This window comes from Dasypus novemcinctus, chromosome 9, assembly GCF_030445035.2.
Source record: "Dasypus novemcinctus isolate mDasNov1 chromosome 9, mDasNov1.1.hap2, whole genome shotgun sequence".
Taxonomy (NCBI): Eukaryota; Metazoa; Chordata; class Mammalia; order Cingulata; family Dasypodidae; genus Dasypus; species Dasypus novemcinctus.
In genome coordinates this window covers 71,320,042-72,473,474 of record NC_080681.1, presented here as the reverse complement: position 1 = coordinate 72,473,474, position 1,153,433 = coordinate 71,320,042, and the positions used below count along the sequence as shown (strand labels likewise).

General features: G+C 39.7%; 3 protein-coding genes, 4 long non-coding RNA genes, 1 other non-coding gene and 3 pseudogenes across 15 annotated transcripts; 4 read left to right on the top strand and 7 right to left on the bottom strand.

Moving 5' to 3' along the window:
• Positions 1 to 59,818: 59,818 nt before the first annotated feature.
• LOC139439616 (uncharacterized) lies at positions 59,819 to 68,452 on the bottom strand. Its single transcript, XR_011649562.1, has 3 exons — positions 68,359 to 68,452; positions 61,142 to 61,208; positions 59,819 to 60,195 (listed from the first exon to the last, which is right to left on the bottom strand). It is a non-coding gene; the product is annotated as an uncharacterized lncRNA (long non-coding RNA).
• A 128,529-nt stretch (positions 68,453 to 196,981) lies between these two features.
• Positions 196,982 to 198,131, top strand: LOC101440573 (developmentally-regulated GTP-binding protein 1 pseudogene; annotated as a pseudogene).
• A 7,184-nt stretch (positions 198,132 to 205,315) lies between these two features.
• On the bottom strand, positions 205,316 to 206,747 carry LOC131279908 (uncharacterized). The gene is made up of 2 exons (XR_009187407.2): positions 206,609 to 206,747; positions 205,316 to 205,491 (listed from the first exon to the last, which is right to left on the bottom strand). It is a non-coding gene; the product is annotated as an uncharacterized lncRNA (long non-coding RNA).
• A 76-nt stretch (positions 206,748 to 206,823) lies between these two features.
• FGGY (FGGY carbohydrate kinase domain containing) lies at positions 206,824 to 738,018 on the top strand. 8 transcript variants are annotated; one of them, XM_058303500.2, is made up of 19 exons: positions 206,824 to 207,055; positions 250,798 to 250,860; positions 252,138 to 252,355; positions 277,794 to 277,905; positions 284,280 to 284,431; positions 310,031 to 310,119; positions 415,596 to 415,640; positions 420,678 to 420,793; positions 474,599 to 474,727; positions 544,073 to 544,176; positions 589,263 to 589,370; positions 606,889 to 606,950; positions 625,975 to 626,122; positions 641,515 to 641,589; positions 647,814 to 647,934; positions 652,442 to 652,536; positions 655,814 to 655,857; positions 728,817 to 728,878; positions 733,185 to 738,018. In XM_058303500.2, the coding sequence occupies exons 3-18, from the start codon at positions 252,152 to 252,154 to the stop codon at positions 728,833 to 728,835; spliced, it is 1,623 nt and encodes a 540-aa protein (XP_058159483.1). In that variant the 5' UTR covers positions 206,824 to 207,055; positions 250,798 to 250,860; positions 252,138 to 252,151; the 3' UTR covers positions 728,836 to 728,878; positions 733,185 to 738,018. The 8 variants fall into 8 exon arrangements, with proteins under 8 accessions (XP_058159483.1, XP_058159480.1, XP_058159485.1 ...); XM_058303497.2 differs by lacking the exon at positions 655,814 to 655,857; XM_058303498.2 differs by lacking the exons at positions 206,824 to 207,055; positions 655,814 to 655,857 and adding an exon at positions 229,786 to 229,910.
• On the bottom strand, positions 484,054 to 484,182 carry LOC111764533 (small nucleolar RNA SNORA70). The gene has a single exon (XR_002797119.1). It is a non-coding gene; the product is annotated as a small nucleolar RNA SNORA70 (small nucleolar RNA).
• Positions 631,515 to 633,083, top strand: LOC101446695 (small ribosomal subunit protein eS12 pseudogene; annotated as a pseudogene).
• Positions 738,019 to 787,078: 49,060 nt separating the features above from the next.
• Positions 787,079 to 792,753, bottom strand: LOC131279752 (uncharacterized). Its single transcript, XR_009187197.2, has 2 exons — positions 792,361 to 792,753; positions 787,079 to 788,502 (listed from the first exon to the last, which is right to left on the bottom strand). It is a non-coding gene; the product is annotated as an uncharacterized lncRNA (long non-coding RNA).
• Positions 792,754 to 792,767: 14 nt separating this feature from the next.
• On the top strand, positions 792,768 to 892,113 carry HOOK1 (hook microtubule tethering protein 1). Its single transcript, XM_004446685.5, has 22 exons — positions 792,768 to 793,351; positions 828,068 to 828,153; positions 833,737 to 833,809; positions 840,059 to 840,109; positions 841,302 to 841,434; positions 844,354 to 844,421; positions 845,974 to 846,036; positions 846,916 to 846,999; positions 855,667 to 855,833; positions 862,930 to 863,070; positions 864,214 to 864,415; positions 864,908 to 865,018; positions 871,555 to 871,642; positions 871,723 to 871,783; positions 874,675 to 874,815; positions 876,906 to 876,999; positions 879,174 to 879,208; positions 879,737 to 879,819; positions 880,636 to 880,736; positions 883,630 to 883,731; positions 886,803 to 886,871; positions 888,511 to 892,113. The coding sequence occupies exons 1-22, from the start codon at positions 793,289 to 793,291 to the stop codon at positions 888,679 to 888,681; spliced, it is 2,187 nt and encodes a 728-aa protein (XP_004446742.1). The 5' UTR covers positions 792,768 to 793,288; the 3' UTR covers positions 888,682 to 892,113.
• An 18,450-nt stretch (positions 892,114 to 910,563) lies between these two features.
• Positions 910,564 to 930,509, bottom strand: LOC101412943 (cytochrome P450 2J2-like; annotated as a pseudogene).
• A 17,480-nt stretch (positions 930,510 to 947,989) lies between these two features.
• LOC105747470 (uncharacterized) lies at positions 947,990 to 949,323 on the bottom strand. The gene is made up of 3 exons (XR_001119472.2): positions 949,143 to 949,323; positions 948,949 to 949,038; positions 947,990 to 948,604 (listed from the first exon to the last, which is right to left on the bottom strand). It is a non-coding gene; the product is annotated as an uncharacterized lncRNA (long non-coding RNA).
• Positions 949,324 to 1,012,057: 62,734 nt separating this feature from the next.
• LOC101447575 (cytochrome P450 2J2-like) lies at positions 1,012,058 to 1,052,903 on the bottom strand. Its single transcript, XM_004446686.4, has 9 exons — positions 1,052,616 to 1,052,903; positions 1,045,993 to 1,046,155; positions 1,036,780 to 1,036,929; positions 1,036,248 to 1,036,408; positions 1,025,356 to 1,025,532; positions 1,024,119 to 1,024,260; positions 1,022,891 to 1,023,078; positions 1,021,182 to 1,021,320; positions 1,012,058 to 1,016,575 (listed from the first exon to the last, which is right to left on the bottom strand). Exons 1-9 carry the CDS (start codon positions 1,052,838 to 1,052,840, stop codon positions 1,016,364 to 1,016,366), a joined length of 1,557 nt encoding a protein of 518 aa, XP_004446743.2. The 5' UTR covers positions 1,052,841 to 1,052,903; the 3' UTR covers positions 1,012,058 to 1,016,363.
• Between the last annotated feature and the right edge of the window lie 100,530 nt (positions 1,052,904 to 1,153,433).

Genomic DNA, 1,153,433 nt, shown 5'->3' with positions numbered 1-1,153,433 from the left:
TGCATTTTTATTAAGTCCCTCTGATTAACCCCATACACACTAAGGTTTGAGAACCAGCCACTAGTAGTTAGCAACATCTAAAATTATTAAACATTGACTAGTCATTCCTTCATTCCACAATGTTGAGGGTGTGTTTGTGTCAAGCACTGTGCCAAGTGCTTTATGCATTGTTTTATTTAATTTTCTCAGCAGTCTATACAGCAGTCTAGTCGAAGAGCTATACACACTTACATGTTGCATATGCTAAGTGTCAGAAGAGAGGCACACAAAATGTGCTCTGGACATTTCTCCCAAGAAGGAAGAAATCACATCTAATGAGGACTGGTAGAACAAGGAAGACAAAAATGAACCAGATCAAATGTCCTTTCAGCATAGTCTTGGATTTCTTCAAGAATGGACAAGTCACTACCTCAAGAAGAAGCCAATTGCTCACAGGTTCCATAGTTAGAAGTTGTACAAATTTAGATGAGCTGTTCCACAAGGAGATTTCTGTGTAACAAGCACTTTTAACATCAGGTGCATTTCTCAGAAGCCCTAGATAGCTTAATAAATATATTTATTTGCACCAAAAGGGAAGTGTTGACTTTTTCTTTTTGATTATGAGGAACTGTAAGGTGCTTGAAAAAAAGCAAATTGCCATTCTACAACCATTTTGAGCCAGTGAGATTCATTTTCTCTAAATAAAACTAAGTCACTAAAGTATTTGTTGTTACAGTGCCACCAACACGCTGCCTGTCAGGTAGAGAAAGAATTCAGTGCTGACAAGGATGTGGTGAGAGGGACATTCTCAAACACTGCTGAAGTTGATGGGAATCTAAATTGTTATACCCTTTCTGAGGATTACTTGGCAATATGTCTCAAGAACCTGAACAAATATTCATACCCTTGCACTTTATAATTTCCATTCTCGGAGACTCTTTCCTAATGAAATAAGTAGAGGCTTGAATATAGGTTTATGGCTAAGAATGCTAAAAACATATTTAAAAAATTAAAAAAGAATGCTGTCTCTGACAGCATTATTTTTATAATGGCATAAAATAAGACACAGTTTAAATGTTCCACAACAGAGACCAACTAGGGAAATTATTGCACATCCATAGGATAGATAAGAAATAAAATATAAGCTCCATCAGAGCAGGGATCTGTGTCTGCTTTGTTCATCGCTCTATCCCCAGTGCCTATGACAGTGCCTGGCATGTAGTAGACACTCAATAAATATTCATTGAACAAGTATAACATCAGAGTTAAGCATTCAGTTGGACTGCCTGAATTCTTTCTCTGAAAAATAGGGATAAACATAGAATCTCTTTCATAGGATTGTGTTGAGAAATAAAGGTCATAATTAATACACAAGGTAGCTTGAACATTGAAATACTAAGTAAATATTAGCTGCCATTATTACCCATGAGAGCTTTAAGTGAACATCCTCATAGTAGTAAAAAGTAGCACATAAACTATAAATGAGCATCAAATTTTTAATATAGAAGAGTACAAACATAGTACTTATATTTAAAAGACTAGAAGGAAATTTACTAACAGTGATTATCTCTGGGTGGAGGGGAACCCTAAATTGTCATGAGCAGTGGGACCTTGTGTCTGTGAAAGCCTTGTAGCTAAAGACTGAGTTTACTACATCTATACCTCATCTCTCAATTCATTATTCCAGAAGGAATCAAAGCAATTCAACAGGTTCTGGGGGGAAAGAAATCATGCTGTAATCAATTATTGAAATAGCAAACAGAGGGGCTTTGCAAACTTTATTTACATCAAGCCACATGTTTAGTGTTGGTTCTTGATTTTTGTCTGCTTGCTGATAAGAAGCCCCCCAAATGAAATTTAGTTCTTGGCATGCTTCTAGGATTTGTAGAGAACATCTGTGAACCTCAGGGAAAGCTTTGTCGTTCGCTATTTCAATGTTTTCCCTTAAGCAATTCTATGACTTTAGACAGAGCACATGCCCAGACCACTTTTCCAGAACATTGTCTAACAACTTCAATTAGATCTTGCCAATCTAAAATTCCCAAAGGGTAATTCATATTTTCAGAGCTTGCCATAAAACTTCCTGGTGGCATGGGATGCTCATAGTATTCTGTCTTTCAGAGCAGTATAATTGTTTGGGGAGACTTTGTGCTTTAAGGAGCTACAGACAGATTTGGAGTTATAAGATGTTTCCTAGGCCACCAAACTTAAATACAGTCTGGGAATCCAAGAGCCTATGACAAAACAGCATTTTTGTGGTTCTACCTCCACTGCAGTATTGGAGAAGTGGTGGTCCAAAACTCTCCCTGTGATTCAAAGGTGGGCTGTGGAGATGCAGATTGAGAGAGTGTCCAGGACATAAAATTTATAGATTGACTACTGAAATCAAATGTGAGAGACCCCTGGCTTAAAGGACATTTATTAGAGAATATCTAGAGGATGTATTAACCACAAAACCAAAAGAACTTTTGCTATTTTAAATTGCCTAAAAAATCAGGTGGGGAGGATTTGGTGAGGTAGTCTGCTAGCTAAAGTGCAGATTCCCAGGCCATGGACTAAGAAATACTTATTCAATGGGTCTGGTATGGGCACAGATATTTGCATTTTTAATAAACTTCCTGGAGAAAAGCACTAATCTTGGAAAACTTCCTTTTAGGAAATAAATGGTCTTTTGCTTGAAAAATTACTTTTGTATTAGTTATACAAGTGTGTTAATAGATGGCAGGCTCTTCTTGATGGGAGAGGTGGAAAAGGACCAGATTTACATTTTTCTACTTATAACAGGACTTGAAGGTTTTCCCATTGTCAGTCCTTGTCAGTCTTTTTTATTTTCCTTGTCAGTCTTGAGTCCTTGAATTAGGAGAGAGAGGGACATGGGCCCAGATCCATGGATATAGGCTGAGCCAAGGAGTGAGGAGGCAGTGAGTCACTGCCTTGAAGGGGTGGATGATGAATACCATTGACATGCTTCCCTCCCTCATCACCAGACCTTTAGTAAAGTGCTCCATACAAAGCAGCACAGTGTTAGTGGTGCTTTGGGGGATGAAAACTAGGGAGCCATGCCAGGATTTTCCCATGAAACACACTAGAGAAAACTGGAATAACTATGAGGAGGAGGGATGAGAGAGAAGTCAGTGAGAATCGAGGTGGAGCAGGAATTCATAGAGCAAAGGAGCAGGTATTCCTAGGGCAATCTACTGAAACTTGTGCAACCCTACACTGAGAACCCTTGGGAAGGGTGCTGGAATCCCAGGGTTTTGTGGAAAGTCATTTACATGCAATAAAATACTCCTATTTCAAGTGTACAGTTTAACCAGTTTTGGCAAATGTACACACCTATGTAATCACCACCACAATCAAGATAAGGAACAATTCCATCACTGAAATTCTTTCTGTCCATCTAGTTAATCAGCCCCAAATTCCCCAGATTAAAAGTAAACACCAAACAATCCATTTCACTATAGATTAGACTTGTCTCTTCTGGAGTGTCATAGAAATGGACATACAGTGTATAGACTTTTGTATATAATGATATTTTAGGTTCTTCCCTGTGGTTGCATGCATCAGAGAATTGATTAATTCAATAAGTAGTATTTCATTGTAGAAATATACCAAAATATGTTTATCTCTTCACCTGTTGCTGGCCCTTTGGATTGTTTCCAGTTTAGGGATAATATAAATTAAGCTCTCAGGAACATTTGTGTACAAGCCTTTGAGCAGACATATGTTTTCATTTCCCTTCAGTAAATACTTTGAAGTGGAATTGTTGGGTCATAGGATGGTTGAAATTATAACTTTATAGGAAAGAGCATGGCTTTGTAAGAAAAGAGTCTAATTTTGTTTTCAGAGTTGTCTTGTTTTTGTTATTGCCAGCAATGTATGGAAATTTTAGTTGTTCCATGTCTTTGTCAGTACTTGGTTTTACCAGTCTTTCTAAGTTTAGCTATTTTAATGGATGTGTAGTGGTATTTCAGTAGGGTTTTAATTTGCATTTCCCTGATATTGAGCATCTTCTCACATTTACTGACTATTCATATATCTTCTTTCAGAAAGTGTTTGTTCTAAGTTTTTGTCCACATTTTTTAACTGTCAGGTGTTTTTTGTTGTTCATCTTTTTTTAAAATAATTATTGTTCTTCTTATCAGTTGTAAGCACTTATGTCCTTTGCCATATTTATGTATTGCAAATATTTTCCCAGTCTATGGAATGCCTCATTATTTTTTTATGGTATCTTTTGAAGAGAAGAAGTTTTTAATTTTTTTGAGTCCTATTTATCAAATTGTTTTCATACTATATGTGTCTTATCCCCCCCAAAAATCTTAGCAACATAAAAATTGTAAAGGTCTTGTTCTATGTTTTCTTTTGTAAATATTGTAGTTTTAGCTATGATATTTAGGTCTCTAACTATAAAGTGTAAATCAACAGCTTTGCTCATCTTAGGATGAAAGCGTTCAGTCACTCATTGTATTAGTCAGCCAAGGGGTGCTTATGCAAAATACCAGAAATTGGCTGGTTTTTATAAAGGTATTTATTTGGGGTAGGAGCTTACAGATACCAGGTCATACAGCATAAGTTACTTCCCTCACCAAAGTCTATTTGGAGCAAGATGGCTGCTGACATCTGCAAGGGTTCAGGCTTCCTGGGTCCCTACATTTCTGGGGTTTGCTTTACTCTGGTTTCAAGGTTCCCTTCTTCCTGGGGCTTGCTTCTTCCTGGGCTCAGCATTCCTCTCTTCCTGGGGCTGGCTTCTCTTTCCTCTGTGGGCTTACTTCCTGGGGCTCCACCTTAAGGCTTCAAGATCAGACTCCAACATCAAAATTCCAACATCAGAAACCCTGGCGTCAAAAGCTCCTACTCTGCCCTTTGCCATGCCTTTTATCTGTGAGTGTCCACCCACCAAGGGGTGGGGACTGGGTGGAGACTCCAGGCCCTAAAGATAACTCAGTCATGCCCAGGTACAGATCAGATTACAAACATAATCCAATATTTCTTCTTGGAATTCATCAATTATATCAAACTGCTACACTCACCTTTAAGAATCATGTTAGCTGTAAGGTTTTCATAGGTGCTCTTTATCAGGTTGAGAAATTTTCCTTCTATTTCTTGGTTTTGGAGAGTTGGTTGGGTTTTTTTGTTTGTTTGCTTGTATATCATTAATAAATGAGTATTGAATTTTTATTTTTCCACATCCATTAATTTTTTCTTTTATTTTGTTATTATGTTAAATTACATTGATTATTTTTAATGTTAAATCAACACTATTCTTGGACTAACTCTACTTGGATGTGGTATGTTACCTTATTTATTTATTACTTATTTTTAAAAAGGATTTGCACAACTATGTTCATAAAGGATATCAGTTTGTAGTTTTCTTTTTCTTATAATGTCTCTATTTTATTTTTTATTAGAGCAGTTGTAAGTTTACAGAAAAATCGTTCAAAAAGTACAGAGTTCATGTATATACCACCACTCGAGCACACACTTTTCCCCCTATTATTAACATTTTCCATTAATGTGGTACCTTTGTTAAAATTGATGAAACCATATCATTTTAATTTTATCATAAACCGTATTTCATAGATAACACTTGGGTTCACTCCTTGTATGGTACAGTCTATGGGATTATAAAAAATGTTTATTCTGGTTACCTATATACAACCTAAAATTTCCCTTTTTACCCACATTAAAGTATACAATTCAAAGGTGTTGATTACATTCACAATATTATGCTATCATCGTCACCTTCCATTATCAAAACTTTTCCATACCTGTTGGCCTCCGCTGCGGCACTGCAGGCGGGTCACTGCAGGCGAGTCGCTGCCGGGGATCGGGCCTACGCCACGGCCTGACCGGGGCGGCAGCGGGCGGCTCAAGGCTTGGTGGGGACGCGCGGTTGGATGGAGGAAAAACCACGGAGACGAGGTCTATGCGCAGGTCTGATTTTATTCGGGAAGTACATGGGGTTTTATAGTGTCATGGAGGCGGGGAGGTTGTGGGAGGGGCATGTCCGCGGGGCAGCTGAGGATTGGCTGCAGAGGCAAGGGCGGACCTGCGGTTTATGACGTAAGCCATTGATGGCAGAGGGGGTTGTTTCCGAGGTTGTGCCGGGGCGGATACGGGATGAGGGCGGTTGAAATGAGGCGGGGAGAACAGCGATCGGCTGGGAGGGGGAAGATAACGGTGGCTGGGAGGAGGGGCGGAGGGAGGCAGCAGCACAAACTGCTGCTGAGAAGGGCCATAATACAGGGAGGTTACGAGGAACAGGCGGGCAAAGTGTAAGGAAGCGAAAGGCAGGGTGGGAGCAGGGGACACATACCCCAACCAGAAACTATACCAGTTAAGCATTAACTCCCTATTCCCCATCTTTACACCTGCCCCTGGTAACCAAATTCTAACTATGAAGTTGCTTATTCTAATCATTTCATATAAGGGACATTATACAATATTGGTCCTTTTGTGTTTGGCATATTTCACTCTACATATGGCTTTAAGGTTCAGCAGAACCTTGTTGTAGTATGCATCATTTTCACTTCTGAATAATCTTCCATTGTATGGATATACTGCATTTTGTTTATCCATTCTTCTGTTGATGGACACTTGGGTTGCTTCCCCCTTTTGGCAATTATTGGTCAACAGTATTTCTTAAAATCAAGTACAGGCTGTGCTTCTGTCTAGAGGTGTCTCAGGAGAAAGCAGGTGCTAGTTTCTGGTGACTGTCTCTACACCAATGTCCAGACATTTCAGGGATGGCCTAGCTGGGTGCTCCCACCCTGTTCTTTCTGAGCTACCTGAATTTGGGAATGAAAACGGAATACGAAGCTAAGTGTGTTTCTGAAGTGTGTTTCTTCAGTGCCTTAGGTCCTAGGGCCTTGGGACATCCTTCTCCAGAAACCAGAAGGAAGCTTCAGGCAGGTAGGCAGCAGGTAGGAATGCCCTAGCCATTCCCCAGAAAATTTACTTTATTTTTTTTATATCAATGTTATAAGTTACTCTGTTAACACAAGATAAAAGCTACAGTAATAATAAATCTGCTTTGGTCCATGGTTATACTCCCTCCTTGTTTTTGTTCATTCCTCAATCTTGAGGAATTTGGGACTATGTCCACTCTGACTGCTTCAGGCTGAAAAGAGACATAGATATTATGAAGCAGAGGAAAGGAATTATTTTGCTTGCAGTTGAAGATACTCCTTGTTTGGGGAATGGGACTGGTCCATCATCATTGTATTGTTAGTTGTCCAGGGCAAACCCAAGACCTGGAGAATGGCAGCAACTGCTGGGTTTCAAGGTTCAACCAGCATATGAACAATCCAATGATTTAAGTCTCTGAGAAATATATTTAACAGGTATTGGAATTTATAGAAGGAATAGAAAATAGAAGGAATAGAAGGATAATGATTAGGGAAATTATAAATTGGGAATAGATTTTCACATATTAAGATAGAGCCTGCAGAGGGATGTTGATTTCATGAGGCTGAGTGACTTGCCTATAGTATCTGGATTTCCTTAGGATCCTCAGGAGCACTTTTGTTTGAGGCTTGGTTTACTGTGGCAGTTTGTGAAATCTGCCTGAGATCTGCATAAGCAGAACCTTCTGGCAACATATTGATATATAACCCAAAACTTCCCCTTTCGGCTACATTCACTCACACACTTCAGCGCTGTTAACTACAGTCACTTTGCTGTACCACCATCACCTTCATCCATTTCCAAACCATTACAATCAACCTAACTATAAATTCTGCTCAGATTAAACATCAGCTCTATATTTTCTACTCCCATTCTATCTCCGGGTAACATATCTTGCAGACTTTATCTCCATGAATCTGCTCACTGTACTTATTTCATATCAGTGAGATCGTACAATAATCGTCCTTTCATGTCTGGCTTACTTCACTCAACATAAGGTCCTTGAGATTCATCCATATTGTTGCATGCATCAGTACTTCATTCCTTCTTACAGCTGAATAATATTCCATCATATGTATATACCAATTTTGCTTATCCATTCATCTGTTGATGGATACTTGGGTTTGCTTCCATCTTGAATATTGTGGTTAGCATTATTAATATTGGTGTGCAATATATCTGTTCCTGTCCCTATTTTCATTTCTTCTGGGTATATACCTAGTAGCAGGATTGCCCAACTATATGGAAATTTCACACTTAGCTTCCTGAGGAACCACCAAACTGTCCTCCAGAATGGTGGAACCATTCTACAGTCCCACCAGCAGTGAATGAGTGTTCCTACTTCCCCACATCCTCTCCAACACTTGTAGTTTTCTGTTGTTTTTTTTTTAGTAGCAGTCTAGTAGGTGTGAAATAATATCTCATTTTGCTTTGCTTTGCATTTCCCAGTAGCTAATGATGTTGAACATCTTTTCATCTGCTTTTTAGCCATTTGTATTTCCTCTTTGGAAAAATGTCTGTTCAAGCCTTTTTCCCATTTTTAGTTAGGTTGTTCGACTTTTTATTTTTGAGTTGTAGGATTTCTTTATATATGCTGGATATTAGACCCTTGTCAGGTATGTAATTTCCAAATATTTTCTCCCAGTGAGTAGGCTGCCTTTCCACCTTTTTGACAAACTCTTTTGAAGCACAAAAGATTTTAATTTTGAGGAGGTCCCATTTATCTAATTTTCTTTCATTGCTTGTACTTTGCCTTTTCTGAGTTGATCAAGATGATCATGCAATTTTTCTCCTTTGCTCTATTAATGTGTTATATTAATTGATGTTCTTTTGTTGAACAATCCTTGTATACCTTAGATAAAAACCTATTTGATCATGGTGCATAATTTGTTTAATGTATTGTTAGACTCAGATTGCAAGTATTTTGTTTAGGATTTTTGTATCTAAATTCACTAGAGAGATCAGTCTGTGATTTTCTTTTCTCGGTGCATCGTTATCTGGTTTTGGGATTAGGGGAATGCTGGTTTCATAGAATGAGTTGGGTAATGTTCCTTCCTATCCAGATTTTTTGGAAGAGTTTGAGTAGGACTGATAATTGAATCTTTTTGGAATGATTGGTAGAATTCACCTGTGAAACCATCTTGTTCTGGACTTTTCTTTGTTGGTAGGTTTTTAATGGCTGATTTGATCTCATTACTTGTATTTGGTCTGTTGAGGTCTTCTCTTTGTTTTTTGTCAGTGTAGTTTGCTCATGTGTTTCTAGAAATTTGTTCATTTCATCTTTGTCCCACTTGTTGGCATAAAGTTATTCATAGTTTCCTTTATGATACTTTTTATTTCTGTGATGTCTGTGGTGATGTCCCTTCTTTCATTTCTGATGTATTTATTTGCATCTTCTCTCTTTTATTCTTTGTTAGTCTAGCTAAATGTTTGTCAATTTTATTAATCTTTCAAAAAACAGCTTTTGGTTTTGTTAAATCTCTAATTTTTTTTTAAATTCTCAATTTCATTTAATTCTGCTCTAATCTTTGTTATTTCTTTCCTTCTGCTTGCTTAGGTTCTAATTTGCTATTCTTTTTCTAGTTCCTCCAGATGTGCAGTTAGGTTTTCAATTTTAGCTCTTTCTTCTTTTTTAACGTATGCATTTAGGACTACAAATTTCTCTCTCAGCACTGCCTTTGTTTCATCCCATAAGTTGTGTTCTCATTTTCATTCACCTCAAGATATTTAGTGATGTCTCTTGCAATTTCTTCTTTGACCTACTGATTATTTCAGAGCATGTTGTTTAATCTCCACATATTTGTGAATTTTTCCCTTTTCTGATCATTGCTTTAGCTGCATTCCACAAATTTTAACATAGTATGTTTTCATTTTCAAAATATTTTCTTACAGTCTTTGTGATTTATTTTTAGACCTGTGAGTTATTGAGAACTATGCTAATTTCTATATATATAAAGATTTTCCAGATATATTTTTGTTATTGATTCCTAATGTATTTCTATTGAGGTCAAAAAGAAAACTATGTATGTTTTTAATGCTTTTAAATTTAGTAAGATTTGCTTTATTGCCCTACATATGATATATATTGTTAAATGTTCCATGTGCACTCAAAAAGAAGGTGTGTTCTGGTATTGTAGGTGGAATGTTCTATAAATATCAATAATGCTAAATTAATCGATAGCTTTGTTCAAGTTTGCTCTACTCTTACTGATATTCTATATCCTTGTTATATTAATGCCTGAGAGAAAGTATTGAAATCTCCAACTATTTTGGTGAATTTGTCTATTTCTCCTTTCTATTCTGTCATTTTTGCTTCTTGAGTGTTGATATTCTGTGGGGACTATTGTGCCTTTTTAATGAATTGGTCCCTGTATTTTTATAAAATGCCCCTCTTTATCTTTCTTCATATCCTTTAAGCTGAAGTCTATTTTGTCTGATACTATTACAGACACTCCAACTTTCTTATAGCATTTTCACTGTATATTTTTCCATTCTTTTATGCTGTCTGTCTTTATAGGTCTTGCTTTTTTATTCAGTTTTACAATATTTGACTTTTAATTTCAGTGTTTCCAACTACTTATATTTAATGTAATTAACAATATTTCTGTGTTTAAATCTGCCATCTTTCTACTTGTTTTATTTTGTCCATCTATTCTTTGCCCTTTCTTTGTCTTGTCCTGCCTTATTTGGGATTGAATATCTTTCATTAGTCCATTTTATCTCTACTATTGGCTTATTCATCTACATTTCATTTTGTTCTTGTTTTTAGTGGGAGTTTTCCACAAACTACAGCCTATAGCCAAATCTAGCCCTTCACCTGTTTTTTGTAAATAAAATTTTTTTAGAACACAATCATGCTCATTCATTTACTTTGTTTATGGCTGCTTTCATAACTGAAATAGCAGAGTTGGCTAGTTGCAACAGGGATCATCCAGCCTGCCAAGACTAAAATATTTACTATCTGGCCCTTTACAGAAAAGTTTGCCAACCCTTGTTCTGGAGTTTACCATATGTTTCTTTAAATCATCACAATCTATCTTCAAATCATATTACAACACTTCATATATAAGAATATTAATGCAGCATTCTTTCATTTCCCCCTTTAATGCTTTGTGTTAGACTTTACTTTTAAATATATTACAAACTCCAAAATATATTATTTTTGCTTTAAAGAGTCAACTAATATTTAAAGAAATTAAAAACTAAAATTAGTATTTTACATTTACTCATACATTTACTAATTCTGATAGTCTTCATTTATTTTGAACATTCAAGTTTCCATCTGTTGTAATTTTCCTTCTTTCTAAAAGACATGGATATTCTTAAACTTTTCTTTTTATAGTTCAGGTGTGCTGGCAACAAATTCTTTTAGCTCATATTTGTCTGAAAAAATCTTTATTTCACTTTAATTTGAAAAAAAGAATATTTTCACTGGATATAGAATACTAGATTTTTTAAACACTTTAAATACAGTGTTCCATTGCATTCTGACTTGCATAGTTTTGTGTGCATATATACTTCTATTTATCTTTGTTCCTTTATACATAATGTGTCTTTTTTTCTAGCTACTTTATTTATTTATTTATTTTTAAAGATTTATTTTTTTTAAATTTTAATTCCCCTCCCCTCCCCCGGTTGTCTGTTTTCTGTGTCTTTGTGTTGCGTCTTGTTTCTTTGTCCGCTTCTGTTGTCGTCAGCAGAACGGGAAGTGTGGGCGGTGCCATTCCTCGGCCGGCTGCTCCCTCCTTCGCGCTGGGCGGCTCTCCTTATGAGTGCACTCCTTGCGCGTGGGGCTCCCCTACGCAGGGACACCCCTGTGTGGCACGGCACTCCTTGCGCGCATCAGCACTGTGCATGGGCCAGCTCCACGCGGGTCAAGGAGGCCCGGGGCTTGAACCGCGGGCCTCCCATGTGGTAGACGGACGCCCTAACCACTGGGCCAAAGTCCATTTCCCTCTAGCTACTTTAAAAGAAAATTTTTTATCACTTATTTTCAGAATTGTGGTTGTTGTGAACTGCCCTGATAAGGCTTTGTTATCCTGATTGAGTGTCACTGACTTTATATTTTAAAATCAAATTTTGATATTTTTATCCATTAGGTCTTCAAATATTTTCCTGATTCCTCTTGACTTGGCCTCTCCTTCTGGGAATCCAATCACGCTAAGTTAGAGCTCTACAAACAGTCCCATAGATCACTGAAACACTGTTTTTTTGTCCTCTATCTTCTTCACTTTATATAGAATCTACTCTTAGTCTATGCTGTGAAGTTTTCACTTTCATATATTGTACTTTGCATCTCTAAAAGTTACATTTGGTCTTTTGTTATATCTTATGCTTATCTCCTTACTAAATTTATGTTTACCTTTGAATAGTTGAACATAACTTAATAGCTGTTTTTATGTCCTGGTGCACTAATTCTATCATCTCTATAATTTCTGAGTGTGTTTCTACTGACTGACTTTTACCCTGATTATAGAACATATTTGCCTACTATTTGTCATATCCAGTAATTTTTGACTGGATGCTGAACAATGTGATTTTATATTGTTAAGTGTTTGGATTTTGTTGTCATTATTTAAGAGTGCTGGGCTTTGTTCTGACAGTCAGATAAGTTGTTTGCTGATCATCTTGATCCATTCAAGACTTCTTTTTAAGCTTTTAAGGGCAAGTCTAAAGAAGTCTTTACTCTAGAGATAGTTTAACCCTAGTACTAAGATAAGTCTCTTCTGTGATCTTTATTGAATATTCCAGATGATCTCCACTCTGACTGGTTGAAATTCAAGTGCCTTCCAACAATGTGGGCTCTGGGAGTTTATTGGCTTACATCTCTCCACCAGTCCATTGTCTGATATTGTGGAGTCTTTCACCATGCATACATGACTTATTTAGCAAAGAACTCTGAAGTACTTTTCCTATGTAGCTCCCTCCTCCCCAAAACTGAGCCCTATAAATTTGAGTCATCTCATCCTTTCAGAAAGCCATTTTGTCTTCTCAATTTAATGGGGCTGCTATGCTTTGGTTAGGATTCTTCCTCCCTGCTGCAAGGTCCAGAATGTGATCCTAGGAAGAAAAATAAGGCAATTATAGGGCCCATGTCATTTATTTCTATTATCTTAAGGATCATGGTACTACACCATCTGTTGCCCAATGTCTGGAAATAGTTGTTTCATATATATATATATTTATTTCTTGTTGTTTATGGTAGAAGAATACATCTGGATCCAGTTACTCCATCATGACCTGGAGTGGAAGTTCAACTCTTGCACTTTAATTTGTGCATTAGAGAAAGAGCTTAAACCCCAAGACCAGTGGTAGGGATATTTGTATTACAACAACAGGACAAAAATGAGGATTAAGAGTGATATAGGGAAGTGGACTTAGCCCAATGGATAGGGTGTCTGCCTACCACATGGGAGGTCCATGGTTCAAACCCCAGGCCTCCTTCACCCGTGTGGAGCTTGCCCATGTCAGTGCTGATGCACGCAAGGAGTGCCGTGCCATGCAGGGGTGTACGTGCCATGCATGCCCCGTAGGGGAGCCCCATGCGCAAGGAGTGCATCCCGTAAGGAAAGCTGCCGAGCTCAAAAGAAAGTGCAGCCTGTCCAGGAATGGTGCTGCACACATGGAGAGCTAACACAAGATGAGGCAACAAAAAGAAACACAAATTCCCGGTGTTGCTGATAAGGATAGAAGCAGTCACAGAAGAACACGCAGGGAATGGACACAGAGAGCAGACAACTGGGGGGTGGGGGGTGGGGAGGAGTAAAGGGAAAAGGGGATGGGGGGAAGGGGAGAAAAATAAAAAATAAAATCTTTAAAAAGAAAAAGAGTGATAAACTTGGCACGATGTGAATGCCATACTAGGCAGCATTAATACAAGTGTGGTGTCTGAGACAAGGAAGGCAAAAATCCCTTTGTTCTCTGCACAAAACTGGTCTCATTCATTGGTTTATTCCATAATCATGTTTTGAGTGCTTCCTTTGTCAGCCTCCGTGGCACTGCAAGTACCATGCTGAAAGAAATATAGCCCTTGTCCTTAAGAAATTCATAGCCTTAGAAGACTATGCAAATAATATGGAAATACACTACTTCATTATAAATAATACAGTATCATTAAGCCCAGGTATTATGAAAACTCAAAGGAAGAATACCTATTGCAACTGGACCAAAGCTGGAGGTGTCAAGGTAGACTTTCTGTAAGAGGTAATGATTTATGACTGAAGTTTTGATGGATGAGTAAGAGTACCTAAGGTGAAGAAAGTAGGGGAGTTGGGGTGGAAGAAACATGTACAAAATCTTATTTAATTTCTTCTTGGAAATGGAAGTGTCTTAGGGCGACTTAAGTGTCAAGTAAGAAGAAGAGTGGGGGTGAGACAAGGTTGAAAAAAGATGTAAGACTAAATAATGCAAAGTTTTGTTAAAAATTACTTTATTCAAGGAGAACTAAGGAACCTTTGAATAGTTTACCCAGGTGAGTAACATAGTCTGATTTGTGTTTTAGCAAGATTCCATTGGCTTCAATGTGGAGAATGGGGTATAGGAGGAAATGATGATCTATTAGAACTCTGTATCTTTATTGCAGAGAAGAAATGATCTGGACCTGCACTATAATGTTGCAAATGACAACCAAGGGGATGAATGAGAAATTTTTAGAAGGTAGAATGAACCAAAGATTGATGACTGGTTGGATGTTGTGAATAAAGAAAAGGCAGAAGTCATAGAGAGTACCCTGTTTGTTTGTTTTTTAATGTATGTGACTGCAGTATTCTATTCAAGAACAGCAGGTTTCTTGATTTGTGTTTGAAATGACCATTGTCTTATCATGTATGTGATCTCAGGCTTCTGGTTTTCTGAGACTAAGCACATTCTCTGGGTGTTTGAAATTTTCTTGTCTGCTAAATTGCCTTCCATATCTTAACAGTTTTCATAGTCAGAACCTTTGTGAGCGAATATACATGATTCCTCTCCTGGTTCTACCTGAATCACCAGATCAGGTAGCTTCTTGGGCTTGTCTTATTATTTTGCCATATTCTTTTCTATAATTCATGGAACATTGTGATAGAGAGCTGATAAAATACTAGGAGATCAGAGCTAGAAGAAGCTTAGACATTGTCTAGTACAACTTGCCAATTTTACAGTTGAAAAAATTGAAAACATTCTTTCATCATTTCATCCAAAAATTCACTAAGCACATGTTGATTCTACTAACCTCCCTGGGTCAAATAGGACTAATTATAAGTCTTTTTGTAGAGGTATACCTGTAGATTCTCATAACCTTGTTTGAGGTAAGAAAGGTAATGATTGCCTTATATTAAGAATATTAAAAGTAGGGAATAGGGAAGCAGATGTGGCTCAAGTGATTGGGCTCCTGTGGACCATATGGGAGGCCCAGAGTTCAATTCCCAGGGCCTCCTGATGAAGGCAAGCTGTCCCGTGCAGTGAGCTGGCCCACATGGAGTGCTGGCCCACACAGAACTGCTAGCCCATGCAGCAAGCTGGCCTGAGCAGAGAGCTGGTGCAGCAAGATGGTGCAACAAGAAGAGACACAGAGGGGAAATAATAAGAGATGCAGGAGACCAGGGAGCTGAGGTGGTGCAAGAGATTGAGCACCTCTCTCCCACTCTGGAAGGTCCCAGGATAGGTTCTTGGTGCTACCTGAAGAGAAAACAGCAGACACAGAAGAACACAAAACAAATGGACACAGAGAGCAGACAATGGTCAGGAGGGAATAAATAAATCTTTTTTTTTTTAAAGTAAGGGATAGAATGTTCAGCTTATAAAAAGTAGACATTAAAAAAACAGGATAATCAATCAGATAGACCAATGGAGCCATGTTAAAGACTTCTATTTGTCTCATAATATTGGCCCTCCTCTCCTTTTGTGGAAATAGAACCTTCAGTTTTTAGGTGAGTGCCTGGCCCATAATAAGAACTACATCCAAGGCTTTCCTGCAATTAAGTGTGTTGTCAAATTCCAAAAAGAAAACAGATGACATACTAAAAATGGCATAAGCAAGGAGGATTTATTTATAAAGAGGCTATTTACTAAAGGTGGGTATGGAGGAACTACAAAGTAGAGAGTAGTAACCCAGAATTCATAGCAGCCAATCTACTACCACCATTATGCCTGATGTGACAAAGAAAGGGAAGAGTTATCAGAATCTAGAAAAGGAGAAAGGTAAAGTTGATCACTTTGTGAGGATCAGTGACCCTCAGTTGAGGGACACAGTCCAGTGAAACCTTGAGGGGAGAGATACAGAGAAATAAACACCCTGATCTCACTCTTCTCTCTTTTTCTCATCTCCTGTTAGAGTCCCTATTGTCTACTTGTAACTAGAAGTCAGAGGTTACCATGTCCTACAGTAGTCTGCACAGGCTAGCATCCAAGGGCAGAGAATAGATGAAGAGGAAAAACAAATGGGAGATAGCTGGCATACAGGGGAGTTGTGTAACTAAATTTGTCTAATGGAATATAAACAAAAGTGGTGTATTCAAAATTTAAGACACATCCTTAAAGAAGGGGTTTGCCTTCCTCTTTCTTATTAACAAGATTACACGATAACTAGAATTTGGGTTGCCATCTTGGTTCACAGGATGGAAGTCACATCCTGAGGCTGGTGGAGCATCACATTAGAGGAGCCTGCATCCCTGAGGACACAGGAAACTAGTCCTAGTTTCCTGTATTCAAATGAAAGAGAAATAAACTTACATCCTTTTTAGGCCACTGTTACTTTGAGTTTTCTGTCACTTGCAGCTAATGTAAATCCTAACCAGAGACCAAACAGGAAATTATTTTGGGATGTGGACTGTATTGGTTATTTGTAAGCATCAGAAATGGACTTTGGCTAGCTTAAACAAAAGGGAAATTTATTGTAAGGATGCTGAGAGTGTCTCAGAGAATCAAAGGAAATGCTGAACTACCAAGATAGGACGGCCTATCTTGATACCACAATTTCTGGTATCTTGAAAGCAGGACTTCATGGCCTTTCTCCCTGGAGGGCTGCCCCAAATGTGATTCACCTCCAACAACTCCCAATCTCTGCAGAAATCCATTCCAAATTTCATATTTCTTGTAGAAAGAATCTGATTGGGCTATCTTGGGTAGGCTCCAGTATTTGCTGGGTGAGAAGGACTACAATCCAGACTGGGCTACTGTGGCTACAACATTCTTAGAGCTAGGAAGTCATTGTGAGCCCAAAAGTTACCCCAAGAAGCATGGTTTAAATTGACAAAGAGAACATTACCACAATTTATACCAGTCTCTGAAACTTCCATAAAAGTATAGCATGTCTCCATAATAATGCAACAAGGTTTCTGAAGGCATGTTTCATACTTATTCTGGGAGCAGCATGGAAGATAATAATGTCTGGTTAGGTAGAGTAGGCATCAAATAAAGGCTCATTTTCTTCCATTTTCCCCTCGATACCTGATGTTACAAGCCTAATTGCAGGGGTGGAGCTGGGCAACAACTCAATGTCAGATCTTTGAACATAACTAAATTCACCAAAATTCTCAATATCTCCCATGTGACAGGACAACTGTGTGGAAGACAACTAACTGGAAAAAAAAAAGTCTAAATGCTTTTAAGAACACACAGTCTGGCAGGGAAGAAAAGCACATAGACAAATCAGAATAATAATAAACCAGGTGTTATGCTCTGTTTCAGAAATCAGTATCAGGTGTTCTAAGAGTAAAGGGGATAGAATAACTTGGAGAGATGGAAAAAATGATGTTTGAGGTGGGTGTATGTGAGTAGGAGTCCTGCAGACATAAAATGAGGGAAGATAAAATAGTGTGTGTGTGAAGCTACTGAGGCCTGAAAATGTTCACCATGTTCAGGGAAAAGCTAAAGCCTCCATGGGAATAAACTCCTAGATGCTGACTGGAGACTCATTTAGTCATGCAACAGTAATTTACTGAGTACCTGCTCTGCTCAGGAGTACCAGGGATTCAAAGACAAATGAGATGTAATCCTCACCTTCAACAGAAGAGACAAACATGATGACTACAATTAGATGAGTGCTATAGAAAAGAAATACGTAAACCTTTCTGTGAGATTGTAAGGGAAGGGACATTACCCAGGGTCTTGGGGAGGTAAGGCTGGAGCTCTGGCAAGGATTAGGGCCTTGAATACCATGAAAAAGCTGCTTAGCGGTCTTCATCTCATAGATCATGGACCCTCTAAAGTTTTCCATGTTTGCTACTGACTGAAGAAAAGAAAATTCCTGTCTGTTTTATACTGTGTGCCAGGCAATGTGCTAGGGATTTTACATATGTTATCTCATTTGAATCAAGATTGGTCAGCAGGTAGAGAGGATTGTGGACTCAGCTCTGGAGCTGAGCCAGGCAAAGATCAGAGGAAGAAGCTCTATGTGGTGATGTGTGGTAGGAAAAGTTGGGCAGTTTGATGCTGTTTTTTGGGGTTTTTAAAAAAAGATTTATTTATTTCTCCCCCCTCCATCCATTATCTGCTCTCTGTGTCCATTCACTGTGTGTTCTTCTGTGTCTCCTTTTATTCTCATTAGGCAGCTCCGGGAACCGATCTTGGAACCTTCCAGAGTGGGAGAGAGGTGATCACTCTCTTGCACCACCTCAGCTCCCTGTTCTCCTACATCTCTTATTGTCTCTCCTCTGTGTCTCTTTTTGTTGCATCACCCTGCTGCATCAGCTCTCCATGTTGGCTGGCACTCCTGTGCTAGGCAGCACTCCGTGTGGGCCAGCTCACTGCATGGGCCAGTTTGCCTTCACCAGGAGGCCCTGGGTATCAAACCCTGGACCTCCTATATGGTAGATGGGAGCCCAATTGCTTGAGCCATATCCACGTCTCGGTTGATACTGTTTTATGTGTAGGGTGAAGAGGACTTACATTCTTCTCCCACTTTCGAGGAAGGTCTCCACCTTAATAAAACAGGCTACTATTTATTAGGTACTGATTATGTATCAAAGTCTAGATTACTCTACCAGTCAGGAATATGGCCAAATTGCTTAAGCTCACTAGAGTCTATTCATTTCAAGCAATGAGAAGTCCAGGTATAAGTAGTCCAACAATACCATCAGAGTTCCAAGCTCCTCCCTCTTCCACGTCTCCATTCCAGAGTTGTGGACTTCATGCTTGCCTCCAAGTGATTGCAAGATGACTGCTGCACCTCTAGATCTCTCTTCAGCATTCCAAGAAGGAAGAAAGGGACAGAAAAGTCTTTTTCTAAAATGTTTTGCTTTCTTATTCTGGAAGGGATATTCTTCCCATAGACTCTGCTTATAATTCATTGGCCCAAACTATGTCATATGGCCACTCCCAGGTGCAAGGGAGGCTAGAAAATTGAAAGTCTTTATTAGCAGGGCGCATTTTCTTTCTGCTCTCCCCAAGTTAGAGCTAAGTCATAAGGAAGAAGTGGGAAATGAGTAACATTTAGGCAACATTTATATCTCATTCCATTTTTCTAATAGTTCTGTAAGGTCAATAAAGTTATTCACATTCTACTGGTGGGAAAATGAAATCATAGAAGAAAGTAAATTGACCAAAGTCACCCAACTAGTGAATCATGGTATAAAGATTTTAAAACAGTTCTGTCTCCTTCCACAGGCAAAGGATTTTTTATGGAACTCTCTTGTCTTCCTTAGCTGTGAGACCTTGAGGAAATCCTTAACCTTCCTGAGCCTCATTTCCAAGATCTGTAAAATGGGGATAATCATCCCTATCTCAAAGGTTCTTGAAACATCAAATTACATGGTGAGTGCAAAAGGATTGGAAAGGATAATATCACAGGGACCATATCTATTATCCTTTTACCTTTTGACAAAGTGTCTCACTTGCAATTGACAAGCAGTAATGGTTCTTCAAGGAGCACAGATCCAACACTGGTGTTTGAGAATGGCACCAGTAAAATCTCTTGACTGACATTTCCTATATGGGTGTCATCACAGTTTCCTTTGTCCATTCCAATAGCTATACATGCAGATAATTTATAACCCACATTCTACAGCAGGTCAGATGAAACCAATGTGCACACAATCTAGCACAACATCAATACCTTCTTCCCCTGTGGCTGCTCTCCATCCAGAGCTTGGCTTAGGCTGATCATGCTCTGCTCATTCTGGTGCTCCATCCCAATACTAAAAAACCATCTAAGCACCAAGGAAGCCATTCCAGCTGGAGATCCCCAGCAGTCCACACCGTTTCATGCCTCTAGGCTTGATCTCATGTGCCTAGAAAGTTTTGCCTTTGTTGCTTTCCCTGAAGAGCTCCTGTGCCTCATCAAAGCCTTGATTGAATCTCAGATCTTCCTCTTCTATAACATCTTCCTTATTTTTCCAGACAGGTGTTTTTTGGTTTGTTTTTTGCTTTTGGTTTTTGTTTTCATTTTTCTCTGTATTATCACATGGCTATGGCTCTACTTTTATTATAGTGTAACCCCTAGCATACCCAGACTGAATTAGATCTCCTCACATTGAGAGTTTGGTTTTACCTTTACTGGACACCAAAATCTTAAAAAATAACAAGTAGGGAATCAGATGTAGCTCAAGTGATAGAGCTTCTGCCTACCATATGGGAGGACCCAGGTTCAATCCCTGGGCCGTTCTGGTGAAAAAGAAGAAGAGAAAGCATTTTTGCATGGTGAGCCAAGTGCTCAGGCAAGTGCCCACATGGCGAGCCAGTGCCCACACCACAAGCCAAGGGCTCACATGGCAAGCCAAGTGCCTGCATGAGTGCCCATGTGGCGAGCCAGTGCTCTCACAGTGAACCAGTGCCTGCACAAGTGAGTCATGCAGCAAGATAACAATGCAACAAAAGAGAGACAAAGGGGAAAGTCAAGGTGAAGCGCAGCAGAGACCAGAAACTGAGGTGGTGCAATTGACAGGGAACGTCTCTACACATCAGAGGTCCCCTGGTTTGAATCCCAGTGAATCCTAGAGGAGAAAGATGAGAAGAGAAGACAAAAAAGAGAAATAGATACAGCAGAAGATCACACAACGAATGGATACAGAGAGGAATAGGAAAAAAACTCAGCAGGGTGAGGGAGGGGTGGGGAGGGAAAAAATAATAACAAAACATCGAAATTCATGTAAATGAAATCACAACTATAAATGAAAAAAAGTCCCATGCACCTTCCTCCTCCCATCCCAATCCCTACATCACATAGTTATATATCTGATATGGAACAGGGCACTGGCAAATCATAATAGACAAAAAGCAGGAGAAGAGTGCTAGAGGCCTCCTGTGGAGCCAAGGATTAAAGCTTTAATTGTTAAAACCTGGTCATCTTTCCAGGCCAAATCTTATAGACCTGTTGCATGTGTTTTAATCATGCCCTAGCCATTATATGACTATACCATAATTTTTTAACCATTTGCTTACTTTGGTAGCTTCCAGTTTTTTTGCTGTTATAAATAGTGCTGGAATGAATTTCATTGAAAATACATTTATAAGCACATGTGTTGGTAGTTCTGTATGTTAATCTTAGAAATGGGATTTTAGTGGAGCCCCAAAAGTTGCACTCCCACTAACAGAATACAAGCAAATCCATTTCCTCAGAGCCTCACTGAGGCTGGATATTCTTGATCATTTTAATTTTTGCAAGTCTTGAAAAAAATCTCATTGCTTAGTTTGAGCTTTTTTGATGATTAATGCAGTTGAACATCTTTCTATATAATCATAGTCCATTTATTTTCATTCTTCTGTGTCTTGACTGTTAACATCAAAATCTTGACTACAGTGGTCAGTAGTTCTACTCAGTACAGATATGCATTTCTAACAATGCCCCATGAAGGTTTTAACTTGAGATTATATGACAATGACACAAAAGTTTGTTAAGAATGACTGTACTGACACTCTGGAATTAGAATTCAAAAAATTTTCCTTTAGAGTTTATTGGGCAACCTTGTATTTGGCAACCATGTAAACCCACCATTCACTGAGGTTCTGATGACTACTTCCAGACTCAGACTGCCCACATTAAGTTTATAGTGAGGGTCTTTCACTAGCATGACTGAGGGAGGAAGGGAAAAGGTATTTTGTTTTTTTCTCTTTGCTTTTTTTTTTTTTTTTTTGGTTGTCTTGTCTGGATTGTTTGGATTGTTCCTCGTCTTTGCTTTGTCCCAGTCTGGTGAGTCCCTTTCATGTGAGATGATGTCTAGCTCTGCAACCTTCTGGCCTGGGAAGTCACCTTCTCAATTTGGAGCCCTTGTTATTAAATATTCATAGTCTACAGTCTTTGCATGATGAGTTCATTTCATTTCATTTCACACCCACAGAGTGCCTACTCTGTGCAAAGCTTGTGCATACAAAAATGAATAATAGTCCCTGTTTCATAGGAGCCTGAAGTCCTGGAGGAGAAAGCCACAGAAGGAGGAGAGACGCCACAGTCATATGAAAGATTCAAGAAAGGATGAAGCCCAGGGTGTTCTGGGCACAGCTGCCCGCTGCTTACTAACAATGAGATCTTGAGTAGGTAATATAATATAGACTGTGTGCCTCAGTTTCTTCATCTGTAAAATGCAGAATTAATAACACCTCATAGAATGTTATAAAAACTAAAGAAATTAATTCAAGTAAAGTCTTTAGAACCAATCATGGAGTAAGTGAACAATAAGTGTCCAATTCTAGTGTTCTCATTATAATGATACCTGATTATCATTATAATGATATCTCAGTTATTATTAACACTACTGTAGTATAGCAAAGGGACCTAATTCAATCTTGGTGTTCCTGGAGGACGTAATGGTAGGATTGAGTCTTGAAGAGCAGAGAAGGTGGGCATAGCCTTGATCTAGATATGAAATATTGCATTGTTATGTTTTGAGCAATTACAATAACCTGGATATTTAACCTCCATTACTTCATTTACATATGAAGAGGTTCAGGCACAGAGATGTTACATAACTTGACCATGGTTACACATCCAGTAAGTGTTGATGTTAGGATTTGAACCTAGGTTCTTGTTTGTTTGTTTATTCATGTGGGGAGAAATGTTCCAGGCAGGTGGATAGCATATGCTATCCCCTATTTGGGAAAAGAGAAAGCCATTCCATACAGATGGAGGTGAGTTCAAAATTTTTGTGAATACTATTACAGTACAGTCAAAGGGACCTACCTAATCTGAGCTTTTAAAATTTTTTAATTAATTTGCTATTATCTTTTTATTCTTATTTCACAAAGAGGTACTGAGGTCAAGATTTAAATTGATGTCTCTCAAACCCCTAAACCATGTTCCTCTTATTACAATAAGTTGCCTATCCAAGGGAAGGTATTTGTATCATGCTTCTTTGGAACTTTGGAACAAGACATTTGACTTCCTTATGATTTCATTTTTCTATTTCTAAAAAATTTGTCTCTACACGCTTCTTCTCTCTGCCCACTGCCCTTCTCTCAGCCTCCAGAGAAGGCTGGGACAATGAGTGGGCTCCCTCTGCAAGGTGTCTTTGATTCCTCTGAAGAGAGGCCCCAAGGAAATGTGAAGTACAGCCGAAGGTGGCATTTTCAAGGACAGGTGATAAATGGAAACTTCCTGACATTTCAAGCAACAACATCTGAAAGGAAGTGGAATTTTCCTGAAGTATAGGCAGGAAATCTCTGTCACAAGCTATTGATTTGGGGTGCACGTCTTGCATTTAATCCGGTGATTAATTTGGAGGGAGGCAGTATGCATGCTGGGCTTTCATTTAGCGAGTTTAAAAGCACACAGCTTCTGATTTATTTTGTCTTCATTCATGCATGACTGTTTTATTGCGAAGAGTTGAATGACAGACTTCCTGGCAGGTTGTAAAGACAGGTAAAATTTAAATAAGGAACATAAAATCTTTCATGGTTCTCTATCTTTTGTGATATATTAATCACACCTATTGAAGACTGGTTGACCCTCTGGGAACAGTTCAGTAAAGGAAAGGAAAACTATTTAGAATGTTAAACTTACCAATCCTCTTGCGTTTTTTGTTTGTTTGTTTGTTTGTTTGTTTGTCTTCTTTTACATATGAGAAAACTAAAACCTCTGGATAGGGAGTTCCTTGCTGTAGTCAAAAGATGCATTAGAACAGAAATTAACTACTGGCTCTACCCTGCAACTTCAGAGCTACCAAGTCAGGGGGAGTATATGTAGAACTCCAAAAATGTTCAAAGTATTTTCATAATGAATTTACAAATTAACATAAATACTCCTATTTCAGTTTGCTAAAGGCTACTAATGCAAAAATACCAGAAATGGGTTGACATTTATAATGGGGATTTATTAGGGTAAAATTCTACAGTTCCGAGGCTGTGAAAATGTCCAGATCAAGGCATCATCAGAGATGCTGTCTCACCAGGAGGTCAGCTGCTGGCAAATCCTGAGTTCCTGCCACGTGGCAAGGGAAAATGGAAGCCTGACTCTGCCTTCTCCTCCAGGCTCACTTTCTCCCTGAGCGCTGCTGTGGGCAATCAGGCATATGGCTGTCTCTCCCCAGGCTTCGACATTCCAGCTTTGGGCTGCTCTGCTGATTCCAGCCTCCAGCCTCCTTTTTTTTTTTTTTTTTTTTTTTTTTTTTTAATTTTTTTATTTTTTATTGACTTAGTAATAATATTACATTAAAAATATATATGTGAGGTCCCATTCAACCCCACCCCCCCACCCCCCCCCTCCCCCCCCCAACAACACTCGTTCCCATCATCATGACACATCCATTGGATTTGGTAAGTACATCTTTGGGCACCTCTGCACCTCATATACATTGGTTCACATCATGGCCCATACTCTCCTCTATTCCATCAAGTGGGCCCTGTGAGGATTTACAATGTCCGGTGATTACCTCTGAAGCACCATCCAGGGCAGCTCCATGTCCCGAAGACGCCTCCACCTCTCATCTCTTCCTGCCTTTCCCCATACCCTTTGTCCATTATGTTCACTTTTCCCAATCCAATGCCACCTCTTCTATGTGTACTCAGGAGACTTGAATCTCTGGACTGGCCATGTGCCAGCTGGGCCCTGAGCCTCAGCAGAGTTGCAACACCTACTCTTCAGTTCATTGGACTTACCCAGGTCAGCTAACAGGGAGGTGAAGATGGTCAACCACATCAGGGAATCAAGAGTGCCTACAACTGCAAGCAGGAGAATTGCATCCATCAGCCATGTGGGATCTAAGCCCCCTCTCGATAAAGAGTTGGAGTGGACATCACCATCCCAGGGTCCACAGTATGGAGGAATAAAATAGGGATTAGAGTGGACTTACTGGTATTCTACTACAGAACTATTGTGACTCCAGCAATTGAAGAAACTGTATCATTGATGTGGAGACAGTGGCCATGGTAGTTGCTGAGGGCAGGGAGAGGGAAGAAGAGATATGATACGGGGGCATTTTGGGGACTTGGAGTTGTCTTAAATGATATTCCAGGGGCAGATGCTGGACATTATATATCCTGCCATAAACCACTGAAATGTACTGGGGGAGAGTGTAAACTACTATGTAAACTATAATCCATATGGTGCAGCAGTGTTCCGAAATGTATTCACCAAATGCAGTGAATGTGCCTCAATGCTGAAAGAGGTTGTTAATGTGTGAGGGGTGGAGTGGGGTGTGGGGTATATGGGAACCTCTTATTATTTTTAATATAATATTTTTTTGTGATCTATGTATCTTTTTTTTAAAAAAGGCAATTAAAGTTGAAAAAATTTTAAATAGACAGTTTAGAAAAGTTTTTATACAAAGTTAGGTGCACAATTAATGCTTATTTTTGGCATTAGTATTATCATTATTAGGTGCTCACAACTGCTAGTTCCCTTCTTCCACGCCATACTACTAAAGTTCTACAGGCTGGTGGAGAACAATGTTCCATGCTTCATGTTCCATCATATGTCAAAGGTTCAGACTGGTAACTACAGAAAAAATTGTTCTCAGTATAACTCACAATGTATTCCTGTCCAAGCATTTTGCCTTGGTAAGCCTCAAAAGAGCACAAACATCTTCTTTGGACTTGGGTGGACTGGAGACTAAAGTATAGTCGTGCTAGAATTAGAGACATGAGACCCTAGAAAGGAACCTGGGCCTCAAATGGATAATAGCTGGCTATTTTCCTGGGAGCCCATGTAGGAAAAGACCATGTAATGATGTTTGGCCACAGCTTAGTCTTTGAGGTCTCATACACCTAGGAGCAGTGCTTGCTTCTGCACTTAAAAATTGTGTAAAGACGAGAACGAAAATATCTACCTCATATGATTATTGTGAGGCTTATATGGGATGACAATTAAAATGCCTGAAAATAAGAGAACTACTGTCTAGCCTTGTCATCGAAAAGTATTCATTAACTACTCAGAGCAAGCCTCCTTCACAGCACTGAGTGGTGGTTACTGAGGATTATGGTCCTGATGGCTTCTACACCCCACAGGGAATGTGGCCTCAGAACTAGGGACCTGACTCAGTGAGCACAGGACCTTGGTGAGTTTTCTTCCTTATTGTGCCCCCAGACAGCCCCAGATATACAGCAGGAATGCAGTAAATATTTGCTGAATGTATAAATTGTAAGAGGGAGAAGCATAAAAATGTAGCATGTTTGGAAATAGGCCAGTATGGTAAAAGGACTCAAATTACATTGTATAAGGAACATTGATGGAAATAGGGCTGTGTATCTGGAGAAGGAAGACTGAGGAGCTAGAGGTCTTCTGAAAAGCAATTTTTATCAGTCAGGGTTTACCCTGTAAAGCAGACCATTGGGAGAGTTAGACAAATGGATGGGTGGATGGGTAGATGTGTGGATGAATAGCTGGATGGATAGATATTATATTGATGATAGAGGGAGAGAGAGATGGTGATTGATAAGTAAATAGACAGAAATTTATTAAAAGAAATTGACTTTGCAATTTTGGCAGCTGGCTAAGCAAGGCCAAAGTCCACAAGGTAGGCAGGAAGGGAAGATCATGAGAAGGCTGGAACCCCATGGACATTAGTTGTAACTTAAAGTTGGCATGCAAGAAATCAGGAAGGGAAGGGAGAGCAATTGTAGACCCAGCTAAAGCTTGAAGCTTTTGCTCTCCTGGCAGGACTAGGTTCTCTTTAAAGGGGTTTCCAAATAATTAAAACAGGATAATTTCCTTTTTATCTAATTTCACATGACAAAATCCCTATCTACATTTAAAGTCAACTGATCAGGGATTTTAATGACATCTGCAAATTCTATTCACATAGCACCTAGATCGTTTTGTGATGAACAGTATTTTGCTTACTACAAAATGGCTGTTAACCTCCAGTCCACCATTCAACTCTTGTGTAAGACTCTCCCTTGTGGCCCACTCTAATTAGAAATATACTAGAGAAGGGAGGGCGACTCAAAACTAGCCAAGTTAACACATCCCAAAGCCATTAGACTAATTATAAGGAAAAGGGAGCAGCTTTTTGTTCCCCAAAGATAGAAGCAGGTTCAATGAGTGGGAATTGGGGGGTTGGGCAAGATTTGGACCCAGTCAACGAAAAACGTCACTATAGGCAGGAATGGGTTGCTTTGCTACAAGAGATATGTAAGCAGAGAATGACTGAGTACTTGACATTGGCGCAGTGATTGGGAGGGGGACATAGAAAGACTACTTCCGTGCCTGAGATTCTGTGATTCCATGAGTGAGGGATGCAGGCTCTTATTCTGATATTGCTGCTAACACACCAGGCCTCATTCAAACACTCAGTCAACATTTCTGATGGCCCACCATGTGCCAGGCACTATACTGAGCAAAGTAAGACTTGGGAGGCAGTCTTAAGAGAAAAAAAATGACAACTATATCTCTTCAGTTTTAGTATCCAATGAGTTTTTTCCTAGGAATTGTGAAGGTAGCCACCCACACCCTTAAATTTACTTGACAACAAAGATGTGACAGTTAAAACTATGTATGCCAATTTGAGACATCACGTATTCATGGGGCACATGCCTCGAGAAAGAACTTAAACTTCACCTCTGCAATAAACACACAGATGGCTCTATCGCACATGTCTATCTGTCATGAATCAAGACCTTTAAATCCTACATGAGGATACTGAATCTCTCCAAATTTCAGAAATATGTTATGGCCATCTTTCACACCCCCATATCTTTGAACCTGCTATTTCTATCTCTTCCTGAAATGCCCTCACAGTCTGTTACAGATAGCTGAATAACAATCCACCCCCAAATTTAGTGGTTTAAAACCACAAAAACATTTATTTTTTCCTCTATTCTGCAATTTAGGCAGGAGTGAGAGGGAACAGTTCATCTGTGCTCCACTTGGCATCTGCTGGGGTAGCTTGAGGTTGAGGCTGGAACCCCAAGGCAGGTTCCTGGGGCATCTCTCTCCATCTCTATGTGGCCTTTCCATGTGGTGTGTCTGGCACGACAGCATCAGAGTAACTGGGCTTCTTACATGTCAGCTCAGAGCTCCCAAAGCATATATCCTGAGAGAAAAAGAGCCAAGCAGAAGCCTTATCATTTTTTGTGACCTGGCCTCGGAAGTCACTAGCATCACTTCTGCCACCTTCTATTGATGGAAGCAGTCATAGGTTCCTACCCAGAGGAAAGAGGAGGGAATCAGACCCCCACTTCCCTTAGGGAGGCTTGTCAGTAACATTGTAAGAAGAGCATGTGGGATGGAAGCTACGTATCAGCATAAGGCCATCTTTGGAAAATACAATCTGTCACTTATCATTTTTCTATCTGAAAAAAGACTTCGCATGCTTCAAGACCTAGCTAAAATGTCACCTCCCCAGCTCTTCCAGAGCTGGTTACCTCCTGTGGGGCCCTAACAGCACTCTGTGCCCACTTAGCACCCTGAAATAGCATTATTTGTGTGTCTCCTTCTGGGGACGGTGAACTGTAGGCTCTTCAAGGTCTGGGGTTGTAACATGTAATTCTATATCCCTAGCTTTCAGCACTGGGGAGCTGCCGTTTTAGTTTGCCAGGGCTGCTGTGACAAATACCATACAATGGGTTGGCTAAAACAACAAGAATTTATTGTCTCATGGTTTCGGAGACTAGAGGTCAACATCAAAGTATGGTCAGGGCTTGCTTCCTCCTGGAGTCTGTGGTTTTCCAGCAGTCCTCTATCATATGGCCATCTCTCTCTCCCTATGTCTACTCCTCTGATTTCTACTGACTTCTGGCTTCTGAATTTCTTTTGCTTATAAGGACTCCAGTCATGGATTAAGGTCTACTCTGATTCAATTCAACCTTGTCAAAATAGGATCTTCAAAGATCCTATAAACAAATGAGCCCACTTCTTAACTTATAATAGCATTTTCAAAGGCCCTATTTACCAATAATTTCACAGCCACAGGATCAGGAGTTAGGACTTAACATGCCTTATATGGGGGACACGATTCACCAATCTTAGGAAGCGGATGCAATTAGAGACTAGACAAGGGTTTCTCCTATGTCTTGGACCATCTGCATCAGAATTCCTGTGTGCTTATTCAAAATGCAGATCCCTGGGCCTGCCTCAAATCTCCTGGATCAGGTTCTTGGGCTAGGGCTTGAGAAGCTGCATTTTAATAAACTCCCTGGATGATTCTAAGGGATGATTAACCTCTGTAAGCTGTCGTGTACCTGGTGCCTACTACAGTGCCTGGCACATAGATGGTACCAATAAATACCTGCTGAATGAATGAGTGAATGTGTGGGTGAATATTTTTAGATTTGACTGGGCACACAAGAGTCAATTTGCTCTTTTGGCCAATGTGGTACCCACACCTGGCTCTGGAGTCACATAAGCAGACATTCCTCTAGGTTAGGCCCAGGTGGGACTTTATACTTCACTTGCCCTTCAATGGGGCTGTCCCCTGGAGGAGGTACCTAAGGCAGTGGAAGGGAGAAAATCCTGGCAGTAGTAAACTTGGTGCATTCTCTCACCTTCTACCAGAAGTCTCCTTTACCATCCGCACCTCCTCCTCATCTCCCTACCCCCAAGCATCCTGCCACATCCCAGATCAGAACCATTCTGGAAGCAGTATTTGCTAGTTTGACATTTCAAAATAGCATCAAGGAAGCTAAAGATAGCTGGGTTACAAGAGAGGTTAAGCACTTGCCAAATGACACTGCACAAATTAGGTCTCCTCCATGTTGGCCCAAAGAGTGCTTTGATGATTTCCCTCTGTTTGGAGGAATAGAAACATTGGATGAAGAGGGGAGAGGGTATTGAACTGAGAGCGATAGGGCAGAACCTATCTGAATTTCAGTGAAAGTTAAAGAATGCATATATTTCAAAGATATCATGAGTGGACTCTGTTTCCTCTGGTTGTTTAGACCAGAAGGCCTGACACAAGTGAAACCTGCTGTCTTGGCACAGATGGTCCCCCATGTCTATGCATCTACTTTCCACGCAGAGAAATACAACCAGGAATTATTCCATTTTGGGAAAGGGTTTGTGCTTTGTAGATAGTAAAAACAAAACAAAACAAAAAAACTATTACTAGCCTTTTCCTTCTTTTCTTTTTCCTTTCTTCCTGCCCTATTCCCATTTTAACTAATTCTCCAAAGCCATGATTGTGCCACTGTGGATGTGGGGAGGTGAGGCCAGAGCCTGGTGTCTCTGTAGGGAGACACCACAGATCAAATACCTACTGAGAAGTCAGCATGCGTAAATAATACCTACCCTTTATCAACTACTTACCATTTGCTGAGCAATATGCTAAGCAGTTTACATACTTCACCTCCTTTAATTCCCACAACCATCCTATCAGTTAGGTAGTATCTCCGCTTTAAAGATGAGGACTGAGGGTCAAGAAGGTTAAACAACTTGCTTGGGGTATCAAAGCTAGTAAGTTGGAGAACTGGGATTCTAACTCAGGTGCGTCTGACTTCAAAGCCTGCTTTTTTCCCATAAGCCTGCTTTCTTCCCAACCATGTGATACTATCTTTTTTTATAAAGTTAGACAGGGGGCATTCTCGCCTTTATGCCGTGCATTGATTTCATGCCAGGAGTCAAACAGGCTTCAGAAAGGGGTAGAAGTCCCTGTTGACTTGAGCAGGCTGTTGCTGATAGGGTTGAGAGTTGGATATTCACGCTCCGTGACTCAGCAGCCCAGCCCACTTGTCTGACCTTTCCCTGTGTCATAGATATCTAATGAAAGGGCTGTCCCTGCTTGTATCCTGCAGCCCCAGGAGTAAGTGGCAACCTGAGTCACAAGGGACAGACTGAATGTCAGAGTTGAAGTGAGTCTCTGCTTCACCCACTCTGAATGTGACAGCAGCTGCCCATTCAGTGGGGACAGTGCTGTCACAGCCAGAACATGTTGGCAGAGAGGCAGACAGGGTGGCTGAGGGGGCAGGATACTGGTCATCTGCCTTAGAAAGGGGGATGGGGTAAGGGGGTCTGGTAAAGCGACCCAATTAAGCCTTGCTTTGGTTCTAAGCTCTATAATATGATTCAGGTGCTTCCAAAAGCCTTTCTGCCTTCCGAGCAAATTCAGTTAAGGGCAGGGTGGAGGGTGCACTAATGGTTTCCACATTTGGGACCCTCTGCAGCAAGGCCTTTTAAGTTTTGGGCCAGTGAAATCTGACCTTGCCTCAAGGCAGAGCCCTTTCTTCTGGAGTGCAGACGTGTTCATCCTGCAGCCGTTGTAAGGGGGGTCTTAGGCCTCATGGGTTGGCCCCTGAGAATATGATAACCCAGCAAACACAGACAAAGCCTGCCCATGGGAGAAATAGAAAAATTACCAGAAAATTACAATAAAGGGTGAAAAGGGCTGGGTATCTGTAGGAGCCCAGAGGAGGGCACCTAATCTAGATTTAGTAGCTGGAGGGAAGTTGTCGTTTTCTAGGACCATTGTAACAAAGTCCCACAATCTAGTTGGCTCAAATAACAGAAATGTATTATTTCATGGGTCTGGAGGCTGGAAGTCCGAAATGAAGGTGTCAATTTATGCCTCCTCCTCAAAGGGAGAACCTGTCCAGTGCCTCTCCCCTGGCTTCTGGTGGCTTGACAAAATCCACGGCGTTCTTCGGCTTGTAGCAGAACTCAGTCTCTGCCTCCATCACATGGCTCGCTTGCTCTCTTACTCTCTCTTTCTTTCTCTCTTTGTCTTATTGTGCCCAAATTTCCTGTTTATAAGGACACCAGTCACATTGGATTAAAGGCTCCCCCCAATCTAGTTTGGCCTCATCTCAACTAATAACACCTTCAAAGATCTTATTTATAAATGTGGTCACATTCACAGGACCAGGGCTTAGGACTTCAATTTGTCTTTTGGGGGGGCACAGTTCAACCCAAAACAAAACGGTTCCCTGTGTAAGTGACCGAGACCTGCAGGTGGAGGAAGAGGCTGCTGAGGTACCAGGAGCAGGAAAAACCAGCACATGGGAAGAGCCAGAGGAGGGACGGGGCATGGTGTGCCCAGAACATAAGGTGCAAAAACAGAGTAGAAAGAAGTAAGTTAAGAGATGCCAATAGGTGGCAAAAAATTCAGGTCTTGAAATCCATCAAGGAGAGTGATCGAAGAACTATAAGGAGGAGGTAAATAAAGGCACAAAATCACTATACTGAAGATGGTGTCCAAGTGAGTGCACCCTCATCATCTCTCCTGCAAAACACCAGCCAAGAGGGGACAGAATCCTGCCCAAGTGAGCTGTTTTAGGAACCCACAAAGCAGGTGGTTTCTGGACATCGATCTGGAGAGACTGTGACAAAAGGAGTGCTTGCTCAAGGTAAAACCTCGGGTTTCTGACACTAGAGCCTGTAGCTGTGGGAAGGCAAAACCCTTCCCCTGGGGCCAAGAGCCACAGCATTCCCTGAACAAGGCTGGTCACACGGCATTCCCGAGCCCTGTGTTCCCCAAACACGGGATCCCCGAGTCCATGTTCCCTGAACCTCACGTTCCCTGAACCCTGTATTCCCTGTAACCCACATTCCCCAAGCCCCCGTTCCCCGAGCCCACATTCTCCCAAGCCCATGTTCCCCCAACCTAGCACTCCCCGAACTCTGGCATTCCCCTAGCCCTCTGGTCTCGGACAAACTCCGGGAGTGGGAAGGTTTTGGTTAAGGGCGCAGAGGGGCGCGAGGAGTGCAGGTTCAATTGTCCAGTCCCCCCTTTTTTTGAGCTTGGAGGAGCATGCCAGTTGGCTTAGGGAGAGGCTAGGAAGAGAGAAGAGGTGGCTCTGCCGAGAGAGCCCGATATACCTAAATGCCCTGGGATAGGGAAACTTGGTCTGGGAGAAGGTGGAGTCAGAAAATTAACTAGTCCTGCATAGCACACCAAAGGGAGGGGGATATAGGATGTGCTTTGCAGACTTCCAATAGCCTATTTAGGGTTCCTGGTAAGGCGTAGGTGCTCTCGAATAAAATGAAGCATCATTATTTTCTCTGGTGAGTTGGTTCACCAGGGTCCCATTTGAATCTCCGAGGGGAGCCCTCACACAGCCTTGCTGCTGCGCTGGAAGAGAGGGAAATGAGGAAGGGAGAAAGGGGGAAGGATAGACTCCTAAGCAGTTTATTCAATTGCAAAGAGGATTCCTTGCTTGAGGCCTTGTCTGCTCTTTTTTTTTTTTTTGGTTTGTTTTCTTGCATTCCTTCCCTTTCTCCCCCCATGGCACTTTTTTTCGCTCTCTCCCTCTCTTTTTCCTTTCCCCCCTTTTTTCTTCCTTTTTTCTTTTTTTCTATTAGGTGCTCCAGGCAGTGTGTCCTATTTGCTGTGCTTCCTCATCCTCAATTTCCTCTTTTCTATGTATGCTGATTTTGGTTACCAACACTATTCCCTTTCCTTTACCTCTTTCTGTCTTCCATCGTTTATTGTTTCTCTTACATTCCACCTCTCTTTGTTTAGGCCCCAATTTCACTGACTTTTTATTTCTAACACCTCTATTCTGTTTTCTATCTTTTATTCACTCTTTATGTTATTGTCCTTTCTTTTCTCTTTCCCTCTCTCCTGACCGCACTGGCCTTTTCATTAATACTATATTCTTCCCCATATTCAGTTTACCATCTCATTGTAGGTACTCCACTATTTTACTGTTATAACTCTACACAGCTTACATGAGTTTAATATCCATTCTCCTAGATCTCACATGGTTCTTCTGCTAACATTTACTATCAATACTACTATTATACTTTTTCTTTTCTTACCTCTTTTGATTTCCCTGGCCCTAATATTTTCCTTCAAGGGAACTTACACAACAAAGGGAAATAGAATACGAAGAACAAAGTGTCAAAAGAGGACTTAATGCACACACAAAAAAACAGCACCTAAATAAACCCCAAGACTAGACAAATAAGCTAATCAACTGAACAAGCCCATCAAGATAAAATGATGACCAGACAGCAACAAAAAATTACAAACCATGCCAATAATCAGGAAAACATGGCCCAATCCAATGAACAAACTAAAAACCAGGAAGAGGAGCAGAACATCAAACAACTAATCAAAACCTTCAAAACATATATCATGGACCAATTTAATGAAGGGAAGGAAGAGATTAAGGATATTAAGAAAACACTTGGAGAGCATACATAAGAAATTGTAAACATACACAAAAAGATAATGGATATGATGGTGATGAATGGCACAATCCAAGAAATCAAAAATACACTTGCAGCAAATAACAGCAGATTTGAAGAGGCAGAGGAAAAAATTAGTGATGAGGAAGACAGTACACCTGAAATCAGAGAGTAGAATTGATTGGAAAAGAGATATAAAAAATCCAGCAGGGACTTAGGGGCCTGAATGACAACATACAGCACACAAACATTGCATTATAGGCATCCCAGAAAGAGAAGAGAAGGGAAAGGGGACAGAAGGGGTTTTGGAGGAAATAATAGCTGAAAACTTTTCAAACCTATTGAGGGAGATGGATGTACATGTCTATAAAGCACAATGCACCCCAAACAGCATTAGTACCAACAGGCCTACCCCAAGATATATACTTATCAAATTATCCAATACCAAAGACAAAGAGAAAATACTGAAAGCAGCAAGAGAAAAGAGAACCATCACATACAAGGGAAGCTCAATAAGATTAAGTGCTGATTTCTCATCTGAAACCATGGAGGCAAGAAGGCAGTGGTATCACATAGCCAAGGTACTAAAAGGAAAAAAAAACTTCCAACCAAGAATACTCTATCCTGCAAAGCTGGCATTCAAAAATGATGGAGAGTTCAAAATAGTCACAGAAAAACAGAAACTAAGAGAGTATGCCAACAAGAAACCTGCCCTTCAAGAAATACTAAAAAGAGTTCTGCAGTAGGAAAGAAAAAAACAGGAGAGACAGAGATGGAAGAGAGTGTAAGAACAATTAAAAAGACAAAAAGAGAAAAAAAGCAACAACATATGACATACACAAAGCTGAAGAAAATATGGCTAATGTAAGTAATTTCTTGAGAGTAATAACTCTGAATGTCAATGGATTAAACTCACATGTCAAGAAACACAGATTGGAAGAATGGATAAGGAAATATGACCTATCTATATGCTGTCTACAAGAAAAACATCTTAGATCCAGGGATTCAAGGAGGTTGAAAGTGAATGGCTGGAAAACCATCTTATAGGCAAACAATAACCAAAAAAAGGGCAGAAGTAGCTATATTAATATTGAACAAAATAGACATTAAATGCAAAACTATTGTGAGAGACAAAGATGGACACTACATATTAGTAAAAGGGGTAATCTTTCAAGAAGAAAGAACAATCATAAACATTTATGCTCCTAACCAGGGCACCTACAAATATGTGAGGCAAACACTGGAAAAACTAAGTGAAGGAATAGATGCCTATACAATTAAAGTGGGGGACTTTAATACACCACTATCACCATTGGACAGAACATATCAATAGAGAATCAATAAAGAAACAAAAACGTTGAACAATATATTACAGGAGCTGGACCTAATAGACATATATAGAACACTACACTCAAATACAGCAGGATATACATTCTTCTCAAGTACACACGGCTCATTCTCCAAGATAGATGACACTAGGCCACAGAGAAAGTCTTCATGAATTCAGAAAGATTGAAATCATACAAAATAATTTCTCTGACCACAGTGGAATGAAGCTGGAAATCTGCAAGGGCCAGAGACCCAGATTAGGCACCAAGATAAGGAAATTAAACAACACACTCTAGACAAACAGTGGGTCAAGGAGGAAATCTCAAAAGAAATCAATAACTACCTTGAAACTAATGAAAATGACAACACAACATATCAAAACTTAAGGGATGCAGCAAAAGCTGTCCTGAGAGGGAAATACATTCCCATAAATTCATACATCACAAAAGAAGGAGCTAAAATTGAAGACCAAACTGCCCACTTGGAGGAATTAGTAAAAAAACAACAAACTAACCCCAATGGAAGAAGAAAGAAAGAATAAGGATCAGAGCAGAACTAAATGAAACAGAAAATAAAAAAGCACTAGAAAAAATAAACAGAACAGAGCTGGTTCTTTGAGAAGATCAAAAAAATTACCAAACTCTTAGCTAGACTAACAAAGGAAAAAAGAGAGAAGATGCAAATACACAAAATAAGAAATGAGAAAGGGGATATCATCACTGACCCCACAGAAATAAAGAATATCATAAAAAGATAATTTGAAAAACTATATACCAACAAGAAGGACAAATTAGAGGAAATGGACAAATTCCTAGAAACACGTAAGCAGCCTACATTGATGAAAGAAGAAACTGACAATCTCAACAAACCAATCACAGGTAAAGAGATAGAATCAGTCATTAAAAACCTCCCAACTAAGAGCCCTGGGCCAGACGGCTTCAAGGGTAAATTCAACCAAGCATTCCAAAAGAACTAACACCAATCTTGCTTAAATGCTTTCAAAAAATTGAAATGGAAGGAACATTACCTAACTCATTCTATGATGCCAATATTACCCTAATACCAAAGCCAAACAAAGACACCACAAGAAAGGAAAATTACATATCAATCTCTCTAATGAACCTAGATGTAAAAATCTCAACAAAATACTTGCTAATGATATTCAACAACACATTAAACAAATTATACCCCACGACAAAGTGGGTTTCATTCCTGGTATGCAAGGATGGTTAAACATAAGGAAATCAATTAATGTAATACACCACATAAACAGATTGAAGGGGAAAAAAATCACATGATCATATCTATAGCTGCAGAAAAAGCATTTGACAAAATATGGCACCCTTTCTTGATAAAAACACTGCAAAAAATAGGAATAGAAGGAAACTCTCTGAACATGATAAAGGGGATATATGAAAAACCCACAGCTAACATCATTTACAATGATGAAATCCTAAAATCTTTCCCTCTAAGATCAGGAACAAGACAAGGATGCCCACTATCACCCCTCCTATTTAACATTGTATTAGAAGTACTTGCTCGAGTACTGAGGCCAGAACCAGATATAAAAGGCATCCAAACTGCAAAGGGAGAAGTCGGAATTTCACTATCTGCAGATGACATGATCCTATACATAGAAAGCCCTGAGAAGTCTAAAACAAAGCTTCTAGAGCTTAAAAATGAGTTCAGTAAAGTTGCAGGCTATAAGATCAATGCACAAAAATGAGTAGCATTTCTGTACACCAATAATGAGCAATATGAGCAGGAAATCATGAAATAAATACCATTCACAATAGTAAATATTTTTAAAATCAAATAACTAGGAATAAATTTAAATAAAGATGTAAAAGACATATACAGAAAACTACACAACATTGTTCAAGGAAATCAAAGAAGACTTAAATAAATGGAAGAATATTCTCTGTTCATGGATAGGAAGACTAAATACCATTAAGTTGTCTATCCTACACAAACTGATCTACAGACTTAATACAATCCTAATAAAAATCAACACAGCATTTTTTAATGAACTAGAAAAACTAACTATGAAATTTACTTGGAAAGGAAAGAGGCCCCGAATAGCCAAAGACATATTGAAAAAGAAAAATGAAATTGGAGGAATCATACTACCTGACTTCAAAACATACTACAAAGGGAAGTGGCTGTGGCTCCATTGTTGGGCTCCCATCTACCATATGGGAGGCCATGGGTTCATGTCCCAGGGCCTCCTTGTGAAGGTAGGCTTTCCTGCATGCCACAGAGAGCTGCTGGCCTACAAGCACCATGGAGTGCCACCCAGTCTGCAAGCACCACCGAGTGCCACTGGCCTGCAAGCACTGTGGAGAGCCGATTCAGCAAGGTGATGTGACAAAAAGGGAGACAAGTAAAAACACAGAAGAGCATGCAATAAATGGACACAGAAAGCAAAACAACAAGCAAACTGCAAGGGAGGGGGGATTTAAAAAAGCATACTACAAAGCTACAGTGGTGAAAACAGCATGGTATTTGCACAAGGATAGACACACTGACCAATGGAACTGAATTGAGAGTTCTGATATAGATCCTTACATATACAGTCACCTGATATTCAACAAGGCCACCAAACCTACTCAACTGGGAAAATGGCCTCTTCAACAAATGGTGCTTGGAGAACTGGATATCCATATGCAAAAGAGTGAAAGAGTATTGCCATCTCACACCTTAAAAATCAACTCAAGATGGATCAAAGACCTAAATATAAGAGCCAAGACCATAAAGACCTTGGAAAATAATGTAGGAAAACATCTATAGGACCTTGTAATAGGAAATGGCTTCATGAACTTCACACCCAAAGCCCGAGCAGCAAAAGAACAAATAGATAAATAAGACCTCCTCAAAATTAAAACCTTTTGCACATCAAAGGAGTTTGTCAAGAAAGTGAAAAGACAGCCTACCCAATGGGAGAAAATATTTGGTAACCATATACCTGAGAGGAGACTAATATCCTGCATATATAAAGAACTCCTATATCTCAAAAATATAAAGACAAATAACCCACTTAAAAAATGGGCAAGAGATCTGAACAGATGAAGAAATACAAATGGCTAAAAAGCACATGAAAAGATGCTCAAAATCACTAGCTTTTAGGGAAATGCAAATCAAAACTACAATGAGATACCATCTTAGTCCCATAAGACTGGCTGCTATTAAAAAAACAGAAGACTACAAGTGTTGGAGAGGCTGTGGAGGAGGTGGGAATGCAGAAGGATCCAGCCATTCTGGAGGAAGTTTAGCAGTTTCTCAAAAAACTAGCTATAGATTTGCCATATGAAGAACTGAAAACAAGGACACAAACCAATATGTGCACACAAATGTTCATAGTGGCATTATTCACTATTGCCAAAAGTGGAATCAACCCAAATACCCATCAACAGATGACTGGATAAACAAAATGTGGTACATACATACAATGGAATACAACTCAGCTATAAGAAGGAATACAGTACAAACACATGGAATAACATAGATGAATCTTGAGGACCTTATGTTGAGTGAAGCAAGACAGGGATTGAAGGACAAATACTACATGAACTCTCTGATATGAAATAGGCAAACAAAGCTATCTCAGAGAGCTAGAGACTGGATGATAGGCCTACAGGAAATTGAAGGGGAGAGAAAGGTTGTGAGCTAATGCCTACATGGGTGAAATATATGATAAAGTGGAGGTAAGTAGTTGTACAGGGAAGGGATAAGATGGGGGCATAGGGACACTATTGGGTGAGGCTTTGCAGGCTTGATGGGGGCTAGGGTTGAGAGGATGGGTCAGATGGCCCAAGGAATTGAGGGGAGAGTTTAGGGGAACAGATGAACATGGGAGATTGTTAGGTATGTGGTTGAAACTACAGCGTTGAGAAAACTCTTTAGAAATATAATAAGGAAGGGTTACCTGTTTAAGGTGTTTAATGGGGGGGGGCATCTGGCATAGGTGTAGGCTTCTAGGGAGTATGTAGTGCTCATTTGTGATAGTGCATTACATCATTGGGTGTAGACCCACACAATGTGTGGGAAGGTGTAGCCCCATCCTGGGGAGGCCTGATGTTCTGAAACATAGGGAATTGTGTCTTTCAAGAGAATTGGTGGCTCCCAATGGGGTAGGACAGTCTAGTGTGTCAAGCCCTCAGCATTGTTGCAAGTATCTGTGAATCTGGTCCTTCAAGTAGTGAAGCCTGGTTGTCACTGTGGGTCCTGAGGTGAAGGAGAGAGAGGAATAGAATAGATGGAAGCAGGGTAACTGGGGAACAATGGAAGTGTTCTGCAAGATCATGAAACGATGGATATAGGACATGTTAAATTACACAAAAAATGTATAGAAGTCTATAGGCTAAAATGTAAACCATAATGTAACTGAAAATTTAGAAAATTTTACAGTCTAAAATATAAACTATAGTGTAAACCAAAATGGAACCATTTTTGGTAGCTATGTTTCAATATCTGAACATCAGCTACAGCAAATATAACATGAACATGTAAAAAGATCATTGCTGGGGAAAGGGGAAAAGGGTTTGATGATGGATATATGGGAGTCCCCTATATTGTATATGTGACTTCACTGTGATCTAAAATGTTTTTGAAGACAAAATTCAAAATTCAAAAAAAAAGGATGTAGACACTGAGGAAGGAATGAAAGAAATTGCCTTGCCATTGTACATACAGGGCAACACCTATCACAGTAATGAAAGGCAAAATGTAAAAAACAAAGTTTTATGATATTTTTCATTTTTAATACCCCAATTTACTTTTTACTTTATTTTAGTTTTTCTAAATTAGTATGTATTCTATTTCTAATCTTTGAAACTATCATTACTATTCCAATTTCCTACTAATCGAATTTGGCAATATATTTGGCTTCATTTTTGAAGTAAGTTTTGGACCACAGAGGGGTTCAATTATGGCAGGGGAGGAACACTGGTGTGGGGTGTTATTGACGGGGGACACATGATTGGGAGGGAGTTCTCCAGAGCATATATACAAGGTATATAAAAATGTTTGGATATTGGATAATGTTGGGTATATTCATAGTAGTTACAGCTACAAACGACAACTGAGGGAGTGCTGAATTCCTAGCCAGGGGAGCTCTGTCACATTCCCCAGTGGAACAGCAACAATCCCCCAAGTGCAAGGGCAAAGACCAGTGAAGAAGGATGGTCCAATGATGAGCCCTTAATACTGATGACTATGCTTATGAGCCTGAGTGCATGAAATTTCAACTAAGTCTAGAGCTGCAGGGTGCCTAAGAGTTACCTCCTGAGAGCCTCCATGTTGCTCAAATGTAGCCACTCTCTAAGCCAAACTCAGCATGTAAATGCATTACCTTTCCCCCAATGTAGCACATGACTCCCGGGGAAGAGCCTCCCTGGCACCGAAGGATTACTACCATTCACTAACTGGTGATGCAACTGGAAAAAGACCTTGAATAAAAGGGGGAAATGGTAAAGACAAATGAGTTTATATGGCTAAGAGACTTCAAAAAAGAGTCAGGAGCTCATCAGAGGGGTTGCGCTTATGCATGTCTCAGCAGGATCCCAGAGACAGCCAAAGTAGATACAACCCTAGGTTCTGGTGACCCTGAGGGCTATGGAGACACACAGGTTCTCCAGTCATGGCAGATAGCTCTGGCATTCAGTGCCTTTTCAGTGGGCCCTACTTTGGAATTTGTGTTCCTGAGTGTGATGGAGTTGGACTCAGATGTGACCTTTCTACACATGCCTCTTCTGTCAATTTTCCTAAATCTGTGGTTGGCACTAGGGTTGGTGTGTACTCAGGAGACTTGAATCTCTGGACTTGCCATGTGCCAGCTGGGCCCTGAGCCTCAGCAGAGTTGCAACACCTCCTCTTCAGAGCAGAAGTTCGATTTACCCAGGTCAGCTAAAAGGGTGATGAAGATGGTCAAACACCACACCAGGGAACCAAAAGTGCCTACAACTGCAAGCAGGAGAATCACATCCATCAACCATGTGGGATCTAAGCCCTCTCTCAATACAGAGGTGGAGTGGACATTACCATCCCAGGGTCCACAGTATGGAGGAATAAAATATGGATTACAGTGGACTTACTGGTATTATACTATAGAACTATTGTAACTTGTAATGGAAGAAATTGTACCACCGATGTGGAGAAAGTAGCCACGGTAGCTTCTGAGGGCAGGGAAAGGGAAGAAGGGATGTGACACAGAGGCATTTTTGGGACTTGGAATTGTTCTAAATGATATTGCAGGGACAGGTGCTGGACATTATATATCCTGCCGTAACCCACTGAATGTACTGGGGGAGAGTATAAACTACTATGAAAACTATAATCCATGCGGTGCAGCAGTGCTCCAAAATGTATTCACCAAATGCAATGAATGTGCCACAATGATGAAAGAGGTTGTTGATGTGGGAGGAGTGGGAGGGGTGGGGTGTGGGGAATATGGAAAACTATCATATTTTTCAATGTAATATTTTCTGTGATTTATGTATCTTTAAAAAAATACAATTAAAAATTAAATTTAAAAAAAAACCACTATGCTGCTCTGAAAAAAGTAAAAGAAGAACTATAAGAAGGCCAGGGATGAAATAAGATAATACCAATCTGGCTTCAGAGAACAGGTGGAGCAGGACAAAGTACCTGCAGAGAGGAGGCTATAGCAGTGATTCTGGGGACTGATGGTAGTGGACCTCGAGAGGAGGGAAGGGTAACGTGTGCTCAAAGCCCACATCAATGAACTTCATGACCCATGCCTTCAAGGAGTCTCCTTAATTCATCCCTGTCTCATGTGACTGGAAAGGAACTTAGAGGTCATTTAGTTCAATCTTCCCTTGCAACAAATCTAGTGGATTTTCACCTGGGCTTGGATTCCTCCAACATAGGGAGGAACTAGTGCAGGAGTTCTTGGCCTTTTTTGTTCCATGGACTCCTTTGCCAGTCAGGTGAAAACCACAGACCCCCTTATTAAGTCCACACTGTACTGTGTATTATTTAATAAATTATCACACCCCCACCAACATGTCCCCACAAGAATAATGTTGTTGTTTTATTTAAATTCACACTCACAGCGCCCTTGTTAAGAATCCCTGATCTAGTGGAATGTTAGGCAGAAGGAGCAATGGCTTGGGTGGGCAGTTGGAGTGGACCCAAGTGTTTTGAAGTTCCTGAAACTGTTGGGCAAAGAAGAGTGCATATCCTGCTGGCAAGGCCGGTGGCTCCAGGCCACAGGGTAATTGTGAAGCTACATCTCCTCTACCAGCTGTGGTGCAGCAGGCTGCTGCCCTAACCAGATGGAGCCCCCAGCAGAGGGGACCACAACAGCTGAAAGGGGGCTGAGACACCTTTCTGCCAGCAGACCCACCCACAAGTGCTTGCTGGGTGCCTACCCTGTGCCCAGCTTTGTTCCTAGAAACTGCTATGATAACTCTCTGGACAAAAACAAATCCTCACTGACCTTTTACATGGGCAGGATCCACAAGAAAATGTCATTCTCTTTCAAGGTTATTGAAAATTTAATGACAGCAATTCCTTAGGCTTGTAAAACCCTTTTAACATTCTCTAAGCACAGACAGCAGGGTCTTCTCTTACACTGAACTGTGTTTCACAGCTGTAAAGCACTCTCATACAATGACACATGTGATCCACATATGACCCTGGGAGATAGGCAGAGGTCACAAGCCAGGGCAACTGGTATTCAAATCCTCACTGAACTCCTCATAACTGTATGACTGTGGGCCTTGCTTTACCTCTCTGGGCCTCACTTTCCTCATCTGTGAAATGGGGATAATATTTCTACTTTGAAAGGCTATACACATTAAATAAGATGATACTGCATGTATTGGGTGCTCAATAAAGGTTAGTTTGTGCCCCCTTATTTCTCTACTATTCCCCTATTCCAAATAAGGACACATCCAAGATTACAAAGCTAGAAATGGAACATAGTAGGTCTGGAAAAAAAAAGATTAATTTCTTTTCTCCTTCCAAGGTCCTGAAAAAGGGTTATCTCTTCCTCAGGCTTTTCTTTACTCAGCATTTTACACTTTCTGGGGACCCTCTTTGAAAGTGTGATGAGAGCCATGGAGCCTTTCCCTGAAGAATGCACATGTAGAGAAACAGGCACTTAAGAACATCCTCTCACTCACACAATTTTGCTTGCAATATTAAGGAGTTCACAGAATCTCTGAAGTTCATTCATGGACTCTAATTTTAAAACGTGCTATAGCCCTAATATGATGCAAACCACCTTCTGCCGCAAATTATAGTTCTGCAGTTTTTAAATTTCCCTTAGTAGATTATAAACTACACAAAGTTGAGGACCCACTCTTCTTGTTCAAATCTGTATTCCATATAGTTACTCAGAGAGTGACAGGTACACAGTGAGTGCTAAATGAATGCCTGAGTGAATGGATGGGTGGGTGGCTGGATGGATAGGTGGATAGGTGGGCAAACGGACGAATAAGTGAAAGTATGGGTGGATGGTTTGGGTGGAGAGATGAATGGGAGGTCAGATGAGATGGTGAGGAAGTTGCCATGTTCAGAGAAAAGCCCAGGCAAGTAGCAAAAAAAAAAAAAAAAAGAATCAATTGTTGTGGGAGACCCAGAAGCTGGAGGGCCTTGAAAACCTTGGCAGAAGACCTCTGATGTAATTCAGTAGAAAATGAATCTAGAGGGATTAGGAGCAAAAGGTTCAATTTCTTAGCTGGCTGGGTCTGAAACCAGGCTATAGGCTAGGGTGGGACAGGAAGAATTTGAGTCAGAAAACTAAGTAGGAGCAAGGAAGTGGGGAACTCCTGACTGAGAAAGCAGCCCTGGTACTGAGAGGAAAGCAGGAGCTGCGAGACCCATTTCCAAAGAAAACTGGAGAGCAGACTGAGGGGGTAGAGGCAAGGGTTGACTACAGACAAAAGAATTCATGACACCTGGGATTTTGAGTCATTCATTTGATAATCATTTGTTGAGGCGCTCCTACATGTTAGTACTAAGGAGAGGACTCAGTTGTCACTATTAGGTAAGAAAGACAAAAACTTTAATAAAAGTTGAAATGTCTGGAGCACCTACTATGCACCATACACTATTCTAAGTGTTGAATATTACTCCCCTCAACAATAACCCTATGAAGGAGGTATCATTATTATCCTTCCTTTACAGACAAGGGAACTTGAGGCATAGAGAGGATAAAAAACTTTCCCAAAGTAACACAATTAAGAAGTGTCAGAGCCAGCATTTGAACTCAGTTTCTAGAGCCTGTGTGCTTCATTGCTATGCTCTCTTATTGCCACTACAGAATGATTAAACAATAGTCATAATTTGGGGTGATGAGAGATATTATCACAATCTGTATTGGTCACAGTGGGACACATGACTCAGCTTAGGAGTGTCTGGGAAGGATTTAGAGAGAAGGAGACCATTTGGAGCCCGGCCTTAGAGAATGGGAAAAGTTCCTTAGGCATCCTGCTAGTAAGAGGTCAGGTTGAAGGGTGAGGGGAGGGGCCTTTCAAGCAGAGAACTAGTTTGGGGCAAGTGCACAGGTATCAAGTCATGAATCAATGGGGACCTGTATGGGAAACTATCAGTAGTTCTGTGTGATTGCTTTGCAGGGCTGGGAGCAAGGAGGAAGGAAAATGAGCTGCAGTGTTGGGCAAGAAAGACAATGTTTTCTCCACATTTGTATAAAGATTCATCCTGAACAGTCCTAACAAGTAGAAAAGTTTACTGAGTCTCTCCCTGTTTTAGAGATAAGGAAACAGCTCCAAGAAGCTAAAAGAATGGCCTAAGGTTATACCACCAGAAAGTGAGAGAGGCTGACACTAACCCTTGGACTCCTGACTTTAACAATCTGGGCACCTCAGGCTGAGTACTGCAGTACAAAGGTAAATAAGAATGAGATCTCAGTGTTTTCCACTACAAAGGCAATGGTGAGGCAGTTCAGATCAACAGAGGACTGAATATGATCGCTAGACAAAAAAATAACTACCAACAATAATCTACATGGGAATAGAGCTTCGCAGCTTTCAAAGCACATTCAAGTAAGCGACTCTTTATTTGATCTTATGAAGACACTCTGACACAGATGTACTAGGTAAATACTCTTGCTCCCATTTCCAGATGAGAAAATTAAGGTTCAGAGATACTCATTGATTTGCCTTAGACCACACAGCTTGTAGTTGATAGAACTGAGACTCAAAGGCAAGTCTTTCTAATACTTTACATACAGTATCAGTGAGCACTGTTAATACAGTGATAGCCAATGTTTATTGTATAATTACTATGTGCCAACTACTATATTAAGTGCTTACATGCATCCTTTCATTTCATTTCTACAACTATGTGATGAATAGATGCCACTAGTAAATCCATTTTAAAAATAAGAAAATTGAGACTCAAAACAATTAAGGTCCCACGACTAGAAGACAGACAACTTCTGCAGTCATTACAAAGCTCTCCCTATGGTCTTTGGCCCTGGACTAGACCATCAGAACTAAGGAAAATGCTTTGCGTATTGGCCAAAACCTCTGTGAAAGCTGAGGCATTTGAAGATAAAATGTTTCTAACTGTTCTATATAAAACTTTTTATCCCTTTTGTGATCAGGCAGTCAAATGAAAAAGGCCTTGACTACTTATCTACTGAGTTCTAAAGCTCCCAATTTCCCTAGTGCCTTCACAATCAGGAATGAAAATTGGGATTTCCATTGTTCTAGGAAAGAAAGGGTTTAGACTGTGGAGGAGCCAAGCACCAGAGAAGCATGGGCTGCACAGCAAGAGGTCTCTGGCCTTGGCTGAGAAGCCTGTAGGAGGGGTTGGAATGATAAAGCTGGGTAATAGTAAAAGGAGCTAACATTTACTGGGTGCTTACTTTGTGCCAGATGCCCTACCTAAAACTCAGCATAAATGATTCATCCTGTCATCAGTCCATGGAAATAGTAAGAGTTACAGTGATCTTTCAGATGAAAAAATTGAGGCCCAGAGAGCTTAAGTAACCTGCCCAAGATCACATTGCAGAGAAGTAGCAGAAGCAGGTTTCTAGTTCATCTAGTCTGGTCCAGAGTCTAAATGCTAACCTCTGTGTTACAAATGGAGGAGACCTTTGTAGTCCTCAGGCTAAGTTTTCATTTTACTTTTGATGTTGGCCCAAAGAGGTCATGGAACCTGGGAATAATAGACAGCATCATCCAACTCCTTGTTCAGTGCTCAAAAGCTTGAACTCCGAAGCCATTCCACTCCCCTTTCCTCCTCTCTCTCTTCCATTGCTTTCAACCTGGCCTTGTAGGATAATGGGAACTAGTTTGGAAATCAGACAAACTTGAGTTTGAATCCTGTTCATTCAACTTAGCACCTGTAGGTCCTTGCATAAGCTGCATGCTCTCTCAACCTCAGAGTTATATATTAGTATTCAACTTAAGGAGGGATTGAGAGGATTAAGTGATGTACTGTCCCGTCCTTACTTTGTTTTAATTTCTTCACAACACTTAACACTATTTAATAACATCATCTTATTTGTTCATGAGTTTATCAGATGTTTCTCCCTGGGCTCTTCTTTGTCTTATTCATAGCTGTTTACCAAGTGTCTAAACTGGCACTGTCCAGTGTAGTAGCCACTAGCCAATGAGGCCACTGAACACTTGAAAAGTGGCTAGTACAAACTGAGATAGGTGCTGTAAGTGCAAAATACACATTGGATTTCAAAGACTTAGGATGAAAAAGTACATATAAATGTAAAATATCTCATTGATAATTTTTATATTGATTATATGTTTAAATAATGGTATTTGGGGTATATTGGGTTAAATAAAATATATTATTAAATTTAATTTTTATCTGTCTATTTTTACTTTCTTTTAATGTGACTATTAGAAATTTTTAAATTTCTTATGTGGCTCATATTAGATTTCTGTTGGACAGCTCTCATTTAAAACAATGTCTGACACATACTAGGTACTCAATAAATAATTGAATGAATGCGTGCATTTTTTATAAATAACTATCTAGCTCAAAGAAGGTAAATATTAGTTTATCTCAGCTAGAAGACTCTATAGGGTATGACTCTCTCTCATAAATAAACCTACTTTGGTTGAAATGTTAATAACTGATATCAGCTTAAACTGTTGGCACCTCAAGATTAGATTTATATTTTAATTGCAGCTTCCCAGGAGTCAGACAGAATAGGCTTTTAAATCCTACTGTGAGACCTTCCAGAAATAACTTTCCTTTAGGTACCACAAAAGGGAGGAGGGGAAACAACAACAAAAGCTATGAGGACACTTCACACTCACTAAGATGGCTATAATTTAAAAAACGGAAAGTAACATGTGCTGGCCAGAATGCGGAATGGTACAGCCACAGTGAAAACCAGTTTGTCCATTACTCAGAAAGTTAATTACCACATGACCCAACAATTCTACACCTAGGTATATAGCCAAAAGAACTGAAAGCAGGGACATGGACAGATACGCGTACACCAGTGTTTATAGCAGCATTATTTACAATAGCTAAATATGGAAGCAACGCAAGTGTCCATCAACCTATGAATGGATGAACAAAATGTGGTATATACACACAAAGGAATATTATTTAGCTCTAAAAAGGAGTGAAGTTCTGATCCATGTGATAACAGGATGAACCTTGAGGACATCATGCAGACAAAAAAGGACAAATATTGTATGACTTCGTTTATATTAAATAATTAGCATATGCAAATTTATAGACACAGAAAATAAATAACGGGTTACCAGTGGAGTTGGGGTGGTAGGGTGAGGGCTGGGGGATGGGAGAGGAATGGAGAGTTTAATGCTTACTGGGCAAAATTTCTGTTCGGGGTGATGGAAAATTTTGGTAATGGATGTTTGTGATGGTAGCACAACATTGTGAATGTAATACCTCTCAATCATTTGCTTTAAAGCAAATTTCCCGTAAAAATAGGAAATTTTTATGTTGTTTTTGTTACCACAATACTATTTTAAAAGAAGCTATGAGGAAAGGAGGGAGGGGGAGTGCTGAGGAAGGAACCGAGGAGGAATGGAGGAAGCCAGGAATGAAGAAGGAGCTCCACAACAGCAGGTACACTTGTTTGGCTGCTGGCTGCCTAGAGCCCAGTGCAGTCCAGGGCACGTGGAGGGTGCTTAATAACTATTTGTTGAAAGACTAAATGAGACAGAGAAAGGAAAAAGAAGAATGGGAGAACGAAATCCGGGAGGGAGAAACTGAGGTGAAAGAAAGTCAAGAGACAGAAGCCACAACAAAGAGACAAAGGAAGATGGGGACCGGGAGAGGTAGTAAGTGAACATCAGAGCAAGCATCTGGCAGACGCAGGGTCGAGGGGCGGAGGGCACAGGGGAGAAGTGTTGCAGGCTGCTCCGACCTGTCTCTCAGCGTTTCCCAACAGAGGGGGGATGGGGGTGGGGGGGAGGGGGTTGTGGGCTTTGCACCAGGTGAGAAAACTCTTCGCATGTCCAGCCCACGCTCAGAGCACAGTCGCCTTCCTCCCCTCGGGTTGGACAGGCAGAAGGTCATGGTGGCCTCGCCATGGGGACTTTCCTGGTGGGTGGGGGGAGACTTGGGTCCCAGGCCTTTCAAATTCCCCGGGCCAGATCAGGCTGGGACCACCTGGGGCAGCCTTAGCCAGCAAGAGGAGCCCATCTGATACTTAGAAACAAGCCCAGTGCTAACCCTCCCTCACCGGGCTTGTTCTCTCACTAGCCCTTTAACAGGCAGGTGCAGCAAGATGATGCGACAAGAGACACAAGAAGAAAAACATGATGAAAGACACAGCAAAAGCAGGGAGCAGAGGCACCTCCCTCCCACATCGGAGATCCCAGGTTCAGTTCCTGGTGCCTCTTAAAGAAGAGGAACAGACACAGCAAGTGCAAACAACGAGGGGGTGGAAAGAAATTAATTAATTAATTTTTTAAAACACACACATACAATTCTGGGCCCCAGGTCTGTCAGCGATTTCTGATTCAGTAAGTCAGATGGGATCCAAGAATTTACATTTCTAAGTTCCTAGGTGGAACGGATGTCTCTGGTCCAGAGATCATCCTTCATTCCCTGGGTGAATGAAGGAACAATTTCCTCACTCATTTTCTCCTTAATTCAATAAATACCTTGCTGAGCCTGGGATACTAGACAACTGGGGAAACAGGCCAGGAGAAGGGACCAGACTGTGAGCAAAGACTGACAAGAACCCCCAGTCCTGGGCACTCTCTTGGGAAGGCTATGTGTGGGATCCAGAGCAGTGCCCTGGATCCCTGAGTGGTAAAGGCTAAGTGGGAAGCAGAGTTAGTCAAACCTAACAGCAGCCAAGGAAGCAAAAGGCCTTTTTCTTCTGGAGAGGAGAGATGCACTGGCAAAGCACTGCATGTTCATCACATCATCTGAATCTGCCCAGAGCAGCACTATCAGTGCTCTCATTCATTCGTTTAAAAAAAAAAAAATTAATGGAGCAATTGACTGCTCTGTGGCAGTCACTGTGTGGGGTCCTGAGGATGAAGCAAAAAACAAAGAAGAGATCACGGGGAAGCCCCTGTGGCTCCATCAGTTGGGCTCCCATTTACCATATGGAAGGCCCTGGGTTCGCATCCCGGGGCCTCCTTGTGAAGGCAGGCTTGCCCGCACGCTGCAGAGAGCCGCCAGGCCCGCAAATGCCATGGTGAGCCGCCCGTCTCGCAAGTGCCGTGGAGAGCCAACTCAGCAAGGTGATGCAATGAAAAGAGAGACTAGTAAAAAGAACACAGAAGAGCACGGAGCAGATGGACACAGACAGCAGACAATAAGCAGGCGGGGGGGGGGGGGGGGGGGGAGGGAGTAAATAAATAAAAATAAATACAGACACACAGAAGAATGCACAGGGAATGGACACAGAGAACAGACAGCAAAAGCAATCAGAGGGGAGGGGTGGGCGGGGAGAATAAAAAGAGAAAGTTAAAAAAAAAAGAGATCCCTGTCCTCCTTGGGGACATACTTTCAAATAAGGAGATCAGCAACAAACATAATAAAAGACTAAATTATTGAATATGCTAGAAGGCGGTAAAAGCTATTCTGTTACTTTTTAAGTAACAGAAAAGAAGAAAAAGAAGAGTGTAGGGAGTGCCAAATGGGAGTTACAGTTTAAAATTGTAGGCATTTTTGAAAAGCCGGGGAGGGTAGATGGGGGGAGGGAGGGAGGAGTGTTCCAGGCAGAGATCAGAGAGGCAAAGGCCTGGAGGCACACCCAGAGGCCAGTGTGCCTGGAAGGGAGATTAGGGAGGCAGGTGGGAAGCTGAGCAGATAGGTTCATGAGGCCTGGGGCAGGCAGGAAAATGGGGCTCAGCTGCCAGGATTAAGGGCCTGGACTTTTACCATTTTTCTTCTACTTTTTTGTCCTGGTTGTTCTTGCTGCTCCCATTTACAAAACCAGACTCCAGAATGGCCTCAACTATCCCCTGGTGCACAGGTGGAGCTGGTTTTGAGAAGGAGACAACTTTCTGTTGTCCAATGCCTCGGATTTGGGGCTTGCAAAGGTTCCAGTTACCCTTTCTGACCTGCTGTAGAGACCATTTAGAGGAAACTCTAGGATAGAGGGGTGGTAGTTCAAATTTGCCTTCAGCACCTTCTAGTTCCCCTGACGTGCCTTCTTCCTGAGGCTTCCCAGCCTCTGTCCAACCAAAATATAATGTGAGCCACATAGATAATTTTTAATTTTCGAGTGGTCATATTTTAAAAAGCAAAAAGAAACAGGTGAAATTAATTTTAATAATATATTTTATGTAACCCAATATATCCAAAATAACATTTCAACATGTAATCAATATTTTAAAAGTTCATACTGTCTTTGAAATGTGGTGTGTGTTTCACACTTACAGCACATCTCAATTTAGACTAGCCAAAGTGCAAGACGTCAATAGCCTCACACAACCAGTGGCAAACCAGACAGTAAAGTCCTAGATTGTACCCATTCTTCAACCTGGACCTGGAATGCCTCCTCCACAACATAACTAACTTTCCATGTTTTCAGACTGAGCTAAAGCCCTTTTCAGAAATGCTTCACTGATTGCTCCTCTTCACTCATAAGTCTGTGAGAACTAAATGAATTAATTATGTGGAATAATTAGAATAGTTTCTGGCACATGGTAAGTTCAATTGAATTGTTAGCTATCATTATTGTACCACTTATTACAATTGTAATAAACGGTTGAATATATTACTTATACCATAACTAATATGATAAGTTTTTCTCTTCCTGCTATACTGAAAGCTCCATGAGGGGAAAAGACCATGCCTGCCTTTTCCATTGCTTCCCTTCTTTGAGCCTTGTCACTGGCACAAGTAGACAAATATTCAACATCAATTTATTAAATGAATGAAGACATGTATAAGGAACTATGCTTGGACTTATATTTAAGGATTTTAGAGGATTCTAATATTTTGCAGTATTAAAATTATAATCTTAGATGATAACAAGAGATGAAATTTCAAAATGGAAAAAAGCAGGGTAGCAGAGCAGAAATGGCTCAGGCTTTGAATATAGACAGACCTGGGTCTAAATTCCTGTTACTTCACTTGCCTTAGAGAGGTTGTTTAACTTCTCATTGCCTCAGTTTCCCCATCTATAAAATGGGAATGCTAGCTTTTTTTTTTGTAAGTGGTAAGATATCACAGTCCCAAATTTCTGTTCAACCTTCCAAATCTCTGCTCAGTCAAGTAACCTCTGGCAGGTTACTTAACTTCTCTCTGCCTCAATTTCCTTAACCACCAAATAAGGCTAAAATACTTAGCAAGTGAGTGTTTGCGTTTTCTTTTAGTACATGATACTAGAGCCAGCATAAGAGAATAAGAGATATGATACTGCATATGAAGGCTTAAAACACAGGAGATGCCCACATTAGTTTCTTTACTTTCTCTTTAATTTTCATTCAGCAAGATGTGGTCTTTTCTCCTCCTCTTCCTCCTCAAATGAAGGTGTAAAATGCAAGCCATTTACTATTTGGGGGAAATTGAGCCATTCTACCCAGCAGACAGCATGTAACAGGGTCAAGTAAAGAAACAACCCTTCAGCAAAACTGTGAAACCTGCCCCATGAGTCTCACACCTTTTTGCCTCCTACGTCAGCCCTCCCTTCTTCTTTGTCTTGAGTCATGTTGGTTCCTGGAATTTTCTTCTCTCTCTAGCTCCTTTAGAAGAAAGTAATTTCCCTCTACAGTTTATGAATTTTGCTGCGTGTGGAAGAGGCAGTCCAGCACGTAGAAAGGCTTGCTGCTTACTGCTCAGCACTTTCAGAGTTCTCTAGACCTCTGTCACAGCACTTTTTCCATTGCTTCCTAAATGTTTGTCCATGCACGCTCCCCGACTGCACCTCTGAGCTGTGTGGGCTGATACAACTCTCCTCGCTCTGGGCCCCCAGCCCTTAGCAACTGGCCTATCACATAGTAGGTACTGTACAAACAGGTGCTCCTTGTGTACATGGATGCATGATGCATGAATGCTTCTGATTACTTCCCCTCCAAAATGCACCAAAGGAGATGGGCAGATGTGTGTGGTGAGGCTCTGTGATGGGAGGAGTCTGACTGTTTAGAAATGAAACTGAGCAAGCCGAGAAGCTCACCCGCGGTGTCTGCTTTTCTTTTAGTGTCCTCTGGGATGAAACGGAGGGGAGAGGGGAGTTGGGAACCCAGTAGAGCTGACAAGGTGCTCTCTTCAGCACTGATTCAGCAACACCAGGCCCTGTGGACACAGGAAGATCCTGATTTCAGGGGCTGAGTCACATGAATAACTGGAATAGTTGTTTAGATCATAATAAATTCCCAGAACCCTTCCAAGCCAACCAGCAGGCACATGCTGTCTCCCAGCCCTAAGTGCTTTCCTGCTTTGTGACTTAGCAGAAAGGAAGAGGCCAGGCCTGGGTTCTTGCAGGGGAGGGTAGCAGGGGAGTGGGGCGCAGGAATCCTTGCCATTCCCATCACCAAGTACTACAGGTTGTTTCTGGACCTTTTCGGGTTGCCAGGAAGATGTGGAAAGAGACTGGCACTGTGGGGACGAATTCTGCGCAGACTGCACAGCTGTGGCATCAACTGGGAGAGGTGTGGGCCAGCGGCCCTGGCGCCTCACAGTGGGTGGTTAGGGTGTCAGTGGCTACGAAATACCACGGGGAGCCCAGGCAAGTTATCCTCTGCTGAAATGTCATTAGGGGCCTCTGTGCCTTGGACGAAACAGGATATCTAAACTCTAGTCCTAGAAGACACTGGAGAGGGGGAGAAGCTGGCGCCCGAGGCACTGTGGGATTGGTGCACGAGTCTATCAGCTGCGTCTTGTCAGAGACCAGAGTCCAGAGACTATCTTTGGATCTGGACCCTGCTACCTCTTGGGCCTCCTTGCTCCCTTCTCACCTCATTCACCCTTCTGTCCAAGCCAAAGGAAGTACGGGCTGACTCTGAGTGAACTATGCTTTGTCATGCTCCCTTGCCTTGACATACGTTTACTCTGTCCCAAATGCCCTTTAACCCGCTTGAGGCAAACTTCTATAGGATATTCTTCAAGACCCAAAAGGAGGAGTCAACTCTCTGCTGCTTTCTCTGAACGCCCAGGTAGAATGGATCCCCTTCATTGTGACACCACAGCAGGTATAGAGTACGTGCTCCAACATTTTAGAGCACTTATGCATCTGTGGCAGAGACCACTATTCCCCCAATATCTCTCATCTTCTATAGTCTGAGTCCATTTTCCAGGCTTTCCTATGATAAGGGTTCCAAATGTTAATTAAGTTCCACCAAATAGATGCACTCATACAAGATTTGAAAAGTATATATGAAGGAAAGAAAATCCTCTTTCTTCTTTGGATATTTTTTATTGGCAAGCACAGTTATGCAGACGTGAAGATTTTCTGCACCATAAGTGACTAGTCAGCAGTTTCATAATTGTCAAGGGTCAGTTTCAACAGTAATTATAATAAATTCTTGATGCTGGCTCTCTGATTCCTAGATTCAGGTACATGGTATGTTTTAGATACTAGAACATAGAACTCAATAATTCAGTGGACTTCCTGACTTCCCACCTTCTTGATGCAGCAGAGGTAGTTGTTCGTTCTGGAAGTCATTTCTGGAACCTACAATTCACTCCTCCAGCCCATTCGATGATTTTGTAAGTACCTAATCCCCATATTAAAATCCTTTCTGATTAAAATACCTACAATAGATCCATTTTCTGAATTGAGCACTATTCAGATTAATGGTGTCCATCTCCCTCACCTTACTGTGAGCTACTAGTAGGGTAAGACAGTGCCTTATTCAACATTGTATTCTTAGTGTCTAAGACTGTCAAGAGAGGCTTCTGGAAAAGGAACCCCTTAAAGAAGTGGGTAGGGTTTGATTGTTAGTGGTATGAGAGCAGGTCATTCATCTGTGTTCACTAAGTGAGCTTTGAGTGCAGAGGGCTCTCAAACAACCCAATAAGCAAACACACACCACCAAAACAAAAACAGAAAAAATAGAGATTGGATGAATGACTGAAAGAGGAAGAATCAGACATTGCTCCTCTCTATGGGAGCTTGGTTAAATGATGATCTCTTCCACAAAGGCTAGTGGACCCTCAGAAGACCAAGTCAAGAGGCCAGGAGAGGATGAGAGGAAAGAAACTGCATTTGCACAGTGGGTGGTTCCAGTGGCTTAATGAATATTCAGGCAAGCTGCAGAATGGAGAAAACAACAACGGGTGCCATCACAGTGGGTCTAGCATTACATGGCCAGAGGCCAAAGGGTTGACAATGGAGGGTAGGGGTGTGTGTAATGAGGGCCCTGCAAAAATCTAAAGAGTATACTGGGAAAAATCCATGAGGTTAGAAAATCACACAGACTTTTGATCAAATCCCAGGTCCATTGTTAATTGCTATGTGGACTGAGACAAATTCTTCAAACTCCATGCACCTCCATCCAGTCACTCGTAAACTGAGGTTTATAAGCCTTATCCTAAAAGGCTAGATGGGGACTAGAGGGAAAGCCACTTTAGCACATGGCCTGGCATATACCTCTCAGCAAGTCCCCTCTCCCATTCTCAGTCTCTGAATGTGCTTTAAACTCTGCCTGGTAGTCTTTCTAGTGTTAACATTTTGTTCCATAAAATAATTAATTTAGTTTGTTTTGTTTTCTGATTATGATACCTGAAGGTAAGGCACTAAGGTTTCTCTGAAGGGCAATTACTTGATCCATTCAGTTTGTCTGAAAAGGCTTATGGCAGGAGGTAAGATTCTCGGAAGTTTTTTAAGTGCATGGATGGGAGATAAGAGGAGGGGAGGTAGAAGAAAGCTATTCCCGGAAGTTTGCTCCTGCCAGCTAGGGAGAGAGCGAAGAACTTGGCCTTGCCATCCCTTGTAATCATGCTGTCCACGCTCATCAGCAGGGCTATTAGCATTTGAGTCTAAGCCAGTCTTTCTGTGGCATCCCGCAGGACTCTGGGTTTAATGCAACTTCTTCTTTCATGTGCTTTTTGTAATCTACTGCAGGTTTATTTTTATGAATTTCTCCATGATGGGGACTAGAAGGTTTCCATTTATGAGAGAAATGGCTGTCTCAGATATCGCATTTGACTTTCTCCATGATATTGTAGTATTTCCTCAGGGTAGAGAACACCAGAAGTTTTTCTGGAAAGGTCTAAGCCCTAAAACACTAGGATGACTGTGCCTCCTTTAAATGAGCCTGGGATCTTCCATGGGCCCCTTGGCATTTTCTATAAAGCCAGCTGTTGGGTTCATCAAGGACGAGTATCACTGAGGAAAGAAGCCACAGGAAGTGAAGGCATAAGGAAGTGGTGGCCCCTGGGAGACTGGTGGTGATGAGAGTTGAACAGAGCTTCATTGATGTACAACCACAAGGGAATGTGGAGAGATGGCCCCGATGCCTGTTTGGGAGTAGAAATCAGAATTAGGAAGAAGATACCGTAACAGGATGCCTATTATAGGTACAGCATTATGGCAGGTGCTTTTTTTAGCTCTTATAGACTGGGCACAAAACAGTTAAGCTGTCAAATCCTGAGCTTCCGTAGTCAATGGTAATATTTGATGTTACTGCACAGGAAGCATAGCCTAGAGTGAATAATTCCTACACGCAGGGGAACCATTTTTCAGCTTGAACCCTGTCTGGAAGCTGCTGTCTTCTTGTCAGAAAGCCAGAGGCTATAGCTTCCACCCTACTCGCCCAAAAACCTGGCCTTCCCCACACCACACAGCATGGGCAGCACTGCAGCTCAACTCCCATGGAGACTCTAAGTACAGAGTAGAGACCCAGAGAGCCTCTACTGTACCTCTGGACCACTGTTGATGACCACCTGAGCCTTTAAGCCCCTGGGAATTCTCTACCATGATTTTAAAGAATAATCCACATGGAAGTGACCCTTATGTCCTAGACTAGAAGGTTGTAAACAATGAGGACCTCAGGAAAGGATGAGAGCAGAATAAAAACAGGGAGACCAAAGAAGAGGGACATCGAGATCATTGGGTTCCCCATGCCTCTGCTGAGAGACTAAAAGCACAGCCAGTAGTATTGGGGTATGTCAGGTAGGGGCATATGTGTGTAAGTGTGTGTGTGAGAGAGAGCAAGAGAGAGAGAGAGAGAGAAGCCTCTTTTGCAAATTGTGTATATTACATATAAAGAAGGGGAAATGGACCAATGGAAGAGAGAAACGGAAATAAGCAAGATGCCAGGAAGTAAATGTATTTTTATGTGAATATCTGGCATTGATAGAAATATATTATAATAATGCCTACAATCAAAATTCTCATAAGATGCTGCCCTTCCAAAATATGGCCTTAACAAGGATTATCCCCATTGCTATATGTTACTTTTTAAAGTAAAGGTATTTCATTTATTCCTCTTAGAAACACTAGAAGGAAGGTTTATTACCTTTTTTGTTCCATGGACCCTTTTACAAATCAGGTGAAAACCACAGACCCCTTACTAAGTCCACACTATACTCTGTATTATTTAATCAATCTATCATGCCCACACAGTTTAGTGAAAGAAGTAGCCCAGGTAGCAATATTTGGATATTTTTCTACCAGATCAAAGATCCTACTTTGTGAGCAATGCTCAGAATACTAGCAGACAACGGATTATGCTTTAACTACCTGATTTTCCACCACCTAACGAGGACTGGAGTACCCCAGCCTGATATGGAAGCGTCCTCACACCTCCCTACTCTGTCCTGACTCAGCTGGTTTTAATTTGGGGATCTGTCCATTGTAACATTCCTCTCCCAGTATCTATTCTTTGTATTAGTGAGAACTCTTTCGATTGGCAGTGATAAAAAACCCTTCTCGGAAAGCGAACTTGGCCCAGTGGTTAGGGCGTCCGTCTACCACATGGGAGGTCCACGGTTCAAACCCCGGGCCTCCTTGACCCGTGTGGAGTTGGGCCATGCGCAGTGCTGATGCACACAAGGAGTGCCCTGCCATGCGGGGGTGTCCCCCACGTAGGGGAGCCCCACACGCAAGGAGTGCGCCCTGTAGGGAGAGCTGCCCAGTGCGAAAAAAAGCTCAGTCTGCCCAGGAATGGTGCCACACACACGGAGAGCTGACACAAGATGACGCAACAAAAAGAGACACAGATTCCCCTGCCGTTGACAACAACAGAAGTGGACAAAAGAACACACAGCAAATGGACACAGAGAACAGACAACTGGGGCAGGGAAAGGGGAGAAAAATAAACAAAAATAAATCTTAAAAAAAAAAAAACCCATCTCAAGTAATGTTAGTTTTAAGGGTAACTTCTTGGAAGAATATGCAAGATTTCATATAACTGAAGGGAAAAAAGGAAAGACCTCTGTAGTTAGTGACTTTGCCAACTTAGTTCACTGCTCCGTGTCCGTTATGGATTGAATCATGTCCCCCACAATGACAAGTTCAAGTCCTAACCCCCAGTCCTGTGAACATGGACTCATTTATACATAGGATCTTCAAAGATCCTATTGATATGAAGGCAAACTGAGTCAGTGCAGGCCTTAATTAAATATGACTGGAGTCCTTATAATGTAAGAGGAAATGTAGACACAGAATAGGAACAGGAGATTGAGGAGGCAGATGGCATAATGATAGAGGCAGAGGCTGAGATATGGATTGCTGGTATGCCCCCACCAGAATGCCACAAGACTTCAGAGAAAGCATGATCCTGCTCACACCTTGATTTGGGGCTTCTAACTTCCAAATCCCTAATGTTTAAGCTACCAGTAGTTGGTGGTATTTATTGCTGAAGCCCTGGTAAACTAAGACAATTTCTGAAACCAGGCATAGAGCCTGTCTAATGTTAAATGAATGAAAGGCCAAACTGCAGGGATACCACTTAGTCTTAATAATAGCGAAATTGGTACTTACCATGAAGGGAAGAGAGGAGAGAGAGGAATTTTTAAAAAATAGGTAACATATATACAACATTGGTCAGTTTAAAAACTTTCAAGGATACCACTCAGTTATATTAATTGCATTTACAATGTTGTTCTACCATCACCATCATCATCTACCATCACCATGATCTGTTATTAAAACTTTTCCATCACCTGGACAGAAATTCTGTACCTGTTAAACCTTAAGGAGATGGGATTTTATAATAGACACCCTTTGGGTTGACTCTCGAGTTTCTCTGACCTCTGCTCCATCTCCCACAAGGTATACTGTAATCAACTCCAGGAAGCCAAGGTCACTGTCTGTGATACTTCTTCATGGCCAGAGTTGATTGTTACAGCACTGAGTGTGCCCCATCAGCATCTCCTCTCCAAGAAATTTTAATTGGGCCTCAGAGTCTGTCTCTTTTCTGGTGGATGAATTGGTTACATATAGATGTGGACTCCGGTGGTGTCTGTTTTTCAAAGAGAGAGAAAAAAGAATGATGCAGTCACACAGAAAAGAGAGCCATAAGAGAGAAGCATTTGTGGCCCTGGTCCCAGGCCACTGTGAGGCCCACCTGCATCCCTGCACTCGGGTTCCATAAAAACTGTCATTCCTATAACAAATTCCCCTCATTCACACAGGCAAGCTGATACTTCTTCTGATACTTCCAGCCAACAAATCCCTCCCACCAGTAAAGATACGACCACTGAGAATTCTGGAAGTGGATAGGTTTACCTGTCAGTCAGAGAATAGATAGTGAGTGCCGTGGTCGTTATTGCCTGCTCACTTCTGAGAAGCAAAATATGTCTGTCAGAGATGCTTATGCTGCAGATAATAGAATACCAACTAGTAACAGCATAAGAAACAAAGCTGTTCAGTTATCTGACCTTAACTAGGAGTGAGAAGGTTGCAAACTTCAACTTACTGGTCTTATGTCTTCATGCTTGGGCTCACAGAGAATCACCACAGCTCTGGGCATCCTGACGAGATTCCATGGGGAACCTGAAGGGGCTTCGTGTGCCTCACCCACCTTACAATGACAGGCCTGGCAACACCTTCCTGACCTGCCACCAACCTCCTTCTGGACCGAGTAGAAGCAGCTGTGATTATGATTTGAAGAACACCAGGATGGAAGTGAAAGTCTGGGACTGAGATTTGAGCCCTTGTTTTGCCTACTCACCGTTTCACCTTGAAAGGGTCTCTGAAACACTCTGCATCTCAATTTCCTCACAAGCTTAAAAAAAAAAATCAGTTATCCTCAGTGGTTGTAAAAAGTAAATGAGATTATATCTATGAACATCTTGGTTAAATGCCTCAGGACTTGTACGTTTCTTAAAGAATGAGTCTTCTTTCCCTTTTTCCATCCTATCCCCTAGCTCTCCCAGGGGAGAAACCTCAAGGGGCAGCTCGAAAACAGCCTGGGCTTTGTAGTCCGGGCTCTACCATTTACTAGCTATCAGACTTTGGCAAATTGTTTCACCTTGCTGATTCACAAATATTTATTGGGCACCTACTGTGTGTCAGGCACTATTCTGCCTGCTGAGCATATGGGTATGAAAAAGAAAGACACACAGTCCCTACCTTTTAGAGCTTGTATTCTAGTTTCCTCATCTGCTAAGTAAGGACAGTAATCCTTACATTCTAGTGTTGCTTACAGCAAACAAATTTAGTTGAAATACTTTATGGAAAACACATGAGAATACTAGACAGATGTTCGAAAATGTAATTCTCTTCCCTTTCTTCATTATAGGACTATGTAAAAGTGTTGGGTTGGATGTGAGGACCTGGCATTCTAATCTTAGTCTTGTGTTGACTAGCTGTGTAATCTCAGGCAAATGCCTTAACATCTCTCAGTCTCCAACTCCTCATCTATAAAATAGAGTATTATACTAAATGACTTGCAAAGCACTTTTCATTTGGATGAGATTCTGTATTTCTCAGAATAAGCCATTAATCTTGGTAAATTGTGGAAGAGTGGGTATATTAGGCTCTGTGATGATTTAAAACAAATTTATAGCTAACATTTATCAAGGATTAGTAGGTCCAAGCCCGATGTTAAATCTCTACACTTTTTCCTTTACCCCTCACAACAACTCTATAAGGCAAGTATTATCCTCATTTTACATGAGGAGACTGCACCTCAGAGAAGCAAGTTTGACCAAAGTCGCATTGACACCCACCTCTGTCTGACTCTGAAAGGCTTCCCTTTGCCCTCCACTGCTGCTGGGTGGCTGTTTAGGGCTTGTCCTAAAATGAATTGAACATACTTAGTGACTCCATAAATCAACCTGTGCGTCAGTAAAGAGTGCCTCCTGTGTGTTTCACCCAGGGAAGACACAAGACCAAAGGTCCCTTTCTGCTTCCAGCTCTTATTCCTGGCTTCCTCAAAGCGGCCCCTCCCTGCCCACAATTCTGCAGATGGAGCCATGTGATTGATGGGAAACCAAACATTATTGTTGAGGAATGATGTTTTTCAAATTGGACATCTGCTGTTTGTTTGGCTGAGAGTTTGGCAAGTATTTCAATTCGTTGTGGTGGTCAGGCCTAGAGGAAATAATTAGGTGGTCATGGCAACCAGACTCAGAGTACAGCACAGCGAGGACGGGAGAGGGAGCACTGAACAGAGAGTCCAGGCATAAATTCATTCAAAGTGTACAACCAATCATATTTGGTTTAATCACATAATTGTGCATTCATGAATTCAATCATTATTAGAACATTTTCATTATTCCAATAATAATTTTTTTAAAAATCTCATCACCTCTCAATCTCCTATACTTTCCATAGCTGCTATTCTATTTCTGTCTCTCTAGTTTATTTGTATTTATATTGTGTAAAAACAGTCTCATATATGCAATATCATGCATATTCATATTTCACATGAGTTTTCCCTATGTTATACAGTCCTGTGTTATATTTTTTCACTGTCTTTATGGTAATATATACATCTTTAGACTTTCCCTTTCAACCACTATCATACCCATATAATAGCCCTGCTAGTTACAACTACTATGTTGTGCTTTCACCATTTCTATTCATTTCCAAAGATTCACAAACAACATTTTTACCAATTCTGCACAGATTGACCCTCAGATTTCCATCCTCTACCCTCATTCTATTTTCTGGCTATAGTCTAATTATTAATTCCATGAGTTTACACAATATATTTAGTTCATAATAGTGTAATCATGCAATATTTGTCCTTTGATCGGGCTTGTTTCATCCAACATAATGTCCTCCAGGTTCATCCATGTCTCACAACATCCTTTTGAGGGATTTACTCTTAGCTCCATGGGACAGAGGAAGAAACTGAGACTTGAAAAGATGAAATAACTTACCTAAGATCACATGGCTAGATAGTAAAGGAATTTGGAATTTGAACCGTGGTCTAGCTGATCCTAAGGCTTTGTGTAAACCCCAGGACTCAGCTGCTCTCAGGACCTTTCATAAGAGCAGTTTCTGCTAGAGGTGGAGGTTGGGGCTGGGTGGGAGGTAAGATGGCCCCAGCGCTGAAGGTGGCCTCATTGGTTGAGGTCCCCTCCCCATATGTTGCCCAACTTGGTAGGATTCTGTCTTCTGGTGTATTTCCTAAACTGTTCTAGCATAGGCTGCATATCTTTTCTTTTCCCAGATTATTTTAAACCCATGTTCTTTCTACAGTATTACTAATATGCCCTAGGCAGTATATTGCAGTTGGGTCTGAGCCCAACTAGCTTTTGTATCCAAAAATTGACAGAATCTACATGATGTTCTCCAATTCCTGGATCATATGTTTTCTCTATGACTCAGAAGCTGGATTTTTTGCTAACTTATAGGATTTTGAAAACTCCTGTTCCCCACAGGCAGGTTGAGATTCAGAGAAATCCCGATCTTAAATGATATTTCCTCCCTCTCCATATTCCTATAATTCTTTTGGATTCCCATGGGGTTATATATATCCTTTTCTTAAAAAGGGCATGATATCTGACATTTCATGGCCAGGAGACTCTAGGAACAAGGAATTCTGATATTCCCTAATACAGGTAGCAAAGGACTGCCTTTCAGTCCCTTTTCTGCCATCAGCTAGCCCTGTAACCTCCAGACGGTCACTGGACATGTTTCTGCAGGTGAAATAAGAAGTCGGACAAACTATTACTGATCATGTATTTCAATGTAATATTGAGTAATTCAGTCTTCCTTCTAGTAAACAAAGTTTCAAATTACATTTGAAAGTTAAGATTGTTCAGGACTTCTGGGAAGATGGCAAACTAGAGACATGGAACTTTCTTCTCTCCCAGAAAAATAGCTAGAGTGCAGGGAGAAATGTCCTGGAAAAAAAAAGTCTTCCAGGGTTTAGAACACTAGGAGAATGTTGGACAGCACCCAGAGGAGAGAGGTCCAAAGAAAAAGTATCATGATGGCGAAACTGAGCTAAGAGCCACAGCTGCCAATGCCAGCACCCTCCCCCAAACTACAGGTACTTTTGAATTCTCAGGCTTCAGGGCTGGTGGCGACAGACAGATGGGGCCGCAGTGATCCACTCACCAGAATAGGGGAGAGAGAGGGACACAGACTAAGGCTGACTCAGGTTTTGACCTATGTATTTGGTCTGCTGTGTCCCAGCAGCCCTTCCAGGCCAGGTGGGCTGTGCCATTGCTGGCCTTGGAAACTAACAACAGACTTAAGAGATCCACCCCTCTCAGTCTCCCTCTCTACTGACCAGGGGCTTGTTCTTGAGGATGCAAAGGGGACTGGAATTACTTCTTACCCAGGAAAAGGAAGGGGGCTGCCAGCAAAGGTTGGAAAACTGCCTCTGAGGAAGTTTGAATTATGAGACTCAGCCTCCAGGCAGGAACCTCTGTCACATTGGCCAGGTCTGTACTGTAGCAAACCCATTCCAACCAAGCATTGACGAGGGCTACCAAGAGCGCCATCTGCTGGCAGACCAAAGAAGTGCATGTCAGGAAACTAAACCTATGAGAGGCTTTTTCTGGCCTTTACAGACTCTCTCCCCAAGGCCCTAGGAAGCAGGGTCTGCAACCCATTACTGGGTCCATGGCCCAGATTTGAGCAACTAACAGGGACAATGCTAAAGACCCAGAACAAATTGAATCAAGAATCAAAGAACAACAGCAACACACAGCCTACCATCACTAAAACCCTACCAAAGAGAGAGAAACTGAGCATCTGAGTAAACTCACCATATTAACCAGATGCGTAGAATCAGCAAAAATTTATAAGCCATACTAAGAAAATAGAAGAAATGACCCAAGAAAAGTAATATATCAAAGCTTCAAAAGAGATGTAGAATTTGAGACAACTAATCAATGAGATGCATACAATTTCCAAAATCAAATTAACGAGTTAAAAGGCAATATGGTTAAAGAGATAAAGGACATCAAGAAGACACTGAGCAAGCACAAAGAAGAGTTTGAAAACCTAAACAAAAAAGTAATGGAAATGAAAGACATGATAGGTAAGCTCAAAAACACATTAGAGGCATACAATAGCAGACCCAAAATGATAGAAGAAAGGATAAATGATAGAAGACAGAACAGCTGAAATTGAAGAAAGAAAAGAATGGAAAAAATTGAGCAGGGGCTCAGGGAGTTGAATGATAACACAAAACCCAACAATATATGTGTTATGGGAGTTCCAAAAGGAGAAGAGAAGGGAAAAGGGACAGAAAGAGTATTTGAGGAAATAATAGCTGAAAATTTCCCATCTTTCATGAGAAGAATGAATTTACATGTCCAAGAAGTGCAGCATACCCTAATCAGAATAAATCCAGATAGATCTACTCTAAGACACATACTACTCAGAATGTCAAATGTGAAATATAAAAAGAAAATTTTGAGAGCAGCAAGAGAGAAGTAAACCATCATACACAAGGGATGCCCAGTAAGACTTAGTGCAGATTTCTCACCATAAACCATGGAGGTAAGAAGACAATAGTATCATACAATTAAGACACAGAAAAAGAAAAACTGCCAGCTGAGAATTCTTTATCCAGTAAAATTGTCCTTTAAAGGTGAGTTTAAAACATACACAAATAAGCAGAAACTAAGAGAGTTCAGAAAAAAGAATCCATCTTTGCAGGAAATATTAAGGAAGCCTTACAGACTCAAAGAAAAAGACAGGAGAGAGAGGATTGGAGGAGAGTATAGAAAAAATAATTGCAGAAATGGTAACCAAAAGAGTAAAAAGACAGACAAAAATAAGATATGACATATGAAAAACAAAGAATAAAATGGTGGAAGTAAATAATGCATTTAGAGTAATATAATTGAATGTGGCTAGATTAAACTCCTTACTCAAAAGATATAAGTTGGCAGAATGGATTTTTAAAAATGAGCCATCCATATGCCATATGCTGCTTACAAGAGACTTACCTTAGACCCAGGATACAAACCAGCTGAAGTGAAAGGTTGGGAAAAGATATTCCATGCAAATAGTAACTAAAAAAGAGCAGGGGTAGCTATAAGACTATTAGACAAAACAGATTTTAAATGCAAAAAATTTTAAGAGATACAGAAGGCTGTTATATATTAATAAAAGGAATAATCCACCAGGAAGAAATAACAGTCATAAATATCTAGGCATCTAACCAGGGTGCCCCAAAATACATAAGACAAACTCTGGCAAAACTGAAGGAAGAAATAGACATCTACAATAATAGTTCAAGACTTCAACACACCACTCACAATATTAGATAGAACTAGACAGAAGATCATCAAGGAAACAAAAAGCTTGAACAATATGGTAAACAAGCTAGACCTAACAGACATATACAGAATATTGCACCCAAACTCAGTGGATTAAACATTCTTCTCAAGTGCCCATGGATCTTTCTCCAGGGTAGACCACATTAGGTCATAGTGCAGTTCTAAATAAATATAAAAAGTTTGAAATCATATGAAGCATCTTCTCAGATCATAATGAAATGAAACTGGAAATCAATAATAAGAGGTAAATTCGCAATTGTTTGAGACTAAACAACACTTCTAAATAATCAGTGGGTCAAAGAAGAAATGGGGAGTGGAATCAGTAAATATACTGAGATAAATGAAAACAAGAATACAACTTACTAAAATTTGTGGAAGGGAAGCAGATGTGGCTCAACTGGCTGCATATCCACCTACTTTATGGGAGGTCCCAGGTTTGGGCCCTGGTGCCTCCTAAAGAAGATGAGCTAGATGCCACACCCACAGTAACAAGTTAGATGCTGCACCCACTGCAACAAGCAGACACTTAAATGAGTAGATGCCACAAACCAGCAGACACCACAGCCCATGGGGAGTAGATGTGGCTCAGGCTGTTGGGCACTCACCTCCCATTTGGGAAGTCCTGGGTTCGGTTCCCAGTGACTCCTGGAGAAAGCAAGCAGACAATGAGCAGACAGATGAGAGAACCATCTGGGGGAGGGGGGATAAAAAAGAAATGAAAAAAATCTTAAAAAAAAAAAAAAAAAAAAGCTTAGGTGATACAGTGAAGGCAGGCCTGAGAGGGAAATTTATAGACCTAAGTGTCTATATTAAAAAAGAAGAAAAAGCTAAAATCAAAGATCTAACTGGACAACTGGAGAAACAAGAAAAAGAACAGCAAACCATTCCCAAAGCAAGCAGAAGGAAAGAAATAATAAAGAGTAAAGCAGAAATTAATGAAATTGAGAACAAAAAAAACAATAGAGAAAATCAACAAAACCAAAAACTGGTTCTTTGAGAAGATCAATAAAATTGATAAACCCCTAGCTAGACCAACAAAGAAAAGAAGAGAGAAGATACAAATAAATACAATCAGAAATGAAAGGGGTTAGTCACCCACAGAAATAACAAAGATCATATGAGGATATTATAAAACACTGCACACCAACAAACTAGACAACCTAGGTGAAATGGATAAATTCCTAGAAATGCATAAACAACCTACACTGACACAAGAAGCACCAGAATTTAACAAACCAATCACATTTTAAAAGATTGAATTAGTAATCAAAATTCTCCCATCAAAGAAAATTACAGGACCAGCTGGCTCCACAGGTAAATTCTATCATGCATTTCAAGAAGAACTAACACCAATCCTTTTTAAACTGTTCCAAATAATTGATGGGGAAGGAAAATTACCCTACACATTTTATGAATCCAATATCACCCTAATACCAAAGCCAGGTAAAGACACTATAAGAAAAGAAAATTACAGGCCAGACTCTCTAATGAACATAGATGTAAAAATTCTCAGCAAAGTACTTGCAAATAGAATCCAAAAGTATGTCAAAAGACTTATATATCATGACCAAGAGGGATTTATTCCTGGTATGCAAGAGTGGTTCAACATAAGAAAATTAATGAAATATACCACATTAGCAAATTGAAGGAAAAAAACATATGATCATCTCAATCGATGCAGAAAAGGCATTTGACAAAATCCAGCATCCTTTCTTGATAAAAAAAATACTTCAAAAAATAGGAATAGAAAGAAAATTCCTCAATATGATAATGATAGGAATAGAAGGAAAATTTCTGAATAGGATAAAAGCCCACAGCCAACATCATACTCAATGGGGAACGGTTGGAAGCTTTCCCTCTAAAATTGGGAACAAGAAAAGGATGCCCACTGTCATCATTGTTATTCAACATTGTACTAGAAGTTCTAGCTAGAGCAATTAGACAAGAAAAATGTAAATAAATAAAAGACATACAAATAGGAAAATAGAAAGTAAAACTCTCACTATTTGTGGATGGCATGATTCTATATTTAGAAAATTCTGAAATGTCCATGATAAAGCTATTTTAGTTAATAAACGAGTTTAGCAAAGTGACAGGATACAAGATCAACATGTAAAAATCAGTAATGTTTCTGTACACTAGTATTGAACAATCTGAGCAGGAAATCAGGGGAAAATTTGATTTACAATACCAACAAAAGACTCAAATACCAAGGAATCAATTTAACCAAATAAGTACAGACCTTTATGCAGAAAACTGCAAAACAATGCTAAAAGAAATCAACAAAGACTTAAGCAAATGGAAAGATATTCCATGCATATGGATTCAAAGACTAAATATAGTGAAGATGACAATTCTACTCAAACTGATTTGCAGATTCAATGCAGTACCAATCAAAATTCCCACAGCCTACTTTAGAGAAAGAGAAAAGGCAATTACCATATTCATTTCAAAGGGAAAGTGCAACCAAATAGCCAAACACATTCTAAAAAAGAACAGTGACTTGGGAGGAATTTCACTGCCTGACCTTGAAACATATTACAAAGCTTCAGTGGTCAAAACAGCATGGTACTGTCATAAAGATAGACACATCTTTCAATGGAATACAACTGAGATTCCAGAATAAACCCTCACCTCTATGACCAACTGTTTGTTTTTTCAAGGATTTATTTTATTTATTTCTCCCCACTCACTTGTTGTTGTTGTTGTTGTTTTTCATTTGCTGAGTCTGTCTTCCTTGTTTCTTTAGGAGACACCAGGAGCAGAACTCAGGACCTCTGATGTGGAAGGGCAGTATCTAGTCACTGAGCCACCTCCACTCCCTGCTTTGTTGTGTCTCTCATTCTACTTTTCCTCCCCATGTCTCTTGTTGCATCATCTTGTTGTGTCAGCTCTCTGTGCCTGGCCATTGCGTCAGCTTGCAGTCTTCTTCAGGAGGCACCAGGAACCTCTGTTCCTTGTTGTTGTGTATCCCATTATGTTCTTTTCTTCTTGTGTCTCTTGTTGTGTCAGTTTGCTGCACTTGTCCATCACACTAGCTCACTGTCTTCTTTAGGAGGCACCGGGATCTGAACCAGCGACCTCCTGTATGGTAGGTGGGAGCCCAGTTGCCTGAGCCACATCCACTTCCCTGGCCAACTGGCTTTTGACAAACCTTCCAAGTCCTTGTTGACAGGAGAAAACTGTCTTCAACAAATATGCTGGGAGAACTGGATATCCATAGCCAGAAGAATGAAAGAGGACCCCTTTCTCACACCCGATACAAGAATCAACTCAAAATGGACCAAGGCCCTAAATATAAAAATGACAACCATAAAACTACTAAAAGAAAATATAGAGAACCATCTTAAAGACCTTGTGGTGTGGGGGTAGTGTCTTGGACCTTATAGCCCAAGCATGCGATTCAAAAGAAAAAATAGATAAGTGGGACCTCCTCAAAATTAAACACTTTTACACCTCATAGTACTTTGTCAAAAAGGTGAAAAGGCAGATGACTCAATGGGGAAAAATATTTGGAAATCACGTATCTGATAAGGGTTTATTATCCACGATATATAAAGAGATGATGCAATTCAACAATAAAAAAAAATGACCCAATTAAAAAATGGGCAAAAGCCTTAAATAGAAATTTGTCCAAAGAAGAAATACAAATGGCAAAGAAAACACATGAAAAAATATTCAATATCACTAGCAGTTAGGGAAATGCAAATCAAAATTACAATGTGTTTGTTTCACACCTATCAGAATGGCCACTATTAAAAAGACAGAGAACTACAAATGTTTGAGAAGATATGGAGAGATATGAATACTTGTTCACTGTTGATGGGAATGTAGATTGGTACAACCACTGTGGAGGACTGTTTGGCAGTTCCCAAAGAAGTTGAATATAGATTTGCCATGTGACCCAGCAAGACCACTACTGGGCACATACACAGAAGAACTGAGAGCAGTGACATGAACAGACATCTGTACACCAATGTTCATAGTGGCATTATTCATGTTTGCCAAAAGTTGGAAACAACCCAGGTGCCCATCAAATGGATGAATGAATAAAAAACTGTGGTGTATTCACATGATGAAATATTATACAAAGAAGAAATGATGTCATAAAACATACGACAATGAGTGAAGCAAGCCAGACCCAAAGGACAAATACTGTATGATTGTGCTACCATGAACTAAATATATTGCATAATCTTATGGAGTTACTAACTTGAATATGGATCACCAGAAAAAAGAATGAGTTTAGAGAATGGAAAGCTGAGTGTTAACTTGTGCAGAATTGGTAAAAAGGATATGTGTTAATCTTTTGAAATGAATAGAAAAGGTGAAAACCCAACTTAATGTTTGTAACTAGCAGTAGTATTATGTAGATATGAAAGTGGTTTAAGAGAAAGTCTAAGGTCATATATATTACTAAAGGAAAACTAAAAAATGTAACATGAAACTGTACAGTGTAGTAAAACTGCATGTAAAATATGAATATGTGTAAAATTGCATTTATAATACTGTTTTTCTTTGAAACTGAACTAATGTATGTTAATACTACAAAAAGTTAATATCGGACCAAAAAACCATTATGCTAAGTGAAAGAAAGCAGACACAAAGTGCTACATATTATATGATTCCATTTATATAAAATGTAAATAAAGTCAATTTATAAAGATGAAATTAGATTAGTGATTATGCAGGGCTGGGGAAGGAGTGCTAAGGAGTGTGGAGTTTTCTTTTTGGAGTAATGAAATTTTTCTACAAATTTTTGTGGTGATGAATGCACAACAATATGATTATTACTAAAAGCAATTGATAACACTTTGGATAGATCATAGGGTATGTGAATCTATCTCAATAAAACTGCTTAATAAAAAAGATTGTTCAGCCTACTCTGCATTTCAGAATCGATAGCATCAGCTCTCAAACTGATATAAATGCACAGACTTCTCACCCCAAGCTTTCAATTTTTCCACCCTATACCATCTATGAGTTTTAAGGAGGTAATTTAAGAGTTTTTAGAGAGCTTTCTATTTCCTCACAGGCAGAATGGTGAATGTAGGTCAAATAAGTGATGATATGATGCCAATAATGAAAGTAAATATTTTAAATGATATTTTTTTAAGATTTTTAAATTTTTTATTTATTTCTCTCCCCTTCCTGCTCTCCCCCTCTCCCCTCCCCCCCCCCCCCCCCCCGAGTTGCTGCTCTCTATGTCTTTTCACTGTGTGTTCTTCTGTGTCTGCTTGGATTCTTGTCAGTGGCACCGGGAATCTGTGTCTCTTTTTGTTGCATCATCTTGCCCCATCAGCTCTCCGAATGCGTGGCACCATTCCTGGACAGGGTGCACTTTTTTCACGCTGGGCGGCTCTCCTTGCAGGGCACACTCCTTGTGCGTGGGACTCCCCTACATGGGGGACACCCCTGCATGGCAAAGCACTCCTTGCGCGCATCAGCACTGTGCATGGGCCAGCTCATCACATGGGTCAGGAGGCCCTGGGTTTGAATCTTGGACCTCCCATGTGGTAGATGGATGCCCTATCCATTGGGCCAAATCCGCTTCCCTAAATGATATTTTTAAGGATGTGAAGGCAAGAGTTGCTAGGTTAAACTGCTCTCACTATTTCTATATTTCACTATGCTTTGGTTGCAGTGGATGATGGTGTAATGGGAAGGGCACAGCTTTGTCACCTTGTTCTGTCACTTAAGTAGCTGCATGATCTTGGACAAGTCACTCAACTCCTCTAAGCCTTGATATCTTTGTCTATTAAACATGAATAATGATACCTTCATGGTAGTTTTGAGGATTAGTAATGAGATAGGTAAAACACCAGGCATTGAAGTTTGAAGATACATATTGAAACATGTATACAGATGAAATGACATGATGTCTGGGATTAGTTTCAAAATAACCAAGGGTGCCGGTCAACAGATTTTTGACAAATGAGTTAAGACAATGCAATGAGGAAAGAATAGTATTTTCAACAAATGGTGCTGGGACAACTGGATATCTACAAGCAAAAGGGTAAGTGGGATCCTTACCTCACATGTTATAAAAAAGTTAACTCAAAGACCTAAATGTAAGAGCTAAAACTACAAACTTTTAGAAGAAAACATAAACATAAATCTTGACATTGGATTAGATAATGGTTTCTCTGATATGACACCAAACACAAAAGCAATAAAGGAAAAAAAAAAACCAGATAACTTAGACTCAATCAAAACTAAAACTTTCATACTTTAGAGAATATCATCAACAACATGAGAAGATACAATATACAGACTGGGAAAAATATTTGCAAATCATATATCTGATAGGGCACTTTTATCTAGACTTTATAAGGAACTCTGACATCTCAATAATAAAAACACAAAAAAATCTAAAATGGGCTAATGATCTGTAGAGATAATTCTGTAAAGAATATACACAAAGGGCCAATAAGTATATGGAAAGATGCTCAACATCATTAACCATTAGGGAAATGCAAATCAAAACCACAATGAGGTGCCACTTTATACCCATTAGGATGACTATAATCAAAAGGACAGATAATAGCAAGTATTGTGGAAGATGTGGAGAAATTGGAACCCTCACACATTACTAGTGGGGATGTAAAAGAGGCAGCAGCTCTGGAAAAGTTTGGCAGTTCCTCAAAAAGTGAAACATAGAGTTACCATATGTCCCAGCAATTCAACTTCTAGGATTTACCTATGAAAAATGAAAACATATGTCTGCACAAAAACTCATATGTGAATGTTCATAGCAGCAATATTCATAATAGCCAAATGGTGGAAACAGCCCAAATGTCCAAGTATAAATGGATAAATAAAATGTGGTATACCCATACAATCAAATGTTATTCAGCAATGAAAAGAAATTAAGTACCAATACATGCTACAACATGGATGAACCGTGAAAATATTATACTAAGTGAAAGCAGCCAGTCAGAAAAGACCACATATTGTATGACTCCCTTTATAGGAAATGTTCATAATAGACAGATCTATGAAGACACAAAGTAAATTAGTGATTGCCTAGGGCTTGGGGCAGGGGGTTGGGTGAAATGGAGAATGACTGCTAATGGGTGTTAATTTCTTCCTGGGTTGATTAAAAAAAAAAAGTTCTAAAAATTACTGTGATAGTTGTACAACTCTGTGAACACATCACTAAATTGTACATTTAAATAGGCAGATTCTATGGTATATATTAATAAGGCTCTTATAAAAAATAATAACAGGGGAGCTGTATTAATCAGCCGCAGGGGTGCTGATGCAAAGTACCAGAAATCTGTTGGCTTTTATAAAGGGTATTTATCTGGGGTAAAAGCTTACAGTTACAAGGCCCTAAAAAAGTCCAATCCCAGGTACCATAAGAGGTACTTTCTCACCAAAGTCAGTAGGCACATGTTGAAGCAAGATGGTACTGATCTCTGCGAATGTTCAGGTCCCTCCTCTGGGCTTATCTCTTAGGGCTTCCTATATCAGCCTCAGCTGTCTTCCTAACATCAGTTTTAAGTTATCAGGGAAATGTTCCATCTGTCTCCAGGGCTCCAGGATCAAACATGACACAGCTATGTCCTCTTCTGTGTCTTCTTCCAGAGTGAGTGTCTATTTATATAGCCCAAAGGGCACTGGGACTTAACCTGAGTCACACCCCTACTGACATGGTGGAACCAAAGCCCTAATCTTAGCAGATAATTTAATCAAGAGGGAAACGGACTTGGCCCAGTGGTTAGGGTGTCCATCTACCACATGGGAGGTCCACGGTTCAAACCCCGGGCCTCCTTGACCCGTGTGGAGCTGGCCCATGCGCAGTGCTGATGCACGCAAGGAGTGCCGTGCCACGCAGGGGTATCCCCCGCGTAGGAGAGCCCCACGCACAAGGAGTGCGCCCCTAAGGAGAGCCGCCCAGCGCGAAAGAAAGTGCAGCCTGCCCAGGAATGGCGCCGCCCACACTTCCCATGCCGCTGACGACAACAGAAGCAGACAAAGAAACAAGACGCAGCAATAGACACAGAGAACAGACCCCTGGGGGAGGGGGGAAATTAAATAAATAAATAAATCTTTAAAAAAAAAAAAAAGAAATCTCAGCTGAATCTAATACAGTCAAAGGGTCTCACACCCAGAGGAATAGACCAGTTTACAGACATAAACCTCATCTTTTTGGGGGTTCATAAATAATCTCATACTGTCACAGGAGCAGAGAATGGAGATAGAATAGAGGAAACGAATGACTGTAATTTGATTGCATTGATGGTGGTTAACAGGTACATGGGGATTCATTACATTATTCTCTCTAATTTGGTATATATTTGAAATTTTTCTACACTAAAAATAAAGCATATTGTTTGGCAATAAATGGCACTGTTCTAATTATTATGTTTCAGAGCCAAGCACCACATGTTAGAATTTAAGCATATGCCACTAAACAACCTATTATATATTTGACAATATTCCTATAACTTGCCTAAATTCCTTTTGCAGGAGTTGACACTTTTCTTTCCATCCTGGTCCATAGGGGCCTAGAGAACAACTGTTTACAGATAGGAAAGTGACTTATAACCCCTGACTCACCCCCCTCCTGTTTTAGTTTCCTTGGCTGCTCAAGCAAATACAATGCAATGGGTTGCCTAACACAATGGGAGTTAATTAACTTATGGTTTTTAAGCTAAAAGAAAGTCCAAATGAAGGTGTCATTAAAGCTATAATTTCTTCTCAAAGACTGGTATTCTGGGGCTGGCTGCTGGTGATCAAAATAGGACCAAAATCCTATTTTCCATGAGTTCTCACCAATGGGAATGAATTAAATTTAAGAACACGTTTTTCTGGGGTACTACAGCTTCAAACCACCACACTTCCCATAACCAATCAGTTACTCACTCTTCCCAATTTTCATTCAAATGACTCTTGTCTTCACTCATCCCTCATACCCATTGCCACTTACTTAGACCAAACCTTTGGCAAATCCCACCAGGGGTATAGCAACAGCTGATATTTTCCCACAGCCAAACATCATTCCCTCTATCGCACCCAACCGCTGGCTATCTTACACATAAGAGCAGACTCTTTCCTTGTGTGCCCTTGTTTGTTACAATTTACAGGCTCTGCATTTCTTATGGCATAAACTCTTAGTTTTCCTATCTATCTTCCCATCATCTGATTTTATCTGTAGAATTCAAACTTATTTTTCACCATTTTATAATTCGTATCCATTGCTCTCATCTAGCACTCCACCCACCATGTTCAGATAGCTGTGTACTTCAGGTGAAGTGAATTTTGACTAGTCTAATCCAATCCTGGTTATTCTATTTTTCTTGACAGTGATTGGTTTGGGAATGAGCATGTGATGAAATTATGGACAGGATGGTATGAGAAGAGCTCTATAGGGAGACAGTGCTTCTTAGAAAAATTTTATTGCTCATTAAAAAGAGACATGGAAGAAGAAACAAACTCTTTCCTCCTGCCTCCATTCCAGACCTCTGGGCCTTGAGGAACAAAATGTAATGCTTGGAATCTTGGCAGCCATTTTGTGACTATGAAGGAAAAGAAAACAAGAGACTCACAAAGATGCTGCTGAGCTGGAGCCATAAAACCACTGAACCACTGAATTACACTAATCCTGGAACTGAGCTACCTCTGTACCTGTTATTTTATGAAATAAATTTCTTTATTGTACAAGTCATTTATACTTAAAATTATAAAACCTCTGAGAGCCATCTCATTTCTAGTTATAAGCCCATCTAAGTATGGTTTGGGAGCTAGCCAGACTCTTCTTATCTGTGTGAACTTGACAAATTACTCACCTTTTCTAGTCGAGTGTTTAGTAGGCTTTAGCCTGTATCAGAATTGCCCCAGCCCTTGAGACTCTTATTCAGTAGGTTTGGAGTGGAAGGCAATAATTTGCAATTCTAACAAGTGTCCAGGTGAAGATGATGCTCAGGACCATACTTGGAGTAACATTTTCCAAGGCCTACATTTTCCCGTCCATAACATGGACATGAGAGCCTTCCCTAGTAGGTTTGGTGAGGATTAAACATGACAATGCACATGCAATGCTTGGCAGAGGGCTGGCACAGAATTGTGGTTCAAAGATGCTAGCTATTATTTTAACTTGAAAAAAAATGTTAATCTTGCAGTTGAGAGTTTAGTTTTTTGCAAATTCCAGGTACAGACGCATTCCTCCAGAGGTCTAGGGCCCTGCGAAGCAGGCTTTCCCAGACAAAAGAGCCAAAAGAAACCTGTTGACTGAGGATATTAACTAGGTGACGGTGGGAGAATGACATGAGTGATTTGCTGGGATTATTGAAAATCATCCTAAATACTGCCAGGTTGAGAAGCAGACAGGAGGAAAAATGGCCTTCACTTATCAGCCCTCCATTAAAATGGTTTGTAGTATGTCCTGGCATTATCCAAATGATTAAAGAGGTGAAACCTTGAAAAGGGGTAGGGGTGGGAGTAAGACTGGTTAGCTTTAAAAGAGGGCAGGCAATAAAAGATTAGTTATTAAATAAATGAAGTTCAGGAAATGATCCAATGCCTTGGGAGTGTTCAATCACTGGAGACAGAAGGCTTCTAACTTTGTAGAGTCGATAAAAAAAATCACAGAGAGGCATACTACCTCAGGCACGCCATTCTGTTGCAGCTTTTCAGGGTAAGGAAGGTAAGAAGACAGAAATCTGAATTTTTAAAACTTTCTGTAAAATGTTCTATTTCTAAAAAGTCCAATATATCTTAACTGTTTTTTTAATTTGTCAACAATAAAGAAACATTTCTATGATTGTTATTTTTGGTATTCATCATTAACACAGCCATTTACTGAGTCTTTAATATGTGGTAGACACTGTACAAAGCATTTTACCTACATCTTTTCATTTAATTGCTTTAACAATTCTAGGACATAAGGTCCTATTTTCATCTCTTTTGCTGATGAGTAAACACATTCAGGAAAGTGAAGTGGATGGAGTTATATGACTAGTTAAAGTGACTTTAATCTGGATCCAAACGGTATTTTAAGTTTTCAAATCATATGCTCATCTTTTTTTCTCTCTCCCCAGAGAGTCAGGTTGGTATTAACATCCCTGTTGTACAGATAGGGAACTGGACAATTAGAACATTTACATGACGTGTCCCAATGTTACATGGATACAAAGCTGTGAAATCAGAGTTAGAACTCGGGGTACTCTTTCCACAATAACATGCTGCCTTTGGGAATTAAAATATTTTATTAAAAGTAATTTATATAATATACATTTTTAATTCTTTTCCCATCAATAGTGGAATCAAAAGATTTTCTGAAATACCTTCTCACATGCCAGATTCTTACAATGAATTCACCTTCATTTTGCTTTTCCTTCTCTCTCTTATTTCACCTCCCCAAACAGCTTTCTTGTGAGTTTAGATGCATCAACATTTCTACAGCTAGATTGAATAAGTCATCAATCTTCTCTTTCTTGTCCCATTTCCTTTTTTTTATTAGAGAAGTTGTGGGTTTACAAACAAGCACGCATAAAATACACAATTCCTCTACACCACCCCACCGCCAACACCTTGCCTGGGTGTGGAACGTTTATTACGATTGATGATAGGCCCCTTTCCTTTCGATTAGTCTTTACCACCTGTGACTTACAAGACAACAAGTATTGTTATCACCATATTAAAGATGAGGAAACTGAGTTACAAAAAGGCTAAGTAATTTGTGCAAGGTCACAGGATTAGTCAAAGTTACGCAAAGAGGCCTGACTTTGAAAAGAGTCAGGTTCTGCCCACGATCATCTTAACATGAGATTCATCTTGAGCAAATTTATTTCATCCCTGATCCCAGTTTCCTCTTCTGTAAAGTGTAATTTCTGTGAAAATTAAATGAAATAATATGTGTGGGGTGTTTGCCACCATGCCTAGCATAGAAGACATCCATAAAGATGGAATGTGCATGTATACACAAACATAGAACAACCATGTTTATATATATTAGAGATATATTTATATATTATAGTCCATTATTGCAATGACTTATTATTTTGCAGCACTTTTATCTTTTACAAGTCTCAGTTGGTTTTTTTTTTTAATCTTTTTGAAAATACAGAAAAGTGGGTATGTCATAAGGGCATGGCTTGATGAATTTTCACAAACTGAACGAACCTGTGTAACGAGCACTCAGTTGAAGAAGTAGAACATTACTGGCATCCCAGGAGCCCCTCTACACTCCCTCCAGTCACTAGTCACCCCACCAAGCCACTGTCTTGGCTTCTAGGAGCACAGGCCCGTTGTGCCTACTCTTCAGTTTACTCTTTTGTTATCACTCAGTATATACTCTTTCATGTCCAGCTTCTTTCACCCAATGCTATCCCTGTGGAATTTATCCGTAGCCGCATATGACTATGCTTTGTTCATTTGCACTGTGATATAATATTCCTTTGTGTGAATTTATTCACTTGCTTTACTCATCACGGGCATACTCATTTTGATTTGCAAAAAAACCTCATGAGCCAGAAAACAAAGCACTACTATCTTCACTTACCAGACAAGGAAACTGAAGTCCGGAGACTTCACTTGTAAAAGTGCCAGGCCTGGGACTCTTGATTCCTAACTTCTAAATACCAGTTTCCAAATCACATGTATTTATCCAGGCAGAACACCCCAGTAGGACTGCAGGCTCTCCCTCCACACCTCCAAGATGAGCGGTGAGCCTCCTTAATAGTTCAGATGAGATGCCTCTAGCTGCTACTTCAAGGAGGGCTTGGGAAAGTCTTATTACGGGATGTGAGCCCTGGGATGATTTTCACAGATATTAGACTAATAAGTGAGAAGAGCCCTGGGCAAGAATTCTGAAGAAACTTGTTCTAATTCTGCCTTTACCACACTGCTGTGAGTCACTGAACAGATGATTTCATTTTTGGGGATCTTTGTTAAAAGTGAAAAAGAATTCATTTGAGGCCCTTTATCAAGTGGAAGAGACTGAGAGAAAGGGAAGGTAAGTAGAATTTGTCAGCCCTTATTCTTTGCTGAGACCTAGGAGAACCTGGTTGAACAAAACCTAGGCAGTGCCTTCACAGAGTTCAGCCTAATGGAAGGGACAAAGCTAGAGTGACTATACAGCATGGGAACTGTTATAAGGGGCTGCAGGAACCAGAGCATGAGCCCTTGATCCAGCCTCACAGGTGGCATCAGGGAAGATTTCTTGGCAAAGGGGATGCCTGAGCTGAATTTTGAGGAATAAATGAATTAACCAAGCCCTGGATGGCAGGGAATCATGTTCCAGGCCTGTGGTTACACATTCAGATCATCTGAAAATCTTTAAGAAAAATACTAAAGATGGACCTCCATACCCAAGCAACAGTACCTTTTTGAGTTTCCCAGTTGCTTTTAAAGTGCAGCAGGGTTGAGAACCACTGAGGCAGGTGGAGGAAACTGCTTGAGTACAATCAGGTTGGCTCCATCTGCTTTCTTTTTGGGAAACTCTCAGGACCTGCCAGTTCCTGAAGCAATAAAGATAAGGTAGGAAGTGGTATAAGATGGAGATAAAGACAGGGTCAGAAGAAGAAAGCCCTTGTTGGTGGTGCTAAAAAGGGTGACCTTTACCTCAAAGTTGATGGGACAACAGTAATGTGTTTTAACAGTGTAGTGTCGCAACCAGATTTCATATTGAAAAAGATTACTTTGGCTGCTAGGTGGAGATTGGACTGGATGGGGATGAGATCGGTGGCAGGGAGTCCCTTTGGGAAGCTGTTTTCATAATTTAATCAGTAGATGATGTAGTTCTGAATTAGGGAAATATCAAAAAGAATGTAGAGGAGGGAATAGTTTCAGGAAATTTTAGGAAGTAGTATTTGTAGATCTTTGTGACTGATTGGTTATGAAGTTGAGGTATTCAGCAGCAGGCAGTTAGATTAAAGGGCCTGAAGTTTAAAGAGAAAGGCCTATACTGGAGATGCAGTGCTTCCACCTAGGCAATGTTAAAACCATATGTATAAAAATAATAATAAAACAAAAAATTTTTTCAAAATAACCATATGTATGGGTGAGTAGAGCAAGGATTGCAAAAATAAATGTCTAGTGGGGGGCAGGTGAAGCTCAGAAGTTGAGCGCCTGCTTCACATGTGCAATGTCCCGGGTTCAATCCCCAGTTTCTCCTATATGGGGGGGGGGGGGGCGGGGCCAGCAGGTAACAGCCACAATGAATAGGGCCTGATGCAACACATCAAGGGAGCTCTAGGGCCTGAGGCAAACATGAATATGCCCTGCCAAGGTCTTTCCACTGTAAATGCTCATTGCAAATTATGCAGGCCAAGCAAAGCAGACTGCTGGTTTTTACCTCTAGAAAACAAGAAAAGGAGTGGCCTGAGGAGGTAAGGGTGGTAATTACCAACATTTCAAGGTAGAAATAAGAATCTTGGAAAGAAAATGAAAATAAATACTCAGAGATGAGTGGAGCTGGGAGGGGGGGGGGTAGGGGGAAAAAGGGGGGAACCCAAGAAACAGCTATATCTTAGAAGCCAAGAGAAAATAATTTTCAAAAGGAGGACTTGATCCTTGGTAAGATATGGTCAATTCATGTGTCAAATGGGAGGTCAGTGGGGCCTTTGGTGAAAGTCATTTCTAGCAGAATGATTGAGTCTAAAAAGTAGATAGTCAAAGATTTTGGGTAAGTGAGAGGCAATGATTTGTAAGCAGTAAGTTACAAAAGTCTTAGATAAAGCTTGGCTTGAGGAGGGGAAAAGGGAAACAAGAATAACCATAAAGACTTCAGGGTCAAGAGAAGGTGTGTTGTTTTCTATTTTCTTCATTAAGGATGTACCTGTTTATAGACAGAGGGGAAAAAAAACCAAAATAAATGGCAAGGCTCATAATAAAGAATGGAGAATGGGAGCCTGGTGAAGTAAAGTGTGAGAAGACACGAGACTGAATGGGTCCAGGACATAGGGGAAGGAGCTGTCCTGAGCATAAGGACGGAGACTTGTTCCCAGAGGCTGGAGGAGAGGGGCCTAAGTGAGAGAGGATGGAGATAAGTGTGTAGGTGGGCAGTAGAAAGGGAAGGGAGATTAGGCTTGAGACCTTCTTTCCCTCTCTCTAGGAAGAAAGAGGTAAAGTAATCTGATAAGCATGAAAACGAGACAGGTTAGAGAGCTTTGGGAAGAATAGTTTGGGAGGATGGACAAGGGAAGTGACCAAGAAACAATAGAATGATTTGTAAGACATATTGCAGCTGCAATGAAATTGGTGATAAGATATTTTTAATGTACAACTCAACATGGGTATGTCATTTGGGCCTTGGAAAGTGGATAGAAAATGGCAGAGCCATCAAGGGGGGAAGACATACCAGGCCAGGCAGAGCATGTGCAAAGGCCTAGAAGAATTAAAATGCAAGTACCTGGTGTGTTTGTACAGGGGATTACCGAAAGGAGGAGGAAAGGAATCACAAGAACAGCTTTCCCGCTTCTGGAAAGACTGAAATAAGTCATATTATGAGGCTTCTTTTTTCTTTTTAAGATTTATTTTATTTCTTTCTCTTCCTACCTCCCCCCCCCCCCCCCCCCCCCCATTGTCTGCTCTCTGTGTCCATTCGCTGTGTGTTTCTTTACACCTACTTGCATTATCTGGCGGCACTGGGAGACTGCATCTCTTTTTTGTTGCATCATCTCTCTATGTGTGCAGTGCCACTCCTGGGCAGGCTGCTTTCATGTGGGGTGGCTCTCCTTACAGGGTGCACTCCTTGCACATGGGGCACCCCTATGCAGGGGCATCTATAAGGGTTCTTGAAAGCCATGCTGAGGGATCTAGAGCATAGTCTATAGGGAACTGAATTATCTGTATTTTCATAGGTTGTTTCTCAGATGTTAATTTTAGAATCAGAGGCTAGAAAGGAGCCTCAGAGTTAATTTTTCAGAAGAGGAGATAGAGTTTCAGAGAGGGGACTTGCTTTGTCTGAGATCACATAGACAGCTAGTGGAATATCATGTATTCAACTTTAGATCTTCTGACCCCAGGCCAAGGACTCTCCTCTTCCCCTGTTCTCACCCCTCCTCCCCATACAGGCCTCCCACATGAACCTAAAGCAATAGGTTCCATCAACTTAATGGAATTTCAGGGAGCGTGGAAGACCAGAGGGGCGGTAACTGGGGGCAAGAGACACCACCCCAACACACTTGACATCACCCCACAGACTCAGATTTGGCTCTGGCTGGAATTGGGTCTGTTCTTTTCCATGGTCCTTAGTGGTGTTGCTCAGAGCAGTGGCCACCAGGAGCTAAAGTTTCTGAGCCTAGGGGCCCTTAAGATGAGAGAGCCAAAACATTCCAAGGCCAAAGCCAGCAGGTCTGGCTCCCATTTCAGGGCCTGGAAGCTCAGTCCTTCAAAACGTCAACATATTAATGACCTGCTGAAGGCTTAGCTTCCCATGCAGGGGACATCTGGAAAGAAAAGGTTATTTTTGTTGTTGTTCTTTTTTCATAAATAATGTAATCTGAGTTTTCAACACTGCATTGAGGTCTGGGCAGCCAGGATAGGAAGACCCCCCACCAGGGTAAATTTCTGAAGCCAGTTCTTACACGAGTCTGAAGCTCCAAGGGGATTTGGGCCTGAGCAGCCAGAGGTTAGTATTTCTGTTCCTGTTTTTCCTACGAATGGCAGGCCAACTGGGACAGGCAATAGAGACAACTAGCCTGGGTAGCAGGGGCTGTTTGTTTAACCTGCTAAATTGCACAAATTTAGCAAGTCTATGATTTTGCCTACTTGATGGCAGGGTAAACTAGAGAGGAGATTTTAGGAGGCTCTTTCCAGGAGCAAAAATAAGCAGCTCCACTAAGCAAGCAAACACAGTCATCCTTCAGGGCCTGGCTCAGATATTACCTTCTGCCTCCAAAATTTGCCTTTCCTTTGTCACTACCTTCACACTGCCTACTTTATGGGGCTTCAGTATAATCTTTCTTTCTTTCCGCCATGGATTACAGCTAGTGATTTTCACAGCTCTCTCTACCCTCAGAAACTTTTTGAAGTTCCTATTCTTCTCACAAGGATGAGATATATTAGAAGGAAATTTGCTTCAAAAGAGCAAGTCAGTCCTACTTCTTGGCCTTGGTTTTCTCACCTGCAAAATGCAAAGAGTAACTATCAAGTCACTACCAGCTCTGAAATACTTGGATTTTTCTAAGAAAACAATAGCCCTGAGGCCTAATGCCCAAAATGATTTTTCCAGCCCTGCTGTCTTTTCCCCACAATTCTTCTCTGATCTTTAATTAGCAGCAAAGTGGTGGGGTACAAGATAAACATGCAGAAATCAGTAGTGATTCTATATATGTAATGAGCAACCTGAGAAGGAAATCAGAAAAAACTTTATTTACAATAGCAAGTGAAAGTCCTCAATTGGGAAAGAATAGTCTCCTCAACAATGGTACTGGGAGAATTGGATATCCATCTGCAAAAAAATGAAAGAGAACCCCTATCTCATACCACATCTGAAAATTAACTCAAAATGGACCAAAGACCTAAATATAAGAGCCAGGACTATAAATCTCTGAGAAGAAAATGTAGGGAAGCACCTTCAGGACCTTGTGTTAGACAATGGTGTCTTAGATGCTACATAAAAAGCACAAGCAAGAAAGGGAAAAAATAGGTAAATGGAACTTCATAAAAATTACAAACTTTTGAATGTTAAAGGACTTCATGAAAGTGCAAAGACAGAATCAGAGAAAATATTTGGAAACTACATATCTGATATGGGTTTAATATCCAGAATATATAAAGAATTCACGCAACTTAATAACAAAAAGACAAACACCTCAATTGGAAAAATGAGCAAAAGACTTGAATGACAGTTCTCCAAAGAAGGTATACAAATGGCCAAAAAATAAATGAAAAGATGTTTAACATCATTAGCCATTAAGGAAATGAAAATCAAAACCAAAATGAGGTACCACATTTCACACCCACTAGAATGGCTACTGTTTTTTTTTTTTAAGAAGAAAAGTTAACAAGTTTTGAGAGGATGTAGAAAAATAAGAAAATTTATTCATTATTGATGAGAGTGTAAAATGGTGCAGCTGCCATGGAAGACAGTTAGGCAATTCCCCAGAAATTTAAGTATAGAATTACCATATGACCCAGCAACCCCACTTCTAGGTACATATCCAAAAGAAATTAAAGCAGGGATTTGAACAGATATTTGCAGCATTATTCATAATTGCCAAAAGATGGGAGGAACCCAGATGTACATCAACAGGTGAGTGCATAAGCAAAATCTTGTATATACATACAATGGAGTATTATTAGCTTTATAAAGATATGAAGTTCTGATTAATGCAACAACATGGGGAACCTTGAAGCCATTATGTTGAGTGAAATAAGCCAAACATAAAAGGACAAATAGGCAAGCAGATGTGGCTCAAGCGCTTGGGCTCCCATCTACCATATAGGAGGGCCAGGGTTCGATGCCCAGGGCCTCCTGGTAAAGGCACACTTGCCCATGTGGTGAGCTGGCCCATGCGGAGTGCTGGCCTGCGCAGAGTATTGCGCTGTCCTGCTCAGGAGTGCTGCCCCATGCAGGAGCAATGTCCGTGCAGGATTGCTGGCCCACGCGGAGAGCTGGTGCAGCAAGATGACACAACAAAAACAGACACAGAGAAGAGAGAGTAAGAGACACAGGAGATCAGGGAGCTGAGGTGGTGCAAGAGAATTGATCGCCTCTCTCCCACTCTGAAAGGTCCCAGGATCGGTTCCTGGAGCTGCCTAATGAGAATACAAGCAGACACAGAAGAACACACAGCAAATGGACAGAGCACAGACAATGGAGGGAGGGGGGAGAAATAAATCTTTTTAAAAAAGACAGTGTTTGATCTCACTGCTCACTGATATAAACTAATTAGAGTAAGCAAATTCATAGTGTCTGAAACTAGAATATAACTTACTTGGGGGGTGGGGGGTAGGGAATGAGGACTTAGTGTATACTTTGTAGAGTTTCTGTTGGGGGTAATATAAAAACTTTGGTAATGAATGGTGATGATGGTAGTACAACATTGTGAATTTAATTAATACCACTGAATTGTATATTTGGATGTGGCTAAAATGGGAAATTTTAGGTTGTTATATGTTACTAAAATAAATATTAAATAGAAAGCACAGGCATGTACAACGCAGTGAACCTAATATAAACTATGGACTATAGTTAAGAGTATAATTATAACAATGTTGTTTCATCACTTTTAACAAAAGTGCCACACTAAGGTAAAGTAATAATAATAAGAAAACTATATCTCTGCAGGGGGTACATGGGAACTCTGTATATTCTTCTCTAATAAAAAAAATTTTAAGAACATTCATTGCCATCATGGGATATTGTTACAGATCAATGGCATTTCTCATTTTTTTAATTAAATAATTTGCACATTAGTCTATGGTTTGTCAATAAATATTTTTTCTGTATGTAAAAGTGAATTTCTAATTTAGTTATTAATAACCTTGAAGAAGATATTATCTAAACAGACTGAAAGGAATTCACAGTTGTGAAAATGATAATCTGGCCTTCCTGTTTCGTTAAAGAACTAACTACCTCATCTGATACCTGTCTGGTGTTTGCCTGGCCCCAACCAATTTTGTTCATCCTTATAAGCCAGTTCTTTCCTTTAGGCACATTTCACTAGTCACTTAGATGTGTACGTCTATGTGTGCATGTGTTTTTGTGGGGGGAGGTGTATTATCATTTTTAATAGCTATTCCTACCTTCATGCCTCTGGTTTTGTTATTCTTTACTCCTGACACATGGCCTTTATCCATCATCTCCCATTCATCTAGTCAGACCCAGCTGAAATGCCTCTTCCTCACCTACCTGCTCAAGCAAAACTTACTCCATCTTCAGATCTGCCACTATCCTGTATCCGTGGCCTTTCTCTAGTATTTAATCCCTTTCTACCTTGTACCATAGTTATCTTCATTATTCCCATGTTCACCACTTTTTAGCTCTAAGTCAGCCAGTTAAGTTTTCAAGAATCAGTTTATTCATCTGAAAAGTAGGACTCATGATGCCAACATCTAGAGAAATCATGATAATTACTTAAGACAACAAATGTGAAAATACTAGATGCAATAAATATTGGTTCCCTTGCCTCTACCCGCCATGTCAGGATTTGTGTATTTGCTCATTTCTGCACCCCCATTACCCTTTAGAACAGCACTGGGTATTTGCTAGAAGCTTAGTTAAGTGATGGATTCATGGATGAATGAATGGTAAATTGAATGACCTTTGAGAAAAATTGGTAATATTTTGGGCTCCTACTTTCTTCTAAACAATGACAGAGTTGAATCTTTATGAACCAATAACATGACCTAATTATGGAGTAAAGAAAAACATTTCCTGGCCTTATCTATAGTTCCTTTTTTTTTTTTTTCCCGTACACCTCTTCCCACTCAGAATGTTACAGTTGGCTTCTTGGCTGCCTTATTCAGGCTTTCCTTTCTCCCTGGACTTGTCTTATTCTCTGTATTCTCTTATTTCCTTCTTTTTCTTGATCAAAATTAATCTATTCCCTGTTCTAATCACTTAGAACCCAGTTCTCACAGAAGAGGCCTATCTGGTGGCAGGAAGGGCCACTACAATGGCCGCTCATGATCTCACTTTCTGGTTGTCATGCCTGTGTCATCCCCGCCCCCCCCCCCCCCCCCACTCTGAATAAGAAGACTTGTGTGAACAATAAATATTGAGAAAGTAATGGTATGTGATGCCCAAGGTGACATTACAACAGTCTCATATACCCTTTCTTATTTGATCTTTACCACAAATATATGAGGTAGAAATGAACTTTATTCCCATTTTGTAGGAGAAATCGTGTCTCAGACAAGTGCTTTATTCACTTTAATAAGTGATACGGAGGCAAAAACTTTTCATTTTTCCTGGTCTCCCTAGAAAAGATGCTCCATGGCAACCTGAGGCTAAACAAAGGGGCTCCTGACAGGGGCATTTTCACCATTACTGTAGAGCAACGAAATTCAGAGTTAAAGTCCAGGACACATTAATAAGCAGGTAAATGAAATGCAGGGATTTGAGGAATCTTAACTTGACATCAGCTGAGCACTCTCTCCCTTCTTAAGCTTCACATTGGAACAACTAAGCAGCCTTGTGACTGTCACCCAAGCTTTGCCCATTTGAGTCACAGTTTGTACAATTGCATGATCTATAACACTCTATTCTCATTGGAGCCTTGTAGCAGTTTGATATTATTGATGAATCCCAAGAAGAAATATTGGATTATGATATTTTTTTATGAACTTTTCCTGTGGGCATATTAGATTATATTGGATTCATAGGTTTACTTGATTAAGTAATTATGTAAACCTCTTCCCCACCCTTTGGTGGGTGGGGACTTACAGATAAAAGGCATGGCAAAGGACAGAGTTAAGCGTTTTTGATGTTGGAATTTTGATGTTGGAGTTTGATGCTGAAGACTTAAGCTGAAGCCCCAGGAAAACAGGAACCTTGAACCCAGAGAGAAGCAAGACCCTGGAAGGGAGGACCCCAGGAAGCCTGAACCCTCACAGACATTGGCAGCCATTTTGCTCCAATATGTGAAAATACTTTGGTGAGGGAAGTAACTTATGCTTTATGGCCTCGTATCTGTAAGCTCCTACCCCAAATAAATACCCTTTATAAAAACCAAGCAATTTCTGGTATTTTGTATCAGCACCCCTTTGGCTGACTAAAACAAGCCTAATGACAAACCTTTGAGATTATTATTGTTTTCTTTTCTCCTTTTTTATAGATAGAGAAACTGAGGCTTAGCAAGGTAAAGTACAATACCACAGTTAGTGAGTGCCAGGCATGCTTTAAGTGCTCAGTATGAAAATGTTCATAATCTTTGAATAGCAGGTCAGGTCTTGGATTTTAGCCTCCTGACTCTGTGTCCACTATTCATTTGACCTCTGTTCTATAGCTTTCTCTCTTCATCTCCCTATATCCGAGTCTGCCTCAATAACCTGTTGAGCAATTATGAGGGTATCATTTACATGGCACCTCCACTGTGCCAGGAGCTGTTCTACTTGCTTTCCGTTTATTAACTTATGTCAGTGCCCTCCAGCCAAAGACCACCAGGAACACCTCTGTAGCTGAACAAAATTGCGTTTATTAACTCATTGTAATGAGGAGGAACACACATGATAGGGAACCATGGAGTAGGAGGGTGTTAGAATGGACTTATTATAGGATTTGATGTTCTATTAGGTTATTTTGGAGAGAGTTCAATGAAGTGGGAACTTGCTTTGCATTGGGTGCTTTCAGGAAGTTAGGCTAATTCTATGAGTTAGTATTTTAATGAATCTTACCAAGAAGGAGGGATAGAGGGAGGTTAAAGAGGTAATTTCTAAAGAAGCAGCAATCACTCATATTAGCCAAGAAAGGGTGGTGTATTGTATTTTTGTTCTTTGCAGAGCAAACTTTTTTTTTTTTTGTCTGTGCTTAGAAAAAATTATGAAATTTCTCCTTTTCTGTCTCCTCTCCTCTTTTTTCTTTAACTCACTGGTGAGATTATTTACATTCAACAGGAGCACACCATGGCCTAGCTGTGAATGCCAGGCCAGCATATAAAAACAATAAGGCTTAGCTTTTAGTGTTAGACCAGTTCAAGACATCAGGGGCTGCTTTTCTTTTATTTATTTAATGAAAGGTAGATTCTATTAGTATCTCCATTTACAGAGGAGGAGCATGATATACAGAGAATTTAAGCAACTTGCCAATGTCACGCAGCTAACAAGTAGAGTCTAGGATCAGAATCCAAGCAGTGTGGCTTCAGAAATCTTCCCTTTTAATCGCTATGCTATTTTGCCTGCCCAGTCATTCCAAGTTGAGGGCACTGCTTGATTCTCCACGGGGCCTAATCCCATCTCTGAATTCTCAGTTTATGACCCTGGTGGGACACTCCCGCCTACTCTTAGTCCAAACACTGTTGATTCTCTAGCTTGCCTAGATACAAGCATGGCTGGATTCCACAGCTCCACTGTGGCCCAGATTTACCATCTGGGACAGCTGGAATTCCTGAAATTGACAGCCTGTCTGCACCACTTGCTCTTGCCCATCCCTGCCCCTCCTGCTTTGTTGGACAACCCCCACGATCACCTCCCATCACCTCCCTTTCCTCCCCAATGGCCTCCCCACCCTGATGAATGAGGCTTGTTTCAGGAGGAGTTAGACTTACTGCCTGCCCAACCCCAAGTGCCTGTTGACATCCTTAAAGAATCTGATTCAAGTCCCCTGGGGTGTTAGACACTGTCTGTAAGCTTGGAGGCAGCATGATGTAGAGAAAAAGAGCTAACTGAGACCCTACTTCTGTGTCTTCTCAGCAAGGAGCAAGCTACTTTCTCTGAGGTTCAGCATCTGTAAAACTAAGGGCAATAGTGCTTATCTCGTAGTGCTATTAGGAGGCTCAGATGAGGTCATATATAAATGTGTAAGACCTGGACGATCATGGGCCCTCTCTAACTATAACTCCTGCCCTCTTCTTATAAGCAGAGGCAGTATTGGGCTGCAGGTATCCCCTAGTGGTTATGAGCACAGACACTGGAATCAGACTTTTTTGGTTCAGATCAAGTTGTGTGAATTTTAACCTCTCTGGGCTTTATCTCTAGTCACAGTAAAATGGGGCTAACATCAGCTTTGCCCAGGTGTTATGTGGATGCCAGGGGTTGGAATCTGTGGCATGTCTGGAACTTGATAGGCTTTAATCCAATGTGGGTTCCCTTCTATTCTCCCCATTCCACTATGGTGCTTTGAAAGAGGCCAGAGGCAAAGGGCAGTGCCTAACTCCACGGTATGAGATAACACAGGAATTTCAGGCTTCAGGAGCCAGGGGAGGGGGCTCCTCCCTCACACCAGGCAGTAGCTGACCAGGGTGTGCAATGTTGCATGGAGTCAGGCCCTGATAATGTGGGGGTCACAGGAGAGTTTCAGTCTCGGAAGGGCCAGAAAAGGGGAGGCTCGCAAGATATTTAGTGTAATTGAATGAGTATTGGATTTAGCATCAGAAATATCTAGGTTTTAGATCTAGTGTCACCATGTTATGGCCTCAGGTAAGGTATTTAACCTCCATCTTGTTCTTCCTCCCCTCCTCAACTGCACTTATGGGGGAGTCCCTATAAACCAAAGGTTAAGCACTTCACCTTTATTTAGTCCTTACAACAGCCGTCTCCAGTATGAGATGAGGAAACCCAGGCTTGAAGGAGTTAAGGAACTTGCCAAAAGACACCTATAGATAGTGAGTGGCTAGGCTTCACACTCAGGAAATATTAACCTTCAATGTGAACACAAATAGCATCTCTGAGCTTCCATTTGCTTATCTGAAACCCTGGGAGAGCAATCCTCCTACCCCTCAAATCCCCCACACCCCCAAATCCCTATACCACAACATCCCAACCCGCCAACTCCCCACCCCACTTTTTTCCTAGAATACCTCTGAGGAGCAGATATGTCAATGGAGTGACCATGATGTACTTTGTTGACCATGAAATGTGTTACTAAGCTGTGACATTGACCTACTCTCAGTGCCTTTGGAAGGCAGCATCGGCCCCACTCTCCTCAATGTGGATGATTTAGAAAGGCAGATTTCAGCTCAAAGTGAGTACAATCCTTCCGACAATTAGAGTGCACCTGGGTGGGGCTGCCTTTTCAAGGCAGTAAACAAAGCACCGGTCTATACAGCAGCAGGGATTCATTCATCAGATATGTTAACTGAAGCTCTCTTCAGGGAGATTACAGTCTTCTTCTCCGGTTAGATACTCTCCAGTCACCATTCACCTTCAGTCTTTATGAATTCTGGTGTGTCCATGAGTTTGCCAGAGCCCGACTTGAACTGAGTATAGTTTGCCAACTTTAACACAGCCTCTGGGACAGGGGTGGATATTAGGAAAAAACATTTTTTTCTGAACTCTGGCTCTGACTCCTTCAACATCTGTCGAAAACAAGGGAGTTTACCACACAGCGCTCACAATCAAGCACTCAATTAATGCTTGGCTCCCCGAGGCGACCTTTCTAAAGAAAAATACCAGTTTTAATTTCTTCTCTGCCTCTCTCCATCTTCTGAAAGAGGGAGTTCTGAGGCCAACTGTGGAGAGGAGTCTTGGGTTTCCCCCCTGCAGATTGTTGTTCTAAAACCCTGGGTCAAAGCATGCAGGATGGACTCTCGGCTTACCCTGGTTTGACCTCCACACTGCCTGGTGGGAACAGAACGGGGACAGAGGTGAAGTCTGACAAGCCAGCAGTGACAATTTTCCCTGCCATGGCCTCACTCTGAGAAGATGGGAGAGCCTGTTTCCTCAGGAATGCTGGGAAATAGTGTGTGTGTATGTGAGAGACTGTGTGTGGATATGTACATGTGAGTGTGTGGGGGTGAATGGGTGGTCAGGAAAAGGGAGGGTGGAGTTGGGAAAGGAAGAAAGAGGACCCATGATGCCATCAGGAGTTTCCCATCCCTTTGAGATCAACAGCCATGTGACCCAAAATGTAGTCCACAGCAAGACCCTCAGGTGAATCTAAGGCACACTAAAATTGAGAAGCACTGGTCTAGATAAGATTGCCTCAGAACTCCTAGTTATGCTCCATGGAAGCCCAAAACCCTAGTATTCATTCTACGGAAGTCCACATGCCTCCCCAAAATGCCTAAGTTCCCAGGGCACTCCCAATTGCTCCCCTTGCATAGGTCATTTGATAGCTTGCTTTGCTCTCCCTTATTTACTTTCTCTGTCTGGTCCATATCAACCCAAATGTGAAACTTAATCCCTTCCTCAGTTTCCACCAAAAAGAAACTCATACAGAGCATTTGTGTATAGGAGATTTTCCCAAAAATGTGCTGAGTAGGAGGAATGAAGCAAAACATCTACGTTAACCACTTTACAGCAAATACTAGACCTCTCTGTTCTTTGACCACTCAACAGTGAACATTTTTCACTGGTCCCCTCACCCCAGGCATTCTCTACCCCTTCCCCATCTCTCAGGATCATCTCTTTCCACTTTCCCTTTTTCCCTTCTCTCCCTGATACTCTCAGAAGCAAAATGCCCCTCATTTTCTCATACAAAGGAGTAAAGATATCTCAGGGTTTCACCTTCTGCCCTACCTGTCTCAAAAAGATCCTTTTCCAAGAGGAATTCTGATATCATTAGTTAAGACAGTTCATTTACATATCTCTTATTTCTCCTGCACACCCTTCATAGGCTCCATGCTCCTCTTCTTCCATCATTGTCTACAATGATAAGGTGCCTTAGCATTTATTTCCTTCCTTTTGTTCTGCTCCCATTCTCCCTGGGATTTCATGGGCTCTCACAACGTTGATTACTATCTGTGGGTGGGTGAACACCAATCCTGTCCAGGTCTCTTTCCTAAGATTCAAAGCAGCATATCCAACTACCCACTGAACTCTTCCCTCATGCATCTCAACTCAGCATTTCAAAACTCAATTCGGGAAGCGGATGTAGCTCAACTGATAAAGTGTCTGCCTACCATATAGGAAGTCCAGGTTCAAACCCAGGGCCTCCTGGTCCATGTGGTGAGCTGTCCCACGTGCAGTGCTGATGTGTGCAAGGAGTGCCAGGCCATGCAGGGGTGTCCCTTGCATAGGGGTGCCCCACACACAAGGAATGTGCCCCCATAAGGAGAGCCACCTGCACAAAAAGTACAGCCTGCCCAGGGGTGGCCCTGCACACATGGAGAGTTGACGCAGCAAGATAATGCAACAAAAAGAAGGGGAGAGAAATAATAAAATAAATCTTTTTTTAAAAAAAACAAAACTGAACCCATTGCCATTCCCCATGAATAACCTTCTCCAAGCTTTCTTACTCTCAGTGAAAGGCAAGCCATCTACCTGGTTGTACAAAAAGACAGCTGACTGTCCCCCTTCTCTGCCACCTCATACTCTACAAAGTCTCTCTCAGGAGAGGGTCTCAAATGAGTCAGTTCCCAAAGGGTCATTTCTTGCTTATGTTGCTATGTGAGGCAGCTGCAGGGTGGCTGTGGCTCTGCTCCACATGTGTCCTTCATCCTAAGATCCATGCTGAAGGAGCAGCCCATATTTGGAACATACCATTCTATGGCAAAGGAAAAATGGCTTGGCTGAAAACTCACATGTCTCTTAATGTTTGTTTGGACTTGGCCTAAATGTCTCCCACTCATATTCCAGTGGCTAAAGCAAATCATATGGCCAAACCTGATTTCCGTGATATGGGGAGTGTACTCATCCCCCAGGGTACCATGGTAAGTCACATGTAGAATTCTCTTACCAGAAAGAGGAAAGAAGAATTAGGTCCAATAATACAATTTACCACCTGCCTGTGTGTGTGAGGCTGGTTTCATCCGAAGAAGGCCACACTTAGAAGAGTTTCTAGATTTTTTCCAACCTGAATCCCAGGAGATGTTAGTCTCCTGCAGGGAAAAAAGCTGATGTCTCATAGGAAAAGTGCTGGCCTCACTGTGAGAAGATCTGGAAGAGAATTCTGCCTCAGTCAATCAAATATTGACTTAGGAAAATCCCTTCAGGTCCTGGGCCCCTTATGGGGTACGTTCATTTGCCAATGACCTCCCTATAGGAATCTACAGGAGTAAGTTCCCAGCATCAAGGATTGTACACTGTGACCATGGACATCTTAGTGTGGACCAGGAAAACGTTGCCGACCCAATCTGGTCCCATCAGAGTCCCATCAGTGGAAATTTGGAATCCAAACAGAGCAAGAAATAAGGTCAATCTCTCCTGTGGTTCGCAAGGTAACATGAACTTGGGAGCTATGGGAGGCTGCCCTTCCTCCAATCAGTTGCACAGAGTAGCTGATAAACTTGATCTGCAGAGAAATAAGACAGAAGCATCCCATCTGCCAAGCAAAAGGAAAGGGGGAGGAGAAAGGAGAGGCGGTGTTGCTTAGGTTCCCTGCACTTTTCCTCTTCCCAGTTTTTGTCAGTCCTGGGACCCCTTCCTATGGCTTACTCTTACGACTGGCTTGCCTGAGTTTTCTCTGATGACTTATGATGAGTTTCTCTACTTAGGCTAATTTCAGTTGGTTTCTGTTGCTTGTAACCAAAAGAACCATAAGCAATTCACATTCTTGATTCTAAATCTCAGTTTGTTCAGCTGTAAAATAAAGATGTTGCATCACAGGGTTGTGGAAATGATCGAATGGACATGAAAAGTCCTATGTAATGAGAAGGAATTTTATTACAGGGAAAGAGACAAAGAATGGTGCAAAATGGCAAAAGAGTTTTACTCTGAATTTTTAAAAGATTGATTTTAAAAATAAAATCAATGATAGAAGCTAACCAGTAATATGCCAGAATATACCAAGTATTGTTCTATTTTTTACATATTAACTTTTTTTAACCCTCTCATCAATCTTATTTGTAGGTTGTATTCTTTTTTTTTGAGAGAGATTTATTTATTTCCCCTCCCCCCACTCCAGTTGTCTGTTCTCTGTATCTATTTGCTGTGTCTTCTTTGTCCACTTCTGTTGTTGTCAGTGGCATGGGAATCTGTGTTTCTTTTTCATTGCGTTATCTTGTTGTGTCAGCTCTCCATGTGTGCAGCGCCATTCCTGGGCAGGCTGCACTTTCTTTCGCGCTGGACGGCTCTCTTTACAGGGCACACTCCTTTTGCGCATGGGGTTCTCCTACGTGGGGGACACCCCTGCATGGCACAGGGCTCCTCTAAGTGGCACTGGGCTCCCCTACATGGGGGACACCCCTGTGTGGCAGGGCACTCCTTGCACATATCAGCACTGCGCATGGGCCAGCTCCACATGGGTCAAGGAGGCCCTGGGTTTGAACCGCGGACCTCCCATGTGGTAGACGGATGCCCTAACCACTGGGCCAAGTCTGCCGCCCATGTAGGTTGTATTCTTAACCACCAATTTATAGATGAGGAAGTTAAGATGTAAGAAAGATTTAATAACTTGCCAATATCACATAATAATAGATGTATCTGCACACTTAATGTATCTATAAGTTGGAAAAAATGAGAGGCAAACTTGGGTGGTGTTTTGAGAATTAACTAAAATTATTTTCATAATGTATATGGTTCATGGTAAAAGATAATTAAAAATCTGCTTCGTAAGAATATTCATCACAAATCTATTTCCTCAGTGCATTGAAAATGAAAATAAGACATGAAACTATAAAGAGATAAATATAAAATAAATAAAAGGTGATTCTGGTAATACATCAGGAGATGGACTCATAAAACTCATTATTTCAAATAAGAAATAGGCTTGAAACCCCATAATGTAATCATGAAATATGGCCTAAGGCAGTATGGCAGTTTGAATTTTTGTATGAACCCCAGAAAATCCTGTTCTTAAAGCTAATCCATTCCTGTGTGTGTAAAGCTACCAGAAATGGAACTTTTTTTATTAGATTCAGTAAAGGAACTTTCTTTTAATTAGATCACTTCAGTAAGGCATGATGCAGGGTGGATCTTAACCCTCTTACTGGAGTCCTTAATAAATGGAGGGATAAAAAGCCTCAGGCACAGAAAGAAGGCCACAGAGACAGAGAGAAGCCTCCAGAAGTTGACCAACCCAGGAAAGAGAAAAGCCACAGACAGAGCGGCCTGAAGCTGAAGCAGCAAAGCCCAGAGGAGAAGGGAGAGAGGAATGGACTGGCATTGTGCCTGATCACTCACAGCTGAGCATGGAGAGAACACTTCTCTGATAATGCCTCAATTTGGACACTTTCATAGCCTCAGAACTGTAAACTTTTAACTTAATAAATTCCCATTGTAAAAGCCAACCCATTTCTGGTATATTGTTCCCAGTAGCTTTCAGCAAACTAAAACAGGCAGCCTCTGATAAACAGTTCTCTAGCCCCCTCTGTCCAGGGGAATCAAGGTGCCCATACCTGCAGTACCTGGTAAAGATAGAACCTTTCCTTATTTTCCTTGGCTTTGAAAATGTCAGGTCTCATTTCAAACTGAAGTGGGAGAAGGCAAGGAAACTAAGAAAAGGTGAGTTTAAAACTAGACAGTATTATATTTGGGGAATTTCAGTTGTCATCTCATGTCACAGATGGAAAACTGGACCTACAAGAGTTAAAGTAAAATGGCTGCGAGTCAATGCTTTGCTGTAATAGTTACCTATGCTGCTTAACAAAATTACTCCAAACTCAAGTAATTTGAAATTACAATAAACATTTATTATCATTCACAGTTTCTGTGGGCCAGGAATTCAAGAGCAGCTTAGCTGAGTGGTTCTAGCCCAGGGTTTCTCATGAGGTTGCAGTCAAGGTATCAGTCAAAGTTACAATCATCTTAAGGCCTGACTGCGGCTAAAAGATGTGCTTTCAAGTTGGCTTGCTAATGTGGCTGGCAGCTTGGTGCTGGCTGTAGGCGGGAGGCCCAGTTCCTCTCCAGAGGTTGCTTCAGTGTCCTGACAGCATGGCGGCTGACTTTCCCCAGAGTGAGAAATCCAAGAAAGAATGTTAGATAGAAGCTACCCTTTCTATGAGCTAGCCTCAGAAGTCACATAGCAAGAATCTCACCACATTCTGTTCTTTAGAAGTGAGTCACCAGGTCTGACCCACATATAAGGGGAGGGGAATTAGGCTTGACCTTTTGTAGGGAGGAATATCAGAATTTGTGGACTCATTTTAAGACAACCACACTGCAACATGAGAAAGAATGTGTAGCTCTGGGATGAGTTGCCTAGCCTCTGCTTACAGTGAGTCAGAGGCTTCCAGTACCTCTCAGGTTAAATGTAAAATCCTCATCCTGGCAGGTAAGACCATGCGTGCTCCACATTTTATATTCTCCATCTCAAACCAGTTGTTTCCCCATGTTATCTTTCACACCTACATGCTTTTATTTCCTTTACAATGCCACATTTACTTCTGCCTGAAGCCCTCTGCAGAGATGTTCTCTTGGCCCCCTATGTACTTCCCCAACCTCATCTTGCCTTGCTAACATTCACTCACCCTTCAGATCCTGATTCAAAGGCTACTTCTTCGTCAAACTTCCCCTGATCTCTCAAACCAGATCAGATCCTGCCAAATCTTTTATTAAATCCTTGACATTTTCAAAATTTTTGATTATGTGTGGGTGTGATTATTTGACCCATGTCTTTCTTTCCCACTAATTTTCAGTCCTTATTGGCACCATATCTGTTTTCGTTTACAATTGTATTTGCCTAGCACATAGTATGCATTCAAAGAAAGGTATTGAGTGAATGAATGGCCAATGACATTCTTACAGCTGAAGGTAGACAAACAACCAGAACATCCTCTCTATAAGGGTGTTTTAGAGGAGAGTCTAGCGTCAGATCAGGGTTGAGTGGATGACTTTTAATTTCCTTTTCTCCAATAGATTCTTTGAGAATCCATGATTCTGTGATTCTAGTCTCTTTACTCTCTGGTGAGCAAACTCTACCTCTTAGGGTAAGCCAAATATGGCCCAGGTCTTTTGGCTTCTAGGACATCCCTCTCAAGGGGCACCTATCTTAGACTTAGCTGGTGTCCTGCTGAAACACAAGGAAAGGCTGTCTGTTGGAAACTCCTGGGAACAGCTGCCTGGGGCTCCAACGGGTCTCAAGTGATTGGGCCCTTTGTGGCTCCTTTAAGAAGCTTTACAAGGTTAAGGTTTGCTCTGAAAATAAGCCCACAAGGCTTTTTTAAAAGTTTCTAAAACCATATGTTCACAACAGCCATTTTTTGAAGGACCAGTGAACTTTTAAAAGCTTCAGAAACTGCAATTTGGCCTGCATCCCATAGTGGAGAAAGTTCAATATGTAGTGTATATAAAAACAGACCCACTTTTAATCTTCCATAATCTGCACCTGAAACATTCTGCTCCTATCAAAGGGGTTCAAGATGGAAAGCCACACCTAGGAAGGTGGGTTACTCCAGAAACCAGGTTCTTCCCAAAGTAAGCAACTGCCCCAGAGAATCACAGGACTACAATTAGTTGCCAATAGATTCATTCAAGTCTTTCTTTCCTGTTCACTCTCTTGCCCCTCAAGTTTCTCCATCTTGTGGGTAATTCTGTAAGGTACATATGCATACTTGCACACACACACAGTGGGAAGCATGGTGTGTCCGAGAAAGATAACCACCCAGAGACAGTGCTGATCAGTTGGTCAGCAGCCAAGGAGGAAAAACATTCACTCATCACATTGTTTCCTTCCTTCCTTCCTTCCTTCCTTCCTTCCTTCCTTCCTTCCTTCCTTCCCTGCTTTCTTCCTTCCTTCCTTCTTTCCTTTCTTCCTTCTTTCCTTTCTTCCTTCCTTTCTTTCCCCCTTCCTTCCTTTTATTTTCCCCTTTTAACTTTTGAAAAAAGATGTAAGTGCCTAATGTGTGCCACATGTTGAACAATATCTATGTTTCAGGGTTAGGGTTTGGTGGAGAGCAGTAGAAAGGATATCTCGATGAATCAGAAATGTACTCTCCCCAAAGACATTTCATAATTCTTAAGGGAATTGGAGAGGAGGCTTATAGCTCATTATATAGCAGGCTCCGTGGATGCTTCCAGTCTTAGTAAGGGATCACTTATTATCCCCTTTACATAAATGAGGAAACTGAGACCCAGAGAGGTGAAGAGCATTTCTCATGATCCCTTGGGTTTATAAGAACGCATGTGGAGAAGTACTCCCTAGAAAAAGATGGGCCTTTTGTTGTTGTTGTTAGGAGATACCAAGTATCGAACCCAGGACCTCATACATGGGAAGCAGGTGCTCAACTACTTGAGCTAGATCCACTCCCAAGATGGGCCCTTTTGAAATTCTGAGTGCCAGAGAACATTTCCTCCTTGATTGGGAGAAGAAAGGAATGAACAAAGAATTCATTTTCAAGGATCATGGCACTAAGGCAGGTTCATAGGAACCTGAAACAGCTGCAGACAAACTGAAATGTCTCAGGTGCTTTCTGAATTACCACCTCGAGCAGAGGTTCCCAAAATTTACTGTCTGTTAGAATCTCCTGTGGGACTTGTTAAAGCCCAGCATGCTCAGCCCCACCCCCAGAGTTTCTGATTCAGTGGGGCCCCAGAATTTGCATTTATAACAAGTGTCCAGGTGTGGCTAGTACTGCTCATCCAGGGACCACACTCTGAGAACCACTGACCTAGAGTGTAAGCAGTGGCATGTAGCAAGTTAGCAATCCGAGCTCTGTTCATGTGTGCTTTATATGCCTTATTTCACCCAGTCCCCTCAGCAATCTTCCAAGGTACTATGTTATCACTTCCTCTTTAGAGATGAAGAAACTAACACTGGACATTCAGTAATATGTCTGTTTTCATCAAGTCATTAGTGGAGCTGGGACTGAAATCCAAGTCTGATTCATCCCAAATCTGTGCTTTTAATCCCCATTTAACAAGTGAGTAATCTTAGACAGATAGGTTAAATCTTGCCTAGGTAGCATGTTTAATAGGTAGTTGAATTCGTTTTCAAATCCAGGTCTGTTTAACCCTAAAGATCAGGGTCTTAAGTTTCTGTGAGATTCAGAGTATATTGAAGGCCATTTCCACTCCAGTTTGGAGTCTGGGACCTCTACTCTGGTGCATGATTTTGATTTTTTCCTTTCCTTTTTGCTTGACTTCTCTGGGTAATTGCCTCCTTTCTCCAGGCACTTGGTGGGGTAGACATGGTCTTCCTGGGGATCAAATGACCACAGAAGGAGAATAACTTAGAACAGGCAGTTCTTCATTCTTCCTCAGCTGGTGTTTTTCCTTCACAGCCTGGAAAGAAACGTGGCCTATGCACACTTTAAATTGGACCATCAATTATTTGTGTCCTGAATATGCAGAGCTCATTAGGGCTGTGTTGGCCACAGTAGAGCACCTGGGCTGAGAAAAGTAAACTTGCCTCAGCTATTTCAATCCGTGCCACCCCTCCAGAGCAGAGCCCAGAGTGGCGTTGCCAGGCACTAATGCAACCAATTATTTCTGTCCTCAATTACTAGGTCATAAATCCTGCCCTGGCCCTGAGCCCCTGGTTTCTTGTGGAATAGGGTTTGGTTTTAGAAACCAACTCTACCTTCCCTCTGTGGGGTGGTGCAGTGTTTCGGTTAGAACCCTGGACTTAAAGTCAGAGAGTTGCTGCGATCTCATTATGGTCCTGTCAATAACTAGCTGTGTAGGACCTTCGCATACCCATTCTGCTCCTAGTTGTAAAGTGGGCACAGCATCTCCTGAATGTTGCTCAAGTGACACTTCATTTGCACAAAGAGGTTTGCCATTTTGCCATCTATAAAGAGCCTTTGAGGATTCCTAGGTTTATCTGAAGTCCCTGGTTTGGTTTCCTAAAATGAAAATATGTAGAGAATCTTAGGCTTTTTCCCACTCTAGGGCCTTTGTACTTACTGTTACCTTGTCCAAAATGTTCTTCCTTCAGACCTTTGTATACCTGGAGCCTTCTCACTCTTCAGTTAACTCCTCAAATATGGTGTCCTGAAGTAGCCTTCACTAGGATCCTATCTAACTTTGCCCCTTTTCCGCTTTGTGCCCCAGTTACTATCTGAAGCATCACCCTCTTAATATCCTCCTGAGCAGGAAACATAATCTATATTTACATTACTATTTCTTTGATTACATGATTGTTATCCAGTGTCTTCAAATGTTGCCAGTCCACATTGTTTTGGCACAACCTTCTAAATGAGAATTTGTCTGCCCCTCTGTTAACTCCACCACCCTGACATTGCAAGGCTTTCTCTTTAAAAACTAAGTCTTGCAAATGCCCATCTGGGGCAATAAGTTTTTTCAAACTGAACAACCAAAACAAAGTGCAGAAGTAAATTGGGTGCAGAGGGTGACTCCTGATTTAAAATGTTTGTATCCATTAACATAGCTTTATTCTTTTTATTAATGGTTGTATTAGGCAGCCAAATGGGTGCTGATGCAAAGTACCAGAAATCTGTTGGCTTTTATAAAGGGTATTTATTGGAGGTGGAAGCTTACAGTCACAAGGCCTAAAAGAGTCCAACTCAAGGTACCATAAGAGGTACTTCTTCACCCAAAGTCTATTGTCAAGTGTTGAAATAAGATGGTGGGTGATGTTTGTGAGGGTTCAGCCTTCCTCTTTCCTCTCAAGACTCTATGGTCCCAGCTTCTTCTGATCTCATCTGTAGGCTGGCATAGGGCTCGTCTCTCTTCCTCTGGGGCTCATTTCTTTCTGGGCTCAGCTGCTCTGTTTTCTTCACAAGGTCACCTGAAAACTATCAGGCTCATCTCTTCCCAGGACTACAGGATCTTTTGTGTGTCTTTGTGTGTCTACTCCTGTGTGAGAGTCTGTTTTATCAACCCATCAAGGGGAGTCACACTCTAAGGACATGGTTGAATCAACCTCTAATCTTGATTTAATAGAGTAAAAGTGAAATCTCTGAATTTAACACAAATGGATATCCTGCTCAGAGGAACAGACCAGTTTAGAAACATAATCAATATCTCTTTTTGGAATTCATAAATAACACCAAACTGCCACAATTGTCATTACATGGTATATAAATCTCATCTATTGTTAAAAAAGAAAAATGTAGGGAAAACAAAATGGGAAAAGGTATTTCCTGTTTTAAGAAACTCAATATCTAGAGGGAGAGATACATAAAGTAGCAGACATTTATAGGGCAATTTGGTAAGTTTGGTGATAGAGGTAATAAAACCACATAGAGGCTTGCAAGGGGAAGAAGGGCAGAAAAAATAGCAAAGGCAGAGACGTAGGAAACAGGAAGGCATGTTCAGGGACTGATAAGTAACTCAGAGTAGGTGGAAAAATGAGTGAATAGAAGTGCCAAGGAAGGTAGTTTATGAAATTGTCAGGAGCTGATTCACAAGCACTTCACTAGCAGCCCACCATCCTCCATCCTGACTTTGGATTATGGCTGTTTGCTAACTTATGTCTCTCGCAATAGACTTTACACACCTTGAAAGCAGAGCCTATATCCTAGTCTCTGATTACCCAGTGACTCCTAGAATCAACACTCAATAATCATTTATTGAAAGAACTTCAAATAAATGGCCAAGTCTCAGGATTCCAGGGTCAGGTAAATGGAGGTGACAGGGTACTGTAATGTCTCTGCAATGTTGGTGATAGGGACAATGAAACTGGGAAGACATGAAAGGAATCTGGCCTTTGATTGATGTGTGGCTTAAGTATCTGATAGAAAAGTAGTAGTTGATAAAGGGAAGTTAGAGCTACTTTATAATTTCTCCAAAATATTATTATATACAGTGTGGTAGCTTGAGGCTTTTATGAACCCTAGGAAAGATCATATCTCTAAAGCTAATCCACTCCTGTGGGTATGAAACTATTGTTAGTGGGACTTTTGGTTAGATTTCTTCAGTTAGGGCTTTTTGGTTAGATTACTTCAGTAAGGGGTGAACCAAGATTGTCCCTAATCCTTTTATTGGGGTCCTTTATAAATTGGATGAGTATGGAGAGACAGACAGAGAGAAAAGACAGAGGAGCTCAGAGAGGAAAACACAGGAGCTGAGGGAAAAAAACACATAAAGCAGCCAAAAGGCAAAAGCAATGGATCCCAGAGGAGAAGACCAACAGGCAGACATCACCATGTGCCTTCCCATGTGACAGAGAAGTCCAGGATCATTAGCAGCCAGTCTTCTGGGCGAGAGATCACCTGATGCCTTGATTTGGACACTTTTCTCAACCTCAGAACTGTAAGCTTGCAAGCAATAAATCCCCATTGTAAAAGCCAACCCATTTCTGGAATATTGCTTTCAGCAGCTTTTAGTCAACTAAAACATGTGGCATTTATATGTATTTAGGTTCAGTTGCCTTACTCCAACTTGATGTCTTTACTAATAAACTATTAAATGAAAAAAAAAAAAGGACCCTTTGGTAATGAAGTATATTTTATTGGTTAAAAATACAGGATTTGGAATCAAATGGATTTAGTTTCTGAGTATAGCTTTGCCACCTACTATGCAACTTTAGTAATTAACTACACCTCTCTGAGCTTTAGGTTTTTTTTCCATAAAATGTTGCTAAAAATACAAGTTTTATTGCATCAGTTGAATGAGAGAATATACACGATGTGTGTTTCAGTTACCCATAGCTGACACTCTAAAATTTAGTGACTTAAAAAATAGTGTATGATTACCTTTCACAGTTTTTTGGGTTGGCTGGGTTCAACCAGGCAGCTCTTACTTAGGGACTCCCATGTGCTTTCAAAGAGATGTGGGGGGGCTAGATTTCATCCAAAGGCTCAGCTAGGCTGGATGGCAAAGCTGGTCCATTCTACTGTGGGCAGTTGATGTCAGCTGGGAGTTCAGCTGCACCCATTGACAGAAGCACCTAAACATGACCTTTTCATAAGGTGTGAGCTTCTCATAGCGTGGAGGCTGGGTTCCAAGAGGGAGCATCCAAAAAGTCAGCAATACAAAAGACCTAGGAGTAAGCTGTTGTGTTTCTTATGACCTTGTCCTATCAGTTCCAGATCATCACGTCTGCCACATTCTATTAGTTAAACCAGTCACTGATTCAAGGGAAGAATCAAGTTGACTTCACCTCTTCATGAAAGGGGCAATACATGAGTACACAGAAGGAAAGAATTTGGGGCAGCCATCTTTGGAGACTGTGTTAATTTACCAAAGTTCTGCTGATTCAAAGTACCAGATGTGTGTTGGCCGTTATAAAGTGGGTTTATTTGGGGTAAATGCTTACAGTTTCAAGGTTGTGAAAAGTCCAACTCAAGACACCATAAGAGGTGCTTTCTCACCAAAGTCAGCTGCCACATGGGGAAGCAAGATGGTCGCCAATCTCTGCTGAGGTCTCCACCTTTCTGCAGCTGTGGGCAAACTTGGCATAGGGCTTATCTCTTACCAGGCCTCCTACAGTGGCTCCACTTTCTTTTGAAGTTCAGCTGAAAACTATCAGGCATATGGTTAGTTTCTCCCTGTGCCTCAGCTCTTTAAGCCTCTCAGGATGCTTCTCTCCTTGCAGATCAGCTGTTGGTGAAACCTTTCTCTCACAAGGCAGGATCAAATATGACATCTTCTTTTTCCAGTGTCTGTGTCTCTCTGTGTCTCCATTTTATATCAGACCCAGCAAGAAGGCAGAGACTTAACCTGAGTCACTCCTTACTGATGTAGTCCAATCAAAAGCCTTAAAGTAATCTTATCAAGTAATCTAATCAAAGGACCTTCAACTAAATTTAATGCAATCAAAGGGTATCATATCCACAGGAACAGATTAGTTCAAACACATTATCTTTCTCTTTTTGGGATTCATAAAATAATCTCAAACTGCCACAGAGACTATAAACCTCAAAGTACATGGATTATAATAGGCATTCAATGAATATCACTTCTCTTCATTTTTACTTTGACCCATTATTTTTTAAAAATATGTATTAGCCAAAAGGGTGCTGATGCAAAATACCAGAAACTGGTTAGTTTTTATAAAGGGTATTTATTTGGGGTAGAAGCTTATAGTCACAAAGCCATGAAGCATAAGTTACTTCCCTCACCAAAGTCTGTTGACATGTGTTGGAGAAAGATGAGTGCTGATCTCTGCGAGAGTTCAACCTTCCTCTTCTTCCTAAGGCTCCATGGTCCCAGCTCCTTCCTTTCTCAGCTGTAGGTTTGTCTTTCTCTCTGAGGCTCTTCTGGGCTCAGCTGCTCTGCTCTTTCCACAAGGTCAGCTATAGACTATTAGGTTCATTCTCTTCCTGGGGTCTCTGCTGTGTTTAAAGGAGCCTTCTCTCTTTTCCTCATACATCTACTTCTCTGTGTACTTATTTCCTGGGGTTCCAGCATAAAAATTCCAACTCTCTCCTCTGCCATGTCATTTTCTCAATGTCCAACTAATGTGGCCCAATCAAAGCCTTAATCATAATTTAATCAAGTAAAAGTGAAACCTCTGAAGATAATACAATCTAATATGCCCAGAGGAACAGACCAGTTTATGAACATAATCCAATATCTATTTTTGGAATTCATAAACAATATCAAACTGCTACAAAATATTTTAACTATTGTTATGGGTTCAATTGTAAATATATGTTGAAGTCCTAACCCCTAGGAGCTCAGAATATGCACATATTTTGGAAAGTTAAGATCAGGTCATTCTGAAGCAGGCTGGCCCTTTAATTCAATATGATTCATTTCCTTATAGGAGAGAAGAAACAGACGCAGAGACACATAGGGGAGAAGACTATGTGAAGACGGAGGCCCAGACTGGAGTGACATAGCCACAAGACATGAAATGGCAAGGATTGCTGGTCACCACTAGGAGCCAGAGAAAGGCAAAGGAGGAGTCTTCTTCTGGAGCCTTCAGAGAGAGCATGGTCCTGCCAACCCCTTGACTTCAGGCTTCTAGCCTCCAGAACTGGGAGAGGACGCATTTCTGTTATTCGAAGCCACCAAAGGTATGGTACTTTATTATGTCAGCTCTAGGAAATTATTATAAACACATACTTCTAAAAAGGAAGAAATGAGCAAAATGGGACTTACAAGGTGATTTAAGTGGTTCCTCTCTTATCCCACAGATGAGGAAACCAAGACTCAAAGCAGGAAAGGTTGGATGCCATGGCCTCAGTCCCTAGACTGCATCCCCAGGTTCCTAAAAAAGTACCTCCTAAGGAAACAAGTTGCTCTCCACATTGCTTTACTGTTTTTAAAGTATTTCCACATATACGCTGAAAGGAAACCTAAGGTAGTAGAAAGTTCCCAGATTTTAGAATGAATAGGTCTGTGTTAGAATTCCAGCTCTTCTAGTTACTTGCTTTATGATTTTAGGCAAATTGCTTAATTTTTCTGATCCTCAATTCATTAACTGTAAGAAAGGGATAATAAAGCACAGATTACCAGGATATTATATGTTCTGAAGTCATTTATGTCAAGTGCCTGAAACAAACCATGTACTCAGTATGTGGCAGCCATTTTTGTTTCTTATTAAGTTTCACAAAACCCTCTCAAGTAGGCCTTCTCATCCCAATTTACAGATTTGGAAACTAAGCCACAGAGAGAGTGAGTGGTTTGCATAACATGACATAGACAGCAAATGGCTGCTCTGGGGCTTGGAAAGGAGCTTCATAGCAATTAGGGAAGCAACTTCCTATCAATCACCCCTATCCTCATGCCCACACACTCATCCTGTATTATCTACTCTAAAAAGCAGGTAGGAAATCCTGGGCAGCAACCAACTGATAAATTAAAGATTATTTAGGACTCATTTTTGAGTAGTAAAGGTGAGGAGCTAACTCCAAATATCATAGATTGCCCAATAATCTAGCTCTTTATCTAGCACATTAGTGTTTTCAAACTTTCCATGGTTTTCACATCTTCAACAGTGCATGATAGCACAATTATGCCTATTGTATAGATGAAAAAATCAAGGCTTACTTTCAGTAAAATGACATAGCTTCCCTTCATATTCCAGGGAGAGTATGCCAATGGTCGTGTTTGCCATTAGGCAGGTAGAAAAAGAAAATTTAGAGGGATTCCAGGAGCTTGTGTGTATTGCCCTTTCACATTCATTAAACTGATGTCATAATCACCTTTGGTAAGGCCAACCATGAATCCCGTCAAAAAACCATAACATCTCTGGAAGGGAATCATGAACTGTGGATACTTAGAACAGCAATGAGATAGAAACCTTTCCCGGAGAGGGAACCAGCTCCACGGGACAGCAGTTCCCTGGACAGACCCTGGCAAGCCTATTCTCCCCACCCACTGAACAAGGAAGGAGCACGCCACTGCCCCCTCCTCCCTGTCCAGCCATGCAACCACTGCTTTAGTTGCTCGTCCTGCTCTCTGCACAGATGTTAACATCTGCCTCTAAATTCAATGCTGGGCCAATCATTGGAAAAAAGACTGCATTCATCTGTTGCTGGCCCAGGTTTTAGAAAGGTTATTGGGAGAAATGTGCTCTAGATCCCATGAGAGAGTGACTTGAGATGAAAAGTATTTCTTTGTTGATTGTTTTGTGGGTTTTGCATTCCTCCTAAACTATCACTCCTCCTCTACTACCAAGAAAATTAATGTGGTAGTCTTCCCTCTCCCTTCTCTTCCCTCTACAGGATAAGACCAGTACTTTCAACACACCCCACTTCCACAAGCTAAAGAAGCAAAATAATTGCCTAGATAGGAGCTCTCTGTCCTGAGAGAAACCTTGCTGTTTATCGGGTTTCTGTGTCCTGTGACCAGGCAGTCAGATGGCTGGGTTCAAGGAGATACCCTCTTACAAGCTGTTTATCTGGGACAAATGACTGCTTGTCTCTGATCTTCGTTTTACGTACCTGTCAAAGGAGGATACATCCCAGAAGAGTTGGAAGTTTCCACGAGATGACAGCTGGGCCTGTTTCATAAAATGTAAAATGTTCTTCATGTAAAGTGATCGCAAGGAACTTGACAAGCCCACTCCCCTGCAACTTCAGAGCTTTCTCTCTCCTTCTGCCAGTTTATATCCCAGACATGCCCATGAAAGAAGTGTGTTGGTCCCAAAGAAAATAACATTTCTAAAATGGAATTTGAGGGTATGATGCAAGGAGAGAGAAAGCATCTCAAATCACAGCAAGTGGGCAATCTTGACCTGCTTTTACTTTCTCTTTTTAATCACAGATCACATTGGGGTAACCTATTAGATGGAATCCTGGAATCCTGGAAAACCGGCTCTGCTCATAACTTGTGTGATCTTGGGCAAGTCACTCCTTCTCTCCAAATCTCAAATTACACTTTTCTAACAAGGGGGTTACACCAGGTAGTCCCTCAAGGGGAATGTTGTATGAGAAAACACACTCTCAACCCAGATAGACCTGGCTACAAGTCTAAGTTCCCGTGAATACTTGTTGTGTGGCCTTGAGAATGTTACAAAACTTCTCTAAGTCACAGTTGCCTCATCAACAAAGTGGGATTAATAACAGTACCTGTCTAATATGGCTGTTCTGAGGATTGAATAAAATAAACTGCATATGGACTTTAACACAGTACTTTATTTTTTAGTATTTAACAAAAGAAAGTTGCTGCTACTCAAATTATTATCATCCTTACTATTATTATTACTTTAAAATTGTTTGGATTTTAAGAAAACAATACACAACCCCTGAGTTCTTTGTGCTCTTTAAGTTGAGGTCACATCTAGGGTGTGTTTTGAAGGCAACATTCTCCCCAGGGGCCACTGCAGTACCCCAAGGAGAGGGTATCCATCCTATCTGGTACACGAACGGAAAAGGAAATCATGCCCTCCCTTGCCCTTTCTCTGGAGCCTCATGTTTTCCTTCTTGCCTTGGCCTGCTTGGCCCAGACCTAAGAGCTGGAGCTGCTACACTCTGGGCTCACACTGGTCAGGCAGCCAGGAGGGAGAGGAAACCAGGATAAACATGTTTTGCAAGAGCAGGGCTGATTTGAGTGAAAGCAGTTCTAAATAAGGACAATACAGTCTTATGGAGCCAGGGCCTTGACTGCCTGTTGGCGGCTTCCTCCTTGCAGGGGCATGCCATGGAAAACCAAAGGTCAAACTGATAAACGTGGGGAGCCTGCAGCCAGGCTGTCAGGAAGCTCAGGACAGGGCCTCTGCATCCAACATGTGTACCCATCCCAGGCCAGGGTCAGGGGTTGTAGGTACAGGGACAGGAAATTTGAAGACCCAACCTATGCTTCAATCCCAGTACCCTACTCACTTTACTTCTCTGAACTTCAGTTTCCCAATCCACTAAAAAAAAGAAATGAAATCTCTGAGTTCCTGTGAAAATAAACAGAGGCAGTTATGTCAGGGTGGTATAAACTATAAAGAGACATGCAAAGTTCATTATGTATCAGCTTTGGCATCAGCCATAGCTAATGTTTTGGGTTTTTTTTAAAGATTTATTTATTTATTTTATTTTTCTCCCCTCCCCCCACCCCAGTTGTCTGTTCTCTGTGTCTATTTGCTGCGTCTTCTTCTTTGTCCGCTTCTGTTGTTGTCAGTGGCACGGGAATCTGTGTTTCTTTTTGTTGTGTCATCTTGTGTCAGCTCTCCGTGTGTGCAGCACCATTCCTGGGCAGGTTGCACTTTCTTTCGCGCTGGGCGGCTCTTCTTATGTGGTGCACTCCTTGCGCGTGGGGCTCCCCTACGCGGGGGACACCCCTGCGTGGCACGGCACTCCTTGCACGCATCAGCACTGCGCATGGGTCAGCTCCACATGGGTCAAGGATGCCCGGGGTTTGAACGGTGGACCTCCCATGTGGTAGACGGATGCCATAACCACTGGGCCAAGACTGCCTCCAGTTAATGTTTTAATGTCAATTCTACTGCCTGTTAGCTGGGTGTCCCTGGGCAAGTCAGTGTATTTTCATGAAACTTAGTGTCCTACTTTGTGTGTTTCATACTTGTCCTGCGTTCTGAGGCTCACAGGAGACATCAAAGCAACATACCATGTTAACTTGGTATATACAGTAGCTGTAAACATAGGGCTGAGGGGCCTCCTTCTCTGGGGAGGAGCTTTGGCCCAGCCTTGGTAGGGGGAACAGGTGCCCAACCTCTTTTCAGTCACAAGAGCAGTTTCAGAGAGGGTCAGGAAAGCTATGTGTCACCTTACCACGAACCAGGTGGCTTAAAACAACAGAAATGTATTCTTTCACAGATCTGGAGGCCAGACATGTGAAATCAGTTTCCCTGGTGTGAAATCAAGGTGTGGGCAGGGCTGTGTGCCCACCCGAGGCTCTATAGGAGAATTCATTCCAGCCTCTGGTGGCTAGCTGCATTCCCGGGCTTGTGGCTGTGTCATGCCAGTCTCTGCTTCGTAGTCACCCTGCCCCCTTCTCTTCTGGGTGCGATCAAATCTCCTTCTAATCCCCTCTTCAAAGGACACTGGTGATAACATTTAAGGTCCACCCAGATAATCCATCTCAAGATCCTTAACATAAGCACATCTGTAAAGACTTTGCCATATAAGGTAATGCTTACAAGTTCCATGGATTAAGAACTGATTAGACTTGGGAGCCATTATTCAGCCTTCTACACGTGGAAACTGCTCCTTGATTATTAGACATGGGAAGGCTCAGAAGCATCCCAACATAAAATTTAAAAGAAATCTTGTAATCAAAGCTAAGAACTAGAGGCAACTGAGGAATGCTGGAAGCAATAATGCTGAAAATGCTTCATATTACTATACCCTGCACAGAACCCCATCTTAGTTATCTCTGTATCCCAAGCAAGTGACCTGGTAGAGGTACTCAACACAAGCTTTATAAATGTATGGGTGGATGGGTGCATGGTAATATTTGCATGTATTTGCATTTCATCTTAGAGTATAGCAGAGAAATAAGATAACCTGAGTGAAACCCTGGCTCCTTCACTTATTAGCTGTGAGACTTTGGACTAGTTACTTAGCCTGACTAAGAAGATATAGCGTTCTCATGTATAAAATAAAGATAGTTACAGTATCTATGACATAGGGTTGTTGCAAGGCCTAAATGAGATGATCCAAGTAAAGGACCTTGCATAGCACTTGTATAATATACATGGTAGCTATTTTTTACCTTTAAACAGTCTTCAAGTTTAATTCACATAATGTACTCTTTATATATTTCAAGAATTGACTGGTTTTTATTTGAGGGAAGATGGTTAGTTTAGGGAGAAATGGAGACCAGAAATTTATCTCTAGATTTATGCCACATAAATCCAATTAATTTTGTTCCTCCCCATCTTCAACCCAGTTTCTCACAAGTACTAAGCTTGAGTTTTGTCTTTAGATTTTATCCTTTAGTAAGAAACTTTGGATAACTATGATCTGTCTTTCCCTTTTTTTTCTTTATCTTTCCTTCTTTTCTTCCTCTATCTTCTTTCTTTCTTTCTTTCTTTCTTTCTTTCTTTCTTTCTTTCTTTCTTTCTTTCTTTCTTTCTTTCTTTCTTTCTTTCCCCTTCCTTCCTTCCACTTTTGTCCTCTTTCTGAATTAATTAAACAAATATTTTCTGAATACCTATGACCAAAGAGCCATCCTGAACTCCTTTCCTCTGGGGGTGGGGAGTGAGTCAAGGACTGGACCAGCCATTGGGAGTCCCACGAGTCCAAGGCTCTTGTGTGGCATGGTTCTAAGCCATAGCTAGCTCAGGTAATGGGATAAAGTTGGATAGGAACCAGCTTGGAAAATGAAATAATAAAATATCTTTATAAAGGAGAAATAGAAGAGATACCAAAACCTATATCTATGGTCCAAGGGATCAGAGGGCTTTGGTGATAACAAGAAATTGGGTGAGAAGAAACACCTGGAATGTGTGTTGTTGCCACGGTTGGCTTTTACGTGCTTTCTCTGTTTGGAAAAGCAGAGTTCATTTAAAAACTGATCTTCAAGGATTGCATGCTTTACTAGTAGAACAGATAAGTACACAATGAACTCAAGATGGACTGTGGAAAATGAAGTTTTAGAGGTTCTGTGGGGCACAGAGAGGAAGCAAAAACTTCAGCTCGAGACTGAGAAAGGGGATGAGTTAGGGAAAGCTTTCCAAAGAAAGTGAGATGACATTTGAATTGGGTTTCACATTGTTTCCTGTCCTTTCAAAATATACTTTAAGAAATCAAATATGAGAGACCTTGAGAGATTATCTGTTTTAGATCCCTGCCTTCGAAGGCCTGGTTATCGGAATTTTGTAGATAAGGTTGCTGAGACCCAAGGCCACACAGGAAGCTGGATTTACAAAGAAAATAACATAGATCTGTCTGCTTCTTAATACTCCCTACTTCCAGACAGGATAGACAAGGAGCAAACAGTCTTAAAAATTGTTAAATGCTAGATCCCAGCTAAAATCAGCTGAGAGTGACAGAAAACCCAAATCACAATGGTTTAACCAGATAGAAATTTATTTCTGTCTTGTATAAAAGAGATCCAGACATACCTATATACAAATGTCCATGGCAGCACTATTCACAATAGCCAAAAAATGGAAACAATTCAAATGTCTATCAACTGATGAACAAATAAACAAAATGTGGTGTATCCACACAATGGAAATGATGCAGCCATAAAAAAGACTGAAGTATGATACATGTTACAACCTGGATGAACATTTGAAAACATTGTACTAAGTGAAAGAAGCTACATGGTTACATATTATATTATTCTATTTATATGAAATATCAGGATAGGCAAATTCATAAAGACAAACAAGAGACCAGTTGTCAGGGGCTGTGGGAGGGAGGAATGAAGAGTGACTGCTTAACGAATATAGAGTTTCCTTTTAGGGTGATGAAAATGTTTTGGAATTAGGTAGAGGTGATGGTTGCACAACATAGTGAATGTACTAAATGCCACTGAATCATACACTTTAAAATGGTTAATGGTCAATTTAATGTCATGTGAATTTTATCTCAATTGAAAATAAAGAAGAGAGAGAGAGAATTTTATCTCAATTGAAAATAAAGAAGAGAGAGAGAGAGAGAAATTCAGAGGTGAGAAAAAAGAAAATGGTAGACAGCTTTATGAAAACTTCAGGAATGAGACACGTTCTATGTTGCAGTTCTGTCATAAACAACCTTTAGCTTCTACCTCATGGTTCAAAATGGCTGCTCAAATTCCATTGATCCTAACTGCACTCCAGCCATCAGGAAGGAGAAAAGAACAAAGAAGGAGAATGAGGAAGATTCTGAAAAAGTAACATATAAATTGAGATTTGAGGAATATGTAGAAATTAGCCAAGGAAAGAGTGGAAAGAAAGAGCTTTCCATAGGAAGGACTCAGAGGATGCAAGTCTCAGGTCTTAAGGCAGAAAAGTGAAGTAACTTGGAAAAGTCCAGAAAGGGCACATGGGGAATGAAGAAGAGAATACTGAATTACACAGCCTACTGTATGTCTGTCTGCTCACCATCCCACTTCTTGCTCATTTTATCACACCATACATCCAAGCCTTAAGGAAATCGATTCAAGAAAAATAACCCTATGAGAAAAGAGTCTAGAGATGGCCTTTGGTATGCATAAAAGCACACACTTTATCTTCTAGGCGAGGACTTTTTGCAGTTATTTACCTCTCAAAGACAGCTGCAAAGGACCCCATGACTTAAAGATTCTCTCCTGCCTCCTGACAGCATGTTTTATTGCTGCCCTTCCAGGGATCTTCTCCGTTGTCTCCTTCCTCCAATGACCTCATTCTCAGCACCAGTGAGAGCAGAGGTAAATCGTGCAGACTTATGGACAGCTGCTGAGATTTGAACTGGTTATTTGTCTCCCCAAGCCCCAGGGGAGTGGCATCTGGTAGAATGACGAGGAAGAAGCTTATTGCCTTGGGTCACCAGTGCCCAGAGCTCTCTCTGCTTTGGCTTTGACAGAAGCTAGGATTTTATGTGCCAAGGAGCACAGCTGAGGCCAGCCAGCCCTGGCTGGCTCTCTGCCTAAAGAGAGAAAGCAGGGGCTTACTCAGCTCACTGGTGCTGCAGGACACTTTAGGATGCCCTGAGGAAGCCCAGGTTTGTTGTTATGACTGAGGATGGCAGTCCCAGATAGGTGAGCTGACTTTCCCAATGGCAGATATTGAAGTTTGAGGTACACCAGTCAGTTCATGGGTTCCAGGCCATCCCATTAAATGTCTTTTGGTGCTATCCCTAGAGAACTCTCTCCAAATTGCTGGATTTTGACTAGGAAACCTGAAACAGGAGGATTAGAAAGGAGACAAGTGTGCGAAGATCAATAGAGAGTAAGGACTTTAATCATGCTGTGTATAGGAGTGTGTTTTTCAGTGAGCTCTTATCTGGGAATAATAACTTCTGTCAATTGGTTGCTAGCCATGTACTTAACCCTGTTCTAAATTTAAACTCATTTTGTCATCACTCCAATGCTACAAGTAATATGGTTGTCTCCATTTTACAGCTGAGAAACTGAGGCTCTGAAAGGTGCCCAGCTAGTAAGAGGTAGAGGTAGAGCCAATATTAAAACCAGCTATGTATAACCTCAAAATCCGTGTTCCTTTAAGTTCTACTAACCAGCATTTGCCTATTCAAGGGACATGGTATCATTTTCCACGGTTCCGGAAGATACTTGGAGATATCAGTAAACTCCCATTTGATTAAAAATGAAACAAAACAAAAAGGCAGCTAAAGACATGATGTGCTTGGCTGAAGATCGGTGATTGACAAAGAGTAGAGAAGTAGGGCCTTCTACCTCCTGCCACCTTACAGAGGTATACAAAATTCCCAAACAAGGCTGGGTAGTTTCTGTTTGCGCTTACAATCCACTCTCTACCCTCATTCTCTCTGGGCCTCTCTCTCTGCAGACTGCACCAACCCTGGCTTCTGGTTGGGTTAGGACAATAGGAGGTGTTAACGTTGAATTGTGTCCCCTAAAAAGATATATTCAAGTCCTAACCCCCAGTCCTGTGAATGTGACTTTATTTGGAAATCGGGTCTTTGAGGATGTGATCAGTTAAGATGAGGTCAAACAAGATTGAGGCCCACCCTAATCCAGTACTACTGGTGTTCTTATAAGAAGAGGACATTTGGACATGCAGACCCAGGGGATAATGCCATATGACGTCTGAGGCAGAGATTAAAATGCTGCAGCTGCAAGCCAAGGAATGCCAAAGATTGCAGGAAAACACCAGATGCTAGCAAGAGGCAAGGAAGGAGTCTCCCCTTCACATTTCAGAGGGATCATGGCTCTGCCAACACCATGATGTCAGACTTCTAATCTCTAGAACTGTGAGGAAATAAATTGCTGTTGTTTTACATCTCCAGTTCGTGGTATTTTGATACAGTAGCCTTAGGAAATGAAGCCCAGGGGTAACCCTCTTAGGATCCAAGGGCAAGAGAGAGAGGTCAAGGTATTTCTTCCACGGCCCCTCCTGCTGTGTTCCTCTACCAAAGGCTACAGCTCCCCACACAGCCATCTCCTGAAGCTCCATACAGCTCTGCTCTCTCCTCTCCTTTGCACCTTCAAGTTTAAAGGTGGTGAGGGCCTCCCCATGTTGCTAGCTCCAGATCCTTCACGATGCCCTCATTTGCTTCTCTTGAGAAGCACCTCTGTAAATAGTCCCTTCATTAAAGTCTCCGTAATAACCCATTTGAGTGAGCCATGTGTTTCCTGGTAGAACCCAACTCAGCACTAGTTTTTGGTCTGGAAAGGTCAGAAAGTCTTCTACCCCTGTAATTTTCAAACTTTCTTTCTTTTTTTCACCTGTAGAAAGCTTGTCAGAACCCCAGTTATATAAAGCAGATCAAGCTCTGGAAGGCCTTAGAATCCTGCCTGTTCACCATCCTACTCCAAAGCATGCCTCTTCCCTTCCTCCCCCAAACCCCTCTCTGAAATCCAAGGGCTGTAGGGAACATACTAAAAAACCAGCTGGGCTAATCCAAAGCCCTCACTCCTCGTGAGGTGAAGGCAGTTGGCAAGGGTTCCAAAGTGCCCTTTGTGGGCCCGCGTGGGTCTAATTTATACTCTGGGCCTTCAGCCTTCAACAGTTTGCTTCAATATCTTCCAAAGTGTAAAGTCCTGTAAATCTTCCCTGGGAGCGACAACTTGACCGCCAGCCTGTGTTATATAAACACATAGAAATGTCATTAAAGCAACAAACAGCCCCACTGGCCTAGGCAGAGGCCCTTTCTACTAGGCTTAAGTTACCTAAAATCAATATTTGAACAAGGACAAAACCACATGTTTTCAAAACCAAATTAGAGGGGCCTAATACCAAGGCTGGAAATGTGGTTACATCACACATGCTCCTGCAGCCCCTTGGGGGCTGCAACTGGGATGGAGAAGGCTGTGCTGGCTCATACCCCCTCATGCAGTCACTGGACTTCCTTGTCCGGAGTGTCTGACCTCACCGTACAGGTGACACCCGAGAAATAAGGAGCTTTAACAGAACCAGGCAAGGGACCCAAGTTTATGAAACAAAGGAGATTAGGTGTGTTCCTTCATGCATACCTCAAACATTTATTAAGGACCTGTACCAGACACCAAGCTAAGGTATAGGATCAAAACCATTTGTCTCTGCTCTCAGAGAACTCACAGGACAGTGTGGAAGACAGGAGACAACAGGCCACATCAATAAAGAAGGACAAGTGCCAGGAATATAGGTAAGCTCAGAGAAATTTGGGGGTACAGGGCAGGGACCTGAACCCAGGGGCTGATTGGGGAGCCCATCAGAGAAAATAGTAAAAGATGCTCTATATAATCTACTATCCTGGCTTTGTTATATGCCAGGTTCCAGGAAGTGAGGTTGGGAGGATGGTAAGATGAGAGAAAACCCCAGCTTTCTCCCAGATGGGAAAGGTGTGTGAGGAAGAGATCCAATTCCTCCCTGGAAGAGTGCCTTAGCTGCTTGGCTAGTTGAGGAGGAGGAACAGAGCATGCTCAGTTTGGTCCTCTCGGGCCCTCTCTTTGCCTGTCCAGAGACCCTATCCATTCTCTGCTTAGTAATAAGGAAGGGCAGGGTCTCTGGGGTTGGGTCAGCCCCACTCATGCCTGTTGGTGTGTGGGCAAATCTTAATGCAGCATTAGCCTTTTGCCTGCACATCTGAAGGCATATTCTTTCAGTAATAAAGCTGACATTTTGCTCTCCATCTGCCTCTTATGTCCTATGTCTCTATTGAGAGAGGGCTGTTAATAATTGATCCCTCCCACAGTAAATAACAAGGAGAGGGGTAATGACATATTTATTGATGAAAATTGCAATTTCGCATGTTTTTTCATATTGTGTTTAGAAAGATAAATAAAATAAGATATTCCAACATGTAAACAATAGTTGTATTTTTGTGCTGATAAAAGATTTTTTTCTTTTTTCTTTTTTAGGTATTTTTCAAACTTCTTTTAATGAGTGTGTGTTGTTTTGAATCTCAGGGAAAAGGACAGGTAAGTGTAATGAAATGGTATAAAATTTGGTAAAACTTAAGAGAAAGTTGTCAATCCTGAAAAAACTATTCAGGACAAGATTCCATGGAGTTCTACTCTGTCATGGCCCATTCTCGTTTACTACACCAAGCTACTTCGTGTTCAGCGTTCAACTTAATACTGGAGTCATCAACCTTGTTAGAATAGTGTTCCAGTCCTCCAAGGTTTAGTTCGTGCCTGCTACCTGTCTGTACTTAGTGCCTGCTCAGCTCTATGGTCCTACCCAGTACAATTCTCTCCGATGGAAATGCCTTCCCCCATCCACATGATGAAGCCATGATCCTCTTTTAAGACCTAACTTAAATGTTCCTTTCTCCAGGAATTTTCTCCAGAAAGTTCCTTGATTTTAATCCATGCTCCCTAGGCAGGCTGGACATGTTCTACCTCTACATTTGTTTGGAATTTATCTATTAAAGAGACTTTGCTTTGGAACTTTTTGTTTACTTGCCTATATCTCTTTGGCATAAGAACTTCATTCTTTTCACTTGATTATCTCTTTATCCATTCATTTCTTCCCATGGACTCTGGGGGTAGAAAGAGAAAAAGACTAGATCTCACCCTCAAAGGGCTTATTGTCCAAAAGGAAAATAAATAAATGTTTCTCCTCCATAAAATATATAAGTATAAGGAAAGAATATGGGCGGTGGACTTAGCCCAATGTTTAGGGCGTCCGTCTATCACATGGGAGGTCCACGCTTCAAACCCTGGGCCTCCATGACCCGTGTGGAGCTGGCCCACACTCAGTGCTGATGCGCACAAGGAGTGCCGTGCCATGCAAGGGTGTCCCCCGCATAGTGGAGCCCCACGTGCAAGGAGTGCACCCCGTAAGGAGAGCTGCCCGGTGCTAAAGAAAGTGCAGCCTGACCATGAATGGTGCCACACACACACAGAGCTGACACAAGATGACGCAGCAAAAAGAAACACAGATTCTCGTGCCGTTCACAACAGAAGCAGACAAAGAAGACGACGCAGCAAATAGACACAGAGAACAGACAACCGGGGCAGGGGAAAGGGGAGAGAAATAAATCTTTAAATAAAAAAAAAGGAAACTATGCCTAGGGAAGCAAGAAGGGCTTCACAGAGGAAGCTTTCATTTCAGCTTGGTGGTGAAGGGAAGGTAGAATTTAGCCATACAGATTTAAAAATGTTTAAAAGAAAGGAGAGGAGAGGACAGGAGAAGGGAGGGGAGGGGAGGGGAGGGGAGGAAAAGATCTGGGCAGAATAAACAGCAGCCAAGACCCAGAAAGCTGAGACAGCCCATTTGATTTAGGAATCTATCCATCAGAAACCTGCAATTTCCATGTAACTATTTATCAAATGAATCAGCCAATTCCTCAGCATCAGGCCATGCCTGCAGACTTTAGGCTTCTGTGAGAGGAAGTTTCTGAAATGGCTCCCACTAACCCCTGCCCTCCTAGTATTCATGTTATTCATGTCCCTCCTCTTGAGAGTGGGCTGGACCTACTGACATGCTTCTAATGACTAGAATATTGCAAAAGTGATGGGAGTCACTTCCAAGATTAGGTTCCACCTTGCTAGCCCTCTCACTCTCTCTCTCTCTCTCTCTCTCTCTTCTTGCTTGCTCTGATGAAGCAAGAGGCCATGTGGTGGATGAATCTTGAGGACCTTATGTTGAGTGAAGCCAGCCAGGCACTGAAGGACAAATACTACATGACCTCTCTGATATGAAACAAGCAAACCAAGCTGTCTCAGAGAGCTAAAGACTGGAAGATAGGCTTAAAGGAATTTAGGGGGGAGAGGAAGGTTGCGAGTTGATGCCTATGTGGGTGAAGTCTGTGATAAGCTGGAGGTATTTGTACAGGGAAGGGATAAGATGGGGACATAGGGATACCTTTGGGTGGGACTTTGTGAGCTTGAGGGGGGCTAGGGTTGGGAGGATGGGCCAGATGACCCAAAGAACTGGGGGGAGAGCTGAGGGGAACTGTTGAATATGGGAGAATGTCAGGTATATGATTGAAACTATACTGTTGAGAAAATTCTTTAGGAAAAAAATAAGATGGATCACGTTCTTAAGGTGCTTAAGGGGGGCATCTGGTACAGGGGCAAGCTTCTAGGGAGTGAGTGAGTGCTCATTTTACCATAGTGTGTTATATCATTGGGTGGAGACCCACACAATGAGTGTGAAGGTGTACCCACATCCTGGGGAGACCTGATGTCCCCAAAGAGAGGGAATTGTGTCTCTCGAGAAGATCGCTGGCTCCCAATTAGTTAGGGCAGTCTAGTATGTCAAGCCCTCAGCATTGTTGCAGTATCTGTAAATCTGGCTCCTCAAGTAGTGAAGATTGAGTGTCACAGTGTGCCCTGAAGGTGGGGAGAGAGAGGTATAGTGTGGATGGAAACAGGGCAACTGGGGAGCAATGGAAGTGCTCCACAAGATCATGCAATGATGGACATGTCAACTTACATCTAAAGTGTATAAAAGTCTATAAACTAAAATGTAAACTATAATGTAAAACATAAGGAAACTAAAAATTTAGAAATTTGTACAGTCTAAATATAAACAATAATGTAAACCAAAATGGAACCATGTTCAATAGCTATATTTCAAAATTTGTACATCACCTGCAGCAAATACAACATGAACATGTAAAGAGATCATTGCCAGGGAAAGAGGAAAAGGGTTTGATCTGGGAGTCCCCTATATTGTGTATGTGAATTACTGTGATCTAAAACTTTTTTGAAGACAAAATTAAAAATTAGAAAATAAAAAAGGATGTAGACACTGAGGAAGAAATTAAAGTGCCTTGACACTGTACATACAGGGCAACACCTATTACAGTGATGAAAGGCAAAACATTAGAAACAAAGCTTTATAATGTTTTTCATTTTATTAACACACCAATTTATTTTTACTTTATTTTAGTATTTCTAAATTACTATGTATTCTATTTCTAAACTTTAAACCCATCACTGTATTTCAATTTCCTATTAATTGAATTTGGCAATATATTAGGATTCATTGTTGAGGAAGTTTTGGACCACAAAGAGGGTCAACTATGGCAGGGGAGGAACTCTGGTGTGGGGTGTTATTGATGGGGGGCACATGGGTGAGGGGAAGTTCTCCAGGACATGTATATAGGAAACATAAATATGTTAGGATATATGTTGGGCATTTTTATATTATTACAGTTACAAACTTCAACTGAGGGAGTTCTGAGTTCCCACCCAGGGGAACTCTGTCACACTCCCCAATGGAATAACAATAATCCCCCAAGTGCAATGGCAAAGATCAACAAGGGAAGATGGACCAATAATGAGCCCTGGATACTGATGGTTATGTTTAGGAGCCTGAATGCATGAAATTTCAACTAGGCCTAGAGCTGCAGGGTGCCTAAGAGTTACCTCCTGAGAGCCTCCATGTTGCTCAAATGTAGCCACTCTTTAAGCCAAACTCAGCATGTAAATGCATTACCTTTCCCCCAACATGGCACATGACTCCCAGGGATGAGCCTCCCTGGTGCCGAGGGATTACTACCAATCATTAACTGGTGGAGAAACTAGAAAGAGACCTCAAATAAAAGGGTCAACTCAAACCAGCAGAATATCTCAGCCTACATGTTGGACCAAGTGTTAAAAACTGCTCTTTGACCTTGAATAAAAGGGGGAAATGGCAAAGACAAATGAGATAATATGGCTAAGAGTCTTCCAAAAAGAGGCAGGAGGTCATCAGAGGGGTTGCACTTATGCTCACCTCAGCAGGACCCTAGAAAAAGCCAAAGTAGTTACAACCCTAGGTACTGGTTCTGAAGGCTATGGAGATCCACAGGGTATATAGTCATGGCAGATGGATTTGGAGCTCTGTGCCATGTCAGAGGGCTCTACTTTGAAATTTGCCTCCTGAGTGTGATGGAGCATACTGTAGAATGTGATCAGTACTTCGTTGAAAGAAGGAGGGAATTGCTTTGACAAGCAAATGAGCCTAGAGATGTGGAATCCAGGGACAGGAGATACTAGGAAGTCTGCACCCATGATCAGCATCAAGTTGGACTCTGCAAATAATTGAATCCCAATCCATATTTGAGATCTAGGTCTTGGGGTTCAGCATAGTGACCAGGCATAGGGAGAAAATAGAAGCATAATCAGAACTACAGTACCAGGGGTCATGGCCAGATTAGAAGCATTTCATTCATGTATTCATCCACACATCTGGCCCTTCCTTTGTTCATCCACCCAACCATCATCCATTTATACAAATATTTGCATGAAATATAACATTATACTTTTCTCTCACTTTCTTCTTTCTCCTGCCACAAATCCTTTGCACAGAGAAGATTTTTAGTAACATGGTGTAAAGACATAAAGATGTATCAGCATAAAAGTATATCAAATATTTGCCGAAAAAGCTGGTCAGTATTGGGAAGAGAAATGTTGATTTGGCTTGCTGATTCTCCAGTCTGAAGATTTAGAAGGTCCTAAAGATTTAAGGATCTAATGCTGCCGTTCTAGGTTCAAGCTGAGATTTGGGGCCGTGAGGGGAGAGGTAGAGGTGGAAAATGAAGGTAGAAAGAGTAAGGAGAAACAAGGGAGGAAGAAAACCCCCAGATGTCTATGTGAATTGGGGTCTGTATGGAGTGGGAGTTGGTGTGATGAGAAAATAGTGATAAATGTATCACACTATTTCTATGTATGATTGGTTATAAGGAGATTTTCATTCTGGTGATGGGCAGTGCCCACAAGCCCTCGCAGATATTTCATTCAAAAACTAAAACCAATCTACCCCAGGCACCTGAGACATAGGCATAGATGAAAACTCTACCCCTGCCCTGGAATCACTCATAGATTAAGGGAGATGGAGACAAGCAGGCAAGTAGACAAGAGGAACAGTATAATGCAGGATAAGTGTGTGGGTAAGAAGGGTACCTTACCCAGACTTTTTTTTTTTTTTAGGAAGACTTCCCAGAGGAGATTTTATGACCATGGGGCTGAATTTCAAAAGATGAATCAGAGTTATCCAGACAAAGAAAGGTAAAAACTGTTTTTGGCAGAAGGATCAGCTTGTGTAAAGAGCTCAGGCATGATGAGTTTGTGGTAGTTCTGTGTGGTTTGAGCGAAAGGTGTGAGTGGGAAGAAAAGGCAGATGCTAAGGCAAAGACTAGATCATGAAGGACCTGTGTGCTAGGCTAAGGGATTAATTTTTTTTTAATGCTATGGGGATTTGAAGAATATTCCATAGAACTTTGATCTTAAGTCACTGAGAAGGAACGACTGGAATTTCTTGGCTGCCTCCAACAGCTTACCTCTGGGCCCTAGGCTCTGATGTCTGAATTGAAATTAATGCAGCCTTTGGCTTTGTTTTCCACACTGCAACCGGGGACTGAATCCCCTGGCCCAGAAGATCAGCTCATTTCCATGGTGCTAGGCCACTGGGTGGGGCTTCTATAGGTGGAGTCTTCCAGAAATGGGCTGCACACCCATGATGTCAGAGGGGTGGGGCATGGGGAGTGGAGAGGGATATAACAGCTGCCAACACCATCCCCCCTCTTCCCTCCAGAGAAAATACAGACCACTCCCCAAACTGTTGTGCAAGTTGTCCTTTTTCTTCTGGGGATGTTCAACTTTTTGTTAAACCCAAATTACTCCTGGAGATTGTAGGATTGTGAAAAGACTTGAGTTTTAGAGTCAAGCAAATCTCAGTTTGGATTCTGGCCCTATTACAAACCTCAGTTCTCCCAGCTCTAAGATGGAGCTAATAATGTCTAGCTCACATAGTTATTAGGAGTATCAAAGAAGAAAATACTCATATACCTTCAGCATTCTATATTAGTTTTGCCCCAGACAACTCTCTCTTTGTGGGAATTTTCTCTTCCCTGTCATACTTGTAAAAACATAGCAAGAGAATGTACCACACTAATGAAAGAAGTTGTCAATGTGGGATGAGTGAGGGATGAGAGGAGTGGGGTATATGGGAACCTCTTATATTTTTTAATATAATATTTTGCGTGATCTATGTATCTTTTTAAAAAAAGATAATAAAAAAATTAAAAAAGCACAAAACACAACAAAAGCCTACTTGGGCAACCTAGAATGTACTTAGTCCAGCTTTCCTGCTTCAGTGATATAAATCAGGGAAATATTATGTGAAAACTTGAGTGCCATTGACCAAACAAAAAATTTGGTTTATCTCCACATTTATTTTAGTGAATTATATCTAAGTTCACTAAATTTTAGATTTATGAAGTTGGGAAGTAAAGAGCCTGGATTCAAAGTAGCAGGACCTGAGCTCTTATCTGTGTGTGTATGACTTTGACCAAGTTATCACGCAGAAAAATTAAGTCCCTTCCAGTTTTAATAGTCTATGAAATAATGTAATTCACTGTCAGACACCAGTTAAGTCAAGCTTATCAGGGGAATAGTTCTATGAGTTTCCCTGCAGGTCTGCAGCTAAGGAAGAAGAAATTCCTCCACAGAAAAAGAGTTAAAAAGTTCACCCTCCAAGAATGAATCATAGAATATTCCAAGAATGTCAGAGAAAAATATGACATATCCCAGGAGACCCCCAGGGGGAGTGAGAGAGAGGAGCAGCTGAAGTTACCACATGCTGAGCCATACATGGCTTCCAGTCCAGATTCCAAAGAGCTGAATATGGTACAATGCCAAGGTGAGTCTTCTCTCTCTCTCTCTCTCTCTTTCTCTACCCTGCCTGCCTTCTAGACACAGAAGTCTTTTCCCGAGCCAAGCCATTGACACTGTCTCCAACTTCTGCTTAAGAGTAAAAGAACTATCTTTGGAATCAAACAGATCTGAACTCAAATTCCAGTTCTGCCACTTCCTGAGTGGTTTTGACAAGTTAATTCATTTTCTAAGGTTCAATTCCTTTGACCAGACAAGATATAAATATCTATTTCAAAAGTTCTTTTGAAAGGATTCAGTGAAATAGTGTAATAAGTTTTTAGCCCATCATCCTAGGGGGAGTTCCATCAATGGTAGCTAATATTTTAGGAGGGGGCAACTGGTTCGAGTAGCCATGTGACCCATGCATAGCTCAGGGTCTCCCTGAATCATGCTGGTCCTAGTGGATATATCCAAAGTGTGAGGCTATCTTTTGTCTCTAACCACAGATCTAGAAGTCTCTAAGGGAAAAGAAGCATAATGACTTCTCCCAGCAACATCAGAGAAAGGTGGCTTCTAAGAAGCAAAATGGCCAGGGAAGCAGGCCTGGTTATTGAACCTGATTATGGAAATGCAGCTGAGCATGTGAGGGTAGAGTCCAAACAGTGTGGTAAACTCTCTGTGATGCATTCAGTAAGCATTCAACAACTCTCTACTGTGTACCTACTTATGTCAGTCACTGGTTCTGGAACCTGAGGATACAATAGTGAATATAATTGTTCTTGCCTTGGAGCTAACATTCTAATAGGGGAACAAAAAATAAACTAAAACTAATAACATATGTTTGAGGTAATACAAGTTTCTGTGATTCAGAAAAATCAAACCCAGTGTGACAGTTTGAGATTATTTTTGTGAAATCCAAAAAGAGATAGATTATGTTGTAAACTAATCTATTCCTTTGGGTATGATACCCTTTGGTTGTATTAAATTCAATGAGGGGCCTGTGATTAAGTTTACTTGATAAAATCAATTTAGGGCTTCTGATTGGGCTAAATCAGTAAAGCGTAACCCAGGTTGAGTCCCTGCCTCTTTGGTGGGCTTATACGAATGGACACTCACTCAAGAAGACACATGGGAAGAGGAGAAAATTTTGTCATTTTGATACTACCATGTGACAGAAAGGAGAAGGTTCAAACAGCAAAGGCCCCAGGGAGAGATGAGCCATTTGCCTGAGAGTTTATAGCTGACCTTGGGAAAAAAGCAGAAGAGCGGAGACTGATATAGAAAGCCTTAAGAGACAAGCCCTATGCCTCCTGCAATAAAGAGAGAAGCTCAGAGAGGAGTAATCAGCAACCATCCTGCTTCTACAAGGGGCAACAGACTTTGTTAAGAAAGCAACTTGAGTTGGACTCTTTAGGAACTTGTAACTGCAAGCTTTTACCCCAAATAAATACCCTTTATAAAAGCCAACAGATTTCTGGTATTTTGCTTGAGCAGCCCTTTGTCAGACTAATACACCCAAGTTGGTCTTTTCAAGGAATGATGCTTGATTAGGGGCTCAGTATTGGTCTCTGAGGATGACTGGCTAGACATTCAGCAGCACCAAGAGCTAGATCAACCCTTGTGAATGGGTCCTCATGATGTTGGGTCCATGCATAGCTCCCTTTTGCCACAAGGACTGCTTCTTTATGCTCTTTGTTATGCCAGCACTCTAAAGATCAGTGAAATGGTGGATTACTTCCACTGCCAAATCATTCTATTTGGTTATTTAGTACCTATATTAGCCAAAGGGGTGCCAATTCACAGTACCAGAAATCTGTTGGCCTTTATAAAGAATATTTATTTGGAGTAAAAGCTTACAGTTACAAGGCCCTAAAGAATCCAATTCAAGGTTGCTTTCTCATCAAAGTCAGTTACCACGTATTGAAGCAAGATGGTTGCTGATTTCTGCGAGGGTTCAGCCTTCCCTCCGGGCTTCCTCTCTCTCAGCTACAGGATGACTTAGGGCTTGTCTCTCAGGGCTTCCTCTCTATCCTGGCATGGGTTTGTTTCTTTCTGGGCCTTGTCAGCTAGTCTGTTCCCTTCCCAAAGTTAGCAAACTATCAGGCGTATGGCTCATCTCTTCCCAGGGCCCCAGGATAAAAAATGACAGATATCTCTGTTCCCATGTGTCTTCCTGAGTGATGTCCATTTATATTAGCCCACCGAGGGGGCAGGGACTCAACCTGAGTTATGCCTTACTGACTTATCCCAATCAGAAGCCCTAAATTGATTTTATCAAGTAAACTTAATCAGATATCCCTTACTGGATTTAATACAATCAAAGGATATCACACCTAGAGGAATAGATTAGTTTACAACAAAATCTTTCTCTTCTTGGGATTCATAAAAATCTCAAAATGTCACAGTGCTCCCTCCACAGAGAATGCTGCCTGGCAGATATTAACATGTCTTACAAAGATCTTCATACTTCAAGTCTACTCCCATTGCTCCACCGACTCAAATTTTCTTGTTTGAGTCTTGCTCTTACTCAAATTTTCTTGTCCCCATCCTCAATCTTTCTCCTTCCAAGCCCAAGACCAACTAATCAAGTCATTCATCACTGACCATAATATATTCTTGCCTCAGGCTATTTTTCTTTCCACATAAAGTGGATGACCAGGTATATTTCTCAATGCTCCGCCCATTGGGAAGAATCTCTCTCACCACTATCTCTCAGAGCTAGCCTTATGTGGAGCTAAAGTTCAGCAGTTGTCCATTTTTTATTTGCAAACACATAAGACTGACCTATCATGAAGAAAACATGGCTTCTTTTCTCCTCCATCAGTTGGTCATGGGAAAATCCCTCCTTCACCCCCAGTCATAAGTGTGAGTGGAGGAAAAGGCACCATTACAACAGTGGGGGATGACGTAGTATCTGGGCCATGTGCTCACTTCTGGATATACCACTTCCATCTTATGATGGACTGCTGCTGGGTCTGACCTTATGACCTTATGAGTTGGAGTAAGGGGTCTGCCAAAACACAGCCCATGATGTGCAATTATGACTACAGAGTAATTGAATGCCCATATTAAGATATTTATATCTACTCGGATCCAGTAGCATTCCAGGAGCTTTTTTTTTTTTTTTTTTTTTTTATGAATAGTTCTCTGTTTCAGATCACATGGCCTTGCTCCATAATCTTCCACTGTGATATGTTATCTCTACCTGGTATCTTTTCCCATAAAAGATACCTCTTATGCCACTGGGTCTTCTGGGTAACATGACCTAAATGGTAGGAATGCTTGTACTGCAGCCTGGAACATTTACAGAACACTTTCCTGCTCTGAGCCACACTCATAGCTGGCAGAATTCTATGTAACACTGAATAGATTGGAACAGTGCAAAATATGCTGTCTCCAAAACCCAAAGAGACCTACCAGGCAAAGTGCTTCCTTTCTAGTGGTGTGAAGTAATACTTCGGAGGGGATATCTGGCATGCCCCAGATCACTGTATGCCTAAAATTTTCACTGATATGGTCACTTGAATCTTTGCAGGATTTATTGCTCATCTTCTGGAATGCACATATCGTTAAAAAAAAAAAAAACTCCAAATTTCTAACTACTTCTTGCTTATCTGTTATGACTAACATGTTATCATTGATATATTGGATCAATATGGTATCCAGACAGTTCAGATTCCTTTGGACTATATTATTATAAAAAGGAAGATAATTAACATATCCTTGAGGAAAGAACATAAAATATATACTTTTGTCTATCTCATACATGAATTTGCATTCCTTCTAATTTTTCTTCTTACATGTATGGAAAAGAGTGCATTTGCTGAATCAACATCTCCAAATTATATATGTGAGGCCAAGTTAACCTAGCAAAAATATAACATCAGGCACAGAGGCTTCAATTGGGCTGACTTGATTGAATTCACAGTGGTCCACCATCCTTCTCCAGGGTCTGTCTGTTAGTAGAGGCCAGATTAATGAATTAAATGGGGATACAATGGGGACTAACATCCCTGCATCCTCTGGGTCTTCAAGTTTGACTCTAATCTCCTCCAGGATGGAATATTATTTTTAAATTTACTATCTTGGACAGTGGGAGATTAATTTTAAAGGTTTTCATGTAGCCTTTCCTACTTTAATATTTCTTTCCCTACATGCCAAGGACTGAATGTGGGGCATTTTGCCAACTACCAATGACATCCATTCCAATTATACACATTCAGGGAACAGAAAAATATGTACCAAATAGGTCGGTGGACTCAGTGGACATGGAATGAGCTGAACCAGGGCCAGGACTCCACTTGAATAGGGAGGTCTTGATGATGCTTCTGATCCCAGAGCAAAAATGTCAAAACAGACTTCACCATCAGCAGTCCCCCAAACTGTCTGCATATTCCCTGATTCTCAGAGTATGGTTACTGAAGAAAAGCATCATAGACCCCTTTGGAGAGGCTCTGGAGGAGGAATCATTATAAAAGAACCTTTCTTGTTTTGGGATTCTCTCCTCCTCATGCTCTCAGGAAGCCCACTTCTGATAAACAATATCCTACCACTATATAAAGTCCATATAAGAAAGCCAACTGAGCTTCTCAGCAATGCTTGTTCTCCCCGTCTAGCTCATTCCTTCCTTTTTTTTTAAAGATTTATTTTTTATTTCTTTCTCTCCCTTCCCCCGCTCCCCGCCATGTTGTCTGCTCTCTGTGTCCAATCCCTGTGTGTTCTTCTATGTCCGCTTGGATTCTTGTCAGCGGCACCAGGAATCTGCATCTCCTTTTGTTGTGTCATCTTGCTGCATCAGCTCTCTGTGTGTGCGGTGCCACTCCTGGGCAGGCTGTGCTTTGTTCATGCGGGGTGGCTCTCCTTGCAGGGCACACTCCTTCTGTGGGGCTCCCCTCTGCAGGGGACACCCCTGCATGGCATGGCATTCCTTGCACGCATCAGAACTGCCCATTGGCCAGCTCACCACACAGGCCAAGTGACCCTGGGTTTGAACCCTGGACCTCCCATGTGGTAGGCAGATGCTCTATCAGTCGAGTCAAATCTGCTTCCTAGCTCATTCCTTCTAGACAGGCAGTTTCCTGGCCTTACCTGAATGTCCACTCTATGTCTACTTTTTATTGTGTATTTTTTATTGGAAAAAACATACAGAGAATAGATTCCCCTATATCTCCCCATTTTCACACTTCACATTAGTGTGGTAACTTTGTTAAAATTGATGAAAGAATATTATTATAATTATACTATTAACTGTAGTCTATAATTTACATTAGGACTCACTGTGCTGCATATCCTATGTTATTGTTATTTAACTTTTATTCTATTAACAAATATAAAACCTGAAATTTCCCCTTTTAGCCACATTCAAATATGCAATTCAGTGGTGTCAATCACATTCATAATGTTACACTACCATCACCACTATCTATTACCAAAACATTTTAAATCACTCCAAATGGGAAGAAGTCTACAACAATTAAGCATTAACTTCCCATTTCTTACCCCTGCCCTGGCCTCTATTAACCTGTTTTTCAGTTTCTGACTCTGAATTTTCTTCCTCTAATTATTTCATATTAGTGAACTTATAAACTATTTGCACTTTGTGTCTAGCTTATTTCATCCAACATGTTGTCTTTGAGGTTCACCTATATTGTTTCATGTATCAGAACTTAATTCCTTGTTATGACTGAATAATATTCCATTATATGGATATACCATATTTTACTTATGCATTCACCTGTTGATAGATACTTGGGTTGCTTCCATCTTTTGGCAATTGTAAATAATATTGTTATGAACAACAGTGTGCAACTATCTGTTCAAATCTGTGCTTTCATTTCATTTGAGTATATACCTAGAAGTAGGGTTACCAGGTCATATGATAATTCTATACTTAACTTTCTGAGGAACTGCCAAACGTCTTCCACAGCAGCTACACCATTTTACACTCCCACCAATAATAAATGTTACTCTTTCTCTACACCCTATCCAATAAACACTTGTTATTTTCTGTGTGTTTTCTTTATAGTAGTCATTCTAGTGGGAATGAAATGGTACCTCGTGGAAGTTTTGATTTGTGTTTCCTAATAGCTAATGATGTTGATCATCTGTTCATGTACTTATTTCCATTTGTATATCTTCTTTGGAAAATTATCTACTCATGTCTTTTGCCCATTTTTTAATTGGTTTGTTGCCATTTTAGTGGTCAACTTATAGATTTCTTTATATATTTTGGATATTAAACTCATACCAGATACGTGGTTTCCAAATCATTTCTTTTAATTCTACAGGTTGTCTTTTTTCTCTCATGCTTAAATCCTTGGAGATGCAAATCTTTTTAATTTTCATGAGTTGCAATTTAACTATTACTTCTTTTGTTGTTCATGCTTTTAGTGTAAAGGGTAAGAAACCATTGCATAACACAAGGTTCTGAAGATGCTTCCCTATATTTTCTTGTAGGAATTTTATAGTTTGGATTTTATATTTAGGTCTTGGATCCAATTGGAGTTAATTTTTTTATGTAGTATGAGGTAAGGATCCACCTTCATTCCTTTTTACCTTTGTCAAAAATCAATTGGCCAGAGACAACCAGGAAAAATGGTGGCAGAGTAAGGAGCTCCTAGAGTCAGCTCCTGCTAAAGGGCAGTTAGTAAACACCCAGAGCTCTCTGGAGCTAGCTGAAGCACCTGTTTGGGGGCTCTAGGAGACCAGAAGAGCATCCTGAAACATACTGGAAGGAATGGAAGAAGGAGACTGCTCATTTGCAGAGAAGACTCGTAAGTAGAGTGCTCAATGCTACAAAAGCTGGTGCCCATCCTCCACTGGAGGCACAAGCCACCTTGAGAGCTGTTCCATGGCTGGAATTGAAAGGTCCACTTCCCAAAAACAGGGGAGGAAGATATGGTTGGGCACCAACTTCAGGTACTGAGGAGTAATTTCAGCAAGCTAAAGTATAATCCTGAGAACAGCTAAAGTTTGAGCCTGTCAAAGTCAGAAAGAGGCTGGTAGCCATCTGACTCTGCAGCTGGCATGAAGGGAAGCGGGATGAACTGAAAATCACAGTTCTGTGGGGACAGACCAGCTTCCTTCCATCCAGGTCAGATTTCAGCTCTAGCCTAAGCCCCAGTGCCACCTCCAGCAGGGAGGAAGCTGGGGAGACCTGCCCCAGCCATTCTGGGAAATTACTGGCCAAGCTGCAGAGGCTGGTGATTATCCTACTTTGGCAGCACGAGCCACCCCAGGAGCTATTCTGTGGCTGGAATTGGAAGCTCCATTTCCCAAAAAAGAGGAAGAGGAGACAGTTGGCTGCCGATTTTGGATACTGATTGGAAGACTCAGCTGGCTAGGACATAACCCTGGGAACAGCTGGGGTGTGAATCTGCCCAAGTCAGAAAGAGGATGGTGGTCGCCATTTTGACTCCACCCCAGCCTGAGGGGAAGCCTGGCTGACCGAAAATCACAGTGACAGTAGAAACTGGTTTCTTTCACCCAGATTGGTCTTCAGCCCTAGACTAGGCTAGGCTTCAGCCCCACCTCTGGCAGGGAGGAGGCTGGCAGACCCTGCACCAGCCTATCCAGGTAACTGCAGGTACATCTGACTGACACAGACTGAATAATCAGAAGTCTACCAGGGCAACTTTGGTCATCTTGGACCTGCACTGCATAGATTGCTGCCCACACCTGCAGCTCCATCCCTGCCTCAGGCAGGGAAGAAAGGGGCATGAAACTTCATCAACCTCTCTGGTAACTACAGTCTAGGCCTGCACAACTTGAATTATTCCACAGAGCTGTGAATCTGTCCCTACCCCTGATAAGGATAAAGTTGGGAGAAGCTTCACTGGTCCCTGGGACAGTGAGGGCAGCTTGAGCCTCCACAGCTTATAGCACAAATTACAATCTTGGCTCCTACTGAACACCCAGCAAGGGAGAAAGGGCAGGAAGCCCTAAACTAAAGAGAAAAACTGCACCCAGAATGAATACTCTAGTAATCCAGATGCCAAGACACCAACAAAAAATTACAATCCACACCAAGAAACAAGAAGCTATGGCACAGTTAAAGGAACAAGATAAGGCTCCAGATGATATAAAGAAGTTGAGACAACTAATCACAGATGTTCAAACAAATCTCCTTAATAAATTCAATGAGATAGCTACAGAGATTAAGGATATTAAGAAGACACTGGATGAGCACAAAGAAGAATTTGAAAGCATACATAGAAAAATAGCAGATCTTATGGGAATGAAATGTGCAATAAATGAAATGAAAAAAGCATTGGAATCATATAACAGCAGATTTGAAGAGACAGAAGAAAGAATTGTGAGCTTGAAGAAATGGCCTCTGAAAGTGAACATACAAAAGAACAGATGAAGAAAAGAATGGAAAAAATTAAACAAGGTCTGAGGGGACTAAATGCCAGCAGAAGGCATGCAAATGTACACATCATGGGTGTCCCAGAAGGAAAAGAGAAGAGAAAAGGGGCAGAAAGAATATTTGAAGAAATAATGGTAGAAAATTTCCCAACACTATTGAAGAATATAGATATCTATGTCCAAGAAGCACAACATACTCCCATCCAAAAAAACCCAAATAGACCAACTCCAAGACACATTCTCATCAGAATGTCAAATGCCAAAGACAAAGAGAATTCTGAGAACAGCAAGAAAAAAGCAATGCATAACATATAAGGGATATCCAATAAGATTAAGTGCTGATTTCTCACCAGAAACCATGGAGGCAAGAAGACAGTAGTCTGATATATTTAAGATACTAAAAGTGAAAAACTTCCAGCCAAGAATCATATATCCAGTAAGACTGTCTTTCAAAACTGAGGGTGTGTTTAGACTATTCACAGATAAATAGAAACTGAGAAAATTTCTAAGCAAGAGACCATATTTTCAGGAAGTACTAAAGGGTGTGCTACAGCCTTAAAAGAAAAGTAGGGGAGAGAAGCCTGAAAGAGAGTCTAGAAATGAAGATTATATCAATAAAAAAAGTAACTGAAAGTGTCAAAAGAGTCATGAAAATAAAATATGACAGATAAAACTCAAATAATCAGGAATAAACTTAACCAACAATGTAAAGCATTTTTATTAAGAAAACGGCAACTCAGTGTTAACAAAAATCAAAAAAAAAAAAAAAAGCTAAATAAGTAGAAGAACATTCCATTCTCATGGATTGGAAGACTAAATATCATCAAGATGTCAATTCTACTCAAATCAATACACAGACTCAATGCAATCCCGATAAAAATTCCACCAGCATTAAAAAAATATGAAAACATGATCATCAATTTTACTTGAAAGGGTAAGGCATTCTGAATAAGCAGAAGCATCATAAAAAGGAAAAGCGAACCCTGAAGGCATAAAGACAGACACATAGACCAATGGAACCAAATTTATGGTTCAGAGACAGACCCTCACATGTATGGTTAAGTGATTTTTGACTAGCCTGTCAAACCCACACAGCTCAGACAGTACAATCCATTCAACAAATGGTGCTGAAAGAATTGGATATCCATAGTTGAAAGAAGGACAGAGGAACCCTATCTCATACCTTATCCAAAAATTAACTCAAAATGGATCAAAAAACAAAAATAAAAGCAAGAACTATAAAACTTCTAGAAGAAATTTTAGGGAGATATCTTCAAGACCTGGTGGTAGGTGGTGGATTCTTAAAGGAGATAAGAGGAGGACTGAGATGGACTACTGATATTTAATGTATGTATAAGCTTTAATTAGCTTTCCTGTGAAAGTGTGGAAAGGTATAGACTGGATGGTAACACATAGTGAATAACAGCTAGTTTATAAATGGGGATGTGGCTAAAAATGGTAGTTTAGGTATGTAATGCCAATTGACAGAATTCTAGACAATAGTCTAAGAACCGAACAGCACAGTAAACCAAGAGGTGGATGAAAATTGTGGCTGATGGTACAGATGCAAGAATGTCCTTTGGGAGTTAGAGCAAATGTACAGCACTACTGCAGGGTGGTGGGAATGTGGAGAAGCATGAGAAAAATACAAGTGGAATGACCTGTGGACTGTGGTTAGCAGTAATAATATAATATTCTTGCATTTACATGAAAAATGTACTGTGTTGCTAATGAGGCAGTATGGAAAATGTGAACCAAATGTATGCTGCAGACATGGTAACAATCAGATGGTATTATCTTATCTATAGCAAATGTTCCACCACAGTGTGAGGTGTTGATGGAGGGTGTTGTTTGGAATTCTGCACATGTGCATGATTGTTTTATAAGCTTACAAATTCTTCACAAAAAAAATATATTTAAAATTTAATAATAGGGTGGGTTGGGGGAAAAACACACTAAATGCAACAAAAGGACTATAATTAGTAGTAAGATTTTGACAATTTTGTTTCATAATTTGTAACAAACATCTCACAACAATGCAAGGTGTTAGTGGAGGGTTGATGTTTGAGACCCCTGTATGATGTTATGCATGTTTGCTTTGTAAGTTCACAACTTTTACTATGCACTTAATTCTTTATGTATGTTCATATAAAAATGATATAAAGATAATAACAATAGGGTTGGTTGGGGGAAAAATACTTTGGTTAGTAGTAATATTTTGACAATGCTCTTTAATCATTAGTTAAAAAGATTGAACAACAATGCAAGTTATTGGTGGTAGGGTGATTTATAAGAGTCCTGTATGATGTTATTTTTATTTGTTTTGTAAGTTCACAACTATTATTATATACTTATTGTTTATGTAAAAAGTATCAATTGGCCATGGATATCAAGGTTTATTGCTGGTCTCAAAATGCAAATCCATCAGTCTATTTGTCTGTCTTTGTGCCTTCTGTTTTGTTCTAAACAGTACCATGCTGTTTTGATTACTGTAGCTTTTTAGTAAGTTACGAAAGCAGTATGTGTGAGTCCTGCAATTCTGTTCTTTTTCAAGAGGTTTATGGCTATTTGGGGCCACTTACCCTTGAAGATTAGCTTTTCCAATTCTGGAAAGTAGGCTGTTTGAGTTTTGATTAGTACCATTTTGAATCTATAAATCACTTTGGGTGGGACTGGCATTTTAACAATATTTAGTCTTCTAATCCATGAACATGGAATAGTCTTCCATTTCTTTGGGTCTTCTTTAATTTATTTCAGTAATATATTGTGATTTTCCATTTATAAATCCTTTACATCCTTGGTTAAATTTATTCCTAGACATTTTCTTTTTAGTTGCTTTTGTAAATGGAATTTTTTTCTTGATTTCCTCTTCAGATTGATCATTGCTAGTGCCTACAAATGCTACTAATTTTTGCATGTTAATATTGTGCCCCATCACTCTGCTGAATTCATTTATCAGTTCCAGTAGCTTGGTCGTGTATTTTTCAGGATTTTCTATATATAGGATCATGTCATCTGCAGCCAGTGAAAGTTTTACTTCTTCCTTTCCAATTTGGATGATTTTATTTATTTTTCTTGCCTAATTTCTCTGGCTAGAACTTCCAGTACAGTGTTGAATAACAATGGTGATGGTGTGTATCCTTGTCTTGTTCCTGATGTTTGAAGGAAAGTGAACTTACAAAACAAATAAAAATAACATCATTTTCACCACTGAGTATGTTATCTGTGGATTTTTTACATATGCCCATTATCATGTTGAGAAAATTTCTTTCTATTCCTAGTTTCTAGGTGTTTTTTTAATCAAGAAAGGATTTTGTCAAATGCCTTTTATGTATCATTGAAATGATCATATGCTTTTTTCCCCTTCATTCTTTTAATATGGTGTATTATATCAACTGATTTTCTTGTGTTCAACCAACCTTGCATTCCTGGGATAAGTCCCACTTGTTTGTGGTTAGAATTCTTTTAATCTGCTATTGGATTTGGTTTGTAAATATTTGTTGAGGATTTTTGCATCTATATTTATAAGGGATATTGGTCTGTAATTTTCTTTTCTTGTGTTATCTTTATCTAACTTTATTAGGGTGATGTTACCCTCATAGTGTGAGTTAGGAAGTGCTCCCTCCTCTTTAAATTTATAGAAGAATTTGAGAAGGATTGGTGTTAATTCTTATAATGTTTGCTAAAACTTATCAATTAAGATATTTGGTCCTGGGCTTTTCTTTGATGGAAGGTCAATCACTACTTGTTATTGGTCTGTTGAGCTCTTCTATTTCTTTTTGAGTTAGTGTACATAGTTTGTTACTAGGACTTTGTCCATTTCATCTAGGTTATCTAGATATGGTTGTTCAAGGTATCCTTTTATAATTCTTTTTATTTTTGTCATGTTGTTAATAATGTCCCCCATTTCATTTCTGATTTAGTTATTTGTGTCCTCTCTATTTTTTGTCAGCCTAATTAAAGAGTTATCAATTTTATTGATCTTTTCAGTGACTTGTCTTTTTTCAAAATTCTCCCTATTGTAGTTTTCCTTCTGTATTTCATTTATCTCCACACTCATCTTTGTTTTTTTCCTTACTTCTGCTCTCTTTGGGTTTCGTTTGCTTTTCTTTCTCCAGATCCTCCAGTTATGAGATTGGGTCTCTGATTTGAAGTCTTCCTTCTTTTTACTGCACATATTTAAAGCTATAAATTTCTTTCTCAGCACTGCTTTTACTGCATCTCAAAAGTTTTAGTATGTTGTATTTTCATTTTCATTTGCCTCAAGGGATTTTATTATTTCCTGTGTGATTTCTTCTTTGACCCAACTGGATGTTTAAGAGTCATCATTTAATTTCCACATATTTGTGAATTTTCCAGTTTTCCCTATTATTGATTTATAGCATCACTCATTGTGGCTGGAGGAGATACATTGCATGATGTCAATATTTTTAATCTATTGAGACTTGTTTTGTGACTTGATACATTGTCTATCCCAATGAATCATGTACGCTAGAGAAGAATATGTATTCTGCTGCTGTTGGGTGAAGTGTTTTATGTATTTCTGTGAGTTCTGTTTGGTTTACAGTATTAGTCAAGTCTCCAATTTCCTTACTGATCTTTTGTCTAGATGTTCTATCAGTTATTGAAGTGGTGTATTAAAGTTTCCTACTATTAATATATAACCATTTATTTCTCACTTCAAATCTTTTAATATCTGCTTATATATTTAGGGGCTCAGCCATTAGGTGCATACATTTTTATAATTGGTATGTCTTCTTGTCGAATTGGCACCTTTAGAAATATATAGTCACCTTCTTTGTTCCTCAGAACACACTGATATTCGTTTTATTTAATATTAGTATAGATGCCCAGTTCACTTTTGGTTTTTATTGGCATAGTATATTTTTTGTATCCTTTCATAGTATATTTTTTGTATGCCTTTGAATTTAAGGTGAGTCTCTTGTATACAGCACATAGTTGGGTCATCTTTTTTATCTCTTCCTTTTGATTGAAGAGTTTATTTCATTGACATTTAAAGTAACTACTGACAAGCTAGGACTTTCTTCTGTCACTTGCTATTTGGTCTTTGTAAGTATTATATCTTTTGTCCTGCAATTCTTCTGTTAATATATTGTTTGTCCAAAACTATGGATTTTTTTCATTACTTTTAACGCATTTCCATTTAGAAACTGTAATAAGTCAAAAGTAGAGTTATATACCAAAAAGTACAATACAATAGCACTGGCATTTATAATTACCCATACGGTCACCTTTACCAGAGGTTATTATTTCTTTATGCTGCTTTGATCCGCTATCTAGTATCATTTCCTTTCAGTCTGAAGAATTCCCTTTAGCATTGTTTAAAGGGCAGGTCTAGTGGTGATGAACTTCCTCAGCTTTGTTTATCTGGGAATGTTATAATCTCTCCCTCATTTTTGAAAGACCAACTTATTGAATATAAAAAATTTTATTGGCAATTTTTTTTTCTGCCAGCCCTTTAAATATTTCATCCCACAGCCTTATTGCCTCTAAGGTTTTGATGAGAGATTGGCACTTAATTTTATTAAGACTCTCTTTTACATAACACATTGCTTTTCTCTTGCAGCTTTTAGAACCCTCTCCTTGTCCTTGGTTTTGACTATTATGTGTCTGGGTATGGTTCTCTTCTTGTTTATCCTGTTTGGGGTTCACTGGCATTCTTAATGTGCATATTCATGTATTTCATTAAATTAGGGGATTTTTCTGCCATCATTTCTTTAAATATTCCTTCTGCCCCTATTTTTCTTCTTCTTCTGGGATTCACATAATATGTAAATTGGTATGTTTGATGGTATCCTACTGGTCTCTTAGGTCTATTCACTTTTTTTCATTCTTCTCTTTTCTCTTCTTCAGCCTGAATCATTTTGTCTTTTCTTTGAGTTCACTGATTCTTTCTTTGACTGCTCCAATCTTCTGTTTAAACCTCTAGGGAACTTTTCATTTCAGGTTTTCTGGTTTTCAACTCAAGTATTTCTGTTTGGTTCATTTTTTAAATTTCTATTTCTTTACTGAGATTCTCATACCATTCATTCTTTGTTTCCTAACAACCTTTAGTTTTCTCTGTGTTTTCCTTTATCTCTTTGAGCATATTAAGGATCATTTTGTTGAAAATATTTCCCTTATGTCCAAAGTCTGTTCTTCTTCATTGATGATTTATGGATTTTTATTTTGTTCCTTTGGATGGGCCATTATTTCCATCTTATTTTTCTTGTAATTTTTTATTGCACACTGTACATTTTAATATTTTAAAGTGTTAACTCTGGAATTTAGTTTCTGAACTGTTACTAAAGTTTAAATGACAAAGTTTTCCTTGAGAGCCAGGGGCTAACAATAAAAAAAAAAAAGCAAAAAAAATTTTTCACAGTCTTTGAAGTTGGCTCTGTGTTACTTGGTGCTCTCTTTCAAAGGTTAGCCCTCCTATGAAGAAGACTAGCCCTATGTGAATGTGAAGTCCAGGGTTTTCTACATATTTTCCGAGCATGACCTTGACCTATTCTTATGCTTGCTCATGTTCTTAGGAATTCCCCATTTACAGGAATTCAAATGCCCTCTCTAGTCCTATGAAACAGAATTTCTCTGTGTCCTGTGTGCTCTATTAGTTGTCTTATGCAGGTAATTCTTTGACTCAGATCACTTTGACTTAATCATTTCTTGCCCTGCTTTAGCTGTCCCCAAGGTGCTTTTGCCTTCAGGCAAGTTGGGAGGGTAAGCTGGAGATGAGTTTCCTGGTCCAGTCTTTAAAACTGCCATCCAATAGATTAGCCTGGACATACTGGCACCACAGTATGTGTCTTGATGTTACCCTGCTCCCTTAAGAACAGGGCCAGGGACCTACAAAGGGAGCACAGGCTGGCTCTACACCACATGGGGAGGGGGGGTGTTGGGGAAGGAATGGGAAGGGGATCAAGAACTTCTCTTACCATTTTTAAAGCTGCGTTTTCTTGATTCAGTCCTTTCCCTATTACTGCAATCCTTTAAGTGTTCCACAGTTTTGAATAGCTTTTTCTACTTGTTCAAAGATTCTGAGGAGGAATGGCACCCTGGAGATCTTATGCTGCCATCTTGGTTGACTGGAAGCCCTACTTCTTTTTGACCCCTTCTTCTTCCATCTGCCATGACAGTTATGTCAATTCTGATTTACTTAGTGTTTGCTAACACTTTTTCTGAGATTCCAGGGCCCATTGTAGCAGTGTATTAATATCACCAACTGGGGGCCTTCCCAGGATATTAAATCCTATATCACAAGATAGTATTCTCATACCACTTAATTATCCTTATCCCACTTTTTGTTATGATTTTCTTGATACAGCACTCTTTTGTTTCAGGTCCAAATGTACACTCCCAGCGTCCATAGGTTTACATTGTCTAGGTTCTTCAGCTCTCTCAAGGTATAAGTCCCTTCCTCCCTTAACAGGACCAGCAATTTCTTAGCTGGGTTACGAGATAACTTGACACAGTTACTAGTCTTGTGGCTATGAGAAGAGAAAGGGGTGGGCCTTTGGGAGTGGGCAGGGGAATATTTTGTCAAGAAAGGCAGAAGCCTATGCATTGTCTTCAAGTAAAAGTGACTCATTAACTCTTTTTTCAGATCTATTTTTATACCCCTCCCCCCACCCTGAGATGTCTCCCTTATCTGCCTGCTCATTGTCTACTCACTGTGTCTGATTGTCTTCTCTAGGAGGCACTAGGAACCAAAACTGGGACTCCCATGTGAGAGGTGAGAGTGCCCAACTGCTTCAGCCACATCTGTTCCCCACTGGCTGTGTCATCTGCTTGTGGCAGCATCTGCTTATTGCGGTGTCTGCTCATTGCTGCATTTGCTGGTTCCAGTGTCTGCTTGTCATGACATCTGCTCATTGCAGTATCTGCTCATTGCAGCAGTTGCGGCATCTGCTGGTTACAGCATCTACTTGTTGAGGTGTCTGCTGGTTGCAGTGTCTGGTTGTCTTCTTAGGAGGCACCAGGGACTGAACCTGGGACCTCCCATGTGGAAGGCAGGTGCCAATTTCTTGAACCATATCTCATCCCATTTCATTAGCTTTTTTTTAGAATTTATTTTATTTCTCCCTTCTCCCCATTCCCCCCATTGTCTGCTCTCTGTGTCCATTTGTTGTGTATTCTTCTGTATCTGCTGGTATTCTCATTAGGCAGCTCCAGGAACCAATCCTGGGACCTTCCAGAGAAGGAGACAGGTGATTACTCTTTTGTGCCACCTCAGCTCCCTGTTCTGATACATCTTCTTAATGTCTCTCTCTGTGTCTCTTGTCACATCATCTTGCTATACCAGCTCTCCATGTAGGTTGGCAGTCCTGCATGGGGCAGCTTTCCCATGCTGGGTGGCATTCCCATGCAGGGCGGCACTCCTGGATGGGGAAGCATTCCCACGTGGGCTGGTACTCTGCATGGGTCAGCTCGCCACATGGGCCAGCTCGCCACGTGGGCCAGCTTGCCCTCACCAGGAGGCCCTGGGCATCAAACTGGGACCTCCTCTGTGGTAGACAGGAGCCAAATTGATTGAGCCACATCCATTTCCCCATTAGTTTTTAACAAAGAAGAATGGACCACTTCTGTAGGCCCAGAGAGTTCAAAGACACTTGATGTATAAGGTTTTCATATACAATAAACCTCAACATCCCCATCTCAAGTCTCAGGAGCCAACTCTTTCCCAGTCAGCGACCTGACTTTGGTGTAATGAACATACTATAGTTGAAAATGCAGTCTTCTCCAGAGCTCTCTTACCCTTATAATTAAATCCTAGAACTGAGCCTAGTTTTTCCTGCCCTCTGGCTACAGGACAAGAGAGAGTCTTTATATGCTACAAGAAAACCCTCTGACTTTCAGGGATTTGCCATAAATTGGTGATTAATCACGCCCTCCTCTAGCCTTTCAATATCTTTTTCCCATGCATTGATTGTGCTCAGTCATCTAATTCCATTGTCCTGATAATCACTCTTTCCCCTAAACCTTTCAAATACCTAAGGGATTGCCTTCCACCTGTATCCCACCCAGTTTACCATTAATTGAAGTTTAAACAATTGTAGTACTAGAACATGCCAGGTCCTATCAGTACTTCGCATACCACCAGTGATAGGATCCTCATCTCCAGCTAGGTTACCCATTCAGGGTTCCCACACATTGAGACAAGAGGATCAGGTCTTTGTGTCCCTGTGTCAACGGGTCATGTGATATGGGAGGAACCTAGAGAGTGAAGGCAGAACTTGATCAAGGCAACCCCTTCAGTTAAGGGCAATTCCAGGGGAGGAATTCAGATGTGAGCTGTCTGCAGCTTCCATAAACTGGAAGAATGAACGCCTTGGCCCTGAACTGGATTACATAGCACAGCATTCACTAGAGACCTTTGCAATTACAGGAACACTTACCACCACCACCCACACATGTCTCTGCTCGAATGTCACCTTACCAGCCAGGTCTTCTTCCTGACACTCCTTATTCCCTTTATTTTGTTTCATTTTCCTCCCCAGCACTTATTGCTATCAGAAATACTTTTCTGTTTTTGTTGTCCATTATTTGTCCTCTGCAACTAGATTATAAATTCCAGTCTTCCTTTATCACCATTATCTAGAAGAGAGCCTGGTACTAGGTAGGTCCCCAACAAATATAAATGAAATACCAAATATTTATTGTCTACCTATATGTACCTCACTAGAATTGCTCTAAGGACTAAAATAAATCTCATGTGTGAAAGTAACTAGCTCAGAGTAAACATTTAATACAAAGAAATAATATAAAATATAAATATAAACAAATTGTAAATGCACATCTATAAATAAAATGAGGATAAGGGAAAGGGCCTTTTTCTTTGCAGAGAGAGACTGAAATGTGAGCAATTTGGCAGTGGAGAGCACAGACTGAATTTCTTGCCTAGAGCTGAAGGGTAGGCCTATAACTCTCCATAGGCAGTGAGATTTAGGACTCACTTTTTTTAGGACTCTTTCATTTCTTCCAGAACCAGCGTTTAATTGCAGACTTAACAGGAGCTCAGGCATATAAAAGATTCACCTTGTTTCTCTGAATGTATACATTATTTACCATACTGTCGATAAAATATTTACTCATTTTCTCAGCTGGCTGCACTCTGCTCAGCCTTAACTACCTCACCACTGCTTAAAGCTGATCAAATCGGCAGCTGGCATCTCTCCAGACAGACGGAGAAGGCAGCTGGAAGGGGCCCATATTTTATGCATTTGTCAGAGCACATAGCAATCAAGCGTGTTGAAAGCCTTTCTGAAGGTACAGGGGAGAGTGTGGGTCCTTAATCCCTTCCCAACTCTGCTCACTCCCTCTAAAATGTGACTCCCTTTGGCAGGTCCAGAATGTTCATCTATTCAGGGTGCACTTATAGAGTACCTATTGTGTGCTACAGGTCTTGGGGAGGTAGAGGGGAATGAAACAAATTATTATACCCTTTTTGGGGAAAACAAAGCCAATGATGGGTCCAAAAAGAGCCCCTAGGTATTGAGTGAGTTCGCTCCATGTAGCCTGCATAAAGCATGTGGCCTCAGGAGCCAGGTTTTAGGGTTGAAATTCTGTCTGACTCTCTCACTTATGAATGTGTGGCCTTGGACAAGTTACCTAACCTCTGGCTGCCTCATTTCCTCAGGATAATAATAATGGTATCAATTCATGAGACTACATGGTGCCTGGCATGTAGTGAGCACTTCATTAAGAGTAGAAATGAGGAGGAGGAGAATCTTCGGGACAGCTTCATATGGTAGATGCTGTTATGACCTCCATTTTGCCCGTGAGAAACTGAGCTTAGAAAAGTAAGTACTTTGCCCAAGTCTACTTTTAAGTGTAAGGGCTAGGATTTAAATTCATGTCTGCCTAATTCCAAAGGCCATGCTTGTATCCACTGTTTACATATGTACATACAGAGTCACACACAGAGAGACATACACTAACACATATATGTGAAAAAGTAGTATATTTATGATGTGTACCATGATTTGTAACCACCAGTGAGATTAGATTCCCTTGCTATTTGGCTTTATAGTAACTTCTTTCCTTGCAGTTGTCATGGTTGTCGTAATATGTTAATTTGCTTATTATTTGCTGCTGCATGAGTCCCTCCCTAAACTATATGAGGGAAGGGGTTGTGTGTATCATGCATTCCCAGTGTCCAGGTGAATATTTTACATGCATTATCATTTAATCTTCACAACAATGCTAAGATGTAAAAAAATTTCGTCCCATTTTATTGCTTGTGAATCTTAGGAGCAGACGTGTTACACTCCTTGTTGGCAGACAGAGGGACACCATGCACACTGGAAGTTCAGAGCCTTTTTGTGTTAGATGAAAACAGCTACCCACTGCAGTACGATTTCTACCTACTGGACTTTCATCCTGAACCTTTGGGGTAAAGCATGGAACTTACATCCTTCTCTGAGAGCAGATGAAGAAATTGCAAATGTACTGAAATGATTCGACTTTTGAATAAATAAATATATTTTACAGGTAGAACTGTGCTAAATAAATAAATTAAAACATTTTTATTCAGAAAAAAAAGAATCTTAGGCTAAAAGAAGCTAAACAATTCACGTAAGATCTGAAAAATGGAGAACTGAAATTTTAACTGAGGTCAGTCAATTCCAAAGCCTATGCCTCTTCCATTGGGTCATACTGCCTTCCTCAGAAGGAAGGAGACCAGGACTCAGGTAAATACCACTGTCAAGAGCCCAGTCCTGGGTAAAGGGCAAAGATAGAATCAGGAATGAAGCAGGATGTTTTGACTCTGACTCTTGGCATACTATCTCCTTACTATATTAGTGTTCTTTATTCTTTGCTTAAAAAAAAAAAAAGGTAACATTTATCTTCTCAGTCTTTTATGTCAATGACGTTTGCTTCATAATGAACATTACTGGTCGAAATAAAATTGACAATGGATAAAACCACACATAGTATAATGTTTTGACTATAAATTAAGAGAAAGATCAAATCTTCTTAAACAAGAACAGATTCTCCAACTGAAGTTTTTAAAATTAATGTTCACTAAAGAATACCCTAAGTGGCAGAAATCATAATCAGTTAAATTTGACATGGAGAGCAGATGTGGCACAAGTGGTTAAGTACCTGCCTCCTACATGGGAGGTCCTTGGTTTGGCTCCTGATGCCTCCTTGAAAAAACAAACAAAAACAAACAACAAGCAAAACAAACAAACAAACAAAAAAAAACAACTCAGGGGAGTTGATCTGGCTCAGTGGTTGAACACTGGCTTCCCACATAAGCGGTCCCAGGTTCAATCCCTGGCTGCTGGTACCTTAAAAAAAGAAAAGGCGGCGGATTTGGACCAGTGGTTAGGGCGTCCGTCTACCACATGGGAGGTCCACAGTTCAAACCCGGGCCTCCTTGACCCTTGTGGAGCTGGCCCATGCGCAGTGCTGATGCGCGCAGGGAGTGCCCTGCCACTCAGGGGTGTCCCCCGCGTAGGGGAGCCCCACGCACAAGGAGTGAGCCCCCCTAAGGAGAGCCACCCAGTGCAAAAGAAAGTGCAGCCTGCCCAGGAATGGTGCCACACACATGGAGAACTGACACAACAAAATGATGCAACAAAAAAAAACAACACAGATTCCTGTGCCACTGACAACAACAGAAGTGGACAAAGAAGATGTAGCAAATAGACACAGAGAACAGACAACTGGGGTGGAAGGGAAGGGGAGAGAAATAAATAAATAAATCTTTTAAAAAAGAAAAAAACTGACATGGACAAAAAATACCAAATGATTAATAAAATACTTTATAATTTGCAAAAAAAATATTTTATTCTAGTAAAAGTTAGAATGAGAAAATAAAAACAGGGAACCAGGCTATTAATAAACAGAAATTTAACAAAAAATAAAAATTGGATTAATAAAATTTGCTCTAGAAAGCTATCTGTTTCATCAATGTGGATATAAGTCTGATTAAAATAGTTGTTTCATAAAGCCAGAGTTTGGGCATCCTTGGAGTCAAAACCGAAGTGTTAAAGCATCATAGTCCCACTTACTCATGGTCTGATGCTATACAGAGAGCTCTATATACACTATCTCTAATCCTTATTGTATCAGTCAGCCAAAGGGTTGCTGATGCAAAACACCAGAAATCTGTTGGCTTTTATAAAGGGTATTTATTTGGGATAGGAACTTACAGTTACCAGTCCATAAAGCATTAGTTACTTCCCTCACCAAAGTCTATTACCACACGTTGGAGCAAGATGGCTGCCGACATCTACCAAGACTTCAGGCTTCCTGGGTTCCTCTCTTCCCAGGGTTCCATTTCTCTCTGGGCTCAGCTGCTGTGTTCTCTCCACAAGGCCAGCTGTAGACTATCAGGCGAATGGCTCTGTCTCTCTCCCAGGGTTTCTGCTGTGTCTAAGGAGCTATCTCTATTCCTCTATTCCTTTGTGTTCTTCTGTGTGTTCACTTCCCAGGCTCTAGCTCAAAACTTCCAACTCTGTCCTTTGCCACATCTTTTCTCTATGAGTCCCCACCCACCAAGGGGCAGGGACACAATACCCTACTGACATGGTCCATCAAAGTCCTAATCATAGCTTAATCAATTAAAAGTGATGCCTATGACAGACACGTTTACAAATATAATCCGTCTACTATTTTTGGAATTCATGAACAATGCCAAACTTCTACACTTATGCCAATGGGTTCTTGTAGGATTGTGATATTTCAATTTATAGATGAAACTGAAATTCAGAAAAGTTAAGCAATTTCTCCAAAGTCATAGAAGATTTAGTTTTAGATTCTTTGATATGGGAACAATTTTATTGGACATCTTAGCTGACCCATAGTTCTTGTTTAAATGGAACTGAGGGGTTTTTCTTGGGATGCAAAATATCGTAGTTTACCAAGGGTGCTATGACAAATGCCATGCACTGATTGGCCTAACCAGGAGAAATGCACTGTCTTACAGTTCTAGAGGGTAGAAGTTCAAAATCAAGGCCATGCCGTAGTGTTCTGGTGGTGGCTTGCTGGCAATCAATCTCTGCCACAGTCACATGGTAATCTGTCTCCTTCGGTCTCCTCCAGTGGTATCTACTCCTGCTCAATTGTCTCTGTCTAGATTTTCTCTCCTTATAAAGACTCCAGTAGTATTGGATTAAGGCCCACCCTGTTTCAATTTGGCCTCATCTAAATAGTATCATCAATGATCCTATTTACCAATAAGATCACACCCACAGGACTGGGGGTTGCCCTTGAACATGCCTCTGTAGGGCACATGATTCAATCTCCAATGTGGGCAATCAGTTTTAAAATTGGAACATTCTCAGGCAAACCAGGGCCATTGGTCACCCTATCATTTCCCATTGTATTATTAGCTCTCAGGCCAGTCCTTGGCATATAATGAGTCTCTGATATACCCAGTAGATTCCTCAGTGCCTTAATTTCTTACCCCATGAAATGGGAACAAAGGGGGCTAAAAATTGTCCTGTTTCACAACCTGAAGGAAAACTGTTATTGTCATTTTTATTATGTCTTTCAGTAAAGTAAAAGAGAATTAAAGTAACTTTGAAAAGTACAATCAAGAGCTTCAATTTCTTGAAGACTGAGACCATGTCTTACTGTAAAGCATTATGTAGCACAATGCTTGGCAGACAGAAGATGCTTAAAATGCATAGCTGAACAAATAAAAGAATGAATAAATAGAGGGTTAGATTAATAGCTATGTGAATAAGCATGAAGTGATTAATTAACTAATTTTATAGGATTACTTACAGAGCCAGAAGTTGATGTAATCCAACCCCTACATTTTTCAGAGCACACATTCAAATAGCAAATTCTTGGCAGGATAAAGATTAAAATTGGATTTTCTTAATATATTAAAATATGGTTTTTTAAAAATCTCATGACTAAATTTACCCATTTTCTCTGTGAAACCTTTTCCCAGCATAAGAACTTCACCTTCTCCAGGAGCTTACAACTCTTTTTCCAACAGGACCTCAAGGGTTTCTCTAAAAGCAAATGGTTTGGTTTATCTCACCACTTGCCTGGTTCTGCTCTTACCCAGTTATTGGATCTTAAGGTGGCTTCACAAAAATAGCCAGCAAAGCTAAAGGGGATTGTCCCACAGTCTAGATCTTCCACAGATATTACCATCAGCATCTGGAGATTGTAAGTTTTATGTGCCATAAACCTGACCAGAGCAAGCTAGAACTCTCAGCCTGAAATCAGTTCTTTCTTCCTTCTTGGCCCTGGTCAAATTCTCTTATTTCTGTAACTCTTTGGCTTCTGCTGTAGTAGAGATTCTATTAGGCTATGAGCAACTTGAGAGCAGTGACCTATCTTTATTTATTTCTATACCCTAGTACTTATCAGATTGCTTAGTATAGAGTAGGTGCTCAAGAAATGTGTGAAATGAAGAATGAATCTTAATGTCTCAAAATTCCAGAAGTGCCCAAGAATTTATAGCCTTGCCTAAACTATGTTTCAGCAGACATTGAATAATTGTATGAAATAGTGGATGAATGATTGATATGAATAATTACTATTAATGGGCTATTGCCATACACCAACTAAGAACATTTCAAATATTACCTTATTTAATTCTTTGAATGAATGTGCTTTATTTTACTTTCCTTAGTGCTAAGCATTATCTAATATAACATATATTTTATTTAATTACCTTGTTTATTGTTGGCTCTCCATGAGAGTCTAAATCTCTGCCTGCTATATTCACTGCTACTTCTCCTATACCTAGAAGACTACCTGGTACCAAATAAATGCTCAGTAAATACTCATGGCACAAATATTGAATTGATATTATTGTCTCTTCTTGTGCAAGAAAAAGCTGAATTTAGATATTAAGGAAAATCTTTGATCTTATGCCAGGTACTCCACAGTTGTTCATGCTTTCACTGAAAACTGGTAACTCCAATCTGAGGTAGGTATTATCATTCTCATTCTAGTAAGGTGAACATTAGGGTTCAGGCAGTTGGGTTCACCAGCTCCAAGCCAAAGAGCAGCTCATCTACTAAAGGGCTGCGACACAATACAAACCCTGGGAAGTGGAGCTCTGAAGTCTTTGCTCTTTCTGTGACCTCGCACCTCCTCCCAATGAGAAAATGACTAGTCCCTGCATCAGAATATTCATGGAGGAAGAGGTCATCGCATACCTGGAGAGAATAGAGAGAAGTCATTACAACCCAAGCCTTATTGTAGAAAGACCCCATTGAGCAGAGAGCATCCTTTTAGCATTAACAATGCAGTGAATGCTGAATGCAGGAGATTAAAACTAAGTTATTAGGAAGAGAAAGATGTGCCAATGACTTGAGCCCTTAATGAGATGCCCACGGTATCTAGGAGTAAGCAATTTCCCAGAGGATTATTTGATGTGAAAGGAATAGTTAGAAGCTCTTTAGTGGCACACAGACACATCTCTTGCATACACACCTGCTCAGGGCTCAGCAAAAGACAGTGCGTAAATGTCTGGAATATTACATAAAAGCTGTCTGCCCAGCCAGTCAAAGCTATTAAACTCCATCTCGCTGAAACGAACTCTGAGAGCAGGTCAAACAAATCTAATTTTTATTGTTCCTTGAGGAGATGGCATGTTAGAGACAAAGGAGAGAGGCAGGAGGCAAGTTAAAAAGAAAAAACCCTAAGAGGCCTTAAAAAATTAAATGTTCAAAAGAGCCGTGGCAGGCAAGATAAATGATATATTACAGTGCTGGTTTAAATCTAATTGATGACTAATGTTGTAATGCATCTGAACCTATACTGATCTATCATCCGTCTGGTCTAGGCTGAAGGGACACTGCAAGGAGAAAAATTGCTAACTGTTTTAACCCGATGGAACTTTTAAAAAAATAACCAGCCCAGTTACTTTAAAAGATAAATGGCTGGGTGGTGACCTCTTAATGTATATCAGGGTCTTGCAAGGCAAAATCAAATGTTAATTAAATAGAATCCAGTGCAGAAACAATTCAGAAAGAGTATGTTTTAAAGCTCAAGAGGCCATAGGGAAATGTTTTGTTGGGGTCCTACAAAATGTTTCAGAGAAACAATGGGGAGAGATAGTAGTGGCAGACCACATAAGGAGTCCCTGAAAAAATCAAATGTACACACAATGTACACACCACCTGGACTTCACCTACCTACAGGTAAGCTATAGTAGCAAGTGGGTACAGCTAAATCATTGAAAGGGAGGGTCGCTGAGGAGATGGCAGAGCAGGAGGCTCCAGGATTCAGTCCTCCACCAGAACAACTACTAAACAGGCAGGAACCGTAGGAAACAACTTTTTTGAAATTCCAGAGACTAATGGAGCCCTGTACACATCCAGGGAAGAGTGGGAAGGAGAAACTGGTAATACAGTCACTAGCGTGGCTTTCTGGTGCCACAAAGGACACAAATGTCCACTTCCCCAGGATCCAGGGTGGGCACGGGCTGATTGCTAACCCCGGGTTTCAATTAGCTACTTTGGATTGCTGGGGGCCAGTCTCTGAGAGTGGCTGTGGTTCCAACGCACCGCAGACCAAGGTGACAGAGGAGACTTAAGTACTGTAGGCTTCCCTCGAGTGGTGCAGGACAGGTGAAGGGCAGCATTCGCTGGGTATGTCCAGAAAGTGTAGCTTTGCGGAGCCACAGAAGAGGCTCCTTCCGGGCCCCGCCCACATTTCCTCTTCAGGGCAGTTTGGAGCCTGGTGGTGGCCCCTTTGTGGATCCCAGGCCAGAGCTGAGAAAGACTGACCTGAGAAACTCCTCTTCAGCAGGTCATCACCACCAGCTTGAGACAAGAAAGCAGCTTCAGAAACAATTGAGGTGAACAGCTGGGGCAAAGGCTTACCTGCTGCAAGTCTGGCAGTGGAACACCCAGGAGAAAGAGAGACTCAGTCTCCCAGGAAGAGGAGGGCACATTCAAACGCCTGTCAACAGAGGATCTCCTAAGGTCACCAACATGCACAAGCCCAGCACAAGACACAGGCCCAGAAAAGACCAGAGAGACCCTGCACTTGCATTCACCTTGGGGTGACCTTCCCGATAGGAGGGCTGACGGTAAGGAAACACTCTGTCAAATCACCAGCTGATTACAAACTCAGGAAATAGATACTTCAGGGAATCAATCCCAGAGTTAATATTTAAAATATTAAACTGTACAGTGTGTAACAAAAGATTACAAGACAAAGAAACAGGAAATGATGGCCCATCCAGAGGAAGAGGATAAAAATCCAGAAAACATCAATGAAAAAGATCAGAATCTGGACAACCTGGTTGTGGGTTTCCAGAAAAATTATGCATAAAATACAGGAGTTCCCATATACTACCCTACTATTAACGTCTTGCATTGTACACTTGTTACAAATGATAAAAGCATATATTTGTAATTGTTCTATTAAGTATAGTACAATAGGGTTTGCTGTGTTGTATACTCCTGTGTTATTATTGCTGTTTTTCATTTTTTAAATATTAAACTTTTTATTTTGAAATATTTTCAAATGTATAGGACAGTTACAAAAATAATAGAGACCCTATAGAGAAAACTCCAGCATACCCCTATCCCCCAGATACCAAGTTCTGACAATTTTAACATTTTGTTACATTTTCCATATCATTCTATCCTACTGTCAATCTAATTATCTCTCTATCCATCCATCTATTTATCAATCCATTTTCTAAATACTTGACTGTAAGTTGTAAGTTACTTAACTGTAAGTTGTAAGCATCATGCTCCTTGAACACTTGGGTGTCCACCTTAAGTGCAGTTACCAAGATCAAGATCAAGAAGTTTAATATCCATCTATCACTTACATTGTATATTCCAATTTTTTCATATGTCCAAATAATGTCCTTTTTTAAAAAAAGTCACCCATTTCTCTTCACTTTTTTATAAAACTGTATTGAATTATATCATTCATAATGAAAATACATAAACAATAAATACATAGTAAAAGTTATGAACTTACTAAACAAGTGTACATATCATCATATAGGGTTCTCATACATCACCCCACCACCAACACTTTGCACTGTTGTGAAACATTTATTGCAAATTATGAAAGAGCATTGTCAAAATATTACTACTAATTGTAGCCCATATCTTATATTTGGTGTATTTTTCCCCCAACCCTCCTAATTTTTACTGTGTATTAGTGTTGTACATTTATTATAGTTCATGAGAGAACTTTCTCATATTTGTTCTGTAAACCACAGTCCAGCCTATTTCACTGGATTCCCTTTGTTACAGTCTCATGCTTTGCATACTCCATTCAAAGTGGACACTCAGTGGCTCATTTTCATCACAGAGTTGTGCTGTCATCACCTCAGTCAATTTTCTAACATTTTCATTACTCCAGAAGGAAAAAGCCTATACCTCCTTTTACCCCTGTATTCTTGTCATTTAGAAATGATATGTCTTAAAAAAAAAAAAAAAAAGAAATGATATGTCTTGTTTGCCATGGCTGCCTTACCCTCACCTCATCCCCTAGTAACCTATATTCTGGATTCTGATGCTATGATTTTGTGTATTCTCATTATGTTGTATCAGTGAGATCAAACAATATTTGTCCTTTTGTGTCTGCCTTATTTCACGAATATTGATGTCTTCAAGTTTCATCCATGTTGTCACATGCATCAGAACATCATTCTATTTTATAGCTGCATATTGTATGTATATACCACATTTTGTTTATCCACTCATCAGTCAATGAATATTTGGGTAGCTTCTATCTGTTCGCAATTGTGAATAATATCACTGTGAACGTTGGTTTGCAAATATCTATTTGAGTCCCTACTTTCAGTTCTTTTGGGTATATACCTAGAAGTGGGAATCCTGGGTCTTATTGCAATTCTATACGTAACTTTCTAAGGAATTGCCAAACTGTCTTCCACAGTGGTTGTACCTTTTACATTCCTACCAGCAAAGAATGAGTGTTCCTATTTCTCCACATCCTTTTCAGCACTTATTTTTTAAAAATAAAGGAGTAAGGGAGAAAGGGGAAGGGGGAATTATGACAGGCCTGCTGAGGTAGCTTGGGGCCAGTCCTGGAAAGGCCATTAATGCCCTCAGGAGGGAGCCAGCAGTTGATCGTCTGGACCAATAATTACCAAAGAATAGTCACTTGTGGGAGGGGCAAGCATTTAATAGGCAGACTTCTTGCCATTGCCCAAGACTGGTTGAATCCAATTCCTGAAGCTCAGGCTCAAGAATGTGCATTCAAACAAATTATCCAGAAGAATCTTACAAACATTGAAATAACCCCATGAGACCTCCACTTGGATGCAGGTTGATACTATTGCATTCTCTTTTTAAAGAACTAATAATATATCCAAACCTTTTGCAGTATAAACTGACTGTCCCTCTGTTTTATAAGAATCTTTAGGGTTTGTTCACAAGGGCTCATTTTCTGTGATATGTTTTTATGGAAGTGAATGATGAACATGCCTCAAAATAGGAACAGACATTTTTAGGAAGAGTTATTAGCTTCCTTATTGGTGTGAGAGCTGGCAAAGGAGCAGCCCTGCAAGGAGGTGCTGGTCACCTTCCAGGCTGGCTGTGACCACTGAAGCTCCTGGACCACTGGCTGCAAAGGTCAAAGTCATATTTTACGCAGCTCAGCTTGTTCAATGAAAACATCTTGCCGAAAAACCTCAAATACTCTGTAAATAGACTTCTAGGGTTTTCTTGACAGGTTTATGAGAACACCACGGCTTAGCATGAAATTACGTGAGAAAAAGGACCAGAGTGTACCCTTTGAAAGGGGGGGGCGAGGGGTAGCTTTGTAAACCTGTGCATGGCCATCAAGATAAAAGTCCAGCTCTGGGGTCAGGAGGACCTGGATCCAAATCACAGTTCTGCCATTTACTGGCTGTGTGAGAAGCCTCTGAGCCTCTGAGCCTCAGTTTCCTCTTGGTTATAATACCTACTTCTCAAGGTTAATTTAAGGGTTGTTTTTTCCACCGGATATCTAAACATTTTATGACTGCATCTCTTCAGGTTTTTGCTCAATTGTCACTTCTCAGTGAGGCCTTTGCCAAACTCAGTATTTAATATTGCAAACAACTCCCCAGTCCCTGCACATCTTGTCCTCTTCACATGCTTTATTTTTCTCCTCAGTACTTACCGCTATATAAGACACAATATATTTTGCTATTTTTATCTTCTTTATTTTCTTTCTCTCACACTAACATTTAAACAACACAAGGGCAGGAATTTTTGCCTGTTTTAATTACTGCTATACCCCTTGTGCCTAGAACAGTGCTTAGAACATAATAAATGCTTAATAAATATTTGTTGAATGAATGCATGGATGATTAAATGGTTAGTCAATATGAAGATTCCTGGCTCAGAATTTCTGGTTAATATGACTTTGTGAGTTCATGCTTCTACTACCCATAAGTGTCAAATACCCAGCAATAACTGATAAACTACAAAAAGAAAAATATTGAAAGTCTAACTATGTTACATAAGATGTTAACATTAGGGGAAGCTGGGTACAAGGGATATGAGAACTTTACTATCTGTGCAATCCTTTAGTACTCTAAAATATTTCAAAATAGAGTTAGAGGGGGAAAAAAACAAACAGAACCATGGTTCAAAAACAAGATAAGCCTCTCTGTGGGCCAGAAATAGAACAGAAATGCACAGTTATAATCAGGGGATATACTTGTGGCCCACCAGGCTCTTCACCATGACAGCTGAGAGTTGGATTTCTGGCAGCAATGGAAATCAAATGTGGCAGGGACCAGAGAGATTCTAGCTTACTAATACCATGAGTCCAGGATAGGACTCTTCTATCCTTAAGGCAGGATTCTTAACAAGGGGGCCGTCCGCTTGAAATGAAATTCAAAAGATCGTTATTCTTGTGGGGACATGTTGGTGTGGGTGTAATGTATTTATTAAATAAAACACAGTAGAGTGTGAACCTAGTAAGGGGTCCATGGTTTTGACCTGATTGTCAAAGGGGCCCATGGAACAACAAAGGTCAAGAACCCCTGTCCTAAAGAGAGGCTGGCGATCACACTACCTATTACCCAGAGCTGTAGTCTGTATAAAGCTCCATGAGGGAGCTGAAGAGCTGTGCAACTAGGTCTTGGACCAAGCCATGTGCTATTGATTCACTTGTAGAGAAGTATGGAAAAGCAGTATTTGAAGAGACAATGGATGAGAATTTTTTAACATAAAAGATAGACCTCTGGTTCAGATGGAATACACCAGGAGACCCAAAAGAGAAGTAAAGATAGAAGTGTACTTACCTAAAAAGTGCAGAATATCAAGACTACAAAGAAAATCTTCAAAGCAACTAGAGAAAAGGGATAGATTACTTACCACAGAAAAACAGTGAGGCTGATGGCAGGAAACGCATCATCAGTCATCTCTTCCAAAAGACGACACCTTCAAAGTGCTGAGGGGAAAATATTTCGCTTAGACTTCTATATCCTGTATAATTTGAGTGAGAAAAATAAAAACATATTCAGACACATAAAAATTTTGAACATTTCCTATCTACAGATTCTTGCTGCAAGAACTACCAACTTACACTCCATCAGTAAGGAAAAAAGAAAACCCAAAATAAAATGGTAGAACAACATCCAAACACTACTGTTTTAGTTTGTTAAAACTGCTGGGAGCAAAATCCCAGAAATGGGTTTTTCTTTACAATTGGAATTTTTTTTTTTAAAGATTTATTTTTATTTATTTAATTCCCCTCCCCTCCCCCGGTTGTCTGTTTTCTATGTCTTTTTGCTGCGTCTTGTTTCTCTGTCCGCTTCTGTTGTCGTCAGCGGCACGGGAAGTGTGGGCCGCGCCATTCCTGGGCAGGCTGCACTTTCTTTTGCGCTGTGCGGCTCTCCTTACGGGGTGCACTCATTGCGTGTGGGGCTCCCTACGTGGGGGACACCCCTGCGTGGCACAGCACTCCTTGCGCGCATCAGCACTGCGCATGGGCCAGCTCCACATGGGTCAAGGAGGCCCAGGGTTTGAACCGGGGGACCTCCCATGTGGTAGACGGATGCCCTAACCACTGGGCCAAAGTCCGTTTCCCATACAATTGGAATTTATTTGAGGTAAAATCTTATCATTTCAAGGCTGAAAATGTCAAATCAAGGCATCATCAGAGAGGCTGTCTTACCAAAAGTTGGTTGCTGGATCCTGCTCTCCTGCCATGTGACAAGGTAAAATGCAGGTCTGCCAGTCTCTCTCTGCTTTCTCCCCTAGCCTCACTTTCTCTTTCAGCTTTGAGCTGCTCTGTGGGCCTAGCCTCTTGGGGTCTCATTGCTTCAGTTTCTCCACTGATTCCAGCCTCTGGCCTCTCAGCTTCTTGGGATTTCTCTGTCTTTCTGCAGCTGTAAGAGATCCTGGACTCCTGTCTCACATGGCAGGGTAAAACTGACAGCTCTCTTCCTCTGTGTGTGTGTCTACTTCAGTTCTCAGTTTATATAAGACTCCAGAAAAGGGTAGGGACCCAACCTGGGTCATACCTCACTGAAGTAGTCCAATCAAAGGCCCTCACATGGTCTAATCAAAAGTTCCCTTAATTGAATTTAATGCAATCAATGGGTCTCATACCTACAGAAATGAATTAGTTCTAAGAACAGGATCTTTTCTTGGATTCACAGGAAACTTCAAACTGTCAAAAGTAGTAATAAAATTAATTGTAAACAAATTAAACTTACCTGTTAAAAGATGGAGATTATCACATTGGATTTTTAAAGACATCCAGCTATACGCATTTCAAAAGAGACATATCTGGGAAGCAGACTTGGCCCAGTGGTTAGGGCATCCATCTACCACATGGGAGGCCCGCAGTTCAAACCCCGGGCCTCCTTGACCTGTGTGGAGCTGGCCCATGCACAGTGCTGATGCGCGCAAGGGGTGCCGTGCCACGCAGGGGTGTCCCCTGCGTAGGGGAACCCCACGCGCAAGGAGTGTGCCCTGTAAGGAAAGTCGCCCAGCGCGAAAGAAAGTGCAGCCTGCCTAAGAATAGCGCCACCCACATGGAGAGCTGACACAACAAGATGATGCAACAAAAAGAGACACAGATTTCCATGCCGCTGACAACAGAAGCGGACAAAGAAGAAGACACAGCAAATAGACACAGAGAACAGACAACCGGGGCAGGGGGGTGGAGGGGAAGGGGAGAGAAATAAATAAATTAAATAAATCTTTAAAAAAAAAAGAGAGAGAGACATATCCAAAACAAAATGGTACAAAATATTGAAACTAACTGGACCAAAGGAGATATGATAGCCACATATAAATCAAATAAAGCTGGCAAGTAATATTAGTATTAGACCAAAACAATATAAGGCCAAAAGTATTAGATATAAATTATAATGGATAATAATTAAATGAACCTCTTCCAAGAAGATAAAACAATCTTAAACTTGTGTCTGCTTAACATTAAATAAAAATGTGTAGAATAAATACTGATATAATCACCAGAAGATCAGAAAAGCTGCAATCCCATAATGGGAAAGTTAAAATCATCTTGCCCACAAATGATTTAACAATCCTGAACATATATACATATACAGATACACACACATACAACATACTCAGGGATACATGTAAGTATCTAACATAGATACTATATATATGCTTCATCTGGAAAGCTCTCCTTGCTTTGTTAATCTGACATAGACCCCTCAAACTTTAAGACTGAATCCGGTCTGGGTCTCTTGGGAAGAATTAGTCATTTCAACTCTGGGCTTCCTTAATATCTTCCATATACTTCATAGAGCACTTACCTTAGTAATTGTAGTAATTTACTTATTTGTCACCACTTGACATTTTTTTCTAATTTATTTTATTTATTTATTTCTAACCCCCCCACACACCATTGTTTGTGCTCACTGTCTGCTGTGTCTGCTTGTCTTCTTTTTCAGGAGGCACCAGGAATTGAAACCCAGGACCTCCCACGCGGGAAGAAGGTGCCCAATCGCTTGAGCCACCTCCACTCCCTACTTGTGTTCTCATTGTGTTTTCCTTTTTGTGTCTCCTCATTGCATCATCTGGTTTCATCAGATTGCCATGCCAGCCCATCACGTCAGCTCACTGTCTTGCTCATCTTCTTTAGGAGGCACCGGGAACCAAACCCAGGCCCCACCCCCCGTGTGGTAGGCAGGTGCCCAACTTCTTGAACCACATATGCTTCCCTCCACTAGACTTTGAGCCTCATGTTAGGTGCCAGTGTCTTAACCATCTCTGTAATTTCAGTGCCTGGTACATATTACATTATTGGTAACTGCTTGTTGAATGAGTGAATCCATAGTCCCTGCCCTTAAGAAGCTCACAAGGTAGAATAATAAGCAGTTAACATGCATTCATAAAATCAAGGTGGGGAGAAATTTACTAACTACCTTACGGGTAGTATGCCATTAGTCATCAGTGCATCCCTATGAGGTAAATGTTAGTATTATCTCCCTTTACAGATGAGGAAACTGAGACCAGGCAGATTTTGTAGCTTGTTAATAAATGGTAGAGTTAAGGTTTGACTACAAATTCTCTGATTGCAGGGTCAGAACCCTCCACTATCATGCCATGCTATTCATATTCTGTATATGAAAATATAATCACTAATAGAAAACAGCATTTGCCCAGCACCCATTGAACCAAGAAGACAATAAAGTGAGTGCTTTTATGCTAAAAAACTTAGGTGCACAAATATGTATCTTGACAAATTGTAAAATGACTGCCACACCTTCCCCTTTTCCCTGTGCCCTCTGCCACTTCTATGAAAGGATGTGTTGGGTGGGAGATGAGGCAAGAAGCAAAACAGTAACTCTCCTCAGAGTACAGTTCCTTTTTGAGTCTGTGGGGATTGCTTCAGAATCCCAATGGCTTCCCTAAAATGCTACAGTCTGTGTTGCGATTCCAGAACAGTGCCCTGACTTTCTGACCCATTGGGCTTGCTGCAGCTAAGGGACCATTTAGATAATTGGGCAGCTGTTTCTCTCTTCCATAGTAGCCAGAAATGTCAGCTGTAGGTCAATAGATGGATTCTGGGAAAAATGAAAGGTATCTACTTCTCAACCCTCATTATCATGAAAACATTAAGAAATACTTTGTATTATTTTGGTGTTTGGCTCATATGGGTTGTGAGCTAGCTGATGTACACAATGGGCATATTAGCTTATTCCCACTCAAAGAGTCACAAAGAAAACATTGCTTTATTTGAGCAAATATGGATGAACTTCTCTGAGGCCTGAGGTCTGGGAACCCTCGTGCTCTATCCCAGTTGTCACTGAGAAGTAATTTTACAGCTTATGCTGCCCACCATGTTTGTTTTATGGTACATTTGACCACAGTTTATAAGACAATTTACCACTGAATAATTTCTATCCAAATGTAGAAGCTGGAGACTCTTTAATTTGTGCCTAACTTCAAAGCTAAAGTGGTTAAGGGCTAAAGTTGAGCAATCGAGCAGTTGGCAGGGTGAACATTGCAAAGCCTTTGCAAAATTTAGAGCACACATTCCTAGCCAGTAATTCAACATCATTGAACCCTTTTAGGAAACCATCTCAAAAAGTCCGTCTGCTTTTCGATGTGGATCTCTTAAGGTTCAAAATTTGGTAAGAGAGTTAATAATCAAAATAACAATACTCTGTTTTTAGCCAAGAGGGTTAGAGTTCAAAAACGTATTAACAATTTAATCCTGACAAGCACTTTAAAGTTTTTTTTCTCCCCAAATTACAAATGAGAAAAATAAAGTTCCCAGAAAAGAAATGAGTTACCTGAGCAAAATTACGTAGTTAGAAAGTAGTAGAGGCAAGACTTAAACCTAGATTCACTTGTCTAATCTGACAACCTTTCCACTATGCCAGAGTCTATCTCTGCTTTACATCTTATAGTGTTTATTTTTAAATGACTTCAGCTATGGCTCTCTTAGCCAAAGAGCTAGAATCTCTGCTATATCTCCCAAGAGAAAAATCGTCAGAAGGCTCATGAGCTGAGAGGATCTTAAAGGCCGTCTGATCCTGGCCTTTAAGATGAGAAAACCAAAGCCCAGAGAGATGGGGTGACGTGCTAATATGAGAGGCAGGTCAGAACCCAGGTCTCCTTTCCAGCCTTTCTGCTACTCCCTGATGCTTTGCCAGAAGCATTTCCCTTCCAAGCTCTTGAAGCTGTGCTTATTTACTCAACCTACATTTGCTCATCACTTGCTATGGGACAATTCATGGTTTACATACTGAGAAAACAAAGATTTATAATACAAGAACTTTCAGTCCTGTCAGGAAGATAGACACATAAACAGTTATACTTATTATGTTGGAGGTTTACACAGATGCACAGATGGAATGAATTGGCAAAGAGGGAGCAACTAATTAGGGCTATGGAACAGGGAGGCTTTACTAAGGAAGCCAGAGTTGAGTTTCCAAGTAAGAGAAGAAGTTTGCCAACCAGATAATGGAGAAAGGGTCTTTGCACAAAGAAGGAATGACTTGTATAAAGAAATTAGGGCTATGAGAAAACAGTAAAAGGAGCATGGAAGTCCTTAACGTGGGGTACACAGAAGAGAAGAGACTGGAAAATAAGGGGTCAGATGAAGGCTTTGTATGTCATGCTAAGTAGTGTGGGCTGTCTCTTCAAGCAGATGAAGAACTATTAAAACAAAAGAAGCAGATATAATTCATAGAAGGACTCTGACTAGTGATTATTACTGCCCCACTTTAGAAATGGGAAAACGTAATGTTCACAGAAGGTAAATAACACGCTCAGGTCCTCCAACCTGCAGGTAGACTCAGACTCAGGATTCTGAACCCAAGTCCAAGCTCTTTATGCATGATCATCTGACTCTCAGCAAAACCACTTTCAAAAGGGAGAAACTGAGTCCTAGGGTTATTCCTAAGATGTAGCACTTGGAGAATACCAAAGCCTCAGATGGCTCCTTACTTCATGAAATATTAATATAGCCACTGCTTACTTGCAGAGCCTTTTTTCAGTTTGTCTGTAGACTTTTATTTTCCCCTGGCTTCTGAAAAACACACGAAAACAAATAGGCCTTACCCTCTGTTTACTTTTCCTTCTATATCTTGGCCTCATTGTTTAAGGTTTTTTACATACTAATTAATGTTTGCCTCTTCCTTTTTATATTTTTATGAATGTATATTAATTTTAATATAAACTTACTTTTTTAAATAATTTCAAACTTATAAAACAATTGCAAAAGTAATATAAAACTCATATAAAAAACTCCAACATACACCACATCCAAAAACCCAGATCTGGGAAGCAGATGTGGCTCAACTGAGAGAGCGTCCACCTACCATATGGGAGGGTCCATGGTTCGATACCCAGGGCCTCCTGACCTGTGTGATAAGCTGGACCACTAGAGCTCCCACATGCAAGGAGTGCACCCTGCAAGGAGAGCCACCCTGCATGAAAAAAAAAAGCGCAGCCTGCCCAGGAGTGGTGCTGCACACACGGAGAGCTGACACAGCAAGATGACACAATAGAAAGAGACACAGATTCCTGGTGCCACCAAGAATGCAAGTGGACACAGAAGAACACACAGCGAATGGACACAGAAACCAGACGATGGGCGGGGAGGTGGGAAGGGGAGAGGAATAAATAAATCTTAAAAAAAAACACAAAAAACCCAGATCCACCAATTTTTAGCCTTTACCATATCAGTCTATGTATCCATCCATCATCTGTTTGTCTGCCTGTCTACCTATTTTCTACATATTTGAGAGTAGGCTCTATACATTATGCTCCTTGAACACAATTCTTCCATGTACTGTTGCTAAGAACAAGGATATTCACTTATGTAACCACCTTAAGTACAGTTATCAAGTTCAAGAAATTTAACATTGATATAAAACTTAGTCTATATTCCAGTTTTTCATATACCCCAATAATGTCTTCTTGGGAAATTTCTATTTTTATTTTATGTATTTTTAGGTTTTTGTGTCTAAACAACTACATCCCTCTCCACTTTCACCTTTCTTAAAACCTTTCTTAAAGTCAGATTGCCAGTTTACTTACCCTCACTTTCTTCCTGAAGAATTATGATCACATAATTCTATGCTAAAAGCAACAAAGTTTTTTGAAAAAACTTTTTCCCCTCAAAAAACAAAACAAACAAGCAAGCAAGCAAACAAACAAAAAACCAACCATGGTTTTCTTTACCTGTAACCCTTTTGGGGTTTGTGTTGACAGGAAGGGCAGTAAAATGCAATGTGAAGAGGATGCTCCCTCCAGCTCTTAAAGGAACAGTTCAACAAACAACAACAAGAAAAATCCAGATTATTTCTCATGCTTTTTGTGTATGTATGGATTACCTTTCAGAAAGAACTTTTGTCCCTGGAGTCTGTCCAGAGGTCAACATTTCTAACCTACCCATTCCAGGTGGTTCTGGGATCCAAAACAAATTTTGTCTATATCTTCTGCTAAAAAATATATTTATTCTACGTCTTGTTTCCTCTGTAATATGTTTTCTGCTCTTTGTGGAATCCAAGATCAGGATAGCAACCGAGCATCACCACCAATTATGGCCAATGTATTGATAGCATTCTACCTGACTTAGGGTAGATGCTCGATAATTGCCAGTAAATTATCCAAATGCTTGACTCCCTTCTCTAGCATATTGGGTAAAAACGGAAGGAAAAAAAAGGTATATAAGCCATCTATGTACAGTTGAGCTTTTTTTTTTAATGTTAAAAAATGCAATTAAGAAAATAATAACTTCCAGACTACTCAAGATCCAGCTATAAAAATAGAATGTGCAACACCAAGTAATTCACCATACTAAGTAATTCATTAGAGGAAATTTAAGATAGTAAACCAATTCCATATGAATTGGTAGAGATAAAGATCCTGACAGGATGAAGAAGCAACCCAGGGTTTAGTAACAGCAGGAACCCACTATCACCCCTAAGGATGGCAGGACAAAGAAGTGAGGTTATCAGAACTTAGGAGCCAGAGCTCCACAGAGGGAGGTGGCTACCAGTAGGAGATGACACCATGGGGAAGCCACAACTATTGTAGAAATGCTGTCCAAAGTAAGCAGAGAGGGGCAGAGAAATGCCCTTTCTTCTTTCTTCCTCCCACCAATAATTATTGGTTAGTGCCTCCCATTGACCAATCCTAATTGTGTGACAGAGAACAAGAATGCATGAAAAACGGACTTTACATGGCTCAGCTCCTTGCAATACAAAGGAGAACATGGGATGTGGTGAATGGATCTGAGATGAAACAAGAAAATAACAGAAATGGACATCTATAACTTCACTTTGAAGACAGAGATATGGTTAAAATTCTGGTCTATTTACTTTTCATCTTCATTTATATATTTTTCATTTGCATAATTGACATCATATAGGTTTTGTAAATTGGTGTCTTTCTCTTTTCATTCTTTATTATTTCATATGTGTTTTTCCACATTAGTCAAAGTTTTTTATAAATGTGTTTTTTATTGATGCATAACATTACATTTTAATTGACAAACTTTAACTTATTTAACCTTTGCTTTATTATTAGACATCAAAAATGTATTTATCAAAGCAACCTTCAAAAAGAAGAAAAAACTGAAAGACTTTACAGATCTCAAGACTTATTATAAGACTACTTTAATTAAGACAATGATATTGGTACTAAGTTAGAAAAATAGACCAGTTAAATGGATTATTAAGTCCAGAAATAAAAACCCACTCACTTGATTTACAACTCTACAATTCAGTAGGAAGAAGACCATCTTTTCAATAAATGGTACAGGAGAAGCTTAATATTCATATAGAAAAAAGTAAACCTTGATCCCTACCTCACACCATGCACAAACATGAATTAACAGAGGATGAAAAGCCTAATGTGAAAGCTAAAACAATCAAGCCTCTACCAGAAAATATAGGAGAATATCTTCCTGACCTTGGTGTAAGCAAAGATGTATTAAATAGGACACCAAAAGAACTTAACTTAAAGAAAAAAAATTGATAAAATGAGCTTTATTAGAAATAAGAATTTCTCATCATCAAAAGGAATCATTAAAAAGTGAATAATCACAAACTGGAATATATTTGTAATATATATGTAGAATACATATATCCAACAAATTTGTAATATCCAATAAGTAAGTCATATCCAGAATATTTAAAGAACTCCTTCCTAAAAATCAATAGGAAAAACACAAATGACCCAATTTTTTAGAGTCAAAAAGATTTGAATAGGCAGTACACAAAAGAGAATATTCAAATGGTCAAACACCTGAAAATATGTTCAATTTAATTAACTATCAGGAAATAACTTCAATATAAAACTGCAATTAGATACCATTACACAGGTACCAGAATGGCTAAAATTAATAAGATTTACTGTATCAAGTGTTGTCAAGGATGTATTTTGCAGTATCAATTAAAACAGAGACCCAGCAATTCCAATCCTGGTATTTACTTAAGAAAATGAAAACACATGTCCACCAAAGACATGTATATAGCTGCTTTTTCATAGTAGTACCAAACTAGAAACAATATGTGTCCATCAACAGAACACTGGATAAACAAATCACAATAAATTTATATGCTGGAGTAGAACACATTAATAAAAAAGAACAAACTATTGATACACACAACAAAATGGATGAAACTTACAAATACTAAACTTAATGAAAGAATCAGTCACAAAGGAATGTCTATTATATGATTCTATTTATACGAAGTTCTTGAATAGGCAAGATTAATCTATTTGATGGTATGGGTTATTGGGTTGTAAAAGTCATATGGGAATCTTCTGGTGTACTGGAAATGCTCTGTATCTTGATTTGGATGATGATTACATGAGTATATACATGTGAACATTTTCACTGAGCTCATTTGTGTATATTACTATAAGTAAATTATACCTTTAAAATGTGTCAAAATATTCCCTTGGATAAATAATATAATAATGCACATTTTGTACATAGATCTTAACCAATGTGTATGTCTACATAAGAGGAGAGGCAGTGCAGTACGGATCCATGCAGACTGTCTAGGTTTAAATTCCGGCTCTTCAAATTACTAGCTGTGTGAGTCTGACATGGCATGCTAACTCTACTTTTTCTTTACTTTTACCTTCATCAGTAAAATGAGGATAATAATGTTATCTACCTCATAGGGTTTAATGAAGTTTAAGTGTTCTAATACCTGTAAGGCACTTTAATATCACCTGTATATAGTAATATTAGTGTAGTTAAAGGTTAGCCATTATTATTAGTGAAATTACTAGATTAAAGAATACTGACATTTCAAAGGTTCTCAATACATACCTAGAAATTTCTTTCCAAATGGTTTGTACTGGTTTACACTTCAACCAGCAGTCTATGAAAGAGCCTGGCAGAAAATTTAATGAAGCAGACTATGTTCAGGTGTCAGTGAATGTTAATGATGAACATATCATTTTAGATAGGCCTCAACCACTCAGATAAGCAGCTTTAAGATAAGCACAGCACAACCCTACAGAAGGCTGGATGTAGTGATTTAAAACTAACTTGCTCTTGTAAACTCCTTGTTCTACAGATAAATCTTGAAATTGCTGTCACCATTTTGGGTACCTGTTTTTCATTTTGAGTCCCATTCTCACTGACTTGCTTCCCCACCCCTCTCCAACTTTGCTACTACCTCCTGGGGATCATCTTACGATGTCTTAGCCCCTTATTATAGAGTTTCTAACAACTGCTATCAAGCTTCTTTCTTAAATAGATGGTAGAAGAGAGGATTCCAAAGAGAGGAATTAGTATATGCAAAGACAGGACAATTGAGAGAGTAGGACATTCAGAGTGACCTCTCAAACCTGGAAAATTGAGTTCCAAATTAAGGCTCCTAGGGGGTTCCTCCCTGCTTTTAGGATCCAAATCTGGAGACATGTGGTCCAAAGCATCGTGGCCCTGATTGCCAATCTCTCCTCTCTTCCCCTTCAAACTATAATTTCCAGCCACACAGAAAGTCTTTCAGACCTTCAAATTTGATACACTCCTGCCTCTGTGTTCCCTCTACCAGGAATATTCCTCTCTCTGCCACTCACTCTTCTAGTTGACTGACTGCTATTCATCCTCAGGTCTTGGCCTAAATGTCTCTTCATCGGGGGAACATCCTGTGAGTTCCTAGATTTGAGTAGTCACTTTCCCACCCAACATACTCCTAGAGCCTCCTGGCTTCTCCTTACATAATACCCACTGTGCTTTATGGATTATTACTTTATTCATCCCTTCCTCACCAGAAGGGCTGTGAGGATAAAAATAATACTTATTTGATTCACCCGTTTACCTCCAAAGCCAAGTTCATGATCTCCAGCAGCTTTGATCTTCATTACTTACATAGTAACTACTTAATATGTATTTGCTAAATGAATGGCGAGTGTGTGCACGTGAACACACACACACTCCCCTACGGACTTTGAAAAATGATGAATACCAGATGTACTAATTACTCTCCATTTGTTTTCTCCCTCAAATCCATTTTCTTCCCTTCTTTGCCATGTTCCATGCTCCAGGAAGCTGATCACCTCAGGTTGCATCACTTTTGCAATCTAACTTATAGGTGTGTTTGACCAATAGAAGCACAAACAAAAAATGACAGAGAGAGCAGAGAAAGGCTGGGGCATTTCTTCCCTTCTCCCTTTTTGCTTTGGTGCCTTTTTTCAGGCAGCTGTGGCCTTGTATGACTGCAAGTCCTGTTGAGGCCACTTTTCAGGGCTCTTATAGTACTTTGATACACTATTTCTTCCATTTGCTCCTTAAGTCCCAGGGGACATAATGGCTTCTCACTGTTACCACTCTCTGGGTCCCTCACAATACCTTGTTTGCCCCCTTAATTCTGTCCACACTCCTAGGCAGCCTCTTAATTAGAGTTTCTTCAAACTATCCAAAGGAATTCTGGTTACTGTAGACACCCCAACAATGCACGTGACAAATGGAGATTGTCTGCCTCTTCTCTCCCCACTTGCCAGCCCTCAGTTGCCCAGCACTTCCAATCTACTTACTGGGATTTTTCTCCTCCACCAGGCAGTGAATGCCTTGAGGGCAGAAAAAATATCCTATCTCTGTATCCCCAATGTTTAAGACAGAACCTGGCGTGCAATAAATGCTTAATACAATAATTTATTTTATTTCCATCTCATCTGTAAAATGAAGCAATTGAGCTCAACTATCTAGAAAATCATGTTTAAGTCTTTCTAAGCAACTGAGGCAAAGAAAATATTCTTTTTAGATATTTCCTTCCAGAAGTGTTACCCAGGAAAATGCTAACATGTTTGCCTATGCTGGGATGATGCTGGAGTTGTCTCCATTGGAGTAGATGTCTTAGGAAGCCCATGTTGAGCAATTTATGTTGGGGGAAAGGTTTACCACAAAATAGCATAGTTCAGATCAAATTTAATAGACCAATAAATGGCTGCTTAATGAGGACATTTGGTTACTGGACCATTAAGTTTCATAAGGGACTTTGTTCTGTTCTAGCAAAAGGCTGCAAAGGCTATAAAGCACAGACTATCCAAATTTGATTTAAAAAAAAATTCAGTCCTTTTTGGAAATTGTTCTTAAGTGACAGTCTGAAAACAAGCCTCAAACATTTTCTTTTCTAGGCACTTCCTTCAAGTATTTTGGAGAAAGTTTGGCTTGACTTACAAGGAAACCCCTTAATTGTCCCTTAAAAGTGGAATTGCGTCATTGTGGATAAGACATGGTATTCAAATAGCTCCCTGGGGCCTGGACTCTTGGAAACTCAGCAGGATTTTAATCGTAAGCAGACAATTTGTTTTGGATTGTATGCAGAGCATGAAAATATAACTGCTATAGGCTAACAACATATAAGGGAATTAAAGTTTAGTATTTCGCTATTGCTCTACTTAGTCCTAGTCATCTTTGTGGGTTATGAACTCACCAACTAAGGTTATTCTATGTCCTTTTGAAAATCCAAAATTCAATTTTAGAGCCTAAGCACCTTGAGGGGCAATGCCAGTCTTGTTCACTCCTATATCACCTGAGTGCCTAGATCATCCAAGTCCAACAAAAATACTGCATTTTATTCATTGTAAGATACACTTCTTTTCATAGTTTAACATATATGAAAACAGAATGCCCTAAATAATCGATGATATGTCATAGATAAATCAACTTTTGCTTTTTCAGTGGTATTTAAGTTGCTTATTACAGTTGATGGTACATTAAATTCAGTGAAATGTGGAATGTTGAGTGCCTATGGTGAGCCAAATGCTATGTCAAGCCCTTTAGTGAATTATTCATTACACCAGATAAAAACTCTTTAAGGTGGCTGTTATTATCTCCATATGATGATATGGCTGAGTATAGTGCAGTAAATTGCCCAAAGTCACAATTTCCTCCAGAAGAAACAGAGTTGGAACTCAAACCCAAGACTGATTCCAAAGCCCACAATATTTCCATTACATTGTGCTATCCCTCAGCAGAGACTTAAGAAAAACATAGAAGAGAGTATGTACTCTAAAATCTGTGATGCTTCATCAACAATTTTAACTTTTTCTATCTCAGCAGTCTTTAATTCAAGTAGTAAATGTATTTTTGTAGCATCTCAAAGGTAATCAAGGCGTATTAGTTTATATTCTTGGTGACAAAGTAACAGAAACACATCTCAAACCATATTAAGGGAAAGTGGAATTCATTGGAAGGATCCAGTAGTACATCACAGTTTAAAGGCTAGATGAAGGTTGGACATAGCTAGGGCTCAGGAACAATTGGAACAAGGGACTCAAATGCTTCTCAGACACTCTTATCTCTGCTTCCCACAAGGCAAAATCATGGTCCTTGAGAGCTCCAGAGTGCATCTTAGAGTTCCATCTATATTACACATAATGACCCAACTGTCTCAAACCCAACCCTTAAGATCTTAAGGTATGGACTCATGGGCCCTGGTTCAAGTCACCACACCCACTCCACCCCACCCCCAGCCCAAGCAACTGGGTCCTGAGATGGAGACACACTGCACTAACATGGCAGCTCCCACAGTAACTATGCGAATAGAGCTGGGTAGAGGAGGGCCAAGTCCCAGAAAGCAAATGTAGGCAGAAAATCCCTAAATGTCAGTTTCACAAAGTCACCAATAATGTCTGCCATGTTTATAGATCATCAAAGAAGAAAGGCAAAGTATTCCAGCTGTGAAGATTCGTAAGAAAGAGAATTCTAGATAAACATTGAAGGATGGCTAGGGTTTGTGCATGTGGTGATATCAGGAGAAGACTTACCATGTGGGGGAACAGTGCACCAAATGCAGAGAATGCATAGTCTACTTAGGTGTAGATGATGTAAGAAAACAAAAATATAACTATAAATTAAAATTAGTAACATGGAGGGCAAATAGATATGAAGATATGAGAAAGGAAACTTGAGGGATTTGGGACAGCTTCCTTGAAAAAGCGATGGTTGGACTGAGATCAGAAAGATGAGTAGGCAATAACTAGGTGAAGATCATGGATGCTGGAGAGACCAACTCTAGGCTGAAGGAAAACTTGTGCAAGAGATCCTATGGAGAGGCTACCATGGCAAGTTTGTGGAACTAGATGGACTAGCTGCTTCTGACGGCTCTCTAGTCTCAAAGCCTGCAAAAGTCCTTTATGCTAACTTAATCGCATCACTTACCTACTTAAAGTGCTTCTCTTACTCCCTACTACCTTCCCAACTGTACTAGAGCACACTGCTGTGACACTAATGATTTATAGTTGTTTGAGATGCTCATCTCCCCAGCCCTGAGAAAGCAGCCTCCTCCATTTTCTTCAGTGTGCCAGACAAAACCAAAAATAAAATAATTTTCTATGTGTACCATGATGAAACAAAGCTGGGAAGCACGAAAGAGGATAAAGTACAAATATCCAGTTTAAACTCAGGTCTCCTCACTTTAATTTTACTTCCAGGTGCCTCCAATCTATATTCCAGTTTACCCTCCAGATATAAGGGAAACATTTGAGGGGTTTTGGTGACCTAGAAAAATGTAATGGTTTTCGCTCTCCCCTGCTACTTGCTTTTAGGTTGGCATTTTTAGATGCCTTCACAAACCGATTCCTGAACACTCTTTCCTGTGCTCCTTATCCATAATGAATATCTTTAATGTCTCCCTCTGCCAGTCCTCTCCCCTACATAATGCTTCTGTTAAACAAAATTGTTTCACACTTCTGCGACTTTCCACTTCTCCCCTCTTCTTGAAAAGCCCTGATCCAAATCCCTTGGCAACCTAGTTCTGAGGGATATTAATATTATGCAAAATAATTAAATGCCATTGGGTTTGTAAGCAAATAAGATAAGGAAGTCCTGGGCTTAACAGAGTTCAATGGGGCCTTCAGAGCTCTAGACGCAGTGAGTTCATTGTGAATTTCTAGGAAGGGTATATGTATCCTGGGTTTCCCAAAGCTGTTTAACCACAGAGCCATTGTTGGTGGGACACCTGTGGGGCTAAAAATGCTTCCAATTTTATATAGATAGGAAATTGTGGAAATGTGGGATTTGAATTTAGGATGGAGAGAGGAGGAGTAAAAAAAGAAGGAGGAGGAAAAATGGGAGACAGAGAATCAAACGGAGGAAGAGGAGGAGAGCTCCCTATAATAATGAAGGCTTCTCTTCCTAACCCCACCCCGTAACCTCTACAACCAATCCAGAGATTTGACAGATTGACCCCACCTACAAGTACATGTTTTCACCTTTGGCAGAGTCTCCTGGAGTTGGGCTGTGTCTGTGAAGCCACCCTCTGCTGTTAATCAGGGACCTGGTTAATAAAAAGGAGAAGGGTGACCCTCTCCTTTTCTGTCAAGGTCCCAGCTGCAGGAAGGCCTGCCCACATTTGCAGGTGGGCTGTGATGATGCCTTTTGCAGCAGTCTTTCCTTTCTTATCTCAAACAATAGCTCTTCTTGGTCTGCTCAGGGTTCATTTAAGGGATGCGATTCAAAAGGCAGGTGGATGTTGGAATCATTGCTTGATTATTCCACCAGGACTGTTTGACCACCAAGTCAAGATTAATTTTTAACTAGGAAAAAACAATACATTAATATTAAAAATAATGTTCTTAATCATAGTTACCATATATCAAGCATCTTCCATGTATCAGGAGCAATGCAAACAATGTGCACAGTGAGTGTTCAAACAATGATGGCACACTTTATTATAAGCATACCTTCTTGGGAAGCAGATTTGGCTCAACTGAGAGCATCTGCCTACCATATAGGAGGTCCAGGGTTCAAACCCAGTGCCTCCTGACCCATGTGGTGAGCTGGCCCATGCACAGAGCTTTTGCACACAAGGAGTGCCACGCCATGCAGGGGTGTCCCCCGCATAGCAGAGCCCTACACACAAGGATTGCACCCTGCAAGGAGAGCTGCCCCACGTGAAAAAAATGCAGCCTGCCCAGGAGTGGCGCCGTACACATGGAGAGCTGACATGGCAAAATGATGCAACGAAAAGAGACACAGATTCCTGGTGTCACTGACAAGAATGCAAGTGGACACAGAACACACAGCAAATGGAAACAGAGAACAGAAAATGGGGGTGGGGAGGAAGGGGAAAGGAATAAATAAAAATTAAATCTTTAAAAATAATAATAATAACAAGCATACCTTCTTTGTCCTCACAACTGCATAACCTGCCTCATCAATTTGGGGTGCAATTAAGGTCACATTTTATTATTTAAAATTAAGATTAGCTCGGCCCTGGCCCTACTCTCTTTTTGCTTCCTCCTCTTGAAATGCTTTCCCCGTCCAAAAGTCCAGTACTAACATCGCTTATACAGAGAATGGGGAAGTCTGATCCATATACGAGTGGCTCCATTTTCAGCAGCTCTAGCTTCTAACACTGCAAAGTGGGGTCATTGATAGTCTGGTCCTGCCTAGTGAAGTCATCCTCACCACCTGCCTCAGTGAAATCCTTGCTGTTTAGACCCTTTCAAAGCTGCACGGGCTTTTGTTTGGTCTTGTTCAGGAAGAACAAAACCAATTTCCCATATAAACCTTGGCCAAGGATGATACATGTCTGTTCCCTCAACCACTCTCAAATGGCACCCCCAGCAGAATCACATGACACATATTTGGCCAAAATAAGCTTTCCTTTGCAACCATTTCTCTGGTCATCAGCCCGGAAATTTCCTCATGGTGAGTTTTTATTTAGTGATTTTGGTATTCTTTCTCTTAGCAGACTGCATTTGGCGCCATCTCTATACATTGAAAAGAGTGTTATAAAGTTACACCTCCAAAGGAAAGATCCAGATCTCAATACTTTTATGCCCAGGGGCTTCTGGGGCTGTATACAAATTTGCATCCACCCACCCAGGTGATCCTCTCCACATAGTAAGGGAAGTGGGTGGCTTTCCTAAGCCACAAATAGAAGCCTTTATTACAGAATTCCCTCCCACACTGGGTGCCCACTTGCCTTATGTTTGTATAACTAAGGGTGGCCATCAACTGAAGAAACATTTTAGATCAAAGAGGAAGACTCTGTTGGCTTCCAGGCTTTGTCCTAGACAGGGAGGCAACTTTTAAATGGCAGTTTTTATTATTATTATTATTTTAAGTGTTTCTGGGGCCACCTAATCTCACACTCCAGTACATTTACACCCATCTTCTCTCTGTCTGGGTTGCTGGCTCTTTCAGAGTTTTCTATGCTCTAAATGTGAGTCCGTAACCCTCTGTTTTCTCTTTCTCTCTCTTGGCATCTGTATCCTAGCTTCCAGCATCAACTATATTGATAACTATATAGGTCTCACTCACCTTATCTGAGATCTATTTGGTTCTTATCTAAACTTTGGCTCTTAAACAGCATCCAACACACTTACGCTAAATAAAATCCTTATTTCTAAATGCCAAAGAATGTCTTCATTTGTACATCCCCCATTTACCTGAAACTCAACCTGACTAAAACGGAGCTTTCCTTCACATACATTCATTACATCACAATATTTCAAAAGCCTTAAAGCATTTGAGTAGTAATGCTAAGTATAAAATCACGTAAAATTTAGTTATAGGCATACAATTGTCTTGGGTCAAAAGTACCCTCTGGCTATAGACCTGGGAAACTTACAAAACAAACTATCTGCCTCAATATACAAAAGAGGGACAGACATAGGATAAACATTTGCATTACCAAAAGGAGAAACCATCCTGGATGGTCCCAGACAGTTCCAAAAACTGCAGGGAATACTCCATTAGATTTCACAGTCTGAGAGTCATCTATAGAAGTATGGTTTCTTCTCTTCAGAGCCTCATGGGGGCCCACCCCTTCCATGGGCTTGCCTAAAAACTTTTTTTCTTAGCTCCACCCTCATTACAAATCTGAGTGGCAGCTGAGCTCCAGACCTCACCCTCCAAGAACTCTGGGTAATGGCGATACTTTTTCCAATTTCTGGAGTACATGCTTCACATTTTCCATAGCCTCAAGCAGCCAGAGTTTCCCTAAACAACAGGCTAGATGAGCCACCCTCTTCCAACACCAGGGCAAACTCACCCTTTCCACACAAATGTGTGGGGTCCCTCTCTTGACTCAAGGAGATGTCTTAATTCCAGACCTCAGCTTCCATGGTTTTCCGCTTGAAGTTGTTTTTCCTCCAGTCTGTCCTCCCCCTGTCCCTTTTAATCCAGGCCGAATACAGTTTCCTTAATAGAGGCCTTGCAAAATGCTTGTTGGTTTAGCATGCAGAAAACAGGGGTCCAAGTGATCAGAAAGTAAGACTTTCCACAAGTCCTTTCTGAGTAACTGCATTTTCAGTCCTGACTTACAAGGAGATGGCTGGGCTGGCTAGTTCCAAGTTTATTTATTTATTTATTTATTTATTTATTTTCCTCCTCATTTCTTTTTTTTTTTTTTTTCATTTTTTTTATTGACTTTGTAATAATATTACATTAAAAATATATATGTGAGGTCCCATTCAACCCCACCCCCCCACCCCACCTCTCCCCCCCCCCAGCAACACTCGTTCCCATCATCATGACACATCCATTGGATTTGGTAAGTACATCTTTGGGCATCTCTGCACCTCATGGTCAATGGTCCACATCATGGCCCATACTCTCCTCCATTCCATCCAGTGGGCCCTGAGAGGATTTACAATGTCCGGTGATTGCCTCTGAAGCACCATCCAGGGCAGCTCCATGTCCCAAAGACGCCTCCACCTCTCATCTCTTCCTGCCTTACCCCATACCCATCAGCCACCATGTCCACTTTTCCCAATCCAATGCCACCTCTTCTATGTGGACATTGGATTGGTTGTGTCCATTGCACCTCTATGTCAAGAGGAGGCTCAGATTCCACATGGATGCTGGATGCAATCCTCCCACTTTCAGTTGTAATCACTCTAGGCTCCATGGTGTGGTGGTTGTCCTTCTTCAACTCCATCTTAGCTGAGTGTGGTAAGTCCAATAAATCAGACTGTAGGTGCTGGAGTCTGTTGAGGCTCAGGACCTGGCTATCACATTGTCAGTCCAGAGATTCAAATCCCCTAAATATATCTTAAACCCCAACATTAACTGCACCTCCAGCACATTAGCATGAAAGTCTTATGAAGGAAGATCCCATCTGAGTCCAGATTCATCACACATAAACTCCTTATGTAGGGCCCTATTCTCTGGGGGCTTGTTTTCTGGAAGCTTGGGATTTCCCAAATCATCAGTTTCTGGTTACTTTGTGCCCAACACTTCAATTCTCAGCTTATCCCTTTCCTTTCATATTTTGCTATAAACTGCAAGGAGAAGTTAGGCTGCATTTTCCTTATTTAACTTGGAAATCTCATCTAAATATCCAAATTCATCATTTTCAAATACTGTCTTCCATCTAATATCTGTAGTCAATTTTTCCAAGTTCTCTGCAATTTTAAAACAAAGATTACTTTATTTCCAGCACCATTTCTTTCTAAGTCCTCATTAGAAATAACTTTAAGATCCATATTCCTACCAACAGTCATTTCAAAGCAATCTAGTCCTTTTCTATGAAGTATCTGACAATTCTCCCAAAAAATAACACCTACCCATTTATAAAACCATTCTACCATTTTTGGCACAAGCTCCACTCCCGGTAGCAGGGCCCTCTATGGAAAACAGAACCAACAAGAGATGTCTGTAAATAGTATAAATACTATGTCTATAAATAGTCTCACATGACCCCAGTGTGCAGAACTTTGAGTAGTGCACCTGGATGTTCATTTTGCTTGGAAGGAGAAATGGCTGAAGGTGGATTTTTACATTGATTCATGGGATGTTGCCAATGGTTGGCAGGAAGGTCAGGGACTTGAAAAGAACATGATTGGAAGATTGGTGACAAAGAGGTCTTGGAAGACTGAATGGACTGGGCAAGAGTGTAAACTACAATGTAAACTATAATCCATGTGGTGCAAAAGTGCTCCAAAATGTATTCACCATATGCAACGAATGTGCCACAATGATGAAAAAGGTTGCTGAGGTGAGAGGAGTGGGGGTGGGGTGGGATATGGGGTATATGGAAACCTCTTATATTTTTTAATGTAACATTTTTTGGGGATCTATGTATCTTTAAAAAAAAGACAATTAAAAAGTGTCAAAAAATAGATGTCTGGGGAAGAGTTATATGGATAAACATTTTTGAGTGGGCAGAAAACATGAAAATATTTGTGTTCCATGTGAATGCTCACCAAAGCATGATTTCAGCAGAGGAAGATTTGAATTATCAAATAGATAAACTGGCCCATTCTCTGGATAGCAGTCAGCCTCTTTCCCCACTCACACATGCCATTGCCCAATGGGCTTATGAATAAAGTGGAGAGAGACCCACACTCAGCCCTGGATATGGCACCATTTGCTGAGAAGATTAGCCTGCTGCCTGGTGGCAGGCTGATTACATTGGACTACTTCCATCATGGAAGGGGCAGCAATTTGTTCTAACTGGAATAGATACATACTCACAGATATGGGTTTGCCTTCACTGTATGTAGTGCTTCTTCCAAAACTACCATCCCTGGATTTACTGAATGTCCAATCCACCACCATTGTAGTCCACACAGCATTGCTTCTGATCAAGGAACCCACTTCACAGCAAATGATATTCAGGAATGGGCACATGATCAATGAATTCACTGGTTTTACCTTGTTCCCTATCATCCTGAAGCAGCTGGATTGATAGAATCGTGGAATGGTCTTTTGAAGACTCAATTACAGGTCTCAGCGGGGCGACAATACCTTGTAGGTCTGGGGCAATGCTCTCCAGGAAGCTGTGTATGTTCTAAATCAGCATCCACTCTATGGTGCTGTTTCTCCCATAGCCAGGATTCACGGGTCCAGGAATCAAGGGGTGGAAATGGGAGTGGCACCCCTCACTATTACCCCTAGTGTGGCAGTTTGATATTATTTATGAATTCCAAAAAGAGATACAGATTATGTTTTTAAACTGGTCTGCTCCTCAGGGCATGATATCCTTTGTGTTAAATTCAAAGGTTTTATTATGTTGAGATTAGGGAGTTTTGATTTGACCGTGTCATTAGGGCAGGCAGGGTTGAGTCCCGTTCCCCTCCCCAACACACACACACACACACACACACACACACACACACACACTCACTTAAGAAGACACACGGGAAGAGAGAGCCCCCTGTTATGCTTGATCCTGGGGCCCTGGGGAGTGATGAGCCATTGGCCTGATAGGTTGCAGCTGACCTTGTGAAGAGACCAGAACTGTTGAGCAGTTGAGAAGGCTCAGAAAGAAACAAGCCCTATGCCAGAGACTGATCTAGGAAACCCCGAGAGACAAACCCTATGCCTGCCTACAGCTGAGATCGGGAAAAAGCTGGGCCCACATAGCCTTAAGAGGAAGAGGAAGACCAGGAAGGAGAGATCAGGCAGATAATTGGCAAACCTTTTGCTTCAACACGCCGCAATTGACTTGTGAGAAAGCAACCCTGAGTCGGACTCTTTAGGGCCTTGTAACTGTAAGCTTTTACCCCAAATAAATACCCTTTATAAAAGCCAACAGGTTTCTGGCACCTTGCATTGGCACCCTTTTAGCAGACTAATAGTTACTTTTTTACACCGTAAGTTTAGGGTAATTTGTTATGCAATAGCAAATGGAAAACTCTCATTTAGGCATTAAAAAATTGAGACTGTGAAAGAATAATATTTTTAAAAGTAATAAACATTCAAGTATAAAGTGAGCACATGCCCCAAATTAATCTTACTCATTATAAAGAAACCAGTAGGTTAGCAAAGATTGTTCATAAAACATTTGCAACATTAAGTACCCCTTCCACTGAAGAAAGGAAATAGAAATAAAACTGCTAGATTAAATACAAAACTGGTTAATGTCCTTCAAGGTAATCAAACCACAATCTTTGAGATTATTTTTCCAAACAAAAATCATTTGTGTCTGTGCTGGAAGAAAATCTATAGGTTATAATGTTACTTCACCAAATCTGGACCTTAAACAATAGAAATAATATATTGGACAATGGTGCATTCCCATAGAAAATTAAATAATCATTTAGTAAGCCTATTAGACAATGCTTCAGCATGATATTGAAAGAATACAGAACTGTCTTTTTGTATTATTTCTCTAAGTTCTTGGTAATTTTTCTTAATAGGACCTATACTAGATGTCATCTTTTCATAAAGGTCTTCTTAAGGCTGAAAATAACGAAGTCACAAATAATGGAAGAGTGGAGCTGCAGTCTCTGTGACAGGCAGTAGGAAAGAGCTATGAAGTGAGAGTTCTCACCTAGCAATTTCAAATCACACCATGTGATCACTCCCCTCCTTCTTGTATTGTGGCTGTCATTTAGCAAAATTTGTTTTCAGATATTATGTTGGTGTGAGAGCTGACATGGCTTTGGAAATAATGGGATGCTTAAGTGAGGAAGAGGAAAACGGACTTTGGCCCAGTGGTTAGGGCGTCCGTCTACCACATGGGAGGCCCGCGGTTCAAGCCCCGGGCCTCCTTGACCCATGTGGAGCTGGCCCATGCGCAGTGCTGATGCGCGCAAGGAGTGCCGTGCCACGCAGGGTGTCCCCCGCGTAGGGGAGCCCCACGCGCAAGGAGTGCACCCATAAGGAGAGCCGCCCAGCGCGAAGGAGGGAGCAGCCTGCCCAGGAATGGCGCCGCCCACACTTCCCGTGCCGCTGACGACAACAGAAGCGGACAAAGAAACAAGAAACAAGACGCAGCAAAAAGACACAGAAAACAGACAACCGGGGGAGGGGAGGGGAATTAAATAAATAAAAATAAATCTTTAAAAAAAAAAAAAAAAAAAAAAAAGTGAGGAAGAGATTGCTGGGGAAATGCCCTGAATATTGAGTTTTCAGACTCCTTTAAAATCTCTCTCATAATGTGATAGATTTTAGTAGAAAATACTTGCACAGAAAAGCAGAACATGCCCTGAACCAGGAGTCCTATCACTTATTACCTTAATCACTTCATCTGCCTGGGACCTGGTTTCTTGATCTGCAAAATGGAGCTAATGATGCTTTCCTAATTCATAGAGAGCTTTGGAAATGGTACACCTCTGTTCACAAGTAAAGGATTGCCACTATTACCTATGTGAGGACATACATGATGGAAAAGAAGAAAATTAATTCAAACCAGTTGCTGCATCAATGTGACATCATCCTAATGGCTGGACTAGAGTTTTTCGTGGAAGTCACTATTCACCATGAAATTGCCTGAGGAAACAGGTTGTTTTGACATCTTCTGACAAGGACAGTTAGGGAGTCTCCTCTTCACCATAGAAGTGACTCATAAAAAGAGCTCGGAAGCAGACTTGGTCCAGTGGTTAGGACGTCCGCCTACCACCTGGGAGGTCCGTGGTTCAAACCCCAGGCCTCCTTGACCCGCGTGCAGTTGACCCATGCTCAGTGCTAATGCACTCAAGGAGTGCCGCCCCATGCAGGGGTGTCCCGTGTCCCCACACGCAATGAGTGTGCCCCATAAGGAGAGCCACCCAGCGCGAACGAAAGTGCAGCCTGCCCAGGAATGGCGCCGCCCACACAGAGCTGACACAACAAGATGATGCAACCAAAAGAAACACAGATTCCCATGCTGCTAAGAACAACAGAAGAGGACAAAGAACACGCAGCAAATAGACACAGAGAACAGACAACTGGGAAGGGGAGAGAATTAAATAAATAAATAAATCTTTTAAAAAAAAAAGAGCTCGGAAAAATGAAAAATGAACTGGGGAAGTCTTCTGAGTTTTTAGCACACCTGGTCTGGAGGAAAACTGAACCTCCAGGGAAGAGAGTATGTGCTAAAGCAGGCTTAGGATGAATTTAGAACTGGATTCAAACCCTGGCCCTATCACTGTGTGACCACGTAATATTAATAGCAGGAAAGTTTCTTATCCTCTCTAAGTTTTAGCATCCACGTGTAAAATGAAGATAGTAATACCATTTCATAGAGTTGATGGGAGATTTGAAATTGGAAATGTAAAAAATTAGAGATTTCTTCTTAAAGTAGGTAATCAAGAAAAAAAAATTTCAACCAACAGGAGAATGGATAAATACATGGTGGGATATTCTTATACAAAAATACAACCGTTAGTGAAAAGAAATAAATTATATCTACATGCACCAGAATGACTGAATCTTTCAATATGACACTGAGAGAATATATGTGAAGAAACTATAAATTAAAAGAAGGGAGTAAACAGCTCAAAGTTAGGAAAGAAGATACTTTGGATGCAAAACAGGAAAAAGGAAAGAGGAGAAATACTCAGGAAGGTATAAGTTCCAGTGCTCTGGTTCTAGTATTTGGTGGCCAGGTCACAGATATTTATTTTATTGTTAATAAAATAAAAGAGACATGATGAGAGTATATCATGAACTAAGGATTGCAATTAATTTAATTTTTCACAACAACAAGATGGAACAGGCACTCAATAAATACTGCTGCCTTCCTTCCTCAGGTTCTTCTCAAGAAATGTTAAGTTCTGGTTGTTGTTGTTTTTTAAGGCAAGACATTTTCTTCAATTAATTTACGTTCTTCACATTGTATACACAGTCCTTTTTCCCACAAGTCTTTAATTAAAGCTAAAATATCATTGATTTAGGAGTGCTTAATGGTTTCCATCTTTGGGAATGTTGTTACTTATACAGTTGTTTTCTTCTTATCTCTATAACCTGTCCTTTCTAACTTCCATTTCCCACTCACTTGTGTAACATAATAATGGAAAATGTAATTAAATATTCAAATAACTGAAAAGAAAATGCTACAGTACAGACAAGACAAAGTCAAGATCTCAAAGCCTAACATATAAGGCCTATTACAGTCTCACACTGAACTCAAACTTTCCCTTTACACAACCTTCACTTGAGTCAAGCTGAAAATCTTGCACTCCCTGACACATCACACCTCTATGCTTTCTTCCCCACCTCTGAATGCCTTTATTATCCCTTTTTAATTGGAAAATTCCTACTCTTCTCTCAGAACCACACTTCAATGTCATTTCCACTGTGAAGCTTATCCCAACATCTCGGGTAAAATCTATTGCTACCTCCTCTATGCTCCTATATTACTTGAAAAAATACCATTATTATAGCCCTCAAAACATAGTCATTGAAATTATTTCTTACTAGTGGTCCCCCTAACACTTTCAAAGGTAGTATACCTGTTTCATATCAGAAGTGCCTGGCACTTTGCAGACAGTAAATGAACACTTGTGTGAGTGATTAAGAGATTATTATATTAAATATTTCATACCTCTTAATCTCACTAGTAATTCTTCAACTGTGGTATGGTGCAGACAGTGAGTGCTAAAGAGATTAAACGTCTAGTCAGGGGATTTTGCATGGAGTCTTGAAGGATGAGAACCATAGAGAAGGGGATATCTTCCCCGCTGACTTGATCTTCACCCAGAAGACCCATCTCCATCCTAGTAACAGAGCTCCCTAAGTCCAGTAAGGGAGAAGATTACTCTCTTGTGAGAGTGTGTCACAAGAAACGTACAATCACTTGTAGACACAACTTGGGGTGTCCTGGGGGAAATTTCCAGGGGGGAAATGTTATAATATATTTTTATTTCACTCCTATTTGGTGAATTTGATAAATTATTCCCTTCTATGAAAATTGACATCAATAGAAAGGAAGTCAGCATAACTGGACACAGATTTTAAGTTAGGTCAGTTAGATACTGAATGCTATGGGAGCCCCTGTTAAACAAAGTATTCTATTACTCTGTGCTAAATATATGCATCTGAAAGTTCTACAGATTATCAAGAAAAGATAGTATGGCAAAATGACTAAAGAATAGGGTTTGCAATCAGGCAGAACTGGGTTCAAACCTATTGTTTTAGTCTGCTAGGCTGCCGAAAGCAATATACCAGAAATGGAGTGACTTTTACAATGGGGACTTATTGGCTTACACACTTACAGTTCCAAGACTGAGAAAAGTGTCTAACTCAAGGCATCATCAGGCAGTGTTTTTTCCTGAAGACCAGCTGCTGGCAATCCTGGCAAGGCACATGAAGGAGTATGCTAGGCTTTCCCTCCTCCTCTGGGTTTCATTGCCTTCAGCTTCCTGTTTCCATAGCTCTCTCTCTTTGTCTGAATCTCATTCTCTTTTAAAGAATGCTAATAAAGAAGATTAAGACCCACCCTGGGCCATGCCTTCCTGAAGTAACCTAATCAAAAGGTCCCACCTACAATAGATTTATACCCACAGGAATGGATTTACTTTAAGAACATGATTTTCTGGGGTCCATTCAGCTTCAAACTGTCATACCCATGTTTCATACGCTAGTCAATTTTCTGATTTTTCAGTGTATCATTGATGAAATGGCAACAAAATAACATTTACCTCATTGCACTGTTGTAAGATTAAATAGGATGGAGAAACAATCAACACATCAGAAGTGTTCAACAGGTGGTAGCAACTACTATTATTTAAATGCTCTGAGTCTCTGTTTCCTGAAGATAAAAAAGGTAAGGGGCAGTCAATATTACATACATCAAAGTTGGGTTAAATGATAAAGCATTGAGTAACAATATATAGAATAGTGTTTGGCATATAAGTTGACATTCAATAAATATCTGAACCAAGAAAAGAAGAAACCTTAAAAATTAAGAAGTTGATCTAGCATTTCTTATTATTTTTTTCAGGAGTGTAGTCAGAGACCCTCTTTGATGATCTTAAATTGCTATAGGCCATTTCATGAGGAAAAATAATGCATGTATTTGGAATCCTATAGGAAATGGCGTCCTTTTATCCCCAGGTTTAAAATCCCTCACCTAAATAAAGATATAAAATATAAATTAGAGGAAATGGAGACTTTGCATGAAAAGACTGTCTTTTCTTTAGTTTTAAATGAGTTAGTCCATTATTCATTTTTAAAACTCAGTAACTGAGGCAGCCACAGTCTTAAGTATAAATTAATAAACTCTTTGGTGAAAGAACAAGAAACAATGGCAAATATTTAATCTTTCCTTTCCCAAGTTGGAGTGGTTTATTCTCTGCCCTTTTTGGATGTGCTATAGATTTTAATCCCCTTTTGACCCTTTCTTTTGAGTTAATGGAATTGTCTCTCTTATGTCCTTGTTTTCCATTCCTCAACCTGCCTGGACTTCTGCCTCCAAAGGTTAACATTGCTATGAAGTAATGTAATTCATCATTACTATTTAGACAGATTTATTCAGCGTTTTCTCCCTGCAGATGGCTGAAAGCATGGTGAATCTAACATTTAGCATTTTCCCTGGGGAAGGGGTATTAGACATTATATTTATAGTATCCAAACTCAAAACTCTAAAAACAAAGAATCCTAAAAATTTAAAAATAAATAAACAAACCTTTACATTTAATCAGAATTGAATAATAACATTTCCAAGCAATTGTCCTAATTAGGATAGGAAAATATCTTCGAAATAAGAGAGCACTGATCTGGCCACACAGTGAGATAGGCTTTGGTGAATTTAGTTTCAATTAATTTGCCTTACATGGGAGCACTGTAGTTAACCTACACAATATTTCTGGGTCTGATAAAATGTGCAAAGACATAGTCACAGACACTAAGATTTAGAAAGAAGCTTAAAGGGCACTCTTGTGCTCATACCAATTATCAATAATTGATCACAGCATTATTTTTTACTGAATTTCCCTGTGAGCAGATATTTTGTCACAGGAGTTGAAACCTATTTGCCACTTCTGGTATTCTAAGAAATGCGTTTGGGGAATAACCTTGTCACTATCTCTATACCTGAGCCCCTCTTGAGAAAGAGAATTTCGGGTAGCCTGTTACATCTTGCAATTGTAGTGCTTTCTATTTCTTTGCTTGTTTTTTAATATATTTTAAATTTATTTTTAAAATATACATAGATCACACAAAATGTTACCTTAAAAAAATATGAGATTCCCATATGCCCTACTCTCCACATCCCCCAATTTTCCCACATCAACAACTTCTTTCATTAGTGTGGTACATTCATTGCATTTGATGAATACATTTTGGAGAACTGATACACAGCCTGGATTATAGTTTACATTGTAGTTTACACTCTCTCCCAGCCCATTCAGTGGGTTATGCAGGATATATAATGTCCTGCATCTGTCCCTGCAATATCATTCAGGACAACACCAAGTCTCAAAAATGCTCCCATATTATGACTCTTTTTCTTTCTCCCTGCCTTCAGCACCTCCAGTGGCCACTGTCTCCACATCAATGATATAATTTCTTCCATTGCTAGAGTCACAATAATTATGAAGTAGAATACCAGTAAGTCCACTGTAACCCATATTTTATTCCCCAGTCCTGAGGACCCTGGGATGAAGATGTCCACTCCAGCTCTTAATTGAGAGGGGGCTTCTCCCACATGGCTGATGGATAGGATTCTTCTGCTTGCAGTTGCAGACTCTCTTGTTTCCTTGGTGTGGTGGTTGACCATTTTTACCTTCTTGTTATCTGACTAGGGTAAGTCCAACGAACTGGAGAGTAGGAGTTGCAACTCTGCTGAGGCCCAGAGCCCAGCTGGCACATGGACAGCCAGAGATTCAAGTCTCCCAGACATATACCAACCCCAGAGCCAATCACAGTTTTAATAAAAGGGACAAAAGAGGCATGTATAGAGAAGTCACATCTGACTACAACTCCATCACACTCAGGAGCACAAATTCCAAAGTATGGCCCACTGGCAAGACACTGAACTCCAGAGCCATCTGCCATGACTGCAGGACCTGGGTGTCTCCGTAGCCCTCAGGAGCACCACTACCTGGGGTTGTATCTACTTTGGCTGTCTATGAGATCCTGCTGAGACATGAATCACTGCAGCCCTTCTGATGACCTCCTGACTCATTTTGAAGTTTCTTAACTATGTAAACTCATTTGTCTTTACCATTTCCCCCTTTTATTCAAGGTCTTTTTCCAGTTTGTAGTGCTTTATATTAATAATATCTATTTGAAACTTGCCTACCCCAGTGGAACTGATTTTCCTCCAAATCTAGTACCCTTCCACTTGATAGACATTCTAGATTTCCTTAATTCCTTCATTTATTTATTTATTGGGCACCAACTATGACCTAGGCACTGTGCTTGACACATGATATGATGGTGAACAAGCTAGATCTCTGTTCTCCATTCTCACAGAGCTTATGTCTCATTTGATACGACAGTGAAATGATTCTTCTAGACTCCAGATTAACCCTTGGGAAATTCTTAAACACTTATATGCAGTTCCTTTACCATCCTACTTAGCCTCTTCTGAATTTGCTCAAATTGGTCTTGGCCCCTAACAAAGTGTAGGGCTTAATCGAAAACTAGTGGGAAGGCAGGGGAGAACAAGGCTTGACACTGCTCTCCTTCTATATTAAACACTTTCCCTGTGACTTCTGAAATCCTCATCATTATCAGCCTTAATATTTGACTCCCTATCTCCTGTGTGGGGTAGGGAATGAGGGCATGTCTGGACAATTTAAATGAACTTGAATGGATTAGTTTCATTCTCAACTGGAACACTCCCATCATAGGGTTGTTTAAAAGTTGAGGCCATGAACTTCCAGGTCAAAGAGACCTGGATTTAAGTCTCAGTTCTGCCATTTACTAATTTAAGCAAGCAAGGGCAGTTCACGGGCTTGTAACCTGAGCAGTCACACAGGGGGACCCCTGCTCAGAAGAGCCCTGGACTTGGTTTAAATCTCTGCTTTAATGTCTTCTTGAAATTCTCAATAATTTTTGAACAAGGAGCTCTAACTTTTAATTTTGGAATGGGCGGCACAGTATGTAGCCAGTCCTAAAGGAAGTGACTTAAACTCTCTGAACTTTATCTTTATCTAGGAAACAGGGATGATGTTGCTACCCACCCTATGGGTATGGATAAACTTTATTTTTTTTTTTTTAATTTTTTTTTTTATTGACTTTGTAATAATATTACATTGAAAATATATATGTGAGGTCCCATTCAACCCCATCCCCCCACCCCCCCTCTCCCCCCCCCCCCCAACAACACTCGTTCCCATCATCATGACACATCCATTGGATTTGGTAAGTACATCTTTGGGCACCTCTGCACCTCATATACATTGGTTCACATCATGGCCCATACTCTCCTCTATTCCATCAAGTGGGCCCTGTGAGGATTTACAATGTCCGGTGATTACCTCTGAAGCACCATCCAGGGCAGCTCCATGTCCCAAAGACGCCTCCACCTCTCATCTCTTCCTGCCTTTCCCCATACCCTTTGTCCATTATGTCCACTTTTCCCAATCCAATGCCACCTCTTCTATGTGGACATTGGATTGGTTGTGTCCATTGCACCTCTATGTCAAGAGGAGGCTCAGATTCCACCTGGATGCTGGATGCAATCCTCCCATTTTCAGTTGTAATCACTCTAGGCTCCATGGTGTGGTGGTTGTCCTTCTTCAACTCCATCTTAGCTGAGTGTGGTAAGTCCAATAAATCAGATTGTAGGTGCTGGAGTCTGTTGAGGCTCAGGATCTGGCTATCACATTGTCAGTCCAGAGATTCAAATCCCCTAAATATATCTTAAACCCCAACATTAACTGCACCTCTAGCACATTAGCATGAAAGTCTTATGAAGGGAGATCCCATCTGAGTCCAGATTCATCACACATAAACACCATTTCCAAAGAGGGGCCATCTGCCCTGGTAGTTAACCCCATCGGCCATGACCATAACTCCCATGGGTCTCTTTAGCCCTCAAAGGAACCAATATCTGGGGGTTGTATCTGCTTTATCTGTCTCTCTGACTCTGCTCAGTTGTGCATGAGGGCAAACCTTCTGCCAGCCTCCAGACTCTTTTTTAGAAACTCGTAGCCATATAAACTCATTTCTCCTTTCCATTTCCCCCTTACTTTAGGTCAAACAGCATTTTAAAGTCATGGTATTTTATGTAGACATGGATATTCTGCTGATCCGCATTGAACCTTCCGTATAAGGTCATTTTCCAGTTGCATCATCAGTTGGTAGTTGATAGTGGTCCCTCGTTGCCAGGGAGGCTCATCCCCGGGTGTCATGTCCCGCGCTGGGGGGAAGGCATTGCATTTACATGCTGAGTTTGGCTTCGAGACTGGCCACATTTGAGTAACATGAAGGCTGACAGAAGGAAATTCCCAGGCACAAAGTTGCTCTAGGCCTTGTTCTTATTTTGGGTTTATCAGCTCACAAGCATAGTCATTAGCATCTGGGGCTCACTGTTGAACCCTCACTCCCTCCCGGTCCCCACCACTGTACCTGGGAGACTGTCGCTGCTCCCCTAGGGACCACGACAGAGCACCACTGGCCAGGAACCCAGTACCCCCCCTACTGTGGTTTTTAATTGTTGCCACTATGAGTATATCCAAACATTACCATGCACCCTGGACATATGTTCTGTACAGCTCCCTGTCAGTCATATATCACCTGTCATTGGTATCCCATACCAGTATCCCTCCATTGCCATTGTTGAAACACTCTGTGATCCAGAACTCCCCGAAATTTGAAGCCCAATATAATGTCATGGTCCCTTACTAGGGAATGGCATATAGCGATGAGTTTAAAGGATAGATAAAGAACTTGGATAAAGTTAGATAAAGAACTTAGATAAAGAATGTTGACTTGAAAAAATTCCACATCCTATTTTTTTCTTTTTATTTTTCTTTTTATTTTTTCCCCCCCCCCCCTAATTATTCAGCTTTTCTTCACAGGAGTCCTAGACCACAGCAATGTATATATATAATATACAGCACTCCCACACATCCACCAGAAAACCTTTTCCCTTCCACAGTGATACTCTTACGCCCTATTCATATCATATTTACTTAAAGTGATGTACAGAGTCTGAGACATTAGCTTTCTAACAAGGTGACATCTGTGCTTACATTATGGTGCATACTTTAGGATACACAGTTCTTTACATTTTTAGTTATCCTATGTTTTACATTATGGTTTACATTATCAGTCTGTCATCTCCTATATGTTATGGTGTAATATTACATGTTTTATATCCATCTTTGTGTACTCTCAAGAAACTCCTCTCTTACCCCCCATTTACTTTGGTTCCACACATTTAACGTCCATTTTCCCTTCCACCTTGGTGCCCTCAGTGATAGCCAACCTCCGTTTCCTGAGGAGCCACTTCCAGAGATAGATGGAATAGTGTTCAGGGCCTAACTTGCTCAACTGCCCCAATGCCCTGGGAGCCACCCTTTCCCTCGAGGGATACAGTTCCCTCTATTGGATGGCATTAGTCCTCCCCAGGATGTGGGTCCACCCCCACTCTCACTACTTGGGTTTCTACCCCATGGTGTCACCCACTCTGGCAGAATGAGCATTTAGACATTCCCCAGGAGCCCGTCCTGCATCAGACCCTCCCCTCCGAGCATTCTAAACAGGTAACCCTCTTTATTATATTTTGATATGATTTTCTTGGCATTTTACTCTCCACCAACACCTGACCCTCTCCTGGTTCGTATGCTACCCCTCCCTCCCCCCACTTTTGGGCAACGTTACCCATCCGTCCCTCCCCAGCCACCCTCAAACCCGCAAAGCCCCAAGCAAAGGCAACCCCTTGCCCCCCTTTTATCTCTTCTTTGTGTTCATACTTACCACCATCTCGTCTTAAATTCCACCCCTGCAGACATCAGCTCATATCCTTCCTCCACCCTCCGATTTCCTGCAAGCCCATCGTTCAGTCTCTTGCTATCTAGGGCAGCTTGTTTATTTCATATCATTGAGGTCATGTAGTATTTGTCCTTCAATGTCTGGGTTGCTTCACTCAACATAAGGTTCTCAAGATTCATCCATGTTATCACATGTGTTTGTAGTGTGTTTGTTCTTACAGCCGAGTAGTATTCCATTGTGTGTATATACCACATTTTATTGATCCACTCGTCTGTTGATGGGCATTTGGGTTGATTCCAACTTTTGGCAATAGTGAACAATGCTGCTATGAACATTGGTGTACATATATTGGTTTGTGTTCTTGTTTTCAGTTCTGCTGGGTATATTCCCAGCAGTGGAATTGCTGGATCATATGGCACATCTATGGCTAGTTTTTTGAGAAACCGCCATACTGTTCTCCAGAATGGTTGGATCCTTCTGCATTCCCACCAGCAGTGGATGAGTGTTCCCCTTCCTTCACATCCTCTCCAGCACTTGTATTCTTCTGTTTTTTTCATAGCTGCCAATCTTATGGGTGTAAGATGGTATCTCATTGTGGTTTTGATTTGCATTTCCCTGATAGCTAGAGATTTGGAACATTTTTTCATGTGCTTTCTTGCCATTTGTATTTCTTCTTCGGAGAAGTGTCTGTTTAAGTCTTTTTCCCATTTTTTAAATGGGTTGTTTATCTTTTTGTTTTCAAGATATAGGAGTTCTTTATATATGCACGTTATAAGTTTCTTATCAGATATATGATTGCCAAATATTTTCTCCCACTGTGTGGGCTCCCTTTTTACTTTCTTGACAAACTCCTTTGAGGTGCAGAAGGCTTTAATTTTGAGGAAGTCCCATTTATCTATTAGTTCTTTTGCTGCTCGTGCTTTTGGTGAGATATTCATAAATCCATTACCTATTACAAGGTCCTGTAGATGTTTCCCTACACTGCTTTCTAAGGTTTTTATGGTCTTGGCTCTTATATTTAGGTCTTTGATCCATCTTGAGTTGATCTTTGTATAAGGTGTGAGATGGTAATCCTCTTTCATTCTTCTACATATGGCTATCCAGTTCTCCAGACACCATTTGTTGAATAGGCCACTCTCTCCCAGTTGAGAGGGTTTGGTGGCTTTATCGAATATTATGTGGTTGTATATGTGAGGTTCTATATCAGAGCTTTCAATTCGATTCCATTGGTCTATATGTCTCTCCTTATGCCAATACCATGCTGTTTTCACCACCGTAGCTTTATAGTATGTTTTGAAGTCAGGTAGTGTGATTCCTCCAATTTCGTTTTTCTTTTTCAGTATGTCTTTGGCTATTCGGGGTCTCTTTCCTTTCCAAATAAATTTCATAGTTAGTTTTTCTAGTTCCTTAAAGAAGGCTGCATTGATTTTTATTGGGATTGCATTGAATGTGTAGATCAATTTTGGTAGGATAGACATCTTAATAATGTTCAGTCTTCCTATCCATGAACAAGGAATAGTCTTCCATTTATTTAGGTCTTCTTTGATTTCCTTGAACAATCTTGTATAGTTCTCAGTGTATAAATTCTTTACCTCTTTAGTTAAATTTATTCCTAAGTATTTGATTTTTTTATTTACTATTGTGAATGGTATTTGTTTCTTGATTTCCTCCTGATCTTGCTCATTATTGGTGTACAGAAATGCTACTGATTTTTGCGCATTGATCTTATAACCTGCGACTTTACTAAACTCATTTATGAGTTCTAGAATCTTCGTTGTAGATCTCTCAGGGTTTTCTATGTATAGGATCATGTCATCTGCAAATAATGAAATTTTGACTTCTTCCTTTCCAATTTGAATGCCTTTTATTTCTGGTTCTTGCCTCAGTGCTCGAGCAAGTACTTCTAAGACAATGTTAAATAGGAGCGGCGACAGTGGGCATCCTTGTCTTGTTCCTGAGTTTAGAGGGAAGGAGTCTAGGATTTCTCCATTGTAAACAATATTGGCTTTAGGTTTTTCATATATACTCTTTATCATGTTCAAAAAATTTCCTTGTATTCCAATCATTTGGAGTGTTTTTATCAAGAAAGGGTGCTGTATTTTGTCAAATGCTTTTTCTGCATCAATAGATATAATCATGTGATTTTTTCCCTTCAATCTGTTTATATGGTGTATTACGTTGATTGATTTTCTTATGTTGAACCATCCTTGCATACCTGGGATGAATCCCACTTGGTCGTGGTGTATAATTCGTTTAATGTGTTGTTGAATACGATTAGCAAGTATTTTGTTAAGTATTTTTGCGTCTAGGTTCATTAGAGAAATTGGTCTGTAATTTTCCTTTCTTGTGATGTCTTTGTTTGGCTTTGGTACTAGGGTAATGTTGGCATCATAGAAGGAGTTGGGTAATGTTCTTTCTGTTTCGATGGTTTGGAATAGTTTCAGCAGGATTGGTGTCAGTTCTTTCCGGAATGTTTTGTAGAATTCACCTGTGAAGCCATCTGGCCCTGGGCTCTTCTTAGTTGGGAGATTTTTAATAACTGATTCTATCTCTCTGCTTGTGATTGGTTTGTTAAGATCATCAATTTCTTCTTTTGTCAATATGGGCTGTTTATGTGTTTCTAGGAATTTGTCCATTTCCTCTAGATTGTCATTTTTGTTGGAATATAGTTTTTCAAAATATCCTCTTATGATAGTCTTTATTTCTGTGGGGTCAGTGGTGATATCGCCTTTCTCATTTCTTATTTTGTGTATTTGCATCTTCTCTCTTTTTTTCTTTGTTAGTGTTGCTAAAGGTTTGTCAATTTTGTTAATCTTCTCAAAAAACCAGCTCTTGGTCTTGTTTATCTGTTCAAGTGCTTTCTTATTTTCTATTTCGTTTAGTTCTGCTCTTATCTTTATTTCCTTCCTTCTTCTTCCTGTTGGGTTACTTTGTTGTTGTTTTTCTAATTCCTTCAAATGTGCAGTTAGTTCTTCAATTTTTGCTCTTTCTTCTTTTTTGATATATGAATTTATGGCTATAAACTTCCCTCTCAGTACTGCTTTTGCTGCATCCCATAAATTTTGGTATGTTGTGTTATCATTATCATTTGTTTCAAGGTAGTCATTGATTTCTTTTGAGATTTCCTCTTTGACCCACTGTTTTTCTAAGAGTGTGTTGTTTAATTTCCAAATCGTGGTGTGAAATCTGGGCTTCTTACCCTTGGAAATCTCCAGCTTGACTCCACTGTGGTCAGAGATAATGTTTTGTATGATTTCAATCTTTCTGAATTCGTTCAGCCTTTCTTTGTGGCCTAGCATATGATCTATCTTGGAGAATGATCCATGTGCGCTTGAGAAAAATGTATATCCTGCTGTGTTTGGGTGTAGCGATCTATATATGTCTATTAGATCGAGCTCCTCTAATATACTATTCAGATGTTTTGTTTCTTTGGTGATTCTCTTTTGAGATGTTCTGTCCAGAGTTGATAGTGGTGTATTAAAATCCCCCACTATAATTGTAGATGTATCTATTCTTTCACTTAGTTTTTCCAGCGTTTGCCTGACGTATTTAGAGGCACCCTTGTTAGGGGCATAGATATTTATGATTGTTCGATCTTCTTGACAGATTTTCCCTTGGACTAAAATGTAGTATCCTTCTTTGTCTCTCACAATTGTTTCACATTTAAAGTCTATTTTGTCTGATATTAATACAGCTACTCCTGCCTTTTTTTGGTTATTGTTAGCTTTTATGATTGTTTTCCAGCCTTTCACTTTCAATCTCCATGCGTCTCTGGGTCTAAGATGTGTCTCTTGTAGACAGCATATGGATGGGTCATATTTCCTTATCCAATGTCCCAGTCTGAATCTTTTGATAGGTGAGTTTAATCCATTGACATTCAGTGTTATTACTATCAAGGAATTATTTGTGTTAGCCATACTTTGATTGGATTTGTGTTTGTCATATTTTGTTTGTATATTTTTTTTTGTCTTTTTTGTTGTTGTTGTTGGTCTTATACTCTCCTCCAACTTTGCCTTTCCTGTTTTTTCCTTTCTTCCTGCAGCACTCCCTTTAGAATTTCTTGAAGGGGAGGTTTCTTGTTGGTATACTCTTTCAGTTTCTGTTTGTCTGTAAATATTTTGAACTCTCCATCATATTTGAATGCTAGTTTAGCTGGATAAAGTATTCTTGGTTGGAAATTTCTTTCCCTTAGTACCTTGACTATATCATACCACTGTTTTCTTGCCTCCATGGTTTCAGAAGAGAAATCAGCACTTAATCTAATTGAGCTTCCCTTGTATGTGATGGTTTTCTTTTCTCTTGCTGCTTTTAGGATTTTCTCTTTGTCTTGAGCATTGGATAATTTGACAAGTATATGTCTTGGGGTGGGCCTGTTGGGGTTTATGACTTGTGGAGTGCGCTGTGCTTCTTGGATATGTACATCTGTCTCTTTCAGTAGATTTGGGAAGTTTTCAGCCATTATTTCCTGCAACACTCTTTCTGACCCCTTTCCCTTCTCTTCACCTTCTGGAATGCCTATAATACGTATGTTTGAGCATTTTGCATTGTCATTCAGGTCCCTAAATCCTAATTGGATTTTTTCTATCTTCTTATTGACCCCTTCTACTATCTGTTTGATTTCTGATGTACTGTCTTCCACATCACTAATTCTCTGCTCTGTCTCTTCTAGTCTGCTGATATTTGCTGCAAGTGTATTTTTGATTTCTTGAACTGTGGTGTTCATTCCCATCATATCTGTTATGTTTTTGCGTATGTCTGCAATTTCCCCTCCAAGTGATGTCTTCATGTTGTTAACCTCTTTCATTACTGCATCAAATTTGTCGGTGATAAATGTTCTGAGATCTTTCATTGCTTGTGCCAAGTTTTGCTCCCCTTCGTGATTATTGGTTTGTTGATTGGATTCAGCCATGTTTTCCTGATTATTGGTTTGGTTCGTAGATTTTTGTTGCTTTCTGGTCATCTCTTTATTTTGACGAATTTAATCAGTTCCTTAGCTTCTTTGTCTGCTCTTGGAGGTTAATTAGTTGTTATTTTTGCACAGGTGTTATATCTTCTCTTTGTCACTTTTTTCTTCTTATTCTAGTTACTTGTTGTTGGTTAAGTTCACTTTAGAGGAAAGTATTAGTGTTGGGGAAAGGCAATTGTGTAAACAAGGGAAAAGTGTAAAGTTGTATTGGTGATGTATGTTAATAAAGCAAGAATATGAGATCTGGAAGGATGGAGGTTAGATTCATGTAGATTGTATAGAGTTATAGCTGTAGGTAGAGTACCTTTTATGAAGTAGATGACTGAATTTGGGAGGAATATGGTATGAACTACACAGCTATTGTTTTCATGAGAGAGGGAAAAAGAAAAGAAAGGTAATAGTTTCAAGAGTGGATAATAGACAGAAAACAGAACAAAGGTATTAGAAATTAAGAGTTAGACACTTTGTGGATCAAAGAACGGGAGGTGGGGGGTGGAATATAGGAGAGACAGTAGATGATAGTGGATATCAAGATGCAGGGGAAGGGGGATAGTGTAGGTAGCCTAAATCAGTTCACACAGAAATGAGGCAGTGGAGGATGGGAAAACCCAGCAAATGTGAGGTGTTCCCTGTAGCACCTATTGTATACTTGAATTAAAGTAAAAATAAGTGGAAGATGAGGGACAAGAGGGAAAGAGAAAACTGAAAAAAAAAAAAACTAATTATAATAAAGAAAAAAGAAAGGCAAGAAGAAAGGAAGAAAGAAAAAGAGGATGGGCAAACGGTGGGGAATGGATAGGGAGAAGAGAGATACAGGTACACACGTGTCACAATTGCAACACTATCTAAAACAACAACTTCCCCCCGCTTTGCCCTAAAAACCCCGTCTGTCTGCCCAAATGGGTCTGCAAGCACCTCCCTTCCCACAAACCCCCAATAGGCCGCCCAGGGCCCACGAACTCCCCAGTACTGCAGATGCTCAAAAAAAAAAAAAAAAAAAAAAAAACAGAAACCCCTCCGCAGGCCCGGCTCCGCCCGCCGCGGAGGCTTGGACCGGCTCTGCCTGGCTCCTCACGCCGCCTTGGCCTGGCCTGGCTCCGCCCAGCTCCGCTCGCTACAGCGGCCCAGCCGGCTCCGGCGTCCACCTCCCGCCACCGCGGCCTGGACCGGCCCTGCCCGGCTCCGTACCCGCCGCGGCCTGACCCGGCCGCGCCCGGCTCCAAACGCTACCGCGGCCCGCAGCCGGGGCCTGAACCGGCCCCGCCCGGCTCCAAGCGCTACCGCGGCCCGCAGCCGGGGCCTGAACCGGCCCCGCCCGGCTCCAAACGCTACCGCGGCCCGGCTAGGCCTGGCTCGGCCCCGCCCGGCCCCGCTTGCCGCCGGCGCAGCCCGGCCCGGCTCCGGCGTCCGCCGCTGCGGCCCGGCCTGGCTCAGCCCCACCGAGCGGGGCTAGATGCCTCGTCTCCGCCTACCCAAGGAGGGAATCCTCTACAGGTAGCTGGGATCTCCGTGTATATTTCACAGACGAATCCTCTCTGTTACCTTCCCTCCAAATCGATGTCCAGACACCTCCGGACCAGCAAAAATCCTGAAACAATCCAGTCCCAAAGAGTCTCCAACGCCGCCCAGCCGATTCCCTGCAGAAGACCCTAACAGGGATGTTCACTCAGCCGCCATCTTGCTCCCTCCCTGGATAAACTTTAAATGAGACAATGTGTGCCATGCATATCCCATAGTAAGCATCCCCCAAATATAAGTCAATGGCATTGTTATTTACAATATCTGACATGAACTGTTCTGATTTTAGTATACATGCTGCCAAAGTAAACAATTCTAACTTCTATGTACCAGTAATTACCCATTTTGGGGATAACTTTTCTATTTCCCTAATTAGATAATACATGTCTGAGAAAGAGGAAGTTTGTTTTGTTTTGTTTTTTTAATGCTGAGTATCTGATCTCTTTTTTGTTGCAAATAACAGAACTGTTTCTGGATAACTTATGCAAAAGGATTTTTGGAATGATAACCTGACCTAAAAAAAAGATAGTAAGGCTAGAGAATCAGTCTCAGAAATGAAAAGGAACCGAGGCAGCTTATTTCCTAGGTGAAGGATTTTGACAAGAGTGGAAAGCTTGAATTCTTACATTTTCAGCCTCTTTATCACTCTGCTGAGATTTCAAATTCCCGAGAGGAAGTGTACCTGGCTTAGGTAAGTTCATATGCTCATCCCTAGGCCAGAGCAAGGCAGGGCATCTGATTACAGTCCCACATAATACGGTGGGAGGAAATATGTGAGGAAGGAGGAAGACTCATCGAAAGATAATAAAGTGGGGAGCAGATGTGGCTCAAGCAGTTGAGTGCCTGCTTCCCATATGGGACGTCCCAGGTTCGGTTTCTGGTGCCTCCTAAAAACAAAAACAAACAGCAAACAAATGAAAAAACCAACTCAGGGGAACTGATATGGCTCAGTGGTTGAGCACTGGCTTCCTACATATGCGGTCTTGGGTTCAATTCCTGGCCCCGGTACCTCAAAAAAAAAAAAAAAATGCTAGTAGGGAGGTGAAATAGATCCAGAAAAATAAAGAGGACAGCGTATCTTCTCCAGGGTGCCTGTTATGTGCTGGTACAGCACCTAGCTCAAGGCTAACACTCTATAGGTACCTGTTGGGTAAACAAATGATTGAGTGAAACTTTTAAATCCTCACACAACTCTTAGCTCTGTTTTACGGATGAAGGAACTGAGGATCAGAGAACTTGAATAGTTTGTGCAATATCACACAATTAGCAAGTTGAGATTGGATCCTGGTTCTGTTTGATTCCAAATTTATTCTTGAGGTGTTTGTGAGGGACTGTCCTAAACCTCTGTACCTTGGGCAGTGCCCCCCAGGTCATAGGAGCTTGATGAATTTTAGTTCATCAGTGGGTTCTAGGTAGCTCTGTGCTGGGGAATTCTCACCTGTGATTCCCAATAATTTCAGAAAGGAAGTGATACCAGCTGTGTGACCTCAGACAAGACACATCTCTGCTTTCTCTTAGCCTCAGTCTCCTCAACCTCAACTGAAAATGGGAAGGATTGTCCTCTCTCCCTCATAAGATTATTGTGAGGATTGGTAAAGAGGATGTTTGAAAAACCCTTAGCACATTTCCTACACATAGAAAGCCTTCAGAAATTGCATTTTATCTATACTCAGAAAACTTAAATAAAACTGGAAGAAAGTGCTGGATGGTGTGGAGGGGTGCATGTGAAAACTGTCTTTATGCTGAAGTGGAAACAAAGGAGTAGGCATTAGGTTTCACTACTATATTTCATCTAAGTTAAGATTCCATCAGATGAAGTATTATTTTATACATCTCTTAGAGAAAAGCATTGCTAATTAAACTATGACAAAATGTTTTCTTATTACTTCAAGTTTTTATTTTATTCACACAGAGAAAACTTTTAGACTTTCATGCATATGTAAAAAGGAATATATAAAAAGGACTATATAAGCAAAATATGTTGGCTAAGGTGTCATTGGAACTGGGGAGTCAATATGGCTCAAGCATTGAGTGCCCGCCTACCACATGGAAGGTCCTGGGTTAGGTTCTTTAGAAGACAAACAAACAAGGAGCAGACAATGAGGAGACATTGAACAAAAACAACAAGCAGGCAAAAAGCAGATATCAAGGAAAAACAATGAGCAGACAAGCAGACATTGAACAAAAACAATGAGCAGGCAATGAGAAAAAACAATTAGCAGACAACGAGCAAAAACAAATGAGCAGGAGCGGATGTGGCTCAAGCAGTTGAGTGCCCACCTCCCACATGGGAGGTCCTGGGTTTGGTTCCCAGGGTCTCTTAAAGAAAAAAACAGACAACAAGCAGACAATGAGCAAAAACAACGAGCAAACAGACAAGGGAGCCACCTCTGGGGGGCAGGGAGTGTCAATAGGACTTTTTCATGTTTTGAATTATTCCACCTCTTCAGAAGGACATTTTAACTCAATTGTAGATGTGTTTTTCCCTACCATATTGCCTACTGATGAGAGAGTTAGGGAATGCAGCATTTCTTAACAGAATACTACACTGTTCATTTTGAGAATTTTCCTTCAAGTTACCGGTAAAAATTTGCAAATTTTGATGCTTTACGATCTTATTAGAAGGTACCTGTTTTTTTCAGCCTAAAACAAGGACTCATATTTATTAGTCAAAAGGTGCCTAAGTGCTTTGTTGACTTCAACATGACTGTGGCTGTGTGGTCATTTTGCCCAGAAATAATAGCCAAGTACCTGCAACTATGGCACTTCTGCATCCTAGTTATCCGATGCCATCAATTGCAAGGCATGCCCTGATTTCAGTGATGTCAAATGTTAAATAAGAATCTGCATCAGTGATGGCTAATTTTATGTGTCAACTTGGCTAGGTTGTGGTTTCCACTTGTTTGATCAATACTGGCCTAGTTATTATTATGGAGACAGAGATTTTGTAGATGGGATTAACACCTCTAATCAATTCACTCTGAGAAAAGGAGATTACCTTCGCTACTGTGGGTGGGCCTCATCCAATCAGTGGAGGTTTTAAAAGAAAAGAACTGAGGGTTTCAGAGTCAGAAGGAATTCTGCCTGAAGCCTACAATCTCTACTCATATCTAGCCTCCGCTAAGGACTCAAAGACATCAACCTCACCCATTCTGGAATTCCCAGCCTTTTATCTGCTGATTCTAGCTTGCCAGCCCCCACAATTCTGTAAGCCATTTCCTTAGAATAAATCTCATTATATATGTATAGATAACTAGAGATATATAAAGATATATAATCTCTTTTATCCATCTATCTAAAAATATACACACAAACACACACAGATCTCCTGTTGGTCAGTTTCTCTGTAAAACCCCAAATAATGCAGCATCTTCAAATGCATGAAATACGGCAGTAGAAAAGTTCTAGGAATTAGACATTCTCACACCCTGAGTTCTATCCCCTGCTGTGACACAAACTAGCTTATGAGTTTAGCTAATTTTCAAGTTCGAAGAGACTAGATTGAATCTCCTTGAATCCTCTGGGTTCATGGATAAGAAAACCCAGAGAAGGGTTGGGATTTCCCTAAGCTGATCCAAGGGCACAGTGGCAGAACTCGAAGGTCCTAATTCCAATCCCTCTGCCCTATTCACTTTGCTCCACTGATTCCTGTTAGAAAGGGTTATTTCATACGAGTATAAATATTGGCAATGCTATACCTCCAGTCACTTTACCTAAAATTTCCACAATGTTTTCTAATCACTCTTCAGCCCTTCTTGGCTTTCAAGTCCCAAATCAAATGCCGCCTACTCTGGGGTGCCTTTTCCAAGAGCCATCCCAACCTCCCCCCTACGTCCCCAGTCTGGAACTTGCCTCTGGTTACATGGCTCCACAGCACAGCGTTTCTATTCCTCTCATTGATATCATCTCATTGTTAGATATGAATTTGTTTACTTTTTTAAACTTTTTCTTAGGGAAAATGTCAAACACACACAAAATTAACAGAATAGTTTAGTGATCCTCCATATCCCATCATCCAGCTTCAACAACTAGCAACATCCTACCAATCCTGATTCTTCTATACCTCCCAACACTCTCCATTCTTTAAATCAACTATTTTTAATAGTTTTAAAAATTTGCATTAAAATTTACATATAATGAGTTGGCACCTGGTGCTGGTGGTAGCAGATCTGCCAGCATGTGTGAGGACAGTCAGAGTGGAGGCCGCTACACCCCACCACCTGTAACTCACCATCATGACCAGCACCTTAGCCAGGCTCGTGGAAATGGAAGCCATGATGGGTCCGATTAAAAGAACAAGGCCACCACCTAGAGCTGCTTAAGGCTCACCTTACTAAGTTTTGTTGAGAACTCCAAAAGGTGGTGGTGGTAGACGGCCAAGAAAAGATTTTGATGTGGCCAAGACAGGTGATACTCAAATTGGGCTTGTGGGGAAGTCAATGCTGATTAGTGACCTGGTAGTAACCTGGTGTATTCTGAGGTGGCAGCATATGAACTGTGTCATATGATCACTGTGCCAAGCACCATTGGCTGTGAAGGTGTCAAGATGCATCTTCTGGATCTCCCAGGTATCACTGAGGATGCCAAGGATGAGTAAGGTAGAGGCTGTCAAGGAATTTCAGTGGCCGGAACCTGTTACTTGATCCTGATTGTTCTGGATGTCCTTAAATCCTTGGGGCATAAGAAGACAATTGAAAATGAGCTGGAAGTCTTTGGCAGTCACATGAACAGAAACCCTTCAACACTGGCTTTAAGAAGAAGGACAAAGGGGGCATTCATCTCACTTCCATTTGTCCTTAAAGTGAGCTGGGTGCTAAAACTGTGGGAAGCATCTTGGCTGAATACAAAATTCTTAATGCTGATGTGACTTTGCATAGTGATGCCATAGCTGATGAACTAATTGATGTGGTGGAAGGATACAGAGTTTATTTGCCCTGCCTCTATGTGTTAAATAAGATTGACCAGATCTCCATTGAGGGGTTGGATATCATCTATAAGGCACCTTACTGCATACCCATCTCTGCCCTCCACCCCTGGAATTTTGATGACCTGTTACCAGACTAGACATCCCCAATATTGCTGCCTGACTCCAGGACCACAGCGGAGGATATATGAATGAAGATTCACAAAATTCTTATCAAAGAATTTAATTATGCTCTGGAATGGAGTCTCTTTGTGAAACACAGACTTCAAAAAATGGGTAAAGGTCTTATGTTGGAGGACAAGGATGTCATTCAAATTGGGAAGAGGCGAAACCTTCCCCTTTTCCCAACTGCTGGGCCAACTGCAGTAGCTTTCCCCATGAGCAGTACCTTACCCCAGACCCCTTCTTGGCTTCAGCTGCTGCTGTGTCAGGATTTAGGGGAAAGAGTTGGAATCCCTTAAACTGGAACTTCACTCTTCTAAACTTGGTTTCATTCTATATGTTGAACTAAATAAAGGACGTGGTTCGCAAAAAAAAGATGACAATAAAGAAGAAAAATGCATATAACACAATGCACAAACCTTAACTGTCCATTTTTCATAGATAATCTCATGTAACCCACATACCTGTCAAGGTTTTGAACAATTCCATTAAAAAGTAAGCTTCCCTTCACAGAGTCCTTTCGCATTCAGCCCCCACCACTCTACTGCCCTTCACCCCCACCACTGCAGGCTTCCATTGTTCTGATTTGCTTTTATAAATGCAAGCCTACCATATCCACTCTTTTATGTCTGTCTTCTTTCACTTGACATATTTTCTGGGAGATTTATCCATGTTGTTAAATATATCAGTACCTAATTTCTTTTTATGCCCTAGTACTGTTCCTTTGTATGGATATATAACATGATTTATACATTCTCGTATTAATGTACATTTGAGTTATTTGCAATTTGGTTCTATTAATAATAAAGTTTTAATTAACATTCATTTACAAACATTTTATGTGTGTGTGTGTAAACATATGTTTTCAAAATGGCCCTACCACTTTAGATTGCCACCAGCAGTGTATGAGAATTCCACACACTGATACCACTATGTAGTGGTATCATGTTGTGACTTTATTTTGTATTTCCCTGAATACTACAATGTTGAGCACTTTTTCATGGGTTTATTGGTTGTTTATCTATATTCTTTGTGAAATATCTTTTCAAATCTTTCATGCATTTTAAAAAAATGGCTTATTTGTCTTTTCATTATTGAGTTGTAGACATTCATATATTCTGGATTAAAATTTTTTGCCAGATTTATGTTTTAGAAATAATTTTTTTCCAGTCTGTAGATTGTCTATTCATTTTCTTAACAGAGTCTTTTGGTGAAGTCTATTTTACCAAACTTTAAAAATTTGAAAGAAGAAAAAAAAAAACACAAAACAAACAAACAAAAATTTGAGGCTATCTTTTCCTGTGTGCTGTATTATTTGATTACATGCCATTCCCATCACTGGGCTATGGGTTCCTAGAGGAAAAGAATGTGAATTTTAAAAATTTTGTATTTCATCCCCCAGCACAGAGATCTACACATAGATAGCTCTATAAGTTAGCACTAGGTTGCTGGGAATACAGGAGAGGGAAATGTATCTTCTTCTTCCCTTGCGTGGGTCAGTCATAGCAACTCCTCCCCCTCCCCCGCCCCAACTAGTATCTCTTCAGGGAATTATCTCCCCTTACCTCTCCCTTGTATTCTTCAGTCTTTCTAGTTCAACTGAGGGTGACCTCTTTCCAGCCTATCCCTAGGGGTAGCAATTTAACCAAAACTGGACTGATCAAAGCCCTGCCCAGAATTCTTGCAAGAAATATGAGGTTGGTGATACCTTTACCCTCCTTCCACCAGGATTTATAGGGACATTGTAAAGCTGGAACAATTGACGGCCATCTTTGCTACCACATGGAATAATCCTACTTGAAAGTATGAAGTCAACACAGGATTAATAGAGGGAAAATGGAGGAAAAAAATGGAGATATAATTTGAATCCCTGGATCCAATCTTTCCTGAACTGCAACCCTACTTTGAATTTCCCAATTATATGAGAAATGGCCTTTTGGTTTGTTTGTTTGTCTGAGCTAGTTTGAGTTATATTCCTGTCTCTTGCAACAGAAGACTCTTGTCTAGTGAAGCTTAATAATGTACCCTTCCCCTAAATTCCCATACCATTCTCCAAATCTCCAGAGGTCCTTTGGGAAGTGAAGGAGATGGGGTAAAATGCATATTTGAAAGTTCTTTAAAGTGTATAAACTATGTAGCAGTTTGATATTATTGATGAATTCCTAAAACAAATATTGGATTATGTGTGTAAACTGAACGTTTCCTCTCAGCATTTTAGCTTATACTGGATTCATAAGTTTACTTGATTAAGTAATTATGTAAACCTCTTGTGCCAGTAGGATGTTGAATCCTCATGCTTTGGTGGGTGAGGACTCACAGAACAAAGGCATGGCAAAGGACAGAGTTAAGGGTTTTTGATGTTGGAGTTTGATGCTGAAGCCTTAAGCTGGAGCCCCAGGAAGTAAGCACACAGAGGAAAGAGAAGCCAGCCCCAGGAAGGGAGGAACCCAGGAAGTCTGAACCCTTGCGGATGTTGGCAGCCATCTTGTTCCAACATGTGAAAATAGACTTTGGTGAGGGAAGTAACTTGTGCTTTATGGCCTGGTATCTGTAAGCTCCTACCCCAAATAAATACCCTTTATAAAAACCAACCAATTTCGGTATTTTGTATCAGCACCCCTTTGGCTGACTAATACAAACTATAAAACAGGAATCCTGGTTCAATATGTTATGCAGCAATGTTAAAAATCATGTTTTTAAAAATCATGTCAGAAACTAAAACCAAAAACTAACTAAAAGACTCATATCATGGTGAGACCTGCAACTATCATGTCCGGGTGTACCCTTCTTCCAACTATCATTTTATTTCTCACATTGTCACAAAATATTTGATTGATGAAAGAATGAAAAATTAATCTTTGAAAGAGTCAATTCATTTTCTCTCTTTCTCCCTCTCTCTCTCCTCTCCCTCTTTGAACAGTGAAACACTGATCAAATGAAAAACGTTTTTTAACAGAATTTGTCACATAAAGTAGATAAATGTAGAGTGCTCTAGTTAAACATGTGTGTATATTTATGTATATGTATGTGTCTGTGTACGTTCGTGTATTTATTTATGTGTTTGTGTGGTCTGTATGCCTGTGTATCTGTGTAGCTGTCTGTTTATGGGTGCAAATGTATAAGTGCCTGTGTATACATGTGTTTGTGTGTATATGTGTATGTGTGTGTGTGGTCTCTGGGTCTGGGTATCTATATCTCTGTATGACGATATTTGAGTCTGTGTGTCTGTATCTCCAGGTATTATATTGTGGTTTAATTTGCATCTGTGTGGGTCTGTTTGTGTGTCTGTGTGCTCTGGGTATATGCATGCACGTTGTTGTAAACATGTGCACATGTCTTTGTTTGACTGAATATTTGTGGGTGTTTGAGTAGCTGTGCATGTGTATGTTTACGTGTGTGTGTGGCTGCATGAGGAGAGGGCAAAACTACCAGTATCCTATTCTGTCCTTTGTGCAAATTAGGAAAAGTTGCCCTTTCTGGTGGGGCAGAAGCAGTCTCACAGGCATAGGAGTTGGCTAGCAGAGGGAGGACTGGATTTCAGCACTATTGCCTTCTCATTGGGTGTCTAGGAGCAAAGAACAACTTGTGAGGGAGGGAAGGCATTTTGGAAGGCCTGGAAAACCATTTAGCCTCTCCTTGCCTTGTGGGCACCTTCCTACAGAACACAATCTGAAAACTACTAAAATTGATATTCTCAAAATGGTTCCCAAATGATATGACTCTAAGAGAAGTTCATGACAGAGTTCTTCTACCTGGTTGGCAGCCCATTCCTGCCTTTGGGCTCCCTCATTACTAAACAGATTTGTCCTTTCTTTCTTCTCCTTTCTTCCCTCTGCCCTTCCCTCCCTTCTTTCCTTTTTTTCTTTCTCGATTTAGATTCCCTAAACCCCTCTTAAACCTGATCCTCTGGCAGGAACAGGTGAAATTGCATATGTGTTCTTTCTTCCAAATCCACACTATCATATTGAGAGGAAAATAACTGAAGTGGTTCACTGGAACTACAAGAGATGGTCAGTAAAGAAAAACTACTGATCAATAGGGCCTACTGATCTCCCCACCCTGACCATCACCCAGAGCCATGTTTTATGTACAAAATGGTTAGCTGACTTAATTTTCATTTCTAAAAGTTGTTCATTAGTTCATGTCTAATGACAGGAAAATGTCCCCAATAAAATATGAATGCAGGGAGATGCTCCCTTTGTAGGAAGCAGGTCGGGGAAGAAACAAGAAAATTTCAATTTCCAGGTTTGTGTTATGTGGTATAGAGTTTTGGAGAGAGCATAGTCTATTCCCAGCTTAACTAACTGTGCAGTCTTAGGCCAGTCACCTAACCGCTGTAAGCCTCTGTTTCCCTTTCTGTACAATGGGTGTGTTAAAGGCCATTTCACAGGGTTAGTGAAGATCAGAGGCAATGCAGGTAAAAAGCCTGTTTTATCAAAATCACCAATCTAAATTAGACCTCAATCTAAATGACGTTCCCCCTCTCAGTATCCTGTTTTCCTTTCTACTTGTAATTTACCAATTATATGTTCATGAATTTGTTTATTTAATATTTTTTTCTGACTGTAATTTCCATGAAGATAAGGACATGTCTGTTCTTCTCAATACTATCTCCTCAGTGCCTAGAAGAGTAGGCACTAAATAAATTTTTGTTAAATGAATGAAAACATATGTATGAATGAGTAAATGAATAATGAAACATATTTCTGTGCTATGGCTCGAAGAAGCTAAAGGAAAATACATCTTTTTTTCTGGTGAGAGGGCACATTGCTGAAGCTGGGAAAGGTTTCTGAGAATGCAGTTAGAGAATCACACAGATTTCAGGGGTGTCAGAGAAATCACCAGGTCTCTGCCTCCCACAGCTGCATTTCACCATCTCTGAGCAGGAAGGAAATTATGCTAACTTCCAGTTCAGCTGGTTCTAGGGTTTCACAACCCAGCTCTTCCTGTATCACTTTAATTCTGATGTACTATTTTGCTGATGTGATTTGTGGTCTTCGTATTCTTAGTGGAGTTTGGTATGATCCCTAAGCTGTCTGGCAATAACTCTGAGTTGATTTACCAATAATAAACCCTTATAATTCAAATGCAATGCAACAATTTCCACAGAGTTGGGATGGGGAGATAAAGTGATGCCCTGATAATTACTAGGTAGTTTGAAACATTCTACAAGAGAGTTAAGGACAGGGAATGGGGTGGAATGAGGATGTAAGATACAGCCCAACTGGAGGGGAAGCAATGCACAGTTTGATAACATTTATAGCTTTTCAAAATATGATTGTATATGAAGTCTCATCTGAGTCTCCCTGCAGCCATTGGGAATGGGGAAGTGTGAATAGCATTTGCATTGTTATCTGTTCTTGTTACAGACATAGAAAAAAGGGCAGAGATGTGGTTTCAGTAGGAGATATGAACTCCTGGCCCAGACCATATGAATATCAATTTAGGGATCTTTCTTCTGGACCACACTGTTGGTCAACAGGGTGAGCTAGGCCTGCAGTGTCACAAATCCTCCCATCTTCTCTGATGTATTTCCAATGCACGTTTTGCCCCCCTTTTTGTTTTTTGTTGTTGTTTCAATTTTCACTGGGGTATTACACATATAGCACAAAAATGCCCATTTTAACCACATATATGTGCACTATTCAGTGATAATCATTACATTCATAATATTTTTATCACTGTTACCACCATTCATTTCCAAAACTTTTTCATGACTCCAAACAGAAACTCTGTACCCATCAAGCAATAATTCCCCCATTTCTTCCTTGCTAGTCCCTGGTAAGCTGTAATCTACTTTCTGATTCTATGAATTTGCTTATTCTAGCTATTTCATATAAGTAGAATGATACAATATCTGACTTTGTGTCTGGCTTATTTCACTCAACATGATGTCTTCAAGATTCATCCATGTTGTAGCATGTAGGATTGTAGAATTTCAATCCTTTTTTAATGATCAAATAATATTCCATTGCATGCATATAACATATATTTTTAACTATTCTTCTGTAGAAGGGCACTTGGGTTGTTTCCACAATTTGGCTATTTGTGAACAGTGCTGCTATGAACATTGGTATCCAAATATCTGTTAGAGTCCCTGCTTTCAATTCTTTTAGGTTTATGTCTAGTAGTAGAGTTGGCAGGTCATATAGTAAGTCTATGTTCAACTTTCTGAGGAACTGCCAATCTGTTTTCTATAGGGGCAGCACCACTTTACGTTCCTACCAACAACTTACAAAGGCTCCTGTTTCTCTGCATCCTTGCCAATACTTATTTTCCATTTTAAAAATAATAGCCATTCTAATGGGTGTGATGTGGTATCTTATTGTAGTTTATATTTATTTCCCTAATGGTTAATGATGTTGAGCATCTTTTCATATGATAATTGGCCATCTGTATATCTTCTTTGGAGAAATATCTACTCAAGTGCTTTGACTATTTTTCATTAATCATTTGTCTTTTAGTTATTGAGCTGTAGGAGATCTTTACGAATTCTGGATATTAAACCCTTATCAGATATAAGCTTTCCAAATAATTTTTTCCATTCTGTAGGTTGTCTTTTCACTTTCTTGATGATATCCTTTGATGTACATTTTTAATTTCGACAAAATTTATCTGTTTTTTTCTTTGGTTGCTTTTGCTTTAGGTGTGATATCTAGGAATCCATTGCCTAGTACAAGTTCCTAAAGATTTTCCCTTATGTTTTCTTCTAAGAGTTTTATGGTTTCAACTCTTATATTTAGGCAATTAACCCACTTTGAGTTAATTTTTTCTATATGGTGTGAGGTAGGGGTTCAGTTTCATTTTTTTGCACACAGCTGTCCAGTTTCTCTTCATTAGTTGAAGTGACTGTTCTTTCTCAATTGAGTGGACTTGGCCTCCTTGTCAAAAGTCAATTGGCCACAGATATGTGGGTTTCCAATGTACTTTTGTGATGGAACATCAGAATGGAATAAATCAGCAGTTGGCAAACTAAGGCCCACTGGCCAAATCCAGCCTGCTGCCTGCTTTTGTAAATAAAAATTTATGAGCAACTTTCATGTACATATTTTTAATGGCTGCTTTCATAATACAAAGGTAGAGTTATGTAGTTATGAAAGACTATGTGGCCTGTAAAGCCTAAACTATTTACAATCTGGTCCTTTAGAGAAAAAAGTTTGCCTAACCCTAGAATAAATTAATGCAATAGAAATAAATGGAAAAACATCTTTTCATTCACTTATTCACTCATTATAGGTAGTGAATCATAATAGAAAAAGAATGGAAATCAGCCTCAGACAAACCCTGGTCAGAATCCCACTTGGCTGGATGAACTTAAACATGTTATTTATATTCTCTGAGACTGTTTCCTCATCCATAAAGGGGTGGTGGGTGGTAATATGATCTATCTTATATGACTTCTGTAAGGCTTTAATGAGGCAAGGCATGTGTATTAGTTATGATTAGGTTGGGCAATGTCTGACAAAAATGCCAAATAAAAGTGTTTAAATAAAATATTAGTTTATTTCTTTCATATGGAGGTCTGGAAATGGGCAGTTGGGTGTTGCTACAAGGTTAAGCCCTTCTATCTTGTTGCTTTGCCTTGTGTGTGTTTCATTCATGAAGTCCTCTCGTGATCCAAGATGTCAGCACTCCAGCCATTATACTATTGTTATCATACTATAGTATGACAATAAGAGAAAACCAAAAAAATAATCAAATATACAAAAGCATAGAAATAGTGCCATCCATAGAGATCAAGCAACATTAATTCACTAATTCAAGTCTAGCCAAGATGAGACCTTCTATCATAGTATATAAGGCAACCAGTGCATCTCATTTTTCCATTCCTGAGGTGCATTTAGCACCTAATACTTTACAAAGCGTCGTCATATCTATTACCTCATTTGCTCTTTTGACACCCTGGGAAGATGAACAGGTCTTAATATTATTATTCCTATTTTATACTGTGATCCACATAGGTGGTAAGTAACCAGATCCCAGTACCTTATGTCTTTCCGAAGAGTCTTTTGAGTATCTTGTTGGAAGGGAAAGGTGAACAATCATGAAGTATAAAAAAGAAAATGATCCCAAACCAGGATCCCTATCAAGGGGCAGCACAGAGTCAACGGGCTAGTAGTTTTGTTTCAGCCTCACTGAACTTCAGTATCCTCGTGTGATACAACAATGAGAACATGTTTGCTTATCCAGTTGTTGTGATGGTAGCAGACAATGGATAGAATGTACTTGGCACTAAGACCAGTTCAATAAAATAATTCGTATTACTTAGGTTTCACCTCACATAACTGGTGCTTCCTTGGAAAGTTAACTTTCCTTTACTGGGCCTCAGTTTACTTTTCTAGGAAAACAAAGCGTTTGAAGTTAGCGACTGCAAAGCTATTCCCCAAATTTCAATTTTAACAAGCCTGGGAACCTGCCTGTTTCTGTGTGATTTGTAATGGAAATAGCTCATATTGGAGCTTAGGTTGGAATTCACCCTTTGGTTACATACTGAATCCCACAGTCAGCTGAAAAACACTTGTTTTTTTGCATCTGTAAAATAGGGACCAATATTATGAAGCTTATTGGAAAGGTAAGGGTTGTGAGGATTAAATAAGGTCGGTAGGTCTAGTACTCATCAGACTGTAAATTCCACAAAGGCAGGGACCATTCTGTAATGTCGTACCTACTTCATAGGGGTGGCCACAACATTAGACAAGTAAATTCACATAAAGTATGAGAAACAAGTAGGCATTCGAGAACCGCGAGCATTCCACAAAGTTTAAAAAAAAAATACCAGTTGTTCAGAAAACGGTCGAAAAATGGTATTATAGGATACACAATTGACATCACAACCATCGGGCCGCAGAGTTTGCCCACGTGAATTCCTTGAAATAAGTTTCCCGTGCAGGAAACTCGCAGTCCAAGTTGACACAGGCCCGCTGATAGCTTTGAAACTAGAAAGGTTGGGAGAAACCGGAAAACGGCTGCCTCGGGTACCACCCACTGGCAGGGCAGAACCCGGCGAACACTAACCCAGCGGGCAGGCGCGGGCCAATCCTAGGCCCGGTTCAAAGGGCCAATCGGGGCGCATCTTACATGGGCCGCGGGCCGCTGCGGAGGGAGGGCCGGAGCGGGGCGGGGCTGCAGGCGCCCAAGGGGACCGCCTTTCCCTGGCGCGGCGTAAATTCGCGCGGCTCCTGGCAGAGCCCGGCTAGCTAAAACGTAATTTCAGATTGGACAAGTAAGTTACCCTCCTCTCGGTCCCACGTGTGCACTAGGGGCGTTTGCTGGCGTACAGACTTTCAGCGCCTACGTCCAGGAAGAAGGTTGCCCTACGCGAGAAAGCAGCGCGCGGTCGCCGCTTCTTCCGCCTTCATCTGTGGCCGCTTTAGTGTCACCCAAGCTCGGCCTTTGTTGGCTCCCGAGGCGTTGTTGACTCACCCAGTGTCCTCTCCTGGGTGAGGCGTCCGGGCAACTCTAGGGAAGGGTCGGCCTTTACTGCATCCCCATGGGTGCCCATGAAATAGACGTCTGGTACCAAGGGCCTTCCCCGATCACGGCGGAGTTAACTGCATCGCTCCTCTTTCTCCCCTCTAACCCGCTGTTTTAGGAAACTGATAAGACTTTTCCCAGGCATTTTTTGGAGCCTTTTAATTCACAGGTGGCCTTTTAAGGCTTGTGCTGCTTGTAGCTTTAAACGCTTTCAGCATCTCGTGATGAAGTTCGAGTTGCAGTTTAGTTTAGATCGTATAACGCTGATTACAGTTGTCCTGGGCAGCAAAGGCATGGAGGTGTCTCCATTTTTATAAATTTCCCTTTTTTAAGGCTTGTCAAGATGCAGAATGGCGACTTTTCCTAATCATTGGCCATTTTCCACTAAAGCACTTAGGTTTTAACGATAATTTCGATCCTAACTTAAAGGATCAGTCATGACCAAGATTTGGAAGAGCAGCATCAGGTTAAAATTTTTTTTTTTTTTTAATGTGAGATCAGGAAGGGTAAAGTGGTTATGCTTTTGAATTGCAAGTCGGCTAGAAAGAAGGCAAGTCTTTTAGTTTGTGGCTATTATTTAAATGGTAGAATGTTATTTTTGTTTTTTTCCACTGAATGTATATTCCTGACTTTTTACTTTTTAAGTTGCTGGCTGAATCTTCCAGCCTGTTGCCTGCCTCCTGGTCTTCAGGGAAGCTGTTAATGCAGCCCTGACAGCCTGACTCTTGACCTGATGGTCTCTGGCCTGGCTTTTGGAGTCTTCCAGAGCAGCTGGGGAGGATCTCGTAGTGGGGACTTAGAGGACTGTCCTTAAGGATGGCCTAGAGAACAAATACAGGTGGTGAGGGGCCTGGGGATTGATTTTGAGGGGAAAGGGAGGTTGAGAGCCTTTCCGACTGGATTTGGAAGTCAAAACCTATGTTTTGGGAGAAGAGAGTAATTTAAAAGTGGAGAGGCTATATTTCTGGATGAATTAAGAAGTTTACTGGGAGGCGATCGGACTTTCAGCCTGTGTTAATTTCACTGTGGACCTGATCTTTTCCTGGAATCTGGTTCCCTTTTCCTAACCTTTCACTTAGTTCAATTACAATCAATTACCTGCTAGTTTTTAAAACAGGTTGAGGTAATGAGTCTTGCCCTTAAACTCTCAGCCAGAGTGGGTTCCCCAGGGGAATTTGAAATAATTATTTTACCAAAATGTTGTACTACAGAGATCACTTAACCTTTCAGATGCCCACCCCTTTTATAACATAGGAATATAGCATCAACTCAGGTGATACAAGGGAAGGTTATCCAAATCATTTCTTTTGTTCATTTGTTCACTAATTTTATGGCACATACTCTGGGCCCCAAACTGTGTTAGGCCCTGGAAAAGTAACAATAAGACCTGGTCTCTGCTTTAAAGCTTTCATCCAGTCTGCTTAAATCTAGTTTTATGAGGGAAATGGATATTTGAGTAGGACATTTTAAAACAGTGAGATTAGTCCTATGGCAAGGTGTGCAGAAAATTCTCAGGAATTGAGAGAAAAACCAATGGCTCAATATAGGGGTTTGTGGAAGACCTCCCAGAGGAGATGATACCTGAGCTGAGCTAAGAAGCCTTAGGATGAGTGGGCTGGAGAAAGACAAAAGGAAGGGGAGTATGTGAATTAGGAACAGCATGAGCAAAACTATGTAAGCATGACACATTTTTGATTATAGCTGGACTGAAGAATGTGAGGTAGGAAATACCCAGATAGGAGACTTGAGAGGGTGAAAGGATCAGGAAGGTTCTGGTGAGTTAAGACTAATTGAAATTTACAGGGCAATCAGGAGGCATTGAGGTGACACTATCAGATTTGTGTTTTAGAAAGTTTTGCTGGCAGGATGGAGAATGAATTGGAGTGGTGAAGACTTTTAAGAGAAGCTATTTTAGAATACAGGTCAGAGAAGTGTTAGGTTAACCATTGTGGAGATGGAGAGAGATTATAAAATTGGAATGATTACGGTTCAATTACCAATTGGTTATAGGGGATGAGAGAGGAATGTAGCAGATAAGTATGGTTGGAAAAGTGAAGGCAGTTCAGTTGGGATACTTTTTAAAAACGGCTTTATTGAGGTGTAGTTTGACATAAAATAAACTAGTCATATTAAAGTATCCAATTGGAGCAGTTTTAGACATATGCATATATCCATGAAGCCATCACCACAATCAATATAAAGAAAACATCTGTCACCCCCAAAGATTTCTCATGCCCTTTGTAATCCTGCCACCCCACCCTTCCTCTCTAGCACCCGGCAACCAGTGATCTGCTTTCTGTCCCTATAGATTACTTTAGATTTTCTATAATTTTATACCAGTGGGATCATATAGTATATATCTGTTTTGCGTGAAGCTCTTTTTACTTAGTGTAATTCATTGAGATTCACCCATGTTTTGTGGCTCAATAGTTTGTATCTTTTTTTTTTTTTACTGAATAGTATTTCATTGAATGGATATGCAATAATTTATCCATTTGCCTGTTGGTGGATATTTGAGTGTATTTGCTGTTTTCTGGCTATTGCAAATAAAGCTGCTTTGACTATTCCTGTACAGGTCTTTGTATGGGCAGATGCTTTTATTTCTTTTAGATATGGCTACCCAGTTCTTCCAGCAACATTTTTTTGTGTAGACTTTGCTGGCCCAGCTGGTTGGGCTTAACAGCCTTGTCAAAAATTGCTTGACCGTAGATGTGAGGGTCAATTTCTGAATTCTCAGTTCTGTTCCATTGGTCAATCCGTCTGTCCTTATGCCAGTACCATGCTGTTTTTACCACTGTAGCTAAGCAATATGTTTTAAAGTCAGGAAGTGAGAGTCCTCCAACTTCTTCTTTTTAAAGATCTTTTTTGCTGTTTGGGACCCTTTACCCTTCCAAATAAATTAGATTATTGACTTTTGCAAAAAAGGCTGTTGGGATGTTTATTGGGATTGCATTGAATCTGTAAATCAGTTTGGGAAGAATTGGCATCTTAATATTTATTCATCCAGTCCATGAACATGGACTATCCATCTATTTATTTAAGTCTTATTCAGTTTCATTTTAGCAATGTTTTGTAGTTTTCTGAATACAGGTCTTTTATGTCCTTGGTTAAGTTTATTCCTAAATATTTCATTGTTTTGGTCACTTTTATAAATGGAATTTTCCCCCTGATTTCCTCCTCAGATTACACATCAGTAATGTATAGAACTGCTATTGATTTTTGTGTATTAACCTTGTATCAACCACTTTGTTGAACTCATCTATTAATTCTAGTAGCTTTGCCGTGGATTTTTCAGGATTTTCTAGATATAGGATCATGTCATCAGTGAATAGTGAAAGTTTTACTTCTTCCATTCCTGTTTGGGTACCTTTTATTTCTTTGTCTAATCTAATTGCTGTAGCTAGAACTTCTAGCACAATATTGAATAATAATGGTGACAGTGGGTATCCTTGTCTTGTTCCTGATCTTAGTGGGAAAGTTTTCAATCATTTACCATTTAGTGTACAATGCTAGCTGTAGGTTTTTCATATGTGCACTTCACCATACTGAGAAAGCTTCCTTCTATTCCTATCTTTTGTAGTTTTTTTTTTTTTTAAGAAAGGGTGGTGTGTTTTGTCAAATGCCTTTTCTGCATCAATTGAGAGGATCGTGATTTTTCTTCTTCAATTTATCAATGTAGTTTATTACACTAATTAGTTTATTACACTACATTAATTACAATGTAGATATTACACTAATTAGTTTGTTACACTAATTGAAACACCCTTGTATACCTCAAATAAAGCCCACTTGATTGTTGTGTATAATTCTTTTAAAGTACTTTTGGATTCTGTTTGTAAGTATTTTGTTGAGGATTTTAGCATCTTTATTCATTAGAGATATTGGTTGATAATTTTCTTTTTTCGTAGGATCTTCATCTGGTTTTGGTATTAGGCTGATGTTAGCTTCTTAGAATGAGTTTGTTAGCATTCTTTCCTGTTCAAGTTTTTGAAAGGACTTGAGCAAGACAGGTATTAGTTCGTCTTTGAATGAGTGGTAGAATTCACCTGTGAAGCCATTTGGTCACGGGCTTTTCATCTTTAGGAGGTTTTTGATGACTCTTCCAATCTCTTCACTTGTGATTGGTTTGTTGAAATCTTCTATTTCTTCTAAAGTCAGAGTAGGGTTCATGTATTTCTAGGAATTTGTCCATCTCATCTACATTTTGTAGTTCTTTGGCATAGGGTTGTTCATAGTATCCTCTTATGATCTCTCTCATTTCTATGAGATCAGTGGTAATGTCCCCCCTTTCATTTCTGATTTTGTTTATTTGTGTCTTCTCTCTTTTTTTGTCAGTCTAGCTAAGGGTTTTTTGATTTTGTTGATCTTCTCAAAGAACCACTTTTTGGTTGGTTTTATTGATTTCCTATATATTTTTTTGTTATCGATTTCATTTATTTCTGCTCTGATCTTTACTATTTCTTTCTTTTGGCTTGGTTTAGGATTTGTTTTTTTTCTAGTTCTTTTTCTAGTTCTTTCAGGTGGGCATTTAGATCATCAGTTTTAGCTCTTTCTTCTTTTTTAACGTAAGTATTAAGGTCTATAAATTTCCCTCTCAGTACTGCTTTTGCAGTGTCCCATAGGTTTTGATATGTTGTTTTCTAATATTCATTTGTCTCAAGATATTTGTTGAATTCTCTGGCAATTTCTTCTTTGACCCACTGATTGTTTTAAGAGTGTATTGTTTAATCTCCATATATTTATGACTTTTCCCTTTTTCCGTTCATTATTGATTTCCAGCTTTGTTCCATTCAGACTTGTCTTGTGACCTAACATATGGTCTATCATGGGGAAGGATCCACGGGCACCTTGATACTGCTGTTTTGGGGTGCAAATGCTCTAAAGATGTCTGTTAGGTCTGGTTTGTTTATCATATTATTGAAATTCTCTGTTTCTTTATCCTCTCTCCATATGTTCTATCCAGTACTGAGAGTGGTGTATTTAAGTCTCCAACTGTTATTGTAGAGACATCTGTTTCTCCCTTCAGCCTTGCCAGTGTGTGCCTTATGTATCTTGGGGCACTCAGATTAGGTGCATAAATATTTAGAATAGTTATTTCTTCTTGGTGAATTGCCCATTTTATTAATATATAATGACCTCCTTCATCCCTTATAACAGTTTTGGATATAAAATCTATTTTGTCTGATATTAGTATTGCTACTCCAGCTCTTTTTTGGTTACTGTTTGCATGGAATATCTTTTTCCAACCTTTCACATTTAATCTTGTTGTGTCCTTATACCTGAGGTGAGTATCTTGTAGACAACATAGAAATAGCTCATATTTTTTAATCCATTCTATCAGTCTTTGTCTTTTGATTGGGCAGTTCAGGCCATTAACATTCAGTGTTATAACTCTACAGGCATTACTCACTTTGTCCATTTTGACCTTTGGCTTTCCGTTGTTGTATCGTACTATAGTGTATCTTTTTACCCTTTCTGATATTCTTTATTTCTACACTTTTCTCCAAGTCTCTTGTCCTTGTTTTTTCCTTTCAGGCTGTAGCATTCCTTTTAGTATATCTTGTAATTCTGGTCTTTTGGTAACATAGTCTATCAGTTTGTGTTTGTCTGTGAAGACTTTGAACTCCCCTTCATTAAAAAAAAAAGATTTATTTATTTATTTATTTCTCTCTCTCTCTCCCCTTCCCCCCACCCCAGTTGTCTGTTCTCTGTGTCTATTTGCTACATCTTCTTTGTCCTCTTCTGTTGTTGTCAGCGGCACCAGAATGTGTTTCTTTTTGTTGTGTCATCTTGTGTCAGCTCTCCGTGTGTGCAGCACCATTCCTGGGCAGGCTGCACTTTCTTTCACGCTGGGCGGCTCTCCTTACGGGGTGTACTCCTTGTGTGTGGGGCTCCCCTACGCGGGGGACACCCCTGTGTGGCAGGGCACTCCTTGCGCGCATCAGCACTGCGTGTGGGCCAGCTCCACATAGGTCAAGGAGGCCCAGGGTTTGAACCACTGACCTCCCATGTGGTAGACAGATGCCCTAACCACTGGGCCAAGTCCGCTGCCTCCCCTTAATTTTTGAAGGACAGTTTTGCTTGATACAGAATTCTTGGCTAGCAGTTTTTCAATACCTTAAATACATCATACCGCTTCCTTCTTTCCTCCACAGTTTCTGATGAGAGGTTGGCACTTAATCTTATCCAGTTTCATTTGTATGTGATGCTTTGCTTTTTTCTTGCTGCTTTCACAATCTTCTCTTTATCTCTGATATTTGTCATTCTGAATAATAGGTGTTTTGGGGGTAGGTCTGCTCATGCTTATTCTGTTTGAGTTGCATTGTCCTTCTTGAATACTGATATTTATGTCTTTCATAAGGGTTGAAAAGTGCAGCAGTTTGATATTGTTTATGAATTCCAAAAGCAGATATTGGATTATGTTTGTAAACTGGTCTGTTCCTCTGGGCATATTAGACTATCTTGGATTCAAAGGTTCCCGCCCAATGTTCAGGGAGAATTTTGCTTCCCGAGGGTACAGAGAGGGTGGAGCACACTCCCCAGGACTAGGGAAGTTATGGTTGACACCCCATAGGCCTGAGAGGTTTGGGCCTGTCCCCCATGGATTAGGGAAGGCCACGTTGCCAACTTGTTGCTCTCAGAGGTTTGGGCCTGTATGCCAAAGGTTAGGGAGAATGTTGTCTTCATTTTACTATATGAGGGTGTCAAGACTCTAGCCCAAATATTGGGTAAAGTGTGGCAATCTCCCTAACACTCTTGGAGGATGAGGTCTAGAGCTCAGTCACTACCCAGATGCTTGGTGAGGGATGAACCAAGATAATGGCCATTGGGCAAGCCTGTGGAAAGGGTGGGTCCTCATGAGGCCCCAGAGAGAAGAAACCATTATCTTAAAAATGACTCTCAAACTTTAACATCTAATGAAGTATGCCCTGCATGTTTGTGGAACTGTTCTGGAACTGTTCTGGACCTGTAACTCTTGTTTCCCTCCCAGTTTTTCCTTATGGCAATGCAAATGTTTATCCTTTGTTAGTCCATTTGTGTATCGGAAGCAGATAAATGGTTTTATAAGTTCCAGAGGTGTATAGCAGACAGGATTTTGCCCCAAGACAAACTGTATTTTCATAAACTGATTGTGTAATGATTTTGTACTTAGTATTGTTACTGAAATAAGGTTTTCTGAATATTGTAATGTCTTTTTGGAATTCACAGTGTGGAGTGTAGCAGTTTGATACTATTTCAAATTCCAGAAGTAGATATTGGATTATGTTTGTAAACCAGTCTTTTTCTGTGGGCATATTAGATTATATTGGATTCAGAGGCTTCACTTTTGATTAAATAATGATTGAGGCTTTGATTGGGCCACATCGATAGGACTTTGGGCCTCCTCCCCCTTGGTTGGCAGAGACTCACAGAGTAACTGCACTGCAGGGAAGGGAGGTTGGAATTTTAATGCTGGAGCCTTGAGAAGTAAATACACAGAGAAGCAGATATGTGAGGCAAGAGAGAAGACTCCGTTAGACGTGACAGAGGCCCAGGGAAGAGACGTGAGCTGTTTGCCTGATAGTTTACAGCTGGCCTTGTGGAGAGAACAGAGCAGCTGAGCCAGGAGAGGGGACAGAGACAGGACTTATACCAGCCTACAGCTAATATTGGAAGAAGCTGAGACCATGGAGCCTTAATAGGAAGAAGCCTGAACTCTTGTAGACACTGGCAGCCATCTTACCCCAACACATGGCTATAGATTTTGATGAGAGAAGAAACTTATGCTTTATGTCCTGGTAACTGTAAACTTCTACCCCTTTATATAATTACCCTTTATAAAAGCCAACATATTTCTGGTATTTTCATCAGCACCCCTTTCATTGACTAACACAGGAGGGGTTCAGTCATTATTTCCTCAGGTATTCTTTCTGCCCCTTTTCCATTCTCTTCTCCTTCTGGGACACTAATAATGCGTGTTTCTGTGTTTGTTGTCATTCAATTCCCTGGGACTGGTTTCATTTTTTTTCATTTTCTCTTTCTGTTCTCTTGTCTTTTTCAGTTCAGATGTTCTTTCTTCAAAATTACTAATTCTGACTTCAGTCATTTCATATCTGCCCTCATGTGCCTCTAATGTATTTTTTCTTCCCCTCCCCCACCCTGCTATTTTTACTGCCTGTATCCATTCGCTGTGTGATCTATATCTATTTCTCTCTCTTTTTTTGGGTCTTCTTGTCTTTCTCCTCTAGGATTCACTGGGATTCAATCCTGGGGACCTCTGATTTGTGGGACCTGTCATTTGTGCCACCTCATTCCGGGTTTCTGCTGTGCTTCACCTTGATCTCCCCTTTCTCTCTCTTTTTATTGTGTCATCATATTGCTGTGTGACTCACTTGCACAGGCACTGACTGACCGTTCAGCCACTCAGCACACTGTGTAGGCACTGGCTCACTGCATGGACGCTGATTCGCCATGCAGGCACTCAGCTCGCTGCATGGGCAATCACGCGGGCACTCGGCTCTCTGTATGTGGGCACCTGGCTCACCATGTGGGCACTGGCTTGCCATGCAGACATGCTTTCTCATCTTCTTTTTCACCAGGATTGCACCTGGTCCTCCCATATGGTAGGCAGAGGCCCTATCACTTGAGCTGCATCTGCCTCCCTCTAATGTATGTTTAATCTCATCCATCGTGTCTTTCATTCCCATAAGGTCAGTTACTTTTCTTTGCAGACTTTCAAATCATTCTTTATGCTTACCCAGTGTCTTCTTAAGATCCTTTATCTCTTTTGTCGTGTTTTCTCGCCATTCTTTAAAATGATTTAGGAGAATTGTGTGATTATCATTGATTATTTCAAATCCTGAATCTCTGGTCGGAGCTGAAATTCAAAGCAGGTTTTGCTGGCTGAATTCACTGAAGAAAAGTCCTCTACCTCCCCTTCCCTTTTCCTTTGTAACAGCTGGCAGGAAGGAAGACCTCTGCTCCCCTTCCAGTCAGCTGAAATGAGCAGGGGTTTTACCCTCACTGAATAGCTCCGGGTGGGGGCGGGGAGTCCTTCCTGGTCATTGGGAAGGTTAGTAACTCACAGATTGTTGTTTCAGCTTCTTCTTCTCTCTGTCCCTCAACCTCCTGGGAATTGTGAAGCAGTGTCCTGATCTGCTGACCCCCAAAGCAGGTCCCTGAGGTAGCCTTTGGCTTTTTCTCTGTTGTTTTTGTGAGAGCTGCATTTTTTCTGCCTAATATGTTGCCATGTTTCCCTGCTCTTTTTTTTGACAAAGAAAGATTTTTAAGTGTAATGTTAATTGTTTTTTGTTTTTGTTTTTTTTTTTTAAAGATTTATTTTTTATTTATTTAATTCCCCTCCCCTCCCCCGGCTGTCTGTTTTCTGTGTCTTTTTGCTGCGTCTTGTTTCTTTGTCCGCTTCTGTTGCCGTCAGCGGCAGGGGAAGTGTGGGCGGTGCCATTCCTCGGCAGGCTGCTCCCTCTTTCGCGCTGGGCGGCTCTCCTTATGGGTGCACTCCTTGCGTGTGGGGCTCCCCTACGCGGGGGACACCCCGTGTAGCACGGCACTCCTTGCGTGCATCAGCACTGCGCTTGGGCCAGCTCCACACGGGTCAAGGAGGCCTGGGGCTTGAACCAAGGACCTCCCATGTGGTAGACGGAAGCCCTAACCACTGGGCCAAAATCCGTTTCCCTGTTAATTGTTTTAATAGAGATAGAACTATATCCAAGTTATTTATTTCTTCTTGAGTAACACTGATAATTTGTATAGTTCAGGGGATTTGCACATATTTAAGTTGCCACCTTTTTTACTTGAATGTACATAATATTCCCTTATTATCATTGTAATATTTCTGGAATCTATTGTGATTTAATCTCTCTCATGCCTAATATTGGTAATTTGTGTCTTTAATCTTTATTTTCCTGATCATTCTGACAATTTCTGCTCTGAAATTTATTTCCTTTCTTCTGCCTACTTTTAATTCCTTTAGTCTTTGTTTCCTCAAAAGATCTTTCTTCTTTTCTAAAATAGGCAATTTATGCTATAAATCGCCCTCTAAATGCTGTTTCAGCTGTATCCCACAATTTTGGTGTTTTGCGATTTAATTTTTGTTCAGTTTGAAATATTTTTAATGTCTCTTGATTTCTTCTTTGACCCATAGATAATTCAGAAGTATATTACTCAGTTTCCAAATATTTAGAGACAAATATCTTTCTAACACTGCTTTTTAATTTACAGTTTTTTTGAGATTTGCTTAATGGCCCAGAATGTGGTGTGTCTTGGTAAATATTGCATGTGCACTTGAATAGAATGTGCATTCTGCTTTTGTTGAGTGGAGTGTTCTTTAAATTCCCATTAGGTTGACTGATTACTGTTGTCTACTATATCCTTGCTGACTTTCTGTCTACTTTTTCTATCAGTTATTGAGACAGCAGCATTGAAATCTTGAGTATAATTTTAGATTTATGTATATTTCTTCTTTTAGTTCTGTCAGATTTTGCTTTATTTGTTTTGATGCTCCTTTGTTAGGTACATAATGTCTAGGATTGTTATGTTGTCTTGGTGAGTCATCTCCTTTATTATTTCATAATTTCTAGTAATATTCTTTGCTTTGAAATTGACTTCTCATTATTCCTGGTAATATCCTTAGTTCTGAATTCTAGCCACTCTAGCTTTCTTTTGAATACTGTTATATTATATAACTTTTTCCTCCTTTTACTTTTAACCTATTTGTGTCTTTATATTTGAGGTGGGTTTCTTAGAGGCAGTGTGCAGTTAGACTGGATAATGAAATAATCCTGACCATTTCTAACTTTTAATTGGGGTATTTAGGCTATTTATAGTTAATGTGATTATTGATATGGATTGGTTTAAATCTATATGTTTTAACTCTTTTTTTCTTTTCTATTCTATCTGTTCTTTGTTTTCTCATCCATCTTTTAAAGCCTTCTTTTAGATTAATAGTATTGTTTATGATTCCATTTTATCTCCTTTATTGGCTTATTAGGAATAACTTTTTTGTATTATTTTTGGTGGCTGCTTTAAGGTTTACAGTATAATTATTTAACTTATCAGAGTTTGTCTGCAAGTGATAATGCCACTTCACATGTAGTATAAGAACTTTTCAAGTGTCTTTCCATTTCCTCCCTTTTAGCCTTTGTGCTACTGCTGTTTTATATTTTACTTCCTGTATGTTTAAATTCTATAATACATTGGTTTTGTTTTAGCTGTAAACAATTATCTTTTTAAGACATTCAAATAATAAGAAAAAAATTTTTATATCTACACATATAGTGAGCATTGTATAGACCCTCATTTCGATATGATAAGTTTTTTCCTGCTTGGAGGACTTCTTGTATGTGGTTCTGCTGGTGATTTAATTCTTTCATCTTTTGCATAGTTTGAAAAAGTCTTTATTTTACCTTTACTTTTGAAAAGTTTTTCCACTGGATAAAGAATTCTAGGTAATTCTTTTTCCCTTGTTACTTCAAATATGTTGCTCTGCTGTTTCCTAGCTTCCCTTGTTTAATGAAAAATCTGTTGTTATTGTTAACATTTTTCCTTTGTATGGAACATGTCTTTTTTGCTCTGGATGCTTTCAGGATTTTTTCTTTTTCATTGGTTTTCAACAATTTGATTATCATATGTTTTGGTTTAGTTTTGTGTGTGTGTGTGCTTGGGGTACACTGGGATTTTCTTCTTGAATCTGTAGGTTTTCATCAGTTTTGGAAAAACTTCAACCGTTGTGTCTTCAAATTTATCCTATCTTCTCCTTTCTTCTTTCCTTATGAGACTCCCATTTCACATACACTAGGTCACTTGATATTGTTTCACTACTCACTGATTTTTTTAAAATAACTTTTTAAAAAATAACTTTTTTCCCTCTTTTGCACTTTGGATAGTTTCTATTAACTGTGTCTTTAAGGTCACTCATCCACAATCTCATACAATCAGTGTTTTATCTCACACTTTCTAGTTCTCATTTCTAAGAGTTTGATCTGGGTCTTTTTTTTTACATTTTCTCTGTCTGAAATTTAAGTTTAATCTTTCCTCTAACTTTTTGAACATATGAAATGTAGTTATGACAGTGGTTTTAATATCCATGCTTACCAGTTCTATCATCTGTGTCAAATCTAGGTCAGTTTCTATTGATTTTTCCCTTTTTGGGTAGTATTTTCCTGCTTCCTTGCCTACCTAGTAATTTTTGGTTGGATAGCAGAAATTATGAATTTTATCTTGTTGGATATTTTTGTACTTCTATAAATATACTTGAACTTTGATCTGGGATGTGTTTAAGTTAATTTGGGAACAGTTTGATTCTTTTAGGTCTTCCTGTATGCTTTGTTAGGTGTCACCAGAGCAATGTTCATTGTAGGGCTAATTCTTCTTCTCTATTGAGGTAAAACCCTCTGTGTACTTTACCTGATACCCTGTGTATTATGAGATTTTCTACTTTGCTGGAGTGAACAGGATGGCTCTGTGAAGTCCATTCTTTGTGGTTCTCGGGAATTCTCCTTCAGTGTAGCTCTCTTCTTTGCAGTACTCTCCTCTGAGAATCCTGACATCCTTGTTCTTTACAGACTTCAGATCTATTTCCTCAACTAAGAGAGACTGCTGAGTTTCGTCTGGGTTCCTCCTTCCTGTGCCATGGCCTGGGAATATTTTCTAGGCATTAAATTGAACAATCATAGGACTTACCTCCTTTGTTTTCCATCTTCCTGGAACCATTATATTTTGTTGCCTGATGTCCAATGTCTTGAGAATCTTTGTTTTATATCTATATAGTAAATCTGGTCCTTATTACTCCATTTTGGCTAAAAGAAGAACTTTTCTTCAACTGGAATTTTTGAAGAAAATGTAATTAAAGACTACTAGAGGATATGAGAAAGAGATTTTGTGGTATTCAGGGGCCAGTACTAATGGGGGACTTTTACCACTTCAGGCCTGAAAGGGCATGATGAAGGAAGTATGTCAGAAGGAAACAGAAGATACCCTCAAATTAAGGTAATTTTCAATAAAGGAACCAGTTAGAAAGGTGAGTGAGGGCAGCCTGAAACCCTGGGACTAATAACAAACAGTAGAATTGCTATATCCTGAAGCCTAAAGGGGCCAGGGCACAGAATAGTTACCAGAACCGAAAAGGAGACAATCATGTGCAGATGCCTGCCTCAAGAGGATCTGTTACCTTAGGTCAAGAGATGCTATTAGTCCAAGGCAACTTCACAGAAACAGATCCCCAACATCATTCTTGTCTCTTCAGCCTTTTGCTAGTGGTCTCAGTTGCCAAACCCAATGGGAATACAGAGGGTTAGAGAGCCCTGGCAAGCCAGACTATAATCCTCAGCCTTTGGGACACAGAACAGGAAAAAAAGGGTGGAGAGTGGATATGTGGTAGAGAAGGGGCAAACTGAAAATAACCTGCACTCGGGGTCAAGGGTAACCTCTCAATTTCTGGTTACAGGATCAGGGTGGTCAGTGATGCCACTCACTGAAATAGTGAGGCGAGAAGGAATAGCATGCTTGGGGAAAAGTCCATTTGGCGTGTGAGGAAGAAGTAAGATTTTCTTCTCAGGCCAGGGATACTTTTTATCTGAGGCTCCTATAAACCTCTCTTATCTTCTTGAATTATTCGGGAAGTTGTTATCAAAGTAGGTGACTAAATGAAACAGCAGGATTAGAAACAGTGGTATTTGTGAGGGTCTGGTGGTATGTAACTATACCCCAGAGAAATATGTTCTTAAACTTAATCCATTCCTGTGGGTATAAGTAGGGCCTGTTGATGAGGTTACTTCATTTAAGGTGTGGCCACCTCATTTGGGATGGTTCTTAGTTCTATTACTGAAGTCCTTCATAATCAGAATGAAATTCAGACAGATAGAAAGAAAGCCACAGCAAACAAGAAGGTGAAATTTATCAGAACCTTGAAAGAGACAAGAGTCAGGAGAGGTTGGCACTTACGTTGCCGGCACCAGAACACTAGTCTTTGGGAAGAATGCATTGCCTTGCTGCCTTGATTTGAACTTTTTCTTATCCACAAAACTGTAAGCTAATAAATTGTGTGGTATTTGCTTGCGCAGCCAAGGAAACTAAAACGGGTGGGTTTAGGTATAGTGGGGTAATGAAGCAGAAATCATTCAGGCTAAATGTATCACCAGCCCCTTGGCTGTCTGAATTTGGGACTGAGCTACTTTAAAATCTGTAACTGACCAGGTTGAGAGCTGAGTAGTTTGGATTCTTCTAAACTGGCCAAGGAATGGAGTTATTAATATTAATTGGATATGGGGGATAGAAGTTGAGGAGATGTTAAAGTGTGTAAAATCAAGAATGATTTAGATAAATCTCAGTCTCACTTATCACATTCTGGGATTGTAGAATTATGTGACCAACTTTGACATTAGAATGAGGCTATTGTTAGGATTTATTAAAATTACAATATGACATAGTAGAAAAAGCAAAAATACCTCTCTGTTATTCACTGGCTCTGTGACCTTGAGCAAGTTACCTAATTGCTCCAAGCATTAGCCTTCTTATGACCCACTCCTCTTATTCCTTTGTGATGATTTGAAGCTGGATGGACCCCCAAAAATGATGTTCTTAAAGCTAATCCATTCCTGTGGATATAAATCTATTGTAAGTTTGACCTTTTGATTAGGTTACTTTGTTGGTAAGATGTGGTCCACGTTGGGTCTTAATCCTCTTATGGGTGTCATTTATAAATTGGATAAATATGGGGAAAGAGAGAGAGTGAAGGCCACAGAAGCCAGAAACCGAGAGCAGGGAAATCCAGTGGAGAGGGGAGAGACCAGCAGATGCCACCATGTGCCTTACCATGTTATAGAAGAGTCAGGACCACTTGCTTCCCATCTTCGGGGAGAAAGTGTTTCCTGTTAATATCTTGATTTGACCATTTTTTTCTACCTCAGACCTGTAAGCATGTAAGCTAATAAATCCCTGTTGTAAAACCAAACCCATTTCTGGTATATTGCTTTCTTCAGCCTAGCAGACTAAAATACCCTCTTTTACTTCCAGACCTATAAATAGACTGTATTCCCAAGAGGCCCCAAAAGGTGAGGTACAAAGTATAAACCATGAGGAGGTGCTGTACACTCCAAAAGAACTGCATGAATTTTCCAATTTATATAGACAGAAATCAGGGACTATGTGTGGGAATGAATATTAAGCATTTGGGATAATGGTGAAAGGAATGTAAGTTGGATCAGGCGGAATTTATTGATACAGTCTCACTAAACAGAGATTTCGGATTCAGTGTTGAAACTCAAGGGGTCAGAAAGGGCTGTAACAGTTTGTTCACATGCTGGAATCATGGACCAAAAGGTCTCCTTCATTGCCTGAAGTCCAAATGCTTGAACTGCCTTGACATAATATAGATGAGGCTTAGAGATATTGGAATGTTAGATTTCTCTATTAGAACACCTACCTTTCACCAGGACTGTGAGGAATAAATTTTGAGATTAACTCCATCTTTCCTGAAGAGCTCTGTGGTTGTTCTTCTCTGTAAGTCAGATAATACTGTGGGAACTTCTGTCATTGAACCTGGATGCTTAAACACAACAGGGATGATTCAGTCTCAGTTGGCAGAAGCCAAGTGACAGAACTTTACTGACAAAGACAGGGTGGGCATGGCTACCATAACGGACAGCAGACTCAAAGCAGTAATCAGAATAATCTGACATGCACAGACCTTTGTTTTTGGCTAGTAGATAATGAGCTACCTAGAAGTAAAAAGATGGTCAGTCTACTAAATTCTTACTTTATCTGTGTAGGCAGAAAAATTTTAGGTTAAGTGAACAAAAGTGTAACTTGAATGACAAAAAGTGTCACATCTTTTAATCAATCCCCAGACATGAGACAGTTTAAACCTGAGGTTCTTAACCTTTTTTGTTCCATGGACCCCTTTGCCAATCAGGTGAAAACCACGGATTCCCGTCCCAGAATGTAGCAGCAGATAGTTTTATGCCACTCAACTGGTGTCAAGTCAACTAGCGTGGGGTTTAACAACTACTGTAATTTCGAAGTATGGATGAGTATAAGCGATTTTTTGAGATATCCAACAACTGTAAAGTGATATGAAATGAATACTACTGTAATTTATTGCATGCATTCATACATGAAGGAAATGCTAGATTTTAGTTAGAGGTCAAAGAAAATAAAGATAATATATTGATTTTTTTCAATTCAAGCTCACAGACCCCCTGAAATCTTTCCACAGGGTTCTTTGGGCCCCTGGTTAAGAATCCCTGGTTTACAGATTCAGAACCCCTTGAATGAAGGGAAGGCTGTGTCCCCTTGAGAATGGACCTTGCTACACTGTCAAAATTTTATACTGTTAATCTTCCTCTCAGCCTTCGCCAAAGAGATCTATGACCTTTTATTAAGGTAACTGTGCATTAGTGAGAAGGAAGTGATTAGGCATTTTAGGGATTATTAAACACCAGCACAGAGGTGACATTAGTTCTGGAAGACCCAAAATGTCACTCTGGTCTACCAGTCAGAGTCAAGAATAGAGGTCAGGTGATTGATGGAGATTTAGCTCAGGTCTGTCTCATAGTGGATCCGGTATATGCCTGGACCCATTCTCTGGTTACTTCCCCAGTTTCAAAATGTGTGGTTGAAGTAGACATACTTGGCAACTGGTAGAATCCCCAAATTGGTTCCTTCACTTGTGGAGTGAGAGCTATTAAGGTAGGAAAGGCCAAATTGAAACAACTAGAACTAATAGTAAATCAAAATAGTAAAATAGTAAAATCAAAATAGTAAATAAAAAATAGTAAGTCAAAAGCATTACCAGATTCCTGGAGGGATTGCAGGGCTCAGTACCATCATGAAGGACTTGAAGGATACAGGGGTGGTGATTCCCACTAGATCCTCATTCAGCGCTCCTATGTGGCCTGTGCAGAAAACAGATGGATTTTAGAGGATTACAGTGGATTATCTTGAACTTAATCTGGTGGTGACTCCAATTGCAGCTGCTGTTCCAGAGGGTATATCATTGCTTGAGCAAATCAATATATCCCCTGGTACCTACTATACAGCTCTTGACCTGGCAAATGCCCTTTCTTAATTGCCACTAATAAAGACCACCAGTAACAGTTTGCTTTCACCTGGCAAGGCCAGAAATACACCTTCACTGTCCTACCTTGGGTATATCAGCTCTCCAGCCCTATGTCATAATATTGTCTGCAGGGACATAGATTGTCTCCCTCCCATAAGACATCCCACTGGCAAATTATATTGATGAGATCATGTTGATTGTACCTAGTGAACAAGAAGTAGCAACTACTCTAGACTTATTGATAAGCCATTGAAGTGTCAGAGGGTGGGAGATAAATCCAACAAAAATACAGGGTATTTCCACTGCAGTGAAATTTCTGCATGTCCTAAGTTGTTTGGCTTGTTGAAATATCCCTTCTAAGGTGAAGGATAAGCTTTTGCATTGGCCCTTCCTATGACCCAAAAAGAGGCACACTGACTAGTTGGCCTCTTTGGATTTTGGAGAGAACATATTCCTCATTTGAGTGTGCTAACTCCAGCCCATTTACTGAGTGACCCAAAGAGCTGCTAATTTTTTAGTAGGGATCTGAATAAGAGGAGGCAGAAGGTTCAGGTTGGTGTGCAAGCTGCTCTGTGACTTGGACCATATGATCAAGCAGACCCAATGGTACTGAAAGTGTCATGGCAGATAAGACACTTTCTATGGCAGGACCTTATAAGAGAGCCAAGGTGCAGACCCTTAGGATTTTGGAGCAAAACCTTGCCATCCTTTGCAGATAACTACTCTCCTTTTGAGAAGCAATTTTTAAAAAAATTGTCTTTTTTATAAGGTACATAAATCACAAAAATTGTTAAATTAAAAAATTTAAGGGAAACGGACTTTGGCCCAGTGGTTAGGGCATCCGTCTACCATGTGGGAGGTCCGCGGTTCAAACCCCAGGCCTCCTTGACCCGTGTGGAGCTGGCCATGCGCAGTGCTGATGCGCGCAAGGAGTGCCCTGCCACCCAGGGGTGTCCCCCGCGTGGGGGAGCCCCATGCGCAAGGAGTGTGCCCATGAGGAAAGCCGCCCAGCGTGAAAAGAAAGTGCAGCCTGCCCAGGAATGGCGCCACCCACACTTCCCGTGCCGCTGACGACAACAGAAGCGGACAAAGAAACAAGACGCAGCAAATAGACACCAAGAACAGACAACCAGGGGAGGGGGGGGAAATTAAATAAATAAATAAATCTTTAAAAAAAAAAAATTTAAGAGGTTTCCACATACCCCACACCCCACTTCCCCACTCCTCCCACATCAACAACCTCTTGCATCATTGTGGCACATTCATTGCATTTGGTGAATACATTTTGGAGCGCTGCTGCACTGCATGGATTATAGTTAGCAAATTTTGGCCTACTTCTGGGCTTTAGTGGAGACTGAATGCTTAAATATGGCCACCAAGTTACTGTGAAACCTTAGTTGCCCATCATGAACTTGTGTTGTCTGACCCACCGAACCATAAAGTTGGGTGTGCACAACAGCACTCCATCATAAAAATGAAGTGGTATATACGAGACAGAGCTAAAATGGGTCCTGAAGTTATAAGTAAGTTACATGATCAAGTGACCTAAATGCCCATAGCCTCCACTTCTGCCACATTACCATCTTTTTTCCAGCCCATAGCTATGACCTCTTTGGGAGTTCTTTACAATCAGTTGCCCAAGGAAGAGAAAATTCAGGTCTGATTTATATATGGTTCTGCATGATACACAGGTACTACCTGAAAGTGAACAGCTGCAGTGCCATAGCCCCTTTATGGAGTATCCCTGAAGGACAGTAGTAAAGGGAAATCCTTCCAGTGGGCAGAACTTTGAGGAGTGCACCTAGCTGATCATTTTGCTTGGAGGGAGAATAGGCCAGAGATGAGTTTGTATGCTGATTCACGGGCTTTTGCCAATGGTTTAGCTAGATGGTTGGGAATTTGGAAGGAACATGATCGGAAAATTGGTGACAAAGAGATGAGGAATAGGTCTGTGGACAGACCTTTCAGAGGGGCTAAAATACATGAGGAAATTTGAGTCCCATATGAGTGCTTATCAGAGGGTGACTTCAGCAGAGGAAGACTTAAATAATCAATGGATAGGATGATCCTTTTTTTTTTTTTAAATTTATTTAATTTTTTAATTTCTTCCCACCCCCTCATTGTTTGCACTTGCTGTGTCTGTTCAGCTTCCTTGTTTCTTTTAGGAGGTACCGTGAACTGAACCTGGGTTTTTCTTCCAGTGTCTCTTGTTGCATCATCTTTTTGCGTTATCTTGCTGCGCCTGCCCATCGTGTCAGTTCGCTGTCTTGCTTGTTCTCTTTAGGAGGCACCAGGAACCTCTCCTCCCTGCTTTGTTGTGTCTTTCGTTATGTTTTTCTTCTGTGTCTCTTGTTGAGTCAGCTTGCAGTGCCTGCCTGTTCTGCCAGCTTGCTGTGTTCTCTAGGAGGCACCAGGCATGAACCTGGGACCTTCCGTGTGGTAGGCGGTAGCTCAGTTGCTCAAGCCACATCCCCTTCCCTGGTTTGATCCATTCTGTGGGTAGTACTCAGCCAGTTTCCCCAGCCACTTCTGTTATTGTCCAATGGGCTTATGAACAAATTAGCCATGGTGGTAGGGATGGAGGTTATTCATGGGCTCAGAAACATGAATTTCCACTCACAATGGGTAGCCTGCTTACAGCCAGTGCTGAGTGTCCAATTCCCAGCAGTAGAGACTCACACTCAGTCCCCGATATGGCACCATTCTCCAAGGTGATCAACCTGCTGCCAGGTCTCAGATTGATTATAGTGAACCACTTCCATCATGGAAATGGCAGCATTTTGTTCTAACTGCAGTAAACTCATACTCCAGATAAGGGTTTGTCTTCCTTGCACACAATGCTTCTGTCAGACCTACAGAAGGCCTTACAGAATGCCTTATCCATCATCATGCTATTCCACACAGCATTGCCTCTGATTAAGGGACCTACCTGACAGCAAATGATGTGCGGGAATGGGCACATGCTCATGGAATTCACTGGTTTTACCATGTTCTCTACCATCTTTAAATAGCTTGATTGATAAAACAGTGGAGTGGCCTTTTGAAAACTTAAATTATGGTGCAACTTGGTGGCAATACCTTGCAAGGCAGGGGCAGTGTTCTCCAATAGGCTGTTTATACTCTAAATCAGTATCTGCTCTTTGGTGCTGTTTCTCTCATAGCCAGGATTTACAAGGGGTGGAGATGGGAGTTGCACCGTTCACTATAACCCCTAGTGATCCACTAGAAAAATTTTTGCTTCCTGTCACTGCAGCCTTAAGTTTTGCTTACGTCTACCAGGATACATAACAATTCCATTGAACTGGAGGTTAAGAATGCCAACCAGTACCTCTGGGCTCCTCCTGCTTCTGAATCAACAGACAAAGACAGGAATTATTGTACTGGCTGGGTTGACTGATTCCAATTATCGATGGAAGATAGGTCTGCTACTACACAATGGAAGTAAAGTTTGTATGTAATACTGGAGATCCGTTAGGGTGTTCTTAGAGTTACCATGCTCTGTGACTAAAGTCAAAAGAAAACTGCAACAATCCAATTCAGGAAGGACTACTAATGTCTCAGAAACTTGAGGAATGAAGGTTTGGGTTACCCCACTAGGCAAAGAACCACAGCCAGCTGAGGTGTTTACTAAGGGTAAAGGGAATTTGGGAACTGACCACGTGATCAGTTACAGAAACAAGAACTGTCATGGTTATGAATATTTCTTCCTTATTTTGTTATGAGTATGTTTGTGTGTGTGTGTTCTATAAACCAATTATCTTTGGTTTCTTCCCTATCTTATTCCCTTATCGTATGACATAACTTGTATTAACTTCATGTTGCAGTATTTAAGTTACAGGTTATCAAGTTTAAAAGTGAATGTTACTCAGGGACTTGCACACTATACTGGGAAAAAGTTAGTGCCTTACCAGTTGTATGTAAGGTAGGTGAGTATTTTAAGGCAAAAATATGAGTGCTATTGTTTTTATTTGGAGATTAAGTATGGTTTCAGGAAATGTGTATGTGTGTCAAGTTGAAAAGATTATATACTGTAAAGGTTAAGTTCATGTGTCAACTTTGCCAGTGTTTTAGTTTCTTATACTGCTCAAGCAAATACCGTGAAATGGTTCACCTTAAACAATGGGATTTTATTTGCTCCTAGTTGGGAAAAAGTCCAGATCAAGGCATCATCAAGGTGTTACTTTCTCCCCAAAGACAGTGGCATTCTGGGGCTGGCTGCCAGTGATCCTTAGTTCCTCTGTCACATGGGAAGACCCATGTTGGCATCTCCAGGTCTCTTCCTGGTTCCATTTCAGCTTTTTGCTTCCTCTGGCTTTCTCTGTCTTTGTCTGAATTTTATTCTCTTATAAAGGACTTAGGTCATAAGATTAAAACCCATCCTGATTGGGGTGGGTTATACTTTAACTGAAGTACCGTAATCAAAAGGTTATACTCACAGTGGTTTCACATCCACAGGAATGGATTAAATTCAGGAACATGTTTTTCTGGGGGTACATACAGCTTTAGACCACCACAACCATATTGTGGTGTCAGGCAATCAACTTAGGAGATTGCCTTCAACAATGAGAGAAGTCTCATCCAATCGCTTGCAGGCCTTAATAGGAAAAGTGATGATTTCAGTAGTCAAAAGGGAGAATTTCCATTTCTTCTTCAGCCATTCACCTTCTCCTGGGAATTCATGGAAAACCTTCATCAGAATTCCCAGTCTGCAGCCCGCCCGATGGAATATGTACTTGCCCATCTGCACAGTCACTTGGGTTAATTCCTATACAAATGTAGTAGTATTTACATAATTTATATATACACATATATACCCTGTCGGTTCTGTTTTCCTAAAGAACCTTGACTAATACAGTCTGATAGTATAAAGAGATAGAAACATGTAATATTGAGGGGTGTATGGAAAAAGGGCACTTAATCCATCTGGTAGGAAGATATAAGGCTTCCAAGAGGTGGTGATAATTGAATGGAGCCCTGCAATGGAAGTAGATGCTTACCAGATGAATGAGGGCTTGATGAAGGGAATGGTGTTCTAGGAGGAGGAAGCAGTATTAACAAAGGCATCCAGTCTTCATTTGAAGGATTGCTAGTAGTTTTGTAGCATTGGAATGTAAGGAGTGGTGATAGGGGAGGAAGAAAGGGAGTTAAGGTTCAAGAGACATTCAAAGGTAAGAGCTTAGAGACCATTTTCTGTCAAATAAAGAGCTTAGGTTTCATTGTGTACAAAAGATAAATTGGTGGTTTTTAAGTTTGTACTTTAAACTTTGTGATTTTGAAAGGGCCATGTTTGTGGAATGGCATACTCTTCACTTCACCTGGCTTAATGTTTAATCTTCAAATAATTAATTTTTGGCCTTTTATCTTGGATCTTAACGCTATTGGGCCATACTTCATAAACAGAATAGGCCAAAGGCCTCAGCTAGTTTTTGGCTTGGCATTGTTTCTGAGGAAGGAGTTTTGCAAATCATGTAGAGAATGGATTTTGTTGCTTTACTTTAATACTGCCTTGAGCCCTTCCTGAATTTACTGGCATCTGACAGCACTTTTTAAGGTTGGTAGGTTCTTCTCTTGTTTTAATTTGAGTTAGTTTCTGGGAAAGGTCATGGATTTCAGCCAATATGCTAATAATAATGGCATTGCTTTGAAAGTCTGGTTGGTTCTGTAGAAGATCATTTCATAGTCAATTATGTCAGCAAATCATCAACAGCCTCTTGGAGAAGAATGTAACAGAGGGGGAAAGCCTATGTATATTTTTAACTGATTCAGATCTCAAAGAAAGGATAGGAATTTACGGTTCAAAAGAGGAATCTATGAAAGAATAATTCACTAAGTTTACATATAATTTTCCCCATTAACTTTGTAATTGATATATCAAGGATTAAAATTTAGTATCCTTGTGTTTAGAATCAGGACAGCGAAGCTCCTGCATTTTCCTGCTCCCAGAATCTTGGTATGAGTGAGAGACCATAAAATCCAAACTTCTGTTTTCAGTGAACTCAGTGTGTGAATTGGATCTCTTGATGCATTTGTCTTGGTGGACTCCCTTTCCATCTTCCTTCTTCCCTCTAAATGCATTTCTGTGGAAGTAGGGCCATTGGCTAGTGTGGGAGGGAGCATGGAGATCTTATCCACCCTAAAAGGAGACTTTCTGATATTGTTCCCAGTATTCTCCAGGGGCAGAGAGTCCTTATTTTTATTTTAAATGTATTTGACTATTTTATACAATAAAAACTCTCCCTTCTCCCTTAATCCAGTAATTCTCCCATTACTACATTCTGCTTATCTGTAGGTTCCAGGAAGTAGATAGGGGGAAAAGATTCTCAATTAATATCTAGTATTTCTTACAAGATTTATAATGTCATAAGGCAGTCTTTATTAATCCAGTTCTAATGATTGAGTGTCTGAGAACATTTCACAGGATAAAAGGATTTGAAAGATTATTCCAAATTTGCATAGGAAGAAAGCTAAGTCATTTCAGGAATGGTAACAAAGAGTCCAGCACTTACTCAGGCAAACCTGAAATTGAACATGCGCTCTTTTCTTTACTGGCTTTGTGACCATGAGCAGGATATCGATCCTTTCTTAGTATTTCAGATTCCTCATCTCTAATGGGAGAAATGGTGTATACCTTGATGAGTGTTACAATATTTTCCACAAAAGAAATGGCTTGGTGGAGGAATAGAAGAAGGCATTATAATAGCTAAGAAGTAGGCTTATTGGAACAAAAGAGATCGGTAGAAGAGATGAGAGGGACTAAGCACGTTTTTTTAGAGGAGGACATGAGAGATCAAACCACTGAGCTACATCAGCTCCCCTGGTCCTGGGAGTTTTTGGTGATTGATTCAAATGCTTGTAATTTCTGTTGAGGTTTTCAAATTCTTGTAGAATCAGTGTAGGTTGTTCGCATGTTTCTAGAAATTTCTCCATTTCATCTAGGTTTTCTAATTAGTTAGCCTATGATTGTTCACAGTATTATTAAAAAAATGTTTTTTAAATTTTAATTTATGGTTTATCTTTTTATTAAAGATACATATATCACATAAAATATTACATTAAAAAAATATAAGAGGTTCCCATACACCCCACTCCCCAGACCCCCCACTCCTCCCACATCAACAACCTCTTTCATCAGTGTGGCATATTCATTGCATTTGATGAATACATTTTGGAATGCTGCTACACAGCATGGATTAGTGTCTACATTGTAGTTTACACTCTCTCCCAGTTCATTCAGTGGGTTATAGCAGGATATATAATGTCCTGCATTTATCCCTGCAATACCTTCAGGACAACTCCAAGTCCCGAAAATGCCCCCATAATCACACCTCTTTTTCCCTCTCCCTGCCCTCAGCAACTCGCATGACCACTGTCTTCACATCAATGATACAGTTTCTTCTGTTGCTTGAGTCACAATAGTCTATAGTGGACTACCAGTAAGTCTACTCTAATCCATATTGGAAACGTCCACTCCACCTCTAAACTGAGAGGTGGCTTCAGTCCCACATGGCTCATGGATGGGATTCTCCTGCTTGTGGTTGTAGACTCTCTCAGTTCCCTGGTGTGGTGATTGATCAGCCTCACCTCCCTGTTAGCTGACTGGGGTAAGTCCAAAGAACCGGAGAGTAGGTGTTGCAACTCTGCTGAGACTCAGGGCCCAGTTGGCACATGGACAATCCAGAGATCAAGTCTCCTGAGCATACACCAATCCCAGCACCAACTGCAGGTTCAATAAAAGTGACAGAAGAGGCATGTGTAGAGAGGTCACATCTGAGTCCAACTCCATCACACTCAGGAGCACAAATTCCAAAGTAGGGCTCACTGGCAAGGCACTGAACTCTAGAGCCATCTGTCGTGATTGTAGGACCTGGGTGTCTCTGTAGCCCTCAGGAGCACCACTACCTGGGGTTGTATCTACTTCGGCTGTCTCAGAATCCTGCTGAGATGTGCATAAGCGCAAACCATCTGGTGACCTCCTGACGCAATTTGAAGTCTCTTAGCCTTGTAAACTCATTTGTCTTTACCATTTCCCCCTTTTACTCAAGGTCTTTTTCTAGTTGCATCACCAGCTGGTGCTTAGTAGTAATCTTGGCACCAAGGAGGCTCATCCCTGGCAGTCATGTCCCATGCTGGGGGGAAGGTAATGCCTTTACTTGCTGAGTTTGGCTTAGAGAGTGGTCACATTTGAGCAACATGGAGGCTCTCAGGAGGTAATTCTTAGGCAGCCTGCAGCTCTAGGCCTAGTTGAAACTTCAAGCACACAGGTTCATAAGCATAGTCATCAGTATCAAGGACCCATCATTAGAAGATCCTTCGTCACTGGTCTTTGCACTTGCACTTGGAGGATTGTTGCTTCTCCACTGGGGAGTGTGGCAGAATTCCCTGTAATGGGAACTCAGCACTCCCTCAGTTGTTGTGTGAAACTCTACCCACTATGTCAATACTCAACGAACATCTGAACATAACTATATACCTTATATGCATACCCTGGAGAACTCCCTCCCACCAATGCATCCCCCATCAAAATCACCCCACATCAGTGCTCCTCCCCTGCCATAGTTGAACCCCTCTGTGATCCAAAACTTCTTAAAAAATGAAATCTAATAATTACCAAATTCAATTAATAGGAAATGAAATAGTAACAATAGGTTTAAAAGTTAGAAATAGAATACATACTAATTTTGAAAAACTAAAGTAAAAAATAAATTGGGGTATTAAAAATGAAAAATATAATAAAAGATTTTTTTTGATGTTTTGCCATTCATCACTGTAATAGGTGTTGCCCTATATGAACAGTGGCAAGGCAATCTTTTCCTTTTTTTCCCCCCTTTTTTATTATGTCTTAAAAAAAGTTTTAGGTCACAGTAAAGTCACATATAGAATATAGGGAACTCCCATATACTTAACATCAAAACCTTTTCCCTCTTCCCCAACAATGATCTTTTTACATATGGATGTTACATTTGCTGCAATGGAGGTACAGATATTGAAAGGTAATAACCGTGGTTCCATTATGGTTTATATTATGGTTTACATTTTAGACTGTACACATTTATAAATTTTTGGTTATATAATGGCTTATATTTTAGAATATACACTTTCATATATTTTGGGTGAAATTTAACATGGCCTGTATCCATCATTGCAGGGTCATGCAGAACACTTCCATTGACCCCAAGTAACCCCCCTTCCATCTGTTCTATTCCTCTCTCCCCCTTTCCTCATTGTCCTCAGTGACAACTAAGCTTCACTGCTTGAAGGACAAGATTCATAGATGCTTGCAACAATGCTGATGGTTTGACACACTCATCTGTTATCCCCCATTGGGAGCCACCCAGGCTCTCGAGAGATACCCTCTTCTCTGTTTGAGAACATCAGGCCTCCCCAGGATAGGGGTGTAACACCTTCCCTCTGATAAAACACCCACTGATATAACACAGTATGACAAGATGAGCACTCAGATGCTCCCTAGAATCCTGCCTCAGGTGAACCCTGTGCCAGATGCCCCCATCAAATACCTTAAACCAGTAGCTGTTCCTTATTATATTTTCTAAAGAGTTTTCTCAACATTATAGTTTTAACCACATACCCAACAGTGTCCCATGTTCACTTGCTCCCCTCCCAATACTCCCCCCAATTCCTTAGACCATCTGACCCATCCTCCCAACCCTATCCCCCTTAAGCCTGCAAAACCCAACACAGTAGTATCCCTATACCCCCATCCCCATCTTATCCCTTCACTCTACAACTATTTACCTCCATTTTATCATAGATTTCACCCGTGTGGGCATTGGCTCACAACCTTTCTCTCCCCCCATATTTCCTGTAAACCTGTCTTAACAGTCTCTAGCTTTCTGAGACAGTTTGATTTGCTTAATTCATATCATAGAGGTCAAGTAGTATTTGTCCTTCAGTGCCTGGCTTGCTTCACTTAACATAAGGTCCTCAAGATTTTGTTTATCCATTCATCTGTTGATGGGCATTTGAGTTGATTCCAGTTTTTGGCAATAGTGAATAATGCTGCTATGTACATTGGTGTTCATATATCGGTTCGTGTCCTTGTTTTGAGTTCTTCTGGGTATATACCCAGCATGGAATAGCTGGGTTATATGACAAATCTATAGCTTGTTTTTTTGAGGAACTATCAAACTGTCTTCTAAAATGGCTGGATCCTTCTACATTCCCACCAGCAGTGGGTGAGGGTTCCCATTCCTCCACATCCTTTCCAACACTTGTAGTCCTCTGTTTTTTTAATAGCCACCAGTCTCATGAGTGAAAGATGGTATCTCATCTCAGTTTTGATTTGCATTTCCCTAATAGCTTCCTTCTGTTTCAATATTTTGGAAGAGTTTAAGCAACATTGGTGTTACTTCTTTCCTGAATGCTTGGTAGATTTCACCTGTTATGCCATCTGGCCTGGGGCTCTTCTTAGTTGGGAGGTTTTTAATGACTGATTCTCTTTACTTGTGATTGGTTTGTTGAGGTCATCAATTTTTTCTTTTATCACTGTAGGCTGCTTATGTGTTTCTAGGCATTTGTCCATTTCCTCTAAATTGTCCTTCTTGTTGCCATATAGTTTTTCAAAGTATCCTTTATGCTACTCTTTATATCTGTGGGGTCAGTGGTAATATCCCCTTTCTCATTTCTTATTTTGTGTATTTGCATCTTCTCTCTTCCCTCTTAAGCCCCTGTGGAGCTTGTCAGGCTGCTGGTGTTTATCAATAAACTACCTTGCAGCTTTTTTTGATGCAGATTTTGAAGTGGGTTTTAGTGAGTAAATTAAGTTAAATTATATAACAAAAATACTTTTTTTTTTAAGGAAAAATAAGAGACGTGTGGAAAGCTAATGCAAGGATAGTGTCTATGTTTTCCCTGTCCCAAAGTATCAGCTAGATGTTTAGTATCCCAGTGGGTCACTCCTCTAAGAGTAGCCAGGAACTGAACCAGAGACCTTGCACATTCAAGGCTGAAACTCCTCCACTGAGCCAAACCCTCCTTCCAGGTTGACCTTCTCCTCAAAGGAGTCCCCTACCAGCAGCAGGATCGACTTGTTGCAACTGAACAAACTGATTAGGAATCTGTCCTTCCCCCTTTCTCCCTTTACCACTTCCCTCTCTCCTAGGACAGCAGGAAGCCCACGGGAGAGCTCCCCTCTGAAATTCAAATGGGACCCTGGTGAACCAGCTCACCACAGAAAACAATGACACTCAGTCTCCCTGAGAGAGAGCACCCACACCTTGCTGGGAGCCCCATATATGCTCCTAGAAGCCTACCAAGCACTTTCCCCTATTCCCCTCCCCCAGGTATGCTACACAGGTCCACTCAATTGCCTGGCTCTACCTCCCAGATCAATTTTCCTTATCACAGGGAGGTTAGGCAAATTAGGCTGCCTTACCAGATTCACCTCTCCCCTCTTCCTTGTTTCCCCAGCTGGTATGCTTGTTAAAGCTCAAATGGGGGTGTTCAGAAAATTGAACCTGCGTTCATGGGACTGCTCTCTACCCTTTACCCAAACCCTCCCATTCTTGGAGTTTGTCTCCTCAAGGTGTATGACCCGCCAGGTTCAGGAAATGCTGTGGCTTCCTGCCCTAAGAGAGGGGCTCAGCCATCCTACTGCTCCAGCCTCGAGAGCCAGAAACAAAGTTTTAAATTGAGCAGTCACTCTTCCTGTCACATTCTCACCAGATCGATGTCCTGAAGCCTCCCGCTTTGTGGGTTCCCAGAACAGCTCATTCAGGCAGGATTTTGTCCCCACTCAGCTGCTTTTTTTGTAGGAGAGATGATGTGGATGCACTTACTCTGACACCATCTTGCCTTGCCTCCTCCATAGTTTACTCTTATAATCCTATTTATTTTTGTGGGGTCAGTAGTAGTGTCCCCCTCTTATTTCTGATTTTATTAATTTGCATCTTCTCTGTTTTCCTTGTTTAATCTAGCCAAGGGTTTGTCAATTTTATTAGTCTTTGCAAAGAACAAAATTTTGGTTCTGTTAATCCTATTTTTTTTTATCTTCAATTTCATTTTCTGCTCTTTGTCATTTCTTTCCTTCTGCATGTTTTAGGGTTAATTTGCTGTTCATTTACTAGTTCTTCCAGGTATACAGGTAGGTCTTTGCTTTTAGCTCTTTTCCCTTTTTAATGTAACCATTTATGGCTATAAATTTTCCTCTCAGCAGTGCCTTAACTGCGTTCGCTAAGTTTTCATATGTTGTGTTCTTATTTTCATTCATCTGAAGATATTTACTGTTTACTGTTTTCCCTTGCAATTTCTTCTTTGATACTCTTATTGACTGTTATTTAACTTCTACATATTTGTGGATTTGCTAGTCCCCTGCCTGTTACTGACTTCCAGCTTCATTTCTTTATGGTTGGAGAGGAAGCTTTATATAATTTCAGTCATTTTAAATTAATTGAGCCTTGTTTTGTAACACAAAATGGGGTCTTTGGGGATTTTCCTGGAGAATGTCCCGTGTACACTTGAAAAGAATGTATATTCTGCTGTTTTGGGGTGCAGTGTTTTGTATGTATCTGCTAGGTCTAGTTCATTTATCATATTATTCAGGTTCTCTGTTTGCTTATTGATCTTCTTTCTAGATGTTCTATCTACTGATGAGAGTGGTGTAATGAAATCTGTAACTATTAGTGTGGAAGTGTCTTTCTCCCATCAGTTTTGCCAGTTTTGCCTCTTGTATTTTGGGGTATCGTTGTTAGTGCATAAATACTTAGGATTGTTATTTCTTCTTGGTGAGTTGCCACTTTTATTAATATATAGTGTCCTTCTTTGTCCTGTTATAAATAACAGCTTTTTACTTAAACTCTATTTTGTCAGATATTAGATAGCAAACTCAGGTCTGTTTTGGTTTCTATTTGTGTGGATCATCTTTTCCAGACTTTTGTTTCAACCTATTTGTGTCTTTGGATCTAAGGGGAGTCTCTTATAAACAACATATACTGGGCTCATGCTTTATTAATCCATTCTGCCAAATTGTGTATATTTTTATTAGAGAAATTGTGAGTTTACAAAGCAATCATGCATACCATATAGGATCCCCAAACTTATATTGTTGTGACACATTAGTTACAAATGATGAAGGAACATCGTCACAATATTATTGCTCTCTATATAAGCTATATATAGCTTGTCTTGATAGAAAGTATAGTGGAGTATAGATAGCAACCTGTCTTTTGGTTTGGGGAGTTTAATCCATTAACATTCAGTGTTATTACACTAAAGGCTGTACTTTAGCCATTTTGACCTTTGGTTTTTGTTTTTTCCTCCCCCCTTGCCCCACACTGCTGTTTTTTGTTTTCTCTTTTGCTGTATGTATCCTTTCACTGTGTTATCTTCTGTGTCTATTTCTCTCTTTTTTTTTTTTGGTCTTGTCTTCTCATTTACTCTTCTAGGATTTACTGGGATTTGATCCTGGGGACCTCCGATATTGATAGAGGTTCCCTGTCACTTGTACCACCTCAGTTCCTGGTTTCTCTTGTATCTTGCCTTGACTCTCCCCGTCGTCTCTCTTTTTGTTGTGTCATCAACTTGCTGCATGGCTCCCCATGCAGCCACTTGACTTGCCGGGTGGGTCATCATGTGGGCACGCCTTTACCAGGAGACCCCAGGGATCGAACCTGGGTCCTCCCATATGGTAGGCAGAAGCCCAATCACTTGAGCCACATCTGCTTCCCATCCTTTGGTTTTTTAGGTCCTATCTTTTTTTTCTCTCTCTCTTTTCCTTCGTTGGGAACCCTCTCTTCTGTATAGTTGATATTTTGTGGTGTATATGACTGATTCCTTTCTCACTTTAGTTTCTGTATATTTTTAAAGTACACATCTTTGTGGTTACCCTGGGATTTATATTGAACAACTTATGTCTATAATCTACTAATTTTAAAAGATACCAACTTAGTTTGAATAGCATACATATTCTCTGCTCTCACATCTCCCTGTTTTCCATCTTTATGTTTTTGTTCCATTTTTCCAGTTGATATTTTGCATGTCCACTATTAGGATATATGCCTTTTTCTTGTTCAGTGGTATTCTGACGGTTGTAAGAAAGAGTAGAGTTGGATATTGAGGATAAAATACTATTGGGTTTTGCATTTATACTTCCAGTTGTCCTTGTTGATAATCTTCATTTCTTCACAATGCTCCAAGCCAGTCTCTCCTATCTTTTCCTTTCAACTTGTAGAATTCTCTTTAATAATTCTTGTAGGGCAGGTCTTTTGTTGATGATCTCTTTCAGTTTCTATTTCTCCCTGAATATTTTAAGCACTTCCTCATTTTTAAAGGATAGTTTCTGTGGGTAAAGAATTTTTGCCTGACAGTTTTCTTCTTTCTGTCCCTTAAATATACCGTAGCACTGCCTCCTTGCCTCCATGGTTTTTTCAAATGACAAATTGGCATTTAGTCTTAATTGAGGATACCTTATATGTGATAAATAACTTTTCTTTTGCTGCTTTCAGGATTCTCTATCTTTTGTATTTGACATTTTGATTAGTATATGTCTCAGAGTAGGTCTCTTAGGATTTATTTTGTTTAGAGTACATTGCACTTCTCGGATATGTATATTTATGTTTTTCATAAGTGTTGGAAAATTTGGGGTAATTATTTCCTCAAATATTCTTTCTTCTCCTTCACTCTTCCCCTTCTGGGATACCCATGACACATATGATGGTGCACTTTGTTCTGTCACTCAAATCCCTGAGACACTGCTCAGTTTTTTTTCTATTCTTTTCTCTTTCTTTTCTGACCGTATGATTTTGATTGTCCTGTCTTCTAGTTCAAGGATTCTTTCTTTTGCCCATTCAAACAAATAAATGTTTATTTATTTAAGTAGAGATGGCAGTTCTACTTAAAAGGAATTACAGATTCTATGCAATCCCAGTCAAAATTCCAACAGTTTTCTTTGCAGAAATGGAAAAGCAAATTATCTTCCCCAGTAGGGTATCCTACCCTGTGGCAGTATATGGGATTGAATCCAGAAAGGTGGGTACCTCCAGAAAAGTCCATTTTGCATTTAGGTAGTCCAGTCAACAGGAACTGGATTAAGTACTCACCATCTGCCAGCCTTTCTTCTTTGGTCTCTCTTACCACTCCCCAGGGCCCCTTTTGTATACAGCCCTCCTTAGTGGCTCGTTTTCTGCTCTGGGTCTCTGGAGACTTGGGTTCCTGTGCCTTGATGTGTGGGGTTATAACTCAGTGTTGTGAGTTTGTCTTTAAAAATGGACTCAGAGCTATCAGTAAACTGGCACTTTCACTATCAACTAACTTTTCTGCATTTGGTGGAGATAGTTGGGCTTGGAATAGGATGTCTGTCCCTGAAATGTGGCCAATATTCTGGCAACAACATGAATCTATTTTGCTGCCATTCAGTTTTACTACTTGCATTAGAGTTTTAAAAAAATTATTAGAGAAGTTGTAGGTTTATAGAAAAATCATGCAGAAAATACAGAATTTCCATTAACTCTCCCCTTCCATTATTAACACTTTTCATTAGTATGGTATCTTTGTTATAGTTGATGAAAAAATATAATTGTACTGATTATAGCCTGTAGTTTACATTAGTATTCATTTTTTTGTTATATAGATCTATAGTTTTCTAAAAAAATTTTATTCTAGTAATATATATATAGCCTAAAATTTCCCCTTTAACCACATTCAAATATACAATTTAGTTGTGTCAGTCACATTCAGAATGTTATACTAGTGCTGCCATCACCACCATCCAATATTAGGACCTTTCCATTGCCCTAAACCAAAATTCTGCACAATGTAAGCTTTACTAGGTCCATTAGATTTTGCTTGAAGTACATAAACCAGAAATCATTATTTGATTTTCAAAAATATGGTCCCTTTATTTTTTAAGGTTAATGTATTTTTTAAGTTTAATGTGTTTTTCAGATTCATTTTCTAGTATCATGGCACAGAGAAAACACTTAACATTTGTTTGATAACTTTTAGAATTACTGATAATAAGCTGGTTATAACTAATGCATATTCCCTGCCTCCCCTCCCTGCCATGGCTCCTTCGTCTGTCTGCTTGCTGTGCCTACTTGCTGTATCTGCTTGTTGCATCAGCTCTTCTTCTTTAGAAGGCACTGGGACCTGAACCTGGGACCTCCCATATGGGAGGTGGGCGCCCAAGTGCTTGAGCCACATCTGCTCCCTGGATAATGCATATTAAAAGATTGTGGGGGGAAGCAGACTTGGCCCAATGGGTAGGGCGTCCACCTACCACATGGGAGGTCCGCGGTTCAAACCTCAGGCCTCCTTGACCTGTGTGGAGCTGGCCCATGCACATTGCTGATGCGTGCAAGGAATGCCGTGCCATGCGGGGGTGTCCCCCACATAAGGGAGCCCCACGGGCAAGGAGTGCGCCCCGTAAGGAGAGACGCTTAGCGTGAAAGAAAGTGCAGCCTGCCCAAGAATGACGCCGCACACACGGAGAGCTGACGCAACAAGATGACGCAACAGAAAAGAAACACAGATTCCCGGTGCCGCTGATATGGATAGAAGCAGTCACAGAAGAACGCAGCGAATGGACACAGAGAGCAGACAGCTGGGGGGAGGGGAGGGGAGAAGGGGAGAGAAATAAATAAAAAATAAATCTTAAAAAAAAAAAGATTGTGGGAGGCTTAGAGGCTACATTTGAGTAACATGGAGGTTCTCAGGAGGTAACTCTTAGGCACCCTGCAGCTCTAGGCCTAATTGAAATTTCAAGCACACAGGTTCATAAGCATAGTCATCAGTATCAGGGGCCCATCACTGAACTGTCCTTTCTCTGGTCCTTGCCCTTGTACTTGGTGGATTATTGCTGCTCCATTGGGGAGTGCAGCAGAGTTTCCCGGAATGGGAACTCAGCACTCCCTCAGTTGTTGTGTAATATTCTACCCTCTATGTCAATGCCCAGTGAACATCTGAGCATATCTGTATACCCTACATGGGTGCCCTGGAGAACTCCCTTCCAGCCATGCAGCCCCCATCAATGACACCCTACATCAGTGCTCCTCCCCTGCCATAGTTGAACCCCTCTGTGATCCGAAACTTCTTAAAAAATCAAGCCTAATGTATTGTCAAATTCAATTAATAGGAAATTGAAATAGTAGTGATAGGTTTAAAGATTAGAAACAGAATACATAATAATTTAAAGAAAGTAAAAACTAAATTGGGGTATTGAAAAATGAAAAATATCATAAAAATTTTTTTTTGACATTTTGTTTTTCATCATTATAATAGGTGTTGCCCTGTGTGTACAGTGGCAAGGCAGTCTCTTCCATTTCTTCCTCAGTGTCTACCTTTTTAAAAAATTTTATTACATCTTCGAAAAAGCTTTAGGGAAGCCAATATGGCTCAACCGATTGGGCTCCCATCTACCGTTTGGGAGGCCCTGGGTTCAGTTCCCAGGGCCTCCTTGTGAAGGCAAGCGGGCCTGTTCCTGCAGAGAACTGAGGGCCTGTGCCCTTGGACGGCTGGCACAGCAAGATGATGTAACAAAGGGAGACAGGCAGACACAGAAGAACATGCAGCGAATGGACGCAGAGAGCAGACAGCAAGCAAGCAGCAAGTGGGGGGATAAATAAATAAAATAAATCTTTAAAAAAAAAAAAGCTTTAGGTCACAGTAAAGTCACATATACAATCTAGGGAACTCCCGTGTACCCAACATCAAACCCTTTTCCCCCTTCTCCAGCAGTGATCTTTTTACATGTGGATTTAATTTATATTTGCTGCAACTGATGTACAGATATTGAAACATAGGTACTAACCATGTTTCCATTATAGTTTACATTATGATTTACATTTTAGACTGTACACTTTTATAAATTTTTGGTTACATTATGGTTTACATTTTAGACAATGCTCCAAAATGTACTCATCAAATGCAATGAATGTACCACACTAAGAAAGAAGTTGTCGACGTGGGAGGAGTAGGGGAGTGGGGAATGGGATATATGGGAACCTCTTATATTTTTTATTGTAACATTTTGTGTGATTTATGCACCTTTTAAAAAAAGATAATGAAAAAAAAAAACAGATTGTGGGAGGTGGTTTGGTGTTTGAAGGAACTATTGACCCATAACTGTAGTTCTAATGGTTGATGCCATTTATTGAGAGCATGCCAATTACCAGGTACTGTGCTAGGCACTTCAATTTTGTTACCTCCTTTAGTCTTTCCATGTAGCCTTTGAGATTGGAGCTTTTGCTTTCCCAACAGAAGAGGCAACTTGGCTCAGAAAGATTAACTTGCCCAAGATCAAACAGGTAGTGAGTGGCAGAACCTGAATTTGAACTTGTCTTACTCCAAATCTCAAACCTAAGTATTATGCTTTGGGGTGCTTCTCAAACTTAACTGTGCATATGCATTACCTGTGGTTTTGTTAAAATGCCTATTCTGATTCGGAAGGTCTAGGGTGGGACCTGTGATTCTGCATTTTGAACAAATTCCCAGGTGCTTCAGGGGCTGCTTGTGTGAGGACTATACTTTAAGTAGCAAGTCTATAGAGTATCTTCGGCTATGCATTACTATTATTTTACTCCTAAATTATTCTGTGCTTCCCAGCGCCAATGATTCCTTCTATTTATATAAGAATTACACTTTCAAAGCTGCTCTATGCCCATTATTTCCTGTAGTCTTTATAGCCACCCCTTGGAGAAGTTGTCTAGAATCAGTCTCATTTTATACCTGGGAAAAGAGAATTCATTGAAGGGGCATGCCCAAGATAAGTCAGTGGTAGACATGGTATAAGCTTCAGATCTCCTGATACCTAATCCAATACAATGACCCTCACACCTCACTCCCTACCTATTTGTACTGAGGATTTATTTTTTGTTACCTAAGGAGAAGTGCTTTAAAATCTCCCAAATGGGTGACTTTTTCATTCATTCAACAGATCCTTATTGAGACTTACTGTCTCTTCATCTTATTTTTCATATGCGTGCACTGGGAATACAGAGGTAGATAAGACAGGCCCAGCCTATGTCTTCGACTGTCAAGATACAGCCCTGTATCTCTTTGCAGGATGATTTCTGTACTCCCTTGATAGAGCTTCTTTTGAGAGCCCCTTGCCTCTAAGACAGTACCCAGGATGTTGTTTTCTCATCTTCTGTGGTGTCTAGGATTTCTTCACAGCCTGATAGCTGACTTGAATGATCTACATGTTATTGGTTCTATGTGTGGATACCAAGATGCTCTCAGGGCCTTGAGGTTTCTCTGATTGGTTGAGTAGGTGAAGCTCAGAGCAGAGAAAGGGTTTTGTTGTGGTCTTTTTTGTTTTTGTTTGATATTTTAATTTACATTTTGGTCTCTGAGAATTGACATTTTCATTATCTGTTCCTTCTCTCCATCATGGACTTTAAAATTATTTATTTATTTATTTATCTTTATTTTAAAAGAAGTTTTAGATTACGTTAAAGTTATGTTGAAAATATAGGGAATTCCCATATACACTCCCCTGCCCCCTTCATACGTTTCCCCATTAACAACATCTTTCAATAGTGTGGTACATTTGTTACAACTGATGATAAAATACTGAGGCATTGCTTCTAACCATGGCCTATAGTTTACATTATGGTTTACACTTTGCACCACACAATTTTATAGGTTTTTAGAAAATGTATAATGACCTGTAACAGTGATTGCAATATCATACAGAACAATTCCAAAAAAATGCCCCATGTTAAACACTTAGTCTTCCTTCTCCCTCCCCTCAGAAACTCTCTTGACTACTGTCTTTATATCAGTGTACAAGTTCTTACATTACTAGATTAATAAGTCTACTTTGGTCCGTAGTTGCATTCCCCCCTTACGTTTGTTCATTCCTTAATCTTGAGGATTTTGGGATGGTGATGCCCACTCTGCTTCCAATTGAGAGGGGGCTTAGATTCCATAGGGCAGATGGATGGAACTCGAATAATTTGTGGATACTTTGTTTTTTTGGGATGGGTGCTGTCCATCATTATCCTTTTGTTAGTTAACCTGGGCAAGTCTGATAAACTGGAGGGTAGGTGTTGGCTGTAACTCTGCTGAGATTCAGGGCTCAACCAGCATATGAACAGACTGAAGATTTAAGTCTCTGGGACATGTATTTAACAGGTCTAGTGCTAATTATAGGTTTAAGTAAAAGGGGCAGAAGAACCATTTGTAGGAAAAATTATAAGTGAGTCCAACTCTGATATGTTAGGGAGATAGGTTATCATATATTTCCAAGGTAAAGCCCACCGACCGGGTACCAATTTCCTGGGGTTGTCTGCCCTACCTATAGTGTCCAGATGTTCTAGAGCTCTCAGGAGCTCCCTTACTTGTGGCACTGTTTACTGTGGCAGTCAGTGAGATCCTTCTGAGGCATGCATAAGTATAACTTCTGGAATGACATCCTGACTCACTTTGAAATCTCTTAGTTGTAAAAACTCATCTGTATTTAATATTCCCCCCTTTTGGTCAAGGTCTTTTTCCAAATACATCACTATTTAGCACTTGGTAATAATCCCTCAGTGCCAGAAAAGCCAGCCCAGGAGACATGACCCATGCCAGGTTGGGGGGTGGGGAGACAGTGAGCTTATATGCTAAGTTTGGTTTAGAGAAAGACCACATTTGAGTAAACAAGGTGATTTACAGGAGGTTACTACAAGGCAATATATATTACTGGGCTAAGCTTCAATTTTACAAGAATAAGGTTCATAAGTACAAGCACTGATATCAAGGGGCTGGAATATTGGCCGATGTTCATTATGGGCAGAACTTATAATAATGTGAAAGGGGGTAGTTTGGCAGACCATTATGGATTTCTCCTGGACAGGAAGAGCCTGTTGATATTATTTGTCGGCTAAGGAATATGTCTACTTTTTGTTTTCTTTTTCTTTCTTTCCTTTCTTTTAATTTTTCTTTTTTTCCTTCTTTTTCTCCTTTTCCCTTCCCCTTCCCATTTTCCTTCCTTTTCTCTGCCTCCCATTCATTCATCCATTCATGGGTTTCTTACCTTGTTATTCTCTCAATCACCCAGACTTCCACCCACTGCTGATCCAGATTCCTTTTCTCTATCATCCTCCTTTCCACTTCTTCTACAATTCCTCTTTCCCTGGTCTTTCCTGTTTTCCTTTTTTCCCTTTTTATTCTCAGTTTCTTTTGACATTATTCTTGATTGGTAACAAGCCAGGCCCTTTGTTACGTACCAGTTTGAGGTACCGATGATGAATATAAGTCACAGCCCTCTAGGAGCTTGTATAGATGAGTGCCTGGTTCAACTTCTGAAAAAGGGAATGGTTTCCCTGCTTATCCCTCTCTTTCCTCTCTTGCCATAGAATGTGTTGATTACCCCAGAACTCACTCGTGTATACTCCTTTGTCCACAGGGATTTCTTCATGAAAGATGTCAGACTCAAGAAGTTTTGAAAACGTAGGAGGTTTGGGGGTTTCTTCTGAGTAAAAAATACAAAGTCACCCAATAGTGGTAGCCTACATATCTTTTAAAAATGTCTCTGCCTTAAAATGAAAGGTTGAAAAAGCTCTGAGACAGAGGCCAGTAGGAGATGACCTTTTGTTTTAAGAGGAACGTACCTCAGCAAGTGTTATCAGTATCTCTAAATATGTGTACTGTGAGAGACAATAGAGAACCAGTTATTATTGCCTAAGTAGCTCTTTTTTCCCCAAATTTTCTCACCATCTTAGAGCATGTGAGATTTCATTAAAGTGATATTTAATTCTTTCAGTTGAGAAGGCTGAAGTGGATAAACTTACTTGTTGCTTATCTTTTTCTTCCCAATCTTATCAAGCTCCTGATTGCAATATGAATAAATAAGCCTATAATTTGTGTAGGATTCTTGTACATGAGTTCTCATCCAAGTCCAAAGATTAAAGTTGAAAGAGAATGTTGAATCCATTCCTGGGTCCCTGTGTTTCTGTGGATACTATCACGAAATTGATCCTGGAAGAGTGGCTATTTAAGAAATAGGATTGAAGGTAAGCTTATCCATGCTAGAGAGCTGTAATCATAGGAAACCATACTATTGCTGTTAGGTTATGTAAGGGAAAAGAAGACAGAGAGAGAGAAAGAGAGAGAGAGAAAGAGAGAGAGAGAAAGAGAGAGAGAGAGAGAACAAACCCCAAATGATCATTTTTCAACGTAGTATTTGTAGCATTTACCCCCATGTTAGAATTGCTGAAATATTTTTGTAAAGAACAGTCTTCTGTTTCCTTGTCCCTCTTTCCTTTTTTTCACGCTGCATTTGAGCAGCTTGCACATTTGTTGAAGAATCAGTCGCGAAGTCTGTGGTTTCCTGTGGCACAGTTCTAATAATATTTATACAGACCATTATTTAATGAGCCATATAAATATTTATCATACAGAGCAGACTTTTGATCATAAATAGAGGCTAAAATCTGTCCAGTTCATGCTGGGGATGTGGAAAAGAGGCTGTTTCTGCCCTTTGAAACATCTTGTAACACTGAAAATTCAGTTACGTCTCAGGACTTGGGTGTAGCACAGCTTGAGTTCATCTCCATTATTTTTCTTTTTCTTGGTCTTCACAGTCCGTGTCCTTATTTCTCCCTGCCTGACCACCCTCCCTGCACCCCTAATATCTGTATTTCTTTTTAATTTATTTGTCTTTGCCTAAAAAGAATGAAGTGAAACCGAAGTGCAGACTCTCACCTTTCATAATGCAGGCTTTGGAGTCACATTGGCCTTGAATCCCAGCTTCTCAGCTTTCCTGCTGTGTAACATTTTTGTCTTTGAGCCTTAGTTTGCTCAGTTGGAAAATGGAGTTCATATTGTCTACCACAAAGACTTGTTGTAAAGATTAAATGAGATCATGAAATCATGTGGGGCGTTTGTGGAGCAGAGCTCAATAAATACTAGTCGATGCTACTTTTATCGATATTGGTTTTGAAGAAGTTATTAGAGATTTGTCTTTAATTTTTGTTGTTGTGGGAAGAGCCCTAAATTTGCCAAAAGTGGCTGATGTTCAAATCCTAGTGCTGCCCTTTACTGTTTGCTGCACTTTGGGCAAACTACCCTACTCATTTGAGGCATAAAATCGTTACGTTTACCAACCTGTTTGGGTTTTGGTGGGATGTGGTGTAAAAGTGCTTGACTCACAGGAGGAACCTAATCCTTCTTTTAAATTTTTAAAACAAATTATGAAGTGAATAATATTTTCCATTTTGCAATTAATTTCAATTTCCATGGATAAGAGATACTGGTTGAACAAGATTTAGTGTTCAGGACACAGCGGATAGTACTTATGATCCATGAAAATCCTTTGTAGAGTTTTTATAACTCACAGGGTCAAGTTGCAGGGAAGCTTTAACTGCTTCCCTGCTTTCAGGTTCCAGGTGTGGAAATAATCACAAAGTGATTATAGTAATGGGCAAAATGATGAACCTGAAATGTTTAATTAGGATCCATTTCTTAGAAAAACACGAACTGGGAGGTGTGTGTGAATGATGCTGGAGGGTATGATTCCCTTTTTCCGGTAGATTTGAATTTAACTCTCTTCTGCAGTGATGCTTTTATAATATGGTATAGGAACTGATGGTTTGCCAGAGAGATGCAGCATTGTGGAAGGCTCAGCCTCTGCAGATGGACAACTGAGTTCCAGGTTAGCCAAGTGAAGGCAAGGTAGACAGGGGCACCTAGTAGAGTCTAGTAGGCATTTAATACATGGAGAAAAATCAGGAGGCAGCATAGCATCCTCAGAAAGTTTAGGGACTTTGGTGCCAGAGGAAACAGGGTTACCCTCTAGTCTATTCTTTGCCAGTTATATGACATACTTAAGCAAGTTATTTTATTGATCTAGGACTCATTTTCCTCATCAGTGAGATGAGGATGATAATAGTAACTATCTTCCAAAGTTGTTGTCGGGATTAATAGTGATAACGTAAGCATTAGACACACTGCAAACACTTGGTAAATGGTGCCTTTTATTATTTCCCTGATGATGGATTTTAGAGGTATCCGGTCATTCACGGAGTCACAAAGAGTTACCAAGTTCCTACTGTGTACCAGGCACTGGGGATATAGTTGTGACGCAGGCAGCTGGTGGAGTTAACTGTGTTGGTAAAGCTCCACTCTCCATATAAGGTGGGGGCTCTCTTGTAGGGGAGACTCTTTCCTACAAGTTCAAAAACTAGAACTGGGATAGGACCTTGGTCACCTGCTGAGGAGAAATCTGCCTCTTTGGTTTTTATTGCAGAATAATCAGAAGGTCTGGGTGATGAGTGGTAAGATGATGCATTCCTTGCAGAGGAAGAAAGGGAGTCAGAAGTGAGGACTCCAAACATGAGGAGCTAGGCCTGCCCCATGGGGAAAATCTCCCTTGTCCTTGGGTTGGTAGGAGTAAAGGGAAGCCCGTATGCTGACTGGCCATGGTAGGGTCAGAGCCTTGGTTATGTAAGCCAGAATGTTTGTACAGATTCTTTATTTCCTATTTATTTCCTTGTTTCTCCCCTAACTATTTAGAATAGTCTTGGAATGTCCTAGCCAATGGCAGAGAGTTGTTTGTATACCAAGGTCAGTGTTAAGGAGCACACCCCTGGGTGCCTTCCCAGTGGAGGGACAGTGGAAAGCTAAGAGTAAACTAAAAAGGTGAGTGTGTGTGTGTGCGTGTGTGTTGGGGGACAGAATAAATGGTGGTAGGGAGGTAGAATAGCTTTGTCACTATCTCTCCCCCAAGGGAATTCCCTTTCTAGAGCTACACTTGGAGGATCTACACTGGGTTTCATAGAGAGTTATTCACAGATTTCTCTTTCTCTAGAGCAGGCTTGTTGGGGAAAAAAGCCTGTTCACCAGAAGCTAGAGTCTTACATGGGAGGAGATGCCATATTTTATGTATTTGAGATTCAAAAAGTATACACCTTACATTGTATAAACGAGTCAATACTGCTTCTTGGCTTGGGAAGAAGGATTTTTTTTTGCTACGTTGTAGATATTCTTAGCAAAGGCACTTTTTCAGTGCTGAGAATTCTGAGCACTGACATTTAAGGAGCAGCAAAAAGAGCATCAGCTGTTGCTACTTGTTGAAGGCTTACTCTGTAGAATTATTCCTGCTTACAGAGCAGAAAAATAGAAACTAGAGTGATTGAGCTCCACAGTGTGGTTAATAGTCATAGGATCTGATGGAAGAGTGTGGGAAGGCTCATGGTGCTAGGGTGGGAAAAGAAAATATTGAAAAAACTCAAGTGAGAGGTATTATTTCAATAAAGGAAAGAACCTGAGAAGTAACTAGCATAGGAAAAGGTAGAAGTAGATTATCCAGCTTCTCTCAGGTTATTCACTTTTAAAGGCCAGGAAAGAGTTGTCTGAAGACTTAGGCCACTCTTCTAGGCCTAGAAGGGCCACGCTTCATGGCCCTTTTAGGCCATGCCTTATATTTTGTGCATGATCTCATTTAGTCCTCACAGGAAACCAATTTATAGATACAGAAACTGAGGAAGCTCTGAACCAAGGGACTGTGCTTGTTTTGTCAATCACTGTATCCTCAGCTCTTAATAAGGTTCCTGGTATATGGATCACCTGTATTTCTTCAGATCCAAGGTGTCATTGATTGCAAGATGCACTGCTATTTTATATACATTCAGAAAGAAAAGAATGCTATCAATTATGAATGAACCTTAGGTGCCTTAGACATGGACAGGACAGTATTAGACATGGCTGGACAGCAGGCAGAGGCCAGGTGGTATAGGGCCTGGGATGCTGTGCTGAGGAGCTGGGATTGTATCATAGCCATTGTCAGTAATTTTCAGCATTCCTGATGAAGGACCCAGTAGAAGGACTGCTGGGATAAGAGGTGAGGGAGGGGCTAGGGTGATCTTTGCTTCAAACAGAACAGCTCTGCTGTTATCTGTTTTATTGAAGTTTTCTTCAAGCGAGAGTTTGAAGCAAAGGTATTGGTGCTGAATGAGTGAAGGAATGGTTGCTTTGAAAACCGGTCATATGGTTGTATGAGGCTCCCAAAGGGATTTAAATTTAAGTGAGGGAGAGAAGAAGCGATTGCCTGTTGGCTAGAGCCTGAGAGTTGTTCTCCGAAGCTCAGATGAAATGTTACCACTAGAGCTTCCCTGTTATCTTCTTCACCTGTTAGGGGGTCACAAAGCCAAAAGGGGGAAAACACAGAGTTCAGAAAGCATTGCGATTAAGGCAGAAGCAATCATGTTTAATGATACTTTTTCACTGCGATAAAAATCCAGGAAGCAGTAACTGGACATCTGCTGACTGACTTTGCTTTAGAATTCCCAAGTGTGACTCTACCAAGGAAACATGATTCTTTTGAAGTTTGAAGGACTTAAAATGCTACTCAGGTTGAAAGTGGACTCTGGGCATAAGACTACTACATATCACTTGGGGAGAATTGTAGCATGTTCAACAGCACAGTTGTCTTTGGGTTTTGTTCTTATTCTTTGAAAGATCACTGGAAAATGAAAGCCTTTATGAGAATTTTTGTCATGCAGGTTCATCTGACCAAAGGGACTTAGAGCAGCAATCAACGCCAAGGAATTCCTGAACGTTCTCTGGTGAGATTTCCTCCTAACTCACAAGAAACAATCGAACAGAGTCCTGATTCTGTCCCCCTGGGCTCCTTTTCAATTCCCAGTCACTTCATGACATGGCTGTAGTGTACTTGCTTTTTCTCCAAACCTAATTGCCAAACTTTAAGAAAGAATAAGGCAGCGAACTTGGCCCAGTGGTTAGGGTGTCCGTCTACCATATGGGAGGTCCATGGTTCAAACCCCGGGCCTCCTTGACCCATGTGGAGCTGGCCCATGCGCAGTGCTGATGTGTGCAAGGAATGCCATGCACACAGGGGTGTCCCCTGCATAGGGGAGCCCCACGCGCAAGGAGTGTGCCCTGTAAGGAGAGCCATCCAGCGCGAAAGAAAGTGCAGCCTGCCCAGGAATGGTGCCGCACACACGGAGACACGGAGAGCTGACACAACAAGATAACGCAACAAAAAGAAACACAGATTCCTGTGCCGCTGACAACAAAAGAAGCAGACAAAGAAGATGCAGCAAATAGACACAGAGAACAGACAACCGGGGTGGGGGTGGTGAGGGAAGAGAAATAAATAAAAAGATAAATCTTTAAAAAAAAAAAAAAAGGAAGAATAAGATGGAAAGGAAAGAGCACACGATTTGGAGTTGCGCAGATCTGAGACTTCAGGTTCAGTCTGCCCCCTGAGTGATGCTGGCACATTTACTGTTTATAAGTGTGGCCCTTGCATTAAGCAAAAAGGTATTTATCTCTTGGAGTTTTGCCTTGTCGATACCCATCTTCCAGAGTCATAGTGAGGGGGTGAGGAAATGTATATGCCTTTCACAGTGCTTGGTGCATAAATGCTTGGTAGATATTTGTTGATTGAATGACTGATTGGAAAGATGAGGTTCCACTTTAGTACCTTGGCCACTGTCCTTGTTGATTCAAATTCACTGAGAATAAATTCATATCCATTGACACCAATTTTTAAGTTCTCCAACAACCCTGTAATTACCCTTTTAGCTTATGTTACAACTTTGCTTAAATAATCATGCAATTAAATACTTAATGCCTAACTCCCTTCTGAGAATACGAACTCCATGTCTCAGACCATGTTGGTCTTGTTCACTCACCACCTAGCTCAGTGCCTGTGACTATACTGTTAGCACCGAAAATTTTTGTTGGATGAATAAGTCAACAACCACTGATTAATTAGCTGCACCCACCCCTTCTCTTTCATTTCCACTTCTAAGAAGTTCTGTGACTGTCTTTGTAAACCCACCTGCTCTCATGTGGTTTTTATATTTGATCACCACAGGTTGAGGGACCACAATGTCTGATGGAGAACAGGAACCAGGGAGCCACTACTACGTGGGTGTAGACGTTGGAACAGGCAGTGTCCGTGCCGCTCTTGTGGACCAGAAGGGGATCCTTTTGGCTTTCGCAGACCAGCCAATTAAAAAATGGGAGCCTGAGTTCAACCACCATGAGCAGTCCTCGGAGGACATCTGGGCTGCATGCTGTGTTGTCACAAAGGTATGGGCAAGATGTGGCCTCCTCTCCTTGAGCATGATCCCTTGCACCCACCTGCCAAGTGTTTATTGAGTGCCATTTGGTGCCAGAGACTACTTTAGGGTAACTTTAGGTGCTGAGATGAGCAGGATATAGGCCTTGCCTTTCAGGAGTTCATAGTGAAGTGTGTGGATGAATAAGCAGCTAAAATATGTTGTGATACTTGCTCGGAGAGGAGTAACTATGGCTGGAACTAAGGATAAAACTAACTCTGGGACTCAGGAAAAACATGACAGGATGTGGTACCTGGAGGTGTGACTGATATGGAAAATTCACTAATAATCATAGTTAGAATCTACTGAACCATTATTATGTGCCAAATGCTGTGTAAGATATATTAGTGTGCATAATATAGTTGAAATCTCACAATGAGCCTATAAGTATAGTACTATTTTATCGAGGCACAGGAAGGTTAAATAACTTACCCAAGTTCATACAGTTAGTAAGTGGGAGAGGCAGAACTGGATCCCAGCTTAGCACTCTTGACTCCAGAGGTCCACTCCTAAGTCACTAAACTATCCTGCCTTCCAAGAGGAAGGTGAGGGAAACAGCATTTTAGGCAGAGGGAACAGCATGTGTAGAGGCATAGAGGTGTGAGAATGTAGTGGTGTGCTCTGAGAAAGCAGGGAAGTTGGGTAGGGCTAGAGTGTCTCTATGCCATGTAGATGTTCATATTTAGTGGCTTTGGCTTGGCAAAGGAAGGGATGCTGAACAATACTTGTTCATTTTTAAAGATTCATTTGACTGTTTGATTTTTAAATTCAGGTTATCAGGAATGGCAGAGGTGCATTTATCCTTTTTCTCCAGAAGTAAAATAAAGTCCTGGTTTCCCTCTACTCCCTGTTCCTAGGTTAGTCCCTTAAATATTCATGAGGTGCTTGGTAATTTACAGATGGACAATTCACCATTCTGTCCTTATCGATCAATCTGTTCAAACTTTAATGAGCTCTGGGCTGCTGTTAGTGCCCCCCAGAGGAGAAGGCAGAGAGAGGAGGAGGTGGGGATGGGCGGCAACTGAAGCATTATACAGGAATAAAGGAGGAGGTACAGCTTCTCTGCCGCCTGTTTAATTTTCCTCCTCCCTCCCCTTCCACCCACACTTTGGTGAGAATCTTCTACCCTTTGCCCTTGGGTGTCCTTTGTTCTTCTAACACTTAGCCTTTCTTGCCATTAAGGAAATTGGCAAGAAGAAAATATAATCCCCTGAAGAAAAGCTACTTTAAAAAAGGTCTGCTCTAGGTACAGCTTGGTTTAATGGTAGATTTTTAATTGTCTCCTAGTGGCTGCCAACTTGTCATTTGTTTGAGCCCTGTTAGGTGCACTGAGTGCTATGGGCATTTGTCCTTAGCGATGCTATCTCACACAGCAAACCTGAATAAAGCTGCTGGGTCTTAGGCTATTCCCCTTAGATGGAGTATGGATATCTGGCCATGTGCCAGAGCATGACACATCTACTCAGAATATCAGTGCTGGTGTGAGGTTTCAGGGGGAAAGTGTTTTCATATTACAGAGGTAACGTGGATAAAAGCATGGAATCTGGAGCCAGATTGCTTGGACTCACATCCCACTTCCAACATTTATTAGGTTGTCATCTTGGGCAAGTCAACTAATGTTTCTTGCCTTAGTTTCCTCCTCTGTAAAGTGGGATTATTATTAGTACCTACCTCTATAGAGTTGTTGAAAGGATTAAATGAGGTGATGCATGAAAAATTCTGTAACTGCCTGGAAATGAGTAAGCACTAAGTTTCGTATGGTGGTGGTGATAAAATGAGCCAATTATGGAAGAGATTGAAGTTCTAAGATAGAATACTAAAAAACCAAAGAACTTTTATGATTGATACAGCATCTCTTGGGAATTATTCACTTATTCCTCTTCTGGTAGGGTTCTTTCTGTGTAAGATTTTGAGAAGCACCTATCTTGGGCAAAGGGTGACATAGAATATATCCTAGCCTTTCTTTTTCTTTCTCGTGGACTCCAGAAAGTTTAAAACCTGAGAGCAGTTGTACTACTTTCTATTCCTGAGTTGTTCACATTACCTGAGATGATTTTTCTCCTTCGTCAAGTCAATGATGATGATGATGGTATGGCAAGTGATGTTTATTGCATACTAGTTATGTTCCAGATACTTATAATAAGCACTTCCCTTCATTTTAAAAAAAATTAAAAATTTTTTTCTTCCCCTTCCCCTTCCCTGTCCCTGTCCCTGCTGTTTTTTGCTGTCTGTGTCCATTCGCTGTGTGATCTTCTGTATCTATTTCTCTTTTTGTCTTCTCTTCTCGTACTTCTCCTCTAGGATTCATTGGAATTCGATCCTGGGGACCTCTGACATGGAGAGAGGTTCCTTGTCAATTGTGCCACCTTAGTTCCCTGTCTCTGCTTTGCTTCACCTTGACGCTCCCTTTCATTTCTTTTTTGTTGCGTCATCATCTTGCTATGTGACTCACTTGCATGGGCACTGGTGCTTAATCCATGGGTAGTTGACTTGCTGCATGGGCACTCAGCTTGCCATGTGGGCACTGGCTCACCACATGGGCACTGGCTCACGATGTGGGCACTCACACAGGCGCTTGGCTCACTAGGCAGACACTTGGCTTGCCACATGGGCACTTGCATGGTGGCTCACTGCATGGGCACTGGCTGGCCTGCACGGGCACTTACTTGCTTGCCACGTGGGCACCCATGTGGGCACTCAGTTAACAGTGTGACTTCCCTTAATTTTAATCTCATAGCCACCTGTTGAGGTAGGTTTAATTATTCTCTCCATTTTAGAGATGAAAAAATGAGGTCTGAAGAGATTAAGTAACCAGCTCAAGGTCACATGGCTAGTAAGAGGACGGGTTGGGATGCTGCTGCTGCCACCCTAATTCCCTGTGCCTTGCTTGCCTCATCAGCCTCATCTCTGTCTACATGCCCCCAACCTTAAAAGTATATAAAGGTACATGAAGCTTCCTGAACCTTGAGCTTACCCTGATTGCTGTATGTACCATATTGGATTACAAGTACCTTTACTGAGCTCTCTGCCCACAAGGAACATGCACTTCCAGTAAGCAGGGGTCATATCTTACTTTTATTTCCCTGGAGTGCCTTGCCTGTATTATGTTCAGTTAGTGTTTGTCGAATACAAGAATGAATGAAATCTGTCAGTTTCGTTGTCTGGAATGCTCTCATCTTGCTTCTTCACCTGCTCAACTCCTGGGCACCTTGTAAGGTATGGTTAAGGATTACTTCTTTTTGCATTCCTTTCTAGATAACCTCTGAGAATCCCTACCCTCCCTTGCCAAACCAGAGGAAAGAGAGGGTAAACAGCCCTTTTCTACTTTCCCACAGCTCACTGTTTTCACCTAAATCATTATTTAGCCCTTACCAGGTTATATTTGAATTGTTGGCTTGTTTGACTCCTTTAAGTCATGAGCTGAGGTCTTAAGGAGTTTCATTCTTATATCCCCAACATCTAACACATTGCTTGGCACAAATTAGGTACTCTATAAATTGTTGTTGAATTAGTGTTACTTAGAGCTGAAAACAAACAAACAAGAAACACCTCATCTTATTTTTAAGTATTGTAGTAACTCTGTGAAGTAGGAAGGACAACTGCCATTCTTCCTGTTTGCACACAAGGAAATTGAGGCTCTGAAACAAAATAAACACTAGAGACAGGACTAGAAACCCAGTGTGATGGCTTTAATCCTCTTCTCTTTGCCACCATCCCTAAAGTTGGCACTTCATTACTGGGCCAGTACTCAGCACCCCTTAAAGGGTCTATGGAAACACTCAAGCCCTAGATTTTAAGGGCCTATATTCCTGATTTTAAGGGTGTATATTCCTTTTTTGGAGCTGCAAATATTAATCACCCCAGTAAGTTGAGAATATTGAAAGTTAGTATATGATTAGTTTGACCTTCCATTGGGAAAAAAGGAATGATAAGCTGGAGGAATCCTTTAGCTAACAGGCATTAGTTGAATGTTATTCCTAAATTTATTTCACAAACATTTATTAAGCATTTATTGTGTGCTATGCTCTTTGCTAAACACTGGAGCATATATAGGAGAGGTATGAAACAAGCTTTCTGCCCCTAAGGATCAAACAGTTATGCCATATGAAGCCAATGAAACACCATTCTGTATTAAGTTGGATGGTACTAGCTATATGAATGATGTTTGGGGAAAGAAGCAGGACTAGTCTAAGTGAGATTGAGCAATAATGTTAATCCACTACATTCATAGAGTCTTTATGATTTTTAAAACACACTCATAGGTATTTTATCTTCATTGCAATTAGGCACAGAAGGTGTTGTCATCCCCGTTTTACAATTGAAAAAATAAAACTGAGGCCCAGAGAGTTAAGTGACTTTCCTCAGGTCACTCAGGTAGTATGTGATAAGCCTGAACTCTCAGATGGGTCAAATCTATGCACTCACTCCACCTCTGGCCCCACATATCTTGATCTTAATCTAGATCAGGGGTTCTTAACCTTCTTTGTTCCACGGACCTCTTTGCCGGTCAGGTGAAAACCACAGACCCCTTACTAAGTCCACACTATACTGTTTATTATTTAATAAACATATTGTACCTGCACCAATATGTCCCCACAAGAATAATGTTTTTTTGAATTTCAATTCAAGCTCATGGACCCCTTAAGAACCTCTGGTCTAGATTCTTATAAGTGCCTTATAGGTGATCTCCTCATATTTGCCCTTCCCCTCTCCAGTCCATTCTCATTCTTGCAGCTGGAACGACTTTGGTTTCTTGAACGACTTTGGTTTCTTTTTCCTTTAGTGCAAACCTGAGCATGTTACTGTTTTGGCTGTAATCCTTTGCACTACTGTTTAGATAGAACTCAGAATCTTTAATATAGCCTTCCAGACCCTTCATGGTCCAGTCCCAACCTGCTTTTCTGGCTTATCTCTTGATGCTTTCTCCCATCTCTCTGCATTCCACCCTCTTTCCTGCTGTCATGTCCTCAAACATGCAATGCTCCCTCTGGTCTCAGATCTTTTGTAGATAATTTTTCCTTCTACCTACACACTACCCTTTACCAGCATATTTAACTTCTGTTCATTCTTTAGATCTGTACTTATCCCTTATGATAGGCCTTAGCCACATGTGGCTATTTAAATTAACTAAAAGTAAATAAAATTAAAATTCCATTTCTCAGTTACACTAGACACAGTTCAAGTACTCAGTAGCCACATGTGGTTCATGCATATTGGACAGTGCAGATATAGAACATTTCAATGCAGAAGTTTTGTTGGATAGTGCTGCTTTAGATCTTAGCTCTTTGAAGTCAGTTCTTCAAGGAAGACTTTTCTTGCCCAACTAAGTCTTATTTCACTTTTGAAATGCTTTCATAGTACCTTCTACATTTCTTTATAGAACCTCTTACTGTTTGTGATGATATAATATAAAAAATTATTAATATCTGTCTTCCCTATTAGATTTTCTCTTTCAGGTTGGCAGGAACTGTGTCTTGCTCACCCAGGGCCTACCGTACAGTAGACTCAGGTAGTAGACTACCGTACAGTAGACTCATTCTGAGTAGACTCAGAATGAATGAATAAAATAAATCAGGACTCCTAATTCCCAGCTGATGGAGAAAGCTTGAAGAAGGATATTGGGCTAAAAGTGATTTCTTGAGAATTCTAAGAGAGGACATTCAGAACTGGTGGAATATCTTAGGCAGAAGTGCTGAGATGGGAATGTTAAAGAGCCAACCAAGCCTGTTTGAAGCAGGTGGTTTCCAATAGAAGGAAGGAAACGAAAGACTGGAATTGATTATCAGGACCTGCCTGGGAGAGCCAGCTCTGAGGCCAATAGGGAGCTCTTCTAGGAATAGTGTAAATTTGAGGTTAACTCATCTGGCAACAGATTGAGGATAACTTGGAAGGAACAGAAACTAAACCCAGAGATTCCAGTTAGGAGGCAATTTCATTCTTCTAGTGAAGTTTTGGAAGCAGAGATTCCTTTGAACTATGAGCTCTGGGAGGGCTGGGACCATATCTTTCTGGCTCAGCATGTGTGCTCTGTACCTGGCACTTATAGGTGCTTAATAAATAAATCTTTAATAATGGCTGTATGGATAAGAATGTTGGCAGTAATAATTAGGAGGGACAAGACTGAGAGACTTTTTAGAGGAAGAACTAACAAGTTGACAATGGAGAGGAAAGAGGTAGAGGTGATTTCAGAGTTTTAGTTCTTGGAAGAATGATGGTGTCACTGACTTAAATGGAAGTGTTTGGCCTCCATTTCCCTGCCTCATTATTAAGGGACAACATTGTATCTAAGCCAGGATGCTGTGCAGGTAATGGTCTGGGACTGGCTTTATTCATTTTACCAGTCCCTAGAGTAGGTTTTACAAAGTTGACTGCCTACCAGGGCCTTGCAGAGGGCATCCATCACTGTCACTCACTCCACATAAGCTTTTGCTGTTACTGGAACATGCCAGGCATGGCCCAAATTGGGGCTTTTTCATTGGCTATTCCCACTGTTCAGAATACTTTTCTCAAAGATTTTCACAAGGTTAACTCTTCATGTCCTTCAATCTTTTCCTCAATTCTCATCTTTTCAGAAAGACCTACTCTGTCTACTCTATTTAAAACTGCAGAGGGCGGAGCAAGATGGTGGTTGAGTGAGTGCACCTGATAGTCTCTTCTGCAAAGAAGCGGCTGGGCAGCATTAGAAATTCTTCAGGACCAGGCTGTTTCGGGATTTTGCAGGGCAGGAGGTGTCTGGACATCGATTTCGTGGGAGGGTAACAGAGAAAATTTGTGTAAGAGATACACAACTCTTACACGGAGTTAGGGGCTATGGGTGGGACGCTCCCCCGTGGGGCGGGTGGAACCGCGGCACTGGCACTGTGGCGGTGATTCCTGGAGGCTCTGCGGTACTGGGGAATTCATAAGCCCTGAGTGGGCTGTTAAGGGGCTAACAGGGCAGGAGGCTATCGCAAACCGATTTGGTGACACAGATGGGAGTTTTTTGTGAGGTGGGGAATTTTTGATTTCTGACACGAATAATAGTGTTTCCGGCTAGAGCCCCGCCCCCAAGGCCGGCTGCTGGTCTGCAGCAGCCTTAAATCGCTTGCAGTAAAGAGACGTCACCAGGGGGCTATTTCGGGGGATTGCAGGGTGGGAGGCGTCTGGAAGCCGATTAGGGGAATCTTTTGCGAGGCGTGGGATTTTCAGTTTCTGACACTGATACAGCGCTTCTGGCTAGAGACCCGCCCCCTAGGCCTGGCTGCGGACCTGCAGTGTCCTTAAATTGGCTGCAATATAGAGGCACCCCCAACTGGCTGTTTCGGGGGCTTGCAGGGCGGGAGGTGTCCTGAGGTCGAATTGGTGATACAGCCACAGAGGAGACCCTAGAGAGAGGGGGAATTGCGGGTTTCGGACACATAGGTCAGAGTTTGTGGATAGGACCTCTCCCATAGGGCTGGTACCCAGCTGCGGGGTTCCCTGAAGGCTGTGTTGCTCTGCGGTGCTCCCAGGCTCCCTGTTGGCCGGATTTGAGTTTGCCAGCTCTGTGTCCCTTGGACCCTGGTGGCCCACGCCCCAGAGACTCACGCCTCTTGAGTCTGCAATGTCACAGACTTTCCATCCCTGAATACACCACGCCCTGAGGCTCATCTAAGGTCCTTGATTGTCCTAGCCCTCAATGTTTGCGTTTTTTTTTTTAATTTGAATTTGAATTTTTTACTTTTTATTTTTCATTGTCCTGGTTGCTAATATTGCATTATTTCCTAGTCTTGTCTCCCATTGTATCCCCCAAGGTCTTTTTTTTTCATTTATTTAGGGGTTTTTTGTTGTTGCTGTTGTTGGTGTTCTATATCTTCTTTTCTTTTCCTTACTTGTTCTCCTCCCTTTTCTCTACCGGCCCCCCCCCTTTTTCTTTCTTCTCTTTTTTTCTCTCTCTTTTCTCTTGTCCCTCATTTTCTTCTTATTTTATTTAATTATACAATAGGTGCTGCAGGGAACACCTCACATTTGCTGGGTTTCCTCATCCTCTGTTGCCTCATTTCTGTGTGAATTGATTTTGGCTACCTACACTATCCCCTTTCCCCCACATCTTGATATCCTCATCATCTACTGTCTCTCCTATATTCCACCTCCCTTTCTTTGATCCCCAAATTGTCTAACTCTTAATTTTTAATACCTTTGTTTTGTTTTCTTTTATTCACTCTTGAAACTATTGCCTTTCTTTTCTCTTTCCCTCTCTCACGAAAACACTAGCTTTTTAATTCTTACCATATTCCTCCCATATTCAGTCGACTACCTCATTATAGGTACTCTACTTACTGCTATAACTCTACACAACTTATATGAATCTAATATCCATCCTCCCAGATCTCATATTGTTGCTCTGTTAACATTTATTACCAATACTACTTTACACATTTTCCTTTTTAACACAATTGCTTTTCCCTGGCCCTAATATTTTCCTTCAAAGTGAACTCAGCCAGCAACAAGAAATTAGAATAAGAAGAACAAAGTGACAAAGAGAAGATATAACACTTATGCAAGAACAACAGCTAATTTATCCCCAAGACTAGACAAAGAAGCTAAGGAACTGATTAAACCCGTCGAGATAAAATGATGACCAGACAGCAACAAAAATCTACAAACCAAATAATAATCAGGAAAACATGGCTGAATCCAATGAACAAACTAAAAACCAGGAAGGGGAGCAGAACTTCGCACAAGTAATTAAAACTCTCAGAACATATATCACAGACAAATTTAATGAAGTAAAGGAAGAGGTTAACAATATGAAGACAACACTTGGAGGGGAAATTGCAGACATACGCAAAAAGATAATAGATATGATGGGAATGAACACCACAGTTCAAGAAATCAGAAATAAACTTGCAGCAAATAGCAGCAGATTAGAAGAGGCAGAAGAGAGAATTAGCGATGTGGAAGACAGGACATCGGAAATCAAAAAGATAGTAGAATTGATCAATAAAAAGATAGAAAAAATCCAGCTAGGACTTAGGGACCTGAATGACAATGCAAAACGCACAAACATATGTATTATAGGCATCCCAGAAGGAGAAGAGAAGGGAAAGGGATCAGAAGGAGTGTTGTAGGAAATAATGGCTAAAAACTTCCCAAATCTACTGAAAGAGACAGATGTACATATCCAAGAAGTAAAACGCACGCCAAACATCATAAACCCCAACAGGCCCACCCCAAGATATATACTTGTCAAATTATCCAACGCTCAAGACAAAGAGAAAATTCGAAAAGCAGCAAGAGAAAAGAAAACCATCACATACAAGGGAAGCTCCATAAGATTAAGTGCTGATTTCTCATCTGAAACCATGGAGGCAAGAAGAGAGTGGTATGATATAGTCAAGGTACTAAAAGAAAAAAATTTCCAACCAAGAATACTCTATCCAGCTAAACTAGCATTCAAAAATGATGGAGAGTTCAAAATATTCACAGATAAACAGAAACTGAAAGAGTATGCCAACAAGAAACCTCCCCTTCAAGAAATTCTAAAGGGAGTTCTGCAGGAAGAAAGGAAAAAACAGGACAGGCACAGTTGGAGGAGAGTGTAAGAGCAACAAAAAAGACAAAAAGAGAAGAAAAAACAAACAAAATATTACAAACACAAGTCCAATCAAAATATGCCTAATATAAAAAATTCCTGGAAAGTAATAACACTGAATGTTAACGGATTAAACTCTCCTATCAAAAGATTCAGACTGGGACATTGGATAAGGAAATATGACCCATCTATATGCTGTCTACAAGAGACACATCTTAGACCCAGAGATTCATGGAGGCTGAAAGTGAATGGTTGGAAAACAATTTTACAAGGCAACAATAACCAAAAAAAGGCAGGAGTAACTATATTAATATCAGACTAAATAGAATTTAAATGCGAAACAATTGTGATAGACAAAGAAGGATACTACATATTAGTGAAAGGGACAATCTCTCAAGAAGAACAAACAATCATAAATATTTATGCTCCTAACAAGGGCGCCTCTAAATACGTGAGGCAAACGCTGGAAAAACTAAGTGAAAGAATAGATACCTCTACAATTATAGTGGGGGATTTTAATACACCACTATCAACTCTGGACAGAACATCTCAAAAGAGAACCACTAAAGAAACAGTGTATTTGAACAGTATATTAGAGGAGCTGGATCTAATAGACATATACAGATCATTACACCCAAACACAGCAGGATATACATTTTTCTCAAGTGCACATGGATCATTCTTCAAGATAGACCATATGCTAGGCCACAAAGAAAGGCTTATTGAATTCAGAAAAATCGAAATCATACAAAATAATATCTCTGACCACAGTGGAGTGAAGCTGGAAATCTGCAAGGGCCAGAGGCCCAGATCTCACACCAAGATATGGAAATTAAACAGCACGCTCTTAGAAAAACAGTAAGTCAAAGAGGAAATCTCAAAAGAAATCAATGACTACATTGAAACAAATGATAATGATAACAAGACATACCAAAATTTATGGGATGCAGCAAAAGCAGTACTGAGAGGGAAATTTATAGCCATAAATTCATACATCAAAAAAGAAGAAAGAGCAAAAATTGAATAACTAACTGCACATTTGGAGGAATTAGAAAAAAAACAACAAAGTAATCCCACAGGAAGAAGAAGGAAGGAAATAACAAAGATAAGAGCAGAACTAAATGAAATAGAAAATAAGAAAGCACTTGAAAAGATAAACAAGACAAGAGCTGTTTTTTTGAGAAGTTCAATAAAATTGACAAACCTTTAGTGAGACTAACAAAGAAAAAAAGAGAGAAGATGCAAATACACAAAATAAGAAATGAGAAAGGAGATAGCACCACTGACCCCACAGAAATAAAGACTATCAGAAGAGGATACTTTGAAAAACTATATTCCAACAAAAACGACAATTAGAGGAAATGGACAAATTCCTAGAAACACATAAGCAGCCTATGTTGATGAAAGAAGAAATTGAAGATCTCAACAAAACAATCACAAGTAAAGAGATAGAATCACTCATTAAAAACCTCCCAACTAAGAAGAGCCCAGGGTCAGATGGCTTCACAGGTGAATTCTACAAAACATTCCGGAAAGAACTAACACCAATCCTGCTGAAACTCTTCCAAAAAATCGAAACAGAAGGAACATTGCCTAACTCCTTCTATGATGCCAACATTACCCTAGTACCAAAGCCAAACAAAGACACCACAAGAAAGGAAAATTACAGACCAATTTCTCTGATGAACCTAGATGCAAAAATACTTAACAAAATACTTGCTAATCATATTCAACAACATATTGAACGAATTATAAAAAATGACAAAGTGGGATTCATTCCAGGTATGCAAGGATGGTTCAACATAAGAAAATCAATCAATGTAATACACCATATAAACAGATTGAAGGAAAAAAATCACATGATTATATCTATAGATGCAGAAAAAGCATTTGACAAAATACAGCACCCTTTCTTGATAAAAACATTGCAAAAGATTGGAATACAGGGAAATTTTTTGAACATGATAAAGAGTATATATGAAAAACCCACAGCCAACATCATTTACAATGGAGAAATCCTAAAATCCTTCCCTCTAATGTCAGGAACAAGACAAGGATGCCCACTCTCTCTCTTTCTATTTAACATTGTCTTAGAAGTACTTGCTCGAGCACTGAGCAAGAACCAGATATAAAAGACATTCAGATGGGAAAGGAAGAAGTAAAAATTTCATTATTTGCAGATGACATGATCCTATACATAGAAAACCCTGAGAGATCTACAACAAAGCTTCTAGAACTCATAAATGAGTTTAATAAAGTCGTAGGTTATAAGATCAATGTGCAAAAATCAGTAGCACTTCTGTACACCAATAATGAGCAAGATCAGGAGGAAATCAAGAAACAAATACCATTCACAATAGTAAATAAAGAAATCAAATATTTAGGAATAAATTTAACTAAAGATGTAAAAAACTTATACACCGACAAGTACACAAGATTGTTCAAGGATATCAAAGAAGACCTAAATAAATGGAAGAATATTCCCTGTTCATGGATAGCAAGATTAAATATTATTAAGATATCTATCCTACCAATACTGATCTACATATTCAGTGTAATCTCAATAAAAATCAACACAGCCTTCTTTAAGGAACTAGAAAAACTAACTATGAAATTTATTTGAAAAGGAAAGAGGCCCTGAATAGCCAAAGACATATTGAAAAAAAAAAAAAGAAATTGGAGGAATCACATACCTGACTTCAAACATACTACAAAGCTACAGTAGTGAAAACAGCATGGTATTGGCATAAGGAGAGACACACAGACCAATGGAATCGAATTGAAAGTTCTGATATAGAACCTCATATATATAGCCATATAATATTCGATAAAGCCCCCAAACCCTCTCAACTGGGAGAGAATGGCGTATTCAACAAATGGTGCCTGGAGAACTGGATATCCATATATAGAAGAATGAACGAGGATTACCTCTCACACCTTACACGAAGATCAACTCAAGATGGATCAGAGACCTAAATGTAAGAGTCAGGGCCATAAAGACCTTGGAAAGCAGTGTAGGGAAACATCTACAAGGCCTTGTAATAGGAAATGGCTTCATAAACATTACACCAAAAGCACGAGCAGCAGAAGAACAAATTGATAAATGGGACTTCCTCAAAATTAAAGCCTTCTGCACCTCAAAGGAGTTTGTCAAGAAAGTAAAAAGGTAACCCACACAATGGGAGAAAATATTTGGCAATCATATATCCGATAAGAAACTTAAAACTTGCATGTATAAAGAACTCCTATATCTTGAAAATAAAAAGATAAACAACCCACTTAAAAAATGGGAAAAAGATTTAAACAGACACTTCTCCAAAAGAAGAAATAAAAATGGCTAAAAAGCACATGAAAAAATGCTCCCAATCTTTAGCTATCAGGGAAATGCAAATCAAAACAACAATGAGATTCCATCTTACTCCCATAAGATTGGCAGCTAGGAAAAAAAGAGAAGACTGCAAATGCTGGAGAGGATGTGAAGAAATGGGAACACTCATCCACTGCTGGTTGGAATGCAGAAGGATCCAACCATTTTGGAGGACAGTTTGGTATATACCCAGCAGAACTGAAAACAAGAACACAAACTGATAAATGCACACCAATGTTCGTAGCAGCATTGTTCACTATCGCCAAAAGTTGGAATCAACCCAAATACCCATTAACAGATGAGTGGATCAATAAAATGTGGTATATACATACAATGGAATACTACTCGGCTTTAAGAACAAATACACTACAAAGACACGTGATAACATGGATGAATCTTGAGAACCTTATGTTGAGTGAAGCAACCAAGGCGTTGAAGGAAAAATACTACGTGACCTCAATGATATGAAATAAGCAAGCTGCCTCAGAGAGCTATAGACTGGAAGGTAGGCTTACAGGAAATCGGAGGGTAAAGGAAGGATGTAAGCTGGCATCTACATGGGTAAAATCTATGATAAGCTGGAGGTAAGTATATGTACAAGGAAGGGATAAAATGGGGGCATAGGGTTACCTTTGGGTGAGGCTTTGGTGGTTTGAGGGGGGCTAGGGATGGGCGGATGGGTAATATTGCCCAAGAAATTGGGGGGAGGGTGGGGCAACACACGAACATAGGAGATTGTCATGTGTTGGTTGAGCGTATAATATTGAGAAAACCTTTTCAAAATACAATTAGGAAAGTTACCTGTTTAAGACACTCAAAGGGGATAATCTGATGCAGGACAGACTCCTAGGGAATATCTGAATGCTCATTTTGCCAGAGTGGGTTATACCATTGGGTAGAGACCCATATAATGAGAGTGAAGGTAGACCCACAACCTGGGGAGGAATAATGCCATCAAATAGAGGGAACTGTATCTCTCAAGAGAATTGGTGGCTCCCAGGGCATTAGGGCAGTTGAGCAAGTCAAGCTCTCAACACTGTTGCAAGTATCTCTGAACATGGCTCCTCAAGAAATGAAGATTGACTGTCACTGTGGGCCCCAAGGGGAGGGGGAAATAGATGCTGAATAGATGGAACTAAAGTAAATGTGAGGGCAAAAGAAGTGTTTCACAAGAGTACGCAAGGATGGATATAAAACATGTAATATTACACCAAAAACATATAAGGGATGACAGACTAATAATGTAAACCATTGAGGGACGAAACGGGGTCCCTGTTATGGGACGAGCGGGGTCCCTGTTGCGGGACAAGTGGGGTCCCGTTGTGGGACGAGAGGGGTCCCTGGCGTGGGGAAGAAAGCCTCGTACAGCCGCTGAGGCTTCCCTCGGGGGCTCCGAAGGCGTGGAGGGCGCACGACCCAGGAAGGAGTCGCGGAGACAGGCTGATGGCACAAGTCTGGTTTATTGTGGAAGGGGATGCAGATTTATAGGATTGGGGAGTGGTGTGGCGGGTTCTGATTGGCTAGGGCAAATGCTGTTTCCATATAAGGCAATGTTCTGGCATTGGGCTAGTGATTGGCCAGTAGAGTTTGTGCTAACTCTTGATAGGCTGACACTGTTACTAAGCTGATAGGTGGTTGTAAGCTGTTGCTGGGCAAACAGCGTACTAAGAGATTAGGTTTAAGGAAGGGGGGAGGGGAAGTGAGAGCTGGGCTAGGCGGGAGATAGGAAGGGGGAGGGCGGTGCCGGCTAGCCGTTAGCAGCAAAGGCCTAGTCAGGCGTGGTCACCTTGTCTAGGCCCAGTGGGCAGAGGCGGTGTCACCTCTTGCCGCACTGTTTGCCACTGAGGCAAGCCGGGTGCCCCTCCTCCCACATCTCCCCCTTTGTTTTTAATATGCCGGGGCTCTCGACGTTGGGGGGGGAGGATGCGGAGGGGAACAGGCCTAACATGAAAAGCAGTAGAGAGCGTAGATTTTTAGGTTTCTTGTTTGAAGCCAAGGTGCGGACAGCAAGTTGTACTAGCTGTCCAAGGAGGAGGGTGTCATGAACTGGATCCTCGGCCACGTTCAGCCTCTCCATCCGATGGGCGAGTGCTCTCATCATCCGTCGTTGGACCTGCTGCTGGCCGGTGGCGGATTTGATGTTTCTCCCGGGGATCCAGAGCGGCTGGGAGGCATTTTGTGGGGTTCCCGACGCTGTAGGGCCTTCAGGCGGTGGCGCTTCCTCCTCCCTAGTTTCGGCTGCGGTGGCAGGTTTGATGTTTCGGCCCTTGGAGCGGTGCAGTGGTGGGGTTGCTTTGGCCCCACGTTGTGCTGTGGTGGGGTTGCTTAGCCCCACATTGGGCGCCAGTTGCGACGGTTTGCTCGGTCGGTAGAGGTGGGGTCTGGCTGCGGACGAGGGGTCGGTCCAGCTCAGGACGAGGGGTCGGTTCCGCTTGGGACGAGGGGTCGGTCTGGCAGCAGACGAGGGGTCGGTCTTACAGTGGTTGCGCGGTTCGGCTGACGGGGTCGCCCGGCGAAGCCGGCGACGAAGGGGTCGCCTGGAGAAGCAGGCGACGAACTGGGGACAAGGGAGGCCAGGCCCTTGTCGGGAGCTCTCAGGACTGGAGGGCGCACGGCAGAAGAACTACCGCGGAGACGAGGTAAACACGCAGGTCCACTTTATTGAGGGAGAGGAAACAGTTTTATAGGGGCTGGGGAAGGCTGATTGGTCGAAGCCACGCCCTGTTCTGATTGGTTGCCGGAGAAAGGTCAGTGGGCGGTACTGGACGGGGGAGGGGTGGTGATTAGGGATTGGCTGTTGCTGTTGCTGGGGGAAGTGGCAGGGTTTAGTGATTGGTGGCTGCTGTTGCTGGGGTAGAGGGCAGACTGGAGTTTCCCGCCCACACCTGGCTGTTGCTGCTGTCGGGGGGAGGGAAAAGGGCAGACTGGATTTTTCCGCCCACGCCTGGCTGTTGCTGCTGTCGGGGGAGGGGAAAAGGGCAGACTGGAATTTTCCGCCCTGCGCCTGCGCAAGGAGAAAGAAGAAGAAGGGTGCCACCCCACAGGCATCGTGTGGCGCCATCCGGGAGGATGGGCGGCCGCGGAAGCATGGCTGCCGAGAAGGTGAGACCCGAGGGCACTCTGCGCCCATGCCGAGCTTCCTTCAGGCGTGGCAGTGGGCCCGACCAACCACCCTATTATGGGGGCAGTGGTTTGGAATAGGCCTACCGCGGCCGCCGCCCCTCGCCAGGCCAGCAAACCACACTTCAGCCTGAGGGGTGACCGCAAACCATAACGTAAAACATAGGATAACGAAAGTTTAGAAAACTGTATAGCCTAAAGTATAAACCACAATGCAGACACAAATGTTACCTTGTTTAAAAGCTATTGTCTCAATATCTGTACATCAGTTTCAGTAAATATGAGATGAATAAGTTAAAAGATTATCGCTGTGGAAGGGAACAGGTTTTATAATGGATATATGGGAGTACTGTATATTGTATATATGAGCTACTGTGATCTAAGGCTCTAGTAAAGAGAAGATCAATAATTAGGGAAAAAAAGAAAAGAAAAAGATAGGATGTAGAATTTTTCCAAATCAATATGTATTCTATATCTAACCTTTAAACTCATCGCTATATTCCATTTTACTGTTAAGGGAACCTGACATTATATTGGGCTTCACTTTTCAGGAAATTTTGGATCACAGAGTGTTTCAACAATGGCAGCGGAGGAATACTGGTATGCGATGTTATTGACAGGGGACATATGGTTGACAGGGAGTTATACAGGGCATGTGTTCAGGGTGCATGGAAATGTTTGGATATACTCATAGTGGAAACAATCAAAACCAACAGCTGGGGGGGTACTTGGTTCCTGGCCTGGGGGAGGCTCTGTTGTGGTCCCTAGGGGAGCAGCGGCAGTCCCCCAGGTATAACAGCAAGGACCAGGAAGGAATGAGAGTCCAACAGTGACCCCCTGATACTAATGACTATGCTTGTAAGCCTGTACATCTGAAATAAGAACAAGGCCTAGAGCAGCACTGTGCCTGAGAGTTCCCTCCTGACAGCCTCCGTGTTGCTCAAATGTGGCCAGTCTCAAAGACAAACTCAGCATGTAAATGCAATGCCTTCCCCCCAGCGTGGGACATGACACCCAGGGATGAGCCTCCCTGGCACCAAGGGATCACTACCAAGTACCAGCTGATGATGTAACTAGAAAATGACCTTGAATTAAAGGTTCAATGCTGACCAGCAGAATATCCCCGTCTACATATAATAACAGGAGTTAAAAATGGTGTTTTTTTCCATTTCCTAAATTAAGGTGGAAATGGAAAGGACAAATGAGTTTATATGGCTATGAGTCTCTAAATAAGAGTTTGGAGGTTGTCAGAAGGATTGCCCTTATGCACACCTGATCAGAGTCTCAGAGACAGATAAAGTAGGTACAGCCCAGGTATTGGTTCTTTTGAGGGCTAAAGAGACCCACAGGTTCTGTGGTCATGGCAGATGGGGTTCACTGCCATGTCAGTTGGCCCTTCTTTGGAGCTGGTGTTTCTGCGTGATGGAACTGGACTCAGATGGGATCTCTCTTCACAAGACTTTCATGCTACTTTACTGGAATTGTAGTTGGTGCTGGGGTTTAAGATATATCTAGGGGATTTGAATCTCTGGACTTACAATATGATAGCCAGGCCCTGAGCCTCAACAGACTTCAACTCCTACACTTTGATTTATTGGACTTACCCCACTCAGCTAACATGGAGTTGAAGAATGTCAGCCACCACACCATGGAGCCTAGAGTGCCTACAACTGAAAGGAGGAGGATTGTATCCAGTATCCATGTAGAATCTAAACCCCATCTTGACATAGATGTGGAATGGACACAACCAAGCCAAGGTCCACAGGAAGGAGGAATACAGTAAGGATTAGAGTGGACTTAATGATATTGTATTCGTGAACTATTGTGGTTAGTAATCGAGAAAATGTGGCATTGGTGTGGAAAAAGTGGCCATGGTGGCAGCTGGGTGTGGGGAATGGGAGGAAGAGATGAGATGTGTAGGCAGTTTCAGGACTTGGAGATGTCCTGAGTGGTGCTGCAGCGACAATTGCTGGACATTGTATGTCCTCCCATGACCCACTGGATGGAACATGGGAGAGTGTGGGCTATGGTGTGGACCACAGGCCATGGGGTACAGTGATGCCCAGAGATGTACTCACCAGATGCAATGGATGTGTCATGATGATGGGGGAGAGTGTTACTGTGGGGGGAGTGGTAGAGTGGGGGCGGTGGGGATGAATGGGGACCTCATATGTTTTGAATGTAATATTTTTAAAAAAATGAGTAAATAAAATAAAGCAATAAAAATAAAAATAAATCTACAGCTACCAACCCCTTCTCTGAAAGTCCTGATCCCCCTGACTTATTGCTTTCTAGTATACTATACATATATAATTTATTTGATTTATTAGTTTTTATCTGATCCCACTTATATGTAATTACCATAAGAACAAGAAATTTTATTTTAATGTCTGGCTCTCCATTGTTTCCCAAGTACTCAGAAGAGTGCACTGCGTAACCCTAGAAGAGGTTCAGTTATATATGCTGACTGAGGACCTACTGAATGTGTAGGCACTAAGGAGTCATGGGCCTGATGGAGCTGGGAATTTCATAATCCAGGCATGTCCCCAAGACTGAGAAAGGCATTCAAATCAAGATTTAAAAGACCACAGTCTCAGTCACATAGCACTCTGCTGTAAGCTGAATTCTATCTATGAGACCCCAGGTTTTGACCCTTGATCCAAATAGAACTGAAGATAAACCAGGTATGTATCTGACCCTTCAGCTCTTAGTTTGGAGGGTGTTGTAAGGAAAGCTCACTTCCCGCCCAATATGGCAGAGCCTGCTGATTTAAAACACATGCAGGATTGAACGTTCCCACAGTAAGAACAAAGAAATGCACAATCCCTTCCCCAAATATTTGTTTGCTGCCCCATAGCTACGAGTTGACAGTTGTTAGACATGGACCAGGTTACCAAATGAGGTTGCAGAAATCTCCTCTGGAAATTCTTTAGAAGAGCAGTGAGTTTCTCTCTAGCCAAAAAAATTCCCTTGATGCCACGTTATTGATGTTCGTTTACTAGGCTGTTTTCTTCTTCCATTAATAAGAATATAAAAAAAAATTCTCAGGTCACCAGGTCAAGCCTCAGTGGCCTTCTGTGTAGTGTGACCCTGAGAGCCATCTTTCTGGGATAGTTAAGATGCGGGCAGGAAGGAAGTTGGAGATGGGGGTGGTTCTACCCAGCTCTAGATAAGCATGATATTGAGGCATTTCCTTGTAAGGCTGGACAAGTGATAGTGACTGCCTAAGTAAATCAGGTTTAAATGCATGTAACAATTATTCTTTCATTCCTTGTGGTAGGTTTACATTTTTGACATTTTAGACACTGAGCTTTTGTAAGTAGAAAGCCAGGATTAGATTATAGAATTCTGTGGGTCTTCAGAGGGAATTCATAAAATAGATTGAAGAAAATATTTTCCTTGCCCCTACTGGAAGGCTATTCTCACCATAATTATGAGAAAGATTTGAACGTTTATAAGGTAACATCTTTTTTGCTACTCCCTTTTCCTATCATTTTGATATGTGCCCATATGACACAGAGAGCATGCTGTGCTTTGTACATAAAGCATTTCTTGTACACCATAAGCATGAATGGTTTTTCCATCCTTTCTATTTCCAACAAAGGTTTGCTGCTTCCAAAACCACTTTCAAACTTGTCTCCTTTGATCCTTACCTGGGAGGTATCTTTCATTCTCATAATCCTCATTTTATTGATCAGGAACTGATACTTAGAAAGGTGATGAAACTTGTGCAGAATTACCTGACCTGGAATTGATGGAGTTGGGACTAGACGGTTTTTTTTGTTTTTGTTTTTTTAAATATATTTTTAAAGAAGATATTTAGAGTATGTCAATGTTACATAAAAATATAAAGAAAGTTCTTTTGATAGCAGATCTTATATTCTTTTCCACTCTAAAGCTGGCTTCTGGTAATGAGTTTTATTGAATCATCTATATTTTCTTATCTAATTCCTTTTTTGACTAACTGTGGGCCTGTGAGAGATGGACTTGCCCAAGTCAGATACGCATTCTCTGGACAGAGCAACATAGGCTAGTAGGGCCTCATGGTGAGTAGAAGTTAAGGTTGGCTGATTGATTGATCAGCATTCAAAGAAGATTTGAGGCAGCTAATTCAATCTAATAATAGCTGTAATTTACTGTGTATTTACTGAATGCCAGACGTTGAGCTAAACATAACCTTATTTTGTTGAATTCTGTAACATTGTTCGGAGAGGTAAGTATAAGTAATATCTTTGTGCAACTAAGGAAACTGGTTATGTGACTTCTCAAAGTCATAGAGTTAGAAGGTGGTAGAGCCAAGATTCAAACTCAGGCAGTCTTCACTCAAAGCTTTACCCATCACCCAATAATTTTTAAGCCAAGTTGGAAGGATGTTCCAGGCAGAGGAAGCAAGGCCTATAAAGCCGATAGAGGCAAGAATTGGCAAGGCAAGAGAACAGTTTGGAATGTCCAGAATTACATAACCTGTCCTCAGTCACATAGCCAGTGAGTGGCAGAGCTAGTGTTTGAATCCAGATCTGTGTCATGATACCATGGTGCTTGTCAGCGAAATAGGTTTGGGCCTCAGGATCTTGTAAGTCTGGATGGATCCTACAGGGCATTCTCGTGGTGCTGTGGGGTGAAGGTATTGCCATTGGTCATAGGTGGGTCACTAGCAAATGTTCTCCTCTGCAATAGGGTGAGTCTCTTGGGCAACAGGAAGTTCTCTGATGACAGCGGAGTAATAGGACACAGTCTCTGAGTTTGAATTCTGTCTCTGCCATCTTCTGCCTGTGTGACAAAGGCAAATTCTTTAACCTCTCTGTACCTGTTTATCCTTCTCTTCCATTTCTTCCACTCCTTCCCTTTCCCTTCCTTTCCCCAACCTTCAACTTACTTTTTATGACATGGAAATTTAAATGATTCTTTTAGGGTCTTTTGTGAGGATTAAATTAGATGATGTATGTAAAGTATTGGTAATACTAGATATAGTAGCATTTTAATATTATGTGCCAAAAATATAATACTTTTTTTTTGGTTGGGATGCTACCATTTTGTGTGTAGTTATTATTTAAGGGAAGTGTTTGTAAGAAGGAGAAGAATCCTAAATTCCAAGTATCACATTCTCAAAAAGGAACAAAGAAGAATTATGCATTTTAAGGTGAATTACACTAAAGGGGGATGGAAGGATGCTTTTAGGTTGACTTTTGCAGGATTTTAAAGGTTATTGTCATGTTTTCAGTTAATGGGAAATGTTAATAATTATGGTCATTTATGTTTTTTTTTTAAAAAGAAACTATAGAAACAAAAATAAAAATAGAAATAATCAATAAATCTATTATTCTAAACTTTAAGGAAGTACACACTCGTCTCCTCCACCTGCAATTTCTACCATCAGAGGCAACCACTAGTAACAGTTTGTTGCATTTTCTTTTACCTAATGAATGTATTGTGGACAGCTTTCCATTCCATCTTGCAGAACTTGACCTGTTTTTTTGTTTTCTTCTTTTTAATATTTCACAGCTTTTTTGAGGTATACTGTATGTTTTGTTTTTTTTTAAATTAATTAATTTATTTCTCTCCCCCGCGACCCCCCCCTCCCACTTTTCTGCTCTCTGTGTCCATTCCCTGCGTGTTCTTCTGTGACCACTTCTATCCTTATCAGTGGCACCGGGAATCTGTGTTACTTTTTGTTGCGTCATCTTGTGTCAGCTCTCCATGTGTGTGGCATCATTCTTGGGCAGGCTGTACTTTCTTTCATGCTGGGCAGCTCTCCTTACAGGGCATATTCCTTGCGCGTGGGGCTCCCCTACTCGGAGGAGACCCCTGCATGGCACGGCACTCCTTGCGCGCATCAGCACTGCGCATGGGCCAGCTCCACACGGGTCAAGGAGGCCCGGGGTTTGAACCACGGACCTCCCATGTGGTAGGCAGACGCCTTATCCATTGGGCCAAGTCTGCTTCCTGAGATATACTTTAATGTATCATAAAACCATCCATTGCAAATGTGTAATTCAGTGATTTTAGTAAATTACACAGTTGTACAATCATCACCATAATCCAGTTTTAGAATACTTGAATTACTTCAAAAAATTTGCTTTGTGCTTGTTTGTAGTCAATTCCCAGCTCTAGCCCTAGATAATTACTTCTCTACTTTGTGTCTTTATAGTTGCTTTTTTTAGAAATTTTGTGTAAATGGAATCCTACAATATGGAGTCTTTTGTGTCTGGTGTCCTTCAGTTAGCATGTTTTCAAGGCTTATTCATGTTATTGCATGGCAATTGAGTATTTGTTCCTTTTTCATGTTGAGTAATATTCTACTGTATGGATATACCACATTTTGTGTAACCCCATTTGGTTTTAAATCATGATGGATATTTGGTTTGTTTCCAGTTTTGGGCTATTGTAAATAATGCTACTGTGGCTATTCATATGCAAGTCTTCGTGTGGACATATGTTTTCCTACTTTTTGGATAGATACTTAGGAATGAAATTGTTGGATTGTGTGGTATGTTATGTTTAAGGAACTGCAAAAATTTTTTCCCCTAGTGGCTGTATTTTACATTTCCACAAGTGATGTTTTAGAGAGAGTTCCACTTTCTCTGCAGTTCTCTAACATTTGGTAACGTCAGTCTTTTTTATTATACTCATTCTAGTGGGTGTGTAGTGGTATTTCATTGTGGTTTTAAGTTTTGGTTCCCTAATGACTAATGCTGTTGCTCATCTTTTCTTGCGCTTTGTATATTTTCTTGGAGAAATGTCTATTCAGATATTTTGCCCATTTTATAATTGGGTTGTTTCTCCTCTTGTTATCTAGTTGTAAGAGTTCTTTATATATTGTGTATACAAATCACTTTTCAGATGTATGATTTGCAAATATTTTCTGTCAACCTATATCTTGTCTTTTTATTTTCTTTTGGTTTCTTTTGAAGAGCAAACTTTTAAAATTTTAACTAAGTCCAATTTGTCAGTTTTTTCTTTTATGGATCTTGCTTTCGAAGAAATCTTTTCCTAACCCAGGGTCATGAAGAATTTTTTCTGTGTTTTCTTCTAGAAGTTTTATAGGTTTAGCTCTTACATTTAGGGATATGGTCCATTTTGAATTAGCTTTTGAGTGCAGTGTGAGGTAAGAGTCTAAATTCTTTTTTTTTTTTTTCCTTTTCCTTTTTGGCATTTGGGCATTTGGTTGTACTTGTACAATTCTAAGAAAAGAACTATTCTTTCCCTATTGAACTGTCTTGGCACCTTTATAGAAAAATCATTGATTATAAATATTTGGGTTTATTTCTTAAATCTCTATTCTGTTCTGTTAATCTATAAATTTATCCTTATGCATATTCTAAACTGGTTGAGTAATGGTAGTTTTATAGTAATTTTGAAATCAGGCAGTGAAAGTTCTCCAATTTTGTTCATCCTTTAAAAAAATGTTTAGGGTCTTCTGGGGTCAACTTCTCAATTTCTAGAAAAAACCTGCCGAGATTTTAATAGGTTTTGTATATTGTATAGAATCTGTAGGTTAATTTGGGGGAGAATTGAAATGTTAATCTTCCATTTCATGAATATGGTATTTGTCTCTGTTTTGCAGTTTTTTATAGTAGCATTTTGTAGTTTTCAGGTTATTGGTCTTAAACTTCTTTTAATAAATTAATTTCTAAATATTGCATTTTATTTTTTTGATGCTATTGCACATGGAATTATTTTATAATTTCATTTTCAGTCTATTCACTTGCAAGTATATAGAAAAATAATTGCTTTTTTATATGTTAATATTGTGTCCTGTGATTTTCCTATGCTCACTTATTAGTTCTAGTAGCTTTTTTTTTTGTAGATCATTAGGATTTTCTATAGTTCATATTAAATTATCTGCTAATAAAGACACATTAGCTTCTTCCTTTCCGATCTATATGCATGCTCCGCCCCCCGCCTCCCCCCTCCCCTTTGCCTTATTGCATTGACTAGAATCTGTAGTACAAGGTTGGATAGAAGTGATGAAAGTGGACATCCTTGCTTCGTTCCTAGTAGGGAGAAGTAATCTATTTTACTCTTAAGTATGTTGTTACCTATAGAATTTTTATAAATGTCCTTTATCAGTTTGTAGAAATTCCCTTTTATTCCTAGTTTGCTGAGCATTTTTTTATTACTAATTTTCTGCATCTGTTTAGATGATTATTTGGTGTTTGTCCTTTATTAAGCTAATAGATGTATTATACTAATTAGAGTCACTGATGCATTCCTGGGACTCACATGGTCATGATGTATAATTCTATCTTGTATGTTAAAGAATTTGGTTTACTAATTTAATTAGTTAAGGATTTTTTATACCTGTGTTCATTTAAGAATATTGATCTGCAGTATCCTCTTCTTATAATGTCTTAATTGGCTTTGGTATGTTGGCCTTGTAAAATTTGTTGGTAATGATGGCCTTGTAAAATTCATTCACTATATTCTGAATGGTTTTGTGTCACGTTGGTGCTGTTTCTTCTTTAAATGTTTGCCAGAATTCACCAACGAAGTCATCTGGGTGTCAGGTTTTCTTTGAGGGAACATTTTTAAGTACAAATTTTATTTTCCAATGATAAATACTTCTCAATTTGTCATATAACTTTGGTCAGTTTCCAGAGTCCCCAAAACGCTGTTTTTGACATTTTGTTGAGTTTTGTACTTTTATTTTGCTAAGAAGAGTTGTTGACATTTTCATAACCACCATTGCCAGAACCTGTCTCTCTACATCTTTCTTCAAATGGCTGTATAGTATTACATTTTACAGATGTACTCTAATTTACTTAATATAAAGCTTTTAAAATTTAAATATATTTTCTAAGGAGTGCTGCAGCTAACATTCTTCTACATATAACTTTATCAACCTAAGGTACTATATTGCTACGATAGGTTCCTAGAAATGAAATTGCTGGCACAAAAGGTATGCATATTTTTCATTTTAATAGATGCTACCGTATTATTCACCAAAATTTGTACCAAATTACACTCTTACAAGAATGTTCAAGAGGGTCCACTTCTTCTTACCTTGCCAATACAGTATACGATTAATATTTTACATTGTTACCAATATGAAATGCAAAAAGTGGTATATTTTTATTTGCATTTATTTAATTTTAATGGAGTTGTAAATCTTATCTATGCTCCTTGACCGTTTCTTTTCCTTTATGGAATGACTTCATGTCCTTTGCTTAATTTCCAATTAAGATTGGTTTTCTTTCTCTTATTAGTTTGTAGAAACTTTTGATATTATAGTATTATTGAACTCTTATCTGTTCATGTTGTAAATATATTTTTTTCCGTTCTGTTATTTGTTGCCTTCTAGTCATAACTTGTCTTCAAGCTTTTAAAAGTCTGGTGGTGTAATTTGTTTTTTGTTTGTTTTTAAAACAGAAAGTTGTACAAGGGATTGATTTAAACCAAATTCGAGGACTTGGGTTTGATGCTACGTGTTCTCTGGTTGTTTTGGATAAGCAGTTTCATCCTTTACCAGTAAACCATGAAGGTAGGACCATTCCTATCCCTTTCCCTGGTTTGGGAGACTGGCTTGGGGAAGGCTTGATTGATTAATCCAGTGGGCTTAATGAATATGTCAGGTGTATCTAGTGAGGTTTAGGGTACAGTGTCCTGGAGGTTAGAGAAATCACATCTCAGAGGTTGAAAGCTTGGATATCAAGTGGGAAGAGTGGGATGGCATGGGGACCTGGGTTAGGGAGAGACTTGACTCCATAAAATGCAAAAGCCACAGGAAAGATGGGTGAAGAAAGGGCATGAAATCATAAGCTCAGAGTGAGTAGTAGTTATGAAATAATGGTCTGGGTGTTTTTAGTTTTTCTGTTCTGTTTTTGTTTTTAGAAAAGGGAGTGATAATGCCTGCATTTGCTCTGTATATGAAGCTCCCATCCCATGTTCATTTGCGTTGGTGAGCCAAATCCATTTAAAAGAAATAGAACCAGACAAACTGACCATGATCACACAGAAGTTGGAAACAGATGGCCTCTCTGATTTCAATAGCCAGACCAAAGGATGTTGCTAGTCAGTGATGTTGTTCTGACAGACATTTGTGACAATAGTAAGGAGCTGTTTCATATGTAAAGTGCCGCTTAGGGCTACCATCAGAGATTCTCACAGTGGGTGAGGATGTATTCTTTTTCAGGAATATTAGCCAGTTGGGGTTGCAAACCAAAGTCAACAGGAGTCAGGCAGGTAATATAAATGAATAAAGTGTTCAGGTTTGAGAATAACAGTAGTTCATGTGTAGAGATAAATTCCAATAGACATCTAACCTTCTAATAAGAGGAAGATGTTAGGGAATGGTGGAAATTTTGGTGCATTGGAAATTGCATGTTCCATCTAAAGAGGGGCAGCTCTAGGCGGCTGTAGGCAGTTGTTGTCAAGATAGCCATTAACAACATGTTTTGGGCTGGAAAAGTATGTGAATGGATGAATGATTAGAGCATAATGTTAATGATGACCAGCTTTCACATTTGTGTAAATAGAGATATAAATGTAAATATATATATTATTGTTTTAGTTTGCTAAAAGCTGCCAAGTCACCATACCAGAAATGGATTGGCTTTTACAATGGGGATTTATTAATTTATAAACTTACAGTTCTGAGGCTGTGAAAATATCCAAATCAAGGCCTCATTAGGTGATACTTTTCTCCCTGAAGACTGGCTGTGCAAGATCATGGACCCCTGTTACATGATAAGGAACAGTGGCAGTATTTCTGGTCTCCCTTCTCCTTTGGGTCTTGTGGCTTTCAGCTTCTGGCCTTCTCCAGCTTTCTCTCTGCCTCTTTGTGTTCTTTCTCGGGTTCTGTTGATTTCAGACTCTTGCTCTTGTGGCTTGCTTTCTCAGCTTCTGTGGGTTCCTCTCTGAGCTCCTGAATCTTTTCTCTCTGTCTTTCCGTATTCATCCTGTTTATAAAGGACTCCAGCAAGAGGATTAAGATATATCCTGGGTCACGCCACACTAAAATAATATAATCAAAAGGTCTCGCCTACAGGAATAGATTAGCTCTAAGGACATGATTTTCTGGGGTCCATAAAAGCCTCAAACTACAACAATTATCTCTTCCTTTCTTCTTTCCACATTTATTAGTACCTATAGTGTGCCAAGCCCTCTCTTATTAAGTGCTGGGGCTTCAAAATGAATATGAGTGACTCTTTTACTTAGTGGCCCTTCATTGGCTCATTTGGCTTTGATCTGTCCCAACAGGGCAGGGCAGACTCAGTCTGGGTCACTTCAGGGGGCAGAGGTCAAAGAAGGGATGATAGATAAGCATACCTCAGCTCAGCAGCAGCAAGCAATAAGCCCTCTCTAATTATGAGATGTAGCCAGCCATGGAGTTGGCTGCTTTGGGAGGCCATCAGCTCTCCCTTCTGCCTTTAAGTAGAGGCCAGATGAGCATCTGTTAGCGCTGCTATAGGAAGAATTCTCACACTGAGTGGGACTTAGACATTAAAAATCTAAGATTCAGGGACTCTATACTTTTCATTTACTAAGATTTATGGTTTTGACTTCTGACTGTATGCTAGAATTATCTGGGATCTTTTAAAAATATCAGTTCTTGAGCCTCACCTCCAAAATTTGTATTCGTTTGCTTTGGGTGAGTCTAGGACATCGGCATTTTTAAAAAGTTTCCTTGGTAGTTTTATTATGTGGAGAATCACTGGACAAAGGGAGTAGAGAGCTAAAATATTAGGAACAAAAACACTTCAATTGGAAGAGGAGATTTTCTTATTAAACCTTCTTCTGTGGATTCCATCTTTTTTCTCATTGTGGATAGAATTGCCTGCTGTTAACAAGCCCTTTATTGACAGGATAGCTAGGTTGCAACCCTAATTATAAGTGATGAAATAACTATTCCACCTAAAAGGTTAAAGTGTACCATTCATTTATATCCAGCTGCAGTTTCCCCTCACCAGTTTCTTTCCTTTCAACAGATTATATTAAGGTTAGATTTTATCCAAAATGGATTATCCTGTGCTAGAAAATGAAATTAGGATTTTAAAGGTGGTGTAAAGGTTCTTTGAAGACCGCTTCTACCTACATGACAATGATCAAGTCTTGACTGGTTAACCAGAGTATTTGTTAGGAGAGAGGGTGTTGGGTCAGGAGATTTCCAATAGCCTCAATCATTAAAATCAAACAGGCAGAACTGGCAAAAGTGTTGCCATGTTTGGATTTTAACCAAAAAAGGAAAAAACAAAAGTTCAGTAGTTGAAGAACACTAAGCATTGCTATATGATAAAAGAGTCTTCCTGTTAGCTATTTCTTTTTGGTCCTTCTTCCTTTGAAGGTCTTGTTGGGTCACAACATCCATAGGCGTACCTAAGAGGGAGAGGACCCAAGGATGATAATTTGGGGTGCAGAAGGGGGTTACTAATTAGGTTATTCTGTGTAACAGAAACTTAATATTTAATTGTTTTTGCTGATTCATACTGTTTCCCCCTTGTGCATGTCTGGCATACAGGAGATGTTCCAAGTAGTAAAACTGAATGAGTGAATAAATGGATGAATGGTCTGGCCTTAAACTAACTATATATAAACTGACTAATCCGAATAGTGCTCTACCAAATTGCCTCAGATTCTCTTAAAATACCGCATCTTCTCAGATCTGTGTTCCACCATTTTTTTTCACAAGCTGTCTCTATTGTGTGGAACCTCTTTCCCTGCTCTTCCTTCATGTGGTTAACTAATGGCCATTTTCAGAACTAAATGAAAGCTTTCCTAACCTTTGGAAGCTCCATGTGCAACTCAGGCCGAGCTAGCCTAGAGCCTTCTCTTTGTTCGTCCTTCTGTCCCCTAGTCCGTCCTACTGTTTTGGCAGTCATTTCCCTGTATAGACTGTTGTTTCCAGCTAGCCATGTGCTTTTTAAGGGCAGGGACTATATGGCATATGTTTCTCTGTATCCCTGCACCTTGACATGTACCAGATGCTCAATAGAAGGTTAAATTAACTTAGAGTTGTCATTTATTTGTGATTTTTCTACAAGAACTGAGGAAAGATTAACTTCTTGGTCTTTGTCTAAAGTGAAAATTATTAATGACTAATAATAATAAATATAATAAAGTAATCAATGCTGTACAATTTTTTATTGCATTGATCCAACTGCTTTTTGAGGGTCTCTTTTATGTAGAGGTAGTAGTAGCTGATTGGCGTCTACTATAGTTAGAAGGTTAGCAGCAAATGTTTGTGCTTTGAAACAGCTATACATTCTGTACAATATTTAAGAAACAGAACAGGTATTGTTCTCCCTCCACACATTCACACACTCACACACACACACACACACATTTTTAGACTCAACTGTTCTGGAATAGGACCCTGGATATCAGTTTTTAAAAAAGGTTTCCAGGTGATGCTAATGTGCAACTAGGATTGAGGACCTGAGGCTAAGCAATTCTGTTGCACAATAGAACCACTCTGTTTAAAAAAGGATCCTTTGTTGTGTCTGTGGAAGGTCTCACATACTTTGTCCTATTCGCAGAGTATTACTGTCATTTCAGGAGCTTTTGTGGGACCTGAAATCTCTCTAGTGAGCCAGACTCCTTGTTCTTGACTCATTAGAATGATGACTACCTCATTTGGATATTTTCTTAGGTTCACTTTTTTTCTTTTAGTTTTAAAAGTTCTTTATCAAAGATTTGGAAGAGTAAATAAAATAATAGACTTTGTACCACTACTGAGGATAAACAAATGAAATTGCCATATTTGCCTCAGATCATCTTTTTAAGTGTAACAACTGCTCGAAGCTTCAGTCCCTTCTCTTTCCTTCTCCCACCATGCTGTCCCCTGTAGGTAAACATTCTTCTGTAGTTGGAGTTTACAAATACATTGTTTTGGGGCTTTACTATATATATATAAATCCATAACAGCAGCCAATACATATTTTTTGTGTTTTTAAATATCCTAAATGGTATCATTATTCGTGTTGATATATGTAACTCTAGTTTATTCATTTCCCCAAATAATTTATCTGTTCTCTATACGTATCTTGTTTCAAAGCATGCTTCAAGCTTTTATTTCCTGGCTGTGAGACATTCATCATGTCTTCAACTTCTGAGTCTTAGTTTGTCATTGAGAAATGTGGATAATAATACCTATTATAGGTATTTTGAGGATTAAATGAGATGATGTGTCTAAAAAGGGCTTGGGAGACATGCACAAATATGCACACATGCACACACACAATATGTTTTATTATAAACATTTTCCATTGGCAAAGTTATGCCATTGTTTCCCTTATTTTGTGATGAAATAATATGTGAAAAGTGCCTGGCTCAATAACTCTTGGGTCTCCATTTATGTTTCACCCTTACCACCTCCCAGGTGTAATCATTGCTGATCTTCATTTTGCCATCTAAGGAAGCAGAGGACTTTAAAATTAGATGATGAACTAACAGAGGTTGGGGAAAGGAGGGAGGGTCAGTCAGTTACTATATGGGCTGTAGGATGGTACAGATTATGTGCCAAAGTGTAGTAACCACTCTCCTTTTCCAGCTGGTGGTAAATTCCATTCCTGTGATTTACTCCTGAGGGCCTACTATGTGTTAGGTATTTGCCATGCCCTTTTTGCATATTGTCTTTCTTTCAATGAATGAAAGATTTCAGTTAATCCTTACATGCTTTTCGGTAGATCTTATTATTATCCATATTTTATAGATAAGGACATTGAGGCCAAGAAAAGTTTGGTGACTTTACTCAGTTTATTTCTACCTATAACTGAGAAGGTCATCATTCCCCTCTAGGTCTTTCTGATTCTAAAGCTCATGTGCTTTTTACTCTACCAGACAAACTAACCAAATGAGGGAGAAAAAACACCGAAATTAACTAATTTCAATTAAATTCACTAGAAGAAGTGGGAATATAAGCAGATAAAAACCATTATGTAGGTTATTAGTTATATTACATCATTTATATCCTTGTCCTGTCCATATTTGTAAGAGACAGTTTTGAAAAAGCCAAAATTGCATTTTAACTTATACCCTAAGCTATTTTCCTGAATGTATGCCCAAAGACGTTTTTGTAGGTCAGGAAGGGACAGGAAAGCAGGGGGAGATGTTGAGAGAGAGAGAAAGAGAGAGAGAGAGAGAGAGAATGAGTTATAAATGTTAAACTGGTAGATCTTGACTGACTTTTTTTTTAAACAAATGTTTATTAACTGTCTGTGTTTAAAACCAAACCCTGTGAAAAGTATGAAATGTTTGAAAACAGCATTTGTTTTTTTAAAAGATTTATTTATTCTTTCCTTTCCCCCTGCCCCATTGTCTGCTCTCTGTGTCCATTCCCTGTGTATTCTGTGTCTGCTTGCATTCTTGTCAGCGGCACTGGGAATCTGTGTCTCTTTTTGTTGCGTCATCTTGCTGTGTCACTCTCCATGTGTGCAGTGCCACTCCTGGGCAGGCTGTGCTTTTTTGACCCAGGGCCGCTCACCTTGTGGGGGAGTGTACTCCTTGCGCTTGGGGCTTCCCTACACGGGAGACACCCCTGTGTGGCATGGCACTCCTTGGGTGCATCAGCACTGTGTGTGCGCCAGCTCATCACACAGGTCAGGAGACCCTGGGTTTGAACCCTGGGCCTCCTGTGTGTAGGCAGATGCTCTATCAGTTGAGCCAGATCTCCTTCCCTTGACTGACTTTTAGCTAAGAGTTTTAACTCTGGGGTTATGTCCAAAGAACAAGTTGCTTAAAGGGAAATCTTTGGTTTAGATAAAATGTATTCATAAGCCTTGTTGAAGATCCATCTGTTTTGTTCATTCTTGATATATGAAATTGTGCGGCCTTTTGCCCTTGGGAATTCATAGTTGCCCCTTGAATTAGAAGTGAAAAAATCCATGTCTGTCCTCATGTCCCTCTTGTTTCTGCTAGGAGCTTCTCATCGTAACGTTATCATGTGGCTGGATCACCGAGCTGTCAGTCAAGTCCACAGGATCAATGACACCAGGCACAGTGTCCTTCAGAATGTTGGGGGAGTAATGTCTGTGGAGATGCAGGCCCCCAAGCTTCTGTGGCTAAAAGAGGTAAGTTCATGGGATTGAGGAGATGGTTGTTACAGATAAGGGATTCCGTTTATTTTGGACCTGTTCATTATGTTTCATTTTCCCCCACAACACTATGTGGAAGTTTGATCCTATTTTATTGATCAGGTTTTAGTTAAATCACTCCTATTTTAATAAAATGCTTAGCTCATGCCAGGTACCATAAGTATTTTACAAAGATTATCTCTTTGAATCCTAATAACAGTCCTATGAGGTAAGTTTTTTAAGTCTTTGTTTTGTAGACAAGGAAAGTAAAGCTCAGAGAGATTAACCAACTCAACCAAAGTGACACAATACGTATGTGATTGAGTCAGGATTTGACTAACTCCAAAATCTACTCTCTTAATAACCAGTACTCTAGTGAAGTTCAGAGAGGTTAATTACTGTTCCATTTAGAAAGTCGCAGAGCTGTGACTGAAGTCCAGATCTTCCAATCAGAGCCTTCTTTTTCCATAGGCATTTAGCTCCATATTATTAATCTTTGGTCTTGTTGACATTTTAGGGTATCCCTTTCTCAAACCACCTGATCATTACGTCCCCATGTGATAGAGTAATTTCTAGTCAAAGCACTTCCCATTTCCAGATGTTAGGACTCCCTTTTGAAGTGTGGAGAATGGCGATGTCAGCTTAATGGTTCCCATTAGAGATGGATGTGTGAGAAAGTTCAAGTCCTTTGCAAACCTCAGGGACTTGAAAAACCCTTAGGTGGTCTGGAGAGGAGAGAATCCATCAAATGAACAAGAACCAATATGATACATTGACTGAGGTTTGAGGTAGGCTGAGGCTTCAGTGACTCAAATTGTATATGGGGTTCAGGGAACTTAAGTGACTGGGGAGGTGCCCCATAATTGCCACCATCGAGTAAGAGATGGGTAAGCAAGAAACATCAATAATTACAGCAGGCTTGTTATCTGTTTTATATATTGAGCCGTTCTGTAAATTTTAATTTGCAGAATATCTTCTGTAGTTGCTCAGAGTTTGAAAACATGGATTGTCTTTGGGATAGGTAGTTTCAGAGATTTAATCCTGAAACACATTGTATAACTTTGTGCAAAGTAATTCTCACCCTAGACCTCACTTTTTCCACCTGTAAGTTTATTTCAAAACCTGATCCAAATATATGCTGGTGACTGAAACACAAATCAAATAAAGAGCCAGCTGCTGTACACTGCCCTTATAGCTTGTCTATTTGGAGCAATTGTAGGCATTAATTGATTTAATTTCTAACAAGCTCTTCCTGGTAGATAGCATGGGAAACTGAGGTTGAGAGAGAACTTATATAATTTTCCTAAGCAAATGGTAGAGCCAAGATTTAAAACATGGCTACATAATCCTCATGCATTCCATTGGTCATGCTGTACTAAAATCCTTTCTGTGAAATCTGTTGCTTGGGTAGGGCCAGGATTGAGGACAGTGATGTTCTTTAGGATGGCCTGAACGTGCAAGAGAAGAAAGGGGTTGGATATATCACCCTTTTGGCTACAGGTAGTGAAGAATTGTAGAGGTAAGCAAGGAGGATTATCAGGGCTTTATTGAGTATCTGCTTGGTGGCCAGCTCTGGGCCATATATCACAGAGGGTCTCAATGTACATTTGTTATGAATCTCTCACAATATTAACCATTTTGCAGTTGAGATCAAACTGCATTAAACAAACTACATAGAAAATAAAGTCTAAATTGCAGGCAGTGACTAAAATTGTCTACTCTTTCCTTCCTCCCTCCCTCCCTCCTTCCTTCCCAGATAAGTAGCCTGGGCTCAGTTTGTATAGGACCTATTTGGTGTTAGTGACTAGTTGATGGTTTATAAGCAAGGGAGGGATTTGAAAGGTAATTTTGCCAGAAATTGGATTAGGGGTGAGAAAGTGTGTTTGTGTGTGTGTGTGTGTGTGTGTAAGTATTAAGAGTTTTCTTACTCCTTGATGATAGCCCTTCAGCTTTGCATTGCTCTTAGGATAAATTCCAAAGTTCTTAACGTGGTCCAAGAGAAAGCATTTAATGTCATTTTTCCTGCCCCCCCCCCCCGATTTACTTTGTGGCCCTCACCTCCTTGCTCACTTTCATCCATCTACAGAGATTAACTCAAGATTCTACAAACACACCCACTTCTTTGCCACCTCAGAGTCTTGACCAGGGGTCAGCAACCTATCTCCTAGGGACAAGATCTAGCCTTCTGCCAGTTTTTGGATGGCTTACAAGCTAAGAGTGGGTTTTCCATTTTCAAATGATTGAAAAAAATCAAAAGAAGAATAATAGTTTGTGATGTGTGAAAATTATATGAAATTAACAGTTTAGTGTCCATAATAAAGTTTTATTGGAACCCAGCCAAACTCAATCATTTAAGTATTGTCTATGGCTGCTATTGTACCACAATGGCAGAATTGAGTTTTTGCAACAGAGACTATATGAGAGACTCTGTGGCCTGCAAAGCTGAAAATATTTACTATCTGGCCCATTAGAGAAAACATATACTGATCTCTGGTTTTGATAGTATTGTATCTTCTGCCCAGAATTTCTCACTACTCACTATTGACTCATCATTCAGGTTTCAGCTTAATTGTCACTTACTTACTTAGAAAAGCCTTTCTTGATCCTGAAATAAATCAGAAAGCTCTTTTCATTGCACTTTTAATTTTACCATGTTTATCTTTCATAAATTGTGGTGCTATGGCCATTTGTGTGATGATTTGTATAACGCTTGCCTCCATTGTAACCTACAGGAGGATGGAAATCATATCCATTTTGTTTATTGTTGTGTCCCTTCTCCAAGTCACATGACTGGCACATAGTAGGTACTCAAAAATATTTTTAAAATAATTTGAATGACCCAATAAGAGGACTGTTGGAGTACTCCAGGTGAGAACTAATGAGGCTTGAATTAGGCACTGTGGGATGGAGAGGAGATGGGTTCCAGAAATCTTTAGATGATAAAATCAGCAGGACTTTGAGACTGATAGGATATGAGAGGTGAGTCAGATGGAGGAGTCCGAGCTGACCACTCATTTCAAAATTGCTGCCATTCATGTGCTCCTTGTCCTTAGCTTGGAATCGGATGTCAAAGGGAATTGGGCAGAATTTTGAGTTCAGACTGCCTGGAAGACTAGAAGAGTTATACTAGGACCACCAGAGCTTTTGGGTAAAGTCACTGGGTCCTAGTCCTGCGATATGGAATTTTAATCATGTCCTTTACATTCAAGGTTTATGTGTTTCAGGTTGACATATATCTCCTTAATAAGAACTGTCAGATAAAAGAAAAAATGCCATTTTAATTTTTCATACCCCCAGCAGTCTGGCTTTTCCATTTGGTCTCAATGATTCTGACTCTCATCTTAATGAAGGCCAAATGTAAATTAAGTTCTGTCAGGCTAGAACAGCTGGAGTCTCCTATCTTTATAAACATGAAACATTGTAGGGTAACAAGGTGCAGACTGGGGAAGGTCAACAAAGTTAACAGGCTGATGCTGATCTTGACAGCCCAATGTTAATGGAAGATAATTAATGTGGCTTGTAGGGACTGAATGGAGTTAGTCCAATCCATCTTTTAACTCATTTCCTCTTTTTGCCATTGTCAGCAGAGCAGAAAGCTAGTCATTTTATAGTTTGAAATTTTTATTGTTCATCCCAAAGGTCTGGAACCAACTGGCTGGAATGTCAAAGGCTTTTGTTGATAAGTTAAAAAAATATGTCTGCCCCTCCTATCTCCCCAGTCCATGCCCCACTTGCTTCTGTTCCTTGATAACATATTGGGAAAATGAGTAAATGTTACCCTGAATGGTTCTGATGTGTCTTGTTGAGTGCCTGTTGATTCTCTGTGGAATCTGAAGTTTATTGACTAGAGAGGTGGTTTGTTAAGGTACCCCTTCCTGCTCCCTATGGAAGGTGTCAGTTGCGTGCCTTGCATTAGGAGCTTTTGAAAAGAAAAGAAATCCCTGGTAGAAGCCAGGAATACTCATTCTAATCATTTCTGTAGAGGAGAGCCTTGTCCCTGCTCGCTTTTCCTGGCTCGTCTGGCCCTATTATTTCATTCTTCTTCATGACATAATAACATCTATTCTCTTACCCAAAGATTTCTTCTAATCTTGAAACCTTATGAAAGATGAACAATGTAAGTTTCTTTCTTTGAAATGCCACTATTTTTTTCCTTTTTTAAAATGCCAGTATGTTGGAAGCTATGGTCTTCCTTGTTTATTTTTGCTTAAAATTGAACTTACAGGTGTAATATTATTCACCTAAATTCATCAAGTCTTAGCTGTGAGCGCATAACTATATACTGAGGAACTTTAGGAAGATGAAACACTTCTGTAACAACAGAAAGAAGTACAGGATTTAAAGCCAGTCACATCTATATTTGAATCTTTCTCTACCACTTATCAACTGTGGCACCTTGGACAAGCTAGACAACTTCTCTGAATCTCCATGTGCTCATCTCTAAAATGGAAATGATGCTGGCTTTGTGAAATTACTGTAAGAATTTAGCTAAGTGTAAAGTGGCTTTTACAGTAGATATTCAAATAGTTTACTTTTTACTTGCATTGTGTTTAAAAATATTTGCCTTTGCTGATGCACATTTCAGTAATATTACCAAATAGGAGAATTTTGGGTAATAGAGTATCTTATTTCATGGATCTGGCCATCATGAGTAGTATGTTTTTTCCTGTTTAGCTAATAGCTAAGGAGAGCCACTACAAAGTTATCAAATGCAATAATAGAAAATAGACAGTGGAAGAGTACAGACATATTTTCAGGGTAATTCATTTGAATCATTCATACGGTATGTGTAATAATACCTATTCCAAAAGGCAGTAAACTTTGAACTGCAGAGCAGACTGCTTTATTGAATACAATCTACTTGTTTCCCCTAAAATTCACTGAGTGCCTGCTTCCCCAGAATTATTTTATCTTACAAGACTTACTTTATTTAAACTTCACACCTGTCCTATGAGCTAGATATTATTTCTTTTTTAAATGAGGGAACTGAAGCTCAGAAAAGTTCAATGACTTGCTCACGGTCTCACACCATGTAAACAAACCCACATCAAGATCAATACCACAGCTGTCCTTCCTCATCGCTCACGTATGGGGCTTGTGCCATTCACAGTGGAAATCCAAAAGTGGTCTTGCCCTCACCAAAATTACAGTCTGATTGGAGAGATCAGATATTGATCAACTAAAGTAATAATAACAGAACAAGAAAATAGATGAAAGCAGTAGCTAAAGTACATTTAGGGCTATTATCTACCTAGCATTTTTCCAAGCATTTTTCTCACGTTAATTTATTTAATCCTCACAACCATCCTCTGAAGTACTTATCTTTTCCAGATTAGGAAACAGGCACAGAGCGGTTACAATTTGCCCAAGGTCACTCAGCTAATAACTGGCAGAGCTGGGCTTTGAACCTTGACATGGACTCTTGATCATTATCCTCTACTCCCTCTTCAAGTGTTTGCCACGCAGACTTTGCATAAACTAGTTCAGGGGAGAAATTAGTGCATGCTGGTTTCAGGAGGATATGAGACCATCAATAGGGCGTGGTGGGTTTATTTTTTCATTTAACAAATATTGATTGAGGGTCTCCTATGTGATAGGCACTATGCTGGCCATTGGGGATACCATTGTGAGTTAGCCAGATGAGGGCCCTCAGCAAGTTCCTGGAAACTTCAGTCTAGTGTTGAGAGGCAGAAAATAGAAAAGGAAACAAATACATATACAAAGTGATTTGTTTTTTGGAAAGTGCTATGACAGAAGAATACAGATCCACAGATTTGGCGTAGTTTGCATGGGTCTCTCTCTTGGGCATTTTTGTTTGTCCTGATGATGAGATTCTTCAGGAAGAGAGAGCAGCAGATTCACTACTGGGAGGCAAGTTCCTTATGAGATCAAGAAAGGAGGCCAGCATAGCTGGGGTGGTATGAGCAAGGCAGAGAGTTGGAAGGTGGTTGGAAGAATGGGCAGGGGTCAGATCTTCCATCGCCTCAGAAGATAAGGGCAGGGATCTGGGTTTATTCCAAGAGCATTGGGTTTTAAGTATGGATTTGACATAGCCTGTTTTATGGCTTAAAAATAATCACTCTGGCATGTGTCCTAGTAGATCATATTTGTGTAGCAACAAAAGGGTTTATAATTAAAATATTAAAGGGAAAAAAGTTACAAGAATGAATGTACAGGGAAGCGGATTTGGCTCAACTGATAGTGTCTGCCTACGATGAGAAGTCCTGAGTTCAAACCCAGAGCCTCCTGACCCATGCGGTGAGTTGGCCCACGCTCAGTGCTGATGCGTCCAAGGAGTGCCATCCCACGCAGGGTGTCCCCAGTATAGGGGAGCCCCACGCGCAAGGACTGTGCCTTATAAGGAGAGCCGCTCCGCACGAAAAAAGTGCAGCCTGCCCAGGAGTGGCGCCACATACTCGGAGAGTGACGCAGCAAGATGACTCAACAAAAAGAGACACAGATTCCTGGTGCTGCTGACAAGAATACAAGTGGACACAGAAGAACATACAGTGAATGGACACAGACAACAGACAACTGGAGGGGGCGGCAGAGAAAAAAAATCTTAAAAAAAAAAATGAATGTACAGTCTTAAATGTGCATTCGTTTAAAGAAATTATTGGAATAGAAAAAAACAGTCTCACTGTATATGTAAAAAACATTAGTAATATGACACCATCCATGGTTGGAATAGTTTGCTACTATTGTAGCACAGTGCTCATGCTTTTATGATTTCTTAGTAATTTTCAATTAAACAGAAATAATCTTGTCATCATAGCTAACCTTTCTGGTTGACAACACTTCGTTATTTAGCAAGGAATTTTTTTTTCTTCTTAGGCTCATTTTTCTAAAAAGCACTGTAATGGGGGCTTCATGGACAGCATTTCATCTAAGCCCCTCAAGACTCAGGGGTTCAAGTAGCTTCTCTATTGCTGCACAGTGTAAGTAGTAGAACCACATATTTCACCAGGTCCTGCCTTCCTTCAGCTCCTGGGCTCGTTCAGTTGTCCCTCATTGCCTGCCCTAAAAGGGACATTCATTTATTCCTACAGGCCAGAGCTGCAGTCTGAATGCCTACAGGCTAAATCTGGCTTCAGATGGGTTTTGTTTTACCTACACTATGTTTAAAAAAAATTTTTTTGAATTAGCTTCTAACATTTAGAAACTATGAGATTTTACTTAAAAATCCAGATTTTCTGCTTTTCTAGAAAAAATAATGAAAGGACCTGGCAATACTGGGCCCAAGTCCCCATGTAGAAGGACTGGGCTGGAGCTGAGTAGGGGCTGCTACCTTAGAGTGCACAGCTGTTCCTCATTTCACAATTGTCTCCACCCAACCTGCTTCCCTTTTTATTTTTCCAGCTCTACCCCTGCAGGCATTTGAATTTGAGACCCAGGCTGTGTGAATTTGTTCAAGGAATCCATCATTACTTTTCCTATAAGAAAATACTTAGAGAAATGGAAAAACTTTCCAGATGGCCAATTTCTTAGTCTGTGGCTCTAATGATTCCACATCCATACTCTTTGACACCTCTGGTCTTTGCTCAGGGTTTTCCCTTCTCCTTGGCCAATTTATAATAATTTCTTCTTTCACTGTGAAAACTTACACTAATTCTTCAAGGTGCAGCCTTCATTTCCTCCAGGAAGCTTTCCTTTTTTTTCTTTGAGGCACCAGGACCTTACATGCAGGAGGTCCACTGAGACACATTGACTCCCTTAGCTTTCCTTGACTTTGTCCATCTAGTGTTTTTGTTTGTTTGTTTGTTTGTTTTGCTTTGCTTTAAAAGATTTATTTCTCTCTCCTTTCCCCTCCCCCCAGTTGTCTGCTCTCTGTCCATTCACTGTATATTCTTCTGTGTCTGGTTGTATTCTTGTCAGCGGCACCCAGAATCTGTGTCTCTTTTTTGTTGTGTCATCTTGCTGCATCAGCTCTCTGTGTGTGTGGTGCCATTCCTGAGCAGGCTGCACTTTTTTTTGCTCTGGGTGGCTCTCCTTATGGGTGCACTCTGCGTGTGGGGCTCCCCTATGCGGGGGACACCCCTCCATGGCACAGCAGTCCTTACGCGCATTTGACGCATCAGCACTGCGTGTGGGCCAGCTCATCACACAGGTCAGGAGGCCCGGGGTTTGAACCTTGGACCTCCCATGTGGTAGGCGGATACCCTTTCGGTTGGGCCAGATCTGCTTCCCTCCATCTAGTGTCGATTACGTTCCTGTCCTATCTCCCCTTTGGCATCCTTCGTTGTCTCTATCCTGGAATTTACCTGCACCATGCCTTATTTATCTCAGTGTCCCTATTGATCAGGGTACTGCTTAGCATCTGACATTACTAACTCTGTAAATATTTTGTTGGGTTGATGGATGGGTGAATTGATGAATTTATTAAATCATCTGTCATGCCATTTTTGATTGTTGGGTGTGACTGGTTGATAGTTTGGTTACATTGTAAAGATCTATCACATGCAGAGTGTTACATTAATTTTCTCTTCTCTATTGTGGAAAAGGAGTTTTGAAACATCACTCTTTTCCACCCCAAAGGGCTGCAGGCCTGTTACCTTTTTTTTAAAGTCTTTTTGTTTTTTCATGTTTTCTTTTGAGTCACAGCTTATTTTGTGTGTTTGAAGTGAAGGCTCAGATTGAGTGAATAACTCCTCTGGGCCTCTCCTCTGGGTCTGTGGACTCCTGAGGTGGGTAACCCTTTTAAGTAGCTCCCTCTGTCCCCAAGAGAAATGAAGACTCATCTATTGGATCAAAATGCCTTTCTTTAGAAGGTTTATACCAGGACGCTCTTATGTTCCTGATCAGATTCTTCCCAGCCTTTGGCCGATGTGGATAGTGTTGTCAGCTGTTGTTAGAGCATCTGTTCTGGATTTTCTTTCCAGGGTGGTCTGCCCATAAATTGGGCTTATAACTAAATATATGGAGTGTTGAAATTGTTAGCCTGTCTTCATTTACCTGGACAGTGAATCCATTCCTTATCATCCTTGCATTTGCATATTTAATTTATGACAAATATGCACTATATTCTTTAATTTTATGGTCCAATGAAGTAATTTTAAAATGCAGTTAAAAAAAATAGCACTCAGTCTGACATCTAGTAATATTTAATTAATATCAGCTATTTTTATAATACTCTTTTTTTGTGGTTTACTTTCTGGCTTATGGAAGACTTTCACATATTTCTATTTGATTTATGACATGGACTTGTGAGGTAAATATTATTATTTCCTATATTTTATAAATAAATATAGTAAGTCTCAAAGAGATGAATTGTGTTGTCCTGAGCTATCAGGTATCATGACTGGGTCTGGATAAAGATTGGTTGGCTAAATCTTTTTTTTTTCCTGTACCATGTTCCTTCTTTGTTTGGTTTGGTGAATTCTTTACTCAAAAGTCACCAAGTCTGTCTTTTTTTTTTTTTTTAAAGATTTATTTATTTTATTTAATTCCCCTCCTCCCCCACTTGTCTGTTCTCTGTGTCTATTTGCTGCGTCTTGTTTCTTTGTCCGCTTCTGTTGTTGTCAGAGGGACGGAAGTGTGGGCAGTGCCATTCCTGGGCAGGCTGCACTTTCTTTCGCACTGGGCGGCTCTTCTTATGGGGTGCACTTCTTGCGAGTGGGCTCCCCTACGCGGGGGACACCCCTGCGTGGCAGGGCACTCCTTGTGCGCATCAGCACTGTGCGTGGGCCAGCTCCACACGGGTCAAGGAGGCCCGGGGTTTGAACCGCGGACCTCCCATGTGATAGATGGAAGCCCTAACCCCTGGGCCAAGTCCGTTTCCCAAGTCTGTCTTTTCATACCTTGCTTTTGTATCCCCAGAACGAATCACAGCATTTGGCAATGAAAACATAATCAATAAATATTTGTTAAATGGATTAATATTTCCTGATGAGCCAGGAACCAGACTTACAATTACAGCACTAAAGACCACATGCTCAGCTGTATTTATTGCCATTTGTCCTGACTGCTGTGCTGGGGTGTTAGCTACTTCTAGGAGTTTTCAGTTTAACCAGAGAGGCAAGAGAAAGATTGCTAAGGTAGGCTGGTCTTAGGCCTCGTGGTTTGATTCCAAGTTGAAGAAAATTATTTTCTTACAGTGGCTAATATAGGAGCCATACCTTTTGGAGGAAAAATATTATCTTTAGAAGACTCTCACTAGATAAGACTATGCATTTAATATTTGTCATGATATAGTAACTCATTAGCACCATCAGCTTCGTTGAAATGTGAACTGTCATCTTGGAAGTCTGGAAGCCCAGGGTAGATATGTGTTAACTGAGGCAGGTGTGGAGGCTAGCCAAAAACCAGCGAAGAGGGATTCTTCTGGAGGGATAAGCAAATCTCATTTCTCAAAACATTTGGGTTGGTTTTGCATTTTTCTTTTCTTGTTATATTTAAAATAAGAATAACTATCCTGCTGTTTTGGCGATACATTCATTTAACCAGTGAAACAAACTTGGTTAATAACTACTATGTGTAAAGCCCCAAGCCAGATGATGGGGAGGCAGGGAGAAAATTAAGATCTTCCATTATCTCAAGGAGCTCCCAAGTATAGAGTCAAGGAGAAGAGGCTGTGAAAGACACTCCCCACTCACCATTTTATCAGAATTTTTAAACTTATAGAAAAATTGAAAGAATTTTATAGTGAACACCCAGAACATCACCTAGACTCTACCAGTAACATTTTACTATACTTGCTTTATTTCTTATATATTCATCTATCCATCCTTCTATCTATCCATCGATCCTTTTTGTTTCTTTGATGCATTTCTGAGTAAGTTAAGAAAAATCACTACACTTGTGAAAGCATTTTGAAATTTTAAAAGCCCTTTACTTTTATATAGCAATCATACAGGGTGAATACCTGAACTAGAATTTATTAAGTATCTATTGTGTGCTTTTTAATCCACTATCTCATTTAATTCTTATGAACATACTATGAGTTAGATGTGATCACTTACTTTGCAGATGAAGAAGCTGAGGATAGAGGGAGTTAAGTACATTTCCACTAACTAACTGCATGATCTCTGGCAATGCTAGGATGCAAAACCAGGCTTTCTGACTCTAATAAGTCGTTTTAAAAAGGATGGTCATACTTCAGCCTTTATCAGGCAAGGTTCTTCTGACTTCTTTACAAATGAGACACCTAGGTTGAGAGAGCCATTTCCCATCATTTAAGTTAACAATCCTAGATAATATATTCTTCTCACCTAAATAGTTAAGATAAATATGAACTCTAGAATAAAATAGTTATCAAGTTTATCCATATTTTAGAAGCCCAAAGTTAGCCTTACAATTAAAACTAATAGTTGAAACTGAGTGAGCTTTAAGATTCTCTCCATGACATTAATCCATCCATCTCTCCTGTGTGTTGCAGCATATTATAGCTATCTCTTAAAGAGCTGGCCTCTTCTTCCCCTTTTCTTTCCCTTAGATACATGTAGTTAAAAAGAAGAAATAAAGGATTGAATTAGCTTCTTACCACTTCCAAACCCAAGGGTCCTAGAAGTACTCTTGCAGCTAAGACCTCATGCAAGGCTTGTCTGAGTGTCAATCTATGGCTACCCTGCTTTTGAGTAATAAAGTGCTTCAGGGATTCTCATCAAAGCCAATATCTCTCTGAATCCTTTCTTCATGGAGAGGGTATGGATTAGGTAAAACTTATGAATGACCTTAGTAATAAAAGAGTCTGCTCTAAACTCTAAGGCCTCATCAACACCCATGTCCACACCTTCTCCAAAAACTACTTTAGTTTGGCTTATAGACTTTATCATCTCAGTGGTCAGTGTCCTTGACTCAAAAATGGAAGATAAGGGAACATTCGGAAGGACTTAGAGAGCTGTTTGAGTAAGTGGCTCTGTCATACCTTGCCTCTATTTCTCATTAGGGCTTTGCTAAAATGGTCTAAGCATGGCATGGATATACTTTTTCTTTCAGTAATTCACCATGTATAGAATATTGGAGCTTGCCGCTGTAAAGCAAAGCAAACCTTTAGGAAATAAGACCCTGCTCTTCTTTTACCAATTAGTTATTCATAATTTTATTAATAATAAGGTCTTTATTTATCACTATCATTCTTATAATTATTATTACTACTTTAGTAATGATTGGTGAAAATTATTGGCCATGGACTAGCACCTGTCCATGGCTGGGCATGGGGAACAACTGGTCTACATGCCCCTAAAGTTCTTCAATGCTTGAATGCTTTAAACCTAAGATAGGTAAGAAGAGAATCAGGGACCAGAGTGAAACCTCCTGCAGTTGTCTTGGCATGAGGCTGTGTGGTCAGGCTTTGGCTGGGGGTTAGGGACAAGCCCATGGACCCAAGGAAGAGAGTGAATCACTACGAAAGTATTTAAGGAGCACCTCCCATGTCCTGGGAAGCAGCATCCGGGCAGTTGTGCAGGAATATTGGGTTTGGGTTTAAGAGGCCAGGACCTCACCCCATGCTTCCCACTCCCTATCTTTGTGAATTTTTGCTTACTGTCTATAATGGCCCACTTCATTTGTAGGTCTTAGCTTCCTGTCTATCAAATGGTATTGATGGCTGTATTTTGTGTCAGAAAGTATTTGATAAATTATGGAGTGATGGTGGTGAAGTATATTTTCAGATGATGTAAATGACAGAAACTTGATGTTTTGGAAAGAAAATTAGTGAGGTTTGTTTTTCATACACTTAGTTTTAGATGCTGTTAAGAAATCCAAGAATAAAGGGGAAAATAGTTCTCATTGTCTGAGGGGGTAGACACTTAAAAAAGAAAATTGTGCTTGATTTTACAAACAGTTCAGTGGAGAAGGAATTATTGTTCCTGTTGGAGCAGTTGGGTGCAAGCTAAGAGAGATTTGCCTCAGGCAGCTAGTGAGTGATGGAGCTGGGGCTGTAACTCAACTCTAACTCAAACCTGCACTCTTTCCACAGCGGTACACAGACCAGAGGGGTGAAGCTGGGGAGTTGGGGTGGGAATAAATCCCTCCTGAGGTGCCTTAAATGAATACTTCCAGAGCAGTTTTACTTGTACTATTATTAGTACCATATAGGGTATCATCTTCATCAATAGACATTTCTTAGGAAGATGGCTGTAAGAATGGGTGCCTATTTTAGAAATGGTCTAAAAATATTGTGGTGTTATTTAGTTCCTGCCAGAGTTCAAGGATATTCATTCATTCAGCAAATATTTATTAAAAATCTATTGAAATCCAGGTACTTTGGTAGTTGCTGGGAATTTAGCAATAAACAAAATATAGTCTCTATCCCCAAGTTGCTCATATTTTAGCAGAAGAGGCAAAGCATAAAAGGATTGGAAATTCAGGGTACTCTGGAAATATAACCCTATTTAGGGAAAGGAGTCAGGAGGAGGTGATTATAGTCTGGGGGCTGATAGATGATGGGGTTAGGCAATGGTGGTGGGATAACTTGCAGAGAATTCAGTTAGCTGGAGTTGCATGGGGAAAGGTCTGGCAACCTGAGAAAATAAGACCTCCATGGGCTTCAAATATAGTATAGTTAAGCTGAATCTTGAGTAAGCAGTTTAATGAGTCAGTTGAAAAACATCTTTTGAACCCCTTTGTATATTAAATGCTATTCATTATGGGAATTTCCTTTTGGGACATCATGGGGTGGAGTCAGTTTGCCCTGATCTGAGAAAAGCCAGAAGCCAGTGCTGTACCTTTTCTCACTCTCCCATCTCAAGGTCTTAGACCTAAAAACTTAGTGGAATGTGAGCTCTGAGCCCTCATATGGCCACAGTGTCCTCCCTGAGCAAAAGGAGAAACTCACCTCATTTCAGTCATCTTAAGACTAGACTAGACAGTGCTGTCGAGAATAAAGCAGTGAATTAACCCCTCTTGGCCAGGAGGTTGGGCCTGAATGACAGGGCCTTTTCCATGTCTCACTTTGGTGGGCATATGACTCAGCCAATGACATCAGCCATGACTTCATTCACCCAGAGGAGAGACAGCACGCAGACCCAGGACAGGGCTCTGGTGCTCACCCTTCATTCTTGATGCTTTTCCTTGTTGGGGACATTATCGTGGTCTTACTTTTGTTTTCCACACATTTTTTTCTCTTTTATCTCTCCTTTTTGTCTTTCATTTTTTCTTTCTTTTTCATTTTATTCATTTCTAATGTTTAACCTCTTCTTTCCCTTTACCCCAAGCTCCCTTTCTCTTTGTCCATGTTTTGCTTTTTGTTATTTTCTTCTTCTTTCTCCTCTTGCTGCTTCTTTTTTCATCTTCTTTCTCACTCATCTTCTCTTTTGCATCCATTTTTCTTTTTTTTGTTCCTCTCTGCCCTTTTTCCTCCCTTTGTGTCAGAAATGTATTTTGGAAACTGGTCTTTCTGCCTCCTATTTCTTCTCTTCTTCAGGCTGCTTAGCAGGTTGTTGCTGTCCAAACCTTCCTAAGATTGTATTCAGAAAGCGCCTTCTGCTCAACAATGATTGTGGCTCTCATTTGCCTCTCACCTGAGTGTCTAATACAAATCAAGATTTACCTCTGACTTGCATCTCAGTACATGTCCCTTAGCCTGACCTTGTTAGGGTTTCTCCCTGATGGCCCAGGCACACAGTTGATATTTCTTGTACTTTTGCTCAGGCAGTTGTCCAGCCTGGACTGCCCTCCTTTCCACTTTCTTTCGTATTGCTGCCCCTCAAAACTCCTAAATAAAAACCTTTCTTCTACCTCCTGCCCACAGCAATGTCTTTTCTCATGATCACCCAGAATTCTTAGTTTCTAAATCAGGAATTTTAGAACTTGACATTATTTTGTACTGTTTTATATACTCCTCCTGATTGTTTTTCATGTATACAAATTCTTTGTTCCACCCAGCCGACAAGCGACCTGCCTTCACACCTAGCACATATCTGGCCACAAACCAGGACTGATTGTCAAATTGATGCATGGTCAATAAGTGTTTCATTTGAGAAATTGTTATTTGATGTTAACTCTAGGGATGCAGATGAATAAATTATAGTCTTTGCCTAAAAGGAGCTAAGAGATTAGTATAGGAAATAGGTAGGCCCACATAATTGTGGAGGAAACTAACATTTACTGGGAGGGTGCCAGTCTGGGTACATTAACATATATATAATCTCATTGAATTGAATTCGACCAATAATACTATGAGTTAAATATTGCTATCAATGAACAAAGTAGGATTAGGTGACTAGTGGCCAAAAGTCAGAACTAATAAGTAAGAGAACCAAGGCTTGAACTAAGGTGTCAGACTCGAAAGCACCTGCTCCTTCCTGAAGATGGGAAGATGTAGTTGAACTGATACTTAATGGAGCAATAAAAACAATCATTTTTAGAGAAGTTCTTACTGCTTGCCAGGGGCTGTTCTATGTATTTTAAATATATTACCTAATTCAATCCCTCAGTAACTAAGACATAGGTACTATTATTGTCTGCAGTAATTATAATAGGGTGAGAAATGGAATCACAGAGCAGTTAAGTATCTTGCTCAAGTTTGAGAGTCAGCTATTAAGTATCAGAGCCAGGGTATGCACCTTTACAGCCTGGCTCTGGAGCCTATGCTCATAGCTGCTATGCTGTGCTGCCTCTAGTAAAGAGAACAGAATGTGCAAAGGCAATTCAGTATAGAGTAAAATATTACATTGGGAGAACTACCAATGGCAAAGTCTATTTGGAGAAATGAGGGCTCTCGGGGGTGTTGATAGGTGGAAGATTTTGACAGTTGAACCTGAAGAAGAAACCTGGAACCTGGTCACAAAAAACGTTTTAAGAGTCCAGCACCCTCTACAAGGCCCCTTGACAGAAGATGCAAGAAATGTTTCTAGACCAGTTCCTGAAGAGCTTATGAAATATTTTATTAGTTGAGTTGTGAAGGAATTTCTCAGTGTGGCCCTTGTCTGTACCCTTTAGGAAATGACAGTGGAACTCCATAACAGTAGTAGAAGTAAACAAGTTAAGGATGTACATACTCCCAAAAGACAAAAAGAAATGCCAGTTGAAGCAGTAAAGTACACCCATCCTTTATGGGTTGAGGATAAGTAAAGTTTGGGTTGATAGACTTCTAGTGATGAAAGAGGAAGGGGCATCCATGTGAGCCCACCAGGCTAGAACTGACACTAGGTTGTCCTTAGATACCCCAAAGCACCTGACAGTTGATGGAGAACTTTTTCCGCTGCAGCCCCTTCTCCAACGGTGCTTGGCAGCCATTCAGCATGGTTCTGCACTGACCCAGGATTCCAAGCCAGGAAGTGAATAAATCCATTTTCCAATTAAAATGAAACTTCTTCTGAAGACCTGCTCACCCTGAGTAGACAAATTTATCTTCCTGGCAGTTTAGCTTGGCTAGAATGTATCTCTGCTCCTGAAATGGACTATGAAAAGCCATTAACTTAAATGAAAAAAGAAATTAGGAATGTTCTTATTCACAATCTCATTCATTTATTCATTCATTCCTTGTTTTCATTTCCATAAATTCTTTAGTTTCATTGTCTCTGCTCATCCATTCATTTTTTTACTCATTCAGCTCTTTGCACATGATCTATATATCAGTTAAAATGCACAGTGCTAGATTCTAGAAACAGAATCATTAAAAATCACAGTCCCTATCTTTTAGGAGCTTTTAGTCTAGTGAGAGAGACAGACACATAAGCAGATGATGGAAAATGCAATGATAGAGAAAATCACTGATTAAATGGGAGCATAGCGTTGGAGCACCTAACTCGGCTTGGGGGAGTCAGGGAAGATTCCATGGAGGGGATGACACATGAGTTGTGTCAATATGAATAAAGATATAGTGGTGAGAAACACATAATGTATGTGAGTAATTGTGTAATATCTCAGAGAGTAGTGAGTGATAAAGCTGGAGAGTAAGGCATGGGTCACATATGCCGTGATAATGAATTTGATCTTTAACCCCAAAGGTAGTAGAAAGCTTTTGAAGGGTGTAAAGCATATTAGATTGAAAGCTTCCTGTGGGTGGGGACTGTGTCTCTTGTTTTCTCCTGTTTCTCTGGCGCCAAGGACAGTATCTTACAAATAGAAGATACTGAATAAATAGTAAACTAATTAATTATTTATATATTCAGGTATATTTTATATAGATCATTCTATCCTAATTGGCTTTGTAGAGCTTGGGGATTGACAAGGGGAGGAATAGGACTTGAAAGTTAGGTGACTGTATCAGTTAGCTTTGCTCTGTAACAAATGACCCCAAAACTTAATGTCTTAAAAAACAACCATTTATTTACTTTGTAATTTTGTCAGTTAGTAATTTGGGATGGGCTCAAATAATGGTTTTTTTGGTCTCTGCTAAGCTTATTCAAGAATCTATGGAAAGCTGCTGGGTAGGGTTTGCTGATCTTGGCTTTGCTGATCTTGGCTTTGCTCAGCTCTTGTGTGGAGCTTTGGCTGAGATATTTTCTTTCTGCTCCACATGTTTCCTTATCCTCCAGTAGGCTAGTTGGTACTTTCTCACATAGTTGCACCATATTCCTTTGAGGTTACAAGTCAGAAGTAGCACAGTGGCACTTCTACTTCATTCCAGTGGTCAAAACAAGTCATAAGGTCAACCTCGATTCAGGTGGTGAAGTAGATCCTACCTCCTGATGGAAAGAGCTGCTGAGTCATAATCAAAGGGCATGAATACAGGGAGGGGAAGAATTGTGGCCACTTCCGTAGTATACCATGGATGTTATAGGAATAATCCAGGTGATAGAATATGATATACTGAAAACAGAACAGTGATGGGTGAAGAATTCGATACAGTCATGGAGTAATTGGGAGTTTAAATTAGAAGGATGATTGGATATATTGAGTGAGAAAAGGAGAAGTAGAAGTAGAAGATGATTCTTTAGGTAATTGGAGTAACTGACAAGGAAAATCAAGGAAGAGTAACACATTAGGGAAAAATGAGATTATGTCTTGGACATGTTGAGTTGGAGGTGCACAGGGAGAAGTATCTCAGAGCACAATCTGAATTAGAGTTTGAGATTTGGCATGCTATTCAATTTGTAGTTAGTTGGATCCATGGGAGTAATTGAGATTGCCCAGGGAATATGCAAAGAGTGAGAAGAGCAATTAGGTGAGGCAGGAATCCTGGGGAACTAAAGAAGAGGCGCTCATGAAGGATGCAGAAAAACAATGATGAGAAGGGTGTGAAGAGATCCAGGGGAATGAGGTATTATCTTAGTTTGCCAGAGCTGCCATCACAAATAACACAAACTGGTTTTGGCTTAACAATAGGAATTTATGGGCTTAATGTTTTGAGGCTAGAAGATATTGACAAGGTTTGCTTTCTCCCAAAGACTGTTGCATTCTGGTGTTAGCTGCCAACAATCTTTGGGGTTCCTTAGCTTGTATCTCTGCATCCTATGACATGGCAATGTCCTCCCCCTTTCTGTCCTCTGTGACTTCCATATTCTCTTTATTAGGTCTCCAGTAATATGGATTAAGGCCCACCCAGATTCAACTGGCCATACCTTAACTAAAAATAGCATCTTCAAAAGGTGCTATTTACAATGGGTTCACACCCACAGGAATGTGGATTAAGATTAAGAACATGTGTTTGTTGGTTTATATCATTTGACATTACCAGGAAACTTTCCTCACCTTTCCATGCTGTCCAAATTTGTGTGTGTGTGTGTGTGTTTATTCCTAGACCTTCTTACTCATCCCAGGTCCTTCTCTTTATGTTAGGACTCCCTCCCTCCCTCCTTCCCTCCTTGGCTGGCTCTCTCTCTCTTCCATGAATACTACCAGACATAAGGAATGGGCTATCTATGTCAATATGGCATCTCTCTCCTTTCCTCCTGGCACTTCTGCATTTTGTTATGCTTTAGGGAGGCAGATGTCTAGGGTAGCACTGCACCAGGCTTTAGAGATCCAAATTTTAGTCTTTCTTGCCACTTATCTGTTATGTAACCTTGGGACAGTCATGGCCCCTCTCTGGACTTCAGTTTCTTAACCTGCAAGGTGAGCCTTATAATGTCTTGCCTACTTTATCTCAAAGAATTATACAGATCAGATGAGATCATGCATGTCAAAGTACTTTGAAAAATATGCTCTATAGCAAAAACTAGAGTGAATCTTGTTGACTTTTCTGTAGCAAAAACTAGAGTGAATCTTGTTGACTTTTCAGGTACTTTATTTCATTCAATTCTCACAACCTTCTGTGAGATAGATGCTAGTAATGAGGGAACTGGGGTTAGAAAAATTAATTTGCCTTATGCTATACACCTAGGAAGCAGTGAGGGCAGTAATCAAACTGAGAGCTGCCTGACTCCAAAGTTCTTAGACCCCACATACTACACAGCCTTGTTTTCCAAAAAAATGTAATGGTATTACCCTCCTGAACAAAGTAAGCTGACCAGTTTTCTTGAAAATGGTAACATTTTTATGATTGGGAAGTCAACTCTGGTAGATATTAAAAGTTGACTTTCTGTACAATAGTGGGGCTCCAGGGGAGGTAGAGGGATTGCACATAAATCCATTTATTGAAAATTAAATAATTTAAATTATACAATGGAATTATTTCATTTTACAAATAAATTCTGTGATGGTAAAGTTAAACAAATCCTTCTCTAATGGGGTTAATCTGTCTTGACAGTTTAGATATTTGTTTCTTGGGTATCTTCTCAGCAGTAGCATAGATATTTATTTTACTTGACCCCTGGGTTTCAGCTCAAATCTCTCTAGAGGCGAAGAAGGTCAACCACCACACCAGGGAGCCAAGAGTGCCTGCAACTACAAGTAGGAGAATTATATCCATCATCCATGTGGAATCTAAGCCCCCTCTTGATATGGAGGTGGAGTGGACATCACCATCCCAGGGTCCACAGGATGGAGGAATAGAGTATGGGTTAGGGTGGACTTACTGGTGTTCTGCTGGGGAACTGTTGTGATTAGTAATGGAAGAACTTGTAGCATTGATGTGGAGAAAGTGGCCATGGTAGCTGCTGACGGTAGGGAGAGGGAAGAAGGGATATGATGTGGGGGCATTTTCAGGACTTGGAGTTGTCCTGGGTGGTACTGCAGGGACAGATGCTGGACGTTGTATGTCCTGTCATGGCTCACTGGGTGGATTAGGGGAGAGTGTAAACTACAATGTAAACCATTATCCATGTGGTGCAGCAGTGCTCCAAAATGTATTCACCAAATGCAATGAATGTGCCACAATGATGGAAGAGGTTGTTGATGTGGGTGGAGTGGAGTGAGGGGGTTGGAGGGTATATGGGGACCTCTTATATTTTTTTGAATGTAACATTTGAGAAAAAACAAACAAACCAATAAACAACCTTTTCTAGCCACCCCAGCTCCAAAGCCTTTCCCTTCTCTGATTACTCATTAGAGGCAGATATATGACCACAGACACACAATATTACGATAAAGTTATGTGGCTGACTCACCAAACCTTGGTATCAGGCTCATTACATTATTGTCCTATATCATCTTGTTAATTACCTTTTTCCTTTGTGCACATCTTTCTCCAGCTTCATTGTAATTTTATTTTGAAAGGGCCTGGCTTTAAATTTCTTTAAACTTCTGAAACTTCTTACTTTTTTTCATGAGTTAGCCTTGGCTTTTGCCCTCCAGAAGTTTGTCATTTTGAGGTGGTTTTAGGGACATGAATACATAATTAGGATATGTCATATACTAAGTGGTAATAGAGAGGGATCAAAGGATTCACAGAAAAGGTGACATTTGAACTGGGTCTTGAATCACAGATTGGAGTTTGATAAAAAGAGAAGATGGGAAAATCAATCTACTAGAGACCTCAGCTTAAACAGAGGTGTAGAAAGATAAAAGAGCATAATGCATTGGGAGAAGTAAAAGAAATTAGATGAGAGTGGAGTGGAGAGTGCTAGGATAGGGGTGATGGGACAGGAGCCCAGAAGATCATCATAGTAAGGATAATGGCCAAGTTGGAGCCAGATTAAGTGTCCTGAAAGCCAGGTTAAGGAATTGAGGAACTTTGGAACCATTTTAAAAAAGGAACGGAATGGTAAGTTTTGAACTTTTAGAAAGATACCTCTAGTAGCAGAAACTTCTCAGCTTATCTGCCTGTCTGACTTGAATTATTCCTAGTGTTTTCTAGTGTTTTGTCTTTTTCTCTGTGAATGGGAGTTTGAAACACACAATTGCATCATTCATTCTGGGAAGTTTCTGGTTGGGGATTCTGACCCACTGGATGCTTTTTTCAGCATCATTTTTTTCCATAAGAATGACATTAAGGATTAAGTTTCTTCCTGAAACATCTTTCTTCTCTGTGCCCTAATTTGGAATCTTGTACATAGAATAAAATTTTGCTTTTTTCAGTAGTTGTGCTGGAAAACAGCATAAGTACTTGGAAGTACCTATGGCAGGATCATTTATTAGGTGGGGAATTAAGGAGCTCCATTTCCTCCCTTTTATCTGCTGCCCACAGCAGACAGCCCAGATAGAACGCCTTTGCAATTAAGGACAAAATACACAGGTGATCTTTATTTTTTATTTTTTATTTATTTATCCCCTCCCCTTGAGGCTTGTTCCATTCTTTGCTGTGTCTTCTCTGTGTTCATTCGCTGCACTTTTTTTTTTTCTGTATCTGCTTGTCTCCCTTTGTTGTCATCTTGTTGCACCAACTCTCCACAGCGCACGGGCCATCAACTCTCTGTGGTGCACAGGCCCTCAGCCCTCCGTGGTGCATGGGCCAGTTCACCTTCACAAGGAGGTCCTGGGACTCAAACCCAGGGCCTCCATATGGTAGACGGGAGCCCAGCTGATTGAGCCACAGCTGCTTCCCAGGTGATCCTTTTTATAATTGCTCATTCCTAGTTTCTTTTGCTATTCCCAGACCCTGGTGTCTCCTGACATACACTGCAGTATCTGCTCATTTTCTGTCTGTCTGCTTGGATGTCTGGAAGTCAGCAGAGTCCACACAGCTTTCCTGGACACTGAAGTAGGATGGAAAGGGAGAAAGCTTCTTCTCTTTGTCTTAAAACTGGTAGGGCAACTGCTGCCTGGCCTTGAGTGTGGGATATAGTGTCCTGCCTCCACCCTTTGCTGATACCCTTTGGGTGAGCTTTGAGTAGTAACCTTATCCCAAGAAATGCTGTGGTTTTATGAAATTCTTAAAAAAAAAGTTCTTCCCTTTGGTTGCTTTTAATCCTGGAGGATTGCTTAATTCAGAGTATTGTTATTGGAATGCAGAAGATTTAAGTGCCAGGTCGTACACCCAAAATCACGACTGATTTCTTTTTCTCTTGAAGAGACTGTTTTTTGTTAGTTGCTTGGTAACTGGTGGATAGAAAGCCTTATTAACTCATTTAGCAGAGAGAGCTCCTGATTTGAGCCTGGTCTCAGTTGTTACATAGTGAAATATAATGCAGTTCAAGTTGACATGTGTTCAGGACTTGCTCTGGGCTCTCTCTAACTCACACACCATTTGCATATAGAAGATGTTAAGTTCATAGAAGTTAAGTGAATTGTCCAGGATTGAAATGGAAATCTTGGAATGTTTTGAAATAAAAAATGTATTTGTAAGGGCTTTTGTTTGGTTTTTTCTTCTGCAAAGAATGGCAAGAGCTTCCATCATGACACTTCCAAAAGGCCTCAGGAAAACCTAGGAACCTTAGAGTGGTGACTGTGGCATGGTGGGATAAAAGAACACTCACTTTAGAGCTAGAAACCTCATGTGACTTTGGGCTAAGACCTTGTCCCATTTAGGATGTTCTACATCCTTAATATGGGATTACTGTAAATCACCTACACACCTCTGAACTGCCCTGAGATGAGGCCCATGAGAGTACGGTTGTGAACTTTCCATGATTATAAGAGGATGATGACTGTATCCTAATTTGGGCCCTGTCATTACAAGAGTAGAATTAATTCATTAAGATTGAGGCCCTCAGCTGGAACTGAATCAACAGGGAAGGGAGAAGAGAGATTTTTCCCTAGAACTGAATTAAAAATTCATCCATGGGGTCTAATATGCTCTTGGCTAATGTGGCATCTCATGACAAAGCACATGTGAATCATGTAGCTCAGCGTAACATCTAGGATCCTCTTGAATGGTTCTGTCAGCATCTTGAAGTAAAGGGCCAGGTTTCTAGAGACATTCCCTCTCATCCATGTAAATTCTGCACCCTTCTCGTGGCAGGGGGTGCAGGGATGGTGATGTTAATCTCCAAACTTGAATTTGATAGAGTATGAAGGGAATATTGTTATCTTCTGCTCTGAGATTGCTTACGTCCTTAAGCTTTCTTAAGGATACCTCATTCTTCTAACACCATTTTTGTTTCTGGTTCCTTGCCCTATAGAGAGGTTGGGCTGGAGTCTCTGACTTTGATGAAGCTGGTGCAGTCTCAAGAAGAAATGAAGCTTCCTAGGTCTCTTTCCACTCCACCCCTATCCTTCCTCTAGTGAATTTCTTTTTTTGCAAAAAGCTTGACGTTCTGTTTGAGACATTTTACTTGGATTCCATTGTTTATAGTGGCCATTGGCGTGGCTGCAGACTGAAACCTCTCCTTACGCAAGCTCTTTTAATGACCCTATACAAAAATCTAACAGAAGCAGTTGTTTACTAAGTTTAGGAAGATTATTCAGCATTAGCTTAAAGCACTGGTTGTTGCTTAGTGGGTTTGATGGTTCATTTCTGGGGACTGATTGTGGATTTGGGAGACTTTAGAAGAAGTCTGCCTTTTCTTCTTCTCCTTGACTGCCAAGAATGCTGAAACCACAAAGCACATGAAAATAGTTCTTTTTGTGGGGTACTATCTAAAAGGCATACTGTTAAAAGGCTGTTACTTTCTGATTGTGACCTGTTAGTGAATAAAGAAGGTAGTAGTTGATAGCTGTGTTAGATCTATTTAGTTAATTTTAAATTTTATTTTGTTTAATGCTAAGAAGTATGGACGTTCAAAGGGAAGTGTAGAACAGGTCCCTTTGTAGATGTAAGCTCTCACCCAAATGCTGGAAACAGATAGCAACAATAATTGAGAATGGGTTTAAGGCACTGCCATTTATATCTGATCCCTTTGGATGTTGCTGTTTTCAGGAGACCCTGTACCTGGGGCAGCCCTCACTTTTCTGCTGTATGTAGACGTTTATGTTCACACAGTAGTTGTATGGAAGCAGTATCTGAAATAGGAAACATTCAAAAGAATTTGGGGGTAAATGTAGGTGAAGGACCATTGTATGTCTGTAAAATGGATGTAATAGCACCCAGGGCTTGTTAGGATAGTTCTAATGTGGAAGACCTTTATAAACTCACAGGAGAGAAATTGAAAGGTTAAACTGGTATGTTTGTCTACTCATTCAACACATATTTGTGTGCCTACTGTATATTATCCTCTAGCAGGTACTGGTGTATTTTGGATTCCCAAAGACACTCTTGTGCTTATGATAAATTCCCTTTTCTTGTAACTTCTGGGGAGGAGTATATGAGATTAGGACCTGGAAAGTTGCCTGGATAGTAGGAATTCTATTTTTGCTCTTGGCTTCTGTCTGCTTTCTTCTTCTCTTTATGAAGTTGTTCTTCTCTATAAACTGGCCAAAAATGACCACTTCACTGTTACCAGGTTTATCTCACCTCCAATTCCATGCATAGGCAGAGGTTAAATGGCTCCATTTGGATCCCAATTCTGAATTTCTGGGAGAAGGAATCCGATTGGCTAGGTTAAGTCACATGGCCATCCCTGGTCCATGTGGTAAGGGGGCTGGAGTTATGGTGTACCTTCTGGCAGCTGAGAATCCACCCTTCTATGTAAGGGGAAGAGCAGATGAAGGGGATCATAGTGAACAAGACTGACAATGTCTTTGACCTCATGGGGCTTATACTCTAGCAGGAAGGAGAGATATTACACAAATAATTGTAAGCTGAAGTAAAAAATGGCATGGCTTGTATGACAGCCAGACCTAACCTGGAATAGGAGATCCTAGAAAGCTTGCCCAGGAGGGGTAGATACAAGGTAACCAGAGGAAGAGGGGGGCTTGGATCCTGGGAGGAAAAAGGATTGCTGGTGAGGAATGAATGTTCTAGGCAGAAGTAACAGAGGCAAGAAAAAAATGTTGCCATTTAGCATGTGGAAGAAACTGGAAGAAACAAATCTTAAAAAATTTTTAAAAAATGACTCGATCATATGGTCATTCTCTTTGACTTAGGTGGGAAGTTCTTTAGGAACCATCTTTTCTGTTGACTTTGGAACCATTTGGCTTGTGGAGCATTTTACATGGCAGGACGTACTTAGTTTCATGGAATAATTTCTTATTGTGGTTTTCCTAGCTTACAACTGCTTAGCTGTGATATCTTATTATAAATCTTTGAAGTGTATTCTCTCACCCCTCATTGGGAAGATGGAATGCATACCCTCACAGAGTGGGTTTCCCCCCCTCTGGGTTGGGTAAAGGGGATAAAAGGGAAGTTATGGTCATTTTTGGAAGGATCAATAATCATGTGCCAGTTTTTCTTTCCTTTATAGATACTGCTTTTGTATATCCTTCCTCATTCTACCACCTCTCAGCCCCTGAACAGATGTTTTAATGGGCATTATTGGCCATGATTTTGTTTAGAAAACTTTAAAATATTATTGAAAGAGGAGAAGGGTAGGAAAAATCTTCACAATTGATTCTAATATGTATTTAATTTGGCAGAACTTGAGAGAAACTTGCTGGGATAAGGCGGGACATTTCTTTGATCTCCCAGACTTCTTATCGTGGAAGGCAACAGGTGTCACAGCACGGTATGTTAATTATAAGTTGGGTTTTATTTGCGCTCATCCATTCTCTGGTGTCTGTATATGTATTGCTTTCTTAACGCTCTTTGACTGGACATACTGTTTGTACATCTGCATGTGATTTTGCATACTTGAAACATCTTGAAGCTATCTTTTGATTGCACATGCCCAAACACCATTGCTCCTATGAGGCCTGGAAATGGGTATCCAAGGTGAAGGCCATTCATTAAAACTGGAGATGTGAAAATTTGAAGGAGATGCAAAAATTCCAGAGTGAAATATGACTATTTTTGCAAAGGCACTCGTTAAAGGGTGCATAAAAGGAAATCAAAAAAACATTTTTGGCCTCTATAATTAACACAGGAGATATGTATGTGTGATTTTCAAGGAGGCTGATTTTAAGTGGATAGATGTGTTATGAACTTATTTTGGTTTCTGTGTGTATGTACACAAACCATCCCAGAAAGTAGAGATATGTATGTTGAAGTCAACAGCTTTTTAAAGAAATCTTAAATGTTATAAATAAATTATGTGCTACATTACAGAGACTTAAAAAATACCCATTGAGTGTGAAGTTGCAAATGCTATAATTAACTGAGTGGTGTGTGCAGGGGTGTATATACAGAGAGGTCAGATGTGAAATCTCCAAGTATGGCAGGTCTTTGGTCATCTTTACCTAAGATTTCAGGGAATGTGCAAGGTGGGGTGGTCTTTCATCGTGAAAATGATTTAGAATCTAGATTGACAGACCTATGAAGAAGAGATCACGTCTCAGATTCCTAGATATGTATATAATGGAATCACTTGTATTTTAATTTCAGCTCATTGGGAGAGGACTTAATCCTCCCCATTTTCCTTATTATTAAACTCAGGGGAAGCTGGGAATAGAAATATTATTTTCTCTATGCTCCTTCTACTGTCTCATTTTGTAGGATTTGGACCTTTTTGTATAGGGTGTTGATACAGGTATGGTATTTCAGCACCAGGGACTCCCAGAACGGAGATAGTAGGAGATATGTTTCACAAGCACCTCATTCTTCATGCTGTTTACCCCCTGCCATGAAATGATCATTAGTCTAAGTTCTCAGGGTAGAGAAGTAGATCCATATATGCATAAAAATGGCCTCAGCAAACCTCAGCTACTCACTCCTCTTTGGGTGAAAGCTCTAGAGGAAAGGTCTAAACTTTTTACCAGAATTTGTAATTAGTCATCATTATACTTTTATCACCTATGGGGAGGGCAGTGTATGGGTAAATGTCTCATCTTGGATATTCTTCTTTTGGTGTGATGTTAATTGTCCAAAATTATTTCTTGAAGGACTTGTCTCTAGGTTTTCTCTACCTTTGTGCAATAGTGAAAGAAATGGAATTATTACTTAAAATCTGCCAGGTTTCACCATTTTAGACAAATAAGGCTGTGCTAATAGTTGTGTTTATAGGCAGTACCTGATTGGTCTGTAAGCTTTGAGGACTCTGTAATAGATCTAGAGATGGAAGAGGACTTCACTATCCTTATTTCCTCCATATTACTGAACCTTTTCTGGTTCTTTTTGATGGATTTGGATATTCTACACCCTCATTTCCTGGTCTGATGCTATATTAAGACACCGAAGAGTGGGCTTTTTGAAGCTAGCTCTGGCTTAGATCAATTTAAATACAGTGGTATGTGCATACACTTGGAGTTGCGGTATGACTTATAGTACTTGGTTCTGCCACACGGTAATTATATGACCTTGGACATATCCCTTCACTGCTTTGAGTCTCATTCTCCTTATCTGTAAAGTGGGGATCATGATATCTACCTTGCAAGGTGGTTGTGAGGATTATAGTAAAGCAGTTTTTCCCAAAGTACCTTGATTATAGAAAATCACCTGAATTATTTATTAAGCACACAGATCCCCAGGACCTCCATTTTAAGCTTACTGAATCAGAATCTCCAGGGGGGAAACCTGGGAATTTGTATGTTTAACAAGTACCCCAGGCGATTATATAAACAGATACGTTCGGGCAGTATTGTCTAACGCAATCTAGATGCAAGGAATATGTGATGCTAAGGGGCTTCATATTTGTGGGAAATTGGAATTATTTCAAAGGGCCTAATGAATTTGGTGAATTTGAAAATGCAGAGCTTCTTGTTGACCTAGCAGAACATGGTTGGAGGCTTTGATCCCTGCCTGTGACAACCTCAGACCCTGAGAAAGGAGAAAGTTTAAAGTTCAGAAATGATTTATTGGCTGTCTAGTCATCATCACCATTTATTATTGTTTGAGATGTTTGTGACTCATTCTGTTTTCATTAGTATCAATTTACAATCTCTCTCCTCTTCCACACGCACACTTCTGAGTACTTTCAGAGGCCTCCTGCTGTTTTCTTCCTTTCCCATTTCCCTCTTTTGTAGAGCCAAGCTTGAGGATCTTAGATACCAGAGCACCCAGTTCCTCTTGCAAAGGTGAATGCCCTCTCCCGAGCACACTTACATCTTACATCTGTCTTTCTCTCTCTTCAGTTGTTTTCTCAATTTCTCAGGTATTTTTCCCTTCTCTGTCTCAGCCTCTGTGATTAGGGTAAAACAGATCTCCACTCCTAGCTTTCTCAGTTTTCAAATGGGGATGATAATAATGCCAACTCTGCGGGGTTGTTATATGGATTAAGTGAGGTAGCAGATAGAAAACTTCCAACAGCATGCTGAGAAAATTTTTAAAGGAATTGCTATTCTCTAGTTCCCTTCCTCATTCAATTTTGGCAAAGTCAATGTAAAGTGTCTGGCATAGTCCTTCTTGTTAGACTGATCTGAGTTCAATGTTTCTAGCGCATACTGTTTGTGAGAACCTCAAGCAAATTATTGCCCTCCCTGACTTCAGTTCCTCATGTCTAAGTCCACTCGGGTATGTTGAGTGAGTTAGAGGTACTTTGGATAAAATGTTCAGCACATAGTATTTATATAATAAATGGTTCTTTTGATGAAAAAGCCCCATTGTCTGTCCTCTCTACTAGAACTAGGGAGATGATGTTTGAATTTGAATGTGTCAATGCCAAAAAACTTTGGGCACTAGAAACATGAACTTGGCAACTTCTGGGCCAAGGAGAGGTTCAGATTTGGTGTTTATTTGGCTCTTCTATGTGGTGGTTTTGGGAGGCTGTGGATACATGTTTGCCAAAAAGACTGAGGGGTGTTTTGTTTGTTTTTCTTTATCTTTTTGTTTTTCTCTTGGACTAGTGATTGGATTTCACCTTGCATTAAAACTCTCAAACTTGCTTTTGGCCACACTGTGGAAGAAGTACTCCTCTTCCTCCTCCTCTTTCACTTTTTCCCTTTTTCTGTTTTCTTTTCCTCCCCTTCTTGATGATTTCACCCTCTCGCTTTAGTTATTGTTCTCATTCTTTAAAATATGATAGCTAGTCTTATTTATCTGGGTCACTTAGAAAATCTCCACTTGGCCAATATTTGATTTGTAATTCAGCTCCTTTCTTTTCATTATATTAATGACAATAATTATTACTATTTTTGTTATTGCTATTAATAATAATGTTAGTCATTTGTTGAGCCTTCTCTTTATAAGTATGAGGCATATTAATTAAAATTAATAAATGTTGACTTCTTTGCCCTCACAACCAATGGGTAAAGCAGGTAGTATTTTTACCATTTCGCAAGTGCAAGAACTGAAACTGAATGTTTTAATAATTTTCTACATTTTGATTGTTGAGTGGAGAACGGTCCAGAATTTTGGTAACATGAGAAATTTGAATAATAAAATTTTGTATGACCTGGCTTAAACATATTCATAAATGTTATATAAAGCCTCCTTCTAAAGAAATTTGAGGTAACTGGTATACAATAAGATAAAAACTGATTTAAATATAATGAAATCAGAGTAGAGCGAAAATATTGGTAGAATAAATAAAATGAAGCTTAGAATTAATTACTAGTAGATAAGGCTGAAGATTTGTTTCCAAGCTTCCTAATGGCCAACACAAAGATGGAACATAATCAAGATTAGCTGAATAAGCAGATACATACTTGACAGTAGTTCACTTCTGTCCCTGAGAGCTCAGAGAAATTTCTTCTAGATTATCAAGAATTGGCAATATTCTATAAATTATTAAATTATATCCTATTAAGTTCACTTATTTTTTAAATAAAATTTTCATTTTAGAATAGTTTTAGATTTACAGAGAATTTACAAAGGCAGTACAGAGAGTTCCCATATGCCCTACACCCAGTTTCCCCTATTTTATTTTTTTAAAAAGATTTATTTTTATTTGTTTCTCTCCCCTTCCCCCCTCCACCCTTTTGTCTGCTATCTGTGTCCATTTGCTGTGTGTTCTTTTGTGTCCACTTGCATTCTTGTCATGTGGCATCAGGAAATTGTGTTGCTTTTTGTTGTTGTGCCATCTTGCTGCATCAGCTTTCCATGTGTGCAGTGCCACTCCTGGGTGGGCTGCATTGTTTTTGCACAGGGTGGCTCTCCTTGCGGGGTGCACTCCTTGTGCATGGGGTACCCCTACGCGGGGGACACCCCTGCGTGGCATGGCACTCCTTGCATGTGACAGCACTGTGCGTTGGCCAGCTTTCCACATGGATCAGGAGGCCCTGGGTATCGAACCCTGGACCTTATGGTAGATGGATGCTCTATTAGTTGAGCCACAGCTGCTTCCTAGTTTCCCCTATTTTAATATCTTAGGTTAGTATGTTTCATTTGTCACAGTAATGAACCAATATTGATGCATTATTATTAACTAAAGTGTTTTTTTCATATTTCCAAGTTTTTACCTGATGTCCTTTTCCTGTTCTAGGATTCCATCAGGATATCAGGATACCTTATTACATTTAGTCATCATGTCTCCTTAGCCTTCTCTTGGCAGTGACTGTTTCTCAGACTTTTCTGACGTTTGATGGCCTTGAAAGTTTTCAGGAGTACTGGTTGAGGTTTTTTTTTTTTTGTAAAATGTTCCTCAATTGGGATTCACTTGATGTTTTTCTAATAATGAGAATGTGATGATGTGTTTTGGGAGGAAGATCGCAGAGGTAAAGTTCATTCTCAACATATCATACCAAGTGTACATACTATCCTGTGACTTATTATTGTTGATGGTAACCTTGATCACCTGGCTGAGGTCCTGTTTGTCAGGTTTCTTCACTGTAAAGTTATCTTTTCCCTCCGCTTTCCATGCCGTACTCTTTGGCAGGAAGTCACTTGGCCTGGCCCACTCTTAAGGAGTGGGGAGTTACGTTCCACTTCCTTGAGGGTAGAGAATCTACATAACCTATTTTGAATTCATCTCTGTGTGAGTCATCTGATAGAAGGACAATTCTGCCTCCTCCTTCCCTTGTGGCTACCTCAGTTGCTAGGGAGGATGAGACTTCACACAACCTGCACTAGAGGAAACAACTGGATTTTTGTGCCCTTACTTAAATTTCTCTGAGAAGATTGATCTGGATAATTCATTTGGCTGTTGAGAAAATGAAATATATTAAGCTGTTTTAAGGGCTCTTCCTTCTTCAGTGCTTGGACCTCTAATCTCCTTTCTCATTAGCATATCAGAGATAAGACTTGATTTTTTTAAATATTGGAAATCAATTGGATGAAAGTGAAATTGATTTAATTTATATCATCTTAGAGGAAATATTTGTTAGCCAGACCTTGGATGAAACATCTTAAGGAGTGTTCTCCAGGTAAAGTGTTCCGAATTAAACAAAAATGAGTTATTCCTTATATACCTGATGCTCTAGCTCTTTGATATTCATTTGTTTTATGGTTGTATGGAAGGAAGATTTCTCAGAACAGTGGTATAAAATAGCTATTCTAGGTTCTAGGAAGAGTGATTCAGACATCCTCTCATCAGCTGATATTTTAGTATTTTTAATAGTGTTGAGAAATAGACTGTAAATATTAGATTTCCTTTACTCTTATTTTTGGGAAAGAAGTTTGTTTTCACTCTGTATAGAAGAAATATGACCCTTATCTCTTCACTGATGAAATAATAGAAATAATAGAAAACTCAAAATAGCAGTGACTTAAACACCTAAGGGGTCATTCTGTTCCTGTAATAAGATATAGGGGGCCCTTGGCTACTCTGACAGCCTCATGAAGTCATCAAGGACACTGGCTCTTTTGATATTTTACTCCAGCATCTTCATCCCTGTCTTCCAATTTCAAGGCTGTTGGAATCCCAGTTATCAAGTCCATATTACATTTAGCAAGAAGAAGGAAGGGGGAGGGAGACTATCAAAAGGGATAAACCACATATCTGAGTCATCATTCTTTAAACAACCCTTTCAGAAGATCTACATAATACTTCTGCTTACATATCATTGACCCACATTTAGCTTTGGTCACATCTAGCTAGACTGGAGTGTGGCTAATATAGGCCATTAGGTGGATGAACAAAATTGGGTTTCTCTGACTATGGGGAAAAAAAGCTAGAATTGATATTGGGTAGGCAAAAGACAATCACAAAATTGTAATTTCTCAGTAAATTGCATTGACCAATAGCTCAGATACCAATTTAGAATCCTTCTGTAGTAGTGATGGAGAAGGATGAGGATGGTGGCCATCGTTGGGGAGGTGGTATATAGTTTGAAGCAGGTGCAGCTCATAATTTCCCATATTCACTCATTCACTCATTCATTGGATATTTATTTATAGACCACCTGATAGGTGTCCGCTCTCTAATCCAGCAGTAGATAGGTATACGTATATTTCACTATTCAAATCTACTTAAAGACTGGAGCCACATAGTTTAGAGCTTAGAGTTTCCTCTGCCACTTATCAGGTCAGTGAACTTAGGCAACCCCTTTCAATCCCAGTTTCCTTTTATGATTGGAAGAGGCTAAAGACTATACCAAGTTGCTTTGTGGAACAAACGAAAACACCAAGTGTTAGCTTCACTGTTTTTTTTTTTTAATTAATTTTTTAAAAAACTTGAAGGTGCATCCAAGTTAATCCCAATAGTTTGTGAGTGGGGTGGGGAAGATGGACTACTTAGAAACCAAATAACCATTTTGTCATTTTCCTCCACTTCCTATAGATGAGATGTGGGTTCAGTGAGTCCTGTAATGTGAGTGTTACCAAGGGTCTCAGGACCTTGTGAAAAGGTAGGTGCTAAGGGAATCCCAGGCTGGTCAGAGTTCAGAGGCAGAAAGTCCTGAAAGGGAATGGAATATGTTGGGTCACTGAGGGAGCAAAAGAGGGAACCAGGCATTGACTTCATGGCTTCCTATCTGCCAATCAAAAGCCTCAGTAACGAGGCCCAGGTTTTAGTGACCTTGTCCTCAGCTGCCCTGCCGGAACACTTATCTATCCTATCACTGTCTGCTCCTCTTGATCCGATACTTTGTGACAAATTTGAAGAGGTTTTTTCTTCTTTCACCTTTCATGAGTAAAGCAAATCCAGATAGGAAAAGGTTAAGAATCTCCAACTTTTCAACTTTTCCTTTTGTTAGGATCAGGGTGATAAAAAATGTGTGACCTCAAGTGATTATGATGTGAACCCTTCTTGAGAACTATTAGTTGGAGTTTGTTCAATTTCTTTTTTTTTTTTTTTTTTTTCGGATCTCTGCTGCATATATCTAGACATGAATTTTATGTGCCTGAAAGCTGATAGACTGTGTGACTATAATTTTCCAACTGAGCAACAGCAATATAGTTTTTCCCTCACTTAACAGTTTTGAGAGAACTTGAATCTCTTTTGAGACTTTAATCCCATTTGCTCTTTTAATAGGGAAAAGTAGAATTAGCTTCCTCATTTGCAAGTAGGTATGATGGTATGTTATCTAATGAAAATGTTTTGAAAACTGTGAAAGTGTCAAAAAGTTAGAAAGATCTCATTTTCCGTGAATAAAACTGAAATCTAGATGGGTCTCACTCTTAAAGCAAAGATAGTGGGTTGAGTAGGAGTTAGATTTTAAGGGGTACTTACTCATGTCATTTGTTTAGGGAGTCCTTTCCCTAACCTGAGAAGCCTTCTTCAAGACTGACAGGGCATTTAGCCTTTATGTACTCTTAAATTAATTTCCTATCCAGGGAGGTTACCTCTGTCTGTGGACTCTTCTGTGAACTTTGTAATTGGACTTTTTGAATGTGTAGTGCCTGTGTGATTCTGAGTAGCCTCTCAGGATCAGTTAGATTAAAGTTCTCAGTATTCAGTCTTGAAAACTGTAAGGGTAGTGACTGCTTTGGGACACCCAGGACCTATGTCAGAAGATGTGAGAGGTGGCATGGTTTGGGCCTGGGAAGGCCTTTGTCTGGTCCAGCCAGGTAACCTTGGACACCTGGCACTCAGTTTCCTCATCTGCAAAACAAGGTAGTGTGATTAGATGGATTTTTTTAGCCTCATACAGGCTTTTTTTTTTTTTTTTTTTAAAGATTTATTTATTTATTTATCTCTCTCCCCTCCCTCCCCCCTACCCAGTTGTCTGCTCTCTGTGTCCATTCACTGTGTGTTCTTCTGTGACCACTTCTATCCTTATCAGCGGCACTGGGAATCTGTGTTTCTTTTTGTTGCGTCATCTTACTGTGTCGGCTCTTCGTGTGTGTGGAGCCATCCCTGGGCAGGCTGCACTTTCTTTTGCACTGGGTGGCTCTCCTTATGGGGTACACTCCTTGCACGTGGGGCTCCCCTATGCAGGGGACACCACTGCGTGGCACGGCACTCCTTGTGTGCATCAGCACTGCGCATGGGCCAGTTCCACACAGGTCAAGGAGGCCCGGGGTTTGAACCACGGACCTCCCATGTGGTAGGCAGACGCCCTAACCACTGGGCCAAGTCCGCTTCCCTCGTACAGGCTTGAAGTCCTAAGAGTCTGTGAGGTGGAATGGTGTTGACCAGAACCTCTTTTTGAATCTCCCTTAAAACTCATTCCTTTGAAAAAGAATTGTTGAAGTCTAACCTTAAAATTCAATTCTTTGGGATGTAATTCGATGTTAAAATGCTGTACCCTTTTCTTCTCTCTTTTTTTCTCCTCCTCTTTACTTTTTCTAGTTAATTTTCCTTTTTTATACCCCCCTTTTTTCCCTTAATTTCTGCATGTTCCTTTCTTTTTCTTCCTAAATTGTTGTTGAGGGCCTTTGAAGAGAATTCTTAAATGTTATTATGAAAAAGCAGTCAGGGAGCCCTTTGTTCCCAAGTCATTTAGAAGATTGCTTTTCCTTTTGTTAAATACGAAAAAAATTGTCAACCTGTATCATTAAAATGTGCCAAAAACCACATTCACCAATAATAAGTGTCAGCTTTCATTATTGCCAAGATACCATTCTTTTTAAAACCTAAGCACTCTCCCCAGGCTTTCTAAACAATCTTCAGCTCATTCATCTTCCTGGTTTTGTTACATTTTGAACCTCTCTGGGTCTATATAGGATGGCAGCCTGTCTTTTAAAAATTAATGGGTTCCAAATGCCATTCAAACCCATTTCCGCCCTCAATTCCTTCCCCAGCCCCGGTCCGCCTCTCCTCCTCAACCCTGCCTGTTAGGAGTCTTATATTCTATGTAAATATTGAGCTGAAGATAGTTTCTAAAGAGGTGTTTGGACTTTTAATTAACACTGACAGCCTGTCTGCTTAGTATTTTGCTCTGCTGTCTCCATGGAAAAGTCAGGCAGGTCAGTATAGCGAGGGGAGGGAGGCTGAGCAGTAAATGTGTTCCTGGCGGCTGGCCCTAGAGACACTGAATTCCGAGCCAACCATGAAGTCATTTTGAATTTAAGGAGTCTTGCTAATCCAAGGCAATGTGTCTTAATTTGACAAAGTAAAGACTGCCTGATAAGCAACCCTTACTACACGTTTTGTGAAACTGGGAATGTTTGTGTAAGTTTAGATTGTGCTAGAGAAATGTAGCGATGTGGAAGAATGGACTCATTTTCCTTTATTGACTCCCTTTCCCACCCCATCCCCCTCCTGTCTCCCTCCTTCTCTCTCTCTCCTTTCTCCTCTTTCTCCCTTTCCTCTTCCTCCTTCTCTTTCTCACTCTCTCCCCCCTCCCTCTCTCCCCCCTCCCTCTCTCCCCCCTCTCTCCTTCCCCTCCTTCTCCCTCTCTCTCTCCCCCCTCTCCTTTTCCTTCTCCCTCCCTCCCTCCCTCTCTCTCTCTCTCTCTCTCTCTCTCTCTCTCTCTCTCTCTCTCTCTCTCTCACTTATTTTGGCCCAATTCAGTCCTACAGTCTGGCCTCTGCAGTGGCTTGATGTGAAATTTGAGAAACATATGTAGTTTTCTATTTCAGGAAAATGATCTCAGGGTTTGAATGTGTTTTTTGTTGGCTGTTAGGCTCTGATCTTGCCCAGTGTGGTTTTTTGATGATGGGAAAGAGGTTTCGAAGTGCTTTTTATCAGAATTTCATTTAATAAAACTTAAGGTTTGGTTTCTCTATTTCGGCCCTCCACCCCCTCCCCAGCCCAAGACACAATGTTGTCTATTCTATCAGAAGTGAGAAGAAGTACACATTGTTCATTTTACAATAAAGTCATTGCTGCTCACACACACATGCACAAAAATGACCACTCTGTCCTTCACAAAAGCTATTTTAAATATAGTTGGGTGGAGGAGCAAGGGTCTGCATACTGTTCCCCATAAAGAAAAAGGGATCCTTTGGAGGGGGAAAGTCTGTCTTTGTTTTGCCTTGGAAGGATCAGTGTTCTTCTTTGTTCTAGAAGTGAGTGTCAACAATGTGTCCAATGCCCTGTAAATCAACTTCATTAATGTAGCCACACAAAGAATGTGTGGTCCTGCATTGCTCGACTTGTGGCCTATCAAGAGAAGGGCTGAGAGGAGGTCAGGTGAGTTGACTGGGGTGAGGCTGATTTAGAGACTGGCTGAGAGTTGGGGAGGTGGGAGGTAGACTCATGGTATTTCCAGTTAGGTCCAACCCGTGTGAGTGCTGTTCCTCCTTCCTCTGAGGGGTCTGCAGCCTTTGAGGAGTGTTTTGGCTTGTGGTGGAAAAAGAATCCATGAGCTATGATTATCTGCTAGATGACAAGAAGGCAATAGCGTCTTTGATCTTTGTATCCAGAGAATGATTGCTGAATTAACAAATGATGTGCTCTGATGGGGGTCTGCACAGGGTATGCTGGGGATATAGAGAAGGGTCCTATACCCAGTCTTGGGGTGAGGGGATGGGGAAGAAGAAGGAGAAAGGAGAGAAGGGAGCAAATATGCCTTGGCAATATGCTTATTATTTATATGATTCTTGTAACTTGTCATTTTTATAAATGAGGGAATTGAGATTCAGAAAGGTTAAGGACCATATTCAAAATCACACAGCTAATAAAAGTGGAGGCCGGATCTGAGCCAAAGTGTGCATAGCTCCAAAGCTGGTCCCCTTGCTATGGCCCTCTTTCTTACAGGGGAGAAAGAATGAAAACCCTAGTTTCTCTAATGCTGTACACATTCCCCTCTCCTTTTTGTCCTGTAGGTGAAATGATCTGTTCTCTCTAACCCTGAGTTCTGGCCTCTGTTGAATGGTTTGGAAAAATATGAGGCTTTCAGGCAGTAGCTGAGCCGAGCATCTTGTGAAGTGAATACAGTGAAGTTTAAGCCTCAGTACCTGTTATTTGCAGAGGCTCTTCTGAATGCTGGTAGTTTTAAGAGTTGTAGAATGTTCCAAATGGGGGGGGGCGGGGATGCAATCAAGAAGCATTTCTGTATACCAGTTTCTTATCTTAGAAATAAGACCCTAAACCTCTAAGACTCCAGTTATTTGTTGGAATTTCCTTTCTTCATTTTAAATAAATATTTACTGTTTCACCTACTTAAAAAAATGTAATATGGTAGTATATATATAAATTAAAATATATATGTATAAAATAAAATTTGCCATTTTACCCATTTTAAGGGCACAATAACGTCAGTTACATTATGTTGTGCTACCATCACCACCATTTAATATCAAAACTTTTCCAACACCCTAAACAGAAACTCTGACCTTTAGACAGTAATCTCCTGTTATCCTCTCCCCCTGGTAACCTCTAATTCTCTGTGAACTTGCTTGTTCTAGGTATTGCATGTAAGTGGAATCAGAGTATTTCTTCTTTTGTGTATGGCTTATTTAACTCAACATGAAATCTTAAGGTTCATCCATGCTGTTGTAAGTATCAGAACTTCATTTCTTTTTATGGCTAAATAATATTCCATTGTATGGATATACCGCAATTTATTTATCCATTTATCTGTTGATGGACATTTGAGTTGCTTCATCCTTTGGCTATTGTGAGCATTGCTTCTATGAACATTAGTGTATAAGTATCTATTTGAGTCTTTGTTTTTAAATCTTTGAGTATATATTTAGGAGTGGAATTGCTGGGTCATATGGTAATTGTATTTTTAATTTTCTGAGGAATCTCTAATTTGTTTTTCATGGCAGTTGTGCTATTTTATGTTCCTGCCAGCAATGCATGAGGGTTTCTCCACATCTTCACCAACACTTATTTTCCAATTTTTAATAATAGCTTTCCTAGTGAGTGTGAAGTGGTATATCATTGTGATTTTGATTTACATTTCCAAATGACTAATGATGTTGAGCATCATTTCATGTGCAAGTTGCACATTTGTATATCTTTTTTGAAGAAATGTCTATTTAAGTTCTTTTTCCATTTTTAAATTGAGTAGTTTTTCTTTTGGTTGTTGAGTTGTAGGCGTTCTTTATATATTCTGGTTATAACTAATATTGAGTTCCTAATTTTGTATTCCTTTTCTTAAAGAGTCTCCCACATTATATATGCTTCAGGCCCTATGAAACCTGGATTTGCTCTGAGAAGTGGTGGTGAGAGCACCCTTCATGGAAGTTGGAATGTGACCTCAAATTTTAACTTGGGCTTGGAGGTGAAATGCCATTCATTAGACTTACTGTGTGACCTTTTCTGTGCTTCCCTTTCCTCATTAGTACCTCATAGAGTTGTTATGGGGATTGAACTCATAGTACAACATGTTATAGACTCAATAATTGTTTGCTCCTGTAGCTGTTGCTCTGTTATTATTTGTTACTGGTATCAGAGACCCAGGTAAATGGAGCTCAGTACCACTGTGTGCCATCCAAACATCAGCCTTCTTCAGTGCATAGTGCTAGGAAATTTTGTAGACTTACATTTAAATACCCATAACCTGATGACCTAAAACTTAAGTTAAAAACTCACAGACTGAGAAGTGGATGTGGTTCAAGCAGTTGGGTGCTTGCCTCCCACATGGGAGGTCCTGGGTTCAGTTCCTAGTGCCTCCTAATGAAGATGAGCAAGATAGCCAGCTGATGGAATGGGTGCTGCCAGCTGATGCAACAAGATGATGCCATGAGGAGACACAGTGAGGAAATACAATGAGAGACATGACAAGCAGGGAGCTGAGGTGGCTCAAGCGATTGGGCATCACCCTCGCACATGGGAGTTCCCAGGTTTGGTTCCGGTGCCTCCTAAAAAAGAAGAAGACAATCAGACAGCGGGTGCAAACACTAGGGCCAGGTGGGGGTGGGGCAGAATAAGTAAATAAATCTTAAAAAAACCCAACTCTATACATTTGTTTCCTTATCATCTTTGGCCATCATCCAATTACTTGAAATTAATTTATCACTTAGAGAATCTGTTATGATCTTCACAGAACTGAGATCTGAGGTGGCCTCTTCTCCTGTCACCCTTATCACACACCAACATTCCAGCCACATCAGATGTCTTGCCAATCCCTGAGCAAGACAGCCTTTTCATGTCTTGCCTTTGCTCATACTGATCCTTCTCTCCAGAATATTGACTACCCACTTTTTTACTGTTGAACTGTGAACTGTTGCTCATTCTTTAAGATCCGAATTAAAGGTCAAGCTGTTTGTGAAGCCCCTCAGACTCCCTGCCAGGGTAGTTGGACATTTCCTATTCATTGTTCTTATAGTTCTCCTTGTACTTATTTCATTGTACTATAGCTATTTCATGGCAAATGTTTTCCTTCTACTAGACTAGGAACTCTTTCACTGAAAAAAAAAAATAAGTTTTTTTCACCTTTGTAACCCCTGATACAGAGTACATGATAAATATTAGATGTTGAGAAATTTGCAGGATGAATCAGAACTGTTATTTTCATGCTGTTACACCTTAAAAGCTATAATAGGTTCGAGAAAAGCTCTATAGTATGATGACAAAGAATCGTGTTTTTCCATTGGTTTACATATTAATAGTTGTTTTTTAATGCCTGATGGATCCCCAATTTGAAATCGTTTTAGCATTTTCAATATCTGTTTTAAGGCAGATAATGTGTCTTCTTTGCTAGACTGTAACTTACTTTTTAAAAAATTTTTATTAGAGAAGTTGTAGGTTTACAGAACAATCATGCCTAAAATATAGGATTCCCGTATACCACCTTACCACCAACACCTAGCATTGCTATGAAACATTTCTTACAATTGATGATAGCATTTTTTATAATTGTACTATTAATTAAAGTCCATGGTTTAACTTAGGGTTCGCTCTTTCTGTAGTAGTTCCATTGAGTTTCTTAAAACATTTTTATTATGCTGATGTTTTAGTTTGCTAGGCTGCCAGAGTGGGAATTTATTAGGTTGCAAGCTTACATTTTTGAGGCTGAAAAATGTCCAAATCAATGCATCATCAGTCTTCAAAGACTGGCTGTCAGTGATCCTGGCCTCTTCTCTCACAGGGCAAGGCACAATAGTGGTGTCTGTGGGACTTTCCCTTATTTGAGTTTTGATTCCTTAGGCTTCAGGCTTCTTGTGATTGTCTCTCTGCTCCTGTGGCTTTCTCTTAGCTCCTGTGACTTTTTTCTCTGTCTCTTTTTCCATATTCATCCCGTTAATAAAGGAATGTAATAAGAGGATCAAGATCCACTTGGGGCCATGCCCTACTGAAGTAACCTAATCAAAAGGCCCATAACTGAAGTAACCTAATTAAAAGGCCCACCTATAATAGGTTAACAAACACAGGAATGGATTAGCTTTAAGAACATAATTTTCTGGGATCCATAAAAGCCTCAAACTACCACAGTTTTCAATATACAATATAATATTTCCCCCTTTAATCATATTCAGTTATATATTTCAATGCCATTAACTGCATTCATGATGTTATATCATTTTTTTTACAAGAAGCACTATCAAGAACTTCCCTCAGAAACAACACAATAATGTTCATTCTTTCTAACATCCAAATTGAAGGTTTAGCGTAACCAAAAAAAAGAACAACAAAAGCCCACACAGAAATATAAAGTAACAAAAAGCACATTCTAGGGATTTAGTGCATTCAGCAGCGTGCATAATTATCTTTTAGCTGACTTTCCAAAAATAACACTCTAGCTCATCAAAATGTTTTTTCATTTGCTTTTTATATTAAAAATAATAAAAAAAACTTTAAAGGAGTTCAAATTCAATACTTGTTTCAGTGTCATCTACAGCATTTAAAGGTCAGGGTGGCTATTTGTAGAACATGTGATTAGGAGATATTAATCTGCAAGGGTTAATTTTTTTCCAAACGGTTAAAATACCCACAACTCCAAGTAGGAAGGAACACAAACAGTCTCCCTCTAGAATTTCACAGGACAATATAGGTGCCTGTTCTTCCATCAAATTGACAGAGTTCCCCTGTGTAGCAGTTTGATATTATTGATGAATTCCGAAAAGAAATATTGGATTATGTTTGTAAACTGGTCTTTTCTTCTGGATGTATGAGAGTGTACTGGATTTAGAGGTTTTACTTTTACTTGATTAAATAAGGATTAAGGCTTTGATTGGGCCACACCAGTAGGATGTGGGGCAGGGACTCACAGAGAAACTATACTGCAGAGAAGGGAGGTTGAGTTTTGAGCTGGAGCCAGGAAGTAAGCACACAGAGGAGCAGAGCAGCTGAGCTTGGGGAAAATGGCTCCCCAGGGAGAGAGACAGAGCTGGTTGCCCATCTACTGTCTACATTTGGCCTTGTGGAGAGGCAAAACCTAGAGAGCCTCATAGTCTACAGCTAACTTTGTGGAGAAAACAGAGGAGCTGAGCCCAGAGAGAAGTGAGCCCCGGGAAGAGAGGAACCCAGGAAACCAGAACCCTGGCAGATGTTGGCAGCCATATTGTTCTAACACGTGGCAATATACTGTGGTGAGGGAAGTAACTTAACGCTTTACGGCCTGGTACTTACTGGAACTGTAAGCTTCTACCCCAAATAAATGCCCTTTATAAAAATTAACCAGTTTCTGGTATTTTGCATCAGCCCCCCTTTGACTTTATCCATTCATTGATTTATAGACACTTGGTTTGCTTCCATCTTTTGGCAATTGTTAATAATGCTGTGATGTACATCAGAGATATTTGATTGTCTACTTTTAATTCTTTTGGGTATATACCTAGTGGTGGGATTGCCAGGTCATATGGTAGTTCTATATATTTATCTTTCTGAGGAGCTGCCAAATTCTCTTCCACAGAGACTGCACCATTTTACATTCCCAACACAATGAATGAGTGTTCCTATTTCATCACATCATCTCCTACACTTATTTCCCATTTTTTCCAGTAGTAGCTATTCTACTGGGTACAAAATGATATCTCATTGTGGTTTTGATTTGTATTTCCCTGATGGCTAATGAAGTTGAGCATATTTTCTGGCCATTTGTATATCTTCTTTGGGGATGTCTGTTCAAATCATTTGCCTGTATTTTAATGGGGTTCTTTATCATTTTGCTGTTAAGTTGAAATGTTTCCTTATATATATTGGATATTAATCCTTTATCAGATATGCGGTTTCCATATGTTTTCTCCTGTTGTGTGGGTTGTATATTTTCTTTCATGTTCAAGTTCTTTAAGGAACAAAAGTTTTTTATTTTTATGATGTCCCATTTATCTGTTTTATCTTTTGTTGCTTTTGCTTTGGATATAAAGTCTAAGAAACCACTGCCTAACATAAGATCCTGAAGATACTTGCCTGTGTTTTCTTCTAGGACTTTGATAGTTCTAGCGAGGTCTTATATTTAGATTTGATCCATTTTGGGTTGATTTTTGTATGTGGTGTGTGGTAGGGGTCCTCCTTCTATTTTTTGGAAATGGAGAGCCAGGTTTCCCAGCACCATTTCTTGAAGAGACTATTCTTTCCCAGTTGCGTGGTCTTTGCCACCTTGTCAAAAATCAGCCATAAATATGAGGGCTGATTTATGAGCACTCAGTTTGATTCCTTTGGTCTATATATCTGTCCTTGTGCCACTCACCTGCTGTTTTTATTACTATGGAGTTGGAATAAGTTTTAAGATTGGGAAGTATGAGTCTTCCAGCTTCATTCTTCTTTTTCAAGATGTCTGTTGCTACTTAGGGTCCCTTACCCTTGCATAAATTTGATGATTGGCTTTTCCATTTTGGCAGGGAAGGTTAATGGAATTTTTATTGGGATTGCATTGAATCTATTAATTGCTTTAGGCAGTATTGACGTCTTAAAAATAGTCTTCCAGTTCATGAACATGGACTATCCTTCCATTCATTTAGGGTGTCTGTAATTTATTTTAGCAATGGTTTGTAGATTTCTGTTTGCAAGTCCTTTATAGTCTTGGTTAGATTTATTCCAGATATCTGATTCTTGCACTTGCTATTATGAATGGAATTTTTTCTTTATTTCTTCTTCTGATTGTTCATTGTGTATAGAAACACTACTGATTTCTGGGTGTTGATCTTATTCCCCTTACCACTAGGAGATTTCTTGTGGATTTTTTCAGGTTTGCTATATATAGAATGATATCTGCAAATAGGGCAAGTATTACTTCTTCCTTTCCAATTTACATGGCTTTTATTTATTTTTCTTACCTAATAGTTCTAGCAAGAATTCCAGTTACAATGCTGAATAACAGTGGTAACAGTGGGCATCCTTGTCTTGTTCCAGATTTTGGAGGGAAAGCCTTCAGTGTTTTATCATTGACTGCAATGCCAGCTATGGGTTTTTCATATATGCCCTTTATCATGATGAGAAAGTTTCCTTTTAGTCACAGTGTTCTAAGTTTTGTTTATTTTTTTTAATCAAGAAAGGATTCTGTATTTTGTCAAATTCCTTTTCTGTGTCAGTTGAGATGATCATGTGTTATTTTTTCTTTTTATTCTTCATTCTGTTAATAAGGATTATTATGTTAATTGGCTTTCTTATATTGAGCCAATCTTGCATTCCAGGGATAAATGTATAATTCTTTTAATATGCTATTGAATTTGGTTTGCTAGTATTTGTTGAGGATTTTTACATCTAAATTCATGATGGATACTGGTCTCTAGTTTTCCTTCCTTGTGGCATTGGTACGAGGGTGATGTTGGCCTTGTAGAATGAGTTAGGGAGTGTTCCTTTCTCTTCAATTTTAATGGAAGAGTTTCGGCAGAATTGGAGTTAAGTCTTCTCGGAATGTTTGATAGAATTTCTCTGTGAAAGCATTTGGTCCTGGGCTTTTCTTTGTTGGGAGGTTTTTGATTACTGATTCAATCTCTTTACCTTAATAGTTGTGATGGTTAAGCTGATATGTTAACTTGGCCAGGTAAGGGTGTCCAATTGTTTAGTTAAGCAAGCACTGGGCAAATTTTAATGCAATGACACTTCATGGACTTTATTCATCAGTAAGTTGATTGCATATATGGCTGGTTACATCTACAGTCAACTGAGGAGATTGCCATCAGCAGTGAGTGACTTATCATCCAATTACTTTAAGGCCTTAAAAGAAGAAATGATTTCAGCATTGTGGGAGAGGATCCCCCTCTACTTCAGATAGCCAGTGTATCCTGGGGAATTCAATGAGGACCTTCATCTGAGTCCCTGGCTTGTAGCCTGCCCTACAGAATTTGGACTTGTGGAAACCACAGTCATGTGAGACAATTTTATAAAATCTCGTACTACTTATAGATGTCTCCTTTTGGTTCTGTTTCCCTAGACAACTCTGACTAATACAGCTTGGTACCTAGAGTGGGGTGGTTCTTGAGAACAGAATATTAAAATTGAGATTTCCGAATTGGTTGTGAGGTTTTTGCAATTGGCTCTCTACTCTGATTAGATTCGAGGGCCCTAGTGACTCTGTTTCCAATCATTAGGAGACCACTGACAGTCCATGGCATGAGTTGGCAACAGATGTATGCAAAATATCACCACTCGACATGACTACTTATGACTGACTCTCATAAGAGTCAAGGATCTGGATGAGTGTGTTTTTAACACCTTAACAGAGTTTTGAGGGGTTAAAAGGTCCAATGATGTTGGCTGGCTGTTCCTAAATATGCTGGATACAGTTACAAAAGAATGGGATGAGCTGAAGGCTTCAGATTTGCAACTTAAGCACTGCATGTTTGATATGAAAATCTGTATGTGTTCTCTGAAAGAAAATCTTGTTTTGGGCAGCTGTAGACTTGAGGTCTCTGAAAATCAGACTCAATGTCTCATTGAATGAGTAACAGAGTTATAACAGAAACGAAAATTTCAACTTTGCAGGTGTCTGCTTTTAAAGTCAGGGCAATGATTAGAAGGGAGTAGAATCCTAAGGATTGCAATGAAGACATATGGGTTGATGATGATAGCAGTGGAGACATTGAAACCCTACATTCTGGTGAGACTTTGCCAGATAAACTTGCAGTGGTTTACCTGAGGAAATCACCTAACCTCAAGCCTGCATTGCCCAATCTCCAGACCACCCCAAGAAGTCTCAGCCTCCTACCTGCCCTGAGGAAGCCATCACTCAACCTCCATCCTTCCCTGAGGAGTCTAACTCCTACCTAAAGAGATTAATCTTGTCTCATCTGATGAAACTGCAAGGGAATACCCTGAAGTAACTGGCTTACAAGACACTTCTTTTCTTAAAATTATTTATTTATTTTTAAAAATTACATTCAAAAAATACGAGGTCCTATTCAACCCCACCACCCCCACCCCCCACTCCCCCCACAGCAACACTCTCTCCCATCATTGTGACACATCCACTGCACCTGGTAAGTACATCTCTGAGCATCACTGCACCCCATAGTCAATGGTCCACATCATAGCCCACACTCTCCCACGTTCCATCCAGTGGGTCCTGGGGGGATCTACAATGTCCCGTAATTGTCCGTGAAGCACCACCCAGGACATCTCCTCGTCCCGAAAACGCCTCCACATCTAATCTCTTCCATTCCCCGCACCCAGCAGCCACCATGGCTACCCTTCCCACACCCATTCCACATTTTCTCTGTGGACATTGGATTGGTTGTGTCCATTGCACATCTATGTCAAGTGGGGACTTAGATTCCACATGGATACTGGGTGCACTCCTCCTGCTTTCAGTTGTAGACACTCTAGGCTCCATGGTGTGGTGGTTGACCTTCTTCAACTCGATGTTAGCTGAGTGGGGTAAGTCCAATAAATCAAAGTGTAGGAGCTGAAGTCTGTTGAGGCTCTGGGCCTGGGTGTCATATTATCAGTCCAGAGATTCAAATCCCCTAAATATATCTAAAACCCCAGCAGCAACTACAATTCCAATAAAGTAGCATGCAAGTCTTGTGAACAGAGATCCCCTCTGAGTCCAATTCCATCACGCAGAAACACCAGCTCCAAAGAAGGGCCATCTGCCATGGCAGTGAACCCTGTCTGCCATGACCATAGAACCCGTGGGTCTCTTTATTCCTCAGAAGAACCAATACCTGGGGTTGTATCTACTTTATCTGTCTCTCAGACTCTGCTCAGTTGTGCATAAGGGCATTCCTTCTGACAACCTGCAGACTCTTTTTTAGAGACTCATAGCCTTATATTCTCATTTCTCCTTTCCATTTCCCCCTTACATTAGGTCAAACAGCATTTTGAAGTCATGTTATTATATGAAGACAGGGATATTCTGCTGATCCGTGTTGAACCTTTAATTCAAGGTCCTTTTCTAGTTGCATCTTCAGCTGGTATGTGGTAGTGATCCCTCGGTGCCAGGGAGGCTCATCCCCGGGTGTCATGTCCCACGCTGGGGGGAATGCACTGCATCTATATGCTGAGTTTGGCTGTGAGAGTGGCCACATTTGAGTAACATGAAGGCTGTCAGGAGGAAACTCCCAGGCACAGTGCTACTCTAGTCCTTATTCTTATTGCAGGTATATAGGCTCAAAAGCATAGTCATTAGTATCAGGAGCCCACTGTTGGGCCCTCCTTCCTTCCTGGTTCTTGCCGTTGCACCTGGGGGACTGCCGCTGCTCCCCCAGGGTCCACGACAGTGACCCCCCGGCCAGGGGCCCAGTACCCCCCCAGCTGTTGTTTTTAATTGTTTCCACTATGAGTATATCTAGACATTACTATATACCCTGGGCATGTGCCCTGTATAACTCCCTGTCAATCATATATATCCTGTCAATAAATCCTATATCAGTATACCTCCGCTGCCATTGTTGAACCACTCTGTGATCCAAAACTTCCTGTAAAGTGAATCCCAACATAATGTCAGCTTCACAAAAGTCTTAGATCACCGAAATTCATATATACAATATACACTACTTCCCCAGATTCACCATAAAACCTTTTCCCTTCCACAGCGATAATCTTTTAACTTGCTCATATCATATTTCCTGAAACTGATGTAGAGATTCCGAGACAATAGCTTTCAAACAAGATGACATCTGTGCTTACTATGTGGTCCATACTTTAGGTTATACAGTTTTCTAAATTTTTTAGTTATCCTATGTTTTGCCTTATGGTTTACATTATTAGTCTGTCATCCCCTATATGTTTTTGGTGGAATATTACATGTTTTATATTCATCTTCGTGTACTCTCACAAAACTCCTCTCTTGCCCCATATTTACCTTGGTTCCATCCATTCCACATCCATTTTCCTCTCTCCTTGGGGCCCACAACGCCAGCCAATCTCCATTTCCTGAGAAGCCATATCCAGAGATACTTGCAGCAGTATTCAGGGCCTGACTTTCTCAACTGCCCTAATGCCCTGGGAGCCATCCTTTCTCACTAGAGATACAGTTCTCTCTATTTGACGGCATTAGTCCTCCCCAGGATGTGGGTCCACCCCAACTCTCACTTCTTGGGTCTCTTCCCAATGGTATAACCCACCTTGGCAAAATGAGCCTTCAGCTATTCGCCCAGAGTCGGTCCCGCATCAGACCATACCCCTTGAGCATCCTAAACAGGTAACCCTCCTACTTATACTTTGATAAGATTTTCTCAACATTTTGTTCTCAACGAACACCTGACACTCTCCTATGTTCGTATGTTGCCCCTCCCTCCCCCCAATTTTTGGACAATATTACCCCTCTGCCCATCCCCAGCCCCCCTCAAACCCACAAAGCCCCACCCGAAGGTAACCCCTTGCCCCCATTTTGTCCCTTCTTTGTGCTCATACTTACCGGTCACCCTGCTCCTGTTGGTTCTCTTTTGCTAGAGAACTCTTGGCTAATATACTAGTAATTGGTTTGTTGAGGTCTTCTATTTCTGCTTGAGTCAATGTAAGTAGTTTTTGTGTTTCTAAGAATTTGTCCATTTCATCTGGGTTACTTAATTTTTTCATACAGTTGTTCATAGTACATAGTTACTCTTTTTATTTCATTGGGGTTAATAATGTCACACTTTATTTTTGAATTTTGTGATTTGTATCTTCTATTTTTTTCTTTGTCAGTCTAGTTAAAGTTTGTTGATTTTATTGATCTTTTCAAAGAACCAAACTTGTGTTTTTTTGACACTTTTTTTTTCCTGTTTCACTTATCTACCCTCTAATATCTATTATTTCCTTCCTTCTGCTCACTGTAGGTTTAGTTTGCTCTTTTTTTCTAGTTTTTCCAGTTTGAGGTAGGGCTCTGATTTTTCTTTTTTAATATAAACACTTTGAGCTATAAATTTCCCTCTTAGGACTGCCTTTGTTGCATACCATAAGTTTAAGTATGTTTTATGTTCATTTTCATTCACCTTAAGATATTTCCTAATTTCTTTTTTGATTTCCTCTTTAACCCATTGGTTGTATAAGAGTATGGTGTATGATTTCCACATATTTGCAGAATTTCTCTTTTTCCCTCTTTTATTGATTTCTAGCTTCATTCTGTTGTGGTCAGAAAACATACATTGTATGATTTCAATATTTTTAAATTTATTGAAACTTGTTTTGTGAACAAATATGTGCTCTGTCCTCGAGAATGATCCATGTGCACTTGAGAAGACTGTATACTGTTTTCATTGAGTGCCATGTTCTATATATGTGTTATGTCTTGTTAGTTTAGAGTATCATTCAAATCCTGTACTTCCTTATTGATCTTCTGACTAGATGTTCTATCCATTGTTGAGGGTGGTATGTTAAAGTCTCCTGCTATTAATGTAGAACCACCAGTTTCTCCCTTCAAATCTGCCAGTGTTTGCCTCATATATTTTTGAACTCTGCTATTAGGCGCATATATATTAATGTTTACAATTTCTACATCTTCCTATTCAATTACAACTTTTATTGGCATGTAATGGCCATCTTTGCCCTTCACAATGTTTTTGATTTAAAATCTATTTTATCTGATATAGCCACCCCAGGTTTAGTTTTGTTGCTACTTGCATGGTATATATTTTTTGATCCTTTCACTCTCATCCTACTTGTATCTTTGACTTTAAGGTGAATCTCTTGCAGACAATATGTAGTTGTGTAATACCTTTTAATCCATTTATCCATCTGCCAATCTCTGCCTTTTGAGTGCAAGTTTAATCCATTTACAGTTATAGTCACTACAGATAATGCAGGACCTTCTCCTGCCATTTTTCTGTTTAGCCTTTGTAAGTCTTATACCTTTTTTCTCCTTCACTTCAATTAAATTATAATTTTATATTTATTTGCTTTCTTAGGTTGTACCATAATGAGTGCCTACTCATTTCTATCTGGATATATTTTTCATATGTTTTCCTTGTGGTTACCATGTGGTTAAAATCTCACATCCTAAATATATAACAATTATATTTGGTTTTATTTTTTTATTTTTATTTTTTAAAGATTTATTTTTTTTATTTATTTAACTCCCCTCCTCCCCTGGTTGTCTGTGCTCTGAGTCTATTTGCTGCGTCTTGTTTCTTTGTCCGCTTCTGTTGTCCTCAGCGGCACAGGAAGTGTGGGCGGCGCCATTCCTGGGCAGGCTGCACTTTCTTTTCATGCTGGGCGGCTCTCCTTACGGGGCGCACTCCTTGCGTGTGGGGCTCCCATACGCGGGGGACACCCCTGCGTGGCAGGGCACTCCTTGCGCGCATCAGCACTGCACGTGGGCCAGCTCCACACCAGTCGAGGAGGCCCGGGGTTTGAACCGCGGACCTCCCATGTGGTAGATGGACGCCCTAACCACTGGGCCAAGTCCGTTTCCCTATATTTGGTTTTATAGCATCATAATTTCAGTACTTTCTTATGTCCCTCTGTGTCCCCCCTCCATTTTTGTACTAGTTACCACTTAAAATCTTATTATGTAGTGTGTCCAGAAACATGAAATTATTATTTATCATTATTATTTTGCATTTGCATTTTAGAGCCTTTAGGAAGTAAGAAGTGGAGTTACCTACCAAACAATGCAATACAATAAATCTGGCATTTCTCATTACCCAAATGGTCATTTTTACTGCAGGTCTTTATTTCCTTATGCTGCTTTGAATCACAGTCTAGTGTCCTTTCCTTTCAATTTGAAGAAATCCCTTTAGCATTGCTTTTAGGGCAGGTCTAGTGATATAACTCCTTCAGCTTTTTAAAATCTGAGAATGTCTTAATATCTCTGTAATGTTTGAAAGAGAGTCTTGCTGGATATAAAATTCTTCACTGACACTTTTAAGTACTCATTTCTTTGACTATTCTTTATGCCTTTTTCTCTCTTCTTCTGGGACTCCTGTTATGCATATATTGATGTATTTGGTGTGTGCCATATCTATTTCCAGCTATTTTCACTTTTAGTACTTTTTTTTTCTTCTCAGCCTAATTCATTTCAAGTGTATTTTCTTCAAGTTCACTGACTTTTTCTTCTGCCAGGTCCAATCTGCTGTTGAAACCTTCCTGAGAAATGTTCATTTCAGTTACTTTGGTCTTCAATTCTAGTAGTTCTGTTTGGTTCCTTTTTAAAATTTCTCTCTTATACTCTCATATTATTGAATTGTTGTTTTCTGGTATCATTTAGTTCTTTTTCTCTGCTTTCTTTCATCTCCTTAAGCATTTTTAAGATCATCTTTTTAAAGACTTTGTTCCATATGTCCTCCTTCTTGTTTTAATAAACCTCTTTATTGTTTGTTTCCATATTTTTATCTTCTTTTAGATTGACAGTCAGTTTCTTTTTATTTGTTTGTCCTTTACTCTTTTGTTGCACACTATTTTAATATTTCAAAATGTTAACTTTGGGATTTACTTCCTGGGTTTTGTATTTCTTGGTTTTGTAATCAGCTGTTGATAAGATAGTGATTTTCTTGTGCTTCAGTTCTCTTTTCAATAAGGGCTGCCCAAGGCTAATGCAGTGTGCAGGGTTTTCCCTGTTTTCTTGGGCTTCTGTTTTGTCCTGGGCTTTTGCTTCTTAGTTGTTTTTGAGTTCCCCTGTTTACAAGTGTTTGGTTGTACCCTCTGTTTCCTAGGGTACAAAGCATCCTCTCCCATGTATTTGAAGCTCATGGCTCTTTGTCCTAGACTGTGTGCTTCTGTAGTTTTTTACACTCCTTTCATTGTTTCACACTGCTGTTGCCTGGAGGGCAAATTTTGGTAGGAGGGTCACCTTTGGGTGCACTGCCAAGGTGGTATTTTCCAGCCAAAACAGAGCCAGGGATCCATGAAGGAGATACTGACAGACTCCAAAATACTATGTTATGAGGGTTAGGATGGGGACCAAAACTTATCTAATGGCTCCCCAAAGTTGAGCTTTCCTGGCCTGCCCAGCAAAAGCACCCCTTCAGTTAACTGTCTCCCTCAGTCCTTAGCCAGCACTGCATCTTTAAATCTCCCCTGCCCTTGCCCCTGTCTGGATAGGGTTGAAACAATGGCTGTCACTGCTTTTTTCCCGGGTGGGTTGAAATAATAGCTGCCCTCAAAGGCAGGACCCAGCAATCTGCATTTGCTAATCAAAAGCCATGATTGGTTATCAGCTATGCCCACTCTTGTTCTTGGGGAAGAAGATTTTTACATGCTTTTCTGTCAGCAGCTGCTAGCTCACATATAGCTACCGTGTGGAGAGAGCAATTTACAGTTTTTTTTTTTTCTTTTGAGGTACTGGGGACTGGGAATTGAACCCAGGACCTCCTAGGTAGGGAACTAGTGCTCAACCACTGAGCCATATTGGCTTTCCTGAGTTTGGCTTTTTGTTTGTTTTGTTGTTCAATTTTGTTTTTTCAGGAGGCACCTGAAAAAACAACCTGGGACCTCCTTGTGGGAGGCAGGAGCTCAATTGCTTCAGCCATATCTGCTCCCAGTTTGCAGTTCTTTACCATAATTTTTCAGCCTCTACTTCCTGCTCTTCCCTACTACATGGTGTTATCCTGGCCTCTGGAGTTTCAAAAAAGTTGTTTCAGAGAGTTCCTCCCTTTTTATAGTTGATTTTATTGGAAAGACAATCCTGGGGCTCCCTTCTCTGCCATCTTCTCTGGAAGTCCCTAGACTGTAACTTCTTGAGATAGGGATCTCATGTGTTTGGTCCCCAGGAATTGAGACAGTAATAATTCTAGAAGTAGAAAGAATTCTAATAATAATAGCATTAGTTGTTTATACTTACAGTGTGCTTAACATGTACTAGACTTTATTGAACATTTTAGATGTAGTAACCTCTTCGATCCACCCTATATCCCTATGTTATGTGTACTATAATTATTATTTACTTTTTACAGATAAGAAAAGAAGCCAAGGAACTTGTCTCAGTCACATTGTTAATCAGCAACAGAGCTAGGATTTGAATCCAGGCACTGTGGCTCCCAATTCCATTTATATACCACATGTATATTCCCAGTATACTGCAATGGTTACTGCCTCTGATTGGTGCTTAGTACATATTTGTTAACTGATTATTAAAGAAATACAAGAGAGTCCTATTTTCTAAAGTGAAATTCTTTTGTTACATGAACAATCATGAATAATCACTGAACCAGCGGTTCTCAGATGTGTTCCCCAGACCAGCAGTGTCAGCATCACCTGCGAGTATATTAAAAATGCAACTTCTGCAGCCTAACCCTAGCCTACCTATTCAGTTACTCTGGGAGTGGTATCCAGTAATGTGTTTTGACAAACCTTCCAGGAGATTCTGATGCATGCTGAAGTTTGAGAACCACTGCCCTAACCTAAATTATTTTCTGTAGAATTTTACTCCCTTATTCTGGCTCTTCTTAAAATGAGTCATACTTTTTGGTTATCTCATCTCTGCTACCCATTTTTTTGTATGACATTTATATTGGGAACCAACGTGTAGTCTCAGTGAATGGTTCTGCTAAGATTTTGAGAAAATTTGGAAGTTTCAAGTATGTCTGTAGGTTGACAATATTCTACAGCAAGGGAAATAATTCAATTCATGAGACTGAACTATTGGAACTCAACAATTTTGTAAGTTATGAGCAATCCTGTCTGTCAAATAGTTATTTTAACTGGAAACAGTCATTGTGTTTTCTGCCTGCTTGTCTCTGCCTTTCCCTTTATCTATAGTTTTTATGTTTTTTTTTTCTCTGTACAGACAGATTTCAAAATCAGGATATTTAAACAGTACAGTACCTCCTCTTTTCAGCTATGCTCCCAAAGTTTCCTTAACAGGTGGGTGAAGAAGCCCAGAGATTTACAAAGATAATGGGGGGGGGGGGGGAGGGGGACAGGTGAGAGCAGAGCCAGAGGATGGGGGAAGCCAGAGGTTTACAAATCATTAGATTCCCTGAAATAGCCCGAGTTCCTATGGATTTCTGGTTTGCACATGATAGGGAAAAAGAACACTGGACTTTGAAATGGACTTGGAATCCTGGTTTAGTTTATTTACATATGTACTTTTATGCTAGTTGTATCTGCTTTGAGAGGAAGCTAGAAGAGCTAATCACTAGGTTCTGTTAATCAGAGAGTTCTAAGAAATTGATTTAGGTTTTCAGAGGAGCAAGTACTCCAAAATCTCCCTAGTGACTGGTATTCCAAGCAGTGGAATTCTGGGAGGTCTGATTCCAGGGAAAACCAGGCACCAGCTTGAACACTTTATGTCTTAAATCTACTTGTTTTTAAAAAGGTATCTAAAAGTGATTTAACAATGTCAGTATTTAGACTTAAGTTTTCTGTGTTAAAGGGACTATTGCTGCAAGACCTAAGGTCTGTAAAAATATTGATGCAACTGTCAGAGGTACATGATATTTGACCTTCTATTAATAAAGACAAATTATTTCTGTGATATTTGAGTCTGTAAGAACTTCCCTTAATTCCACTGGTATTCCATTCCATAGCTACTGGGGCTATTGGGACTAGGGACATGGGGTTGTGTTTCTGATTTATGAGGTAGAATATTAGTCTGATTTACTAAACTAAAAGGCAGAGCAGGGTCACATAACAACAGAGTGAAACTTCCTGCATGATAACAGCCACAGAAACAACTCAAGCATCTCGCTACAAATTGGACCAAGAGTTATCCACAGAAGAGAATATGAACTATGAGGGGAAATAGGTAGATAAGCACAGATAAATGGAGGGCAAGGCAGATACTGAACAGACCAAACTGGAAGCAGCAGGACTTTGAGGGAGACTTTCTCTTGGATATTTGTAGTATATGGCAGTAAAGTGTTCATCATATTAATAGCTGTTTGCTAACACTTTTTTTTTTTTTTAAGATTTATTTATTTATTTCTCTCCCCTTCCGCTCCCACCCCGGTTGTCTGTTCTCTCTGTCTGTTTGCTGCATCATCTTTGTCCGCTTCTGTTGTTGTCAGCGGCATGGGAATCAGTGTTTCTTTTTGTTGCTTCATCTTGTGTCAGCTCTCTGTGTGTGCAGCACCATTCCTGGGCAAGCTGCACTTTCTTTCACACTGGGAGGCTTTCCTTACGGGGCGCACTCCTTGCGTGGGGCTCCCCTACGCGGGGGACACCCCTGCGTGGCAGGGTACTTCTTGCGCCGATCAGCACTGTGCATGGGCCAGCTGCACATGGGTCAAGGAGGCCCGGGGTTTGAACTGCAGTCCTCCCATGTGGTAGACGGACGCCCTAACCACTGGGCCAAGTCCACCACCATAACACTTTTTCAATTTACTGGTTGGTTCCATTTCATCCACATTTTAATGGTGGGCCTTATCAGCATAGATGGGCAGGGCAATATAACCTGCATTACTTAAAAGGAGTTTCAGCTAACACTGGGCAACATTTTTATTTTTTTTTCCACCCTTGTCTTTGCTGAATTTACGAAGAACATTTTGGAATTAGCTAATCTAAGCCTCATACTTAAAAAAGAGCTCATTCTGTTTGACAACAGTCATATCCATTTTGCCAACTCTTTGACCTTTAGAATAATATGCACTCAGGTTTGACCTGCCAACTGTCCATAAAAATAACAATAAAAAAACAACATGGAACTGCACAACACACAGTGAACCCTTAGTTAAACTACATATAAACTATAGTTAATAATACAATTATAAAGTTTTGCTTTCAACAATTTTAACAAATGTACCATATCAATACAAGGTGTTAAAAAAAGGATGTTATATGGGAACTCTGTATTTTATGCATAGTTTTTCTGTAAACCCACAATTTCTCTAATATAAGAAAAAAGATGATTATTCCAGGAAAAAAATCCATCCAGATCAAGGAGTTAATATTTTTAAGAGCACAGCTAAAGGATAGGGCCCTTCTAATTTTGTTTCTCTAGGATTTGTTTTGGGAGAAACCAGCTGCTGCTTCTAGTCTTAATGAGATGTGACGTAGAAGGATAGAGTCTGTGGGGACTCGACTTACATTGTGATCCTGTACCCTTTTATTACAAGCTGCTCATGATGTTTTTAGCCATCCATGTCAGCATTTTTCTCCAGCTGCAGTCAATTTGATCTAATTATTGTTGCTCATGATCATTTGACTATAAGCAGAAGAAAAAAAAAGTGTTTCCAAAGGCCATTTCCCATGGGTTCTGATATGTTGACTTATCCACTTAGGTCCATTTGGGGGCTTTTGGCTGTGAGGGCTGTGAGGGTGAACTCCCAGAAGTTCACATGAGACTTCTGATACATTCTCTGGTGTTTTTTGAGCAGCTAATTCAAATGTCTTAAAATTTTGTGTAATGAAAAAGAAAAGCTAGAGAGAAGTCCAATTTGATTCAACCAGAACCAGATTGGCTAAGTAGGACTGTAAAATGCCTGATGTAACGTTTTCATGTCCTTGTAAAACAGTAATAACATTTGTATAGTCTCCATCTTTTCAAGGAGCTCAAAGCAGTGTCCCTTTGTCTATCTCCTCTGTTCCCATAATTTATCTGCAATGTTGGTTGTGGTTTCAAAATTTATTATCATGAGGGATAAATGAATGAATGGTGTGGGACTCATATGTTATCAGAATTTGTTATAATCAAGGGTAGAGGAAGCTTGTTAAACTTTCCATAGCTATTAGGTACAGAGCATCTTTGCACCTCAGTTTCTTTATCTATAAAAATGGGTATAATGATAATACATTTTTAAAAATTTTATTATTTTTAAAGATACATAGATCACACAAAATGTTACATTAAAAAATATAAGAGTTTCCCATATACTCCCATTCCCCCCCCCCACTCCTCCCACATCAACAACCTCTTTCATCAGTGTGGCACATTCATTGCATTTGATGAATACATTTTGGAACCTGCTATATAGCATGGATTATAGTTTACATTGTAGTTTATACTCTCTCCCAGTCAATTCAGTAGGTTATGGCAGGATATATAATGTTCTGCATCTAACATTGCAATATCCTTCAGGACAACTCCAAGTCCCGAAAATGCCTCCATATCACACAGTTTCCTCCATTGCTAGAGTCCAAATAATTCTATAGTAGAACACCACTAAGTCCACTCTAATCCCTATTTTATTCCTCCATCTTGAGAGCCCTCAGATGGTGATATCCACTCCACCTCTAAATCGAGAGTGGGCTTAGATCTCCCACATGGCTGATGGATGGAATTCTCCTGCTTGTAGTTGTAGACGCTCTCAGTTCCCTGGTGTGGAATATATATCTTTTTAATATGTGGAATAATACCTTTTTAATCAGATTTTTGTGATGATTGCAATAATGCATGTAGTACATTTAAGAGGGTGCTTGGAACCTAGTAAGATCACAATAAATATTATTGTTTGCATTTGGTTTGGAATCAGTTAAGTGTGAGTTTAAATCTCCCCTCTGTCATTTACTAGTTGTGTGGTCTTGGGCAGTAATAACAATCAACATGACTTACATTTATTGAATATTAACATATATCAGGCACTAATATTAGCACTTTATATACATTATTTATCACTTAATTCTATGCCACTTTTGTAGATGAGTGAGGTAAGGTTTAGAGAGTTTAGGAAACTCACTCAAAGTTATGGATCTAGAGTAGTGAACAAGTTACTCTTTTATGTTCCAAGTCACAGTTGTATCATTTGTAATAGGAATAACAGCAACTGTTTGTAAGGATTAGATATTGTATATAAAGCAGTTGCTGTTTATTGGGTACCCTTGATATAATACACTCTACTGTAATTATCTCCAATTAGAGCTTTCAATGCAATGGAATTTTCTTTTTGCTCTTACTCATGCAACATATGTATGTGTACAGGTTGAAAGAAAATTCTTAAGAATGGGACCTTGCGTTCCTGAGAATTCAAAATCACATTCATGATCTGGCACAGTATATTCCTGGGTTATCTCCACATACATTTGTTTTCTCCATGCAGTCTAGAATTATATGGATACTAAATCTGGGTCCTTTGTAAGGAAAATAACAAATGTTCAAAATCATGGACTTGCACGTGCAAATTTCTTGGCCTCAAAATTTTGCTTTCTGTTTATTCTGAAAGTTGTTAAGGAAATTGCCTGAACTAAAACCGAGCATTTGGGAATCAAATAAGTTTGGATGGGTAGAGTAGAGTCAGCCTTATACATACATTTTTAAAAATTTATTTATTTCTCTACCCTCCCCCCCACCCCCAAGTTGTCTGTTCTCTGTCCATTTGCTGTGTGTTCTTCTGTGACTGCTTCTGTCCTTATCAGCGGCACCGGGAATCTGTATTTCTTTTTGTTGCGTCATCTTGTTGTGTCAGCTCTCTGTGTGTGCAGTGCTGTTCTTGGGCAGGTTGCACTTTTCTTTCGCACTGGGCGGTTCTCCTTAAGGGGTGCACTCCTTGTGTGTAGGGGACACCCCTGCGTGGCACGGCACTCCTTGTGCGCATCAGCACTGAACATGGGCCAGCTCCACCTGGGTTTGAACCGCAGACCTCCCATGTGGTAGGCAGACACCCTATCCATTGGGCCAAGTCTGCTTCCCTGTATATACATTTTTGGAACTCAGCAGCCAACAATTCTGTAGACTGGTGTGTACAGATAGAATATATTCCATGATGTCTCAGCCTCTACTTCCTGCCTTAGAAAGTAAAAGTACTTTATAAAATCAGACTGCTGGCCAATGACCTATTTCTTTTCTTTCATCTACAGAAATATCTTCCATATGATGGATCAATACTTAATTGCTTTATATATTCCCTCACCAAAGTCTGTTTTTATGTGTTGGAGCAAGATGGCTGCCGACATCTGTGAGGGTTCAGGCTTCCGGGGTTTCTCTCGGCTCAGCTCCTCTGTTTATTTCACGAAGTCGCTGTAGACTATGAGGCTCTCTAGGCTTTACCTCTGTCCACAAGGTTAGCTGTAGACTCTCAGGCGAATGGCTCTGTTTCTCTCCCTGGGACACCAGTTTAGCATCAAACTCCAACATTGAAAGCCCTGACCAGGCTTATTTTTTCACCCACATTTTCAAGGTTTTAAGGAATTGTTTTCTTATGTCCTTTGAAATCTGTTGTTTTATAGATTGATTAGCAGGAACAAAATATGTTTTGAAACTCCATTTTTTTCCTAACACTTTCATTTTTATACTTTTTACACTTTTTATTAAGTCTATATCAAAAGATGATTTATCATGAATGTTTTGCACATTTTCCAAAACTCCAAAATTAGAGTTTTTCTTCCTTAAGGAAAATGGAGATAGTAAGTTTGACATTCTGCTAAAAAATTCATCTTTATAAAATGTGAGAAATTCTTAAGTAGACTTTTACTTGAAATGAGGTTGGAGTAAGTGAAATTTAATAACTAAACATTATTTATACTCCTAATTATGTTTTACGTTTTGTTACCAGTGTTAGAATAGATGTTAAGACCAAATAGTGCCATTAATATTAGAATTACATACTATCACACTTTTAATAGTATATTGTTTTATATTATTTATTTTTATAAGTATTCATGGTCTCAATAAAGATATAATGATATAGATCAACTCATCTAGTCAGTGCTCTTTTTTTGTACTTGGTTTACGTATGTATCTGTTACCCTATTAAATTATTTGAGTTTGTAATACTTAATTTGGTATGTAATAGTAACAGTTTTCAAATTCATTGTTAATAGCATTTTACTGCCATAATAATATACATTCACATTATAAAATTATATACAACACTATGTTAATTTATTTGGATTTATTATTAATCATTTTATGCTATACTTATGTTAACCATTATATTAATACTGATACATTATATATTATAAATTTGTGTTGTATATTTAAAGATGTATGTTTACATTTCAACTAAGTCATACATCTTGAACATGTAAAGCTCATAAAGAGATTTTTTATCCCAAGTTAGATCTAAATTGCTTACCTGTATTTGGAAGTGAATATTACTGTATTGCACAAGACCACATCAGTAGTAAGTTCTTGCCAGGATTTAAACTATAAAAGTCATAGTTTTAGCCACTATAACCTTTCAAGCCATTCAATAAGTATTAGTTGATTAAGCAAATCAATTACCTCAAGGAACTGACTCTCACAATGATCATAATTTAATCATAAGTGATGATACAATGTGAAAAATGTTGCAACTCCAGAATGAACAGTGCAGTGAAGAAATATGTGAGGAGCATTAAACTGTGCTGTGATAGGGGAGAAAATGAAGGAAGGAATTGGGGTAGGAGGAATGTTGAAGGAGGGTCCCCAGCATCTCAGAGAGGAGGCACTAAGACTGTCCTTTCCTTTGAGCTACTAAGGTAACCTATACTTACCCCTGTCATAGGACATACTATTAGGTATTTTTTGATTGATTTACTAATTTTTACCTTGCACTAGACCATAAACTGTCAAGGGGAGGCGGCTAAATCTTATATCTTCATCATTTAGTACAGGAACTGATCACTGACAGTTTTTCTTCTTTTAATTTTTAATTTTATTTTTTTATATACTTTTTAATTTTTTAAAAAGATACTTAGATTACATAAATGTTACATAAAAAAAATAGGAAATTCTCATATTCCCTCCTCCCTATTCCTCCCTCATTTTCCCACATTAACAACATCCCTTATTATTGTCATACATTTGTTACAATCAGTGAACACATTTTGGAGCGTCGCCACTAAGTGTGGATAATAGCTTACTTTGTACACTTTTTTAAGCTATGACAAAATATGTAATGGCCTGTATCTGTCATTCATTATCATTCAGGACGATTCCTATATTATACCTACTTTTCCTTCTCCCTCCCCGTAGAACCCTCAGTGGCCACTGCCTCCACATCAATGGTAAAAGTTCTTTCATTGCTAGAGTCACAATAAGTCTGTAGTAGAACACCAGTAAGTCTACTGTAGTCCATTGTTCATTCCCTAATCTTCAGGATTCTGGGATGGTGATGCCCACTCCGCTTCTAATTGAAAGGGGGCTTAGATCCCATGGGACAGTTGGATGGGACTCCCTTACTTGCCGTTGCAGACTCTGTTCCTTGGGATGATCATTGTCCATTATCATTTCCTTGTTACTTGTCCTGGGTGAGTCCAGTGAACTGAAGAGTAAGTGTTGCAATTCTGTTGAGATTCAGGGCCCAGCCGGCACATGGACAGCCCAGCGATTTAAGTCTCTTGATCATACACCTACCAACTGTAGTACTAACTATTGATTCAAATAGAAGGGGCAGAAGAGCCATGTGTAGGGAAACTACAACTGAGTCCAACTCTGTCACACTGGGGAGCATAAATTCTAAAGAAGGGCCCACTGGCAGGGCTCCAAACTCCTGAGCTGTCTGCCCTGCCTATAGTTTCTGGATACTGACAGTTTTTAATAAATATTGAATGATGAGTGAATGAGCTGGATCTGCAGAGGTAAGTACAAGTGGACAGGTGAAACCAGGGCATTACAGACAAATATGTGAACATGAACGAAGGCCTGAAGGTGTGAAAATTCATTGCATATCCACGAAATGGTAGGTAGTTTGGGGTAGACAGGTGCGGAAATGTAGACTGGTGTCTTGTGAGGGGTTCGGTTAGTCATGCATACTTATACCATGATAAAGAGGACAAAGATCTGGGAAATACCATGGAAGTTAGATCTTTTTAACATTTCACTGTTGCTATTCATCTGCTTTATGATGGTGGGCATATCACCTGGCTTTGCTGTCCTGCCTGTAATATCAAGGGCATTTGGTAAAGATTTCTTGAACAGAGTAATTAATGTAATTAAACCTTTTCAAAAGATTGTTTTGAGAAACCTGAGATACAGCTATGTAAAAGACCTAGTCCTGTGCCTGGTACATATTCACTGAGTGTGAGACAAGGCTGAGGGGATTCTAGGCATGAGGGACATAGCATTTTGACAAGGTAGCAGATTTGTGGTTCAGAGTGGCTATTTTGCCTGGAGTAGAACCAGTATTCTGGCTGGTATTCACATCCTCAGGAAAGGGGTTATTTGGTGAAAGGAAGAAGGTTTAGGTTTACAGGGGCCCAGGTAAGAAAAATCTCCACGCTCTATGGAGCCCTGGATTGTAAATCAGGTGGAGATGCTTAGTTGCTTTGACTTCACTTGTCAGATAGGGCAGGTTTCAGGAAAAGTTCCCCTTTCCCAGCTACTTCCATACCCCGGGGGATTCTGGGCTCGTAAGGCCATGGGCTCAATGCTGTAATAAATACAGTGCAGTTAACTCCAGTCTGCCACACGGGGCTGAGGCTAAATCTGTTTTGACCCTGCTGTGGTCTGGATGGAGTTCATCTTAAAGGTGGTAGGGTTATGGAAGAAAGGAACCAATGCCTTTTGAAAGACAAAATGTAAAAATAAAACAAGATATTAGTTATCAGTGAGCTGAATTCTTCTGAAAGAGTTTCATAATTGTTCTTTGGGTTTATAAAATATATTACCTCTTTTCTTTCCTTTTTCTCTGTAAATTTTACCAGAGAAGCTAACATTTTTCTCTTTGTTGGCTTCAACAGAACTATGCCATTCTCTGTATATAGCCAATATAAAATTCAGAGCACCCATCTGTCCGTTTTTTCACTTTTCACACTTTTATTAAAGCCTTTTTTCTAGGGTTATTGAGATGATAGCACTATCTCCATCAGCAAGGCTCCCCTAGTCTTGAAGAGATTCAGATCTGTCAACAGACGATCACATCACTGTGTAGTTAGCACCCTAACAGAAATCTAGTAAGAACTAGATTCTGTAGTAACACAAGGGGATCTGATCAGGTCTGTTAGGAGATGACTGTGTTAGACCTTAGAGGATGAGCAAGAATTTACCAGATGGATGAGGAGGGCCCCCTCATAAAAAGGGCAGCATGTACAAAGTTGTAGAGGCAAGAAAACTGGTGCACATGTGAAGCTGTGAGAATGTTAGTATAACCAGACCATGGGCTACTGTCTGGGAGCATTTGCAGAGAAGAGCAGGAAGTCCTCATTTGCTTTACCTAGGCTTTGGGGCTTAAGGAGTGTTCATGGCATAGTCTCTGGAGCCAGACTGTCAGGCTATAAACCCTGCCCCTACCACTTAATAACTGCGATTTTGGGCAAGTACTCTACTTTTCAGTGTCTCAGTTTCCTCAACTGAGATAATCATAGAACCTATCCCATAGGGTCGTTGCAGGGATTTGAATAAACAAAGTACTTTAAATAGTGTCTAGCACTTTATTATTAATTGTAATTAATTATATATTTACAAATATATAGCATATATAAAAATAATTTACTCCTAATGAATAATGTTTTTTTACATACAAACATTTCCCTATCTCCCCCTCCTTCCATACCTTGGTAACTTCTAATGTACTTTTATTTTTTTAAAGATTTATTTATTTTTTTATCTACCCCCGCCCCACCCCGAAATGGCTCCCTCATCTGTCTGCTTGTTGTCTGCTTGCTATGTCTTCTTGTCTTCTCTTTGAGGCACTGGGAACCAAACCTGGGACCTCCCAGGTGGAGGCGAGTGCCCATCCACCTGAGCCATATCTGCTCCACGTTGGCTGTGTCATCTGCTGGTTGCAGCTTCTGGTTGTGGTGTCTGCTCCTTATGTCTTCTGCTTGCTGTGGCAGGTGCGGCTTCTGCACATTGTGTTGGCTACAGCATCTTCTTGTTGTGACATCTGCTTGTTAGGGCAGTTGTGGCATCTGCTGGTTGTCTTATCTGCTGGTTGTAGCATCTGCTCATTTACTTTAGGAGGCATCGGGAAATGAACCTGGGGACCTTCCATATGGGAGTGGGTGATCAATTGCTTGAGCCACATCTGTTCCATCTAGTGTACTTTCAACGTCTGCGAATTTGCTATTCTAGTCATTGCTTATAAATGATATCATACAGTATTGGTCCTTGTGTGCCTTGTTTTTTTCACTAGTGATGTTTTCATGGTTCTTTTATGTTGCAACGTGTCTCATTCTTTCTTATGGCCAAATGATATTCCACCATGTCTATGTACATTTTGTTTATCCAATCATGTGTTGATGGACACTTGGGTTGTTTCCACCTTTTTGCTACTGTGACTAATGCTGCTATAAACACTGGTGTACAAATACCTGTTTGGGACTCTGTTTTCCCTTTCTTTGGGTGTTTGCCTAGAAGTGGAATTGTCAGGTCATACGGTAATAATATTAACTTTCTGAGGAATCACTCTACTGATGCAGTATTTTACATTCCAGTAATTTTTAACCTCTAGTCAGAGTGAAGCAATCTGATCATGTTGATCCTTAAGAAAGATAACTCTCAACTGTGTGGAGTGGAGTGTGAATTGGAGGAGAGGGCTGAGACTGGAGGGAAGTATGCAATGTTCCAGGGGATGTTGGAGAGCTGAACTAACATAGTTAAAGTTGGGATAGATCTCTCAGTATTCAAGAGTCATACTGGATAGATGCTGTTTTCCAGGACTAGGATGTCCTGTATTTCAAGGTAATTGCACCATGTAGTGGTTATGAGAGTCCTGCTTCATGTACATACACACTGTGCATGCCAGGCAGAGTTCTCTTCATGATGTGTTCAACTGACTTAAAGGTAACAAATGACAGTGAACATATTCACATAACATGTGGCTGGTGGCAGTCACAGAAAACTGGAACTTCTCATAATTCCATTTTAAATATGCTTGTTAAGCAAAGGGATATAATTCATTTTTCAAATGCTGAAATATTATTTTGGCCTCTTGAATCAAAGGCATTCCACAAATGTTTTCTTTATTATGTGCCTTAAACTTTAATTAGAATTCAATTATAAGATCCTGCAAGCATGAGTATGAGGAGCAGATGGGATAGTACAAGAAACTCAGTAAAGGAGAATTAAAGATTAAAAATTGCTCGTTAATGGCATAAGAAATGAACAGAGAGCTAAATTATGCTTCGTGTTGTTCTGTTGCTTTTTCAATTCTGCAGCTTAGTTTTATTTTTGTTTTGATGTTGAAGAATAGCATAAATTAGATTTAAAAATTTTTCAGTTACCAGACTAGGCTTTTGCATCTAAAATAAACTCAGTAGGTGCTTTTTATTTAAATCTTCATTCTAAATACATAAAAGGGCCCTACTTTAGTGTTGTTGTGAGGATTTAATTAAATGCAATAATTCCACAAATTTACTGAGGGCCTGATACAATAGTGCCTTCCAGCTCAAAGACTAAAGGGAAACAAGAACAATAAAAAGTCAAAATAATATAATATGCTACATAGAGGTATACATAAAGTTCCAGGAGGAGGCAAATTGTTAAGTCATTTTGAGCCCATAGGATAATGTATACATAAGAATTCTATAAAGTGCTTTACAAATATAAGTTGGGATGTAAGCCCTCTAATTTTCAGAACACATGTTAGGTAAATCAAGACATGACAAAACAGTGTTTTATTCATGATAGCACCTAGTTGTAACATTTTGTGCATAATTGGGACTCAAATCAGATTTACTGAATTGAATTGAAGGAGGCTCATCTCTCTCATCACTAAACATCAAATGACCATGTTTTAGTTTCCTGGCTGTTAAAACAAATACTATGCAATGTGTTGACTTAAGCAATGAGTATTTATAGACTTATGGTTTTGAGGCTGGTCAAAATTAATAATCAAGGCATCACCAAGGTGATGTTTTCTCCCAGAAGACTGTGGTGTAGTGGGCCTGGCTGTTGGCAGTTCTTGGTCTTTCTGTCATGTGGCAGTACACATGGTGGACTCTCTTGGCTTCTTTGAATTCCATTGACTTCTGGCTTCTTCCTGTGGCTCTTTCTCTCTCTGTGGCCTTTCCTATAAGGTCTTCAGTAACAGGATTAAGACGGTGATGATTCAGTTGGACCACACCTTAACTGAAGTGACATCATCATAAGGTCCTATTTACATTGGGTTCACACCCATAGAAATGGATTAGGATTAAGAACATGTTTTTCTGGGATACATACCTCTAAGCCACCACAGAGCATAAAAGAGATTTGTTAGGGATGGGTGGGGAAGGTATAAAACTAGGAATTCAGGCTAAGCTCTGCCATGGGAGCATTTGATATCAAGTTTGGAAGTTAGCTCAGGTGCTAGTCCTGTCTTTAGCCTTCCCCACAGTCTGCCTTTGCATTTTGCTCCCCTTAGACTGTTGGCTGGAGCAGTGGTGTATATTTGGAGTGGGGACATCTTGGGACTGCCCCTCATTGCACACAGTGAGCATGACCAGCTGTGCTGAGGGTGTATATTCAGGATCACCTGTGAGACCAAGTGATTTCACTTCTTAATACTTTTGCCTCTTGTTTTCCTTTCCCTTTTGATTTTTTTTTTAAATTAATTTTTAATTCTCTCCCCTCCCCCCTCCTCTTCTCTCCCCCATTGTCTGCTCTCCCCTCTGTTGTCTGCTTTCTGTATCCATTCGCTGTGTGTTCTTCTATGTCCATTTGTACCCTTGGCAGCACTGGGAAACTGCATCTCTCTTTTGTTGTGTCCTCTTGCTACATCAGCTCTCCGTGTGTGTGCTGCCACTCCTGGGCAGGCTGCACTTTTCTTCACGCGGGGCAGCTCTCCTTGCAGGGTGCGCTCTTTTTGCATGGGGCACCCCCACGCGGGGGTGGCCCTGCATGGCATGGCACTCCTTGTGCACAGCAGCTCTGCTCATGGGCCAGCTCGCCACATGGGTCAGGAGGCCCTGGGTATAGAACCCTGGATCCTCCCATATGGTAGATGGATGCTCGGTCAGTTGAACCATGTCTGCTTCCCTCTTTGCCCTTTTGAAATCTTACATTTAGAATCCGCCCTGTGACCCACTCAAATATAAACTTAAATGTAGAAAACTTGGCAACAGTTAGAAAGGAACAGTTGAAAGTGAATGAAATAAAAAGGATTCTATCTCCTATCATCTAGGGGCAACCTTTTAATTTCTTTGTTTTAAAACATCTTGATGTATATCCTGCTCTTCTTGCTCTCTCTCGATCTTTCCATCTCTTGGCCCTTCAATCTATGTGTATGTAAGTATGTATATATATGTTTAAATTATCTATGCTTATATTTAGTAAATATGGTATTATACTTTACAGACTGTTCTGTGACATGTCTTTTAACTTCTCACCAATATGGCCTTTGGCCTGTTATTATTCACCCATTTGTTTCCCTTGCCCTGAACTGTTCTGCGTTATAGGGAGCTGACACCTGCCATATGATATTTTTACCTGAGTGGGAAATGAGTGGATAGGAGAAAGCGAGAAGCCAGTGTATTTTTCTTCCCCTCTCGTGGCCTTGGGTAACATCTATGGCAGTGGCCATCTTTCCTCCATGGCTTCCCCCATCAATGGGCCTGCCCTCAGTGGCCCCATCTTCTCCTGGGTGACCCTGGCTCTTGGGCTCTGGCATCCATACTTTTCTCTTTGTTTTTCTAGCTTCTTGCTGTTATTAATCTCTCACTGTCTTCCATGCCCTCTGAGTAAAGCATTAGAATCAAAAGCTGAGGCAAGACAAAAGAAAAAGAATGGTAGCAGCCCACACAGACCATCCTGTGTGTGTTCTCCATGTGGAGTGCGCTAGAGCTCTGTGTGCACAGGTTCAGCAGCTAAGATGCCATAGAGGGTTGGAAAGCAGCCAGTGCTTTTCATCCTGAGCTTATTTATCTGGAATATGATTCCTCTAAACCTGACTAGCTTGTGCACTGAGGGAGAAAAAAAATCCATTTTAATAATTATTCTGACAGAGCACTAACGGGGCCTTATTCCCCAGAATATAATTTTTGTCTGGCCTCTTTTTATTCTCTTCTTCACAAATAGGACCCTTTCTCCCAAGAGTGTGAAATCCCCGGTAGGCTCTAAAAACTGAAATGCTATAATCCATTTGGAGCCTCTTGTGCCAGTGTAGTCCTTATTAAAAATGTATTCTCCCTGATCGTTGGCTGTACCCCTGAGGTGTGGATTAACAGAAAGGACCTGGGAGCTGAAAGACATTTTTGAAGAATCACCGTACCAAGTGACATTAAATATTTATCACTTGCTGCATATGAATTGTTCATCTTCTTGCTTTAACTCTTGGATCTAAAGGTACTCATCTGTTTCCTGCTAAAGCAGAAATCACAGAAAAGCTGCTCTTTACCTTGCTATGGTGTTTTCTTGTCCCAGAAATATGAGACATTTCATTGTCCTCGTTGGTGTACTAGGAAATATTGCCCTGACTCTCAACATTTTCCTGGGAGGCGCTGTGGTATGATGATGGAAATGGCTCAGATTCTAGGATGCACAGAATGGGCTCTGCCACTTGGAAGCTGTGTGTGCTTGAGAAGCTGATACTTCTCACCTGAGTTTGTTGTGCAGGTAAAATGGGGTAGTATAATTTTTGACATACTGTGAGACTGCCATATAAGGAAGTTCTTTTCATTTATCCCTTTCTCTTAGGTCTTCTGTTTGAGACTTTTCAAATACATGCTGGAATGCTCTATTAATAATAGCTTTAACCAAAAGTGCTCAGTTTAATCCTATTAAATAAAACTGAAACTTTGCTCAAATACCCTTCACTGTTTTTGTAATGCCTTTGTAAAAAATTGTGATATTGTGTAAAAACTACCACATATCAAAGGTTTGTTTCAGCCCTCATTATCTATACCTGAATACATATAGAAGTTTGGATAATTTTGGCACACACACACACATTTCTCTCTCTCTCTTTCTATAAATATGCATATATATATATTTATGTATATGCAGACACATGTAAGTCTTTGAGAAATTTCTTATGTTTTATTTTCTTAAAGTCTCTACTTCACATCATTTTTTTCTCCCAGAACTATTTATCCTCACTCCAGACATGACCCTTGGAAAGATGGCAGAAAAAACAAACAGCTTGGGGCAGTCTGAATTCCTTTTAACTCTCTGAGACCAGGCTTATGCTTGGGCTTTCAAGCTATTTGTCCTAGAGCCGGTATACTTTGATTCTTCTTGAAAGTTAACCTGTTGTTTAAGCTCATAAAAAAAGCCACCACAGAGCTTTCCTGGATTCATGAACTAGAGAACTATGAAGTGTTCGACTTTATTTGTAACTTTGACCAAGGTAGCCTTAACTGAGTTTTTAAAATTTTATTTAACTTGTACTCTTACCACCTTAACCTGACTTCTTTTTCAAATCTCCATTCTCTCCCATTCTTCAATTCCTATTCCCTTTTTGTCCTCACATTTTCCTCCAAAGTTAGGACATGGCATTTAAATCTGTCTTTCAGGAAGTGTTTAAAATCTTAAACACCCATTGAATTGTTGTATTTTTTTCTTTTTTCTTTTTTGTAGATTGTGTGGAAAGCTTAAACAAAGAGGTTAGAGTATATAATTCAAGAAATATTGTTAAAGGTTGTGGTATGGCTCAAGAGTGGGGATGTGGATTTGGGAAAGCACTGGGGCATTTTCACTTGCCCTTCAGAAGGACTTTCAATTCCTCTGTAAGAAGCCCAGGAGTGAGTGCTGTGGATGGTTTGACAGGAAAAGACTGAAGGGGTAGCTCCTTCCAGACCAGAGCCTTGCACACACAGCCATCATTCAGGCTCTTGAGAAAGGCACAACAGGAGGCACAAGAGGGAGTTTCCACACATCTGTCCTTTATCTCCAACATAATGTGTTTTGAACTCCACATATATCCCAAACACCATGGTAAATGCTTTCAAACCTCTATTAACCTCATGGCAATCCTATTAGGAAATGGTAGTATTTCTCTTTTATAGATGAGAAAGCTGAAGCTCTGAGAGGTAACGGAAATTATTCAAGATCTTATATGAGGCTGGGTAGTGATTAGCCAGTTGGTAGGTTGTCTTCCTTCTTCACCAAAAGCTTCTTTTCTACCTTGTTTTCTATTAATATGATCCTTCGGAGATTTGCTATTTGTAATATCTCAAAGAAAGGAACTGAAATTTATTGAGTATTTTTTATGTGTCAGGCCCAGTTTTATGTAATGTACTTTAAAAAATATATTTATTTCCCCCCTCCCCTCTGCCCTGCCCTTGTTTTTTTGTGCTTGCAGTCTGCTCTGTGTCCATTTGCTGTGTGTTCTGTGTCTGCTTATATTCTCTTTAGGAGGCACTTGGAACCAATCCTGGGACCTTCCAGAGTGGGAGAGAGACACGCGATCTCTTGCGCCACTTCAGCTCCCTGGTCTGTTGCATCTCTTGTTGTCTCTCCTCTGTGTTTCTTTTTGCTTTGTCATCTTGCTGTGCCAGCTCTCCATGCGGGCCAGAACTCCTGTACAGGCCAGCACTCCTGTGTGGGCCAGCATTCCATGTGGGCTAGCTTGCCTACATCAGGAGGCCCCAGGAATTGAACCCTGAACTTCCTATATGGTGATGGGAGCCCAATCACTTGAGCCACATCTGCTTTCCTGCAGTGTGCTTTTTTTATTTCATTAATTGGTATTACAACCTCAGGGTGGTATTGTTCTCATGTTAGTTAGAGAAATCTCTGAGGTTTACAGGGATTACATCATTTGCTCAAGGTCACACAGGACACAGGTGGGGCGTGATGCCAGTATTGGAGCACAGGTCTGACTCCAGAACTTTAGCCATGTCCCTGACACCAGCTGTCCCCTCAAGGAGCAAGCCCATCACAATGGGAATTTATTATCTCATGGTTTCAGAGGCTTAGAGGTTTGCCTCCTCTCAGGGTTGGTTGCATTTTGGTGGGCCAGTGATCCTTGGGGTTCCTTGGCTTTCTCATCACATGGTGATATCCTCTCCTTTCTCTTCTGGATTCCAGATGACTTCTGGCTTCTGGCTTCTTTCTATAGCTTTCTCTTTTATATGGCTTCTGCTAATAAGATTAAGATCCATCCTGATTCAATTAGCCACATTTTAAAAATTAAAAATAACATCTTCAAAAGGTCCTAATTACAATGGTTTTACACCCACAGGAATGGGATTAGGATTAATAAAAATTTTTTTTTTCCTGGAGTACCTAATTCAGCCTAACACAGATGTCATCCTATATGAAATCTTTTGTGACTTTCTCTTTCCCTTAATATTATTGTCATCATCCATGTTGATTATTGCTGTGCTAGTTAATTCATTTTCACCACTCTTTGGCATTCTATTTTATGAATAGCCTGCAAATTTTTTATACATTTTCCTGTTGATTCTCATTTGCAGTATTTCCAGATTTTGGAATTTTTATATTGCTTTTCTGTAAGCAGATGTTCTTAATTTTAATGTAATTGAACATATCAGTTTTTATGTGAAGTAATTTTATCTTCTTTGAGAAATCTTTCCTTATCCTGAATATGATAGTCAATACCTATTATCAATTTTGTGAAGTTCTTAGCCATTATCTACCTTTTTATAACTTGCATCCTCCATTCTCTTATCTTTTTAGAAACATCAATTAGAATTTTCATTCTGTCTTCCTTCCAGTCACTCATATTTTCCCTCTTTCTCTCAATGTTGAGTTCTGATAATTTCTTCATTTCTATCTTCATTTTTTTTTTTTTTTTAAAGATTTCTTTTTATTTATTTAATTCCCCTCCCCTCCCCCGGTTGTCTGTTTTCTGTGTCTTTCTGCTGCGTCTTGTTTCTTGTTTCTTTGTCCGCTTCTGTTGTCAGCGGCACGGGAAGTGTGGGCGGTGCCATTCCTGGGCAGGCTGCTCCCTCCTTCGCGCTGGGCGGCTCTCCTTATGGGTGTACTCCTTGCGCGTGGGGCTCCCCTACGCGGGGGACACCCTGCGTGGTGCGGCACTCCTTGCGCGCATCAGCACTGCGCATGGGCCAGCTCCACACGGGTCAAGGAGGCCCGGGGCTTGAACCGCGGGCCTCCCATGTGGTAGACGGACGCCCTAACCACTGGGCCAAAGTCCGTTTCCCTCTACCTTCATTTTAATTCTCTCTTCAGTAGTTTCTAATCTGCAGTTTATCCTACCAATTGGACTTTTTCTTTAAATTATTTTATTTTTTATTTTTGTGCATTCTATTTGATTCTTTTTCATCTTCTTTCAATCTTTTTTATTAGTCATCTGTGATTTCCTTATGTTTCAATTTTCTCTTTATGTCTTTAAACATATTAAATATATTTATTTTATATTCTGTACTTGATTATTCCAATATCCAGTTTCTCTAGGACTATTATTACTTGATTTCGGATCCAGCTGACTCATGCTTATGGTGGCTTCTTTTTATGTTTGTTAACTGATTTTTCAATGGTGAGTTCAGGTTAGTTGGTACTTTATTTATGGGAATTTTGTGAAACCTGGCTTGAGTATGTGTTCCTCCAGAGAGGATTTGCAAGAGGCTTAGAGCTAATACCAAATTACCATAAATTTTTTGATTTGGGGTTTTATAGACTACAAGTAATATATTTTTTAACCTAAGAAATTGTTAGGTCTAGACTGTAGCTAAAACTTCTCGAAAGGTAATTTTTTTTTCTGCCTTTGGCATAACAGAAGTACACATTTTTTCCAGTTCACCATTTCCCTAAAACCATTTTGAAGTCCTGCTTTTTGGTTCAACTCTTCACTTTATGCAGGTTCAAGGCCTTATAGTCTACCTTAAATTGTATGAGTAAAGCCAAAGGTGGTTGTTTTTAAGGATGGACAAATGCCCTTAGGGAAGCTGCCAACTTTAGTAACCACTTGCTATTCTAGATTTGGGATTCTTTTCTTTTTTTTCACTCTTTCTCTTTCCCCAGTCTTCCTGCTGCTCTCCTTCCCTCTCTCCCTCTGAGGATTTGTCTTGCATTTATGGAAGTTCAGCCATACATTTAAAAATATTTTATCTAGATTTTCAGGACATTCATGGAGGAGAGTTATGCAGAAGGCATTGTTGTATAACTTAGAAAGTGGCAGCTTAACTGGTGGCTATCCTTCATTTGTTAAGTTTTAACCAAGAATATCAACAGGAGCATGACTTCAATCATTAAGGTTCATAATAGTACTCCTGTTCTCTCTTTTCCTGATACCTCAGGCATCTCAATTTTCCTTTTTACAGACAACTAGTTGATTGAGTTCTGAGATGACTGGAGTTCCTCTCTTAAATCTTAGTCCCTGCATTTTCGAGTTGGGAATAACATTTTAGGTTGGTGGTATTTTGGATCTCCTTATTTACCTCTGTTTTATTTTAAGACTTATAGTTTATCTAAATTTTAACAGTAGTTATGTGCTTAAATCTCAAGTACATTTTGTAATATTTTCATTTAATTTCCCAACTCTCTCCCCTTTCTTTCTTCTACATTTCTTTTAGTTTTAGAAAATATCTTTAAAAAACTGATCACTTACCTGCAAGTAATGAGGTAATTTATTTAAACTTTCGGCTTTCTTGTTTAATGGAAATAATAATTCCAACGTCTCCTAGGTTTGTTATATCAGTGAGATGACATACTTAAAATGCTTGGAATTTAGTAGATAATAAGTGTTTTCAAATTACTTTTATTCCCCCTACCTCCTTCTCTTCCTTCTTTCCATATCTGTCCTTTACTGAATGTCAACATGTGCCAGACACTAGGCTGGAACCTTTAATCCTCATAACATTCCAAGGAGATAGGTATGGTTACCCTATCTTACATATGAAAATGTAGAGCCTCAGAGTTTGTTATTGTCTAAGACATATAGCTATAAGTAGAGGAGCTAGGAACTGAATATAGGTTTGCCTGATTCCAAGTCTAAATATTTTCTCATTCTACTATGTTGCTTTGCAATTCCTTCTTTCCTCCAACCTCTTTTGAAAAACAAAACAAAACTGTTTTTCTGTATTTTGTGGAATCTGCTGATTCTATTCTAGGAGCCATATGTGTTAGACAGTTGTGAAGGATGGGGTTTTAGGAATTTATGAATAGAAGTTTGCCCAATGTTTGTGACTACAGCCAGATTCAGGGAATTTTCTTTGACTTTAGGGTAGAACATAGTAATTGGCCCTAATGGAAATGGTAGTATGACCTCTGATCATTAGCATTGTATTGCTACCCCAGGAAAATCAGCTTGGCACTATTTTAGTGACCAAGTGACGGGACCATAGAATGAAGATTTAGTCAACCCTCAAAAAAGTTCTTTTTGATTATTCCTTTGATCTTTCCCCATTTTTTAAGTTAATAATAATAGATAACATTTGTTGAGATCTTTTTGCCAAGCAATGTATATAAGCTATAGATTTTTTATTTTAATATTCACAAAACCTCATTAATGTAGCTTTGATTAGTACTCCCTTTTACAGAAAGAACACTAAATCTTAGAGAAGTGAACTTATTTGTCCCATTTGGCAGAGCTGAGCCATATTTTACTTACTGATCTACCTGACTTCAGAACCAGACCCTTCATTATTCATGTACTCATGTATTTAAAATATGCCTCTAGTCTATAAACTTTCTCTTGTTTGGCACCTATCCTAGATTCATGTTAAAATGGTGTGCTACTTGTCTATTGCTTATGTAACAAGCTGCCCCTAAATTTAGTGTTATTAAACAATTGATCACCTCTCATTTCTTTTAACCTACTGGGCTCAGCTGGGCTGTTCTTACTTAGGCTTGTCAAGCAAAGTTGCAGTCAGATGATGGCTGGGCTGGAGTCATCTGAAGGCTCAAATGTGCTGAACATTCAAGATAACTCATTCTTATGGCTGGCAATTACTGCTAGTTCACAGTCATCTAGGGACTCTGCTCATCTGGTGCTCTCTACCAGATCACCTACCTGTTGCTGGGACTTCTTAGAGCATGGCGACTGGGTTCTGAGAAGGAATGTTCCAAGAGACCCAGGCAGAAGCTGACCTAGCGTCAGCAATCCGAGGGCATACTTCCACCACATCTATTGGCCAAGGAAAATTATTAAAGCCAATCTATATTCAGAGGGAGGGGAATTAGATTTGACTTCTTAATGTGAATTGCATTGTGTACAGGGAAGGAAGGAAATAATGGCAGCCACATTTGACTCTTTACTTCAGATGATGATGTATTTATGCTTCAAGAAAGCCTGTTATATATAAGTAAACCTTTTCAAGAAACAAATTAAAAAAAAAAAAGAGTCAACAGAAAAACTCTTTACTTATATATCCACCTGCCTTTGAAGAAAAGGATGTCGTCAGGTTTTTTTGGCATTTTTTCCCCTTGCCTTGTGAAAACACACTTATCCCATTTGTAAAAAGGGTTTGAAAGCAGTGTATGTTGACAGATTTTTTTTCAGGGCAGCTCAGCTATCTCAGGGCAGTTGAAACAATGTTTGAAACAGTAAAGTGGCCTTATCCTGGGTGGAGTTGTTAGGTTTCTCCCTAATACCTAAGTTCACTATAACATAACATTGGGAGCCCTATAATAGCCAACTGTTTGGATTTCTTCCTTCCTCCCTCTTATTCTTCTTTATCTTTTCATCTAGTCATTGAGCAAAAATGTTTTGAGAAACTACCATGTACCAGGGACTGGCTGAGGCCAAGATATAAAAATGTCCATGCTGCAGCTCTGACTTCTAGGTTCCACTCCCAGATGTTATCCACTCCAATCTTCTTTAGGAGCTGTTCTCTCTGCCATCCCCTCTCCTCTACCCTTTACCACATTTTATTTTATCTGTTCACCTGTTGATGGAGACTCGGGTGCTTCCACTTTATCGCTATTGTGAATGATGCTACTGTGAACAGTGATATACAAGTATCTGTTTGAGTCCCTACTTTCAGTTATTTGGGGTGTATACCAAGAAGTGGAATTTCTGGGCCATATGGTAATCCCATGCTTAACTTTTTGAGGAAGCACCAAATTGGTTTCCATAGCAGCTGCATTGTTTTACATTCCCACCAACAGTATACCAGGGGTTCCTATTTCTCTGCATCTTTGTGAGCACTTTTTTTTTTTAATAGTTACCATCCTAGTGGGTGTGAAGTGGTATATCTCTTTGTGATTTTGGTTTACATTTCCCTAATGGCTAATGATGCTGAGCATCTTCATGGGCTTATTGGTCATCTGTATATCTTCTTTGGAGAAATGTTATGTCCTTTGCCCATTTTTTCATTGTATTGTTTGCCTTTTTCCTTGTTCTTGAGTTGTAATAGTTCTTTGTATATTTGGGATGTTAAATCCTTATCAGACACATAGTTTGCAGATATTTCTCCCATTCTGTAGTTTGTTTTTTCACTTTTTTGATAATGTCCTTTGATACAGAAAAGTTTTTAATTTTGATGAAGTAGAATTTATTTTTTTTAATTTTGTTGCTCAGAAATCCAGATTTTTAAATTACATAATCTCAAGATTTTTATATGTTGGCCCAAACATTTTTTACAACCCTGTAGGAGCCAAACAAAGCAAGTCTGTGTTCCAGATGTGATCCTTGGGCCATTGGTTTGCAACTTCTGCCAATATGTTCTTCTTGGCTTAATTCAATGTACATGGCTTTGTTCTAAAGTTTGGGGCAGTGACTCCCAAATCTGTATTTCTCATCCTACTTCAATGTCTGACTGACCCCTGGACATTGCCAGGTGGCTTTTCCACAGTTGTCTCTTACAAGTATATCGCAGATTCAAATTTCCCACAAACTTTCCCCTGTCCTGCCTTGCTCCATGTTATGATTAAACATCTCCTCTCAGGGGTCCAGACTGAAATCTGACTTCATTTTGGTTGTCTGTCTCACTGACAAACTGCATTTTAGAAGTCAGTCTCTAAATCTTATTCCTGTTATTTTCTCAATATTTTCCAAAGATGTATCCTTCTGTTCCTTTCTATTGTAACTCTAAGTATGTCATTCAGCTAGTTTTGGAGGTTTAAACCTAAATGGTAAGTCCCCTAAATCGTAATGGTAAGTCCCCATTATCATGCCCATTTTATAGATGAGGAAACTGAGACTTGAGAAAACTTATAGTTTGTTCAAATCTGTGCAGTAGCAAGTGGTAGCGTAGTGATTTGAACCCAGGTTAAAATTATTGCAGAGCCTGTACTCTTCATCAGTGCAAACTAATAAATTGCTTACCTGTATTATAGTACATTAAAATGACAGGCATATAAGGAGAAGTATAAGTAATGAATTCATATAACCTATAATTGCTTACAATTGCTTCTACTGAGCTGATTTAAAAAAAATGTCTATTTTCAGTTGCAGTATCATCTAGATATAAAATGGTCCTTGTCAAGGGACAAAGGGAACACACTGGAAAAGACATCTTTTCCTTACAGATTTTTAGCACTTCCTTGTGTAGATATTTTCGCTTTATCCATGAAGTCAGGAAAAGCTGGGCACAAATTGTGAATTAGTAGTGTTCACACTGAAGACATTTTAATTTCATTTACAAATATGGTCATGTAAGGGAACCCATGTCTCTGAAAATATACCAAATCAACCTCTTCTCTGCCAGAGAGCCTGTTGCCTGCTGTCATTGAGCTTCATTTTTGGATGGGTCCTCTGGAGGTCATGTGCTTCTTCTGGCAGCCCTCCCCTGACATGTTTTCTGCTGACTTCAGATGGGAGCATTTGTTCTGTAAAGACAAATTTTAGTCAGTCCCAAGAGAGCAAGTTTCTTCCTTGGTACTTTGATGCTCTGGATTCAGATAGAGACAAAACTCTTTGCAACAAACCTTCGGGGATTTTCTCACCAAAAATTATAACAAGGATGTTTAAGAACTTAGACTTTGGAATAAGATATTCCTGGGTTTGAGTCCTGGCTCATTTCTGTGGCCCTATTTTTCATCTGTAAAATGGGAGTAATAATATTTACCCCATAGGATCGTTATAAGGATTAACTGAAATAATGCCTTGAAAGCCCTTCATTGAGTGCTTGGCACATAACGTAAATGTTAGTTATTACTCTTGTCACCACAATAATTATTTTATTATTGAATTAGGTCATGTACTACTTCTTGAAAAAGCTCCTATTATGTATTCTCCCAGCATAGCTCTCAAGTTGAAGGAGCTTTAAGCGCTTTCCCAACTACAGTTAAGCCATGCTTGGTCAGCATTGCCTCCTTCCCAATTTGGAATTAATTAATTAATTAAACTCCTCTTGAGTATCTTTTCTATGTGCTAGGAACTTCACTAGACACTGCGCATTTTAAGAATGGTGTAGTATAAAATTTCACCCCTTTTCACTCCCTATTTCACACTAAAGCCAATTTATTATGGTTCCTCAAACATGCATCTCTCTTCGCACCTCCGTACTTTTGCACAGATTATTTGATTGACCTGAATACTCTTTCTCACTTAATGAGCTGGCAGATTTCTGCCCTTCACTCAAATCTTATCTGAAGCCAGCTTGACTCCCCCAGGAGTGCTGTGCTTTGAACGTTCACTCATAATATTCATTTGAGTATATTATAGTTGTTTGTGTTCCTCACTGAACTAGAAGCACTTTGAGGGCAGGGATTATGTCTGTTCATTTTTAAAAAAAATTAATTTATTGAAGTATATCACTCATACATAAACATACATAAACAATAGGTATATAATAATAGTTGTGAATTTATAAAACAAACATATATAACATCATACAGGACTCTCATAACTCACCCTACCACTGATAACTTGCATTGTGTTAAACCTTTTTAACCAGTGATTAAAGAGCATTGTCAAAACATTGCTACTAACCGAAGTATTTTCCCCCAACCAACCCCATTATTATTATCTTTATATAATCTACATATGAACATACATAAACAATTAAGTGTATAATAGAAGTTGTGAACTTACAAAGCAAACATGCATAACATCATACAGGGGTCCCAAACATCAACCCTCCACCAACACCTTGCATTGTCATGAGACGTTTGTTACAAATTCTGAAAGAATATTGTCAAAATCTTACTATGAATTATAGTCCTTATCTTACATTTGGTGTGTTTTCCCCCCAACCCACCCTATTATTATTTTTTAAATATATTTTTTTATGACAGAAGCTGTAAACTTATAAAACAATCATGCACATGTGCAGAATTCTGAAACAATACCCCTCCATCAACACGTCACACTGTGGTAGAACATTTGCTACAGATAAGATAATACCATCTGATTGTTAACCATGTCCATAGCTCACATTTTCCATACTGCCTCATTATCAACACAGTACATCTTTCGCATAGGTGCAAGAATATTATATTATTACTGCTAACCACAGTCCATAGGTCACTCCAGCTGTATCTTTCCCATGCTTCTCCACATTCCCACCACCCTGCAGTAGTGATGTACATTTGCTCTCGCTCACAAAGGACACTCTTAGATCTGTACCATTAACCACAGTCCTCCTCCATCTTTTGGTTTACTGTGCTATTAGTTTCCTAGATTATTGTCTAGCATTCTGTCAATTGGCATTTACATACCTAGACTACCATTTTCAACCACATCCCCATTTATAAACTAGCTGTTACTCACTATGTGTCACCATCCACTCTGTACATTTCCACACTTTCACAGTAAAGCTAATTAAAACTTCTGCATACATTAAACATCAGTAGTCCATCTCAGTCCTCTTCTTATCTCCTTTAAGCATCTACCACCTACCACCAGGTCTTCAAGATATCTCCCTCCAATTTCTTCTAGAAGTTTTATGGTTCTTGCTTTTATTTTTAGTTTTTTGATCCATTTTGAATTAATTTTTGGATAAGGTGTGAGAAAGGGGTCCTCTTTCCATCTTTTGGTTATGGATATCCAATTCTTTCAGCATCATTTGTTGAATGGACTGTTCTGCCCGAGCTGTGTGAGTTTGACAGGCTAGTCAAAAATCACTTGACCATACATGTAAGGGTCTTTTTCTGAGCCATAAATGGTTCCGTTGGTCTATGTGTCTGTCTTTATGCCAGTACCATACTGTTTTTTACCACTATAGCTAGGTAATATGATTTAAAGTCTGGAGATGAGGGTTTGCTTTTCTTTTTATGATGTTTCTGGCTATTCAGGACCCCTTGCCCTTCCAAATGAATTTAATGATCATGTTTTCAATTTTTTTTTAATGCTGGTGGAATTTTTATCAGTATTGCATTGAATCTATGTATCGATTTGAGTAGAATTGACATCTTGATGATATTTAGTCTTCCAATCCATGAGCATGGAATGTTCTTCCAGTTATTTAGACCTTTTTTGATTTCTTGTAACATTGGGTTGTAGTTTTCTGAATACAAGTGCTTTACATCATTGCTTAAATTTATTCCTATTTGAGTTTTATCCCTCATTTTATTTTCACCACTCTTTTGACGCTTTTAGTTTTATTGATATAATCTTCATTTCTAAACTCTCTTCCAGGCCTCTCTGTCCTGTCTTTTCTTTTCACACTCTAGCACACCCTTAGTATTTCTTGAAAATCTGGTCGCTTGCTTAGAAATTCTCTCAGTTTCTGTCTATCTGTGAATATTCTAATCTTGCCCTCATTTTTGAAAGACACTCTTGCTGGATATAGGATTCTTGACTGGAAGATTTTCTCTTATAGTATCTTAAATATATCAGACCATTGTCTTCTAGCCTCCATGGTTTCTGGTGATAATCATCACTTAATCTTATTGGATATTCCTTTCATGTTATGCATTGCTTTTCTCTTGCTGTTCTCAGAATTCTCTCTTTGTCTTTGGCATTTGACATTCTGATGAGTATGTGTCTTGGAGTTGGTCTGTTCGGATTTTTTAGGATAGGAGTACGTTGTGCTTCTTGGACATGGATATCTATGTCCTTCAGTAGGGTTGGGAAATTTTCTACCATTATTCCTTCAAATATTCCTTCTGCCCTTTTCCCTTCTCTTCTCCTTCTGGAACACCCAAGACACATATGTTTGCAAGCCTTTTGCTGTCATTTAGTTCCCTGAGACCTTGTTCAATTTTTTCCATTCTCTTTTTCATCTGTTCTTTTGTATGTTCACTTTCAGAGACCATTTCCTCAAGCCTCACCAATCCTTTCTTCTGCCTCTTTTAATCTGCTATTATATGATTCCTATGTTTTTTAAATTTCATTAATTGCACCGTTCATTCCCATAAGATGTGCTATTTATCTATGTATGCTTTCAAATTCAATTCTTCTTTGTGCTCATCTAGTGTCTTCTTAATTATCCTTAATCTCTTTAACCATCTCATTGAATTTATTGAGATTTGTTTGAACATCTATAATTAGTTGTCTCAACTCCTTTATGTCATCTGGAGGCTTATCTTGTTCCTTTAACTGGGCCATAGCTTCCTGTTTCTTGGAATGGATTGTAATTTTTTGTTGGTGTCTTGGCATCTGGATTACTAGAGTATTTATTCTGGGTGCAGTTTTTCTCTTTAGTTTAGGGCTTCCTGCCCTTTCTTCCTTGCTTGTGCAGTAGGAGCCAAGGTTGTAATTTGTGCTTTAAGCTGTGGAGGTTCAAGCTGCCCTCATTGCGCCAGGGTCCAATGACGCTTCTCCCAACTTTCTCTTTTGCTAGGGGTTGGGACAGAGTCATAGCTATGTGGAATAACCCAAGTTGTGCAGGCATAGACTGTAGGTGCCCAGAGAGACTGATGAAATTTCATTCCCCTTTCTTCCCTGCCTGGGGTGGGCATGGAGCTGCAGGTGTGGACAACAATCTATGCAGTGCAGGTCCATGATGATCATAGTTGCCCTGCTAGACTTCTGATTTTCAGTCTTTGCCAGCCAGATATACCTGCAGTTACCTGGATAGGCTGGTGCAGGGCCTGCCAGCCTCCTCCCTGCTAGAGGCAGGGCTGAAGCCTAGGCTAGGGCTGCAGGCCGAGCTGGGTGAAAGAAACTGGTTCTTCTATGTGGGGATTCCCCTGCCTGGCATGGCACTCCTTGAATGCCACAGCTCTGCACATGGGCCAGCTTACCACATGGGTCAGGAGGCCCTGGGGATCGAACCCTGGACCCACCATATGGTAGACAGACGCTCCACAAGGAGAGCCGCCCCACATGAATAAAGTGCAGCCTGCCCAGGAGTGGCACAGCACACATGGAGAGCTGACGCAGCAATTTGACGCAACAAAAAAGACGAAGTTTCTCACTGCCGCCGGATAATATAAGTGGATGCAGAAGAACACACAGTGAATGGACACAGAGAACAGACAATGGGCAAGGGAAGGGAAGAGATAAATAAAAAATAAACCTTAAAAAAAAAAAAAAAAAAGAAACTGGTTCCTATCATCATTGTGATATTCGGTCACCCTGACTTCTTATCAGGCTGGGGGTGGAGTAAAAATGGCAGCCACTGCCCTCTTTCCTACTTGGGCAGATTCACACCCCAGCTCTTCCCGGAGTTATATCTTAGCCAGCTGAGTCTATCAATCAGTATCCTAAATCGGCAGGCCGTCTCCTCCTCCCCTGTTTTTGGAAATTGGAGTTTCTAATTCCAGCCACAGAATAGCTTCTGGGGCAGCTTGTGCCACCAGAGTAGGATAAGCACCAGCCTCTGTGGCTTGACCAATAATTTCCGGAGAGGCTGACACAGGTCCCTGCAGCTTCCTCTCTGTTGGAGGTGGTGCTGGAGCCTAGGCTAGAGCTGCAGTCTGAGCTGAATTCAAAGAAGCCAGTCCCCACCAGCACTGTGATTTTCAGTCTGCCCTACTTCCCCTCATGCCAGGCTCAGAGTTAAGATGGTGGCTCCTGGCCTCTTTCTGGCTTGGACGGGCTCAAACTTTAGCTGTTCTCAGGAGTGTACTTTCGCCCACTGAATTTACTCATCAGTAGTTGAAGTTGGTGCCAAACCACCTCTTCCTCCCCCATTTTGGGGATGTGGAGCTTTCAATTCCAGCCATGGAATAGCTCCAGAGGTGGCTTGTGCCTCCAGTGGAGAATGGGCACTGGCCTCTGCAGCGTGGAGCATGCTACTTATGAGACTTCTGTGCAGATGGGCAGTCTCCTCCTTCCATTCTTTCAGGGATGTTGCAGGATGCTTCTCTGGCCTCCTGGAGCCCCCAAACAGGTGCTTCAGCTAGCTCCAGAGAGCTCTAAGTGTTTGGTAACTGCCCATAGCAGGAGTTGACTCTAGGAGTTCCTTACTCTGCTACCATCTTGCTTGTTCTCCATCTTTTCACTTTTGTATTCTTTATTAAGTGCTTAAGTATCCTTATTGACTAAGGGAAAATGGAACTTGGGGTTGACAGCTCTGACCTTCCTCATGATAAAATTAATTTAATTAATTTTGTTGGTGCAGGAAATTGAGCTCTGAAGGCCCAGAAGGGGACTGGTGGTGAGGGTGGAAAGGAAGAGTTAATTAGCAGTGATCTGGAGTACTATCCTGTCTTTGCAGTGTGTGGTTCTTCAGGACAAGCTTTTTAAGTCCTGAATCCTCAGCACAAATACTGCTTTATCCAGGTTCTCATTATCTAGAAATGACTTGTGTCTATTCAGGATATGTAGATCAGGCATGATTCTGAGGTATGCGGTGGAAAGTACACTTAATCTTCATGTCCATGTAATGGTAAAGTCATTCTCCATCTTCCTTCCCTGAAAACTACCATTATGAAAAAAGGGTGTGAAAGTGAGAGAGGACTTGAATGGGATTGTTTCAGCACCTATCAGAGCACCTACGTCCATTTTGTTTTGTCAGTGCTTCAGCCAGGGTCCTTGCAAAAAATTGGTAGCACACTCAAATGGGGTAAGTTGAGAAGAGTTTAAAAAAATATTTTTAAAAAGAGGTATAGATAAACCATAAGTGTTAGCAAGATCCCTGGCCTATCATAAGTGAAACTGGTACCACTTTCGGGCTTAAAGGGTCATGGGAGGGAGTATTACAATCTACTTTCCTTTACTATGGATTTGCCTATTCTGGTTGTTTCATGTAAATGGTACCATACTTTTGTGTTTGAATTCTTTCAGTTAGCATCTTGTTTTCAAGGTTCACCCATGTTTTATGCAGCATGAATCAATACTTTATTCCATTTTATGACTGAATACTATTCTACTGTATGGATATACCACATTTTGTTTATCCATTCTTCAGTTAATGGGCATTTAGGCTGTTTCTGCTTTTTGGTTATTTGAATAATGTAGCTATAAACTTTCTTGTGTATGTTACTTGTAGGTGAACATGTTTTCATTTCCTTTTGAGTTCTCTTGGGAAATAACTAGGAGTGAAATTTCTGGGTCATATGATAATCTATGTTTAACTTTTTGAGGAATTGCCAAACTGTTTGACACAGCAGCTACACCATTTTATATTTCCACCAGTGATGCCTGAGAATTCCAGTTTCTCTGCATTTGTGCCAATACTTATTTTCTGTTTTTTTGTTTACAGATATCCCAGTTGGGGGTGAAATAGTAACCCATTATGGTTTTTGATATGCATTTCCTTAATGACAAATAATATTGAGCATTTTTTTATACAGTTACTGGCCATTTGTATATCTTCTTTGGAGACCTGTCTGTTCAGACACTTTGGCCCCCCCCCCTTTTTTTAAAGTATTTTAATCTTTTTTTGTCTTTATTTTTTTAATGTTACATTAAAAAAATATGATGTCCCCATATACCCTCCATCCCCCTCACCCCTCTCCTCCCCCCGTAACAACAACCTTCTCCATCATCATGAGACATTCATTGCACTTCGTGAATACATCTCTGAGCACCGCCACACCTCATAGTCAATTGTCCACACCATAGCCCACACTCTCCCACAGTCCATCCAGTGGGACTTTGCCAATTTTTAAATTGGTTATTTATTGTTGAATTGTAGTAGCTACTTAAATTTAAATACATTAAATTTAAGTAAAATTTTAAAAATTCCTTTGTCACACTAGCCACAGTTCAGATTGCTCAGTTGTCACATGTGGATAGTGGCTATGTTATTGTGCAGTACAGCTGCAGAGCATTTCTATCACTACAGAAAGTTTTATTGGACAGCTCTGGCTTAGACCATTGTGATTGATCATTAGGGCTGGGAATATGCCTGCTTTAAACAAATTAAGTTTTTTTTAAGTGAGAGAAAGATGAGGGGAAGGATGTGGAATAAAATTATAGAATTTTCTCAAGAAAAAAGAGTAACATGTGCTGGTCCCAGAGGAGATGGATATGTTTCCTTCAAAGGTTGATTTTTCTCTTTATTCCCTAAGTGAATCTTGCCCATTGTCTATGAGTCTTGCTCCCTGTCTCTGTCTCATTCATCTCTTTTTCTCTCCTCTAACAAACCACAATCAAATAATTGGTCGCTTAGGCCTGCAGACTTCGGTTTTTAAATGTACTTTGACTCTATCCCTTTCTAAATACCTCCATTGTCACTTAAGCAAGGTGTGTCTTAATTTGGAGTACCAGAAAATAGCCCTCGAATCTCATTTCGTGTGGCTGGACCCGTGTCCAATGGGAACTATGGATATTTACAAGGGTAGAGCAGAAAGAGGGGATACCATCAAAAGAGATTGACCCTTTGAAAACACATGCTCTGGTGTGGTCATTCTTCCCCTGGTGGGTGGGTGGGCACTGTGTAGGCTGTGTGTGAAGACAGTTCTCAGCCTCCTTGCCAGTAACACTGTAAGGGCAGAGGCCGTAGCTTGCATTGAATATCAACATTTGACATTGTTTTTGGACAGTGTAATGAGACAAGTGAGGAAACCTCACCCATTTTCTGAATCTAACATGCTTGAACAGAAGGGACTGACTGAATCCAGGGCATTTGGAGTTCATTGAATTTGTCATTATTTTTCAAGTTTGTAGGGTTTAAGACTTTCTTAAGTGTGTTTCACTAAGTGCTTTGTGCACTGGTATCTATTAAGGGAAGTATACTCCATTTGTTTCTGATTTGTCTACTCTAAAACGATGAAAATGTTTTATTTCTGCAATCTTTACAGTCCAGAAGGGTTTTTAATTTTTTTTTTTTTTTGCTTTTTCTCTTGCTTGAGATTAATAGAAATGACGATCCCAGTGACCACAAAAAGGCCCAAATTTACCCCCACGTGCCCAGCACTAGTAAGCTTTGGGCACAAGTATTTTCTGGGTTTTTTGTGCCAACTATTTTTCTAGGGCAATTTAAACGCATGTTTCTGATGTGCATTACACTTAGATCAGAAGGCTGTTTTTGAAAAACTCTGTTGTCTAGAGTTTTGTTTTTTGTTTTTTTTTTTTTTTTAAGCAAAGCTTCTCATGTCTTTTCTTAGAACAGGGAAATCTTTCTGACAAAGACTAAATAAACTCTGGCATAAAAAGCCGATTTGATGACCCAGTTTCTTTTGCCAAAAAAATTGCAAAAGAGAAATGGAGGAGGAACCTATAAGGAAATGGAACTTGAGAGACAAAAGGGCCAGTTGTAATATATGGCTCTTATTTGGATCCTCATTCAAAAAAATAAAAGAAGAAAAGTAAAATACTAGGAGAAATATGAATACAGAATGAGTATTTGTTGATGTAAGGAATCAGTATTTTTCAGTATTGTAATGATGTAATTATTTTAAAGCTAGCTCATATTTTAGAGGTATACACTGAATTATTTACAGAAAAATAATGCAAATTCTGGAATTTGTTTTAAAAAATTAGGGAGAATTATAGATAAAACAAGACTGGCCATGAGTTGAAATTATCCGAAGTTGGGAGACAGAGACATCTAAACTATTCTTTTTAATTTTCAGTATGTTTCAAATTTACCATTTACCATACTGAAAATTAGGAGAAAAAAAAGCGCCACCTTTTAGAACCTGAAAATCTTGGGTTTTTAAGGGTACTTGATTTGGTCTCCTTAATTTCTATTTTAAACCCTCTTTTCCCTAATCCAGGAATAGTTTTCCCTTTCTTCATGAGCATTCCTCTCTTCTCCCTTCTCTTCCCCTCCCCTCTTTTACTTTTCTTTTTCCTTTCTGCGTTTCTTTTCCCTGCCCTTTGTTTGGACTTACAAAAAAAGAAGATCTGTGTCTCACATCAAGTTGCAAATATTCTTTCTCTTTATTATCACAGCAACACAAAGCTTAGTGCAAAGGCCTGGCACTTTATGGAAACCCAAATGAATTTTGCAGACTGCCAGGGCCTGCGCTGACTTCTAAGTAGCTTGACTCTGAGTTGAGGTCAAATCTTGACTAGACCACCCACCCCACAGCTACTAGCCTTGTGATAACTTTTTTTTTTTTTTTTTTTGAGGCTTTACCTTAGCTTTTAATTATTAGCCTTGATTTTCAAAGAGAATGTTAGGATCACATTCTTTCTTTGTTGTTGTTCATGGTTTGGAGTGGGCTCATGGGTTTGAGATTGAGCTGTAAAATGGATCTGATTTAATCATTGCCTGAATAGAAAGACAGGTCAGTGGATCCTAAACTAGGCTCAGAAATCAAGTCATGAAAATGCAAATTATCTGGAGAGGTTTTTAATTTTTTTAGTAAAAAGATAAGGAATTCTGATTCAGTGGGTCTTGGTCGAAACAATCTAAAAATCTTTGTAAACTAATCTGCTTCCCAAATGATTCTCATGATCAATGAGATTGGAGAACTACTAGAGTCAATGACTTTTAATAAATTGGAGGGATTCTAATTGCCTAGGAACAGAGTTAGATTGTATTTCCATATAGTTCTGCTTGTTTTAGTGGGCTTGGCAAGTGTTCTTTTGTTGTTTCTGTTTTTATTTAAGGTGATTTGCTTCTTACTAAGGCCTTAAATGTAATAATTATTATATGAGCTGTAGGTAAATAAATGGTGAATACAAAAAGGAAAGTCAGGAAAAGGAAGGCAACTAATATTTATTTATTGAGTGCCTACTATTTTTGCAGACTTAACTCATAATTTATATTTTCTCCTTTAATCCTTGCCACATCGACCCTGGAAAGCAGGTATTATTACCTGGTTTTTCATTCATTGAAATTAAAGCTCAGGGAAGTTCAGTATGGTACCCAAAGCACATAGTAAACATGTAGCAGAAGGGGAATTTGAACCCAGATTTATCTTTCTCTTGTGCCATACAGCCTTGATGAACACTCCAGGCCATTTCTCAATCCTTTCTTGGTCCCAGAGAATTGTATAACAGGAGTGGGAAATCAGTTTAGAGATCAGGAAACCAAATCAATCAAGCAGGCCCCCAGAGTTTCCTTTACTGAGCTATAAGAGTGTGTTTGTTTCTCTCTGTCCCATTGTGGTAAAGAGCCTGCTGAAAACCTTTGTCACTGCTAGAGTGTGATCACTGGAAAACAGTTTGGCAAAGAATGTGGCAGCGGAAGGACAGAAGCCTCTTTTGGGTTATTAGCCCATATCTGAATTTTTTTTTTAACACCTTGTAACAGACATTAGAATGTTGGAGTTTTTTGCTCATGTAGACACCATCCAACAAGTTGGCTTTCTTTGATAGTGTGAAGATCAAAATGTCAACTGTAGATTCTACGTACTCGCTGTCACTCACCTGACACGCTACAACAACCTACTTACCAGTCACCCATTCTGCAGCCTAAATGCTTTCCCAGTCACTTTCTTCAGAGGCAATCCTTTTAAAAATAAATGTCTGATCTTATCCCTAACCATGTTAAATTCCTTAAGGAAAAAGGTTGAGCTCCTCAGCATAGCATTTAGGATTCTTCCTGGCCTGGCCTGACCCTAACTCTCTTGCTGTGTTTCCCACCCCTCCCATTCAGGCGGGCCAGACCACCTCAGGTCTCCAGATATGCCGTGGATGCTCTGTACTTTTACATCTCTCTGGTTCTTCTACCTGGAAGCATCCTTCCCTCTTTTACCTGCCTGGAACCCTCCTACTCATCCTTTAAATCATACTCCTCCACAAAGTCTTCCCAGCTGTTCCTTCCCCTGGACAACCATAGAGTTTTGTCCCTGCCTGTTGCAGAATTACCACATTGTCTGCCTCCCTCACTAGACTAGAGTGTCCATGGAGGGTAGGTAATGCGGATTTGCTTGCAAATTGTTCATATCCCTCACACATAGTACCCAGCACCTAGTAGACATACAGACAGTGTTGAATAACTGAAAGAAAGCATGAATGAAAATGTAAATAAAGATGGTTATCATGATAGATCAGACTTGAAAAGAAATAAACCTATATGCTTAGCCGGGAATATACAAAGATATTTGAAGACCTCGATGTGTTCTCTACCATGGAAATGCTGGAGTAGTTGATCAAAGCCCTTGTCCTCCATGGCCTTACCGCTCATTTTAGGAAACAGAATCCATACATGTAAAGAATGAAAAAGAACCTGAAAGAAACTATATAATTTTGTTCTAACTCCTGTGGTGCTTTGCAGTATTTGATGTTTCCATGTCTGTTGCCTCCCTTCCCCACTGTAATGTAAGTTTTCTGAGGGCAGGACTTTGTCTTGTCTACTATTTTTACCTCACACACACCCAGTATATAGTAGGTGTTCAATTTCATGTTTGTTCAAGTGGATGAAGGAATGAGTGACTGACACTGTTCAGTGAGTTCCTAGTCAAAGGAAGGCACATTCAGTGTGGCCTGAAGTAGTCAAGGAGACTTCACATATAAGCAGAGTTTATAAATAATAAACTTGGGGCGCTAAAGGATTTAGGCTTTATAAGTGTGGCAGTAGACTTGGTTGTGGGCTATAGATTGAAGATAGTCAGAGTTTTAGATAGACATTTGGTATCTTGGACAGAATGTGGGCTTTAGAACCAAAGAGATCTAGGCTTGAATTAGGACCTTTTCAGTTACCAGCTATGTGACAAGATATCTGAATTTCAGTTTCCTTATCCATAAATTGAGTTTAATAGTAGTTGGCTTAGAGTATTCCTGTGAGGAATAAAAGCAGCATCAGATATACAGCATGTAGCACAATACGTGGCAAATAGTAGGCTCTCAGTAAATATAAAAGTATATAATAAAATCTTATGTAAATGTAGTGTGACTCATACCTGAAACACATGTTTTATTTGGATGAGGTGGTTGAATTTGATTAAAATTCCATGATTATTATATGGGACAGAACAATCAGAATTATGACTTAGATTTTAGAGTTTTTGTGGCTGTTTTCATGTACTTTGGGGATTTCTCTTAACTTTTTGTTTTTACTTTGGAAAATTGGGTTGTGGGTATGTGCCCTCAACCTACTCATCCCCTCCGCACACATACTAAGAGAGAGAGAGAGAGGGCTTTTCTTCCTGGTGGGGGTGATATAGTGAGTTGAGGATTGGGGATGAGAATGGAGCTTTCTGTTTTAGGAGGTACTGCTCCGGTGACAAATTACATACCTTCTTACTTTCCTTCTGCTGTGTGAGTGCTTGTGTGTTTCTTGGGCATTTTTTTTTTTTCCTGGAGAAATTCTTTAGTGTGTTTGTGGCAGTAGATCTTTCAGTTTACTCAGTCTGCAGATGTTGGTCATCCAGAGTTCTCAGCGTGCTCATTCTTCTGGCCTCTAACTAATTCATCCTCCTTTTAAGCCATCTCTCCCCGCTTCCAGTGTTCTCCTGCCACACTCGCTTTCTTTGGGTTCCTTGAGTATGCCTACTTCTTTCCTGCCGCAGGTTCTTTGAATGTCCCATTCCTTTTGATTAGAATGCTTTTTTCTTGGCTCTTTTCATCTTCAGAAATCAGCTTGCTTTTTCTCCTCTACTGATACTGGATCAAAACAACAGAGTTGGTTTTTCAATGTTTTACATGATACTGAGAAATAATATTTGTGTTTGCATTTCTTACTTATTTTAAACCAGTGAAGTGAAATATTTAATACATTTCAAATACAAAAATTGAGGAATATGTTACCAGACTTTCCTCTGGGCGTTATTGGTTGTACTGCTTTTTCCATTGGTAAGACTAACATTGGAAAGAAGGTCAGGCAATACTTATATAGGCTCGGTTATTATCCTGATTGTTTTTTTAAAACCTCTTCGGGAGACTGGGTATGTTGTGGAGTTGAGGGAAGTAAAAATCTTGTAGCAGATATTATCACCTGCAAAGGATAATAATTCCCATTTTCTACCCCATTCTCTTTTCCCTATCACACGTATTAATAAACAACAAAAATATTATTTAATGCTCCCTTTTGAGGGAGGGCACATTTAGTATTCCGAGTCAGGAAAAAAGAGTCTTTAGCCACTGGGACAGCTGGGAGCTCAGGTCCATCCAGGACACCCAGGACACCCAGGACAGAGATGAAGAGAGGCGCCTCCTTGTCAGATACCAGCAGCTGGGGCTCTCTCTTCTTCCCTCACCACAAAAATCCAGTTGGAACCAATACATGCTGGGATTCCACCTGAAAAACAGATGGCCTCAGGCCAGGGCTGCTCCTTCCATGGCACCAACTGCATAACCACTGCCTTACTCACGACAGACAGAATGAGATAGGAGATGGGGGAGTAAGGGCAGTTGCCTTGCATTCCCCTCTGCAGTTCAAATGATTCATTTTGCTGTAGTTTAAATTTCAGTTCAGATTTCCTGTACTTGGAGAATTTCTTTTGCTTATGCTCCTGAGAACCACCAGACTTGGCCAAGAACATCTGTAAATCTCCATGTCTTTATAACCAAAGCAGTTGGAAGAAATACCTTCTTTCTTCCCTCTCCTTCACAAGGGGCCTGTTGGAATTAGATTACAAGTAATTTGCTAAGTGCAAGCAGCCCCTCTCTCTGTGCAGTCCTGGGAAGGAAGATGATGAGGCTATCAAAGTACATTCCATTATTTCCCTGAGGATGCATTGGACAACTTGGAGAGGGAGAGTGGGGGAAGTAGAACTGCTTGAGGAGCTAGAAGCTCTGTGTTCTGGGGCCAGAACTGTCACTTACTAGATGTGGAACCATTGGCAAGTGATTTTGCCTTGATGGTCTTCTGTTTTCTAACACAGGGTGGTGGGACTGGATTGGAGATGGCAAATAGATTATCTCTAATGCCAGTTTTGATTTATTGGAAGTTGTTATCTGGAGCACAGTGTGGGAGTGATTGGGAAGTCATATCTCAGCTAAGAAAGAAAGATCAATCAATTATAGATGTTTGCCAGATATATGAACTAAGGATGGGGGCACATAAGCCAGGTATTATGTGACCGTAAATTTGATGGTAACTTCTTCCTCTGTTATTTTATGATTCCGTGTTTCCTGTAGATGATTCTTCAGGGATCGTATAACATTTTCCAATCTTAATATTTACCTAGGAGACTCTACTAATGATGGTGAGAAACACATGCATACACACAGGTGCACACACACACACATGCTGATATTTATTAGGAGTTTAATATATTTAAGATTATATTATGGATATATCCTAATGGATAGGGAAACTAAAGCTCATAATGATTAAAAGACATACCCAAACACCCTCAAGAAAAATAATAGAGATAGAATTTGAACCCACATCTGTATGCCTCCAGAAGTCAAGTGCTGCTCAACCACCACCTAGTACTTCCAAACTGGGGCACACCTCAATAGAGATTGTAATTAAATGTCAGTGTGTGTGGCATCACTTGTAAGTACACAGAGATCAGAAAAGCACTTGAGAGATTTATTAACTGCTATTTGCCCAACTCTTTTGAGCTTACAAAGTACTTTCAAAATAAATTGATTACATTCTGAGTACTAATAACATATAGGACCCTCTATGGAATGTTTTACCAGGATGATCTCATTTAAATTTCAGATGAAATGACTGAGGCTTAGAGAATTTGGCAGTTTGTCCCTAGGTTCTGTGGCTGGGATTTGAACTAAGGTCCAGCCACCCTTGGAGTTTATGATGACACCTTTTGTGCACTAGGGAGTACTGAATTAGACTTGAGGCAGGATCAGAGACTCTTTTGAATAAGAAAGGTTGGTGTGAGGATCCCTCTCACTTATGTCTGTTCTCTTCTCCAGAACTTGGTGAACATCTTGACCTTTCCTCATTACTGTAGGAAAGGAAGAAACCCTGCTGCTCTTTCTGTGTGCCTTTTTCTGGGTAGGATGGAGGAATCTCCTCTGGTCTGGGAGTGCTCAGCAACTGTTCTGAGTGGCAGGCCTTGGTGGAATTGATACCAGGCAGCAGACAACTTTCTTTAGTTTTGCAAAAACTGAAAACAAAAGCAATCAATTATGATGCAATGAATAAAAACAATTATAGAGAAGTGACATGTCCCATAGGTGACCTGGAATAGAATATTTTATTTCCTTAGGAGGTACTAGGGATTGAACCTGGGACTTCTTTTTGGAAAGCAGACACTCAACCACTGAGATACAGCCACTCCCCAGATATTTTATAAAAGTAAATCCCTTCGAGGTCCCAATAAATTTAATTTCAACACTTCTGTGTCTTTTTTATTAGCTTAGAAACTTAGAGGTTAAAAATAATAAATATACATATCTAAATATTCATGTAGAGATTTAAAATACATGTGAAGATAGGTATCTTCAGAGGATAACTGGAATATTTATACTTCTGTGGTTAATCCACTTGACTTTTCCTCAGGTAACTTTGTATCTTTCCAATCTACTCAATTCATTTGGTGCTATTGCTTTTCTTTTACTAAACTAATAATTTTGGGGATTTGATCAAAAAGACTTGAAAATATAGCCTTCAGATTTTAAATATTAGGGAATCTGGATTTTACATTTTCTAGGCTGAAGTAATTTGCTGGCAAAATTTGCTGTCTTGTCCCCACAACTCCACATCTCATTCTCCTCCAACATCCTTCTCTCTCCATTTGTTTCCAGCACACACATACGTTCAGACTTGTTTCTGACTCTGTGCTAATAGATAAAAGAAGCCAAAATCAGCCAGGCTAGACCCCAGATATGTCTGGCTTTAATCTCATCTGCTTGAGAGATCTGGGGTAATAACTGAGTGACATCAGGTACAGATTTTTTTTTAAAGATTTATTATTTATTTATCCTGCCCCACCCCCGTTGTCTACTCTCTGTGTTTGTTCACCATGCCTTCTTCTGTGTTTGCTTGTATTCTCATTAGGTGGCTCCAGGAACCGATCCTGGAACCTTCCGGAATAGGAGAGAGGCGATTACTCTCTTATGCCACCTCAGCTCCCTTATCTGTTGTGTCTCTTATTATCTCTTCTCTGTCTCTTTTTGTTGCATCATCTTGCTGTGCCATCTCTTCGTGTGGACCAGCACTCCTGCGCGGGGCTGCGCTCCTGCGTGGGGCAGAACTCCGCGCAGACCAGCACTCCAGTGGGCCAGCTCGCCAAACAGGCCATCTTGCCTTCCCCAGGAAGCCCTGGGCATCGAACCCTGGACCTCCTATATAATAGACAGGAGCCCCAATTGCTTGAGCCACATCTACTTCCCAGGTGCAGATTTTGTTACACCCCTCTGAACTCAACCCATATTCTTTCTTTGATTCTTTTTACCCAATACCCTTGCCTCAGTTGTGTCCAATAAATTTTATAGTTGCATGATCCTGTTTCAGAGCCAAGAGGAGATTTTTTCTCTCTACTTAACTAAATGGTACCTTAAGTCAAGATATTACTTCCTATTCCCTCTTCACTCCTTAGGAGGTAATAAGGAATTACCCCAGGTCAGAAGCTGCTGGGTCCAGTATCCTCAGTCTTGCATGTAAAAAGCTAATTTTCTAGTCCTATTTTAGAAAATGCAAGAATTAACTTGCTTAGAATTAGCTATAGTTGGGGACTTTTTCTGTCCTATGATCATTGGAGCTACCCTCTGATCATTCACTTCAGAGTCAACATCCACTTGCATTTAAAACAGTATTGTGGATCTATGGGCTTTGAAAGCCTCATCTGAATGTCATCTGTGGTGCATTTTGTGCAATCCACTCTGAATATTTGTGTTAAAAGGGAATTAGTTTCATTTCCTTTGGTACACAATCCCAAGTTGCTGAGACATTTTATGAAGACATGAATAGCTTTTGCACGTATCAGGTATGTTTATGGGCCCTGTATGCAAACTTGAGGTTGGGCCAGATAAGGGTTTTTTCAGCAACAATCTGTTATCTGAGAGAAGACTTGTTTCTGATAAGTTCCTGCTGTCTTCTAGACATTTTTCCTGTTGTGAAACTTTCCTAGCTGTCTCTATTCTCCAGTGTGTGGGGGTTTTTTTTGTTTGTTTGTTTGTTTGTTTGTTTGTTTTGTCTCTTGGTCCTTAATAAAGAGGGAAAGGAGATGGTAAACTTTTTAAAATTTGTTATGGAGGTGATGTGGATACAGTTTATATACCTCAGTCCCATCATAATGCAACAAAATGTCATACATTACTACTATTTCAAATACCAGCTCTCCACACATGTCTTAAAATTTGAATGTCTGTGCTGTGATTCTCTGCTGAATAGCAAGCTTACCATTAGGTGTTTCCATCTGTGGGTCCGTAGTCACCTCAGAATCATCTCATTGCTTTGCAATAAATTTGCTTTTCTTCCTGTGTTTCCTATAATTGCAAAGATACTGTCATCCAGTTACTCAAACCAAGAACTTTGGTGGCATACCTTCCATATCCATTACTATTACCTAAATAATGATGACAGTCAATAATTTTACCTCTTAAAAACTCTGGGATTCATTACCCTCCTAATGTCACATTGGCCCCAGTTATACTTCCTTTCTCCTAACTTTATTCCACCCTATCTGTATTAGTCAGCCAAAAGGGTGCTGATACAAAACACCAGAAATTGGTTGGTTTTTATAAAGGGTATTTATATGGGGTAAGAGCTCACAGATACCAGGCCGTGAGCATAACTTACTTCCCTCACCAAAGTCTATTTTCACGTGTTGGAGCAAGATGGCTGCTGATGTCTGTGAGGGTTCAGGCTTCCTGGGTTCCTCTCTTCCTGGGGCTTACTTCTGTTTCCTCTGTGAGCTTACTTTCCGGGGCTTCAGCTTAAGGCTTCAGCATCAAACTGTAACATCAAAACTCCAACATCAAAAACCCTCAACTCTGTCCTTTGCTATGCCTTTTATCACCCCCTTTGGTGAGTGGGGACTCACCCTACCTGCACAAGAGGTTTACCTAGTTACTTAATCAAGTAAACCTTTGAATCCAATATATCTAATATGCCCAGAGAAAAAGATCCATTTACAGGGGAAATGGACTTTGGCCCAGTGGTTAGGGCGTCCGTCTACCACATGGGAGGTCCGCGGTTCAAGCCCCGGGCCTCCTTGACATGTGTGGAGCTGGCCCATGCGCAGTGTTGATGCGTGCACCCTGCGTAGGGGAGCCCCACGCGCAAGGAGTGCACCCATAAGGAGAGCCGCCCAGCGCGAAAGAGGGAACAGCCTGCCGAGGAATGGCGTGGCCCATACTTCCCGTGCCGCTGACGACAACAGAAGCGGACAAAGAAACAAGACGCAGCAAAAAGACACAGAAAACAGACAACCGGGGGAGGGGAGGGGAATTAAATAAATAAAAAATAAAAAAAATAAAAAAGATCCATTTACAAACATAATCCATTATTTCTTCTTGGAATTCATCAATAATATCAAACTGCTACACTACCTAAGTACCTTCTACTCTTCCAAATCCATATTCCTTACACCTCTACTCTTATCTTAAAGATGCTTAACTATTTGAAACCTTTCAGCAACGTCCTCCTGCCTGCAAGATCAAGTATTATATGTAACACCCATTGTGGTCTAGCTGCTTCCTAAGTCTCTAGTCTCATCCTCTGCCATCTTCCTGGTAGAAGAAATTAGATAGCATGGACTTTTCACAATAATTTATTCTCTTTCAACCCTTTGTGTTTTGCATATGTTGTTTCCTGTGCCAGTAACCCCTTTCCTTATTTGGCTTACCTAGGCAATTCCTAAACTTCTGTATGTATTATTTGGATATAGTGTTAGCTGTGACTTAAGTAAGCGCTTACTTCTTTCTCACATTATAGTCTGAAGATAGATGCTCTCTATAAGATCACCCAGGAACCCAGGCTTCTTCTTCATTGTTCCTCTGCCATTCTTGAAGTGATGTCCCTGTCTGTATGATCCAAGGTAGCTTATAACCACAACCTCCTTCCAGGGAACAGGATGGAAAATGAGTGAGGAAAGGACCTACCTTCCCCTTTTAATGGCACATTCTGGAAATTGCAAATGTCTCTACTTACTGATCCTTTGTGTTTCTGTCTGTCGGGTGCTTTACCTCAGTAGTAGTAGTATAGTAGTAGTGCATCTCTAGTAATAGTAATAAGAGTAGACTCATCTGCTTATATTTAAAAGTACTCTCTACATTCACCCCCCAAAACTGAAAACAAGGACTTGAACATGTACTTGTACACCTATCTTTATAGCCACATTATTCACAGTAGCCAGAAGGTAGAAACAACATAATTGCCCCTCAACAGATGAATGGGTGAAAAAAATGTTTTACATACATACAATGGACTATTATTCAGTTGCAAAAAGGAATGACGTTTTGATACATGCTACACATGGACAAACCTTGAAAACTTTATGCCAGTGAAATATGTCAGACATAAAAAGGAACTATTGTATGATTTTTCCTATATGAAATATGTAGGATAAACAGATTCATAGAGGTAGAAAGTAGATTGGAGGTACTAGGGGCTAGGGAATAGAGCAATGGAGAATTATTGTTAATTGGTACAGAGTTTCTATTTAGAGTGATGAAAAAGTTTTGGTAATGTATGATAGTGTATTAGTCAGCCAAAGGGGTGCTGATGCAAAGTACCAGAACTCTGTTGACTTTTATAAAGGGCATTATTTGGGATAAAAGCTTATAGTCACAAGGCCCTAAAGAGTCCAGTTCAAGGTATCATAAGATTACTTTTTCACCCAAAGTCATTGGCCACGTGTTGGAGCAAGGTGGCAGGCGAGGGTTCGGACTTCCTTCTTCTTCTTATGCCTCCATGATCTCAGCTTCTTCCAGGCTCAGCTGTAGATTGGTTTGAGGCTTGTCTGTCTCCCTGGGGCTTGTTTCTTTCTGGACTAAGCTGCTCAGTTCTCTTCACAAGGTCATCTGTAGACTACCAGGCTCATCTCCCTTCCCAGGGTCTCTCCTGTGTCTAATGAGCTGTCTCTCTTCCTCTGTGTTCTTCTTTGTGTGTTTACTTCTGTGTGAGTGTTTTTTTAATCCCCAAGAGGGCTGGGACTTGATGCTAGTCATACTCTCATGACATGGTTGGATCAGAGCCCTAATCTTAATATAATTTAATCAGACATCTCAGCTGAATCTAATACAATCAAAAGGTTGTATTAGAGGAACCGACCAGTTTACAAACACAATCTATATTTCTTTTTGGAATTCATAAATAATATCAAACTGCTATAGATAGTGATCTTTGTACAAAATTGTGAATGTAATTAATGCCCCTGAATTGAACACTTAAAATGGTTAAAATGTCAAATTTTACATCATGTTTTAACACAAATTTTTTTTTTAAGGAAAGAAAATGTACTCACCATGCTAAGTGCTTTGCATGCTTTATTTAATCTTTTCAGTTATATGAGGCTGGTAATGTTTATCATTCCCCATTCACGTAATTTTCTATACATAATTTTAGAAAAGGATAACTTACCTGCTTAAGGTCATATAACCAGTAACTAATGGCAAAATCAGCATTTGAACTCAGAGCTCTTTGACTTCAGAGCCCACTGCCAGACCGTGGTGACTGTTAATACAGTCATACTGAGTAAAAATTGCTTCTTTTTATTTTTTAATTTATTTTGAAATAATTTCAAACTTACCAGAAAATTATAAAAGTACTATAAAAACATGTACAGAACTCCAGTATGCCTACTACTAAGATATCCATATTTACTGACTTTTAACATTTTGACATATATATTATATAATTCTCTCTCTTCCCATACCTACCCATCTACCTATCTAACTCTCTATTTTCTAAACATTTCAGAGTTTGGTTACATACATCATGCTCCTTGAACACTTATATTCCTATATATTTTCTGTATATTTCAGTACAGTTATCAAGTAAGTTTAAGAAATATATCACTGATATAAAGCATATAGTTTATATTCTCATTTTTCAATTATCCCATATTAGATCCAGACTAATATTTTGTATTGAATTTAATTGTTTCTGTGGTCTCTCTGTTGTTTTTAATTTTGGTAACATATATACAACATAAAATTTTCCATCTCAACCTCTCCCCCAAACATCCAGTTTCGTGAGATTAATCACATTCACAACGTTGTGCTACTGTCACCATCATCCATCACCAAAACTTTTCTATTATCTCAAACAGAAACCCTTCTCCATTGTTCTTTAACTCCCCATTTCCCGCTCCCCCCACCTGCCCCTGGTAACCTTTATTCTATTTTCTGTTTCTATGAATTTGAGTATTCTAATTATTTCATGTAAGTGGAATCATATAATCTCTGTCCTTTTGTGTCTAGCTTATCCTGCTCAACATGATGCCTGTCCTCAAGGTTCATCCTTGTTCTCACGTGTATTAAGATTTCATTCCTTTTTATAGACTGATAATACACCTTTGTATGTATGTACCATATTTTGTTTATTTATTCATCTGTTAAAGGACATTTGGATTGCTTCTAACTTTTGTTTATTGTGAACAATGTTGCTATGAACAATTGTGGGAGTCCCTGCTTTTAAATTTTTTGTGTATATACTTAGAAATGAGATTGCGAGGGTCACATAGTAATTCTGTGTTTAACTTTTTTTGAGGAACTGCCAAACTGTTTTCTACCATGGCTGAACTACTTTATATTCCCACCTGCATGAGGGTTCCAATTTCTCCACATCTCTCAAACACTTGTTATTTTTCAGTTTTGTCATAATAGCCATCATAGTTAATGTGAAGTAGTATATCATTGTGGTTTTGATTTGATTTCTTTTTGGTAATGATGTTGAGCATCTTTTCATGTGCTTACTGGTCACATATATATCTTCTTTGGAGAAATGTCTATTCAAGTCCTTTGCCCATTTTTTCATTGAATTTGTTATCTTTTTGTTGTTGAGATGTGGGAGACATATTTATATATACTGGTTATTAAACCTTTATTAGATATACAGTCTCCTAATCCTTTCTCTCATGCTTTGGGTTACCTTTTCAATTTCCTGGTAATGTCCTGTGATGACAAAGGTTTAAATTTTGATAAGATTCCATTTATTTGGTTGTTGTTGCTTGTGTTTTGGTATAAATGCTAAGAATACATTGCCTAGTACAGAGTCCTAAAGTTAGTTCCCTGTGTTTTTTTAATTTTAATTTTTTAAATTTTTATTTATTTTTCAATTTATTGAAATATATCACTCATACATAAACCATAAATGTATAATAGTTATGAACTTACAAACAAAAAAACATCAAACAAACATATATAACTTCTCACCCTACCACCAATAATTTGCATTTTTAAAAAACCTTTTTAACTAATGATTAAAGAGCATTGTCAAAATATTACTACTAAACAGAGTGTTTTTCCCCTAACCAATCCAATTATTATTATCTTCATGTCATTTTTATATGAACATACATAAACAATTACGAGTATAGTAAAAATTGTGAACTTACAAAGCAAACATGCATAACATCATACAAGGATGCCATACATCAACCCTCCACCAATACCTTGCATTGTCATGAGATTTTTGTTACAAACTGTGAAAGAACACTGTCAAAATCTTACTACTAATCATAGCTCCCCGCATAGGGGAGCCCCACGTGCAAGGAGTGTGCCCTGTAAGGAGAGCTGCCCAGTGCGAAAGAAAGTTCAGCCTGCCTAAGAATGGCACCGCGCACACGGAGAGCTGACACAACGAGATGACGCAACAAAAAGAAACACAGATTCCCATGCCGCTGACAACAACAGAAGCGGACAAAGAAGAACACACAGCAAATAGACACAGAAACCAGACAACTGGGGCAGGGGGCGGGGGGAGGAAAGGGAAGAGAAATAAATAAAAATAAATAAATCTTTAAAAATAAATAAAGTCTGGAGATGAGGGTTCATTTTTCTTTTTAATGATGTTTCTGGCTATTCGGGACTCCTCACCCTTCCAAATAAATTTAATGATTTGTTTTAAATTTTTTCTTTAATGCTGGTGGAATTTTTATCAGGATTGCATTAAATCTGTATATCAACTTGAGTAGAATTGACATCTTGATGATATTTAGTCTTCCAATCCATGAGCATAGAATGTTCTTCCAGTTATTTAGGACTTTTTTGATTTAACATTGAGTTGCAGTTTTCTGAATCCAAGTGCTTTACATCTTTGGTAAAGTTTATTCCTATTTGACTTTTATCTTCGTATTTTATTTTCACCACTCTTTTGACACATTTAGTTACTTTTATTGATATAACCTTCATTTCTAGACTCTCTTCCAGGCCTCTCTCTCCTGTCTTTTCAGGCTCTAGCACACCCTTTAATATTTCCTGAAAATCTGGTCTCTTGCTTAGAAATTCTATCAATTTCTGTTTATCTGTGAATATTCTAATTTCACCCTCATTTTTGAAAGACAGTCTTGCTGGATATAAGATTCTTAGCTGGAAGTTTTTCTCTTGTATCTTAAATATATCAGACCACTGTCTTCTTGCCTCCATGGTTTCTGGTGAGAAATCAGCACTTAATCTTACTGAATATCCCTTATTTATTATGAATTGCTTTTCTTTTGCTGCCCTCAGAATTCTCTATTTTTCTTTGACCTTTGACATTCTAATGATTATGTGTCTTGGAGTTGTTCTATTTGGATTTTTTTGGATGGGAGTATGTTGTGCTTCTTAGACAGGATATTTATGTCCTTCAATAGGGTTGGGAAATTTTCTACCATTATTTCTTAAAATATTCCTTCTGCCCATTTTACCTTCTCCTTCTGGTACACCCATAACATGTATGTTTGCATGCCTTCTGCTGTAATTTAGTTCCCTGAGACCTTGTTCAATTTTTTCCATTTTCTTCATCTGTTCTTTTGTATGTTCACTTTGAGAGGCCATTTCTTCAAGCTCACCAATCCTTTCTTCTGCCTCTTTTAATCTATTATATGATTCCAATGTTTTTTTTTTAAAGATTTATTTTTATTTAGTTCCCCCTCCTTTCCCCCCATCTCAGTTGTCTGTTCTCTGTGTCCATTTGCTGCGTGTTCTTCTTTTTGTCCGCTTCTATTGTTGTCAGCGGCATGGGAATCTGTGTTTCTTTTTGTTGCATCATCTTGTTGTGTCAGCTCTCCGTGTGTGCGGCGCCATTCTTAGGCAGGCTGCACTTTCTTTCATGCTGGGCGGCTCTCCTTATGGGGTGCACTCCTTGCGTGTGGGGCTCCCCTATGCGGGGGACAGCCCTGCGTGGCACGACACTCCTTGCATGCATCAGCACAGTGCATGGCCCAGCCCAACACAGGTCAAGGAGGCCTGGGGTTTGAACCGTGGACCTCCCATGTGGTAGGTGGATGCCCTATCCACTGGGCCAAGTCCTCTTCCCTCCAATGTTTTTTAAATTTCATTTATTGTACCTTTCATTCCATAAGATCTGCTCTTTTTTTATGTATGCTTTCAAATTCTTCTTTGTGCTCTTCCAATGTCTTCTTAATATCCTTAATCTCTTTAGTCATCTCATTGAATTTATTAAGGAGATTTGTTTGCACAAACATCTATAATTAGTTATCTCAACTCCTTTATGTCATCTGGAGGTTATCTTGTTCCTTTTACTGGGCCGTAACTTCCTGTTTCTTGGTGTGGATTGTAATTTTTTGTTGGTGTCTTGGCATCTGGCTTACTAGAGTATTTTTTCTGGGTGCAGTTTTTCTCTCTAGTTTAGGGCTTCCTATTGTTTCTCTCTTGCTGTTTATGCAGTAGGAGCCAAGCATGTAGTTGGTGCTGTAAGCTGTGGAGGCTCAAGCTGCCCTCATTGCACCAGGGACCAACGAAGCTTCTTCCAACTTTCTCCTTTGCCAGAGGTAGGGACAGAGACACAGCTATGTGGAATAATCCATGTGCTGGCCTAGACCGTAGTTGCCCAGAGAGACTGATGAAGCTTCACATCCCTTTTTTCCCTGCCTAGGGCAGGGATGGAGCTGCAGGTGTGGGCAACAATCTATGCAGTATGGGTCCTAAGATGAGCGCAGTTGCCCTGGTAGACTTCTCATTTTCAGTCTATGCCAGGCAAAGTTCCCTGCAGTTACCTTTATAGGCTGGTGTGTGGCTCCTCAGCCTCCTCCCTGCCAGAGGCGAGGGTGAAGCCTAGGCAAGCTGCAGGCTGATCTTAGTGAAAGAAACTGTCAACCCAGCTTCCCTTCAGGCTGGGGGCGGAGTCAGAATGGTGGCTACTAGCCTCATTCTGACTTAGGCTGGTTCTTACCCCAGCTGCTCCCAGGGTTAAGATTTCAGTAGCTGAAATCGGCAGCCAACCATCTCCTCCTCCCCTGTTTCTGGGAAATGGAGCTTCCAATTCCTGTCACTGGCCTCCGTGACTTGGCCGGTAATTTCCCGGAGAGGCTGGCACAGGTCACCGCATCTTTCTCCCTGCTGGCACTGGGGCCTAGGCTAGACCTGCAATATGATCTGGGATTTTCAGTCCGTCCTGCTTCCCCTCCTGCCAGACGCGGAGTTAAGATGGCAGCTCCTAGCCTCTTTCTGACCTGGACAGTCTGAAACCTTAGCTGTTCTCAGGATCATACTGTAACATCCTGAATTTCCTTATCACATCTGAAATTGGTGCCCAACTGTCTCTTTCTCCCCCATTTTGGGGAAGTGGAGCTTTCAATTCCAGCCACGGAACAGCTCCTGAGGCGGCTTGTGCCTCCAGTGGAGGATGGGCACTGGCCTCCATGGCATGGAGCACTCCACTTAAGAGTCTTCTCTGCAGGTGGGCAGTTTCTGCCTTCTACTCCCCCAAGGACGTTGCAAGATGCTCTTCTGGCCTCCTGGAGCCCCCAGACAGGTGCTTCAGCTAGCTCCAGAGAACTCTGGGTATTTGCTAACTGCCTTGTATCAGGAGCTGACTCTAGGAGCTCCTTATTCTGCTGCCATCTTGCTGGGTCTCCCCTATGTTTTTTCCTAAGAATTCTATAGATTTAGCCTTCTTTCTTTTTTGAGTTAATTTTTGTATATGGCATAAGGTAGGGGTTCACTTTCACTCTCTTGCATGTGTATATTCAGTTGTTCCAGCCCCATTTATTGAAGAGACTGTTCTTTCCCCCATTGAGTGGACTTGGCCTCCTTGTCAAAAAATTGGCCATAGAAATGTGGTTCACTTCTGAACTATCAGTTCTGTTCCTTTCATCCATATGTCTGTTTTCATGCTAGTACCATGCTGTTTGGATTACTGTAGCTTTGAAATCTATGTCCTTCAATTCTGGTCTTCATTTTCAAGATGGTTTAGGTTACTCAGTGCCCTTTAATCTACCATATAAAAAGGGTGATTGGATTTTCCATTTCTGAAAAAAAGACTTGTAATTTTTTCTTCTGTTGCAATTTTAATTTGGATTGCATTGAATCTGTAAATCACTTTCAGTAGTGTAGCAGTTTGACATTGTCTATGAATTCTAAAAATAGATATTGGATTATGTTTGTGAACTGGTCTCTTTCCTCAGAGCATGTTAGATTGAATTGGATTTAGAGGTTTCACTCTTGATTAAATTATGATTCAGGCTTTGATTGTCCCATATCAATAGGACATTGAGCAGGGACTCAGAGAAAATGACATGCCAGAGGAGAAAGTCAGAGTTTTTGAGCTGGATCCCCAGGAAGTAAACACCCAGGAGAAGAACACAGAGAAATAGATATGACTCCATAGACACAGCAAAGGCCCCTGGAAGAAAGAGAGCCTGATAGTAGACAGCTGACCTTGTGGAAGAACAGAGCAGCTGAGCCTGAAGATGAGCAAGCCCTGGGAGAGGCATGAGACTTATCCCAGCTTACAGCTGATATTAGAAGAAGCTGGGACCCTGGAGTCTTAAAAGGAAGAGGAAGCCTGAACCCTTACAGACATCAGCAGCCATCTTGCTGCAATACTTGACAACAGACTTTGGTGTAATGCTTTATGGCCTAGTAACTGTAAGCTTCTACCGCAAATAAATATCCTTTATAAAAACCAAGAGATTTCTGGTATTTTGCATCATTACTTCTTTGTGTGCCTAATATTGGTAGTATTGACATCTTAATGATATTAACTTTTCCAACCCATGAACACAGAATATCTTATTTAGGTCATCTTTAATTTCTTTCAGTCATGATTTGTAGTTTTTCTTATATAATTCTTTTACATCCTTGGTTAAATTTATTCCAAGGTATTTTATTCTTTTAGTTGCTATTATAATGGAATTGTTTTCTTTGCTTCCCTTTTGGATTGTTCATTACTCGTAAATAAAAGCACAACTAATTTTAGTGCATTAATCTTATACTCCACCACTTTGCTGAATTCATTTATTACACTGGTAGCTTTCTTGGACAATCTTGGTGATGTTCTATATAGGGCCATGTGATTTGTAAATATCAATACTTTCACTTCTTCCTTTCCAAATAGGATGCCTTTTATTTCTTTTTCTTGCCTGATTGCTTTGGTTAGAACTTCTAGTACAGTGTTAAATAGAAGTGGTAAAAGCAGGCATTCTTGTGTTGTTCTTGATTGTAGGAGTATACCTTTCAGTGTTTCACAATTAAGATAATGTTAGCTGTGGGTTTTTCATATGCCTTCTCTTATATTGAGGAAGTTCCATTCTTAGTTTTCTGAGTGTTTTTTCAAGTTTTTTTGTGTCAAACGGATATGATCATAGGTTTTTTTATCTTCATTCAGTTAATATAGTATATGATATTAATTGATTATCATTTTTAATTTGTAATTGAAGTATATCATTCATATATGAACATTCATAAACAATAAGTGTATAGTAAAAGTTGTGAGCTTACAAATACACATGCATAACATCATACAGGGATCCCATACATCAACCGTTTACTAACACCTTGCATTGTGATACATTTTTTACAAACTATGCAAGAGCATCATCAAAATACTGCTAACTATAGTTCATATCTTACATTTGGTTTATTTTCCCCCTAACCCACCCTATAGTCTTAAATAAATCCGTTTTATTAATACATATTAATAAAGTATACAATTTATCCAAAGTGTACAATCAATGGCATTTGGTATATTCATCTAGTTGTGTGTTCATCACTTGAGTCATTATTAAAGCAGTTTCATTATTTCAATAATAATAATAAACAGAAAAAGATAAACAAGTAGATGATTTTCTTATGTTGAACCCACCTTTGCATTCCTGGGATAAATCCCACTTGATCATGGCATGTAGTTCTTTTCATATGCTGTTGGATTTGATTTGCATTTTTTGCAAATGAATATTCAAGTTTTTGCATCTATCTTCATAAGGAATATTTGTAATTTTCTTTCCCTATAGTATCTTTATCTAGCTGTGGTGTTAGCTCATAGAATGAGTTAGAAACTGTTCCTTTCTCTTCATTTTTTTTGGAAGAGTTTGAGCAGGGTTGGTGTTAATTCTTCTTTGAATGTTTAGTATAATTTACCAGTGAAGCCATCTGTTTCTGGACTTTTCTCTTTCAGGAGTTTTGATTATTGATTCAATCTCTTTATTTGTTATTGATCTGGTGAGATCTCTTTCTTCTTGGATCAGTGTAGGTAATTTGTTTCTAGGATTGTCTATTTCATCTAGATCTCTCAATTTCTTGAAGTACAATTGTCCATAGAGTCCTCATTGGGGGTGTTTATTTCTTTAATGTTGGCAATAATGTTCTGTCTTTATCTCTGATTTTATTTGCTGCTTCTCCTTTTTTTTTTCTTTGTCTAAGTCTTTATCAGTTTTATTGATATTTTTCAATGAACTAACTTTTGATTTCAGTGATCCTATGTATAGCTTTTCTATCCTGTATTTCATTTATCTTTGTTTGCTTTGAGAATAGTTTGCTCTTCTTTTTCTAGTTCCTCCAGGTGTGAGGATAGGTCATTGACTTGAGATCCTTCTTCTTTTCAGTGTATGAATGTACACCTATAAATTTCTCTCTGAGCACTGCCTTAGCTGCATCCCATAAGTTTTGGTATGTTGTGTTCTAGCTTTCATTCATATCAAGATATTTTAAATTTTTCCATGTGATTTCTTCTTTGACCCAGTGGTTACGTGTGGGTTTGAGTTTAACATATTTCTGAAGTTTCCAGTTCTCTTCCTGTCAGTTGATTTCTAGCTTCATTCCACTGTGCTCAGAGAAGGTACTTTGTATGATTTTTGTACTTTGTATGATTTTTAAAAATACAGGTTTATTTGGATATAGAATTCTCAGCAGACAATTTTTTGAAAAGCTTCACTCTTTAAATATGTCATCCCACTGCCTTCTTGCCTCCATATTTTGTAATAATAAATTGGCATTTATTCTTATAATCCCTTAGAATCCTTTGTACATGACATATTGCTTCATTCTAGCTTTCAGGATTCTCTCTTTGTCTTTGGCATTTGACAGTTTGATTTTAATGTTTTTTGGTGTTGGTCTTTTTGAGTTAAACCTGTTTGGAGTTTGGTAAGTTTCTTGGATGAGTATACTCATGTCTTCAGTTAATAGGGAAGTTTTCAGCTATTACTTCTTTGAATATCCTTCCACTTTTTCTCTTTCTTCCTCTGGATGGTTATAATGTGTGTATTGGTATACCCACAGGTCTCTTAGGCTCTGTTTACTTTTCTTCCTTCTTTTTTCTTTTTTGCTCCTCAGAATGAGTAATTTCAATCTTCTTATGTTCAAGTTCAGTGTTCCTTCTCCCAGGTCCAATCCTCTGTTGAACCTCTGCAGGAAGTTTGTTTGTTTCTTTTATGTGGTCTTCAGCTCTGTTTACTTCCTTTTTTAAAAATTATTATTATTATTTTATTTCTCTCCTCTTCCCCCCTAACCCCCCACCCCTTTCTCCCCCTTTCCCCCCTGTTGTCTGCTCTCTCTGTCTATGCGCTGTGTGTTCTTCTGTGACCGCTTCTATCCTTATCAGCAGCACTGGGAATCTGTGTTTTTTTTGTTGTTGTTGTTGTGTCATCTTGTTGTGTCAGCTCTCCGTGTGTGTGGCACCATTCTTGGGCAGGCTGCACTTTCTTTCATGCAGGGCAGCTCTTCTTACGGGACGCACTCCTTGTGCTTGGGGCTCCCCTACGCAGGACACCCCTGCGTGGAACGGCACTCCTTGTGCACATCAACACTGTGCATGGGCCAGCTCCACACGAGTCAAGGAGGCCTGGGGTTTGAACCACGGACCTCCCATGTGGTAGGCAGATGCCCTATCCATTGGGCCAAGTCCGCTTCCTTGTTTACTTCCTTTTCATGGTTCTATCTCTTTATTGCTGTTTTCAGAACCAGGGCTGGGGACATGCACGGGGAGTATGAGCTGACTCTTTGTCAAGTCTGGGATGGATTGGGGCAAGGACAGCAAGGGGGTCATAAGGTATTCCTATTATTTTAAAAATTGATTGACTTTTTCTTGGTTTGGTACTCACCCAGTTATTGAAATCATTTAACTGTTTTAGGAGTTCTGAAAAAGATGGTTCTGACAATTTTTGCTTGTTGTTTTAAGCTTCTGGTGTGGGGGATAGTCTCACTCAACCCTATTGGTGACCTGCCTGCCTATTGATGATTGTTTCTTTATGTAAGCATGTCTCCCACTAGGTAGAGTCCTGGAAAAAAATGACTTATCTTATTCACATTTGTATTTGAACAGTTAGCACAAATCTCAGCATGTAGTTGGCAATAAGTATTTTTTATACAACTAAATCAGGGTTTCTTAACCCAGCAATACTGACATTTTGAGCCAGGAAATTCTTTATTGTGGGTGCCTGTCCCTATGCATTGTTTGATGTTTAGTAGTAGTCTAGCCTGTTCCCTGAGTGCTAGTAGTAGCATCTACCCATGTCCCACTTCGGGATAACAAAAAAATGGCTTGACATTGGCAGTCATCCCAAGGAGACAAAATTATCCCTCATTGAGAACCACTGATCTAAATTAAAAGAAAGTCTGGAATCCTTGAATATTGTTCATTTCCAACAAGGATGGCTTTTTATTGTTGTTTTTTCTTCCTGGATGGGCCTGATGATAAGGATGATGATGTATTTTCCAGGCCTAATTGTGTCTGAAACACAGAGTGAGGGCTTAAAACACTTGCAGGTTGTCTGTGGTGGTGGCTATGATGATCTCTCCAACTGTGCCAAGCCTTCACCTCTGGAGGTAGCTCTTGCTGGAACATGAAAACTGGCTGCTTGGCCTGGTACCACGTGGCAAAGTCTCATTGCTTAAAGCAGAACACAAGTTCTATTTACTGATTTCTGTTAAAAAAAATTTTTTTTTTTAAATTACCCCCCTCTACCTCAGATGGTTCTCTGATCTATCTGTTCATTGTTTGTGTGCCTTCTCCAGGAGGCGCTGGGAACAGAACCTGGAACCTCCCACATGGGAGGCAAGTGCCCAACAGCCTGAGCCATAGCTGCTACCTGTGGGCTGCGGTGTCTGCTGGCTTGTGGCATCTGCTCATTTAGACGTCTGCTCATTGTGGTGGGTACAGTGCCTGCTCGTCTTCCTTAAGAGGCACTGGGACCCGAACCTTGGACCTCCCATTTGAAATGCAGGCGCCCAACTGTATGAGCCACATCCACTTCCCCAATTTCCTTTCGTATTTTCTTATGTGCTACTGGAGATGTATCTACTTGGCAAGAACTGTTGGAATCATAGGTATCCTGTTCCTCCCCAGTCCCATTGTCATCATTTCCTTGCTGTCTAAGCAAGTCTAGGTTATTTTACCCACAAATGCCACCCATGGTATTGTCTATAGCATGTTTCAGTGAGAAAATTATACATTTTTTTTCCATGAAGAGGTTAGCCCTTCCTTTCTAGTTGTGGTAGTTTGAGCCTTTTATAGATCCCAGGAAAGATCATGCCCCTGGAGCTGGTCCATTCCTGTGGCTGTGAACCTACTGTAGGTGGGATCTTCCTTTTGATTAGATTGCTTCAGTAGGGCATGACCCAGGGTAGGTCTTAGTCCTTGTAGCAGTTTGATATTATTGATGAATTCCAAAAGGAAATACTGGATTATGTTTGTAAACTGATCTTTTCCCCTAGGCATATTAGATTATATTGGATTCAAAGGTTTACTTGATTAAGTAATTATGTAAACTTCTTATACCAGTAGGGCGTTGAGTCCCCACCCTTTGGTGGATGAGGACTCACAGATAAAAGGCATGGCAAAGGACAAAACCCAGAGAGATGCAAGACCCTGGAAGGGAGGAACCCAGGAAGCCTGAACCCTCACAGATATCAGCAGCCATCTTGCTCCAACACGTGAAAATAGACTTTGGTGAGGGAAGTAACTTATGCTTATGGCCTGGTATGTGTAAGCTTCTACCCCAAATAAATACCCTTTATAAAAACCAGCCAATTTCTGGTATTTTGCATCAGCACCCCTTTGTCTGACTAATACAGTTCTCTTACTGGAGTCCTTTATAAATGGAATGAATATAGAAAGAGAGGGCTGCAGAGACACACAGGAGCTGAGAGGAACCCACAGAATCTGAGAGAGAAAGCCCCCAGCGGAGCAGCCAGAAGCTGAAAGCAAGATAGCCTGGAGGAGAAGGCAGACTGGCAGACTCTCTCATGTGCATTCTCATTGGAAAGAGGGTCCAGGAATACCCACAGCTGGTCTTTGGGGAGAACATGTCATCTGATGATGTCTTGATTTGGATACTTTTCTCAGCCTTGGAACTGTAAGCTTGCAAGCCAATAAACCCCTATTGTAATAGCCAAGCCATTTCTTGTATGTTGCCTTAGGAGACTTTAACAAACCAAAACTTTGTCTTTATTGGTAACAAGAGACATGACCTTGAGATCCACTATTTATTAGTTGTGTCACTTTGGGCAATAGACATAGCTTCTTTGAGCCAGAGAATTGTTTCTTTGCAATGTAAATTAACCTACCTGTCCTGTCTTCCTCCACAGGGTTATTGTAAGAACAGAATAAGATAATCTGTGTGAGCGATGTGGACTCCCTAGTATGTTACATTATCAGCATACCTTTTGCACCTATAGAAACTGTGCAGTAATGATATTCATGGGCACTGAATTTTAAGTTCACTGAAGGCAGACTCTGTATTTTTCTCCCAATATCTGGGACCTAGAAAGTATTCAATAAATATGTGGTGAATAACTATATGAAACAAAAAATTATAAAGTCAGCCCCTGTAGTCCATTGCTTCAGTAGGGGCTGGGGAGATGGGATTTGACATGTGGCTTAGGTATCATTAGTATTTGTGACAGACATTCTAAGCAATAGCATTTTAGTGCTTCGCCAGATGTTTAGTTGGGGTCACAAACTTCGGTGCCTGAAGAGGTAGTACACACTTATGACTTTGGCACATGTAAGACAAGTTGGGGTTGGGGAGAGGAATCCATTGGAACTGAGGAGGACATGCCCAGCCTACAGGCATTCATAATTACATGTTTTGAAGTTTCCATATCAGCAAAAAAAAAAAAAATTATCTATCTATCTATCTATCTATCTATCTATCTATCTATCTATCTATCTATCTAATATGTCTTTCAGTCAAATTAAGTCTTTGGGCAACAATTTGCAACTCCTAATTTGCTGAAACCTAGGATAAACAGTGAGACAGGTGCTGAGGATCTGAAAAAATGAGGTGCTTGGAGTCCAGTGGCAGAGAGGATCAGGAAATGAGTAATGAGAAAGTGAGAATACCTAAGACATATTGAGAGCTCTGCCAAGTACTATTCTATTTCCTTTACAAATGATCACTTACATTTAATCCTCACAATTACTCAGTGTGAAGTAGGGATATTACTGCTACGTTTTGTAGATGAAGGAATTAAGACAAAAAGAGTTTATGACATTTATGAAGCCAGTTGCAAACTAGTAATAAAATGTAACATGCTACATCCAATAATGGAAGTGCAGAAGCCCCCCTCTTTGATGTCATACTTCCATTCTTCCTGAGTGATCTTAAAATGTAATTCCGATCATATTCCTTACCAGTCCCCCCATTGTTCCTACAGTGACATCCCCTCTCCAAGGAGGTGATCTGGCTGCTGGCTCCCTCATCAGTTTCTTCCGCCCCTCAAGCTCTGTGCTTCAGCCACCTTTGCTTCTTTGTTGCTCAGGGATAGATTAGCACTTTCCCACCTTCGGACCTTTGTAGTCACTCTTCCCTTAGCCCAGGTCTCTCTTTATGTAGGACCTTTCTTATTCCTTAGCCTCAGCTCCAAGTCCCCTTCCTCAGAGGCCTTCCCTGCCCACCTGCCCAAAGGTAATCTCCTGGCTTATTCTTTTCCTTGGCTTACTGCTCATTTCCTCCCAGCATGTGGGTTTGTATGTTGACCTGTTGATTGCCTGATTCCCTCATTAGGATACATGCTCCAAGAACACAAAGGCTTTGTCTTATTCACTGCTGCATTTCATTGCCTAGTACAGTGGCTGGCACAAAATAGATGCTCAGTAAAGAAATATGTGTTGACTGAATGAGGCAGCACATAGGGGAAGTGACTAACTTCACTGGGAAGATTCAGGGTCACAGAGATTGTGACTTGCCCAACATCACACAGGTAAGCAGTGGTACAATTGGGATTTGAACCAAACATAACTCACTTTGTTTAAAATCCATCATTTCTTCCCCATTGCTCAAATGCTGTCCCAGGTGCTTAGCAGGGGCTATAAACCTTACATGTCTGGCTTTTGCAGCACCTTTAGCCTTACCTTCCAAATTCTCTTCACTCTCTCCCTCACCCCCAAAACACACACACCACTTTTTAGCAGCACTGCCTTCATTGTCCCTCAGTCAGGCTGCATTCTGTCTGATCCAGTACTTTTCACATTTCTTTCTTTAGCTAAAACCCTCTGCCCTCTTGCTTCACATGACTGATGCTTCATTATTCTTCAAGTTTCAACTGAAATACTACTTACCCAGGAATCTTTCCCCAACCCCTGGACTAGATTAGATCACCTTCAACTGCCCTTCATTGCATTTATCACAGTGAACTCAAATAGTTATTTTTGTGATTTACAGTCTAAGTTCTGGCTCTTTTCTCCTGATACCCCCCCGCGCCCCCTCAAGAACAGCAGCATGCTCATTTTATTCATCTCTGTGTACCCAGGATCTAACCCTGGACCTGTTAGGTAGCAAAGCACTAAGTAAACATTTGTCTAGTAAATAGCTAAATTAATGGATGAATGAATAAGCGAGCAAATGAATGAAGAGTTCCTAAATCTATTTTTACCTAACCTTCCTCTCTGGGAATATTTCACCCAGGGAAAGGTTTCCCTGGCATAGGTGGGTACTTGCTGTTGGTGGTTCTCTCCCTTTATCTGGTAACTGAGAGAAATTGAACTGCAGGTGTGCAAGGAACCTTGTGTCTGTCTTGCCACAGCACAGGCAGAGGAAGAACTCTGGCTTTTACTATTATAAATATGTCTAAAATTAGCCCATTGGTGGTGATCTTTGCTTAGCTGCCCAAGGTTACTGTCCTTGGAGAAAGGTCAGGAGAAACTGAACAGGAGGCAGGTATTTACAACCTCTGTCCAAACTATCCCAGGACACCACACCTCAGGCCCTCCAAGTAAAGAACTACAGATGTTGACTTCTGTCTTTGCAGAAGGATCCATAACCCAGGATGTTATCCTGGAGCTTTCCTCTCTGTCATTCCCCATACCCAGACTCTTGCCAAGTTAATAGCTTCCCTTCTTCCTCACAGCTCTTGGGGGGCAGTTAGGGAGGCTGTCAGAATTCTCTTGTTTCCTCAAGAGCCCTGTGCTTTCATTAATTACGTGTAGAGTTGTCTGCTCTGATCACAAGATTGGTGGTTCTCAGTTATGGTGGTTGGCAACGAATATATAGAGGTTCAACCAAGCGGTGAAAGTGTTTGCTATAGTTTATTGAGGGTCTGCCTGGGTCAGTTACTGTATTAGGGGGTCCTTTAACTACATTATACCTACTCCTCGCAATAAGGTTGTTTTTTTTTTTTCCCAAGATATTTATTTATTTATTCATTCCCACACCCTCCTTGTTTGCATTTGCTGTGTCTCTTTGTTGTGTACTGGTCTTCTTTTCAAGAGGTACTGGGAACCAAACTTGGGACTTCTGATGTGGGAGGGAGGTGCCTAATCACCTGAGCCACCTCCACTTCCTGCTTTGTTATGTCTCTCATTATGTTTTCTTCATGTTTCTTGTTGCGTCATCCTGTTGTGTCATCTTGCCATGCCTGCTCGTCGCATCAGTTCTGTCTCACTCATTTTCTTTAGAAAGAACGGTAAACCAAACCTGAGACCTCCCATGTCATAGGTGGGATCTCAGTTCTTGAGCCACACCCACTTCCCAGAACAAGGTTTTAAGTTAGATATTTTCACCCCCACTTTAGATATGAGAAACTAGAGGGGTTCAGAAAGTTGTCCGAGACTAATCACAAAGCAAGTGGCAAAGCTGGAATTTAAATCTAGGACCTGCCTTTGCCTTTCTATAATACTATACAGAATCCTAAAACAGTATCTTTCTTATCAAATTAAATACGAGTTGAGAACTGATTCAGTTCTCCTTTTCATTATATAACACAGAATGCTTTACAAATTCTGCAAAAGTAGCCAGCTCTAATGTTCAGGCATATCATAGATTTTAAAAAATATTTCACATTGGTTTTTGTCTTCTGGTTTGGAAAGATTTTTCAGAGTCAGATATTTATTGTGACAATGTTTTAAAACACTGTTTGAAAGCACCAATGCATCCCATTAGCAGTTTTTCCACTAGGTAGTCAAGGCCCATATTGATCCTTTATGGATGTATTACAGTAGATGCGAAGCTAAAAGCTTTGCATGTTTGGCAGCTATCAATTAATTGCCTATATTGTAACATTTCAATATTAGGAATGCCGTTAAAAGTATTGTAGCAGTTTGATACTGTTTATGAATTCCAAAAATAGATATGGGATTATGTTTGTGAACTGGTCTGTTCCTCTGGGCATATTGTATTCGATTGTATTAGATTCAGAGGTTTCAGTTTTACTTGATTGAGTTGCGAGTAAGGCTTTGATTGGACCACATCAGTGGGACATTGAGTCCTTGCCCTCTTGGCGGGTGGGGACTCACAGAGAAAACTAAATGGCAGAAGAGTTAGTTGGAATTTTAGTGCTGGAGCCCTGGGAAATAAATACACAGAGAAGCAGATATATGAGGAAAGAGAGAAGACTCCATTAGACACGGCAGAGGTCCTGGGAAGAGAGATGAACTGTTTGCCTGACAGTTTACACCTGCTCTTGTGGAGAGACCATAGCAGCTGAGCCTGGAGAGAAACAAGCCCTGGGAGAGACTGGAGTTATCCTAGTCTACAGCTGATATTGGAAGAAGTTGGGACTGTGGATCCTTGAGAGGAAGAGGAAGCCTGAACCCTTGCAGATGCCAGCAGCCATCTTGTCTCAACATGTAGCAACAGACTTTGGTGAGGGAAGTAACTTAACACTTTATGGCCTGGTAACTGTAAGCTTCTACCCCAAATAAATACCCGTCATAAAATCCAACAATATTCTGGTACTTTCATCAGTACCCCGTTGAGTAATACATAATAAATTTGGGCTGATATATTCCAGTTGAGAGGGGAAATCATTAAGAAATGAATTTATTTTCACTCAAAGATATCTTTTGCCTTACATTTAGAGACTTGCATATTGTGAGCCAAAATACCTTTCCAGGTTTTCTTTCTTATTACTTCCCTAAACCTACCTTTTGTTCAAATTAAACTAGGACATTCCTGGTTCCTAGACATGATTCACTTATTCATACTTCTCTGTCTTTGTTTATGCTGTTCCTCAACCCCATCTCTAACATTTACCATCGTATGAATTTTAATATCCATCTCATAATCTGCTTCTTTCTCAAAAGTTTTTGGAGCATTTAACAACCAGACCATATATTGTCTTACTATTTTTGTTACCATATGACAGTTTGCATTTCTTTAATGGTGATGATTGTGTCTTACCTACATCACAGTAATTGATGGACTCATTTTACCTCCTCCAATAGACTGTGTCTTTTCTCCACCCATCTTGCACAATATGTGTACTTTTAGCCACTTAATATATTTGTTAAATTTACTTTTAAAAGGAAGCTTTTGTGCTTTTATTTAATATGACCATAAATTGCGCACAACTATCTTTATGGATTTGGCATTCTCAGAAAACTTTACTCTTCAATATTATTCTTTTTTTGAGATCAAAGAGCATGTTGACCTGACAGTAAATGAAATGAATCACAGATTCTTTGAACCAGAATAATAATAATGAAAGCACTAGAAATCATATGTGTGATCCATTCTTTTCTCTCCAAGCCAAATAGTTCCTCAGTCACCTTAACTGATTGGGCTCTCCTTTTCTCAAAGAGCCCCTTAAAGAAGACCATCATCTCTCCCATACCTAGTCAGCATGTCTTCTAGCCCTATAAGTTAGGCAGTTTCCCCTCAGTTAATCCAAACTGTCCCTTACTGAAATTTATGCCCATTGCCTTCATAGAAATGAAAAACAGCTGCTTTCAACTGAAACTGTTTCTCTTCCTAAAGATGGTTATTCCATTATTCCATATCATTCTTTTCCCTAGGTGTAATTATGCCTTCCATCTTTTGCTCCTTTTTGTTTTCCATTTCCAAACATTTAATGCCTCTCTCTCAGCTTACTGGTCTTTTTCCTAAAAAAAAAAACTCAGGCAAGGAATGATTAGTAGGTGATTGTTGATTTCAGGTGTGCCTAGAAATATGTCTCACACAATTAAAATCAGTCAATCCAGCCAGGCTGGTGGGTAACTAGAATCCTGTAACTCTAGGTGATATACAGTAGTATCTTTTTAACCTGCCATCAGCCATTCCCATCTCAGTTTCTCCAGTTACTTAATTTATAAGACATGAGTTATTTGTTATAAACTGCTTTGCAAGGTTGAAAAGAAACAAATTATGCACAGGGGACATAGAATGAATTTAGGCCATGCTTTTTTTTTTTTTTTTTCCTCCAGATATGGTTTATAAATAAGCCTTAAAAATGCTTTCAATTAGAAAAACACATGGTAATTCTAAAGGAGGAAAATAAGGAATATAGTACACTGTAAGTGCACTTTTACCTTTTTGTATGGCTTCTCAGTTAAGAAACCCCACAAGTTCCTTTGTGCTAGTTATTGAAAAGTACAGCAAGTAGGCAGCTTTCCTTTCTCCATTTAGTTTAGTAAATTGATTTACACTTGAGCAGAGGTCTGTGATCCCTTTTGTTTTTAATATGAACTCATTTAAAAATTCAAAATGAGCTCAGTTGTAGTGGTAGTGCTCTAGTTCAACACTCAAAGCAGATTTCCTAAGGAAGAATGAAATGGGTATATATGTAGTGGTAGTTTAAAGAAAATATCAGGAATAGGCATTGATTCAACAAACATTGCTTCGATAAACATTTATTAAACATCCACTATGGGTCATCCTAACTAGGTAACCAAAGATGCAGAATGTGGGAAGCGGACTTGGCCCAGTGGTTAGGGCGTCCGTCTACCACATGGGAGGTCCGCGGTTCAAACCCCGGGCCTCCTTGACCCGTGTGTAGCTGGCCCATGCACAGTACTGATGCGCGCAAGGAGTGCTGTGCCACGCAGGGGTGTCCCCCGCGTAGGGGAGCCCCATGCGCAAGGAGTGCGCCCCATAAGCAGAGCTGCCCACTGCGAAAGAAAGTGCAGCCTGCCTAAGAATGGCGCTGCCCACACGGAGAGCTGACATAACAAGATGAAGCAACAAAGAGAAACACAACACAGATTCCTGTGCCGCTGACAACAACAGAAGCAGACAAAGAAGAAGACGCGGCAAATAGACACAAAGAACAGACAACCAGGGCAGGGGAAGGGGAGAGAAATAAATAAATAAATCTTTAAAAAAACAAAGAAGATGCAGAATGCATCATCCCTGCTTCTAGTGCAAAGTCTTTTGTGGGAGAAAGACAATTTATCAGGCAATCATAATACAATAGGTGCTACAATAGAAATAGAGGAACAAATAATGCACCCTTGGATGCATTCCCAAATGCATGGATTCCCAAAGGAATTCATATCTCAAGGTGATTAAAACTTACCACTGCTAAGAAAGGCAAAGGTATTTGAAGTAGAGGGAATTGCGTTACAAGCACAGAAGTGAGTTGGGCGGGGGGGGTGGCACCTTCAGGATAAGTTTGTTTTGGCCAGAGAATAGGCAAATCCTGGATAATTTAACACCTTTTACTCTAGGTTCCATAGGATCCCTGTTTGGGGCATCTTTTTCATTTTTCTCCAGTATCTGTTTAAGAGGTTCTTATGAACCCCCACAAAATTAATTTCTCTATCCTGCTGTTCTTCCATAGTGCTCTGTTTATATTCATATTAAAATCTTCCTTACATTGCTTTCTCCATTTTCCCGCATATGTCTATCTTTCTTTGTACTGAGCTATTCAAGGAAGAGTACTCTAGTACTCACTTCTATATCCCAAGCCCATTGCAGACAAACCTATATTTGGGAATTAATCACTCCACGAATGGATAGAGTATTCTGATAGATTTTGGCCCTAATTGTGCAGAGGGGCACAGTTTGGGTCCCAACATTGTTTATAAGTTCAGGATTTGAACGAAGAATTTGGTTTTCAACTCAATTTTACGGTGAAAATAGGTTGTTTATGCCATTATTTCATTTAGTTCAGATAGTGATCATGAAAGTAAAGCTGAAAACCTACCTCATTCGTCCCTATTCTTGGCAGTCTCAAAGTGAATTTTCATTTCAACAATTCTTTCTCTTTGATATTTTATCTCCAAGAATGGTCATAGATGATAATATTGATGCTGCTGCTGCTGACAACAATGACAAAAAAAATTAGCTTCCTTTTATTGGCATGTGCTATGTACCAGGCACTGTGCTGCATGCTTTACATGAATTAACACATTTAATCATTTAATTAGTTCATGAATGAATTCCTTAACCGATGAATAAACTGAGGCTCAGAGAGACTATCTTACTCACTATTAAAGGATGCCATCACCATAACTGTTTGAGCCAAAACCTGTACTCTGTGCATGCACAGTAATACCCTACTAATAGAGCAGTAAAATCAAAAGACCCTAGGAAGTCAGTTTTCCCACCTTCCTTCTTGAGGCAGGATCACCCTTGAACTTTGAATGCCTTGACACACTGTATAGAATGTATTTTCCACAACCTGTGTCCTTCTGGTGAATTCCTACTCATATTTTGGTACTCAGATCAAGCTATTCCTCTTAAGTGAAGCTTGCTTAATCATCCCAGATATAGTTGGCTCCTCCCTCCTTTAATACCTTAAGTACCTCATGTTTCACTTGTGCAATTTATCTGTCATGCAGAGGGTATTTTCCAAGCAGCAGAGTGTTTAATAGTTAAGAAAGTCAACTCTGAAGTCAGACTGTTTAGGTTCACATCCTAGTTTTAACTCTTATTCACTGGATGATCTTGGGTTGCTCTTCTTTGAATAGACTTTTAGTATCTATATACTATGGATGATTTAAATGGCTAAGTCTTACAAAATTTCCATACTCTTCACATTAGTAACAAGTCTACCTTTTGAAGAACTGACATTCTCTTTCTTCCTAGCTCACTAAACTCTCAAGTCCCCTGTCAGGTTCTCAATCTTGACTTAGAAAACCTAGTATTAGAGCCATTTTACTATTTGTTCCTTTTTATTTTCTTTTCCTTTCCTTTCCTTCCTTTCTTAGAGACAGGTTATCTTGAAAGCTATGAAAACTTCAGATAAATACTTTTGATCACCTACTCTTTCTTTTAATGCCTTTGTCTCCTTGCCTTAGTTGGAAAATTTTTATCTGGCTCCTTCCCCTCTGCCAGAGAGATATTACTTCATGTTAGAATTCTCAGTTCTGAGAGGGAAATAAGTACACAGCTCTTTGGGTGCTGGATCTATTAACATCATAACTAAGAAGGTCATTTACATCTCCCTGTTGACCCCCACTTAGCATTATGGCAGTTCTCATAATGCCAGCCTCAGTCAACTGGAGCACAGTGAATCCTGACAAAGGAAGATCAGAGTGAGGGAAGAAATGCTTCCTACATTTTTGCATTTTGTACTATGGGAGAAGAGTGGCATTCTCCCAAATCAATAGAGTAAGAGAACTGGAACCTAATGTTTGCTAAATAGTCTCAGGGATTATAAATATCAAATACAGATAGAATCACTGAACAAAATCAGGCATAGGGGTTTGGGTTATTTAGTATAAGGGAAATCACTACAACTTTCAATACCTCTTAGAGCTAACAATGTCTTATAAAATATAAAGGTAAAGAATATTTGTGGAGTACCTACAATATGTGCTAGATGAAACTGTAGCATTTGCATAATTGGTGTTATTGCTAAGAGTATTTGTAATGATAATCCTAGTTTATCAAGAAAAGATTTAATAATTTGTTCATGAATTTATTTATATTGAAGAATATTCTTAAGTTAAGATAAAGTTGGATGCTCCAGAGGCTAGATATTAATCATTAGGTGTCTGAATAGCCAAATGGAATTGGAATACACTGAGACAATTGGCAGGAGACATTTGAATCTGCCCCCTTTCTCATTCTCTGCCAGGGATTTTACATTATCTCTTCAAGGCAGAAGAACTTTGAATGGTCATATATTAATATAATTTTCTTGTCCTTGTTTTTTTTCTTTCCTCAACTATTTGCTTTATAATAGCTTTGCTATTTTTCACATATTGCTTATCTGTAGGTATTATATCCCTGGTTTCCTGATATATACACTTTATATAACTTCCCGATCAGCTCAGTGACCAACTTGACAATGGTATGTCCGGGATGCTATTATTACTGAGATATATCAGAAGATAAGAATTATATAGATACCACTGTCCTAATTTGTTGATACATAATGTGCTATGCTGTAAGAGCTTCTAAAATGTTTGGGCAAGTTTTCTTTTCTGAGTCATACCCCAAGGTCTTGTATGTGTTTTCAGTTTCTTCTAAGTTATACTAGTACACAGCTATGATGGGAAATAGGTCCTGGTATCAGTAACCATATATATCTATACTAGATTGGACCTTGCAGCAGAGGAAGCCAGCACTAGGGTATAGGACTCTGAAATGGGAAGACCAGTGAGGAGCCCAGTGATGAATCTTCAGATGGCCAGGGCCAAAACGCTGAGATCTATTGGGTCAGGAACCCAACATGTCTAGAATTTAGAAGGAGCTATGGCAAAGACAGAGGCAAACTTGAGGCAGATCTGAGGATGCCATTGAAATGCATCTCCAACCACAGGGCTTGCCATTGAAAACTGAAGGAGTGGTCAGATGCTCAGTTGTAACTCTTGGCCCAGTAGCTCTGCTCTCTTAATGGAGAACTGAAAGGCAGGTTATAAATTCTTATCTTTCTACATGTCTTTTAATACCATAAGCTCTCAGAACACCCTATACTTTTTGTTCAATTATACTTATCTGTTGTAGTATTTATTAGATATTTGAATGATCTATTCATGAATTACTCTGTCTTCCACTAGACTCTAATTTCCATGAGGAAAGAGACAGTATCTGCACCTAGTACTTAATAAAAGCTTAATGAATATTTGTGAAGTGAGAGAGGAAAGGAGGGAAGGAGGTGGGAGGAAGGAGTGATTGAGCCAGTAGGTGAATAGCTTTTTGCTCCTTTTCCTCATTTGGGAATAGCACTCCCCTGTTGAGTTTTGTGTGGAGAACTCTCATGGAGACAAGTGTTGTAGCACACTTTTCTTACTTCCAGCCCTTGGTACATGTAGTTCTTTCCACTTGGAACATTATTCCCACTCCCCACTGACATTTGCCTCTGCTGCTACCTCTTCCTCTACTCCCATGCAGCCTAATCATCCATCTGACGGACACATTCATTCTTTAGCCATCTTCGTGTCTTCAGACTAGTTACAGTCAACTCTGGCTGTCCTGTAAGCCATTTTGTCATTTTATGGTAATTGTGCACATTTCTAGTCTTACTAATTATTAGTTCATCTTACAGCTGAATTCTCAAAAGCGATCTTAATTTTTTGGTCTTAAGGGAGTATCTCATTGTTTCTCCTGAATACTTGTTTACAGTAAGAAGAATTTTCCCAGAACATACTCACAGGACACCTTCAGTAAGGACACTGCTTCTTGACTGTGTAGAGCTCTGTGTTGCTTGAGTTCTTCATTGGTTTTTATTTTCATATTCTTTTCCTATTACTAAGAAAAGGAGATAGCAGGCAAGATATACACAGAGGAATCAAGTACAGCAACATTATTTCACTCTTCCAATGGCCTAACTGACAGGCTTTGCAATGAGTTTTAAGTATCTTTGTCATGCGTGGACCTTAATCAGCATGTAGTTAACATAGGGTGGATTTTGAATTGATCAGATCTAGTGGTATGACCTTAAATGAGTCACCCAGCCTTTCTGAGCCTCAGTGTCCTTATCTGTCAAATGGGAATACTGATAGTATCCTCACAAGTTTGTTATTGGATATACTTGTGATAACTCACACCATAGTGCCTTGCATAGTGCCTGGCACTATAACAGGAACTCAGTAATACAGTTTGTTTCCTTTATTTCCCAATTTAGCCTTGTATCCATTCATATTGCCTCTAATTGATAGCATCCTTATTTTTTTAGAGAAAAAATTACAAATCCATGAATCCAGGGACTTCACCTAGACCTTGAAATGTTTTGGCAGTGACTTTGGGATCTTTTGTTTTCAAACTCTTGGACCTTTTTCTCTTGGGAGCACAGGAAAATTCCCTGACCTAGATTATTTATTCAGTTTTTTCATGCTTTCTGTATTGTTATGTATTGTTCTGTATTGTTTCTGTATTGTTATGGCCATGTTTGAATCATGTTATCGGCAAGTCTAACTGAAATAGCAATTTAATATTGCCCTGTGTTGCATCATTGCATATATAATTTGGTCTGTCATGGACCTGTCAGCAAATCTTGATGAAGTACAGAGCCAAATAATAACAACCCTGAAATCTGACAGATCTTTAACAGAAGCAACTTCAATTGGTACAGTGGTATTTCTTCAGAAATAAGGTCCTCTTGGATTCTTTGATAAAATTAGCAGGTTACTTCAAGTCATTATATTTCCCCTTGTGCTGAGTCTTCAGGACTGGTAATTCAGTTTGTTGTATGCCTTGGAAAAGCAGAGCCATCATAGGCCCATGATATACCAAAGGCTGCAGCCAGGAATATTTTGGTAATTTATTCTGTTATTCACTAGTTTGTTTGATTGAGACTCTCCAGGTTCTGCTTTCCCTGAGCAGAGAACAAAAGCTTGCCCTTGAAAGTGGGGAGCTGGCAATGTCAATATGGTTAACTGTGTATAAAAAATGAAGCAAAGCCAACTTCATTTTTATAAAAGCATGTTGGAGAAATAAATACATGATCCTGATCAGGCCCGCAAAATTTAGCAAGCATGTGTTTTTGATGTGTGCTTTGCTCTAGGTTAAAGCAGGAAGTCAAAAGTTTTCCTTGTTCTTACTGAGGCTGCTTCCTTGACTCAGGAGTATGGCTGGAATCTGGGTGACTCTTTCTCTTTGTTTCTCTCAGAATATGGAGAAAAACTCTGATATGTACATAATAGGCGCTCTGTAAATATCTTCTCAGTATTTCCACATTTTTAAATGTGATTTTTAAATAAAGACGATGATAAGTATAGCAGTTACTACTTATTGATTATCAAAAATGATAATTTAGGAAAGTTTACTTATATTACCTTATTTTAATCCTCCTAGGACTAGAGTTATATGGCTGGCCTATTCTTCCTATATCCTCTTTCTTCCCAGTTAGCCTTTAGTCTTTTTTCTGGTCAGATTCCCAAAAAAGAATCTTTAGGGGTATAAACCCGGAATCCAGAGTTCTGACAACTGAGTTGGGGAAAGGAACTTGAGGGCTGGCTGACCTATGGGAAAGTAGATCTTAATCTCCCTTTCTTTAGCTGGGCCTTGGATTCTGCTCTTGCTGAGGGTGAATCTTGGTCTTTTGTTAAGGTGTGGAAGTGGTAGGTACCAGGTGGCTCATAGTGAGAGCATTATGGGGGTCTAACTACTTCCTAAATGGACTTTCAACTATCCTGCTGTTTTTAACCCCACTCTCAGAGGTACCTGGTATCATCACTTCCTGAACCTTTCTGGATCTCTGTAGGTTAATCAGTTTGCTTCTGGGTTATTCCCACTGCTGTTTAGGTTTTAATTCTCTCAAGTATGCCAAAAGAGCTACTACTCATCCATCTCTTTTCTGAATTTCAAAGTTTTGTTTGCTGTCATCTTCTGTCCTGTTCTCTTTGTCATTATGGGTTTTCCCTTTTTTGAAATCTTATACTGCCACATTTTAGGGGTTTTGAAAGGACAGAGTGATCAATATGTGTAGTCAGTCTGGCATCTTTAATTGGAAGCATCTTTTTGTTTTCACATTTTTCGAAAAGTGAAAGAAAATCTGTTAAGGATTTGCCATTGAAATAAAATCTCTGTTTTTGTGTCTGGGGAAATAGCTAATGGGGGGAATATGTGGTAAGCATAATTCATTTTCAAATAGCTTTCTTTGTTCTATTGAGGTAGAGGGCCCAAGCAAGGAATCCAATAGTGCTACCCCTGAACACTCCAGGAATCCAACCTCTGTTTCTTCTAGGGCCTGCACAGAGAGCAATAGCTGAAAATGTGGACTTTATAGTACAAATAATTTTTAAAATGATTGGGAGCTTGAAATCTTCCTTATAGGTCCTCATTCATTCACTCAGTAAACACTCATTGCACTCTCAAAATTTGCAGGGAGGCCCTATGCTTGGTGTTGAGTATAATGTGATAAATAAGACACATGATCCCTCTGTGTAGAATGTGATATACTTAAGTTCCCAGAAATCCAGATGGAGCATCAGGAAAGGAAACAAAATAAAGCAATGGCATTCTTTTATGATAATGAGGTAGACCCTTAAGTGCTGACTTGGCCTTCCCTGTGCACACGCATTCTTGCCTAAAATAGTATAAAACACAACAATCCTACTCTTTCTGGGCTCCTCCAGTTTGTCAGATCTTTCATCAGCATGAGCCATTGAAACCCTGAAACTTTAGTCAAACCTATATAAAGAACAAGAGTGACTCTAGGTGACAGAATTCATTTGTATCATCATGAATCCCTGATTTCGCATACAGTTTTGCACTGCTTGTTTTCATACTGTTTGCCAACTCTAATCTAAAACAAAGATGAAAGTAACCTTAGCTAAGTTCAAGTTGGCCTTCTAACAAATTATGATTTCTTCCTTAACTCATGAGTCTTGCCAAATTCACCCTTTTATCATTACATAATGTCCCTTTAATCCCTGGTAATAATTCTTGTTCTGAAGTCTACTTTGTATGACGTTAATACAGCCATTTCTCCTTTTTTATGATTAGTATTTGCATAGCATATCTTTTTGTTTCCTTTTACTCTATAACTTACCGTGTGTCTTCTAGGTAATTTATAGTTGGGTTTTATTTTTCCAGCCTATTGATCTCTGGTGGGGTTTTGGGCTTATTTACAGTTAAATGGTGAATTTTAATCTACCATTTTACTCTGTGTCTTTTATATGTTCCAGCTCATATATATTATTTTCCCCTACTTTCTGCATTTTTACCATTACTTAAATATTTTTTTAGTATTGTTTTATTTCCAAAATTTGTTTTATTAGTTATACCTCTTTTCTACTGCTTGCTCTTGGACATAAAGTGCAACTTACCACAATCAACCTTAAAATAGTTTTATACCCCATCACATATGATATACTTTCATTTTTCCCTTTCTATCATTGTGCTATTATTATGTTTTGCTTGTCCATATGTTATAAACTCAAGAATACATTGCTGTTTATTTTACCGTGAGTAGTCAATTATCTTTTTTAATGTATTTTATATTGAAGTATATTATTCATACATGAGCATATATTAACAATATGTATATAGTAAAAGTTATGAACTTACAAAATAAATATGCATAACATCATACAGGGTTTCCATACATCACCATCCACCAACACCTTGCATTGTTGTAAAACATTTGTTAAAAACTATGCAAGAACATCATGCAAATATTACTACTAACTATAGTTCCTATCTTATATTTGGTGTATTTTTTCCCCAGCCCACCATCAGTTATCTTTTTTTTTTTCCAGAATTTTTAAAAATTATTTTTAAAAATTTTACCCTTGTTCTTTCTGTGCTCACTGTCTACTCTCTGTGTCTATTCGCTGTGTTGTCTTCCATGTCTGCTTGTCTTTTTCTTCTCCTCTTTCTTTTTAGGAGGTACTGGAAACCAGTCCCGGGATTGCTGGTGTGGGAGTCACTCAATTGCTTGTGCTGCTTTATCTCCCTGGTCTGCAACATCTTCCATTGTCATTTCATCTCCCTGGTCTGTTCCGTCCCTCACTGTCACTTCATCTCCCTGGTCTGCTGTGTCTCTCACTGTCTCTCCTCTGTATCTCCCTTTGTTGTGTCATCTTGCTGCACCAGCTCTCCGCAGTGGGCGTTCAGCTCTCTGTGGTGTGGGCCAGCTTGCCTTCACTAGGTGGCCCCAGGAATCAAACATGGGGGCCTCCCATTTGGTAGGCAGGAGCCCAATTGTTTGAGCCAGATCTGCTTCCCATCAATTATCTTTTAAAGGAATTAAAATAGGAAAAAATGTTTTTTAATTTACCTGCATATTTATTATTTCTGAACCTCTTCATTCCTTTGCGTCGATCCACATTTCTGCTTAGTATCTCTTCCCTGAAGAACTTCCTTTAATATTTCTTGCAATGCAGGTTTCATGATAATGAAATTCAGCTTTTGTTTTCTTGAAAAAGTCTTTATTTCCCTTTTATTGTTCAAAGATATTTTTGATGTTGATTTGTTTTTTCTTGTTAAATTTTTTAGCACTTTAAAGATACCAGTCCATTTTCTTTTAGTTTACATTGTTTCTGGAGAAATGTCTGCAAACTTTTTGTCCGTGTTCTTTAGTAATGTGTCTTTAATCCCTCTGGATGCTTTTAAGATTTTCTCTTTTCACTGTTTTTTGGAAAGTAGATGATAACGTACCTCAATGTGTTTTTCTTTGTATTTATTCTGCTTTAGTTTAATTGATCTTCATGGTTCTCTGGTTTATAGTTTTTCTCAAATTCAGAATAATTTTGACTGTTATTCAAATTTTTTACTAGATGCTGACATTATGAATTTTGTATTGTTAAATGTCTGTATTTCGTTGTCTTCCTTAAGGAGTATTAAGCTATTTTTTTCTGGTTAGTTCTTAATTTATTTAAGGTTCATTTTTATCTTTTGGGGTCTTCTTTTAAAACTTTGTTAGAGAAGGTTTAAAGTAGCCTTTACACTATGGAAATTTAGCCATGCTTCTTAAATTTTGGCATGTTTCTTTTTGGATCTCTGTTAAATGCCCGAAGGAATTAACAAGGAATTTCCTTTCTGATTCTTGGTAACTTAAACGATTCCCTTTTCTTTGTGAACTCTGAGTACTATTCAGCTCCCAGCTTTCCAGTCACTTTTTACCATACCTTATGGAGTTGCAGTATACATATATACATCTACGTATTTAGCAAAGATTTAAGAGGACCCCTGTGTAGATTTTTGGAGCTCTTTTTCTGTATGGCTGCCTCCTCTGTGGAAGTCTGTGCCACCACAACTTCCAACCACCTTACATTCCCTGAATTTTATTCTTTGTCTCTTCAATTTCGTGAGGCTGCTGTGCTTTCCTTGGATCCCCCTTCCTGCTCTGTGGTCTGGCATGTGCCTCTAGGCAGAAAGCCAGAGTTATTTTAGACTCACCTCATTTGTTTCCTTCTCTCAGAGGTCACAGTCTTCTGCTATACCTTTTGTTCAAGGTCTAAAAACAGTTGTTTTATGGTGTTTTTTTTCCTACTGTTCCAGTCTCTGTTACTCCATGATGGTCAGAAGTGGAAGCCTCTGTTCTTGCTTCACTATATCTTTATGATATACTTTTTTTAAAAAATTGAAGTATATCATTCATATATGAACACACATAAACAATAAGTATATAGTAAAGATTGTGAACTTACAAAATAAACATACATAACATCACACAGGAGTCTCATACATTGCCTCTCCACCAATTCTTTGCATTGGTTGCAAGCTCTGCAAGAGCTTTGTCAAAATATTACTACCAGCTGTATTCCTTATCTTTCATTTGGTGTATTTGTCCCCCAACCCATACTATTTTTTTAAAATTTATTTTTGTTACAGATATCGTGAACTTGAAAAATAATCATACATATGTGTAGATTTCCCATATAACTCCACAGCCTGGTGGAACATTTGTTACAGATTTACAATATACTTTTTTTTTAACATATAAAAAAAGTTTTTTGTTGATGTATTAGTCAGCCAAAGAGGTACTGATGCAAAATACCAGAAATTGGTTGCTTTTTATAAAGGGTATTTATTTGGGGTAGGAGCTTACAGATACCAAGCCATAAGCGTAAGTTACTTCCCTCACCAAAATCTATTTTCATGTTTTGGAGCAAGATGACTGCCGATGTCTGTGAGGGTTCAGGCCTCCTGGGTTCTTCCCTTCCTCAGGCTTCTCTCTGGATTCAGGGTTCCTCTCTTCCCAGGGCTTGCTTCTTCCTAGGCTCAGAACTTTTTATTCTTCTATATGAATTGATCATTTTTTTCTCCTTTAATAAGTTGTTATGGTAAAGTACATTCACAGATTTTTATATTAAGTTCAGTCTTGTCTTGTTTAGGATTATTATGTCCACATTCATATGTGAGACTGCCTTCTGATTCTGGTTTCCCATACTATTCTTGTTTGGTTTTTTAAACAAAGTTATCGCACCTTTATAAATAACATGGGAGGATTCCAACTTCAAAATACTTTGGAAAGATCTATTTCTTGAGCATTTCTTAGAACTTTCTAGTACAGCTCTCTGGTCTTGAATTGTCATTTGGGGACCTGTTTAAACTAGTGATTCATTTTCTTTAATGGAATGTGCTTTTTATTTATTTATTTATTTCTCTCCCCTTCCCCCACCCCCACCCCAGTTGTCTGTTCTCTGTCCATTTGCTGCATGCTCTTTTGTCGGCTTCTGTTGTCAGCGGCATGGCAATCTGTGTTTCTTTTTGTCGCGTCATCTTGCTGCGTTAACTCTCCGTGTGTGCGGTGCCATTCTTGGGCAGGCTGGACTTTCTTTTGCGCTGGGCGGCTCTCCTTACAGGGCACACTCCTTGCGCATGGGGCTCCCCTACAAGGGGGAACACCCCTGCGTGGCAGGGCACTCTTTGAGCGCATCAGCACTGCATGTGGGCCAGCTCCACATGGGTCAAGGAGGCCCGGGGTTTGAACCGCAGACCTCCCATGTGGTAGATGGACGCTCTGTCCACTGGGCCAAGTCCACTTCCGGAAGGTGCTTATTAAAGTTTCCTGTTTTCGTGAGTCAATTTTAGTAAGTTCTGGTTTTCTAGAAAGTTGTCCATTCCATCTAAGTTTTCAAATTTATTAGCATATTGTTGGTCATGTCCTTTTGGGGTTTTTAATGTTATTATCTGCTATATCTATCATTCCTCATATTGGGTTTTGATTTCTCTCATTTTTTTCTTGCTTAGTTGTGCCAGAGGTTTTTTTTTTGTTTCCTTTGTCTTTTTACAGAACCATGCTTCCAGAATTTTATCTTGATGTTTTATGACTTTCATCTACTTTTATCTTTACTATGCCTTCTAAACTTTTCTTTTAGTTTAATCTATTATTATTTTTATTATTTTCTAAGTTGGAGGCTTAGGTTATTAATTTTTAGGCATTCTTCTTCTAAAAGCTTTTAAAACACTAAATTTCCCAATAAATACTAATATGGCCTGTGTATGAATTCAAACTTACCTAATTCTATATCCAAGTTAGCCTAGTTTCTGGAAAGTCAATTAAGTGATATAGACTCTATAGGCTTTGAATATTCAGGAAGAACGTAAACTGAATGTGTATTCGAACTTACATCCAGAGGGAATGTGAGTGATATGTTAATTCAAGCTTACCTGGTATCCAAACAAACCCCTAACCTCTAAGAAACTAACAAAGTCCTTTCCATGCCAAAAGTGCCGCATGACCCCCACTCTTAAAACCTCTAACCTCTATAAAAAGGACCTGGAAATCTTGCTTGAGGCTCTCTTTTTTGGACAAAAGTCTGGACTGGTCGTGGCCAGTCGAATTAAACCTTCCTTTTTAGAAGAGTCTTGCATCCTGGCCCTCAATACCTCGATCACTGAGTTCTGCCTGCTGCTACAACATCACTTTACTCATATAGTTTCTGCTTGTATTATAAAACATTCTCCTCCCTCTCCTCCATGTGAGTATATTGAATTGAATTTTTATTGTATTTGAGTCCTTTAATTCCTCAGTAGTAGTTATTAATATCTTTATGTTGGTTTACATATTTCTTCAAGTGCTTAAAATATAATAAATCTTGAAATAGAAATGTATATTTTAAGTACTTTGTTATTTCTTGGAGCTATTGTTTTTTATACTTTACACTGTATTATGAGGTTAATAAAATTTTATAATGGGTAATATTCTTCTTAGTTTGAGTTCTTTAGCATTATGGAATGTTCCCCTTTACCTTAAGATTTTTGATCTTGTATTTTGTCTGGTATTTATATTGTCATATTTAAAATTTTTGTTTTTATTTCTTATTTCTTTATTCAGCTTTAAATTTTAACCTTAAACATTTTTAAAAATCACATCTTAGAAAGTTGTTTTATAAACAAGATGTAATATAGCTCAGTTTTAGCTCTAATATGATTATCTTTTCACTAGGTATATAATTCAGCCCATTCATATTTGCTGTAATAACGTCAGTGATTATATATCTTGTATCTTATTTTCGTTTTCTATCATATAACATTGTACCCTTTCCCTTTTGTTTTAGGTTTCTTTGGCTGCTCTAGCAAATACCATGCAATGGGTTGTCTTAAATGATGGGAATTTACTAGCTCATGGTTTTAAGGTTAAAAGAAAGTCCAAATCAAGGCATTATGAAGGCAGTGCTTTCTTCCCAGAGACTGGTATTCTGGGGCTGGCTGCCTGTGATCCTTGGTCCTGAGCTCCTTTGTCATATGGCAGTGTACATGGTGGACTCCCCTGGCCTCTCCTCGTCCAGGTTTTGTTGATACTCAATTCTTGCTTCCTGTGCCTTTCTCTCTAAATTTCATTCTGTTTATGAAGAACTCCAGTAATAGGATTAAAACCTATCCTGACTGAGTTGGGTAACACTTTAATTGAAATAACCTCATCGAAAGGTCCTACTTACAATGGGTTCACATTCACAAGAATGGATTAAGTTTAAGAAAATGTTTTTCTGGGGTACATAGCTTTAAACCATCATTGGTTTGGCTTGGCATTGCTTGGCTTGTTAATTTTCTGTTTAGTCCCTTTTTATCCCTTGTTAACCTGCGAGCTCTTCCAAAATTTTCTTTTCCTTTAGTGATTACTGTCTTACTCCTTACCACCAACATTAAACTTCGGTTGTGCCCAAAATACGTATGCATTCCAAGATACTTTTCTTGTGTGCCCCTTCTCTGTCTTTGAGGTTTTGCTTACTTAGCTTAATATTTTCAATTCTAAACTGTTATTAGGTTTTTCATTATAACATGATTCATATTTCAGGAAAAATTAGTTATTGAGTATTACAAATTTCTGTTTACATTATCATATTCCATTTAGATTTAAATGTGCATGGGTGTTTGTGTGTGTGAGAGTGAGACAGTGAGAGGGAATGGGAGAAGGAGAGGGAGAGGAGAGGAAGAGGGGAAAGCAGGGTACGGGGGAGAGAAGGAAAAGAAAATGAAGGTCCCTGTTCACCACCATTAGCTCCTCTTGTCTTTGATTTCCCCTCTTAAGGAGAAATTTCTTTCTTAGGCATTTTTCTTAGAGAGCATATGTAGCTGGTTTACTTTTTGAATCTTTGCATGTTGAAAATGTTTTTCTTTTTCTCTGACAGCTGAATAATATTTTGTCAGGTATAGGAGTCTTGGATCAGTTTTTCTTAATAATCTGTACATTATTCCACTGTTTTCTACATTTCAGAGTTTTAGATGAGAATTCCTTGGCTCATCTGAATCCCTTGCCTTTGTAAGTAACTTATTCTTTCTGTCCGGAAGCTTATATAATTTTCTCTTTACCCTTGAAATTCAAATGTTTCCTGGATTCACTTCCTGGACTTAATAAGACATTTAATCTGTAAGCTTAAGTATTACTTCAGTTCAGTGTAGTAAAAATTCTACTACTTTATATATTTCATTATACCATTTTACTCATTATTCTTCCCTTTTCTTCCTTTATAAATATCCATTCTGGAATTGCTGTTATTCTCATACTAGGCTATTATATCTGCCCTCCAAGCCTCTTATATCTTCCCTCATTATTTATACCTCTTTATGTGTTTCCTACTTATAGTTACTTATTTCTCTCTTTTTGTGTTCTGGACCATTCATTTGATTTTCATCAGTGACAGTAATTTTTTTCAATTCTACTGAAATTTAAATTTTAAAATCAATATTTTTGGTTACAGAAAGTCTTTTTGGCATTCGCTTCCTGATTTCTCATTGTTTTCATTATTAATGTTCTGTTACAATTTGTTGACCATTTCTACTGCAGTGAGGCCTGCCTCTTAGATCTTTTGTGTGAGTTCTCAGGTGAACTAATCCCAAGTGTCGTATTATTTTGTTTTGCCTGTTGCTGGGGATTGAATCATGTATCCTACAAAAGACATGTTTGAGTCCTAACCCTTAGTCCTATGGGCGTGAACCCATTCATATATAGGATTTTTGCATATGTTATTTGTTAAGGCAAGGCAAAACTGCATGAGGTTGGGACTTTATCTCTTATGGCTGGAGTCTTTAGAAGGAGAGGACTAAGCAGGAATAGTAGAAACCAATGGAGGAGACAGAAAGTGGGTAGATGGCCATGTAATAGAGGCAGAAATTGAGCCACCACTGGATGACACAGACTTTGGAGAAAACATCGCTGTAAATGTTGGACCTTGTGCCTCTAAAATGGTGAGACAATAAATTCCTATTGTTTAAGCCAACCTGTTTTGTGATATATGTGATAGCAGCCCTGACAAACTAAGACACTGTGCTTTGATTTAGGTTCTTTTGACTCTCACATAGGTTTTCAGAGTCTTTCTGGCATTGCAAATCAGAAAGCAATGAAAGTTATGACAATTCCTGCTCTCACATTCTGGTTGGAAGTGAATAATAAACTGACCAACAGTGACTCCTCTTTCTACAACTCCCTAAATCCTCTCCAGCTGTTGCTCTTTGAAGCAACTCTGCCTGCCAGTGTAGCCCCTATCTTTTTCAGTCCCCTGCCTCTAATTCCAGTCTTACAAACCTCTGACAATGGGGAGGATGGGTGAGGTTTGGTGTAATAGCTCAGGAGGTACAGTTTGCCTGAAGGTACTATCCTGGGAATTGCTATTCCACTTCAGGGAATGACAAAACCCTTGTCTTAATAGAAGCCTCAGGGAGAGGAAAACCTTTTGCTCTGCCTCTGGCACCTAGTTTTTACCCACTAACAAGTAAAAGAATGTCTTGTACTTGTGCTCTTTCTTGGAGATGTCCAGAGACCCTGTGGTCTCAGATCTCTTCTTTAAAATTTCACTGAAATGGCTGACTGGATTCATGTTGAGTTAAACCCTCACTTGGAGCCTTATTCTCCTGGGTCGTACTTTCCAGAAACTCAGGTAAGGCCCTGATACAGCCGCTTCTGCCTCTAGTCTTAGAGTATGCTATTTGGATAGGCTCAGAATTTTTCAAACGTCAATTTCTGGTTTTTCTGTGCTGCTTAAAAGTTCAGTTCTCAACTTACTGCTTTCCTCTTACATTTCACGCTAAACTGCAGGGAGAAACCAAACTGCACCTTCCACATTTAGCTTAGAAATTTCTTCAGCTGAGTATCTAAGTTCATCATTTTTAAGTTCTGCTTTTCATCTGCCATCAGAACTTAATTTTGCCAAGTACTCTGCCATTTTATAACAAGGATCGCCTTTCTTCTGAATTCTAATAACACATTTGCCATTTCCTTCTAAGACCTCCTCAGAAGTACCTTTAAGCATCTGTATTTCTACCAATAGTCTCTTCAAAGCAATCTAGACTTTTTTTTTATCAAGCATCTCACAATTCTTGCAGACTCTACCCATTTCCCAATTCCAAAGCTGTTTCCACATTTTAGGGATTTGCACTAGCAGCATCTCACTTTCTTGTACCAAAAAAGTATTTAGTCAGGGTTGTCCAGAGGATCAGAACTAACAGTGGCTCACACAATTGTGGGGTTGGGCAGTCTGAATTCCTTAGGGCAGAATGCAACTGGGGAACTCTGATGAAGGTTTTTGATGAATTCCACAGAAGCTGACTGGCTAAAGTAGAGATGGAAATTCTCCCTTCTGACTGCTGAGATCATCACTTCTCCCTTGAAGGTCTTCACTGATTGCATAGGTCTTCTCTCATTGCTGAAGGCAATCTCTTTGGTTGATTGTAGATGTAATCAGCCAAAGATGCAATCAATTTACTGATTATTTAAATCCATGAAATATGCTCACAGTAAATGGCCAGTGCTTGCTTGACCAAACAACTAAATACCATTACCTAAATTTGACACATAAACTTGACCATCATAGTCTAGATTGGAACTTGGAGAAGAGGCTCTGAACTCAGCCTGCCCTCCACTGGGGCTTCCTGAAAAGGAGCATTTGAACTGAGTTGCAAAATCTGATTAGGCATTAGATGCATAAGAAGGAAGAATATTCCAGGCACAATGAAGCAAAGGATACAAAGCACAGGGAAGTAAGAAATCAAGGCCCAGTGTGGGAAACTTCAAATAATTCAGTTTCACAGAGTAGAAAAATTGAAGGTAAAAATGACCAGAGACAAATCTTGAGTTAGACACAGGTCTTATTAAGAAGGGTCTTTTAAGCTCTGTTAAGGATTAGATTTTATCCTGAATGTAGTGAGGAGTAATGAAGTGTTTTAATCGTGAGATGATATAATCAGATTTTATTTTATAAAGTTTGCTCTGGACACAATTTGTAGAACAGATTGGAAAGGAATAGGGTTATGGTGAAAATATATAAACAAAGATTTAATTATATAGCATGTTAAGGGATGTGGTAGAAGATATACTGCATGGTCTGGGTGCTCAGAGGAGGAATACCTAAGTCAGAGCTGGGATCTCTGCCTAGGCTAAATGAAGAATTTGAGTTATCAGGGCAAAGGTGCTGGGAAGAGTTTTCCTTCCAAACAGACAGGTGTCATGTGCATAGAGATGTGAAAGAACATAACTTTTTTCAGAGAACTGATGGAGTGTGGAATACTTGTCTTAGTTTGCCAAAGGCTGCCAATGCAGTATACTAGAAATTGGTTGTCTTTTATAATGGGAATATTATTAGGGGAAAATTTTACAGTTCTGATGATGCTAAAATGCCCACATCGAGGCATCATCAGAGATGCTTTCTCACCAAAGGTCAGCTGCTAGCAGATCCTGGAGTCCTACCACATGGCGAGACAAGATGTCAGGTCTGCTGGTCTCTCTCTTCTCTCTCTCCAACTATTGAGCTTGGGCTATCAGGTATCTCTCCCTAGGCTTCATCTCCTTGAGCCTCTTGGGGATTCTCTGTCTTTCTAAAACTGTAGGCGAACATAGAGTCATCTCTCTCATGTGGCCAGGTCAAAATGGTGGCTTCCCGATGAGGCACATACAGTCTCTGTTGCAACTACTCACCTCTGCTGTTGTAATGTCAAAGCAGACAAATACAAACATAAATGAGTGAGTGTGGCTACATTCCAATAACACTTTATTTATGGACACAAATTTGAATTTTACATAATTTTCTCATCATAAAATTTTTATTTCAATTCTTCCTTCTAACCACTTAAAAATGTGAGAATCATTTTTAGCTTGTGGGCCACTTCAAAAATAGGCAGAAGACTGTATTTGGTCCACAGACCATAGTTTGCTGACTCCTGACTTAATTTTGAGAGGCAATTTTTTTCTGACTGGTATCATTTTTCTTCTAGAGGTTGATTTCACCCTACTTGGTAAATTCTATTATATTAATTTTTGTGTATCCATGTGAAATACAACTACTATTGACAGGAAGGCCTTTTGAAAATGTTTTTGATTATTACAATTGAGGAATAAATATAAAAATATGTACTGCTTTCAGAAAATAAAACGGTGGCTCCCTTTCTCTGTGTTTTTCTGCTTCCAGTTCTCAGTTTATATTAGGCCTAGCAAGAGGGCAGAGACCTCTCTGCTTACTGATGTAGTCCAATCAAAAGCCCTAAATTGATCTAATCAAAGGCCCATTAATAGAATTTAATGCAATCAAAGGACCCCACATTCACAGGAATGAATTAGCTCAAGAACATAATCTTTTCTGGGATTCAAAAAATTCACACTGTCAAAAATACTAAGGGTAAAATGATGAGCAGGAAAGGAAAACACCTCAATATTGAATGTTAAAAATACAATATTAAGTATTGTTTTAGGTTGTTTTAGATCATATTATTCATTTTATATGTAAGATACTTCGTTTTCTACCTTATAATTATAGAGAATTTTGAACATGTTTTAAATTAACAGGTGACACATAATGAATCCCATGATCCTATCACCCAGCCCCAACAACTACCAATCCATGGCAAATCTTGTCCCATCCACAACCCCATTCATTAACATTTCCCATGTTATTTTGAAGCAGATCCCTAATATATCATTTCATATATAAACATTTCAATATATTATCTCTAAATGATGAGATTTTTTGTGTAACCACAATTATCAGTATCACACCTAAATTAATAATACTCAATACTATCAATTTGCTACTTAGTGTAACTTCTAATGGTCTCACATGTCATGTAAATGAAAATACATACATATATATATGCGCACACACAAACACAGTTTATATACAGAGTTGGTTTGTTTAATCAAGATCCAAATAAAGGGCTGAGACTCTTTTGAAAGCAAAAGGAGGTGCTATCAATAAACAAGTATAAATGGGGACTTTTTATCAAAAACAGGGATACACTGGTAACTACTTTGGTTTATTCTACGTTCTTAATACTACTACAAATGTCTGGTTCTACCTTTCTCCTGTCTTAGGTCTCTCTGCTCACTTGTGTGCAAATGGACATACTCGGCAGAAAAAGGCTGGGATGACAGTTTCTGGAAGATGATTGGTTTGGAAGACCTTGTTGAAGATAATTACAGAAAAATAGGTAAAAGAATAAAAAAGATCACATGTATGTGTGTGAGGATGTCTGTTCTTTTGTTTGTTTGTTTTTTGTATGAATAAAAATGTGCCTTAGTAGGCCCATGTCTTAAGGCTTATATGAACTCAGTGGAGATACATGGTATGAAAATCTGCACTGATATTTAGAATCTTGGAAATAGGGTTAGACTGGGGAAGACACCTGTAGCAACTGGGTATAGCATAATTAAAGGTATGTGTGTGTGGATTGTTTCCAGTTAGTACTAGAAAAATAGTTCCATGAATTAGATTCAGGGAGTAAGAAAAGGTGATGCACAGGAACCAAAGAATTGAACAGTATCAAAGCTAGAAGAATCAGAAAAAACACAGAAATTGGAACATGAGCCAGTGGCTCCTGACAAAGTCATAGGGTGCAAGAAACTCAGTTTTATATGGCACTGACTGCATAGTAAAAGTATGGGTAAGAGTTTCCTGGAAAACTCAGATACTGGGTACATATAATGATAGTTGACAGTTTAAGGTTTGCATGGTCATTCCACAAGAAGATATTTATTTCCTTTAGCCATTGCTTACAATTCTAGCTGTCATCATGTAACTAGTGATGCCTGATTAAATAGAAATAAGTTTGCATTATTTAGTGTGCAGCCTAGGATGTTATAGCAATAAAATTAACAAGTAGAGTAGTTTAAACAAGATAAAAGGTTATTTCCTTTTCATGTAATAGAATAGAGGTTAGTGTAATAGAATAGGGTAGCTCTGCCATTCTGAAAATATTGCATCCAAGTTAGCTACTCCAGTTTTCAGCATCTCCCAGCCATGAGTGGTAAGAGGGAAAAAGACCAGAGGAGTCCACACACATTCTTTTGGAGGAAGCATAACATGGAAATGAGCCATGTCATTTCTAGTCACATCCCATTGCCTAGTCCTTGTTCATAAGGCCCTTTTAAGCTGCAAGGATAGTTAGGAAATATAGTCACTGGCTGGACAGTCATGTATCCATCCATGTGACTAGCTAAGGCTTGAGGCTAGTGCTATTAAGTGTTGGTGAACAACGAGTAGTGTTCACCACAACTTATTACCACCCTTGATAAGTGAGTCACATAGTAGGTAGGTGATTTCAGTTCTACCTTTCTCTTACCAATTCCTCTTGACTAATGTGTTAAATATAAGGGTAGAACCATTTTTGATCCAAGTAGCATCTATACTTCTAATCCTGGTAACTCCATTTTCTATGGTTTGTGCAACTACTAGTAGCCAAATATGGGAAAAAGCACAGAGCCAGAGTAGTACACATGAAGAGGCATGTTAGAATTTCTTTAGCTCAAATGAAACCATCTAAGGATTGGAGCTGGTAGAAAAAGGGAGACACTTGGGACCCAGGAAAGAGAGGAAGAAAGCAAAGCAGTAGTCACTGGTCATCAGCTACATTCCAGGTACTGTACCAGGTGATTTATATACTTTTATTTCATTCGGTCCTCACAAACCTATTTGATTCCTATTTCCATTTTATAGATGAGGAAACTGAGATTCAGTTTCTTGCCCAATATTAAGTTGTGGAGGTAGTATTAAAACTTGGATTTTTTTTCTAGCAAATTTTTTTAATGTGTGTTTTTTTTAAAGTTACATAGATCACACAAAATGTTACATTAAAAACTGTAAGAGGTTCCCATAAACCCCACTCACCACCCCCCTGCACTCAACAACCTCTTTAATCAGTGTGGCACCTTCATTGCATTTTGTGAATATATTTTGGAGCACTGCTACACAGCATGGATCATACTTTACAGTGTAGTTTCCACTCTCCCCCAGTCCATTTTATGGGTTATGGCAGGATATATAATGCCCTGCATCTGTCCCATGTGATATCACTCCAAATCCCAAAACTGAAACCACATCACACCTCTTCTTACCTCTTCCTTCCCTCAGCAACTCCCATAGCCATTGTCTCCACATCAATGATATAATTTCTTTCATTGCTAGAGTCACAATAGTTATATAGAATATCAGTAAGTCCACTCTAATCCATATTTTATTCCTCCATCCTATGGACCCTGGGATGGTGATGTCCACTCCACCTTTTCATTGAGAGGGAGCTTAGATCCCACATGGCTGATGGATGGGATTCTCCTGCTTGCAGTTGTAGACTCTCTTGGTTCCCTGGTGTAGTGGTTGACCATCCTCACCTCTCTGTTAGCTGACCTGGGTAAGTCCAATGAACCAGAGAATAGGTGTTTCAACTGTGATGAGGCCTAGGGCCCAGTTGGCACATGAACAGTCCAGAGATTCAAGTCTACTGAGGATACACCAACCCCCAGTGCCATCAGTAAAAGTGACAGAAGTGGTATGTTTAGAAAGGTCACATCTGAGTCAAATTTTATCACACTCAAGAGCACAAATTCCAAAGTAGGGCCTACTGGCAAGGCACTGAACTCTAGAGCCACCTGCCATGACCATAGAACCTGTGTGTGTCTGTAGCCTTCAGGAGCACCAGTACCTGGGGTTGTATACTCTGGATGTCTCTGAGATCCTGCTGAGACGTGCATAAGCATGATTCCTCTGATGACCTCCTGACTCATTTTGAAGTCTCTTAGTCATATAAACTCATTTGTCTTTACCATTTCTCCCTTTTATTCAAAGTCTTTTTCTATTTGCATCACCAGCTGGTGATTGGTAGTAATCCCTTGGTACCAGGGAGGCTCATCCCCAGGAGTCATGCCCCATACTGGGGGGAAAGTAATGCCTTTACATGCTGGGTTTGGCTTAGAGAGTCGCCACATTTGGGCAACATGGAGGCTTTCAGGAGGTAACTCTTAGGCACCCTGCAGCTCTAGGCTTACTTGAAATTTCATGCACACAGGCTCATAAGCATAGTCATCAGTATCAAGGGCTCATTACTGGACCATCCTTCTTTACTGGTCTTTGCCCTTGCACTTGGGGAATTGTTGCTGTTCCACTGGGGAATGTGACAGAGCTCCCCCAACTAGAAACGCAGCACTCCCTTGTCATGTGTAACTCTACCTACTATGACAATACCCAATGAATATCTGAACATATTTATATACCCTGTATACATGCACTGGAGAACTCCTTCCCAACCATGCATCCCCCATCAATGACACCCCACATCAGTGCTCTTCCCCTGCCATATTTGAAACCCCTCTGTGATCCAAAACTACTTCAAAAATGAAGCCCAAGAACTTGGGTTTCTGGTGCCATACTTTTTTTCTAAAACAGACTGCCTTCTTTGTGTATACTTGACTGAGGGCACTGACCTGGCTATACTGCTGGCCTTAAGTGTGGTTATCTAGCTGTCCACTATGTAGCACCCAAAGCCAACTTGAGCAAGAATGGGACAAAGCATTCATATCAGGACAGGAGTAGTGATGTGGTGGGATCTGAGTCTGATGGTGGAGGAACAACTTCCCAAGGTATGAGGAAGTACTGATACTTTAAGTCATGGTGGTTGGTTTTAAATTCTGAGTGTTCAGACCATTTGAAGCCAGCAGCCGGGACAGCTTCTGAAGAATAGGGTCAAACTTTTGCCTTTCTGGGACTTGGGTGACCTGGCACGAGTATGGCGTGTTGGGATTCCTGCCAGGCAATTTGGGGTTTTGGACAGTGCTTCAGGTCCAGCAGCCAAACAAGAAAGTGAAGCTAAACTGAAAGCACCAGGTAGGCAGGGATCAAAATCTTGATCTGCCTTACCCTTGAGTATCTTGGCATAGAAGGTGTTGATAAATATGTACTAATGGCATGTGTATGTCCTAAGCATGATCATTTGAACTGAGACAGATTGACAGGACTTAAGAAAAAACTACAACAAAAAGAGATACAGGGTGACTAGGTACTGATCAGTAGAGTTATAGCAGGGCTTCTGAGTCCTCACTTGGTATTATGGAGACTCTCTGAGTTTCTGGCCTGATGAAGAACAATCATGACCCAGTGCTGGGGGAGGGCCTCTAGTCCTGTAACTGACAGGATGCAGACTAGTTGAGTTAATATGTTAGCATATTAAGTAAGAGCTAGATTAGTCCTAGTTCTAGCACTAGTGGCGTGACCTCTGCCAAGTCTCATAACCTTTCTGTGTCTCCATGGTCTTGCCTGGGAAGGACATAATGTCAGCAATAAATACTCATAATTTGCCACTTTCCTGACATTGTACTATTGCAGTACAACCTTTATCTTTTTATGTTTTCATAACTATGTAAGTTATTTTTATTTGTCCTATTCTACAGCTGAAGAAACCCAATCTCAGAAAGGTGAAGTGTGCCTAATGGCTGCATAGTTTGTAAGTGGTAGAAGCAGAATTCAAATCCATGTCCAGATGACTCCAAATCGTGCTCTCACCACTTTGCAGTACTACCTTTCCAATTAATACCTATTGTATGTCTAGAGTAGACAGAGAATAGATACTAATCCTTCTTCCCCTTCTAATTTCCAGGCACATTTCTGTATGCTTTCACATGCCTTATTTCATGTAATTCTCACACCAATCATTATAATCATATTTATTCATGAGAATCAAAGATAAGAAACCTTGTCTAATGGCACAGAGCCAATACATGAATGGTAGGACAGGATTGAAAACCTTCCAGTGTGAGGGTCCAGAGGAACTAATCTTTTACTGGAACACAAACTTCAAGATTACTTAACTGTTTAAGTGAATTTAGAATTTATATGTCCCTCCCCACCAAAGTTGGTTCTTTCCTGATTATTCCCATGGTCTGTTAAACATAGCTTTATTATAATACATATTGAATACCTGTTTATGTGTGTTGGTCTCACACTAGACAGTGTGCCCCTTCGCATAAAGATTTTTACTCATCTATATATCCCTAGTTCTAGAACAGGGGATGGCAAAATTTTAGTAGTTTAGCTACTATTTGATTAGTACATGAATGAGTTAATGATTGAGATGGCTAGTACTAGAATGTTGGCTCTTTTTGCTTGATAAAAGAGGACAAATGAATTTATATGGCTATGAGTCTCCAAAAAGAGCCGGGAGGTTATCAGAGGGGTTGCCCTTATGTACACCTCAGCAGAGTCCCAGAGACAGATAAAGTAGATACAACCCCAGGTATTGGTTCCTCTGAGGGCTACAGAAACCCACAGGTTCTATGGTCATGGCAGATGGACTTCAGTGCCATCTCAGTTGGCCCTACTTTGGAGTTTGTGTTTCTGTGTGATGGAGCTGGACTTAGATATGATCTTTGTCCAAAAGTCTCTCCTGTTACTTTTACCGGAACTGTAGTTGGTGCTGGGGTTTAATGTATACCCAGGGGACCTGAATCTCTGTACTGACCATGTGATAGCCAGGCCCTGAGCCTCAACAGACTTGCAACTCCTACACTCTGGTTTATTGGACTTACCCCACTCATCCAACATGGCAGTGAAGAAGGTCAACCACCACACCAGGGAGCCAAGAGTGCCTACAAATGAAAGCAGGAGAATTGCATCCAGCATCCATATGGAATCTAAGCCACCTCTTGATATAGATGTGGAGTGGACACAACCATTCCAAGGTCCACAGGATGGAGGAATAGAGTATGGATTAGAGTGGACTTACTGATAATCTATTCATGAACTATTGTGATTAGTAATCGAAGAAAATGTGGCATTGGTGTGGAGAAAGTGGCCATGGTGGCTGCTGGGGGTAGGGAGTGGGAGGAAGAGATGTGATGTGGGACATTTTCGGGGGTTGGAGTTGTCCTGGGTGGTGCTGCAGGGACAGTTACCAGACATTGTATGTCCTCCCATGGCCCACTGGGTGGAATGTGGGAGAGTATGGGCTATGATGTGGACCATTGACCATGAGGTGCAGTGGTGCTCAGAGATGTATTCACCAAATGCAATGAATGTCTCATGATGATTGAGGAGGAGATTGTTATGGGGGAAGGAGTGGGGTTAAGGGGGTAGGGGGTTTATGGGGACCTCATATTTTTTGAATGTAACATTAAAAAAATAGACAAAAAAAAGATACAATGATATTTATTGATTTTAGCAGCATCTTTGGTGACTTTTGCTGAACTTCACCTCTGATTTCTGATTATTTTAACATTGTTATGCCCCCCCCATTCAAGACCCATGTTTAATTAGTATATTAGCTCTGCTAATAGAGCAATACCTACAGGAAATATTCATTAAAAGTCCATAATGTTAATCTAGCAGAAAATTTCCAGAATAACTTTATTAGATTTTGCCTGTTAAGTTAATGGATTTTTAATGGATGTCCTATGGAGACATATCATTAACCAGAATATTGCTGCACATGAATTAAAACTTACCCATTCATCAAAATTAATTGTATGATGTTACATCTGATTTCTGTTTCTGGTGAAGTTGTAGTTTCAGCCTGAACCAAAATTAGAAGATATTTAAGAGGATATTAACTCTCATTTGTGACTTTCAGAAACTCCTCTGGAAGCTACCCCCAGCCATTCTTTAACAATTCTTGAAAATATGAAAAATGAATATCGGAAGCTTCCCTATGAAGTGTTAAACATTTCCGGTGGACTCATTGCCTGTCAAGTTGTGGGCAGTATAGCACAAAACCTTTTAGCAGATTTGAGCATTGAGCATCCTGGATTTGAGCATTAATATAATTACCATAATTGGCTCCATGTGGAGCTCTTAGCCAAGTCTTTACCAGCCTTCTTGGGCTCATGCAGTAAATAAATGCTTTCCCCGAAAACTGAACACCTCAGCAACTGATGGTCTTATGGTCTTATGGAGGAATATTTTAGAAGTAAATTATTTATGAAGTGTAAGTTAAGGATCAAATGCAGTATTTACGTGGTGCATTTCAAGGACAGAAGAAAAATTTACTGTGTTTTGAGTGATTACATGCAAGTTTCCAAAGCTAAAATATTACTACCTAATGCCTTCTTTCTATGTGGTATTTGAATGGTTCGGTTTTGGAGCATTATGTGAAGTAAGGAAAATAATCGTTCTGTGAATCCAAAGAATATAGTAGAAATTCCTTTACAATTTAAGCTATACTAATCAATTTAATGTTTGAAATTGATGGAGAAATCCCAAATCCAGTTTTTTTGGAGGGAATTATATACCCACAGCCCAGTAAAATGATATGTGTCAATAAATTTTGACCTTCAATTACATGTGGATCATTCCCAGGTTACCTATCTAATCCTAAACATCTATCAAAAGCAAACAGGAAGGAAGTCCTCAGCAGGGAGAAAAGACCCTTAGGGAGATAAGCAACATCCCACCTGTTCCAATCGATTATCCAGGCCCTCTTTCAGAATGTTCGCATTGCCTTTTTACTTCCTGGGAAAAGTGCTTCATTGTTTTATTGGGTTAGGCTGCTTTATGAAAATTCATGTGTATAAGGTGGCTGAATTATGGCATGATTAGTTGCATTACAGAAAGATTTTCATTATATAAAAGAATTTCAGTGTGCTAGCTTATAGATCATTCATTATTTAGGGTCAGGGAAGCCAGGCAAAGAATAAACTTAAATTCCAAGTAGAAGGAGCTGTTAAGGAAGAGGCAGAAATGAAGTTAAAGCATATATGAAGGAAGACAGTTCATTGAGGAGAGGAGGGCTGCTTTTTTCTCCTGTTTTTCTCTCCTCCCAAAGCAACTGTATTTCAGGCAAATGGTGATGTGGGCACAGTTACTGCCATGTAGTAGACACTGATAAAATATTTGTTGAATGAGTGAATATGTTTTTGATTGAAGGATTTGATAAATAAGTCCATTTTGGCTTCAAGTGTCCCTATTGCTTAATGGACTCTCCATAAATTCTTTTGAGTTAAATGATACTACTAGGTGACAGAGAGACAATGTTTTATTTCATAAAATCAGTATACATAGTACATTTTCACCAACATATCTGCCACTTAAGAAGGGCCCTCTGTGGAAGATACATCCCAGCCTGAATGATAGCTGCAATCTAACCTCATTCCTGTGGTGAATCTCTCAGAGACTTTTCTGTGACAGGAGATTTTGCAGACTCCTCTATAGAAACACACACACACACAAATGAGGTAGGTTAAGAATTTTACATTTCATTAACCCAGGAGTAACTGAGGCTGCGTTTTAGATGTTTTTGTACTTCAGGCTTAAAACTGTAGGTAAAGTATCCTGACTAATGTATTTGTTGAGGACATGGATATGTCTGTACCCATCACTCTTTCTCTGTATGGTCTAACCAGTTGGGGACAATTCAGAAAACCACCTGAGGCAAAGTGCTGCATTGGCTTTGGTCAGACTGAAGTAAATAAGAGCATGGAGGGCTCCTACCTCTTCCCTGAACTTGGGATCTTGGGAACTGCCTGACAATGACTTAACTATTCCCTGGCAAGCCCAGGAGTTGGGACAAGAAAAGGAGATCTGCCTGACCTTGCCTGAAGCAAGCCCAACTTGATCAACTTATTTCATGAACTCAGAGAGTCCATTGGTCTGAGTATTGGTAGTTTGGGAAGAGAGACGCATACCAAATCTACACAGGCCCCACTTCCTGGTTAATGTGGCCCCATGGATAGACTCTTTCAGGTCTGACCAATCAGCTAAGTAATTCCTCCTCCATTGTAGAGTAAGTGAGACTATAGAAACAGGGAATGTCCACATCAATACCGCCTCACCCTGTGAAAGAGAAGAGGAAATCCCCTTGTGAGAACATACCTAACAGGTTTCTACCAACAGTGTCCATCACAACCAATGGTAGGAGTGTGAATCTAGTGATTCTATCCACAGTTCTGGGTTTTATAACATAGCCCGCCCCCAATCTGTTATTATTTATTTATTTTTTTTAAAATATATTTTTAATTTTTTTTAAAAGATACATAGATCACACAAAATGTTACATTAAAAAATATAGGAGATTCCCATATTCTCCACTCCCCACACCCCCCATTTTTCCCACATCAACAACTTCTTTCATTAGTATTGTACATTCATTGCATTTGATGAATACATTTTGGAACACTGCTACACAGCATGGATTATACTTTACGTTGTAGTTTACACTCTCCCCCAGTCCATTCAGTGGATTATGGTAGAATATATAATGTCCTGCATCTGTCCCTGCAATATCATTCAGGACAACTCCAAGTCCCGAAAAATCCCCATATCACACCTCTTTTTCCCTCTCCCTGCCCTCAGCAACTCCCATGGCCACTGTCTCCACATCAATGATAAAATTTCTTCCATTGCTAGAGTCACAATAATTCTATAGTAGAATACCAGTAAGTCCACTCTAGTCCATATTTTATTCTTCCATCCTGAGGACTCTGGGTGGTGATGCCACTCCACCTCTTAATTGAGAGGGAGCTTCGACCACACATGGCTGATGGATGGGACTTTCTCGCTTGCAGTTGTGGACTCTTTCAGTTCTTTTAGGCTCTTACTACCAAATATTCTGAATTTGCCCAGTAGAACTGGGCATGTTTATATGACAATTTATCCATTCATTTCTTGAATGTGAGACTTGTTTTTCCTTTTGTTGTGAATGACCAGTGACTGTTTCTGTTCTTCAAGGGCTCCTCTCAGAGCTTTACTGACTTGCTGCTCCCTCTTGGGATCAGGTTATTTAGGTGCTATTTTTAGTAATCTATATTGGACTCTTTTTAGTTATCTATATTGGGAAATCTTTGACCACAGGTAGTCCCAGTGTTTTCTGGCTATAGGGACCCTGTTGTATTACTATCTCCCATGTCCTGAGGGAGTCCATCCCAGTGGATGCTCTGGACTAGGCTTTGCATTTGCCCTCCACCCTAAACATTTTATCTTTATTCTCATCACTTTCTTTCTTTCTACCCTCCCCTTTTTTTTTTTTAAGTTTTTTTATTTATTTCTCTCCCCTTCCCCACCCCAGTTGTCTGCTCTCCCTGTCCATTCGCTGTGTATTCTTCTGTATCCGCTTTGTATTCTTGTCAGCGGCACCTGAAATCTGTGTCTTGTTTTGTTGCATCATCTTGCTGCCTCAGGTCTCCATGTGTGCAGCGCCATTGCTGGGCTGGCTGCACTTTTTTTGTGCTAGGCGGCTCTCCTTACAGGGCACACTCCTTGCGCGTGGGGCTCCCCTACGCCGGTGGCACCCCTGCATGGCACGGCACCCCTGCATGGCACGGCACTCCTTGTACGCATCCACACTGCACGTGGGCCAGCTCATCACATGGGTCAGGAGGCCCTGCATTTGAATCTTGGACCTCCCATGTGGTAGGCGGATGCCCTAACCGTTGGGCCAAATCTGCTTCCCTACCCTCCCATTCTTATCCAAGTGCTAGAACAATCTCTTTTCAGTATTTCTGTAAGTACTCTTCCTCTGAATATTGTACTGCCCTATTTTGCCCTTTGAAATCAGACTTCTCTTGATGGAGCATGACCTGGAGGTCCCCATTAACAATCTATACTCACATCCTTCCATCCTTCTATCCATCCATCCATCCATTCATCCATTCATCCCCTTTTCCTGAGTGCCTCTTATGTGCCAAGTGCTAGATACCGGGGATACAGAAATAAATTTATTATAGTCCATCCTCTTGGGGAGCTCATGTCTGCTAGAGAGGAAAACAAAATGAATAAATAATCTCAGTAATGTGCAATAGATGTCCAGAGTTTTGTGTCCAGAAATCTACAGGTGGTAGATTCAGGGAAGGCTTCTCATGGAGGTGGCATTTGAAATGTGTCAAACTATAGTGGTAGTTGTATGGATTAAAATTTTTTTCTTTTATTATGTTACCATGTATATAATCTAACATTTCCTCTTTTAATCATATTCAGATCTATATTTCATTGCTGTTAATTGTGTTCAGAATGTTGCGCTACCATCACCACCATCCATTACCAAACATTTTCATCACTCCAAATAGGAGCCCTATACATTTTGTGCCTTAACTTCCCATTCCCTCTCCCCACCCTATCCCTGGTGACCTATATTCCAGATTGTGACTCTGAGAGTTTGCTTATTCTAATTGTTTCAAATCAGGGAGATTATACGTATTTGCCCTTTTATGCCTGTCTTATTTCAATCAACCTGATATCTTCAAGATTCATCCATATTGTCACATGTATCAGGATTTCATTTTTTTTTACAGTTGAATAATATTCCATTGTGTATATACCACACTTTATTTATCCATTCATTGATTCATGGATACTTGGGTTATCAAAGCTCCCTTTTTTCCCCCAAAGATTTATTTTATTTATTCCCCACCCCCTTTTGTGCTTGCTGTCTGCTCTCTCTGTCTGTTCATTGTATGCTCTCTTTGTCACTCATCTTCTTTTTAGGAGGTTACTGGGAACCAAACCTAGGACCTCCCATGTGTGAGGGAGGCACCCATTCACTGGAACCACTTCAGCTCCCTGCTTGTTGTGTCTCTTCATTGAACCACCTTGTTGCATCAGCTCACTACACCAGCCCATTGCATCAGCTTGCTGTCTTGTTCATTATCTTTATTTATTTATTTATTTTTTTAAAGATTTATTTTTATTTATTTTAATTCCCCTCCCCTCCCCTGGTTGTCTGTTTTTCTGTGTCTTTTTGCTGCGTCTTGTTTCTTTGTCCGCTTCTGTTGTCGTCAGCAGCACAGGAAGTGTGGGCGGCGCCATTCCTCGGCAGGCTGCTCCCTCCTTCGCGCTGGGCGGCTCTCCTTATGGGTGCACTCCTTGCGCGTGGGGCTCCCCTACACGGGGGACACTCCTGTGTAGCACAGCACTCCTTGCGCGCATCAGCACTGCACATGGGCCAGCTCCACACGGGTCAAGGAGGCCCGGGGCTTGAACCGCGGACCTCCCATGTGGTAGACGGATGCCCTAACCACTGGGCCAAAGTCCGTTTCCCTTGTTCATTATCTTTAGAAGGCATTGGGAAATGAACCCAGGACCTCCCATGTGGTAGGTGTGCACCCAACTGCTTGAGCCATATCTACCTGCCTCGAAGCTTCCTCCATGCTCTGGACAAATCACTATTGATATGCCTATAGCAGTTTGATATAGTTATGAATTCCAAAAATAGATATTGGATTATGTTTGTAATCGGGTCCGTGCCTAGGCATGATTAAGTTATGATTAGGGCTTTGATTGGGCCATGTCATTAGGGCATTGAGAACCCCACACCTTGGTGGGTGGGGACTTACAGATGAAAGGCATGGCAAAGGACAGAATTGAGGGTTTTTGATGTTGGAATTTGATGCTGAAGCCTTAAGCTGGAGCCCCAGGAAGTAAGCTCACAGAGGAAAAAGAAGCAAGCCCCAGTAAGAGAGGAACCCTGAACCCAGAGAGAAGCAAAACCCTGGAAAGGAGGAACCCAGGAAGCCTGAACCCTCACAGACATTGGCAGCCATCTTGCTCCAACATGTGAAAATAGATTTTGATGAGGGAAGTAACTTATACTTTATGGCCTGGTATGTGTAAGCTCCTACCCCAAACAAATACCCTTTATAAAAACTAAGCAATTTCTGGTATTTTGCATCAGCACCCCTTTGGCTGACTAATACAGTGCCTCTAATAACAAATGTGCTATCATAAATTGTAACAAATATTCTATATCAATGCAGATTGTTGTTGTTGGTGGGTGGTATATGAGAATTCTGTATTTTATGCATCATCATTTTGTAAACTCAAAACTTCTCTAATAAAATAAAAAAGAAAGAAAAAATATATAGTGGTAGTTTACCAGGCAGAGGAGAAATGGCTTCTGAGACAAAACAAATGGCACAAGCAAAGGCATGGAGGCATGAAAGAGTGTAGGATGTCAAAGAATTGTTTGGTTTGGTTGGACTTTGGGTGAAATGGAAAGCTGCAGGATGAAAATAGGAGCCAGGACTGCATTTAGTATCTAATGGGACTTCTATCCTTCCTTGAAAGTAAGGCTGCTGTTAAGAGATTGAATAGGATCTGCTCCATTCCTCTGAATAGATGGTTCTAGTTACTATTCCTGCCAATGCTGTAAATAAAATTGAGAATATTGGGCCATTTTAGGGATTATTACCTCCTGTGAAGTGTGTGTATGTGTATGTGTGTAAAGTCCATTCCTTTCTCCTATTCACGTATCACATGCAATCCCCATTTTCTACCCTCCCTTCCATAAAGGTTTGTTGTGAAACTGAAATGAGGTAAAGGATGACACAGAACTGTGTGGTTTATTAAGCCTGTGGAAATGTTAGCCATTATTATTTTTAAGTGGCACCTTGACATCTGAGGGCCAGCAGTTTTCAGCACTGTCTTCCCTGCCTCTTGGGCCTGAAAGAAATAACTGTCCTCCAGCCCCCACTCACCATCCTTAGATTCCAATAAGTACTGTTTCAGCTGCTGGCCCTTCCAGGAATAGCCAGAAGGGCAAGGGAGCAGTGATGACCTTATCAGTCTGTGAGGTAATGATTTTCAGATGTTTTGCTGTTTATAGGTCTTTTTGGAACTGCTCCTTTTTGCAATATGGCATCTAGATGATTAGAAGCCCCCAGAAAGTGAGTTCAAACTTCAGCTTCTCTTCCTGCTGCTGGAGAACCTGTGAATACCAGAGCTGAATCGGATCTTAGAGTTTTTTGTCTACCTCTCTCATTGTACACATAAGGATATGAGACTCAGGGAGATGAGGTGAATTTCTTAGGTCTTACAGCATTTTAGTGATCTGAGATAAGAAACCAAATCTTATGAACCACAGTCTGAGGAAGCCCTTCCATGACTCCATGCCATTCTCCTTTTTAAGCTTTTTCAATGACTTTTTTGGTCATTAGCCAGCATAGGTGCTATCATTTGAAAGGGACTAATCACTAGGAGAATGTAGTCAAGGGAGCTTTACCACATATCATAACCTAGGTGAATTCACACAATCTATTGTCCAGTCTTCAGCCTTACAAACCCAAGAATTAGACTTTGCCCAAGCAGTCAGGGATAGTTTGATCTTGGATTACAAGGATATGACAGTTAAGCTCTTAAGAGACTGATATATTTAAACTAGAATAATTAAGTTATATATTAGTGATTGCCTATTTTAATGGTTAAAAGTTTGGTCACCAGAGTCAAACGGTCCTGAGTTTAATTCTGACTCTGCTATACAAGCTTTGCCATATGTAATGTTTGATCAGGTACTTGATATTTGTGAGCCTTAATTGGCATATAATGAGGATTAAAGGAACTAATAAGGTAAAGCTCCTAGTACAATGGCTGGCACATAAGTCCTCAAAAAATGTTACTTCTTTTTTTTTTTTTAAAGATTAATTAATTAATTAATTTCTCTCCCCTTCTCCCTCCCCACCCCAGTTGTCTGCTCTCTGTGTCTATTTGCTGTGTGTTCTTTGTCTGCTTCTGTTGTTGTCAACGGCACAGGAACCTGTGTTTCTTTTTGTTGCGTCATCTTGTTGTGTCAGCTCTCCATGTGTACGGCGCCATTCCTGGGCAGGCTGAACTTTCTTTTGCGCTGGGCGGCTCTCCTTACGGGGAACACTCCTTGCACGTGCGGCTCCCCTGCATGGGACACCCCTGCATGGCATGGCACTCCTTGCGCTCATCAGCACTTCGCATGGGCCAGCTGCACATGGGTCAAGGAGACCCAGGGTTTGAACCGCGGACCTCCCATGTTGTAGACGGGTGCCCTAACCACTGGGCCAAGTCCACTTCCCAATGTTACTTCTTAATACTGTAACTGTCTGTGCCCTTGAACTCAAAATTTCTGTCTAGGTGATAGGTCACGTCTGCCAAAGCCAGTGCCCCTTGAATAGTTTCACATAACTATTATAAACTTCAAACTTTAGGGAATGTTTTTTTCTGAGCTCTTCCCTTGAATTACATAGCCTTTTTCCAGGTAGGATATTATAAAACTAATCAGAGTTCTGCTTCTAAATCATATTCACATTGCAGTCTTATGACCTTGTCAAATCAAGTTGATTAGAATTAATTATTCCTAAATTTTTTAGTTCTGTATTAATGACATCCTTTAGTTTTTCCCCAGAAATAGAAGGGTACCTATCTGTAGGCAAATAAAAAATACAGTATATCTTGATGATAATTAATTAGGAATATTGATGACTGTTACTACAGTGTTTACAACTTTAAAAGAATATTTTTTTCTCACATGCTATCACATCTTTTTCTCCCATCAAACTCGTAAATGAGTTTTACATTTGGGGAAACTAGAAGAAGCACTCTTTTAAGTCAGAAAGATCTGGAATCCATTCCTAGAGTCACCACTTACTAGCTATGTATAACCTTGAGCAAGTCACTAAGCCTCACTGAAACTTGGTTTCCTGATCTATAAAATAGGTACACTTATTCCACCTTGCATTGTCCTTATTTAAATTGTCTGACTTCTGGTATGACCCCAGTAAACAGTGGTTATATTAACCAACACAATAAGATTCAGTACTATTTGTGGTCTCTTAACAACATGGACTCCTCTAATGCTAACTCAACAACCAAAGTGGACTTTTGATGAATATATTCAAAGGAAGGAAAACTAAGAAGGGTAGGTTCATGGACTGAAGAAAGAGGAACCACTCAAATCTTATTTCCCTTCTTTGCTTTCATTCATTAACTTAATAATGCTAGGCACTGAGCTAAATCCTGGGAAACAGTGAGCCCAAACCAAAAAGGTTTCTGCTGCCTTAGAGCTCTCAGTCTAGTAGAGGAATACATTAATCAGTCAGTCACAAAAGTGCCACTGAGGTAATGACTACAAAGAACAAGTAGAAGGAATTTCAGTAATGCATAATAAGGGATTTAACTTTGTTGGAGAAATTGGGATGTGTTTGAAAAAGTAATGTTTAAACCTGGTTGATAAGCCTTAACTCTGTGAAGAGGGTTAGGAAGTATTTCAGGTGCAGGAGACAGCATTTGCCAAGGACTCTGTGGCAGGAGGGAATATGGTGAAAGAAGGCCAGTGTGGCTGGAGCTGAGAAAGCTGAAAGGGAACAGGATGCAAGATGATGCTGAAATCATTGTCAAAGAGAACTAGCTTCATGCAGACCAAATGTGATTGAGCAAAAATGGAAATCTAAGAATGTATTTTGACCATCTTAGGCAATTTTTTATCTTCTTGCCCAGCATCCCCAACTAAGAAAATGGGTTGCAGACATAATCTTGAGTAAAATTGAATTGCTGTCCAGAGATAGGATATGGTCATACATTATGCATTGTTCCAAAAGTTTGGTCCCTAAAAACTATTGGCATTTGTCCCTAATATCAATACTATAAGACATTTTATAGGATTATTAAGTTTATAATTATGAAAGAGGAACTAGCCCAGGATCACTATCAGTAAGTCTTGTTAATCTAACCTCAGGTGTTGTCTTTTCTTAAATTCTCTTAGTAACATTCTATTTGTCTGGGTTGTTTGTGCATAGTCCAAGCTTCAATAGCCTGTTTTGCTTTCTTCTGTGTTTTCTCTTGTTTCCTTAACTAGACTGTCAGTTTTTTAGGGCTTTTGTCTCCTCTGCCTAGCATGACCAATAAATAAATGTTTGAATCGTGGATGGCTAGGGCTTGGTGGGATGGGGTTTGGTGGGGAGGAATTGATAACCAAGACAGAATTCTTGATTTGCCCACATAGCCCAGCCACCCAACGTGCTTCTCTGATCATCTATATCATTTAAAATTTAAATTTAAAAGTGCCATAATTCCCCCATTGATCAGCAGTCAATCTATCAGCAAGTCCATTTTGCTTTCCATGCAAATTGGACCCTGAATTTGACCACTCCCACTCCATTCCACTGCTGTCATCCTGGTTCAGAGTACTTTCATCTCCTGCCTGGATTAGTGTAACAGCCTCCTTATAGTCTCCTTATTTCTCTTCTTCCTTCTGTTATCCATTCTCTACACAGTAGCCAGTATGTTCTTTTAAAAATGTAAATTACATCATGTTACTCTCTAGCTTAAGTTCCTCCAGTGACTTGCTATGGCATTTGCTGTGGGGGAAAATCCACAAAGTTCTAGGCATGTGTGCATTTGTTCTCTCTCTCTCTCGCTCTCGCTTTCTCTCTCTGACTTTATCGTTTCCCATGCTCCCCCTTATTCGCCATCCAACCATAATGACTTTTTTCTGTCCCTCAAACATTTCTAGTTTATGATACCTTTATATTCATTCTGACCTATGTCTGGCATGTCCTTCTCAAAATATTCATATGGCTACCTCTCTTTCTTTTTGTTCAGCTCTCACCTCAAATGTCATCAGAGTAGAGCCTTTTCTATCTATCCAAGCTAACACCCCCTCCAGGATTATTCCATTTTCCTGTTATGTTTTCTTCTAAGCACTTGTCACTGTCCAAAATCACCTTGTTCTTGTATTTTTTTATGTTCATTAACAGAACAGCTCTCATTAAACATTGTTAAATTTATGAATAATGAGTTAGAATTTTGAAAGCACTATTGATAGATCAATAAATTGGCACAGAAGATGTTTATTTTATTCTGACTGCTACAAAGTTTTGAGAAAGTTTTTTACAATTTCTGTATAATCAAAATAGAGAAATCTGGAATGAATAATATGTTCAACTATACTCCCAAATGGTTGAGCAACTTATTTCAAAGAGCACTGATAAAAGACCTAATTTTAACCCATTTTGGGTCTGTAGGAGTGTGACACATGGCATTGCATGTTGCCTTGCCCTTGTCAGTATTTTCAAGTCAACAAGTTAGATGAAGATATAGAAGACATGCTGAATAAACCTGTAGACTACAAAGCAGGAAATTGTAGTTAATACATTGAATAACAGAATCTTTAAAAAAATGTTTTTTAAAGATCAGTAGGCTAGAAGCATGAGCTAAAATTAAGAAGGTGAATTTTTTTGTCAGGGATAAATTTACAGTCCTGTCTTTTCATTAAAAAATTCAAGGAAAGAAAAATTGCAGCTTCTTAATAGTGTATATGCAAACTCATTAGTTACCTAAATTAGGACGCAATAAACCAAGCAGATATTTGTTGAATATTTATTATGTACTAGTCACTTCTAATACTTTATAAATATTAATTTATTTGATATAACCAGTCTATGTGGTGGATAGGTACTGTGATGCCCAATTTTGTTGATGAGGAAACTGAGGCACAGAAAGGTTAAATTACTCAAGGTCACACAGTAAATAATGGAGCCAGAGATAGGTCTGTTCCAGAGTCTGCACATCTTGCCACAGGCTGCACAGCCTCCTTGGCCTGTGATGCATTGATATAGCTACAGTGTTCAGAGGAAGATTAGCAGGAACCCCAGTCCTGGATTGGATTATATCTGAGGTCCCTTGTTCCATCCTGACCTCAGATTTATAAAATCTACTGACCAAAAGTGGTGCATCTACAGGAGAGTGACCAAGATGAAAAAGTTAGTTTAGATCCAGTTGATGGGAGAGACTTTTGAATATCCTGATGAAATTGTAGGGTTGTCTATCCTGATGAAATTATAGGCCCAAAGTAAAAATACTAGTAAATCATGGAGCTGGACTATAATCCAGATCTACCTGACATCAATAAAAACCCAGATACTGGTTCTCCTGAGAGCTACAGAGACCCACAGGTTCTGTGGTCAAGGCAGATAGCTCTGGAGTTCAGGGCCGTGTCAGTTGGCCTACTTTGGAGTTTGTTTTCCTGAGTGTGATGGAGTTGGACTCAGATATGACCTTTCTACACATGCTTCTTCTGTTGCTTTGGGTTGGCGTTTGGGTTAGTGTATACTCAGGAAACCTGAATCTCTGGACTGTCCATGTGACAGCCAGGTCCTGAGCCTTAGCAGACTTGCAACTCCTCCCCTCTAGTTTATTGGACTTAACCCCGGCCAGCTAACAGGGAGGTGAAGAAGGTCAACCATCACACCAGGGATCCAAGAGTGCCTACAACTGGAAGAAGGAGAATTGCATCCATCATCGATGTGGAATCTAAGCCCCCTCTTGATATAGAGGGGGACTGGACATAGCCATCCCAGCGTCCACAGGATGAGGAATGGAGTGTGGATTAGAATGGACTTACTGGTGTTCTGCTGGGGCACTATTGTGATTAGTAAGGGAAGAAATTTCAGTATTAATGTGGAGAAAGTGTCCATGGTAGCTGCTGGTGGTAGGGAGAGGGAAGAAGAGGTGTGATGTGGGGGTGTTTTCAGGATTTGGAGTTGTCCTGGGTGGTGCCGCAGGGAGAGACTCTGGACATTGTGTGTCCTGCCATGGCCCACTGGGTGGACTGGGGGAGAGTGTGGACTTCATTGTGGACCACTGTCCATGTGGTGCAGCAGTGCTCCAAAGTATATTCACCAGATGCAGTGAATGTGCCACGATGATGGAAGAGGTTGTTGATGTGGGAGGTGTGGGGTGGGGGGGCGGTGGGGGGTATATGGGAACCTCATTTTTTTTAATGTGACATTTAAAAGAAAATAAGAAAAAATATAATTAAAAAAAAAACAAACTCCTCTTGGGGAAGCAGATGTGGCTCAAGCAGTTTGGCTCCCATCTACCATATAGGAGGTCCAAGTTTTGATGCCCAGGGCCTCCTGGTGAAGGTGAGCTGGTCCGAGCGGAGTGCCACCCTGCTCAGCAGTGCTCCACGATGCAAAGAGCTGGTGCAGCAAGATGATGCAAAAAAAAAAAAACACAGAGGAGAGAAAATAAGAGATGCAGCAGACCAGGGAGCTGAGGTGGCACAAAAGAATGATTGCCTGTCTCCCACTCCCGAAGGTTCCAGGACTGGTTCCTGGAGCTGCCTAATGAGAATACAAGCAGACACAGAAGAACACACAGCAAATGGACACAGAGCAGACAACGGGGACAGGGGGCATAAATAGATTTTACAAAAAAAAAAAACAACCCTCCGTTGCTAACTCAAGGAGATTGTTCCACACTTTTCAGAATTGTGAAAAGACTAATTATGTCTTAGGGCATTTATCCTTGAGTTCCTTTCTCCCTTGCCATGAAGTAGCATAGGGAGAAGAGGCCTGAAGATGTGGCTCTCAGAGGGTCAGAACCCATCTTGGCTTCTCCGAAATTCTGGGAAAAGAATAAGCTAACAATATGATGTTGCAAAGCCACATGTGTTTTAATCACCTTAAAATTTATAATCCAATTTTTTTTGTTTTGTTTTTGAAAGCTATTAATTCAGGACTTGCATTTAGAACCCAGATGGACTTTTGATATGAAAATAATATGCCAGTATTTTCTTCCATTTACAGGTCATTTAATTCAGTGTTCTTGAAAGGTAGCCATTCCCAATGCTTGGCCTTTATTGCACGTGGCAAGTCATAGCAGCTGTCTCTTATGCTTAGCATCTCCTGTTCATGCAACTTGGAGGTGGTACTTGGTCTCTGCGGCGGCCCTTATTTCTGGCTTCATAGCACCTCTGCAGTGCCCTTCACCCCCAATTGTGGGGCTTTGACCACCAAGTGCCCATGACCTTTTCAGCTTCCCAGCACTGGCTAACCTTTCTGAGAATCCACATCACAGGACTTCTGTGGTCAGGCTGGCAGGTCACTGGTTGACTAATGGCCTTCTTCACAGTTTGCTGGCAAACACTGCATTGCCCTGAACCCTATTGATCCCAGAAGTTTGCCTGCTGCTCAGACAGTCTCTGTGGGCATGAGGAGGTGGTGAGTCACGGCTCCACTACCCCTGCCACCCATCTGTTCTTGTGGCAAAGAAGACGAAGATGATTTCTTTGTGTGGTATCATAAAACCTAGAAAGACATTAAAAATTCCGTTGAAGTTTCATACCCTTTTAGCTGCTGAAATGTACAATCTATTAGGAGGGGAGAAAACCTCCTGCAATTTTTTCCCCCTCTGTCTTTACTTTAGAGGCTACTTAAGGGACCAGGTAATGATTTCATGATGTTTATTAATACTTCATGTTTGGCTTCCCTCCCCCCACTATTTTCTATCATGAATTGTGTGTCTTTAAACTGAACATATAGCAGCTACCAGGAGATTGTTAAGATCTGAGCTTTTATAATATATCTTATTCTGTTCTCTTATGGACATTGTTTGCAGAGATCTGCTGTTTTCTCAAAGCTGCTGAAAGGGTCTATATATTTTTAAGATGCACTTTAGGGTATTAGAAAGAACATGGGTTGTAGCATCATTTAGATATGAGTTTGAATCCCAACTCTGCTTTTTACTAGCTGTGTAACTAGTATCAAACAAGTTCCTTAGCCTCTGAGAACCATCATTCACCCACCTGTCACATTGGTTTTATTTCTTTTATCCCACTTACTTTATCTTTGCTCACTCTTTCTAAACTGCCTGAAATATTTTCTAGGTAAAGGTAACACATAGAAAAAAGCCTGGAACATAGTAGACACTCAATATATATTTGGATAAGTGTTAGAGAATTAATACATAATAGATAAACAAATGCTTCTGAGAAGAAGTAGAACAATGAAAGTAGATCTTGAGTTTAAGCCTTCTAAGATAAGTAATAAACTTACCACCATCACCACCACCCCACTTCAGCCCTTTACAGGGGAGAAAAGTGAGGTAGAAAGAAGTTAAATACCCAAGGTCACATATCTGGTAAATGATTGTCAGAACTCAAACTAAGACAGTCAGATGCTGAAGCTCTGAATTGGGAGTGAGAAAACAGAGCCAGCAAGTTTAGACACCTCTCAAGAAATTTAGTTGGGAAGGAAAGAAAGAGAAGTGGGGCAGTAGCTGAGGAGTAAAAGCAGTTGAAAGTAAATGTGGTTTTCTGTTTGGTTGGCTGGTTGAAGATGGAAGAGATTTCATTAAGCATGTCGAACTGCTGATAGAAAGGTGGCAGTGGTGAGTGATAGGTTGATGAGACCATGCAGAAGGGAGAATCAATCCCCTGAGGATCCAGAGAAGGCAGGAGGGATTGCTCTCTGTAGAGGAGTATAGGTAGGGCCCTTCTACTTTAGTAGATGGTAAGAAGAAGAAGGGTACAGATCTGGGGAGGAGTATATGCTTGGAAGTCAGAAATTGAGGGAGGTTCTTTCAGGTGACTTCCGTTTCCACGTAACTAGGAAGAGAGATGATCATCTCTCTGAGAGTATGGTCAAGAGAGTATGGAGTCAGAATTTTGTGGAGAGTGGAAAGGGTTTAAAATAGAGATACAGAGAATAGGGTGGGGGACAAGAGAAATAGAAAAAACCTGGAAGATAGTCAAACAGTGTTGGAAGCCTGCTGAGTGGTAGTCATGAATTTATTATTAATCCTCCCTATTGTGTGATTTCTTCCATGAGTGCTCATCATTCTGGTGGCAAGTCCAGTGGAAGGGATTGTCCATTTCCTGTTGTGGGAATAGTAATACCCTACATACAGGTCTGTAAGTCCTTGGCACTGCCCTTTCCTTTGTCCCCTATGTCTAATGAGTCACCAAGTCCTGCCAGTTTTATGCTCCAAATATCTCTGTAATCCATGCGTACTTTCTACCTAAATGTGGCCAAGTCCATCTTCCTATCATCTTCTACCTGAACAGTTCAACAGGCTTCCAACACTTCTTACTGAATGGAAACTTGCCTTCCTCAATCCATTCTGCACACTCAGAATGAACATTTTGTAATGCAAATCAAATCCTGTCACTCCCCAGCATAAACCTTCGTATTTCCAGTGCTCTCAAGCAAAATACAACAGCTCTCCCTCTTCTAGCACCATTCTCCCCCTTGATCTCTGTACTATAGTTGGCTCTCTTTCTTTAAGTTATCTGCACATAACACCCTTGTCTTCATCACAGGATCTACCCTTATAGTCCTGTTGTCTTGCCTTCAGTATCAAGTCCATGTTCTAGACAGAAGGACAAGATCAAAGGGCAAAGGTGTGCATGTTAACTGAGTCTGCTTCCCATTCATGCTGTTCCCTTTTATGTTTCACTTAGTCACTTCTGCTTACATACCATTGGTCAGAATTGTTACATGGATACCACTATCATTAAGAAAGCGGGAAAAAAGGTTTTTCACTAGTCACATTGTAGCCACCAGTAAAATCAAGGTTGTATTATTAAGAAAGAAAGGGTGGATGGATATTAGGTGGGCAATTTCATATCTCTGCCATAGATGGGAAGTCATTTTCCAGGTGGAGAGTTCAATGAAGGACATTGCCAAGAGGTATAACAGCATGAATACATGTTTAGAGCTGAGCAATATGGTATGTTCAGGTAAGAAATTGTTGGAGCATTGAGTTTGAGCAGGTAAAGGGGAGAGATGAGGCTGGAGAAGTAGGCAGGGACCAGAATAATAGCCCTTCTGTGCAATACTGAGCACTTAAACCTTATCCTCTTTGTTAATATTTTCTAAATGGGGTTTTATATATCCAGGCGATGTCAAGCAAAGTTGGTCCATTGGTTGTGGAAAGAAAATTTAGAATTTCTATTTATCTTTATTTTTATTTCATTCTTTTAAAATTCTATTTTCATGTACATTCCATTATACATATAAGGTATCAATTCAATAGTACATTAATTTAAAAGTAGTAAATATATATATTGAGAATCCATGCTGAAGACTTTTTTGGTTCATGATGTGCGCAATCATTATTTGAAAACCCTTACATTAGACATAAGGGAACCATTGAAAGATTTTAAACAAGGAAGTGACATGGTCCAATGCCTTTTTTTCTCTTTTAGAATAAAGAATTCTTTAAACTTTTTTATTATTACTATTATTTTGGAATTTGATACTTAGAAAGGAACATAGGGAACATCTTTCCTCTTTCAACTAAGGCCCAGGAAGGTTAGAAAATTAGGGACAGTCTCCAATTAGTTTGGGGTTCAAACCCAGATCTTGTCTCCTAATGATCCTCTGTATAGTTTCCATACATAATGCTTCCTCTCTTCCTGAAGGCTCATCCTCTTTCTTTAGCAATTACTCTCCTCATCAGAACCATAGGCATGTGGAAGGGAGGATTCACACCCATTCTAATAAACATTAAAGCAAGAAAATAGTTTTGCAACCAGGTTAGCCTCAGGATTTTATTGACTGTTCAGCTATTAACATGAAAGTCTCTAAGTACAGATTCCTTCAAGGTTCTGTTTTCATGATGCCAAAAGCCATCAGGCAGTTTTAGTTCAGACACTCCATTGGGAAGACTTTTTTTTTGCAATGCTAACAGACTAAGATTAAACTGAACTGAACAGATTTCACTGTACTGTCTTCTTCGTAAGTTAGAGATTTCCCAAGAGGTGCATAGCCCCACTTTATCTCAGCTCTGTGTATATGAAGAAACATGTGTTTGCCCATGGGAATGTGTATGTGTTTGGATACATTTCAAAGAAAGTATCTTGTAAAAATTGATAGGAAAAAATCTGATTTATAGAATCCTATTTCCCAAATGCTGTAAATACTAGTTCAGAGCTTTGCTAACTACTTCTTGGCCAAGGTAATTGATTTATTTCCCCATGCCATCATCAACCCAGCTATGCAAGTACAGGAAGAACAGGGGCTCTCTGATAACCAGATGGTGAACAAGATCTTTACTCTCCTGGGTATATTAAACTATTCAGAAAATTCAGTTTATAAGGGTATGAACTAAGGGTTAGGTATCTCCAGACAAATGTGTTTGTCAAATTAATGATCATGTTTACTAAAATCCTTTTATCACCAGCTGAGTCCTCTTTTAATGGCTTAGGTCACTCTGGAATTATTTCAAAAAACTGCCTGATGTTAGAACCTCCTATGGGCTTCCCAGACACAAATCTAAAGTGAAGTCCTATAGCCTTCATGGTGGCAAACTCCAACCCCCAGCTACAATTGTATTAATTATGGACAAATGTGTTAGAATTGAGCAAGTCCTTGCTTCTGCAAAATACGTATATCTTTTAAAAGGTTATACATAAAAATATTTATGTATGTAAGAATCCAAATACATGTGCATGCATATATATATGACTATATATGTGTGTACACATATGTCATATGTACATACAGGCATATATGTAAATACATACATATAGTTAATAGGACCTGATGGAGTTTTGATTTAATTTATTTGACAGTCCTGCATAGTCTGCAAGATATAGTTTGGATATTGAAATAATGCCATATTTGGGACATTCTAATGGCTTAAGGAGACAATAAGAAAGATGAATCCAGTATTTACCAAGAATTTCTTAATAAACATACATATGACTAGAGTTCCTGGTTTTTACTACTTAGGCTACAGGCTACTGCTACAGCAAAATCTCAAATTACAGTGGCTCAAACAATAGAGAATTTTATTTCTCCTGATCTAGTGGTGATACTGTATCTGAATGAATTCAAGGAAACAAACTTTCAGTTGTTCTGTCATCCATTGATTTTTGTCAGCATGGTTGAAGGAAGAACCATTTCAGCTCTTGGGAAGTCAAAAAGAGGAAGGGGACACATGCTCCTTTCCTTTGAGGTCTTACTCTCATCCCATTGGCCAGAACCTAGTCCCATCACAGAGCCAGAACTAATTATGAGAAAGAGAGTGGGAAATGGCATTGTTTAGCTGGTGACCATTCACCCAGCTGAAACACCTTATAGAGTAGAAGAAGGAGAGAATGTATATTGGGGGACCAACTGCCAGTCTCTGCCATTTGAGAAATTGATCTCACATCCAGTGAGATCCAGAGATCAATTTCTCAGTCTACCTTAGGGCATAATGGAACAGGGTGTTATCAGAACTAAACTTTGTAGAACACCTACTGCATTCCATGTCCTTCTATATAGTATCATTAAATTATTATAAAAACCATTTAATAGTAAGTCTTATTCTTCCCATTTTATAGGTAAGGAAACTGGAGCTTAGAGAGGTAGAATAATGCCACAAGCTAAGAAGTGGTAAATCTGGCAAATTTTAATTACTTAGTTTTGTAAAAGTTGATCCTTGAAAAACAACCAAATCGACTCTTTCTTTCTAGTTCTGTTTCCTCTTCTCTAAACTAAGGGGATTGAACTATATCAGTGGTTCTCAAGCTATAATAAGAATCAGAACCACCTGGAGGGCCTGTTAATACACTGATTGCTGGGCCCCACCCAGAGTTTCTGATTCAGCAGATCTAGGATGGGACCCAAGAACTGGCTTTTCTAAGCCAACTGGGGACCAGGTGATGGTCCCCAGTCATACTTTGAGACCTGTTGAACTAGTGATCTCTGAGATTTCTTCCAACTCCTGGGCAGTCAGCGACATAACTAACTTTATTAGTTTCCTGCATTGGTGGGTGCTTTAAAATACTGTCACCTGATATAGTAACTTCCCAACTACTTTGACCAAGCTTCTTGGTTGTCCAGAAAAACTCTATAATGAATGGAGGAAAACTGAGAAAAATCACCCCTTCCTGTATTCATTCACTCATTTTTTCAACAAGTATTTATTGTGCATACCATGGGTTAGGCATTGAGGTAGATACTGGAGACATGACAAGATTAAGATACACGTGGCCCCCTCCCTTTGATGTATGTACAGACTATGCAGAAAACAGATTATGTATTTATAGTTATTACTAAAGGGAGAGTGCAAAAACGTATGGAATAAAGGCTCTTTAAGATTTCTGATTTTAACTTCAAACATTACCTAAACAGACCTATTTTCTACTCTGATCCTGAAGTCATAAATTGTGTATTCTCTGTATCTATTTGATTTTTGTTTTTTTGCTTTTTGAGGTATTTCTCTCTTGGGCCAGCTCAGTAGGTGCATTTTCATTTAGTTTCTGCCAACCTAAATGTTACCTTCCTGTCCTACATGAAACCTTGGCTTTGTTCAACATTTGCATTTACATTTGCATTTTTAGCAGATAGTGACAGTTTAAATCAACAGAAACTGCAGACTCCCCTGTCTAAAGCAATTTCCTCACTGATATTCCAACTTCAATGAAATTAGAAGACCTAGGGAGGTGAATTCAAATAGTCACCTCCACCTCCTGCCCCCGATATTTGGCTTTTTTTTAAAGAATGAAAGATGAAGGATGGAGGGTTCTTGAAGTGAAGATGTTTAGTATAAAAAAGAAGGCAAAGAAATGGTACACTGATAACGGTTATCATTTGCGGAGTGTATATTATGTGCCAGGGACCTTTGCCAAGCATTTTGTATGGATCATCTCAAATTAACTTCCCAACAGCCAGTGAGGTTGGTGCTATTATTTTCTCCCTCTTACAGATATGAAAATTGAGGCTCATAGAGGTTAAATAATTGGCCCCAAATGTGTCAGTGTTTTTATGGAGAAGCAGAGACTCAAACCAATCCTTTCTGACTTCACAAACTCATGCTTTTAACCAGTAAATTATACCCCCTGTCATTTCAGTCCATGCATTTTTCATAGGGATGGTGCTTACTCATTTGACTTCTGGTTCTCTGACTCTCTGAACAGGGACAGATCCGGTGTATCTTCTTGTGTCCACCTTCTTCCTGCCTTCTTTTCCAATACTTTCCACTTATTCTTAACATCCTCTTCTTTTCCATCTGTATCTCCTAAAGGAATATTTTCTTGTGGTCCGTTTCTGTGAAATCTGGTAGGCTTGCCAGTAAGTGGAAGTGAATTTGTTGAGGATTATAATGTTTATTTGAAAGACACTTTAAATCACAGATCTGACTTTTTCATGAGCCTCATTATACATCCTTGTGATTGGAAAAATGCATCAGTAAATAATGCCTTCATGAAGAGTCACTATCACCTGCATTATTTTAAAAGACTTGATTTTAAAAAACCACTCAAATTATTGATAATCTATTTACAATGAAGTAGATAATATACATTTCGAATAAAAACATCAAGATGATGAATGTGAATGGGGAATTTAAAAAGAATTTTTTGTAAGTCAGACTTGTAAAAGATAGGTTATCTATCACTAAAGAATGTATAAACACATTAATCTGGGGGTTTAATTTTTTTTGTTTTTGTTTTGCAAAAAACAATTCTCTTCTTTAAAAGAGGTTTTTTTTTAAGTTCATTAAAATGGTTCAAAAGTCTTGGCTAGCAAACACCTTTTAAATCAATTTTTCAATAATTTAGAGTAAACAAGATTCATATAGTTACATTTCCTTTAAGGTGAATTTGCTTTCAAAATAATGAAAGTAAGGGCAGCTTTATAGATCTTGAGAAAAAGTGCTTGAAAAATGACCTTTGATTTGCTGTGATCCCCAAAGCTTCAATAAAATGGGACAGAGCTGGCATCAACTTTCCAACTTCATTACATAATTTTTAGAGTCTTCAAAATAAAAGGAAAAACCAAAGAGAAGATGCTGTGGTTACTGGACAGCCTTTTCAGAAACCAACTTTGACATATATTCAGGATATTGTTTCAGTGAAGTTCACTTGTAAAAGAGTCTCAATCAAAGTCAGTCTGGGGAGAAGCCTTAGGGGATGAGGGTAACAGTGGAAATGCGAAGGGGAGGTTAATGAGGTGACAGTGAGCAGAGGTAGCCCAAAACTGCTTAGGCCCTCAGATATATCAAGTGTCTCTGGATAATTATCAGCTTCTGGGGGTTTTTGTGTCATCAGAGCAGCACTGGCCCAGGCAGGCTTAATTGAGAGCCTCAGCACCTAATGAACTCCAGGCTGAGTACTGAGAAAGAGGGTTAGCAGATCTTCCCAAAGGCAAGCCAGTGGAAAGCCATAGCAGTGTTTGGAATGGAATTACTTAGAAAAATTTTGTGTCTAGTAATGTGCTTGTGCTGGGGCCACAGCAGGAAATGCGATGGACATGGCCCCTGCCCTTGTCAGGGTATTGTCTAGCAGCACCATTGAACCCATGATTACAAACAATCCATGAAAAATTCCAATGTGATTGACTTTTGTAAAAGGAAGTGTAGAAGATTTGTGGTTAGCATATTCAACTGTACATGGTACTCAGGAAGCAATGAAAGAGATACAGAGAGAAATTAAATGATATAACTAATAAGTGATTTATTTTACCATTCCCTTCATTGAACCCAGCCATAGAGTGAGATATAAGTCAGCTCTTCCTTGGGTTGCTTAAGTTCCTATGTACTTCTTATAGTATATCTTCTTTTGCTGCATGTGAGTCTAGCAGGCCTATGGTGTGCAGTTCTGTCTGCATTGAACAACCTCAGGGGGTGCCATTCACATTAGGGTCTATAGACATGGCATCCCTTTGCATGCACTACCTGCTTGGTTGGATGTGACCTGGACTCAAAACTGTGTTTTAATATGAACTGCCAATTTCTATCATGCAGATGACCTGCATCCTCCATTACCAAATTCTGCCAGCCTGACACTCTGGTCCCTTTCTGTAACTTTCTCTTTCCCTCTGCCTGCACATGCTGTGTGGCCCTGTCTTGGCAAGGCTGGACAGAGGCCCCTTGCTGAGTACAATTCTCCCGTGTCAGTTGGCTCAGCCTTCCTGGAAGCATGGATTTCCTGTTGGTACCTACAGCTCTTTTAGCATCGCTATTTCTGTCTTCACATTGTTTCCGAATACTCTTATACTGCTGCCTCTTTTCTCCGCCTCCCCACCCCAAAATCTTCCATCCTCATTTTTGCACCTGATTTTTGCAAGGCAGCATAATTAGAGGATGTCACATTTCCCTGCAAGGGCATATTCTCAAACACAGCAGGACACAAGGGAATTTGAAAGGTTCACATATGCAGGAGGATCTCTGTCCTGTACATCCCCACCCCTTTTGGTTGTTATAATGGAGGTTCTCTGCATAGGTTATTTTTTCTTCATCATTAATAGGTGATTAATGAGAATAGCCCCCTTTGTTTAGTGCTACTATGTACCAGAAGCTACACCAAGTATTTTAAATTGTCATCTAATTCTCAAAGCCCTAAGTGTGTGTGTTTTAGCTGTACTTTACGAATGAAGGGAAGGAGTCTGGAGAGTAGCTTGCCCAAGGTCATTCAGCTAGTCAGAGAAGAGGCCATAATTTAAACCTAGGTTGCTGTTGTAACATTTGCACCCCCAATATTAATGCCTGTGTGCTATTATCATAAACATTTATTTTCTGGGGATTCTGTGCTTACTTCTCTTGCACATCAGGATCACCTGGGAGCTTTTACAAATGCAGATCCTAAGGTCCTGCTTTGTAACTGTTGACCAGAAACTCAGGTAGGAGGCCCAAGAATCCCTCCCTAGTTTCAAAAGCTCTCCAGGTGACTTTAATGCAGGGGTTCTCAAACTTTAGTGTCCATCAAAATCATCAGGAGGGCTTCTTAAAACAGATTGCTGGCCCTACCCCAGCGTTTCTGCATCAGTAGGTCTGGGGGAGGATGGGAGAATGTGCATTTCTAACAAGCTCCCAGGTGATACCGATGCTGCTTGTTGGGGACCCACTTTGATAACACTGATCTAATACAGTAGGTGAGTAATGAGGGAACAGAGCACAGTCATAAGAATAAGAGGGAGTAGCATTAGGAAGCTGAATGGAATGCTTTTTTTTTTGCATCTTAAACCCTGTAGTTTTTATTTGATTCTGACCAAACAATTTAATTAAGAAATAGGAAAAAAGATAATTCAGAGTGGGATTTGAGTTTAGACCGTCTAGTATCAATTCTCAGCTTAACCACTTACCAAAGCTCTGTTTAGCTTCCTCAACTAAAGTATGAGGGTGCTAGTAGCTGCCTCTCAGGCACTTAATGGAGTTCAATTTCTCTCTCTTCCCTTTTTACTTACCTCAGGGAAAGAACTATGAAATTCCACAAGCCTTACTTTTAGTGTTGAGTTCAGGAAACTCTCTGAGCTGTGGAAGTTAGCTATAATGTGAATTCAGTTTGTGAATTATTTAGGCCTGTGCTGGTCTTATCCCCTGTTGCCCCATTTGCATGCTTCTTTACTATTCTAAGAAAAAACACTGGATTCCAAGAGCATCTGCTTGATCTGCTAGTTTATGACATGGGGTGTTGGCTCTAGGTCTGGGGGAAAGCAATACCAGCCTTCAGTGGGAAAACGAAGTTAGAGTCTACTAAGGAGAACCTTATTTAGGGAATTTGCAAGCATGACATTTGGTGGAGGGTAGAACTAATAGCTATACCTAGGCTTTGAGGGTATCAGTGTTTTCACTAATTGGCTGACCAGAAGAGTATGGGCTTTGCAACCAGAGCAACTAGATTCTATCACCCATCCTGTCATTCATCTGATAGGGGACCTCAGACAAGTTAAAAGCCCAATCCAGAGCCTCCAGCTTCTTTATCTGTAATATGGGGACAACTTCCACTCCCTTACAGGATTAATATGAATTTAAACCAGATAATAGCTGTAACATATATTATATTGTACTTGGATCACAGTTGATACTTAACACAACTCCCCTCGTACCATTATTTGCTCCTATATAACTGTCTCAATATGGGGTGTGTGTGTGGGAGGAATGGAATATTTACAGAAAACCAGTTAGGTACTATAGCAGTTTGGCATTATTTATGAATTTCAAAAATAGATATTGGATTGTGTTTGTAAACTGGTCTATTCCTGTGGGCATGTTAGATTGTATTGGATTCCAAGGTTTCACTTTTACTTGATTAAATTATAATTAAGCCTTTGATTGAGCCACATCAGTAGGATAATTGAGTCCCCATCCAAGAGAAAACCACACCGCAGAGCAGAGAGTGGACTTTTGATCCTGGTGCCCAGGAAGTAAGCACACCGAGAAGCAGATTTGTGAGGAAAGAAAGAAGGCTCTATTAGACATAGCAGATGGCCTGGGAAGAGTCTGACAGTCTACAGCTGGCCTTGTGGAGAGAACAGAGCAGCTGAGTCTGGAGAGAAATGAGCCCCGAGAGAGAGATGAGACTTATGCCAGCTTACAGCAGATATCGGAAGAAGCTAGAACCATGGATCCTTGAGAGGATGAGGAAGCTTGAACCCTTGCGGCCATCTTGCCCTAACACGTGGCAACAGACTTTGGTGGGGAAAGTAACTTATGCTTTATGGCCTTGTAACTGTAAGCTTCTACCCCAAATAAATACCCTTTATAAAAAGCCAATAGATTTCTGGTATTTTGTATCAGCACTCTTTTTTGGCTGACTAATACAGGTGCCATGCTGTGTGCTGGGCCCTCCTACATTTATCATCTCATTCATTTTTTACAACATTTATTTGATATATTCCTATCTTATATAAGGAGACATGGAGAAGTTAAATATGCAACCCAAACTCTTACATCTGGTAAGTGGTGGTGTGGACTTGAACCCAGGTGTACCTGAATTCAACACTTAGGGTCTTTCCACCCTATCTCACTAGCCTGAATGAAGAGCCTAGAGAATATCCATCCAAGGCAGGGAGGACGAGGTTGGTTTAGGTTTTGATTTTCCTGGCAAGAGAAAGTGTGTTTACTTTTGTTTTTTTGTCTAGTTCCTTGAGGATGTGAGCTGCTGGACTAGAGAGTGTTGGATGCCCATGTGTGGCTTCCACTGTTAAATGAGGGAAAACATGGATGCCATTCCTAAGTTCTTCAAATAAGTCATGGTGTCAAGTGTGCAAGGATGCATGCTCAAAGATGTTCCTTGTAATTTTATTTGAAATGGAAAATAATCAAAAAGTGTTCGAAATAAGGAGTTGGTTATATAAAATAGCACATCCAAGTTATAGAATATGATAACATTTTCAAAAAAGCATGTAGTGTACTTGGTATGGAAGGATCCCTATGATGTAACAGTGAGTTAAAAGGCAGTCTATAAAATAGTGTAAATGCATTATCCCTTTTAGGCAAGATTAAATACATGTGTATCCCATTGTTTTGGAATGATAGTTTCTAATATTTTGGTAATAGTTCTCTCTGAGAGGAGGGGCATTAGAGGAACGATTTCTACCTTTCTGCATTGTTTGAAAAATGTCTTTAATGAAGTTGCATTATCTTTGTAAACAGAAGAAAAACCAGTCTAAAATAGTTTCATGATCTCTATTTTTGTTTTTAAAAATGTCAATTCTGATCATACAAGCTAGGGCCTGGTGAACTTTACTATTCACCCTTGATTACCTTCCAGAGGGTGTATAGCCCCAAAAGGCTTTCTCTGGAAACAACTCCAAAATGCTGGTCCCTGCACAATTCTTATGTTTCTCCTCCCAGCTGATTGAAACTCCGACTATCTGCCTCTGCCTTCAGTACTTCCTCTGGTAGCCATTCCTGTGACCAGTAAAAGGACAGGATGGTTAGTGACACTTTGGACATTGAGCCTACCTTCCTTAATATTTTGCCTAAAGTCTGTTTAGTCTCCCAGAATGGGGAAATTATATTTTGTTCACTTCTAAAGCTTGAAACTTCCTTCTTCTCATCATTTGGGTATTTTCCCTAAAAATCTATGGGAAACCACCTCTCCTTTGGGAGACCTAGATGGGAACTTTAAATGATATTAAGTTAAGGCATCATTTTTGGATTCTTGCCCTGCTAAATTCCCATGTGAGTGAGGGTTTCAGGGATTTTACTCCAACATTTTAGCTAAATGCAACCTGGCAAATTCCACTCCACCCCTTGGGTATTGCAGTGCCCAAGTCCTCCTTTACCCAGGAGTAAGGTCATTGTCTTTGTTTTTAAAAAGCAGATACTTTCTGCTTCTTCAGCCTTTGTATTATGGTAGAAGCCTAAGAGCAGAGGGCTCTGTTTTAGAGTTCCAAATTACCACCTCTTCCTTCTTTAATGCCTCCAGATTGAAGTTCACTATAAATTAAGTTCTAGATCTTAGCCTCTGTTCCTCTGCCCTCAAAATCTGGATATGTCTCGGGTATTGGGGCTAAGAAATCTAGCGCCTCTGCATATTTCCTTTCAGAACAGATTTGTATACTAGAATCCTGTAAAATTTCCATTTGGAGAAAAGCCCTGGCCCCTGGGAAAAAAAGTTTAAAAACCTTAGCCTCATTCCATTTCTTCAATACATTTAAGATGTTTCTGGGATTTGGTAAAATATAGGAAAGGAAAAGAGCCTAATATCTAATTAGGATAAGTAAATAACCATAAATTTATTTCTTTTGTCTTTATGTGCAATTTTTACCTGCAGTCTTTTTTTGAAAGACAACTGTGATTAACCTGCACGTGCATTCTGCTTAGCATCCTCTCCTTGCCCAGTTGAATTCTCTATACAGTCCCTTCTCATTCATTCATTCATTTAACACTTTTTAAAAATTCTCCTTTAAAGGATCTCATTTACAAAGACCCTGGTCTTTTGAATATTGTCTCCGTACTTTAGAGTTTTGCCTACTATCCCTGACTGAAAAACACATCGTTGTCTACCTCCCATATTCCCTTTAGAAAATGTGTTGTCAGGACAACTGCATAGAACATGGAGGGTCATTGATAACCATGTGAATTCTTTAAACAAAACATCATCAGAACAAACTCCAGCATATGCTTGAAAGCAGGATAAAAGCAAAGGTTTCAGACAGATTCTTCATTTTACAAACTTGATAGTCCGTCTTTCAAAATTTTGGAAAAGAGACTATCAAGTTTATAAAATACAATATTCAAGATTTTGTTAAAAATCCCAAAAAAAGACATTACCTTTGTTGGACAGTACGTTTGTCATTTCAGCATAGTACTGCAACTCTTCCATCACCTGCCTATTGGGTTCTTGCCTCGTGTTCTCAGCAGAGCCCCTGCAGGACAGGTGTTGTGGTTCTCCATTGTCTTGCAGTACCAGGCACAGAGTAGACGCCCAAAGCTGTTGTAGGGATGAATGATCTCAAATCCTCACAAAGAGCCTGATAGATGGATTTAATGATTTGCATTAATGAAGAAAATGAATTCAGAGAATTTAAGTAACTTTCTGGAGGCCCTTAAAAGTTGGAGGAGGGTGGAATGGTGAGGTGGTGAGTAGTGCACAGAATAAGAACCCATGCCATTCTGACTCCCCAGACAACAGTCTTTTCATTAAACCATACTCCTTCTTTGTAAAATAGAAAAGAAATAAACATTTAAAAAGGCAGAGCATTTCTGAGATTAAATATATGCTCTTCAAAATAAGTGCGGAAAACCTTTTTCAAAGGTAAAATAGTTAGAAAGATAAAAGAAATAATGTATAACTTAGCAGTAATTAATTCTGCCCTGCAGGGTTGAATTTATGTCTAGCTTATTTGCACATGAAAGTACAAGATTGGCTTCATTTATTAGAAAGTAAGACATCTGGCTGGGAAGTGAAAAATTCTGTCAATTACCTGAATCATCTTTGGTTTCCATGATGGAAAAGCCCCAGATGTCTTCAAATCGCCAGATGTTTGGCTTTTGTACAGTTAACACCGGAACTCCAGACTGACTTTTTCATGTTAGAGCATGCTGTTTCACATCCTATACACCCATCCATTGTTAAGAGGCTATTATCATTTTGTAAACCAACAGTTTGCAGACATAAGTCTAGACTAGAGAGTAGCCTTAGCCCCTAACAAAGTGTTCACTTGTGTATGATGGAATGAGAAAATTAGGTCCTAAAACTAAGTGTATTTAATTTAAAAGAATATCCTTCATTTTGAGATCCTCTCTTTCCTACCTTTTTAGTGTTAAAATGTTCTGTCATATGATGCTAACTGTAGACAGAGTTTTGTCTTTAATGAATTAGTATAAATAAAAATTTGAGACGCCTATTTCAGTCCTCACTTTTTTATGTGATTTTTTACTGGACTGTGAAAAAAAGAAGTCTAGAAACCATTGCTTTGAATCTTGCAACATCTTTAGCACAGTGATAGCTAAAATATTTTCATGTATTTCCCACATTTAATGTTCTTTCCCCAGAAGTGGGGAAGTCTCTATGGAGGAACTGTGCACAGGTTTTGAATGCATTGATCATTTTTACAGTCATATGCTCTTCTGACAAAATAATTTTTCTGTTTGAAACAAGTATTTGGACCTTAAAATAGCTCCAAAGAGAACACCTTCTGCACTTTAAAAATATTTCACTTTGGAGACATGCTGTGGGGACATGACCACAGGGAGAGACAATTTTTGTGCTGGAAAACTGAATTCCATTACTGTGAATATTTTAACAGCTTCCACAGTTTCTGTGGTTTGCTCTCATAACCCCGAAAGCATATATCTCCACATACTGTAACTTCAAGGATCTCTTCTCTAGCTTATGAACTTTAGCCAGAATGGACTGAGGAACCATGCAGTGTTTAATGCACCAGGAAGACAGATGGAGTCATAGTAACCATCACAATATCTCACATTTATTGAGCATTTGCCATGAGCCAGGCGGCATGCTAGGTGCTTACCTGCATTATCTCATTTGATTTTCACAACAATTCTTGGAGAAAAACAGCATCATTATAGCCTTTTACAAGTGAGGATAGTGTAGTAGGGAAATTTAATCACTTGCCCAAGGTCACAGGCCTTGTGAATTGTAAAACCAGGATCTCTGTCCAAGTCTGTCCCACTTCTGAACCTGAACTCCCAAGTATTATTCTAACTCCTGCTTCCTATGAATAAATCTATGGAAAGCACTCTGCCCTCAAGGTGGATATACTCTAAATGAGAAAAGAGGAAAAGCCTTAAGGTACGATACAATGATGTAATTCTGAGGAACATGCTGTGGAATTTTAGAGGAGAGAGTGATTCATTGTGATCTACCCAGGAAAGCCTTTTTGGAGGTGGCCTTAGGCTAAGTGAGAACAAAATAGGGCATTGGTAATTATGTGGAGAATTAGGTCACTGTGGATGTCAAAGCAGATGATTTCAAACTAAAAAGACTGCAGTTTATGGTCTGAGTACTTCAGAATCAGCCTCCCACACTGCTGGAATCCACTGGATTTTTGCCAGTTCTCCCAGTCTCCCTGTGACAGGTAGCTCTGGCTTAGGTGAGCTTCCTGCTCCACTTGAGGGGATGGAGCAGGAAGGCACTGCCACAGCAGAGAGTGTGGAGAAGTGGAGGAAGCCTTTCTGCAGATCCAGTCTCATCTCTGCTACTATAGCTGGATGATCCAGGGAAGCCACTTCCCTCTCTGGGTTCAGTTTTCTCTGCTGTAGAATGAATACATTGAAGTTGATAGTCTGTAATACTACTTAAAGTCTAATAACTCTGTTTTTGGAATCTGTCAAGGAGTGGAGAGGAAGTTGCTAGAAGATTCAGCATGCTGGGATTCCATGGGTGTTGCAGTTTTGTTCTTGGACATGACCCACAGGGGATCTTTCTGCAGATAAAGCTGCCTTCCTTCTCCTATCCATGACAGTCAGTGCCATCTTGAAATCATTCTTGCTTTCAATATCTGCCCCCTCTAATTTCTATAGTACAGTGGGAGGATCCCAGATTTTGGAGTCAGAGAATCCTGGGTGGAGATTCTGACCATGCCCCTTACCAAATAGTTGACTTGGAACAAGTTATGTAACCTTTCTCTGCTTTTGTTTCTGCAGCTGAACACTCTGATTCTAATACCAGCCTTAAAGAGTTGTTGGTAGACTTGAAGGTGATAGAAACTGAAAAGTGCCAAAAACAGTGCCTGAACACCAGTAAGTTTCAATAAATGGGCACTGCTCCTATTATGATATTTACCTTGCTAAAATGCAAGTTGCATATGCCACTTATTTGCTCACTGGTCTATAGTAGTTACCAATTGCTTATGAGATCAAGGCCAAACCCCTTGGCCTGATGTCTACTCTGCTTTCCCTAGACTCACTCAGCTATTGGGCCTGTGGCTTTTCACGTGTAAATTCCCCCTCCTCCGTATCTTGAATCAGACTTGACTGGGCAAGGAGAATTTGAGAGCCTCTATTCTACCCAAAGGTGGTATCTAAAATGTTTTGCCACCACAACATCTGATGTGACTGATGAGAGGCTTGGGTCCCTTGGGTCCCTTGGGTTAACCATTTTCTAGACACATGGCTAGGCTTGCCCCCTGGTTCTTTTTTCTTTTCTTTTTTTTTCTTTTTCTTTTTGTGGTACCAGGGGCCAGGAATTAAACTGGGGACCACTGAGCCACAGTGGCTTCCCTGAGTTGGTTTTTCTCATTTGTTTTGCTTGTTGTTTGTTTTTGTTTTTTAGGAGGCACTTGGAACCGAACTTAGAACCTCCCATGTGGGAGGCAGGAGCTCAACTGCTTGAGCCACATCTGCTTCCCTGCCCTGAGTTCTTGATACATTCTGATTGTCTCGATTTAGAGACACAAGAGTATGTTACTGGTGGGCTTATTTTAGAAAGCGCATTCCTTCTCTGCTCCATTCAAGAGTTAAACTGATTCTGTTCTCTTCTCCTTACTCTCCCAACTAATATTCACCTATGAAGTGAGTGTGTGTCTATGTGTGTGTGTAGGGGTAGGGTGGGCTAATCTTTTTGCCTACGGTGATTGCTCTGTGTCTTATAGTCTACTCTTTATTTATTTATTTTTTTAAATATATAAGTTCAACTAAATAAATATCACTGAGAACTTATTATGCACTAGATGCTGCTGGGTGCTGGAGGTGAGGGGGAAAAGTGCATACCTAAATAAAGTACAGGTTTTGAGCTATTCTCTGACTAGTGGAGGAAAGGGATAGAGAAAAGCAGGGACAAAAGCAATTAAAAGACAACATAAAAGCCATTCAAAATTGTAGTTAAAATAGATGACATATATTAAACACCTAGTGTAGGTCATTATACCAACTAAGGATATAAGAATATATGTAATATAATCCACACTAAAGGGGAGCTACAATGATATAATCAATTCAGGAGAGATGTTGAATGCGAATAGTGTCTACTAGAAAGTAAGGCTGGTGGGGACCAGGGACTTTATCTGTCTTGTTCCCCAATGCATTTTTCAGCCTTAAGACATGCCTGGCACATAGAAGGTACCCAGTAAACATTTAATGAATAATGAATGAAGGTAATATCATCAGAAAGTTTTACATTTAACCAGTACTTCAATATAGAATTAAAATTCCAGTTAAAATGAAGTTTTTTTGCCTATAGGCAAAGGAATGGAAATGAATAAATTAATGTTTTAGAAGATTTCTTTGAACAGGTACGAGAACATGCCAGGTTCAGTTTTTCATTGATTTTTCAGAGTGAATGAATTATCTGGATGTTTGTGATTCTGATTTAGGAACTTGAATTACTGGACTGTTTTTTGGTCAGTATCTTGTCTCAGTGGTGGTTTCAGGTCCAGAAAACCCCTTATCCTAACCTTCCCAGGTGAACTAAGATCTCTATAAGGGAATTTAAGTGCCAGGCATGGGTTAAGCCTCTAATCCTATCAGGTTTTTTTTGTTTATTTTTGTTTATTTTTGTTTGTTTACTTTTTAGGCAAGGGAGTAAAGAGTTTATTAAGAAACAAGAAAAGAGATAGTACTCACCTAATAGGACTTGGGTGCAAGTGGGCATGCTCTAGGCAAGACATGCAGAAAGCGGGGCCCTGGGTGGGCCTTTTTAAGGCCTTCCTTCCTTCGCCTTCCCCAGATTAAGAAGGAATCTCAGCTATTTGCTGCCCTCCATTGGGGAGGGCTTTCTCTTTGGAGCTATCTGAGGCTTCTTTTGAGGGTGTGTTGAGGCAGGTTAGTATAAGAAATGAGGGAAAGCTGCGGGTCAGAACTTAGCTAGGAGACCCTGGCCAGAAGCCCCCTGAGGGAAGGCAGCTGCTCCGAAGCAAAGCTGTTTACACCTGAAAAGCCCACCAAGACCCTGGCCAGGAGGTCCCTATCAGTTCTTTTAAAATTATGTATCAGTACTTAATTTTAAAATTAAGTCTACTGGCAGCCATAGCACATGGATAGCGTAGTGTTTTGTTTATTGAGGGGTCCTGCTTCACCAAACTTTGGAAATCCACGGGAATTGAATCAGTTCCTAACAGACTTTGAAACCACCCCAAACTTGGTAGGCCTGTATAAAAAACCGAACTTATATCAGCAACCACAAACTTTTAAAAAATAACTCCAGCCTGTCGTTTGAGAGTTGTATGCTCTTGTTTTTGTTTCCCCACCACTAAACCAGATTGAATTTGGACTCAGGGCGAATTCTCCTGACAGGACGCAGTGTTGCTTAGCACTGACCCAGCCAATCTGGTTTGCCGGTTGTTCTTGACAAAACTGAGCAGGGACTGGTACCCCAGTGCTCAGCATAGAGGAGCCAGGGTAGCCTGCAATCCACACCTAAACCTCTGTCTGACATTTCTATGGAGTTCAAGTCAACACTCCTCCTGGATTACATCTCACTGTAGGAACAGAAAAGAGCACTGAAGCTTCCAGTTAATGCAGTCCCCACCCACTCCTCCCCCTTGCTGAAGAGGGTAACAGTTCTGTTGACCATTATAATGCATTTTCTGTCTCCCAACAATCCATGGAGTCATTAATTTCTGCTGCTGACATCAGGAAAGAGGATTATATGTGTGTCTGAAACTGTTCCCAAAGTGCTCATTAGTCATAGATAATTGAAAAACTAGTAGGGGAAGATTTGCTGTAATAGTAGCCCCTGCCTCTGTGGAGGGACTGCAACCACCAGATAATTGTAGGCTCCAGCTTTTGACCACTCAGACGAATTCTGCCCATCTGAATGGGAATAAAGAAGACAGGATCCCAAAGCCCTCAGGGCAATGGCTTTTTTATACCCCAAGGAGAGGGTATTCAACAAGGTCAGGAATACATGTGAACTGTTCTTGGACCTCTTTCCTGCCTTCAGACTAAGGAGCAGGGTTTGGAAAATGTGTCCATTATTGTCCTTAATTTAGTTTTTATTTTAACTTAAGCTAGTTTGTTTTAATCACAAAAGAAATATAAGATCGTGGATTAAAGAAGCACAGATTGCACAGATTTCCCTGAATTGAACCAAACACTACTATGACAATATTTGGTGTATTTTTCTAGGATTTTTCTGGAAGTTGAAGTGTGTGCACTTTTGTATCTTTGAAAAAAATCACAAGTGCTATCATCCCCTGAATACTATGCTACATCTTGGCTGTTTTCACTTACTTAGCTTACTTTATCTTGGACTTCCTTCCACATCCATACGTGTAATTCTGCCTCATTCCTTTAAAAGGCTATGTGGGATTCTCTTGAATAAATGCACCTTCATTTATTTACCCTGACCAGGTTTAAGGCAAAACAAAACAAAACAACAACAAAAACAAGAAATGTAACTTAAAGTTAGAACAATTAGCACTGAGTAAAAAAACAAACAAACCAAAAATCACCCATAATATCTCTATCCAGAGAAAACCTATTCTCTGTGATTTTTTTCCCCTTTAGGAATGTATTTTTACAAATAGTTGATCTACCTTCTTTGTTGTTCTCAAAACAAAATCATACTCTACATAATGTTTTACAGCCTGCATTTTTCAATTGACTTGATTTTTTAAAAAGATAAACTCTATTTCTCATCCTAACCTTTCTTCACACTTCGGATTTACCTTTTGAAAAAATACAAAAAAGCAAATCTGAGTACTCAGAGTCATCATTTGGCAGATACTCATTGCTATAGTCAGAGCTCCTTACATCTCTCTGGCCCTCCTGCCTCAGTTCTTTGTTTGTACCCTTTTTGCAGCCAAACAGAACTAACACCTCCAACACTGTGTCCCTCAGGGCTTCCTGACGGCAAACCTGCTATTTGCTCTCTTTCTCTGAAGCCGTCTAGAACTAAAACCAGCAATCTCTCATTCATCTTTCCAGAGCAGGCACAAATGTGACCTTTAAAAAAACCCACACTAATCTAATCACCTTAATCGCTGTTTAATTCTCCTTCGATAGCTTACAGAGTTCTTCGTGATAAAGTTCCATCACCTTAATAAGGACTGTAAGACCCTGTCTATTATGTCCCGGCCTCCTTCTCCAGCCTCTCTGGCTGTACCTTTCCTATTCCTGCCAATTCCCACCGCTGTTTATGTTCAAGTTTACTCCGCTCTTGCAGTTCTCTCAGGCGCCCCTTCTCTCTTTCTCTTTTGTCCTTGCTGAAGACATTTTCTGCTGAGAAATCTACCTGTGGTCCCACAGCACATGGCTTGAAATGCAAACCTGGACTCTTCTCTTTCTCTGCTTCATAGTGATCTGCAATGGGATGCTCCAAGCCCAGAGGACATAGAATCAAATTAAGTTGCTCTCACCAGCTAGGTTTCTTTCTGAAGTACTGTACAGAAGACGTGGAAGAGTACCCCACCCTGCTGATCCTCCTCCGGTCCTGAGCCTTTTTTTTTCAGTTACACCCTTTTTATGTTTGTGAAGATTGAGGATGAACGTGGAACAGAGTCTTATTTTGATCTTCCTATGAAAGTTAACTTTTTTTTTTAATTTGAATTTAGTCAGCTAGATTTCCAAATGGTACTTTTTGAACACATACTTGTTCAAAAAATGTTTCTTTTAATTCCTTCAAAAACTTTTTAAGTGTCTGCTATGAAGGGTAATATAATGAATAAGAGCACACGTTTTGCTATGAGTCAGAGTGGAATCCATGGCTTGCACTCCAGTGCTTGAGCTGTGAGGAGGATTTGCTTTTCCTCTGTAAACCTCAATTTCCCCATTCATCTGTACAATGGGGACTGTAATAATATAGTCCTCAGAGGACTAGATGGGAAAATGCATTGTATGTAGCATTTTCAATCCCTGGCACTGAGAAAAATTGCTCAATAAATGAGAATGATGTCTACTATGTGCTAAATACTAGACATGTGAAATAATTAAGATGCCATCCAGAGCCAAAAACCCTGTACTCCTCCAGGTGTCTGCTAGTCTGGGTATTCAGTACAGACTAGAGGTTCTCCTTGTACTCTACCCCATCATTTGAGCATCTTTACCTTGTCTTCTAGAACAGTGCTGTCCAATAAAAAGACCATGAACCACATATATCACTTTAAATTTCCCAGTTGCCACATTAAAAAAGTAAAAAGAAATAGATGGAATTAATTTTAATATATTTTATTTAATAGAAGATTTCCAAAATATCATTTCAATGTATAATCAACATAAAGATTATTTAAGGACATATTAGTTTCTCTGTGTATTAAATCTTTGACATCTGGTGTATATTTTATTTTTTGGGGGGGGTCTTTATTTTTTAATGTTACATTAAAAAAATATGAGGTCCCCACATAACCCCCACCCCCCTCACCCCACTCCTCGCACAACAAGAACCTTCTCCAACATCATGGGACACTCACTGTACTTGGTGAACATATCTCTGAGCACTGCTGTACCACATGGTCAATGGTCCACATTTAAGTTTACACTCTCCCCCAGTCCACCAGTGGGCCATGGGAGGGCACACAATGCTTAGTAACTGTACCCGCAGTACCACCCAGGACAACTCCAAGTCCTGAAAATGCCCCCACATCACATCTCTTCTTCCCACTCCCTACCCCCAGCAGCCATCATGGCCACTTTCTCAATGCCACATTTACTTCCATCACTAATCACAACAATTCCAGAATAGATGATCAGCAAGTCCACTGCAATCCATACTTCACTTCTCCATTCTGTGGACCCTGGGATGGCTATGTCCACTCTACCTCTGTATCAAGAGGGTGTTTAGATTCCACTTTGATGATGGATGCAGTTCTCCTCTTTGTAGTTTTAGGCACTTTTGGATCCCTGGTGTGGTGATTGACCTTCTTCACCTCCCTGTTAGCCAGCTGGGGTAAGTCCAATAAACCAGGGGATAGGAGTTACAAGTCTGTTGAGGCTCAGGGCCTGGCTTATCACATGGACAGTCCAGAGATTCAGGTCCCCTGAGTATACACTAAACCCCAGCGCCAACCACAGGTCTGGTAAAAGTGACAGGAGAGGCTTGTGAACAAAGATCTCATCTGAGTCCAACTCCATCATACTCAGGAGCACAAACTCCAAAGCAGGGCCAACTGACATGGCACTGAACTACATCTGCCATGACCATAGGACCTATGGGTCTCTGTAGCTCTCACAAGAACCAATGCCTGGAGTTGTATCTACTTTAGCTGTCTCTGGGACTCTGCTGAGGTGTGCATAAGGGCAACCCCTCTGATGACCTCCCAGCTCTTTTTTGGAGACTCATAGGCATATAAACTTATTTATCCTTTCCATTTCCCCCTTTTATTCAAGGTCAAAAAGCATTTTTAACTCCTGATATTACATGTAGGCTGAGATATTCTGCTGGTCTGAGTCGACCCTTTTATTCAAGTTCTTTTTCTAGTTACATCATCAGCTGGTGCTTGGTAGTAATCCCTCGGTGCCAGGAAGGCTCATCCCCGGGAGTTAAGTCCCACGCTGGGGGGAAGGCAATGTATTTACATGCTGAGTTTGGCTTCGAGACTGGCCACATTTGAGCAACACAGAGGCTCCCAGGAGGTAACTCAGGCACCCTGCAGCTCTAGGCCTAGTTCTTATTTCAGGCACACAGGCTCACAAGCATAGTCATTAGCGTCAAGGGCTCATTGTTGGACCATCCTTCCTTATTCGTCTTAGCCATTGTACTCGGGGGATTGTTGCTGTTCCGTTAGGGAATGGGACAGAGCTCCCCTGGCCAGGAACTCAGCATTCCCTCAGCTGTCGTTCCCAATTGTAACCACTATGAAAATATCCAAACATTTTTATGCACCCTGCACATATGCCCTGGAGAACTCTCTCCCAATCATGTACTCCCCACCAATAAACCCCCACACCAGTATTCCTCCCCTGCCACCATCGAACCCCTCTGTGGCCCAAAACCTCCCTGAAAATGAAGCCCAGTATATTGCCAGGCTCCATTAATAGTAAAATGGAATATAGTGATGGGTTTAAAGGTTAGATATAGAATACATACTAATTTAGAAAAATTAAAGTAAAAATAAATTGGAGTATCAAAAATTTAAAAATGCAAAAGCTTTGTTTTTGATGTTTTGCCTTCCTTCACTGCAATAAGTGTTGCCCTGTATGCACATTGGCAAGGCAACTTCTTCCATCTCTTCCTCAATGTACGTCCTTTCCTTTTCTTTTTTTTTTTTCTAATTAATAAGCTTGTTTTCACAAAAGTTTTGGACCACAGTAATTCATATATACAACATACAGTACTCCCACATATTCAACATCACACACTTTGTCCCTTCCCATGCAATAATCTTTTTACATGTTCATACTATATTTACTGCAACTGATGTACAGATATTGAAACAGTAGCTTTCAAACAAGGTTACACTTGGGTTTATATTATGGTTTATATTTTAGACTACACAATTTTCTAAATTTTTGGCTATCTTATGTTTTACATTATGATTTACATTTTAGCCTATAGGCCTCTATACATTTTTGGTGTGATTTAACATGTCCTATATCCATTCTTGCATAATCTTGTGGAACACATCCATTACCCCACAGATACACTGATTCCACCTATTCAATACCTCTTTCACCCTCCCCTCAGAGCCCACAGCGACAATCACTCTTCATTGCTTGAAGGGCCATGTTAAGAGATACTTGCAAGAATGCTGAGGGCTTGACATGCTCGACTGCCCTGCCCTAATGCATTGGGAGCCACCATTTCTCTCGAGAGATACAACTCCCTTTATTTGAGAACATCAGTCCTCCCCAGGATGTGGGTATACCTTCACTCTCATTGTATGGGTCTCCATGCAATGATATAACCCACTGTAACAAAATGAGCACTCACATACTCCCTAGAAGCCTGTCCTGTGTCAGATTCTCCCCTTTTAGCATCTTAAACAGGTGGCTTTCCCTATTATATTTTTGAAAAAGTTTTTTCAGTATTATACTCTCAACCACATACCTGACAATCTCCTATGTTCATATGTTTCCCCACCCTCCCCCCAATTTCTTGGGCCATATTACCTATCCTCCCCTCCTTAGCCCACCTCAAGCCCACAAAGCCTCAACCAAAAGTATCCCTGTGCCCCCATTTTATCCCTTCCTTGTACAAATACTTACCTCCAGCTTATCATAGATTTCACCCAGGTAAGTGTCAGCTTGTAACCTTCCTCTAACCCCCAATTCCTTTAAGGCTATCATCCAGTCTCTAGCTCTCTGAAGCAGCTTGCTTTCATTGTTTCATATCATCGAGGTCATGTAGTATTTGTCCTTCAATGCCTGGGTTGCTTCACTCAACATAAGGTTCTCAAGATTCATCCATGTTATCACATGTGTTTGTACTATATTTGTTCTTATAGCTGAGTAGTATTCCATTGTACGTATATACCACATTTTATTTATCCATTCATCTGTTGATGGGCATTTGGGTTGATTCCAATTTTGGCAATAGTGAACAATGCTGCTATGAACATTGGTGTGCATATATCGGTTTGTGTCCTTGTTTTCAGTTCTACTGGGTATATACCCAGCAATGGAACTACTGGGTCATATGGCAAATCTATTGCTAGTTTTTTGAGGAACCACCAAACTGTCCTCCAGAACGACTGGATCCTTCTGCATTCCCATCAGCAGGGGATGAGTGTTTCCATTCCTCCATATCCTCTCCAGCACAGGTAGTCTTCTGTTTTTTTCATAGCTGCCAATCTTACGGGAGTAAGATGGTATCTCATTATAGTTTTGATTTACATTTCCCTGATAGCTAGAGATTTGGAGCATTTTTTTATGTGCTTTTTAGCCATTTGTATTTCTTCTTTGGAGAAGTGTCTGTTTAAATCTTTTTCCCATTTTTCTAAATGGGTTGTTTTTATTTTCAAGATATAGGCGTTCTTTATATATGCAAGATATAAGTCTCCTATCAGATATATGGTTACCAAATATTTTCTCCCATTCTGTAGGTTCTCTTTTCACTTTCTTGACAAACTCCTTTGAGGTGCAGAAGGCTTTAATTTTGAGGAAGTCCCGTTTATCTATTTGTTTTTTTGCTGCTTGTGCTTTGGGTGTAAAGTTCATGAAGCCATTTCCTACTACGAAGTCCTGTAGATGCTTCCCAACATTGCTTTCCAAAGTCTTTATGGTCTTAGCTCTTATATTTAGGTCTTTGATCCATCTTGAGTTGATTTTTGTCTAAGGTGTGAGTTGATAATCCTGCTTCATTCTTTTATATATGGATATCCAGTTCTCCAGGCACCATTTGTTGAAGAGGCCGTTCTCTCCCAGTTGAGAGGGTTTGGTGGCCTTTTCGAATATTATATGACTGTATATATGAGGATCTATATCAGAATTCTCAATTTGGTTCCATTGGTCAGTGTGCCTATCCTTGTGCCAATATCATGCTGTTTTCACTACTATAGCTTTGTAGTATGTTTTCAAGTCAGGTAGTGTGATTCCTCCAATTTCATTTTTCTTTTTCAATATGTCTTTGGCTATTCGGGGCCTCTTTCCTTTCCAAATAAATTTCATAGCTAGTTTTTCTAGTCCCTTAAAGAATGCTGTGTTGATTTTTATTGGGATTGCATTGAATGTGTAGATCAGTTTTGGTAGGATAGACATCTTAATAATATTTAGTCTTCCTATCCATGAACAGGGATTATTCTTCCATTTATTTAAGTCATCTTTGATTTCCTTGAACAGTGTTGTGTAGTTTTCTGTGTATAAGTCTTTTACATCTTTGGTTAAATTTATTCCTAGGTATTTGATTTTTTAATTTACTGTTGTAAATGGTATTTGTTCCTTGATTTCCTCCTGAGCTTGTTCATTATTGGTGTACAGAAATGCTACTGATTTTTGCACATTGATCTTATAACCTGCTACTGTACAGAACTCATTTATGAGTTCTAGAAGTTTTCTTGTAGACTTCTCAGGGTTTTCTATGTATAGGATCATGTCATCTGCAAATAATGAAATTTTGACTTCTTCCTTTCCAATTTGAATGCCTTTTATATCTGGTTCTTGCCTCAGTGCTTGAGCAAATACTTCTAAGACAATGTTAAATAGAAGGGGTGATAGTGGGCATCCTTGTCTTGTTCCTGATCTTAGAGGGAAAGATTTTAGGATTTCACCATTGTAAATGATGTTGGTTGTGAGTTTTTCATATATACTCTTTACCATGTTCAGAAAATTTCCTTGTATTCTGATCTTTTGGAGTGTTTTTATCAGGAAAGTGTGCTGTATTTTGTCAAATGCTTTTTCTGTATCTATAGATATAATCATGTGATTTTTTTCTTCAATCTATTTATATGGTGTATTACATTGATTGATTTTCTTACGTTGAACCATCCTTGCATATCCAGAATGAATCCCACTTGGTCATGGTGTATAATTCATTTAATGTGTTGTTGAATATGATTAGCAAGTATTTTGTTGAGGATTTTTGCATCTAGGTTCATTAGATAAATTGGTCTGTAATTTTCCTTTCTTGTGGTGTCTTTGTTTCGCTTTGGTTCTAGGGTAATGTTGGCATCATAGAATGAGTTAGGCAATGTTCCTTTTGTTTCAATTTTTTGGAAGAGTTTCAGAAAAATTGGCATTAGTTCTTTCCAGAATCTTTTGTAGAATTCACCTATGAAGCCATCTGGCCCAGGGTTCTTATTAGTTGGAAGGTTTTTAATGACTGATTCTCTCTCTTTACTTGTGATTGGTTTGTTGAGATCATCAGTTTCTTCTTTCGTCAATAGAGGTTGCTTATGTGTTTCTAGGAATTTGTCCATTTCCTCTAAATTGTCCATCTTGTCAGAATATAGTTTTTCAAAGTATCCTCTTATGATTGTCTTTATTTCTGTGGTCAGTGGTGATATTTCCTTTCTTATTTCTTATTATGTATATCTGCATCTTCTCTCTTTTTCTCTTTGTTAGTCTAGCTAAGGGTTTGTCAATTTTACTGATCTTCTCAAAGAACCAGCTCTTGGTTTTGCTTATATTTTCAAGTGCTTTCTTATTTTCTATTTTGTTTAGTTCTGCTCTTATCTTTGTTATTTCTTTCTTTCTTTTTCCTGTGGGGTTATTTTGTTGTTTTTTTACTAATTCCTCCAAGTGTGCAGTTAGTTCTTCAATTTTTGCTCTTCTTTTTTGATGTATGTATTTATGGCTATAAATTTCCCTCTCAGTACTGCTTTTGCTGCATCCCATAAGTTTTGGTATGTTGTGTTATCATTTTCATTTAGTTTCAAGGTAGTTATTAATTTAATTTCTTTTGAGATCCTCCTGACCCACTGTTTTTCTAAGAGTGTGCTTTTTAATTTCCATATCTTGGTGTGAAATCTGGGCCTCTGGCCCTTGCAGATTTCCAGCTTCACTCCACTGTGGTCAGAGAAATTATTTTGAATAATTTTGATCTTTCTGAATTCATTGAGCCTTTCTTTGTGGCCTAGCATATGGTCTGTCTTGGAGAATGATCCATGTGCACTTGAGAAAAATGTATATCATGCTGTATTTGGGTGTAATGTTCTGTATATGTCTATTAGGTCCAGCTCCTCTAATATACTGCTCAAAGTTTTTGTTTCTTTATTGATTCTCTTTTGAGATGTTGATAGTGTCTAAAGTTGATAGTGCTGTATTAAAGTCCCCTAATATAATTGTAGCAGCATCTATTCTTTCACTTAATTTTTCCTGTGTTTGCCTCATGTATTTGGAGGCACCCTTGTTAGAAGCATAAATGTTTATGATTGTTCATTCTTCTTGAAAGATTATCCCTTTCACTAATATGTACTGTCCATCTTTGTCTCTCATATTTGTTTTGCATTTAAAGTCTATTTTGTCTGATATTAATATAGCTACTCCTGCCCTTTTTTGGTTAAGGTTTGCTTGTAAGATTATTTTCTAACCATTCACTTTCAACCTCCTTGAATCCCTGGATCTAAGATGAGTTTCTTTTAGACAACATATAGATGGGTCATATTTCTTTATCCAATTTTCCAATCTGTGTCTCTTAACAGGTGAGTTTAATCCATTGACATTTAGTGTTATTGCTTTCAAGGAATTACTTATATTAGCCATGTTTTCTTTTGATTTGTGTTTGTCTTTTTTTTTTATTTTTTCCTCTTTTGTAGTTTTAGTTGTTCTTAACACTTTCCTCCAACTCTGTGTCTCCTGTTTGTTTCTTTCCTCCTGCAGAACTCCCTTTTTTATTTATTGAAGGGCAGGTTTCTTGTTGGCATACTCTCTTAGTTTCTGTTTATCTGTGAATATTTTGAACTCTCCATCATTTTTGAATGCTAACTTTGCTGGATAGAGTATTCTTGGTTGGAAATTATTTTCTCTTAGTACCTTGACTATGTGATACCACTGCCTTCTTGCCTCCATGGTTTCAGATGAGAAATCAGCACTAAATCTTATGGAGCCTCCCTTGTATGTAATGGTTTTCTTTTCTCTTGCTGTTTTTAGTATTTTCTCTTTGTCTTGTGCATTGGATAATTTGACAAGTATATGTCTTGGGGTAGGCCTGTTGGGATTTATGCTGTTTGGGGTGCATTGTGCTTCCTGGACATGTATATCCATCTCCCTCAATAGGTTTGGCAAGTTTTCAGCCATGATTTCCTCCAAAACTCCTTCTGTCCCTTTTCTCTTCTCTCCTCATTCTGGGATGCCTATAATGCATATGTTTCTGCATTTTGCATTGTCATTCGGGTCCCTAAACCACTGCTGGAATTTTTCCTATCTTTTTATCGGCCAGTTCTACTATCTGTTTGATTTCAGATGTACTGTCTTCCACATCGCTAATTCTTTCCTCTGCCTCTTCAAATCTGCTATTATTTGCCGAGAGTGTATTTTTGATTTCTTGGATTGTGCTATTGATCCCCATCATATCTGTGATCTTTTTGTGCATGATAATAATTTCTTATATATGCTCTCCAAGTGTTTTCTTAATATGCTTAATCTCTTCCTTCACTTCATTGAATGGTCCATGATACATGTTTTGAGAGCTTTAATTACTTGTTCGGTGTTCCACTTCTCTTCCTGGTTTTTAGTTTGTTCATTGTATTGGGCCATGGTTTCCTGATTATTCATATGGCGTATAGTTTTTTGTTGCTGTCTGGTCATCATTTTATCTTGTTGGGTTTATTCTATTGATTATCTTCTTATTCTAGCCTTGGGGTTTAATTAGTTGTTGTTTTGCGTGCGTGTTAAGTCATATCTTCTCTTTGTCACTTTTTTCTTCTTATTCTATTTCCTTGTTGTTGGCTAAGTTCCCTCAAAGGAAAATATTAGGTCCAGAGAAAGCAAAAGGGGTAAGAAAAGAAAAATATAATAGTAGTATTGATAGTGAGTGTTAGCAGAAGAATCATGTGAGATCTAGGATAATGTATATAGAACTCATGGAAGCTGTGTATAGTTATGACCATAAAAGAGTGGAGTACCTATAATGAGATATTAAACTGAATATGGGGAGGAATATAGTATGAATTAAAAGGTCAGTGTGGTCAGGAGATAGGGAAAAAGAAAAGAGAGGACAATAACATAAAGAGTGAATAAATGATAGAAAAGAGATTAGAGATATTAGAGATAAAAAGTCAGAACTATTGGGGGTTAAACAGAGAGAGGTGGAATGTAAGAGAAACAATAAATGATGAAGGAGAGAACGATGTAAAGGAAAGGGAATAGGGTTGGTAGCCAAAATCAGTACACACAGAAAAGAGAAAATTGAGGATGAGGAAGCAGAACAAAGAAGAAATGTTGCCTGCAGCACTAATATAAAAAAAGGGAGAAAAAAAGTAGAAAGAGAAGAAAAATAAAAGCAGAGAGAGGGGAGCAAAAAGAAAAAGAAAAAAAATGGCTGTGGAGGGGATAATGAGGAAGGAAAAAACAAGAAAACAGACCAACAGAAAAGCCCAGGCAAGGCCCCAGGCAAAGAATCCTCTTTGCAATTAAATAAACTGCTTAGGAGTCTGACCTTCCCCCTTTCTCCCTTCTTCGCTTCCTTCTCTCCCAGGGCAGCAGGAAGGCTGGGTGAGGGATCCTGTAGGAAATTCAAATGGGTCCCTGGTGAAACAACTCACCTGAGAAGATAATGACTCTTAATTTCTCGAGAGTGTACCCACCCCTTGCCAGGACCCCTAAAAATGCTATTGGAAGTTGTAAAGCATGTCCTACTGTCCCTCTTCCTTAGGTGTGCTACAAGGGGGCTGGTTAATTTTCTGACTCCACCGTCTCCCAGACCTAGTTTCCTATCCCAGGGCGTTTAGGTAAATTGGGCTCTCAACCAGATTTTCCTCTTCTCTTTTCCTAGACTCTCCCCAAGTCAGCTAATATCTCCTCCAAACTCAATAAAAAGGGGGCATCCAGAAAATTGAACCTGCACTCCTTGGCCCCTCTGCCCCTCCCACCTAAATTCTCCCACTTCCAGAGTTAGTGCGCCTCCGGAGGGGTAGGGGAATGCTAGATTTCTGGGAGTGCTGGGCTTGGGAAACAGCGTCCTGGGAGAATGTGGACTCGGGGTATTTAGCGTGGGCCGTGGGTTTCAGGGGATACAGGCTTGGGCCTCACACGCCTGGGGGACACGGGGCTTGGAAACTCCACCCCATAACTGGCAGCTCTCAGCAAATGCTGGGGCTCCTAGCCCTAGGGGGGGAGGGATTCACCCTCCCACGGCTTCCAAGTTCAGTGCTAGAAACCCGCAGTTCTACCCTTAGCAAACACCAACTAACTCCGCTGCAGTCTCGCCAAGTCGTCGTCCAGACACCTCCCACCCTGCAGGTTCCCGAAACAGCCCGCTCCGGTAGGACTCCGTAACCACACAGCCAGTCCTTCCTAAGAGAGATGACCACGTGTACTTACTGAGACGCCATCTTGCCCCACCTCCTCTGCTGTATATTTTACACCTAATAGCACATCTTAATCCAGCCATTAAATTTTCATTGGTAATATTTGATGTAGATTTCATAAAATTACCATTGGAAGAGTAGATTCACATACCGAGGTTGTTCTAAACATACTTAAATGTTTAGTAGCCAAACTGAATTTTTTAAAATTTCAATTTAAGTTAAAAATGAAATAAAAAGTTTAGTTCTTCCTCACTCTAGCCACACTTCAAGTGCTAAATCCACATGTGGCTAGTGGCTGCCATATTGGACAGCATAGTTCCAGAGGCCACTGTTGTGGTTTTCTTCCTCTACCTTTTCTTAGCTAAGCGCTTTTTGAGTTCAATTACAGATAGAAGCCTATTACTTAAAATGGATTAAAAATGGTGTTTCAGAGTTACTGTGTTTGCAATTGGAGGAGGTTGGTTGAGCCATTCATTCTCTCTCCCTCCATCCTCTACCCGCAACCCCAGAAACCCTGAAGCACCTCTACCCAACTCTGGAGCTTCATGGAACAGTTAACTCCTAGCACTGAGCAAATTGCTGACCACACATTCAGAATCTTAGAATCTTGGGGCTCAAAGTGATGTTCATACACACACACGCGTTCATGCACACACACATACACACATGCAGTTTAACCCTTACTTTTCCCCTCTAGTGCAGAAATACTTGTATAGACTTCTTGGGGGAGAGGAGTTCAATTCAGTTTTTGTTGAACACTTGGGAGCAGATGGAACATGTCATTCTGTTCTGTCTTATGTTGTGCCATGTGCCCTGTTCTCATCTCTCTGACTAGGTTGGGGCAAGGACTGTCTTTTGTATCCCCACAGCTCCCACACAAAGCAAGACAATCAATAAATTCTAACTGAAGGCCTGACTGACTGCAGGAATTCAAGGTCACTTGAGATATCAGGGTCACTGCATTGCACAAATCCAAAGAACATTGTTCATACTGCATTTTTTCGTTGTGCAGATAGTGGCCCTGAAAAGGTTGCAAGGTTTAGCCTAGGCTCTCTTTGCCAGCCAGATAACTTCTAAAATTCATTAAAGGAACAAAACTTTTCTTTTATCCTCTGACAGGAAGCAATTGCAAAAGTAGATTTTATTAACTTCATGTTCATCAGGGAGTGTGTGTGGATGTGTGTGTATCATATGCTAGCAGAGCTGCTGTGTCAGGAAGCCGATTTAAAACTGTTTGAGCATCTTAACCTTGTCTTCAAGAGTCCAGTGTGTTTAGATTCCTTCTGGAGTTTCCCGTGAATGGCACCTTTCTCTGGTTTGAATAATGCTTTAGAGCTCCTGACTTTGTAAAACACCCTAGAGCATGATTCATAGGTACCAAGGAAGTCTGTACACCCAAGTCACCAAGTGAGCATGGTTGCATGGTTTATATCTCTGTGAAATGGAGAAAATTAAGAGGAGGGGCATGGAGCAGAATGGTTCTCTTAGGAAAACATTGTGTTTCCCTTTGTGTTTTTGAACTTGACGGGTGTTTGTTTTTTCTCATGTCTACCCAGGAAACCAGGTTCTGCCTCCTGGAGTTTGTCTTGGAAATGGACTCACACCAGAGGCTGCCAAAGACCTTGGCCTTCCTGCTGGGATTGCTGTGGCAGCCTCACTCGTGGATGCTCATGCAGGAGGACTAGGTAATCTTCCTACTCCAAGTCTGTATCTAATACTGCCTTCAAACAGAATATTCCAACAGGACACTCCTTTACTTTTTTAAAACAAAGGTCAAGGACTGGTTATTCAGGGCATTGTAATGAAAAGCCTTTTTAACTTCGCATTTGGAGAAAATGATAGAAATTTTCCTCAAAAATAGAATTTATTTATAATTGTTCATTTCTCCACACAGAATAATAGAAAAATAATGTGAATAAATGTGTGAATGGTTATTTGATTTACTGAAAATTCAAAAAAGATAGCTTCTAACTAGTACATATGATGACAGTGTACTTAACTGTACTGTTTTTCAGTCTAATAGATTCATTTTCATAGTATATTTAGTTTACATCTTAGATTCAATTGATTGATTATAGTCTTGTTTTTATCTCCTGAATAACTCTCAAACCTGTTGTTCATGCATTCATTCATTTATTTATAAAACATGGTGCTACGGATCAGTGAATTTAAAACAAAACAAAAAGTAAACTAGAGTTCTCTTCCCACATGGGAATTTTAATGGAGGAGGAGGTAGACAATAAAACAAGAAATTAGAATAAAGTGTGATGAGTCTGTCTTCCTCACTGATTTTGTATTTTTTTTGTTCAGATTTCGTTTTCATTCACTTTAATTATAGCTACGTTTTGTAGCCTTTCTCATGTAGTTTTTTCTTTTTAAAAAAAACAAAACAATTGCTCATAATTCATGGGGTCAACTTAGTAGATCATGACCATTGAATTTTTGGAATAAAATGAAATAGAATAGGATAAAATAGAACAGAGTAGGAAACATCAGTGTGCATTTCACATAATAACGATAAGTAGTGTTTTGTGAACTTTATGTTCCCATTTTTCATGTTTGTGCATATTGTATAATGGGTTTTGATGAAAATGAATTTCTTACTGTGGATCATGATAAAAATTTCTGAAGGATATTCCCATTTGTATTTCATATTATAGCCAAGAATTACCTTCCTAATACTTATATCTGATTATGCTCCTATGACTGTGAGCATTTATATCACCATGCCTTTGCACATGTGTTTCTCTGCCCAGAATGATTGGTCCTCCACTTCTTCAGGTACTTGGCTTCTGCTCTGACTCAAAGACTCATCTCAGATGCTTTCTCCTTTGCATTGCCTTCCATGAATTATTCAGAATGATTTAGGAATTCTCTAAATTGTTCTTTTTTTAACTCTTTTACTTGCCCTTTATTGAAGAAATGATCACACTATGTTATAATTATTGATTAATCTACTTGTCTTTTCCATTTGACAATGAGCTCCTTGAGGGGAGGGACATTATATTATTATTTTTGTATCTTCTGTACTGAACCATGTGCATAGTAACTATAGGTGCTTAACAAATTATTTTTTCCCCAATTTATTTATTTTTTTAATTTAAAATTTTTAATTGAAATATATCATTCATACATGAACACGCATAAATAATAAGTGTATAGTAAAGATTGTGAACTTACAAAATAAACATATATAACTCACATGGAAGTCTCATACATCACTCTTTCACCAACTCTTTGCATTGTTGTGAAATATTTGTTACAAACTATGCAAGAGCATTGTCAAAATATTACTACCAACTGTAGTCCATATCTTATATTTGGTGTATTTTTTCCTCAAAACCATACTGTTTTTTAAAAATATATTTTTGTTACAGATATTGTGAACTTGGAAAACAATCATACATATGTGTAGATGTCCCATATAACTCCACACCCTGGTGGAACATTTGTTACAGATTATGAGACAGTATCATCAGACTATTACCACCAGTCATCATCCATAACATACATTTGGCACACTTTTTCCATACATCTCCATTATCAACACAGTACAGATTTGGCACTGATGCAAGAATGTTATAGTATTGCCATCAACCACAGTCTATAGGTCACACCAATTGTAGTTTTCCCATGCTTCTCCATGTTCCCATCACCTTGTAATAGTGATGTACATCTGCTCTAGCTCACAGAAGGACTCTCTTGCATTTGTACCCTTAACCACAATTCTCAACTGCCTCTGGGTTCACTGTATTATTCAGTCCCTAGATTATTCTTTAGCTTTCTTTCTATTGACATTTACTTCCCCAGATTACCTTTTTCAGCCACAATCCCATTTATAAACCAATTGCTATCACTGTAATCTGTTACTATCAACTCTATCCATCTCCACACTTTTACAGTCAAGTTAATTAAAACCTCTACATACATTAAGCATCCATAGTTCTTCTCAATCCTCCTCTTATCTACTAATAACCTATACTCTAGGTTTTAATACCATCTGTTTATTATTTGTATTTAGTTCATATTGAGACCATGAAATAGTTGTCCTTTTGTGTCTAACTGACTTGATTTAGTATAATGTCATCAAGACTCATCCATATTATCACATATGTCCCAATTTCATTTTTTCTTACTGTAGCATAGTATTTCATCATATGTATATACCACATTTTGTTTATTCATTCATTGGTGGATGGGTACTTGGGTTGTTTCCATCTTTTGGAAATTGCGAATAACGCCGCTGTGAACATTGGTGTGCAGATGTCTGTTCATGTCATAGTTTTTAGTTCTTCTAGATATATTCCTAGGAGAGGCATTGCTGGATCATATGGCAATTCTATATTTAGCTTCCTGAAGAAGCAGCAAACTGTCTTCCACAGAGGCTGCATCATTTTACACTCCCAGCAATAGTGACGAAATGTTCCTATTTCTCTACATCCTCTCCAGCACTTATTCCTGTCTGTTTTTTTAATAATGGCCATTCTATGTGGTGTTAGATGATATCTCATTGTTGTTTTAATTTGCATTTCCATAAGAGCTAGTGATATGGAGCATTTTTTCATGTGCTTTTTGGCCGTTTGTGTTTTCTCTTTGGAGAAATGTGTAGTTAAATCTTTTGCCCATTTTTAAATTGGATTGCTTGCTCTTTTGTTGTTGACTTGTACAATCTCTTTATATAGAATGGAAATCAAACCCTTATTGGATAAGTGGTTTCCAAATATTTTCCCCCATTGACTGGGCTGCCTTTCACCTTCTTGATGAAGTCCTTTGAATCACAGAAGTGTTCAAGTTTGAGGAGGTCCCATTTATCCGTGTTTTCTTTTGTTGCTCTTGGCTTTGGTGTAAGGTTTAAGGATCCACCACCTACCACCACATCTTGAAGATGCTTCCCTATATTTTCTTCTAAGAGCTTTATTGTACTTCCTTTTATATTTAGGTCTTTGATCCCTTTTGAGTTAATTTTTTGGATAAGGTGTGAGATAGGGGTCTTCTTTCTTTCTTTTGGCTATGGATATCCAGTTCTCCCAACACTATTTGTTGAATAAACTGTTCTGCCCCACTTGGGAGGGCTTGACAGGCTTGTTAAAAATCACTTGGCCATAGATGTGAGGGTCTTTTTCTGAACCATCGATTCAGTTCCATTGGTTTATGTATCTATCTTTATGCCAATACCATGCTGTTTTTACCACTATAGCTAGGTAATATGATTTAAAGTCTGGGAGTGAGAGTCTTCCAACTTCACTTTCCCAAGGATGTTTCTAAAGCTATTTGGGGCCTCTTACCCTTCCAGATAAATTTGATAATTGAATTTTCCATTTGCTTAAAAAATGCTGGTAGAATTTTTATTGGGATTGCTTTGAATCTGTACATCAATTTGGGTAGAATTGACATCTTAATTATGTTTAGTCTTCCAATCCATGAACATGTAATGTTCTTCCAATTATTTAGGTCTTTTTTTATTTCTTTTAACAATGCCTTATAGTTTTCTGAATACAAGTGCTTTGCGTCCTTCGTTAAGTTTATTCCTAAATATTTGATTCTTTTAGTTTCTACTGTAAATGGAATTTTTTCCTGACTTCTTCCTCAGATTATGCATTATTAGTGTATAGAAATACCACTTATTTTTGCGTATTGATCTTGTATCCTGACACTCTGCTGAAATCATTTATTAGCTCTAGTAGTTCTGTTGTAGATGTTTCGGGACTTTCTAGATTTACAATCATATCATCTGCAAATAGTGAAAGTTTTACTTCTTCCTTTCCAATTTGGATGCCTTTTATCTCTTTTTCTTGCATGATTGCTCTAGCTAGAACCTCTAGCACTATATTGAACAACAGTAGTGACGGTGGGCATCCTTGTCTTATCCCTGATCTCAACGGGAAAGCTTTTAGTCTTTCACCATTGAGTACAATGTTAACTGTGGGTTTTTCATATATGACCTTTATCATGTTGAGAAAGTTTCCTTCAATTCCTATTTTTTTGGAAAGGACAAATGAGTTCATATTACTATGAGTCTCCAAAACAGAGCCAGGAGGTCTTTGGAGGGGTCATGCTTATGCACACCTCAGCAGGGTCCCAGAGACAGCCAAAGTAGATATAATCTCAGGTACTGGTTCTCCTGAGGACTACAGAGACCCACAGAATCTATGGTCATGGCAGATGGCTCTCAAGTTCAGGGCCATGTCAGTTGGCCCTCTTTGGAGTTTGACTCAGATGTGATCTTTCTACACATGCTCTTCTGTCACTTTTACTGGACCTGTGGTTGGCACTGGGGTTGGTGTATACTCAGGAGACCTGAATCTCTGGACTGTCCATGTGACAGCCAGATCCTGAGCCTCAGCAGACTTGCAACTTCTACCCTCTGGTTTATTGGACTTACCCCGGCCAGCGAACAGGGAGTGAAGAAGGTCAACCGTACACCAGGGAGCCAAGAGTGCCTACAACTGCAAGTAGGAAAATTGCATCTACCATCCATGTGGAATCTAAGCCCCCCCTCGATATAGAGGTGGAGTGGACATAACCATTGCAGGGCCCCCTGGATGGAGGAATAGAGTATGGATTAGAGTGGACTTACTGATATTCTACTATGGAATTATTGTGATTAGTTCCATAGTAGAATGGAAGAAATTGTAGCATTAATGTGGAGAAAGTGGCCACAGCAGCTGCTGAGTGTAGGAAGAAGGAAGAAGAGATGTGATGTGGGGCATTTTCGGGACTTGGAGTTGTCCTGGGTGGTACTGCAGGGACAGAACCTGGACCTTGTATGTCCTGCCATGGCCCACTGGGTGGACTGGGAGACAGTGTAAACTACAATGTAAACCATTATCCATGTGGTGCAGCAGTGCTTCAAAATGTATTCACCAAATGCAATGAATGTCCCATGATGATGCAAGAGGTTGTTGATGTGGGAAGAGTAGGTGAGGGGAGGTGTGGGTATATGGGGACCTCATTTTTTTTTAATGTAATGTTTAAAAAAATATATAAATAATAATATAAATAAAAGCAAAAAAAAATCCTATTTTTCATAGTATTTTTATCAAGAAAGAATGCTGTATTTTGTCAAATGCCTTTTCTGTGTCAACTGATAAGATCATGTGATTTTTCTTCTTTGATGTGGCATATGATGGTGATTGATTTTCTTGTATTGAGTCAGCATTGCATGACTGGTATAAAACCCACTTGATTATGATGGAAAAATTTTTTAATGTGTTGTTGGATTTGATTAGCAAGTATTTTATTGAGGATTTTTGCATCTGTATTCATTAGAGAAATGGGTCTGTAATTTTCTTTTTTTGTAATATCTTTATCTGGCTTGGTATTAGGGTGATATTCGCTTCATAGAATGAGTTTGGTAGTGTTCCTTCTTGTTCAATTTTTTGGAAGAGCTTGCATAAGATTGGTATTAAATCTTCTTTGAATGCTTGGTAGAACTTACCTGTGAAACTGTCTGGTCCTGCTGTTTGATGACTGTTTCAATCTCTTTACTTGTGATTGGATTGTTGAGGTCTTCTATTTCTTCTAGTATCAGTGTAGATTGTACATTCCTAGGAATTTTTCCATTTCATCTACATTGTCTAGTTTTTTAGCATAAAGTTGTTCATAGTATCCTCTTATGATCTCTCTCATTTCTGTGGGGTCAGTAGTAAAGTTCCCCTTTTCATTTTTTATTTAATTTATGTGAATCTTCTCTCTTTTTTTCTTAGTCAGTCTAGCTAAGGGTTTGTCAATTTTGTTAATCTTCTCAAAGAACCAAATTTTGGTTTTGTTAATTTTCTCTATTGTTTTTTTGTTCTCAATATCATTTATGTCTGTTCTGATATGTGTTATTTCATTCCTTCTACTTGCTTTGGAATTAGCTTGCTGTTCTTCTTCTAGGCCCTCCAGCTGATAAGTTAGGTAATTAATTTTAGCTCTTTCATCTTTTTTAATGTAAGCATTGAGCACTATAAATTTTCCTCTCAGGACTGCCTTCGCAGCATCCCATAGGTTTTGATATGATGCATTCTCATTGTCATTTGAGATATTTATTGATTCCTCTTGAAATTTCTTCTTTGACCCACTGATGATTTAACAGTGTGTTGTTTAATCTCCACATATATGTGAATTTTCCTTTTATTTGCTGCTTGTCAATGTCCAACTTTATTCCATTATGATCAGAGTAAGTGCTTTGTATAATTTCAGTTTTGTGGAATTTATTGAGATCTGCTTTGTGACCCAGCATACGGTCGGTCTATCCTGGAGAAAGATCCATGAGCACTTGAAAAGAATGTATATCCTGCTGTTTTGGGGCACAGTGTTCTGTATATGTCTATTAGGTTTAGTCCCATTTATCATATTATTCACGCTCTCTGTTTCTTTATTGATCTTCTGCCCAGATAGTCTATCCAATGCTGAGAGTGATGTATTGAAGTCTCCAACTATTATTGTAGAGATCTGTATTTTTGCCTTCAAGTTTGCCAGTGTTTGCCTCATGTATCTTGGGGCATCCTGGTTAGGTGCATATATATTTATGATTGTTATTTCTTCTTGGTGAATGATCCCTTTTATTACTATGTAATGTCCTTCCTTGTCTCTAATAACAGCTTTGCTTTTAAAGTCTATATCATCTGATATAAGTATAGCTACCCCAGCTATACTTGCATACATGGAATATCTTTTTCCAACCTTTCACTTTCAATTTATTCATATCCTTGGGTCTAAGGTGAGTCTCTTGCAGACATCATATAGATGGCTTATATTTTCTTATCCATTCTGCCAGTCTGTGTCTTTTAATTGGGAATTTTAATCCATTAACATTCAATGTTATTACTGTAAAGGCAGTTCTTATTTCATCCATTTTGATCTTTGCATTTTATCTGTCATTTTATATTTAACACTTTTAGTTAGTGTTACTGACAGACTTGTCATTTCTAGACTCTTCCAGGCCTCTCTCTCTCGTCTTTTCTTTTTAGGCTGTAACAATCCCTTTAGTATTTCCTGCAAAGCTGGTCTTTTTGTTTTAAACTCTCACAGTTTCTGTTTATCTGTGAGTATTCTAATCTTACCCTCATTTTTAAAAGATAATCTTGCTGGGCATAAAATTCTTGGCTGGCAATTTCTTAAATATATCATACCACTGCAGTATCTTAAATATATCTTACCACTGCCTTTTTGCTTCCATGGTTTCTGATGAGAAATCAGCATTTAATCTTATTGGATATCCCTTATATGTTATGCATTGCTTTTCTCTTGCTGCTCTCAGAATTCTCTCTTTGTCTCTGGCATTTGACATTCTGATGAGTATGTATCTCGGTGTTGGCCTATTCAGATTTATTTGGATGGGAGTACGTTGTGCTTCTTGAACATGAATATCTATGTCCTTCAATATGTTTGGGAAATTTTCTACCATTATTTCTTCAAATATTCCTTCTGCTCCTTTTTCCTTCTCTTCTCCTTCTGGGACACCCATGACACATATGTTTGCATACCTTCTGCTGTCATTTAGTTCCCTGAACTCTTGCTCAATTTTTTTCCATTCTTTTTTTCATCTGTTCTTTTGTATGTTTGTTTTCAGAGGCCATTTCTTTGAGCTCACCAATCCTTTCTTCTGCTTCCTGAAATCTGCTGTTATGTGCCTCCAGTGTATTTTTTATTTCTTTTATTGCACCTCTCATTCCCATAAGGTCTGCTCTTTTCCTATGCATGCTTTCCAGTTCTTCTTTGTATTCATCCAATGTCTTCTTAATATCCTTAATCTCTTTAGCCATCTCATTGAGTTTATTGAGGGATTTACTTGAACATCTAAGATAAGTTGTCTTAACTCTTTTATATCATCTGCAGGCTTATCTTGTTCATTTAATTGGGCTATCTCTTCCTGTTTCTTGGTATGGATTGTAATTTTTTGTTGGTGTTTCCACATTTGGCTTGCTAGATGTATTTATTCCAGATGCAGTTTCTCCCTTTAGTTTAGAGATTTCTTATCTTTACTCTCTTGCTGGTTGTGTAGTACGAGCTGAGGATGTAGTTGGTGCTTTAAACTATGGAAGCTGAAGCTGCCCATGTTGCCCCAGGAAGTGATGAAGCATCTCCCACCTTTCTCCTCTGTCAGAGATAGGGACAGAGCTGCAGCCATGTATAATAATCCAAGTTGGACACAAGACTATATGTAGTCACCCGGAGACACCGATGAAGCTTCACACCCCTTCCTCCCTTACCTTAGGCAGAGATGTAGTCTATGCCGTGTGGGTCCAAAATGACCACACATGCTCAGGTAAACTGATATAGCATCAGAACGTCTCCCTGCCGGGGGTGGGAATGAAACTTCTGGAGTGCCCAACAATCTAATCTCTATGGGCCAAATATGCCTGCAGTTGCTCTGAGAGACTGAGGGAGTACTGTCCCTTTTGCATTTTAGTGGATGATAACAGAACCACAAATGCTCAACTGTTCAGTCCTGTAGGCTGAGAGAACCCACTGTTGCCTGGAGAGGCTGTGGAATCACCAGTCCTTTCCTATCCTATGAGTTGTAGGGGTGATTCTATGGGTGCTCAACAGTTCAGTTCCTTTAGGCCAAGAATACCTGCCATTGCCTGGAGAGGCTGAAGAAACACCAGCCCCCTTCGATCCTCTTATAGGCATGGGGTTGGATCCACAGGCACCTGACAGTTCAGTCCCTGTTGGCTGAAAGTACTCACCATTGTCTGGAAAGGCTGTAGAGACACCAGACCCCTCATATTCTATTGGGGGTGGGGGTGGTTCAGAGGCATCCAATAGTCCAGTCCATGCAGGCCAAAGGCTTGTAATTGCCCAGAAAGGCTGTGGAAAGACCAGCCTCCTTCTTTCCTATTGGGAGGTGAGGGTGGGTCCACAAGTACTCACTATACCAGGCTGTGTGGGCCAAACTTACCTGCAGTTACCCTGAGAGGCTGGGCAAACACAGTCTGTCTCTTGTCTTATTGGGGATGGAGGTGGCGCCATAGGTGCCCAACAGTCAGGCTTATGCAACCCAAAACCACAATAGGCAAGGAAGGGCAGTCTTCAAGGTCCTTTAGGGCAACCTGTACAGGAAACAGGCCACATACACTACCAAGGAGGCTGCTGTCTGCAGCCACTGCACACCAGGCCCCCATGGGGAGATGTGTTGCAGTTTAGGCTGAACACTCCCAACTCTTAAGTTGCCCTGAGAGGTTGAGGCAAAACCAGCCCCCTCCTATCCTGTGGTGGGACGTAGGTGGAGATGGGCTCATAGGCACTCAACAAACCTGTTTGTATGGGCTGAAATCTCCTTCCATTGCCCGGAAAGGCTGAGGATAACAGCTCCTCTCCTTTTCTTTTGGGGTGTGGGGATGCAGCCCCAGGTGTCCGACTATTCAGCCTGTGCCAGTGGAGAGCACTTGCAGTTGCCTGGAGAGCCTTGTGCAGGTTCCACCAGATACCTCTCTGCTGGAGGAGGGGCTGGAGCCTAGGCTAGGGCTGCAGTCCGATATTGGTGGAAAGAAGCCCATCCCTAACTTCACTGGATTTCAGCCAGCCAGGCTCCCCCTCGTGTCCGGGGGGGAGTCAAAATGGCAGCTACGGAACTCTTTCCTGCTTGGACATGCTCAGAGCCCAGCTGTCTCTAAGATTATACTTTGGCTAGCTGAGTCCACTAATCATTAGCTGAGGTCAATGTACAACTGTCTCTTCCTCCACCGTTTATGGGAAATGGAGCTTCCAACTCCAGCCATGGAATCTCTCCTGAGGTAGCTTACTCCCCTAAAGTAGGATGGCACCAGCCTCTGCAGTGTGGCATCCAGCTTCCCAGAGAGGTGGTACAGGTTTCCCCAGTTTCCTCCCTACTGGAAGTGGGACTGGGATTTAGGCTAGACCTGCAATCCAGCCTGGGTGGAAAGAAGCCGGTCCTTACAAGCGCTATGATTTTCAGTCAGCGCTGCTTCCCCTCGTGCCTGGGGCAGAGTCAAAATGGCAGCTACTGGCTTCTCTCTGACCTGGACAGGCTCAAAGTTTAGTTGTTCCTAGGATTCTACTTCAGCCTGCCAAATCCATTAATCAGTAGCTGAAGTCAGTGTTACACTGTGAGGCGTATTGTGTGCCATGGGCACTGACCTCCATGGCATGGAGTTCTCTACTCATGATTCTTCTGTGCAGATGGGTAGTCTCCTCCTTCCACACTCTCAAGAATGTTGCAGGATACTCCTCTGGTCTCCTGGGTCCTCCAAACAGCTGCTTTAGGTAGCTCTGGGTGACCACCAACTGCCCTGTTTCAGGAGCTGACTCCAGGAGCTTCTTACTCTGCTGCCATCTTGGCTCCACCCCTTAGCAAATTTTTTAGATGAATAAAATTGTATTAAGGTAAGAATAAGATGAAATGGCCTTGGCAGCGGACTTGGCCCAGTGGTTAGGGAATCTGTCTACCACATGGGAGGTCCGCAGTTCAAACCCCGGGCCTCCTTGACCTGTGTGGAGCTGGCCCATGTGCAGTGCTGATGCGTGCAAGGAGTGCCGTGCCATGCAGGGGTGTCCCCTGCATAGGGAAGCCCCATGCACAAGGAGTGCGCCCCGTAAGGAGAGCCGCCCAGCACGAAAGAAGATGCAGCCTGCCCAGGAATGGTGCCGCACACACGGAGAGCTGACACAACTAGATGACACAACAAAGAGAAACACAGATTCCCGTGCCACTGACAACAGCAGAAGCAGACAAAGAAGATGCAGCAAATGGACACAGAGAACAGACAACCAGGGTGGGGGGAAAGGGGAGAGAAATAAATAAATAAATAAATCTTTAAAAGAAAAAAAGATGAAATGGCCTTAACCTGAAGAGTAAAGATTAATTTTTTTCCTTATATGGCAGATCAATAAACATTATCATATTCTTCTGCTCTGTGGCCTTTCATGCTCTTTTCATGATTTTTTCATGGTTTTGTCTTTAGGATCTGTCACAGTGTCTGAGAAATAGTAAACAACCAATAATGTATAAGGCTTGAATGGTTGGTACGTAGTTCTGATTATAAGCATGATGTTTCTCTCCAATCACTTTTCAATATGAGCACTGCATGCCTTTGATTGTAATGTCATGATTTTGGTTTTTAAATACAAATACAGAAAGAACTTGTGGTCTTGACAGACATGTAGTATTCCTGTCCCCTGGCAATCCTTACATTCCATATCATGTTTGAGGCCACAGAAGCTTTCTCCATCATGCTTTTTTCAATTATCCCTGGAGTGATACTTGCATTCATCCACCTCCATTCAGGTGACAGGACTTGGATCAGATCACCACATGCTGGAAGAAAGAGGGCTGTACCTTGGGGAGCCTCAGGCTCCCTAGTTTCCTTGTCAGTTTTCCAGACCTTCCCAAGTGATATGCCTAAACACTGTTTTCACTTCTGCCCAGGACTGTCTGTGTTCTCCAGTGGGGAGCTTCCTTCCTATGTGACTATAGAGCTTGTAGACATTCTGAGAGAATTTGTTGAATTGCCTCAGGAGGAATGCAGTCCATTAAACATCCTCCCTCTTTTCCTAGATCAGAGATGCTCCATGACAGAAATTTTACCCTTAAAGGCTTTGACTTAGACCTTTTGTTCCCTGTTAAAATGCAGAGGCTCTTGAGTGAGTGAATTTCCTAGTATTTCCCAAAAGCATGTTTTTTGAGTGGAAAGATAGAATAAGTACATTGGATTCCCAAAGGGCTGAGTGTAAGTGCCAGCAATAGCTTGGAAGAGCATGGGACAGGGATCCTCAGTGGTCGTGGGGTAGTAAAGACCTACTAAACAATTTCGGCCAAGTTTTATGCTTTTTACACCTCTTCTCTTCCCTTCACCTTTATGTCCAATTCAAGATTAGAATGTCTGGGAAAGAAGAGGAGGTCTGGCAACAAATATTCCTGCCTGCATGGGCCCCTATCGGGATGTGGAGAACAAAGTACTGAAAACGCTGAAAAGATCATTGAGCCATTCAATCATGCCTTCATTAAAGATATATATTGAGTGCTTGCAAACTTGTTGGTGGTCTGGGCAGGGATTATTAGTAGTGAACAAATAAGATAAAGCCTCATCCCTTTTGGATAGTTGTTTTCCCTGGCCTACATGTGTGTAGTTTAATATTGAATTGGAATAGCTAACCTGCTGAGAAATATTGCTATGCTATGCTAAGAGCTCTTAACATGAAATCTGAAAATCTGGATTTGAATCTGTATTTTGCCTAACGATGTATCTTGAGCCAAGCATTGTGCCTCTCACTATGCTTAATTCCTCTTCTATAATAAGAGACAGCAATGCCTTCCTTACAGAGCTCTTATGAGAACTAATGACATAAATAGGTGAAGCAGCAAACACAAGATGTCTGGCTGCACACAGTAACGATGCTTTCTCACTCTGGAACCACAGTGCTGGCACAAAGCAGCATCATAAATGGAAGTTCTCTGAATGACTACCCTGGTAAGAAGTAACTTCCAAGAGATCTATCTCCCCTTTGGATAGGCAGGTGGAGAAGAATGTGAGGCTTCTGGACTCCACCTGCCTTCCCCAAAATCTGCACTAATTTTCCTGCCCCACCTCTCCATAACAGAATCCAGGATTCAGTACTTTAAGATTCTGAATAGGTTGAAGCCAGAAACAGGTTGAAGAAATGGATAGATGAACTCCACACTAAGAGGCCCCTGGATGTCAGTTTAAGAATTCAACTTTGGAAGTCAGAAATTAATGCCATCCAGGCCTCTCACAAAGGATCCATGACGTTGGTAGTTCCTCAAGGGCTGGCCTGGCTTGAGCTAACTACCTTGGACCCCACATTCTGACTAGTAGGAAGGGTCAGTGCTTTGCTTTGGAGAAATACCCTGACCTCTAAGGAAAGGCTAGGACTAGAGGATAATGATTTAAAAAGTAAGTAAAACTGAATTCATGCTTTTTTAATTTCTAGAAAAAGAAGGATTTTGTGGGACTAAAAATCAAAGTTAAAAGAACATTTTGTTCTTAAGGTGCTGGTTAGTGAGTTTTCCAACAGGCAGCCAGAAGATAGGAGTAGCTTTGTTTGCACTTTGTGTGGGTGGTTCTGGCCAGGGCTTCTGCTGCTGATATTTTTCTAGCTTATAAAAATAGCATTAACTTTGTTCTTGGTCTGTTCTTGGCTCTAGCACCCCAACTGTCCTGAAAGCTAGTAACAACCCGATATCAATCTTAGGCCTCTCTCCTCCCACTTCCTCTTATCTGTCTGACAAACTCCTGATTATCCATCAAATCTCACATTCAGTGCTGTTTACTCTGGGGAACCTTCCCTGACTTTCCCAAACTGACTTAAGTATTCTTTCCTCTTTGATCCTGCTGTGTCTTGTACTTGCCTCCATTATTGCACATATCATCCAGTTCTGTGCAACTTGAGTTTCATTTCATTTAGTCTCTTCTGCTAGTTTGTAAACTCTTCAAGAGAAAGCACTGTGTCATTACATCCTTATATCCTCAGCAGCTAGCACAGTGCTTTGCTCATGGAGGTCCCATTATGCATATATAGTGAGTGCATGAATGACATTTCCTCCACGAACTATGAATATTGTAACTGAGGGATGCAGTAGCCTCCTTGTTACAGAAGCTATTGTCCCCATATAACAGATAGAGCTTGCTGAGTTCTCCATGAAACAAGAGTCTGCTTTGAGTACTCCATGATCCACTTCTAAATGTCTGGAAACCTGTTTCTTTTGTGCTTCGATCAGATTAGTAGGTTTTGGCCAAGATCAAACTTCATGCCTAGGTTTAGTGTAAGTCTTTGATTCCAGATACTAGATTCTTTGCCAGAGGTTGAATTGGCTTAACTTGATCATCTGGACCAGATTTTGAATTGTCTTAAATTGCTAATCTGAGTTTCAGAGTCAAACCAAAAAAGGATTTTTAGTTTTTGTTTTCTTTCTTTTTTTTTAATGGCAGAAGAATTTATTTAGCAAATCTTGCAAAAGAGCTTCTGTGCATGCCCTCCTAGAACAATAAAACAGTGAGCAATAAAATATATCAATTTCTTATCTCATCATTATCAATGTTTAAAAAGAGGTGCGCAGGCAGCAACTTTGAATAACTTATTTGGGGAAGTCTTTATTTAAACTAATATATATAGAAAATGCAGCATGTTTGACCAAGAAATATATTTATTAAGAATATTCCCTTGCATTTGTAAACTTTAGACTTAAGAAGTACACCTGTGTTCCCTGTGGAATTTGTTTCTCATAGCAAATTTTTAGTGAAGTTAGGTGAGGTATATACCTTCATTTGCATAGGAAACAACTGAGTTTCAGAGTGAACTAGTTCAAGAACCAGAAATAGATCTTAATCTCTTATTTTATACTTAATTCTCAAAGAACTTCATAATTCCATGATTGTGTTCCGTTTGTCAAATGAGACAATTGAGGCTCACAAAGGCTAAGTAATTAGCCCAAAAACATAGTTAGTAAATGGTAGATGCATGATTTAAACTCATGCTTCCAGTGCTCACACTCCTCTGTGCTATATAGAATGGCATATCTATGAGAATATGATTCTGTTTGCTCTTGAATTTGACCCTTAAAAATTTTATCTGAGCAAGTAACAAATACTGAAAAAAAGAAAGTTTTTCAATAAATGTTTACTGATAACCCATTTTACTAGAGATATAAGGTAAATTAGAGAGAGGATTGGACTTCAGGGAGTTCATAGTCTAGTAGAGAAAATAGACAAGTAAGTAAACAATTACAGTTACATGTGCCAAGTATGGGGGGCTTTGGAAAAACATAGGAATGGGCCCAAAACTGAGACTTGCAGAATTTTTAAATGATGCCTAGAGGAAGTGATGTCTGGCAATGGAATTACAACATTTCCTGCCCTATTATTTCTTCTTGTTAAAGTGGAATTAGTTTTCTCATTGAACCTTTAAATGTCAATTAGGCTTTATTTCTAATAATAATAATATTAGCATCAATAACAAGTATGAGAGCCCACTATTCTTATTGGTATACTACTAGTATGACCGTTTCTAACATGTTTTCTATGTGTCAAATACTCTGCCTGATACTTAGCATACTTTATCTCTTATTCCTCACATTAATCCCAAAAGGTAGTTGTTATTTTCCATTCTGTATGTGAGGAAATGGAAGGCAAAGAAGGTAGGTAACACTTCCACAATCTCATAACTAGTGTCCTAGCCAGCATTTGAAGTTGGGTCTGACTCCAGAGCTCATCTTCTTTTTTTTCTATTCTAGTGGCTCACAACCAGGCATGATTTTTACCTTGGAGGGGACATTTGACAATACCTGGAAATACTTTTGGTGGGGGAAGAGAGCTGTATTGGCATCTAGTGGTTGGAGGCCAGGGATGCTGCCAAATATCTGATAATGTATAGGGCAGCCTCCAAGAGCAAAGAATTATCTGGCTTAAAATGTCACTATCACTGAGGTTGAGAAACCTTGCTCTATACTGAAACAGAGAGCTACTGATAATTATTATTTCCCTTCTTCAATTCAGTTTATTGGTATCAGCCCCTTTCTATAGCAGTCAAAAAGTAGTCTAAAATCAGGATTTTGCTAATAAATTAATACTTTATCAAAGATATTTTGTGAAAATAGTTTTGAGATTAGTAAATTGAAATGAAACCTTAGGAGAAGGGAGTACAAGATTCCCTCCCCATTCCTCATGTCTATCTTACTAAGAGTCAAACTGGGGAAGTGGACTTGGCTCAATAGATAGAGCATCTGCCTACCACATAGGAGGTCCAAGGTTTAAACCCCGGACCTCCGGACCCGTGTGATGCGCTGGCCCACGTGCAGTGCTGATGCGTGCAAGGAGTGCCCTGCCACACAGGGGAGCCCCACGCGCAAGGAGTGCACCCTGTAAGGGGAGCCACCCAGCACGAAAGAAAGTCCAGCCTACCCCAGAGTTGTGCCGCACACATGGAGAGCTGACGCAGCAAGATGATGCAACAACAACAACAAAAAGAGACACAGATTCCCAGCGCTGCTGACAAGGATACAAGCGGACACAGAAGAACACACAGCAAATGGACACAGAGAACAGACAACTGGGGTAGGGGGGAGTGGAAGGGGAGAGAAATAAATTTAAAAAAAAATAAATCTTAAAAAAAAAAAAAGGGCCAAGCCGCACTAGATCCCATGTCTTTCTTGCAACACTGCATGTGCATTTCACCTCCTTGTCTGCTCGAACTGTTGGCTCTGTGTGAAGAGGCCTTCCTCCCCTCCTAATCTAGACAACCCACTCATCCTTCAGCACTTAGTTTATTACTTCACTGTCAATACTTCTCTGAATTTAATCCCATTCCTAGAACAAAATGAATCATTCCTACTCTGTGTTTCTGCAATGTTTTTCTGCAACATTTTCAATCTATTTCAGGTTTTTAGTTTTCACACGAAATCATATGTACCCTTGTATCCTCATTATCCAGTATAAAAGCCACATAGACAGTCCTCAGTAAAGTAATGAATTAAGATAATAGGAGAGGACTTTGAAAAATTGGGAACAGAGATTGCTAAATATGCGTGAGGGAGCCTTTAAAAATATAATTCTTGCGACCCACCCTGCCAAGGGTTCTAAGTCTGGGTTAGGGCCCTGAATACTAGTTATAAACATGGAAGGTATCTCCTGGTACCCAACAGAGACAGCCTGGGGAGACAAGTTGGCACTGGGAACACGTGGGTCAGAAGCAGTAGTGAGGCACAACTGCCAAGCAGGCTTATCAGACCAAATCAGAACTGTGCTGAGAGGAGCCAGACCCAGGCATAGGCTAGAGCTGGGGGTGGGAGGGGCTTATCCCGAAAGAAAGAGAAGATGGATCCAAAGAGGCAGACAGTATGCAAGAAATGGAGAGGGATTAGAAGGGAAGATAAATTGGATGCTGGGGAATCTGGAAGGAGAAAAGTGGTGTCAGTGCCCAAACAGAGCAGGGACAAGTACAGGAGTTCCTGGAGGCAGATCAGAAGCTGGGAAGAGGAATTAGTTAATGTGATTTTGAGTTTATTGTTTTAAGTTGAGGTTTGGTTTAATGATAACCACTGCTGCTTGAGACCTCGGCAGCTGTGTGAGCTGAAGCAGCAGCCCATGTGGCAGCTGGGCAGAGAGGAAACGTGGGGGGAGGATAACTGACTTTCCTGTTCCCAGGCCCTGAGGCTTTCTTGGTGGACTGTGCTTGTCTGCACAAGACTGACCTTAGCAGGGAGACCACTCTTTTACCGGACAGAAAGCCTGGGAGGAATCCAGGGCCTGGGGGCTACAGCCAGCTCTCTCTCTGTCACTCTGCTCTAAATCCTGTACCACATAGTCTAGGATATAGAGGATATACAGGATATACAAAAATGTTATATTTTTGGTTTGTTAACATGCTCTTGTTTGGGTAATGAATAGTCATTAGAACTAAAAGTTGCCCAGAAATTTTCTGTATCAAACTCCTCAATTTGCAGATTAGAAAATTGTGGCCCAGGGAAAAAAAAAATTCACCCAAAGCTATGCCAGCAAAGTAATGTCAGAGTTGAAATTAGAATTTGGAACTCTGAATTCATCCAGAGTTTTTCTCTTCCTGTTACATTACACCATCTCCAAATCAGGAAAATGAAAGGACTTTTGACATGCTATTTCATTCTCCCACTTTGTATCCCATTTAATGGCTATTCTCAGTGTCAGAGGTGCCTGTTAAATAGGGAAACTAGTTGTCCTAAGCCATACATGAAGAAGTCTCTTTGTTTTGTCATTACAATCTATACTAAGCTCCAAAGACTCCCCTCAAAAGCTGGTAATAATAAAAGAGTTGATTTTTAAGTTTCTTCTTAAGAGCTCAAAGCACTTATTTTTATACTAATCACAGTTACTTTGTACCAAGCATTGTGCTAGGCACTTTTAATATTCACAATTGTCAGCTCACAACCACATTATGAGGTACCATTATTATCTGAATTTTACATACAAGTAAATCAAGGTTAAATTAGTTGCTCAGGGTGACTTTTTAAAAAATTTATTTAAGTATATCATTCACACCTAAACATATATAAACAATAGATGCACAGTAATACTTGTGAACTTAAAAAACAAACATATATAATACCATGCAGAACTCTTGTACCTCACCCAACCAACACCTTGCATGGTTACTAAACATTTTTAGTGACAATTAAAGAGTATTGTCAAAACATCATTACCAACCAAAGTATTTCCCCCAACCCACCCTATTATTATTATTATCTTTATAACATTTATATATGAACATACATAAACAATAAGGGTATAGTAAAAGTTGTAAACTTACAAAGCAAACATGCATAGCTTCATACAAGGGTCCCATACATCAGTCCTTCACCAACACCTTGCATTCTCGTGAGACGTTTGTTACATATTATGAAAGAATATTGTCAAAATCTTACTAATAATTATAGTCCTTATCTTATATTTGGTGTATTTTTCCCCCAACCTACCCTTTTATTTTTTTTTAATATATTTTTTTGACAGAAGTTATAAACCTATAAAACAATCATGCACATGTTCAGAATTCCCAAACAACACCCCTCTATCAATACACCATACTGTGGTTGAACACTTGTTACAGATAGGTAATATCATCTGTTTGTTACCATGTCCATAGCATATATTTGGCTCACATTTTCCATACTGCCTCATTAGCAACACAGTACGTCTTTGGCATAGATGCCAAGAATGTTATATTATTACAGCTAACCACAGTCCATAGGTCACTCCAGTTATATTTTTCCCATGCTTCTCCACATTCCCACCACCCTTCAATAGTGATGTAAATTTGCTTTTTCTAACAAAGGACACTCTTGCATCTGTACCATCAACCACAATTCTCATCCACCTCTTGGTTTATTGTGCTATTCAGTTCCTAGATTATTATGTAGCATTCTGTCCGTTGGCATTTACATGCCTAGACTACCATTTTCAACCACATCCCAATTATAAACTAGCTGTTACTCACTAGGTGTTACCATCCACTGTATACATTTCCACACTTTTACAGTAAAGCCAATTAAAACTTGTACATACATTAAACATCAGTAGTCCATCTCAGTCCTCCTTTTATCTCTTTTAAGAATCCACCACCTACCACCAAGTCTTGAAGATATCTCCCTACAATTTCTTCTAGAAGTTTTATGGTTCTTGCTTTTATTTTTAGGTTTTGATCCATTTTGAGTTAATTTTTGGATAAGGTATGAGACAGGGGTCCTCTTTCCTTCTTTTGGCGATGGATATCCAATTCTTTTGGCACCATTTGTTGAATGTACTGTTCTGCCTGAGCTGTGTGGGTTTGACAGGCTAGTCAAAAATCACTTGACCATACATGTGAGGGTCTGTTTTGAACCATAAATTTGGTTCCATTGGTCTGTGTCTGTCTGTAGGCTAGTACCATGCTGTTTTTATCACTATATCTAGGTAATATAATTTAAAGTCTGGAGTTGAGAATTAACTTTTCCCCTTTTTAAGATGTTTCTTGCTATTTAGGATCCCTTAACCTTCCATTTGATGATCATGTTTTCAATTTTTTTTTTTTAATGCTGGTGGAATTTTTATCAGGATTGTATTAAATCTGTATATCAATTAGAGTAGAATTGATATCTTGATATTTAGTCTTCCAATCCATGAGCATGGGATGTTCTTCCAGTTATTTAGGTCTTTTTTTGAGTTGCAGTTTTCTGAATACAAGTGCTTTACATTGTTGGTTAAGTTTATTCCTGATTTATCTGTCAAATTTTTTTTTCATCACTCTCTTGACACTTTTTACTTTTATTGATAAAATTGTCATTTCTAGACTGTCTTCCAGGCCTCTCTCTCCTGTCTTTTCTTTTCAGGCTCTAGCATACCCTTTAGTATTTCCTGAAAATCTGGTCTCTTGCTTAGAAATTCTATCAGTTTCTGTTTATCTAATATTCTAATAGCACCCTCATTTTTGAAAGGCAGTCTTGCTGGATATAAGATTCTTGGCTGGAATTTTTTTGCTTTTAATATCTTAAATATATCAGACCACTGTCTTCTTGCCTCCATGATTTCTGGTGAGAAATCACCACTAAATCTTATTGGATATCCCTTATATGTTATGCATTGCTTTTCTCTTGCTCAGAATTCTCTCTTCGTGTTTGGCATTTGACATTCTGATGAGTATGTGTCTTGAATTTGGTCTATGTGGATTTTTTGGATGGGAGTATGTTGTGCTTCTTGGACATAGATATCTATGTCCTTCAATAGGGTTGGGAAATTTTCTACTTTATTTCTTCAAATATTCCTTCTGCCCTTTTCTCTTCTCTTCCTCTGGGACACCCATGACACATATATTTGCAAGCCTTTTGCTGTCATTTAGTTCCCTGAGACCTTGTTCAATTTTATCCATTCTTTTTTTCATCTGTTCTTTTTTATCTTCACTTTCAGAGGCCATTTCTTCAAGCTCACCAATTTTCTTCTGCCTCTTCAAATCTGCTATTATATGATTCCAGTGTTTTTTTTTTAAAATTTCATTTATTATGCCTTTCATTCCCATAAGATCTGCTATTTTTCTTTGTATGCTTTCAAATTCTTCTTTGTGCTCATCTAATGTTGTCTTAGTATCCTTAATCTCTGTAGCCATTTCATTGAACTTATTAAGGAGATTTGTTTGAACATCTATGATTAGTTGTCTCAACTCTTTTATGTCATTTGGAGGCTTATCTTTTTCCTTTAATGGGGCCCTAGCTTCTTGTTTCTTGGTGTGGTTCCCAATTTTTGTTGGTATCTTGGCATCTAGCTTGCTAAAGTATTTATTCTAGGTACAGTTTTTTCTCTTTAGTTTAGGGCTTCCTGCCATTTCTTCCTTGCTGGTTGTGCAGTAGGAGCCAAGGATGTAGTTGGTGCTGTAAGCTGTGGAGGCTCAAGCTGACTTCATTACTCCAGGGACCAATGAAACTTCTCCCAACTTTCTCCTTTGCCAGGGGTAGGGACAGAGTCACAGCTGTGTAGAATAATCCAAGTCGTGCAGGCCTAGACTATAGTTTGCCAGAGAGACTGATGAAGTTTCATGCCCCTTTCTCCCCTAGCTGGGGCAGGGATGGAGTTACAGGTGTGGGCAGCAATCTATGCAACGCAGGTCCAAAATGACTGCAGTTGCCCTGGTAGACTTCTGATTATTCATTCTGTGCCAGCAAAAGGTACCTGCAGTTACCTGGATTGGCTGCTGCAGGGTCTGCCAGCCTCCACTCTGCCAGAGGTGTGCTGAAGTCTAGCCTAGGCCTGCAGGCTGATCTGTGAGAAAGAAACCAGTTCCTACTGTCACTGTGATTTTCAGTCAGCTGGACTTCACTTCATCATGGAGGTGGAGTCAAAATCGTGGCCACCATTCTCTTCCTGATCTTGACAACTTCATACTTTAGCTGTTCTTAGGGTTATACTTTAGCCAGCCAAGTTTAGCAATAAGTAGCTGAAATTGGTGGCCAACTGACTCTTCCTCCCCTCTTTTTGGGAAATTGAGCTTCAAATTCCAGCCACAGAATAGCTCCTGGGGCAGCTTGTGCTTCCAAAGTAGGATAATCACCGGCCTCCACAGCTTGGCCAGTAGTTTCCTGGAAAGGTTGGTGCAGGTCCCCCCAGCTTTCTCTGTGCTGCAGGTGGCACTGGGGCCTGGGCTAGAGCTGCAATCTGATCTGGATGGAAAGAAGCCAGTCCCTACCAGCATGGTGACTTTCAGTCTGCCCCATATCCCCTTGTGCCAGGCGTGCAAGTTACAGTGGCAGCTACCAGCCTCTTTCTAGCTTAGACAGGTTCAAACTTTAGCTCTTCTTAGGATTATACTTTAGCCCACCAGATTTACTCACCAGTAGCTGAAGTTGGTGCCCAACTGTTTCTTCATTCCCCATTTTTAGGAAGTGGAGCTTTCAATTCCAGCCACAGAACAGCCCCCAAGGCAGCTTGTGTATCGAGTGGAGGAGGCATTAGCCTCCATGGCATGGAGCACTCTACTGAGAGTCTTCTCTGCAGATGGGCAGCCTCTGCCTTCCATTCCTGGAAGGATTTTGCTGGATACTCTTCAGGTTTCCTGGAGGCCCCATACTTCAGCAAAGTCTAGGTAGTCTGGGTGTTTACTAAATGCTCTGTAGCAGGAGCTGACTCTAGGAGCTCCTTACTCCACCACCATCTTGCTACTTGTTCAAGGAGACATTTTTTTTTAACCTTTCTTTTTTTTTTTAATTCATTTTTTGAAAATATTACATTCAAAACATATGAGGTCCCCATTCACCCCCACCGCCCCCACCCCACCACTCCCCCCACAGCAACACTCTCCCCCATCATCATAACACATCCATTGCATTTGGTGAGTACATCTCTGGGCATTGCTGCACTCATGGTCAATGGTCCACATCATAGCCCTTACTCTCCCACGTTCCATCCAGTGGGCCATGGGAGGATCTACAATGTCCGGTATTTGTCCCTGCAGCACCACCCAGGACAACTCCAAGTCCTGAAAATGCCTCCACATCTCATCTCTTCCTCCCATTCCCCACACCCAGCAGCCACCATGGCCACTTTCTCCACACCAATGCCACATTTTCTCAATTACTAACCACAACAGTTCATGAATAGAATATCAGTAAGTCCACTCTAATCCTTACTGTATTCCTCCTTCCTGTGGACCTTGGATTGGTTGTGTCCATTCCACATCTATGTCAAGAGGGGGCTTAGATTCCACTTGGATACTGGATGCAATCCTCCTGCTTTCAGGTTTAGGCACTCTTGGCTCCATGGTGTGGTGGTTGACATTCTTCAACTCCATGTTAGCTGAGTGGGGTAAGTCCAATAAACCAGACTGTAGGAGCTGAGTCTGTTGAGGCTCAGGGCATGGCTATCATATTGTCAGTCCAGAGATTCAGATCCCCTAGATATATCTTAAACCTGAGCACCAACTACAATTCCAGTAAAGTAACAGGAAAGGCTTGTAAAAAGAGATCACATCTGAGTCCAGCTCCATCATGCAGAAACACCAACTCCAAAGAAGGGCCAACTGACATGGCAGTGAACTCCATCTGCCATGACCATAAAACCTGTGGGTCTCTTTAGCCCTCAGAAGAACCAATACCTGGGGTTGTATCTACTTTATCTGTCTCTGAGACTCTGCTCAGGTGTGCATAAGGGCAATCCTTCTGACAACCTCCAGACTCTTTTTTAGAGACTCATAGCCATATAAACTCATTTGTCCTTTCCATTTCCCCCTTAATTTAGGTCAAAAAGCATTCTTAACTCCTGTTATTATATGTAGACAGGGATATTCTGCTGGTCCACGTTGAACCTTTTAATCAAGATCATTTTCTAGTTAAATCATCAGCTGGTACTTGGTAGTGATCCCTCGGCACCAGGGAGGCTCATCCCTGGGTGTCATGTCCCGCGCTGGGGGGAAGGCATTGCATTTACATGCTGAGTTTGGCTTCGAGACTGGCCACATTTGAGTAACACGGAGGCTGTCAGGAGGAAACTCTTTGGCACAGTGCTGCTCTAGGCCTTGTTCTTATTTTATGTGTATAGGCTTACAAGCATAGTCATTAGTATCAGGGGCTCACTGTTGGACCCTCATTCCTTCCTGGTCCTTGCTGTTGCACCCGGGGGACTGCCGCTGCTCCCCTAGGGACCACGACAGAGCCCCCCCGGCCAGGAACCCAACACGCCCCCAGCTGTTGTTTTTCATTGTTTCCACTATGAGTATATCCAAACATTTCCATGCACCCCGGACACATGCCCTGTATAACTCCCTGTCAACCATATGTTCCCTGTCAATAACATCCCATACGAGTATTCCTCCGCTGCCATTGTTGAACCATTCTGTAATCCAAAACTTCCTGAAAAGTGAAGCCCAGTATAATGCCAGGTTCCCTTATAGTAAAATGGAATATAGCGATGAGTTTAAAGGTTAGATATAGAATACATATTGATTTGGAAAAATTCTACATCCTATCTTTTTCTTTTCTTTTTTCCTAATTATTAAGCTTCTCTTCACAAGGGCTATAGATCACAGTAATTCATATGTACAATATACAGTACTCCCACATATCCAATATAAAACCTTTTCCCTTCCACAGCAATACTCTTTTAACACATTCATTCCATATTTACTGAAACTGATGTACAGATATTGAGACAATAGCTTTCAAACAAGGTAACATTTGTGTTTACATTGTGGTTTATACTTCAGGCTATACAATTTTCTGAATTTTTAGTTATACTGTGTTTTACATTATGATTTACGTTATTAGTCTTTCGGCCCCTATATGTTTTTGGTGTAATATTACATGTTTTATATCCATCCTTGCGTACTCTTGTGAAATACTTCTATTGCCCTCACATTTACGTTGGTTCCATCTATTCAATATCTATTTCCTCCTCCCCTTGGGGCGCACAGTGACAGTCAATCTTCATTTCTTGAGGAGCCATGTTCAGAGATACTTGCAATAGTGTTGAGGGCTTGACTTGCTCAACTGCCCTAATGCCCTGGGAGCCACCATTTCTCTTGAGAGATACAGTTCCCTCTATTTGATGGCATTAGTCCTCCCCAGGATGTGGGTATACCTTCACTCTCATTATATGGGTCTCTACCCAATGATATAACCCACTCTGGCAAAATGAGCATTCACATATTCCCTAAGAGTCGGTCCTACATCAGATTATCCCCTTTAAGTATCTTAAACAGGTAACTTTCCTGATTATATTTTGAAAAGGTTTTCTCAACATTGTACTCTCAACCAACACTTGACAATCTCCTATGTTCGTATGTTGCCCCACCCTCCCCCCAATTTCTTGGGCAATATTACCCATCTGCCCATCCCTAGCCCCCCTCAAGCCCGCAAAGCCCCACCCAAATGTAACGCTATGCCCCATTTTATCCCTTCCTAGTACACATACTTACCTCCAGCTTATCATAGATTTCACCCATGTAGATGTCAGCTTACATCCTTCTTCTACCCCCCGATTTCCTGTAAGCCTATCATCCAGTCTCTATCTCTCTGAGGCAGCTTGGTTTACTTATTTCATATCATTGAGGTCATGTAGTATTTGTCTTTCAATGCCTGGGTTGCTTCACTCAACATAAGGTTTTTAAGATTCATCCATGTTATCACGTGTGTTTGTAGTGTATTTGTTCTTAAAGCCGAGTAGTATTCCATTGTAGGTATATACCACATTTTATTGATCCACTCATCTGTTGATGGGCATTTGGGTTGATTCCAACTTTTGGCAATAGTGAACAATGCTGCTATGAACATTGGTGTGCATTTATCGGTTTGTGTCCTTGTTTTCAGTTCTGCTGGTTATATATACCCAGCAGTGGAATTGCTGGGTCATATGGCAAATCTATAGCTAGTTTTTTGAGAAACCGCCAAACTGTCCTCTAGAATGGTTGGATCCTTCTGCATTCCCACCAGCAGTGGATGAGTGTTCCCATTTCTTCACATCCTCTCCAGCATTTGTATTCTTCTGTTTTTTTCATAGCTGCCAATCTAATGGGAGTAAGATGGTATCTCATTGTAGTTTTGATTTGCATTTCCCTGATAGCTAAAGATTTGGAGCATATTTTCATGTGCTTTTTAGCCATTTGTATTTCTTCTTTGGAGAAGCATCTGTTTAAATCTTATTCCCATTTTTAAATGGGTTGTTTATCTTTTTATTTTCAAAATATAGGAGTTCTTTATATATGCAAGTTATCAGTCTATCGGATATATGATTGCCAAATATTTTCTCCCATTGTGTAGGCTCTCTTTTTACTTTCTTGACAAACTCCTTTGTGGTGCAGAAGGCTTTAATTTTGAGGAAGTCCCATTTATCTGTTTGTTCTTTTGCTGCTCGTGCTTTTGGTGTGATGTTCATGAAGCCATTTCCTATTACTAGGTCTTGTAGATGTTTCCCTACACTGCTTTCCAAAGTCTTTATACTCTTGGCTCTTATATTTAGGTCTTTGATCCATCTTGAGTTGATCTTTGTATAAGGTGTGAGATGGTAGTCCTCTTTCATTCTTCTACATATGGATATCCAGTTCTCCAGGCACCATTTGTTGAATAGGCCATTCTCTCCCAGTTGAGAGGGTTTGGTGGCTTTATCAAATATTATATGGCTATATATATGAGGTTCTATATCAGAACTTTCAATTCAATTCCATTGGTCTGTGTGTCTCTCCTTATACCAATACCATACTGTTTTCACTACTGTGGCTTTGTGGTATGTTTTGAAGTCAGGTAGTGTGATTCCTCCAATTTCGTTTTTCTTTTTCAATATGTCTTTGGCTATTCGGGGCCTCTTTCCTTTCCAAATAAATTTCATAGTTAGTTTTTCTAGTTCCTTAAAGAAGGCTGTGTTGACTTTCATTGAGATTGCATTGAATGTGTAGATCAGTTTTGGTAGCATAGACATCTTAATAATATTTAGTCTTCCTATCCATGAACAGGGATTATTCTTCCATTTATTTAGGTCTTCTATGATTTCCTTGAACAGTCTTGTATAGTTCTCAGTATGTAAGTTTTTTACATCTTTAGTTAAATTTATTCCTAAATATTTGATTTTTTAATTTACTATTGTAAATGGTATTTGTTTCTTGATTTCCTCCTGATCTTGCTCATTATTGGTGTACAGAAATGCTACTGATTTTTGCACATTGATCTTATAACCTGCAACTTTACTAAACTCATTTATGAGTTCTAGAAGCTTTGTTGTAGACCTCTCTGGGTTTTCTGTGTATAGGGTCATGTTATCTGCAAATAATGAAATTTTGACTTCTTCCTTTCCAATTTGAATGCCTTTTATATCTGGTCTTGCCTCAGTGCTTGAGCAAGTACTTCTAAGACAATGTTAAATAGAAGGGGAGAGAGTTGGAATCCTTGTCTTGTTCCTGACTTTAGAGGGAAGGATTTTAGGATTTCTCCATTGTAAACGATGTTGGCTGTAGGTTTTTCATATATACTCTTTATCATGTTCAAAAAATTTCCTTATATTCTGATCTTTTGGAGTGTTTTTATCAAGAAAGGGTGCTGTATTTTGTCAAATGCTTTTTCTGCATCCATAGATATAATCATGTGATTTTTTTCCCTTCAATCTGTTTATATAGTATTACATTGATTGATTTTCTTATGTTGAACCATCCTTGCATACCTGGAATGAATCCCACTTGGTCATGGTATATAATTCGTTTAATGTGTTGTTGAGTACGATTAGCAAGTATTTTGTTAAGTATTTTTGCGTCTAGGTTCATTAGAGAAATTGGTCTGTAATTTTTCTTTCTTGTGGTGTCTATGTTGGCATCATAGAAGGAGTTAGGCAATGTTCCTTCTGTTTCGATTTTTTGGAATAGTTTCAGCAGGATTGGTGTTAGTTCTTTCCGGAATGTTTTGTAGAATTCACCTGTGAAGCCGTCTGGCCCTGGGCTCTTCTTAGTTGGGAGGTTTTTAATGACTGATTCTATCTCTTTACTTGTGATTGGTTTGTTTAGATCATCAATTTCTTCTTTCATCAATATAGGCTGCTTATGTGTTTCTAGGAATTTGTCCATTTCCTCTGAATTGTCATTTTTGTTGGAATATAGTTTTTCAAAGTATCCTCTTCTGATAGTCTTTATTTCTGTGGGGTCAGTGGTAATATCTCCTTTCTCATTTCTTATTTTGTGTATTTGCATCTTCTCTCTTTTTTTCTTTGTTAATCTCGCAAAAGGTTTGTCAATTTTATTGATCTTCTCAAAAAACCAGCTCTTGGTCTTATTTATCTTTTCAAGTGCTTTCTTATTTTCTATTTCATTTAGTTCTGCTCTTATCTTTGCTATTTCCTTTCTTCTTCTTCCTGTTGGATTACTTTGTCGTTTTTTTTACTAATTCCTCCAAATGTGCAGTTAGTTCTTCAATTTTTGCTCTTTCTTCTTTTTTGACATATGAATTTATGGCTGTCAATTTCCCTCTCAGTACTGCTTTGGTGCATCCCATAAATTTTGGTATGTTGTGTTATCATTATCATTTGTTTCAAGGTAGTCATTGATTTCTTTTGAGATTTCCTCTTTGACCCACTGTTTTTCTAAGAGTGTGCTGTTTAATTTCCAAATCATGGTGTGAAATCTGGGCCTCTGGCCCTTGCAAATTTCCAGCTTCACTCCATTGTGGCCAGAGATATTATTTTGTATGATTTCAATCTTTCTGAATTCATTAAGCCTTTCTTTGTGGCCTTGCATATGGTCTATCTTGGAGAATGATCCACGTGCACTTGAGAAAAATGTATATCCTGTTGTGTTTGGGTGTAATGATCTATATATGTCTATTAGATCCACCTCCTCTAATATGCTGTTCAAATATTTTATTTCTTTAGTGATTCTCTTTTGAGATGTTCTGTCAAGAGTTGACAGTAGTGTATTAAAATCCCCCACTATAATTGTAGATGCATCTATTCTTTCACTTAGTTTTTCCAGCATTTGCCTCACGTATTTAGAGGCGCCCTTGTTAGGAGCATACATATTTATGATTGTTTGTTCTTCTTGACAGATTGTCCCTTTCACTAAGATGTAGTATCCTTTTTTGCCTCTCACAATTGTTTCGCATTTAAAGTCTATTTTGTCTGATATTAATATAGCTACTCCTGCCTTTTTTTGATTATTGTTCGCTTGTATGATTGTTTTCCAACCATACACTTTCAGCCTCCATGAGTCTCTGGGTCCAAGATGTGTCTCTTGTAGACAGCATATAGATGGGTCATATTTCCTTATCCAGTGTCCCAGTCTGAATCTTTTGATAGGTGAGTTTAATCCGTTGACATTCAGTGTTATTACTTTCAAAGAATTATTTATGTTAGCCATATTTTGATTGTTCTTGTGTTTGTCATATTTCGTTTCCTTTTTTTTTCCCTTCTCTTTTTTGTCTTTTTTGTTGCTCTTACACTCTCCTCCAACTGTGCCTGTCCTGTTTTTTCCTTTCTTCCTGCAGAACTCCCTTTAGAATTTCTTGAAGGGGAGGTTTCTTGTTGGCATACTCTTTCAGTTTCTGTTTATCTGTGAATATTTTGAACTCTCCATCTTTTTTGAATGCCAGTTTAGCTGGATAGAGTATTCTTGGTTGGAAATTTTTTTCTTTTAGTACCTTGACTATATCATACCACTGCCTTCTTGCCTCCATGGTTTCAGATGAGAAATCAGGACTTAATCTTATGGAGCTTGTATGTGATGGTTTTCTTTTCTCTTGCTGCTTTTAGAATTTTCTCTTTGTCTTGAGCATTGGATAATTTGACAAGTATATTTCTTGGGGTGGGCCTGTTGGGGTTTATGATGATTGGGGTGCGCTGTGCTTCTTGGATATGTACTTCTGTCTCTTTCAGTAGATTTGGGAAGTTTTCAGCCATTATTTCCTGCAACACTCCTTCTGACCCCTTTCCCTTCTCTTCTCCTTCTAGGATGCCTATTATACGTATGTTTGAGCGTTTCGCATTGCCATTCAGGTCCCTAAGCCCTAGCTGGATTTTTTCTATCTTTTTATCGATCAATTCTACTATCTGTTTGATTTCCAATGTACTGTCTTCCACATCCCTAATTCTCTGCTCTGCCTCTTCTAGTCTGCTGATATTTGCTGCAAGTGTATTTTTGATTTCTTGAACTGTGGTGTTCATTCCCATCATATCTATTATCTTTTTGCGTATGTCTGCAATTTCCCCTCCAAGTGTTGTCTTCATGTTGTTAACCTCTTTCTTTACTTCATTAAATTTGTCAGTGATAAATGTTCTAAGATCTTTAATTACTTGTGCGAGGTTCTGCTCCCCTTCCTGGTTTTTAGTTTGTTCATTGGATTCAGCCATGTTTTCCTGATTATTAGTTTGGTTTGTAGATTTTTGTTGCTGTCTGGTCATCATTTTATCTTGACGGGTTTAATCAGTTCCTTAGCTTCTTTGTCTAGTCTTGGGGATAAATTAGCTGTTGTTCTTGCGTAAGTGTTATATCTTCTCTTTGTCACTTTGTTCTTCTTATTCTAATTTCATGTTGCTGGCTGAGTTCACTTTGAAGGAAAATATTAGGGCCACGAAAGGCAATTGTGTTAAAAAGGAAAATGTGTAAAGTAGTATTGGTAATAAATGTTAACAGAGCAACAATATGAGATCTGGGAGGATGGATATTAGATTCATATAAGTTATGTAGAGTTATAGCAGTAAGTAGAGTACCTATAATGAGGTAGTCGACTGAATATGGGAGGAATATAGTATGAATTAAAAAGCCAGTGTTTTCATGAGAGAGGGAAAGAGAAAAGAAAGACAATAGTATCAAAAGTGGATAAAAGACAGAAAACAAAACAAAGGTATTAGAAATTAAAAGTTAGACAATTTGGGGACCAAAGAAAGGGAGGTGGAATATAGGAGAGACATTAAATGATGGAGGATATCAAGATGTGGGGGAAAAGGGATAGTGTAGGTGGCCAACATCAATTCACACAGAAATGAGGAAATGGAGGATGAGGAAACCCAGCAAATGTGAGGTGTTCCCTGCAGCACCTCTTGTATAATGAAGATAAAATAAGAAGAAAAAGAGGGAAAAAAAAAAGAGTGGGGGTGGGCAAAGAAAAGGGAGGGAAACAAGCAAGAAAAAGAAAAGAAGAGAGAAAAAAAACAACAACCCCTAAATAAATGAAAAAAGACCTTGGGGAATAAAATGGGAGAAAAGACTAGGAGATAATGCAATATTAGCAACCAAGACAATAAAAAAAAAAAAAAAGAGAGAGGAAAAGGAAAGGGGAATAAAAAAGGGAAAAAAACCCGCAAATGTCGAGGGCTAGGACAATGAAGGACCTCAGATGGACATCAGGACGTGGTGGATTCAGAGATGGGAAGTTTGTGATATTGCAGACTCAAGAGGTGTGGGTTCTGGGGTTTGGGCCACCAGGGTTTAGGGGACACAGACCTGGCAACCTCAAATCCAGTTAACAGGGAGCCTGGGAGCACCGCAGTGCAACACAGCCTTCAGGGATCCCCACAGCTGGGTGCCAGCCTTATTGTGGGGGTCACATCTGCAAACTCTGACCTCTGTGTCAGAAACCCAAAATTCCCCCTCTCACAAGAGTCTCTTCTGTTGCTTTCTCACCAATTCAACTTCAGGACACTGCCCGCCATGCAAGCCCCCGAAACAGCCTGCTGGGGGCGCCTCTATATTGCAACCAATAAGGATGCTGCAGATCAGCAGCCAGCCCTAGGGGGCGGGGCTCTAGCCGGAAGCGCTGATCTCTGTGTCAGAAACCCAAAATTATATGCCTCGCAAAAGACTCCTTCGTCTCTGTTTCACCTAATCGGCTTCCAAACACCTCCCCCCTGCAAGCACCCGAAACAGCCTGCTGGTGACACCTCTTTATTACAACCAATTTAAGGACTGCTGCAGATCGGCAGCCAGGCCTAGGGGGCAGGGCTTTAGCCGGAAGTGCTGATCTCCGTGTCAGAAACCCAAAATTCCAAGCCTCGCAAAAAACTCCATCTCTGTCTCACCAAATTGGTTTCCAAAGATCTCCTGCCCTGCAAGCCCCTGAATAGCCTGCTCAGGCTTATGAATTCCCCAGCACTGCAGAGCCTCCAGGAATCGTTGCTGCCGTGCCGCCCATCCCATGGGGAAGCGTCCTGCACGCAGCCCCTATCTCCATGAAAGAGAACCTCAATTCTACCTTTTACACGAATCTTCTCTGTCACTGTCCCACCAAATCGATGTCCAGACACCTCCTGCCCTACAAAACCCCGAAACAGCCTGGTCCTGAAGAATTTCCAACGCTGCCCAACCCATTTTTGCAGGAGAGACTATAAGGTACACTCACTCAGACACCATCTTGCCCCCCAGTATCCAAGGTGACATTTTAATAAATGGTAAAGTTGGGTTCTAAATACAGGTCTTTCTGCTGCCAGGCCTATGAGCTTTGCCCTACTTGCCCTGGCTATTATATTTATGTGTAATTTTATGCATATCTGGGCAAGACTGTGCATTTATTTACCTTAGCCTATTCTTTTTTTTCCACTCTATTTTTTTTTTAAATGTTACAATAAAAAAATATGAGGTCCCCATATACCCACACCTCCCCTCACCCACTCTTCCCACATCAACAACCTCTTTCATCATCATGGGACATTCATTGCATTTGGTGAACATTTTGGAGCACTGCTGCACCACATGGATAATGGTTTACATTGTAGTTTATACTCTTACCCATTCCACCCAGTGGGCCATGGCAGGACATACAAGGTCCAGCATCTGTCCCTGCAGTACCACCCAGGACAACCCCAAGTCCCGAAAATGCCCCCACATCACATCTCTTCTTCCCTCTTCCTACCCTCAGCAGCTGCTGTGGCCACTTTCTCCACATTAATGCTACAATTTCTTCCATTCTACTATGGAACTAATTACAATAGTTCCATAGTAGAATATCAGTAAGTCCACTCTAATCCATACTCTATTCCTCCGTCCGGTGGGCCCTGCAATGGTTATGTCCTTTCCACCTCTATATCAAGGGGGAGGGGCTTAGATTCCACATGGATGGTGGATGCAGTTCTCCTACTTGCAGTTGTAGGCACTCTTGGCTCCCTGGTGTGTGGTTGACCTTCTTCACCTCCCTGTTTGCTGGCCGGGGTAAATCCAATAAACCAGAGGGTAGGAGTTGCAAGTCTGCTGAGGCTCAGGACCTGGCTGTCACATGGACAGTCCAGAGATTCAGGTCTCCTGAATATACACTAACCCCAGTGCCAACCACAGGTCCAGTAAAAGTGACAGAAGAGACATGTGTAGAAAGATCACATCTGAGTCCAACTCCACCACACTCAGGAACACAAACTCCAAAGAGGGTCAAGCGACATGGCCCTGAACTCGAGAGCCATCTGCCATGACCATAGAATCTGTGGGTCTCTGTAGCCCTCAGGAGAACCAGTACCTGAGGTTGTATCTACTTTGGCTGTCTCTGGGACCCTACTGAGGCATGCATAAGCATGACCCCCTGATGACCTCCTGGCTCTGTTTTGGAGACTCATAGCCATATAAACTCACTTGTCCTTTCCATTTCCCCCTTTTATTCAAGGTCAAAAAGCAGTTTTAATACCTGATATTACATAAAAGTTGAGATATTCTGCTGGTCTGAGTCGACCCTTTTATTCAAGTTCTTTTTCTAGTTAAATCATCAGCTGGTGCTTGGCAGTAATCCCTCGGTGCCAGGGAGGCTCATGCCTGGGAGTCACATGCCACGCTGCTGGGAATGTAATGCATTTACATGCTGAGTTTAGCTTAGAGAGTGGCCATATTTGAGTAACATGGAGTCTCTCAGGAGGTAGCTCTTAGGCACCCTGCAGCTCTAGGCCTAGTTCATATTTCAGGTGCACAGGTACCTTAGCCTATTCTTACACCAACTTACATCTATCTCTGTAACAGAAGATAGAGCTTCTATTTGACATTCTTCAGGTAATTATGCTTCTGGATCCATTTTATGGAAGTGTGAGCTGAGTTCCAGAGGTTGGAAGTGACTTAATAAAGAACACAACAGCCGTGGTCTGTTCTTCTTAAGTCTTGGGAAATATAGTTTTTATGATGTGACCTGGCTGGGTCTGTTTGCGAATTTTGGCTGTATGGTAGAGAGATCAATAACATTTATATGTATATATTTTTTTTACTTGTGTAGTGACTTATATTTTTCCACTTCAAGAGTGAGGAATACATTTCTACCCTGCCTTTAGAGGTTGAAAAAACTAACACCTCAGAAGGTAAAAGGATTTGCTTTAGATTATAGGACCATCCAGGGCTGGATCTAAAGTTCAAATTCTGATCTGTCTGCCTCTCCCATTTTTTCACATCTGGTCCAGTGCAGCATTTGTATCAAAAACAGAAAGTTCTACCTAATCATTAGAGCAGAACTTTTTTACCCAGTGTGGGTTCCTATGTCCAGAACTCCAGATTTAAAGCAAATCTGTTGACTAATTTATCAGCTCAAGAACCTTATCCAGTATTTAGCGTTAATTTTTAGCCAGAAGTTTTCACTTATTCTCTCCTATATTTAATATGTGATTAAAGACGAGCTGCTATTTTCCTTTCCTGATCTTGGGAACAAAAACAAAAAACATACAGAATAACCCAGCCCCAGGTTCTGCCACTGCCAACCACCTGTTAGAGGACTTCCCACTCCAAGTTCAAAAGGTGGAAGACTGCTGGGTGAGTATTTGGGGGCTGAGAGTTTAATACTGCACTTGTGTCACTGGCTGTGAGAGTAGGCTAAGGCTCACCCCAAAGGTCCACTGTTTTTCATGGCACAGAAATTCAGCACATGATGTTTCAAATGCATTTAATATCCCTGATCACTCATATTTACTTTGGGGCTTGCGCATTTGCAGCTGTTGGTTGGAAAATGCACTTCCCCAGTTATCTCCTCACAGAGGCCTCGATTTGAAACTGCTGGCTGCTTCCTAATCACCTCTCCATACGCCTGTTTCTTTTTCTTTTTCTTTTTCTTTCTCTCAGCTATGTACTTGTACAAGTCATTGTAACAGAGAAAAGAGAAGGAAATTTTTTGGAGTTTCCCACACTGGGGGTCTTGAGTATGCCTCATGGCACCCTTCAACCAATGTACATATATAGAGGAACTAAGAAGGAAATTTTTTTTGGAATATAGAAAAATTGCATTACTCTTTATTTGTGTCATTCAGCAGCACCTTCTCTACCCGTCCTTTTTACTGACTCTTAGTCCTTACCTGTATTCTGTGCTGTGATACTGATGTAAGAATTTGCCCCTCTGAGGGCAAAGAAAATGAAAAATCTTGAGCTAACACCCAGCAGTTAAGAATACATCACAGATTAAGACCCTGGCTTCACCTGCTGTCTCTGTGACCTTGAGTAAGTCACCTGACTTAGTGCCTCAGTGTTCCCATCTCTGAAATAGGAATAATCATCATACCTACCTCATAAAGTTTGAATATTAAATGAGCTAATCTCTAAAGCACTAAGAACAATGCCTGACAATATTACATGTCATTAGCTATGATTATTGTTATCTCCACAGATTCATATTTGAATGATAGCAGTGGACAATAAAAATAAAAATACTCTTTTGTTTAATGAATATGTCTTGTTTGCTTTTTATGTGCCAGGCATTATTTTAGGTATGTTGGATATAGTGGTGAACAAAGCAGAATTCCTGTTCTCATAGACCTTTTGTCATACTGGGGGAGTCCATAAGCATACATACAGATAGATAAATGTCTGTGTGCATGCAGATACTGTGTATATGTGTGTGGGTACTTATTTTGTACAAATAGGCTCAGGCTCACCTCAAAGATCCACTGTTTTTCATGGCATAGAAGCTCAGCACATGATGGTTCGATCTATGCATGTGTGTATGCAAGTGTATGTATGTGCGGTGTGCTCATGTATCCATGCATCTACATGTGAAGGCATGTTTGCATATGTCTTAGTTTTCTAGGGATCCCATAACAAAGTGGACATATTGGGTGGGTTGAAACAGAAATTTATTGTCTCATAGTTCGGGAAGCTAAAATCTGAAATTAAGGTGTCAGCAGGGCCATGCTTCCTCTAAACTTTACAAAGAAAATGCCTTTCTTCTGGCTCCTAACGGTGGCTTGCTAGCAATCCCTGGCATTCTTGGCCTCAGTTGTCTCATGGAATTCTCTCCCCTGTCTGTCCATCTGTGTCCAGATTCCCTCCTTGTATAAGGAATACCAGTCATATTGGATTAAGATCTGTCCCTATTCCAGTATGACCTTATTTTAGCTTGTCTAATTCTATCTGTATCAATCCTATTTCCAAATAAGGTTACATTCTGAGGTATTGGGGATTAGGACGTCAGCATATCTTTTTGGGGGGCATAATTCTACTCATAAGGGAGTGCATGTATTTATATATTGTGCATGCATGTACATTTCTGTACATGTGAATAAATGTGCTGTATGTTTATATGTGTGCATACATGTGTGCTTCCATATGTTTGCATGTTTAAATGTGTGGATATGCATGTATTTGTGTTTGCATGTAGAATGTGTTTAGCACTTGTGTGTTTGTATGTGCGTGTATGTATGATGCATGTGCGTCTGTGTATGAAGATGTGTTTTGTGTAGGTTTGTGTGAGTATATATGTACACATGTTTATGTCTTTGTGTTCATGTATTCATGTGGATAGACATGTGTTTATGCATGTATATGTATGTTTGTGTCTGCATATGTATTTGTATAAGTGTATTCATAAGTATATGCATGTTTGTGTATGTGTATCGGGTACTTTTAAGTGTTACAAAGAAGAACATGCTTGTATGAAGCCATCAAGAATGCCAGGAGATGCTACTGTCATAGAGAATTCAGGAAAGTTGAGTCCAAAGTGATGACATTTCAGAAAACAGAACTCAGTGAAGTGAGGGAATGTTTTATGATATTAGAAATCAAGGCAGAAATTAATTCAATCATAAATTATTTTTTGTGCTCATATTTTGCCTCACACACCGTGCTAGGCACTGAAGATACCAGGATGAAGATGACCCAACCCCTTCTTTAGAGGAGGTTATCAGGTAGAAGAGGAGACAGACCTATAGTCAGAGAAATCCCAGTGCAGGCTGTGCAACACTGCTTTTCCAAAATGGGAGGAAAGGGCTGCAAGAGCACAGGAATAGATCAACCAATCAACCAATTCTGCCAGGATAAGCAGCAAGGAAAACAAAACCTAGGAGGTGAAAATTGGGATAAGCATTTCAGGAAGTGCAAACAGAATGTGCAAAGGCCCAAATGTGAGAGTTGTGGCTTAATCAAGGAGCATTTCAACATGGCAAACTTTCTGCCCAAGTGCTTAAGGGAAGCAATGGAAGAAGGCCAGGAAGACGGGCTGAAAAACACAGTGTGGGCTCTGGTGCCAACTTTGCCACATATTAGCAACTTACTTGCTCAGTGCCTCAGATTTCTCTTCTATAAATGGTAATGACAGTAGCACCTCCTAGGCTATTATATAGATGGCTTCTCCTAACACATGGTGAGAACTCAAGAAGTGTTAGCTATTTCAGGGTAGAAGTTTGATTGTAATAATTCTTGAAATCCAGCAAAGGAATTTGAATGCCATAATTAAGTTGGATCAACACTGTTCAAATAGTTCCTCACCACTGATTTATTTGTTTTTCTTTTCTTTATTTTTTTTTTTTACTAGAGCAGTTTTAAGGATACTGAAAAATTTGCAGAAAATACGGAGTTCCCATATACCCCATACACAGTTTTCCCTATTTTCCCTAGGACTAACATTTTGCTTTACTATGGTAGTTTTGTTAAAATTGATGAAACAATATTATTATAATTACACTATCAACTGTAGATCCATAGTTTACTTTAGGGTTCACTTTTTCTGTTGTACAGTTCTGTGGTTTTAAATTTTTTTATTCTGGCAAATGTGTACAACCTAAAATGTCCCATTTTAACTACTTTCAAGTATATAATTCATTGGTGTTGATTTACATTCACAATGTTGTGGTACCATTTCAACACCATCCATTACCAAAACTTTTCCATCACTCCAAACAAATTAATAAAAAATTAACTCCCCATTCCCTGTCTCCATCCACCCTGGTAATGTGTACTCTAATTTCTGACCCTAGGAATTTGCTTCTTCTAATTATTTCATACCAGTGAGATCATATACTATTTGTCCTTTTGTGTCCAACTTATTTCACCCAACATGATGTCTTCAAGTTTATTCTATGTTATTGCATGCATCAGAACTTCATTTCTTTTTTATGGCCAAACAGTATTCCATTGTATGTATACGGCACATTTTGCTTATCCATTCATCCGTTGATGGACAATTGGGTTGCTTCCATCTTGTGGCAATTATGAGTGATACTGCTGTGGACATTGATGTGCAAAATCTGTTCAAGTTCCTCCTTTCAGTTCTTTTGGGTATATACCTAGAAGTGGGATTGCCAGGTCAGATGGTAATTCTAAACTTTCTGCGGAACCGCCAAACTGTTTTCCACAGTGGTTGCATCATTTTTTGTTCCCAAGAACAATGAAAGAGTTTTCCTATTTCTCCACATCTTCTCTAATACATTTTCACATTTTTTTAATGGTAGCCCTTCTAGTTGGTATGAAATGGTATCTCATTGTGGTTTGCATTTTATTTATGGCTAATGTGATAAGCATCTATTAATATGCTTATTAGCCATTTGTATCTCTTCTTTAGAGAAATGTCTATTTTAAATCTTTTGCCCATTTTTAAATTACTTTATGTGTTTATTATTGAGTTGTAGGATTTCTTTATATATTCTGGATATTAAACCCTTGGTTTCCAAATATTTACTCCCATTGTATGCATTCTGTTTTTACTTTCATGAAGTCTTTTGATGAATAAAAGTTTTGAATTTTGATTAAGTCCCACTTATCTATTTTTTCTCTTATTGTACATGCTTTTGGTGTAAAGTGTAAGAAAACATTGCCTCACACAAGATGCCTGAAGATGCTTCCCTATATTTTCTTCTTGAAGTTTTTATATATTTGTATCTCTTATATTTAGGTCTCTGATCCATTTTGAGTTAATTTTTGTATATGATGTAAGGTAGATGTCCACCTTCATTCTTTTGCATGGGGTTATCCAGTTTTCCCAGCCCCTTTTGTTGAAGAGACTATTCTTTTCCAATTGAATGGACTTGGCACCCTTGTTAAAAACTATTTGGCCAGCACATAGCACAGTTCTTGGTACCTAGTAGTTATACAGTGAGTGTTGACTGACCTGAGTTAGAATAGTCAAGGCTTTCCTTTGGTCCTTTCTAGTCCCTTTTCTTTACCTATATTCCTTTTAGTAATCATTTATGGCAGGCACTGTTTTTGCCTACCCAATATCAACTTCCTTCTTCTTCGCTAACATAATCTTGACTTTTTTTTTTAAGGTGGCAATGTGTCCAGCTAAAGATTCCCTTTCCCAATCTCCTTTGCAACTGGAGTTGGGTGAGTGAGGCATTTAATATAGTTCTGGCTAGCGAGATATAATTAGAAGCTCTTGGGAGTATCTGGCAAAGTTTCTACTTTCCTGATAAAAGGTGATAGATGTGGTTGGTACTGCTCTTCCCTCATTTTTCTGTTACAAGCATTGCTGTCACAATTTGGAGGCACACCAATGGTACCTCTAAAGATAGCAGGAGAGGGAGCCTAAACTCAAGTTATATGTGGTGAAATTGCCTATATATCATCCAGAAAGAGCAAACCCAAACCCAGGCTCATTGAAAGACTGTATTTAAATTATTTTTTGTTTCAAAAGCAAACCATTCCTCCTCACACATCGGATGTGTGGGGAGGGGTGTACCTAGAGCTTGCCACTATGGCATAGGAATATATTCAAGTGTTCATGGGGCATTGTCTCAATGTGTGGAGACCCACACAATAACCAAAGAATATTGTATTTCCAACCTGGGAAGTCCTGCTACATTCTCTAATAGAGCAGCGAGAATCCCCTGAGTACATAGGCAATGCCTAGCAAAGGAGGACAGACCATTATTCTAGGCCCTTGATATTGATGGTTGTACTTATGAACCTTTTCTCCAGAGCTTAGTATTATATACTGCCTAAGAGTTACCTCCTAAAAGCCTCTTTGTTGCTCAAATGTGGCCTCTTTCTATGCTGAACTCAGCATTTAAATGTACTACCTTCCCCCAAGTGTGGGACATGACTCCTGGGGATGAGCCTCCCTGGCACCAAGGAATTATTACCAAGTGCCAACTAGCAATGCATTTGGAAATAGCCCTTGAATAAAAGGGGGAAATATAAATACAAGTGAGTTTTTATGGCTAAGAGTTTTCAAAGTAAGCTGAGACGTCATTCCAGAGGTTACACTTATGCACATCTCAGCAGGATCTCATTGGCTGCTACAGTAAACAGTGCCTCAAACAGCAGGCTGCCTGAGTCCTCTAGAGACAACTAGACACTATAGGCAGGGCAGACTGTCTCAGGAATTGGGCACCCTGTCAGTGGGCCTTACTTTGGAATATATGTTCCTAATGTAACAGATTACAATTTGCATACACATGACTCTTCTACCTCTTTTATTTGAACCTATAATTAGCACTATACTTGTTAAGTATATGTCCCAGAGACTTAAATCTCCAGTCTGTTCATATCACGTTTGAGCCTTGAATCTCAGGAAGAGTTGCAACACCTACTCTCTAGTTCATTGAACTTGCCCAGGACAACTAACAAAAGGATGATGATGGACAACACCCATCCCAAAAAACAGAGAGCATCTACAACTGCAAGCAAAACAGTTCTATCCATCTACCTCTTGGGATCTAAGCCCTCTCTCAATCAGAAACAGAGTGGGCATCACCATCCCTAAATCCTCAAGATTGAGGAATGAACAAACATAAGGAGGAATTGCAACTTTGGACTTAAGTAGACCTATGATTATTCTAGCAATGGAAGAACTTGTATCATTGTTATAAAGGCAGTGACTACCAGAGGTTCTGAGGGGAGAGAGAGGGAAGAATAGGTATAACATGGAGTACTTGGGGACATTGGAATTGTCCTGCATGACATTGCAATGACAGAGACAGGCCATTATACATTTTGTCAAAACCTATACAATTGTGCAGATGCAAAGTGTAAACTATAATATAAATTATAGTCCATGGTTAGTAGCAATCCTTCAATATGTGTTCATGAATTGTAGCAAATATACCATGCTAATGAAAGGTGTTGTTAATGGTGGAAAGCGTGGAAAGGGAGGGAGTAGGGTATGTAGGAATCCCCTACATTTTAGATGTAACATTTATGTAATAAAGCTTCTTTAAAAATAAAAACTCTACAATAAAAAAGCAAAGCAGGGAAGAGATTTTTAGATCTGGTACATTTACCATGAGCTAGACAGGATCCTCTGTGTTTACCTAGACTTTCTCTCTTAATGTAGTCAACAAATCTATGGCTATGCACATTCTTACTGTCCTCATTCAAAATATGAAAACTGGAAAGAAAACTGTTGTTGTATGTAGGTCTTTTGCTTTTATTAGACAGCTCCACCCAAGCCAGAGCTAGCTGAGATAGCTGTGGATGATTGGAAAAAAAATGTGGATGATTGGAGAGTCTTTGAATCAAATGCTTAGCTAAGGAAAGCTAAGGTACTTACATTTTGTTTAAAGAGGATGTGTTAAGCTGTTGATCTGCATTGTTACAGATTTCTGTGCTAAATTTAGCCCACAGTTAAAAGTGTATTGGCCTGTAACTTACCACTGTGAAACCCTAAGGGGAAAAATTTCCCAACAGTATCAATAATATAAGTGAAAATTTAACACACATTCCATATCCATACCTATCACAGCTGAAGGTTTTAAAACCCACACAGTTCAATTCTGTGAAATATATTAAATACACTCAAATAATGTGGCCCTTCAAAGGAGTTCATATATTGTCTGTTTGAATGTCGTGTAACATTATTGTTGAGCCTAATACATGTGGCCTCATAATTCTTTCTCCTTGTACCTACCTCTATCATTAAGTATAACACATAGACCATAACATTTACATAGATGATTATATTACTGTCTCCCTCACTTCAACTGTCAGCTTCTTCTTTTGGACAATGGAGTCAGATCATCTTCATCTCTAGTTCAAATCCTGGCATTTAGAAACTGAATCAACACATGTGTGTCTGAATGGGTTTATATAAATAATATGCTGAGTACTGTACTAGTTACTGTGGCAAACACAATGATAAAGAACTAGAGATATAACATGAGGACAAAGTTCTAAAGGAATTTGAAAGAGGGACAGGTCACTTTCAGTTAAAACAAGGCAAGGGAAGGATAATGATACTAATGCTCATTGAGTGCCATCAGTGTGACAGAAACACGCTGGATATTCTAAGTGTATTATCTCCACATTAAATTCATTAGCTTGCTCAGATTCACAAAACTAGTAATAATCACCCCCAGAATGCTTGCTGACACTTAGCCATGGCCGTACAGGGCAGTGGAAGGTGGCATAGCTTTATTTTTATTTTTATTTTTATTTTTTTAATGTTACATTAAAAAAATACAAGGTTCCCATATACCCCCCACCCCCCTCACCCCACTCCTCCCCCGATAACAATCATCATGAGACATTCATTGCACTTGGTGAATACATTTCTGAGCACCGCTGCACCTCATGGTCAGTGGTCCACACCATAGCCCACACTCTCCCACAGTCCACCCAGTGGGCCATGGGAGGACATACAATGTCCGGTAACTGTCCCTGCAGCACCACCCAGGACAACTTCAACCCCAGAAAATGCCCACACATCACATTTCTTCCTCCCACTCCCTACCCTCAGCAGCCACCATGGCCACTTTCTCCACACCAATGCCACATTTTCTTCGATAACTAATAACAATAGTTCACGTATAGAATATCAGTAAGTCCATTCTAATCCATACTCTATTCCTCCGTCCTGTGGCCCTTAGAATGGTTGTGTCCATTCCACATCTATGTCAAGAGGGGGCTTAGATTCCACATGGATGCTGGATGCAATTCTCCTGCTTTCAGTTGTATGTACTCTTGGCTCCCTGGTGTGGTGGTTGACCTTCTTCACCTCTATATTAGCTGAGTGGGATAAGTCCAATAACCAGAGTGTAGGAGTTGCAAGTCTGTTGAGGCTCAGGGCCTGGCTATCACATGGTCAGTCCAGAGATTCAGGTCCCCTGGGTGCACACTAAACCCCAGCACCAACTAGAGATCTGGTAAAAGTAACAGGAGAGGCTTGTAGACAAAGATCTCATCTGAGTCTAGCTCCATCACACAGAAACACAAACTCAAATGTAGGGCCAACTGACGTGGCACTGAACTCCATCTGCCATGATGTTTCTGTAGCCCTCAGAAGAACCAATACCTGGGGTTCTATCTATTTTATCTGTCTCTGGAACTCTGCTGAGGTGTGCATAAGGGCAACCCCTCTGATAACCTACCAGCTCTTTTTGGAGACTCATAGCCATATAAACTCATTTGTCCTTTCCATTTCCCCCTTTTATTCAGGTCAAAACGTATTTTTAACGCCCGGTATTATATGTAGACTGAGATATTCTGCTGGTCTGAGGTGACCCTTTTATTCAAGGTCATTTTCTAGTTACATCATCAACTGGTACTTGGTAGTAATCCCTCGGCACCAGGGAGGCTCATCCCCAGGAGTCATGTCCCATGATGGGGGGAAGGCAACACATTTACATGCTGAGTTTGGCTTCAAGACTGGCCACATTTGAGCAACACAGAGGCTCTCAGGAGGTAATTCTTAGGCACCCTGCAGCTCTAGGCCTTGTTCTTATTTCAGGTGCACAGGCTTACAAGCATAGTCATTAGTATCAAGGGCTCATTGTTGAACCTTCCTTCTTTTTTGGTCTTTGCCATTGCAGTTGGGGGTTGTTGCTGTTCCTTTAGGGACTGTGATAGAGCTCCCCTGGCTAGGAACTCAGCACTCCCTCATTTGTTGTTTTTAATTGTAACCACTATGAAAATATCCAAACATTTTTATGTACCCTGGATATATGCCCTGGAGAACTCCCTGCCAACCATGTGTGCCCTGTCAGTACCATCCCACACCAGTATTCTTCCCCTGCCATTGTTGAACCTCTCTGTGATCCAAAACTTCTTCAAAAATGAAGCCCAATATATTGCCAGGTTCCATTAATAATAAAATGGAATATAGTGATGAGTTTAAAGGTTAGATATAGAATACATATTAATTTAGAAAAATTAAGGTAAAAATAAATTGGGGTATCAAAAAATTTAAAAATGCAAAAGCTTTGTTTTGCCTTCCATCACTGCAATAAGTGTTGCCCTGTATGCAAATTAGCAAGGCAACTTCTACCGTCTTTTCCTCAGTGTCTATGTACTTTCTTTTTCTTTTCTTTTTTTCCCTAATTATTAAGCTTATCTTCACAAAAGTTTTAGATCACAGTAATTTATATATACAATATACAGTGCTCCCACATATCCACATAAAACCCTTTTCCCTTCCACAGCAATAATCCTTTTACATTTTCATACTGTATTTACTGAAACTGATGTACAGATATTGAGGCAATAGCTTTCAAACAAGGTAACATTTGGGTTTACATTGTGGTTTATATTTTAGACTATACAATTTTCTAAATTTTTAGTTATCTTATGTTTTACATTATGATTTACATTTTAGCCTATCAGCCCCTATATATTTTTGGTGTAATTTAACATGTCATATATCCATCCTTTCATACTCTTATGGAACACTTCTATTGCCCACACAGTTACATTGATTCCATCTATTCAATACCTCTTTCCCCCTCCCCTCAGGGCCCACAGTGACAGTCAGTCTTCATTGCTTGAAGGGCCATGTTCAGAGATACTTGCAACAGCATTGAGGGATTGATAACGCTCAACTGCCCTAATGCATTGGGAGCCACCATTTCTCTTGAGAGATACAATTCCCTCTATTTGAGAACATCAGTCCTCAAAGGATGTGGGTATATCTTCACTCTCATTATATGGGTCTCTATCCAATGATATAATCCACTACAGCAAAATGAGCATGCACACACTCCCTAGAAGCCTGTCCTGCATCAGATTATCCCCTTTAAGCATCTTAAACAGGTAACCTTCCTTATTATATTTTTGAAAAAGTTTTCTCAGCATTATACTCTCAGCTAAATACCTGACAATCTCCTATGTTCATATGTTCCCTCCAATTTCTTGGGCAATATTACCCATCCTCCCATCCCTAGCCCCCCTCAAGCCCACAAAGCCTCAACCAAAAATATCCCTATGCCCCCATTTTATCCCTTCCTTGTACAAATACTTACCTCCAGCTTATCATAGATTTCACCCAGTTGGGTGTCAGCTTGTATCCTTTCACTACCCCCAATTTCCTTTAAGCCTATCTTCCAGTCTCTAGCTCTCTGAGGCAGCTTGGTTTACTTATTTCATATCATTGAGGTCATGTAGTATTTGTCCTTCAATGCCTGGGTTGCTTCACTCAGCATAAAGTTCTCAAGATTCATTCATGTTATTACGTGTGTTTGTAGGGTATTCATTCTTAAAGCTGAGTAGTATTCCATTGTATGTATATACCACATATTATTTATCCATTCATCTGTTCATGAGCATTTGGGTTGATTCCAACTTTTGGCAATTGTGAACAATGCTGCTATGAACATTGGTGTTCATATATCGGTTTGTGTCCTTGTTTTCAGTTCTACTGGGTATATACCCAGCAGTGGAATTGCTGGGTCATATGGCAAATCTTTAGCTAGTTTTTTGAGAAACCACCAAACTGTCCTCCAGAACGACTGGATCCTTCTGCATTCCCATCAGCAGGGGATGAGTGTTTCCATTCCTCTACATCCTATCCAGCATTTGTAGTCTTCTGTTTTTTTCATAGCTCCTAATCTTATGGGAGTAAGATGGTATCTCATTGTAGTTTTGATTTGCATTTCCCTGATAGCTAGAGATTTGGAGCATTTTTTCATGTGCTTTTTGGCCATTTGTATTTCTTCCTAGGAAAAGTGTTTAAATCTTTTTCCCATTTTTAAAATTGGTTGTTTGTCCTTTTATTTTTGAGATATAGGAGTACTTTGTGTATGCAGGTTATAAGTCTCCTATCAGATATATGTTTACCAAATATTTTCTCCCATTGTGTAGGCTCTCTTTTCACTTTCTTGACAAACTCCTTTGAGGTACAGAAGGCTTTAATTTTGAGGAAGTTCCATTTATCTATTTGTTCTTTTGCTGCTCATGCCTTTGGTGTGAAGTTCATGAAGCCATTTCCTATTACAAGGTCCTGTAGATGCTTCCCTACACTTCTTTCTAAAGATTTTTGGTCTTGGCTCTTATATTTAGATCTTTGATCCATCTTGAGTTGATTTTTGTATAAGGTGTGAGTTGGTAATCGTCTTTCATTCTTTTATGTATGGATATCCTGTTCTCCAGGCACCATTTGTTGAAGAGGCCATTCTCTCCCAGTTGAGAGGGTTTGGTGGCCTTTTCAAATATTATATGACTGTATATATGAGGATCTATATCAGAATTCTCAATTTGGTTCCATTGGTCAGTGTACCTATCCTTGTGCCAATACCATGCTGTTTTCACTACTGTAGTTTTGTAGTATGTTTTGAAGTCAGGTAGTGTGATTCCTCCAGTTTCATTTTTCTTTTTCAATATGTCTTTGGCTATTCAGGGCCTCTTTCCTTTTCAAATAAATTTCATAGTTAGTTTTTCTAGTTCCTTAAAGAAGGCTGTGTTGATTTTTATTGGGATTGCACTGAATATGTAGATCAGTATTGGTAGGATAGACATCTTAATAATATTTAGACTTCCTCTCCATGGACAGGGAATATTCTTCCATTTATTTAGGTCTTCTTTGATTTCCTTGAACAGTGTTGTGTAGTTCTCTGTGTATACGTTTTTTACATCTTTGGTTAAATTTATTCCTAGGTATTTGATTTTTTAATTTACTGTTGTAAATGGTATTTGTTTCTTGATTTCCTCCTGAGCTTGTTCAATATTGGTGTACAGAAATGCTACTGATTTTTGCGCATTGATCTTATAATCTACGACTTTACTAAGCTCATTTATGAGTTCTAGAAGCTTTGTTGTAGACCTCTCAGGGTTTTCTATGTATAGGATCATATCATCTGCAAATAATGAAATTTTGACTTCTTCCTTTCCAATTTGAATGCCTTTTATATCTGGCTCGAGCAAATACTTCTAAGACAGTGTTAAATAGAAGAGGTGATAGTGGGCATCCTTGTCTTCTTCCTGATCTTACAGTGAAAGATTTTAGGATTTCACCATTGAAAATGATGTTGGCTGTGGGTTTTCATATAAACTCTTTATCATGTTCAGAAAATTTCCTTGTATTCCAATCTTTTGCAGTATTTTTATCAAGAAAGTGTGCTGTATTTTGTCAAATGCTTTTTCTGCATCTATAGATGTAATCATGTTATTTTTTTTCCCTTCAATCTGTTTATATGGTGCATTGTATTGATCGATTTTCTTACGTTGAACCATTATTGCATACCCGGAATGAATACCACTTTGTCATTTTTTATAATTCGTTTAATGTGTTGTTGAATACAGTTAGCAAGTATTTTGTTGAGGATTTTGTGTCTAGGTTCATTAGAGAAATTGGTCTGTAATTTTCCTTTCTTGTGGTGTCTTTGTTTGGCTTTGGTTCTACGGTAATGTTCGCATCATAGAATGAGTTAGGTAATGTTCCTTCTGTTTCAGTTTTTTGGAAGCATTTCAGCAAGATTGGTGTTAGTTCTTTCAGGAATGTTTTGTAGAATTCACCTGCGAAACTGGCTGACCCAGGGCTCTTCTTATTCAGGAGATTTTTAATGACTGATTCTATTTTTAAATTGTGATTAGTTTGTTGAGATCGTCAGTTTTCTTCTTTCATTAATATAGGCTGCTTATGTGTTTCTAGGAATTTGTCTATTTCCTCTGAATTGTCATTTTTGTTGGAATGTAGTTTTTCAAAGTATCCTCTTATGATAGTCTTTATTTTTGTGGGGTCAGTGGTGATATCTCCTTTCTCATTTCTTATTTTGCATATTTACATCTTCTGTCTTTTTTTCTTTGTTAGTCTAGCTAAGGGTTTGTCAATTTTATTGATCTTCTCAAAGAACCAGCTCTTGGTTTTGTTTATCTTTTTGAATGCTTTCTTATTTTCTATTTCATTTAGTTCTGCTCTTATCTTTGTTATTTCTTTCTTTCTTTTTCCTGTGGGGCTACTTTGTTGTTTTTTTACTAATTCCTCCAAATGTGCAGTTAGTTCTTCAATTTTTGCTCTTTCTTCTTTTTTGATATATGAATTCATGGCTATAAATTTCCCTCTCAGTACTGCTTTTGCTGCATCCCATACTTTTTGGTATGTTGTGTTATCATTTTCATTAGTTTCAAGGTACTTATTAATTTCTTTTTAGATTTCCGCCTTGACCCACTGTTTTTCTAAGAATGTACTGTTTAATTTCCAAATCATGGGTGAGATCTGGGCCTCTGGCCTTTGCAGATTTCCAACTTCATTCCACTGTGGTCAAAAATATTATTTTGTATGATTTTTATCTTTCTGAATTCATTGAGCCTTTCTTTGTGGCCTAGCATATGGTCTATCTTGGAGAATGATCCATGTGCACTTGAGAAAAATGTATATCCTGCTGTATTCGGGGGTAATGATCTATATTTGTCTATTAGGTCTAGCTCCTCTAACATACTGTTCAGAGTGTTTGTTTCTTTATTGATTCTCTTTTGAGAAGTTCTGTCCAAAGTTGATAGTGGTGTATTAAAGTCCCCCACTATAATTGTAGAGGCAGCTATTCTTTCACTTAGTTTTTCCAGTGTTTGCCTCACGTATTTGGATGCGCCCTTTTTAGGAGCATAAATGTTTATGATTGTTCGTTCTTCTTGAAAGATTATCCCTTTCACTAATATGTAGTATCTATCTTTGTCTCTCAGTTGTTTCGCATTTAAAGTCTATTTTGTCTGATATTAATATAGCTAATCCTGCCTTTTTTTGGTTATTGTTTGCTTGTAAGATTGTTTTCCAGCCATTCACTTTCAACCTCCTTGAACCCTGCGTCTAAGATATGTTTCTTGTTGACAGCATATAGATGGGTCATATTTCCTTACCCAATCTTCCAGTCTGAATCTTTTGACAGGTGGGTTTAATCCATTGACATTCAGTGTTATTACTTTCAAGGAATTATTTATGTTAGCCATATTATGTTTGGACTTGTGTTTGTCATATTTTGTTTGTTTGGTTTCCTTCTCTTTTTGTCTTTTTTGTTGCTCTTACTCTCTCCTCCATCTAAGTCTCTCCTGTTTTTTTCTTTCTTCCTGCTGAACTCCCTTTAGTATTTCTTGAAGGGCAGGGTTCTTGTTGGCATACCCTTTTAATTTCTGTTTATCTGTGAATATTTTGAACTCTCCATCAATTTTGAATGTTAGCTTAGCTAGGTAGAGTATTCTTGGTTAGAAATTTTTTTCTTTTAGTACCTTGACTATATCATACCACTGCCTTCTTGCCTCCATGGTTTCAGATGAGAAATCAGCACTTATTCTTATGGAGCCTCCCTTTTATGTGGTGTTTCTCTTTTCTCTTGCTGCTTTTAGAATTTTCTCTTTGTCTTGAGCATTGGGTAATTTGACAAGTGCATGTCTTGGGGCCTGTTGGGATTTATGGTGTTTGGGATGCGTTGGGTTTCCTGGATATGTTCATCCATCTCCCTCAGATGATTTGGGAAGTTTTCAGCCATTATTTCCTCCAACACCCCTTCTGACCCCTTTCCCTTCTCTTCTTCTTCTGGGATGCCTATAATATGTATGTTTGTGCATTTTGCATTTTCATTCAGGTCCCTAAGGTCCAGCTGGATTTTTTCTATCTTTTTATCGATCAGTTCTACTATCTGTTTGATTTCAGATGAACTGTCTTCCACGTCACTAATTCTCTCCTCTGCCTCTTCTAATCTGCTGCTATTTGCTGAGAGTGTATTTTTGATATCTTGAACGGGGTGCTCATCACCATCATATCTGTTATCTTTTTGCATATGTCTGTAATTTCCTCTCCAAGTGTTTTCTTCATATTGTTAATCTCTTCCTTTATTTCATTAAGTTGGTCTCTAATATATGTTTTGAGATCTTTAATTACTTGTCCAGTGTTCTGCTCCTCTTCCTGGTTTTTAGTTTGTTCTTTGGATTTTGCCATGCTTTCCTGATTATTGGTTTGGTTTGTAGTTTTTTGTTGCTGTGTGGTCATCATTTTATCTTGACAGGTTTAATCAGTTCCTTAGCTTCTTTGTCTAGTCTTGGGGATTAATTAGTTCTTGTTCATGCATAAGTGTTATGTCTTCTCTTTGTCACTTTGTTCTTCTTTATTTTCTTGTTGCTGGCTAAGTTCACTTTGAAGGAAAATATTAGGGCCAGGGAAAGCAAAATGAGTAAGAAAAGAAATGTATAAAGTAGTATTGTTAATAAATGTTAACAGAGCAAGAATGTGAGATCTGGTAGAATGGATATTAGACTCATGTAAGTTGTGTAGAGTTACAACAGTAAGTAGAATAACTATAATGAGACAGTCAACTGAATATGGGGAGGAATAGAGTATGGATTAAAAGGCCAGTGTTTTCATGAGAGAGGGAAAGTGATAAGAAAGACAATAATATCAAGAGTGGATGAAAGAGGGAAACGGACTTTGGCCCAGTGGTTAGGCATCCGTCTACCACATGGGAGGTCCGAGGTTCAAACCCCGGGCCTCCTTGACCTGTGTGGAGCTGGCCCATGCGCAGTGCTGATGCGTGCAAGGAGTGCCGCCCCACGCAGGGGGTGTCCCCCCGTGTAGGGGAGCCCCACACGCAAGGAGTGCACCCACAAGGAGAGCCCCCCAGCGCGAAAGAAAGTGCAGCCTGCCCAGGAATGGCGCCGCCCACACTTCCTGTGCCGCTGACGACAACAGAAGCGGACAAAGAAACAAGACGCAGCAAAAAGACACAGAAAACAGACAATGGGGGAGGGGAGGGGAATTAAATAAATAAAAATAAATCTTAAAAAAAAAAGTGGATAAAAGAAAACAGAACAAAGGTGTTAGAAAGAAAATAGAAAATGTCAGACAATTTGGGGGCCAAAGATAGGGAGGAGGACTTTAAGAGAAACAGTAGATGATGGAGGATAGAAAGATGTAGGGCAAAGGGCATAGTGTAGGTGGCCAAAATCAGTACACACAGAAATGAGGAAATGGAGGATGAGGAAACACAGCAAATGTGAAGCACTCCCTGCAGCACCTATTATATAAAGAAAAGAAAAGAAAAAATAAGAAATAGAGATGAAAGGGGAAAAAAAGGAGAAAAGAAAAAAAGGGAGAGGAAACAAGCAAGAAAAAGAAAAAGAGAAAAAAACTAAATAAATGAAAAAGGACCTTGGGGGACAAAACGGGAGAAAAGGCCAGGAGACAATGCAATATTAGCAACCACGACAAAAAAGAAAAGAAAAGAACCAGTGTTTCAAGCTAGGAATCCTCTTTGCAGTTAAATAAAAACACTTAGGGATCTGACCTTCCCCCTTTCTCTTTTCCTCACTTCTTTCTCTCCCAGGGCAGCAGGAAAGCTGTCTGAGAGGTCTGGTAGGAGATTCAAGTGAGTCCTATTTGAACCAACTCAACTCAGAAGACTATGAGTCTTTACTTCCAGCGTGAGAGCCCTACACCTCACCAGAAACCCCAAATATGCTATTGGAAGCTTGGATAGCACCTCCAACAGTCCCTCCCCCTTAGGTGTACTAGGGGAGGTCTAATTGATTTTCTGACTCCACCATCTCTCAGACCAAGTTTCCTATCCCAGGACGTTTAGGTAAATTGGGCTTCCTCAATAGATTCGCCTCTCCTTTCTTTTCAGACTCTCCCCAGGTCAGCTGGTACACTCCTCCAAGCTCAAGGAGGAATAAAACAAAACAAAACAACACAGAACGCGGATGGCTAGGGTAATCAAGGATCTCAGACGGGCTTTAGGGCATGGTGGATTTGGGAATGGGAAGTCCGTGATATTGCAGACTCAAGGTGTGAGTCTCTGGAGCATGGGCTACCAGGGTTTAGGGGATACAGACCTGGGAACTATGCATCTGGTAAACCCGGGGTTTGAGAACACCACAGCACAACAAAGTTTTCAGGGATCGCCTTGACCAGGCCGCCAGCCCTAGGGGGAGGGGTCCTGCCTACAACTTCTGACCTCCATGTCAGAAACCCAAAATTCCACCTCTCGCAAGAATCTCTTCTGTCACTGTCTCACCAAATCGACATCCAGACACCTCCTGCCCTGCAAACCCCTGAAACAGCCCGCTCAGGGTTTGGGAACACCTCAGCACAACAAAGATTTCAGGAATCACCCCAGCCAGCCCTAGGGGCAAGGGTCCTGCCCACAACTTCTGACCTTCGTGTAACAGACACAAAATTCTACCTCTTGCAAGAATCTCTTCTGTCTCTGTCTCACCAAATCGACATCCAGACACCTCCTGCCCAGCAAGCACCGAAACAGCTCGGTCCAGCAGGACTCTGACTCTACGCCGGGTAGCTTTTGAACTGTACTGAATTTATGAAAATAAGCGTGCTCTCCCCTGGAATCAATGAAGGGTAGGATATTCTGGATGAAGAGAATAATGTGAGTTTAGACACTGAAATGGGTTTATAAATGATAAGCATTTAAATTTGGCTGGAACCTACGATACCTATAAAGGATTCCTGGAAGATGAAGCTGTTAAGATCAAATAAATGAGCACAGAATGGACAGATGCTAGATATTATATATCCTACCATAACCCACTGAATATACTGGGGGAGAATGTAAACTACAGTGTAAACTATTATCCGTGTGATGCAGCAATGCTCCAAAATGTATTCACCAAATACAATGAATGTGCCACAATGATGAAAGAGGTGGTTGATGTGGGAAGAGTGGGGGTGTGGAGTGAGGGGTATATGGGAACCTCTTATATTTTTCAATGGAAAATTCTTTGTCATCTATGTATCTTCATTTTTTTTAAAGATTTATTTTACTTTTTTTGTCTCCCCACCCCCCAGTTGTCTGTTCTCTGTGTCCGTTTGCTGTGTGTTCTTGTCTGCTTCTGTTGTCAGCGGCACGGGAATCTGTGTTTCTTTTTGTTGCATTATCTTGTTGTGTCAGCTCTCCGTGTGGGCGGCGCCATTCTTGGGCAGGCTGCACTTTCTTTCGTGCTGGGCAGCTCTCCTTACGGGGCGCACTCCTTGTGCGTGGGGCTCCCCTATGTGGGGGACACCCCTGCATGGCACTGTACTCCTTGCGCGCATCAGCACTGCACGTGCACCAGCTCCACACGGGTCAAGGAGGCCTGGGGTTTGAACTGCGGCCCTCCCGTGTGGTAGATGGATGCCCTAACCACTGGGCCAAGTCCGCTTCCCTATGTATCTTCAATTTAAAGAAAAAAAAAAAAAGTAAAAAATGAGCACAGAATGGAAGATCTTGAGTACCATGTTGAAAAGTTTATCCTTCCCCTCTCTTGTCCCAGGCTTTGGCAAGCCACTGAAGGTAGTTTTAAGCAAGAAACTCACTTGAAGCAAGACTCTGTGTAATTTTGTACATAATAGGTTGGGGACATGAAGGAGAAGGATACTAACAGTGGGGCTTGAAAGGAAAATAGGAAATTTGTCAATTTTTTATGTAAACTCCATTGATTAGCCAAAAGTTGTATAAAATTTTGGATATTCTTTGTATTTCTCCTACTACTAAATTGAATGTATCAAAGTGTCTTTTATTTGGAATATATTTGCTCATGTTTGGTGAACTTTAGTAAATAAGTTGCTAAGTTCAGGGTGGCTCAGAGTTATTCACCCAGTCTGTAAGTCAGGCATTCATTAAAATCTCCTGTTTTTAATGGAAATATCCAGTGAACTCAACCATTTAAAGCAGAGCTATAAATCCTGAAGTTAAGTAAACAAAACAGAAGACCTCTAAGAGCTGAGAAAATAATTGTCAAATAATCTGTGCACTATAGGAAAGCCCAGGGCCTATTCTCAGGCTGTTACCCATCACTGGAGACTTAGAATTATAGTCCACATGACAGATTTTTACAGTGAATAACAACTGGCTATGAAAAATATTACCTTTTCCTGCTTTAAACCAAAATTTAACATATTCTCACCAAGTGCCAGATAGTATGTAAGGTTCTAGAGATAGAAATGTGTACATATTTAAGTTCCTACCCTCAAAGATTTCACATTCTAAGTTGAGAAACAGGCAAGTAAGCTGTTACAATGTAGTGTGGTAATTGCTCTGATAAAAGCAGGTTCAGGGTATTATAGGGAGTCCAAACTCATTTTGCCTGAGTGGATCAGGAAGATGTTTCCCCAAACAGTGATATTGATTTGACACTTGAAAGATGAACAGGAGAAAAATATGGAGATTTATCAGATGAACTGCCCACATGGGTATTGGTAGTCAGGGAGGAAAGTACAGTGTAATTGTGGTACAGTGGTGCATGTTGAAATGGAAGTGTGGGAGATACATGTGAGGATTGTGTTTTAAGGCTTTGAATGTCATTCTAAAGAGTTTGGATTTCTATCCTTTGGGTGACCACTTTTAAGCAGAGACTTTGGAGGCATTGAGATTAATGGATCAGGAGAAGACAGCACTGGGGTAAGAGATGTTGAAGGCTAGAACCAAGGCAGTTCCAGTGGAGATGGAAAAGGAGAGAAGAAGTAAAGATTATATCTTGTCTAATCTGATTGCCACCTCTGGCCCATGTTGAAAGAGGCCTGTGAACTATTCTCTCTGAAGATTTCACAGCAAACAGGACTTATTTGGATAAATTCTGTGTTTGCTTAGAGGTGCTTGAGGTGGCAGATTGAGTATTATTTTTAAAATAATTTTTAAAATGCTGCTCTTTGAAATACAGAACTTAAAAGGAGAGAGATCACAGGAAGGGTAAAAAATAATATGGATATACAGCATAATGGTGTGAGAAAAACATGATTTCTGTAACCAAAGTCCACATTCCACTGCCATCACACTCTGTGTGATCTTTGGTCAATTATTAACCTTTTTGAGTCTTATTTTTTTTTCATCTACAAAATAAGCATCATAATAGTAGCTGTGAAGATGAAATAAGTTAATTTTTTTAAAGCATTAGAACAGCACCTGACAAATAGATACTGTAAAAGTATGGTATACAGTACTACAATGACGATGATGATGTAAAGAGGAGCTAAGAGGCTTTTGAAGTAGGCTGCTGCAGGACTAGGAGAGCTCTAATAATAAGGTCAAAGAGAAAAGGGGACCTCATTAAAGACACTCTCAACAGAAATTACCATATGACCCAGCAATTCCACTCCTAGGTATATACCCAAAAGAGTTGAAAGCAGGTACTCAAACAAATACATGTACATGCACATATATGTTCATAGTAGCACTATTCACAATAGTCAAAAGATGTAATCAGTCCAAATGTCCATCAATGGATGAATGGATAAGCAAATTGTGATTTATACATACAACAGAATAGCATTCAACAATAAAAGGGAGTGAAGTGCTGATATATGCTACAACTGGGATGAACCTCACAAACATTGTGCCAGGTTAAAGAATCCAGACACAAAAGCCACCTATTATATAATTTCATTTGTATGCAATATCCATATGCAAAGCCATAGAGACAAAACTAAGCTTGGTGGTTACCAGGGGCTGGGCAAGGGGAGAATGAGCAGAAAGTTCTTGATGGGCACAGGGTTTTCTTTTGGAAGGATGGAAATGTTTGGAAATAGATCAAGGTGATGGTTGCACAACATTGTGAATGTACTAAGTGCCAGTTTAATTGTGCACTTTGAAATAGTTAATTTTATATTGTGTGAAGTTCACTTCAGTAAATTTTTTAAAAAATGATATGAAGATACTTTCTTAGTTTCTCCCACCAGATAGTTTGTCTGTGCTTTGTCACAACTTCTTTCAGTCTGTGTGTCAGAGTCCTTGGCTCCTCGGAAATTGTAGGCTCTTTGAGGGCAGTACGTTTTTTCAAGTTATTTCCCCTGAAAGGCTGAGCACAGTACTTGACATCATCATGCTCAATAAAGTTTACTGAAGTGACTTGAATTCATTCCGTACTGAATGGGGAAAAAGGCAGTTATTCAGAACCTACCGTGTGCCAACACTGTTCTTGCAAAGCAGGATTTTACTTTTACACTTTTACTTTTAAATCATCATTTCCCTTTCCCAAGTGAAGTAGCAGAGGCTCAAGCAACTGTTTCACTTGCCTGTGCTCCTGCAGCAAGTAAGTGGTGGTGTCTGAAAGTATCTGCTTTCAAAGCCTGTGCCTTTTCTCGCCACCCTCCCCGACCCGGGGAACCTGGGAAGGACACAGAGAGCTGGAGAGCAAAGCCTGGCAGGTGCGGGTGGAAGAGGAGGTCTCAACCTTGATCTCTGCTAAAGCAGAGATTTGGTTTCAATTGCAGTTTTGAAAAATGGCAGTCTATTTCTCATGGGATTTTCTGTAATTCGTTTTTGCTCTCATCTTCCACACTATTTATTTACCTAAGCCTTTGTTCACTTTGAAACTGTTTCAGCCACATGTCATTCATTGTGTTACAATCTTGGGCTCTTTATCCTGCTTAGTTTGTTTTTTTCCTTTTTCTTTTTTCTTTTTCCCCTCCAGCTGCTCTGCCTATCACTTAATTTTCTGAGCAGTCCAGCCTGACTCTTATTTGGTGGTAGGGGTCTGCTTATGTGTCCTTCCCGCCCCCCTGCCTCCCCTTCCCCCCACCCCCACCCCCATTATGAGGAGGAGAACAGAATCAGGGCCCAGCTTCAGAATCTATTTTTTTGTCTCCTGTTGTCTGAAGCTTGGGGCAAGGTTAGATTAATCTGTCTAGGTGTGTTGGAGCCCTGTGTCCCTTCCCAGGGAAAATCATAGCCTCATAGAAACTTGGCCTGGTTTTGGCTCTCAGAGTGAATTCCAAGCTTTGAAGAATCTGTCAATGTTCAACTAACCCCAACAAAACCTCAGGAAGTTTTGATGGAACCGAAACTTATACCAGGGGAGGAGGTGCTGAGCTTGACATCAGAGGCTGGGGAGAAAGGAGAGCTAGTCTGTTAATTAAGATCTTTTCCTCTGAAGTGTGAGCCTCTTCCCATGGCTTACATGTCCTAAAGTATCTCAAGCACTTCTGTCCCCTCCTGGTGTTTTCATGAAGCATCTCACTCATCTGCGCTATACCTTTGAGGAGACTATGCTGGCTTCTAGCTCCTTCTTTCACCGTCAGATAGTTTTGTATATGAGTCCATTTGCCTGGCAGCAAGGGAAGTTTGCTTAAGGTAAACTAGCCCTGCTTTCTCCCAAGAAGAAAGTGGTCACACATTTATTTAGCAGTTACTGTAACCAAAGCACTACTTGCCTTGCACATAGAGTAACCAACCATTTTGGTTTATCCAGGGCTGAGGGGATTCCTGGGACAGGGGACTGTCAGTGCTAAAACCAGGAATAATGACCCTGTGACCCTGCAAAGTAAATGTCCTTATTCCCACCATACAACTGAGGAAACTGAGGCTGGGAGAGATGAGTTAGCTTATCAAAGGTTTCACAACAACCTTTTGGTGGTGCTGGGAATCAAAATTACATCTGTCTGACTTCAAATCCAGAGCTGTAGTCCAACCAAGTTCTTCAGAGTATATGGTTTCTTCTGCTTCAGACTATGTAGCAGCAACCCTGCATCATCTGGCTATTTCTCTCCCATGTGTCTGTTCCACCGTCCAAGGTCTGCGTGAAATGTCTTCCCCACTGCTCCACCCTCCCTCCCTTCCCCCAGCTGACATAACTCTTACTTCACCTTCTTCTGGGCCCTATTTGTCCATCCAAGCTAAGACAGGAGCTAACGCTGTATTCCTGTCATTGTCGTTGGTTGTTATCCACTGTTTTATAAGTATTTGCCTGGATATCTTCCTATCTCTACTCAAGTGAGAACTTGTATAATAATAGGACATAACTTTAATGTATAGATTTTGGTTTTTTGATTGGGGATCAACAAATAGTGTTGAGTTAATCAATTTATAAAATATCAGAAGGCAACTGTGTAGTTTAGAGTCACAGTTTTATATCTATTTAAGGATTTGTACCATAAGATAAATTGTGGTGTTTGTGGAAGTTCTCTTAATTTTAGAAAGTAAATATTTTTTGTGAATTAACTTGGCCATTGGGATTGAATTTCAACCTGACCTTTTACCATATCTAATACCTGTGAGTGAAAAATTGTCTCTTACAAGGTCATAGATGAGAATGTCCAAGTAATCTAGAGGCTGGTATTGAGGTTAGGAAGAAAGGAATTCCTGAAATCACATTTTTGCTTTGTCTTTACTGCAGATTTTGCTAGTGTTCTCTAAGTCTCAGATTTCCAAGCTATTACATATCAGCCTACCTTTGAGATTCGATCTCTCTGGGTAGAAAGGACAAGCAAAGGAATAAGACCAGTTATCTGAGGGGCTATTCTTTGTTCTCTAGCCTACCCAATTTATAAATGAGGTTGTACGTCACGGTGGATTTTAGGGATATAAACAGCTTTGGTTTATTCGCAGCAATGCTTAAAATCTTAGTCTCAATTTTTTCTACTACCTGGTACCTCATTTTTCTTCTTCTCCATTTTTCTTTCATCAGTTGTATACTCAGGAACAGAAAACAAATGTTCCACTCAATTTAAGTAAGCCCAAATAACCTTGGCAAAGTACATACCATGCTGAAAGCAAGTACGTGAGTTGTTATGCCAAGCCCTGCTGTTGGCACAGAAGACTGAGAGTTGTCAGTAATAACAGTATTATAAAAGCATATTGAGTAAACTATGTTTCAGGCATTGTAACACTTACTTCATCCTCACAGCAGCCCTATGAGGTACATATAGGCATCATTCCAAAATTACAGGTTGGGAAACTGAGGCACAGGAAAGTTAATAATTTGGACAACTTGCCAGACTTGAAATCAGGCAGTCTAATTCCATCTACCCATCATGCCTTAACTAGTTCAAATATCTAGTATATAACTGTCCACATCTCTTTTAGACAAAGACTCTCTGTTATCTTTCAGACTCTGTGCATGGTAAGAATTGGGAGGATGGTGGCAGTGGCAGGGTGTGTAAAATTACTTTGTAGACTTACCACATAGGATTTTTTAAAAGGGCAAACCTACTTTAGGATTGAGGTTGGGTGAATTCTAGACCATGTTTCTTTCAAAGCCAAGTGGATGCTTCATCCCATACTAGATTCACAGAAATCTTTTCAGCTGTTTGACTCCCCTTCATTTGTTAAGCATGAGATTAACACTTTGGGGTAGCTTTAGTGACATTATAACAATAATTCCTAAAAGAGTTCTCATTTCATCTCTGTGGCTGCTTTCTGTGAATACTTAGAATTCTTAGAAGTAGTTAAAAAGAAAGGAATTGGTTTCTTTAGGCTCCAAGAGATAATGTTGGATAGTGGAATGATGGTGGGTGGATTCAGAGTCACATCAATCTGGGCTTAATAGTCTTCCCTCTGAGGGAACTTGGTCAAATTACTTGAAATACATTAGTCTCATTTTCCCTATTTTTAAAACTGTGGGAATAACGATATACCTCACAAGATTGTTAGGAGAATTGAATATAATAATATTTGCAAAGTGTATGTCAATAATCATAAGGATCATATGACCTTTACTCTTTATCAGTGATTTTAAGTTTAGAAAAGCTGAGTTGCAAAGCTCCAGTAATGATTTTACTATTATCCTTGAATTGTCACTCAAAACTCCAATATCTTTCACCCTTAGTCATATTTAAGACACAGAGCATTTATCCATGATTAAATATGATAACTTTATCTAGAAAATGTCTTGTGCTTTTACTAGTGTATGCCTTGTCCTATATGCTCTATGCATGCATTCATTCATTAAATAACAACAAAAATTAATGAGCCACTGTAGTGTTAAGATCTGCCTGGCCCTCAGTTTGCTCACAGTCTAGTAGGGCAAACAGTTATGCAAACAAATAAATTACAGGGACAATGATAGCCTCTGTGCAGTGTCAGGGGTGGGATAAAAAGGTCTTTGGCTTGGTCATTTCTGCCTGGCTCTGATATCTGTGGAATGGAGGTGGACATGGTTAAGACAAGATTCTTTTTTAATTTGTCTTTAATTTTTAAAGTATTTTTTATTTTCTTTTACATACAAATCAGAAAAGGCTTTTGATGCTAGAGGAGAGTGTTCCAGATAGAGTCCATTTTCTCCAAGTAGATTGCTGAGAGTCAGGGCATATTGGTGGGAAAGGAGTCCCAGGCAGAGGCAAGAGCATAAGCAGATGCTCAGTGGCATGGATGAGCAAGGCACATTCAGGAATTGGAAGTAGAAAATATTCTACTCAGAGTTCTGCTTGTGCTAGGCATCTCTGTAGGTCCTGGGCATAATAGCTCCTACATGTATCTCACTTAATTCCCATAACAACTTTGTAAGGTGTTATCCAAATTCTTCAGATATGGAAAATTAAGGTTTTAAGAGATCAAGTCATTTGCTCAAGGGTGTGTAAGTTAGATTCAAGCCTAAGTCTAAGGATATAGATAAAACATAACTATAATGATAACAATATAAATAACAAACGCTCATATAGTGCCAGGCAGGCTCTGACCTGCATTGTCTATAGCCACTAGCTACATGTAGCTGTTGAAATTTTTATTTTAATTAATTAAAACTGAATAAAATAGAAAATGCAGTTCCTCAATTGTACTAGCTACATTTCAAGTGCATATTTGCCACGTGTAGCTGGTGACTAGTATAGAGGACAGTGCAGATAGAGAATATCATGGCAGAAAATTCTATTGGATAGCACAGATCTAAGCACTTTACATACATTTTTTTTTTAATTTTTTTATTTTTTATTGACTTTGTAATATTACATTAAAAATATATATGTGAGGTCCCATTCAACCCCACCCCCCCCACCCCCCCTCTCCCCCCCCCAACAACACTCGTTCCCATCATCATGACACATCCATTGGATTTGGTAAGTACATCTTTGGGCACCTCTGCACCTCATATACATTGGTTCACATCATGGCCCATACTCTCCTCTATTCCATCATGTAGGCCCTGTGAGGATTTACAATGTCCGGTGATTACCTCTGAAGCACCATCCAGGGCAGCTCCATGTCCTGAAGACGCCTCCACCTCTCATCTCTTCCTGCCTTTCCCCATACCCTTTGTCCATTATGTCCACTTTTCCCAATCCAATGCCACCTCTTCTATGTGGACACTGGATTGGTTGTGTCCATTGCACCTTTATGTCAAGAGGAGGCTCAGATTCCACCTGGATGCTGGATGCAATCCTCCCATTTTCAGTTGTAATCACTCTAGGCTCCATGGTGTGGTGGTTGTCCTTCTTCACCTCCATCTTAGCTGAGTGTGGTAAGTCCAATAAATCAGATTGTAGGTGCTGGAGTCTGTTGAGGCTCAGGATCTGGCTATCACATTGTCAGTCCAGAGATTCAAATCCCCTAAATATATCTTAAACCCCAACATTAACTGCACCTCCAGCACATTAGCATGAAAGTCTTATGAAGGGAGATCCCATCTGAGTCCAGATTCATCACACATAAACACCATTTCCAAAGAGGGGCCATCTGCCCCGGTAGTCAACCCCATCGGCCATGACCATAACTCCCATGGGTCTCCTTAGCCCTCAAAGGAACCAATATCTGGGGGTTGTATCTGCTTTATCTGTCTCTCTGACTCTGCTCAGTTGTGCATGAGGGCAAACCTTCTGCCAGCCTCCAGACTCTTTTTTAGAAACTCGTAGCCATATAAACTCATTTCTCCTTTCCATTTCCCCCTTACTTTAGGTCAAACAGCATTTTAAAGTCATGGTATTTTATGTAGACATGGATATTCTGCTGATCCGCATTGAACCTTCCGTATAAGGTCATTTTCCAGTTGCATCATCAGTTGGTAGTTGATAGTGGTCCCTCGTTGCCAGGGAGGCTCATCCCCGGGTGTCATGTCCCACGCTGGGGGGAAGGCATTGCATTTACATGCTGAGTTTGGCTTCGAGACTGGCCACATTTGAGTAACATGAAGGCTGACAGAAGGAAATTCCCAGGCACAAAGTTGCTCTAGGCCTTGTTATTATTTTGGGTTTATCAGCTCACAAGCATAGTCATTAACTTTACATACATTAACACATCTAATCCTATGACAGTCCTATGAGGAAGATAACTTTTTTTTTTCAGATAGTACTGACGTGGGAACTGAAGCATAAAGAAGGTAAGAAACTTAGCAAGGTCACACGAGTTTTTAAGTGCTACACTGTACAGCCCACCTAATATGTTAAGATCTTAATTACACTATATATAACATAAATTAATATTAGTCAAAAGAATAGAATTCAGTGCCTGCTTGTATATAGCCTAGTGTTGAGTCCCCTGCAGAGAAAATTTCTTTGATATGATTCTTACCCTTCCAGGAGCTTGCAGTTGGCACAGGTTTTGCATGCACAAGGCTGGTAATCTCCTGAGAGCCTCCTCCCCAGGAAGCCTATAACCCTCTCAGTCAATTAAGTCAAGTAGTGCATGCGGTAAAATTTATCAGTAGTTCATTTCTCTAAACGGCTACATCAAAAGCCTGACGTTGATCAGTCTTAAGTAATGTTCAAAATCCTTTTCATCCTTTTTAAATTTTTCTTTCTGCAAAGGTGTCTGAGGTGGTTGTTTCAAGAGAATCCTTTTCACAATGCCAACATAGTCATAGCTGATTTTTTGTGTGTTTTTTTAACCATAGGGAGAAAACTTCATCCTAGGAGATTGAAAGTCCTAGTTTGAACCCTGCCTTTGCCTCTAGTAGCAAAATAAGCTGTACTAACTTACTTCACCTCTATGAAATTTAGTTTCTTCTCCTGTGAACTGGAAATAAAATATACATCTCACTTCTAAAGGCTAAATTAAAGATACAGATTTGAGGATGTTTTGCCAGCTACAAAGTACTTTATAAAGTTCTAAAATGGGAGATAATTATAATACAAATGCTAGAATTGAGGATGTTTTTCTTCTATATAATCCTTTAAAGTTTTCAAAGTTGTCATGGCTTGATAAATTACAGGATAACCTGCTTTTAATCATAACATTTGCAAAGTTTCTTTTTTCTGTTACATATATGTAATAGGTATGCAATAAAAGTTTGGATGGAAGGATAGATGGTTGGATAAATGAGAGAGGGTGGGGACAGCACATATGGGTCAGTAAAGGAGCTGTTCATGAAGTTAAAATATTTTCCTTTCTAATTATGTTATCAAACACATTCTTTGATATGAACTACATTCTTTTGTCTGTTGAGAGGTGGGAGTCATTAAATAAGAGGCCCTGAATTGACTCAGTAACTCAGTGAGTTTGTTATTCCAATATTTTTTAATTCAACAGAAATGGACTAAGTAACTACCATTAGCTGGGCATTGTGTAAGGGTCAGGGAAAACAGTTGACTAGGTCGCTTTTTTAAAAAAAAAATTTCTTCAGCTATTAGTTTTGCCCCCTAAACTTTCTGAAAATGCATAATAAACTGACATTTGTACAGTAATATGAAGGGTATTGAAGGTTGCACTTGTCAAAATCTCATGTTATGAATTGTTTCCTGATGCAGCCTGTGATTCTTCTGTGTATTGCAAAGTGTGTTTACTCAAAAGGGAGAGAGCTTCTTCTGCCTTTGGTTGTTTGCTGTCCTTGCCTTTGGGCTTCCTTTCTTGGGGATAGCCCGGCAAAGGTGTCGTTCCCACCCCCTCCACCCCCTTGGCTCCCTTGTCTGTTTGCTCATTGTTTTTGCTTGTTGTCAGTTTTTTTCATATAGGAGGCACTAGGAACAAAACCCAGAACCTCCCATGTGGGAGGCAGACATTCACTACTTGAGCCACGTCCACTTCCCAAAGGTGTCATCTTTTTGACTCATATGAACCCATAGCAGACATCAGCCATATGCTGCTCTTGAATCAGTGGTGGCCATTAGGCCACATGTAAGCTGAGTGTGGAGAACCTCCACTGAGGGGCAGCTGGGCCAGTCCTCTCTCCTACAAGGGCCGTACAAGCTCACCCTGTGTTGGTTTAAATTTCCTCAAGAATTGAAAATATGGGATCTTGGCAGGGACTTTTCTGCCCTCAGGTTTCCAGGCAAGGAGGCACTTGACCTGTTATTTTAGAAGCACTGTATATACTATATGTTGGGAATAACTAAGAATGGATCTCCATTTATAGTCCTCTAGGCCATTTCTCTCACTGAGATGAGAGAACAAGGTCAGAGCTTCAGTTAGTTTGGCAGACTTAGAGCTAAAACTCAGATTTTCTTACTCTTTTACCAGGTCTTCCTGTCTCCAAATTACACTCTTTTCTCATTTTTATACTCAGTTTCTCATATTTTCAGCTTAGATGAATCAATATTGAATATATTAACAAGAAAAGAAATAATTCCCGTAGATTTTTTGCTTCCTACTTTCTCTTTCAGGATTGACTGGCCCTGTGAGATTACCTTTGCCTGTGTTTTATGTACATGGAATCAATAAATGTGGGTCATAATCAGGTATTCTTTGAACTTATTTATAACACTGTGGCACTCTAGCAGTGGCCAGCTCCATTTTCTGTCAAGGATCTCAGGATCAGTAAGTCCCCAATATTTGGAGATTTATAGATAAGTAAATTAGTGGCCACCTGGTTATTAGATTTTTATCTCAGAGAAAAACTTACCAATCTAAGTATAGGCATACCTCATTTTATTGTGCTTTGCTTTGTATTGCACTTTGCAGATACTGTGTTTTTCACCTCGTGTCGAGCAAGTCTTTTGTCATATCATTTTTCCAAAAGCTTATGCTGACTTCATGTCTCTGTCAAATTTTGGTAATGCTAACAATATTTCAAGCTTTATGATGATCTTTCATCAGTGATCTTTGATGTTACTCTTGTAATTGTTCTGGGGTACAAATAAGATGGTGAACTTAATTGATAAATGTTGTGTGTGTTCTGACTGCTCCACCAAACAGCCGTTCCTCCTGTCTCTCTCTCTTCTCAGGCCTCTTTGTTCCATGAGACATGTTGAATAATAATAATTTTGGAATTAGGCCAGTTAATAACCTTACAGTGGTCTCTAAGGGTTCAAGTGAAAGGAAGATTCCCACGTCTTTAACTTTAGAACAAAAGCTAGAAATGATTAAGCTTAGGGAAGAAGGCATGTTGAAAGCTGATACAGGCCTAAAGCTAGGTCTCTTTTGCCAAACAGTTAGCCAAGTTGTGAATGCTAAAGAAAAATTTTTGAAGGAAATTAAAAGTGCTACTCCAGTGAATATGTGAATGATAAAACTCAACAGCCTTAATGCTGATATGGAGAAAGTTTTAGTTGTCTAGACAGAAGATCAAACCAGTCACAGTATTCCCTTAAGCCAAAAACCTGATCCAGAGCAAGGCCCTAACTCTCTTCAATTCTATGAAGAAGGGAGGAAGCTATAGAAGAAATGTTTGAAACTAGCAGAGATTGGTTCATGAAGTTTAAGGAAAGAAGCCATTTCCATAACATAAAAATACAAGGTGAAACAGCAAGTACTGATATAGAATCTGTAGCAAATTACCCAGAAAATCCAGCTAAGATCATGGATGAAGTTGTCTACACTAAACAACAAAATTTCAATGTAGATGAAATTCTACATTGGAAGAATCCATTGGAAGAAGATGCCATCTAGGACTTTCCTGGCTAGAGAGGATAAGTCAATGCTTGGGTTTCAAGCCTCAAAGAAAAGACTGACTCTTTTGTTAGGGGCTAATGCAAATGGTGACTTTAAGTGGAGTAGTGCTCATTTACCATTCCAAAAATCCTAGGATTCTTAAAAATTATGTTAACTACTCTGCCTGTGCCCCATACATGGAACGACAAAAGCCTTGATGATAGCACAGGAGTTTGCAGCGTTGTTTACTGAATATTTTAAGCCTACTGTTAAGACCTACTACTCAGAAAAAAAGATTCCTTCCATTGACAATGCCCCTGATTATCCAAGAGCTCCGATGGGAATGTACAGTCAGATCAATGTTGTTTTCATACCTATTAACACAACGTCCATCCTACAGTCCATGGATCAAGAAGTCATTTCAACTTTCTTGTCTTAGTATTTAAGAAATACATGTCATAAGACTACAGATGCCATAGATAGTGATTCCTCTGATGGATCTGGGCAAAATCAGTTGAAAACTTTCTGGAAAGGATTTACCATTCTTTTCCATTAAGAACATTTGTGATTCATGGGATGAGATCCAAAAGTCAGCACTAATAGGAGTTTGGAAGAAGTTGATTCCAACCCTCCTGGATGACTTTGAAAGGTTCAAGACCTCAGCAATGGACGACTTGTAGATATGGGAGAAATAGCAGAAGAACTAGAATTAGAAGTGGACCCTGAAGATGTGACTGAATTGCTACAATCTAACACTTTAATGGATGAGGAATTGCTTCTTATAGATGAGCAAAGAAAGTGTTTTCTTGAGATGGAATCTACATCTGGTGAAGATGCTGTGAACATTTTTGAAATGACAACATAAAGTTAGTTGATGAAGCAGCAGCAGGGTTTGAGAGGATTGACTCCAATTTCAAAAGAAGTTCTACTGTTAGTAAAATGCTATCAAATAGCATCACATGCCATGGCAAATCTTTTGTGAAAGGAAGAATCAGTTGATGAAGAAAACTTCATTGTTGTCTTATTTAAGAAATTGCCACAGCCTCACCAACCTTAAGTAACCACCACCCTGATCAATCAGTGGCCATCAACATTAGGGCAAGCCACTTCAGCAAAGGATTGTGACTTGCTGATGGCTCAGGTGATGGTTAGCATTTTTCATCAATATGAACATAAAAAATAAGTATTTTTTACCTAAGGTGTATATATTCAATTAATATTAGCTATTATTATTACTTCTTTAAAATTTAAAGGCACAGAATGGAAACTATTCACTATCCTACCACCCAAGAATATCTGGTAATTTGCCTAAGGTCTGGACTTGCCTCTTTAAAATGGTTCTCCAGAAAAATAACTGAAACTTGAAGTAAAAACTTGAAAATGAGGAAGAGCCTCTACTCTCAACTTTGCCCTCAACTAAATGTGGGACCCTAAGGAGGTCACTTTTCTCTTGGCCTCAGTTTTCTCATTTACATTGTCAGAAAGATTAAAATTAGCTCATATCTAGGGTTTCTTCCTGTCCAGAAAGCCTTTGTGCCCTGGATGGGGAATTGTATCACTCATGGTCTACCCAGAAAAACATAATTATGTCTAGGTATTTAAAAAGTAGGAAATTTAATACCCTAAAACAGTGACCCAGGTGATGGAAATACTGAGAATGGCCACATGTGAGGAACACTGAAGCAAGCCCCAGATTAGCAAAATGGATGCTGCTGCCACTCGTAGGCTGGAGAGGTAAAAGAAGGCAGCAGAGGTACCAGAGCCCAGGGGTTCTCACCAGCCCATGATGGCCCCATCAACAGAGCTGAAGTCATGGAGGAGATGCAGCCACTGCTGAGATGCTGCCCAAGACAGGGGAAGAGGAGGAGGCATACTCCAGCTCCCTCTTTCTTCAGCCTTCAGATCTCCTGGCAGGACCATTCTTAGCTGATCTGGAATATGGGAATCACAGTTTGCAGGAGCTGTCCTACAATACAGGGCAGAGCAGGGGACTTGATCTGAAAGCAAATAGGCTCAGGGCTCAATTGTCTGATTGCTAGGCTCTGACTACTATGATAACCAGCCACAGAAAGTTTGAAAGAGCCTTACTTGCCCCTGCTGTAGGCCTCTGTACAACAGCAGAGGTTCACAAGTTGCTCTACCCAAGGAGGTAGAATTTGGAAAAATATTGGAAAAACTTAGAAAGCTGTTGAAGCAGTTGTTTGAATGAGGGGCAAGAATGTAAGAGAACTGCTTGGTGAGCAGCCAAAGCCTTCAGAATCTAAGGAGCCACCCCACCTCACCTTTCATCTGGCTAACGCCTGTGAACCTCAGCACAGATTCACCTGCTTGAGAAACCTTTCCTGAGCCCCTACAGGTAGGCTAGCTGCTCCTGTGGCTTCTCTTACTGTTTACTGAAACTGCATTGAAATTATCTGTTACTGCTCTCTCTCCTTCTGACCAGACTATGAGAACCTTGAGAACAGGAATTTATCTTCATATTATTGTATTCCTATGTATCCCATTATTTCACTTCCTGCCTTGTGTGATAGGTGCTGGGCCGCCAAGTACCCGGTAATGCAGTGCCGGCTTCCTACAGCTCTTACTATAAAAAGGGAGGCAGGCAATGTAAGAATCTTAAAAAAATTACCTGTGCCTTATGCTACAGAAGCCCAAGGGTATGTGAAAACATTTAACAGGGTGACAGTTTTTCCTAGATTATCATCTGAAGAGGTAACATTTGAGTTAGGAATAACAGGATTTAGCCTGGCAAAGAGTTTGGGAATAGTATCTCAGGCAGAGGAAACAGCAAGTGCAAAGAGTATCAAGTACTGGAGGTTGAGAGCAAGAGTCACATTGGATGGAGCTGATTTCTCAGCGGCTCCATCTCTGTGCTCTTCCCTGAGCACTTTTCACTTCTTGCCTTGTATTATAGTTAATCACATTTGTATGTTTGTGGCTCTCACAGTAGTCCCAGTATATAGTTTTGCACATCAAGGATGCTCATTGGCTATTTGAACAAATGAAGGACAAGTCTAGGCTCTAAGCAGTGTTTCTACCTCTCTTGTCACATATGTAACTTAACTTGCCCAGCAAGGAATACAATTTGTGGAAAGGAACTCTGAGTTCAGGCCATTAATGGGAAACTCTACTATCTGACACTCTTCTAACAAACTGGCAGTCACCTTCTCCTCTACATTTAGAGTTCTATGATAAACAGTAGTAAGAATAGTGATATAGAGATGCCAGAAAATATTCCAATATCAAAAAATTCATTTGCCTTTGAGATTAAAATATGTGTTATACCAAATTCTATTGTTTTGAGAATTGGTCTTCAGTGCAATGGATATTTTAAAAGAAGCCATGCTACATTTACTTAGGAGATCATCTTCACCTATATGTAAGAGCCAGGGGCTAGCCCTGAAGGCTTATACTATCATAGGCAAAAGTTGGAGACCTCTGAGTCCAAGGCTCAGCTCTGCTTCTTACTAGTGATGGAACCTTGGGCAAGTCACTCCACCTCCACATATCTTAGGTTCTCCTCTGAAGTCTACTTGCCAGGGTTAATATAAAATGAGGCTATACATTTAAATGTTTAGCATAGCAACACAAAATAACTGGTAGCCACTGCTTTTATGATGATGATTACAATTCCTATTATTATTATTATTATTACAGCATTGGATGCCATACACTGGCAAGAGTAAAGCACAAGCAAAGTAAGATTCCTAGTTTTTCCATGGCAGGCAAGTGTGCTCTTTTGGTTTCTGTTTGAACCTGGCCTACACATGGACTCTTTCACAGTGTTGTTCGGCTTTTTTTTTTTAAGTGTGTTTTTTGCTTGCTTTTAGCTTGAGTTGCTTCTCTTTTTTTTTAAATAGGATTTTGTTCTGGTTTTCTTTCTCACAGGAGTGATTGGAGCAGATGTGAGGGGGCATGGCCTACCCTGCGAGGGGCAGCCGATGACGTCACGGCTGGCTGTCATCTGTGGAACATCTTCTTGTCACATGGGGGTGAGTCTGCCGTACACATAGCCTGGGCCACCACACAGTGCAGGGCTGCCTGGGAGGAGATTCTGAGCCATTTACTCCTTAACCCCATCAGCTTCTTCCCTCATTTCCCTTTTTGTCCCCTTGTGCTTTATCTAATTAGAAGCCCATACCTCCTTCCAACAGCTAGAACTTTTCCCAGGAGCACTTTTTAAAAAAGTATGAAAAGGGTTGTCTGCCTTTAATATCATGCTGGCCAGAGAATCGGGGCATGAGGGTGAAAATAGATCCAAAGATGGCAAAGCATTGCTTCCCCAGGACTGATCTGTCCCTAATAGGTAGCTGAATCTTCTCTGCAAAGGGGTGTCTGTTTTTCTTGGCCACTGAGCTTTCTCTCAATCAATATAAATCCATCTCCCTGGGAGAGTCCTGATGATCTATAGAATTAGGCTGCATATCATGACTTCAAAAGAATACTGATAAGCGATTTTCACTTTGTTAATTTTTCTCTGTGAATTAGTAGAAAGGCTTTCTCCAAGATTGCAGTTAAAATTTAGTGCCTTACCTAAAATTTATATCTTCTTTAAATGCATGAGTCTGAAAGCATTCCATTTCGATAAGTACCCATTTCTTCCATATTTTTATTTAAAAGTCATTACTCTGTTAAACTCAGATGGACGACTTCTTGGATGTTTCCCAGATGAGTAAAATAGAGGGGAGAGTGGGGGAGGAGGAAGAAGTTAAATGGGGGGTGGGAGGTTTAGATGAGCAGAGATTAGAGTAGGATACAGCCCAAGGCAGAATCTCTGCAACTATGGAGAAAATGATGCATAATGCAAAACTGTTTTTACTAACCATAGGGACCACTGAGCTTTTATTATTGTTAAATATTTTGAATAAATATTGATAAATTTACTTTACTGAGCTCCTGTGCTTGTGTTAGGGACTGTGCTAAACATTGGGGACATAGGATGATATAGGGTCCCTCACTGGTGAGACAGAATTATAATGTATTACAATACAAGACCCCAAAACACAGATTCAGATTGAACTCACAATACTAAGCACTGCTTATATGGCATGCATTGCACGAGGTGTTCTCACATAGGGCATCCCATTTAATGGAGAGGTGGTGGAGCCAGCCTGATTGGATTCCAATCCTAATCCCTCCACTTACTAAGAAGGGGCCCTTGGGCAAGTTGCTTAACCTCTCTGGTCCTCAAAGTGCTTCAAAGATTGCCTGACATAAAGTGGGCACAGGGTTCACTATTATTATAAATACTATTGTTAAGATTGTTGTTGAGAAAAGAGGAGATGGGGACTGACTGCCCAGGAGGCTCCAGGGTTAGAGAAATCTTCCTGGGGTGGCATTTGTGCTGGAGTTGAAGGAAATATATTTCCTTGACAAGCAATTTTGTTTCTCTGCACTGTGGGCAAAGTCTTAAAATGGAACTTCTTTCAGTTTAAAAAGCCCAGCATGTGTCTTCCCCTTTGGCAGCCCCACTGCCATTGAAGGGAGAGAGCTACAGAGGCCTAAGTCTTTCTTAAATCAGGAAGTGCCCAAACCAGGCAGCCAGCCCTTATTTCCCAGTTTCTTATTGTCACGTTGTACTTGAAATAAGGTTCTCCCACCTCTGCCCCAAACCCCACTTCCATTTCTACTGATTTCCCAGGGTGAGGTAGATAGTAAGTGCTGTACCTGAGCACACAAATCTTGCTCTGATTCCCAAGGTCATACTTTTTGATGTTCCTACATTTTGCAGATTTATAATGTTTCCATAGACAAGAGAAGAGCATGGGCTTTTTAGTCACCCAGATCTGGGTTTGACCTTACCCAGTAAGTATGCACTTACTGACCCTATGACCCAAGGGAAGTAACATAGCTTCTCTGAGCATCAGGTTCCTCTCCCATCAAATTGGAGGTGATGATGCCAAGCTCACAGGGTTTTTTGTTGTGTGGATAGCATGCATTATGTATTCAGCACCTAGCACACAGTAGGTAAAAATGGTGGGTATTCTTATTAAACTTTCCTGGTGTTACAAAAGACTCACACAAAGCAACTGTTTGGCTTTAACGAATTTGATGGGCAGCTGCAGTTGGTTGCAATGAATGAGGGCCATAAAATGCCAGTTTATTATGGTCATGTTGTACTTGAAATAAAATCCCCACCCCCACTCCCTTTGTACTTGAGAGTGGGAAGGGACCTTCTGGGCCAAAGGGATTAATCATCAGCTTTAATGTTATGTCGTGAGGGTGAGACTGTGGTCATGCTGGCACAGAAAAGTGCCTTTGATCTCCCTCAGGTGCTGGGAGCCAGGCAAGCCAGCAACAATAACACCTTTGTGAGGTCTAAAAGAGGTACAGGTCTGAGGAAACACTCCCAGGGAGACTCAAGGACCCCCTTTGTTGTGGTTCTGGCACGTAAAACCACCAACTGTCAGGAAAAATTCACCAAACAGAACACAGGGACTAAAGGGGCTGTGGGTTTTTCAAAAAGTAGTTTTTAACATGATCTGAAGGATTCTCTTTCTTCCTGTCCATTTTTTTCTGATGTTTCCAATTAATTAGGTCGAGAAAAAATTCCCATGAGTACTTTGTGCTTGATCCTGGTTGCCTTTTTCTAGATCAACCGAAATGATGGAATGAGTGTAATTACCAAGCAAGTAGGCATTGGTAAACACTTAGAAGCTCCCTGCCTCCAGATTCCTGGTTTCTTTCTTTTTTTTCCCCAGGAATCTGGAGAAAAAAGCCTGAGGTTGAACATAAGACTAACTAATCAGGCCTTTGATATTTTAGAAGATACAAGTGTGGGCTGCACGTTTATCTTCCCTGAGGATGATTTAATTAACAAGGAAAAAAATTCTGTTCTTTTTTCAACTCCATCAGAGCTGCTTGTTCAGAGTTAATTACTACCAAGTCACCAAAACCCAAGATAATACACATTAGGGGTTAGCCAGAGGTCGAAAAGTCATAGGGTCAGAATGGAACTGATCCTTGCCATCTCTCCAGCACCCCTTTTCTTGAGCTGTCAAATTCATTTGTAACTTGGCAGCTTTCTTCCAGTTCACATGTCAGATGGGAAGAGAGCCTTGGGGGAATGGGGGGAGGGTTTTGAAGAGGTAAGTTTTGAGTAGAACAACAGATGATGAGAGTTGGGAATTATATGTTTTTCTTAAATAGCTGAGAACTGAAACTTTTAAAGGGCTTAGATGATTGCAGCGATGGTGGTTCTCTATCCTTTAGTGGACATAGTGTCTCAAAGACATAGGCTTCTATGCTGACCCCATCACTTAGTGTGTGAATTTAAGTAAGATACTTCACTTTTCTCTACCTCAGTTTCTTAGTCTGTTAAATAAGGATGATAGTATTTACCCATAAAATTGTTTTGAGGATTAAATGAGATAATATTTTTAATGAGCTTAGCACTATACCTGACATAAAGTACCAAATAATTGTTTTTATTATTAAAAATCATTCATTAAGGCTAGAATGATCCATGTGGTAATGGGTTAAAATTAGAGACATCTCTATGAACTCATGTTTAGCTTAATCTAGATGCAAATGGATACATATAGAAATATTTATAGGCATGTATGTATAAAAAATACATATAGTATAAGTTAATAGGGAAGCAGATTTGGCCCAATAAGAACGGGAGGGTAGGAAAACGGATTTGGCCCAACAGATAGGGCATTCTCCTACCACATGGGAGGTCCAAGGTTCAAACCCAGGGCCTCCTGACCCATGTGATGAGCTGGCCCACGCACAGTGCTGATGTGCACAGGGAGTGCCGTGCCATGCAGGGGTGTCCCCTGCGTAGGGGAGCCCCATGCGCAAGGAGTATGCCCCGTAAGGAGAGCTGCCCAGCGTGAAAAAGTGCAGCCTGCCCAGGAATGGTGCCGCACACAAGGAGAGCTGATGCGGCAAGATGATGCAAGAAAAAGAGACAAAGATTCCGGGTGCTGCTGACAAGAATACAAGCAGATACAGAAGAACACACAGCAAATGGATACAGAGAACAGACAAATGGGGAGGGTGGGGTAGGGGCGGGAAGAGGAGAGAAATACATAAAAAATAAATCTTAGGGAAAAAAAAGGTTAATGAACATACCTATATACCCTAATCCCATCAGGTGAGAGGACTGAAAAGCACCAAACCCCAGTAGCTAGATCTTGATTTCCAATACCATTCTCCAATAAAAAAGGAACCAGAGCTTCTTGGAGAAATGCCTGGTTCTAGTAGGCAGGCAGTCTACAAGACGGGGCAGCCTATATACAGATGTAACCTGTACTGCCAGAAAGTAAGGAAGTGTTCCAAACATAGAAATAAAGAAACAAAACCCCCACAATAATGGGGTATATCAAAGGAACACTGGCACCAATTGAAAAAGCTGCTGGTTACAAAGTGGAACAAATGGAGCAACAAAATAAAGTAATACTGGATTATAATCCAAAATATAACAATATCTGTGAGTCCATGCTGATATAAACAAACGTTTGAATAAATAAGGGAGCAGAAAAGACAACTCTCCTGTGTAAGAAAATTTCAAATAATTTATGTAATATTCTACTCTCAAAGAGACAGATCATTCCCACTGTACAAAGTGACTTTCTTCCAAAAATTACAGCTTGAAAATGGAAATGGTGAGCAATTTTATAGTGAAAAGCCTGACAAATACTAGACAGGTGATCAAAGTCAACATCTATAATGATAAGTTGCCTTGATAGTATATATCCTTGAGATGATGCTTTGAGAACGGCACTTTACCTCTATAGTCTTCCTCCTAAACGCATAACCCCAGTCTAGTTGTGGGAAAAACATCAGACAAGCCCAATTGAGGAACATTCTACAAAATACCTGACCAGTGCTCCTTAAAACTGTCAAAGTCATCAAAAACAAGGAAAGTTGAGAAACTATCACAGCCAAGAGGAGCCCAAAGAGACATGAAACTGAATGTAATATGGTACCTGATAAGATCCTGGAACATAAAAAGGGCATTAGATAAAAACTAAAGAAATATAAATGAAGTGTGGGCTCTAATTAATAATAATATATCAATATTGACTCATTAGTAGTGACAAATGTACCTAAAGTTAGGAAGTAACGATAGAAGAAACTGGGTGTGAGGTATATGAGAACTCTGTACTCCCTTCTTCACAATTTTTCTGTGAATCTAAAACTATCCTTTAAAAAAAGTTCATTTTAAAAATCACTGAAAGAAAGAAAGTGATAACTGTAGTGCAAAATGACATTGCTGTAGTAAATAAATGTATGACTGAAGAAGTGATGGGAAAGGAAAAGGGGCCAGCTCAAGTCTTTAGTAGACAAGGGAGTTTTCCTGGAGGAAGTAACATTTTCAGTATCATGTCTTCCCTGTCCCCGCCTAGGCATTGCTCCTATCAGCCCAGTTTCAGGCCCTGGGCTCTGTCCTTTTGCCTCTCCACTTTGTTTTCCTATGCTGTGTCCACAACACTATGCAGTTGACTTCCTCTGAGGCCTTGGTGGAATGTGGGTACATGCAGGCCCATTGAGAGGACACCACAGAAAAGGAGAACAGCTGTGTGCCTTGACCTTACTACAGGATCTTCAGTTAGCAGGATGTCACAGCCATGAGTGGGCGAGTGGGACCAGTTTCACTTCTGACTGTGAGACTTACCTGGTCTCGTTAGCAGGAAACATTGGCAGAGATCATTGTGAGAGGTAAAGTGAGAAGGGAGTCTATTATGGTACAAACAGGACCACAGTTACACCTATCCCCAATGAAATAATTTGGGTGCTGATCATGAGGAGCCTTGCTCCCACTTCATTTACCAGGACCTGCTGTTGTCAGATCCCTAGGAATTCTCAGGAGACTTCCAGTAATGAGGCCAGCCCTAGGGTCAAATAACTGCATATATTGAGAGCACTATGCTGGGCATTGATTTGCCAAGGACAGGGTTACCACAGTTAAGTGGGTGGTAAGAAACAGATCTTGTGCCCAAGAAGCTCAACATAGTGCTTCTCCTAGCATTTGAGGTAGGATAATTCTACATCATACTAGATTGAGGTGTTTAGCATCTCCAGCCCCAGGCAATAGCGTCCTACCCTCATTCATTATGAGGAGACAGGCAATAATAAAAGTAATCACTGACATCTATTGAGGGCCTTCAGTGTACCAAGCACTGTGTTAAGCCCTTTATATATCGTTTTAATCAGCCCCAAATCCTCTGAGATAGGCACCATTACTGTCCCCATTATACAGATGAGGAAACTGAGGAAAAGATTAGTTAGCTTGGTCACATAATGTGCAGGACAGAAACTTTTATTTGACTCTTGCTCTTCTCTGTCATATTACATAGCTCCTCCCAAAGGCCCAGAGGAGAGGGAGAGCATACCCAATTAAAAGTTGTACAAATGGGAAAATGTGTGAATGAACATTTCACCAAAGAAAAGATTTGAATGGCAAATAAGTGTCTGAAAAGATGTTCAACATTATTTGTAATGTGGTAAATGTGAATTATAACCACAGTGAGATAGAATGCACACTCATTAGAATGGCTAACTTGGAGCAAGGATGTGGAGAACTTGAACTTGCACACACTTTTGGTAGGAATGTAGAATGTAGAATGGCATAACTGCTTTGGAAAACAGTTTAACAGTTTGTTAACAGGTTAATAATGTACACATGTGATCTAGACATTTCACTCCTAAAAGCATGTCTATATAAAGACTTATACATGAATGTTCATAGCAGATTTATATATAAAAGTCCCTAAACTGGAAACTGAAGTCTATTAACAGTGAAGGGATAAACAAATGGTTAACATACAATATAATGGAATACTACTAAGAAATAAATGGGAATAAACTCTTCATATAAGCTTCAACATCAATTAACCTCAAAATAATTATACTGCTTAATTGGAGCCAGGAAAAAAAGAGTACAACTGTATAATTCCACTTGTTTAAAGTTCTAGGAGGGAAGCAGATTTGGTTCAACTGAGAGAGCATCCACCTATCACGTGGGAGGTCCAGGGTTCAAACCCAGGGCCTCCTGACCTGTGTGATGAGCTGGCCCATGCACAGTGCTGATGCACACAAGGAATGCCGTGCCATGCAGGGGTGTTCCCTGTGTAGGGAAGCCTCATGTGCAAGGAGTGCGCCCTGTAATGAGAGCCATCTAGCGCAAAAATAGTACAGCCTGCCCAGGAATGGCGCTGCACACATGGAGAGCTGATGCAGAAAGATGATGCAACAAAAAGAGACAGAGATTCTCGATGCTCCTGACAAAGAATACAAGCAGACACAGAAGAACACACAGCAAAAAGACAGAGAGAGCAGACAACTCGGGGAGGCGGGGGGGAAGAGGAGAGAAATAAATAAAATAGAAAATAAAGTTCTAGGAAATACAAACTAGTATATGGTGATATAATACAGATGAGTAGTTGCCTGGAATGGGGAGTGGATACAATGAGGGCAGAAGGGTAGGATTACAAAGGGTACAAGGAAAACTTTTGCAGGTGATGGGTGTGTTCATTATCTTGATTTTGGTAATGTCTTTATCAGTGTATATAATTGAAAACTTTTCAAATTGGACATTTTAAGTATAGTTTGTTGTATGTTCATTATATCTCAATAAATCTTTAAAAATAAAAAGGAATCCTGGAAAAAAAAATAGCAGTAGTTATCTGTAGTCACTTATATAGTGCTTACTATATTTCAGGTACTATTCTAAATACTTTGCATCTATAAAAATTACTTAGTCCTCAATTAAAAGTAGTGCATAGTAGGTGTTCAATAAATGTCAGTTGTCATCCTTTTCCTTCCAACCAAAATTAATTCTCCAACTACTCTGACATATTTTATAGTTATATTTACTTAGCCCCTAGTACAGACCAATAGGGATTGTTACTTGAGTTTTAAATAGTACTCAACTTATATATCAAGTGAAACCAACTTGCTAGCTAGTGGATATACTGTGTGGCAGGGTTCTCCAGGGAAACAGAACCAACAGGATATATGTGTGTGCAAAGAAATGATAGAGATTATAGGGATTAAAGAAGTTTATTATAAGGAATTGGCTCGTGATTGCGGGGACTGACAAGTCTGAATTCCATAGGGCAGGCTGGAGGCTGGAAATTCTGGCAATAGTGATGCTGAAGTCTTGAGTCTGAATTCCTTAGACTAGAAACTCAAAAAGGAATGGAGGGTGTACACCCTGAGGCAGAATTTCTTCTGATCCCAGGAACCCTCAGTTGGCTCTCTTAAGACCGCCACCTGATTGAATGAGGTTCATCCACAATATTGAGGGTAATCTCTTTTATGTAAAGGCAACTGATTATAGATGCTAATCCAATCTATGAAATATCTCCATAGCAACACCTAAGGCTAGTGTTTGATCAAACAAAAATTGTATACCATGACCTAGCCAAGTTGACATGTAAATTAACTACTGGGTCCATGTTGCCTATGTCCTTCTTGGCCCAGGTGTCCAGTTTAGAACTGGGTACATAGAAGATTGTGAGTGCACTGTTGGCCTGCTTTTCCTCCTCTGGGAAATGGTGCAAGTGCTTGGATTTTCCCCATATCTCTCCTCACCCCGCCTGGATCCAATGAGGCTATCATTGGTCATCTGTCTTGGCTGAGTGAGGTCTGACTGACTGGGAGAAAACTTGCGTTTGATAGGCTGTATGTTTCTTTCCCACACCCACCTAACCAGGAAAATTCAAGAATCCATATGTCCTCTCTGGAGAGTAAGATTTTCACTGCAGCAGTTTTACTTCATTGAGACCTGGGTGACCCAAGCCAACCACAGTCTACTCTCTCTTCTTTCTTCCAGTGAACACAGACCTATTGGGAGGTCCACTGCCATTTGTTCTTACCACCCGGCCACCCTGTACCCTTGGTTGATAAACATGGTACCCTCTCCCCTTTGGCACCACAGCTCCAGCCAGAGCCTGTGGTGACATGCCAGCTCAGACTGTTTCTACTCTCTGGGGAGGAGAGTTAGGGAGCCTGTGCTCTTAGTGATTTTTTTGGCTCTAACTAAGAAAAGCCATGGATCATGCCATGTTGTTGAAGTTGAACTCTTTGGGTAATTATTATAGAGGGACTCCATAGCTTCCTTACACCACCTGAGGAAAAAGTTCCCCAAAGGTGACTGCATTTTACCCAGACTAATGGCACTAGACAGGGTCTATTTGTTAAAGGAACAATTTTCTTGATCATGGGAAATGCAAACTGAAACCACCGTGAGATACACTACGTACTTATTAGGAAGGCTAAAGTTGTGGCAAGGATGCAGGGAACTGGAACTCTTCCCACACACTGCTGGTGAGAATGGAAAATGGTACAACCACTTTGGAATATAGTTTAGCAGTTTCTTAGCAAGTTAACTTAAACCTAATATGTGACCCAGCCATTCTACCCCTATAAAGGCTGGGCAAGGCTGCCTGGTGCCATGTTTCTGGAAGCCCACCAGAAACATAGCAAAGGCAACTGAAACCTGACCTTTCAGAATGTCAGAAACAAAAGCCTCTGGACAGAGTGTACCTGAAACAACATTTCCACTTGCCTTGAAGAATGGTCAAAGAAGGAGAGGGAAAAAATAAAATTAATACTACTAATAATACCTGCTAATATTGCATGTTTATCTTGGGCTGAAAATTTGTGTTTTTTTGTACTCTAACACTCAACATTATTTTTTTTCACCCTCATAATAATCTTATGTAGCTATCAAAATTATTCTTCCATTTTACAGGAACTGAAACTGAGGCTCAAAGAGATGAAGTACTTAACTCTAAGCCACATAGCCAGTAAGATCTAAAGATAAGTTTCCAATCAAGCTGTTTGATTGCAGGGCTCATACTCACAACTCCTACCAGATTAATGAGACTAGAACTATGGGACAGATTGGCCATGTGCAAGTATGTTTTATAGGAATAAGGTAGAGTGATTAAAAGTCAGATCTTTTCCAAAGTCTGATGAAAACTGCGAAGTTAGGGCTGGATTGCAGCTAGACCACAATGTTCTCATTTTCGTTTCTTCTTCAAATCATAGCCTTTCAAGAGTTCATCAGTCTAATGATAACAATAAAAATAAACAACATCACTTGTCACCATGGTCTCATGGGAGGAAAGTCAATCAATAACACTGAGACTCCTTATTTAGTCTCCCCTGATTCTTTGTTGCTCTGTGGTCAAGTACTGAATTTAGGCTGACTTCCCAATGCATGAAGATATTTTTGTGTTCGTTTAGAAGAGCATGAAATGAAAACCACATGATTTTTTTTTCCCTTTTCCTATTTACCACTCATCTGCTGAGTGGTTGACTGATACTATGGCTGCCAAGGTTACCTAGCAGTTATGACAGTCCTTGTGCTTTCCCAGTTGTTTGATGGATGAAGATAAAGGTGGCAGCCATTATGAAGTCCTCACTTAAGTGTCAGGTACTACGGCAAGTGCTTCAGCATGCATTAGCTCTGTTAATTCTACATGCATTTAGTTCAGAGTATTTTTAGTATCTTTAACTCATTGTTTTTCCTTTATTTTTTATCAAACACATCTTATTTTCATATTTTAATTAAATATTCATAATTTTGGCTCCTAGAGCCATCAGGCATTTTGGATAGTTTCTATTCTTCCACTTAACCAGTGGTTAAAGCCCCAAGAGAAATAATGTCTAGGAAACCAAAAAGCCCAGAAGAACCAGTAAGAGGTTTTTTGAACAATCATTGAAGGAATGAGATTGGAAGTCCCTTCCTAATAAGCAATCAGTGGCTCCCTACTGCTAATAGAAAAAAATGTTCAAAATGGGAAAATTTTTCCATGTTCCTATGAATTTGAAATACATTCGGTCAAAATAAGAACTAAAGTCTTAAACCCTAAGGAGGTGAAAGTTTCTGTAGTACTACCTGTCGTGTTCTTTTTTTTCTTTTTTCTTTTTTCTTTTTAAGAGATAATTTACATACCATAAAATTTACTTCTTGCCTGGTATTTTTTAAATTTCTGGGGAATTAAGTTTAATAATGTCTGAGAAAGAGGAAGATTTAGTGCCCATCTTTAAGGCTCACTGATACTAGTCTGTAGTTTTATTACTTAGGGAGGTAAGAGAAAGGTACCACAAAACAGTAAATTTCCATTTACTTACTTTTAGTGTACTACCTGGCTCATGGTAGGTGCTCAGTAAATGTTTGATGGATAGATGGACAGAAGGACAGGCAAAAAAAAATACCAGTTCACAACCATCAAGATTTGATGAAGAACACATCATCCCATATTGGTTTGATTTCATAAGTAAATTACCCACTTTTCTGTAAGGCTTTTAAATTCTTTCCTAGATTAACCAAACCTTCCCCCATGACACAACAACATTAATTGATTCACTCACAAAGTCACATCCATCTGACAATTGCATTGCTTTCTGAATTATACCTTGAGATAGCTGAAATTAAAGATATAAAACTGATTGGAAAATATCGGCATCATCCAGTTGCCAAATTTCTATTTGGGATTTTCCACCAGTGTTTTTATCCATATGTGGAGCCAGGTGAAGATTGAGCCATAATATTGTTGGTTGAGGGGACATTTAACTGGAGGTGCTTTTGAATGACGGATCAGATGCCTAGGTGCTGCTTGAAATAGTCTAGCCATAGGACCACCATGACTCAGGCTTACATCATAAAATTACTTGAATGTTCCTCAGGTTTCTATGTAGCCCCAAACTGAGAGATTTGCTATGATTTTGGAAGACAGGGCTAGGATTCTCTGAAATTAGGGAAATGGGACCTATAAAAGAGAACAGGGAGACCACAAAAAGGTTGATCAGTTATATTTATGTATGAATTTATTCTGTGGTGTGTAAGACACCAATTTTCATAGATTTCTGTACCCCATCGACTCACAGTAAAGGTGATCCCAAGATGCAGGCCATTATGTATCTTGCCGTAACCTACAGAATTGGGTGGGAGAGAGTGTAAACTACAATGTAAACTTTAATCCACGCTTAGTGGCAATGCTCCAAAATGTGTTCATCAATTGCAGTGAATGTATTTCACTAATGAAGGATGTTGTTAATGTGGGAAAAATGTGGGAGGTAGGAGGTGTGGGACATATGGGAATCCCTTATATTTTTTATGTGACATTTATGTAAGCTAAGAATCTTTAAAAAATAAAAATTAAAAAATAATTTAAAAAAATTCTTAGGTGAGTCTCCTGAATGGTAGCTGGGCATAGGAGATCTTATGTGTTCTGGTCCTTTCCTGCCTCTCTCACCCCATCACCTTTTATCCCTTACACTTAATCCTACATTCTAGCAGATGCACCCATATACCCTTATCTGAATTCCATGGGGCCAGATGTGTTTGGGAAAAGAAATAGAACATGATCAGATTTTAGAACATTAATACTATGCTTAAACTTAAATTGCATTGTGCCACCCACATTCAAACACATTAATATTTCTGCAGTAAAACTTATGAATATTCACACCAAGTGGGCTAAATAGACTCTAAATAGCTTAATCAGTTTAGATCGGTTTTTGTCATCAAATGAGTCATGAGAAACATTTGGCCTTCTGCATGTTTTGGATTGGAGATGCATAGACCTATATGTACTTTTCCTGCAAAGAACTTACACTTGTTCATTCCTCTGGCCTTGCCTTGTGTTGTTTTCTCTGCCTGGAATATCTGCATCTCCCTTGCACCTGGTGAGTACCATCATCACCAGGTACATCATTATAACTCACATTAATCATATAGTTACTGTTTTATTTGATAACACCCAGCAAACCCTTTAGAATGAGTCCCCATTGTATCATGGTCCCCAGTGTACAGATGAGGAAACGGAGAGCTTAGAGAGTCACAGAGCTAGTGTATGGTAGAGATAAGATTGAATAACCAAAGCACAGGGATCCTTGCCACCTGTGTTTTTAGTCACTACACTATCCTTAGTGTGTCCCATTCCCAAAGTTCTAATTCAGTTATCACCTTCATCATAAAGCCCTCTTCCCTTCATCTACCATATTTAGTTAAATGTTCCTCCTCTGGGCCTTCATAGTTCTTAATGCACAGCTCTAGTACAGTCATTCTCTGTCTTCCCTGAAAGCCTGAGCTCCTGGAGCTGGGGAAAAGGCCTACTTCAATACTCTGTCTTTAGGGAACATGGTAGGTACTGGACATGAAGTTTATAATCCAGTTAACCCAAAAAGATGGCAATACATAGCTAGTAATTTGTATCTCCCAGAAACAGTCAATGCCAAATCCCAAGTTCAAGGGTATAAAATCTGCATATAAAACAAATATTACAAAAGGAAGAAGCTACTCAAGTTTATGTATGATGTGAAGAGAAATTTGGGGTGAGAAGGCGACATTTCAAAGGTGAGCAAGGAACCTCATGTTTATGCTTAATAATGATAGCTAGGATGTATTAAATATTTATCATGTGCCAGTTTCTCTGCTGGGCAGTTTATATTTAGAATGTCTAATCCTTACAACAAATATGTGAGATTAATTTTAGATTCCCTGAGTGGACAGAAATCACAGCTGTATAAGAAAAAAAAAAAAGTGGTTGCCATGTTTTAAATCAGTATAAAGGGTAATACTAACATTCATATTAATGAATTTCATTAGAGTATAGTAGCATAAAATGTCTTGACTTAGTGCATTTTTTCATCTAAGAAATGATGAAACTAAGTCAGAGACATTGGGTATCCATGTCAAGGATACAGAGCTAATAAGAGGCAGGAGAAGCCAGGTCTGGTTAGGCTCATTATTTTATATCCATTCCTTGAAAAATATTAGCATAATACCAGAAGTACCTCCCTCTCTTCACCCCAGTTTTTCAAAAGAAGCTTCTGGAACCCGGAAGGATCCATGTAATGTAATGTTTAATTAGGCCCCACCAGTAAAGCTTGGAGTGGTGAAGAGAACTAGGATGGTTCTGACTGCTTAAGAGAAACTCAAGGTCAGCTTAGCTATTTTCACATTTATAAAAGTTTTTGAGATGATTAATGACTGATTTTATCTGGGTGCTTTTGTAAAGTGCCTTATAGATATTGATGCTCAAAATGACTAAGAAGACAGCCAGAACAGGTGTTGTTTTCTTTTTTTTAAATGAGGCTCAAAGAAACTAAATGATTTGTCCAAAGCCCCAGAGCTAGTAACTGATCAGGCCAAGACTCATACATATCTGAGCAAAACCCTACTGCATCCTTAGTTCATCTTCATTTATTCAAACTGGAGGATACTACAGCTGGTGAAAGTCTGATTCATCACAGGAAGGGCTCCATGGCTCTGTCACTAATCCCCACTGTGATCGGAAACTCTCCATTGAGCTGCAAGCCAATGGTTCTCAATTAACATGCATAAACCATGCATGGGGAATTCCTTAAAAAATGCATTACCTTGTTTGGATATACTCATAGTGGCAACAATTAAAAACCACAGTAGGGGGGGTCCTGGGTTCCTGGCCAGTGGTGCTCTGTCGTGGTCCCTAGGGGAGCAGCGACAGTCTCCCAGGTACAGTGGCGGGGACCGGGAGGGAGTGAGGGTTCAACAGTGAGCCCCTGATGCTAATGACTATGCTTGTGAGCTGATAAACCCAAAATAAGAACAAGGCCTAGAACAACTTTGTGCCTGGGAATTTCCTCCTGTCAGCCTTCATGTTACTCAAATGTGGCCAGTCTCGAAGCCAAACTCAGCATGTAAATGCAATGCCTTCCCCCCAGCGTGGGACATGACACCCGGGGATGAGCCTCCCTGGCAACGAGGGACCACTATCAACTACCAACTGATGATGCAACTGGAAAATGACCTTATACGGAAGGTTCAATGCGGATCAGCAGAATATCCATGTCTACATAAAATACCATGACTTTAAAATGCTGTTTGACCTAAAGTAAGGGGGAAATGGAAAGGAGAAATGAGTTTATATGGCTACGAGTTTCTAAAAAAGAGTCTGGAGGCTGGCAGAAGGTTTGCCCTCATGCACAACTGAGCAGAGTCAGAGAGACAGATAAAGCAGATACAACCCCCAGATATTGGTTCCTTTGAGGGTTAAAGAGACCCACGGGAGTTATGGTCATGGCCGATGGGGTTAACTACCAGGGCAGATGGCCCCTCTTTGGAAATGGTGTTTATGTGTGATGAATCTGGACTCAGATGGGATCTCCCTTCATAAGACTTTCATGCCAATGTGCTGGAGGTGCAGTTAATGTTGGGGTTTAAGATATATTTAGGGGATTTGAATCTCTGGACTGACAATGTGATAGCCAGATCCTGAGCCTCAACAGACTCCAGCACCTACAATCTGATTTATTGGACTTACCACACTCAGCTAAGATGGAGTTGAAGAAGGACAACCACCACACCATGGAGCCTAGAGTGATTACAACTGAAAATGGGAGGATTGCATCCAGCATCCAGGTGGAATCTGACCCTCCTCTTGACATAGAGGTGCAATGGACACAACCAATCCAATGTCCACATAGAAGAGGTGGCATTGGAATGGGAAAAGTGGACATAGTGGACGAAGGGTATGGGGAAAGGCAGGAAGAGATGAGAGGTGGAGGCGTCTTTGGGACATGGAGCTGCCCTGGATGGTACTTCAGAGGCAATCACCGGACATTGTAAATCCTCACAGGGCCCACTGGATGGAATGGAGGAGAGTATGGGCTATGATGTGAACCAATGTATATGAGGTGCAGAGGTGCCCAAAGATGTACTTACCAAATCCAATGGATGTGTCATGATGATAGGAACGAGTGTTGTTGGGGGGGGGAGAGGGGGGGTGGGGGGATGGGGTTGAATGGGACCTCACATATATATTTTTAATGTAATATTATTACAAAGTCAATAAAAAAAAATTAAAAAAAAAAAAGAATTCAAACAATAAAAAAAAAAAAAGATTTGTAAGTAAAAAAAAAAAAAAAATGCATTACCTCAGATCTCACTGTCACAGGGTCTGATTTGGTAAGTCCTGCCAAGAAGAGTTACATAAGAATCTGTAATTTCAATATGTGCCCTGGAGATTCTGATGTAGAAAAAGACAAAAACAAAAATTCAAGAAACACCGCTTTAACTTAAGGTCCTTTAGAGTAGCAGTTATCTTTCCAACATTGGCTCCTCAGTGTTTAGTAGACAACCTTGTACATAGAAGGCATTCTAAATTTCCGTGTGATGGATGTTAAGAATGAGGTAAATTGAATGTAAAATTAACATAAAAAATCAAATAAATCAAATTGGAGAATTTGTCATTCCCATTCTGGTTTGGGGCACTCTAAGAGGTACACTGAATCTCCATCCTTTCCAAGAAGGTCTTTTTTGGTAGGCTTAGGTATGGACCTACTGAGAGGTTATAACTTGGACAAAGTACCTGATAGACTGCTGACAGAGATAGTGAAATTCTTACCCCAAAAAGTAGAGTGAAGACAAGCAGCGAAAGACCCTATTTGTAGCTCTGTGAAGACAATGCTAGAAACCAAAGCACAGATACAACAGGGCACAACAGGAAATCACAGAGGTCTTTCAGTGCAAATAAGAAGTCACAGTTTACTTTTGAAGTCAGGGTATGAGGCCGAAGTGCACTGTTGAATCTAGCTCTCTGCCTAACCCTTCATGGTACAGATGACAAGTGATGCCACCTGGGTAAAAGCATTTAAAAATGTTTTGTTCTGATCAGTACTTAGAGCAAGCTGCTTTTGTTTGTACTGCTGAATAATTTGGGACACAGGTGTGGTTTGGACTTGAAAGCGTTAATTGGTCTCCCTGGTTTTCCCTGCAGTGATATTTGAAACCCTCATCTTCCTCCACAAAGTAATCTTAATTCACATGCATTCATGAAGCATTTGCCATTGACAACAATCTTTCATATTCCCTATTTATGGACCTTTGGGCCTAGGTATATAATAGTGGATCACTAGCAGTTGCTTAATATGTACTCTATAAATGTTTGTTGAATTGACCGGTATCATTTGATCACTGCCATTACATTGGGAAGTGCTAAGTAGCATAGAAATTATCATCACCATTTCGAGATAAGGAAAATGTGATATGGTTAAAAAGCATGACATGGGCTCATATCCAAATTACTTAAACTTCTTATCTAGAGTGCCTTCTTTTATCAGGCAGTCATTATTCGCATGTACTATGTGCCATACAGTGGAGTGAAAATGGTGAGCAAAAGTTGACAGACCATATAGTCTAGTGGAGGAGATGGACATTAATCAAACAATCACCAAAAAATTTAATTGCAGACCTTAGTAAGTATTTTATTTTCATACCCCTGATGATGGGCATATAAATTGGTACACTGATTTTGGAAAAAAGAAGCATTGTCTGTTAAGGTTGAACATGTACTGCCCCACAATCCAATTCCATTCTAGTTAAATACCCAAAGACAAATATTCAAGTATTCTTAGCATTATTTTTGGAATAGCTCCAAACTAGAATCAACACAAATGTCTATTAGTAATAAAATGAATAAGTAAATTTTGGTATATTCATACAGTGGCATACAATACAGCAGTTAAAATGAAGGAACTACAGCTACACATACAACATAGGTGAATCAGAGTTAGATAAAAGAAATAAGGCATTGTGGGAAGAGGGAGGATTGTAGGAAGATGGCAGAGTAGGAAGATGCAACAATCAGTCCCTCCAACAAAACAACTGTTGAAATCACAGGAACTGTGAATCAATTACTTTGAAACTCTGGAATCATAGTGGATCACTGTGCAGTCTCCAGGGAGGAGCAGAAGGAAGAGGCTGGTAAATGGTGATAAATACATATATACAGGTGGGTTTTACCCTCCCTGCAGTGGCTACCATCCCCCATTTCTCAGCCTCATGGGAGAGAGCAATGGGGACTGGAGCGCAGGGTGGTGCCAGGGTACATTATGGAGACCTAGTCCTCCAAACTCCAGGGTCATGTTGCAGATCTCTACCCTTGATCAGCTACTTAAAAACACTTGGGGACCTGCTGTTAGGGCAGCCATTGTTCCAATCGCCCCTCCGTCAAAGGCATCGGAGAAATCTTAAAGACAGTAAACCTTCCTCAAAACTATGGAATACAATTAAAGGGCTACATTAAAAGGCTACATTACCGGTTAAGTCTGGAATCAAGAAAACACAAGTCTCAAAAGCTATAGAAGCTCTTGGCACCTTTGCTGGCCCTTCGCTCAGCCCCTACACAACAGGATAGAACAAGCTTGCACTCTTATTGTGGGTCTCTGACTCTGTTCCTGCGGGAGCATAGTGACCCACATATACATATTGGGGTGCATGTATGTCAGTGCCAATCTGTTGGGTGGAAGTCTGAAAAACTGAACTAGGCAACATGTCTCAGGCTTGCCTTCCCGGAGTTTGTCTTGAGGGCAGAGAAATGGATTGCAGACATCTGGGACAGTGTGAGAAACAATTGAGTTGAAGCATCCTGGAGCAAAGGACAGTGGATTAAGTCACTCAAGAGAGAATCCAGAATTGGGGGAAGGTGATCTATTTCAAATGGAATAAAGGGGGCACTCACTTGAACTCCTGTAGACTATAAATGTGGAATGCCTAAGGCCACTCACAAGCACAAACCCAAGCCCGAGCCCAAGAACAGAAGCAAGTTCCACCACACAGCTCCACAGGGCCTCAAATAAGATAGAGAGAACACTGCACTTCCCATTTGCCTCAGGCTTATCTCGATAGGAGGGCTAAACTCTCAAGGAAACCACCCACCAAAAAGAAGCCAATTTGCAAAGACGGTAAAAGTTGCCTTTCACCTTGGTTTGTTTACTTTCATTAGTTCCTGGAGTTCAAGAAATGGTCATATCTCTAGGTAGAGACAAAGTAAGGAATAGGTAACTCAGGCACTAAATTCCAGAGTTAACACATTAATATATTAAAAGTACTGTGTGAAAAAAAAAGATTACAAGATAAATAGGAAATGATAGCTCATCCAAAGGAACAAAATAAAAACTCCAGAAACCATCAATAAAGAGGACCAGAATTTGGAATTGTCAAGTGCCTATCAAAGAATGAATGGATAAACAATGTGGCTTATACATATGATGGAATACTTTGCAGCTGCAAGAAAAAATGAAGTCAGTATACATATGACAAATGGATGAACCTTGGGGACATTTTGCTGAGTGAAATAAGCCAGACAAAAGGAGAAATATTTTAATGGTCTAACTAATGTGAACTAAATACGAAGAGTAAATCATGGAGTTAACATTTACAGGGCAGGTTTCTAGGAGATAGAATGAGGGTTGAGAAGCAGGAGTTGATGCTTAACATGAGTAGGATTTTTCATAAGGTTGATTGTAAATGTGTGGAAAAATATAATGTTGATGGTGGAGAGTGAATGTGGCTCAACTAGTTGCATGCCTGCCTCCCACATGGGGAGGTCCCAGGTTCAGTTCCTGGTGCCTCCTAAAGAAAAAAAAAAAAAAAAACAAACAGACCACAAGCAAAAACAGTGAACAGACAGCAAAAACAATGAGCAAACAGACAAGGGAGCCATGGGGTGGGGGGGGAATATTAAAGTTGATGGTAATACATTATAGTAAGTATAACTAACATGGCTGATTTATAAATGTGATTATGCTGAAAGGGGTAGTCCAGGTACACAAATGTCAATAGAAAGAAACCTAGAGGATAATCTAGGGACTGTACAACATAGTGAACACGGTGGTAGATGAGAATTGTAGTTAATAGTACAAATAGAGAAGCAGACTTGGCCCAGTGGATAGGGCGTCTGCCTACCACATGGGAGATCCACGGTTCAAACCCCGGGTCTCCTTGACCCACGTGGAGCTGGCCCATGTGCAGTGCTGATGCGCGCAAGGAGTGCCCTGTCACGCAGGGGTGTCCCCCGGGTAGGGGAGCCCCACGTGCAAGGAGTGTACCCTATTAGGAAAGCCACCCAGTGCGAAAGAAAGTACAGTCTGCCCAAGAATGGCGCCGCACACATGGAGAGCTGACATAACAAGATGACGCAACAAAAAGAAACAAATTCCCAGTGCCTCTGATAAGGATAGAAGCAGTCACAGAAGAACACACAGTGAATGGACACAGAGAACAGACAACCGGGCCAGGGGAAAGAAATTTAAATAAATAAATAAATAACTCTTTTTTTAAAAGTACAAAGGATTTTTTTGAAGAATAGTACAAGAATGTTCCACGAACTAGGACAAATGTATGGCACTAATACAAGGTGTTAAGAATAAGGTTTTACATGGGAAAAGTCAAATATTTTAACTTATAGAATATAGTTAACAGTAATATTGTAATGTTTTTCAACCAGTGGCAAAGAAGGTAAGGTACTCTGTAATTACTAAGGGTCAAAAATAGGGGTTATAAGGGGGTATGGGGTGTTTCCTTTTGGAGTAAGGAAAACATTGTAATATTGACTGAGGTGATAATGGTACATCTCTGTGATGAAACTGAGAACCACTGATTTTACACTTTGGATGGATTGTTCAAAGCATGGGACTGTATAATACTGGCAGATGATGAACTATGGTTAACAGTACAAATATGAGAATATTCTTTCATAAACAAATGTACAATAATAATACATGGTGTTAATAACAGGGTGGTTTCTGGAAAAAATACACCAAATGTAAGCCATGGACTATACTTAGCAGTAATATTTCAATGATGTTCTTTCATTGATTGTAATAAATGTTCCACAAAAATACAAGGTGGTGGTAGAGTGAAGTATGGGGATCCTGTATGTTATATATGATTGTTTTATAAACTCACAACCTCCTTAAACAAAAAATAAAATAGAAATGAGAGGAAGTGAAATGGTACAATATAAAAAAAATATGGCAGTTGGCATTAACAGAAGAATTGAGGGTCAAAATAGATTTAAGACTTACAAAGACAGAATAGCAAAATGACAGAAGAAAGTATTGCATATCAGCAGTTACTTTAAATGTAAATGGATTAAACTCTCCAGTCAAAATGCGGAGATTGGCAGAATGGGTAAGGATAGTATGACCCAACTTTATGCTGTCTACAAGAGACTTATCTAAATTCAAAGACGTAAGTAGGTTGAAAGTGAAAGAATGGAAAAAGTATACCATGCAAGTACTAACCAAAAGAAAGTTGGAATAGCTACTCTAATATCAGATAAAATTGTCTTCAAGTAAAAAATTGTTATGAGGGACAAAGAGGTCAGTTCAACAAGAAGACATAACAATTTTAAATATATTAATATATATGCCTATAGCATAACCCTACAATATATGAGCAAATTGAGCAAATATTGACAGACTTGAAGGGAGAAATAGATGGTTCTGCATTAATAATAGGAGATTTCAAAACATCATTTTCAATAATGGATATCTAAGGAGAAGATCAATAAGGAATTGGAGGACTTGAACAAATTCTAAATCAGCTAGACCTAACAAACTTACATAAAACACATTCTTCCCTAGTGTGCATGGATCATTCTCCAGGATAAAACAGATATTAAGGCACAAAACAAGGCTCAATAAATTAAAAAAAAAAAAAAAGAAATGAAGTCATACAATGTATCTTCTCTGACCACAGTAGAATGAAGCTAGAAATAAATAATAGGGAGAAATGAAAAATTCACAAATATGTGGAAATTAAACAGAATACTCTTAAACAATCAATGAATTAAAGGGAAAATAAAGGAAATTAGGAAGTATCTTGAGGCAAATGAAAATGAAAACTCATTCTACTAAAACTTATGGGATACAGTTAAGGCAGTGCTGAGATTAAAATTATAGTTGTAAATACTGACATTAAAAAGATCTCATCAAATCAGGGGCCTAACTTCAAACTGGAGGATCTATAAAAATAAGAACAAACTGTACCCAATGTTGAGCAGAAAGAAGGAAATAATAAAGATTAGAGCAGAGACAAATGAAATAGAGAATTAAAAAAACAATAACAAGAAGCAACAAACCCAAAAGTTGAATCTTTGAAAAGATCAATAAAATCAACAAACCTTTAGCTAGACTGACAAAGCAAAAAAAGAGGGAATACAAATAAATCAGAAATGAAAAGGGGGCCATTACTACTGAACAACAGGGTATAAGAAGATAATATAAACAATTGTAACAAGTTAGGTATCAAATGAAATCAGCAAATTCCTAGAAACACAAAAAGTACCAACCCTGACTCAAGAAGAAATGGAAGATCTCAACAAACCAATAACTTGTAAAGAATTTGAATCAATAATTTTTTTTAAAAAGCCTGCCAACAAAGAAAATCCCTGGATTGGATGGCTTTACAGGTGAATTTTAGTAATCATTTCAAGAATTAATACATATCCTACTCAAACTCTTACAAAAAATGCAAGACGAGAGAACATTACCTCACTCATTCTATGAGGCCAAGAGATTTACCTTACATATAGAGGTAAAAGCAAAACAACAACAACAAAAAAACATAACAAAACTGCTGACCAATATTCCTTATGAATATAGATGCAAAACTCCTCAACAAAATTATAGCAAATCAAATCCAACAGCACATCAAAAGAATTATATACCAAGATCAAGTGGGATTTATATCAGGCATGGTTCAACATAAAATCAAGTAATGTAGTACGCCACCTTAATACAGGAACTTAAATTTTTTTAAAAAGCATAATCATCTTAATTGATGTAGAAAAGGCATTTGAAAAAGCCAGAACCCTTTCTTGATAGAAACACTTAGAAAACTAGTTATAGAAGTAAACTTCCTCAGTATGATAAAGACCATATATGAAAATCCCACCACTAAAATCATATGCAATGGTGAAAGATTGATGGCTTTCCCTCTAAAATCAGAAACAAGACAGGTATGCCCACGGTCACCACTGTTTTTATTTAACCTTGTCCTGAAAGTTCTAGCTAGAGAAATTAGGCAAGAAAAAGAAATAAAAAGCATCTAAATTAGAAAGGAAGAAGTAAAATTCTCCCTACTTGCAGATGACATGGTCCTGTATACAGAAAATCTTGAAAACTCCACAGCAAAGCTATTGAAACTTAAAAAAAAAAAAGAGCAATGTGGTAGAATTTAATATCAATACACAAAAATAAGTATTGTTTCTATCACTGGTAATAAACAATCTGAAAAAGAAATCAAGGAAAAATTCCATTTACATTAGTAACTAAAAGAATCAAATATTTAGGAATGTATCTAACCAAGTAGGTAAAGGACTTGAACACAGAAAACTATAAAACATTACTAAATATTTAATGCAATCCTAATAAAAATTCAAACAACTTTATTTGCAGAAATGAAATAGCCAATCATCAAATTCATACAGAATGGTAAGTGGCCTGTGAATAGTCAAAACTATTTTGAAAATAAGGAAGTTAGAGGACCCACACTTCCTGGTCTTCTAATTTTATTACAAAGCCATTGTAATCAAACGAGCATAGTATCGGCACAAGGACAGACATATAGACCAGTGGAATCAAACTTACTGATATTTGACAAGGGCGCCAAGTTCCCTCAATTGGGAAAGAATAGTTTCTTCTTTCTGGTGCTGGAAATACTGGATATTCGTATTCAAAATAGTGAAAGTAGACTCCTACCACACACCATAAACAAAAATCAACTCAAAATGCATAAAAGACTTCAAGAACCATAATGTCAAACTCCTAGAAAAAAACATAGGGAAGCATCATCAATTCCTTGTATTAGGCTTTGGTTTCCTAGAATTTACATGTGAAACACAAACAACAAAAAAAAAACCATAGATAAATGAGACCTCATCAAAATTAAAAACTTGTTTGAATCAAAGTACTTTATCAGCAGAGTAAAAAGACAGTCTACTCAGTAGGAGAAAACATTTGGAAACAACATATTCAATAAGGGTTTAGTATCACTCAACAATAAAAAGATAAACGTTCCCAATTTAAAAATGGGCAAAAGACTTGAGTAGACATTTCTCCAGATAGAATATACAAAAGCACATGAAAACTTGCTCAACATCATTAGTCACTGGGGAAATGCAAATGCAAACCACACTGATATACTATTTCACACTCACTAAAATGACTACTATTTAAAAAAGAGAAAATTACAAGTTTTAGGGCAGCTGTAGAGAAATAGGAACCCTCATTCATTATTAGTGGCAATGTAAAATCATGCAGCAATTGTGGAAAACAGTTTGCCTGTTCCTCAGAAGGTCAAGTAATTGCCATGTGGCCTGCCAAGCCCACTTCTAGATATATACCCAAAAGAATTGAAAGCAGGAATTCAAAGAGATAGCTTCACACCAGTATTTATAGCAGTATTATTCACAATTGCCAAAAGATGGAAGCAACCTAAGTGTCCATCCACCAATGAATGCATAAATAAAATCTGGTATATGCATACAATGGAATATTACCCATAAAAAGGAATGAAGTTCTGAATAAAAACCAAAAAATCCATGGAATGGTACAACAAAAAGAGTGACCCTAAGGTAAACCATGGAATATAGAATAATACGTATATAGAATAAAGTATGCTTCATTAATTGTAACAAATGTACCATACTAATGCAAGGTTTTAATAATAGGGTGGTATATGGGAACCCTGTATTTTATGCATGATTTTTCTGTAAACCTGCAACTTTTCTTATTAAAAAAACAAACAAAAAAAAACAAGTAAAAGAAATGCATACGGGATTATTTTAATCATATAAAACTCAAAGAGTTAAAAGAAATAATACATTTTAGGATTGCATACCTGGACTCTAAACATAGGAAGAAAACCTGGGAAATAATTGTTATAAATATCAGGGCACTGATTACATAGTTGGGGATTGCTAGTCATTGGGGAAGAAAGAAGCCATCAGGAAGGGTATATGGGGAGCTTTGGGGAACTTATTTCCAGGTGAAGGATGCATGAGGATTTATTTTCAGTTTTTGTAGTATACATATATGTTTTACACACTCCTCTATATGTCTGATATATCAGTGCTATGTAACATAGAGGTATGACCTTGAGAGCATAGAGTCAAGTGACCTGATATACCATGTGTAGTTGGGGGAAGACTTCTGAAGGCAGTGATGTTTGAGCTGAGATATTTTGATGATATATCAAGGACAGAGTCTGGCGGGATGATAGGGCTATTGTGCTTGGTGGTTGAGAGAAAAGTGATCGCCCAAGAAGAGAGTGAGTCAGGATAACAAGAGGGAAATTAGCAGATTTGGTATGGTGTGGGAGGGAGGAGTAATACAAGTTAAGACTCAAGTAACAAAAAGAGGCAGGGCATGTTGGACTTTTAAGTCTTGTTAAGAATTTTGGTCTTTTCTCCTAAAAGCCAAGTAAAGGTTTTAAGCACAGTGGGTAACATTGTTGGACTTAAAACAACTGAAATAATTGCACTTTGGAGAACTGGTTGGAGAGGTACCAGAGCAGATGCTAGGAGACCAGATAGGGAGGTGATACCTGAGTCAGGTGAGAGATTATATCCTGGTAGCTTGTGTCAGATTATGGTGCAGAAGGAGTAGATAAATGGATATATTTCATTTTAGTAGGTAAAATTAATAGGGAATTTTTAGTAGTGAAAAAGACTGGGTTGCAGGGTGGACGCAATAGAGACTTCCTAGATATCTCACACATCTTTCCATGATTAGCTGCTAAAGAGTGAGCAGAGATATCTGAATAGACAGCAACCAGATCTCAGGCTTTCTTTGGACAAACAACTTACAGACAAATTTTTAAGTTAACACTATCAGCTTTATTTTTACATAAATGTTAAATGCTTTATCCTTGGTTTTTGTCAGGTATTCCCATGAAATAGCCATGTGAAGTTCACACCTGTATTTGAAGTAACTAGGTTGATGAGGACAGCTAATATGTCACTCATTGTGCTCCATATAAAGGTCCACTTGAGAATTCCTTTTAGAATTTGGTACCAGGAAATGTGTTGCTTTTTCTGAACTAGTAATGAAAACTATACAACTGATCACATTTTTCTTCTTGCCCTGGAAGCCAGGAAGCTCAGAGTTGAAATCTGACCCTCAGGCTAAACTGTTGAGTCTTGTATTTGACTTATTTTCATTAGTCTCACATTGCATCTTTTATATTTTACACTGTGGGGATGGGGGCACAGGGTTTGGGAAACCTCAAACCCTTTATATTAGTTTCCTGTGACTACTGAAAAAAGCTACCACAAACTTGGTGTCTTAAAATAATACATATTTTTTCTGTTACAGTTCTGTGGACCAGAAGTCCAAAGCCAATTTTGTTGGGCTGAGATTTGAGGTTTATTGGCAGGGCTGCCCTCCCTCTGGAGGCTCTAGGGGAGAATCTGTTGCTTGTCCTTGTCCCTTCCAATTTCTGGTGGCTGCTGGCATACCTTGGCTTATGGCTGCATTGGTCTGTTCTCTGTCTCCACGTTCACGTTGTCCTCTTCTCTTCTGTGATCGAATCTCCCTTTGCCTTGCTTTTACAAGGACATTTTTCAATGCATTTAGGGCCCTGGATTATCCAGAATATTCTTCCCATCCCAGGATTCTTAACTTATACACATCCGTAAAGTCATTTTTTTCCATACAAGGTCATCTCCACAGATTCCAGGGCTTAGGATGTCAGTATCTTCTTCAGAGCCATTATTCAGCCTGCATTTGTGAAAAGAAGTTTCATGTGAATACATATTTTTAAGTAAATAAAAAGAAAATATGTTAGTGTATTTGGGAAATGTAAAGTATTTCTATCCAATTTTCTACAGTGAAGTTGCTTAGATAAAGTAAAGGAATAAAATTCCAGTATAGCAGTTCTCAATTGATATTTTGAATTGTATCTAGTTTTCTATTACATTTTCTATATGGTTATAGCTGGAATAGAGAAGTATATATGTTGGTTTTTTTTTTTTAACACTTGTAGACACTTTTATTAACTGTATAACAGTGTTCACACAAAATACATAGATGGTTTTAAAAATAAGGAGACTACCTAACTTTTTTTTTCTTCCTTCAGTGGAGGCATCAGGGATTGAACCCAGGACCTCATACGTGCAAAGCAGATACTCAGCCACTGAGCTACACCTGCTCCATAAATTTGGTTTTTAAGAATGATCTTATAACCAGTCACCTTGAATAAGAATAATTCTCTTATTCATTAAGTTTTTAAATGTGTGCATATGTTTTATGTATTCTGTATGCATGATATAATTTCTTAATAACTTTTTAGGAAGGAAAGGAGCAATAAACGATAAGAGTAGAGAACTAGGCAACCTGATATGATTTGGATGATCAGGGAAGGCTTCTGTAAGGCCATAAGATTTGAACTGTGATGTTTGGTTTAGGAAATTAAAGAGCCTCACATAAGGATGGGGGATTGGTTAGAGAAAAGAGTAGTCTAAACAAAGGTAACAGTATGACCTATATGTAGGTGATCATCTCTTCCGTAAATTTTTCTTTGTCCTCCTTTCTTTATACCTTTTTTAAAAATTGACTTATATATTTGATAGGGCCTCCATTATGTTGAACATTTGTGATAAAAAGCATTATCAGATTTCTTGTTCCTGAACTTAAAGGGACTGTATCTAAAATTTCTCCATTGAGTATGATATTGGCTGCAGATTTTTTTATATATATCCTTTATTTGAGTGCTATATTTTCTATAACATTCAGGACAAATGGTCAATATCCTCTACTTGAACATTCTTGTGTCAACTTGAGTTCAGTGACTTCCAAGAAGATACTATGTTTTTCAACTAATCTATTCCTGTGGGTGTGACACCCTTTGATTGCATTAGATTCTGTTAAGGTAACCTTATTAGATCATGTGAGTAGATAGCTTTTGATTGGACTATGTCAGTGAGGTGTGACTCAGATTGGATCTCCATCCTCTTGTTGGATCTGATATACATAAAGAGACACACAATGAAAGGAAGCTGCCATTTTGATCCTGCCATGTGAGAGAGAGGACTGCAGGAAGACAAAATGCCCCAAGGGCTGAGAGAGGTCCCAGAATCTGGAATCAGCAGAGCATGGAGGCATGGAAACAGGCTCCCTGGAATCAGCAGAGCATGGAGGCATGGGCCCACAGGGTTGCTCAAGGCTGATGAGCCATATGCCTGATCGCCTATAGCAGAGCTGTGGAAGAAAGCCGTGCAGCCAAGTCTGAGAGAGGACGCCAGGAAGGAGATAAGCCATATACCTGATTGTCTATAGCTGGGCTCCAGGAGACCATCAGCCTTGAGGGGAAGGCAGGGACTTTGGCAGAGACCAGCCACCATCTTGCTTTGCCACATGGCGGGATGCCAGGATAACTAGTAGCTGATTTTGATGAGAAAGCATCTCTGATGGTGACTTGATTTGGACATTTCATGGCTTGAGAACTAAAATTCCCATTATAAAAGCCAACCCATTTCTGGCACTTTTCATCAGCAGCCCTTTAGCAAACTAAAACAATCCCTTAGTGATTAATTTATTTAATGTCCCATTCCACTGTCACAGAGCTCCATCACTGTACTGTGAACTTCCCAAGAGCAGGCACTGTTAGAGGCACTATCATATCCCCAGGGCCTGGGACATAAGCAATCAATGTTTATTTTTTTGAGTAAGCCAGAAATCTGACTTTTAATATCCCTCATACAATGAGTCATGCTCATTGTGCTGCCTTTTTTGGCTCATTCCAGCACCTAGTATAGTCAGCTAGTCATTTGACATATAAAGGAATAAATGAATGAGTCCATCACAGAACATTCTGCTGCTTGCTATTAGACTTTGCTCCAAAAGATTCAAGTCTGTCTGAACTGAAGCCAGTGGTTAAAGATGATTTAAACAGGATAAAAAAAAAATCCTCTTTTTTTATGGAATAATTGCCCGTTTCATTTTCTTCTTAAAATTGACCATTCATCTCATGATGTCTCATGACTTTCAGTTTATGTATGTTGTCCATGAAGTGTTGAAAGTGATTATTCTGAATTAAGACAATTACTTACAAGGGATTATCTTAATGTGTGACTCCATGATTCAAAATTCCAGGGTTAAATTGGAGAGGGATTGGGTGCAATGGTAAGCTTAAAGTTTACATCCAAAAAGAGCCTTGAAAGCCTGAGATAGGATGTATATAGCTTTCTGTTACTGATGAATAACTGAGGAAGTTGGTTATCATAAAATAGACAATTGGGTAAGAATATCTTAGTGGTTTGAAATATTTTATTATGGCTCTAACCATATATGTACTTGCTATTTAAAAAGGGATTTCAAAATTTTGCAGTGTCCAGAATTGTTTACTTTTTCCTGACTTGAAACTCTGCTAAAAAGCCTTTGATGACTCTGCTTTGCCTCAACAGGAAAGGCTAATTTATTTAGTCCTACTCAGCTTTTTCCACTTCTGCTATATCATGAACACTGCTCCAGCTACCTATAACAGAATCTTACAGTGGGTGTCTCCCTTCCATGAAATTTTTGATAGAAACCATAGGAGCCAGAACATCTAAGCAGGGCTTGCAAAAAAGATTATAAAACTAGGGTTCCAAGCCACCCCTAGGGAATAAAATAGAGATGAAGAAGTAAGAGATGAGAACTATTTTGGAGAAAGTTATAGGTAGGCATGCATTCTGGGGTCCCTCCATTGTGGATAGATTTCCCCTTTAGTCAAGTGAGCAAAAAGACTTCAGGGAGCATTTAGGGACTGGGATTTAGAAAAGAGGCTGTGATTGACTCTTGGACCCAAGACACTAAAGTAAAAAGAAAAGGCTGCTTTGGGAGAAGGATTTATGTCCTCTAAAGACAAGGAAAAGGCATGTGTGGGTCTAGCATAAGGGAGCCAGCTGGGGTCATCTTAAAAGAGAAGCCAACTGAAAGGATCACCTGAAGGAGAAGTGTGATCCCAGTAGAGAAGCAGACCACGCAAAGGCCAGGACTGAAAGGCAGTTGTGAGCAGACCACTGGAGAAAAACTTTGCTAGTTTCCCACATACTGATTTGGATGGAGGGAGTCCCCAGTGGGAACTTCATAGTGAGTCGTTAAAAGCATATAATGAGAGACTCAGATATGGACATGCTCCATGCCCTGAGAACATATTGAAGCCAGATCACAACCATGTCAGTCAGGTAAGACCTTTCCTAGGCAACTCATCCTCCAGTAGAGGAGCCCAAAGCAGCAGCCAGCAAGCGAGCAGAGGAAAGGGGAAACAAGGAAGGAAAGAAGCAGCCTAGCAAGTTCCCTATCTCCATGTATGCTTCTAAGCCTGAAATAGGCTGTAACTATGGGAGGGGGAGTATTTTCAGTTAGATGAGAATGGAGTTTTGAGTATTACAGTGGGTTGTACACACTTAATGCTTGAAGGTGTCTCAAGGACATTTTATTATCTAGAATATAGAATCCACCTGCAATTTCATCCCAGGAGTGAGAAGGAACATGTTCCCAGACCAAATTTAACAGGGAAGAGAGAAGAGAATAAAATTGTTTTCCCTTATTTACCTATAGCTATAAAGGTCCTTCAATAAACCAGGACAAGCAGAAAGCACTGGTGATTGTCCCCAACCTCTCCTGCAGGCACAATTCCCTTTCTCTCCTGAATCATATAGGGCTACAGATGTACTTGTAATAGCTCCCTTTTAAAAAACAAGAAAGAGGTAGGCAACAAAAACTCTCGATTCCATCTTTATTCCACTTCCCACCCTACCCCACCCCAATTTGTCTGGTTCTCTTTACCATACAACTTCTCAAGAGTTGTGTATAAAGCCAAATACTGGTAGTCAATAATGAATTTGGTAACCTTTTCATCTAATATATACATGGAGGAAATGACATTGGGCTTTTGAGCAAATGAAGTCATTTTATATCTTCCCTAACATGTTTTGGGTCATGTGGCAGATCAGTCCTTAGCTCTGCAGCCACCCAATAAGATCCCTATTAGGTTTTTGGCAAAAAAGATACTGTTTCATGAAAAATCTTGGAAAAGCTAAAAATGTACAAATGAACCAATGCTTTTTGTCATTTTTTCCCCTATCTCCTCCCTATTTTCATTCCCTGAGATCATTTGCATGAAGGGGAAGTTTATTAGCATCTCTAGCTGTCTGGAAACCCTTAACAGCATGGAGCCATCCTTAGAGACATTAAAGCAAGCTGGAGGAAGGGAGAGGATAATGGAAAACACACTTGATGTGGAGCATTTCCTTAATGGAAGAATACCTTTTGCTTTGGCAACATGCAGAAAGCCCTCTTGAAGGCATTGGGCCATGTAGGTGAGGTTCCCATGTGTCAGGGTGATGCCCTGATTTGAGTCCAACTCTGGGTGGTTATCCTCATCAAGATGTCTAGAGCAAAGATCACTTGAAGAATGCCTTTAAACCAGAGTCCTCAAGGAGAGTCAGGAGTTCAAAGACTTAGTCCAAATGCCTTGAGACAAGGCATGTCATGTACATGAGTAGGCCATATGTTAACTGAATCAGGGCAGAAGCAGGTGTGAGCAGCTGAGGATTGTTCCCTTTCCCTTTGAGGTGCCCATTTTTGTGCCCAGGCTGATTAGGTGCTGTAAAGGTCCAGGGTCTAACTAATGGGCTTGGAACATTCCAAGTGTGGAAAATCAGAGGGTGTTGGAGATGGTCTTTTGGGAGAGAGTAGATCAGTAGAATGAAGTGAGGCAGTGGAGGACTTTCTGGAGAAATCTATTTGAGGCAAAGCTGCATTTCCTCTGCCTGGATTTGTTAATTTAGCAAAGTGGGTAAAAACCACTCTTAATTACACACCGTGAGGCTGATCTGGAGCGCAGAGGTTCCAGAGGATCAGAGAAGGCCTGCCGTGCCCGTGAGTGAAATACCTGTGTGACTTGTGGCCATGGGAACTGTCAGGTCATGAAACAGATGAAAATCACTCCTTATACATTTTTTTTCTTAAGATTTATTTATTTTTCTCCCCTTCCCCCCCCCCCCGCCGCCCCAGTTGTCTGTTCTCTGTGTCTATTTGCTGCGTCGTCTTTGTCCGCTTCTGTTGTTGTCAGCCATGGGGGAATCTGTGTTTCTTTTTGTTGCGTCATCTTGTTTTGTCAGCTCTCTGTGTGGTGCCATTCCTGGGCAGGCTGCACTTTCTTTCGCGCTGGGCGTCTCTCCTTACGGGGCGCACTCCTTGCGTGTGGGGCTCCCCTACACGGGGAACACCCCTGCGTGGCACGGCACTCCTTGCGCGCATCAGCACTGCACATGGGCCAGCTCCACACGGGACAAGGAGGCCTGGGGTTTGAACCGCAGACCTCCCATGTAGTAGATGGATGCCCTAACCACTGGGCCAAGTCCACTTCCCTCTTTATACATTTTAACTGCAAATCAAAACAGCCAAAATGAACCACTGTATAAGTTCGACCTCTGGTGCTTGAGAGGGGCAGTAGCAACAAATCAGTAAAACATAAATTGGGATTACTTCCCCAGTTCCTTAAAGAAAAACATTCAAATGCCTTAGCATGTCAAGAAAGACCCTTCATGATCTCATCTCTATTTGCCCTTCCACTCTATTTCTGGATCTGTGTTTGAAGTTTTATTTCATATCTGCCACTCAGTGCCTGCCTAACCTTGGGCAAATTATATGACTTCCCTAAACCCCTGTTCCCTCATCTACAAAGTGGCAATCTATCTTACAGGCCTGTAGTAACTATTAAATGAGATCACTCAAAATCCTTAACACAGTGTTTTGCTCACAGTAAGTACGAGTTCAACGTTTGTATCATTTTTGCTATTACTGTATGCCAGTCTAATCATAGCACCTTCAATTATCAGAGTATCTTGCAATTCTTGGATTAAACTCTCTGCTATCCCAAAACTTAGGACAAGGACAGTATCATTTTTATCTCTATCCCCAAGCGTGACACATAGTAGGTGTTCAATTAAATGTTTGCTGAAGGAATGTGTGAAATGTCTGTATTTTAGAGAACCAAGATTCCATTCAGGCGTAAAGTCTATCTTGGCCCCTACTCTTCTACCACATAGAAGGTATCTACTCTGTCAGGAACCATGTCACGTGCTTTGCATACATGATCTCAGTTAATAGCCCTGCAGCTCTAGGAGCCAGCTATTATGTAAACACTTGACAGATGAGTGCAGAGCCTCAGTTAACAGAAATGCCTGAAGTGTAAACATCAAATGTCTTTTTGCTGTCAACCCACTAAGGACACGAACAGTGTATCATGCAGTCATCTTAGTCCAGTGTGAAAAATGAGACCCAGATTTCTTCCACCCCAAACCTACTGCATCTCCAGCTATTCCTTACCCTCTACCAGCACTTATCAGGATTAACCAAACCAATCTGCACTCTGAACTCAAAAAAAAATGTAGATTTAACATTTCCTGACTTAATAAAATGAGAGTACAGAAAGCTAAATAATCCGCTATCCATTGTTGATTATTTCTGTGCAGCAGTATGTCAGGACTTTCTCCATATTCCTTCAAATCCTCACAGACATCCTGGAAGGTGAATATTCCTGTTTTTAATTCCCACCTGAGGAAGCCCGGATCCCTAGCGACCATATAAGTGTTTACATGGGACTGTGATTCCAAACGATCTGTCTGAACCCAAACTCCTCTTGGGCATCAATCTGCCCAATGGAATCAGTCTTGCCAGCCCAGGCCTTATTAACCAGTGCCCCTCTCTTTGTATTCCCAGAGGGAGGTGTTTCCTCCCAGCAAGGCTGAGTGCCCAGTCATCACCCTACAAGAGCAGGCCAGTGAAGTGGAAAAATAGCTCTTATTCCTAGCTCTGAGATCTGTCCCTCCAGTGAGAGCCAAACTCTCAGATTACTAGGCCAATAGTACATAAACCCACACCACACACACAGAGGATATCAACACACAGAATTTGTAGGAATTCACACTTCCTAGAAGCTGGGTTGACCTTGGTGACCAGTTTCATTCTGTGGTTCTCAAGAGCCAGGAGGCAGCCAGGTATAATAGAAAAACCATGGCCCTTCAAATCAGACAAACTTGAGATCAAATCCCCATTGTTCCTGTTTGACAGTGAGCAAGACTTTGAACTTTTATGAGCTTCACTGTCTTTATCTGTGAAATGAAGAAAATGGCAGAATTATTATGAAGATTCTGCATGAGAATGTGTATCAGGCTGTTAGCACATAGTAGGTGCTTGGCAAACATTCGTCACCTTCCCTCCCTTTTGCCTCTGCATTCATTTGTAAAATCCCTTTTTAAAAATCATAGCGATTATCATTGTCTTTGGTTGCAGATTAATAACATGCAACCCTACTTAAACCACTGTCGCAGAACTATAACCCTGTCCTACATCATGCCATATATTTTAGAGAGTTTCTTTTCTTTATTTTGTTTTCCTTTTTCCTAAGGAAGGCCAGATGTGCTCTGGGTATACTCACATACACTACATAGGCTATGCCAAGGGTTAAAATCAAGCCTGCTTCACAGCCAGATGATCTATTCATAACAAAAGCTGCCTCCTGTCCATTGCCCACAGCTGAATACTGTTACTCTGACGCCATCCTTTCCTTTGTTCCTGATTGTTCAACAGTGTTTACATATCTTAAATATTAGTATGATCTTTTATAGAGTACAAGCAGAGGTTAAGCTCGTACAGATCAAATTTCTATTCTGCCTCCTCCTCTTTTTTCTTTTAGCCCCTTTGCCTCTCTCTTACAAACCATTTCTTTTTTTACAAGAGCTCATTTAAATAGGAAAACAATTTTAAGTGGTTTTTTTTCCTTTAACGGGTGGAAGTCACTTAACATTCTCAAAGAATTGCTGTTGATTATGTAAAGAATTCAGGTAGAGATACCACTGGAATGTGTGATTTTGTTTCTCTCTGACATAGGAAAATCCCATCATCTCTGTTGAATTTGCCAAGGAACATATTCCACTCCGGCAAGTTGGAATTGGGCCAGCCTAGATCAAATTTTGAAGATAGTACTCTGCCTGTATGTCCTTGCCTCTCCTTTTCACATTTTTTCTCCAAAAGTGTCTCAGGAAGGGTATGGCTCCTTGAATCAGATTTGGGTTTAAACCTGGTTCTGGTTTTGCCCTCCTGATAAGCCCAGGAACTTGAGTTAACTTCTCTGAGACTCAGTTTTCTCTTCCATAAAAATGGGATGATACAGGTTTGCCAGACATCTCAGATGTGGAAATGTACGTGAAAGTGCCCAGCATTGGGGTGAAAGAGAGGCTTTGTGACACATCTCACTTCAGCTGATTGCAGTGGCTTCCTGACACACTGGGTTAAGATGGATTCAGTGGCCCAGCCTAGATATGGCAGGAGGGCTTTGGTCAGTTATGTCTGCTATGGGCATGTATCACTATGTGCTGTTCCTGGGAACATATTAGGCGGCCAAAGAATGGTAGGTTTCAAATCTTTTCTCTCCAACTCTCTTCTTCTGACCTCTTCCCCCATCCACCCATCACCATTTTTTTTTAGTACGTTTACCAGTCTCTGTTGTAGAGAAGATGTGAGAGAGAAACTTTACCCTAGTCACCAGGGCTGAATTTGATGAACCCTTCTCAGTTTATAGTGCTTGTGTCATCACTGGGTAGGGAAGCAGCCCTAGAGTCAGAGGGAGAAAGACTTAAGCTTCCTTGAGTACTGTTCAGTTATGACCTATATTGTGAATTATGGGTCTTCTCATTACCAAAACTGATAAAATTTTTAATTCTCTTGTCCTGTCAATTTAGCCTTCTCCTCTTCTATTAGACCAAAAATAGGGAGAGAGTTCTGATGATCAGGATTCTTTAGGTCTAGAACTCCAATGGACATGTTCCAAATCCCCCTGAGCTAAACCTATGAAATAGAACTGGCTTCTTTCAAGGAACATTTCTAAAAGGCTATGATTAATGTGTATGCACAGAAATTCTGACTCTTATTAAAAAAAGCCCTGATATAAATCAGCCAAGGCTCTCTTTGCTTTTGCCCAATATGCTGTTAACAGTGTAAAACCTCAATTGTACTTATTGCCAGTGACAGGTCTGGCAAATAGAAAGTAACCTGTCTGAGTAATAGCATAGATTGTTATCTTTTTCTCTCGTCTCCTGGACCTAGTATGTTTCTGTACTGTACTTTAGATTTCTAGTAAAGATGGTGTTAGATCTTAATTTTAAAATTAAACCCCGACATGTACTCCAACCCCATAAAAAAGAAATACACTTTGGCTAGTATGGAGGTGATTATATTAATGCAGACGATATTTCTCTGGTCATTGAATGTACCAGGCACCGCCCCAAGTCCTCTAATAGGACTTAATCTTTACAAATGTATGAAGGAGGTCTTATTTGCCCCATTTTTCAGATGAGGAACCTGAGCCTCAGGGAGGTGAAGGGGTAGCCAAGGTCACACAGCAAGTTAAGATTGAACATCAAGGGTCAAACCAGAAAATCCATGTCTATGGTCAGATTGAGGAGATAAGCACTGAGGCTAAAGACTGGTGTCAAAGCAAAAAGTCTTAACAAGGAAAGCAGGAATGGATCAGGTGCTTAAAGAGAAAGCACCCATGACTTAGCTTTCAAAAACAGGAAATGTCTGATGGAGCTTCTTTTATAGGGTGCCATATGCTCGTGGTAAGGGGGAAGGCCGTGTCATCTGTGTCCTCACCTGCTTATCAGCCTCAGCTGTGAGACTCTCCCTGGGTGTCATTTTTACTGGACCCTACAGTCTGTAGGAGGGAGCTGTTTTTCCTAACAGCCAACTTGGAATCAAAAAAGCACTGGGGAAGCGGACTTGGCCCAGTGGTTAGGGCGTCCATCTACCACATGGGAGGTCTGCAGTTCAAACCCCGGGCCTCCTTGACCTGTGTGGAATTGGCCCACGTGCAGTGCTGATGCGAGCAAGGAGTGCCGTGCCATGTAGGAGAGCCCCACGCGCAAGGAGTGCGCCCCCCAGCACGAAAGAAAGTTCAGCCTGCCCAGGAATGGTGCCGCACACACGGAGAGCTGACACAACAAGATGACGCAACAAAAAGAAACACAGATTCCCATGCCGCTGACAACAACAGAAGAGGACAAAGAAGAACACGCAGCAAATAGAAATAGAGAACAGACAACTGGGGCGGGGAGGGGGACAGGGAGGGGGACGGGGAGGGAGGTGGGGAGGGGGGTGGGGAAGGGGAGAGAAATAAAAATAAAAAACACTGGTCAGGCCAGCTTTGAGATTTACTTAATAGTACTGTTTTCACACCTGGGGAACTTGACAGAAAGAGAAGATACATGCTGGCTGTGAGGATTCAACTCACTGTGACATCAGACCAACAGAATTCCTCTATTGGTTTCTGCACAGAGCAGAATTAGCTACCTCCTCTACTGCCACCACATGCCACCTGCCCCTCCTTCCTTACAGGATCCACAAGAGATCAATAATTGTTACCCAGCACAGGTTGTTGGGGTTGTGAACAAGATACAAGATAGGATTTTCTATGGGGACATACAGCTAGCTCTTGGAGCTTCCAAAGCTAAAAGCCAGTCTGAGCTCAGTGAAACCAGTCATGCATTTCTATACAGGAGGTCAAGCGTGGCTTCTTTTCTGCAGGGAGAGAAAATTGGGGAAAACTTTAGAAAGGCCTCAACGTTTTCTTGGCTTTTTGGTCTTTCTTACAAAACCACTTTGGGTGCGTTAAGTATAAGTGAATAAGAAACATATGGATTAAATTTCTCCTGTGATCACATATGAGTTTCAGAATGCTGAAGAATGAGGAATTCAGGGCTTAAGGGGTCCAAAATGTTTTGCAAATAATTCAGGACATTGCAAAGAACAGTTGGCTGCTTTTCTCCATTCCAAATTTGGAGACTGGGTGGCTGGCAGACCTGCTCAGTGCTCTCCCTGCCCACTCTAACTGCTAAGCCCCAGGAGATAAGCACATGGACAGGTCTCATGTGCTTTTTTTTTTTTTTTTCCCTAAAACTGAAATAAAGGGATTGAATTGCTAGGAGGGGTAAACCCTTTACTGGAGAACTCTTAAACTTTCAGAAATATCCAAAGAGACGAGAGGAAAATTTGGCAAAGTTGGATCATTTACAGGTTTTTGGCCATGTTTTTCTTTTATATTGTTGCTCTTCAGAGTTAATGATAGTAGTAGCTGTAGCAGTTTGATATGGTTATAAATTCCAAAAATAGATCTTGGATTACATTTGTAATCTGATCTGTACCTGGGCGTGATTAAGTTATGATTAGGGCTTTGATTGGGCTATGTCATTAGGGCATTGAGCCCCCACCACTTGGTGGGTGGGGACTCACAGATAAAAGGCATGACAAAGGACAGAGTTGAGGATTTTCAGTGTTGGAGTTTTGATGTTGGAGTTTGATGCTGAAACCTTAAGCTGGAGCTTCTGGAAGTAAGCACATAGAGGAAAGAGAAGCAAGCCCCAGGAAAAGAGGAACCCAGGAAGCCTGAACCCTTGCAGATTTTGGCAGCCATCTTGTTCCAACACATGAAAATAGACTTCGGTGAGGGAAGTACCTCATGCTTTATGGCCTGGTATCTGTAAGCTCCTACCCCAAATAGTATCCTTTTATAAAAACCAACCAATTTCTCGTATTTCACATCAGCACCCTTTGGCTGACAAAATAGCCATGTTCTACATTTGTGTAGTGATTTACTTTACAAAGCATATTACATATTAAATACACTTTACATATATATTTATAACTATATAGATACATACACACATAATAAGTGTCATAACAACCTATAATAAGGGAAGATTCTGTGAGGAGCACCTAACTCAGTGATATGGTAGAAGCTGGGGTTTAGAGAACACTTCCTGAAAGTGGTAACATTGAACTGAGTCTTCAAGGACATATAAGAGTTAGCCAGGGAAAAGTGAGAAGGAGTGCCTTTTAGGAAGACAGAGAAAAATAAATGAAAGTTCAGAGATGAGAAAGAAAATGGCACATTCGAAGAATTTCAAGTTGTTCATTAAGTCTGGAACCAAGGCTGTGATTGGCTTATTGCAGTGAAAAATGATGGGTGGCAAAGGATTAGGAAACGGTAATGTGCAGTTAGCCCAGAGAAATAAATAAAAGCCAGGTCAAGAAGAATCCCATTTGTCATAGGGTACTTCTGAAGGATTTAAATGAAGAAAATGATGCAATTAGGTTTGTGTTTTAGAAAGCTCCATCTGTTGGAGATCTGTAAGTTGGATTCTATGAGTAGGGGGTTGAGAGGTACAGCAGGTAGAAGACAACATTTCAGGCAGGGAAACTGTTTTGGTGGTGGTTGTACTAATCCAAGCAAGAGTTAATGAAGGAATAGACTAAGGTCATAGCAGTGGGGAAAAATAGGAAGGCTTATATTTTAGTAATAGAATTGATAGAATGTAGAATGTGGTGACATACTGTGGTAGAGATGAAAGAGATGAACAAGTCAAGAAATCAAGAATGATACCCTGGTAGTTGGGTAAATTAAGGTGCCTTTGACTACATAGGGCCCCCAGAATAAGAGTAGCCTTTGGGAAAAATACAATAAGTACCTGCTGATTAGATGTCCAGATTAAATTTCCAGTATGGAACTTGGGAGCAAGGTCTGAGTTTAGGATAAAGATTTGGGACCCATCAGTATAAGATTGTTATAAAAGAGCTAAGATTATATGAGCTGACCATGGGCAATGTAGGGAGTGAGACAAACATAGAGGAGAAAATCCAGGAGGGGAAGGTGAAGGAAGAGCCTCTCAGTGAGATAGAGCTAATAAGGGGTAGAAGCTAGACCTGAACCCATATCTTTGGACTCCAAAGCTTTCCACTGCCCCAGAAGGAGTAGAATTACATCACCTTTTTAAAACATGTTTTGAGAATACACTGTATTCTAGGATATTTATATGCGTTATACCTTTTAGTACACACACAACACTGGTAGATCAGATTATTTCCATTTATAGATGAAGAAACCAAGTCTCAGAGAAGTAAATTGATTTGGTCAAAGTCATGATTAGTAAATGATGTAACCAGAATTGTACCCCAGGTTTGTCTGACTCCAAAGTTGAGGCCTATATTATTAAACTATGTTCACTACCTTAAAGGTAAGACATGGTTTCATCAGAGGCAGACATGTAAGCAGCTCATTACACTTCAACCCGAGAAATTCCTAAACAGAAGCGAACGTTAAGGGAAGTGGATCTGGCTCAAAAGATAGAGCATCTGCCTACCATATAGAAGGTCCAAGGGTACGACACCCAGGGCCTCCAGGCTCATGTGGTGAGCTGGCCCATGAGTGCCAGCCCACACAGGGATACCCCCGTGTAAGGGTGCCCCTGTGCAAGGAGTGGCCCCTGTGCAAGGTGAGCCGCCCTGCACAAAACCACAGCCCGCCCAGGAGTGGTATCACACACATGGAGAGCTGACGCAACAAGATAATGCTACAAAAACAGACACAGATCCACAGTGCCTCCTGATGAGAATACAAGCAGACACAGAAGAACACACAGCGAATGGACACAGAGAGCAGACAATGAGGACGGGGAGGGGAGTGATAAATAAATCTTAAAAAAAAAAAAGTGAATGTTAAGAGTCTACATTCTTAAACAGATTTTGCTCTGCTCTCCTTTGGACTGTGTAGTGAGCTGGGAGTTGGCAAGAAAATGTATAAATGATTTTTCTCTAGTAAGATGATAGCACAGTCCATTTGCAGGGGGAGATGAGCCACCAAGGAAATACCCAGTCCCCACACATGCCTGCGGCTACCCTCTAAAGTTCCCAACCTGGTTGGAGGCACTCAGAACAAAACCTCCTATTCCTTGCCAGGAACACTGGTGCCTGGAGCCTGACTCCTGCCCCTGCCAGAGGCTTAGGCCAGCCTTGGGATGATAGGATTCTGGGGAAGGCAGAGCAGACAGAACTGGACCAGCTCCCTGCTCCAAGCCTAGTCATCTCTCCCAGAAAGAGGTACAAGCAGGTATCTGGGCTTTGTCACTGCAGGGAAACTCAGCTGACAGGAGCCTAGTTTTAGATGAAACTCAGCCAGTGGCATGCACTCATGGAGCCAGCTTGGGCACAGACACGAAGAAAAGCAGAACACGGAGAGAAGCTCCTAATCCCAGTTTTACCATTTCTGATCTTTGTGGCCTAGTGCTTATGTTCTTTGTGCTGATGTTTTCACCTGTCATAGGGGCTGAGTATGTTTCCCTCTAAATACCGTCAAGGTAATTTTGAGTCTCACATGAGGTGACAATTGCAAAGTACATTCACAAATCACTTGATACCTGAGTTATCCCCAGCCCATCTTGCACTCCATTTCCCACTAGATTGTAAACTGTAGGAGGACAGGGACCATGTTGTGTTCAATTGTTTTGGCACCCATCCTGATTTCTGTGAAGGAGCTGTGTCTGTTTATTTGTTTTGAGGGGTGAAAATTAGTCTGAGAATTAGCTCTGAAGCATTCTCTCACTGATGTCCTTCCTCCAGTCCCTCAGTTCAGTGGACAAACCCCACTGCGATCACTGCGACTGTGTACAGAGGCTGCTCTGGTGTAATGCTGAGGCTGGCGGTACAGTCCTCTAATTTGTGATCAGCTGTAGGGTTTAGCATTGGTATATGAATTTCTAACATTAGCTTAAAAAAGGGAAAGTTTTGTTCTGTATATTTTGTTACCTTTTACAGAATAAAAATACACATTGAAAACTAAAAAAAACAAAAAAAACAAAAAACTTTCTGTCTCTTTTCATATTTAAAACAGTACTCTTTGCTAAGTGTACCTAGTAAATATTTGCTGGATATTTACCCAGTTAATGTATGATATTATAAATAGTAGCCATTAAATACAACTCATGAAGTTGACGATCAAGAAAACCCCCTGGTAATCTTGGCCACAGGTCAGAGGGGTGTTAGAGCTAAGAGGTTACTTATAGTAGCCCCAAGAGGTGGCCCAGTGGTCCTGCCATAAGCCCCAGGCCATGTGAGGACAGCGTCTGTGCTGAAATAGCGTGCTGGAGAGTTCTGGTTGGCCAGCTGAGGTAGAATGACCAATTTCATGAAATCTTAGAGAATCTCAAAGACAAGTGAGATATTAAACACTCTGTAATCCAATTACCTATTTCAGATGAGGGGCTGAGGTCTAGACAGGGAGTAGCTTGGTGGTTGATAACTTGGATCCTGCCTGGATCCTGAAATTTCTCCTTTTCTGTTTACCAGCTGTTTGGCCTCCTGAGCTTAGATTTCCTCGTTTATGAAGCAAGTATAACAATAGGACCTCTCTCATTTAGTTGTCATGAGTATTAAATGTGGTAATATCTTTAAAGATCCTAGAAGAGTCTGGGGTATATAATAAACCTGCAATAATATTAACAACTATTTTATTATTATTTTAGTTACTATCATTATCTGACAGAGAAAGTGGTTTCAGTGGGACCACAGTTTTTTAAAAATTATATTTTAAACAGTAGGTTATGTTGGTACAATAATATATCCATCTTTAAAGACTTATAATCTTTTATTTAAAGTAAAATGCAGAACTTTGAACTGAGTTTGTGAAAATCAAAATGCTTCATGACTCTGGGCCTTGCCCTCAGAGCCCCGTCTACCTGGAATGCCCTCCCTGTCTACCTTAGCTAACACTCATTCTTCAAGATCCAGTTCCATTGTGGCCCCCTCTTTGATTGCTTCTTCCTCTTCTCCTAGGCAGAGTTAATTATCCCTTCCTTTAGGCTCCTACCATGTTTCTTTTTTACTTTATTATGGCCCTTAGCATGATATATTGTAATTTTATTTTTTATTTCCACTTGTGCCCTGTCAGACTAGGAGCTCCTTAAGGAAAAGGGATCAAGCCTTATATTTTTTTGCTTTGTCATTTTTATTGCCTTTGTTGCATACAATGGGTTTGGCATATAGTATGCAACCAAATGTTTCGTTTTGTTGGGTTTTTGTCATTTTATTTACATCACACATAAAGAATATTTAAAGTGTCAAAGTACAGTTGAAACAATATAACATTAGTCCTCATGTACTCAATACTCAGTTTATGAAAGAGAATATTACTAGTACCTTTTAAGTAAAAATTTTTAGTGATGATTAAACAAATGTTAACTCTTTTCTTGCTGAATTATGCTTAGTGTTCTAGCTCTTTGAGATAATTTTGAATCTTCATTTCGTCATTCCCAATAATAACCAATCCTTCCAAGTTTATAATACTGAAAATATAAATTGACCTCTATATCGTCATCTACTTTATTATTAAAAACATTGGCCAATATAAGACCAAAGATAAACCTGGAGGCCTTCTTACATGGTAGCAGTTACTTTTGGGTGTGGGTTTTTATCCATCACCCAACTACTCCATCATACAAGGCTCATTTCAAGGGGAACTTTCATTTAGTATATAACATATAATAGGTTGTTTATGACAGCATATTTAATCTTAACAAAAGTCCTTCAACATTTATTTGTATCATTTATCCCATTTTGGAATTAAGGAAACTGAGGCTCAGAAAGCTTACCTTGTCTAAGATACCTGACTGGAATGTGGCATAGTCAGGAATAGAATCACAGAAGTCCCAACCCATGCTCTATCTTTTTACTGTTCCCAAATGTATCTGGGAAAAATGTATCAAAAACATTCTGAAAATGAAGATTCCCTAAAATACTTGTCATCAAAGCCATAAAGTTTGTTGGCTTAACTCACTCTGTTAGTCATTGCTTTTTGCCTTTTAAGGACAGATGAAGGACTAAAAGAAACAATAGTAGCCTAAAAACAGACCATACTTTGGCAAAGACAACTACAGAACTTAAAGAATATGGTGCCAGTAGAGCAAGACTGTTGTCTATTTTTGTAACCTTGGACATGTTATTTAACTCTCTCTACATGTGTACAATAAAAATAATGACAGAGACATCCTTAGGGTTGTTTTGAGGGATAAATGATTTGATACCTGTAATATGTTTAAAATAAGCCCTTTAGTAAGCCACCCCATCAACCTTAGTTGTTGTCACCAGCACTATTATTACTGGCAAGTCAGCATTGTGTATGGACCACTGACAGCAGTGGGGTAAAATGACCTTCCTCATTTTGCATAACAGAGCAGCCTCCAGGGCAAAATAGCCATCTGTGTTAAAGAAGCTTTCGCTAATTTTTAAATATTGAGTTTTTGCAAAGGATTAAAACACACATAAATATACAAATGTTCATTCTCTTTCTCTCCCAAAGCAAACTGTTACTTGTTTTCTCTTAGAGCACAGGGTTTAGAAGTGATTGGAAGTACTCTGGGAAACGTATTTGTGTCTTTGTTCCCATACTTTACTGGGCATGTCTGATAAGAAGCATGTGCCAGTTCAGGTGAATGAGCACAGGCAGGAGCCAACTCAAGACTTTTCAGCTGGACCGCACCAGGCAAAGCCTTCACCTCACATTTCTGAACAGCAAAGCCACAATATTCTACTGAAATCCTGCTGCAATAGATTCAGTAACATCCTTAAATTGTGAGCCTGGAGGAAGAGTAGGCATATCCTTCTCAACAGTATATGTATAAAACTGAAAAAAAAACACATCATATCATGGAGTTTGAGGCCAACATCTGCCACCTCAGCCATTTACTCCGTGTATGACCTTGGGCACTGTCTACCTCCTCTTTGAGACTAATCTAATCTATGAAATGGGGCTAAGCATTTTGGAAAAGAGTAGGTGAAGGGAATGAAAAGAGACAATTTGGTTTTCATAGGTGTCCGTCTAACTGTCCAAGCCCCAGGCCCTAACTGTCTTTTTCACCCCAAAGAAGCTCTGGGTTTGAGTCTAGCTCAAAAGTTTCTAGGATTGGCACATGATAAAATTTTCACTGGGCAAAGGTAAGGTGATGAAAATGACCCTTTAGTATATATGCCTTCTGACTAGCAGTCTGTCCATATCAAATATACACACTTTCACACATATATACACTCATACACCTTTCAACTGAATAACAGATCATAAGACCTGCCCAGATCAAAGGGTAGGGAAATAGACTCCACCTCTCTATGTAGGGAGCCACAAAGTCATATCCCAAAGGACTTGGCTAGAGGGAGGGGCGGAGAATGGGTACTGTTTGCGCAATCAATCTGCCACAGTGAGGGCGCCAACTAGGGTGAGAGTAAGGAAATGTCTAATTGGTTTCTTTCCCAAATGGTCACTTTTGGTACCCTAACATCTAAATGAATTTATCAAAAATACTCAATAAGAAGCTGAACTCCATCGCCCTAGAAACATTAGGTAGGGGGAGGATAAGAATCCCTGTAGCCTTCAGGGTCAATATGTTCACATACTTTGCCTCTTTCTTTCCAGATCAGCAAAGACCCGATTTTTGTGCCTGGTGTCTGGGGCCCTTATTTCTCAGCCATGGTCCCTGGATTCTGGCTGAATGAAGGTGGTCAGAGTGTTACTGGAAAATTGGTAAGTCAGCATTTCCTACAGTAGGTTCCTGAATGTTTTTGTACTTTTGATTAGCTCATTTTGTCACATTGTCCACATACTCCGTATCTGGAATATTTACAAACTCCTGAATCAGAAGAATTAACATTCCCTTAGTGTAGGGGCTAATATATGGTACATGTAAAACAAGTGTTTGCTGAAGGAATATTTTTGTTCCAGGCAGGGATAACTAACCCATCATCTCACCTCTGATCTTTCCCTAGACAACGCAGCTTTCACATGGTAGTGGAGTGATAGTCTACTTTGTGAAAATGACTATCACTTCCCAGCCCAGATACATCAATAGTTCTCTAGAGCTGTTAGGACATAGTTCAGACTAGTTTTATTGGCCTATCATACTGCTCTGTCTGTCTCCTCCAGTCCCATACATGTCTATCAATAAAGCTAGATTGCCCTACTCAGCTTCCCTATGGGTAAAGTTATCTATACTCCACTCCTCTGTGACTCTCTCTGTGCTTTCTTCCCTTCTTGGGCAGTTCTTCTCCACCTTGATAATTTTACTTGTCCTTCAGGACATGGCTCCAGCCATACTGTGTTATTCTTACTGGTTTACTAACATGTCTTTTCCAGAGACCTATGAGCTCCTTAAAGGCAAAGGCCTTGTCACACATCTCTGTTTCCACAAGATCCTAGCTCAGTGCCTAGTTTACAGAAGGTGCTTGATAAAAATTTGTTGAATGAGTAAGATTGTCTCCCATAACCCACTGAATGTACTAGGGCAGAGTGTAAACTACAATGTAAGCTCTAATCCATGCAGTGCAGGAGTACTCCAAAGTGTATTCACCAAATGCACTGCATGTGCCACAATGATGAAAGAGGTTGTTGATGTGGGAGGAGTGTGAGGGGGTGGGATGTGGGGTATATGAGAACCTCTTATATTTTTTAATGTAACATTTTTTGTGATCTATCTTTTTTTTTTTAAAGATTTATTTTTTATTTATTTCTCTCCCACCACCCATTGTCTGCTCTCCGTGTCCATTTGCTGTGTGTTCTTCTATGTCCACTTGGATTCTTGTCAGCAGCACTGGTAATCTGTGTCTCTTTTTGTTGCATTATCTTGCTGCGTCAGCTCTGTGTGTGTGTAGTGCCACACCTGGGCAGGCTATGCTTTCTTCACACAGGCTTTCCTTACAGGGCATACTCCTTCCGCGTGGGGCTCCCCTATGTGGGGGACACCCCTGTGTGGCATAGTACTCCTTGCATGCATCAGCACTCCAAGTGGGCCAGCTCACCACATGGGTCAGGAGACCCTGGATTTGAACCCTGGACCTCCCATGTGGTAGGCAGACACTCTATCCATTGAGCCAAATCCACTTCCCTGTGATCTATGTATCTTGAAAAAAAAATTTTTTTTTAAATAAAATGTAAAAAAATATATATAAGGTTGTCTAATAAGGGAGACAGAGATTCATAAAAGTGGAATTGGTATAGGTTAAGGAACTCTTTATAGGGAAGAAGACATTTGTGCTGAGCCTTAAAAGGTAAATAGGGAAGAACCAGGCAACAAAGAGTAAGAGTAGACTTCTAGGCAGAGGAACTGGCATGCACAAAGACATGGAGGTGTAAAATAACAAGGTTTATTTGATGACAATCCATTGGTCTAGAATTTCACCTGTAGCATAATCTTCTCTTAGAAAAATGGTTTGCAATAAATTTTAGAGAGCTGGGCAAGGGCCATATCATGAGTCCTGTATTAGTCAGCCAAAGGGGTGCTGATGCAAAATACTGGAAATTGGTTGATTTTTATAAAGGGTATTTATTTGGGATAGGAGCGTACAGATACCAGGCCATAAAGCATAAGTTACTTCCCTTACCAAAGTTTATTTGGAGCAAGATGGCTGCCGATGAGCTGGCCCATGTGCAGTGCTGATGCACGCAAGGAGTGCCGTGCCACGCAGGGGTGTCCCCAGTGTAGGGGAGCCCCACGCACAAGGAGTGCGCCCGATAAGGAGAGCCACCCAGTGTGAAAAAAGTGCAGCCTGCACAGGAGTGGCTCCGCACACACGGAGAGCTGATGCAGCAAGATGACGCAACAAAAAGAGACACAGATTCCCTGCGCCGCCGACAAGAATAAAAGTGGACACAGAAGAACACACAGCAAATGAACACAGAGAGCAGACAACTTGGGGGGGCCGAGAGGGGATGGCGGAATAGGGGAGAAAAATAAATAAAAAATAAATCTTTAAAAAAAAAAAAAGAAAACTTGCTAACTAATTTAAACTTTATCTTGTAGACCAAGGGGAACCAGTGAAAAGTTGAAAAATTAAACTAAAAAGTTAAAACTCAGTTTTAGAAAACTCTGGCCAGCAGCTGTAAGGAAGAAGATCTAAAGGTGCTTAGCTGGAGGCAGAAAGACTAGTTTTAGGAGATTAATTCATTAATCCAGACAGAAAGTGATTAATCCAGACAAAAAGTGGTAAGGCTGGTGTGAAGACAGTGGCAATGATGGATATGGAAGGTAAGAAAAAATGAAATTGAGACTCAATTACCCAACTTTACCACTTTTACTTCCTTTTCTGAAATTACTTATTTATGGTCTGATTCCCCCAAAAACTCTTCTGAATGTTCAGCCAAATTAAAAGTAATATGATCCAAGTAAAAGAAATAAACATGAAAAAAAAACAATGAATATGTTCCCAAATCAGAAGTGGATGCAATGAACCATTAGTTTCTATTTCATGTCATGTTGCTATTTTATATTTTACTGCCTCATAGTTTTTTACAAAGTAGAGGGAAGCATGGATGGATGGATTCAGAGAACATGTTCCGTGCCCCTGCTCTTGAGCAGGCTATAGCAATGAATCAAATGAATTAGACCCAGTCTGGGTTTTAAGGAGTTGATAGTTTGGTAGGGAAGCCCAGCAAATGTGAAATAAATGATGATATGTATTTATCAATTTCATTAATCTATAATTTATTAATGTGTTAATCTATAATTTATTATATATAGTAACAAGACCATTGAGTGGCTTAATAAATGTAGCTGGGAAGTAGAGAAGGAAGATATTACTATAGGCCCAAAGTGCAGTGGGACTGGAGCTTTGCACACTCCTATTTAAACAAGTTCCATATATTTACACAAATTTTGAAGATAAATGTCTTTTCCCTCTCTGTTATACACTGAAAACAAATTCCTGGAATATAGCCCTTTTCAACCCCACATCGTAGTGTAATCACCTTTAACAGATCCAGCTACTTTTCTAACAATGTAATGATGCAGTAAACTAGTGCAGGATGTGTTGTCCATGAACCTGTCCATCAACAGGTTTTCAGTGATACAGTATGCAAATTTAACATCTGTATCAGTTGGGAAAATAGTTTCTCCAGTATTTGACTCAAACTTTACTCTTGCTATGGATAAAAGGCATTTTACCCAAACATTATGACATATTTTTGCAGATAAAATCAGTCACACCTGTTTAATGAGCCTCTTTATTTATTTATTTATTTATTTATTTGCCATTACAGAATTTTTGGCCATTATCTGTTTAGTTGGTTTTGTACCATTAACTCATCAGGGAGCATTTGGAGTTCTACTTAGGGCAATTCTGCATACATTGCACATAGGCAGTTGTGTTGGCCCATGCTTGACCCATGGGTTGTAGAGAGTGAAATCGCAGGAAATCAGAAAGCTAGCATAATCAGACAAAAATCAAACCAAGAGTGAAACAGACTATCAAAGCATCACACCAAAGAGACTAAATGGAGAGATAGAAACTAGCTATAAAATAAAAGGATGGAATAAGAATTACAATAATCATAATTGCAGCTTATAGAGTGTTTTTTTATCTATGCCAGACATTGTGCTAGGGATTTAAATATGTAAATAGAATGATATAATAAATAATCACAATGGCTAACATTTATTTTGAAAGCTTGTTTCCCATTCTCATTACCCAGAGTTTTTCACTGAATTATCTAATTTAATCCTCTCAAAACTCCTATGAGATAGGGACAGTTATTATCTACATTTTACAGCTGAGGAACTGAAACTGAGATGGACAGCAAGTATAGGCTGGAGAGATTCTCTGAGATATTGATATATCAACAATGGCCTTTCAGCACCAGTTCTTTTGACACTCACATTTCTTAGCCATTTTGGCTTTTTCTCTTCCAAATTCTGGTCTCTAATTTTACGACAAGATGTTGTGATAAAGGACATTATAAGATGAAGTTGCATCTTTTTTGTTCCTTGTGTCTTATGCACATCTGATATGTCACACCTAAAAGATGCATTCTAGTAATTCAACATCCATTGTGTATAATAAACACACAGTCATACCTATACCATCTAAAACAGAAGAAAAGAGATAAGAAATAGGAAAGAAGAGGGAAAAAAAAGGAAGTAAAGGAGGGGACAGAAAAGAGAAAAAGAACAAGTAAAGGAAACGTAAACTCTACTTGGGAGAAAAAAGATTGTGTCTCTGTTTTATAGTTAAACGTAGATCTTCCATTATAAATCAAATCCTTCATTCCAAGTATGTGAATAGATGGGTACTTTTTAAAACTCCATCTGGTTAACTTCAGGATAAAGAAAAAAATAGGATATACTCTTTTCTGGCACTGAAGCCCTTGCAGTTTCATTTGACTAGGATTTGGGTTCATTTTTCACTTATTTCAAGCTTGTATCACTTGCATTTTTTTTCTTCTTAGAAAGGCACATGCCCCTTCCCGTAGATGATTGATTTAAAATTGCATCCCTAATCATCCATCTAGGATTGTCTCATGTTTGCTTATACCTTGTCCAGAATAGCTATACAAACACCATTGCTTTTTGCCCAGACTTTTTCCACAGAACACCAACCCAGTGCCGTCTCTGCATCCAGATGTTGAAGCTTGTTTCCAACTGGACCGTGGCCATCCTTCCCTCCAATGTCTCTTCTCCATCTTATTTGAAGTCATTTTTCAAACTGCATGAGGAGGGACTGGATAAGGGAGGCTAAGACAAGTTCCTAAACCACCCCTGTGATGCTTAGGAGACCCAGGAGGAGTAGGACTCATTATGTATTGCCTTGGCTTTCTATGGCAGTTGGATTTGGATGGGGTTACCTTTTAACTGTTTGAACCCAAAATTTGAATTTACAGATTTAAGCCAGAGGATCCCAATGTAGCAAGTGTTAGGTGCTTTTGGAATGTTAGGATTCTTTCATTGAGTGCCTATCTACCTCCTCCCTCAACTCAAAGGCCATTCAGCTAGGGCTAGCGTCAGGAAATCAGCCAGTCTTCCACAAGTGGGTATGTGAAGAGCTTGTAGAGTACACAGTGCCATACAGGTTATGAATGTAGTTGATTCACTCATCCATTCATTTATTCACTCATTCTGTCGTGTTGCAGAGCTTTCCTGAGTGATTACCTACTGTGGTTACAAGAATGTGGTCAAATGATCCCTGTCCCCCAGTAGCTTATCATCTCATGGAAAATGTGGGTATTTAAACTAATAATTATAATTTATGTAACTTATAAAAGTCAATTACACTACCCTTAAAGCCTGCTAGGAAGGTAGGGGCTTATATTTATTTAGTACCTATTATGCATCAAGCACTTTGAAGCCCATCAAATTCATTATTTCAATCTTTCACAGCATGTCTATGAGGTCACTGTTACTATATAATTTTACTAGTGAAGAAATAGGTTCAGAAAGGTGAGGTAACTTGATCAATGTCGTATAGTTAGAGGCAGAACCATGATTCTAACCCAAGCTGGCCACTGGAGTTCTCAGATCTTTCTAGGATCAGACCTGACTTTTATAGAACTGTGCTTCTGAGTTTTTCTTATAGTTCTCTTGTTGTCTCCCTTGAGAAGCAATTATTGTCTCTTATTGTGGTTTTCTTTTCAAATATATTGAAACATACACAGTTGGCAGGCTTGGTAAGGCCATGAAGGGAAAATGCATGCATGTCAGTATTGGCAGGAGCTATGTATAGACTTAGGTATGTCCCCAGTATTTCACAGTAGCTAATTAGAATGACCTCATGAATACAAAGGCCAACTTGGCATAAACAAATGCCTCCCTGTTCCCTTTTCCTGCCCGTTTTTCACTGTATTTTTTGTATATTCACCTCGATTCTTACACAGCTTCCTAATTGGCTTCTTGCCCCTGATCTCCCCCCAACCCCAATCCCTCTTTGTGCTGCAGGTAAAGCAATTATTCTAAAACACAGATATGGCCATGTCACTCTTGATAGATCTCCAATTGTCTATAGAATAAAGTTGCAACTCTTTCGAATGACATTTATTTATACAATTAGTGTTTATTGAGTACCTGCTGTGTTCTAAGCACTGTTCTTAGTCGGCAAACATTATCCCCTCCAAAAAAAAATTCTGTTCCATTGCCAAGCATACATTCTGATAGGAAGAGACAGACAGTAAACAATAAATGAAACAACAAAGCAAACTATAAATCAATTTTGTTCTGTGGTATAAGTTATTATAAATAACAAAGGCGGTAGGTTGTGAGTTCAGGTAGGGAGGTTGCAGTTTCAATAGGGTAAGGCCCATCAGTACAAAGGTCTTCAGGGGGTTGATTTCTAGGGTCTTACTGGAACAGCAGGGAAGTCACAATGAATAGAGCAGAGTGAACCAAAATGAGAGTAATAGGAGATAAATTCAGAAAGGTGAAGGGCACTATATTATGTAAAATTTGTAGGCCACTGTAAGATTTTGGCTTTTACTCTTAGTAAAGTAAGAAGCCAACAGAGGTTAATGAGCTGAGGAGCAATATAATATGACCGTGAGGTGGGATGAGGAGAGCTGAAAACAGAGAGACCACAAAGAGACTATTGCAGTAAACCAGTCGAGAGTTGAGTATGGTGGCAGTGAGTTGGTAAAAAGTGGTCAGATTTTGGATATATTTTAAAGGTAAAATCAACAAGATTTCTTGATGGAATGGATGTGGAGTGTTCAGAAAAGAGAGGGTTCAAAGTTTCAGATGTACGCAACTGAAAGGATAGTAGTACCATTAATGGAGAAGATGGATTGGATGCGAGGTGGAGGAAAGGTGGAGACAAGAATCACTGCCAGTTTTCTGGCTTTAGTAGTTGGTATATTCCCAAAGTTGATCCTCAATCCTTTGTCTTTGTCTTGATAGAGTATCACCATTTATATGTTGATGAAAGCCAGAAAACTAGGATTAATAGTTTATTCTAATCTGTAAGAATGACTATTGGTTCCACCTTCAAAATATATTACCAATCCATTTCTTTCCCTTTATTTCTAATCCCAGCACCATTGGTCAAACTACCATTATCTCTGTCCTGGTCTATGTAAGGTGCACCTCTTGTATGCAACATATTAGTTGATTCTTGCTTTTCTACCCAGTCTCACAACCCCTGCCTTTTACTTATGGTGTTTAGACTTTGTACATTTAATATAAAGATTAGTATGGTTGAATTTAGGTTTTATATTTTGCTATATGTTTTCTGTTTGTGGTCACGTCTCTGTTTTATTTCTCTGTTCCTCCTTTCCTGCCACATTTTGTGATAATTGAACATTTTTCAATATTCAGAATTCCATTTTAATTTTTCTGTTTGCTTTTAGTCTTTTTGGTAACCTTTATTTGCATTATTTTTAATGGCTTTTTAAGAAAGTACAATAAATATCCCTAACTTTTCAGTCTACTTAGAGTGCATCTGATATTACTTCATATAAAATATAGAAAGTGTTCCATTCCATATCCTGCCCCCACAGTTCTTTATGCCATAGTTGCAAAATGTGTGATATCTACATATGCTATGAATTCAATAGTTGTTTTTTTGCTTTTAATAACCATACATTTTTAAAATTATTAGAAATAAAACAGTATTTTGTATTTACCTAATATTTACCATTTCCCTTTCACTTTATTTCTCTCTAAAAATTTAAGTTTACATCTGGTATCTTTTTCCTTCAGCCTGAAGAAATTTCTATAGCATTTTTTGCAGAGTAGTATAGCTGGCAAAAAATTCTCTATTTTTGTTTATTTAAAAATGTATTATTTACCTCCATCTTTAAAGATATTTTTGCTCAATATAGAATTCCTGGTTGACAGATTTTTTTTTCCTTCAGCATCTAAAGATGTCAGTTTACTGTATTTAGACACAGTTGTTTCTTATGAGAAGTCAGCCATCATTTGTAATATTCTTCCTGTGTTGCATTGTGTCATTTCTCTGACTACTTTCAAGATTTTCTTTTAATCCTTAGTTTTTACTGTGGTGTGCCCAGGTATGGTTTTCTTTGAATTTATCCTTCTTAGGGTTTGCTAAATTTTTTCAATTTGTAATTGGTTCTTTCGCCAAGTTTGGGAAATTTTCAGCACCCATTTCTTATCTCTTCTGCTCCCATTTCTTCTCTTCTCTCCTCCTACGACTCCAAGTGCATATATTTCAAACCTTTGCCTGTTTTCCCACAGGTCCCTGATGGACCCTGAACTCTGACTTCTCATTTCTTAACCAGTAAGACTGCAGATTTCCATCTGAATATGGGCCATTCTACTTGGCACTAATTGGGGCCTGCACTTGGGCAAAAATCTGTAAAATCAGGAAACATACCTCATGCTGTGTTTTCCTCTGTGTGTCTAATCTTCAGTTTCTACCTGATTTTGGTCAGTTTCCAAGGTCTTCAGAGATTTACTTGGTATATTTTGATCAGCACTTATAATTGTTGCCTGTGGGAGTATTGATATTAAATGAGATATTTGGCTATTATAGGAATATAGGAACCCCTGAATGCTATTTTTTTTCCAACTAAATGAGATTACTTTACTTCCCTGATCAAAATCTTCCTATGTCTTCCCATTGTTCTTAGAAATAAATCTAAAACCTTTACCATGCCCTGCTTGATTTGCCCTACCTCCTACCTCTCCATCCTCATTTTGAGCTATTTTTCTCTTTTCTTTCTCCACTCTAGTCTCACTGGACTCCTGTGAGTTCATAGAATATACAAAGTTCTTTCCTGCATAGAAACTCTTGTTTCTGTGATTTTGAAATTGCAGGTCGCTATTCTTTTTCATGCTTAAGCTTTAATTTCTCCTCAGGGAAGTCTTTCTTGACACTTCTATCTAAAATTAGTGTCCTTATTACATTGTCCTATTATTTCCTCCAAAGTACTAACTACCTTCTCTATTATACTTATTTGTTGACTATCTTTACTTCTCACTAAAATGTAATTTTCCTGTGGACAGGGATTATAGCTGTCTTTTTTGCCACTGAATCTCTTGTGCTTACTCATGCCTGGAACAGAGTAGGGGCTAAATTAACACTTGTATAAACAACGTTATCAGTCTTGACTATATTTGAATATTGGTATACCCTTTCTCGCCTCCAAGACAGAGCTCTGTGAGGGCAATGTCTGTTTTATTTATCTTTGTATTCTGAATTATTGAAATGATTCTTAGCACAAGATAGCCAAATATGACATGTTAGTTTCATGAATAAATGAACTAAATAACGAAATACAAACACACAAAGCTACCATGCTCTGGTGGTGAATGAAACTGACTAAACTACCAATGTATTAAATCAGAATTTATCCATTTATAAATGAGGTTTCTCTATATAAAGCTAGTGTTAAAGTTTTGAAACAGTTTATATTCCCTTTTGGGAGTGTATGTCACTCCTCGGGACTGTTCGGTGAAACTCACACTTGTTTTCATCAACATAAAATAAATTGTCTAGGTTGGGCTTTCTCCATTCATTCAGTTTTCACAAGAATTTCAAGGCTTGGAAAAATCATGTGGTGTGTTTGAACTTTGAGGAAAGTATCCTACGTAAGTAAAGCATTGAAATAGCTTAAATGAAAAAAGTGACATTGCAGGTAAGAACCACAGAAAAAAAGGCAGTTGTGATGAGTGGTGAACATTTTTATGAACCTAATGTTTTATTTATCTGCAAGGCAAAGTAAAAGACAGTTTCAAGACTAATACATAGAAATGCTTATATTAGAAAAATCCTATCATGAAATACAATCCCTTTATCTTAGCAGAATGATAAATTCCAAGTTTGCTTTTGTTAGGTGTTTTTCTTGCCTGTGAATTCCCTTTATCTTAGCAGAATGATAAATTCCAAATTTGCTTTTGTTAGGTGTTTTTCTTGCCTGTGAATTTATAACCAATGCTTGTGATACCTCAGACAATGCAGTTGTCTGCATAATTTTATAAACAATTTGGCTGCCATATTAGTTATGTAAACATTTGTTAATGTTTTAGGGACAGAACTGGAGGCAGTCTTGTCTTACTCCTTCACCTCACAGCAGTGCAGAAGGAGAGGGGCTCAGGGTCACACCTTGAGCCAGTACTGAATTCAGGTCTCAAAGTACTTTGTCTTATGTTCTCTTTGCCATATCAGAGGTCAAAAACTCAGATGCCTGAAGGAGTCAGATGGATAGCTTAAATGAAAATAGCCCGGCAAAGAAATAGTCTTTACTTCCACAAAGAAATGTTTCTTGAAATATGTAGCCCTCTAAGGGCTGAATTCCATGTTCCCTCCTTTGACAGAGAGATGGGCATAGAGAAATAGATATCTCCTACAAGTAAAACTCTCTTAGTGCAATCATGATGATAAAGCAGTAAAACTTGGTATCTATCGTGGGGCAATGATCGGGAATAGAGTGGCCTCTTACAGACTGGAGGTGCACGTCTGAAAGGGTTGTCATCACTCAGCTCCAGCTGATTATTGCCACAGGGGAATTCAGATGGCCCAGCTTTTCATTCTTCAACTCTTGAAGAGAAACCATAATCTGGACTTTAAGTAAAATCTCCCAATTTTAAAATATTGGCTCATTTTCTAAAACATTATGCATCTCAAATAAAGTACATCTGTGGGCCAGATGCCACCTCATACTGCCTGCTTATGATCACTGTGTTACTGTATTGCATTTCTGTTTTGCCCATGTTCCAAATACAGATACCACCTTTAAAAGGCAGGACAAAAAACCTAACCCAAGTTCTGTATTTTAATTATGACCTACCCTCTTGATCTGGACCTCAGTTATCCTGAAAAAGACCCTATCCTACCCAATTCAAGCTTCCTGCTATCCAAATATGTGTTAGCCTTTTCTGCTAAAGGCAGAAAGTCTAAAGACTTTTAGAGCTGTCTGCTCTCAAGCTGAAATCTAAGATGTCAGAAAGAAGAAAATAGTCATAGAGTTGGACTGACCCTGTCTATGTATTTCTAAGGCAACAGCTTGGCAAGGACAGTCGTTGTGGCAAAACTGGTTATTTCGCTGAGGCAAATAACCACTAGTTGGGCTCTCTCTTCTTCTATACTGTGTTAAATGCTTTAGAGAATAGAACTTAAGTAGAGAGACTAACCCTAGGAACAAGTACTTTGGGCGACTGGCATACGTTTGCAGTTATTTGACAAACAGGCCTTTCTTTGTTTGGCAGCATGGTCCTTTGCACATGGTCCTTTACCACCAAATGCTGTGACAAAGCAGATTTCCAGCTGACCATTGAACTATTTCACTCTTTTGGTGGTACCCCTTTTCTTTAATAAAAGGTATTATGAACTGAAAGCCCACTATATACCAGGCACAATCACAGTCCTCCCTGCAAAACAGGTTTTATTATCCCCTTTGTACAGTTCCAGGAACTGAGGCTCTAGGAGGTTAAGAAACTTTTTTAAGAAAGCACAGTACATAAATACAGACCATGAATTCGAAGCCAGGTCCATCTGTCTCTAAAGCCCTTGTTCTTTCCACTAAGTCACATTTGTTTTTCAATAAAACCCCATAGTTACCATCATCCATGACTCTGATTTCTTTATGTCCTATAACCGATCAATCACAAAGTTTATTTTATTTAAAATGTGTCTTATTCATCCATTCAAGATGCCAGATAACTGCACTTGGCATTGGGGAGTGAGAAATGAGATTCTTCATTTAAAGGTGCTCAGAGCCTAGGGAAAGAGACAGAAATATAAACTAATGGTGATAAAAGAACTTAATAAATGATCCACTAGAGGTAGGAGAGGGAATATTTTTGTCTTATGCTCCCACTGCCAGCCTCTGAGCCTTGTCTGCATTTCATGCTCTCTAGGCTTAGACCATCTCCCTGACCTGCATTCCCTGTCAGACTAATTTTCCTGAATTTTTCATCGTTTGCTCCCCAAATGCAAAGTTTTTTATGGTCCCCAATACAAAAAAGTATAAACTCTTACCTGTCTTTCAAAACCCACCATCTATGACTTACCTCTTTATTTACCCATATTTCTACCACTTCACTTCTTCTCTAATTTAACACATAGTTACTCTGTGACCTCTGTGCCCACAGAACTAGGCTGGGCACTGGGGACACAAAGGGGACCAAGACAGGGTCTCTACTCTTACGGAGCTTAAAGCTTAGTGGTAGAAACAGACATCACTCAGAAAATTGCAGGTATAGATACAGATGTAAAGTGTGGTAAGTGCTACCAAGGAGAGGTACATTGTGCTGTGAGAGCATATGGTGCTCCCCTCCCCCCATTATGCTTTGTTCATTCCGTATTTACTCAACAAATATTTCTGAGCACCTGTGATATGCCAGGGACAGGGCTAGGCCAGTCCTCTGCAGCCCACAATCGTATATTTCCTTCTTCGAGTCTCTGCTCATAGCAGCCACTTTCCTGGAAGGCCTTGCCTCCAGCACTTTACCTCTCCAAACTCTGCCTATTCTTGGCTTCTCAGCTGAAGCCTCACCTCCCCTAACTACATAATCACTGCCCCATGATTGGTCCCTTACTTTATGCTACTGTGTGTTTATTTTCCAAAGTATCCCCAGAGCCCAGGACAGTACCTGGTACATCAGGTATTTAAGAAATGCTTGATAGCTGCATTCAGCCTGCACACATGCTAGGGTCCTGTACTTCCTTCTGGAATCCTTTTTTGATTCACCATGCTCATTTAAATCTCCATTCTCTGAACTCCTAAGGCACTTCCCACGGAAATTAGCATTACACCAAGTAATGCCTTTGTCTATTACTGACCCCAGTGGTTTCATCTTGATGCTCCACTGGATTGTAAACTTCTTGAATGACCAGTTTTTTTATATTATTTTGAAACAGTCCCACTGAATTACACAAATGGGATTCAACAATTTCAATATGCCTGGAAATTTAGTACACAGTTAAGAACAGGGACTTTAGATACAGAGAGATCCCATTTTGAGACTTTGAAATTCTACTTACTGTCCTATGACCTTGGGCAAATTACTTAACCTCTTGTAGTCTCTATTTTCTCCTCTGCATAGTAAAGTCTCTTCTTCATAAGCATGTTGTAAGGAATGAATAATGTGTTAAAATGTTTAGGTTAGTATTGATACATGATAAATGAGATGATTAATTTCAAGTGACATTTTTTCTACCATTTTTGGCATTATGGAAGAAACTGTACTTTCCAATAATCCAACAGTCTACTTCCCAAAAAAATAAGAACAGCTGGAGGGGAAGGGAGGTTATTGAGGCTCAGAGAAGTTAAGTGACTTGCACAAAGTCACACAGCTAGTGAATATCAGAGCTAGAACCCAAACCCAGCCTCTGTGCCTCCAGTACAAATGTTCTCTCTTTACACATGCCTGACTCTCAGGAACCGTGGTCTGAGAGACTGTCTCCATGGGGCCAAGATAACCAGTCTGTCCATAGTTTGATTAAAGATAGGTCCATCAAGAGTGGCTGTTTTGGAGTCCTAAAGACTCAAGTAAGCATCCAGAAAATACACAGATTAGGTTCACAGTATTTGATATGTTTTAGCAAGCAGATCCTGATGCATATTCCATATTATTTTGTTTAAAACAACCACATGGACTAAGGAATACAATCCTGACATAGGATTTCAAATGAGAAGATGGTTTTCTGTCCTTGGCAAGCTACATGCCAGTTTCCCACATGATAACTTTTCAATCAAGCGAGGTTCTCTTGACAGCTCTGGGGCATGTCAGGTTTTAAAACTGGGTGTCTTCCTAGTCATAGTTTGTTTAACTCAGCTTCTCTGTTAATAAAACACAGTGAATAATTCAGAAATTCACATTGTCCTTTTGTGATGCCCTGGATCAGGAAGAGAAATGATGTGGCCCAGAAAGGATTTGTTCTTTTAATGCCCAGGCCACACCATTTAATTTGAATTAGGCCCTGTATTAGTCAACTAGAGGGGTGATAATGTAAAGTACCAGAACTCTGTTGGGCTTATAAAGGGTATTTATTTGGGGTAGAAACCTACAGTTATAAGGCCCTTAAGAATCCAATTCAAGGTACCATAAGAGGTACTTTCTCACCCAGAGTCTGTTGCCACATGTTGACGCAAGATGGTGGGTGATGTCTATGAGGATTCAGTCTCTCTCCTCCTCCCCAGGCTTCATGGTCCCAGCTTCTTAGTATCAACTATAGGCTGTGACAAGTCTCTTCTCTCTCCCAGGGCTCATTTTTCTCCCAGCTCAGCTGCTCTGCTCTCTCCACAAGGCCAGCTGTAAACTGTCAGGTGAACAGCTAGTCTGTCTTCCCGGGGCCTCTGCCATGCCTAATGGAGCCTTCTCTCTTTCCTCCCGTATCTGCTTCTCAGTGTGCTTACTTCCTGGGCTCCAGGATCAGAACTCAAACTTTCTCCTCTGCCATATCTTTTCCTGCTGACATGGCCCAATGAAAGCCTTAATCATTATTTAATGAAGCAAAAATGAAACTTCTAAATTTAATACAATCTAATATACCCAGAGGGACAGACCTGTTTACAAACATAATCAAATATCTATTTTTGGAATTCGTAAATAATACCAAACTGCTATAGCCTTCCTGCTCTCATTCCTCACTGTCACTTTCCTGATCCTGTTCTTGGGCCTGGTAGTACATGCTGTTACTAGTTCAGTCTTGGGGATTGTATTAGCCAAAGGGGTGCTGATGCAAAATACCAGAAATTGGTTGGTTTTTATAAAGGGTATTTCTTTGGGGTAGGAGCTTACAGATACCAGGCCATAAAGCACAAGTTACTTCTCTCACTAAAGTCTATTTGGAGCAAGACAGCTGCCAACATCTGCAAGGGTTCAGGTTTCCTGGGTTCCTACATTCCTGGGGCTTGCTTTACTCTGGCTTCAAGGTTCCTTCCTTCCTGGGACTGACTTCTTTTCCTCTGTGTGCTGACTTCCCAGGGCTCCAGTTTTAAGTCTTCAGCATCAAAATCCAAAATCAAAACTCCAACATTAAAAATCCTCAACTCTGTTCCTCGCCTAATCATAACTCAATCATGCCCAGGTACAGATCAGATTACAAGTATAATCCAATATTTCTTTTTGGAATTCATCAATGATATCAAACTGCTACACTCCACCCTCTGAATTCCAAAAAGTCATTACAATATTCAAAAAAGCTTTAAATCAGTTACAATGCAAGTACTAAATCATGTCATAATCAATTTAAAGAAATACAGTTTGTTTGGGGACAAAGCCCAGTCTTCTATAGACATCTGAACCTTACAAAACAATTCATCTGCTTCCAATACAAATGGACAGACATAGGATAAACATTTCCATTACAATAAGGAAAAATTGGGAGGAAAACATGAGTCATGGGTCCTGTACAGTTCAGTAAACCTACAGGGCATCCTCCTTTCAATTTCAGTCTGAGAGTCATTCTAAAGGAGATGGTTTCTTCTCCTTGGTGCCTTATGGGAACCCACCCTTTCCACATGCTTGCCCAATGGCCATCTTCTTGGTTCTACCCTCATCAAGCATCTGGACATCGACCAAGCTCCAGACCTCTCCCTTCAAGAGTATTGGGATGATTGCCACATTTTACCGAATCTTTGGGTTAGAGTCTTAACCCCTCTAGTACAGTGATGTGAAGACATTCCCCATAACCTTTGGCATACAGGCTCAACCCTCTTAGAGCAATGAGTTGACCACCTGGCCTTCCCTAGCCTTTGGGGACAGGTCCACCCCTCTCAGACCTGAGGGGTGTTGACCTTAACTGCCCTAGTCCTTGGAGAATGTGCTCCACCCTCTCTGTAGCATGGGGTAGCAAAACTCTCCCAGAACATCAGACAGGAACATCCACCCTCTTCAACTGCTGGGGCAAACTCACCGTCTTTGTACACATGCTGGGGTTCCTCTCTTGGCCCAAGGTCATGTCCAAATACCAAATCTCAACTTCCATGGCTTTCCTCTTAAAGTTGTTTCTCCTTCAATCTCTCCTTCCCATGTCCTTTTTATTCCAGACTGACAGTGGTTTTGTTCATACAGCTCTCTCAAAAAGTTTGTTGGCTTAGCATGTAGGAAGCAGGGGTCCAAACCATCAGACAGTAGGAGTTTCCACAAGTCTTTCCTAGATAACTGCATCTTAAATCCTGATTTACCAGTTCCAAGTTCAGTTAAGTCCTCCAGTGGAGCACTCTCATCTGGGAGCTTGATTTCCAGAGGCTTGGAATTTCCAGAATCAGTTTCTGTTTTCTTTGTGCTCACCAATTCAGTTCTCAGCTTATCTCGCTCATCTAGCATTTTGCTATAAGCTGTAAGCAGAAGCCAAGCTGCATTCTCTGGGTTTATTTTGGAAATTTCTACAGGTAAGTGCCCAGGCTTGCCATTTTCAAATGCTGCCTTCCATAAAACATCAGGAATTAATCTTGCTAAGTTCTCTGCAACCTTAAAACACAGGTAACCTTTCCTGCAGTTTCAATAATAGTTTCATCATTTACTTCTAAGGCATCATAAAAAGTCTCTTTATCATCTGTATTGCTATCAACAATCTCTTCAAAGCACTGTAGGTCTTTTCTTCCAAGCATCTCACAATTCTTCCAAAAATACCCCTTACCCATTTATAAAACCATTCCAGCATTTTGGTAATTGCAAAAGCACTACCCCACTCCTGGTACCAAATTCTGTATTAGTCAGCCAAAGGGCTGCTGATGCAAAATACCAGAAATTGGTTGGTTTTTATAAAGGGTATTTATTTGGGGCACGAGCTTACAGATACCAGGCCATAAAGCACAAGTTACTTCCCTCACCAAAGTCTGTTTGGAGCAAGATGGCTACCGATGTCTGCAAGGGTTCAGGCTTCCTGGGTTCCTACTTTCCTGGGGCTTGCTTTTCTCTGGCTTCAAGGTTCCTTCCTTCCTAGGGCTGGCTTCTCTCTCCTCTGTGTGCTGACCTCTCAGGGCTCCGGTTTAAGTCTTCAGCATCAAACTCCAACATTAAAAGCTCTCAACTCTGTTCTTTGCCATGCCTTTTATGGCCTAATCATAACTCAGTCATGCCCAGGTACAGATCAGATTGCAAGCATAATCCAATATTTCTTTTTAGAATTCATCAATTATATCAAAACTGCTACAGGGGTTTATTTCTTGGTACTCTTATCGCAAACATCTTTGTTTTATAAATCCAAGAGGCAGGCACCAGGTTAAATAAAGAAAGACTTGAAAAGAGCTGAGATACTCTATCTGAATTAGCATTTTAACATTCTTGGATCCTCTATGGACTAACGGTTAAAAGAAGCAGACTTTTTAATGTATCTTTTCCTGGCTGTACAACCAACCCATCTCTCTTGTTTTTCAGATAGACCACATCGTACAAGGCCATGCTGCCTTCTCTGAACTACAAACCAAGGCCACAGCAAGGTAACTGCCCTCTCTGTTCCCCCTACAACTATCCCAAGTTGACTTCATTGCAGGTGTTCACTTAGTGCAGCTATATGATTTTCAGGTGCTATAGGCAATAGAAATGCCTGGCTCTGCTTGATTATAAGATAGTGATCCAAATGATCCAGAACATATGTGTATTAATTTTTTTAATTATCTGTGAGAATGCTAAGAACTTAGAGATCCCCTAAGAATATGCCCAGAGGCAATGAATAAGAAACTGAACTGGAAGAAGGAATATTGATTTTGGGGTCAAAACTTCCTGGGTTCAAATCCCAGGTTTACTCCTTACTAGGTGTGTGACTTTGGACAATATAGTCAACCTCTTTAAGCCAGTTTCTTTGTCTGTAAAATTGAGGATTATAACTGATATGGAGTTATAAATAACAGGATGAATTTTAAAGTGAAGAAAGCTGAGTACAAAAGAACATCTACAATATGCTCCCTTCCATATAGGGAAAGAGAAATAAGAAAAAAATATATATATATGTATATATATACCTACTGATTTGTGGAAAAAGAAGAAAAAACATCACGGGAAGGTTAAACCAGAATTTAATGAAATTGGTTACTTCTAGGGGATGGAAAGGTATGACATGGAAAGAATGGAGGATGGAAACAAGGCAGCAGAAGGGAGCAGCACTTCTCTGAGTGAACCTTTTGTATAACTTTGACTCTTAGAATCATGGTGATATTTCAAATCCCCCAAAATAAATTAATGGCTAGTTATGTAGGTAAGTATACATCAGTAGGTATTCTGTAGTACTAGATTAAAATCAGAGGTAGCAGTATAAACTCATGATTTTTAATAATACACAGAGAAATAAATAAAACTAGAACAGTGTATTTATGTTTGAGAGTACATACTGTGCTTCCTAGCTTTCTGTGCCAAAATGGCCCAGAAGCAATGGTGCTCTAGTAACAATGTGTATATCTGACACCCAGATCTTTTCCCTGGTGACTTGGAGTTATGTATCACAGAAAAAGACCTGATCTTAATCCATTCCTGTCAGTGTGAATCAATTTAAATAGGCTCTTTTCATGAGGTTACTTCAGTTAAGTGTGGCCCAACTGAATCAAGATGGGTCTTAATCCGTTACTAGAGGTTTTATAAAAAAGACCAGAGAGAGAAGCCATAGAGAGCAGCAAGGGGCCAAAATAAGAATAAGGATTGGGGAGTTAATGCTTAAATTGTTCAGAGTCTATGTTTGAGATGATGGAAGAGTTTTGGAAATGGATGGTGGTAATGGCAGCACAAAATTGTGAATATAACAGCACTGAATTTTATATTGGAACGTGGTTAAAAAGGGAAATTTTAGGTTGTATATAAGTTACTAGAATAAAAATTTAGAAGGAAAACATAAGACAGGAAAAATAAATAAAAATAATTTTTATAAAAATTAAAATTAAAAAAAAGCAGCAGCAGCTTGAAATCAACAGAACTTGGAAGAGAAAGGAGAAAACACCCTCATGTGCACAGCCATTTGACAGAAAAGCCAAGGACAAAGAATTGTTTGCAGCCAGCCTTAGAATGCTATAGTATTTAGGAAGAAAGCATCACCTTCCTGCTGCCTCGAGTTTGGACTTCTAGCCTCAAAACAATAAGCCAATAAATTCCTGTTATTTAAGCCAACCCATTTTATGGTTTTTGTTTTAACCACCAAGAAATTAAAACAGTTTTTTAAGTATCATTCTCCTAATTTTCCAGTAAAATGAACCAGGATTCCTTAGGAAAATGATTGATTTCATAGCTGGGAAGGGAAAATATGTGAATATTTTGTGGTCCATAAATTAAGGAATTGTTCAAAAGAAAAGTGAAATGTCAAAGTATATGGGAGCTCACTTGAAAGATCTCCCAGTAGCCTAATCTGGGACAACTTGAGCATCATAATAATGGTAGAAGAAATTAAATATCCATGAGTTCATACTGATATAAATTTAAAAATGGAGAAATAATGAAATGGGATAGAAAGATCTTCTTTTCAATGGACTCCCAATGAATAGATGTAGAAGAAATAATGAAAATAGAAAAATCATCATTAGGCAAACATCACAGTAATAATTGTTGCAGGCAGGAGTCATCATTGGATGCTAAAATTAGCGGTGGAAGTATGATAAGAAGCATAGTCTCAAATTATCTCCCACAAAGATACTTACTAATTATAAAAGGAAAGAATAGTAACTTTACAGTGGAGATATCTGGCAGATACCACCTTCCCCAAGTAATCAAAATAATTAAAACCAGTAATAAGATATACCATCATATAAATGATGCATTGGGAAGGACACAACATCATTTTTGTTGCCAAACATGTATAACCTCAATGTAAATATGAGAAAACATCAGACAAACCAAAATTAAAGGGCATTCTACAAAATTATTAGCTTCAAAAGAAGGTTATGAAACTCAAAGGAAATATTGAAGAACTGTCCTAGATTGGAGAAGGTTAAGAAGATATTACAAGTAAAAATAATGTAGGCTATTGGATTAGATCTAATACTAGAAAAAAGGACAGTAGGAAAAAACTAGAGGAATTCAAATAAGCCTGTAGATTAGTTGAGAGTATTATATCAATGTTAATTTCTTAAGTACAGAATATAAGGGAACTCTACTAATTTTGTATCTTCTGTAAATCTAAAATTATCTCAAAGTTTTAAAAATAAGTGTATATGGTAATAATAATAATTACTTATTGAGCTTTTTACAGAAATTAAGGTATTTTAGAAAATTAACAGAGAAACCCAATGTAGCTAGTGCATGGCAAAGGAGAAATTCTAAGGAGGTGGTTAATATCATAGACTCTTGAACTAAATTGGCTGTAGCTCTGCTTCATCCCTTACTAGCTTGTGACCCTGGGCAATTTACCCTCTTTGTGCATTAGTTCTTTAATGTAAAGATAAATAATAATAGTAACAATCTTGTAAGGTCTCATAGGTGTCTCATAGGCATCTGCTGGTCTCTCCCTTTTCTTTCTGGATTTTGTTACTTCAGCTTCTGGCTTCTTCTTGCTTTCTGTCTTCTCTCTTTGTCTCTTTCTCTTTATTCATCCTGTTTATAAAGGACTCCAGTAAGAAAGTTAAGACCCACCCTGGACTGTACCTTACTGAAGTAACCTAGATCAAAAGATCTCACCTACAAAAGGTTTACACCCATAGGAATGGATGAACTTTAAGAATATAATTTCCTGGAGTTTACCAAGCTTCAGACTGTTACACTCCACCCTCTGGACCCCAATAATGCATGTTCTTTCCATATTCAAATACGTTCATTCCATCACAATATCTCAAAAAGCCTTAAGTCATTTCAGTAACAATATTAAATACAAAATCTCATCAAAATCAGTTACAGGTATAGTCCATCCTGAGGCAAAAGCCCCTCAGGTTATGGGCCTGTGAAACTTAGAAAAAGTTATCTGCTTCTAATATACAAAGGAGGGAGCAATCATACAATAAATATTATACATTGCCATAGGGAGAAATTAGAAGGAAAATGGGTCAGGGTTCCCAACAGTTGCGAAAATCTGCAGGGCATACTCCATTAGATTTTGAGGCCTGAGAGTCATCTATGGAATGGCACTCTTTCCTTTGGGCCTGATGGAGTGGCAACCCTACCCATTCCAAGGGCTTGCCCAGAGGCCCTCATTAAACATCTAGGTGGCAGCCAAGCTCTTAGCCCTACCCTCTGAGTATACTGGGGTGATGGCCAGTTTCTCTGCAATCTCCAAGACCCAGACTAACTCCCTTAGAACAGTTGGGTAGGCCAAACTATCCCCAGGCCCCAGAGAATTTGCTCCATCTTCTCTGAAGACTGGGGCAGCAGCAGTCTTCCTAAACAATGGGGCAGATGGCCCACCTTCTTCAAGTCCAGGGCACACCTGCTCTTTCTATACATATGGATAAGCTTGCTCTCTTGGCCTGAGAAGATGTTTTCAGTCCAGACCTTCTGCCTTTGGCCTCATATTTCCTTCATTCTGTCCTTTTTCTTTCCCTTTTAGTCCAGGCTGGCAGTGGTTCCATTAATAGGGATCTCACAGAAAACTTGGTTTCACATGTAGTACATAGGAGTCCCAACCATCAGAGAGTAAGGCCTTCCATGGATCCTTCCTGGATAATTGCATTTCCAATCCTGACTTGCAGGGAAATGGCTGACTGGTTCCATGTTTGGTTAAATCTTCCCATGGAACACTGTTCTTTGGGGACTGACTTTCCAAAAGCTCAAAATTTTCCAAACTATCAATAATTTCTGGTTTCTTTGTGCCCAGGTGTTCAGTTCTCATTTTTCCCTTTCTTCTCGCATTTTTCTATAAGCTACAAGGAGAAACTAGGCTGTGTTTTACATATTTAGTTTGGAAATCTCCTCAGCTAAATAACAGCTCCAAGCTCATCACTTTCAAATTCTACCTCCCATTTGACATAAGAACACGATTTTGCCAAGTTCTTTGCCACTTTAAAACAAGGGTCATCTTTCTCCCAGTTTGTAATAACACATCATCGTCATATCTGTCTAAGGTCCATAGTTCTACCAAAAGTATCTTCAGCACAGTCTAAACCTTTTCTATCAAGCACCTCACAATTCTTTCAGAATCTACCCCTTACTCATTTAGAACACTTTCCCCACATTTTTGGTATTTGCAGTAGCAGCATTCCACTCTGTTTCAGTTTGCAAGGCTGCCGAAATGCAATATACCAGAAAAGGGCTGGCTTTTACAGTGGGGATTTATTTGCTCACCAGCTTACAGTTCTAAGACCATGAAAATGTCCAAATCAAGGCATCATTAGGCAAGTCTTTCTCTCCAAAGAGTGGCTGCTGGTGACTCTGAATTCCTTTGTCATATGGCAAGGCACATGGTGGCATCTGTTGGTTTCTCCCTTCTTTTCCAGATTTTGTTACTTCAGCCCCTGGCTTCTTCTGACTTTCTCTCTACTCTGTCACCTTCTCCCTCTGTCCCTCTTTCCATATTCATCCTGTTTATAAGGGATGCCAGCAAGAGGATTAAGACCCACCCTGGGCTTTGTCCTACTGAAGTAACCTAATCAGAAGATTCTACCCATAATAGGTTTATGTTACAGGAATGGATTAACTCTAAAAACAATTTTCTGGGGTGTATCCAACTTCAAATTGTCACACTTGTATTGGACATTTCCCTTTCTTGAAGGCATTTGCATTCGAATAGGGGAGGCATACTTACATAGAATAGAATGAAATGCAGCAGGACTAGAATATAAGCATTTTGTTATTAGGGTGTAGAGGAGGATTTCTTCCGACAAAGAGTTTGAGATAAACTTCCCAAGCTTTCCCTTTTAGGAATATCTACTTAAAACGCTATTACCATTGAGAGGGATTACACCATTTAATCTTATCAACTAGCACTTTAGGTGCCTTAGAGACTGCAAGAAGAAAAGCAGCAATTCCTCACTTCTGATTATCAGTGAGCTCCTTGAAAGTGTGTACAAGTCTGGGTTGATTATATACTTACACATATATTACTATGAAAAGGGGTCATAGCGTTCATCAGATGCTCAAAGAGACCCAGCATCTATCACCACTAAGCCAAAGGAAAAAAGCACTGGATTTGGAGTTTAGAAATCTTGATTCAAATCCTAGCTTCAACATTGTGTGAACTTCAGTTTCCTCATCCATATGGGATAGTAGTAGAGAACCAGCCTTAGATGCCTTTGAGAATTGGTTTTGAGTTAGTGAGGTAATATATTTGACAAGACTTTGTAAACTGTTTAACAGCAATGACTATTACTATTATTACCAGTATAATGATAGTGATTATAAAAGAGGAGAAAGAAGTTGTTCTATAGTTAAGGGGCACATGTCAGTCATCTATACCTGCTGACCTTCTTGTGGAAAGTATCATATTGTGGTAAGAACACTGGACTAGGAATTAGAGGCCTTGAGTTCTTATGCAAGTTTTGTCATGGATATCTCAGTTACTCACTTTCCTCATCTATAAAATCAGAATAATATGGCACTGCTTTTTATTAACTCATTTTACAGGTGTTGTAAGGATGAAAGTAGATCATGGGAATGACAATCTGAAGATTTCTAAGTTTAACATAAACCTAAGGGATAGTTAGGCTTTGCAATGAAAAACTCAAAATTTCCAGAACTTTCTTCCATAGATTAATATTATATGAGTAGTTTTTATTACAAGTAGAAAAGAAGGAAGGAAAAATTTGTGGATGGACGTGTAAGTTCAGAAAAGCAGCAGCATAGTTCTGAAGCAGCAACTTACAGAATTCAGTCTTTGAGTCAGAACTGGATTTAAATACATGCCTTGGGGAAGAGGATGTGGCTTAAGCAATTTGTGCTCCCACCTACCACATAAGAGAGGTCCAGATGCAGTTCCTGGTGACTCCAAAAGAGAAGACAAGCTGGTGCAATGGACTGGTGCAGCGAGATGATATAAGATAATACATCAAGAGACACATAGAAGAAAATATAATAAGAGACCACAAGAAAATATGGAACAGGAGTGGCTCCAGCAATTATGCACCTCCCTCCTACATGGGAGGTCCCAAGTTCAGTTCCCAGTGTCTCCTTAAAAAAAAAAAAAAGAAGATCAGCCCACAACAGACACAAAGCAAATACAAACAATGAGGGGGTGGGGAGAAATAAATAAATATTTTAAAATAAATAAAAACATGCCTTTATTTCTCATCCTCTTTAGAGATAAGCTTTTCAGAATCATTCCCAAACTCTTGCTCTCTATTTCCTTACCTTTTATTCCTTCCTTACCACTCCAATCTGATTTATAGCACCTCCAGTCCCCTGAAACAAAAATTTGCTGCTAAGGTCATTAGTGCTGAATCCATAAAATGCTTTTCAGTCCCCTTTCTTGAGTTATCAGCAGCATGTGGCCCTCCTTTCCTTTTAACATTCTCTTTCCTTGGGTTGCTGTTTGAGTTTTCCTCCTCTACCTCTCACTGCTCCTTCTTGGAGTCTCTTTTTCAGGCACACAGTCCTTTTCTTGACCATTCACATTAAAGTTCTTTGTGGTTAGTGTCTTGGTGCTATTATCTTCTCTCTTCTCACAATCTTCTAAGGTGCTCTCCTCTACATTCTTGGCCTCATTTTTTCTATATATTTGACAACCCTAAAATTTTATCTCCAGTTCAGATATTTAGTAGATACTCAAAAAAATGTTGTTTTCCTTCCACCTTCCTTCTATTGTCTTGCAAAGGAAAGTACATCTGTGTCCTACTAGATCTATGAGCAGAACAGTTCAAGACTACAGGGGGTAAAAAAAGACTACAGGAAAGAACATACTATGCTTTGGGTCTTAAAAACTAACTAGGCATAGCTGTTACTAATGTGAGATTGGCTGTTTGGAAGGGATGATAAATCCCTTGGAATCAGACCATGCCTCTTTTGGTGTGCCTTGGAGCTTTCAGAAAACAGTAGTACAGGTCACCATTATCTCAGAGCTTAGCATCAACAAATTGTATTTGAAACTGTAGAAACAAATGTTGATAAACAAATTGAGTATTTTTTTATACTGTTAATTTACCTTAATCCTTTTAGACTCCATCCCTGGACAGAAATGTTTACTGAGCTTATAAGTTACATAAACAGTAATTAGATATGGGCATGCATATAACCAATAACCTTATGTTATATTATGTCTCTCAGTATGTGAGGCCATATATCCAGATATTTCACTCCTTAGCCAGACATTGGTGTACTTTGATCATAACTTCAGTTTTTTTTCCCTTTCAAATTCTTATTATTTTCTCAATTCTCCTGTAGAACCTAAATAGACTTGTTTCTTGGAATGATTGTAAGGTTTGGTGGGAAGATACTGGCATAATCCACAAGTGCTAAATTCAAGGTTGGTAGCAGAGCCAGGTCCTTTGAGTGTCATATAAGTGCCTTTCTTCAAGAGTCTTCGGCTAAGCTGCCTCCCTTACTCTTTTTATATAAGGATTCTTCTTCTCTCAAGATGAAGCATCCTTTCCTTGTTCCTGAGGAATAAATCAACTGAACACATTTTTTTAGCAAAGACTTACTTTGTTCTTAGTGCTTTCCAGTGCAGAGATGAATAGGACAGAGTGTCTATATCAAGGAGCTCACAGTCCAGCTCAGGAGAGAAACAAACTGGCAACAAATTAAAATCTAAAAGGATCAGGGCAATAGCAATAGGAGTGACATAGTTTAGCATTTTCTGGTAATTTTCTTTGTGCCACACCCATGTTAAACATTGGAGATATACATATATTCAGTAAATAAATATTGAGCACCTGCTGAGTTCTAAGCACTTTTAATACAAGAATGAGCAAAACAGAAAAAGTGTCTGTCCTCATGGAAATTATATCCTATTTACAGGCATACCTCATTTTATTTTGTTTTATTGTATTGGACTTTGCAGATACTGGGGTTTTTTTTCAAACAAATTGAAGGTTTGTGGCAGCTCTGCATTGAGCAGGTCTATTGATGCCATTTTTCCAGCAGCACATGCTCACTTTATGTCTCTGTGCCACACTTTAGTAATTTTGCAATATTTCAAAATTTTTCGTAGTTACTTTTCTCTTACAGTGATCTGTGATCAGTGATCTTTGATGTTACTGTTGCAATTGTTTTGGAGTGCCACAAACCATGCCCATATAAGACAGCAAACTTAATTGATAAATGATGTGTTTGTTCTGATTGCTCCGCCATCCAGCCATCCCATCTCTCCTTGGGTTTCCCTATTCCCTGAGACACAACAATATTAAAATTAGGCCAACTAATGACCCTACAATAGCATCTAAATGTTCATGTGAAAGGAAAACTCCCATGTCTCTCACTTTAAATAAAAAACTAGAAATGATTAAGCTTAGTGAGGAAGGCATGTTGAAAGCCGAGGTAGGCCAAATGCTAGGCCTCTTGCACCAAACAGTTAGCCAAATTGTGAATGCAAAGGAAAAGTTCTTGAAGGAAATTAAAAATGATCCTCCCATGGACACACAAATGATAAGAAAGTGAAACAGCCTTATTGCTGATGTGGAGAAAGTTTTAGTTGTCTGGATAGAAGATCAAACCAGCCACAACATTCCCTTAAACCAAAGCCTAATCCAGAGCAAGGCCCTAACTCACTTTGATTCTATGAAGGCTGAGTGAAGGGAGGAAGCTATAGAAGAAAACGTCGAAACTAGCATAGTTTGGTTCATAAGATTTAAGGAAAGAAGCCATTTCCATAATATAAAAGTTCAAGGTAAAGCTGCAGGTACTGATATAGATGTAGAAAGTTACCCAGAAGATCTAGCTAAGATCATTGATGAAGGTGGCTACACTAAAAAACAGATTTTCAATGTAGATGAAATACCCTTCTACTGAAAGAAAATGCCATCTAGGATCTTCCTAACTAGAAAGGATAAGTCAATGCCTGGATTTAAAACTCCATAGGATAGGCTTACTCTCTTTGTTAGGGGTTAATGCAGCAACAACTTTAAGTTGAAGCCAGTGCTCATTACTATTCTGAAAATCCTAGGGCCCTTAGAGATTATGCTAAATCTACTCTGCCTGTGTTCTATAAATTGATCAAAGAAGCCTGGATGATAGCACATCAGTTTACAGAGCTGTTCAGTGAATATTTTAAGCCTCCTGTCAAGACCTACTGCTCAGAGAAAAAGATTTCTGTCACAATGTTCTGCTCATTGACTATGTACCTGATCCCCCAAGAGCTCTGAGGGAGATGTACAATGAAATTCATGCTGTTTTCATGCCTACTAACACAGCATCCATCCTGCAGCCCATGGATCAAGGAGTCATTTGACTTTCAAGTTTTATTATTTAAGAAATGCATATTGTAAGGGTATAGCTGCATGTGTAGTGATTCCTCTGATGGATTTGGGCAAAGTAAATTGAAAGCCTTATGGAAAAGATTCACCATTCTAGATGTCATTAAGAATATTCAAGATTCATGGAAGGAGGTCAAGATAGCAACATTCACAGGCATTTGGAAGAAGTTGATTCTAACCCTCATGGATGATTTTGAGGGGTTCAAGACAGCAGTGGAGGAATTCACTACAGATATGGTGGAAATCTTAAAAGAACTAGAATAAAAAATGGAGCCTGAAGATGTGACTGAATTGCTGCAATCTTATGATTAAACTTGAATGGATGAGGCATTGCTTCTTATGGATGAGCAAAGAAACTGGTGAAGGGAAGCGGATTTGGCCCAGTGGATAGGGCATCCGCCTACCACCTGGGAGGTTTACAGTTCAAACCCCGGGCCTCCTTGACCCATGTGGAGCTGGTCCATGCTCAGTGCTGATGCATGCAAGGAGTGCCCTGCCATGCAGGGGCATCCCCCGCGTAGGGAAGCCCCACTCACAAGGAGTGCGCCCCATAAGGAGAGCTGCCCAGTGCTAAAGAAAGTGCAGCCTGCCCAAGAGTGGCACTGCACACATGGAGAGCTGACACAACAAGATGACACAACAAAAAGAAACACAAATTCCCAGTGCCACTGATAAAGATAGAAGCTGTCACAGAAGAACACACAGCAAATGAACATAGAGAGCAGACAACTGGCGGGGGAGGGGAAAGAAATAAATAAAGAATAAATCTTTAAAAAATAAATAATAAAAGTAATCACTGTTAACATTTTTTAAAAAAGAAACTGGTGAAGAGGCTATGAACATTGTTGAAATGACAACAAAGGATTTAGAATATCACATAAACTTAGTTGATTAAGCAGCAGAAGGGTTTGAGAAGATTGACTCTAATTTTGAAAGAAGTGGAAAAAATTCTAACAAACTGTATAACATGCTACAGAGAAATCGTTCATGAATGGAAGAGTCCATTGATGCAGTGAACTTTATTGTTTTATTTTTAACAAATTGCCACAGTCACAAAAAATTCAGCAACCACCACCCTGATGCAATCAGCAGCCACCAACATCAAAGCAAGACTCTCCACCAGCAAAAAGATCACAACTCCCTGAAGGCGCATGGAAGGCTCAAATGCCAATGATGATTGGCATTTTTTAGCAATGAAATATTTTTAATTAAATTATATACTTCGTTTGTTTAGCCATAATGCTCTCACACACTTAGTAAACTTCAGTATAGTGTAGACATAATTTTATATGCACTGGAAAACCAAAACATTTGTTTGACTCATTTTATTGCAATTTTGCTTTATTGCTGGAGTCTGGAACTGAACCCACAGTATCTCTGAGATATGCCTGTATATGTTTAATGTTTTGCCAGAATTGATCAGAGCTCTAAAGAAAAACAGAGATGGGTAAGGAGATGTAGAATGAGGTGTTGGGGTGGTGGGTGGTTGCTATATCAGATGGGGAAGCCATCCTTGATGAGGTGGCACTGGAGAAGGATCTGAAAGAAAGGCAGGAGCAAGCAGTGATCTGACTGGGAAGTTCCCTCCAGACAACAGGAACTACAAGTCCCAAGGCCTTCTCAGACTCAGGGAATACTATAAAGGCCACTGTGTCTGGACCAGTGTGGAAGGAAGAGAGGGTGACAATGAGGTCTGAAAGTTAGCCAAGGGCCATATCGTAGGGGTCGTTATAGACATCTGTAAGGACACTGGATTTTTTTTCATGGCTTCGGAGGCACAGCCAGCTCTATCTTTTAAAAGAATTGCTTTTATTGTTCTATGAATAATAAACCAGACCATGGGGCAAAGGGGTTGGGGGAGCAAGTACAGAGAGAAAGCAGGAACATAGGGAAACTACGTCCCTTGACCTCAGCAAGCTCACAGTCTTCTAGAGGACAAGACCTTTAAACAAAAATCCTAGTCTGTTCTGAGTTTCTTTTGCAGAGGTGACTATAGGCAGTGGTCATCTCTCATTGTGCTTACATTAGTTTCAGGTCCTTTAAATCTTTGTTCTGTTAATTTACGTTTTCCCTCTCAACACATTTGTCTTTTCTTCCATTTTCATCTGGATCTGTTATTCCTGTGAGAACAGTTAGTTCTTCTGAATGTCATTTATTCCTTAAACTTCTTCTACAAGGGCCCATTTCTGTGATTCCCATAACTCCCCTGGGGATCAGTTTCCCTATATGCTAAATCTGAGATACATTTAAAATTTCACACTAAAGACTGACAAATATTCCTCGAGCAAGGAAAGGAAAAAGGACAAGAACATTTGTTAAGAATTTACGATGTATCTGGTACTATCCTTATATTATCTCATTTAGTTGGAGATGAGGAAACTGAGGGTTATAGGTTGCTCTTAAACTCCACTTCTAAAGCTTGTTCTCCCCTTCCATTTTACTCTTGTGTTCTAAGATTCTTCCCTTGGCCTTTATGACTTTTTTTTTCCCTCTATTTTTTAAAAATATTACATTAAAAATATATAAGAGGTCCCTATATACTCCCCACCCCCCTCACCCCACTTCTTCCACATCAACAACCTCTTTCATCATCGTGGGACATTCATTGCATTTGGTGAATACATTTTGGAACACTACCTGCACCACATGGATAATAACTTTTTAAACATTGATTCCTCAGTTTGACAACTGGGACATCACTCCATCAGGAAGTGCTAGGATAGTCACAGAACCAGGGTGACGATGAGAACACCTTTTATCCCCCAGGGTGTGCCAGGATCATCAATAAATTCTTGATAGCTCTTGAATGAGAAATGTCTCTTAAACAGAAATAAGCTAGATATTTAATGCCCCTCTTTGGCTTCTATTTTGCATGCAAGGACAAGAAAGTACTCAGGGCATTCAGGCCCTCTCAAGACGACCAAGGGCTCTGCTTACTTAGGAAATACATTCTCCATTTTCTCACTCTCAGCAGGTTTCCTGTAGCCCAGCATAATACCCAATATATGGAGGCTGGGGGGACACAAGATGCTTGCTCCTTTTCCCTGGCCTCTTCAGCAGTTTATACCAGCATGTCTGGAAGGCTGTGTCTAAATGACTCAAGAGATCCTCCATTTGGCTGCCCAATGCTACAATGAGATGCAGAGGTATCTGTGATATATAAACACTTTAGATGTCTGGGGCCAACTACATTTCCTTACTGAAGAATACAGTGACCTTTTGTGGCAACTTTTCCATACTCATCAAATATTCCTTTTTTTTCCCTCTGTAAATCATCAGAATGTCCCCAAAATTCCAAATATTCATTTTAAGATCTATATTCATTCAATCTATACTTTATTAACTATATTTTCAGCATCTGGTAGGCTAAATAAGATGTGGTTCTTTCTCAGAAGAAGTTCAGGTCCCAGAAATGGATACATATAAAATAGGAGGCAATTACACAGTGGAGGAAGTGCCATTCATTCATTTGGCAAACATTTTTTAGTGGTTCTAAATACCAAATTCCTTGCCAAATCCTGAATATATATTTGTGATGATCCATCATCATGAAGCTTAAAGTCCAGGGAAGCCACAGGCAATTAACAAGTAAATGAACACATAAATAAGTCTACAGTTACCAACTTGCACATGAAAGAAACTAACAGTGTCCAATGACAGAATATCAGGGGGAAACCCATTTAGATGAGGTAGTCACGGAAGCCCTGGCTCGTGGAGATAATTTAAGATCCAAAAGATAAAAAGGAGTTAATCAAGAGCACAAGAGAAAAACACTTCAGGCAAATGGATTGGCATATTTGAAAGCCTTGAAGTGCAGGCTAAGGAATTGTAGCCACAGACCATAATGGACAAGGTGAGCCTAGAGAGGAGGTCAGGGGCTAGGTCATACAGAGCCTTTTATATCAAGATAAGAAACTGATTTTATCCAAAGGACAGTGACTAGCCACTGCAGGGTTCTAATCAGAAGGTAATGTGGCCATATGTATGCATGTTGCTGCAGAAACTCTCTTTATTCCCAAACCAGAGAACAGAAATGTTACTGTCAAATCTCCACCACAGGTGATAAGAGCAGCTGGCATTCCATTTCCAAATGTGCAGGAAGATGCCTGGATCATTCCTCCTTTCCTCTTATAAAACTGGGGTTGAGATGTCAGGAAGGGAGCTGAGAGTGGTGTAGGTTGCTATGAGACCATGGGAAATGAAGGGAACATGAGATTCAAGAAGGGCCTCCAAGAGGGATAGCAAAGGTGAGTTTGAAATGATTATTGAAATAGGCCAGGAAAAGAAGACAAGGAGGAGCCTTCTAGGTAAGAGGGAGAAGAAAAGGCTAACATCCAGAGGCTAAGAGAATATGTGCATATTATAGGAATTAAATGTGGTTTAGTGTGGTTAGAACATGGTGGGAGCAGGGGTGATGGAGGGGTAATGGAAGATGTGTACATAATAGGGTGAAAGGTAGGAAGGAGCTAGATAATGAAGAACATCTTAGGCCAAGTGAGGAAGTTTGTGCTTTACCATGAGGACAATGGGGAGGAGCCACTGAAGTGTTTTAGGCAGGGGTGGGAGTCATAGAGTAGCATTTTAGAAGAATCGCTTGGGAAAGAGTGCAGAACACCTTTCAGGGTTGGAGGGGCCAATATTTCAGGCAGGGAGATAAGTAAGGAGGCCAAAGCTCTAATCCAGGTATAATATGAAAGTTATCTGAATAAAGAAACAACAGTTGAGCTGGAGAAAAGTTTACTAACTAGAGGGTGTCTTCTTTTGCCAGGACTGCTATGACAATTACCACACACTGGTTAGCTTAAACAACAGGAATTTATTAGCTTAAAGTTTGGAGACTGAAAGTCCAAACCAAGGTAACCATGGGCCATGTCTTCTCCTAAGTTTGCAGCGGTCTGGTGGTGGCTTGCTGGCAGTCAGTTCTTGTCTGTCACATGGCGATCTATCTCTGTCTCCTCCACTGGCTTCTCCTAACTGTGTCCAAATTTCTTCCATCTGTAAGGACTTCAATCATATTGGATTAAAGCCCATTCTGGTTCAGTTTAGCCTCATCTTAATAGGATCTTGGAAGATGAGTTCACACCCACAGGACCAAAGGTTAGGACTTGCACATGTCTTTGGGAGGGTTCATGATTCAGTCTACCATAGAGTGATATTTAAACAGAAATTGGCAGGTCCTGGTGAAAAATTAAATTTGGGAACCAAGGGAGAGGGATAAGTTAAAATGATACCCACCTCATTCTGCACCCCAAAGGGTTGCTTTGGCAGCTGCTTAGATTATATTGGATTTGATTAAACCTAGAAACCCAGAAGGAAGAGGAAGCTTATCATATTAGACATTTTTAGTCAAGATGTCTTTGGACCTCCAAGAGGAGACATTTGATGGATGCTTGGATATTTGACCAGGAATTCATGAGCAAGAAATGGGCATGAGATATTTGGAAGTCCTTAACATTAGATGATAACTGGAGCTAAAGAGGAGGATGGGATCACCCAAGGGTATATATAGAGTGACAAGAGGACTAAGGACCAATCTCTGGAGACTTCCAGACATTTAAGGGACATGCAGAGGAAGAAGAACAGCCAGAGAGGAGGCAGGAAAGTTAAGAGAGTAAGGTGTCCTGGAAACAAACAGAAGAGAACAAATGAGAAGGAAATGGTCCAGTGATGCAAAACACAAAGGAGAATTCAAGTAAAGTAAAGGCAGAAAACTGTCCTGAAGACTTAGTGACAAAGAGGATATTGTTCATCTTGTGAGAGCTGTTTCTTTGGAATGGGGCAGGCAGAGTGTGTTTTGCAGTAGGTTAAGATGTAAGGAACTGGAGACAGCTTCTTTTCCAGGACTTTCCCTTACCCTAGAGGAGACACAGGAGTCTTTTTTTAGAACATGTATTCTGATTTTTGGTTTGGAAGTATGGTCACCATACTTCTGGACATCCTCTGAATACAAAGAATTAGATGATTTATGGAGGAGAGGTGAGTAGAGATTCCAGGGATGCTTTCTGCATTTAAGATTATAAACAATAAAGTCTGAAAAAAAAAATCTTCCCTGACTCTTGGCTTTCTTGAAGCTGGAAGTGAATTTCCCATGAGGGAATGAAAGCCTATCAATGCTCTAATTTAAAATGATAGCCTATCATTTTATAGTGTTCAGAGCTATGTTTTTAACCTTCATAGCAGCCTATATGGTAGAGAATATTAGCCCCAATTGCAAAATAGAGAAACTAGACTCCAAGAGGTTTAGTGTCCCTGATCACCCAGCTGGTATATAGTGAAGTCACTTTCTGATTATTGAACCTATATTTTCTTCACCATACCCAGTGGAATTTGGACAAGAATTTCTCCCTCTCTGAGAGGATATGTGAGCCTGGAGCTCATGCAAGGCAGGGAAAATGAGCCACTTGGAACAGTGAATTTGTGATTCCCTAGCTGGAAGAGGGCAAGCCGCCATTTGAGAAGGAATTGATAAAACACACAAAATGAAGCAAAGTCAGACCCAAAAAAGGCATCGTGCAAGGTTAAAATTATGTGAATAATGATGTGCATTAGTTATTTTAATGTCTTCCAAGTGCATTTCGTTTTGAATGATATATTCAGATAGCACACATGGTAAGCTATAATTGAAAAAACATGTAAGAGAATGGCTGAATTCAAAGAATAAACATACAGCTAAGGAGGTTAGGAGTCAAAGGGGTAAGTATATGCCCTTTCCCCAGGGATCTCATTAGTGCATGAGTGACCATACATGTAGAGGCTAAATGAATCTCACTGTTTGCAAAGACCCACAGTAAATGAGACAATGATGAATCAATAGTAATTAGGCTTATAGGTTCTCATTGACCCAGATGTCTGAAACCAAATGCCCTGCTCTAAGAATCCTTGAGAAGCAGAATGAAAAGATTTATAGACATGTGCTTCTTAAAACAAAACAAAACAAAACCTTCCTTTTCATCCAAGAGCAGTGATGCCATTCTGAAGTGGAATATTGCTGGATTTAGTGCAAACTCTCGACTTTGGGCTAGAAAGGATGTTCTTGTGGCTTTTGCTGTAAATGTGATTCCTGTTGGATCAAGAGTTGAGAAAGCTGGGAGATAGAAAACCAGGATGGCATCTCACCCCCTTCAGATAATATATTGTTCTGGTCTTACATCCTCCTAGAGGTCTCTAAGATCCTTTCCTAATGTAGCATTTTGTACAATCTATGTATCTTTTTAAAAAAAAAGATAATAAAAGATTTTTTTTTAAATCCATGCAAGTATACTACTCAGTGAACTCTAAATCAAACTATGAACTATAGTTAATAATACAGTTTTTTAACTATATTATTTCTTTCATCAATGGTGACAATGTACCACACCAATGCAAGATATTTAATAGGGTATATATGGGAATCCTGTACTCTGTGCATGGTTGTTCCGTAAACACAACTTCTCTAATAAAATCTAATTTAAAAAAATAAAGCTATATTAGGGCCATTCTAAACAAGGTTTGAATGTGGATTTTCTTCACAGCTAATTTCTAATTTGAGGTACACAAAGCACATGGCTTCAAATTCACAGAGATAGGGCTTAAATTTGGACTTCATCACAGCTCTTCACCTTTTTGAACTTCCTCTCTATAGAGGGATATTAGGCTGCCTCTCTCACTGGGCTGTGGTGGAAGCCCTTGGTGCCACCTGAGGAAGCGGGGATTGATAGTGCTTTGGCTGTTTAGCCTTTTCTCAACATCTTATTCTTCCAGATATGACCTAAAAAAAAAGATTTTTACAGATGTGAATGAGGTACAACAGCAAGAAGCAAAGAGTTTGTGTGGTGGGTAGAGCTGCCCTTAGTCCACCCCAGCACACATACCCCACCCTCTGAACCCCCCATATACATTCTCACAACTGCAAAACCTTCCTCACTCATGCACTTACACAGAACAGTTTTACTTTTCTGTATTTTATATATTGGGGATCCACATAAAAATTGTATTTAATGAAAGGGTTCCACTGATAAAGGGAAAAAGGAATTTGAAAAACGCTGCTCTATAGCATTGATTGCTTAGACGATTTGGCAGAACTTCATGGGATCTATGTGGATACTCACTGTGTCACAAAACTAGGATTAAAAATGTCTGGGCCTTCTAAAACATTTTAAAACCTTAGTAAATATTGCCTTAAAAGTCTTCGATATAAATGTCCCTTGGATGTTGATTTCCTATACCTTTCTTTCTCCTGCCATTATTTAAACCATGCTTTTAACTCTTAAGGCTATAGTTTCAGGGATACCAATGGGAAGTGGCAAAGATGCCAAACTCCGATGCACTGCTTTCTTCTAGAATCATTGGTTCAGAACTTTGGAAAGAAGCACCTTGTGTCACGAAGTAAGATTTAACCCAGTGAGGTAGGAGAATACTGAAGCTCAAAGAGGCTAAATCATGGGCTCATGTTACCTTGCTAGGACAGGGGAGTACCAAGATCTGAACCCAAGGCATCTTGACTCCCGATCCCATCATTCTCTCTCTTTCTGTCCCTCACTTGAAGTCCACTTAGTCTGATTCATTTTACATATGAGGAAACTGAAAAGGAGAAAGAACTAACTCAGGGTCATTTGGTGACTTTAGGTTGGAAATTAAACCTCCTGACTCCTGATTCTAGCTGTGTTCTCTATGTTCACTCACTTCCTTTAGCAAACCCCTATCCTAACTTCAGGAACTTTTATGTGTCTCTGTTTGTCCTCACCATCATTATTACTACAATTTTGATACTGATTTTAAAAATCCTTTACACATGTATAGTATTGTAATGTTTACGAAATACCATGTCTTGGCATGCCTAATTTTCTTTGATCTTCACAGTAACCCTATGAGGTAAGTAGGACAGGGATGATAATATCTGTTCTCATGGATGAGAAGAGGGAGAAAGTTTGAATAATATTCTTATGGTCGTACACGCCTTTTAACAATAAAGACATTCCTAGAATCTAGGTATTCTCATTCCAAACTTTTCCACTTTCCACCAGGGAATGCCACTTTTTCTTGGTGATAGTATAGTGTGATTTGAGAGTATAATATGCTAGTTTCTCTGGGTTGGGGTTAGTTTCTCTGCTGAAACTTTTGGGACTCTGCTTACTTAACTGTGCCTGATATAGAAATACAAGTGGTTTCTTTTTACAGAACAATTTGCTCCTCGACCCTACCCCCCCTTTCAAAACAAAATCTATTTCTCTTCCAGATGCCAGAGTGTATATGAATATTTGAACAGTCACCTGGATCTGATTAAGAAGGCTCAGTCTGTGGGTTTCCTCACTGTTGATTTACATGTTTGGCCTGATTTCCATGGTAACCGGTCTCCCTTAGCAGATCTGACACTAAAGGGCATGGTAAGTAACAGCCAGTCCTTGCATGAAGGTCAAGGCAGGCCAAAGGCTACAAAGTTTGGAAGAAGCAAAGAGAGGAGAATAGGAAATAAAACAGAGCAGGCCAACAGCCCACTGACTTCTTGTGGATGTGTTGCTGATATGTAGGCCATTGCTGCTCTCCAGGATGATTTGCTGCAAAGTTCTCATTGTGTCTGAGCCAACTTTGAGAGCACTGAAAACAACATTTCTAATATTCAGCTACTCCTGCCTCTTTGTCCCATCGGGTTACTGGAAGTTGTGAGCCCCTTGCCTATGTGATCTTTTTATTTACATAGGCTTGTGAAGTTATGGTTTCCTTCTCCATTTCTAGACCCTCTGATAAGTAAGTAGTAAATATGAACTACCCATGGTTTCACTTCACACAGCTACCCATCTGCCTAGGCACTGTGAGTCAGGGCTCTTCAGAGAGTCCAAGCTAATATTATTAGTACTTCAGATTAAATTTTTGTAAAGTAAATACAATTAATAATTTATATTAGAGGATAAGCTCAGCTCTTAGTGACCCTTAGGGTCCCTTCTGGCACTGAGATTCTGGCCCCTCCTGGAAGGGCAAGGATGAATTTGGTGCGGGTTGCTCACAGCCTCCAAAGCTGAGGTCTAACAACCAAGAGAGCTTAGATGTTTGAGATAGAAGTAAATCAACTTAGAAAGACTCCATCATGTTTTAGGATGGATGAAGCAGGTTAAAGCTAGAGATGTGGAGCTAAGCTTCAGGTCCAGGTGACCACGAGAAGCCTCAAATAAGAAGATAAACATGAATTCAGAATCCAGTTAGGTCATAAGGAAGCTGAGAAGCAGAATGTGAGGTAAATTACTGAATAGAGGCTGAGAACACTGCAAGGTTTATGCACAGGGTCTGCATGACAGTGGAGCAGGCCTGCCATCTTGAGAACTTTAAGACTCAAAATACTATGATTTTATGGTTATTTTTATTGAGGTTTTTAAAAATATTTTTATGATACCAACAGGAATACATAAACTTAGTTGCAGGAAGCACACTTTTTGTATGGTTGCAAAAATGGGTATCTTAGAGACAAATTTATCAGAAACCAAATACACAAACAATTAGTCACTTAAAATGTTAAGAATTAAAAAAAAAAAGTTAAGAAGTTAAAAAATGACCCCAAAACAAGGAGAGTTGCATGGTGTCTTAGTTTCCTAGGACTACTGGAACTAAGGACCACAAACTGGGAGGCATATAACAGTAGAAATCTATCACCTCTCAGTACTGGAGGATGGAAGTCTGAAAAAAGGTATGAGCAGCGCCCTGCTCCCTCTGCAGCCTGTAGGGGAGAACCCTTGCTTGCCTCTTGCTAGCTTATGGTGGTTTGCCAGCAGTTCTTAACATTATTGGCTCACAACTGCAGCACTTCAGTCTGCCTCTTTTGTCACATGCCTCCATTGTCACATGCAGTTCTCCTCTGTGTCTATGTGTCTGTGTGTCTGTGTCTAGGCTTCCCTTTTCTTATAAGGACACTAGTCATTTTGGATTAGGACCCACACTAATTCAGTTTGGCATCATCTTAACGAATCACATCTTCAAAGACACATAAAGTTACATTCATGGGACTGGAGGTTAGGACTGGAACAAATCTTCTTGGGGGACACAGTTCAACCCATAACACTTAGTAAAATGGTCATGTGCCCTGGAGTTGCACAGACCTGGGCTCCTTTCCTTGCCAAAAGCTGTAGTATCCAGCTTCCACCCCCAGGATCAGGTGACATGTGCCTCAGTGACTTTTGTCTGCTTCTTAAAACCAAGCCTCACTTCCAAGAACAGGAATTGCCATCATTAGGGATAGCCTAATGAAGGTGATCCAGATGCATAGTGTAATTCCAAAGGAGTTGATAGAATATTACGAGGAATGGCCATTTCATTAGAATAAGTATGTTCTCACCAAAGGAAACTTCTTTCATGGGGACATATGCCCAATTGGATCTAAAAATCATAGTTTGTTTACTTTTTTTAAAGTTTTATTGTCTTATGAATATACCTCATGTATCATCTGATATTTCCTAACAGTGATTTCTCTATGTAACTGTTCATGGGTTAGGCTCACAACTGGAATAGCCATTAGTCCATGGATTCACATTACAGCACTGGAAGAAGAAAGTGACCCAGAAGTGTAGGAGAAATTAGAAGAACAGCAATTCTGTGCTAAACATTGTCCCTAAACTCTTCTTCCTTCAATCCAATTTCCTAAACATCAAAATAATTCCCCTGAACATATGTTATTTTATTTCCTTTCACTAGATTTACAATGATGCCTATCTCCAGTACTCATTCAATAAATATTTATTGGGTACCTACTTTGTGCAAAGCACACTCACAGATATAGTAAGGTACAGGAATTCCTATATTCATGGACCATGCTTAAGCAGGGAAACAAAGTGCTTGATAAAATAATAAGTTGAAAAATTACCTAGCAATTAGAATTGTCAGGATGATCCCCATAGCATGAGAACCATATCTTATCATCTCTATTTTGGCTTCTGAAATTTTTCCAAGGGGCACATAGTCTTATTATGTATAAATTCATAGTTGATAGTCAACATGAAGATAATAAAGAGATCATTTACTCCTTTAGAAAAATATACATAGGAACAATTTACTAATACCAAATGAACTAAATTGCCACTGACTCTTACTATTCATGTGATAGTATTTAATGCCAATACTAATGTCTAAGTAAGATAAAATAAAATTACCATTTTATCATAAATCTGACTACTTTCTTTGTTCATCAGTGAATTAATTATTTAAGAAATGCAAGCCCTGGTCTGGTTGATGGGGCCTATAAAAGTAACTAGACACAATCTCAGCTCTCAAAAAGATAACTGTCTTTGGGGTTGGGGACAGGCAAGAATATGTAAACCTGCAATGGGAGTATGGAATCAGGCTCCAGGAGTCTCTCAATATCAAGGCTTCTGGCTGCATGAAAGATGATTGCCTAACCTAGTCTCAGAGTCAGGAAAGAAGGCTCCAGAGAGGGGTGATACTGAGTCAAGCAGGGGAGAGGGTTTAGGGCTGAGGGAATCATAGTATGTATGTGTGCCTATCTATAATTTTGACTCCTCGTATCAAAGTCTGACCAGTGATAGGATGCATTTAATATTTTATCTTGAAAATAAAACGTTTTCTCAAACAACCACTCGACACTCTCCCTACTCATGTTTCAGCAGCACTGCCCTCTCCCAGTTCTCTCCTCCCCACTCTGTTGGCTCTTTTCTCTTCGTTTTGTTAGATACTAATCTATTTAGTAAATTCATTGAGCACTAACTATGTGCAGGCCTATACTAGGACCAGAGAATACAAATGAAAAGACACAGTACCTGTTCTGAGTTCACGGAAAAGTGGGGGAGATAATTACTGTATGTTTGTATCATCCCGTGTGATCCTGTAAGAATGATGCCTGTGCTCAGTAAGTGCCTGACCTTGGAATTCCTTTTCACAGTGGCATTTGGCTAGTAAACCCTGATGCAATCTTTCTCTAACTTACTTGAAAGCACCTGTGAATACACACAAAAAAGGCGTAAACTCAAAATTGGTATACTTTACAAACTAGCTAGAATTGTAGAAATTTTGAAAGAGTCCTTTGCCTCTTTGAATATATGACCAGTTTCAAAAACAACCACTTTAAAAATTAGGTTAACATTCATCTAGGAAAACTAGGATTGGCATTTCCAAGCAGAATCTGGAAAAAATTTCCAGGATCTAAAAGACTATTATAGCTTGTTTGATAAACATAATATATGAGATATGAACAACATAAATCTCTAGCTTTGCAAAAGTTAGGACCTCTCCTAACTCTGCTCCCTAGCTTAAAATCGCAAGGTCCTTCAGGCCTAAAAACAGGGCAATTGTCCTTCTACTCTGCTGCTGATAGCTGTTTGTTTGTTTGTTTGTTTTTGAAGCATTTTGAAGCAGCCAGTAAGTTTAATTTTCCAGATTCCCCTGCAAAGTGCACTTTACCTTACCTTTCCATTCAATCCCTTAGAAAACTGCCAACCTAAGAAGCTGGCTGGGCAGGAAGTATGAATTAGGATCTGTAGTTATGCCTTGCCTTCTGAAAGACCTGATTAAAAGTCTGTTGATTGGACACAGTAAAAGCTATGGGGGTTGCGAGTTTGGGGTAGTGGTATAGTTTTACATGTATACTGTGTATTCTAGGGGTTAGAAAATCAGGTCATGGTGCCTGCCTCCACCTCAGTCCTATAAAGCTACACAAAATAAAAACCGCTAGATTCTAGGCATCTAGCTATATATCTGAAGGGGCAAATTCAAGTATACAGTGAGTGGGGCTAGAATTAAATCATATGTATTATATGCTGGAAAATACTGAATATATATATATTTCCTTTTAATTATATAATTAAAAGGAAATGAATAAGTCCCATATGAAAAATACATTGTACACAAAGAAAGAGAAATACCATTTTGATCACTTAGGGAAAGGCCTCTAAAAAATATTGTGAATGTAATTGAATTATGTATTTGAATATGGTTAAAAGTGGAAATTTTAGGTTGTATATATGTCACTAGAAATTAAAATTAAAAAACATACAAGTGTATCTGTAATGTAACTTATGGACTATATAGTTAAATAGTACAGTTGTAATATTCTTTCACCAATTGTTTTTTTTTTTAACAAAATCAATTTTATTGATACATATTAATAAAGCATACAATTTATCCAAAGTGCACAATCAATGGTATTTGGTGTAATCACATAGTTGTGCATCCATCACTTCAATCATTATTAAAGCATTTTCATTATTTCATTATTTCAATAATAATAATAGTAATACTCAAAAAACAGAGGTGAGGAATTTTTCTTTTTGTTTGCTTGTCTGTTTCCCCTGCTGTACAAAGCTGCTATTTCTGCCTATTTTTGCACAATTATTTTTTATTAAAGTTTTATTGAGATATATTCACATACCATATGATCTATCTAAAGTGAATAATCAATGACTTTTTAAAGCTGTTATAAGTCCTTTATTGAAAAATTGTAAAATAAATAGAAAAATAGGTTGAAAGAAATTACAAATTTTAAAAGAGAGTGCAAGGCCAGGTTAGATTTAATATAATCAATTATAAAAAATACATAGTATAGCAATAAATGTGTATATATATAAATAAAAAATCTTTATAAATATAAATATTTCGAATATAGAAATTAATTATAACATTCTAATTTTTATATTACAGCTCTAACTGTTGGACATAATAATCTCTAAGAATGAAATAAATTATTGGTTTACTTCTTTAACTCCCATTTAGGCCATAATTCTTTCTAGATAATCAAATTCCTATTTGGGAATTATTCACATCTTTTTTTTTTTTAATACTTTTTTTTAGTACTTTTTTTTTAGTTTATTTCTCTCCCCTTCCCCCCCCCTTCACCAATTGTAACAAAGATACCTCACTAATGCGAAGTGTGAATAATGGAAGGGCGTAGGGAATTTTCTATTTTCTGCATGATTTTTCTGTAAACCTACAACTCTAATAAAAAAATTTTCATAAATAAATAAATAAATGTATATACTCTTAAAACCAAAAATAAATAATTGGAGAACTCCTTAGCATACTCTGGGGGGGGAAAGAAAAGGAACATTTCTACAAAATAGGCTGAAACTTACTAGGAACGAATGAGTTAAAATGAAAATAAAACAGAATGAAGAAAGAGAAGAAAAGGGAAATTATAAAGAAAGTCAACTAAAATTGCCATAACAGTATTTTGAAGACAAAAGGAAATGCAATTTTCCCAAAAACATAGAGAAAGAGAAAGATCACGGCTTTCATAAGAAGTAGCATATATTTTAAATTTGCCATATTGGAAAAAAACAAACATTTTGAGATTTTGAGGATGGGGCTTTGGCTTTACATCTTAAATCTCAACAGTGTTGGGGAGTGGGTATAGCTCAGTGGTTGTGTGCCTGCTTTGGGTTTACAAGGACCCGCGTTCAATCCACAATCCACGGTACACCAAAAAAAAAAAAAAAGAGTGCTTAGGTCAGAGACTGACACCGAATAATTGATGAACCATCAAGGGATTATTTAAATCTCTGTTTGCCAAATTAGGAAAAATAAGTGACCTGCCCAGAGTCACAAAGCAAAGAAGTGGCAGAGCTTAAATAGAAATAGGAATCCTGACTTTTAGGATGTACAGCCCCATTAGTCTTCCTTAATTTATAGTACTCGACTTGGCAAAATACCCTGAGAACTAGTAAAAGGAGTCCCCCCGGTAGACCATGCATGGCTCAGTACTGCACCACACTCCTCTGAACTCCAACCACCAACCTTGTCACTCAGCCTCCCATTTTAACCCTTACCCTGGACTTTGAACTTAAGCTCTGACCTTGTCAGTTTTCAGTAATGGTTCTAAGCCCCTCCTCACCCTCACTTACTCAAATTTCAAAGTTTCTCTTTCCCTGCCCCTGGGGAGCTACGTGGAGACGGAGGCCGAGGCTCCGGGGATCTCAAGATTCAGCTCCACCTGTAACCCACCGCCATGGCCGAGGAAGGCATTGTTGCTGGAGGAGTAAAGGACATCAGCACTGTATTACAAGAGGTGCTGAAGGCTGTCCTCATCCATGAAGCTGCCAAAGCCTTCGACAAGCCCCAAGCCCATCTTTGTGTGCTTGCCTCCAACTATGATGAACCCGTGTGTGTCAAGCTGGTGGAGGCCCTTTGAGCTGAGCACCAAATCAACCCAATTAAGGTTGACGACAACAAGAAACTGGGTGAATGGGCAGGTCTCTGTAAAATCGACAGAGGGGGCAAACCCTAAAGTAGTTGGCTGCAGTTGTGTGGTTGTTAAGGACTATGACAAAGAATCTCAGGCCAAGGATGTCATCGAAGAATATTTTAAATGCAAGAAATGAACAAATAAAAAAACTTTGCTAAAAAAAACAAAACAAATTTCAAAGTTTATCGCCACTCCCAGTCTGACCAGTCTCTAAACCCTTCCACTCTGTATACCTACCCTCATTAGTGTAAAAAGAACATAACCTAGGGGTCTTCCCATTATCTTTAATGTATCATTTTTTCCTCCTTGTTTTGATAAGAGTTGTCTCCCTGCAATATGACTAGCTGTTTCATATTTTCTTTGGGGATGCAGTGTCACCTTGTAGCAGTGGGTTAAAAAGAGGTGGTGAAGGTTAGGGGTGAGCAATTTCAGAGTATGCTTGGACCAGTTGATCAATGAGGCATAGGAAAGTGAGGGCTGCACCTAAGCTTATTTAAAAGAAGCAGAAGTTTGGCTTGTAATCAGTATGAAAGCATTTAATAATCTGATTCCAGGTTCTAGAACAAACAAAACAAAAACATCACTTACCTTAAAAGTAAAGAAATAAGATATAGCCACACATAAAGCTAGATGAAGCTGTATACTCACCTTCAGTTTAGGTATTTTTTGGTGGTGGTTTTTACTCCTGGGAAGCAGTAAAGAGAGCCCAGTATTGAAGTCAGGCCTGATTTTGCACCCTTGCTTGAAATGGTCCAGTGTGTGACCTTTGGTAGGTTAGTTCTGTAAGAGTTAATCTGCTCATCAGTAATGCCCTGGCCGGGTCAGTGTCAAAGTCAAATGGAGAGGTGGTGGCAGAGTGACTAGCACAGAGTGAACAGACAACAACAAATGCTTTTCAATCTGTAGCTCCTTCTTAGTGGCTCTTATTGGCATGCTTACAAGATACCAGTGGGGTTCTAAGTGTGGCCTTTGAACCCTGAGCAGCCAACCATGGGCCAAATAGCTTGGTGCCAGGATCAATTGACTCATCAACCTCTGAGGTCCCAGCCATGAACAAGTAACTAGAGAAAATGGTTTCATACAAGTTTGGAAATTACTTTTCCCTAGACTTCTGGTTACTTAAGATCTTGATCTTAAATTTCCTCAACATTACAGGAAACTCAAATTTGGTTTACCTTACAAGCTAGCTAGTGTAGTAGAATCTTGAAGAGTCCTTCTCTCCTTTGTATATAATGATTTTCTACTCATAAATTAACATGGCCTCTTTGTTTTGGTTTGTTTTATTTTTTTTTTCCCTGAAACACCGACTCGAAGAAGTAAATTACCTTGGAGACACATCAGGCCATGAAAACACACCTATTCACCATTGATTGAAATGTATTTTCTCTGTTTCATTTTTCAACTACAGCACTATTCAGAGCAGGAAGAGCTATGATTTCTAACATCAGGCTATATGCTTCCCAAAGTGCTGGAGAAGTTGAATGTTCCTCCAGCAATACTTCAAAGCAAGCACAGAACAAGTGTGTAGGTGGAGAACTGGGAGAGAGTCAGGAAAGAAGCATTAGGATATCTTAGCCAGTTCCCAGAAAACCAAATCTGGGTTAGAGATGGGCGTTGCTAAACAGATTCAGGTGTACATGGAATCAGCAGGTGAGATGAACTCAATAGAGGCTTCTTCTGTTGTGGCAGATGGATAATGGCACTGGAAACTCATGAGATAATTGAACTAGACTTGAGCAATATATTTATAAACCTTTGAAATGCATGGCCCCTTGACATGAGTTTGTTGATGTTTTTGTTGTTATTTAATGTGGTTTTCTTCAGCCATTGTTTACATATTGGTTTTGCCCATGAAAAATTGAGTCCTCTAACAATGCTTAATCTCCTTGGTGTCATTTAACTGGCTTTCTGGTCATTTGTTTTCTTATTGCAGTGACTAATTTGCCGGCTAGTATTGTGATTTTTAGTAGCTACCATTTTTTAAGGGATCACCATATATGCTAGGTGCCATGGCAGATTCTTCACATGCATCATCACTGACTTTCACAATTACCCTGCAAGATAATGTTGTTGCCCCATTTAAAAGAATAGAGAAATTGGAGCTCAGATAATTTAAGTAATTTACCCAGAGGAAAAAGAGTAGAAATAGGATTAGAACCCAGAGAATTCAAATCTAAGTCACTGACATTCTTTGGAATAAATAAAACCTAGGTCTTTATGTTTTTCTCTCTTCTTCTCCTCTGTTTTCAATATGCCTAACATATTTCTGTCTCATTTTAGTGACTTTTAAAATTATAGTACACAATCAGACTTTTCTTTCCATCTTCCCTTTATACACCAAACAACAAGTAAAATCAAAGGTATGGACCTTGGGCAGGGTAAACTGGTACAGTTTACCAGTATACTCCTGCCCGAGGTCATGTATACTGGTAAAAAGCTAGGGAGTGAATCAGGCAGAAATCTGCTGGGAAAACCCAAGAGACAAGTAATGAGAAAGAACTAATGTCAGAGGACCAAGTTGGCACACAGACCTAAGACAGTAAGAAAAGCCAGGACATTTGTACAGAACAGCTTCAGGATGCTGATGCATAAGCATTTCAAAATGCTCTAGACCTAGAGGATCAGGAGCAGGGCTGGCCAAGGTATGAAGTACCTGGCACATTTGAGAAACAGTAAATGGACTAGCACTGTGGGGTGTAGAGGTCACCAATAGACTAAGGTTGTGAGGGAGAATGTCAATCTATCATCTAGTCAGAGTATGTGTATTTTAGTTGTCTATTGCTGTCACAATAAATTACTACAAACTTAGCTGTTTAAATGTATTATCTTACAGTAGGTCAGGGGTCCAATTTGGCTCTACTCATTTCTCCTTTCCAAGTTTTCACAAGACCAAAATCAAGAGCACTTACTGGGAGGTTCTGGGAAAAACCTGCTTCCAGACTCGTTCAAAGTGTCATCTGAATTCAGTTCCATGCAGTTGTAAGACTGAGGTCCTTGTCTCCCTTTTTTATTGACTGCCTCCGTTATTGACTGAGCAAACAGAGCATTTTTGCTGCTCCATTTTGTTCTGAAAAGCTTTTAATAAATTCCCCTGAGCCTTGAACACCCCTTCAAGCTCTGATGACCCTAGAAATCCTAAGCCTAGGAATCTCAGTTTTATGTTTTTTATAAATTTTGAAGACCCCTTGGGAAACTTCTTGAGCCTTTTTTCTTAACTAATATATTTAATCACTTCAACTCCTTTAGCAACTAGGAAGAAAAAAATTAACTCTGAATTACTAACACAGTTAGTAATAGTCTCTACCATTTTGGGGCCTGTAAAACTACAGTTTATAAAATAGAGGCAACTTACAAGTTGGGGTAATGGTTCCCACACTTTATTGTGCATTAGGAGCTTGATAAAAGTACAAATTGCTGGGTCCATTCCAAAGGCTTAGTAAATATGGAGTAGAATCTCAGGATATCTGCTTTTGACTGGAATCCCAGGAAAGAGTCGAGAGTTAAGAGATGTGCCCAAGTTCACACAACAAGGGTTAAGCTAAAGTCTAGGGTGAAGCATATCATCTTTCTTTCCTGTTTATAGAGTGAAGGGCAGTGTGAAGGCTAGCATTTCCCCAAAGAGACATTGCAAGTATTCCCTTATTTTACTATCCCTGGGCAGTAGCAGCAAGCTCCACTCATCAGGGGTGCATTCTGTACATGCATAGTTGTCCTTACCTTTATTGTGGTCTGGATCCTAACGGTCAACATACCATCACCTTGGCTTCCTCACACAGTATAGCCACAGGTCCTCAGTGCCCCTCACTAGTATCCTGGTGGTGCCTAGAACATGTTGGAAATGTTTTATTACTCTATCCAAATTAATACATGGGATTGAGCCCTTCATGCAATTCAACAGAAAGAGAATTCACATTTATTAAGTGTCACCTGTGTGCACATAGTTGGCACAGCAAGAGCTAGAGAAGTATTTAGCTCTTATAGGCACAGCACAGCTTACTGAAAGACAATTTTATCTCATCTATTCCCCATTTTATGGATGAAAAAATGAAGACTCAGAGAGGTTACAAATATCCTGCAACCAGTTAAGTGGGAATGTCAAGATTTCAACCCAGGTGTCTGGCTCCAGGGCTCATCTTCTTTCCATTCTACCTATACTTCTCTTCCAAATTAAAAATTCCCAATATTTACATAAATATTTCATATCCATAATTTATGATATGAAATTGAAATTGCAGTCATTCTCATCTTTTTTGGCAGCCAAATGCAGCTTTCACACATTTCTAAATATTAATTATAGGAACTTTCTCTTACAGTTCTCATAATTACATAATAGCCAAAATATACAAAATATGCTTACCATGCATCTCTCAAGGGGCTTCCCCACCCATTATATTGTCTCTTGCAAACATTCAAAATAGGCATATGCACATCTGTGAACACACTCCTTCTACTTTCTCTCCCAATTCCTTGTATTGATGGAACAATTCAGCTTTCAGCCTTGGTATTGGCCCATCTGGCTCTCCCAAAGCTCTGCCCACCTTCCTACCAAGACAACTCCCTGAAGACCTTGCAGTCTGGCAAGCTGTCCACATGGCAGGCACTCCTTAGAAAGTTCCATCTTAAGCTTAGTGCTATTTCACTATTTTCTATATTCCTCAAGGCCTCTAGTATTTGAGAGAGAATCAAATGGACATGATGAACATCCATTCTTCTAGTGTCTCCATCTGCATATCAGGTGAGATGTCAAAGGAGCAGCAACTCCAGACCATAGTAATATTTGTACTTCAGAGAAAAATCTTTTACTGAATCACATTTCTGCACCATGATCCTGATATTCATGATAATGCAATGTTAGAAATGGCTATAGGAGGACTGCTTCTTCCCTTTTGATACCAAGTCCCTTCCCTGTAATGATCCATGTAATCAATCCCACTGGAATTTCTTGCCAGGAATAATTTTATCTCCCTTGAAGGATAGGTATGTTTTATCAGAAAAGAAAGCTATTTCACCCACCATGTGTCTCTTTTTGCCATGGGTATTAGCAGCTCAAGAGTAAAATTTCACGCTCTGTTAGAATGAATATTTCCTTCTCAGTTTCTATTTTTTAAAAAAAGTTATTTCCCCATTTCTTTCCTTTCTGAGCTGGAAGCTTTAAAAAAAAAGAAGGTCCATAATATCTTTTGACTTGAATACCAATACCTTTTGGAGGGTCTCAAAGATATCTGCTGGAGATTAAGGAAGCTAAATCTAGCAAAATTATTACACCATTTTTCTCTGGGTTCTAACTCATTGAGAAAGATATCAGAATCAGTTATGTTATCAGTGTTATTATACAGAGCTCTAGGGTTCCTAATAAATATTAATAGAGAAAAGCATCTTATACCCAAAGTCAAATTCTCCCCTCACCCTCATCACCAATTAGCCAGATCTGGTTTTCAGGATCTACCCATAGAGCCTTGGGTCTGCTAAGCAGACACATACCCAGCGAAACAGGATCATTGCATGATCACACTGACTAAAAAGAGAGGGAGTGAGAGAAAGGTAGCTTCCTGGACTAGCTCTAAGCCATGGCCCTATCGGCTTCCCATTAGACCAACAGCAAGTTGGTCTGTTTAAGGCCAAGCCAGTACAGAAAAGTGAGACCATCCATGACTAGTGATCTGTACCCAGGACCTCTGTAGGCCACAGCGTAAAGGCCACATAAGAGTATGTAGTTGTGGCGGCTTATAATGGGGCTGAAATCCAGTCTACCCTCTGCCTTTTTATACTTCATTCCCCCAGATGGGGTGCCTTTTGCATTTAGTTCACCTAGAGGAAGCACCTTTTTCTAATTCACACAAAAACTCCATTTGAGCTAGCAGAAACCCTGCTTTTACCAGTCTCATACAAGTCACTCCTCTGATGAGACAGGTAAGTGTACAGGGGTGACTGGGAGCATGGAGCAAGGGACTAGAAGAGTTTTTCTAATGCTTTTCTCCCTTGGGGCATGGGTTAAATGTCTCCTCCCTTCTGTGACAATGAGAAAAGCCAAGGTAGTAAATATTGTTTACTTGTAATTACATAATTTGACAGAAAGATAGGACATTGGGAGGGAGAGTGGTGTCCAAAAGGGAAAGAAGAGCACTGAATTATCACCTACTCATACATTTAATAAACACCTATTTAGTGCCTACTAGGTGCCAGGCACAGCAGTAAGCATTAGAGATACTGAGGCTGGTATCTCCACAGTATATAGTGAGTAGATACAAGATTCTGTTTTGCTTTTTCTCTATTCCTCAAGGCAAATTCTTAGTTCACCTGTGAAATGGAGTTTTATAATGTCAGTGCAGTTCATGTTCTCTCCTAGCTCCAGATTCTTAGTCTATGTTTAGGCTCCAGGGAACTTTGTGAGGTTTGTTCCTCCACAGTTTCTGGCTTCAAAAGATATATTCCCACAATTCCAATGAAGAGACTTAAGACTATCAATAAACATTAGGTCACATGCTCCCAAGATACAGCATATGCTTTTGTGACAGAGATTCTTAATTAAAAGGGAGCTTGCCAAGAAGAGATGTTTGTCTGTCCGGAAGGAAATGTTGATAAAGGTCTTAACTTGCCTTACTAATAACCACACATAGCTGAAAGTTGAAGGAGTTAACATCTTTGAATGTCATACTTGCCATTAATCTAATTTGCCTTCTAAATTTCATTAAATAGAAGCAAGCAAGCAGATACCAAATTTTCCATCTAACTGTGTGTCAAAACCAAAGCCATAGTTCTGAATCTGGGTGTCCAGTTTTTGCCAAGAAAAACTACCAGCAGGTAGCTCCATTGAATTCATGACTCCTTTCATCAACAGACCTAGATGAATAGTTCAGAATGGCTGAAATACAGAATGTTAAGTGACGGAGAGCAAAAGGAGTCGCTGGAAAGGCAAGCAGCAGTGAACAAGCTCACAGGAACCTATCAGACATGTGAAGGCATTTTTACTATGAATTGAGGGCAAGGAGGAGGGTTTTTAATTGGGGAGTAGTTTGATCAGATTTGCTTTTCAGAACAATCACTTTTGCTCCATTGTCGAGTGTTGCATGATTACAGAGAGGAAGATCTCTTCAGAAGGTCTTTCAGCAATCAGGACAGACATAATGGTGGTCTGGATTAGGAAACAAGTGGCAATGAGGAAGGAAGGTGATGGCTTAAAAAAATATTTGGGGGAAGTGGATGTGGCTCAAGTGATTGGGCTCCAGCCTACCACATGGGTGGGGGGGGGGTCCTGCGTTCAGTTCCTGATGCCTCCTGGAGAAGATGGGAAAGATAGCGAGCTGGTGGGATGGGCTGGCTCAGTGAGCTGATGCGAGAAGATGATGCAACCAGGAGACAAAAGAGGAAACACAATGAGAGAGACAACAAAGCAGGGAGCTGAGATGGCTCTAGTGATTGAGCACCTCTCTCCTACATGGGAGGTCCCAGGTTTGGTTCCTGGTGCCTCCTGAAGAGAAGACAAGGGAGCATACAGCAAACTTACACAGAGAGCGGACAGTGAGCACAAACAATGGGGTGGGGGTATAAATGAGTAAAATCTTTAAAAAGTATATATTTGGAAGATAATGTAGAGACTCAGAAACAGATTAAATATGGGAAGAGAGGGAAAAATCAAGGAAGAGAATTCTTGGATTTGTAGTGGGAGCAGCTGACTAGTGTTTGTGGCCTGCAACAGGCCAGGACTGGTCCCTTTATCTGGATTTGGGGTGGAATCTGGAGAAGTAAAGGCCAGAGACCTGGGTAGACTACTCACTCCCTTGTTTTAGTGTAAACTACATGTCGACACCAAGTTGAACTCAGGAACATACACACCAAAAACCCTGAATTAATTTTGTAAAGTAAAAATATAAAGGAATTCTGGCACTGATGTGCACAACTTCAGGCCACACTTGAAAAAAACATCAGTCTTTACCCTCTGCGAATATCCTGAGAGAACACTTGGATGAATGGGAAATGTGAAGGTAGAACTGTGAACAAATCTTGACAACAACCAAATCCAGCATTCTGATCGGTTCTGGATTCTCTCAGTGACATACTCCATATAAGCATATGGTTCTGATTGACTTAAATGGAATCCCCTTGCAAACCACAGATTCTAAATTATCCTCTGGTAGGTATAACATTTATAGAGGACATATTCCTTTACCCTGATTACCCCTGGATGCAGCCACACTGAATTCTGACAGTTGCCAAATCTGGAGTGAGATTATCTTCTACTAGAATGTTGCTGTTACATGTTGATTTCTGTAAGCCACAGAAAATAGGTACTTGTAAGAAAAGAACATTTTTTTATAAAAAAGAGGAAAGATTTGTAGGACCTATCAAATGCAGTCTTCCTATAGTGTTACAGTATTTGCTTTTTGTTTAAGGGCAAGACATTTTCTTTTGGGAAGGAAGGGCTAGTTTTTCCCAAGTCGGGAGATTAAACTATTTAGTAGGCATTTCACATTCAACTCACAAAAAGAGGATTTGCATATGAACTTGTTTCAGCAAGAAAACACATCTGAGCGTGTTTCATGGGAACTGTCTTTATCTGTGGCGGCTCCTTTTGGCCATCTCATTTTCTTTTCTTCTTCCCTGCAGGTCACTGGATTGAAACTGTCTCAGGACCTCGATGATCTTGCCATTCTCTACCTGGCCACAGTTCAAGCCATTGCTGTAAGACACTTAGTGCTGTTCCTAAAGAGACCTCAGACTATCAATACATATTAGGCACATGCTCCCCAAGATACAGCATATGCTTTTGTGACAGAGATTCTTAATTAAAAGGGAGCTTGCCAAAAAGAGATGTTTGTCTGTCCGGAAGGAAATGTTAATGAAGGTCTTCACCTGCTTTACTAATAACCGCACATAGCTGAAAGCTGAAAGGAGTCAGTCTTTGAATGTCATACTTGCCATTAATCTAATTTGCCTTCTAAATTTCATTAAATAAAAGCAAACAAGCAAATAGCTGAATGCTCGTATTAAGAAATGCTGGTGTAAGAATGTTCAAAATTATAAAATATGATATTGTTCATTTCACAAAAGGATTCCTTACACGATTCCTTTAAATAGCAAGCTTCCTTAAAACATGAACGTGTCTGTGTTTAGCTAATTAGCTGCATAAATGAGAGATTTGGATGGTTAGGGAGGGAGGAATTTTAAGCTAAACTATTAAGAGCTCCTAAACTGGTCATCAATCAAATATGAAAACAAAAATCCTTGGAAGACTATCGTTCATGGAACCTTATTCTCTAGAGGTGATCCATGGTGGACTCAAGAGGGCTCTGAACTAATGAATCACACCTAAAAAGTTATGTGTCTGCCTATGATAGAAAGTGCATTTTTGCTTTTAGCGTCTCAGAGTAGGTAGAGACCCCAAAATAGCAGTTATTCTAGTGACACTTAAGACAATTCCTGGAAAGAGAATGGGAGGCAACAGAAGGGAAAAATCTGGTCACTATATATATATTTTTTTTTCTTAAACATTTCTCTTTTTTTTAAAGATTTATTTATTTCTCTCCCCTTTCCCCCCCCCACCCCAGTTGTCTGTTCTCTGTCTATTTGCTACGTGTTCTTCTTTGTCCGCTTCTGTTGTTGTCAGCAGCATGGGAATCTGTGTTTCTTTTTGTTGCGTCATCTTGTTGTGTCAGCTCTCCGTGTGTGCGGCGCCATTCTTGGGCAGGCTGAACTTTCTTTCGCACCGGGCAGCTCTCCTTACAGGGCGCACTCCTTGCATGTGGGGCTCCCCCACGTGGGGGACACCCCAGCATGGCATGGCACTCCTTGCGTGCATCAGCGCTGCGCGTGGGCAAGCTCCACACGGCTCAGGGAGGCCCGGGGTTTGAACCGTGGACCTCCCATGTAGTAGATGGACGCCCTAACCACTGGGCCAAGTCTGCTCCCCATGGTCACTATATTTTGATTCAAATTTGATTTTTCAAGATCACACTTCTGTGTTTTCAGTTTGTTAATGCTGTATGGACATATTTGCATGCTATTCAATTTATTTTTCTCCATATAACTGCTTTCATAATCTCTTCACTTCAAATAATAGAACTATGTAATTTCTATCCATATCACCAGCAAAGTGCTTTACTTATGCTCAGATTTGTCTAGGTGCCATATATGGTAAGAAAGCAGAACTTCCCAACTGCTAAAGGAACATACCTTCTTTAATACAACTGCATAGGAGTATGAAATCAGCCAACCTTATTATATTAAACAGTCCTTTTAGCTTATAAACCAGTTTGTATCTTTCTTAAGTAGCTATTTTATTGATTTAATATCTTGGCCAGTTCAGTGAAATCAAACTGCTTTATGCATGGAAACCTGGTCAGAAGCAGAGAAGTCTGACATCTGTCAAAATGGAGTGGATTTTAAGATGAAAATGGAAAACAAAAGGTTCCATCAGTGGTAAAGATAATTATTTAACCATCCTGCTTTGTGATGATGATGATGATAAATATTTAGGGCTATTTATTATGTGCTAGGCACTGTGTTAAACACTTTATACATATTATCTGGTTTAGCCTTATGAGGTAGGTATTATAATCCTCATTCCACATTTTAGAAAGCCTCAGCACAGTTAATTAACTTATTCGGGGTCTTACAACTAGTAAGTGACAGAGCTGGGATTTGAACCCATAACTTTCTAAAATAAAACTAGTTATGTAAAGTATTTTCTTATTTGTTAATGTTATTGTATGAAAAGTCTTTCAGTAGCATGAAATGTTTGCACTGAAAGGAATAATCCTGGAAAATCAGAGCTGAGTACCCTTCAGAGTACATGCTAAGAGGTGGGCATCAAGAACAAGGCTAATGGGCAGACCGAGGAGTACCATCACATATCAGTGGTAATTACTGAGGTATTTTTTTGGGCATCAACTCTGTGCCAGGCACCAAACTGAGCATCTCACTGACCTGTGGCTTAGGACAGTAACCCTTAGAGTTGGTGGGAATGTCCCCCTTTTAGGGAGAGAATACTGTCCGAAGCCAAATAGCTCGTGTGTGGTAGTTGGAATTTGATCCTCTATCTGTCTCACTCCAAGGCTCCTCTTCTTTCCACTGCACCATGCTGTATTTTCTTTAGTCTGTCTGTAAAAGCTATGTATTGGAAGGAAATAAGCTTTCAACTATTCCCAAGAACAGTTTTTACTTTAAACATCTTAGAAAACATTGGACTTGGGATTGTCTCACAGAAGTCTTCTTCCTGGTAAGAGTACTGCAGATGAAGTCCAGGAATGTATAAATGAGGTTAGAGCTAATGTAGGTGGAAGGAGGGGGAAAAGTCAGTTACATTTTCTCAAGTCCACACGCTTGGAAAATCAATCTTGTATTTAACAGGCCATACTTATATTAAATGCTATCATATTTATTTTCTCCATTGTCTTAATGACCTTTATAATACCATGAACAGAAGACATTTCAAGACAGAGATTTTTAGCTACAGCTTTATTGTGGAGTCTATTGAATTGTGAAGGGTTCAGTCTGTTTTGCAAAGAATATCTGGGTGTGCTGCATTTTAAATTAAGCATTCTACTAACATATTTTCCCAGGATGTTCAATTTGAAAAAAATTCTCCCATTGTCCTGGAGCATTGCCCTAACACCTATTTCTTGTTGATAGGTTAAAGTTAAGCAAACTCTTAATATATATAGTAATACAATCATATATAGTAATTTCAATCTGTGGTTGGTATTTTATAGTAACAGAATGGAGTTAAGGAGAGATAGTGAAGTTAACTTGGGACTATGCAAAACCTTCCATGAAGTACCATTCTTTCTTGATCATGCTTAATTGAAAGACCTGTCAAACATCCATCTTTATCCATAGCCTGTCCACCTATAGTTTTCTTTTCAGAATAGACCCTCAAAAGTACTATTTGCATTTGAAGTCTCTCAATTTGCATTTTGTTCTGTACATTCCCAGGGGACTAGCCTAATTTTAATTTAAATTTCTCTGTGAAAACATTTTTTCCAGAAAGGTAAGCACAAAATCATGTTAGCACAAAGCCCTTTGGCGGGACATTATAAGGAAAGTAGAACTTCTCACAGATTGGAGTCCAAGACACCGAAAGGGACTGTCCTGTAACTAACCACCCGCCCCAGTGGAAAATTCTCTCTGACATTGCCACATGGGCAAGAAATGGGCTATCACAGCCCCTCCTAATGGAGCACCTCTTATTAGGATCATGTCTTTCCTTTACCCAGGGAATGTGCTTTGTATTATCCTTGTGCAGGCCTGTTCATCACGTGTACACCGTGTCCCTGGTTTAGATATATCAGAAATAACAGTTTTGCAAGGCATTTCATGCAAATTGGTAGGCCACTTACCCACTCCCCAATGCAGACTGTATTGCCTTGGGCAAATTATATAACTTCTCTAAGCCCCAGTTACCAACTCTTTAAAGTGGGGATAACAATACACAGTTTCCAAGTTTGTCTTAAGATTAGATATGACATTAAAGTGCATAGAAAGGTGTGTAGCTTAGAGCTAATTATTAGAATAGCTCTCATTTGTACGTACCTTCCATGTACTGATACTCTCCTCTGGGTTTTGCATATGCTGTTTACAACAGCAATCTTGTAGGTATTTTGTATTTCATCACATCTAGGAACAAGTTTTTTTTTGCATGTTAACATTTCTCACAATCTAAAACATTTCCAACTGAATGAATATGGTATTATTTTTCCCACCTTAAAAATGAAATTGAATCTGAGAAGGGTTAGGTACAAGGTTGATACAAGAAAGAGGTGAAATGCCTAAATGTCATCCTAGGTTTTTAAAATTCAAAAACCCATGCCCTTAGCTACTATAGATATCTGCACCTTGGATAGACAAGTGTTACCTTGAGGCCAGGGGCACCAAATGGCCCATGGTAGGCTTAAGGGCATCTCTAGACCTCTTGAAATGGTTTAAAATACATTTTTGCATGTGAATTTTATTTCTGGGAAGGTCAGTAGGTTTTATCATATTCTCAAGGGGGTTCATGACCCCCAAAAAGCTTAAGAAAGAACATCTGGGGGTAATCAGCACTAGTCAATAAGCAGGATCTGGCCTTATACCATACAACATGATTTAATTTTTTTAAACACATTACATCTGTGGGTTATCTTTGGCGGCCCAAGTTTCACCTAATCCATATTCTTACCAGATTCATGCATAGCTTTAAAAATTCTACAGACCTGTGGGTAGGAACTGCTGTGCCTTTTGCTCCTGAGCTGCCCCATTCCTCATCATTTCCTCCACACCAATCAGTATTTTATGTCTTATGGTACACAGATCACCCTGTGATCACTCTCTCCCCCAGAGGAACCCAAAATATAAGGGAGACAACCCTGCAGGTAACCTTTTCAAAGATGACTGCCCTGGCCATGCATTCCATCCCCCTTAGGGCCTGGGTGAATATCCTGACCCTTTCCAAATTGGTAAACCTCTCATCTTTCATGCCCTCAAGCTGAACTACATTCTTCTTCTCTGTGCGCTTGGGTACCAACTTCCCAACAACTTTGCCACACTGTCACTAAAACCCATCTTCTCTGTAGCCCAAACCCCACCTTCTTGATGGTAGCCTCTCAGATCCTAGACCTCCTTATCTCCACTGACCTTCTCCTCCCTCCACTTGAGGCTTTCACTCCCTTGTTTGTTATCCTCTGGAATGGCTAGACCTGTAAACATTTCAGAGGATATCTATCCACTGAAATATCCAAATCCCTAGAGTGGAAAACCTCTTCCTCCTTTTTTCTGGAGCCACTTTCTCAAACATCACCAGGAAGCTGCCTCCTTAAGGCCAAACCACAGTTCATCTTTTTGTTTTCAGTCTGTATGCCAAATAAATTATGATTTTCAGCAACTCAAGTGTCCTGGCTTAAACTGAAAAATTGTACGTAAGATTCACTACAACCACCCCAAGGGCAGTGTCTTTTTTTTTTTTTTTTTAGGTACCGAAAGTCAAAGAATGAACCTGGGACTTCGTATGTGGGAAGCTGTCACTCAACCACTGAGCCATATCAGCTTCCCTGAGCTGGTTTTTTGTTTGTTTTGCTTGTTGTTGTTTTTTCCAGGAGGCACCCATGTGGGAGGTAGGCGCTCAACTACTTGAGCCACATCCACTCCCAGCAATGTCTTATTCTTAAACACCTAAGATTTGTGTTGAGTTTCATATACTTAGGAAGACAAGGAAGAGGATAATGCACTTTAGGAAGATATTAAGTCACAAGTTCTGAAATGAAAATATGAAGCCCTAAGCCAACTGGTGCATGTGATTTCCACATCATCCCAGGTCATTAAGGGGTAATTGAGAATGGATTCAGATTGGAAGGGTCATTATTAGAGGACTATTACCTGGCTTCAGGTAATAATAACAAAGGTAATTTTTTAACTCTCTGCCAGCCTGAGAGTCTTATGTCTTTCTTTATGTAATTAGTGTCTTCTTTCCACATTTTCCCAGAAATAAACATCTTATTTCCTATCTATTAAAGAAGACTGAAGTGTCACTGAGTCTGGTAACTCCAGAACAACATTGTGCCTGTTTTGCCAACCACTCTATTCCCAGTACCTCATATAGGGCTTATCATATAGGTCATATAGACCCTCATCACATATTTGTTATAACGAACTGTTAATATTCACCCTGTTAACATTGTCCGTTTCTCTTGATAGATGCAAATGATTTTTTACTTTAAAGGGTTTTGGAGTCAAGCAGGTCCAGGTTGAAATTCCCACTCTACAGCTTAATTACTACTTGATCAAAGCACATAATCTCTCTGAGTCTCAGCTTTCTGATGGAGTATATGTAAAGTTCTTAGTGCAGTGTCTGGCACTTGGTAGATGCTTAGCAAATGTTTGGTATCTTTACTACCATTATCATACTGATGCCTTTTTCTGCTTTTCCCTTTAAGTTCGGGACCCGTCTCATTATAGAGGCTATGGAGGCAGCAGGACACTCTATCCGTACTCTTTTCCTTTGTGGGGGCCTGAGCAAGAATCCCCTTTTTGTGCAAATGCATGCGGACATTACTGGTAAGTCTGGGGAGGAGGAAGGAAGGTCACTTTAGGCTTGGCAGCAAACAGGCTGGCCAAGTTCTCAGCAAGGTTGAGAATCAGAGGACGTGGGGGTGTGCCAGTTTATTCTGAATATATACATTTCAAGGTGTTTTTTCTTTTTCTCTTAAAATAACTTTGAAGTTTGTAGTCATAATTGGGGAAATGGCCTCTTTGGATATCCAGGTACTGAATGATAGTGAGAAGTGAGATGAGAGCAGTTAGCAGGGGGTAGAACCTAACTCACTCATTTACTCAACAGTTTTGAGTACCTCCTCTGATCCAGTAGATCCTGAAATGAGTAAGACATGATCGCTGCCCCCAAGGAGCTCATATTCTAGAGAGGCAAACAGCTAACAGACATTAATTATAGTGGTACAAGATTCTGAGTCAGGAAAGCACAGGGCATTGTGGAAACATAGTGAGGCACTCTAGTTTGGGACCAATGACAGCACAGGGCAAGTGGTCTGGAGAAAGTGTTAGTGAAGCTGTCTTGGAGGAAGAATGTAGAGCTGAGCTGGGAAGCGGACTTGGCCCAGTGATTAGGGCGTCCGTCTACCACATGGGAGGTCTGCAGTTCATACCCCGGGCCTCCTTGACCCGTGTGGAGCTGGGCCACACACAGTGTTCATGCGCGCAAGGAGTGCCGTGCCATGCAGGGGTGTCCCCCGCATAGGGGAGCCCCACACACAAGGAGTGCGCCCCGTGAGGAGAGCCGCTCAGCGCGAAAGAAAGTGCAGCCTGCCCAGGAATGGCGCCGCCCACACGGAGAGCTGACACTACAAGATGACTCAACAAAAAGAAACACAGATTCCTGTGCTGCTGACAACAACAGAAGCAGACAAAGCAGCAAATAGACACAGAGAACAGACAACCTGGCGGGAAATAAATAAATCTTTTTTTAAAAAAGTCAAATTGCTATTTAAAAAAAAAACTATGGGCAGGTGTGTCATTTCAAGGCAGAAAGAGGAAAGGAATAAAAAGACACCCAAATTACATTATTTTCTCCAGGGGAAAAACTACAGCTGCATTTTATCTAAAATTCCGTTAACTGGCTCCAATAAGGTTCAGATTTAAAATTGTTCTGTGACTTTCCAATATCCAACCTCCAAATAACCAAGAAGACTTCTTACCTGGATGAAAGAGGGAAGGTATAAATCAAGTTGGCTAACATATTACCCAAGGGAACAGAAAACAAGGACCAGAGAGCATGGTGACCATGAGTGACCCAGGGCACTCACAGCCTCCTCTGAGAAATTGGATCATTGTCCAGACCTTACTGTATCTGAGCAGACTCAGAAGCAAAGGGGTGCAGCGGCTTCACAGAAAGTTTTGCTTTAGAAACTGTTCTCCTCCAGTTTTGAATGAAAAGACTGTTAATCGCTATTTGGATTCCAATTGAAACTGGAACCCTTTGTCTCACAAACTATGGGCCAGTTACAGTTCCTGACAAAGAGACCTTTTCTTTGGATTGGAATTCCTCTTCCTTTGGAAGCCTGTGACTGACAAGCTATGGCAAAGTGCATCTGCCTTTATTTAAATGCTTCGGGTTCTGCAAAACTCATTAATGCATCAGATTAAATAGTTGACATTCCAGGCAAAGGAGCTTCCTCTCCTTCACCCAGCACTCAGAAAAAAGAACACATTTGCATGTGTCCCTGTAAAAGGCACGTTTTCAAGCCGCAGGTAATGTCTTTGGAGCCTTTAAACATTGTAGTTGCTCCAGTTTTCTTGCAGAGAGAGAGAGTATCTCCTGATTTGGTTCGTGATTCTTAGAAATCCATGTAAAAAACAGAACTGAATTTGGAATATTCTTTGGAGATAGTATGGAGTGATGGAAAGAGCAAGAGACTAGCTCTGTGACTTTGGACTAGTTATTTTTACCCCTCTGAGCCTCAGTTCTCTATTCTGTAAGATGGAGATGATCATAGTGAGGAATAAATGCCTGCACGTTTGTGAGCAGCAAGCTCAAAGTAGGTGTTCAATAAATATTAGTTCACTTCTTCCGCCAAGGCAGCCCCAAGCAAAAGAGGAGGAAGTATGTTTGAGAAAAACACTTTATTTTAAGTGAATCTTAGCAATTTTGGGGACAGCCTGCTAAAAGCAAGCAGGGAGACTGGGGCTTTGCCAACCAGAAAAAATGCCCTGTACGTGAGGAGGGAAAGCCTCTGTGTACCCTAGTCGTTTACTTTACTGTGGTTTCAAGAAAGCCTTAGTGTGTACTATATAATTGTAGGCTTCCCCCACAGACTTGGGACTAAATGTTCTCTCTTCTAAATTTTTTTTTAGTACTGGATGTTTCTGTAGGGGGTTCCCTCTTCCTATCTTATTCAATATTTTAATCATTTTTTCATTCATTTATTCACTCAAAAACATTCTCTGAGCACAACAGTATGCTGAGCACTGAGCTTGGCATGAGGATGCAAAAAAAAAAAGAATAATGGCCTGCCAAGAGGCTCATTACAAAACACACACACACAAAAGTACTCTTGGTGCTATGACCAACGTCCAGAAGGAGTATAGTGGGGACCCAGAGGAGGGAGGTGTCAGCCCAAAAACAGATAGCACACTCAAACGGGGTTAACTGGAGAAGAGGTGAACAAAAAGTCTCGGTAGAGTGGTGTGGGCAGGATGTAGGGTAACCCCAGGCAACCAGGAAGTCCCTTGGGACTAGTAACTGTACTCCCACCCTATGCCTGTAGGGGCTGGAGCCAGGAGCAGCAACACAACCTGAGACTGACAGGAGCTTAGTCAAGGGTCAAGGACGTAGGGAGAGGGCAAGGGGCCAGCAGCACATGTGGCCCAGGCAGGCCATTCTCCCAGATGCTTATCTACCCAATTCCTGGGATTCTGTGAAAGGCACGTGGTGTTCTCTCCTGATTGCCCAGCACAGCCCTTCAGTATGGTCTGGTGTTTCTCCTTCCCCCCTGGAATGTTGGTGGGAACCTGTGCTACCCCTCCCCACATCCTCAACACCACTAGTCCAGTTTCTGACCCAGGCTAAGTACATGCAGGAAGGCTTCACCCACCACCAATATTAATTTTAACAGTAGCATCCACTATCTCCTTAAGTTTACCATGGGCCAGAAAATGTGCTGAACACTGCCTGTACACTCTCTTATTTATCCTCAAAACAAATCTTAGAATAAGTCTTATTTTGATCCTCAGTTTACTAGTGGGAAAACTGAGGCTAAAGAGTTTATAACTTGCTGACGATCACAGCACTGGTGGAATCAGGTAACAGACCCAAGTCAGAGCTTTACCAAGAGTATCTCCCCCTTCCCCCATCCTACAGTCCCTGTTGGCAAAATCTCAAGCACTGGCTCTGAAGGGTGGGACCAATAACCATAAGGATGTGGGGGGAAAGGACATCACCCTTTGTCCATGATGGATGGGCAGCTGGCCCAGCCCTGAGGCAAGAAGATGGGATAGGAGGTAGGTAGTGTTGTAGAGGAGGGTGTATCATGGAAGTCTTCCCAGAAAAGACTGGAAAATAAATCATGTCTTTAAATATCTTCTATCTTGAGTAGAGGGAGATTTTACAGGTCTGGCCACAGAACTTATCTTTGTGGAATTTGCTGCCATCTCCTGATTAATAGATCAATATGTATATATAGTAAGAGACCTGATTTACTTCTTTTAATCTTCATCATTTTTATTAAACCATGAGCCCCCAAACTCTGTGAGTGTGCATGCAGAGTGCTAGTCCCTGCCCACCAGGCCTCTACTCATCATTTAGACTCCCACTTACTTGAAGAGGGTCAAGGAAGACTCATTGGGGAGGTAACATTTGTGCAGACTTGAAAAGGATAAGGGAGTTGCCATATGAACATCTGAGAGGAAGTGTTCCACACCGAATGGCAAGGACCCTGAAGCACATTCAAGAAATTGCAAGGAAGCAAGGCAGTGTGGCTGGATGGAAAGGAGACGATCAGGATGGGGGAAGTGGGGCCAGATCCTGCAAGGTCATGTTGGCCATTATAAGGGCTTTGGCTTGTACTCCGGGAGAGGTAGGAAGCTATTGGGAGATTAGTCACAGCTTCTCTTACTACTTCCCTTTTCTTAATATATCTCAGAGAACCAAATCCTTGCGTGGCCTTTATCACTTTCTCATCCATCTCCCCTTTAGATACCTAAATAGGAGGACAATCTGATCTCTGTATTCCCTGGGCCTAGCAAAGCATTTAATAAATGTTTGTTGAACTGAACTTGAACCAAATGGCAGGTAGCAGATAGCAGAAGCCTGGAAAACCTGGGCAAAGGCTCTCATGAGTTGATATATGTGGTGCTGGATCCCATGGGCCTCTTAACTACAGCACCAGCAGGCAGGGATAGTAAAATCCTTTAGAACCAGGTAATCCCAAGAAATGAGGAATGGCAGGGGGCAAGGGAGGGCGGGGCACTGCTGCCTTGACGTCAGGTGTTTTTGCTGCTGGTCTGCCTCTGGCCCTGCTCCCTAACCCAGGTGTGGCTTTGTCCTGTGCAGGCATGCCTGTGGTCCTGTCGCAAGAGGTGGAGTCTGTTCTTGTGGGCGCTGCTATTCTAGGTGCCTGTGCCTCAGGGGATTTCGCTTCTGTACAGGTATGTGAGGACCAAGGGGCAGACCACGGCCCCTCCCCTGTCTGAGGCCGTCCTTCTCTTGACAACAGCTCACATCTTACAAAACACATACAGGATATAATTAAGAAATGATAGGTTCCAGCCAGAGAAAGCACAAACGCTTCTAGCCTCAGACATATTTATTGCAGTTTTCATTTGACTTGGCCTCTGTTAGTGTCAGTGGTTCTCTTTTTCAGTTGACTTTTTTTTTTTCTCCTTTAAAATAGCTCTTAAAAGTTTTCCCTTTAAATTTCTCCTTGGCCATTTTTCTTCTAGGAAACAGGTAAGGCTCAAAATACAAGTTTTTCATGTATATTTCAGATTTTTTACTTGCTAATTTAAACCTACTGTTTTCCAAATACCATGGAGGTCTCTATAAGACACAAATGAAATTGTTATTTAAAAAAAAAGGAATCAAAGGGGAAAATAAGGAACAAAGATAAAGGAAGAAGAAAAATTTGATGTCTGTGATTGAGCATGTAATTTGGCTCTGAGCTTCCTGTCAGCCAAAACAAAAAAGAACACATGATAAATTGCATAATTCTTTTTTTTCAAAAAGAGGAAACATACTAATTTCTGGTGGGAGTCAAAGCTTTCCTACCACCAATTGTGAAAGACATTTCACAGTAGGGTTTTCTGGCAAATCTTAAAATAAAACAACAGGTTTAGGAAAAGGTGGAAAAGCAGCATTGTACAGAGGCAGCACAGGCTCTGGAATCAGACTGCCTGGGCTTACGGATCAGGACCCTGCCATGCTGTTCTCTGCCTTGATTTTATTTACCTTTGGTAATAATCGATAACACTAATGAGTTTGGCAAGCACATTTAGTCCTTACAAAGCTCTATTATCCTCATTTTATAATTGAGGACCCTGAGGCACAAAGAAGTTAAATAATTTGGACTAAGTTGAAACAGCTAATAAATGCCGGAACCATGAAATATGGCTCCCATGTCTCCACTGAGAGTTTAAGAGGTGTTTGTTTAGCTGAGATTCAGAGAGCTTAAATGACTTGCCCAATGTCTCAATGTTAAGACTAGAAGCCAGATTTTCTACTTCAAGACCAGTAATTTAGAGTCTATTTCTAAATTTCTTTTGACCCTCTTCTCTACCAGGCACTGTGCTAGGTACTTTTCATATGATCTCTGTGATACTTATAACAACCCAGCATGGGCAGAGAGAATGGGCAACAGAGATCAGAAGGCATAAAAAACTATGGGTCACTGTTAGAAAATACAGATGTCACAGTCTGATTCTAAAATCTGTACACTTTGCTGCCCAAATCTTTGAAATTGATGCCTGTGAAACATCTCTTCCAAGGAACTGAATCCACTCATGAATGATTATGGATTTTAACTCAAGTTTTTACACAAAGATGGTATAGCTGGATTCTCATCTTTTTCTAGATTTTCTGATACTATTTTAAAAACATCACATGGAAATATTTATTTATCATTGAAATATCAATGACTTATCACTTAAAATTTTAATATATCACCTTGCAAGGTTATCCTCCCAACTAGATGCCTTGACCTTCCTGGGATAAATTATAATAGCTGAAATAAAACAACAGGGGTGTTTACTCTATATATTACCTCATTTAATCTTGACAGCATCCCTGGGGTTTATTTATATTCTTGTATTATATATGAGGAAACCAAGGGTCAGAGAGATTTTTAATAATTTGCCCAAGGCTCCACAGTTAGTAAGGACAGATCCAGAATTGAAACAAAGGCCTCTGGGCCATATACTATCCAGATTTTCCTTTTTTTTTTCTAATTTGGTTGCTTTTTAAAATTTTTGTCCTTCGCTTTTAAAATATTTTTTAGCTTCTTTGCTTCATTATCTGAAATAGTCAAAGGTATATTTTCTGAAAAGAAATGCCATCCATTACAAATCAGGAGATAACCTGTAGCACAAACAGAATAGTGAGACATGATAGGGCTGCTCCCTCAGATACTTCATATCATGATTTATGGCACTTCATTGATGTCTTTAGTCAAGACTCGGGTTCCCACCTCCAAGGAGATTCTACTTACATCCTCCCCTAAATGGGAACTAAGCTTAATTTCACACTGACATCATCATTACATGAGATTTTCCATTAATCTTTTGGAATCTTATAAGATGGGGTGGATCAGATATTGGAATTGGTGACTTGAGTAGCTTCAAGGCTCATAGCATGTTTAACACAAACTCGTGTCTCCTTTTCAACCCAAGGAAGTTTGTAGCCTTTCCTGATTGTTTTAGGGGATACTATAATCTAGTAAAGAGATCCCCTGGCAGGGAGAGGCCTGAGTTTTATTTGTTATTACTTGCCTGAGAGAATCCGTGTAATCTTGACCCCTATGTTGGTTGCATTTCCTCAGATAATGTCATCTGGTCTCTCCATTGCTTGTTTTGTTTGCTTGCTTGTTTTGTTCCCTTTTTTTAATGTTTTTTTTTTATTTTTATTGAAGTATATCATTCATACATGAACACACATAAACAATAAGTGTATAGTAAAGATTGCACTCTTACAAAATAAACATACATAACATCACACAGGTCTAATACATCACCCCTCCACCAACTCTTTGCATTGGTGTGAAACATTTGTTACAAACTAAGCAAGAGCATTGTCAAAATATTACTACCAACTATATTCCTTATCTTACTTACATTTGGTGTATTTTTTCCCCCAACCCATACTATTTTTTTTAATGTATTTTTGTTACAGCTATTGTGAACTTGCAAAACAATCATACAGATGTGTAGATTTCCCATACAACTCCACACCCTGGTGGAATATTTGTTACAGATTGTGAGGTAATATCATCAGAGTTTTAATTAACTTGACTGTAAAAGTGTGGAGATGGATAGAGTTGATAGTAACACATTATAGTGAGTAACAACTGGTTTATAAATGGGATTGTGACTGAAAAAGGTAGTCTAGGTAAGTAAATGTCAATAGAAAGAAAGCTAAAGAATAATCTAGGGACTGAATAACAGTGAACCCAGAGATGGTTGAGAATTGTGGTTAAGGATACAAATGCAAGAGAGTCCTTCTGTGAGCTAGAGCAGATGTACATCACTATTGCAAGGTGATGGGAATACGGGGAAACATGGGAAAATTACAATTGGTGTGACCTATAGACTGTGGTTAACAGTAATACTATAATATTCTCACGTTAATACCAAACTATACTGTGTTGATAATGGAAGTGTATGGAAAAAGTGTTCCCTTTTTTGATGTTGTTGTTGTTTTTAATTTTTAAATAAGAATAGTGAGCCTTTGAAGGATCCCAGGACCTCCATATGCCTCAGGTATAATTCTCAGCATCATTACTTTGATTATTTGAAACTGCTTTGGAAATGTAAATGTTTGTTTGACTCCATTCTCCTTTCTCCAAAGAAACAAAACCAACCTTGCCTACTCCAGGTCTGGCTGCCCCCCAAGATGAACCAGAATTGTTTTCTCCCTGTGATTCATAAATTTCAATCTGAACTTCAACGCAGTCTTTTCTTTGAACTTCAAACATCCTAGCTTGTTTTGCAGGGCGCTTGCCATTCCTTCCTTTAAGAAAGCTGAATAATTCTTGCCAATATCTCAATGTTTCCAGCAGGCCAGATGTTTTATCTTCTCATGAACCACACATCTGGCTGCTGCATAGAGGATTTCGCTTCTTTCCAGATAGGCAGACTTTGGTAGAGCCAGCAAGAGTCATCCCCTTCAGATGAAGTTGTAACTAGGAAGATTCCAGAGGAGGCCTGGCCATCCTTAGATCCTGTCTGCAGACCTAAGGAAGAGGTTTATGGGCCTGTGGAAGAGACAGAGCTTCCCATTCCATAGGCCCATGAATGGAAGAATTAAGCCAAGAATAGGGTTCTTTTTTATTTTTTTTTTTAAAGATTTATTTATTTAATTCCTCTCCCCTCCCCCGGTTGTCTGTTTTCTGTGTCTTTTTGCTGCGTCTTGTTTCTTTGTCCGTTTCTGTTGTCGTCAGCGGCACGGGAAGTGTGGGCGGCGCCATTCCTGGGCAGGCTGCACTTTCTTTCGCGCTGGGCGGCTCTCCTTATGGGCGCACCCTTGCGCGTGGGGCTCCCCTACGCGGGGGATACCCCTGTGTGGCACGGCACTCCTTGTGTGCATCAGCACTGCGCATGGCATGGGCCAGCTCCACACGGGTCAAGGAGGCCCAGGGTTTGAACTGTGGACCTCCCATGTGGTAGACGGACGCCCTAACCACTGGGCCAAAGTCCGTTTCCCTATCTTCCTTTAGTAACACCAATGGATCCAAGGTATTTAGAGCTGTGAATTGCTAATGCAAACATCTATATATTTCAATTCTGGGAGAATTTTATTGTGTAGAGGGAGAGGGACAGTGGACAAGATTTTCTGGCTGGATATTAGAGAACCCCGTCGAGTGCAAGGGCGATTGCTATTCTAAGTTCTTGAACATTCTGACAATTCCTAGCTAATACTCCCTCTTCTTTAATCTTATTAATTAAGATTAAATCTATTCTCATTCTTACACCTTCTCTTGCCACTCTTCTCCTCCCCTCTCCTTAGGCATCTAATGTCTTCTTACTATTCTCTTTTCCAATTAGGATATCATGAAGGTTACTTAAATAGCCACTGCTTTTAAAGAATATAATAACTAATAATAACTTCAAGAGTTGCCCCTCTCTTAAAAGGGTATTCTCCTTTTAATAAATTTTAAAACTAGAAACTATAATCTTTTTGAGGACAAGTACCATGCCACAGCCAGTACACTATATGACCTGAATAAAGGCTTGATGAATAAAATAGAATAAAACCACAGAGCTGCTTTTCCCATGATAAAAGTTCAGCTATTGAGTAGGTGGGAGAAAACACATTTGGGGGAATGAATGGTCTTCCTGCCTCCTTTTATTGGAAAAAGCATGGAATCCATGTCATCATGACCTCTGTGACTATTCCACCTAATGACTTACCCATCCCCCCAAAAAGCCACTCCATCACCCCCTTGCACTCCAAAATGATCCTCTGTTAATTCTAATCCTAACAAGCAAACAATTATAAGTAGAAATTGGGAACATCCCATCACATTTCTGAAGGTTCCTGGGCCCTGGAAATTTAACAAACTGGATTAAAAAGTGTATGAAATAGCAGCATGCTTATATTTTCTAAGTATAGATAGTAGAGAGCGTCTCAGAAATATAAAAGACAAATAAAGTAAGAAGCCAGCCTCAAGATGTTGTAAGAGAAAACTCAATCAAGTGCAGAGACAGAAATATAAAACGGCTTTGCTCTTTCTGCTTTTTTCAGATCTATGCAGATGTTATTAGCTTTCTCTAATTTATCTTAAGAGGCAGGTTTTTTTTCCCCACAGACTGTTTATGCAAAGCACACTTTAATTTTAACAATGCTATTTATCTTGTAAACTTCCTCCCCCAAAAAATCAGTCAGACAGGCATCTGAAGCAAAAATCAGCAAAAGTGACGAGATCAAAATGATCAGCAGTCATTTTGAAGGGAGTACCAATACCAAGATAAAGAAAATAATGTCTTGGAATTAACCAATTAATCAGAAACCATTCTTCTCCCACTCCGTGGGTGGTGGTGTCCCCTGAAAATCTGATTGCATGTGCTCCCACTATCAGTTTTCCTTGTCCTGCTCCAGACAGACTCCCATGTCTCCCAGACCAGCACATGTCCATGGCTAGTTGAAAGCTGTGATTGTTCACCCTTTCTTTAATGTGTGTCCACAAGATAAACTCTCATGCTGGCCACAGTGGTCTACCCATGAGCCCAGTCCTTGGAAACATCTCCTGTTCTTTTACATGAAATTTGCTTCATTTAAAGCCAGTTATATTCATCACCTGTTATGTGCTACAAAGCCTGTGATTTTGGATCCAATACTGTATGTCTCCCATTTTGTTTTATTTTGCAAGAACTACCTTTCTATGTTTTTTAGTTCTCTTTGGCATTCTAGCACCATAAATACCACTTTCACAATTTTCAAAGTAAAGTTAATTATGATGACTCTAATTTTTGGAGTTTGGAATGACCGAAATATAATGAATGCTCAGAAATATGAAACCATCCCATTTTGCAGTGCACTCAATCTTAATTTGCTTTTATTTCTTGTTTTATAATATAATAATTCATGTTCATTGTGGAAAAGAAAATACAGCTAAGCTAAAAGAAGAATATGAAAACACTGATCTTACTACCCTAAAATAACTATTTAATGTTCTCCTTTCTCCCCTTTTTATCTTTGTGGTACATATTTTTAATTTGTTTTATACTTTTTAAAAATACAAAAATGTGTTTACACAATGCATGCGGTTTTGTTGCCTTTTTTTCCCACCCAAAAATATACAGTAAATCTACACATTTTAGCAAACTGCATAACTTTCTAACCTACAGAATATACTGTAATATATTCACCAGCCCTCTAGTCTTGAATATTTAGGTTACCTCCACTGCTGTAAAGAATGTTGCAAGTAACAGCTCTGAAGCTAAATTTTTGCACACATCCTACAATATTTCTATATAACAAATAATAGATTTATAATTGTTGGGTGAAAAGGTTTGCCCAGCTTTAAGGATTTTTATATACTAATACTTTATATTCTCACCAATACTATATGAAAATTCAAGGTTTGCATTTCTTGTGTACACAGAGTCTTTTGCTGTGAATTTTAGTCCCATTTAACTTTCATCCCCAGACCTCTTATAATCCTGTTCACTTCACATATGGTCCTGATATTATCACCTTTTTTTGGTAGACTTTTGCCCTTTGCTGCTTTAGCATATGTTTCTGGACGTTTGAGATTTTGGTTTCTAATTAAATAGATTCAGATTTCTGATTGAATTTTTTCAGTATCCTGTCCCATATGTCAGTGCTGTATAGAAAGTCAACAGAAACCTTGAAATGGCAATTAATAGTTTACAGAAGGATTAAATTAAGAATGTGATTTTGGCCCTAGCATTCAGTATACTTATTGCTCCACCTGGTTAACAGTAAATTCTTATTTTTTTAAGAACTTCTCTCCCTCCAGAAAACCCCAAAATTCCAAAATTCAGGCTCTGATTGTGTCTCCTTGTTCCAATACAGTTTGCAGAATGTTAACATGAATGTAAATGTCAAAAATTAACTCAAAATAAAAATTATAATTTTAAGGAAATTCTTTCAATATAATATATATAACATTTGATTCAACTGTTCCTTACAGGATAATCTGAGAACAGGCCCATCTCTATCTACCCATTATCATTCATGGAATCCTTGAAGCCACCCAGTAGGTGTTACAGTTCCCATTGTATAAACAAGGACTCTGAAGCAAGGAAATATTGTATGACCTTGCTTGATGCAAAATCCATGCTGCTTTTTATTCTATGAAACCATATCCTAGTAAATAGGTATTTATTGCTTGGAAAGGCAGAGAGCCCATATGGGAACTCAGCTGACATTTTCAGGAGGCATTGGTTTATAGAAAATATCAGCATCATGCATTTGCCTCATTGCTTTGTCGAGTGTCAAAAATAGAAATAAAAATAAGAAGAGTGCCCTCTTGGTTTGGAAAGCTTTAAATTCCTTTGTTCAGGGAAGCGAATGTGGCTTAAGTAATAAGGCCTCCGCCTACTATATGGGAGGAAGAGAAAATGTGCCTGCATGGTGAGCCAGTACCCACGTGGTGAGCTGAGTACCTGCACAGCAAGCCGAGTGCCCGCATAGTGAGCCAGTGCCTATGCAGGTGAGTCATGCAGCAAGATGATGGATGGCGCAACAAAAGAGGAATGAAGGGGAGAGTCAAGGTGAAGTGCAGCAGAGACCAGGAATTAGGTGGCACCATTGACAGGGAACCTCTCTCCACATCAGAGGTCCCAGGATCAGATCCCAGTGAGTCCTAGAGGAGAAAGACAAGAAGAGAAGGCAAAAAGAGGATAGATACAGAAGATCACACAGTGAATGAACACAGCAAAAACAGTGGGGCAGGGGAGGGGGAGGGAGAGGGGAAGAATAAAAAAAAAAATTTTTTTAACTAAAAAAACACTTTTTTTTAAAATAAAAGGCATCCAAAGAGAAAGGGAAGAAGTAAAACTTAAAAAAAAATTCCTTTGTTCAGATAAAATATCATAACATCCTCATCAGTATTGTTTTGCTTCACATTTTTGCTTTTATCATAATTTACCCATTTACTTTTTATAGAGGTAGATATAAAAGAGCACTTTAGTTAAAAGCTTTAATTAAAAGATATTTAATCCTACTATTAATAACATGAATATTTAGATTAACATATTTTTCCCAAATATCCCTCCCCACTTCCCCAGTTTTGTCAGGAACTTAAGACTTGTACTTTTTATAAAAGCAAACAATATCTAAACATCTACTGAGTCCTTTAAAAACTTAGAAGGATTACAGAAGTGTATTTCTAAAAGTTTCTCTAACTGTTTGCCTTAAGTTTGCTCAAGATAATGTTTCATATTGGTGCAATGCTAAAGAAATATTCGAGATCATCTCATAGAACCAAAGGTTTATTAGTAATTAATCCCTTTCTAAATATCATTTCTGCCTTTACCTTTCAAAGCAAACTTTCTTGTTAGAATAAACTAGACTGTTTTTTTTTTCCTTTCATTAACCTAACTCATAAATAGCAAATCCAACCTTTTATAAACTTACTATTTAACATAGTGAATCCAGCCAGGGATTAAAATAATAGATCAGGAAAGACAAGCCCTGTAGTTAAAACAGGAATCAGGAATATTTTGCAATTGGGAAGATAGTCCTGGAAGTGACTATGACTATACCTACACACACACACACACACACCACATACAACTGGTAGAAATTTGATTGAGTCATGGAATGCATGGAGGTCTTACTGAAGTATATGAGAGAGTTTTGGTTGCAGCATAAAGGAAAATGATCAAGAAGTATGCCAAAGAAAAAAGTGAAAGCATTATTACAGTTGCTTAGTAGAAGTATATGGTTCTCTGCAGTGAACCAAAGAAAGTATGATAGGTTCAGAAAATTAAGTGGCATGTCTTTAATCAGTCATTTCAGAGAAAGTCGAACATTTTTTATGAATTTACACCATGTTAAAAGTTGTATATGAGGAAATTTCCTATATATCATACTAAGTTTACAAATTAGGAAACTGAAAATGAGAGGTTAAGTGGCTTACCAAAGCAAAAGTAGCTAGAAAGTGACAGAGCCAGGATACATGTCCTCGCTTAGGGTTCCAAAGCCTAGGATTGTTCAGCTCTGCCACAAACGGATATGGACTCTTCAGGGGCTGAGTGGGATTTCCATTATTTTTAAAACTATTGTCAGATTAAGATGACCAGAATTTGGATGTACATTAAAATGGCACTGTTAGTCAAGGTCCCCAAGGCAAACAGAAAGCATCCTCACATCAGGATAGTTTTTGGAGATTTACTAGAGGGACGAACAAAATAGTGAGCAAGGCATAAAGCAATCACAAGGGAGACTGTGGTATCCTTGGGTTTGTAACAGATGAGTGTAGTTACCATTTCTGCCTGGAGAGTCAAGGGCAGAGCACAGCTACTGGGAACCCAGAACAGAGGGCTGTGTAGATCCTGCTGAGGCAGCTGGCTTGCCACTGGCTCTTTAAGGAAAGAGGTAGGTAACTGACTCCATTCTTCTTCCTCTCCCTAATTTCCTGCCAGGCTCCCCCAATACTAGACTCAAAGTCAGAGGGCAAGGGAGCTCATTGATGTAGTCCATGTAAGACAGCCTTGCTAAGTGCAGAGAAGGGAGGGGAATGGAGCTTCAGAAGCACCTGTAATATGTCCAACATAGTCATCTAGACTGTGCTACTTAGAGTCATCTGTGGTCCAGCAGCCAGTCTGTGAACTGTTTGTCCACAATGAGATAAGGAACTTGAACCAGAATGTAAATCAACTATGCCAGCAAGTGTATTGTTTAGTTCCGCTGACATTTTATTCATAGCAAGATATTCTCAGGGAAGGAAAGGGTGTGTTGGTTTATATTCTGGTGTAAGCTCCTCCTATCATTGTGGGCAGGCCCTTTGATTAGCACTGATCTAGATACTGTAGCTCTACTGATAATGACACATATGCTGAAGGTCCCCCCAAAAAGACTCCCTTATCTTTGCTTTCATGTTCCTGCCTTATCTTTTGATAAAGGCAAGGCAACTAATATTTTTTCTGCACCTACTCAGCTGGGCAGTTGCTGAGATACTCCGGATGACACTTAATGCTTGCAAGTTAGGTTATTCATCTCACCTTTGCAGATAGGAAATTGAGGCTCAGAGGTTTTAAGTAATGTGCCCATGCTCTAACAGCTAAAGTCGAAGAGCTACCATTCCAATCCATATCTGACTCCACAGTCCATGCTCTCCCAAAGTCTAGGCTGCTCCAGAGCCCATGCTTAAAGTGATCTGACATTAATACCCAGGAAACAAGGGGGGATTGTAGGAGGGGGTTGCTGTGTTTTGAGACCATATCTGTGTTCTGTGTTGTTGGTAACAGCAAAGTCATGGTTCCTGGGAACAGATAGACCCCAATTCCAAAAATTCAGATAGCACCATTTATAGGTACCATGTGACTCTACTTTACATTGCCTTGCCCAGCCCAGCCAGCCAGGGCAGAAGGTGAATTCAGTTTGTTTCTAAGTGGCTCTTGTCTGTTTCCATCTCTTTTTAAACCTGGGAGGTCCAGAAAAAGAGGGGGAGAAAGAATTCATGTATTTTCTTTAGAAATGTTATTAATTGGCTGGGCAAAACAAGAGAAGGAAATAAAATAGCTGTTCCTTATGGAGTAAAGGCATCTTCTTCCCTTACCTCATTAAAAATTAAAAGCACTCTTGGTTTAAGTAGGGCAAATTAGTAATTAAGTGCCATATAATCAACTTGTATAAACATAATATTGAAGGGGAGGCCAAATTAATCATTCTGCTGGCTTGTTTTTGCTCCATTAATGCACCTTTTATTCAGGTCCTTCCTGTAATGTCAGGATGTGTTTTCTGTTCTTTGCTGCTGGAGATAGAGTGGGCTGTGATCGCTGAACTGACATATGACAAGACTAGATCTGATAAAGGCATGTGTGGGGGCCCTGATTCAAAGTTAAGTGAGGAGGATCCCTGTTTCATTCATGGAGCCAGGGTTCATCAAGAGGAGCCTGCCATGTGCCAGGGACTGTCCTAGATGGTGACAGAATAAAGAAGACTTAAATGCAGGTACAGCACTCTAGGAGTCTCTGGTCTTTAGGGGGTGAGGAGCACAGAAAGATACAGTGCTGAGAGGCAGTACTAAAGTGTCATGAGCTTGGTATCTTCTTGGGGGTGTTACTTAATTTCCCTGTACCTCAGAGCCCTTACCTGTAAAAGATAACAATAGTTGCTACCTTATAGATAAATTATCTCATAACTCAAATTGTGAGGAGTAAGCAGATTGATACATGTAAAGGGAAATAGTATTTGTTTAGTGTTGGTTATTACGTTTACATTACAATTTCTATACAATGGGATAATGGCACATCGAGGAAGGCGAGTGTGCCACTGTCTTGAGGGCTGGGAAGGTCTTCCCAAGGAGGCAACATTTGAACTGGGCCCTGGAGGCTTGGCTCCTAATGGAGCCACCACTCAGCAGTCTGCATGACCCCAGCCCTGTGCTTACAGTCTTTGCAGTCAAGTGCAGAGAAAAAAACATGCACCACAACCCTGCACAATCTCTCTCCATTTTCAGCTCTACATAGTAAATATCTGTAGTAATTCCTGGAGCCTCAGCCATGAGGTATCGTGGTAACTGCCTTCCAGATATGGGGAATGGAAGAGGTTAATTGAGCTGAGTCCATTGTGGGCAGGATGAGAGGAAACCAAGTGGGGTAGAAGAGGAGGCCCCTTGCATAAAGCAGCTCTCTAAGTCCCCTTGCTATACCTCAGGGTGATGCCAGCTCTTAGCTTGCTACCTTTGTGAAGGAACCTGGGCAAGTTAATTTCTCTGAATCTAAGTTTCCATATTAAGTGACTCCACCAAGTTACTGCAAATATTCTGTGAATGAAAATGCACTTAGCACAATGCCTAGCATACAGGAAACTATTATAATAAGACCCTGTATAACTTAATCCTCATAACAACCCTATAAGGTGAATAGTGTCATTGTCCCATTTTATAAAGTAGGAAATCAAGGCATAGAGACATTGATAAGCTTGCCTAAGGTCACATAGGTGATTAGTGGTGGAATGGGGGTTTGAACTCAGGTGATCTGGCTCCAGACCCACCCTCTGCATATCCCTCACAGCCCAGTGCTTCAGAGGGTACCTAGAAGTGGGTTTATATATCACATGCTAGAAATAGGGCAGAAGCCACTTGACATACAAGCTCCCCTTTCATTAGGGGGAATGTTTTAGTTTCCTAGACTGTTGGTGCAAATACCATGAAATAGGACAGGTTAAAGAGTGGAAATTAATTAGCTCACAGTTTTGAGGCTAAAAGAAGGTCTGAATCAAGGTATCATCAAGGCAATGCTTTCTTACCAAAGACCCATGTCCTAGGGCTGCTGGTGATCCTTGTCTTCTCTGTCACATAGCCAGACACATGGCAGCATCTCTTGGTCTTTCCCTTCCCTCCCAGGTTCTGTCAATAGCCAGCCTCTTGCTTCCTGTGGTTTTCTCTCTGTCTCTAAATTTAACTCTGCTTATAAAGCATTCAACTAATAGAACTAATACCCATCCTGACTTAGAGATGGGCCACACCTTCTTAAATTAAGTAACCTCATCAAAAGGTCCTACTCACAGTGGGTTCCTACCCACAGGAATGGATTAAACTTAAGAACATGTTTTTCTGGGGTACATACAGCTTCAGACCACCACAGGAGTAGAAGTTCTTTTTCCTGCTGGAGAATCTAGGTAGGGCTGAGCCTACAGCTGTGATAACCCTCAGCATCCAGACTTAGCTGGACCCAGGACAGGTGCTGTGGGCCAGAGTAATTCACCAGGATCACTGGGCGTTGGAAGCAGTAGAAATACAACTGCTTACACAGATCTTGGCATCTTCACTTAGAGAAAGAAAGTAATTTGTTTGCTTGTTCCTTATTCATTCTCTACTTCCATAAAGGATTTGAGAGCACTTAAAATTAATGTCTAAACATATTACCTAGCAAAATAAAACTCAAATGTCAGAAACGTATGCAGAAAGGGGCAACTCTACCAGCTACTTATTCTAGGGCTTCTCACACTCAAATTCATTCAGATGCCAGTCGGGCCATATAAACATGGCAAGATACTGGCTAAGAACAAGATCAATGATTTGATTCTGCACCAGGATGGAGAAGTGATACTCTGTATAAAGACATTGAAATTCAGACTTTTTAAACCCTGGATTGGTGAGGGCCAAACCAACCACATCTATGGGACAGATCTGGCCTATGAGTCTCTGATCTTGGCTAGGGGAACTAACTACTCTGAGCTTCCAGACAACCAAAGCAAAACTGGGGAGTCAAAGGCAGCATACCATTTCTCCAAAATAGACCACATTTTTCCCAGCACCAAACTCTAAAATTGTCATTCTTAAGAAGACTAACCTAGAAATCCTTCCACAGCAATTCTTTAGAAGCAGCAGAACAATTCTTCTTATACCATTTTGTCAAGAGCCCAGATCTTGACATTGAACCTTGGTTTCAGGTTAAGGATAGCCCAGGCTTATAACTTTCTGGAGATATAGCTTGACCCAGGGTGGAATCGAAAATGCCCAGCTTGGTTATTATACTCTTTTCCTTGAATGTCCCTTCTCTCAAGCAGTTTTGAAAACAAAGCTATGTTACTGACCTAGCAATGTCTTACAGGACCTCAGTACTAAAGTTTTTTTTGTTTTGTTTTGTTTTGTTTTTACCAGACTGGCATCAGGGAAGTGCTAAAATCAAGCATCTATCAGTCGAGAAGGGCAACAGCTGTTGAAGCATATTAAATATCAGTAAACAGCAAACCCACAGAGGCCACTGAACCTGGCATCCTCTTAGCAAAAATACCCTGCTGCCTTCAGGAGAGAACTCCATGGACTTTTATAAACTGCATTAAGTAGGGTGTATTTTTTTTTAACCCATTTGGATAATCTACCCTGTGAAATATTTTCACTTGGAGATGGTCTGCTATATTCTGGTGTTATTGTTCCTTTTTAATCTCTATATTTTTAAGGGCAAGTTTAATGTTTACAGAGTATCTCAGCCCTGGAAATGTAGGCCTTCAAAATATCTTCCCCAGTAATTATGAGAAGTTTCATATTCAGCTTATCTAGTACTCTCCTTTTCCTATTAGCTATTTAATTCATATTTAATAAACCTATTACAGGGCCATGGTGAAGAGTACATTCTCTGATACCACATGAATCTGGGTTCAAATCCCGAATTCAAATTCTGTAGCGGTGCATTACGTCAGTCCCATCACCTTCATAAGTCAGCTTCCTCATTTGTAAAATTAGGACTACAGAGGGCCTCCCTCATAATATTGTTGTAAAGATTAAATGAGATAATATGTATAAATCACTTAGCACAGTTACTGGGATGAATAAGCTTTCAATGAGAGGTGTACCAAACGATACCAATGAGAGGTATACTACATATTAACGATGATACCTTTCATCATTATTATTTGCCATCTATAAATCACACATTGTACTTTACATATATTATTGAAAGATAGCTGGGCCAGTCATTTGCCTGTTTGCTCTTGGATGTCTTATGCATCCCTTTTGTGTTACGTCCTGCTCCTTGTTACATTTCCCAAGTTCTCTTGCAACTGGATAGGTTTGCCCATTGGGAGACACTGGTAGAGGACTGAAGCACAGAAAAATGGGAAAGTCAGTTCATTTCTTCCTTTCAGGGCAGCAGCAGCTGCATCTCCTGTGTGATTCCAGCTTCTCTCTCTCTCACGTCCCAGCTCTGGCCACTCAGTCCTTCTGTGGTTTTAGCTCCAGCCTGATATCCCTGACTTCTGACTTTCATCATAACACTGTCTTGTCCTGCAAGCCCTAAGGGGGCTAGCAGCTTTCTGCAGTTGCTGGCCTCTGGGTCACTTCAACATCACCTGTTTTCTTAGTTTATTCTGTCATCTGTGAAACCAATTTCTTGTTTTAAATTCTCTCTGTTGTTTTCTATTATCCTGACTGGACTCTGACTGATATATAATAGTTACTTTTAAGTATTAAAAGAGAAGTCAGTCCTTACAATGAATTCACTTCCCCACTTCTTTCCCTCCTGGAATGCACAAGGCCAACTGGAGAAGGTTGACTGGTTATCATGGAAAGTAGTTCACTTTGAGCAAGCCCGAAAGACAGGAAATTGGCCAAGCATCTTTCATGAATACTGCCTTCGTGCACACCTCTGAGTTAGGCATTGAGGTCAGCAGCCTCAAGTAGCTCGCCACCTCTCTGAGGAAACAGGACTTGAATAGGAGTCACAATCAACAGGCAGGCACAGTACAAGGTAGTACCTAGTCAGAGGGAATAAGATCTCTTCTTGATCCAGAGCTTTGGGTCACTCACTATGCTAGGTGAGTCTCTATTGTAGATGTGTGACTATATCAGAAATGGCGAATGATTTGCCCAAGTGACATTGCTATTAAGTGGTGGTATTAGGAGTTTAACTTAAAGCTATATATCTCAGAGCCTATGTTTATTATTCTCTAAGTTTCCAAGCTTTCATCCTGTCTCAAAACAGACAGTAAGAAAGCTGCATATGTAACTCATTGCTCTAGACTTTTGTAGAAATTCCCATACAGAAACAATATTCAATATTGGATACTGACCTTTCTCTATTCTCACAGTAGGTTTATGTAAAAGGTTTATTGTGTGCCTTTTTTACAATTAAGGAAACACACTCAAAAATTAAAAGAATTTACTGAAGGTCACATTGAGTGCTTAGAGTGAAGCTGGAATTTGAACCCAGACTTTTCTGTTGCCTACCATGTGCTTTCTATTGGTGAAATCAAAGTACTGGATTATGTAACATAATCTGTAGTGTTTTTAAGGAAAAAAAAAAAAAGAGGAAAAACAAGGCCGGTTTTCCCACTTTCAAGGAGCTGATAATCGGGTTGTAGAAATAAAACAAAGTGAGCTGAAAATCAGAGTGTCATTACGTAATTTCTCTCATAATGACCACAAGCAGAAAAGAGAAGTGTGGCTTTGTTTAAGAAGTGGCCTCAAAATGGGCTTGAGTGGAAATGTTAAGTCAGGACCGGCAGTGAAGCAGCAGGAATAGGACTTTTGCGATAGAGGTGCTAGTGAGAGAAAGGAACAGACGCAGGTGGAAAGATCAGCTTAACTCCTGGGAAGGATCCCGATTCAGGAGTAGCTAAAGGGGAAGTTGGGTATGTAAGGACCGCAGTTGTTTGGGGGTGGGGGCTGTTAAGGACAAACAGATGAATGAGGAATTTGATGAGGAGTCTTGGAAGCATCCTTTGTCCAGTATGCACTGTTCATTTTTTAAAATTTGTTGTAGAGTAATAGAACTTTTTTTTAAAAACACAGCATTATGTGCTTCTTAGATAACAATACTGCTTTTGATATAAGAAAAATAGTTTGTTGATTAATTCAGCCTGAGAATATAACAAATGTTTATTACTTGTTTCAAAAAGTTTTGAAGAGTCCCTGAAATTGAAGGAGAACACTCATTAAATGCCCCTAGAAAGCTGTCCTATAACACAGGAACACATTTGTGTGTAGGACATTGTAGAATATCATGTTTGAGAATTTCAGGATGATGAAGGCACCTGAGAGATGGGAATCAAGCACCCACATTGTACCAGCTCAAAATTTGCACCCTCTCCCCTCAAGCATACCCGCAGCCCTGTCAGCTGAATGAAACCTTGGCATGGAGGAGCTTGTGTTGGATGAAGTTGATGAGAGTGAAATTCCTCCTGAGTTGGCTGTGTCACTTTCACCTGTCAGCATCTCCGATGAGGAGGGAGCTTGACAGACCGGACTGGTTTGGATAATTGGATTATAGCAGTTGTCTTCATCTCAGTAAGCTGACTCACCATGACAGACACTGGAAGAGGAATTGTATAGACAGTCCTAAAATGGAGATTCAAGCAATGCTTTAGACTAACAGGAAACAGTGGTCTTTAGTGAATTTCCCACATACCGTAGTGTGGTGGGGAGTTGGAACTACTGTCCTTAAGGGGCTTCTAAAATTTTCTAAGACTATAGCTGAGGGGATTCATTTAGTATGCTCCAGCCACTGTTAAAGCATCTTTTTTATGAATTAATTCACTTAATCCTTACCGTGATCCCATGAAGTTCTGATACCTAGTTCCACTATGCAGACAAGGAGACTGAATCACAAAGAGGTAAGTACTTTCTCAAGGTCACATTGCTCGTAATAGGCGAAGGTAAAATATGAACCCCGACATTCTGATTCTATAGTCTGCTCAATATGATACTATTGAAAACCATCTCTGTAAAGGCTATGATAATACTGTAACCCATCTCCCTAAAGCTTCTTTTGGAGACTTCTCTGGGTATGGCCCACCTCTACACTGCCCTACTCTCTATCACTGACCCTAGAGGTTGCAATGTTTGCTTATCCCACTAATGTGAGCTTCCAGGTAAGAGTTCAGGTCTTTTGCCAGTGTCTAACCTGGCAGGTGCTGCATAAGTGCATATTGTATAAAACAAATGGAGGTAAAACTTTACAGATGCTTTGTAATCTCCTTGGAGCTGGCTAAGAAGACAGCCATTTGTAGTTTAGTTACATAGAGAGCCAGCCACTTAGTGCACTGATGCAGCTGTTGATGATTTTAGATTTAGAGTACTTAGCAATAAAATCTGATCCAGGATCACCTAGTTATTAGGGATATCATTAGAAACAACTTTCCGAATTCATCCTAGCACTGGCTCCAGATTATTCCTTATGATTTTTGGTTGCTCAAATTTTTCAAAGATAAGCCTCTCCATCTTTAGAGTCTGTTCAGATACTGAGCAATCAAATGTGTGTCCTTGGACAAAAGGACTACCTCTATGGGCCTGCATTCCTCATCTTTAATCTGAAAGGATCAGGCTCAGTAGTTTTTTAAAAACTTTAATGCAGTGGAACCTTTGGGAGCCCAGTATATAAAGTAGACAAAAGGGAAACTGTGTTTGCAGCTTACCCTTCTTTCATGCCCTCCCTTTCCCCACTGCATGGCAACCTTGGAAAGTCTCTGCCGAACATAAATTGAGAAGCGTTGGACTAGATTGTTTCAAAGGAAATAATCCAAATGATATTAAAATAACTAATAACAAACAATAAAAATAAAATAATAGCAAAAATAAAATAATTGAATACAAAAATAATAAAATACAAAAATAAAACAAAATCTTCAAAATGGGGAGAGCCTAAGCTGCTGAGACAGGCAGGTTGGAGGGTCCTATCAAAGGCTACATGTGTTAATGGTGGAGTGTTAGGGAGATGTCAGTTTGGCTTGATAATGTATGGTGGGTGGGGGAAGTGAAAGCCTCCTTGTCTGAAAACAGGCTGTGTGCCGTGGCACTGATGAATTAGAAATTCTATCCAGCGGCTCTTGGAGATTGAGTTACCATCTGGGGATGTGACCTCTTGCTTTACTAGCAGAGATCAGACTGTTCTGGGAGGAGTCAATGAGCTAGCCCTCTAAAAGCCCTTCCTCCTTCCCTCCCTCCCTCCCTTCCTCTCTCCCTTCCTTCTTTCCTTCCTCTCTCCCTCCTTACTTCCTTCCTCCCTCCCCTCTCTCTCTCTTTCTTTCTTGATTTTTAAAAACTGAATGTTTCTAAGGGAATTTCTGATTACTTTGGGGGCTTAACACCACCAGTTTGAATCCTTGGTGCTTAGAGCTTTGAGACTTCTCCACCACCACCCATATACATTATTTGTGCTAGAATATGACTGAATATGAATTTCTTTTTTTTTTTTTTAGAGATAGGTATTTTTTTTAAAGATTTACTTGTATTTATTTCTCTCCCCTTCCCCCCTCAGTTGTCTGTTCTCTGTGTCTATTCGCTGCGTGTTCTTTTTTGTCCGCTTCTGTTGTTGTCAGCGGCACGGGAGTCTGTGTTTCTTTTAGTTGTGTCATCTTGCTGCGTCAGCTCTCCGTGTGTGCAGCACCATTCCTGGGCAGGCTGCACTTTCTTTCACACTGGGCGGCTCTCCTTATGGGGCGCACTCCTTGCGCGTGGAGCTCCCCTATGCGGGGGACACCCCTGCGTGGCAGGGCACTCCTTGCGCACATCAGCACTGCACATGGGCCAGCTCCACACGGGTCAAGGAGGCCCGGGGTTTGAACCCGCAGACCTCCCATGTGGTAGATGGACACCCTAACCACTGGGCCAAGTCCACTTCCCAAGATTGAATTTCATTTATGTCATTGACATAAATGCTTCCTTTCTTTTATTTTTGTGATTTTTCACAGACCACTCATTTGGATACCTGAAGATTAGGAATCTTGGTTTAGTTATTTCTGTGTCTCTAGTGCCTAACGCAATGCCTAACACAAAGTAGAAAGTTGGTAAATATTTGTTCATTCAACAAATGTCCCCTTAGGTGCAGGAATAGGCACAATAGTCATGGCTCCAACTCTCATTGAGCTTATATTTGAGTGGGAGAAATAATTGAAAAATATATACTATATTTTGGGTTAAGTAATGTATTCATTTTTAGGCCTGCTGTAACAAAGTACCATGAACTGGGTGGTTTAAAACAACAGGAATCTATTCTCTCACCATTCTGGAGAAGAGAACTTCTAAATCAGGGTGTTGGCAGGGCTGTGATCCCTCTGAAGTTTCCAGGGAAGAATCCTTACTTGTCTTTTGTAAATTCTGGTGGCCCCACACATAACTCCAATTCTGCCTCTATCTTTACATGCCTATATTTCACCAGTATGTCTCTGTCATCATATGGTATGCTCCTCTGTCTGTTTTTCTTCTTCTTCTAATGACACCATCATGGTGTAGTAGAATCCACCCTAATTCAGTATCACCTTATCTTAATTTGATTACACTTGCAAAGACCCTTTTTCCAAATTCAGTCACATTCACTAATTTCATCATTATTACTACTCAATAATAACTTTCTGAGAGTCCATTTAAAATATCTATAAAATAGAAAAGTAATATTTATGTAAAGGAGGCTGAAATAGAATGAAGAGTGTAGAAGTGCTTAGGAAACTAGAAAATAATCCTCAAATATCAAATACTATTAGCACCAGGAGACAACCTGATGTGGTATAAATGGTTTGCAGTGAGAATCATACAGACCTGACTGATTACTGCCTGTTTCTTCTGAACAAGGCACTTAAACCCTCAGAGCCTCAATTTCCAAACCAGTAAAATTTCTGTACATACTGTAAAATACTCTACCCATCTGTCTTAGTTTCCCAGCTGCTAAAACAAATACTGTACAGTGGGCTAGCTGAAGCAATGTGAATTTATTAGCGCACAGTTTTGAGAATAGGAGAAGTCCAAAATTGAGGCATCATCAAGGCTCTGCGTTCTCCCTGAAGACTGTGGCATTGTTGAGCTGGCTGCTGGTGATCCCTGGTCTTTGGCTTTTTCTGTCATGTAGCAGTGCACATGGCAGCATCTTTTCCTTTCTCTTCTGGGTTCCATTGACTTTCAGTTTCTTCTCCACGTGACTTTTTCTTTCTATGCCTGAAATTTCATTCTGTTTATAAAAGACTCCAATAACCCAGATTAAAGCCCAAACTGATTCAGTTGTCCACCATACCTTAGCTAAAAATATCATCTTCAGAAGATCCTGTTTATAATGGCTTCATACCCACAGGAATGGATTAAGTTTTTCTGGAGTACATAATTCAGTCTATCACACCATCTTACAAAACTTGGGCCAGTTATTTTACCTCTTGCCCCTTCAGTTCCCCACTCAATAAAATAATGGTGACATTAGAACCTTTCTCATAAAGTTGTTGTGAAATTAAATGAGTTAATACAGGAAGAACTTTTAGAACAAAGCCAGGTACTGTTGTGGTGATGGTGATGATGGTAATGGAGAAGGAGATAGAAGAGGAAGAGCAGGAGGGGGGGTGGGGAAGAGGAGAGAAGAAAGAATAGCAGTTGAAATTATGTATGTGCACAGAACTGAGGTCTGAGGTACATACAAGTGAGAACATTCATAGTCACTGTCAACATACTTTTGGTCAGTCCCTGGATTGGACTGCTTATTCGCATGTCTAACTTAACTATCAGTTTTCTCCAAGGTTCTGTGTTCACATTCTGCCTTTTTGTCAAGCCTGGTCTATGTTTCTCCTGCTTCCTGCCTAAGCAATTTAAGCAGGGGAAGGAGAATCAGGAAAGAAAAAAATTGCTATAAACCATGTGAAAAATTTGCTCAGAGCCCAAGTTTTTTAAAAGCCAAGATTTCCGAAAGAGTGTTCTTCAATATATGGAAAGGTATTCTTGGAAAGAGTTTGCAAAATGATGTGTTCAAGTTAACTGTCTTTAGAGCAAGACTTCTTTTAAGATTTTAATATATAAGCATGCATCATGAATCTCCCAGGAGGGTGGGGAACTGGGGACATGTAGAATATAGTGTTTCCCAAATTTATTTAACCAAAGAATTTGTTTTTCATGGAACTTTTTACTTTTCCAAAATTTCAAGGACCACACATTGGAAAGCGCTGCTATAAACCTGTGGTCAAGACCATCAAGCATGAGAACAATACCACAAAATATGTTTGAAAACTCCTACTAATCTTTCTGTAAATTCATATGCCCATTTAACAAATTAAAAGAATATCAATTCTTTATCTGGCAGCAACTATGTACTAGATGGTGCAGAATCAATGTCAAGAAAGACTGATGTATTTTCTACCCTCACGGAACCCTTTTAGGACTTGACTACTGGGGAGAGAGAGAAGTTGTCTGGCAATTTCAGTATAGTGTGACAAGTGAAATTAGAGAGCACAGGGTATATGGTTCCTGCGGCAGGGGCTTCTTATCCAACTTGGTGCGTCAAGGGAAGTTTTCCAAGGGAAGTAACTTCTAAGCTGAGATCCAGAGAAAGAGCCATATCTGTATAACACACTGGAGGAGTTTATAACACACTTGCCCATGCATTGCCTCATTGCATCCTCATAACAACCTCCCCATGTAGATATGATAAAGAGTAGTAAAAATGATAGTTTCTATCATTTAATGAGCTCCTACTCATTATCATTTAATGAGCTCCTACTCAAAATGTACTAGGCGTTTTACACACTATTGCATTTAATCTTCACAAGAACAATGAATAGTATTATCTGTTTACAGATGAAAAACTGAGGTTCAAAGAAGTTATATGGCTTTCCCACAGCTGAACATGTACTTAGTGTAAAACCAAGATTTAAACTCAGGTCTGTCTGATTTCAGAGCCCCTATATCTCCAGGGTTCACAGATGCTGAGCCTAAACAGTAAGAGATCCATGAATGAGTTTTTACCAGCCTGAGAAATGTAGAAAAGTAAGCAGAATATCATGAATTCTTCCTTAGGCTAATTTCTTTCTTCTTAAATGACTTTATGTTTTATGTTATTCTGCGAGGTGCCCTTCCAAATTGTTTGGTATAAAAAGTCCTGTCATTCATATATATATAAAGGACACTTTGATTTTAGGTTCTTACTTGGTAAAAGAAAACCTCGCTAATCCTTTGTCAGTCTCCCAAATAATTTTGTGTTACTGTCTTTGAGGTCCAGTGTCTTGGAAATGCTGCCTATGAAGGACATATACATCCTAAAGACAAGAGGAATAAGACTTCCAGAGCAGTCATGAAAATAAGCCAGTACATTGCTTTGGGCTACGCTGGTCCATAATTCTAACCTGGATAAATTACTAACCTCCATGGGCTCTAGTAACCAGAGACCATAAATGGAAATAAAGTGAGATAATACAACATTTCCCAAAATGTATACGTATGTCACCAGTGGTACCCAGGGTGATTTTAAATTGTATTTCTAATAGTTGTATATTTATTTTTACATTTATTAGAAAAAAATATAACTAATATCAAACCTGAGGTTTTTGGACATTTTTACCTAGAACAAGACTAGTTTTTAAAAAGTAAAAAGAAAAATTTATTCAGAATCAATTCAGAAAAAAATTATATAAATAATACATACTAAGGTAGTATTTGATATGGAAACCATTATGAAAATGATGCATGAATTATTAAAATTTGTGAAATAACACAATATGTGTGAAGGTGCCAGGTACATGGAAGGCCCCAGTAAATGCTTCCTTCCTTCCCGATTGACTTGGCTAGCAAGTGGCAGAGCCCGAGACTAAACCTTATAATTTCAGACTCCCATACCAGAGTTTTTCCAAGGTACCTCCTCACCCTTTTGCTGCCTATCTGCCTACCTCACCTGGCACCGTTTCTCCCTCCAGCCACCTCTCAGGAAAAGTGCAGCAAGTATAGGTATATCAGAAGTGACCAGAACCTCACAAAACTATCCCTGAGTGTTAGTAATGAATGAGGTATACCCAATAGAGTAGACAGTATTAGCTTTTGGATAAACAGGAATCAGAATCTGAGAACTGAAAGGCCCTCCAAGACCATCCCATCCAAACCCTCCTTTTACAGATGAGGAAGTTGCAACTCAGCAAGGGGAAGTGCTCTGTTCCTGGTGAGAGAGCTCATTACTGGCAAAACCAGGATGAGAATTCATATAAAACATGCAGATGTAAAATTTTACAAGTTTAAAGAAAAAAGACCATTTCCTCTAGACATCCTCCTTTCTTGAAAAGTAGCAAGGAGCACCACAAATGACTTTGACCTCCACAAATCTAAAAATTTTGAAAGTCACACTTCCTACTGTGCTCGGCAATAGAACAAAGTAAATGACCGTAGGAGGCATTCCTGGTCATATTCAAATGCAGCCCAGCCTAGCCCTTGTGGTCCCCTGATTGTACCCATCACTCTGTGAAAACTTGGGCATGCTTAACCTTTTAGTGACTTCTTTCCCATGGGGAAAATGGATAGCCCAGTGGTGGATGATAGAATTACATGCTGTGTTCCCTCCCTCATTACACCCACCATGCCCCCCCACCCCCAATTTCATTGTTCCTACTCCAACTCTTCATTCAGGCACGGAGAAGCTAAGGGAGCTGGAGGCTAAAATGAGGGTTTCCAAATCAGAACGCCCTGGTCTATAGTCCTAATTCTTTAACTTTCTAAGTGTGTGATTTTGGACAAAGTGATTAACCTCTCTGAGCCTCTTCTCTAAATTCTTTAAGTGGAGACAGTAATATCTATAACGAAAAGGTTAATTTTTTATCTGAGTGGTGAGATATTATTTCCTATACTTTCATGGTTTTAAATTTAGTTCCTAGAATTTAAAAAATATTTAATACTGTTACCTATTCCACTGGGTTGTTCTGAGATATCATGCAATGTTATATCAACAATATTTGCACTATCACAATATAGAAGCTGCTCAATAAATGGTTGTTCTCTCCTTTCCAGTGAGATTCACTAATAATATTCAGATTGGAAGGACAAGACATCTCAGAGTAGACAAAAATGCCGCAGAGCTGAAAGGAGGAAGCCCTCAATCCTAACCTCTCCTAAGCAAATGTCATCTATGAGGCATGTGAGGGATCAGCCAGAGGCAAAGACAGGAAGAGGGATGATGTGAAAACAAGCTTTCTCTTTTTACCCAGTCAACGATTCCACCAAATTAACAACCAAAACTCCAGCATCCCTCCTATACCGTAGCATGAAAGTACACAGAGGTGTTTTCAAATCCTTTTTGAAAATTAGAATTTCTGAGTAAAATTTTCTTCCCTTCCTATGGTTTAGGAGACAGTTGCTTTGGAGGAGAATGAGACCAGATATATTATTTTTTTCATCAAGAACTTTGAATAGAATTCTATAATAGCATTTGCCTCATTAAATTATCATTGTCATTATCTATCTCCCCAGCTAGTTCAAATCCCCTCACCGCACCCTGTGATCAGTGCCTTGCATTATGCCCAGAAAACTACAGGCGTTCTTAAAGCATTGGGAATCAATTAGCTTCTGCTTGCTGTTGTTTGGCCACTAACACTCCCATATCTAAAGAGATCCTCTTCTTCCTCCCAATACCACATGCCCTCACAGGGAAAGGTGCCATTCATTCAACCTCTTAAGCCTGGGTGTAGAAGCTAATTTCTGCCCCTCTCTGAAGTTGGGCAACACTCTTTGCCGACCATTTGGGAATATTTTTTTTCCTGCTCCAACCTTCCAGACTCCTTTCTTTTGATAAACAGGACAGCTGTCCCCAAAGGGATGAATCCATTACTTTTCACCAGGCATGAGTTCATTTTCCATCGCACGTTCTGTTTAAAGAGAAAGCCTTTTAAAAGGTCTGAGCATACATTGAGTGTGTGTACTTAATTTTTAATATGTGTGTGCCCACAGCCAAGAGAACAGAGAAGCCTTAAATAACAATGAAACCAAATTGTACATGTTATATATTTTATGTGGCACAGATTCCTAAATATACACTTAGCAGCCAGGTATTATTTCATACCTCCCCATTAATCAAGCTGCCAAACCTAAATGAAAACCATGTTTAAATATATTTAATAAGATTATAGCTTTTGGTTGGATATCAAACTAGCAGTTACATTTTTTTTCTTTAGCCAAGACTCATTCATTGTTGCATGTTTGTATTATGAAGACTAATTTTTGTGCTATCACACCGATTTAATTATAAAACAACCTTTACCACAGACTTTTAGCATCATGTGAGTTTCACCTGAGCCCCTGAATGTAAATGTTTCAGAGAGAACAAGTCTTGAGATTTTTTTTTTTTTCTGGCAAAAAAATGAGATGGCTTTTCTTGGGGTAAGCCCTGAATTAAAAAATGAAATTAATAATTGTCTTAGATACTAAATTGTTTGTAGTTTCTGTAATAAATGGTGTCTGACTTTTGAGCTGTTTTTGCATTGCTTTTAGTGTTTCAAACTTAAAATACTATGCTGTTTATTTTTTCTTTCCTTTTTTCCTTCTGAAGGTCCAGGGTTCTGTTAGTTTTGCAATAGTGACACCTAGGGGCCATAAGGAACATTGCCTGAGCAGCTAAAATGTTCTGATAGGGTACATTGATTCTCCATCTTTTCTTCTGAAGTAATGCCCTGTTCCTTATGGAATGACAAAGTGCTTGTGGGTTGTTGAGGTTGAAGGAGAGAAAGGTTGCCATTTCTGTCCGCCAGGCTTCTGATCTGGAGACAAACAAAAAAGGGTAGTAACTGGAAGGAGCCATAAAGAATTCACTAACTTGGAGTAACCTATACTATTCTGCAGATTCAGTGGTTATTAATAAAGTACCTTTCTCACCAAAGTCAGTTGCCACGTATTAAAGCAAGATGGTGGGCGATCTCTGCCTGGTCTCTCCTTTTTTCTTCCTCTTTTTTTTTTTAATTTTCTTTTCATTTTTTTATTTTTTAAAAGATACTTAGATTACATAAATGTTACAGAGAATATATAGAGGATTCCCATATGCCCTACTCCCCACACCGCCCACATTTTCCCACATTAGCAACATTTTTCGTTAGTGTGGTACTTTCATTCCAATTGGTGGACACATTTTGGAGTATTGCCACTAAGCGTGGATTATAGTTTTCATTGTAGTATACATTCTCTTCCACTCAGTTCTGTAGGTTATGGCAAGATATATAATGGCCTGTATCTGTTATTGTAATGTCGTTCAGGATGATTGCCAAGTCCCAAAAATGCCCTCGTATTACACCTGTTTTCCCTCTCTCTACTCTCAGAACCTCCAGTGGCTACTGCCTCCACATCAATGATATTTCTTCCATTGCCAGAATCACAGTAAGTATTCTGTGAATACTAGTTGAATACTAGTAAGTCTACTTTAGTCTATAGTAGAATACTAGTAAGTCTACTTTAGTCCATAGTTCATTCCTCAGTCCTAAGGATTCTGAGATGGTGATGCCCACTCCACCTTTAATTGAGGGGGAGGGGCCTACAATCCTGTATTTATTTAATATGGTTCACTCTTGTTTCTTATTTTCAGCAGTTTGCTGCTTGTTCTAACCTTTGTAGCAGGCATTCCTCACAACCATTGCAGCTAAATGATAACTGCATGTGGTGCTTCAATTTGATGTCTTGTAATGTTTTGCTTCTCACATCGCCAGTTTTCTTTCTTCTGTGTTCTCTATCTGTATTTTTCCTTATTAAAGATTTATTTTGGATTTTTAGCCTATTCATTCTCTCCACTAATGTTTCTTTATCCGTTCGTCTAGTGTCTTAGGGTTCATACACAGTTCTCTGTCTTTACATGTCAAAGGCATTTAAATTCTTGATTCAAGCAATCATAAATGTAAAATTTTTTATTACATTAACACTGGTAAACTTCTTATAAAACTGTGCTATATTAAATTCAAGTGAGGAGCACATGTTTAACTTCATACATTATAGAAATTCTAAGCTTCAGCAAAAAATAAGCAAATGCAGTGCATAACAGTGTATTTGATTTTTAAAACAAGTACTACCTATCTGCCATATCTCTTTGTAGATGATGATAATAATAGACAACATTTGTTGATGCTTTCTACAATGCCAAGCACTGTTCTAATCACTTTACATGAATTAACTCATTTAATTATCACAATACCATGGGGCAGGAACTATTATCTCTTTTTACACATGTTCACAGAATGCCTTTGCATTCCCAAAAGGAAAACTTCAGCAAGGTAATAAATGAGTTTGTCAGAAACAAGGTGCAATAAAAAAAGTTAGTGGTATTAATTGTTTAACTGTTTGAGAATAAGAGTTAATTGTCACTTTTTTTGGTCCCATTAAGCACTTTGGGAACTTTTCCATCTCCTTTACCCTTTGATACCTATGACTCTAGCAACATCTATTGAAAATAGCAATGCCTGCCCTCACAGAGCTTATTTTCCAGTTGTGGGGTATCTTAGTTTGCCAGATCTGCTCTGGCAGATACCACAGGCTGATTAGCTTAAACAAGAGGAACTTATTGTTTCCCAGTTTCAGAAGCTAGAAGTCCAACATTAAGGTCTTGGTAGGCCAAGTTTTCCCCGAAGTCTGTAACATTCTGGTAATGGCTTGCCATAAGTCCTTGGGCTTCCTTGACCTGATTTGCATCTCTGCCTCCATCACATGGCGATCTTTCTCCCTCCTCTGGCTTCTCCTGACTGTCTCTGAATTTCCTCTGTGTATAAGGACTTCAACCATGAATTAAGGCCCAGCCTGATTCAATTTATCCTCATCTCAATAGGATTTTCAAAGGTTCTATTTCCAAATGAGTTCCCACCCAGAGGACTAGAGTTAAGGCTTGAACATGTCTTTGTGTGAGACATGATTTAAGCAAGCAAATGGGGATTCCTAAAAACAAGTAATCAAAGCAAATAATATGATTCTAGCTAGCAAGAAGTACTTTGAAAGAAAAAAGTAAAGCAGTTTAAGGTAACAAATAGTGACTGGGAAGACATGAAGCTCTATAAGATGATGAGAGAAGGCCTTCCTAAAGAAGGAATGTTTAAGACCCAAATGCCAGAGGGTAGTAAGAGACCTGAATGACAGCAACAAGTGCAAAGATCCTGGGGTGGGAATGAATTGATCAGGTCAAAGAAAAAGGAAAAAGACCAGGGAAGCTGGTATGAATTAAGAATGGAGAATTCTCTGGTGTGTGTCTCTTGTCTGTCTTTTCCTTCTCAGCTCCCTGATAGTTTGTTTTCTGTCTCAAGCCCTGGTTTCATTGGATTCATAGGAATGATCTGGCATGGCAGAAATCCCAAGGTGTCATCAGTGGCAGGGAGAGGTTTGAAGGAGGCTATGCTCTGTAATTTCAGTCTTCCACACATCCCCACATTCCTACACATTCTAGCGTGATAAAACCCAGATTAAGATGAACATAAGGCAACGGGAGGGTACTTGTTCTTCCAGCCCTCTGGACACAGTTACTCATTCTTTAGTGTCCATATAGCCTAGAAAATAGACCTTGGATATGGTACTTCTCAAATGTATGGTGATTCTCCTTTATGTGTCTGCCTCCCCACCAGACTGGGAACTACTTGAGGGCAGAGCCTATCTTGTAATCATGCCTCATTCATTTCTCTTTTTTGCATTCACTTACTCAACAAATGTTTCTTGAGTGCCATCTATGAGCTAGTCACTTATGCCAGTTTTGTCTACCTATTCACAAATACAACTTTGAACAAGAAAGGCCAAGCACTTGCTCTCAAGTTTCACATTGTATTTTAGAAGAGAAATACAATGATATATACATGTATAATACCATATTCTAAATGCTGTGATAAGGTTACACACCTCACCCATCCTTGGGGAATCAGAGGAGAATTTCCAAAGGAAGTGACAGTAGAGCCAGAAACCTGGAAATGTTGACTAAACAAAGATGTGTGTTAGTATGTATTGAAGATCTGAGATGCTCAGATGGTATACAGAATTTTAGAACTTAGAAACAAAGGATTCGTGAACCCAGAGGTGAATTTACTTGTATATTGGTTGAAGAAATATAAATGAATAAATAAATGAATGCTATTGTCCACACACATGTTGCATGGGCAGCTTATATGGTATACTCATGAGTTGTAAATCTAAAAGGCATTTTGTCAATTTACCCTGACAATTCACCATCCCAAGTTCTGTCCATCATTTCCCTATAAGATGACTCTTATGGGGAGTCATCTCATTATTAAAAGGTTGCTTCCCAAATAGATTATTCAGTGATTTATTGGAAGATCCAGCTAAGCATTCATCTTACTCTAGAGATAGCCTTATCCATGGGAATGGACACATCCAAGGCCCAATGACCAATATCCCTATCTTTCCTGAGCATTGCTTAGTAGGAACTATGGGATAAATGAATAATGAAAAAAGAAGTCTTAACCTCAAGCCTATGGAGAGGGGAGAGGGGCCAGTTAGTGTGGTCTAGCTAGAATCAGTGAGCTGGCTTGGGACATAGACACCTGGGTTCTAGTCTTTGCTTTGCCACTAACTTGTGTAGTGTGGCACTGAGCAAGTTACACTCCTCTAATCTGTAAACTGGAGTAGTGCCAGTCAGCTTCCAAGATCCCTGCCAGCTCTGGAATTGTGTGTTCATTTTAGTTCTACCCTCTGAGAAGGGGGAAAGTATTAAAAGTATATGGACACCAGCTGGGCAGCCCCCTCATCCTCTCTGGCCAGCAGCCCCTTTTTGAGGGCACTTGTTCCTCCAGGGCATACTAATTGCTCCAGATGCATGGGGCCTGTCTGGGCCCAGAGCACCCTAAATAGCTGTCCTAATCTGCCATACTCCTGGGCAGGTTCTGGTTGACCACCACCACTGTTCCTGCAGGGCCATGAATGACTACACTCTCTTCTGCTCTCTGTTGATCTAAAGTGATCTGAGGGCTTGGCTATTCCGGACATAGCATTTCCTTAAATTCTACTCGGGAATCATCTGGTCTGCCAATTTCTCATCTTCCGCTTAGTGCCGTACTACTAGTGTTCAAACCCCAGTCCCTCCACTAACCACCTGCCTTCAATCAGGTTTGTTGACTTCTCTGTGCCTCAGTTTCTTCAGCTGTGAAATGTACATTTGTTTCTACCCTGGAGAATTGTGACAGTTAATGAGACAGCCCATGTGAAGTTGTTAGAGCAGTGCCTGGCTTGTGGTAAATACAAAGAATGTTAATTGTTAGTGTTTGTAATAATGATTATTCCTGTGGTCCTTCATTGCTACCTCCCTTCTTCAAATATTTTCTGTCCTGCTATTAGATGAACAGTAAGGATCCAGAGGCAAACAGGATACCATCTCTGCTCTGGGGACGTTTATTTCATTGCTTTTACTAAGTGCCTTCTAAGTACCTAATTTACCTTGTTGAATCCTCATGACATTACAGTGTATGCTTATTATTTTTCCCATTTCACAATGAAGAAAATCCAGGCCCAGAGAAATCAAGTGACATTTCCAACATCATGCTAACAGTAAATGGACAAAGTTGGAATTGGAACTCAGGTCTTTTTTACTTCAAATCCAGGGTGCTTTTTTACCACTTCATACAGCTACCACAAGGCAGTAATCGCACAGTTTGTTTTGAGAGGAAAAAAAAAAAAAAAAAGAAGCAAGAAAAAAGCAGGGAATTATGGGAATGATCATACTGGGAAATGAACTCTTCTTCTTGGGGCAGCTACCTCAAGCTTTCAGAAGGGGTGGGAAGGTTAGGCTTGAGAGCCCAGCTCCCAGCAGTCCTTGCTTCAGCCATCTGAAAAGGATCTGTCTTTAAAAGCAAGGAGCCAGAAAAAATAATTCATACTAAAAACAAACTCTGTCATGAGTCATTTGACTTTGCTTTCCTCAGAACACACAGTTTATGTCTTGGGCAGACTAAGGCTAAAGAACCATCTGATATGTTTTAGGCAAGCAAAGCCATTATTTAAGGAGCTTCACATCCAGTATGTGCCTGTTGGACCCCATGGCTTAAATCAAGGTTTGTGCTTATGGCACAATTTGTTATTTTCATTGTAGTTTTATTGATTGGGGTGTGATTGTATACTTATTTTATGAAGATGGCAAGAATTGCTTTCGTTCATGATGCTAAAGTTCTCAGGCCATGAACTAACCCATGCTATTATTATACTCTGAGTATGTGCACCACACAAGAATGTATATATGTGTGCATGTGTCCAGATGTGTGAGCACCTCTGGAAATAAGAGAGAATGAGGGAAAAGTGCTTCCAGGTGAAGTGGTTACCATTCCCATAAGCAAAAGACAGTGCCTCAGCCCTAGGTCAGAGCATTTCTCAATCCTGGGTGAATGGTAGAAAACCCAGCCCCATCTCTGCGGCAGACTTGCTCCTCTTTATATAACTGAGAAATGATAGGAAAGCACTTACAATGTAAAAATTCACACAGTGTAGAATTATAAAGTAAGAAGTGAAAGGCACATAACTCTCCTGATCCCAGAAGTAATCACTGTTACACATTTTGCATATATTCTTCCTAACCTTTTAAATGCATTTACAGATGTATATGTGTGCATATGTGGGACCATAGTGTATTTTTTAAAATTTATTTATTTTTTTAAAATATTACATTCAAAAAATATGAGGTCCCATTCAACCCCACCACCCCCACCCTACCACACCCCCACAGCAACACTCTTCCCATCATCATGACACATCCATTGCATTTGGTAAGTACATCTCTGGGCATCGCTGCACCTCATGGTCAATGGTTTACATCATAGCCCATACTCTCCCACGTTCCATCCAGTGGGCCCTGAGAGGATCTACAATGTCCGGTAATTGTCCCTGAAGCACCACCCAGGACAACTCCAAGTCCCGAAAACGCCTCCACATCTCATCTCTTCCATTCCCTGCACCCAGCAGCCACCATGGCCACTTTTTCCACACTAATGCCACATTTTCTCTGTGGACTTTGGATTGGTTGTGTCCATTGCATATCTATGTCAAGAGGAGGCTTAGATTCCACATGGATACTGGATGCAATCCTCCTGCTTTCAGTTGTAGGCACTCTAGGCTCCATGGTGTGGTGGTTGACATTCTTCAACTCCATGTTAGCTGAGTGGGGTAAGTCCAATAAATCAGAGTGTAGGAGTTGAAGTCTGTTGAGGCTCAGGGCCTGGCTATCATATTGTCAGTCCAGAGATTCAAATCCCCTAGATATATCTTAAACCCCAGCACCAACTACAATTCCAGTAAAGTAGCATGAAAGTCTTGTGGCAAGAGATCCCATCTGTGTCCAGCTCCATCACGCAGAAACACCAGCTCCAAAGAAGGTCCAACTGACATGGCAGTGAACCCCATCTCCCATGACCATAGAACCTGTGGGTCTCTTTAGCCCTCAAAAGAACCAATACCTGGGGTTGTATCTGCTTTATCTGTCTCTGAGACTCTGCTCAGGTGTGCATAAGGGCAATCCTTCTGACAACCTCCAGACTCTTTTTTAGAGACTCATAGCCATATAAACTCATTTCTTCTTTCCATTTCCCCCTTACATTAGGTCAAACAGCATTTTAAACTCCTGTTATTATATGTAGACAGGGCTATTCTGCTGGTCCGTGTTGAACCTTTAATTCAACATAGTGTATATTTTGTTCTGCAACTTTTTCTTTTCACTTAAAAGATATTTTTTGATATAATATATATAGAACTGTTTTGTATCTATTACGTACTGATAATAATTCCAGGGGCTGCAACTATAGAAGATTATTTTACCAGTACCCTAATGGTAGATATTTAGGTAGTTTCTAGTGTTTAGCTATTACAATAATGCAAAGATATCCTTGGTATGTTTATATATATATATATAAAAACATGTTTATAAACATATATATATGTTTATATGTATATATATACACGTGAGGATTTCTCTTGAAATGGTACAGAAAAAAGTGGAATTTCTGATGAAAGGATTTGCATAATTACAATTTTGTTAGCTTTGGCCAAAATGTCCTACAAAACGGCTGTCCCAGTTTATATCCCTGCCAATGGTGTCCCTGTGCCTTTGCCAACACTAGATATCATTCTTTTAACATTTTTGCCAATTTATTGGGCAGAAAATGACTGTTCATTGTTCTTTTCCTTTGCCTTTCCCCATTACTAGGAAGAGTGAGCATTTTCTTTATATCTGTTCACCACTTTCTGTCTCCTGTTAATGGCCTATTAATATTTTTTCTTCATTTTGCTATTGGGTTGTTTGTCTTTTGTCATTGATTTGGAGGAGTTCTTTATATATGAATCCTTTGTTATATATATTGAAAATTTTCTTATAATATGTCCCTTATTATCTAGCTTTCTTTATGATATCTTATACAGGAGTTATAAATTCCTATATAATCAGTTTGTAAATCTCTTCTTTTATGACTTCAAAAATTTGGGGGAATCTTTCACTATAAACTGTTTTTCTTCCTGAAGTTGTGCTTTTCAGAATGATAATGTTTTAGATTTTCATGTGCACAATAGTAAACTAAGGAACAAGGTCAAGTGTCTTATACCAGGAGCAAAGCTTAGAAAAGAATACACAAGGCTGCAGAATGGTCTCTGTTTTTGTGCAGACATTCTTGTTAATTTCATCATTAATTACAGAGAAATTCTAAAAATCCATCTCAATCAGCCACAGACAGATGACAGTCAGCAGGAAGCTAGATAAGAACATGAAACTTGAATTCCTACAGGCCTTGGGTCATATTCAGGTCTCTTTACTTGCCACACTTGCCCTTGGGACATCTCTTTGCCATTCCCAGCCTTGGTTTGTTTCACTGTAAAATGGGACTAATCACAACTTCAAAAGATTAATGTAAAATTTAAAATCTCTCATGTTTCTAGATATGGAGTAGCTACTCAATATATGTTTGTTTCCTGCCTTCTCTGATAATCCTTTTTTCCTGGATATTTAAATGCAATTGGTCATTTAAAACTGTTGGCGTCCATCTCTTCTAAAGATTTTATAGCCAAATGCTGGAGATAGAGCTTGCTCAAGAGTCTGAGGCAATTTCCTAATGATATGTGTCAGTGGGCCTAAAGGAAACGAAACACCTACTCCATTGCTCAATGCTGGAAAAATCTCCAGGGTGGCCAACCCCTTTTGGAGGAGCGGAGCTGTGGATGGGGACTGTTCCCATCCTCGTGGGTATAAAGAACTTTCTTTCAGAGCTTTTGTAGATCCTGGATTCACTGAGCCTCTTGTCTATGCAAGGATAATTCCCTCTGCTTTTGAAACCATCTGCCCTTTCCCACACCTCATCTGGCATCCATCACTTTTTTGGGTTTTTTTGAAGATTTATTTTTTATTTATTCTTTCCCCTCCCCCCCAGTTGTGTCTGCTTTCTGTGTCCATTCGCTGTGTTCTTCTGTGACCGCTTCTATCCTTAGCAGCAGCACCAGAAATCTGTGTTTCTTTTTGTTGCATCATCTTGTTGTGTCAGCTGTCTGTGTGTGCGGCACCATTCTTGGTCAGGCTGTACTTCCTTTCACGCTGGGCAGCTCTCACGGGGCACATTCCTTTTGCATGGGGTTACCCTATGCGGGGGACACCCCTGCGTGGCAGGGCACTCCTTGCACACATCAGCACTGTGCATGGACCAGCTCCACACAGGTCAAGGAGGCCCTTGGTTTGAACCGTGGATCTCCCATGTGGTAGGCGGACGCCTTATCCATTGGACCAAGTCCAATTCCCTATCCATCACTTCTTAATGCAATACTGTACTAGTGGTTGAGAGCTCAGACTCTTAAGCCCAACTGCTTGTGTCCAAAACTCAACTCTGCCACTTTTCATGTGAGGCATAGAGCAAGTTTCTTAATTTCTCTCTGCCTCAGTTTCCCTATCAATAAAATGGGAATATATTATCTATTTTATACAGTTGTTATAGGGGTTAATATTTATAAAGCATTTGGCACACAGTACGGTGTTCAAAGGGCTACTAAGAATTCATATATAGTATCTCAACTCCATTCACTGGTGATGGACTTTGGATAACATGCTTATCCTGACCTCAGGTCTCTCATTTGTAAAATGGGTATGAAAATACCTACTTCATGAGATTGCTGTGAAAGCCAAATGAGATAATATATGTAAGAGATTATAAGTATTCAATAAGTGGTGGCTACTGTGGTGACAATTATTGAAAAAGACAGCAATGAAAATGTAGGGAGTTTCCAATCCTCAAAAGCAAGAAGTTTGATAATTAAAAGAGAAGGCTTTGGGGGAAGTGGCTGTGGCTCAATTAGTTGGGCTCCCGCCTACCATATGGGAGGCCCTGGGTTCGCGTCCCCGGTCCTCCTTGTGAAGGCAGATTCGCCCACACACTGTGGAAAGCTGCTTGGCCCACAAGCACCGTGGAGCGCCACCCGGCTTGCAGACACCACAGAGCATCGCCTGGCCTGCAAGTGCCACAGAGAGCCAACTCAGCAAGGTGACCCAACAACAAAAAAAAAGGGAGACAAGCAATAAAAAAACAACACAGAAGAGCATGCAGTGAATGGACACAGAGAGCAGACAGCATGCAAAAAGCCACAAGGGGGAATAAAAACAAGAGAGAAGGCTTTGGAGTCAAACACATTAAGTTAGAATTCAGACTCCACCACTCTTAGCCCTGTGACCTTGGCCATAACCTGTCCAACATTGTTTCCTGATCTCTAAAATTGGGTTGATAATGGTGCTTACCACTAGGCTTGTTATGAAAAGGAAGTTATAATAAATTGGGCACATAGTAAGTGCTCAATGAAATTACCTATTTTTATTCCCCATGTCTCCTTTTTATCCATGGGATTTGGGGACAGATTCAAGCCCTGGACAGAAGGAATGGCAGCACAATTAGAGCCCCAGCCACAACTACTCAGAGGGTTCTAGAGCATAAGACAGAAAAGAGGATTAAAGCTAAGAAAAGGAAACTGAGGCAGAAACGTGGTTTCTATGGCAAGCTAAATGAGTGGGGTAGAGAGAAAAAAATACCATTAATGATGCCCATCAGGATTAATCTGCAGCAATTTATCTCATTTTAATTCTTAAAATTTGAGTTCTGTTGGGTAGGTACTATCATTTCCATTTTTCACATAGGAAAACTGAGGGTCAGACAGGTTAAGTGATTTACCCAAGATCACATAGCTAAAAAGTAGAGGAACTTGGATTTAAGCCCAGGTCTCTCCTCCAAATCTTTAATGATATGTTGCCTCTGTTGGGAATGACTCAGAGGCCAAGCCAGAGGGAAGGGAAGTGAGGGATCAGTATGTTTCTCTGGGAGGTGAGAGGAGGCAGAGACCAAGGGGAACAGGCCTGGAGCTCACAGACATCATGTAAAAATTTGGAATTTTTGCCCTGAAAGACAAGAGAGTGTTTTCAGCTGAGGCCATTTTCAACTGTACCCTGTGTACTAAGCTGAGAGTAAACCAAAGCACAGCCATAAATAGCACTCCACTGAATTCCCAACAACAGCCCACTGTGTTCCTTCTGTTTGGAAATGAATGTTTAAATACTCCACATGAAAATGACTGAATCTGTTACTGTTTGTGCGGTCTGGTCACGTGCCATTCAAACGAGGTACCTTGGGTTTGAGTAGAAATGCAAGAATCCTCAGATGATCAGCCATTGTGGAGTCCCCAAGGAATCAGCATCCCTGGGAGGGGCATGGCTGCCTAAGGCCACTGCTTGAAGGGTCCCATGCTTGTTGAGCAGACATGTCCCAGCCTGTTACATGATATATTTTTATTGTTATACTTTCTCTAATTAAAAAATAGTATCAAAGCAAGAAGAGGCTTTCACAAGTCATCTAGTCTAATTCATTTTAAAAATGAGGACATTTGCTTCCAGAGTGGGAGGTAACTTTCCCAAGATTATATAGGGAAATCTGAGACTGGAACTCAGGCCTTTGGATTTTCAGTCCAAAGTGTGTCTAATTCTGCCCTCCTGAATGCTTCCAATGCATTAAAAAAAAAAATCTGTTAGTGTCTCTTCAGGGCAGGACAGGGGTGTGTTAGAAAGATGAAGGGGGTCGTATTTGTTCTTGATGCTTTCTATCATCCCTCCTCTTAAGTTTTTTCCCCCGTTTCAATATTTCATCTCTCAGAACTAACTAGTCTTGTGAGCTCAACTCTTGTTCCTTGAGAACCAGATTCTCAGATTTCCAGAGTTACTGCCTGTCACCTGTTCCAGGGCTTTATTCTCTGGAAGGAAAGGCAGCAGGAAGCCCTTCAGCACATGCTCCATTGTCCCATCAGTATTCACTCACAAAACACAGATTCAAATATAAAAGTACCAAGAATTTCAAGAATCAGTAGCAGTGCTGACTCTTGAACACTGGAAAGGATGCTAGTCCAGGGTATACCTGGCTCAGCCCTACTGGATGAGTTTCCCTGAATAAAACACCACCTTCTCCAAGCATTCCTCAAGAGGGAAAGGACGAATATTTACTGATCATCTGATAGATGTTGGATCCTTTGAAGATATCACCATATTTAATCTTCAAAGTAGATTATATGAGGTAGGTAGATACTGTTATCTCCCTTTCACAAATGAGGAATTAGAAATCTGGAGAGGTAAATCACTTGCTCAAGGCCACACAGTCAGGCAATAAAAGGGTTGGGACTAGATTTGTTTGAAAATCTAAAGTATAAGTTCTTTCAGGTTGACCAAGAGAAAGTGAGATTAATATGTGAGTGTGTTCACTCACACACATATACATATATACAAATAGTGTAAGAGTGTCTAGACAGTGATGTGCCACAAGTGAAGAAAGATAAGCCTGGCTTTTAGCCACCTAGTCCAGGTCAAGATAAAATGACTCCCAACATGCCAGTAATGAACCTTTCAAAGTAATTTGCCTTCCACAAAGAAGTCTGGGAGTCACATCCCTTACTCAAAGATTCGACTTCAAAGTGAGACTAGTAGAGGAGATATTTAGGGTCATGAATCTATCGGCTAGGACTGTAGTTTTCAAATATCACTGGGGGGCCCCTGCAGGCAGGGCCAGCTATGTAACTCATTTGACCCAATGCAAAGTGAAAATGTGGGGTCTTGTCCAGACTTAGGGGACAGAGGACATCTCCCCTTTCCACAGGTCTGCCACTCCAGCAGGTCTCCAAAAGTTTTGGGATATTTTATTGGCCGTGTCTGGGGACATCCGAGCTAGGCCTTCCCTAGATTGTGTGGATGGGACCTCTTCCCCAACCACTAGCACCAGAAAGTCTTCTACCCTGCATACAATGAATAATTGTTTATCTTTCATTGTCTAGTAGATACATCTTTGCTTTGGGGAACTCTAAAGGGTTTGGTGGAGTCTGGAGACATCATACAGGAAAAGGGCATAAAAATCAAAATCCAAAGCCTGAAATTTCCTAGTTTCTTACCATCCTAGAGAGTACAGGGCCCAATGACAATCATTTCTCCAACCAGCGACAGCTCCTTGGAAGTGAAGTGAAGTGAAGTGGATCAGCAGAAGGGTGATAATAGATCCTGGACAGTCCCAGCATAGTTTTTTGTCCTGGTATCATCATTAATAACACACCCTTCTTAAAAGTGTCCTGGACTCAAAGGTGAGTTTGAGTGAAAAACGGTGTGGTCTCTCTAATAAAAGGCAGCAAGTCCCATGGTGGCTGCCATTTCCCTGGGCAGGAAGCCCATGGTGCCAGTCAAAGGGTTGTGTCTTTCACAACAGAGGTTTGGGTTGGTTATCTGCCTGGAGCCTGTAGGATCTACTCTAAATCCTGGGCTTCAAAGACCTAGTGGTGGGTGAATCTCTGTGGCTTCCAGTCCAGTGGTTTCCACCCTTATATTGTCTTGTGGGATCCTTGAGTTCAAGGCCATGCCAGTTATATCCTTTGATGAGGGAAAATATGTCAACACAATGGTCCACTGAACTCTGGGAATAAAAAGACATGCAGTACCTTTTAGGGATTGTAGCCTAAATGGTTTCACTCCAGCAGATGTGGAATGAAATATAAAACAGACAGCTGATTACTGTTAAATCTACTTGCACAAAACCAACCAGTATTGTGTCCTTTCAGCTCCAGAAATAGAGCCTTTCTCTAGAATAGACTGGTTTTTAGACTGAATTTTAGGATGGCAGGAGAGAAGGAAAAAGAGAGAGAGAGTAAATAATGAGTTAGAAGATGGACAATTCTGAAATGTACAAAGTCACTGCCATTTAATGTGGGATTGTTTCTTATTATTCCATGTTTTTGACATATGGAAATAAATCTTTGCTGGTACTGGCTTCAGATTCTCAGGTTTAAGAACTCTAGCATTGCCCTGAGAAAAGAGTTAAGCAAATCACATTCTCAAGGCCTTGAGACAAAGAACAACTCGGAGCAAGCTTGAGCGTTTGTAGGGCATTTTGGTGACATTTCTGGATGCCCTTTGTTTCCCCCTTTCAAGAAAAGCCCTTTCTTTCCTTGCCATCTCACATAACAGCTTTGGATTCTTGTCCCCCCCTTGTCCCCACTTCCCCACCCCCCAGAAATGTATTTGAACTTGCTAGGTTTGTTAAGAGTCAGGACATGAAGCATTTTTCCATGGTAGAAAAGTTCTGGCATTCCAAAGCAGAACTAATGTGGGATTTGGGAAGCTTGCCCTGTTTATGCAGTTAATTAGGGCTCCCCCAAGGCAACTGATCCACTGGTGCCATAGGAAACTGATGCTGAGGCCAGAGAAGGCTGAGACTGTGAGCACCCTGAGAGGGTGGCTGACATGTCCTCTGCACCTGTTCCCCGCTGACTGGAATCAGGACTCGAAGGAAACGAAGTCAGGGATTTGCCACACACTTGCTTGGATCCACAGACCAATTTATTTATTTGAAGCAAGTCTCAAAACACTTGGAGATGTGGGACCAGAGAAAGATTCCCCTTGGATCTGTGAAAGAATGTCTTGATGCTAATAAGAACTTTGAAGTTGGCAAAAATTGTTGTGGAAAAACTATAGGCTTTAGGGTCAGGCTGGCCTGTGCTATAAATCTGATTCTGCCACTATTAGAAGTTGTAGGATCTTGGAGAAGTTAGTTATTTCAGAGCTTTAGTTTTCATCGCTCTAAAAGGGATTAACAGTACGTATTCCATGGATATATAACAACCACTATCATTTGTTGAGCAATTACTGTGTGTAGGGAACCATTCTAAGAGCATGAACTAAATTAACTCCGCAAACCTCTATGGATTCTGTGAAGTACATTCTTTATTAGAGGTTGGCAAACTACTGCCCATGGGCTAAATCTGGCCCACTGCCTGTTTTTGTAAATGTAATTTTATTGGAACACAGCCATGCCCATTCATTTATGTATTATGTATGACTGCTTTCATGCTACAGCTTCAGAATTGGATCGTTGCAACAGAGACTATTTGGCCCACAAAGCCTAAAATATTTATGATCTGGCCCTTTACCGAAAAACTTAGCCAGCCCCTGCTTTATATTATCCCAATTTAAAGATGAAGAAAATAAGATGTAGACATTTAAGTACCTTATCTGAGGTCACAGTGGCAAATGATAGGACTAGGATTTGAATCCAGTAACCTGACTCCAGAATTTGTATTTTCTACCAGTACCGTATGCATCCTATATATAAAGTATCTAGCACAGTGTCTGGCAGGTAGGAGCTGCTTTATAAATCTTTATCATTAGTAATCCTTTGCATTCCCCCATGGCACTCCTTTTCCTTCTGCCTACCTTCCCAGGGTCCCATCTGTTCCAATTGCCTTTTCTTAATCTTCTGTCAGATTATATTTTCAATTCGGCATACTTCTGGGCAGTTTTATATTTGTTATCTCAACCCATCAAACAACTCTGTGAAGTAGGTATTCATTATCTTCATTTTAAAGAAGAAGGAACAACTCTTGGCTTTTGGGGTACCAGAAATATTTACACTTCATTTGAGGACTCTCAGACAAAATATTGCTAGGGATTGACATTTATTTTATGCTTGAAACATAAACAACAACAACAAAGAAAGAAAACCTCAGTGGTTATTTGAGAAAGGTTTACAATCTAATTGGGAAGAGAAAAACCAAAATACTGGAAGAGCAATAGCAAGTATTTTTAAAGATAAGTCCTAAGTACATCTTGTAAATAGACATGAATTCAAAGAGCTGGGACAGAATATGGAGAGGGAGTCCATGGAAGGCTTCCTGGAGACAGTTGGATATGAGCTGGGCCTGGAACGTGGGGTAGGATTTAAAAGGAGAAGCTTAGATTTGGGCATAATGAGAGAGGGGAAAGAAACAACAGAAAGAAGGCATACAAATGAAAGTGGGAATTCTCAGAGGAAAAGGCCCAGCAAATCCCTAGGAACTGCATGAAATGAGAATGAGTAAATAAGATGGTACCCATCTGTACCAGATTTTGGAGAACTTTGAAGGTCAGAGAAAGGTGTCTGAGTTTTAGAATAGTAACAAAGATAATTAATTATAACACCTAATAACACCTACTATGTGCAGGATGCGGGCCCAGGCACTTTACATAAGCCCTCTCCTTTCACCCTCCCAACTGCTCTATGGTATAGGTATTATCCTACTTTACAGATAAGAAAATTGAGGCTTAGAGAATAGCCGTCAAGTATTAATAGGAAAAGTTAAAACTATTCCACAATGCTTAGTTCAACAGTGCAGGGCTTTTGTGTTGTTACTTTTCTTATATGGATACATGTACTTGCAGTTTGTTTTTTTTATTATACCTATGCCATATAATCATAAGCTTTGCCTGTAAAATTGTTCCAGCTTGTTCTGGTGCTCTTATCAGTTATTCATGAAATCAGGCAGGGTACCATGAATTAACCCACCTGAACCTGTCTCCCACTTGCAGGCATTGGAGAACTAGGGAAGGCTTTTGAGCAAAGGATGCCATAATGAAAGGAACTACTCTGCCAACAAAGTCAGGCTGGATACAAACTGGGAAATACAGGAAGAAGGAAGTAGCCTGAACCCTGACATGTTATATGAGGCTGTGAGACAGTCTTGGAATGAGCAGCTAGAGTTCTGGTTTGGGATGACTGAAGAGAGCCCAACAATCCCATGCCAAGAAGTGAAGGGGCACAAATATAGAGAAATAGGCCCCTGACTAGTACCACTTAGTTCTTACTACTGAGATAACCATGTTCCAAGGTCAGCCCTGCACAGACAGCTGGAGGAGTAGACAGACATAGGACTTGGAATCTGGAGATTTAAATTCAAGTCCCTGGTTCTACTGCTAAAAATGTATCCTGTGAAGAAGAAGGATGAAAAGAAAAATTGTATGCTGGGTGCTAAGCTAGATGAGTTACACAGCATCTCAGATCTTCCCATCCATTCTAGGAGGTAGTAATAACAGGAAGAGTAATAGGTAACAGGTAACACAGAGTTGTATGCCAGCATTTTCTATATATTCATTTAATCACTTTATGTGTATATATTCTCATTTAATCTCTATATGTATAAACTCATTTATTCTTCATAGAAACCTCAAAAGGTAAGTGGTATTATCTTCTTTGTATGGAGAGTGACTCTGAGGCACAGAGAGGTTAAGTAATATGGCTGTGGCCACACAGCAGGTAAAGAGAGAAATTAAGCTTTAAATCCAGGCAGTTTGGCCCCTGAGTCCATGCTCCTAATCCCTTTGCACGCAGCCGCACAGAGAAAAACAGGGTAGGTGTTATGAGCCCAGTTTTATAGATGAAACCAAAGCCCCCAAAATGATAAGGGATTTGGGTCAAGATCACAAAGTAAATTGCCATGCTGGCCTTTAAACCTGGGTCTTTCTGACTCTGACCCTGGCACTCTCTCAGATCTCACTGCCCCCAACTGGTGTGAAATCAGTTTACAACCATAAACCCCCTGTTAACTCTTTATTAACACGTTATTACTACTGATTTAATACTTCTCTGATTCTATAGGAAAATGAAGGGAGTAGACTGGCCAGGCTTACAGGAGTTGTGCAGGCTCGCCCCCTAGGCATCTAGCTCTTTTGTGGCAGCAGGCAGCATCTGCTTGTTTTCTTTTTTTAGGAGGCACCAGGACCTGAACCTGTACCCCCCATGTGGTAGGTGGGTACTCAAGTGGTTGAGCCACATCTGCTTCCCAAAGAACCTCTTTGTTAAAGGTACTTTAAAACACTACACAGTATGTCACAGCATTTGAAAGGATGGCCTATGGAATTAGGATGTGGTTTCAGAATTAACTTTTGCCAGTGGCTTGCTGTGTCATTTTGGGCAAATTTTTTAACTTCTTTCAAACTCAAAAAAAATTCTCATTTATAAAGTGGAGCTAATAATATATACCGCCTTACTAGATAGTCATGAGAATTCAGTGAAATGCTATATGGAGCACATATCACAGTACCTGATATACAGTAAGTGTCCAATAAATGATAGTTATTATCAGCATTATATTAAGTATCATTTTGTGAAGTATCATTCAGATTTTCTGGAGATATTTCCTGCAGACAGTTATTTATTCAACAAACATTTATTGAGAAGCTACTGTGTGCTAGACCATACCATAATTATTGTATGTATAATTATGGTTATCAAAAGAAGCAAATGCATATTAATTGCTTATTGTAGGCCAGACATTGTTCTAGGCATTTTAGGCACATTTTTTCATTTAGTCCTGATCAAGACCTTGCAGGCAGACTTTATAATTACCATCTTAAAAATGAAGAAACTAGGTTCAAAGTGGCTAACCAGCCTCCCAAGTATATGGTCAATTATTGTGTTTGGCAACTGCCATCCTTAAATAAATGCAGATAATTCTGAGTTCAAGTCTCCACTGTTGGAAAATTCACCTTTTACTCTATACATTAGATTATTGCCTTTGTTTATGTCCTTTGTTTAGGTATGCATAAACAAAGGGATGTTCACAGGAATATTGTTCTGATCTCATCCTTATTGATAACAAATATCTGTAAGAGGTGAGTTTTTGTTCCTGACTCAACATGCAAGTGATGAGAATGGTGTGCTCTCACTTGACAATTGATGATCTATCATCATTCAGATTATCTTCTCTAATTATGTGTGACTATAAATAAAGAAGAAAGGGCAACAAGGAAAGGGTTGATACTGGACTCATCCATGGCATATTTTGCGAGTTATTTTACTTTGTTTTTAAACTAGTTCCAGTCATGAGACTTCTTTTTGGATTCATCCCTTATGCCTCTAGCCATTGAAAGCCAAGTATGTCAAGGGAAAAAAAATTCCTTCAGTTAGTGAGGTTTTATTCTGCTTCTTCTTTGGTGGTTTGAAACTAATTACAGACTCAGCTGTGCCTACATATACAAAATGAAATGAGAGTTTGAGCCAATTACTTTAATAACAAAGAGAGGAAAATCCACTTTTCTTTCCATTATCTAAAGATTTCAGGCATATGTAAGGTGTTTTTTTTTTTTATATTGAATTGTGTGAAAATTTGGTCTCAAGCCTTCATTTCCCTTTGCCTATCTAGAAACAATCTCAAGATTTGTTTCAGAAAGGAGATGGCATGCCTTAGACAGCTTCCACAGAACTAGAAGGTCTTGAAACAACTGTAGGGTAAGGGATTTTGTTATTGAAATGATAGAATATGTGTAAGTGGTTGGGGAGGGGGGTGTAATAGTATAACTCTTCATTTAAAAAAAAAAAAAGCTGGAGTACCTAGAATAAACTTCAAGATGAAGAGTTTCCATTCATTTTATTTATTTGTTCAGTCATTTATTTATTCCTTGTCGTGGCCTGGCACCCATCCCTCTCAGACTTCATTTCCTGCCCTTCTCCACTTTGCCCATGCAGCTCCAGCTACACTTAGCCTCTTTACTCTTGTTCCCTTACAAAACACACTCCCAACCTCAGGGCTTTTACACATTGAGTTCCCTCTGCATGAAACCTTCTTCCTCCATATATTTACATGGTTCAATTCTTCGTTTCCTTCAAATCTCTGCACAAATAACATTTTATCAGAGAGATGCCATTCCTGGTCACCCAAACAAACTTCCTGTCCACTCCTACCATTCTCCATACCCCTTACACTACTTGATTTTTTCCCTGAATTCTTTCATTACCTGATACATGTGTGCATATATGTGTATATATATTATTTTAAATAAACTTGCATTTTTAGAACAGTTTTAGATTTACAGAAAAATTTCAAAAGTGTTCCCATAAACCCTATACCCAGGTTCCCCTATTATTTACTTCTTATGTTAGTATGGTACACATTCTGTAATATTGAACTAATATTCATACATGATTATTAACTAAATCCACATTTATTTAGATTTTCTTAGTTTTCCCTAATATCCAATTTTTGTTCTAGGATCTCATCCAGGATACTACATTACCTTTAGTCGTTGTGTCTCCTTAGGCACCGCTAGGCTGTGACAGTTTCTCAGACTTTACTTTTTTTCAATAACCTTGACAGTTTTGAGGAGTACTGGTCAGGTGTTTTGTAGAATATTTCTCAGTTGGGATTTGTCTGATATTTTTCTCATGATTAGACTGGAGTTAATATTTTTCTGGGAGAAAGACCACAGAGGTAGAGTGTCCTTCTTTTCACATCTTATCAAGAGTACATAGGATCTTCAAAATGTTTTGACAAATATGTAATATCATGTATCTACAATTATAGTATCATACAGAATAATTTCTCTACCCCCCCAAATTCCTCTGTACTTCACAATTCAAACCTGCCTCCCCTCCTCCCAAGACAACCACTGAGTTTTATAATGCCCGATAGTTTTGCATTTTCCAAAATGCCACTTAATTAGAATCATACAGTGTGTATTCATTTCGCACTGGCTTCATTCACTTAGTAATATGCATTTAAGATTGATCCATGTCTTTTCCTGGCTCAATAACTCATTTCTTTTTGTTGCTGAATAATATTCCATTGTATGAATGTACCACAGTTTGTTTATTCATTCACCTATTAAAGGACATCTTGGTTGCTTCCAGTTTTGAGCAATTATGAGTAAATGCTATAACATTCCCATGCAGGTTTGGGGTGGACATAAGTTTACAAATCAGTTGGGTAAATACCTAGGAGCATGACTGCTGGATTATATGGTAGGACTATGATTAGCTTTGTGAGAAACTGCCACACTGTCTTCCAAAGTGGATATATCATTTCGCATTTCCACTAACAAGGAATGCTCCACAGCCTCATCAGCATTTGGTATATTCAGTGTTTTACCTTTCAGCCGTAATATGTATGCAGTGGTATCTCACTGTTGTTTTAACTTGTAGTTCCCTAATGACAAATTATGTTGAGCATCTTTTCATCTGCTTATTTGCCATGATAAATAAGTTGAGTTGTAAAGAATAAGTAGTCCTTAGCCTATGTGAGTGAAGGTGAACCTGGCAGAGGGGACGGCACCACATCAAAGGCACATAAGCCTAATAAGGTCTATGTCAGCCAATGTGCAAAATGATTTACTTGTCCTAGCTCATGTGATGTTTAATACACCATTCAAGGCAGGCATTATTAACTCATTTCACAGATCAAGAAACCAGGCCTCACACAGTTTAAGTGACGCGGCAAAATTGCACCAATCGTGAGTGATGGGGTAGGTCTGTTTGAGCTCAAAGTCCACTTTCTTTCTGCTGCAGATGACTAAAGCATGGCTCAGAGTCTAACAGGGGAGCCAAGCATACACACAAACAGATCTTTATGATACCAACACTCCTTTTGAATTTGCTCTATTATTGTTGTTTTTTCTTTAAGACTTCAACCCCAGAACTAGCAAAGTGAAAATCAGTACTGCTTTGCAAATGCCCACAAACCACTGGTGGGAGTTTCGTCAAAGAAGGCGGGAAAGAAAAATAAATGTGGGCTTCTGCTCTTTAAACCTCAGCCCAGTGAGGCAGACTTTCCCGTAATACTTCAGGCTGCTTCAAAGACCTATTGTGGAAACTCTCCAGATGTGTGTGGAAAACCTCACTGGGGAGCTTCCCAGTGAAGAGGCCTTTTAAGCTTGAGCTGAGATGAAGGAAGTTGACGTGATGAGTCCTACCAGGTGGCCCATTTTCTGAAGGAGACCAGATTCCACCATAACCTTAAAAAGATGAGGGGGATTAGCTAGTTCGGATTCCATTGTGGAACAGTGTATCTTCTTTGATTGCAGAAAGCCTGGTCTTTTTGCTGGGGTGGGGGGCAGGGGGCATTCGTCAAATGATTTATCTACCTGTGAATTGTTAGTGACAGCCAGGTCCTTCCTCCAGCACATCTTGTGAGGGCTGGGAGGGATTTCAAAATTGGAAAAAGTACAAGTACTGAATGATCTGTGCCAGTTCCTGCAACGATGCCTCTAGCAGTCTGAGAGCCAGTATCCTCCTGAGTTTTGCTCTAATACCCTGCCCTGAATCCCTGCTTAAGCTGTCTGTCCAATACCCCATCTTTCCTAGGTTTGAGACCCCCATCTTCCTCTTCCTAGAGATCCAATTTTAAATCTGGCTTACCCATTTACTGTATCATCTTGGACAAACTAACTTCATTCACTGAACCTCAGTTTCCTCATCTGTAGGGTAAGGGTAACAGCAGTACCTACATCATCACATTGCTGTGAATATTATGAATTACTGAGTTGATGCTTGCAGAGCACCCAGCATGGTGCCTGGCACAGAGCAATAATTTGATATATTTTCATTGTAAAGGAAGTCAGGGGCCGTCCCCTTTGGCCTTCAAATTTTACTTTGGTAGCTCTTTAAAACCCCTCTCTGCTGTGTACATAGGCACTTAGCTAAGTATTTTGACATCACAGTGTATTTAGGGGAAAGTCCTTTTGGCTACAGCTAAAATTAGCCCTCTCTTTTGCTCCTCTGTTTACCAGCCCCCTTCCTATTTTAACTAATTAGAGGCATTGACACTAAGAAACACTTGAGAAAAGTTGGGAGAACAGCTGGGAGTTGTTCCAGATACCAGCAGCTGCTCCCTCTCAGCAGAGACAGAAAAGGATGATCCTGAGAGGGGTGAATAAAGAGGGGTCCTGCCTCAGAGATGAAGGAATGTCAAAGCCCAGCCCTGGATGGCAAACTTAGCACTGTCCCACCTTCTGCTGAAATAGAAGGGAGGACAAAGAGAGCAATGGGGATAAAGAGAAAGGGGGTGGGATGAGGGGAGGTGGGAAGGAATTAAGGAATTTAGCTAGTTGGTTAGTTATAACTTAGTTATTTTGTGCAAGTCACTGTCACTCCCACCTAGGTGACTACCATACTCTTCATACTGGTCCCGGGCTCCAGGCTTTTCTCCTTCCGGAGCCAGAGAGGCCACATGGAAATGCAAGTCTCACCTCCAAAAACTTCCACATTGAATTTAGGAAAAATTCCAGAACTTATCACATGGCCCGTAAGTCCCTAGGTGCCCCCCCCCCCGATGTTTGCTACAGCCCAGTCGCACTGGCTTTTGTCGCACTGGCTTTTGGTCATTCCTCCATGTCACCAGGTCTTTCTCTCCTGGAACCGGATTATCTGGGTTTAATCCGAGCTTTCTTCCCTATTAGCTGTGGGGCCTTGGGTCAGTTCAGCTCTTTGTGCTTCATATTCCTTATCTGAAGAATGGGGACAATAACAGTCATTGCCTCACAAGTTTAATGTAAGGCTTAAATGAATGAATAGTTATTAGATGTTTAGAAGGGTGACTGGCACATGATAAGTGCTCAGTAAATTTTTATTGTTATTGTTATCATCATTATTATTTCTATAAGATTACTCTTGGTTGAAAAGCTTCCTTCTTCTCACCCCCCAACCCCATGCCCACCGCCACCCTGAAAAAAACTGCTCTTGATTTAACCCCTCTTCACCTGTCAGCTTAAATGTCACTTCCTGGGAGAAGTATTCCCCACTCTCCCAACCTGAACTAGTGTTTCTCATATAATATCCTACACTATCATTGTACTTCCCCTTCACAGCATTTAGCATAGTGCATAATTATAGAGTTTTTGTGAATATCTGTCTCCCCTACAAGACTTAAAGTTTCATGAGGCAGAGACTATGCTTACTTTGTTCACAAGTGACTCCCAAAACCCAAAATAGTAATCAGCACATAGTTGATGTTCAGTAGATATGAAGGGAAGGAGCAAGGAAGGGAAAGAGGGAAAGAGGAAGGGACGGAAGCAGGAAGAGGGGAAGAAAGGAAGGAGAAAGAAGAAAGGGGGAAAGGAAAAGAACATTACTGGATAAATTTTTTTAAAAAATGCTTAAAAAGCCCACTCTCCTTGGGATCTAGTGCTGTCCCACTTCTTAAGACATCAGTAGTTGCAAAGTATTTTCTTGCCTCCTGCTCCTATCAAGGCTCACCTATTCTGCTTCCCAGCCCTTTGGGGCCCTGCTCTAGACTTCCCTATAATGTAGCTAGCTAATATGATAAACATGTCTTCTAGTGTGTTAGTTGATTCCACTAATCCTTTCTCACTGAACACAATAAAGGGATAAACAGTAATCTTCCAGATATACTGTCCTACCTAAACTTTTCATGAAGAAAATTCCGGTAGAAACTCCCTAAATGTCATAGGGATAGGCAAGTGTTTCAGCATCACTGGTTCACTCAGGAGATTCCACCATAAGTCCCTTTCCCTAACACTGAAGGACTCTTCAAAGACATGTCATGACAGAATTTGGGGGTCAGAAGGCTTCTCATATGGCCTCATCTTTGCCAGTTCTCTGACTACACATAAAAGTTCTACGGCATTCCACTCCATATGGAATGTTTTACAGAAGACTTCAGTCTTATATAACAAATGGGCTCAGAGAAAGCTACCATGGAGATACTAATTCCATAGTACTTTAGCAAGGCTTTTTTTTTAAAAAACAAAATATATCTCATTTCCTAACAAAAATAGTTCTTAGTTAAATGAACTTGTAAACCAAGATGTCCCCATTTCAAAATAAAAACAACATCCCAGATCATAGAGATATTTACAGAGTTACATTTATCTAGCAACATCCCCAGAAAAAATAGATTTCTTTGAGGAATCTCCTAGAACTTTGGTTTATATACCAAGATTTTAATCAAAGATTGAACAGTCCTAAATATAATCCAAAGTCTTTGCCTACCTTTTAGTAGTTTCTGGCTCTGGACAAGTCCAGTACTTATCAGTTCGCAATTGTCATTCTCAAGAGGAGTATCTTCCCTTCCTGAGAACGGTGGTTCCAAAAGGAGGAATGTTGGAGTGTACTGAAGCTCAGAGCTACAGCAAGACACATGCTTTTGACATGGAGCAGAGAACTTCCTGAGCTACCTTAGAGGGACCAAGTGCCTGGCTCATTATCACAGCTTCCTCTGATATCATCAGCTCCACCTTCCTCCCTATCTACTGCATCCCACCTGGGTGGGATGACCCTGGTGTCCCCATTCAGCTGGCTCAAGCGACATATGCCAAGAACCTTTTCTGGGCCACCTATGAGTTAGGAACTGTTGGGAGGCAGAAGACTGAATAGGACCCATAATTCGTTATGCCTGACATCAGATAAGGCATCTGCTATTTCCTACAATCCAAGGAAAACTATATAAAGTACCAACAGAGGAACACCATGTACAGTGGGAGCCAAGAGCAGGGAAAGAGCAAGTCTCACTTGGGAAATCAATGGAGAAGATGTCAGTTTAAGTTGACTATTCACTCATTTAGCCAGTCACCAAATATTTGAGGGAGCAGCACCAAAAATGCTAGGCCCTGTGCTTCATCATGAATTACAGACATAGACCCTACCCTGAAAGAGTTTATGGTCCAATGGTGAAGATAGATAGTAGAGAACTAATCCCCCATATAACCAGCATACTTCTTGTGAGGGTTTAAAGTACAGGTGTGGGTGCAATGGGAGTGTCTGGACAGGATTCAAGATCTGTAAAATGTATTCCACCCTTCTACAGTGAGAGGCAGAATAACATGGTGGTTGAACCACCCAAGTTGAGGATAGTTGGGAGGTACAGGAGAGATTTGCCCTGGACAAAAGTATTTTATCTCTGATATATTGCCAATGTATGTCATAAAAATTCACACCACCACGTGTGCTCTCTCTCTCAGTATGGTGCTGTATTTAAAATATGACATCTTTGGGGAGTGGATGTAGCTCAAGTAGTTGAGTGCCTGCTTCCCATGTACAGGGTCCTGGGTTCAATCCCCAGGACCTCCTAAAAAATGCTTATGGACCTTTTTAGCTGGTTTTACTACTATATTTTAATTCTCTACTGACAGTGCACTCCCTTCATTGTCTATACCCCAAGTGCACAGCTCTTACTACCCTGCCTATAACAGCATGACTGAGTTAAACAGATGGACTCTAGAACCACAATGTCTGGATGGGAATCCTGGATTGAGCATTTGCTAGTTAGATGATCTTAGACAATTACTTACTTACCCTACCTGTGCCTTGTTTTCTCATCAATTAAATGGAGATAATGGGCTGTTATAAGGACTTAATGAGTTGGTACATGGGAAAGCACTTAGAACTGTGCTGGCATATGATAAGTGCTGCATGTGTGGTGCTATCCTGTAAATATTAACTGAGAAAACACATACAGACATATATTTTCTGGGTTAGACTGAAGCAGCTCATTTTTAAATATTTAAATAATATGTCCCTGAGCATATTTCTTAACCTCATGTTCACTTCTATTTTCTCCCCTGTAGAGTAGACATAATAATGATAATACCTATCTTTTTGGGTTGCTCTGAACATTGATGAGATAAGGCATCTTAACACAGTGCTAAACATGTAGTTTTCCACAAAAATGTTAGCCATCATTACTACAGAGTGCCTAATAAATGGTGATTATGCTTGTATTTGTCTCCATCCCTTTCACAGATCTGGTCCCTAAGTAGGAATCTAGAGGTAGTTAAAGAGATAGTGTGTGTGGGGGGGAGGGGGTCTAGTGGAGGAATTTTCCTTCCATTTTCTGATTAAAACAGGCCTCCCCATTTCCATTCCAGCCTTGAAACCCTGCTGAGCTCCACATTGAGGTACCTGTCCACATCCTGCAGACTCCTGGGTAGAACACTCCCCATTCCACCATGCACCCAGAGATTAAGGTTTATATAATCCCAAGCTCCAAAATGTCTGTGCATAAGGGCACTAGTATTTTTCCATGACCTCATGACTTCTATCTTGACACACATTTTCATATTCTCCCCATCTTCTCTCACCCCTAAGGAAACTGGGAGATGCCTTGGTGGAAAGGTCTGAGTTACAGGCACTGTGATGGGTACCCAGAGGTTGTCTTCAAGCTCCTAAATTGTCCAAGGCTGCTGCTTTAAAAAAAAAAAAAAAAAAAAGCCTTCACATCTCTGGTGTTAAGTGCCAGATTTTGTAGCACTTACAAGGACAAATCCATTTCTTACTGAATAATGGAGCTTAAAACCCACATGACTGGCTGATGTAAGCTTCTGCCCTTCTGTGAAGAATCTTTGCAACATTATTTCTCTTGGTGTTCTTTCCTTGTTGCTACTGCCCTCAGAACAGGAGGAGGGAGGGCTGAGGCTCTGCCTCTCAGTTACCCAATGACCCTGAATCAAGCCTTTTCAGATCTAAAGAAGTAGCTCTGTGCAAACAGCCATAAGTAGGAATCCTTGTTCAGCCTCTTCCTAAGTGAGGCAGATGCCTAAGCCCAGAAATCAAAGTTATTTAGTTATTTCTGACAACTGTTTCTCCCCTACACCTCTATCCATCACCCAAACCTGCCATCTGCCTCTGGAGTATCTCTCCAATCTGGAAACATCTCCCTCATCTACCAGCACCACCCTCATCTTTCCCTGGACTATTGCATTCTGCTCCCTGCCCATCTTTATGCAGCAGAGCAGTAGGTGGTGGCGCCTCTGGTTTCCAGGACTCATGGAAAGAACACTACGAGTCGGTGTGTGGTGTGGCTGCCCGCCTCTCCACTCTGCTTCATCCCCCACTTGCCCTCACTCCATCTGCTCCAATCACATGGCCTTTTCATCCCTCAGGGTATCATTTCCCCTCCCTCCCTGTGGTTCTTTTCCTCTGCTAGACATGTGCTTTTCCCATTCTTCACCTAGTTCATGCTTTCACATCCTTTCAATCTCAGCTGAGCCATAACATACTCATTTACAGAGGAACCCATCAAGACTCAGGAATGCCAAGACCCTTCATTGCCCTCAGTGACCTGGAACAGTCCCTGGGGAGGAGAGGACTCTCTTCTCTTAGGTTCTGGTGTGGATTGCTCTTTACCAGAGGAAAAAAGGGTCTAAGGAGACAGCTACCCAGAGCCACCCATGCTACAACATTCTCTGTCATGCTTCTGAGCAGAGAGGGCCCAGCGAGAGGATGTGGACAATTTCTTACTCTGTCCTTGCCTCTTAACCTGGAAAGATTATTCCTTGATACCTGATAGAGATTAATTTGACTTATGAAAATAAACTAGCAAAGCTTTCCTACCCAAGCTACCAAACACAGCCTCACCTGTCTATTGGGCCACATCCAAAACATTCACCCTTTTTATTCTTTTGAGTTTCATCTTTTCAGACACTGAGACTAGGCATAGGCAGAGAGAAACACCGTCTCACAGGACATTCACAAAAGTGCACCACCCCCTGCGCTTCACTCTGTCCCCTACTTCCAACACATGTGCACACGCGCGCACACACACACACACACACACACACTTATCCTGACCCTCTTGAGAATCTCTCTTCCACTTTCCAGGCCTGTAAGGTAAGGTTTAGGCCACCTTCTTCCTTTGCTAACATCTGGTCTCAGTAAATCTCACCCATTCTCTGTTTTATTCCTGGCTACTCTTCAGCGTATGGGAACATTTTGCAGCCCAGGAATTAGGACTCCCGACTTCTCATCCAAGCTTTGATATCAGGTGGAATTGTGATCTTCTCTTAGTCTTGTCAATTTGCTCAGCACCATATCTGGTGCAAAAAAAAAGAGCTCAACCAACAAATAAGTCCAAGAAAGGGAAAGGAGAGGGATAATCGACATTTTTGAGAACTTACTTTATGTAAAACATCATGCTAGAAATTAATGATTACTTTTTCACCCACCATCCCTACAAGACAGATATTGTTCCTGTTTTACAAATAAGGAAGACAAGACTTAGCGAAATGAAGAAGCCTGCTCAGGGCCACAAGCTAGTAAGAGAGGAGGCAGGTTTCAAACCCAGTTCTCTCTGTCCCTAGAACTCAGGTTATCACATTGAACTGAGTACTGTCTACTATAAAAAAGAAATCAAGATGACTTTTTTTATAAACAGGAAACAGCACTCATCCTCATCTTTCCATCGTGCATTATGCAGAAGATGCCTTTCTTGTATTACTTTTCCTATGCATAGCTCTGCTCAGGAGGTGAAGATAGGTACATCACACACTGGGACTTCATGTACTAATCTGTAAGAGCCAGAAACCGAGTGCCAGAGGAAAATGAAGGGGGGACGAGGGAGTTGGGCACTCTGAGGCTCTTAGAATGTCAGAGCTTCCCTAACCTATGTCTGTTGATTTACGAAAGGAAAACGGAAGATGAAAGTGGTTTAGAACTTTTCTGATTTCACACCCTTCATAAATGGAGCGAAGCGTCTAGAACCCAGGTCTCCTGACTCTTTCCACAGTATCACCCAAATCAAATAAGCTCCCTCTGTTCAAAAACAAGAACATTAAAGAACATTTAATTTTGTACCCATCTAAAAGCCACACTGAGCTATGCTAAAGGTAATGGACACTGAAAAAATGTTCTCATGGAAACTCCCAGCTGAACATACAAAGAATCAGGTCTCCAAGGAATAATGTAAGGATTGTCTGAAGGGATCTATGCATGTGAGATTACAAAAATCGTAATATGTGAATAAATGAACATATGGAAGAAATCAGTAAAGCCCTCTCCTTCTTCCCATATGTAAACTCGGCCTTTGCCTAAAGTCATTAAATAAACACAGATGCAGCCAAACCAGGCACCAGATGGCAAACAAGATTTGGAGTGAAAGGTAAAGAAAGCTTTCAATGTTTTTTTTAAAGATGGGGAAAAATCCATGACCCAAAATGCTGTGGTTTCCCCAGAATGGCCACCTGGGGTCACCTAGCTCCACAATAAGAAGTAAAAGTGACCAAAAATTAAAAATTAAAAATAAATAAAACAAAACTTAGCGTAATCCGTGAATAGGAAGTTACAGGAAAACCACAACCACCTTCTGTGAATGGAATACAAAGTGAGAAGAAAGAATTCTGGGAAGTGAAAGAAATGGTTAAATCAAAGCAGAAGAACCCGAGAGGGAAAGGAAAGGGAAATGGACCAGCTTTTGCTGTGTACTTACCATGTGCCAGGGTCTTTACCTCCCTTGTCTCATTTAGTCCTTGATCCTTACCTTTGGGCATTGGCCCAATTTTATATATGAGAAAGTTTTTAATGGATTGAGAGATATTAGGCCCCAAGGACACACCACAGGAATTCCAACCTAGCTTATTTCCAGTGTTTCCTGTCCAAGGTCCCCAGCTTTGCAGCCATCGCTCTGATTTCCAATCGTCTATCCTTTTGTCAGTCCACGTGCTATTTGATACAGAAAATACAGTCCCTGAAAGCTTCAGTTCACCCCATAATCCCCAAACATTCACCATGTGCCAGGCCCCTGGGAATCCCCACAGTTTATACGTTTGTTCCAGATACACAGGGAAAGTAGTATGCTGCTCTCTCCCTTCCTGCCCTAACCAGTGGACCTACGTAAGAAAGTAACACATCTCAAGTTCTGCCTTGAGGGCAGGCTGGAGCAGCCACAGAAAAGGATCAGAGCATTCCTTAGAAACTTGGCTCCACCCTTATTTCACAAAAGACACCCTTGCACTCTCCTAATTGTACATTTTATATGAGTTTTGGTAATGAAAATGCCTAAGATCTTCTTTATGAGTCCCTGCTCTTCAGTGTGTATCAGTTTATATATTGGGGGTAAAAATTCAAATAATGCTTCAGTTTCAACTAAAATCTTGGATGTACATCAAAATATGCCCTCCTTTCTTCTCCTATTCTCCTTAATTCAACCAAACCATTCATTTACTTGTAGGTAAAATGGTAGGGTGGAACATGCTTTCAAGCTAGAGTGCTAGACAGACCTATCTCTTGCCTACGCCACTAATTAAACTTGCTATCTTGGGCAAGCCACGTTTCTGCTTTGAATTTCACTTTCCTTTGTGAAATATCTACCTTGAAGGGTTATTGTGAGAATTAAGTGGCAGAGGTGGGGTAGAACACTATGCCTTTCTTCACGCCCTCCTATCCAGAGTAAAACATCATTTTACCTTCTCTCTTTCCACATGACCTATATTCCTATGGCCATTTTCTTTTTTTCCATTGTTCTTGTCCTACCACACCTCAATGCAGGATGAGTCCCGCTTTCTGTACTTATGCCTCCTGAGAGGTCACTGAATACTGTAAGATGAAATCATAAAACCATGAGGCAGGCTTCTATCATTATATATTACTTGTCACCAATCGGTCTCCCTTACTGTCTGGTTTTTAGTTGGGTTTGGCCAATGCGAGGCACCTGTAGGTGCCAGGAATGAGGTCAGAGTATTTATTCCTCCATTTCTCTCCCTGCTGGGTTTCCACAAGTTAGCTGCATCCCTCTACCATCCATCTACTATAGACCACAATCCCTGCAGGTTGCCCTTTCCCTCAACTCTCTGGGTGATGAGAGCCACACCTCCCCCTTGGCTCCCTCATGCCATGAAATGATAATGTCTCCCCTCTGTTGCTAGTCATGGGGTATGTGTTTCTTGTGCTAAACTTGACTTTTAAATAAACCCTTTAGTAAGCTTACCTCTGTTACCCAGTATGAGTGTCCATCTATTTCCTGACAGGATCCTGACTAATATGCCATGTCAACTTGGTTTCCATTATCCACAGTGAATGTATCAATCTTCTCAAACCTCTAATTCCCAACCCTGTCTTTCCTGTCACATTCAGACATGCAACCTCTTATCTGTTCTTCATGTGTGTGTGTGTGTATAACTAGGCTTAGCTGTATTATTACAGAAATAAGTCTCATGAGTTCATCCTTCAGGACTGAGAGCTTAGCTTACTAACATTTACCTTGCAGAGTTTTACAGTGTCAGTAAATTTGAGAGTCCCTGTTACTTGAAAGAACAGTAGGAATTCCCCAGGTGATGAAGTTTTTTGTTTTTGTTTTAAATTTTTTTTATTTTTAAAGAATCTTTAAAGTAGTAAATGTTATATTAAAAATGCAAGTGGGAGTGGATGTGGTCAAGCGGTTGTGTGCCTGCCTCCCACATGGGAGGTCCCAGGTTCAGTTCCTATTGCCTCCTTAAAAGAACAAAAACAAACAATGAGCAAAATAAATGAAAAAAACAACTTAGGAAAACTGATGTGGCTCAGTGGTTGAGCACCAGGTTCCCACTATAAGGTCCCAGGTTCAATCCCCAGTCCCTAGTACTGCAAAGAAAAAAAAAAAAAAAAATATATATATATATATATATATATATATATATATATGTAAGTATGTATATATATGGGATTCCCACACACACTCCCTTCTCTCCCTTCCACACTTCCCCTGTTAACTGTGGTATATTTGTTACAATTGATAAACACATATTGAAGCTTTGCTACTAACCATGGTCTGTAGTTTACATTATAGTTTACACTTTGCACCCCACAACTTTATAGATTTTGACAAAATGTTTAATGGCCTGTATCCATCATTGCAATGTCATGCAGAACAATTCCAGTGTCCCAAAAATGCCCCATGTTATACCTATTCTTGCCTCTCCCTCCCCCTCAGAACCTCTGGTGGCCACCTCCTTTATATCAATGATATCTATTCTTAAAAATCTCCTACCTCAAAAGGAAAATAAAAGACATTAGAAAGACACCTGCCATCAAATCTTCAAACTTTCTTTTATACACTTTGGACTGGAATGGTTTGGGACCTACTTACAAGAGCCAATTGTGCACGTCTCTGCACAGCTCCTTATTCAAAGACATCACATTAGTAGCTTGTAATTGACCATGGTGGAAGTATTTATACTACAGAAATTGACAAGTCTAACAAATAAGGGCTTCTTTTTTTTTTTTTAAACCACTGCTTATATTCAGGAGGAAAAAAGTTTTCTCCTTCACATTTCTTATAATAGAAGAGATGTTCTACCTATTATCAGAGCCTCCTTCATCTCACACTTCCTTTGACAACCTACTCTAATTTGTTATCCTCTTTCTTTTTTTTTTTTTTAAAGATTTATTTATTTAATTCCCCCCCCCCCCCCCCCCCCCCCCCGGTTGTCTGTTCTTGGTGTCTATTTGCTGCTCCGCTTCTGGTGTCGGCGGCGGCACGGGAAGTGTGGGCGGCGCCATTCCTGGGCAGGTTGCTCTTTCTTTTCACGCTGGGCGGCTTTCCTCACGGGCGCACTCCTTGCGCGTAGGGCTCCCCCACGCGGGGGACACCCTTGCGTGGCCCGGCACTCCTTGCGCGCATCAGCGCTGCGCATGGCCAGCTCCACACGGGTCAAGGAGGCCCGGGGCTTGAACCGCGGACCTCCCATGTGGTAGACGGACGCCCTAACCACTGGGCCAAAGTCCGTTTCCCTGTTATCCTCTTTCACTCCCATGTTGCCTCTCCCTCTATACTTACTCCTCATCAGCCTTTAACATGCTCTAGTCCTGTGCTGGCCAGTACAGTGGCATCTAGTCACATACACTTGTTGAGCTCTTGAAATGTGGCTAGCCTGAAATGAGACATGCTGTAAGTGTAAAATACACACCAGATTTCAAAGACTTAATATGAATAAAAGAATGTAAAATAGTGCATACTTTTTTTGGTGTTGATGACTTGTTGAAATGATAATGATAATATTTGGAGTTATAATGGATTAAATAGAATTTATTAAAATAAAACTCAACAGTTTCTTTTTATGTTTTTAAAGTAGCTATTAGAAATTTTAAGTTACCTATGTGACTCACATTATTTCTATTAAATAGTGCTGCTCTAAGTTCTTATATCTTAAAAGTACTTATGGCTCCTTCTACTCTATCTGCCTCTTCAGTTATTCCCTCTCACAATCAAAAAAATGTTTAAAAAAGGTGAGTGGATATGGCTCAAGCAGTTGAGCACCTGCCTTCCATACAGGAGATACTGGATTTGGTTCCCGGTACCTGCTAAAGAAGACAAACAAACAAGAAGACATCGAGCAAAAAAAAATGAGCAGACAGCAAGCAAAAACAATGAGCAAAAAAACAAAAACGAGCAAGACAATGAGCAAACAACAAGCAGACAATGAACAAAAACAAAATGAGCAAGGAATGAATATGACTCAAGCAGTTGAGCACCTGCCTCCCATATGGGAGGTCCCAGGTTTGGTTCCCAGTGCCTCCTAAAGAAAAAACAAGCAGACAATGAGCAGAAAATGAGTAAAAAACCATGAGCAAACAGACAAGGGAGCCATCTTGGGGGAGTGAGGGGAACAATGTTTTAAAAGGTATCTGTCTTTATAGTCATGATTTTCTCACTACCTCCGCATTCCTTAACCCAGGGTTTTCCACCTTCTACCCCCACAATTCCATAAAATCATGCTAGATTAGGTCACTGATGCTAATGTAGGTCATTGCCAAGCACAAAGAGCTTTTCAACCCTTACCCTTCTTTACCTTTGGCAGCATTGGCAGTGTGGAACACTTCCATCATTGAAGCGCTCTTCCACTGACATCATACTTTCTTGATTTTTCTCCCACTGCTCTGAATGCTTCATTCCAAATTCTTTTGCCAGCTTCCCTTTCTCCTCTCCCAAACTTTATATATTGGGCTTCTACGGGATTCTATCACATCCACTTCCAAGGGTTCATTTAATATTTGTATGCTAACAGCTCTACACCTATCTCTATAACATCTCCATTAAGAGGTCTCAAATGCATCTCAATTTAAATTTGTTAAAATCTGAACTCATCATCTCCACCCTTGCCTGCAAAACTGGCACTTATCCCAGTACATGGCACTGTCTGTAAATGGCATCACAAAAGACTCAGTCATTCCTGCCTGAACCTCAAGGCTATTCTGAACCCCATCCTCTCTTTCACCTCCACGTCAGTCTCTCACAGTCTTTCTAAACTACATCTCATGTCACTTGAATTCTTTCTCTTTGCTTTAATTCCAGTCACCACCTACTTTAAGCCACTGTCACATTTCACCTAGACTGCTCCAAGGGCCTCTTCAATGATTTCCTTGCCTCCCCTCTTACCATTCCCTAATCCATTCTCTGTACATCAGCCCAAGTGATCTTTCATAAATATAAATATGATCACATGTCCCTTTTGCTTAAAACTCTCCAATAGCATTCGCATGTCTTTGGCATAATGTCCAAAACCTTTAACATGATCTCTAAGGCCATTCAAAATCTGGCTCCTGCCTTCAGTGGTAGTTTGGTCTCATCGCTCTTTCCTCATTCTATCTACTCTAGCCATCTTGGATTGCTTTCATTCCTTTGAATGTACCACTTTCTCTTGATTTGGGACCTTCAAATATGCATTTCCTTCAGTCAGGAAACCTCTTCATACACTTTTTTTACCTGGCCAACTCCTCGTCAACCTTTTGGCAGTTCCCTACGCTCCCAGACTGGTTTCTGTCTTCCTCTTCCACTCTCTCACAGTACCTGTGTTTTGCCAGTAGACCTAAGCTCTATGAAAGCAGAAATCACAGCTATCTGATTTACTAATGTTTCCATCTCTCCATAAGTGCCCACACACAAGAGATACTCAATAATTATTTGTTCAACAATAAAACTACTATTATCTGACTCAGCCTTCCCATTTCAGAGAAGAGGAAACTGGGATCCAAGGAAAGGAAGAAACTCATTCAAAATCAAAGTGCCCAGACTGATATTATTACAGGACTGGGGCCTCCTGATTCCCAGATCATTTCTCTTTTCAGTACATCATGTGCCTGTCTATAATATAGTAAGTAGAGGGAAGGAGACTGAATTTCCTATGTTTCATGAAAACCAGAGCAAGCTCACATTCATAAACACAGCTGACAGTTGTTGCTTTCTGTGTTTTATATAAAACGCCTGGAAGTTCAAGCCCAAAACAAACTGTTTCCAAATCTAGAAGCACCTTCAACTTTTATTCACCACAGCCCCCAATGTGTTCCTCTTCCTTTCTCTCATTAACCAGAGGCATCAGCTAATATTCAATGTTGAATGATTCCTTCATTCTATGCTCTTTATCACTCCCTTGCTCAGGCAGAATGTCACACATAACAGGGAATTTCACATGTAATAGAAGATTAGGAAGCACTATCTTTAAACTGTTGCATTCAAATACATATACCACACTAATGAAAGAAGTTGTCTATGTGGGGTGTGGGGAGTAGGGTATATGGGAACCTTTTATATTTTTTAATGTAACATTTTGTGTGATCTATATATCTTTTAAAAAAGATAATGAAAAGGGGAAAAAAAATCACTTGACCATTAAAAAAACAAAATAAAATAATCCTGTGATATACTGGGGTGGAGATGGGTACAATAATAAAATAAAAATAACTCACATTTTTTAAGCTTTTACTTTTTGCCATGTACTAATTTCAGTGGTTTGTATACATTTTCTCTTTTATCTTAATTACTCTATGAGGAATTACTTCTTATCTTTACAGGTGAGTAAACTGAGGCACAGAGAGGTTAGTATATTGCCCAAGCCATTCAGTTAGCCAATGGAAGAACCAAGGTTCCAACCTAGGCAGTTGAGAGCCCGTGATCTTAGCTTCCTGACGTTCAGCTTTGAAGAATGTGCTGACCTGACAGCTGAGAAATACCAAAACGTACAACTGATGGAGACCTTAATGTTCCTCTTTACAGATATCCTGAATCCCACCCCTGATTCATTCATTCATTCATTCATCCATTAACTCATTTACTCATTCATTGTTTCATTTTCTCAACATGCATTTATTGAACAGTCTCATTATAAGAATTGCTGGGAATACAGGTAAAAGTTAATGTCCTTTGCCCTTTTGGAGTTGATGGGCTAGGAAACTAGGGGCCTTTGGGAACACAGAAAATATTATAAACCAATTTAAATTCACACCACAGTGATTTATCCTCGACCTCTATTCCAAGCCTTTCCTTCTCTGTGTCTGACCTCTGCCATCTTTCTGTTCTAATATCTTCCAATTTCCTTCTACCCCTTTTCTTGCTTTGGCGCTTTTGCACCATCCCTGGCCTTCTCAACTCCTGGCTTCAGATTCAAGCTCTCTACTTATCTTTTAGTCCTGGTGTTGGTATGAACTGACTTCTGGCTTAGCCAGAGCTACTTCTCTAAACAAGTATAAGGGCAACCCCAAGAAGCTAGATGAGGGTGCCCAAGCCTCACTTTCAATATGCCTCTGGCACAGAAAACTTAGAGATCCAAGAGCAGGGATTATTAGCGAGTGCAGATAAATGGATGGATGGATGGATACCCTATATCTTGGATAGTTTTGTTATTCTTTTGCCTACAGTTCAATCAGTGTTCCCTATGTTAATTCTGTCACAAGTTTCTGGTACTGTGTGGTTGATTATGATATCTGATCTGTTGGTCAAAATATCTTCCTGATAAAGAATTAACTTTGGAGCAGGCAGGGTACTTTCCAAAGTATTCAGGCCCTGAGAACTTTCAGGATATTGCATTTTCTTGAGTTGGTGTCTCGCACTGGCCTGCTCTACCGTAAGGAAAGTTGTTCCCTTACAGCCAGAAATGAAGCATGTCCTGGCTAAGTGGTTTCTGTAGATTAGAAGTGCCCATTGAGCTTGACAGCTAAGAGAGTATTGATGATGTTTCTTGTTTGCAAAACATGTTGTAATCTATGGTGGACTCTAAGCCACATATGAAAGAAAGTAAAGCCTGAAGAGTATATGGATTGAAAGAAAAGGAAGCAATCAAGGTTCTAGAAATTGCCATGAGATAGAGGAAGACATTTGGAGGATAGAAAAAGTGAGAGAATTGGACTTCTGGGAGATTGAGGTTAGAAAGTGGCTGTTTAGAATACATAACTATAGCTGTCTCAGTGGATGATAATTTCCAGATTATGGCTGTAGGAGTGAGCCCATAAAGCAGAGATGAGGGTTCCTGGAATTGGAAAAAGTTTGAAACTATAAGATCAGAGCATTGAGCTGGTCTTATAAACAGATACTGACATTTTCTATGATAACAGCTAACTTCCAGGTAGTAGGGAGACTGTGATCCCAAAGACTTAGCCTCTTTTAACCTAAGGAAGTAAACAAGAAGCTGGCAGGTGACAGCAGTGAGAGAAAAGGGGCATATGTATGATAGCATCTGTATCATTGGGTATTCTAAACCTCAGAGGAGAAGGGATTTTTTTTTTTTGCATGCATATTGAAAAATAATTGCAGTCTATGTATCAGCAAAGACTTTGTTCTACAATGACTGGTTAATATTATACAATTTAAAGTTGAAATTTTCCTCATCTTTCAGCTGGGAATATAAAGTAGGTTAAGTGTTTATTACATGCTTGGCCATGGTAAGCACTCAATAAATGTTAACTACTTTATTTTCATTGTTGTTGTTGTTTGCTGTTATTGTATCCATTACAGTTTACTGAAGTACCTTAGGCCTTCTCAGCCAGAAATATCAGTAGGATCATTTTCAAGTTAACAATAGAATATTCGATGGATAATGACTTTCAGTTTTGCAATCCATAATCTTGTTTGATGCTTTCAGGATAGAGCTTGATATTTTCGCTTTTAGAAAACCCCTAAGAGACAAGTCAACTCACATGGTTGGGATTAATAGTTGCTCAACTATTCATATTTGGCTCCAACCCTTTAGTAGCCAGGCCATGTGTTGGGACCCTACTTCAAAATATTGCAACAATAGTAGGTAGCCTTACCTATTTTAGAACTACTCTCCTCTATTATATTTACCCATGATTAAGAGTGAAACTATATCTTACTGGGGAAACACATTGGGTGTATTCCCTATTGAGTGGGGGCTAGTAAAACCTTAATAACCTACTGGGAGTAAGTACTACTGGGAGTAAGGAGTAATGGGTTCACTTGTCAATTGAGAATTAATTAAAAAAAAAAAAAGACTTTTGCGTAGAACAAATAATTTGCAGAGCAGGCAAAGACTTTAGAGATAATTAAATCCAACACCCTCATTTTCCTGGTAAGGAAAATGAGTCCTAGGGAGGGAAGTGGTCTTGCTCATGGTCAATCAGCTGGCAATAATTTCTTTTAAAAAATTAGTATGAAAAACCTTTCTATACATCCATGAATCCACCTTCCTGCCTTATAAGCACAAGATAATGACCATAAATGAATTTGTCTTTCACAATGGCGTACACTTGTACGTTTACAGGGCCCAGAGTCATCAGAGGAAGATAAATAGTTATAAGAACTAATGCCAGAGAGCTGCCTATTGGCTGTGAGCTCCTTGAGAATGAGCCTGATCTTAATAATGTGTTAAAGGAAATTTCAAATCCTAGCTAAGTCAATTACTGGTATAAGCAAGTCACTTAACATCTCTGGGCCATTGTAAATTTAGATAATAAGACCTTCACAAATGTTTGTAAGGAACAAATGAGACAAGATAGATGAACTGTATCTCACATAAAATAGGCATTCAGTAAGTTTATGCTTTCACCTAGCATTCACTAATGCCCTTCTAAAAGCTAGGGATCCATCAATGAGTAAGACAGCCTAGGACTCTGGTTTCATGGATCTTAGATTCAGCAGTGGGGAAGGAAAAGGGACAGAAGTGAGGGTGACAGACGAGAAGACAGACAATAAATAAGGCTGTAACTAAATTAACAGTATAATTACAGATGAAGCCAAGTGCTAAGAAAGGTTATGAAAGTCAGAAAATGAGATGATGTGTTAAAGGGTGCTCAAAAGAACTGGACTGCTTCAGTTAAGTATGACCAAAGGTGGCTTCTTGGAGATTATAATTGAAGACCTAAGTTTTATGAAGAAACCAAACACTCAGAGACCCCTGAGAAAGGCAGGAAGTCCCTGGCTCGAAGCAAGTTTAAATATTTAATAAATAGCAAGGCAGCCAGTGTGTTTTGAGTATGGTGAGTCCAATGAGAAGGATATGAGATAAGACTGGAAACCTAGGCACAAGTTCAGTCTTGAAGTGTAGGCCATCCTATGCAATTTGGATTTCATTCAAAAGGCAATAGGAGGGAAGCAGCTGTGGCTTAATCAGTTGGGCTCCCATCTACCATATGGAAGGTCCTGGGTTTGCATCCCGGGGCCTCCTTGTGAAGGCAGGCTCGCCCGCATGCTGCAGAGAGCCGCCCAACCTGCAAGCACTGCCGTATGCTGACTCAGCAAGGTGACACAACAAAAAAACGGGAGACAAGCAAAAAACACAAAAGAGCGCTCAACGAATGGACACAGAGAGTAGACAGCAAGCAAGCCACAAGAGGGGAGGGGAAATAAAATAAATACAGACAGAGGAACACACAGCGAATGGACACAGAGAGCAGACAGCACGCAAAAAGCCATGGGGGGTGGGGCAGGGGATAACAAAATTTTTTTAAAGTAATGGGAGTCCATGGAAGTTTTTTTTTGGTTTTTTGCTTTTTTAAGATTTATTTATTTATTTTATTTATCTCCCCTTCCCCACATCCCCACCCCAGTTGTCTGTTCTCTGTGTCTATTTTGCTGTGTGTTCTTCTTTGTTTGCTCCTGTTGTTGTCAGCAGCACGGGAATCTGTGTCTCTTTTTGTTGTGTCATCTTGTTGTGTCAGCTCTCCATGTGTGGCACCATTCCTGGGCAGGCTGAACTTTCTTTCACGCTGGGTGGCTCTCCTTACGGGGCGTGCTCCTTACGTGTGGGGCTCCCCTACGCGGGGGATACCCCTGCGTGGCACGGCACTCCTTGCGCGCATCAGCACTGCGCGTGGGGCAGCTCCACACGGGTCAAGGAGGCCTGGGGTTTGAACCGTGGACCTCCCATTTGGTAGACGGACGCCCTGACCACTGGGCCAAGTCCGCTTCCCCCATGGCAGTTTTTAGGAGGGGAAGACATCTAATTTGCCTTACTCACTGATTCATTTATTCTTTCAACAAATATTTATGAATTACCTATTCTAGCCAGCACAGTTCTCACCGCAGTGAATGAATCACATTAAAACCCCTGGCTGCATGAAGCTTGCGTTCTAGTGGGATAAGACATATGTAAAGCTTTTTGAGCATTTACTTTGTGCTGGCACTGTTTGAAGTACTTTATGTGAAATAGCTTGCTTGATCCTCACAACATTCCTATAAGGGGCATGCTATTATTAATCCCACTTTACAGACAAAGAAACAGGCATAAACAAGTAGTCACTTGTCCATGGTCACACAGCTAGTAAGTGGTAAAGGCCAATTTCAAATTACAGAATCTAATTATATTTTTATCTCTTTCCAAAAAATCACCTTGACTGCAGTTAGGGGGACCAAAGTAGAAGTCAAGAGATCAGTTAGGAGATACTGGTCAGAGTGCAATACTGCAATTTTCAACAACATTGTGCTTAGACTGTCTCATTTCTACTCTATAGATGAGGAAACCAAGGCATAGTTCACACATCTAATAAGTAGCAGAGCCAGGATCCAACCCCCAGCCTATTAACTCTAAAATCCAATATTGTTCCACTAACATCTCCAGTTTTTGCAGAATTGTAGAGGTTCTACCCTCACCACTCTCTTTATTATCAAGAGACCAATTTGAATGTATTTTAAAATCAAGGTCAGAGCACCGGATAGCTAGAAATTTTATTTTCATTTGGTAGACACTTTTATAATTGAAAATTAAATAAAATATAAATACAGTGACACATATATAGTGTTTTTTCTTTTACAATTTTAAAATTGAGACAGTGTAAAGTAAAATATATAGATCTTAAATATATGGTTTGATGAGTTTTAATAACTATGTATAGCCATGTAATCCCCACTCTAAACAAGATATTTATCTAGTGCATTTAAAATCATAAGGAGCCAGTCCTCATATCATGATTAATAATGAAGGTTTCTCCAACTCTTTCCCTTCTCATATCCCTTTCCACTCCTCTATTGACATTGCTGTCTCCAGTGCATTTGGGTGGCATGAATACCAGGTGCAGGTCAAAAGATGACTGTGTCAAAAGAAAAGAAAACAAAATAAATAAATGAATGACTAGCCATTTCTTAATGATTGTTGGAGGAAAGTCACATTGATGTATTTTCTGTTTTTCTATGGAAGGGTCATGTACCTCAGCCCACACATTAGCATGTGAACTTGTTGTTCCAGTAAAATGAGTCAGAGTTCCTCAAGAAAGCAGATTCATGTATTTCAGAACCATGTGTCAGCATCTCTGGGAAAAGGTACAGTATCCTGTACTGTTGTGCCATTCACACACACACATCCTCTCTCTCTCTCTCTCTCTCTCTCTCTCATTTATTATTACACTCAAGATCACATAGTTAATAAGCAGCAGAAATGAGATTTGAACTCAAGCATTGAGGATGCAAAGATCAGGCACTTTGCATTACAGGGAGGATGGTACCATCCTGTCTGAGTGGAGGGCTGAGAAATGGCTTGGATTCAGAACAGGGGTTGAATTCTGACTTTACTACTTATTGGTTTTTATGACTTTAGGAAAATGACTTACAGTCTTTGTGTTCAGTTCCTTTATTCATAAAAATGGAATAAATGGTAATAGCTGCCTCATAAAATAATTTGGAAGATTAAAAAGTTCCTATCCATAAAGTGATTAGCACAATGCATGGTCCCTGATAAATGTTGGCTTGAACACGTAACATAGTACATTGGTAGTTGGCTGCTGAGGCAATGGCCGCCATGTTCTTTGGATCATATACCCCATCAATAAAAACTTTTAAGCATGCATCCTCAATACATGGACATTTATTATAAGAAAGCATAGCTGTAGTCTGTGCTTATGGATGATATACACTATAAAACAGATGAAATGTTGAAATAAAAATATTTTTAATGTGTTTGCCTATCATGATGGCTTTATGCTTACATTATGTAATATCTAAAGATACACTATTCATCTATGATTTTGGGGAATTTGTAATGTGATTTTTCATGTGCCTATTTATCCATTACCTCAGACAGTCTTTGTATCTGACTAGGTCTTCATAGTTTTTATCTTGTAATGTGAAAAGCCAGTACTGAGCTAAAGTGACACCATTTTCTCACTTACTTGAATCAGAAGTATCCCTAATTACCTTTGAAACACTTCCTGAGTCTTTTTTAGCCCCTTGCACATTTTTTGAGGGGAAATTTAGTATTTTTTGTCTTTCTTATTATTTTTTTAAAAGAAGCTTCAGGTTACCTAAATATTACATCGAAAATGTAAGGTAGTCCCATATACCTCACCCTTTCCCCCTCCCACACTGTTGCCCATTAACAACATCTTTCATTAGTGTGGTACATTGGTTACAGTTGATGAACACATATTGAAGCATGGTCTATATTTTATATTACGGTTTACACTTTGCACTGCACAATTTTATAGGTTTTGACAAAATGTATAATGACCTGTATCCATCATTGCAGTGTCATGCAGAACAATTCCAATGTCCCAAAAATGCCCCATATTACAACTCCTCTTGCCTCTCCCTCCCCTCAGAACCTCTGGTGACCACTGCCTTTATATCAGTGTTACAAGTTCTTCCATTACCAGAATAATAATAAGTCTACTTTAGTCTATAGTTGCATTCCCTCCTTATGTTTGTTCATTCCTCAATCTTGAGGATTTGGAGATGGTGATGCCTACTCTGCTTCCAGTTGAGAGGGGGCTTAGGTCCCATGGGGCAGAAGGATAGAACTGTCTTGCTTGCAATTATAGATACTCTCTGTTTTGGGGGAGGGCATTGTCCATCATCATCCTTTTGGTAGTTGTCATGGGTGAGGCTGATGAATTGGAGGATAGGTGTTGGCTGCAACTCTGCTGAGTTTCAGGACTCTGATAACATATGATCAGCTGGAAAATTTAAGTTTCTGGGACACATTTAATGGGTATAGTGCTTAGTATAGGTTCAAATAAAAGGCGCAGAAAAATCATGTGTAAGAAAATTGTAAATGTCAATACATTGGAGGAATAGGTTACCATATATTCCAAGGTAAGGCTGACTGACAGGGTGCTGATTTCCTGGAGTTGTCTGCTCTGACTATAGTGTCTGGATGTCTGTAGAGTCCTCAGGTGTCCCATGCTTGAGGCACTTTTTACTGAGGCAGTCAGTGAGATCTTCCTAAGATGTGTGTAAGCGTCATCTCTGGAATGACCTCCCAACTCACTTTGAAAGCTCTTATCCATAAAAACCCATTTGTGGGAGCAGATGTGGCTCATGTAGGTGAGCATCCACCTCCCACGTGGGAGGTCCCAGGTTCAGATCCCAGTGCCTCCTGATAAAACAAAAACAAACAACAAGCAGAACAAACGAGAAAACCTACTCAGGGAAGCCGAGGTGGCCCAGTGGTTGAGTGCTGGCTTCCCACATACGAGGTCCCATGTTCAATCTCTGGCCCCTGATACCTCAAAAACAAACAAACAAAAAACACACTCATTTGTATTTACTATTTCCCCCTTTTGGTCAAGGTCTTTTTCCTAATGCATCACTAGTTGGAACTGGTAATAATCCCTCAGTGCCAGGGAGGCTTATCCCTGAGAGTCATGTCCAACACCAGGGGAAAGGTAGTGCATTTATATGCTGAGCTTGGCTTAGAGAGAGGCTACCTTTGAGCAACAAGGATGCTTTCAGGAGGTAACTCATAGGCAATATATAATACTAGGCTAAGTTTCAGTTTCACAAGAATAAGGTTCATAAATACAAGCATCGATATCAAGGGTCTGGCATATTGGTCTGTTCTCCTTCACTAGGCACTAGCCTTGAGAGGGATAATTTAATTTAAATAAAATTAGTTAAAACCTAAAAATCTACTTGCCTATAAATGACAACATGCAGCAAATCCCTGGAAGCTTGGGACAAATAAGTGAGTACCATGATGTCACCCTCTCATCTCTCAGGAAAACTCACACCTCTTGCATGACTGAAGATTAATCTAATGTTTGGATCACCTGACAGATCTGATAACAATACTCATGTTAAATGCTGGTAAAGCTTAATTTTTTTACACTACAAATCTTCTGCATGGCACTTGCAGTATTTTCTTCTGAAATCCCGCTGGATCACCTTGAGCACTCCCTGGAGCACATGTATGCCATTATAGAAACACTACCTTAGATGACCATGCATAGCCTCTGTTATAAGGCAACTTAGCAAACATTGACCAAAGCACCTACTAAATTCTAGGACCTTGCTAGCTAGGCATTATACCAACAATGATGTGGTTCCTGCCTTCCAGGAGTTCACAGTATAGCTCTCACTGCACAGGTCCTGACTTCATCTTCTCTGTAGATCATGACTCTCAACATTGCAGAGCTTGCTGTGCCCTTTGGTGCCTAGGTCTGGACCACCTGGCAGTCTTCCCAAAGCCTTATGGGCATATTTGCCTTTCCCCAGTGTACCAGATCTCCCCCCACAAATTGCCAATATCAGTGTATCTGCCAATCCCAGAATCCACAATGTCTCCATGGCTGCTGAAAGAACCTCTTCCTTTCTTTAGCCTACTGTCTTTGGCTAACACATCCCAGTCTAGCCTAAAGCCTTTTGGTAGCTCCCAAGCGAAGCCATAACACATGAGAACTGGGTGTTTCCCTTGCCCACACAGAGGCCTGGTGATTGCCAATGCTGCTAAAAGAGAAGTAGCAAGCAGTGTGTGCTGACTGGTGTCTCAGCCTTGACACGGCAGCCTAGGGTCAACCCCCATGAATGCGGTCTTTCATGGCCGCGGTACAGGGCCCCTCTTTTTCCCTACAGAGATCCTTCACTTGCTTTCAGAAGTGAACTTTCATGGCTTATTTATAGCTCTGCCTTATAGAGAGAAAGAAAAGAAGCGATTAAAATGCTATTTTACAAAATATTTTGTTTTAAAAAAGCTTTCATTGTGTGGGCAAGAAGGAAAAAAAAAAGTCACTGTATTCATTGTGCTGTCTAGACTCTCAAACAAAGAGGGTAGCGTGCTGCAAATTAAGATTGTTCAGCTCCTGCCTGCTGACAAAAAGTATGAATTTGGAGGCCAACTTCAAATAAACACTTTTAAACAAAAATACATTGTGGAGTGACTATATTTAGTACATGTCAGCATTTCCATAATACATTCATACTGTTTTGCTGTGGTAATTTCCAGATTTACTGCAGCCAGTAGGTTCACAAGGGTTCAGTTTTATGTTAAATATTTGGAGATATTGGAAAACTCAGCAGTGCAATTTCTGATGACAGCACTGATATTTTGGGTATTCTCCACTTTGTATTAAGTACCCATAATGAATCCTGCCTTCCAGGAGAGAGGAAAGTGAGCACTAGTCATTGTGGCTGCTTGATTAATAAGCATAACTATTTTTTTTTTTACAATACAGTATATTTTTCTTTAGAACTGTAAACGGAATATATGCTGCCAATAGAAAATTGAGAAAACACACAAAAAAGGTGACAAGAGAAAAAAGTATCACTCACACTCTTACCTATTAACATTTTGATGTATTTTCATCTTATCTTTATTATGTGTCTATGGCTGGTATTTAGAACAAACACAGTTCTTGAGATAGAATAAAAAACAACTTTTTTTTTTTTACTTCCATTTGTGCAGCAGGGCTATTTTTTCTGGTTAAAAAAAAAAAAGGCAGTTCCTGTAATAAGTACAAAGCCTCTTGGATAATACAAGTTTTATGATCCCTTTAAGTTGAGAAACATAGCCACAATTCCAAAATTAGAATATCAAGGAATACATGATAACCGTCACTTCAATCTTCAACCAAAGATAAGACTTCTCTCCTTCAGCTGGGGCCTGCTGCAAATGAGAAGAGGTGGTTGTAATCCAGTTTTTCTTCCTCATTTGCTTCCTCTCCAACTTAATAGCTTTTTTCTTGTTCCTCTAGAGTGTTATAAAAGTACAAAAAAAAAGAGAACAGAGGTGCAGGAAAGTTCTTACTTGATTAGCACTGTTATAAATGCACTTCGTGGTCTCTTAGTCTAATAGGTGTTCAGAGCAATCTCTTGGTCTCATGGGGCTCTGGAAATCTCTCACCTACAGTATAATTGTCCTTGTTAATGCCTCTGTTCTAGTAGATAGCTAACTCTTCTCTTAACTCCTTTGAAATCCAGTAGTTCACCTCTAGCTTCTTTATGCATATTCTCTTTCCCTCATTAGGTGGCCTCTTTGGGTAGGATGGAAGCAACTCATGACAGCAGTCTCACATGTGGGCCACCTAGGGTCCATGGGAAAGGGTCATGCCTTTTAAAGCCTCACAGACTCTGGCAGAACTTGTTAGTTCCAGTGTGTCTATCTTTTACTTCTACCCTGAAACTGTTAGCCAGCTTGTCTCTTCCAATGTGGAGTCAAAGACAGTCCTCTATGTCACACAACCTCAGGGACACACATCAAGCTCTTTGATGGTCTCGGTGAAGCCTGTTCTCTTGAATTTGTTAATGGGAATATTCTCCTTACCTCTTGGACTGCAAGGAAACTTGATGTACAATAAACCAAGAACTCTCTCCTAAAAATCCATCTCTTTTCCAGAACTTCGAGGTGGATGAAAGGTTTAAGAGTTGATTAATTGGTCCACTACCACTTTTCATTTTTTCCTTTTCACAAACTCTTCAGGGTGGTCTGTTTCCAGCTTACTTTGGTATCTTATATCTGTCATCTTTAGATCACAGCCAAAACTTCCATTTTAACATTCTGTCATGTGTATTATCCTTAAATTCATTCGTTCAGTAGACATTTCCTGAGCACATACACTATACCAGATGCTGGGTTTGGCAGCGGAAATAAATTATAACAATTCCTGCCTTAAGGAGCTCACAGTCTAGTTGGGGAGACTGATGTGTTAACAAAAAATCACGGTGCCATGTCATAAATGGTTTGAGAGATGGAAGCCCAAGTTGCTATGGGAGCAAATAACTCAATCTAGCTGGGAGGCAGGCAATGGGGATGATTCAGAAAAATCTTCTTAGAGGAGTTAATACTTGAGCTAAGTTTAACTTTTAAATCTATAGTTGTTGCAAAACAAAATAACCTCTTTCCAAGCTTTTGAAATCTCTGTCGCTGGTATTTGTTTCTCAATAATTTATTTTAAATACAAGCTAAATGTAATGTGAAGAAAAGAACAAAGAATTCCCTGACATCTGCCATTCATCCAGACATCTGTTACAGTGGAAGGAAAATAACATTTATGGAGCACCTTCTGTAATACAAGTTTCCTGGAACCTGCCCATGAAGGCAATCCTGGAATGTCATCTAAAGTCTGGGGCCTAAGCACAAGCAGGAGGAGTATTCCCTGAGGGCATTTTCTAGATTCAGACACAGAATAGTAAGCAAGAAGAGGCACAGGCCACCCTTGAAGCACAGCAGAGCACAATTACTAAAGGAAGAGGCAAGTGCAAAACAAGAGAATGAGTACCAAAGTAGGTAGTGGAAATTTCTGAGACCATCCCCACAAGACATGGGGCTTGTTATAAGGGAGTCAGAACTTACTCTATGAAAGAAAATGTGCTGGCACAGGTGGGGGTGAGCAGAGCTCTGCTGACACAACAAGATGACGCAACAAACAGAAACACAGATTCCCGGTGCTGCTGATAAGGATAGAAGCAGTCACAGAAGAACATGAATGGACACAGAGAGCAGACAACTGGGGGGTGGGGGGGAAGGGGAGAGAAATAAATAAATATCACCATTAATTGAACAGCAGCAACCTCACTAAGATGTGTTTGACTCTTTGCCCCTTCACAAAAATGGCCCCAGACTACCCTTCTTAGTTCTCATCTCTCCTCCTTAAACAACCTTTTATTTTAATTTTTAAAAATCTCCTTCTGCTGTCCGGGGTGGGGGCTCGGCCTCGCTTATGCCCAAGAGTCAGGGGGGGCTTGCTCCTGCCTAACCACCGGCGGGAGGTACTCCTGAAAGGAGCACCAGTTCTTCCAGGCGTGGGGGACGCGCGGTTAAGAAGGAACCACGGAGACCGCCTGAGCGCAGGAACAGGTCTGCTTTATTGCGGAAGTACACTTGGTTATATAGGGTTGGGTAGAGGGAGGGGTTGGAGCTAGGGCGGGTTAGCTCGGGGCGGTAGTGGATAGGTGGAAGTGGGCGGGTGGCTATGAGATAAGCAGTTGCTAGGGAAGGAGGCAGATTATATGTTGGCAATGTGGGCGGGACTGGTGGGAAAGACAGCAACGGCTGGAAGGGGAAGATAGCAACGGCTGGGAAGAGGGGTGGAGGGAGGCAGTAACATCCTTCCTACTTATGCCTGCCTTTCTTTGTGTTGTTGGTATGCTTACTATTCTCAGCAAGAGAGGTCTCAGAGGACCTTCCAATCAGCACTTTCACAGCCCTCGTGGGCTAGCAAACCAGATTTGTGGGAGGAGTCAGTAGAGTAGCCGCTCAGGTGTGGACATTTGCATAAGTGATAAGCAGATGAAAAACTACCAAGTTTCCTAACCTTTGAATAACTATTGAAAAGTTTATGTGCTTCTAGCATAGTATTTATCACACTATGTTTTGACTACGGTATATGTCTCTTCCACATTATTTTGAGCTCCATGAAGAAAGGGCCCTTGCATTCTTCATTTCTGTATTCCATACTTAGCGAGTCCTGTGCTTGGCAAAGAGTAGGTACTCAGTGTGCTTTATGAATATTCTAGATGCCAAGTCTCAGCAGTGAACATACAGAGTCCCTGCCCTTGTGTAGCTTACCTTCTGGTTAGGGCAGGCCATAGAGAGGGCAAATAATGAATACATATGCCAGTTAATACAGGGTATATCAGAAGATAATTAGTGGTATGCCAAAAAAATAAGATTGCCAGTAAGGGTTGGGGGATACTTTGATATTTTGAAGATACCCAGGAGCTATCAAATTCTATAAGGTAGTTAACTTTTTACCTTTTTTTTCTCCTCTGCTAATATGTAAATTACTCTGGGACAAAGAGTACATCTTACACAAATCAGTATCCCTAGCACAGTGTCTGGTACATAGAGAGTAATTAATGCGTGGAACGAGAAGTTGTCTGTATGACTCCAGAATGACTACATCCTCAACAACAAGAGCTCAATAGCTGTTCTAAGACAGAACTTATTCTGAGGAGATTTTTCATAATAATGCTTTAAATCCTCCCTAGTCACATCTGTCGGCTTCAAAGTTTGGGTTCACTCCATTCCCCCTAGCCTTCTTATGACTTTAACAGCCTTGGGAGATGGCCCAAGGAAACCTAACCCCTCCGTTCATATAACGGGGCCAAAGCAATATGTGGCTGATTCTGATTCTGTACACACGAGACCACGTCCATCCAGATGCTGCAACGTGTCGTCTGCTCAATCGCACTGTTGTAAAGACAAGAATGTCCTAAAGTCACATTCCAGAACTCAAGGCAGTTAGATCCTGGGAAAAGAACTGAATGTGCTGTGCAGAGGTCTTAAATACTTTATCCTATAGTCCAGGTATAATGTGGGTTCCATTCAGTTATTGTTATTTAAGCTTAAGTAGAGCTCAGTGGCTGATTATGTTGCCCTCTTATGTCCTCGTGCCCTGGCAGTGAGGAAGAGAAATAATTCCCCCCTCCCGTCCCTATAGGCCATCACAGAAGTGCATTGCCTCGGAGTTGTTTTTATCCAGGAAGCATCAGTACAACAACTGTTTATTAAAGCCAGGCTGTGTGGTCAAAGATGCAGCCGCAAGTATTCCTTGGGTTTTATTCTTATTAACAGAGAAAATAGGTTGAAAAAAAATTATGGATTCTAAATGTCTTAAAGGAACATGAACATAAACTGGATGTTCTTGCCTGCGACAAGCCTCACTCTAGTTTTGGCTTTCCACTTCAGCTTTCTTTTTTCTGGTTTCCATTTAATAGGAGGCAATGGCAAGAATGAGCAAAGTTGGGAAAGTTGTGTTCCCCAGACATGAGGATAAAAGGTAAGTTATTTTTTATATCCGTAGTGCTGAGGAATGAGGACATACAAAAGCATGCAACTGAAGAGCTGGAAGAAACCTTGGAGGTCATCTAATCCAATCCTTTCATTTAATATAGTTGAGAAGAGTAAGTCCCAGAGAGGTAAAGACACTCGCCCAAGATCAAAGAGCGAGGTCAGACCCGGGCTAGAAGTCAAACACAAGCTTTTTAACTCTCAGACCAATGTTCTTTTCACTAGGTCATTAGCAGCAAATCTTATGTCTTCCATTAAAGGACACAGTAACATTTGTCCATTCTTCCAAACTTTTCTATCATTTGGCATTGAGAGCTATGACTTGATCAATGTTCTATAACAAATTCAACAAAACATTAATTTATTGAGTTCCTCTTATCTTCAGGGCACTATGCTATGCTCTAGGCAGAATTTAGAGGTGAATAAGACACAATCTTATTTATGTACATAAATTATTAAAGGAAAAAAGTTCTACAATAGAATTATGTATCAGGTGAACAAAGTAGCACAGAAAAGAAAGCGATGTGACCCTGTAGGGCTGAGGAAAAGGTTTGGGGAGGAGGTTAAGTCTAAGCTGGCTCTCAGAGCTAAGAGAAATGGCCAGGCAGGCCAAAGCAGGGAAGGACGTCATAGGCACAGGGAATGCATATGCAAAGTCATAAAGCTAGGAAACACCATGGATGCTCAGGTAACTATAAGCAACCTATAATTCTGAAACACAAAACATAAGATGGAGAGTGGAATTAAGTGGAATTAAGACCAGAAAGGGGCAGGGAAGCAGCTCATTTTGCCATGCTGAAGAGCTCAAAGCTCAACCTATGGGCAGAGTGGAAATACTACATTTTAAGCAATGGTGAGACTTAGTCAAATGTGGATTTTCAAAAAATATATCAACATTTTAGAGGTTGAGTTAGAAAGGGTTAAAGGTAGAAATAGACCAGATAGAAGGCATTTTCAGTAGTATAGGTTGATAAGAAGAATTCCTAAGTTAAGTCACTGGCTGTGAGTTTGAAGATGAAGAGATAGTTGTGCCTTTTATAATTTTAGGAGAGCTAATTACCAGAAAGCTCTATCCATAAGGCACCATTTCAGCTTTGCTCACACATCTAAGAAACACAAGGTAGCCTGAGCACCCAAGTTATTGTTGCTAGAAGAGGATTAAAGACAGAAAAGTTTATAGGCATCTCATATTTAACAAAAGCAGTCTAAACAGCTACTTGTCAGTCAAGCCCTAAACCCTAGTCATCTAATATGTTGTATACATGACACCCTGTCAGGCACTGGATAGAGAGATGAATGTTACTCAGTGCTCCCTTCCTAGTACTCCCAGTAGGAACATCCACCCGGGAAAGCCTGCCTCATCTCAGACTCTTCCAGTGCCTGCTGAGTCCCTAAATAAAAAAAGCCACCTCATGTAACAGGCCATAGGTGCTTAGAAACAGACTCAAGTGAGTTGTGCTGCCCTCGATGGGTACTCGACAAAGTTGGAAATGTCCATGGAAAAAACAATGCAATTTCTTTCCATTTTCTTCTTCATCTCTGAACAGAGTCAGGCTGTTGACCCTCCAGGGATGCTGAACACCCGAGCATTGAGAGAGCTGTGTGTTCCCCTCGGGTGGGAGCCAGAAGCTTCTGCTCCTCCCTTCTGCTCCCCTGAGAGATCATGACTCTTTTCTTGAAATTTGAAACAGATTATCCTCCTCCATCTCTGTCCTGACTCTCCCAAGACTTTTGAGGGAAGTCTGTTTTTAAATTCTTCCAGTAAACCCCAACTATTCTTTTTGAAGATAATCTTTGGAGTCTTGCTGTCAGATGGGAGCTGGCCCGTGAAGGAGGCACACACAGGGCAGTGGCACCATCTGCAGGCCAGACCTAAGAAATGAAAGTAGAAAGAAAGCCAGTCTCCTGAGCTACTTTCACACCTCCTCATTGCCTCAAATCCAGTGATCTCTCAGGGACATTCCTTACTACTGTGCCACACAGAAGGAAGTGACTACGTGAAAGGAGAATTTAGAAGGCACAGGATGCAGCTGTTTTAAAAAGCCAATATCAGAGAGAACAGACCAAATCTACCTGTCGCCTTAGAGCAGTTACTTAAAACTGCCTGGGGCTTCAGATTCCCATATATAAAAACTTAAAAAATATAGTCCATCAATCTTTTAGCATTTCAGGATAATGTAAGGATATAAGAATAACATTAGTTCATATTTGTAAGTACTTGACAACTCACAGAATACTTCGTATTAATTTTGTTTTATGAAAGTCACAGCCGGGAAACGGACTTTGGCCCAGTGGTTAGGGCGTCCGTCTACCACATGGGAGGTCCGCGGTTCAAGCCCCGGGCCTCCTTGACCCGTGTGGAGCTGGCCCATGCGCAGTGCTGATGCGCGCAAGGAGTGCCCTGCCACGCAGGGGTGTCCCCCGCATAGGGGAGCCCCACGGGCAAGGAGTGCACCCGTAAGGAGAGCCGCCCAGCGCGAAGGAGGGAGCAGCCTGCCGAGGAACGGCACCGCCCACACTTCCCGTGCTGCTGACGACAACAGAAGCGGACAAAGAAACAAGACGCAGCAAAAAGACACAGAAAACAGACAACCGGGGGAGGGGAGGGGAATTAAATAAATAAAAATAAATCTTTAAAAAAAAAAAAAAAAAGAAAGTCACAGCCGCTCTGTAACATAGGTTCTCTTATCATCCCTCTTACAAGGAAACTGAGGTTGAACCCATTTAAATACATTGCCCAAATTCAGCTACTTGTCTCTGCATGAAAAGCCAGTGTTCTTCCCAGTATACAAAGACAGCCAAAGAACAAAATTGCTACAAAGTTATTGATTTTAAAATTGGAAATCTTCAAGTGTAAGCAGAAGGTACTGACCCTAGCTCTCTTCCAACAGTTTTGTGATTCCAATGTCAGGATCCATCTCATACAGTAAAAGAATTGCTTAACGTTATATTGTCATAGAGTGCTATTACTAGGAGAAAATTACTGTCCCCCAAGTCATTCTGTGATTAATAAATTTGGAGCTTCATAGAGTGGGTTTTAGTAGAACCTACCTATAGTTAGATTGATAATATTAGAATATGAATTATTTAAAAAGTAACAGTTGCCACCTATTTCATTTATATGAGTCAGGCACTGCTCTAAATACTTTTCTTATATTATCCCATTTACACAACAGCTCAATTAGGTAGGTCCTATTATTATCAACATTTTCAAGAGTGAGCTAATATAGGCATATATGAAGTAACACACCCAGGGTCACACAGCTAGCAATTGACAAAGCTGAGATTCAAACCTGGCTTTGGAGTCCTCTGACTAACCCCAAGTTTTGCTCCATCACAGCTCTTAAGTTACTAGAATGGTTAAAGTAGAAATATTGGAAGACCTACTAATCTATTTAGTTCTGCATGTTACAAATAGAAGTCCCTGTGTATACCCATGATTGTTCTCCGTGTCCTCCACCCCCTCCCCAATTCACAAGCTTGCACCAAAGCTCCCTCACAAGGACTTCCTTTCCGAGTACCCCAGAATCTACTGAGGCATGCTAAACAGGTGACATCAGTCCTCATCCCAGATCAGTTCCCCACATCCAAGAGGTGTAAGGACAAATTTGCAATTCTTTGAGTAAAATTTGTCTTAGCTGCTTTTAGTCCTTCCAGGCTTGTGATGCAAAAGCAGCTGTGGCTGCTCTGCCGTCTGATTCATGGCCAACACCGGTTCTGACAGCTCTCACCTGAAGAGTCACTGGGAGTGTATAGGGAAAGCAAGGTCCAGTATGAGATGTCTGAAAGGCAGGGCACAGCTAGAGGAAAAGCATTAGTCACATTCCCATGGATATGGCAGTCTACAAAGGAAATCTAGGTGTGGAATCAGCAAAAGAGTGATTAAAACGCTCAGTCTCATCCATGCTCAGGCTGTGGTTTTATACCAGTCATCAAACCCCATCCAACAGGGGCCAGTCATACATGAGATGTTTATTGAAGCTAGAGATGAAAGGCCGGGTATTAAGTCTGGGCCTTTCAGTAAGGTTACAGCGGAGGCTTTGAAGTCAGACAGACCCGAGTTTAAATTTCTACCTATACAACTTTAGATATCTCTTCTGAGCAAATGGAGATACTATCTTATGTATATGAGATAATGAGTATGAAACTGATCCATTGCATGGGATGTTATAAGCATTAAAAAAATGGGAGGTTTTAACAAAGCCTTAACAGATATATTTCTGTTCATCTAAATTCGAGAGGAACCTGTTTAACAGTTTTGTCTTGAAATCATTCAACATATTTTTCTCCCACAGATATTATGACAAGAAGTATCAAGTATTCCTGAAGCTGGTGGAGCACCAGAAGGAGTATGCAGCAATCATGAAAGAGGACTGAACAGGACCTGTAGGTGCTGACACTGGAAGGTTCTGACTCATTGCATCAGGGCCCTCTGTCATTTTGTCTTCTATGCAAAACCCTTTAGATGTCGTATTATCATTTCTGTATCATCATTTAATAAAGAAAACTAGACATACACATTCAGAACTAGTTTTCCATTTCAAAATATCAACATTATTTTGTTGGCAGTTGACATACAGGTACCATGATGATATCAGAAGCTTTACACAGAGTCATAGCCCCTCAAATGGAGCTAGATCTTGGGAGTCATCCAATCCAGGGAAACTTGTTCATTGAACAGTGTCAGCCATTAAATGAAAGACTTAGGTTGCTTTAGGTAGGACGTCCAATGTTCACTCTACAGATGGCTAAAAGCATGTTAGTAGCTTTTTACTTGGAAATCATTTCAAACTTTCAGAAATCTTCCCAGAATAGGAATTACACAAAGAACATCCATATACCCACCTTTTACCCATGTACTAGCTTTTAACATTTTTCTCTATTTGCTTTATCATTTGTACAATCTCTTTCTTTATATTTGTGTCTGTGTGTGTATGTATGTTTTTTTCAGAGACATTTGAGAGTAAGTTTCTGTAGTTTTAACTTTTATATAGCACTTTTACCGAATCTGCAGTTCATATTCCATTTTGTCAATTAACTCAATTATTATGCTATGTTTCCCTTCCAGTATAGGATCCAGTCTAGGATCAGGTATTGCATTTATTACAGAATCATCATTTTGCAACCATCATATTAAAGATATGTTCAAGCAGGAAGAGATCCAGGGGGAATTTTGATAAGAAAGAAGATTTATGTAGGTATGATCTTAAAGTGTCTCCCTACAGATTGCTTATTAGTTACAAGAGGGAAAAAAAATTAACTATATAGGAAAAAATAGGATAATATCTTAACTGGGTGATCAAAATTAACTGTAGATGGGCCAGTGGACACTATGTGCCTCCAAATGTAACCACCTGAAAAGGACATAGATTTTCTTGGGGAGTATTCTGCCTGGAAATGTATAATCTAAATCTAATCATAAGGAGACATCATACAAATACAAAATGGGGAGCATTCCAATTTTTAAATGGATTGTTTTCCTAAAAAAAAGTCTATATCAAAAAGACAGACTATGTAGAAAGTTTGCAGATTAAAAGAAATTTTAAAACAATGATAACTAAAAGATTTTAACGTAGACAAATTTTTGAAAAATTAGTTGCTCTAGGTGATACTTCCCATACACACACACACATATAAATATAAACACAGCCATACATTATGCACATTCACACCATTTCAGACCCAAGGGTAGCTGCTAATGTCAATTCTAGAGCTGTCATAGCTCAGATGAGTTTATATAGAGGGTATGCTGGGACTTCAGCAACATAAGTCACCAGTAGAGAAGAAAAGTCCAGTACAATTTATTCAACAAACATCTTTTGGGGTACATTTTCTGTACCAGGATTAGGGTATAGGAATAAACATGGCTCCTGCCCTACAGGAGCTCACAGTTTAATGAGGAGAGTAGACAAGTAAATCTCTCCCAGTATGTTGTGAATATTTCACCTTCTTCCCTGGAGTGCATCAAACACTCAGAAAAGGAGGGAAGCACAGTGAGTCAACATTTGAACTGTAAAGCAATGTGGTATAATGGCTTTGAGCCCTGGCTTAGGATGCTAGGCCTGGGGTGACCTCTTCCTGGCTGTGAGACTTGGAGAGAGGTCCTTAACCTCCCTTAGCCTCCGTTTCCTCAATAGTATCAACCTTGTAGGATTATAATGAGGATTAAATGAAATTAAATGAGTAATACCTTTAAAGCCATTATCTCAATTCCTGGACCATGCCTAACTTATTCCAGGGGCCGGCACCTAGACAATGCTCAGAATAATAACAGTCTATAGTGAGGAGGAAGATCACACCAAGTTACAAAGGCCAGTTCTATAATAGCATTTTGCAGTATCCAGAGATATGGCCCAGGGTAAAGGCAGGTGTGGGTGTCCAAACCAGCAGGCTCAGCAGCAGGAGGAAGCTGAGTTCCTATAGCCCTAGCCAGGGCTGGGGCTGGGGATGAGAGAGGTTTGGGGAGTTGGATTCAACAGCTCAGGGAGGAGTCAGGTACAGCAGGACCTCGGCAAGATGTTAGGACCAAACAGTCTTAAGCTGCTAAAGCTGATCTGTACTGACTCAGAAACTGGGGCAGGCCTGGACCTGTTTGTGCAAAGCAGTGGTGAAAGCAGTATCCATGCATAGCTAAGAAAGAAAGAAAGACAAAAGAATAATTACCAACTGTTTGCCAAGTCCTTTCTGCATGTTCTTTCCAGTCCTTCCAACAGCACTGTGAGGTAGGCAGCATCAAGCTTACATTCCAGGTGAGAAAGTTAAGGCTAGAAAAGATAAACAACTCACCCAGACTCACTGTGATAATGGTAGAGATGGGATTCAAATCCCAGACCTGACTGGGTACAAAGCTTTGGGTATCACCCCCTTATAGCAGCTGCAGAGAAATCCCTCCCCACTACCAGCTCTGCAGTTACAGTGCATAAGCTGTGGGTGAGCAGCCCAGCATGCTGGCCATTCCCGAAAGCAACTCCTATCCAAAACAAACCTGACGCTGCATCCTCACTGCCATGTAGAAAAAGGAGCCACGTCCAGATGAGGCAAGGGAACCCGCGAGCCCTAGGCCTAGGTTCCTTTGACATCTCACTCAACAGTGAGGAGCAGCCAGAGACATGGGGAAGGGCTGAGAAACCTTGGACAAGATATTTAACCTCTGAGGATCAGCCTCCCCCTCTGTCAATGGGATAAACCTGCCACCTACCTCCAAAGGTTGGTTATAAGGATTCAATGAAAGAACTGTGTGTAAAGTCTCAAGTACAATGCCTTGCAGATAATGTGCAAACTGCAAGTTTTGTTTTCTTACTGTTACTTGGTCAGGAGGTTAATCCTTAAGAAAAGCATTCCGGTTCTTACTATAAAGACAGTGTTTTAGGGAAATGTCAATTTTTATAACCAAGTGTTACTTGATAATAAAAATTTAATGACTCCAATACTCACCTCCTTGCACTGGGAAAGAGTTTTTATTTAATGCACACATATAAAATATATTTCATTTTTATGAATAAGAATTACAGTGTGGCTAGAATGGTTTGCAGGATTTTTGTTTTGTTTTGTTGCCTCCTGAAAGCTTTTCTTTCAACTTGAATCCAACCTTGCTTGGCAAATCATTTTGCCAAGGAACATATTACAGGGTTCTAATTTTGACCAAAAATACTTCCCATATCTGAAAAACATTAAATATATCTTCCAGAAGAGACAAAGAGAACAAACGCTGGGGGAGGGAAGTGGGAAAGTAAAGACAAATATGACAGAACAGTGTGACATATTCCAGAGCCATAAGTCCAAGTCCCAGTGCTAGAGCTTGCTGGTGTCCAAATGAGGCATCTAAGAAAGCACAGCGAGACTTGCCCATTCTTGTGGAGACCCAGACTGGGCAGTGAGTATTTCTATCCAGAGCATGTTCTATGTTGTTGCCAGTTGAGCTGGGGAGTAGAGGAATATGGGTGTGGAAGTTCCCAGGAGAGCAGTACTGGAAGACATTCCTGGAAACTCCAGTTTGAACATCAGGTACCACAGCAAATGAGGGTAACAAACTGGAAAGGTTTAACGTTAATGAGATCTGCTATTTCTTCAGGCCTGAGGATAATCAAGTTTTTCAGGTTTACTTATTTGCGTCCATGCCACAGGCCCAGGAGTGCCTAGAGGCACAGACAGGTTAGGGCCTTGTGTTCTCTGCACCTAAACAGTTTCTTACGCATGATGGATGCACAATAAATAAATAAATATACGAATGTATGACGTTTTTCTATACAAAAGAAGAATAGTAAAACTAAAAATTTCTCAAAGGTCCCACACTTGCAGGTCAAAATGTCTCCAATGTGTGTTAATGTGCTTCAAGGGGCTGTCAAAAGTGTAACATGATTTTTAAGGGTTTAAAAAACACATGCCTTATACCTAAGAAGTTGCTTTCAGGTTTTATTGCACACACTCACACACACACACCCCTTCATTGGGTTGTAGCTCAAACTCAGAAACCTTTTGTGAATTTTTAGTGTTTCTACAAACCATTTTCTGCATGACACTTTATGGGAAATCAATTGCATCGCTGTCCAGAAATACCTATTCAACAGTGCTGTAGTGCATATGCTTTCAGAATTCAAGGGCATAGTTACAAATAATTACCATCAAAGGATTTAAAATGAAGGACATTGTTGCTAAACAAGAAACTAATGACTGAGCAGGGCTGTGTAATGTAATTATACTTAAGATGGGACTTCTGATGAATTACAGAACCATCTTTGTGCTGTCTTACGTCTGCATAAACGCACTTAACTGCTATTGACAGTAATAGAAGGGGGTCTTGAATATAAAACATTTTCTATTTTCATTTCTGATTTCTAGAGGGAGAACTTGAAAAAGAATATTTTAAAAAGGATGTTTCTCTCAGTACTTCTGGATATTTGGCAATTTCATAAAATTTGTAAGATAAAATTACCTTAAATACAAAGATTCTTGCTAATTAAGCTTTTCAATTTAGCATTAACTCACTCATTGATTTTATTATCAATTTCCATTATGTACAGAAAATCATTTAAAGCTATATAGTAGCATAGATGTATCTAAAGACTCAATTTTTATTTGCTTACGTCATGCTTTAAGAAAGGTTTCTTTATTAAACTGTATGATGAGCCTGATCCTTTCTGTGCCATTTTATTACATATTTGAAATGCAAAATGTTTTATTCATTAATGTGTGGTATTTAGGCAAAATCAATAATGATGCTTTGCATTTGAATATTTCCTTACAGATTCCATATTGCCTGCACATACAACTCTCAGCTTTTTCTCACAATAAATTGGTGAGGTAGGCCTGGCAAGCAAGGGAATCCCATTTTCGGGACATTGGATTTGTCCTGCACGACACTGCAGTGACTGATATAGGCAATTGTATATTTTGTCATAACTCACAAAATTGTGCTGGGTAGAGTGTAAATATAATGTAACTGTAGTCCATGGTTAGTAGCAATGCTTCAATATGGGTTCATCAATTGTAACAAATATACCACACGAATGAAGGATGTTGTTAATGTGGGAAAGTGTGGGAATGGGAGGGTGTGGGGTATATGGGAATCTCTTACAGTTTCTATGTAACATTTATGTAATCTAAAACTTCTAGAAATTTTTAAAAATTAAAACACACATACACATAACATATATCATGAGTTTCAGTGCTGTTCAAGATCATATAGCTGGAATGGGGAGGCAGAATCACTCTGTTAACTTCTTCCTAAATAAATTCAGTTATCTTATTTGTGCAGCAGAAGATGACTCACTTAGCTAATTGCTCTCCTCCGTGATTCCCCTCTTAAACATGAGGTGTAAATATCTAGGAGGTGCCTTCTGATACTCATTGGTCAGTGGAAGTACTGTATTATTTCTGTCGGCAAGCACAGTGGTCAAGTGAGAAAGCCTTGGGCCATGGAGTCACTGAGTGCTACTTTCAAATGGCAGCTTTACTACTTACTAATCTACACGGTGTATGAACTCATGTAAGCCAGTTAACCTATTAGCCTCCATTTCCTGTCTATAAAGTGGGATTAAGAAAATCTACCCTGGGAAGCAAACTTGGCTCAATGGATAGGGTGTCCATCTACCACATGGGAGGTCCACGGTTCAAACCCCAGGCCTCCTTGACCCTTGTGGAGCTGGCCCATGTGCAGTGCTGATGTGCGCAAGGAGTGCCGTGCCACGTAGGGGTGTCCCCCGTGTAGGGGAGCCCCATGCACAAGGAGTGCATTCCATAAGGAGAGCTGCCCAATGCAAAAAGATAGTTCAGCCTTCCCAGGAATGGTGCTGCACACACGGAGAGCAGACACAGCAAGATGACACAACAAAAAAGAGACACAGATTCCTGTGCAGCTGACAACAACAGAAGTGGACAAAAGAAGAACATGCTGCAAAAATGGACACAGAGAGCAGACAACTGGGGGGGAGGAGAGAGAAATAAAATAAAATAAATCTTAAAAAAAAAAAAATCTACTCCATGGCTGATGTGAGGATTAAATAGTATAATGTGTGAAGGTGTGACATGCCTAGTAGAGTGACAAAGTAAAAGTGCAACAAAGATGAGTTCTTTTCATCCTCAACCAATCCATGTTTATATTATAGAATTTCTGGAAAAATTGCTTCTGGTCAAGTTGGGCAACTTTAGATCCAGTTTCTATAGATAAAACTTCTACAATCCATCAACAACCAACATTTATTGGGTTCCTACTATATCAGCAGTAATGCAGTGTTCCTGTTGATGCATTAAGGGGCCAGCATCAGGTTGAGGAGAGAGGACACATATAAAAAGAGAACTGAAAACCACAGATGAGTACCACAGTTGAGAAGGGCTGCAGGTAGTCAAAAGATGTCAGGAACCTGTCTGTCTGGGTAGGTTCATCTTGAAATGATGAAAACTGAAATGTGCCCAGCCCTGCCTTTCTCAGCTCTGCTAAACTGCAGGTACCAGAGGCCTTTTGCCTGCAGGCTCAGCTCTACTCCCTCTCCAAGGTAACTCTGACTGAGGCAAGCAGTGTACATTGAGTTCAGACCAGCCCCAACCCTTCCCCAGCCAGTGGGTCTAGAATTGTCTTTCTGTTCTTAACCAGTTTTGGGGGCTCCAGGGGTAGTGATCCCTGAGCACCTAGAACCTCACTCCTAAAATTCAAATGTGTTTGTCCAGTCTGGCTTGGCACCTTTAAATTGCTGTACTACCCTTATGCTAGGCACCAGGAAAGATTAGTGTTGAATCCTCTTTCATGGTTCCCTGCACTATTCCTAAGCCATTTGTCAAAGGCCATACCCCTCATTACATTTCATTCTCCTTGTGATCCTGTGGTCCCAGGTCTCTTTTACTTATTATGTCACTTTTGACCTCACTGCTCCCTGCAGGTTTAGTGTTTGAAACTATCTTCCTAGGTGGAACTTCGGCTCTCCTCCCACCATATATTAAATTCTCCTTCCTGCTACACTGACTGAGAAATCACCTCTCCCATCCCACCTGGCCCAAGAAAGTCCTATCTCAACTTAAGCTGTATGGAAGGCTTATCTATCTGTGCTCAGCAAACAGAAACTGGCAGGAATTACCTGATTTGCCCTCTAGTTTCCCTGCCTTAAATTTTTTTTAAACAACTAATGCAAATTTAATAATAGATCGACTCAACAAAGCATGTTAACAGAAAATTACTACTTCAGATGTAGGTGTACAAAAGAAATGAGCAGAAGAGTTAATAGTCCTGTAAAACAAGTTTAAGACATGTCTGCCTTAAATATTAACTTGCTGGATGGAACCTTGATGAGCTCTCACCAGCTCTCTCCCAGCAGCCAAATCCAGTTCCTTGTAATTCTTCAGCCACAACTTGGGCCTTGATTTAGCCCTAAAGGCCCCCCAGAGTGAATGCAACGGACTTAAAGCATACTTTCTGATGAGAAACTGCTACTGCTATATCAGCACTGACATAACTGATATTTACTAAAGTTGTTTCCTAAGTGTTTCTACTACATGTAGTAGGATTTCAGGGCCTGACCCCTCCTCCCCCACCTTGTGATTGGTTGGGGTCTTTGGCTAAATAAATAAAAAGATCTTTCCTTGAGACAAAGCAAATATCAAAGAATGACGTAGCTAACAGCTAGTTTTTGACATATGGAGTCGTTTCTAATATTAAATGTCATGAGTTGCATTAAAATTGAGCTCACTTAAATTCCAATATTACATAGAAATTTTAATTTCACTCTTTGATAGTATACTTCTAAGATTTTTAGTTAATTATAATTTTCCTACTTTTGTAAGAAGTTTCGGCATATACTACAAGATAAATGTGTTACAATTAAAAAGGATTTGAAGAAACTGTCCATAAAGTTGAGTTCATGTTAATAACAAATACGTTTATTTTTTATACAAATGCACACTTTTCCTTTTGATATCTACATAGTAATTTTTTAAAGGTATAATTTCCAAAACATATGCCTTAGCTATTCAACACAGGTGTCATATAGAGCTGAAGAACATACTTTGCTTATATGTATGGAAGCATATGTTCCAATCCTACTCTTTTTCACAACAAACACTTCATAGACTTCCTGCTATTTATAACAGGAACATGCATTTGGCCTTGATATCACCTGCTCTTTTTAGTACAGGGACTTATAAGGAAACTTCTGGGAGCTTATAAATCCACAGGAAATAAAAACAATGTTGACTTTGTTATAAAGGTGATTGAGCTGGTAAGGAAGTGGTTACAAACCTTTATGACTGCCACTGTAGAATGAAATAACAATGTGTTACTCTTCTGACTTCACTATTTCACTCTTGCCACAGGTTTTTGCAGTTATAAGAAATTCAATGATATCAAAATTATTCTCATACCATTTTTATTACAATTCTCATTTTCAAGAATCTCACAGTCCATGTACCAACAAGGATAACTGATAATAATATTAGGTACCATTCAATGCAGCCTAACAGCAGGCAGACTCTAGTCTAAGTGTGCATCTCAATCTTTACAACCTTAAGTACTATTATCACCGCTTTTAAAGATGAGGAAAATGAAGCACAGAGAGGTTAAATAATTTACCTGAATTCACTCAAGAAAGCCTAGGTCAAATTTGTAACCATTACCCAACTCTAATTATTAGCAATAATAAAAATAACCACTTTTCTTGAATGCAAATTATGCTTTCATTATCTCACTTCATCTTCAAAACCCTAAAAATGTCCCTGGTCTACAGATGAGGAAACAAAGAATCAGAGAGATCAAGTAACTTGCCCAAGGTCACAAGCCTGTAAGTGGCACTAAACTTCTTCCTGCGGGTATCAAATGATATTTTGTTCTGAGTTATGGTTAAGGATCTTAAAATAATAGCCATAGGAGAATGTCCCATTTGAACTACACAGTGGTGGTGTCCTTTGACTAGGAGAGCAGAGGAAAGCTGAGGCCTCATGAAGAAAAAAGGGAAACACAAAGGATGAATGGGGATGCTATTACTATAAGGTCCCCTCTCGGCCCTTTCAAGTGGCTTGGGAAAAGTGAGGACTTGTGGCAGACGGAGCTATATTCTTAAAGCTTTAGACTTCAGGCATAAGGGGTGCTACTGTAAAGCAAGGGTCAGCAAACTTTCTGTAAAGTCAGATGATAAATATTGCCAGTTTTGCAAGCCATATAATCTCTGCGGCAACTGCTCAGCTTTACATACAGGGGACGCAGCTGATACAAAAAGCCAGAACAGAAGCGTGAGAACCACCATAGACCATATGTAAACAAATAGGTGTGGCTGTGTTCCAATAAAGGTTTATTTACAAAAAACTGGCTGGTGGCCCTTATATGCAACCTCTTCTGACACCCAGGGTGGTGGTTTGTTTGGGGAGCATCAAGGGCCAGTCCTCTAAGTGTAGTTATTGGCATTCGTATAGTATAGAGGTAGTAGTACCAACAACAGGGCATAGGTGAAGCTCCTAGTTGCATTCAGGGAACTATATATTAACTAGACAGATAAGGCACACCACTTTAGGAATTGCAATTTTTCATTTCATAAATGAATGTATGAGTCAAAGCAGAGAGGGACAATGTAATAAAGTTGGTGTTTTTAATTACTATGCTAACACTATATTTCTATCTCTGGACAGAAGACAGATATGTGAATTTGATTGTATGAAATTTTCCTTCAAGTCTCCATCAATTTGTTGGGTTTTTCCTTTTTCTTTTTTCAGTAAGTTTAACAGGTTTATCAATTAGCCTGAATTTGGTGAGGTGCATTGATAAAATAGTTTCTTTTTTCCTTAATCATTGCCCTCAACTCTTTGATGTCAAATTTCCCTTCCCTGATAGGTAGCAGATCCTGTCTGACCACTTTTCATTATTAAAAGTGCAGTCTAGCTTAAACTTATATCAAGTTGGTAGCATAACCACAAAGGGAATAATTACTTCAGCTTTGAAAACTATTTTTATCTGTTCACTCCACATGGGATATATACTAAGGAACCAAGTAAACCTTCAATTGCATTCAGTGGTCTTATTCTTCATAATAATATTAGCATTAGTATTTCAAAAAATATATTAGAATATATATTGCCTAAAACAAATGTACAACTATGTTTATGTCTTAATGTCTTTAACAATATAGAGTTTTAGCCTAATAGAAAAGATGCCAATATGAAATAAAAAGCTAAACTAAATCCTATAATATAATCTTTAATTTGAATGGGAAAGATCAGTATGCATTTATGATTTATGTTTTCTTTCTAACAATACTAGTTATTTCACTTAAAGCATTGACAAGCCAATGCCAGTTAGCAACCATAGGGTCAAAAATTTTAGTGTCTAAGTACCAAAAAATCTAGATTCCTTGTAGAAACTATATTGAGGACAAGAAATGTACAAGATAAGCCTGGAATATTGTATTAGTCTGCCAAAGGGATGCAAAATACCAGAAATCTGTTGACTTTTGTTTGTTTGTTTCTGTTTTGTTTTGTTTTTAAAGATTTATTTTTTAAAATCTATTTCTCTCCCCTTCACCCCCCCTTTGTCTGCTCTCTGTGTCCATTTTCTGTGTGTTCTTCTGTGACCGCTTCTATCCTTATCTGTGTTTCTTTTTGTTGTGTCATCTTGTTGTGTCAGCTCTCCCTGTGTGCAGCATCATTCTTGGGCAGGCTGCACTTTCTTTCGTGCTGGGCAGCTCTCCTTACGGGGCGCACTCCTTGTGCGTGGGGCTCCCCTATGCAGGGACACCCCTGCATGGCAGGGTACTCCTTGTGTGTATCAGCACTGCACATGGGCCAGCTCCACATGGGTCAAGGAGGCCCGGGGTTTGAACCACAGACCTCCCATGTGGTAGATGGACGCCCTAACTGGGCCATGTCCGCTTCCCTCTGTTGACTTTTATTAAGGGTATTTATTTGGAGTAAAAGCTTACACTTACAAGGTCCTAAAGAATCCACTTCAAGGTTGCTTTCTCACCAAAGTCAGTTGCCACATGTCGAAGAAAGATGGTTGCTGATCACTGCCTGGTCCCTCCTCCCTGGGCTTCCTCTTCCTCTTCTTAAGGTTCTGAGGACTCAGCTTCTTCCTAATCTCAGCTGTAGGCAGGCATAGGCTTGTCTCCCAGGGATTCCTAGATCAGTCTCTGGCATAGGGCTTGTTTCTTTCTGGGCCTTCTCAGCTGCTCAACAGCTCTGGTCTCTTCACACGAGGTCAGCTGCAAACTATCAGGCAAATGGCTCATCTCTTCCTGGGATCCCCAAGATCAAAATGGCAGAGCTCTCTCTTATGTCTTTTTGAGTGAGTGTCCATTTATATCAGCTCACCAAGGGGGCGGGGACTCAACCTAGATCATGATTACTGACATGGTCAAAAGCCCTAAATTGATTTTATCAAGTAAACTTAATCAAAGTCCCCTCACTGAATTTAATACAATCAAAGAAGAACAGATTAGTTTACAAACATAATCCTTCTCCTTTTGGGATTCATAAAATAATATTAAACTGTCACAGATATCGCTGTAACTGAGAGCAGGGAACTCTTAAATTCTATTGAATCATGTTAAAAATAACACTAGAGGGGAAGTGGGTGTGGCTCCAGCAATTGGATTCCTGCCTACCACATGGGAGGTCTGTGTTTTGGTTCCCGGTGCCTCCTGGAGAGGACAGCAAGCTGACACAACAAGAATCAAGAAGAAAAACACAGAGACTCAATGAAAGCAGGGAGCAGAGGTTCTCCTAGTGCCTCCTAAAGAGGATGAGCAGGATGGTGAGCTGGCATGATGGGCAAGCACGGTGAGCTGAGTGACAAGATGATGCAACAAGAGACACAAGGGAAAATGTAATGAGAGATACAACAAAGAGGGAATGGAGGTGGTTTAAGTGATTAGGCACCTCCCTCCCACATTGGAGGTACCAGCTCAGTTCGCGGTATCTCCTAAAGAAACAGAAGACAAACAGACACAGCAAGTACAAACAATGAGGAGGTGGGGAGAGATAAATTAAAAAAACCAAAATCTTAAAAAACAAAACAAAACACCAGAGTCAACTTGAATTGTTTTCCATTGGCCAATTCAAGACAATTTTTTGAATCAAAAAATTACTACAGGGGATTGATATATATCAAATATATAAACATCCATGAGTGGTTCCTAAACATAGATGTGGCTTCACCTGTACTTACCAATTAGATAACTCTACAACATTCTGGTCATCAAGTCATATTTCTGTAAATATATTCTCCTACCCTGGATCTGAATCTAGGTGACTTTATACTGTAAAGGACTCTTTCAGAGAAATGGAAGATCCATATTCCTTCTAGAGAGGAAGAATAATAGGAACTCTCAAATTTGGAGAGAACAAAGGGTTTTAAGAGTTGCCATCCAAGATCAGATTCCTCTAACCTAGTGATTCTCCCAGTTACATATTAGAATCTCCTGGGAGCATTTCAAAATACTCATGCTTGGGCTCTACTTATAGCAAGGGTTCTTAAAAAGGGGCCCGTGAGCTTGAATTCAAATTCAAAAAACCATTATTCTTGTCCTGCACATTTTTATAAGTTATGGCAAGATATACAGTACAGTGTAGACTTAGGAAGGGATCTGTGGTTTTTACCTGACTGGCAAAGAGGTCCATGGAACAAAAGAGGTTAAGAATCCCTGACTTACAGATATTCTAACTTACTGGTTCTTAGATATGGCCTGGCAAACTTAAGTTTGAAAATCCCCCCAAGGTGATTCCCTTGTACAGCTGGCATTAAAAACCACTGCAATCTCACTATGGCTCTAGCCTCATGCTCTCGCTGGGAGAGGGCTCTGTGGAGCAGGAATGAAAGTTAGGGACTGAATGAGAAGGGCATATTCTTCAGGAAATTCACCTAAAAATACCATCACCAACAATATCAAACCACTAAATGCCAGACCTGCTAGATACGTTACTTATTTAATCCTTTAAAAACACCATAAAGGACAGACTATTTGCATTTTTATAGATGAGTGAACTGAAGCACAAAGAAGTTAAAGAAATTACTGATGTTCACAGAGCCCGTGAATAGTGAAGCTAGGTCTGAATACAGAAATCCATATTCTTTGCTATGTCACATTCAGAAACATTTTCCTCTTGATTCTTGGCTAACTATAAGCAGCCGTCTGGGTTGAGAAGATAACTGCTAGTATGTGACAAACAGTATTGACAAACATTTTCAGTGTTCTTCATTAAAGAGCCACCTCTGGGGAAGCAAACATTGTCAGGCTTATTTTTCTTTTACAGGTGTGATAAAGAAGGTATCGGGAAACGGACTTGGCCCAGTGGTTAGGGCGTCCGTCTACCACATGGGAGGTCCGCGGTTCAAGCCGCGGGCCTCCTTGACCCGTGTAGAGCTGGCCCATGCGCAGTGCTGATGCGCACAAGGAGTGCCGTGCCACGCAGGGGTGTCCCCCGCATAGGGGAGCCCCACGCACAAGGAGTGCGCCCAGTAAGGAGAGCCGCCCAGTGCAAAAGGAAGAGCAGCCTGCCCAGGAATGGCGCCGCCCACACTTCCCATGCCGCTGACGACAACAGAAGCGGACAAAGAAACAAGATGCAGCAAATAGACACAGAGAACAGACAACCGGGGGAGGGGGGGAATTAAATAAATAAATAAATCTTTGAAAAAAAAAGAAGGTATCGATGATTATGACTTGCTGGAGAGTGCATCACAGGACTACTGGTTGTTCAGAATCATTCACTGTTAGTATTTTAAAATCAAGTATACAATTTAAGTGCAATGAACAATATTTGATAGCCATAAAATACTTCTTTCAGCAGCAAAGAATATGGAACTTCTATGTAAGAATTGCTTAGGGGACTCAAAGAGCTAGCAGATGTGTATCTTAAAACTGCTTTGGCAAAGCCCTTTACATAAGAATGACTAAATGTGAACTGTCCAGATCAAAGAGTTGAACCCCCTCAATCCCTAAAGTTTGGTGGAAATTGTGGAAAACCTAAAGCCCGCCTTTCCCAAAACACTTTTTATCACTGCTGTTGTCCCTCAAACAGGCAAGGATCTTTAAAATTGGGGTTGAAAGGAATGAATTAGGTACTCTGTAAGCTATAATGTGTCTTTATAAATATTATTACTATTATTGGTCCCTTTTCAAAGAAATCTCTTGGATTCCCCATACATCTTCACCTATTCCACACTGAGTCTAGGTTCTAATTACTTCTTTTTTTAAATAATTTTTTTAAAAAAGATACTTAGATTACATAAATATTACATAAAAAATACAGGAGATTCTCAGATGCCCCATTCCCTACCCCTCCCACATTTTCCCACATTAACAACATCCTTCATTAGTGTGGTACATTTGTTAAATTGATTAACACATTTTGGAGCATTGCCACTAAGTATGGATTATAGTTCACATTGTAGTTTACACTCTCTCCCGCAAATTTTTTTTAAGTTATGACAAGATATATAATGGCCTGTATCTGTTATTGCAATGTTGTTCAGGAAAATTCTCAAGTCCTGAAAATGCCCCAAACTTATACCTGTTTTTCTCTCTCCCTCCCCTCTGGCTAACCTTCCTGCCTTCAGTCCCTCTTTCCTTTCATCTATCCCGTTCTGTGTCCCCAGTTTCACGGTCAACACACCCATCTCATCTCTCATGTTAGTCTCCTATTTGTAAGGGTTAAAGAAGATAAATGGAAGGCCCTAGTTAGGTCTTAAGTGGGAGTGTGGGAGTAAGAATCAACTATGGTAGAGATGTGAGAAGCTGAAAGACAAATGCCAGAATGATGTCCTGGAAGCAACACAAAGGTCAAGGGAAGGAAAGCAGGCCAGTCTTGTTATTCTAAGAGGTCAGCAAGCAATGGATGTCAGGCACGTGCCCAGTTAAGGAAGCCACAGGGCAAGGACTCAAGTGAGAGGTGGTCCCTTCTGGGGGGACAGATCTAAGAAATACATGTATTTATACTAACTCATGTATATGCACATAAGGAGATTTTAAATAAATATACAAAGCGGTCGTTATAAGTGTTATGAAAAAAGTATATTCTATGTCAAAATAATTAGAGTTGGAGGTCAGGGTGGTCTTCTCTGCAGAAGGAATGCTTAAACAGAAATCTATTAGTGTTAGATGAAGAGGAGGTAGGGAACGGATGGGAAAGTGCATTTCAGTAGAAGGAGCAGCACCTGCAGAAACACTGAGTAGCAAGAGCTCGGTGCATTTGAAGGACTGGAAGAGGTACTTGGTGGCTAGAGCAAAGTGATCCAGAAAATATGTGACTGCAGATGAGGTTGGAGAAATGGGCAGAGGTCAGATCATGTGGGGTTTTGAAGCCTATGGTAAGGATTTCAGATTTTGTCATGAGGGCAATGGGATGCCACGGGAGGGTTTTTAATAGGGGAATGAGGTGCATTTTACTTCCCATAGCAATGTAGGGCCATCAGGTGGGAACCCTCCCCCACTTCCGCATCTCCCCAGCCCACCACCTATAAGCATTACTCTGCTGGCGCCCATTCCCAAGGAGCCGTACACCCGACCATATCACTCTGGTTCACACCACAGTCTTATCTTTCGGGCTCTTGTATTTGACAAAGACCAGATGTATAAAATGCAGTCATATGAGGAATACTATACTTTGTTGCAAATCTTGCTCTCATTTACATTATTCCTTTTTTCACTCAAAATCCTTTCTAGGAACAGCCTCATATCCAACACTTCACAGAACTCCAGGCTCTTCTCAATAATAAAAATAGCATTACCTTCTTTTCCTTGGTTGCTAAGAAGCTCATCACTACGTTTCATATCCACTGAATTGTATTTTCCTTTGAGGTGAATTCTTCATAAAATATTTTTGCATTCCTTCTCCTTTACAGCATAGTTGCCTTTAAAACATGCTAGGATTATTTACTTTATTACATATCATGCTTTTGTTATATGGCAATTAAAGACTTTCCAAAAATTAGGGCAGATACAAATTTTTAGAAATAACAAAGAAAGAAAAAGCCTATCCTACCATTCAATAAAGGAATTTTCTCTTTAGCAGCAATAGCCTCAGCCTGGAAAATTCCAATAACATGGAGCTCCCGAGGTTTTTCTGTTTTCTGCACAGCTCTAAATACTGCAAAGTTATTAAATGTTTATGGATTGTTGGGCCAAATGAATAAATGATTGTCTGTTCTTGTTAAATAATGAGGCATTGGTTATTTAAATACATTTAGAGTGTTTTATGTAAAATCTTAAAGGTTTACCAAGTGTAAAATACTTTAATAAAATAATTTGTTTATCAAAAGCATGGATTAAACAGAAGCATGGATCAAATGTAACTATAAAAATGAAAATAGAGGGTACTTTATCATTTGCAGAGTAGTACTGTTAGAATGCAATAAAGACAAATATCCCCTAAGGAACACTATAACAACCATTGCTTAATTACAGTTTATTTTTCCTTTGCTCTTGTGATAATTATTCACTCATTCATACGAAGAGATGCTGACAGTTCTCTAACAATGTGTTTGTTTATGTTCCACACACCCTGTGGTTTTCCTTTCAGTTTAGTCCTATGACTAAGTATTCAATTATTTTCAGATCCTAACTTTCTTTTAATGTCTAAATCTATTCAGATTTATGATTCTCTGATTTAAAATATTAAACCAATTTCATCTTGATATTTTAGAGGTAATTTTAGTGTCTTTAAAATGTTCAGGATTTTCGATCCTTACACTATACTTGAATTTAAATGCTACAAACAAGCTTGAATAGCATTCAAACTAGGAGTCATAAGCCTTGGGTTTAAAGGACAGCTCTGCCACACACTAGCAGAGTGTGAACTTGGACAAATAAATAAATCCCTCTGGATCACTTTTAAAAATGTTATGATAGAGTTAGTATTCATCCTCTCCTTTGCCCAATTCACTGGTTGTCATAAGTTAAAAGGAATAACGGCTAGAAAAATGTTCACTTTGAAAATCCAAATATTAGTTATAGTATTTGTATTCTTTCCTTTCAAAAACATTTCCTGAACACACACTAGGTTCCAGATACTGTGCTGCTGCCAGAAATATTCAGATAAATATTTGAATAAAAGATGAGGATGATGATGACGATGATAATGTATCATAGGTTTCAAAAATGTACAAAATGTTTTATTCTTATGCTACTTTTATGTAACAACATCAGAGTGTCATAATGTGGTGGTGATATTTCCTCTTATTAAGCATTTTAAATTTATGTTTTATTACTCACTTTGGAAGCAATTCTTTTATTTCAGCACTAGCATAAATTCTATATGTTGAATGTGAACAATTAAATAACAAACTGAAACACTAGATTTTCAAAGAGTATACAATTTATGATTCTACTATTTCTAGTCAGAAACTAGGTTGCTTTTTTTATTATTTTTTTATTTTCATTTTTTAAAAAGATTTATTTATTTTTATTTCTGCCCTCCCACCCCCCGCCCCCCGCTCCAGTTGTCTGTTCTCTGTGTCTATTTGCTGCATGTTCTTCTGTTGTTCTTCTTTGTCCACTTCTGTTGTTGTCAGTGGCATGGGAATCTGTGTTTCTTTTTGCTGCATCATCCTGCTGTGTCAGCTCTCCGTGTGTGTGGCGCCATTCCTGGGCAGGCTGCACTTTCTTTCGTGCTGGGTGGCTCTCCTTACGGGGCGCACTCCTTGCGCATGGGGCTCCCTACCCGGTGGACACCCCTGCGTGGCAGAGCACTCCTTGCGCGCATCAGCACTGTGCATGGGCCAGCTCCACATGGGTCAAGGAGGCCCGGGGTTTGAACCGTGGATCTCCCGTGTGGTAGACGGACGCCCTAAGCACTGGGCCAAGTCTGCTTCCCGCTTTTTTTTCAATTGGCAAATTCTAGCAGGCTTTGTGTTTAGTTCCCACTGCTGTCTCTGATTGACATTTCCTATTCCTATTGACAGTGGGTCCAAGCAGATTTTCAATACAAACTGTCACTGAGAAAAAAAACTTTTGAGATCTTCTTTATCATCTATTTTTCAGGTGTTTATTTCAAAGATAGAAAGAGAAATGGCAGGAAGGATTCTAAAAGAGAAATGTGAGCTGTAATTACTGCAGGGGCAGCAAGAGACTAGATACCATGCTGAGTTCAAATTCTTACCGAGCATGTACCTTTACAACAGACTATGCTGGAGACAGGGGATGCAGTTGTAAATGCAGACCGGAAATGCCCTTCCTGGAGGTTAGAGAAGTTATCTTCTAGGCTGACAAAGCAGTACCTGAGAAGGCCGCGTAGCAGGAAGGAATCTGATGCTTTTAAGTTACTGCTAGAGCACAGAGGATGTGCGTTCTGTATATTTTTGTGTCCCTTGCGATGTATGGTATAGAGTTGTGCACCCGGAGATGAAAAATAGATATTTTGAATCCATAGCAAATGATAAACTCCAATGAGAATGGCACCATTGTATCACCTGACCTTCCTGGAGCCTGTCTATGAATGTCAGGAACATTAATGTCTTCAGTAAAATGTAAACCATGATATATACTCTATAGGAAGATATGGAAATATAATTAAGTGATAGGTAGGAAGGCAATTTTTAAAATACAAAACGATATAAACAACCTTCACTGCTAATCTTTAAAACCATTGGAATAAACAGATCATGAAAAAGAACATCAAGGAAGATTCTAGATTAGTTTTAATTCTTAAACATGTCAAAGAATAGAAGTTTCTGAAGCGGAAATAGCCATGTCTGTGTAAATGTCAGAGTCTGACAAACGACTTGGGTAAGAAAAAGTGCCCAGGCTGTCAGCTTGACAGAGGAAGAGTCATTAGTCTTGATCAAAGCTACAGGCCAATGCACCTGAGTCTTGTACAGCAGGTAGAAGGTGAAGGATTTGGTTAATGAACGTCTTAATGATTCCAGCCAGTGAGTTTGTATATTTCCCCCACTGAATGAAATTCTTGTTTTGATTATATATTGGTACACACATAGGGAGATATATATGCTACAAGGAAACTTGTTAAAGCTTCACTTTTTGGCTTATAAAATACTATTAATAATGGGAAAATACATTATACTCTGCAAATAATTATAAAACTATAAGAAAGTGCTATTATCAGTAATACACTGATTTTTATAGTGACCCATGCTATTATACAGTTATATGGGCAAGGCTTCCTTATAATGGTCCCTTGGGGAATTTCATTAAATAGTTCTTGAATGGAATCCAAGTCTGACTTGCTTAAATGCACTCCACTCTATTGTGAACAGTATTGTAGTACTGCTTCAGGATGTTAGATAATGGAATTGTGACCCTATGGCTTTAGCGGATCTGACTATATTAATAAGGCCAAATAGCCCTTTATCTGGGATGATAAAACCAAATAGCACATCACTTTTTTTAAACAACCATTGAGATTTTATTGGAATAATGCCACATATTTGAGTCTCGGGAAAAATTATTTGGAAAGAGAGTGCTTCAACATATTGTTCATTTGCCTTACTAAAGTACTTGAAGTATAGAAAGTCATCAGAGTATAATAGCGCTCATCACATGAGCTTGAGCTAAAGGCTTTCAGGATTTACCTATTAAACATAGAAGCTACTCTTTCCATAGGGTATTTCCATATTAAAATCCTGTAGTATTATCAGTTAAATTACCGGCCATATGACACCATGGACAGCAAATAAGTTTCAATTTCTCTGCCAGTGCTACTTGAGTGGTAATGGCTGCTGTGGTCACTTTATTTATTTATTGTGATGTTTAGGCTGTTTCAACTCAGCCAGGTAATTGTGCCCAGTTGTTTGGTCAGGCAAGCACTGGGTTAATTGTAATACAAGGACATTTATGGACTTTAGTTACTAGTTACTTTACTGCATAGATTGCTGATTACATCTACATCAACTAGGAAGATTGCCATCAGCAATCTTTATCAATTTATCCAGTGAATGCCTTAAAAGGGGAAGTGATTTCAGCATTTAGAGAGAATTTCCCAGCTCATTTGGACAGCCAACATCTCCCAGAAACTCATCAAGACCTTCATTGGGTTTTCATCAGAGCCCCGTGTTTGCAGCCTGCCTATGGAACCTGAACTTTTGCATCCCTACGGTCACCTAAGAGACTCTTACAAAATCTCATACTATTTACACATTTCTACTGCTGATTCTGTTCCCCTAGAGAACCCTAATATAGCTTGGTACCAGGAGTGGGCCATAAAGCATAAGTTACTTCCCTCACCAAAGTCTGTTACCATGTGTTGGAGCAAATGGCTGCCAATGTCAGGCTTCCTGGGTTCTTCTCTTCCTGGGGCTGTTTCTGTTTGGGCTCAGCTTCCCTGCTCTCCCCACAAGGCCAGCTGTAGACTATCAGGAGACCAACTCTGTCTCTCCCTGGAGCTTAATTCTCTCCAGGCTCAGCTATTCTACTCCTCTGTGCTTACTTCCTGGGCTCTAGCTCAAAACTCCAATCTCACTTCTCCTTGGTACGGTTTCTCTGTGAGTCCCTGACCACCAAGGGGGTGGGGATGCAATGTTCTACTGACATGGCCCAATCAAAGCCTTAATTATTATTTAATCAAATAAAAGTGAGACTTCCGAATCCAATATAATCTAATATGTCCAGAGGGACAGACCAGTTTACAAACATAATCCAATATCTATTTTTGGAATTCATAAACAATATCAAACTGGCACACTCCACCGTCTGAATTCCAAAAAGACATTACAATATTCAAAAAACCTTATCTCAGTAATAATACTAAGTACAAAATCATATCATAACCAGTTTAAAGAAATACAGTTTGTCTTGGGGCAAAGTCCCACCTGCTGTAGACCTCTGAAACTTATGAAACAATTTATCTGTTTCCAAAACACAAATGGACAGACAAAAGGATAAATGTTTTCATTACAATGAGGAGAAATTGGGAGGAAAACATGAGTTATGGGTCCACTACAGTAAACTTGCAGGGTATACTTCATTAGATGTCAAAGTCAGAAAGTCATTCTTAAGATGATGCTTTCTTCGCCCGGGGGCCTCATGAGAAACTCTTGACTAATACAGACTGTAATGGTCAAAACAGCTTTAAAGCAAATATCATGATGTGTGTGTTTGGGTGGGAGGAGGGGAGGGGGAAGCAGGGAGCTGCTACTATGCAGTGTGTTGGATAGTCACAGCTCTGTATTAGGAAAAAGGCTGATTGAACACTTCCATGCCCATGGTTATATACTTGCTCACTATTCACTTGTTTATCCTTCACCTCTTCAAAAGAGGCATGGATGAGAATATATATAATACAACCAGATATAGAAATCAGGGTAAATGGAAAGTATTATCAAATACTAAGATAAGGCCAGTAAAAAATGCAGGACTTAAAATCCTCCACATAGGGGGATTTAAGGGGACTGAAAATTGGACTCTGCTTCCTAATAGCCAAATTAAAAATGGAATGTATATCCATTTACAAGATTCACATTGTCTAAAATATAAATCAGATTATATAAGTGAAATATAAAAGGTGCTTTGATATACAAGACTAGAACTGGACCTGAAAGACATGAATATAAACCCTGGGTCTGCCGTTTACTAGCCATGTGACTTTCAGCAGATAACTTAAACTTTCAGTACCTCAATGTCTTCTGTCTTAGTTTTCCAGTCTTCTATGACAAAATACTACACAATGGTTTGGTTTAAACAACATAAATGTATTGGCTCAGGTTTTGAGGCTTAATTAGGTCCAAAATCAAGATACTGGCAGGGCTTGCTTTCTCCTGAAGTCTGTAGTGTTACAGTGCTGGCTCCTGGCAATCCTTGCATTCTTTAGCTTGTATCTTCGCCTCCTGTCACATGACAATGTCCTCTCCTTTGTGGCTTCTGTGACTTCCTGGTTCTCTTTAAGGTCTCAGTAATATGGATTAAGATCCACCCTGATTCAGTTTAGTTCATTTCATTAACTAAAAATGACATCCTCAAAGGGTCCCGTTTACAATGGGCTCACATCCACAAGGATGCTGATAAAAATTAAGATTATGTGTGTATGTAACTCAATTTACCACATCTTCTTCTGTAAATTTGGACCATAATTCTGTTTCATGAATTGTTCTGAAATTAAATGATGATATGAATGTGCTGTTCATTTTATTCTCAGCCACCTAGATCCACCCTCCTCCCTTTTTTGCCCTGTGCCCTAAGAGGATGCCGCTCAAACCATACTACCCAGACTCCCTTTGCTCTCTGGATTCCCCTTGTGTTTAGCCAACAAGAGGTACCATCTCTCTCCTGCTTCAATGCCAATAGTCTAGCAGCAGCTGCTGCTTGTATGACTGAAGCTCCTGATGGGCAGCTGCCTTCCATGGCTCCAGCTCACACCTAGCCCCAAGAATGCTGTTGCCTCCTCTAGCTCCTTTAGTCCAAGGGTCATAACAGTTATTTGATGATGCTCCCTGAGGGCCTCAGCACCACTTGTTAGTTCCCATGACCCCATTCATACTTCTATAAACATACCCTTCATTAAGTTCTCATCAGAATCCAATGTGAGGTTGTATTCTGTTTCTGATACAATAAATGTTGATACTAGTTGTAAGGGAGAGGAAGTAGAGTTCCAGGCACTTTTATAGTAGGTTTTCAATAAATGTTGGCAAATCTGAAGATAAGTGTATGAGAAAAGGTAAAGGAGAGCAGATTTCACAAGGGGTATGATGTAGAATTAGGACTCCGATCCTTTCCATAAGATGACCCCGTTTCCCCAGTAAGGAGTGTCAATAGAAGAAAGAGAGAGACTCAGGATTAATCAGCCAGGTTTGTCTGAACACATAAAAAATGACAGCATTTATGGAATATGTAAAATACTGTTCTACATTTTATAAAATTTAAAGAAAGTGCAGTAAAGATTACGTAGTGATTTTTCTTTGTGTCATTTTATGTACCTGAGTATTGGGTGGAGATGAGAGGGCATATAAATATTTAACGGAGCGACCAGAAATCTCACACATCTAACCTTTTGTAATGATTTATATATGAAATGTGCCATTAGAAAGGAAATGTTTTGCCTCTCTTTCATCAATAAACATTATGTTTAAGAGAGAAGGTTACCAGTGGTTACAAAGTGCATTATTTATAGGGTCTAGCATAGGCATAACTAAAGGTTCGTGGGTATTCAGCAAGGTCTGCTGTTGGTCCTAGAAAACATCAAAGCCAGACATTTTCACCTGTATCAGGAGAGGTCCTCTTTCTCAATGATCTTTCTTGATAGTCATTTTTTTCTCTTTTGACACAAGATTTGTAGGAGAGAAGAAGTGCCTTAGATCCTTTGTTTATGTGCACAAGTTGTCCCCAAAACCAGAGAGATGCTGTATAAAATAACAATAGCATAATGGGAAGTCACAAAGTAAAAGATGCATAAAGTAAAATATTTGGCTTTTTTCTTTGCGATTTTCATCCTGCTGTGATTTCCAGCATGTAAAAACCATTCTGCTGCTATGAATTTAATAAATTAAGTACAAGAGCAAAGACCAAAAGTGTAATAATGAAATGAAATTTTAATAACTTACAATTTTTTGGCAGGATCAGCTTGATTATATTTAATATAAAATTAGGGGAAGCGGATGTGGCTCAAGAGATTGAGCTCCTGCCTATCACATGGGAGGTCCCAGGTTCAGTTCCTAGTGCCTCGTAAAGAAGACAAGCAAGACTGTGAGTTGATGCATGAACTGGCATGGCAAGCTGACCCAACAAGATGACGCAACAACAGACACAAGGAGGAAAACATAATGAGAGACACAGCAAAGCAGGAGTGTAGGTGGCTCAAGCAATTAGGCACTGGCCTCCCACATAGGAGGTCCCAGGTTCAGTTCCCAGTGCCTCCTAAACGAAGACAAGCATATAATGAACAGACAGAGCAAGTGCAAACAATGAGGGGGTAGGGAGAAATAACTAAATAAAATAAATCTTAAAAAAAAAAAACTTAAAGGTTGTGAATTTCAGATAGAACTTTTCTTGAATACTTTACTGTGTCCCAGATGTGACCTAGTTTTAATCTAAGAAATGAATGCTAGCATTGTATAAGCATGTCAGACAGACATAGCTACTTTAGGAGCCTTTCATGTAGTATAATATAAACAATTTCAGCTGGCCAGTGAAAACATTTATTGAGTATATACTATGTGCTGAGCAATATTCCAGGTTCCAAAAACACAAACACAAAGAATATGTCCCATTGACCCCAATCACACTCTTCCACCTTATCATAGGTTTTGCCATTTTGAGCATCAGCTCACTATATTCTATGCCCTGTCTTCTGGTAACCTATCTTCCAGACTCTAGCTCTGTGAGTCTTTTCCATGTGCATGAATCAATGCAGTGAGATCATGTAATATTTGTTCTTCAGTGACTGACTTACTTCACTCAATATAAGGTCTTCAAGATTCATCCATGTTGTTCCATGTGTGCATTCCTTCTTAAAACTGAGTAATATTCCATTGTATGTATATACCAAAATTTGCTTATCCATTCTTCTATTGATGGACACTTGAGTTGCTTCCAACTTTTGGTAATAGTGAGTAATGCCACTATGAACATTGGTGTGTATATATCTGTTTTTGTCCCTGCTTTAAATTCTTCTGGTATATGCCCAGCAGTGGGATTTCTGGTTCATATGGCAGTTCTATAGATAGCTTCTGAAAAGTGCCAAACTGTCCTCCACAATGGCTGCACCATTCTACATTCCTACCAGCAGTGAATGAGTGTTCCTTTTCTTCCACACCTTTCCAACACTTGTAGTTCTCTGTTGTTTTTTTAATAGCCTCCAGTCTAACAGGTGTAATATGATATCTCATTGTAGTTTTGATTTGTATTTTCCTGATAGCTAGTGATGTTGAACATCTTTTCATGTGCTTTTTAGCTATTTGTATTTCTTCTTTGGAGAAAGGTCTATTCAAATCTCTTGCCTGTTTTTAAATGGGCTGTTTGTCATTTTATTTTCAGGATGTAGGGTTTCTTTATATATGCTACATATTAGGCCCCTATCAGATACATGGTTCCCAAATATTTTCTCCCATTGAGTAGGATGCCTTTTCACTTTCTTGACAAACTCCTTTGAAGCATAGAAGTTTTTAATTTTGAGGAGGTCACATTTATCTGTTTTATCTTTCATTGCTCACACTTTAGGTGTAAAGTTTATGAAACCATTTCCTACTACAAGATCTCGTAAATGCTTCCCTACATCATCTTCTAGGAGTTTTAAGGTCTTGACTGTTAATATTGAGGTCTTTCAGATAAGGTATATACAACCCCAGGTATTGGTTCTTTTGAGGGATAAAGAGACCCACGGGTTCTATGGTCATGGCAGAAGGGGTTCACTGCCATGACAGATGGCCCTTCTTTGGAGCTGGTGTTTCTGCGTGATGGAATTGGACTCAGAGGGGATCTCTTTTCACAAGACTTGCATGCTACTTTATTGGAATTGTAGTTGGTGCTGGGTTTAAGATATATGTAGGGGATTTGAATCTCTGGACTGATAATATGACACCCAGGCCCAGAGCCTCAACAGACTTCAGCTCCTACACTTTGATTTATTGGACTTACTCCACTCAGCTAACATGGAGTTGAAGAAGGTCAACCACCACAACATGGAGCCTAGAGTGTCTACAACTGGAAGCAGGAGGAGTGCATCCAGTACCCATGTGGAATCTAAGCCCTCACTTGACATAGGTGTGCAATGGACACAACCAATCCAAAGTCCACAGAGAAAATGTGGAATGGGTGTGGGAATGGTAGCCATGGTGGCTGCTGGGTGTGGGGAACGAGGGGAAGAGATGAGATGTGGAGGCATTTTCGGGACGTGGAGTTGTCCTGGATAGTGCTTCACGGACAATTACGGGACATTGTAGATCCCCCCAGGGCCCACTGGATGGAACGTGAGAGAGTCTGGGCTATGATGTGGACCATTGACTATGGGGTGCAGTGATGCTCAGAGATGAACTTACCAGGTGCAATGGATATGTCATGATGATGGGAGAGAGTGTTGCTGTGGGGGGAGTGGGGGGCGGGGGCGGTGGGGTTGAATGGGACCTCATATTTTTTTTAATGTAATTTTTAAAAAAATAATAAATAAATAATTAAAATATATATATATTGAGGTCTTTGATCCACCTTGAATTAACTTTTGGATAAGGCATGAGATGGTGACCCTTACTTATTCTTGATATGGATATCCCATTCTCCAAGCACCATTTATTGAAGAGGTCATTCTATTCCTGTTGAGTGGGCTTGGTAGTCTTGTCAAATATCAGTTGACCATATATGGGAGGATCTATATCAGAATTCTCAAGTCAGTTCCATTGGTCAGTATGTCTAACCATGTGCCAATATCATGCAATTTTGACCACTGTAGCTTTGTAGTATGCATGAAAGTCAGGTAGTGTGATTCCTTCCTCCTATTTCATTTTTCTTTTTCAATAGGTTTTTGGCTATTCAGGACCTCTTGCCATTTCAAATAAATTTCATAATTAGCTTTTCTAATCCACTAAAAAATGCTGTTGTAATTTTTATTCAGATTGCATTAAATCCATAAATCAATTAAGGTAGTACAGACATCATAATGATGTTTAGTCTTCCAATCCATGAGAATGGTTTATTCTTCCATTTATTTAGGTCTTCTTTGATTTCCTTTAACAATACTGTGTAGTTTTCTGTGTACAAGTCTTTAGTTAAGTTTATTCCTAGGCATTTGATTGTTTTAGCTGCTATGGTAAAGGGAATTTTTTTCTTGATTTCTTCTGCAGATTGCTCATAGCTGATGTATAGAAATGCAACTTATTTTTATGTGTTGATGTTATATCTTGCCACTTTACTGAGCTTGCTTATCAGCCATAGAAGCTTTTGTTGTAGATTTTTCAGGGCTTTGTATGTATAGGATTATGTCATCTGCAAATAGTGAAGTTTTTACTCCTTACTTTCCAATTTGGATGCCTTTTATATCTTTTTCTTGCCTACATGCTCGAGCAAGTACTTCTAACACAATTATAAATAAGAGCAGTAACAATGGGCATCCTTTTCTTGTTTTGGATCTTAGAAGTAAAGACTTTAGCATTTCACCATTGAATATGATGTTTCCTGAGGGTTTTTCATTACACCATTAATCATTTTGAGGAAGTTTCCTTCTAGTCCTATCTTTTGAAGTGTTTTTATCAGGAAAGAGGGCTGTATTTTGTCAAATGCTTTTTTGCATCAATAGAGATGATCATGTGATTTTTTTCCTTTCAATCTGTTAATGTACTGTATTACACTGATTGCTTTTCTTATATTGAACCATCCTTGCATACCATGGATGAAACCCTGTGTAGTTGAATACAATTAGCAAGTATTTTGTTGAGGATTTTAGGATGCAGTTTCCTTAGAGAGATTGGTCTGTAGTTTTCTTTTCTTGTGGCATCTTTATGTGGCCATGGTATTAGGTGATATTGGCATCATAGAATGACTAAGTGGTGTTAGGGTGATGTTAGCATCATAGAATGAGTTAGACAATGTTCTCTCCACTTCTGTTGTGTGTTTTTTTTTTAAGTGTTTAAGCAGGATTGGTGTTAGTTCTTTCTGGAATGATTGGTGGAATTCATCTGTGAAGTCATCTGATCATGGCTCTTCTTAAGAGGTTTATAATGAGTAATTCAATCTAGTTACTTGTGATTGGTCTGTTGAGTTCATCAGTTTCTTCTTTTGTTAATGTAGGCTGCTTGTGTGTTTCTAGAAATTTGTCCATTTCATCGATGTTATCCATCATGCTGGCATACAATTTTTCAAAGTATCGTCTGATGATACTCTTTATTTCTGTGGGATCAGTAGTGGTATCCCCTCCCTCATTTTTTATTTTATGTATTTGCATCTTCTTTCTTTTTTCTTTGTTATTCTAGCTAAGGATTTGTCAATTTTATTAATCTTCTCAAAGAACCAGCTTTTGGTTTTAATTTTTACTAGTGTTTTTCTATTCTCAATTTCATTTAACTCTGCTCTAATCTTTGCTATTTCCTTCTATTTGCTTTGGGGTGAGTTTTTCCTTTTCTATTTCTCCAGGTAGGCAGTGAGGCCTTTGATTTTAGCTCTTTGTTCTTTTTTTAATATAGGAATTTATGGCTATAAATTTCCCTCTTGGCACTGTTTGCAGCATCTCATAGGTTTCTTTTTTTTTTAAGATTTATTTTTAAAAATTTATTTCTCTCTCCTTCCCCCACCCCCAATTATCTGCTCTCTGTGTCCATTCATTGTTCTTCTGTGTCCACTTGCATTCTTGTCAGCAGCACTGGGAATCTGTCTCTTTTTGTTGCATCATCTTGCTGTGTCAGCTCTCCATGTGTGTGGCACCACTCCTGGGCAGGTTGCACTTTTTCACACAGGGCAGCTCTCCTTACAGAGTGTACTCCTTGCATGTGGGGCTCCTCTACGTGGGGAAACCCCTGCATGGCATGGCACTCCTTGCGCACATCAACACTGTGTATGGGCCAGCTCACCACACGGGCCAGGAAGCCCTGGGTTTGAACCCTGGACCTCCCATGTGGTAGGTGGACATGCTATCCATTGAGCCAAATCCACTTCCCATCTCATAGGTTTTGATATGTTGTGTTCTCATTTTCATTCGTTTCAAGATAGTTACTGATTTCTATTGCAAGTTCCTCCTTGACTGGTTATCTAAGAGTGTGTTGTTTAACTTCCATATCTTTGTCCCTGTTTGGTGTCTCTGACCCTTATTAATTTCCAGCTTCATTCCATTGTGGTCAGAGAAATTACTTTGTATAATTTCACTTCTTCTAAATTTGTTGAGAGTTGTTCTGTGGCCTAGCATGTGGTCTACCTTGAGAATGATCCCTGTGCACCCAAGAAGAATGTGTATTCCACTCTATTTGAGTGTATTGTTCTGTATATGTCTATTAGGTCTAGATCCTCTAAAGTATTATTCAAGATCTCTGTTTTTTAATTGACCCTCCATTCAGATGTTCTGTCTAATGCTGAAAATGGTGTATTTTTTGAAGTCCTCCACTATAATTGTAGAGGCATCTATTTCTTCACTTAGTTTTTCCAATGTTTAACTCATGTGTTTTGTGGAACCCTGTTTAGGTGCATAAATGTTTATGATTGTTCTTTCTTCTTGATGGATTACCCTTTTTTTAATACATAGTGACCTTCTTTGTCTCTTAAATCATTTTGCATTTAAAGTCTATTTTGTCAAATATTAGTACAGCTACTCCTGCCTGTTTTTGGTGATTGTTTGCATGTAAAATCATTTTACAACCATTCACTTGCAACCTTCTTGTGTCCCTGGGTCTAAGATGAGTTTCTTGTACACAGCATAGAAATGGGTCATATTTCCTTATCCATTCTGCCAATCTCTGTCTCTTTGGAGAGTTTAATCCACTAACATTCATTGTTATTACTGTCAAGGCAGTTCTTACATTAGCCATATTTTCCTTAGTTTTATATATATCATATTTTGTTTTTATTTCTCTTTTTTATCTTTTTGGTTATTCTCACTAATAATCTTCCTTTCTATACTCTCCTCCAACTCTCTCCTGTTTTTTCCTTTCAAACTGGAGAAATCCCTTTAGTATTTCTTGAAGGGCAGGTTTCTTGTTGACAAACTCTCTTCACTTTTGTTTATCTATGAATATTTTGAAGTCTCTCTCATTTTTGAATGCCAGCTTTGATGGATACAGAATTCTTGGCTGGCAGATTTTTTCTTTTAGCACCTTAACTATGTCATACCATTGCCTTCTTGCCTCCATGGTTTCAGATTAGAAATTTGCACTTAATCTTATCAAGCTTCCCTTATATGTAATGGATCTCTTTTCTCCTGCTGCTCTCAGTATTCTCTATTTGCCTCAAGCATTTGACAATTTGATAAGTATATGTCTCAGGGTATGCTTTTAGGAATTATACTGTTTGCAGTGTGCTGTGCTTCCTGGACATATATGTCCATGTCCCTCAAAAGAGTTGGGAAATTTTTGGCCATTATTTCCCCCAACACTGCCCCCTTTCCTTTCTCTTCTACCTCTGGGATACCTATAGTGCATATATTTGTGCATTTCATGTTGTCCCTCTTGAATTTTTAAAATCTTTTTATCTATTTGTTCTACTGTCTGACTTCAGATGTACTATCTTCACCTTCACTAATTTTCCTCTGCCTGTTCAAATTTGCTGTTATGTGCTTCCAGTGTCTTTTTAATTTTTAAAGAGGATTTAGACTGCATAAATATTACATCAAAAATATAGTGGAATCCCATATACCCCAACCCTCCCCCATTTTCCTCCACTAACAATATCTTTCATTAGTGTGGTACATTTGTTACAGTGATGAACACATACTGAAGCATTGCTGCTAACCATGCTCTATAGTTTACACTTTGGACCCTGCACTTTTATAGGTTTTGACAAAATGTATAATAGCCTGTATCTGTAATTGCTATGTCATGCAGGACAATTCCAATGTCCCAAAAATGCCTTGTGTTACACCTATTCTTCCCTCTCTCTCCACTCTGAACCTCTGATGGCCACTGCCTTTATACTGATGATAAGAGTTCTTCCATTACTAGAATAATAATAAATTTACTTTAGTCCATTGTTGTATTCTCCCTTATGTTTGTTTATTCATCAGTATTGAGGGTTTGGGGATGTGATGTCCACTCTGATTCTGATTGAGAGGGGGCTTAGATCCCATAGGGCAGATGGATGGAACTGTCTTGCTTGCAGTTGTGCACACTCTCTGTGTTTTGGAATGGGCATTGTCCATCATCATCCTTTTGTTAGTTGTCATGGGTGAGTTCAGTGAACTGGGGAGTAGGTGTTGCAATTCAACAGAAATTCAGTGCTCAACTGGTATATGAACAGACTGAAAAAATATTTTAAGTCTCTGGGGTATATACTTAATGAGTATAGTGCTAATTATATGTTCAAATACAAGGGGCAGAAGAATCACGTGTCAGGAAATTATAAATGCATATATTATAAATGCATATCAGAGAGCATATATTCGAAGATAAGGCCCACTTGTAGGGTGCCAAATTCCTGAGATTATCTTCCCTGCCTATAGTGTCTAGATGTCTCTAAAGAGGAGCACTGATGTTTGGTGCTGGACTGTGAGGGGGAGTAGAATGGAGGAGTTGGGTTGGATTATGCCTGGAGTTAGGGTGAGGACTGAAGAAAGGAACAGGTGAAGTCTGGGGATCTGTAGGTCTGTGGTTAAATCTACAACGATGGGAATGGTCTTTTGACAAATATGGCAGGGGAGGCTTACTGGCACAGTCCATTGAGGGTGGGGAGCGTGTAGGATAGGGCACATTTGGGGCATGCGTCTATGGAATATGAAAATGTTCATCTTGTCATATTGTGCTGTCCCAGTGGGTGGAGACACACAACAAACAAAATATTAAACTCCCAACCTGGGGAGTCCTTCTTTGTTGTCAATTAGAGGGGCAAGAATTTCTTGAGAACTTAGGCAGTGCCTAAGTTACGAAAACAGACCAATTTCTCAATTCATCAATATTATTGCGTGTAACTATGAACTAATTCTTCAAAAATTGAAACTTAGTGTCTACCATAGTTTCCAAGTGGAGGGGGAGGGAAGAAGAGACTAGATGGAACATTGGGCATTTTTAGGGCACTGGAACTGTTTTGTAGGATCTTGCAGTAGTGGATACAGGCCATTATAAACGTTATCAAAACCTATAAAAGTGTATGGTGCAAAATGTAAACCATAATGTAAACCATGGACCATGGTTAGTAGCAATGCTTCAATATTTGCATTTCAATTGTAACAAATGTACCATACTTATGTAAGATGTTATTAATAGGGGAGAGTGGAAGAGAGTTGGGTATATGGGAATCCCCTGCATTTTCTATGTGACTTTTCTGTAACCTAAATCTTCTTTGAAAGTAAAGTGAAAAAAACAGGACACTGGGGGAACATAGGGAAGAAATTGTCACTGTATGTAAAAAATAATAGATCTTATGGTGATAAAAGACACAATTAAATAAAAAAAATTTTTCATTTATATATTTTATTTATTATTTTATTTTATTGTTATTTTTATCTATTGATTTTTTTTTTTTTGCTTTGTTTTTGGGCAGGTTTTGGATTGCAGAAGGGTTACAACTGTGGCAGGAGAGGATCATCGGTGCAGGGTATTGATGATGGGGCAATGTGTGGGGAAGGGTGCAACTGGGGCATGCCTCTATGGCATATGAATATGCTTGGTGGGTGGAGACCACACAACTGAAAAAATATTGTATTCCCATCCTGGGAAGTTCTGTCACACCCTCTAATAGAGTGACAAGGATCTCCCAAGTACATAGGCAGTGCCCAGTGAAAGAGGACAGACCAACTGCCAGGTCCTTGATATTGACGGTTATACTTATGAACCTTGTTCTTGTGAAACTGAAACTTAGCGCAATATTATATATTGCCTAAGAGTTACCTACTGAAAGCCTCCTTGCTGCTCAAATGTGGTCTCTCTCTAATCAAACTCAACATATAAATGCACTACCCTCCCCCCTGGCGTGTGACTTGACTCCTGCGAATGAGCCTCCCTGGCACCGAGAGATTATTACCAAGCACCTACAAGTGATACATTTGGAAAAAGACCTTGACCAAGAGGAGGAAATATTAAATACAAGTGAGTTTTTATGGCTAAGAGATTTCAAAGTGAGTTGGGAGGTCATTCCAGAGGTTATGATTATGCAGTCTCAGGAGGATCTCATTGACTGCCACAGTAAACAATGTCTCAAGCAAGGGGTTCCTGAGGGCTCTAGAGACATCTAGACACTATAGGCAGGGAAGACAATCGCAGGAATTCAGCACTCGGCCAAAGGGCCTTACCTTCAAATATATGCTCCCCAATGTAACAGAGTTAGACTCATTTATTATTTTCCTACACATGGCTCTTTTGCCCATTTTATTTGAACCTATATTTAGCACTATACTTGTTAAATATATATCCCAGAGACTTAAATTTTCAGTCTGTTCATATGCCAGTTGAGTCCTGAATCTCAGTGGAATTGGAACACCTACTCTCCAATTCATTGGACTCCCTCAGGACAACTAAAAAAAGGATGATGATAGACAACACCCATCCCAAAAATTAGAGAGTGTCTACAACAGTAATCAAGATAGTTCCATCCATCTACCCCTTTGAGATCTAAGGCCCCTCTCAATCAGAAACAGAGTGGGCATTGCCATCCCCAAATCCTCAATATTGAGGCATGAACAAACATAAGGAGGGAATGCAACTATGGACTAAAGTACACTTATTATTATTCTAGCAATTGAAAAATTTGTGTCATTGATATAAAGGCAGTGGCCACCAGAGGTTTAGAGGGGAGGGAGAGGCAAGAATAATTGTAAAATGGGCCATTTTGGGGACATTGGAATTGTCCTGCCTGACATAACAATTACAGATACATTATACATTTTGTCAAAATCTATAAAATTGTGGAGTGCAAAGTGTAAACTATAATGTAAACTATAGACCATGGTTAGTAGCAATGCTTCAATATGCATTTATCAATTGTAACAAATGTACTACACTAATGAAAGATATTGTTAATGGGAAAAAGTGTGGGTTATATGGGAATCCCCTTATATTTTCAATGTTAACATTTATGTAATCTAAAGCTTCTTTCAAAAACAAAATTTTAAAAAGTCAGATAAGCAAACCAAAAAATAAAACAAAATAAAATAAAATAAAAGTAAAATGACATTTCTGCTTTTGAAAAGGCTATCTTATGGTATCCTGTGACAATAACTGTCTATTCAGACAACTCCTAGTTACTGGTAATAAAATCATATCAAAACTATATGGGGGAAAACATCAAACGAGTCCCCATTTTCAAGCAACTCATAAACTGGTAAGAGAGGAAGCAACAAACATGTAATAGGTCACAGGAAAATACAACAAAGCATGTTATGTGCAATAAAAGAAGCCTGAAAGAGGTAAAGATGCATTATAAAAAAGGTAGCCAGTCATTGTGTCTGGTAGAGTTCAGTGAAGGCTTCCTGGAAAAGGGAACATCTGGGCAGGTTCAAAAGTTTTAATTCAGGTTGGAATTTCTCAATTAAATCACGACCTATTTGTAAAGAAATGTGCACTTAGATCAATAAGATAGCAGATGGAAAAGTCTTAGCCTAATGCTGGGTGTAATTAAATAATCATTAAATGCTTTCCCTACCCTCCTGCTTTTTAAAAAAATTGACATAATATAAAATTCACCATTTTAGCCATTTTAAAGTGTACACTTCAGCGGCTTTTAGTACATTCACAACACTGTGCAACTATCAGCATGACTTAATTCCAGAATATTTTCATAATGCCAAAAAGAAGCCCCATGCCCATTAAGTAGTCACTCCCTATTCCCTCTTACCCTCAGTCCCTGGCTATCACTAATATACTTAAAAAAAAAAAAAAAGACTTATTTATTTTTGTATGTTGATCTTGTATCCTACAGCTTTATTGAACTCCTTTAGGTTTTCTCTGTATATGATCACATCACCTTTGAATAGAGATAATTTTACTCCTTCCTTGATAATGCCCTTTGAGACACAAAAGTTTTAAAGTTTGATGATGTCCAATTTATCTATGCTCCCTTTAATTGCTCATACTTGGGTATAAAAGCTAAGAATCAATTACTTAATACAAGGTCCTGATGATATTACCATATTTCTAAGATTCTGTGGCAGTTTAAGATCATTTATGAATCCATAAAAGAGAAAGATTATGTTTGTAAATGAATCTATTCCTCTAGGTGTGACACCCTTTGATTGTATTAAACTCAAAGGATTTAAGCTTACTTGATAAAATCAATTCAGGGCTTTTGATTCAACTATATCAGTTAAGGCGTTTCTCAGGTTGAGTCCCTGCCCCCTTGGTGGGCTGATATAAACGGACACTTACTCATGAAGACAGCATGGGAAGAGAGAGAGCTCTGTCATGTTTGATCCTGGGGCCCAGGGAGAGATGAACCATGTCTGATAGCTTACAGATGACCTTGGGCATATACCATAGCCAGGACTGATATAGGAAGCCCTGAGAGATGAGCCTTAACCAGGAGAGAGAGAACTGGAAGCCTGGAGTAAAAGGAGAGACCAGGCAGAAATCAGCAACGATCTTGCTTTACCATGTGGCAACTGACTTTGTTGAGAAAGCAACCTTGAGTTGGACTCTTTAGGACCTTGTAACTGTAAGCTTTTACCCCAAATAAATACTCTTTTAAAAGCCAACAGATTTCTGGTACTTTGCAACTGCACCTCTTTGGCAGACTAATATAGAGTTCTATAGAATTAGCTCTTATATTTAAGTTGTTGATCTATAATCTGTGAATTTTTGTATATGGTGAGACATAGAGATCCAAATTCAAGTTTTGCATGTATATTTCCAGTTGTCCCAGCACCAATGTTTAATACAGCATTATTTCACCATCAAATGGACTTGGCACCCTTGTCAAAAATCAACTGGCCATAGACTAATGGGTTTATGTCTGGTCCAATTCCATTCCGTTGGTCTACATGTCTTACTTATGATCAAACCACTCTATTTTCATTACTGCAGCTGTGTAGTAAGCTTTGAAATTAGAGAGTATGAGTCCTCCAACTGTGTTATTTTCAAGATTATGTTGGCTATTCAAGGCCCCCTGCAATTCCATGTGAATCTGAGGGTTGGTTTTCCTATTTTTTCAAAAAGGATATTGGAATTTTGATAGGGATTATATTGAATCTGTACATCATTCTAGGTAGTAGTGACATCTTAAGTATATTGGTCTCGAGAGAAAAGGTGGCTCCCAGGGCATTAGGGCAGTTGAGCAAGTCAGGCCCTGAACACTGTTGCAAGTATCTCTGGACGAGGTTCCTCGGGAAATGGAGGTTGGCTGTCACTGTGGGCCCCAAGGGGAGGGGAAAATGGATGTTGAATGGATGGAACCAAGATAAATGTGGGGGTAAGAGAGGAGTTTCATGAGAGTACACAAGGATGGATATAAAACATGTAATATTACACCATAAACATATAGGGGACAACAGACTAATAATGTAAACCATAATGTAAAACATAGGATAACTAAAAATTTAGAAAACTGTATATCCTAAAGTATGGACCACAATGTAAGCACAGATGTCACCTTGTTTGAAAGCTATTGTCTCAGAGTCTGTACATCAGTTTAAGTAAATATGATATGAATAAGTTATAAGAATATCGCTGTGGAAGGGAAAAGGTTTTATGGTGGATGTGTGGGAGTACTGTAAATTGTATATATGAATTACTGTGATCTAGGGCTCTTGTGAAGAGAAGCTCAATAATTAGGAAAAAAGAAAAGAAAAAGATAGGATGTAGAATTTTTCCAAATCAATACATATTCTATATCTAACCTTTAAACCCATCGCTATATTCCATTTTACTAGTAAGGGATCCTGACATTATATTGGGCTTCACTTTTCAGGAAGTTTTGGATCACAGAGTGGTTCAGCAATGGCAGCGGAGGAATACTGGTATAGGATGTTATTGACAGGTGATATATGGTTGACAGGGAGTTAGTTATACAGGGCATATGTCCAGGGTGCATGGTAATGTTTGGATATACACATAGTGGCAACAATTAAAAACAACAGCTGGGGGGGTTCTGGGTTCCTGGACGGGGGTGCTCTGTCGTGGTCCCTAGGGGAGCAGCGGCAGTCCCCCAGGTGCAACGGTAAGGATCAGGAAGGAATGAGGGTCCAACAGTGAGCCCCTGATACTAATGACTATGCTTGTGAGCCTATATGCCTGAAATAAGAACAAGGCCTAGAGCAGCACTGTGCCTGGGAGTTTCCTCCTGACAGCCTTCATGTTACTCAAATGTGGCCAGTCTCAAAGACAAACTCAGCATGTAAATGCAATGCCTTCCCCCCAGCGTGGGACATGACACCCGGGGATGAACCTCCCTGGCACCGAGGGATCACTACCAAGTACCAACTGATGATGCAACTAGAAAATGACCTTGAATTAAAGGTTCAATGCGGACCAGCAGAATATCCCTGTCTACATATAATAACAGGAGTTAAAAATGCTGTTTGACCTAAATTAAGGGGGAAATGGAAAGGACAAATGAGTTTATATGGCTATGAGTCTCTAAAAAAGAGTCTGGAGGATGTCAGAAGGATTGCCCTTATGCACACCTGAGCAGAGTCTCAGAGACAGATAAAGTAGATACAACCCCAGGTATTGGTTCTTTTGAGGGCTATGGTCATGGGCTAAGGTTCTATGGTCATGGGAGATGGGGTTCCCTGCCATGTCAGTTGGACCTTCTTTGGAGCTGGCGTTTCTGCATGGAAGCTGGACACAGATGGGATCTCTTTTCACAAGGCTTTCATGCTACTTTACTGGAATTGTAGTTGGTGCTGGGGTTTAAGATATATCTAGGGGATTTAAATCTCTGGACTGACAATATGATAGCCAGGTCCTGAGCCTCAACAGACTTCAACTCCTACACTCTGATTTACTGGACTTACCCCACTCAGCTAACATGGAGTTGAAGAATGTCAACTACCACACCATGGAGCCTAGAGTGCCTACAACTGAGAGCAGGAGGATTGCATCCAGTATCCAGGTGGAATCTAAGCCTCCTCTTGACATAGATGTGCAATGGACACAACCAATCCAAGGTCCACAGAGAAAATGTGGCATTGGTGTGGGAAAAGTGGCCATGGTGGCTGATGGGTGCGGGGAATGGGAGGAAGTGATGAGATGTGGAGGCGTTTTCGGGACGTGGAGTTGTCCTGGATAGTGCTTCAGGGACAATTACTGGACATTGCAGATCCTCCCAGGGCCCACTGGATGGAATGTGGGAGAGTATGGGCTATGATGTGGACCATTGACCATGAGGTGCAGCAATGCCCAGAGATATACTTACCAAATGCAATGGATATGTCATGGTGATGGGAGAGAGTGTTGCTGGGGGGGGGAGTGGTGGGGTGCGAGTGGTGGGGTTGGAATGGAACCTCATATTTTTTGAATGTAATATTTTTACAAAATGAATAAAAAAATTAAAAAAACAAAAAACAAAAAAAAACCACTTAAGTATATTGGGTCTTCCCACCCACAACACAGATATCAGCTCATTTATTTAGGTCTTCTTTAATGTTTTCCAGTAAAATTTTGTGGTTTTCATCATACAAGTCTTCCACTGCCTTTATTAAATTTAACTCTAAGTATTTTATTATTTTAGAGGTTATTGTAAATAGAATTGTTTTAATTTTCTTTTCAGATTGTTCATTACTAGTGTACAGAAATACAACTCATTTTTGAGTGATTTTGTACCCTGAAACTCTGCTAGCTTTCTTGTGGATTCTTTGGGATTTTCTATAAATAAGACCGTGTCATCTGCAAACAGTTTTACTTCTTCCTTCCCAATTTCAATATTTTTTATTTCTTCTCTTGCCTATTTGCTCTAACTAGTACAATGTTGAATAACAGTATGTCAGTGGGTATCCTTGACGTAGTCCTGATCTTAAGGAAAAAGCTTTCAGTCTTTTCCTATTTCTATGATATCAGCTGTACTTTTTTCACAAACGGTCTTTATCATGTTGAGAAAGTTTCTATTCCTAGTTTTCTGAGTGTTTTTATTAAGAAAGAATACGCCTTTTCTGCATAAGTTAAGAGGGTTATGTGTTTTTTCCCTTCATTCTATTAATATGATATATTGCATTTTTAAATTTTCATTTGTCGAACCACCTTGCATTCCTGGAATAAATCCCCCTTGGTTATGGTGTATAATCTTTTTAATATATTGTTGGATTCAATTTGCCAGTATTTTGTTGAAAATTTTTGCATCTATATTCATAGGGATTTTTTGGTGCACATTTTTTCTCATGTTTTTTCCTAGCTTTGGTATAAGGGTAATAATACTGGTGTCATAGAATGAGTAAGTAAGTGTTCTCTCCTCTTGTATTTTTAGAAGATATTGGGAAAGATCGGTGTTAATTCTCTTTTACTGTTGTGTGTGTGTGTGTGTGTGTGGTAAATTTGCACTCTGACATTTTGTTCCTCTAATTCTATTTCCCTGCTGTTGTCTATGTTCCCTTGAAACAAAAACAAACAACAACAAAAAAATTAGGGCCAGAGAAAAGGAAAGAGGTAAGAAGAGAAAAAGGATAATAGCAAAAATATTAGTAACAGGTAGAAGAGGATCCATATAAGACCCAGGAAAATGAATGATTAACTTGAAAAAAGAAGTGCAGAGCAATAAGAATAAAAAGTGGAGTACAAATAATGAGATGAGAAATTGAATAGCTAAAAAATATAGGATGATTTAAGAGGCCAGAATGGTGAGAAGAGAGTGAAAGAGAAACGACAAATAGCAAAAAAAAAGTTTAAAAAAGAAAAAGAAATTAAAAGCAAGAAAAATTGAACACCAAACAAAGAGAGGTGGAATGTAAGAACAATAACAGAAAGCAGAAGAGGCAGCGGACTTGGCCTAGTGGTTAGGGCATCCGTCTACCACATGGGAGGTCCGTGGTTCAAACCCCAGGCCTCCTTGACCCGTGTGGAGCTGGCCCATGTGCAGTGCTGATGCTTACAAGGAGTGCCCTGCCACGCAGGGGTGTCCCCTGCGTAGGGGAGCCCCATGCACAAGGAGTGCAGCCTGCCCAGGAATGGTGTCACACACACGGAGAGCTGACACAACAAGATGGTGCAACAAAAAGAGACACAGATTCCCGTGCCACTGACAACAACAGATGCAGCAAATAGACACAGAGAACAGACAACTGGGGTGGGGTGGAAGGAGAGAGAAATAAATAAAATAAATCTTTAAAAAAATAAAATCTTTAAAAAAAGAAAGCAGAAAATAGATGAAGGAAGGGAAAAGAAATAGCATAGGTAGATAAAATTGGTAAACAACAACAAAAAGGTAAACAAAGGAAGGGGAAACACAGCAAAAGAAGAAACAAGACAACAGAAAATAATTTTAAAAAGGAGGGGGAAAAAGAGGATAAAAAAAAAAAAACAGAAAATAAAAAAGCAAGCAAGCAAACAAAAACCGTGGAAAACAGCCTTCCCTTTTAAGACCCAAAGGAGCTTCTCAGGATGCCAGCGTTCATCAGTTACCCCACAACCTGCCCTCTGCAGGTTTTGAACTGTGTTTTAGCTAATAAACTAAGTTAAATTTTAAAAAGGAACCTTTTTAAAAGATAATAAGAGATTCAAGAATAACTAATACAAAAAGAATGTCTGTGTGTTCCCTGTTCTAAAGTATCAGCTGGATGTCTGATAAGCCGGTTGGATCACTTCTCTACAAGCTGGGAATAAGCCGGTTGGATCACTTCTCTACAAGCTGGGAATAAGCCGGTTGGATCACTTCTCTACGAGCTGGGAATCGAACCAGGGACCTCTTACATTCAAGGGGCCACTCCTCCACTGAGCTAAACTTTCTCCTTGGCTCAGTCAGCCTTTCAGAAAACTATCCGGGCCCCAATGTGGGCGGGCCAACCGGCTGGCGGCACCGCGCTGAGCCCCGCCGGCCCCGCGGCTGCTCGTGCAGTGCTGGCGTGAGCTGGTGCCCGTGTCTGTGCCCGTGGAGGCCAGTGCGCAGCTGCACGTGCTGTGCTTGTGCCCGTAGGGCGCGCCTGGGCCTGAGGAGGGGGCCCGCCGCTGCCGGCCTCCCTCCCACGCCCGCGCCTGGCCGAGTCCAAACGCCCTCTCCCCCACCCCCCACCCCCGCCCCCGCCTCGCGGCCTCGTCCGGGCGCTGGGCGGACAACGGACAACGCTGCCTCGAGCCTCGGAGGTCTTTTGGGAGCCCCTAGGGGTGGCGGGAACTGACCCTGCTGGGATGGGGGTGGGGTCTATTTCTAGACTCGAGGGAGGCGGGCTTCATTCGACTGCAGGCGGACGGCTTGGAGCACCTGCCGGAGGCCGGGCCTCGGTCAGTGCTCCTCGGATCCCTGCCAGCGGTCACGGATGCGCCTGGCTGGGGGGCGGCTTGGCCTCTTGGCTTCTCAGGCAACTGCAGACGGGCGCTGACCTCAACCAGCAGGAAACTAGGATGTTTTTGGAGAAGCTCCGCTACACAAGGCAGCAAGTTAGAGGATTGGAATGCTTAAGCCTGTACCCAGCGATGCCCAAATTGACCGTCATTTTGGTTAAGGAGAGGTTTGAAGAAGGCCTTCACTTCATTACAAACTATGGCTCTTGGCTCCCCATGTCTAAATTTCCTCTAAGAAGGAGGAAAATTTTCTACCAAGTGAACACAGAAGTTAAGAATACATGTATTTATATGCTTACAGTATTTTGGTTGTGGAGACTTTGTCTTTTTAGTTATTAAAAGAATGTCTAATTGCCATGCCAGGGTCCTCAGGATGGAGGAACACAATATGGATTAGAGTGGACTTACTGGTATTCTACTACAGACTTAGTGTGATCTAGCAATGTATGAACTTACATCAATGATGGGAGACAGTGGCCACTAGGAGTTCTGAGGGCAGGGAGAGGGAAAAACAGGTAAATATGGGGACATTTTCAGGACTTGGGAATTGTCCTGAATGACATTACAACGACAGGTATAGGCCATTACATATCTTGCCATAACCTACAAAATTGTGCAGGAGAGAGTGTAAACTACAATGTAAACTAGTTTATATCCATGCTTAGTGGCAAAGCTCCAAAATGTTTTCATCAATTGTAATGAATGTATCACACTAATGAAGAATGTTATTAACATGGGAAAATGTGGGAGGCGTATCTCTCTCTCTCTCTCTCTATAAAGAAAGCTATCTACCCACTCTCCCTGGGGCAGGTTAGAATCTTTACAGTTGGCCAGAGTCCTGCTGGTTAGGCACCTGTCTGTCCCCACCCCCTTTCTATTCTAATTGCTTTCTCTCTCAGGGCAGCTGGGTGTGACAGCTTGTGTGTGAGCAGATTTCCCTCCCCGGCCCCCCCCCCCCCCCCCGTCAGGTTGAGGTTCTGTCCAAGATTCAAAGGGGACCCTGGTGACCAAATTCAACACAAAGAAACCACTCTCAACCCTCTTCCAGACCCCTCTTCCTCCCAGGGGACCCTAAATAGGCACTAGAAAGCTTATTGAGGCTTCCTACCACCCACCTTCCTTAGGAGAGTTGGAATTCTGATAGTTTTTAGCACTGGACTAGTCAGTTGCCTGTCTCCATCCTCTCGCTGCCCAAATTCCTCTCTCTCAGGGTGGCTGTGTGCATCAGGCTGCCTGAGGAGCTTTCCCTCTCCCCTCTTCCTGGGTCATCTCGGTGCTGGCTGGTATGCTCCCCAAAGTTCAGAGGGGGCCCAGGTTAACCAAACCCACATAAAGGAAACCCCTCTCCACCCTTCATCAGAACCCTCTTCCTTCCAGAGAATGCTCCCTCCCACTCAGTTGCTGGTGGGAGACAGGGGTTTCGCAGAGGCTTTTTGCCTTGAGGGTGGGGCTTAGCCACCTGCCATTTCCAGGCACCAGGGTGAGAAACGGTTTTCCCTTGGGGTCTTATCTCTGTCCAGTTCCCTCCAGATCGATACTCTGAAGCCTCCTGCTCTGTGGGTTCCCAAAAAGCTCACTCAGGTAGGATTTTGCCCCTTCTCAGCCTTTTTTTGTTGAGAGAGCTGAGGAGTGCCCACCTAAGCCAATGCCATCTTGCCAGAACTCCTGCCCTATCTTGTTTTTCAGATGTTTGGGGAAATTCAGCAGTGAAGCAACCCAGTCATGCACTTTTCTTTGTTGGGCAGTTTCTGATGACTAATTCAGTCTCTTTACTTGTTATAAGTCTATTTATATTTTCTGTTTCTTCTTTAATCACCTTAGGTAATTTGTACGCTTTAAGAATTTGTCCATTTCATTATCTAGGTTATCTAATTTGTTGACATACAATTGTTCATAGTATTCTCTTATAAATCCTTTATATTTCTGCAGGGTCACTAGTTATCTCCTCACATCCATACCTGATTTTAATTATTTGTGCATTCGCTTTTATTTTTTTATCAGAGTGGTGAATGATTTGCCAATTTTATTGATCTTCTCAAAGAACCAATTTTGATTTTGTTGGTTCTCCCTATTGTTTTTATTTCTATGAAACGTCACTCTAATCTTTACTATTTTGTTTCTTCTACTAACTTTGGGTTTTGTTTGCTCCTCTTTTTCTGGTTCCTGTAGGTATGAAGGTAATTTATTAATTTGTGATCTTTCACCTTTTTAAGGTAGGCATTTTCAGCTATAAATTTCCTTGTGAGTACTTCATTTCATATCATAAATTTTGGCATGTTGTGTTTCATTTTCACTCATCTTTAAGTATTTTCTAGATTGTCTTGTTATTTCTTTGATCCATTGGTTGTTTAAGTGTGTGTTGTTTAATCTCCAGATATTTGTGAAATTTCCAGTTTTATTTCTCTTGTTGAGTTCTAGATTCCTCCAAAGTGGTCAGAGAAGATACTCTGTATAATTTAAATATTTGCAAATTTATTAAGACTTGGTTTGTGACCTAACATATGATGTATCCTGCAGGATGCTTCATGTGCACTTAAGTATCTGGATTCTGCTGTTGTTGGGTGGAGTGTCTATATATGTCCATCAGGTATATCTGATTTATAGTATTGTTCAAGTTCTCTATTTGTTGATCTTCTGTTTAATTATTATATTTATGATTGAAAATGTAGTAGTAAAGTCTTCAACTATTATTATAGAATTCTGTATTTCTTCCTTTAATTCTGTCAATTTTTGTTTCATATACTTTGGGACTTTGCTGTTAGATGGGTATATGTTTATAATTGTTATATCTTATTGATGTTTTGAAACTTTGTCAATCTATAATGCCTTCTTTTGACTTATATACTTTTTTTTCCCAATAGTAATATAGCCATCTGCTTCTCTTTGGTTACTATTTTCATGGAATGTCTTTTTCTTTTCTTTTCTTTTTAAATATTTATTTTACCTATTTCTCTCCCCTCCCCTTGCTATCTGCTCTCTTGTGTCCATTCACTGTGTGTTCCTCTGTGTCCACTTGCATTCTCAGTGGCACCAGGAATCTGTGTCTTTTTGTTGCATCATCTTCCTGCATCAGCTCTCCGTGTGTGCAGCGCCACCCCTGGGCAGGCTGCACTTTCTTCGCACGGGGTAGCTCTCCTTGCGGGGCGCACTCCTTGCACATGGGGCTCCCCTATGTGGGGGACACCCCTGTGTGGCATGGCACTCCTTGCATGTGGCAGTACTGCACATGGGCCAGCTTTACCACATGGGCCAGGAGGCCCTGGGTTTGAACCCTGGACCTCTTATATGGCAGGCAAATGCTCTATCAGTCGAGCCACATCCGCTTCCCAGGAATGTCTTTTTCCATCTTTTACTTTCAACCTATTTTTGTCTTTGCATCTAAAGTGAGTCTCTTGTAGACAGCATAAAGATCAGTCATGTTCTTTTTTTATATCCAATCTGCTAATCTCTGACTTTTAATAGGAGAATTTGACCCATTTACCTTCAAGTTACAGATAAAGAAGGACTTCTGTCATTTAGATATTTGCTTTCTATATGTCTTATATGTTTTTTGTTCCTTAATTATTCCATTCCTGCCTTGTTTGGTATTTCAATGATTTTTTTAGTGTACCATTTTGAATCACTTCTTCTCTCCTTTTCTCTGTATTTTTTATTTATATTCTTAGTGGTTAAGGGGTAGTTCAAGGTATTTGTGGACCCCAGAAAATTATGTTCTTAAATTAATTCATTCCTATGGGCATGAACCTATTGTAGGTCAGACCCTTTGATAAGATTCAGTTAAGGGCCATTTGATTACTTACTTCAGTAACATATAGCCCAAGGCGGGGCTTAATCCTCTGACTGGAGTCCTTTATTAATGGGATGAACAGCAGAGAAGGAATCCACAAAAGCTGATAGCATGAAACTAAAATCAACAGAACCTGTACCAGAGAAAAACCACAGAAGGAGCAGCTAGAAGCTGAAAGCAACAGAGGCTGGAGGAGAATGCAGAGACTAGCAGATGCCACCATGTGCCTTCCTAAGTGACAGAGAAGTCCAGGATCACCCACAGCCTGTGGCCATCAGGGAGTGAGTGTCACCTCATGTCATGATTTGGACATTTTGGACATTTTTTTCCATGCCCTGGAACTATAGGCTTATATGTTTAAAAATCCCATTGTAAAAGCCAACTCATTTCTGGTCTATTGCCTTGGCAGCCTTAAGTAAACTGAAACAGGTTACCTTTTGCATACAATGAACACTTTAAACTAATAATAAACTAGTTTGGATAATACCAACTTAGTTTTAGTAGCATACAAATGCTCTACTCCTAAACATCCCTATTCTTCCCCATTTATAATGTTATTGTCTCAGATTATATCTTTACACATTGTGTGCCCATTAATATAGATTTTAATTATTCTTTTACATATTTGTTTTCTAAATCATAAAGGGTAAAAATTAAGCTTAGAGTGAGGCTATACTTTCTCCTAGGAGTCTGTGGCATTCTGTTGCTGGCTTGCTGCATCCTTTTTTTTTTTTTTTGGCTTGCCTCTTTGCCTCCAGTCACATGACAATATCTCCCCCCTTGTGTCTGCCTTTGATTTTTTCTGACTCCTCTGAATTTCTGACTTCTCTTTATCAGGCCTCCACTAATATGGATTTAGACCAACCCTAATTCAGTTTGACCACACGTTAAGTAAAAAATAACATTTTTAAATGGGTTCACACCCACAGAGATGCAGATTAATAGTACAAAACATGACTTTTGTCCGGGTACATAATGCAATCTACCACAGAAGTTAAAATCTAAAAGTACAATAATATAAGATTTTATATTTACCTTTGTAGCTACCTCTAACAATGTTTTTTATTCTTTTGGCTTCACATACTGTCCAGTATCCTTTTATTTCCACCTGAAGAACTCCCTTTAGCATATTTTGTAGGGCAAGTCTTCTAGTAATTAACTCCTTCAGCTATTGTTTAACTGTAAATGCCATAATTTCTTTTACTCTCTTGATGGATGATTTTGATGAATACAGAATTCTTGGTTTACAGGAGTTTTTGGTTTTGTTTTTCTATAAGGACTTTAAATATGCCATCCCACTGCCTTCTGGCCTCCATGGTTTTTGGTGAGAAGTAAGCTGTTAATATTTTTGTGGGTCCCTTGTAAGTGATGAGTCACTTCTCTCTTGATGCTTTCGAAATTCTTTGTTTTGGGGAGCTTTGACAATTTCACTATATTTTGGTGTGCACCTCTTTGAGTTTATCCTGCTTCATTGAGCTTCATAGATATGTATATTCATGTGTTTTATTAAATTTGGAAAGTTTTTGACCATCATTTCTTTAAATATTTTTTCTGCCCCTGATCCTCTCTTTTGTTCTTCTGGGTCTTCTCTGATGCATATGTTGTTATGCTTGACAATGTGCCACAGTTCCCTCAGACTCTGTTCATATTTTTCTTTTTTTTCTTTCTGCTCTTCATACTAGATAATTTAAATTGACTTATCTCCTAGTTTGCTGATCCTTTCTTCATGCTCAAATATGATCTTTCTAGTGAGGTTTCCATTTCAAATATTGTACTTTTTAGCTGCATAATTTTGGTTTGGTTCCTTTTTATAATTTCTATCTGTTCATTTTGTTCAGAAAACATTTTCCTAATTTCCTTTAGGTATTTATCAATGGTTTCCTTAACTTCTCATACATATATTTTTTAAAGATTTATTTGTTTATTTATCCCCCCCTCCCCATTGTTGGCTCTCAGTGTCCATTCGCTGTATGTTCTTCTGTGCCTGCTTGTATTCTCATTAGGCAGCTCTGGGAACCAAACTGGAATGGGAGAGAGGTGATCATTCTCTTGAGCCACCCTGATCTGCTGCATGTCTGATTCTCTCTCCTCTGTGTCTCTTTGTGTTGTGTTATCTTGCAGCGCCAGCTCTCCACATAGGCCAGCACTCCATTTGGGCCAGCTTGCCATATGGGCCAGCTTGCCTTCACCAGGAGAGCCTGGGTATTGAACCCTGAATCTCCTATATGGTAGACAGGAGTCCAATTGCTCGAGCCACATCCACTTCCCTCTCATACATATTTAACTTAATGTTTTTAACTACAAGTTCCAATATATGAACTTCCTCAGGTTGTTTCTGTCAAATTCTTTTTTCTCTGTAAATGGGCATACTTTCCCATTTCTTTGTGTTTTATAAATTTTTTGTTGAGAACTGGATATTCTGAATATTATGTTGCTGTAACTGTGGAAATCTATTTCTTCCAACCCCCTGAGATTGCTGGGGTTTATGCTTGATGATGACTAGAATTGTTTGTGACATTTCCAAACTCTTTTTGGTCCCACACAGGTGTAGCTGGATTTTCTCTAGGTTCTTGGCTATGCTACAAGAAACAAATTTCAAGAGCAAGTCAGGTTGGTTAGGCCAGTAATTTATTAAGGAATAGTGAGAAGAGAAATGGGAGAAAATAACAGAGCATGGGTTCCAGGTAGAGAGCAAGGGGCTGAAGAGTAATAAAGAGGGTCAATTTACAGACTACAATTTCCTATTATAGATTATAAATCCCCAGGTTTACTTGTGTATTGGTCCAGGAGGGGGACAAAAAAGGCCAGAATAGGGGATTTTTGCTTTCATGCTTACTTTCTAAATCATTAATTATTCTGCCCCTTTGCTAATGACAGGGGAGGAGTCCCAGCTGTTGGCTGCTTTGATTGATTACCCCACCCATCAATCCCCTGGGAGGGCCCAATGATAAGGCTCCTGGAGAATACCTGGGACTTCTCCTGGCTTCCAGAGAAAATCTCATTCTGAATGGAGGAATCTCACAAGTTCTTCCAGCAGCCATCTTGGTGGTACCGATGACCATGTGGGCTTCTTGCCAGGTTCCAGATCCATCTATTGATTCCCTAACTAGTCTTTTTCACAGGGAAAGGAAGAAAAAAAGAAAGAAAAAGGCATTGTCTCTTTAAGACTGCACTACCATTTCTGCCTGTGGGAGTTCAAACAATGACCACCCTCTGTGCTGGCTCCCTAGTGATCAAAAGCAGTCATCAGTCATCAGAATATACACCTCTCCCCTCATTTTTGGAAGACAAGGTTTTTACTGCCCACCAGGCACTTGCAAGCCTTATCAGGAATGAGTCCTGCAGTCCTCACAGCTGACTGCCATGTGGTAAGGGGATGCGGGATGGTAGTTACTGCACGGAAGGTAAAATTCACTAATATTCCCTGTATGCTGTAAGTGTTCCACTAGAGTTCCAAAATAGTTGATTCAGACAGTTCCTATAAGTTCAATAGTTGCTTTGGTGGAGGGACCAATTCCTGGGGCTCCTACAGGGCCATCTTCCTCAATCATATCTCTCTGGATGTTTTTAGATTACTGATTCAATCTATTTACTTCTTATAAGTCTAATCAGATTTTCTATTTCTTTTTCAGTCAATTTTGGTGTTTCTAGAATTTGTCCATTTCATCTATGTTATCTAATTTGTTGGCATACAAGTGCTCATATTATTCTCTTGTACATTTTGTATTTCTGGCATGCCAGTAGAAATGTCATCATTTTTAATTCTTGATTTTAGTAATTTGAGACTTCCTTTATTCTTGGACACTTTAGCTAAAGATTTAGCAATTTTGTTAAACTTTCAAAAAATTAACTTTTTGTTTCTTCAATTCTATTATTTTCTACTCTATTTCATTTATCTCTGCTCTTCTTTATTATTTCTTTTATTCCATTTTGACTTGAATTTAGCTTGCTCTTTTTTCCCATATTTTGATAATATGAAATGTTAGTTTATTGATTTGGAGATCTTCTTTTTAAATGTGGTATTTACAACTAAAATTTACCTCTGAGCACTTCTTTTGCTGTAAGCCATATGTTTTGGTATATTGCTTTTTAATTTTCATTCATCTCACAGTATTTTATATTTCCCTGTGGTTTCTTCTTTGACCTATTAGTTATTTTTTTTTAATAGCTTGTCTTTTTTAAAAAAAGATACATAAATCTCAAAAAATGTTACATTAAAAAATATGAGAGGTTCCCACATACACCTCTTCCCACCCACCCCCACTCCTCCCACATCAACAACCTCTTTCATCACTGTGGTACATTCATTACATTTGGTGAGTACATTTTGGAGCACTGCTGAACCACATGGATTATAGTTTACATTGTAGTTTACACTCTTGCCCAGTCCATTCAGTGGGTTATGGCAGGATATATAATGTCCAGCATCTGTCCCTGCAATATCATTTAGGACAACTCCAAGTCGCAAAAATGCCCCCATATCTCATCTCTACTTCCCTCCTATTAATTATTAAAGAGTATATTGTTTAATTTCCATGTAGTTATGAATTTGCCAATATTCCTTCCGTTACTGGTTTCTAATTTCATTGCATGGTGGCCATAGAAGGTATTTTTCATTTCAATATTTTTAAATGTATTGTTTTTTGCATGTGGCTAGCCAACATATGGTCTTTCCTAGAGAATGTTCCATGTGCACTTGAGAAGAATGTGGATTCTGCTGTTGCTGCATGGAAAGTTCTATATCTGATAGGCCTAGTTAATTTATAGAGTTATTCAAGTCCTCTATTTCCTTGCTGATCTTCTGTTTCGTTGTTCTATCCATTATGGAAAGTGGGGTAGTAAAGTCTCCAGCTATTATTGTTGAACTCATTCTCCTGTTAAGTCTGTCAATTTTTGCTTTATTTTAGGGCTCTGTTTAAATTGTTATATGTTTTTGAAAGATTGACTCTTTTAAGACTATATAAAGTCCTTTGTCTAAGTCCTTTGTCTTATAATAATTTTTGTCTTAAAGTCTCCTTTTTTTCTGATATTAATATAGCCACTCCAAATTTCTTTTGGTTATTGTTTGCATGGAATATCTTTTTATATCCTTTCACTTTCAACTTGTTTCTTTGGATCTCAAGTAAGTCCCTTTCAGACAGCCTATAGTTTGATCATGTTTTTTTTTTTTAATCCATTCTGCCAAAATCTACCTTTGGATTGGAGTTTTAAGAACACATATGTTTAATACAATTACTAATAAGCAAGAACTTATGCCTTCCATTTTACTATTTTACTATGGTTTTTATATTTTTCCTCAGTTCTTCCATAATTACCTTCTTTTTCCTTAAATGGGTATTTTCTAGTGTACCATTATGATTCCTTTCTCATTTATTTTCCTATGTATTTTTTTAGCTTTTTTCTTACTGTTGTCCTAGGGATTTAAATTAACAAAATAATTTATAACAATATGCCTCAGAATACCAACTTAGCTTCAACAGTTTACCAAAATTTGCCCCTATATAGCTCCTTTTCCCCATTTTATGTTATTTTCACAAATTATATCTTTAGACGTGTACGCAGCAACATATTTATACTTACATGTTATGCAGTTATCTTTTAAATCATAAGGGTAAAAGGAGTTAAGAATTAAAAATACATTAATAATGACTTTTATATTTACTTTTAGAGTTTTATCTTTTTAATCTTTATCTCCCTTCCTATATTTCTCTTTCCCTTCCCTCCTTCCTTCTCCTTCTTTCCTTTGTTCAATCATCCCTTCCTTCCTGCCTCCCTTCCTTCTTTTTCTTTTTTTGAACATTGGTAGAAAAAATATAGTTGCATTTTATTGTTTTTTCAAATCTGGAAACTCATAATACCCTTGGTAATTTATCCTTCTCTTCTTTTGACATTCATATGGTGCTTATTTTCCTTTTTCAATCCAAGTTCTGTATCACAAAAGCAGAGACTATATTTTTCACATTTCTAAGGTAAAAAGGAGCTATTTATCTATAGAAGATACTTACTATGTGCTTTTTGTTGTTGTCCTAGATTATCTTGCCTCCTTCCTCCAAGCAGACAAGTTGTTATTATTCTCATTTACAGGGAGAAAACCGAGAACAAAGGAAATTCAAGAATTTGACAGAGGTCTCCTGGGCTTTGTACCCAACACTGTTTGCTCAAGCAGCTTGCTTTAGTTATCTCTTACAAGGCTGAAACAAACTTTCCCATCACTAACATTAACTTCTAGCAACAGACAGTACTTGTAATGAATAATACAACCAAGACAGCATTCAGTTTGAGATGTCTATCTGTTCTTTTTACATCAACACTGAAAGCAAATGAAATAGGAAACTGTTTTCACAGACTTTTGAGCACAAAGAGTATGACTCTGGACCTTATTTTCAAAGGACAATGCTTGTGAGGGTGTCGTGCACCAAGTCTCAATGAACAACTTCAAGTAAAACAGAGAAAGCAGCATGATGTTTGCCCTTCTCAAAACTCAGTGGGTGAAGTTTGTTTTCTCAGCTCCCAGACCTTCTTGCTTGATTTGGCGATCAGCATGGAATAGTAGATGGCACGATTGAAGCATATGGAGTCAGACAAATGGGGGTTTTATTTCTGAGCCATATGCCATGTAACTTTAGACTTTGAATGTTACTTTCTCACTTATAAAAATGAAGACCTTTGTGAGGATTAATTTAATCTATGTGACATGCCTTGAATAGAAGGAATTGATGTTAGCTTTTTTCCCTTCCCTGTGGATCCCTCTCACTACTCCATTCCCAGGTGTCCAATTTTCTTATTCCTTCAGTTTCCTACCTCATATAAAGGAATTGTGTTGATAAACCCTTAAGTGTAAGACTGGTAGGGCTAATATTTAAGTTTATATAGGGGGAACTGTATTTGGCTCAACTGATAGAGCATCTGCCTACCATATGGGAGATCCAGGGTTCAAACCCAGGGCCTCCTGACCCACGTGGTGAGCTGGCCCATGCGCAGTGCTGATGCACGCAAGGAGTGTCCCCCACACAGGGGCACCCCACATGCAAGGAGTGTGCCCTGAAGAGAGCCACCCCACACGAAAAAAGCGCAGCCTGCCCAGGAGTGGCACTGCACACACGGAGAGCTGATGCAGTAAGATGACGCAACAAAGAGACACAGATTCCCTGTGCTACTCATAAGAATACAAGCAGACACAGAAGAACACACAGTGAATGGACAGAGAGAGCAGACAATGGGGATGGGGGGAAGGGGAGAAAAATAAATAAAAAATAAATCTTAAAAAAAAAAGTTTATATAGGGATGTTTCCATTTTAACAGAGGTCCAAAATCTAATGTCCAAAGAATGAAATTTTAATTATGAAATGGAGCCTGCTTTGACAATAACCAAGCCTTAATTAACAACATAGCCAGAACATGGAATCAGGTCTCCTTGGAGAAACTGTTGATTCCGGGAAAGGGATAAGGAAAGCACGGAACATGTTTCTGGGCCAGAAAGCATGGAAACACTAAAAAAATGGTGTGTTTTGGGGGGGGGCGTGCAAAAGGACAGAGAAACCAATTTGCCAGGATTCCCACTGGCCAAATTTGGTATAATTTGATTATTAAAATGAATAATAATAGAAATGGATTGTAACATATTGAATAAAAATAAATTAATGAGTCCATATTCACACTTTAAAAATTTAAACATGGGTGTGGAAAAAAAGGAAAACTACTTTTTTTAAAACAGTATACTGCCAACTAGTAGGTATAGAAGGAATAATAGAAATAGAAAATGTCTATTTTACAATAGCCATAGTAATAATTGATTTAGGCAATGCTTCTCCAAGGATATTAAAAGTATTGGGTAAAAAACTTCTTTGGAAAAGAATATTAACACAGTCTTGGGTTATTTGGTTATTACAATGGAGACATCTGATGGACACCATCCTAACCAAATGATAAAATTTAAAGTCCCCTATAATTGGGCAAGCTGGTACCATGTTCCTGCCAAGGTGATACAATGAACTTATGATACCATCTTTGTCAAATATGGTTAACCCAAATCCAGACATGATGAAACAATAAGACAAATCCACTGTGCTGAACTTTTCACTAATGCTGTTAATATGAAATATTACACACATACTTAAACACACAAAGGTTAAGGAACTGACCTAGATTAAAGGAGACTAAAGTGACCTGACAATAACTACAGTGTATGATCCTTGATTTTGGATCCCAGAAAAAAATAAAAAAATAATTGGGAACAATTGGGGAAATTTAAATAAGGATTATATCAATGTTAAATTTCCCAAGATTGATTAACTGTATGTGCTTATATATGTGCTTTTGTAGGAGAATAATGAGTTTTGTTCTCATTCTTAAAAGATATACGTGAAGGATTTAAGGGTAAAGAGTCATGATTTCTGTTACTCTTGGGAAATATATATGTAAATAGAGAGAAAGTCAACATAAAAATAACTTTGTAAATAAAAGATAAATATAACCCTGAGAGTAGGCCAGCTATTTAACCCAAATGGTAAATTTAATTATTTTTCAGAAAATCGTGTGACGTTTATAATGAAAATTGAAGAGAAATAATAGTCCAAGTTCATCGTCTATAAAAAATGTCAAAATGGGGAGTTTATGTTTGGTGGCTATGGTTTGTGTGTACATAAAATTAATTTTTAAAATGCCTAAAGCTTAATACATTGAATCATTCCTGAGTCATCTACTGTAGTTATCAGCCTTCAGTCAGCAGATTCTCTAGCAGGTATTAACTAATTTAATTCATCTAGACATGATGGTTTCGTTTAATTCATACTGCTGAACAAAAAGAATGTTGACTGCCTAAAGAATGCTTCAGTAACAAGGGAAAGTATAGCAATAGTAACAGTAAATTAAAGAACCTTGCTTTTAAAAGTATTAATTTTCAACATCCTGAAAACAATACGACATATCCTAGGTAGTTATACCATAAAGGTAGATTTTAAGTGACTTTTAGAGACAATACATTAAAAGACAAACATCTGTGGATTAAATGATTAGCCACAATGCATCACCGTTGGTCTTTATTTTTAAAACCTGCTTACATGGATTAGAAGGATATTTGCATATATAAAATAGGTCACTGACTGAGAAGCATGGGTCATCACTTCTAATAGAGTGTAACAGAGTCTTGTGATTTATTTGGATAAACTCAGAATTAAACTACAGGACTTATATGTTCAAATATATTTGATTGGTCACATTACCAATACAAATTACTAAAGGTTGATTTTATTTTTTTACCTGTTTTTAAGTTTTTGAAAAAACGGTGCATATAACTTGCTAGTTAAAAAAAATTCTCATCTGAGTTATTTAAGGCAACATAAAATAATATCCAATTATAGTTGATTTAGAGCTTTAAGGTTAATTTAAATATGCTTAGTAAATGAAAGTTATATTTATTTATACTCAATATATGGCAGACTAAACACTCTTTCCCATCACTTCAAAATACAATTGACAATATTACTATGTGTTGTGGTTTATTTTTTTTTATGTTTGTTTCCCCAGGTACTCAAGTCTTAAATCCTCCAAGGGGGTATTCATTTAATTATTTGATACCAAGCCTATACATGAAATTTTAACCATGGTTACAATCTCTCCTGACTCTGCAGTCTTCTTAATCCAAGAATCATGAATGCCAACATTCTTCCTCTATGAGTTTGCTGTTATGACACTTTACTGCCATGATCACGATCACTTGAACATGCTCTGATGCCATGATTTGCCATTCTAAATGATGGCACCCACACCTCCACCCCAAATGGCTATGAGTGCTACAGCTGTGCAGAGCTGTGATATGCTGCCCGGACCCCCAGAATACAGGGGTCCTGCCAGAAGACAGCCCTCAGTCCTCAGCCTTCTTTGCGAACTGCCTTAACTGAAACATCCCCTTTCCAAGCAGCCCACATCCAGGTCATTGAAGTATAAAACTGTCACATCCCATTTCCACATGCAAGTCATGGTGTTTCAAAACCCAGGCTCCCTTCTTCCAATCTCAGGACAACTAGGAGAGGTCATTCCAGCTTCAGAGTTCCAAAGGGGTAGGTGGAATTTTGTTAGGACTGTATCACAGTGTACTTTTACCCTCTGCCTACTTGTGCTTCCTTTCCTTCCATTCACAGATGTTATTCCCAAGAGCACTTCTTAATAAACCTCTTGCATGTTAATCTCCACTTTAGAGTCTGCTTCCTGGGAAACCCCACTTGTGACATGAAGCCACAATGAAAGTCCTTGGAATTTGAATTTTTTTGCCACTTACGGTGCAATTTTAAAATCCTTTGCTCTTCTAATGTACAGTATCCAGTGACAGAGAGATCTTTACTCTTAATTTGGCTTGAACTTCTCCATTGAAATCTTAGAATAATCTTTTTTTGGCAGCCCAACAGTTTGGTGTTAACATTCATTTGTAAGCATCTACCTGAAATGTACAGAAAAAGTTTCATTAAATAATACGAAATTTCTAAAACCTAAGTCAACAAGAGCCTCAGAAGTAAAAGTCCCAATAGTAATTTCATATCAGGAGCCACTTCCTGCTTAATGTGAAGAAGAGATGAGTATTCCTTTTTATACACAGTGGGAAGTTGTCCATATCCTTGGTCCCCTTTCTCCAATGGCTCTCCTTGCAGGGTACACTCCTAGCACATGGGGCTACCCTACATGGGGAACACCCAAGTGGCACGGCACTCCTTGTGCGCATCAGCACTGCACGTGGGCCATCTCACCACATGGGTCAGGAGGCCCTGGGTTTGAACCCTGGACCTCCCATGTGGTAGGCTGATGCTCTATCAGTTGAGCCAAATCTGCTCCCCTCTACTAATATTTTTAATATGTTTTCTTTCAGTTTTTGCTTTTTTTAAAGATTTATTTCCCCTCCCCCTCACCGCCCACCTGGGTTGTCTGTTCTCTGTGTATATTGCTGCATCTTCTTTGTCCACTTTTGTTGTTGTCAGCAGCACGGGAATCTGTGTCTCTTTTTGTTGCATCATCTTGTTGTGTCAGCTCTCCGTGTGTGTGGCACCGTTCCTGGGGAGGCTGCACTTTATTTCGCACTGGGCGGCTCTCCTTAGGGGGCGCACTCCTTGCGCGTGGGGCTCCCATACACGGGGGACACCCCTGCATGGCACGGCACTGCTTGCGTGCATCAGCATTGCGCATGGGCCAGCTCCACAAGGGTCAAAGAGGCCTGGGGTTTGAACCGCAGACCTTCCATGTGGTAGACGGACGCCCTAACCACTGGGCCAAGTCTGCCGCCATCTTTGTTTTCTTAATAAGTGTAAATACCGTCCCCCCCCACGAGACACACACATACAAACACACATACACAGCGTATGTAATGGCTAAAATGTATTGCGTACCTTCTATAGCTAGGTATAGGACTTGTGTTAAGCATTTTTCACACACTTGGTCCTCACAACAATCCCTTTAGGTCATGTGGAAGGAACTGCCTTTTTTGTTTCTATTTGCAGGTACCCACCCTCCTTCATACTTGCAACTACCCCATGATCTCACTTTGGGTATGCAGTCTTGGTGTGGCCATCCGAGGAGGCACTCCATCCTATCCTGACAATGGAGTAGAAATATTCCAAGACAGGCCAATCAGATGCTCTCCAGGAATTTAACTCTTGAACAGAATGACTCAGAAAGACTGAGTAATCATTTATCATATTCATCTAGGTGGGATGGCTTAAAAGACTACCCATAGTTTTTGCTATCTAGATCAAAAGAACTGCTCTCTGTTCTGCCTTTTCCCATGCCTGGTTCTATAGCCTTTCCTTTGTATCTGTAAGCTTTTCCATATCCTGCCAACATTTTTTTTCTTTTAGGAGGCATTGGGGATTGAACCTGGGACCTCGTACATGGGAAGCAGACACTCAACCACTGAGCTACACCCACTCCCCAACATTTTTTTAAATTTTTCATTTTTTTTATATTAAGTTACTCTGGTTTGGTTTCTCCCATTTACCACCAAAAAACCTTAGACAATACAGGCATACACAGAAATATACTAGTATTATCCTAATTTACAAAGACTGAAATTTAAAAGAAATTAAGTGATTTGCTCTGCAATAAGAAGTGGTGTCAGGTTTCTATAACATTAAAATTTGCCCTTAATTTTAAACAACTCTTTTCTTAATCTTTCTCTCTCTAAATAAATACATAATAGATGTATGTGTGTGCATGTTTATATATAATCTTCAGCTTTTAGTTTTCTGATAATAAAGTTGTAAAAAATTTCAAAATAACTATAAAGTACACAATATTTCAATACTCTATCATCAGCCACTGTTGACATTTTGATTTGCTTCCTTTAGTTCTACTCTCTTTCTCTCTCCATGTATGTGTATATATATATGCGTACAGGCACATCTCTAAAAAGGGATCCATGCATAAATATACACATATATTTATATATAATTATATATTTATATGTTATATGGATTGTATCTTCACTTTTTTCTTTTAATGTTAATTGTAAGCATTTTCCTGAATATTAAACTTCTTTTAAAATATTTTAATGGTTACAATATATTTCATTGTATGGATATATCATCATGCATTGAATCACTATTCTTTCAGACATTTAATGGCTATTTTTTTTCTTTGTTTTAATAACACTGCAGTCAATGACTTTCTTGACATCTGATTATTTTCATAGAACATACCCAGGAAGAGAAATTATTGCCTTAGTAGCTTTGAACCTTTTAAATGCTATTTATACATTATCGAATAAATTTTCAGAAAGAGTATGCCAATTTGTAATCCTGCCACTGGTATTTTAAAAAAATTAGTTTCATTCCACGCTCCAATCATGGATGCCAACTTTTAAAAATTAATGCCAATTTAATAGATGGAAAAAGATGGCTCATACTGTACTTGGCATTTCTCCTTTTTTATTCTGAGAAGAAAATTTAAAAATAATGCTTATAGAAATCAATAATCACTTGTCACCAATATATAAAAATAACCACACTAGTTTGGTGACTATTTCTTTCTGTCTTCTGGCTGTGCCCATATTAAGATACAAAAATAATATTTATAATGTTGAGTTAATATAGGCTCATACATTTTAATCTAACTTTTTGTTATACATTATAACTGTTTTTGTATGTTATCAAATATTCTCCAAAGCATTTTTTTATTAGTTGCCTAATAATTCAAAATTTCTTTATACTGTTTGTTTTTTTTTTCTAAAATACTTGTTCCAGTTGTGTATGAAAGTGTGCTTCACTCTTGGTGTGATTATCATCTTTTTATTGTTTCCTTTTAGTGATTCATATTTTGTACTTTTCTACTTTTTCATATTTGTTTTATAGTGGTATTTGTTCTCTGAATTCACTGACCATACCCTTCACATATTTTTCCATTGGATCTAGTATTATAAAGAGAATTGGGCATCTTTCCCTCCAGGGTCCATGCTCTACTGTACAGATCCCAGAGGACAACTCAATTGCTTTCCTCACCCCAGTTAGTCTTATTAAACATTTTGTTTGAATAGTTTAATCACCTGTGCCTCCCAGAGATAAAAGCTCTAAGTATATATGATTATAGCAATACATTCATCAACCTCTTCCATAGCCATTATCATTTTTGCCCATGTGAGATAGGCAGGGCAAGTAGTCTCATTAGCATTATTTTGAGAAAGTGTAGGTTGGGGACCACCAGAAAGAGCTTAGGCCAATAGCTTAGTGGGCATTGAAGCCAAAACTGAGGCCAGGTCCTTCAATTCCTAAATACCGAACTTTTTCTTTTAAAGACATTACCAATGTTCCCAGGGTCCAGAAACATAAAATGATTCCACACGGAGTAAGAACGTTTGGAATGTTAGAGCCCGTAGCAAATGTATGTATGGTATTTTTAGAATGAGACTCTTTTCCATTTAGAGGTTTAATTGCAGTCAATCAGCAGTGTTAAACTGTCAATGTCTAAATATAAAAACGCAGCAATATAAATGGGCCAGCTGCATTTCTACCCAGAGGATGAATTAATAAGTTTACAAATGAATAAAGTGATGGGAATCAAAAGCAAAAGAAAGAATATTCTAGTCATTTGCAACAAACCAAACCATCTCACAATATGTTGGAGAGCCTCCAATTTTATGCCAACCCATTCCCCCTACATTCTGAGAAGACGGATTTTCAAACCCCCCAAAGGAAAATGAAAAGCATTGTACAATGATACCTTCCATATTTTTTTTCGAAAACTAAAAGATCATTTTATTTTTCATTTTACTACCTGAAAATGGTCTTCCCTCTTGCTCCATTTAAAATAAAATTACCTAGGATCCATGATCCCGTGAGTCTCTTTGATTTAATCGGTCCAAACACATTCCTTTACAACTTCTGCAAATGTAAGACATTCTTTTTCCAGTGAGCGCCCAGGGGAAAACAACAAAACGAAAAAACACCTCTCCTTTCCTCCTCGGACTCTGCTGGAAGTACTCGTGGAAAATTCCCGAGTGGTTTCACCTCACATATGTGTTCTACTTTTCAAGACATTACCGGAAGCACAGTTCTGGACTCCAAAGGTGCAGCCCGGGGGCACGCCACAGCGGAGGCGGGAAGATGCCTCCACCCTGTTACTGTCCTGCGTATGCTCGGGGCAATGCTGTCCCTTCTGCCCCTTTTTCCCCTTGCGGTTACACCGGTATTTGATCGAGCGCCAGTCTTAACACCTCCCCGCCGCGCATGCGCACTCCCCTCCCCTGCTTTATCCGCCCCCCTCCGCCCTCTCCGTACCTGCCAGGTCACAAACGCCCTCCCTACCCCTACCTGCTCCATCCCAGAGCCCCAGGCTAGACTCGCGTTCATTGGTCGGAGCCCCAGGAGGGCGCGCCCAATCAGTAACCCCTCCTGCGAAACCTATCTCGCTCTCTCCCTTCCTTTTCCCTCCCCGCCCCGCCTCTACTGGGTACCTTCTTTTTGACTGGTGCGCAGGCGGGTCACTCAACGAGGCGGGGAGAGGTGGGCGGGAGTGGGAAGGAGGGGGCGGAGGAGGGGAGATCCGGGAGGGGAGGCGGCGAAGAGGGGATTACGCTGGCGACGTCGGCTGCGCGAGGTTTCGCGCGTGAGCGGCGGTGGAGCTGGCGCTGGGCCTCGCTATCGAGCTTTCCTGGCTGGCGAGCAGGTCGTCGACGCCGGCTCCTGGAGGAGCGCGGGGAGGAGGAAGGTATCAGTGTCACAGCGTAGTCGACGGCGGCCCCGGCCATGGAAGAGACGCTGCCCCTTCCGCAGCCCGAGCTACCTCTCTGTGACAGCCTCATGATCTGGGTGAGTGTCAGGGGCCGCGGGAGGACGAGGGAACAAGTAGAGAAGAAGTTCACCGGGTTTCTCCCAGGTGAGCTCGAGGAGGAGCCGGGCTGCTGGCGCTACGTACTCGCCGACATGCCCTGCTTACCTCTTGTCGCCCTTGACCGCAAGGGTGGCACCTGCGGGGCGGGCGGCGGGGTCTGTGTCTGTGGGGGCGGGCGGAAGGAGGTAAGGGAGGCTCGGGGCGGGGAGGAGGGGACCGGTCAGAGGAGGCTCAGGAATTAGCAGTGTGCTCCAGCTGGATCGTGGCCCTAACATCTGTGACACCTGCTTTTGCTTACAGATTCCCCTTTTTTCCTTTTACCCGGCGGTTCAATCCCCACACTTTCTGAACCGCTAACTCTAGCCTTCCATCTGCTGAATCTTTCCATAGGGGACCTTTGTGTCACTAGGGATTGAAGACCCCCCCAACCCCTCTCCCTCACCTTGGACACAGATGGTCAAGAGGGTGGCTGGCTGGCTGTTTAGTTCCCAGGTCGGTGCTGCCTCAGTTTCCAAGGTCTTCGGATTTTGTAGAAACTACTTAAAAGTGACATTTCCACATATCTTTTTCTCACTGGCCTAACTCCCTTTTCAAACTGGACAGAATTTTATTTTAAAAAAAGAATTGGCATTTTTTGTTTACACTTTATGTTTAAGATTTCTGTTTATTTGTGTTATGTTTGGACAGGCAAGATCTGTTCCCAGATTCTTAAGCATTTCGGTCAGCATTTTGGTATGGTATCTAACTCCCATTGGGCAAGGATGGTGCTGGAGTTCACAAGGTTCTAAATTATGGTATTCATCCTCAAATCAGCTGTTTAGTTGTATGTAGGGGAATATGTGCAAAGTGGAATGTAAACGGACTTGATCAGATAATTGGTTAATGGGATTCCCTGGCAGTCTTTTTTCTTTTAAATGTATTTTTAAAAGATACATAGATCACACAAAATGTTACATTAAAAAATATAGGAGGTTCCCATATCTCGCATTCCCCACACCCCCCACTTTTCCCACATCAGTCTTTCATTAATGTGGTACATTGATTGCATTTGATGAATACATTTTCAAGCACTGCTATACAGCATGGATTATAGTTTACGTTGAGGTTTACACTCTTTCCCAGTCCATTCAGTGGGTTATGGCAGGATATATAATGTCTGCATCTGTTCCTGCAATATTCAGAATGATTCAGAAAATGTCCCTATATCACACCTCCTTTTCCCTCTCCCTGCCTTTAGCAACTCCCATGGCCTCTGTCTCCACATCAATGATATCTCTTCCATTCCTAGAGTCGCAATAATTCTATAGTAGAACACCAGTAAGTCCACTTTAATCCATCCTGAGGACCCTAGGGTGGCGATGCCCACTCCACCTCAGTTGAGAGGGGGCTTTGATCCCACACAGCTGGTGGATTGGACTCTCATGCCTGGCAGTCTTTTAATGTATATAATTCCAAAGAATGAGAAATCAGGGAAGATATGTAGAAGAGTATGAAGTCGATTGGAAATGTTCATAATTTAAAGCAAGATTTACATTTTGGAGGTAAATAGCTTTTGCTCTATGTGGAATGCAAATATTTAGGGTTTGTGAGTTAAAAGCAATTAGCTAAGTGTTCATCTGTATTCTCATTTAAAATAAGTATTGGGATTTAGATGCTCTGTTAAGACTGTCATGAAATAATACATTACTTTTAATGATCTGTTTTGTTAAAAGCAGTGACTAATGACAGGGTGTGTCCTCATTTGTTACATTGCTGCTCTAAACATCTGACTGAAGTGGTAAACTTAGTCTTTATGATGTCAATCACTTATGCGTGAAGTGGTGGAGAAGCGCAGGGTTTTTCCTGAGTTGTATTGCATTGTTTTAAAATATTCTGTGACTGCATCCATACTTTTAACCGTTGAGTCCCTACTTTGTGCTAGGCATCAAGGAAGACATACCAATAAGAATCAAAAAGCTTTCCATTTTAATCAAAATGACAGGCAGAGCTCTTTTTAAAGTTTAAACAATGGAAGGTAAAATTCATTAAAATCAGCAAAAGATGTTATAAACCAAAGAGTAAGGAACCATAAATGAATACACGTGGTTGTTTGCTTCTCCATTCTTCACTCAGCTTCTGAGTTTTGTGGAGAGAACTGAATGATTGTGCAGACTTTTGCATCTACAAATGCTGTTACAGCAAAATCCAGTATTTTGCCCAACTCTATGATAGAAGTTGTAAAAATACTCAGACAGTTCCTTTCACATTCCTCTTAGTAAGCCTTTACCTGTACTCCAAGTTCCCCAACTCTTCTTTCCCTTAGGCGAATGACCACCTCCTCCTCCTCATCGCTGGCTCTGGCTCTTTGTTCCAATTTCATCCCCTTTCCATACGTGCAAGTTCTTCCTCTTCACTGGCTCCTTCCCCCTCTACATATTAATTTGTTCAGATATGATAGAACAAAGAGCCAGTACTGCCTGTTAAAATCACATTTATTTTCCTTTCCTTTTACAGTCAAGTTTCTTTTTTTTCTTATTTTCATTATGATTTCTTCATTAGTTATTAAGATGGTATATTTTCAGTCAAATTTCTTTCAAGGAGTTTTTTTACACTCACCTTTTATACTTCCTTAACTCCCAGTGTCATCTCAACTCCCTGCGCTTGTCCTTTTCTCTACAGCTTTCACCTAGTTACCAGTGTGCTAAATCCAATAAGCACTATATTATCTTTATCTTATCTGACTGTTCCTCTGTGAAATTATTTTCTGCCTGAGTTTCTTGGGCACCTGTATCTTGACTTTTCTTTACCTCTCTGGATGATTTAAAGTGACCTTTGTTGTCTTTTTTGCCTTTGCCAGCCATTGCAGTGTTGACATCACTTCACCTCCCCAACTTTCTCCAAACTCACCTTATGCCACTTTCCTCCATTGTACATCATGATGCACTGACTCTTGAGAAAGCCAGACTTTATTTTTTGTCAGGGCTTGTTTTTACTTTTCTTCCCTCTACCTAGAAATTCTAGATCTTCCACTGGTTGACTGTCACCATTCAGGTTTTAGGGGTCAGACTTCATCTTTCAGAGACACTTTATTTGAGACTACCCTTTGTAAAGTGGTTACACACTCATGTTCCATTCTAACATGGTAATCTTTCTGTTTTATAAGGCTTAACACTTTCTGAGGTCATCTTGTTTGCTCCTTACCTGTTTTCTGCTCTATCCCAGGAGAAACAATAATGTCTGGCACATAGTAGTCACTTGATAAAGATATAAATGAAAGAGTTGGTCCTTTCTACAAGTTTTCTCATTCTCTCCAGGCTTACTGCTTCTTAAGATGCATTCGGTGCTCTAAATGTTGCCCTGTGATCCATACCTTCTTACTTATTTGCATATTGATTATTAACACTAGTTTCCCACTGGTATCACAAATTCAACATTTCCAGAACCAGACTTATTTCCCACTCCCACCCTCCCCTTCAAAAATTCTATGCCTCTTCCTGTTTTTCCTCTTTCCTTTTTCCTGGTACTGTCTTTACAGAAAGACATTCCCCTCACCCTTTTTAAAAATACAATATAATTTTTTTGGATGGCTAAGATATGTTCATAGTAAAACATTAAGTAAAATAGAGAAGTAAATTTTCCCATTAAGGAGCCAGTCTTTTTTTTTTTTTTTAAGATTTTTTTATTAGCCCCCTCTCCCCCATTGTCTGCTCTCTCTGTCCGTTTGCTGTGTGTTCTTCTGTGACCTCCTCTATCCTTATCAGCGGCACCGGGAATCTGTGTTTCTTTTTGCTGTGTCATCTTGCTTTGTCAGCCCTCCCTGTGTGTGATGCCATTCTTGGGCAGGCTGCACTTTTTTTTCTCACTGGGCGGCTCTTCTTACAGGATGCACTCCTTGCACGTAGGGCTCCCCTATGCGGGGGACACCCCTGTGTGGCAGGGCATTCCCTGTGCACATCAGCACTGCACATGGGCCAGCTCCACCTGGGTCAAGGAGGCCTGGGGTTTGAACCGCGGACCTCCCATGTGGTAGGCAGGAGGATGCCCTATCCACTGGGACAAGTCCACTTCCCTAAGAGCTAGTCTTTATAACTGGTTCCTTATGTATCCTTCAGAGATGTGTTCATATGCCAACAGTTGAGATGTGTATTTTGTTTACACAAATAGTAGCAAACAGTATACATTATTATGCACCTTGCTTTTTTTCACCTAATGATATATTTTGGAGATTTTTTTTAATAGTAGTATGGTATTCCTACTGGTGGGCACTACGTTTTCAATCTTTTTTTTGTAATTGCAAATAATTCTGTAATGAATAACTCTGTATATACATCTTTTCACACATGTAGGAATATATCTGTAGTATAAATTCCCAGCAGTGAAATTGGCTGGTTAAATGATAAGTTCATTTTTATGATAGTTGACAGAGTGACCTCCATGGAGGTTGTACCAGTTTACATTCCACCATCAGTGTGTCCATGCAGAAAAGATTTATTGAATAATCCCTACTGTGTGTCAGGTACTGTGATAGACTCAGGAAATAAGGTGGTGGACAAGACCCTCAGTTTCTCTGCCCTCATGGAATTTACAGTCTGTCAGGGAGACAGGAGCTTAAGTTCAGCAAGGGAAATGAATGTTATCAAGCTGTTATATAAAAATAAATTTAAAATTGCAATTGTAGTAATTGTTTTGAAGGAAAATTGCAGGTTGCTTAGAGAATCTATGACAGGAAGATCTGAAATGACATTTAAATTAGACCTGAAAAATAAGTATGCATTAGGTAAATAATAAAGAGAGCAGTGTAAGGAAAGCAGTATTCCAAATTGAGAAAATAGCATGTGGAAGACTAAGAAGTGAGAAGGAGTTTAGGGAGTTTGAGGAACTGAAGTTAGGCTGGTCTGGTGGAAGCAGAGTAAGCAAGGAAGGAGTGCATTGCAAGAGGAGACAGTTGACATGGGAAGGGGATTTATTCTGCAGCATCTTACTAGCCATTTTAATCACTTTGAACTGTATTGCAATAGAAATGGGCATCTACTGATGGCAGAGTTTTAAAGAGGAAGTCACAGATTAGTATAATTATCTTTCAAAGATCACTCTGTAATGTGAAGAATGGTTAGAAGGGAGTAAGAGTAGATATTAAAACAATATTTTTAGGTAGTTGTAGTATTCCAGACTTGAAGTATCTACATTTGATGTCACTGGATGGTGGAAAGAATATAGATTAAAGAGATATTTAAGAAGTAAAATGAAAAGGGCCTCTTACGGATGGGCTGTAGGGTGAGAGAAATGCATCTTGAGGGAAGTGGACTTGGCCCAATGGATAGGACATCCGCCTGCCTACCACCTGGGAGGTTCGCAGGTGAAACCCCGGGCCTCCTTGACCCGGGTGGAGCTGGCCCATTGATGGTGCTGATGCGCGCAAGGAGTGCCCTGCCATGCAGGGGTGTCGCCGCATAGGGGAGCCCCATGCGCAAGGAGTGCACCCTGTAAGGAGACTTGCCCAGCGGGTAAGAAAGTTCAGCCTGCCCAGGAATGGCGCCAGCACAGAGAGCTGACACAGCAAGATGACGCAACAAAAAGAAACACAGATTCCTGGTGCCGCTGATAAGGATAGAAGTGGTCACAGAAGAACACATAGCGAATGGACACAGAGAGCAGACAACTGGGGGGTGGGGAGCAGGAAGGAGAGAGAAATTAAAAAAAAAAATCTTTAAAAAAAAAAAAGAAGAAATGCGTCTTGAATGATGCCTAGGTTTCTAGCATAAGAGATTGGAAATCTTGGAAGAAGAGCATGGTTGTGGAGAAAATCATGATTATCTACTGATTCATGGAACTTAAGGTGAGCCAGGGGAATTAGAGCAGTATGAGAATGTTTAATTCTCCATAATCACTCATCACAATGTATTGTTAAACTTTTTTTAAACTTTGCCAATATCATAGTTGAAAATGGAATCTCATAGCTTTGACATACTCTACTTTTATAAATGAGGTTGAATAGCATTGTGTGTATTTAACAATAATTTGTATTTCCTTTTCTGTGAGCCCTGTTCATATTTTTAATTCTGTTTCTCCTCCATTTAAGCTCTGCCTTTAGTAAATCACGTATTCTTAGTGCCTATACCTCTTAAAGCTCTCTTATATTGGCCCCTGCTTCTTTTTCCTCATTGCTATTGACCTACTCCAGGTTCTTTTAATCACTTTCATGAACCAAAGTAGTAACTGTAATAGCCTTATTGGACTCCCTAGATTTATTATTTCCCTCCATCCCTTCCTCCTTCTCTGTCTCTTTCTCTGTCTCTCTCTCTTTTTTGTTGTTTTTTGAGGTACCAGGACTGGGGATTGGACCTGGGACCTCATGTGGGAAGCTGGCACTCACATTGCTGAGCTACAACCAGCTCCCCTTTTATTTTTTAAACTTTTAAAAAATTAATTTTTTATTTTTAAAGAAGTTTTAGATTGTATAAATGAAAACTCATATGCCTCACTCTCTCCCCCTCCCACACTTACCCACTTAACAACATCCTTCATTAGTGTGGTACATTTGCTACAATTGATGAACACATACTGAAGCATTGCTACTAACCATGGACTGTAATTTACATTATACTTTATGTCTTGCACAATTTTGTAAGTTATGACAGAATATAAAATGGCCTGTTTCTTCATGGCAACATCATACAGGACAAATTCAATGTCCTGAAAATGCCCCCATATTATACCTATTCTTCCTTCACCCATCTTTCAAAACTCTGGTCGCCACTGTCCTTACATCAATGATAAGAGTTCTTCCATTGCTAGAATAATAATGTCTATAGTAGAATAATAATAAGTAGACTTTAGTCCATTGTTCATTCCCCAGTCTTGAGGATTTGGGGATAGTGATACTCACTGTGCTTCTAATTGAGAGGGAACTTAGATCCCACAGGCAGATGGATGGAGCCATCTTGCTTATAGTTGCAGATACTCTCTGTTCCTTGAGATGGGCATTGTCCATCATCATCTCCTTGTTAGTTGTCCTGGGTGAGTTCAGTGAAGTGGAGAGTAGGTGTTGCAATTGTGCTGAGCTTCAGGGCTCGACTGGCACATGGATGGACCAAAGATTTAAGTCTCTGGGACATATATTTATCAAGTATAGTGCTAATTATAGGTACAAATAAAAGGGGCAGAGAGCCACGTGTAGAGAACCTATAAATGAGTCTAACGCTGTTACACTGGGGAGCATAAATTCCAAGGTAAGGCCAAATTCATGAGCAGTCTTCCTTGTTTATAGTTTCTGGATATCTGTAGAGCCCTCAGGAGCCCCGCTATTTGAGGCACTGTTTTACTGTGGCACTCAATGAGATCCTGATGAGACTTGCATAAGCATAACCTCTGGAATGACTCCCAACTCACTTTGAAATCTCTTAGCCATAAAAACATATTTGTATTGACCACTTCCCCCTTTTGGTCAAGGTCTTTTTCCAGATGCATTGCTAGTTCACAGTTGGTAATAATCCCTCAGTGTCAGGGAGGCTTATCCTGGGAAGTCATGTCCCAAGGCGGGGGCGGGGTGATGGGAATGGTGGAGGAAGGTAGTGTGTTTATGTGCTAAGTTTGGCTTAGAGAGAAGCTATATTTGAACAACATGGCGGCTTTTAAGAGGCAACTCTTAGGCAGTGTATAATACTAGGCTAAGGTTCAATTTCATAAGAAAAGGTTCATAAGTACAATCATCAGTTACAATGGCCTGGCATAATGGCCTGTCTTCCTTCGCTAGACATTTCCCTTGCACTTGGGGAATTCTTGCTGTCCTATTGGCGAATGTAGCAGAACTCTTAAGGATGAGAATTCAATATTTTTTCGGTTATTGTGTGACTCTCCACCCACCAAGACAATGTCCTATGAACACTTGAACATATTCGTATGTCTTAGAGGCATTCCCCAGGTGAACCCCTTCCTGTGCATCCCTACATCACTTACACCCTGCATCAGTGATGCTCCCCTGCCATTGCTGTGACCCTTCTGTGATCCAAAACCTCTCCAAAATTGAAGCCAACAAAATAACTGAATAAAATTCATAAGAAAATGAAATAATTTTAAAAACAGCCAATAAAATGCAAATAATTATAAAACAATTTGAAATTTTATACATACTGTCTTTCATCACTGTAAGATCTGTTATCTTGTATGTACAGTACCTTTTCTTCCATATATTCTCCCAGTGTCTTATTTGTTTTTCATTTTATCTTCAAAGAGGCTTTAGTTTACAGTGAAGTCACATAGAGAATACAGGTGATTCCCATATACCAAATGCCCTCTCCTTTTCCCCTTCTCCCTTATTAATAACATTTTACATGTGGATGGTACATTTGTTAAATTGGTGTACAAATATTGAAGCATTGCTATTAACCATGGTCAAAGGTTTACATTATGATTTACATTTTGGGTTGTACACTTGTATAGATTTTGACAAAATTTGAAGTGGCCTGTATTCATTATTGCAAGATCATGCTGAACAATTCTAATGCCCTAAAAATGCTCTGCTCCATCTATTCTATTCTTCCCTCCCTCTCCCCTTGAAATCTATGGTAATCACTAAGTTTTAATTTTTGAAGAATAAGATTTATAGTTTCTTGCAATAATATTGAGGGCTTGACATATTGGTCTGTTTTCTTTTATTAGGTGCTGCCTATCTTTTTGAGGGATTCTTGTCCCTCTGACAACATAGCAGGACTCATCAGGATGGGTGTTTGATATTTTCTTGATTATTGTGTGGTGTCTACCCACTGATATAACACACTGACAAAATGAGCACTTAAATATTCCATAGAAGCCTGCCTTAGGTGCACCCTGTCCCATGTACTCCCCCACATTCAACACCTTACACTAGTAACCATCCCCTGCCATAGTTGCCAAAAGAAAATTCCCAATATTATAGTTTTAACCACAGATCTGCAAATCCCCAGAGTTCACCTACTCCTTCCCTTAATGCTCCTCCTAAATCCATGGATAGTTTAACCCAAACCCCCCAAACTGCTCCCCCTCATAGACCAGCTCCACCGAACCGAATCACATCATTGCACCATTGTCACACATCCAGCACACAACTACATCCTTCAACCTTATCATAAATTTTGCCCATATATGCATTAGTTTCCCACCCTCTTCTCCCTTTCTTTCTCCTGTAAACCTCTCTTCCAGATTCTAGATCCGTGAGTTTGCTCAATTTGCTTCATCTGTATCAGCGAGGCCATATAATATTTGTCCTTCAGTGCTGGCTTACTTCACTCAACATAAGGTCCTGAAGATTCATCCCTATTACCCTGTGTGTTAATACTGCATTCCTTCTTACAGCTGTATCATACTCCATTGTATGTATATACCATGGTTTGTTTATCCATTCATCTGTTGATGGATATTTGGGTTGCTTCAGCTTTTGGCAACAGTGAATAATGCCACTATGAACATTGGTGTGCATATTATCTGTTTGTGTCCCTGCTTTCAGTTCTTCTTAGTTGGGAGGTTTTTAATGACTGATTCTATCTCTTTACTTGTGATTGGTTTGTTGAGATCATCAATCTCTTCTTTCGTCAATATAGGCTGCTTATGTGTTTCTAGGAATTTGTCCATTTCCTCTGAATTGTCATTTTTGTTGGAATATAGTTTTTCAAAGTATTCTCTTATGATAGTCTTTATTTCTGTGGAGTCAGTGATGATATCTCCTTTCTCATTTCTTATTTTGTGTATTTGCATCTTCTTTTTTTCTTTGTTAGTCTTGCTAAGGGTTTGTCAATTTTATTGATCTTCTCAGAGAACCAGCTCTTGGTTTTAGCTTTTCAAGTGCTTTCTTATTTTCTGTTTCATTTAGTTCTGCTCTTATCTTTGTTCTTTCTTTCTTTCTTCTTCCTGTGGGGTTACTTTGTTGTTGTTTTTTAACTAATTCCTCCAAATGTGCAGTTAGTTCTTCAATTTTTGCTCTTTCTTTTTTTTTGATGTATGAATTTATGGCTGTAACTTTCCCTCTCAGTACTGCTTTTACTGCATCCCATAAGTTTTGGTATGTTGTATTCTCATTTTCATTCGTTTCAAGGTAGTTATTAATTTCTTTCGAGAGTTCCTCTTTGACCCACTGTTTTTCTAAGAGTGTGCTGTTTGATTTCCATATCTTGGTGTGAAATCTGGTCCTCTGGCCCTTGCAAATTTCCAGTTTCACTCCACTGTGGTCAGAGAGATTATTTTGTATGATTTCGATCTTTCTGAATTCATTGAGCCTTTCTTTGTGGCCTAGCATATGGTCTATCTTTGAGAATGTTCCATGTGCACTTGAGAAAAATGTATATCCTCCTGTATTCGGGTGTAATGATCTGTATATGTCTATTAGATCCAGCTCCTCTAATATACTGTTCAAAGTTTTTGTTTCTTTATTGATTCTCTTTTGAGATGTTCTGTCCAAACTTGATAGTGGTGTATTAAAGTCTCCCACTATAATTTTGTAGAGGCATCTATTCTTTCACTTAGTTTTTCCAGTGTTTGCCTCACCTATTTGGAGATGCCCTTGTTAGGAGCAAAAATATTTATGATTGTTCATTCTTCTTGAAAGAGTATCCCTTTCACTAGTATGTAGTATCATTTGTCTCTCACAATTGTTTTGCATTTAAAGTCTATTTTGTCTGATATTAATATAGCTACTCCTACCTTTTTTTTTTTGGTTATTGTTTGCTTGTAAGATTGTTTTCCAGCCATTCATTTTCAACCTCCATGAATCCCTGGGTCTAAGATGTGTTTCTTGTAGACAGCATATAGATGGGTCATATTTCCTTATCCAGTCTCCCAGTCTGAATCTTTTTATAGGTGAGTTTAATCTATTGACATTCAGTGTTATTACTTTCAAGGAATTATTTATGTTAGCCATATTTTGTTTGGACTTGTGTTTGTCATAATTTGTTTGTTTTTTTCCTTCTCTTTTTGTCTTTTTTGTTGCTCTTACACTCTCCTCCAACTGTGCCTGTCCTGTTTTTTCATTTCCTGCAGAACTCCCTTTAGGATTTCTTGAAGGGCAGGGTTCTTGTTGGCATACTCTTTTAATTTCTGTTTATCTGTGAATATTTTGAACTCTCCATCATTTTTGAATGCTAGTTTAGCAGGGTAGAGTATACTTGGTTGGAATTCTTTTAGTACCTCGACTATATCATACCACTGCCTTCTCGCCTTCATGGTTTCAGATGAGAAATCAGCACTTAATCTTATGGAGCTTCCCTTGTATGTGATGGTTCTCTTTTCTCTTGCTGCTTTTAGAATTTTCTCTTTGTCTTGAGCTTTGGGTAATTTGACAAGTACATGTGTTTGGGTTGGCCTGTTGGGATTTATGGTGTTTGAGGTGTGTTGTGCTTCCTGGACATGTACATCCATCTCCCTCAGATGATTTGGGAAGTTTTCAGCCATTATTTCCTCCAACACCCCTTCTGTCCCCTTTCCCTTCTCTTCTCCTTTTGGGATGCCTATGATACGTATGTTTGTGCATTTTGCATTGTCATTCAGGTCCCTAAGTCCTAGCTGGATTTTTTCTATCTTTTTATTGATCAGTTCTACTATCTGTTTGATTTCAGATGTACTGTCTTCCATGTTGCTAATCCTCTCCTCTGCCTCTTCTAATCTGCTGCTATTTGCTGAGAGTGTATTTTTGATTTCTTGAACTGTGTTCATTTCCATCATATCTGTTATCTTTTTGCATATGTCTGCAATTTGCTCTCCAAGTGTTTTCTTCATATTGTTAATCTCTTCCTTTACTTCGTTAAGTTGGTCTCTAATATATGTTTTGAGAGCTTTAATTACTTGTCCGATGTTCTGCTCCCCTTCCTGGTTTTTAGTTTGTTCATTGGATTCAGCCATGTTTTCCTGATTATTGGTTTGGTTTGTAGTTTTTTGTTGCTGTCTGGTCATCATTTTATCTTGATGGGTTTAATCAGTTCCTTAGCTTCTTTGTCAGTCTTGGGGATTAATTAGTTGTTGTTCATGTGTAAGTGTTATATCTTCTCTTTGTCACTTTGTTCTTCTTACTCTATTTTCTTGTTGCTGGCTAAGTTCACTTTGAAGGAAAATATTAGGGCCAGAGAAAGCAAAATGAGTAAGAAAAGAAAATGTATAAATTAGTATCGGTAATAAATGTTAACAGAGCAACAATGTGAGATCTAGGAGAATGATATTAGACTCATGTAAGTTGTGTAGAGTTATAGCAGTAAGTGGAGTACCTCTAATGAGACACTCAACTGAATATGGGGAGGAATATAGGATGAATTAAAAAGCCAGTGTTTTCATGAGAGAGGGAAAGAGAAAAGACAGTAATATCAAGAGTGGATAAAAGACAGAAAACAGAACAAAGGTATTAGAAATTAAAAGTCAGACAATTTGGGGGTTAAAGAAAGGGAGGTGGAATGTAAGAGAAACAGTAGATGATAGAGGATAGAAAGATGTGGGGGAAAGGGGATAGTGTAGGTGGCCAAAATCAATACACACAGAAAAGTGGAAATGGAGGATGAGGAAACACAGCAAGTGTGAAGTGCTCCCTGCAGCACCTATTATATAAATAAAATAAAATAAAATAAGAAGAAAAGAGAGAAAAGGAAAAAAAGAAAGAAGAGAAAAAAAGGGGTGGGCAAATAAAAGTAGGGGAAACATGTAAGAAAAAGAAAAAGAGAAAAAAAAAAAAAACAGAATAAATGAAAAAGGACCTTGAGGGATAAAACAGGAGAAAAGAACAGGAGACAATACAATATTATCAATCAAGATTTAAAAAAAAAAAAAAAAAGAACCAACATTTTAAGCTAGGAATCCTCTTTGCAGTTAAATAATACTCTTAGGGATCTGACCTTCCCCCTTTCTCGTTTCCTCACTTCTCTCTCTCAGGGCAGCAGGAAAGCTGCCTGAGAGGTCCGGTAGGAGATTCAAGTAGGTCCTTGTTGAACCAACTTAACACAGAAGACTATGGCTCTTTATTTCCAATGTGAGATCACCTACACCTCACCAGAAACCCCAAATATGCTACTGGAAGCTTGGATAGCACCTCCCACAGTCCCTCTCCCTTAGGTGTGCTAAGAGAGGTCTAATTGATTTTCTGACTCCACCTTCTCCCAGACCAAGTTTCCTGTCCCAGGACGTTTAGGTAAATTGGGCTTTCTTAGCAGATCCACCTCTCCTTTCTTTCTAGACTCTCCCCAAGACAGCTGGTATACTCCTCCAAGTTCAAGGAGATAGAGAAAGGAAAAAAAAAAACCACACACACACGCCGATGGCTAGGGTAAAGAAAGACCTCGGATGGACCTCAGGGCGCGGTGGATTCAGGGATGGGGAGTGTGTGATATTGAAGACTCAAGGTGTGTGAGTCTCTGGAGTGTGGGCTACCAGGGTTTAGGGAACACAGACCTGGGAACCACGCATCTGGTTAACTGGGCCTGGGAGCACCGCAGCGCAACACAGATTTCAGGGATCCCTGCAGCTGGGTGCCAACCTAGGGGGAGGGGTCCCACCCACAACCTCTGACCTCCATGTCAGAAACCCAAAATTCCACCTCTCACAAGAATCTCTTCTGTCACTGTCTCACCAATTTGACATCCAGACACCTCCTGCCCTGCAGGCCCCCAAAACAACCCGCTCAGTGTTTGGGAGCCCTGCTGCACAATACAGATTTCAGGGACCTCAGCAGACAGGCCGTCAGCCCTAGGGGGAGAGGGGGTTCCACCTACAACTTCTGACCTCCGTGTCATAAACCGACAGTTCTACCTCTTGCAGGAATCTCTTCTGTCACTGTCTCACCAAATCGACATCCAGACACTTCCTGCCCTGCAAGCCCCTGAAACAGCCCGCTCAGGGTTTAGGAACACGCCACACAACAAATACCCCAGGGATCGCCACGGCCCAGCTGCCAGCCCTAGGGGGAGGGGCTCCACCCAGAACCTCTGACCTTCATGTCAGAAACCCAAAATTCCACCTCTCGCAAGAATCTCCTCCATCACTGTCTCCCCAAATCGACTTCCAGACACCTCCCACCCTGCAAACCCCCAAAACAGCCAGGGCTTGGGAACTCCTCAGCCCAGCAAAGCCTTCAGGAATCGCCGTCAGGCCGCCAGCCCCAGGGGGAAGGGTCCCGCCTACAACCCCGACCTCTGTGAAAGAGACCCAAAATTCTTCCTCTTGCAAGAATCTCCTCTGTCACCGTCCCACTAAATTGACGTCCAGACACCTCCTGCCCTGCAAGCACCCAAACAACCCGGTCCAGCAGGACTCTGACCCTACTCAGCCGCTTCTTTGCAATAAAGATTATGAGGTACACTCACTCAAATGTCATCTTGCCCCGCCTCTTCCATTTATTTAGGTCTTCTTTAATTTCCTTAGACAATGTTGTGTAGTTTTCTGTGTACAAGTCCTTAATAGCTTAAGTTTATTCCTAGATATTTGATTCTTTTAGTTGCTATTTTAAATGGATGTTTTTTCTTGATTTCCTCCTCAGATTGCTTATTATTAGTTTACAGAAATGCGATTGATTTTTGTACATTGACCTTATATCCTACCACTTAATGAACTCATTTATCAACTCTAGAAGCTTCGTTGTAGATTTCTTATGGCTTCCTAAGTGTAGGATCACGTCATCTGCAAATAGTGAAGTTTTTACTTCTTCCTTTCCAATTCAGATGTCTTTTATATCTTTTTCTTGCCTAAGTGCTTGAGCAAGTATTTCCAACACAATGTTAAATAAGAGCCTTGATATTGGGCATCCTTGTCTTGTTCCAGATCTCAGAGGGAAAGCTTTTAGCATTTCTCCATTGAATATGATATTAACTGTGGATTTTTCATATGTACTCTTTATCATGTTGAGGAAGTTTCTTTCTAGTCCTATCTTTGAAGTGTTTTTATCAGGAAAGCGGCTGTGTATTTTCTCAAATGCTTTTTCTGCATCAATAGAGATCATGATGTGATTTTCTTTCAGTCTGTTAATGTGTGGTGTATTACATTGATTTTCTTATGTTGAAATGTTCTTGCATATTGAGAATGAAACCCACTTGGCCATGATGTATAATTCATTTGATGTGTTGTTGAATATGATTTATTAGCAAGTACTTTGTTGACAATTTTAGTATCTAGGTTCATTAGAGACAGTCTATAGCTTTCCTTTCTTGTGGCACCTTTGTGTGGCTTTGGTATTAGGGTGATGTTGGCATCATAGAATGAGTTAGGCAGTGTTCTCTCCACTTCTGTTTTTTGAAAGAGTTTAAGTGGGATTGGTGTTAGTTCTTTCTGGAATGATTGGTAGAATTCACCAGTGAAGCCATCTAATTCTGGGCTCTCCTTAGTTGGGAGATTTTTTTTTTTTTTTTTTAAGGATAAAAAGTTATTTTCATTTATTATAAAACATATATATATATATATATATTGAATTACCAATTCAAGTACATAACATACTAAAATACAGAAAGGATAACATAATGGAACCATCGTTAGAAAGAGTTTAAGGAAGACCCTGTTCAACCCTCCTTACGGGAGTATAGAATGTTGAAGACTCATCACACACATGACGGAGTCAGATATATTCTTTTTTTTTAGTCATTTGCATTCTTTATATGATTAACTCCCACATTCATTTCAATGAATGAAAGGGCAAAGATAAAATCTATTATTAACTGACTGAACTATGACTTTTTATTACTTTCTTTAAGGACTTGGGATTGAGAATCCTAAGTTTTTAAATTTTTTTTTCTTTTTTTTTTATTGACTTTGTAATAATATTACATTAAAAATATATATGTGAGGTGCCATTCAACCCCACTCCCCCACCCCACCTCTCCCCCCCACCAGCAACACTCGTTCCCATCTTCATGACACATCCATTGGATTTGGTAAGTACATCTTTGGGTTCCTCTGCACCTCATAGTCAATGGTCCACATCATGGCCCATACTCTCCCCCATTCCATCCAGTGGGCCCTGTGAGGATTTACAATGCCCCGTGATTGCCTCTGAAGCACCATCCAGGGCAGCTCCATGTCCCAAAGACGCCTCCACCTCTCATCTCTTCCTGCCTTTCCCCATACCCATCAGCCACCATGTCCACTTTTCCCAATCCAATGCCACCTCTTCTATGTGGACATTGGATTGGTTGTGTCCATTGCACCTCTATGTCAAGAGGAGGCTCATATTCCACATGGATGCTGGATGCAATCCTCCCACTTTCAGTTGCAATCACTCTAGGCTCCATGGTGTGGTGGTTGTCCTTCTTCAACTCCATCTTAGCTGAGTGTGGTAAGTCCAATAAATCAGATTGTAGGTGCTGGAGTCTGTTGAGGCTCAGGACCTGGCTATCACATTGTCAGTCCAGAGATTCAAATCCCCTAAATATATCTTAAACCCCAACATTAACTGCACCTCCAGCACATTAGCATGAAAGTCTTAAGAAGGGAGATCCCATCTGAGTCCAGATTCATCACACATAAACACCATTTCCAAAGAGGGGCCATCTGACCTGGTAGTTAACCCCATCGGCCATGACCATAACTCCCATGGGTCTCTTTAGCCCTCAAAGGAACCAATATCTGGGGGTTGTATCTGCTTTATCTGTCTCTCTGACTCTGCTCAGTTGTGCATGAGGGCAATCCTTCTGCCAGCCTCCAGACTCTTTTTTAGAAACTCGTAGCCATATAAACTCATTTCTCCTTTCCATTTCCCCCTTACTTTAGGTCAAACAGCATTTTAAAGTCATGTTATTTTATGTAGACAGGGATATTCTGCTGATCCGCATTGAACCTTCCGTATAAGATCATTTTCCAGTTGCATCATCAGTTGGTAGTTGATAGTGGTCCCTCAGTGCCAGGGAGGCTCATCCCTGGGTGTCATGTCCCACGCTGGGGGGAAGACATTGCATTTACATGCTGAGTTTGGCTTCGAGACTGGCCACATTTGAGTAACATGAAGGCTGACAGGAGGAAATTCCCAGGTACAATGCTGCTCTAGGCCTTGTTCTTATTTTAGGCTTATCAGCTCACAAGCATAGTCATTAGCGTCATGGGCTCACTGTTGAACCCTCACTCCCTCCCGGTCCCCGCCGCTGCACCTGGGAGACTGTCGCTTCTCCCCTAGGGACCACGACAGAGCACCACTGGCCAGGAACCCAGTACCCCCCCTACTGTGGTTTTTAATTGTTGCCACTATGAGTATATCCAAACATTGCCATGCACCCTGGACATATGTTCTGTACAGCTCCCTGTCAGCCATATATCCCCTGTCAATGGTATCCCATACCAGTATTCCTCCATTGCCTTTGTTGAACCACTCTGTGATCCAGAACTCCCTGAAATTTGAAGCCCAATATAATGTCAGGGTCCCTTACTAGGAAATGGCATATAGCGATGGGTTTAAAGGTTATATAAAGAATATGTGTTGACTTGGAAAAAATTCTACATCCTATCTTTCCCCCCCCCCCCCCCAAATTATTGAGCTTCTCTTCACAGGAGCCCTAGACCACAGCAATGCATATATATAGTATACAGCACTCCAATACATCCACCACAAAACCTTTCCCTTCCACAGCGATACTCTTACACCCTATTCACATCATATTTACTTAACGTAATGTACAGAGTCTGAGACAATAGCTTTCAAACAAGGTGACATTTGTGCTTACATTGTGGTGCATACTTTAGGATACACAGTTTTTTACATTCTTAGTTATCCTATGTTTTACATTATGGTTTACATTATCAGTCTGTCATCTCCTATATGTTATGCTGTAATATTACATGTTTTATATCCATCCTTGTGTACTCTCACGAAACTCCTCTCTTACCCCCCATTTACCTTGGTTCCACACATTTAACGTCCATTTTCCCTTCCACCTTGGTGCCCACAGTGACAGCCAGCCTCCGTTTCCCGAGGAGCCACTTCCAGATATAGATGGAATAGTGTTCAGGGTCTAACTTGCTCAACTGCCCCAATGCCCTGGGAGCCACCCTTTCTTTCGAGGGATACAGTTCCCTCTATTTGATGGCATTAGTCCTCCCCAGGATGTGGGTCCACCCCCACTCTCACTACTTGGGTTTCTACCCCATGGTGTCACCCACTCTGGCAGAATGAGTATTTAGACATTCCCCAGGAGCCCGTCCTGCATCAGACCCTCCCCTCCGAGCATTCTAAACAGGTAACCCTCTTTATTATATTTTGATATGATTTTCTCGGCATTTTACTCTCCACCAACACCTGACCCTCTCCTGTGTTCGTATGCTACCCCTCCCTCCCCCCACTTTTGGGCAGTGTTACTCATCTGTCCATCCCCAGCCTTCCTCAAACCCGCAAAGCCCCAACCAAAGGCAACCCCTGCCCCCCTTTTATCTCTTCTTTGTGTTCATACTTACCACCATCTCGTCTTAAATTCCACCCCTGTAGACATCGGCTCACATCCTTCCTCCACCCTCCGATTTCTTGTAAGCCTATCGTTCAGTCTCTTCTATCTAGGGCAGCTTGGTTATTTCAAATCATTGAGGTCATGTAGTATTTGTCCTTTAATGTCTGGGTTGCTTCACTCAACATAAGGTTCTCAAGATTCATCCATGTTATCACATGTGTTTGTAGTGTGTTTGTTCTTACAGCCGAGTAGTATTCCATTGTGTGTATATACCACATTTTATTGATCCACTCATCTGTTGATGGGCATTTGGGTTGATTCCAACTTTTGGCAATAGTGAACAATGCTGCTATGAACATTGGTGTACATATATCGGTTTGCATCCTTGTTTTCAGTTCTGCTGGGTATATACCCAGCAGTGGTATTGCTGGGTCATATGGCAAATCTATGGCTAGTTTTTTGAGAAACCGCCATACTGTCCTCCAGAATGGTTGGATCCTTCTGCATTCCCACCACCAGTGGGTGAGTGTTCCCCTTTCTTCACATCCTGTCCAGCACTTGTATTCTTCTGTTTTTTTCATAGCTGCCAATCTTATAGGTGTAAGTTGGTATCTCATTGTGGTTTTGATTTGCATTTCCCTGATAGCTAGAGATTTGGAACATTTTTTCATGTGCTTTTTTGCCATTTGTATTTCTTCTTTGGAGAAGTGTCTGTTTAAGTCTTTTTTCCCATTTTTAAAATGGGTTTATCTTTTTATTTTCAAGATATAGGAGTTCTTTATATATGCAAGTTATAAGTTTCTTATCAGATATATGGTTGCCAAATATTTTCTCCCACTGTGTGGGCTCCCTTTTCACTTTCTTGACAAACTCCTTTGAGGTGCAAAAGGCTTTAATTTTGAGGAAGTCCCATTTATCTATTAGTTCTTTTGCTGCTCGTGCTTTTGGTGAGATGTTCATGAAGCCATTTCCTATTACAAGGTCCTGTAGATGTTTCCCTACACTGCTTTCTAAGGTCTTTATGGTCTTGGCTCTTATATTTAGGTCTTTGATCCATCTTGAGTTGATCTTTGTATAAGGTGTGAGATGGTAATCCTCTTTCATTCTTCTACATATGGCTATCCAGTTCTCCAGACACCATTTGTTGAATAGGCCACTCTCTCCCAGTTGAGAGGGTTTGGTGGCTTTATTGAATATTATGTGGCTATATATGTGAGGTTCTATATCAGAGCTTTCAATTCGATTCCATTGGTCTATGTGTCTCTCCTTATGCCAATACCATGCTGTTTTCACCACCGTAGCTTTGTAGTATGTTTTGAAGTCAGGTAGTGTGATTCCTCCAATTTCGTTTTTCTTTTTCAGTATGTCTTTGGCTATTCGGGGTCTCTTTCCTTTCCAAATAAATTTCATAGTTAGTTTTTCTAGTTCCTTAAAGAAGGCTGTGTTGATTTTTATTGGGATTGCATTGAATGTGTAGATCAGTTTTGGTAGGATAGACATCTTAATAATGTTCAGTCTTCCTATCCATGAACAAGGAATAGTCTTCCATTTATTTAGGTCTTCTTTGATTTCCTTGAACAATCTTATATAGTTCTCGGTGTATAAGTTCTTTACTTCTTTAGTTAAATTTATTCCTAAGTATTTGATTTTTTAATTTACTATTGTGAATGGTATTTGTTTCTTGATTTCCTCCTGATCTTGCTCATTATTGGTGTACAGAAATGCTACTGATTTTTGCGCATTGATCTTATAACCTGCAACTTTACTAAACTCATTTATGAGTTCTAGAATCTTTGTTGTAGATCTCTCAGGGTTTTCTATGTATAGGATCATGTCATCTGCAAATAATGACATTTTGACTTCTTCCTTTCCAATTTGAATGCCTTTTATTTCTGACTCTTGCCTCAGTGCTCGAGCAAGTACTTCTAAGACAATGTTAAATAGGAGTGGAGACAGTGGGCATCCTTGTCTTGTTCCTGAGTTTAGAGGGAAGGAGTCTAGAATTTCTCCATTGTACACAATATTGGCTTTAGGTTTTTCATATATACTCTTTATCATGTTCAAAAAATTTCCTTGTATTCCAATCTTTTGGAGTGTTTTTATCAAGAAAGGGTGCTGTATTTTGTCAAATGCTTTTTCTGCATCAATAGATATAATCATGTGATTTTTTTTCCTTCAATCTGTTTATATGGTGTATTACGTTGATTGATTTTCTTATGTTGAACCATCCTTGCATACCTGGGATGAATCCCACTTGGTCGTGGTGTATAATTCGTTTAATGTGTTGTTGAATACGATTAGCAAGTATTTTGTTAAGTATTTTTGCGTCTACGTTCATTAGAGAAATTGGTCTGTAATTTTCCTTTCTTGTGATGTCTTTGTTTGGCTTTGGTACTAGGGTAATGTTGGCATCATAGAAGGAGTTGGGTAATGTTCTTTCTGTTTCGATTTTTTGGAATAGTTTCAGCAGGATTGGTGTCAGTTCTTTCCGGAATGTTTTGTAGAATTCACCTGTGAAGCCATCTGGCCCTGGGCTCTTCTTAGTTGGGAGATTTTTAATAACTGATTCTATCTCTCTGCTTGTGATTGGTTTGTTAAGGTCATCAATTTCTTCTTTTGTCAATATGGACTGCTTATGTGTTTCTAGGAATTTGTCCATTTCCTCTAGATTGTCATTTTTGTTGGAATATAGTTTTTCAAAATATCCTCTTATGATAGTCTTTATTTCTGTGGGGTCAGTGGTGATATCGCCTTTCTCATTTCTTATTTTGTGTATTTGCATCTTCTCTCTCTTTTTCTTTGTTAGTGTCGCTAAAGGTTTGTCAATTTTGTTAATCTTCTCAAAAAACCAGCTCTTGGTCTTGTTTATCTGTTCAAGTGCTTTCTTATTTTCTATTTCATTTAGTTCTGCTCTTATCTTTGTTATTTCCTTCCTTCTTCTTCCTGTTGGGTTACTTTGTTGTTGTTTTTCTAATTCCTTCAAATGTGCAGTTAGTTCTTCAATTTTTGCTCTTTCTTCTTTTTTGATATATGAATTTATGGCTATAAACTTCCCTCTCAGTACTGCTTTTGCTGCATCCCATAAATTTTGGTATGTTGTGTTATCATTATCATTTGTTTCAAGGTAGTCATTGATTTATTTTGAGATTTCCTCTTTGACCCACTGTTTTTCTAAGAGTGTGCTGTTTAATTTCCAAATCGTGGTGTGAAATCTGGGCTTCTGTCCCTTGCAAATCTCCAGCTTGACTCCACTGTGGTCAGAGATAATGTTTTGTATGATTTCAATCTTTCTGAATTTGTTCAGCCTTTCTTTGTGGCCTAGCATATGATCTATCTTGGAGAATGATCCATGTGCGCTTGAGAAAAATGTATATCCTGCTGTGTTTGGGTGTAGCGATCTATATATGTCTATTAGATCCAGCTCCTCTAATATACTGTTCAGATGTTTTGTTTCTTTGGTGATTCTCTTTTGAGATGTTCTGTCCAGAGTTGATAGTGGTGTATTAAAATCCCCCACTATAATTGTAGATGTATCTATTGTTTCACTTAGTTTTTCCAGCGTTTGCCTGACATATTTAGAGGCACCCTTGTTAGGGGCATAAATATTTATGATTGTTCGATCTTCTTGACAGATTTTCCCTTTCACTAAAATGTAGTATCCTTCTTTGTCTCTCACAATTGTTTCACATTTAAAGTCTATTTTGTCTGATATTAATATAGCTACTCCTGCCTTTTTTTGGTTATTGTTAGCTTGTATGATTGTTTTCCAGCCATTCACTTTCAATCTCCATGCGTCTCTGGGTCTAAGATGTGTCTCTTGTAGACAGCATACGGATGGGTCATATTTCCTTATCCAATGTCCCAGTCTGAATCTTTTGATAGGTGAGTTTAATCCGTTGACATTCAGTGTTATTACTATCAAGGAATTATTTGTGTTAGCCATATTTTGATTGGATTTGTGTTTGTCATATTTTGTTTGTATATATATTTTTTGTCTTTTTTGTTGTTGTTGTTGGTCTTATACTCTCCTCCACCTCTGCCTTTCCTGTTTTTTCCTTTCTTCCTGCAGAACTCCCTTTAGAATTTCTTGAAGGGGAGGTTTCTTGTTGGTATACTCTTTCAGTTTCTGTTTGTCTGCGAATATTTTGAACTCTCCATCATGTTTGAATGCTAGTTTAGCTGGATAGAGTATTCTTGGTTGGAAATTTTTTTCCTTTAGTACCTTGACTATATCATACCACTGCCTTCTTGCCTCCATGGTTTCAGATGAGAAATCAGCACTTAATCTAATTGAGCGTCCCTTGTATGTGATGGTTTTTTTTTCTCTTGCTGCTTTTAGGATTTTCTCTTTGTCTTGAGCATTGGATAATTTGACAAGTATATGTCTTGGGGTGGGCCTGTTGGGGTTTATGACTAGTGGAGTGCGCTGTGCTTCTTGGATATGTACATCTGTCTCTTTCAGTAGATTTGGGAAGTTTTCAGCCATTATTTCCTGCAACACTCCTTCTGACCCCTTTCCCTTCTCTTCACCTTCTGGAATGCCTATAATACGTATGTTTGAGCGTTTTGCATTGTCATTCAGGTCCCTAAGTCCTAATTGGATTTTTTCTATCTTCTTATTGACCCCTTCTACTATCTGTTTGATTTCTGATGTACTGTCTTCCACATCACTAATTCTCTGCTCTGTCTCTTCTAGTCTGCTGATATTTGCTGCAAGTGTATTTTTGATTTTTTGAACTGTGGTGTTCATTCCCATCATATCCGTTATGTTTTTTCGTATGTCTGCAATTTCCCCTCCAAGTGATGTCTTCATGTTGTTAACCTCTTTCATTACTTCGTCAAATTTGTCGGTGATAAATGTTCTGAGATCTTTCATTGCTTGTGCCAAGTTTTGCTCCCCTTCGTGATTATTGGTTTGTTGATTGGATTCAGCCATGTTTTCCTGATTACTGGTTTGGTTTGTAGATTTTTGTTGCTTTCTGGTCATCTCTTTATCTTGACGGATTTAATCAGTTCCTTAGCTTCTTTGTCTGCTCTTGGAGGTTAATTAGCTGTTATTTTTGCATAGGTATTATATTTTCTCTTTGTCACTTTTTTCTTCTTATTCTAGTTTCTTGTTGTTGGTTAAGTTCACGTTACCGTGGGGTCGGTCCACAGGCGGGGTCCCTGGGCGAGGGGCCCAGCGCTTCCGCAGTCCCACGCTGGCCTACACGTCCTCCTACCCGGAACACACCAGCAGGTTCTCCTTTAAAGTTGGGAGATTTTTGATGACTGCTTCAGTCCTGTTGCTTGTGATTGATCTGTTGAGTTCATCACTTTCTTCTTTGATAAGTGTAGGCTGCTTGTGTGTTTCTAGAAATTTGTCCATGTTATCTAATTTCTCCATTTTGTTAGCGTACAATTTTTCAAAGTATCTTTTTATGATAGTCTTTATTTCTGTGTGGTCAGTGGTGATATCACTTCCTTGTTATTTTATGTATTTACGTCTTCTCTCTGTTTTTCTTTGTTAGTTAGGCTAAGGGTTTGTCAATTTTATTAATCTTCTCAAAAATCCAGCTTTTGTTTTTTATTTTTTCTAGTGCTTTCTTATTTTCAATTTCATTTAGTCCTGTTCTAATCTTTGTTACTTCCTTCTTTCTACTGGCTTTGTTTTTCTTTTTCTAATTCCTCCAAGTGTATAGTTAGAACTTTGATTTTAGCTCTTTCTTCTTTTTAAATAGTAGGCATTTATGGCTATAAATTTCCCTCTCAGCACTGATTTTACTGTATTCCATAGGTTTTGATATATTGTATTGTCATTTTCATTTGTTTCAAAATAGTTACTGATTTTTTTTGCAGTTTCTTCCTTGACCCATTGATTGTCTAAAAGTCCATATCTTTGTGCCAAAGCAGTTCTCTGCCCCTTACTGGTTTCCAGTGTCATTCCGTTGTGGTCAGAGAAATTACTTGGTATAAGTTCAGTCTTTGTGAATTTGTTGAGAGTTGTTCTGTGGCCTAGCATGGGGTCTATCCTGGAGAATGATCCATGTGTGCCCGAGAAAAATGTATATCCTTTTGTATTTGGATGTAATGTTCTGTTTTTGTCTATTAGGTCTAGATCCTCTAACATATTATTCGAAGTCTCTGTTCCTTTATTGATCATCTTCAGGATGTTCTGTCTAATGCTGATAATGGTGTATTAAAGTCCCCCACTATAATTGTAGAGGCATCTATTTCTCCACTTAGTTTTTCCAATGTTTGCCTTATGTATTTTGAGGTACCCTGTTTAGGTGCATAAGTGTTTATTATTTTTCTTTCTTCTTCATATATTATCCCTTTTATTAATGTATAGTGTCCTTTTTTGTGTCTTGCAATAGTTTTGCATTTAAAGTCTATTTTGTTTGATATTAGTATAGCTATTCCCTCCCTTTTTTGGTTACTGTCTGCATGTAAAATTCTTTTCTTTTTTCTTTTTTTAATTTTTAAAGTATTATTTATTTATTTCTCTCCTCTTCCTCCCTCCCTGCCCCAGTTGTCTGTTCTGTGTGTTCATTTGCTGTGTGTTCTTGTGTCCACTTCTATTGTATTCTTATCAGTGGCACCAGGAATCTATGTTTATTCTTGTTGCATCATCTTGCTGCATTAGCTCTCCGTGTGTGCGGCTGCCACTCCTGGGCAGGCTGAACTTTCTTTCATGCTGGGCAGCTCTCCTTACGGGGCACACTCCTTGTGTGTGGGGCTCCCCTACTTGGGGGACACCCCTGCATGGCATGGTACTCCTTGTGCACATCAGCACTGTAATGGGCCAGCTCCACATGGGTCACGGAGGCCCTGGGTTTGAACCGTGGACCTCCCATGTTGTAGATGGATGCCCTATCCATTGGGCCAAGCCCACTTCCCTGTAAAATTATTTTCCAACCGTTCACTTGCAACCTCCTTGTGTCCCTGAGCCTAAGGTAAGTTTCTTGTGGACATCATATAGATGGGTCTTATTTCCTTATCCATTCTCCCAATCTGTGTCTCTTGATTGCAGAGTTTAATCTATTAACATTCAGTGTTATTACTGTTAAGGCATTACTTACATTAACCATATTTTCTTTAGGTTTATATATGTCATGTATTTTTTATTTCTCTTTTTATCTTTTAATTATTCTTACCAATAATCTTCATTCCTGCATTCTACTCCAACTCTATCTCCTGGTTTTTCCTTTCAATCTGTGGAATTTCCTTTAGTATTTCTTAAAGGGCAGGTATCGTATTAACAAACTCTCTTAATTTCTGTTTATCTGTAAATATTTTGAAGTCTCATTTTTTAATTCCAGCTTTGCTAGATACAGAAATCTTAGCTGGCAGTTTTTCCTTTTAGCACCTTAACTATGTCTTACCACTGGCTTCTTACCTCCATGGTGACAATGAGAAATCAGCCACTTAATCTTAATGAGTGTCCCTTGTATGTGATGAATCTCTTTTCTTTTGCTGCTTTCAGTATTCTCTTTGTCTTGATTACTGGACAATTTGATAAGTGTATGTCTTGGGATAGGCTTGTTAGGAATTATACTGCTTGCGGTGTGCGGTGCTTCTTGGACATGTACATGCACGTCCCCTCAAAAGAGGTAGGAAATTTTCCGCCATTATTCCTCCAACACTCCTACTTTTCCCTTTCCTGTCTCTTCTCCCCCTGGAAGAAGATAATGTGTATGTTTGTGCATTTCGTGTTGTTTTTCAAATCCCTAACTCTTTGCCTAATTTTTTCCTATCTTTTTATCTATCTCTTCTACTATCTGTTGGATTTCAGCTGTACTGTCTTTGACATCACTGATTCTTTCCTCTGCTTATTCTAATCTGCTATGTGCTTCCAGTGTATTTTTGATTTCTTATATTTGTGGCATTCATCACCATCAGATCCATTCTCTTTTTAAATATGTTTACAGTTTCTTCACCATGTTCCCCCAGTGTCTCTCTAATATCCTTTATCCTTTCCTTCACTTCAGTAAGGTAATTCATGATATTTGTTTGGACATCCCTGATTAATTGTTCCATGTTCTACATCTCCTCCTGTTTTTTAGTTTGTTCATTAGACTGGGCCATCTCTTCCTATTTCTTAGTGGCTTGTACTTTTTTGTTGGTATCTAGGCATCTTTTCATCTTGATGGGCTTATCAGGTTGGTTAGCATCTCTTTCTATTCTAAGGCTTTATTTGTTGGGTGTGTGTGTTTGTGTGTATGTGTTAAGGTTCCTTTTGATATTTGGTTTCTCTTATTCTATATCCTTGCAATTTTCTGTGTTTCTATGAAAAAAATATGAGGACCAGAGAAAAGGAAAGAAATAGGAGAAAAAGAACAAATGTAATTTTTAAAAGGTAAAAGACAAATCATACAAAAACTAGGAGAATAAATGATATGAAGTCATAAAAAATATAAAGGAATAAGAATTAAAAAGGTAGAATTGAAAAAATGAAATAAGCAAAATAGAGAGAAAAAAAGTGTGAATTAAAGGTCTGGGAAATGAGATGAGACGAAAAGAAGAGGAACAAAGAATGAGAGAGGAAAAAATGAAGGCCAAACAAGAAGAGGTGTAATGAAAGAAAAGCCATAGAAGACAGAAGATAGAAAAATGAAGGCAAGAAAAGAAATAAAGTACGTTTAAAAAGTAAAAGGAAAGGAAACAGAGAAAGGGAAAAGACAAGAAACAGAAGAACAAGCAGAACCACCACCAAGAAAAAACCCCAGGAAAAACAACCTTCCCTATTAGGCCCCTAAGGAATTTCTCAGGCTGCCAGTACTCATCAGTCAGTCACCCTGCAGCCTGCCTACCACAGGTGATGTACCTGGTTTTAGCAAATAAAATAAAGGGAAGGAAAAAAAAAAAGAACCAATGAAAAATAATAGATCCAAGAAGAGCTAAAACAAGAAAAAAAATTTCTCTATACGTTTTGACTGAGTGCCTGACAACTTGATGAATTCCCTTCTCTTAGGGTATACTGGGAATTGAACCAGAAACCTCATATAACAAGGCAAGAATTCCTCCACGGACTTACACTGACTCCATAGGTTACGTAGGCCTCTGAAAGCTTATCTGTTTCTTCCTTCCCTAGTTCCCTCAGGAAAGTTAGGCTTCTAACAATTTGCCTAGCCCAGCTGGTTAGGCACCTGTCCCCACCCTCCTACTGACCTAGTACCTCTGTCTCCCAGGTCAGCTGCAAGTGACTACCTGCCTGATCAGATCCCCGCTCCCCTCTCCCTGGGGCTACCTCAGTGCTGGATGGGGTCTTTTTTGAGATTCAAATGGCTCTCTGCTGGCCAAACTCACCAAAAAGAAACCACTCTCCACATTCTCTAGACCCCTCTTCCTTCCAGGGAACACTCCCACTCAGGTGGCCACAGTGATCCAGGGGTTTTTCACCTTGAGGGTGGAGCATACATACTGTTTATAGCCACTGATGCTAGTAACTCACAGTTTTCCTTTGGCTTTATCTGTCTTGCTCTCTCCTGGGTGATGCACAGCACTTTCCCATTGCATAGATCCCCAAAGCAGCTCCCTCTGGTATGTTTTTGCCCTTTCTCCACTGTCTTTTCTGAGAAAGTTGAGCTTTGCCTATCTACCTTGATGTCATCTTCCCAGAAGTCCTGTTTATTTTTAAAGAAGTTTTAGATTGTATAAAAGTTATATCGCAAATATAGGGGATTCCCATATACCAACCCCTCCCCCTCTCATTTTCCCCTCTTAATAACATCTTTCATTAGTGTGGTACATTTGCTAGAATTGATAAACAAATACTGAATCATTGCTACTAATCATGGTCAGTAGTTTACATTATGATTTACACTTTGCACTGCAGGTTCTTCCATTATTAGAATAAAATAATTCTAGTTTAGTCCATAGTTGCATTCCCCCCTTGTGTTTGTTCATTGCTCAACCTTGAGGATTTCGGGATGGTATTGTTTCCGATTGAGAGGAAGCTTAGATTCCCTGGGGCAGATGGATGGTATTGTCTTGCTTGCAGTTTTAGATGCTTCTGTGTTTTTTGGGATGGGCATTGTCCATTATCATCATTTTGTTAGTTGTCCTGGGTAAGTCTGATTAACTGGAGAGTTGTTGGCGCAACTCTGCTGAGATTCATGGTTCAACCAGCATATCAACAGAGTGAAGATTTAAGTCTCTGGGACATATACTCAATGGGTATCATGCTAATTATAAATTCATGTAAAAGGGACACAAGAGCCATGTGTAGGAAGCTTATAAATGAGTCTAATCCTCTTACATTGGGGAGATAGGTTAATGTGTATTCCAGCACCCCACTGATAGGGTACTGATTTCCTGGGGTTATCTGCCCTGCCTGTAGTATCCAGATGTCTCTAGCTTTGCTCTGTTATTAACCTTTGGCAGTTCATTTTTCACACTTCAGATATGGTGATATTAGAAAAAAGGAAAATCTGATATCATTCTCCTATACACACATCTTTGGTGGTTTCCCAAATGCCTTGCTATGATTTTAGCTACTGCCTCATTTGCATCCTTTGTAACCCACCCTTTCCCCTATTAATAAGTACAAACTTGCACAGTTCTCACATTCATTCACTGGTTTTTATAGCAGGTCAAATATCAAGCCTTCCATAACCCCAGAAATGTGGCCAGGTGCCTTAATATCTCTATGACATTAACATGCTGCTCTCAGACATCTGGAATGCCATCCCACCTGCTTGACTACCTAATAAACTCTTGTGAATCTTTCAAGTCTCTGTTAATGTGATCCCTTCATTGTAGAGACTTCCCTTATTATCCCAGGCATAGGCAGACTAAGTCAGAATTTTCTCTATAACTCTTATTGCATTTTTCAATTGTAATTGTTTACTTTTCCATTAGATTATAAATAGTCTCAGCTTTGTGGCTCTAGCATGTTTTACAGGACCTAACTTGGAGTAGGTACTCAGTTAAGATTAGCTGAATACATACATGGAGAAATATATGGGCTTAGAGCATCGTTTTCTCTTTTTTTCCTTTTAAGAAAGCATAATATACAAATAGTAAGTAGATAACATGTGACTTCACAGGAAAATGTGACAGTTATTTTGATCCATCACCAAAGATTAATATATACTTTTTCTTCTTGAAATGCATATAAATGGAATCATATGCTCCTGAGTGTGGCTTCTTTTACTAAACATGTCCATGAGATTTTTCTATGTTGTTAGATTAATAGATTATGCTTTTAAAAAAAAATGCTGTGTATTATTCTACTGTATGAAAATAACCGATTTTTCATTTTCCTGTTGATGGACGTTTTGGCTGTCTTACTGGCTATTTTATTATTATATTGACCTGCAGTATTTTATTGGTAACTTTTGGCTATTATGATGAAAATCTCTATGAACATTCTTTTACCTGTCTTTTGGGGAAAAATATACATTTGCTTCTCTTTGTAGTATCTACCTAAGAATGGCATTAAGTCATAAGATAGGTATATGTATGTTTAGCTATAGTTAATACTTCTTTCTAAGCTGGCTGTATCAGTGGTCACTCCTACCAGCAATATTTCAGAGTTCCAGTTGCTCCACACCCTCCACCAACATTTGGTATGGTCATTCTTTTTAATTTTACCTTTTCTGGTAATTGTATAGTTTCTTGTTGAAGTTTTTATTTTGTATTTTCTTGACAAGTAATAAAGCTGTACAACTTTCATGTGCTTATTCATTATTGGGATACTCTCTTTTGTGAAGTGTCATTTCAAGTCTTTTGCCCATTTTACATTAGATTATTTGACTTTTTCTTATTACTTTGTTGAAGTATATTCTGGATATGGGAGCTTTTTCAAATATGTGTATTGCAAATAACTTCTCCTAATCCTTAACTTGCCTTTTTGCTGTCTTGATGTCTTTTGATGAACTGAAATTCTTAAATTTTAATCAAGTCCAGTTTATTAATATTTTATATCATGGTTAGCAATTTTGGGTACTGTTTAAGAAATCATTGCCTACCCCAAGGACATCAAGCTATTTTCCTATATTTTCTTCCAAAAGCTTTGTTTTACTTTTCACATGTGATTTGATGATTCCTCATGGATTGATTTTTGTGAATGGTTTGAGGTAGCATTATGACTCATTATTTTTCATCTGTACTAATATTATGCTGTCTAAATTACAGGTGATATATAGTAACTCTAGAAATCTGATAGTTTATGGCTTTCAATGTTGAATTTCTTTAAGAGTGCTTTAGATATTCTAAGTTATTTACATTACTATATAAGTTTTAAATTTTCCATGTCAGTTTTCACCAAAAAGAAAAAAAGGGGGGGGGGGGGAACCTATTGGGCTATTCCTTGGGATGACATTAAATCTCTGTAACATTTTCATAAAATTGACTTCTCAACAGTACTGAGTCTTTCAGACCATGGTATTTCTCTCCATTTAATTTCTCTCTTGAAGTTGCATTATAGAACTGTTACACTCCTTTTATCTTTCATTAGATTTATTCATGTGTTTTGGTGACTTTTGATGCAATTGCAAAAGGATTTTAAATTTAATTTTCTAATTGTTCATTACCAGTATGGTAGAAATAGTTAATTTTTTATGCAGTCCTTGTATTCAGCCACTTTGTTAAATTCACTTATAGGTTTAATAGTTTGTAGATTTTGACTTCTCTACATATACATCATGACACCTGAGAAGAATGACAGTTTCAGTTTTTCCTTTCCAATTTTTGAACATTTATTTCTTCTTACTTAATTGCACTGGCTAGGTTCTCCAATACAACATAATCTGAAAGATGGTGATACTGGATATCCTTGTCTTGGTTCTGGCCAGAGGAAGAAAGCATTCAGTATTTCACTATTATGATGTAGCTGTAGGAATTTGTAGTTTCCTGGGAGTGACTTTTTTTACTGAATCATAAAGGATTGATGGATTTCAGTATGCAGAAGTCAGGGGAAATGATTTTTCTAGGCTCAGGGAAGAGCCACTAACAGCATTTTAAATGGCCTGCTTTGGCTGTAGGTTGAAAGGAGGTAATGGAAGATACATGTGTCTCCCCCCTTCCCCCCATCCCCCAGATGGCTCCTTCGTCTGTTTGCTTGTTGTCTGCTTATTGTCTGTTTCTGTTTTAGGAGTCATCAGGAACCGAACTTGGGACCTCCTGTATGGGAGGCTTGAGCCATATCTGCTCCCCGAAGATACACATTTTTTATGAGACCACATAATGGCTTAATGTGCTCCCTATCATAATAAGTAATGTTATGGGTTGAGGGAAAGTAGTAGGAGATATAAAAAGTTATGATGGTACCAAATCATAGAGGTTCTCACCTGTTGTTTCAGCACTAGGAGAACAGAATCACCATTAACAGAATTAGAGAAGGCAGAAAGAAAAGTTAGTTAAGTGAGGGGCTGCCTCTTTGGGAGAAAGAAAAAAGTTTAATTTTTAAAAAGTTATATTTTATGATTTTTTGAGCTCTGAAGTAATTAGTTTTTAGAAATGTACTGCTTATCAGGAGAAAGGATAAAGTTGAGCATAATTTACATAGTGGGAGGAATGAGTAAGAGTTTGAAGAGGTATCTGTGAGAAAATAAATTATACCTCTTCGCTCTGTAACATTTGGAAATTTGTTTAATATCTTTGGTCTTTCACCAATAAAATTAGAGTGTTTTACCAGGTAGTTCTTACTGGTTCCATTGGTCCTGGAATTCTTTGACAGGCAGGTGAAGGAAAGAGTAATACCAAATACATTCCCAAATTAACAAAAGTATTAAAAAATTGAATCTTGCTTATTAATAGGTCTTTAATCTCAAATCCTCCATTAGAGGAGCTCTAGTGGGAAGAAATGGGTATAGAGTTGACCCAAGTCTGAATTGTTGTATATCAGGTGTGATTTTCCCTTTTTCTTCTTTAATTTCTGTGATGTTTATATTGCATCAGTTCAGGAAAAGCATTTACACATTTTTGATTATTTGCTTTTTGTACAATAGAGAAGAATGTAAGATGCTTGTTTGTTGGAAGGCTCTGTATAGTGATAGACAGCTGCAGAAGCCGCCTGTACATTCTGGGTTACTCACTAAAAAGACCTCTGTGAAGAGTAATATGAAAGTATTCATTTTCTTTTGTCCCTCTGCCTCCTTCTCATTTACTCCACTGAGCTTTCTAATTTATTCTTCTGTTCTTGGCTATAAAACCTTCCAGTTTAGCCAGATGAATTTGCAATCTCTGTTATCTAGCTTATTTTGCAGCTAGCTTAAGAACTTCCAGGAGACACTCCAATCTCCATGGTTATATGGAGGAAAAAATGATCTTAATCTGAACATTGGCTATGAGGCAACTACTTAGAGTATGTGTGTGTATATACATATATTCCTTATACATTTATTTTTACTATTTTCCTAACAGCCTTTCCCTTTGACATCATCTTTTTTGAATCATTAATCATATCCTTTTTTTTTTTTAAACTTAGTGATATGAAATGTAAGTAGATAGGGCTGAAAAGTGTTTACCTGAAAATATATGCATAACTTCCTTTTAAAGATGCCCTAAACCCTGGGGTTTCTCTTCCTTGGATATCTACCTAATTGTAAAATATTTAAACACATTTTAAATATTCCATTAGTTCATCCTGCCTTTTGAATCACCATTACCCTAATTCACCCATTTTCTCTCTTAGCTACCATTTTATCAACAGAACCATTGCAGGAAACTTTTAACTGGCCTCTGATCTGAGTGTTAAGATGCCTCTTTTCTATACTCTGCTGCTATTGCTGCTAATCCAAAATATACTAAAGTTATTATTTTCTTCCTTATCACCCTCAGTGAAGACCAGTCATAGCAGTGGTTCTCAAAAATTGATGTACCTAAGAATCATTTGGGGATTTTCTGATTTAATATGCTTCAGTTTTCTGATACATATTATTCCTAAATCCCACAGTTTGAGAAACTCTGGCTCATAATTAATGTGCTAACAGTTACAGTTACTGAGCTTTTACCACTATTCTAAGTGCGTTATGTTTGCCAGTTCATTTAATCCAATGAGAAAGCAATTATTTCACTATTTCCCATTGTGTAGATGATGCCATTAAGGATAAAATAAGTTCACATTTCTTGCCAAGGCCCTCCAGAGTCTGACCCCTGCCTGTCTTCTCCAGGCCCCTTCTTGTCATTTCTTCCCCCTGCCTCTTTGTATTGCAAATCCAGTAATCTGTACTGTGTGCTCCCTAAAAATAGTTTCTTCATGTATCTGTTCTTTCATTTTTGTACTTCATAAAGCTTCCATTCCCTGATTTTTTTTTTTTTTTTTTTCCCCCACTTAGAAAATATGCTACTCATACTCAAGACCTTCCATTCAGGAATCATCTCAAAGAAGTCTTTTCTATATACATGGCCCATGTTAGATTAGAAAATGCCTATTTTTCAAAATATTTTGTGCATACTACAATCCACATTGTCTTTTTCTTTTTCTCCTTTTCCCTTGACTGAAGCTACTTGAGGGACAAAACCTGGTGATTTTCCTTTGTAACCTTACCCTGTACCACAGTGTCCTGCATAGAGTAGAAACTTAGTAAATTTCCCTGTGTATTCTGAAAGTAACTGTGACTAGTTTGAGTTTTCCTGTGTCATCCTTCCATGATGTATTGGACAACCAGGATAGATTTGTAGAATCTCAAAATACAAAGAATGATTAAGGATAAACTAGTGGGAGACAATCTTTTCTTGGTTTAGGATAGTTAATTAAGTGGTAAACTAAAGAATTAAGTGATAAAAAAATGTAAGGAGATAAATAGACATGGGAAAAGAGAATTGCATACTTAATTTAAGATCCTATTGGGTTGATATTAGAGTTGTAGAAAGTATATGATCTATTTTATCTCTACTGGAATTTGCTATGTAAAATTTTTCTATCTTATATTTGCTTTTTTATTTGAAAAAAGAGGCCACTAGTCCACTTTTCTTCTTTGTATATGCATGAATGTCTTACAAATAGAGACTTGAAGAGTCAGTAATATCTATAGCCAGACTAGACAGAAGTTACTTGCCATGGTGGGCCCTTAATTGATGTTCAGGTCCTGAGGCTAATTGTTGGATAGCAGACACAATCACTGTCTTCAATCTCATTGATAACACTTTAAACATTTCTAGCCTTTGTGTTCCTATGAAATAATGAGTGAAATTTTCACTTGCAAGTAAGTTATCTCAAAGTTCTTTTCCTGTAGTTCTCCTAAAAATAGGCAAAATATGGGCTATTACTATCTTACGAGTCTACATGTAGCTTTTTATTATTCAGAAATTCTGAATTACTTCGTATATGGCATCAGTGTTTTCATGATCTTTTTTTAAATGCTTCTCTGTAGGTGTCAAAAATCAGTAATTTTTTTTATGTCATTTTTGCTTTTCATGTCATTTTAGCTGCAGACATTCAATACTACCGCACCTTGTCAAGATGTCAAACAGCTGACTAATGGAGTTGCCATGGCCCAGGTTCTTCATCAAATGTGAGTACTGATTATGACTTTTTCTGAAGAGTTGCAAACCTGGTATCAACGTCTCGAAGGAGAAAAACTTAGACTTGTACTTCAGAGATTATTGAAACTTTATCCTAGGGATAAATACAAACATGATACCAAGGCCTTCTTTCAACTAAGGAATAAAAATGTTTGCCACTTCATTATTCTTTCCTTTTTCATAGAGATACATTTTAATTAACTTAGCAAGCAGGATTCTTATTTATTAAGAGATTTTATTTTAAACATTCTGGATATGTTTACAAGACTGTGTAACTGTAAACAGAAACAGATTAAGGGAATGATATAATTCCTTCTCATGTTTCCTTTAGTTATACTGTTTTCATTTTAAGGTATCAGTGCTTGGAGATTGTTATCTAGAATATTATTGAAGCATGAAGCCATCCAATACCTGACTTGGAAAAAATGTTAAGAATTAAGTTTTAAAACCTATTTCTGAATTAATATTAGTAATTCTGTGAGTTCACCAATAATGAAATGATGTATGAGTGAAATTTAAAGTCACAGATACTGAAGAACTTTACCCAGTAAAGTGATTTTCTTTAGGCTAGGTCCATTTCATAATATGTCAAAAGTTCCTCAGTTTATTATTTCCTAATATTTGCCAAACATTTGTACAAGTATTTAAGGTATAAAGTCTACAATATAAGCTATGCCTTTAGGGGGGAAAACATGGCTAATTCTGTATTCATAGTAATATGCATATCAATTTTATATTAGCTTACTTTCATGATAACCTATCTTCAATGAGACCAGAATCATCGCTGCTTTACTGTGTTACTGTCAAAGATTTTTATTTAACTGTGGCCATCATCTTGTAAAGGTTTTTGGTGATTCACATTGAAAACTATGTATATAGGTTAATACAAATCCATTAATACAAATCAGTCTTAGAAAAACAGCTTAAAATTCTATCAAAATCCTAGTTATTTAGAATCTTCAAAATGATCTAATTTGAATGGGCAAATTTTATGGTTAATTCCAGATGAACACTTTAAGAGATGAACTTAATATGCTTATATTTTGGATGCAGTCATTCTAAAATATGCCTTAATCTCCTTTCTTAAAAACATTTATTTATTTATTTATACCCTGATTGGTTTCAAAATGATATAAATGGTCAGAGTCAAACATTCTGAACATGATACTTCCTTGGTTTTTTGAGAAAGTTACTGTTTTTTGTCTTTAGAATATACAACCTGCCTTCTTCTCATTGCAGTAAATTGTGTGTATTAATGTATAGGCAGCTACATTGTGGGTACATAGGTATGGGTGTAAGGTTGATGCATATTCACTCAATCAAAAAGTGCATCCAAAGATGTCATGTATGTATTACCATGGGCTGTAGTGGCTTTATGCCACAGTACAATAGAAGAGACCTTTTTTTATCATGATGCATCTGCCTTTTTTACCTCCTATACTCTAGCACTGTGCCTGATGATAAATTATAGTTGCACTCTATTCTTTATCACTAACTGATTTTTCTACTGTCTGTAGGAGTTCGAGATTCTACTGTTTTTACTAATTCTCTATTCTGTCTGCTCCTTCCCCCCCCCCCATTTTGTTGTTGTTGTTCCTGCTTTTGTCTCTTATTGTCTTCTAATAGTTTTTCTGCAGGAAAAAAAATCAAGTATATAATCAATTAGAAAGCTCTCTCTCTAATTGCAGCATATGATTTGTTAGCTAAAATTGGGCCTAAGTCTTCCTTTTGCTTTATTTTCTTATTTTTGCATGTTTAGGTTACTCACTTCCTTATTATCCAAGGACTACTTTTATCCCCTGCTTTTTAACCATCTTCTGTTTCTGGATCTTTGCAGAAGTCTAGAACTTGGATAGTGACATTTATATCATGTTTTCCCTTAGTTGGGTCAGTGTATCATCTTCCTATCAAACAGGCAAATTTCAACCATATTTCTTTGAATATTTCAAAGTATTTTAGCATGCATTACAGTTTATCATATTTTGTATTGGTACCTGTTGGGTGTCATGCTAGATCGTGCCACAGTTATTACTGAAGGTAAGAAGGTAAATTTTGCTCTTTATGAAGTTGCAAAATTTAACCAGTAATTCTTTCCTTATTTACCTTTGTCAAATATGCTTTTAAATAATAAAGTCTATAAAGGTGATATCCATTTTATATCTATATGGCTCAGCTAGGGGTTTACAGGTTCTTAAGAGACTAAATATTATCTGAATGATATATCTAAATTTAATTCTAACACATAATATATACCTCTTTCAAATGTATGTGGAAGCTATTGTTATTGTAAAAAAGTTTTAGACTGTTACTGATTTTATTGTAACCTTTTATCCTTTTTATCTCAATCAGTGGGTTAAAAAATTGCAATTATATGGATTTAAAATTTATTTTGAAGTTCAAAAGGGTGTTCATACTTAAAAGTTGGGAGTTAATGAGTTGAAATCTAGAGGCCTCTAGGATTCTGAGTAAGCTGATTATACTTTTTGAAAGACAGTTTGAGGAGAGAAACTTTTTAATTTAAATATATATATTTTTTTTTCTTAAGGGGAGCTGTAAAGGGAGCACATGTTTTTATCTTAATCTAGGGGGTAGATGATGGTAACTACATTATAAATAGTTTATACCCCTTCCTTCAAAAGAAAGGCATAGCTTTGTCACTTTAAGCATTGTATAGCATCTCTGCTTATGTCTGTTATTTCTGACTAGACAAAATTGCAAAGCAGAAAATAGTGAGAGTGAATGCAGAATATTCAGAGACCTTAAGCCTTGTGATTTGTTTATTCATTCATTTTATAATTAAAATAATAAAATACAGTGATAGCTAATATTTTAATACTTAATAAATAGAAGATACTTGTAAGTCCCATGCATATGCTATTTCATTTAACTTCTATTCTGTGGGGTAGATTTTTTTTTTTTCAATCTTCAATTTATAGATGAGTAAGCTGAGGCTTAGAGAAGTGAAATGAGCAAAGCTAGGATTTGGCCAGTAATCAGCTAAAATCATTGAAATCTAGTGTTGTTGTCTCCTCCTTATAGGTTATCACTTTGGACTCTTAATAAAATGAGGGCAGCTCAAGGGTTTATTTAGAACATTTTTAAAAGGCCAAATGTACATGTCTGAAGTACAGATCACAATTGATTTCAATAAGAATAATCTTAGAATGTCCACTGAAGAAAACACAACTGCCATTTATGGCTATCAATAAGTGTTCCTAACTATCCAAGTTTGGCTGGTATAATTGTGGAAGACAAATACTATGGGTATGGGTAGAGTTAAAAAGTAATCATCTAACTCATACTGAGTTTTATTAGGAAATAATTGGACCATATTTTGTTTTATTAGTCTTATGCTCCCTTCTTGTATGATGTCCCTTGAGCTTTATTGAAGTTCTGGGAAATATAACCGAAAGGAACTAATTGTCAGGGGTCAAGAATCTAGTTAAGGGGGTGGCGGACTAGGCCCAGTGGTTAGGGCGTCCGTCTACCACATGGGAGGTCCGTGGTTCAAACCTGGGGCCTCCTTGACCCATATGAAGCTGGCCCACACATAGTGCTGATGCGTGCAAGGAGTGCCATGCCACGCAGGTGTGTCCCCCGTGTAGGGGAGCCCCACGCGCAAGGAGTGCTCCCCATAAGGAGAGCTGCCCAGCGTGAAAGAAAGTGCAGCCTGCCCAGGAATGATCCTGCACACACGGAGAGCTGACACAACAAGATGATGCAACAAAAAGAAACACAGATTCCCATGCAGTGGACAACAACAGAAGCGAACAAAGAAGAAGATGCAGCAAATAGACACTGAGAACAGACAACCGGGGTGGGGGTGGGGGGAGGGGAGAGAAATAAATAAAAAAAGAAAGAATCTAGTTAAGTGAAGTATATGTGGCAATTTAATAAAGAAAAAATAAGTCCAGAGAGTTCTGTGATTGGATATCAGATTTATTAGTGGAAAGATTGGCTATCATTATATTTGAGAAAGGTGACTTAGTTTATAAGAAAAAAGCAGGAAATATATTTTTATGCAGAAGTTAAAATATGGTTTTTAGTTAGGGCTAAGGTTGATTTGGGAGGAAAGGTGGAATGGAAGATAAAAGGAGAAATCAGAATAGATTAACTCTAGATCTAATTTCTAAAGATTATTACAACTTAGAATCATATATTTAGATTTTTTTAGAGTCAGAAGACTGGCATATACATCTTTTGTGTTTGACTTTTTATTACTCATCCTGGTATAAAAAGAAAATAAATTTATTTTGACTGTTTTGGTTCATTTAGCAAATTAATTGTCATTTCAGTTAAATGCCTGTTTAGCAGTACATCATTTACACATTTAACTAAATTGTGTTGGTAATTGTAGCATTTGCATCTGGGAAAAGTTGAGCAAAAGCAACATTAATTTGCTTAAAAGAAAATGGTCACAAATTTCAAATAGATGAATTGAAAATGATGAAACCATTTTGGGTTATCCTAGCTAGAAGTGAGATCATCTGTATGGAAATATCTGAGATAGACTAATTTCTAAAAGCTCATACGAATAGGCCTTGTGTTCTGGTTTGACCTTTGCATTTTTAAGTTCAAGAACAACATTGGAAAAGAGTTCTTGTAAACATTTCCCCTACTTTTGTTGGCTTGAGGAAATAAAATTTTAGATGAGGCCTTTAAGACCTCTTCCAGCACTAATATTGTGTGATTTTTGTAGGTACTTGCTTTGTTCATCTCTTAGAGCATTGATCACATTCTCCTTGAGTATAGTTATTTGTGCTCTTGACATTTCCCCTTTAATAGCTATTTCTCTGAGTCAGAATATTAATTATTCATCTTCATATTGTTTTCACTTCTTTAGTCAGAGCAAGCATCCAAATATTTTTTGAAAGAATTAATATATAGCCCATTATTTATAGTCAAATGATTTTCTTTTAAAAATCTGATATAGCAATTCTTTGTCTTGGTTTTCACTATCAATGTAGACATTTACTTCTAATTAAAACAATATTTGTCCATTTGAATTTCTCAGTTAAATTCTTTCACCTTCATTGTAATCAAATAGATTGTTTGGCTTTGCCACGTACTGGTGTCACTTAGGGCAAATTACTTAACCTTTCTCATCCTCAGTTTCTGAAGAGCAATTTTGTAGTACTGATAGTTCCTTTGCCCAAATTATTATGACATTTAAATGAAGTAATATGGGAAAGCATCAAGTATAGTGCTTGATACATAGATGTTCATTAAAATTTTAGTTTCTTCCTGCTGTCATGGTACCTGGCGTGAAATATTTAGTAAATGGTTGTTAAATTGAAAATGTTAGTGACTTAAGTAATCTAACATGAGAAACTCCAAAAGAAATCCTTAAGAATCACAAAATATGCAATGGATTCATTTAAGTAATGTTTAATATTCATATTAATTTAAGGATGGGTTTTAATATGTAATTTCCTCTGTTGATTCTGTTTTGTTTGGTATTCTTACTATTCTTCATGTAATTAAAACATTTTTTAACTTTATTTTTAAAGAAGTTTTCGATTACAGAAATAATTAAAACATTTTAATGTTTAGTATTTGTATTTTCATTTGAGTGATGGAGCTTGGTTCAATGAATCTTGGTTAAGCCGAATTAAAGAAGATGTTGGTGAAAACTGGAGAATAAAGGTATGCAGAATGAATGTGAAGAAGCTCGTGATCCAAACAGTGGTCCTAAAATCAGCACTAAGCAAAACTAAGTGTTTTTTTTTTTTAATCAATGTTATGAGGTATGTTATGTTATGTTTTTTTAAATCAATGTTATGAGGTATGATTTACATACTTAAAATAGGTACATTTTATTGTGTACAGTTTGAATTTTGTTTGAAAATCAATGTTATGAGGTATGTATGTTATGTTTTTTTAAATCAATGTTATGAGGTATGATTTACATACTTAAAATAGGTACATTTTATTGTGTACAGTTTGAATTTTGACATATATGTATATTCCAGTTTAACCATCACCATATCAAGTTATAGAACATTTCCATGCACCCTTAATCTTTCCATTCACCCCAGACATTTCCACATCTCTTTCACAGTTAATCACCACCTCTAGCCAGGCTGTAGTCAGGTGTAGATTTGCTTTTTTCTACTATAGAATTTGTTTCTGTGTACCTTTTTGTGTCTGACTTCTTTCACTCAATATGTTTCTGAGACTCATCCATGTTGCATGTTTCAGTTATTTCTTCTTATTGCTAAGTAGTATTCATTACATTGATAAAATACAATTTGTTTAGCATTTACCTGTTGATAGATGCTTGAGCTTTTCCATTTTTAGCTGTTATAAATAAAACTATTATGAACATAGATATGAGTATGAGTCTTCATGTAGACATATACTTAATTTCTCTTGGGTACATTCCTGAGTGGAATTGCTGGGTTGTATGGTAAGATATGTTTAACTTTATAAGAAATTGCCAAATTGATTTTCTACTTTAGTCAGTATTATTGTGGCTTTCAAGGCATGTTTGTTTTATATTAACTAATTTTTTGGCAAATAGCTGTTCTTTTTGCTTTTTAAGATTTATTTATTTTTTATTTATTTCCCTCTCTTCCCCCCCTTCACCTCCCCCCCCGCCCCGCCGCAGTTGTCTGCTCTCTGTGTCCATTCGCTGTGTGTTCTTCTGTGACTGCTTCTATCCTTATCAGCGGCACTGGGAATCTGTGTTTCTTTTTGTTGCGTCATCTTGTCATGTCAGCTCTCCGTGTGTGCAGCGCCATTCTTGGGTGGGCTGCACTTTCTTTTGTGCTGGGCGGCTCTCCTTATGGGGTGCACTCTTGCGCGTGGGGCTCCCCTACGCGGGGGACACCCCTGTGTGGCATGGCACTACTTGTGCGCATCAGCACTGCACATGGGCCATCTCCACACTGGTCAAGGAGGCCCGGGGTTGAACTGCGGACCTTCCATGTGGTAAGTGGACGCCCTATCCATTGGGCCAAGTCCACTTCCCAGTAATGTACTTTTGAACCTTTTCTCTTCTATTCTTGGATCCCATCCGGGATCATGTATTGCATTTAATTGTCTTCAGTTTCTCTTTCTCTTTTTCTTAATTGGAAACATATGTGTATGTGTGTGTGTGTGTAGCATAAATCTTCAAGCATAGCATTCATTGGGACTAAACACATTCATAATATTGCAATACTGACATGACTGCCTGTTACTAGAATATTCCCTTTACCCAAACCAAAGCCCTGCATTCATTCTGCATTAACTCCCCATTGCCCTTGTCCCCCACCCCTGGTAACCTGCACCCCACTTCTATTTCTATCATTTTCATAGTCTCTAATATTTTCATAGTAGTAACCATGGGTCTTAAATTTAACATCCTAAATCTAAAACAATCTTGTTTGGTTTGATGTCAACTTAACTTCATTAGTATACATAAACTATGTTGTTTGACCCTTCCATTTCCTGCCTATATGTAGTTCTTCTCACAGATTACATATATATACATTGAGTCCAATGCCATTGAAACTATCATTATATTTTATGCTTTTGCCCTTTAGATCCTGTGGGAAGTAAAAAGTGGAGTTACAAATCAAAAATACAGTGTTCCTGATATTTATATTTACGCATGTCATTATCTTTACTGGAGACCTTTATTTCGTCATGTGGCTTCAGTTTTTGTCTAGTGTCCTTTAAACCTGTCACGCTCTTTACTATTTCTTGAAGGTCCGGTCTAGTTATGACGAACTCTCTCATATTTTTTTTTTATCTGGGAGTATCTTAATCCCTCCCTCATTTTTGAAAGACAGTTTTTCCAGATATAGAATTCTTGTTTGGCAGTTTTTTTTAGCACTTTCATAAATATGTCACCCTACAACTTTCCTGCCTCCATAGTTTCCGATGAGAAATAAGCATTTATTAAGGCTCCTTTGTACATGACATGTTGCTTTTCTCTGTAGTTTTCAAAATTCTCTCTTTATCATTGGCATTTGATAGTTTGAATATAATGTATCGTGGTATGGATTTATTTGGATTTATTCTGTTTTGAGTTCATTGAGCATCTTGGATGTGTATATTCTTGTCTTAAATTTAGGAAGCTTTCAGCCATTTAAAAATATTTATTGGAGTATATCACTCATACATAAACATACATAAACAATAAGTGTATAGTACTGTGAATTTACAAAGCAAACATACGTAACATCATACAGTACTCTCATACTTTACCCTACCACCAATACCTTGCCTTTCTGTGAAACATTTTTAACTAATGATGAAAGAGCATGCTCAACTAACCAAATCATCTTACACTGGTGTATTTTCCCCCCACCCACTTAATTATTATTATTATTCATTTCTACATGAACACACATAAGCAATAAGTGTATAGTACAAGTTATAAACTTACAAAGCAGATAGGCATAACATCATACAGGGGTCCCATATATCAACCCATCACCAACCCCTTGCATTGTTGTGAGACATTTGTTATAAATTATGAAAGAATATTGTCAAAATCTTACTACTAACTGTGGTCCATCTCTTATATTTGGTGTATTTTTCCCCCAACTCACCCTACCACCCATTATTTCTTTGAGTATTCTTTCTACTCTTTTTTTTTCTTCTCCTTCTGGTATACTTGATAGTGTACTATGTATTCCTCAGGCTCTGTTCACTTTTGTTCATTCTTCTATCTTTCTGCTTTTCAAACTAGATGATTTCAATTGTTTTATCTCAAGTTCACTGATTCTTCTGTCAGCTCCAGTCTTCTGTTGAACCCCCTCTAGGGAATTTTTAATTTTTGTTACTGTGGTCTTCAGCTCTTTTTGGTTCCTTTTCATAATTTTCATCTTTGTTGATATTCTCTTTGTGTTCATCTGTCATTTTCCCAATTTCGTTTAGTGCATCCTTGTGTTTTCCTTTAGCTCTTTGAGCATATTTAGTACCATATTTTAGAAGTCTTTATCTGGAATGTCCTAGTTCTGATCCTCCTCACTGATGATTTCTAATGCTTTAATCTTCTCCTTTGGCTGGGCCATCACTTCCTCTTTTATTGTATGCTTTGTAATCTTTTATTGAAACCTGCATAATTTGATATTTTTATTTGTTACCACTTGAATTTAAACTTGAAGAATCTCTTTCTAAACCTTATGTTCAGCTAGTATTATGGCAACACTTTCCTTGAATGCTAGGGACTAACATTTAACAAAAGGGGGTAAGAAACTTTACAGGTTTTTGCAGATTGACCTGTATGTTAGTGCTCTTCTTCAGAGCTTGTTCATACAGTGAGTGTAGCAAATACCTTGAGACCAAAGTATGGGGTGGCCCAGGTGTTTTTAAGATCTGTGCATGTATCTTGTCTTGGGCATGCATATGTGGCCTTAGGAATTCTCCTTTTTATACAAATATGTCTGTCCTCTTTTCCCTAGTAAACAGTTTCCTCATGTGAGCTGCTTCTACATGCAGGGCAAGTTCTGGGATGGTGAGCCTATGACAAGTGTCCTGGTTCAGTCCCTCAGGCCAATACAAGACAGATTGGGACATACATACATACTTCAAATAATTATGTGCACAGGGGTTACTCTGATCCCTGAGAGCATGTCCCACCTCTGCACCATGCCAGGAACTTGCTCTGGGGGCATGTTCCACCTCTTTGCTGATGAGCCAGTGAGGGGAGGAGGGAGGCACCAGCCAGAGCACCATGAGACCTTACCATTTTTAAGAGGCTTTATTCTTGATTCAGTGCTTGTATTGTTGCTACAGTCCTTTAACTGTTTTCTGGAGCTTTGAGAAAGATTTTTCTGCTAGTTCATGCTGGTTGTTCAAAGCTTCTTTGGGGTTTGGAGTTCTAAAACCTTTTTCATTCAGCCATCTTAATCAGGGTGGAGTCAGTACTCTTTGAAAGAGATTATAAATCAGAAAACAATGTCTGTTACATTTGTCCACATATGTAACATTGCTAGTCCTCCTCATTCCTATGTGTCGATCCAAATTTCTATCTGGTATTACTTTTCTTCTTCCTGAAGAGCTTTAGCATTTATTATAGTGCACATTTATTGGCAGTGAATTTTCTCAGCTTTTGTTTCTCTGCAAAAAGCCTTTATTTTGTTTTCATTTTTGAAGAAATATGCTTTCTGAATATAGAGTTCTAGGTTGATGATTTTTGTCCTTCAGCACATTAAAAATGTGTTTCCATCTTCGTATTTGAAGAGTTTCTGATGGAAAGTATGAAAATTCCTTTCTCTATTCCTCTATATGATATGCCTTTTCTCTCTGGCTGCTTTCAGTATTTTCTCTCCATCACTGATTCTCAGCACTGTGATCATTAAGTGCTTTTGCATGGTTTTCATCATGATTAATTTATTGGAATTTCTTGACTCTGTGGATATATAATATTTGGTAAATTTTGGATATTATATTATCAAATACTTTTCGTTCTCCATTTGTATTCCTTTTAGCATTCCAGTTGCATATTTGATATTGTCCTACCTGTCACTGAGGCTCTGTTCATTTTTTCAGTTTCTTTCATACCCATGCTTAATTTAGATAGTTTCTGTGTCTATTAATATGTCTTTTATGTAGCCATTTTTTCCTTCTGTAGTGAGTTATTGTTTTTCTTCTGCAGTGTCTAATTTGTTAATTCCATTCAGTGGAATTTTTATTGCAGATATTTTACTTTTTTATGCCTAGTAGTTCTATTTGGTTCTTTTAAAAAAAATACTCAAATTCTTCCTGTATGTTCATATTTTCTGTTCAATCTTTGAAAATTTTTAAACTAGCAGTTTTAATAGTTTTAATTTTCAATTCTTTTCTCATTTCTGGGCCCATTTCTATTGACTGATTTTTCTCTTCATTATTGTCCACATATTCCTACTTCTTCACATGTGTAGTAATTTTTTATTTGATGCTAATCATTGTGAATTTTATTGTTGAATGTTGGATTTGGTTTTATTTCTTTAAAGAATTGGAATTGTTCTTCCAGGCAAGAGTCTAGTGAATCCATTTGATTATTTCCAGTGCTTGTTTTTAATCTTTTTTTGGAGCAGACCTAGAGTATTCTTTATGTAACCCACTACTAAGTTATGAACTTTCTGGCCTCTCTAGAGAATGCTTTGTGAATATATCATACTCTCTTAGACTACTGGAGCATCAATCATTCCTGATATTGTGTGAAATTTGGAAGTATTTAGCTTATAGTTCTCAGGAATTGTTCATCCTGGGAAATTATTCTTTTTTCAGTCTCGCTGAGTTTCACTTCATGCATGTGCAAATTGGTATTCAGGTAAAGAATGAAAGGAACCCCCATATAGTTTTCTGGAGTTCTTTTCTTCTATAGCTCCCACCTCTTTTTTTGTCCGCCCTGCAAATTCTAGCTACCCTGGCCTTCTCTGATGTCTTGTCTTCTCCTCTCAAGATAATATCAGGTTTTGTTTGTTTTCTTTCTTCCTGTTCTGTGGTCTGAAAATTGGCTTCCAGACAGAAAGCTGAGACCAGTGTGGTGCTCATCTCTTCTGTTTTCCTTCTTTTAGAAACCAAAATTCTATACTACCTATTTTCTTGAGTTTGAAAATGTTTGTTCCTTGTATTTTGTCTTATTTTCTACTTGTTTATGGCATGAGACTGAGTCCAAAATTTATTTGCTCATGACTGGAGGTAGATGTGCTTATAACTAAATTTTAAAGCAGATACCTGAATTTGTTGTGTACTGCTTTAATTAGCATCACCCTAGTTAAATTATGTAAGCATAAAGGCAAATTTCCTTTTAATTAAACAGTGATTAAATTTTTGATGTCTAACTCTAATATGATGGTTTTGCTGTCATCATCATAATAGGAGAAAGTTTTTCTTGTCTTTCACCTTGGTAAAATTCTTTCTTTATTACTATGACATAAGAATTTATATAATTCTTATTTTTTCCCCCCTTAGGCTAATAATTTAAAGAAAGTACTTCAAGGAATTATGAGTTATTATCATGAGGTATGAAAAATGTATGACTGTTTAAATACAAAATACTATTTGGTAATTATATTGGCATTGAAAAATTAGTTGGCTTTTTAAAAAATAACATTTTACTGCATCATAATTGGAATGTATTATTGACTTATTGCCATTTTTAGTACACTGAAATTTTGTCAAAATAGACATACCTAAACTGATATATTGATTTGTAAAATAAAGTTGCTTATATATAGATACTCTTTATAAATTATTTCCTCAAATAGAATTACCTTCATTTTGATATGATTTTGTTTTATGCAGTTATAAAAAGTAGACTTTATAATTTAAGTAATTTTCAACTTAAATCATTCTCATATTTTGACATCTCTTTCCATTGTAAACAACAGCCAAGGTATGTTGTGAAATTATGCTTATACAAATGGATTAGGAAAAAAATGTTATATGAAAGTAGTAGTAAATTTACATTACATAGTACTTTACTAAGTGCAAATCTTTTGTTAAGCATCATAAAATATTCTATAGTATAGTAGGGTTATTTGATATAAGAAAACCCTTAGTCACATAGTTTATTTGACACTTTTGCTTTGGTTCTGTTATTAAGGAATTTCTATTTCTATTTTTAAATAATGTCATACAATTAAACTTGTAATTTCTTCCAAAAACATCTTAACAATACTCTGAAAATTTCAATATGTTAATACTTAACAGTCATTTTGAAGCTTTTTCCAGTAGCAGTAAAAAGCTGAAAATATTGAAAGAAAAGGTCATAAAAGATTAGCTATGTTTTTTATTTGTACAAAAAAAAGTTACAGTTTGTATTTTGATACACTAGGAATTGCCTGTTTATCAAGAAATTATGTTTATTCTTTGACTTAAAAAACTGAGGTCATTTTATGGAAAAGCCTAAGTTTTGTCATAGTAGATCAGACGAGTACGCCTTAAATTAAACAATTCCTCTCTTTGACAGTGGCATCAAAGAATATTTGGTGGAAAACCGTTAGATTTGCTTTTGGTTGTCTACTCAAAATTTTGACAGAGTATCTGGATATTCTAGTTTTAATCAATAATTTTGGATTTGTCATTTGTTAATTTATCTGAGTCTTTTCTTTTACTTATTTATAATTTATTTCCCTTGTAATAGTGAAATGTAGTTGAATTCCTTATAGCCTACCTGAGTGAGTAATCCAAATTTATTGTTTTGATACTTCAGTTTTTAGGGCAGCAGATTTCTGAAGAACTTATTCCTGATTTAAACCAAATAACTGAATGTTCAAATTCTGTAGAGCTTGGGAGGTTGCTCCAGCTTATTTTAGGTTGTGCGGTCAACTGTGAAAAGAAGCAAGGTAAGTGAATTTCAGTCATTTGAGGATATCCACTTTCTAGAAACAACCACCTACATTTCATATAAAATAGCATAAGATATTGCTATTATACATTGGCAGAGAGATCCCTGAAATGTAAACCAGAAGATCTGAATTCAGGCTAGGTCTTCCATTAAAAATCCACATATCAGAGAGCAGATGTGTCTCAATCAGTTGAACATATGTGTCCTACATGGGAGGTCCTGAGTTTGGTTCAGGTGCCTCCTAAAAACAAAGAGAAACAAGCAAACAAACATAAAACCCAAGTCTGGGTTGCTAATGTGGCTCAGTGGCTGAGTGTTGGCTCCCTGCTTAGGAGGTCCCAGGTTCAATCCCTGGCCCCAGTATCTTAAAAAAAAAAAAAAAAAGCCACATGTGTTAAATATCCCATTTGAACCAAGATTTAGAGATTTATATTCAGTGGATAAAAGTAAGGTATTATAGTTCCTATCTCAGTTTAATTTAATATATACAGTGCTTGGGATATAATGGATATTCAATAAAACTGTACTTACTGATTTGATACATTATTTCACATGTGAGGTAGAACTGTATTATTCAATTTGTCATGAATAAATATGCAGCTATTAAGTTAAAATTCAGGCTTCTTCAGAAGATATTCTTTTCTTTTCAAAATAATTCCTGTCTAAAATATCCTCCAAATAACCTGTCTTGTTGTTATAAGGGGATTTGGATGATTATGTTGGTGTATTTAAATATAGCAACCCATACAGTTTTGGGTACAAAAATAAGTAAATTTTGATTGCTACATGTAAAGATTTAAATTATGAACTGGATAGCTCTAGATCTACTTCCCTCAAGGGAAGTCTGGATGGTGAGAATTTTGATGTTGATATTGTTTGCATAATCTGTCCAAACTTGGTTTTAGTATATCAACTTTAAAACAGAGTGCTGGGTGCTCAAGTTACCAAAATACTTCCAGTCACCACCTTAGAAAACACATTTAACATTATTCATCTAATGAGGGCAGCATATAAGAGGATAAATTGAATAAGAACGATTTCAGAAAGGAGACAAATAAAATACATGGAACCAGTTGTAGTTTATCAGTGAAAAAGGACAGGGATTAGATATCAGGAATCTTTTATTTCCAACCCCCCCATCATTAACTCACTATTTTTTAGGGCAAGTCAGTACTTCTCCATAGGCTTTTTTTTTTTTCACCTATAGATATCAAAGATTTTTGCTGAATTTTTCATAAAAGTGAGGGACATTGCTTATGGAAAATTAAATTGCCTTAAATGTTTAATCACAAATTGGCAACTAGTAATTCATTTTTAAAGCTAGTAATTTTCTGTTAAATTGTGATCGATTTAATTTTTTTCTTTGATTAATGCTTTGCTTCTATTTCTTATTACTGGTTAACTTCTCTTCTTTTGGCTTGATTAATCATACCAGATTTATCAGTTTTATTAGTCTTTTTCAAAGAACCAGCTTTTGGCTTTGCTGGAATTCTTTTTCTCTATTTAATTTTATACTTTATCTTATTACTTCTGTTAATTAATCACCTGGTCCTGTTCTGACATCTTAAATTGGACACATAGTTTATAAATTTTTAACCTTCCTTTTTTCTACTATGGAATTTTAAGCTATAATTTTCCCTTAAAATAATGCTTTTGTTGCAGCCTACATATTTTGGTATGTAGTATTTTCATACATCAGCTGTAATCATTACTTAGCAATTTTATCCTCATATTTTCAAAAGAAAATTCAGTTCCTGGATAGTGAATAAAACTTTAGCAAGTAGTAATATAAGAAAATTTCCTTTCATTTACATTATTTTAAAAATCACAATTATCTAATTAATTTTTGGAGATGTGTGTGAGTTCTTAATTTTTAGAAGAAAGAAAAATAACACAAGCACCTAGGAGATGAAACCACTTCCACACCTCTGTTCTTTGCAATGGGAATTGATATGAAAATTATTGCAAGGTACTACAATAATCTCAACCTTGAAAAAATGGACTAGATGACAATAATCTTTTATCTTGGAGGGTAGTTATTTTTAGCAAGTGTTTCAGTAGATTTGAAAACACTGTTATCCAGAAATCCAGTTAAAGAAATCCATCCATTTCCTATGCACCCTCTAGTTAGTCCCCACTGCCTCTACCCCCGCTATAGTGCTTGGTAGTTATGTGTATACCATAATCTATCTGAATGAATCTATGTCCAGTTCTTGGGTACGCAATTAAAAGGGGGATTTAGAGAACTTTTAGAAGTTTTTCGGAAAAATAACAATAATAAAAATGTTACGATTAATCCTTAATGTTTTTGGAAAATTGTTTAGCTGGAGAACATATACAGTGTAAGTGGATTTAAATTTTCAAATACATGCAGGACTCTTTCTCATGATTCTTTATTTCTCAATAGTACAGAATTACCTTAACTTAGTGCATGTGTGTAGTAAGGTATAAACATCTCCATTCAGTGAGACTTAGTGAATGCTGAACATGTTTTGAAAGGAGGCTGATAATTCCCTTGTTTGAAAGCCTTTCTGGAATGAATTAAGTAAAATGAAACTTTCTGTGCTTAAGATTTTAGGAATTCATTTAATACTTGTGAATTCATCCAGTAATAATATTACCAAGAAGGAAGGAATTGTTATAATTGATTAAAGATTGTGATTTCTTCCCTTTCTCTTCCTTGTAAAAAAAATGAGAGGTTTCCTTCTTTAGGAAAAAGAAAACATTTGAAAGTGCTTATATAAATATTTTCTGTATTGCTTATTTGTTTTCAGTGGATATATTTGTTTTAGTGGCAAATAATATATTTGTATAAAGGATTCTCTGTGGCAAATAAATGTTTATATTCTGTTCATTGAATGGCTACAGTAGTATGAGTTATGAGTAGATTTTTTTCAGACTTTTTTTTTTGTCATAGAACATATTCAAAATATAATGACATTGGAAGAGTCTGTTCAGCATGTAGTCATGACTGCTATTCAAGAGGTAAGTTTTATCATGTTAACAAACCAAATTATATAAAACTTTTCACTTTTAAGTATACATTTCCATTTGCATAAATTTGCCCTTCACAGCAAGTTTATCTTTAGCTAGGTATCTATACATCTTTTTACAAAATACCTTTAAAGGCCTTTAAGCCCCATTTTAAAAAACAGTTGATAAATTAATATTGTAAGATTTCTTTAACTTCAGCTAAGCAGGGTAAACAACCTCTGCCCATATGAGATTTTTTTTATTTCTTCTCTTTTTCTTCCAGGTAGAATAATCTTTCCTGAGATTTCAAAGCTTGTATATCTCAGTTGTGTTTTCAGAATGTTAGATCTGTCAGCAAACATGATGGTACTTATGTTTTGGAACTAGGTAACTTGGGTTCAAGCAATTTTACTTGTCTAATTGGAGCCAGAAGGATTCAAGAGTCCCTGTGGCATTGTGGTGATTCTTAAGTTCAGACTAAAACAACCAGGATGGCATAGCGTACAGAGGAAACCTGACTAAAAGTAGAATGAAAGATTAGTGAGGAAAAGCAAAGTTTGGAAGGCATGATTTCGAGCAGGGGTTCTTAACCAGGGGTCCATGGGCCCCCAGATTTCAGGGGTCCATGGGCCCCCAGATTTCAGGGGTCCATGGGCCCCCAGATTTCAGGGGTCCATGGGCCCCCAGATTTCAGGGGTCCATGGGCTTGAATTACAAAAATCAACATATAATCTTTATTTTCCCTGACCTCTAACTGAAATCTAGCATTTCCTTCACTTATGAATGTACTGCAGTAGTATTCCTTTCATTTCACATTACACTTGTTACATATCTTGAAAATTGCTTATGCTCATCCATACTTATAAATTTCTATAGTTGTTAGACCCTACACTATTTGAGTGTCATAAAACTTTCTGCTGCAACATTCTGAGAAGGGGTCCATGGTTTTCACCTGACTGGCAAAGGGGTCTGTGGAACAAAAAAGATTAAGAATTCCTAATTTAGAGAGATATCATAGAGGACTTTTAGCAATCTCTATACTCTGGGTTTGTACTGTTGGTTTGAATTCAAAGATTTATGTAGCTGTAAATAAATCTGCCTTTCAGATGCAAAAGTTATTTTACAGGATCATTTTTTTTGTCCTATAATTATAACTCCTACCTTTTAAAGTGCCTTCTTAAATTAAGAATTTTGCCACATCAGTCATTTAAAGCCTATATTTTAAAAGAGAGAGTCGTTTTTCTATTATTAATGTGTTCAATTTTATTCAGTAATTCATCTTCTAAAACGTGGATTGTAACTTTTTAGTACAAAAAGCATTTTAAATGTATGTATATATTTAAAACAGTTTATTATGTCTTCACTAAAATAATGCATAAACATTGTTATTCAGCTCAAACCTCTAATAAAATTTTTATTTGAATAGTGTTCTAAGGGTAATCAAGTTAAGGCAAGGAAAAATTATATACCAAAATATAAACCATTTTATGTCTTTTCAAGTAAATATATTTTACTGCAATAACATCACATTATTGTACTGAATTTCACTATTCTAATTTCCTAGTTGATTAGTAAAGAAATAATGAGCTCTCCTACAAATGATGACGTTGGAGAATTAGAGCAACAGGTAAGTGTTTCAGTATGTGAGATAAATATTGAAAACAGAATAAATACATATACTGTCATGTTTTACATAGAAAAGCATATACAAAAGAATTTTCTTTCATGATATTTAGATAATTTATTTTGCTATACAGACCCAGTTGAATGGTGTTACATATTCCTTCATGAAAGCAAGTGTTGTTGGTCCCAGAATTTTTTGTGGTCATGTTGAAGAGTAGCTTTGAGCTTTACTTCTGATACTTGTGGTACATATTTAGCCTGTTACTTGTTTAAACAATTATATAATAGTTAAAGAAAAATTAAACTAAATTTTAATTTATACCAAACAGTAATATGTTTCTCACTGTACCTGTCATTTCTTCTGATATCAAAAAAATAGCGCCAAGACCCTGTAATTAATGCTCTTTTCCCTAGTTGTAATGCATGACTGTTTTACATGGGGGAAAAGTATTCTTCTCCTATGTATAACCCAATCTGGGGTGTAAGGGAAAGTGGGCAAGAAGTGGCAAATTCATCAAGTATTTTTCCTTTTATAAATATTTTGGACATAATTTTTTCATGAGTTTCACCAGGTAGCTCAAGAAGTATTTCAAATTTTAAACTTTTTCAAGAAATAATTTAACTTTTTCTTTGTTTACATTAAACAGTGTCTCCTCTGATACTTCTTTGTTTAAATGTTTCACAAGAATTTATATAAAATTTTATTTCTGTGAGACCCCTTAAACATTGCGGCTATGTAAATATTTATGCAAAGACAAATTAAGACTCATTTGTTAATAGGTAGATTTCCAGTATCAGTTTAAAATATGTGTAATGAGAAAGTATGTTTTTCTATTTACATCAGAACCTGCTTTAATAAGAATTACTACATTTTATATTGCAGCTTAAAAGGGCCTTGGAAGAACTTCAGGAAGCACTAGCAGAAAAAGAAGAGCTGCGACAAAGATGCCAAGAATTAGATATGCAGGTGTGGAAAAGAAACCTGATCTGAAAAAAAATTCTCTTCTAATTTACAAAATGTGTTTTTAAAATTTTAATTAATTGGCAAAGTGTTTTAGAAGTTGGGTTTTATATCATGGTAAGTTCATTGAAAGGATTTGTTGTATATTTGGATATTCAAACATGAATTTCATAATTATTTTTCTCTGGAAGTTGGAAATTGCTAACCTAACTACTCCTTGTCTCCAAAAGAAAATTTGAGAAAAATAAGTCTCCTAATTGTAAATTTTCAACTATTAAGATAAGGCCTCATTTTTCTCTTTTGTAAAATAGGAATATTAAAATACCTACTTCTTGGAGTACTTATGTGTATTAAATGAGATAACTTTATGAAAATATTTAGAAGTGCCTGACACCCAATAAACATGGATGTGTCCTCTTCCCCCTCCCTCCCTCTCTGCCTCTTTTCCTTTTTCTCTCTCTTTCATATACACACACATGTATAGAATTAAATTTTAGCAAAGCAAACTTGGTTTGAGTAGCAGTAGTTAGGGATTAAGGGGGTGGACTGTCAAACTAGACTACCTGTATTCAGAACCTGACCAGGCTACTAGCTGGTTGAGGGCTCTCAGGTAAATTACTTAATTTCTTTGTACTTTAATTTTCTTTATAGAGAAGTAGAGTCATGATAATGTATATCTCCCAGGGTTACTGTGAAGATTAAATGAGTTAATATACCTAAAGCACTCAGATCATAGTCTGGTACATAAGCACTATGTATGTATTTTGTGTTTGAGTGCGGTAAGTCTTGGGGAAAAAAAGTATACAAAAGGTTAAACATACCATCATAATATTCTCGGTAGAAGTTCCTTTTTTTATTTTCAAATAATGAACTAAATAAATAGTTGGCTTTCTAAAGTGTTAGAATAAGGAAGTAGGGTTATGCAAGGGTTATCCTTGCTTGATAATGCTGGTAAATATCTAGAATGATGGGGCTGAGTAATCAATATGTCTAACCCTCAAGTGTTTGCAGATAAAGATATAGTACCATATCACAAGGACTCAATCAGTGGGGCTTGGCTGTGTAGGGCACTGACAGTACGAGAATCCAGGTATTTATAAATTTGTCCTTAAAATTCATGCCTCTGTATTTATTTTTTTATTATTATTATTTTTTAAATATTACATTCAAAAAATTAGAGGTCCCATTCAACCCCACCGCCCGCACCCCCCACTTCCCCCACAGCAACACTCTCTCCCATCATCATGACACATCCATTGCACCTAGTAAGTACATCTCTGAGCATCACTGCACCCCATAGTCAATGGTCCACATCATAGCCCACACTCTCCCACGTTCCATCCAGTGGGCCCTGGGGGGATCTACAATGTCCCCTAATTGACCGTGAAGCACCACCCAGGACAGCTCCACGTCCCGAAAACGCCTACCCATCTCATCTCTTCCTCCCATTCCCCGCACCCAGTAGCCACCATTCGCCTCTGTATTTAAACAACTCAGATTTAGGGGAAATTCTACCCTTTTCCCCTTCCTTTGCTTCGTTCCTAACCACACTCATCTCCACATAGCAGAGTGACACATGTATGCACATGCAGAGCACTTGAGCACCTTAGGTGTGTTCCTTTCAAATGAGATCATATGTACCCTCCAGAGTATCTCAGATGGAGAACAGATGGTTGAGCCATTTAGGTATTCGTCATCTCATGTAGAATCTCTGTACAATTTTCTGAGAAATTCTTATTCAATAAAGAATTTAAAAATTCTATGTTCAAGATTTAAGGGCTTGTAACACATAATGAAGAATATGTGATCTTATGGTTTTAATTCAAAAGTTAAGAAATCTCAAGGTTTGGTGTTTTAATTCTAGTATTAAAAGAGTCATCCTTCAGTTATCTGCACAAATGAAATAATATAATTACTGCATAGAATCAAGAACAAAATGTAGTTTATTCACTTTTTAACAACAAAGAATCTGTACAGATATATATGATAAATATCTCTATTTTATAAGGAATATAGTTTTGAAAATTGTTTACTTTTCAGCAGATTTAAAAATTTCAGGAGAATTTCTTGGTTAAAACATGGATTGAACATGGATTGAAACTGCGTCCTAAAATTCCCTTTTGATACCTAACCAAAGTAACGAGAGAAAAAAAATAACCTATTAAGAAAGTCACCAGGGTCAGGTAAACAAAAAAGGGCATAACCTAATGAAGTTCAATTAAAAACTGGGAGTCTAGGAAAGAATCAAGTATATAAAATTGAGAGCAATGCCGCATAGCAGGGCCCTACCCTCCTCTTCACCTACCCCTCAGACCATGCAGTGGAACCAACAAAAATTCTGAGATTTCTCAAAGTCCCCCAATCAGAAGGAAATGCATGTTTTTATTTCTTTGCATTTTACTTGTAGAGACTGGGTTGGAATGGAAATGATTACTAAGAAGACTGTTAAGTAAAGGCCTGACTCTTTTTGATATAAACAAAGGATATAGTGAATTGGGGAAACAGTATGATGCCCAGAAGAATTCTCCCATGGGAATAGGATACACCTCCCATTGTCCTGGTATAAGGCACTTAGTACAACCTCAGAAGTCAGAGCATAGTCCAGATGTTCTAAAAAAATTTGACATCTCAACTGACCTCCATTCCTTCCCCCACCATTCTCAGGGATAAAGAGTGTTATGGAGAGAAAACAATCCCAAAAATGGCTTAGAGGGGAAACCATTCTGGACATCAGATACAATGGAAAGGGTGTCTAAGAAGTCATCCGCCCTACATTGGAACAAATAGCATTTCTTAACTACAAATCAAGCAACAATAAGATGAATAATAGCATGCCATCTTTGTAGACATGTTACAAATTAAAACCATAAGTAGAAGAGATGAGAGCATGTAAGACACAATAGCCCAACTTAGAAAACAACTTTGGCTTTATGATGTGCAACAATTTTGTAAGAATACATCAGTAAAGCAGACTAGGTAATCAAACAACAAAATGAAATTTAAAGAGATTGAAGATGCATAGAAACATTGAGACTCTAAAACAACATCATTGTACTACTAAGAAGTCAGAAACAGCTGAAAATCAGATGACTAACAGGAAAGGTTTGAGGTTATCATTTTGAATTTTTTTTTTAAGATTTATTTTTATTTATTTCTCTCTCCTTCCCCCCTGTTGTCTGTTCTCTGTGTCCATTAGCTGTGTGTTCTTCTGTGTCCACTTGCTTTCTTGTCATGTGGCACCAGGAAACTGTGTCTCTTTTTTTGTTGTATCAGCTTTCTGTATGTGTGGTGCCACTCCTGGGCAGGCTGCACTTTTTTTGCACGGAGCACCTCTTCTTGCGGGGTGCATTCCTTGTGCGTGGGGCACCCCTACGTGGGGAACACCCCTGCATGGCACAGCACTCCTTGCTCGCAGCAGCACTGCGTGTAGGCCATCTCACCACATGGGTCAGGAGGCCCTGGGTATCAAACCCTGGACCCTCCATATAGTAGGCAGATGCTCTATCAGTTGAGCCACAGCCGCTTCCCATCATATTGAATGTTGATGAAAAGTATAAAGAGATTAGAAAACTGGATATTCACATGCAGAAGAATGAAGTTAGGCTCTTACCTTATACCATATATAAAAATTAACTCAAAATGGATCAAGGACCTAAATTATAAGAGCTAAAAATATAAAACTCTTAGAAAATAACTTAGGGGCAAATCTTCATGACCTGAAATTGAGCAGTGGATTCTTAGATATAACACTAGGAGCACAAGCAATAAAAATAGTAGATGAGTTTGATGTCATCAAAATTAAAAACTTTTTTACTAGGAAAATAGGTGGTTTACAGAATGGGGGGAAATTGTTTCAAACTATACATTAGATAAGGACTTAATATGTCCAGAATATATAAAGAACTTTTATGGTGCAACAACAAAAAGATAACCCAATTAAAAATGGGCAAAGAAGTTGAATAGACATTTCTCCAAAGAAAATATATAAATAGCAAATAAACATATGAAAAGATACTCAGCATCATTAATCCTTAGGGAAATGCAAATCAAAATGACAGTGAGATACCACTTCACACCCACAAGGGTGGCTTTTATTTAAAAATAGAAAAGTGCCTTGTTGATAAGAGTGTAAAATGGTGCAGCCACTGTGGAAAGCAATATGGTGATTCTTCAAAAAGTTAAATATAGAATCACCATATGATGTGACAGTTCCATTTCTAGGTATATATCCGTAGAGTGAAAACAGGGTCTCAGACACATACTTGTACACTGATGTTTAGCAGCACTATTCATAATAACCAAAAGGTGGAAACAACCCAAGTGTCTATCAAAAAATGGTTGTATAGGGAAGCAGGTGTGACTCAAGTGACTGAGCTCCCACCCACATGGAAGGTCCCTGGTTCCCAGTGCCTTCTAAAGAAAACAGCTAGCTGGCTTGATGGGCAGGTGCAGCAAGCTAATGGATGTAACAAGATGACTCGAGAAGCAATAGGGAAAAACTATGAGAGACTCAACAAAGCAGGGAGCAGAGGTTCCTGGTGCCTCCTAAAGAAGACAGCGAGCTAATGCAACAGGCAGGCACAGTGAGCTGACACAAGAGACATGGGGAGGGAAAACAAATGAGAGACACAACAAAGCAGGGAGCAGAGGTGGCTCAAGCAATTAGGCACCTCCCTCCCATACCCTGGGTTTGGCTCCCGGTGTCTCCTAAAGAAACAAGGAAGACAAACAGACACAGAAGTGCAAACAAGGGGATGGGGAGAAATAAATAAAACCCTAAAAAAAAAAAAAGATTATATAAACAAAATGTGGTACAAACACACTGGAATGTTATTTATCCATAAGAAACGAACTTTTGAGAGAGAGTGGCAGAATGGAAGAACCTTGAATAATACTCAGTGAAATAAGTGAGGTACATAAGGACAAATATTGTTTTATATCACTTAGAAGAGATGATTAGGAATAGCAAAATTTTCAGAGACAAAGCAAATTATAGTTTACAGAGGGGAAGGGGAGTGTTTGTAAATTTTTTTTAAAAAATTGAAGAAAAGATAAGTGACAATAGAAAGAGAAAAAATATGCTAAAAGATAGTAGTGCTGTTTGTAAAAAATGATGAACCACCACTGTGTGTTCCCATAGCAACCCATTTTCCCATCATAATATTCATCACACTTTCTTGTAATTACTAACTTAATTTTTGGACTCTTCTGCTTCTGTTAGCACTATGAAGGCAGGGACTGTGATATCTAAATAATTTCTCTGGTTCCAGTGTCTAGTGTGGTATCTTTGCTAGGTGTTTGTGTGATTAACGACGATATGTTGGTGTTTACAGAGACCCACATATATGTGTATATATTTGTATATATCTAAAAAAAAGTATAAAGAGATCTAATCAACAAAAAGAAGCTAACAAATAAATATAAGGCTTACTGAATGTGAAGATTGAAAGACCACACTGTTTCAGGGGAAAAAAAGGTTCGAAGACAATAGTAATGTTTAAGACCAAGTCTTATCCCAGTTAAGCTACTGAACTTTAAAAATAAAGGAAAGATAACTCCTCAGTCATTCAGATAGAAAACATATCCACAAAAACACAAAAAGGAAAATTATACTCAAGCCTGTCCATATGCAACTTTAATGCCAGAATTCCTGTAAAATGCTAAGGCAAAGAAACAGTATTCGATCCAGATGAAGAGCTCATATGGGACCTTCTTGAACAAAACTACATGTTCACATAATCCAGCTGATAAAAATATTAACCAAAATAAAGAATGGAGATTCTTTGGTAAAAGATTTACATGGTTAAACTTGAATCCAAATTATGGTTATAGATGTTGGGGCAATTGAAATTCTAATTCATTAAGTTAGAAGGAAGGCCTACATATGTGTATTAAAAATAATCTTCACAATGTGGAGTTTAATTGGAACCTTTGATAACGTGCTCCAGTTCTGTTCTAGCCAAAAAGATTATGGGGACTCGGATAAAGGTATAGCTATTTACTCTTTTTTTTTCTTTTTTAAGATTTATTTATTTTATTTTATTTCTCCTGCCCCTGCCCTAGTTGTCTGTTCTTTGTGTCTATTTGCTGCGTGTTCTTCTTTGTCCTCTTCTGTTGTTCTTCTTTGTCTGCTTCTGTTGTCAGCGGCATGGAAATCTGTGTTTCTTTTTGCTGCATCATCTTATGTCAGCTTTCCATGTGTACAGCGCCATTCTTGGGCAGGCTGCACTTTCTTTCGCACTGGGCGGCTGTCCTTACGGGGCACACTCCTTGCACATGGGGGACACCCCTGCGTGGCACGGCACTCCTTGTGTGCATCAGCACTGCACGTGGGCCAGCTCCACACATGTCAAGGAGGCCCGGGGTTTGAACCGCGGACCTCCCATGTGGTAGGTGGATACCCTAACCACTGGACCAAGTCTGCTTCCTGCAATTTACTCTTAATTTCTGCCTTTTCCAATCATTATTCATAAAGCCTGACTTAGTAGTTGGAATTCCTTCACTTAAATGCAATAGCAGTGGCTTATTATTTCTGCTTATAGTATGTTAGAGAAAAAACATATTCCTTATTTTCATTGTGTAAGTTCATATTGTAAGGCAGCAGTTTTCAAACTTTAATGTGCCTAAGAATCGTGTGGGACTCCAGCTATAGAAGTTCACATTCTATATATTTTTAAATAAGCAAACAGGATAAAATGTTAATAGTTAAATTTGGTTGATGTGAGAAAATGAGTATTTATTATTTTTTGATCTTTCCTCTATCGTAAATGGCTCTGAGAGACAAAGGAACAGAGGCATGTACAGAGTCAGCCCCCAAAGTATGTCACCCTTGAGCACTAGTTAAAGATGTCTAGAATCCTACCACCAGAGATTCCAAGTCATAGATCTGGGGTGGGTACAAGATATGTATTTAACAACACCTGTCACTCCCATTCCCTGATCCCTTGCCCCATGTCTGTGACGAAGGTGGATCTGAAACCACACTAAAAAATACTGACAAGATCAAAGTTGGCTAATTACCTGTCAAAACACTAAATTTGTTCTTCATCCTCTTCCTTAGAGAATTCATACCCAGTTTTTTTTTTTTTTAAGATTTATTTATTTATTTAATTTCCCCCCTTCCCCTGGTTGTCTGTTCTTGGTGTCTATTTTGCTGCGTCTTGTTTCTTTGTCCGTTTCTTTGTCCGCTTCTGTTGTCGTCAGCGGCACGGGAAGTGTGGGCGACGCCATTCCTGGGCAGGCTGCGCTTTCTTTTCACGCTGGGCGGCTCTCCTCACGGGCGCACCCCTTGCGCGTGGGGCTCCCCCACGCGGGGGACACCCTTGCGTGGCACGGCACTCCTTGCGCGCATCAGCACTGCGCATGGCCAGCTCCACACGGGTCAAGGAGGCCCGGGGTTTGAACCGCGGACCTCCCATATGGTAGACGGACGCCCTAACCACTGGGCCAAAGTCCGTTTCCCCATACCCAGTTTTGAAGACTGAGGGTATCGTAACTTTCTATCATTTCTTTTATGACAGTCCCTACCATCAAACTAGAATTAGATATATTTTGCTTTGTGGCCCCCATCCACCCTTTAGTGTACTTCCATCAATGCACCTTTGACATTTTCTGTCATGTACATGTCTACTGTAAAATCTTGACAGTAAAATCTCTTTTTTGTACTTGAAACACTTAGAAGTATCAAGTACACAGAACAATCGTCACAAAGCTGCTTGCATGACAGGAATGGATGCATACATTGAATTTTAAAAAAACAAAGTTGTTTCCTTGTGTAGTCTGCCTAGGGACAGATTCCCTAGTCTTTGTTATTTCTTATTTGTAGAAAAATGTTTATAATTTGCCTATACTTTAAGGCAATTGCTTGATTTTAATTTCCCTTTATTAGCTCACTATTTCAATTTCTATTTTCATTCACTTAATTTAATTAATTGCTCCTATTGAAAATGTAAATAGCAGACTTGTTCAATAATTTATTGGAAGTCATGACAGTCACCTTTTCTTCAAAGTAATTCTAAATAGAATCATATGTAAACATCTGGTGTTAAAAAAGGCCCACTCTTAGCCATAAATTTTTAAGAGTGTTTTTAAATGGAAAAGAAATAGAACCAAGGGACCAAGTCATGGTAAAAAATGTATCAGATACTGACATTTGATATGGTTCTAAAGTAATATGTTTTTATGTTTTAAATCATATACAGTCTCAGTGTATTAATAGTTACAATTCAGCTCTCTGCTATTAATTCATTAACCAAATGTGATCCTCCCCTTAGTAAGTGACGTGTGGCTGATAATTTTCTACTATGTACCTAAATTAATTTTGTACATGTGTGTATGTATTTTAGTTTACTTTTTAATGGCATCCTAAAAATTAGTTAATACGTAAAAGGGGAACAAATGGTGTTTTTGAAGTTTATTAGTGTGTCAAGTTTTAGAGGCTTAGAACTAAAGCATGCATAACATTTAAAAGATATCCTCATTCTCTTGATTTATTTTGTTTGATCCAAACCTTATGGACTCAGAATTCTCCCAGAATTGGAAAGATTCTTATAAATTATCTAGTCATTTTGACCAAGCTGCTTAATGACACAGCAGCATTAGAATCGAGAACTTTGGACTCAAATCTAAGGGCATTTTTGCTATTGATGCTTATATTTGTGTATTTTTCTTTAGGTGACTACACTTCAAGATGAAAAGAATTCACTGGTTTCTGAGAATGAGATGATGAATGAAAAACTTGACCAATTGGATGGATCTTTTGATGATCCAAATACAGTGGTTGCAAAAAAGTATTTTCATGCACAGTTACAACTAGAACAATTACAGGAAGAAAACTTCAGGTATCATTTTCAGTAGAAGTCATTCTGTAGAGTTCTGTCTATTAAAGTGGTAGCTAAAAAATCATGGTATCAACAATTAGTTATTAAGCATTATTAAACTGTTAAGCTGTTAAAGATACCAAATGGAATAAGAAGTGGTTCCTGCCCTCACAGGGCTTACAATCCAGTTAAGCAAGTGGGATACTATGTAAGAATAAAACATTTCAAAACAGCATGTTGATAAGGGTCAAATAAAATCATAGATAAGAACAAAAGGAGTTCATACAAAGGAGTAATTGCTGAAGCCAGAAGGCGTGAGGTGGAGGTAGAGGGGATAGGGAGCTGTTTACATAAAAAAGGAAACCCAAAAGTAAATAGACAAAAATGTAAATCTTAAGTTAAAGAGACACTTTTCACTTTTTAATTATATGTTTCTTTTTTAAAAAATGAATATACACATTCTTACCTTTAATAGACATTGATTGTCTCCTGTGTGCTTACCACTAGAGCTTTTCACCATAAGCCCTTGAGAGAAGACACGCTACTCGTACTGTACATGTTTTCTTATTAACTTTATTTTGATGTAATTCCAAACTTAGAAAAAAAATTACAAGATTAATACAAGGAATTCCTTTGTACCCTTCTCTCAGAATCAATAGTTCTTTTATATCTTGCCCCATTTGCATTATCGTTCTCTCTATGAACATAGTCATATAGATATACATGGTTCTTCGGAACAACTTGAGGGTAAGCTGGAGATACGCTCCTTTACCTCTATATACTTCAGTGAGTATTTCTTAAAAACAAGGAAATTCTCTTAACCAGAGTAGAGTAATCAATATTAGGGATTTATTACTGATACAATAGTATCTAATCCACAGATCATTTTAAAATTTTATGAATTGTTTTATTGTCTTTTATAGCTACTTTTTTTCCATTCCAGAATCTATTCCAGGACCATGCATTGCATTCGATAATGGATTCTTAGTCAGTGATTTTTTTTTTTTAAGATTTATTTTTTATTTCTCTCCCCCCCCCCCCCCACTCCAGTTGTCTGCTCTCTGTGTCCATCTGCTGTGTGTTCTTCTATGTCTGCTTGTATTCTTGTCAGTGGCACTGGGAATCTGTGTCTTTCTTTTTTTTTTAAAGATTTATTTATTTATTTAATTTCCCCCCCTCCCCTGGTTGTCTGTTCTTGGTGTCTATTTGCTGAATCTTGTTTCTTTGTCCGCTTCTGTTGTCGTCAGCAGCATGGGAAGTGTGGGCGGCGCCATTCCTGGGCAGGCTGCTCTTTCTTTTCACGCTGGGCAGCTTTCCTCACGGGCGCACTCCTTGCGCGTGGGGCTCCCCCACGCGGGGACACCCTTGTGTGGCACGGCACTCCTTGCGCGCATTAGCGCTGCGCATGGCCAGCTCCACACGGGTCAAGGAGGCCTGGGGTTTGAACCGCGGACCTCCCATATGGTAGATGGACGCCCTAACCACTGGGCCAAAGTCCGTTTCCCCTGTGTCTTTCTGTTGCATCATCTTGCTGTGTTAGCTCTCCGTGTGTGTGTCTCCACTCCTGGACAGGCTGCAATTTTTTCACACAGGGCAGCTCTTCTTACAGGGCGCACTCCTTGCACGTGGGGCTCCCCTATGCGGGGGCCACCCCTGCGTGGCACTCCTTGCATGCATCAGCACTGCGCATGGGCCAGCTTTACCACACGGGTCAGGAGGCCCTTGGTTTGAACCTTGGACCTCCCATGTGGCTCTATCCATTGAGCCAAATCCACTTCCCCTTAGTCAGTGATTATAAATCAATTACTATCATCTGTTTTGATACTCAAATTGTTCCATATTTGATATTCAGTTGGTCCTTATGTTCTTTCAACATTTTGGCATCATTCTTTGAGCACTTACTTTCTGGCTTGACAAAATACTCCAGACCCATCTAATCCTTTCCTTTTCCCAACTCTAGGGTTAGCCATTTCTCCAAGGAGTTCTGGTTCCTTTTAGTTGGAGAATGTTATTTATAAACAAAGATCTGTGCTCCAGATGTGCTTTTTTATTGTTTCTTCTAGGCCACCATGGTGGTCATAGTTAGAAAATACACTCACACAGGTTCATACTCGCCCATATTCAAATACTTATATGTACATGGAGCTATGTTTATTTTTATATCTAAAGATGAACATGAGTTCATTAAATGGATTAGCTTTAGATGAATACCTCAGAGTTCATTCTAGGCAACTCCATTTCTGTATCATAACTCCCTTCTCCAACAGAAAAAACTTGGCTCCATTTTTTTCAGCACTTGTTTGCTAAAGCCCAAAGACAAAGTAGTTTCAGAATTGCTAACCCATACCTTTGTAAAAAGTAACCTGTTATAGAGTTCAGTATGTTTACAGTTTTGTTTTGTTTTTTACAACATAACATTTATATATGGTGAAATGCATAACTACTGAATACAATTTGATTTTTTTTTGACAAATGCATATATCTGTGTAACTTACACCCTTATCAATATTTGCATCATTTCCATCACTACAGAAAATCCCCTTCTGTCCCTTCCTGGTCAGTCCCCACTCTTCCAGAGGCTAATTTCTGATTTTTTTAGATTACTTTTCTCTGATTTGGACATTATATAAATTGAATCATGCAGAATGAACTCTGGTGACTGGCTTCTTTGGCTTAGCATGTTTGTGAGATTGAACCATGTTGTTGAATGCATCAGGAATTCATTCTTTTTTTATTGCTGAGTAGCATTCCATTACACAGATTCACAATACACTATACCATTTTTTAAAATCTATTTTCCTTTAGTTAGACATTTCGATTGTTTCCAGTTTGGGGCTAATATAAATAAAGTTGGTATGAACATTGGTGCACAGGACTTTAGTGAATGTAATTTTTCGTATCTCTTGGGCAAATAGCTAGGAATGCTGGGTCATACAATAAGTCTCTGTTTAATTTTGAAAGATACTGATTAAGCGTTTTTCAAAGTGGTTTTACCATTTTAGATTTCCACCAGGAGTGTTTGAGAGTTCTAGTTGCTCCAGCTACATACCAAATTTGGTTTTATATGGCTTTAATTTTAGCCGTTCCAATGGGTATGTAGTGGTATTTAATTGTGGGTGTTTAGTGGTATTTAATTGTGAATTTAAACTTCATTTTCCTGATAACTAATGAATGATGTGTTGAGTACTCATGATCTAATTGATCATTCATGTATCTTTGCGAAGTTTCCTCACTTTACACTGTTGTCCTGTTTTTATATTGGATTGTCTTTTTATTATTGACTTGTAGGTTTTTTTAAGTTCTTTGTCAGGTATGTGTGTAGTAAGCATTTATCCCATGCTGTGTCTTTCCTTGTCAGTTTTTTAAACAGTGTCTTTCAAAGAGGAAAATTTTAAAATTTAGATAGTGTTCATCAGTATTTTTAAGGTTAACACTTTTTGTGTTCTATCCGAGAAATCGTTGCCTATTCACAGGTTGTGAAAATATGCTTCAGTTTTTTCTTATAAAATCTTCACAGTTTTATCTTTTACATTTAGGCATACATTCCAGCTTGAATAAATTTTTTTGATGATGTGCAGTGTGGGTATTATTAATATTAGCCATCTTAGTTGTTCAATAACTGTTGAAAAGACATTTAATTTATCCCATTGAGTTGCTTTGGCACCTTTGTCAAAAACAAATTGACTATATAAATTTAGGTCTTTTATGGACTTTATATTGTGCTCCATTTATCATTTGGCCTATCTTTGTTATGACACCATCTTGATTACTGTAGCTTTAGAGTCAGTCTTTTGAAATCATGTAGTGTGAGTCTTCCAATTTTGTTCTTTCTTTTCAAAGTTTGTTTTAGCTATTCTAAGTCCTTTGCATTTCTACATAAAATTGAGAATCAGCTAATTTCTATAAAAAAAATTTTAGGATTTTGATTTGGATTGTATCTAATTAATATCTTAACTGTGTGGAGTTTTTCCTTTATATGAACTTGGTCTCTTACTTCAGATTTTCTCTCAGCAGTGTTTTCATTGTAGAAGTCCAATATGTTTTTTTTTAAGATTTATTTATTTATTTATTTATTTCTCTCCCCTTCTCCAACCACCCACCCCCATTGTCTGTTCTCTGTGTCTTTTTGCTGCGTCTTCTTTGTCCGCTTCTGTTGTTGTCAGTGGCACGGGAATCTGTTTCTTTTTGTTGTTGTTGTTGTTGCAACATGTTGTGTCAGCTCTCCATGTGTGCGGCACCATTCTTGGACTTTCTTTCACGCTGGGTGGCTCTCCTTATGGGGCGCACTCCTTGCGCGTTGGGCTCCCCTACATGGGGGACACCCCTGCGTGGCATGGCATTCCTTGCATGCATCAGCACTGCACGTGGGCCAGCTCCACACGGGTCAGGGAGGTCCGGGGTTTGAACCGCGGACCACCCATGTGGTAGGCAGATGCCCTAACCACTGCACCAAGTCCGCTTCCCTGTTTTTGTTCATTTTATACCCAAGTATTTTGTTTTTGTTTCTATTACAAACGCAACTTAAAAAGTGTTCTCCAAAAGTTTTCTGCTAATATATAGGTGTATAACTGATTTTGGTATATTAGTATTGTGATTTTACAAAGTTTCTTAATTTGCTTACTAATTTTAGTAATTTTTTTTACAAAGACAATTCTAAGAAATGACAACTATGTCATCTATTAATAGAATTTTACTTCATTTCTCATATTTCTGCCTTGTATTTATATTTATTGCCTTTTTGCAAGATTATACATCCTTGCTTTTTTCCGCAGTCTTAAGGGGAAAAATGATCAATTAAGTACTATCAAGTATGATGCTATTTGTAGGTTTTTTATGCATGCTTTTTATTCAGTTGAAGACATTTCCCTTTTTCTTCTAATTTGTTAAGAGTGTTTATCATGAATAGAGATTGATTTTTGTAAGATTTTTCTGCATCTTGAAAAGATTGTATTGTTTCCCTTTTTCTTTTAAAAAAATATGATTGAATTTTGAATGTTAAACTAACATTACATTTTGGGGATAAACCCCTTTGGTCTTATTTTATTATTCTGCTTAATGTATGGCCAGATATATTTGGATTGGTAGTAGTTTGAAAGAGTGTTTATGACTACGTTCATGATTGATATTGGTCTATAATTTTTTTGTAACGCTTTTTTGAGGTTTTATCAGGTTCTTCTAACCTCATAGAATAAATTGGGAAATACCCTCCAGACCATCTGTTTTCTGAAACAGTTTGTGTAAGAATGATATTTCTTCCTTAGTATTTGGTAGAATTTATCAAGAAAACAATCTGGGCTTGTAGTTTCCTTTGTGAAAGGACTTTTAATAATAAATTTAATTTCTTTAGTAAGATGACTTCAGGTTTTCTATTTCATCTTGTGTCAGTTTGTCTAGTTCTGTTTTTTAAGATATTGAATTTATTCAGGGTTTTTCAATTTATTGCATTTATTGATATAATATTGCTCATAATATTCTATTTCATTGTCCTTTAGTGACTGTATAAATTATGGTGATAGTCCTCTTTCATTACTAATATTGGTCATTTGTATTTTCTTTCATATTTCTTGATTACTCTTGCCTAGAGAGTCATCAATTTTATTAGTCCTTTAAAAGCACCCTTTTAACTTCCATTTTCTACTGTACAAGGTTTTGTTGATGTTGTTTATTTTTTGTAGTCCTTTTGGATTTGATTTGCTCTTCTTTTTCTAGTTTCTTAAGTTTGAAACTTAGATCAGTGAAACTTAGATCATTGATTTTAAGCCTCTCTTCCTTTCTAATATTGAAAGTGGTAAATTTCCCTCAAAACACTGTGTCCACAAATTTGATATGTTGTCTTTGAGTTATTATTCAGTTTGAAATATGCTTGTGATTTCTTCCTTGACCCACAGGTCATTTAGAAGTGTTTTGTTTAATTTCCAAATATTTAAGACTTTTCCAGATTTCATATTGTTTACTGATTTTTAACTTAATTCCCTTGCAATTCAAGAATGTGATCCACGTGATTTCAATCTTTTGATATTTCTTAATACTTATTTTATGTGACACATCATGTTTTATTATGGTGAATGATCCATATGCACTTTAAAAATGTGTATACTATAATTGTTGGGTGACATTTTCTACAGATTTAAATTATATCAAGTTGGTTGATATTGTTCAGATCTTCCATATTTTTTTATTGATATTTTGTTTTATCAATTATTGAGACATATGTTACAATCTTCAACAATTATTTTGGATTTGTATATATCTACATTTAATTAGTTTTTTCTTCATGTATTTTGGAGCTCTATTAGGTGTATACAGACATTAATGCTATGTCTTTCTGATGAATTGAATCTTTTATAATGACAAAGTTTCTATTTGATAATATTTTACCAGAAAATCTATTGTACTTCATATTAATAAAGATATCACAGCTTTCTATCATTTTACTTTCAATTTATCTGTGTCTTTAAATTTAAAATATATCTTTTGATTAGCATATATTTCAGCCTTGTTTTTTTTCACCCAGCCTGATCATCTCTTTTATTTAGAATGTTCTCTCCATTGAACTTTTATATGGTAATTGATATGTTTGTATTTAGGTCTGTCCTTTTACTCCTAGTTTTCCATTTGCACTATCTGTTTTTTGTTTTTTTCCTTTGTTCTTCCTTTCCTTCTTTTTTTGGGTTAATCAGATTTTTAATGTTGGATTTTCATTACTGAATTGTCTTGGTTTTTGATATTACTCTAGAGTTTGAAGTGTTCATCCTTAATTCATCAGTATGTTTAGAGTTATCACTTTACATACTATGTATATTTTTTAGTAATTTTAATGTACATCTCATCCATTTCCTTTTTTTCTTTATCCTTTGAAATAGAAATTTCTCTTAGAACTAGAGATAATACTAAGCATAGTGTTTCAGAAGTGAAAATGGAAATTCAGAACATTAAGTTTATTTCTCAAGTCTGTTTCAGAACCAGGAGCCTAAAATTGTCTTACCCCCTTAAGTCTATCCTCTCTTGATTGTAGAATTACTTTTTATAAAGTATGTCTTCTTAGGCTCATAGCTCAGTAGGAAAAATAAATGATGGCAATTACGTTATAAATACATAGTTGTTTTCTTTATTGAAGGCTCGAAGCTGCAAAAGATGATTATCGTGTTCATTGTGAAGAGCTTGAAAAGCAACTCATTGAATTTCAGCATAGGAATGATGAATTGACTAGTCTTGCTGAAGAAACAAGAGCACTGAAAGATGAAATAGATATACTTAGGTATGAGTGTGTCTAAATATAATTATGTTACTTCTGATTTACTACGTATTCAAATTTAGTATTCCATAATTTAATCAGGGTTTCTAGAAGTTATCACTGTGTCCCAAGTTTGATCAGTTTTTATCTAGTCTTAATTTCTTTCATTCTTGTTTATAGTTATTGTAGTTGAAGGATAATGTTCTATTATTGTTAGAAATTTCCTTATTAGAACCCATAAATCCCAAATGATACCTTTATCTTAGAATTTTGTAATTGAGTCACTTTTAGATACATTTAGTTTGGTCTTCCGATACCTAGTATATATTTTATAAACGTTTGTGTAAGGAAATGCATTCCCACAAACCATATTTCAGCTTTTGAGAAAATATAACTATATGTAATAATGCTAGCATTTATTTCAAGAAGAATTCTCTTTTGACAACATAATATTTTTATTTAGCTTCCACATATGAAATATTTCACAAATGTATGGATGATCCAGTTGATCATTACATTTTATGGTTTTTTCCTTTAATTAGCTAAATTTTTTGAAGTTGTGGTATGCATTTGAAAACAAACTCTTTAGAGCCATTAATTTAGATTTGCAGGTGATATTGAAGTGATTTTGCTTATTTACTTTTTTATTTTATTAATTTATTTATTTGCTCCAGCCCAGTTGGTCAAGTAAAGCACAGCTCTAAAGGGAAGTGTTTTGCCAGACAGTCATATTTATTAGTTGAGTGAACTTCCTGAGTATATTAGGTATCTAGCACAAAAGTGCCCTAAATGATATGCACAAGGCAAGTTTGGCCTGTAACCTACAGAGTACCTCAGGATTGTTTGATATATTTACAAAATTATTCTTTTTGTATATTGTAATATATAAAACTGTTTCATAATTCAGTGTGTCCAATTTGTAGCATTTTTATTTTTATACTTCTGTAACAAAAAGTTTGAAATTTTTGGTTTATTCCTAGTGTTTTCACAAAGTTTAGAATTGCTCTCTTTTGCTTTTTTTTTTGTCATAGACAATTGATAGTTTATTTGGAAGATTTATAACCCAATTAAAGTTGTTAGGTGCATTTACTAGTATTTATACAGTAATGTTTAGGCTTTATTATTTACTAGTATTTACACAGTAATGTTTAGGCTTTATTATTATAGGGCTACCTCTGATAAAGCAAATAAACTGGAGTCAACTGTTGAAATATATCGCCAGAAACTACAGGATCTTAATGACCTCCGCAAGCAAGTGAAAACTTTACAGGAAACAAACATGATGTATATGCATAATACAGTCAGCTTAGAAGAAGAATTGAAGAAGGCAAATGCAGCACGTACACAATTAGAAACATACAAAAGGCAGGTAAGAAAATATCTTCATTTTAAATCAGTAAAAATGAAAGAGCACAACTTTATTATCCCGTTTGATCCTTTAAGAATAATATAGATGCATTGCATATAGTTAGCTGTGAGATTATTATGACAGATTTCTTCTATTGTAACTTTAATTCAAGACTTGATAGAATTTAACTAGTTCTTTTACATTTTTATTGCCTTCTGAACATATAAATTTTTCCAGTAGTAAATGCCTAGAGAAAGGAGCTGTGACCTAAAATATTCTGTTTTACTATTAATCAAACAACCTGGAGAAACATAAGAGTACAAGGCTGATCTTTTGGGGCTAAATTATTTGGTTATTTAAAAATTTGTCAGTCTTCCTTATCTCCATGTTATTTTCCACAGATACCCAGAATTTGTAATCAATATTATCTTCAAGTCAGTTTTATAATTTACTCAACTGAAAGACAGTATTATATGCAGTTTTGCTATCTTTTACTTTTGTCTCTGACAAAAGGTTCAGGATCTTCACATTAAACTTTCCTCGGAATCCAAAAGGGCAGACACACTAGCATTTGAAATGAAGCGACTTGAAGAAAAACATGAAGCTTTACTTAAGGAAAAAGAGGTAAATATAAATATAATTGGCAAGTTAAGGTATATGTCCTTTTTCTTTGTTTTTATAATAGCTTTGCTGTTCTTAGAATGGAAGTGATATCAACTACTCTGTCTACCTTTCCTCAAATTGATATTGTTAGTGTTAAAGAAAGTCTTGTAAAAATAACTATCATTTCTTCATGCAGTTGTTAGTTTTCTTCACAAGGGAAGATAAAATCAGAGACAAGATCTTATGTCTCTGTGTGGACCTTTCCATCTCTATTCTGTCAACCTATGGCTCTCAGAGAACAGCTTTATGAAGTCATCATTTACGTACCATGAATGGGTATATCACATTTGTTTATGTGTTCACTAGTCAATGGGCATTTGGGTTTCCATTGTTTACCTAATATGAAAAGTGCTGCATATGAATATTCTTATACCGGTTTTTTGATTCTCTTGTGTATGTACCTAGTAGTGGAATTTCTGGGTTAGACTATAACTATGTTTAATTTTTTAAAGAATTGCAGACTATTTTCTGAAGGAGTTGAACAATTTTCCATCCTCACATGCCATGTGTGAGAGTTCCATAACCTTGCTAACTCTTGTTAATATCTTTTTGATTATAGTCACCCTAATGAGTATGAAGTAGTATATCATGGTGGTTTTGATTTGCATTTACCTAATAACTAATGATATTGAGCATCTTTTCATGTGCTTATTAGCCATTATGTGCTTACGTCTTCTTTGGAGACATATCTGTTTAAATGCTTCATCTGTTTTATATTAGATTTTTGTCTTTTTATTAATGAACTTTAAGAATTCTTTGTATATTCTGATACAAGTCTCTTACTAGATAAATGATTTGCAGAAATTTATTTTCTGTGGGTTGTCTTTTCCCTTTTTTTTAAAAAAAAGATTTCTTTTTTATTTATTTCTCTCCCCTTCCCCCCATTGTCTGCTCTCTGTGTCCATTCACTGTGTGTTCTTCTGTGTCCGCTTTTATTCTTGTCATGTGGCACTGGGAAACTGTGTCACTTTTTTGTTGTTGTTGTTGTTGTGTCATCTTGCTGTGTCAGCTCTGTGTGTGCAGCACCACTCCTGGGCGGGCGGTGCTTTTTTCACCTGGGGCGGCTCTCCTTGCGGGACACGCTCCTTGCGTGTGGGACACCCCTACACAGGGGACACCCCTGTGTGGCATGGCACTCCTTGCATGTGGCACCAGTGCATGTGGGCCAGCTCACCAAACAGGTCAGGAGACCCTGAGTATCATAACTTGGAATCTCCGTATGATAGGTTGATGCTCTATTAGTTGAGCCACAACCACTTTCCTCCCTTTCTTGATAGTATTGTTTACAGCACAGAAGTTTATAATTTTGATGAAGTTCAACATTTTTTTTTCTTTAGTTGTTTGTGCTTGTTGGTTTTGTTTCTTAAAAACCATTGGCTGAGGATCACAAAGATTTGCTCCTTTGTTTTCCTCTAAGTTTATGGTTTTAGATCTTATATTTAGGTCATTGATACATTTTATATACAGTGTGAGGTAGATGTCCAACTTTATTTTTTTTTTTTGTATGGGGATATTCATTTGCCCCAGCACTGCTTTTTTTAAAAGACTATTCTTTTCTCTTTGAATTATCTTGTCACCCTTGTTGAAAATTACCTGGTTGTAACAATAAGGATTATTTCTGGACTTTCAATTCTATACCACAGATCACTATGTTTATCATTATGCCATTATTACAGCTTTGTAGTAAGTTTTATAATTGGGAAGTGGTCTTTCAACTTCTTTCTTTTCTGAGATTGTTTTAGCAAATCTGGATCCCTTGAATTTTCATATGAATTTTAGGATCAGCTTATTAATTTCTCCAAAAATTCAGCTGGAAATATGATAGTGATTGCTTGAATCTGTAGACTAATTTGAAAAACATTGGCATCTTCACAATATTGTCTTCTGATCCATGATGATGTCGTTCAGTTAATTAGGCCTTTGATGTCTTTCAGTGATGTTTTATAGATTTCATTGTATGTAAGTATTGCATTTATAACTAAATTTACTCCTAAGTATTTTATTCTTTTTGATGATATTATAAAATGAAACTGCTCTCTTAATTTCATTTTTGGATAAATCATTGCTAGTGTATACAAACACAAATAATTTTTGTATATTAATTTTGTATCCTGCAAATTGTTGAATTCATTCATTACTTCTAATAGTTTTTTTAGATGATTCTTTAGGATTATCTGTATATTAGATCATGTCATTAGCAAATAGGAAGAGTTATACTTCTTTTCCAATATTTGTGCGTTTATATTGTAAGGATATTGTAGTTTTCATTTTTTATGATGTCTTTGTCTGGTTTTTGTATCAAGGTAACACGAACTACTTAGAATAAGTTGGCAGGTTTTCCCTGTTCTCTAATTTTTGGAGAGCTTATGAAGAAGTAGTATTAATTCTTTGCATATTTGGTAGAATTTGTGAGTGAAGCCATCTGGGCCTGAGATTAATTTGTGGGAAATTACTAATCCATACTCTTTATTTATTTATTTTTTTCTAAAGATTTATATATTTATTTATTTCTCTCCCCCCACCCCCGTACCCCACCCTGGTTGTCTGTTTTCTGTGTCTATTTGCTGCGTCTTCTTTGTCTGCTTCTATTGCTGTCAGCGGCATGGGAATCTGTGTTTCTTTTTGTTGCGTCATCTTGTTGTGTCAGTTCTCCATGTGTGCAGCACCATTCCTGGGCAGACTGCACTTTCTTTCACACTGGGCAGTTCTCCTTACGGGGCATACGCCTTGCGCGTGGGGCTTCCCTACGCAGGGGACACCCCTGCATGGCAGGGCACTCCTTGCGCGCATCAGCACTGTGCATGGGCCAGCTCCACACGGGACAAGGAGGCCCTGGTTTGAACTGTGGACCTCCCATGTGGTAGATGGATGCCCTAACCACTGGGTCAAGTCCGCCACCCTAATCCATACTCTTTAGTCTCTTCAATCTGTTCTGTGTTCTAGAATCAGTATCATTAGTTTGTGTCTTTTAGGGATTTGCCCATTTAATCTAAGTTATCTAATCTCTAGGCATACAGTTGTTCACGATAGTTCTTCATGATCCTTTTTATTTCTGTAACATCAGTGAGGATATCCCCTCCTTCATTTGTGATTTTAGTAATTTTAGAGTCATCTTTTTCTTGGCCAGTTTAGCTAGAAGTTTTTCAATTTTGTTGATCTTTTCAAAGAAATTTGAGGTTTTGTTGATTTTTATTCTATTCTCTATTTCCTCTATTTCTGCTTTAATCTTTATTTCCTTCTGCTTATTTTGTATTTAGCTTGTTCTGTAGTTTCTGGAGGAAATGTGTTAGGTTACTGATTTGAAATTTTTCTTCCTTTTTAATATAGGTGTTTACAGCTATAAGTTTTCTTCTGAATACTTTATGGCATCCCATAAGTTTTGGTATATTGTGTTTTTGTTTCCATTCATCTCAAAATATTTTCTAATTTGTTATTTCTTCTTTGACCTATTGGTTATTTAGTAGTATGTTTTTTGAATTTCCACATATTTGTGAATTTCTCAAATTTTATTATAATTGATTACTCATTTAATTCCATTGTGATCAGAAAACATACTTTTTATGGTTCCAATCCTTTTAAATTTACTGAGGCTTGTTTTATGACCTACCATATGGATTATCCTGGCGAATATTCTATGTGCTCTTAAGCAGCACATATATTCTGTTGTTGGGAGGATTGTTCTATAAATATCTTTTGGGTCTAAGTTGGTTTATAGTTTTGGTCAAGTCTTTCCTTTTTCGTCTTCTATCAAATTATTCTATTTATTATGGAAAGTGGACTATTTTTGTGTTGTCTTTTTCTCCCTTCAATTCTGTCAGTTTTTGCTTAATGTTTTGGGTTTCTGTTGTTAGAAGCATATATGTTTAGCAATTTTCTATCTTCCTGATGAATTGACCTTTGTCATTATAAATGTCCCTTATTGTTTCTAATAATTATTTTTCTTCTGTTTTGTCTAAAATTAGTGTACCTACTTTGGCTCTCTTTCGGTTACTGTTTGCATGGTATATCTTTTCCATCCTTTTATTTTCAAAATATTTATATCTTTGGGTCTAAAGTGTTTCTCTTCTACATAACATATAGTTGGACCATTTAAAAATTTATTTTGTCATTATTTGCCTTGTGATTGGAGTTTTAGTCCATTGGCATTTAATGCCATTATTGATAAGATAGGATTTAGGTCTGCAATATTGTTGTTTTCTATTTGTCTATGTTTTCTTTGGTCCTCAGTTCTTCCACTGCTGCCTTCTTATGTGTTAAATAGGTATTTTCTAACATAACATTTTAATTCCCTGTTTCTTTTACTCTTTTGGTTTTTTCTAAAAGTTATTTTCATCTTAACTGAAAATAATCTAGGTTAAATTAATATTAATTTCAGTAGTATACAAAAACTTTTACCTCAGCGGAGTATCTTTCCCTTCCCTCTCATCTGTGCTATAATTGTCATGCAGCACAGTTTATAATTACCGTTCTATGATATTGTTTAAGTTAAAAAGGAGAATAAAAGAGTTATAAAAAGTATACTTATCATATTATATATTTACATGTGTAATTACTTTTATTGGTGCTTATTATTTCTTCATATGGATTCAGGCTGAAAGGTTCCCTTTAGTATTTCTTATAGGGCAGGTCTTCTAGAAAATTCTCTATTGTTTCTTGGCTGGAATATCTCAATTTATTCTTCATTTTAACACCTTGACTATAACATCTGGCTGCATTCTGACCTCCATTCTCATGAGAAATTAGCCAATCAATTTATTAAGGGCCTCTTTAACATGATGAGTCATTTTTCTCTTACTGCTTTCTTTGTCTTGGATTTCAGCAGTGTGACCATGATATGTCTAGGTGTGATTCTCTTTGAGATTGTTATACTAGTAGTAGTTCATTGAGCTTCTTGGATGTAGAGATTAATTTTATTAATCAAATCTTGGAAATTTATTTTGACCGTTACTTCTTCAGATATTCTTCCTGCCCCTTTTCTTTCTCTACTGTCCTCTTGGTTTCCCATTATGCATATGTAAGTATACTTGATGGTGCCTTTCAGGTCTCTTGAGGCTTTTTTGCTCTTCTTTATTCTTTTTTGCCTTTTGTTTCTCAGGCCAGTCTATAAGTTTCTTGATTCTTCCCTTCACCAGCTCAGATCTGCTACGGAGCCCCTTTTATGAACTTTTTATTTTAGTTATTATACTTTTCAAACTCTAGAATTTCTAGTTGATTCTTTTTTTGTAATTTTTAGCTCTTTATTGATACTCTGGTGAAATCTCATTGTCTTACTTTATCTTTTATTTCTTTATACATAATTAGTTTTTTGAACATACTAGTTCTTTGAACAAATTTATATTATATAAAGATTTAAAATTTTTGTCTAGTTCCTACCAGTTTTGATCCCCTCATTGACAGTTTATATTGACTAATTTTTCCCCCTATTTTAGGACTGTACATTGCTGTTTCTTTGCAGTCTCATATTTTTCTTAAAAACTTGACATTTTTAAATAATATAATGTGTGAACTCTAGAAATTACAGACTTTCCCCTAGCTCCAGTGTTTGTTGTTCGTTTGTTCAGTGACTTTCCTGAATTAATTCTCTAAAGTCTATATTCTTTTTCCTGTGCAGCCACTGAAGGCTCTGATAAGTTAGAATAATAGTCAGTTTATGATTGGTGGTTGGTTAGAGATTTCCATAAATTCATTAAAGCAGTAAGTCACGCAGCTTTGGACAAATGGCTGGGTATGTGTGTTGGAAAGCACTTTTAGTGCTCAGTTTAAAACTCTTTAAAGTAAAAATAAAAGTAAAGTCCTTTGCCTTTATTTCCTACTTGCACAGGGTCTCAAGGTCATCCAGAGCTGAAAGACTGGGGCCCTCTGAGATCTTTCCTGGGTGCATACACAGTTCTGCACATGGCTGGCCTTCTAGATCTCCAGGAACTCGTGGCAGCTTTCCAAAGCCCCTTTTAGACATCATATTTTACATATCTTTCTTTTGTTTTGTTGGCCTGACTCCTCTTTACCCAAAGTGGTACCTGTGTTTCAGGCAGCTCTGATGTTAAACAATTTCTGATGGATTGTTATTAATAAATTCCTTGGGAATAAGGCTTTTCCTGCAGATTAAGCTTTGAGTCAGGTCAAATAACAACAATGCCCTACAATAATATAGCTAGAAAGTGGTGAGAATAGACTTCAAACCACAGTATATTTACTTCCTAAGTTCCTGCTCTTTTTGGCCCTAAGGCAATGTATTTGTACTGTTAAATAATTGCATTTATTTGGTTCAAAGATAAGCTATCTGATGGAGAAATAATAAGCCATGTTTTTATAAAAACTTTTTATGCCTCTTATTCAAGAGAAAATGAGCCTCTTAGCACTAAAATTTAAACAATGTCATTTTTAATTAACAAAGCAACAATTATCAAATTAATAGTATTAATGATATATAAATATATAGAGTACAGTGTTTATAGGCAAAATTAAATTTTTGGCTGATATACAGAATTCTTTTTTAGAGACTAATAGAACAGCGTGATACTCTGAAAGAAACAAATGAAGAGCTTCGATGTTCACAAGTACAACAGGATCACCTAAACCAAACAGGTGAATTTTGTTGCATTTTTAAAAAGTTTTTTTTTTAATTGTAGAAATACTGAAATGCTAATCTAATTTTTGTCATTTAGATACATCTGCTACAAAAAGTTATGAGAATCTTGCTGCTGAGATTATGCCAGTGGAATATAGGTAAATTGGTTTTTATTAATTGACGATCCATATTTAATATTAGAAATGTGAATTCTTCATTTTCATAAATATCTTGGCCTTTTAGACTTTATTTATGAGTCATAGAATTGAAAACTTTTATTTCAGCTGCTTAAGTTTTCTAATTGCTAGCACAGCAATTTAAAAATTTTATCAGAAGTTAAAAAATATTACAAACTACCTGAAGAACATTTTCTAGTTTTTAGAATATCTCTTTTATTATATTAAAAGTATTCTCCTATTCTTTAGCTTTATGAAAAATCTTTTCAATATGACATATATCCACATGGGTAAAGAAATAGGAGATGTCACTAATAGAAAATTAAACAGAAATTTTAAAAAGTACAAATTTTAGAGGTTCATCTTGACCCCAATTTCATCTTAATCTTTTACTGCTATATTTATATCTAGCCAATTGACTAGTCTGGCATTTTTATGGTTTTCTTTTCCCTTTATTGGCAACAAATTCACATATTTATATTAAGCTATATTTGTTCCTTGTTTAATAATTCTGTTTAGGGGGTAAAATCCACATACCATATAATTCTCCAATTTAAAAATGTACAATTCAGAGGTTTTCAGTATATTTAGAATTGTGCAACCATTGACACTTAATTTTCAAACATTTTCATAGCACTCAAAAGAGAACCCATACCTATTAACTGTCATTTCCCATTCTCACTTCAGAAAGTAGAAATTACTTTCTGCTGTAAAGATTTGCCTATTGTGGACATTTCATATAAATGGAATCATATATTTTGTGCTCTTTTGTAATTGGCCCCTTTTATTTCTTTGAGGAGTTTTATAGTTTTAGCTCTTTACATTTAGGTGTATGATCTAGTTTGAGTTGATTTTATTTAAAGGTTTAAAAGTGTTAGGAGAAAACCTCTGATGAGGGAGATCATAAGTGTGTTAAGTGAGATCAATTATCTTTTTTAGCGGGAGGTCAGTCGTCAATCTAAAATTGATAATTGAGGAAAAATAGCCTTAAAAGCTGTATCTTTAGTTACATATATCATTCAGAAGGAGAAAAATTGTAATGACTTGAACTTAGTTGCTTTTAGGCAATGAAATTTGTGAGGACAGCAGGTATGAGAGTATTACTTTTATTTATTACCATTCTGCATTTTATAAAACATGTTCTTGCAAATCTTTAATAATTTTTTTCATAAAAAAGACTGACTTCTTATCATTAAAGTACATTAAACATTTTAGACAAGCTACAGTCTTCTTAAATCTATTGTTTTTCATTTATGTTTCTAAGAATACACTACATGTTGCATTCATGTGAATAATTTCTAAATTATCAAAGTAAAATAATTCACATTCCCATAATAAATAATTAATGAAATACAACATAGCCCTATACGTGTATCTTTAAAACTCTACTGCTTCTTTTTCAAAGTACAGTCTTGCAGTTTATATTTTTTTAATTTTTTTAAAGAAGATTTAGATTACATAAATGTTACATAAAAAATATGAGGGATTCCCATATGCCCCATTTCCTCCTCCTCCCACACTTTCCCACATCAACAACATCCCTCATTAGCATGGTACATTTGTTATAATTGAACACATATTGAAACATTGCTTCTAACTATGGATTACTTTATACTTTACACTCTGTCCTGTATAATTTTGTAGGTTATGACAAAATATACAGTGACCTGTATCCATCACTGCAGTGTCATGCAAAACAATTCCCATGTCCCCAAAATGCCCCCATATTACACCTATTCCATCTTCCATCCCTCAGAACCTCTGATGGCCACTGCCTTTATATCAATGATAAGAATTCTTCCATTGCTAGAATAATAGTAAGTCTACTTTAGTCCATTGTTCATTCTCCAGTCTTGAGGACTAAGGGATGATGATGTCCATTCTGCTTCTAACTGAGAGGGAGCTTAGATCCCATTGGGCAGATGGATGCAACTATCTTGCTTGCAGTTGCAGACACTGTTCCTTGGGGTGGGCATTGTCCATCATCATCATCTTATTAGTTGTCCTAGGTGAGTTCAATGAACTGGAGAGTAGGTATTGCAACTCTGCTGAAATTCAGGGCCCAACTGGCACATGGACAGATCAAAGATTTAAATCTCTGGGACATGTATTTATCAAGTATAGTGCTAATTAGAGGTTCAAGTTAAAAAGACAGAAGAACCAGGTATAGAGAACATATAAATGAGTAACTCTCTTACACTGGGGAGCATAAATTCCAGTCCCACTGACAGGTTGCTGAATTCCTGAGCTGTCTACCCTGCTTATAGTTTCTGATTTCTCTAGAGCCCTCAGGAACCCCACTATTGGAGGCAGTGTTTACTGTGGCAGTCAGATCCTAATTAGACTTGCATAAGCATGACATCTAGAATGACCTCCCAACTCACTTTGAAGTCTCTTAGCCATAAACACTTATTTGTATTTACCATTTCCCCCTTTGGTCAAGGTCTTTTTCCAGATGCATTGCTAGTTCACACTTGGTATTAATCCCTCAGTGCCAGGAATGCTAATCCTCAGGAGTCTTGTCCCACTTTGGGGGCAAGGTAATGTGTTTATATGCTGAGTTTGGCTTAGAGAGAGGCCACATTTGAGCAACAAGGACACTTTCAGGAGGTAAATCTTAGGCTGTGTAAAATATTAGGCTAAGTTTCAATTTCACAAGAACAAGATTCATAAGTGCAGTCATCAATATCAAGGGCACTAGGCACTTCCTTCACTAGGCACTGGTCGTGCATGTGTTTTTATTACATGCTTTCAGAAGCTTTAGTAACATTTAAAAATGACAGCTCGAGTGGACAAATTTTTATTTTTAGCAAATTATGTAAAAACTATTATGTTTTAAAAAATTAAGTACAAATTTTACTCTTTGGCATCAGGGAAGTATTTATTCGACTGCAACATGAAAATAAGATGCTTCGCTTACAGCAGGAAGGGACTGAGAATGAACGTATTGAGGAACTTCAAGAGCAGCTAGAACAGAAGCACCGTAAAATGAATGAACTGGAAACTGAGCAAAGGTGATGTTCTTATTTATAATTTAAAACTATGATCATACTTAACTGCAATATCTTAGGTCACAGAGATGTAAGTTCTTTCACAGAGATGTGAAAGAAATCAAGTGATTATAGAATTATTAGGATCATGAATTATCTATTAATTTTGGCAGGCTTGGTTTACCCAGCTGATTATTCTTTTTTTTAAATTTTTTTTAAAGATTTATTTTTATTTTATTTATTTAATTCCCCTCCCCTCCCTGGTTGTCTGTTTTCTGTGTCTTTTTGCTGCGTCTTGTTTCTTTATTCTTTGTCCGCTTCTGTTGTCATCAGCGGTACGGGAAGTGTGGGCAGCGCCATTCCTGGGCAGGCTGCTCCCTCCTTTGCACTGGGCGGCTCTCCTCACAGGTGCACTCCTTGTGCGTGGGGCTGCCCCACGCGGGGACACCCCTGCGTGGCAGGGCACTCCTTGCGCACATCAGCACTGCGCATGGGCCAGCTCCACAGGGGTCAAGGAGGCCCGGGGCTTGAACCGCGGACCTCCCATGTGGTAGACAGACGCCCTAACCACTGGGCCAAAGTCCGTTTCCCTGATTATTCTTGATGTTCATTTTTGTGGTCTTCACAATGAACAGAAAATTTACCAAATGAATAAATGCCAACCTGGGTTTCTTCTATGATCTTATGGAATACATGGAACATAGATTTTGGAGTCAAATTTGAATCCTACTTTTACCCAAGTCAGTTAGTTTCTTGGGAAATTAAGTTCTCTCACATTTGGTATCATCAGCTCTATAAATTGGAAGTAATACTTACTTGGAGATTATTATGAAGATTACAGATAATGTGTTTAAATTAATTAGAATTTATCCAGTATTGATGAGGTACTAAAATTATAATAGTAATACAAATAAGTAGCATTTATAAAGTGCTTACTGCATGCCAGGCACTTTTCTAAGTGCTTTATTTGTATTGATTCTGGAGAGTGTCAGAATTAATCTGTGTAGTAACTATGATTATCTCTTTTTTATTGATAAGGAAATTGAAGTACAGAGAATTTAAGTAACTTGTCCATGCTCTGTAACAGCTAGTAAGTTATGGAGCCTAGAAACCTCTCTCATTTGACTGTGCTCTTAACCACTATGCTTACCTGCCCTCTTATAAATGATACACTTGCTGTCGGGTGAATTTGAATTTATTTCTGTAACCATTATTGGAGCTTAGATACAACCAGAAATTTTAGAGACATTTGATATTTCTATCTCTCAAACTTGTTAAATCAGTTGTGGTTAAAAGAAGAATAAAATTTTAGCTTTCTAATGACACCATTAAATATTACAACCCAAAAACTGTTCAGTACCATTTGAAAGCCTTTTTGTTTTTGGCCAAGAACTATTGTTAGTACTGGAGATACTAAGTTTCAGCTGTTAGGGAATTAACATAGGAAGATAGACTTGTGAAAAGATAAGTATTATATGATAACTGCAACAGTGGGATTGTTATGATAGGCAGGTGTTTGTGTATTATAGAGAAACAGATAATAATGCTTGTGGTAACTTCCCAGTGGAGGTAATTTGTAAGCAGGGTTTTAAAGAATGGATTTTTACCATGTTAAAATCTTCATTAGTTGCTTGTTCCAATCTCTTTAATTAAAAAAAAAGTCAGGAAGAAATAGTTGGAAAATGGTGACCTTCCTCTTCTCCCAAAGCACCATGAAATCTGATAGAGAAGAAGAAAACCTAGTTTCAATGTTTTAAAAAATAGAACTATACAAAAATCGATCTAATTTAATTTTTCTGCAATGAGAATACAGTGCAAAAATATTATGTTTTTGCCACTGACATGTAACTGCCTTAAATTTTTAAATGTGGGCATATATGTTTACAAGGTATCTTTCTTCCCAGAAGGATAAGAAAAAAGGGTTCTTTTTATTAATCATTTTCTGAGAAATAATCTACTACATATTTTATCTACCCACAGGTAATTGTTCTGCATTTGGTATTGCTATGTGTTTATTTTATTCATTAAATAACATGAATATACCTTTAAATTATAGAACCATAGCTACTTTGCTTCTAATACAAATAAATACATAAGACTTCATCTTACAATAGGTTGAGCAAAGAGCGTATCCGAGAATTGCAGCAGCAGATTGAGGATCTCCAGAAGTCTTTACAGGAACATGGCTCCAAGTCTGAAGGTGAAAGTGTAAGTAACTTTGAAATTATAATAATTCTGCTGTGTCCACACTGTCTGTCGTAGCTGGTCCTAATGCCCAAATTAATCACATATTTGAAAGTGCTACCCTTATCATTGAGGGTACCATTAAATACCGTATATATCTGCATAACAGATGCAGTGATTTTGCCAACTTGGAACCTATAAATTGATCACATAATACTATAGGTGGTTTCTATATGTGTTGCTTCAACAGCTATACTTAAGTTCATGATAATTCTTGAGTTGAGAATATGCTATGATTGAGGTCTTTCCAGATCTACTTTGAGTCCTACAGGGGCTGCCCTAAGAAAGACCCAAATGAGTGTAATCAGCAGTCAGAATTGAGGAAAAATTTTAATAGGAAAATAGAGAATTTTAAAAATAATTTTTATCAAAAGAGAACATTTAAGAAATGGATCATACCAGTCACCAAAGGACAGAATCATTACGTAATCTTGGAGACATCCTTCCATCCCCTCCTTTATATCCTCCTTCCTTCCCCCCCTTTATATCCTCCTTCTTTCCATACTGACTCCTGGCCTTGAATTTTCCAGTGGTTTTAGATGATGGATATTGTGAGGACAGAAATAAGAGGATTTAAAAGAGATCAAACTTAGCCTAATTTTGGATATACCTAGCAATTTTTCCGTAGTTAATGTCCATATGTGGAGGAGAAAAGAAGTAATGCTTGGGGGAAGAATACATTCACTTAAAAGCAACAACAAAAAACGTAGTGCTAGATTGTGTGCTAGAGAGAGAGAAAAACCGATACTGATTGATTGTTGATTGATTGAAACTAGACTGTTAGATGATATATCTGTGTTGATGGGGGAGGAAACTATGCAGAATAAGTGAAGAGATGAAAAGGAAGATTGAAAGGGATGAGTTTCCTTTCTGTCTTTCATATGCTTTATATGATTTTCTCTTTTTTCCTTGGGGGCTTGGAATATAGAAATCGTCTCATGCATGGCGGCATCTCATATGTGCATATATACGGTATTGTAACCTCTCTAATACAAATATTTTTTTAAAACCACAATAGAGAATGGGGAGCAGAGGCTTAATTTGTGCAATCTGTAGTAATCTTGATTGCGAATGTTTGGAATTTGATAGACGTGATGGTAGCATGTTAGAGTGAACATAATTAGTACCAATATGGGGGTATGGTTGTGGTTGAAGAGGAGAGTTTAGGGTTGTATAGGTCACTAGAAGGGAAGCAAGGATGAAATAAAGGACTATAAAGCATAATGAACCCTGTAGGACGTGATGAGTGTGGTTAATTGTACAAATATAAGAATGTTCTTCCATGAATCAGAACAATTGTATGTTAATATTCCAAAATATTAATAATACGGTGGTATTTAGCAAAAATACACCTAACGCAAACTATGGACTGTACTGAATAGTGACATATTAATATTTTTCCATCAGTTGTGAAAAGAATAAAAAATAGGGAATACTTTTAAAATGGGATCTATTTGGGGAGTACATTTTGGGTTCAAGTATTTTCTAAAGAGTTTAAATTTTTTGTCTTTTATTTTTTAACTTAAATGGTGTCCAAATTTTATTTCAGATTATATATTTTGAACTCTTCACTGTTCAGTAGATGCAGAACTACTGTTGTAATTTAAAATATTTTTCAAAAGGAAATTTTATGTTTAAAATTTTCAGCTTTTTAACAAAATCTGGTTGCTTAATTTTGGTGTTAACATTAACATGCTTGTATTTGTAATGACTTATATGTTTATTATAAAAACAATCATTTTAGTTTTTTTATTATACTTCATTAAAAGCCTTAAAATTTGTATTTAAAAAAAAATCAACCTTTTGATGCCTATTGTTTGATACTCCTCTATATATCACATTCAGCTTGCATTTGCTACTTCAAGTTTAAATTTCATTTTTGTTATATTTAGAAATATAAAGCATTTTTCTTTGTGTTATTGTATTCTTCTCTATTTCATTTTCTATCCTTTTCCTTTCATTTTGAAGTAAAAAATACCTAAAGCTTTATGATTTTAATGTATATTAGAAATGCAAATTTTAAAAAAATTTTATAATTTTTAAACACATCTTCTAAAGGAGATAAAGAAATTTTGATGTCTGGAAAACTTACCCTTGTCAAGATAGTCATCTTACAGCAACTTTTTTTAATTTTATAGTCCAGCAAACTAAAGCAGAAGTTGGAAGCTCATATGTAAGTAAAACTGATACTTCATTTCAAATGTGAAAAGGGAAGGGTTGCAAACACTTCTAAAGTTAATATCCTTTCTTATTCTGCTTAATAAAGCAAATACCCTGATGCTAGTTGAACATTCACTGCTGCCACCACAAAGTAAAAAGAAAACATGCTAAAGAGTTCAGCCTGCCTGCCAACAATCCAAAACTCATACATTTTTCTGTCAGTGCCATTTAAGAATTTAACAAAGTAAACAACTTTTACAACTAGATTATGTGAAATGTAGGAAGTTAAACCTATAAAATATCTCCTTTAATATTCTTAGGATGCAAAAGTGGCAAAGAGAAGGGAATTTAATGTTTTTAGCACTTACCATGTGTTAGGCAGTTTACATCCTTACAACAAGTTAGGCAGGTAGTATTCCTATTTCACAGGTGAGGATTAGAAAGTTACTTGCCCATAGTCCTCCAATGTTATGTCGCGGAGACTGGTTTTCATTCTTAGGTCTATTTGACCCCAAAGCACCATGCTCTTTTCACTACTTAGGGAAAAACTAACAGAGGTCCATGAAGAATTACAGAAGAAACAAGAGCTCATTGAAGATCTTCAGCCAGATGTAAATCAGAATGGTAGGTATTTGTAAAAGCCTGGATCAAACTACACCTTTTTAGTTGAAGGAAGCAAGAAGTATGTATAAGTCTTTGATAATGCATAGGTATACACCTTGCCTATGATAAATTTTAATCATAAAGTCACTAATAAATCATCTTAAAGCAAAAGTATGTAAATCTAATAAAATGAACTGATTGATATATAGGAGTATCAAACATTGTGAAATTTAATAGAAATTGAAGCTATGGTAATGTAAATAAATCATGATTTAAAATCAGATTAAAATAAACTTCAAAACATTATATAGAAATAATGCTTTCTTTGCCCTTATTACGATTTGTGCTTACATTGTAAGATATATTTGAATATTGAAATTGGAAAGAGAAAGATAATCTAGATAAAGCAGATTATAGGCATTTTTTTTAGGCATTTTTTAAGGAACAAAATTAATAATTAAAGAAGTATTGGTTATAGTTTAAGTTTGTATAAGAATTCACTGCAGGGGAGCATATGTAGCTCAAGTGGTTGAGTGCCGGCTTCCCATATATGAATTCCCAGGTGCAATCCCTGGTACCTCTTAACAGACAAACAAACAAAACAAATGAAAAAATCAACTCTCATTGGGGAGTGGATGTAGCTCAGTGGTTGAGCATCTTCCTATGTACAAGGTCGTGAGCCCAAACCTCCTCAAAAAACACAAAGCACTAGAAAATAAACAAACATTCTTTTTTAAGTTCTCTTATCAGTCTTTAGAAAATAAATAGATTTTTTTGTATGTGAATGGAGTATATTAAATAGGAATTGGTCATGTTTCATTTCATTTTCATTAACAGCACAAAAGATCAGTGAACTTGAAGCTGCTCTTCAGAAGAAAGATGAAGATATGAAAGCAATGGAGGAAAGATATAAAATGTACTTGGAGAAAGCAAGAAATGTGAGTGGTTTAACTTTCAGAGTTCATGTTCCATTTAATCCCATTCTACTTAGTTGTACTGTAGTTGTAGCTATACTGAGTCTCTTTGTGTCTGCTGCCTTGCCTTACCTGTCATGTTCATGTTGTGTCTCCACGAGTCCTCATACTTTCTTAGTCTTACTCATCAATATAAAATAAAATAATAATGTGGCTTACAAAGGCAGGATACACATTAACTTTAGTGACTTCATTAGAAAAAATGACTGCTATAATGTTTGGAATCTTTATCTCTTAAAATGAACATTTTGCCTTTGGTGAAAATCTAGCTTTTTAAGCTTTTTTTGAAATTGTTTTAGCATTTAGCCTAGATTAGACAACTAAATATATTACTCTAATGTTCAGCAGACTAAATTTTTTTTATTTCACACCTTTTTAAAATGTCTGATGGTACTGCTATTCTCATAAAATCTTTTATTGCCATGAGTTACCATATATTTTCCTAATTAAATATTAGTGCTTTCTCTCAGGGTTATCGTGCTAATTTTCTGTTTATTGAATAACAGAATATTATTTGGAGAAACTTTAAAATGCTGGTAATATAAGTTTTATATACTATTTATATGTTAAAAAAGATAGAAACAGTATCTGCAGCAACATATAAATGCCAACGTATAAAGTCTTAAGAAGATAGATGTTTACTTCTTGATCATATGAAGTCCAGTCATTGCTGGGGAAGGGGCTCTGCCCTCTGCAGTTCTTCAGAATCTCAAGCGGACATAGACCCTGCCTTCTTCAACATTGAGTTCCCCACTTCACTTGTGTGATGGTTAGGCTACTGTGTTAAGTCGGCATTGCTGTCCAACCAGTAGATAAGGGAAAGACAGCATAGATTTCATGGGAGATGTTTAATGGGTCAGGCGTGGAAACAAAGTAAATCACTTCACTTCTATTCCAGTGGACAGAACTCAGACATATGGCCACACCCAGCTGTAGGGAGAGGAAACAAAAGATAGCATAGCTATATTTAATTAATTAAATTATGAAAGAAAAGGAAATGGACTTGGTAAATATCTAGGAAGTATCTGCCATATTTAGTTTCTTCCTGTTACAAAAATATAAATTTTTATAGTAGAAAATGTAAACTATAGAACAGTTTCCAGAGACAGTTTATGTCAACATTTTGGTGTATTTTCTTAGTCCATTTCTTTCATTGAATATTTTTCTCATTATTTGTGATTTATATATAGACATTTATAATTTGTATTTTTAAACTTGAGTATTGTCATTTAAACCTAAAAGGATAAGCAGTTCCTCATTTACGTAAATATGATTTAATTAATGGTTATTGAATGCTTACTATGCTAAGAACTGGGACTATGGCAGTGAACAAAACAGACATTATGCTTATGCAACAGATTTCGCAAAAGTAAAATAATGACTATATAATATTCAAATGTGGGGTATGTCCTCATTTACTTATTCATCAACCTATTGTTGGAAATAGTTTCTTCCCATTTCTTTTTCTGTTACTAAAATTTAAGAATATAGGGAACAGATTTATACAGAAAACTCCCTCCCACCCTCTTTTTTTCCTGTAAGTGGAATTATCAGGTTTAAGGCTAAGAAAATTTTAGTAAGATTCTTCCTAAATGATATTCTAAAAGGATTATAACTAATCAGAAAGCAGTGACACTGAATACCATATTCTTGCCATCATTGAGTATTATCATTTAAAACAAATAGTTGCTTATTTTAGCAAGCATGACCTTTTTTTTACCCTCATGTAATTTGGTGGGGGAAAGGATGTATGCACTTGGTGTGGGGAGAGGAAGGGCTAGTTAAAATTATAGTATATGTCCATTGTAGAAAATCAGAAAATATAAAAACGTCACAGCCCTGCTTGTAGCACTTAGAGGCAACAGCACTGTAACTAAATTATGATTTAAATTCTTTCAAGTGCTGTCCTTTTTTAATTTGAATTCCGTGAGGTCAGGCACCAGGTGACATGTTCACTGCTGTACCCCCATATGCCATGGTGTCTGTCTCATAGTAGGCACTTAGGAAATCATTCATGAATGAGTGAATGAACCAATGAACCAATGAATAATACCTAATATTTAGGGATCTTGCATTCTGTTCTTTTTTCTTGAATTATATAAACATAGATGACATTTTGACATTTTCCTAATTCATTTTTTAAAATTTTAACCATTTTTAGTAGATTTAGAATTACATTATATGCATGTCTCTATTACTGGAAAAATTGTAGTTTTTGCTTGTACTTTGTACCTGATGTTTCCTAACAGACTTAGCTGCATCTCTTCACTACATTCTGATCAAACATCTCTTTTTTACCCAAATTTTAGTAATTTACGTAAATGTGATTTGAGTACCCTAAGGTTTGCAGACAGGATCACCAACATCTGTTATATTCATCTTAATCTTTTGAATTGTTCATAACTAGATATTGGTGGTAAGAAAAATATTTGCTAAGAATTTTGTTTTTGTGTGTTATTTTTATTTGTAAAATCTACAAGTTCCCTACAGTTACTGCATTTACTTAAAAGTATTTTGTTTTTTTTAATATTGAACCAGATAAATGTAGAAAGAACTATGTCAAGGCTCAGAGCTCAAAGATTAAAAGAGCTAAATAACTATTCATTAGTGCTGAACCTTCAAAAAGAGAAGTTTGATTTTGATATGGGGCTCTGCCCATTTTATACTGATATGATTTCTCATTTAATTTTTTTATTCAAGTTAAATTGTAGAACAAGCCACAATTAGCTTCTGGATCCCTTTCTGGATAATTTTCCATTTTACTTACTACACAGATTTTACAGACTATATTCCTATTTTTTCCATGCTTGGTAAGATAAAAGGAGCATAAAACATTATTTATTTTTTCTTTAAACAGGTAATAAAAACTTTAGATCCCAAATTAAATCCAGCTTCAGCTGAAATAATGCTTCTTAGAAAACAGTTGGCAGAGAAGGACAGAAGAATTGAGATTCTGGAGGTAAAACTGTATTCAATCATCTCCTGTTAACTTATTCTGTATAATCCTGGTAATTAACTGCTGTCATCTGTTTGCCATTAGTGATACTGTTTTACAAGTTAAAGGTAGAAATATCATATTTTAGCCACTTACAAAGTAACTCAGTAGCCCAGAAATTTGGTGACTGTATAGTTTATGACTGTATAGTTTATGCTTATAAACTGCTACGTTGTATCTCTCCATCCCTCTGTAACAGTCAATAATAGTATATCCCAGAGTTTCTAATAGAGTCTTGTTCTCATGCTCTTTTAAACTTCTGCCGATATGATTTTCATTCAAAAAATTTAAAAAAGAGGAGCAATGTAGCTCAGAGGTTAAGTGCCTGCCTCCCACATATGAGGTCCTGGGTTCAATCTCTGGTGCCTTAAAAATAAATAAATAGAGAAAAGAAGAAAGAAGGAAAGAGAGAAAAGAAGGAAGCAAAGAAGGGAGGAGAAAAAAGAAAACTAAAAAAAAGAAACTGAGCTCACCTCTTAATAAAAGCACCATGCTCATTCTGTTAACCAGCTTATCTTACATTTCATTGGTTCCTGACCTGAACCTAAAACAATTTATCACTTGGAATTCTTGGGAAATGGATATACTTACAGAATTCCAGTAAGCCCTCAAACTAGGGGTTCGTAACAAGGAGTGCATTAGCTTGAATTGAAATTCAAAAAATATTGTTCTTGTTAGGACATGTTGGTGCAAGTATAATATATTTATTAAATAATATACAGTATAGTGTGAACTTAGTAAGGGGTCTGTGGTTTTCACCTGACTGGCTCCATGGAACACAAAAGGTTAAGACTCCCTGCCTTAAACTAGAGTGGAAATCTTGGTTATTTATCATGCAAAATTGCGGTAGTAATGGCATGTACTCATTAATTAGTTGAGTACTAATCCTCTGATGCTCATAATCTTAAACTTTTAAGTTTTTGTGCTAGTGATTATGACATTTTTATGAGCTAAGTGTGTCAGTATGGAATTGTATATGCTTAGATTTTATAATTGGGCATTTTCTAATTTTCTTTGCAGAATGTTTTATAAAGCTACTATTTTTTAGGACTGTGGTGAGATTTGATGCTATTATTGAAGTCAATATATACTTCCCTATAATAACATATGCATAATTGCAGAGCCATGTTGAAGTCTATATACTGGCCTTTAAATTCTTATAATTGATTGTTTCTTTTTAAATCAACTAAGAATGTTATATTTCAGAGAAACAAGTGTTCACTTACTGTTTCCTTCATATTTCTGAGCTATAGGTGTGAACTGTAGTAGACATATTTTTTTCCTAACAAATCAATTTTATTCATACATATTAATAAAGCAGAAATCTATCCAAAGTATACAATCAATGGTATTAGGTATAATCACATAGTTGTGCATTCATCACCTCAGTCATTTTTAGACAATTTTCATTATTCCATTAATAATAATAAACAAGCAAACAAAAAAAACATATTAACTCTCAGTCTCTCTATGCCTCCCCTGCTGTACATAGCCACTATTCTGTTTCTGTCTCTCTAGTTTATTTGTATTTATATTTTGTAAAAACAGTCTTATATATGCAGTATCACCTATATTTGTATTTTACATGATGTTTCACTATGTTATACAGTCCCATGTTATATTTTTAGCATTTCTTCTAGTAATATACATAACCTGAGACTCTTTCAACTACTGAGTAGACATATTTTTTTACATCCTCTCTTGCCTATACTCTGAGTACACAGCAGCCTGTTGTGGACTTGCTATGAAGTCCTGTAAGTACTTGTGCAGGCCGTGTAGTATTTGTAGAAAACATTAGATAGGGATATTTGTCTCAAGAAATACTATTAATTCTTCAAGATTCAACTCAAAGTCACTCATCCCTAAAGCTCTCTCTGCATTCTTTAGGCAAAGTTAATTGCCTCTCCATAGTGATTCCATGTACTTTGACATTTTGGCATGTGTAGGAAAACCTTGAGGGCAGAATCTATGTCTCTATATCCCCAGCCTTAAATATTACATAAACCAGGAGGCCAGAGTTACAGCTGTATTGTTAACTTTCTATCTTAAGTTTGTCACCTTTTTTCTCTAGACCTCATTCTCCTCATCTTTAAAATAATGAGACTAGGAATGGATAATCTCAGAAGTCTAAATTTCTGATTATTTACTTCCCAGTGAAAGCCAGAACGATAAAATATACCATTGTTGATGTTTGAGATGTAGCTCCCCAACACATGAGGAGAAAAACTCAGTTAAGTCATGGTATATAGGCATTTAATTTATCTGTACCCACAATGCAAAAGAGAAAAGGAAGAAAATGACAAATAGTAGAGATAATTTTGTGTCTTTTCCCTATCTGGGAATCTGTGCCTGGAGTGGCTGTGAGAGAGAAGTCATCCTCCCTTCCTTGTATGGGTTTGGTTCCTGAGTGCTTTTCATATCATGAGTTTTTTGTCTCACTGAAGAAAGATTCAAGTGTTTCAAAATGATAATTTTTAATATAAGCCAACTCTGTTCAGTGATCAACAAATAAAAAAATTTAGCTCTATTAGAATAATCATTTTTAAGGTATCACATAAATGTAGCTATAGGGAATCTAGTATACAGGCCACCAAGACTTGAGAGAGAAATTTGTGGTCAGTTTTATGGGTGATTTTTTTAAAGGACTTTTCCTAGGATGTTTTTCACTATGCCCACTTTCTCCTTAGTTTTGACTCCTCTGTAGATGCAGCTCTACTTGTTTATTATCTGAGCCAACTGTTACATTCTCTCTAGATAAAGGAGATTGTAGTTTAAGAACCAGTTGTTTCTTTTTTGAGAATTGCTTCATTCTGCTAGTAAAATTCCTGAAATAAAGATATACTAGTCATAAATCCTATTCTTTTCTAAAGGTCTTATACATGCATTTCTGCATGATTCAGTCTACATTTTGGCTATTTTATGTGCCTCACAAATGCATTCAGATTCTCTTAGAAATGAACGAAATGAGAAAATGATTCTGTTTTTATTAATTTGGGTGACTTCTGGGATTTTAATAGTTCTCTTTTCTTTTCCAGAGTGAATGTAAAGTAGCAAAATTCCGTGATTATGAAGAAAAACTAATTGTGTCTGCCTGGTATAATAAGGTGAGATGAAATTTAGCTAATGATTGAATGTTTAAAGCAGTGTTTATCAAACTTTTTTGACAAAACTACAGAAGGAAATAGATTTTATTATATCATAAATCATTATGTATGCATGTTTGTATACGTTTATGTAATTGAAAAACAAGCTGCATTGCACTCATATTTTCTGTGTAGTTTCTTCTATTTTTAAAAATGGTTATAATCCACTAAATTGATTTAATGACTTATTAATGTGTCACAACCTTTAGTTGATATGCGTGAACCGCAGGCATAACAACTTATAAATAATTTTGAGTTACCTTATTCAAACCAAAACCTTAATTTGAACTCCCTAAAGCATTTCTACAGAAATATGGGTATCTGTGTAATGCAAAATTCAGTGCTTTTGGCACTCAGTATTTATTTTATTATCTTCTTTAGCCCTTCATTGTGTCCTTAACTATTTAATAATTTGTTTATTTGTCCTACCAGGAAGAAAATAGTATAAAATACTTTTAAATATGTTTTATTTTGTCACCCTTAGTGTGATGTTTCCAAGAGTAGTGTTTCATGGCATTTATGGTTATTTTGGGTTATTCTAATTACCTAGAATAGATATGTCAGCTATTCTCTACCTCAGCTGCTTCTTATTTTTAATATGAATGCATATAAGTTTACAAATTCCCCATGTGACCCCTATATTTCATCTCCTAGAACTCATTGCCCTTTTTCTTTCATGCCACCATACTTTTTGTCTGTTCTTCCCTCCATCTCTCCCTAGCCTCTCTGGCTTAATTTAGCAGGGCCTTGAAGGAAATTGCTCTGTGTGAAGTGTTTCTAGAACCTTCCCTTAGGAATTAGTTATTTTAGTTAAAATCAGGGACTGTGTATTATTATGGTTCCTCTGTGGCCTTTTGATACATAAATCAATGAATGCACTAGAGCCAAATAATGCATTATTTATTACTTTTTTCAATCTGCATTCATTGAGCATCTATTATATTGCATGTACTATACTAGTTACTAGTGATACTAAATTCAGTAAAATTATGTTTTTATGAGGTCTAGCAAAAGATAAGTAATGATTTCCCTTACTAAGAAACCCAGCAGCCACAACTTTGAACTTTGCTGTTGATTCTCAAACTTGAGCATGTATCAGGAAACCTTTTAAAATACAAATTGCTGGATAATACCTTTAGCGCTTTTGATTCAGTAGGCCTGGGTAGAGTCCAAGAATTTGCATTTTTAACAAATTCCCAGTGATGCTTATGTTAATCCAGGGATCACCCTTTGATAATTACTTTTCTAAGCTTTTCTATTTTTCCAAATTTGCTCTGGAAATTTCCCCTATTGTTATAAATAAACCTAATTCCAGCGCATTATTTTAAGCCACTGATTTTAATGATTTCAAGTTTTAGTGGATTAAAGTAGAGAAAATAAGTTCTATTCATTTGTCTTCTCCTTCATGTTAGCATTACTGTGTATATTAATTAGCTTCTTAACCTTTTTTTTCCATAAAAATAAGGAAACCTCCCCAGCCTTACAGAATTGTTTTGAGGAATAAACAACTTTACAATATGTGAAAGCACTTTACAAATTCTAAATGCTATGTAAATATTAAGTCATGTTACTATTTTGTTTTGTTTTGATTTTTGTCCAGAGTTTAGCATTCCAGAAACTGGGGATGGAATCTAGACTTGTGAGCAGCAGTGGTGCTTATAAAGACAGTGGGGTATGTACTCCTGCACGGTCTTTTTTAGCACAACAAAGGCACATCACCAACACCAGAAGAAATCTCTCTGTTAAAGTTCCTGCTGCAACATCTGATTAAACTGCAGAGAAAACATAAATAGAAGTGCCCTTAAAATATTTTGTACCTTTCAACTAGCTACCAGATTGAAAAGGAAGTTTATAATGATGCATATCAGCTATTTTAAAATCAGAATCCATGAATTAATTTTGCCAGCTGATTTTGTAACTGAAGTATAGAATTTGCTTTCTCTCTGGAGGGAGCACATTTGAATAATTAGAAGATGTAATTAGCTATTCATCTCAAAAAACCTAGTTGTCCTTTGAGAGTATTGTAAGTTCATATTGATTTTTTGTATATTTCAGTTTTATGTTCTCAGTTGTTCCAGTAACTTGATTATTTTGCAATATGTAATCAGGAATAGGCAACCTGAAAACATAGAAGTTTGTTTGGTTTGTCCATATAAAAATAGTCTTGAGGTATGTATGCACATGGGAAGATATACAAGAGTGATTCTTTGACTTGATATGTGTAAGTTTTTACTTCTTTCCTTCTAATTCTGACATTGAATGACTATATTTTATCATGTCATCGAACATAATTTTTGGAAGATTTGACTGTTGAAATGACTTTGCCATAGTTAAAAGTGACTAAAACAGCTCCTAGTTCTCATATGTACCTATTTATACACAAGCGCTTCTGTACAGCTTAGTTGAAATGTTATGGGTGTGGAAACAAACTGACCTTTGTAAAAGATGATTCCAATGGAAACCAAGCTTGAAAATATATTTTGCGTGAAATATCTGCATACTATTTAATGTAATTAATAAGCAATTTCATTATTGCTTTTGAGCATTAAAAGGTATCAGGGCTTCTGCTAAAAAGAAAGATTCATCATGGTATGATAACATTGCCTCTTTATTGAAAAGAGATAATATGGTAATGAAACAACTTTAAATCAGTTTGATTTTGTTTACTAAGAAGTCTGTCTTGGGCTGAGTTTGTAGTATTCAGTTCGTTCCTGCCAAAAGCTCTTTCTTGCACAGGTGTTACTTTCTAAATATTTGAAATTTTTATTTAATTGTGCTAAATCTGTGCTAATATGTAGCCACGATCCACAGGCAGCAATTTAAGTTCAGATAATTAAAATAAAATATTCAATTCCTTGTTTGTACCAGCCACATTTCAAATATTCAGTGGTTATATGTAGTTAGTATCTACTGTATTAGACAGTACATTGGAAAAAGTTCTATTGGACAGTGTCACACTAAATCTTTTTATAATAACTTGGAAATACTCTTTGGTTAGGACCAAAATAAAAGGCGCAAAACATTAGAACTATTTTAGGTATAAAAAGGAATTGTATTGTGACATAACTAGGATCTACATTCCTTACGGTTCAAATGCTTTTTGTTGTGATTTCCATAGGTAGCTATTTCCAGTGCTTTTCAGTGCTGTACAACAGCTACATACTAGGAGGGATGTCACGTCTAGACCAAGAACCAGCAAACCCTGCAAAGATCCAGATAGTAAATATTTAGGCTTTGTGAGCCAAATGATCTCTGTCACAACTAGTCAGCTCTGCTTTTTCAACAAAGCAGCTACAGACAATATGTAAACAATGAGCATGGCTATATTATAATAAAACTTTACTTACAAAATGGATGGTGGGTTAGATTTGGCCTGACAACTGTAGATCCCTGGTCTAGACTTTTATTCTAAGCCTTTCTTTTCAGATATGACTACTATTCCATCCACAGTATTATTCATTTAGATTCCTGGTGTTTAGATTCTCTCCCAGAGAATTTTAAATCATTCAAAATAGACGATTCCATACTGCATTTGGATCTCTAATTAGAGAGAGTATCTGTCAGGATATTTTATTTTATCAGGGTTACTTCTGTTGACTACCTCTCAGATTTTTTTTTTTAATTGGTGCAATTATATTGTTGGTTTGCATTTTTGTTGTATATTCTTGTAGTCTCTGCTTGCCTATAACTTTTAGTGAAACAAAAAAAGCCTTTGAAAATATTTCAGCATGCTATTAAACTTTCTAAATACTATGGCATTTTCAATATATTTTGGTCAATGAAGAAACATCTGCCTCTTGGTGTTTACTACTTGCTTATAATTGAAATTTTACCAACTCTTTAAGCTCCCTTTAAATGGAATTTATTGAAGAAAATCAATTTCAACCAATTAAATATTTTCACAGTTTAATTGCTCGTAACAACTTTCTGATTATTATAGTCGGAATTTCTAAATAATTCATACAATGTTTGAATGAAGACATAAGCTAGATTCTTTTTTTCTTAATAGAGAAAAGGCAAATTTTCTGATTGATACCTTTTTCTAATTAAGTAGAATTTAAAGTGTTTGATATGCAAGTATTTACACAAGACTATTGTAATTTGAAGTTCTGTGTTATTGTGAGTAATCATACAGAAATTCAGGAAATGATCAGAAGTGAAATTCTTTTCCACATCTGGTTAATGTAATGAGATTGACACCCTGTGGGTGTGGTAAAGCATTATAAATATTACATTATGAACCATGATTTATACACATGTGGTGTAAAGGAGACTTGAAGGTATAGACCATGAAAGAGAAATTCATCATTTATCTATTTGATAAGGAATTGAATGGCCCTATGACTATAAAGTAAAACCATAGACCAACTTGGAAATGGTCTTTAATTTTGAGCCTTTGCTCTAAGATTTGTATTCATTTCTCTCTTTTAAAAATAAAAATAAAATAAAAATAAATAAAATAAAAAGGAGGTTTATATATGACAGTGATGTTTACCCTGAGATTCATTAAATGTACTGAGAAATATTTAAGTTTATTCTAGTTTTCCAATAAATAAGACCATTGAATTAATGATTTAGTATAAATTAAGAATTAATGCCTTTCTAGAGATATTAAACTGAGTATCCTTCATTAAGATGTCATCATCTTGGATAACTTGAGTACTAATTTGATTGTTAGGTAATGCTTCCACATCTACACCTGTTTCTGTTTAGTAGTATTTCAGGTCCTATGGGATGGCATTTGGGCCCAGTAGTACCTTGAAGTTCTCTAAATGTGTATTTAATGAGAAACATTCCTGTATAAAAATGAGTGTATATGGATTGTATGCATACATTTTTATTGTGAAACTGTAAATTGCAAAGAAGTAGTTTGGAAATTCATAAAGCACAATCATAAAGAAAAGAGAATGTAATTAATAAACTTGATGAAGTTTAAATTAATGTTTAGTTTATAAAAGTTCCTTTCTATTTTCTATGGCAAAGACTTTGACACTTGAGAAATAGAGGCAATACTTGACTTATTTTTGTAAGTATTTAGCATATTATTTTAAATAAATGATTGTCTAATAATAATATAATATTTGTGAAATGTTTTATGTAAATATTCTCTGCTTCTGTGTATGGTGGGTTTATAGTGGATCCAAATGCACGGTATTTGCTGCATTAAATAAAGGATTTAAATATTTGAATCAGTAAAGAAAAATACATTGTATTAATTTTATGCAAATTTTGTTTTTCCTTTAAAAACTTTTTTTGCAAATGAAATGATGTATAAAAGTCATTTTTTTGTACCCTTTTATGCTCCAATTTTCCCAGTGGAGTGTAGACAATCCTGTATTAGCATGGAGCCCAAAACATTCCACTTTGAAAGAACAAGGACCACTATATATGTCTATGCAGGCTCTACTACATGGTCCCAACTCCAGAGGCACCCTTCACATATATACAAATAAATTGTATCCCTTGGGCTTTGCAATATGGCAGTCTTCCTAAAGAATTTATAATTTCCTGTCGTCAATAGGGGGAAATAATCCATCTCCATTCCAAATAGTAAACAACCCCCAAATCTTAATGACTAACAATATAACAGCTTTTATTTCTCGCATCATATATCATATCAAATCATGTCTCTGTCTCATGTCTTAGCCTCTTAGGATATAGGCTGATAATAAGTCCCTTACTTGGAACATTGTTGCTCTCATGACATAGGAAAAAAGAAACACGTTGAACAGCTGGCTGACAACTGATGGAATTTTTATTCCCATTTTATTGGCCAAAGCAAACCACATGGCCATTCCTGCATTCAACAGGACTGTGTTATATAATCTTCTCACAAGGAGTAGCACTTCAAAGAACAGCATCCCAGAAATGGATGTGGGATCTTTCAACCAATAAGATAATCTAACAGCAACTATTGTATTTTGAAGATTAGGAAACAGATTCAGGAAAATAAAGTAACTTGATTAATTCACAATCAAAAGTTAATGAATGCTTTAAAGCTGGGAATTAAATACTTGCTAATCGTATTCAACAACACATTAAACGAATTATACACCACGACCAAGTGGGATTCATTCCAGGTATGCAAGGATGGTTCAACATAAGAAAATCAATCAATGTAATATATGATATAAACAGATTGAAGGAAAAAAAACCACATGATTATAGATGCAGAAAAAGCATTTGACAAAATACAGCACTTTCTTGGTAAAAACACTCCAAAAGATCGGAATACAAGGAAATTTTTTGAACATGATAAAGAGTATATATGAAAAACCTACAGCCAACATCGTTTACAATGGAGAAATCCTAAAATCCTTCCCTCTAAAGTCAGGAACAAGACAAGGATACCCACTGTCTCCCCTTCTATTTAACATTGTCTTAGAAGAACTTGCTCGAGCACTGAGGCAAGAACCAGATATAAAAGGCATTTAAATTGGAAAGGAAGAAGTCAAAATTTCATTATTTGCAGATGACATGATCCTATACATAGAAAACCCTGAGAGGTCTACAGCAAAGCTTCTAGAACTCATAAATGAGTTTAGTAAAGTAGCAGGTTATAAGATCAATGCGCAAAAATCAGTAGCATTTCTGTACACCAATAATGAGCAAGATCAGGAGGAAATCAAGAAACAAATACCATTCACAATAGTAAATAAAAAAATCAAATATTTAGGAATAAATTTAATTAAAGAGGTAAAAAACTTATACACTGAGAACTATACAAGACTGTTCAAGGAAATCAAAGAAGACCTAAATAAATGGAAGAATATTCCCTGTTCATGGATAGGAAGAATAAATATTATTAAGATGTCTATCCTACCAAAACTGATATACACATTCAATGCAATCCCAATAAAAATCAACACAGCCTTCTTTAAGGAACTAGAAAAACTATGAAATTTATTTGGAAAGGAAAGAGGCCCCAAATAGCCAAAGACATATTGAAAAAGAAAAACGAAATTGGAGGAATCACACTACCTGACTTCAAAACATACTACAAAGCTACAGTAGTGAAAACAGCATGGTATTGGCATAAGGAGAGACACACAGACCAATGGAATTGAATTGAAAGTTCTGATATAGAATCTCATATATATAGCCATATAATATTTGATAAAGCCACCAAACCCTCTCAACTGGGAGAGAATGGCCTATTCAACAAATGGTGCCTGGAGAAATGGATAGCCATATGTAGAAGAATGAAAGAGGATTACCATCTCACACCTTATACAAAGATCAACTCAAGATGGATCAAAGACCTAAATATAAGAGCCAAGACCACAAAGACCTTGGAAAGCAGTGTAAGGAAACATCTACAAGACCTTGTAATAGGAAATGGCTTCATGAACATCACACCAAAAGCACGAGCAGCAAAAGAACAAATAGGTAAATGGGACTTCCTCAAAATTAAAGCCTTCTGCACCTCAAAGGAGTTTGTCAAGAAAGTAAAAAGGGAACCTACACAATGGGAGAAAATATTTGGCAACCATATATCCGATAAGAGACTTATAACTTGCATATATAAAGAACCCCTATATCTTGAAAATAAAAAGATAAACAACCCATTTTAAAAATGGGAAAAAGATTTAAACAGACGCTTCTCCAAAGAAGAAATACAAATGACTAAAAAGCACATGAAAAAATGCTCCAAATCTTTAGCTATCAGGGAAATGCAAATCAAAACAACAATGAGATACCATCTTACTCCCATAAGATTGGCAGCTATGAAAAAAAACAAGAATACAAATGCTGGAGAGGATGTGAAGAAATGGGAACACTCATCCACTGCTGGTCGGAATGCAGAAGGATCCAACATTCTGGAGGACAGTTTGGCAGTTTCTCAAAAAACTAACCATAGATTTGCCATATGACCCAGCAATACCACTGCTGGGTATATACCCAGCAGAACTTAAAACAAGGACACAAACCGATATATGCACACCAAGTTCATAGCAGCATTGTTCACTATCACCAAAAGTTGGAATCAGCCCAAATGAGTGGATCAATAAAATGTGGTATATACATACAATGGAATACTACTCGGCTTTAAGAACAAATACACTACAAACACATGTGATAACATGGATGAATCTTGAGAACCTTATGTTGAGTGAAGCAACCCAGGCATTGAAGGACAAATACTACATGACCTCAATGATATGAAATAAGCAAGCTGCCTCAGAGAGCTAGAGACTGGAAGATAGGCTTACAGGAAATCGGGGGGTAGAGGAAGGATGTAAGCTGACATCTACGTGGGTGAAATCTATGATAAGCTGGCAGTAAGTATGTGCACAAGGAAGAGTTAAAATGGGGGCATAGGGTTACCTTTGGGTGGGGCTTTGCGGGTTTGGGGAGGGCTAGGGATGGGCGGATGGGTAATATTGCCCAAGAAATTGGGGAGAGAGAGGGGCAACATACGAACATAGGAGATTGTCAGGTGTTGGTTGAAAGTAAATGCTGAGAAAAACTTTTCAAAATATAATTAGGAGAGTTACCTGTTTAAGATACTCAAAGGGGATAATCTGATGCAGGACAGACTCCTAGGGAATATCTGAATGCTCATTTTGCCAGAGTGGGTTATACCACTGGGTAGAGACCCATATAATAAGAGTGAAGGTAGACCCACATCCTGGGGAGGACTAATGCCATCAAATAGAGGGAACTGTATCTCTCAAGAGAAAGGGTGGCTCCCAGGTCATTAGGGCAGTTGAGCAAGTCAAGCCCTCAACACTGTTGCAAGTATCTCTGAACATGGCTCCTCAAGAAATGAAGATTGACTGTCACTGTGGGGCCCAAGGGGAAGGGGAAATAGATATTGAATAGATGGAACCAAAACAGATGTGAGGGCAAAAGAAGTGTTTCACAAGAGTACACAAGGATGGATATAAAACATGTAATATTACACCGAAAACATATAGGGAATGACAGACTAATAATGTAAACCATAATGTAAAACATAGGATAACTAAGAAATTTATAAGTATAAACCACAATGTATACACATGTTACCTTGTTTGAAAGCTATTGTCTCAATATCTGTACACCAGTTTCAGTAAATATGATATAAATAAGTTAAAAGATTATCGCTGTGGAAGGGAAAAGGTTTTATATTGGATATGTGGGAGTACTGTATATTGTATATATGAATTACTGTGATCTATGGCTCTTGTGAAGAGAAGCTCAATAATTAGGAAAAAAGAAAAGAAAAAGATAGGATGTAGAATTTTTCCAAATCAATATGTATTCTATATCTAACCTTTAAACTCATCACTATATTCCATTTTACAAGTAAGGGAACCTGACATTATATTGGGCTTCACTTTTCAGGAAGTTTTGGATCACAGAGTGGTTCAACAATGGCAGTGGAGGAATACTGGTATGGGATGTTATTAACAGGTGATATATGGTTGACAGGGAGTTATACAGGGCATGTGTCCAGGGTGCATGGAAATGTTTGGATATACTCATAGTGGAAATAAAAACAACAGCTGGGGGGGTACTGGGTTCCTGGCCGGGGCAGGGGGGGCCCTGTCATGGTCCCTAGAGGAGAAGCGGCAGTCCCCCAGGGGCAACGGTAAGAACCAGGAAGGAATGAGAGTCCAACAGTGAGCCCCTGATACTAATGACTATGCTTGTGAGCCTATACAACTGAAATAAGAACAAGGCCTAGAGCAGCACTGTGCCTAAGAGTTCCCTCCTGACAGCCTCCGTGTTACTCAAATGTGGCCAGTCTCGATGCCAAACTCAGCATGTAAATGCAATGCCTTCCCCCCAGTGTGGGACATGACACCCGGGGATGAGCCTCCCTGGCGCCGAGGGATCACTACCAAGTACCAGCTGATGACGTAACCAGAAAATAACCTTGAATTAAAGGTTCAACGCAGACCAGCAGAATATCCCTGTCTACATATAATAGCAGGAGTTAAAAATGCTATTTGACCTAAAGTAAGGGGGAAATGGAAAGGACAAATGAGTTCATATGGCTATGAGTCTCTAAAAAAGAGTCTGGAGGTTGTCAGAAGGATTGCCCTTATGTACACCTGAGCAGAGTCTCAGAGACAGATACAGTAGATACAACCCCAGGTATTGGTCCTTTTGAGGGCTAAAGAGACCCACAGGTTCTATGGTCATGGCAGATGGGGTTCACTGCCATGTCAATTGGCCCTTCTCTGGAGCTGGTGTTTCTGCATGATGGAGCTGGACTCAGATGGGATCTCTTTTCACAAGACTTTCATACTACTTTACTAGGATTGTAGTTGGTGCTAGGGTTTAAGATATATCTAGGGGATTTGAATCTCTGGACTGACAATATGATGGCCAGGCCCTGAGCCTCAACAGACTTCAGCTCCTACACTCTAATTTATTGGACTTATCCCACTCAGCTAACATGGAGTTGAAGAATGTCAGCCACCACACCATGGAGCCTAGAGTGCCTACAACTGGAAGCAGGAGGATTGCATCCAGTATCCATGTGGAATCTAAGACCCCTCTTGATATAGATGTGGAATGGACAGAACCAAGCCAAGGTTCACAGGAAGGAGGATTACAGTAAGGATTAGAGTGGACTTAATGATATCCTATTCATGAACTATTGTGGTTAATAATCGAGAAAATGTGGCATTGGTGTGGAAAAAGTGGCCATGGTGGCTGCTGGGTGCAGGGAATGGGAGGAAGAGATGAGATGTGGAGGCATTTTTGGGACTTGGAGTTGTCCTGGGCGGTGCTCCAGGGACAATTGCCGGACATTGTATGTCCTTCCATGGCCCACTGGATGGAACGTGGGAGAGTGTGGGCTATGGTGTGGACCACAGGCCATGGGGTGCAGCGCTGCCCAGAGATGTACTCACCAAATGCAATGGATGTGTCATGATGATGGGGGAGATGTTACTGTGGGGGGAGTGGTGGGGTGGGGGTGAATGGGGACCTCATATTTTTTGAATGTAATATTTTTTAAAAAATGAATAAATTGAGTAGAATTTGGAAATAAAAAATAAATAAATGCAGTCCATTCTATTCCAAAGCCCTGACCTCTATTTCGTCTGACCCTCCATACTACCTGCTTGAGTCTTTTAGTGTATTTTTATGTTCATCAGAGCCCTGAGATATCTTTGACTCCTTGTTATATTTTGGCAAACAGAAGCCACTTTCCTGATTCTAATTGTTACAACTAGGACCACCAGTGATTCAGTGCCAGCCACTGCAAGTGACCCTTTGCATTTGGCCCTTTCTTCTTGCTTAGCTTAAATTCACATGTTTCCGAAGAAGAGAGAAAGTCTTAGCTTTCAGAGCACAAGAAATAGCCCATGTGAATGTACAAAACAAGAGATATTTGCACTAAACAGACTTCTAGGGGCATCAGCTTGTTCTTGATCATGGGACAATGGGTTAGGTGGCCCCATTCTAGAAAACCAGTTGGGAACTGGAACTGAAGCAATGATATAAGAACAATCCTGTGCTCCTCTTTAGTGTTCCTGAAAGATTATAATAGATGTTAGCATAAACTGGGAAGTAAGTAATTTTTGTGAGGTGACAAGGACAGAGGAGTAGTGGAAATGATATGATTTCTGGCAATAAGTCCAATCTAGCACCACTTCACATTAATTCTACCTTATTCTGTTCTTTGACTCTACTTAATGTTTCAAGTCATTGTTCTTGATAATGTAGGTTCAATAGTAAATAAGACAGGTACTGTTTCTGGCCTCAGGGAATCTATCAGGTAACTATAGCTGTGTAACAATGCACCTCAAAACCAGGTCGCTTAAGACAACTATGTAACTCACATCTTCAGGTTGAAAATTTAGGCTAGGCAGTTCTTGTCTCAGCTGAATTTATTCATGTATCTGCATTCGCTTGCTGGATACACTTGAGTCCCACTGGTCTCAGGTGACCTTATCCATAGCTCTGGTAGATAGCTGTCAGGTAAGGAAATGTGACAGGAGTGACTGCCATGCTTTCTCATAATCCATCAGGGTAACAAGAGTATGTTTATACAATGGTGGCAGAGTTCCAAAAGGCCAAGCAGAAGCACACAAAGCCTCTTGAAGCATAGTTTCAGAAAAATCACTGTCACCACATTCTGTTTGTCAGAACAGGCACCAGGCCAGCCCAGATTAAAGGGAAAGGTAAATTGATTTGATCTCATGATAATAAGTACTCTAAAGTCACTTTGAAAGGGGTGGAATAATTCAGGGAGAGGAATAATTGTAGCCGTTTAGTCAAATAAATGTTTATAGCAGTTTGATAACAGTAAAGAATTCCAAATTAGATACTGGATTTTGTTTGTAATATGATCTGTACCTGGGCATAATTGAGTTATGATTAGGGTATGGGGACTCACAGATAAAAGGCATGGCAAAAGACAGAGTTGGAACTTTTGATGCAAGAGTTCTTAATGTTGGAGTTTTGATGTTCACATTTGATGGTGAAGTCTTAAGCTGGAGACCTGGAGAAAGAGACAGAGCCATTCTCTTGATAGTCTACAACTGACCTTGTGGAGGCAGGAAAAGCCTAGAGAGCCTCAGAGTCTACAGCTAACCTTGTGGAGAAAACAGGAGCTGAGCCCAGAAGAACCCAGGAAGCCTGTACCCTCACAGACGTTGGCAGCCATCTTGCTCCAACACGTGGAAATAGACTTTGGTGAGGGAAGTAACTTATGCTTTTGATCTGGTATCTCTAAGCTCCTACCCCCAAATAAATACCCTTTATAAAAACCAACCAATTTCTGGTATTTTGCATCAGCACCCCTTTGGTGACTAATACAGAATTTATTACCAAGGATTGGGGAAGTGCTTTTGCAATTACCGAAATGCTGGAATGGTTTTATAAATGGGCAAGGGGTATTTTTTGGACGAATTGTGAGATGCTTGATGGAAAAGGCCTCGATCACTTTGAAGAGGTTGTTGATAACAATATAGATGCCAAAGAGACTTTTTATGATGTCTCAGAAGTAAATGATGAAACTATTATTGGAAACTGGAGAAAAGGTGATCTGTGTTTTAAAGTTGCAGAGAATTTAGCAAGATTAACTCCTGGTGTTTTATGGAAGGCAGAATTTGAAAATGGTGAGCCTGGGCATTTAGCTGAAGAAATTTCCAAAGTAAACCCAGAGAATGCAGCTTGGCTTCTGCTTACAGCTTATAGCAAAATGCTAGACGAGAGTAATATACTAAGGACTGAACTGTCAGGCACAAAGAAAAGAGAAACTGATTCTGGAAATTCCAAGCCTCTGGAAATCAAGCTCCCAGATGAAAGTGCCCCATTGGAGGACTTAACTAAACTTGGAACTTGTAAATCAGGATTGAAGATGCAGTTAGGTTGGAAAAACTTGTGGGAAAGTCTTATTGCCTGATGACTAGGACCTCTGCTTCTTGCATGCTAAACCAACAAGGTTTTTTGAGAGAGCTTTATGAACAAAACCACTGTCAGTTTTGACTAAAAGGGACATGGAAAGGAGAGATTGAAGGAGAAACAACTTTAAGAGGAAAACCATGGATGCTGAGATCTGGAATTAAGACATCACCTTGGGCCAAGAGAGGGACCCCACCCATGTGTACAGAGAGGGTGAGTTTGCCCCAGCAGTTGAAGACAGTGGATATTCCCACCTGATGTTCAGGGAGAGTTTTGCCACCCCAGGGTGCAGAGAGGGTGAAGTACATTCCTCAAAGATTAGGGAAGTTGAGGTCGATGCCCCACTGGTCTGAGAGAGGTGGACCTGTCCCCCATGGATTAGGGAAGGCCAGATAGTCAACTCATTGCTCTGAGAAGGTTGAACCTGTATGCCATAGGTTAGGGGGAATGTTGTCTTCGTGTTACTGTACTAGGGGGGTTAAGACTCTAACCCAAAGATTGGGTAAGGTGTGGCAATCACCTCAACACTCTTGGAGGGAGAGCTGTGGAGCTTGGTCGACACCCAGATGCTTGATGAGGGTGGAACCAAGAAAATGGCCTTTGGGCAAGCCTGTGGAAAGGGTGGGTTCCCATAAGGCCCCAAGGAGAAAAAAATCATCATCTTAAGAATGACTCTCAGACTTTGAGATCTAACAGAGGATGCCCTGCACTGTAGAGAACCTATGTTTCCCTCCCAATTTCTCCTTATTGTAATGAAAATGTTTTTCTTTGTCCATTTGTGTATTGGGAACAGATAGATTGTTTCAGAGGTCTATAGCAGACAGGACTTTGCCCCAAGACAAACTGTATGTCTTTAAAATCATTGTGATATGATTTAGTACTTGGATTTTTACTGAGTTAAGGTTTTTTTGAATATTGTAATGCCTTTTCGGAATTCAGAGGGTCGAGTGTAGCTATTTGATATAGTTATGAATTCCAAAATAGATACTGGATTATGCTTGTAATCTGATCTGTACCTGGGCATGATTGAGTTATGATTAGGGCATTGAGTCCCCACCCCTTGGTGGATGGGGACTCACAGATAAAAGGCACGGCAAAGGACAGAATTGGAGCTTTTGATGCAAGTGTTCTTTATGTTGGAGTTTTGATGTTGGAGTTTGATGCTGAAGTCTTAAACTGGGGCCCCGGGAACAGAGACAGAGGCATTCTTCTGATAGTCTACAGCTGACCTTGTGGAGAAAACAGGAGCTGCGCCCGGAAGAACCCAGAAGCCTGAACCCTCACAGCTGTTGGCAGCCATCTTGTTCCAACACGTGAAAATAGACTTTGTGACGGAAGTAACATGCTTTATGTCCTGGTATCTGTAAGCTCTTACCCCAAATAAATACTCTTTGTAAATGCCAACCAGTTTCTGGTATTTTGCATCAGCACACCTTTGGCTGACTAATACAATGTTGTTTTCAGATTGTCTTTAAAAAAGTTTCAAATTGTCTATAAAAAATACAAGTGTTTTTTGAGATTTCTTTTTCTCAAAAAACATTAACTACTACTAGTTACTACTACTAGACTGACCCTGCCATCATAGACAACTTTAAAATAAATAAACATAAACTTTCAAATATTAGATAACTGCAGGACTGTGATTCCCAAGAGAAATGAACCAATGAGGTGAGTTTGACAAGTTGCTTGGCTTTCTTCCTGGAACCATTTACTGGAATCCCATGATAAGAGGAACCGAGCAGAACACTGTAGTTTGGTCGAGTTGAGAAAATAGATATTGGAGTTTAGGAAGATTCAAGTGGCAGGAATTTTCAGGGTAGAGAACCAGAAAGGAAGCTAGGTCAAGAAAAAGCTCCATAAATCTTCAGAGAGACCAGCTAAACTAAGCTGTGCATATTTAGGCTGAGACACCATGGATAGAATAACTACCAAGGAACTAGCACATGGTTGGAATTATTTGAGTGAAGTTTAGTGATACATAATCACTAAGCATGTAAAGAAGTAAGAATATGTGTGCCACGTAACACTGAGCAAAATCACTTAATAGAAATGACACAAACATGACAGAAATGATGCAATTATTAGACAAGGACTTTAAAATGGATGTTATTATATTAAAAGATTTAAAAGAAAATCAAGTCAAAGCCTGTTAAAAAATCAAATGCTACTTCTGAAGTGGAAAGTACAATATATGAAATAAAAAATTATGGATGGGCTTAGTGGCAGATTAGACCCTGTAGAAGAAAAAGAAAGTGAATTTGAAGCCAGAACAATGGAAACTGTCCAAACTGATGTATAAAGGGAAAAAAAGGCTGAAATATAACCACCGCTGACAATGGGCCAATACCAAGTGGTCTAAAATGTATTAAACTGAAATCCCAGAAATATGGGGGAATGCAGTAGGACTGGTTTTGGCTAAAAATATTTGAAGTAATAATGGCCAAATACTTCCAAATTTGTTAAAAATAATATATTCACATATCCAGAAGCTCCATGAACTCCAATCAGAATAAAAACAGGTAGAAGTATACCAAGATCCATTAGAATCAAATTGTTGAAGGTAATAATAAAGAAAATAACATCTGGATAAGAGCTAGAATTAGAAAAGAGAACAGAACAAAGGAAATGACTAGATTTTTCATCAGGAACAATGTAATCCAAAAAACAATGGAATGACATCTTCAAAGTGCTAAAAGAAAAAAACTTAAATCTAGAATTCTCTGTTGAAATTATTCTTCAAAAATGAAGAAGGAGGAAAAACACAATTCAGGTCACAATGTATTACACTGGTTCTTGAGAAGGAAACTTAATCATTGCATATCCCCACCCCCTTGAGATTGTTAGTGATGAAAATGATGAAAGATGTATGGGCTGCATATGTTTGAGAATTTTCCTCTGGTACTCATTCCTCAACAGGGGTCACTTGTAAATTTGATTATGTATTTACAATCCTCACTCCCATCATCATTTCAGTAGACTGAAAGCTTTAAGAATGAATGAGGGGAGCAGTTGTACTTCAAGTGGTTAAGTGCCTGCTTCCCATCCCAAGTACAAGATTCTGGGTTCAATCCCAGTACCTCCTAAAAACAAATGAAGGAAGAAAAAAAAACCAAACCTTTCATTGGGGATAGGATGTATCTCAGCGGTTGAGTGCCTGCTTCGCATGTACTCCAGAAACTCTAGAAGGCACAGGTAAAACCCTTTTGACTTAGAACCTCTCATCTGATGAGGTCCTGTGTTCAATCCCTGGTACCTCTGAAATAAAAAATAAAGAATGGCCCTGTACCTCCCCTTGTTAATCATTGCATATATGGCTTATGGAATGTGCTCAGTAAATATTTGTTGAATTAACTTGGAGATACTATTAATGTGAGGATTGACTCCAAAGCACAGCTCCATCCACTCTTTCCAAGTACAAGTAAAAATTCCTAAGTTTGGATTTTTCTGCACTTTGAGAGATACCACCAGAGTTTGTGGGCATTGGGGAAAGCAATGGAATTTTGCCCAATTAGAGAATGTTAATTTTTGAACCATACTGTATTATGCTGCCATTCATCCAAAGCTAAGCAGAATAAAATGGAGAATCTTCTATTACAAATATATTTGAAACTTCATTTTTAGGGACTTAATGGCAGAAAATCAAGCATATATGTATGATAGAATAAAATTAAAACAACACAAAGGACCCTTTGTAAGATGTCAGAGCTCAGCAAAACTATAGTCAATGGTTTGCTCCATTTACAGTCCTGACCTGTTTTTGTGTCCATAGTGCCATTCTGAGGACATAGCAAGGTCCTTAGGTGTCCTGTGGGTCATGCATCTATTCCTTCATTCAACACATAAAGTGAAAGAACATTATTAGGGTCTTATTGTGGGCTAGGTATTTGTACCAGGCTGTAAAAATGGGTTTCTTCCTTTCTCAGTTTCAGATGTAGTTCAAATTGCTGCATGGCAAAAAATACATGCCCAGTGCTCATTAAGCCCACACTTATAAAGCAGATACCTGAAATCCTTTGTAGCTAGGACTTGCTATGAGGCTATGTGACTACAGCCCCTCACTTACGGAAAGAACAGAGCATAGTTGAGGATTAAGGTTAAAGGAAGAGAGGGGCTTTGGTGGGGAGTCGTTGGACTTTTGGAGTGTTGTGGGGAGGTTGTTGAGAGGCCTATTCTATCACTCACCCCATCTTCCCCATGAAGGAGGAAGGGGCATGATCTCCCCTCATCAGACGAGGGGCTCTAAGTCAAAAGGGTTTTACCTGTGCCTTCTAGAGTTTCTGGGGTACAAGGAGCTAGTGCTTTCACTGAGATAAGAGATCATTGTGAGGCTGACAGCAGAGGAAAGAGGGCTCTTGAGGGAGAGATCTACACTGTGCTCCTGATATGGCAGACATTTGTGCGTTAATGTGCACCCTGTGGATGTGGCCACCCTGAACTCACTAGGATACCAGAAGAGGGTTGTCTAGAGTGATAGTGTGGTCTAAAGAGAAGCTGAACTAGCAGATGTCCTGTACTGGGAGAGGGACTTTGTAAAGGACAGCACGGTCCATGTCAAGGGTACTGCAGATGGAGGGCCCTGGTAGAAGAGTACATAGGAGAGTGACTGTTAACACTGTGAATAGACCCTCCTGCCCAAATGGCAAGACTTTTTGCCTGTCCTGTCTTGGAAGCCACAGGAACCAGAGGCACTCTTGGGGGTGTGGTAAAGGGGTAAGGGAAGTGGAACAAAAAGAGTAGGCATGCATCCACCACCTGACAAGCTGCTAGGTCCAAAACTGGACTTAATAAAGGAGAGTGTGAAATCAGCTCATTTATGGAGGTGTGTAAAAAATAGACTTCCTGCAAATCTTAATGGCCAAATGATTCTTCTTAGGACTAAACGCCACAAGAAGAACATTTATTACCTAAGAGTGACTGTAAAAGTAATGGGCTTTGCTGGAAATTTCATTCAGGGGCAAAATAAGGATGCACACAGTGTGTTTGGGATTGGTGAAGGACTAAATCTACTTTCAGTTTACATCCCACAAGTCCCATGGCATGAGTCTAATTGTTGTACAGACAATAGATCATTATTTTGAGTTTTAAAACTCTTGTACCCATGTTTTAGAAGAAGAAAATGGGCTCGCAGGTTTAAATATCTTGCTCAAGGTCATGGTATGGCATTGAGAAAAGACAAATCCAGATGTCCCTGGACACTCATCCCCATCTGTAGCAGTTTGATATTATTGATGAAGTCCAAAAAGAAATATTAGATTATGTTTGTAAATTCATCTTTTCTTCTGGGCACTTTAGATTATATTGGATTTTTGCTTGGTTAAGTAATCATGTAAACCTCTTGTGCCAGGAGTCCCCACCCTTTGGTTCTCTAATTGGGCAAAATTCCATTGCTTTCCCCAATGCCCACAAACTCTGACTCACAGATAAAAGGCATGGCAAAGGACAGAGTTGGAGCTTTTAATGTTGGAGTTTTGATGTTGGAGTTTGATGCTGAAGCTGGAGCCCCAGGGAGAGAGACAGAGGCATTCACCTGATAGTCTGCAGCTGACCTTGTGGAGCAAGGCAAAGCCTAGAGGGCCTCAACTGACCTTTGGAGAAAACAGAGGCGCTGAGCCCAGAGGAACGCAGGAAGCCTGAACCCTCGCAGCCGTCGCAGCCATCTTGTTCCAACACGTGAAAATAGAATTTGGTGAGGAACGTAACTAATGCTTTATGGCTTGATATCTGTAAGCTCCTACCCCAAATAAATACCCTTTATAAAAACCAACCAATTTCTGATATTTTGCATTAGCACCCCTTTGGCTGACTAATACACCATCTCACACTCCCTTTGGTAGGTTATGAGTTGAATTGTGTACCCCCAGAAGATATGTTCAAATCCTACACTCCTGTCCTGTGAAGGTGAGCTTATTTGGAAATAGGGTCTTTGTGATTAGCTAAAATGAGTCCACAGTGGAAGGGGGTAGGGTGGGGTAGGCAGGCCCTAATTCAATATGACTGGTGGAATTAAAAGAATGGGAGATTTGGACACAGGGTGATACATACAGCCACAAGGGGGAAAGCCATGTGGCAATGAAGACAGAGTGAAGTCCTGCAGCTACAAGCCAAGGAATGCCAAGAATTGCTGGTAAACCCAGAAGCTAGAAGAGGCAATGATGGATTCTTCCCTAAAGATTTCAGAGGGAGCACCGCCCTGCCAACACCTTCATTCTGGACTTCTATCCTCCAGAACTGTGAGACAATAAATATCTGAGTTAAGTCAGCCAATTTGTAGATCTTTATCTCAGAAGCCAATTTGTAGAACTTTGTCCCAGACGCTTGAGTTAGCTTGAAGAGCAGCTTGACACCCTCATCTGTGCTCTGGGGTTCCTGGTTTCCACAAAGCAACCTCTCACCAGGAAGCTGTCCTTGTTACTTAGTCACCTAGCCAGCCCTTCTGCCCTCTCTATTAATATCTCGGGCAATGTGAGTTTGGGTCTCTCCTGGAGGCCCCTGTCTGATCCATGCAGTCCAGCTATGCCCAACCTGAGCACATTTCTGTAAGAACTCAGGGTGTGTGCCCTGCTACTACCATGCTTGTAAGCATGGTACACTCCAACTCAGTGTTATATAAAATGCACAGTGTGTCTCTGTTTCTTTGCAGTAGAGTGGAGGAGAGAAGATTCACATTCTAGGTTCCCTTTCTAGAATATGTGCCTCTTTTATTTTTTATTTATTTATTTTTTTATTGACTTTGTAATAATATTACATCAAAAATATATATGTGAGGTCCCATTCAACCCCGCTCCCCCACCCCCCCCTCTCCCCCCCCAACAACACTCGTTCCCATCATCATGACACATCCATTGGATTTGGTAAGTACATCTTTGGGCACCTCTTGTGCCTCTTTTATGATGCCATAGAAACTTGTTTTGCTTGCACACTATTAGTCAGACACCCTTTGGAGGTAAGGGGTCCTAGAACTTACCAGTTAGATGGGTGAATAAGAGAAATGAAAACGTGAGTATAAAGAAATCTTTATATAATAATTCTCGAACAGGAAGAGGGCACATAATTTACAGTTTCAAAAACTTGGGGGGAAAAAAAGGTATTTTAACTGGCCAGAAAATTCCATTACTCACAGACTTTTATTTCTGCAAGGATTTAGATTAATGGCAGTCATACCCTACCTGGTCAAGGGTCCAATTCCATCCATTAGGTCAGGATGAGATCCCAGTGCTTTTATATTTATACTGTAAGTAATTATTGAGTATATACCCATCTAGGAGCATGGAAAATTTGTGGCAGGGAAGGAGGTCAGAGATGACTTCAGTAAAGGACTTCATGGTACAGATGAGGAAACTGAGGCATATAATATATTTTGGCCAATTTCCCAGGGAGCCTGTCATGGCAACTCTTCTGCTTGAGTGACCATGAATTAAAAAGAAAGGAGGGAAGCAGACTTGGCCCAGTGATTAGGGCATCCATCTACCACATGGGAGGTCTGCGGTTCAAACTTCAGTCCTCCTTGACCCGTGTAGAGCTGGCCCATGTGCAGTGCTGATGCGTGCAAAGAGTGCCCTGCCACTCAGAGGTGTCCCCCGCATAGGGGAGCCCCACGCACAAGGAGTGCACCCCGTAAGGAGAGCCGCCCAGTGTGAAAGCAAGTGCAGCCTGCTCAGGAATGGCACTGCACACACGGAGAGCTGACACAACAAGATGAACAACAAAAAAAAGAAACACAGATTCCCGTGCCGCTGACAACAACAGAAGCGGACAAAGAAGAAGACACAGCAAATAGACACAGAGAACAGACACCCAGGGTGGGGGTGGGTGGGGGGAAATAAATAAATCATAAAAAAAAAAAAAGGAAAATAATGCCAAAGAGATTGGGAAAGTTCAATGCCTAATTTCATTGTTTTTATACTAGGATAGCATTTGGGTATTTTCTAAAGGTACAACTTTCAAGTGGGTTACAAAGTAAATGCATATGGATGGGGTTTCTCACTTCTCATTTCTTTTACCAGGTAAGAATGATGAAAACCTCCCATACATTAAGAAACCCAATTGTTTCTTTCTTCCAGAACACATTATTTTCTAACTCTCCCAAACTAACTTAGGCTAACTCCAGCCAAACAAACCCTCTCTCAATCCTTTTCTCTGTTGTCCTTTCTCACAGTGCCAGTTGAATTGGCTTTTCTCTGATTCCCAGGTTGGAAATAGTGTGGAGTCTGGGCAACAGGAAAGAAAAGCCCCATGGCCTCACGGCCCATTTTTTTTTTTGTTCTGAACACTTCAAATTACTTCAGTCTAACTACCTTGGGGAAAACCTTTTGATATGATTTAGTCCAGTTCTCAAGGTTTTGTTTGTTTGTTTGCATGGGAGTTGGGGTCAAAACTTTAAGTTGCCTGGCCTTCATTTCATGGTCATCATCTCCCTTGAACAATCACACACAGAGGGGTTGAACAGGATTCTGGCATTTCTGGTGCCCTGCTATGATATATTCTGCCAGTGTAGGTTGGTATTACTTCCCATCTGAAAGCTTATAACATATTTGAAAAATCACACATACTCATAGTTAAATCATGATATAAATCAGCATGGGAATAAATGCCTGGTGGAAGGAAGGATTAAGACAAGAAGGCTGAGTGATCCAACCACTCATATGGAAAACATTTCCACACTTAATCCCTTAACTAGATTTAGTTAATTGTGGTCACATCTTACTTGACCATGAGTCCAAGGTCAAAGTCAAATTTCCTTATGGAAATCACAGAAACTGTTCAACGTTTATTTTCCCTGCTGCAAATAGGACACCAATGGACCACTCTGGGGAACAAGCGAGATAAAGCATGCACCATGCTACCACATGTGAGAGTCTTTAAGGTTAAACTCTAGGAGTTGGCCCCAAGTTCTAACCTCTAACTCTTATCAACAATTTGCATCACTTTGAACTAACAGACATATCAACAGACCACAAGCAAGTAATGCCTAAAGAAGGAGGAGGCATATAACTTTATGATGTGCTTTATGGTTTATTTCCTTTGATTCTTATTGCAACTCTTTTTTTACAGAAAGAATCATCCTCTTATCATCCAAGAGATTGCATTTCATTTTCATTTCATGAAAAGGCAAATCATTTGGAATGTAAATAAATCAACAAAGTCAGAGCTGGGATTTGGATCCAGGATCTTCTCAGTCCACCTCCTGTGATTTTTCCTCAGGGCCACGTTCATTCTGTTCCCCACTTTCTGAGCAGGCACCAGTGTCTTCAGGACATATTCCTTGTTTCTTCTTGCTTTCCTTTCCCCTGTCCTTCCCCAACAGCATCAACCCTAAGAATGGCACATAGGCGATGTTTCACTGGGGAAATGGTGAGGCCCACTCTGAACAGTAAGTTCAACTTCTAATTGTTTGAAGACCTGAAGGCAAATTTTTGCATGAGGGAAGTGGCCAACTGTTCTCTCCAAGGCATGCCCCTTTTCCCGAAGGACAGAAGTAGTAAGACTGGGTTATCTTCCAGGTTGAGGAGGTACCCAGCAGTGATAAAAATCCTGCTTAAAATTGGAGCAGCCAATGACTTTGGACCCCAGATACTGAAGTTGAGTTGAAAGCACTTCCCCAGTGCTAACAAAGCCATTTAAGCATAGCAGACTCTTAAATTCCTACCCATTAGTGTTTGGTCCTGGAATTGGATTCAAGAAACTGGTATCCTATAAATTGCTGTTTTATGTTATAAAGACCAGGAGAGCTTATTGATATCTGTGATATCTGATAGGTCTGAGTTACAGAAGACTGTTCTGTGGATGGAATGGGTTGGGAGGGATGACCTGAGGCTCTTTCCTACACTGATAGTCAGCCATGCAAAATCTGAGCAATGGAAGGGCCTGCTAGTCCCAGGGCTTTATGTACTTGTGACAACCTTCCAAGCAAACTAAATCACAGGTAGCATAAGCCCAGAATCACAAACTCAAATACCTTTAGGGATTAGCCTGGTGAAGCACAGGAGGGAAGGTCAGGGTGCAGGACAATAAAAGTGGGAGCCTGGGTTGATCAAGAAAATGGATATGTACCTGAAGCCTTTCAAATGCCAATTAACACAGCAATAAAAACAAAGACACAACAAAACTCAGCAGTTAATTTTTTTTTCCTGTCCTTAAAAAGAAATTGTCCAAAGGTATACGCAAGTAAATGTCAAAGCAGTTTCTAAATTACAAGGCATATTTATTTCCCCAGGTTGTCCTCAATTATTAGGGATATCACTGTATGGATTGACTCAATAATTTGAGGCCTTCTCCATGGGAACTGCTTTAGCCTCCCTAACTCTCACAATTGTTTTTCCAACAAAGAGCAGTCTTCCTTTTCTTCCAATGTGGAGCCCAGGGCTGGATGCTTCTCTCTACAGCTCACACCCGCAACTGTCTTGGCCACATCCCACTCCACTAAGTGCAGAACTGGAAGCAGAAGGATGGAGATTCAATTAAACTCGTCCCCCTTCCTTGCCATTTGATTTGGGGCAAATTAAGTAACCTCTTTAGGCATTAAAGAAAACGTGAATACGGTATGTGTATGTGTGTGTGTGTGAGATGAGAACTTTATTTTATGAATTGTGTGAGCTATGCACTCACTCCAGATAAGACCAAATAATTTGTACAGTAAAACAAAGAATTTTAAAATGTCACTTGGATAATAATAAACATTCTAATTTTCAAGTAGTTTATCATTAATCTGATCTGGAAAAATAGTATAATAGATTTTTACTCATAATTCTACACATAGCAAAATAATATTTTAAAACTATCTTTAAAGAAAACTTTTTGGGTAGTAATATTACCAAAACAGCTTTCTGTCAATTATAACTTTTTACTGTGGCACTTTCCATAGTGTGCCTTTTATTTTGAGATGTACAGAAAACTTGCAAGAATAATACAAATAACTTGTTTCTGCAGAATTATTTGAGAGTAAGTTTCCTATATCACTCATGAAATCTCTGGTATGTATTTCATTCAACATAATACATGGTCCATGAAAGACAGTAAATTAACACTGATGTATTATCAACATCTGATCTTCACATCCTAATCAGGTTTTTGCCAGTTGTCCCAAAAAATGTCCTTAATGGTAAAAGGATCCAGTTCAGAATCATGTGTTGCATTTAGCTGCCTAGTCACCTTCAGTCTCGAATAAATCCTCAGTCTTTCCTTAACTTTTAAGACTTTGGCATTTCTGAAGATTACAGACCAGTTATTTTGTAAAATATCTCTCATGTTTCCTTATGATTAGATTCAATTTGTAAGTTTGTACATTTAATAGGAATATCAATGAAGTGACACCATGTTCTTCTCATCCTATCAGGTGGAACATGATTTTGGTTTGTCCCATTATAGTGGAAGCAGAGAGGATTCAGTGATCGTATATTGAAGGCTAGGACTTAGGAATCTCTGAGAAGGAAGATTTATTATGACCGGCTGGGGCCAGCGGACTCTTGTCCAAAAAGCTGAGCCCTGAGTAGGGGTTTTAGGTTGTTTTTATACAAGAGACACACGTGATGGGCCAGGAGAGGTTTAGGGGTGAAAAAGACTTTCTTTGTTAGTTTAGGGCTTAACCATTTGTTTGAATACCAGCTAAACCTGAATTAACATATTGCCCACTTTCCATCTGGATGTAACTTTGAACACACATTCAGTCTTCACATCCTTTCTGAATATTCAAAGACTAGAAGGCCTATATCACTTAATTGACTTTCTAAAAACTAGGTACACTTGGATGCAGAATTAGATAAGTTTGAATTCATGCATAGGCTATATTACCATTATTGGTGACATTAACTTTGGTCACTTGATTACGGTGGTATCAACCTGGTTCTCTCCTTGTTCTTTTTCTCTTTGTAATTAATATTTTAAGCTATTTAAATAAACCATAAAATTTAATCTACTAGTTTCAGCATCCATTGATGTTTCCTGACAGAATTATTACCCTAAAGTCTTCTGAATGATTATTTTCTAATTCCATCCCTCCTTCCATATATATTAGTGGGCATCCCACTATAAGGAAATCCTCATTCTTCTCCTCATTTCTATTTATTTATTTTATTTATATCAGTATGAATTAAGGGATTATTATTTTTATTAAAAGGATTATAGGATTCTGTTGCTATCATTTATTTTTCATCCTTAAAATCTTACAGATTTGGTTGGCCACTGGGTGCCCATCCAATAAGGTATATATATTTTTTTGGCCAAAAAAATATTCCAGGCTCATTTTATACTTTCTCGTCCCCAGTCATCCATCTTTCAAAAACCCTGGTTCCTTATAGTAGACAATGATATCTAGATCTGGGAAACAGACTTGTTCATTTCTATGAGGATGTTCTTGTTCCCAGGCCATTTCAGTGGACAGAGCTGGGGGAATGCATGTACAAATATATATATATAATGTGAGAATATGTATATATATACACCACATTTTTGTCTATATCTATCTAATTGAAAATCTGCCTTCGCACACTTCCCATTCTAATTCAACACCACAGAATTCATTCTAATTTTGTTCATATCTATTTTTATACTTCCTCTCATTACTCCTAATAGATTTACTTGTTGGATCAATCTCCCCTGTAGATAATGAAACTCCCATCACTGCCATGGCCACCCTATGTGGTCATCTCATCTCCCTCTGTTCTGACACCTGATCTAGGATTCTGTCACACACTGCCCTGTCAGTTAATGTCCCCTCCTCTCCTTAATCTACAACATTCCACACTACTACCACCAGCTCTCTAGGGTGTGCTCTTAATAGGTAATTTTCCCCTTACATAATACAATACTTCACTGTAAAAATGTATAAAGAAGAAAAAAGTTTTAAAGAGGTTTATAATCCCTTATTTCCTCATAGCCTTCCCTGGGACTCCCATGCACACCATGCTTATAAAATTAGTTTTATTCTTTGTAGTGGATTCTATATTTTATTTTTGCTCCTTTAATTTGTATGTTCCAGTGAAATTAAATATTCTTGGAAAATGTTTAATGTATGCCTCCATTTTGTCCTTTGCCTATAAAGATCTGTTGAGGAAATAAAATTAGATGATACATGCAAAAGTGTTTAGTAAATGTGCTTCACTATTTTGTCCTTATTATATTATTTTATACCTGTCTCCTACCAAAGCAAGGCAAATTCATCTGTTTCCAAAATTTTTATCTCTTTACCCATCACAAATAGTGCAAATAGCAAATTTGTTACAATGGTGCCAAATCAGCTATAATGTTAATAGCTGAGATTATCCTAGAGCAGAGGTTCTTAACCTGTGTTGTTCCACAGACCCCTTTGCCAGTCATGGCCCCTTACTAAGTCCACACTGTATTGTGAATTATTTAATAAATACACCACACCTGCACCAACACGTCCCCACAAGAGTAATGTTTTTTTTTTTAATTTCAAGCTCACGAATCACTTTGTTAATAGCCTCTGTCCTAGAAGAATCCATAAATTACCACAACACTGGGTTAAGGCACTGGCTCCATCAGTAACCAGCTAAATGGCTAAGAGTAAACCACAATTTCTCACAGAGATAAATTTTTCTCACTTGTCAAATAAGTGAAATAATCTCTCCCACAATTGTATAACATGACTGGGCAAGGACCCTAATGAGACAGCAGGGATGAATTTGCTCTTAAAACCATGAACACTAGCCTTAGACTTCAAGCCTTTGACCTGCATTAAAAGTGGCTTGGATCTTCTTCCTGGTGCTTCCACTAATTAGCACGAACCAACCAGATCAATTACCTCATTAGCAAAATGAGACAGTTGACCTAGGTTGTTGGCAAAATTATTTCCAACTCTATTCTGCTAAAGTCCAATTCTATGTGAAAAAATGAGGCACTGGATTCTTATATTTCATGAAGCTGCTTCTACTGTTGGATCAAACAAAGGACTTAAATGAGGAAAAGAAAATATGAATTTTTAAAATAGCTTTACAATCTGCCCTGATCATGCATATGTAGTAATTCCACATCTGGTCTTTTTTCCAAGTAAAGGGAAGGAGTTGTACACACCTCATTTTCTCAGACAGGCTGCCTTTAAAGTACTAGACCAAGCGTGAGGAAAAGCACTCCGGGACTGTGATGGCTAAAACCAGCCAGTTGTATTGACATCTCTTAACTTAGTTTCTTTCTGTTAAGAAAAGAGATATCAATCTATTTCCTGTCTAATATTAATAAATGGGTTGCTATAGGTTTAAATGAGATAATTTGCTTTCAAATCTATAATTAAGAGGGAGAGATACAATCCTCAGTAACAAATCCCCAGCAAGGCAATGTTTGTAGAGCTTTTTATACTCCAGCTATTGCAGATGGGAGAATTTTTTTTTAACAGGGAAACAGGAAACAACTATAAAGAAAAACCTTCTTCAATATGAAGGAAAGCTATCCAGGCATCACTCAGACTAGAAAGATCCTTCTTCTTAAGCCATGGACATCTCTTAAGATTTCTCTCATCACAGTTGCAGAAAGCAGGTGAGGGAATTTTGTGGAATGCATAGAGCGACACATTTTTAGTATTTCAGAATTACATGAATCTGGAACAAGGGCTAAGGAACAATACAATAATTACAATAATTGATATATGCAGCTGAAACTTTGTACTGCAGTACAAAAGATGAAGCTATTGTAGACAGAAAGGCTGGAAGATATTCCTAAGTCTTATATCAGCTTTCCTCTTAGGAAATGATTTGTCTAATGTGAGTAAAGGTGACACATTACCAGATGAACCTTTAAAGCCAAAGAGGATCAGCCCAGATGCCCTTAGGGCAGTGCAGCACCGTGGGAAGGCATAGTCTTTAGAGTCACACTGCCTTGGGTTCCAATTCCAGTTCCTTCCTTTCTCTCTGAGTCTTCATGCCATCACCAGCAAAATGTTACCTTTTCATAATATGATGTCTATGTTATTTTAAGTTAATAATAAGCGGCATTAGTGATAAGAATGATGGGGTATTCATTCCACACTATGAGCTCTTATGTAGAATTGTTATTTTTAGGAGATAGAACTAGAAAGCACCAGTTTTGATTTTTGACAACGTTGATTGGCATTGAGTCCTAGGACTGCCATGTATAAGCTTTATGACTTTAGTTGTCATCTTTAACCTTCTAAGTCTCAGTTTCACTATCTCTAAAATGGGAGTAGTAAATTGAACCTTGGAAAGTTACACTAGAACATAAACTCCATGAAGACAGATTTATTTTTTTCTATTTTACTCATTGTCATATCCTCAGGGCTGAATGCCTGACAGGTAACTCTTTTTATTGCACTTTCTTTTGTAAATTTCAATTTTTGTACAATTTAAATATATTAACAAAATTTTTAAGAAGAGTCTTCTCAGGGAGTACAGTAGAACTTGCCCTAGTTAAGCCTGTGACATAGTCAGTGCCTGATGCCCTATGCCCTTAATGGTAAGTAGCCCCTTTCCCTGGCCCCCTCCCATCTCTTATTATACATCTGATCTATGTCTGTGTAAGTGGGCTGGCCCTTAAAAGGGATGTGAAACATTTAAAAACCCTGTAAAAGGGCAGGTGACCAAACTTCTTCATAAGCAAGAGGCAGGGCCTGGGTCTCTGCTTCCCATGCTCCAGGTAGAACAAAGTGAAGCTAAAAGTTCCATCAGAGACAAGGGAAGGCTCAGGAAGCAAGGAGCAGTCTGAAGAAATGCCCAGCCCAGGGAATCCTGAGGCTGCCACCAAAAGCAAGACAGAGTCACAATGGTGGGACCAAATGGAAACATTCCAACTAAAGGAAAGGTCTTCAGAAGAGTGGGGGAGGCTAATAGAGGAACTCTGAACCCTCATGCTCATTTATTACAACTCACTTATTGAGAAAGGCAAGAAGGATTCATTTTTCTTTTTCTTTTTTTTTAAGATTTATTATTTATTTATTTATCTCCCCTTCCTTGCCCCAGTTGTCTGCTCTCTGTTTCCATTCGCTGTGTGTTCTTCCGTGTCTGCTTGTATTCTTGCCAGCAGCACCAGGAATCTGTGTCTTTTTTTGTTGCATCATCTTGCTGCGTCAGCTCTCTGTGTGTGCAGTGCCACTCCTGGGCAGCCTGCACTTTTTTCACGTTGGGCGGCTCTCCTTACAGAGCACACTCCTTGTGCGTGGGGCTTCCCTACGTGGGGGACACCCCTGTGTGGCATGGTACTCCTTGCATGAATCAGCGCTGTGCGTGGGCCAGATCATCACATGGGTCAGGAAGCACGGGGTTTGAACCCTGGACCTCCCATGTGGTAGGTGGATGCTTTATCCGTTGAGCCAAATCTTCTTCCCTCATTTTCTTAAACTGTCCATTCTCCAGAAAATGCTCAGGAGTGGCTCGCACTGTGGGGTCATTGTGCAACGCAGTCAGATTAATCAAGATCATGGTCCCCTAGAGAGAGAGCAATGACTCAGGCAAGGCTCGACACGAGTAACATGCCTGTGCAAAAGGCGTGAGTCCTTGGGATCCCACGCCAGGCCCAACCACACCCTCAATTTCCCATGCCCTCCCAAACCCACCACCTACTACTCTCTTCCCTCCCCCTCTTCCCCCAGGACCCTGCTCTTGTCCATGTGTGGACATATCTGCCTGTTGGGAATTTTATCAAGGAAGATTGGCTACTCTTGACCCTGTGGTGGGTCTCTCTCTACAGGGAACGACCAGCTTGGGACCTGGGAGGGGATGAATATGCAACAACGAGAGAATGGTACAGCTGTCTGCCAGCATTGGACCAAAATCAACCAATTGCTCAGTGTAGCAGCTCACAAGGGAATAAAGTCTCATTCATTTCTGTTTTTCCCATTTTCTTCCCCCCGTTGCTTCCAATGTCACACTGATCACCCCCTCCCCACACACACACACAATGTGGGTTAAAAATAGAATCAGGTAGTGCAGTGAAAGTCATCACTATCTATCCAGTTACAAGCAAGGAACCCAGGAGACAGCCTTAACCCTCCCTTATGCTCACTCTGCCTTTATCAAACACATCGGCACAAATGTCAGCTTCACTTGCTAACTTTCTCTTGATGCTGCCTCCTCCACTCCATGTCCAGTGCTCCACCCTAGACAAGCCATCTTGCTTGTCTCTACTCCTAAAGTATATGACCAACGCTGCCCCACATGCTCTCTTGTCCCTTTCAATCTGCTATGCACCCTGAAAGCAGAGTGAGCCTTGAAAATGATTTCATCATTCCACCCACTCCTCCTACCCTAAAACACCAGGAACTGAAACCCTTGCAGAGCTTCCAGTCACCATAGGTTAAAGACCCACCATCTGAGCCTTGTCTGGGCCATTTCCTCCTCCTCCCTGCTCTCCCACTACTGTGGTCTTCTTTCAGTCTCTCAGGCATGTCAAGTCTCCACTCATTTCAAGGCCTTTTTAAGACCTGTTGGGTCCTGCCTGGAATGTTTTTCCTCCCTCTTGGTCACTATTTAATCTTCAGTTCACACATCACCTCCTTTGGGAAGCCTTCTCAGACTACTCCAGCACTAGTTAATCTGCTTCACATGAGCCTCCTTGTTTGGACACTTAATTGTTGTGCTCAGGATTGTTTCTCTAGATCTGAGCACATTAGTGCTCAATGAATATTTGTTGAATTAATAAAGAACCATAACTACTAATTTTGAGCACTCTGTACATTAAACAGTAGGTTTCTTTTTTAAAGATTTATTTATTTATTTCTATTCCCCACCCTTCCCCAACCTCCCCAACCTCCCAACCCCAGTTTTCTGTTCTCTGTGTCTATTTGCTGCATGTTCTTCTTTGTCTGCTTTTGTTGTTGTCAGCGGCACGGGAATCTTTTTTCTTTTTGTTGCATCATCTTGTTGTGTCAGCTCTCCGTGTGTGTGGCACCATTCCTGGGCAGGCTGAGGTTTTTTTCGCGCTGGGCGGCTCTCCTTACAGGGTGCACTCCTTGCTCGTGGGGCTCCCCTACGCGGGGACACCCCTGAATGCAGGACACTCCTTGCGCGCATCAGCACTGCGTGTGGGCCAGCTCCACACAGGTCAAGGAGGCCTGGGGTTTGAACCGCAGACCTTCCATGTGGTAGACGGATGCCCTAACCACTGGGCCAAGTCCACTTCCCTAAACAGTAGGTTTTAAGTGCTCAAACTACTTGACATCATTCTACCTCCTCAAGCACATTACAGATAAAGAAACTGAAGGTCTGAAAGGTTAATCAGCAGACATAAGTGAAGGAGGCAGAGCCATGTTTGAACCAGGTCTGCCAAAGCCCTGGTTCCTCACCTCTTTATCACACAGTTGGATTTTTCAGCTCCCGGGCTCAGAAGCTTTCACATTTAAAGTTGATGCTAAAATCACTAGTAGGAGTTTGTTGACTTGGAAATGGTTCCCTGGAGTCCGAGAGAAATGGCTAGAAAATAGGAAATGGCCCCTGGAATTTTATCACCAGCTATCACCTGAAATATGACCAATCAGTGAGCAAATCAGTCAAGGCAACAGCTGTACTTCCTGGCTCTGCAAGGATAGTGACCAATGAGTGACCAAGTGGTGATCAAGGTGTAAGCAGAAGCTCCTCTGGTTCTGCCACTTGAAGTCATCCTTGGGCAAGACACACTCAGAGGGACTTGAACAAACTGGAGTGGATCTGGGGTGGCTGACCAATGTGTAAGAAAGCAGAGGCAGAAACTGAGAATGTGCCCTCTGGAGAGAAAACACTAGAGGGCACAGGAGAGCTGTCTGCAGAGCTCAGGAGAAGGGGATGGTAAGAGTAAGATGAGAATTCCCTGTGAGGACATGGAGATTTTAACAGGCACCAATTGAGAAAAAAATACAGGGAGGCTTTAAAGTTAAAGGAAAGTATCTCATCTGGAGGGAATAGGATATATATATACACACACACACACACACACATATATATATCTGGTGGGAATATGATATATATATATATATATATATATATATATATATATATATATATGCCTTTGAATCAGAACAGAACTGGTTCTGGATCATAACTCTTAATAAGTAGCTGAGAGACCTTGGGCAAGCTACTTAATTTCTCTGAACCTCAATTTCCCAAGCTATAAAATGGGTATAACAAAGAGTTATTAGAGGGAAGCAGATGTGCCTCAAGCAATTGGACTCCTGTCTGCCATTTAGGAAGTCCAGGGTTCAATACCCAGGGCCTTCTAGTGAAGGCAAGCTGGCCTGTGTGGCAAGCTGGCCCATGCAGAGTGCTGGCCTGTGTGAAGTACTGTCCTACGCAGGAGTGCTGGCCCACACAGGAGTGCTGGCCCACATGGGAAGCTGGTGCAGCAAGATGATGCAATAAAAAGAGACACAGAGGAGTGATAATATGAGGTACAGCAGACTGGGGAGCTGAGGTGTTGCAAAAGAATGATTGCCTCTCTCCCACTCCGGAAGGTCCCAGGTTCAGTTCCTGGAGCCACTAATGAGAATACAAGCAGACACAGAAGAACACACAGCGAAAGGACACAGAGGGCAGACAATAGAGGGAAGAGGGAGAAATAAACAAACAAATAAATAAATCTTTTTTAAAAAGTTATTAAAGGACTAAGACATTTTGAAAGAACCTAGATAGTCCATGGCACAAAATCAATGCTTAATAAGCATTGGCTCCTTTTACTCCCTTTCTAACTTGGGTTAGAAACCCAGGGTCTACTTACTAACTAACTATTTAACTAAGTGAAAACTATCACCTAGGTAAGTTCCCCATCACTGGGAATGAAAGTAAAAACTGGAAAAATACTTGGAGTTGTGTTAGAAACACCACCATTAACATGATATTGGCCATGTGGTCTCAAATGTCCTTTCATATATTTTTTAAGCATTTATTTTTTATTTATCTCTCCCCTTTGCCCCCCACCCCCCAGTTGTTTGCTCTCTGTGTTCATTTGCTGTGTGTTCTTCTGTGTTTGCTTATATTCTTGTCAGCAGCACCAGGAATCTGTGTCTCTTTTTGTTCTGTCAGCTCTCCATGTGTGTGGCACCACTCCTGGGCAGGCTGCACTTTTTTTGCACTGGGCAGTTCTCCTTACGGGATGCACTCCTTGCGTGTGGGGCTCCCCTATGCAGGGGACACTACTGCGTGGCACAGCACTCCTTGCGCGCATCAGCACTGTGCCTGGGCCAGCTCATCACACAGGTCAACGGGCCCTGGGTTTGAACCCTGGACCTCTCATGTGGTAGGCAGACGCTCTATCCATTGAGCCAAATCCTCTTTCCCCTTCACATTTTGACATTCTTTTTTTTTTTTTTTATTAAATAAAAATTCCACTCATTCGACCTTCCCGGTATCCCTTTCCCAGTGTGCTGTCCTGCTCCCACCCCCAGAATTATCCCCAAGGCTGCCCGGGCCCCGCCCCCACACCCTGCCAGGTCCCCAGACCCCTTCCACAACGTGCAGCTGGATCTCCAGTCCCCGTTATGGCACAGCTACCCCGCCCCCCAACCCTCCCGGCTGTGAAATCCTCCGCAGAACCCACCCCAGGTCCCTAAACCTCACCGCCCCGCCCCCGCCCCCGCTTGAGCCCCGCCCCAGCCCCGCCCCAGCCCCTAACCTCCCCCACCCCTCGCTTGCAGCCCCGCCCCAGCCCCTGGCCTCTCTCCCTTTTTGCAGCCCTGCCCCCCGCCCCTCTCCCGGGGCCGCCCCTCGCGCCTCACCCCCGCCTAGCGCGAGTAGTAGCTGTGCTCCTTGGGGTCCAGGCGCCGCGGTGGGACGTAACTGAAGGCGGACAGCACCGAGATGGGAGGCGGCCGGGGCTTGCCCCGCAGTGTGGCGGCGGTGATCTCCTCCTCGTCCTCCAGGCCACCCTCTTCCAGCTTCTCGGCCGAGGTCCTGTCGTCCCGCCCGGCCAGGGAACTCGAACGAGTCCTCCTGCCCGGCTGCCCGGCGCCCGCGTCCGGCGGTTGCCGGGAGGGCGCAGGACGCGGGCGCAGGGCGGCCACAGCAGGGCCTGGGAGCAGGGCGGGGGACGCAGGGCGCGGGGAGCAGGGCAGGGGGCGCAGAGCGGGGGGCGCGCAGTGCAGGGGGCGCAGGGCGCGGGGAACAGGGCGGAGGGCGCAGGGTGGGGGCCGCAGGGCGGCCGGAGCAGCCAGACTCGGGATGGGGCCGCGCCCTCTCCTCTCCCTTCGGGTCCCTGGAGAGCCCACTTGGGACGCGAGGAGCCCCGTCTGCTGGGCAGGTGCAGCCCTCCCGGCGCACCCCCGCCTGCTTGCCCTTGCCCTTGCCCTTGCCCTCGCGGAGGGGCCCAAGCAGGGAAGTACAGGCCGCCCGCGCGGGGCCTCTGAAACCCTCCAGGAGCCGTGGACCAGAAGTGGAAGACGCAGGTGGAATTCACCGCCACCGTGTATGAACCCAGTGTGTCCACAGCAGCACCGGTCAACATGCAGGGAACTGTATTTCAGGGCCTCAGTCACCCCCGGTGCGGGTGTTCAGCAGCACGAATCGAATCGAACCACGTGGAATCTGGCAAAACTGAACTGTTCCGGAGCGCTCTCCTGTTTCTTGAGCCGAATGCTGATTCAAGAGGTGTGTTCCATTTGTTGAAAATTAACTCAACTTGAAAGCCTGAGATATGTGTGTGTGTATCAATAAAATGAAAAGGGGAACAAAACAGGCTCGGGAATACTTTAACTAGGGTGGCTCTAGGAAGGTTGGCCTGAAACACAAACGATAATGAGGATCCGGACTTGTGAAATCCAGGGGACCGTGGGTCGTTCCAGGCAGAGAGAACATCTGTGGTGGCCCTGAGGCCGAGCCCATTGATGTGCGGGCGGCAGAAAGGGAGGACGAGGACGGTGCAGCTTCCAGAAGGGGAAGCCAGTAGGGACTGCAGGTGACAGGCAGGCAGGGGAGGGGGCGGTCTCAGGTAATGACCAAGGAGCACCCCTCTTCGGAGGCTTCTTGCCTGCAGGTCCTTGAAGACTAGTGTCGTAGGACGCCCCCTCAGTCCAGGCACCTCTCTGCTGAGGCGGCCTTGGGGGTCCAGAGGTCCCTTGGGCAGGATTTCAGACAGCACTGTGCAGTACCATGTGTCTCTCACGTGGCCACATGATTTCTTGGAGAACCATCCATGCTTTGATTGCCCTCCTCACCCATCTTTCTGCTCCAGTCAGAGCAGACATGTCCCTCATGTGTTGGCCAGAGTGAGGTACCAGCCTCCCATGTTCCCACGCTCCCGGGGACTCATCAACCTCAGGGACCACTTGGAGACGTTGTCCCTGGAGCTTAAGAGACATAGTTCCACCTCTCCTATTCATGAGGTGAAGGAGAAGTCTCTCACCCTCCCCCCATGGGCAGAGGCCTTCACGAAAGCACCAGCAAATGTTTTGTTTTCTCTAGGCAAAAAAAAAAAAAAGCTTTTATAATCTCCTGCTACTTCTCCAAACTCTCTTATTGACAGGACAGGGGGATCACTAAGGGCCACAGATTAACTTGCATAGGTGATCGGGTATTGTATATGGGAATCTGGAAATAAATGGCACCAATTATCTGGAGAATTCAGATGGAATTTGAGACAAATCATTTCACTGTAAAAAAAAATTGAATGTGCTATCTTGATGTGACACTGTAGCTTCAATTTCAAGTGGCATTTTGTTCTGCACTTGGCTGGCAGCTCTGGGGGGCACAGTACATCTCTGTCATCACTGATGGCTCATCTGGCCTACAGTAGGTACTCAGCTAATATTGATGCTAAGTACAAACTCCACTGCTGTGGCTGTGGCTCCTGCTGAAAGCTGTGGCTGATATGAGGGCAGGGTTCATGAGGTTCCTTAGTCAGCCAAAGAGGTGCTGATTCAAAATACTGGAAATTGGTTGTTTTTTATGAAGGGTATTTATTTGGGGTAGAAGCCTACAGATACCCGGCCATAAGCATAAGTTACTTCCATCACCAAAGTCTATTTCCAAGTGTTGGAACAAGATGACTGCTGATGGCTGTGAGGGTTCAGGCTTCCTGGGTTCCTCCCTTCCAGGGTCTTGCTTCTCTGGGTTCAAGGTTCCTTTCTTCCCAGGGCTTGCTTCTTCTTGGGGCTGGCTTCTCTTTCCTCCATGAGGTTACTTCCTGGGGCTCCATCTTAAGGCTTCAGCATCAGACTCCAACATCAAAAACCCTCAATTCTGTCCTTTGCCGTGCCTTTTATCTGTGAGTCCCCTTGGTGGGTGGGTGGAGACTCAACACCCTAATGACATAGCCCAGTCAAAGCCCGATCATAACCTAATCATGCCCAGGTACAGACCAGATTACAAATATAATCCAATGTCTATTTTTGGAATTCAAAACCATATCAAACTGCTACAGAAGGTAAGTCCAGGGAGCAGGAGTGAGGGCCTGGGGGGACACTGTCAAAGTCCCATGGAGGAACTGGAGCTTGACATTGATCGGAGCTTTCTGAGGAGTGGAGAAAATGGCTCTCAGAATTTTCCATCAGAGGATCAACTTGGAGGAGCATTTAGCTCCCACACCCATTCTCCCATTCCCCCTTGGGTGAGGTTTGTCCTTGGGTGGTTCATGCACACCCCTGCCCAGTGCTGTGCAGGCTCCCTTTGGGCATCCCCTTGGGCATCAGAGAAGTCCTGGGAAAGAGAATGAAAGACATGAACATCTACTGGCAACAAGTTATTTTCAAGAGCCTCACCAAGGGGGCTGAATCCCATGGGAGACCAAGGGAATGCAGGCAGGGCATCAAGAGAGAAGCAACAGGTAAGGCAAACTTCACTAGTTTCAATTAGGATGAGGTTTTAGTTTCTCTCCTGTTCAAAAATCTCTTCCTATATAATCCTATCAAGCATTCCAGGTGCATGAGTGGAATGTGAGGTCAAAGAACCTAATCTGATTACATTCCCCAGGTCTGCAATGTCTACTTGCAAAGTTCTATGGCAAGGGAAGGCAAAGATAAAAGAAGACTGAAAAATCCCACTCTTGAAGAAGGAAAATTAATAGTACAAGGGTGCGAACCAGGCATGGCTTAAGTGTGCAGCAGATGAGTCTCTTTATCAAATGACATCAGTGGTATGAGATGTGTACCTTCTAGTCCCATCCAGCATCATGGGAACAGCCTCATGCTGGTGCTTAGAGCTCCACTTGGGGTCACATTTTGACATTCCATGGCACCAGCACTGTGTGAAGCAGTATTTTCAAAAGTCTCTAAACCTGTGAGATGGTCTCCTGTGAGAAAGTAGTACTATTGATTATTGTATCCTAACAAAGATTCACAACACACGTTTGCATAGTAAAACTCTGAGAAATCCCACAGGACTTCATTCCCTAATTTTTTTAGACCAAGAGTCCTTACATCCCCAGTACCTATAAACAACTAGTTAAACTAAAGTTTTAAAGTTCATAATGGAGAAGGAAAATAGTATTGAATATACTGTTTCCACATTCATGTGATTCCTTAGGTTATGAATATATGCCATTTGACAAGTTCAAGTTCCAAACATCTAAAAATATGGGCTTGAAGGTCTGAGGAGTCCCTGATTACCTTGGGCAGGCAGTATCCAGTCACGGTGGTACTGGTTGACACTTCCCTGGGCCCATTCAGGGGGATGATGTTGGCCATTCCTGCACCTCACGGATGATGGCACTGCTGTAGGGCAAGCACTCTAGGTCAGCCAAGGTTGGCTGTTGTGAAGGGCCTGTCGAGCTCAGCTTGTACTTTCTCTGGAAAAGAAAAGGTTCTATTTTTAATGAAAATTCCAGGATTTCTTCAAAAGATGTAGGAATGGTTTCCAAGTTCTCATTTGCTGTATTCCAATTGGTGACCAGGTTGCGAAGAAATAAAATTGTTCATAAACTTCCTAAGGGCTTATTTAGAAAACTGCTGATTCCATAATTTTTCTTGATCCTGGGTAGGCCAAGGAATGGAATAACCAGGATTAAAAGGACTAAGATTGTAGTAAATTCTATAGACTTTAATTTCTCAAGGAGGCATATGTGAGTGGAACTTGAGCCATGATGTAAGAAAATGCTGGATGTGAACTTTTGTTCCATAGCATTAATGCTCCAAATTACTTAAAATTCTGTGAGCCTCATTTCCTTCTCTGAGTAGTGGGGACAAATAAACCTTCATCTTAGAGTTTTTGACAATTGCATGAACTGATGTATGTGAGCACCCAATATATGATAGAAAATACTAGTCATCCCTCAATATGTGTTTTCCTCTTTTTTTCTGCAGTAGTAGAGATTTATTACTGGATACATGGTTGTTCAGCAAAAGACTACATTTCCCTGGTTCCCTTGGCACTAAATGTGACCATCTGACCACTAGAAGGTACACAGATGTGATAGTTAACACTTTGAACATGCCCTCAAAAGAAGGGGCATGTGCTCCCTTCTCATTTTCCCCCTTCCTATTGGTCAAAAAAGCAGCCCTAGTGATAAACCTTCTTCTTGCCAACAAGGAATCATCCTAGATACAACAGAGCAACAAGTTGGAAGGAGCTTGGAACTCTAAGAACTCTGCAGGGATTTGAGTCAGACTTTTCACCTGAGAGAAATAACTAACATTTTAGGCAATGGTTTTTTTGGAGCTTGTTACAGAATCAAAGTCTATATCCTAACCAGTAGCTTTGAAAGTTTTAAAAAATGTAATCCAAAGTTAGAAATGCATTTTACGTCATGTTCCAGGAAACATATACACAAATACACACATATTGTATATACATTCATGAAATATGAAAGAAATAGTTTCAAGAACATACTTCTCCTTAGTACAAGGAAAGCATGCTGTCTTCTATATTTAAGAATAAAGACTTGGTCGTGATCCACCAAACTGATTTTAGGTACCATTAATAAATTGTTATCTACTGTTTTTGAAAAACTGTACCCTAACAGTTCCCAGCCCCAATTTGCTCAAACTGTTCTGAGACCTGGAAAAAGAAAAATGAATATAACAGGCAATGTCCTTGAATGGACCACAGTGATGAAAGTACATTGGATCATCCCTAGAAGAAGAAATGCTAGTAATTCCCTAGAAGAATGGGAAACATCATGGGTGAGGTAGTGTTTGAGAAGATTCTTCAAGAAAACTATTGGTTTACAATGTAGGGAAAATGGCGAAGTACATTCTTTATAGAGGCGCCATTGCATGGGATGGCACAGAGGCATAAATAAAGACAGTGTGAATGGAAATGACATGTAATTTAGTGAGGCCACCATGCAGAGTGGGTGGGTTGAGCCTGGAGAGGTAGAAAGAGGTGTATCAAAGGATGTTATATACCAGACCAAGGAGTTTGATTTCCTCTTTTTTTTTAATCAAGAGGTCAATGGGAAGTCAATATTTAAAAGGAGAAGGCATGACCAGATTTTCACATGAGAATGTAGCTCTTGCATGGAAACTAGCACAATGCCATTTGACTCCACTGTTTCTTCACTAGACTGTTGTTGCCTTCTTGAGGGCAGGGACTGTGCTATATTTGCATTATTGGAACTCATCACTATCCCAAAATCTGAAGAATGTTCCAGTTCTCAATTCCATGTCACCTTGTGAGTGTTCAAGTGATTTTTCCATTCTGCCCTACTATCTTCTGGCCCCAAATTTTGGGCAGTAGCTTCTGGGAGGCAGTCTATCCTGTTCCAGGCACACCACCAACATGCTCACCAACATGGATTTCTGGGTTGATGGCCAGGTAAAGTAGAGCCCAGTGTAGTGTTGTAGAAGTTGTCTCTGTTCCAGCAAAGAAGAGGTCCAGGGTGCTGCAAATGAAATTTTCTTTGTGGAAACTTGAAGTAGCGTTGCCTGAATTCTAGAAAGAACACTGTTTATGGACTTGTTTCTAATGTTTGTGCTTGACCACAAAACAAACGCAGGGCTTCAACCTAGGAAGGGAACCTGGAAGGGAATGTCCCCAGGATAAATGACTCTTCTTTTGGCATACTCAGGAGACAGCAGTTATTATGCCATTATTATTAGTGTTATCCTGCCCCAATGGTCAGAAGCTACCTAGGACTTCCAGCACTTGGAGAGATGGAAAATCAAGATGGAAATTTTCTTATGCCTATAATTTGAGAGAAGGTCTTGGTACACTGGAAAGAAAATGAGCTATGGATAAAACTAACTTGAGTTCCAGTATCAGTCACATTATTTACAGCATTATGACTTAAGGCAAGCTCCTTAACCTCTCTGTGCCTCAGTTTCCTCCTTTGTAAAGTGAAAATGACAATATGCCCCTCTTAAAACCATATCACAAATTGCAGAGATGCAAAACACACTTAGCAAATAATGAACACTTGCTGTACTGATAACAGAAAGAATAAACTAAAATCCCATTTCATATAGTAATTCCCATATTACCTCATCAATCTTTTCTAGGTTAAACCTCTCTGACTCCATAAAACCTTATGACACCTCAAAATCTTTCTCCCCTTCCTCAGGAAGTTTCAATTTGCCAACAATTCTCTTATTGTGTGTCCCATACCTGAGCACCTTGGAGGAAGTAAAGTCTCCTCCTTTGAGGATAAAAACAATATTTCCATTAATATTATGCCAATAATATGAAATAAGAGAGGAAAGGAAAATAAACCCATCATTCTGCCCACTCAAGAGACAGGATCCACTAATCTGATGAGTCCAAGATCAAGAGGCCTATTCAGGGATTGTATATTAACTAGAAGAGTCACTGAGACACTGTGTCAAACATCCCTATTAGCTTCCTCCCTGTTTCCTGCCTGTAATGTTGGAAAGCAAATGATATGGAGGAAAGGGTGGTAGGAAGCCCCACTAAGGCACTGAGGCTAAACTCTGGAATCCAACTCAGCTTTACTTGTGTTCTGCTCTGGGGACTGGAGGAAAGGATATTTAACTGGCATTGACCCAAATTATTATTCTCAATTGCTAGTTTTCTTTCTGTGGATAGCTCCTTCGGATACAGGTGGAGAGTAGGGGTTGGGGCATGAGAAGGCAATATTTAGGCATTCCCAAGGCCTCAGACTAAATAACATTTAATCCCTCTCTTAATTTACTTGCCTCATCAACCCTGAGTTAATGCTACTCCTAACTTATACTCTCTGAAAGACTGCCTCTATTTTTACCATCCCCCTGTGGTAGTTTGAACAATGATCCTCTAAGATGTCCATGCCCTGTTGCAGGAACTTGTGCACTGAATGTTACTGGAAATGGAAAAAAGGACTTTGTAAACATGAAAAAGTTAAGGCTCATGAGATGGTTAAATTATCCTGCGTTATCAAGTTGGGCCCAATGTAATCAAAGAAACCTTTAAAAAGGGAGAATAAAGGGCCAAAGACAGAGAAAAGGCTGCAAGGAGAGGAGCAGAGGCCAGAGAGATGCTATGGTGCTAGCTTTGAAATCAGGGGAAGGGGCCACAAGCCAAGTGCTCCAGGTAGTTTCTAGGAGCTAGAAAAGGCAAGAAAGCAAACCTCCCCTACAACTATAGCCTGAAGAGGGAACCAGCCCTGTTGGCATCTTGGGTTTAGACCATTGCTTGGATTTTACACGTCTGACCTCCAGAGCTGTATGAGCAGAAAGTTATGTTTTAAGACACTATGGTCATGGCAATCTGTTACAGCAGCAATATCGCCATTTGTCCTTTCAGAATAAAATTCAGGAAATGACTTTGGTTTCCTTACCTTTGCTATTTCCTGGAGGTAAGCATCAATAAAGTCTCTTGTTTCAGCAGGATTCCAATCTCTTGTGTTCTTCAAACATATGATAAACAATTTCAGTTTCTCCCAGTTTCTAAAGAGTGTTTTGCAAGGTCTAGGAAGGAATTTTGTTATCCGTGGAAAGAGATTGCAGCACTAAATGATAAAAGCAAAACCATCATGGGGACCACAAGTTGTCACTTTTTTACTTTGCAAGACAGTCTTGTTTCCATCTCTTTTATTTGCTTAGGCTTAAATCTCGGAGTCATCCTTGGTGCATTTTTTTTCTACTGTCATTCCTCTTCTCACGCTCTAGGAGAGCATTTCAGCTCTTTATACAAAATATATCCAGCCTCAGCTACCTCTAACTACCCCAATTGCTTACCACCCTAGAACACACCACTAGTACAGTTTTTATGTGTACTTGCCTCCAATAGTTTTCCTGATTCCATTCTTAATCCCATTCTTAGTCTATTTTCCACAGAGCTCACAGATTGAGCAATTAACAGTTTAATCATGTCATTTCACTCTTTGGCTCTCAACCCTCTGATGGTTTCCCATTACACTCAGAAAAAAGGCATGTAACACAATTACCAGGTCTTTAAGCCCTGACACACACTTGCCCCTGCCTCTCCCATTACCTCCTTTCCTATCTTATTGTCACTTCACTCTCTACACTCCAGCCCCTCTGGTCTCCATGATCACATCAAGTATGTTCCTATTTTCGCCTTTGCCTGTGCTGTTCCCTCTGCCTGCAATTTTCTTCCTCTATAAACCAGTATGACCCACCTGCTCACTTCATTAAGGTGCTGCACAAATGCCCCTGCCTTGGAACAGAGGGTTACCAACTAATCCTCTAAGTGGCAGCTCCTCTGTCACCCTTTGTCTATTCTCTTACATAGCTTTATTTTCCTTCATGGCAATTATTTCCCTACAAAAAGTTGTCAAGATGCTTGAAGAAGTGGTAGTCAGTTGGCCAAAGGTCAGGTGAATATGGTGGATGAGGCAAAACTTCATAGTCCAATTCATTCAACTTTTGATGCATTGGTTGTGCAACGTGTGGTTGGGTGTTGTCATGGAGAAGAACTGGGCCCTTTCTGTTGACCAGTGCCGGCTGCAGGCATTGCAGTTTTTGGTATATCTCATTGATGTGTTGAGCATACTTCTCAGATGGAATGGTTTCAACGGGATTCAGAAAGTTGTAGTGGATTAGACCTGCAGCAGACCACCAAGCACTGACCATGACCTTTTTTGGTGCAAGTCTGGGTTTGGCAAGTGCTTTGGAGCTTCTTTTCAGTCCAACCACTAAGCTGGTCATTGCTGGTTGTCCTATAAAATCCACTTTTCATCTCACATCACAATCCAATTGAGAAATAGTTTGTTACTGTTGTGTAGAATAAGAGAAGATGACATTTCAAAACGATTTTGGTCAGCATCAGGCATCCACTTCTCAAGCATTTTCACCTTTCCAATTTGCTTCAAATGCTAAATGACTGTAGAACGATCAACATTGAGTTCTTCAGCAAGTTTTTGTGTAGTTGTAAGAGGATCAGCTTTGATGACTGCTCTTAATTGGTCATTGTCAACTTCCAATGGCTGGCCACTATGCTCCTCATCTTCTCCTTTGAAATGAAAAACTTCTTGAACCACCACTGTATTGTACATTTGTTAGCAGTTCCTGGGCCAAATGTATTGATGATGTTGCAAGTTGTCTCCTCTGCTCATTTTGAACTCAAAATCACTCGAATTTGCTTTATGTCTAACATCATTTCCATAGTCTAAAATAAATATTAAAATAAACAGCAAGTAGTGTCATTAGCAAAAAAAAACCATAAAGTGATAAATGCACATTAAAATGATATAAAACATAACCACATATATTTAAGAATGTATTCCAATATCAAATGGCAAATTTCAACAATGCGAAATTGCAATTACTTTTTCCACCAAACTAATAAACATATAAATACATATATACATGTATTTACATGTATGTTTCTATTTCTCTCTCTCCACTATGATGTAATCTCCATGTGGGCAAAACTTGGCATTTTTACTTAAATAAAATAGATATTAAGTAAACTTTCTCTAATACCTGATAGAAAGCATATAGTATAACATAAAATACATTGCCTAAGACTTAACATGAGACAGACTTACGCTGACTATTAGCTCTGCCTCTTTCTAGCTATAATACTTTAATAATAGTTATAATAATAGCAATGTAAATTGTTCATCCTTAATTTCACTGCCTGTGGGGTCCTAGGGTTTCTGGGGATGAAATGGAATGAGCGACATAGAACATTTAATCCAGAACCAGTAGACCACTACTTTCTGTATTTGCATTCACACTCCCATATCTGCTTGCACACACCATACAGCTGCATTTTATTTTTTAGGATGGTTTTGAAAATTAACTGAGTAAAGTTTGTGTAATTGACCATCAAAGTACCAGGTATATTTGGGGGCTCCAGAAATTATTACTGCCCCCATTCCACTTTCCCTTTTTCCTCTCCCTGGAATTTCTCATCCCTGAGACATGTACTTAGAAGTCAGCTGGGTACCCAACGAACTCTGAATTCCTAGACTCTGTCCTAATTGGAAAGAAAAAATTTAATGTACTGAACAGAGACCTACCATGACTAGAAGTGAAAACAAGGAATTCAAAAGGACTCTGAAAATAATAATAGACAGCATTCATTATACCTTTCTTATGAGTAAAGAATCATAGTAACTGCTTCACTAATTTTCCTGTGATGTGTCCTGAAAGTTCTTGACAAAGGTACTTTTCAGCAGTAAATATATAAAAATCTACTTCTACGTATATCATTGGGAAAGTCAGTGAGGTCTTAAATAAAGCCAGAGAAATTAAAGATATATTATGCTACTGGCCCTCCATGACACTAAAGGAAGTCAGAAAAAATAATTAACATCTCTATATAAAATGTATATAAAATGTATTTCATAAGTAATGTCAAAATAATAATATTTTCAAGTAACTGCAAACAAAAGAATATGTCACCAACTGATACTTACTAAGGGAAATTCAGGAGGAGAGTACAGAACACAAGAGGAATGATGAAAACTGAAAGTGGTAAATATGTAGGTAAATATAAACAGTGACTGAATAAAACAATAAAAGGCATGTACTTCCAAGTTAAAAAGAAACAAACTAAAATACATGATCCTAGAGGCCTAGATGAGTGATCAGACATAGTGTTTAAAAGTTCTTGTAGGGAAGTGGATGTGGCTCAACTGATAGAGCATTCACCTACCATATTGGAGGTCCAGAGTTCGAACCCAGGGCCTCCTCACCTGTGTGGTGAGCTGGACCACACGCAGCACTGCCGCACACAAAGAGAACTGTGCTGCAGGGGTGTTCCCCATGTAGAGGAGCCCCATGTGCAAGGAATGAGCCCCACATTGAGCAGCCCTGCTTGGAAAAAGCTCAGCCTGCCCAGGAGTGGGCCTGTGGCCCAGGCGCTGCAGCAAGATGATGCAACAAAGAGACATAGATTCCTGGTGCCCCTGAGAATGCAAGTGGACACAGAAGAACACACAGTGAATGGACACAGAGAGCAGGCAATGGGGGAGGGGAAAGGGGAGAGAAATAAATAAAATAAATCTTATAAAAAAAGTTCTTGTATTATTTGGGGAGAGAATAAAGATATTAATTTTAGATTCTGATAGTTTAAATATATATATATTAAAATTTCTAGGTTAAAGATTAAAATAATAGAAAAAAAGTGTTCAGCAGATGACATGATCCTATACATAGAAAGCCCTGAGAAGTCTACAAAGCTTCTAGAACTTATAAATGAGTTCAGTAAAGTTGCAGCATATAAGATCAATGCACAAAAAATCAGTAGCATTTTTGTACACCGATGATGAGCAATCTGAGGAGGAAATCAAGAAACAAATACCATTTATGATAGTAAATAAAAAAATCAAATACCTAGGAATAAATTTAACTAAAGATGTAAAAGACTTGTACACAGAAAACTACACAACACTGTTCAAGGAAATCAAAGAAGACCTAAATAAATGGAAGAATATTCCCCATTCATGGATAGGAAGACTAAATATTATTAAGATGTCTATCTTATCAAAACTGATCTACAGATTCAATGCAATCCCAATAAAAATCAACACAGCATTTTTTAATTAACTAGAAAAACTAACTACGAAATGTATTTGGAAAGGAAAGAGGCCCTGAATAGCCCAAGACATATTGAAAAAGAAAAATGAAACTTGAGGAATCACACTACCTGACTTCAAAACATACTACAAAGCTACAATAGTGAAAATGGCATGGTATTGGCACAAGGATAGGCACATTGACCAATGGAACCAAACTGAGAGTTCTGATATAAATCCTCATATATACAGTCATCTGATATTCGACAAGGTCACCAAGCCCACTCAACTGGGAGAGAATGGCCTCTTCAACAAATGGTGCCTAGAGAATTAGATATCCATATGCAAAAGAAGAAAGAGATTACCATCTCACATCTTATACAAAAATCAACTCAAAATGGATCAAAGACCTAAATGTAAGTGCCAAGACCATAAAGACCTTGGAAAACTAATGTAGGGAAACATCTACAGGACCTTGTAATGGGAAATGGCTTCATGAACTTCACACCCAAAATATGAGCAGCAAAAGAACAAATAGATAAATGGGACTTCCTCAAAGGAGTTTGTCCTCAAAGGAGTTTGTCAAGAATGTGAAAAGAAAGATGACACAATGGGAAAAAAATATTTGGTAACCATATATCTGATAGGAGATATATCTTGTGTATATAAAGAACTCCTACATCTTGAAAATAAAAAAGACAAACAACCCATTTAAAAAATGGGAAAAAGATTTGAACAGACATTTCTCCAAAGAAGAAATACAAGTGGCTAAAAAGCACATGAAAAAATGCTCAAAATCACTAGCTATTAGGGAAATGCAAATCAAAACAACAATGAGATACCATCTTACTCCCATAAGACTGGCAGCTCTCAATAAAACTGAAGACTACAAGTGCTGGAGAGGATGTGGAGGAATAGGAACACTCATCCACTGCTGGTGGGAATGCAGAAGGATCTAGCCATTCTGGAGGACAGTTTGGTGGTTTCTCAAAAAACTAGCTATAGATTTGCCATATGACCCAGCAATTCCACTGCTGGGTATACACCCAGAAGAACTGAAGATAAGAACACAAACCGATATATGCACACCAATGTTCATAGCAGCATTAGTCACTATTGCCAAAAGTTGGAATCAACCAAAATGCCCATCAACAGATGAATGGATAAATAAAATGTGGCATACACATACAATGGACTATCACTCAGCTCTAAGAACAAATACAGTACAAACACTTGTGATTACATGGGTGAATCTTGAGTGAAGCAACCCAAGTGCTGAAGGACAAATACTACATGACCTCTCTGATAAAATAAGTAAACCAAGCTGCCTCAGAGAGCTAGAGACTGGATGATAAACTTAAAGGAAGTTGGGGGGTAAAGGAAGGTTGTGAGCTGACACCTACTTGGGTGAAATCTATGGTAAGCTGGAGGTAAGTATTTGTACAGGGAAGGGATAAAATGGGGGCATAGGGATAACTTTGGGTGGGGCTGTGTGGGCTTGAGGGGGGCTAGGGTTGGGAGGATGGGCCAGATGGCCCAAGAAATTGGGGGGAACATTTGAACATAGGATATTGTCAGGTATGTGGCTGAAATTATAATGCAGAGAAAACTCTTTAGAAAATATCATACGGAAGGATTACCTGTTTAAGATGCTTAAGGCGGGGCATCTGACACAGGGCAAGCTTCTAGGGAGTGTGTGAGTGCTCATTTTGTCATAGTGGGTTATATCATTGGGTGGACCCATATAATGAGAGTGAAGGTATACCCACATCCTGGGGAGGACTGATGTTCTCAAAGAGAGGGAATTGTATCTCTCGAGAGAATTGGAGGCTCCCAATGGGTTAGGGCAGTCAAGTATGTCAAGCACTCAATATTTTGTGTATGTGAATTACTGTAATCTAAAACTTTTTTGAAGACAAAATTAAAAGTTAGGAAAAAAAGGATGTAGACACTGAGGAAGAAATTAAAGAAAGTGACTTGCCACTATACATACAGGGCAACACATATTACAGTGATGAAAGGCAAAATGTTTAAAACAAAGCTTTATAATATTTTTCATTTTATTAATACACCTATTTATTTTTACTTTATTTTAGTATTTCTAAATTTTTATGTGTTCTATTTCTAAACTTTAAACCCATCACTCTATTTTAATTTCCTATTAATTAAATTTGGCAATATATTAGGCTTCATTGTAGAAGAAGTTTTGGACCAGAGAGAGGTTCAACTATGGCAGGGGAGGAACACTGGTGTGGGGTGTTATTGATGGGGGGCACATGACTAGGGGGGAGTTCTCCAGGACATATATATAGGGGACACAAAAATGTTCTGATATATGTTGGGTATTTTTATAGTAGTTACAGTTATAAACGTCAACAGAGGGAGTGCTGAGTTCCTACCCAGGAGAGCTCTGTCACATTCCCCAATGGAACAACAATAATCCCCCAAGTGTAACAGCAAAGACCAACAAGGGAGGATGGTCTAATAATGAGCCCTTGATACTGATGACTGTGCTTATAAACCTGTGTGCCTGAAATATGAACTAGGCCTAGAGCTGCAGGGTGCCTAAGAGTTAACTCCTGAAAGCCTCCATGTTGCTCAAATGTGGCCTCTCTCTAAGCCAAACTCAGCATGTAAATGCATTACCTTCCCACCAGCACGGGACATAGCTCCTGGGGATGAGCCTCCCTAGCACCAAGGGATTACTACCAAGCACTAACTGATGATGCAACTAGAAAGAGACCTTGAATAAAAGGGTCAACTCAGACCAGCAGAATAGCTCAGCCTACATATTGGATCAAGTGTTAAAAACTGCTTTTTGACCTTGAATAAAAGGGGGAAATGGCAAAGACAAATGAATTTATATGGCTAAGAGTCTTCCAAAAAGATTTGGGAGGTCATCAGAGGGGCCATGATTATGCACACTTCAGCAGGACCCCAGAGAGAGCCAAAGGAGATAAAATCCTAAGTGCTGGTTCTCCTAAAGGCTAGGGAGATCCACAGGGTGTATGGTCATGGCAGATGGATTTGGAGTTCTGCACCATGTCAGAGGGCCCTACTTTGGAATTTGTGCTCCTGAGTGTGATGGGGCTGGTCTCAGGTGAGACCTTCCTATACACGGCGCTTGTCACTTTTACTGAACCTGTGTTTGGTGCTAGGGATGATGCATACTCAGGGGACTTGAATCTCTGGACTACCCACGTGCCAGCTGGGCCCTGAGCCTCAGCAGAGTTGTGACTCCTACTCTCTGGTTCATTGGACTTACCCAGGTCAGCTAACAGAGAGGTGCAGATGGTCACACACCACACCAAGGAATCAAGAGTGCCTACAACGTCAAGCAGAGGAATTGCATCCATCATCCATGTGGAATCTAAGCCCCCTATTGATCCCAGGGTCCACAGAATGGAGGAATAAAATATGGATTAGAGTGGACTTACTGATATTCTACTATGAAACTATTGTGACTAGTAATAGAAGAAATGTAGCATTGAGGAGGAGAAAGTGGCCACAGTAGTTGCTGAAGGCAGGGAGAGGGAAGAAGAGCTGTGATGTGGGGGCAGTTTTGGGACTTTGAGTTGTCCTAAATGATATTGCAGGGTCAGATTATGGACTTTATATATCCTGCCTTAACCTACTGAATGTACTGGGGGGAGAGTGTGAACTGCAGGGTAAACTATTATCTATGTGGTGCTGCAGTGCTCCAGAATGTGTTCACCGAATGCGATGAGTGTGCCACAATGATGGGGGAGGTTGTTGGTGTGGAAGGAGTGGGGTTGGGGGTGGGGAGTATATGGAAACCTCTTATATTTTTTAATGTAACATTTTTTTTGTGTAATGTATATATGTTAAAAAAAATACAATTTATAAAAAAATGATGGGGTGGGGGGTTGGGGAACAGGGTATATGGGAACCTTTAATGTTTTTTCACATTTTTTAATGTTTTTTTATTGTAATGTTCTTTGTGATCTATTAACTTTAATTTAAAAGGTATAAAAAATAAAATAAAATAAAACCATTAGGTAGAAAGCTGATGGGGCATGTTATAATCCATGGATCAGGCTGAAAACACATGAACTCACTGATCAATCCTAATATAACCAAAAGAGACAACCAGACATTTTGTAGTTGCATAAAGGTAGTCTTTCAAAATAATTAAACCTGATTATGATCAGTCTTCTACAATGTATATAAAACACAATGTATATAAGACAACATGTTAAATGCCAAAGGAATACCATCAGCAAAATCAAGAATGTGGAATAGTCTACAGGACAAATAACCTGGTTATGTCAGTATATTCATTTTTGAGGAAAAAACATGGTGGGCAGGAAGCAGAGACATAGCAACCAAATCAACATAAGGGCCTAGTTTATATTCCGATTCAAAGAAAAAACATACTCATAAAAAATACTTAGACATTTTGGAAATCTGAACAGCAGTTGAATATTTGGTAAAAGAATATTATTATTTTTCAGGTTCAGGAACATTATATTTTTGGGAAAATGGTTCTGTGAAGAAATATATACTAAAATATTAATGACCAAATGAATGAGATCTATAATTTGCTCCAAAATAATCCAGGGGCAGGGGCAATAGTTGAGTGTGGGTACAGATGAAATGAAGTTGGGCATCTATTTACAATTACTGGAGCTTACTGGTGGATATATAGTGATTCATTATGGTATTCTCTCTACTTTTAAATATGTCTTTAATTTTCAAAAATAGGATGCTTTTTAAAGGGAGGCAATCTTTAAAATTTTGACAATGGCAGTTAAAGTACATCAAGGCCAACACTTCTACTTAGAACAGTAAGATAAGATTTAAAAATTACACACTATGCACATGCACACACATAGACACACACTTACCAGGTGTGAGGAATTCAGGGATAAGGTCAGCGGAAAGACAGAAGCCCAGAGAGGTGAACTCAACACTTGGGGTGACACTTGAAGTGTCTTCCAAATTCAGAAAAGTGGCTGAGGGTCCAAGAAGCCTTGCAGAATTTCTGGTAGACACATAGGCATAGAAGGAAAAAATTTGGAGTTTGGGACCCACCAAGAAAAGGGGTGACATTTGGATCCCAAAGGCTGTACTCTATGAAATTAAACTACTGATAATAGCACGTGTTGGTGTGTCTTTATGTAGTGTAACCACTTTGAAAATGCGTTGGCATCTTTTACTTCCATATACAGTCAAAAGAAATGAGTGGATATATACACAAAAATACTGTACAAGAATTATCATGGCAGCTTTATTCAGAAATCACCAAAATGGTAACATACCAAATGCCCCATCATTAGAAAATACATGAACAATAAGTGAATATTTTTTTAATGGAATGCTACTCAGCATTAAAGCAGAGCTATAAACACAAATGAATCTTGGTAGGACCTGCTAAGTGAGAAGCCAAACGCAAAAGAGTATACTGAGGTAGGAGAGAATTGTCTAGGATTAGGAAAGAACACAAAGGCAATGGCAATATTGTTTTTTTAAAGAACAATATGGGTGCATAAGGGCATGTCATATGAAATGTATACTTTATATGAATGTTAAACATATTCTTTGCACACAATAAATATTTCATAATATTAAAACATGAAAGTCAACAGATTAATTTAAAATTAATCTTTGTTGAAGTCAATTCAAAGACATTATATTTTAGCTGTGTATGACCCCAGCCCCAATATCCTTAACCATATATATGGAAGGAGAACTGCCTTATTTGGCACTGACTTGAAGCTTCCATATACGTCCATATATGTGACTTCCTCCAGTAGTTCCTGAAGTTGACCATCCTGGAACTCAAAACATTCCTCAAAGATGATAGAGAAAATCATATTGGAAACTGTATTTTTTTTTTTTAAGATTTATTTATTTATTTATTTCTCTCCCCTTTCCCTCCCCTCTATGGACCCGGGTGATCTGTTCTCTGTGTCTATTTGCTGTGTCTTCTTTGTCTGCTTCTGTTGTTGTCAGTAGCACCGGAATCTGTGTTTCTTTTTGTTGCATATCTGTTGTGTCAGCTCTCCATGTGTGCGGCACCATTCCTGGGTAGGCTGCACTTTCTTTCGCACTGGGAGGCTCTCCTTAAGGGGCGCTCTCCTTGCGTGTGGGGCTCCCCTACGCGGGGGGACACCCCTGCATAGCAGGGCACTCCTTGCGCACATCAGCTCTGCGCATGGGCCAGCTCTACACGGGTCAAGGAAGCCCGCGGTTTGAACTGCGGACCTCCCATGTGGTAGGCGGACACCCGAACCACTGGGCCAAGTCCACTGCCCTGCACTGTTGATCTTGAAGTGAGGGTCCAAATGCTGTCCTGGAGGTAGAGGAAGGAAGAGATGGCTCTTTCAAATGTCTCTGTAGCTGTTTTCTATGGAGAGGCCACTTAGAAAGACACTTGACATACTTAGTATGGAACCACATGAGGCTCTGGTCACAGCAACCTGCGCAGGGGCTGACACCCAGTAGGTTCTCAGTCAATGCCTGCAAAGTCAATTTGATGATCAGGGTTTAATTTAGCTACACACACACACACACACACACACGTTTTTAGTGTAAACTAAGAATATTTCATTCTCTTATTTAAGAAATCAATTTTTGATACATAGTAATAAAGCATACAATTCATCCAAAGTGTATAAGCAATGGTATTTGATATAATCACATAGTTGTGCATTCATCACTTCATTTTTTCAGCATTTTCATTATTTCTATAATAATATAAACAAAAAACAAACATACAAAAAATTAAACGGAATATTTTTCATCATGAAGCGATGCTGAAAAAATGTTCAATATCACTAGAGATTAGGGAAATGCAAATCAATGCTACAATGAGATATCATTTCACACCTATAAGAATGGCCACTATTAAAAAGACAAGTGTTGGAGATGATGTGGAGAGATAGGAACACTCACTCTTGGTGGAAATCGAGAATGGTACAGCCACTGTGGAGGATTGTTTGGCAGCTCCTAAAGAAGCTGAATATAGATTTACCACGTGACTCAGACTCAGCAATACCACTACTGGGTATTTATCCAAAAGAACTGAGAGCAGTGACACAAACAGACATCTGTACACCAATGTTCTTAGGGGATTATTCACAATTGCCAAAAGTTGGAAATAACCGAGGTGTCCATCAACTGATGAATGGATAAACAGTGGTTTATATACACTGTGGAATAAATTATGCATCTGTAAGAAGAAATGAAGTCCTTCCATTGTTCCTTTGGCACAGAATTCCCATCAATTTTTATTCATCTCTAGTATATGCGTCCTGACTTACTATCTCTTCAATCTCTGTTTGGTCTGCCTCCAAAGTACATGTCTTTGCTTCTAGGAAATGACAGTAATTAACCCATATGAATCAGGTAGACTTCTTTTTTTCATCTTCCTGGGTGCCTGGGTGAACTTCTTAGCATTCTTGACTAATTTGGAATTTTCAATAAAGGTGTTTATGGAACAGCTGAAAAATTCATGCTAAAGTTAAATGACTCAGCTGACAATGTGATACAGCCTAGAATCTCAACTTGTGCCAGCACTCATAAATTCTTACTGAAATGAAATTCCTTAGTTTCATCTCCACCATCCTTTCTGCTCTTGTATATTTTGAGCCAACAGAACTAATCAAAAACTTTTATGATACAATCATTTTGTAAACCTGGATAAATCAAATGACCTCTTAGTGCCCTGGTTTCCCAATAATATTTATGGCAGTGAAGCAGGCTAGTAAGATAGGGACTAGATGGATCTGGAACCTGGCAGCGTACACGTGGACATCAGTAACCCCCAGGATGACTGCTGGAAGACCCCTACCCCCATGTTCTGCTATCCAGAACAAAGACTTCTTCTGGATGCAAAGAAAAGCCTTGGATGTTCTCTAAGGACTTTATCATTGGATCCTCACTAAGGGATTGATGGGTGAAGTAATTAATCAAAACAGCAAACAGCTGGAACCCTTCCCCTGCCATTAGCAAAAGGTGGAATAATTAATAGTTTATAAAGCAAACCATGCGGTCTGCGCTCTCTTGCCCTGCTCTCTTGCCTCTGGACCTGTCCCTGCCCTCTGTGTGCCACTCTCACCATTTTTCCTCTGCCACATGGTCACGCAAGTAAACCTGGGGGATTTATAATCTATAATGGGGAATTGTAGCTTGTAAATCAGTCCTCTTTATCCCTTTTCACCCCCTTCCTTTCAATCTAGGACCCCTGCTCTGTTATTTTCTCTCATTTCTCTTCCTTCCCTACCTGAATAAATTACTGACCTAACTCACCCGGTGTGCTCTTGAAATTCATTTCTGCAGCATAGCCGAGAACCTAGATAAAATCTGGTAACAGTATAGGGATGGCTAACAATTTGTAGTGCAGCATTGTGCCAATTGCTTTCCATGGCTTAAATGATCCTGAGGGTTTGTGGAAAGGATTCCTCATTAAATGAGCCTCATTAAATGTCATTTATTTTTTCCCTTTTTTCTTTTTCTTTTTAAAAAAGAAACCTAGATTACATAAATATTAAACAAAAAATATAGGGGATTCCCATATGCCCCGTTCCCTAGCCCTCCCACGTTTTCCCACATCAACAATATCTTTCATTAGTGTGGTACATTTGTTGTTTAAAAAAGAAAAAAATAAAGATTAAGGGAACAGAAGTGTTGAAAGTGTCATTGCTCAGATGGCTTAAATAGGCTTAAAATCAGAAATGAAACTAGAGAAAGAAAGAGGAAAGAATTGAAATTGGAGCTAAAAAGATGAAAAAAGCAATAGGAGACAGGAAATTTAATAAAAATAAAAATTCCAAGAGCAGGATTAAGCATTTAAAAAAATAAAGTGGAGCTAAATAATGTTTAGAATAGAAATATTCCAAGTGGAAGTTTAGTAAGACAAAAGACTGAATCATGATTACTAAGATATAAAAAAGTTGAGGGAGATTCCACTTAATCTAAGTTTTTTTTAAAAGATTTATCTTTTATTATTTCTCTCCCCTTCCCCCCCCCGCCCAGTTGTCTGCTCTCTATGTCTATTTGCTGTGTGTTCTTCTGTGTCCGCTTATATTCTTGTCAGTAGCACCAGGAATCTGTTTCTTTTTGTTGCATCGTCTTGCTGCATCATCTCTCCGTGTGTGTGGCGCCATTCCTGGACAGGCTGCACTTTTTTCACTCTGGGTGGCTCTCCTTATGGGGCATACTCGTTGGGTGTGGGGCTCCCCTATGCGGGGGACATCCCTTCATGGCAGGGTACTCCTTGCACCCAGCAGCACTGCATGTGGGCCAGCTCATCACAGGGTCAGGAGGCCCTGGGTTTGAACCCTGGACCTCCCATGTGGTAGGCAGATGCCAAATCTGCTTCCTTTAATCTAAGTTTTTAAACTTAATCAACAGACTAAAGATACTAAGAGAAGGGGAAAAAAAAGTGCGTACCAATTCATACTTTCATGAGCAGTTGCTAAGAAGGTTTGTTCACCTGAAACTTCACCAACACTGGGTATTCTGTGTGTGTGTGTGTGCATGTGCATCATCATTCTAACAGCAAATGAAAGCCAATTCTTTTTTAAAAAATTATTCTTTATTGTTGTCAGTGACCTATGTATATTCATCAAGAGTATTATCGGTTACCAATGTGATGATTACCATCGTGTTGTCCTTGTTCTCAGACACTGAATAAAGTCTCTGGCAATCCAAGTCGTGTTTATGATTGTTGTCATTTTTGTTGTTTGTGCTCAGACACTGAATAAAGTTTCTGTGGATCCCAGGCAAGAGTATGATTTCCTGAAGACAATGACCAAGAGAGTTCCCTTCCCTGAGGAGCACTATGTCCCTCTTTAGACACGCAGCCCCTCCTGTTCAGTGGTATTTTGGAGCTCACCCATGGACTGTTGGTTTCACTTTTGCAACCTGCCAGTCATTTTGTCGTGATTCCAGAAGGAACGATAAGCTTCATTTCCATAAGAAATAACATGAAAACGAGTGTGTCCCAGACCCCCAAACTGAGTCGCACAGAACCACCGAGCCTTGGCCAAATGTGTGTGTCAGTTTGAAGTTCTTTTCGAACAACATGTTTTATTTCTACAAAGAGAAAAAAACTCGTGTGCCTTGAGCCTCAGCACATTTTCCAGACCCTCAGTCCCCTACTCGCTCCATCTGTGGGCAGGCCTGTGATGTCAGCCGTGGCCCTGGAAGGTCCTGGCCCGGGGTCCAGCCATAGCCACGTCCAAAGTATTTCCCAGGAGACTTCCAGGTCCTTCCCCTGTGCCACTCCTACCACCCCGGAACCAGAAACCAGACAAAGCTAGCTAGACAGGCCCGAGGGGCGTGTGTGTCCTGCCAGATACTGTGCTACCAGAGCCATCCCTCAAGACGTTTTCCAAGCCTCCCCACGTAGGCGGACTGGTTCCAGCCATGCCCCAGTGCCCCAGGTTGGAGGGGCAAGCCATTTGGCTTGCTGCTTGTCTCTGCCATTTCACCATTTCAATATTTTATTGATATTTAACACCTTATGGACAATCTGCATATTGAAGTGCCTTTTTGTGCCTTCTGATGATTTTTGCAAAGAAGCGTTCAATATTTTTCTTACTGACATGCAGAAACTTTAATAAAGCATTACAAAAGATTTCCATTTTTATACGTGGACATCTGGAAAGATGTATACCAAAGCCTAGCCCAGAGGTATTGATTGGTGTATTGGGAGGGGCTGATGATAGGCAGTGATAGGGGTGGGAGAGATGGGCAAGAGCAGTGGTCAGGATTTTTCTCTCTGTTCCTAAACTGTATATTATAATGAGTGCCTACTGTTTTTTATAGTTTAAAAATATATTTCTATCTAATAAAAAAAGAAAAAGAAAAAGAAAAAAGAAAGGAGAAGAATTAAGGTGGAAAGTTTGATAACATTGGTTCTTAACCTTTTGGAGTCATGGAATCCTTTGAAAATTGAATGTTAGTCATGGATCTACTGTCCACTAAAATCCTGAACATGTGAACAGTTATGCATGCAGTTTCAGGGATTACCTAGTCCCCTGGAGTGAAGGGCTTCTAGTAAGAATCCTGATTTGCAGGCAGTATTTGAGCTATCCTAGGTCTCTAAGAACAATCTGTGGAAATCAATCAAGCTCAATCCAAGTTTTTATGACACTTAGGTGGCAGACTCCTTCCTACATTGCCATGTTTTATATGAAGGCAGTACAAAGATCAACAGGATATGATGGATTCCTAAAAATCAAAATCCTTTGGGAGAGTGAAGAAAAACTAATACATAGCAGAAGATAATGTATGCTATGATCCAGGTAGAAAGAAACAAGAAGAATTGAATGTTCACCCTGTGTATCAGAGAAAAATTGTAATGGATGGTGGTATTTGAGCTAGAACTTAAGTTAAGGCCAGGATGCCAGCAAAAGTACATATACTGTGAAAGCAGAGAACTTTGAGGCTGTGGGAACAGCATACACAATTAAAAAGGCAGGAAAATATGGGTGTTCAGGGACAAACAAGTTACCCAGTATGACTGGAATGTAGAGTTTATTAGTTAAAGGAGCCCAACAATGTGGTAGGTCAAGGGCAGGTCCTGGGTGAGGGTTACTACAAGACTTGAACTTCTCATTTTGGACAAGACTGAGTAAAAGGCTCGCATTTTACTCTTTCTACTAATCACAACACAAACGGGCACAGATAAAAATAGCTCCAAAGGATCAGGATCCAAAGGATCAGGAAAAGAGTTACAACAGGACAGAAGCCTTTTAATCTTTTTACTTACTATTCTTGAGGCAAAAACCACGAAAAAAAGATGTGGTTACTCCCCCACCGTATGGGTGCTGCCATAACAAGGTGGTGCCCCTCCCTTGAAGAGTCTGAGGGCTCAACTTTTACTCCATCCTTGCCTTGAAATAAGGAGACTCCCTGGAGGAGTTAGGAGGAGGCAGACTTAGGAATTCTACCCCTCTTCTTCAGTAACAAGATGGTGCCTCTTCTTCATTAAGCCTGTGGACAGAACGCTGGCTTTTATTCCTTGTGCAGTAAGGAGTCACTGGAAAATATGCTGTCTTCTGTATCATCCCCCTCCATCCAGCCTGCACTGAAGAGACTGTGCGATAGATTCCTATCATACGGTAACATATAAATGAGGAAGACAAGAATAGCACTGTAGGGGCTTTATACCTATAATCACATTTCAACCATAGTCCACAAAACTGAACAGGCAGACTACCTGCAGAAACAGAAGATTTCTTTAGTATCCAGAGTCTTATAAAAAAGTCCAGGATACAGGTCAAAATATTCATCTTACTAAAAACCAGGAAATTTCAAGTTGCATGAGAAAACCAACAGATACCAACACTGAGATAACATAGATGTTGGATTATTGGATAAATATTTTAAAGCATCTGTCATAAACATGTTCTATCAAGCAATAAGGGACACTCTTGAGGCAAAAGGAAAAATGGAAAATTTCAGCAAAGAATACAGAATATAAACAAATAGAAAATTTAGAATTGAAAAAGATAATAATTGAAATAAAAACTCAGTGGATGAGCACAGTATCATATTGGTAACTATAGGGGAATCAGTGAACTTGAGGACAGATCAACAGAAAATATCTAATTGAATAACACAGATGGCTGTGGTGCCATCAAAGTCCAAAAGTCCCAGAAGGGGGAATATAATGTGGGGTGGAAAGTATGTGAAGAAATAATGAATGAAAATTTCCCAAATTAGGCAAAAGAAATCAACCCATGAATTCAATAAACTGAGCAAACCCAAGTAAAATAAACTCAAAATAATTCAGCCCAAACAGGAGAAAAACATATAACCCTGACCAAGATAAATCACAATCAAACTTCTGAAAAATAAAGATGGAGAAAAAATCTTTCATTAGTAAGAAAAAATCTTGAAATCAGTCACCATTACCTATGATGAATAACAAATCAAATGACAGATTTCTCATCAGAAACTTTGAAAGTAAGAAGAAAGTGGCACAACACTTTTAAGTGTTGGAAGAATGGAGCTATCAATGCAGAATTCTATATCCAGTGAAAATATACTTCAGAAATGAAGGTGAAATAAGGATATTCTTAGATGAAGGAAAGTTAAAGGAACTTGTGCCCAGAGGACCTGTTCTAAAAAAATAGCAAAGAAATTTATTCATATAGGAAGGAAATAAAAATGGTGAGAAAATGTTAGCCTCAGAAGGAAAATGAAATGGTAAAAATGTTAGCCTCAAGAATGATGAAAGAGCAACAAAAAGCATGAATGAATTGGTATATGCAATAGACTATTCTCCTCTCGACTTTTGAAAGTCATGTTTAACAGCTAAAAACAAAAATTGTAACATTGTCTAACAAGACAAAAATACCATAAAGATAAATGTAAAGGAACCTATGTAGTAGTAGGGTATCTATATTCAGCTTTAGGTGGTAAAATGTTGTATTAGTAGACTACAATAAGCTATGTTTGCATATTGTAATATTTGAGCAACCACTATAAAAAGCTATTCAAAGAGATATTCTCAAAGTTCATATAAATAAATCAAAATGGAAATCTTTAAGAAATGTTCAAGTAACCCACAGAAAGACAGGAATAAAGAAATAAAGGAATGGAAAACAGTGGGGACAATATTAAAATGGAGATAACTAATAATTAAGTAACAATAAAATGTCATACTTAAGTCCTATTATATCAATAAATGCACTAAATATCAATGGTCTAAATACAACAAATGAAAGACAGAGATTGCCAGAACAAGAAATTAATGAACTATACACTGTGTATAAGAAATTAATCTCAAATACAATGATATAAATGTGTTACAAGGAAAAGGATGGATCAAATACATCATGCAAATACTAAACAAAAGAAACCTTGTGCATCTACATTAATAGTAAATAAGGTAGAGTTCAGAGCCAAGAAAATCACCAGGGAAGAAGAGAGACATTCCAAACTGATAAAAAAGACAGTTAACCAAAATGGCATAACAATTTTTAATGTGTATGCACCAAACAACAGAGCTGCCAAATGCATGAAGGAAATGCTGACAGAATTGAATGGAGAAACAGATAAACCTACAATTATTACTGGAGACTTCAAAACCTCTTTCCAGTAATTGATAGAAGCCATTAGACAAAAAGTCAGCAAAAGATACAGAAGAACTGAATAACACTACTGATCAACAGGATCTAATTGATGTTTATAGAATATTTTGTGCACAAACAGCAGAATACGTATTTTTCCCTCAAGCACACGTGGGACCTTTATCATGATAGACCATATCATCAATCATAAGACAAACCTTAACAAATTTTAAAATAATTGAAATTATATCATGCATTTTCTCTGAAGACAATGGAATCAAACTGAAAATCATGAACAGAACGATAATGGAAACCTCTCCAAACATTTGAAAATTAAACCACACTTTTAAAACAAGGGTATAAATTTAAAGGCCTGCCTTTAAAGTTCTATGACTAATTCTGTCACCTAGCATTGCCAGTTGGGTATGACTCCCTGAAAATGATAAATCTTACCCATTTGTACTTGAGTAATCTAAAACCACATTTAAAGAAATCGATATTTGTGGAGTCCCTTCTATAAATCAGACTAATGTTGTCCATTAACTGTTTAATCTTCATAACCAACTACCACAGTGTTCACTCTCAGCCTGGTACCTGTGCTGATCTACAGGGATACTAGCTGTGGATTCTTCAGAAAGTGTTGAAAATTGGAGGGAACTTTAAAGAATTCAGATTGGCCAGAGTTGGAGAACCTTGGCAGGAGATGAGAATAACGTGGAAAGACAATGGGTCAAAAAGGGTCTCAAGTGACTTGGTAAGGAGTGAACTCTGAGAGGCAATGGGAGGCACTGAAAATTTTTATGCAGGGGAATGAAAGATTTAGATTATGATTTTAGTGAGAGGGCACTGAACGGGTAAGAAGCTGAAGGTGAGAAGCTCAGTTAGTGTGGGGGTGGTACTGGACTTTTTCTAGGTTCTTGACTATGCTGCAGAAATGAATTTCAAGAACACATCAGGTGAGTTAGGCCAGTAATTTATTCAGGTAGGGAGGGAAGAGAAATGGGAGAAAATAACAGATAATGGGTCTCAGGTAGAGAGGAAGGGGCTGAAAAGTGATAAAGTGGGCTGATTTACAGACTACAATTCCCCATTACAGATTACTTTCATGGCCACCATGGCAGAAGATAAACAGCAAAAGCAGGGTGCAGAGAGCAGGAACAGGGGTCTAAAGGTGAGAGAGCGAGTTCAGGCCTTGCGCTTGCTTTCCGAACCATTAATTATTCCACCCCTTTGCTAATGGCAGGAAAGTAGTTCCTGCTGTTTACTGTTTTGATTGATTACCCAACCCACCCTCCCCCCATCAATCCCCCATGAGGGACCAATGATAAAGTCCTTGGGGAATATCCAAGGCTTCTCCTGGCTTCCTGAGGAAGTCTTGTTCTGGATGGCAGAATTTCAGGGTCTTCCAGCAGCCATCTTGGGGGTTACTGATGTCCACATGGACTTCTTGCCAGGTTCCAGATCCATCTATTGATTTCCTATATTACTAGCCTGCTTCAGTGGCAGTAATCCACTAGAAAAGTGGCGATGATTTAAGCATTATGATCACCATCTTACACATGGGAAATGCAACTGCCAGAAGGAAAATATTGCATTTTAAAAAATTGTTTTACAGAATAGTAATGTCATAGGTGACAAAGCAGTCATACTATAAACAATATATTTAATATTTAACAAAATACATAATTAAATAAGTTAAGGAAGGTAATACACCTAACACAATTACATAGTAACTATTGAATGATATTTCACTCAGATAAGTGCAGGTAGAGTAATGCCATTTGGGTGAGGAAAACAAGCCTTTAAGCCAATGTACCCAGGTTACCAACTTTAGTCACCCAAACCCTTCCCCACATCCCCTGGGGATGTCCTTTGTCCAAAAGATTCAGTCCAGGGCATCTCCTGGCTGCTCCTACCCGTTGAAGCTGCAGGTGTGACTGCTGAAAGTCCAGTTGGAAGAAGTTGCCCAAGAAGGGTAGATCTGGGGTGCCGCCTTTTGAGGAAATCTGGAATGAACAGAAAGGCGATGGCACCTGGCAGGAGAGCCCGGAGATGGAACCCTGCCCAGAGGGCAGCTGCCAGGGAGCCTAAGGCAGAGAACAAGACTCACGTGCCCATCTGCTTCCGGTGGTCTAAGCAGAACTTTCACCTTCAATCTCCGCTTCTCCGTTCCCAAGCCCACCCCTTTCTTCCCCTCTTCCCCTACGCCGCATTGGGCCCACTGCAGCAGTTCTAAGAACGTCCCGGGTCCCCCCTCCCCCGCTGCACCGAACTGCCTCCCGCCACGCCACGCCCCTCCTACGCTCTGCGCGTCCCGCGCCACGCCCCTCCCACGCTCTGCGCGTCCCGCGCCACGCCCCTCCCACGCTCTGCGCGTCCCACGCCACGCCCCTCCCACGCCCCGCCCACTGCGCAGTTCCGCCTGCCTGGTGACTTCGCCAGAGGCTGCAGGGCCGGCGCCAGGCGCTAGATTCCCGGGAGAACCCGCACCGAATCCCCGGAGATGGTTTTGGGAAAGCCAGGCTAAGAGCGTGTTTCTTTTTTCCTTTGAAAGTCTTTCTCTGAAACCGTTAGTGCTCTTGGGTTTATGGTTTTAATGCAACTGAGAGAGCGCAACAGCTGGGTTCCTTGTTTCTCAGAGATCACACACCGTTTTTGGAACTGTGTCTGGTAAACAGTATGATAGCAGCAACTGACATTTCTCTGGCGGGCAGATTAGTCACTTTACAGAAATTATTTCATCCTCACCCAGTTGTGCAGTCGATGGTCTTGTTAGCCCGGTTTTGCAATTGAGGAAACTGAGAAACAGTTTAGGATTAAATAAATTGTGGAAAAATGTATCCCCCAAACTGGTAAACCTCACAGGGATTGTTTTGAAAATTAAAAAGCAAAACTACTAGGTTTTAGCCTATTCCAGGATGTGTTGAAGGATTGTCTTAGTTCTTGTTTTGCCTTTTGAGACTTGTGACAGTTTGAGATCATTTTTGTGAATCCCAAAAAGAGGAAGTGTGTCAACTAATCTTATTCTTTGGGTGTGATTCTCTTTGATTAAATTAAATTCAGTGAGGGATTGCTGATTGTTTACTTGATGAAATCAATTTACGGCCTCTGATTGGGCTACATCAGTAAGGCATAACTCAGGTTGAGTCCCTTTCTCCTTGGTGGGCTGATATAAATGGACACTCACTCAAGAGACATGGGGAGAGAGAGAGCTCTGTCATTTTGATCCTGGGGCCAAGGGGAAGAGATGAGCCATTCAATCCATAGTTTGCTACTGAGCTTGGAAAGAGAGCTAATATTGATATTAAGGTCCAGGAGATAGAGGAAGCCCTGAGGGACAAACCCTAAACCAGCCTGCAGCTGAGAGAGCGGGGCCCAGAGGGAAGACTGAACCCTCGCGCAGATCAGCAACCATCCTGTTTCAACACATGGCAACTGACTTTGTTGAGAAAGCAACTTTCAGTAGGACTCTTTAGGGCCTTGTAACTGTAAGATTTACCCCAAATAAAAACCTTTATAAAAGCCAACAGATTTCTGGTACTTTGTATTGGCACTCCTTTGGCAGACCAATACAAAGCTCTTCCTTCGATTTCCCAGCACAGTACCAGACCTCCAATGTCCAAATTTCCTGCCATTCTGTGCCCACTTGTCTCACTATTTCTGAGAAACTCAACACATGCGGAATATTTCTGAAATTGTACGGAGCACACTCATGTATTCAATATCCAGAATTATATTCTGTTTAAAATCGTTTAATGGGGAAACGGACTTTGGCCCAGTGGTTAGGGCGTCCGTCTACCACATGGGAGGTCCGCGGTTCAAACCCCAGGCCTCCTTGACCCGTGTGGAGCTGGCCCATGCGCAGTGCTGATGCGCGCAAGGAGTGCCGCGCCACCCAGGGGTGTCCCCGGCGTAGGGGAGCCCCGCGCGCAAGGAGTGCACCCTGTAAGGAGAGCCGCCCAGCGCGAAAGAAAGTGCAGCCTGCCCAGGAATGGCGCTGCACACAGCCCACACTTCCCGTGCCCTGACGACAACAGAAGCGGACAAAGAAACAAGACGCAGCAAATAGACACAAAACAGACAACCGGGGGAGGGGAGGGGAATTAAATAAATAAAAATAAATCTTTAAAATAGAAAAAAAATTAAAAAAAAAACAAAATAAAATCGTTTAATGAAAAGAAAACATAAATTAAAACTACTGAAGTTCTCCTAATTTTTCCAAAATCCAGGGGGAGGTACCAACAGGAGCTTACTTTGTATCCATCCAGTCCTTATTTTATGTTTTACTAGAGTTGTTAAACATCCCTACAACTTTTCTAATATTCATATAAATTCTATTTTTAAAAAGTTTATTCTTTAACTTGCTTTTCTTTTTTCTTTTTTTCACTGTGTGTTATGTGTTTGAGATACATCCACATGGATAGATGTGGTTCTAGTTCATTCATTTTAACAACTGTGTAGTCCTCTAGCACTGCAATGCTACTTATTTACCCGTTCCGTATTAATGGACATTTAAATTTATTATCTCTCTCCTCCCCCCTTTTGTTTGTACTAGAGCAATTCAGCAGGGAGCAACTTCTAGAATGGCAGTATGAAGAGCTCTGCAGACCCTCTTCCCAACAAAACAAGTGTTGGCGAGGATGTGGAAGAATAGGAACATTCATCCACTGCTGGTGGTAATTTAGAATGGTGCAGACAATGTAGAGGAAGGTTTGGTGGTTCCTCAGGATGCTAAGTATAGAATTGCCTATAAATCCAGCAATCCTTATAGTAGAACTACAAGCAGGGATGCAAACAGATATATGCACGCTAATATTCATCATGGCACTATTCACAATTGCCTAAAGTCAGAAGCAACCCAATTATCCACCAACAGAAGAATGAATATACAAAGTGTGTTATGTACATATGGTGGAATATTACTCAGTTGTAAGAAGGAATGCAGTATTGACACATGTGATAACATGGATGAATCTTGAAAACCTTACGCTGAGTGAAGTAAGCCAGGCATTAAAGGACGAATATTGCATGATCTCACTGATAGAAACTAAGGATATTGAGCAAACTCATGGAGGTAGAGTCTGGAAGGTAGGTTACCAGGAGATGAAATGGGAATGTATTCAATGCTCAATCTGGGCAGAATCTATGATAAGATGGATGGTGGGGGTTTTTTAGTGAGTGGGGGTGATGGGGGTGCAGTGGTTTGAGTGGGGTTGAAGGTGTTGGAATGTAGGCATGAACAGGATTGAGAGGATGGGTTGGGTCACTCATGGAACAGGGGGGACAGCTGGATGCAGGAACGGGTGAACTCTGGGCAGGATGCAGACAGTGGTTGAGAATACAATTGTGAGAGTGTTCTTTTGGTATCTTTGTCAGAAGAGGGTCACTGGTGCAGGATGTCAGTGATGAGAGGAGATGTGGGGAAGGGTACATCTGAGACATGCCTCTTTGGAATATGAATGTGTTCATGTTGTCATAGGGTGGGATCACTGGCTGGAGACCCAAACAATAACCAACAAAAATATTAAACTCCCATTGGGGAGTCATATGACCTTCTCAAATAGAGTGACAAGAATTTCTGAAGTACATAAGCAGTGCCTAATACAAGGAAAACAGAACAATATGTCAAGCCTATGATATTAATGCTTATACTTATGACACTTCTTGTAAAAAATAATATTATCTCTTGTCTAAGAGTTACCTCCTGAAAACCTCCTTGTTACACAAATATGCCCTCTCTCTAAGCCAACCTCAGCAAATAAACTCACTACCTTCCGCCTTGCATGGGCCATGACTTCTGGGGATAAGCTGAGCACTGAGGGATTATTACCAAACACCAACCAAGAATGCATGTGGAAAAAGACTTGACCCAATGGGGGAAACCCTAAATACAAAAGTTTTTTTATGGTTAAGATATTTCAAAGTGAGTCGGGAGGGTGTTTCAGAGGTTATCTTATGCACATCTCAGGCAGATCTTACTAACTACCACTGTAAACAAAACTGAAAGAGGCAAGCTCCCGAGGGCTATAGAAACATCTGGACACTCTAGGCAAGGCACACAACCCCATGAAATCAGCATCTTGTTGGTAGATCTTACTTTTGATTATATGATAATCTGTTTCTCCAATGCAACAGAGTTAGACTCATTTATAATTCCTCTACATATGATTCATCTACCCCTATTGTTTGAACCTATAATTAACATTATACCCATTAAATATGTGTCCCAGGGACTTAAATCTTTGGTCTGTTTATAAGATGGTTGAACCCTGAATCTCAGCATAACTGCAGCTAAACCTACCCTCCATCCAGTTTGTTGGACTTGCCCAGGGCAAAATGATATCTATCCCAAAAACACAGAGTATCTACAACTGCAGGCAAAACAGTTTCTTCCATCTGCCTCATAAAGTCTAACAACCCTCTTCAGATTGAGAATCGGAAGCAGAGCAGGCATCACCATACCTAAATCTTCAAGAATGAGGAATGAACACATATAAGTGGGAATGCCAAAGTAGACTTGGTATTATTGTAGTAACAGAAGGACTTGCAACATTGATATAAAGATAGTGGTTACAAGAGATTCTGTGGGAAGAAAAGGAAAGACTAAGTAGAAAATAGGACATTTTTAGGGCATTGGAATTCTTCTGTATGATATTGAAATGAAGGACACAGGTCATTATACATTTTGTCAAATGCTATAACACTGTATATTGAAAAGTATAAGCCATAATGTAAACTATAGAACTTAGTTGGTAACAGTGCTTCCATATTTGCTCACCAAGTGTAAGAAATGCACCACATGATGTAAAATGTTATTAATAGGGGAAAATATGGACGGGAAGTGGGTGAGGTGTATGGGAATCCCCTATACTTTTTTAAAATAGATTTTTTATTTTTTAAAAGATACTTATATTACAAACAAAAAAATATAAGGAATTCCCATATGCCCTACTCCACACACTTCCCACCCTTCCCCACATTAACAACTTCTTTCATTAGTGTGGTACATCCATTGCAATTTATTAACACATTTAAAGCATTGCCACTAAGCATGGATTATAGTTTACGTTGTAGTTTATGCTCTTTCCCACTCAATTCTGTAGTTTATGGCAGGATATATAATGGCCTGTATCTGTCCTTTATATGTCATTCTGGACAATTCCAAGTCCCCAAAATGCCCCCATATTACACCTCTTTTTCCCTCTCCCTGGCTCCAGCATCTCCAGTGACCACAGTTACCACATCAATGATATAATTTCTTCCATTGCTAGAATACCAGTAAGTCTATAGTGGAATACTAGTAATTCCACGCAAGTCCATATTTTATTCCCCAATCCTGAGGATTCTGGGATGATGGTGCTCACTCCACCTCTAAATGAGAGGGAGCCTTGATCCCATATGGCTGATGGATGGAACATTCTTGCTTGCAGGTGTAGATTCTCTTGGTTTATTGGTATAGTGGTTGTCCATCCTCACCTCCTTGTTACTTGGAGGTGAGGTAACCTGCATGAATACAATGAATTGGAGATTAGGTGTTGCAACTCTGCTGAGGCTCAGGGCCCAGCTGGCACATGGAGAGCCTAAAGATCTAAGTCTCTTGGGTGTATATCTACCAATTCCAGCACCAAATATAGGTTCTAATAGAAGGGACAGAAGAGGCACATGGTAAGAAGTCAAATCGGATTCCAACATTGTCACACTCGGGAGAAAAACTGCAAAGAAGGGCCACTGGTGAGGCACCAAACTCCAGAGCTATCTGCCATGACTATAGGACCTGGGTGTCTCCAGAGCCCTCAGGAGCCCCATTATTTGGTGTCGGAGTCACGGACTCAAAAGGTATCGGGAATGAAAGACAAAGAGAGATTGGGGTCAAGGGATCTGAGAGCATTGAAGCCTCAAGCTCATATTAATCTCAGGGACTTCTTTATATACCCCAAGCGATTGTGAGAACCAGCAACTATCCTAGCTAACTATTCCCATTACCTCAACCTGTGTAACACAGTGGATCAAAATCTACAATTACAATTCAAAGTACAAAATTTCAATGTTCTATTATATTGTTGAGAAAGCAAACCCATAAATCTTGTTGCCCAGATTGCCCCATTCTACCTAGTCCTTGTTCCACCTGAATGTATACATCTCCTTGCTAGATTTATGACTGGCATGTATAGCTATGGAGACAGCATGACTTGGTGGTCAAGGAAGTAACTTGTTTCCATGGAAACAGCATGCCTTTGTTTCCCACAATTTGGGGTAGTATCTACTTTGGCAGTCTATGAAATCCTGCTGAGATGTGCTTAAACGTTACCTCTGGGATGATCTCTTGGCCATATAAATTCACTTGTCTTTACCTTTCCCCCCTTTAATTCAAGATCTTCTTCCAGTTGCTTGCTTGTTGGTGTTTGGGAGTAATCCCTCAGTGCTAGGGAGGTGCATCCTTAGAAGTTATGTCCCATGCTGGGGGAACGTAATGCATTTATATGCTGAGTTTTGCTTAGAGAGAGGCCACATTTGAGCAACATGGAGGCTCTCAGGAGGTAACTATTAGGCACCTTATAGCAATAGGCTAAGTTGCAATTTCATGAGCAAATGTTCATAAGCATAATTGTTTATTTCAAGGGCCCATCAGTGGACCATCCTTCTTCACTAATCATTGCCCTTCACTTGGGAGATTGTTGCTGTTCCATTAGAGAATGTGGCAGAGCTCCCCATGATGGGAAATCAATATTCTTTTGGTTAGTGTGTGAATTATGACAATGCCCCATGAACATCTGAACATATTTATGTACCTTATATATATACCCAGGTGAACTTCCTCCCACGTATCCCCCATCACTGACACTCCACACCAATGATCCTCCCCTGCCACAGTTGTAACCCTACTTTGGTCCATAACTTCTTAAAAAATGAAGCCAAGAATATTGCCAAATACAGTTAATAGGAAAATGAAGTAATAATGATAGGTTTAAACATAAGAAATGAAATATACAATAATTTAGAAAAAGTAAAACTAAAAAATAATAATGAAAAATATTTTTAAAAAATTATTTTGATGTTTTTCCTTTCATCTCTGCAATATTTGTTGTCCTGTATGTACATGTACAGTGACATTTTCTTCCATTCCTTCCCCAATGTCTTACTTTTTAATATTTTGTCTTGAAGGAAGTTTTAGGTTACAGTAAAGTCACATCTAGAACACAGGGGACTCCCATGTACTCAACACCCAACCCCCTTTCCCCCTTCCCATACCAATAACCTTTTAATATGCGGATGGCGCATTTGTTACAACTGATGTACAATTATTGAAACAGCCACTGACCATGGTCAATGGGTTACATTATGGTCTACACTCGAGACCATACGCTTGCATAAATTTTTGATGAAATTCTACATGACATATATCCATCATTGCAAGATCATACAGAACCCTTCCATTTCCCTATAAATAACCCCTCTTCCATCTACTCTGTTCCTCCCTCCCCCACACCTCAGGACCCATGGCAACCACCAGGCTTCACTCCTTGAAGGACAAGATTCATAATTACTTGCAACAACACTGAGGGCTTGACACACTGGTCTGTCATCCCCTAATGGGAACTGCCCATGGTCTCTAGAGACACCCACTCCTCTGTTTGAGAACATATCTGGCCTCCCATGGATGGGAGTCCAACTCCTTCCTGCTCATTATATCAGTCTCCACCCACTGATACAACACACTATGACAAAATGATCACTCACACATTCTCTAGAAGATTGTCCCAGGTGTGCCTTGTCCCAAGTCCACCCCCATCCAACATCCTAACCAGTAATACTTCCTTTTCACATTGTCAAGAGTTTCCCAACATTGTTGTTTCCACCACACACCCACCAATCCCCAGGGTTCATATGCTTCCTCATTCAACCCTACCCAGTTCCATGGACCATCCAACTCTCCATCCCCACCTTCCCCCACTTCAAGCTTGCACCACCCAAGTCAGTAGTATCACATCCCCTGGCAAATCCCTTCACTGCACAATTACTAACTTCTCCCTTACCATAGATTTTGCCTGTATGGGCTTTAGATCACAACTTCCTTCTCCCTTTCAATTTCCTGTAAACCTATCTTCCAGACTCTAGCTCTCTGAGTCTGCTTGATTTGTTCAATCCATATCAGTGAAGTCATTTAATATCTTTTCTTCAATGCCTGGCTTGCTTCACTCAACATAAAGTCCTCAAGATTCATCCATGTTATCCTGTGTGTTAGTGCTGTATTCCTTCTTACAGCTGAGTAATATTCCATTGTATATTACCACATTTTATTTATCCATTTATCTGTTAATGGGCATTTTGGCTGATTCTAACTTTTGACAATAGTGAATTATGCTGCAGTGAACACTGGTGTGTATATATCTGTTCATATCCTTGCTTTCTATTCTTCTGTGTATATACCCAGCAGTGGAATTGCCAAATCATATGGCAGATCTACAGTTAGTTTTTTGAGGAACCACCAACCTGTCCTCCACAATGACTGCACCATTCTACATTCCCACCAACAATGGAGGAGAATTCCCATTCCTACACATCCTCTTCAACACTTGTAGACCTCTGTTTTTTTAATTGCCGCCAATCTAATGAGTGTAAGATAATATATCTCATTGCAGTTTTGATTTGTATTTCTCTAATAGCTAGTTGTATTAGTCAGGGTTCTCTAGGGAAACAGAATTAACAAGAGATATGTCAATAGTATGCAATTTTATGAGTCTCTCATGTGACTGTGGGGATGTACAAGTCCAGGTCCTGCAGGCAGGCTGCGACCAAGGACTCCGATGAAAGTCCAATGAAGGTTCTTGATGAGTTCTGGAAGATGTTGACTGTCCAAAGATGAGCTGGGAAATTCTCACTCAATGCTGGAATCACTTCCCCTTTTAAGGGATTCAACTGATTGGATAAAGCGTCATTCATTGCTGATAGCAATCTCCCTGATTGATGTAGTTGTAATTAGCTATCTATGATTTACCACTGCAGTAAAGTCAATGGTGACTAAAGTCCATAAATGCCCCCGTATTACAGTTAGCCCAGTGTTTGCTTGACCAAACAACTGGGCACAATTATCTGGTTGAGTTGACACATTAACTTAACCATCACACTAGTGATGTTGATCATCTTTTCATATGCTTTCTAGCTATTTGTATTTTTTCTTTGGTGAAGTGTCTGTTCAAATATCTTGTGCATTTTTAAAAATGGAATTTGTCTTTTTTTTTTTTTTTGAGATATAGGGTTTCTTTATATATGCTGGATATTAGACTCCTATCAGATATATGGTTACCAAATATTGTCTCTCATTGGGAGGCTCTCTTTTCACTTTCTTGACAAACTCCCTCAAGGTGCAAACGTTTTTAATTTTGAAGAGGTGCCATTTATCTATTTTTTCTTTCACTGCTCATGCTTTGGGTGTGATGTACATGAAACCATTTCCTATTACAAGGTTTTCTAAATGCTTCCCTACATTTTCTTCCACGGTCTTTATGGTCTTGGCTCATATTTAGAGCTTTGATCCATCCTAAGTTGATTTTTGTATAAGGTGTGAGATGGTGTACCTCTCATTCTTTTGTATATGGATATCCAGTTCTCCAAGCACCATTTGTTAAAGAGGCCATTCTCTCCCAGTTGAGTGGGGTTGGTGGCCTTTTAAAATATCAGGTGACTGTATATGTGAGGAACTATTTTAGAACTCTCAAATGGGTTCCATTTGTTGGTATATCTATCTTTGTGCCAATACCATGCAGTTTTGAACACTGTAGCTTTGTAGAATGTTTTAAAGTCAGGTAGTGTGAATTCTCCAATTTCATTTTTCCTTTCAATATGTATTTGGCTATTTGGGGCCTATTTCCCTTCCAAATAAATTTCATACTTAATTTTTCCAATTCACTAAGAAATGCTGTGTTGATTTTTATTGAGATTGAATTAAATCTGTAGATCAGTTTAGGTAGGATAGACATTTTGATCATGTTTAGTGTTCCCATCCATGAACAGGAAATATTCTTCCATTTATTTAAGTCTTCTTTGATTTCCTTTAACAATGATATGTAGTTTTCTGTGTATAAGTCATTTACATCTTTAGTTAAATTTATTCCTAAATATTTGATTATTTTAGTTGCTATTGTAAATGGGATTTTTTTCTTGATTTCCTCCTCAGATTTCTCATTATTAGTGTACAGAAATGCTACTCTAATAATGCATTTTTTATGCATTGATCTTATAACTTGTGACTTTTCTGAACTCATTTATAAGTTCTAAAAGGTGTGTTGTAGATTTCTCAGGGCTTTCTATATATAGAATCATGTCATCTGCAAATAGTGAAATTTTTAATTCTTCCTTTCCAATTTGGATGCCTTTTATATCTTTTTCTTGCCTCAGTGCTCAACAAGTACTTCTAACACAATGTTAAATAGAAGTGTAGATAGTGGGCAATGTTGTCTTATTCCCAATCTTAGAGGAAAACAGGATTTCACCATTGTATATGATGTTAGCTGTCGGCTTTTAACATATACCCTATGTCTTGGTCTGAAAGTTTCTTTCTATTCCTATCACTTGCAGTGTTTTTATCAGGAAAGGATGCTGTATTTTGTTAAATGTTTTTTCTGCATATAGAGATGATCATGTGATTTTTTTCTTTCTATTTGTTTATGTGGTGTATAACATTGATTGATTTCCTTATGTTCACTCAACCTTGCATACTGGGGATAAAACCCACTTGGTCATGGTATATAATTCATTTGATGTATTGTTGAATATGTTCAGCAATTATTTTGTTGAGGATTCTACCATCTATGTTTATTATAGAGATTGGTCTGTAATTTTCGTTTCCTGTGGCATCTTTATTTGGGTTTGGTATTAGGGTAATGTTGGCATCATAGAATGGGTTAGGCAATGTTCCTTCTATTTCTGTTTTTTTGGATGTGTTTAAACAGATTTGCTCTAAGTTGTTTCTAGAATGTTTGGTAGTATTCACCTGTGAATCCGTCTGGTCCTGGGCTCTTCTTTTTTGGGAGGTTTTTGATGACTAATTCAATCTCATTATTTGTGATTGATCTGTTGAGTTCATTAATTGCTTCCTTTGTCAATTTAGGCTGCTTGTGTTTCTAGAAATTTGCCCAATTCCTCTAAATTATCATTCTTGTTGGCATATCTTTTTCAGATAATCCTCTTATGATACTGTTTCTGTGGGATTAGTGGTAATATCCTCTTTCTTATTTCTTATTTGTGTATTTGCATATTCTCTCTCTTTTTTTCTTTGTTAGTCTAGCTAAGGGTTTGTCAGTTTTATTGATCTTCTGGCAGAACCAGCTTTTGGTTTTGTTTAATTTTTTTCTAGTGGTTTCTTACATTCTATTCCATTTTGTTCTGTTCTAATCTTTGTTATTTCTTTCTTTCTACTTCCTTTGGTGTTAGTTTGTTGTTCTTTTTCTAATTCCTGTAAGTGTGCAGGTAAGTCTTCAATTTTAGAGCTTCTTCTTTTTTGACATGTGCAATTATGGCTATGACAGTTTCCCTCTTGCTACATTCCTTAGGTTTTGATATGTTGTCATTTTCATTCAAGGTAGTTACTGATTTCTTCTGTAATTTCCTCCTTGGCTCACTCTTTGTCTAAGGGTGTGTTATTTAACTTCCATATCTTTGTGCCTAATCTGGTTCCAGCTTCGTTCTATTGTGGTCAGATAAATTACTTTATATAATTTCAATCTTTCTGAATTCATTGAGAGTTGTTCTGTGGCCTAGCATGTGGTCTGTCTTGGAGAATGATCCATGTGCACTCAAGAAGAAAGGATATCCTGCTGTATTTGGGTGTAGTGTTCTGTATGTCTATTAGGTCCAGATCCTGTAATTTTTTATTCAAAGTGTTTGTTTTTTTGTTGGTATTCTGTTGAGATGTTCTGTCTAATGATGATAATGGTGTATTAAAGTCCCCCACTATACTTGTAGAGTCATCTATTTCCCCACGTATTTTTCCAGTGTTTGTCTCATATATTTTGAGACATCCTGGTTAGGTGCATAAATGTTTATGATTGTTCCTTCACCTTGAAAGACTACCCCTTTCACTAATATATAGTGTCCCTCTTTCTCCCTTACAATAGTTTTGCATTTAAAGTCTATTTTGTCTGATATTAGTATAGCTAATGCTACCTTTTATAGTTGTTGTTTGCTTGTAAAATTGTTTTCCAGCCACTCACTTTCAGCCTCCTTCAATCCTTGGGTCCAAGGTGGGTTTCTTGTAGACAGCATATAGATAGGTAATATTTCCTTATCCATTCTGCCAATCTGTGTCTATTGACTGGTGAATTTAATCCATTAACGTTCATTATTATTATTGTCAAGGAATTACTTACATTAGCTATATTTTCTTTGGGTTTATGTATGTCATGTGTTGTTCTCATCTCTTTTTTTTATCTTATACGCTCTTCCAACTTTTTCTCTCTCCCAGTTTTTCCTTTCAACTTGCAGCCCTCCCTTTACTATTTCTTGGAAGGCAGGTTTCTTTTTGGCATACTCTTTTAATTTCTGTTTATCTGTGAATATTTTGAGTTTTCCATCATTTTTGAATGCTAACTTTGCTAGATAGAGAATTCTTGGCTGGAAGATTTTTCTTTTAGTAGCTTAGTGTTATACCACTGCCTTCTTGCCTCCATGTTTTCAGATGATAGATCAGCACTTAATCTTATTGAGCTTCTCTTGTATGTGATGATTCTCTTTTCTCTTGCTGTTTTCAGTATTCTCTCCTTGTCTTGAATGTTGGACAATTTGACAAGTATATGTCTTGGAGCAGGCCTGATAGGATTTATACTGTTTGGGGTGTGCTGTTTTTCCTTGGCATGTGCATCCATCTCCCTCAATAGGGTTGGGAAGTTTTCAGCTATGATTTCCCCCAACATTTCTTCTGTCCCATTTCCATTCTCTTTATCCTCTGGGCTGCCTATAATGCATATGTTTGAGTGTTTTGTGTTGTCATTCATATCCCTATGCCCCTGCTGTTTTTGTTTTTTTTTTTCTGTCTTTTTATCGATCTGTTCTACTACCTATTTGATTTCAGATGGACTGTCTTCCCCATCACTAATTCTTTCCTCTGCCTGTTCAAATCTGCTATTATGTGTTTGCAGTGTATTTTTGACTTCTTGGACTGGCCTTTCATCACCATCATATCTGTTATCTTTTTATGTATGTTTATAATTTCTTCAGTATGTTCCTCCAGTGTCTTCTTAATATACTTAATCTTTTCCTTCACTTCATTGTTTGTTCATGATATTTGGACAGTTTTGAATTGTTGTTCCATGTTCTGTATCTCCTCTTGGTTTTTGGTTTTTCATTGAACTGGGCCTTGTCTTCCTGTTTCTTAGTATGGTTTATAATTTTTGTTGGTGTCTAGGCATCTGTTTATCTTGATGGGTTTATTCAGTTGATTAGTTTCTTTCTCTAATCTATGGTTTCATTTAGTTGCTCTTTTTGTGTATGGTAAGTTTTCTCTTTGACACTTTGCTCCTCCTATTCTATTTCCTTTCTGTTGTCTATGTTCCCTTGAAAGAAAAATATTAGCATCAGATAAAGGGAAAGAGGCAAGAAGAGAAAAAGCATAATAGTTATAATAATAGTAAAAGATAAAAGAGGAACTGTATAGAACCTAGGAAAATGAATAATTAACTCATATCAGAAGTGCCAAAGAATAAGAATAAAAAAGTGGGATATAAACTGTGAAGTGAAAAATTGCACAGAGAAAAATATCTAGAATGAATTAAAAGCCCAGAATGATAAGAAGAGAGGGAAAGAGAAAAGACAGTAATAAAAAAAGTTAAAAAAGAAAGAAAACTGAGTATAGAGGAGATAGAAATAAAAGGAAGAAAAATTGAAGACTAAATGAAGAGTAGGAATGAAAGAACAAAAACAAAAAGCAGAAGATAGGAAGATGAAGGAAGGAAAGGAAATAGCATAGGTAGACAGAAATGGTATACAAAAAAGGGGGGGAACAAAAGTACGGAGAAACACCACAAATAAGAAAGAAGACAGCAGCACCGAAATTAAAAAAAAACAACACAGGGCCGAGGAGAGGGAAAAAGAAAAAAACAAAAAAACACAAACACTCAAGCAAGCAATCAAACAAAAACTTGGGAAATATTGCCATCCACCTTAGGCCCCTGAGGTGCTTTTTCAGGCTGCTGGTGTTCCTCAATCAATTAACTTGCAGCCTACCCTCTGCAGGTTTTGAATCAGGTTTTAGTGAGTAAACTAAGTTAAATTTAAAGATAGGAACCCTTTTTAAGAAAAATAAGAGACCCAAGAAAAGCTAATACAAAAATTCTATGTATTCCCTGTCCTAAAGTATCATCTGGATATTTTATAACCCAGCAGATCTACTACTACTCTACTACTCTAAGGAGAGCTGGGAATCGAGCCAGGGGCCTCTTATATTCAAGGCAGAGACTCCTCCACTGAGCTAAATTTTCTTGTTGGGTCTGTTATCTAGACAACTATCCAGTCACTTTCCCTTGGGCAAGTTTAACTCCTTGTGTTTGGTGAGATTACTGCTGTTTAGGAGCCTGTCTGTCCCTGCCCCCTTTCTATTCTTATTGCTTTCTGTCCCAGAGCAGCAAGAGGCAATAGCCGGTGTGATCAGACCCTCCCTCATCTCTCCTGGTCAGTTTGAGTTCCCTTCTGAAATTCAAGTGGGACACTGGTATCTGATTGAGAAATGACTCTCAACTCTCTTCCAGACCTCATTCTCCTCCCAGGGGACCCTAAAATGGACCTTGGAAGATTATTAAGTGCTTCCTACTGCCTGCCTACCTTAGGAGAGTTGGGATTTTGATAGTTTTCAGCACCAAACCTGTCAAATTGCCTAACTCTGCCCTCTCCAAGCCCAAATTCCTCTCTTCCAGGTTGGCTAGGTAAATCAGGCTGCCTAAGCAGATTCCCTTCTCCCCTCTTCTCAGGGGCATTTCTTGTCAGCTGGTATGTTCCCTAAAGTTCAAAGGGGGTCCAGGTAACCAAACCTACAGGAAGGAAACCCCTCTCCACCCTTTGTCAGAGCCCTCTTAATCCCAGAGAACACTCCCTTCTGCTTCATGGCTGGTGGGAGTCAGGGGGTTCACAGAGACTTTTTGCCTTGAGGGTGGGGCTTAGCCACCAACTGTTTACAGCCATGGGGGGTGAGAAGCTCAATGTTTTCCCTTGGATTTTTTTATCTCTTTGTCCTGTTCCCTATAGATTGATGCTCTGAAGTCTCCTGTTCTGTGGGTTCTCAAAACAGCTCACTCAGGCAGGACCTTGCCCCTTCTCAGTTGTTTTTTTTTTTTGCGAGAGAAGTAGTAAGTGTCCACTTAAACTGACAACATCTTGTCTCCTAGCCCCCTATACTATTTTTTAAGTAATCAGTTTTATTGAGGTGAAGATGGTCAACCACCGCACCAGGGAACTGAGAGTGCTTACAACTCCAAGCAGAGAACCGCATCCATCAAACATGTGGGTCTAAGCCCCCTCTCGATACAGAGGTGGAGTGGATACCACCATCCCAGGGTCCACAGGATGGAGGAATAAAATATGGATTAGAGTGGACTTACTTTTATTCTACTATAGAACTATTGTGACTAGTAATGGAAGAAACCGTAGCATTGATGTGGAGAAAATGACCACAGTAGTTGCTGAGGGCAGGGAGAGGGAAGAAGAGATGTGATGTGGGGGCATTTTTGGGACTTGGAGTTGTCCTAAATGATATTGCAGGGACAGATGCTGGACATTATATATCCTGCCATAACCCACTGAATGTACTGGGGAAGAGCGTAAACTACAATGTAAACTATAATCCATGTGGTGCAGCAGTGCTCCAAAATGTATTCACCAAATGCAATGAATGTGCCCCAATGATGACAGAGGTTGTTGATGTGGGAGGAGTGTGGGGAATGGGTGTGGGGTATGTGGGAACCTTTCCTATTTTTACTGTAACATTTTTTGTGATTTATGTATCTTCAAAAAAAAACTAAAAAAAAAAAAAAGCATACAATTTATCCAAAGTGTACAATCAATGATATTTGGTGTAATCATATAGTTACGCATACATCACTTCAATCATTATTATACCATTTTCATTATTTTAATAATAATAATAATAATAACAAAAATAGACAAACAAACAAGAAAATTCCTCATCTTTTAATTTCTGTTTTCCCTGCTGTACATAGCTGCTATTTCTGGCTATTTTTGCACAATTATTTATTTGTTTAATAAACAGTTTATTGTGATATATTCACATACTCTATGATCTATCTAAAGTGTATAATCATTGACTTTTAGCATAACACTGATGTGGGCTATGGGTGGGAGGCTGTTCAAATCTTCATAGATAACCTAAACTGTGTGTGTCCTGACTTGTGGGTGTGGGACAGTGAGAGGCTGCAGTCCTGCCCTTGGTGACCATGGCAATGACTTCAGGCCCGGGAGGCAATTTAGCAAATGCAAACTCTATATTCATACCAGTCAGTCCAGAGAGACTCTGATGGTGGCGATGCCAAAGCTTAAGGGGACTTGGACTTGGTCTCAAATGGGAAATATAATACAGCCTGTGCATAAATTCAAAATTATCTAATTCTGTATCAAGTGTGCCTAGTCTCTAGGAATCCAGTTAAGTGATATAGGCCCTATAGGCTTTGAATGTTCAGTAAGGATGTAAGACTGAATGTGTATTCAAAGTTGCATCCAGATGGAATATGGGCCAGATGCTAATTTGCGAGATGCTAATTCAAGCTCATCTGAAATGTGGGTGATATGTTAATTCAAAACCTATCTGGTACTCAGGCAAATTCTTAACTAACAAAGAAAGTCATTTTCTTTCATAAAAGCACCATTTGACTCCCCACCCTGTATAAAAGGAACTTGGAAATCTTGTTCCAGCCTTGGGTTTCAAACAGAAAGCTTCCAAGTCTGGCCGGCCATCAGTAAATAATTTTTTCCTTCTCAAAATCATTCCTGAGTCCTGGCCTTTCTATACACAAATAAATGAACCTCTCTCAACTTCTACAACAATCCCAATGTTGTACATTCATCACTTCAAAAATTCTAGAACAATTTCATTAGTCCAAAAAGAAAGACTCCATGCCCCCAAGCATTCTTCCCCAGCCCTGCACAACCACCACCTATTTTCATCTCCATAAATTGATCTATATTTATGCTATACACAAATGGAATCAAACAATATGCAGCACTTTGTGTCTGGTCTGTGTAATGAGTGGAGGAGTCCCCTATACTTTTAATTTTATTTTTTATTATTTTAACTTTCTACAAAGATACTTAGATTATACAAATGTCACATAAGAAAAACAGGGAGTTCCCACATGTCCCGCTCTCCCAACCTCCCACACTTTCCCACATCAAGAACATCCCCCTTAAGTGAGGTACATTTATTGCACTGGATGAACACACTTTTGATGTAACTTTTATGCAATCTAAAGCTTCTCTATAAATAAAATTTATTATATGGAAAAAAAATGCAATACAGGTCTTGGAATAAAATAAAGTATCTTCTAATTGTCCTAAAGACATATTGCAAAAAAAGAAACATTTATTCAAGAAAATCTTCTAAATCTCAATAACAGCAAGAATATGTGCCATCTGAGTGAAAACCTATCTCTTCTTTCTTTTTTTTTTTTTTTTGCAGAATTTCTCAGAAATTTTAATATGTTAATAAGTATTTTGATTACAAAAGGAAGGTTGATTTATAATTTCCAATTTATTTGTCCTTGGGACCTCTTTCGTCCTAATTCCTATTATTTTTTTTTTATTTTTTTTATTTTATTTTATTTTTTTTAATTTTTTTTTAATTTTTTTATTTTTTATTGACTTTGTAATAATATTACATTAAAAATATATATGTGAGGTCCCATTCAACCCCACCCCCCCACCCCCCCTCTCCCCCCCCCCCCAACAACACTCGTTCCCATCATCATGACACATCCATTGGATTTGGTAAGTACATCTTTGGGCACCTCTGCACCTCATATACATTGGTTCACATCATGGCCCATACTCTCCTCTATTCCATCATGTAGGCCCTGTGAGGATTTACAATGTCCGGTGATTACCTCTGAAGCACCATCCAGGGCAGCTCCATGTCCCGAAGACGCCTCCACCTCTCATCTCTTCCTGCCTTTCCCCATACCCTTTGTCCATTATGTCCACTTTTCCCAATCCAATGCCACCTCTTCTATGTGGACACTGGATTGGTTGTGTCCATTGCACCTTTATGTCAAGAGGAGGCTCAGATTCCACCTGGATGCTGGATGCAATCCTCCCATTTTCAGTTGTAATCACTCTAGGCTCCATGGTGTGGTGGTTGTCCTTCTTCACCTCCATCTTAGCTGAGTGTGGTAAGTCCAATAAATCAGATTGTAGGTGCTGGAGTCTGTTGAGGCTCAGGATCTGGCTATCACATTGTCAGTCCAGAGATTCAAATCCCCTAAATATATCTTAAACCCCAACATTAACTGCACCTCCAGCACATTAGCATGAAAGTCTTATGAAGGGAGATCCCATCTGAGTCCAGATTCATCACACATAAACACCATTTCCAAAGAGGGGCCATCTGCCCTGGTAGTTAACCCCATCGGCCATGACCATAACTCCCATGGGTCTCTTTAGCCCTCAAAGGAACCAATATCTGGGGGTTGTATCTGCTTTATCTGTCTCTCTGACTCTGCTCAGTTGTGCATGAGGGCAAACCTTCTGCCAGCCTCCAGACTCTTTTTTAGAAACTCGTAGCCATATAAACTCATTTCTCCTTTCCATTTCCCCCTTACTTTAGGTCAAACAGCATTTTAAAGTCATGGTATTTTATGTAGACATGGATATTCTGCTGATCCGCATTGAACCTTCCGTATAAGGTCATTTTCCAGTTGCATCATCAGTTGGTAGTTGATAGTGGTCCCTCGTATCTCTTCTTTCTTGCAACCCCAACCTCATTGTGCTGGAGGCTGAATGCTGGGCAAGTATAGCCAAGAAATGGGGCTTCCTAGCTACACAACTCCCAGTTGAGGGCTACTGAATCTCTGAGGGAGGGTAAGCCTGCCAGCATTTCTCACCTCTCTGTCCCAATTCCCTGCTATAATAGCTCTATTCTAGGCAAGTGCAGCTGAGAAGTTCAGGGATCACTTTCCCCACCCACCCCCACTTGTACGGTGGAAGTGTTAACTCAGACCTGCAGGTTGAGACTGCTGGGGCACCAATTACCTCCCCTTTTACCCTCAGGACAGAGGTCCTAATCAGGAGCAGCAAGCCATGAAGACCAGAGGCTACCGCCCCTGCCCAGGGCCAGCTCATAAAGCAGAAGTGCCAATCCAGAGAAGTGGACCATTGGCCCCAACCCTCAGCTCTGTAGTGTGACACAAAGATTTTGGGCAGGGAAAGAGGCAGGCCAAAAGAAAAGAGAGATGAAGCTCTTCCCAAGAAAACTGGTGATAATTAGAACAAAGTATGGGGAAGTTTAACCTTAAAGGAGCTTTAGAAAACAATGTATATTTTGCTGGTGAGCAATTAAGAGAAGACAAATACCACAGAGAAAATGTGGAATGGGTGTGGGAAGGGTAGCCATGGTGGCTGCTGGGTTTGGGGAATGGGAGGAAGAGATGAGATGTGGAGGCGTTTTCGGGATGAGGAGTTGTCCTGGGTGGTGCTTCACGGACAATTACGGGACATTGTAGATCCCCCCAAGGCCCACTGGATGGAATGTGGGAGAGTGTGGGCTATGATGTGGACCATTGACTATGGGGTGCAGTGATGCTCAGAGATGTACTTACCAGGTGCAATGGATGTGTCACGATGATGGGAGAGAGTGTTGCTGTGGGGGGAGCGGGGGGTGGGGGCGGTGGGGTTGAATGGGATCTCATATTTTTTTAAAGTAATTTTTAAAAATAAATAAATAATTAAAAAAAAAAAAAAAAGAGAAGACAAATAGGTCCATGAGAGCCATAATGTATATCCATGGATTAGTTAGAAATTTTCCAGAGACAACAAAGAAAAGAGACAGCTAAGAAAAGCCCTCCCAGGTTTGTAACAATGAAAACTTTCTGCAAGACTATACAATGGTGGGACAGAAATAAGAAAGACATTCCTATTCTAGAGGGAGAAATTGAATGGAAAAGAGCGGTCAATGTTCCCAGGCATGTCCAAAACTCAGTAAGGAGATCCCCATAAAATTCCAAGTCTAACTTTCTATCCCTTCAACCATATCCATAACTCTTAATATCCATTCCCAATTATATTTCCTGATTTCTATGTGTATAAATTGGAAGGAATCTGTGCAGTTCTTTTGAGTTCAGCATACCTCCACATGGGTTACACTCTGTACCTCATTTCAGGGCCTTCTGGGACCTTAGTTTAGTTATTGTCTGGGTGCAAAGAGTAGTGGTGGGAATGTTGTTTTAGTTTGCTAAAGCTGCCAGAACAACATACCAGAAATGGGTCAGCTTTTACCATGGGGATTTATTAGTTTGCAATCTCATGGCTCTGAGGCTGAGAAAAGAGTCCAAATCAAGACATCATCAAGCAATGCTCTCTCCCTGAAGACTGGCTGCAGGCTATCCTGGAATCATTTTACATGGGAAGATACATGGCAGGGTCTGACAATGTTGCAAAAATGGCGCTTAGTGGGACACGGAGACTAATTGACTATAGACAAAGAAAGATTTATTGAGAAGCTCTCTCAATGGAGAGGGCCTGAAGAACAGATTTCAGCTCCCGCTTGGAAGGGGGGAACTTGAATTTATACAGAACTTTCCTAGGCAGGGAATGATAGTTGGTGGGAGGGGGTAGAGGGTCGAAGTGAAGTGCAGGAGCCAATGGGAAGCCCTTAGAGGTGGAACTTACCCTGATAGTGAGGAGAAGATAGTGGGTTAGGGAGTTGTGGTTTCTTGGAATGCTGCAGGAGCAGATGTTTCTTTGTTTTGTAGGAATTTTATCTCCCTCTGATATGTAGGTGGGGAAGGTTTCCATTTCCTTTTATTCTCCTCTTTCTGTGGTTTCTTTATTTAACCTGTGGGGAAGCACCACATGCATTGGACATGTTGATTTATGGGTGGATGGGGTTAGCCTTTCCCCAGTGCCTATCAGGGGTTATTTGAAGCCTCTTGCACTTCTATATAAATTTGAGATCAGCTTTTCCATTTCTACAAAAATGGCTGCTAGCATTTTGACAGGGATTTTATTGAATCCATAGGTCATTTTGCTTGTATTGCTATCTTAACTATGTTAAGTCTTCCACCCCATGAACACAGGATGTCTTGCCATTTATCTAGGTCTTCTTTAAATTCTTTCAGCAATGTTTTGTAGGTGTCAGTGTATGAGTCATTTATATCCATACTTAAATTCATTCTTAGACAATTTATTCTTTTAGACAATGTTGTAAATAGAAATAATTTCAAAATTTCTATTTCAAATTATTCGTTGTTAGTGTAAGGAAACACAACTGATTTTTGTACAACCTTATACCCTGCCAATTTGATGAAACTGTTTATAACTCTAGTAGTTTGCTTTTTTTTTTTTTAGTAGGCTGCCTTTTATCTTTTTTTAAATAAAGATACATAGATCACACAAAATGTTTCCTTAAAAAATATGAGAGGGAAGCGGACTTGGCCCAGTGGTTAGGGGGTCTGTCTACTGATGTGGGCTATGGGTGGAAGGCTCTTTGTCTCTTCAGAGATAACTAAGTTGTTTGACTTGTGGGTGTGAAACGGTAAGAGGCTGCAGTCCTGCTCTTAGGGACCAGCAGGCTCCAGTCCCAGGAAATGTTTAACAAAGCAAGGGCTATAAACTTTAAGTATTTAGGGGAAATGCAAAAACCAAGGCTTATCTAAAATGTCTGGAGTCCTTGCTAAAAGCTTACCTAAGATGTGAAAGAGATATATGCTAATTGAAGCCTATTGAGAACTGAAACAAAGGGACCATTTGGCCTTTCCTCTCTGTATAAAAGACGTTTGAAAATCTTGTTCGGGGCTCGGGATTCAAACAGAAAGCTCCCGAGTCCGGCCGGCCGTCAATAAACCATTTTTCCTTCTCAAAATCATTCCTGAGTACTGGCCTCTCTATTCTCAAATAATTGAACTTCTCTTAAATTCCACAACATTAATGGCGACCACGAAGGGACAAAAGTGAAGGCCAGAGACGGTAGCATTTTGCTGCCCCTTCCAAATCCCCGAGGAAGCCGGGAGGACTCGGGTGAACCCCAAATCTGGGCGCCCCTGGATTAAATTTAATCCAGAAAAGATGTGGGCTCCACCAGAATCTTCCCGACAAAATCAAGGGGCAATGGAAGGTCTGAAGAGAAAGATTCTGGGAACGAAAAAGAGCTCCGAACAGGGAAGAAGGTAAGACTCCCCGGGTGAGCAGAGTCTGGAAGGCCCTAGCTTTAATTGCTAGGAAGGGGAGGCTGATCACCTCCCGAGAGAACCCTAGTAGCCCCAGAAGGCTGGGGGGAAGCCGTTCTCTCTAGGCTTGGGAAAAGGAGGAAAACCGGGGAAAAGCCCTGGTGTTTTGGGTTTGTCTAACTGCATGTTAGAATCTGGTACTGGTCTTATATCCACTAAAGGAGTGGAGTCTCGATTTTAATAGGAAGGGTATTTATAGGTTCGAGTCCTAATATCCTGGAAATTGGTCTAGATTAAGGAAAACAAAACTTGGTTACAGGAAAATGGATCGGCTTTTCTGGTGGAGCTTGGTCTGGGTGTAAAGTTTAAACAGTGAAAAAGTCTAGCTGAAATCTTTTGTTATGGTGCTAATTTGTGAATGAATTTGCTTTATACCAAATGTTAAGTGTTCTGAGGTTTGTGATGGCTGTGGGGGCAGCCATGGTGAAAATAAATATATAAACTTGTGAGTCAGATTAGTGACCTTTGTGCTTCTGTCTGTGTCAGCTCAATGTTAGTGTTGGAGTTGTGTCCTTACATGAAGTAGAATTACAGCTGAGCTGGAGCCCTCCCTTGCCATTGGCAAGGGGGTGAAATGATTCTGGGGCAAAAGCTGAGGAGTCTAGGTGTTTGTGCATGTTCTGGTGTCTTGTCTCTGGTCTGGCCCTTTGCCGGGGCTTGGAGGCCATCTGTGTCGGCGCCAAGCACCCAAGTCTGTTGGGAATGTCCCAGTCAGGGCGGCTGGGTTCCTGGGAGAGTTGCCAAATTTGAGTAGGTTCTGTCTGCCCATTTTGGCTGAAAGCTGGAAAGGGGGGAGCGGCTTGCCCCTTTCCAGTGAGTCCACCCTTCTATTCATAAGCCGCATTCCTGTTTGCCTGGAAGGGGGGGAAGTGAAGGAGGTGAAAAGCAGAATCAGAATAAATACAGTAAAGTTCCCTCCTTAGGGTGTCAAAGCCAAAATACGTTTGCATTCTGCTCAGGTTCTTAGAAGGTATTGTAGTAACCTTAAGTAAGAGAATGTGTTCTGTGAAGGTAAACTTTGTATTAAGGGTATAAATAATTATAAAAGTTTTACAAAGCATTGTTTAAGGTATTTAAGTGGCTAATTGCAGAAAGTCATTATTTAACAAAACTGAATTGATAATAATAATAATAAAAGGCAATTTTATAACAAACTTATTCGGCAGCCAATCTCCCCTGCCAACTTGCTTCCAAAAAAACTGTTTCTGGTATTACATGCTACTAAGTATTTAAAGTGAAGAAAAGTTCATTATTTTAACAAACTTGGTTAGTATTAATGGCAATTATATGTTGTAAGAAGTTTGCCTGGTAACTTAGTATGTGGGATATATGGAATGTGTTTTTATTGTTAAGGAAACAGAAGATGATTTTGTCCTAAGATAAAATGATTGATTATTGGAAAGAGTAGAGTGTGGGACAGAACCTGAATGAATACTGAAAGTGTAGAAGGTTTGTGGAAGAGAAATTTTTATGATTAAATTGAGTAAGATCAATATACAAAGAAAATATTTTATCAATAGCTTCTTGTGCTTTAACCTCATCATATCCTCAATGTTTGAAGAAGAGTCTTACCTCTTTTAAAAGAACATTTTATGTTCTAGAAATCAAATCCTGAAAAGTAGCCTTTTATTTCAAACTAACTGCAAGAGATTTATTCTTTCACTTTAAAGGAAAAATTAAAGTAATGGTTAAGTTCATTTAATATGTTATAAGTTGAATGAAAGGTATTTAAAGGTGTTATAAAATTAATAGGTTTTAAAAAAAATTAATAAAAACTGTAACTAAGAGTTAAAATCATTTATAAATGCATTTATATTGTAAAACAGTGGAAAGACAATAACTGAGATTATAGCTGGGTGAATTTAGCCTGAAACTATTATTTAAGTGTAAATTCTACACTAACCTTTCCTTTGTTTATGGTTACTTCAAGCCTAACCTCACCCTTTGCCTTTGCCTATGGTTATTTCATAATTGAGAAGAGCTGGGACATCACTGTCTCCTCTTCTGGTATTAGTAACCCTTTCTCTCATGAATTCAAGTGTAAACTAAATAAATGGCTGCCTGATAGAATAAGGTTAAATGACCACTGGAGTTTTATTATCTCCAAAACCAAAAGGGGGGTGGAGGGGGAAAAGTCTCCTGCCTTGACGGTCAGTGTTCCTAAGAGTGGCAATTCATGAGAGAAAGCAGTCTGTCTCCCTGAGGCTTCAAATAGCCTCAGTAAATATATATAAAACTAATCTTGTTGCTTATCCAAAATTCTGCTAATTTCAAGGTAAAATATAAAGTTCTAAAACAAAATGGTGCTAAGGCATTGAGAACATTTTGGTTATTACAATCCATTAAGTAAGAAAGAAAATTCTTGTGGTAAACTGCATGGTCATAGTGCAAATTAAGAAGAGTTTCAAAAGTCTTTGAAAAGTTTAAAGTAACTAAAGTCATGTTGTTGTGTCAAACTATTCATGTCTGCCTATTTGCTCAAATTGTTAAAAAATATGCAGTTATATTTATAAATATTCTTAAAGCCCAAATTGAACTAAGCAGGATGAAAAAGTCATAGAAATCTGATTATGGAAACAATTGGGAAAGGGCCTCCTCTTTGCAAGAGCTTTTAAGGCAAGACTAGGTGTGGCAGATTAAACCTATCTACTAGGCTAGGGAATTAAGAATCAGTTTGCCTGGTAATTTCCCAGTTTAAACCTTTGTCAGCCATAAATTGGAAAAAAAAAACAAAAAAACAAAACAAAGATTAGGTTAATTTTCACAGAAGAAAAATGTTGATGTAACCCGGCGGCCTGCTGCCTCAGTCTCCCACTCCCGGGTTGGACAGCAGTGGAGGAGACCAGTTTAGGCCAGTCCTATGGGCAGTGGAAGGATGCCCAAGAAGGAGCTAACTAAGTCGGTGCCATTTCAGCACTAAATTCTATTCCTTATTTGACAAAGGGGGGGAGCAGGTAAAAACTAAAATGGTTGGAATGTGATAGAAGAAGCAGTTAAATCAAACTTTTGCGTGGGAAAGTTAAATCTCAGATAAGCTGTAACTTCTGAAGTATCCAATCTATGGAAAAACAGGAAGAGCTTGCATGCTAGGCTTAGGGGTATAAATTGTGTCATTTTTCTTTGTTCGGGGCACCAGCCATATCTGGCTCTGCGCCCCTTCTTGCAAGATTGAGAATAAAGTATTTTCTTCTCCACAATCTGGTGAGCCTTATTTTCTTCCAGAAGATTTCTTTCCAACAAAATAAGGTAATTAGTGGCTCTATTAACAAATTTCAGTAAGTAAAGGAAAGTCCATAAAAACTATGGAGAGATCTTTCCTGGGTTATGATTTTAAAAAAATTAAGTAATTGTGTAATGTGTTTTGAAACCTGGAAGTCAGTATGCATGTGTTTTAAAACCTGGTAGTCAGTTATGCTTTTAAATTAATAATTTTCATAACTTAAAGAAAAGAAGTTTTTAGCTTCCTGTAAGGGAAAAAGAGAACATTCCTTGCATAAACTATTATGGTTTCAATTTTATTTAACTTGAGTGTAATCTCCCATAGTTAATTTATAAACTAAATTAACATATGTACAAAATCTTTACAGTAATGAAAATTGTAAGTGAAAATTGTAAGTTCACATTGGTGAAATTAGGCTAAAGGGAAAAGATTGTAGATAGGCTCTCTTAAATAGAGAGTAAATTTCTTTCATTGGTAATTGTAATTTAGTAAGTTTATTTAAACATGAGGTGTCTAGTCAATGCGGTTATAGTCAATTATAAAGAGTTTGTAAAACATCTTCCAAACTGAAAATGTTTAAATAGTTCTAGTTGTAGAAGTTATTGTTAACTAAAGAAACTTAGATTGGTATTGGTAGCAGAAATAACTTCATAATAATAAACCTGTCTGAAGGCCACTGCAAAATACACATTTAAGTAAATGGTAATAAAAAGTTGTCTTGATTCTATTGGAAAAATTGTTTTCATTCTAACAATGAAAAATAATATTTTTCCTCTATTACTAAAGTAAAGCACCTACTGTTATCTTCATAGTAAAATTCTGTAAGTAAATAGTCATTTGATATATGTATTGCGTTAAGTTGTTTAAAATATATATAAAACAAGGAATAAACTTTAACATTGTCAAACTCTTGTGCATTCGAACCAGGCCTTGTATACATTACAGGTGGCCTCTCCATGTGAGTTATTGGCTAGGCTGGTCACTGACCCCTCAATTAAAAATATGTGCTATATCAGTCTCTGGTTCTGCTCCTGAAGTCGATGGAAACTATATTGCAGTTTCAAGCTCCTGCAGCCAATAATGACTCGGTACAGCCAAGTGTACAATGGATATCGCCTCCAGACTGGCACTGTTCCATGGTGCCAGAGAGCACTATGCACCAGGCTAGTAGAATACTGGAAAATCTCTGGAATACTGGAAGGATGCTGCAACTTGCTCACTGCGTTGAAGAACATGCTAAGTGGAGCCATGATACCAGGAGACTGTAAGTAAAACTTAAACACAATTGGCATTATGGCCTGCTCTCATGGAGAGATAACATGTAAAGTATTACAAACCTGAAACTCAAAACTAATAATGGCAACTCTGAATCCTTATGCATTAAGTAATACATTAGTTAATATTAAGTGCTGTACTTTTATCCTGTACTAAATATATGCCTAATAATTGTAATGTTATCTTTTCTATTTTGGATCAAGTGCAGAAGTATATTAGACATGTTAAATTCCTGGTAAAATGATTTTCTAAACAGTTAATAACATGTCTATAGAATAAGGTGGCAGTCTCAGCCAGTCTCAAGTTAGCAAAAGTGAGGCTTGCTTGCTGATGGTGAGTCACCTATTGAACAAGTCAAAATTGCTAGAAATTGTACAATGAAAACCAAGGTGTAAAAATCTTTATTCTGTAGTTCTGATCACTCCCACAGGTGAAAACTAAGAGTATTTCCAAATTAGTGTTCTAATCCTGAGTGAAGCCAGTTGCCCAAGGAGTGCCAGTTCACCAGGAGCATCTGACAAAGCGAATGACTGTCAATCATTGAACAGCTTGGAATGTGTCTTCAGACAAAGCTAAGTGTCTGTTGCAATTTCTCTCTAAAGATGGATAACTTAAAAAAGAACATATATGCTGTTCCCACCAGCTTTTAAGGAATGCCATCTTTATAGGCACCTAACCTTGTCTACCTCTGTAATCCAATGTGTCCTCTTTTAAAAACAGGTATTCCAAAATTTTAATTAAGTTTGTTTCTTTCAGAGTGAACATCTTATTAACCATATGAAAACTTCATCCAACTTCGTACAGAATGCCAGATCCATCTTCCTCCAGTTAGAATAAATTAAAGAGTTTTTACACCTTATCAGGCAATGACTACAGCCCATGGCCAGCAGGAAGCAGTTACAGAAAAGAGATCGTCTCCCTTCAGCACCCCTTTTAAATTAAAGGTGTAAACTCTTTAAGAGTAAAATAAAAGTAATAGATGGATCTGGAACCTGACTGGAAATCCACGTGAGTGCCAGTGGCAGCAGAATAACTGCGGGAGGCCCCTGCCCAAGATTCTGCTGTCCAGAATGAAAAGTTCTAAACTTCTAAAAACGGTCCTTGATGCTGTACTAAAGACTGATAAATAATCAGTCAAGACAACAAACAGTCATCCACCTCATAGCTACAACAATAATTATGCCAAAGCTTAGCAAGTAAACTTTGACAAAGGGGGGGAATGATGTGGGCTATGGGTGGAAGGCTCTTTGTCTCTTCAGAGATAACTAAGTTGTTTGACTTGTGGGTGTGAAACGGTAAGAGGCTGCAGTCCTGCTCTTAGGGACCAGCAGGCTCCAGTCCCAGGAAATGTTTAACAAAGCAAGGGCTATAAACTTTAAGTATTTAGGGGAAATGCAAAAACCAAGGCTTATCTAAAATGTCTGGAGTCCTTGCTAAAAGCTTACCTAAGATGTGAAAGAGATATATGCTAATTGAAGCCTATTGAGAACTGAAACAAAGGGACCATTTGGCCTTTCCTCTCTGTATAAAAGACGTTTGAAAATCTTGTTCGGGGCTCGGGATTCAAACAGAAAGCTCCCGAGTCCGGCCGGCCGTCAATAAACCATTTTTCCTTCTCAAAATCATTCCTGAGTCCTGGCCTCTCTATTCTCAAATAATTGAACTTCTCTTAAATTCCACAACACTACTATATGGGAGGTCCGCGGTTCAAACCCTGGGCCTCCTTGACCCGTGTGGAGCTGGCCCATGCACAGTGCTGAGGCACACAAGGAGTGCCCCCCCATGCAGGGGTGTCCCTGCGCAAGGGAGCCCCACGCGCAAGGAGCGCGCCTTGTAAGGAGAGTCGCCCAGCATGAAAGAAAAGTGCAGCCTGCCCAGGAATGGTGCCACACACATGGAGAGCTGATACAACAAGATAATGCAACTAAAGAAACACAGATTCCGGTGCCACTGACAACAACAGAAGCGGACAAAGAAGACGCAGTAAATAGATACAGAGAACAGACAACTGGGGTGGGGGGGCAGAAGGGGAGAGAAATAAAGAAATAAATCTTTAAAAATATATATATATATATATATATATATATATATATATATATATATAAAAGAGGTTCCCATATACCCCACTTCCCCCACCCCTGCTCCTCCCACATCAATAACTTCTTCCATTAGTGTTGTACATTCATTGCATTTGATGAGTACATTTTGGAGCATTGCTACACAACATGGATTATAGTTTATGTTGTAGTTTACACTCTCCTCCACTCCATTCAGTGGGTTATCGTAGGATATACAATATCCTGCAATATCATTGAGGACAGCAACAAGTCCCGAAAATGTCCCAATATCACACCTCTTTTTCCCTCTCCTTGCCTTCAACAACTCCCATGGCCTCTGTCTTCGCATCAATGATATAATTTCTTCCATTGCTAGAGTCACAATAATTCTATAGTAGAATACCAGTAAATCCACTGTAATCCATATTTCGTTCCTCCATCCTGATGATCCTGGGATGGCAATTTCCACTTCACCTCTAAATTGAGAGGGGGCTTAGATCCCACATGGCTGTTGGATGGAATTCTGCTTGCAGCTGTAGACGCTCTTGGTTCCCTGGTGTGGTGGTTGACTATCCTCACCTCCCTGTTAGCTGACCTGGGTAAGTCCAACAAACCTGAGAGTAGGTGTTGCAACTCTGCTAAGGCTCAGGGCCCTGCTGGCACATAGACAGTCCAGAGATTCAAGACTTCTGAGCATACACTAACCCAGCACTAACCACAGGTTCAGTAAAGGTGACAGAAGAGACATGTGTAGATAGATCACATCTGAGTCCAACTCCATCATATTCAGGAGCACAAATTCCAAAGTAGGCCCACTGGCAAGGCACTGAACTCTAGAGCCATCTGTCATGACTGTAGGACCTGTGTGTCTCCATAGTCCTCAGGAGAACAACTACCTGGGGTTGTATCTACTTTGACTGCCTCTGAGATCCTACTGAGATGTAAGTGCAGCCCCTCTGATGACCTCCCAACTCATTTTGAAGTCTCTTAGCTATGTAAACTCACTTGTCTTTAACATTTCCCCTTTTTTACTGAAGGTCTTTTTCTAGTTGAATCACCAGCTGAAGCTTGGTAGTAATCCCTATGCTCCAGGGAGGTTCTACCCTGGGAGTTATGTCTCACACTGGTGGGGAAGATAATGCATTTACATGCTGAGTTTGGCTTAGAGAGTGGGCACATTTGAACAATAGGGAGGCTCTTAGGAGATAACTCTTAGGCATACTACAGCTCTAAGCCTAGTTGCAATTTCAAGCACACAGGCTCATAAGCATAGTTATCATATCAAGGGCCCATTATTGGACTTTCCTTCTTTACCGGTCTTTGCCTCTGTACTTGGGGGATTGTTGCTGCTCCATTGGAGAGTGTGACAGTGTTTCCTGAATGGGAACTCAGCACTCCCTCAGCTGTCGTGTGTAACTCTACACACTATGTCAATACCCAATGAACAGTCAAACATATTTATATACCCTATAGGCATGCCCTAGAGAATCCTCCCCTGCCATAGTTGAACCCCTCTGCTATCCAAATTTCTTCAAAAAGAAGGTCTAATATATTACCAAATTCATTTAATAGGAAAATGAAATAGTAAGATAGGTTTAAAGATTAGAAATTGAATATATAATTTAGAAAAACTAAAATAAAGTGAAAAATACATTGGGGTATTAAAAATTAAAAATATCATAAATTTTTAAAAATGTTTTGCCTTTCATCACTGTAATAAGTATTGCCCTGTACAAGGACTAAAAGTGTTGGAGAGGATGTGGAGGAATAGGAACCCACATCCACTGTTGGTGAAAGTGTAGAATGATCTAGCCATTGTGGAGGACAGTTTGGTGGTTCCTCAAAAAACTAACTATAGATCTGCCAAATGACCCAGCAGTTCCACTGTTGGGTATAAACCCAGCAGAATTGAAAGCAAGGACACCAACAGAGATGCACACCAATGTTCATAGCAGCATTATACACTATTGCCAAAAGTTGGAATCAACCCAAATGCCCATCAACAGATGAATGGATAAGCAAATTGTGGTATATACATACAATGAAATGCTACTCAGCTGTAAGAAGGAATACAGTACTAACACATGGGATAACATGGATGACTCTTGAGGACCTTATGTGAGAGAAGCGAGCCATGCATTGATGGACAATTGCTACATGACCTTTTTGATAAAAATTAAGCAAATCAAGCTGTCTCAGAGAGCTAGAGACTGGAAGATAGGCTTACAGGAAATAGGTGGGTAGAGGAAGGTTGTGAGCCAGTGCCCACATATGCAAAATCTATGATAAAGTGGAGGTAAGTAGTTGTGCAGTGAAGGGATAAGATGGGAGTATAGGGATAATATTGGGTTGGGCTTTGCAAGCTTGAGGATGCTAGAGTTGGGAGGATGGGTCATATGGTCCAAGGAATTGGGGGGAGAGATTGGGGGGCAGCAAGTGAACATGGGAGATTGTCGGGTATGTGGTTGAAACTCTAATGTTGAGTAAATGCTTTAGAAAATATAATAAGGAAGGGTTACTGGTTTAAGGTGGTTGACAAGGGGGCATATGGCACAGGGTGCTCTGGGGCAGGCTTCTAGGGTGCATATGAGTGCTCATCATGTCATAGTGTGTTATATCATTGGGTGGAGACTCATACAATGAGTGGGAAGGTGTTATGCCCCCATCCTGGGGAGGCCTGGTGTTCTTGAACAGAGGGCAGGGTGTCTCTCAAGAGCATGGGGGAGGACAGACTAGTGCGTCAAGCCCTCAGCATTGTTGCAAGTATCTACGAATCTTCTCCTTCAAGCAGTGAAGCTTGATTGTCACTGTGGGCCCTGACCAGAGAGAGAGAGGAATAGAATAGTTGGAAGAGGGGTGACTGGGGGGCAATGGAAGTGTCCTGCAATTGATACTGTAATGATGGATACAGGCCATGTTAAATATCACCAAAAATTTATAAAGGGAATAGTCTAAAATGTAAACCATAATGTAAACCATAAAGGAACCATGGTTAGTAGCTATATTTCAATATCTGTACATCAGTTGCAGAAAATGTAACATACACATGTCAAAAGATCATTGGTGGGGAAGGGGGAAAAGTGTTCGATGTTGAGTATATGGGAGTTTCCTAGATTCTATATGCGACTTTACTGTGACCTAAAACTTTTTTAAGTAGTTTGCTTTTGATTCCTTTGGATTTTCTACATATAAGATAATGTCGTTTGCATTTGGAGATAGTTTTACCTCTTCCTTTTCAATTTGGAAATATTTTATTACTATTACTTGCCAAATTGCTCTGCCTAGAACTTAGAGTACAATATTAAATAGCAGTTGTCAAAGTGGACACTGTTGCCTTGTTCCTTATTTTCAGGGGAAATCTTTAATTATTTCACCACTTAATATGATGTCAGCTGTGTGTTTTTTATAGTGCTTATCATATTGGGAACATTCCCTTATATTCCTAGTTTGTGGAGTGTTTTTTTTTTTATTTTAGCAATAAAGGGTGTTGGATTTTGTGAAATGCCTTTGGGCATGTATTCAGGTATTTATGTGGTTTTGTTCCCTTTTATATTTATGTGGTGTAACATTGGTTGATATTCATATAATGAGCAACACTTTCATTCATGGGATAAATCCCACTTAGTCTTAAAGTACTTTTTTCCCAAAAATTACCTTTTTAATTTTCCATGATAAAAGAAAGGATAGGATAGAAAGGATAAGAAGGGAAGCAGAATGACAAAGAGGGTAAGAGAGACAAATAAAGAAAAGAGAGGAAGTGGGAAGGAGGAACACATGAAGCTATTCAGAGAGCGAGGGTGTTGGTTGTGCCAGTCCCTCCCCACCAAAGATGCACTTGAGTCTTGCAGAGATCCCCCATATGGGGAAAGCACTTTGTTCAGCAGATGCCCAGTGCAATGGGTTAGCCTCACTCTGGGAAATCCACCTTCAAGATCATTGTATCTTCCCTTCTGGTTAAGCATTTAAATATCTTTTTTAAATATGTTCATAGATTCATTGTGTCAGTATTTCATTAAGGGTTTATGTATCTATATTTTATAAAGGAGACTGGCCTGTAACTTTCTTTTCTTGTGGTGTCTTTATTAGGCTTCAGTATGAGGGTAATACTGACATTATAGAATGAATTAGAACGTATTCTCTCTCCTTGAAATTTTTGGAAGAGTTTGAGAAGGATTACTGTTAATTCTTCAAATGTTTGGTAAAAATCACCAGTGAAGTCATTGGGTCCTGGACTTTTCTTTGGTGGAATATTTAGCTTATTTTTTCAATTTTACTACTTTCTAAATTTTTTTTTAGGGCATCTATTTCTTCTTGAGTCACTATAGGTAATTTGTGTATTTCTAGGTGCTTTTTCCATTTCATCTAGATTATCAGCTTTTCTGCTGTACAATTAATCACACTATTCTCTCATAATCCTTATGATTTCTTCAATATGTGAAGTTGTTATTCATTTGAGTTATTTCTTCTTTTTTAATACAGGAATTCATAGTTATAAATTTCACTACAAAAACTGCTTTTGCTGCATCCTATAAGTTCTGATATATTGTGTCTTTGTTTTCATTCATCTCTAAGTAATTTTTAATTTCCCTTGTAACTTCTTAAAGTCTTCAGTTGTTTAAGAATATGTTGTTCAATTTCCACATATTTTTGAATTTTTCAGTTTTCCATCTATAATTGATTTCTAGCTTCATTCCATCATGGATGGAGAGATCAGTTTGTAATATTTAATAATTTTTAAATTTACAGAGACTTCTCTTGTGTCTGACATATGGTCTGTCATAGAGAATGCTCCAAACACACTTTATAATAATATGTATTTTGCTGCTTTTGGGTGAAGTATTCTATATAAATCTTTTAGATCTAGTTGGTTTATAATGTTGTGCAGGTCCTCTGTTTCCTTGTTGATCTTCTGTCCAGATGCTGAATCCTGTATTGAAAGTGATGCATTGGAATCTCCAATTGTTATTGTAGAATTTCATTTTGTTACTTCAATTCTGTCAGTTTGCCTCATACATTTTTGGGCCCTATAGTTAGATGTGTATATGACTAAATTTTTATAGATTCTTGTTGTATTGACTATTTTATCAACAAATTATGCCCTACCGTGTCTCTTATATTTGGTTTTGAGTTAAGGTCTATATTGTCTAATATTTGTATTTTGAAAAGTCACACCAACTCTCTTTCTTTACTATTTGGATATGATAGTTTTTCCATCCTTTCAGTTTCAACCTGCTTTTATTTTTTCAATCTAAGATGAAATATTTGTAAACAACATAGAGTTTGAGCATGCTTCTTTATCCATTATGCTAGTGTTTGCCTTTTTATTGGATAGTGTAATCTATTTATATATGTAATCTATTTATTTATATTTTTAATATAATTACTGATAATGCCAGACTTACTTCTGCCATTTTACTAATTGTCTTTTGTAAGTCTTATTCATCCTTTTCTCCTTTACTGTCTTCTTTATTGCTTAGATGATTGTAGCTGTTTGATATCATTTATGAATTTCAAAAAAGAAGGATTATGTTTGTAAGCTGGTCTCTTCCTCTGGGTTTGATATTCTTGGAATGTATTAGATTCAACTGAGACATCTTTGATTAAATTATGTTGAAATTAGGGCTTTGATTTGACCACGTTGGTAGGGCATGACTCAGGGTTGAGTCCCTGCCCCCTTGGTAAGCTAATATAAATGGACACTCACTCAACAAGAGACACAGAAAAAGATGTATGGAAGAGGAGAGAACTTGGTCATTTTGGTCCTGCCATATGACGGAAAGGAAAAGACTCAAACAGCTAAAGCTCTGAGAAGTGAGACAAGCCCGATGCCAGCTTACAGCTGAGACTGGAAGGAGCTGGGCCCATGGAGCCGTAACAGGAAGGAGGAAGAAGGACACCAGGAGAAATCACCAGCCATCTTATTTCAACACGTTGCAAATAACTTTGGTGAAAAATTAACCTTGAATTGGACTCTTTAGGGCCTCATAACTGTAAGCATTTCCCCCAAATAAATACCCTTTATAAAAGCAGATAGTTTTCTGATACTTTGCATTATCACCCCTTTGACTGACTAATACAATGATCTTTTTGTTTTTGATTTTATTAATGAAGTTGTGAGTTTACAGAACTATATCGCATAACACATAGAATTCCCATCCATCACCCCACTACCCATACTTTGCATTGTTGTGGAATATTTGTTGCAATTGATGAAAGAATAACATCAATGTATTACTGCTAATTATTATCCATAGCTTCCATTCAGTGTATTCTTCCCATAAACCAACCTACTGTTAACACTGTGTATTAGTATTGCATATTTGTTATATTCATGAGAGAACATTCTTGTATTTGTACTGTTCTGAATATAGGTCCTTTATGACAGTCACTAGGTTTACTCCTAAATTTTTATTCATATTATCAATATTGAAAATGAATTATTTCTCCTGACCTCCTTCTAAAGTTGGTCATTGGTAGTGTATAGAAATGTTACTGATTTTTGCATATTAATCTCCTATCCCACCACTTTGTTGAACACTCTTACTAGCTCTGTCAGCTTTGTTGTGGACTTTTTTGATTTTCTAGGAATGGGATTATATAATCAAGAAACAAAGTTTTACTTCTTCCTTTCCTTTTTTGGTGCTTATTATTATTTTTTTCTTGCTTAATTTCTCTAGCTAGAACTTCTAGCACAATATTGTATAATGCCAGTAGCCATCCTTATTTTGTTCCTGATCTCAACAGGAAGGCTTTGTTTTTCAACATTAAGTAAAATGGTAGCTTGGAGTTTTTCATATGTGCATTTTATCATGTTGAGAAAGTTTCCTTCTATATCTATCAGTGTGTTTTTATCAAGAAAGGATGCCATATTTTGTCAAATGTCTATTCTGTGCCAATCATGAATGATACATGATTTTTCTTCCTTGATTTATTAGTGTGCTGTATTACTGTTTGATTTTCTTGTTTTGAACCACCCTTATACATCTAGCATAAAACCCACTTGATTATGATGCATAAATCTTTTAATGTGATTTTATATTTAATTACCAAGTATATTGTTGAAGAATTTTCACCTATATTCATTAGAGAAATTGGTCTGTAATTTTATTTCTTCATTTTCTCTAATTTTCAACCTTTATCTGGCTTTGGATATTGGCTTCATAGAATGTGTTTGGTAGCATTGCCCCCTGCTCAGTTTTTTAGAAAATTTGCTAACATTTATGTTAAATTTTTGAATGACAGGGAGAATTCACCTGTGAAACCATTTGGTGCAGGGCTTTTCATTTCAGGGAGATTTTTGATGACTATCTTAATTACTTTACTTGTGTTTGGTTTGTTGAGGTTTTCTATTTGTTCTAGGGTCAGTGTAGGTTGTTTGTGTGTTTCTAGGAACTTTATCTTCATTGTCTAGTTTAGTGGCAGACAGTTATTCATAGTATCCTTTTATGATCTCTTCTATTTCCATAGGTTCAGTAATAATGCCCATCCTCTTGTCTGATTTTATTTACTTGCATCTTCTCTCTTTTTTCTTTGTCAGTCTAGCTAAGTGTTTGCCAATTTTGTTGATCTTCATGTACAACCAACTTTTGGTTTTGTTGATTCTCTCTATTGATTTTGTTCTCAATTTCACTTATTTCTGCTCTAATTTTGTTATTTCTTTCCTCTGTACACTTTAGAATTAGTTTGATGTTCTTTTTCTAGTTCCTTGAAGGGTGAAGTCAATTTTTAAATTTTAGCATTTTTTTCTTTTTTAGTATAAGTGTTAAGGGCTATAAATTTCCCTCTTAGCACTGCCCGTACTGCATCCCATAGGTTTTCATATGATATGTTCTTGTTTTTATTTACCTTGAGATATTTACTGATTTCTCTTGCAATATCTTTTTTGAGCTACTGATTGTTTGAGTGTTTTGTCTATTTCTCATATATTAGTGAATTTTCCATTCTGCCACCTGCATTCCATTATTATCAGAGGAGTTGCTTTGTATAAATTCAATATTTTAAAATAATTTAGAAATATTTTGTGACACAACATATGGTCTATCCTGGAGAAAGATCCATGAGCACTTGAGAAGAATGTATATCCTCCTGTTTTGGGGCACGAAGTTCTATACATATCTGTTAGGTCTAATTCATTAATCATATTATTCAAACTCTGTTTCCTTATTGATCTTCTATCCAGATGTTATATCCAATGATAAGAATGTTGTATAGAAGTCTCCCACTATTATTTTAGAGACTGCTATTTCTCCCCTCAATTTTGCCAGTGTTTGCATAATGTATTTTGGGACAGATTAGGTATTAAATATTATGGTTATTTTTTTCTTCATGAATTGCTCCTTTTAGTAGTAAACAATGATCTGTGCCACTTATTACAATTTTGCATTTAAAGTCTATTTTGTCCATTATTAGTGTGGCTATTCTAGCTCTTTTTTGGTTATGATTTGCCTGGAATATATTTTTCCAACCTTTGACTTTCATGCCATTTGTGTCCTTGCATTTAATGTGAATCTCTTGCTGACAGTATGTAAATGGTTTATAGTTATTTTATTGACTCTACCATGTGTGTCATTTGATAGGGGAGTTCAATCCATTAACATTCAATGTTATTACTGTAAAACCATTACAACATTAATTTTATCCTTTGTCTTTCTGTTAACATATTTTACTATTGTCAGTCATTTTAGCCTTTTACTTACTCTTAGAAATAATCTTCATTTCTACACTTTTGTCCAAGCATCTGTTTCTTGTCTTCTACTTTCAGGCTGCAGCACTCCCTTTATACCCTTTACAATTTCTCGCAATTCTGGTCTCTTGGTGACAAACTCTTTCAGTTTCTGTTTATCTGTGAAGACTTTCAAATTACTTTCATTTTTGAAGGAGAGTTTTGCCAAACAAAGAGTTCTTGGAAGCAGTTTTTTTCTTTCTGTATTTTAAACATATCATACCACTACTTTCTTGCCTCCATGGTCTCTCATGCAAAATTGGCACTTAGACTTATTGAGTTTCACTTGTATGTGATGAATTGTTTTCCTCTTGTTGCTTTCAGAATACTCTATCTCTGGCATTTATCATTCTGAATAGTAGGTGTCTTGGAGTAAGTCTATTTAGAGTCATTCTCTTTGGAGATAGTTTTCATTCTTGAATATTGATATTTATGTTTTTCATAAAGGTTGGGAAATTTTCAGCCAAAATTTTATCAAATATTCTTTCTGACCCTTTTTCATTGTCTTCTTCTTTCAGGGCACCCAGAATATGTATTTTTGTGTGCTTCATACAGTCAATCAATTCATTGAGAGCCTGGTCAGTGTTTTCCATTCTTCTCTCTGTCTTTTCTCCTATCTTTCCAAAGTTAGATGCTGTGTTCTCCAATGTAGTTTTTTGTTCTTCAGCCATTTCTACAGTTTTTATATGTCTAAAGTATTTTTAATCTCATCCATTGTTTCTTTCATTCCCATATGATCCATTACTTTTCTTTCCAAGTTTTCAAGTTCTTTATACTCACCCAAGGCCTCTTTAATATCATTTATCTCTTTAGCCATATTTTCCATCAATTCCTTGAATTGATTTAGGAGATTTCTACAAACATCTTTGATTAGTTGTCTTAATTATCAGGTCTCACCATGATTTTTAACATATTCCTTTGCTTGGTCCCTACCTTCTTGTTTCTTAGTAAGGCTTGTAATTTTTTGCTGATATCTAGGCATATGATTATGTTGGTAAATTTTCTCTGATGGCCAGTTCCTTTCTTTTGCCTAGTGGTTCTGTTTCATTGCCATATTTTGATTTTTGGTTTAACACATTCCAAACCTTTAAACTTGCCCTGCTTAAGTTATCAAGACAGTGTCAGGGACTCACTAATGGGGTATAGAAGAGATATAAAAGAGATACAAGGGGACCTGGGGTAGGACATGAAAGACTCCAAAAAAAGCTTTTATTTTTCCTTTTACATTCTAGATCTGCCCACAGATGTTGTTCTTTGTTGAACTTTCAATTGAGGTGACTCTTTCAACATCCACTTGCTGATGTTTCTGGGCTAGATAGAGCCACAATTCAAAGCAGATAATCCCTACTGTCCAAACTCACTGTAGAGAAACCACACTCAGCCCTCTACTACATCGTCCATGTTCCTGAGGGGGTAAATGCCCATTTCCTCTCAGTTGGCCACTGACAGCCATGGGTTTTACCAGTCTATTCACATCAAGGGTGGGGAGTAGGCACCTTTCCCAGCCACAGGGGTAAATAACTAATGGTATTCATTTTGGCCTTCATCTCTCTGTTCCTCTCCTCGTGAATGACAAGCATGGCACTCTTCTGGTGTGCATATGACCAAAGCAGCTCCCTCAGACAGCTTATGCCCTTCCCCCATTATTATTTAAGAGATTGAGCCCTACTGACCTACTTTTTTTTTCTTTTTTTAAAAAAATTATTTATTATTTTTTAAATTACATTAAAAAAAATATGAGGTCCCATTCAACCCCACCGCCCCCGCCCCCCACTCCCCCCACAGCAACATTCTCTCCCATCATCATGACACATCCATTGCACCTGGTAAGTTCATCTCTGAGCATCACTGCACCCCATAGTCAATGGTCCACATCATAGCCTAGACTCTCTCACGTTCCATCCAGTGGGCCCTGGGGGGATCTACAATGTCCCGTAATTGTCCGTGAAGCACTATCCAGGACAACTCCACGTCCCGAAAATGCCTCCACATCTCATCTCTTCCTCCCGTTCCCCACACCCAGCAGCCACCATGGCTACCCTTCCCACACCCATTCCACATTTTCTCTGTGGACATTGGATTGGTTGTGTCCATTGCACACCTATGTCAAGTGAGGGCTTAGATTCCACATGGGTACTGGATGCACTCCTCCCACTTCCAGTTGTAGACACTCTAGGCTCCATATTGTGGTGGTTGACCTTCTTCAACTCCATGTTAGCTGAGTGGAGTAAGTCCAATAAATCAAAGTGTAGGAGCTGAAGTCTGTTGAGGCTCTGGGCTTGGGTGTCATATTATCAGTCCAGAGATTCAAATCCCCTACATATATCTTAAACCTAGCACCAACTACAATTCCAATAAAGTAGCATGCAAGTCTTGTGAAAAGAGATCCCCTCTGAGTCCAATTCCATCACGCAGAAACACCAGCTCCAAAGAAGGGCCATCTGTCATGGCAGTGAACCCCTTCTGCCATGACCATAGAACCCGTGGGTCTCTTTATCCCTCAAAAGAACCAATACCTGGGGTTGTATCTACCTTATCTGTCTCTTAGACTCTGTTCAGTTGTACATAGGGGTATTCCTTCTGACAACCTCCAGACTCTTTTTTAGAGACTCACAGCCTTATAATCTCATTTCTCCTTTCCATTTCCCCCTTACATTATACTCACCTACTTAGATGCTATATTCCTGGAAGTCCTAGGTGATTGTTATAATGAGACATTTTGAATCACTTCTCATTTCTTTTTTCTTTATTAAGAAATGGGTTTACAGAAAAATAATATATAACATACAGGATTCACACACACTGTCCCACCAACAACAACTAGCATTGGTGTGAACATTTCTTACAAATGATGACAGAACATTTTTATAATTGTACTTTTAATTAAATTCCTAAGTTCAATTTTGGGTTAACTATTTGTGTATTGTAGTTCCCAGGATAATAAAAAAAATCATTCTGTTACCATTTGTACAATATAACATTTCCCCTTTTAATTATACTTAGATACATATTTCAGTACTGTTAATTGTGTACACTGTGTCTTGTTATTATCCCCACCATCTATTACCAAAATATTTCCATCATTCCAAATAGGAGCCCTTTATATTTTAAGCCTTAACTTCCCATTCAATATCCCCACCCTGTCCCCTGGAGACTCATATTTTAGATTCTGACTTTAAGAGTTTGCTCATTCTAATTGTTTCAAATTGGTGAGATCATACTTTTTCCTTTTGTGTCTGGCTTATTTCACTCTACATGATATCTTCAAGGTTCCTTCATGATGTCACATGTATCTAGACTTCATTTGGTTTTATGGTTGAATTATATTCCATTGTATGGATAAATCACATTTTATTGATCCATTAATCAGTCAGTGGACACTGATGTTGCTTCCATCTTTTGGCAAATGTGAATAATGCTGCTATGAACATCAGTGTGCAAATATGCATGAGAATCCTGACTTCCTTTATTTTGGCATTGCCAGGGCAGATGGTAATTCTATACTTAGCATTCTGAGGAAATGCCAAAGTGTCTTCCACAGCAGGTATAACATTTTACATTTAACCGGCAATGAATGAATGTTCCTACTTCTCCACATCCTCTCCTACATTAGTTATTTTCCATTTTTTTAAAATACCAGCCATTCTAATGGGTATGAATTGGTATCTCACTGTAGTTTTGATGTGCATATCCCTGATGTAAAATGATGTGGTACATCTTTTCATGTGTTTTCTGCCCATTTGTATATCTTCTTTGGAGAGATGTCTATTGAAATATTTTACCCGTGTTTTACTGGGATGTTTGTAATTTGTCATTAAGTTGAAGGATTTCTTTATATATTCTAGATATAAAACCTTTATTGGCTATGTGGTTTCCAAATATTTTCTCCCATTGTTTACCTTGTCATTTAACTTTTATGAGAAATTTCTTTAAGGTACAAACATTTTTATTATTATTATTTAAAGATTTATTTTTTCATTTATTTAATTCCCTTCCCCTCCCCCGGTTGTCTGCTTTCTGTGTCTTTTTGCTGTGTCTTGTTTCTTTGTCCGCTTCTGTTGTTGTCAGCGGCACGGGAAGTGTGGGCGGCGCCATTCCTCGGCAGGCTTTACTTTCTTTTGCGCTGGGCGGCTCTCCTTACGGGTGCACTCCTTGCATGTGGGGCTCCCCTACGCGGGGGACACCCCTGTGTGGCATGGCACTCCTTGCGCACATCAGCACTGCACATGGGCCAGCTCCACACGGGTCAAGGAGGCCCGGGGTTTGAACCGCGGACCTCCCATGTGGTAGACAGATGCCCTAACCACTGGGCCAAAGTCCGTTTCCTATTTTTATTATTGATGAGGTACCATTTATCCACTTTTTTCTTTTGTTGCTTGTGCTTTGGGAACAGTCTAAGAAAGCATAACCTAATAATACAAGGTACTGAAGATATTTCTCTGTTTTCTTCTAGAAGTTTGATAGTTTTAGCTCTTAAAACTAATGTTTGATCCATTCTGAGTTGATATTTATAGATGGTATGAGGTATAAGTCCTCCTTTTATTTGCAAATGGAAATGCAGTTTTCCCAGCACCATTTCTTGAAGAGACTGTTCTTTCCTACTGAGTGGTCTTGGCAATCTTGCCAAAAATGTGTTGGCCATAAATGTGAGGGTTGATTTCTGATCTCTCAATTTGATTCCATTTTTCTATGTTTGTCTTTACGCCAGTACCATGCTGTTTGTTTTTTTTTTTTGTTTTTGTTTAAGTACCAGGGCCAGGCACTGAACCCAGGAACAAATCCCCTGAGTTGTTTTTTTCATTTGTTTGTTTATTGTTTATTTGTTTTTGTTTATTTGTTTTGTAGGAGTCAGCAGGGACTGAACCCAGACCTCCCATGTGGGACATAGGTGCTCAACTGCTTGTGCCACATCCATTCATCCCATGCTGTTTTTTTATTACTGTGGCTTTGTAATTATATTTAAGATTGGTAAGTGTGAGTCTTCAAACTTCATTCTTCTTTTTCAAGATGACTTTAGCTATTCAGGGTTCCTTACCCTTTCATATGAATTTGAATGATTGGCTTCTATTTCTGCAAGGGTGTTGCAATTTTGATTGGGCTTGCATTGAATTTATAAATTGCTTTGTGTAGTATTAACATCTTAATGATACTTTGTCTTCCAATTCTTGAAATTGGATTGTCCTTCCACTTGTTTAGGTCTTCTTTAATTTCATTTAAAAAATGTTTTTAGTTTTATGTGTATACATCATTTACAACCTTGCTTAGATTTTTTCCTAGGTAGTTGATTCTTCTAGTTACTATTAAATGGAATTTTTTTATTGACTTCTTCATCCAATTTTTATTACTTGGGTAAGATAAACTACATTTTTCTGGGTGCTGATCTTGTACCCCACCACTCTATTGAATTCATTTCTTAGCTTTAGTTTCTTTATTGTGGATTTTTCAGAACTTTATGTTATAAGATTATACTGTCTATAAATAGGAAAAGTTTTACTTCTTCATTTCCAATTTGGATGCCTTTTATTTCTTTCTTTTGCCAAATTTCTCTGGCAAAAACTTACAATTTTTTTTTATAACATTGGGCTTTCTTTTCTTATTCGTGATCATAGAAGGAAAGCTTTAATGTCACCATTAACTAGGATGTTAGCTCTGGGCTTTCCATATATGCATTTTCCATACTGAGGAAATTTCTTTCTATTCCTAATGTTCTAAGTGTTTTTGTTTTTGTTTTTATCAAGGAAGAGTGCTGCATTTTGTCAAATGTATTTTCTGCACCAATTGATATGATCATGTGTTTTTTTCCTCCATTCATTCTGTTAATGTGGTGTGTTACATTAATTTATTCTCTTATGTTGAACCAACCTTGCATCCCAGGGATAAATCCCATGAGATTATGATGTTTAATTCTTTTAAAATGTTGTTGGATTCAGTTTGGTAGTATTTTGTTAAGGATTTTGCATCTATATTCATAAGAGATATTGGTCTGTAGTTTTTCTTTATATCTTTACCTGGTTTTGGTATCACTGTGATGTTGGCCTAATAGGATGAATTTCAGAGTGTTTCAATCTGTTCAACAACATATTGATCTTTGAATTTTAGTTATGTCTTTTGCAGGCAACCTTTGATTGGGTCATGCTTTTTATCCATTCTGCCAATTTCTTCCTTTTGACTGGGGAATTTTTTTTTTTTAAGATTTATTTATATTTATTTCTCCCCCCTCCCTCCATTGTCTGATTTCTGTGTCCTTTTGCTGTGTGTTCTTCTGTGCCTGCTTGTATTCTCATTTGGTGGCTCTGGAACCAATCCTGGGACCTACCAGAGTGGGAGAGAGGTGACCATTCTCTTGCACCACCTTAGCTCCCTGGTCTGCTGGGTCTCTTATTGTCTCTCCTCTGTGTGTCTTTTTTTGTTGTGTCATCTTGCTGCATCAGTTCTCCGCATGGGCCAGCACTCTGTGTGGGCCAGCTTGCGACATGAGCCAGCTTGCCTTCATCAGGAGGCCCTGGGTATCAAACTCTGGATCTCCTATATGGTAGACAGGAGCCCAATTGCTTCAGCCTCATCCACTTCCCTTGACGAGAATTTAATCCACTTACATGTAAAGTCACTGATGATACTATGGGACTTCTTCCTAACATTTTGCCATTTATCCTTGTAAGTATTATACCTTTCTTTTCCCCTCATTTCTACTTTAATATTTACTTGTTTATTGTTGTACCATGTTGAGTGTCTTATCATTTCTCTCTGGATATATTTCTATTTATTTTCTTTGTGGTTACCCTGGAGTTAAAATTTAACATCTTAAATATATTACAATCATATTTGGTTTGGTAATAACTGTAGCAGTTTGATATTATTGATGAATTCCAAAAAGAAATATTGGATTATGTTTGTAAACTGATCTTTTCCTCTGGGCATATTAGATTATATTGGAGTCACAGGTTTACTTGATTAAGTAATTAAGTAAACCTCTTGTGCCAGTAGGCATGGTAAGGGATAGATTTAAGTGTTCTTAATGTTGGAGTTTTGATGTTGGAGTTTGATGCTAAAGCCTTAAGCTGGAGCCCTGGGAAGTAAGCTCACAGAGAAAACAGAAGAATGCCCCAGGAAGAGAGGAACCCAGGAAGCCTGAACCCTTGCAGATGTCAGCAGCCATCTTGCTACAACACATTAAAATAGACTTTGGTGAGGGATGTAACTTATGCGTATGGCTTGGTATCTGTAAGGTCCTACCCCAAATAAACACCCTTTATAAAAACCAACCAATTTCTGTTATTTCGCATTAGAACCCCTTTGACTGACTAATACAGTAACTTAACTGCAATAACATGTTCATATACTTTTCCTATACCACTCTCTACCCCCAGCATTTTTTGTACTTTTTACCACTTACATCTTTGTACATTGTATGTCTAAATACACAGATTTATAATTACTTGCTACGTATTTGCATTTTACCAAATGTAGGAAGTAAGAACTAGAGTTACCTATAAAAAAATAAAATCATATTGACATTTATAATTACCCGCATAATCACATATTTCACAGGTCTTTATGTTGGTCTAAAACACTGTCTAGTGTTTTCCTTTCAATTTGAAGAATTACCATTAGCATTGATCGCAGGGCAGGTCTAGTGGTGGTGATCTCCCTCATCTTTTGTTTCTCTGAGAATGTCTTAACCCCTCCCTCATTAAAAAAAAATATTTATTTTTAAAGAAGCTTTAGATGACTTAAATGTTACATTAAAAGTATCTGGGGGGAAGTGTGCGGCGGCTTGCTCGGTCGGTAGAGGTGGGGTCTGGCTGCGGACGAGGGGTCGGTCCAGCTCAGGACGAGGGGTCGGTCCCGCTTGGGACAAGGGGTCGGTCCGGCAGCAGACGAGGGGTCAGTCTCACAGGGGTTGCGCAGTTCGGCTGACGGGGTCGCCCGGCGAAGCCGGCGATGAAGGGGTCGCCCGGAGAAGCAGGCGATGAACTGGGGACAAGGGAGGCCAGGCCCTTGTCGGGGGTTCTCAGGACTGGAGGGCGCACGGCAGAAGAACTACCGTGGAGACAAGGTAAACACGCAAGTCCACTTTATTGAGGGAGAGGCAACAGTTTTATAGGGGCTGGGGAAGGCTGATTGGTCGAAGCCACGCCCTGTTCTGATTGGTTGCCGGAGAAAGGTCAGTGGGCGGTACTGGACGGGGGAGGGGTAGTGATTAGGGATTGGCTGTTGCTGTTGCTGGGGTAAGTGGCAGGGCTTAGTGATTGGTGGCTGCTGTTGCTGGGGTAGAGGGCAGACTTGAGTTTCCCGCCCACGCCTGGCTGTTGCTGCTGTCAGGGGAAGGGAAGAGGGCAGACTGGATTTTTCCGCCCACGCCTGGCTGTTGCTGCTGTCAGGGGGAGGGAAAAGGGCAGACTGGATTTTTCCGCCCACGCCTGGCTGTTGCTGCTGTCGGGGGAGGGGAAAAGGGCAGACTGGAATTTTCCGCCCTGTGCCTGTGCAGGGAGAAAGAAGAAGAAGGGTGCCGCCCCACAAGGCATCGTGTGGCGCCATCCGGGAGGAGGGGCGGCCGCGGAAGCGTGGCTGCCGAGAAGGGGAGACCCGAGGGCACTCTGCACCCATGCCGAGCTTCCTTCAGGGGTGGCGGTGGGCCCGACCAACCACCCTATTATGGGGGCAGCGGAATTAGGCCTACCGTGGCCGCTCCCCTCGCCAGGCCAGCAAACCACACTTCAGCCCGAGGGGTGACCGCAGAAGTGGATGTTGCTCAACAACTTGGGCTCCTGTCTACCATTTGGGAGGCCCTGCGTTCGCTTCCCAGGGCCTCCTTGTGAAGGCAAGCTGGCCCATGCCTGTGGAGAGCTGATGGCCTGTGCCTGCAGAGAGCTGGTGCAGCAAGATGATGCAACACAGGGAGACAAGCAAATACAGAAGAACACACAGTGAATGGACACAGAGAGCAGATAGCAAGCAAGTGGCAAGGGAGCGGGGATAAATAAATAAAATAAATCTTAAAAAAATATATATATGGAATTCCCATATACTGTACCCCAACCCCTACCCCACTTTCATACATTAACAACATCTTTCATTAATGTGGTACATTTGTTACAATTGTTGAAAATGTATTGAAGCATTGTATACATAGTTTACATTATAGTTTATACTTTGCCCTACAGAATTTTATAGGTTTTGACAAAATATATAATGGCCTGTATCCATTCTTGCAATGTCATGCAGGGCAATTCCATTGTCCCCCAAATGCCCTAATGTTGCACCTATTCTTCCTTCTCTCTTCCCTCAGAACCTCTGGTGCCACTGCCTTTATATCAATAATACAAGTTCTTCCATTGCTAGAATAATGTCTACTTTACTCCATAGTTGTTTTCTTCCCTTATGGTTGCTCATTCCTCAATCTTAAGGATTTAGGGATGGTGATGCCCACCCTGCCTCTGATTGAGAGGGGGCTTAGACTCCATTAGTTAGTTTGATGGAACTGTATTGCTTGCAGTTGCAGACAATTTTTGCTTCCTGGGATGGGTATTGTCTATCAACATCCTTTTGTTATTTGTCCTGGGTGAGTCTGATGAACTGGTGGGTAGGTGTTGCAAATCTACTGAGATTCAGGGCTCAATCGATATATGAACATACCAAAGATTTAAGTCCCTAGGACATACATTTAACAAATACAGTGTTAATTGTAGGTTCAAATAAAAGGGGCAGCACAGCATGTATAGGAAAATTATAAATGAGTCTAGCATTGTTACGTTGGGGAGTATATATTCCAAAGTAAGTTTCCTTGACAGGGTGCTGAATTCCTGAGATTGTCTATCCTACCTATAGTGTCTTGGTGTCTCTGGAGCCCTCAGGATCCCCGCTGTTTAAGGCACTGTTCACTGTGGCAGTCAATGAGATCCTCCTAAGACATGCATAAACTCAAATTCTGCAATAACCTTGACTCACTTTGAAGTTTCTTAGCCATAAAAACTCATTTTGTACTTACCATTTCTGCCTTTTGTTCAAGGCCTTTTATCCAGATGCATTACTAGTTGGCACTTAGTAATAATTCCTTGGTGCCAGGGAGGCTCATCCCACCTGGGGGGAAGGTAATGTCTTTATATGCTGAGTTTGGCTTAGAGAGAGGTCACATTTGAACAACAAAGAGGTTTTCAAGAGGTAACTCTTAGGCAGTGTATAATACTAGGCTAAGTTTCAATTTCACAAGGAAAGGTTCATCAGTACAACCATGAATATCAAGGGCCTGGTGTAATCATCTGTCCTCCTTATCTGGGAACTGCCCATGTACTTGGGAGATCCTTGCTACTCTATGAGAGAACGTAGCAGACTTCCCAGGATGGGAATTCAATATTTTTTCAGTTATTGTGTGGGTCTCTACCCATCAAGACAATGCCTCATGTTCAGTTGAATGGATTCATGTGTCATAGAGGCTTGACCCACTGGGCACCCCTACTCATGCATTCCCCCATCACTGTCACCCTGTACCAGTGATCCTCTCCTGCCACAGTTGTGACCCTTTCATGATCCAAAACCTCCCAAAAACAAAGCAAAAAAAATAAACAAATAAAAAAATAGTAAAAAATAACAAAAATAAAAATTATTAATAAAAAAATTTCCATTGTATCTTTCACCACCATAAGATCTGTTATCTTTTATGTACAGTGACAATTTCTTCCATATGTTCACCCGGTATCTTATTTTTTTCACTTTATCTTTGAAAAATCTTTAGGTTCAGAAAAGTTACGTAGAAAACACAGAGGATTCCCATATACTAGACCCACTCCCACTGTCCCACTCTCCCTTATTAATAACATTTTACCTGTGTATAACAGTTTGATATGGTTATGAATTAAAAAAATAGATATTGGATTATGCTTATAATCTGTTCTGTACCTGGGCATGATTGAGTTATGATTAGGGCATGGAGACTCCCCATCAAGGGGTGGGGATTCACAGATAAAAGACATGGGAAAGAACAGATTAAAGGGCTTTTAATGTTGGAGTTTTGATGTTGGAGTATGTTGCTAAAGACTTAAGCTGGAGCCCTAGGAAGTTAGCATGCAGAGGAAAGAGAAGTTAGCCCCAGGAAGAAAGGAACCTTGAACCCGAGAAAAGCAAGCCCCAGGAACGTAGGAGCCTAGGAAGCCTGAACCCTGGCAGATGTTGGCAACCTTCTTGTTCCAAAGAGACTTTGGTGAGGGAAGTAATTTATGCTTTATGGCCTGGCATCTGTAAGCTCCTACCCCAAATAAATACCCTTTATAAAAACCAACCAATTTCTGGAATTTTGCATCAGCACCCCTTTGGCTGACTAATGTACTGTGTACAGTACATTTGTTACAATTGATCTACAAATATTGAAGCAATTCTAGTAACCATGGTCAATGGTTTACATTATGATTTACATTTTGCCTGTACACTTTTATAGGTATTGACAAAATTTAAAACGGTCTGTATCCATCATTGCAAGATCTTGCAGAACAATTCCAGTGCCTTGAAAAGGCCCTATGTACCATCTATTCCATTCTTCCCCCCTCCCCTTGGAAACTATGTCAATCACTAAGTTTCAGTTTTTGAATAATAAGAGTCCTTGTTACATGTAATAATATTGAGGGCTTGGCATATTGGCCTGTGTTCTTTTACTAGGCACTGCCTATGCTCTTGAGAGATTCTTTCCCCTCTAATTGATAGCATAGCAGGATTCCCCAGAATGGAAGTTTAATATTTTCTTATTTACTGTGTGTGTCTCCACCCACCGAGATAGCACACTATGACAAGATGAACACTTTCATATTCCATAGAAGCATGCCCCAGGTGCACCCTATCCTGCATATTCCCCCACTCCTGATGCCCTACATCCAGCAATCCTCTCCTGCCATATTTACCAAAAGAATATTCCCACTGTTACAGTTTTTAAATTATGATTCATTTTATTTATTTATTTCTCCCCACCCCCACCACCCCATTGTTTGTGCTCACTGTCTGCTTCTCTGTGTCTATTCACTGTGTGCTGTCTGTGTCTGCTCATCTTCTCTTTAGGAGGTATTGGAACTCGTACCTGGGAGCTCCTGTGTGGAAGAGAGGTGCTCAATCACTTGATCCACCTCTGCTCCCTTCTTTGTTGTGTCTCTCATTGTGTTCCATCTTTGTGTCTCCTAGGTGAATCATCTTGTGTCATCTCGCCCACCAGCCCATTGGGTCAGCTTGTCATTTGTTTTCTTCTCCAGGAGGAACCAGAAACCAAACCCAGGACTTCCGATGTGTCAGGCAGGTGCCCAAATGCTTGAGCCATTGAGCCATCTGCTTCCCCCATTGTAGTTTTAACCACAGACCTGCAAATCCCTGAGTTCACCTGCTCCTTTCTCCAACCCTCTCTCCTGTTCCATGGATAATCCAACCCAAGTCCCCACCCTAATCTCCCTCACAGTCCTGAACCCTCAAATCCAATTACATCACGGCACCATTATCATCCCTATCCATTGTCCAACCACCCCGTTCCAACTTATCATAGATTTTGCCCATATTGAGAATAGGTTCATCACCCTTTACTCCCTTTCTGATTTCTGATAACCTATCTTACAGACTGTAGCTCTGTGAGTCTCTCGATTGCCTAAGTTATATCAGTGATGTCATGTAATATTTGTCTTTCAGTAACTGGCTTACTTCAATAAACATAAGATCTTCAAGATTTATCCATGTTTTCCCATGTGTTAAAACTGCATTCCTTCTTACAAATCAGTAATATTCCATTGTATTTTCTTATCCATTGATCTGTTGATGGACACTTGAGTTGCTTCCAATTTTTGGCAATAATGAATAATGCTGCTATGAACATTGGCGTGCATATATTTGTTTGTGTCCCTGTTTTCAATTCTTCTGGGTATACACTCAGAAGTGGGAATACTGGATCATATGGCAGTTCTACAGTTAACTTCCTGAGGAAGCACCACAATGGCTGCACCATCCTACATTCCCACCAGCAATGGATGAGTGTTCCTTTCCTCCACATCCTCTACAACACTCATAGCCATCTTAAATTGATTTTATTTTTAAATTTTTTAATTGAAGTATATCATTCATACATGAACACAGATAAACAATAAGTGTATAGTAAAGATTATGAACTTACAACATAAACATACATAACATCACATGAGTTTCATACATGACCCCTTCACCAACTCTTTGCATTGTTGTGAAATGTCCTCTGCTTTTTTAAAAATCTGCCAATCTAATGTAGATGATATTTCATTGTAGTTTTTTTAATTCATTTTTAAAAAATATTACATTAAAAAAATATGAGATCCCATTCAACCCCACCACCCCCACCCCACCACTCCCCCCCCAGCAACACTCTCTCCCATCATCATGACACATCCATTGCATTTAGTAAGTACATCTCTGGGCATCGCTGCACCTCATGGTCAATGGTACACATCATAGCCCATACTCTCCCACGTTCCATCCAGTGGGCCCTGGGGGGATCTACAATGTCCCATAATTGTCCATGAAGCACCACCCAGGACAACTCCAAGTCCTGAAAACGCCTCCACATCTCACCTCTTCCTCTCATTCCCCGCACCCAGAAGCCACCATGGCCACTTTTCCCACACCAATGCCACATTTTCTCTGTGGACCTTGGATTGGTTGTGTCCATTGCACATCTATGTCAAGAGGGGGCTTAGATTCCACATGGATACTGGATGCAATCCTCCTGCTTTCAGTTGTAGGCACTCTAGGCTCCATGGTGTGGTGGTTGACATTCTTCAACTCCATGTTAGCTGAGTGGGGTAAGTCCAATAAATCAGAGTGTAGGAGTTGAAGTCTATTGAGGTTCAGGGCCTGGCTATCATATTGTCAGTCCAGAGATTCAAATCCCCTAGATATATCTTAAACCCCAGCACCAATTACAATTCCAGTAAAGTAGCATGAAAGTCTTGTGAAAAGAGATCCCATCTGAGTCCAGTTCCATCACACAGAAACACCAGCTCCCAAGAAGGGCCAACTGACATGGCAGTGAACCCCATCTGCCATGACCATAGAACCCATGGGTCTCTTTAGCCCTCAAAAGAACCATTACCTGGGGTTGTATCTACTTTATCTGTCTCTGAGACTCTGCTCAGGTGTGCATAAGGGCAATCCTTCTGACAACCTCCAGACTCTTTTTTAGAGACTCATAGCCATATAAACTCATTTCTCCTTTCCATTTCCCCCTTACATTAGGTCAAACAGCATTTTAAACTCCTATTATTATATGTAGACAGGGATATTCTGCTGGTCCGCATTGAACCTTTAATTCAAGGTCATTTTCTAGTTGCCTCATCAGCTGGTATTTGGTAGTGATCCCTCGGTGCCAGGGAGGCTCATCCCCGGGTGTCATGTCCCATGCTGGGGGGAATGCATTGCATTTACATGCTGAGTTTGGCTTCGAGACTGGCCACATTTGAGTAACATGAAGGCTGTCAGGAGGAAACTCCCAGGCACAGTGCTGCTCTAGGCCTTGTTCTTATTTCAGTCATATAGATTCACAAGCATAGTCATTAGTATCAGGGGCTCACTGTTGGACCCTCATTCCTTCCTGGTCCTTACCATTGCACCTGGGGGACTGCTGCTGCTCCCCTAGGGACCACGACAGAGCACCCTCGGCCAGGAACCCAGTACCCCCCCAGCTGTTGTTTTTAATTGTTTCCACTATGAGTATATCCAAACATTACCATGCACCCTGGACATATGCCCTGTATAACTCCCTGTCAACCATATATCGCCTGTCAATAACATCCCATACCAGTATTCCTCTGCTGCCATTGTTGAACCACTCTGTGATCCATCATTGTAGTCTTGATATGCATTTTCCTAATAACTAGTAATGGTGAGCATCGATCATGTGCTTTTTAGCCATTTGTATTTCTTCTTTGGAGAAGTGTCTATTCAAATCTCTTGCCCATTAAAAAAAAAATGGATTGTCTGTCTTTTTATTTTCAAGATGCAGGATTTCTTTATATATGCTGGATATTAGGCCCTTATTGCATAGATGATTACCAAACATTTTCTCCCATTGAATAAACTGCCTTTTCACTTTCTTGACAAACTCCTTTGAAGTGCAAAAGACTTTAATTTTGATGAGGTCCCATTTATCTATTTTATCTTTTATTGCTTGCACTTTGGTATAAAGTTTATGAAACAATTTCTTACTACAAGATCTCGTAGATGCTTCCCTACATTATCTTCTAGGAGCTTTATGGTCTTGGTTCATATACTTACATCTTTGATCCATTTTGAGTTAATTTTTGTATAGGATATGGGATGGTGATTCTCTCTCTTTCTTTTGGAGATGGATATCCAGTTCTCCAAGCACCATTTGTTGAAGATGAAGAAGCTATTCTGTCCCATTTGAGTGGGTTTTGTGGTCTTGTTGAATATCAGTTGACCATATAAACGAGAATCTATCTCAGAACTTTCAGTTCTGTCCTCTTAGTTGTTATGTTTATGCTTGTGGCAATACCATGCCATTCTGACCACTGTAGCTTTGTACTTTGCTTTAAAATCAGGTAGCATGATTCCTCCAATTAGGTTTTTCTTTTTCAATATGTTTTTGGCTCTTTGGGGCCACTTGCCCTTCCAAATAAATTTCATAATTAGTTTTTCCAATTTGGTAACAAATGTTGCTGTAGTTTTTATTGGGATTGCATTAAATCCGTAGGTCAATTTGTGTAGGACAGACATCTTAATGATATTTAGTCTTCCAATCCATGAACATGGAATCTTTTTCCATTTATTTAGGTCTTATTTGATATCATTTAATAATGTTGTTTAGTTTTCTGTGTATAAGTCATTTACATTTTTAGTTGAGTTTTTTTTAGGTATTTGATTATTTTAGTTGCTATGGTAAAGGGACTTTTTTTCTTGACTTCCTCCTCAGATTGCTCTTTTTTGGTGTATAGAAACATAGCTGCTTATTTTTGTGTTTTGAGCTTATATCTTGACACTTTACTGAACTTGTTTATCAACCCTAGAAACTTTGTTGTAGACTTTTCAGGGCTTTCTACATATAGGATCACATCATCTGAAAATAGTGAAATTTTTACTTCTTCCATTACAATTTGGATGCCTTTTATCTCTTTTTCTTGCCTAAGTGTTTGAGTAGTACTTCTAAAATAATGTTAAATAAGAGCAGTGACAGTGGGCATCCTTGTCTTGTTTCAGATCTTAGAGGGAAAGCTTTTACCATTTCACCCTTGAATATGATGTTTCTGTGGGGTTTTCATTATATCCTTTATAATGTTGAGGAATTTTCCTTTTATTCCTATCTTTTGAATTGTTTTTTTTATCAAGAAAGTATACTGTATTTTGTCAAATGCATTTTCTGTATAAATAGAGATGATCATATGATTTTAAAATTTTGTTCTGTTAATGTGAATTACATTGATTGATTTTCTTATGTTGAACCATTCTTGCATACCAGGAATGAAACCCTCTTTGTCATGGTGTGTAATTTGTTTGATGTGTCTTTGAATAAGATTAGCAAGTATTTTGTTGAGGATTTTAGCATCTAGTTTTGTTAGAGAGATTGGTCTAAAATTTTCCTTTCTTATGGTATCTTTGTTTGGCTTTGGTCTTAAGGTGATGTTGGCTTCTTAGAATAAGTTAGGCAATGTTCTCTCCACTTGTACTTTTTGGAATAGTTTTAGTAGGATTGGTGTTAGTTATTTCTGGAATGACTGGTAGAATTTACCCACAAAGCTCTTCTCATTGGCTCTGTCATTTTTGAGAAAGAGTCTCAGTAGACATAAAATTATTGGCTGGCACTTGTTTTCTTTCATCACTTTAAGTATTTCAACTCACTACCTTCTTGCCATGGTTTCTGATGAGAAATCAGCACTCAATCTAAATGGGACTCCCTTATATACAACACAGTGTTTTGCTCTTGCAGCTTTCAGAACCCTTTCCTTGTCTTTTGCATTCAACAGTGTGATCAATTTATTACGGGGTGTGTTTTACTTCAGGTTCATTCTGTTGATGTTTTCTGAGCATCTGGGATGTGCACATTCATGTCTTTTCCTAATTTTGGAGAGTTCTCTGTCATTATTTCTTTGACTATTTCTTCTCACCTTTCTCTGTTTCTTCTTCTTTAGTATCCCCATAATGTGCATATTGGGCATATTGCCTTTTAGATGTTTTTGAATTCCCTTGTTCCAGGAGTTGGGCTTTCCCCTTCTGTTTGCCAGGAGACATACCCCCTTGTCCTGGGTGATTGAAACCTGGAGAGTCTTGTCCTAGACTGCCCACCTCTAAGGCTTTTGGACTCCTTTTGCTGTCTCAAGCTGTTTCAGCCTTGAAAGCAAATTCTGTGAGGTGGAAACCCCGAGAGTACTTTCCCAAGTCAGTCTTCCCAGTCAAACAGTGCCAAGGATACATGAAGGGGTTGCAGACAGGCTCCAAGTTGCCCTTGGGAGAGATCAAGAAATCTCCAATGACTCCCCAAACCTTAGCTTTCCCTGCCTGCCCAACAATTCCAGCTCTTCAGCTGTTTCCCATAGCCCTGAGGAAGAACTGTGCCTGTCCTGGGAGTGCTGAAACAATAGCTGATGCCAGACTAACATGGAAACCAACAATTCTTATTTATTTCCTTCAAAATAAGCAAATGAATAGGAAAATTATTTGTGAAGTGCTTTTCTTATTATTTCTTACATTCTTTAAGGAGAGTCACTCTTCTCAGCATTAATGCATGTGGCATTCTATAACACTAAAATTACTCAATTTGAAATCTTTCAACTTAATAACTTAAATAAATTAAAAAATGCTATGCCCCAGAACAGCTATATTATCTGTCTACCATACACACCCATAAAATGATATTAATGACTGAAAACACAATAAAATTCTTGCCTACATTGCCTTTATTATTTTTGGGTTCTTTTGCTATGTTCTCTTTAGTTGTGAGATGATTTATAAATATGCTTAACCCAACATATCTGATAAAAACAGAAAAATCAGTCAAAGTGATGGAACTGTTAGTAAGGAATACATTATTTCAGTTTCTCTTAGATAATGAAATACAATCAAAATCAATAAGAAATTATGTATATTATACCTATCAATAGAATTAAATATTTGGTTCTTAAGCATAAAGATCAAATCATGAAGCAAAAAAAATCACCTCTAGATAATTTAAAAAGAAAAATGGTTGCAGGATAAACTGGAAATTCAGAGAGCAGGTATAGAAAGAAAGTAAGATTCAGGAGTAGATTAAGGTGTCTAAGCTGGAGGAATCATTTCACTACGTAATATGGAAAGAATGAACTCTAACTTACTTTTCACCAAACTTTATCACAAGTTCCAGGACAGAGAAAGATGCAGGTCTGCCTTGGGCTGAGATTGTGGTATTCAGTTTGATTTGATTCCTACAAAAGCTTTTTCTTGTAATGGTGTTACATTCTTAAGTTTTGGTCATCAACTTAAAAAGTAACCATTTTGAAATTTTAATTTAATTGTGCTAATTCTATGCTATTTAATACATAGCTAAGCCACTAGCGACAATTTCAATTCAATTAAAATAAAAAATTAAGTTCCTTGGTTTTATTAGCCACATTTCTTTTTTTTTTTTTTTATTTTATTTTATTTTATTTTTTATTTTTTTATTTTTTATTGACTTTGTAATAATATTACATTAAAAATATATATGTGAGGTCCCATTCAACCCCACCCCCCCACCCCCCCTCTCCCCCCCCCCCCAACAACACTCGTTCCCATCATCATGACACATCCATTGGATTTGGTAAGTACATCTTTGGGCACCTCTGCACCTCATATACATTGGTTCACATCATGGCCCATACTCTCCTCTATTCCATCAAGTGGGCCCTGTGAGGATTTACAATGTCCGGTGATTACCTCTGAAGCACCATCCAGGGCAGCTCCATGTCCCGAAGACGCCTCCACCTCTCATCTCTTCCTGTCTTTCCCCATACCCTTTGTCCATTATGTCCACTTTTCCCAATCCAATGCCACCTCTTCTATGTGGACATTGGATTGGTTGTTATTAGCCACATTTCAAATGCTCTATAAACAAGTGGCTAGCATCTACTATAGTAGACAGTGCAGATATGGAGCATTTCCATCACTGCAGAAACTTCTATTGGACAATATCACCCTAAATCTTTCTGTAATAATTTGGAAATGCTCCTTGGGGTAGGAGCAAAAAAATAAGCAAAATGTTAGGAGTACTTTAGGTATAAAAAGGAATTGAGGGAGGCAGATGTGGGTCAAGTAGTTGGGCACCTGCCTACCACATGGGAGGTCCCAGGTTTGATTCCCAGTGCCTCCTAAAGAAGACAAGCAAGACAGTGAGCTGATGTGACAGGCTGGCATGGTGAGCTGACACAACAAGCTGATGCAACAAGATGACCCAACATGATCACACAACAAGATGATGCAACAAAGAGACATGATGAGGAAACCCAGTGAGAGACACAAGTGGGAGCAGAGGTGGGTCAACTGATTGGGTGCCTCCCTCCCACAAAGGAGGTCCTGGGTGGTTCCTGGTGCCTCCTAAAAAAGAAGACAAGCACACAACTAACAGACACAGAGAGCAGACAGTGAGCTCAAAACAAGAAGGGGAGGGGGAAGAAATAAATTTAAAAAAAAATTTTTTTTAAAGGAATTCAATTATGACACAACTAGCATCCTATGCGCCTTACAGTTTGCATCCTTTGTGTTGTGATATCCATAGGTAGATCTTTCCATTGCTTTCCAGTGCTGTACAATGGCTACATACTAGGAGGGATGTATATGTCTAGACCTAGAGCCTGCAAGCCCTGCAAAGAGCTAGATATTAAATATTTAGACTTTGTGAGCCAAATGATCTCTGTCACAACTAGTCACCTCTACTTTTTTTAATGTGAAAGCAATCACAGACAATATGTAAATAATGGGCATGCTTTGTGGTCCAATAAAACTTCACTTATAAAATGGATGGTGGGTTACATTTGGCCTGATTCATACAATATCTGAATAAGGACTTAAGTTAGATTCTTTTCCTTAATAGAGAAAAGGAAATATTCTGATATCTTTTCCTAACTGTTAAGTAGAATTTAAAGTGTTTGATATGCTTATACAAGACTAATGTAATTTAAAGTTCTTTGTTATTGTGAGTAATCATATAGAAGTCCAGGAACCAAAGAAGAGTGGTTAATATGTGAGATTGACACCCTGGGTGGTAAAGCATTATAAATATTTCATTATGAACCATGATTTATATTCACATGTGTTGTAAGGAAGGCTTGAATGTGTATACCATGAAAGAGAAATTCAGCATTTTTCTACTTGATAAGGAATTGAATGTTTCTATAATTACAAAGTAAAACCACAGACCAATTTGGAAATGATCCTTAATTTTAGCATTTCATCTAAGATTTATATTCATTTCCCTCTTAAAAACTAAAAAAAGGTCTTATATATATGACAGTAGTGTTTATCTTGAGATTTATTAAATGTATTGAGAAATATTTCAAGTTTATTCTATTTTTTTCAATGAACAAAGCCATTGAACTAATGATTTGGTGTAAGTTAAGAATTAATGTCTTACTATCTAGAAATCTTAAGTTGAATATCCTTCATAAAGATGTCATCATCTTGAATAACTTGAGTGCTAATATGAATGTTGGATAATGTTAGATAACATTTTCACCTGTTTCTGTTTAATAGCATATCTGTCCTATGACTTTTGGGCAGGGAGAGGGAAGCAGAGGTGTGATATGGGGGCATTTTCAAGACTTAGAGTTGTCCTGAATGATACTGCAGCGACAGATGCAAGACATTATATATCCTGACATAACCAACTGAATAGATTGGAAGAGAGGGTAAACTACAATGTATACTATAATCCATGCTGTGTAGCAGTGCTCCAAAACTTATTCATCAAATGCAGTGAATGTGCCACATTGATGAAAGATGTTGTTGATGTGGGAGGAGTGCGGGTAGGGTGGGGAATGGGGGTATATGGGAATTTCTTATATTTTTTAATATAACATTTTGTGTGATCTTTGTGTCTTTTAAAAAAAGATAATAAAAAATAAAAAAATTCTAATTGGAAACATTCCTATGTAAAAATGTGTGTATGAGGATGGCACACATACATTCTTATTGTGAATGTGTAAATTGCAAAGAAGTAGTTTGGAATCTCATAAAGCATTATCACAACATAAGGAGAATGCAGTTAATAAACTTGATGTAATTTAAATGAAAGTTTAGTTTATAAAAGTTCCTTTCCATTTTCTATGGCAAAGATTTTGACACTTGAAAAGTAGAAGCAACACTTGACTTAATTTTGTATTAGCATATTATTTTAAAAACATGATTGCTCAGTAAAACATATTATTTGTGAAATGGTTTTTACATAAACTCTCTGCTTCCATGTGTGATGGGTTTATAGTGATATAAATGCACACTATTTGCTGCATTAAGTAAAGGATTCAAAATATTGGAATCAGTAAAGAAAAACACACTGCCTTAATTTTATACAAATAGTTTTTCCTTTAAAAACCTTTTATGAATGAAATGATGTACAATAGTAATTTTTTGTTGTTCCTTTTTATGTCTCCAATTTCACCAATGGAATATAGACATTCTGCATTAGCATGAAGTCTAGAATCTGTTTGAAAGATTTTTCTTTGGCAGGCTCTGTTAATTATCCCATATCTGTTCTCTTCTTCCTTTAGTAACAGAATCCCAAATTTTAACTTGTTATCTTACTATCAAGGAAAATGATGTAATTCCCAGACTCTTCTGTCCGGGTGTAGGCTTTTGACTAATTCATAGGCAGTAAGTTGTGAGTAGTTCTAATGTGTGCATATTAAAAGCAAGAACATGCACTCCCTTCCCTTGTTTCCTCCCCACAGCTGGAATATTGACCCAGAGAATGATTTCAGCCATGTGTCTGGGCAACACTCTTAGGCACAGGGGAACAATGTAGAAGGATCTTGGATCCCTGAAATCACCACTTGGCCATATCAGCTGTGAACTCATTCCCTGTCCACCTGCCCAGATTTCTTGTTTTAAGCTAAGTTTTTGTAAAGCTACTTTATTTTGTGATTTCTTTGTTCCAGCATCCTGACTTATTTCCTCATTTATACAGGTTTGTTAAAAATGAGCTGTGAAATTGATTTTTAGGTAAGTGCAGGTGTTCCATGTTCTACACTGTCTTGAAAAAATTTAATTCTATCACTGCTGGAGGATGCTCAATAAATGTTTGATTAAAATCTTATGAATGGTTAAAGATAATGTACCAGGTAAGCAAGGCTGGACACAAAAGTGAAGTCCTGCTTCACGTTAGGTCTGTTCCTATGATCCCCAAAGAGCATGCTTCTATGAACATAAATTTCTGAAGGACTGGACAGTACATGTTGGTGCAACAAACATTATGTTATTTTGTGAATGGTTCATAAACAATGATCTATGGTTTTAGCTATGAACTGAGCCATATGGTGACAGCTAGTCACAATCTATAGTTAGATATGTTTTAATTCATTACAATTAAAAATTGGTTCTTCATTTGCATCAGCCACTTTACAAAAGCTCAGTAGCCATATGTGGCTAATTGCTACCATATTGTACAGTAGAGATACAGAACATTTCTATCATCAGAGAGAATTCTCTTGGACAGCTCTGTTCTAGATCTCTAGGTATCTAAAAAATGTACATTCCACATCTCTTTGAAGTTCCAGGTGACTTGGGGTCACAGAAATATAGAAAATGGAAAAGCAGGCACCACCCTCTGGCACACAGTGACATGCTCAGAAATAGTGTTTCAGTTGGACTCAAGTTGTCTGTGGCTTTACAGGGTAATCACTCCATTCCACTACCCTTCCAAGCTCCAGCAACTTGCTTCTCAGTAACTGGTAAAACCTGCCATTTAGATCTCTTGCCTCAAAATCCTCCTTTCCCATAAAACATTCCATGAGTTCTCAAGAGGAAAGATCCATTTTTCTAAATCTTTTAAAATCTTTGTCTTCATGCCTTTAATGTGACCTACCTTGTTTGTGTCTGTTGCACTAGACTGAGTTTCTTGAGGCCCAGGGCCATATCTGGTTCATCTCTGTTTTTTCCGCACTACTTAGCATAGTATCTTTTACACAGTCAACAAATACATGGTGCACTGAACTGGGTTTGCTGATAAAGGACAGAATGTATTATTAGGAATTACAGTCTCTAACAGCTCTGAAGAGTTTATGGGAATGCATTGAAAGAACATCTGAATATGCAGGGAACTAGGAGACCTAGGTTTTCATTTTAGTTTCATGACTTCCCTGGACATATCCCTAAGCCTCTTAGGGTTCTTATAACAAGCCAATTTTTAAAATAAGAACTTTGAGATTTAATTCATGGGCCATAAATAATTCGCCCATCCTAGTGTAATCCTCCTTCATCACTTTTAAAAAAAAATTATATAACTTAAATCTTTATTTCATTTCTTTCTTGTTTGTAAAAGTAACAAGGTAATAGATTTAAAGTTAAAGCTCATTTTGACAATGAAATCAGTTGTAGTTAAAATGTTAACATTAATTCTGCAACTCCCCTCAGTTCCAGGTGCCTGAGGCATACAGTCTGTTTTGTACCTTTCTCAACCTTTCTCCCACTTTTACACAAACTTATATATGAAATAAAAGGTGATTTTGTTTTGCCTTTTTAAAAATATACATTTTAATTTTTAAAAAGATACTTAGATTACATAAATGTTACATAAAAAATATAGGAATTCCCATATGCCCTGTTCCCCCGAGCCCCTAAACTTTCCCACAGTAACAACATCCTTCATTAGTATGGTACATCCATTGCAACTGATAAATGCATTTTTGGGCACTGCCACTGAGTATGGATTATAGTTTACAGTACAGTTTACACTCTCTCCCACACAATTCTGTAGGCTATGGGAAGATATATAATGGTCTTTATCTGTCATTGCAATGTCATTCAGGATGATTCCCAAGTCCTGAAAATGCCCCTGTATTACACTTGTTTTTCCCTCTCCTTGCTCTCTGAGCCTGGCCACTGCCTCAAAATCTATGTAATTTCTTTTACTGCTTGAATCATAATAAGTCTAGAGTAGAATACCAGTAAGTCCACTCTAGTCCATAGTTCATTCCCCAATCTTAAGGATTCTGGAATGGTGATGCCCATTCCTCCTCTAATTGAGATGGGGCTTCGATTCTGTGGGGCAGATGGATGGGATTCTTTCTTGTGGTTGCAGGTTCTCTTGTTTCCTTGGTATGGTGGCTGTCCATCCTCACCTCCTTGTTAGTTGTCCTGAATGAGTCCAGTGAAATGGAAAGTAGATGTTGCAACTCCACTGAGGCTCAGGGCTCAAGTGGCACATGGACAGCCCAAAGATTTAAGTCTTTTGGGTGTACATCTATCAACTCCAGTACCAACTATAGGTTCAAATAGAAGGAACAGATGAGCCATGTGTAGGGACACCATAACTGGGTCCAACTCTGTCATTCTCAGGAGCACAAACTCCAAAGGAAGGCCCACTGTCAAGGCACCAAACTCTGGAGGTTATCTGCCATGACCATAGGACCTGGGTGTCTTCAGGGTCCACAGGAGCCCCACTATTTGGGGGTAGTATCTAATTTGGCAGTCTATGAGATCCTGCTGAGACGTACATAAGCATTACCTCTGGGATGACCTCCTGACTCACTTTGAAGTCTCTAAGCCATATAAACTTATTTTTCTTTACCTTTCCTCCCTTTTATTTGAGTTCTTTTTTCTAGTTGCATTGCTAGTTGGTCCAACTTGGTAGTAATCCCTTGGTGAGAGGGAAGCTGATCCCTGGGAATCATGTCCCATGCTGAGGGGAAGGAAATGCATTTATATGCTGAGTTTGGCTTAGACAGGCCACATCTGAGCAACAAGGAGATCTCAGTAGGTAACTCTTATGCACCCTATAACACTAGGCTAAGTGTCAATTTCAAGAGTGAAGGCTCATAAGCATAGTCATTAATATCAAGGGCCCATCAATGGATCATCTTACTCTGCTAGTCATTGAGTCTGTACTTGGGGGACTGTTACTGTTCCATTAGAGAATGCGGCAAAGCTCTCTAGGATGGAAATTCAATATTCTTTCTGTTATTTTGTGAAATCTCCACCCACTGTGACAATAATCTGTGAACATTTGAACACATTTCTATACCTTATATATATGACCAGGTGAACTTCCTCCCAAGTATCCCCCATCACTGATACCCCACACCAATGATCCCTCCTTGCCCCAGCTGTAACCCTTCTGTGATCCAAAGTGTCTTCAGAAATGAAGCCAATAAAAGTCAAATATAATTATTAGGAAAATGAAATAATAATGATAGGTTTAAATATAGGAAATAAAATACATAAAAATATAAAAAAACCTAAAAATTAAATTAAAAATTGGGATATTGAAAAATATTAAAAAAATTTTTTTGACATCTTGCCTTTTATCACTGTAATCTCTGTTGTCCTGTATGTACGGTGACATTTTCTTCCATTTATTCCCCAGTATCTTACCTTTGTCACTTTGTTTTCAAAGAAGTTTTAGGTAGGTCACAGTAAAGTCTCATACAGAATAAAGGGGACTCCCATATACCCAACATCCTCCCCTTTTTCCCCCTTCCCATATTAACACCTTTTTAGATGTGGATGGTACATTTGTTCTAAGTGGCATACAAATAGTGAAACATAGCTACCACCCATGGTCAATGGTTTACATTATGGTTTACATTTTAGACCGTACACATTTATAAATTTTGATATTTAACTTCGCTTGTGTCCATTATTCCAAGATCACACAGAACACTTCTATTGGCCACTTACTATCCCTGTTCCATCCATTCTAATCCTCTCTCCCTCTCCCTTCTGGGCCTATGGAGATCACCTGGCTTCACTCCTTGGATGCCAAGTTTCATAGTTACCTCAACAACACAGATCTTGAAACACCAGTTTGTCCTCCCCTATTAGGAACCACCCATGCTCTCGAGAGACTCCCGCCCTCTCTTTGAGGACATAGAGGTCCTCCCCAGGATGCGAGTCCAACTTTTTCCTGTTCATTATGTGGGTCTCCACCCACATTACTTTATCACTTCTATGATACATTGTCCTAAAGGTTTAAGGCAGGGAAATTAGGCAAGAAAAATAAATAAAAGCTATTCAAATTGGAAAGTACCATTGTATTTATTTGGAGATGATATGATTTGGTATATAGAAAATCCTCAGGTATCCACTAAAAAGCTTTAGAACTAAGAAAATTTGTGTATCAATTTTGTACCTGCAAATTTGCTGATTTATTAGCTCCAGTAGTTTTTGCTATTTATATAGGATCGCATCATCTTAAAATAGACATAATTTTACTTATTATTCTCCAATCTGGATGCCTATTTTCTTTTTCTTGCCCAATTTTGGTATAGTGCTGAAAAACAGTGGTGACAATGGCATCCTTGTATTTTTCATGACATTTGTGGGAACGCTTCCTTCCAGTCTTCAACCATTGATTATGATGTTAGCTGTGGGTTTTTCATACATGCTCTTTAACATGTTGAGGAAGTGCCCTTTATTCCTATTTTTCCATGTGTTTTTATCAGAAGGGATGCTGAATTTTCTAAAATATAATTTCTCTATCAATTAAGATGACCACGTGACTTTTTCCTTTATTCTAGTAATGTGGTGTGTTACACAGATTGGTTTTATTATGTTGAACCGTCACATTCCTGGGAAATATATGACACTTGGTTGTGGTGTATCTTTTAAATATGCCATTGGATTCAGTTTGCTAGTACTTTCCTAGTATTTTGTTTTGGATTCTTGCATCTAAATTCATAAGTGATATTGATCTGTAATTGTCTTTTCTTATGATTTCTTTATTTGACTTTGGTATTAGCATAATGTTGGCATTATAGAATAAGTTAGGGAGTTTTCCATTCTCTTCAATTTTTGGAAGAACTTGATAAGGATTAGTGTTAATTCTTATTTATAGGTTTGGTACACTTCCTAGAGAAGCCATCCGGTCTTGGGCTTTTCTTTTTGGGAAGTGGGGTAGTTAGAAGGTGTATGTACCTCAGAAAAAACATGTTCTTCTATTTAACCCATTCCAGTAGGTTTGAAATGACACTGACATAAAGGACATGATGGAAATATTAGACAAGGACTTTAAAATGGATATTATCATTATATTAAAAGATTTAAATGAAAACCATGGAGAGAAAACCTATAAAAAAGTACAATTGGTACTTCTAGAGTGGAAAAATACATTTTACCAAATAAAAAATTAATGGATGGCTTGAATAGCAGATTAGACACTGCAGATGTAAAAGAATGTAATTTTTTTTAAAATTTTCTTTTCTTTTTTTTTTAAGATTTATTTAATTTCCCTCCCCTCCCCCGGTTGTCTGTTTTCTGTGTCTTTTTGCTGCATCTTGTGTTTCTTGGTCGGCTTCTGTTGTCATCAGTGGCACAGGAAGTGTGGGCGGCGCCATTCCTCGGCAGGCTGCTCTTTCTTTCGCGCTGGGCGGCTCTCCTTACGGGGCGCACTCCTTGCGTGTGGGGCTCCCCTATGCCAGGGACACCCCTGCGTGGCAGGGTACTCCTTGCGCACATCAGCACTGCACATGGGCCAGCTCCACACGGGTCAAGGAGGCCCGGGGTTTGAACCACGGACCTCCCATGTGGTAGACGGACGCCCTAACCACTGGGCCAAAGTCCGTTTCCCAAAGAATGTAAATTTGAAGTATGGTTAATAGAAAAGCAGCAGGAAGAGGCAACGATGGCTTCTTCCATACAGATTTCAGAGAGAGCACAGCCCTGCCTCCATCTTGATTCTGGACTTCTAACCTCCATACTGTGAGTGAATAAACCCCTGTTGTTTTAAGGCAGATGGAACTTGGTCCCAGCAGCCTAGGAAAGCATTCAGCAGTCTTGAGTTAGCTCAAAGGAAGAACAGCTTGACACCAGAGACAGAATTCTGGGGTTCCTGGCTCCACAAAGCAACTTCCTCACCAGGAAGCTGTTCTTGCTTCCCTCTATAAATATATCAGGCAATGTGAGGGTGAGTCCCTCTTTCTGATGCATGCAGTCCAGTGATGCCCAACTGAGTACATTTCTGTAAAACCTCAGGGAGTGTGCGCAGCTACTGCTCTGTTAGTGAAAAAGGTCTTTTCATATGGTTTAGTTGAGTTCACAAGGATTTTGTCTTTGTTGCCATGAGAGTTGAGGTCAAAACTCAAAGTCACCTGGTCTTCCATTTTATGGTCATTATATCCTCTGAGTAATCACACACAGAGGGGTTGAACAGGATTCTGGCATTTCTGGTTCCCTGCATAATATGCTCTACAAGTATAGGGTAATACTTGGCATCCAAAGCTTTACAACCTAGTTGAAAGATGCACACATATTCATAGTTAAATCTTAGTGCAAATCAGCATGGGAATAAAAGCCTGATGGAAGGATTAAGGCAACGGGGTTGAGGAATACAGCCACTCTTTTTTTTTTTTTTTTTTTTTTTTTAAAGATTTATTTTTATTTATTTAATTCCCCTCCCCTCCCCCGGTTGTCTGTTTTCTGTGTCTTTTTGCTGCGTCTTGTTTCTTTTTTCTTTGTCCGCTTCTGTTGTCGTCAGCGGCATGGGAAGTGTGGGCGGCGCCATTCCTCGGCAGGCTGCTCCCTCCTTCGCGCTGGGCAGCTCTCCTCATGGGTGCACTCCTTGCGCGTGGGGCTCCCCTACGCGGGGGACACCCCTGTGTGGCACGGCACTCCTTGCGCGCATCAGCACTGCGCATGGGCCAGCTCCACACGGGTCAAGGAGGCCCGGGGCTTGAACCGCGGGCCTCCCATGTGGTAGACGGACGCCCTAACCACTGGGCCAAAGTCCGTTTCCCTACAGCCACTCTTAAAGATGGAAAACATTTCCACACTTTTTCCCTAAACATGCTTCTCAGGTTTAATTAATTGGGGTCACATCTTATTTGACCCTGAGTCCAAGGTCAAAGTAGTGTTTCCTTGTGGAAACCACAGAAACTACTTGATAACAACTACTTTCCCTGTCTATAAACAGGCAACACTATCAAGTCTGTTGACACCAAAGCGCCATTCTTGGGGACAAGCGAGATAAAACATGTACCATGCTACCACATGTAAGAGTGGTTAAGTGTAACCTCTAATGCTTGGACCTTGTTCTAACTTCTCCCTTTCATTAACCATTTGCTCCACTTTGAATGAATAGAGACATATCAACAGGCCACAAGAAAGTAATGCCTAATGAAGGAAGAGGCCTATAATAACTGTAATTTTATGATATGCCTTATGGTTTACAAACCATCTAAAGTTCATTATTTCCTTTGATTCTTGAAGCAACTCTCTTTACATAAAGAATCATTATGTTCTCCTCATCCAGGAGATTGCATTTCATTTTCATTTCATGAAAAGGCAAATCATTTGGAATGTAAATAAATCATCAAAGATATCAGAGGTGGGATATGGATCCAGGATGGATCCAGGATCTTCTCAGTCCACCTCCTGTGATTTTTCCCTCAGGGCCATATTCATTCTGTCTCCCACTTCTGAGCAGGCACCAGTGTCTTCCGAACATATTCCTTGTTTCTTCTTACTTTCCTTTCCCCTGTCCTTCTCCAACAGCATCACCCCTAGGAATGGCACAGAGGCGATACTTGACTGGGGAAATGGTCACACCCATTCTGAACTGCAGGCTCAACTTCTCATTGTTTGGAGGCCTGAAGGTAAATTTTTGCATAAGGGAACTGAAGAAAATGAACAGTTCTGACCTGGCCAACTGTTCTCCAGGGCATGCCCGTTTTCCTGAAAGACAGAAAGAATAAGACTTAGTTTAAATTTCAGATTGAGGAGGTACCAAACAGGGATTGAAATCCTGCTTAAAATTTGAGCAGCGAAGTCTAAGGACCTCAGATAGTGAAAAGGTGAATTGAAATCAGTTTCCTAGTGTTAACAAAGACATTTTAGCATAGCAGAATTTTAAAGTCTATCCACTAGCCTTTGATTCTTGAATTGGATTCAAGAAGCTGATTGCTTCTAAGCTGTTGTTTTATATTATAAAGGCCAGGAGAGTTCATTTACATCTCTGATAACTGATATGTCTAAGTTACAGAAGACCATTCTATGGATGGAACGAGTGGGGAGGGATGATCTGAGGCTCTTTCCCATTCTGATAGATAGTCCTGCCAGTATCCAAGCAAAGACAGGGTCTTGTGACAACCTCCTAGGTAAACTAAGGCACAGAGAGCATAAGCCCAGGATCACAAACTCACCTACCTTGGAGGATTAGCCTGGTGAAAACAAGAGTGAAGGTGTGTGCCCAGAACAATAAAACTGGGTGCCTGCGCTGACTGAGAAAATACATGTCTACCAGAAAGGCTCTCAAAAGCCAATAAATAAACAATTAAAAAAAGGAGACAACAGCATAACAAAACCCTGCATTAATATTTTTCAGTCCTTAAAAGGAAATTGCCCAAAGGTATAAATAATTGGGGATATCAGTGACATGAATGGAGGTAAAAATTTAAGAGGCCCTCTCCACTATTAACTGCTTTTGTCTCCCTGACTCTCAAAATTGTCTTTCCAACAGATAGAAGTCTACCTTTTTTTTTACAGTGTGGAGCCCAATGCTAGATACTTCTCTCCACAGCTCACATTGGCATTATCTTGGCCACATCCCACTCCATTGAGTGGAGAACTGAAGGCATGGAGATCCAATTTAATTTCTCACTCTTTCTAGCCATGTGGTTTGGGGCAAATTAAGTAACCTCATAAGGTAATTGAGAAAATGTGTATTTTGTGTGTGTGTGTGTGAACATGAAAACTTTATTTTATATATTGTGTGGGCAATGCACTGAAACCAAATAGACCAAATAATCAATAATTTTTCTAGTAAGACAAGGTATTTTAAAATATCATTTGGATAATAATAAAATAGCTTATCATTAATCTGATCTGGAAAGAAAAGTATGATAGATTTTTTCCTTATAATTCTATACATAGAAAAATATAATCTTAAAGACCACCTTTAAATGAACCCTTTTCGTGGAACATTACCAAAATAATTTTCTGTAAATTATAACTTTTACTGTGGTACTTTCTGTAATTTGCCTTTTAGTTTGAAATAAATTCACATGCACAGAAAACTTGCAAAATAATACAAGGAACTTGTTTTTCCAGAATTATTGGAAAGTAAGTTGCCTACTTCACCCAAAGAATCTCTAGTATTTGCATACAAGGACATTCTTCAACATAACTACAATCGGACAATTAAAGTCAAGAAATTAACACTGATGCATCATTAACATCTGATCTTCAGATTCTAATCAGGTTTTTGCCAGTTGTTCCGATAATGTCCATAAAGGTAAAAGGATCCAGTTCAGAATCATGTGTTGCATTTAGCTGCCTAGTCACCTTCAGTTTGGAATAAATCCTCAGTCTTTCCTTAACTTTCATGACTTTGGCATTTTTGAAGATTACAGACCAGTTATTTTGTAAACTCTCCCTCATGTTTCCTTATGATTAGATTCAGGTTTTCAAACTGAACATTTGAAAGGAATATCACTATCTGTGTTCTTCTCATTGCATCCTATCAGGTGGTACATGATTTTAATTTGTCCGATTATTGGTGATATTAACTTTGATCACTTGATTAAGTTGGTATCTGACATGTTCTTTCCTGTAAATTGCTCTTTTTTCCTTATAATTTATAAATATGTTGAACTATATAAACCATAATTTTCATCTAGTAAGTTTAGCATCCTTTGATGTTTCTTGACAAATTTCTTATTACTATATTTTCTAATTCCATCACTTCTTCCACATGTATAAGGATCCTTGCACACCTTCTCATTAATTTTTTTCATATATTTATATCAGTATGGATTCCTGGATTACCATCTTTTTATTTTATTTTCAAAAGATACTTAGAATGCATAAAAGATATAGGGGATTCCCATATGCCCTGCTCCCTACCCCTCTCACACTCTCCCACATTAACAACAGCCTTCATTAGTGGTACTTTTTTTTACAAGTGATGAAGACATATTGGAGCATTGCCACTAAGTATGGATTAGTTTACATTATAGTTTAAACTTTCCCCCATGCATTTCTTGTAAGTTATGACAAGATATATAATACTCTGTATCTGTCATTGCAACATTATTCAGGACAATTCAATGTCCCAAAAATGCCACCATATTACACTTACATATATATTTTTTAAAGATACTTGGGTTACATAAAAAATATAGGGGATTCCCATATGCCCCACTCTCCACACCTCCTACATTTTCCCACATTAACAACATCCTTCATCGGTGTGTACATTCATTGCAATTGATGAACACGTTTTGGAGCACTTCCACCAAGCATGCGTTAAAGTTTACATTGTAGTTTACACCCTCTCCCACACAATTCTGTAGGGAATGGCAAGATATATAATGGCCTGTACCTGTTGCTGCACTGTCATTTTCAGGACAATTCCCAAGTTCCGAAGATGCCCCTGCATTAATACCTGTTTTTCTTTCTCCCTGCTCCATAATCTCCAGTGGCCACTGCCTCCATATCAATGATATAATTTGTTCCATTGCTAGAATCACAGTAAGTCTATAGTAAAATACAAGTAAGTCTATTTCAGTCCATAGTCCTCAGGATTGGGGAATGAACTATGAATTACTGTTTTTATTCAAAGGGGTACAGCATTCTATTACTATTGTTTATTTAAAAGCTCAGTCTTCCAGATTTGGCCACTGAATACCCATCCAATCTGGTATTTCCTTATTCTGGCACAACAAAATATTCCAGGCCAATCTTATACTTTTCCTTACCAACCCTGGTTCCTTTTAGTTGACAATGATATCTAGATTTGGGAAATAAGCTTGTCAATTACTATTAGGATGTTGTTGTTCCCAGGCCTTTTCAGTGGACAGAGCTAGAGAAATATATGTGCATATATATATATATAATGTGATGTATGTGTATACACATACACACACAAATATGTGTATATATTCAGCATTTATTTCTATATATAACTATTGAAAATCTGACTTCACATAGATAACTTGCAATTCTAACCTAAAACCATATGATTTATTATAATTTCCTTCATTTTCATATTTTTAACTTCCTCCTATTACCCTAATATATTTATTTATTGGGTCAATCTCCCCTGTAGATAACGAGTCTCCCATCATTGCCACAGCCACCACATGCACTCTCTTTTCTCTTGGCTCTGATAGTGGATCTAGGTGCCTGTGGCACCCTCCTTTGCCACGGACTGTCTCCTTCCCAACTTAGTCCATGACAAACCACTTACTACCTTTTAAGAGCTTATTTTCCCCTCTCATAAATACATATTCACTGTAAATAAATACATAAAGAAGAAAATAAAAGATTTAGAAGATGTTTATAATCCCATAATGTATTTTCTCAGTTTTTGCAGGGATTACCCTGCACACCATGCTTATAAAACTCTATTATTCTCTGTAATGATTTCTATGTTTTTTGTTACTTTCCTTTATGTTTTCCTGTGTAATTAAATATTCTTGGAAATGTTTAATGTATACCTCCACTTTTCCCTTTGCCTATAAAGAGCCACTGAGGAAATAAAATTAGACAATACATGCAACTAATGTTTAGTAAATGTCAATGTACTCACAATTATGCCTTTATTGTATTATTTTATGCTTGTTTCCAATCAGGGTTTGGCTCATTCATCTCTGTTCCCCACATTTTTATGTCTTTACGCATTATAAATAGTATGAATAGTGAAGTTGTTAAAATGGTACCAAATCTGCGATGTCATTTTCCAACTCTATTCTCCTGTGGTCCAACAACTATATTTGAAAAATGAGGCTCTAGGCACTTCCATTTCACGGCCTTTTCAGGGAGTACAGAATGGAACTTGACCTAATTAAGCTTATGACATTTACAGTCACTGCCTGATGCCCTTAATATTAATTGTAAGTAGCCCCTTTCTCTGGCCCCACCCATCTCTTTATTATACATTTGGTCTATGTCTGTGTAAGTGACATACACTTACACAGTGTATAAGTGTCCTTTTAAGGACACTTAAAAGGAATGTGAAGCATTTTTAAAACCCTATAAGATGACAGGTGACCAAACTTCTCTGTGAGCAAGAGACAGGGTCTGAGTCTCTGCTCCCCATGCCGCAGACAGAACAAAGCAAAGCTGAAATCTCCGTCAGAGGCAAGGGAAGGCTCAGGAAGCAAGATGCAGGCTGAACAAATGCCCAGTCCAGGGAATCCTGAGGCTGCTGCCAACAGCAAAACAGAGTCACAATGGTGGGACCAAATGGACAAATTTCAACTAAAGCAAAGGACTTCAGAAGAGTGGGGGAGGCTGAAAGAGGAACTCTGAACCCTCATGCTCATTTATTACAACTCACCTATTGAGAAAGGCAGGAAGGATTCCCTTTTCTTAAACTCTCCATTCTCCAGAAAATGCTCCGGATTGAATGTGTCAGGGGTAGCCCATTCTGCAGGGTCCATGTGCAGCCCAATCAGATTCGTCAGGATCACGGTCCCCTAGAGAGGACAGAAAATACTCAGGTAAGGCTCCTTATGCACAACATGCCTGTGCAGCAAGTACTTGCCAGAAGGCTCCAGGCAGGCCTGACCACACTGAATTTTCTCTTATCTCCCAAATCCATCATCTCCTGAGCCCTCTGCCACCCAGGAAATATGCCCTCTGCAATGGGACATCTCGATCACAGTGCAGACTGTAACTGGCTGTTGGGAATTTTATCTGGGAAGTTTGGCTACTCTTGATTGTGGAGTGGATATTTCTCTACAGGAGCAGGTCAGCAAAGGATTGGGAATAGTTGAATATTCAGCAGCAAATGGGTATCTGTCCAGCCAGCACTGTCCCAAACTCAACAAGATGCTCAGTGTGGCAGCTCTGTAAGTCTAAAAGAAGTTTCATTCATTTCTATTTCTCCCATTCTCCTTCCTCCCTTGCTTCCATTATCACACTAAACATTTCCCCTCCCTCCTGCCCCCATACCCCACAGTGGGTTAAAATAGAGGTATGTTAGAAACACTAGAATTAACATGATATTGGCCCAGGTGGTCTCAAATGTCCCTTCCCAATTTAACATTCCATAATCCCAGCACTGTTTGAAACATTAGTTTCCAAAGTCCCTAGACCTGTGAGATGCTTTCCCATGAGAAAGGAAAAGATTCTATGGCAAAGTATGTTTGGATACTGCTAGTTTTATCCCCACAAAGATTCACAACACACAATAGCATAGGAAAATTCTGAGAAATCCCATGAGGCTTCTTGTTCTAACCTTATTGTACCAAGGAACCTCCTTCCTCCTCAATGCCTACTAGCATCTAGTAGAACTACTATTTTAAAGTTCAGAATTGGAAGAAGAAAAATAGTTCTGTATAATATACTCTTTCCACATTCACGTGATTCCTTAGGATAAGAATATGTCACTTTTCAAGCTCAGGTTCCAATCATCTAAAAAGATGGGCCTTCCAGCACCTACAATCTGATTTATTGGACTTACCACACTCAGCTAAGATGGAGTTGAAGAAGGACAATCACCACACCATGGAGCCTAGAGTGATTACAACTGAAAATGGGAGGATTGCATCCAGCATCCATGTGGAATTTGAGCCTCCTCTTGACATAGAGGTGCAATGGACACAACCAATCCAATGTCCACATAGAAGAGGTGGTATTGGATTGAGAAAAGTGGACATGGTGGACGATGGGTATGGGGAAAGGCAGGAAGAGATGAGAGGTGGAGGTGTCTTTGGGACATGGAGCTGCCCTGGATGGTGCTTCAGAGGCAATCACCGGACATTGTAAATCCTCACAGGGCCCACTGGATGGAATGGAGGAGAGTATGGGCCATGATGTGGACCATTGACTATGAGGTGCAGAGGTGCCCAAAGATGTACTTACCAAATCCAATGGATGTGTCATGATGATGGGAACGAGTGTTGTTGGGGGGGGAGAGGGGGGGTGGGGGAGCGGGGTTGAATGGGACCTCACATATATATTTTTGATGTAATATTATTACAAAGTCAATAAAAAAATAAAAATAAAAAGATGGGCTTGAAGTTCTGGGGAGTCCCTGATTACCTTGGGCAGGTAGTATCCAGCTAAGGTGGTATCAGCCGACACTTCCCTGGGCAAATTGAAGGGGATGATGTTGGCCATTCTCTGCACCTCGTGGATGACGGCATTGGTATAGGGCAGGCGCTCTCGATCAGCCGTGCTTGGCTGCTGCGAAGGGCCTATCATTCTGTCGAGCTCAGATTGGACTTTATCTGAAAGAGAACAGAAGTTTATTTTATTTTGTACGTGTCTATGATTCAGACCAAAGATGTAGGGTGGTGTCCAAGTTCTCATCTGCTATATTCCTATTGGTGATTAGGTTTCAAAGAAATGAAATGGTCCTTAAACTTTCCAAGGGCTTATTTAGAAAACTGCTGATTCCGTAAGTTTTTCCTCGATCCTGGGTAGGCTAAGGAGTGGAATAACCAGGATCAAAAGGGCTATGATTGTAGTAAGTTCTATAGACTCTAGTTTCTCAAGGACGCATATATGAGTACAAAGTGAGCCATGATAAAAGAAAATGATGGATGTAAACTTTTGCTCCAGAACATTAATGCTGAAAAATTATCTTAAATTCTCTGAGCCTGTTTCCTCATAGTGGGGACAAATCTACCTTCATTATAATATTTTGACAAATGCATGAAATGACATACATGAGAACCCAATATACGATAAAACTATTATTTGTCCATAATACATGTTTTCCTCTTTTTAAAATATGGTGACAGAAATTTTAACTGAATCCGTGGTTGTTCTGCCATAAATTACATTTCCCAGATTTCCTTGCACTAAGTGTGACCATCTGGCTAATACTGTGCAAAGGTGTGATGTATAACACTTGGAACATCCCCTTGAAAGCCAGGCCATGTGCTCTCTTCTCCTTTTTCCTTTCTTCCAGATGTTATACACCAGACAACAGTGTTTAGACATTATCAAGAGGGCAATAAGAAGCCAGATTTCACATGAAAAGGCAGTTCTTTCATGGAAATTGTTGCAATGCCAATTGACATCACTGTTTTCTCACTAGATTATGAGCTTTTGAAGGCAGGGATACTGTGCCATATTGCATTACCAGGCCTCATCACTCTCTCAACAGAAAAACTGAATAATGTTCTAGTACTTAAGGCCAAATCACCCTATGAATGTTCAACCTATCTCTCCTTACTCCTCTGTTATCTTCTGGCCCCAACTATAGGGCAATAGGTTCCAAGAGGCAGTGCCCCATTCCATGCATAACACCAGCCATACTCACCTTGGATTTCTGGGTTCATGGCCAGGTATAGTAGAGCCCAGCGCAGCGTTGTAGAAGTTGTCTCTGTTCCAGCAAAGAAGAGGTCCAGGGTGCTGTAGATGAGGTTTTCTTCTTGGAAACTTGATACAGCATTGCCTGAGTTCTAGAGAGAAAAATGTTTATGGATTTGTTTCTAGTGTTTGGGCTTGCTCTCAAACATCTGAGGGAGTGAACATGGAAAGAAATATCCACAAGATAAAAGATTCACCTTTTGGCATACTCAGGAGAAATCAGCTATTATACCACTGTCATTAGCATTGTCCTGCTTTAAGTACTGGAAGCTACCTAGGTTCTGACACTTGGAGGGATGAAAATCAAGATGAACATTTCTTTAGCCTATAATTTAGAATAAGGTCTTATTACAGTGGAAAGAGAGTGGGATATGAGTAAAAATCAGCCACATCATTTACAGCTGTATGAGTTAGAGCAAGCTCCTTCTCTGTGCTTCAGTTTCCTCCTTTGTAAAATGAAAATAATGGGCCTTTACAATAACTCCTTCAGATATAGGTAGAGATTAGGGGAAGGTATGAGAAGGCAGTATTTAGGCACTCCCTAGGGCTCAAGCCACATACCATTTAACCCCTCTCTTTATTTACTTGCCTCACCAACCCTGAGTTAATGCTACTCCTGTTCTTATACTCTCTGAATGATGCCTCTATTTTAATCCCCCTGGGTAGGCTGAATAGGGATCCCCCAAAATGTCCATGTCCTAATCCAGGAACCTGTGAATGTTACCTCAACTGGCAAAAGGGACTTTTCAGTGTGAAGAAGTTAAGGATCACAGATGGTTAAATTATCCAGGAATATCAATGTGGGCCCAATGTAATGAAACAAACCTTATAAAAGGGAGGCAAAAGGGTTGAAGACAGAGAAAATCTGTAAGGAGAGAAGCAAAGGTGAGAGAGATGCTGTGGTGCTGGCTTTGAAGACTGAGGAAGGGGCCACAGGACAAGTTCTCCAGGCAGCCTCTAGGAGCTAGAAAAGGCAAGAAAGCTATATTATAGCCTGCAGAGGGAACTAGCCCTGCTATCGTATTGACTTTAGTACAGTAAATCAGATTTCACACTTTTGATCTCCAGAACTCTATGAACACAACTTTATGTTTTAAGACACAAAGTTTATGGCCATTTATTACAGCAGCAATATCTCCATTTACCCTTAAAAAAAAAAACACAGGAAATGACTTCCATTTCCTTACCTTTGCTATTTCTTTGAGGTAAGCATCAATAAAGTCTCTTGTTTCAGCAGGATTCCAATCTCTCTTGTGTTCTTCAATCACATGAGAAATAAACAATTTCAGTTTTTCCCAGTTTCTGAAGAATGTTTTGTGAGGTCCAGGTAGGAATTTCATTATCCATGGGAAAATATTGTAGAGCTAAATGATAAAAGCAAACTGATCGTGGGGACCAAAGATCGTCACTTTCCCAATTTTTAAGACAATTTTGTTTCTATCTCTCTTTTATTGGATTAACCTTAAGCTGGGAGTCATCTTTGATGCCTCTTTTGCTCTCTCATTCTTCTTTTCATCTCTCTAGCAAATCATTTCAGTTGTCTATTCAAAATATATCCAGTCTCAGACATTTTTCACCACCCCAACTGCTTACCACCCTAGAATAAACCACTAGCTGTTTTTATTTTACTTGCCTCCAATACTTTTCCTGATTCCATTCTTAACCCACTCCCAGTCTATTTTCCACAGAGCTGCCAGAGTGTGCATTTAATAATTTAATTTAATAATTTAATCAGATCATTTCACTCTTTGGTTCTCTACCTTCTAATGGCTTTCCATTATTTTTGGAAGAAAAGTCTATATCACTACCTGGGTCTCTAAACCCTTACACAGACCTGTCCCTGCCTGTCCTGTTACTTCCTTCCTATCTTATTGCCATTTTACGCTCTATACTCCAGCCACACTGGCCTCCATGATCACATCAAGAATGTTCCTATATTAGGCATTTGCATGTGCTGTTCCCCCTGGCTGCAATGCTCTTCCTCTATAAACCTGTATGACCCACCTGCCCACTTCATTGAAGTGCTGCGCAAATGCCACTACCTTGGAACCATCTTACCATGCGCATTACTCAGGGTTCTCTAGGGAAACAGAACAGGAGATATCTGTAAGTAATATGAGATTTTATAAAATTGTCTTATGTGACTGTAGTGATGCCCAAGTTCAAATTCCAAATTCTGTAGGACAGGCTGCAAGCCAGGGACTCCGATGAAGGTTGTCATTGTGTTCCCCAGAGGATGCTGGCTCTCTGAAGTAGAGATGGGAATTCTCTCTCTGAATGAAATTACTTCTTTTAAGGCATTCACCTGACTGGATGAGACATCACTCATTGCTGATGGCGATCTCTTCAGCAGATGTAACCAGCCATCTATGCAATCAACTCCCTGATGATTAAAGTCCATGAAGTAGCTATGTATTACAATTAGACCAGTGCTTTCTTAACCAAACAACGGGGCACTATTACCTGGCCGAGTTGACACATTAGCCTATCCATCACAGTCTACCTCATGTCAACTTGGGAGCCATACAAATCCCCTTAAACCATATTTAGTCTCTAGTAAAAATGATAACAGACAAATATATATATATATTTCTTTTTTTCTAACAATACTCAACTCTCCTGCATACAATGAGAAATGCACTAAATCCCTCCAGAATATGGTGCAAATCCTTGGGTAATATTCATCCTTAAATACTACAACATGACACTAATGTAATTTATGTCATATGATAAAGGATAGAAAACAAAGATATCTGTTTATGTACATATACAAACATACTAATAACAAAACAAGGAAGTAATATTCATGACCATTACAGTCCCCGTTTATATAACTGGTCATGTGGTCAAAGTTTGTATTTATCATTACCTTCTTCTACTACCCATCCTATGTTCCCTTTACCTTTAGCAAGTACCTCAGATGGCCCTGATTCTTTGCCTGGTGGGGTGACCCAAACCTCTATTCCTGAAGATTCTGGGCCATTGTTAGTCCTGCCTATATAGGGTTGTTGCAGTTATCTATTGATTTTAATCACAGGGCATGGTAATAGTAAGTGATGCCCTAGGGGATCTCCTGTATTCCAGACAAACTCTTCTTAACCTCCATTGCGTAGGTACAGTCCTATTTCCCCTTGACAGTCAGTATCAGTCATCTCAGCCAGTACAGTAATTCCCTTCTTTGTCTGTTGATTCAGAGACATGCGGAGCCCAAAGTGGACAGGTGGCAGTCTTAACTTTCAAGTTCAATGGAATGGAATCATTGTTGTGTTCCCTAGTGGAAATGCTTCTCCTTTGGAACTAAGACCCATAGACCAGCAGAGCTTAAGTCTGTAGGGACAGGAAGCAAAAATTTTCTTAGTGGATCACTAGGGGTAATAGTGAATAGTGTCACACCCATTTTTACCCCTTGATTACTGGACCCATGGATCTTGGCTATAGGAGAAATGGCAACATGAAGTGTATGCTGTTTTAGAGCATACAGTCTCCTGAAGAACAGTGCTACACCCCTGCAAGGTATTACTACTTAGTTGGCAAAGTTATTGAGTCTTCAAAAGGTCATTCCACTGTTCTATCAATCCAGCTGCTTCAGGATGATGGGGAACATGGTATGTCCAGTGAATTCCATGAGCATGTACCCTTTTCCATACATAATTTGCTGTGAAGAGGGTTCCTTGATCAGAAGTAATGCTGTGTGGCATACCATGGTGATGGATAAAGCATTGGTAAGTCCACAGATGGTAGTTTTGGAAGAAGTGTTGTGTGCAGGAAAGGCAAACCCATATTCAGAGTATGTGTCTATTCCAGTTAGAACAAATTGCTGCCTTTCCAAGATAGAAGTGGACAAATGTAATCAGTCTGCCACCAGGTAGCAAGCTGATCACCTTGGGAAATGATGTCATATAGAGTGTGGGTCTCTGCTGCTGGCAGATTGGGCAATTAGAAGTGGCTGTAGCCAGGTCAGCCTTGGTGAGGGCAAGTCCATGTTGCTGTGCCTATGCCTAACCTCTATCCCTCTCATCAGGGCCACTTTGTTCATGAGCCCATTGGTCAATGCAGGAGTGGCTGGGGAAAGAGGCAGAAGGCTATCCACAGAATGGGTCATCTTATCTACTTGATTATTAAAATTTTCCTCTGCTGAAGTCATCCTCTGATGAGCATTCACACTGGACACAAATCTCATCATGGTTTTTGTCCATATAACTCTTTTCCAGACCTCTTTGTTACCAAATTTTCCAATCATGTTCCTTCCAAGTCCCTGACCATTCAACCAAACCACTGGCCACAGTCCATGAATCAGTGTACAAATGCATGTCCGGCCATTTCTCCTTCCAAGCAAAATGAACAACCAGGTACCCTGCTTGAAGTTGTGCCCACTGGGGTCTCATGAAACAATTTTATAAAATCTCATACTACGTATAGATATCTCCTGTCAGTTCTGTTACTCTAGAGAAACCTGACTAATTCAGCTTGGTACCAAGAGTCAGGTTCATGTCAAAAATGTTGACCTGGTTTTATAAATGGGTCAGGGGGTACTTTCTGGTGGAACTGTGAGATGTTTCACAGAAAAGGCTTTGAAGAAACTGTTCAAAGGAATATGCACACTAAAGTTATTTTTAATGAAGACTTAGACAGAAATGATGGATGGAAAGAAAGAGAACCTTGTTTTAAAATTGTAGAGAACTTGGCAAAAATGACTCCTAATATTACATGGAAGGCAGCATTTGAAAATGATGAACTTGGACATTTAGCTGAGGAGATTTCCAAATTACACATGGAAAATACAGCCTGGTTTCTCCTTGGAGCTTCTAGCAAAATGTGAGAGGAAAGAGATTAGCTGAGAACTGAAGTATTGGGCAAAAAGAAGCTAGAAATTGATTGGGAAATCCCAAGCTTCTGGAAAACAAGCCCCCAGAGGATAGTGCCCCATCTGAGGACTTAACTAAATTTGGAACTAGCCAGTAATCTCCTAATAAGTCAGGATTGGGGAAGCAGTTATCCAGAAAGGACTCATGGAAAGTCTTACTGTTTGATGTCTTGGACCCCTATTTCCTGCATATGAAACCAACAAGCTTTTTGCAAGGCCTGTATGAGCAAAACCTTGTCAGCCTGGACTAAAATGGATAGGGAGAGGAGAGATTGAAGGAAAAACTACTTCAAGAGAAAAACTGAAGAAGCTGAGGTCTGGAATTAAGACATCTCCTCGTGTAAGAGAGGGACCCCACCAATATGTGCAGAAAGGGACAGTTTTTCCTGGCATTAGAAGAGGGAAGCCTTCCATCCTGTTGTTCAAGGAGAGTCTGGCTGCTTCAGACTATAGAGAGGGTGCAGCATGTTCCCCAGGGATTGTGGAAAGTGCAGCTATCACCCCAATGTTCTTGCAGGGTGAGATGTGGAGCTTGGCTGCCACCCAGATGCTTGACAGGGTTGGAACTGAGAAAATGGCCATTGGGTAAGCTTGAGGAAGGGGTGGTCCACCATGAGGCTCCAAGCAGAAGAAACCATGGTTCTCTAGATGACTCTCAGATTGTGAAATCTAATGGAGTATGCCGTGCAGGTTTTTGGAACTGTCTGGGACCCATGATGCCTCTATTCCTTCTCATTTCTCCTTATGATAATGCAAATGTTTATACTATGTCTATTTGCCCTCTGTATATTGGAAGCAGATAACTTGTATGTTTTACAGGTCTGCAGTCAGAGGGTACTTTTGATCTAAGACAAACTTCATGCCTATAACAAAATTTCATGTGAATTTGTACTTAGTATTGCTACTGAAACGATGTAAGCCTTCTGAAATATTGTGGTATAATGAATGTGTTTTGCATATGGAAAGAACATGTCTTTTTGGAATTCAGAGGGTGAAGTTTGGAAGTTTGAGTTTTTTTTTTTTTTTTTAAAGATTTATTTTTATTTAATTCCCCTCCCCTCCCCTGGTTGTCTGTTTTCTGTGTCTTTTTGCTGCATCTTGTTTCTTTGTCCGCTTCTGTTGTCGTCAGCGGCATGGGAAGTGTGGGCAGCGCCATTCCTCGGCAGGCTGCTCCCTCCTTCGCGCTGGGCGGCTCTCCTTACGGGTGCACTCCTTGAGCGTGGGGCTCCCCTACGCGGGGGACACCCCTGTGTGGCACAGCACTCCTTGCACGCATCAGCACTGCGCATGGGCCAGCTCCACACGGGTCAAGGAGGCCCGGGGCTTGAACCACGGACCTCCCATGTGGTAGACGGACGCCCTAATCACTGGGTCAAAGTCCGTTTCCAAGTTTGAGTTATTTTATGACTCCCAAAAAGAGAAAGATTATGTTTGTGAACTGGTCCCCTCTTATATGTATGGGACTTTCTTCAACTAGCCTACCTCAGTGAGGTGTGACACAGGCTGTCTCTGCCCTCTTGCTGGACCTGATAAAAGAGTAATAAAAGGAAAAGAGAGCTCTGCCTTTTTGGGCCCTGCCATGTGACAGAAAGAAAAGTCTTAGAAGTTGAGGCCCCAGGGAGAGAAGAGGCATATGCCTGATAGTTTGCAGCTGAAATCAGGAAGAAAATGGAAGAACTAAGCCTGAGAGGATAAGCCTGGAGGGGAAGGCAGAGACCAGACAGAGATTGCCTGCCATCTTGCTTCAACACCACAGGTGATTTTGGTGAGAAAGCACCTGTTATGGTTCCTTAAGTTGGACTTTTCATGGCTTTGGAACTATAAGCTTTTACCCCAAATAAATATAAACACCAACACATTTCTGGTACTTTGCATTGGCACCTATTTAGACAAATTAATACACCAGGTACTCCTGTAAAGGGCAGCAGCGTTGTCACCATTTATCTATTCCCTTCCACTGCCTTACTTTAATTTATGGCAATTTTATATACATAAAATCATATGTATCTTCACATACACAAATACCTGTATATACATGTATACTTGTATTGACTGCGACTCCACTATAATGTAATTTCTATTTGGGCAAATTTGGCATTTTGACTTAAATTAAATAGGTGTTAAGTAAATTTTCTCTAATATGTGGTAGAAAGCATACAGTATAACATAATACAAATTGCCTAGACTTGAGATGGGGCAGATGTGGATTTGACTATTGGCTCTACCTCTTTCTAGCTATAATATTTTAATAGTACTCATAATAATAAGAATGCAATTCATTGATCCTCAGTTTTACTAACTGTACATGAGTTCTCAGATTTATCCCATGGATGAAATGAAGTACATAAAGCATTTAACCCAGAGCCAGTGGACTACTACCTCCTGTATTTGCATTCATACTGGCATTTCTACTTGTACATACCATATAGGTGCACTTCATTTTATAGGACTTTTGTGAAAAAGAACTGATTAAAGTATGTGCAATTCTCCGCCAAAGTACCTGGAATATTTAGAGGCTCCAAGAAATGATTATTACCCCCAATATACTTTCCCTTCTTCATACTCCCCCACCCTGCCCCAGGAATTTCTAATCCCTGAGACACTTACTTAGAAGACAGTCTGGCACTCAATGAACTCTGATTTACCAGACTGTCCTAATAGGAAGGAAAAATTGAATTTACCAAACAAAGATATGATGAGAAGTGAAAACAAGGAATTCAAAATAACTCTGAAAATAATAATGGCCAGCATTCATTATGCTCTTTTATATGTGTCAAGAATCAGGGTAACTGCTTCACCAATTTTCATATGATGTGTCCAGAATGCCCCAAGTAAAGGTACTTTTCAGCAGGAAATATAAATAAATTCACTCCTAGGTACATTATAGGGAAACTAATAAACACTAAAGACAGTGAGGTCTAACATGAAGCCAGAGAAAGGAAAAGGTATGTTCTTCTGCTACTCCATGGCACCAAAGGAACCCAGAGGAATGGAATAACATTTTCCATGTGCAAAGAGAAAAAAAATAGTCAACATCAAGACATATTTTTTAATGAGGGCAAAAAAATATTTTCAAATAACTGAAAACAAGACAATTTGCAACCAACTGACAACTACAAAAGGAAATTCAGGAGTAGAGTCTGGAATACATGAAGAAATGATGAACACAGAAAGTGGTAAATATAAATGGTGACTGAATAAAACAAAAAATGTACTTTTGAGTTTAAAAGGAACAAGCTAAAACACATGATACTAGGAGCCTAGAGGAGTGATCAGAAGTAGTGTTTTAAAGTTCTATTATTTTGGGAGTGGATGAAGATATTAATTTTAGATTTTTGCAGCTTAAATATGCAGATAAATCACCAGTGTAAAAAATGAAATATAGAACAAGAGTGTTCATCTTATAAACTAGTACAGTAAAAGGCAGAATTAGCAAAACCTCCATCAAAAACTAGTCAAGAAAGGAGGAAAACAGAGTAAGACTAGAAAGCACAAAATGACTGGAATTAAGTGTTAATTTTTGAATAAGTATCATAAATGAAAAGGATTAAATATTCCAAAAAAAGGCAATAATTTTTAGATTGTATAAAATATTTACATCCATCTTTATGCATCTAAAACATAAGGGAATACAAATTTTAAAAAAAGGATGGAAAAGGATTAACAAAATACTAATGAAAGAAAAGGCAATTAGGTGTATTAATGTCAGACAAATAGTCTTTATGGAAGAAAATATTAATATATATGGAAACAATATGTCTAAATACTATAAAAGTTTCAAATTACTTAAAGACATAATTTTAATCTTGTATGCAACTACTAACAATATAATCATAAGATATATAAAACAACAATTGACAGAAATCCCACCATTATATACTAGGAAATTTTTTCACAGAAACACTGGTGACTCTAGGCAGCACATGAAGCAGGAAAAATAAATTTATGGTATGAGTATTGAAAAAGAAAAAACAAAGCTATTATTATTTGCCTATGATGAATTTATCTATGAATTATCCACAGATAAATTATAATACTAATAAAAATTTATTAAATTTGATGAATATAAAAGAAATATTCAAAGTCAATTGCAAAGAGAGTATGAAAAAATTAGAATATTATCAATTCAAATTCTCTAAAAAATAATTGATCTAGGAAAAGATCATAAGTGATTTCCAAAACCATTAGGTAGAAAGCTGATGGGGGATGTTATAATTGATGGATCAGGCTGATAACACATAAACTCTATGTTCAATGTTAATAATAACAAAAAGAAACAACCAGACATTATATACTTCCAAAAAGGTTATTGTTCCCAAAATATTAAAATTGTTCATGATCAATCGTCTAGATTTAACTATCAATGTATGTGAAACATTAAATGCCAAAGGAATGCAATCAGGAAAATCAAGATTGTGGAACAGGACATATAACTCAGTTTTGTAGCATATAAACTTTAAACGAAAAAAAAGAGGTGGGCAGGAAGCCATAGAATAAGTGAGACTTGAGAGACCCAGCAACCAAATTCAACATAAGGGCATAGTTTGGACTCTGATTCAGAGAACAAATCGTAAAAATCCATAAAAATACTTAGGAAACATTTTGGGTAATCTGAACACTGGCTATTTGATGACATATTAATATTTTTCTAGTTCAGGAACATTACATTTTTGTTAAAATGGGTCTTTTAAGAAATATATTCTGAAATATTAATGTATCAAATAATTGAGTTCCATTTTTGCTCCAAAATAATCCATAGTTGAGTGTATGTATAGATGAGATGAAATTGTACATGTGTTGATAATTGTTGGAGCTGAGTGATGGGTATATAGTAATTCATTATTGAATTCTGTCTAATTTTTGTGTGTCTGTAATTTTTAAAAACAAAGTGATGTTTACAGTGAGGCTATGTTTAAAACGTTGGCATTTGTGGGTAAGGCATATCAAGGTCAACCCTTCTGATGAGAATAGTAAGATGAGATAAAACAAAATACCAGCAATATCATTGCTAGGTGAATACCCAGATGAACTGAGAGCAGTGACACGAATAGACACCTGCACACCAATGTTCATAGAGACATTATTCACAATAGTCAAAAGCTGGAAACCGGGAAACAGACTTTGGCCCAGTGGTTAGGGCATCCGTCTACCACATGGGAGGTCCGCGGTTCAAACCCCGGGCCTCCTTGACCCGTGTGGAGCTGGCCCATGCACAGTGCTGATGCGCGCAAGGAGTGCCGTGCCACGCAGGGGTGTCCCCCACGTAGGCGAGCCCCACGTGCAAGGAGTGCACCCCATAAGGAGAGCTGCCCAGCACGAAGGAGGGAGCAGCCTGCCGAGGAATGGCGCCGCCCACGCTTCCCGTGGCTGACGACAACAGTAGCGGACAAAAGAAACAAGACGTAGCAAAAAGACACAGAAAACAGACAACCGGGGGAGGGGAGGGGAATTAAATAAATAAAAATAAATCTTTAAAAAAAAAAAAAAAAAAGCTGGAAACCACCCAAGCGTCCATGAACGATGAATGGATAAACAAATTGTGGTGTATACACATGGAATATTATGTAGCAGTTAAGAAGAAATGAAGTCGTGAAGCATATGATACCATGAATGAACCTGGAGGACATTATGTTAAGTGAAGTAAGCTAGACACAAAAGGACAAACATTGCATGAGGGCACTATTATGAACTAAATATATTACATAAAGTCATGGAATTAATAATTAGATTATAGGTCACCAGAAAATAGAATGAGGGTAGAGAATAGAAGTCTGAGTGTTAGTATGTGCAAAATTGGTAAAAAGTTTGTTTGTAAATCTTTGGAAATGGATGGAAATGGTAGAGCAGGGTATTTGTGATTAGCAGAGCTATCACATGCATATGACACTGATTGAAAGGGAAAACCTAAGGATATTTAAATTACTAAAAGGAAAGCTAAAAAATGGAACATGGGACTATACAACGTAGTGAAACCTGATGTAAAACACAAATATCATTGGTATTGCATATATAAGACTGTTTTTACAAAACATAAATGCAACTAAACTAGGAAGATGGAAGCAGAATGGCAGCTATGTAGAGTATGGGAATAATAGAGAGATTTAGAGGTGATGAGTTTTGTTTGTTGGTTTTTATTATTATTACTACTGGAATAATGAAAGTGCTCTGGAAATGACTGGAGTGATGAAATGTACAACTATGTGATTGCACTAAGTACTACTGATTGTGCAGTTTGCATGGATTTATGCTTTGTTGATATGTATCAATAAGATTGATTTGTTAAAAAAAAAACTAAAAGAATATATGCATGCACTTATGCACATACATACTTTCCAGGGTAGTGAGGAACTCAAGCATAAGATCTAGGGAAAAAAAGAAGTCCAGAGAAATGAACTCAGCACTTGGATATGACACTTGAAGTGTCTTCCAAATCCAGAAAAGTGGCTGAGGGACCAAGAAGCTAAGCAGAATTTTGGTAAATATTAGTCGTAGAAAGATAAAATTTGGAATTTGTGCCCCACCAAGGAAAGGGATGAAGTTTGGATCCCAAAGGATTGCACTCTATGAAATTAAAGGACTGATAATAGCAAATATTGCTGGGTGTGTAAATAGTGTAACCACTCTGAAAATATTGTCATCTTCTACTTTCATATATACTAAAGAAAATGAATGAGTGGATATTTCCATAGCAAAACATGTTCAAGACTGATCATGGCAGCTTTATTCACAACATGCCCAAAATGGAAACAGCCCAATGTTCATTAATAGAAAACAGATTAACAAACAGTGCCACATTTATAAAATGGAATACTACTCAGTATTAAAGAAGAAGAATCTATGCAAATGTATCTAAAAGATCTGCAGAGCAAGAAGCCAGATGTAAGAGGATATCTGAAGAAGGATGGAAATGGAAAGTATTAAGGGACTAAAAGGCAATGGCAATATTGATCTTTTAAAAAGAAAACCATGGGCACATAGGTTAATGTCATATGAAATTTTGTACTTTACATAAATATTTAAAATGTTCTTTGCATATAATAAAAATTCAGTTTTATTAAAAATGTGAAAGCCAACAGATTGACTTGAAAGAAAATTTTTGATGTCAATTAAAAGACATTATAATTTAGCTGTTGAGAGGGAAAGGAAGAACCCATGTATGTCTGACACCAGCCCCACTATTCTTAACCAATATTTATGGAAAGAGAACTGCCTTACATGCAAGTGTATTGAAGCTTCCATGCATGTGGCCCCATCCAGCCACTTCAGCAGCTCCTGAAATCGACCATCCTGGTACTCAAAGCGCTCCCCAAAGGTTATAGAGCAAATGATATTGGAAACTGCATTGTTGATCTTGAAGTGAGGATCAAAAGGCTGTCCTGAGATAGAGGGAGAGAGAAATCATTCAGATGGGTTTGTTACTGCTTCCTATAGAGTGTCCACACAAAATGATACATGGCACACACAGTATGTAACCACACATGAGGCTCCAGTCACAGCACTCTGTACAGGGACTGAAATCCAGCAAGTACTCAGTTAATACCTGCAAACTCAAATTGATGACCAGGTTTAATTTAGTAATATTTTTAATGCCTGTATTATGATTAATTCTAGAGCCATACAGGCACAGGGACAATTAGTTGTTTACTATTTTCTCCTCAGTGCTGGGCATGGAGTAAGCACTTCAAGAGTATCTGTTCAGTCAATAAATGAGCCACAATCTCATGCAACTGTCCTATGAAACACTTACCTTTTTCCTTTTCTATTTCTTCTATGAGATAGCAAGCCTCCTCTTGAATGCATTCCTCTAAGCTCCTCTTTCCTAAGCCAAAGTTCCTTAGTGTTGTCAGGACAAACCTTCTTTGCTCCTTCCAAGTCTGGCCATTGGAAGTGATTATTCCTGAGAAAAAGAAAATCAATATTATGCTATCCTGATTTTATAACATGAATATCCTGCAAATGCTTTGGGGATCAGAGAGAGGTAGGTAAAGAGCCTTAAGGCATTGAAACATGCTCATAAAAATAATCTCAAAGCAGTGGATATAATGGCTAACATTTACTGAATGTTTGCCATGCCCAGCACTGGACTAAGTGTACTTCATACATTACATAATTTAATACTTAAAAAACTCCATGGACTAATTTATTACAGAATTTACAATTATTGCCCCGTTTTACTAATGAAAACACAAAGCACAAGGGTAAAGTAATCTTTGCAAGGACATACCATTATAATCAGCTGAACATTTAGGTCTGCCTGATTCCAAAGCCCATGCTTCAAATATTATTCACATAAGCATATTTAAATACGATGTGCTAAATATTAGGAATGAACTTGAAACAAAGTCCATACTCTGAAGGAGACACGAAAGGATTTATAGGAGGTGTTCTACTAAGCTCAGTTGTAATCGATGATGGAAGACTCAAGAAAGTGAGGAGTGAATATTCCAGGCAGAAGCAAGAACAGCAAAGGGAAACTTAAAAAAAAAAATTCTCAGTGTGTTCAACATAGCATCATCTGCTTTATATCACAGGTAATACTATATTATTTTCTATTTCTTTACTCAAATTCTTTCAAATCCGGTTTAGCCACCACCCTTCAAATGAAATGGTCCTCCTTTGTAAAAATCAGTGATATTTTTAAAACTCTCATTTTGTCATCTTTCTGCAGCCTGAAATATCCTGTTCTAATGGCACCCAAGACACCATAATTTCCAAATTTCCTTCCCACTTCTTTTGATAGTTCTTATTCTTCTATCAAATCTTGAAATAATGACATTCTTTAAAGTTAGGCTCTAAGCGTCTTTTCTTCTCCCTCCATATACTCTTTTGGGGAAATCTTATAAATTCCTAAAAAATTTTAAACAAATCAATTTTATTGATACATCTTAATAAAGTTTACAATTCATCCTTGGTATACATTCAATGGTATTTTGTATAATCACATAATTGTGCATTCATCACTTCAATCATTATTAGAGCATTTTCATTATTTCTCTAATAATAATAAACAGAAAAACAGACAAGAAAATTCTTCTTCTCTCAATCTTTCTATGCTTCCCCTGTTGTACATAGCTACTATTTCTGGCTATGCTTCTACATTTATTTATTATTTATTAAGCTTATCTCAGTAAGTTTACATATGATATGATCTATCCAAATTGTATAATCAATGGCTTTTAGTATAATCATAATATTGTGCATTCATCACCACATAAAATTTTAGAACAATTTCATTACTTTAAAAAAACCCCACAAAACTCCATACCCTGCAGCATTCCTTCCCCAACATACATGACCACTAATCTAATTTCATCTTTATAAATGGATTTATATTTACAGTTTATATAAATGGAATCATAAAATATGTAGTACTTTGTGTCTAGTTTCTTTCACTTAGCATAATGTTTTCTTTTTGTCTGATATTAACATCTTGAAGTATTAACATTCATTTGTTCAGTGTCAAAGAAAAAGTCATACATGCAATTTTACTCATATTCATACTTCACATGTGGTTTTATTATGCTATACAGTTTCATTTTACATTTTTTAGCTTTCCTTTTAGTAGTATACATGACCTTACACTTTCCCTGCTCTCAGTTCTTTTGGGTTTATACTCAGTAGTTTGTTGCTGGTTCATGCGGCAAATTCATATTCAATTTCATGACGAACTGACAGTCTTTCACAGTGGCTGTACCATTCTACATTTCCACCAACAGTGAATAAACATGCCTATATCTCCACAATCTTTCCAAAACTTGTAGTTGTCTTTTTAATAGTGGCCATTCTAACAGGTGTGAAATGATATCTCATTGTTGCTTTGATTTGCAGCAGTTTGATATTATTTATGAATTCCAAAAAGGAGATACTATGATTGTAAACTGGTCTGTTTCTCTGTGTGTGATACCCTTTGACTGTACTAGATTCAGCTGACACATCTGATTAAATTATGTTAAAAATTAAGGCTTTGATTCAAACACATCATTAGAGTTCAAGTCAGCATTGAGTCCCAGCCCTCTTGGGTTGAAAAAATAGACTCTCACACAGAAATAGACACACAAAAGCAGATGCTCAGGAAGAGAGAGAGCTCCATAGACATGACCCATGAACACAGATGAGCCTGATAGTCTGCAGCTGACCTTGTGAAGGGAACAGAGCAGCTAAGCCTGAAAATAAACTAGCCACTGGGAGAGACAAGAGCCTTATGCCAGCCTACAGCTAAGACTGGAAGAAGCTGGGACCACAGAGCCTAATTAGGAAGAAGAAAGGCTGAATCCTCACAGAAGATACCTGCCATCTTGTGTCAACACACAGCAAGAGACTTTGGGTAAGTACCTTGAGGTCGGCTCTTTAGGGCCTGGTTTAACCGTAAGCTTCTACCACAAATAGATACCCTTTATAAAAGCCAACAGAGTTCTGCTACTTTCCATCAGCACCCCGTTGGCTGACTAACACAGAATTTGGTACCAAGAAGTGGGGTTGTGCTTTTGCAATTACCAAAATGCTTGAACAGTTTTATAAATGGGTAAGGGGTATTTCTTGGAAAAATTGTGTGATGCTTGATGGAAAAGTCCTAGATTGTTTTTGAAGAGACTGCTGGTAGAAATATGAAAGCTAAAGTTATTTTTCATAAGGCCCTAGAAGGAAATAATCATGAGATGTTTGAAAGAAAAGACCTAGAGTGCTTTGAAGAAATGGTTGGTAGGAATATGGACACTAAAAAGACATTTTATGAGGACTTAGAAGTAAATGTTGAAACTCTTATTGGAAACTGGAGGAAAGATGATCTATGTTTTAAAGTTGCAGATAACTTAGCAAGATTAACTCCTGATGTTTTATGGAAGGCAGAATTTGAAAATGGCGAGCCTGGGCATTTAGCTGAATAACTTTCCAAAGTAAGCTCAGAGAATACAGCTTGGCTTCTCCTTGAAGATATAGTAAAATGCCAGATGAGAGAGATAAGCTGAGAACTGAATAGTTGGGTACAACAAAACCAGAAACTGATTCCAGAAATTCCAAGCCTCTGAAAATCAAGCCGCCAGGTGCACCATTTGAGGACTTAACAAAACTTGGAACTTGTAAATCAGGACTGAAAATGCGGTTATCTAGGAAGGATTTGTAGAACATCTTATTGCCTGATGGCTTGGACCTCTGCTTCCTACATGCTAAACCAACAAGCTTTCTGAGAGAGCTGTATGACAAAACCATTGTCAGCCTGGGACATGGAGGAGAGATACAGAAGGGAAAATGGCTTTAAGAAGAAAACCATGGAAGCTAAGGTCTGGAAATAAGATGTCTTTGTGGACCAAGAGAAGGACCCCACCCATGTGTATGGAGAAGGTGAGTTTCCCTGGCATATGAAGAGGGTGGATGTTCCAGCACAATGTTCAGGGAGAGTATTGCCACCCCATGCTACAGATAGGGTGGAGCACATTCCCCAAGGGTTGGGGAGAATAATGTCGACACACCATAGGTCCAAGAGGGGTGGGCCTGCCCTCCATAGATCAGGGATGGTCACATTGCCAACTCATTGCTCTGAGATGGTTGGGCCTGTAGGCCAGAGATTGAGGAAAATGTTACCTCCCCCTCACTGTACTAAGGGGATTGAGACTCTACCCCAAAGACTGGGTAAATGAATTATTATTTTCTTAAAAGATTTATTTTTTATTTCTCTCCCCTTCCTACTCCGCTCCCCTCCCCCAGTTGTCTGCTCTCTGTGTCCATTCGCTGTGTGTTCTTCTGTGACCACTTCCATCCCTATCAGCGGCACCGGGAATCTGTGTTTCTTTTTGTTGTGTCATCTTGCTGTGTCAGCTCTGTGTGCTGTGCCATTCTAGGGCAGGCTGCACTTTCTTTTGTCCTTGGCTGCTCTCCTTATGGGTGCACTCCTTGCGTGTGGGGCTCCCCTATGCCGGGGACACCCCTGCGTGGCATGGCACTCCTTGCGTGCATCAGCACTGCGCATGGGCCAGCTCCACCTGGGTCAAGGAGGCCCGGGGTTTGAACCATGGACCTCCCATGTGGTAGGTGGACACCCTATCCATTGGGCCAACTCCGCTTCCCGGTAAATGAATTATTTACTTCCACCATTTTGGGTTTTTTTTTGTTTTTCATATGTCATATCTTATTTTTGTCCTGTTACTCTTCTGGTTATCCTTTCTGCTATTCTTTCTTCTATACTCTCCTCCAAGCTTCTCCTATCTTTTTCTTTCAAGCTCTAAGGCTTCATTTAATATTTCCTGCTAAGTAGGACTTTTTTAATGAACTCTCTTACCTTGTGTTTGTGAATACTTTAAACTCACCTTCATATTTGAAAGACAATTTTGCTGGATAAAGAATTCTTAGCTGGCAGTTTTTCTATTTCAGTATCCTAATTGTATGATACCACTTTCTTCATGCCTCCATGGTTTCTGATGAGATATCCACATTAAGTCTTACTGGACATCCCTTGTATGTGATGGTTTGTGTTTTCCTTGCTGCTCTTAGAATTTTCTCTTTATCTTTGATGTCTGACATTCTCAGTAGTATGTATAGGTGTATCCACATATATTCTGATTGGGGTACACTGCACTTTTTGGGTATGTAAGTTTATTTCATGAGTATATTATTCAGTCAAGGGGGTGCTGATGCAAAATACCAGAAATTGGTTGGTTTTATAAAGGATATTTATTTGGGGTAGGAGCTTACAGATACCAGGCCATAAAGCATAAATTACTTCCCTTACCAAAGTCTATTTTCGCATGTTGGAGCAAGATGGCTGCCAACATCTGCGAGGGTTTAGGCTTCCTGGGTTCCTCTGGGCTCAGCTCCTCTGTTTTCTCCACAAGGTCAGCTGTAGACTATGAGGCTCTCTACGCTTTGCCTCTCTCCGCAAGGTCAGCTGTAAACTGGTAAATGCCTCTGTCTCTCTCCCTGGGGCTCCACCTTCAGCATCAAACTCCAACAGCAAAACGCTAACATTAAAAGCCCTCAACTCTCTCCCCTTTGCCATGCCTTATATCTGTGAGTCCTCACTCACCAAGGGGTGGGGACTCAATGCTCTAATGATGTGGCCTAATCAAAGCCCTAATCATAACTTAATCATGCCTAGGTACAGACCAGATTACAAACATAATCCAATATCTATTTTTGAAATTCATAACTGTATCAAACTGCTACACTCCACACTCTGAATTCCAAAAAGACATTACAATATTTGAAAAAACCTTAAATCAGTAACAAGGCAAGTATTAAATCATATCACAATCAATTTAAAAAAATATATTTTGTCTTGGGGCAAAGTCCTGTCTGCTATAGACCTCTGAAACTTACAAAACAATTTATCTGTTTCCAATACACAAATGGACAAAGGATAAACATTTTCACTACAAGAAGAAATTGGGGGAAACGGACTTTGGCCCAGTGGTTAGGGCGTCCGTCTACCATATGGGAGGTCCGCGGTTCAAACCCCGGGCCTCCTTGACCTGTGTGGAGCTGGCCATGCGCAGCGCTGATGCGCGCAAGGAGTGCCGTGCCACGCAAGGGTGTCCCCCGCGTGGGGGAGCCCCCACGCGCAAGGAGTGCGCCCGTGAGGAAAGCTGCCCAGCGTGAAAAGAAAGTGCAGCCTGCCCAGGAATGGCGCTGCCCACACTTCCTGTGCCGCTGACGACAACAGAAGCGGACAAAGAAACAAAAGCAGACAAAGAAACAAGACGCAGCAAATAGACACCAAGAACAGACAACCAGGGGAGGGGGGGAAATTAAATAATAAATAAATAAATCTTTAAAAAAAAAAAAAAAAAAAAGAAGAAATTGGGAGGGAAACATGTGTCACGGGTCCTCCACAGTTCAGTAAACCTGTAGGACATCCTCCATTCGATTTCAGTCAGAGAGTCATTCTTAAAAAGGTGATTTCTTCTGCTTGGGGCCTTATGGGGACCCACCCTTTCCACTGGCTTGCCCAATGGTCATTTTCTTAGTTCCATCTTCATCAAGCATCTAGGTGTTGACCAAGCTCCAGACCTCTTCCTCCAAGAGTGTTGGAGTGATTGCCATACCTTATCCAATCTTAAGGTTAGAGTCTTAAGCCCCCTAGTACAGTGATGTGAAGACTACATTGCCCCTAAACTTTGGCATACAGGTTCAACCCTCTCAGAGAAACGAGTTAACCACCTGGCCTCCTTAACCTTTGTGGGAGATGTCCACCCCTCTCAGACCTGTGGGGTGCTGACCTTAACCATCCTAATCCTTGGGGAATGTGCTCCACCCTCTCTGTACCCTGGGACAGCAAAACTATCCCAGAACATTGGACAGGAACATCGACCCTCTTCAACTGCTGGGGCAAACTTACCCTCTCTGTACACATGGGTGGGGTTCCTCTCTTGGTCCAAGGTGAAGTCCTAATTCCAGATCTCAGCTTCTGCGGTTTTCCTCTTAAAGCTCTTTCTCATTTCAATCTCTCCTTTCCATGTCCTTTTTATTCCAGGCTGACAGTGGTTTTGGTCATACAGCTCTCTCAAAAACCTTGTTGGTTTAGCATGCAGGAAGCAGGGGCCCAATCAGACAATAAGACATTCCACAAGTCTTTCTGACATAACTGCATCTTCAATCCTGATTTACAAGTTCCAAGTTTAGCTAAGTCCTCCAATGGGGCACTTTCATCTGGGAGCTTGATTTTCAGAGGCTTGGAATTTCCAGAATCAGTTTCTGTTTCCTTTGTGCTGTATATTGTTGCCTTTTGTGTTATCATTCAACTCCCTGAATGCTTGCTTAAATTTTTCCATTCTTTTCTCTGGATTTCAGCTGTTCACTTATTCTTCTATATGTATGTTTTTGCATTTTGTGTTATAATTTCAACTCCCTGAACCCCTGCTCAATTTGTATGTTGCACATACGTCGTTGCATTTCATGTTATCATTCAACTCCTTAAACCCCTGCTCAATTTTTTCTACTCTTTTCTCTTCCTGTTCTTTGCTTTGGATTTCAGCTGTTCCATCTTCTGTAGCACTTATGCTTCCATCATTTTGAGTCTGCAGACCAACTTTGTGGGTCAAATGCTGAGTCAGCCTTAGGCTGTATCTCTTTCTCTCCCTTTCCTGGGAGTGTGGATTCCTAGGGCCCCCTTTGTCTGTAGCCACTGGCCTCCGAGGCCTGAGAATTCAAACATGTCTATGGGCTGGGGTGAGGATGCTTTTAATTCACAGTTTTGCTGCTTTTCCTTTGCTCCTCTCTCTTCAGGGCAGTGTCCAGCCTTCCCCCTGGTGTCCTCATTCCTAAAAGCCTGTCTTCTAGCTAATTTTCTGGGATAGAAGAGTGTCCCATTCCTTTCTAGGCTGCACTGTCCTGTAAGTTCAACTCCTAAAATTTTAAATAGCATGTACTGATATGGACAATCTATTTTTGAGTTGAGATCCAGAACCATTTGCACAACTGCATGCTTGACTTTGCCAAGTTAACAGCATTTCAAATTCAGCATCTCCAAGGCTGAATTCAGGATTTTCTCCATATAAATTTCAACCCAACCCAAACTAAACCAAACATATTATCTTCCTTTAGGTGTTTCCTTTTTCCATCATCCACAAATTTTGGCATCCACCTCAACAACTCATTATCCTTCCTGTCTCTATGTAGCTCTTCTTTTTTATGGAATTTACCACCTGAATATCTTGAATCCATGTATCTTCATAGCTATCATGTTTGTCTAACCTACTATTATTTCTTGCCACCTACCTAGTCCAAATTATCATTTTTCTCTAGGCTTTTCATTGAAAAGAACTCCCCATCTACTCTTGTTCCCTTCATTTTGTTCTCTATCCTACAGCATAAATGAATCTTAGAAATGTACATTATAACTAGGATATTTCCCTTCTCTACTTAAAACCATTCAATAGGTTCCATTGTTATTAGGCTGAAAACCAATACTCATAACAAGTTTCATTAACTTCCTAGCCAAGCTCAATAGCTCCATCTAGTGCCATTATCCCAATTTAATCCCTTTTCTCTTGCTACACTGACCAGTTTTCAGTTCCTTAATTTAACTTTCTTTTGTCTTTTCTCATCAATTTTCATATGTTATGCTTTCTGCATGATGGTTCCTCCTCTTTCTTCACTTGACTAAATTATCACCATTTCCTGTTAGTTTTTCTTGGATTCCTTGACTAGTTACTTCTAAAAGTGTACCCTGCACTAAACTCTATAGAATTATAGGCATTAAATTATTATAAAACTAATTGGTACTCTCTCTCTCCCTGAACTGAAAGTAAGCTCCATAAGGACATGGACTCCCTCTATTCTACTCACTGTTATATCCCTTGTGCCTAGCAGAGTGCTTCACACAACAGACAATTTAAAAAGCACAGGGAATAGTTGTAAAGTGAATGGATAAAATATTTCAAAGAAGAATTGCAAAGCACCTGAAAAATATTGTGCTTTGATAGACTAATAGATTTGAATTCTTCACTTTAGTTTATAAATGATTGTTTCTTTAATAATAATTATTCACATCAGCCTGTTCTAATATGTAATGGGATGTAATAAACTGGAAGTCCTGAGACACCTTGTGTAGCATGGCCAATCAGAAGGAACTAGAGACCAGAATAAGGAATTAGATGAGTAGCTGAAGGAAGTAGAACCATACTGAATTTCCTCTGGTAAGAGGTTTGGAAAGGGAAAGCAGGAAGAGAGAACACATTGCCTCTTCCTCTGCTATCACTGCATGATGAAGTTACCTGATTACCAAAGCATCCACAGTTGAGAACCTGCAGGAGAGGAGACTTTTGCCAAGTCTCTGACTTTGGTGCTGACCCTGCCAAACCCTCTGTGAGGCCTTCATATGTGGAGAATGGGCGTCTAGCTTCCTTTAATGGAAGGAATTATATAGTGGGCCTGGTCTCCAGGGTTTCTGAAGAATTTTAATCATAGAGTTACCTTTAACAGAATATAAGAATATCGAACACTCAAATCTAGTATCAGTCAGGAAACTTACCATTACTCTTAAAAATTTGTTCTTGGGTAGGAGTCAGGAGACGATTCAAAAACTTTTGCTCCTGGTGAACAAGGACTTCTTTGATTAAGGGCAATCCTGTTATAAGTACTGAATGGAAGTCACCGAAATACACGCTAAGGAGGTTCCCATGTTGCTTTACAAGCTGAAAAACAGTTAAAAGGTTACAGTTGAATATGCATATACCTGTGTGTTAGGGAATAAAAGGTAGTTGAGTGTGCAGCTAGAGGGGCTTGGATGAGGATACGATGTGCGTGTGCATATTTTGTGTCTAATGGGAATGTTTTCCTCTGTCTCCTTTTCTCCTCCTGTCAACTAAACTCAAGTTCAATTCATTACAGGATTTGGAAGTTCTTTCATATATTCAACCAACCTGAATTGAGTGAGCACCCACTACAGGTCTCTAGAACAAGATACTAAAGATATATCTGCAAATAAAAGAACAAAGTGTCTAATCCCCAAGTGTCTAGAGCCTAGTGGAGATAGAGAATTCTTTATATCTGATACAAGAAAAAAGGCTTAGTTAGGTTTAGTGAAAGTCTGGTGTAGCAAACACAAATTTCTTTCCAAGTCATAATATCTATTTACCCAGAAGAAAATACCTCAACCTCCAACACGTGCTAGATAATAGTTTTTTAGAGGGCTAGGTCACATATAGAGAAAAACTGTCTAAATCTTGCATTATGTGAATCCATATGAAACTGCAGTTCACTAGATGCAGCCTCTAGGGAAATTTGCTTCACCTTCTTGAGTCTCGGCAACCAGCTACAAAAGAAAGAAAAGTATTCTTACCTCAGAGGGTTCTCTGAGGAAGACTGAGAGCCATGATAAGAAAGGCAATCTGTTTTCTGGTGCTTGGCATACTCCTGCTTGGTGAATCTCTGAGGAAAGAGTAGGCCCTGTGTGTAGAGGGATGTACATACACAATGATGATAACAGGGGATGAGAGCACAAAGATATATGGGAGAAAAGCACTTAGGGTTAAAGACAGCCACATTCACTGGGTACAATGTTACAATATGAGAACAAAAACTGAACACAAAATGGCTCCAGGACCTTAGAATTTAGTGAGAGTGAGAGCACGGGGGTACTGAGGATGGATAAAAACCTGTTCGTGCATGTTTATGACTATGCTCAGGTATGCAGGAGGTTTAAATGTGGCTTGAATGACAGTGATTGCTCATGAATCAAAGTCTTTTCCAAACCATTCCAAGAGACAGCTCTTTCTTAGGAGATACTGCCTCTGCCTCTTAACTACCTGCGTTGTCATTAACTGCAGGCAGTGGTATCAAACAGAAGGTTCCCTTTCCTCCAGGGAGCTGTGGCTCCTCCTCCCTGATCCCTATGTATTTACTCCACTATGGCACCTTTAGAACCCAGAACCTATATAATCAGCATCAGAGCAAAGACAATAGGTTTGGTATCATCAGACTATCCTACTCCCACATTAAAGACCTAGACTGAATTAATTATTCTTCCATTGTTCCTTTGGCAGAGATTTTCCACTCATCTTTGTTCATCTCTAGCACAGTATGTCCTGACTTGCTAGTAAGGGCAGCTCCAAGATTCAAGCTCAGTTGGTCTGCCTCCAAAGTACATGTCTGCTTTTTGGAAATGGCAGTAATGAGTCCATATAAATCAAATAGACTCTTCTTCTCATCCTGTTGGGTGCCTGGGTGAACTTGTTAGCCTTCTGGAGTAATTTGGAATATTCAATGTGGGTGTTCACAGAACATCTGAAAAGTTCATGCTAAGATAAGTGATTCACCTGTATTGTGATATAATTCAGAATTCCAGCTTGTACTTGGAGCTACCCAGCACTTCATAAATGCTGACTAAAATGAAATTCCTCAGAGTTCCATCTCTACCACTCTCTGCTCATATATATTTAGAGTCTAAGAGAACTAATAAAAACTGGTTTCCCAATAATATTTATGATGGTAGCGATGGCTACCGATTCTTTGTGTAAACATCCGCCAATTGTTTTATATGGATGAATGAACCTGACGGCATATGAAAAGGATCCTCTCATAGAACATACTTTGTGCAGCATTCAATAAGTCATTAAAAAAACAAAGCAAATTACATATTAATCACAAAAGTGGTTAATAGCAGGATGGCTCAGAAGGCTCTATCAGGCTTAAAATCAGAAACAAAAGAAAAAGAAAAAGGAAAGATTTGAAATAGCTATAAAGGAGGGAAGCAATAGGAGACAGGAAAATTAATAAAAATATAAATTCCAAGTATAGGATTAAGCATTTAAAAAAATCAAGTGGTGTCAAATGTCATTTAGAATAAAGAAAAATTTGCAGTGGAAGTGAAGACCAGAAACTGAACCATGACTACTAAAATATACAAAGTTGAGTTTCCACTTAATCTAAGTTTTTAAACTTAAGAATCAACAGAACAAAGACATGAAGAGAAGAAAGGAAAAGTATGTACCAATTCACCTTCACCAGCAGTCAGTGCGGTGGTCTGTTCCCCTGAACTCTCACCAACACAGGGTATTGTGTGTGCGTGTGCACACGTGCATCAGCATCATTCTGGTTGGCAAAAACCACACGGTATTTCTATTATTATTATTTTTTTAGTTATCTGATCTTTTATTGTTTTCCTTGACTTTGTAGTCATTCATCAAGTACGTTATCGGTAACCGCTGAATTTATTTATTACCATTTTCCTTGTCTTTGTTCGAAGAAACTGAGTAACATCTCTGATGGCTCAAGACACTATTATCGTCATCATTTTTGTTTTTTTATGCTCAGACACTGAATAAAGTTTTTGTCAATCCATGGCAAGGATATGATTTCCTGAAGAAAATGACCAAGGAGAGTTCCCCTGCCTTAGAGGCAAGACTTCCCTTTCTAGCCAATACCTCCTCACCCGCCCCCCCCCACCCTTTCCCCTTCCTCCTGTTGGGAGTATTTGGAGTTCACCAAGTCGAACTGGTTGCTTTCACTTCTGCAACCTGCCTGTTATTTTGATGTGCTTCCAGAAAAGAACAATAAGTTTCATTTCCAGAAAAAGAAACAAAACTTGCCCACAGCTGAGCACTGGGACTCCAAAGAATCTTTAGGGGAAGGCAAGCCCTAGGCAGAGACCAGCATTCATCTTCCTTAAACACAGGACAACAGCATCAACAATAGCTGACTTTGGTGAGAAAGCCAGCTCTGCTGATGCCTTAATCTGGACATTTCTTGGGGAGAAAGCCAGCTCTGCTGATGCCTTAATCTGGACATTTCTTGGCCTTGGAATGGAAAATTTTTACCCCAAATAAATCTGTATTATAAAAGCCACCACATTTCTGGTACTTTGAATTGGCAGCCCTTTAACAAACTAAAACGAACACCTTTTCCACAGTCTGTATATTAAACTACCTGCTTATATCTTCTAATCGTTTTTGTATTGGGGTGTTCAACATTTTTTTAATTGATACACAGAAATTCTAGTAAGTATACAAAACAATTTAATATTTATTATATGGAAATCTGGAAAGATGTATACCAAAGTCCTAACAGAGAGGTATTTCTGTATATGTTGGTAGGGGTTGGTGGGATGCAGTGATGCAGGTGGGAGGGATGGGCCAGAGAAGTGGTAAGGTTCTTCTCTGTACAATGCAATGAGTGTGTATTGTGTTTACAAGAAAAGAAAGAAAAAGAAAAAGGAAATGAAGTTTTATCACAGTGGTTCTTAAACTTTTTAGAGTCATGAAATCCTTTGAAAATTGAGTTTTAGTCAGTCATGTATCTAGTCTTTAATAAAATCCTGTACATATGAATGCAGTTACGCATGCAGTCTCAGGGCTTCTTCAGTTATCTGGGACACAAGAATTCCTCTTAAGAATCCTGGCCTCACAAGTAGTATGTGGGGCTATTCTAGGTTTCTAAGAACAATCTGTGGAAATCAAATTCAAGTTTAATCCAAGTTTTTATGACACTTATAAGAGGTGGCAGACTCCTTCTTACTTTGCCATTTTATATGTGAAGGTCGTATAAAGATCAACAGATATGGTGGTTTCCTAATGAATCAGAGTTCCTCGGGCGAGTGTAGGACAACTCACGTAGAACAGACAATAACATATGCTATAATACAGGTAGAAAAGACAAGAAGACTCGAATAGCCACCCCATATATCAGAGAAAAATTCTAAAGGATGATAGTATTTGAGCTAGATCTTTAGTGAAGATCAGGATGTCAGCAAAAGAACGTACACTGTAAAGGCAGAGAACTTTGAGGCTGTGGGAACAGTATATGCAATTGAAAATCTGGGTGGTCAGAGACAAACAAGTTTCCCAATGTGACTGGAACATAGGGTTCATTAGTTAAAGGAGCCCAACTATGTGGTAGGTCAAGAGCAGATGATGAGTTGTAAGTAGGTGTTACTACAAGACTTTAAGTTCTCATTCTGGGCAAGACTGATTAAAAGGTTTCCAATTTATTTTTCCTACTAATCACAACACAAATGAGCGCAGATAAAAATAGCTCCAAGAAAAGCTTGTTCTATCTAGCCAAAGGATAAAGACAAGAGAAGTACAACAGGACAGAAGACATTTAATCTTTTAATCTGCTTGTTCTTGAGGCAAAAACCATGAAAAAATATGTGGTTACTCCCCCACCCTGTGGGTGCTGCCATAACAAGGTGATGCCCCTTCTCTGAAGAGTTTGAGGGCAGAACTGTCACTTTTATCCTTGTCCTCAAGTAAGGAGATTCCCTGAAGGAGTTGGGGGAGGCTGACTTAGGAATGCTACCCCTCTTCTGCAGTAATGAGGAAGAGGTGCTTCTTCCTCATTAAGCCTGTGGATGTAACTTTGACTTCCATTCCTCCTGCAGGAAGAAGGAAGCTCCCTGACCCCAAATAGTCAGTGTACAGTGTATTGATTTCTGTACCAACCATCTCTCTTCCCAGCCTGCACTGAAAAGCCTGGGAAAGATTCCTATCGTCTGGGTAACATTTAAGTGAGGTAGACTAGAATACCATATGTGGCAGTTTGAAATTATTTTATGAATCCCAAAAAGAAGAAGATTATGTTTTGTACTAAACCATTCCTGGGGGTATGACACCTTTTCAACTGAACTATATCAGTGAGGCATGACTCAGGCTGAGTTTCTGCCCTTTCGCTGGGTCTGATAAAAATGGAGGTACAGAGAGAGACACACACAGGTAAAGGTAGCTGCCATATTTGATCCTGCAATGAGAGAGAAAGGACTCCCGGTTTCGCCCACCTGAGCAGCAAAGAGAGAAGCCCCAAGAGGTTCAAAGAACTGAGGCCCAGGGAGATATGAGCCATATGCCTGATAGCATGTACCTGAACTCCCTAAGAAAGCTGAAGAGCCAAGTCTGACAGAGGAGGCCTGGCAAGAGACAAGCCCTATGCCTGGTTGCCCACAGCTAGCTCCAAAGGCAGAGACTGTGGCCGAGATATGTGGCCATCTTGCTTTGCCATGTGGTAGCCAATATGCAGGAAAATCATCTCTGTTGATGCATTAATTTGAATATTTCATGAACTTGGATCTGTATGCTTTTACCCCAAAAAAATCTCCCTTATGAAACGAACCCATTTCTGGTACTTCGCATTGGCAACCCTTTGGCAAACTAAAACAGCACTGTAGAGGATTTATGTCTACAATCACATTAGAACCACAGCCTGCAAAGTTGAGCAGGTTGACTACCTGCAAAAATAGAAGATTTATATATTTAGAATACCGAATCATATAACATACAAAATGTTCAGGATACAGTTCAAAATTATTCATCTTACTAAAAACCAGGAAAATCTCAACTTGAATTAGAAAACTAACAAATACTAACATTGAGTTAACACTGATATTGGAATTATTGGTTAAATATTTTAAGGCATCTATCACAAACATGTTCCATAATACAATTAAGGGCACTATTGAGACAAAAAATAAAACAGAAAATCTCTGCAAAGAAATAAAGGACATATATGACCAAGTATAAGTTTTAGAACCGAAAAAGATAATACTGAAATAAAAAGTTAGTCGACGATCATAATAGCAGAGTGGTAATGAAAGGGGAAGCAGTGAGCTTGAAGGCAGATCAATAGAAAGCATCTTATCTGAACAACGCAAAGAGATTGACCTGTGGTGCAATAACAGAGTATTGCCCTAATGCCATTCAAGTCCAAGAGTCTCAGGAGGGGAAAAACAATGTGGAGTGGAAAGTATGTGAAGAAATAGTGACTGAAAATTTCCCAAATTCTGGAGGAAAAAAATCAACCTATCGAGTCAAGAAACCGAGTAAACCCAAGAAGATAAACGCAAAGCAATTCACTACAAACAGGATAAACACAAAGAAATTTTGACCAAGACACATCACAAACTTCATGAAACTTCAAGAACAAATCTCGACAGTGTGAGAAAAAACCTTGAATCTTCATTATTACCTATGGTGAACAACAAATCAAAACCACGAAGACTAGAAGAAAGTGGCACAACACTTAAGTGTTTAAAGAATGGAGGTGGTATTTCAGCTATATAAACGGCAGGTAGCTCTAGAGTCACCCAAACCCTTTCTCAACCGAAAGCCCGTTGCCCTAAAGGTTCAGGTCAGGCCACTCCCCGGCACCTCTTCCCGCGCCTACCTGCTGAAGCTGCAGGTGAATCTGCTTAAAGTCCAGGTGGAAGAAGTTGCCTATGAAGGGCAGGCCCCAGGGCCCAGGAGGGTAGTTCTTTCGGCGCCGCCTCTTGAGGAAATCAGCAACAAACAGAAAGGCGATGGCACCCAGCAGGAGATGCTTGAGATGGAACCCTGCCCAGAGGGCGGCCGCCAGGGAGCCTAAGGTCGCGAGCACGACTGGGAAACCCATCTGCTCCTGAGGTGGGAGCAAGACTGTCACCGCCAGGCGCCTTTGCTCTGCTCTCGGGCTAGCCCCGCCCCTCAGCGCTTCCTCTCGCCGCCGCCCTTCCAACAACGCCCCGCCCTCCCGCCGCACTGGACTCACTGAGGCCTCGTCCCGCCCCCTGTTGCGCTCCCCCCTCCCGGGTGTTCCTCCCGCCTGTTGACGGGCGCAGAAGGCAGGAGCGTGCTGGATATTTTGGAGATCCGCCCCGAGTACCGGTCCCGGGAGATGATCTTACCAAAGGCCAGGCAGGGAATGTTTTTATTTTGTCTTTTGAATGTCCGTCCTGGGTTTAGGGTTGTACTGCAACTCAGAGCGCAGCAGACAAGTGTCATATCTTAGTCATCATCTCCTCACACGGTCATTGGAACCATCTGGTAAACAGTATGAAAACAGCAGCAACTGACATTTCTTGGGCTTTTAATATAAGCCGGCTGGTGATTTAGTATCTTTAGAGAAATTATTTCATTCTTGCAGAGTTATGCAGGAGATTGCCTTGTTATCCCGGTATTGCAGCTGGGGAAATTGTGAAAAAGTTTAGAATTAAATAAGTGGTGAAAAATAAATCTCTCAGTCTAGTAACCCCAAAGGGAATGTTGCCAGATTAACGAAGGTCTACATATGAAAGTGAGCCTAATCCAGAAGGTGTTGAAGGAATATTTCTTAGTTTTGGATTTGCTTTTTGAGGCTTTTACTTTGAATGTACAAAAGAGTGTGAGGCCTCCATTTTCCAACCTTTCCTGCCATCCTATCTCTACCTGTCTCACTATTTGTGAGACACTGAAAACATGCAGAAAAGTTCTGGAATAGTAGAGCAAACACTCATGTATTCAAGTCCAGAAAGATATTCTGCTTAAAATCTTGTATTAAAAAAAAAAAAAAAAAAAATATATATATATATATATATATATATATATATATATATATATAAATCATGTATCTTCTCTACCTTTCTAAAATCCAAGGGAGATATTAGCTGGAGCTTAAATGTATCCTTCCAGTCCAAATTTTCTTGTTTTACTAGATTGTTATGTATTCCTACAACCTTTCTAATAGTCATATAAAGGTTACTTTTTAAAAAATTATTTTACAGCCTGCTTTTATTTATTTTTTTCACCCTTATATTTTGAAATCTATCCAGTTTGATGCATGTGCTTCTAATTCATTCATTTTAACAGCTGTATAATCTTTTATCACTGCAACACTTTATTCCCACAGTAATAGACATTTAGACTTATCTTCCTCCTCTAGTTTTTTGTTTGCATTAAAGCAAAACTGCAGGGAGCAACTTCTAGAAAAGCAGCATGTGGAGCTGTGCAGATCCTCTTCCCAGCAATACAACTGTAACTAATGAAAATTATTTTTCAAAAGTCCCACTATTTAGGGAACAGGCTGTGGCTCAATCAGTTGGGCTCCCATCTGCCATATGGGAGGCCCTGGGCTTGCGTTCCAGGGCCTCCTTGTGTAGGTGAGCTGGCCTGTGTGCCGCGGAGAGCTAGTGCACAAAGATGACGCAACAAAGGGAGACAAGCAGATACAGAAAAAACACGCAGTGAATGGACACAGAGAAGAGACAGCAAAGAAAGGAACAAGGTGCAAGGGCGGGGGGGAGTAAATAAATAAATCTTAAAAAAAAGAAAATTCTCTAAAAAAAAAGTCCCACCATTTAAAGTATATTTTAATTTCTCTAAAGGCATACAGCAAATGCAGAAAATTTTATTCAAGAAATCTACTAATAATCTATAATAACAGCAAGAGTTTGTGGTATTTGAGGGATAACTCATTCCTAACCTGACCTCAGTGTGCTGGAAGCTGAATGCTGGATGAGCATAGCCAAGAAAATGGGGCTCCCTTGCTCCACAACTCCCAGTTGGAGGCTACTGAATCTCTGAGGGAGGGAAAGCCTACCAGCATTTCTCACCAGCGTCCCTCCAACTCCATGCTGCAGTGACACTGTTCTAGGCAAGAACATCTGAGAGATTCAGGGATCTTTCCTTCACCCAGCCCCCACATATAGGGTGGAAGTGTTACCTTAGGTCTGCAGGTTGAGACTACTAGGGCACCTCCCCCTTCAGTCTTTTCTTTTTTTCCTGAGATGGCTCCCACATTTGTCTGCTCACTGTGTGCTTGTTGGGTCTGCTCATTGTTTCTGCTCATTAGGTCTGCTTGTTGTCTGCTTGTCTTCTTTAGATGGCACTGGGAACTGAAACTGGGACCTCCCCTCAGGGAGGCAGGTGCCCAACTGCTCAACCCACAACTTCTCCCTGCTTGTTGTGTCAGCTTGTTGTGTCAGCTTGCTGCATCAGCTTGTTGTGTTTGCTAATCTTCTTTAGGAGGCACAGGGAACTGAACCCAAGACCTCCCACATGGGAAGCAAGTACCCAACTGCTTGAGTCACATGTGCTCCCCCCCTTCACCCTGAAGACAGAGAATCTACATCAGGAGTAGCAAGCCATGAAGACCAGAGGCTACCACCCCCACCCAGGGCCAACTCATAAAACAGGAGTGCCAATCCAAGAGAAGTAGACCATTGCCCCTACCCTCACCTTTGGAGTAGCGGCACAGAGATTTTGGCCAGGGCACAAGGCAGATCATAAGAAAAGAGAGATCTGAAGCTCATCCAAGGGAACCGACTTTAGTCAGAACAGAGTGTGGGAAAGATTAAGCCTAAAGGAGCTCTAGAAAACAATGGAGATTTTGGTGGTAAGCAATTAAGAGAAGACTGGTAGCTCCATGAGTGTCATAATCTATACTATAGACCAGTTAGAAGTTAACCAGAGACAGCCATGAAAAAAGACAGCTAAGAGTCCTCATAGGATTGGAAGAAACATCAAACCTGCTTCGAATTTTATACAATGGTGGGAAGACATTCCCATTCCAGAAGTGTGAAATTGAATGGAAAAGTGGATTCATTTTTCCCAAACAAATCCAAAACCCAGCAAGGTGAACTCTATATATAAGATTCCAAGGTCCAATTTTATGTTCCTTCCACCATTATCCCACACCTTAATATCCATTCCCACACATATTCCCCTGATTTCTATTTGTATAAACTGTGAGGAATTCATGCAGTTCTTTGGAATGTAGCATACCTCCTCATGGGTTGCACTTTATACCCCACCTTTGAGGGTCTATGGTGAACTTAGTTTAGTTATGGTCTGGAAGCAAAGAGAAGTGGTGGGGATGTTGTTTTAGTTTGCTAAAAAGCTGCCAAACTCAGTATACCAGAAATGGGTTGACTTTTACAGTGGGGATTTATTAGGTTGCAAGCTCACACTTTTGAGGTTGAGAACAGAGTCCAAATCAAGGCATCATCAGTCGAAGCTCTCTCCCCCAAGACAAGCGGTGGGCGATCCTGGAATCCTCTGCCCAGTCTCTGCCTTCTCCTCCAGGCTCCATTATTTTCAACTTCTGGCTGTTCCATCTGTAGCTTTCTCTCTTTGCTTCTGTGGGCTCCTCTTTGAGCTCCTGTGTTTTCATCCGTGTTCATCCATGTATGAAGGTCTCCAGTAAGAGGATTAATACCTGCTCTGGGCACCAAGTCTTACTGAAGTAATCTAATCAAAAGGTCCTTTGCTGAAGTGATGTGTTCAAAAGATCCCAAGTACAATAGGTTCACACCCACAGGAATGGATTACCTCTGTGGACATGATTTTTAGCAGTCCACACAGCATCAAACTTCAACAGGTGGGTACTGAGAGGAATTAGTGGTGTCTGCCCATCAAATATCTTAGGGAATTCCATTACAAGTTTGTTATCAAAACAGGGTTAAACTCCCCAGAAAAGTGTGGGAGGGCTGCTTCCTCAAGGAAAACCATTGCAGGCTTATCTGGCAAAGAAAACTCAGTAGAATTTAGGGGTTCAATGTCTGCTGCTTCATCACATGTGCACATGTGCCCCATTCCAATTTTTAAAGTATTTTCTATAAATTAAAGTCTTTTCTATAAATTAATTTTTATACACCCAGCAAGCAAGCATTTCCTCTTCCCCTCTCCCCTACACAACAAGCTGGTAATCACTAATCTACTGTGTGTCTCTGTGAATTTCCTATTACGGACATCTCTCATTAGTGACAAGTGACATCATACTGTGTTTGTCCTTACGTGCTTTGCTTGTTTCATTCAGCATAATGTTTTAAGATTTTTCCATGTTGTATCATGTGTCAGTACTTCATTCTTTCTTCTGGCGAAATAATTTTTCATTGTGTGTATGTACTACATTTTGTTTATGCATTCATTTGTTGATGTACACTTGGATTGTTTCCACCTTTGGGCTAATGAGAATAATGCTGTTATAAACATTTATGTACAAGAATCTGTATGAAACTTTGTTTTCACATTCTTTGGGAATATGCCCAGAAGTAGAATTGCCGGGTGTGTATTTAACTCTTTGAGAAACCCCATATTGCTTTCCACAATGGCTGCACTATTTTACATTCCCTTTGTCAATGTACTAGAGTTCCCATTTTTCTGCAAATTCTGCACTACTTGCTATTTTCCATTTTTATTTTGAATGAATCACCATCTTGATGGCTATGAAGTAGTACCTAATTATGGTTTTGCATTTCCCTAATAGCTAATGATGTCGAACATCTTTTCATACATTTATTGGCCATTTGTGTATCTTCTTTGGAGACATGTATATTTAAGCCCTTCTCCCATTTTTCAATTGGGTTGTTGTTGTTTTTTTTTCATTGTAAAAGTTCACCATATATTTGGATATAAATTCCTTATATTAAAGATGGCTTGAGACCATTTTTCTCCCAGTCAATACATGTCCTTTCACTCTTCTGATAGAGTCCTCTGATGCACGAAAGTTTTATATATTGATGAAGTTAAATTTGTTGTTTTGTGTCTGGCTTATTTCACTCAACTTAATGTCCTCAATCTTCATCCATGTTGTCATAGGCATCCCAACTTCATTTCTTCTTAAACTTAATAGTATTCCATTGTAAGTATCCACCACATTCTGTTTTCCATTCATATATTAATGGACACTTGGGTTGTTTCCATCTTTTAGCAATTGTGAATAATGCTGATATGAACATTGGAGTACAAATATCAGTCATATCCCATCTTTCAGTTCATCTAAGTATGTTTCTAGTAGGAGAATTGTTGGTTCATATGGCAGATCTATATTTAGCTTCCTGAGGAAAGGTTGAACTGTTTTCCACAGGGGCTGCACCATTCTACATTCCCACCAATGGTGAAGGTTCCTATTTCTCCACTTCTCCTGCACTTGTAGTTTTCTATTTATTATTATATTTTTAAAATAAAGACACTTCTGAAAGGTATGAAATATCTCATTGTAGTTTTGAGCTGGATTTTCATAATAACTAGTGATGTTTTACATCATTTCAGGTTCTTTTAGGTCACTTATATTTCTGCGGTCACGCCTCGGGCTGAAGTGTGGTTTGCTGGCCTGGCGAGGCGCGGCGGCCGCGGTAGGCCTATTCCAAACCGCTGCCCCCATAATAGGGTGGTTGGTCGGGCCCACCGCCACCCCTGAAGGGAGTTCGGCATGGGTGCAGAGTGCCCTCGGGTCTCCCCTTCTCGGCTGCCATGCTTCCGCGGCCGCCCCTCCTCCCAGATGGCGCCACACGATGCCTTGTGGGGCGGCACCCTTCTTCTTCTTTCTCCCTGCGCAGGCGCAGGGCGGAAAAATCCAGTCTGCCCTTTTCCCTCCCCCGACAGCAGCAACAGCCAGGCGTGGGTGGAAAAATCCAGTCTGCCCTTTTCCCTCCCCCCGACAGCAGCAACAGCCAGGCATGGTCGGGAAACTCAAGTCTGCCCTCTACCCCAGCAACAGCAGCCACCAATCACTAAACCCTGCCACTTCCCCCAGCAACAGCAACAGCCAATCCCTAATCACCACCCCTCCCCCGTCCAGTACCTCCCACTGACCTTTCTCCAGCAACCAATCAGAACAGGGTGTGGCTTCGACCAATCAGCCTTCCCCAGCCCCTGTAAAACTGTTGCCTCTCCCTCAATAAAGTGGACTTGCGTGTTTACCTTGTCTCCGCGGTAGTTCTTCTGCCGTGCGCCCTCCAGTCCTGAGAGCCCCCGACAAGGGCCTGGCCTCCCTTGTCCCCAGTTCGCCGCCTGCTTCTCCGGGCGACCCCCTCGTCGCCGGCTTCGCCGGGCAACCCCGTCAGCTGAACCGCGCAACCCCTGTGAGACCGACCCCTCGTCTGCTGCCGGACCGACCCCTCGTCCCAAGCGGGACCGATCCCTCGTCCTGAGCTGGACCGACCCCTCGTCCGCAGCCAGACCCCACCTCTACCGACCGAGCAAACCGCCGCAGCTGGCGCCCAACGTGGGGCAAGGCAACTCCACCCCAGCCTCACTCCATAACCTGGCGCCCCCCCCTCTTCTCACCGTGGGACTTCTCTCGTGCAACATTGCTGCTACCTGAGCCTTGGCTACCTCATATGATCCACGGCGGTCTGGGAGAATCGCTGGATGGCTTTCTCCTTCCATGTCGGGGGCTTATACCGACCCGCTTTGATTAAGAGGAGCCTTGGATTTCTCGGGAGTGTGCGCTTGCACGTCTGAAGTAACCCTACCACAGCCCTACGCCCTCCTCTCTTCTCACCCCTATCTTTTTGCTCTGCATTGCTGCTCCTGAACCTTGGTGACCTCATACGATCCACGGCGGTCTGGGAGAATCGCTGGATGGCTTTCTCCTTCCATGTCGGGGCTTATACCGACCTGCTATGATTAAGAGGCGCCAATAAAACTCTCAGGAGCGCGTGCCTGAGCACCTCCACCCCTGCCTTCACCTCTGCCTCCTCCCCTCCGCGCTTGCTCCACTGCTCGTCGTTCCGCCTTCCCCTCGTCGGGGCCTTCCTTTGGCCCGCGACCACTGTCGGAGTCCCATCGGCTCCGACCCCTCATCTCACCGCGCACCTCGGCTCCCATCGCCGTGCTCTCAAGGTAAGGGCCCCTTTTCTTATTGGCTCCAAAAGGCCATTAGCAATGGGTAACATCCTTTCTGCTAAGCAAGCCCCGCAAGTTCGGGTCCTTGCCGGTCTCCTAGACACTCACCGGTGTAAGATCTCTTTGAAACAGCTTCAAGTATATTGGGACCTTCTTCTCCCCTTTAATCCGTGGCTTACCACGTGTCAGCTCTGGGACCCGGATACCTATACGCGCCTTATAGATAGGGTCACTTCTGCCATGGAGCAGGAAGGTAAAAGATTCCCTCCTGGCTTATTACCGGCGCTTTTTACCATCCGCTCCTGCCTTCAAGGCGCCCCTACCATCGACTCCTCCCGGCTGCGCCACTGCCGCTGCTGTGATTGTCAGGACGGCGACTTTAACAGGGACCCTGATCGGAATCCTGATACCGACTCCAATTCTGACTCTGAGTCGCTTGTTGAGCGCCTTAATAACGCGCTCGAAAATTGTCCCCCTAAACAGTGTAATCTAGCAGTGCCGAGCGCCGGTGAAGATGACGAACTTCCGCCTTCTTCCTCGCTCGAAAAGGGGAAGCATTCCCAAGATGGCGGGCTTCCGCCTTCTTCGCCATCCAAAAAGGGGAGGCACTCTCAAGATGGCAGACTTCCGCCTTCTTCCTCGCTCGAAAAGGGGAGGTCCCTTTACCCCTCCCTCCCCCCGGCGACTTCCTGCCTGAGTGGGCCGGAAGCTCCCTCCCCGTCATTTTACCCCTCCGCGCAGGGCGGCCCGCGGCCATCTTGTGGCACTGTTTGGGCACCAGAAGCTTCCGCCCCGCCATTTTCTCAAGCGGTCCATGGCCATCTTGTAGCCCACGACCATTTTGTGGCCCACCGCCATTTTGTAGTAACGCTGGGGACGGCCCACAGCCATTTTGTAACACCGTATGGGCAATGGCTCCTCTCGCGCCCTCTGCGCCAGCGGCCCCCCCCAGCTCCGCCTCCCCTGGGCAGCCCCCTCCATCCGATCCGTGGCAAGCTGCCGCACGCGCGGACCCCTCTAGCCTATTCTTGGACCCGTATTCCTCCCCCACCGGGGCACCTCCGCCTACCTCCCTGCCGCCGCCTACCACCTGCTTTCCCCTTAATGTAACTCCCACCCCTCAGCGTCCCTTTCCTTGGTACCCACATGATGCGGAAAGTGTTAAACAGCTCCGCAAGGCCGTTAAGGAGGACGGGTTAGGCAGCCCTTATGCTCAGCATTTGTTAGAGGAGATGTCCACCCTTCTGTGCATCCCCCTTGATTGGCTCCAACTGGCCCATGCCATCCTCACGCCTGGCCAGTTTATAAATTGGCGCGCCCATTTTCATGCCGAGGCTGAAAAGCAGGTTGCGGCCAACGTCGCAATGGGTGTTAATCACCCACCAGAAGCCTTCACCAGCACCGGTCAGTTTAGCCAGACTGTGGCCTACTACCGTGCTCCGGCTGGCTTCTGGCTTCAGATTCGTGAGGTCGCCCTACGGGCCTTTTGCGCCTGCACTGCCAGTAGTGCTGACAAGTTCACTAAGCTCACACAGACCAAGGATGAGGACTTTTCTACCTATGTTTCCAGAGTCCTCTGGGCGTGTGAGCGCAGGGTCCACGATGAACAGGCTCAGCGCGCCCTCGCCCGTGAAATTATCCTTGAAGGGGCCAGCCCCATTTGTCAACAGGCGATTGCTCCCGTGAGGGAAAAGTCGATAGACGATTGGGTAATTGCTTGTAATGGCCTTGACCAACAGGCTGCTTCTTTCGCCAAGGCTGTCACGACAGCCATGGCACTTAACTCCTCTTGTTTCAAATGTGGCGAGCCAGGACATTTCGCCCGTGAATGCCTGGCAGTCTCTGCGCCACCAGGCCCTCCTGTTCCTCCCCCCCCACCACCCCGACGGGGTTCTTCTACCCCCTGCCCCCGCTGCGGCCGGGGGTACCATTGGGCTCGCGACTGCCGTATGCAGCCTCCCCTGCAGTGGCAGCAGCCATCTTTAAACTCCAGGAGGGGCAGGCCTCAGCCCCACCCCAAAGAGGCTCCCCGTCCCAACCTTCCAAAGCCCTGATGTGGACAGTCCCCATCACGTCCACCAGGCCTACCATGAGGTTTAAGATTCACCACTGCTGGTACTCTGGGACCCTCAACTCAGGTGCAGAGGTCTCTTGTTTCCCTGCTCATTTCACCGCCCAGTGGTCTGTTCAAGAAGGCCCTTCCGTCCAAGGGGCCACTGGCTCCTCTACCTCCCTTCGCGCCAGTCACCCTATTGCCTGGGAGGACGGTGAGGGACGTGTGGGCACATTCCAGCCCCTCTTCCTTAGCACCCTTGATACTATACTTTGGGGGCGAGATGTCCTGGAGGAGTGCGGTGTTCAGTTAACCACTCAGCCCCCCCAATAGTTTGCGCCACTGCTCAATTAACACCTCCCACACCCACTCCTCTGCGGTGGGATACAGAGGAGCCTATTTGGGTGGAGCAGTGGCCCTTGCCATCCCACAAACTCCAAGCTCTTCGTGAGCTGTTTTGAGAGCAGTTTGAATCTGGACATATAGAACCGTCCACCAGTCCCTACAACTCGCCCGTTTTTATCATTAAAAAGAAGGCCACTGGCAAATACCGCCTCCTACATGATTTGAGGGAGATTAACAAGCATATCCTCCCCATGGGAACTCCCCAACTGGGACTCCCTCACCCAGTGGCCATTCCTAAACACTTTTTTGTGGCCATTCTAGATATAAAGGACTGCTTTTTTTCCATTCCGCTTCACCAAAAGGACCGCCCACGCTTTGCCTTTACCTTTCCTGTCCCCAACCATCGAGGGGCAGCTGATAGGTATCAGTGGAAAGTCCTTCCACAAGGCATGCGCAATAGCCCGGCCATCTGCCAGCTGTATGTGAATGCGGCAGTCGCCCCCTTGCGAGATCTGGGCTACCTCATCCACTATATGGATGATGTCCTGGTCGCATGTGAGACCCATGAGAAGCTGCAGTATGTCCTCTCTCAGCTTCAGCATAATCTGTCCGCCATCGGCTTAACAATCCAGAATGACAAGGTCAAATTTGAACCCCCCTTAACCTTCCTGGGGTTCCATATCTCCCAGCATGTAACCCCAATGGCTGTACGATTAAATGTGCCAGACCGAGTCACCCTCACAGAGCTCCAGCAGCTCTGTGGAAATATCAATTGGGTCCATCCCGCTCTGTCTGTTACAATGGCACAGCTCCAGCCATTATTTGCTCTCTTACAAACCAGTCATAAACCCCCCTCTGCCGTGTTCGCAAAGATAGCCATCACACCAGAAGCTCGAGCTGCCATTGCCGCTGTAGATAAGGCCCTTAATAACTGCTGCCTCCAGCGGTTCGATCCCCAGCGGCCTCTCCAGGCATTGGTCCTCCCCACCAAGGGAACGCCCACTGGAGTTCTTTGGCAGGACGGGCCCCTCCTCTGGCTCCATCCTTCTAAGAGCAAGATGCAGAAGATCTGCCCCGCAGTGAGGCTATGGATCGCTCTCGCGGCTGATTTAGTGCAGCTGTCTGTCCATACGTTTGAAACTCAGCCTGCTGTAATTGTTTGGCCACTCAATGCGAAAGAAACCACCTCCCTCATTAGGGATAATGAGCAAATGCAAGTACTGTGTGAGGGATTTTCAGGCGATTTCGATTGCCATTTCCCTAGTCACCACCTACTCCAAGGTGTGTCCCAACTCCCCTTCCAAAGTCCTTTTTTCCCCTTCCCGTCTTCTTCCCCCTTTCCGAGGTCCGTCACTATTTTCACGGATGTGTCTAGAACTAAGTACTCCATGGTCGTGTACCTGGACGGAGTCGCAGAGCCGAATGTCTTTACACATCTTAACCTACACTCCGTCCAGACGGGAGAGCTTTTGGCTATTGTAGAAGCGTTTCGCACCTTCCCCTGTGAACCTGTTAACATATTTACAGATAGCCTCTATTCTCTGCAAGTCTGCAGGGTCTTGGCATTAGCTACATTCTTCCCGACCTCCTCTCCTATTGATAAGGCACTAGATGCCCTTAAGACCCTTCTTGAAAAACGCATGGCACCCTGGTATATTGCTCATATCCGGAGCCACTCCGGGTTGCCTGGCCCCCTAGCGGCAGGCAACGACACCGCGGATCAGACGGTCTCTGCCCTTGCCCTTGATACGATCGGAGATGCTATTAATCAGGCTAAGTCCTTACATTCGAGGTTTCACTTTTCTGCTGCCTCACTACATCAACTTTTGCCTGAGTTGCCAATTGAGACTTGTAAGCACCTAGTGCGGACATGCAAAACCTGTGCCCCCTTCCTGCCTATGGGACCTCTGCAACTGCAGGGGGTGAATCCCCGCAGCCTTAGGCCTAATTCCAGGTGGCAGATGGATGTCACGCATGTCCCGTCCTTTGGACGCCTTAAGTTCTTGCACGTTATAATTGACACCTTCTCCCACATGTGCTATGCAGTCCCCTTGACTGGGGAGACTGCTAAGCACTGCATTAAGGCCCTTCAGCAAGGGATTCTCTTCATGGGGGTCCCCTGGGACCTAAAGACGGATAACGGCCCTGCTTATCGCAGTGAGTCCTTTGCGAGGTTCCTTCAGCTCTACCAAATCGCCCACCATTTTGGTATCCCATATAACCCGCAAGGACAGGCCATTGTGGAGAGCTCCCATCGCCGTCTGAAACAACAAATTGAAAAAGAGGGAAATCCTCCCTCACGCTCCTCCTGGAGACATCATCACCGCTGTCCTAATCCATCTAAATCTCATGACCTTTGATAAGGATGGTCTCTCGGCAGTCCATAGGCATTGGGGCCCCTCGTACCGCCCCACACAGGCCCCCCTGGTCCTTTGGAAGGACCCTCAAACAGGTCAGTGGCGTGGCCCGTGCCCCCTCCTTACCCAGGGCCGAGGTTTCGCTTGTGTCTTCCCGCAGGATGCCGCTCAGCCAATCTGGGTCCCCGGGAGATGCGTCAAACCCGCCACCTCAGCAGCGGATGTCCCGCAGGGAACGGTGCCAGATGCGAGTGATCCAGCACCAACTGAGCCAGCTCACCCTCCACCCCGAGAGACAACCATCCAACCCTGAAGTCCGTTCGCTGCTCGCACTCTACCGTCAGTGCAGACACCGCAACCCTCGCCATGCTGGTGAGCCAATTAACATAGTCTCTCTCCTTCTCCTTATGCTCTCCCTCACCACCTCTGGCCAAGCTAACCCCTCTCACCAGCCCTTCAATTGGACACTCGCTCTCTGGCAACAAGAAAGAGTTCTCGCCTATAATATCACCTCAGGTGCCCCGTCCTTCACTGCACGTGTGTGTGCTCTCGCTAATCAGCAGAGCTGCTGGGGGTCTAAGCAACAATATGGCCCCTACAACCACCTTATATCGGGCTTTTACATTTGCCCTTCCTCTGCTCGAGGCTGCCATGATCCTGCACAATATTATTGCCCCTCCTGGGGCTGTGTAACCATGGCATACGGCTGGAGAGGCGCTCCAAACCGGGACCCCTATCTCTCCTTCCGCATTGCAAATACTTCCCAGTGGAACATAATCATCCTCACTGTTAAAGACCCTACTAACACTGCCTGGCTGCACGGCCGTACATATGGCATCCGGCTTTACATGTCGAGCTATGATTATGGCACCTTCTTCATAATAAAAAAGAAATTGCCTACTCCCACCCCTTCAGTTGCAGTTGGTCCCAACGCAATCATCAACCCTCCCTCTCCTCCTTCTGCTGCGCCGAGGCCAATCATCAATCCTCCTTCTCCTCCTCCACCATCTACCATTCCCTCCTACATAACCTCCAGCAGTCCATCCTATAATCCTGTCCGTACCCCTCCTACCCTTCTACCCCCACTACAGATCCATAACCCACTCCTGTCTCTAGTCCAAGCTACCTTTCATACACTTAACTCCTCTAATTCTAACCTTACCGTTAGCTGCTGGCTATGCCTCTCCCCCTCACTTCCTCTCTACGAGGCCATAGCCACCAATGCCTCTTACCAATCTTCTGATAGCAGCAATCCCGCCTCTTGTAATTGGAACCAAATGAAGGTAGGACTGACAATCCAATCTGTCTCTCAAAGCGGGCTTTGAGTCACCAGAATCGGAGGCGCTGTTCACCCCTCCATGAAGACTCTTTGCAACCTTACAGTCACCCCTAATGTAACCTCAAAATTTCTTTTACCCCCCAATAATACAAGATGGCTGTGTTCCTCCACAGGTCACACCCCGAGTCTTAATGTCGGCACCCTCAACTCCACCAACGAAACCTGCGTGCTCGCAATCATACTCCCCCGGGTTTTCTATCATACAAATGACCAATTCTTTGATTCCTGGCAGCACTATCTCCTTCCAGACCATGTGCAGAAAAGAGAAATCATTGCCGCCATTACTATCGCCTCTCTTCTACGTCTTGTAGGAGCTGGCACCGGAATTGCAGCCTTAACCACTCACAGCACCGCTTTCTCGTCTCTCAGGGCAGCCGTCGACGAGGATGTCGCCCGCCTCGAAACATCCGTCTGTCACCTAGAAAAATCGCTTAACTCCCTATCCGAAGTGGTTCTTCAAAATCGTAGGGGGTTAGACCTTCTCCTCCTCAAACAGGGAGGCCTCTGTGCTGCTCTCGGCGAGGAGTGCTGTTTCTATGCTAACTACTCTGGTCTCATTCAGGACAATCTGGCCCAAGTCAGGGCCGGCCTGGAAAAGCGAAAAAGGGAGAGAGAATCCCAAGGAGGCTTCTCCTGGGGATTCAATGGCATCCTCCCCTACATCCTCCCCTTCATAGGCCCCCTAATTATTGTCCTCTTCGCACTGGCAGTTGGACCATGGGCTATTAGAAGGATCGTCCAACTCACCAAGGATCAGGCTAATGCAATCTTTAGCACCTACGTACAGGTCAGCTATCAGCGACTCGCCACTGCCGAGGACACCCCCCCCACTTCATCTTCTTGGCCTCCTCCTGCCCGACCTCTTCCTGCTCACTCTTCCCGCAGGTGCCCCAAGTCTTCTGTAACCGCGGCCCCCCATGCCGCCATCACTCTCAAGCAGCTCCAGCCCCGCTAAGCGGCCCGCAACCCGCTTTCCCTAGCCCACGGCCTGCTTTCTAGCATCTAATAACGTTTCTGCTTTTGCCTCCCCATACTTCTGCGGAGCTTCCTCCTGTCTCACCCTCACTCCTCTTCTCAGCCATCCAAAGCGTCCCTTCTCGTCCCCCGCCCCCCTCCTTTTTTTGCTTGAACCCCCATTGCATTGCAGATTAGGCCACCTCATGTCGGCCCGCCCCATTAACATCGGCCTCTCTCGCGCCCGTGGAGACTTTGGCCTTCTTGTTGTCCTTGCCTACGTCTCCACCACTCCCGACGCTGCCGCCACCACCGCCGCTGGTGCCCTGACGCGACTTGTCCTCACAGCTGCGATCCTCCAAACCATCACACAGTCTGCCTCTGCCACTCTTCACCGCCAAGAAGAGATCAACTACCTGTAACGCGCTGTCATCCTGGACTTTTAACAGCAGATGGACCTTATAGCCGCCGAGGTCAACGAGAATTGGACATTGGCCACCCTTGTTTGCAACGGCAAGATACCGCCCCCCTAATTGTACATTTGTATCCCCGTCATACCCACCTCCCCCTTCAGCCCACTTCCCTCATTTGCTTACTGCCCTTGGGCCTCGGCTACTTGTTACTGCTGCCATCCTGGCCCTTATTTGAAAAGAAGGGGGAAATGCGGTCACGCCTCGGGCTGAAGTGTGGTTTGCTGGCCTGGCGAGGCGCGGCGGCCGCGGTAGGCCTATTCCAAACCGCTGCCCCCATAATAGGGTGGTTGGTCGGGCCCACCGCCACCCCTGAAGGGAGCTCGGCATGGGCGCAGAGTGCCCTCGGGTCTCCCCTTCTCAGCAGCCATGCTTCCACGGCCGCCCCTCCTCCCAGATGGCGCCACACGATGGCTTGTGGGGCGGCACCCTTCTTCTTCTTTCTCCCTGCGCAGGCACAGGGCGGAAAAATCCAGTCTGCCCTTTTCCCTCCCCCCGACAGCAGCAACAGCCAGGCGTGGGCGGAAAAATCCAGTCTGCCCTTTTCCCTCCCCCTGACAGCAGCAACAGCCAGGCGTGGGTGGAAAAATCCAGTGTGCCCTTTTCCCTCCCCCCGACAGCAGCAACAGCCAGGCGTGGTCGGGAAACTCAAGTCTGCCCTCTACCCCAGCAACAGCAGCAACCAATCACTAAACCCTGCCACTTCCCCCAGCAACAGCAACAGCCAATCCCTAATCACCACCCCTCCCCCGTCCAGTACCTCCCACTGACCTTTCTCCGGCAACCAATCAGAACAGGGTGTGGCTTCGACCAATCAGCCTTCCCCAGCCCCTATAAAACTGTTGCCTCTCCCTCAATAAAGTGGACTTGCGTGTTTACCTTGTCTCCGCGGTAGTTCTTCTGCCATGTGCCCTCCAGTCCTGAGAGCCCCCGACAAGGGCCTGGCCTCCCTTGTCCCCAGTTCATTGCCTGCTTCGCCGGGCGACCCCCTCGTCGCCGGCTTCGCCGGGCGACCCCGTCAGCTGAACTGCGCAACCCCTGTGAGACCGACCCCTCGTCTGCTGCCGGACCGACCCCTCATCCCAAGCGGGACCGATCCCTCATCCCAAGCGGGACCAACCCCTCGCCCTGAGCTGGACCGACCCCTCATCCGCAGCCAGACCCCACCTCTACCGACCGAGCAAACCGCCACATATTTCCTCTTTGAATAATGTCTATTCAGGTCTTTTGACTATTTTTTTATTGTTGTTAGGTTGCTTGTCTTTTTACCATTTAGTTGTATGATCTCCTTGTATTACATGGAAATGAAACCATTATCAGATATGTGGATTCTAAAAATTTTCTCCCATTGTATAGGCTGCTTTTTCATTTTCTTGCAAAGTCATTTGGATCGCAAAAGGGTTTAACTTTGAGGCGGTCCCATAGATTTTTTGTTGTTGTTGCTCATGATTTGGGTGTATGGCTTAAGAAACCACCATCTACAAAAAGATCTTGAAGATATTTCCTTACAATTTCTTTTAAGAGTTTTCTTGTTCTAGCTTTTATATTGAAGTTTTGTCTATTTTAGATATAAAAAAGAATTGAACTGTGACATAGCAGCTTACATTCTTTACTACTTGAAAACCCTATGTTATGATATCCAGAGTTAGATCTTTTTAAAAAAATACTTTAAAAAAATTTAAAAATAATTAGATTACATAAATGTTACATGAAAAACCATTTTAGGGGATTCCCATATGCCTCACTCCCTATCCCTCCCACACATTCCCACATAACAATATTCTTCATTAGTGTGGTACATTTGTTACAATTAATGAACACATATTGAAGCATTACCTCTAAGTGTTGATCATAGTTTACATTATAGTTTAAACTCTTTCCCACACAATTTTGTAAGTTATGAAAAGATATATAATGCCCTGTATTTGTCATTGCAATGTCATTCAGGACAATTCCAATGTCCCAAAAATGCCCCAATGCAACACCTATTTTTCCTTCTCCCTTCCCTCAGACCCTCTTGTGGCCACTGCCTCAACATCAGTGATAAACCTTCTTCCACTGCTGGAAAAACAATAAATCTATAGTAGAATAACAGTAAATCCACCCTAGCCCATCATTCATTCCCCAATCCTGAGGATTCTCGGATGGTGATGCCCAGGCCTTCTTTAATTGAGAACCCATGGATTGGATGGATGGGACTATCTTGCTTGCAGTTGTAGACTCTGTCTGTTTCTTGTGATGGTCCTTATCCACCATCATCTCCTTGTAAGTTGTCCTGGGTTAATCCAATGAACTGGAGAGTAGGTGTTTCAACTGTTGAGATTCAGGATGTAACTGGCACCTGGAAGGCCCAAAGATTTAAGTCTCTTGGATGTATACTGTCAACTCTAGTACTAAATATAGGTTCAATTAGAGGGGGGAGAAGAGCCATGTGTAAGGAAACCACAACTAAGTCCAACACTGTCACACTGGGAGCATAAATTTCAAAGTAGGGCCCATTGACAGAGTGCCAAACTCCTGAGCAGTCAGCCCTGCCTATAGTGTCTGGATATACCCAGAGCCCTTAGTAGCCCCACTATTTGAGGCAATATTTACTTTGGCAGTCAATGAGGTCCCACTGAGATGTGCATAAGCATAACCTCTGAAATGACCTCCTGACTCCTTTGAAGTCTCAGCCATATAAACTCATTTGTCTTTACACTTTTTCTGTCTTGGTCAAGGTCTTTTTCCAGTTGCATTCCTAGTTGGTGCTTGGTAGTAATCCCTTGGTGCCAGGGAGGCTCATTCCTGGGAGTCATGTCCCATGCTGTGGGGAATTAGTGCATTTATATGGTGAATTTGGCTTAGAGTGAGGCAACATTTGAGCAATAAGGAGGCTCTCAGGAGGTAACTCTTAGGCAACCTATAATACTAGGCTAAGTTTCAATATCAAAAGAAAAGATTCATAAGTACAGTCATCAGTATCAAAGGCCTGTCAATGGTCCATCCTCCTTCACTAGTCACTGACCCTCAGGGATTCTTGCTGTCCCATTAGAGAATGTGGCAGAACTTCACAGGATGGGAATTGGATATTCTTTTGGTTATTGTGTGGATCTCAACCACCATGTTAATGCCTCATGAACACTTGAACTCATTCATATACCTTATAGTTATGACCCAGGTGACCCTACTGCCATGCATCCCCACTCTCTGACACCCTAGACAATGATCCTCCCTGCCACAGTTGTAACCCTTCTGTGATCCAAAACTTCTTCAATAATGAAACCAACAAAATAACTGGATAAAATAAGAAAATGAAATAATGATACTTTTAAAAATGACAAAATACAAAATTTGAAATAATAAAAAATAATAAAAATAAAAATTAAATTAAAGAAAAAATTTTGCATTATATCTTTCTTCACCATAAGATCTGTTGTCTTGTATGTATAATGACATTTTCTTCCATTTATTCCCCCAATGTCTTATTCTTTTTTTCATTTTATCTTTAGAGAAGTTTTAGGTTACAGAAAAAGTCATGTACAAAATATAGGGGGCTCCCATATAGCAAACATTCTCCCCCTTTTCTCCTTTCCCCTATTAATAAAATTTTACATATGGATGGTACATTTGCTACAATTGATGTACAAATATTGAAGCATTGCTACCAACCATGGTCAATGATTTATATTATGGTTTACATTTTGGGCCATAAACTTTTATCAATTTGACAAAATTTAACATGGCCTGCAAGATAATGTAGAACAATTCCAACACACCCCTAATGCTCTATGTTTTATTTATTCTATTCCTCCCTACCCCTCCCTTCAAGATCACAGCAGCTACCAAGCTTCATTCCTTGAAGAGCAGGATTGATAGTTACTTGCAAGAACATCGAGGGCTTGACATACTGGCCTGAACTCCCTTATTAGGAGTGAGACACTCCTGCCCCTCTATTTGAGAACATAGCAGGACTCCCCAGGATGAGAATCCAACACCTTCTCATTCATTGTGTAGGTCTCCACCCACTGAATCAACACACTAAGATAGCATGAATGTTCACAAACTCCCTAAAAGCCTACCCCAGGTGTCCTCTGTTCTGCATTCCCCCCACATCTGACATCCTAAACCAGTAATCCTCCCCTGTCATATTTGTCAACACAAGGTCTTCAAGGTTCAACCAAGTTATCCTGTATGTTAATACTATAATCCTCCTTATAGTTGAGTAATATTGCATTGTTTGTATATACCAGAATTTGCTTATCCCTTCATCTGTTGATGGGCATTTGGGTTGTTTCCAATTGCTGGCAATAGTGAATAAGGCCACTGTGAACATTGGTGTGCATGTATCTGTTCATATTCCTGCTTTCAACTCTTCTGGGTATATACCCAGTAGTAGGATTGCTGAATCATATGGAAGTTCTAGTTAGTTTCCTGAGAAACTGCCAAACTGCACTCTATAATGGTTACACCATTCTGCATTTCCACCAACAGTGGATAAGGGTTCCTGTTCCTCCACAACATTCCCTCTAACACTTGTAGTCCTCTGTTTTTTAATAGCCACCAGTCTAATATGTATAAGATAATATCTCATTGTAGTTTTGATTTGTATTTCCCTAATAGCTATTGATGTTAGCATCTTTTCAAGTGCTCTTTAACCATTTGTATTTCCTCTTTGGAGAAGTATCTATTCAAATTACTTGCCCATTTTTAAAATGGATTTTTTATTTTTTATTTTTAAGGTATAGAATTTCTTTATATATGTTGGATATTAGGCTCCTATCACATATATGGCTACTAAATATTTTCTCCTATTGAGTAGGCTGCCTTTTCACTTTCTTGACATACTTCTTGGAGGTGCAAAAGTTTTTAATTTTGAGGTGGTCCTCTGTATCCATTTTTTCTTTAGTTGCTCATGCTTTGGATATAGAGTTCATGAAACCATTTCCTAATACAAGATCTTGTAGATGCTTCCCAACATTATCTTCCAAGATCTTTATGGTCTTGGCTCTTATATTTAGATCTTTGATCCATCTTGAGGTAATTTTTTAATAAGATGTGAGATGGTGTTCCTCTCTCAATTTTTGGATATTCTATCCAGTTCTTCAGGCACCAATTGTTGAAAAGGGCATTCTTTCCCAGTTGAATGGGCTTGGTGGCATTGTTTAACTTCATTTGACTCTATATGCAAGAATGTATATTAGAACTCTCAGGTTCCATTTGTCAGTACATCTCTTCTTGTCCTAATACCATGTAGTTTTGACTACTGTAGCTTTGTAGTATGTTTTAAAGTCAAGTAGTGTGATTCCTCTAATTTTGTTTTTCTTTTTCAATGTGTTTTTGGTTATTCAGGGCCTCTTGTCCTTCCAAACGAATTTGATAGTTAGCTTTTCCAATTCAGCAAAAAATGCTGTGGTGCAAAAAATCTGTAAATTAGTTTGGGTAAGATAGACATCTTAAAGATTTTTTTTTAGTCTTCCTATTCATGAACAGGGACTATTCTTCCATTTATTTGGGTCTTCTTTGATTTCTTTAACAGTGTTGTGTAGTTTTCTGCATTCAAGTCATTTACATCATTAGTTAAATTTATTTCTAGGAAATTGATTCTTTTATTTGCTATTGAAAATGGGATTTTTAAAAACTTCTGCCTCAGATTGCTTATTATTGTTGTACAGAAATATTACTGACTTTGCACATTGATCTTATAAGCTGCCATTTTACTGAACTCGTTTATAAGTTCTAGAAGCTTTGTTGTAGATTTCTCAGGGTTTTCTATGTATAGGATCATGTAGTCTACAGATAGTGAAATTTTTACTTCTTCCTTTCCAATTTGGATGCTTTTATATCTTTTTCTTGTCTAAGTGGCTAGGTGACTACTTCCAACTCAGTAATAAACAGAAGTGGTGAAAGTGGGCATCCTCGTCTTGTTCCAGTTCTTAGAGGGAAATATTTTAGGATTTCACCATTGAACATGATGTAGTTGTAAGTGTTTCATATATACCCTTTATCATGTTGAAGAAGTTTCCTTCTGTTCCTATCTTTTGAACTGTTTTTGTCAGGAAAGGGTGCTGTATTTTCTCAAATTCTTTTTCTGTATCTATAGAGATTATCATGTGATTTTTTTCCTTTTAATCTGTTTATGTGGTGTAGTGTAAAGTACAGTGTAAACTATAATCCATGCCTACTGGCAATGCTCCAAAATGTGTTAATAATTGCAATGAATGTGCCACACTAATGAAGGGTGTTAATGGGGGTAAATGTGGTGGGTTGGGGGAGCAGGGTATATGGGAATCCCATATATTTTTATGTAACATTTATGTAATCTAAATATTTTTTTTAAAAAATAAAAAATTCAAAAAAAATAAATGGAAGGCTGGAAAAAGGTTTTCCATGCATTCAGTAATAACAGCATCATCATCAACAACAAAAAGCTGGAGTAGCTATACTTATAACAAATGAAATAGACTTTAGAAGCAAAACTATTATTAGATACAAGGAAGGTCATTGTATGTTAATAACAGGGAAGATTCACCAGGAAGAAATAACAATCATATATTTATATGCACCTAACCAGATGTCCCAAATTACATGAGGCACACACTGGAAAAACTGAAGGGAGAAACAGATGTCTCTACAATAATAGTTGGAGACTTCAATACACCACTCTCAGTATTAGTTAGAACATCTGGGCAGAGGATCAATTAAAAGACAGAGAGTTTGAACAATATGATAAGTGAACTAAACCTAATAGACATATACAGAACATTGCATCCCCATATAGCAGGGTATACATTCTTCTCAAGTGCTCATGGATCTGTCTCCAGGATAGACCATAAGTTGGGGCACAAAGCAGATCTCAATAAATTAAACAAGATTGAAATTACACAAAGGACTTTCTATGATGATAATGGAATAAATTCAGTTATCAATAACGATAGAAAAAGGGAAACTTCACAAATGTATGGATATTAAAGAACACACTCAAATAATCAGTGGCTGAAATTGTGAGAGGAATCAATAAATATCTGAGACTCATGAAAATGAGAACACAACATATCAGAATCTATAGGATGCAGTGAATGCAGTGCTGAGAGGAAAATTTTTAGCCCTCAATGTTTACATTAAAATTGAAGAAAGAGCTAAAATCAAAGACAATAACTACATAGCCAAAGGAACTAGAAAAAGAACACTAAACTATTTCCAAAGCAATCAGAAGGAATGAAACAATAAAGATCAGAGCAGAAATAAATGAAATTGAGAACAGTAAAACAGTAGAGAGAACTAACAAAACCAAAAGTTGCTTCTTCAGAAAATTAACAAAATTGACAAACCCTTAGCTAGACTGACAAAGAAAGTAAGAGGGAAAATACAAATAAATAAAATCAAAATTGTAAATGGGGAAATTACTACTGACCCCACAGAAATAAAAGAGATCATAATATGATTCTGTGAACAAGAATATGCCAACAAACTTGACAATGTAGATGAAATGGAAAAATGCCTAGGAATGTATGAATAACCTACTACTGATCCTAGAAGAAATAAAAGACCTCAACAAACCAATCACCAGTGAAGAGATTGAAACAGTCATCAAACAACTCCCCAAAATGAAAAAGCCCAGAACCACATGGTTTCACTGGTGAGTTCTACCAAGCATTCAAAGATTTAATAACAATCTTATCAAACTCTTACAAAAAATTAAACAATAAGGAATATTACAAAATTCATTTTATAATGCCAGTATCAGCCTAATGTCGAAGGCAGACAAAGATATAATGAAAAAAGAAAATTCCAGACCCATTTACCTAATGAATACAGATGCAAAAATCCTCACAAAAAACCCAACAACTTTCTAATCAATTCCTACAACACATTAAAAGATTTATTCATCAAGGTCAAGTGGGTTTTATATCAGGCATGCAAAGGAGCTTCAAAACAAGAAAATAAATCAGCAGAACACACCACATTAATAAATCAATGAAGAAAAATCACATGATTCTACATATTGAAGCAGACAAGGCATTTGACAAAATATAGCATTCTTTTTTGATAAAAACACTATAAATATAGGCATTAAAGGAAACTTTCTCAATGTGATAAAATACCCACAGGTAACATTGTATTGAATGGTGAAAGACTGAAAGCTTTACTATTGAGACTGGTAAAAGACTAGGATGCTCACTGTCACCACTCTTGTACTATATAGTCCTAGAGGTTCTAGGTATAGCGGTAAGTCAAGAAAAAGAAATAAAAGGTATCCAAATCAGAAAGGAAGAAGTAAAACTTTCCTATTTGCAGATGGTATGTTCTGTAACTAGAAAGTCCTGAAAAATCTACAAAGTTGCTAGAGTAATAATGATTTCAGCAGAGAGCTGACACAACAAGATGATGCAACAAAAAGAAACACAGGGGGAAATGGACTTGGCCCAGTGGTTAGGGTGTCCGTCTACCACATGGGAGGTCCGTGGTTCAAACCCCAGGCCTCCTTGACCCGTGTGGAGCTGGCCCATGCACAGTGCTGATGTGCGCAAGGAGTGCCCTGCCATGCAGGGGTGTCCCCCTCGCAGGGGTGTCCCCCATGTAGGGGAGCCCCACGCGCAAGGAGTGCGCCCATAAGGAGAGCCGCCCAGCGCGAATGAAAGTGCAGCCTGCCCAGGAATGGCGCCACCCACACTTCCCGTGCTGCTGATGACAACAGAAGCGGACAAAGAAACAAGACGCAGCAAATAGATACAGAGAACAGACAACCGGGGGGGGGGAGGGGAATTAAATAAATAAATAAATAAATAAATAAATAAATAAATAAATCTTTAAAAAAAAAACAACAAAAAGAAACACAGATTCCCATGCTGCTGACAACAACAGAAGCAGACAAAGAAGAAGACGCAGCAAATAGACACAGAGAACAGACAACTGGGGCGGTGGGGGAGGGGGGAAGAGGGGACAGAAATAAATAAATAAATCTTTAAAAAAAAAGTTGGATGAGGCTGACTTTATTGATATGGGCCCACTAAGCAGAAATTCTGGATTCAACACTGTAGTTTGAGGGGTTAGAAAGGGCTCTAACAGTTTGGATGACTGACTGAAACATGGACCAAAAGATGGCCTAGCATGTCTAAGGTTGAGATGCTTGATTTGCCTTGGTGCACAGTAGAAGAGGGAATTCAAAGGCTTAGGGATATTGGAATACTAGAATGGGTTTACCAGCTGAGAGCTGCCCACCAACCCCAGGAATGTCCAGAGAACACACCTTTAACCAGGACTGTGATGAATAAATTTGTAAGGCTAACTCCATTTTCCCTGAAAAACTCTATGGTTGCTCTTCTCTATAGTCCAGATAATACTGTAGGGAAGGTTGTGATGGAATTATAATCCTTAATTATTAATTATGGGAATGATCACATGTTGATCTGGTAAAAGTCAAGTGTTGGCAGTTAATCGCCAGAGTCAAGGTGGGTGTGGCTACGGCAATGAAAGGCAGATTCAAAAAATCACTGAAAATAGTCTAAGTTGTGTAGACTTATGGCATTGGCTAATACATCATGGGGTACCTAGCAGAGAAATAGATGGGCATTCTACTAAATTTCTTCTGAATCTGTATAAATAGTAGAGATCTAGATCGAGTGAACAAAATCCCAACTCAAATTACAGGTGCAGAGAATCATGGCCCCTTAATCAATTCCCAGACTTGACCCAGTGTATAGGCCCAGATCCCCTTGAACAAGGAGAAGGCCACATGTCCTTGGGGAAGAATCCTGTTAAACTGCCCAAAATTTATACTCTTAATCTTCCTCCCATCTTTCCCCAAGGAAACCTACAGCCTTTTGCAGGGTAACTGTGCACTGGGGAAAAGGAAATGATCAGACATTTCAGGGATTATTCGATACTGGTTCAGAAATGACATTAATTTCAGGAGACCCAAAGTGTCACTGTGGTCCACCAGTCAGAGTAAGGGCTTACAGAGGTCAGGTGACTAATGGAGTTTTAGCTCAGGTCCATCTCACAGTTGGTCCAGTGTGTCCCCAGACCCATTCTGTGGTTATTTCCCCAGTTCCAGAATGCATAATTGGAATAGACATACTCAGCAACTGGCAGAATCTCCACATTGGATCCCTGACTTGTAGAGTCAGGGCTATTATGGTTGGAAAGGCCAAGTGGAAGCCACTAGAACTGTCCCTGCCTAGCAAAATAGGAAACCAAAAGCCATACCGAATTCCTGGAGGGATTGCAGAAATTAGTGCCACCATCAAGGTTTTGAAGGATGCAGGGGTGGTGATTCCCACCACATCCCAATTCAGTTCTCTTATTGGGCCTGTGCAGAAAACAGATGGGTCTTGGAGGATGACAGTAGATTATCATAAACCTAACCAGGTGGTGACTCCAATTGCAGCTGCTGTCTCAGATGTGGTATCATTGCTTGAGCAAATCAACACATCCCTGGTACCTGGTATGCAGGTGTTGATTTGGTGAATGCTTTTTTCTCAATTGCTATTAGTAAGGACCATCAGAAACAGTTTGCTTTCAACTGGCAAGGCCAGCAGTATATCTTCGCTTTCCTGCCTCAGTGGTATATAAACTCTCCAACCCTATTTCATAATATTGTCTGCAGGGATCTTGATCATCTATCCCTCCCACAAAACATCACACTGGTCCATTATATTGATGATATCATGTTGATAGGACCTAGTAAGCAAGAAGTAGAAAAGACTCTAGACTTATTAGTAAGGCGTTTGCATGAGAGACGATGGGCTGAGAGAGACCCTACCACCTCAGTGAAATTTCTAGGTGACCAGTGGTGTGGGTCATGTGGAGATATCCCTTCTAAAATGAAGGATAAGCTATTGCATCTGGTCCTTCCTACGACCAAAAAAGAGGCACAATGCTTACTTGGTCACTTTGGATTTTGGAGAAAACCCATTCCTCATTTGGGTGTGCTACTCTGGCCCATTTACCAGGTGACCAGAAAAGCTGCTAGTTTTGTTTGGGGACTGGACAAGAAGAGGCTCTGCATCAGGTCCAGGCTGCTGTGCAAGCTGCACTACCACCTGAGCCATATGATCCAGCACATCCAGTGGTGCTGGAAGTTTCCGTGGCAAACAGAGATGCTGTCTGTGGCCTTTGGTCAGTGCCTATAGAGTAATCACAAAGCTGACCCTTAGGAATTTGGAGCAAAGCCCTTCCATCCTCTTCAGATAACTGCTCCCCTTATGTGAAACAGCTTTTGACCTGCTACAATGCCTTAGTGGAGACTGAACGCTTAACCATGGGCCATCAAATTATCATGAGACCTGAGTTGCCTGTCATGAGCTGGGTATTGTCTGACCCACCAAACCATAAAGTTGGGTGTGCACAGCAGCACTCCATAATGAAGTGGAAGTGGTATATACAAGATAGGGCTTGAGTGGGTCCTGAAGGCACAAGTAAGTTACATAAGGAAGTAGCCCAAATGCCCACGGTCACCACCCCTGCGATGTTACCTTCTCTTTCCCAGCCCACAGTTTTGGCCTCTTGGGGAGTCCCTTACAGTCAGTTGACTGAGGAAGAGAAAACTCGGGCCTGATTTACAGATGTTTCCACACAATATGCAGGTGCCACCCCAAAGTGGACAGCTGCAGCACTGCAGCCCCTTTCTGGGACATCTCTGAAGGACAGTGGTGAGGACAAATGCTCCCAGTGGGCAGAAATTCGAGCATTGCATCTGGCTGTTAATTTTGCTTGGAAGACAAAATGGCCAGAGGTGCATTTGTATATTGATTCATGGGCTGTTGCCAATGGTTTGGCTGGATGGTCAGGGATGGTCATTAGAAGGAACATGATTGGAAAATTGGTGACAAAGAGGTCTGGGGAAGAGGCATATGGATAGACCTTTTTGAATGGGCAAAAACCATGAAAATATTTGTGTCCCACATGAATGCTCATCAGGGGGTGACATCAGCAGAGGAAAATTTTAATAATGAAGTGGGTCAGATGATCCACTCTGTAGCTAATGCTCAGCCTCTTTCCCCAGCCACTCCTGTGAACAAAGTGGCCATGGGGGTAGGGATGGAGGTTATGCATGGGCTCAGCAACACGGACTTCCCCTTACCAAGGCTGACTTGGCTACAGCCACTGCTGAGTGCCCAATCTGCCAGCAGAGACTCACACTCAGCCCCTGATATGACACTATTTCTCGAGATGACCAGGCTGCTACCTGGTCACAGGTTGACTACATTGGACCACTTCCACCATGGAAGGGGCAGCGATTTTACTGGAATAGACACATACTCTGGATATGGGTTTGCATTTCCTGTATGCAATGCTTCTTCCAAAACCACAATCTGTGGACTTATTGAATGTCTTACCTACTGCCATGGCATTCCACACAGCATTGCTTCAAATCAAGAAACCCATTTCACACCAAATGATGTGCAGGAATGGGCACATACCCATGGAATTCACTGATTTTACCATGCTTCCATCACCCTGAAGCAGTTGGATTGATAGAACGGTGGATTGGCATTTTGAAGACTCAATTACAGTGCCAGCTAGGTGCAATACCTTGCAGGGTTGGAGCAATGTTCTCCAGGAGGCTATATATGCTCTAAATCAGTGTTCACTCTATGGTGCTGTTTCTTCCATAACCAGGATCCACGGATCCAGGAGGCAAGGGGTGGAAATGGGAGTGGTGGCACCACTCACTATTAATCCTAGTGACCCACTAGGAAAATTTTTCCTTCCTGTCCCTGCAACCTCAAACTCTGCTGGTCTACAGGTTTTGGTCCCAAAAGAAGGAGTGCTGTCACCAGGGAACACAACAATGATTCCACTGAACTTGAAGTTAAAACTATCACCTGACCACTTTGGGCTCCTCCTACCTCTGAATCTACAGTCAAAGAAGAGAATTACTATAGTGTCTGGGGTGATTGATCCTGACTATCAAGGGGAAATAGGACTGCATCTACATAATGGGGGTAAAGAAGAGTTTGCCTGGAATACCTGAGATTCCTGGGCATCTCCTACTACTGTCATGTTCTATGATTAAAGTCAATGGGAAATTGCAAGAACCCAATTCAAGCAGGACTAACAGTGACCCAGAATCTTCAGGAATGAAAGTTTGGGTCACACCACCAGGGAAAGAACCACAACCAGCTGAAGTGCTTGCCGAGGATTATGGAAACATGGAATGGATAGTGGAAGAAGATAGTGATAAATGTGAACTTGCATCTCATGACCAGTTACAGAAACAAGGACTGGAATGGTCAAGAATCTTTCTTCCTTGTTTCATTATGATGATGATTGTAAATGTACACAAAATGAATTCGTCTTCTTCCCCAAACTTTTCCCTTATCATATAAAAAGTTGTATCAGCTTGATGTCATAATATTTGAGGATGCCAAGTTTAAGAGTGAATATTACCCAATAACTTACACCCTATGCTGTATGAAATTAATGCATTTCCAGTTATATGCAGGAGAGTTGAACATTATTAGGTGGAAATATATATATATGTGTTTGTTATTGTTTTTACTTAGAGACTAAGTTTGGTTTAAGGTAACTTTTATGAGCGCTGAGCTGACAAGGTATGAGCTGTGATGGTTAGGGTAATGTGTTACCTTGGTCAGGTAATTGTGCCCAGCTGTTTGGTCAATCAAGCACTGGGCTAACTGTAACACAAGGGCATTTATGGACTTTAGTCACCATTGACTTTACTGCAGTGGTAAATCATAGATAGCTGATTACAATTACATCAACCAGGGAGATTGCCATCAACAATGAGTGACGCTTTATCCAGTTAGTTGAATGCCTTAAAAGGGGAAGTGATTCCAGCATTGAGTGAGAATTTCCCAGTTCGACTTTGGACAGCTTACATCTCCCAGAACTTGTCAAGAATCTTCATTGGACTTTCACTGGAGCCCTGGTTGCAGCCTGCCTGTGGAACCTGGACTTGTGCATCTCCACGTTCACATGAGAGACTTTCATAAAATCGGATACTATTGACAGATATCTCTAGTTGATTCTGTTTCCCTACAGAACCCTGACTAATACAAACATAAAGGACCTTTTGTAAGGTATTGTAGAACTGAGTAAAGCTTTATTTAGTCCATGATTTGCTCCATTTAGAGTCCTGACCTGTCCTTGTGTGCAGTCGGTATGTCCTGTTGCGGTCGGTACGTCCTGTCCGGTGGACAACGGGGCAGGAGAGGCCTAGGCTCCTGCGGGGGCTCGCAGGCGTGGAGGGCGCACGGCGGAGAAACCACCACAGAGACGAGGTGAGCACGCAGGTCTAATTTATTAAGGGAAGTACATGTGTTTCTTTAGGGTTATGGGGGAGTGAGCAGGGGACTGATTGGCTGTGACCAAAGGGGGATTGGATTGGCGGTGGCGAGCAGTTGGTGGGGGGAAGAGGCAGATTCTAGGTTGGTGAAGGGGCGACACCAGCGGGAAAGGGGAACGGGGCTGGGAGTGATTGGTAGGGACTAGTTCCTTGCCTTTTATGGTGCGGCTTGTGCTGTGGCTTGACAGTGCGGGAGGGGGGATGTGAGCGTAGGTAGCTCCTGCTGGCTATCAGCAAGCCGGGTGTCAGTTGCCTGGGTGGGGCCGAGGGCAGTGCGCCCATTCCATGGCTGAGGGCAGTTCACCCGTTCCAGCCGCCCTACACCCGAGTGGTGGGCTGCGCATATCCCCCACTGGGCACGGCTATGCTTGCCAGCCAGACTTCAGCCTGCCTCACCTCATCTCCCCCTCTCTTTTTGTTTATGGCCAATGTGGCTGCAGCTATTAGTTTCTGCTGATTTTGGGTATCTCGGAGAGACAGCAGAATGCGGGGCACACCATAGAAGACGAGGAAAAGAAGAATACAAAGGAGTCCAATAGACCCATATGCGATGAGGGAAGACGGGGAGAATAAACTAGCCAATTTAAGCAGAAAGGTGCCTGAGGTGTTGTCGGGGCCAGTTGCGGTCGGGAAAAGGTCTCCCCTGGTGGAGGGGGTGAATATAAGGGCATTTTGATAGAGGTCGGGGACCGGATCTCCGGTGCTACTGGTAGTTGTATTAGACCCTGTGGTGTTAGGGAAAAAGGTGAATAGGAGAGCATCTGGAGGGGGGTAAGTGAAACGTTGAATGTAACAGATCGGAGTGCTTCCTTCGGGTTGCACGGTAGCTGCAGAGAACAGTTAGTATGATAAATCTTGGGGTAGGTAGGGCTTTCGGGGGTGAGGAAAAGAAAGCCAGGAGGGTGACGGACTGCAGCCCACACGGGTCGTGAAGTGGGCAGGGCGGTGGCTGCGGAGAGAAGGAGGATTAGTAGGGCTACAAGGTTGATGGGCTGGTTAGGCGGGAGGGGATTCTGTGCTCGGACTCGGCGATAGAGATTGAGGAGCAGTTGTTCTTCTGTTGGAGGAATTGGGTCGTCCAGAATGAAGCACGTCATCTGGTGGGTTAGGTGCCTCAGTCGTCGGCGTTCCCTCCTTGTCAGGCGCTGGGTCTGCGGGTGCAGGGCGGATGTTGCGTCCCGGGATTCAGATGGGTTGGGGGCATCATCTGGGAAAACACAAGCACACCCTCTCCCTTGGGTGAGGAGGGGGCAGGGCCCCCTCCAAGTATTGCTCTCTGGGTCTTTCCAATAAACAAAGGGGGCTTGTGTGGGCCGGTAGGAGGGCCCCCAGTGCCTATGGAGGGCGGATAGTCCCTCTTTGTCAAAGGTGAGTGTATTGAGGAATATTAAGGATGCAGTGACTAGGTCACTTGGTTGCGCTTGGGGAAGCATTTCTTTCTCTTTTTGAATTTGTATTTTGAGCCGGCGGTGAACGCTCTCAACTATAGCCTGTCCTTGCGGGTTATAGGGGATCCCAAAGTGATGAGTAATATTGTAAAGTCGTAGGAAGGCGGTAAAGGAGGTGCTACGATAGGCTGGCCCATTGTCAGTTTTTAGGTCCCATGGAACTCCCATGAAGAGAATAGCCTGGCGCAATGCCTTAATGCAATGCCTGGTGGTCTCTCCCGCAAGGGGTACCGCGTAACACATGCCAGAGAAGGTGTCAATGGCTACATGCATATATTTGAGGCGCCCGAAGGATGGGACATGTGTGACATCCAATTGCCATCTCGAATTGGGCTTGAGCCTGCGGGGATTAACCCCCTATGGCTGTAGCGGCCCAAGGGGCAGAAAGGGGGCGCAGGTTTTACAGCTGCGCACCAAGTGTTTGCAGGTTTCAATGGGCAGGCCCAATAGGTGACGAAGTGAGGTTGCCGAGAAGTGAAACCTGGCGTGCAGCGTTTTGGCCTGGTTGACTGTATCTCCAGTGGGCTGGGCAGTAGATATGGAAACTGCCCGATCGGCTGTCTCATTCCCCGAAGTGAGGGGGCCGGGCAGGCTGGAGTGACTCCTGATATGTGCAATGTACCAGGGAGCCTGGCGGTGTTCAAGGAGACGTTGCAGGCTGGCAAGGGCTTCGTCGATGGGCGTAGAGCCCGGGAAGAAGGTGGAGAGTGCTAGGACCTGACAGACTTGGAGGGTATATAGACTGTCAGTGAAGATGTTGACTGGCTGAGCCTGGAAGGTATGCAGGGCAAGGCATACAGCCAGTAATTCTCCCACCTGCACAGAATGCGGGTTGATGTGGGTGAAAACCTTGGGCTCTAACACGGCAGGTTGGTAAACAACCATGGCGAATTTGGTGGTGGAAGCGTCTGTGAACACAGTGGTGACAAACGGGATAGGATTGGAAGTAGGGAAGGGGTGGAAGGGGCTCTGAAAGGGGAGCTTGGTGATTCCTTGAAGTAACTTATGGCTGGGATAGTGATTGTCAAAGTTACCCGAGAACCCTTCTAGTAGGACCTGCATGTCTTCATTGTCTCGTATGAGGAGGTCGGTTTGCTTGGTGTCTAGCGGCCAGATGATGGTGGCAGGTTTGACCTCAAAGGTGTGGATAGCTAGGGTGATTAAGTCCGAGGCTAAGCTGATCCATAACCTGACAGCAGGGCAGATCTTACGCAGCCTGCTCTTGGCTGGATGGAGCCAGAGCAGCGGGCCAGTCTGCCAGAGGACTCCAGTGGGTATACCTCGAGTGGGCAGGATCAAAGCCAGCAAAGGCAGGCTGGGGTCGAATCTGTGCAGGCAGCACTTGTCTAATGCCTTGTTAATGGCCTGAATTGCGGCCCTGGCCTCTGGGGTGAGCCTGATACGCCGTGTTAGGGCGGAGGCTGGGCCCGAGTCTGATTGCAAAAGGGCAAAGAGTGGCTGGAGCTGGGCCGTGGTGACAGGCAGAGTGGAGCGAGCCCAATTAATATTACCACAGAGTTGTTGCAGTTCAGTGAGGGAGAGGCGCTCTGGGACAGCGAGCTGCGGCACTGCTGGTGTGACGTACCTGTCAATTTGGAAGCCCAGAAATGTGAATGGCGGTTCAACCCGGACCTTTTCGGGCTGGATGGTAAGACCTATGTCAGCAAGGTTAGTTCGCAGCATGCCGAGAACTATTTGGAGCTTCTCTGCCTCCTCGCATGCTACGAGGATATCATCCATATAGTGAATAATGCACGCCCAAGGCCATAGCAGCGCGACAGCGCAATCAACATAGCGCTGACAAATGGCAGAGCTGTTGCGCATGCCTTGAGGGAGTACCCTCCACTGGTATCTATCAGAGGCACCTGAATGGTTAGGGACGGCTACCGTGAAGGCGAAGCGCTGGCAGTCCTGCGGATGGAGTGGGATAGAGAAAAAGCAGTCCTTAATGTCAATGGTGGCCACGTGGAAATGGCACGGAACGGCTACGGGGTGTGGGAGGCCAGGTTGGGGTGACCCCATAGGCAAGATATGCTTGTTAATTTCGCGGAGGTCGTGGAGGAGCCGGTACCTGCCAGTGGATTTTTTCTGAATAACAGAAACTGGCAAGTTGTACGGACTTGTGGAAGGTTCAATGTGACCAGCCTTGAGTTGCTCACTTACGAGCGCTCTGAGGGCGGCAAGTTTATGGGAAGGTAAAGGCCACTGCTCCACCCAGATAGGCTCCTCAGTATCCCATTGCAGAGGAGTGGGTGCAGGAGGTGTTAAACGAGCAGTGGCGCAAGTTATTGGGGGGGCTGCGTGGTGATGACAGCTCCACAGGCCTCTAGGACATCTCGGCCCCATAGTATTTGGTCAATGGTGGTCAGGAATAGCGGTTTAAAGGTACCGCGGCGTCCCTCGGAATCTTCCCATTCTATAGGGAGAGAGGCTCGGAGAGAGGGGGATGTGCCAGTGGCCCCGACCACCGAAGGCCCGTCTTGGACTGCCCATTGGGTGGCATAGTGGGCAGGGAAACAGGATACCTCAGCCCCGGAATCGAGCGTGCCTTGGTACCAGCGGTTGTTAATTTTAAAGCTTCGGAGGGGCTTCTCGAGGGAGACGGGCATGGTCCACATTATGGTTTGGAGCCGGGCATCAGCTGGGGGCGTGCCTCTTGGGCGCGGGGCTGAGGCCTGCCCCTGGTGGAGTTTAAAGGCTGCGGCGTGCTGTTAGAGCGGCAGTCTCGGGCCCAGTGATAACCCTTGCCGCAACGGGGGCAGGGTGTGGGAGGCCCCTGGCAGGGTGGCTGCTGAGGTGGAAGTCGGGGGGGGGGGGGAGTGGCCGCAGGAGCAGGCAGCCTGGGTGCCTCAGGGAACTCTCTGGCAAAGTGCCCAGTATTGCCACATTTAAAGCAGCCTGCATTCAGTGCCATGGCGGTCGAAAAGGCCTGTGTGAGCGCGGCAGTATGCATATCTAGGCCACTGCAGGCTAGAACCCAGTCATGAATTGCCTTCTCTCTGATGGGAACAATGGCCTGCTTACAGATGGGGTTGGCGCCTTGCAAGATGAGCTCTCGGGCAAGGGCTGTCTGGGCTTGAGGGTCTGCGACTTTGCGCTCACAGGCTTGGAGGACGCGGGAGACGAAGGCGGAGAAGTCCTCGTCCTTGCCTTGTGTGAGCTTGGTGAAATTGTCAGCTTTAATAGCGGAACATGAGCGAAATGCTCGGAGGGCAATATCGCGCAGCTGAAGCCAGAAGCCGGCCGGGGCGCGCTGGTAGACTACATGGTTGCCGAATTGGCCAGAGCCGGTGAAGGCGTCTGCCGGGATCTGTACGCCGGTTGCGGCGTTGGTTGCAATTTGTTTTTCTGCCTCAGCATGAAAGTGGGCTCTCCAATCTATAAACTGGCCGGGGGTGAGGATACCCCGAGCCAAGGAGGTCCAGTCATAAGGGATGCAGAGGTTTGTGGAAATCTCTTCCAACATCTGCATGGCATATGGGCTCCCCAACCCGTCTTCCTTGACTGCCTTTCTAAGGCATCTAATGTCCTCCGGGTCATGGGGATACCAGGGGAGTGGGCGCTGCAGGGAGGGAGTGACATTCATGGGGAAGCAGGAGACGGGAGGGGGTAGGGTGCTCGGGGGAGCGCCACCGGCTGGTGGGGGCGCCTGTGCTGGGGTGGGAGTGAAAGGCTGGTGCTCATGGTAGAGGGGCACTGAGGGAGGGCCGTCATTGGCGCCCAGGGATTGGGCAGAGGACCAGCCCAGGGGTCTGCGGGGGGGGGGGGGGGGGGGGCGCCCAAGCAGATGCGGGTGCAGGGCCAGCCGGGGCACAAAATGGCCGCTGACTCACAAGATGGCCGACCAGGCGCGCGCGCACCGAAGGCGTCACAAAATGGCTGCTTGGGCTCATAAAATGGCCGACCTGACGCATGCGCGTTGATAGCATCAGAGGGCCAGCCTGCTCTTCCGCCCTCGACAGGGAGGGGCGGGTAGAGGGAGGTCACCGCCCTATGGGGCGGGTCTGGTTCCTCCTCAAACAACTTCCTCTTTTCTGGTGGGGAAGAAGGAGGAAGTTTGCCATCTTGGCGGGGCTTAAGGTTGGTTTGCTTGGGCGGGTCTAGGTTGAGCGCGTTGTTAAGCTGCTCGACAAGAGACTCCGCATCGGAGTCCTGGTCCGAGTCGGAGCCAGACCCGGGGCAAGAGGGAGATGCCTTTTCCTCCTTATCGGGTAACTGAGAGGACAGAACCTGCGACGTGGGGGGGCGAGAGCCCTGGAGGCAGGAGCGTATGGTAATCAGCATAGGCACAAGGCCGGGGGGGGGGGGGGGGGGAAACGCTTCCCTTCGTGCTCCATGGCATTGGTGACCCGGTCGATAAGGCGTTCATAAGTACCGGGGTCCTAAAGGTGGCAAGTTGTGAGCCAAGGGTTAAAAGGAAGGAGAAGGTCCCAATAAACTTGCAGTCGGCAAACTGAAACTTTGCACTTGTGGGTGTCTAAGAGTCTGGCAAGAGCACGAACTTGGGGCGCTTGGCGAGATGACAGCCTACCGCCTATTTTAGGCCTAGGGAGCCGGAAGGGTTGGGGCCCTACCTAGCGAGCACGGCGATCGGGTAGCAGTGGCTACTGGGGGTCTCAGACAGGGTGGCGAGCAGGAGGCACCCTACTCAGCGGTAAAGGAAAATGGCGACGACAAAGGCAATGAGAAGGGAGGTAAGGAGGCAGAGAAAGACGGCGGTCGGAGCAGTCAAGCGCAAAAGTGAGGGGCAGTAGTGGTGTAATATGGCGAGGATGGCAAGGAGGATGATCGGGAGAAGGAGAAAGACGGGGAAAAGGGAAAGAAGAGCAGGGTTCATGGGCAGGGAGGGGCCAGCAAGTTATGGAGCGAGGCGGAGTAGGGCCTTACCCGTTCACGGCGGGCAGTGCCCCACGTGGAGCGCCAGTTGTGGTTGGTACGTCCTGTTGCGGTTGGTACGTCCTGTCCGGTGGACGATGGGGCAGGAGAGGCCTAGGCTCCTGCGGGGGCTCGCAGGCGTGGAGGGCGCGCGGCGGAGAAACCACCACGGAGACGAGGTGAGCACGCAGGTCTAATTTATTAAGGGAAGTACATGTGTTTATATAGGGTTATGGGGGAGTGAGCAGGGGACTGATTGGCTGTGGCCAAAGGGGGATTGGATTGGCGGTGGCGAGCAGTTGGTGGGGGGAAGAGGCAGATTCTAGGTTGGTGAAGGGGCGGCACCGGCGGGAAAGGGGAACGCGGCTGGGAGTGATTGGTAGGGACTAGTTCCTTGCCTTTTATGGTGCGGCTTGTGCTGTGGCTTGACAGTGTGGGAGGGGGGATGTGAGCGTAGGCAGCTTCTGCTGGCTATCAGAAAGCCGATGTCGGTTGCCTGGGCGGGGCCGAGGGCAGTGTGCCCATTCCATGGCTGAGGGCAGTTCACCCGTTCCAGCCGCCCTACACCCGAGTGGTGGGCTGCACATATCCCCCACTGGGCGCGGCTATGCTTGCCAGCCAGACTTCAGCCTGCCTCACCTCACTTGTGTTCCCAGTAACATCCTGGGGACACAGTACCATTCTGTGGGTCATGCATGTATTCCTTCATTCAAAACATGAAGTGAAAGAACATTTATTAGGGTCATATTGTGCGCTGGATATTTGTACCAGGATGTGAAATGGGTTTATTTCTTTCTCAGTTTCAGCTGGATTTCCAGTTCATAAAAGTCAAAGAATGTGTGCCCAATGCTCATTAAGCCCACATTTCAAAAGCAGGTACTTGAAATCATGGGAATTAGGACTTGCCATGAGGGATGATTTTGTGATGCTATGCCCAACCTGAGCACATTTCTCTAAGAACACAGGATGTTGCCCTGTCACTTCACTGCTTATAAGCCCCACAACCTCCTATTTAATTTAAATTAATTTTATTTTTTAAAGATTTATTTATTTATTTCTCTCCCCTCCCCCCACACCCTGGTTGTCTGTTCTCTGTGTCTATTTGCTGCGTCATCTTCTTTGTCCACTTCTGTTGTTGTCAGCGGGATGGGAATCTGTGTTTCTTTTTGTTGTTGCATCATCTTGTTGTGTCAGCTCTCTGTGTGTGTGGCGCCATTCCTGGGCAGGCTGTGCTTTCTTTCACGCTGGGCGGCTCTCCTTATGGGGCGCACTCCTTGCGCGTGCGGCTCCCCTGTGTGGGGGACACCCCTGCGTGGCAGGGCATTCCTTGCGTGCATCAGCACTGCGCATGGGCCAGCTGCACACGGGTCAAGGAGGCCCAGGGTTTGAACCACAGACCTCCCATGTGGTAGATGGATGCCCTAACCACTGGGCCAAGTCCGCTGCCTGCTCAATTTTAAATTTAAACAGTACTGTGATTCTTTATGTCTTTGCAGGACAGTGGAGGAGGGAAGATTTACATTTTAGGAATCTTTCTATAAAATGTGTGCCTCTTCTACAATGCCAAAGAAGCTATTATTTTGCTTGCATAATCAGATATCCTTTGAGGCAAGGGACCCTAGAACTTCCCAGATAGATGGATGAATAAGAGAAGTGAAAAAGTGAGTGTAAAGAAATCTCTGTACTTTGAACAGGGAGAGGGTGCATAATTTACAGTTTCAAGACACTTCACAAAAAAGAGAGGTATTTTATGTGGCCAGAAAATTACATTACGTACAGTCTTCTATTTACCCAAGGATTCGGGTTAAATGCAGCCATGCCCTACTTGGTCCTCAGTCCAATTCCATCCATTAGGTCTGGATAAGACCCAGTTCTATTACATTTATTACTCAGGTAGTTATTGAATACTTGCCCATCTAGAAGCATGGAAAATTTGCAGCAAGAATGGAATACAGATGGTTTCAGTATAGGGCTTCATGGTACAGATGAGGAAACTGAGGCATATAATATAATTTGGCCAATTTTCCAGTGATCACCCTCTCCTGCTTGAGTGATCATAAATTTAAAACAATGGAAAACAACGCCATAGACATTGGAAAAGTTCAATGCCTAATTTCATTGTTTATATTAGGATAGCATTTGTGTTATTTTCTGGAGGTACAACTTTCAAGTGGGTTACCATATTGAGAAAACTTCCTTCTATTCCTGTATTTTGGAGTGTTTTCATAAAGAAAAGTTGCTGTATTTTATCAAATGCCTTTTCTGCCTCATCAATTTCTTCTTCAATTTATTAATGTGGTTTATTACACTAATTGATTTTCTTGTGTTGAACCACCCTTGCCTACCTGGGATAAAACCCACTTGATCATGATGTATGATTCTTTTAAATAGCTTTCAGATTCTGTTTGCAAGCATTTTGTTGAGGAATTTTGCATCTATATTCATTAGAGATATTGATCTGTAATTTTCTTTTTTTGTAATATCTTTACATGGTTTTTGTTTAGAGTGATATTGACTTCATAGAATTGTTTGGTAGCATTCTTTCCTGTTCAATTTTTGGAAGAGCTTGAGCAATATTAGTATTAGATTGTATTTGAACGATTCTTAGAATTCACCTATGAAACCATCTGGTCCTGCATTTTTCATCTTTGGGAAGTTTTTGATGACTGTTTCAAGCTCTTCACTTGTGGTTTATTTGTTGATGTCTTCTATTTCTTCTGGGGTCAGTGTAAGTGGTTTGCATGTTTCTAGGACTCTGTCCATCTCTACATTGTCTAGTTTTGGCATACACTTGTTCCTTGTATTCTCTTTGATTTCTCTTATTACTGCTGGGTCATTTGTAATGCCCCTGTCTCAGTTTTTATTTTAATTATTTGTATCTTCTCTCCCATTTTCTTTGACAGTAGCTAAGCATTTGTTAATTAGTTGATCTTCTCAAAGAACCAACTTTTGACTTTGTTGATTCCTCTATTGTTCCCCCCCCCTTTCATTTATTTCTGCTCTGATCTTTATTATTTCTTTCCTGCAGCCTGTTTTGGAATTAATTTTCTTTCTTTTTCTAGTTCCTCCAGGGGTGCAGTTAGATCTTCGATTTTCTTTCTTCTTTTTTAGTGTAAACAGTGAGAGCTATAAATTTCCCTTTCATCACTGCTTTTGCACTGCCTCATAGGCTTAGATATGTTGTGTTCTCATTTAAATTCATCTCAAAATATTTGCTGAATTCTCTTGCAATTTCTTCTTTGACCCGCAGATTATTTAACAGTGTGTTGTTTAAGCTCATCACATGTTTATGAATTTTCCCCTCTTCCATTCATTACTGATTTTCAGCTCATTCCATTATGATCAAATAAAGTGTTTTGTATAATTTCAATCTTTTTAATTTATTGAGTCTTGTGATCCAAGATATTGTCTGTCCAGGAGAAGGATCCATGAACACTTGAAAAGAAAGTATATCTTGCTTTTTGGGATGCAATGCTCTATAGATGATGGCTGGGTCTAGTTCATTTATCATATTATTCAAGTTCTCTGTTTATTCATCATCTGTCCAGATGTTCTATCCACCATTGAGAGTGGTGTATTGAAGTTGGCAATTATTATTTTAGAGGTATCTATTTCTTTCTTCAGTTTTCCCAATGTGTTCCATATGTATCTTGGGGTACTCAGGACAGGTGCATAAATGTTTAGTATAATATTTATTTCTTCTTGGTGAATTGCCCCTTTTGTTAATATACAATGGCTTTATTCATCCCGTATAATAGTTTTGCATTTGAAATATATTTTGTCCGATATTAATATTGCCACTCCAGCTCTTTTTTGGTTACTATTTGCATGGAATATCTTTTTCCAAACTTTCGCTTAAAAAAAAAAAAGATTTATTTATTCCCCTCCCCCCCTCATTGTTTGTGCTTATTGTCTGCTCATCTTTCTTTAGGAGGCACTGGGAACCAAACCCAGGACCTCCCATGTGGGAGAGGGGTGCTCAATCACTTGAGCCACTTCAACTCCCTGCTTTGTTGTGCATCTCACGTTGTCTTTCCTCTCTGAGTCTCTTTGTTGTATCATCTTGTTGTGTCAACTCATCGTGCCTGCCCACTGTACCAGGTCACTTTCTCCAGGAGGCCCTGGGAACTGAACCTGGGACCTCCCATGTGATAGGTAGGAGCCCAATTGCTTGAGTCACATCTGCTTCCCACTAATTGTTAACTTTTAACCTGAGTTTGTACATATATCTGAGACAGGTCTCTTGTAGACAATGTATAGATGGCCATATTTTTTAATCCATTCTATCAATCTATGTCTTTTGATTGGGGGTTTCAATCTATATACATTCTATGTTATTACTGTAAAGGCATTTCTTTCTTTTGTCCTTCTGCTCAATGTAGTCATATTGTTTTATTGTCTGTCTTCTTATCCTTTATTTTACCCTTCCTTATAATCTTCATTTCTAAATGCATCTCGAAATTTCTTGCCCTTGTTTTGTGCTTTCAGGTTGTAGCACTACCTTTAGTACGTCTTATAATTCTGTTCTTTTGGTAATGTACTCTACCAGTTTTTGTTTATCTGTGAAGACTTTGATCTCACACTCATTTTTGAAGGACAGCTTTGCTGGATACAGAAAATCTTGGCTGGCAGTTTTTCTCTTTCAGTACCTTAAATACATCATACCACATTCTCCTCTCCATGGTTTCTCGTGAGAGATCAGTACTTAATTTTATCTAGGTTCCCTTGTATGTGTTCCTTTGCTTTTATCTTTCTGCTTTCAGAATCTTCTCTTTATGTCTGATACATGTCATTCTGAATAGTAGGTGCCTTGGGGGTAGTTCTATTTGGATTTATTGTTTGTGTGTGTTGTCCTTATTGGATATTGATCTTTATGTCTTTCATAAGGGTTGGGAAGTTTTGGTTATTATTTCCTCAAATATTCTTTCTGCCCCTTTTCCATTCTCTCTTCATTCTGGGACCTTGATAATTCAAATGTTTGTGTGTTTTACATTGTTATCCAATTCCCTCAGAATCTGTTTCAGTTTTTTCATTCTCTTCTCTTTCTGTTCTCCCATCTTTTCCAATTCAGATGTTCTATCTTCAAAATCAGTAATTCTGCCTTTGAGCAATTAAAATCTGCACTTACATGCCTCTAATGTATTTTTAAACTTATCCATCATGTCTTTCATTCTCCTAAGTTCTATTACTTTTCTTTGCAGGCTTTCAAATTGTTTTTTATGTTTTCCCGTGTCTTCTTAATAATTTTCATTTCTTTAGTCATATTTTCTTTAAATTCTTTGCAGTGATTTAGGAGAGTTCTGTAAATATCACTGAATATTTGTCTTAAATCCTATATCTCTTCAGGATATTTGGTTATTTCTTTTGGGTGGGCCATCTTCCTGTTTCATACTATGGCTTGTAATTTTTCACTGATGTCTTTGCATCTGAATATGTTGGTGAATTTAATCCGATGGCAATTTCTCTCTCTTGCCTATTGTTTTGTTTTCTACCAATATTTGGTTCAAATTATTCTAAGTCTTTAAAATTGCCCAGGTTAAGTTATCAAAATTAGGCCAGGGACTCACTAATGGTGTGCAGATTTTCTCCCAAGGGTAGAAACAAAGAGTTAACTGAGAACAGTTTTGTCCATTCAATTTCCAGAACTACCAGCAGATTTTGCCTGTCAGTGAACCTTTCCAAGGTGATGTTTCAGTCTCAGCTTTCCTGTGTTCCTGTGTTCAATCTCCAGAGCAGAGATTCAAAGCAGGCTCTGCTTGCTGAATTTACTGAAACAAAGCCCCATAACTCCCCCTCCCTTTTCCCTTGAAACAGCTAATGTCTGTTCCCCTCAGTCAGCTGCCATGAGCCAGGGATTTTACCCAGTTTAATATCTTGGGGGTGTGGGAGGGCAGCCTTTCCCAGCCAACATGGGGGCTTGGTAACAAATGTTTGTTGTTTTGGGTTCTTCTGCTCTCTGTCCCTCACCCTCTGGGAGTTGTGTACCACTGCCCTGGTCTGCTGTTCCGCAAAGCAGTTCCCTCACACAGCGTTTGGCTCTTTCTCTGTTGTTTTTGTGAGAATATTGAGCTTTGCCTGTTACTCTGACATCATCTTCTGACAATTCCTTCTATATGTATGATTTTATACATATATAGTTGCCATGAAGGAAAATAAAAAGGTGCATAAGGGAATAGATTGAGGCTGACAGGTGATGTGACAGACAGCATTTCCTGGTAAGACTGTTCTGAGGCAGTGGCATTTGTGCAGCACCTTAATGAAGTGAGCAGTTGGGCCATACAGGTTTATAGAGGAAGAGCATTGCAGGCAGAGGGAACAGCACAGGCAAAGGCTAGAACAGGAACATACTCGATGTGATCATGGAGGCCAGTGGGGCTGGAAAGTAGAGAGTGAAATGGCCACAAGATAGGAAAGGAGGTAATGAGAGAGGCAGGGGCAAGCGTGTGTGAAGGCTTAGAGACCCCGGTAGTGATGTCGACCTTTTTTCTGAGTGCAATGGGAAGCCATCGGAGGGCTGAGAGCCAAAGAGTGAAATGATCTGATTAAATAGTTAAATGCTCAATCTGGCAGCTCTGCATAAAATAGACCGGGAAAAGGGTTAAGAATTAAATCAGGAAAACTATTGGAGGCAACTGCAGATAAATACTGTTAGGGGTGTGTTCTAAGATGGTAAGCATTTGGGGTGTTGAGAAGTGGCTGAGACTGGATGCTCTCCCAGAGGGATGAGCAGAGCAGTGAGAGAGGAAAAGAGTCATCAAGGGTGATTCCCAGGTATAAGCCTAAACAAATAATAGATGGAAGCAAGATGATTTGTCTTGAGATGTGGTCAAGTGACAACTTGTGGTCCCCATGATGGTTTTGCTTTTATCATTTAGCTCTACAATCTCTTTCCATGGATAATGAAATTCCTTCCTGGAGCTTACCAACTGCTCTTTAGAAACTGGGAAAAACTGAAATTGTTTATTTATCATATGATTGAAGACAACAAGAGAGATTGGAATCCTGCCGAAACAATTCAGGTTGCCTCAAGGAATTAGCAATGGTAAGGACACAGAAGTCATTTCCTCTCTTTCATTTTGAAAGGGCAAATGGAGATATTGCTACCATAATAAATTGCCATAAACTTAGTGTATTAAAACATAAATTTGTGCTCATTCAGTTCTGGAGGTCAGAAGCGTGAAATCTGAGTTACTGGACTAAAGCCAAGGTGCCAGCAGGGCTGGTTCCTTCTGCAGCTCTAGCTATAGCTAGCGGGGAGATCTGCTTTCTTGCCTTTTCCAGCTCCTAGAGGCTGCCTGGAGTACTTGGCATGTGGCCGCTTTCCCCAACTTCAAAGCCAGCACCATAGCATCTCTCTGACCTCTGCCTCTCTCCTTACAGCTTTTCTTTCTCCCTTTTGACTCCTTTTTATAAGAGTTCTTTGATTATGCTGGGCCCACCTTGATAATCCAGGGTAATTTAGCCATTTTATGAGCCTTAGCTTCATATCTGCAAAGTCTCTTTTGCTATTTGAGCTAACATTCACAGGTGGCTGGATTAGGATATGAACATCTTCTGGGATCCTTATTCAGTCTCACTGGGGGGTAAAATAGAGGTATCTTTCAGTGAGTTTAACCCTAGGAGTAGCAATAATTCAGTGTTGGTGTTGCCAGTAAAAAAAATAGGGGTTAAATTGTATTTGGCTTGAGGCCTTGGGAATGCCTAAATGTTGCTTTCTCATGCCCTATTCCCTACTTGCTACCTATATCTAAAGGAGCTATACACAAAGGAAGACTACAATTAAGAATAAAAAATCATTGTTAGTTTATCAGTTGGGCCTGTGGGCAGTTAAATATCCTTTCCTCCAGACCCCAGTGTAGACCACAAGTAAAACTGAGTTGGATGCTAGAGTTTAGCATAAAGACCTTAGTGGAGCTTCCTACCACCCTTTCCCCCCATATCACTTACTTTCCAACATTATAGGCAGAAAAGATGGAGGAAGGTAAAGGGATGTCTACTTTTAACACAGGGACCCCTCCAGTTAATTTACATTCACCCCATATGTGTTGTGACTTTGACTTTTCAGATTAGTGATTCCTGTCTCTGGAATAGGCAGAAAGGTAGATTTAGTTCTACTTCCCCTCTTATTTCATCTTACTGGCATAATATTAATCAAAATATTGTTTTTTCCTCAAAGGAGGAGACTTTACTTCCTACAAGGTGCTCAGGTATGGGACAGCAAAATAAGAGGAATATTGGCTAATTGAAAATTACAGAGGAAGGTTATAAAGATGATGAGATATCATAAGGAATGATTGATGGAGTCAGAGAGGTTTAACCTAGAAAAAATTAATATGAAAAAAATTTAATTGCTACATATTTGAGGAACTCAGTTTATCCTTTCTGATGTCAGTACAAACGTGTTGAGTATTTGCTATGTTCCTTTTGCATCTCAGGCAATTCATGAAGTGATCTTACAAGGGCATATTGCTATTTTCATTTTGAAAAGGAGGAAACTGAAGCACAGAGAGTTTAAGTAGCTTTCTCTGAAACATAATGTGGTAAATGATGTGGCTGATATTAAAACTCAAGTCTGTCTTATATAAGCTATTCTCTTTCTACTACAATTATAACTTTTCCCAAAATATAAGCTAAAAATGTCCATCTCAATTTTTATCCCTCCAATGTCAGAAGTCCTAGGTATCTTCCATCACCTGGGGCAGGAAAATGCTAAAGATACTGGCATAATACTCCAGTACTGCATATGTCTCCGGATATGCAAAAAGGAGAGCCATTCATCCAGGGGACATTTCCTTCCACGTTTCCTCCTTAGGATAAAGCTCAGTGTTTTGAGGTCCAGCACAAAAAACTAGAAACAAATCAATAAACATTGTTCTTTCTGGAATTCAGGCAATATTGTATCAACTTTCTGTGAAAAAAACCTCATCTGCAGCACCCTGGACCTCTTCTTTGCCAGAACAAAGACAACTTCTACAACACTATGCTGGGCTCTACTTTACCTGGCCATCAGTCCAGAAATCCAAGGTGAGCGTGTTGGTGTTATGCCTGGAACAGGATGGACTGCCTCCACAGAACCTCCCAGTCCCTAAAGTTGGGGCCAGAAGATAGCAGGGTAGAGAGTAAATATAGGTTGTACACTCATGAGGTGATATTGACTTGAAAACTGGAACATTCTTGAATTTTCATGTCAGGATAGTGATGAGTCCCTGCCATCAAGAGCTTCATAGTCTAGTTAGGAAACAGTGAAGTCAATTGGCATTGTGACAATTTCCATGAAAGAGCTGCATTCTAATATGAAAATCTGGGCATGCCTTCTCCTCCTTTTAAGTGTTGGCTTCCCATTGCCCTCTTGATAAAGTCCATACTCTTTAATCTGGTTCATAACATCCTCTGATGCTCCTTATTCAACCCACCACTCTGCAGTTTGGCCTCAATAAATTACATGTTATTTCACATGGCACTGTCCTTATTTATGCCTCTATGCCACTGCATGTGATGTTCACTCTATAAGGAATGTAATTCACCAGTTTCCCTACATTGTAAACCAGTAGTCTTCTTGAAGAGTCTTCTCAAACACTACTTCCCCCATGAAGTTTCCCAATCTTCTAGGAAATTATTAGCATTATTTCTTTTAGGGATGCCATCACACTAATATTTACATATGTCCCCACACACTCTACTCCATTAAAATACAGTGACTGTTGTATTCATTTTTCTTTCTTCAGGTTTCAGAATTATTTGACCAAGAGGGGGCTGGGAATTCATAGAGCAGAGTGCTTCATAGACTGTGGGTAGAAATTTATTAATGGTGCATGAAAGCAATTTGGTGGAACAAGACCAACTTTTTCTTCTAAAATAAAAATACATAGGGGAGTAGAGGTGGCTCAAGCAATTAAGTGACTCCTTCTCACATGGAAGGTTCTAGGCTTGGACCCCCCATAACAACAACCTCCTCCATCATCATGAGACATTCATTGCATTTGGTGAATACATCTCTGAGCACCGCTGCACCTCATGGTCAATGGTCCACATCATAGCCCATACTCTCCCACAGTCCACCCAATGGGCCATGGGAGGACATACAATGTCTGGTAACTGTCCCTGCAGCACCACCCAGGACAACTCCAAGTCCCAAAAATGCCCCCACATCACAACTTTTCCTCCTACTCCCTACCCCCAGCAGCCACCATGGCCACTTTCTCCACACCAATGCCACATTTTCTTCAATTACTAATCACAATAGTTCATGAATAGAATATCAGTAAGTCCACTCTAATCCATACTCTATTCCTCCATCCTGTGGACCTTAGAATGGTTGTGTCCACTCCACATCTATGTCAAGAGGGGGCTTAGATTCCACATGGATGCTGGATGCAATTCTCCTGCTTTCAGTTGTAGGCACTCTTGGCTCCCTGGTGTGGTGGTTGACCTTCTTCACCTCCATGTTAGCTGAGTGGGGTAAGTCCAATAAACCAGAGCGTAGGAGTTGCAAGTCTGTTGAGACTCAGGGCCTGGCTATCACATGGTCAGTCCAGAGATCAATTCTGAACTTTAAAACATTAGTTCTACTAATGTTTATTGGTGTTTGGCAGGTGGGGATTCCTTGGACTAATATGTTTATGGCAAGAAGCCCTGTGTTTTTTCTCAGTGCTTTTATTATGCTAATTGTTGTGAATCTTTCTGGGGATACAGCTGGCAGGAGTACACAATCATACTCTGCCACAGAACACTTTAGGGGCTTTTGAAAATACTACTTCATACACTGCTCTGGTTATGGAATATTAAAATATCAAGGGACACTGGAGACCACTAGGGCCAAAGTCACATTCAGGCTCTTTTTTCTAACATAATACCCCATAAGTATTTTTCTACCATTTACCTACAGTACTAATAATAGGGTACTTAACTATCAGGCCAGGGAAACCAACCTAGGTTTTAGTTGTTAGTAAGTTAAATGGATAGTTAATTAGTTAGTTAGTATACCCTGTATTTCTAACCCACATTAGAAAGGGAGTTAAAGGAGCCATTACTTACTAAGCATTGATTATTTTCCCATGGATTATCTAGGTTCTTTCAAAATGTCTTATAAAGTCTTCTAACACACTTTGTTATACCCATCTTATAGATTGGGAAATTGAGGTTCAGAGAAATTAAGTAGCTTGCCCAAGGTCTCTCAGCTGCTAAGTAACAGAGTGGGATTCAGAACCAGATCCATTCTGAAACTGAAGCACATATGTGTGTTACATAAAATTTTCTGATAGACCATGTTCCCTTCACAGGGGTTGCTTTCCTTTGACTTTAAAAGTGTCCCGTGTAATTTTTCCAAGTTGCTCCCCATTAAAATTTCCCTGACCTCACAAGGAATTCTGATTCTACTCCCACTCCACTAGTCCTGACCTCTGCTGGTGGCTCTCTTGTGCTCCCTAGTGTCCACTGTCCAGACGACACAGTTTCAGTACTTTCCCTTGCTTCTTACCACCTTGGTCAACCACTCTGGATCCATTCCAGTTTGTCAAAGTCCCTCTGAGTGTGTCTTACCCAGGGATGATCTCAGGTGGTAGAACCAGAGGAGCTTCTGCTTACACCTTGGTCAACCTTTGGTCACTCCTTGGTCTCTGTCCTTACAGAGCTAGGAAGAACAGCTTCTATCTTCATCAATTTCCTCACTGATTGGTCATCTTGTGCTTAAAAGATATGGTATAATTCCACGTACAATTTTCAATTTCCTGGCAGTTTCCACGACTCGAGAGAAGCAGCCCAGCTCAACAGACTCCTTCTACCACTGATTTTTTACTTTATTTTGTATTTACTTCCAGTTTTGTAGTTACATATGGGCCTGGGATTTTTAACTGAAGTGTCCTGTCATGGAATACTTAATTTCATGAAGATAACTTACATGAAAAATATATCATTTCCCACATCAACAAGGAGAATAATCATTGAATCCCTATTCAAGAAAAAATTGCATTGTCATTTAAGGTATATTAATGAAGCAGTATAAAGAATACAAAAAGAGAATAAAATGTTGGGACAAATACATTCATACTTTATTGCTTTCTTCCTAACTAAGTTGAAACAGGAGACTTCTAGATGTTAATTGGGCTAAAAAAGTTGATTTCTAGTAAAATATTTGAATATTTACTGGTACAATTTTCATAATAAAACATTATTCAAACTATATTTAGGATAATAACAACTCTTGCTCATACAGTCTTCCGATTGTGGCAATATTCAATTTTGACTTTGACTTCCGTCAAATACTGATGGGAGTTGACTTGAATGGTATTCCTGAACCATACACTTTTATAAACTTTGATGCAATTCAACATGGCCTGTATCCATCATAGCAAGATCATGTAGAACATGTCCATTGCCTCCCAAAATGCCCCCTATTCCCTCTATTTCATTCCTCCCTCCTCCCCTCAGGACCCATGGCAACCACCAGGCTTCACTCCTTGAAGGATAAGATTCATAGGTACTTGCAACAACACTAAGGACTTGACACACCAGTCTGTCCTCCCTTATTAGGCACTGCCAATGCTCTCAAGAGACTCCTTCTCCTCTATTTGAGAACATAGCGGGCCTCCCCAGGATGGGAGTTTGCCTCCTTGCTGCTCTTTATGTGTACCATATAATATACTATGGCAAGATGAACGCTCACACACTTCCTAGAAGCCTGCCCCAGATGCTCCCTGTCCCGAATGCCCCCCCACATCCAACATCCTAGACAAGCAACCCTCACTTGCCATATTGCCAAAAGAGCATTCCCAACATTGTAGTTTCAACTATGTACTTGCCAATGGCCAGTGTACACCTGATCCTTCCCCCAAACCTCCCTGGCCCTGTTCCATGGATAGTCCAACCCACCCTTTGCACCTCACTCCCCTCAGATCAGCACCACCCCAACCAAACAATATCATTACACCACTGTCATGCCCCTCCACTATACAACTACTCACTTCCACCTTATCATAGATTTTGCCCATATGGGCATTTGCTCACAAATTTCTTCTCTCTTTCTATTTCCTGTAAACTTATCTGCCAGACTCTAGCTCTGTGAGTCTGCTCAATTTGCCTTATTCATATCAGTGTGGTATGTCATATTTGTCCTTTAGTACCTGGCTTCTTCACTCAACATAAGGTCCTCAGGATTCATCCATGTTATCCTGTGTGTTAGTACTGTATTCCTTCTTACAGCTGAGTAATACACCATTGTATGCATACACTACCTTTTGTTTATCCATTTATCTGTTAATGGGCATTTTGGTTGATTCTAACTTTTGGCAATAGTGAATAATGCCGCTATGAACATTGGTGTGCATATATCTGTTCGTGTCCTTGATTTCAGTTCTTCTCAGTATATACCTAGCAGTGGTATTGCTGATTGTTGGCAGTTCTATAATTAGTTTTCTGAGGAACCACCATACCATCCTCCACAATGGCCACACCATTCTACATTCACACCAGCAGTGGATGAGGGCTCCCATTCCTCCACATCCTCTCCAATACTTATAGTCTTCTCTTTTTTTAATAGCCACCAGTATAATGGGTGTAAGATATCTCATTGTAGTTTTGATTTCCATTTCCCTGATAGCTAGTGATGTTGAGCATCTTTTCATGTGCTTTTTAGCCTTTCATATTTTTTCTTTGGAAAAATGTCTATTCAAATCACTTGCCCATTTTTTAAAATGGGTTGTTTGTCTTTTCATTTTTGAGGTATAGGATTTCTTTATATATGCTGGATATTAGACTCTTATCAGATATATGGTTAGTAAATATTTTCTTCCATTGAATAGGCTGCCTTTTCACTTTCTTGACATAGTTCTTTGTGGTGCAAAAGTTTTTACTTTCGGGGGGGGCGGTCCTATTAATCTATTTTAACTTTCATTGCTCATGCTTTGGGTGTAAAGTTCATGAAACCATTTCCTAATACAAGATCTTGTAGATGCTTCCCTACATTATCTTCCAAGATGTTTATATTTAGATCTTTGATTCATCTTTGCTTAATTTTTGTTTAAGGTGTGAGATGGTGTTCCTCTCTCATTCTTTCGGATATGGATATCCAGTTCTCCAAGTACCATTTGTTAAAGAGGTCATTCTCTCCCAGTTGATTGGACTTGGTGACCTTATTGAATATCAGTTGACTGTATATGTTAGGGTCTATATCAGAACTCTCAATTTGGTTCCATTGATCAGTATGCCTATCCTTGTGCCAAAATCATGCAGTTTTGACCAATGTAGATTTGTAGTATGCTTTAAAGTCAGGTATTGTGATTCCTCCAATTTTGTTTTTCTTTTTCAATATGTCTTTGGCTATTTGGGTCCATTTGCCCTTCTAAATAAATTTCATGGTTAGCTTTTTCAATCCAGTAAAATTTGCTGTGGTAATTTTTATTGGGACTGTGTTAAATCTGTAAATTATTTTGGGTAGGATATGTTTAATGATGTTTAATCTTCCTGTCCATGAACAGGGAACATTCTTCCATTTACTTAGGTCTTTGATTTCTTTTAACAGTGTTGTGTAGTTTTCTGTGTACAGGCAATTTACATCTTTATTTAAATTTATTCCTAGGTATTTGGTTCTTCAAGTTGTAGATGGGATTTAAAAAAATTTTTTTCCTCAGATTGTTCCTTATTGATGTATAGACGTGCTTGATTTTTGCATGTTGACCTTATAACCTGCCACTTTACTGAACACATTTGTAAGCTCTAGTAGCTTTGCTGTAGATTTATGAGGGCTTCCAATGTATAGGATCATGTCATCTTCAAATAGTGAAATTTTGACTTCTTCCTTTCCAATTTGAATGCCTTTTGTATCTTTTTCTTGCCTAAGTGCTCAAGCAATTTCTTCTAACACAGTGTTGCATAGAAGTGGTGAAAGTGGGCATCTTTTTTTTTTGTTCCCAATCTTAGAGGGAAAGCTTTTAGGATTTCACCATTGAACATGATGTTTGCTGTGGGTTTTTCAGACATATCCTTTATCATGTTGAGGAAGTTTCCTTCCATTCCTATCTTTTGAAATGTTTTTCAAAGAAAGGGTGCTGTATTTTGTCGAATGCTTTTTCTACATCTATAGAGATGATCATATAGCTTTTTTTCTTTTGATCTGTGTGGGGTATTACATTGATTGATTTTCTTTTTGAACCACCCTTGCATATGATGGGTGAAACCCACATAGTCATGGTGTATAATTCATTTTATGTGTTGTTGAATATGATTAGCAAGTATTTTGTTGAGGATTTTAGCATCTAGCTTCATTAGAAAGATTGGTCTATAGTTTTCCTTTTGCAGGATCTTTGTTTGGCTTTGGTATTAGGATGATGTTAGCATCATAGAATGAGATAGGGAATGTTCCCTCCACTTCTACTTTTTGGAAGTGCTTAAGTATGATTGGTGTTAGTTCTTTCCAGAAAGTTTGGTAGAATTCAACTGTGAAGTCTGGTCCTGGGCTCTTCTTATTTGGGAGATTAAAAAAAAAAAAGATTTATTTATTTATTTATTTCTCTCTCCCCCTACCCCCCACCCCAATTGTCTGTTCTCTGTGTCTATTTGCTGTGTCTTCTTCTTTGTCCACTTCTGTTGTTGTCAGTGGCACTGTGTTTCTTTTTATTGCATCATCTTGTGTCAGCTCTCCGTGTGTGAAGCACCTTTCTTGGGCAGGCTGCTCTTTTTTTTGCACTGGGCGGCTCTCCTTACGGGGTGCACTCCTTTTGCGTGGGGCTCCCCTACGTGGGGGACACCCCTACGTGGCACAGCACTCCTTGTGCGCATCAGCACTGCGCATGGGCCAGCTCCACATGGGTCAAGGAGGCACGGGGTTTGAACTGTGGACCTCCTATGTGGTAGACAGATGCCCTAACCACTGGGCCAAGTCCGCTTCCCTGGGAGATTTTTGATGACTGTATCTATCTTGTTACTTGTGATTGGTTTGTTTAGTTCATCAAGTTTTTCTTTTGACAATGTAGGTGGCTTATGTGTTTCTAGGAATTTTTCCATTTCCTCTAAATTATCCATCTTGTTCGTATTTATTTTTCAAAGTATTCTCTTATTATACTCTATTTCTGTGGGGTCAGTGGTTATATCCCCTTCCTCATTTCTTACTTTATGTATTTGCCTCTTCTCTTTTTTTCTTTATTAGTCTAGCTAAGGGCTTGCTAATTTTATTAACCTTCTTGAAGAGCCAGCTTTTGGTTTTGTTTATTTTTACTAGTGTTTCCTTATTTTCAATTTCAACTGGCTCTGCTCTAACTTTTATTTATTTATTTCTATTTCCTTTGAGGTTAGTTTGCTGTTCTTTTTCTAATTCCTCCTGGTATGCAATTAGGTCTTTGATTTTAGCTCTTTCTTCTTTTGATATAGGCATTAATGGTTATGAATTTCCCTCACAGTACAGATTCTTCTCCATCCCATAGTTTTTGATACATTGTGGTGCAATTTTCATTCCTATCAAGGTAGTTGCTGATTTCTTTTGAGATTTCCTCCTTGACCCACTGTTTGTCTATGAGTGTGTGATGGTTAGGCTATTGTGTTAAATTGTCCAGATAATTGTGCCCAGTTGTTTGGTCAGGCAAACACTGGGCTAACTGTAATACAAGGGCATTTATGGACTTCAGTCACCATTTACTTTACTGCAGTGGTAAATCATACATAGTTGGTTGTAATTACATCAGTCAGGGAGATTGCCATCAGCAGTGAGTAATGCTTAACCCAATCAGTTGAATCCCTTAAAAGTGATTCCAGCATTGAGAGAGAATTTCCCAGCTCATCTTTGGACAGCCAACACCTCCCAGAACTTGTCAAGAATCTTCACTGGACTTAGATCAGAGCTCCTGGTTGCAGCCTGCCTGTGGAATCTGGATTTGTGCATCCCCATGGCTGCAAGAGAGACTCTGATAAATCTCTTACCATCAACAGATGTCTCTTGTTGATTCTGTTTCCCTAGAATACCCTGATTAATACAGGGTGTGTTCCTTAACTTCCATATCTTTGTGCCCAATTCTGGTTCCAGCTTCATTCCACTGTGGTCAGAGAAATTACTTTGTATAATTTTGATCTTTCTGAATTTATTGAGAGTAGTTCTGTGGCCTAGCATGTGGTCTATCCTGGAGAATGATCAATGGGCACTTGAGAAGAATGTATATTTCACTGTATTTGGGTGTAATGTTCTGAATATGTCTATTAGGTCCAGGTCCTCTAATGTATTATTCAAAGTCTTTGTTTTTTTACTGATTCTCTGGTGAGATGTTCTGTCTAATGATGATAGCGGTGTATTTAAAGTCCCCCACTATAATTGTAGAGTCATCTATTTCTCCACTTAGATTTTCCAGTGTTTGCCTCATGTATTTTAAGGCTCCCTGGTTAGGTGCATAAATGTTTATAATTGTTCTTTCTTCCTGATAATTATCCCTTTTACTAATATACAGTGTCCTTCTTTGTCTCTTACAATAGTTTTCATTTAAAGTACATTTTGTCTGATATTAGTATAACTACCCCCACCTGTTTTTGATTATTGTTTGCTTGTAAAATTGTTTTCCACCATTCACTTTCAGCTTCCTTGCATTCCAGGGTTTAAGGTGGATTTCTTGTAGACAGCATATAGATGGGTAATATTTCCTTATCCATTCTGCCAATCTGTGGCTCTTGACTGGTGAGTTTAATCCATTAACATTCAAAGTTATTCCTGTCAAGGAATTACTTACTTTGGCCATATTTTCTTTGGGTTTATGTATTCATATATTGTTTTTGTCTCTCTTTATGTCTTTTTAGTTGTTCTTACACTCTCCTCCAACTCTCTCTCTCTCCTATTTTTTTACCTTTCAACCTGCAGGACTTCCTTTAGTATTTCTTAAAGGGTAGGTTTCTTATTGACATACTTTCCTAATTTCTGTTTATCTGTGAATATTTTAAACTCACCCTCATTTTTGAATGCCAGTTTTTCTGGACAGAGAATTTTTGTTGGAAGTTTGTTTTTTCTTTTTGCACCTTAACTATATCATACCACTGCCTTCTTGCCTCAAAGTTTTCATATGAGAAATCAGCATTTAATCTTATTTAGCTTCCCTTGCATGTGATAGATCTCTCTCTTTGGTTGCTTTTGGTATTCTCTCTTTTCTTAAGCATTGGACAATTTGACAAGTGTATGTCTTGGAGTAGGCCTGTTAGGATTCATACTCTTTGGGGTGTGCTGCACTTCCTGGACATGTATGTACATCTATCTCCTTCAATAGGGTTGAGAAGTTTTCAGCCATTATTTCCTCCAACACTCCTTCTGTCCCCTTTCCCTTCTCTTCTACCTCTGGGATGCCTATAATGCATATATTTGTGTGTTTCATGTTGTTATTCAAATCCTTACATCCTTGCTGAACTTTTTCTATCTTTTTATATATCCATTCTACTATCTATTTGATTTCACATGCACTGTCTTTTTTTTTTTTCAGTATCATTTCTTTTTTTTTAATTGATTTTGTAAAAATATTACATTAAAAAAATATGAGGTCCCATTCGACCCCACCACCCCCACCGCACCCCTCCCCCCCAGCAACACTCACTCCCATCATCACGACACATCCATTACATGCACTGTCTTTAACATCACTGATTCTTTCCTATGCTTGTTCAAATCTCTGTTATGTGCTTCCAGTGTATTTTTTATTTCTTGGATTGTGCCATTCATCACCATCATATCTGTTATCTTTTTATGTATGCTTACAATTTCTTCTGTATGTTCTCCCAGTGTCTTCTTAATATCCTTAATCTCTTCCTTCACTTCATTAAGTTAATTCATGATATTTGTTTGGACATCTTGGACTAGTTGTTCCATGTTCTGCATCTCCTCCTGGTTTTTAGTTTGTTCATTGGACTGGGCCATGTTTTCTGTTTCTATGGCTTGTAATTTTTTTTTTATGGTGTCTTGGCATTTGTTTATCTTGATGGGTTTATTCAGCTGATTAACTTCTCTCTCTTTTCTATGGTTCTATTTTGTTTGTGTGTGTGTGTGTGGGGTAAGATTTCACTTTGACCCTTAGTTCCCTTTATTCTATTTCCTTGTTGTTGTCTATGTTCCCTTGAATGAAAAAAAAATTAGTACCAGAGAAAAGGAAAGAGATAGGAAGAGAAAAAGGAATAAAAGTAATAATAATATTAAAAGATAGGAGAAAAACAGTACAAGATGTAGGAAATTAAAAAATTAACATAAGTAAGAAGCACAGAGGGATAAGATTAGACAAGTGGACTAGAAACAGTGAAACAAGAAATGGAATAGGGAAAATATTTAGAATGAATTAAAAGGCTGGAATGGTAAGAAGAGAGCAAAAGGAAAGGGAAAAGAGAATAAATGTACAGAGAAATAAGGAAAGGAAGTGAAACAAAAACAAGAAAAAATGGTGACCAAATAAAAGGGGTGGAATGAAAGAAAACAACAGAAAACAGAAAATGTAAAGATGAACTCATGAAAAGAAATAGCATAGGTAGAGTAAATTAGTAAACAAAAGAGAAAAAAGAGAAAACGAAGCAGAGAAACAAAGACAGGGGAAACACAACAAACAAGAAACAAGACAGGAGTGACTCATTTAAGAAAAGGAGAAAGAAGGAAAAAACATAAAAAACAAAAATAAACACGGGAAAACAGCCTTCTCTCTTACACCCCTAAGGTTCTTCTCAGGCTGCTAATGTTCATTAATCACTCACCCTGCAGCCTGCCCTCTTCAGGTTTTGAACCAGGTTTTAGTGAGTAAAATAAGGGAAATAATAAAAAAAATGGAACCTACTCCTCCTTTTTTTGGAAAAAGTAACAGATCCAAAAAAAGCTAGTACAAAGAGAATATCTATATGTTCCCTGTCATCAAGTTTTAGCTGGATGCCTGATAACCTGGTGGATTACTTCTTAAAGAAGAACTGGGACTTCTTCTATGCTAGGCAGGAATTCTTGCACTGAGCTACTCTGCTTCCTTCTGTTAATTAGCTTTCAGGAGGCTATCCTCCCCTTTTCCCTCAAGCAGGTTAGATTCCCTGCAGTCAGCTGGAGTCCTGCTGATCAGCTACCTGTGTCTGCCTCCTTTCTGACATCATTTCTCTCTTTTCCTAGGTGACTGGGTATGACAGCCTGCCTGAGGAGATCCCCTCCCCTTTCCCTGTTGAGTCCAGGGCCCTTCCCATATTCAAGGGGGACCCAGCTGTCCAAACTCAAGGGGAGGAAATTACTCTCCACCCTCCCAGACCCCTCTTCCTCACAGGGAATCTCCCCTTTGGAGCAGGGAGACAGCGGCTCCAACTAGGCTCTTTGTCCCAGGGCAGGGTATGTGTGCCACCTCCAGCCACCAAATCAAGTACCTGTGATTTTCTCCTGGCTTCTCTATCTGTCCAGTACCCACCCAGATGACTCAGAGCACCTTCCCATTTTATATATATCTGAAGGAGCCAGCAGAGAGGAAGACATCTGCTCTCAGTTACATAGAATTTGCCAGGAGTTTCATGCTCATTTAATATCTCTGGGGTACTGGTATAGGATACCATTGACAGGTGATATATGGCTGACAGGGAGCTGCACAGAACATATGTCCAGGGTGCATGGTAATGTTTGGATATACTCATAGTGGCAACAATTAAAAACCACAGCAGGGGGGGTACTGGGTTCCTGGCCAGTGGTGCTCTGTTGTGGTCTCTAGGGGAGCAGCGACAGTCTCCCAGGTGCAGCAGCGGGGACCGGGAGGGAGTGAGGGTTCAACAGTGAGCCCCTGACGCTAATGACTATGCTTGTGAGCTGATAAGCCTAAAATAAGAACAAGGCCTAGAGCAACATTGTGCCTGGGAATTTCCTCCTGTCAGCCTTCATGTTACTCAAATGTGGCCAGTCTTGAAGCCAAACTCAGCATGTAAATGCAATGCCTTCCCCCCAGCGTGGGACATGACACCCGGGGATGAGCCTCCCTGGCACCGAGGGATCACTATCAACTACCAACTGATGATGCAACTGGAAAATGACCTTATATGGAAGGTTCAATGCGGATCAGCAGAATATCCCTGTCTACATAAAATAACATGTCTTTAAAATGCTGTTTGACCTAATGTAAGGGAGAAATGGAAAGGAGAAATGAGTTTATACGGCTACGAGTCCCTAAAAAAGAGTCTGGAGGCTGGCAGAAGGATTGCCCTTATGCACAACTGAGCAGAGTCTGAGAGACAGATAAAGCAGATACAACCCCCAGATATTGGTTCCTTTGAGGGCTAAAGAGACCCATGGGAGTTATGGTCATGGCTGATGGGGTTAACTACCAGGTCAGATGGCCCCTCTTTGGAAATGGTGTTTATGTGTGATGAATCTGGACTCAGATGGGATCTCTCTTCATAAGACTTTCATGCTAATGTGCTGGAGGTGCAGTTAGTGTTGGGGTTTAAGATATATTTAGGGGATTTGAATCTCTGGACTGACAATGTGATAGCCAGGTCCTGAGCCTCAACAGACTCCAGCACCTACAATCTGATTTATTGGACTTACCACACTCAGCTAAGATGGAGTTGAAGAAGGACAACCACCACACCATGGAGCCTAGAGTGATTACAACTGAAAGTGGGAGGATTGCATCCAGCATCCATGTGGAATCTGAGCCTCCTCTTGACATAGAGGTGCAATGGACACAACCAATCCAATATCCACATAGAAGAGGTGGCATTGGATTGGGAAACGTGGACATGGTGGCTGATGGGTATGGGGAAAGGCAGGAAGAGATGAGAGGTGGAGGCGTCTGTAGGACATGGAGCTGCCCTGGATGGTGCTTCAGGGGCAATCACCGGACATTGTAAATCCTCACAGGGCTCACTGGATGGAATGGGGGAGAGTATGGGCCATGATGTGGACCATTGACCATGAGGTGCAGAGGTGCCCAAAGATGTACTTACCAAATGCAATGGATGTGTCATGATGATGGGAACGAGTGTTGCTGGGTGGGGGGGAGAGGTGGGGTGTGGGTGTGGGGTTGAATGGGACCTCATATATATTTTTTTAATGTAATATTATTACAAAGTCAATAAAAAAAAATCTCTGGGGTGGGGGAGGGGAACCCTTCCCAGCAGCTGTTAGGCTTAATAACTCACAATAACTTGTTTTGGCCTCTTAATTACTCTGATCCTCACTCTTCTGGGAATTGTGAAGCAGTGTCATGGCTTGTACCCCAAGCAGGTCCCCAAGGCAGCCCCTGGCTCCTTCTCTGTTGTTTTAGTAAGAGCTAAGCCTTATCTGCCTAACTCATGAGCCATGATCCCACAGTCCTCCTAAATACCATTTAACCCCTCTCTTTATTTACTTGCCTCACCAACCCTGAGTTAATCCTACTCTTAATTTATACTCTCTGACAGATTGCTTCTATTTTTACCACCCCGCTATAATAGTTTGAACAATGATCCTCCAAGATGTCCATGCCCTGTTCCAGGAACCTGGGCATTGAATGTTACCAGAGATGGCAAAAGGGACTTCACAGACACGAAGAAGTAGGCTTGTAGCAGTTTGATATGAGTATGGATTCCAGAAATAGATATTGGATTATGTTTGTAATCTGGTTTGTACCTGGGGGTGATTGAGTTATGATTAGGGCTTTGATTGGGCCACATCATTAGGATGTTGAGTCCCTGCCCCTTGGTAGGTGGGGACTCACAGATAAAAGTCATGGCAAAGGACAGAGCTGAGGGTTCTTAATGTTGGAGTTTTGATGTTGGCGTTTGATGCTGAAGTCTTAAGCTGGAGACCTGGGGAGAGAGAGAACCGTTCGCCTGATAGTCTACAGCTGACCTTGTGGAGAGAGGCAAAGCCTAGAGAGCCTCATAGTCTACAGCTGACCTTGTGGAGAAAACAGAGGAACTGAGCCCAGAGGAACCCAGGAAGCCTGAAACCTCGTAGACGTGGGCAGCCATCTTGTTCCAACACCTCCTTTGGTGAGGGAAGTAACTTATGCTTTAAGGCCAAGTATCTGTAAGCTCCTGCCCCAAATAAATACCCTCTATAAAACCCAACTAATTTCTGGTATTTTGCATTAGCACCCCCTTGACTGACTAATACAAGGCTCATGAGATGGTTGAATTGTCCTACATTATCAAGTTGGGCCTAATATAATCAAAGAAACCTTATAAAAGGGGGAGAAAGAGTCCAAGAGAAAAGCTATAAGTAGAGAAGCAGAGGTCAGAGAATTACTTTACTACTGGCTTTGAAGCAGGGGGAAGGGGCCACAAGCCAAGTACTCCAGGCAGCCTCTAGGACCTGAAAAGGCAAGGAAGCAAATCTCCCCTCTAGCTCTAGCTATAGCCTGCAGAAGGAACCAGCCCTGCTGGTACCTTGGCTTTAGTCCATGACTGGGATTTCACACTTCTGACCTCCAGAACTGTATGTGAATAAATTTGTGTTTTCAGACACTATGTTTATGGCAATTTATTACAGCAGTAATATCTCTATTTGCCCTTTTAGAACAAAACACAGGAAATGGCTTTGGTTTCCTTACCTTTGCTCTTTCCTTGAGGTAAGCATTAATAAAGTCTATTATTTTGGCAGGATTCCAATCTCTCTTGTGTTCTTCAATCATATGATAAATAAACAATTTTAGTTTTTCTTAGTTTCTAAAGAGCATTTGGTTGGGTCCAGGAAGGAAGTTCATTATCCAAGGAAAGAGATTGCAGAGCTAAATGATAAAAGCAGAACCATCATGGGGACCACTTTTTAAGATAATCTTCTGCTTCCATCTGTCTTTTATTTGCTTAGGCTTAAACCTGGGAGCCATCCTTGATGCATCTTTTCCACTGTCACTTCTCTTCATACCACTCTAGGAGAGTATTTCAATTCTCTGTTCAAAATATATCCAGCTTCAGCCACTTCAACTACCCCAACTGCTTTACCATGTTAGAACACACCACTAGCAGTTTTTATCTGTAGTTACCACCAATAATTTTCCTGATTTAAATCTTAATCCCATTCTCAGTCTGTTTCCCACAGAGCTCCCAAACTGAGCATTTAACAGTTCAATCAGGTCATTTCACTCTTTGGCTCTTAACTCTCTTATGGCTTCCCATTACCCTCAGAAAAAATGTCTACAACACTATCCAGATCTCTAAGCCCTCACACATGCTTGTCCCTGCTTCTCCTGTTACCTCCTTTCCTATCTTCACTCTCTACACTCCAGTCCCACTGGCCTCTGTGATCACAAAGTATGTGCCTATTTTAGCCTTTACCTGTGCTGTTCCCTCTGCCTACAATGCTCTTCCTCTATAAACCTGTATGAACCACCTGCTCACTTCACTAAGGTGCTGCACAAATACCACTGCCTTGGAAGGGTGGATTACCAGCTAGTCCTGTAAGTGGCAGCTCCTCTGTCACCCTCTGTCTATTCTCTTATGCAATTTTATTTTCCTTCATGGTAATTATACATTTATAAAATTGCACATATACATACTTACACAGGCATATGTACATATACATACTTATATACATGTATGTACATGAATATTTCCATGTGTCTGTCTCTCCACTATGATGTAATCTCCATGTGGGCAAAACTTGACATTTTTACTTAAATAAAGTAGATGTTAAATAAATTTTCTCAAATACCTGATAGAAAGCATATAGCATAACATAATACACATTGCCCACACAAACATGACATAGACTTGAGCTTGACTATTAGCCCTGCCTCTTTCTGGCTATAATATTTTAACAGTCATAGTCATAACAATGTAAATTGTTGATCTTTAGTTTCACTAACTGCCTATGGGGACCTAGGGTTTCTGGAGATGAAATGAAATGAAGTACATAGAATATTTAACCCAGAATCAGTGAACCACTATCTCCTGCATTTGCATTCACACTCCCATATCTGCTTGCACACACATTTGCATTTTAGTTTTTAGGATTGCTGTGAAAATTAAGTGAATAAAATATGCGCAATTGACCATCAAAGTACCTGGTATATGTGGGAGCTCCAGAAATTATTATTGCCCCCCAATGCATGATAAAGCTCCTTTGTTAATATTAGACAGAATAGACTTTACTGAAGAAAATATCAATGGACATAAAGAACATTGCTAAATATTTATAAAACTTTCAGTTCACTAGAAATATATAACCACTTTAAACATGTATGCACCTACTAACAACAGAGTCATAATATATATAAAGCAAAAGTTGACAGAACTACACAGAGTGAAATGAAGAAATCCAACATCATACTAGGAAATTTTTAACAAACTCTAGCCAGCACAATGAAGCAAGAAAAATAAATTTATGGTACGAGGATTGGAAAGGAAGAATCAAAGGTATTATTATTTGTATATGGTATGATTGTCTATGAAGTTGTCCACAGATTATAAATTATAATATTAATAAAAGTTTATCAAATTTGATGCATTCAAAATTAACAAAGTCATTTGCAAAGAGGAAATGAAAGAATTAGAATATTATCAATTTGAATCCTCCAAAGAAATAATGGATGCAGGCAGTGTTCATCAGTGATTTCTAAACATTTAGGTAGAAAGCTGATGGAGTATGTTATAATCGCAGGACCAAGCTGAAAACACATGAACTCACTGATCAATCCTCATATAACAAAAAGAGACAACCAGACATTTTGTACTTCCATAAAGGTAGTTTTCCAAAATAATGAAACCTGATTGTGATCAATCTTTTACATGTAACTACCAATGTATATAAAACACAGGATAGAAGAACATTTAAATGCCAAAGGAATACCATCAGCAAAATCAAGAATGTGGTATAATCTACAGGACAAATAACTCAGTCTTGTTGGTATATTCATTTTAGAGGAAAAAATATGGCCGGCATAAAGTCGATACTTAGCAACCAAATTCAACATAAGAACCTAGTTTATATTCTGATTCAAAGGAAAAACTATCGCCCATAAAAAATACTTAGGAGATATTTTTGGAAATCTGAACAATGACTGAGTATTTGATGACAGAATACTATTAATATTTTTCAGGTTCAGGAAAATTATATTTTTGGGAAAATGGTTCTGTGAAGAAATAAATCCTGAAATATTAATGGATCGAACGGATGAGATCTGTAATTTGCTCCAAAATAATCCAGGGGCAGGAGAAATAGTTGTGTGTGGGTACAGATAAAATGAAATTGGATATCTATTTATAATTACTGGGGCTTATTGATGGATATATAGTGATTCATTATGGTATTCTCTCTACTTTTAAATATGTCTTTAATTTTCAAAAATAGAATGATTTTTAACAGAAGGCAATATTTAAAATTTTGGCGATGGCAGTCAAAGTGCATCAAGGCCAAAACTTCTACTTTGAACAATAAGATAAGATTAAAAAATACACATGTGTGCACATATAGACACACACTTACCAGGGTAGAGAGAAATTCAGGGTTAAGGTCTATGGAAAGAAAGAAGCCCAGAGAGGTGAACTCAACACTTGGGGGTGACACTCAAAGTGTCTTCCAAATCCAGAAAAGTGGCTGAGGGGCCAAGAAGCTGAGCAGAATTTTTGGTAAACACACAGGCATAGAAGGATAAAATTTGAAGTTCAGGACCCACCAAGAAAAGGGGTGAAGTCTGGGTCCCAAAGGGCTGCACACTATGAAATTAAACTACTGATAATAGCAATGTTGCTGGATCTTTATACAGTGTAACCACTTTGAAAATGTATTGCCATCTTTTCCTTCCATTACTGTATAAAGAAATGAGTGGCTATATCTACAAAAATAATTGTACAAGAATAATAGTGGCAGCTTTATTCAGAACATCTCCCAAATAGAAACATACCAAATGCCCATCATTAGAAAATACATGAACAAAAAGTGAAGCATTCATAAAATGGAACACTACTCAGCATTAGAGCAGATCTATCAACACAAATGGATCTCAATAGGACTTGCTAAGTGAGAAGTCAAATGTAAAAGAGTATATCTGAGGTAGAAGAGAAGTGTCTAGGATTAGGAAGGGACTCAAAGGCAATGGCAGTATATATATATTTAAAATAACAACATGGGTGCACAAGGGCATGCCACATGAAATATTTACCTTACATGAATTTTAAAAATATTTATGCACATAATAAGTATTTCATAATATTTTAAAACATGAAAGTCAACAGATTAAAATTAATTTTTGTTGAAGTCAATTAAAAGACATTATATTTTTAGCAGTGTCTTACACCAACTCCAAAATCCTTAACCAATATATATGGAAGGAGAACTGCCTTACTTGGCACTGCAATAAAGCTTCCATATATGTGACCCTATCCAGTCACTTCAGCAGCTACTGAAATTGACCATCCTGGTACTCAAAACGTTCCCCAAAGGTGATAGAGCAATTGATATTGAAAACCACACTGTTGCTCATGAAGTGAGGCTCCAAATGTTGTCATGGAGATAGAGGAAAGAAGAGATGGATCATTCAGATGTCTCTGTAACTGCTTTCTATAGAGAGGCCATTCAAAATGACACTTGACATACTTAGTATAGAACCACATATGAGACTCTGGTCACAGCAATGTTCACAGGGGCTTATACCCAGAATGGTACTCAGTCAATGCCTGCAAAGTCAATTTGGTGATCAGGGTTTAATTTATATATATATATATATATATATATATATATATATATATATATATATATATATGTTTTAAATATAAACTAAGAACATTTCATTCTTTTATTTAACAAATCAATTTTTTGATGCATATTAATAAAGCATACAATTCATCCAAAGTGTACAATCAATGGTACTTGGTATAATCACATAGTTGTGCATTCATCACTTCAATCATTCTTCCAGCATTTTCATTATTTCAGTAATCAAACTAAACAAAAGAAGACAAAAAAACAAACAAAATGTTTTTCAACATCGAGTAATATTGAAAACATATTCATCACTAGATTAGGGAAATGTAAATCAAAGCTACAATGAGATATCATTTCACACCTATTAGAACGGCCACTATGCAATGAATGTCCCACGATGATGAACGAGATTGTCAATGTGGGAGGAGTGGAGTGAGGGGGGTGCGGGTATAAGGGGTCCTCTTATATTTTTTGAATGTAACATTTTAAAAAAAATAGAGGAAAAAAAAAGAAAGTAAAGAAAACCCAGGGCCAGGATCCTGAAAAAAAATAAATAAAGTGACAGAGAACTACAAGTGTTGGAGAGAATATGGAAAGATAGGAACAATTATTGCTGTTGGAAATGTAGAAAGTCCTTGGTGGGTGGGGACTCACAGATAAAAGGCATGGCAAAGCACAAAGTTGGAGCTTTTGATGTGAGGGTTTCTGATGTTGGAGTTTGATGCTGAAGACTTAAGCTTGAGCTCTGGGAAGTAAGCTTGCAGAGGAAAGAGAAGCCAGCCCCAGGAAGGAAGGAACCTTGATCCCAGAGAAAAGCAAGCCCCAGGAATGTAGGAACCCTGGAAGCCTGAACCCTCACAGATGTTGGCAGTCGTCGTGCTCCAAATAAACTTTGGTGAGGGAAGTATCTTATGCCTTATGGCCTGGTATCTGTAAGCTCCTACACCAAATAAATACCCTTTATAAAAACCAACCAATTTCTGGTATTTTGCATCAGCACCCCTTTGGCTGACAAATACAATGGGCCACCAGAATATATAATGAGTTTGAGAATAGTAAGCCAAGGGTTAACTTGGTGCAGGATTGGTAAAAGGGATGTGTGTTAATCTTTGGAAATGAATAGAAAAGGTGAAAGCAAAGTATAGTGTTTATAACTAGCAGTGCTATTATATGACAGTGATTGCAAAGGGAAGTGTAAGGCTGGGATTCTTTTTTTATTATCTTTTTTTTTTTAAAGATACATAAATCACACAAAATATTACATTAAAAAAATAAGAGTTTCCCATATACCCCAGTACCCACACACCCCCTTCCTCCCACATCAACAATTTCTGTTATTGCATTTGATGAGTACATTTTGGAGCATTCCTACACAGCATGGATTATTGTGTATGTTGTAATTTATACTCTCTCCCAGTCCATTTAGTGGGTTATGGCTGGATATATAATGTCCTGCATCTGTCCCTGCAATATCATTGAGGACAACACCAAGTCCTGAAAATGCCCCAATACCACACTTCTTTTTCCTTCTCCTTGTCTTCAGCAAATCCCGCAACCACTGTCTCCACATCAGTAATATAATTTCTTCACAATAATTCTATAGTAGAATACCAGTAAGTCCACTCTAATCCATATTTTATTCTCCCATCCTGAAGACCCTGGGATGATGATGTCCACTCCACCTCTAAACTGAGAGGGGACTTAGATCCCACATGGCTGATGGATGGAATTCTCCTGCTTGCAGCTGTAGCCTCTCTAGTTTCCCTGATGTGGTGGCTGACCATCCTCACCTCCCATGTACCTGACCTGGGTAAGTCTAACAAGCTGGAGAGTAGGTGTTGCAACTCCACAGAGGCTCAGGATCTAGCTGGCACATGGCCATTCCAGAAATTCAAGTCTCCTGAACATACACTAACCCCAGCATCAACCACAGGTTCAGTAAAAGTGACAGAGGAGGCATGCGTTGAGAGGTCACATCTGAGTCCAACTCCATCATACCCAGGAGCACAAATTCCAAAAATTCCAAAATTCCTTCCACTGGCAAGGCACTGAACTCCAGAGCCATCTGCCATGATCATAGGACCTGATTGTTAGTTTCTAAATAAATATGATGTGGAAACTAGGGTTGGGGCTCTCAGTTCCAGAAGCTGTGAGTCCCCTGGTCCCATCTTTATCTACTCTCTTGTGTGTGTCTCTCTCTGTCCTTTATTTCATAATGTTCTGCATTACCTTCCCTTCAAGGCAAACAATTGCTGACTTAGTGCAGCAGCTGGTGCCTGAATAGGAACCCGAAGGGCAGAAGTCTCGCTTGGAGCAAAACTAAAAGGTGGCGTACCAGCATAAAACCCTGAGTGGTATGGAAAATCTTCCAAGTCCTCAGTAAGTAAGGATACTCTCAGGTGTTTTTGCAGGATTATGATGGGAAACAAAGACAGTTCAACAAAGTATTACCTGTATGTATGTGTCTTGAAACAACTTCTCAAAGCAAAGGGAGCTAAAGTCACTGGACCTTGTATTTTTGAACTCTTACAGGTTATAGAACAGCACTGCTCATGGTTCCTAGTAATAGGAAATTTAGAATTAGGAGACTGGGAAAATGTGGGAAAAGAGAAAAAAATTACTTGTAAGAGGTGTTCTGCTCCCTATTACAATTTGGCCCACTTTGATTATAATTAAATCTACAAAGAGAAGAGGATGAAGATAGAGAATGTGAGGAAATTCCTCCCATTGTCTTGCCTTCAGCCCCTTCATTAACTGACTTTAGAAAATCAGTTTCCCCTCCACCGTCTCCCTCTCCCCCCTCCCATATCTGGAGACACTCAGCTAAAGTTGTCCACTTTACAACAGGGCATCTTACAGGCTAGAAGCCTCTCCAGTTAATACACAAGAAAGAATAGCCCCCGGAGAAGATCCTCAAAACCTGAATGGAGTTTATCAGTTCACCACGAACCTTTCCCATTTAAAATATTGAAAGAGTTAAAAGCAGCAGTGCAACAGTATGGTCCAAACTCTCCTTTTACCTATGGTGCAGTGCAGGGGCTTGCTGAAGGCTTTAGGCTGATTCCGGCTGACTGGTCTGTGGTAGGACGCATTACCTTAGGGCCTGGAGAATTTTTACAATTCAAAACCTAGTGGATGGATCATGCAGAGACTCAGGTTACTCATAATAGAGCCCATAATATCCCCATTTCCTTGGATGAGTTAGTGGGGGTGGGGAACTGGGCAGGAGTAGATCAGCATTTAGCAATGAATGATCAAGCCATCACACAGGCACTGGCATTGTTGCTTAAGAGCCTGGGAAAAGATTGAGGCTAAAGGCCAGCCTCAGGTGTCATTCCAAAAAATATTACAGGGACCTATAGAACCCTACCCTGACTTTATTGCTCAGTTACAAGAGGCTATCAAAAGGCAGGTCAGTAATTTAGAAGCTACAGATACTATTTTGCAGCTAATGGCTTATGAAAATGCTAATCAGGATTGTCAGATACCTATTGGGATAATGAAGGGTAAAGTGGATTTGACAGGATATATTTAATTGTGCCAGGATGTAGGGATGGAAGGTCAATGTGCTACAATGATGGCTCAGGCTATGGCAGGGATTGTAAGAAAGAAATCTTCTTCTGGAAGAAAATAAGGCTCACCTCATCATGGAGAAGAAAAGAATTTATTCTCAATCTTGCAAGAAGGAGCGCACAACCAGAAAATGTGGCTGGCGCCCTGAACAAAGAAAAATGACACAATTTATACCCCTAAACCTAGTACTAGCACACAAACCCTTCCTCTGTTTCTCCATAGATTAGATACTTCAGAGTTTATAGACTATCCGAGAAGATCTAACTTTCCTGTGCAAAAGTTTGTGATTAACCACTTCCCCCATCACATTCCAACCATTTTAGTTTCTTACTGGCTCCCCTTTGCCAAATAAGGAATGGAATTTAGCACTGAATTGGGCATCTTTTTTACTGTCTATAGGACTGGCTTAAGCTGGTTTCCTTTGTTCCTGCTTAACCTGGGAGTGGGAGACTGAGGCAGTAGGCTGCCAGGTTACATTAATTAATATTTTCTTCTTTTATGTGAAAACTAAACTAATCTTCATTTCTTACAGGGATGAAGATCAATAAGAGGTTTTCTGGAAAATGCTTTAATTGTGGAAAAACTGGTCATATGAAAAAACCTTGTTGGAAAAGTTCTGAGGGAAAAACAATGCCATTATGACAGAATATTTCAGCTCGGAAATGACCTGAGCTGTGCCCCGCTGTGGTAAAGGATATCATTGGTCTAACCTAAGTTGGTCTAAATATCATAAGAATGACACCCCCTTGTCAGGAAACTTCCAACGGGGCCTATTCCCAGCCCCGCTTCAAAAGGGGTTTTTCCTGGTTTGGTGGAGCAACCCCAGCACTCCCCAACACACTGCAGTGTCCTGGATTTATCTCCTGCCACAGCAGGAAGCGCAACTGCAACAGTAGATATCCCTATGATGGCTGAACCTGTTATCTTGCTTCCAGGGGCTAAAAACAGACAGTACTCCTGCTTATACCAGCGTCTCCTTAAAAGGTTTCTAGGTACTTGCAGTATTTCACACACTACAGGACTTCCTTATAAACCCCAAGGGCAAGCTATTGTCAAGCAAATCAAACCTTAAACTCATGTTACAAAAACAAAAACGGGGAGACTGGGAGACTCTGCAGGTGCAGTTACACAAAGTATTATTCACTCTTAATTTTCTTAACGGTGGAACAACCCTGGAAGGGACAGCAGCTGAAAGGCATTTTCAAAATAATTCTAAAACTCAAACCCCAACTCTGTCTGAAAAACCTTTAATTTGGTGGAATGATCCACTGACCAATAAGTGGTTGACAGGGAAGTTGTTAACTTGGGGAAGAGGGTTTGCTTGTATTTCTCCAGGAGATAGAGAATGTCCTGTGTGGGTACCCGCTTGTTGGATAAAGCCAAACAAGAATGCCAAGAGATGATGAAATTTCCTGTGGAACCCAGAACCTCCAGTCATGCAGACGGAGAGACTGATGCTGAAAACTGCATGGCTGGGTCCCGTTCTGAAGGTTAGAGCAGCTTTACCTCCCACCTGGAAATGAGCTAAAAATCTAAAGTCAAGAAACGAAACAACAGCTGAACAAGAGCTCAGTTACATCTTACATCAGGATTGAGTCTTTGCCTGATATGTATGCTTTGCTAGTATTCTTACAAAAGGTGTTTAAGTGCACAAAAAGGTTTATAGGAGTATTAATAGCAGCTATTATGGGCATTATTGCCCTTATTACAGTAGCTACAGTTTCTAGAGTGGCTTTACATCAAAGTATCTAAACTACAGAATTTTTTCAAGAATGGCATCATAAAGCAAGTATGGCTTGGGGAAGTCAAATTAAAATCAATGAAGAAATTAATTCTAGGATAGTAGATTTGGAACTGCTTTTGTGTTTGTTCAATGTCAGTGTGTGTTGTAATTGTTTCAGTGTGTGTTGTAATGGTTTTTGTGATTGTTCATTGTCAGTGTATATTTTGATACTTCTGAATGGTGATATAATTTGATAAGTAAAAGGTTCTGAAAGAGCTCTATTCAAATGGCCAAAAAATTAAATAAGTGTTTATATTATTACCCAAATTTAAAAGGTTAATGAGATCTCTATAATTGTAAATCTTGATTAATAGAATTACTATAAGTCTCTTTATAAAGAATAGTTTGTGCTAAATTTGAAGTGAATAATTAATTTTCGTAATAAGATAAAATGAAAGATGTAAATATTAAACAAATATTGGAATAGGTACAAGGCTTGTGGGAATGCTAACTGAAATGTAAGGTATATTTTGTCTTAAAATAAAATGGTTAGTTTTATAAAATAAAAAATGGAGATATGCAGGACAGAACTAGTATGCATATAGCAAGTTGTAAAAGTATTGTGGTAGCATTCAGTGAGATGTGTTTTGTAAAAGGAAAATAAGTCTGAATGAATACAAAAAGTGCAAAAACTGTGAAAAGATCAGCAGTGGACTTAGGCAGTTCTTCAAGGCTTTCTGTCCGGGCCTGATGGCAATGAATTTGGCTGCATAGAAGAAACCTATGACAGTGGCCCTACTGATGACATTATGTCAAGGAGTAAGTTCATTGTTTCAAAATTAAAAACATCAGAGACAATGGTTCTTAAGGGCCTGGAATAGGCAACCAATTGGGACAAGCTGTAAGGTCCCTGTTACTCTATCAAATTCTTAAATGTTGTTTGGTTGGGTAAGACAAAACTATACTCTCTGCTGTAATTGATAAAGTACAATGTTTTCTCATGTTAATAGAATTTGTAATATTGTTGGAATACTAAAAATCTTTTATCCCTCACTAAGATGTGTTATTTGGGAAAGGTCCTTCATGGGAGTAGGAGGACCTCCAGCAGGCTGCTTAAAAAAAAAATAAGAGAGAGGGAGAAGGTGGATATTGACTTAGCCTGTGACTTGGATGTGGCCAGTTGGGGTTTGTGGCAAAGGCAACATTCTAATTGAGTACCCCTCAGGTTTTTGTCACAATTGTGGGAAGAGACAATAAGAACAATACAAAAAAGCAATTGTGCGCAGCATAGGAAGCCCTGCTGAAAGTGAAAGGCTTAACCCAATATGTCTAGTTACTTCAAAGACTGCCATTGTTGTAGTTGAGAGAGGTTCAATTATTTGCGTATAGAAAGGCCAGGACTCAGGAATGATTTTGAGAAGGAAAAAAATGATTTATTGATGGCTGACCAGACTTGGGAGCTTTCTGTTTCAAACCCAAGCCTTGAACAAGATTTTTGAGTCCCTTTTATTCAGAGGAAGGGCTAAACTGTTCTTTGTTTCAGCGCTCAATATGCTTGAATTAGCATATATCTTCCACATCCTAGGTAAGCTTTTAGCATGGACTTCATACATTCTAGATAAGCTTTTAGTACATTTGGTTTGCATTTTCCCTGAATATTTAAAGTTTATAGAGTTTGCATTACTCAACTGTTTCTCTAGGACTGGAGTCGTTGCCATGGTCACCAAGGGCAGGACTGCAGCCTCTCACTGTCCCGCACCCACAGGTCAGGACACATACAGCTTAGGTTATCTACAAAGAGTCGAACAGCCTCCCACCCATAGCTCACATCAACCTCCCTATCAAGGGGTGGATTGCAAATACTAAAAGTAAGACAAAAATGATGGACTGTTGTGAATCACCCTCTATGGGGGAGAGATCTGTGGAAGAACATCTGGGACTCCTGCCAGCAGTGACAGGTAACTGTCTGTCATGTCTCTCCCCACTCCTCTAACATCCCTCTCAGGACTGTTGAGGCAGATGCCTCATGAAGATCCAGAGCCATACAATTGAGACCTGAGAAGAAGCATAGTGGCTCCACCCAAAAGGTGAACATTTTGAGTACCATACCTTGTGGTGCCTAGCCCAGCAGTTCCAGCTGCCTGTTTTTCACCAGCAGCTTGTGGACATCACCCATGAGTGTTCTTCATGCTCACTTCAATGACTACGACATTAGTCCCCTCCTGCTCTTGGGGAGGGTAAGATATGCTTTCACTGCTACAGACACTGCATCCAGACTCTTAAAACAAGCCAGCTATTGTTTTCTGCCTGGAAAATGAGTATTCACAATGCTGGACTAAGTTTAAATTCAACACTGAGTTGTGGCCCCAGGTCAAGTGAAGATGCTAAGAGCAGGACCAATGAAGGCATTGAAATTATGTGATAAACTTCCAGCTGCCCCACAGTCCAAAAAGTAACAGTAATTTGTTATTGCCTATGCCTCAAACTATGCAAACTGAGGAAAATGAGGTCATTTTTGATTGAGTACTGGCCTATATAGCCTTGCTGGTAGGAAATCTTAAGCCCCTGAGAAATAAATCATCTGCTAGTTGGAAATTTGTTTCTGCTGTAGTTATGGATTATGTATATGATGCTGTTCTCTGATTTGAAATTGTTACTTAAATGATAAGCACACAACAAGCCCTTTGGGCTCTGAGGCTGTAAGAAATCACCAAATCTGCCCTTGTTGCTTTACAACAACAAAAAGGGGGATATGCTGTGGGAAACTGATTTACCTGTTCTCTATTTGTTGCTTCCTGTTATTGTAGATGTTGCCTAATTGTAATGTTGCAGTTGCTTCCTGTTATTGTAGATGATGTTGCAGTTCTGATAGCAAACAGCTGATTGTTAGTTTCTAAATAAATATGATGTGGAAACTAGGGTTGAGGCTCTCAGTTACAGAGGCTGTGAGTTCCCTGGTCCCATCTTTATCTCCTCTCTTGTGTGTCTTTCTCTGTCCTTTATTTCATAAAGTTCTGCATCACTTTCCCTTTGAGGCAACCAATTGCAGACTTAGTACAGCAAAGCACACAGGCTCATAAGCATAGTCATCAGTATCAAGGACCCATCATTGGACTGTCCTTTTTCACTGGTCTTTGTCCTTGTACTTGGGGGATTGTTGCTGTTTCACTGGGAAGAAAGACAGTGTTTACTGGAATGGGAACTCAGCACTCTCTCAGTTGTCATGTGAAACTCTACCCTCTATGTCAATACCCAATGAACATTTGAACACAACTATACACCCTATATGCATGGCCTGGAGAACTCCCTCCCATCCATGCATCCTCCATCAGTGACACCCCACATCAGTGCTCCTCCCCTGCCATAGTTGAACCCCTCTGTGATACAAAACTTCTTCAAAAAGAAAGTCTAATATATTGCCAAATTCAATTAATAGGAAAATGAAATAGTAATGATGGGTTTAAAGATTAGAAATAGAATACACAATAATTTAGAAAAACTAAAATAAAGTAAGAAATAAATTGGGGTATTAAAAAAATGAAAAATATCATAAAAATTTTTTTTGATGTTTTGCCTTTCATCACTGTAATAGGTGTTGCCCTGTATGTATAGTGGCAAGGTGATCTCTTCCATTTCTTCATCCTTTTTTTTTTTATTATGTCTTCAAAATATTTTAGGTCACAGTAAAGTCATGTATAGAATATTGGGAACTTCTATATATCCAACATCAAATTCTTTTTCCCTTTCTCCAGCTATGATCTTTTTACATGTGGATATTACATTTGCTGCAACTGATGTACAAATATTAAAACATAGCTACTAACCATGTTTCCATTATGGTTTACATTTTAGACTGTACACATTTATAAATTTTGATTACATTATGGTTTACATTTTAATGTATGCACCTTTATAAATTTTTGGTAATATCTAACATGCCCTCCGGTTACCACTTCTTCCAACTATTCTATTCCTCTCTCTCCTTCCCCTCAGGGCCCACAGTGACAACCAAATTTCACTACTTGAAGGACAAGATTCATCCATACTTGCAATAATGCTGAGGGCTTGACACACTAATCTGTCCTCCCCAATTGGGAGCCACCCAGGCTCTTGAGAGACTCCCTCCCCTCTGTCTGAGAACATCAGACCTCCCCAGGATGGGGGCATAACACCTTCCTGCTCCTTGTATGGGCCTCCACCCACTGATATAACACACTATGACATGATGAGCACTCACACAACCCCTAGAAACCTGCCCCAGGTGTACACTGTGCCTGATGCCCCCCGTCAAATGCCTTAAACCTGTAACCCTTCCTTATTATATTTTCTAAAGAGTTTTCTCAACATTACAGTTTCAACCACATACCCAACAATTTCCCATGTTCACTTGCTCCCCCCTCAACATTCCCCCTAATTCCTTGGACCATCTGACCCATCCTCCCAACCCTAGTACTCCTCAAGCCTGCAAAGCCCAACCCAATAGTATCCCTATGCCCCCATCTTTTCCCTTCCCTGCACAACTACTTATCTCCACTTTATCATAGATTTTGCCCATGTGGGCCTTGGCTCACAACCTTTCTTTCCCCCCACTATTTCCTGTAAGCTTATCTTCCAATCTCTAGCTCTCTGAGACAGCATGATTTGCTTAATTCATATCAGAGAGGTAATGTAGTATTTGTCCTTCAGTGCCTGGCTTGCTTCACTCAACATAAGGTCCTCAAGATTCATCCATGTTATCCTATGTGTTAGTACTGTATTCCTTTCTACAGCTAGGTAGTATTCCATCGTATGTATGTACCACGTTTTGTTTATCCATTCATCTGTTTATGGGCATTTATGTTGGTTCCAACTTTTGGCAATAGTGAATAATACTGTTATGAACATTGGTGTGCATATATCAGTTCATTTCCTTGTTTCAGTTCTTCTGGGTGTATGCCCAGTAGTGGAATTGCTGGTTCATATGGCAAATCAATAGCTAGTTTTTTGAGGAAATTCCTCAGTTTCATCTCCACGACCCTCTGCTCATGTATATTCAAAGTACCAGAAAGGTGTTGTCTTTTATATAGGGTATTTTTTTGGGGTAAATGCTTACAGTTCCAAAGCCATGAAATGTCCAAATCAAGGTACCATCAGAGATTTTTTCTCATCAAATCAGCTATAGGTGATCCTGGAATCTTGCCACATGGTATAGCAAGATGTCCATGGATCTTGGCCGAGGTCCCTGCTTTTGCCTCCAGGATCTACTGTCTCTCAGGGAGCTCAGCTGTGGGTAAGCCAGGCATAGAGCTTATCTCTTTCCAAGCCTTCTCTTTCAGTCTTAGCTGCTCTGCTTTCTTCCAGAGTTCAACTGTGGACTACCAGGCGTATAGATCCGCTCGGCTCTTCAGCCTTGAGTTACTGCATGGTCCCAGTCTGTGGGGAGCTTCTTGCAGAACTTCTGTACTGCTGATTCCAGACTCCAAGACCTTTCTCAACCTTTCAAGTCTTCTTTGCTTATCTGAAATCCTCTCCCAGATGGCAGGATGAAAAATGGCAGAGCTCGCTGTTCCTGTGTGTTTTTCTGTGTCCTTGTTTATATAAGACCCACCAAGAGGGTGGAGACTCAACCTGGGTCCTGCCTCAATGACAGAGTCCAATAAAAAGAGTCTCATACCTACAGGAATGTATTAGCTAAAAAACATTACCTTTCTCTTTTTGAGATTCACCATATTCAAACTGTCACAGTGAGGAAAATTGAGAGCGATGTGAAAGGCACTTTGTTTTCTGGTGCCTGGTGCAGTTCACTTTGTAAGACTCTGGGAAGTGAATAGGCTCTGTGTGGAGGGGATGTGCATGCACAATCGGATGACAGCAGAAGGATAAGTGCAAGAAAAGTACTTAGGGTTAAAGACATCCACATTCACTGGGTACCATGTTAACATTTGAGAACAAAAAATGAAACTGAGATGACTCCAGGACCAAATTTAATGAGAGTGAGAGGTGAGGGGCTGGGGGGTGGATGAAAAACTTTGTTGTGTGTGTGTGTGTTCATGAGTATGCTCAGGTGTGCAGTTGTGTGTAAATGTGACTTGGATGACAATGATTGCTCATGAATCAAAGTCTTTCCCAACTGTCTATTCCAAGAGACAGCTCTATCTTAGTAGACACTGCCTCTGCCTCTTACCTACCTGGGTTGTCCCTAGCTGCAGGCAGTGGTATCAAACAGAAGGGTTCAATTTCCTCCAGGGAGCTGTGGCTCCTCCTCGCTGATCCCCACATACTTACGTCACTATGGTATCTTTAGAACTCAGGATCTACATAACCAGCATCAGAGCAAAGACAATAGATTCATTATCATCACACTACCCTACTCCTGCATTAAATATCTAGCCTGAATTTAATCCTTCCATTGTTCCTTTGGCACAGAATCTCCATCAGTTTTTATTCATCTCTAGCACAGTGTGTCCTGCCTTGCTAGTAAGGCAGCACCAAGATTCAATCTTAGGTTGGGCTGCCTCCAAAGTATGTCTTTGCTTCTAGGAAATGGCAGTAATGAGTCCATTAAATCAAGTAGACTTTTTAATTTCATCTTGCTGGGTGCCTGGGTGAAGTTCTTAGCCTTCCTGACTAATTTGGAATATTCAGTAAGGGTGTTTGTTCATGGAACAGCTGAAAAATTCATGCTAATATAAATGACTCAGCTGACAATGTGATACAATCCAGAATCTCAACTTGTACTTGGTGCAAACCCGCAATCCATAAATGCTTACTGAAATAAAATTCCTCAGTTTCATCTCTGCCACCCTCTGCTCTTGTATATTTTGAGCTGACAGAACTGATAAAAACTTTTATGATATGTTCAATTGTGTAAACCTGGATAGATCGAATAACCTCTTAGTGCCCTGGTTTCCCAATAATATTTATGATGGTAGGGATGGCTAACTATTTGTAATGCAGGCATTGTGCCAATTGCTTTACCTGTCCTTAAAGACCCTGAGGGTATGTGAAAAGAATACCTCACAGATAACATACTTTGAGTCTCATTAAATATCATTTTAAAAAGAAATAGAAATTAGAGGAACAAAAGTATTGAAAGTAACGTGGTCCAGGAGGCTTAACCAGCCTTTTAAAATGAAACATGAAACTAGAGAAAGAGGAAAGAATTGAAATAGGAGCTATAAAAGAAGGAAAAAAGGAATAGGTGGCAGAAACCTCAATAAAAATATAACTTACATGTGTAAGATTAAGCATAAAAAAATAAAGTGGAGCAAAATAATGTTTAGAATAAAAAAATTCCAAGTCAAAGTTTAGTAAGACAGGAGACTGAACCATGATTACTAAGATATAAAAAAGTTGATGAAGATTCCACTTAATTTAAGCTTTTAAACTTAACAGAACAAAGACATGAAGTGAAGAAAAGAAAAAAAAATAGGCAAAGTGTTTACAAATTCACACTTTCACCAGCAGTGGGTAAGAAGGTCTGTTCCCCTGAACTCTCACCATCACTGGGTACTGTGTGTGTGTGTATGTGTGTGTGTGTGCACATGCGGATCGTCATTCTTATTGGCAAAAAAACGAAGGCCATTTCTTTTTTTTTAGTGACTTGTTCTCTTATTGTTGTCAATGGCCTGTGGTCATTCATGAAGAATATTATAATTAACCCCAGTGATTATTATCATTGTAGTCCTTGTTCTGACATACTGAATAAATTCTCTGGCAATCCAAGTCGGTATTTATCATCATTGTTGTTTTGCTATTAGATTCCTCTAGGTTCTTAGCTATGTTACATAAAAGAATTTAAGAACATGCCAGTTTAGTTAGGCCAGTAGTTTATTAAGAAAATGAGAGAAGAGAAGAGAAATGGTAGAAAATAACAGATTAGTGGTGCCCAGGTATACTTGCAGGCTGTTCCATGCAGAGAAAGGGGTTTAGCTCTGTGGTTGCTAATTCATTAATTATTCCTCCCCTTACTAATGTTTGGGGGAGGGGTTCCAGCTGTTTGCTGTTTTGATTGATTAATTCATCACTCAATTCCCCCAAGGGGAGGGGTCCAATGATAAGCCCCCTTGAGAATATCTGGAAGAAATTTCATTCCAAATGAGGGATTTTGTGAGTTCTTCCAGCAGCTTTCTGAAGGGGTCTTTCCTTTAGGAGATTTCCAGGTGGGCTTCCATGGCCACATGTCTCATGGCCATGGTTTTCTGCCAAATTTGGTAAGTTATCAGTCATTATTTCTTCACATATTTTCCATTCCATACTATTTTCCCCTTCCTGGGACTCATGGGCTTTGACGACATTAGGGCAATCTTCTGTTATTGCACCACAGGTCAATTTCTTTCCTCTGTGTTACCCAAATACTTTTCTGCCAGGTTTTAGATTGGTTGTCCCATTCCCTGAAGTAGCCCGCCTCAGTTCTGTTGTTTGTACTCAGACACCAATTAGTTCTGTGGATTCAAGTCAATGGTAAGATTTCCTGAAGACGATGACCAAGAAAGTTCCCCTCCCTGAGAAGCCCCTCTCTAGACATGTGCCCCCTCCCACCCTGTTCAGTGGTATTTTGGAGCTCACCTATGGACTGTGTTAGTTTCTCTTTTGCAAGTCATTTTGCCATGATTCCAGAAGGAACAATAATCTTCCTTTCCAGAAGAAGAAATAACATGAAAACATGTGTGTCCCCAAACCCCCATCCCCCTCCCCCATACCCAACAACAGAGCCTATGCCAAAAGTGCTAGTCAACTTGAAGTTCTTTCCAAAGGACAACTTCTTGTTTCCAGAAAAAGAAAAATACACGGGCCTTGAGCCTCTGCACATTTCTGAGTCTCACAGTCCCTCCTGCTCCCTCCCTCCATGGATGGCCTCCTAAGTTCTCTGCTGGCTTGGTAGGTCCTGACAGGGGGCCCGACCCAGGCCCAAGCCATCGCAATGTCTAAAATATTTCCAAGTCCTCACAGGTCTCCTGAGACTTCCAGGTAAATGAATTGATATATACAATAGATTATTCTTTTCCTCTTGACTTTTTTTTAAAATATATTTTTTATTTATTTTTAAAAGATAGTTAGATTACATAAAATGTTACATAAAAAATATAAGGGTATAGTAGTTTGATATAGTTACAAATTCTAAAAATAGATATTGGATTATGTCTGTAAACTGGTCTGTACCTGGGCATGATTAAAGTATGACTAAGGCTTTGATTGGGCCACATCAGTAGGTTGTTGAGTCCCTCCCCTTGGTGGGTGGAGACTCACAGATAAAAGATATGGCAAAGGACAGAGTTGGAGGATTTTGATGTTGGAGTTTTGATTTGGAGTTCGATGCTGGAGTCTTGAGCTGGAACCCTGGGAAGTTAGCACACAGAGAAAAGAGAATCAAGCCCTGGGAAAAGAGTACCTGAGCCAGGAGAAGAACACAAAGGAATAGAAACAGTTCTAAACATCCTAAACAAGGTTTAGAATGGCAAAAACCCTGGGGATGAGACAGAGCCATTCGCCTGATAGTCTATAGCTGACTTTGTGCAGAGAGGCAAAGCCTAGAGAGCCTCAGTTTACAGCTGACCTTGTAGAGAAAACAGAGGACCTGAGCCCAGAGAGAATTAAGAACTGGGAAGAGAGGAACCCAGGAAGCCTGAACCCTAGCAGATACTGGCAGCCATCTTGCTCCAACATGTGGAAATAGACTTTGGTGAGGGAAGTAACTTATACTTATGGCCTGCCATCTGTATGTTCCTACGCCAAATAAATACCCTTTATAAAAGTGAACAAACTTCTGGTATTTTACATCAGCACCCCTTTTTGCTGACTAATACAAAGGGATTCCCATATACCCCACTCCCCACACCTCCCACCCTTCCCCACATCAACAACTTCTTTCATTAGTGGGGTGCATTCATTGCAATTAATGAACACATTTTGGAACATTGCCACCAATCATGGATTATAGTTTACATTGTAGTTGACACTCTGTCCAACTCAATTCTGTAGGTTTGGCCATATATATAATGACCTGTATCTGCCATTGCAGTGTCACTCAGGACAATCCTGAGTCCTGAAACTGCCCTTGTATTACACCTCTTTGTTCCTTTCCTTGACTTCAGCACCTCCAGTGGTCACTGTCTCCGAATCTATGATATCATTTCCTCCATTGCTAGAATCATAATAAGTCTATAGTAGAATACCAGTAAGTCCACTCTAGTCCATATTTTATTCCCCAATCCTGTGGATTCTGGGATGATGATGCACATTCCACCTCCAATTGAGGGTGTATTCAATTGGAATGATGAACAAGAGTCTCCTGCTTGCAATTGTAGACTGTCTAAGTTCTTGGTGTGGTGGTTGTCCATCTTCATCTCCTTGTTAGTTGTCCGGGTGAGTCCAATGACCTGGAGAGCAGGAGTTGCAACTCTGTGGAGGCTCAGGGCCCAGCTGGTACGTGGACCAACCAGAGATTCAAGTTTCTTGAATGTACACCTACCAACTGCTGACCAACCATAGGTTAAAATAAAGGGGATGGAAATGACATGTATAGAGAGTTCATATCTAAGTCCAACACTGTCACACCAGGGAGCATAAACTCCAAAGTAGTGCCCACTGGGGAAGCACCAACCACCAGAGGTATCCGCCATGACTGTAGGACCTGGGTGTCTCTGGAGCTCTCAAGAGTCCCATAATTTGGGGTAGTATCTTCTTTGGTTGTCTATGAGATACTGCTTGGACGTGCATAAGCGTTACCTCTGGGAAGACCACTGGACTCATTTTGAAGTCTCCTAACCCTATAAACTCATTTGTCTTTAACCTTTCCTCTTTTTATTCCAGGTCTTTTTCCAGATGCATTGCTCATTGGTGCTTGGCAGTAATCCCTCAATGCCAGGAAGGCTCATCCCTGGGAGTCATATTCCATGCTGGGGGGAAGGTAATGCATTTATATTCTGTATTTGGCTTAGAGACAGGCCACATTAAGCAAAAAGGAGGATCTCAGGAGGTAATTCTTAGGCATGCTATACCACTAGGCTAAGTTTCAATTTCAAGAGCAAAGGCTCATAAGCATAGTTGTCAATATTGAGGGCCCATCAATGGTCCATCTGCCTTTGCTAGTCATTGCCCCTGTACTTGGGGGATTGTCACTGTTCCATTAGAGAATGTGGCAGAACCCTCTGGCATGGGAATTCAACATTCTTTTGATTATTTTGTCAATCTCCACCCACTGTGACAATGCCCCATGAACATTTGAACACATTTATATACCTTATATGTATTCCCAGGTGAACTTCCTCCCATGTATCCCCCATCACTGACACCCCACACCAATGATTCTCCCCACCACAACTGTGACCCTTCTGTGATACATAGCTTCTTCAAAAACGAAGCTAATAAAATAGCCAAATACAATTAACAGGAGAATGAAATATTAAAGATAGGTTGAAATATAAGAAATAAAATACCTAAAAATTAAAAAAAACTAGAAATGAAATTAAAAAAAAAGGTCAGTCCAGGGCACACCCTGGCACCTCTGCCTGCTCCTACCTGCTGAAGCTGCAGGTGTGACTGTTAAAAGTCCAATGGGAAGAAGTTGCTAAAGAAGGGCAGGCCTGGGGGACCAGTTGGGTTGTTCCTTGGGTGCCACCTTTTGAGGAAATCAGCAATGAACAGAAAGGCGATGGCACCCAGCAGGAAAGTTCGGAGATGGAACCCGGCCAGCAGGACGACCATCAGGCCAGGAGGGCTACCATCAGGGAGCCTAATGCAGCTAGCAAGATGCCGTTACCCCTCTGCTCATCCGCCATCGGAGGACCTTTGTCTCCAGTCTCTTTCGCTCTGCTCCCAGGTCAGCCCACCACTTCCACTTTGCTTCTACCCTATCCGGCCCTCTGCTGCGCTTCCAGCAACATCCCGCCCCTCCACACCTCGCAGGACTGAAGCCACCCCTGCCCCATCTCGCCCTCCTGCCAAACCCCACCCCACCAAGCAGTTCCGCCTGCCTGTTAACAAAGGGAACTCAGCAGGGCAGGCACCAGCCGTTAGATTCCCGGGAGAACACGCACCGAATCCCTGGAGATGGTTTTGGAAAAGGCCAGGCTAGGAAGGTTTTACTTTTTCTCTTTTGAAAGTCCATCTTTCTCTGAAACTGTTAGTGCTCTTGGGTTTGTGGTTTTAATGCAACTCAGAGAGTGCGACAGACGGGTTCCTTATTTCTCCGTCATCTCCTCACATAGTTATTGGAACTATGCCTGGTAAACATAGCAGCAACTGATATGTCTTGGGTTCTTACTATACAGCGACCAGTAAATTAGTTTCTTTACAGAAATTATTTCATCCTTGCACAATTATGCAGGAGATGGTCTTGTTAGCCTGGTACTGCAGTTGAGGAAACGAACAATTCAGGATTTAAAAAATGGTGGAAAATGGATCCCCCAGACTGGTAAACCTCACAGGGCTTGTTGCCAGATTAACCAAGGTCTTGTATATGAAAAGTATTTTGAAAGTTAAAAAGTAAAACTTCTATGTTTCAGCCTAATCCAGAATGTGTTGAAGGAGTGTCTTATTTCTTGGTTTGCCTTTTGAGGCTTGTGACGTTTCAAGATTATTTTTGAGAATCCTAGAAAGAGAAAGACTATGTCAACTAATTATTCCTTTGGGTGTGATACCCTTTGAATGTATTAAATTCAGTGTGGGGCCTCTAATTAAGTTTACTTGGTAAAATCAGTTTAGGGCCTCTGAGTGGGCTACATCAGTAAGGCATAAATCAAGTAGAGTCCCTTTCTCCTTGGTGGACTGATATAAATCGACACTCACTCAAAAAGAGACATGGGGGGGGGGGAGAGAGAGAGAGAGAGAGAGAGAGAGAGAGAGAGAGAGAGAGAGAGAGAGAGAGAGAGAAACAAGGCCTATGCAGGAGAGAGAGGAAGCCCTGAGAGACAAGCCCTAAGCCAGCCTGCAGCTGAGAGAGCAGGGGTCCAGAAGGAAGACTGAACCCTCTCAGAGATCAGCGACCATCTTGTTTCAACACAAGACAACTAACTTTGTTGAGAAAGCAACTTTGAGTCGGACTCTTTTGGGCCTTGTAACTGTAAGATTTACCCCAAATAAAAACCCTTTATAAAAGTCAACAGATTTCTGATACTTTGTATTGGCACCCCTTTGCAGACTAAAACAAGCTTCTTCCTTCGATTTCCTAACAGTGTCAGGCCTCCAATGTCCAACATTTCCTGCCATCCTGTGTCAACTTGTCTCACTACTTATGAGATACTCGACACATACAGAATATTTCTGAATAGTATAGAGCACCCTCATGTACAAAATTATATTCTGTTTAAAATCATTTTCTTGAAAAGAAAACATAAATTAAAATAGTTGAAGTTCTTCTAACTTTCCAAAATCCAGAAGGAGTTACTAGCAATAGCTTAGCTTGTATCCATCCAGTACTTATTTTCTTGTTTTACTAGAGTTGTTAAACATCCCTACAATGTTTCTAATATTCATACAAATGTTATTTTTAAAAGTATTATTCTATAACTTGTTTTTCTTTTTTTTCACTGTGTTATGTGTTTGAGATACATCCAGGGGGATAGATGTATCACTAGTTCATTCATTTTAACAACTGTGTAATCCTCTGTCACTGCAATGCTTCTTATTTGCCCATTCCCATATTAATGGACATTCAGATTTGTTATCTCCTGCCTCCCATTTTTTAAATTTCATTAGAGCAATGCTGCAGGGGGCAACTCCTAGAATGGTAGCATGAGAGCTCTGCAGACCCTCTTCCCAGTAAAACAAGTATTGGAGAGGATGTGGAAGAATAGGAACACTTATCCACTGCTGGTGGTAATTTAGAATGGTGCAGACACTGAAGAAGACAGTCAGGTGGTTCCTCAGGAAGTTAAGTATAGTATTGCCTTATAGATCCAGCAGTCCTGTACTAGAAATACACCAAGAAGAATTGAAAGAGGAATGCAAACAGATATATGCATGCTGGTGTTCATTGTGGCATTATTCACAATTGCCAAAAGTTGGAAGCAACCCAAGTATTCACCAACAGACAAATGAATATACAAACTGTGTTACATACATATGATGGAATATTATTCAGCTGTAAGAAGGAATGAAGTATTGACATGTGACAACATGGCTGAGCCTCGAAAGCCTTATGTTGAGTGAAGTAAGGCAGTTACTAAAAGACAAATATCGCATGATCTCACTGATAGGAACTAAGGGTATTGGGCTGACTCACAGAGGTAGTCTAGAAGATACGTTACCAGGAAATGGAATGGGAATAGAGAATGTTGATTCGGTGCTCAATCTGGGTAGAATCTATGATAAGGTGGATGGTGTGAGTTTGGCAGTAAATGGGTGTGATGAGGGTGCTATGGTGTGAGTGGGGTTGAAGGTGCTAGAGTGTGGGTGTGAATGGTATTGGGGGAATGGTTTGAGGCATTCATGGAACTGGGGGGAGGGTTGGATGAAGAAAGGGGTAAACTCTGGGGAAGAGGCAGACTGTGGTTGAGAATATAATTGTGGGAGTGTTTCTTTGGTAAATACGGCAGGGGAGGGTCACTTGTGCAGAATGTCGGTGATCAGAGGATATGTGGGGGAGGGTACATCTGGGGTATGCTTCTGTGGAATATGAATGTGTTCATGTTGTCATAGGGTTGTATCTCATTGAGAGTAGACCCACTCAATAACCAACAAAATGTTAAAATCCCACTGGGGAGTCATACTACATTCTCAAATAGAGTGGTAAGAATCTCTAGAGCACATAGGCAGTGCCTAACAAAAGGAAAACAGACCAATATTTAAAACTATGATATTGATGCTTATGCTTATGAAACTTATTCTTGTAAAAAATAATAACATCTATTGTCTAAGAGTTAGCTCCTGAAAGCTTCCATGTTATACAAATGTGGCCTTTCTCTAAGTCAGCAAATAAACTCACTACCTTCTCCCTTGCGTGGGCCATGACTCTGGGGATAAGCCTGAGCACTGAGGGATTATTACCAAATACCAACCAAGGATGCATTTGGAAAAAGACCTTGACCCAAAAGGGGAGACATTATATACAAAAGTGTTTTTATGGCTAAGAGATTTCAAAGTGAGTTGGGAGGGCATTTCAGAGTTTATGCTTATGTATGTCTCAGGCAGATCACACTGAGGGAGGGGTGTTCCCAAGGGTTCTAGAGACTTCTGGACACTCTAGGCAAGGCACACGACCCCATGAAATCAGCATCCTGTTGGTGGGCCTTACCTTGAAGTACATGATCAATTTCCTCAATGTAAAAGAGTTAGACTAATTTATAATTTCCCTACACATGATTCAGCGACCCCTTTTATTTGAACTACAATTAGCACTATACTCATTAAATATATGTCCCAGAGATTTAAATCTTCCCTGACACTCAGCAGAGCTGCAACTAAACCCACCGTCCAGTTCACTGAATTTGCCCAGAGCAACTAACAAAAGGTTGATGATGGACACCCACCATGCCAAAAAACGAAGAGTATATACAACTGCTGGCAAAACAATTCCTTCCATCTGCTTCATGAAGTCTAACACCCCTGTCAAACTGAAGCAGAGTAGGCACCAAAACTCAAAATTCTCAAGATTGAGGAATAAACAAACATAAGTGGGAATACCACCGTGGATCAAAGTAGACCTATTATTATTGTTGTAATGGAAGAACTTGTAACATCGATAGAAAGATCGTGGTTGCCAGAGGTTCCGTGAAGAGAAGGAAAGAATAGGTAGAACTCAGGACATTTTTAGGGTGTTGGAATTCTTCTGCATGATCAGTGTGGGATGCAGGCCATTATACATTTTTGTCAAATCCTATAAAACTGTACAGTGAAAAGTGTAAAACTATAGACTTTGGTTCATAGCAGTATTTCAACAGTTGTTCACCAAGTGTAACAAATGTACCACATGATGTAAATGTTATTAGGGAAAAATGTGGGAGGGGAAGGGGGCAAGGTATATTGGAATCTCTTATACTTTTTTAACAAATCAATTTTATTGATTCATATTAATTAAAGCATATAATTCATCCAAAGTGTACTTTCAATGGTATTTGGTAAAATCACATAGTTGTGTATTCATCACTTCAATCATTATTAGAGCATTTTAATTATTCCAATAATAATAATAATAATAAACCAGACAAACAAACAAGAAAATTCCTCACCTCTCAATTTCTCTGTTTTCTCTGCTGTACATAGCTGATATTTCAGGCTATTTTTGCACAATTATTTATTTGCTTATTAAGTAGTTTATGGAGATATATTCACCTACCATACGATTTCTCTAAAGAGTACAATCATTGACCTTTAGCATAATCCCAATGCTGTATGGTCATAACCTCAAAAATTCCCAAACAATTTCATTACTCTAAAAAGAAAGACTCCACACCCTCTAGCATTCATTCCCCAGTCCTACACAATGACCAGTCTAATTTCATCTCTGTAAATCGATCTGTACGTATACTCTACACAAATGAAATCATAGAACATGCATCACTCTGTGTCTGGTCTGTGTACTGAGTGGAGTCCCCGATACTATTGATGTAACTTCTTTTCAATATAAAGCTTCTCTGTAAATAAAGTTTACTATATGGAAAAAATAACTACAATACAAGTCTTGGGGGGAAAAAAAGTATCTTCTAACTGTTCTAAAGGCATATGGCAAAAGAATAAATATTTATTCAAGAAAATCTTCTAAATCTCAATAACAACAGCAAGTTATGTGGCATTTGAGTGATAACATATCACTTCTCTCTTGCAACCCCAACCTCATTGTGCTAGAAGCTGAATGCTGGGTGAGCATAGCCGAGAAATGGGGTTCCCTCACTCCACAACTCCCAGTTGAGGTCCACTGAATCTCTGAGGAAGGGCAAGCCTGCCAGCATTTCTCAACTTCACCCCTCCTAACTCCATGCTGCATTGACTAGTTCTAGGCTTGAGCAGCTGAGAGGAAGGGGCATCACTTCCTCTACCCAGTCCCAAATTATAGGGTGGAATTGTTACCTCAGGTCTGCGGGCTGAGGCTCCTGAGTTACCAATTACCTCCCCGTTCACTTTTAGGACAGAAGTCCTACATCAGGAGAAACAATCCATGAAGACCAGAGGCTACCGCCTCTTTGCCAGGGCCAGCTCAGAAAGCAGGAGTGCCAATCCAAGAGGAGTGGACCATTGTCCCTGCCCACAGCTCTGGAGTAGTGCCACAGAGATTTAAGTCAGGGGAAGAGGTAGCCCAAAAGAAAAGAGAGATGAAGCTCTTCCCAAGGAAACTGACTTTAATTAAAACAGAGAGGGGGCAAAGTTTAAGCTTAAAGGAGGTCTTGGAAACAGTGTAGATTTTGGTGGTAAGCAATTAAGAGGGACTGGCAGGTCCATGAGAGCTGTTATCTATATCATTGATTAGCTAGAAATTTTCCAGAGACAACCAAGAAAAGAGACAGCTAAGAATAGCCTTCTTGGTTTGGAACAAACATCGAAAACTTCCATCAAGAGTATACAATGGTTGGACAGAAATAGGAAAGACATTCCCATTCCAGAAGGGAGAAATTCAATGACAAAGAGGGGCCATTGCTTCCAAGCAAGTCCAAAACCTAGAATGGTGAACTCCATAAAATTCCAAGTCTAACTTTACATTCCTTCCTCAATATACTTCACCCTTAATATCCACTCCCACACATATTCCCCTTATTTCTCTCTGTATAAATTGGAAGATATCTATGCAAACTCTTCATGGGTTACACTTTATATCTCATTTCAGGGCCTGCTGGAACCTTAGTTTAGTTATTGTCTGGATGCAAAGAGAATGGTGGGGGTTTTGTTTTAGTTTGCGAAAGCTGCCAGAACAATATACCAGAAATGGGTTGACTTTTACTACGGGGCTTTATTAGGTTGAAAACTCACAGCTCCGAGGCTGACAAGAGTCCAAGTCAAGACATCATCAGGCAACACTCTCCCCCTGAAGACTGGATGCAGGCTATCCTGGAATCCTTTACATGGGAAGGCACATGGCAGGATCTGACAGTCTCTGCCTTCTCCTCTGGGCTTTGTTGCTTTCAGCTTTTGGCTGTTCCATCTGTAACTTTCTCTCTCAGTTTCTGTGGGTTTCTCTCTGAGCTCCTGTGTCTCTCACTGTGTTCATCCTATTTATCAAAGACTCCAGGGAGAGGATTATCCAACCTGGTTCATGCCTTGCTGAAGTAATCTAATCCAAAGGCCCTTAACTAAAGTGACATATTCAAAATGTCCCACTTACAATAGCTTCACATCCACAGGAATAGATTCCCTCTAAGGACATGATTTTTTGGAGTCACTGTGCAATCAGACTACCGTGGATTGGTACTGTGAGGTATTAATGGTGTCTTGCACATCAACTATCTCATGGGATTCCACTACAGGTTTTTCTTTCAAAACGGTTTAAATTTCCAGACAGGATTGGGGGAGTGGTTGGCTACTTCCTCAGGGGAGGCTATTATGGGATTGTCTGGCAAAGAAAACTCAGCAGAATTTAAGGCTTCAATGTCCTCTGCCTCAACATGATGTGCCCATATGCCTCATTCCAATTTTTTTAATCTTTCCTAAAATAAATTTTATTTACAAATACTCTACAAACACCAACCAAACATTCTCACTTCCCCTAACCCCTGGTAATCACTAATCTACTATGTAACTCTGTTAATTTCCTCTTACAGACATCTCTTATAAGCAACATCATATTGTGTTTGTCCTATGTGCCTTTCTTGTGTCACTGAATAATGTTTTAAAATTCTTGCATGTAGTAGCATGACTCAGAAGTTCATTCTTTCTTATGGCCAAATAATATTTCATTGTGCATATGTACTACATTTTTTTATCCTTTTATTTGTTGATGAACACTTGGATTATTTACACCTTTTAGCTATTGTGAAAAACACTGTTATAAACTTTGGTGTATAAAAATCTGCATGAAAACTGGTTTCCACACTGTTTGCAAATATACTGAGAAGTAGAATTGCTGGGTCTCTATTTATTTTTCGTGGAACCCAATATTGTTCTCCACAATGGCTGCACCATTTTACATTAATTTTAGCAATGCACTAGAGTTCCAATTTTTCTGCATCCTCTGCAACACTTGTTATTTTCCATTTTTAAAAATAATAGTCACCCTAGTGGCTATGAACTGGTATTTCATTATGGTTTTGATTTGCATATCCTTAATGGCTAATGATGTCAAACAAACTTTCCTAAGTTTATTGGCCATTTGTATATCTTCTTTGAAGACATGTATATTCAAGTCCTTTGCCCATTTTTAAATTGTGTTGATTTTCTTGTTGTTGCTTTGTAAAAGTTCATTATATAGTCTGGATATTAAATCTTTATCTGATATATGACTTGCAACTGTTTTCTCCCAGTCAACAGGGTGTCCTTTGACAACAGGTTGTCCTCTTGATCTTATCTTTTGATGGACAAAATTTTTCCTTTTGATGAAGTCAAATTATCTATTATTTCTTTTATTGCTTGATATTTTGGTACTGTATCTATCAACCTGGTGACACATCTTTGATCATAAAGGTTGTCACCATATTATGTTCTAAGAGTTTTATAGTTTAGCTCATATATTTAGGTCCTTCATCTATTTTGAGTTAATTTTTATATGGTGTGAAGTAGGGGTTGAAATTTATTCTTTTGAAAGTGGATATCTAGCTTTTCCAGCACAAGTTGTTGAAGGGAGTATTCTTTCCCTATTGCACGTACTTAGCACCCTTGTGGAAAATCTATTGGGGACAGATGTATAGGTCTATTTCTGACCTTTCAATCTGTTCATTTGATCTCTATTTCTATGTTCATGCCTGTACTACACTCTTTTATTATTATGGCTTAGAAGTACAATTTGAATTTGGGAAGTGTGAGTCTTTTTGTTTTTGTTTTTTTGTTTTTGTTTTTTAAGCTGTTTTGGCCGTTTTTAAAATTGTATTTGAAGCCTCTCGCACATCTATATAAATTTGAGGATAAACTTTTCCATTTCTGCAAAATGACTGCTAGCATTTTGACAGGGATTGCATTGAATACATAGGTCATTTTGCTTGTATTGATATCTTAACTATGTTAAGTCTTCCAACCCATGAATACAGGATGTCTTGCCATTTAGTTAGGTCTTTAAATTCTTTAAAAAATATTTTATAGATGTGAGTGAACAAGTTTTTTTATATCCTTGGTTAAATTCATTTCTAGATGTTTTATTCTTTTAGATGCAGTTGTAAATAGAATTATTTTCACAATTTCCACTTCAGATTATTTGTTGCTAGTGTAAGGAAACAAAAGGGATATTTGTACGCTAATCTTATACCTGCCACCTTGATGAAATTGTTTATAGCTCTAGTAGTTAGCTTTTGATTCCTTTGGATTTTCTATATAGAAGATAATGTCACCTGCAATTAGAGATAGTTTTACCTCTTCCTTTACAATTTGGAAATATTTTATTACTATGACTTTCCTAATTTTTCTGGCTAGAACTTTGAGTACAATATTATATAGCAGTGGTCAAAGTGGACAGCCTTGCCTTATTCCTTATCTTTGCAGGAAGTCTTTAATTTTTTCACCATTTAATATGATATCAGCTGTGTGTTTTTATAGTGTTTATCATTTTAGGAATGTTCCCTTCTATTCCTAGTTTTCTGAGTGTTTTTAATGAATAAAGGGTGTTGGATTTTATGAAATGATTTTTTGACTTGTATTAAGATAATTACGTGGTTTTGTTCCTTTGTTCTATTTATGTGGTGTTTAATGTGAATTGATATTCATATATTGAACCACCCATTCATTCTTGGGATGAATCCCACTTGGTCTTGAAGTATTTTTTTCCCAAAAATTACCTTTTAATTTTTCAGGATAAAAGAAAGGATGGGATAGAAAGGATAAGAAGTGAAGAGGAATGAGAAAAATGTTAAAAGAGAAAGAAATGAAGAAAACAGGAAGGAGAAACATGTGAAGGTATTCGAGGAGGAAGGGAGTTGGTTGTGCCAGCCTTTTCTCCTCCAAAAAGATGCATCTGGGTCTTATAGACTTTTCCTCATGTGGGGAAATAGCAGGGGTCAGCAGATTCTCAGTGCAATGGATCCACCCCACTCTGGGAAAACCACCTTAGTGGTCAAATATTAAGTTTTTAATATGTTCATGGACTCATTGTTTCAGTATTTTGTTAAGCATTTTTGAATCTGAATTTTATAAAAGAAACTTGTCTGTAACTTAATTTTCTTGTGGTATCTTTATTAGACTTTGGTATTAGGGTAATGCTGGCGTATGGAATGAATTAGAATGTATTGTCTCCCCTTGAATTTTTTGGAAGAGTTTGAGGATTGGTGTGAATTCTTCAAATGTTTGGTAGAGTCACCAGTGAAGCCATTGGGTGAAAGGTTTAGTGTATTTATACAATTTTACTACTTTTATTGTGTTTCTTTTTTTTTCTTTTTTTAAGGTGTCTATTTCTTCTTGAGTCAATGTAGGTAACATGTATTTCCAGGTTTTTTTTTTTAGATTGTTTACTTTTTTTGGTGTACAGTTAATCATTACTATTCTCTCATAATCCATATAATTTCTTCAATATGAGAAGTTGTTATTCATTTGAGTTATTTCTTCTTTTTAATACAGGAATTCATAGCCATAAATTTCACTACCAATACTGCCTTTACTGCATCCTATAAGTTTTGATATGTTGTGTCTTTGATGCCCTTCTATGCCTCTTATATTTGGTTTTAAGTTAAGGCCTATATTGTCTAATATGTGTCTACTGAAAAGCTGCACAAACTCTCTTTCTTTATTATTTGTATGTGATAGTTTCTCCATCCTTTCAGTTTCAACCTGCTTTTTTCTTTAAATACAAGATGAGTTATTTGTAAACAACATAGAGATTGAGCATAATTCTCTTTCCATTATGCCAGTCTTTTCCTTTTTATTAGACAGTGTAATACATTTATGTTTATTTTTAATATAATTAGTGATAATGCCAGACTTACTTCTGCCATTTTGCTAATTGTCTTTTATAAATCTTATACCATTTTTATTCATTCTTTTTTCCTATAGCATCTTCATTTTTGCTAACATTATTGAGCAGTTTGATATTATTTATGAATTCTAAAAAAGAAGGATTATATTTGTAAACTGGTCTCTTCCCTGTGGTGTGAGACCATTTGATTGTATTAGGTTCAGCTAAGATGTCTTTGATTAAATTACATTAAGATTAGGGTCGATTCAACCATGTTGGTAGGCATGACTTAGGGTTGAGTCCCTGCCCCCTTGGTAAACTAATATAAAAGGACACTCACTCAAGAAGTGACACCAAAAGACAAGATACACAGAAAGGAGAGAACTTGGTCATTTTGGTCTTCCCATGTGACAGAATGGAGAAAGCTGGATCCAGGGGAAGAGAGACAAGTCCTATGGCAGCGTACAGCTGAGATAGAAAGAAGCCAGGCCAATGGAGCCTTAAGAGGAAGGAGGAAGGAGACACCAGGACAGATCACCTGTCATCTTGCTTGGACACATGGCAAATGACTTTTGTGAGAAATTAAAGAGGTGGACTCTTTATGGCCTGGTAACTGTTAGCTTTTACCCCAGATAAATACCTTCTATAAAAGCAACAGATTTCTGATACTTTACATCAGCATCCTTTTGCTAATACAATGATCTTTTTATTTTGCTTTTATTAAAGAAGTCATACATTTACAAAATAATCATGCATAACATATAGAATTCTCATACATCCTTCCACTGCCCACACTTTACCTTGTTGTGGAATATTAGTTACAATTGATGAATGAATAACATTTAAGTATTACTGCTAATTATTTTCCATAGCTTACATTTGGTATATTCTTCCCATAAACCATCCTATTTTTAACACCATGTGTTAGAATTGTATATTTGTTATGTTCATGAGAGAACATTGTCATACTTGCGTTGTTCTGAATAAAGGTCCTTGATGATATTGGTTAAGTTTATTCCTAAATTTTTATTCTTACCATCACTATTGAAAATGGAATAGTTCTCCTGAATAATCCTTCACAAGTTGGTCATTTGTAGTGTATAGAAATGCCACTGATGTTTGCATATTAATCTTCTATCCCACCACTTTGTTGAATGCTCTTACTAGCCCTGGTAACTTTGTTGCAGAATTTTTGGATTTTCTAGAAATGGGATCATATCATCAGTGAACAATGAAAGTTTTACTTCTTCCTTTCCTTTCTGTGTGTTTTTCATTATTTTTTTCTTGCTTAATTTCTCTAGCTAGAACTTTTAGCACAATATTGCATAATGGTGATGACAGTGGGCATCCATTTTTTGTTCCTATTCTCAGCAGGAAAACTTTCAGTCTTTCACCATTAAGTACAATGGTAGCTCAGGACTTTCATATGTGCACTTTATCATGTTGAGAAAGTTTCCTTCTATATATATCGTTCAGTGTGTTTTTATCAAGAAATGATGTCATATTTTGTCAAATGCCTATTCTGTGTGAAATAGAAAATGATATGTGATTTTTCTTCATTGATTTATTAATGTGATGTATTATACTTGTTGATTTCCTTGTTTTGAACCACCCTTGCACACCTAAGATAAACCTACTTAACAGTGATATATACATCCTTTAATGTGTTTTTATATTCAATTATCTAGTAATTTGTAGAGAATTTTTCACCAATATTCATTAGTGAAATTGGTCTATAATTTTCTTTCTTCAGAGTATTTTTATTTGACTTCAGAATAGTGTGATGTTGGCTTCATAGAATATGTTTGGTAGCATTCCCTCCTGCTCAGTTTTCTAGAAAAGTTTGACAAGATTTGTGTTAAACATTTGAATGATTGGGAGAACTGACCTGTGAAAGTATCTGGTCCTGGGCTTTTAATTTAAGGGAGATTTTTGATGACTATTTCAATTACTTTACTTGTGCTTGGTTTGTTGAGGTCTTTTACTTCTTCTAGGGTCATTGTAGGTTGTTCATGTGTTTCTAGGAATTTGCCCATTTCATTTTCCTTGTCTAGTTTAGCAGCAGACAGTTGTTCATAGTATCCTCTTATGATCTCCTCTATTTCCATAGGTTCAGTAGAAATGGACACCCTCTTGGATGATTTTATTTGCAAGTTCTCTCTTTTGCCTTTTCACTATAGCTATGTGTTTGTCGATTTTGTTTATCTCCTAGAACCAACTTCTGCCTTTATTGATTCTCTCTATTGTGTTTTGTTCTCAATTTCATTTATTTCTTTTTTAATCTTTGCTATTTATTTCCTCTTCATACTTTTAATCCCCATGTATTTGGGAATTTTCCCTTTTTTCCAGCTGGATTACATTATTAGAGAAGTTCTTTGTATAATTTCAATAATTAAATAATTTATAACTGTTTTGTGACCCAACATATGGTCGAGCCTGGAGAAAGATTCCTGAGCACTTGAAAAGAATGTATATTCTGCTGTTATTGAGTACAATGTTATATATATATTTGTTAGGTCTCACTCAATAATCATATTATTCAAACTCTCTGTTTCCTTATTGATCCTCTCTCCAGATGTTCTATGCAATGATGAGAGTGGGTACAGAACTCCCCAACTATTATTTTAGAGACTTATATTTCTCCCCCCAGTTTTGCTAGTGTTTGCCTTAAGTATTTTGGGATACCCAGATTAGGTATATACATATTTATTGCTGTTATTTCTTCTTCACGAATTGTTCCTTTTAGTAGTGTGTAGTGACTTTCTTTGTCTGTTATTACAGTTTTGCATCTAAAATCTATTTTGTCCATTATTAGTTTGGCTATTCTATATCTTTTTTGGTTATGATTTGCCTGGTATATATTTTTCCAACCTTTACTTTCAACCTATTTGTGTCCTTGCATATATTGTGAGTCTCTTGTTGACAGCATACAGATGACTCATTTTTTTTTAATCTGCTCGGTCAGTGTGTGTCATTTGATAGGGAAGTTTAATCCATTAACATACAGTGTTAATAGTGTAAACCATTACTTACTTCACCCATTTTATCCTTTGTCTTTCTGTTATGTATCTTACTATTGTCAGTCATTTTAGCACTCTAGTTACCCTTAGTAATAATCTTTATTTCTACACTTTTCTCCAAGCATCTCTTTTCTGTTTTTTACTTTCAGGCTGCAGCAGTCCCATTATACTTTCATGTAATTCTGGGCTCTTTGTGACAGACTCTTTCAGTTTCTGTTTATTTGTAAAGACTTTCAAATAACCTTCATTTTTGAAGGACAGTTTTACCAAAAAAAGTTCTTGGAAGCAGTTATTTTCTTTCTGTACCTTAAAAATATCATACTATTATCTTCTTGCCTCCACAGTCTCTCATGAGAAATTGGCACTTAGTCTTATGGAGCTTCCCTTGTGTGTAATGAATTGTTTTTCTCTTACTGCTTTCAGAATTCTCTATCTCTGGCATTTACCATTCTGAATAGTACGTGTCTCAGAATAAGTCTATTTAGATTCATTCTCTTTGGAATCCATTGCCATTCTTGTATATTAATATTTATGTTTTTCATAAAGGTTGGGAAATTTTCAGCCAATATTTTCTCAGATAGTCTTTCTGACCCTTTTTCATTCTCTTCTCCTTCTAGGACACCCACAATATGTATGCCTGTGTGTTTCTTGCTGTCAATCAATTCCCTGAGAGCCTGGTCAGTGCTTTCTATTATTTTCTCTGTTCTCTCTTCTTTCAAAAGTTAGATGCTCCATTCTCAGATGCAGTTATTCATTATACAGCCTTTTCAAACCTGCTCCTACAGTCTTTAAAGTATTTTTTATCTCATCCATTGTTTCTTTCAATCCCATAAGATCCATTACTTTTCTTTGCAAGTTTTCAAGTTCTTCTTTATGCTCCCCCCGTGTCTCCCACATATCATTTATCTCTTTAGCCATATTTTCCATCAACTCCTTGAATTAATTTAGGAGATTTTTGTGAACGTCTTTGATTAGTTCTCTTAACTCCTATGTCTCATCATGATTTTAAATATATTCCTTTGCCTGGGTCCTATCTTCTTGTTTCTTAGTATGGCTTGTAATTTTTTGCTGATATCTAGGCACATGATTATGTTGGTAAGTTTACTCTGATGGTCATCTTCTTTCTTTTACATAGTGGCTTGTTTCATAGCCATTTTTAATTTTTGGTTTAGCACATTCCAAACCATTAAAGTTGCCCTGCTTAAATTATCAAAACAGTGCCAGGGACTCACTAATGGGGTACAGAAGAGATACAAAAATGATACTGGGGGGTCTGGGATAAGACCTGAAAGACTCCAAAAAACTTTTTTTTCCCCTTTTACATTCTAGACTTGCCCACAGATGCTCTTTGTTGAACCTTTCAATTGAGGTGACTCTTTCAGTCTCCACTTGCTGATGTTTCTGGGTTGGTTAGAGCAGTGATTCACAGCAGGTAATCACTGCAGTCCCAACTCATTGCAAAGAAACTACATTCAACCCTCCACTACACCTTCCATCTTCCCGGGGGAACATGCCCATTTTCTCTCACTTGGCCACTGCCCGATTATTCACCTTGAAGGTGTGAGTTGGGCACTATACCAAGCTGCTGGTGTAGCTCATGGTATTCATTTTGGCCTCTTCATCTCTTTGTCTGTCTCCCTCCTGGATAATGTGCATGGCATTCCTCTGGTTGATGATGCCCAAAGTGGTTCCTGTGGACAGCTTTTGCCCTCTTCCATTATTTTTATAAGGGAGTTGATCCTTAATGACATATTCCTATGCCATCTTCCTGGAAATTTTAATTGATCTTTGAAATGAGACACTTTGAATCATTTCTCATTTCCTTTTTCTTCTTTATTATGAAGTTGTGGGTTTACAGAACAATCATGTATAAAATAAAGGATTTACATATATCATCCCACCCCTAACATCTAGCATTGGTGTGGAACATTTGTTACAAATGATGATAACACATTTTTATAATTGTACTATTAGTTAAAATTCATGATTTAACTTAGGTTTCTCTATTTGTCTAGTGTAGTTTTGTGGATCTTTTAAAGAAATTCATTCTGCTATCATATATACAATCTAACATTTCCCCCTTTTAATCATACTCAGATATATATTTCAGTGCTGTTAATTTTGTTCCCAATGTTGTGCCACCATCCCCATGATCCAATACCAAAATATTTCCATCATCCCAAATAAGAACCCTGTATATTTTTAAGCTTTAACTTCCCATTCAATATCCTCACCCTGTCCCCTGGAAACCCATATTCTAGATTTGTACTCTGTGAGTTTGCTTATTCTAATTGTTTCAAATCAGTGAGATCATACAATGCTTGTCCTTTTATATCTGGCTCATTTCACTTCACTTGAATAGAGATCATCTATGTTACCACATGTTAGCAGGACTTCACTTAGTTTTATGGCTGAATAATATTCCATTGTATGCACATATTATATTTTATTGATATATTCATTGGTCGAAGGACATTTGCGTTGCTTCCATCTTTTGTTATTCATCTTTTGGTGGACAACACTGCTATGAACATCATTGTGCAAATATCTATTAGTATAGTAACTTTCTATTCTTTTAGGTTTATATCTAGTAGTGGGATTGCCAGGACAGATGGTCATTCTATACTTAGCTTTCTAAGGAACCTCCAAAGTGTCTGCCACAGCAGCTACAACATTTTACATTTCACCAGTAATGAGTGAGTGTTCCTACTTCTCAACATCTTCTTCTAAACTAGTTATTTTCCATTTTCTAAATATCAGCCATTCTAAAGTGTATGAAGTGGTATCTCACTGTGGTTTGATATACATTTCCCTGATGGTAATGATGTAGAACATATTTTCATGTACTTTCTGTCCATTTGTATATCTTCTTTAGACAGATGTCCAAGTATTTTACCCATCTTTTTAAAGAATTTTATTGTGACTACATATATGTAACATAAAAATTCCCTTTTGACCACATTGAAATATACAATTAAGTGTTACTTACATGGTCATTGCTGTGCCTCCAATACTGTTCATGACCAAAACATCACTGACACACCAAATAGAAACTCTGTACCATGTAAGTATTAACTCTACTTTCTGAACACCATGCCTGGCCCTGGTAACCTGTTTCCCTGGTTTGAGTCTTTTGTGGACTCTAGGAAATCATGTTTTTTTAAAAATCTTTTATTATTTTTTAAAAAAAGATACATAGATCACACAAAATGTTACCTTTAAAAATATAAGAGGTTCCCATATACCCCACTCCCCACCCCCCCACTACTCCCACATCAACAACTTCTTTCATTAGTGTGATACATTCTTTGCATTTGATGAGTTCATTTTGGAGCATTGCTACACAGCATGGATTATAGTTTATGTTGTAGTTTACACTTTCTCCCAGTCCATTCAGTGGGTTATGACGGGATATATGGTGTCCTGCATCTGTCCCTGCCTTCAGCAACTCCCACGGCCACTGTCTCCACATATTTTACCCATTTTCAAAATTGGGTGTTTGTCTTTTTGTTGTTAAGTTGAAGGATTTCTTTATATATTCTGGATATGAAACCATTATTGAATATATAGTTTTCAAATATTTTTTCCCATTGTGTACCTTATCATTTGATTTTTATGATAAAGTTCTTTAAGGTGCATAAGTTTTTATTTTTGATGAGGTACCATTTAACTATTTTTTTCTTTTGTTGCTTGTGCTTTGGGTATAGAATCTAAGAAACTATTACTTAATATAAGGTCCTGAAGAAGCTTCCCTGTTTTTTTCCTAGGCATTTGATATTTCTAGCTCTTATATTTAGAGCTATTCTGAGTTGAATAGCTTGATCCATTCTTAGTTGACCTTTGTATGTGGTATGAGGTCTATGGGTCCCTCCCCCTTTTTTTCTTGCATACAGAAACCCAATTTTCCCAGCACCATTGCTAAAGAGATTATTTTTTTTCCCAATGAATGGTCTTTGCAATCCTGCCAAAAATGAGTTGGCCAGAAATGTGAGGGTAGTTTTCTGATCAATGAATTAAATTCCATTTGTCTACAATGCCTGACTTTGTGCCAGTCCCCTGCTCTTTTGATTACTATGAATTTATAATAACTTTATTATTTTTTTTTAGGAACTGGTACTGGGGATTGAACTCTGGGCCTTGTATGTGGGAAGCTGGTGCTCAAACATTGAGCCTCATCAGCTTCCCTGAGTTGGTTCTATCATTTGTTTTGCTTGTTGTTTGTTTTTGTTTTTCAGGATGCACTGGGAACTGAACCTGGGATCTCTCATGTAGGAGGTGGGCGCCCAGTTACTTGAGCCATATCTGTGCCACATCTGCTCTTCTGCAATAACTTTTAAGATTAGGAAGTGTGAGTCCTTCCATTTCTTTCTTCTTTTTCAAAATTACTTTAGGCATTCAGGACCCCTTTCCTGAATTTGATTGACTTTTCCATTTCTGCAAAGAAGGTTATTGCAATTTCATTGGGATTAAATTGAATCTATAAATTTCACTGGGTAGTATTGACATCTTATGATATTTAGTCTTCCAATCCACTAACATAGAATATCCTTCCATTTGCTGAGGTCTTTAATTTGTTTTCAAAAAGTTTTAAAATTTTATGTTTCTTCATCCTTTATAACCTCACTTATATTTATTCCTAGATATTCTATTAGTTGCCATTGAAAATGGATTTTTTTTTCTTGATTGCTTCTTCACATTGTTCATTACTTGTGTAAAGATACACTACAGTTTTTGGGTGTTGATCTTGTACACTATCAAGCTGCTGAATTTCTGTCTTAGCTTTAGATGCTTTGTTCAGGAATTTTCAGAATTTTCTATTATAGAATTTTATTGTCTGTAAATAGGAAAAATTTTTACTTCTTCCTCTCCAATTTGGATGCCTTTTATTTCTTTTTCTTGCCCAAATGATCTAGCAAATACTTACAATGAAATTTTTTATAACAGTGATAACATTGGACATTCTTGTCTTGTTCCCGATCATAGAGTGAATGTTTTTCATCTTTTACCATTAAGTAGGAGGTTAGCAGTGGGCTTTCTATATATGGCCTGTGTCATGTTAAGGAATTTTCCTTCTATTCCTAATGCTCTATATGTTTTTATCAAGAATTGGTGCTGTATTTTATCAAATGACTTTTCTGCATCAATTGAGGTGATCATGTCAGTTTTTCCCTCTATTCTACTAATACAGTGTATTACATTAATTGATTTTCTTATGCTGATCCAACCATACATCCAAGGGATAAATCCCATGACATCATGGTATATATTTGTTTTTAAAATACTATTGGATTCAGTTTGGTAGTTTGTTGAGGATTTTGGCATCTATAGTCATAGGAGACATTGATCTGTAGTTTCCTTTACTTGTATATTTACCTGGCTGTGGTATCACTGTGATATTTGCCTTTAGGATGAATCGCAGAGTGTTTTCCATCTGTTCACCCTCAGATGAAGATATAAATATATATTTGAATTTTCTATCTTTATATCTTTGAATTTTAGGTACATCTCTTTGCAGACTACATTTAGATGGGTCATTTGTTTTATTCATTCTGACAATTTCTTGCCTTTGGAAAGTTTAATCCATTTACATTTAAAGTCACTACTGATAATATAGGACTTTTCTGCCATTTTGCTATGTAACTTTGTAAGTCTTATACCTTTTCTTGTTCCTCATTTCTATTATACCTACTTTTATATTTATTTGTTTTTTGTTTGTATCATATTGACTATTTTCTCATTTCTCTCTGAATATATTTTCTACCTATTTTTCTTATGGTTACCATGGAGTGAAAATTTAACGTTCTAAATAAATAGCAATCATATTTGGTTTGACATTAACTTAACTAAAATAGGATGCACATATAATTTTACTATACCATTCTGCCCCCCCGGCATTTTTTGTACTTGCTACCAGTTATGTCTTTGTACACTGTATGGGTAAAAACATTGATTTATAATGAACTTTAATGTATTTTAGCAAATGTAGGAAGAACTGGAGTTCCATATTAACAAATACAGTACAATATTATTGGCATTTATAATTACCCACCTGATTACCTTTTCCACAGGTCTTTTCTCCTTTACTTTTTATAACATATTTTTATTTTTAAAGATACTTACATTATATAAATGCTATACAAAAAAGATGGGTGATTCCCATATGCCTTGCTCCCTAACCCTTACACATTTTCCCACATTAACAACATCTTCATTGGTGTGGTACATTTGTGACAATTGATTAACACAATTCGGAGTATTGCTACTAAGAGTAGATTATAGTTTGCATTGTAGTCACATTCTCTCCTGCACAATTTTGTAAGTTATGACAAGATATATAATGGCCTGTATCTGTCATTGCAATGCCATTCAAGACGATTCCCAATTCCTAAAAATGTCCCCATACCACAACAGTTTCTCTCTCTTCCTCCCCACAGAACCCCCAGGGAACACTGCTTCCATATTAATGATAGAAGTTCTTGCATTGCTAGAATCACAATATGTCTATAGTAGAATAACAGTAAGTCTACCCTAGTCAATTGTTCATTAACCAATTCTGAGGATTCTGGGATGGTGATGCCCACTCTGCCTCTAATTGAGAGGGAGCTTAGATCCCGTGGGGCATATGGATGGGACTATCTTGCTTGCAGTTTCAGACTCTCTCTGTTCCTTGGGATGTTGATTGCCCATAATCATTTCCTTATTAGTTGTCCTGGGTGAGTCCAATGAACTGGACAAGAGGTGTTGCAAAGCTATTGATATTCTGGGCCCAAGTGGCACATGAAAAGCCCAAATATTTAAGTCTCTTGCACATACACTATCAACTCTAGTACTAACTCTAGGTTTAAATAGAAGAGGCAGAAGAGCCATGTGTAGGGAAACCACAACCGAGTTCACCTATGTCACACTGGGGAGCGAAAACTCTTAGTAGGCTCATTGGCAGGGCACCAACTCCTGAGCTGTCTGCTTTGTCTATAGTGTTTGAATGTCCTGAAGCCCTCAGGAGCCCTCCTATTTGAGGCAATATTTACTGTGACAGTTAATGAGCTCCTACTGAGACGTGCATAAGCCTAACCTCTGGAATGACCTTCCAACTCACTTTGGAGTCTCTTAGCAATATAAACTAATTTGCCTTTACCCTTTCTTCCTTTTGGTTAAGGTCTTTTTCCAGATGCACTGCTAGTTGGTGCTTTATAGTAATCCCTTGGTGCCAGGGAGGCTCATGCCTGGGAGTTATGTCCCATGCTGGGGGGAATTTAGTGCATTTATATGCTGAGTTTGGCTTAGAAAGACACTTAATTTGAGCAACAAGGAGGCTCTTAGGAGGTAATTCTTAGGCACCCTATAATACTAGATTAAGTTTCAATCTCAAAAGCAAAGGTTCATAAATATAGTCGTCAGTATAAGGGCCTACCTATGGTCCATCCTCCACTAGTCACTGCCTCTTTACTTGGAGGATTCATTAGAGAATGTGGCAGAGCTCCTCAGGTTGGGAATTCTATATTCTTTCAATTATTGTGTGAATCTCCACCCATCATGACAATGCCCCATGAACACTTGAACACATTCATATGTCTTATGGGTATGCCCCAGGTGAACCTCCTCCTATACAGACACCTCACACAAATAATCCTCCCCTACCGAAGTTGTAACCCTTCTTTCCA

What these genes read in the sequence shown, in the direction of transcription:
- HOOK1 (XM_004446685.5), top strand. Translation starts at nt 793,289, where the DNA reads ATGGAAGAGACGCTGCCCCTTCCGCAGCCCGAGCTACCTCTCTGTGAC. An exon ending in GTGACAGCCTCATGATCTGG is followed by an intron (nt 793,352 to 828,067) that starts GTGAGTGTCAGG and finishes ATGTCATTTTAG; the next exon opens with CTGCAGACATTCAATACTAC. An exon ending in GATGAAATAGATATACTTAG is followed by an intron (nt 863,071 to 864,213) that starts GTATGAGTGTGT and finishes TTATTATTATAG; the next exon opens with GGCTACCTCTGATAAAGCAA.
- FGGY (XM_058303497.2), top strand. Translation starts at nt 252,152, where the DNA reads ATGTCTGATGGAGAACAGGAACCAGGGAGCCACTACTACGTGGGTGTA. An exon ending in CCACAGTTCAAGCCATTGCT is followed by an intron (nt 641,590 to 647,813) that starts GTAAGACACTTA and finishes TTTCCCTTTAAG; the next exon opens with TTCGGGACCCGTCTCATTAT. An exon ending in AATGCATGCGGACATTACTG is followed by an intron (nt 647,935 to 652,441) that starts GTAAGTCTGGGG and finishes TGTCCTGTGCAG; the next exon opens with GCATGCCTGTGGTCCTGTCG.
- LOC101447575 (XM_004446686.4), bottom strand. Translation starts at nt 1,052,840, where the DNA reads ATGGGTTTCCCAGTCGTGCTCGCGACCTTAGGCTCCCTGGCGGCCGCC. An exon ending in TTCACCTGCAGCTTCAGCAG is followed by an intron (nt 1,046,156 to 1,052,615) that starts GTAGGCGCGGGA and finishes ACTGTTTTTCAG; the next exon opens with CTTGTAAAGCAACATGGGAA. An exon ending in AGAAATAGAAAAGGAAAAAG is followed by an intron (nt 1,036,409 to 1,036,779) that starts GTAAGTGTTTCA and finishes CCTCTATCTCAG; the next exon opens with GACAGCCTTTTGATCCTCAC.